The 1,136,240-nt window shown below is 38.3% G+C and overlaps 27 protein-coding genes and 4 long non-coding RNA genes across 58 annotated transcripts; 6 read left to right on the plus strand and 25 right to left on the minus strand.

Moving 5' to 3' along the window:
* Positions 1 to 8,059: 8,059 nt before the first annotated feature.
* On the minus strand, positions 8,060 to 34,740 carry LOC124165897 (intraflagellar transport protein 140 homolog). Its single transcript, XM_046543440.1, has 25 exons — positions 34,609 to 34,740; positions 34,324 to 34,472; positions 33,989 to 34,216; positions 33,610 to 33,740; positions 33,224 to 33,366; positions 31,416 to 31,591; positions 28,764 to 28,995; positions 27,847 to 28,106; positions 27,317 to 27,512; positions 26,953 to 27,226; positions 25,252 to 25,369; positions 25,009 to 25,163; positions 23,856 to 24,024; positions 23,616 to 23,765; positions 22,567 to 22,724; positions 21,642 to 21,816; positions 20,648 to 20,813; positions 19,411 to 19,531; positions 16,170 to 16,443; positions 15,095 to 15,264; positions 14,584 to 14,728; positions 13,038 to 13,247; positions 12,467 to 12,685; positions 11,926 to 12,104; positions 8,060 to 9,736 (listed from the first exon to the last, which is right to left on the minus strand). The coding sequence occupies exons 2-25, from the start codon at positions 34,468 to 34,470 to the stop codon at positions 9,280 to 9,282; spliced, it is 4,653 nt and encodes a 1,550-aa protein (XP_046399396.1). The 5' UTR covers positions 34,471 to 34,472; positions 34,609 to 34,740; the 3' UTR covers positions 8,060 to 9,279.
* A 2,020-nt stretch (positions 34,741 to 36,760) lies between these two features.
* Positions 36,761 to 403,073, plus strand: LOC124165907 (unconventional myosin-XV). 9 transcript variants are annotated; one of them, XM_046543447.1, is made up of 57 exons: positions 36,761 to 37,135; positions 105,674 to 105,884; positions 151,420 to 151,530; positions 186,740 to 186,828; positions 189,877 to 189,940; positions 202,281 to 202,390; positions 202,812 to 203,129; positions 203,810 to 203,987; positions 204,074 to 204,197; positions 205,810 to 205,964; positions 206,049 to 206,240; positions 207,681 to 207,815; positions 207,901 to 208,188; positions 208,294 to 208,451; positions 209,101 to 209,692; positions 210,857 to 211,016; positions 211,607 to 211,914; positions 212,461 to 212,621; positions 212,753 to 212,922; positions 213,277 to 213,593; positions 214,483 to 214,593; positions 214,733 to 214,963; positions 215,428 to 215,795; positions 217,935 to 218,117; positions 219,393 to 219,578; positions 220,114 to 220,259; positions 220,616 to 220,877; positions 221,494 to 221,716; positions 222,123 to 222,264; positions 225,976 to 226,236; positions 227,309 to 227,523; positions 229,454 to 229,567; positions 230,666 to 230,926; positions 231,730 to 231,891; positions 232,939 to 233,235; positions 233,655 to 234,031; positions 234,904 to 235,014; positions 235,232 to 235,350; positions 235,658 to 235,758; positions 236,951 to 237,102; positions 237,183 to 237,382; positions 237,821 to 237,990; positions 238,169 to 238,297; positions 238,383 to 238,511; positions 238,631 to 238,746; positions 239,324 to 239,468; positions 250,904 to 251,021; positions 257,359 to 257,456; positions 327,224 to 327,558; positions 388,830 to 388,986; positions 396,459 to 396,635; positions 397,070 to 397,283; positions 398,169 to 398,350; positions 398,871 to 399,188; positions 400,385 to 400,589; positions 400,723 to 400,856; positions 401,569 to 403,073. In XM_046543447.1, exons 2-57 carry the CDS (start codon positions 105,864 to 105,866, stop codon positions 401,830 to 401,832), a joined length of 10,764 nt encoding a protein of 3,587 aa, XP_046399403.1. In that variant the 5' UTR covers positions 36,761 to 37,135; positions 105,674 to 105,863; the 3' UTR covers positions 401,833 to 403,073. The 9 variants fall into 9 exon arrangements, with proteins under 9 accessions (XP_046399403.1, XP_046399408.1, XP_046399414.1 ...); XM_046543452.1 differs by having other exon boundaries at positions 237,204 to 237,382; XM_046543458.1 differs by having other exon boundaries at positions 219,444 to 219,578.
* On the minus strand, positions 402,828 to 420,251 carry LOC124165961. Of its 2 annotated transcripts, none has more exons than XM_046543512.1 (4): positions 419,864 to 420,251; positions 411,896 to 412,120; positions 404,612 to 404,967; positions 402,828 to 403,659 (listed from the first exon to the last, which is right to left on the minus strand). In XM_046543512.1, exons 1-4 carry the CDS (start codon positions 419,903 to 419,905, stop codon positions 403,182 to 403,184), a joined length of 1,101 nt encoding a protein of 366 aa, XP_046399468.1. In that variant the 5' UTR covers positions 419,906 to 420,251; the 3' UTR covers positions 402,828 to 403,181. The 2 variants fall into 2 exon arrangements, with proteins under 2 accessions (XP_046399468.1, XP_046399475.1); XM_046543519.1 differs by having other exon boundaries at positions 403,201 to 403,723.
* A 16,844-nt stretch (positions 420,252 to 437,095) lies between these two features.
* LOC124166012 (probable RNA-binding protein 46) lies at positions 437,096 to 447,451 on the plus strand. Of its 2 annotated transcripts, XM_046543598.1 has the most exons (4): positions 437,096 to 438,087; positions 438,841 to 439,087; positions 439,215 to 439,306; positions 446,434 to 447,451. In XM_046543598.1, exons 1-4 carry the CDS (start codon positions 437,344 to 437,346, stop codon positions 446,443 to 446,445), a joined length of 1,095 nt encoding a protein of 364 aa, XP_046399554.1. In that variant the 5' UTR covers positions 437,096 to 437,343; the 3' UTR covers positions 446,446 to 447,451. The 2 variants fall into 2 exon arrangements, with proteins under 2 accessions (XP_046399554.1, XP_046399548.1); XM_046543592.1 differs by having other exon boundaries at positions 437,213 to 438,087; positions 438,841 to 439,306.
* Positions 438,342 to 839,035, plus strand: LOC124165975 (adenylosuccinate lyase). The gene is made up of 9 exons (XM_046543529.1): positions 438,342 to 438,593; positions 827,686 to 827,889; positions 829,187 to 829,311; positions 829,437 to 829,594; positions 830,405 to 830,556; positions 832,543 to 832,760; positions 836,744 to 836,924; positions 837,545 to 837,721; positions 838,720 to 839,035. Exons 1-9 carry the CDS (start codon positions 438,438 to 438,440, stop codon positions 838,807 to 838,809), a joined length of 1,461 nt encoding a protein of 486 aa, XP_046399485.1. The 5' UTR covers positions 438,342 to 438,437; the 3' UTR covers positions 838,810 to 839,035.
* LOC124166103 lies at positions 452,523 to 457,700 on the minus strand. The gene is made up of 3 exons (XM_046543745.1): positions 457,598 to 457,700; positions 453,969 to 454,124; positions 452,523 to 452,943 (listed from the first exon to the last, which is right to left on the minus strand). The coding sequence occupies exons 1-3, from the start codon at positions 457,643 to 457,645 to the stop codon at positions 452,710 to 452,712; spliced, it is 438 nt and encodes a 145-aa protein (XP_046399701.1). The 5' UTR covers positions 457,646 to 457,700; the 3' UTR covers positions 452,523 to 452,709.
* On the minus strand, positions 460,951 to 465,804 carry LOC124166123. Its single transcript, XM_046543781.1, has 3 exons — positions 465,571 to 465,804; positions 462,847 to 463,002; positions 460,951 to 461,433 (listed from the first exon to the last, which is right to left on the minus strand). The coding sequence occupies exons 1-3, from the start codon at positions 465,622 to 465,624 to the stop codon at positions 461,227 to 461,229; spliced, it is 417 nt and encodes a 138-aa protein (XP_046399737.1). The 5' UTR covers positions 465,625 to 465,804; the 3' UTR covers positions 460,951 to 461,226.
* LOC124166035 lies at positions 475,489 to 483,749 on the minus strand. Its single transcript, XM_046543621.1, has 4 exons — positions 483,513 to 483,749; positions 481,261 to 481,399; positions 480,605 to 480,769; positions 475,489 to 476,955 (listed from the first exon to the last, which is right to left on the minus strand). Exons 1-4 carry the CDS (start codon positions 483,578 to 483,580, stop codon positions 476,704 to 476,706), a joined length of 624 nt encoding a protein of 207 aa, XP_046399577.1. The 5' UTR covers positions 483,581 to 483,749; the 3' UTR covers positions 475,489 to 476,703.
* Positions 483,858 to 489,097, minus strand: LOC124166054. The gene is made up of 4 exons (XM_046543653.1): positions 488,866 to 489,097; positions 488,569 to 488,704; positions 487,020 to 487,181; positions 483,858 to 485,301 (listed from the first exon to the last, which is right to left on the minus strand). Exons 1-4 carry the CDS (start codon positions 488,925 to 488,927, stop codon positions 485,080 to 485,082), a joined length of 582 nt encoding a protein of 193 aa, XP_046399609.1. The 5' UTR covers positions 488,928 to 489,097; the 3' UTR covers positions 483,858 to 485,079.
* Positions 490,823 to 495,774, minus strand: LOC124166058. Its single transcript, XM_046543669.1, has 4 exons — positions 495,397 to 495,774; positions 494,237 to 494,357; positions 493,628 to 493,792; positions 490,823 to 491,108 (listed from the first exon to the last, which is right to left on the minus strand). The coding sequence occupies exons 1-4, from the start codon at positions 495,456 to 495,458 to the stop codon at positions 490,875 to 490,877; spliced, it is 582 nt and encodes a 193-aa protein (XP_046399625.1). The 5' UTR covers positions 495,459 to 495,774; the 3' UTR covers positions 490,823 to 490,874.
* On the minus strand, positions 499,241 to 503,418 carry LOC124166044. 2 transcript variants are annotated; one of them, XM_046543633.1, is made up of 4 exons: positions 503,251 to 503,418; positions 501,108 to 501,252; positions 500,156 to 500,323; positions 499,241 to 500,007 (listed from the first exon to the last, which is right to left on the minus strand). In XM_046543633.1, the coding sequence occupies exons 1-4, from the start codon at positions 503,325 to 503,327 to the stop codon at positions 499,795 to 499,797; spliced, it is 603 nt and encodes a 200-aa protein (XP_046399589.1). In that variant the 5' UTR covers positions 503,328 to 503,418; the 3' UTR covers positions 499,241 to 499,794. The 2 variants fall into 2 exon arrangements, with proteins under 2 accessions (XP_046399589.1, XP_046399597.1); XM_046543641.1 differs by lacking the exon at positions 501,108 to 501,252.
* Positions 507,465 to 522,442, minus strand: LOC124166064. Of its 3 annotated transcripts, none has more exons than XM_046543696.1 (4): positions 521,118 to 522,442; positions 519,520 to 519,632; positions 513,018 to 513,188; positions 507,465 to 508,927 (listed from the first exon to the last, which is right to left on the minus strand). In XM_046543696.1, the coding sequence occupies exons 2-4, from the start codon at positions 519,625 to 519,627 to the stop codon at positions 508,697 to 508,699; spliced, it is 510 nt and encodes a 169-aa protein (XP_046399652.1). In that variant the 5' UTR covers positions 519,628 to 519,632; positions 521,118 to 522,442; the 3' UTR covers positions 507,465 to 508,696. The 3 variants fall into 3 exon arrangements, with proteins under 3 accessions (XP_046399652.1, XP_046399645.1, XP_046399637.1); XM_046543689.1 differs by having other exon boundaries at positions 519,520 to 519,644; positions 521,118 to 522,438; XM_046543681.1 differs by lacking the exon at positions 521,118 to 522,442 and adding an exon at positions 520,470 to 520,673 and having other exon boundaries at positions 519,520 to 519,644.
* On the minus strand, positions 533,798 to 548,551 carry LOC124166029. Its single transcript, XM_046543610.1, has 4 exons — positions 548,214 to 548,551; positions 542,880 to 543,027; positions 539,296 to 539,481; positions 533,798 to 535,109 (listed from the first exon to the last, which is right to left on the minus strand). The coding sequence occupies exons 1-4, from the start codon at positions 548,225 to 548,227 to the stop codon at positions 534,762 to 534,764; spliced, it is 696 nt and encodes a 231-aa protein (XP_046399566.1). The 5' UTR covers positions 548,228 to 548,551; the 3' UTR covers positions 533,798 to 534,761.
* Positions 567,049 to 619,390, minus strand: LOC124165979. 6 transcript variants are annotated; one of them, XM_046543551.1, is made up of 10 exons: positions 619,099 to 619,390; positions 618,732 to 618,893; positions 616,103 to 616,302; positions 613,539 to 613,699; positions 607,375 to 607,614; positions 589,167 to 589,267; positions 585,029 to 585,196; positions 577,615 to 579,021; positions 577,312 to 577,473; positions 567,049 to 567,374 (listed from the first exon to the last, which is right to left on the minus strand). In XM_046543551.1, exons 1-8 carry the CDS (start codon positions 619,156 to 619,158, stop codon positions 578,692 to 578,694), a joined length of 1,422 nt encoding a protein of 473 aa, XP_046399507.1. In that variant the 5' UTR covers positions 619,159 to 619,390; the 3' UTR covers positions 567,049 to 567,374; positions 577,312 to 577,473; positions 577,615 to 578,691. The 6 variants fall into 6 exon arrangements, with proteins under 6 accessions (XP_046399507.1, XP_046399525.1, XP_046399532.1 ...); XM_046543569.1 differs by having other exon boundaries at positions 577,312 to 577,522; XM_046543576.1 differs by having other exon boundaries at positions 577,312 to 579,021; positions 613,539 to 613,675.
* Positions 589,640 to 589,837, minus strand: LOC124166185. The gene is made up of 2 exons (XR_006866426.1): positions 589,782 to 589,837; positions 589,640 to 589,697 (listed from the first exon to the last, which is right to left on the minus strand). It is a non-coding gene; the product is annotated as an uncharacterized LOC124166185 (long non-coding RNA).
* LOC124166110 lies at positions 619,972 to 642,317 on the minus strand. Its single transcript, XM_046543759.1, has 3 exons — positions 641,906 to 642,317; positions 625,934 to 626,101; positions 619,972 to 620,748 (listed from the first exon to the last, which is right to left on the minus strand). The coding sequence occupies exons 1-3, from the start codon at positions 641,960 to 641,962 to the stop codon at positions 620,545 to 620,547; spliced, it is 429 nt and encodes a 142-aa protein (XP_046399715.1). The 5' UTR covers positions 641,963 to 642,317; the 3' UTR covers positions 619,972 to 620,544.
* LOC124166152 lies at positions 656,889 to 660,888 on the minus strand. The gene is made up of 3 exons (XR_006866422.1): positions 660,733 to 660,888; positions 660,465 to 660,626; positions 656,889 to 659,481 (listed from the first exon to the last, which is right to left on the minus strand). It is a non-coding gene; the product is annotated as an uncharacterized LOC124166152 (long non-coding RNA).
* LOC124166083 lies at positions 667,244 to 670,623 on the minus strand. The gene is made up of 3 exons (XM_046543706.1): positions 670,510 to 670,623; positions 669,371 to 669,532; positions 667,244 to 667,826 (listed from the first exon to the last, which is right to left on the minus strand). The coding sequence occupies exons 1-3, from the start codon at positions 670,567 to 670,569 to the stop codon at positions 667,515 to 667,517; spliced, it is 534 nt and encodes a 177-aa protein (XP_046399662.1). The 5' UTR covers positions 670,570 to 670,623; the 3' UTR covers positions 667,244 to 667,514.
* On the minus strand, positions 682,551 to 692,729 carry LOC124166113. The gene is made up of 3 exons (XM_046543773.1): positions 692,583 to 692,729; positions 686,522 to 686,686; positions 682,551 to 682,792 (listed from the first exon to the last, which is right to left on the minus strand). The coding sequence occupies exons 1-3, from the start codon at positions 692,640 to 692,642 to the stop codon at positions 682,589 to 682,591; spliced, it is 429 nt and encodes a 142-aa protein (XP_046399729.1). The 5' UTR covers positions 692,643 to 692,729; the 3' UTR covers positions 682,551 to 682,588.
* LOC124166174 lies at positions 696,093 to 703,684 on the minus strand. The gene is made up of 3 exons (XR_006866425.1): positions 703,551 to 703,684; positions 701,569 to 701,733; positions 696,093 to 696,459 (listed from the first exon to the last, which is right to left on the minus strand). It is a non-coding gene; the product is annotated as an uncharacterized LOC124166174 (long non-coding RNA).
* Positions 707,459 to 717,867, minus strand: LOC124166163. The gene is made up of 3 exons (XR_006866424.1): positions 714,224 to 717,867; positions 712,179 to 712,343; positions 707,459 to 708,400 (listed from the first exon to the last, which is right to left on the minus strand). It is a non-coding gene; the product is annotated as an uncharacterized LOC124166163 (long non-coding RNA).
* LOC124166098 lies at positions 719,811 to 727,133 on the minus strand. The gene is made up of 3 exons (XM_046543732.1): positions 726,967 to 727,133; positions 725,260 to 725,424; positions 719,811 to 720,221 (listed from the first exon to the last, which is right to left on the minus strand). The coding sequence occupies exons 1-3, from the start codon at positions 727,024 to 727,026 to the stop codon at positions 719,970 to 719,972; spliced, it is 477 nt and encodes a 158-aa protein (XP_046399688.1). The 5' UTR covers positions 727,027 to 727,133; the 3' UTR covers positions 719,811 to 719,969.
* On the minus strand, positions 746,861 to 775,544 carry LOC124166131. 2 transcript variants are annotated; one of them, XM_046543792.1, is made up of 4 exons: positions 775,399 to 775,544; positions 755,572 to 755,700; positions 754,289 to 754,453; positions 746,861 to 748,250 (listed from the first exon to the last, which is right to left on the minus strand). In XM_046543792.1, the coding sequence occupies exons 2-4, from the start codon at positions 755,629 to 755,631 to the stop codon at positions 748,068 to 748,070; spliced, it is 408 nt and encodes a 135-aa protein (XP_046399748.1). In that variant the 5' UTR covers positions 755,632 to 755,700; positions 775,399 to 775,544; the 3' UTR covers positions 746,861 to 748,067. The 2 variants fall into 2 exon arrangements, with proteins under 2 accessions (XP_046399748.1, XP_046399753.1); XM_046543797.1 differs by lacking the exon at positions 775,399 to 775,544 and adding an exon at positions 759,802 to 759,909.
* Positions 802,853 to 826,215, minus strand: LOC124166092 (protein snakeskin). The gene is made up of 3 exons (XM_046543718.1): positions 825,839 to 826,215; positions 813,377 to 813,583; positions 802,853 to 803,969 (listed from the first exon to the last, which is right to left on the minus strand). The coding sequence occupies exons 1-3, from the start codon at positions 825,887 to 825,889 to the stop codon at positions 803,751 to 803,753; spliced, it is 477 nt and encodes a 158-aa protein (XP_046399674.1). The 5' UTR covers positions 825,890 to 826,215; the 3' UTR covers positions 802,853 to 803,750.
* An 8,925-nt stretch (positions 839,036 to 847,960) lies between the features above and the next one.
* Positions 847,961 to 849,189, plus strand: LOC124153309 (methylated-DNA--protein-cysteine methyltransferase-like). Of its 2 annotated transcripts, XM_046526411.1 has the most exons (5): positions 847,961 to 848,005; positions 848,080 to 848,230; positions 848,495 to 848,652; positions 848,743 to 848,841; positions 848,934 to 849,189. In XM_046526411.1, the coding sequence occupies exons 2-5, from the start codon at positions 848,085 to 848,087 to the stop codon at positions 849,101 to 849,103; spliced, it is 573 nt and encodes a 190-aa protein (XP_046382367.1). In that variant the 5' UTR covers positions 847,961 to 848,005; positions 848,080 to 848,084; the 3' UTR covers positions 849,104 to 849,189. The 2 variants fall into 2 exon arrangements, with proteins under 2 accessions (XP_046382367.1, XP_046382361.1); XM_046526405.1 differs by having other exon boundaries at positions 847,971 to 848,230.
* Positions 849,190 to 851,384: 2,195 nt separating this feature from the next.
* On the minus strand, positions 851,385 to 868,790 carry LOC124166196 (kelch-like protein 5). Of its 2 annotated transcripts, XR_006866427.1 has the most exons (14): positions 868,583 to 868,790; positions 865,613 to 865,996; positions 865,308 to 865,469; positions 863,762 to 863,958; positions 863,229 to 863,345; positions 862,812 to 862,907; positions 862,525 to 862,723; positions 861,583 to 861,768; positions 860,745 to 860,924; positions 860,493 to 860,655; positions 859,735 to 859,953; positions 859,006 to 859,177; positions 856,459 to 856,581; positions 851,385 to 852,284 (listed from the first exon to the last, which is right to left on the minus strand). XR_006866427.1 is itself a non-coding variant. In XM_046543798.1 (13 exons), exons 2-13 carry the CDS (start codon positions 865,983 to 865,985, stop codon positions 852,228 to 852,230), a joined length of 2,121 nt encoding a protein of 706 aa, XP_046399754.1. In that variant the 5' UTR covers positions 865,986 to 865,996; positions 868,583 to 868,790; the 3' UTR covers positions 851,385 to 852,227. The 2 variants fall into 2 exon arrangements, 1 of the variants encoding a protein (XP_046399754.1); XM_046543798.1 differs by lacking the exon at positions 856,459 to 856,581.
* Positions 868,791 to 870,530: 1,740 nt separating this feature from the next.
* Positions 870,531 to 936,592, minus strand: LOC124166217 (PDZ domain-containing protein 8). 5 transcript variants are annotated; one of them, XM_046543801.1, is made up of 23 exons: positions 936,495 to 936,592; positions 933,373 to 933,515; positions 932,904 to 933,103; positions 931,850 to 932,008; positions 929,833 to 929,922; positions 929,502 to 929,724; positions 928,778 to 928,935; positions 924,119 to 924,335; positions 918,127 to 918,272; positions 916,748 to 916,954; positions 913,625 to 913,753; positions 912,308 to 912,509; positions 911,238 to 911,449; positions 907,783 to 908,047; positions 905,796 to 905,988; positions 904,747 to 905,104; positions 903,874 to 903,996; positions 902,296 to 902,460; positions 901,131 to 901,448; positions 897,297 to 897,449; positions 888,924 to 889,151; positions 886,342 to 886,527; positions 870,531 to 879,788 (listed from the first exon to the last, which is right to left on the minus strand). In XM_046543801.1, exons 3-23 carry the CDS (start codon positions 933,093 to 933,095, stop codon positions 879,732 to 879,734), a joined length of 3,981 nt encoding a protein of 1,326 aa, XP_046399757.1. In that variant the 5' UTR covers positions 933,096 to 933,103; positions 933,373 to 933,515; positions 936,495 to 936,592; the 3' UTR covers positions 870,531 to 879,731. The 5 variants fall into 5 exon arrangements, with proteins under 5 accessions (XP_046399757.1, XP_046399758.1, XP_046399755.1 ...); XM_046543802.1 differs by having other exon boundaries at positions 897,309 to 897,449; positions 911,238 to 911,452; XM_046543799.1 differs by having other exon boundaries at positions 911,238 to 911,452.
* A 110-nt stretch (positions 936,593 to 936,702) lies between these two features.
* Positions 936,703 to 942,250, plus strand: LOC124166273 (ras-related protein Rab-9A-like). Of its 2 annotated transcripts, none has more exons than XM_046543805.1 (4): positions 936,703 to 936,954; positions 937,682 to 937,944; positions 938,125 to 938,377; positions 939,359 to 942,250. In XM_046543805.1, the coding sequence occupies exons 2-4, from the start codon at positions 937,720 to 937,722 to the stop codon at positions 939,706 to 939,708; spliced, it is 828 nt and encodes a 275-aa protein (XP_046399761.1). In that variant the 5' UTR covers positions 936,703 to 936,954; positions 937,682 to 937,719; the 3' UTR covers positions 939,709 to 942,250. The 2 variants fall into 2 exon arrangements, with proteins under 2 accessions (XP_046399761.1, XP_046399762.1); XM_046543806.1 differs by lacking the exon at positions 936,703 to 936,954 and adding an exon at positions 937,002 to 937,472.
* A 1,232-nt stretch (positions 942,251 to 943,482) lies between these two features.
* LOC124166299 lies at positions 943,483 to 968,622 on the minus strand. Of its 2 annotated transcripts, XM_046543807.1 has the most exons (9): positions 968,450 to 968,622; positions 967,493 to 967,633; positions 962,281 to 963,849; positions 961,466 to 961,971; positions 957,330 to 957,608; positions 955,459 to 956,993; positions 952,477 to 952,946; positions 945,483 to 945,759; positions 943,483 to 944,646 (listed from the first exon to the last, which is right to left on the minus strand). In XM_046543807.1, the coding sequence occupies exons 1-8, from the start codon at positions 968,600 to 968,602 to the stop codon at positions 945,523 to 945,525; spliced, it is 4,890 nt and encodes a 1,629-aa protein (XP_046399763.1). In that variant the 5' UTR covers positions 968,603 to 968,622; the 3' UTR covers positions 943,483 to 944,646; positions 945,483 to 945,522. The 2 variants fall into 2 exon arrangements, with proteins under 2 accessions (XP_046399763.1, XP_046399764.1); XM_046543808.1 differs by lacking the exon at positions 957,330 to 957,608.
* Positions 968,623 to 1,003,534: 34,912 nt separating this feature from the next.
* On the minus strand, positions 1,003,535 to 1,027,252 carry LOC124166325 (acyl-CoA synthetase short-chain family member 3, mitochondrial). The gene is made up of 15 exons (XM_046543809.1): positions 1,027,098 to 1,027,252; positions 1,026,525 to 1,026,733; positions 1,018,587 to 1,018,791; positions 1,017,616 to 1,017,760; positions 1,017,340 to 1,017,484; positions 1,016,471 to 1,016,567; positions 1,015,671 to 1,015,903; positions 1,013,079 to 1,014,282; positions 1,011,598 to 1,011,708; positions 1,011,412 to 1,011,484; positions 1,010,482 to 1,010,611; positions 1,010,246 to 1,010,391; positions 1,007,136 to 1,007,373; positions 1,006,588 to 1,006,784; positions 1,003,535 to 1,004,557 (listed from the first exon to the last, which is right to left on the minus strand). Exons 2-15 carry the CDS (start codon positions 1,026,700 to 1,026,702, stop codon positions 1,004,474 to 1,004,476), a joined length of 3,186 nt encoding a protein of 1,061 aa, XP_046399765.1. The 5' UTR covers positions 1,026,703 to 1,026,733; positions 1,027,098 to 1,027,252; the 3' UTR covers positions 1,003,535 to 1,004,473.
* Positions 1,027,253 to 1,084,867: 57,615 nt separating this feature from the next.
* LOC124153320 (myosuppressin) lies at positions 1,084,868 to 1,093,893 on the plus strand. Its single transcript, XM_046526418.1, has 3 exons — positions 1,084,868 to 1,085,083; positions 1,089,896 to 1,090,205; positions 1,093,043 to 1,093,893. The coding sequence occupies exons 2-3, from the start codon at positions 1,089,896 to 1,089,898 to the stop codon at positions 1,093,129 to 1,093,131; spliced, it is 399 nt and encodes a 132-aa protein (XP_046382374.1). The 5' UTR covers positions 1,084,868 to 1,085,083; the 3' UTR covers positions 1,093,132 to 1,093,893.
* The last annotated feature ends 42,347 nt before the right edge of the window (positions 1,093,894 to 1,136,240 follow it).

Raw genomic sequence — 1,136,240 nt, forward strand, 5'->3', positions numbered from 1 at the left:
TCCCCAAACAAGTCGGTTCCAAAGATATAAACGCTGTGTTGGTAAGATATTTTTCACTCTTCGTATGAATTCATTCTTGCTATAGTACTATTTTACAATATTTTGCATTATTTAAAACCCGAAAAAAGCCAGAATTGACTCATCAAAGAAGAAATGTAAATAGTATCATATGAGTTATCTTAAGTTTGGATTTATAGAATCACCTACACACGAGCACATACCTTTGTGCACAGCATGCGAAAAATTTCTATCACTTTGAATTTTCTATCATTAGTCACTTAATTTTTTAACCTCTTGGAAGTTTCTAAAGATATTTTAAGGTTTACGTTACATATAATGATCACATAAGGAATTTCAATAGGCCAGAAATAACCATCAAAAGGACGAATTGCATTCGCTCAATTGAAAATATCGAATGATGAAACTCAAGATGTTATTATGCTTGCCGCTAACTTGAAGGATTTTTTATCATGGGTTATGGTTATCAATTACATCAGAGTCATACATTTTACACAAATATTTATTTAAAAAAATACCTCTAGCTCTTGAAAAATACGTGATAAAATTCAAGGGAAAAGTTAAGAAAAGGATATCGCATACGTAATTCGCTGTGCTTTAATGTGATCTCGCAGCTAGCAGTGAATGGTGCATTAAAACGGAAAAGAAAGCCTCTTTCGTTCCATTAAACTTCTTGCGCCCTGCGGTCTCTACCGAGCCGTCTCCGGAAAACTAGTCTCGCGGGAAGCGTGCTGGGGACAAGGGGAAAAGGGAAAGGGTTTGGCGGCGGGTAACGTGGCGCCGAGTCGCGGACGAGGCGAGAAAAAGGAAGAGGGTTGAAATTCCAACCCTCGTCGAGAGAGCCAGACAGATGGATGGGAAGAGATGGGTGGTGCACTCTTCTGTGGCCGTGCATACCTTAATTTTCTCGCACATTTCCGAGAGTGCATTCGCGGGGGCACGAAACATCTCATTAATTTGCGAAATGGCAAAAGTGAATCCAACTTTCAACGTTGCCACTCTTCTCTTCGAGGGAGGAGGCTCATTGTGGGAATGACGACGAGGAATGCGCGTGATATTCAGAGGGAGGCGGAATGAAAAAAGGGTTGACGCACAGTGGAGATGAAGAGTAAGGTATGACATACCTGCTGTTCAATGGGCCGGATGGAAGGTGTGGAGATACGAAGCGAAGGGAGGCTGACGAGCTGGAGCTCAGGCATAGAGTGAATTGAAATGTATGATAAGTCCATGATAAAATATAAACAAAAAATGGTAATTTCCACACTGTAATATTTAACTTAACTACCAACCATAATGTCGACACTATGTCATTGATAAGATGATGAAACAGACACTCTCTCATGTAGGTAGGAGAAGGGGGTATATGGAAGTGGCGTGATGGGGTGGGAAGAGGGTGGAAACAGTTTTGGGTGAACATATAAAGGCCGATGACATAAAACAGACATCAAAGTGGTAAGTGGGTGAAGATCAAGGTTTTTTCTTCGCAGGGAGGCTTTCTATACATAGGTATATGATCAGTTTTTAGGAAATAACTGCGGTTGAAACATACGATTACTCATACAGCTAGAGGCTGAACTTAAGGAGTCACCCAAAAAAAGAACACAAAGAGAAAGAAATACGCTGGGTTAAAAGCATATGCCGTGACGCGAACCAAGCCTCGAGAAATTGATTACTATATTCTAGTTTTCCGCGGCGTCTAGTATCAGCGTCCATCTTCTGGGTATTCGTCGCGTGAATTGACTTAGTGTGTGCTCAAGATTTTAAAAACGCAATAGGTCCTCTAACTACTTGTACTACTACGCAAATCAGAATATACGCGGTTACTATCACTCATAAGTACCCAGACAATATTGATGTACTTGATAATCATAACTAAGCTCATATACTATTCATGAAAGAGGTTATTAACATGTAAATTTCATTAGAACTTATTAGCTTGTAAATTTCATGTCCACTTCCGCAAGTGGTACGGATTTGCATTATTTGCATTTCGGATTTGCATTATTGGAGAGGAGATTTTCAATGGAGATGATGATCACATGAACTTGATCCCTATTGCGACCACCCGTCATTCCCGTTTTACTGATCTTTTTTCGTGATGTTGAAGTAGCTTTACTTGCTGCTATTACTTACGCTATGATCTTGGATTTTTCGGATTTCATATATCCGTCCGTATTTAAAATTGTCCAGTAATTAAAGTTTGGAAATTATACGCCAGTATTTTCTCAGGAAAAATGTTGCACTAGAGATACTCAAATGTTAAAAAGGTTTTTTGTATTTTGTGTCCCGTGAAATTTTCAGAAAATTTGAAAATTATACTTGAGAATTTTCTCAGGAAAAGAAGTTTGTGTTCTTTGGAAATTTCATTTGCTAAAAAATTTGAAAATTATGCCTCAGTGTTCTCTAGGGAAAATAAGTTTTCATTTTAAATTTAGTAAAATGTTGGAGAAGGTTCATTTTATGTTCCTTGAAATTTTCAGAAAATTTGAAAATTATACCACAGTATGTTCTCAGGAAAAAATATTGCATTTGAAACAGTCAAATGTTTATAAGGATTCATTTTCTGTTCCTTGAAATTTTCAGTTTGATAGAATAAGTTTCATACGAGTTATGTGTCGCGAATAAATACCAAAGAGTCAAGGAGAGTGATGCGTCCTCTTAATGGATGACATTCCGAAGCGGACACTTCATTTACTTTGTCCCGGGCTGGCACGGAAGCGAGCCTCCTAGTCCTCTATCTGCTCTCGCTCCTCTCGTTTCATTTGTTTCGTAACGGTGACCGAAGTAATACCGTGGACGTCTTGGCGAGTAATCTGAACCACGAGAGGGTAACTTGAAATGGATAAGAACTGGGTTGCTGGGGTTGAAAAAAATATTCCCCCTCCTAATTGCTTCCGTGCATGCTAAAATGAGGTCAACATGCTAACCTTTAGCATGGCGGGAAGAACATGTGGTTTAATGAAGATGTTATCCACATAACACTAAGGAGAAGACGAGGATTCAAGTAAAAAACTGGACTGCGAAAGATTTTAACCGGTGCCTCACATTAACGGGAGACTCCAACAGAGCGTGCAGTCCAGCAATTTCATGAATTTCATAGTAGCTGTGTATCTACGAAGACTTTAATGCCAAGGGAAAAAATTGACGCAAGCGTTCTCTATCCCACCTTAACGATAATTGGAAAATTTTACGATGATAGGAAAGAATTGCATTTACTGAAGATTTCAAAATATCCCGTTTTTTCTCAGCTATTGACTAGTTATTACTCAACATACTTCAAGCATAAAAATTCTACTTTCAAATTATCCTGAAAACTTTATTGATTCTGATTCATTTCCTTGGGAATAAATTAATATATGTTAACATCAAACGCCAATATTCGCATTTGAGGTCTCATTTTCGCCCATTTGAAAAATAGTGAAAGAAAAAATATTTAAAATCTACGAGAAAATGCAAATATGAGGATGAAAAAAATCACTGAATTCATTTAATAAGTAGATATCTTTATCTCATCCGTTATCTGCATCCTATCTCTTAATCCTATCAGTAAGATATTGCGGTTTTTCCATATAACATGTAAGAACATCACCTGCATGACTTCTTTAATGTAAATATCGTCAAATTATCCACATGAAGTAAAGAAGAGATCCTGAAAAAATTATCCACCTTATGCATTACCTTATCAATAATTTTAGAATGGTAATTATCGCTGGTTATTTTCACCGAAAAAGACTTTAGGGTCATTAAATATTTGCCTATCCCTAATCTAGAAGATAGCTTTATTTATCTTTACACGGTGACAATAGTGGAGTTTGTTCCGTGATAGTGTTACTCTCCCTTTTTCGGTGTGATGCAAGCAAATGATAGGGCTTTCGACAGCGCCCTAACGAATTTGAAAGAACTTTTATGCTGTCTTCAAGGGGGCTAGCACCTTGCCTATTTTATTCTATACTTAAAATATAAATGGGAGCTACCCGACACGTTTATGAAGTAGCTTTTTAATCACTCCCTCAGCTGTTTATATCTTTTGGGATGGATTACTGATAAATTTACAGCATTTTCATGAAAAGTGTAGGCCATTTGTATAAGGCACTTTTTCGTTTATACGCAAGCGTGACAATGAAACTTCTGCCAACTACTTTCACCATAAAAGCCCGATAAATGATGTGACAAAATGTTAAAGATGTGCATACATTAACAATGAAATTGATTCTTGTGTTCATGGCCATTAATGTACGAATGCCAAACCTCAGCTCCCCATACGAGGTAATCTAATGGCTTCTCAGTAACAGCTAAGAGGTAACACTACTGTCAGTTACCTAACTTACGTTGGTAGGCCTGGAAGTTTCAGTTCTCCCCTCGCCGCATGCCTTCACTTGACGAGGAAGAGCATGTAACTCCTGTATAACGTTCTTCCCTCCGCTACCTTTTTAAGTACCCCATTTTCGCTCAATACTTCGTACTTAGACCCTCTGTCACCTCCCTGTATCTTAAGCCTGAATCACACGATCATTTTTTTTCGTCGCGAAAGTGATCACTTTCGAGATCACTTTTCCCGTCGCGAAAAGCAATCGCTCTTGTGATCATTTTTCTGAATCACACGATCACTCCCGCCGTCGCTTTTCGCATCATTTCCAATATCACAGCTCGTTGTCATAGGACCCACATCACGAAATTATATAGCGTGTTTGTTTATTTATGTCGTTCCCACAATTGTGAAACGTTGCGCTGCAATCGCTCCATAGAGGAATGCGTTGCGGGCGTTGCGATTGGCTGATATGGGGTTTTAGTGACGGTTTTAGCGACGGAAAAAGCGACCGAACGAGTGATGAAAAATAGCGTTGGGAATCCTCATCGCGATCGCGAAAAACAATTGCCGGCGACGATCATTTTGCGCAGTGATCGCGATAGTGATCACTTTCGCGACGAAAAAAAAATGATCGTGTGATTCAGACTTTATTTATATGTTTCCTCTTCTTTCCCACCATGTCCGCCACCTCGTCGTTCCTCTGCGTCCATTTAAACTGTTCTACTCGTTTTTAAAAGACTCCATTATTTTATCGTTCTCCTTCTTCAGTCTCTAAGCTCCCTCACCGTAAAGCGCTGCTCTCCGGATCAGATTATTCTTCTTCACACTCTAACAGAACGATCCTCTCATCAGCTCTCTCCTTTTTAAAATCATCTCGTTTGCAAACGCAATTCTTTTCCTGATATCATAACGGCTGCATCCGTTTTTCCTTTATCGTATCTCTCAAAAAACTCCACTTGCTGACGTTTGGACCCACCTACTATTCCGTTAGCGTCACATTCCTTTCTCTCAGTATCTTATAAAACCGGATAACTTTCGTCTTCTTTTGAATGTAATCTTCGTACCATTTACCTTGCTCGATTCATCCAACGCATCATTAAATGCCCAGAACCCTTTAGCCGACTGGCTAATTAATGACCGATCATCCGCGGACTTCATTGATTTAAACATCCACACACCACTTATATGTTCTTAAAAAATCCCATTAGCTTTACATACTGTTGTTCTTGACGTCGCAAGAAACAATAACCGTTCTACGTGCATATTAATTAGACAAATATTAGGTTTTTACCAAGTGGTCGTAAAGCGATGTTTAAAAATTATGATTTGAAATGAGTACCTACTCACTAAGAGTCTCCAATATCCTCAAAATGAAAGTACTGTTTTCTCATTGAATACATCGCCTATTACGAAAAAGCTCCTTGTTTCGCCCCCACAAGGGGTTATCCTCGCAATGTGCTTTGAGAACTTGGTTACCTCGTTGGAAACTGGCTATTCGAGTAGCCGGTTTCCAAGTGATCGCTACGTATTTACGCGACTCAGAACCTAAATTAATGCAACTGAGGACTTCTTCACCGTATTATTCCTACTGCCAACCTAAGTGCACTGTGCCATCACGTAACCTCTACGAAATACAAATTACAGCGAGGTCTCGTAGTCTTCCGCGGCGTTCTTTATTCGTTGACATGGTAATTATATACGTCAGTATATAAGAACCATGATTAATACATTACACATATAATGTATTCTCCATGATAAGAACAATGTTCATTGATCTCTCCATCTTTCGGGTTTTCGCCGCGTTGTTTTTCATAGGTTTACGGCAGTTTCGCCGCGATTTCACCATTCTTCAGGTCGAATTGACTTGAGGACGGGGGAAGCGTGTGCATTTCGACCTGAAGACGCCTAGTGGATTCCCGGCGAAACTGTTGTCAACCTATGACAAACAACGCGGCGGAAACCCGAAAGATGGTTTGATCCACGAATATTACAAAAGAGGATCCTCAATTTGGCCTCTAAATATGTTGTAACCCACCGCGCATTTAAATGGGTTTACAGAAGTCGCCACCCGCGTCGCTGACAGACAAATTGATCTGATTTTCACGGGGAAAAATGGTATAATTAGGGGTGTCGGCCGAAATTTACATTCATTATGATGTGATTTATCAAATTTATAACTCTTTATCGCTATTCCCCGCAGTTACAAATATTATAATGCAAAATAATGGAAAAAATTGGAGCGAATTGCACACATCACTGCGCCCCGGACATTTTTGAAAACCTATCAAAATGCGACCGAAGTGGCAATAGAAATCAGCCTTTTATGGGATGGAATTGGGCCTCCTCTATGCAGTCCCCTTGGTTAGATCAACGAAAAAAGTTACAACATTCACCTCCCTCACGTTTTCTTGCGGTGAGCGAGGGTTTTTATGGGAGGCCCCTGTCAAAGTCATTCTTGACGTATCTCCTCCCCCCGTCGCGAAGGCAGGACGTTGATGTAGGGCAGGGGCGATCTGAGGTGGTCGGGGGCCCTCCACAGGGGCTCATGATAGGACCCTCCGTGCACTCTTAATTAGATGATTCGGGGGCCCTTCGCCGGAAAATTTTAGGAAATAGCATGCCTGGAAATGAAATTTACAAACTAGATAGAAGGTAACAAAAAATGGCTATTTCGTCATAAAAAAATACTATTAAATGAGAATTTCACAGCTTATGTTAAATCAATAGTTTAATATCGTTCTATTATCTATTTTGTGAATTTTTTCCTTAAAATTGTACTGAAAAAAAAACTGAAATTTAACCTTTTCGAATAACCCCTTAAAAAAGCACCAGGTTCTTATATTTTCTAACTCATTTATTTTATTTATTTTTGATGTAGTCTTTTTACTCTGAGTATGTTGTAAATAAAGCGAATATTGAAAACGTATAATTTTATTATTGCAAATTAAAACTTCGGTCCGAGTAATCTGATCCCCACACGGAAAATAGATATCTATATATTGTCTATTTTCATCTATGAATAGACATATATCTAATAGATGCCTATTAGACATCTATTAGATATATCTCTCTGTTAGACACCTATTAGATGCACAGGTGACAAGGGGGGGTTTTGGATGCATGTCCGAAAGTGTCTTTTAAAACGCGATTCATGAGCTATGGAAGCGATTTAACATTTGATTAAGGGACAATTTTTTTGGTTCCTTACTCGAGTGATGGCGGACTTGAAAAAATTACGCCATGCGTCGAACAATGCCAACTGCATGACGTCAGCAATCATCCGTTCCCCCTATTAGAATTAAGGTGATTAGTACTCATCATCACTGGTCAACAATCCTAGGATTGGTTTGACGCAGCTCTCCACTCAGTTCTCCTATCAGTACTAATAACCATAATTATTATAATTACATAAGATTGTTCCTCCCCTAACTGACAAGGGGAGACGATGTACCTTGCTCTGTCTTTTTTAATGCCATATTTTTTATGGCAATCGGAATGGCGAACACATCTCTGAACTGATAGTGATTCCATTGAATGGGCCTTAGTTTGGCTGTGATTAATTAATTTCCGAGCTGTATTTTTAACAAGCGTTATATAATCCCAAAATAGCACCTTCATATCAACAGGGTCAGTTGGTCTAGTGGTGAACAGCTCAATTAACAATTTGTTTTCACGTGAAAAAATTATTTCAAGTAAAGAGTATACATACTTAGGTAAATGATAACACACTTATATAAATTATTCTTATTTATTCAAACTCCAAACTTTGAGCACTTCACAAAAGTAGAGATCATTGGTAAAACAAAATTGTCACAGGCATTAATACTACAAGGTAAGGTACAAACCTAACTAAAGAGGAGCTGCTGTTTTCAGAATTCATTTGGGATAGCAAATCTAACGATGCAAATGAAAACTGATGCTTACATGTCCACCCTCAAATTTTCATACTGCTTTGGTTGAAAATTTAGTATCACAGTTAACATGTCTGCCAACAGGCCAAAACCAAGAAAACAATTATCCATGGTCCAAAATGAAAATTTACAAAAGAGCACAAGCTCCAGCCACATGCAACAAAAATAAATCTATTAACATATTATAGAAATAATTTATAAAAAATACATAATCTTTGAACTGAGCAAATTGATGACAGAACTATAAGATCTGGGATCATTGATGAGTGTCTCTATTTTATTGTAATAAAATATTATTGCATCAAAATTACCACCTAAAAGTGAAGTCACTTTTGTGATTGCTTTAAATAACTTTATTGAGATTAATATTAAACATGTTATATAAATACTTTCAATAGAAAAGTATCACTGTTGGACGGTTGATTGATATGCAATGGACGGCACATTTAATTCACTGAATGTGAATACATAGATCACTTTAGACCTTTGGTCACAATGGAACAATTGAATTCCATTAAATTCAATGAAAATAATTCATGTTGCAAAGATAGTAACTCTTTACATCCACCCCTCAGTTTCCCAATACTTGGACTGTGATGGCTGGATGATTCACTGTCACCCAAATCACATAAATTGTGTAATGCATATAACAAACACAAAATAACAAGATATGCTGCATGAATGTTTGTACATACAATGGCTCCTTTTCAGGATAACTCACATAAGCATAATATTTACAACCAATACAAAAAAGATTGAACAATGCACATTATTATGAGCATTATCACTTAACAGTAAACCTGATTTTATCACAACTTAACTCACAACCACACAATTAATAATATTAATGATTGCACATAAAATGAATGCATCTAATGCTGCTTTAAACTGTCAATCATTAGGAATACATTAGCTATGCCTTTGTAAACTTACAACTCCTTCCAAATATAATCTTACTGTGCGAACAAATGGTAAATATTCACTCCAATCATTTTCTTTTCCACAAAGTGATAGTATCGGTGAGTGATCAAAAAGACTCATTTAAATTGCATAGACCTTGCCATTGGTGCGAATCATGGAGTTTCTCCTCTCTCCTTTCAGGGTTTTCTCCTCTATTTCCTCTTCCTCCTCCTCTTCCTTCACCGCCTCGATTTCCTCAACTTCAGCAATTTCATCTTCATCGGCATGGATGGCTGATGCCCTGCTCACACTTCTACTCTCCCTCCTATCGTTCTTCAGCATTTGAGCAACTTCAGGGCTCAATTTGGACAAAGCCGAAGCGTCGACGTAATAAGCCAAGCTGGTCCCAGTCGGTAAGGCCTCCCTCATCTCTCTGAGCAAGCGCATAACTTCGTCCTCATTCCCCTCCCTTGCATAGTGCTCTGCCACAAATGCATACACATCACCACGCCTAACGGCATCTTCACCTGAAACTTGCCACTCTTCCAATAAAATTTGGCAACGCTGAATTGCTCCCTCTGGATCTTGTTTGTACTGTCTGAAAAGGGAATGACAAACATGTTGTCAAGGCATTTTCCAAGTATCATGATCTTAAAATATAATCAATCCATATATATGTACCTATGTTACCAGTAAAACCTCTTTATATCATAATGGAGGGGACCAAAATTTGGGCAATTTGATGTATGGAGGTTCCCTATAGAGAGAGGTTTTAGTGATATGCACCATTTTTTCATATCCTTTGGAAATGAAAGGCACTATATACTGTCTTTTAAACCATTATATTTATGCGTTCAAATAAACATGTATGCATTAGTGAACAAATATTTATTATTTTATGATAACACAAAGCGAGTGCTATCGTGTGATTTTTACCTTGATTCAAGAGAAAACGATGTGATCTCTCTTAATTCAACAGACACTTAAAATGATTGGGATAGTCGGATATCTTTTTTCTTAGTTACTGTTAGGTATGCTATCATATGGAACAAAATGGCCATAACTAATGGTTAACATGAAAATTACAGCATATCAAAGGTGTAAAAGAAAAAAAATAAGTGTGAAACATTTATAGGTGAAAATTTCATTCCATGCACGTAATTGCGGCTGCATTAATGGTCTCTAGATGTCTCGGTACGATTTGCAGAGGTAGTTAGGCAGTATCGGGGGTGTCTCCTTGGTATGATAAGTGGAGGTTTTATGAGATAAAGAGGTTAACTACAAAGAGGTTTGCCCATAAATTTACATGTAAATCTGACGGGACCGTAGGGGTGGTATGAAGTATGGAGGTTTATGATGTAAAGAGGTTCACTACAAAGAAGTTTTACTGTATATATATCCCCTTTTCTAATGCTTATCACAAAGTCTGTAACAATTGTAAGTCTCTGATGAGCGTTGAAAGGCTTTTCTTAAGTCAAATTTTATGAGGCACCCAACATTTGAAGTCAGTATTGTAAAGATCACTAAAATTAAGGCAAACTACTTTTAAAGCAATTTGAAACTGAGGAATTATGATATGATAAATCCAGTCACATAAATGAAGCTAAATTTTCATGCTTTTAGAATTTTCATGTACCACACAAAATCTGGTCTACAATTGTCTGGCAGCAGCTTATTGCAGATTGAATCATGCTACCAATCGATCATAGTGGAATGAAATGTTTCAAAACAAATGAAATGATACAAATATAAGTAGTAAATAACTTCTTCTAGCAACAAATTTCTATATTTTATATCTTGACTGAGAAAAATAAAATTGCTAGTGAGGGACGTTTTATTCTTCCATTTTTCAATGAATTAAAATCCAAAACAATCTCCTAAAAGGCAATTGAAGATTATGAATTAAGTACAGGCATCCCCCGAGTTACGTATGTCTCGACTTACGTAAATCCGTACTTACGTAAGCGATAACCGTTTTTCAAATGATTACGTTAATTTTCGAATGCGAGCGCGAAGAAGTAGATATTCGCTCGTACAACCTATGGTAGAAAAAATATCGAATAGTTATAGAGTATTTAACGTGCTAAAAATAACAAAGTGACCCATTTTTGTCATTCCTCGAAGGAAATTTCATTAATTTCTGTAGAAAAATCGCTTATAAATCCCAAGTCAGCAATCAACGTGAAAATTTGCAGTTCTAGCGATGGATGTGGTGGCGTATGTGGTTGCGCTCATTCCTGTACGATACAACTTGTTATACAGCAATCTCTGAAGCGCCAACGCAAAGGTTCGATTTACGTAAATTTCGACTTACGCATAGCCTGCCGGAACGCATCTCTTACGTAACTCGGGGGATGCCTGTAAATAATTTATTTGAAAATAAGAACAACAAAACAGAAATCACATATATTGGCTACTAGTTGACATGCACCATGTGTCATTGGCTTTTGCTTCAAGCTAAAGTCAGAATGTTAGCAGCTATATCTTAGTGTTTTGCTCCAAAGGGATGAAAAATCATCTGATGGCCAAAAATGGATTGCGTGGACGGATTTTTTTATAGCAAAGAGGTTTGCTGAGTAAAGAGGGCAAAAACAAAAATCTTATGACAGGAAAATTGGCACCATAACTTTTTTCCTGTACAGATGTAGAGATTTTGTTACACAGAGGTAGTCTACGACAAATGTTGACAGTACCTCAAAAATCTACAGCTGATGTTCAAATCAAATGAAAAAATTGTACTAGTAAGATCACTTACTTCAGCAAATATTCTAAGATGAAATATTTTACCTTTGAATTTCAACGAAGTGTCTTACAAGACGAGAACGTCTTTCAATCTCTTCACCTTTCCTACGAATTTCTTCACTATTTACATTGCTACCCTTGGAGATAGTACGAGTGTGACAGACCTTAGCTTCTTCTAAGGCATTTAAAGCTTTTTCATAGTTCTGGAACTCATCTATTTCCACCTGTAAACCATTAAAATAGAGTGTTTGAGCATATGAATACAACATGCAAATATTAAATAACCTTTGAGCTACCAAGAATACACAGGGTGAATTTTTACATCAAACCCATTCATTAAATATGTACTGGGTGTTATACAAAACCCGAAAAACAACAGATTCAAATCTTAATTCCTTATTGTATGACAAATAATATCACTATCATCAGTTCTCACTCCAACAACATCATAAGTATCATGCTCAAAACTCTTCCATCCCTAAATTTCACCTCACACAGGGAATAATTTATCCTTGTCCAAAGATCAAAAGCGTAATTTCAAATTATACAATCAAATTTAATTCAAAAACTAGTAAATACTACATACCTCTGCACAAGCCATGTAAAAGCTAGCAAGTAAATGTTGAGCTCGCCCTTTAGTATAGAAAGTTATTATATTTCTCATTATATTGGGCTCATTTCGCCAGTCTAGTGACTGCAAGTAATTAGCTGCCATGATGTATATTTCACGCTGACGAGAAACATTGGCAAAGAAAATTATTTTTTCAGGATCTCCAATTCTTAGCAGGACTTTCATGGCCTTGACCTGGAAAAAAATCAAATATGCAAACATCATGTAAATGTCACAGACAGTCACTTGCCTCACTTTCTCCCAACGTATTATTGCATGAAACCATACCCAATTCAAACTTCAAGGTGCACACTCACTCCTAGTTAAGGAGCAAAAACATTTCTCAAAGCTATGAAGAATTTCAGGCTAATTAAGTTAAGAGGATATTATCAACTTTCAAGCTACTTCCTATTCACATTGAGAGAATATATAAATGCCAATATGTAGGGCATTTAAATAATGCCAATATGTAGGACATAGAGTCATGTAAATATAACTAGCAGTGGCAAGCAATCTGATGCAAATCTGTTTTTAAAAATTTCAATACCTTGTTTCCTGCTTGAGTATATTTTTTGGCTGCAAGCTGAAGATTTCCTTGGGATACGGCAATTTCAGCCATTTTCTCAAGAAGTTCAGCTCTTTCAGATCTGCTCTCTTCGTCTGCCTTGTCTTTAACTTTTTCCAAAGTGAGCTTTTCAGCTAGCTCATCAGTAAGAGGAACATCATGCTTCATGCACAAATCCAAGGCTTCGCTGTACTGGATGGGAAAAAATCAACAAAAATAAATTTTAACAACAAAACATAGATCGATGGCTAAGTTCTAACAACACGTATCTCAAAAATAGCAACTTATCAGGAGAGAATTTATTTATATAAAAAACCATTTATTATTTTAATTGTATATAATTTTAATTGAAATTAAAAACCAAAAATACATAAAACTGAAAAAGAAGCATACATTTGCAAATAAAGTTGTTTTTGCAAGAATTTTATTGTTTATTAACAGTATTAACTCACACGGGCCATATTTTGAGATACCTGTTGATAGAACTTAGCCATCGATATGTACAAATATTATGATTGTTTCAAGAACAATTAAATTCAACTTTAGTCATTGAAAAGGCTGAGTGAATAGAGATAGAGAGCTACAAAAAATGTGGGAAGGTTTAAATATACATGCTAATTAAATTTAAAATACCCAACGGCCATAATTATTACCCAGCATCCATAGTCTTGAAACATAATATAAAAAAGCCACCATGTTGTTTGATTAAATAATTAAAAATTAACAATGGTAGTGAGGAGGCAAGAATGGTACTGAGGGACGCAGAAAGGAAATACACAAGCTGGAGTCGTGGGCTGAGAGAGCTACGTATAAGACGTGTCTTATAAGATCGGCAGAATAAGAAAAAAAGAGAGGACGCAAAGAAAAAGGTGGTGAAAGATCAAGAGAGGGATCGTTGAGGAAGATATCAGGCAGAGAGTAGAGTTGTGGAGTACTGTACCATCCGGCAGTGATTGAGTGGAGACGCGAGCAGTGAACCCAATAAGTAGACTTGAATGGTTATTACAAATACACAAGGGGAAGAGTTAAAAGTCCATTGCAATTAAATGGAAGTTATGCAATCTGTTTGTTATAATGATCGATTGTAAATTGGGCCCAATTAGTCTTACTTCATGATATTCTTAATATAAAAGTGTAAAAGTGATTTTTTGTGCATATTATTTCATAATTAAGTGAGTTTATATACCCAAATGTAACACGAAAACAGATAAATAGGAGGTGAGTAGTGTTACATTAATTGGTAGTGTTACAGTCTATTATTCAATCTTTGTAATGGCAATCCCTATAACTGACTCTTTCCCATTTGGTGGCAAACATTATAATAAAATTCCACAAAATGATTGAGGCATTATGCATAAAGGTGAAAAATTACTTGATTCCTACATCCCTTTCACTTTTTGTAACATACGGCATAAAATGCAATATAAAGAAAATGAAGCAGCTTAACTATACTGTACACATAAAAAGTTGATCAAAAATTAAAATTTTCAATTATTGATGTGAGCTTCATTTTCATTATCATATTTACCTTTTTAGCCATTGCAAGCAGATTTACAGCCTTTTCAAACTGCTTGTTTTGGATAAAGAAAGTTGCACATTTATGGGAAAGCAATGGATCAGAATTAGCATTGAGATCCATAGCGATGTACTGCAAAGCATTGAACTGCTGTGTCCTGTAAAAAAAAAAAATGAGCACTAAGCTAGTGAAAGAAGAACACAAAAATAATTTTACAAACCAATCAGCTTTGAACTGAACACACCAAATATCTTCTATATTAGGACATGCAAACTCTGATAGGCTCTAATTCAAAATAATTTGACAAAAGTCAATTTTTTCGGTTTTTTAGTCTTATTTGTTTTGAATAGATTGATTATATATTTGATTTTAATACAAATACAACGGCTATTCTAAAACTTTTCAACATAAATGATCTAGTTCTCAATTAAAAAATTAATTTGAAATTAATACAAGCAATTAAAATATTCAAAACTGCAATAGAAAATATTGCTTATCGATAATTATCAACTGCAGAAAGTACCTAAATGCCAGTTCTAATGCCATGTGAAGTAGACCCGCTCTGTGGTATAAATGGACAGCTTTCTCAGGGGCAGGAGGGTCTGCATTTTCAAAGTATCTTCCAGCATCCAACTGATCATTGGGTCCAGCTGTTAAGGCAACATTCCAAAGTTCTTCTTTCATATCGTACTCCTGAAAATACATGAGAATGTCAATATTTACATTTCCATCCCAGAGCATATATACCCTGCATTGAGAAGACAGGTCATTCCAATTTCTATTTCAGATGGCCATTGCTTTTATCTAAATTTTACAATGATGCTCATTGAAATATGCTTCCAGTAAAACAAATAAATGCTGAAAGAATTATCTCCTTTTTGGCCACTTCAATTGGTAATTTGAATACATACATACTTATTTTAAACCGAGGAAAGGTGAGATTTGTGGCTCAAAAGGTTTATTTCATGACAGTAAATTACAAATTAATGAAAGATTGGGGGACAGCATATTATTCATATGTATAGGCAAGCAATATTAAACATAGGTACATATTCTAAGGAAAACCCATAATAATATGTAATAAGCCATAATATATATGATTACACTTGGGATCATACAGTGAAGACAATGACAGAAAAGTGACAAGACTTCGTATTTCAAGACTTAAAATTTGTAAAACAAGAATCGGAAGAGTTAGCATCCTTTGCACGTGGATTTTACAAACTTTAGATATAAAACTAAGAATATGAATAGCAATGAAATATGCTAGGTGGTAGAGAACTACCACGTTTTCACTGTTTCACAGTACATGCACAAGTTCATAAAATTTTTTCCTCAGTACATATTTCATAACTCACTACTAACACTGATTTGTTAATCCAAATTCCTTTTTCTGTTGGCAGATAAAAATTGGTGGTCACCTAATAAATAGGTCTGTCTTTCATCCAGGCAAATCATTTGTTTTTCACTCATTTTCATAGATTTGCACCAAAAATTGACTTTAAGAAAACATTTTAACACAATCCTTTTAAAAAACACCAAGGACGGTCCATTTATGACTGCAAAGCTTACGGATAAAGCATGTTTTCTTCAATTACCTTACAAACACGTATTGCATTTCCATAGGCACGTGCTCGGGTGTATGCCCTGACAGCTCCTTCAACCTTGCCTCTCTTCTCCAGTTCTCTGCCAAGTTCAAATAAGGCTGGTTGATCTGATCCCGCCGATTTCTCAGCTGCTTCAACATCATTTAGAAATCGGCACCGCAGACGAACTTGGGATGAACGGTCATCTACTTCCTCATATGCAGCCAGAGCTCCCTGAATTTCTCCTTTAGTTTCCAGTCTCTTACCCCACCAGCTACCAAGAACCCTGAAAATGGTAAGTGCTACTAAACAAGGAACTTATAGAGGCATATAAATATGTTCCATGAACTTTAAAAGATAAGAAATAATATTCTGAAAAGATCACAAAAAGTTACATACAAAAATATGAGCATGAAAATCAATCCTTTTGGCTGCCATAAAATTGATCTCAAGCTTATCGAACCAACCATTTAATTAATGATGACCCTCATATGAAGTTACATAAATAATTTTTTTGTATTTATAAACATATGATATGAAAATTCAATTTAAAAAACCACTTCATCCCATCATCATCCTCACATCCTAAGATTGGTTTGACACATCTCTCCACTCAATTCTCCTATCAGCTAATCTTTTCACACCAACATACGTACTTCGTCTCCTTCATATCTTTCTTCACCTGTTTCATATATTTTGCTCAGTCTTCCTTTTCCATTCTTTCCATCCACTTGTCTCCCAATGATTGTCTTCATCAGGCCATCAAGTCTCAAGATGTGGCCTATAAGGTTGTTCCGCCTTCTTATTAAGGTTTTCATGAGGCTTCCCTTCTCTCCTACTCTTCTTAGGAATTCCTCATTCATAAATCATAACTAACTCAATCGATCCATGTGACCCTCATCATTCCTCTGTAACATCACATTTTGAAGGCCACCATCCTTGCTTTCTCTGCTGCTGTCTTTGTCCATGCCTCACTTCTGTACAGCAGGTCTCTCCTTTGGTGGAATGCTCTCTTCGCTTGGGCTAATCTGCTGGTATGTAATTTCTTTCTTGCTGCTCCCATCACCAGTAATCCTGCTTCCCAAATAACAGAATTCATCCACCTCTACCAGTTTTTTGATTTCCTACTTTAATGTTATTCTTGACTTCTTCTCTCCTGTTGCATACTAATATATTGGTTTTCTTTGTGTTTATTTTCAGTTGATATATACTCATTACCCTACCCATATTAACTACAATATTTTTCAAATCCTTCTTTGTTTCCACTATAATGGCTTTGTCACCAGCAAATCTTAGCATGCTCATTTTTTCTCCATGGATATTCACTCCCAAAGCCTTTTCTTTGATTTCATTACATAATTGCTTTCTCAATGTAAACATTTAAAATTACGGATCACAAAGCACAGCCATGTCTCACTCCTTTCCTGATTCTTGCTTCTTCACAGCTAGGCCCTAATTTTATCACTGCTACTTGGCTTTTTCATAAACTGTGGATGATTCTTCTGTTATTGTAAATATGTCACTCTAATTTCTTTTAGGATTCTGAGCATTGAGTTCCAGTCCACAATGTCAAATGTCTTTTCTAAGTCCACAAACGCAACGAATGTTGGCTTGTTCTTTTCCATTCTCCTCTCTATGAGCAGCCTAAGGGCTGATATTGCTTCTCTGGTGCCTTTGCTTTTTTCTGAATCCAAATTGGTCCTCATCCAAATACTCTTCTGCTTTTCGTTCTATTCTTCTATAGATGATCCCTGTCAGTATATTCGACCCGGGTGTAGTCAGGCCATTGATCCTAAAATCTTTGCAGTTCTCCACTCTTTTCCTCTTGGGAATTGAGAATATGTATAATGTTCCTCTCAAAGTCCTTTGTATCACACCTGTCGAATACTCACTAATGATTTTGTACACCTGGTGCAACATCTTTTCTCCTGCATTTTCAATTAGCTCTGTGGGAATATCATAAATTCCAGATGCTTTATTTATCCAAAGGTCAAACCACAGGCAAATAATAGAGAACAATTTTTTTACCATGCTAATTTTAGTATTGTAATTACGTTAACAGTGGTAACTCAGTTGAACGGCTGTCAGTTGTAAGACAAAAGTGGGCTAGTGCTGAATAAATACATTCATTTCTATGGAAGTCACTGCCAATTGTAAAACCTTTAGTAGAAAAACTTTCACAGTTTTATGATCAAAAAAGCCTAACCACACTAATCTATTTCCATGGAAATCAAAGATGTACGAGGCCACTAATCTGCTGACAGATATGTCATGTATCCCATGGAATAAGCCTACTGTGAACTGTGACAAGTCTTGTTACAAGCCAACAATTTCAATGAAGGATTATTTTAAGTAGCCCAGCCCCAAACTTTCATTTTGGTTAAATCCAATAATTTTATTTAATTATGTTTTACAATTACTGAATTAGAGTATAAAATATTTGTTTTTTTTAAACAAAAATATTCCACTAAGAGATAAGATAAATTTGATAATATCTGCACTTATTCCAAAGAAGCAAGCAAACTACATACGTTTCTTTCATTTAATTTGTGTTTTTAAGAAAAATATATACATCAATATCTTTCAAGACTCCAAAATAGTGTTTTAGGATACAGTACATAAATGTTTTTAAAAATAACTTTTTCCTTTTATTCTGGATATTTATCTCTAAAGTGCAGGCATCTTAAAATTGAATACATAATATCATTTCTCACTTGAGTTTATCTTAAAGTTATGGTGAATGGGCTTCCTAAAGTAAGACTTTCACTTGCATGAGCATCTCACATGTACATATTTTTTCTTTGGATCAAGAGCGTCATACATCCCAGGTTCCACTGTACCAAGTTTTTGAATTTGGCCTAATTCCCAGTGAAGCATTTATAGCATGAAAGAGTAACAATGTATAAAGAAAAAAATTAACCTGGAATCAATGCTTTCCTTAAGATACTTTAGCTGAAAGCATAATCATGTTTTGCGTCAGTAAGAAGTATTATCCATTTTTTTTATTATACTTAAATTGTAAATAACTACAATTCAAGAAGGCAAAATGGAACATTAACATAAATGACAATTTTTCCTATGGGAGAAATTCTTTGTAACACATGATGCTTTTCAATTCAAAGAAAGAAAAAGAATACGGTTACCATTTGCTCAAACTACAAAATAATGTACACTTAAGTTTTAACTACACTGAAAATATCACTAGATTCCAAATACTCATGCAAAAAAAGTATACCAAGAATACAAGACTTACTGATCTTTGGTCTGTTTCATATAGCTTTCTAGAAGCTCTTCGTGGCAGGACAACATCCTAGGAACTTCAGTTCTGTGAGTTTCAGATTTCTCATACATGGTAATGGCACGAGTGATATCACCTATGTACAAAAAAAGATGATACATACTTTTTTGTCTGGAGATTTTTGCAGCTTCTTTAATCTATCTGGTAAGTTCCTTTTGGGTAATGCTGCGTTGGAAGCATTTTCGGCTCAATGTTTCACACCACCCACTGGGAGCGTTTTCAAAAGACTGAGAGAAAAAATCATTCTCATTCTCTTGAAAATGCTACCAGAAAGAGTTAAATGTCAAGCTGAAAATGTTTCCAACGCAGCATTTCCCAAAAGGAACTTAACAGATGATACATACTGTCTCACAGAACATTTTTTAATCATGGATTCCCATTACACAGTTCCATAATCTAACACAATTTGGCTGGATCAAGCAAAAGATGTGAAGGGCTAAAGAAAATTTCACACTCATTCTTTGAAGATTAAAAGCCTTCATGCAGCTGCATCACATCATAGGGAAAGGCATTTTTAGACCCTAACTACATACAGATAGTTGGATTCAAAATCAAATCGTGTAAGAGGGAAGGAGATATCTAGTGTGGAGATATGCAGTGATTAAGTACACCTCAGATATAACCATCCATGGAGTATGTGCAATATTTCAGTATTAAAATTCCCATTATATTCACCAAAATAACATAAAATATTACTCCATAACTCAAATAGGGCTTATCAATAAGTACAATTAAACTAAAAAAATAGTGCATGTGAAATAAAATTAAATAGAGATGACTCATTTAAGTTTAATCTTTAAGAGGGCAACTTTAAAATTTTCAGTGACAAACATCAAATGGCTTCATTTTAGCAACTAATCAAACCAACTCACTTTGATTGCCAAAGCCAGCAGCTAGTTTTATTTCGGATGTGATTTAAGAGAGGAATTTTTAAAACATAAAACCTACATTCTGGCACCGGCAAAGTTGGTATCAATGGGAGAGTATTCATTTAAAAACATTGAAATGTACAATTTGGCAATTTTAAGGTAACACGATGACAGACATAATATAAAATTTTCACTTTACCATAACATTATTATGGTATAACCTCATTAAGTAACTATAATTCATGGGAAAATTCCAATGATTTTATCCCTATACAATACTAAATTAATAAGCAGGTGATGATAGTTCAAAAATGTGAGAATACCTTGGGCTTCAAGATGCTTGGCATAATTGTAGCAAGTGGACCTCAAATGTATCCTATCCAGTTCCTCAGCTACTTGCAAAGCTGATTCCCAACGATTAGAATCTTGATATAATTTGTTCAGCAAATCATAACGACCACAACCATTGAGGAGTTTCTCTGCTTCAGCCTAAAAGTCCCACAGTAAAAATCATTACCATCGGTAGCAATTATTTTGATTAAAAACTCCAAATAATTTAAATGAATCCCAGAAATACTTCAGTTACGACTAAAAACTATATGTAATGTCAACAAAATGACTAATGCATAGTACCACAAAAGAATATTACGCATATAATACATAAGAAAACACACAAGAAGACATAATCCTGCTTGACCAGTCTGATTTCCTCATGCATTTCTTGTTTTTAACTTGCACCATCATTTTAACAAATACAGAATACATATAGTAGACCACTATCAATATTTAAGAGTCACTGTAAGAAACTTATTCAGTGCCTCAAATTATACCTTGGTTATCAGGGCCAGATATTCCTACAGGATAACTAGGCTTCAGCCTAGGGCCACAAGATTAAGAGGGGCCTAGAGATAAATTGTAAGCAAAATAAAAATTACACTATCCTAAAACTTGTGAACATTAATTCACTGAACCAAAAACTAGGAGAAATTCAACGCATATGACTATTAATATAAAACTGTAATTTACAAACTTAAAAATGGGAAATAAGAGGGCCTCTTGTGTGGAATAGCCTTGGGTTTCTTTTCATCTAAATTCGGGCTTGATCTCAGTATTACATCAGAATAAAATTTTCATACTAGAGATGCAATTAATATTGTCAAGCCTCTACTCTATATACCCTTAGAATTTCAAAATGACTGCATGAGTTTAAAACAAGTCACGAAAAAAGACTACACAAAACAGGTCAAGGAGGAGTGATGCATCATCTTAAAGCAACCAAACCACACAAAATCAAAATTTAAACAGAAGCATGCTTACTGTGAGACCCAAATGCAAAGCTAGCACAGCCACTCGGACATCCAGCGGAGCACCTGCTGTTTTTCTAAGTGCTCGCGCACCGATTGCGTTACCCATGTGTCCCAAACAAACAGCACCGACATCCACTTGCTTGGTCTCAACGCACATCCTGGCCATATTCTCCCATATCGCACCACTGCACCATCATTCCAACACAAAACACATACATAGATTACATACATTTCTCTAATTGGAAATACAGTAGTGCTTTGACTATCCATCTATGAGGACGAGAAATGCCAAGAGGATAATGAGAAGGAACAAAAAATCTTCTAATGATAATTTTCTCATTAATGTTTACTTTGGAGTCAGAGTCATGATTTATCTGCTACTTCTGCATCCATTTCATCCAAAGACAATTAGTATGGATGAGGGGAAACGTATGAAAGAGGGACTACAAAATGGTGGGAGAGGGAAAGTAAGGGAGTATTTAAGTGGAATTGCTAGAGAAGTAACAAGTGAATAGTAAACAAATGAGCAGATATTAAAATGATAACCAAAGCACTACTGTGTTATGTACCGATATAGATGCAAACGTTACCAAATGAGGGAAGTTGTTCATAAGCTAATATGACTCAGATATTTTCACACAAAATACACAACAGTTATACACAGAAAAACTGAAAAAAGAATTATGGCATGCAAGCATCACAATTGTACTCAGAATTTATTTATAAAAATTGATATAAACTGGCCACTCAAGAGAGTCATGTGCTTTCAGTCTTAAGATTATTCTTTATCCTTAATAAAAGGAGAAAAATTAAAATTTAGACCAGACCTCAGATCATATTAAGTCATCAGACTCGCATATCAAAGAGGAGAGGAACAAGAATGAGAAAAGATTAACCAAATGCTCAAATCTACTAACTGAATCAACGAAACCTACCTTTTAATTGTTTTTATAGCTCTGAAGGCCTCATCCATATTTCCCATGCTTAAATAGTAGCTGAAATTCACCACTGCATCACGAGTAGATTTATCACAATCTTCAAGGCCTTCAAAATCTCTCATAACTTTTCTATCCGAGAGTCCACCACCAGTAGCCTTTTACAGATAATCACATGGCAAATGAAAAAGTTTGAACAATTTTATAAAAGGGTACTCAGGTACACATAAACTAAGCTGTGCAGAGAGAGAAACATGTAACAATGCACGTTCTAAAAATTATTTATAAAGCGCATGATGTGATCCCTCCATTAAAAATGAACTGATAAAAATTCAAAAGGGCTTCTAAGAAATCTTCCAATAAAAATGAATGCAACTTTCTTCATAGGGGCCAAGGGGGATACAGGGGAATAGAGCCCCCCAACCCCAATTGGGTTGAAACACACCCTCCATAAAATCTAAATTTTTGGAGATTGCCACTTTGTACAAAAGCATTTATGTAGTTATATTTTCCGATATATATTTACCAACTTTAACAAATGTAAATACAAATTAGCTCTAAACTAAGGGCCTATTTTACAAGCTTCTGGTATGTTACAATCCAATGATAGATCCAGAGAGGGGAAATGAAATTTTGAGACATTTACTCATTTCTTAATGAATAAACAATTTCACCATAATAATTCTAAAACAATTTTGTACTCTATTGAGAGCACAATAAATAGCACAACTATTTTAATATAATTTCCTTCATTTTCTCAATAAAGCATTTTTCGTCTCTGCAATGTTGATTTTCAAGCTTTGGATGGAATGCGACAGTGACCAAATATATTTCCCAGAGACAATCAAGATCCCTGCTGAGACAATAAGCCTAAATATTTTATTTTCAATCCATTACATCAAGACATGCTTAATTAATTTGCGAAAAACTGGTGACATTGGGAGAAAGAAATGTTTCACCAAATATGAGAACAAGAAAGGAGCAAGTACCTATCAAATATAAGCCGATTTCAATTATAAGAGTGAATAAAATTCTAATCAATGTCCTACCTCATCCACTGATGTTGGTTTTCGAAGCAAAATAAAATGAGGTATTTCAACTCCAGTTAACTTGACATGATTCTCAGGAAATGTAACTGAATTTTGCATCAATATTTCTCCTTCGGGTGAAGTAAATAAGGTAACCAGAACCACTTCAGGCTGAAATTATGAAAAAGAAAACATAAATGAATAATACTAAGTAATTTTTAAGCCAGAGGCAATGGCAATATGAAGATGTACAATACTTACTCTCCTAAATAGGTTGGTAGTGGAATTCATTGATGAGGTAACCTTTATATTGCCATCGTTTGATGGCAACATTTTGGCTTCACATACAAGCAATTTTGGTTCATGTTCATCCCAGTGATGCGATAATACAAACCTATCAAAAATTCCTAAAACTAATGATGATGCGGCCCTAAAAGTAAAATAAAATTTGATTAACCTCTTGTAATATATTTTTTTAAACACTGCCACAAATATCATTGGGCATTTTAAATTAGGTTTTGCAATTTAAGGATTAAGGATTTAAAACAGCCATTCATTAGGTGAAGATAAACCTCCTGAGTATGATAAAACAGAGAATTCAACACGGCAGTGCAGCAGCCAAAACCTAAGGCCAGCATTACAACCATATAAATTCCCAATAACCCCAATATTATTACCATAATTTGAAAAGTTCCAGAAGCCTCAATAATAATCTCTAGTAAAAGCCTGATACCCCTCCATCTTTGAAAGTACAAGATAAAATGGAAGAAAACTTTTTGCTCAAAATAAACTCAGCACTTCAATTCACAAAACATTATCAACAAAATCAACCAAGCACAGTTTTCTCTGTCATGGAAAGGTTGGAAGATGGGGATATGATAAGCTGGGGAAATCCATTTTTCATTCTTAGTAATAAGCACCAAAGCTAAATTTTTCACTTTCCGACCCTTACTTTGAGGAAAAACTACCCAGGCGAGATATGAAGCCCTGACTTTTGGATTGACAGGCAAGCACTTATCTATGGCAACATCAAGGCCAGTTAAACCTATTACTCTTAATGACCTCGGGGACATGATCCAGCTCACAAGCTGGGAAACACATATGGGCCATTTTTGAAAGTGCCATTTATCAAATTAACTTGATTTTGAACTAACTTGAGTACAAAGATGATTAGGTCACTGGACAGTTATGAACTAACTCCAAAGCAGAAGATCTTAGCCTAACTTATTTAGCAGTCATTGCCATGATAATGACTTCATTATTCTGAGTAATTGGGATTTGATACACATGTTTTGGCCAGGAAATGACTGCTAGATGTCTACTCCATTGGAGGTAGTTCCTAAAAACTGTCTTAATATGAGATTGTTAACTTGATAATTAGTGCTTTTGAACATGGCCTCAGATGACTACTCACTTTTCATGCACTTCCTTCTCTTTGCTTGCTTCTCTCGGAGAGGTATCACTCAATTCACCATCTTCATTTGTCCCACCGGTAGCAAAATCTAGGTAACTAAATGTGTCTCTGTTGATGTTCCATATGTACAGCTTAGTATCAGGAAATAAGTCTGACTACAAGGGAATAAACATCGAAAATGTTAGAGAAAACATAGTTCCTCCATTAGTGATAAGAGCTCACATAACTTATTTTTGAAAATACCTTGGCAATGGTCAATGACATTTTGGTTCCATCAGAATTACATTTTGCACTAATAACTTCCCCAAAATCAGGAATTACATCTCCTAATCTTTTTGGATGAACATGTATTTTGGCCTCCCTGGAATACATTTTTTACTTGAATTAATCGTACAACACAATATCATAAATATTCATCAACAATATTCATTGCCACATACAGTATCCTGAAAATAATTACATATTATTATCAAAGAATAGATTGCAAGAAAGTACTTTCCAACAGTGTCCATGAATCTGTAAGGCCACCAAGAGATAGAAAACCTTACTTTGATCCTTAAAAGAAGGAATGAGTTAATGAAAAATAAGTCTGTCATCTTTTCTTCTTTTTAAGACACATACTTAAAATCCGACCTACACCACCTATTTTCCCATTTAAATACAAGTTCAATGACCTTTTTCATGAATACTTTTTTGTTGTTGGTACTAAAATAGGTAGTTATGTATTTAAAAGACCCATTTTTTCTACTGCTCAACCCATTGCTTACTTTTCAAATACATATGTAATCGGAGCAAAAACAATGAAGTTTCTAACCATTCCACAGTAAGGGTCTTGGGAAGATGTTAATACCTTAGGCCACACTCCCACCCAATGGCCTTGGACGCTACATACCAATAATCCTAACCTCTATATCCAGAAAGAGAATAGGGTAGTTTCCTTCATCAAAGAAAACAAAAGGCGATTCGTTACCCACCATTGATTGCGATTCGTTACCCACCATTAGTGTATTTATAACATACAGATTATTTGGTTTTAGAAATCCCAGTTTAGACGAATGTTAATGCTCAATTTTAACCTCATTTGAAAAAGGCAAGATTGACGGCCATTCAATGCCACTCCACGTGACATCACAGGCACTTAGATGCTATAAGAGTAGTCACAAGTTTTACATTGTCTGAGATTACCAATTCATGCATGAGGCACGGAGCTCAGGGAAATAATCACCTATTAAAATTGCCTATGGTTGGAAAGTTTCCTTCGTTTGATAAGGTACATACTAACAATCCTTATTTAAGCCAAGCACTATCTCCTAGCAGGGTACTCTGCTCCACACTGATTATACACAAAAATGTCTGGTGAAGGAAATCTGCAGTACCTTTACACACTATATTTCTACCTATGAAAATAATGTTATACCAGAATTTTAAAGTAGTTTTAGCTAACATTGGATGATGCATCCAAAAAGTAATCATAACTTAAAACTACAATCTGCAATCCGTAAACTGCAATCATAAATTTTTAAAAGGTTATTAAATACATGATGCCCATTAGCAATTAGTTATGAAACGATTGCATTATTGCAGGACAAATTATGTTAATCTACACCAGCAATACTTTTTCCTTATACAACAATTATGAATAGGTGCAAGTAAAGTAATACCATTACAAAAACTCATAGTGGAATTTGAAGACTACCATTCATGGAATAATTGGTTTAAGAGCATGAAGATAATCCAAGTTGTAATTGTTTTACTGAGCTAAAAATGGTACACATATAATTAGAGGTTTTATAAACTGCGGCATTAAAGTAGAGCCATCATGCAATTTTAGCTGTTAAGGTATAATGCCATTAAAATATTTTAATGCATTCAATATTTTAAAACATAGGAATAAACACACAAAGAAATTATTTACAATTTTCAAAAAGGTTTATAAAATGTTACCTTCGAGAAATATCCCACACAGTTATAAATCCTTGGAGTGTAAATACAATTAAATATGGAGCTGTCAGGTGGATTCCACAAACTTCTCCTTCTTCTTCATGTGTACCCAGAGTACTTGTAACTGTTCCTTGGAATGTATGGCACCTAACTTTCACTTCCTCCTTAGTTTTATTCGGATTCTCCTTACCCGATTCATCCTTGGATTGAACGGTTTCAAGTATATACAAACTTCTACTGTGAATAACTAGATCTTCAGCTTTACAACTAAAGGATCCTGTGGATGATTGATACAAGCATGATGATAGGAGGCAGAATTAAATAGAAAAGATAAACTTGAATAACACAAGATAGGATTTAAACTCACCAATCATACGGAACTTATCTGGAATATTTTCTGATGCCTCATACACAACAACTTTTTTATTGTCCCAAAATGCAACATGGTTATCTCCAATTGCGACACCAATGGCACGAACATCATGCAACTTGAGAGGAACAACCCAACCACCATCAAATTGTTGCATTAAAAATTCAGATGGAGAAATCTGAACTGCAGCCACCTATAAGGTTTGAATAAAAAACTATCAATATACCAATTCATCATTTCTCTAATTACATAAATAATAAAGAAAAATAAAGTTTCATGCATCTATTTTTACACCTAAATATTTCACATGAAACTCCTGTCTTTCTATTCTTTTTGTTGTATTCCCTTCATGTTTCCACAAAATGGCATTCTAAGTACAATGTCACAGGCCTTTCAAATGGGTGTAAAGTAAGATTTTAGTAATTTTAAAGGAGGAAGGATTGGTCAATTCTGGGAATGAGGGAATTTAATCATGTTTGGTTTAATTAAAAGAATTTTAGATGGTCAAGTCCAAAAAGCACACTCACCTTGTTACTGTAGCACACTGCCACTGGGTGCTCACAAAGTAGGCAAACACCACTCACAGTATGCACAGCCAATATTCCTCTACCCCCACCCCATTGTACCGTAACAATAGCACCACCTTCCACACTCACTGTGCCCAAGCGCACCCAAGATCCGTCACTTTTGTCAGATGATCCTCTAATTTTAGTGGAAGCCTTTGCCGTCGAAGACAAAAATTTCCACATAAACACACGCCCAAAATTTGTGCTTCCACACATGCTCCCTAAAAAAAAGTAAAAAGAGAGATTAAATAACTACTTTCAACTATCTCACTTGATATAGTTTAACTTTTAAATGCCTATCGTCCCCATAAAGGCACGTGATTACTATACATAGTATGGGGTTGAAATTAAATCAGACGGTGAAAAATGATGACTGACAATGAGCATTTAAATCCAGTAGCTAAAAGTTAATAATGAAATAGTGAGAAACAAAAGGATTAATAGGGGCAAGAGTTCATGTTAAAAAAAAACTCTTGCCATTTACATAGTGTCTATTCCCTCTGAAGAAGTGCTTTTTCAATCAAAGAACCAGAACATCTCTTGCCTCATGGACTGTGGTACTATGCGCACAACTCTAACACATATTGCCTAGTAAGACCATTATCTAGCATATATTACTTCTTGTTACTCTTTAGCTACATCAATCCACTGGAGAGACATTAAAAGCAATCACCAAGAAATAAAAGAATCATATTTCAAGTCTAGTTGAAGGAAAATGAATATTTCCAAAGGTAGAATATTTGGTTTACTATATACTATGCATTAAGTGTTGCCATAGCAGGAATAATACTGGTAAATCTATGCATAGTGGCTTATAAAAACAATTGAGAACTTAATGGGCAAAGTAAATTATTCTGCAAAAAATACAATAAACTCACGTTTTTTGTCGTAATATGCCAAAGAAGTAAAAAACTCATTGGGATGAGAAGGAAGTGAGGAATATGACTTTGTTAAAGAGGTGGGAGGCTCTTGGATTTCCATTGGTAATAAATAATTTTCTCCAGTCTCGAGGTCCCAGCATCTAACTGTAGGTTCTCCTGCAGAAATAGCCAATAATCCTTCTCCAGCCCAAATTAAACTTGCATCTGTGGATCTCCCATTGATTTTAACCTGAAAAGAATCAAAGGGAACTGTAAATCACTCAAAAATTCTTCACACTTTTCGCCTAACAAATTCAAAAATTACCCAGGGGAGAGAGAATTCTGGAAAATATAAGGTCGGAATCATGAAAAACAAATTCATAATACATAAATATATCCTACTAAGGCCTAGTGCATATATAAATATAACCTACTAGCCTGTGTGCATGTATAGTACATATGTATGTCCACTGGTACTTCACTCATAAATTATGTTTTTCTTATATATGTACAGTTAAACCAACGAATCACAGACATTACTTCCCCATCAGCATAGTCGAGTTATATGAATTCATTTGAAGATCTAACATATGGTATGCAGACTCCTACTTACAGGCACAGAAACTTTTGCGGACAGTTCTCTTTTTCTCCCACACAGCTAATTACTAACCAAGGGTGGCAGTATGTTTTCATAATTGGCTGAACAATAGGAGCAAATTTGGAAGAGGAGTTAGAAAATGTGGCTGTCTCTCACAAATAGCATTCACCACATACTTGGAAGAAATAATCATAGAGAGGTTAGAAATTTAGGAAAATATGGATGAGAAATGGGAGTAAAAATAGTTTAATGCACCACGTTTGCAGACAACATGGCAATAGTCACAGATGATTCCAAAATGAAAAGCTGAAAATGGTACAGAGAAAGTTCATTGCAAGATACCGAAAAAAATGTAAAAAATACAGAGAAGGAAGGAAAAAAACTATATGTATAGGCCATTTCCTGATGCATGAGGAGTGAGAATGCACATTTAGGATTGCTGTTGACGGGCCAGAGAAGGGATTGAGTGAAATGGGATGGATGTATTTCATGGAATAGGGTGGTTTCCTAATTTTTTTATTGCCTAAATCGAAAGATTATTACTCCTGGACTACGTATTTCACGCTTTTAGATTTTTACATGACGATATCTATTTTTCGCGATAAAATGAAAAGTGAAAAATTTCAAGAGCACGAAAACGCTACGCGTAAGTATGAATGCCGGGAAATCTCTCCGTGTGACATATTTCTGGTTCCCGCTGCCGCCCTGTGAGGTGACCTTGAGGCGAGTTGAGCGCTGATACGACACAGGCTGCTAGCGGGTAGCTGAGTACCCTGCTTGCTGGTAGCGCTTGGCTTAAATAAGGATTATTAATACCTTATCTAACGAAGAAAACTTTCCGACCTTAGCCAGTTTTAATAAGTGATTATTAAGACATGTTTCCCAGAGCTCTGCACCTCATGCATGCATTGGTAACCTCAGACGATGTATAACTCCTATCTTCTCGTATAGAAACTAGGTCCCTGTGACGTCACGTGGAGTGGCATCGCAAGGGCGCCAATCTGGACCTTTTCAAATGAGGATAAAAATGGACCATTGCCATTCGTCTAAACTGGTACGTCACGTGGAGTGGCATCGCAAGGGCGCCAATCTGGACCTTTTCAAATGAGGATAAAAATGGACCATTGCCATTCGTCTAAACCGGTATTTCTAAAATGAAATAATTTGTATATTATGAATACAGTAATGGTGGGTAACGAATCGCAGTCGATGCCTTTTGTTTTCTTTGATGAAGGAAACTACCCTATTGGATGGGCACCGTGGATGGATAAACATCACTGACAAGGGCAGCATTCTAATTAAAGAAAGATTGGACTCGATTAACTAGCAGATTAATTTGAAGAGAAAGATAAATTGCTGATACGCCTAATGAAACAGAAGGAAAACATGAGAAGGAGAAAGAGAATGAAACCTTTGACACAAAATCACAAAAAAAGAGTGAAAAAAGGATATTCCATCATGAAATAAAATCAATACTGTTCTTTTTGGGTGGTTCACAAAACTTATGGGCAAATAATTTTCTTCTCTTCAGGCCGATTCCTCAGGAAAGAGCTCTAGAAGTTGCAGAGGAACTCAAAACAAAGAACTACCCAGTAATTTAGACATGTGCATGCAGTATGCCACAATAACTGTGTACATGAGGAATAAGGTTAGACAACATTCATTTCACATCTTCGGTAAATAATCTCACAATCACCATGTAACACCACTGCTTCACTTTCTTCCATTATATCAAGAATGCAATGAGTAAAACAGTCAACGACCACCTGCATTATGTGCGTGTAATACTTCTTTGTGTAAGGACCACCTGCATTATGTGCATGCACAAAAAGGTGTTAATTGTGTCACCTCTATGACTTAAGCACGTCTCTCACCTACAGATATATTTTTCTGAATTACAACTCCCTGTAGGTGATAGATTTCAGTACAATCACATGCACACTACCCCATCCATAAAATAAACCAAAATAACATTTTGTATTCACATCTTGCACTTCAGCTACGGACAAGAAAAATTAATTTGCATGCACATGTTAAGCCTGATGTATGTATGTAATTTATTTACAACTTACCTTCATTATCTCAGAAACTTTTCCATCAACATCCACATGAAACTGTCCAATATTTAACTTGTCAGTCATTACAATAAGGTAATCTTTTGTCTCATGAAATAAGAGCTTTTTGATGGCGCCATCTGCTCGAAGAACTTCTTCACAGTTACCATTATCCTTGATGTAATATATCACACCTAAAATAAGGCAGAAGTCATAACTCATGAGGTGTCAATGGAGATTAAATATTGATAGATGGAGATAGATAGAATGAGATATGTATATTATAATAATAAACCTATCTTATTTACAAAATAAAAATATAATATGTACTCAAAACCTGCTGAATAACTTGTGCTTCACGATGTCCATATTGCAAGAGTGTATATCTCGCTGCATTGTCTTCCAATTTATGATGACCAATGATGTTTAGAACAAACTATGTACCACATTTCTCCCCTTTCCAGTCTCTTAGGATTCAATTGAGAACAAATGAAGTCACTTACACTCAAAGATAGGCAGTTCCCTCCATTACTTTTCCTCCATTACATAATTTACCCTCCATCCAGGTGCATGGGGAGGCCACCCCCAAAAGTTTTTCCCTTGAGGCTACTACCCAAAGTACGTTTTCTGATAAGACTACCAGGCCAGGGTCATCCATCCTCCGATACTCCATTTTTTTTGACAGTTTTAATTCATAATTTTGGCATACAAGGAACAATGAATTTAACTTTCAACATTATGCAAACTAAATAAATAGCTGAGTTATTGAAATGAATAGTTTTCCACTAAGTGAAAATGGACGACTAAAATTCAGTTTAGGCAACCCTCACACCTCCCAATCACCCTCATCTCCCCCAAAGCAAATTTCTGGCTATGCCCCGGCTCCCATATCTACAAGTCCTTCAGATGAATTAAAAGGCTGGGTCTTAGTGAACGATCCCATTATTGTTAATACATATTATATCTACATTCAGTGTTACACATGATAGTAACAATATGTCCGTGATCTCTTTCAGCCACTCACGCAAATACATTTATGTTCATCAGATAATAATCCTTACTTCAAATCCACAAAATTGTCACACATATTTCAAACTCTGATTATAATTTCAAGTTTGTGAAAGTCGGTCTTGAAGATTCCCAATTTATACATTGTTTACCTATATAATTTCTAAGCAAGGTTAATACTGAATAATATTTCCTGTACTATAAAGAGGTTTTAGAACACTTTTTAATATCCATGACTTGATTCTGTTCAGTTCACTATCAAATAAGGAATGAAGTGAGGGAGGGGAAATAGCACTTCGACGGTTTGGTTTTCATGTCACTCATCTTATGACAAATATGTTCAAATTTTAACTTAAAATCCCCATTACTTTTTAAACATGCACAGGGTCAAGCCTTTCAGTAAATTTGCTTTTGTTAATGAAGAGAAACCTCAATCCATGAACCATGCACCCAACCAGGAAGATGGATGAATACGATCACCTATGAAATTGCATTCTTTTAAGGGGTGCAAACTATGAAAAAATGAATGAACACACACACAATAGCCCTGTTTCTACTTCCATGCCTTCATTCACCATTGATGCAAGTGTTTTATGTGAATTCATGCATTTTGTAAACATAGATTTGAAAAGGTTACCTTACACACTTCTATGAGTCAAAGTTAACAGATTATTATTACGTAACTATTCAGGTATATAATTTACTTGTTCTTAATATGATTCTTATAACATACTCACTTATGACTAACATGATATATGTACCATGATACATTAGGATAAAGCTATTCACTTATGACAAAATTAAAGAGGTACACACACCTGAGATAGACCCAGCGAAGAAACAAAGGTTATCTGTTTGTTCCGACTGAAAATTAATCCTCTGTCCTGCAGTTTTTGGCCTCCAATCACTAAACATGTCCAATGCCTTTTCATCGCCAGCAACAGCAGCACGAGCAAGCCCACTACAATGAATAAGGCTACATTAACAAACGGCACAAATATTTACCAAGTAATTGCACATTTTATCATTTCACCATGGATTGCCATGCCTACAGAACTTGATCATAAGAATAACAATCATGATGACATTCATTAATAATGAAACAAGAAGGATATTATGTGATTTCATACATTTTAAAACCTATATCACTTATTTTAAAACAACTTCCACAGCTGATCTAAGACATAATTTCTTATTTACCAACCTGAAGTCAATAGAAGATGACATAGATGTCCTTCTAAATGTTATCTGGCTTATTGGATCTTTTAATTCATGATGAAACACAGTTTGAAGTTTACCTCTGGTATCTGCTTTCCACCCAATAAGGGATCCAGACTGGCAAGTTGAAGAAAAATTTAGGCTTAGGTCACGATTTATTTTTTATGCCTGAAGCAATGTTATAGGTATTTGTATTATAACATGTGCAGAATGAAAAGGCGGTGTTCTTTTCAAAGCATAAACACAAAAATTTCAGTTTACAAGAAATGAATGCTACCCACATATCAAACTCCAACACAATAAAATGGGCATTATGTGGAGTCGTACTGCTTTCTTTCGCAAATTGGCAAAATAGGGGTACCTACTGTATCTGCAGAAATAAGCCTTAAGCCTTGCTTGCTCCATTTAAGCAAGGTAATCGGGTCTTTATGAGGTGAGTCAACAGGAAAAAATTCTTCCTGGCCGTCAGTCCACACTTGCAGCCCTCCATTTTCCCATCCTATTGCTATTTGAAGGCGGGTTGGATGCCATATGAGAGAAGTTACTTGAGCAGAAACATGGGTTGGAAAATTAATGCCTTCCAGAAGTTCGCCCTAGAGAAGTTTATTATCTTTTAGGTCTCTCGTTATTTACAGTAATAAAAATAAGCTACAAAACAAAATTGTTACAAGATTGGGGCTAGTGAAATCCAAATCCTTACCTCTTCATTGCAAATAAAAATGAATCCCCCGTTGTCACTGTTGTAAGAGGACACTGCAAGGATAGGGTGTTTTTCATGCAAAGATATTCCTATATGGACGGAATCTTTTAAATGGCACTTAGCCTGATAGTCAAAATACAACGCCATTTCTGAAACAAGAGATAAAATAGCCGCTTAACCACATTTTTGGCTTAAAATATAAGTAAACATGACCGCGACGCATTTGTAAACATTGACGAATAATTAAATTCTTCGATTCCAAAATTACATCTCGAATAAACTTACCCCATAAAATAACTCTCACAAGCCTACTTTCCGATATTTACATTAATATTAGTAAACATTGACCGTAAGGTCACAATAAACAAAGCTTTTCTTTCCATTTTCACGTACACAAATATTCCAAAGCAAAAATGTATGACAATTTCAGCGCTCGTTTCCAAACGAGCATCGGTATGAAAAATTCATAATGTAAAATGGTGGGGGTTTCAAACACGTTTCAAGTGCGTCGTTCACCCTCCGTAGGAAAATTAATAAATACGTGATAATAATTTTACTTTACATCTACCATACCTCAAAAGATATGTATAATTTTCTATTTCTTAAAATATTTTTGGAATATTTACGATAATTTGACACTGAGGTAAATGGACGCCATTCCTCCCTTCAAAACCACTATGGAATATGCGCATATATTTTTGATGTTAATATTTTTCGGTAAAACGTTTTAGCATGAGAAAATTTCCGCTTAGAACCATTATTTTGATAATAGTACCGGCATTGATGTTATCGAAGCCCTAGTGTTATGATTTTTCAAATGCCATTAGTGGTACTACAAAGAGGTTTAGTGAAATGTATTTTAAAGAAGGTAATGCAGTCATTAAACATTATGCTATTCATCATCCCATGCAAATACACATTATCTCAATTAAATGGACACGGACTTACTTCTACCCCAATATTTTAATTAGATGCATTATGCTTTATTTCGGGAGTAAATAGCCATGACGGCAGACTAATAAAAGAAAATGTTTGTGAATAAATCTTATGGGAATCCATTCGACGCGGTTATAAACAATTACTCTTTACGATTTATTGCACAGTGACATAAGAAAAACAAACGCACAGAAATCAAAAGTCCCATACCCGTTACATCGACTAGATGATCTTCCGTCGTGTTCAAGGGCGGATCTAGGATTTTTTCTGTAGGGGGGAAGGGGGTCGGACTGGCAAACGGTCACCTCATATTTGGGATTAAAAACTGCATGCAACAAGTACTCAACGAATCATACTATTAATTTTATCATAAAAGTTATTAAAGTGTAAGTATAAAATTTTTTACATTAAAATATAAAATTTATTAATATTTGTATTAAAAAGCTCGTCTATTTTTTAAGCATCTGGGGGAAGATGCCCCTCACCCTAAATCCGCCTTTGATCGTGTTCTCAACCGGGTGCATTGGTCTTTGATTATATCAACGAGCTAACCTCGAAAGAGCCTAAGAACCCGTGGGAGTTCATTCAACAAGCATATTAAAGTATTTGTGTGAAAATTTTCAAAGACAAAATTGCCTTTCATTATAAATGGGTTCTCTCGTAATTAGGAAAATTGGCACGTGAAAATACTTCTCGACTGAGGAAATAATCAGAAAAGTGATTTCTCCCAATTGCATCAAAATAATATAGCCCTTATTATTAAAGCTCTATATTTCAATCCAACCAGTGGCAACAATCAAACGCTTCAATTTTTAATTTTCTCGATCACTGATCTATGTTTTGTCTCATATCTCTTATGGCTCTTTTGACAGTGGACAATATAGTGAGCAGCTTCACACGTATCGCATTCAAACCTTCTCTTCGCTGGGTTTGGTAAAAAAAATCCCTGTCAGCCGTCAATCTCCTTCTGACTCAGGCAAGGCTCCGGATTAAGCCCCCGGGTCCCCGATCTTTCAGCACATTTCAGGAATTTCACCGTCCTCCTTTAATCCATTTTTCCAACAAGCCATCACCCTCCCGCCAACCTCTCCTTTTCTCTCCTCAAGTCCTCCTCCCACCATACTGCGTTGCCAAGCCTCTGAGGTCCCGTCTGACTTGTCCCCCTTACGACCTGGCAGCCTCGCCTCCACATCCCTCCTCCACCTCTTCCCACACCGCTGGTGGAGGAGGAGAAGTGAGGGACCTGGCTGTGAGGCTAGGAAAAACAGGTTGGCTTCTACCGTGGTATTCAGGCCCGTTCCCCCCGCCGCAGTCTCTCGCACCTTCCTTAGCTTTTCCCATTCCCCTACTCAGCTCTCTGCCGCAGTGCCGCCCTCCTTCCCCTTCCCTCTCCTCAGAACCAACCCTCCACCCTTGCCTTCGCACCCCCTCCCTCCATTCTTGCCTCCCCTAAGTCCCTCATCCTCCTCCTCCTCTTACCTGACGGCCATCCTAGAGGGCTTCCAGGTAGAACACAGAGCTGTGTTCTGAGCGGCGTACAGGTGGAGTGGTTGTGTCTCACCCGCTGCGGTTGCTGAATTGCACGGGGCTTCCACGTTGCAGGTTCCATTTGCGGATCCTACCTGTGATACCCGGGGGAGTTGCACAGAGACCCCTTTGTGTGTCTCTCTGCTGGAGTAGTGCGGTGTTTTGATTGCAGTAACGAATTTGTCTCCCGTGCCGAAGGATTATCGGAGCTGTTTCTCCTGCCGACGATTTTTGGTGGTGACGTTTCGTTGTGTTGATTGCTGATTACATGACTGTGTTGTGAAGGTTTCCCTGGGAAATATTGTTGCCGTGTCTGGTACCAGGTGGATCGGAGTGAGATGCACGGGAGGTAAGTGATTACTCACCCTACTGCCTTTCCCGCTTATAAATTGATCCGCTTCTTTTTCCCCCTTGGTTTCTCACGAAGGCGTGCGTTTTCTTATTCCCGTCGCTAAGGTTGTCTATCATTTTCAACCCTTTTCAAATTGCCGGTGATGTGAGGGTAAACTTGAGAGTAACTTGCAAACTAAGTTTGCCTGTGACTCTGGTCGTGTTTGTTAATATAGTTTACACGCGACTGTTATTCCTTTGAGTAACAAAAGCCGGTTCATTAAGGCGATTTTTAATAGGTTGTGGCGAAGACGTTTTGAGCAGTAAATTTATTGGCAACATAAGATTTCATGCAATAGTATATTGTCATGCTCATGTTTTGTGCAATCACTGCATCTTTCTTTTAATTTCTTACTTAATGGAAGTGCAGCTCCTAATTAGACTTGATTTTATTAAAGTTGGCCAATTTTATATCCAGACAACCCATTTCTTAAATCGTAAAGCATTTTGCATGACCCATGCCTTTTGACATTTAGCTTATACAAATATGCGGTCATATGTAGTGTTGCCATCTTGGATACTACTGGGCGCTAGTTTTCTTCTGCAGTTATCACAAGGGAAGCTTATTTGCACTCGCATTTTGTGAATGTGATTTAGAGTTAGGCAACTTATTTATTTGTAAAAGAAAATTAATATGAAGACCAACTTTTCGCTAACGCATATGTTCTCGTTTTTCATTCCGTGAATAATGATGTTTTATTGCTGAAGACGCTTCGTTACTACTCTTCGAAAGAACTGTTTGCTTAAGGCTTAGAATTAATAATTGCTTATTTTATTTTTGGTAAATATATCAATGTTATGGATTGCTTTTATATTTATAAATACCTGCCAACTATCTTTGATTATGCTTTGATGATTTTCCCTTTTTTGTGCCGTAAATTATAGGATTTGCTAAATTCCTTGCGAATGTTATCTCAATATATTCATTTGTTTACGTTATAGCGTAGATGAGTGAATTATTTACGTTGCGTTTTTCATATAGTGTTTGATAACTTCTCCGTTGGAGTGCATGCGGTAGCAGGTATGAAATTATTCGTATGAAATAAATCCTACTTCTGTTGTTGGTGTAATAGCTTTTGGACTCAGGTCTCAGGTTTTAAGGGAGAATTGAGAAGGGTTAAAGGGTCCTAATCCGCAATTTGGGGACCTTCGTAATGATTAGCACGGCGTCACTGGCATGACATAAGGTTTAAATGTGGGGATATATTTGTTTTTGTATTAAAATTTTATATTTAGCTTTATTTTTGAAGCCATATCTGATGAGAGCAATCCGTAATTTATTTACTCGCTTCGATGTTCGGATTAATCATGTCATCCGTATTTTCCTGGTATAGTGTGTCCACAGTTCAGACAATAGATATTACATAATTTACACCAATGTATTGCGGTTTTTTCACCGTTTGCCACAAATTGTATTTGGCTTAGGCTTCCAGATAAGCCACCTCATTATATTTTTGAAATAAATGCCTACTCGTTGGTGATATTAATGCTCGGAGTGTCTTGAATACACAATAGAAGTTTCCCGTGTCTGTTCGTTTGTATCGCCAATCGAAAATTCATGCATTTGTCATTTTATGCCGGAAAAAGCGTTTTTTTTGTTTTCATTTGTGATAAAGTAATCGGAGAAATGTCGTCAGTAGGTAAGCGAAAAAAATACTCCCTCTTTCCTGAAGTGCAAATCTCTCTGTACTTATTTTAAATCCTCATTTGTATTTCCTTTCACTTTTCCGTATGCGAACTATCGTAACAAAGTCCCTCATTCTGAATATAAACATCAATTGAGGTATACTTATTGTCCAGATGCTCATGCTTACTTTATAGATGGGCTGCCGACGATTATCCATTGGATGCATTGCACATATGCGTTTTGCTTATCATTGGTATTCATGCAGCATATAGCCACCCGCGGGCAGCGTCGTGAGCCTTCTAGCAATGACTGTTTACCCCCGTCGTGTCCTGTGGTCGCGGGTTCAAGTTCCAGCGGTGAACGTACGCATTCGAGTTTTATATAAAGGTCAGGGCGTCGGCTTTCATTCGCAGGGAGGCTGTGGGTTCATATTACAATTTTTTTCATGGCAGCATTCTAGTATTTTTTAGTTTTCACTTTACTTGCCCTTCGTTTTTTGTTAATGGTAGTGGATATAATTCATCGCATGTGATATTGTCATTTAAATGCTTGGAAATACTTCTTCAGAAACTCCAGATCTGATGAGATATGAAGTGAAACACTGCACTTTCCACATAAAAATTTATTAAACTACAGTCGTCGTAGTTTAATAAATTTATGTGTAGAAAGTGCAAAGTGTTTCACTTCATATCTCATAATGGATCTCCACAAGGTATCTGCCTCATCCATCCAAATCATCCAGATCTGATTTTGTCATGCACATTTTTTGGGGCTTCCCACAAACAATCTGGGATATCCCATGACGGGTGATACAACCAGTTGTATCTCTGCCCTGCCTCGATGCAATAGTAACATCATGCTATATAATCAGTGCCATTTGAATTCATCCCTCTATTGCAATTTTGGAGAGATAGAAGCGTGTAGTTGCTCTAAATATAATTTTTCATTTGCGCTTTCATCAAAAGGCACGGTCCATGTATTTCACAAATGTGCACCTTTGACTTGATGTTGGGAATAAAGAAGCTATAGGTTCTTTTCGTCAAGTAACTTGTGGGAGGTCTATATTTAGCGCTAAAATTTATGATTTTGTATTCAAGTTTTTCTTGAGATACTTTTATTCCATTTGTAATTGAGATTTTCACAGGTAATTTACAAATATATTTTCAACAGATGTATGTTATGAAATCCTTAGGCATGTGGAGTTCGTTAATCAAATTCTTGTATGGGCTGAGTATAGCATTGACTTTCAGTGTAGATAAGCTATGTTTTCTTCCTCTAATTTTGCACTGCTGTGTGATATGATTTTTGTGAAGGAAGTAGCGCATGAGTATTAAGGGTGAGGAATGAATCGTCAATATGAAACTAATGCATAAAGTTTAGTTGATTTTTCTGCTATTACTGACTTAATATGGTCTCTCTAATTGCAAATTTCAACTGGCGATTTCCTTGGTGAAAAGTCGTGAGCTAACCTTTGTGGCCATGATTATGCAACCTTGATAGCAATGATGTGCATGTTGTTAAAATGTTTTTTTTTTCAGTTTTATTTACCAACAACAGCGACACTCGGTTCGAGTGTTTTGTAGACCATTCTCTGCTACTAATAATCAAAATATGGAATAGGCTTTGGACTAATGCAAAGCATGCTCGTCAAATTTCACGCAAAACATTGCTCTTGCATTTCTTGCATGGAAATTTTGCAGCCTTGGGTAACGACCTTGTTGCAGGTTCCGAAAATTATTCGATGATTGTTGTGGCAAGCCAAAAATCAGTGGCGTAGTGAGTGGAAATTCTGGGGGGTCCGGACCCCCCAACGAAATATAAAATCACAATTTCTTTTTCTTCGTGAAAGAAAACAAAATATTAAAAAATCATGAATTAAAAAAAAATTTCTTTGGCAAATAAAGTTTTTTTCGATTATGAAAAGTGTTAAAACTTGTATTCCTGAATCCCTGAAGACGATGGGTGAGTTGCTCATCGAAACAGAGACATAGAGGACCTGACCCGGTGTGAAACCCGAAAAATATTTTCTTCAATTGTTCGCGTTGATACAAAAAATGATATTATGTTAAAATTAGTTTAAAACCCTCTACTTAGTACCCTGTTTTTCAAAAATTTCCACCCAGGTTTTGGACCCCCTCCCCGAACGAAATTCCTGGCTACCTCGCTGCTCATTTTTATCAAATAAATGAGTCATATTTAATTTCAGTCGTTTTTTACCTCTTCAAGTATTTCATGTTAGTCGACGGCGAATATTTTTGTGGTACCATTTGTGCCGCACAGTTATGTTAGGGCTGCACATGCATGTAAAAGTTGCTTACGTAGTGTCTTACTTAGTACTATCATCAAGTAATTCGGCCATTTTTCGTTCGTACAATTTATCGTACAGTTTCAGTTGTCGAGAAAAAGTTAGAGGAATAGTGGTTTAAACTTAAGTATTAAAAATTTAATGTATTTCATAATTCTATATTGCTCCTGTACACTTATTACAACTGGCTGTAAAATTTAGGAACGCCTGGCATATATTCATGTTTAAGCACTTGTATAATTTTTGCGATTCCTGCCGATAGTATCTTCCCATTATGTTACCCTTGGTTAAGATTTCGCCGACTGGTTGGAGCGAATCTTCCTTTCGACATTGACCTGATTTTCTCCTTGCTCGTATTACAATTAAAAATATTGCTGCAACCGTTCTGGGCTAAGGTTTTGGATGATTATTTCCATGGTCGACCTGTCTGATTAATTAACCTGAACAGGGTAAGATGAACGTCAAGCCGGTATCAATAACTGCTGTTATGAAGCAGGTACCATTATGCCCTCAGATTGTCGTTTTTTATTTGGCACAGAATAATTAGTGTTTAAATGAAAATATTTTATGGGTTAATTGTTCTGCGGACGAGATGGGCGCATCTAATAGCAAGATACTTGGCAGCCATGAACCCCGTTGATTTTGTGTTTCCCCGAAATTTAATTCCTTGCTAATTATTTATATTGCTGAAGTGACGATATGAGAGAGCTGTTGAGAATGGCCACAGAAAAGAAAATGAGATACCATTGGAAGCCATTTCTCTGAATCCCAGAACCTTAGCTCCGACGCGTGGAGAATTTTTGTCAATTTTTTAATAGGTTTTTCGATGAAAGGTTTTTTTGCGAGAGTTTCCATTTTTCTCACTTCTAAGTATGATTGCATGTAGCCTCATTTTTATGTCGCATTTCCCAGGTAGGTTACCCCATTATTATTACATTTTTCTTTAATACCTTAGTATCTTTATGTTTATTGGCACCGTATTCATTACTTCTCTTGCAGTTGGGTTTCCATCAATTTTTTTCTGCTTGGACGTGGTTAATTTTTAAAATTATCTCTCGTAATTTTTTCACCCATTCATCCATCTTTATAGTGGACAGACTCTGATATCGAATTCACTTATTTTATGCCCTTTTCGTGGCCGTGACATGTGACGTTAACTTGTTTAGCTTTATAATTTTTGGTTTGAGGAATTGGTATTGGATTCCTGAATCCCTGAAGACGATGGGCGAGTTGTTCATCGTAACGTTGGAAGGAGAAATGGAGGACCTGACCCGGTGTGAAACCCGAGAAAACTTCACTGCAATTGTTTAGCTTTAATTGTCATCTATGATATCACCATGAGATAAATCGTCGTTATTGAAGGCTAACTTTACTCAAGGTGATGCCATTGGGTAGATTAAGTTTCCAGTGCTTATTTTTTTGTGTTGGTTTTCATAGATGAACTGATATTATTTGGTCCCGACTTTGCGCGATAAGTTCGTGGATATGTTTTCTCTCGTGACTCAATGCGTAATTTGTGCACCTAAAGGGAGGTGCCCTATATATGATTAAAAGGAAGTGATAGCTCAAAAGCATTGTGATTAGAGTTGATTAGTGTTTGGCCTTCAAGCTGCCATGATACTTTCGGTGAATTTTGAGTTTATTAGCGGAATCGTATTAAGCAAGAAACCATATTAGACTTTCACGCGTCGTGATTCGAGTTTATTGCCAGAAAAACGTTCCTGCATTCAGTTGATTCCGACTTGTACTTGAGATCCTATCTTCGCGAAAAACAGAACGCACGGCATGAGGAGAGTGAACTATCTCTCGCGAGTGATCTTGGACGCGAGTGTGAGTCTGCACGTCGAGGTGGACGTCACCCGGCTTCGGTTGAGCAAGGCCTTTTCCGCCCCAGGTCCACCGACCCCGCCTCTCACAGGCATTTCTGCTGGCAACCATGCTAAACATTTTCAAGGTGGAACTACTCCTCTACCACTTACTCACTTCATGCATTCGTTTCCGTATCAAAATTTGCATTTTTCCGACTCGATTTTTGCTTCACTTCTGCTGCTATGCACCTGAGTTTTGAGGGGACTGCTAGAATAACTTGTTTTCCTCCGATTGCCCCTCTGTTAATCAGGGGCACTTAGTGTAATAAAAAAATGCGCAAAGAAGTTTTGCAAATCTTGAAATTTCGTACCGCTCCGGAGTTGGAACAAACATTTGGAGTTTTTTGGGGTGTTTTGTGGGGGCCGCATTACCGCTTGCTTTTAATTCTATTTTAATTTTTCTGCGGCACTGTTAGGGTGTCCATTTGCTTTCTGTATAAAATGTGCCGTAAAAGTATGCCGTGATGTATATTTTCAAACTATTTATCCGCTCTGTTTTAGCATAATTGCAACTCCATCCGCGATCATTGATAGATAGATATATTCATGAAGCGAGAATTAAAATATTTATTACTTGTAGATTTTGCATCATTTTTTATTCCTGGTAGTCCGCGGTTGTTAAGGGGTCCATCGGAGATTTGAAGAAACGGTGATATTCGGCGTCCCCCATTTGGTATCTTTGTGTAAATCATTTGCTTGCGTTAATTAATCCCTTCAACTTCAATTTATTTTCTGAATATCGTGCTCCTATCGTCTATTTATTTTTTTCTTTGGTTATTTTTTTAATTGAATGGTAGGCAATGAAATGGTATTTTGTAGCTTGTAATTAACGTGAAATGAAATATTATTATTCCACATTGTTCACGAAGGAACCCTTTCCCGTATTTTCCCCCTAAATAGTGCTAATATTATGAAAATATGTTGACGAGCTAGACTCATCATTGCGCGATTTGGCATCGAAAGTTCATGACGAGCTAGAGTCGTCATTTCAGCGTAAAGGTACCAGATGCCACTGGTACCTTTAAGGGTGGAACTTGGTTGTCCACTGAGCTTTTGGCTTCTGTCAGGAGGGTCGAATTCCGAGTGAAGAATACGGATACCTTCAGATATTCATCCTCGAATTACAGGGAAAGGAACGGGTCACCTTAAACTGAACATAAGGTGAATTCTATCCTCTCCTATTGAAACCTTCGGGAGGAAATATTGGGTGAGTTAGCGGACCCTTCAACTGTGGCAGGGAATGGTCTTGGCTATCTCATACACTGTGACACTATCCTTCAAAATATTCTGTGCAATGAGTGTTGTTATAAATTTCGCATTTATGCCACAATAGGCTGTCAAGAGTGAAATAATTAATAAATTGAGCTCACCAATCATGACGTCAGCGTTGGTGATATGTACTTACATTTATAGTTGTGATAGCTCAATATACTCCATTGGAAATAGAGTAGCTGGATAGATAAAGGATTGCTTCAGCAGTGAAAATTATTCTGGATTTTCTGTTGGTATTACGTTATTTCCAAAGAGTTGACGACAATCCTGAGCGCCTACTTCATGGTATATGTCCTAAGTATTTTAACAACCAACTTGACATTTGAACGCCAAAGCAATGAAGCCTCCGGGATGGTCGGTCAGGTTATTCGGTTTCTAAGGATTGTTGTTCCTCCTGTGTGACACGAGCCTTTCAGGTCCAGTCCTTCCGCATGATATATTTTGATCGTTCTTGCTTGAATATCGGACAAACTCTCTCAAATTTAGGAACATTGGCATTTATATCTTCTACGAAAGGTTGCTAAATTCTGAAGTTTAATTCAATTTATTACAAGCTCATTGCGTTCCTTGGCATGTTCGTCTTTCCTTACCTTCTCCGATGCATCTTCACTACAGAAATATCCTGCTTTATTGGAATTTAGTGACAGCGCACCTTTATTGCCGTAAGTTCATCGCCCAATTCAATCTACTTTATGGGTAGACATTCATCACTACATTGAGAAGAGCTTTGAATCTTCCCTGAAATAGCGCCAAGAACTTGTTTGTTTTTATTTTGGTTTGACACATATGATTAAAGATTTTTTAAAATGCCAAACGTATTTGACGCTAATTTATTTATCTCTTTCGTAATTTTTTGCAATGTAATGGTCGGCCGTAAATGCTTATTCGTATTTGTGAGCATTTTTTTGGTAATTTTTCCATCAGCATTAGGTAAGTCGGATATATGTCTTGCTTGTTGCGTATCATATTTCATATTTTCAATGCGATATTTATCATGTTGGCATGGATAACTAACCAAATACAGTATCCTTAAGAATCCAATAAGGTCATTCATTCCCCGCGAAATAGAATATTTCCGTCGTAATTTTCTTGGAGTCGATGAATGGGCAAGGAAATGACTTTTTATTTTGATGAAAACAGTTGATAATTTTTTGAATAATTAGGCTGATGTGCTATCCCATTTTTGATTGACTTAATTGTTCCTAAAGTTTTTCAAGTGAATACAATTTTATCTTCGGAACATTTTACATGATTATGATTGAATAAAGTTTCTGATGCTTTGCACGTATACATGAAGTTTAGAATGATATTTACATTTAGTAATGGTGTTCAGAGCACAACTTTAATATTTAGGAAGAATGAATGTATTTAATACGGTTGACTGCTTTAGTTCTTAGGGAATTTGAGGTTGGCTATGTTCAATCCATTTCTCTGAATTATTCATCTATGAATCACGTCCAATAAGGTCAGAATAGTGAATCACCATCTGTTCACAATGCAGCTGTTTTTTTAGGTATTGCACCTATCCTATTTAGAATTTTTCACAAATCTTACCCCATGCATGATTATAACTTGTTTACCATTGTTATACGTAGGCGCGGCTCACGAGACATCAATCATTGCTATTTCATGACTCTTTATTTTGAGGGAGTCTCAGACTAGGTTTTTATCATCTTTCTACTCCTTACGGCCGCATTTCTCCATTGGTTTGTGAGCGTAATAAAGAAAAGCATTTGGGCTCCCCAGAGTTTATGACATCGGTTGTTGCATCAGATATATATCCGTAGAAGTTTTATATCCTAAATTTCACTTATTTTGTGCGCGTACTCGTGTGCAATTTTGACTGCGATAGCATCTCGAGTTCAAGTCAAGAAAGTGAGTGGATGGGTATGTGACTCACTTACAGATTTTCTTACTGCAGGAAAACTGTTCCTAAATTTTATTTTTAGTTCAAATGATTAGGAGAATCATCCTAGATTTGAGGGTCGCTTTGTAAAAGCTATAGTAATAATATAACTAATAATGTATAAGTTGAAACTAACTTGAGGAGGGCTGAAAATGAAATGTTCCTGTACTTGAAATTATTTCATATGTAGTAGTTTAAGTTAATAAAAATTATTTTTATTATAGAACAGCGATAAAGTAGGATGAGAAGAATGAATTAATAAAAAAATTATTTTTTTAAATATCTAATAAAACGTCAAATTATAATATTAACACACTCCTGGAAAAAAAAGAAATAAATTTTTCGGAGGAAAATCGTATTTTTTTCAGCAGGTGCATAAGAAAAAGTCGTTTTTCATATCGCATATCGATTAGCCGTCTTAGGAATGCAGTTCCCATTGCAAAGATGCGGAGGTGCTTCGTGCAGCGTCTCATCGTCGATTCTTGCGCTAGGACCCCGTCCCATTCCTCAATGCCTTTGTGTTATCAATGCCTCGCGCCTCTCTGAAGTGTGGGTAGAGTGGGGAGGTCGCATAATGTTATGTACGTCTCTATGGAAACCGCTCCATTGTTTCGACTCCCTTCCCCTCCTGATACCCTCTCTCCCCTTCCCTATCAACCCCCTTTTCTGCCCCCTTTCGTCCTCCTTTTCGGCTCCTCATTGTATAATCCCCACTCGCTACCCCCGTTTTACCCTTTCCACAGTAGGAGGCCCCACCCTAAGCCGCCGCGTGTATATACCTACTCCCTCCCGGCAAATCTTAGACGCGTCCCCTTTCTTTCACTGAGGAAACCTACGCCCATCCGATGTGTTTCCTTGTGTGCGTTAAACAATGTAACATCAAGCCCTGATGATAATGCTCTTGCGAAACGTTTCATCGGGGGAATATTTCATTTTTTTATTCGTTTTCGTAATGAAAAAATGTTTGCAGCTGGTCCAATTTCATGCCTCCGTGGTTTTCGCGATATGAGTGAATGATCGTGTGACTGGGGCATCGTATGTTTTTCGCATAGCTTCTTTAATATTGAAGTGTCGCCCATTTTTTGCGTAATGTAGCAATAGCCTCTTTTAAGCGATCATGCCGAGCAACATCATAATGAAGTTGTATGGAAGAAGTGTTTTGTGAAATATCTTTGTTTTTAACATTAGCTTTACGTTTTCTCGGTCTTGTGGATGTACATCCATAGGCGGATCCAGGGGAGGGGCACGGGGGCACGTGCCCCCCCCAGACCCTCAAAAATATGTAAGATTTATAATTCGGTCCCATTGTTATTGCGTTCGTTTTGTTTTACGAGATATCCTTGCCCCCCCCCCCCCCCCTGAACAAAATCCTGGATACGGCCTTGCTTGTGCCCCTCCCAGAAAGAAATCCTGGATCCGCCCCTGTGTACATCCAATTGTTTCTAATAATGAAGGTTCTACTAATATACTTAGAGCGGTTCGAAGGGATTTTTAGCTCCTGTATTTGCCTTTTTAAGTAATATAAGTATTTTCAATGAAATTGCCTGATGGATATATTTTGCGTTAATTTTTTGTCACCTTTATAAGTCTCAGTTCATTCTTTTTTAACTTAACCAATGTCTTCGTCATTGCGGCATATTTTACAGTTCCACTGAAATTACCTCCTGTCCCTTGCCTTCGATTGAATTCGACGGTTAGGATTCAGCTTTTTTAGAATTTAATCCCCAATTTTCAACTAAGCCACTCGGGTTAAGCTGCTATTTTTTTCCTGCAGAGGAAGGACTTAATAGGCTTTCTTTTAATAAGGTTCTTGGTCTTTAAGTTAGCTATTCTACTTTTTATTGGTATTTAAGTTAGCTATTACAGTTCGACAACGAATTGTAAATTGAGCCCAAGTTACTCATGGCTATGTATTTTGTGTCCCTAAGAACGAAGATGCTGGTGTTTTGAAGAGCTTATCGTGGAGAACTGTGAAGAAGGGCATTGTTAGGAGAATGTACGATGCTGTTTATTTCGTTGATATTGGCAATTTTATATTAAGAATGTTACATATTTACTTTTAAATATTGTTTGGATTATATTATTGAGGGCCCGTGGTATATTTTACGTTTCCTAGGCCGTAATTTAAAAGCTCAGGGCTCAAATATGGCGGCACACAGTGCCTTATGTTTCTGTGTGTGCATTGCTGGATTTAATGCAAAGTCTGATGAACTAGATAAGATTATCGATTTGGGTAGAGGGATTTTTTAAATTTAAGCTTTTAATATTGAATTCTGAACTTCATCGATGACATAATACCGATTTTTCCTTTTATTGTGCCAAGCTATGTTCTCTTAACATTTTCATGTCTAAGAGTAAAAAAAATACTCAATTTATTTCAATTTGCAACAACTTCATGAAAATTTACTGGGCACATTAATGACAGTTCTACTTTCGGAATTTTCCTATCTATTGTAAAGCAATCTATCGTCGTTATTTAGGTCGTTTTTTTATATATTGTTTCAGAAGCTGATGCTTTACTTATCATTGCTTACTGTTTTTGTGGCGAAGGCAAAGTGACTTCAATTTTTGGCAGCATTCGAATATATCTTTCCATATTTTATGCTACAGCTACTATGCCAATTTATCCAGGTTAATAGTCTCTAGCTGTGGACTACCTTTGTTGTATTATCATTGTTCCCATTTCCTAAATTGCATTGAGTTCAAGCTTGCTACATAACTTTATTTTTTGCTCAAAGCTTTCACTGAGTCTTATGTTGGTTTTACCGTGAATATTGCCTGGTAACAGTATGAAGAACATGGTTAACTCTTTTAATGAATACTTAAGCGGCATAAATTGACTACCTTTTACGAGTCTCATGATAGTATACTTACACAGACATCCATCACCAATAACGTGGTTTGAATGTTTTGCCTCGGCTTTCTCCTTCCACTCAAGCCCAGTGCTCTTTTTCTTGTAATTATTGTCTGTTGGGCTTGAAGTTTTTTTCTGCCTCTCCTCCCTGCGCTCCTAAGTCGGTCGTTGAAGTCTCCAAAGAAGTCTTTCGAACAGGAAGAAAGAGAGAGTACACGTGGCGATGTCTATCTTGCCGATATCTCCTATGAAATCTGTTTACCTACAAGGTATGTCAGTGATGGTTTCTGTGACTGGATGACCACGGTTTGAATCCCCTCTCCACGCCGACTACCCCTTCCTATCCACGTGCACCTTGAGGCTCCTCCCTGACCCCCAATTCTCACCGACTTCGTGGCCTGAAAGCCACACTTTTTCTCGCCGGCCTCTTCGCTTTTAACTGCCGAAACCCCTCCTCTTTCATGAATGATGGACAGTGGAATAGGGGCAAAGTGTTTGGGGAAAGCAGTCGACTCGGACCGATTTTTCGGCGAGGAAGAGACCCTCCTACTTTAGGGAATGGACGAAGGAGGAGTTTTCGGGGGGATGGGTAGATTTTTTCGAGGACGGTTGCTCACTCTTTCCGCGCCGCGGGCTGTCTGATGGACCACTTCCGTGAGTACCCGCGCGATGACGTATACCCGCTCCTGCTGCTTTAGGCCTCTTCTTCTTCTTCCTTCCCGTTCAAGTTGTCTGTCTTTTCCGCGGCGCGGGGTATTATCAGGGTGACTGGAGGGAACGAGTGGGCGTCTACCGAAATCTCAATTTTATCGGGGGAAGAGGGGTAAGCATTTTTTTATCGCGAAATAAGGCTGCCCATATTTTATGGATTACTGTGCCCTGAAATTTGTGCTGATTTATTTGGGTTTCTTTCCATGGAAATGGGTGCAGTTGTGCGAAATAAAGATGAGTGCTGTAATTTTTGTTAATTCCCCTAGAATATGTTGTGATTTCTAAGCCTTTATTTCTTCCAATCAAAAATTTCAATCAGAGTGAACTTGTACTTACTGTTTTGTAATTCCTCATGGCCAGTTATGGTATAAAATGTCGATATTTTTTGTAATATTTAACCGTCATTCATGAATGGCGTCGACTCACATTTTGATTATGCTAAATCTAATAATTAGGTACTGCGGGCAAAATGATAACAACGAAAGAACGTCTGGAATACGTTCCGGGCTTGTCTAGTGACCGTCTGGCCTACCGTATGTTATTGTCGTCATTGCTGTAATCATTTTGATATATTCCTCATTGAATTCCTATTGAATTGATTTAGAAGATAATCGTGTCGTCACCATAAGTGTCAGCTGCGACAGTGTCCAATTCTCATACGTTACCAATAATTCAATATCAGGAGTTCCTTAACCCAACAATTTGATGGCGATACATTTTAATTCAAAGTCGTACGATCGATGACCAGGAAGTACCCGAAAAAAGTTGAGTTTCTTGTTGTTGTTTTGCGTGCCTTGAAATGAAGATTGCTTCGTATCCTAAGGTTCCCAGCGTCGATCCCCGGCAGCAGCCGTGAGTCATGGTTAGCCATGAGCTGGTGTTGGCCAGCCCTGCTTGTCCAAGTGGAATAGATGGGGCGTGCGAACGGGATCTTTTGCTCCCATTCACACCGTCGCCGTGCGATGAGCGTTGCGTAGCGCGTCGTAATGTAATTCACCAGGAGATGGGAAATTTTCGCTCGCTGCTCTTCTCTTTATTCAACAAACATATTCTCATCCCTCTTACGAGCCTTCCAAGTTCTTCGTAATTTGCCAGCTATTCCACTACCATCATTTAATTATGTAGGATTGATCTTGTGATGGCTTCCGTGTTGAATAGTTCACTCCTGTTTCTAGGGCTTCCATAGTGTTTTTTATGTCTAAACATGATCCTGTGCTGTCCTGTGATATTGTATCGATCTAAGTTGTCTACCATTTTATGCCCTATAATCATGAGTTATTTCCTTAGTTTTTAAATTAATTGATCTGAATCCATTGCTAATTTCGAAAAATCGTTACATATGCATATTTTAACCTATTTTTACACCCATTGTTCATCATCCTTCCCATAACTATGCGTTTTTAAACAATTAATGTATCTTTGGCTATCTTGTTACCGTTCCCGTGTGATGTCTGGTCTAGCTGCAGGAAATTACTTACAGAAATGTATAATACATCCGCTGGATGAAATTTATTTCTTGGACCATGGTTTTGATTATGCCTGTTTTTACTAGGAACTATTTTGTAGTTTCCTCAACCCATTCATTATTTCATGACCACTATTAGTTTGATTCAAGGCCTCTGAATGTTTATGCATACACTACGAGTTGTATGTAAAATTTGTGAGCATCATGTCTCATTATACTTCCGCCTCAAACCCTGGTTGTGCTGCACTGTTATGGTTCTCATTTATCTAGAGGATATGTCGTTTGATATCACAGAATTTTAACTTTTCTATCTTGATGCCAAGTAATGGCATATGGCTCTCCTCTTTTGTGCAGGAGCACCTGTAGAAATAAAATTGATGATTGCGTGTATTTTTTTGTAGGTATGACTAATGCGGCCTTGGGTCCCTCTCGTGGTAGGCTTATAAAGAGTTCATCCCTTTCAGCGTGTTTTCGGGGTTGCATTCGTCGGGGGCATTGTTCTCCCTGCGTCCCACTTTGTGCGCTAAAAAATGTAATCCTCATTCACACGCGTCATTCACGCGGCCTCCCCTCCCCCTGCCCCTTTCCATGCCTCCCCTGCCCTTCACCCAAGTGGCCTAGACTTTGAAAGTGGCTGCGATGGTTGTGTGTGAATTCAAAACTTATTCTAAATGTAAGCCGCTGTTATGTCTTCGCATGCACTCTTATATTAATGGCTAATGTCCATTAGCACTCAAGCCGTAGCCACAAAAAAACAGTCATTGGTTAGTTGTTTTCCGCTTTTTAGATATTTTTGGTCGGATATTTCGAGCGAGAGATACGACGTGTAATAATTGAAATTTTTAATCAGAGAAACGCAATGTATTTTATATTTACGTTTCTTTTATCGTTGGCCGTTTATCATAAGCACAAATATAATATTTTGCTGATGATATGACTCTGGATCTTGCGCCGCTGATCTAACTCTGCAGGCATGACAATATATTTACAAATATATCCATATTTACCGACGTTTTCTAAATTACACTTTGACGTATTTTAAATTCTATCACTTAGCCCGCACATATTTCATCATGCGGTTGGAGAAAATATTTTTTCTTCTTAATTCTACCATTTAGCCATCGTTTCATTTTGGTGGAAATATACTGCTTTCCGATTCTCTGATGAATTGAATTAGTCTCCTTCTCCCTCTTTTGCTGCATCCTATCAGTGAGAGAGAGGACCGTGGAGCGTCCCTGTATTCACATAATGTAGTCATTAGGCGTTCTTAGATTGAGGTGGTGAGGATGAGATAGCGTTGATTATTACTGTTTCAAGCAGTTACATTTCTCCGCTCGTTAGCGTTTGGCTTGAGGAACGGAAACGTGTTGATGGTTGGCTTACTGCAGCAGTTTGACCTTCAGCTAACCCTCGTAAACGGTCAGCTTTCTCCGAGATTCAGATCTGTTGCTCTCCCTGACCATCCTTCTGATCATGGCGTAACATTATGGCCTCGAAAGCGGAATTTTTATTTTTTCGGGATTCTGAAAATGCCGTTGGTGTAGGATTTGACGACGTGGTGGGAATAAGTTATCGTTATTTTCTGCGGCCTTTTCATATGCCATACTTACCGAGACTCTAGATACTTCCATCTCAGCTTAACTATTCATTTTTTCCTAGTTCAACGCGACTGCGAGTAATTGTGCATGATAATGATTTTGAAATGAAATCTCTGTAATTGTGCTCTTTCCTGAATATTCCTCCATTAAAACTGCACCGTAGGTGTGCAGAAAATTTTCAAAGATAGTCCATTTTAACTTTTTTTAATTAGTTGCGTGTCTTTACGAAAAAGCGCTATGAACTCGAAAGATATTTGAGACCGGTATATGAAGTATACGCCACTATGCTATACAGTACAGACCTGTATAGTATAGTGGCGTATGGAAGAATGATGGAGTGTATCTTTGGTTTTGAGAGCATGCTCTGTTTTGCTGGAGGTTAAATGCTTACTTCCTTGGAAATAACTTATTATGGGATCTGCTGTTGTTTTGGTTGTCATATGCATTTTTCTATAGTCTTATTTCTTTTAATGACGATTGTGCTTCTCTTAGAATGGCGATGTCCCTTCTCTAAAACAAATCAACAAATGATTAAAGATTCAGCGGTATATTCCCGTAAATGACTTTGTAAACTAATGCGTAGATGTAAATTATTACGGAGGCTTCCGCGGTTAGTTGATTGGTGATGGTTTTCCGGGTTTCGGGATCACAGATCTGCAAATCATTTGGACCCGAAGACGGGAGCTGGAACGCGCCCGAAACTGTCGTCCGCAAAACATGTATCAACGCGGTGTAGACCCGGAAAACCATCACCAATGCGTAGATGTATTTTATTGACGTCATCTCTTTTACTAGGTGAAAGATCTTGGTGCTGAAAAATCAAATCCATCGCCGAAATCCATCCAATTGTACCCTATCTAATGAGGTATTATAATAATAATCATCCTATGCCGGCTATGAACAATTTATTTTATAAAGAGAGTAAAAATAGCTTCCAACTATTGTAAAACACTTCCTCGCGGTGTGCATTTTTTCTTAGATTCAAAGCTCTCCAGAAACAACGAAGGTGGTGAAGAGGAAATAATCAGGAGTGTATGAATTGACTTAGTTCTGTGTTTCATTTAACCTCACACATCAAAAAGAAGTGAAATATTTACTGAAATAACTGAGAAATGAATTCTCTTTCAATTCCCTTTTATTGATTCAAATAAGTCTACCAAGAGAGTGAAGATTTTCAATTTCTATCGTCCATGAGGTTGTGGATGCATTGCAGTTGGAAGTTGTGGTGAAGTATTCTGAGTAAAATCCTAAATCTTTTATTCCTTCTCATTTCTTGATTGGACATTGTTTACTTGAAGTGACAGCGGTCACGGCCCATGCGGTCGAAGACCTTTCGTATCGAAGTTTTCACTCTTTGCCGCTTTCGGCGTTTGCTCAGCGCGACCCGAGGATCCGTTCGGTTAATTTCTAAGCGACCTATTCTTCTATCGTTCAATTTCTATGACTTTCTCTTCTCTTGCCGAGATGTGTTTTTTTGACCGTGAAACTTTCAGATGATAAAACCCTTCATTCTTTTTGTAATGGGCGGTTAAAAGTTTGGAATTTGGGACAGTGGCTTAGCCTTTGAAGCACAGCGGGTGAAATTGAGCGTAAAGGTTGGAGTACGATCCAAGTCATCACCTTCTTCATTTTTGTTACTGATTATATTTTTCCAAGATATTATTTGGTGCTGTGATCGCCTTCAGGATTTTTGCCTCCATTAAGTTTCCCATGGTGAGATAAATACATAAGTAGGCTATTATCCGGTGACAAATTAATTGTCCCTGCCACTAAGGTGTTTTCATTACGTTTATTTGTTGAACATTATGAATCATCATCAATTCGTATGCTTTATAATTAATTATTTATATTCGAAAACGGCAGTTTATATTTTTAACTTTAATTTCTAAATATTTACGTACTTATTGAAGAGGATTGCGGCTGACTAAAAATATAACTTCGCGGTAAACCTGTCTTCTTTCACTAGGTGATTTTTTTAAAAGAGGTAAAACATTGAATGCATGATTTTCGTCTTTCGGAAACTTCACGAATCGCTTTTTGTCCGTCATCCGTCCGAAACCGTCAATGTACTCGTAGTGATTGGGCCTCAGGCCGTTAACTAGATGTAAGCGTGTGCACGAAAGGCAACCTAGTGGAGGGAGAGAAACGGGTAGTATGTTTTTAATCCTCCTAGGCAGCCAGAGTGGACACTTGAGCATCCAAACATGGAGTTAATGTCTCCTCAAGAATCTCATCACAGCTGGAAATATATTCGATTCAACGTCGGACTGGGCGTACAAAATAATTAACTTGGGAGTGAAGACATCCGTGGAGGACGTCGACCCACATTTAGAAGGCTTTGAAAAAGTTCGAGCTTAAATAAATGAAAACACCATTAAAGCTGTGGTTTGCTGAAGAAAGCACACGGATGTCGGTTAAATGTACAATAAAACGATTTTTTTTACTAGAGGAAGAACTTTTTAGAAGGTAGAGTGAATCACAGTTGGTCATGAATTGCTCAAAAGAATTAATATTAATTTAGATTGTTGTTTTTAAATCATGACGCGCACAATGAGGATTTATTGAAGTGTCTGGGAATTTAATGAGAGAGGGGCGATTTGTTTTCATGCTTGCGGCAAATTGGGATTCGTTGATAGCTTGGAGTGGCTGTTGGAAGGATTGTAGGATAGAAAAAATATTTATAGGCGACTGTGAGTGTTCAGGGAAGAATCTTTTCTCGAAGGAATCTCTCGGACGACATGAAGTCACTATTGCGATAAAAGATATGAAATAAGTAGATATGCAATTTTGCATCAGGAATATTGTATGGATTTACAACCGATTTCATAATTCTTTGATCACCGAAACTTCACAAAACACAACTTCATTATGTATGAACACGGTGTATGTCATTATCATATCATTATGATATAATTCCTATGCAGAATAAATGTCAGGTAAATGTACAATGAAAAGATACCTTTTGTACCAGAGGAAGAACTTTTTAAAAGAGAATTTCTTTCTCCTTTTCTAATTTAGGATGCCTGTTGGTAATTTATCGAAGATGACGATAAATCACTGGCTGGTATGCTGTGTGAATATATTAGGAAATGGAATATAGCGGAGGAAGTAAGAAGTGTACTTCTGCGTTTTTTTGCATGCGCATCGGTAATCATCATGGGAAAACTATCCCAAAATTTGTCGACTCGAACATAATGATAAATAAGGAAAGGAGAGACATTGTTTAGTGTTTAACTTTTCAATAATTAAAGTAACCATATACTCGTATTTTCATATCCATTTAAATTGTATGGATTACCGACGAGTAGGAAACGTAGCCAGAAGTGAAGGATGGTAAAGCTATTTAGTATTAGTTTATCATTTTGGTATGCATGAAGTTATATGATTTAATTCTACCGTGAGTAGTTTTCAGAGTCGGGTGTCAATTAAATCCTGCACACATGCTGTGACAGAATCTGAATGATCCTACCTTCGGCGTAGTTTAGTTTCCTCCTTAATAAAATATGAGAGATACTGCTGTTTTGGTGTATCATCGTATTTATTCCTTATATTACTTTTATTTCTATCGTCTCTGGCTAAAAGTTGATCTATATTTATATATTTAATGCGTCTTGACTCACAATTATATTTTTTTTGGTATCGTCGTACACCGAGGTCAGCAACCTTGTCGTAACCCATTTACTGCCAGTATCTTATGCTACAATCTCTTTTAATATTTCTGTTGATTTCTACGGTACAACAGTAATTTTTCCATGATTCGATTCCGTGTTCGATTTAGGAATCTGAGGTATTGCGTGCATCTTTGCGAATGGCGTCGTGGCTTTCGGTGGAAGAGTCCCGAAATCCTTGGATGGAACAGCCCCAACCGCTGGCGTCTATCTCCGCCTCAGTCTTTCTCAACCTTCCGTGTCTCCCTTCACCCGCCCGCTGTATCTGTTGCTTAAGATCTCGCAGGAAGGTTGACTTTGGCCAACACTGCACGTCGCGGATATCCCTGTGTTCGTCCCCCCATAATTCCCTCGTTTCCCCTGCTCTGCGGCCTGAGACTTGGCTGCTAGCATGACACACTCCTCTCTTAAGCAAGGGGAAGAAACTTCTCACCCCCTTAAAAGAGTTAACACCTCCACTACACGTCACGCGGAACCAAACCTTGATTCGATTCGTCGTAGAAGTTGGGTTTAAAATACTTAATTCGTACATTACCATAACCTTTGATGTTACGTTTAAATCATCGTGTATGGCATGTATTTTTATGATTGCTTTGTTAATGTACTTTTTATTCAGCTATTCTAATCAACAGTTTGGGAATTTCCATTTAAGTAATGCATTTGTTAGAGCATTACAAAAATTATTACTGTGAGATGCTACCTTTGTTTTATGTATATGGCTTACCCCGCATTACATTGCATATTATTCCTGTTTTTGTCAAAGTAATTTTTCTACATTGCTTTTCTATGCTTAAGTAAGCGTGACCGTTAGAGCTTCAGGTAATTTGAATTTTTTTTTTAAATACGGGGATCAAATACCCCCGTAAAGTTTGAGATATGCGGTCTATGGGAACGCATGTTCCCTGATGAATAGATGCTCGATTTTTTTTCTTGGTTTTTAGCTTTGTAACTCATATCCTGTTGTCTTGATATTTTCATGGTTTATAGAGTAAACGCTTGTCAACATTTACCGGTTTTTATTTGCAAATAATTCTTGCATGAGAAAAACAGATAAATGTTCATGTATTGCATACAATCAACTTTTAACCAGAGCCTAATCTTCACATGCCAAAATTTGCGGAATGATAACGTAAAATTTTATGAAGACATGCGTCACGGAAGAAGATCAGTCGATCGCGGAAGTGATGCGTTCCAACAAGTGTTACCCCTTCAGATGCACCCTCTCTCTTCCTCCTTCTCCCCTAGAGTGTACCACTTCTAGACAACCCCGGCAACCCCCACCCCCCTTAATAGTTTTCTGGCAGCTGCATTGATCGGTGGAAATTATTATGTAATTAGAATATCATAATCATAACAAATCAGCAACCCTAAGATTGATTTGTAACAGCTCACCACTCCGCTCTCCTCTTTGCTGGTCTTTTCATAATGACGTATGTCTTCTCATTCGCATCCATAACAATAATAATAAAAATAATGCCTGTAACAATCCCAGGTTCCCCCAATTACGATCACTTTAATATACATATTTGGATGACACCTTAACGCTTTGCGGTCCAATGTCGAGGCTGACTCGACAGGCCTAGTGTTAGCATCAGATCCAACGACAAAGTTTAGCTCGACATCACAAGGCACTGCAATTATGCAAGGGCTCGAGGGATTATACATTATTTCAAGACATATCACGCATCGAAAATTTTCCAAGAATAAACTCTTTGATAGAACATAGATACTAATTAAACCAGTGGATTTTTACTTTAAACAATAAAATTAGGAACATTTAGAGGGCAACAATCAATCCTGTTATTTTTTCCTAAAAATTATTTTGAAAAAAATAATATAATAAAAAAATTGGACCGGAAAGGATTAAAGAACACCCATGCCCAGGCGGGACTTGTATCTGCGACCATCGGTTTGGCAGGCGAGGACATAACACCACCGCTGCCGAGGCCAGCATAAAATAATATCGTATGAGACTCATTCGGGGCCATCGATTGCCCTTCTCGTCCACGTGTCCTTCGACGACAGTATTGCCATTCGTAAATATCTGCGAGATGTCGGTGAAAGGTCAGCTTCGGCCAGTACCGGAGTGTGGTGAATATTTCTGTCAAACACTCCCTCTTGTGCATGAGGAAGAAAACACCCCCACCTCGCACCCCCTTCCGTACCGCTTCCTTTTCTCTTTATCTCCCTCGCGGAACGCAGTCTCCGCACGTGCTGCTGTTGCTGCTTACCTGGCTCTCTCGACCCAGTTTGTTGTCCTCACATCCCTCTCTTCCTTTCCTTCTCTCTCTCTCTCTATCTCATCGATCGCGAACCTGCGCCGTTTACGTGTGTGAACACGATCGGCTGAGTGCGTCTTGTGTGTGTGCATCCCTACCTCCCCACCCCTTCCTCGATCGCGACGGGTTTTACCGACTTCCGAAGAGAGCGCATCAGGAAATTAATGTCATCGGGCCGGTTGATTCTTTCTTGCCTCTTATGTGAGTGGTCTTCCAACGGACGTTCCTCCTCCTCCTCCTCCTCCTGTGTGTCTTTTCTCCCGATCCTCCTCCGATGCAGTCGTCGGACGACTTATATCCTGGCCTCGCTGTCCATACCGTGGTGACCCAATGACTGCGCTCCGTGAGCATGGGTTTTGCGGGAAATTCTCGATATTTCTCAGGCATAGAGTGGTTTAAAAGTGAGTGAAATAATGTGTGAAGCATGGGTCAAATTAAAATTGGAAATTTGGGATTTACTTTTAAAGGATTGAGGAGGCACCCCTTAAGCGAGGTAAAAGTCTCAGGGCGTGTCCAAATTCCAAATATTTGGTTTCTATTATGCGTATCACATTTATGCTGGACTTGCGTCTTGGCATGGGATTTTCTTCTCGCTTCCACGCAGATGGGTGAATTTAAGTTTGTTGTTTCGGTGGTTGGCTAATTCTGTAGGAGTCCTGAGGGTTCAGTTCCTCTCAATAAATTGGGGGTTCCGGAGGATGTAAGAAAATTTGTTGTTGTAATAAAATAACTTTAGCAAAATACTTACATCAATAATGAGTAGCGCGCATGTTAGGTAAATACTCCACATTTATTAGCATATCTTAATTATTATAATATACCTATTTTCTGTAGAATCAAAGGGGCTGCGGACGTCCCCCAGCCCCTCTCTTAATCCGCCGTCGATGCAATAATGCAATTTATCTTAAAAGTAAGGACTTCCAGCTGGATAGAACCAGGTATTGCACTGTAATAGGTTGTCTGTTATGGTTGCGACTTTCATGTGCGTTGGCAAGCAATAGGTACATTTGGAGGGGGAATACTTCGGATGCATCTCTTACGGTCAACTTTTTTTTCGATAGCGACATAACTTCTTCAAAACGTACGTTATCATAAAGTTAGTGGTTTCCGGCAATCCTTGTGGAATTTGCTGAACATTTTGTGTGAATGAAATTTAAACTTTATTTTTCCACATAATTTTCATTAAAACACGACCATGATTTCGACGGTTAACGTCATCTTTTGGTGACTGAATGATCAGAACTAACCGCATTAACTTATGGTTTTATCAATTAATGAAATGAAAAAATTTGGTTCTCCTCAATCTCCACAGATACAAAAAAATATCTTTTTCGTACCTGAGAATGATATTGCTGCGTCGTAACTATTCGTACCTAAAAATAAATTGGTGTAATACAACAAAGTTGAAGGATTTGGTGCTTTCCCGGCGATTCTTGCCGATGAAGTCTTATCGCAAAATCGGCAACGTCCATCCTGACCTGGCTACCACAAAGTTTTTTTTCATTAACGATACATTGAACTTTCCCAAAGTTGAGCCTGAGATGATAGAGGTAACTTATGGTTTTGATTGTCAGGAAATATTTCCCTCAGCACGATTCCTTTGTACTTTGGGGAATTCCAGGATATTCTGAATACCGCGTCTCGCCTGGGCTCGACCGCTCCTCCTCCTCCCCGTCCGATCCCTCCTCTTCTCCATCCTTCGGCTGCATCTTTCCTACCTCCTCCGACGTGGCCTTCCTGCCCATACCGTGGTGACCCAATGACGACGACGCTCCCGTCCGTCGTCAGTCTTCCTCTTCTCGCGAAGAGTTTCCAGGTCCGGGTGCGCCGTATTACAAATGAGTTCTCTCAACACACAACACGGCCAAGTGGCGTCTCTCTCTCTCTCTCTCGTACCCCTACTCTTCTTTCCCTTCGTCTTGGCGTCAAGCACTCGAGTTGGACGGTCAAGAGGGGAGCTGTAATGCTCGCGAGTGTGTCTTTTTTTTGCGGGACCGCTGCTTCTCCACGTCGAGGGAAACTTTTTATATTCCTCTCGGAAGGAGCGCAATGGGGTTGCAAATTCTTTTGTCCGATGATTTGTGATCGAGGGCAAGCGGTTGGAGGTGTGCTCACGCGTGCGTTACGTGCTTGAATGTGAATTTCAACGCGCGATTGTATCCGCTGGGAGGAATTTATGCGGACGTTTAATTGGAGAATTTTCGCGCTGATCCATAGGAAGTGGGCTCCTTCATTATTAATTTTTTTTTAGATTTTGATTGAGTTTGAAAATTAAAGAGAGAAAAAAATAAAGATTAAAAATATTCTGATTAATTTCAACCAATCCAGGCGTGATATATTCGTCCTACGTAGTGAAATTTAAGGTGGTTACGTTATTCCATAAATATTTAATGTGTATCAACTCACAGAGCCATCATCTGGTTTTCCGTTTTTCGATCCATCAAACATTTCACCAGCTATTCGCAGCGACAAATGGTCGGGCTTAACCCTATGGCATAAAAGTTAATGACGTCAATGGCTCTTGCTGAGCGGCTCACCGCTTCATTATAGTCATCGGCTTCGGTCTCACTTTATTCTTTTCCATCAACAATATCATGTGCGATTCTTTGTGTCAAGGATCGGGTATCTCTGAACGAAATAATAAACCAAACTTCCATGTATTCTCCAACTCATTGACCCTGAAAAGTAGGCAGAAATGTTTGTTTTTGTTCCATTTAACATTGATAGAAAAATTGCTGAATGAGGTACACTTTTTTCGTCCGTGTGAATTAATTTTATATTCTATGTACTCAACCTTTTATGCTAATTGAAATTGACGTGCCTCATACTGCCAGCCGAAGAAAACCCTTGCTTATGCCGCATGATACGCTAAAAACAATGGATAATTTGAGTCGCTTGGCTGTAAAGTTCATACTGTGGGGAATTTTAATGCTCAGGGGGATACATTTCATCTCCTTGGGTTGATTATCTCCTCTCACGCGAAGACACGGACGACGTCGCATTTAACAATGGAGATTGTAATACTATCTTTTTGGCCCTTTCGACCTTTGGGAACAAATGCCATCCAGTTTCAAACTGGTAGAAAAAGGATAAACTTTTCTATAATTTTCTGAAAACGCAACCTCGTCGGTACTTGCGGTGCTTTCTAGTCGTTGTTACCGAATTCCATAATTGGGCGATAATAGAATTATATATTATAATTTGTACAGTGATCATTGCAGCTGAAAAACTAAGTTATACTTGGGATACAGACGCCTGATGCTCAGCAAAGAGTGACATCTTAGTTTAAACCAGCTTTTTAAATAGACGTCATAATTAACCCTTTCGGAATACTTTTAAGTCAAAATTCAATGTCTGTTCTTCAATCTGTCTAATGGGCTTTTACCAATAAGTCCCTAATTACATCATTGCCATTTTTTACTAAGTATCCGCATGTTTCCACAATTCTATTTTACAGTTGGTTTATTTGTAAGCTGCTGTGGTGATACTTTTTTTGGAAGAATTATTTTGGCCTCATTTGACCTTCATGGCACCCTAGTAGCAAGTTAAAAAAAACGGTATATATTTTGTGCTCCGCTACAGACCGACTTGGCGGGCAGCACCCTTCATCGTGGTATAAAAGCGTGGTATATTTTCAGTTTTGTATCGAACGTTAAGACTGCCATCTTTTGAGCAAAATAGTTATGCGAATCTGATGAGGTAACAAGTTGACGTTCACGGAATTTGAAGAGGATCGTGGTGACCTAGTGTCGGGTTACACATCGAAGGGTCCTGGGTTCGAATCCCGGGCGTGGAACCCCATTCTCAAAAAGTCGAAGTGGGAGGAGGCCCAGTGAAAAGAAACTGGCTCCCTTACCCAGCATACGTAAATTTCAATCGCGCGAAACCCGGACTTAGCTCTGCCCTCACCTATTGTAAACAACCATTGGGTTGCATCACTGAGTGAGTGTGAACGAAGTAAAATTCATCGTTTAAATAATAGTTCCGAGTTGGATTCTGAAAATAAGGCTAAGAAGTTCTTACTTTGAGATGCTCCTTTTTATTTCTGATGACAGTGTATGAACGAATAAATTGTTATCTGAAGGCAAGATGTGAAAATGTGAACGTTATCCGGATGACGTGAGTATAGTATAAAACTCTTTTACTTGGTAATAGAAAGTCCTAGATTTCTATAAATCGCAGTTTATTTGGATGCTTTGAGCCGATGTAGTGTGCACGCTACCCCTTTCCCCATCGTGGACGGAAAGTAAAATAATTTGGTGCCGAGGGAGAAACGTCTGTCGTCCTTGAAACAGCTAAGAAATTCTCTCGAATCGTTGACAGAGAAAGGGAGAGTAATTTACTCCCGATCCATGATCTTGCACATGTGCCAGCGTGAATTCGTACTTGTATTTAAATCATATAATTAATTTTTATCCTCTAACAAATTCCATCACATCAACTAGTTATAGGCTTACAGGGTTTAGCGTGGCACTCTGACTGGATAGGGTTGACTGCTTGACATATCGCTGACATTTCCGAGCAAAAATCCTAGTAGCACGAGTTGGCCCTGGGAAAGGAGCAGGCCTCCCCACCCAGAATGTATGGTAATTTGCACGCTTGTTCCTCAGGCTGGGTTGAGCTCTCCCCTCACCTAATCATTATCAACCTTCGTGTTTAATTTCTGAGTAAGTGAAACTTGAAGTGTAAGTTATTTGAAAGTTTTGCGTTCTGGCATAGAGAAGCTATTCTGAACCCATTTTAGGTAATTTATTTTACGTAAGTGCCCACCCAAGCAACGAGACCAACCACCCTAACCACCTACTTTAGCACCCGAACATTCCCCACTCCATTTTTTTACCCAATACATATATACTGCTCAATTTTGCTGAACCTCCAACCTTGGAACTGTTACGTTGTAAAGAAATATCCAAAATCGGAAAAATAAATCACCACGTGGAAAAAGTAAAGTTGTTATTCCTTCAAATCTTACGATAAAGGATTTCCGCCAATTTTCGCCCGCTACCGTTACTCATTCTATTAAAAAAGCTTTTTTTGTCTGAAATTTATTTTCAAAATAAAATGCTAATTAAAAAAATGTTTTTGAGTAATTTAATTTTTTCCTGTTGTGTCATGCAGATGAGGAGGCGTGTACAGATCAGCCGAGTCCTTCGGTGTGTTGTCGACTCTGAAAGGGTTGGATGCTGCGGATCCTCTCTTTGATGGCCGATTCGTGCATCTCCCCCCTCCACTAGGCACCCCATTACAGGGAAGCGAGCGATTCCCCCGCACCAATAGCCTTGTGCGGTGTCGGAATTAACGATTGCCTCATTGTCTCGGGTCGTCCCGCGCCTCAAGCAAGCGTTCTCCGTCGCACGACACCGTAGCGATTTCGTTTATAGACGTTGGTGCCCTTTCCTCCGGCCAATCAATTCTCTCATTGCTGAAAGCAAAGCCTTCGTCATCTTTCTATCTTGCATTCCTCCTTTTCCGTGAGTCTTCTTTCAAGGAAAGCCACTTCATTTCGTTTTTATTAGCATTTATCTATGCAGCACTAGTTTTGGGACAATTCTACCAATGTCTTTTTTATGACTTTCATGAGCAATGTGTGCCAAATTCCAAAGTTTACAGCCTATTGAAATAAGATTTTTAATGGTTTCTTCCTAGTAAAACAGATTGAAGTGTTCGTTTTGCGAACAGTATGCATGGCTTCCCGTTGAAAAATCATATGCATATTATTTCTGAGTTCGTGTGAAATATTGTCTCATATTTTATAATTTTTCACAGAATCCTCAAGTAATGGAAAATTTGTAATCCTAATACCTTTATCAGTTTCCTTTTATATTCAATACTTTCTTTGTTCTTCGTTATCTTAAAATTTAAATTTCAAGCTAAAATGCAGTTTGCCAACCCTTATCTATCGATATTATTCTGTTAAACCGCTGTGAATGATAATTGTTACCATATGAGCAGGTTTCACTAGTTGAGCAGTGCTACTATTTTTTTCTTCTTTTTTGTTATTTAATCAAATTTTTGTCCTTTGTTTCCTTCGTATTGTCTTTATTTAAAGTCTGTTTTTCAATTTTTTATTGAGAAATGATAAATGGCAATGTTACCTAATGTTTTTTTACTCCTGCATGTATACCAATTGAATGATTCTTTACATTTTATCTTTTCTTGTTCCTCGCTTAGGTTTTAGCGATGTCGGTTGTTCCGAGTTGCTCATTTTTTCCCACGTTCCCCCTGGCTTCTTTAAAAGAGAAGTCCTTATGTTGTGCTCTGTCCACTATTTCTATTGTGACTTCCCTGGCTTTTATAATGAAGGCCTAGCTTATTGATGGGATATCAGACGCAATAAATGCAGTGCGATCCAATTTCATTTCCAATAATTTGCAGTGGAGTTTTCGCAGTTGTGAGGAGTGTAAGGGAAAGTTTTGAATTTGTTGGGTTTCGTCATCTTTGATATAAATTTTTCTGTTAACAGCTCTAAACTGCAGCTAATTTCTCCGGGAAACTGATTTGTCTCAGTCATTAGAAAATGGCTTATCTAAAGACAATTTTTCCTGGAGTCGGTTCGTGGCATTAGTTTTAATTGCGCTCTTTACTATTTTGGGTACGTGGATAATTTTGCAAAAATGAGTTTGAGATGTGCTCACCTCATTTAATCAAGTATGAAGAAGCACTGCAGAAACAATGACTCTACGCAGTCAAGCGCACGGGTGCAAAGTTAATACACCAAATGATAAAGTTCGCCATGAGAAAATACTTGAATTAGCCGGGATTCGAACCAGGATCTTCCGATTGACGGTTAGGTGTGTTAGCCAGTTACACTACGAAGCCATTCTCTCAGAGCAAACTGCGGGGTGGGTTTTACCGAACAAGATGTTGACGTCACAAGTCCACACTGTGGCACATGTGGCGAGATGACTTACTAGGCCACTGTCGGAGAGAAAAAACCCCTGTTTTGTCGCTGGTCGGCGACGACGAATTTCAAAGCACTGCAGGAACAAGTGACTTTGCAAGCAGTCACACGCTTGGGTGTAAAGTTTAATACACCAAGGGATGAAGTTCACCATGAAAAAATATATCCCGAAGTTCTCTTTGAGAAAATGGCTTGGTGGTGTAACTGGCTAACACACCTGACCGTCAATCGGGAGATCCCGGTTCGAATCCCGGCCAAATCAAGACTTTTTCATGGCGAACTTCATCCTTTGGGGTATTAGCTTTTCACCCGTGCGCGTGACTGCGTGCAAAGTCATTTGTTTCTGCAGCGCTCTGAAATTCGTCGTCGCCGACCAGGACAAAATATTTTTTTCTTTCCGACAGTAGCTTACTAGTAGTAAGCATCCTTTGGTGCATTTAAGTATGAAGAAGCTTAATATTTAATGGACTGAATAAATCTGTAGATTTTCCGGTAGAACCTTCTCGCTGAATCTCTGGAAGTCTATCCTATCCTTCGTTTACCATCGTACTACAGTAGACGCGATCATGAGAATAAAATAAAAGAAATAGACTGAAAAACAGAGAGATTTAAAATGTCATTCTTCCCTCGTACTATTAAGGATAGCATCGTTGTCTCAATTGATAGGATTAATGGCATCGCTCGCTAGGATCACTCATTGCATGTTTTTTTTCATAGTTCTAACCTTGCATGTATTTGCTCTAGGAATTACTAACCATTAGCAATTTTTTTATGAATAAGCATGTATATATTTCTAGTGTGCGTAATATTTCTATGACCGTGTGGTGTGCATGTGGCGGTCCTCTTGCATGCTGCATGTTGGTGATTGGTCACCCCCTGCCAAACACCCTAGAGGTGGCTCGCAGGGTATTATGTAGATGTAGAAGTGCGTGCGGCTGCAGGTGTTACCCTATGGGAATGGTGTGTTGTGGCGGGTACATATGTCTGCAGCCGACTTGGATGACGGACGACGAGCGTTCCTTTTCTTGAGGCTGGTGCATCATTGTATCATTCACGACGCGTCATCCGCACATCCTGCTCGCCGCTGTCCCTCCGCGCATCCCGCCTTGCTTTTCCTTCCATTCTCCGCGGCGATCCTTCGTTAAGCAATTCTGCGTCATCACGAAACCCATCCCTTTTTGGGCGCACCTCACCGTTATGGAATGCCCTCCGCCCAAGGTCTCTTCCCCTCCTCCCCCCCTCTCTCTCTCTCTCCTTATCCCCTCCAATTCCCCCCACCTCACCTCACTTCCTTCTCTTTCCTTCCCTGATGAATGTTTTCAATCCCGGTTGCCTCTCCCGTCGTCGCTTTGTGCAGCGGAGCCGCGGTTGTTTTTCAAATCTTTGGAATGTATGCGCGCGGAGAAAATACTGCTTGAGTGTAGCAATAATGTTATCTTCTTCCCTTGGTATGGAAGGCATACCGGTTTAAACCTTCGGTATTTCATCCCTATAATTATTTGATGTCGATGGTATGGTATTCGTGGGAGGTGAAACAATTTAACATGCAGCGATTGCTTATGGATGTGGGTGCATTTGAATTGGTTGATTTTCCCACGCAACTTTTATCAAATAAAATGGTATGGTATTTTGACGAGGCGATAGGCAGCGGAAGTCATTTGCGCCTAGAGGGATGGGTTGGGAAGGAAGGGTGGAGAGAAACCCTGCGTCGGCATTGGCTTGCTCTTAACGAAACGCGCCAAGGGGATCACGGCTTAACGTCCCATATGCCGGACGGAGTGTCGCCCTTGAAATGTCCTCCACACAGCATTCAAGCAGGTCTCTGAAAATTCTCTGCCACCGCCGGGATTAGAACCCGAGCCAACGGGGTAGAAAGCGAACACTAGTCACCACTCCAACCCGATTCCCGTTGATGTAGATCCATGGAATTCAGCGTTTTCATAGCAATTTTCTTTCTCTCCGCCCAATTTTTGCAGTTTGAGGTGATATGGATTAGAATTGTTGATACTGAAACTTTTGATTTTTTATCTAATTTGGCATATGAAGTTTCTATTCAGTCAACCTCACTGTTTTTGGTACTAGAGGTCGCTGTCCTAGGCTTTTTCGCGAAGCTCTCTTACCCAGAGATCCTTGCCAGCCATCCCTTAAATCCAGAGCTTTACTTTTAGGATGGATTTTACTTATGGATTGTATCTTTAATGAATTTTGTCCGATTTATCTTGGTGTTCATTAATATTTATTCGACTGAAGGAGCCACCAGGTGACTGAATGCCTCTGTTGGGCGACTTTAGGTGCAATTTATCAAATTGAGCCGTTGAAATGAATGGAGAAAGTGGTGAGGATAGTGAGGGGAGCATTTCCTGTCATCTGTGTCAAATATGGCTGAATATTTATTATTTTTTACTCTTCAATACTTGCTAATGATTATTTTCTTAAATTATGCATCGTATTTCTCATTGTAATGCTCGTCGACTAGAGGTTATTTTTTAGAGCTGCTGTGTGATTTGTGGAACACAATGTCACTCGAGTAATGGAACTTCCTGAATCTCTATAAGATTTGTGGCCTCCATTGCCGGTATGCATACATCAGCCATGCGTCAGCAGATGATCCTCGTAATTCCTGGGTTAATGTTTGAGTGCAATAAATCTCAGGTAAATGCTTTATTCCTTGATGGAAATATTTGTTGAAACAATGACCGGGACGCATGGTTTTCAAGTTAATTTGTTTTTTTTTTTAACTTTCATTGATGGCCGCTATTGGTGCGACTGGTACGCTGAAATGGCCGGTGGGACGAGGAATTCTTACTGGAATATGCCATAAAATTATGGGCTGAACTAGAGCGTGGTGGAAACATATTAAAATATCTGCGGCATGCATGTCATGCATAACAGAAGATATCATGTCAGATTATGTTCTTTGGTTCAAAATGTGTTGTTTTTTGTGAGACGTACATGTATGTCTTTTTACGCTTTTCTTTACTCTTATCTAATTTGGCTCTCTATTTTCATTAACATGTTACCATCAGGCGATATTTTCTTGTAATAATACGATTTGAATAAGGTTTCTTGATTAGGCTTTAAAATAAATAAAAAATTATATTTTTTATAAACTAATTATTAAATGAAAGGGAATTACGGCAACTACTTCTTCTTAGTGATGATACTAACGTCTTTATTGATTTGCGGCCAGTGCTAAATTGGTAATTGGCAATTCCCTTATTCTGATTGGCGTCTTAATCGGCTACCGTAGCAGCTCAGCCCTTCCGATGTGCTGGGTGGATCGTTTTCGGGGTTATTGAGATAGGGGATGCCTTTCATCGTTTTGCTTGGTGAGTGTTAGCCATTATGACTTACTGGAGTATTTGAGTTAATAATTTTCTCGCTCATCGTTGCGACCTCCTTTTAATTCTTTCGCCGTTCCGTTATGTTTCATCAATTTGAATCCTTTCTCCTCCGATGAGAATCAGGTTAGTGCGGCGTTTAATTTTACCATTCACTTCTTGGAAGAAGCCTAATTGCGTTAAGCATTGTTCTTACCATCTTTTTTTTTCGGGTAATTACTCGGATGTGAAATTTAGTTTTTATGCATGTCAGGTCTTTTTGCTTTGTTTTCAGCACTGCGGGTGGCACAATGATCACTTCTCAAAAGCAAGTGCAGACTGTATTGCGTCCGATATTTTGGTGCATTATTTGAGTCGTATTTTACTTCGATTTGAGTATGGCTTAAGTTAAGCCTAATTTATACTTGCTTTGGGCACGAAATAGCTCATTTTATAGCTTCATTTACTTCTCAAGCGGGCGTGCTATCATATTAGCATTTCAGATGGGGGCGTTATTTTGCCCACTTGCGTTCACATTTAGCGCGATGAATTTTGAAATTCGAGTTAGGAATTAGAATTTCATGCTAAAAAATTGAAATTCGTGCATTAAGTTGCGAATTTACAAGCCTCATGTAAAACGAACTTCGGAATGACGTGAAGGGTTAACTAAAAGTTTGTCCTATCGTGAAAGAGTAAAATCGTATCGATCCGTAAATGAGTATCGTATCGTAAAATTTGATGCAGAGACTCTAATGAGAGAGTCGAACTAATACACCTCGCAATGCCCGAGAGGATTTCATCTCTGGAGTAAACACGGGACGGGAGAAGGCTATTTAAATTCATATTGCGCCAAGAATAATGTTACTGCTGGGGATCTCACATTTCATCCCGTGGTAGGTGTGGCCTGTGTCTTACGCCATTTTCCTTCTATTGCGTTGAATTCAGTTTGAATGGCATTCATTAGTTCGCTAGCCTTGTTAGAATTTCTCTTCTCTGATGCATTCCAAGCGTGCTTACGCTATGACCTTGTAAAATATTTAATTGTACGGTACTCATCGTCATCCCTACCGTCTGCAGTTCGGCTCTGCTTGACTGCTTCCTCCGTCACCTCTCCTCACGTCGCGAATAGATATCTCGGAAAGTGGAGAAAGAGCCAATGTACTTCTACTGATATGATAGGGCACTCGTGCATTTAAACCTACGAGCTGGCTCACACAGGCTCATTGCGGTGAACGACACATGGCCTCGATCTCTGTGTGATGAATGCTACCCTTAGTGATAATAATTAAATATTATTACTATTGTTTTCATATTCAGCATAAAAATCTGCTGTCGTGTAAAAATAATACGCTTTAACTTTTTGGGGAGCAATGTAGGCTAGTTCTTCAATATGCGTACTTACATCATAATATTTGCGCCATCGCGCAAAGGCGAAATAAACCATTTATCTATAAATTAAGTTACTTTATAGTGCAATCAAAAAATATTAAACATATCTTTGTGTTTCCTCTCGAAAGCAATGAATACCATGGAGAGTTTAACCTGTTCCTTAAAATGAGAAGATTCCGTGCATTTACCGTCCTGCAAAGCAACTCCAGCTACGCGATTGATTTTGCCAATCGGATGCCTGAGTCCAATATCGAAGAAGTAACAGAAATGGCGAATATTTCCCAATTTTGGCATAGTTAGAAGTCGCAAAATAAGCAGCCGCATGGACATATGCCTTATGTTATTTGGAAAGAGGCAGAACTACTTTGTCGAAATATTCTTTGTACGCTGACACTCAAATAATTTTAAAAATAAACCTTTGAGGTGATTGGCGACTGGCCTGGTTATCATTAAGAAGGCTATCTCAAGTAATCTGAGGGCCTGCATGTCAGCAATACTGGTGTAACTTGGGATTTCAGACGCGAGTATCGGAGATCATATTCTCATTTAATATTTGGGTTGTCAAGTATTTGAAACGTTCAACTGTTGATTGGTCGCGTCGAAGGTTTTTATTTTAGTTTTCCTACCATCCTGAAGTTTTCTTCTGCCCGAAATGTGCGCGACTCAGCGGCATTCCTTCCTCACAGACGTGGCAGTGGAGTCTGTGGGGGCATTGGGTGGGAATGACTGGGAAGAGAGGGGGAGAGGCGATGAGGGGAGGGTTGGGAGCGGATTGTGGAGTCAGCGGCGACGGATGGCGTTAATGGGGGAGGAGAATTGCAGCAGTGTATAGTAGAATTTCAGGTAACTCTGTTATGCCAAGCATAGTATTCCTTATCATTTGACCAGTGACAAAAATATAATGCTCTTTGAAAAAATAGCTCTTACGTTATGTCTCATAAACTGCTAAGGAAGCTATTTTGTCCAAACTATGATCTACAGTTCGATTCTACGCAGGGAATCTTAATTTTATTTTTAATTAAATTTGATTTGATCAAATAAGATAATTTGATAACAGAGAAAATTTTGAATTTTAATCTAATTTTTCGCTGTGTATTTTAATTCAGTTACACAAAATCAGAAAAAAATATTTTGGGTCTGAGAAAGATATCAAAACCTTTTTTATGTGGATTTCCCACTGCAATATACATCTGCGTCTCATTCATTTTTTTTAAATCTCTGGGTATAATACCGGAAGATGCAGTTGCAAATATCGGTGATGCATGTTTTTGTTAAAAATTGTTTTTAGGAGGTACTATCTTTCCTTAGGTATTTTGATCCACTCTTGTAATCGGTAAGCATTTTGGACCAGTGAGTTGGACCGTAAGTAGAGTAGTTCCCTGTTCAACTGGCGGGTCATGCCTTCAGATGCCGTAAACAAAAACCCTGCATTGCGATTTGGGTCAGGGAAGGAATTAGCTTACAATTCCTTGAATATTTGTAATTCACTCCCCAGTGATTTAGTCCGGGGATGCTTTACCGTTATTAATCCAAGCCAGCCTTCAGGATATTATTCCCCTTGAATCGGTATTTTTGTGATCCATTTACTCCCTTAAAACTCGTGGTATCTTCTTGAAATATTTTGAGGGTAGACGTGGACCTTGAACATTATTCGTATGTTTATCGTATTTGAATGTTTAACCTCAGTCTTTTCTCAGGTGTATTTTTTATTGCCAGAAACAGGAAAAAGATTTAATTAAGTATTCTGTTAATTTCTAGATGAAAGGATAAGTTTTTGAGCTACTCATTCGTCTTCTAAAACAGACAAAAGACTGCTGGCCGAGAGGGAGATTTGCGTTCTCTACAGGTTAAATCACTGTTGAGTGAGAAAGGATAGTGTAATCACTGCTCATGGTCTTTGCTACCCTCGGCTTTTCCTTATTCATTCCCATCCCTCTTTCCTCTATTCTGCTGCACTCCACCATCCTTTCCTTTCACCTTCACGCAGTGGAGACTTTTCAGTTGGTGCAGTGCAGACTTGGCGACCTTGTTGAAGGAATCTTTTTCCGGTATACTCCGCTGTGAATTAACAATTTTGTGCCCTGGATAAGGTCTTGCTTTATTGAGGAAACAAGAATTTCATATCCCTCTTTAATCCATCTATCAACTTGTAGCCAATTCGTTACAAACGTATGCTGGGAGAGGCTTCTTTTCTTGAAATGACAAATACGCTGATGATGGACTTTGTGATTGATATCGTTTTGATGATTCTGTGGTTGTAAATTGTAATCGGGCTGGGGTGGGTTTTCATTATTGCGGCTATGCAACATTACTTAAGGCCCTTTGTGCAAGAGTATCGTGAAAGGAATTGCGAACGAGAGTTTTCATAAATAATTTGGTCAAATCGGTCAATATCTGGTCAATTTTCATCTTTCTGTCCGTAACTGATGATTTTTTTTCAGTTGCTGGTATTAAACTGATTAGCTCATATGAAGTTTCTCTCCTATCAATCATTTATTAATATTGTTGTATTTAAGAGCCAATGTGAAAAATTGACCTGTAAGTGACAGACTGCACTTTAAGTACGAGTACGAGTACGAGGGACTTTTAAAGGTTATGTAGAAATTAGTATGAGTTGCATCAGTACTTTTTCCTTAGGTTATCTTATAAATTTTCTTCTTTTTTTAAATAATAATTGGAATGCTGATGGCAACGAGTGCCTCTCTTCTTAAGAACAACTTCCAAACTTAGTGATCTATCATAAAAGGCTAACATTCGCAAACAAAGAATCACCTTGCCCGAACACCATTGGTGATGTTAAAGAGACCTCATCCATAATGGGGTGTTTTGCCTCAGCAAAAGGGTGGATAATTTTCCTGATATTTAATTGCTTCATGACTATTCGGCTTGTGCCAGCGCCAGATATAGCTTAAATATACCTCATCCTGATGGTACTGCCCGTTTCAAAATGGTCACTCAAGTATAAATTTATGGAATGAAGATGAAGTAAGTTCAAACAGAGACAACTTTTAAGGTATACAGCAGTAGTCGGACACTTTTTTCGCAACTTCATTGTACCATCGAAGGCGGTTCGAATCCCGCCTGGGTAGGTGGTCCCTACCCATTGCATGGATGTTTGTGTCGTGCTTTGTTGATCCTCCGTTTTAAAGGCCTCTACGCGCTGTTTACGGGGAAATTGGAAATAATTTACTAAAATAAATAAATGAAACAAGAGCCCCGTTTTTAGACTCTCCAACAATACGTAAACCATGGAAGTATATAGTAATTGACAATTTTCAGTATTCAATATTTTATTCAGCATTTCAGTTTTCAGTATTCAGTGTTATATTCAGCATTTCAGTATTCGGTGTTATATTCAGCATTTCAGTTTTCAGTATTCAGTCACTTATTCCAAGGAGCGTATAGGTGTACTCGGTTATCGGTCACGTCGTCAAGATAAACGATGGAACACCTTGCCAGCCAACCTCGTTGGTGGTGTGGAGGAGGCATAAGGCATCCTCCTCACCCCTCACCACCCTCCTCCAGTCGCCTCCACGTCTCCCAAACTCATCCTCCCCACTCCTTCTCCTCCGTCTCCCCCCCTCTCTATCCTCCCTCCCCCCTCTTTCTCCTCCCATTTCTCCTTGCACGCAGTTTCCGGATTCCTTTCCTGCTGAAAGAGCAGCTCTCTGGAGTGAGGAAGAGTGGAAAAGGTTGGGGTGCTCGCTGATGATGGGAGGAGAGAGATGCGATGGACCCACGATAACCTTGCGAGGAAAAGCAGCGTGTAATGTGGGAAAAGGGTTTTATTTTTTGTTAATAAAGGATCGCTTTTAGTTGCGTGCTTTTCCTCTTCCCCTCCGTATCTTCCCTCCCCTCTCCCCTCTTGCTTCTCTTAATCTCTCACCCCCATGTTCTGCGGTCCGTGGTAGTTTTTGTGGATTTTTTCCATTGACGAACCTGCGCGAACGGGCCACGGCACCACCTTATTATCGTAGCGGGAAACGCTTCGGTTTCTGAGGAGTGAGAATTTTGAGAGGACGACTTGAATTGGGCAGGAATGTTTTCCTACGCTTTTTGTTTTTTTTTAATGAATTTTTGTAGTAGTTATAATGTTACTTGTGACATTCTACAGGATGCAGCTTTTTCTTCTTGCTCTTATTTTTTAAATTATATATCATTTGCTTGATAACACTAAAGGCATCTTACTCTCTGCATAATTTGTTACTAAAACATCTTTTTCATGTTGAGTCATCGTGAATCATATGAGAAGCAGAAAAGGAAATCTAAAAATATACTTCTGCATTTTTTACCTTGGTTATACTTCTTTTCTTTTCATTCGTTAGTGTTAACAACCCTTTTAATATTGTTGGGGTTTAAGTGGCCTTAGTTATTAGATCAAATTGGAGTTCCAGTACTGCAAGTTGTTTGTAAATCTGTTGGTCTTCAAATATGCATTCTTAGTTGCGCTTCATTTTAGCGGATTTGATGTGCTGAGCACTAAGACTGTGGATGTATTTGGAAAAAAATATTTTTATTTCGTGACTTGTGTTGATTGAAAAGCAAAGAACCGACTAGAAGTGGAGGGAAATGGCTGGAGTATGAAGCGGGAGATTCCTCGCAGTCGTCCTTCATACTCTGGGATGTATCGCGGCCAGTGCGGTTGTGGATAAATGCCTAAGAAACGGTTCTTTCCGGCGGGCGACGTGTATTCATGTCATCGGAGTGCAAACGGGGAAACCTTTTCACTGCCTAGGTGTCAATTTGAACAGTTAGGTGTCACACACTCCCAGTGGTGAATAGTCTACTTTCTCGTATGGTGTGAACTCATTTGGTATTTTTAAACGTAACAATTGTTTAAATGGCTGCTCTAATTCCAAATGAAACACGTTTAATTTCAATTTTATTATCCCTGTGAAAGGTTTTTTTTATCAGTCTACAAATTGCATTATTAAAATTATTTTATGTATTCATTTTTGTATGTTCAATAGTTATTCATTATTGTAATTCGCGAGGTTATCGTTATACTGGGATCCCTTCTCTGAGTTGGAGTCGAAATCCTTTTAGAAGGAAATCACTCTGAAATATTAATTTATTTTCTTCGTCCCTCCCCAAAACTTGTGGGTGTTTCTTAATCCTCCTCATCGCTTTTTATAATATAATATAATTATTTTGTATGAAATGGAAACATTCTGCTATTCACTCCTTGAAATTGCTTGTCTTATTATACAAAAATGGCCGTAGCTTGTATGTTTCTGTGAGCGAGAAGTGCAAACATTATGTTTACTCATCTCTCTCGCATATAGGCACTTTCAATTTCATCTATTTTCATTTGAAATGCAATTACATAATACTCACTCCTTAAGAACCATTCAAATGAGATGTTCAACCCGCAGGAGGCACGTGGATTGGATCCAGAGAAGTTCAGTGGGTGCTGAGCCGGATGAATAGAATATTAGTCCTTATAATGCAAATTGTGCGTTAGATCCTTTGTAAGCCTATAGTTTTCTTCGACTGTCGATTTTAATATTGACTTTATTCTTTCCTATGCCTCCTAAATGGATTTAATTAACTGTAGGTCTTTATCCTTTACGAATCAGTTTTCAGCTCTTATATAGCGAAAGTGTACGGAGGATGTATTCAACCTTGTGCCTTTCTAATGCGATTAAGTAACCATGAGTTTGTTTTCTAGTTCCGTATTTTTTTCATTTCATCGTAAAGCATGTACAAATGTATTAGACGGTTTAATTCCATTTCCAACCTCCGCCATGACGAACATGTGTATATGTATAACAAGAAAATAAAAGGAATTTTCTTTTTCACTGAAATGAATTTGTAATGCAGATATTTTACCATCATTTCAAATGTTGTATGCTGTTATAACATTCATAAATGAGTTTCCAATTTCTTGTTCCAGGTTGCGCAATCAAAGATTGACGTAGAGAATTTATTTAAATAAACGAAGAATTAGGTTCTATAATGACTTCACACCGATCGAGCTTTCTTTCTTCACGTGTTACAACACTGAGGGTCCTCAAAAGGGGATATGTTTGACGTAGCCCTCCATCAAATTTACCTTTCATTTAATGCTTTAACCCGTGCATAATTCTTCTTTGCTCCACCCTTACTTCGTATATCATATACGAAGCCTTCGTTTTCCGCTCTTCTGTTCCTCTTTTTCTTTAACGATTTTCTTAATTAGACCGTACTGTCTCAGAATGTGACCGATTAAGTTGTCGGATTTTCTTCTTAAGGCTTTCTGAAGATTTCTATCTATTACAACTTTTCTCAAAACTTCCGCGGTACTCACGCGATTGATACATTTGAGCTTCAATCTTCTGTAGAACCATATGTCATATGTACCCCACCATTCCGAAGATCTCGATGGCAAACTTCAGAAAATCTAAAACGCATGTATCATATTCATTTTCAACCTTCGCCATGATGAGCATGAGATAAAATTTCTTGGTTATCATTTTGGGACGCGTGCCTTTATCTGATCTACGTCTTTCTTTTCCACTTATTCTCCGTTAATGTGCCTAAATACCCAATTGAAATGTTTTTAGTTCAACGATAGTCCCTAGTTATGAGGAGTGCAACATCTGTATTTTTTTGCCTGGCCCTTAGGTCTACCAAATACCATACCTCCTATTTTTTTCAAATCCACAAAGTTACGGAATTCCTTTTGTGTAGACTTTTTAGAATATGGAGTCTTCAAAAAGAAACTATTTTCTTCCCTTTAGTACAAAAACAATCTCTAATTCGGTGTTAACATAGCTTTTAATTTTGATCCTATATGCTGTGCATTATGGGACTTATTCAATGCCTTTGGTATTCTTCATTGTAAGTTTCAGATCTTTATTTGAGTAAAAAAACAAAAAATATTTGACGAAGATGGTCTTTTTTGCTTTTCTAAATATCATTCAATATAGTTTACTTGCATGAATGCTAAGCTAGTTGAAAGAAAATTTATGCATGAGAATGTTTAAATGTCCTGGAAGAAAGACAACTTTGTTATTTTTTGTTTCTTATTTGCTGTTTGTTATTAATTTTATTTTTTCTGAGCTCACCACTGATATTATTCTCAGGGGTAATATGTCCACATCAAATACATACCATAATATTACCATGGATTTCCCTACTCCTGTACTCTACAACACCTCACACCTACTGAGAAGCACGCTCCAGATTGCATCGACATGAGATACGAACTGAATCGGCTTCAGCGCCACAAAATACACATTACCGCAGATGTTTCATAAATGAATGCTCTCGCGATTATGAGAAACATCTCTGGTTATGGTTTTCGTGATTAATGGTAATAATTTTTTATTCAGAATACCAGAAATTAAAACTGTTGATAATCTGCCGAAACTAATCAATTATTAAATAATAAGGCTTCAAGCAAATATTTTTAGTTGTAAATTTCAAATTTCTATTTTAAAACATGCATACAAATTTTTGGTTCGGGGGGTTTCTAAACGCCTCATTGACGCTGCATTGGTGTATTCGAGGAAAAAGTAAACAAGGAAATTGAAAAGCATAATATTCTCGTTTTGAAACCGCCGTTTGTTGTAAAGAAAAAGTATGGGAAATTTTTATTGAAGTGGTTATTGAAAATATGGCTCAAGTCAAGCGATCAACAGCGTTGGATATCGTTCCGCTACTTTGTGGCGAATGCTGGTTTCGCTTTTTACGCGTATCTAATCTCACCAATTTGCGGAAAGTTCGAGTTTCCTAAGGTTTGATGTCGGGGGAACTCATCTCATGCCGCCAGTGGAGGACCGCACGTGAGGGCACGCTAAGGGCCACAGCGAACGTATATAACAGGCGGCTTCCTCATCCCCCGGCCACTTCTCTTCTCTCCGTGTGGCGTCTGTTTTTCCGCTCCCTTGATCAGCTGGCTTGCCGAAGAAATATCCGTGGCGAAAGCCTCTGCCAAACGGACCGGGGATCGTCCAACACGTGAACGTCTTAAGGGCACCGTATCGAGAAGGGTTGACCGTATCATCCTGTATTTCTATTAGCTATACGCAAGAATGCAAAATATAATCTCTCTAGTTCACCAACTCCCTTAGCTTCTGGATCTCATTGCATTTAAAAATAGGCCTAAAGGATTTTACTATTTGGGTGCAATTACCCCGAAAAAAGTTTTATTCCCGGAAATAAGACAGTGCTAAATCAATAGAAACTCTTCATTATCATGGGATGAAAACTTGCTGGACCTCATCTTAACGATTACATTATTCATCTGTTTTACATCCTTATCCATTGCTCTCACTTTCATTATCGTCTTTAATGATGCTGTCGCTGGACCTGTTATATATAATTAATCGATTATTATCATTATTAGCGAATGCCTTGAGTCTTTTCTAGAATGTGTGACGTATTTAAGTGTGTTAGATGTTGTGCATGTATTACGAATAGTTTACTACATCATTAGTAATAATTTTTTTTCGAAACTTGGCAACATTAATGTAGGCTGTCTTTTTGCCGAGGCATTTATCTAACAGGTTGTTACGTCAATTTATTTTGCTCTTTGATGTGCAACAATTGCAAAATAATAAATGTTAAGTGATAAGATTAAGCGGCGCTGCTTTACTTCCTTTACTTGAAAATTTAGCAAAATGGGAAAAATTGCCATTTGAGAATAAAGAATAGTACTTTGAACTTTTCCTCATAAAAACTTCATTTTAACGGAGTCGACATGTTTCACTGCACTACAGCATTATCAAGTCTTGATAATGCTCTAAGAGTCTTGATAATGCTATAGTGCAGTGAAACATGTCGACTGTTAAAATAAAGTTTTTATGTGGAAAAGTGCGAAGTACTATTCTTACAATGGATCTCCACAAATTATCTACCCCTTAAATTCAATATATAAGTTACCATTTATGTATTGCCTTGTTTTTTTTCTCGGCAAAAAATGGCAGCGAAGATTTCTCGAGTCTCACACCGGGGTAAGGTCCTCCATACCTCCTTCCTACGTTTCGATGTGCAACTCGCGCCCATCATCCTCAGAGATTCAGGAATCCAGTGATTCAATCCAATTGCCGTTGGAATCCCTGAGAATGATGGGCGAGTTGTATATGGAAACGTCGGAAGGAGATGTGTTGGATCTTATCCGGTGTGAGACCCGAATCTTCACTGCCAGTTACCAGTTATAGTTTTCAAAATGTACTTACATCGTAAATCTAAATTTGGCGCTTAAAGGAAAATTTCGTTGAAATTAGCACGTTGTCGCATATCGTATGAATAAGCTTAAGGCTGAGAATCGTGGAGCCGTAGTGGACCTCAGCGGTAGTGGTGAATTTCTTTCCGGGGCGTCGGCCGCTGCTGAACGTGTTGCCCTCCCTATTCCCTTCGGCAGAGGAAAAATCGCCTTGGCAATATGGGGCTGACGTCAGCTCTCCTCCCTCAACCTCTGGGTCGGGCGTGTGAGGCCTAAGGAAGAAAGGGTGAAGGGGCCTTGTGTTTCTTGCGGTGTGCCCCAGGTGGCAAAGGCAAAGTCTTTTCAATCCAGACCGGCCCTTGTGGAGGGGGGGTATCTTCCTCCCTCAAAAGAAAACCGATATGGGATTTCCGTCTTGTGGATTGAGACGGTTCCCTCTCCTCATCACCTACTCGAAGGTCCTCGACCACCCTCTCCGTATTCATGATACGAAAACAAAAGCGGAAAATTGGGGTCTCTATAATGATGAGGGTTAAATTTCCGTGGGTTGTAGTAGAAATACCCATTTCGGGGGAGGAGGAAAATTTTTTGTGGTAATCCGATCTTTCTCGGCTGATTCGAGGAGAGCTCTTAGTAGAAAGTATTATACCCTATCGTCAGATGGGACGTTAATTCTCCCCTCATCCACCTTTTGCTATAAGAATGCTGTTGCTGGCAACAGACCTCTCAACCACTTCCTTCCCGGTCTTCCGCTGCTATCCCCATATTTTTTATCCGGGTCACAAAGACAGACATTGGCCCCAGCGGTTGATGCCGAAACAAACTCCGCTGCATGACTATGGCGTCTGGTTTTCGCTCAACGTCGTAATATAACAGTACTGGATTGCTTTGCTTTCTTAGGATATTGCAGTTAAGTTCGGGGTTATCAAAGTAATGTTGCGTTTTTTCGTCAATCCTCTTTTTTTACTTCTTAACGCAGCTTGTCAAGGAAAGGACCTTACGCGGAAATACAAGACAGCTTGGCTAAAACGCTAATGTTTTACCTCGAACTTAGTATGAGTATTGCTGGCTTTGCAGCCTCAGCTGTTGTATTTTGGAAATTTGACTGTATTTCTGGAAGTAGTTTCTTAATTTATATATCAGTAGTATTAGTCTGTGGTGATATATGTTTTAACTCTTGAATTTTCAGCATTCTCGGCAAGCCCTTAATTGGAATAAGAAATATTTTTTTAGCCACAAATTAGAGTTAATGTCAGCCAAGATCCGTTCTGCTTAGTAACGCTACATATTTATACCCGTTTTCCTTTTATTTTCCCACAATGTTATCGTTTTCTGCCCTTTTCCGTGGATCCTTTCGTACCTAGTACCTCCGTTATGCGTGCTTTGTCAACTTCTGGTCGGAGCCATCCTCGATAGTAATTTTTTTTGTTGCTCCTCTTCTTCCGCAATATTTTTTGGCATCATGAAAAATAGGAAAAAAAGATAATTTCTTGCAATAAAATCAAAGACTTGGGGTAGATAATGTAAAGGTAATCTTTGCGTGGCTATCCCGTTTTATCTTCTGCTGTAATATTGCTTCAATGCATCTGCAACAGAGACTAAGGAAAGCATAGCGTAATGTTGCAAACCAATTTTCGGGATTTCGAAATTAGGCTATCTAGATAAAAGAGAGATCCATCTGCGCTTAGATACTTTTGAACTCGATGAGCACAATTTTCCGCTAGCCGTTTGCAAATTTGTTTCCTTCTACCTGTCTAATGCGTCTGATAAAAAACCCCTATCGTTGGCACCTGGCTGTCACTTTTACTTTTTCCTCTTTTCTCGTGTTTTGTATCAAGAACGCGCCTCTTTTGTGAGATATTTTTACCGCTCGGTGGCTGCATTAATAGTCGTGTAATCTCGATTCGCGTCCTCGGGTCTTTTCCAGGCCAACGCCTCCAAAGAGCGGATCCGAATGAGGGAGAAGTGGGGAAATGACAGGAACCACATTCAAACTGTGCAACAATGTCTTCTCCATAGATTCCTCCGTGGGGACCCTAGGGGAAATAATAGTGTCATTTTTTGTTCAATAGGGTCAATCAGTTTCTGTTTATCAAATTCAATAACAAATCGTCATCCTCAATGTAGTTATGTAAATATTCGTTTTCTGGCCGTTAATTTTGGTAATCTTTCCTCATCATTATAGTCTGGTGTTTCAACCTGCAAGTTGGTATGAGTGGGATGAGATAGAGCTCTCCTTAAATAAGCCTTAGTCGCGAAAAAGATACAATTGTAAGGGAAGTTTTCTCTCCCTGGATCACTTCGCTCCTCAAATATATTTATAGTGTGTCTAGTTGCTTAAAGCGGGATTGTAAATCGGGCCAAATGCTTGACTTTAGTACTCACTAGACTACAAAGTACTTTTCATGAAGTCTTTATTTATTTAAAACTCGCCGATATCGAGTATTTTTCCATCTCATATAATTTTCAATTTTGTCCAACTGTAGTTATGTCCCATAAATTACTTAATGCCAATCACACATCGGAGGGAGCATACTTTTCATTCTCTGCTGGCGTAAATCTATAAGTTTCAAAAGGAACCATTTCTAATGGACTCCGCAGCTTAAATGAGTCTTTGTATGTTAAACCGATGGTAACGTGTATTTATTGTGAATTAACAGATTTGATATAATAGGCTGAGGTGCATATTGTTGCTGTTTATGTGAAACTTCCTTGTGAAGCATTATTTTTGTATTGACGATATTTGTTTATCAAATTAAAATTGAGTATTTTTTTCTCGCTGATGCTGTTTGCATTTTTAATTTACTCCTCCTAGTTCTAACGATGTACCATGGGAAATGACTTCTCATCCATACCGAAGTCCCTGCACCACCAGGCAAACCCGTATTCCTTTCTATTTTCCCACAATTCCTTCGCTTCCTGCCCGTCTCCGTGCATCCTTTCGTCCCTAGTACCTCCGTTACGCCTGCTTTGTCGACTTCTGGTCAGAGCCATCCTCAACGGTCATTTTTTTTGTTTCCACTAGATCATTCCTCTTCTTCCGCCGTATTTTTTGTGGCATCACATTACACGTAAAAAATGAAAATTTTCATGCAATAAAATCAAAGAGCCCGGGATGTTACTGTCCTCTAACTATTTTATTCACATTGTGGCCTGCGAGCCCCCGCTGGTGTGTCTGGCACGGGCTGAGGTGTTTTTATCCAGCGTGTACTAGCTGTATCATACTAATTATGGACCATTTTTGCGTATGAATAGTTAAAATCTGCTGTAACTTAACCCAATACCTCTTATTCTTGGAGTTACGTCAAAGGGGCGGAAATTTATTGGTTTTGGCTTGTATTTTATTTAATTGTAATCAACCAAGGCACTCCATTCTAATTTATTGATTGACTCACTCATAGTCTTACGAAAATGTTTGTTTTCCGTCTGAGCCTCGGTGCAGGATTCTGAATGAGTAACGAAATAAATACCTCTCATCATAAGGAGATGAATTACAGACAGCGTATTGATTTTTTTAAATTTGTGTTGTAATCTAAATGTTATGAGGCGTATTTTTTTACGACCTTTGCTTTCAATATACGTGACGGCTCTTCTGGAAGTGTCGTACTACTTTTTCGTGGCGTAGATGTTACTCGTAAACCCACAGTTGTCACGGTGAACATTCGGGTGTGACTACTCGTCATTTCCCATATCATCGTGGTAATTTTTTGCATTTGTCTTTCATTTCAAATTTCAGAAACTGTAGCATTCTTTCATTCAGGTTTTTTTACATTGTATTTAAATCAATTTTTTAAATTGTAATTTATTCCATGGTGAGAACTCTACGGATTGGGTTTGATATTTTTTGAAAGACAATGTTGAATTATTATTATTTTTATTTGTTATAAATTTACGAACCTAATTTATCGGAGAATCAACTGTCAAATTACTGCATCTACCGATTTGATCGATAGATTTTTCTTCCTCATAGGAAAATCTACTAAAATTGGTAGCATATTAATTGCGTAAGCTTGGTTTCGTTAGTAGTAGGACCTGCCCGCCTTTGTGACGGTGCAGGATTCCTCGTCCCTTCCTTCCTTCCCCGTCCTTTCCCTGGAGGCGTCGTCGGGCTCTCATCGTGGCGGCGCCTCCTTTCCTTGTTCCTTCCCGTCCTTCCCCTTCTGGTGGCAGAGGAGAAAAGCTGATCGCTTATAGTCCCTGCCCCAGGAGTGTATCCTGCGAACCCGACCCAAGGGTTTCGTTCCTATTGTCAAATTACTGCATGTTAGATCATTGAGAGTAAACTGATAGCTTTTATTTTTTCATAAATTAAAATTCTTCTGGCCATCCTGTATTGGTTATATTCTGAATTCACTCATATATTTTTTGGACATGCAATTTCCATTGTAATATTAGCAGACTTAGGCGTTGCTCGTTTGAAGCTAGATGCTAAGATTTCAATCGCCAACACGAAAAATTCGTCTTACATTTCCTGAAATTTAAGTTTTAAGTGTCTTCTAAGTTCCAAAGGGTAAATGAGGAGAACCATTGCCTAAGATTTATACTGTGGTAAACATTTCTAGGATACAAAGATAATTGTAATCCTCGTGCGGTGTCAATCTATACACCTGAATCGCAATGCAAGTTGTATAAAATTAATGCTCTGTCCTTCTTGAAATGAGGCTTAAAGGATTGAGTCCACGTAAAATAAGGAAGTTTAACTTTTTTTTATCAAGGGATTCGTGATTTTTTCTCTTTTTTTCTCTTGTTTTTCGTCTAAATGCAAAGAACCTTTTCCTGTAATGGCTTGAAAATTTCCCATTTAAAACATAGAGAGTGGAACTCGGGCCGCACGAATTCCTTGGGCCATGTTCAACAGATGCGCGTGACAGGAAACAGAATGGAGAATGCTCTGTCTATTTTAACTTCGAAAAAAAATTAACTACGAGTGAAAGCAGTGAATTGGAATAGTCCATATATCGAGGCCGCCTATTATAGCCAATTTGTATTGGCATATTTTTTCAATGCTCGGAGGGGAATTTTGGCGGAGAAAGGTTTTGATATCGTCCATGGGTACTCTTTGACCCTGGGCGAGTCATGGTTTGGAAGGTTTTACGGCTGACGGTTTACCCATTGACTAATGTCCTTGGACACAGTCTCCTGATGTTGTTGTCCAGCCTACTACTTCACCTTCAGATTTTCAAATCCGCGCTGGGTTAATGTGGCACTAAAAATCACTGAAAATCAACGACAAATAGCTGGTAACTCGCTTCGCAAGTCCCAGAATGAATAACATGTGGAGGAAATATTTTCAGTGGTCGTTTGATAGGACTCATTGTCAGTAAGAACGTATATCAACGGTTCTGGCTCCTAAATAGGAAATGGGGTTACCAATGACAAAGATATTTTGTGCAAGGGCGTATTGACGTCGTTGTTTTAGTGACAGGCGGTTGGCTAATTAACTTCCGTGGCGCCTTATTGGTATGCAAAATTTAATTGCAACACTGTCTGACGTCTCATTTGCGCATTCAAGGGGCTTTTAGGTACGCATTAATGTATGAATGTTTATCATTTGATGAAATAAAAATTTTTCATTCAAGAACCAGCTAAAAACTACCATCAATTCAATTTTTACTGAAACTGCGAGGGGAAGGAGTCGGCCGCCCTCCCCAGCCCTTTATTTTTCTGACAATTAGTTTGCTTGTCTAATGCCTCTAAGTTTGTTGACAGTAAGACAGTGATGATTCTGCTATCAGCATGTAGTACGTATCAAATCGAAGAGTATGGTATATGGATATCTCGTTTTTTGGTGTAGCAAGATTTAGCTCTTATTCAGAATTATATTGCGGAAAATTCTTCTCGGGCCTCCCAGCATGTTATAGCTGCGAAAGACCTTAGTCATTCTAAATCCTGCGAATACTTAAATAATTTTTGTGTATGCAGTTCTACCTGGTGAAATCATTAAGTAATATTGCGTTTAAGCGTTTTTCCCTCGAATCGTTGACAGTTACCTTTTGTATAAAGAATGAACGAAAACAAAATTGTAACCAGGGAATCTATAATGAACCCTAGACTATTTTTATGATAGCGATAAGTCGGCTGATCAGCTTCATGGGGTATTTAATCCTTTGGATTTGTTCTTAACGACTGATGCTTACTCTTGCAATAGATTGTATGATTGACTCTTCCTGTTTGATAGGTATATACAATGTTTATTCGTTATTTGAATTGTAAGATGTGCTCGTTCTGTTTTAGAAATTCAACTTGCGAAAGTCAAATTTCACATTTATTGGAACAAATTACTATCACACATCATTTAATGTGTAATCCATGGTCAATACCTGTCGTTTTTCACTGAAAAGGACACCTTAATGATTAATTTTGAGTAATAATTGCTTCAGGATAACGTTACAGTAAGCATTGCTTCAGTAGCCATTCAAAAAAAAAATCACTCAATTGACAGTTACTCCTCCAAAATGTATTTGCAGGTTATCGGTTTACTTGGGGCATGCCGTAGTTTTGTGAATCAGTATTTCTTAAGTGAATATATAGTTTTGATATAGCGAATGAGTTACGTCTAACTCTCTTATGCCTTTGTGCGTAGAGCATTTTCTTTTACTATCGGAAGTCTTTTTCCGCGCCGATAACCACCCACAACTCGCAACGCCGTTCCGTTGAAAAGTCAACGGTTATTTTTCTTATGCTCATCTGCAGTTCATTGGTACGTGATTCACCATGGTGTATTTCATCAGAAGCCTAGCTCTGGGGAAATAAAAAAATCGCAAGTGGACATGAAGCGGCGAAACAGCGCAAGTTAACTCATTCAAGTACTTGTTGAGAGACAACAGCTGTATACATTTTAACCGTCTAAAGATATATTTTTTTCTATGCATGGTCTATCCTTGATATTACTTTCGTGGTATCTATGAAAGAAATCTGTGCTTGGTTTCAGGATAAAAAGATAGTGTGCTTGTGCGATAGGATATGTAAAATTATATTCAGTATTTTTTTAAAATGTTACGTAGTTCATCACAAAGTGTAGAGAATAACTTTGATGTGAGTAGGAATCACATTTACTCAGATACCAGTTAATTCATGATCGTAATAATTTCGATCTTCACTTTCTCAGGCTGCGTTATCAATTTCGTTGCTTCCGTGATGAAACGAACGCTCGAATACATCCGATGATCGGTGCCAATGGATTGTATATCAAGTTCTTTTGCTGGTTTCAAACATACTTAACTCCAAAATGCACTTTTCAAGGCTCCCGAAAACCTTAGCGTAGTTGGAAAGCACTTCATTTTTATTTTTTAAATTATAAATTAATATGTTACAATGGAAGTCGTTTTGGAAAAATGTAGCGGTGGTATTGTTAACTTTCCAACCGCCTAAATTCAGTTGGGTACATATTCTATCTGTACGGGTTCTTCGGTATTCTACATGCCAGAAAACGTGCCTTATCCTTTCCTGTTTCTGCGGCTAACGGACGTATACCGTTCTCATAGCACCTCCGAATTTAGTTTTCGCATGGCGTGGGAGAGGACGATCGCTGGCTGCCCGATTCCTCCCTCTCCTCCTCCATACGTTCAGTCCTTTGCGATCCTCCCTCCCACTCCCCGTCAATTGACTGGCTGGCGCCTCTCTCTTCCCCCTCCTCCATGCTCCCAAACTTTCTCCTTGTGTAACGTTTTCGGTCTTTCTGTTAGGCGCACTGACCTTCGCCCGACACCGCTGGCGCGAAAGTATAATGCCATCGCGTCGCGCGGATTATAATGGGAGGCTGTTTATAATAATTTATTTTCTCCCAAATAATAGCTAATTACAGTTATAACAATTTATTTACTCCAAAAAATTTTTGTTTCACAAACAGGTAACAGCAAAGGAGAGGGAGCTTTGGGTGGTCTCCAAGATCATAAGACCAGAACATGAAGCCACCAGCAAATTAAAAAATGTATGACATAAAAGTAAACGTAGCTACGGTTACATAAGTATTGTTACAATGGAATACCATCAAAACAGGAGAGAAGAGGATAATTAAAAGAGCTCTCATTAAGGGATGTGTTGATTTATCGAATTATTGAGTTTCACCTAAGAGTAAGATGATCGGCTTCTGCGTATGGGACCGAGTTTGAAATGACGGAATCCGAAGTCACGTTATGTTCCTGAATGGCTGACATCAATGATTGCGTTGGCTTTCATGTTTTTTATTCACTTTGAAAATTTATTTTCCATGAAATTTGCGCACTCATTGCATCAAATATTGAAGAAAATTACTGTAAATAGTCCTAAAGCATTAGGGTGTCGACCCACAATATAAAGGATACCCTGTTTCTTTGAAATGCTCCAGATGTAGAGCATCGACTCTGCGTTTCGTGTGGAGTCTCTACGGTTACATTTTGTTTTCGATGGCTTCCCGTGTATATATTAATCGATAAAACAATGGAAAATAAGATTGAGGAATAACCAGGGGTCAGCATGCTTTGACGAATGGCACCTGAGAAACAGGAGCTTATTATTCCATGCGATGTAATGTATCCTGTACTTTAAGTTCTCTCCAAAGAGGACCCAATTATAGATCTCTATCCACGCGAAAAATAACCTAATCTGCCGGGATTCAAATAGGGGATTTCAGAATTGGAGGGCTGCGCTCAAGCCTATACACACCATCCCTTTATTACCAAGTGAACAGATTTTGTTATTACGGGATACGTAAAATGTTATGCCAACAATTACAATATTATTAAAATGAGCCTGGACCTGTTAAAAAAGAAAAAAATGAATACTACATTAGAAAATCTTCTTGCACTTCAAGTTAGAAGAGGGAAAAATACTTTTTCGGTATCCATGAGAATAAAATAAAATGGTAAATTTCCACACAATTTTATTTACAAAATACCGACCCGGTTTCGACACGTAGTGTCATTATCAAGGTCACTAGACACTACGTGTCGAAACCGGGTCGGTATTTTGTAAATAAAATTGTGTGGAAATTTACCATTTTATTTTATTCTCATGGATATAAAACATCTCCACCAGATATCGCCGGACACTGTGAATTATGCTTTTTCGGTACTCGGATATTATACTTGGCCGTCACAATGTGGAAGTTTGAGGCATTTATTTTGCAACAAGAGCGTAAGGAGTACATATGTTTGCTGTAAATAAAATTATGTCCAAAATGTTGTCTATTCTCTTTCCGTAGGAAAGCTTTGCTGCGGTAGCATTCCTCAATGGAAATATGCGTCGTAGGGGAAACAGGAACTTTAGGGAAAATAATGTATAGATCAGAATAATCCATGCACTGTAGCTGCAGCAAAGGGGTGGGTGAGCATCAACGGAACTACTTACCGTTGGATGGTGTAGACCGGTTGGATGAAGAAGCATTTCCCAGTTAGGGTAGTGTCTTTGACATTTGTTTATCCCTTTTCTATATGGAAAGAAACTCTGTAGAACATTAATGTGTATAATGAGTGTATGAATAATGCTACTAATGGATTATGCTTGTGGGGAAATCACGTATGATGATAGAGAAAATGACGTAAAATGAAAATTTCGATGGCAAGAGATGTTCCTTTGTCATATTACGCTCTGGTAGGTATATTTCATTCATTAAAATGCCACAGGTAGGCATATTCGATTTTAGTTCATTTTTAGAACATTCTCTTGCTTCTAGTAGTCTCAGTCTGAGAGAACGACCATTTCTTAAGATATGAAAATAACTTCATGTAGATGTACTGTACAGCGGCAATCGCGGGGAAAAAACTAAATCCAATAGAATTAACCTGACTATACTTGAGTTCTATTATATTGAAAGACTTAAAACAAGAGAATTAAAAGAAGCTTGGGAAGTAATTTCGCGTAAGAAAGGAGAAAGAAATAGTAATTAGATGAAAATGTAAGTAGGGAAAAAGTTATCTTTATACTAAAGACTTTGAATTAGCGTATAAAGTTTATATCACATTCAAGGGTGCTCCCCACCCTAGGGGAATAGCCGTTAGAAGATATGCGAAGGAGGCTAGAAAGGTATGCGATTATCCGATTACGAGATTTTATTATGGTACCTATAACGGAAGGTATAGACAATGAGGGACCGCCGCACCATGGAGGTAAGGGATGGGGAGAAAGAATGGTTGGTGCCGCTACATCTCGGCCATAGCCGCTGGTCCGCTTCTCATCCTCTCTTATCTTCGCCGGCCGGCCCACCTCGGACCTCTGACCATCAACCTCTCACCCACCCCCCTTCGCATCGAAACCAACGGGAAATCTCATGCTCATATGCTTGCTCCATCGCTCCGGGCCCAACAGTCCCTCGTCCCCACGTTCCATGAATTCCTTCCTCTGCTCTCCCTTTCCCATATTTTCTTCATATTTCATTCGGACTATGCATTGCTTATTTTTTTCAAAGGACATTGGCCTCTCCAGGATAAATTATTTCATTTCTTGTCACTGATTAAAAGTCCGTGATTCTGGTCTCCTTCATTTTCAAATGATATGTATTTGCTTTTTGTCATAAATGGTGTAATTTTTTTGCGAGTCGCTGTGGTAACGAGCGATAGTTAATTTAATATTGCTCTCAATTGTTGAGCAACGCTCGAGTTATAAGTTAACGTAATGTAAATTAAAAAAAATTCGATGAAGTTGAATTAATAAGTGACGGGTTCAGTGGTGAAAGAGCTGTAATGCCATCATATTATCACCTCGTTATTTATCAAAGTTGGCTCATCTTTGCTCTTTTCATAGGCGAATATATGCCAATTACGATGCTGGTAAGAATTGTATTGCTTTGATTTTGACGAAATTTTTTTATAAATATTACATCTATGAGGCAAAAAACATTAAATGTAAATTTCATTCTTCATTGATAAGTTTTTATTTAATCTGCTCATATTTTGCCTGTAAACTAGTGATACTCTCCGAAATTGGAAAAGCGTTGGTAGTATGTAGTGGTTCACAATTTTCCCACAGTCGGGGACATCCGTTTCTGAAGGATACACATAAAACGTGACTCGAATATTTTATGTACTTAAGGGTCGTTAACGAAGGAATATTTATGGTTCCATGAAGAATTAAATGTGTGTAATTCTGGTTATTGCTTTCTGCACGCATTTGTCCGTCCAGTGGTCCATAAGAATTTGGAAGTCTGCTCAGAAATAACTCCTGGTTTGAGCGGTAATTAATCAGAAATTCTGCTACCATTGGAAGCAGGTACTTCGGCATCCCCATGTTTCATTTTTTTATTCTTAGCGTGAAATGAGTCGGTGAGGAGATTTGACGTGAATAAAACATGGCATTTCGAAAGGAATCGCGGAGAAAATTTTTGTGCTCGGTCTGCTCCTGTTAAATCCCTTTTTTCGCGTTTCTTTTTTTCCGATTCTTTCCCCTCGCATACCTTCTGCTATCGCGAGCGAGTCTTCTCCAGCGGGCGACCTTGGCTCGACTCCCCACCACCTGCCCAATCGCCTTCACCCCCTCTCCCTTCGTCGCGTGGGCTTGTCAACCGCCCAAATATCTTTGTGGACATCAGGTGCACTGGACTGGGTCCATGGACGTAATCTCTTGATGGTGGAGTGGTGCATGTCTGTGGTAGCTGTGTTTCCTATTCGTGAACAACGATCGTTCGCCGCGATGACTACTGAGAGGGCGGTGAGAGAACGCAAACCTCCTTACTTCGCTCTTTTGGTTACGGATTATTCGTCTATCATCTTGAAATTTTATCGGTAAATAGAGTGTACCTTATTCAACATTTTCTCTGTGTATCTCAAATATTTAAAGTTCATCTGAGAAATAGTAAAAAGATAAAACTACCAAAGTCTAGATTCATGCAAATGTTAGCAACGATCTAATTTATATACCCTGAGCATTTCAAGACCTAAGTTTAAAGTTTCACCAAAAACTACCAGTCCAGCTGGAGTTATTTGTTTTCTTTCGTCGTTTTTGAGAATATAGAGCCACATAATTAGCGTATTGTATATTGTTTTCTTGCGTGAAATCACTCCCCAAGTTCCTTTTGATGTTCCTCTTCGTGACTTTCTTCCATAGTTTAGACCCTGGGCATCATTACCATGATTCTTCATTGATTATAGTTGTTTTACACGAATACATTTCTGTAGCGCTTAATTTTATTATTTTTATTTGTCGATACTTTGCTCTCTTGTCAGTCAAATTGAAATGTAGTACTGGTTCTATGTGTCCTAGAAAAAGTTTCATTCAGTGATTTTAGATATTCTAACTCTTTTTTAGCATCTAGAATAAACGGTGATTCCTAATGTTGCAGTTTTCACTTATGAGATCATATAGGGGATATTTCTGTGCACTACGACCATTGTGATCTCAGCGAACGCTCAGAATTTATTCCAATGACGAAAAAAAATGACCGCACGAATATTAAAATAATTAAGTTATTATTACTTTGCTGCTTGAAATGCGATGATGGCCTTTTGTGGTGAAAAGGCTAACGTTTCTGAGTTACATATAGTTTTGGGGCTTGAATTCATTAGACGTAGATGGCTCATTTGTACTATGGAAGTTAGAACAGGTTTTACTTGAAGCGATGGAAGTTCCTGAAACCTTAAGTCCAGTACCGACGACTTTTTCTCGGCTGTCTACTTTCCTCTCCATTCTTAGTCGGCGCCCCAACTGTCCGTTCAGGCGTGTTTATCCTCATTACGCATACCTGTGGTCGCATTAGCTTTTTTCTGTTCACCTCTTTCACCCGTCTTTGTCCACAGTAGATTCACCTCTCCGTTAAGTCTCACCTTTGCACCCTCTGCTCTGTACATGGGTCCATTCCCGCGTTCCATCCTCCTCCCTATTTTCAGCACGAATGTAGAGTGGGATTTCCGTTTGACTTTTAATAAAAGGGTGTGAATATTATGCGTGCACTCTATTGCATTGGCAAGAAAGTCTTATTACGAACATACCCGCTGAAGGATGCATTTTTGTGGATATTTTTTCCCTCGCGCTAGCACTATCCATAAGGTTTTTCTATGACTTGTTACCTGTGAACCCTACTTACCCAATCAGCTTTTTCGGATTGAGTTATTATTATTCTTAAGTTCAGCTACATATACTCTAGGCCTTTCAACTTCTTACAATGAATTTGCTATGCTAGTGTCACATTAAGTGTGAGGGATATTAGTCTTTTATGCCCGTTAGGGATATTTCTGTTCTTGATGTCACACACTATTTTATCTATGAACATGCTAAAATGAGTGTTTTATCATTAAGTTCTAACTTATAGACATCTGTGAGCGTAATCTGCTGAACCAGGGGATGAAAACCTTCCATGCCTAAGAATAATGTTTAACAATTGCGTGGTTTATCGGATGTAATTTATTTTAGATAGTTAATTAATTTTCTACTATATACAAAATGCATATATTACCAGTTGGTAGAAGTGTTGAAATAAATGAAATTTCATACTTGAGAGCACCACGTGAAGTAGCAGTCGTGCGCGACGGGTTGGCGACCCCCGTGTCAGGGCCATTACCGTCCGCTGGAGGAGGGTTTCGCTGCATATATACTTTCGCATGCATACTCTTCCCCCTCCATTCCCTCTCGTCGGGAAAGAGTTAAGATGAACAGCGCAAGAAGAACCAGTTCCTCCTCAGGGGTGGGTGCGGACGCACAGTGGCTGAAGGCAGCAGCGCCGCGCCGGCGGTGGCTCTTGACACGGCGAAGGATGGGGGATGGTGGACTGAGAGTTAGTGTATGCGATGCCGGAGAGGATTCTCGCCTAGAGGGTCGCCTCATTAATTTGAGCGTGCGAAGGGAGTGAGCGAAGCCGCGAGAATCTTCCAGGGGAGAGTTCATTTTCTATAATTAGAAGTGATCTACCGGTTGAGGTAGGCTTTATGTTGTCCAGCACTGAACAGCCATTGGATTTAATCTATTTTCTGCAAAAATCAACAGATTTCAGTCGCTAGGATTTTGTATTTCTCTATTTCCTACCCATCAGTAAATTCAAGGGTAGCATTCCCCTAATATTTCCCTTCTCCAAGCGATCAAAAATATAGAACATATAATCGTCTTAGTTCGTTGAACTATCCTTGAACAGCCATCCGTTTAAAAGCCCTGAACTTCCATTTGGTTTGATTTATTTCCTGAAAAAATTGCAAGATTTCTGTTAGTTCATTTTGTTAATGTTAATAGAATAAGCATTATTTTTATTATATGCGAATCGTGCGTGTATCCGTAGTAAATTAGCAGCTTCGTTTTGATTCTTTGACATAAGTAATTTTCGTGAGTAATCAAATTCACATAATCTATCTTCTTTACGTCGGATTTTATGAGGGATGGATGATTTTTCTTCAAAAAAAGAAGAATGAGATTAAATTCATGAAAACTAAATTCGTGTCAAATTTGCTGTGGTATTGAAAAATCCTGTACTATGTCAGTAGGGAAAAGTCCTCGGTACAAAGGAGGAGGAAGGCCAAGAAAGAATATTTTTGATGATTTAGGTAGTACTATGGGATTAAAATCATATTCAGAGTTGAAGAGAACAGCGGTGGAGAGGGCCTAATGGCTGACCACTCTACTGTAGCAGCAAGGATTGCCTATCGCCAATGAAATCTTAAGTGAGGTAGTTAAGAATCCCCTCACGGATAAAGATAAAATAAATCATATTTATTTCAAGTCCATGCACTTAGTTCTCGTTGCGATGGTGTTGTTGGAGGTGAAGGACTACCGGAACTGATGAATCCCCTTTAAATCTCGTCGGCGGAGGTGAATGAATGAATGAAAGGGGATCCGCTTCTTCACGGAGCGTGGGCCGCCGGTGTCTGCAAGTTGCGTCATGATTTCGCGTGGCCGTGTTGTTGGAAGTGTGTGCGGCAAGGATGGGGGAGGGGTGCGTCTAAGGGAGATCTCTCTGTGATGAGGCTATTTAAGAAGGACGAATTTTCTAAACCCTCTCGTTTGCACAATGCCCAAGAAGTACGACTAAAGTGTCCTTTAAATGAGACGGTTTTATTACTCACCTGTCTCTTATGACTGTCGCGCTTCGTCATAGAGCGACATAATAATCATGATAGTAAGTGGTGATGGTATTTAATATTATGATAATTGGTGTCAATTCAAAATTTATTTTTAGCAATTCCTGCATTCATGTTCATGTTTTTTCTTTCATAGCCCTGAGGATGATTTAAAATAAATCGAAACGTTGGCTATAACTTGTTTTACATTAACCTTGTACGCGACACGACACGAGAGAGTATTAAACGAAATAAAGTGGACTGTATATTTTATTACTATGCGCCGGGAGTCCCACACCATCCAAAATCACCACTCACCTGAGTGTCGGGCTCCCGTCGATGTCCTCCTCAGGCGGCGTCGGCTCGAGATCCTTCCTACACGATGACACATTCACAACTGCCGTTCACGGCCAACAAACACGAAAACAATACTTAAAGCAATTAAACTCTCGCCCACACGGGCGCCCAACAAACAACAATCTGGAGAGTGGTGATTATAGCATAGGACTCCCTATGGCGCGAACAGACCTAAACTCCAATAAATATTATAAACTGTATTAAACAAGGTCAAAAATAGAAGAGGAAAAAAATAATTCCTGTATTGCAATTTAATTGTAAGAGTATATTTAATTTTATTCGCACTTCCGTATACGTATCTCGTTCGTGAGGGTTTCAAGATGTGTCCTAGGCCACTTCCGGTGTCTAACGCTTAGTGTCTGGGTGGTATTGATTACCGTATAACAACATTCCTCTTTCTTTGACATAAGCATCTTTTTTAAATTGTGCTTGATAGATGACGTGTGACCCAGGTTTCAACACCTTGTTGAAGTAGTTATGTTGTTGAAGCATTTGTCGTTAGCATAAGTGCTAACAATAAGTGGTATTGTAGTGGAGTTTTATGAAACATAAGTCGAATGAATTACGTTTTACAAAATATATTTATTACAAGAATGACTCGCTCCAAAATTATTTTTTAACTATCTTTGTGAAAAAGTTTTACGTTCACCGCCATCTCTAGCATATACTGGCAAATGCTACCGCTGAATTACAAAAGTAAATTAATATAACTAATTTATTCAATCTGATATGGTTTTTCAATTCTCTTTCCGAGAACAAACATTATACATTTTCCTTTTCCTGAAGTACTTAAAAATATGGGTTAATTTTTGGAAATAAAAACATACATAAGAAGAGGTATTCTTTTCAGTTAAGTCACATTGAAATCGTTCTGTAGATTTCAAACTGAAATGTTTCAAGCTGTTTTTGACGGTTATGGTTTTATACAATGGGGACGTGGCTGTTTGTTTTGACGCTTGGTTGTGCTCCTTCCTATGTCTTTTATGAATTTTTCTTGTCTAGGCTGCTTTGCCTCACCGATATCCTCTTCGTCTCAGTCCTTCTTATCTTCCTTTTTTTTAATTTGATTCGTTGTCCGTTGAACTCTTCTGTTTTCCTTTCCGATTCCTCCTTTTTTCATAAATTTCTATAAATAAACTCTTTTATCAGCGAATTCTCTTTTTTGTTATGAGGGAAACTTTTGGAATCGTGGCTAATAGAACTCGGTAAAAAGTCGACTGCTTCCTCGGTAACTGTATTTTCGCTTTATTTTCGTACACTATATAATCTCTTGGGGTGGAAAAATTCTCAACATGATTTCTCTTCCATGTTTCTCGGAACTGCCGTTTCAGAAACATATCAGACATCCGGAGAAACTGACGGGTTTCTTCCGTGCTAGCTAATGCAAGACTAGATCTTTGTTTTGCAGTCTCAGTCTACTTCCAAAAAGTGAAATCTTAATTGAATAAAGTCATACATTTCCTGTGGCCAGAGGGCTTCAGATTCATTTCCACAAGTTCAGTGAGTGAATTAGAAAGGTATTGGAAATTATCTTGGCATTAGTGGTTTTTTACTCAGCGCTTATATTTGTCGAGGGAGCGTTAACCTGGAAAGCTAGTGATACAAACTCATTGCAGTACTTTGAAGCTGGTGCGCTTTCAGTATCGACGCTCTGTGATTATAGCTCCTTGAGTAAGAATATAAATGTTTTGTGGGGATCCTTCAGGGAAAATGAATTACTTCTCGAGAAATTGAGATTTGGTTACAACAGAAGGGAAAACACAGGTAGTAGAATGGTAAGAAGGAAATCAGAGAGCTGGTAGACACACGCATCGTCGGAACGCCCCTTAGGAAATGATGGATAGCTATTAAGAGAGGAAGTGGGGAGCTGACCTGGAAACAGATACATACTTGTTTTTTTATACTCTCCCCATGTTACCTAGTTTTTCTTCAAGAGCTTCAGGGCTTGGCTCATTCTCTCTACTGTTTCATTCTTTGTTGGCCAGAGGTAACCTAAGGAGTCTCTTCGATTGACTTTCGCGATGTTCACTTATATGTTTATCGCATTTACTGTATGGAGAGCTTATTCAATAGGTTTGTCTTCTGTCTGGCTGTTGAAGTTGTTGTGCAGTTCAGAGTTTGGCCCCCCTCAGGCCACTTGAAAATCACAAAATTATTTCATGTAACCTGTACTGCGAACAGAGGCGTTAATTATTTTCACGCTCAAGGTAGCGGTATGATTATTGTATGAGTGCTTTTTTGATTAAGTAAGTTCTTTTTTATCCATGAGGATTGCCATTTTAATATAATAGTCCAGAACCGATTAAATACAATCCAGAGATGTCGTCATTTTGTAGCTCCTTGGTTTATGTATCTATAAAAAAATTAAATCTTGTCTATGTATGTAATTTTGCTCCTTCATACCCAAGCATGTATGTTTGACTCTTTGCGGACCAAAGAATGATTTTTCTCTCAGAGCACTGTGTTTTCACATAAATCGTCGGAAGTTGGAGCAGTACATAATTTTTCTTTGGGTATCCAATAGATTCTATCGTGGGTATCAAGCATTATAACAGCCACCATAAAAATAGGCCGTATTTATTTTATCAGGATCATGGAAATGTCATTGTTTCATATCGGCTCCACAGTAGATGGCATTAAATCATTCGAGTGGCTTTCTGCGGCTTGGATTGTCACCGGAATGAAGAACGTTCGTTCCTTTTGAAATCCAATTAGAGCTCGGCTCGTAAACTCGTTTGCCACTGCAATTGCTGATGCCGAACTTGCCCATTTGTTCCATTTATAAAGGGGGATGGATCAGTACGGTGTCGGTTTCACCGCGCTCAATAGAATGTTTTGCTTTGTTTTCTCCATTCTGCTGATGTTTTGTCCCTCTTTCGGGTTTTCTCTTTTCGAAACTCGTCCACCGCACATAGTAGAGCCTTGAAATTGACCTTTTGTCAGGATGACTTGACGTCAAGGACACAAGGTGAGAAATGTTGACTGTAAATATCGATATCGGTATACTACTAAGGCGACAATTATTAATAACATCTTTTTATTTTAAAACGTGGTCTCTTTCCCGACAAATTAAGGCAGAAGTTGTGAATACAGTATTTAACATTCGTGATTGCGGTGATTCTATCTTAAGTCGTCGCATTATTGTGGACAGTTAAATGTTTGGTAATAAATTGGCGTTTACGCTATTTGTGAATTTTTCTGGGCACATTTTAATTGAAATTAAGATGAGTACTGCCTTAACATCATTACCGGAAAAAAGCGTTTTTATGGTTGAAAATCCCGCCTTATTTTATATGTCATATTAGTGTGGGCCTTATTTTGAAAATTTTCGAATTTCTTTTCGGACGCCCTCCCAATTTTGTTCCAGTTGGTGAAAAAAATAGATCTTTTAAATTATTTTTGCAATCGGATGCCGGGAAAACGTACCGCATCGCACTTACTTTACGTTGTTTGAAATTATGGTATTTTTAAGTGTTTTTCGGACATAACTGAACTTGATGTCACTCTCGGATTATTCCATCTTTTTTCTGTTTTTTTACAACGACTAATTTGATATTTGTAGCGTATCACCTCAAATATCCTCCATTGTCAAATATTACGAGTTACTCGTACACTACAGATTAGGTACTGAATAGCATTTTGTTTCCACCACGATAGCGAGGCTGGACGGAATGCGCATGATCGATTTAAAATATTTCTCGATTTAAAATATTAGAACACTATTAGAATATTTACTACTTTTTTTATTGTAGTCAAAAACGAAGCAATGAGAATGAACATTCCAATCCGCTACCTCAATATAAGAAAAAAGAAGATATAAATTCATGCATCATCCCTAAGATGTTCTGATGTTAATTACGTTTTGAGTCTTTTGGGTCTCTATTGAATATTATTCACTAAATGTGGTGTAGATGTTGGCTTTTTTCTCTCTCATGGTATGGTTTTTCTTCTTTTAGCTTGGGGAAGCTAGTTTATTGCTCGTTAGCATTAAACTTGCGGTGCGAAGAGAAGGCTTATGTATGCTGGCAAAAATTCTTATTCTCCACAATATATTTTTTTCCGTTATTAATCTTGACTAGGTTCTCTGATGCCTTTGGGCTGTTCTGTGCTGACTTGGTCCTCTGTTCGTCTATTCTCAATAAACCATGTAATCGTCGAGGCGGCAGCGGGAAGCAGAGGGAGAGAGTTCAACGACCGTCAACCGTTGCGTCAGTAATGCCTTACTGGGAAGAGCGCTTAAGTGGTTTTCCATTCATTTGGCACCATTCCTTCCATCTTAATTCCTCGTTTCGATTGTTATCTTAGGCTGCGATCCTCACCGTTTAAGTGTGACTCGTCCGCGGCGCCATTCATAATCGATTGTTATCGTCTCATAACGGTAACAATTAATATTTCGACTCCAAGGTAGGACAGTTCGAGGAATCTGCTATCCTATGGCTCTGTGCTATTGATAGAATGTCAGTTCGATCCTGTCCATCTCTTAGGAGTGCTGAGAGTGAAGAATAGGTACTGAATCTGTCGATTTAATATCAATATAATGTTAATGTGAAATAGTTTTCAAAATTTAGTCTATTCTAGGTTCATGAGACAAAACACTTATATGTATTTAAGCAGTTTTTCCCCATGCTTTTCCTTGGAATGAGTTGGTTATGAAAAAAAGTTTGTAAGTTAAAACCCACCACCCCTCGATCTTAATCTCTCACTCTCTTATCCCATTTTGCTAATATGTTTTCCAATTCTTGAAGTAAGTATAAGCATTTGAAAGCTATGAAAATAGCACAGAACTGCGGTGCACTAAATGTTTGTATTGGCAAAGTTGACTTTTTCAAACCCTTACTTTCATTCTGTATCACAGCTATGGAAATATATTAAGTTGATCTTCATTGATGACAATATCGCAGTTTACAAACCGTGGGTGCCGCTAGCTGTAAGTGTTTAATTGAGGGACGATGCGATGATTTTTCTTAGTCTAGCCATTGAACAAGGCTACATGTGGCTGCTACCTCTTTGTTGTGTTGTGCGGTGGCGCTGGAGATCGTGGAAAGAAGTTGGTGACCGAAGTGGGAGGGATATTTAGCTTCTTGCCCCCCTCCGGTCGTAGACGTGGCCAGCCGAGTGTGTCTGGGAAGACGAGTGCGTGCGAAGGCCAGCTCGGGAAGGTCGCACGGGGTTCAAAGAGAGAGGTGGCTCAGAAGCAGGGGTGACTCTTAAACCCCCTCCGCCCCATCCCACCCACCACCCCTCGATCTTAATCTCTCACCCTCTTATCCCATTTTGCTAATTAGCCTGATCGTTTGTGTGTGTTATGGCTGCCAAATCACAACGGCAAGCTTCTGAAACGAAGCCGAATCTTTTGTGAGGTTTTCTCCTGCTGAATCGTTTGCCAGTTTCTATACTCGGTTTATTCCAGCCGCTCCGTGATTTTCCCACGGATTTGACGAGTTTAGGGTTGTTGGATTTGAAGAAGTTGTGCGAGATTGTGCGGTAGTGGGAGCGTAAGCTATCATGTTAGTTCACTGTGATGCGGTCATGAGGAGGTTATGGGTAGTCTGAGTAATTTCAAGCACAGACTGTCGGAGAAGCTCTTCCTCATAGTATCTTTTATTTGTCATGATGTTCATGAGTCTGAGAAGAATCTTTGTATGCCATTAATCTGAATAAAAACTGTTGAACTGGCGATAATGTTCTTCTAACGATGATATATTGTCATACTTGTAACTTTGTTTTTGTGTTTTAGTGGCTGAATATCGGGTGGTATCGGGTCAGTGAAATTACTATCAACATAGGAGGAATGCTCTCTAAGTATTTTTAAACGTTACCATAGGAACTACGGAGTCGCACAGCATTTTTTATTTCTTACGAAAAATTACTTCATAAGTTGCAGTGTTTACGACTGTTAATTATTGGGAGCAAAAAGTGAAAAGTATTTTACGTTATCTGGCACAACTCTGGTTTATCGTCATAAATAACGAGAAAGTAGGAAATGTTAACTTTTATTGATTAATGTTAAATGTTAGTTTGGCATTGTTCATATTAAATTTAGATCAAAATATTTTCTGGGACCTACTGCGTTAGCTAGAAGGCTTTTCTGGAGGACTGACCGTTATGGCCTGGTTATAGTCTTTGGGTTTGGAGTCGATGTCCGGTAATTTTGCTGCCGGCATTCTCTGAAGAAATTCTTGCGTGATCTTTCGCTTCTGGGTTTCGGTGGGGACCTCGCTAGGCAGTTCGTTTAGTGGCATTCCTGACTCGCGCCCCCAAAACCTACTCTCTTAAGAGCTTAATGTGATGAAATACGCCCGGTCTTCGTGATATTCAGCCTTTTTTCGTGACTGATGCCATTTTTAATCTCATATGATAATCTTTGTGTATTCACACTTCATTTTAGTTTACAATGCATTTCGTCTCGACAAAAGTAGAATCTATCGGTTTTTTTTCTCTGCACAGATTTGAAGAATATATTCACGACTTTCACTAGCATACGAAGTCTATCTATCGTTTCAGCGAGCGAAGTCTTCTATGGTCTATTCTTAGGTTAACTTTCTACTCTCCTTTTTAAGCGAGAAAGTTTTTTTTGCATCGGTTTTGTAACTAAAGCGTATTGCACTACCATATGTAGGATCTCGGAAGTAACGTTTTTAACTACTGTTTTCAAACGCGACGGAAGTTATTACTTCATGTGAGCCTGTTATACGCATGGTAGTACGGATTAAAATAATTTTATACAGATATTTGTTCCTGGTTATTCTCTCTTCTTAAATTAATTTATTGAAGTACCTGTGTCATTTTGGCATCGAACTACAAATTACATCCATATTCGTTACTGAGGGATTACCCAACCTCATTTATAGACTCCTTGTGTTCGAAATGAATTGAATGTTCTCAATTTTGATGTCGTGGGACCGTTTGCTGTTCCCTTCATTCGAAGAGATATGTATTTTTTCCCAATTTATAATTAGTATTACGCTGCTAATAAAAACTATTGTTTAATTATCATATTAACGAAGGAGAGCTAAATGGATTATGAATTTTGCCCATTCGCTTTATTCTTACACCAAATCTCATCTATTGCGCTCTTGTGTGTGTTGCGCTAAGTATTTAAGAGCCTAAATATCACTTATATTTAAACATTTATAAAGAAACTTCTTGCATGAAGAAATTCTTGCGTAAATGTATAAATTTGCATGTATGATTGTTAGATGTAGGCGACATTTGGTTCTTTTGGAGATCGTAATTGACAACATAATTGATTCTGTTTTGAAAGCACTGTCGAAAAAAATCTAAAAAGAAGAAAGAAAACGCTAGATCCCGTATGTTTCATTGTTCCTCCCTTTTTATAATATACTTACTTAGGTGCCGAACACCTACATTGCGCGCCCTTTTCTCGAATTTCATGCTCCTACGTTGATATGAGTTAACGTAGAGAAAACGTCATCTTACCTTATCTCAGCGTACACACGAATAAATGTAGCGTGTTGATCATACTCTTTAGTATTCACCCTTAAATTTTTTCGATCGGCGGACAGGCCAGATGGCATTCATTTGCAACGTACACTGGAAAAGAATCAAATCATTTGTCATAGCTCGTCAACTTTTTTCCCTCAGCTGTAATTTGATATTTATTTCATTTGAATAGTGTTTAAAGTTTCTTTATACCTTGGGGAAATGTGCCTTAGTCTAAGCCATTTCGTCTGATGGCTATAATGGGGCACCTTCATAAATTTTTATTTTACTCATTCTGAGAAATATTTGAAATACTTGGAATTTTTTTAGTTTTGCTCTTACTAGAGTTATCTATGGCACTATAATTCTGTTTTTCTGTATCGTTTGAATTGCACTTCCTTGCTCGGCTTTCATTGATTTTCCCTCCAAGCATAATGCTCTGCATTGATGTGTATTCTGTTTTACTTTGTAAAGTAATTTCGAATTTTATGGTGTGGGACAATTAGTTTTTGTTCTATCTCTATAATTCCATTTTTGTCGAGATTCAATCCTTCGATGTGTGTAGCCGGCTATTCTTTTCTTTTTCCGGCGTCATTTTCTCTCGGAGTTTTTAAGTAGAAATGTGCTCCATTGAATTCATAACTGGACTAATTGCTATCCGCCGCACCATATATTTCCTCTCCATCCCCATTCCTCGAATACTTGGAATTCTCCTCAGCCGAGCGGAATGTCTTCAACCGCTCACTCTAAATGCTTCCTGTGACCCCCTTTCGGTGGGTCTTCATCCTCGGGTGAAGCTCGAATGCCTTTGAACTCTGCCACCTTTATTTTCGGCGCCCCGTCATTCACGTGCATGCAAATATCTCTGGTGGAGAAGGTGGAAGGCCTCCGTGCAAGCGTTGAGGTCTCCGGGCCGCGCGCGTTCAAGTCTCCGCGACGCGCGTTGAAGTCTCCGCGACCGCTCCTCCCCCTCGCGCCGGCCGCTGTCGCATTCCATCTGCGTACGCTCCTTAAGAATCTTCCGCCCCCCGCCCCGAAGTCACTTCCGTCCGCGCCTTATACTTTGACTCCCCGTTGGCGCTTCCGCGCGTTCCGGCGCACTTCCTTCCTAATCCAGTATGGTAAGGGCCTCCCCCAACCGCTCCCCGTTGACCAAGCAACCGCTTTCTTCCGTGGGCCTCTCAGCATGATCCCCGTCTCATTCTGCCAATGAATCCATAACGGTGTTTTTAAGCCTGAGTTTCAGACTTTTTTGCATGTATTTTACTCTCAGAATTAGCAAGCAACCATAGTATATCCCATTATGGGAAAATATTGATAAAAAATGCAGTGGCACGAACGGAAGAACTGTTGTTGGCATCATGATATACGTTAACAGCTAAGACTTAGAATTCTCTTCTCATGACTTTACTCATTCAGTTTTGATAGTTGTAACAAAATTCTCCGTAATCAGACTTAATGGTTAAATTTGAATAATTACCGTGTTTATAAAGGAATTAGATTTTGTTTTTTATTTCTATTCCTATCGTCGCATAATATCATCATCCTTTTCGAATGACTTCGCCGTGTTGGTTTTTTTCAATTTCATCTACTCTTTTTCTGATGTTACCTCCAACGTCTTACACAAATCAGTAACTAACGTATAAAACGAACATCACATTCTCATAATAAGAGGCTGTATTGAAGGAAAGATAGCCCTATACCTAATGCCTTATTCCTTTCACCTTGCTCGTTTCTGTGTGGAAGTGAATTCACCACATGTTAATTCGGTAGCTATCTAATCCTCACACCAGTAGTACCCAAGTTTATATGGTGAGTGCTTTGCGGCACGGGTTTAAACATTGGGTGCGAAAGGTTTTCCAGTAACGGTACTCACGGCTCTCGAGACGGGGCAGTACGCGCCTACTTAGCATGCGTGTGGGTGCTTTCGTCTGTTAGGCACGATAGAATACGACCCAAAGTTAAAGAGGAGTCGAGAGCTGGAGAAGCGCCTCCGTGGTGAACCCAATATCTGTAAAACAGGAAAACCGCTTCCTCAATGTCCCACGAGAGTGTCACTGCCAAGTACCTTTCCTCCCCCCCCCCTTCCCCCGCGCATTCCCCGCATACTCGATTCTCACCCCCTTCTAAGTCACAACTCCCTAACGCCTCACCACTGTGCGAAGCGCATTGCCATCCCTTATTCCTGGCGTGCCCTCAACCTTTGCCACCTCCCTAAGTAGGGTATCTGTCAAGCCTAATAGCCCATGTTTTACCTCTCCTGGTTGGAAGATGCATGATTGGTGAAATCTTGGGTGTTGAAGATGGCTCTTCTGGAAAATTTCGTAATAGATTATATGTTTGTTTGTTTCCCTGCCGGCATCGGTGGCGGCGGGGTATCGTCCTCGCTTGCTAATGCATAGGTCGCGGTTTCAATTTTTCCCTATCCATTCTTGGATGTATGTGTACGTCAACCAAATTAAGGTACAAGTGATTTATTTTTTTTATACAGAGTTAGGTGCAGAAATTAGCTATGGGAAACAAACGAGATCAATTAGATAATTAGTAGTGCATTTGCTTTTGTACTTGATGTCAGCATAGAACAGAGACTCACTTGCATCCCTTGGCAACCAAGTTTTTGTGTATTATTCTAGCAATTAAATTTACGCAACTCGGTTGAGAAAAAAAATCACTTGTACCCCTTGGCCTCTCACTCCCTCATATAAGAAAGGACTTTAAGTCCTCCAAGTTCATTTGAAAGAAGACATTATTTTTATGATAATACTGTAACGTGGAAGAATTATCTGATCCAGGAAGCCTGTAATTATCATTTATTCCGGCGAGGTATACATATGTGATGTTGGCACCTGTATGTCAATGCTTATGGTGAGGGAGACGTATCTCTAGGGAGAACGTAGGCTTCATCAGTTTGTGTTCAGAGTAGGCAAAGTGTGCAAATGTAAGATGAGGAGCGTAAGTGAATTCTGGCGTAGAGCTTGATAGAGAGCGTAGCACCATACGGGTTAGTAACGCGGATGCTGAGGAAGCAGGATGAGGACCAGTGGCGTAGCCAGGAATTTCGTTCGGGGAGGGGGTATCCAAAACCAGGGGGAAAATAAAAAAACGGGGTACCAAGTAACTAATTTTAACACTTTTCACAATCGGAAAAACTTCATTTGTAAAAATTTATTTTTTTTCAATATTTTGTTTTCTTTTATGAAGGAAAATAGTTGCTTTTTTATATTTGGACCCCCCGGACCACTCACTGGCTACGCCACTGATGAGGAAAGGCTAGGTGCGATTGTGATATGGGAAATTATCGTATGATACGATCATGGAATAGTACGATGCGTATCCCATTAACACAGGAAGATCTTTATTAAGTGGTAGTCCTATCTATTGGCATTTTATGTGTCATTGCTGATATTATTCTTTTGTTCTCTCCCCCATTAGGTGACGTGATGTCCGAGTGGCGTGCCTCTCCTTCCTGGGATGCCTTTTGGCGAATCGGCGACGTTCTGCTGACGCCGTGACGCCACCCCCCTCCTTTCCCCCATCCTTCCCCCCCCACTCTTCTTCCCCCTTGTAGTTCTCACCACGCCTTGCACGTCGTCCTCCCGTGAGGGAGACCCCATCCACAACAATGCCCGGAGAACTGGAAAAGGTGAGTGGCCCCCAACGAGGAGGCGATATTATCTTTTTGGCATTAAAAAAACCATTTTAAAGGGAGCTCCTGAGCTTATCCTCGCTCTCCTGGAGTTATGCGAGGAGCGTGGAATGGTTTGTAAGCAGGTACATGCCTTTCGGATGCCTGTATAAATAACCTTAGTCGTATTCCACGCTAATCAGGCCCCTAGCTGGGGGATTTCGGGATTTGGAGGCCTAAGTACTCCCCGAAATAGTTCCCCTTGTAGCGACAACCCGCTATACATGCTAAGGGGACCTCCAGGCCAGAGGTCTCCTCTGCTACTCTATTTTTCTCAATGGTTACATTTCATAATTTTATGGCAATAAAGATCGACGATTTTAAATTTCAGCCTTATTCCCACGATATACATAGCTGACATTTTTGAAGTGTATGGTTTTCCGATGCGTGCAAATTGGCACCAATTATCAGTGATGACGCCCCGCATGCTTTCCTAGCAAATTTTTACCTATATGCATGCTTCTAATAATGCTGCACCGGTCTCAATTCTGTAGCCTTACATTGAAGAGGATACTGATTGTGAGTTTATTTTATTTTGTAGATTAAGAGAGTATTCTTTGTGTTCTCCTTGAAACGATCAGGGAATTTCTGTGAATAATCAACGTGGCTCAAAACCAACTGTATTTTTAAATTATTGGCAAAATTCTGTTTGGTACATTAGATTCTTCTTTATATAAGTCTTTCTCTTTGTAAATTTCAAGGCTTTTTATTTTCGGGTTCTCACTAAGTTGAGCACGGTGCAACCAATGGTATTTTCTTTTTTTTTTTTAATATGATATCTGTGTGAAAGGCCCGATAATGTGCCAAAAACCTCTCTTTATATCGCTAATAATTTTTCCAGCATGTATTTTCCCGGTCGCACTTTTACTGGCATAGGGAATGAGCTCAAAAATACGGAGCGGACCTCACATTTGGAAATTTTAAAGTCTTAGCGTATTCTTTTTATTTTTTGCTTCGCATACAATGCCATTTCAATAATGTTGATTCCTCCCGTTGCTATTATATGTCAAATTGGCTGAGATATTTTCTTTCATTTTTAAAGTTCACCTCGTATAGAATACAATAAATCCATCGCTCGATATCTCAGAGTAGGTTCCAATAAGTATCGATCATTCTGAAAGAAAATTTATGAAAGTACATCGGGAATTCCAATGCTTCACAGAGATATGAAAATAGATAGGTATCTTCTAATCATATTCGTTGGTAATATATAGTCAAACCAAATTTTAGCACAACTGTCAGTTTATGTCGAGAACTGTTTAATGCTTTTTCAAATAATGGACTTAAATATCCTTCCATTGATGATCTAAAGGTGAAGGGAAATGTGTAAAGTATGATGTTACGGGACTATGAATAAGTAAATTTTTTACCGTCTAAATTTATCTGGCATTTAGAGTGATTTGCCATTAATTGAATAAGAAAGAATGAAAGTCTTCTCACCAGTAATGTCACTGTTCCTCTTTCTATTTTCCGTTGTTATTCTCACCTTCTGGTATTCTTCCTTTCCATTTGTTTCCCCTCTCATATCCGTGAGTATTGAAGGCATTGTTTTACTTGTTTCCTTATGCACCTTTGGAGGAAGAACAGGTCGTAAAAAGAGCCGTTGTTCTCTTTCTCCCTGAAATAGCATGTGAGTCACCTCCGCAGCTATCTTTCCTTCGAGTTTCCCATGGTTTTTCATTACTTTTTTTGTTTCGGCCGCATTTCTAGGTAGAAACATTTCTCCGTAGCTTTCCTGCATTTGTATGCGTTTATTTTCTGAGAAAATTTTTCATTCCTCTTCCTTTAAAAAGTACTCGATTGTTGTACGTTTTTCCTCAATTCTTTTTTTTTCATTCTGCTACTTGCTCTTTCGCGTTTTCAACCTTTCCTTCATTATTGTATTTCTTACGCATTTTAGCATCGTAAGTTTTGTAGCTAATACTTCTAATTAATAATTGATACCGAAATTATCTTCAGTTAAGTATTTCCTTAAATTCTGTCAAGTATATCCAATTAACATTCTAAGTTTAACATTTTCTGGAGCATACGGTTCTCGAAGTTATTTGTAACTTGTAAAAATTACTCTCGTGTAATATTACTCAATAAACGGCCGCTAGAATCTACCTTCTTGCGAGCGATTTCTTTCATATTGAATACGTATGCTTCCGTAGCATGTTTTTATGTTTTAAATGTTTTGTATTCTAAGAAACTGAAATATATCGTTTAGAAAGTTAAAATCCTTACCCCCGAAGACATTTTTCGGAATAGACTCCCTAAATTTCAATGAATGTAAGACTACTCTTGAAATTGAATGAGTTTTTCTCTGGGATTCCATTCGATTTTGAAGGACCATATTTTGTTTTCACCGGTTGTGTACGATGGTCTCGTGGAAGAAGGCTCCCTCAATATTCCCTATCCGTGGGAGCCGCAGCCTCTACCGCAAGGTTGAGGAAGCCGCAAATAACGAAGACGGTGTTTTTCTCAGGGGTTCGTCGAGCTTCATAAAGTCCTCGACGGATGATGGGATGTGGTCAAAGTTCGGTAGCCGCGGATGGTCTTAGTGAGAATCTGACAAGTGTACCACTTTTCACTTGAAAAGTCATAACTGTTCAGCCTCGGCTGTGGGTTGGTAAGGATTTTAAACGACATTCTCGTACAAAATGGCTAATTTAAGGGTCACTGAGAACCTATTCAGTTAAACTCTTTCATTCTGTATTTTCGATAATTACCTATCACCATATCTTATGTGCTTGGTATCTGTCTTAAAGCGAAAATTATTGTTACATATTTTTTAAATTCTTATTAGTAGAGTATAACATATCGTCGAACAAAATATATGGAACAACTAAAGAGAGATGTGGAAGAGAAGAAATACGTAGGTGTGAAAAGATTAGCTGATAGGAGAATAGAGTGGAGAGCTGCATCAAACCAATCTTAAGATTGTTGACCAGTGATGATGATAACATATCGTCTCTTGTCTTTATCTTATCCCTCTGATTCTTTTTATTTCCATTTTTCGCGTAAGAGAGTTTGTAGGTGCGTTTAATTGCAAGAAATCTTCATCATTTGGTGGAAATGATTGTCAACATTTTCGACGTTCGTTTTTTGCAATATTTTTCACAATTCTGCTTTACTACAAACATCTATTTAATTACTTGTTTGTCAATTCAGTTAATGCTTTAACTAGGAAAGGCGATTCGATAGATATGTTGATATATATCAGGATCATTTAAATTTTTTTAAAGGGTAGGTATACGAAAGGGATGTCTTTATGTAGGATGTCTGTCTTGGCGTGAGTTTTAGCACGCGCGATAGAAAAGACATTGCCTATCGAATCAGATTTGTATTGCAGAGTCGTTTCGTATAGAAGAACAGGAACGAGCTATATGCTTCCTTTCAACAGATATTTATCTTACTACACTAGCGTAACCTATTTAAATTACTTACGAGTTCAACTCTTATTGTGTGCAATATTCTTTCTCACTCATTTACTAGGTTCAGGAATAGCATCGTTAAAAATTGTAGCAGCATCTTCAAAGATGCTGCACTTCATCATGCGAACTGAAAGCTTTAAGAGTCATATTTAATCGAGCAACCCATTTTTTCCTTTGAGACCGTGAACAACCGCCTCCGCAAGGACACGAGACTCGCCCACTTGCATGTAGGGGCCGCCACCTACCACTTATCGCATATATTAGTCGGTCGTCCTTATGCCTCGTTTTCTATACTTATCTTTTAGTTTTCTTTGGCTTCATTTTCTTACGCTTTCATTGTGTTGGCCGACCTCAAATCCCACCGTATGAGGAGGGTGGACGGTGGTTTTGAGGTCTGCGTGCAGAGTCGAAATCAAGATGACAAGCGAGATGCCGCCTCTTACAATTGTCGGACGCCTTACTTTTTCCCTTTAATACTTTTTACTGATTATTTTTCCGTAATAATTCGTCTCTAATTTTAAATTCTTGTTAAAATGAAATTGACTTAAACTTATGATAATGTGAGAGATGGTTGTAATTTAAATACATCTATTGTCAATTTCTGCCAACATCAGCTTCGACCGACAATCCTAGAAATTTACGTAGGTATTCGCTCAATTTTCTGTTAATTTTTTAAAACTAATCTTTAAAGTTTAGCACTTTCCTTTGCAATCTTAATGAAGTAATTCAATGGTACTCATTACATTTCACAGTAGTGCGTTGGTCATGCGAGGTCCACTTACGTATTAAAGTTCATTGTTTTAGCTAGGATTATGCCCGCCAATGACTTTAAGGGATACTCGTGAATAAAAGCAGTTTAAATAAGTGGATTTTGTTAAGTAAATTTAGCACCTCCGGTTATTATCGTCTACATCATTGTTTATTCCTCCTGCCCATATAATACAAAATATTTTGCGTCATCACTCATGTCTATGCAGCCTGGTATGGATTCCAATTATACCACAGTGTCGGAGTATGCGTGGTGACATCATAAAAAAAATATTTCGGACTGTTCCTCGCATTCATTTTGAAATTGGTATGTGAAATAAATAGCTTTTATCAATAGAGTAAATGAACATTCTCATAGGAAATCATTTTTTTCCTGATTCAAAGTATTGTAATGAGTTGCCCTTGATTCTTAGCTCTAGTGACGACAGAAAGTTTCGTTATTTTACGAACGTTTTTAATATAATAACTACCGTACTCTTCTTATCTTTTGATGTTCTTGACAATACGGGCAATAATTTTTTCGTTACTGATTCTGTGACGCTTGAGTAACCTGCGGGCTTAATCAACCCCCATATGCCTCTCTCCGTGCGGCTGTGAAGCCGGTATGTTATCTAGAAATGATATCCTCCAATTCTGCTCTCCACCGGCACAATTTGATGCGCAAAGCTGGGATTTTCCACGTGTTGAGAATTTTATTAGTTAATAAATAGTGTATAGCTTTGGATGTATAACATCTGAAGTTTCCTAGCTAATTGAAACGCGACTTGTGGCCTCGCAGTAATTTGCAAAGGCTTGGTGAGATCTCGTGAATCGTTAATTCATATGATTCATATATGCCTATGAATTGCTGAAAGATGAAAGCTACTATGGCTGATAGATAAAAGCTACTAATAGTTGGAAACCAGGAAACAATTGGGCGTGGAAGTTTTACTGAAAGTATTTTTCCGTGATAGTTCATCTATAATTAGGTTCACTAGGGTAATTTAATCTAACAGCCAAGCAACAATGACTCATTGAAAATAACGAATAGAACATTTATTTAGGTTCATTAGGTACCAAATTAGCTCTCTAAAACCTTCATGCTAATTTTTTATTGGCATTTTGTAATTTCAATCGTTGTTATCATAAATTTTTCACTCCATATGGTATTATTAAGGTAAAATACACAGATTTTAGTTACATAATCGTTATGTTTTTATTTCCATCTGAAGAACATAATGTTGAGGAATACTCTCCATGGACCGCCCCAGATTTCGCCAGTGACCCACTCAAAATGCGGGTTTTTTTATTGGCGGTCGTTGGGGCTATAATGGAATTTAACTCTTTCTAGATTTCAATTTTATTATGTTTGCGTCACTCCTGTTCGTGAAGGAATTCCAACTGGCCAAATAAAGGCCATCTAGCGAACAGGAATTTTGTTTACTCGTCGAATTCGAAATCAAAATGTGTTTTACCATTCCACTTGACGCGTGTTAGCGATTTCATATATTATCTTTATTTGTTTCCATATTTTGCATTACACTCGATAGAAAAAGCACTTTAGTTATCAAAAGACGGGTAGTGCTTATAAAAAAAGCCATTATCCAAATGAAAAATTTCGATATGCATGGCTATGGCTGCACCACACTAAAACCCTAGCCTTTCAATTTTTGTCATTAGTTTGTGTGGATGCAATGGTAGCTCAAATAATGGATTTTGATCACCATCATATTCAGAGATTGAATGCCTACTTTGCCGCTTTTACCATCCGTGCTATCGTCTCTAAACACTAAGGAGAAATCCAGCTGTAGCAGATGGGTACACTGCGGAATATAGGTACACATGTGTTTTTTGCCCCTGATTCATTAAAATAGTAAACACTTTGGATGCCCGGAAAGGACGGCCTGGATTACGGCACCCTTGTCTGTTAAAACTCAGAAAAAAAGTTGGCTTCCAGTATCATATCCCTTTCTATTTTCTTTCTATTTTAGCTAAGAATCATAATGCTTGCCCCGATATAATGTTCATTGACAAAACTTCATCTTTTTACAAGAATTATTCCTTGAAAAGCATTACGGAAATTATTCATAGATATGCATGAGAAATGATAGTGATTTTTAGATTTGGGTAAAATTCAGAATACGTATGTTCTTCTTCCTTTGAGGGTTTACATTTTAATATACTTACTATCGCAAACCTTACCACATGTTATTCCCGAATCTCATGGTAGAAAACTATCGTTTGAATTAGATTTTTTGATGAATTTAGAAATTGAACTTTTCCAAACGGATTTGATTGTCATTCTACCTTCCATTACTTGAACGTACAAAATGAGTCTGTTTCCTGAAGGCGCGTCCGACACGGTTGCCTTGCTCGAGCTTTCAGTGTGCGATCAACGTCCGCCCTTTCTTATGAGACTGCCACGAATCACTTGGCGGATGGAGTTTGAGGAGGAAGTTGAGTAAACAACTCCGTCTGCCAGCGAACTCCGTCTGCTGACGGTGTCATCAACGGTCACATTGCAAACGCTGAGATCGCTAAAAGTGCTCTGCGTAGCTGTGAACGCCTTGCTCCAAGGTTTGTTTTACTCAGTTGATGATGGTGTTGTTTTGATAATCTTAGATTAATCGTCCCATGATAGGTAATCTAATTAGGTCTTCGTCATTTTCTACCTTGTGAATCCCTTTTCATCTACTTATACTAATCTTTTAGGTTCTCTCCTCTCTCCAGTCCCGTCTGCTAGCATGTCAGTCGTCTTAATTCTTCATCCTCGCTTTCCAATCTCGTTCCCTTCAGTGATATATATTATCGAACAATACTATCCTTAATAGTAGTATTTTAGGCTCTATACAGGTGCAATGATAAAAAATAAGCGTTTTAAGTCGTATGCAAATTATTGCCTCCATGTAGGTCAAATTAGATTGACGTTAAATGTCACGCAAACAGCTGGAAAATTTAAATTTAAAAAATCATGGATAACCGATAACCGTATTACGCACCATATTTTGCTCATTGGCAGCATTGTTTCACATAGTGAAGCTGTGTTTTGTCCATCCCTGAATACTAATGTTAACTCCGCCTGAATACTATTAGTGCACGGCGGAATCTACGTATCATGTTGCTGCCAGTAATTAAATATTATCAATAATTTTACTCGCAGGTCTAGTAATGATGGGCACAATTGCGACGATCTCATATTTAGATCAAATTTCCTGTATGCATAGGCACAAAAAACTAATTGCCTCTAGACCGTTTTGCAATAAAGCCTTACGCGAATTAATTTTTCACATTTTACCTAAAACACCGTGCCATGAATCATATTATCAGATATGATGAGCGAGAATTGTGTATTTCTCTTGAATAGCGTAAACGAAAAGGAACATCCTCAGTTGGGGCTAGCGGAATAAACGAGGACTGCAGTGGGCATCTTGGATGAAGGAGCGTTCGCCGACGGACAGGCAGATCCGCCGGTCTCCCTCGATTATTGTCCTCGGCGAGGTCGCGCCGCCAAGTGACTCGGATGGGTGTCCTTCGGATTCCTTTCGGGTTTGTCCCCCTCCTCCTTCCCATCATCCTCTCTCGACCACTCCCTCTCCACTCCTTACCCCTCAAATGTACACCATTAAAAACGTTTAGCGAGGTTGCGTCAATTCCGTTGAGTGGAATGTATATCTCTCTTCCTCTCTCCGATTCTTGCGGACGACTTGAAAAGTGTTTTATACTTCTATCTCTCTCTATATATATAGAGTTTTATACTCGTCCACCCCGAGCTTGTTTTTCTCAAGTTCATGCCTAGCGGATCTTGTTTACGTGCAAGTCATTTTCACGTGAGAAATTCTGTTGTTTAGGTTCTATAGAAATGTAGTTACGATGCTCTTGAGAGTATTTCATGCTCACGAGCTCATTCCCACCGCTCAGCCTTCAATATCAAGAATACACTAAGTCGTCACCTCAATAATACTCGCGATAAGGTGGTATTACTTTTAAAATTGGAAAAATTAGCTCGTGTTTAGAAAGGCAATTGAATTTTCGATGCGTGCATGGATGATCCACGATAACTGCGTACACAGGGCATTTTGCCATAGTTGTCGGTGCCGGGTGTCCCGGATTCAGATACGTCTGCCTGCCTCTGGACACAATTACCGCAGAGTACACAGAGAAATCAGAGGACGCTTCAGGCTGTAAATGGACACCCACCAATGTTCCGAGTCTTTGGAAAATTTTTGAAACGTACAAAGGCAGCTGTGGTATTTATTGTTTTTCTCCTGTGTCATAGGGAAGAAGCATTAATGATTTGCTGTTTTAGATGGATTCCAGGGCAGAAAATGAAAAAATTAAGCTCTTTCCTGCTGGTAAGCCGTCAATTTCAGTGATAATCTGTGCTGTCACCGTAATTATCCTTACGATAAGGTGAGGACCACGTCAAATATTAGATGGCCTAGGGAAAAGAACTGGCTCTACCTCTCGAAATGAGTTAGTTTCTCAGGTCAGCGGCTGATTTTTGTAGTTGAAGGTTGGACTCTTTCCAGACCAGACCATTCCCGGGCGTGTGACTCGCACCGCCAATATATTTTTTTTGGGAGTGTCCGAAGGCTTGACGCGGATAAGAACTGAGGGCCCTTCAATCGGTAGCCGTGAGTACCAACTACTAAGCTACTACTCTCCCAAATCACTTTTTTTTGCGACATTCAGTATGAAGGACTGCGGCCAGCAGATTAAGAGGACGAGTCACTCCCTTGCGTCCGATCGTATTTTGTTTCGTTTAAAACTTACATATTCATCTTGAAATTCTCACGGTATGTAGTATTTTTTAAATAAATAACTTGAACTTTGTTTTTCCACAGAATTTTGCATTAAACCGAGGTCGTGATTCAATAAAAAATTCTTTGGAAAAAAAAAGTGTAAGTTATCCATTCAAAATGTTCAGCTAAATACACAAATTATCGCCGGAAACCACAGATAGTATATATAAAGTATTATTCAACGGTATAACCGCGGATAAGTCAGCGGCGTACCTTAATGGAGTCATCTGCAAGTGCACACAATACGCGGAAATTCCACGGGGAAAAATCATTTGCCTTGACCGGAATTCGAACCCGGATCTCCCTGTATCTATTTAAGCCTACCGCGCTCCACATAGAAGAACGATACCTTAGTGTTTCCAGTGATAGAGCACCTGGGCACAAATTATAGAGATTCGGGTTCGAATCCTGGTCAAGTCTAATTATCTAGAGTATACCCCTTTCAACGTCTACCAGTAGATCAAATATGGAAAAATGCATTTGAGATAATGCCGACGTAGAATTTTCAACTGTGATATATGGGTAAATCTTGGCAAAAAGTCTACTCCGGAAAATTTCATGTTGATAAGTTACCATTATCATTAATGTCATCATCGATAACTTAAGTTTTGAATGAGTTATGCGTGACCAAAGAAGATAGATCAAGTGGAAGTGCTTCGTCCTCTTATAGGAAATTCATTACTGTGCTGATGGTGAACTTAAACTCAAAACGTTTGATTTTAATATAACCATGGAAGTAGACGGTCGAAAAATGTGATGAATTTCAAGATGTCTCTTTTTTCCAAGTAGCTACGTCTGGTCCTCTGCCATCGGCTTGCTTCATCGAATTTCTTTCTTTTTTTTTCTTCGGAGAAATGTTTTCCCGGTGAGCACGACCTTTGTCCCGATTCACTCTCATTCACACCGCGGGACGCCGCCCTACTCTTTCTCTTTCGCCCTCTGCGAGGCTCCATATCTCGCTTGCATCACGCCTCGAGTAGAAAGGGGGATGGGATTGAACGCATTGGGTAATATCCTCCAAAAAGCCATTCCTTCCTAAGGTGCGGCCCCCGGCCTCCTATTCGTCATTAGATCGCTTGTAGAGTGCCGCCTCTTTTTTCAAGCTAGGACGATGCCTTAGAAACATTTCGCACTGCAGTCAGAAAACGCACTCAAAAAATTGTGAAGTATTTTTATAACAATTGAGCGTAATCTCCTTGCGGCCATAAATCTCCTTTTTATCCTAAAATGGCGCATTGTTACGATAAAAATAATATACCCCATTTAATCGAGAGAACTCTAATAAAATCAGGAAACAAGTTCATTTGCACCAGTAATTAATCGGCGTTAACGAGTTAATTCTGAGCTGTAGATACCGTGCAGTAATACCTACAGGAGTTCAGTTTGTTAATAATTTAATACTATGTTGGCCGCAATTTAAAAAATACTAATGCATAAAATGCAAGAAAACCTATGTCTTAACGTTGTCTGTGGCATATTTACGACGAATTATTCAAACAGTTATTGATATTGAAAAGCTTTAGGTATGTTCCTAGTCTAGATCCACGCACTCTTGGCAAGACCAGAGATTTTTTGACGGGAAGATAAAAATTATATGTATTTATAAGTGTTCGTAACTAATATTACGATCGCCGTTTACTATGTATTCTGACCCGGGGTAAGACTTAAGCACAGGACTGCTGTCAATCATCTCGAAAAACAATGGACTTAATATATGAATATACTGTATCACTGTTGACTTTAAGGAATTCCTTCCCGGTAATCGAACCGTGCGGAACGGAAAATGGTCGCGTGAATAACCAATTCGTCGTGTAAAATCCTCCTCTCACTCGCAGCCTGAATATCCATCGACTTCACTGCATCCCTTAGTACATATTTACAAAAGCGCTAAATGGAATGGCTGTGGAGTAACCGACAGCTGTGGCCGGCATTGGAACCTCAACTTCGGTAATGTTTGGAAAATAGAAATAGTCAAAGAGATACTTATTATTTATATATTCTTTTTAAAAACTGATTGTGCGAGGACCTTAACTGTAATGGTTATCGAAATTTTCATTGAAATTAAAAACTTGTAAATAAACTCTGCTGTCGTAATCAGCCAATATGAACCATGAAGTGATCTGGGATGTTGTTATTAAAATCTCTGTCCAATAGCGCCTAGCCGAATAATCTTTTGTTTATATTTAATCTGCGGTTGGGCGTAGAGAACATTCTCTTAACTTCAGTCTCTGTCGGCCGCGGCGTGTGTATGCGTGAGTCGGCCGTGATTGGGAGGTCGGCCGAGGGAGTGAGTCAGGACTCGAGGGGAGTGGAGGGAGGGAGCCACTAAGTGAAAGGGATTATCGCGGAAAATCGCCGGCGCAGTGCTTTGGAATGCAACTAGTTCGATGGGAAATGGAGAGTGGAGGGTGTAAGCAGTGTGGGGAGTGGACTGGATAATGCGATGGGCTGACGGGGCGGCTCGATGCTTGCTCGGCCCTTGGGGGGGGGGGGGGGGGTGAGGGGGAATTATAGGGAAGGGGGGACTCGCATTCACGCAGATTCATGCACGCTCCTGAGCGCTGAGTCTCGCTGCCCCAAGGGTTATTCGTGAATGACAATGGTAATTGGAGGACATTTTATTGGATCCACTTTCTACTTTCCAGCGTTGCATTGTACGAGGTATTGGCAGAGCCCGTGCGTATCCACGCGCAGCGTTGAGTGCGACCAACTGAAATCCATTTGTTCTGTTATTATTATGGTAGTCTACCGATTAAGGGAGGTTTCCGATGGAGTACTAAAGAGGTAATCTGGGAGCATCTCTTTCCTTCCAGCTCTGCCTTCTTCGAATCACTGTGAGGCCTACTCTCTTGCAATCTATCTAAAAATCCTATTCTCTTCCTTCCCCTCCCTCTTTTACCTAACATTCTACCCTCTAGCACCGTTTTCAACATTCCCTCACCGCTAAGTATTCGCTCCATCCAAACCTTCTGTCTCCTCCGTATCTCATCTAAAAGCTGCCTCTCCTCACCCACCATGTCCAGGACTTCGTCGTTTCTCCTCCTCTCTGTCCATTTCACCTTCTCCATTCTTCTCCATCCCCAAATCTCGAATGCCTCCAATCTTCTCTCGTCTTCTTTCCTCAAAGTCCACTTTTCCGCACCGTAGAGAGCTACTCTCCTGATGAAACTCTTCACTAACCTTTTCTTTAAACTCTTAGATAGCGATCCTCTCAGAAGCTCCTTCCTGTTCATGAAAGCCTCCTTTGCTAGTGCAATTCGCTTCCTGATGTCCTTGCTACTGTGCCAGTTTTCCTCTAATGTGCTTCCCAAATAGTTGAATTGCTCTAACTGCTCTCGAATGAACGATTTCTTGAACTGAAAACGTCATTGTCCGGAATTATTATGGACAGGTTAGTTGTGTTGATTTTTTCATTTAATCGTTGTTGTAAACTAGGAATTCCATTATTTTCAGACGACGTTAACAAAGCAGGCTTAATAGCCTTTATGGTTTATGTTAAAGGATGAAAATTTTCATCATAGTGAACCGTTTACTCCCACATTGCCCATTTTGGGTGGATTTCAATTATAAATGCATGATGTGGACACTACAGGAATGAAAGAACAAGTTTTTAAAAATCTGTTTCTATGTTTCGTGAGTAGCTGGTTTTATGAGTTTGGATTCATTGCTTTTCAAAAACCCCCATAGGATATAATTTTTTTAGATTTCCGGCGTGTCTTAAAATTGATCGCAGAGCGATTTCTCACAGTGATTCATTGCACCAAGGAATGAACTGAGCAGTTGCAAGCACATGCAAAATTCATCAAAGTAACGAATGCATGAAAATATAAAATTCTCTCTTCATAATCTCACGGTCAGTAGTTTGCGCGATTTAATAAATGCATTGCCCCCTTCTCCTTTATGCATTAAATCCTAATAGATTCCTAATGTTGTCTTGTTAAACTTAATTAATGCTCGAGCACCTCGAAACAATCTCATCGGCGTCTTTACCAGCCCATAATAACGCCATCCGTCCAATGTGAAACATGTTTCTCTATTGCCGTTAACCTTGGGTAGGCATGCCCCCGATTATCAAGGATGCACCTCAATCAGTTGATGTTTCTCAAAAATTTTAGTGGAGCCGAATGGTTCCAAGCGGTGATCCCAAAACTTAAATGGGCGTGCATTTGTAAATTTTTTGTAAAATTAATAATTCAAGTATATATTCTAATTAAATATTTTTCTGCTTCTCAAATGTTTATTTTGAGTGTTTTTCGAATGAATAATAAACATGTGTTTGTACAAGCTGTATTTTAAAAAAAAACATCGATTTTTTCGATTGATCGCTCTATATCTGTTCATTTATAGATTTTTGTTGAAAATGCGAGCTTCTCGTTTCGATTAAAAACCGATTTATCGAACAATCCATTTTTTGAAAAAACTATTTGAACCTACATTTTTCCCTCTCTAAATGCGGCATAGTTTTAGCCACGACCAAGTTCAAAGTTACTACAGCGCGGGCCAGAGGGATTTATTCAAAGTGTATATGATTTTTCCAGTGTTCTCGCGAGCTTGCGTTCGGTCGGTCACGGGATCGAGGCGTGTCCGCTGGAGCGTGCCTCTCCTCTGTCCCTCCGCATCCAATCCGTGGTCTCACGCGTGGTCGTCGGGAGTAGCGAGTGCGGGAGAAGGGAATTATTCCGATGGCCGTTCTTGATCGCCAGCCAACTATTCCCCTCTCCCGCACCGATCTTCGATCATCACTCTCACGACCCCTTTCGTCGCGCTTGTTTATTGTGATTTCATCGCGGAAGTACGCGCATCTGCGACGCGCCGCTATGTTGACGTTTTAATGACGCTCAAAGAATGCTTGGGCAGCGCAGGAAAATTTATCGATCAAATGATATGGAGGTGTTTTGGGGGGAACTTGAGTGTTTGCTGTGACCATTCCACGAAAGGATGATTTAAAGGCTAAATTTGGTGTGAAAGTGTTGGATGAATTAGAAGGCTAAACGCAGCGACCAAAATTGAAGCAATGTTACTAGTAGTGTTGTGATTTAGGGTGCGTCTACGGCTGGGTCATTTCGCGCCGCTACTATAGCATTTAATTATATTTCAATGAAAGTAGATTAAAAAGATAGTCACGGTACATTTTGACTTTGTTAAATGGGTGAGTAAACTTAAATTTATTAAAAAGACTCATTTCCTTGAAGAACCGAAGGGTATTATTTAAATTGGTAGGTTGGTCTCCTAGTAAGGATTCTAGGTCTCCCCCTAGACTAATTCGTCTCCGTGCGTCGCGGTACTTATCACGATCTATCAGGATATGTCGAATACTTAACGGGCATTTACAGTAATCGCATTTTGGAGGTTCCTTATCTTCAGCAAAGAGATACGCATGGGTCAGAGGGCAGTGCCCTATCCTCAGCCGTGAGATTACTACCTCCTCTCTCCGATTGATCCGGGAAGAGGAAGGCCACGCTGCTGCTACGCCCTTGATGCCACGGAGTTTGTTATTATTCAGGGTTCTCCACGATTCCCTCCACTGTTCCAGTACAGCATTTAAGAGTGAGGCTCTCAGGTCTTCGTAGGGAACTAGCGTCGACGCGTACTCTTTGTCACTAAGAGCTTCCTTGGCCAAATCATCTGCTTTCTCAGAAAAGTTTCTCGGGTTTTCCACCGGTTGATGTCGTCCATGTCTCCCGACGTTTCGATCCGCGACTTGCTGATCATCCTCAGGGGATCTTCCGAATGCCGTTCTTTCGAAAATTTCCCGTATATATACACTCCATCCGAGTTCAGGTGTGACCTGATTGGTTCACGCCTGTTGAGGTCCGATCAGGTCACACCTGAACTCGGATGGAGTGCATATATACGGGAAATTTTTGAAAGAACGGCATTCGGAAGTTCCCCTGAGGATGATCAGCAAGTCGCGGATCGAAACGTCGGGAGACATGGACGACATCAACCGGTGGAAAACCTAAGATAAATATCTGCTTTCTCGTTCCCGGCTATCCCCTCATGTCCCGGGAACCGAAGAAAACAAATATTAACTCCCTAGAAATGTTACTATTAATGATCAAAGGTGGTAATTCCTTTGATCATCCTTATCAAAGGAGATGTTATCCTCCGATATATTTCTGTAGCTTAAGTTTTAAATCTCGCGATCATTTCTTCCGTCCCTTAAACGATAGCGCCAGCGATAGGTTTTCCGGAACCAAAAGAGTAATCGCTCGAGCCATCATTTTCGGAATCACTCGGTCATTCCCACCGTCTCTTTTTCCAAAGTTTTTTTCCGTCACTTTCCGTATTTACAACTGTCATTCAATATATCCATTCAGCGATTGTAATGTTAGGCTTGGAAGCCTGTCCTTCAGGCTGCCAAGCCTGACATTACAATCGCTGTCAGCGGCCTTTCGTCCTAATTGGCTGAATGATCGCGAGAAACGGTCATTTTTTTCCACTATCATTGGAGCGGTCGCTGGAACTTGAAAGGGATGGAAATAATGATCGTGTGATTCAGGCTTTACTAGGCTACCGTAGTCAGGGATGAAGTGGCCTATCCCTGAAGACAGTTGACGGAAAGGACTTGGCTCCTGAGGTAGCTGCCGAAACATGTCGGACTCGGATGAAAGCCTGAGAAATGTATGAGCGTAGCGTAAACCGGTAAAGACTAACATCATTCATGCTCGGCTGATTTTCGGCGTATTTTTTTGCTGACGTCGCTGTGGTATCAGTTTCAGGTGAACGTGAGTAATCGATTCTCACTTGTTTGGATACGTTGATCTGCGGTCATCCATTCTCCTCTTGGGTGTTTGTTTTGCCCACTCCTCGAAGGGATCTTTTAAATGCCGAATTTGGAGTGAATGCGTTAGATGAATTAGAAGGATGATAGTAGCGATCAAAGTTGATGCAGTGTTGGTATACGAGAGAAGGCCCGCTTTAGACTTTATCATGATCTCATTCCTGTTTAATAAAGTAATTTTTGAGCATTCTCCTTTGATGATTTTTGAAAAAATATATCTTCGCTGTTGGTACTTCAGTTGATCAGAATTACGATGAGTGTAGACATATATTCAGCTATTTACTATTTATGTTGTGTACCTTTTTACCTTGTCAATTGGTTATTGTTTCTTAAATCACAGTTTAAATTAAATGACATTATTCGTATTCATCTCTAGCTGCGTATTATCGTATAAATAATGTGTTTACTCTCATGTAACGCCTTGGGATGTAAATACCTTTGGAGGCGTCTCTCGAGAATTATCCATTCATGTTCTTCGGGGAGGATGGGCCACAGAATTTTTGACTCACATTTTCAACTTCTACGCATCTATTTTCGGCCTAATTACTGTACAAAAAGCCGTTATCCATGTGAAAGGAAAAGCTTAGTGTAATTCGCTCACCCTTTCGTAAGCTATTATTTATTCAACACCTCTTAGGTGATTGATTGTAATTGGCGAAGATTTATTCTTTTTTATTTGGTCCAGTTTTTAAAGGTCAAAGTCTGTATCTCTGTTAAAATAAAGTACGCATCAATCAGGAATCACTTCTGCGACTCTTTTTATTCTTGGAGCTGAATTAATTGGTCTCATTTCCATGCCTCAGTATTAATTGATCAGCATGTATTTTATTCAAACGTGGCTTTGAATGATTTCTGATACGAAAACTAGATTTACCTCAATCGCTTGAAGTAGCTATAAATTATTATCCTTTTGGAAAAGTAATATTGGGTCAACAGTAGACTTATTAAATGAATACAATGAAATACAAATGAAATAAAAATTTCGAAGGAAATACGGTCAGGGAAGGTATTCTTAATGTGATTTGTGGTTCTCATCATCCTTTATTTGACTTCTGCGTTAGGTAAGCAAATTACACCCTCAGTTACAAGCAATTATTACATATTAAGAAATTATTTGCTATGATGTAACTCTATTTGCTTCCATATAAATTAAATTCAGTGACCCGTACTGAACGGAATTTTTGTTTAGGCTACGTCATAAATTTTCTCTGGGAAGGAGACTTGAAGAAATTCCCGTTAGCTTTGTCATTCGGAAACTTAAAAATTTACGAGTAACAGTTTGCCTTTTCCTGTCACACCTACGCATTTCTCTCTCTTTATTCCGCTCTCTTCCTCCTTTATTCATGGAACTGGAAAAAACCGCTTTTGAAATACTCATGCTGTGCGTTATCATACTCTGTTATGTCGTTATTAGTTCCGCGAAAGGCGATCAAGGTGAAACTTTCGCTTTTCTTGATTAATGAATTTAATGTGCCTGTTTAAAGTTGCACAGTAATTCATGTGGATGTAAAACGGACTGTTAGTGTTTTTTAATGTAGAGGCACTTAATATTGTTTCGCAATGGACGGTAGTCAAGAAGGCAAAATAAATACGATGTCCCCCACTCCTGTGCATTATTAGTTCCAAGATAGCGCTTTGGCATCTTCAATTGTCTTTCTTTTGCTACATAAAATTCAAATGTCGGGTTTTCAAGACTCATAACTTGTTTTTGCCTTTAATCCCTCCGGTATTTTCAACATTTGTAAAATATGTAACGGACGTGTCGCAAATATTGTAAAATATGCTACGTGAATGATGCTTTCAAACCAATAATCTTGCCAAATTATTTTTTTGCGTACAGATTTTAAGCTCCTAATGCAATCCCGCTCATTTTATTGACTTGTGTAAACCATCTTATTGGTTATCCACAACACCAATTAGCTTCTCGAATCTAGTCTATCTATCTCAACCTAAAGATCAAATGGAAACCAATGATTATATGAGAAAATTTCTTTCTAATAATTTTGACACCTTTGATTGGATCGCGCTTGTGAAACTATCTCCATTGAAATTCATTATTCATCAATCACAAAGCAGGTTTTTGCCAGGCGCGCGCTCATTGGCCGGTACCTGGTGTGTTTTATTTGCGTATTTGAATTATCATTTCACTTATTTATTAGTAATAATGGTTATAATCCAACCTACAGTTTGTCTAACGTTTCCTTTGCCTTTTTTGCCTACCAGCCTGTTTTATTATTTTTCACTAATTATAGCTCCAGAGTCCGTATCGATTATCAAGGGTTTATGGATTATCCGTCGGCCAGATGGGGACAAAACGTTCTCGCCTCCTGAACTCGGAATCCAAGATCGTCACGGGAGGTTCGGGCTGTTGGTTCGAAGCGATGCGTTTCTTCATGTACCTCGTTTAAAATTCGAAACGTTATATCTGGCTTCATCTATCTAGCAAGATCCGCGGCGGCCCCCATTACGCGCTTGAGAAACTTAAGCCGGCCCCCGATACCATCTCCGTTTTCTCGGTTTGATGGAGAAAGTGGCGCGAAGTTCGGATGACTCCTCCAAAGCAAGACTTGTTTTGTGTCGAATGCATGGCCGTAGACTTTATGTACAATATTTATGTGCATGGCTATGAATGCGTCAGCCACGTGTTCAATCGGAAGAGGTTTTGCATCATGTTGGCTGATTCTATTTTAGAATTTTTACATCGGTCGTGAACTGTGTGAGTTTTAGATTGTTTTGCCTCATGTTGATATTCCTTTGTTAGTATTGAAGCATCTTATAAATCAAATTATTCGTTTTTTTATTGTCTCTTGATTTATGTCAAAAATAGTGAGCTATCCTTATGCCCGTTGTCGAAATTTTTTTTTGGATTTTCCCTCAAGTATATTATATTTCATTAGCGTTAACTCAAATCGGATTTTAACTTTCTGGACTGTATACTTAAAGGCTAATGGATTATTTACTATGTTCATTTGAGATGTTGTCAAATCCCCATCCAATTGTTGTCCTTGTATGATATACATTCATTAATACTGAATGACGCGAAGGGTTTTGTTTTCTTTCACGAAGTTAGTCCTTGAAAGTGCATACTTAAATTTGTCTTTTTAATTGAACGTTAAATTAATGCATTTATGGGAAGTGGTAAATTAATATATATGAATTGAATTCAGCGTTTTTCGTCGTCAAGCAGTACTTTTTTATTTATAGTTATTTTAGGAGATTTATTTTGACGCTGTATGATGGTGATAATTCTCAACCCCCCTCGCATTGCATCATGCATAAAGGTTTCATCCTAATTTTGAAAATAACATTTTCACCGCGGTGGTTTTGCCTTGGGAAAATTTTTCCTTTTTCTTAAGCATTAACCAAAGTCAAAATTTTCTCTACCTATCCTACTGTCATAATAATCACGGTGCTCAATTTTCCTCTAAAATCGTTCCTTATGCTATCCCATGCTCCCTTCATTATTTCCTCTCATAAATGTTTAGTGATAGGGGATGAATGTTCCGTCAGAGAAAAAAAAGGTAGGAAAGTGAAATTTTCCGAACGAAACCATTATTAAGTTTATCTTCTCGTTAGCGTGCGATGTAATTTTCATTATTACTGTGAAATTATTTGATTTTCCGAAAAGGTTAGTTCCCCAAACCCTTAAGCAAAGTTTTCTCTAGAAAGTTTCACGTTTTGAGAAGTCAGAAGAGGCCGTGCTGTAAAAATGTTACGGTTGCTTCCTTAGTCACGCGTTGTCATTTTTCTGCCATGGTAACGGAAAATGAGGCTGCTGATGTTGCCGGCAAATTGTATTATTTGATAGGCTTGCGGGTGGCATACTATGGAAGTGTTAGAAGGTCGTGATATTTACACTCAAGTGTTATAGGCATCGTTTGAATCCTTCACAGGCAGAAGACATTCATGTGCTTGTTGAAAACAAGTATTTATATAATTACTGATTTTACTTATATCATTGGGCTAACTCTGGTTGTTCTCGATTTGTGGAACGAAATCCCTCGACGCAACGAGTATTTTAATGTTCAGGAATTTCTAAATGTGAAATATTTCCCGTTTCCGGGGTAACTGTGGACTTAAATTTGAAGTAAAGGGTTAGTAAACTCACTTTTTTATTCCTCATTTCATAGATGGAATAATTTCATCAATTTTAAGTATTATTATATAATTTAATTTAATCTTATAGGCTTAAAATAACCACGGGTACCAAAATTATCGCCTGCACCATAATAATTTCAGGCAGTTAGCGTAAATTTTCAAGTGAAGAGTACAAATATAAAGAAATAAATTAAAATATTGATTTTTTTCAATTGCTTTTTTGCTTGTTGAAATCTTAAAATATGCGGATTTTCGTCTTTTAATTTGAAATATGTTTTTTTCATGTGCATTAAATAGAGTAGTACACCTATTTTCCGTTGGTTGTTATTTTAATCCATTATTTGTTGTTAGGTCCTGCTGAAATATTTTAATTAGCTATAATATTGACATCTATAGTCTTAAATGAAAATTACGTTGAAATAAAAGCTGTCCATTTGATTTAGTCTTCACTTCGCAAAATATTCTTTCATTTCAATCATCTGCGAAGAAAAAGAGAGGTTTCCTTGATGAAGACTTTTCACTCCAGTTCCAAGTGCAATTGCACGTGACATCAAGCAACGACTGGAAAGAATCTGGTCACGTAACGGAAAATTCATCAAACTCTCGATACGTTTGGTGACAGGAGAAAGTTGCTATATTTTCTCACAGTGAATTCTTTCTTCATGTTAAGGCATTTCCTTCAGGCTTTGTAGGAATTTCTATGAGCCAAGCGCTGTAAATAGAAAAGCGGCGCACATGTTAGTTAATCCAAGTATGAAATTATTTCCATTGAATTCTTCCGTGGTCACCACTCCACGACAGTTGTGACTTTCATCCTCGTAGAATTTTCCATTTCTATGTGAAATTGGTTGTTTCTCTACGACTCGAATTGTTAATCATTTTTATTTTTACAAGCGTCTTTATCAATGGCGAAGTATTTCGTGTGTGGGTATCTTAAGGACTGCAATGTAACTTCCTTAGTGGTTTTCGAATTCACCAGTCTCATATCGCGTGAATACACTTAACTATGTAATAGTTTCTATTTTTATATGTATTATTTCATTTGGTTCTCTCTGAAACATCATCATTCACTGTGTTATAAGAGAGAAATATTATTTTACTCATAGTGGAATACCTCAGTTTCTTTATAACTTTGATTTTTCAATAGCAGTTGCACCTGGTTTACTTATGTAATACCCACTGGGTGTTAGTATTAACTGATGTTTCAGCCAAGCCGCCGGAAAATCTATTGCTTATTCCGTTTTATTTGTGTAATTAGCCTAAGCTACAGTGGACTGATTGCATTCAAATAACCTATCTCTTCTCTCTGGCTGGACTGGAAGATGCTTTGGTGTGAGTAATGAATTACGTGGAATTTAGGAAGAATTTATTTTAGGAATGTCTTAATGTGATGAATTTATTATTTCATTTGCAAAAATCAGCATCATATAATTTATCAATGCCTGATCATTTGCGAAATCAGCTGAGTTCAACTTCAACCCTGCTTCTTTTAATCCTGCATTTAATTCCTCCCAGGGCCATGAAATTATCTCCTCGACTCATGTGCCAAAGCATTGAACTGTGAAGTCAGCATCCGAGAGCCTTCTTATATTTTGCTGTGGCTCCTGGGGTTTGAAAAGTTCACTTTTTTAAGTTAAAGTTATTTTTACAGAAAAAATATTTGGTAAAATCTAATAAGAAATAAAGATAACATAGATCAAAATATAATCATTCACTGACATGAGCGTGCTTTTCAAAGTGTTGGTGGGATATTATCCAGAGCGACGCGAGTGATATTGTTAGCTGTTAAGGTTATAAGATAAGTTGAAGAGAATGATAAGTTTAATATCGATGTGCGAAGGAGAGGTGAAAGTAGATTGATCTTCCGTTCAAATATATGCAGGAAAAATGATGGTTAACTCATGATCCTATGTTAGTGCATAATTTTAGATTTCCTCACTTAATCTGCTGAAGTAAAAGAACGTCCGTTTATCACAAATGGCGACATCGCCTCCATTGGATGGGAGAGGTGAAATGCCACGATGTTCCTCGCAGTTGGGAGCTATGTTTTACTTAAACTAAATCCTCTCCACTTACTTTCAGGCATCATTTGACGAGGCAACAACAGTTTTCCTCTTTGGTTTTGATTGTTGGCCTTTTAATAGCATATACGCATAGAAAAGAAACTTCTCGGTGCAAATTTTCGGCACGAAATTTTCAATAGATGATTCTTCGGTCGGCTTTATATCCGCTCTCTTCCACCACAAGACTCCATTTGCGTCCCTGACAGGCAAGCGATCCGAATTTCACGTGGAAGTATGCCAAAATTAGGGCTGTGTACCGAAATTTATATTCTTGGTTCGTATAATCCAACTCAATCGTTACTTTACGATGACATTCAATTTTAGCACAAATATTTTCAAACATATTCTGAAAGTGCATGGACTACTCAGATCTCATCACAGCGCTCATGAAAAATTGATGACGACTTTCGCGTTTTTTTTTTTCATTTTGAAATTTTGAGAAAATGGCTGAATGAGGATTTTTTCCGTCGTAACTCGTATTTCACTTCCTTCAAATGAATTGTAGGTCTCGGTATCGGCAGGGTAAAATCCTCTTTCTGCCAAACAATTGGTCGCGGGTTCAACTCCCGCCTGGGTAGGTTTTCCCAACACAGGGCATGGTTCTTCATGCAGGTATTAATGTTAAATTTGTTGAAAATCCCTCTGTAAAAGGCCAGTATGTGCTGTTCTCGGTGGTGTTGGAATAAATTAATTCCATCAATGAATTGCGATTTTTGAGTCTGAGTGAACGACCTTACTGCTGTGTTTTCATTTCTATCTCCTGGGGTCGATGACCTGTGATACCATTGGATACCACCGTAACATGTCATATTTGGGAAACATTTCGAAGTTTCCGGATTAGAGGAGACCGCAAACAGCCACGCACGAGGCCTCGCCATCCCGGAGCTTCCCGCTCCCCCGGTCCTCTTCCCTTCCCAGTGGACCCCCTGAGGCCACGCAGCAATCCGGGAGGTCGCTAGAGATTGGCGAATGGAAGGAGGGTGATTCGCGATACGATGTGTGCCGACTTTCCCGAAATTCCGACCTCGGACAGACTCTGGCCTCTGTTTTTTATATCCCCACATCACTTCCTGTCGAACCCAGACGCTGGCCGCGGGGCACCGTCAAAACCCTGGACCACTACATGCTCTTCGACCAATTCCTTTTTTTCTCCACTTCCGAATGAAAGTATTCGCATGAAACTGCGATTCAGAGATTGTATTTCATATTATCATCTATTTTTTATGCCCGGATTCTCTTTTTTATATTACCCAATCACTTCCTATGGAATCCAGACGCTGGCCGCGAGGCACCGTCAAAACCCTGGACCACTACATGCTCGTCGACCAATTCCTTTTTTTCTCCTGGTAAACACTTTTTCTCCACTTCTGAATGAAAGTATTCGCATGAAGCTGCGATTCAGAGATTGTGTTTATTAATATCATGTATTTTTATATCCGGATTCTCTTTTTTATGTTATCTCCCAATCATTTCCTGTCGAACCCAGACGCTGGCCGCAGGGCACCGTAAAAACCCTGAACCACTACATGCTAGTGAATCAATTCCATTTTTCTCCTGGTAAACACTTTTTTCCACTTCCGAATGAAAGTCTTTGCACAATTGTGCGATTCTAAACTTAAAGACTCAAAGCCATAACATATTTGTCTAACGTTTTGTTTCGTAAAAATAATAGACTTGTTGATTGGGCATCACACAGCTGACTATTGATTTGATATTTTAATGTGGAAGGCGTCTTCCTATCCGCGGGAAAAATATCATGCCCTACTTGAACTGGTAATCAGCCTTCTTACAAGAAAAATCGACTTAAACGTTTCGATTTCCTCGTAGATATTTTGCTGTTTTTGCGTTCCTCGTGACTGGCACAAAAATCATTTTTGCACAATGATTGGAATTTTATTCCGCCCTTTATACTAATATTTTTGGTAGTTTAATTTCTTTAGATCAGAAACTCATCAGCCTTGATGGTGTTGAAAAACCTCCATACAGTACACAGTATAATGTGATCCATTTACTGGCTCGAATTCTCCGGCTCTATAAAAATCATTTTAGATCTGTACAGCTAAGCGTTACAATCGGGTACTTAATGAAAAAATTAATGATTGCAATTTGGATTGAGCCTAAATGTACCAGTAACTCTGATCAATATGGCACAAAGTCAGGAAGTAAGAAAAACCTAATAAAATATATCTATCTTCCTAGCCTGAAATTTCTCAATGCTGTTATCCACCTCCACTAAATGACGTCGTTTATATACTAATGGAGAGGTCTTGAGTATTTTTAGGCCTTTATTCAGTGAATGAAATTAATTCAGTTAAAGTTTATGCGATTGACAAATAATCAAGTGTTGTCTTGTGTTAACATAGAAAATAGAAATATGTAATGCATTATAATGCCATTTATTCTCTTAGACTAATAATATGGGTTTTGAACACTGTTTTGCTTTTGTGATTATTTGTAATTCATGAACCAAAATTTCATTCAGATTTGGATACCTCGAAGAGATTTTTGAAAACCTTCTTCCGGTCCTTGATTCCAATTGGCGATTTTATGTGTCAATCGCTCAGCAATTATAAATTGTGGTCAACTGGTTTTTGTAAAATGATTTACAACTTTTATCTCTTGTGGGAACCGTGTCAGTCGTCCATATTTTTCCTGTCTCATCCATTTTAAAAATTTTATTGGTGTTTATTTTACCTGCCTTCGAGAGGCCATCCTTTTAGGTTGAAATAAAACGGAAGTCAAATTTAGTAACCAGTGGATTTCTCTGTAAGTTGGCAATTTCATTGCTTTATGAACTCGTAGAAACCTCACAAATTCCATCGTCGAAGTTTGCCAATCACAATGGCATTAGATTTCATTGTCATCATTGCTCCCATGTGAACTAAACGATTAGTGCCTTTATAATAATTCTCTGCTCTGGCTCTGCTTGATGATATACAGAGGTAGAATATTCTTCTTAGGATCTCTCTCAGAGTAAGGATCGGGAAGATTGAGTAATTACGTGGATAGATATCCTATTATTGTACCGGTGATTTATTTAACATTAAAATTTTATTTTCATTATATTTTACGCTCATAAGAAGTGAAAGGTATGATTCTTCAACTTAGGACATTATTTTCCTGTTTCTATGATTTCAGCATATTATTTTTTCATTGAATTCGTCTCTCTACGGCCCCACATTTCGTAAATAACTTATTCGTTCCTTCGAATATGTAGTTAATCGTAATAAGTTTACTATACCTCTGATGTATTGCTAGTCCTCTAGTCCTTTGCCGTTAAACAAGATTGCTCTCTTCAGTTGATATTTCATTGATTGCTTTTTATATTTTTCATTCCATCATATCTCACGTTAAATTACTCCAACTAATGTTCAGAACACCATCAAAACTAATGTTCCTCTTTTATGAGTAAATTTTCAATTATAAAATCTATCAAGTACGTTTTCATGATTTGCCGGCATCATTTATTCGTTTTTTGTGTTGTCCTTTTCTTTGATGATAATAGCGCTAATGTCTTGATATAGAAGCACAGTTTGGAAAATCGGATTCTATCTTGCAATGAACTAATTAACTGGCAAAAAGATACATCCGTGTACGGTGGTGGATAAATCCCCCCAGAATGGATTCGAACCCACGGTCTTTGGGTTGCATGCGAGGACGCTAGCCCGCTAACTCCGATGCCGTAAACGATCTTTTACGCGGCAACCATGAGCTCTCTCTACGTACGTTCTGTGGGGATAGGATTCCGGAATATCTCGTTGCGATCATGAATAAAAAGTTTAACATTTTCATTGAATTGTTTTAGAGAAGTTTTACCGTCTCATACCGTGGAACTGATGATCGAGAATGGGAGGGAATCGAACTATGTCCTAGGTCCTGGACATTTTTAACGCCGATTCTCTTTAATCTATGGAAATTATCTATATTTATCGAGAGCATCCGTCCTTGATATCGCAGAACCACTGTTATTTTCCGTTTGACGCGCCATATTTACGTCTCTCAAGTATTCCTCATTCTCTACTGCCGTGTATTTCCAATCAACACCTGAAAGAGAAGAAAGGATGGCCCAGTTTACATCTCCTGTTCGCTTTTATATCCGAACTAGAGCACGGATGCAAAATTCAAAATTGCCTGCGATTTTCGGACATCACGGGCCATAAACCATTTAAATGCTGCCGTGCTTTGATTTACTAATTTGATTTATAAAATTTATGTGACCGGTGGGGAAGGATATGAAATGGAATAATTGTGTAGATGTGAAAAGATTAGCTGATAAGAGAATTGAGTGGAAAGCTGAGTAAAACCAATGTAAGGATTGATGACCAGTGATGATGAATTTTTGATAACATTCCTTATGCAGGCTTCCGCGGGTCGATGAGTATGAAGATACGTCTCTTTCGGGTAATACACCGCGTGGGTCCATTGTTCTCGGACAGTCCGAGAACAATGGACCCACGCGGTGTATTACCCGAAAGAGACGTATCTTCATTTTGATAACATTACTTATCACGGTTTCGAAAAGGCTTTCATAGATTTTAAAACTTCCATTTACATAAACGGGTTCTCCTCATTAGGTGCAGAATAGGTGTTTGCATGGTGCGTAAAGCACCAATTAACTACAATGTCTACTATTTTTAACTTTAAAAAATTAATCTGTTACCTTTAATCAGTAAAAATCAAAGAATAACGCAGGAAAAGTGGCGCCAAGAAAGCAGGCTTTTTCAGCATGGATAAAAATTGACTTAGTTATAGTAAACTATTTTTGAGATAATCGAAATTGATAAAAATATTGACTGTATCTGTAAGCGGTGGGCAAGTTTCTCTTTTAATCCGGAGCTTATCTTCCGTCAATCCGTTTGGATTCGCGAAGAAGGGTATACTTTTTCATCCGAATGATGGGTCAAGGTCCGGTTTGCATTCCTGATTAATCCTAGTATGCTCGTAAACAATGCGATTATTACTTAATGATTATACTTGTAAATTTTAACTCCACGGCATTGAAAGTTTCTAATCACGCAATTAAAGAAAATTAGTATTTTTTATCTTTCTTATATCACGGATTTGGCTTGTTATTCGGAAAGTTAAAATCTATTAGAAATTTAAAGTATAATACCTCAATTTGAGCCTTAAATTTGTTACTTTATTTTTTTATCTTTGTAGTTTCCTTACGAACTCTTCTCGAATAGTTTACTATAACTAAGTCAATGTTGCCATGACGTTGGTGAAAATTTCAACTTCCTGATATTGCTTAGTGCATGTTTTGCCCTGGAAAAGTTGTCTCCATATATGCTGTGTGGCTCAATTTTTTACTGGATTATAATTAATCGGTCTTTTTTAAGTAATAACTTCAGGCTTTTAATTTCCCTGAGAAATTAGATTATGGTACTTATATGTATTTATACCGAAAAATTGAATGGCCTCTTTTTCTCAGTCGTTTTTTGTTGTGAGGAAATCCCTTGTGGAAAATTCAAGTTTATATTGTACGTTTATATCTAGAGTGTTCGTATTTATACTGAGAAATTTAAGTACCCCTTTTTCTTAGTCGCTGTTTTTGTTGTGAGATAATCCCTTATTAAAAATACTAGTTATTGTTTCATTTTAAAGAGTTCACCCACAGTACTTTTATTGTATTTTTGAGGCTTTTGTATGTTTGTTAGCTTTTTAATAGTATTTTGAGTTTTTTTTGTTTAAGCTTTTACTGTAATGCTCTGATGGCCATGGGTGCATTTATTTTATTTTAGCTCTAAATTTGTCATTCAATAGTTTAATGGTTTCATCTTTGTAATTTAAGATCTTATATTTTCCCGGCGTATCTAGTGCGGAAAGGATTCTCGGTTTCCCCACCGGGTAATAAGTATTTACATAGAGGATCCTATTTGTTCGTTGCATTATCCTCAGGCCGCCGAATATAAAATTTTTGCCGTTACTCAATCAAGGTTCTCCCGCCCCACCCGAAATAGCTCATCCCCTCCACGCCCCACCTCCTTTTCCTAGACCGAACTCACCTTCCTCATTCCTCAACGATTGAATGAAAAATAAATTCCTCCCGTAGTGATGCGTTCCCTCCAACAGATGGCAGAGGAGAGCATCTAGTTTTCGTAGTTCCCAGCTGACCGCTCGCGACTGGAGAATTCTCCGGAAAAAAGTCGTCCTTGTTCGGACGTTGCCGGAGAGATGGCGTTGAAGTCTCCGTTTGTCTTGGATTCGCGCGCGGCCTTAAGACCGTGGAAAAGAGGCCGACTCTTCACCTCGCCTAACGCTCGTTCGAGTTTCGTCTGAATAAAGCAGTGCTCGCTCAACCTATCCCTCGCAGGAAGTTCCTCTTTTGAATGGAGATCGTAGGAGGTAACGTGTTACGTTGTCATCCGAGGAGCGTGATCCGTGGAACTGCTGTTCCATGGCAGTGGCGTATCGAGGGGGGATTTTGAGGGATAAACCCCCCCCCCCCCAGAGCCCAGAATTTTTAAAAAGTTTAATCCATTTTACTTAATTGGATTAATATTGCCTACGGAATAGTGTACATATTAATAAAGTATCCCTCCGAAAGCTGTAAAACTCACTATTTTGAACCATTTATCTTGAAAATGGTCTGAAGGATTGCCCCCGCAACTTCCGCTTACCCTGGCGGGTATTCCACACCACCAGACACCCCAGTAAAAGTTATGCCTAAAACCTCCCTAGGCTTAATTCCTAGCTGAGCCCCTGTTCCGTGGTATCTGACGTGCACAGAGGAGGTCCAATTCCATCCCACAGAAGGCTAATTTCTGTTACCACTTCGGTCGTATTTAGTTCAGTTTTCAAAAATATCCGCGGCGCTGTGATGAGTCCAATGCGATCCACTTTTTTCTAATATTTTGCATTATAATGTTTGTAATTGGGAGGATTAGCATTGAAAAGTTATGAATTTGATAGATCACTACATCATGTATACAAATTTCGATTAACAACCTTAATTATACCTTATTTCCCCTTTAAAATCGGATCAATTTGTCCGTCAGCGACGCGAGTGGCGACTTTTGTAAACCCATTTAAATGCGCGATGGGTGACAACATATTTAGAGGCCGACTTGAGGATCCTCCTCTGTATCATTCGTGGACGGAGGATTTGGCTAATGATAGGAATAAAAAAGTTTAAAATTTTTCTACTTCTTCACTCCTCACACTCATTTTAGATGTTCCTACAGTATCCTATGGAATAAACGTCACGGTGTATGATGCCGATGGACAGATTCGTGGTTCTAAATAAATTAATTCGTGCCATACGTTCGGGTAATTCTTTTGCCCTCATATATCTTATTTCTCACTAAAATTTCTTGCTATTCATCCATTGTAATACAATCTAATGATTGGTAAACTGTAGCCCTCCATTTCTACCTAACTCTCTCTCTCACGGACGCCTTCTTTCTTGTGTCCTTTTATATATTCCCCTAGTTTTTACGTGTTGGCCTTCCTCGTGGGACTTTCAACAGCTATTTTACCCTCCTTTTTATTTCTCCCGCAATCTGTTTCATGGCATCACCTATACACCAAGTCCTTTTCTATAGTATAGTGTTCCAAAGTTCCCTTTCTTCTCCTCTTCCACGGCAAACCTCGTTTCTCACACTATCCATCCATTTGAGATTCAGCAGCCACCACCAGCTCCAGGTCTCGTGGAGGATTTCCAATGACGATTCTAAAATTCCATTATTAATTTAATTGAGCTGAAATCGACTCTGTTTACTTCCTTGCTACGTAAATTGCGTAAATTTATCCGCTGATACGCTGAGGGTCAATGAACTCTTAATGTAGAAATTATGTTGAAATGAATATTCTTCAGGAAACTTTGAAGGACTAGTAAATCGTAAAGGTAGAGTAGCTCCAATCTTGAATAGTGATAAGGTCGTTGTAAGAATTTTTTTGGTAAGCGGAAAGCTCTCTGTGAAAGTCATGCGAGGCTTCTGGAGACATTGGATTGGCTCTTAAAGTAATCTTCACGAAGGCTCCTCTTCTTAGCCACGATAGTGTTGGAAAAGGGAGTGGTCACTAGCCATCCCATTCATCATTTTTATCGTCTTGTTTTTACTCTAACATTACCACCCAATTTGGACCGGTTTTCGACCCTGGGTCGTCCATCAGCGGTTTTCTTTTCGAACCTCATTTCAGTTTGATCCTCCCAATTAAGGCTCAGATTCATGTTTTGAAGAGTCGTTAGGCCAAATAAAGAATGGTCTCTCTCTCTTTTGTTCACACCCAGCCGCGGTATATTTGTGGTTCATTGCATTGCTGCGACGAAGCGTCGGTGGCTGCTTCATGTTTTTAAAAAATGATCCTTTCGCACCTATTGCTCCTTTCTTGACCAAGGTCAGATTACATGATGCATGAATAGCGCCAAACTAATCAGGGTAATTGGTACATTTTTCTGCTCTGTATAGGTATTCATTACCTTTTTCTGCAAAGCATTTAGTGGAAAGATATCCAAATTTTTCAGCCTCAGTTTGTTGCTAAACTTACCACCGTGGGTGTACTTGGTGTATGTTCATTCTGCGGCATCTTGATATTTTTTTCTAATTTTCAAGAGATAAAATCATGCCATTAGTTCTTTTTGTATTATATTAATGTTTTAGTGTTTGTATTGTGCTCTGCTAAATAAATTAGAGTTTATTCCTCATCTCCTCGGAGAAGCGGTCCTTTAATTGTCATTCACTCCATTTGGCTTATTTGTTATTAAAATTAAGATTTATACATTTTGATTCTACTAAACGGTGGGATTGTATTCGTGTGAAGAAGAAAATATTTTATGCATTGTATGGCAGGTAATTGTGAATTGATGGAGTACAAATTGTCTGGGGAAAGTGGAGATTTTTCATTCTCCAGACTCCAGGAGGCAGGAAGGTGCGTGAAGAGAGAGAGGTAGAAGGGTGTTGGACGTCTCCCCCTTAGGATGTAGGTTATGACTGTTTCTTTTAACTTTAAAAGAGAGGCGCGCCTTACTTTTTTTACCTCTCTCTCTCTCGTTATTCTTTCCCTGAGGCCATGCGGAAGTGGTGGTGCGCCAAAAAAACAAGAAAAATGAATGATCGTCGGTGAGCTGCGGATGAAGTGCCCGTTTGTCTCTCGAAAGCTGGAAACAAATGAACCATGTTGTGCGTGGAAGAAAAAAGCTAGCCGGACAGAAATACTCTCGAGCGCTTCAACCGACGTTTGATTCATGCCGAGCACGTTTTGTTTGCGCTGTTTCATTCCCCTTGCGTCCGCGGACAATGTTTTTATTTGCCTCCTCTCCACATCCCGTTTCACTTCGGGTCCGCGATCTCGTCGGCCGTCGAAATCTCCCGGTCGAGAGATTGCGGGCGTCACAATTAATCATTTTTCCAACTTCCGCTCCATATTGTGGGATTGGTGGTGGTGGTGTTGCTTTTTCCAAATAGTCTTTTTTTTACGTTTCGGGCCCGAGAGGGAATTTTGGCCTAATTTTTGTTCCGTCGGGGTTGAATGGCCCACTTGTGCCTGCGAAACCGCGAATGACTAAATGTCTGGGTACGGCTTGAGACGCTGGAGCGTGAGTGTGCTATTCTAGATGTTTGTTCTTTTTACCAGCCTTTATATCAACTCACCAACCTGTCTGTTTGTTTGTCTGGTACAAATCTTGTAACTGAAATTTGACTCACTTCCTGTGAAGCAAAAACGCTGAAATTTTGCACACTTCTTCATTTCCGATGACAATACATGAAAATATAACTTTTTCTCTCCAACCCCCCTTTAACCACCCCCCAGTCAACCTATAGCCCCCCAAAACATGTTTGTACGGGGTGGCATTTTTAACATAGGGGGGTGGCATTTTTAACATAGGGGTAGGCATTTAAAAGCATAGGGGTGGCATTTTGAAACATAGGGGGCTTACCATTCACTGAAAATTTAATAAATATAGTGACTTTTTTAATACGTCACTTTTGGTTTTTCGGAGTCACTGAGTTTTTTTGCTTTGTGTCATATATAAACGTTGCTCATCCCCTGTAATCTAAATATAAAGGCTGGTTAAAAAAAAAAAAATTTTATAAGAGCTTATTTTCTGGATGCTCAGAGACACTAGTCCTTTCCTCTTAAATCGTAAGCTTCTTTTTATGCCACCAGATAAATTATTCTAAGTTTGTTTCCAAGTTAAAATAAATGAGCGATTGTAATGAACGGAAAATGGAAAAACTTAATTCCTCGGATTTTGGGTACCTATCGCGGTATATGTTTTTAACGAAATTAGGTGCCATAAATTCAGTAAGATTGTAACATATACGTAGTGAAAAACATGAATAAAAACCATTGAATTGGAAACTTGGCAAAATTTCAACTATTCTGGCTTTAGTATTTATTCAATGAATGAATACATTTGAAGCAAATCCTGAAAAGTGAATTGAGGAGCGCTGGTGTAATTATCCCTTTATTCGAATCTTTTTCACGACTAGTGATAGTTATTTTCTGTGAATTAACCTTGCTTCATTGCCACAGAGCTAACTAAATTTATCAAAGTTCTGTAAGAATGCGTGTGATTGGGCACGTTCTTCCAAAGCAACTCCAAGAGACTTAGTTAAAGACGTGTATAAAATTACTTTGACGAATTTCTCATAGCTTTATTTCAATATCCTAAGACATTTCAACTGGACTAAATCTTTCCTCTCATATGAACATACTACGCTGTGCGTGTAGGTATGTACGTAATGAATCGTAGCATACCAATTAGAAGTAATTAGTACTCTAAATTGGTCATTTTAGCAAATGAAGAAATGAACAAAATTAATCGAACATTTTATAATTGCAAATATTTTTCATTACCTGAAATTATCAATTTAATGATCATTGTTCGTGGAGATTTTTCATCGTTGGTGGTCGGTACTGCGGATAACCTCGGCGATGTGTCACTCGACTGGGCGGAGTTGCCGTGGTCTCGGTTCCGTGGGAAATCCAATTTTGCGGGTCATTATGTGTCCCAGAATTCTATCGCAGCCGCGTTTATTGTTACTGAGTGCCGCGCCTAGCCCACGGAATTCCCTAGAACGTCGCCTGTCTTTTTCTAATGCGTCCACCTCAGCCAATCACTGCCCATCTATATCACACCAGATTATGTTATACCTTCTTTTCTGCATCTACTGATATCATTGTACATAATGCCGATACATTAATATATTTCCCTACGTATTTGCGCTTTCTAGGCCCTTATTGGAGAACTCTGTAAGCGCTTTAAGTAACGTTTTATTCGGTGCTGTTTTAACACAATAACTTTCCAATTTCAATTAATCGTTGTTGCTTCTAAAAGTAATAATATGAGTAACCATCTAATTTTTTATCATTTACTATTTCCAATATCGGTGTTTTTCATGTTCAAATCCCAAAATTTACTTGAATTCTCATGTCTGCATTTCCCTTTCATTTTAATTCATTAGCTTGTCTATATTGTTTGCTATTCAAATATACAGTATTTTAATGTCATTTAATAGACAACAATTCATCCCTCTTTATGCTCCAAAGTATCTAGGAAGCCCGTTGTGTCAGTGCTGATAAACGGCCATATCGTATTCATATTCTACGCATATCCTTTGAATATTCTATCCATACCCTACCCACATCTTATTCGTACTCTCCTCATATCCTATTCATAACCTATCCCTCTATTCCATCACTTGCTTGCTCCAGGTTCTCGTTTTCACTTGCACTTCTTACATTAATTATGATTTTTACTACGCTTCCTACTCCTTCCCTTCTTGCAGCATAAAAATAATCGTGCTCGGACAGTGTGCCAAACCGCCGCCACCTCCGCCCTTTTTGTAGGCCGTGTGCCCGTGACCTTTCCATTCGGTCCGTAATTTCAATTCTTACGAGGATCGATTTTCCCTGACGAGGTAAATTTCAACACAATTTCATACCCGCAGCCGGGATGTATGGTATGAGTTATGATCTTCAGTCTTTTATCGACGTTCTTTCTTTGCCACACTTTCGCGGTCGTTCACCCCCTTGCCTTCTGGCGGGGAAACAGCTTCTACTTCCTTCATCCGAGGAAATTACGTTTGCAAAATTGATCCCTTTAATTTTTGGCGTGTTTCTGTGATATTAAGGAGTGTAGTGATTTTCAAATCAATTTTATATGTTTTTCTTTTACTTAAATGTCAAAGTTTTCGTTTGTTTTCATACAGTTTCGCGGATAATTTTTGCATTATTTGCAGTAGTTATGGTGTTCATGCCTCTATCGGTTAATTGAAATATAACTCTTAATTTCTTCCCTTGCAACTTAATATTTTTGGCTTTGCCCTTCTTCTGCAGTTATGTTTAATGTGGATTGGGCGATAAATATTAATTCTCCATATAATTTATTTGTGGGATCAGTATGTGTATAGAGATGTGGCCAGACACGAATTGTCTTTGACTTACAACGATTTTTATTTGCTCACGACTTGAAAAAGCTGTTGGAGGTATTTTATTAATCCATGTTCAGAACTAAAATTGATTTCGTCTACACTTAAATCAAATAATTACATTTGGGAAAATAGAATGTAAATCTATATTTTTTATGTTAAACGTGAAAAATCAGAAGAATTGAAAAATGATAAATAGTTGGTGTACGTTTTTTGTTTATGAATGTGATGTACACCAAAATATTTTGGAAACGAATACGCATTATAATAGCTAATAATTAATATTTTGAAGGCCGCAACCTCTATAGTCTTAAGTCTTTTAAACTCCGATTTGTTGTGCTTAGCAATGAATGTCTCATTATCTGTGTGCGGGATGCGTGCCATTATTAAAACATTAAATGTCCAATGTAGTGAAACTCTTGACAATTTTCAAGGGAAAAATACTTCCTACTTTCAAATTTCTGCTTGAGTTTCCCGTATTTTGAACTTCACTATTCCTTGTATGCTGGAAAAATCTCATATTATTCCGCACCTAATCTGGCCACAAATGCTCTCGCACCGTGATGAAAATGAACTGAATGGTATGAGTTCAAAATCTCCTTGTTCGAAACAGCGGGTAAATTGAATCGTTATTGCCAAATGCTGTTTGATCTAGAGAGTCATTCCGCGTCCGGAAGTATTTTTGTCTCAACTTTCTGCCGTATTATTTGATTCAAACTTCGGCTATTCTCTTAAAATTTTCACTGTAGGTAAAGGAATTTTTACTTTTTACTTTTCTTGGATCCCCTGTATCTTAAATGTAAATATTATGATGTACTCCCTGTACTGAAATAAAATTTTCGTACTTGACAGGTTTATGACAGTTACTCCGTATGTTTACCCTGAGATTGATACATTATGTAAATAAGTATAATAATTTTACCATACAATTTTCCAGGCAGTGATACGGTACCCATCGTTGTTCGCTAACGGTAACTCCTCATGCCCTCATCTCATCACATGTTTTGCCCGCGTCGGTCGACTTGGGGTGAAGTACTTCCCTGCCATACCGAAGGTCGCGGCTTCGAGTTCCGCCTGAAATGGCTGCCCTTATCCCCCCATTAGCCCTCCCCCTACCCTGCTGATGTAATAGGCCCTCTGAACTATTTTCGGGTTAATTTAGATAGTAAGATAAATGATAAAATAACAAAATGAACTCAATTCATATTGATATCCCGTTGATATTTTACGTTGAACTGACCGATAAACATTAAAAGTTACTGCAGCAGTGGGAGAAATTACATTCCAAAATTTTTTTGCAAAGTATCAAAGAAAGTGGAAAATGTCAGAAACTTATCCCGTTAATTACAGCGTAAATCCTAGACAGGTAATGCATCTGGAAATCAAGGAAGAAAAATATGAGTGACCGAGTTAGAACGCTGCGTCCTGCGCCTAATTGCTTATCACAAGCTGTGCCATCATATTTCGTGAGCGTTGTGCAACTTCGCTTGAATGCGGAAACTTTTCGGATATGAACGAAAGTGGGAAGTCTGGAGGCGGTGGGGAATGAGGAAAAGGCTTGCGCGGCGAGAATCCCATGCCATCCCTATCAGACCATATCAATGGAGAACTGGCAACCGCGGCTGTTGCGTGCATTTGTGCCTCGGTTAATTTCAAGCCACCTATCTCCTCCATTAAATCCTTCGCCTCGAGTCGGGAGAAATTCTCCCGAGGGTGGATTCCTTCTTGCGTGGAGCAGCACTGTGACGTATCCCAACGATTTCAGTATATCTCCCAAGCTCGCCACAATCTTGCAGGCTGAAGTTCCGTCAAAAGTGGCTTTTTTTATTTATTTCAAAAGTCCACATACAGCAATATTGCCAATTTATAGTGGCCCAATAACAACAAAATATATAACTAGAAAACAAAATACATTCAATGTAACGGGAATCAGATGCATAAAATATGCCGAGAATCAAATCCTTGAAATAAAAGAATACAAGTTCATAAAACTAAAGGGAATCGGAGCAGTGGTAAGAAAAGGGAAATGTTGCTATTGATGTTCAGATAGGTAAGATAGAGCCAAGTTAGAAAAGAGGTTCGGGGATAGGGAAAAGGGATAAATATTCGGAGGAAGGGAATTAAGAAGTGAGGGGAGGCGGAAAAATATTGAGAGTTGAATGAGTGATAATCCGGGAACTATTATGTGGAGCAGTGAGTGGCTTGATGGCGAATGCTTGATGAATTTAATCTATTACTCTCATGATGACGTTTACTGACTATTTTTGGGTCATTGCTCCCTAAAATGAGAGCTGAGGTTGTTTAAACATTTTTCCAGGCCATGTAAAAATGTGTTTACCCTGGTTGAGTATACAGTAGCTTCATCAGGACTCCTTTAAGCCATCAACTTAATGCTTGATGGCGATATTTGGTGGAACTTGGTGACAGGAAACATAATGAAAGATACACTGTTGTATGTTCCACGGGAGTTCACCTGACCGACCCAGGTTTCGACATTGCACCTTTGAAAATGACATACTTAGTGGAAAATACAACAGTGTATCTTTTATTGTTTCCTTTAAGCCAGCAAAGCGTTTATCGGCTAAAGATTTAGCATTCATTTAAAGAGATAGCATTCATTTAAGATATTCTACCGGTAGGTTTACATTGAGTATTTTGCAAATCTCCTTATCGAAATTCCCTTCTCTACGACCAATTAAGCTTGTTACCTTTCTTTTTCCCCTATAAATCCTTATATCTTCCTTCCCGTTGTCCGCTTACCTGATATTCTTATTCTTCCCTCTAAAGTCCCCTCTCCTTGCATGCTTGCTTTTCCGCTGACGTTTTCAGTAAGAGGAAAACCCCAGAGTGGAAGTAATAGGGTATGCTCAAATAGCCTGTTGACGAAAGTGAATGTTTGGTTTGAAAAAAGGTTTGGGAAGGATTCACGAAGAGGCTCATTTGTCGGGAGAAGTTTCTTCAAACAGTACATATGCACCTTCAAAATTGTTGCTAATATCTTTTAGCCCTTAATTTCTTCTGATCCTGTAGCGTAATTTTAAAATATAGAACTTCTGATGACTTAAAAACCTGTGTCAAAATGGAGTCTGTATCTACTCATACTTATTTACGTAAATATCGTCGTACTGTTGGGAAACGTAATTTTACGTATACGAGCCGTTTCGAATGAACCTCTTTAACGCTCGTAATATTATATCGGTCAGTTTCTCTTGATCAACCCCTCGCCAATTTGATGAAATCAGCTTTGTAATCTCGTTTCACCGGACGCCGTATCAGTGTTTGCAATCGTTCTCCTCTGTTTACTTTAGGTCTCAAGGATCCTATATTTCGTGACTTAAATCTATACCCCGTGGATTCCGGTCTGGATTTTCGTGCGATTAGAAGTTTTGAGGAAGCAAAGGCTCTCTTTTCCGGTGTTCATTTTCACGGAAGCAAATTTCATTTGTTGTTGACATCGTACCATGACGCTTCATCACAGAATACTATTCTATAAGCGACTCACTGTCGTTACTGCCGTTCTCTTTGTCCCATAATCATTAGTCTCATAATCATCCTAAGATTGGTATGACGCAGCTCTCCATTCCTCCCCTCTAATCCGCTAGCCTCTTCATAGCGACATAAGTATCTCTTTTACATCCTATATAACCTGTCCTACGGAACTCTTTCGGGGCCGTCCATATGCCCTCCTTCCCTTTCACCTGTCCGTCTACGATTGTTTTCGTCAGGCCATTATAGCTGACAGAAATCTTAGTAAAATTTTACGTTACATGAAATCGGTGTTTCTAAATGTGAGCTCATCAGTGATGTTAAAATTTTGCAGTTTCAGGCATTTTAACTGTTTTATTTTGATATTTCATAGTTTAGTATTTCTTATTCAGCTACATTCTAAAAGATATATTTATTTTGCCGCTTACATTTTACTGTCTATACTTTCTAAATTCTGTTAGAGAAATGACTTACTTGAAGCAAGTTTAGATTGTTTTATCCGTGGCTTAAAGAAAAAACGTATACTTCGCTTTAAGTTACGTCAGATAGTATGGTGAGTAAATGACGAATCTTCTAAGCTGGGGGAAACTCCTTGAAAAATTGACTCCTTGAATTTTCTTGGAAGGCTCAAATTATTCAATACAACAACTTTAAATGCATCATTCGGTATAGCTAATTACTGCATTGGAAATGTTGATTTAACAAACTTTAGTTTGTTTACAAACTTAATTTCTAGGAGGGTTGATATCAAATTTTCTTTTCTTTATTAGTTCAAGTACTTATTCTTATATCCTTAGCTTCACAAATATCTTAATGACTCCGTTTGAAGCAGTAGAAAGTGCGAAGTTTTAATCGCGGTTCATAGGCATGGCCATAATTAAGGCGCAGAATTTATATTCATGCAAACCGGATTATAATCCTACCCGTGAAGGCGAATTTTTTTATTTATGTTTCTATCGAAGATTCCGTGGTCGCCAATGCGTGAGATGTTGGTCAATGAAATGGGCTAGTTTCACCCGTTTCTAACGGAGACCGTTTTCCACGTCAGTGCGATCATTAATATGCTCTCACTTGGTCGGGACGCCCTTTTGCCTCTATCGATACATGATTTCACCCCGTCGTCAGACGGAGCACCCAGCACTCTCTTTTATAACTTCCGCTAACTCCCTCGACCACCCTCCTTCTCCTACCTTTGCCCACTCTCCGTTTCCCTGCTCATGCATCCCATCGTGGAGGTAAGCATGTTTGATAGTTCGACCAGTCGAAATCATCTCCATTGGTTTCGATGATGGAATTTGGGGCTATTTCGATCCTCGAAATTGTTGATTATGGGCTGGTTCACCGATTTCCATGTAAGTATTGCCGACTTTATTAAGGTTTCAAAATTTAAAGGGAACCCTATTTCTCCGTTTTTCAATACGTAGCCTAATTCTCGAGGTATTCGCGACGAAGAATCACTTGCTTCAGACCCTTTTCAGCTAACTTAATGACGTAAGTAACTCACACCAAGCAGGTTACCGCTCCTCGATTACTCCGCGGCGAGTTAATATGCCGTACGTGGGCTGTTGTTGTTTACCCTTTTGTGAGCAATGAGAGTGTAGGGAAATGACCGAAAACATTAGGGCTACTGGATGCTGTGATGCGGGAATGGGCCTGCTTATATGCTGCCCTTCTCCGGTCAGGTTCAGGCTCTGTGTGTAGATATTTGAACCTGACCGGAGAAGGGCAGCATATAAGCATGCCCATTCCCGCATCACAGCATCCAGTAGCCCTGATGATGAGCGCCGAGTCGGAGCTCGAAACGTCGGCCACTATGAAGCCTTTAACCCGGTGGGAAACCGGAGAGAAGTTTACTCACATCATTCGCCGGGAAAGTATCAAATCTTTCTTGACCGAAAACATTGTTGTGAATGTCATAAAATGTAATTTTAATTTCCTCTAGAGAAGAAAATTGATATCTTTATCATAGCTCAACATTGTGTGTAGATATTTGTTTGAAATTCAATGATTATTCGCAACTTTAGGCCAACCTTGACCAGCGATTTTGGCAACCCTGGACTAACATGGGCCACAGCTGACCAGCCATAATTGCAAATGTAAAAGCGATTATGATCGTAGATAATCGGTGACCATACTTGTCTATCTCTTACATAGCGTCATCACATGTTACGTCGGAGCATGCCTATATGGAGATCATATTTCAGCTGCCAAAGTCTACCCTGGAGCAACCCTATCTGCGCAAGCGGACTCTCCATTTCTCTTCTCGTTTGTCGGATGGTGGAGATATGTGGTCGAGGGAGAGATAGAGGCGGGGAGAGAAAGGGGGTGGTCTCTTTTACGGTCGCGGCTCATGCCATGAACCGAAGAGCTTCCTCCGCTGCGCCGGAGGGATCTCCACAGCGGGACCTTCAGGCGGAAACGAAAGAAGGGTGCCCGGGGACCCGCCAGCGGCGAGTGGGTTGGCCGCGACGCACCTCTCCCGTCTATCCCTCTCCGCTGCAGAAAAGCGGGAGATAAAATCGCGAGCATGCTCTCCTCTTCTTCTTCCCCTGCGCCTCTTTCGCCGACCGGATATATCCCCTGGAATCGTGGAGCGCTCGGCTGGCGTAGGTGGAATGAGGAAGCGGAGCACGTCTGGGGAAAGGATGAGTTGCTCTCCGAGCGGCGCGAATACGGAAGGAAAGGGCTCCATCACGCTCCTAGCACGCGTGAGGTGCTCTAAACATGGCATTAAAATGAAGAAAAAATAGATCAAGTTATGTTTCGTGCCATATTGTGTTCTAACACCCCTAGCCAATATCCCTTCCGTGCCGCAGCATGGGAGTTTCTATTTTATTTCTGGAACGGAACAGGCCGCCTATTCTGTAAGAATAAGCTACACAAACCATAAGTCACGGTAATCTTTATTGGAATAGATACCACTCCATTTATTACCGCAAAATCGATTCTTATGTAAGAATATGTTTAATGTTAGCAGTTTACATTGCGTCTCCCAAGAGTATATTATTTTGACAGTTCTAGCTAAGTAATGAACGTAGCTAGATAACTTACGTAGCTAGAATTGATTTGGAATACCCAAAATAAACTGTTTATATCGATTAATTAATCTTGTGAACCTTTGCAAAGTCAATGTGTTTATATGTTTATCTGGTTAAGCAATCGCTACTATAATCGTGCAAAATATATGCTTAATTTAACGAAGCTCAAAGTCTTTAATTTATTAAGCTATTTATGGGGATAGGAAATGCAAGGGAAGGAAGATTTAATTAATTAATTTCTATGAAAACGCCTCATTATCTTACCCAACATTAGGGTATGAAGGGTAAACAACGTTCTATTAGTTCTATTCCCGCCGGATAAAAAACTACATTTCACCCAACGTTTCGAGCTCCGACTCGTGGCTTATAATCAGGTGTGCTGAATGGAGTATTTAACACAGAGGGAATCCCGAGAAAAGTTTACCCGCACAATTTGCCGGGATAGCGTCATATCTTATTTAAAGTTCGATTAATTTATATTTGTTGGTGGTTTCCGAAAACAGCTCTATACGGCCTTTTACATCGGGGTTATAAATATCTTAACAGTTAAACTTACACAAACGATCATGGCTTGGATAGAGGTAACATACCCAGGCGGGATTCAAACCCGCGACCTCCTGTTTGGCAGGCGAGGACTTTACCTACCGCCACCAAGGCCGGCGGGGAAAATGAAATAAATTGTTTCATTTTATGGCCAAGGGATCATGTGGGGTGGTTAAGGAAGGCTAAATAAGTTTATATTTGTAAGTGAACATGTCGGTTAGAGAATCAAGGGTTGAGGCATGGTGGGGGAGTAAGCTTGATGATAACGGGGAGAGGCGCGCAAGGGAGTCGACTTTGTCTGGTCTACGGTTGTTAGTTCGAGTGGGGAGAACATGGGGTCCCTCCTCCTCCCCTGAGCTTTTGAGTTCCTCCCTTTGGCCCCCACTCCACCGTCCCCACGCCGTATCACTGGCACCCCACCCCCTGACGATCTCTTCCACGCATGAGCCGTGACACCCACCCTCCCCCTCCCCCTTCTCCTCTCGTGTGCACATTGAGAGCGCCTCAGGGCGAGTCCTGGCCACCAAACGGGCGAGGTGGCAGACGGTACCTAATGGTCACCGGAGGCGGTTTTGCGCTTTCCATATTGGACACAGGAAAAAAAGAATAAACAATAAATAGGAATCCCCGCATAGGACTTGGGAGTGGAGTGTTGTGTTAGCATGTGAACGTGTGTTTGTGATTTTTTTATACGCGTATCTTCGATCTTTCATTGGGAAATTTAAACAAGTGCAATTTGTGCTTATCAAGTGCGCCTAGAGAGAGTTATTATATTGGAAATCTGTGGCTGTGTGCAGTGGCTCCTGAGAATGTCTTTGGATACATGACACACCAAAATGGATTAATTGTGGCCTTCTAGGATGTTTAATTAACCTTGAGGAAGTGTCTCTAATCTGACTTTGAACCATGTCAGGCGAGGAATGGATTGTTTTTTAATCGATTTTTCAATCATTTTATCACGAGCATCTTATGTAGCTAAAGCCTCTCATTAAGGAAAGGTACTGAACAGTTTTATGTCATTAGGTACTTATTTTATTTAACGGTGTATTGATGAACGGACACGACTTGATTTTTTCTCTAATTAGTAAACGGGACATAGATACTGGCATGAGGTAAAAAATCCTGCGCTGCTGCAGCCGAAAAGTTAACGATATTTCTAACTGGATAACAGGAATGTCGTAAGAAAAGGGAATTAAGGAATATTGACTTGGATCTTATTTTATCAACTACGTTACGTCTTTCTTCATGCTAATGACGGAGAACTTATGTACAGAGAAGGTATATGTTTTTAATTATTACGACTCTAATGCAATCTGAAAACAGATATTGACAAGGATGAGGACTGTTTTCAAAATAATATCGTACGTTTATATGAGGAATCTTATTTTTTTTTAATCACTTATTCTCGTTGACATTGTTCATAGCTTCCAGTACAGATTTCATCTGCAATAAGGTAGAATATTCTCATACTTTTTTTGTGGCTATGAAATTGCTTTCGGTGCGCAGTTTTCAAAGTTTGTATTAAGGGAGTAGTTGGCTTTTCCCGGTTGAGGAAAAATCATTTTGAATTTATTTTGCGTTGAATTATTACTGTAAGATTACTGAGATTACGCAATGGGTTCATTAAACTATGTTGAATTACATCTTTTAAACATAGTTTTAAGTATTTTCCTAATTTAGTTGTGTTTAATCACAGAAAATTACCCAAATAGACCTGAAATTTTTAAAACCTTTGGTCTCTACCCCTTAAATAATCAAACGGGAAATTTGAATGTGGCGTTATGATGCCGCGTATTTTTGTTTTTCGTGTCAATATCTATGAAATGATATGTGTTACATTCAAGTACCGCTAGAATTCTCCGTGATACCCCTTTGTTACGAATCTGCTCCCATTAAGAAAGAAGGTCAGCCAAACACTCTTTTTGGCAGCGTGCACCTCTGGTATGAGCCCCCGGCCTGAGGCATCTCCTGAATGACAATGAAGTGCCCTTTATGTCGCGTACGATTTATCACACGAAACCAATCCGCTTTGAACTGAGCACCTCGACACGGATACACTCCATGCCAAGATTGAGGGAAGATGTCAACCTGACCAGGTCTTCCGCCGACGCATCGCAGGAAATTCAGATCGAAGCTCCGTTTGGCACTACTTTCGTTCCATATTTCGGTCTAACTCTCCTCGCTAAAACTCAGATTCGGGTCCACCCCCGACTCCTTGAGCCTTTCTTTTCCTCAACGTATTCCCCTTCCGATCCTCCGCACTGGCTGGTGCACAGCCATGGTTGCACGAGGATTCTGTTCCTGTTTTAGAGTGGCGAGAGAAGGCGCTCGAAAAAGTTGAGCCCTATCGAAGAAGACTCATCCAGGATATTCTTTTGCTCATCAAATAGTTATCCACCCTACGGATAAAAACATTGTATTATCCTTGAGGTGTGTCTTTTATTCGCAAAATGCATAAAAGGTACGAGTGGAGTCTAGCGGACGCCCGCGCGAGCGTTGAAGTCACCGGGTTCGGTCTCCGCTTCCGGAGGCGCTGGTTGGAACTCGAGGAGAGCGTAGGCAACGTCAGCGGCGTCGCCCAGCGCCTCGTCGGCGAGAAGTCCGGAAGGTCCCTCAGCCCCTGGAGGGCCGCCGGCCTCCTGATGGGACAGCGCCTGCGGTCCCGGAAGGACAAAGCGGCCGCCGAGGACGTCGGCTGGACACCCGCGGAGCCCAAGCGGCGCGGCGCCCGCAGGACCTACTCCCTGGATTGCGAACCCGAATCGGAACGTAGGAGACAAAGGAAGCGCTCCACGGCCAAAGAATCCTCCGTACCCCGAGCGCAGAGCTTCGAGTCGAGGGTGAACAGGGACGCGGAAGATAAGGTGGCCAGAGGCGGAAGGGCAGCACCCGTATCCCGCTCTATCAGGCGTCCTCGCTCCGTGGATACTCTGTGGTTCGTCAGGGGTGCCCACGATGAGAACGACTTCGACTACCCACCAGTTGACGTTCCGCGGGGTAGGACCTCGGGCAGAGCTTCCGGGAGAGCTACCCCGCACGCCACCTCGACTCCGCTGGTGTCCCACAAGCGGCAAATGTCTTCGGAGACGGCCAAGGATGTGGCCGAGAAGCCTCCCATGCCAAAGAGCGCGACCCCGCACTGTGTGAGAAAGGCCAGGCTGAGGAATAGGCATTCGATATCGTCGGTGCACGCCCTGGAAGCCAAGTCTAGGGGGGAAGATAGCGACGAGGAGGATCGGCGGTCCCACCGCGCAGCCCGCCGGTCCTACTCGCAGCCGCCATCGCTCGAGAGGGTCATATCCGTGGTGCCACCGAAAGATGACATATTCGTGCCTGTGGCAAGCGCTAGGGGGTTGGAGTGGGAGCAGCAGCCGAGGCAGAAGCTGAAGGAGCAGCAGGAGAATCTACTGCAGCAGCAACCGCACCGCGGGTCCCGTCGGAGGCGCAGTAGGAGGAAGGTTCAGAAGCAGCAGGACTCGTTGGCAATGCCTCCGCGGGCCAGGAGTTCTTTTCGAGCAAACGTGGTACGAGTTTGGCGTTTAATTGATGTTACCATTTATTTTCCTCACTATAAACTCTTCTTCACTCGTACGCAAAGTGTTGATTACCCTTTAGCCTAGACGACCGAATGTCTCGCTTTATTTTGCGGAGATGATATATTGACGGCTGTCAAAGGACTGATTGGAGAAGTGAATATTTTTAACGTAGTTGTGCGGGTTTATGGTATTTTAAGAATCTTGATCTATTCTAATCGCTTTCTAATCTAAGTTTGAAATCCAATGCTACTATTTTCCTGACTGCATTTTTCAAAGTCCTTGCAACTTTTCGTTTGTGAATTGGGGGTGTGGTCTGATGTCTGCATTTTTAACTGCCTTTCATCAGTTTTTATTACTGAATATGACTTGTTTTTTAGTATTTTGGCATATAATTTAGGGTTGAGAAAGAAAGTTTTGGGCCTTCACAAAACACTGGTAAATTCCATTTCATAAAATTTTGTACTTTTTACATAAAATGTCTTGTCGATAAATTTTTCCTACTTATGCTATTTTAATGACTTTCTCTGTGCATGGCTAATGATGGATTTATTGGAGAATTACCGTAATATGTCGGATGATTCACATACTTTTCTTCGTTTCCAGGGTGACCTAGTATGGTTCGACCCCGGGGTAGGGTACGTCCTTCCTGGGGAAGTCCTGGAGTATCATCGTGCTGGTCAAGTCGTCACTGTCCAGGCAGTCATTGGTGGAAAGGTAAGCTGAAATAGCCGTATAGAGTGAAATGACGCCACCATTCGAGCTTGGCAATTAAAATTCATGGTGAAATCGGATTTCCGTCAAATTATATTGGGAAAGGGGCGCCCTGGGGCGGTTATGAAACTTCCTTAAGGTTCTAAATAGTTATCACCCAGAATTGAAATTACTAAATTAAATTGTTATTAAATAAAATGATTAAACCTAAATTAAAATGACTAATCGCAAAAAATGCTTATTATTCTGGTAAGGTATCATACATGATACATGATTTACGCTCCCCAATTCAATTATGTCATCCACATAGATACGGTTATCCATGGTAACTCCACGGTGCTTCGATGACAACGTGCATCGTGGCTGCATTTGCATCCTTACTGATTGCACAGTATTATTTTAAATGACAATTTCCATCTTAATGTAGCGTGTATTGGGCCAGAATCACGCAATATGACCATGTTCGTACTCCGCCATGAAATTTTCTTTGTCATTTATTATTTTTAATTGATCTTCTAATAACGGCAGTTTGGAGTATAAACTCAAACTGTACTGACAGCGCAGCATTTTAAGTATCCTTATGTCAATTTTTGAAAATTTTATTGAAAGACGCGTATTAGTTAAAGGTGGGGGAGCAATTTTTTTCAATAACTTGAGTGTCCTCGGGAAATCAACTAACAGTCTGGAGTTTTAAATGAATTTAAAACAGGAAAGAGGTTTGGCACAAAAAAAATCGTGATGTTCTTCACTACGTTTACCGCTAGCATGTAATAAATAATCAAATTTCCTTGCCATTGGTCGATAAAAAATGAATAAAATCATGCGTCTCGCCTGATATCTTATTCATGTTTCTGTTATGTCGTAATTATTTGATCTTGCTTTGCTTCTTGCAGAACGGTAGTTTAACCGGGTGGTCACCTAACAAAAATATAGGAACGCGAGTTTGGATGATTTTATACCAATTATATGCTCTACTTATGCTCCTATTTATTTTTTTTCTCTTTAGAAGAAGAAATTTAATTTTTATCAAATTTTGAAATGCCTAATTTTTCGTCCACGAATCCGTAGGGTTTAAAACTTTAAAATAGGAATGAACCGGTTGTGCTTTTTTTGGTTGGCTTTATACTCTCGTATTTAATTTTATTATTTCCTCCGAGACATATTTTAACGATAACTGTTTCTAGGTACTATTTTTAATGAATTTTGGGATGCTAAATGTGGTAAACCTTGTTCTTTTTTAAAAAAAAAAAAAGCTCCACACCGCCTGTAGTAATACGTTTACCAATTTAGAGCAATGCGTTTGAAAATTCTATGGAGTTTTCAAAAAGAAGGATCTAGGGGTATTTTTTCTTCATGTAATAAAAGATAACTTGAGCACGACATATTGCCAATGCCATGGTCTTTTTTGACCTGAATGGGAAGTTGGCATTAGTGATGGTATTATTGGGAAAAGGGTCAGTTACATTTACTTGGACTTTATTCAAAACCTTCTAGTGATAATGAATTCGTCTCTGAGTCTGTGTAGTTCGTTCGCTCAATGTAGATCTGTATGATCAGTGCATTTAAAGAGGAAGGATGCGTTTGTAGCTCTTCGGAGACTAATTAATAAGACATTAAGACGAATTGAATATATCATTATCGTGAAATGTTTACACTTCAATGTCTTTCTTTAATATTTTTTAATTAAGTTAATCATGCAATGGTAAAAACATTTACTTTTGGGGACGAAGGTAATTGTTTCAAGACAAATCGTTGAGGGAAAGGAATTGGGGTTTTAGCTTTACTGCCCAAAGATAATAAGCCTGGCATAATGCATTGAAAAGCCATATTCATTCCGCAGATGATTCAATATGGCCTTTATTGCATTTTCTATTTCTGTTTTCGAGGATTTAAAAGTATTAAATCATCGCGCATTTTGTGTCGTTTTGCTTTATTCCATGGAAAGTAAGAATAATTAATCGTTTCAAAGTAAGGTATGACGTTTTCCGGACAGCAAAATGGTAATAACACTATAAAATAGTAAAATAGTGATTATTATAGGATGTGCTGCAAATGAAATTAGCAGTTGGTTGTGTCGGTTATTTGGATAATTGACGTCCTTGAATAATGTAATAATTACGTAAGGAACGTGAACTTAAAGTCCCTAAATCATGTTTCGACTTCAGTGTAATTAGCTGATGTTATATGTTTTCATCGGTATCAGCTGGATGTCTTTCGTACGAATATGGGGATCGGGTTGGTGTGGTGGCTAGAGTGTTGGCTTCCCACCCGGTAGGCCCAGGTTCAAATCCCGGCAGCGGCAGAGAATTTTCAAAGACTGCCCGATCCCTGCTTGAATGTTGTGTGGAGGACATTTCAAGCGCAACACTCCGTCCGTCGGATGGGACGTTAAGCCGTGGTCCCCTTGGCGCCTTTCGTTAAGAGCAGGCCAATGCCGACGCCAGGTTTCTCTCCACCCTTCCTTGCCTACCCTTTCCTCATGGCGCAAATGACCTCAGCTGTCGGTCGCCTTCTCCAAATACCATACCATCGTACGAATATGTTGCGTAATTTATTTCCGATTGAATAAGGCCCCGTGATTCGAGGCCGTGGACTCGAATTGTGTCGCCGGGCTGCTTAAAATGCTGGTCGCGGGGCTGAACGGAGGTTCAGGAAATCAATGCCAGGTTTCATGTACTACCTGTGTTAGCTCACCTTTTCGTTCCGCCGTAATACTTAAAATTAGGTTGTGCGAGCTAGCATCACTTTTAGTTCATTGGGTAGCTCTATTTCGAATTATCTTTCGTCATGATTCAATAATTAACCGGCGTGCAAAATTATAAAAGTAATGCTATAATTTCGCGTTCACTCATAGTGCCAAATGTCCATTATTCTAACAAGAAGAAGATTATTGAAAGTAAATATCACTAAACGCTCCATTCCGTTGCCTAAAATTTATCCCGTTTTATTTTCAATATCGTCATTCTCGTTGGAAAACCAACATACAGTCCAGAGTTTTAAAGGTATTTAAAACAGGAAAGAGGTTTGGCACCAAAAAACTTCGCTATGTTCTTCATCACGTTTACCGCCAAGTTATAATAAAATTCCACTATTCTTGCCGATCCTCCATAAAAATTGAATAAAATCATTCGTTTCTTCGGATTTATTTTTCATGTGTCTGTTATGTCGTATTTATTTGAGATGGCTTTGCTTTCAGCAGAAAGTTGTAGATCACCTCAGCCTGTTACGATTATTTCTCATATTTATATTTCGGACGAATCATGGATTTATCAGTTGATATTATATTCGTACGGTTGCGTTCACCTGTAAGATTATATAGGAATTCCAGAATAATACATCAAACCTGGCCTAAAGAAAACCCGGTCAACGTCAATAAGATTGGATTGGCATCGTCAGGTCAGCCTGATTTGCCAAAAATGGTGTTCATGGGTGAGATGAGTTAGAGAAAATAATCCCCTAGGCGAGGATATCAATGCAATCTCGGTCAGTAGGTGTGGATAGCCATTCAGCCGTTTCATCTAATTATACCCAAATTTGGATGAATGATAGGGGCTTGGTGGCAGGTTATACTGTCGACTGGCCTTGTAATTTTTTTAGTGCTGCCCTAAATCAAAATTTAGATATGTATACGTGTTTGGACGGATAATCCGCGAGGCAGTAAAGGCAGTAAAGGATAGTGGAAGGTTACACGGGATTTCTACCGGGTCAGGTTCTCCAACTCCATCTCGGCCGACATTTCGATAGGCGGGTTGTCCATCATCTTCAGGGCATGAAGACGCCCTGCCCGGACATGCCCTGAAGATGATGGACAACCCGCCTATCGAAATGTCGGCCGAGATGGAGTTGGAGAACCTGACCCGGTGGAAATCCCGTGTAACCTTCCACAATTCTATGCGCCGGGAAAGCCTACGATCATTCTTCGCAGTAAAGGATACAAAAAAAACTCAACGGGCGGCGCAAAAGATATTTTGAGCTACCTGTACTTTTATCGTAATGAAAAATAATCAAGTTACATGCAAAGTTTGAGGTAGCTTTATTTAATGCTCTCTGGATCGTCCCCGGGTCAGGAACTGCATAACTGCCGAAGTTTTGATGTCCGACTGGGCGCTGAGGACGATGGCCGAGTCGGACATCGAAACGTCGGTGTTTATGCAGTTCCTGACCCGGTGGCGATCCCGAGAACATTTTACGAAGTCTATTCGCTGGGAAAGCACTTAATCTTTCTTCATATTTATTTAAACTGATCATACGCATGTACAAGACAAAGATACCTTATGATATAAAAAGTTAGCATTCTGCGATCTTCGAAAATGCGGGCAGCCCCGCCCCCTGAGCCCCCCATATGTATCCGCCACTGGGTAAAGGTCTTGGCCATCTCGGTCAATAGGATTAGATCGCCATTCAGTCTTTCTTTTCCAAACGATGCCGATTGCCTCCCCTTCCGATCGCTCTCTTCCCTGTTTTTGTTTTCTTCGTGCTCTTCCGCCACGCAGCAGTCAACTTCCCATCCCCCTCTCCAGACTCCCTCGCACCCCCCCTCCTCCCGCCGCCACATCCAGTTCAAGGATGCTCCGGCCTTTCATCCTGTAGTAATTAGCGGCTTGTGGTTAACGGCTAAACTGGTTTCTCCGGCCCAGAAATCGATCACCAGTTCCACTCCCGAGTGTCAAAAAAAACTACCATCGATCTGTACGACCGTCGGCTCTCCTTCCGATCCGTGTAGATGGGCGTCAAAACTTTTGCATATGTAAATTTAATGATGGCCCATCCTCACTGTCCTACCGAAGACGTCATCTCGTTCGTCCCGCGGCTACGTCTCTCTGGTTGTCATCTCCTCCGCGCGGGGTGAAAAATGGAGGAGTTCGTTTCGTGATGCGTTTCGAGCGTAGTGTTTGAAGTCTAGCTCTGACTCATACCCCAATCAAACCCCGGCTCCACAAAGTCTATCCACAGACGGCAATTTTAGCGATGTACCCTCCACCTTCACCAATAAAGCTGAATTTCTCAGCAAAACATGTACTTGTGGATTATGCGTTCGCAATTATCACGAATTAGCCATGTTAAATAAAACGGAGGTGGGCGGTCGCTCACTTAGTGATTAAATTCGAAGGTTCGTTAGGATAGGTGAGAGTTGATTATGTGAGTTTTTATTATGGGTAGATTATTTGATTACGAGGGTGGATTATGTGTTCGTAAGTATCACGACTGAAACATGTTTTGAAAAACGGAGGTGGTCACTCACTCACTCCGTAATTCAATCCGATGGTTCGTTTGGATAGGTAAGGGTAGAGCTCACCTCAGACAGCCACTGGCGAGTGAATATCTCCCGTTCAGGGTATTGAGCCTAGTTCCTTTCCTAGAGCACCTTCGCGCTGCGAGGACTTTATTTTTTGGTGTCTGAAGACTTCACTCCTGATTTCTACCTGAAACCCCTCGGGTTCAATTCTGAATAGAGGTGGTATCTGTTATTATTTTCTCCGAGGCGTAGACAGTGAATGTTAGAGATTAATTTTGAGCATTGTTGGCATTGTAATATAGTAACTACAAAAACCTTTCCGATATTATCAGAACCTTTGAGAAATATATAAAAGTTAACGGAGTACAGAAAATTAAAAATGTTTCTCATTTACAGGTTGCCGCACTTTTCTTGCGATATAATTTTCAAATTCCGTACCCTTCACAGGAATATTGACTCCTTCATTGATTTTATTTTCATGGTGAAACTTTTTAAGCTTTCCAAACTTTTATTTTGGTCGTGTTGTGAACTTGAAGATAGAATTATTGCCGATATCATGAGTTATTGCTGATGAAAGTGTTAGAAGTTCTGTATGAAATTTTGATGAGCATGCGCCTTGGTAAATATTTAGTCGTTTATACATTCTTTTGCATTTATAGCCGTAGTTCCTTAGTTTGCTTATTTCTGCGTCTGAAGACGCGGTAGCCTGTGTTATATTTTTACTTGGCAAATAATAGCTCTCGCGTTTGTGACTGTTTTTCATTTGTTAGTTTCGTTTTCTTTACAGTTGGCATAATTTTGTTAAACACTTCTTTTTGAACTGTTGGCTTTGTTGTGGTCTGGGAACTCAATCATGTGTCCGTCACCGTCCGAAACATTACATCTGTCAATTTTGGATCGTGCGTGGTCTGATATTAAGCATTTTCATCGCAGAAATTCAAGTTCATCCGAAACAGGTTATACCGGTCACGTGCTCCAAAAGTTTTAGCGAGTCAAAAACGTGTGCCCCAAAGGCGTAAAATCACATGCCGCCCTCCACTTATGAATCTTATTTCTTCTATCCCATCAAAACCTCAGAATTTCTCTGCTAGCCAACCTGGTTTCTCCATAGAGTAGAAAAGTGGCAAATATAGCCCGTAAAATCCTTGTCCAAATAGTTTGAGCACTTTCCTTTTTGACTGAATCCTTTTTTCAAAAACCGACGAAAAAATTTGAAATTAGATTCAATTTTTATTACAATAAATGTAATTTCGATACATGATATAAATATTGCAGCGTTAAAAGGTGTTATCAATATTTTTCAGGGTCAATTTTGCGTTGTTTTTTATGTTTTCAAGTAACTCCTCTATTACTAACTCACTTGAAGTGAAAGCTGTAAGTGCTTATTCGTTACTATATTCATGAAATAGAAAAAAGTAATTAATTAAGGAAGTAATTGTATTGCTTCATTTAAAATGATACCTTCTCCCTAATATCGATCCTATATCCTGAGTCTACGTCATTAATTTAAGCGATTTTTGGTGAAGAATTCGTATAACTTGGAAGTCGTCCTAGGAAAATTGTGATTTTCCTTTTTCTGTATGTCTTTATTGTTTTCATCTATTATTAAATGCTACGGTGCGGCCTGTTTCCGCTGATTTCGTTTTCAAACAGATTTTTCAAAAGGCTACTCCTAATTCTTGATAACTATTTCGTATAGTAGAGAAGTAAAAGGCACATGTTATATTTTTCGGGTTTGGTAATTTTGGTAGATTCGATTAGGCATGTAAAGTGAATAAAGTTTATCGTACGTTGGAACTATCTGGAGGCGTTTGGAACTTCTTAATGGAATTCCTCCGTCATAACTCATGGTAATTCGGCCCTCTGAACTCTTGGGTTATCGCGAGGCCAATATTGAGGGTCGGTCGAATAAGGATAGCAATTTACGTGAGGCGTAGGCCAGGTTAGACATCTCCGTTTCCTGGATGCCGTTTTTGGTCTTAGCGAAGCCGAGGCCATGAACTGAATCTATTACGTGTGACGAGAATGGGTGGCGAGCTCACCCTTCTCCCTTGTCATTCCCCCGAGGAAGATCCGTGCGTGTCGTGATGTTCACTTTTCCAAGGCAACATCGGCGGGGCGGTGAATCGCAATGGTCGAAGAAGACGTGGTGGAACCAACCGCGTTGCCATCGTGAAGGATTGCTCGGGCCGTGGAAGATATTCTAGGGATGAAAACCTTGTTTTTTTCAACATTAAGGTAGTGCTTGGTAAATGAGGGATTTTTATTTTAATTCCTAATTCATTGATAAATTGCGGATCCAAACGAAAATTTTATGTGCTTTAAGCACACTAAGGCGAAGTGGATGTATTCCGTACTGTAATATGTCAAAAAGCAATGAATTTGGGGGAGTTTGAGTTGGAACACTTAAACAAAGTCAGGCTAGCTTATTACCTCCTCATCAGGAGTAGAATACTAATTTGCTCAATAGAATCGTAGTTATTTTTTTATCTTTTCAAAGAACTCTAAAGAGCCTTATGTCGTCATCCAAAAAATTTTTTTTCAGATAATGATATATTGATTCGTACACATTCTAATGCACCATTTATATTTCCTAGAAAATACAATCCCATTTTTTTTTAATTCGCGAGTATTCGATTTCTAGCCACTTGTACACCTTAACTTAAAATTTTGACCGGCTCCATTAAAAAATGGGGATCAGGATATGAAAAGTTGTGTCGGTGTTTCTAAAATCATATCTGGAGTCACCTTTTGATTTATTCAAATTTTAAATAATGTAGCTCCAGAAAGTTTATATTACGCAACGAACCCGATCCAAATAACTGCCTATTAATCGTATAATTAGATACCTTAACATTCTTTTATGTGAAAATGGCTGATGTCCTAACACCCCCTGCCACTCGCCTTTTAGGCGGCTTGCGGGGTATCATGTAGATGTAGATCTAGATGAACATTAATGATCCTATGTGGAATTTCGGGTGGCACAACTCATACCAGTGCAAAATGTATGGAATTTGGGAAATAGTTGCTGTGAAAGGTTATATTTTCCCTTGATTTCCTCCTCTTTCTGTCTTCATCTTTGTTCCTCTAAAACCTCTCTCGTTTGCGAAATTTTAAATTGAAAAAATGCTAATGCTCAATTTTTAAAATGCACCTACCGGTTTTAAATCCAAAATCTACAAACCTGTCCCAATATCACGTAGTCCTCGAGGAAAACTGAATGCCATTTTTGTTTTAATGAGTTGAAGTACTATTCATAGATAAGTGTTAATAACTCCGAAACTCTCCGGCATTAGTATGCTTAGTACCCCGAGATTCACAGGATTAGCCTCCTTGGGACGAACAACTGTTCTTTCGTTGTGCTTGGCTAGCTCTCGTGGTTACTCGAACGGAAAAACCGGAGTGAGCGAATGTGCTCAACCCTGCGAAATATCCTGTTAAAGTTACTAAGAAGGAGTATCTTTTTAACCGGTATCAATTCTAAAGAGGTCGCATCGCCCCAGCTCAGCTGATTGTATTTATATACACCATAGATGAAGGTCGCCACGATTGCCTTAGCCAGGATTAGAACCCGGATCACCTGATTGCCGGTCAGGCGTGCAAGCCAATTTCTTAGGGCGAACTTCGGGATGGGTTTTACTGAAAAAGGTGTTAGCGTCACAAGCCCGCCTTGTGGCACATGAGACGGAGGTCGTGCTTACTGGTTCGAATCCCGGGTATGGCAAATATTTTTTTCATGGATAACTTCACCCTTGGCGAATATGACTTTGCACCCATGCGCGTGACTGCGTACAAAGTCACTTGTTTCGTTCAGTGCTTTGATCGTATTTTTTATTATCATGTGCTGTAAAGATCGTTTTTTGACGCATTCATCACCACTAGTCGACAATCCTAAGATTGGTTTGACGCAGCTCTCCAAACTTCTCTCCTATCCGCTAATCTTTTCATAACTACGTATTTCTTCTCTTTTACATCCTTTATAACCTGCCCTATGTAATTCATTCGGGGCCGTCTCTTGCCCTTCTTCCCTTCCACTTTGTCCTTCTGCGACTGTTTTCATCAGGCCATCATGTCTCAGAATGCGGCCAACTAAGTTGTCCCGTCGTCTGCACCATCCTTGACGCATTGCCCGTATAAAATGTGCACCATTGAATTGATATTGTGAGGGATATAGAGTTAACACTTTTCAGTATTTACTTGTGTCACAAACATAAAGATTAATCTGATAATATACATGGAAAATATTTTCACGTTTAAGATTCGGGCATATTTTTACTTGGCTTAACTCTGAAAATTTCAAGGTAATGGCGTAAGCTGGGAACAAGTAATATGTGCTACGATTCGAGGAAGATGGATGTGTCGCCTTTTAAGTGTCATATTGTCACATGTAAGAAAGTAAACCAACCCAAGACTTCACATAACACACACGTTGAAAATATTTTTATATTTTTTAAAATAGTTTTTTTAATAATAATAATGGAGAAAAAATCGTCAGTGCTGTCCATCATAAGGAAATCATGTCCCTGTAATGCTTTGATTCAGAAGGATTGTGTACTTGAAAAGCTACAGTTGTTTAAACGATGTAAGTGAATCTCGGCGACTCGTTTAAATTGTATAAAAATAATACATTTTTCATTTTGTCCATGAATTTTTCATTCGTAGCTTGATAAATGAATCACGTGCTCAGAGAAACGATGACAGTGTTCATTTCAGCCGATTGGAAGTGTCGCTAGATTCAGATGAAATATGTGGAATGAGAAAGAGGCCTTACAACGTTACATGAAATTGAAATGAGATCGAAGTGATGAAAGAGAGAAGAGATAGGTCTGGGGAAAAAGGGAAAATGCAGTCTCTCAGTTTCGCTCGCTATCACTATGATTTCCACTCGTGTGGCGGGCAAGGTAGAGAGGGAGACGTGAATTGTGGAAAATTGGCGTCTTCGCGGTCGACGGAGATGAGCTCACAGTTGGGGGCTCTGGATCTTAACTCCTCGTGGGATTATGCGGTAGAGGCTAAGGAACCCTCGCGGCAGATGTGGGTGCTTGATGGGAGCCATGAGGCTCGGGGAGGGGATGTAAGGACCTTGTGAGAGCGTGCCTGATCGGTTCAAGCGAAAGCATGCGAAGAAGACGTGAGCTGTGGTGATCTACGTGAACGGGCGAAGGTCTTCACTCCATTCACGACTCGTCGCGATCAAGTGCCCTGCTGGAAAGTTTTCCATCTCTTTGTTTTGGTGAAGCTATTATGGTTTTGCCCGTCGCTTCTATTCACTTGCTTAAAAGTCAACTCTGAAGAGGACATATCACTCCCTCTCAAGCGGTCTGTTTTCGTGTTGTATCTATTTAAATAAGTGTACTATCATCTCGAGAATTTGATAGTATATAAAGCGTATCCTCTTCTACATTTCTCGGGATATAAATTTGAAATTTTACTTCGGTATTTTCTCAAATTTGAAATTTTAAGTGTTGGAAAATGTTCGTAAAGTTCTACTCCATATTCCCTGAAACTTTATGATGTCTACTCAAGTGAATAATACGTAACGCAAAAAGAAAAAATACAGTCATTGAGTGATGTATCCTGATTATGTTTTATATTTAGACCCGATGTGATGTTTCTGATTATTTCTCTCTAAAAACATTGTAATTTTCAACTAAATATTAGTAATGGCTGTATAGTTCGGAAAAATAAATTAATTGAACTGTAATGGAATTTTTTCACTTCGAAGAAATTAAATTCCTCAGCACAGGGAATCATCAAGTTTTAAACCAGCTATTCCGTCGCCATCTCTGGCGCATTGAAGACCTTCCTTACCTTATGTTATAGGTACTTCTGTTAAAATTCGAAAAATCTCCTGAAATATTTTTTTTCTCTTCTGCGTGTTCGTCAACCGAGGAGTTAAACAATGATTGGGAATGGGTAGGTTTTTCTTCTCAGCAATTATGTTTTACCCGTTATTGGTGGAACATTTTTTGGTGGACCGCTCCAGAGGTTTCGAATAATGGAGGTGTTGAATGTTAGGTTCCGAAAAATAAACGATCAGTATCGGCTAAATATTTCAATAGAATGCAGGACTGGCATAAAATTGGCAAATCTTGGATGTTCAAATACCTTACTATAGGGATTTTAGACCTTCTTTTCTTGCTTCTCATTGAGTATCAGTGTAGTGGTTGATACATTTGTGTTCTCTTTGCGTAGATAAATGTCAAAATAACGAATGACATAATTTTTCACGCAATAGCGAATGTCTTTGTTTATAGGTGACTTCCTCATTCCATGTACAACCTCAGAGCCGATGGACACTTCCAGTCGTTTGAAATGAACGCTATCACCGTTCCTTTGATCATATGTTCGGAAGCCGACACTGATGTCCCGTTCTTACGCTGGCGTGACGAAGTGTTGCAAAAATTCGTTTTTGAGTAGAATGAAGTTATGAAATCCGCAAGCTTTTTTTGTGGCACCGCTATTCGAATCAAGGAAGTCACCGTTAAACTCATTTAGCGTAATGGTGAAAAACTGAGTGGATACTCACTATTTTCAAGGTACATACAATTATCTAGATCCATCCCCTGGTCGAATATTAGCAATTGAATAGTCATTTCAATTTCTGCATTGGGTCCTCAGGTAAAAACGTATTTATTTACTCTTCAAGCGTGAAAAAAGTTGTGGGGATAATTAAATGTGTTTAGAATTAAAATGATATTTCGTTTATTTTTTCTTTCAACCAATTTAAATTGTGGTAAGAGCTGGGGTTATTCCTTGCACATTTCCCCTAAAACCGTAGTATTTCTACAAGCGGAAGTATGTTAATATATTTCTTGGTGCAGTATAAGTCTTTACTTCACTGAACGAAAAATGTGCTAAACAAAATTTGTTTTAGAGTATTTTTTTGTGTCACGATGACTTCTCAAAAAGTTGTATCGATCTATTTAGTAGCGATTGTCTGCTTACTCTACATTCTACATCACCGGAATTCGTGTTGTTACTGACTTAATTTTTTTCATCGCAATATCATACTTTAAATGTCCGTATTTCAATTATGTCTTTCTTTCTTTCTTTCTTCTAGATTTAATGTATTGGTTATTATTCAAATAAACTTGTGTCAAATGATATGTCACTGGACTGCAAACAAAAAGAAAATATATATTAACTAATAACTATTTAATCAAAAGAGACAAAACCAGAAAAAAAAGATAATAAGTTAAAAAGAAAAGAACTTAAAAAAAATAATAATAAAATGTTTAAAATATTAAAAAATAGATAAATAAAACAAAGTCAAAAAAAAATAAATAAATAAATGTGCACTTTATCTGTGTATAAAAATTCTTTTATTTTTAATTAATCCAACTGTTTAGTATGTAAGCTTCTGTTAACGCAAACACTCACGAACTCAAACAACACAAACAAATGCGCAAAAAATTATTCTATTGTAATCTGGCTGGTTGTGGTGAACATGGTTAACCGGTACGGCTTTGAACGCGCCTAGCGGCGCGTAAGATAATGATTCATATATCCGTCATACTTAAATTAGATACAGGGCGGAGAAAAATTGTGTTACGTAATTTTTACCCTGGATAGCTGATGCCAGTAGGAACCAAAATTAATAATTCAAACATTATACTTCACGACCCCTTATTATATATATATATATATTTTTTTTTAATCACGAGATGTGGGTCAAATGATATGTCACTGGACTGCAAACAAAAAGAAAATATATATTAACTAATAACTATTTAATCAAAAGAGACAAAACCAGAAAAAAAAGATAATAAGTTTGACCCACATCTCGTGATTAAAAAAAAATATATATATATATAAAATTAATAATGTTGTTTAGGTCGAAAACGCACAGTGGCGTAGCTGGGGGGGCCTCGCGATTTCCGCGATTTCCCACCCGCGCCCACCCGCGATTTCCGGCCGGCAAAGCATTCGAGATCGTGAGTTGTCCACAGCATCCGGCAACAGGGTGAACTAGCGTCCAATCGAAGCGCTTGGTGAAAAGTTGCTTTAGCTTAAAAATGGTTCAATGGGATCCATGGGTCCGGAAGCCCACCCCCCGAAATATAAAAACACAGTCACTTTGCTTCACAAAAGAAAACGAAATATTGAAAAATAATGACTTTACAATAGATTTCTTTGACAAATGGAGTTTGTTTCGATTATTAAAAGTGTTAAAAATTAGTTTAAAACCCTCTACTTAGTACTCTGTTTTTCCCAAAATTTTCCCTCTGGTTTTGCACCCCCCCTCAAACGAAATTCTTGGTTACGCCAATGAAAACGCACTTTTAAACTAATAACCATTTTTAAACTAATAACCTTTGCACGAAGGGCTCCGATCTGTCGCGAATTCACCCTGTTGCCGCGCTACAATTGAGCAAGCGAAGCTGCCTTGAATGCATCGCGATTTCCGGCCGGCAAAGCATTCGAGATCGTGAGTTGTCCACAGCATCCGGCAACAGGGCAAACTAGCGTCCAATCGAAGCGCATGGTGCAAAGTTGCTTTAGCTTAAAAATGGTTCATTTTCGACCTAAACATCATCCGTAATATTGGTTCCTAGAGGCATCAGCTTTCCTGAGGTAAATTTTCGTGGTATAAATTTTCTCCACTCTGTATAGCAGGGATTCTCCATCAGTATTGCTGCGATCGGAATATTTGTAACTATCCAGTTGAGTATTAGCTTCGCTTTACCCCGCTCTTCACTGTTTATAGGTCTGTCGTAAAGTTAATGGTATTACGCGTGAAGTGGCGTCTACCACAAGGCCGGTGTCGTCAATCTTCCGCGGCAATCAGCTGTGAAGCTCGATCTGCCGCCGCCGATCCATTGTCACGCCTCCTGCTAATCCATCGCAAAGCTCCACTCTCTGTTTTCTTCCCCCCATTCTTAATTCGCATCTACCATTCGACGAATATTAACAATGGGTACCTATTCGTCGAAAGTGCTGTGCATTCCTCAGAGCTTTAGTTGGTTGTACAGTAAGCTAAAAGCTGAGACAAGCTTAGAAATCTCCATTTCTTTATTATCATTGAAAATGAATAAAATATCAAATGCAAAATATAATATATAATATTTCTATCCTGCCGCGAGAACGGCGGTGAAATACTTATGAATTGCCATGCCAAAAAAGTGCCCTTGTACGGGCATTGAACCACGGACCTTCGGCGTTCCGGGCCACTACTCTATTCAGCTTCCTGAATTTCAATTTGTAATTTATGTGAAATGAATTAATCTCAAATATATTTAACTAAAATTCTGGTTCTAATGCTTTTTCGTGAGTGTAAAGTTCAATGTGAATAAAATTCCCTATTGGTATATCTAACATTATTGCATATTTTATTCTTTATTTTACATTATTATTAATATATTACATAGCAGCAAACGCTATCGTTGTGGCCAGTGAGAAGACCCATCAAGTTATTTCAATCTCGGTCTGAGAATGGAATTTGCCCTTTCAGTCTTTTAAAACTGGGCTTTCTACATTATTGTTTGAAAAATTATTTTTTAAATTCACATTTTTTATTGGCTCAGACGGCAGTGCATGCCTATGAGTTGAACAAAATGCATACTACAATTAGAGTTAGAATGAATATCCTTGTGAATTCAAATTGATAGAACTTTTGGATTCCGGAGGAGGAGGTAATGATAATAATATATTGACTTACAGCTATAAAAATTGGCAGTTGTCACCCTAATGAAAATTGGTAGGTAATCGAGGTATACATATTACATTTAGTCGCAATTGTCGTCACAGTCGTCTTAAACTGTTGGAAAGTTAAAAAAAATATATCACTCATCCATATGTCTATGCTGGTCGTCATGTACCGCTGCAGCTTTTTTCAACGGTGGCTTTCATCATAGAATGCGGGTTCTTTTGTGCAATGAATTTGAAAAGCTGGAATTTTTTGGGTTGCTGCCGCGAAGTGACCGATTTAAGTGTGGGGAATGGGATGAAAAAAGAACATTTTCAACCTTGGTGAGTGTGTGGGAGAAAGAGATGCGGACAGAGAGAGGGAGAAAAGTATGAAAGACGTGTTCCGAACGTCCTGCAATCAGCGAGGAATTCAATGTTGGTCGAAGGGAGAAAAGAGACGGCAAAAAATAACTCCCGTGGCACGAAAAACTGTTTCTTTATCGCTCCCCTCACCCCCTTCCTCTGTTTACACCCGAGTGAGTAAGCTTGAGGATGTGAACCGGCCTTCTACCCTCACCTGTTTAAAGTTATGTATATACCTCAACAACGTCATTACGCCCACAGTCAGGGAGGGAAACTAAGTACCGTTTCCAGCCTTTGCTGACGTGATCTTGGCTCGATGATGCTATGTCCTTTCGACGAGAGCATTTTAAAGGTTATGCTTGTATCAGTTCGGAGGCTCATAGGGGTATAGTAGGCGTGTTCAATGTCGCAAATTGGGTGTAATAGTATTATTGTATTGTTCTAAAATAAATTTCGCTATTTTGGAAGATTTATTTTCTAAGAGTTTTGCGTCTTGGGGGCACAAAACAAACCCGCTTTGGGTACTTTTTATTAACTCTCTTACCCTGCGTTCCTAGAGGGGGAGTCTTGAGCAATGATTTACCCTGGCCAACCAGAATCTGCAGGGGAATCTTGAGAGTAATTCTAATGTGCTGAGGTATTAGGAAATACGTCACATAAATGTCTTAAATGTCATAAATGCCAAGGAATGAAATTAATTATGTAAATAATGGATGATGTATGGATAATCCATGTATGTACCTCTTTTTCATATGTTTCCTTTTGATAAAGATTATGCTTCCTTGGTGAATATAAAAATGATCCACGTTAATTATATTTCAATTACCCTTGCGGTATTTCCAGTTGTTCCTGAAACGAGTGATTCAAATCACGATTGAAGAGCTTTACCAGGTTTTTTTTCTTTTTAAGTTTCAAGAGCTTGTATGTATCACAATCTACCTTTATTAAGGTGCCTTCGAAAGTTGATTACTAGTGTACTCTCACGAATACGTTGCGTGTAGATGCGTAGTATTTTACCACTGCCCAGTATTTTGCCGATATGCGGCTGTTTACAATCGCTAACCGCAACGTGCATTGTCGTAATTAGTGGATGTGTCTTTCATTGAAGAAAGTAGATGACTACTGCATATTTTTAATTAAAATCACAATTGTTATTTTAAAAATAATTTTCTTATTTATTAACTATGTTCAACTATTTTTCAATAATTGCATGGTATAATTATCTTGTTACTCTTGAAAAAAGTGAGCATAATATTTGAAATAACGTCTTCACCATTGAAAGACGTACCCGTAGATAGGAATTATGTGAGAAAGGAAACGAACTCGTGTAAGACGTGAGAGAGAGAGCTATTTTACGTCACGCGAGAGGACGAGAGGAAGTTCATTGCGATAAAACTTGCGTATTCTGCTTCCCATCATTACAGAGGCATGCTAGTGAGAGCATGATGTCATTGCGGTGTCGGATACAGCTTGAAGGATGGTTTCCTTCAGGTTCGCATTATCGATGCAGTTTCAACGTCACGAACTGGTGGTTCGGGCCCAGTTTTAAATCAATCTACCAAAATGGATTCTCTCTTATCAACCTGTCTTGGTCTTACCTTTGCAACGGCCAGTTCTGTTTTCCCCCATTATTGTCTTTTACTCTCCTACAGAAGCGTTATTGGTTACAAAAGTCTACATGATTTCCCTGACTGCCGAGTATAATTTGCGTACGTAAACAACATAAGTTAACTGTAATACAGGAATAATGAATGTAAAGCACAAGCTCAACCTGAGTTTTATAGGTTTTCTGTAAGGGTTGAGTGGCCTTCTGGGCCCTGCAGAGATTTTAGCTATGAAAACTTTCTATTATATCGCTTAAAATATGATAATTACAAAGTTTGGCGTGTGTAGGCTTGAATTTCAAGTGCATTGTCTAGGAAGGGATGTTCTTAATTAGTCGGTGAAGTATGGAACTTTGCTATGGACATAAAGATAAATAGTCAACATAGTTGAAGTTCTTGATTATTATTGATAATATTGGATTTGTTCTAAGTGGCAATATTTATGAAGGAAGTATAGTTCAGCAGGAAACTAGAATTAAGGTAAAATGCAGCGTGAGAACTTACAATTAGAGAAAATAAAAGATTTATGGCTATTTGTACATTATATATATATTTCTGTTTAGATATGGTATGGTTGTAAGTGGGGAAATCCAGGTGCAGACAGTCCACGAAAATATGGCTCTCCACTACGAGCATATAAAATAATATTTGTGCTGTCAAGGAAAACCTTCCAGAGGAAGAAAGGAAACAGTAACGAGCACTATGAAAGAAAATATGATGTAGTGTAGAAGGGGAGAAAGCTGAAGACCAACCCGGGAAGATGAAATGGCATGACCTGAAGCGAAGGTTCGACCATTTCCTCAAGAAAAAACATTTAAAATTCAGGTCTTAACAATATGAGTGCCAGTTACTTTAAAATGTCTGAATCCCATTTAGATGTAAATTTTATAAATAGATTAAGCATTCCATCGGAAAATTTTTGCTTGTTCTTATGAACACGAGGATTGTTGAAAATTAATATCATATCTATTTAAAACTTTGAACATTGTAAAGTTTGGTGTGTGTAGGCGTGGAGGTAAAGTGCTCTGATTAGGAATTGAGGATTATTAATTGCAGTAATGTAGCAAAAGATTAAATAATGAGTGACTAAATGCTTGTGCGGAGAGTTAAAAATCATATTGCCTTTATGAAGAAGGGAATTGACTAGGTTCGGAATAATAATGGATTATTCTCATTCATGTGGAATTGATGGCATGGTAGAACATGATCTGAAGCATTTGAGCTCGGGTGTCGAGCCGTGGTGAGAGGGAAACTTGGTTTGGGTGCGGCGATGGGGGGGGGGAAGGGTCGAGGAACAATGCTTCCATTCCCAGGCAAAAGGGGGCCACAGATGGGTTGGGCGCTGAGGAGAAAGCAGCGGATTTTCGCCGCGTCTTCGTGTACCGGCCGCGAGGCATTGGTGCGGTCGGAGCCGTCATTAGGACGCCTTCCTTCCCCCCTCCCCCGCCCTGGGGCCGTGTTTTTCTCGCAGATCCAGTCCACCTGAGACCCCCTGCAGCATCCGAAATCTCTCTTCCTTTGCCTCTCATTCGTCTGCGCTTTTTCATCTCTAATCACTTCGTTGTCCTCCGCATTTTCTTATGGCTTCCTTCTTCTGTCATGGAATTTCAACCTCGCATTCTTCTTCTAAAGCAGTTCCTCCGTTGATAGATCATTTGCGCCCATTTTTGTGATTCTGGTAGATTATCATCCGATTATTTGGCTTAGTCTTAGCTATCAATTCGAATGTTAAATTCTCCGTAACGTTCTTTTTATTTTTCCTTATTTTCTTTCCAATTTCCGAAAACACGATATGGTTGTCAGCTTCCAATTAAGCAATTGTCAAAATTTTGTTCCGGCCTTAAAAAATTGGTGCTTTGGTGGGTATTTTAGGATATGTATGTCAACAATATGTATATCATGTATGACAACAGTATGATTGTGATTATAACAATTATGTGGGGGTGTTTTTTTCTCCGCTGTTTTGTCTCGCATGTATCCATCCCTCTTCTCTTTAGTTCATACCTATTGAGCTACTATACTTATTAATTTACTCTCGTTTTAGTCGTTGAATTGCATATTCTTTTCAATTATTTGATATCATGAAGCGAGAAATAGATATTACCATTCAGATCTGCGTTTACTAAAAATATTCCGTTGGATTTTCTTAAGCAAGTGGTGTGATATCTTTTTATTTCCTGTAAGCGCGTAAAATAGAATGATTTTGTCGAGTCAGCTTCAAAGGTTACTCAAACACAGAACATCAAGTGTCATTATCGCTGAACAATAATCATGGCTGTAAGAAGTAATTCATTATTAAAATGGTCGCACTGGCAGAATGTGTCTACCTTAGAATCACCCGTAGCTGAAAGAAAGAACATATTCTGCGCAAGGGAAAGGATTTATTCTAGTAGTCTACAGCCATGATAATTCAGTTAAATGGATTATTTAGCTCAATAAAATTTTACATACCCAGCCTCCTTGAAATTTGTTAAATATATATAACAATCCTCATAATGTTATTCGAAACGTTCCTTCCCTCTCCGTCTTTCAACTATATGCCACTTAAGATTATATTTTTTTCGGGAACGTACACAGATAATTGATGAATAAAATCTTAATATCTTTCTATACCCCTAACAACCAATCAACTTGATCGATTTAATTCACTTATTAATGATCAGCATGTTATGCAGTCTTATAAATATGCAGTAATGAAACAGCTAAAATCTATTTACTTCATGATTTAACCAGGGTTAAATCATGAAGTAATGCCTTTATAGGCTTGAAGAAAATAAATCAGCTCTCACTCAAGTTGGGTGTTCAGCAATGGTATACAGACATTTCCCCCCAAGTCATAAATTTTCGCGAAAGTTTCGCCTGTTATCATAGTTTCTTGTGATGAAAGCCTCATTCCAGTCAGCCTCCGTCGAAAGTCCATCTAGGTGTTTACAAAGTAGGGCAACAATATTACAAGCTCCCATCACGTCGCTAAAAGGGAGGGGAGAAATGCCCCTTTCATGTATCTGATTTCTCTAAATATTAACTTCTGGTCCATCTCAATGACCGTTCCTTTCACTTGCCTCGTACCTATGGTTTTGCGTGGTTCTCCTGCAGTCGACTTTAAATGGAAAGGTTTCATGCAATGATTGTGGTATGATATATAGCAAAATATTTTTTTCCAACTACTTCAATAACACTTACATTTTACTTCATAGATAAAAGATGTGTTCTGATTTCATTAGAGGATATTTTATTACAGTTTTATTTCTCTTAAATCTGCTAACATTTGACGTTTTCGTTCCTAAACCGTAAGAAAAACCTTCTCCTACCTGATATAAGATATTTGGAAGAAAGGGCCATTGCTTTCTACTCTTTTGTGTAAACACAAGTATTCGTCCGTGGTGGATGGCATCCATTTCTCTATTCTAGCATTGCTCTCAAGACCATATTAAGTCATGTACATTACATCTTTTTTTCTCATCTATCCGTTGGAGCTTTATTAAACGTTTCTGGCTGTAGATTTTCTCGGGGTGTTAACGTAAATGATTTTCTCCTTTCATCTAACTTTCATGAAATGAAATGCCGGAATATGTGAGCTCATCTCTTATGAGCTAGCAATCTGTTCCTGACAAGTGGTGTGATGTTTGTTTGTTACGTGCGTGTGACTCTGAGCTGCTATTGAAAGTGAAAACAAAACCGTGGTAACTTCTTCGTAAATTTCGCGCAGTCAGAGCATTCAAATTAATTGAATCGTCTTATTTTTACTAGAAGTCTCCCTTGCAACCTTTAATTTAGATCGTGAGACAGGTTTTCGACGAGGCTCTTATATCTCAAAAGCTTACCGACACTTGTATGCATTGCGATTTCTCTTCATTTCTCTCCGGACATGTGATGAAAGTTGTACACTTAATCGCTCCTCGTCAGTCTCCGGAAGATGCGGCCAACTCAGTGACCACGCAGCCCATTTCTGTTTCCTCTCTTCATTTCTCTCTCTCTCTCTTTCCATCTCCCTGAATCTCGCGCATTATGTCTCGGCGATGTCTTACTTTCATTTCTTGGATTCTCCTCTGCAGCATCCACGTGTGTACCTTATCCAACCCGGGGTATTAGCGTAGCGCAGCTTCCTTTGTAACTCAACCGTAAACAGTAATACCGCCCGAACGGAAAAATATGTATTTGTAAAGATGAAATTATATAGTATCAGGAAAATATTCTGCCCCCGTGAGATTTTTTCGGTTTTTAAAATCCTTATGAACTTGACCGAGATACAGTATTACGTTTTGAACTCTTGAAATGTTTAATGATAATAACACCGAAATTCCTCTTAAAAGCATAATTTTTCGGCCTCAATGGCGGCGAGGATAAGTCCTCGCCTGCCATACCGAAGGTCGCTGGTTCGAGTGCCGCGTGGATAGGTTGCCCCTTCCAAGACATGGGTGATGTGATCCTCATTCAACCTATCACAGAGCAAAGTCGGCATTTGATTAGTAGGCAGTATCAGGCGTTTTAACGATGAGGTAGTTACACAGAGAAACGTGGACCATCAAAAGGACTACCCCACTGTCACAGCAACTCTTGTTTGTATCTAGTATTGAACTTCAAGAAAAAAAAGAGAGATGTGAAAAAGAAGAAATACGTTTGTGTGAAAAGATTAGCTGATAGGAGAACTGAGTGGAGAGCTTCGTCAAACCAATCCTAGGATTGTTGACCGGTGATGATGATGATGATCGAATTTCAATGCAATTAATGCAAATTGTTTCTAACTGGGAATAAGTGAAAGGATTGTTCCTTTTCTGTTTTGTCCTTATTAATATTGTATTGTTTTGTTAAAAATAAAAAAGTGTAGAAATTAAATTTAAAGTTGAGAGCCTATTTAACCTCATTTATAAATTTTATGAAGTAAAAATAGTAATACATTTTTTTCCTTGTTTCGTTGAGCCGCATCTCCTCCGATTCTCTTGAATATAATTTGGTCGACCTAGCTTTTCGCCGTCAATCCAATAAAAATTTTAGAATTTTAATTGAAATTTATGAGTTAATTTAACCTCCTGTGTTCATTTTATGGAGTAAAAATATTAATAAATTTAATTCAATGTTTTATTGTACTGCATTTTTGCTTGAATTGTAAATTAGTGGACCGAACTTTTCGCCCTGCGCCCCTGCGCTAAGCACTCTCCTCCTCCAATTCACCCACCGCCCCCATTCCTTCTTCCCCCCACCTCCCCTTCACCTGTCCCGGTGGCCTTTCAAACATCCAAGGAGAGCCTTCCCTTTCTCTCTCCTCTCCATTTCTTCCCTGCATCCTCACCCTGTCAGCCCTTTAACTTGCCCCTCTCCCCCACACCCCCCCGAGGCCTGTACTCTCTGCACCACGCGGTGGCGGTGGGAAGGGAGTCGTCTCTCTCTCCCCTTTGCGCCGTCGATACCGTGCCTCCCCAGCTTCCTCCCGACCGTCTCTTTCTCGCTCCGTCTCAATTCAGTCGGGAATTTTCCACGTTGCGAATGAGTTGCGTCTTGGGGAAGCTGTGACGACTGTGGTGGTGGTTCTCACGGCGTGTGTTGATTTCATCACACCCGCCTTTCCCTGTTCTGTCAAGAGACCCTGTTTTCGAGTGTCTCCCGGTGTTTTCATTTTAGTTTGTAAGAGTTTCAGTCTCTTCCTGTAGGACCGTTTGTTCCAGTCAGTGCGGTAGTTCGTGCTCCATCGAGCTTAGTGGTCCTCTTGGTGCACAATTCCTTAGATTTGTATGGGTTATCATAGTGATTTTGTGGATAAGAAGTTCATTCGGTTATTTTAGCGCAGAGGCTGTTGGATACAGTGTTTTGTTGCAACAACGGATTTCTGTTTAGCTCCGAAAAAAATGTGTGTCAAGTTATTCCTGTGTGTTTATTTGCTCGGTATTGATGGGGAAAACTTAAACAAATGGTTTTTCTGATTCAGGAGTGCATTTTATACTTAAAAATACTTATAGTGAAAATACTACCGCCCCACAATTTTGTTTGAGATATGTGGCATGTGTGAAAAGTCAAACCGTATCGGCGCGAAGACACAAAAGGTACTCCTGTGGTAATGATATTTTATCGTGTTTTCGGAACGAATGTTGGGATTATGTAATTTTCCTGAACGTTTCGTTTGGCCACGAGAAAGTGTCCGAATGTGATTGTGAGTGCTCTTTCAATCTGTGTTTTAACGGCAAATTACTTCATTTATATCCATTGATCGCCTCATATGCGGTGCGTATACTTATTATCGAAATAAAAGACCACCATTTCACCTAATTGTGGCAATGTGTATATTTACCTGATGGGATAATTAGAACACGGTTCGAATTTCTCGATCCAGTTGAACTGCAACGAAGTTTCTGTGTTGATGCTGAGAACTATGGAATATTACTTGCTCTCCCGGGTAGTTGCCACTTTTGCCTCGACGTTTATCCGTTCGCAAATACGGTAACTCAACCATGGAGGAAACCCCAACCAAGAGCAAGACGGAGCCACTTTTGCGACTCAAAAGCCTCGCCACCTCTTGGTTCGCCGTCGCCAATTCCGAGGCGCGGTCCTTGATCAACAACGAAGGAAGGAGTTCGTCGGAAAAGAAGCTCCCGGGGAAGCCGTCGTCTCCGCAGGTCGATGGGACTCCGGGAACTTCTGCTTCCGGGCAGATCCCTCCGACCGCTGGGCGGGGCTCCGCCGGTGCGGTGAGCGTGTCCGTCAACACAGGGAAGACCGGCGAAGCCCCGAGGCCCGCGCGGCGCGAAGACACGAAGGCGTACGCGGAAAACCTTTACGCCAATGTGGACGTGACGCGCGCGATTCGGACGTTGACCAAGGATCCGGACAAGTGGAAGAAGAGGCAGAGGCACGGGGTTGATGGGAAAAATGAGGCGGCCGGAGGCTCCTCTGTCGAAGAGGCGCAATCCAAATCGGCCGATGACTCCAGTCCCGCCGAGGAGAGGTGGTTGAAGTGCACCAGCGTCGTTCTCATAGGCTGTAATTACTCCGAGGAGGAGATGGACGTGAGTTTTCTCCTCTCTCTCAATCCCTTCACTCTAGTTGCCGGGTGTCAGGCGTGCAATTTTTTTCTACCTACCAACAAGTGATAGTTTAGGTTTTCAGAGAGACATTTCAGCAGTGGCGCAGCAAGGGGGGGTTTTGGGGGATAAAACCCCCCCCAGAGCTCAGAGAAATTTTTAAGTTTAATCCATTTTACTTAATGGATTAGTATTACTTATAGAATAGTGTTTGGAATAATCAAATATCCCTCATAAAGCCGTAAAACTCGCCATTTTGAACCATTATTCTTAAATATTTTCTGGAGGAGGGCCCCCGCAACTCCTGCTTACCCTGGTGGGTATGCAATACGCCACTCCCGTAAGTATAAGTTGCGCCTAAAATCCCCCCTAGCCTTAATTCCTAGCTACGCCCCTGCATTTCAGTGCTCGTATCCAAATCGCAATACTATTTTTTTTCGGTGGTAGTATATGTCACAGACTGGGAATAAGTGAATGGATAGTTTCTTTACTCTTTTCTCATTATTATTATCCTATTGTTTTGGTAAATTATGTAAAGCATTGACGCCGAATCTTGAAGTCTTTCCGTGCTTTCAGTAGCGACACTCATCCCAATGTCGGTGTCATTTACGGTGTTCAGTAAGACAAGTCTCCTTCAATGAACGACTTTAATGCCTATTTTCACGATTATATTTCACGTTCAATTATGACCGTGTGTGCAATTAGGAGCTATTTATATACTTTAATCTCTAAACCCTCTTGAATACCATGTATTTACATGCTCGATATATATTGCGTATGCTCGTCAAAAATTTCTGATGTGTAACTAGGGAAGTTCATTATCCGAGATTATTATACTGCATCCGCGTAACTCAATTATGAGTTTCCATCGGCGTTGTGGATAGTTGTTTACCAAGTAACGGTTCCGTCATTATTTATTGGCTTTTCCCATCCAGCCCATCCCGGTGAAATTATTTCAATCGCTTCTCAATGAGTGGTTCTGAGTTTTCCCAGTTCATTCATTGTGTGGCTCGAGTTCAGCCTTTGGAAAACCAATTACTTTGAATAGAGGAATAATCTAGAACGGCAAACATAGTTTCCGCTACATTTCTTCCATTTCTCCTCTGTTCCTGTCAGTAGCTCTTACTTTTCTTGAAAACTGCGTCGGGTGAAAAGTATATAAACTTATTGTTTGGTGTATCTGAAAAAGGCTTCTTCGTATATCTCTCAAGCGTCTTCTTGTATATAGGTGCAACTTACCTTTCCACTTTTTTTGCCTATTTCTTTGGAGTCGGGTCGCGTGACATTCCTCATTCGTGCGGGAAGTTTTACATTCTATTAAGTACCACCACTGATTCTAGCACGCAGTGGTGAAGTCGTCCATTCGTGAACTTTGGAACAACTGTCACGGGAATGAATTAGGAAGGCTGTTTCATTCTCCTATCGTGTATAGGAGAGGGTTTTAAATTTAGAGCAGCTGGGGAATTTTTCTGCGTACGTTCATTGATTGAATTTTTGTGTACTGGTAATGAGATTCATTTATTATAGTTGGAAATATTCCCATTTAAAATAAAAATTTTCTACGTAGAAATTCTAGTAATTCTAGTCTATACCTGGTCTTGAAACTATTGTTTCTCTTGTTCTTCGCATGAATACATATATTTACTCCACTGTGATGATATCATGATACAGTATAAATGAATATCTTTTTGGTTACTAGTTTTTGCGATACAGCGTCATATAAAATAAAAATAATTGATTATCCCCACGTTACTTAATGATTCAGCTTTCCATATTTTTTATGTCTTATTTCATAAATTTTCCGCAAAATGCATTACCATTCCTAAACTCGTGGATAAATGTTATGTCAGAAGTTTTAAGTGGGGGCTTTCAATTAATTTGTTAGTTGAATCAATTTAAACTAGGTGGATTCTCTGAACCACGAGTAAACAAATGTGGTTGCGAGATAGACACAAATGGTCCATAACTGAGACCTTGAAAAGAGATAAAGCAAGATCGCTCATCCATGGTGCGTAAGAGATTAGCCCCTTCTTTTCTTCCGTCGTGTGACAAGCTTTTCCAATCCCCGAGAGAATTTGATAGATTTAATCCGTAAGATACCGTATGAAAGTGTGTTCCCCTCGAGTCCAAAAATGCGACCGAAGAGATTAGTAAGATTTTTGAGTCGGCAGTTGAAGAGTTATTTTGAGCAGGTAGAATTTTTGCCCATGCAGGCAGTGTGTACCCATTAACCCGAAGACTGTCGTGGAAAATAAAATAATATCTAGATCCGTTACTCACTGCGAATGTTTTTTTGGCTGATGACGCACTTGAAAAAGGTCCGTCGCATGCTTTTTGGTGTTCCCTTTGGAATGGGTCGAATCATTTTCTGCGCTGGAGCCCTCTCACAAAACTCCTCTTCTTTTTTGTCTCTTTTTTGCGTTTCGACGGAAATGAAGGGCTGGGAGAAGGAAATTTCTCAGAATTTTTTGGGTGGAAAGAAAGGATGGGACGCAAGAGAGTGCAGATCGAACAATCGCGCCAATTCACGTGGTAATTTGAAGAGCGTCAGGGGTCTTAATGATTCCCTCGTGGGCAATCTCTGCTCTTCGAAATATTTCTATCCCATTCATGGGGGGTGTGTAAACCAGTTTGGTCGTCTAAATACACCTTTTACGGTATTTGGTTTGATTGAACATATCCTGATTCGCACTATCGTTTTTAACTCAATAGCACTGGAATGATGTGAGTCTCGCTTGTTAATGGTGTTGATAGTAGCATGTATAGATTATATCTTTAGGAGGTGGCTAGGTCAAAATAAGGTTACGTCAGGTGTTTATTAATGAGGAATCGCAATGATTATTTTGTGCTCAAAATAAATTTGAAATTTAAAAAATATTGAAGTACAGAAGTACGAGTAGTTAGATCAGGATTACAACATTGGCTTTTAGCGGTGGGCGGTAGACATCACACTCATTCACTCGGTGATTTAGCCAGAAGGCTGGTTTGGATGGGTGAGGGCAGAGCTAAACTCAAATGAAGTCACAGGCGTGTGAATTTCACACATCCAGGTTAGGGGGGCCAGTTTCTTTCCCTATGCCATCTCTCATTTCAAGGATTTTGATTGGAGTATCCGAAGGGGGGGCTTCAATCGGGGCTTGAACCCGGAACCTCTCACTCAGCAGTCATGCGCTCTACCCGCTAGGCTACCACGCTTCCATGATAGATAGCATGAACGCTAAAATTTTCCTTTATTTTTGGAGGCTGTCCTGCTCTACCTTATGCTTAACTGTGGGTAGGGGGAATGAGAGGGATATAAACCCCATAGGACCCAGAAAATTAAAAAAATAACACGTTCGTATCACAGCAACCCCACTACAGCTATACAGCAACTAACTGTTCTGGTTTTGATTTGGCCTCTCATATTTATTTAAATTAGTAGTTTAACTGTGTCTCTTTGAGCCGTTCCTCTTCGCGTTTTTGTGTTCATTCGTACGTACGTTAATTTCTTGTGTTATTACTTTGTTATTACCCGGTATGGTTTGCTATTCAATCTATTCCATCCCCGCCCAATGATAAAACCTAGCCATAGCCATTGTGCTGGAGTGCAGTTAGGGTAATATCGAGGTGTCTCATGCTATGATAATGTATCAACCTAGCCAGATTTCAGACACAATATGACTTATAAATATCTTCGTCCTGTGTATATTTTGTACGCTGTGTGAAAGGAGGATGAGAAATGGTGATGAAGAGTTGGTATGTTGAGGAGTAGCGGTTACGTATTACTGGGAGTGGCATCGCTATGGAAACGGGAGGGTTAGGTTGATTCCATGCTTGAAGTGAAGGACCTTGTGCAAATATGTGAAGGACAGCTCGGAAAAATTTTCTATCGTGAGCAGAACGCTCTCTTATGAAGGCAAGTTGCCAATGGCTCACTTGTTTGCGTCCCATTTGTTATGCACGTGACTAGAAAACACTCATGGTTTGCCAAGTTATTCGTAAATTATGTAGCTCATGATTTGGGAGTGTATGAGAAGAAGGGCAGGGGACGGCCCCGTATGAGTTACATAGGACAGTTTATAAAAGATGTAAAAGAGAAGAAATACTTCGCTATGAAAAGGCCAGGAAAGGAAAGAGGTATGGAGAGCTGCGTCAAGTTAATCTTGGGATTGTAAGTTATGATGATGTATGATTTTATCCTCAAACTAAATACTTTAATACATTGAAGGATCTCGGATTAATGTCGTCGTGCTGATAGCAGAACGTGCCCTCGGGTTTCTGCCAGCTGTGGTATGACTTCTCGCTGCTTCTGCCATCGTCTTCAGAGTGAATGATGTTGTATAATAATGATAATGCATATATATGATGGGTGGTGGTGAAGATGGTACCGGACTTAGTCCTACGAATTGCGTTTTTCAATTGTACAAGCCCCATTCGTATTCATCTGAGACGAGGCTAATTTAACGTTAATCATTTTATTTTTCATGAGAAACTAGGGCGAAACCAGGAATTTGTATCGTTTGGAGGCACTGCCACTCAATGGTCCATTCTATTCTTGAAGTGAAGTAACATTACCACTTTGCCATAAAATGTTATAATCGATTTCATATTAAGTTCTGTGGGGTCCTATACACCCTCCCCGGAATAATCTATAGTGCAGAATAGTGCAAGATACATACGGAATAATCTATAGTGCAGAATAGTGCATGAAAGAAAGTGCAGTTACTAATATTTAAATACAAGGTTCTAGGGAGAAGCTGGATATTAAATTAAGTTATTAATGATCTGAGAGATCTATGTCAATTTGAAATCATTTGAGTTAAATTTTCTAACTGTTTCAAAATATTCTGCTTAGTATCTATTTTTCTCGAAAGACAGAAAATTTTTTCGAGAGAAATTATTAAGTAATATATTTCCAAATTGAAGGTTATACGTCTATCAACACCAAAAATTATCTATTTTGTTTGAAATATTTTGTAAAAACATCATTTAGTTGTTTGCTTTTGGCATTCTTCTCTATGAAATATGTTTGATAAAATCATTAAGCCTTTACCGGTCCTAATTAAGGCTGTTAGTGAAATATTGGATTTCATCTCTTTGGTCGAGATCGTTGAACGTAATTTTATCTATTCCCTTGTAAATCCAATGATGAATCTGAACCTGCGGTTGAAACGTTTAGTTTACCGTAAATGACTCTTTTGCGTTGATATTAATAATAAAAATAGTTTCTCGCATTGACTGTGGCAACGAATTCCTACCTTTTTTGCGCAATGTTGACTCCATTTTGCTGGATTCTGAATTGTGCCGGGGACAGTAATGAGAACATCATTGGAAAAAAGGTATTTCTTAATTTACCAAATTATGAATCCTGATTTTCTAACGATATCATGCGAATTATCCTAAGCGAAATTAATCAGTAAAATAAAAGTAAAATATGGTACTTTTATTATAATTTTTGAGTAATCAATAAGAAACTTAAATATTTTTTTTCAAAACGCGTCAATTTTGTCCACATAGCCCTTTAGTCTGGCTGGAACAGGTCTTTCAAATGGGCGTTATCAAATAAGTACTAATGTATTTTAACACTACTGCGGTATTTAAAGTTTTAAGAAGCGGTGACTAGGACAGGAATATTTTTGTAACGGAATTTGTAGCTTGGATTTAGTTTAAAAGTTACATTATGACGCTATTAAGAGCGGATCCTTTTTTTGCTCTCTTTCTGCGTACTTAAACATCTCATTAGCGGCATTCTTAACTCATTAGTCTGCGGCGGCAAGAGTAATCGATGTGAAGCCAGATGAAGCTGTGATTACGAAATCCCCCCGGCACGGGAAATGTTTTTAGTCCCCATGCCTTACTTCCACGCCTCAGTTGATTTATCACTATTAACGGAAACGAAGTGAAATGGCGATGCTACCCGAGGTCTAATGTATTCTGATGTGGATTCAAAGACTCGTAATTTATTCGTATGCTGAACACGCCTCGGCGAAAGCGCATGCTACCCCATATGGCTCGGATTTCCAGCTCTGAGTTTATTAAATTTTATGATTATTGAAAGAGGTCGAATTGGACAGAGCACTTATCGGGCGTTTTTATGGATAGTGTAGCATTTTTCTGGTTTTTGGGTAGGGTAGTCCGAGCGCATGGAGTTGTGTATACGAATGAAAGTCCCATTTATTGCATCGCTCTCACTGAAAAACCTAATTAATATGACCGTAATCACCCTTCTATCCCTATAATGTTCATTTTTTTCTTAGATTTTTACAAATAATTTCTCGTCTTAAATAGATCCCCTAAAATTCGTATCATTCAGTTCTAGTCCCTTTCAGTGTATGCCGAGGTAGGTTAATAGAAGAATAGTTCAAATGAACTAAATACTAGCGTAGTCGTTGGAATTTATTAAAATGTATGTGACTACCTTTCATGTATGTGATAGGATAGTCTAGGCTTATTTGTTGGATGATATAACCACGAGACGTTTAATATGCAATTTAATTGCCTCTTGAAATGAACTTTTGTCGCATGATTCTTAAACGTTACTGATCAGATACCTCAACAGTACGTACATGTATTTTCGATGTTCGAAGTTTCTCATGACAGATCAATGTTATAGAATTATTCAAAACCGTAAGTATATTCTGGTCAGTCTCCTCGGATACTGCGTTTCCGATTGAGAATGAAGTAAGCCAATTAGACCCAGATGAATGATTACATTCTTTATTTTCACTTTCTCTCCAGGAATTTAACCTTAACGCCCCACTGCGAAAATCAAAGGCAATTTTAAGGGCATATCAGAAGTCATTCGTTCTGGTGAACTGCTCCACAAGAATGTAGAAATTGTTGGACATTTACGCCATTCTGGAAGAAAAAATGAAAGCATTTAACTTTCTAGTTTTCCTTTAAGTGGTAAGGTTTTTCTTTCATCTGTGTTAGATTTCATCATCCACATTGTGCCACCTTTAGTCTTAATGTCATTATTATAGTAATACTTTGCCGCTAAACTTTACTGTTTGAGGAAAGATACTCATACAATTATGAATATTTATAACTTCAACGAAGTGAAGCCAGGCGTAGTTAAGCCGAGACACTGTTTCAAGTGCAAAAAGAGGAAGTGGTCCTCAGGTGCAAGGTAAGGACTGTACGGTGGGTGATCAAAGAGTTCCCAACGAAAGTCTTGAATTTTCTTCTTGGTTTTGACAGTAGTGTGAGCCTGTGGCTTAGTCCACTTGGTTGAACTCTCAGGCAGCGAGCCTCTATACAGAGGTGTTAAACAAGCTGATTCAGTAGAATGAAAAATGCTTAGAAGTGAACGGCGATTTTGTAGAGAAGTGAAGTAGGTTTGTAGCAGACTAAAAGTGCAAATAAAATGTGTTTCATATGAGTACTTTTTTCCTGTGACCAAACGGCTCTTGCGTTACGAATATGACTCGTATTTAGAATTGAAATGTTTTTTCATTTAACTGTTTCAAATGTATCACTCTGTCACTTGGCAGTTCACTATATCTATTGGGATCGACGAAAAGGATCTATCCAGCCCTTATGACTGGGAATAAACTACTACATTTCACGGAAGAAATTGAGTGTTCGTTTAAAATCCGCGTTTTACCGCCTGCAACTTTCCATTCTTCCGAAACTCGGAAAACGGAAATAAGTTTCTCGTAACTCAAGTTTCTCAGGCTAAATTTTCGAGAGATTATCAGCAGTGATAATCTTCCATTTCTTTATACTTCCTTTCTTAAAATTTTTACTTTTTTCGCGATTTCTTTTTTAACTGTTTCGTCAACACTTTTTTTTAAATTCAGGTCTTCCGCTTTGTATTTCAGTGAACTGTCGTTAAGCGATCAATTGTAGAATGCCAGTGCTAGTAAATATTGATACACTGAAAGACTTGTGTAAACATTTTAGTACTCTACATTTTAGAATTATTTTTTTGGTATCCTGTCTTTGTTGAATATTTTAATTTTAAACTACTTAGCACACAGGCCTTCAGCGCTAATGTAAAGTTTGAAGTTACATATGAAAAACACCGGAAGCCACGATAAAAATCAAAGCCTTGGTTGGTGCTATTTCTTTGTTAATCAATTCCGAATTATACTTCGCACGCTATGGGTTCTTCGTAAACAATTCCTATGGAATGAAGATCTTCTTGAGTACCTGTCACGTCTTTATTTTCCTTTCTTGTTCGTCCGATGAAGGATTTCATGTGAAGTGGGTTTATTAGTTGAAAATGAAAAAGTTGTCTTCGTTCTTGAATTCATGCATTTTCAATGCGCGGTAAAAGTTATTTTTTTGTATTTAGTCGTTACACTATTTATAATTATCATTACAATATATGTTTTGTCAGCTTAATTTTCGTTAAAATGGGGTTCGAGAAAACTCATTTCGTGTTTATGATCTAAAGAAGAATTTCTATGTTCATGACTCTGATTTAATATCCTCACGACACATTCTAGAAGATCTCCTAATAATAATAAAGATACTCTGTACTTTCCACACCTATTTTAATACCCGGCAACCGGTTTCGACCTATTCTACGTCATTCTCAAGCGCAACTGCTCTCTCCAAGCAAGCTAGAGTATATGTACTGCAAGGGGGGGTCGTATATATAAAGAATTCTGGCTTGTTTGGAGATGGCAGTTGCGCTTGGGAATTACGTTGAATACGTCGAAACCGGTTGCCAAGTATTAAAATAAGTGTGGAAAGTACAGAGTACCTTTATTATTACTATGCATAAATTCCACAAAGTAAATTAGCCTACTATCATCTTCAGAATATTTCACTGGTCCCTAACGTTGTGGGCAGAATGATATGTCGCGAACATTCTCTAAATTTTCTGTCGACGCATAAGTTTATAATGTTAGCAAGCTCTCTCAGGGTTTGGTTGAGGGAGAAATGGAGGGTTGCAGTACACTAAGTTTAGGACCCCGATGCTGTGAATGAAATTTATTTCGGCATAGTTATTATCTCGTGGAAGAATTATTAGCTTAGGTACTAGCAGACCGCCCGGCGTTGCCTGGGGAAGGATAGTACCCAGAGAAGTGGGAAACTTGGAATATATGGTCGCGGAGCAGAATTTTTTTATTTCTCTTTGAGCGTGTCAAGAAGAGTGCCTACCCGGCAGGATGTCCATCCGCAGAAGTTGTATGACGTGGCGTAACAAACAGTAATGAGAAAACGACATGAAGGACGCGTCGGACCCTACCAGAGTAGGATTAAAGGCTTTGAAAGCATGTACTAACCTATGCTCCTGTGTACTAACTTTACTAACTTTAGCTGCAATACGTGGAGTTGTTTGGTACCGCATTGCGGACAGACAAACAGAAATCTTCTTTTATATGCACATATAGATTAACATGTGTAATACCTGAAATCAAATTAAACCCCTAGTTCTCCTCACCCTTCTCACAATTCGCACTCTCTTGTCTCTCTTCACTCTCTCATATGTCGGTATCGTAGGTCTCCACCTCTAAATCCCCTAGTCCCCCGTATCCTTCGCCGTCGTCTACCCGCCAACTCCGATCGCCCTATTCCCCTCTTACCATTCCCTCCACCGCTAACAAGGAACAAAAGCAGCGATTTCGAAATCAGGGTGGTGACCTCCAAAGGCACTGCTGAACGGGGTGTTGTATTGTTTTTCGTCTAATTCATTTAACCTATTGTAAATATTGCAGTGAATATCCAGCTCATTCATAAAACCAAGTGTTTACCTGGTGTAATATACGATTACTTTAATTGAGGGGGTGAGAATCCAAGGGGTACCAGTGATTTTTTTCAGAACAGAGTTAGGTATAGAAATTAATAGAAGAAACATACAAAAACTTGGTTGTCAAGTGATCCGAATGAGTCTGTATTGTGGCGACATCACGTGAAAAATCAAATGCACTTCTAGTTTAACTCGTATGTTTTATCAAATATCTGCACTTAACTCTATTAAGAAAAAAATATTGCACCCCGTGGCTTCTCACCCCCTCAATTAACGAATTTTCTTTTCTCCTAAAATGTATTAAGTCTTCTAGGTTTGGGTAAAAAGCCTTTCTCGAAATCTCAAACCATGCGGCTGCCACGAGAAAATCGATTGTGAGAGCAACCACCTTTAGTCTAGGAAGACCTTGCTTCGGCTAGAGCGGGTCAGGAATGCCTCCGGCCTCAGCTGAACGCCGCCGCTTTCGCAGGCCCATCACCTATACCTCATCCTATCCTTCTCTTCCTCCGCCCTCGCCCGTATTCTCCCTCCCAATGGCCACCCCCCTGTCATTCCCACCCTCTCGTGCCCGCAACCGCACAATCAGGAGTTAATGCCGAGGCATCTTCGACTCCAAAGATCGTTTTGTTCCCTGGCGTTACTTGCAGCGTCATTGGTAGCGAGAATCAGTGCGTCTCTTCCTTTTTCATTTCACGACGGCGCGGGTTAGCGGCTCCTATGTTTCTTTTTCACCCTCCGCAATCCCATCTGCCACGGTCAGAAGCGGAGGGTGGTCTTCGAGATGTAAGGATCGAGGAAGGGAGTTGCGTCAGTTGGTCGACGGCCCTTTCTTCTTCATTTTACGGATCGGAACCTTTGGAAACGTCGTGTAGAGTGGGAATGCGATTGAGTACCCTGTGTTTATTATCTCTTCCAGTGCGTTGGATGACGATGAAAGTCTCTCGAAGACGTACCGCTGCTCACATTGATTAGAAAACTATTTCCCTCGTTAATCTCCTATATATCCATGGATATATTACTTCTTGAATTTACTTGTGTTTCTTTCTGAGCTGCTTGACGGGTTGAATTTATTTATTTAATACTGTCTGGATATGCTATACTTGAGTAGTGTTTTTCTCTGTCGTAGTCTTTTGGACATCAATAACCTTACTGGAAATTTCGCATGGAAATTAAGTTGGTCGAATTATTGGTTTCATCATAGAATATTTCTCATGTTATTCCGGGAAACTGCAATGCCTTTATTTATGTTTGATTCCTTATTGATATTAAATCCGTGGGATTTTTTGCATTTTTGATCGATCTGGATTCACCATGAATATCTTAACCGTGATGTTTAGCCTTAATGTTATTTTTTGCAATAGTTCTTCCTCGGGTTTACCTTTCTGTAGATATTTTTATGAAACCTAATGTGGCCATGTGGTGTTCATGCATTTTCTCACAGTTGATTTATTCCTCGTATCATCTTACATGCAGTATGCAAAATGATTAAAAAAAAGCGAGTTTTTTAATCTTTTGGATATATCGTACTTGTCTATCTTGTGGTATAAAACACCTACTTTTATTTTAAAATTCCAGAATTAAAAGTTATTAATGTGATTGTTTTTGTTATATGTAAGTATTTTGTTTTAACTGTAGTGATTTGGATGTTGATGTTACTGAAATTGATGTATCTTTTCTATTTCAGCCTCAAGTGTTTACCTTGACGAGCTTGAATGGAGTGAGAAGGCGTCAAGACCTAGGACAATATGGAATAGAGGATATGATTCAGCTCCAGTAAGTTCTCTTGAAGTTTATCATTAGCCCTCTTTATCAAAAACATTTACTTTCAATTATAAAAATTATTTTTGAACTCATGAAAATATCATATTTCTTCCTACCCAAGCTCTTATCACTTGAATACCCGACTCGTAGTTGGTATCCAAACACCTTAACATTAATCCAGTGATCAATTTAATTATGATTTCGATTTGTGTGAGATTTAAAAACTGAATTGTACCTGTGTGTGCGTATTGTTTGTACATTTTTTGTTGTCTCGTTTTGTTCGCAACACCCATTTGAATTTTGGTGTTGGCGATCGCTACTAGTACGTGTACTCAAAAGCTAGCGTTATTTCTTATCAAATCAATTAATTTAAAATAGTACATTAAGTTGAGTAATCGCTTAATCTGTGATTAAATTATCTTTCATATTTCATTGAGAATGTGGATTTTTTTATTTTCTTCAAGGAAACCGAGGCAGGCGTAAATTTTTTAGATTTAATTATTTTTAGATAAAATAAATTGCAATCAAATTTTACCAATGAATTTTTTGTTATAATGTAAGTGTTCTTTGTCTTTCATCAGCTTTCGTTTTCCAACGGAATTAATTAGGAAATAAGTATTATATAAGGAACCTATTCATATTTTCATAATAACTTTTAAGTGTAAGACTTTTGTAAAAATGTTACCACCTATTCGACTTGAAAGGAGAGTACATTGTACTGTTTTGTTCTTGCGTAAAATAATTATTGGTTAGTAACGTTGGTGTTCTGCTGAGGTGACTCTTCGTTTACTTCCTCTATCAGCCGTAAATATTTAGGTTGGTTTAAGTACATTCCTTCTTTAATCTTTTTGCTGTGATTTTCCTCTCATTTCTGCTCAAAATGTTGTCCCATCATCTTATTATAATGTTCTCTACCTCTCTCTGTCGTGTCCCATTCACTTTTCCCTTCGGCATACGCATTCTTGACTATGGTGTCTCATTATATTTCCCACCAACAAATAATCTGATCTTCTCTTCACATTACTCTCTCCTCCTTCTTTTAAGTTCCTCATCCTTCCTTCAATATCCCTAGCATACATCTTTATTTTAACTGTCTTCTCTAATCCATTCCATGGTTTATAATAACTAACCTGAGTACTCTTCATAAGCTCTTCTTTTGTATTGAATCTCCTCCTCGGTTCCTTTGTTATGGTCCTGATTCCACATCTGTAATAAGTATTGCCCTCAGGAAAACTTCCGTCATTTTTTTTCTCATTCCAATGCTAATGTTTACTTTCAATATTATTAGGGCCTCCAGTGGGTAGATGGCGTTTTTTTCTGTATTTTGTCTGGAATTTATTTTTCTCGCAGCATTGCGTTTAAATTTTGTTTAATTTATTGTAATGATTATTGTAATTATAATGCCGCTAATGCTAACAGGTTTTCCAAATTACTACATTTTTAATTACGATGCATTTGAAACCACCCATACCTGGGTGGTACTTGAACAAGCGACCTTCGGTTTAGCAGGCTAAGTCTTACCCTCGACGACACCAAGGCCAGAAAATTATTATAAAATTAAATTATGTAATATGTGAAATTATCTTAATCGGTATAGGGGCTCTAATGATTATTTATAGATTGAATTATGAATAAATTGTCATTTATCTATCTCTCATGACATTTTCATAGCGCCGTCGTGCAGTGATATTGAATAACCTCGTTACGCTTTTTAATATCTCGTATAATTTCCTCTGTACCTCATTTCCTTGAACGAAGGTGATTCCGGGATGACGGATGGTCATCTGGTATCATTTGCATTTCTCGCATAATATTTCCATTTTCTTAACTAGGAAACATTCGAAACTGGTCGAGCTTTATATGCTGAGATCTGCGAGCATTCTGTTTACGACAATGTGGTTTACTGTGAACAATACTGTTTAGCATCGCAATTTCCTTCGAATAATCTCAGACTTATTTTGAAATTATCGTGGCCTTGTTCGTTAAACAATAAGTTTACGCATACAACACGCATTCTCTTGAAGATGAAGGAATAATGTCGTCCATTCTTAAACTTTCAGGGTGGATTTTAATGTAAAAATACGGCTTCATATCAATTTTTGTGTATATTCCATGTTGACACATTCCCATGGATTAATTTAAAAAGTTTTGTTTTCTTCCAATTTTTTATAAACCTATTTTATTTTCTATTTAATCGATTTCTGTAATCTTAAACTTGTAGGTTAACAATTATGATGTGAGTTTATCCTACTTACGATGAATGCGTTATTTATACATGAATTCCTTTAATCGGAGTTAGTCCCATACGCCTTCATTTTTTCATCTGCCTTCCTATAATGGAGCAGAAATTTTTTAAGTAATTGAATAGAAAGACAGCATCATGTATCTATATATTTTCAATTTGACCCATGTTTTCTTTAAATAAATTGGACATTTCTGATTGTAAAGTTCATTTCCTTGTATTGTGTTGAGTCTCTCCTTTATATTTAATACTATTTCCCTGACATAACAAGTAGAACGCTTTTCAAAAATAATTTTTGCACAAACATGAGACTTAACATTGTATGTTCCTTTTCCAATCCTATTTTAATAATTATTGTCGAGGATTAATTGCTCAAGTCAAGTTATTCTACTCAGTTCATAACCCTTGGTTTTATCGATATGATTTTTGTTATTTAATTGCCTAAAATATATATCTTCCTGCTAATTGTTTAATTTGGAAATTTTAGCAGTGGTGGGCATTATTTTTGTACCTTTATACTCAATAAGGTCCTAATTTACATTTAGTTTTAGTTTTATCCCAACCTTTTATAATAACCCCTAGTCCTCGAGCAGAAATTTAGATCATATGTTGATATAGTTATTTCATTCTTATTTGCATTTTATTTTCCCTTATAAACAAACAGCTTCTTGAAGAATTCAGAACTCTATACTGTTTCATGAATCGATGTTTCCTTCGAATAATCTTAGAATTATTTTGGAGCGCCAATTTTTCAAAATAGCTTCCCTTTTAATTTCTGGTTGATGTTTTGATTCCAATTCTATTTTTCCATTTTTTAGGGAGCTGAACGAAGCCTCATTGCTATGGAACCTCAAGATCCGTTACGACAAGGAGCTCATATACGTAAGTATCCGTATTTTATGTCTGAGTTGACATTTTTTCTCGAACCATCCAGTAATACATTTGTAAAATATTGTTGAAGATCCCATATCCTCACTGTCATGAGATAAGTTTTAACAGTAATTCTGAGGTGGCGAACCATTCTGAAGAAATGTTCTCCATAGAGGGTGAGGGAAGGACAATAACTTCGCACTTACAATTAGTTCTTCTCTCAGTCCTATGCGTCTTGGGCACCTGACCACAACATTGTGTCCCTGTTTTTTAGAGTATTTTTGTGTCCCTCACGTCATCAAATAAGGGATCTGAATTTTCCGATAGGCCTCCGTATGAGGCGGGGCCTGAACTCAGGGCCTAGAAATCTGGAGCTTCAATTGTAACTGCAAAGTCTTGGAATTATCAAGATTTTTTTTGCATTTAAGACCTATGATGATAAGTAATGCGGTAGCCGAGGCTACGGAACAAGTTGTCGAAAAAATTTGGTTTAATATTTTTGTAGTTTTATTTTTGGCAGTATAATGAGACAAATGATTTGGTATTGAACTTATTGTTTGGAAATTGATATCTGTAAGAGTGGTAATGGGTAGAATATTAGGAACGTAAGGGGAGGATTTAAAAAAAATAGCTATTAAGGATGACAGTACTTGTAGGAGGAGATATAAAGGGGTAAACATAGACCTTATATTATTATCTTATCTTCAAAGCTTAGGTGTAGGTCTACGATAGATCAAATTAGGATCTGCCGATTCAAGGAGTCACAATGAGCAACTAATATTGACTTCCTGATGAGTGATTTCTCTATACTTTCGCAAACACGTTTGTTGTAAGTATATAATTTTGGACTTCTCTTTCTCCGGGGCCTTGTGTGCACGCTTTAATTGACGACTTTGTTCCGCCCACCTGTGATCACGAGTGCTCGATCAAGCTAACATATTTAGTTTTTTATCTTCTCGACAACATCTGCGCTTTCACTTTAAAATTATTTCCCACCCAAATATCCGAAAATGCTTGCTGTGTTTCATTTTTTCCGTGATATATCTGCTTTCTCCTCGAGCCTGTTCGAGTGTGGATTGTATTAACGAAGTGAAAACTACAACCAAAAATCGTATCAGCTTTTGGTGTTTAATGGGCTGGCATCTTCTAAATTTCTGGTTTCTCCTCGTAATTTTGTATTTCCGAAGAACTTGTGGGTTATTTCGAAATGCGTGAAGCATTTGGTCAAATGACTTTCTACCAGATTATCTGATGAAGAATTCCCTATTTTTTGACAGCTTATGGATGAATACTAATTATATTTTTCAAAATTATGGTAGATAATGCTGGCAACAGAGATGCATTTGAACTTAGATCGACAGAATTTTTCTCTTTACTGGAATTATATCTTTGGAGTTTGAACTAGCCTTCGTGGTTTTGTAAATGTGTGCTAAAACCAATTATAGTGATTCCTTTCTTTGAAATTGGTCTGGAGGGAATATAAACAGGTTGCCATTTTTGTATGGGAAATTTTAAAACTTAATGCGTAAGGTTTAGTTCTGTGTAGCAAAGAAATACTGCTGAAAGCAAGTCAATATCCAATGCTGGAGGTAATGGGCGAGCCAGAAAGGATCAGAAGTCAGTGAAGATAAGAAGGGCTCTGATTATTTGGAATTTATCGGAAATAAAGTGATATAATAATGGTTCAATGTGTAAGTAAATTTATAAAATACCGAAATGAATGGTACTATGAAGTTTGAAACTGCGCCAAGTTAAGCTTTCAGAATCAATTTTGAATTGTGAGAAAAATAGAATGTGTTGGCCAACATAGAGCAGAAACACCGAAGCCGTTGCAGAGTTACGAGTGTATCTTTAAATTTATTCTTGGTTATCCGGGTCTCATAACTAGTATGGTCTCTCTCATAAAGATTCTAAAGCCTTTAATGCCCTATTATCTAATGGTATTCAATACTTGTCAACGTGCTTCCGTAATAATCGTAGATACCTCGTAAAAGTAGGAAATTAATGTGTCTCGGTTGAAAGAGGGATAACGGTCTTTAGAATCCCTTGGGCGTTAAATAATTTACTCTATCTTGAATTTATTGTGGATGATTTTCATCGTGTTGCGGGGAATTTCATGAAGAGTTTCATTGACAGGTGGATGCAGGTGAATTTTATTTGTATCAATGGAAACTATTTCACTTAATTCAAACTAGCTTTGGAATTTTTTTATTTACTTTTTAATGATTTTTTTAATGTAAGGATTTTGCGTAGACGGTTGTGAAATTTCGAAGCACCTTACTCCCTTGTGTAACTTTGATTTCCTTTGTAAGTAATGATTATGGTCGAAACGATTGTATCATTAAACTTATCTCCATCCCTTAGCTTCCGCAGTCACGAAGAGCGTAGTGGTTGTTACCGCTCTTATCTATAATGATCTAAATCACGCAAGTTCTCGAGAAATCGGTGAGATTCGTAATGACTTCCATGTGGTCGATCAATGACCGCAGCTTCTCTGGTGAAGCATAATGTTTTAAAACTGCGCATGCTTAAGAATATGGCGATCAAATAGCTGTATTAATTAAAGGTTTTATGTTCTGTCGTGGTGTATGATCTAATTTTTCCATTCTATCCAGGATTTTATATAACAAGACACATTATCTTCTCTGAAACATTTCATATGCCTATGGATATTTAGTTGCTACTTTAATAGAGACAATTAAGTGTGAGAACCTTCTTAAAGTAATTCATACATTATAATTTTTCTAGAGCTTAAATCCTCTTTATACCTTTGGAATCTATTTTATATTAGTCATCCATTACAAGTAGCTAATGTATTTCATGATAAAATTCTTAAGAATAGAACTAGTTTTAGCATTTTTCCAATTCACGTCGTAATTAAAATTTGCCCCTCTCCTACCTCCAAACGGTTTCTCTAGCATCCCCCCCCCCACTTTGCTGATCCTCCTCTTCGTACGCCTTAATATTTCCCTTTCTTTTCCATAATCTGACACGAATTCTCCGTCTTTTTTCTCATTTACTTTTCTCGCATGTCGTTTCCTTGCAAATAAATGTCGTGTTCCAACGTAGTTCACACATGTGCGTGTTCATCGCATGTTGATGTAGAAACGACTATAGTTGTTGCATATTCCTCTTCCGTTTCCCCATGAAATTTCTTCTCTCGTTGTCTAACCTGTCTTCTAAATGATTGAAGTGTTTCTTTAAATTTAGATGTTGTCAGAATGTTGTTTGCTCTTTGTCTTAAAGTGCGTTTAAACATCCTTGAGTACCTTTTCCTCTCACAAAATATTCACTTAACCACAGCAACATTCACATAACACATCAGCTATTACTGTTGCTGTAAAATGACTCATGATGAAGACCAATGTTTGTTTAGAAGGATGTGTAAACTATATACTATAGTATCTAAAATGAAGTTTTTCATCTGCTCGCTGACATATGATTCGATCGAAGGCCAATTTTATATCCCATTTAAGGATTAATTGGGAGTGCAAAAGTGAGCCTTTTAAATATAAGCTAGTGATTGGAATCAATGTATTTCACTATAGGAAGCAATCCTGTCTCAATAAAATTGAAATTCAATGAGAGAAAGCTCGCATGTCTTCTCGGGCATTGTGGTCTCGTATTCCCTCGCTCCTTTTCTGTTTTTTCTCAATTTATTTCAAGTGCGTAAGACTGCAAAATAACATGATATCGCAATTTTTCTTGTCAAAATGACACGAGCCACGAATATTGCGTTAGTTTTCCTTTGAGAGAGGCGAAAATTGCAAGGCAGAATGGTAGGCATTTGTCGAATTTAAGGGGGCGAATAACTCCCGTTCGCGCCGAATTGCTCAATGAAAACTTACATTATCAACTTCAAATTTTCGGGGTACCTTTGTCAAAATTTGTTTTCATACCAAATTTGTTTTACAACAACTTTCACCTCAGTCTTTTCTGAGATGCAAAGTTTTTAAATTGCTAACTTAGGCAAATGACGAAGTTCTCTTTATGAGCCATTTATTCGAGATGATGATGTGCGTTTTACAGGATAAATCTGTCGCTAAAAGAAAGACCAAATACGGCCGTCCACAGGGTAGATGCGACCTCTTCCTCCCTCTCGACCGGTCGATTTGGGTGGCAGATTACTCGCATAAAACTTATACTATCATGTTGAAATTATCAGGGTATGTGTGGAAGATTCAATGTTAGGCTTATCTAGCGACAGGTATGCGTCGTATTAACAGTGGCGCAGCGAGGGGGGTTTTTGGGAGATAAAACCCCCCCAGAACGCAGAGAAATTTTTAAGTTTTTATCCATTTTACTTGATTGGATTGATATTACAAATAGAATAGTGTAAGGATTAATAAAATATCCCTCAGAAAGCCGTAAAACTAACCATTTTGAACCGTTTATCTTAAAAATCCGAAATTTATTAATCTCGCACCTACCGCTTATCCTGGTGGGTATTCCATACCCCCACACACCACGGTATTAGTTGCACCTAAACATCCCCAGCCTCAATTCCTAGCTGTGCCCCTGCGTCTTAGGGCGTCATACTTACCGAAATTTTTCTCCTGTGCCGCGAAAATATGTTATAATTCATTTTGCAGTCCCTACAGTTTTCAATTTATTTTTAGGCTCAAAATTCCATTCAATGTTTTTCTTTTGGTAATTAGTAATTTTTATTCTATGTTATTTTTCATTTCCGCATTTAATAATTGAGGGGTATAGAAACCAAGGGGTACAAGTTATATTCTTTTCTAAAGAGAGTTAGGTACAGAAATTCGGTAAAGAAAATGAAAGAGATCTACTAAATAAAATTGATTGTTAAAGGCGTAACTTGGTGAAAGCGATTCATTATTAAAATTAAAAAGAAGAACTTTGTGCTTTGACATTAATATTTATTCACACATTTACAACCATGGTTTCAACATTACTGACGTTGAAAACATTGTCGTAAATGTGTGAATAAATATTAATGTGAAAGCACAAAGTTCTTCTTTTTAATTTTAATCCACTAGATATTCAGTAGTGCATTTGATAGTCCACTAAATAAATGTCAGCACAGAAGAGAGACTTGCTCCTGTCCCTTGGCCACCAGGTTTTTTTTATATGCATTCTATCATTTTCTGAATATATCTCTGTTTAGAAGAAAAAAAATACTTGTGCTCCCCCTCAATTTTGAAGTTAGCATAATAACAGTCTTATTGCCTATTAGGCTACCATACTTTACGGAATGGAAATAATTACCTGTATGACCATGTGTGTGGAGGAATAAATATTTGTATATTAAAAAAAAGCGTGAGTACGACCCCGGTGTCGATCACCCTCGTGCGTTGGATGTGGCGGGACCCAGATGGAACAAAAACGAAACCGGTAACTTTCCCGTGTTTTGCGCGCCGTCCTTGGCGCAACATCAGCGTTCGAATGCTAGGAATCTCTTCCCTTCACCCAAAGGCATGCGAGAGTTCCCTCAACCTCTCTGCACCTCCCAGCCCGCGACTACTCTCCGCTAACTTCGAGGGAGGGAGGCGCGCACGGGTACTTTCGCCGCCTCCGGGTTGGGAGAGTGGGTTGGTTGGCGTGGCTACCTCCTCCTCCTCCTCGTGATATCGCCCTCCCCGCGCACCCAAGACAGCGGAGAAGGTTCAAGGACACACCCGAAGCAACTATCTTCACCCGCGGCTGCGAGAACCGTTGTCTTCCGCTACGCGTACACGAGCCAGTCGACCTCCCCCCGACGGTCAAGGAACCAGCCGAAAGTGTGTGTACTTGCGAATGGAGTCTTAGTTAAAAAAAAATGGTAATGACTCGAGATGCCAACTGCGGATCTTCGTCGCGTATTCATCATCATTGGGTATTTTGCAGCCCCCAAAACCGCCCTTAAACCCTCCCACATCCCCACTCCTACTTCAGTGAATCTCTACTATGACTTTACCTCAATTTTTACTAATCAGCTACTAATTATTTGTGTTTACTTATTAGACTGCCAATTTGGCTGGGGAGTTGAGATTTTAATCAGAAAGTGATATTTCAGCATTGCGTAGAGTATTTTGCATTCCCGCCCCTTAGTCACTCGAAAAGAGAAGGCCTTTGAATTCATCCCGGGTTTTACGTCAGATCACTGTGAGGCTTTATGCATTTGAAGAATTTCAGCATGTCCTGCAATGTGGAAGATTTCTCGAGTTTCCCACCGGGTTATATTTTCGTTAAATACCGACTTTTCTAGGGTTAAGTTTTCCATCGTCTTCAGGGTAGAAATAGCTCCTGCTAACTCAAAATTATGTGGAACTTAGCCCTCGAATCGTGGTTATGCGAAGGAATTACCACCCAATGGGGAACGCTAGAGATCTTTCTGACTCGAACAGTTTTTTGCTGACCTGATGTAAAACCTGAGAGATATTTTCTTAAGCTACCCCCCAAGAAAGCCAGAAATATTCCATCAAAATGAAGGGGCGTTTGTTTGGCTTCGCTTAAGTGGTGTACTTGTATTTATTTGCTGCGCAAAAAATAATTGGTGGGTCGGTTGTTTGATGATCATTTTGCTAATTGATGAAAGGTAGAGAGGATCTTAGTTTCAGCAGTAAGCCAAATATGTTGGTGTCCAGATGTTGCTTTCGTGTTGATGAACCACCCAAGCCACAGATGCTCGTTAGATTGACTATGGCGGGCCGTGGATCCTTCTTTACTCTCAAGATTCAACTTGAGTCCTCTGAATGGCAGAATTCCACGTAAACCCAGTCTGCCTGCTGTGAGTTAAACAGCGAGAATTATTCTGAGTATGAATCAATATTTTCCGTATTATTTTGTTTCCGAAAGTGGAGGAAATACCGTGTGAAAATTAGATATATTGAATTGCAGTAATGATGTTCGTAAGATGAGATAGATTTGACTGCGACTGTTAGAAAAATTGCCAGCAATCAGTTGGGCACCGCTTGAATGAAAGTGGTAATGCTGGGTGTTTTTTTCTTTTTAAGAATTTTCTCTTTTCTGGCCCGGAAATTCACTGCTGATTCCCAGACGATTGTCGGAGATGTATTCATTCCTGACTGTGGCCTGCCCCACACCCATCAACCTAGTTTTCTCACATCTGAAGACCAATTACGGAGACGTCCGACATCCGACTGTAAGATTACCGTTTAGTGGTCGATTTAATAGAAAATAGATGTTTTTATGTGGGTAAAAGAAACGTTTAGAGAAATTTGATGTCCAGATAGTCCCCTCTCGGCAAATTTTTGAGGGATTGGCGTTTTTTTTAATGTTTCACGTACTTGATTGAGTTCCCACAGTTTCAGTTCTCAGGTTGGAATAGAAATTTAACCCAAAGTGTGATCATGGTCGAGAATTTAATCCGCACGTGTGAATCCAGAGGTGTGATCTTGGAACTTTAAGGCATCTTATCGCTTCCGCTAACCGAGACATGGAATCTATCCGTGCTCATCGTAGCTTTTCTCGCAGTGAACTCTGAACAGAAAAGCAAGTACTAGTGAAAGAGCAAAAACAGCAATTTTATGAAAACTTTGATTTTTTTATTGGGTCTTGGTAGTGGTAAGGAGAGAATGACGAGAGAGGGAGTGATTAAAAGCCGACATGGATAGGAGTTTAGAGGAATGGATAGAGTAAGATAAATGTTCATTGTATTAGACGATGCAATTATTAAAACTTTTCATGTAAAAATTCCTTGGAAAGAGTTGGAGGAAACCAATAAAAATTTATTTGGACCTGAAAACCTGGAAAATTTATAAATTGAAATTCTCGTAATTGGAAATATTAATAATTTAATTTTTTATGGAGCTTACAGTATCTGGAACAAATTTTTAGGCAGTCCCTATGGATAGGCCTTCAATAGAGCCATTTCTGTTAGTTCTATGCGAAAACACTTCCCAAAGTTTTATTTCATAATTACATTTTGCAATACAATTTTGCTACTTTGCATGAAGAATTACGTTTACCTTGGTACAGATAAAGAAGTGGCTCCAAAATCAGATTTTATTTTATCTGGTATTTTCATTACAAGGTACATGCATAAAAACACAATCATAAACAACGGTGTCACGGAGTGACAACTCGTACCGTGAATTTCAACGAAAACAGCTATTCGAAATTCTGGTTCATTGGTGCCTTTCGAGGAAATAGCATGGGATGAATTTGTGAAGAACGTTATAAAACCAAAATTTTTGGGAAAAATGATCACCAGTTCAAGATAAAGTGCCGATCACAAAGAGCAAATGTAAAGCAGTTCTTTTTTAACTGGACCGTACGGGACTGGAACGGCCTACCTGCAAAAATATTTAAACTCTTCCCGAAAAAGTCTTGTATTTTAAAAATCGTTTAAAGAAGTAGGTTTCAAGGGGTGTTATAATGATTTTACTTATTTTAATCGTATGTTTACTTAACCACCAGGTCAATGGCCTACTTGTCTTTATTTAATTGTAATAATATCATCTCCAAACGTATCTTACGCTTAGCTTCGTGCAGGAAAGATAAGGAATAAACTGATGATGAGTGCTTCATCTGAAGTTATCGAGGTCGAATAAGAGGAGGAGGGAGGATATACCTCTTCCTCCTCCTCGGCGGGCGGTGACATCCGGAGAACACTCACCCTCATCGCGTCAGACCGGAAGTCGCCAGGCGCACGCCTTCCTTGTTTCTCCTCCCTCTCAATTAATTAGTCTCCTCCGTCCGCATCATCCCACCCTCCTTCTCCTCCCTCCTTCCCTCACTGCTTGGATACTCGCTGTCTCTCACTGTCTCCACCACCGCCAATGCGGCGAGGCGGGAAAGAGCTGCGTCTCAGGGGGGGTGGGGCGGGCAGCGTCCGAATTGCAATGATTCTGTGCGAAAACGCCGCTGAGAAAAATACCTGGTTAGATCAGGATTCAGATCAAACTTGTGGGTGAGGGGACGAATTTGATGGCAAAGAATATGAAGAGGAGGATGTGGATGCAGCGCGTATGTATGTATGGAATGAGGGCCTATTAGAGAAATAGACTTTCGGTAGTTTAATAAACTTATATGGGGGAGAAAAATAAAAGACATCTCGAGTAAAATGCAGAATCCAAACACATTATCCAACCGGTACATCGGGTTTATATACATTTACCGCGGAAAGAGCGTTTGCTCTCGAAGCGTCTCCTGATTGGCTGCCAGTTTCCTCGGACGGTTAGAAGGTGGCCGTATATTCTTGGTATGTGAAGGAGGCTACCGAAAACTCAAGGCATGCGTCGGAAGAGAAGGGTGGAGAGAAACCTGGCGTTGGCATTGGCCTGCTCTTAACGAAAGGCGCCAAGGGGACCTCGGCTTAACGTCCCTTCCGACGGACGGAGTGCTGCACTTGAAGAGCGCTCCAAGTACTCAAGCAGGGATCGGACTGCCTCGAAAAAATCTCTACCATCGCTGAGATTTGAACCCCGACCATCTGGGTGGGAAGCCACCATACCAACCTGATCCCTCCATGTATTCTGCTGTAGCCGCTGTTGTTGACGTGTACTGGAAGGGTGGGAATTGGACGTACAGTATATCTCGAGGCGCCTAGTCGGAAAAAAATATGTCCTGACCCCACATACCTGCTCGGAATAACCATCCTCTAATCATGAAAAAATGTGCGTTGCTGGCGCGTACGGATTAATGGATCTATTCTCAACCCCCTCCAATGGTAATCATTATAAGCGCAGTTTTGATGTGATGGCCTGCGTCGCCATCTCTCGTGGCGAGCAGAAAGCAAGGGGTTTTTGAGCAGGAGAATGGGGTCGTCGTCCGGCGGTCTCGAATGTGTGTGGGAAAGTGTGTCGGCGCTCCGAGAGAATTGATTCGCGTCGTATAATCTCCGAGCCGGCCCGCCATCGCGTGCCTCCACCGTTCATTCATTCATTCGTAAAATTGAGGCTGACGGAATTATTCCGCCGTAGCTTCGGAATGTGCACTAACCGATGATTACTTGGAATCTTGCACAAGAGCAAACAGTACTTTTGTACTCACATTTTCAGGTTCATGAGTTTAAAAGGACGCTGGTAGTTCGGGGAAAGCAGCACGGCGTTGATCATTAAGACGCTGGAGTTAAAAGGGTTGAGGAAGTTTATTGAAAGGTTCCGAAACACGTGTACTAAAGTTTACGAACTGCGGACTAATGGTCGTGAAATTTGTGGCGTGGTCGAGAACATGCTGAGTTCCACACACTGCTTTATATATAATGTATTGGATTTGTAGTTAACATTTTAGGCATCATAGTGACCGAAATTGGATCAAATGGTTGTTGAAACACCTATAATATCTTTAATCTACAAGTCCTACCAGTGAGATATCTTCCAATCTTTAATATTCTTCTTATCTTCATCTCAAGAGCGTGTGTCCTAACGCAAGGTCTACTTAAGAATGTCTCTCCTAATGTATAATGTTTTACTTTTTGGTGACACATCGTCTACTGTTCCTTTCTAAATTACTGACATCGAATCCTGAAACATAATGAAGTTATCCAGTGTAGGGAATCGATAATTTAATTTTGAGAAATGATCTTCCCAATTTTGGGACTTTTTGAGCCTAACTATAAACTAAGTTAGCCTATTCCCATTTTGGGAAATTACCAAATCTTTAATCTTTGCCCACATTCCTTTAATATATGTCCCTGAATAAAATGCTAGGATATCAATGTCAAGTTTTATTTTAACGAGCACCAGTGGTATGAAATCGTGATTGCTTTCTGATGGAGTAAGGTTATCTCTCTCAACTACAGTCATTCGCTTCCTTTTTCGCTTATACTTGCAGTTTCCTCATGCACACCAATTAAAATGCGAGATTCTGTTTTTGTGGGCTTGTAAACTTGAAATTTAACGGTGGCGTACTTCACAATTGAGTTCAGTTGATATTCAGTCGTTGAAATCACCACATTAAATACTCATTATGTTCACTATTTGCTCTTCCCCGTTCGTCATTTCATTTTCCTAGATTGCCATTGTCTTCGGTGACAATATCCTTGCATTTCTAGATACTAGCTCTTCTGGTGCGTCCTAGGGTTGTGTTGATATGGGAAGCGTTGACATGGCTGTGTTGACATCGAAACGTTGACATGGGATAGGTAGTAAGTCGGAAAAAAATCTAAATTTGGATTATTCATGGAGAAGGTAGTACATACACATGCCATTGGTATGGATAAGGTGGAAACTCATTTGGTACAATATATCAGCTGCTACGATTGACGAAGTTTCTACACTAATATAAGCTTCACAAGGCTGGCAAACCTCTTTCTTTCGTCTCCTGTAAAATTCACATTTAGTGGCTAACAACATTTACCACGTCAACACTTCAATTATTTGTCTTAGCTTGATTGTTAGTTCTCGGAACACTATCGGATTAGTGGTTGACGTTTGATGATTGCAAGACCAGGGCATACATGTAACTAAAGTCAAAGAGGAGTTTAAAATATGTCGAATCTTTTTTTCATGAACCCGAATCCCAAACCCGAATGCTATTATCATCCAGTCCAGAACCAAATCCTATTCATATTCATTTTAATAAAATGTAAATCTTTTCTTATTTTAACAGCGTTTTTTAAATAATGAATTTTTTATCTAATTACTGAACCTTTTATTGTAAGTTCTCCACCGCTTGTTGGAGTTTGCTACCTGTTCTGATTATTATTTTGCTACTGTTCTCCGAATCTTGGAATGCTTGCCCCATCTCAGTTTCCGTTTCTAGGGATTTGATTTTTATATTTTCTCCTATACGCCGTGGCTTTCAATTTTCTGTATCCTATCGATGTTTATCTGACGGTTTTACCGACGGAAAATCTTAGGTAACGCTCAACGTCTGTTACTTTATCATCGCGCATTTAGTGGAGGTGTGGCCTGTTTACCCACGACGTGAGCATCACGGCTGCATTGTCGGCATTCTTGTGCATCGCCCACGATCGATATCACACCGCACAGACCGTTGACCCTACGCATAAGGACCTGTGTTACGTGCTGGAATCCCTATGTCCTCGTAACTGATGGCATGATAATGTCGGTACTCCCGTTTCAATCAGAATCGTGTCATCCTCGAAAATTGTATTCTGAGAAAAATTAACTCCCGTTATGGTGTTCATATGCCTATTATGTTTGGGATGAACGCCTGGACAATTAAAATAGCGGAGAAATGTATGAAATTACTCATAAATGGTACCGCTTGCCGTAATCTAATCTAGCTAATTGCCAATATAACTACAAACGGAATCTTAAGTTGTACTATTTTTAAACCTATAATCGGGAGGTATTGATTTATTTTTAAGAATGGAACCGTACTTTGAGACAATTATATATCTGCTGCTTCAAAAAAAACCTTTAATTCAAATATTGTAAAGTATAATTTTATTTATTTTTGGATATTTTATTTTCAGACCTATACTGGGAGCATCCTGGTGTCTGTCAATCCTTACAAGATGTTTGATATCTATGGATTGGATATGGTTAAGAAATATGAAGGACAAATCCTTGGAACACTTCCTCCGTAAGTTATTCCTAACTATAAATACTCTTACTATCCAGCTTTAAATATTTTGTTGTAACTCCACATCAGTGTCAATTGTAAACACAATTTCTGTCTCAAAATGAGCTCTTGAATTTTCCTTTTCTGTACTAATGTCTTACATTACCAACTCACTTCTCAGTGCCAGTAAAAAATCTAATTACGAATTAAAAATATATTTGTTCAAAGATATTTTCTGACTTTAATCGTTTAATTATTATCGATGTTTTATTTAAATTAATATAAAATCACTCTTTACCAAAATCTGTTATTATTTTTCGTCTAACCATCGCATTTGACGTAATATATAAGGGTTAACGTAACTGTTTACTTTGCTCTCTATTTATATTTGGGGTCTCGTACGCTGGAGTATTTCTTAATGGGCTCATTCGATTATTTTCAGTCATTTGTTCGCGATTGGTTCCGGTGCTTACGCACGAATGAGTAAAAGTCCCCTTGCACCACCTGGAGACGTGTCTACACTGTCCAGGACTGGAGAAGATCAAGTGGTGATCATATCGGGGGAAAGTGGTGCTGGAAAAACTGAGAGCACGAAATTGGTGACCCAGTACCTAGCAGCTGTCAACCGCTCACCGTCTAACCTCATCACGGAACAAATCTTGGAAGCATCGCCGTTGTTGGAAAGCTTTGGAAATGCTAAGACCGTGCGGAATGATAATTCGTCGAGGTTTGGGAAATACTTGGAAATTCACTTCAGAGAGTAAGTTCCTTTTGTATTCGCTACTGTTTCCTAAAAAGTATTCAGTTGACAGATTCATTCATATTTGATCTAATTTTTCTCTCTAGAATAAAAAAGTTTTTTTTTTACATGAAGAATTACAACAAAACGTTTGAAAACAATCGGAGGTTTTTCTAATACTTTAATTCCCGTCTCAATCCCCTTCTTTCACTCTGATGGTCCTTTGTTATAAACCAGTGAATAATATTTTGAAGGAGATTATATTTAATATGAATAGCATTTTGAAGGAGTTTATGGCTTTTCATCAGTCATAATAATAATAATAATAATAATAATACGTCTTTATTGGGCGAGATTGGGACTAGAAAGTCCCATCTTCCATCTAACCCCTAAATGTCATAAACTATGTTAAGCGGTGATTCTAAGTTATTTAAATATATTCATCATAATATTTCTTCACTTATCGTTAGCAATTGCCCATTTAAGATTGCAAGTGATTTTGTTCAAAATGGCCTATGCTTCTGTGGGAGAGGAAGTGAAAGACTGATGAATGCCAGGACTTCTAATATTTTTTATCTTTTATGATGCAGAAATTTGGATAAAAATACAAGGATATGAGTACTCTTTGCTTTTGTAGAAGTCTCTTAGTAAATATCTTTAATCAGCTCTGAAATTATGATTCCATGATTTGTCTCTTTCAGTGGGGTTATTATTGGTGCTAAGATAACAGAGTACCTGCTTGAAAAATCTCGTATAGTAACACAAGCACCTGATGAGAGGAATTACCATGTATTTTATGAGATGCTGAAAGGGTTATCGACTGAACAAAGGGAAAAATATGGTCTGTTAACGGCAGAAAAATACTTTTACCTCAACCAGGTAATTTACTTATTAATTTGGTTTCCTGCTCAATGCATCACATATTTTTTGTTGTGCATGTTTTCAAAATAATTGTCCATTTTTAGGGTGGAAATTGTGAAATTGATGGAAAATACGACAATGAAGATTTCCAGGCTTTATTATCAGCAATGCAAGTACTGGGATTTACGTCTGAAGAGCAAGACACCATTTTTAGGATACTTGCTTCAGGTTAGTTTCTCAATACTTCCTAGTTGTATTACGCGTTATAACATATTTTCATTGTTTTTTCGCTACAACCATCAAATTCAAAGGACTATTTTAAATGCATCTTGAAGAACTGCGAATCCTCGTGATATTCCTTCAATATTTAGCGTAACGGCATAAGTTTAGAAATAAAAGTAAAGCGGAACGAAATAAACGAAGCATTTAATCTCATGGGAAGCAATGGGGAAAATAATTTTCAGCTCCAAAATTTCCCTTGTAAACAAGCTAATACAAATAAAATAAACAAAATAATGTTATCTTCAAAAGGCTGAAATTATTGCTTTAAAAAGGCCCTCTACCCTCATATTTGGTGATGTGTATGCCCATTTCTTTTTCCGTCGTATTAGTACGACCATCTTCGCGTCGCTGATAGGAATTAGGTAATCATCGCACTTAACTACAACCAAGTTGACTTGAGAAACGGGCGATGATACGATAATATTACCGAGAAAGTAATTTGACCCTATTAGTGGCGAAATAATATCTTAGGGAGTCATTTTCGAGGCCCCTAAAAGCTCTGTCTTCAATCATCCTTCTACCCAAATATGGTCGTGTATTGCGGGATTAACGAATCCTACTCAACGTAAAATTTTAAATATGGAGGCATAAGTGGATGAAAATTGCAATTTAAAAATTTATTTTAAACCTTAGATTGAGTTATAACCTATTCATCAGCGCGGGCTAATACTCATAAGACATGCGCCGCGGTCGTATTCGCTGCTCATTTTTTTCGCGCACTCTTTGAATGAAGTTCTCGCGAAACAGTGAGGACGTCAAACAAACGGTTGAACGAGTTTTACGATGTTATCATGCAGTAGTGATGGGGTAGAACACACTTTAATATCATACGTATCTTCTTTCTGCATTTTATATCAATTTTAATTCGGAAGTGAATCGATCAATCCGGCCTTAATTGTAACTCGACAGCTCATTGTTTGTCAGTGGCCCTTGTTTGATTGTCAAGTAACGCTGCTAACCTCAGGGGCGCAGCTAGGAATTAAGGCTGGGGGTGGGGGGCGGGGGGGGGTTTAGGTGCAACTAATACCGGTGTGTGTGGAGGTATGGAATACCCACCAGGATAAACGGTAGGTGCGAGATTAATAAATTGCGGAATTTTAAGATAAACGGTTCAAAATGGTGAGTTTTACGGCTTTATGAGTGATATTTTATTTATCCTTACACTATTCTATTAGTAATATCAATCCTATTAAGTAAAATGGATTAAACTTAAAAATTTCTCTGTTTTAACCCCCAACCTGCCGTGCCACTGGCTGACCCAAAGTGTTTTGGTGCGTAGTGATTTAAATATCACCAGTTATAAATTTCAATATTATGTTATCTAAGCGAATATAATGGAAGCATAGATGCTAGTTCAACCCGTAAAATTTAAACGATATTTCATTAAAAAGTCTTTTCATTTTCATTTCATGCATCATTGGATTTCTTTGGTAAGAGAGTGCCTATGGAAATAAAATTGAAACAGGTTATTTTTCTTGTAACAATTGAGTGATATTTTATCGATACATCGGTTAAATTTTAGTTTATTTTTACTTACTTTGATTACGTGTCATTTCAGTATTGCACCTGGGAAATGTATATTTCCATAGAAAGCAATTGAAGCATGGTCAAGAAGGTGTGGAAATAGGTTCAGATGCAGAAATTAGGTGGACAGGCCACTTACTTCAGCTTAATGTGGATGGAATAAAGAGAGCTTTGACGTTGAAAACAACTGTACGTGCATATTCAAAATTTGAATTATTTAATGATAATACATCTGACTTTTCACTACACTGGTTTAAATTTATCTTTTTTCAGGAAGCAAGAAATGAGAGGCTGCTCACTCCTCTCAGTATTGATCAAGCTCTTGATGCCCGAGATGCATTCGCCAAAGCTCTGTACAGTTCACTTTTCTCCTGGCTTGTATCTCGAATTAATCAAATTATTTTCAAAAATACCAGGAGGACCTCAATATCAATTCTTGATATTTTTGGTTTTGAAGATTTTAAGGTGAGATTTGAAGTATGTTTGTTTACTTCTGTTTCTTCATTTTGCCTGGAAACTTATTTACTTTGGTGTTATTTAAATTTTTTCATAAACATAGAATTAAAATCTAGGTGATTCAGTTCTGTCATCTGTTATAAAAAGCTAATGAAATGAAGGATTTGTTTTTTATATGCTTCTGTGATGAGCTTAATGGAATTGTGTTAAGTTGCCCTCTATTGTCATTTTAGTCTTTGGACACCAGGGTATGCTTTTAACTGCATTTCCAATATTTGGAGATGCTATCTGCTGTGAACCACTCCCCATATGAACCCTATTTTATCCTAAATCCTCCCCTAAAATTATTGTGGCTATGACCATGTTGTGATTCCAATATTGGATCTTCGCTATGTATAAGTAAATTATTGCTCACGAGAGGCAGTTTTTGTTATTGCTGATAATTCCACTAGATATGCCTTTTTGATAATGTTGAAAGTGATTTCATATATTTATTTTCACTTGGGCTGTCTGAATGCTTTTTGAATTTTCAAGTACAGTCGATTCCGGTTAATTGGGACATATAGGGACTTGTGCACTTTGCCCCAATTAAGCGGCTGCCCCAATTAGGCGAACGCATAAACGTTGAAATAATAGAAAGAAGAATAAAGAATGTTCAGAATACAACATAAGTTTATTAAACTATCAATTTGATTAATAAATGAGCGAGTGTAGTTAATTTATTATCATTTTTAAGAATTATAACAATTTAGTTAAAAATATTTTTCATAGCCTCGGGCGACGCTGAATGATTGTCTTTTACTAAGTCCTATTTAAGAAAGTCCTATCCTCTTGCGGATAATATAACAAGAGCTTTCAAAATAGGGCAATAATAGGAACATTTGTGAAAAATAAGAGTAAATCAAAGGAGGAAAATATAAAGAAATAGTATTCTGAAAAGAAAAAAAATTTCATCGCGAGTATAGTCTATGTCGCCGACTCATGGCCCAATAAAGCGGCATGCTGTCCCAATTAAGGGGAGAATACTCTGGGATATACCTCTATTGGGTTCTGTTCTTCAAGATCTGCCCCAATTAAGCGGCTGCTCCAAGTAACTGGTGTACCCATTAAACGGAATCTACTGTATTACTGGCAAAAAAATTTTAACTCTGACAAAGAGTATTAGTAAGTGTAGTTTTCATCACTGATGGTTTTAGTTCTCTCATTTTCACTGTCAGAAATCTATTCTCTTTGTTGTTTAAACACTATCTAAGGTATCAAAGGCACTTTTTGAAACCCAGTAATGCCAGACATACTGCCACAAAAGTGGGTGGGTTTTAAAGAATGATGGAGGAGGGAGATTAATCAAACCCGGGACGGAAATCTCTCTCTAAAATGTGTCACTATAGACAGCAGTGAAGCTATAGTTTCAGCAAAAAACACTAATTTTTATGGTGTTATTTGTTACAGGAGAACAGCTTTGAACAGTTGTGTATCAATTATGCCAATGAAAATCTTCAATTTTATTTTAATAAGCACATATTCAAACTTGAGCAACAAGAATATGCTAAGGAAAAAATTGAATGGCAAACAATCACTTATGCGGTGAGTATATCTTCAGTTTGATTTAAGTGTAAAATTTAACGTTTCTTAGGAGCTGATTGATGATGCTGACTTTTTGGTATTACAGGACAACCTACCCGCTATTAGTCTGATTGCCAAGAAGCCTGTGGGAATTTTACATCTTCTGGACGATGAATCTAATTTCCCCAAAGCAACAGACCTCTCCTTCCTTGAAAAATGTCATTACAATCATGCTCTGAATGAACTCTATTCGAGACCTCGGATGTCAAGCATGGAATTTGGTATCAGGCACTATGCTGGTCAAGTGTGGTACACCGTGGATGGATTTTTAGATAAAAACAGAGATACACTTCGTCATGATGTTGTTGAGTTACTAATCAGTAGCAAAGTTTCTGTAAGTTTCTCATGTGTGATTTGTTATACTTCATTTTACATTTTCAGTTTCAGTATTATTTCCTTTTCTCCACCCCTTGATTCCATTATCTTGCTTAATTTTCAGATGCTCAGTAAAATGTTTCAAAATTTGAGGAGTAATCATGAAGCTGCTAAAACTATAAACAAGGCCAATGGAAGGTTTGTGACTATGAAGCCAAGGACGCCAACTGTGGCTGCACGTTTTCATGACTCTCTTCAACATCTTTTGGAATCAATGTCTAGGTATGATTTTTCTGGTCTCTTTCCGTGTACCTTAGAATATGTTCACCCTTTTGTTGTACTAGACTTTAATTATTGTAGGAGATAAGATAGAGAGTGTTTATAGAAAGAATGACAATCCACACTTAATATCCACGTACAGAAATAGGTTATTATGGCACTCATCATTCGCAATGTAATGGCTATTCTACAATGTATATTAGTTACATTTATCATGGTGATAAATTGAAAATTTTCCTTAATTATTGTGATATCAGTTTTGAGTTGAGTTTTACTTAAGGCTACCAGCCTACTGGCCAGCAATTGGATTTTGGAAATAGTTGGTATGCATTACACATCAATGCCCTTTGTAACATTTCCAGAATTTGTAAGGCAATTAACAGTTCTAATAATCTTTACATTTCCCTTATTTTGTTAAATGTACATATATGGATTAAATTCTGGGTTTGTTGTAAGTCAAATGATACCAACGATACCAAAATGAAATTCTATCCAAATCTTTTCCTGGATTACCTTGTTTTCATTGAATTTTTAAGTATACACTCATGGAAATTCTTCTTTATCTGCGCTGCGGAATTATTACGTGCATGGTCCATACATAGGTATTTCTTAGCATTTGAAAAAATACTAATTGTCTCTCTTCCAATTGTAGGTGCAATCCGTGGTTTGTCAGGTGTGTAAAGCCAAATAGTGATAAGGCGCCCATGAAATTTGATATGCCTGTGGTGCTGGAGCAGCTGAGGTATACTGGCATGTTGGAAACCATTAGGATACGGAAGACTGGTTACCCTGTCCGAATGCGATTCTCCCAGTTTGCAGACCATTACCGCTGCCTCTTACCTGGGAGGCTCCCTAGAGGCGTTCCTCAACGGGAAGTGTGCCGTGCCATTTTACAGCGGTATAAGATGCCCAGTGAATCCAATGCCAGTGATAGCGAGAACTTCATTGCAGCAGAATTCCAGCTTGGTACATCACGAGTGTTCATGCGTGAAACTCTAGAGAGGAAACTGGAGGCTGACAGAGCCGTGGTGCTTCGTAAAGCTGCGATCAAAATACAGACTCAAGCGCGTGCCTTCCTTGCTAGGAGACGATATTCAGCAATGAAGAAAAGTGCTGTGAAAGTGCAATCACATGTTCGTGGGTGGATAGCAAGGACGCGTTATCGTAAAGTTCGGACTGGTGTTGTTGCTGCTCAAGCTAACTACCGTATGAAGAGGCAGAGGCGTCAATACTTGGAATTAAGGGTGAGTTTCTATTTACTTGTTTGAACTTTTTATAAATTACTTTACTCCTTTTCTTTTTACTACATAATTACTAATGACAAGATCATAAAATAGCATTAGACTAGATCCCATTTGAGGATGATAATACATTCCTTTGGCCTACTCCTAACGTTAATTTCACTATTGTGTGAAGCACCTTGTAGCATGTTTTACAGAATCATGAATAGTGTTACTTCCCATTAATGTTCTCTCTATTTAGTTGTGATGTGGTGTTACAATGTTTTTTGTATTGATGTTTCTGAACATCACAAAAATACTGTCAACTACAAATGCTTCCAATCAGGGTAGGATTAACTTCATTACACCCTCTTCAGTGTAAGGTGTCACCTCCCATGTAGATTATCAACTCGTCCATCGGGGTTCTCATAAAGAAAAGCATGTAAAGATTGAAAAGGCTTAATTATTTTGGAGACTCATCGTCTTACAGTTGTCCCAGAAAAAAGATACCAACTTAATTACTGGGGTGCCCCTGTCAGACTTCCTCATCACTTATGTAGTCAATCCATTTGTTCCTCATTATTCTTCTGTAGCACCACATTGCGAAGGCCTCTACCCTTGATTTCTTCGTTGCTGTCATTGTCCATCTCTTACTTATATCTTTGAATATCCCACTTTAAGTAGAATATTGGTTGAATGCTCTCTTCACCTGAGCAATTTTGTTGATAATTTCTTTCTTGTTTCTCCCATCGCTTGTTATCCAATTAATTTTATGTTATTCATCCGCAACCTGGTGTACGCACTCTATGGCTTTAAGCTCAGCTGCAAGATAATATCCTATTTTCCAGATTTTTCCAGCCACAGTTATACTTGACTCTACCTTGGATATGAGTAGCAAAAAAAAAATTTTTCCCTTCACTGTTTCCACCCTGCCTTCTCCTGTTGAAGCATCCTCTCAGTAACATTCTAATGTAGCATCATCCCCCAAATATTTTCTGGCTTTGGCCAAGTCCCAGAGTAAATGAGCCCATTTTCAGGTTATTCTGTATTACACAATCGTCCTGAATTTGGACACAAAATAGCAAATATTAGTGAAGAAAATTAATTTCAAGTGCTAATTATGTTTATTTCTTGTCATTTGAACGTGAAATGCATTTTATTTTTAATATTGTTCTGTTGGAAATGAAGGAGGAGCTCAAGAGGCGGGCCGAGGTTGAAAAGCAAGCGAGGGAGCGAGCAAAAGCGAAACAACAACGTGAAGAGCAGGAGAGAGCATCTCGTGCAGTTGCTGGTGTTAATCATTTGGAGATTCCTGCAGAATTAGCATTTATTTTCAGCAAAGTTGACGGTAAGTTTTATTATCCATTGAAATTATCAGAGCGCTGAGTATTATAGTCAATTTTCTTAATGAGTTTTCATAGCTCCATTCTCAATAGATAGGTACCATTTTTAACATGCAAAATAGCTTGGCAGTTATGAAAATATAAGGATTGCCTTAAATGCTGTGAATCAAATTTTGCATTATGTTTGTAATCAAATGAAATGAAAGAGAATGTTATATAGTTTTTTAAATTTTAATGCATGTTTGTTTAAAGTTTATTTCATTAATATACCATATGCTTGTCTAATTAGTCCATGGATACTTGAATGAATACTTTCATGGACTATTTTAATGGAATGAATATATTTCTTGATGTCCTGATTCCTCTTTCATAGTATTTATCACTGATTACAAAATTTTAGTCTGAGTCTGGTACAGACAACGATGAATTTGACTCTTGGTACTGGGTGAATATTCTGCACTTATTGGCATGGCAAATGAAAGATTTTTTCATTATACTGCATGAATCTTTAGCCACCATTTCAAAGTTTTTCTTTCTTTGGGTGGCTTGAATGTTGTACATTATTATTTATACCAATATTATGCTGTTGTTACAGACTGGCAACCAGTCCATAGTGAGAGGAATCTGGTGAAAGTAGTCGGCGGTGTGCCTGCTAGACCAGATAGATATTACCTTCCTCAAGATATAGATCACCATGCTTTCACCAAATTCACCAACATTTACTTCAAATCTCATCTTTGGGGAATGAAACGAGAGCCAATCAAGACTCCTTTCTTGGCAAAATCCAAGGACATTGACTACCAAGATTCTCTTGCAATTTTCAAATTGATTCTCAGGTTTATGAATGATAACAATCTCAATGGGAAGAAAGAAACAATCCTTGGAGATTATATTTTAAATAAGGTAATTACTCTCATCCTTACATAATGCTCCTATTTATTGATGTGTAGAAGTATAGTGCATGTTCGTATCTACCATTTCAAGGCCATAGAAGATAGAACTATCATAATTCTCGTTTTCACTATGCATATTGAGATACATACTTGTATTCTACTTATTCATGCTATTTTCACTCAATTTTCATTTTTTAATGAGAAATCACTCTTAAGCATACATTTATAATGTATTCTTGGTCGTAAATAGTGAACTTTTTGCCAATTGGATGTCCATTTATGAAATGCTGGTATGAATGTTTATATAATCTTGGCTCACGTGTGAACCCACTCATTGAGATATAGTGGTAGCAATTATTTTTATACATATGAAAAGCATGCAAAGGATAGCATCCCTCACACTTTGTGTGCCAAAATAATTCCCTTATGCTACTTTTGGCTGGGGATGGATGCTTTATGCCCACTCTATGAACTCTTTGTTTTGGAATCTGTTTGGAGAAGGGTTTAAGTGTCCATAGTGTAATATATTAACAATGCTGTCTTGATTTTTCTGCAGGGTATTGTAAATGAGAAGATGAGAGATGAAATCCTGTGCCAACTGTGTAATCAAACATGGAAGAATGACAACGATGCAAACAATGAAAGAGGGTGGCTGCTTATGGCGAACTGCCTTTCTGTTTTCCCACCCTCTAAAACCTTGTATAAATATTTACTTAAGTAAGTTCTTCATTGTTAATCCTCACTGGAAGTTAATTTAAGATAAATGTCTCTTTGATTTATAGGAAGGATGTCTTATGTTTTGTTAATTTAGTACATATATATGTAATTGTTTTCTTTTTAACTCTCAGGTACGTCTCAGACAGTGCATATGATGGGTACAAGGCACTTTGCCAAAGAAAAATCCTTCAATCTGGAAAAATTGAGCATCAGCTGGCCAGAACATATCCTCCATGCATGCTTGAGTGGCGAGCAAACAGAAAGAGGGTCAACATGGCACTTCAAGTTCACTTTGCAGATGGTAACTGTCCCTTTCCTTCCTTTCCCAATCAAAAATGTCATGCCCATTCTCAGTTATAGGTAGTTTGTTCTGAAATTGGTGAGGTCAAATCTGAAACAGGTATGAAGCTGAATTTCCTGATTTGGAACTTGTAGGCACTAGAAAAAAGTGGTACATACGATATTCCATATCATTTCCATACATTTCATATCTGCTCTGGTACTGTTTTCATGGAATCAATAATCCATAATGTCCAAGTTCAGGTCTTAATTTTATTTTTGGTAAGGTTGTGCAGGTCTTCATCCATAACTCTTTCAATTCATTCAGGCAATCCAGTGTATAAAGGTTTTATGCAACTATACACTTCATTTATAGATGAATCCCGTATGACTCCTGTGGAGTCTTGGACAACTGGAGAAGAACTTGCATCTCTAGTGGTGAAGGAGCGTGGCATATCTGAATGCAGTGGATGGACAGTGTGCCTTGTTGAGGATGACGAGGGAGATGAGGACAGCATGATGGGTGAAGAGAACGACATGAGGAGAGGCGGCAGAATGGGAGGACAGGAAGTGAAGGACATGAATGGCTATGATTACGTCCTTGACCTAGTCTCAGAAATGGAAGTTGCTCCTGCATTCCCAGTCTGTAAAAATTTCTTCCTTGTGTCTGGAAAGAAAGGAAAAAGGGGAAAGGTTAGTAAAACATTTATTTGTGGATGTATCTGTGAATGAATAGTTTTTAAATAATTCCACTTGAAATTTTGTTATTTCCCCATCAATCCTTGCAATTCCCCAGCGATCTCTGATCATCACATTTTACACTGAACATCATTTCAGAAACACTTTTTCTAGAATCTCCCAAGAGTGTTATTTTTACCATGAATGGCATTTCTTATGCAGGCAAAACTTATGAAAAAAGGAGTATAGCATTGTTGAAAAGAGTTTCTTGGGCATTTGGGTGAGAAAATGGGATCAGAAAAATTATCTGGAGGGAAATTAAAGCATATGTATTTTAGTCATTCCACACCTTGCTTCCAGACCTTGCTTTTTCTCTGTATCATATTCACTTGGCATAACCTCTTTTCTCTCTCTCTCTCCCTTCTCCCTAAATACTCCCAACTTGAAACCATGAATCTCGCCTCGATCATAGGCCCATTCACAGTCCATCTTATATTTCCTTGCTACTAAGTATGTACGCATGTATTTCCTCTTTTGACGAATGTTGAGAATTACTCAATTCTCTTTGTGTCCTTCACAATTTCATCATTCTTCTCAGTCGCTATCTTATCTTATTTGCACATTTTAAAAAATCTAGTGCATTTATGAAATGTGAAATTTAATTTCTCCTAAATGTGAGGCATGTTGGAAACTAGTTAGTGGTAGTAAAAGAGGGCTGGATTATAAAAATAATGTATTGTTTTATGTTTTACTTCTTTGGAGAATTTTTACTCGTATTATTCAGAATCTCACTGCAGGAATATATTTTTTTGTTATTTTGATGGCAGTTTTAACGCTGTGAAGAAATAATACCTTTTCTCTCCAATCATGCCTGCACTGAAAATATAATTTCTTCTCTTTACAGGGAATGCCTTCATCTCCTGGTGTCCCCCTTATGGTTGATGTGGATGATCATCCAAACTCTCCTAGAAGGCCAGTTGTACCACCACCTGAGCCTCCATCCTCAAAACAAGCCGTATGTCCTTATTGAATTTGTAGAATTTTGTAAATGCATCATATGTACTAATTTCCAAATAATACCTCAAACATACCTGAGAAATTATTTCAAGGATTTTTTTGTCTTTGCTTATCAAAATATTGATCCATCGTTGCAGGTAAGGAAGTCTTCCCATGAGGCCTCTCCAGAGAAATGGGGGGCAAATGGAGGAGAGGCATCTGGACAAGGGGCTGGAGGTCGGCCTAAAACTCGCTCACATTCTCGGGACCACACTGGATCACCAGCAAGGGGAGGTCAAGAAATAGGCCTTTCGAGGAAATCTGCTTTGAATGACCGATACTTTGAAGACAAGGCAAGAAGCAGGAGCTTAGATAATTTATTAGATAGTGTAAGTTATTTTCTTATTTTTTTTATTTTGAGCACAAAATTTGCCTCATTTTGGCAGTTCCATGAATAGAAATTTCAGGGTCATATGCCCAATTAGTATATTGAATTGCATTAGCATGGTTTCCAGCCATTGGTGTTTACACACCACAAAATTTTTTAAGTAGTTTTTTTTGTAAAAAGCACTGTTTAACGCATAGCAATATTTGCTGTCCCTATACTATAGTACAATTGACTTTTGTCCTCATACTGTATTAGATGTTTCAGAAATAATGTTAAAATTTGTGAACATGATTTGCTATTGCATTTTCTAATACATATTAAATTGAGGTTGTGATTTTTTTCTTGCCTGTACACTTTCAAGGGAATAATACATGGTTGACATTTTCATGAGATTCCAATTTTCAGCATGTTTTATTCGGGCACACCCTAACATAATCTCTGAACCTAAAAATATTTCTTGTTTAGGATTCCCCGAGGAAATTGCAGCACATTGGACTATCACAAAGTCGATTGAATGACCGTTACCATTCTATGGAGAAGATTGATGCCCCCAACTCACCCCATGGCTCAGGCAACAGTAATAGCAAAATTATATCAGCCTCGCCTGTTGCAATGGTCGGAGGGGGACCTATGGCCGTGCACAATAATGAGTACATGATGAAGAGTGAGGTTGTGGATGATGGCTTGGACTCAATATCTCAGCGTGGAGCTCAAAACCAGCAACAGGGAGGACCAATGGGGAGACCTGGAAGTCGTGGCGAACCCACCGATTCATCAACACCCAAAGCGTGGGGCAAATTTGGTCTCAGTGGCAGGAGCAATCTTAATGATCGGTAAGTGGACTCATTTTTCTTGCTGAATTCTTGGCCTATGTGAGCTTCTGTGATTTACTTGCTTTAACAGCTATTGAAAGTGTTTTGTGTGCAAACTTGAAGTAGTGATTGGCATTTGAACTGATTAAAATTTTTGTGTACATGTTATTGTGTGTGTTTAGCTACTCATAATTCGTATTAAATTTAGAGTCCACTTAATTTAGCTCATTGATTCATCTCATGAAAACTAATTCAATTGAGTCACTTTGAAATTAAATGTGATGGAGTATTTCATGGTTGATTCATGCTCTCTTTGCTCATTTGTATGTCAGTTACTTGTATGCTCAAGTAAGATGATGCCTTCATCTCAGTCAAGGCTGCTTACCTCATAGTTTTTGAATTTGCCAGAAATTAATTTTTCGGGGATCCTTACTTTTGGTTTTTACAATGACCAATGGGCCAAATCTGAGTAAGGCCAATTGCTCCTGGCAGCTTTATGAAGAACTTCTCTAAGACAGGCCTTGTAGAATCAAAGCAAGATATGAATTGAAAGACTTAAAAGCTGATTCCTCCCTTGGAGACAAATTTTTTGCGAGTGATGTTGACTATTGATGACCACTATTGTTAGTCAAAATACCATTGTGACAATTTTCCTTTGAACTGGCTCCAACGGATTTCAAGGATAAGAAAATATAAATTTTGAGCTGATTTGCTACCCTCATTCAATGTATTGTTTATTGGGTTGAGATAATCCCAGTGAGAAATGGGTGGTGGAATCCACGTGGAGAATTAACGTGGATACCACGTGTTTTTGGTCGTGGAATCAACGTGGAACCCACGTGGAAATTTGGTGGAAAAATTAAAACAGCAGTTGGCGCTGTCCTAAAACCATTAAAACCTCAACCACTCTATATCTAAACCTTCTATATATGTGTCTACGATTTTTCATGTGCTCTCATGGCTGCCTTTCCACGAATTATATAAAAATAGAATGTGCGATACATTTTCACATAACTAGCGTGGTTTCAGGATGATAAATGACGCAATGTCACCAGAGAGTTAAGTTCCACAAATTAGAAATTCTGTTTAACATTTTATGATAATCACCACAAATCCACTTGAAATCAACGTGGATTCCACGTGGGTCCAACCACTCAATATCCACCACCACCAAATATCCACCACTCAACGTGGATTCCACGTGGGTTCCACGTGGATTCCACCACCCATTTCTCACTGGGATGAAATATGAAAATTGATTTTCATTGTGACTCAATTGATATATATTACTTATGGTCAATAGGTATTTATAATTGAAATGTCAATATCAAGCAATTGTCAACCCATGTCTTATGAAAAGGTTCACCACTTTCATTTAATTTTACTTTGCTGGCAATAAGATTTTAATGCATTAATTCAATGTTTAACCCTTTCTTCTTTTAAATAATATTAATTGTCAATTTACTGAACAAAAATAGAAGAATTCACATGCAAATAAAAATTGGTTATTCAGGCTTTGACTACATTGAATGTTTAACCCAGTTCATAGCTTATATAACCCATGCAAAACCACTTGTGCTTAAGCTAACATTTACATGTGTGAAAAGTGAATCTCCTACATACATTTTCCTTAGACATCTTATAGGTAGCATCTTTGACTGCAAACATACCCTGCAGTACATTTAGCTAGGTGGTGTCAAATGGACCAACTGTGCTGAGTAGGAAGCAATATTTATATGCATTTTTCAATTTAAAGAACATCCAAATGAGACCCATGTTAGCCATTAAAATGGTATGGTTTTTGGGAGAATTAGTGCTCCCAAGCAGAGAAATTGCTTGTGAATTACAAAATTGAACTCACATAACAACCCTATGTTAGGTACTTGGTCCTGAGTAGCATGGGGTTGTTAAACATACTTTTTGCAATATCTCCTTTATTCAATGGATCTTAATTAGTTAACATCAATATTTCATGAAGTATTATCAGTGAGAGTTTTAGAGAGAAATTATCATTGTTTTAATTTAAGATATGTATATTCCACTTGCAGTTCTTTTTTACGTGGTCCATCAAATGACTGAATTTGTTTTTATTTTAATTTGAGTTCACTTGTTAATATCATTTTAATTGAATGCACGCACACAATCATTAATACATTTTAGGTACTTTGAGAAAGGTCATGGCCCTAAATCTGTAGATTTACAATCTGAAATTGAAAGTGAATTCAGTCAAAATATGCAGTCAACTGAAGAATTTAACCGACGCCATTCCACCTCTAATGACCCTGTAGTTAAAAGAAGAGTTTCCTCTGAGTTTCATAATTTTAGTGACAAGGATTCATTTCGGTAAGTCTAACATCATCAGGAACATAATTTCCTCTATTAAATTCATCTATTTGTTCTAATTATTGTGTCTGCACTCAATTTCAAATTAACATGAAGCTAACTGTTTTAACCTAGAAGTAAGGAAGTATAAATTTTTGTGAATAATTTGTGGTCATCTATGTGCCTCCTTTTTCATGTTTGTTTACCCTGTGTGTTTGTGTTTTAAGGAATGCAAAGTTTCTCTGAGGCATGGAAATTCATAGATATACATAATGGGATTTATGAATGATTGATATTGTCCAGTCTGATATCATATTTTCTGGGTAATATAAGATGCATGGGGAAATTAAACATTCCCTAGTAATAGTAACATTTTGTGTATTTGAAAGAATTAGTGCCACTATGACCTAATTTTTATTTTTTATAAAATTGAGAGCCTTTTGCTGAATGATAAAGAAAAAAATGGCATGATATGGAATGTTACCATGCTTATTTTTTTCCTGTCTGGCTGTGTGATGTATTTTTGTCATAGATTTGAACTTATTTCAAACCCAAGTTTAGGTACTCTTGTATAAGTTAGCATTTGATCTGTTTAAACTTGAGCCTTCTTATTGACAGTAGGCAATACTTATATAGGCCATCTATGGTTGTGCAGAAACTGCCAACCACTGATTTATCAGCCCAAACTTACGTAAAATTATTGTAGTTTTAATTGCAATTTTTGTCATAAAAATTTTTCAACCCACTTATTTTTTTCGACTATTGAATCCCCAAGCATAATCTTCTGCATTTGGAAGAAATTTAGACTGCATGGGTATCCATTAAAAAGTTCAGTACATACATATGTACTAGAAATAGTTAAGAATTAGAAATCTTGAAAACTTACTGAAAACAGCCTTGGAAGTCTTTGCACATCCCTCTCAAAAAGTACTGGTAGTGAAAGGGATGAATTGAAACTTCAGAACTTTTGTTGATGAGAGGAACATTTGCATTAACCTCATCTCCAAGCATTAGAGAAGTATTTGGTCCTATGTGCTGCATCATCAAAAGCTCTTAGCTGATTCATCATCTGTATACACGGTATACAGTGATGCTTTTCTTATGCATTGATTGCAATATTAGCAGTCTTTTGCCCAAAGGAAATTATTTTAGGCCAATGATATAAATTTTAGCAAAAATTGTCCCCTTTAAACAATCCTGCCTTATTATCCAGAAAATATAGTAACTTACTGCATCTTATGTTGGGATGCCAGTCCAAAATGCCTGGCACTAATATCATATTTGACTGTTTGTCAGGGGACGGCCTAACTCCCACACTCAACTCAATGGTCATACAAATGGCTCTAGGATGAGTCCAGCTCAATTAGATTTGCCATCGTCAGTCATCAGTGCCAATGAACTCCCTGACTTTGATTACCCAGAGATTGCTAGTCAGGCAAGGAGTGAGGATGATAAAGGAAGTTATATTAGGGGCCATCCAAGGTATGTTGGCTAGTGCTTCACCAGATTTGGGTTTAAATTATCTCAAGCAGTTGCCATTTGTTTGACCTATTTTTAAGTAATATGTATGCGGGAGAACTAATTTGCTAATCTCAATACCATATTACTAATTTATCAAATGTTTCCTGTTACATTCAACAGTTACACAATTGTCATAACTATGCATGGTGTGGTGAGACTTGCATTTACACCTACCTGAATGTCATTTTGCTAATTTCTCTTGCATGCTGATTACATTTTCTCAAAAGTTATATGGTGGTTCTTTGCCAATGCTAGTGAAACGGGACGGGATATAAATTAAAATGAGTCAATGAAAATGTGTGATCTGTTATACCTAATTCAATGTGTTTTCAGCATGTGCATTATGCCTGTTATTCCTGAATTAAAAACCTAAAGCATTTCATCGCTTAGAGGTGTATCAGTATTCATAGCATTTTTAATGAATGAAGTTATAATTGATATTTAAACATTTGTCATTTGTAACTTAGGGTACCATACTCATGTCACCCTTTTTCAGGTTTATCAAATCTCACTATGCTGGCAAAAGAGCTGCACCTGGAAGTCATTCTAGTCGAGCATATATTGATGCCCGTAATTCTGAAAAATCTGAATATGGAGCTAAGTCATCTGCATTATCTGACACCAGTGAAGCACCATCCCTAGGTATGTTTGAAAGTTTACTTGCAGATTGCACTGTTACTCCAATGGAGCTCTTTTATTGAGAATGTTTCCTTGAAAATTTCATTAAAGGGGATCATGGATGAGATGAATAGATCATATGTCAAACTGAAAAAAAAATTACAGTCAGAAAATAAGTGCCTGCTGGTATGGACTGTTCTGGCTTATGCATAAAACTCGATAAAGCTGTCCATAATATTAATTACAAGTTTGTTTTGTTCATCATGCATTTACAACATTTGTATTAAATAAATGCAAATGTCAAAGTTATTTCCATTTGCTGTAAGAACTAAAATCCATGTAGCAGTTGCAAATATGATACATTTTTTTTTCACTTTCAGCCTCTCATGTGAGAAGGGTTAGGGTACCATCACAGGCATCAGATGTCGACCAATTCTTGGACGATTTATTCATGCCAGTCTTGGATGGAAACCTTGATGAGTTGTCTGATGCTCGCTCCCTTGCTGCATCTTTGAAAGGAGGAGGAGAAGGACCAGTGGGAAGAGTGATTGTTAATAACAAAAACATGACTCCATCTGAAGGTGATGATGATGAGGAAGTTGCTACGCTTACTGGATCAGTAACTTCATCAACTGCCAGCAGGTGTGGCCTGATTTACTTTTTTAATTGAGTTATTGATTATACAATAAGACTTAAGGTGGATACATGAATGAGCACTGTATACATGATGCAATCCTTGGTTTTTATGTCATTTATTCTAATTTTTGATGTTTTTAAAATCCTAATCATTTTCGAGCAATGATGAAACAATGGGAATTTCTGTTAAGTTTATATTCATCAGTATGTGTGCATTAAACAGGTAGGCCATTGCGAGAAAAATATTCTGGGGGAAGGGGGACTCTTATGAAGAGGGAGGTTCATTTTGAAGGTCTACCCTGTAGACCATATCTCCCAAACATTTCATTACGACATTACAAATACATACTACAGAGGAAACCTGATGGAATTTTAGCAACTGTAAATGGGAATTATATCCAGGATCAGATTTTCCTATAGGCTTACTAATGTTCACAATAATGATGTATTTTATTATCTTTCACATAATTTACTTACTTAAAAATGGGAGGTGAAAAGACCTCCTAAGTGGAATTTCGTTGGGCCTCTTTTCATCTAAATCCAGTCCTGATTAGGTATGTCATCTAAAATTTACTGTTGAGTTTAGATGCTGTATGACCTTTTGTATGCCAATCTTTTCAAGGTTACTTAATGTGCCTGCCAGCAGTGGTTATCAGAGAAGGATATCTGGACAAGATGGGAAAAGTGGTGAAGGAACAGCTGGAGTTGGGAATGTTGATGAGTACATCACAGATTTATTCCGGCCTATATTTGTGAATGACAGTCTTAGGAAATTAACGAAAGCCTCCACTTTAGCTGATGCCATCAAGGGAGGTGGTGATGGAGTGGGTGGCATGGAGACGCAGGTAAAGATTACCATGATTAAATCATGTATGAAAATATTTTACCCACTCATGCTTTGACCTGTTTCTATTCATAAAAAAACAATGATTTGCTTTTAGAGTACTTCTCAATTATAACATCATTGGTGTAATTACTTGGTGTATAGGAACTTGTAAAATCCATGAATGAGTATTAATCCTAATTTTCTTCTTTTTATTTTATTACTCCTTTATCATTATTATTCATCATCAGTATCAGTATCATCAGCATCAGTGTTATAAATTTAAAAAATTTCAGATGTATCAAAAAAAAGGTTTAGCAATGCTTAGTCCATTGAGTGATGCTTGTTTTTTTATTATATTGATCTTAGCAAATCTTATACCTACTGCTTGTGCTTATTGTTCATAATGGTATCTCCTGTTCTTTCAGACTTCCCAAAGTCAGACTGCTTTTGGATTTACACCTATAGCTGGTATGACTTCTCCTACTCCAATGATGTCCAGTCTGATGTCAGGCATGATGTCACCTCCTCCTGTCATGATGCCCACGATACCTGTTTACACTCCAGCAGGTAAAAGAAAAATGCATATTATGCAAAAACGATTCCCTGTTCATGGGACATGATTTTGAAAGACCTGCAGATTTAGTAATACTTAAGTTTTGTGTATATTTTTTAGCCTTATATTTTGGTAATTATTATAGGGAAAATTAGCAGGTTTGTGAACTTAATGTCATAAGATACATAGGAAATGTTTTATTTTAAATATAACCATCGTATGTTCATACATATTTACTCTAAAATCTTATAATCTCTACTCATGTGAATTCTATTACTGATGTATGCAATATTTGAGGATTTATCACCTTATAAATCCTCATTATTAGCTGCTGGATTATGTCTCTCCCTTATCCTACCTACTTATAGATATTGCAAAATAAGATTTTTGAGAATCTGTTTTCTTTCTGGGAATGTAACACCCATATTACACAAATAAGCAATTTAGAGTTGTGACTAACCAGTTTAATTATGGTTCTTTACCTACATATAAACCTAATGTTTTAAATGTTTGAAATATTGCTTTGTTCATTGGTAAAAAACATTTCTCCATATTCAAATATTAATAATAACTGATAAAATCTGTGCCTCACCTAACAGTTTAGCCCTTTTGTGTAAGTATGTACATGCGTTAGGTAAAATTTGATTGTAGCTGGGGTCTGGAATTATTACGTGGTACATACTTTACTCCTCTGTTATAATTGAGATTCATTGTGAGTACCCCAGTGACTTAACATCGTAAATATGGATAGCATACTTTTCTGGTTCCCCTATGCCATTGGTGACTGGAATTACAGGCAACTCCCATTATTATGGGATGATACTCATCATATGTAAGTAAGAAGGAAATTGTTCAGTGCCAGTTAATGTGAATGATGCAAAACTTTTGAAAGATCTAATTAATTTTTTCTCAGGACTTCATAATGTAGTCTGTTTTAAGTAATAGATATTTTTGATTTCACTTACAAATTTTCTCATGGGTACAATGGTATGGCATGTCACGTACTTTTTGTATGCATACCCTGTAAAAATATGGCCTTGTTCAAGTACCAGAGCTCTCTTTCCTTGAATCTCAATTAAAAATACATTGCTGCTTCTTATATGAGGACTTACTAAATTGAAATACAGTAAAACCCCGTATTTGCGTTATCGGAATTTACGTTTTCCCGCAAATTGCAAGTTTTTTTCTGGGTCCCGTCATATTTCCTATCTCTCCAATGTAAATAGAACCCTGTATTTACGCCGTGTTTTTTTCGTTTTCCCGCCATGTGCATCACGACGTGCCGACTAAAAAAAAAATTTTTGCGCACTTAAACAATTAATCGCGCATATCAGCCCTTAAAAACTGTCTTTTGGCTTCCTTTCGCGCATTTTTATTTAGAAATCCAAGAGAGAGAGACGTAATGAGAACTATTTTCGGGAAGAATTTGAATGTGGCGGGACAGAACGCCACCAACGTCGGAAAGTTGAACTACATCTACGTCATCTCGTTTTCTGTCAGCGGCGAAAAGATTCACGATATGAAAGTAGGTGTTTTGAGCAATCGAGCTATGTATTAATTATAATGCAAGAACTCCTGAAGGAATGTTGACAATAATCATGTAGTCGATAATATGATACGAGAGTTTGAAAGGAAACCAGACGTGATAAACTATAAAACTTGGCCGACAACTGGGATCATTTGCGCTGACTTCATTCAACAGTTGCGTAGCAATTATAGGTTAATTAAATACTTTAAAAAAAACTTATTTAAACTTGAATTATCCCATTCAAATAGCAGTGTATCGCAAACTATTGTAACTTTCAAAAATTATGAAGTCCCATGACTGTTTGTACTACACGCATTTGATCGCCGAGGGGTAGTTCAGATACTCGTGTGTTGCCGAGTTACCCTCAATTCGAATGGGAAATAGAATTGATCCGGCTTGAAAATGGAAATTCGAGGTGAAAAACGGACATTTTTAATTGACGAGAAAATGAAAATTTTAGAGATAGTTGATTCCCACACCGGAACCCGCATCGATTCAAACGCTGGCGAAGCAACTCGAATGTTGAGACTGGCAATCCGATCGGATTTCCAGTCTCAACATTCAATACCGTGGTGAAAAATCGCGATGCCATTGTAACATATGCAAACCAGTGCGGACATTTATCAAAAAAGAGAATATATGTGAAGAATTCCAGGTAAGAATAAATGGAACGAATTCTAAAAGAGTAGTTTTTAGGTGCAAGATCATCAAATGTCCCTGCAAATGGTGTCATCTAAAGGCCTGTTTACATAGTACATTAACCCGTACAAGTTAATGTCTAAATTATGAACACGAAAATGCACCGTGCATTCACCCAACTTGTGCGTATGCATGAACAGAAAATAGAACCTGTTCAAATTTGGTTCATGCATTCATAGTCGGATTTAGGGGCAGGGGACGTGCCCCCCCAGATGCTTAAAAAAATAGACAAAATTTGAATACGGTTATCATAGGAGGATCTATGGGAGGGGGGGCACGTGCCCCCCCAGACACTTAAAAAATATGCAAGATTTTTAATACGGTCCGGTTATCATTGCGTTCGTTTTGTATAATGTGGTATCATTGCGCCCCCCCTCCAGAACAAAATCACGGCATTGCTTGTGCCCCCCAGAAAGAAATCTTGGATCCGCCCCTGATGGTCATCATTACGTTCGCTTTGTTTTGTATATTACTCAAGGAGGCTCAATCATTTAATTCAATAAGAATAACTTTGATATAAAAATAAAGAGAATTTTGTAAAGTCATTGTTATATCTTGTTTTTAATCTCAATTAAGACAAGATCTTTTGCCTGTCAGGCCCTCTGTGCCCCTCCCAGAAAAAAATCCTGGATCTGCCCCTGCCTACATTCGTACATGTCCCGTTCCGGTCCACAAAAATCATTCATGCAAGCAGAAATTAACACGTACGTGTTAATGTATTGTGTAAACAGGCCCAAAGGCCCTTGAGAAAAGGTATTTCCCAACAAGATTGGGAATCGAAGATTCCACGGCATCTATAATGGTTGGTTGGATAGATTCAAAAATAGGTACAGTCTTGTATATAAGATGGTGAGTGGTGAAAGCAAAGATGTTAACATAGAGACAGCAACTCAGTGGAAAGAATCTGAATATATTAGAGTTCTGAAAGGTTACAGCCCAAAAGATGTTTTCAGTGCAGACAAAACAGGATTATTTTTTAATTTTTGCTGCCAGCAAAATCACTGTGCTTCAGAGGGAAACAATGTTATGGCATAATGCCTAGTGAACAATTAAAAAATTAACATTTCCAAAGCCAATATATGAATAAAAGTGAAAATTCTCTATTTCCCACTATTTGCATTTTCCCGCAATTTACACTTTTTTTCTTGGGTCCCTAGAAAAGTGTAAATAAGGGGTTTTACTGTATTTAAACATATAGAAAAATGTATATTATCATAGTACACATATAGCTAACTCATCTATTTCATTAGTGGAAGGCGGAGAACTCTTAATACATTATCATTCTAAAGGAAGCTCTGTATATAAGTTTTTATGTTGTGATTCTTGGTCCATTTTATATGCAAAAGTCATTTAAACACTCCACCCCATTTTGGTATATAAAAGCATTTTATGCATATTTTCTTAAAGTAAAAGCCTTAAAACTTAAGTTACTATGTACATATTGAGTAACTCACTTTGGACGTGAAATTATGCTGTGACTTTGGTATGACTCCTGTAGCGAGTGCTGCCTCCAGCTCCGCATTGACCACGGCACCCCCCACTAGCCCTTACTACTCTTCAACAATGCCCTCAAGTGCCACAGCTGAGTCAGCAGCAATGATACCTGGCATGACTCCTGCTATGGTAACTCCAGGCTTGGCTGCACCATTAGGTGGAATGAGTGCTTCTCCTAGCTCCTTAGGGACCACGGGTGCTGAATTTTCACCACCATTCTCTCCTGGATATCAATTTATGCCAGTTCCAATATACAACATGCAAGGTCTTTGTCCTCATTTTCGATTACATGGTCATAAAATACTAAATGGTGATGGACTCCATTGCTTGTCATGATGTATAACCAATACTTACTTCATAATTTAACTAACTTTTGTTAACAAAAAGCCTGCTTTCATATTTATATGGAAAAATTCATAACTAATATTGAGGATAATTTTAATACAATAATTATTGCATTGGGTAAATTAATAATAATTGTTAGCTATTATACTATATGGTTTTAGCAAAAGTAAATGCAATTCAAATAATTCTCATCTTTTATTCCCTGCTAATATAAATAGAATCCAATTAGTACCAAATTTCAGTGATTTGTTTCATTCAAACAATGCATACAATATAGTACATATGTGAATTACATATCCAATGTTTGATTAAGCCACCATCGAGTAATCAACCAATCCTCCACCACCCAGCTGGCTCACTTAAACCCCTTCTCCTCTATTCTCCATTTCTTATTCTCCTCTTCTTTTGCATGTGTTAGTCCATCTGTTCATTGTTTCTGAGGTGACTATGTGAAGAACACAAAATTAATGTTTTTTTGCCTGCACAAAAAGGCTACGTTTTTCCCTTATATGTACCAATGTCCCCTGCAAATTTTCCGAAGTTAAATTGATCCATTTCCAATCCATGTCTATAGAATAGGCCCAGAAAATTGTAAAGTATTGTATTGATATCAGTTGGCTATAACTACTAGTAAGTTTAATCAAATGGATTAGCTGTCTTTTTGACCAGTTAATTGTTTTGTCTTCTCCCTTCATTTCCATCGATAATTAGTGCTCCTCTTTATTTAGATGGCATACAAAATATCACAATACACAACCATTATATACCGGCTGAAATATAGGCTCAAATACTTAAAATTAACAGTTTAATACCTACCTTATTAGCTTGGTGTGCATAAAACCAAAGTATCCTGTGTTACATACAACCCACATTACACCACTGGAAGTTATGTTTGCTGAAGATTTTCTTTCAAAATTATTATATTTTAGGGATAAATATGCTGCAAAAATACATTTCTAATAAGTGATTCACGCTATTTCTTTTTTATCCAGGACTCAGTTTGCCTACTTACCAGGTGGCTGGTAATCAGCAGCCCAGTGTAGATCCTAGTCAGGTGGCAGCAGCATACCAGCAAGCTTTCCTGCAGTCAGCAATGGCACAGAATATGCAGATTCAGCAGCAGTTGCTTGCACAAAACCAAGCTCTACAGCAATTACTGCAGCAGCAAACCCAGCGCTCCCCTCAAGTAACACCCACTCATCAACCCGTAAGTTATGAATTTATACCTTATCATAACTAATGAAGTAATTCTTCAACCTTTTCATGGTTACTCACGGATCAAAATCGTTATAATGGGATAGTTAGTGATGTTCGAGGGTTCTGTAATTTTTAAAAGTTATTCTTCTTACACATACTGATTGAGTATATTGGCACTTCTAAATATTAAATTCATGGATTAACGATAAATTCTGACCTTAAAAAAAATATGAGCTTGTCATTAAAAATCATTTTGAAAAATCAAATTTTTCTCAAATACATCATGAATTTTATATTTTGGCATTCTTTTTCAAGGCTATCACGATCCATAACTTATGAATTAAATATTTCAGAAGAAATTGAGGAATTTTCTTCTTCGTAAGGGCTTGTACTTGAAATATAAAAATTTACAGTGACAAAATATGACTTTCTCTTTGAATTGAAAGTATGATCATAATTTACATCTCGATGCAATTCTAGCGAACTATGAATTCTGCATTGTTGTATATGTACTTAAATTGACTGCATGGAATGAACATATCAGGTTCAAAATCTATGGTCATAGGTTGGAATTTTGAAGCTGTTGCATTATTATGGATTTAAGAGCATTGAAATGTAGCATCTTTTCTTGGAAATCTTTGGGAAACTTCATTTTATTTCTTTTACTCTCTATTATTATTCTTCAAGGATTTTAACTTCCCCATCAGTTTATATGTGAAGTTCCAATTTTAAAATACATGCAATTGCCAAGAAAAATGTCATGGTAACGTTAATTTTAGATACATAAGTATGCAAAACTTTGTTAACATTTCATCAGTTAGTATTTCAAGCTATGAACAGAATTATGTTTATAGGGAATGTTTATTAATTTTGTATCAACTGCTCAAAAACTGGAGAATATGATAATATTTTCAGTGCCAAGAAACTTTTAGCGATAGCGCTTTAAAAAAAGCGATATTCTCCAGGTTGCTTACTCTTACTAAATCATTTTACCCCTATAAACCCCAAAATTTTATTGATATTTTTTGCATGACTGTAGAAACCTAATTTTTGGCAGGGTCACTGAGGGTGATGCCTAAGTATTCCATATACCACGTACAAAGTAATTACTGTGTTGGATATTATTCCACCTAGGTGCATACGTCTATCTGCAAATGAAGGATTATATTGTATTAATTGCCTACCATGGCGCCATCAGTGCTTTCAGAACAAAATATGTATAACAATAATAAATGTTTTGCCTCTCTGAAATCATGGTATGTGTTGTGTTGTGTGTTGCTCCTCCATTTGATATTTTTGATTTTCTCAAAAGGCACATTGTGGATGGGTATAATGATTAGCATTGTCATCACAAAGTATTCATTCATGGAAAATATTTTGGCATCCCCCTTGGGGCCTATTGAAAATCCAATTATGTTGTCATTATTTCAGAATAGAGATCATTAATTCTTCTCTGCTCCTTGTAGAATTTAAAAAAATTTACTTGTATGTGGAGGTTACTGAACTAATGGTGGCATATATTTCCGCAATAAGCATATTCCCAATTTTTATTTGTTTTAATTTAGAAGTTTGTTGTACATAATTTTGGAAGATTCTATTTACTGTTAAAAATTCAAAATATTCTTTTTTCACAATACATATTGCATATATGTTGCATGATCATGATTAACTCAAAATGTGATTAATTTTTGGAATGTGAGAGGTGAATGAAACTGGGTTCTGAGCAGCCTTCATTTTATATTAGGTGAAAGCTTTCACAAAAACTACCCTCAGAATCTCTTTTAAGGTGAACTCTTTGTTCTTGGTTGTTGCATGGTATATATCTTCTACCTGAATATATTCCATTTTACATCTGTATTCTTTGGTGTCAATTGTGGTCTGTAAAGTAGTGTGGCATCTTTTGTTGTGTATACTTCTCACTTCATCTTTTTCCAATGTAGGGTTTTCCTCAGGTAAACATGACTGTAGGCCCTCCCCAGGTCCTACAGATGCCAGGAGTGTCCAATATCTTAGGGACATTTTCAACTACTGATTCATTAAACAGGAATTCTAAGGTACAAAACTGGAGACAGATTTTACGTAGAATTCTCAAGTTTTTTTGCTTGGCTTGTAATCATGCTTTAGGGTTTAGGGGTGTGTCCCTTTAGGTTTTGTAACCCTAGCTCTATTTTAAAATCAGAGCCTAATTAATTCCCCTAATTAAATTTTTTTAATCTAATGCCTGCAAGAAAGTGGAATTCATCAACCAGGAACTATTAATATGGGAATGAGGAAGCCTCTTACTAGCTAAGAAATGCAGTGGAAACAGCCCAACCATACAAGAAGCAAAGCAATGAACAAGCATTCTGTTACAATTCTTACATTACTCTGGGTTTCATCATTTTCAAGTTGTAATTCATGGAGCTTGAGTGGTCCTTATTTTTTGCAGGCATTACAAATGATCATTTTTTCCTTTTGTAGCCAAATAATAATGCATAATGAAAATAATCAAATCATCCGCTTATATCAGTTGGATCTCTTCATTTGGTTTGATGCCCTTTGTATTCTGTAATTTTCAAATAAATGAGCTAGTAAGTTTTGTTCATGCGCCTTCTTTCTTGCTTAGCTTTCTTCCAATTAATGCTATTTTTTTAGCTTGAAATAAAATTTTATTTTATGCATTTCCAGAGGTTTTTTTAAATGCATTTTGCTTTTTAATTTGATTCACTTATAAAAAGTGTTAATCTCCTCTGGTGATTTTCCGGTGGAATACCTGGGACTAATCTCAGGGCTTTGGATCTTATTTTGATTAAATGAAAAGACAAACTCAACAGCAGTGATAATTTTCCTTAAATTGTAACATGTGTATCTTCTACTTTTTCTCGTTTTTTCACAACAAAATAATTACATGTCAGATACTTCAGTTGCTATACTTCTGTGGCTTTTTGCAGTAGGTCACTCAATAGTCCTTCGGTTTCTCATTTAAAATTCCTTAACCCCTTCCCTCCATTAATTGTTGAAGCTAACTCATTCCTTAATTAAAATGGTTAATCCGAAGCAGCTGTCATTACCCAGCAGCATAATTTCCTCTCTGCCTTGACTAATGCTTTCTGAATATGCAATGATCTCCAAAAACATACTCGCCCTCCAATGATAATCTGTCGGGTTGTCAGGTGTCATTCCGAGAGCCTGACAACAGGGAGCTCTGGTCCACGGAGAAGAGGCAGACGACAACGACTATGGGCGACTCATCTTCAGCTAATGCCCAAAGCCCTCCATTCATACCTCCTCCTCCTAGACCACCAAAAAGCCTGTTTATCCCAACTGCTCAGATGTCTCAATCCTCCCCGCAACAGCCACCTCCGCCACCACCTCCTCCCAACTTACTTTCCTCGCCTCTAGCCAACAAACCTCCTCAAGAAACCAATTCACAGGTGTGTACGTGCGTAAAATTTAGTAAAAACAAATGTATTAAAAATTTGCCCTTAACATTCAAATAATTATGGGAAATAGGACCATTCTTGTTTTCTAAAATAGGATAGATATCCAATGTAAAATTATTTTCATTAATATGCCTATGAAATGCTATTAGATATGCATATTTGGTTAGTGTCCTATTGCTTTCCATTGTCTTTTTAATTTTTCCCAAGCTCATTAATAAGACATTAGCCTTAATTGAATGAAAAAAAACTTGTCCAAAGAAGATCATGATGTCCTGTATAATTACTTAACTCTTGCAATTTATTTTAATGTAGACTTGGTTTTATTTGCAAGTAAGGCCATTACTTAGCTATAGCTATTACTGTAACTATATCTGACCAATTTTTAAGTGCTTTTATCAATTTTGAATAATGTGTTTCAGTTGCTATGAAATTTTTTATTTTGATCAGTCCAGTTTATTGCATCATACTATACTAGTGATAGATGCCACTTAACTGAATTGCTCGAGTATATTGGACCTCCTATCCTTGTAATTCCTTTCTACTCTTTTGCACATGTACATGAGCACTCTAAAAATTTGAAGTAGATCTAGCATATATTGCACATTACATGTTTTGCACTTTAATATTGATTGTTTTTGTATGATTGGATTTTTTTGCACTTTTGATTAACTCATTCACTCTAGTCTGTTAGCAATCAATTTTAATTTCACCGGTGAATCAAGTTTGTGTCAAACAGAAAATATGAAGGTTTGGGGGATGATGCCTTAGTTAATTAGGATTTACTGCCCACCCAGAACCTATCACCGTCATCCGGAAAGGAAACTGGAGCCATCAAAAAGATGAATGGAAGGATGCCAAGTCAAAATTCAGGAAATGCTCATATGGCATTTGGCAGTGTTCTTGACGAGCTCAAAAGTCGTCGGAGCTCCACAGAATCCCAGAATGGTGTTGCAAAGGTGACTTGAATCCAAAATTATTTTGTATTTGTCGTTTTGTGTTATTATTGAAAATATCAAGAGATTGTGCTTTCACATCAGTTAATCTTGTGTTGTTTTCTTAAGTCTCTCAAAATGATCATTTGCTTCTTTCTCTAAATTTGTTTAATTGAGAATTGATTTTTTCAGTATTCATTCACATAGGCAGTGATTTTTAAATTGGTGTCTCATGAATGGGAACTGATTTTTAGAGAACTGTTGGTAACTAGTACTTATGTATGTGCTATTTTTGGGTGACTTTCATTTTATAATTGCCTGCTTTTGCTGAAGTAAACTCTTAGTTATGAAACCTGCCTGCAAGCACCCATTTATGACTCAGTTTTTGCCCTCTACATGTGATCTCTTTCCTCTCGCAAGTGATTGATAGGCTTATTATTGCATTTTTGATCAGATCATTTGCTCAATTTCTTAAAAGTTGAATAAGTAATCACATGCTGGAAAAAATGTGGACTCAGGAAATGTTGTTGTCCACCTTTGAGTGAAGAAGTCTAGACCTTTGAAATCCTGAGCATTGAATATTAGTATCATTTCACCACTCTCAAGAAGCTTTGTTGCCATATGTGTAGTTGGAGTAAGAAAAAATATTTCATTACAGTTTTTTATTTTAATTCTACCCCATGCAAAGCATCATCATCGCGTGCATTTATTTACCAAATGCTTGCCAGTATTAAGAATACCTAAGTGGCAAATACAATGTGGTCTATTTTTGATTCCATTTGTGTCTATTTAACAAATAATTATTGCTAATTTATATGGCACTATCTAGCCCTCTGGCACTATTATTTTTTTAAATCATTAACTGTAGAAAGTATAATGCTAACTGTAAATATTGTTCAATGCAGTACTTAAAAATCCACCCTTCACAAAATAACACAAATGCACTGGAACGAAATATCAGAGGAGTAGTTAGATTAAATGCAATTGAGTTTTTGGAATATGCACAATTATTTTTTTTCGATATCTTTGTTCTAGTGATTTCTTCAAATTACATTTTTATGTGCCATACAGGTCAATTCCTTGGTGATGGAAAGCCGAAAAATAAGCAATGGCGGAAGCTCACCTTTAGGGGGTCCCCCACCCCCTCCACCTCCTCCTCCCCCTCCCATGCCTCCTGAGCTGATACACAGTGGTGGAGACCCCTCTGAGGCTAGGCCATTTCTTGATCCGTATGGACGTGCAAAGACTGTTAGGATTGGGAAATGGCGATGGCCGCCTCCAAAGGAAAATGCTGAGCAATCTGATAGTTTCTTGGAATTCAAATTGAGGCAGCATCACAGGAAGTCCAATCCTCATCTAAGTCCTCAGGTAAATACTCCTTTTAAAAAAAACCTCTGATTATAATATTATTATGTGAGTGAGTACCAAAATTGTGGTTTTCATTCATGCCTTGTTCCATCTTGGAATTCAGTAAGGTGAATATATATATTTTTTAAGCCATTTAGTTCTAGGATTTTCTTTTTGTTTCTGCAGAGAATACATATGTGAGTGAGAAAAGCCTAGCTAAGAGGAGAGCTGCATTTTGCCAATCTCGGGATTGTTGGCCCATAATAATGATTTTGTAGTTAATAGCATTACATGTACATGCATTGCTTTGTATAATTTTGTTGACTGAATGATGAAAATTTGCGGCATAATTAAATATTTTGAAAATAAAGAGAAATGTATGTTTTTAGAAATCCTATTCATTTTAATTCTAGCGTTCATGATTTTATTTTGTGTTCCAGGAGTACATGGACAGCCTGGAAAGGGTTGAAGGCATTGAGTGGGAAGAGTTTGAGGTATCGGGATTATCCGCTTCAGCTGTTAGAGAAATCAGTAAGACAATGACTGTGGAAGGGAGGGATGGGACTGTAGAAATTCATGACAATAAGAGGGAGATAAGGGAAGTGTCTTATGAAATTCATGAAAATGGAGATAAGAGGCATTCCCCTGAGAACCGTGGATCCAACGATGCCATTGAAAAGTCAAGCAGAGGAGATTCTAGAGGAGCCAAAGATGAAGATTTGGGAAGTTCCCACAGTAAGGATAAGGCGTCATCGGGGAAAAGAGACAGTAGGGAGTCATCTCTTTCACCCGATGGCAAGGACAAGCATTCTAAGAAGTGAGCACATTCATATATTTATATTTAGTCATTAATCCCCATTTATTAATGTCTAATTATTTTTTATGTAGCCAAACACACAGTCATACATCTAACAAGCATTGTGATGAAGCCAGAGGAAGTGTATTTGTATCCATTACATATAGAAAATTTTTACCTTCTACCCTCACAACATTGTGAACTTCAATTTTCCTAGTTGACTCTGTTAAATCTTGCAAAAATTTGTTTATAATCCGTGATCCTATTATTGGGGTGCTCTGATCATTATCGGAAGGGGAGGATGTGTCACATAGCCATGTCACGGGCATAGCGAGAAATATTTTTTTTGTGAGGAAGAATTCACTTAGAGGAGGATGCATTTTAAATGCGGTTCATTTGGTGGAGCTTCACTGGCTACTGCTCCTTCTCAAAGATTTTATTGGAATTTGAAACCACAGTGAAAAGCACAAACCATCTCCACATTTATGGCCTTTGTATCCTTATCATTTCAGACATTTACCTTTTTTTTCCTTGCTTTGATAGAGGGTGATCAGACCTTGCAATAGTTTCCATTTTATGTGATAATTTTAGCCTTAGGTAATCTCCAGTAACAGTGATGGTGGTCTACAAAAAGTATTTTTATTTTAAAATTTCTCTATCATATTCAACATGGTTTGTGCATGTGTTGATTTTTTCTGGAGAATTCCCTTCTTTGTTTGAATATATAATTATTTTCACTGTGTCTATTCTGCAATTTGCCAACTGAGAGGACTGTAATTTTTCCTTGCACCAGGCTCCACAGGCACTAAAGATGGCCCTAGCTTAATAATTGCACATGATGTCATCTTATAATGTACCTACTCATTTTTTGTTTAATTTTGATATTTTTTTAGGTCTGGCGATAGTTCAGCTTCCAGACCAACTCCAGGCAGCATTGGAAAATTAAGGATCAGCAGTGAAATGAGACAAAAGCTGGAAATGGTGACATCTAATCATAGCTTAAGGTATGTATAAGCATATATGTTTTTTTATTTGTTCTCAGTTTTTTTCAATTACCTGCATACTTTTTGCTCTAAGATCATCCCTGCATATAGTTATTGGTATGATTCAAGTTCTTGATTTTTTGTTTCATTTAAGATAATCTCAGCTGAAATAAAGAGGAGGTTCTTTATTTCGGTACTTGAGATTATGAGTTTATTACTAACTTTGTTTCTTGTCCAGGTCCACTACAAAATCAGAAAAGCCAACCCTGCAAGTATTAAAAATGAAAGATGAAAGTGTCAATAGGCCAGTCAAGAAACTTGAGGATAACAGGAGATTGATGCTGGAGCAGCAGCTTGGTGAGTTGAATGATGATTGTTTCATCACATTCATTAATTCATGGAATAAGAATAAATCAGCTGTAGATTGGCTTATTGGATTATTTCTTGATACGATTTTTTTAAATGTAAGAAAGAACATTAGGAAGTCAAGGGTATTTGGTTCTTGTTTAATGATAAAATTTTGAAAGACCTGTTGATAATTTATTCATTATCGATTCACCAAATGTGTGATGATACTTTTTCATCAAATATTGTAAATTTTCAAGGACAGTTAAATGAGTTTATGAAACATAATTTATCACGTTGAAATCCTATTTTCTTTCAGCTGGTCGTTGGGACACAGTGGATTCAATTGAGGCTATTACGAGAGGTGTGCCTAAGGATGAGAGACCAGATTTACAACATCCCAGTATAGTGAGAAGTCAGGTGAGTCCAATTTGTCACTTATGAAGTTTTATGGCTTCTCTATTAATAGCTATTATAATTAATAGCTAATATATCTGCCACATATATTTTGAGATCATTTTTCTAATAATTTTTTCTATCACCTCACAATACAGCATATGTGTTGGAAAAACTTATAATATGCATGATGAAATGGAATAATTTTATTAAAATCGATATTTACTTACTGGCTTTTATAAAATAGGGGTCAAAGTTGTAGCTTCTTTCTGAATATTTTTTGCCAGAATGTATCAAGCTACTTATCTCAACATGTCTTACTGAAGTATGAGTAAAGTCAGGGGTTTTTAGGACATTCTGAAAGTTTTGGCATCAATATGTTTGGGAGGAGCAGGTATGATTATAAGAGGCATGAGTTAAGGGAGATGTGTATGGTAAGTGTGCACTCAGGATTTTGTGGGGGTCCAGTACCAATTTGCCATGCACCATGTGTGTTTTTAGGGGAGATTAGCCCCTCTGAGTAATCACGACAAGGGGTCTCCAAACTTTTTAGCCCTTAGGCTGCATTGATAATCAAGCAGTATTTTTTGGAAGGGGTGGCTGGACACTTGTGGTCCAACTGAAACTAATCATGTTATATGTAGATATTTTCATTATTTATTTTATATGTTGTTATGATTTCGGTTATTATTTAATATTCTAATGATGCACTAAATACATGAATCTTTTATGATGTGAATGTTGCTATTGTTTCGTGAATGCCAAAATAGCAGGCATTTCTCCGGTTAGATTTGATGTTGTGGAAAAGTTCTTCACAGACGAGGTGAGAGGGCCCTACTGGCTGTTGGTGGTGTAGCCAGGAATTTTGTTCAGGGTGTGGAGGGTCCAAACCCAGGAAGGAAATTTTTTGAAAAACAGGGTACTAAGTTGAGGGTTTTCAACTTAATTTTAGCTCTTTTCATGATCAAAAAAACTTTATTTTTCAAAGAAATCTTTTGTAAATTCATCATTTTTCAATATTTGGTTTTCTGTTTGATGCAAAGTAAGTGTACTTTTATATTTAGGGGGGGTCCGGACCCCCCTCTTGCTATTGTACTGCTGCCTGTATCTGGCTCATAGGCCATAATTTGGACACCTCAGTACTAGAGTACAGAATTACTTTTTTTTTCACTTTAGTTGAATGAGGTTCTCATAATAATGGTTTCTTGCAATTCAGGTTGAAAGAATGGAAAAGACTACTCCCAAGTATGATGACAGAATGGGTGGACAAAGGAAGCCAGCCCCTCCACCACCACCTGTGGCTCCTCACTATGTCGATGTCACCCCAGCTATGCCCACCTCTCGTACAAATAGTTACTACTCTCCAAGGTACGTCTTTATTTCACACACCAGTGAATATTCTTAGCTATTTTGTGTCAATAGATTTTAGTTTTTATTTTTTTTAATAGTCTTACATTAACCTCTTTCAGCAACACCCCTGTGATACCTCACCCCAGATCTCCACCTCCTCCAATACAGCCAATCAAGCAAAATCGTGGAGATATGTACGGCATGTCCAGGATAGACAGAGAGCGAGAGAGGGATCATGACAGGGATCGTCGTTCATCTGTGTCAACTCACCACACTGAGAAAATGGAGCGCATTGAAAGTGAGGAAAATGTCAAAATTTTGGGCTAATTGATAAATATCTTACTGCCAGGATGATATATTGGCCGTCATTGTATGTGTAAAAACTGCCATGGGATTATATATTGGCTCAACCTTTTCTAAAATCATAATTAAATTGTAATTTCTTCCTTGTTAAAAAATAATATTTAAATCCCATATTTCTTCTGTGTTTGTATTATTCTTACTATTTTAGTAAATAAAATTAAGTATTGGAAATAATTGGAAGTAGAAAATCTTACAAACTTCCAGAGAAAAAGTCTTGTGCTCTTTATGCAATAAACTCAAAATGAGCTGATGGGGAAAAAGGATTGATCAGAGTGTAATACAAACTATATTTTGTCTGGAAATGTTGTACATATCGAAAAATATTGAATATGTTACCACTAGCAATTCTTACCTTTTTGTATGACTCTTTCAGTTGAAGAATCACCTGAATTCCTCAAACCAGTAGACTCTCCAGCTCCCCTTATCATTGACCGAGACTATGACAAAACATTAGAAAGCATCAAAACAAAATTATTTCCTCCTAGTACTGCTGCATCTTTCACTTATAACAGGGTGAACTGGAAGCTGCATATTAGGAAAGAGGTAAATAAACATTGTGTTCATATTGTAAATGTAACCTAGTTTAGTGAAGGTTACTTTTTATTAAATTTTTCTTATTAATTAAAAATTATAGAGATTAAGCTCCATGCATAATCTTTAAGTAGTAGAGAATTTTTGTATGGAGTGATTCAATTTAATCACTTTGTTTAATCTTTTTCAGGTATTTTCTCCAAATGAGAGCCTTAACAATCCTCTTGCTCTACATTTAGTATTCTGCCAAATAGTCAAAGATATCTTTAGTCCAAGCTGCATAAGAATTAGTAGAGAAGAACACAACAAAATGAGAAAGGTACCTTATTTTTTAAATATTTTATGAGTGTATGTAATCCTTTGATATTATTTCATGGATTGTAATTTATCAATTTCCTTTATAGATGCTTGATAGTTATGGTGTCACAATGAACAACTTGCATTCTGCTCATCACAAAGTCACGATAAAAAAGAATGTCATTGATTCGGCGAAGGAATGGCCGACATATTTTGCCAGGATATTTCCTGTGTCTGTGAGTATTTTTGGGCTGTGCATCCTCAAGTATTGTGGAATCACCTGTTAAGAATGGTGAATGTGTATTATACTTTAAGAATGGTTCATGCCTGAAGTTAAACGTTTTCTCTTTGACAGGGTGGTCATCAGAATCCCAACGTTCAGCACTTGGCTGTATCTCACTCAGGTATTAGGCTAATTAGGCGAGAGAAGAGCCTACCCAATGACTACTTGCAAGTCTTGGATACCATAACGTAAGTACCAAATATTGGATTTGTCTCATTTTTCCTATAATTCATTTGAGAAGGTTGGAGAGAGTAAGGTCATTCTAAGTACATATATATTTGGTTGAACCCCTAGACATCATTCCTCTCCCCTTGTCCACTTTCTTCCCGAGGCTTTGCTAGTATATGCATAGTGCTTAATATTCTATTTTAGTGTGTTGACAGGGGTGCGGACTTATAAAAATATTGGGGGGGGGGGCCCGGGGTCTTGTCCCAGGAAATTTTATTAATAGTGACTTTGTGAGTTTTTAAGGCATTTTAAAAGAGTTATATGATCAATATTACGACCCGGAAAACTTGACTCTCAATAACTGGACACTCCGGAGAAAATTAACAAGCCTGACACATTTTTTCCTCACCCCCTATGATGAATTTTTGAGGGGGCTCGAGCCCTCTCAGGGCCCATGGAGTCTGCGCCACTGTGTATGGATAAATTTAATGAAATCATTTAAAGAATACTTCAAGTAAATTAATTTGGCTATTGCTTTAGTTGCCTGAAAATTGTTTAGTGTCTATAATTTATGGAGAAATATACTTCTCATTTTAGATTTGACGATGTTGTGGAAACCTCAGTGCCAAAAGGAAGCTCTATTCAACTCATTCTGCAATCTGGTGGTCGTATGGTTTTCTATACCCACAGAGCGAATCAGATACGCAGCATGATTGAGAAGTTCATTGTGGAGTCTGAGAAGGTAAGGAGGAAAAATAATTTTGTAATTGTATCACTTCAGAGTAGAATGTGTTCTGCAATTGTTAAAGTACCTAGGTCATGCCAGATTTTTGTGAACTTGGCACATAAATGTGTTATCTATTGGCTCTTTCTTTTTTATTGGTCTCATTTCTTCGCTACACCATGATCTCGCTTATCCGTCTTATGTGATATGCTGTTATTTTCACTTAAGTGAACTATTGATTTTGTGAAGGGTCAGGTCTCTCTGATCCAGTTAATGATCCACAGCAATGCCTAATTTCTAAAATTTTAGGTATCAGAACGCATACCCACACATTAATCCAAACATAATTTTCAAATATTAGCCGTCCCCTATAACTTTTGATTCTTTTAAACTTGTAATAAAAGTTACAGTAAAGAATAATGTTTTACCTAGTTCAAAAAATTACATTTTTTTAAATTTTATTTTATAAATGGTACTCAAAAAATGAAGGCAAATCATATCAAATTTACTTCATCCATTCACATATATAAAACTGTCTTGAGTTGAACTTGATTTAGGACCGGAAATTTTGAATTAGGACGTTTCCTGACAACCACATCATACTAGATGTGACAGGTTGTTTCAGTTCACCTGTTGTTGGTGCCGGTGCAGCACCAAATTATATAACCCTGTTTTCCCTTAGAGGTGCCAGAACGACATTCGGGATGAAATTAAGCATAAGTCTACCTCCATTGATGTCACAAACTCATGAAAAGTGGTCGGCAACTTTTGCATTCTTCATTTTAGAGTTATGAAGAAAATACAGAATGTGGAAGATAGACTTTTTATCGCAACTCATCTATATCCATATCTACCAAAGTATTGTAATTGATTGCAATTTTGTGTCTTAGCGAACAACTCTATTCTGAAAATAAGTCTATTTTTATCCCTTTTTGTCTGTCCACTGCCAATAAACTAGCTATATTTGAATGATCTTTATGGGTATTTTTTCCTGACAAGTGTCGCTAAAGCCGGTGTGGAAGTTAGAGATGGGTAGAGTATATTAAAGAGTAATTTGGTTCATTTATAGTAGCTGCTATTGTCAATTTGCTACTATTTATGTGTATCAATTAATTTTGAACTTCTTACCCTTATATAAAAATGATAGTTACTAATCATAAAATTTTGTACTATTTCTATGGGTGAGTACATGGCTGTATTTGTTTGTATTGTGCTTTTAAAGCATTGATTGTACTTAATCTATAATTACCGGCAGTGGGACTTCTCCTCCCATAGTTCCTGAGCTGTACAACAAAGTTTGAGTTTGATAATACTTACATTAACGAGGAGCCCGCTTAGAGGGAAGCATGGCTTTGTTCAGCGATATTCTTTTGTAGTCATAATTAGTGTTATTCTAATCAACCTCTTTATTTTTTAAATCATTTAAAAGTGCGTATTTATTACTTTACGCAATCGAAATATCATAATTTGCTTAGCGTTTCCGATTTTTATGCATACGACCTTCAGGGTTTAGAATTTTTGTAAAAGGGTTCTTTTTCATTACTTTACATTTTGAGATAACAACTGCTTTAGTCATACAAATATGGAAAAAAATACAACTTGTAAATTGCGTAAAATACGTCTAATTTCGATAGCCTTATTGTTTACGGAAGGCAATCGTAATTGTTTACATAGGCTTTTTTTTTAAGTACGGGTACGTCGCATGTGTCGCCTAGGTCACGATTTCGAAATCTTTGTATGATTGCGGAAGTTGCTTCGTCGCGTTGTTCTTCCTGCTTCTAAATGAGAGGGAAAATGAGCCGTGAAGTCGGTTAGTTGATGCTCCTCTTCGTCGGAAGATTATCATTTAAGCGACTCCTGCAACTCGTCACGCCCACTTTAACTTGGTTAGATGCGATCGAGTGCGTACTTGTGTGGACGACTCGGATTTCTTCGACAAAAGTTAGAGAAGAACATTAGAAAACGTCGATGAATCGCAAGCTGTTTCATAGAAAATAATTGATTTGTCAATATTATTACAATTTCTACAATATAACATTTATTCCCTTCTAACGTAAATGTAAATTTAAACGGTATACGTTGCTTCCAGACGAAAATTTTATTTTAAACGCAGTTTATAATTCACTCAAACGATCGTATCTTGGAGATTATTCAGAAGGATTTCTTTCCGTTTCCGGCTGAGTATAGTCCACACATAGTTTTCCGTTTACTAATCTTGGTCCTGAATCAGCCTCTCATATGTGTTGAATGGGTTGGATTGGTAAATCAATTGCAAGGTTGGAGTAATATCTTCTTCGGGCGAGAAGAGATGTCTTTACCTTTGACTCAAACTTGAAGTGATTTTCTATTAATTTTTTGCCTTTTTTATCCATTTTATTGCTCTATAGTGAAAATAGGCATCCCATGAGACGCGCTGATAGTAAATTACTAATTATGAGTTCTTCAAGAAAATAAAATATGATTTTATGAATGGGATACATTTAAGTAATCGAAAATTGATAGTTGACATCTACGGATGAAGGAGTTGCGTGCCTGTTTTATTTTTGAAAACCAATCGAACTAGGTGATGAAAATTCTTATTTCCACGGTGGATATTTTGAATTCCACTTCTTTTTTTAGCAATTTTATTTGGGAAACTTACGCGATCGCATTATCTTTCAAAATATTTGTTTTGCCGTATCGTATAGAATGCGAACCGGTATATTTCATTATCAGAATCGGTTACAATCATGGAATTAAAACCTAACATAAAACTTTATCGTCTTCCAAATTTTCGCTGTCTGGAAAAATGTGAGAGACTTACCTTTTTCTGTTTTATTTTCCTGATCAGAAGCGTCTCCGTTCTTGTAAGGAATTTACCTCCCCATTCCCCCGCTCCGCCTCCTGGTGTCATCTTTCCGAGTTGGTAACCGCGCCGCAAACCACCTTCTTCGATGATTGACTGTTCTCGTGTAACCTCGATTGTTTCGCGGGGAAGAGAAAGAAGCGATTTTCCTTTGTTTTTTTCTGCCGGAGAACTTGGAATATGTAGGGCACGATGAGCACTGAATTATGTCTAAACTCTGTGATATATATTTTTTTATACATTTTTCCTAATATGTCGCCTCTATGACCTCGAATTCGGGAAGAGCGAAGGGAGTGTGGGTACTTAGAAAAAAAAGAAACTTCCGGATTCGTGGAAGACCGATTGAAAATCGCTTTCGTTCCTCAGGCCGTAAAAGAGTTATGTTTTTGTAGCATTTAATTTCGGATGTGGCCGACTCCATCGATCCCCTTCTCTACGCTTTAATAGCTTCTCTCACTTTCCCCGGCGGTTTTCTCTCCATTTGCTCGCTTATTGACTTTTCTGCTAATTTCGAATCCAAAATTTTCTTGGGTTGGGATTGGGGGGAAAAAATTGAGCGTCGTCACACCGTTTCCGAGGTCGTGGGCATCTCTCTACTCCAGTTGCTTCCGTTTGAAGAGGGGCGTTTTTCTTGATCCTATTTTCAAGTTACGCTTTCAATTAATTTAGTGCATTCTTCTTTTTGCTTCGCGCAAATCCCCTTGTTCGCGGTTTTCACTTGTTCCGTCGTTAATTGAAAAAAACCGTCCGTCATATTTTCTTTGCGCTTAATGTTTTGGAAACTGGGAAATTTATCGATTCGTGTAGGCCGAAGGGCTATTTATAGTTCCAGAGATGTTGAAATAGAATGTGCCAGGTGTTGATAACTTTTGCTCCGAAATGAAGTTAAGAAGAACATAGCCGTGTCTTTGTTGATGAATCAAATTCAACATTATTCAATTATGAATATTTGCATTCTCAAATACGAAACATGTATGTATACTTACGAGCCATAAAATGAGAAGGAGGAGGAGCAGCGTATCGCGTTATTTTTTATGGTCGTCGTGTTTGGACATTCACCATCTGGCTTTGACAACCGACCAATGACAAAAACTGAAAATAAAATCAAAATTTCTTTAATGGCGTTGAAAATTTTTGTGTTCTTTTCCTTGAAATTAGCCTCTTTTCGCCTCTCAGTATTCGGAACCCATTCGAGCCAGTTCAGCCTCGAGGCAATAGGAATCTTTTGCCTGTCTCTTATTCGGGATGAAAACAGGCGGTAGCTTTTTTCTATACATCATTCTTGGTCGCACGAACCGATTTTTCTCACCTTCCCCAACTTTAGCGCCTGTATTTTCAAGAGTTGCCCTGGAAAACAACTCAATCGGCCAAGTAGGCTAAGATCATTAAGGCGCCTCCAGTTTGATGGTTCCTTTCTTCTTAGGCGCCGCTAACTCCACAACTACGGTCAGCTGGTCGGTTGAAGCGTTAGTATCAATGCCTCCTTCAGGTCCACGAGTGTGCTTTCCCGGCGTGAATCTCATATACTCGTGAAGCGGTGTTATTCGTTGAGCGTGGGATGTGATTAGGATAGGTTCATTTTCCCGTTTCAAATGGGTGGCCTTTCTTCCTCCCGTCACTGTTTTGTTGTAATCTACGCTTTTGGAAGTCATATTATGCCGTTTTATGCATCATCTCCGTTGGCGTTGATATTTTTAATACGAATGCCTAGCACAGATGGTTACTTCGGTTTAGACGATTGATTAGTTTTCAAGAGCTCAGTACAGAATTACTCACGGTCCCAGGAAGTTTTTTTATAATATCGTTTTGATTAGAACATATTGGCTTGGGGCTTTTAATGTGATTCTGTGCCTATATGAAGATAAAAATAACCTCTGTAGGTGATCTCGTCATTCGTCATCGTTGATCTCCGCGGATGCTTCGATCTTATTTCGCTGACTGCTTCCCCTCAGAGTCCCTCCCACACCGCAAACTATGTTGTAGATATCGCCACTGAGAGAAAAACCCAACCACAATGCTCCTACGGTGAGGGATTGAACAAAGTACGACCCCACGTGTTAGTGTTTGGTTAGGGAACATCCGGTGTTTATTGAACTACGGGCGGCGTTGTTTTAAGATCACCCGATGGATTTTGTGCGTGTGTTTTTTTTTCGATTTCCACGCCATCAAATCACGGCAGCCAGAAGGCAAGGAAGCGTCGGAATTGAGTCCAGCAAAAGTTGTGATTTTCCTCGTCGCGCTCCATCGGGTAGCCCCTTTTCCCGCCTGCCTCGTGGTCGTCGTCTCCCCCACAAAAGCACTCGGTGAGTTATCCTCGAGGATTCAGCAGCACAGTGGTTTTCTTCTCATTCGGTGAAAAATGGTGGACGCACATTTCACGAATTCCTCCGTTGCCACTATCATGGACGCATGTTGTGCGTCACTAACGAGACATTTGTATTATGTCGTGTGAAACTTACAAAATTGACGTTTTCGGTGAACCGAATTCTTGGGAAGACCTTCGCCTGAATCTGTGCGATAAGTCGTAAAGTGGAGCGCATTGTCTCGCCGTGTTTTTCTGTTGGTGATAATGTGTCGTTGGAGGTTCCACGGGTGTGGAGACTTGAACGCCTGAAATTGAGTGTTGTCGTCGCGAGTGGACGGGCGTTGTTGTAATTGTGAAGAATGTTTTGGGGTGGTACGCAGTGAAAACATCGCATTTCGCACGTGTTGTTCCTTTTTCATTAGTAACCGTGATAATGTCTGTCGCTTGTGCGGAATTTTGGGAGGAGATCGTCTCCGTCGACACTGACAGATGTCGCCGGGCGCCTGTGGTTAAGTTTTCCGTTCCTCTGAAGCGTTGGCACCACGCCCTTGTCCTCGGGCGGCGCCTCGGTTTGACCTTAAGCCTCTACTCAGCTGCCAGGATTAACATCGACCCTCTCGACGTCTGTCGGCAAATTCTGCAGGTATTCTTCGACTCTGCTTTTGCTACTGTTCTGATGTTCATGTCGTTTGTCATATTTGTGTAAACGTTGCCGCTCTGTTGAAAGAAAATGCATTCCTATTAAGCCCTATTCTTAATCACGCGAGGAATGGTGGGGAAAGGAAAGAATAGGGCGTTGGGAAGTTACTAAGGACGTCAATGGGGTGAAACACAGCAAACTTAAACTGAAAAAATGAGAACACCCACGTTCGTACACACTCACTCAATCACATAGAAGATTTACTTTGGGGAAAATTTTACACGTAGGTCTCAAGCACTCAGGTTTACGAAGTTTACACTTACGCCAGTGACCCACTCACACTAATTAAATAGGCAGAATGTTGCATCTCTGTATTTACTATTTGCTTTTTCACCACGTAGTTCAGTTGCTCAACATTTTTGTAATTTACGAATTGGCGCAGTCTACTTAAAGAAATCATCCGACTTAAATAAATAAATGCATGCATTATTGCCAATTTAGTTCCATACAAGTTTGTGTCTAAATTCTTAGTTAACCCTACTATGTATACATCTTTTCTACGTCAGTGCTGTGTATGTGTCTAACTACTGTTGAGATTTTTTTAAATTTGATGAGCTAGAAGTTGGTAGCCCTTACGAATTCGTAATGCTAAAGATGAATGAAAATGCTAAATTTTTGCTGAATATCCGTTTCTCTCGTATTTTGGTAAGTTACGAATGCTGGAGTGGAGATTTTCAGATTAACACGTTCGTTTAGAATAGTAATGATTTGTACTTTCGCGTTATTGCTAATGAACTGCAGTTCATATTATAAATGGAACTGTTTCCATTCAAAATTGACGCAATTTGGGCAATTCTACCCGTCTGATTGTTAGTCTGTTAGTGTTCTTTCCCTGGCGTCACTTAAGATTAGGTCAACTTTAAGGTTATTCCTTAAATATTTTGAGCTTTTTGTATATAATTGGGGAAAAATGAATTAGATCCCCCATGTAGAAAGAAGGATATCAACTATGACTTACTGCGGATTTTAGACATTTATTTCTTAGTTTTATTTTCTCAGGTACAACCGTTACCTACCATTTTTACACTTGAAGTCAGTTTCAGATATTTTTTAATCGTTTTGCGTCGTTTTTTTCTAACGGTGTCCACTACGTCAAGTCTATTAGCTATGCCTTTTATTTGATGATATTTATGGTGATGGGGAACTTACGTGGAACACTTACCTTTGAAATTCTCGTCGATCGTACTTCAAATGTTGGTGTAATTAACGTTTGGTTATGTACGGAATCTCTCTGAGTAATCGTACGTGTCAGCACAATGAGGTAAAATCTAGCTGAACTGACGCCGCAAGCATTACGTTTTGGTTATTGTAATTTGTTAATTGGCCCCCAAAAGTGCTTATTCTGAAACGGAAAATACAACAATTTATATTAGTTTAGCGGTTCATGTTTTAAGTTGTGATTCCATTGTCTTTGTTTGAGTGATAAAGTTATTTGCTGCCGGAATATTGTTGGATTATTACGAAAAGTTCTCCCTCGACACGCATGATCTCATCCCCTCGAGGAGGTACACTCGCGATTGCGAGATCTCATATAAATATTTTCGTGTACGCTATTAATTTTTTGGTCATCATGTACGACATCCAGATTAGGGCACGCTAAATTTTTCATCAGTCATTGCGTACATATATTTGTGACTTAAAAATTTTTTCAAAGTAATTGAGGCGGCCTTAATGCCATGTTCATGTTAACAGCAAGATTTAATTTCAGTTGTATCATTATTTTACCAATATCTCTATCACAATATGACGTGCATCAATTTTTATCATGATTATTACAATATTATGAACATTACAGCAGTGTTTGTCAAAATTGCAAATGCATTCCTATGGTAGGTAGTGAACAGTATTCCGATGTTTTATTAGTTGGTACTACCGGAAGATCCGGTGTAAAAATTCATATTATTATGCGCAATTTCCTGGAATATTTTGCATGGAAAGCCCTAGTTGTATCCGTCAGTTGACAAAGTACAACGAGAGGAACTTCTTTTTTTAATTTCATGAAAATGACATGCGCTCCGTTTCTCGGGCCTAGATTATTCGTAAGTTAAGGCCGGCGTATAGAAAAAATAAGCAATGAATGTAAATAAATTATTGTCAAACGAAAAAGTTATTTTAACAGCTTCGGGGCTATGATAGAAAAAACATGATCGTGAATTTGGCGCCATTTAACATCCTTCTGCACAAATATAGCATCAAACTGCCGCAAACAAGGTATCGACATTGAGTTGAGCAGTTTCTTCCCCGCGTTGATATCTTTTCCTTCTCATCTCGTATTATATCTTCGTTATTTTTCATTCCAAGGTGTCCTCGATTCACGGTTAGAACCACGAATATGAAAAAAGTGGATCCTCAAGTCGGCCTCCAATAGTGTTGTCAACCATCGCGCATTTAAATGAGTTTACTCAAGTCACCACCCGTGTCGCTAACGGACAAATTGATCCCAGTTTCACGGGGAAATTAGGGTTATTAACCGAAATTTATTCGCATGATGGTGTAATGTATCAAATTCATTACTTTTCAATGTTATTCCTCGCAATGAAAAATATTATACTGCAAAATATTTACATAACTGAAAATCGATTAAAATGCGACCGAAGCGGCAACAGAAATCATCCTTCTATGGGATGGAATTGGGCCTCCGCTATGCGGTCCCCTTCGTTATAACTAACAAAACACGGAAGCAAAGTGCATAAAAAATTACTGCGACGCTGTGTTCTCTAAAGCGTAAATTCCTTCTTCCAAAATGTTCTATTTTTCCCGTTCATCTACCAAACCCTTCGGTAACTTTCGCGCTAGTCTAACGAGGTTCGACGCTTATTTTTTCTACGAATCCCGTAATTTACGTATGGGTAATGTAATCTTACGTTAAGAGCTACCTACGGGTAATTTATTGCTGTTTTTTCCTTTTACCGGCCTTCAGGAACGAAAGCGTGGAGAATCTTCGAGTTGATTCCTTTCTTCAATCTCCACGTCAGTTTATATCCTTTGTTTGTTTGTGTTGATGTCGTTGGAAGTGATTTCAGCGAGGAGTGCTAATTTGGTGGGCCTACCCGCCTGGTTCCATTCATCCTACTCTCCGGCTTAGGGTGGATCGAAGATCGCGTGACTTTTGCGTTGCCCTTGACTCTCCTTGCCGCGCATCTCCCCGTCCACCGGGATGGCAATGTGACACACTCCTCCTCTGAGGAAGTGAGAGGGAGAGTGGTGCAAGTTTATGATTAACCGTCCTCCCCCTTCACTCTCTTCCGACGACGGAGAGTTTGCGTTGGCGACCGAAGATGCTATCGCCGCGCGAGGGGATTTATGGCTGCGCGTCTGTGGTCCTCGTGTTGACGTTGGGAATCTTTCCCGCCCTCTTGATTTAGTGAGCCCTAAAAACCGAGGACTTGGTTGGGGATCAAGTGCTAATTGGGAAAATGCGTCGCACTGTAAGTGCCCACGATTAACACACAATTCCTTTGTAAAACAAATAATGGAAGAGTCATAAAATATAAGATAAATCAGTGTTTGTTTGTCTCGGGATGCTACTTTCAAGCTCAATCTTATTATAATATATTAACCAAGCATTACAGTTAGGCACTGCCTTGAAGGTCATAGTCGTAATATACGTTCCTGTTCATGACTGGGAATTTATTTTTTCAGCACAGAATACTCTTTAGTACCAGAGGCGGCAAAGGCCTGGTTTTTAATGAATAATACCCCGTGCTGATGAGAAGGTTATGCGTTTTTTAAGATAAGTCCAAGCACACGAAATAAAAAGTATTACGTTCAACCAGTAACTTTGTACGCATTTATGCGCTCGGGTCCAAAGTCATTCAAACTAATGATGCAATTTTCATTACAAAATCACGTATTTCAACGAAGAATCTTGGCTAAGTCAATTGAAGTTTTTCATGGCTAATTTAATCCTTGTTTTAAACACAAAGCGTGCTTTTATGGAGTTAGTTTTCCCCAGCTTGAAATAAATTTCATGTTGCCAGCTGCAGTCCGTGGAGAATCTAGTTTATGCGGAACAAGCGTTCGTCAAAGATAAGAAGAATTTACACATTAAGTAAAACAATTATTTTCCTGATTCTTTGGCTTTAGGTAAAATAGTACTTTTTATTTCATAACATTCAAATGAGTTGTTAGCAGTTGAAGTTTTATACTAGCCTTCGTAATTGGATTCATTCCACGGGGATGTGTTTGAGCTGATGGAAGTACTTAATCGAGTAACCGTGGAATTGAATTTTTGTTATTAATTTAAGTTACAAAGTGTTTGATTCTCTTAGCACATCAAAAAGAAATGTACAATATTTAAAGTTCCTAATTTTTATGCCCTCTTTGGCACGTTATGATTGTGATAAGCATTGATCCACAAGAATATAATTTGCTGGTTTTTTCTTCCAATTATTTCGTTACTTTAACTCTTGTAACATTTTATAGAATTAATTTTACTAATCCCAATTAATTTATTAAGTCAAATTATAATGATATTTAATGAGATGAGGTGAAAATTAATGGTGAGGCAATATTTAATGAGGTGAAAATGTACTGTGCCTTCGGACATTATAATCAATTGAGCGTTTCGCTGGCAATGCTAAAATGTATTAATAAAATTTACTTACTCGCGGTGGACCTGTCTAGGACCTACGTGTGGAATAACTCGCGGTCATGAATAGTTTTTAGGTTTGACTAAGTTACATTCCGTGCCGTGTAAGCCGTGCTAGTTACGTCTGATGTCGATAATTTGATAAATGGTTGTGCGTGCAAAATAATTTAGCTTTTTTGTCGCTGAACGTAGTTTTTTACTCGCCTAAAATGTCTTTGTTTTCCACATACAATCGTTAACGTCTCCGTTGGAATTGGGAATACATACAATGTTTTGTCATTGGTTGTTTTATTATGGCCACTGTCACAGAATTAAATAATAATTTTGTGCCGTTATCTAATGAAATAAAAGCTCTTCCTTGAGATTCCTAAAAGTTTTTGAATTTAAAATTCCCTTAAGTAGAAAATGTGCTGATGATGCAAACATTTTCCATCTTCGCATTCTTAGAAATGGCTCCGAGAATGCTTATTCGCCTGGTAAAATCCTTAGTTTGCATTCATCATTTTCACTCGGACGAGGCGTGAACCTACCTGTCTTCAATGTCATTGCTCAGTTACTGAGTTATTCCCATCACAATGTCATGCTTCTGTAAAATTTTCCATGTTTCACAGGTGCGGATTTTCAGTGAAGCTTCTCTGTGGTGATTTTGCTAAAGTTTAGTCAAGTGTGGTAGAAGCGTTGCCATGTTGATAGAAGTGTGGAATGCAGATGGTATATCTGGACCGGCAATCGAACCAATAACCTCAGAAGTAGCATAGTGGCCCTCCATAAAGTTTTTTTTTGTTTATCGTCAATCCCATGGTGTTTTGGCCTGAAAATCCGAAGGTCAGAGGTTCGATTCCCGGTCAAGGTAAAATACTTCTTATGGAAATCCTCTGATTCCTCCTTATACTGCTTAGCAGGGAAGGGGTTTCATCTCTTATCTATGCGAAAAGTATACGTATATATATATACAGTTTCCGCGACTCCTTGAAACTTTAAACCGGCTGACCGTGTTCTTTCTTTCTTCCAGGGAAGCCACGAGTACGTAAGAGCCTTGGCGGATTATGCTACCCGTGAGCCATCTCTCCTCAACTTCAAGAAGGGTGACGTCATCAAACTCGTCAACAGAGACCAGTACCTGCAGAAAGGTGAGTTACCTTTTGTTCCGAGGAGGAGTTGTCGGCGGGAGGGAAACAAAAGGCTCCGCGGGTGTCTTTTTTTCTGTTTTTTTTTGTTTCCTTTTTCCCGCGGTGGAAGCGGTAAGAGCGAAAGAGAGGGTGGTGTGGATTCTCTTTGTCGGAAGGAGAAAGTGAAATGGATGCTCGCGGGGAAAAAGGCGCATCCTTTTTACGCTGTCTCCATTTGTTTTCTTCCGTGAATGACAAACGGCTCGCGGGCCACCTTGTGGATGGGAATTGATCCCGTGACCGTATCCGTGCGAGATCTTCGAAATCTGAAAGAAATGCGATCTTTTGTGTTCCTTCACCTCTGAGAGTTCTAGAAAATGGGAATACTTGGAAAGTGCGGTCGTGTTTTTGTCCCAGTGCTGCGGTTTTCCAAGGTATGGGAGGATTAGGAAGAGTGTACGACGAAGTGTTCATCCCGATCTAACTGAGAATGAGATGCTGTACATTATATTTTAGTGTTTTGGAGAGATTCATAAGGCAATAAATCATGTATGTTGCAAGTTACTAAACAGGAGTAGATCTAAGGGGGGTGTTACAGGGGTCATGACCCTCCCCCCAAAATTTATCAAAATATTTTAATTTTTATTGGTTTAATAGGTTTTGTATCCTTGTAAAGGAGTAAAGGTGGTGTATATGCAAATGCATAGCTTCATGTCCAAAACTTGAGAGAAATTTGAGTTGTATTTATCGGAGAGCGTGGCACTCTCTACTGTAAAAATGCCCCTCTTTCCCGGGGGGTATTCCATTATCCTCGAGCCCAGGTCCTTGACATGACATGAAATTTGATTCAGAATCCGACCCTGGTACTGGATGAAAATTGATGGATTTTTTTTGTGGATAAATAGGTAGCGCTAAGATTTGACGTGGGTAGCCAGACTTGACCGATGGCCAATTTTCGCCTTCAAAATATACCCTTTAGAACAATTAGAGATTGGTGCTGCCCTGAACATCGGAAAGTCAACCGATGGGGATAGATTTCAATGCCGTAATGTAATTTTTCCGGTTAGCATTCCCTCGAATATATTTTTTAAGTAGCAAGAGAAAATTTTTAACTTATGGGAAAAAATTTATTCGGTGTCCGTGTTATATTACATGGGATTTATAAGCAGGAATTTTAAAAAATCTATGATGGCAGTGGAAATACCGATGATGGAATCTATGGTCGAAGGTTGTCGATGGTTAAACGTCTTTCATTCTCTAATACCGTGTTTTAGAAACGATCAGTCCCTATCTACATGGAGTTTTAGGTCCCTTCTAATGAGTTTAAAGTCGACAATTGAGCCTTTATTACCGTTGCAGTGTTTCGATTTTTAAAACAGCGACTCATTCAGCCTCTTATCTTTAAAAATCCCACGTAAAGATCTCCTATGTTTTATCCCTTTTCACTGTTTGTAGATTTTGAGTAAATTCGTCGCCTATTCCATTGTCGTAATCGTGGGACATGCTCCTAGCTGGTATTCGAACCTACGGCCTCGTAGGATGTGAAATCAGTGCTGTAGTACCGCCGTCAGCAAAGTCTCAAATAGTATCTTGCTTGTCTCCTTATAAAGCAAGTTTTAAGACCGTTGAACTGGTAAATAATCTCTTATTCCTAACGCGGCGTGTGCTCTGTTCCTTATGCCTCGAATCTTTTTCTCGTTTCTGGAACTTCGTTGTGCAAGACTTCAAAGCTGACGGGAAGCCAAATGCGGAAAAGTTGATTTTTTTTTCGAAGAGGGTATAGCGGAAAGGGCGAGGAAAGAAAATTAATACATATGATTCATAAGAGGAAGGCAAGTTGGTTAGGGCATATATTAAGAAGGAATTGTTTGGAACGGAGAATAATAGAAGGGAAGATAGAAGGAAAGAGAGGAAGAGGAAGAAGGAGGATGGGAATGTTGGATGATATAAGAAGAGGAAGAAAATACAAAGACCTAAAGGAGGATGCTCAGGATAGAGAAAGATGGAGAGAAGTCCAGTGGAAACCTGTCTAAGGACAGTAATCACTAATGATGATGATAGCGGATATAGTGCAATCCGTGAAAGAGGGAATGTGATCGCCCATGAATTTGAAAACTAAATCTGTTGCAAAAACATCTTGTAACCTGCTTTTAGTGAGTGCGGCTGGTTGTAAAGACCAATCCGAGAAACACTCCGAAAAAGGATATTGTGTTGGTTCGTGCTTCGGCTGAATGATGTGGATGTTCTGTGAATATGGGTGTGGAGTTTACGGAAGGCAGAATGCCTTCTCGAGTAGATTTGGTTAAGTTTTTCTCTCCATGGTGAAATTAGCCGGCTATTTTTTTTTTGTCTTATCCCTTTCTTTATTGCATGATGTCCAAAGTTATCAACGAGAGGAACTTCCATAGCTTCATTCAGACTAGCTTGGCATTAGAGAAAATATCTGAATATTTCTAAATGGTGCCAGAACCAGTTTTATTTTGGTCTCCATTCGTTCTTATAACGCTGTCTTACAATAACACGCGAAAGACACGCTTAAGAAGAAACGTTTCATTTGCGATAATGCTGACAGCGGATTGTTCATAATTAACTTATTTTACGGAAAGAAAGAATATAATCTCTTGATAGTGATGAAGACAAATTGAAACACTTTGAGTTTCTGGTAAATTTTCAATTAGATTTAAGGAAGGAACGATTACTATTTTCGCTAGGAATTTCGAAGGAAATTTCTATTTATATAGCGATCATTATTGAAAATAGATTGTCTTCAATAGTTAATAACGAACTCTACAAAGCGAAGTTAAGTTTTTCTACGTTTGAATTTTAGTACATATTAAATAATGAGTTAACACTAGAATGCCCGGCTGGGTCAATTTCACCCAAAAAAGAATATTTATGTCGATTATTTTGAAAGGAAGAAACATTTTAGACTCACATTTCATGACTTTTAACTATTTAGTTTTATTTACCATTGTGCAAAAGTTAGGGCTGATATTATTACTTTTTCTATTTTTTCTCATCACTTATACCTGCCATGCCCGGATGGCTCATTTTCACCCAGACTTTCAAATCCATTTGAAGCCTTTCTACTTTTCCATTATATTCAATGTAACGGTGTAATTTATACTGATTTATTGTCACAATGTTATTTTAATTTTTTTTAACCTGGTACCATTGAAATTCATCGTACCCCTCAAACTCATCAGATGAAAAGTGATAGGTATTCACAAATTTGTGGACGCTAGTTTCCCATAACACCATAGAAATTGTAGAACAACTACAGTTTAAATATTTTTATCCTAATTAAATTTTCTACTACCCCCCAAAATGCTTTTTAAGAAATATATTAATAAATAAAATCGGAAGGAATTAAGTATTTTGTGTAAAATATGCAAACATTGTCATGTTGGGTAAAAATAACTCACTCAGGCATAATAAGGTGTAAGGATTGGTCAGGCATGCTAGTGTTAATGGCTGTTTAAGAGGTTAAAATATTTTTTATTTTACTTTATCCGCCTTACCTAAAGAAATTTTTTCTCACTCCTGTGTTAATTTTTATTTTGAATGAGAATACTCAGTTCCTATTCAGGTGCCAGTATTGAAGTTGCTCCAAACTGGAGTAAGATGCCGTAATAATTCAAGGTTGGGGATGTTTTTAGCGTATGATATAATATCCAATGAATTAATTTGACTCATACATTTTTTGCTATTTTAATCGCAAAACTAATGAAATTGTAAATTAAATTAATATTTTGCGTCATTATTTTTTTCTAGAATTAATTGCCTTAACTTAGACTCTAATTAGCTATGCTGCTGTGAAAATAGATTTATGGAAACCCTAATTTGAGCCTATAAATCCAATTTCAGATTCATTTGAAAAAAATCTCTGTCATTTTCTCGCTTCAGTCCTCTCCGCATGCTCACTAAATAAGAGTTTCTTCTTTTATTGGATAATTACTCTCCCACGAGCGAAGTATTTTCCTGCTAATGAAGAAACTTTTTAACATATTTCTTCCCATATTACGCACTGACCCCGATAATTAGGAGTGATTTATCATTTTGATACACTTGAAAGTATGAAATAATGCTTATTTCAGTTCCCTATCATTAAATTGGTCTCTTGGTGTTCATTCATCGTGTTTTTACAGGGTCTAACTTTTATTCAAGTACGATTTGTGTATTTTAAACCTATTAATAAACGATTTTAGACAAATCTGAGAAAGCATACCTTCGCACAAAGATATGAATTGGATATGTTCCCGTTTACGTCATTTTGGATTTAAATTCAACGTCGTTGAAGGTGTGAGGTAAATATGCGTTTTTTTAAATGGACTGAGTGATTCTTCCCTGTGAATATGCATTTTTAGGAAACTTTAACATCTGTGAAGTTACCAATCGACCCCAATGTTAGTGATTCACCTTTTTTCGTTGCTTGAAATGAAGTGCACTTCAATGAATTAGTGTTTAAATGTGAGGGTAAATCTGGGGCACAAGTTTTTATCATTAAAAGACAGATATCCATGAGCAGAAACTTGCGTCATTTGTTGATCCCTCATTGCCAGGTGAGTATATTCCACGTCTAATTGTTCTAACTAGAAATCTTAGCCCTTTGAAAGTTATCATGGCATTAGTGATTTATTTCATCCATACTTTCTTGTAGTAGAAATGGGTGCCAAATACGTACTTAGCTCATGAGGGCTGATATGATTATCATTATTTTGTGGCAACTTCTTTTTTTAAATACCATCCATTTTTCAATTTAATGCTAAGTTTTGTCGAAACATGATCCAGCAATAATCCCTGAGCATCTCTATTAGTCGCCATGGTTTTAAAAAATCGATAGAAATGCCATGTGCAATGCCCATTGAGATTTTAAAATCCGTTCCTACCCACCCGCCTCTTTGAGCGTTTCATCGAAGTGGCCTTTTGCGGAAAATTTCTTAAGGACGTAAGCCTTTTCTCTATTGTCGTGTCGGATACACTATGGGTTGCGAAAAAAATATGGGGAGCAAATGACGCAATTCACTTGCGTGAGCACGTTTACCCTTCGCTCTCTCGTTTGAGCTTTATTTGAATATGTGAGACAAAGGAGAACCATTGTTTTCTTGCGGGCGCGTGGATGCACTGACTGCTCTTGCTTAAAAGAGACGCATGTCGCTGGGGCAGGCACTCGGTGAATTACGGATTAAGTTTCCGCTTTTTGCTCACCTGATCTAGGCGGTAGAGCGACGTTAGAAATTTAGATGAATTGAAAATAAACCAATGAATTACCTTTCATGGCTCATTCTAGTTGTAGTCTTAAGCCTTAAAGGGATGGTGATTTACACCTTAACATAATCAATTTGAATAAATGTGAAGAAGTTGCTCCGCCAAAATGCTATATGGTTTCAAGTTTATATTTTGCGTAATCAGTGTGAGCTCTTAAGAGTGTCAAAAAGGCCAATTTTCTCGAGTTAGAATAGGTATGTTGATTTTATTTAAGATGTCTTTAGTGTGCCTTACTTTGTGCAAAAATATAACACTTTTCGTCCTATAACTCACTATTTTTTACGCTCATTTACTTTAGATATATCGGTTACCATATTGTGGTATAACTCTGATTAGAAAAACCCTAGATATGATTCCAAGGGCTTGTTCCTCAGTTGTTACTCAGCAAGGACAATTACACTAATAACTCAATTCATTGAGAGCAATCAAGCATTAGAGAGAGATGATTAGAAAGTTTTTGTTAACGTCCGATATGCAAATTCTCTTAAGTTAGCCAAGATGGAAAGTCATGAAGCATGAAGTTTTCAATTTCAGTTTTTCCTAACGCCATTTTTACAATCTTAGAAATACATGTGGATGGGAAATTTTGGGAAAACGTTAGATAGGATTTAAAATTATCGACCGATGAACTCTGTAAAATTGATGCCTCCCTTACATTTCCTGCCCTGGTTAGTTTAAAGTCCAATGAATGGGTCTTATAAGTCCATTTATGAATCCATTTACGTCAATTATGTTGAAAATCAGTGGGCAAAATAGGGTACTGCAAGCCTGAACTTTTAGATTTTGATGTTAAACGTATTTACGAGCGATAAGACAGTGATGATGCAAGGATTGGCCATTTGGTAATGAATATATACATAAGCTCTTTCATGTGCGGTTAACCGTAGTAATGGTGAGTGAACGATTTCCGTGCGGTCAACTCACGAACCGGATGGATTTCCACCGGGTCGCCATTTTCTTCCATCAGTTGTTCATCTGACGAGGTGTCTTTCGCCGCCGGTCGAGTTACAGGTGACCGGCGGCGGTGCGAGAGGAGTCCCCCAGGCCGCTCATCTCACCGCTATCATCACCTCTTTTGTTTTTCCGCCAGGATGGCTCTTCGGGACGGTGGACGGTCGAAGCGGTGTGTTCCCCTGCGAGCACGTGGAGGCGCTGGGCCGGAGCGAGGGACCCCGGGCCGTTGCCATGGTGAGTACACTTTCTGTTAATTTGATAACGCCTGACATCCATGGATGATATCACGTCCTGATTTGCGATTTATGATGCGGCGCGGGTGAGCTCTAGTGTTCCTAATATGAAAAGGTGTTCAATATTAATTGGGTGTTTACCTGTATAATCCGATTGGTATTTTAGTTAATAGTTCTTTTAGTAGCGGCCTTTCCGTTATGGTACACTCCTTTTGGTTTATGTCAAGCATAAGAAAACTCGGAACAAAATTATGAAAATTAATACCTATGTATTGGTAGTACATGGAATGTAATGAAAGACTTCTCGCCTAATACGTAGTTAGCTCGCGTTTCAATGTTAATACGCTGTCTCGGTAGAGTTAGAGGAGGTTACAATCGAGGAATGCATTTAAATGAGTTTTTATAATGCGTATGATGATTTACATTTTTTAGGGTCCTGAATTATACTCTTCATTTTGTTGCAGCGAGCTTTTCCCTCGAATGTTTTCAAATTGGCAAAACCTTTAAGTATTATGTTATGAATTCGGTCCCTCTTAATGCATTTTCACATGCATTACGTTCTTGCCTGTTGATTACGGACCTATGGACGGTTATAATTTTTGCCTCTCACATTATTATAGTTTAGTTTCACTCGTTGTTAAATTAATCAGTACCTAGTTCATATTTTCATAAAAATGTAGCCGTCGTTTTGAAGGAGTACTTATACTATTTTTGGGCGACACATTTTTTATGCTTATTTGCTGTGATCGCGAAAGTCTTCATGAGTCTGCTATGAAACATTCGTGTTTAAAATAAACGACTTTAAAAGTGTTTGCCCGACGTTTTTATTTGGTATGCAATCGCAATTCGCAATTAAGTTTACCTTACCATTGCACTAGAAACCTAAAAGAAACTCAAGTGTGGTGATCTCGTGAGCTCTTTTTTGTTTACCGATGTATTTCCACTTCCCATGCAATGCAAGTCCTGGGAGGGCAAAGGGCTTTACCACCTGTAGTATTCTTTCTCCAGTCAACGTCAGCAAGTGCAATCAATGCACAATAGTGTTACGGAGGTAGAAGTTGCATAGCTTGCTGTTTGTCCTCCAACTGACTTAACGGTAACATTTATTAACATGGCGCTCGGTAACATTTATTTCTCTTCTGCATTGGTATATATGCCCTTTTACATGCTAGTACTTTCGTTTGTAATTTTTCTTTTCCTATATCCCCGTTACGAGATGCGCAATTGATGATGTTTATGTCAGTTGCGAATAAAAAAAATTTTTTTCCTGACTATATTTTCCTCACAGTGGATTTCTGTTGATGGTATCACTGTAATGAAGAGTGGCGATCGACTTTTTACATATTTTATAATCAAGCAAAATCCTAATTTTATTTTCTTGTTCAATTTTAAAGGTTTGTTTATCGCTTTGAGTACCTATTTGTGAGAAGTTTGTTTAAATGTAACGTCTTTACATGCAATGATGCGCAATTGATGATGTTTTTGTCAGTTGCGAATAAAAAAAGAAAATTTTCTTGGCTATATTTTCCTCAGAGTGGATTTTTGTTGATGGTATCACTGTAACGGAGAGTGGCGATCGACTTTTAACATATATTTTATAATCAAGCAAAATCTTAATTTTATTTTCATGTTCAATTTTAAAGGTTTGTTTATCGCTTTGAGCATTTGTGAGAAATGTGTGTAAATGTCACGTATTTCCATCTAATATAAGCCACTTTTAGTCGTATATTTGAAAAGTTTTAATCAAAATAAAACTCGTACAACTCATTGAGTATGTAAGTATACCGGGACTAGCCACGGTGATAACTTTTACGGGAGTCACCCGCAATGCACAATTGTGCGAAAAATCCACAGAGAAAAAATCATTCGCCTTGACCGGGATTCGAACCCGGATCCCTCGATTTCCGGCCGAGTGCTTTAGCCAGTTAAGCTACCGAGGCGTCATTCTTCCCGAGGCGTCATCCTTCCACAAATTTCCACAGGGAAGAATGACGCCTCGGTAGCTTAACTGGCTAAAGCACTCGGCCGGAAATCGAGGGATCCGGGTTCGAATCCCGGTCAAGGCGAATGATTTTTTCTCTGTGGATTTTTCGCACTCATTGAGTATGTATTATAACTGTTTCCCCGTAAACTTTAAAGTCATCTGTGAGGGTAGTAACAATACATTAGCGATATTTTGCTCAACATTTCTCATTGAAAGAAATCATTTTATATCCTTTCTTTCGTAAGCAGTAATATCATTATATCCTAACCTAATAGCTCTTTCTGACTCACGTTGACGCGGCTATTTGAGTGAAAAGTATTTGTCGGATCATCGATGCTGAAATTAAACGTTAGAGCTGCCTCGGATGTGTTTCCAACTGGCTCAAACGGTCACCTATGGATCCCACTCCCTATATCGTGTAATTTATCTTATTCCCTCTCATTTGCGTATGGTGCTCTCATGCTATATGAACCCACAATGGCTTAGACGTATTGAATTACTTCATTCACGGTTGATTGAACGTCTCTTCTAATATATGGAGATGAAATTATATTTAAAAAGGTTTTTAATGGCCTTTGTGGAAAAAAAATCCATTTGAAGGACAATTTAAAAAAAACTTCATTTTACTTAAACCTGAAAACTTGCAACAGATTGCAGCTATACATAATTATGAGAACTGTTTTGTTTGAAAGAAAGATTAAAGTCGTGATAACCTCCCGATACGCTTATCAGGATCCGGTGTCGAGCCATAATTACGCGAACAACTTTTTTGTGGACGATTTCCACAGTTTTAATGTGTACCTAAATCTTTATATTCCCAACCACAAAAGAGACTGTTGATGTCGTTGCCCACGTCATTTGCTTGCAATCGAATTTAGGTACGAAATGTCTGGTTTTGAGGTGCCGCATGCCGTGCCGGTAAACCGCACGATCAAAATGTATGCTATGCCTCCTTCGTTTGCGGTTTTATGTGGTTAAGATCGGAGCTTGAGATGGGATAAGATTAGGAAAACTGAACCGTCGAAAAGCTTTCAAGAAAGATTTTATTGTCCCCGAATTCTTGTAACAGTCAAGCGTATCAAGTTTTTCTACTCAAAAAGTATTAAATTTCTTGCTATTCATTCGTATATTCTTCTTTTTCGCGGCGATAATTTTTTCGCTGTTTGTGGTGTGCTGTGCAAAGCTTCACTATCTGGGGTATTACGATATATTAGAAAGGTACTAAAAGTTCTCACCGCATAAATGTTTATTTTTTAGTTTTCCTAAAAGTTTTCAACGGAGAATTTTGTTTAATATTCTTAAATATATTTTTTCATAAATTCACTACTCATCGGGAAAAGGCTAACTAACTTCTTGAATTAATTATATTTTTACAAACTTATGTATAGCGTATCTCAATATTTGCAAAATTTTAGTCTAATAAATTTTTGCTATTTATTCTTGTTTACTGTACGTGCAGTGAGAAAAAATCGTAGAAGTTAATCTTAAGGATATCATGCGGTTTATGATCTAGCCGAGTTCTTACTATCGTAATGTTTTGTAATTCATTTCATCGTAATCGCAAAGTGAGTCGATGTTTCAATCGTGATCTCCCCACATCTCACACGCGTGTCTGTATGCGTCCCTTACCTGCCTTCTCACTTTTTTTATAAAGAGTGAAGTGTCTGCCTTGAGAGATGATGATTCACCTCACAGCCCCCGTGGTTGTCTTATCGTTTCCTGCCGGACTCCATAAAAAGAGTCGTCATGACGCGAACCTCTTGACCCAGAGAGTATAAGGGGGAGGGAGATGGAACCCTTGGCCTTAAGGGGGGCGTCGACGGTAATTGTATTTATGTGCGCCGTTTCTCCCACGCTCCACCCACTTCCCTTAGCGCCTCCCCCCGCCCACTTTCTCACCTTGTCCTTCCAATGCCCAATGCGCCGCCGATGCCCACATCTCCCGAGACATTTGTATTCATCGCGGGTCTCCTTGACGCGGCGTTGGGTCTTCCCTTTGCGTCCGGTCCGTTGTTCTGATTGAGCTTAATTAGAGGGATTTAGCCTCTGTGACATCGTCCATCAGTCTGTTTTGTATTCCAGCCAAACGTGCGCATCGCGTGTGGGATTCTAGAGTAAATTTTCATTATTTCGGTTCCCCTTCCTTTTATTTTGTGTGCATTTCCTTATTTCATATAATTACTCATCATAATCTTTGGGTTACAATAATTTTAGATTTTTAGCTGCAAAACTGGGTAATATTACCAAAATATTGGTTTATAATTTGTTCTTAATTACCTATCAGTGTTTGTATTTTCTTTGGGAATCCTTATCTTATCGGCAAATAGCGTGGTATATATTTAAGCTCATCTTTGAAAGAAGATACATTTTATTGTTTAAAATGAATGATTATTAAAATAGGAGAAGGTATACCTCTCTCCTTCGACAGTTTTCTCGGCTGCTTGACGACTTGATAAGTCGTCAAGGAATAATAAATAGGAAAATGAATATAAGGAATGGCAAATGTATTTTTTTCCTATTAGGACTGTTCGTACCTTGCATGTGTTTAAGGATGTAGGATACTGATCCTTCTAAAATTAATTTAGAAAATAGCCATGATGACAAAATATAACAAATATTGTATAATAACCCTCGTTTTGGAGCTCTATAACGTTGAAACCAGTATTTTGCTACATTTTACTATTTATTTACTATTTGCCACTATTTATTATTCTATGTGTGCACCGCCTTCTACGACTGTATTTTCTGAGCAAGTGGTACTCGGTAGTTGTCGAGCTTTTCCGTCGATGCTCGGGAGAACAGCTCACGAATCCTTGTGGGAGGACGCGATTCGCCGTTTGTTTGGCGTAATGGGTTGAGTGTCCTTCTGTAAGGATGTGTGCGAAGCGATTGTTTTAGTCTTTTCCCAAGGGCCAAGCGATATCCGCCGCGTGGGAAAAAAATCACGGATCGCCGCCGACTAAATTAGAATCGGCGTAGGGAGAGCGAAAGAAGGCGCGTTGCGGAAATGAATCATGAAGCTTCCTGACGGTGCTTCGCCGTTGTACCCGTATATTACTCCAGAACGTTTCTTCGGAAAATGAAATGAGCACTATTTCGCATTGTGACCTCCCTTCGAGTGCTAATGACATCCGTTTGTTGCTGCCGTTCGATTATTCCAACTGGGAAAGATTTTCGCCCCTCAGGCTGCTCGTCTCACCCATTTCTTCGCATTTAAGTAGCACCCATTTCATTGTATGCGCATGATTTTGGCTCCACGATTCTTAGATGGAAGCACTTCTTCCTCCTTTGTGGAAGCCATTTCGTTAATGCTCCCTCGTTTTTGCCAAGTTCATCCCTTTCCTCGCCTGAGTTTTTCCGTGGAATTCACTTACTAAACCTCATCTCGTTTCCACGGAAAAATGCGGGAAGCGAGGGAAGTATAAGTAAGTCATCATATTTTCGGTTAAATCAAACTCCAGAAATGTTTCAACACTTTTTCTTCTTAACTGGCAGTTGATATCGTAAAAATTAGTCATCACCTTAAATAAACTTAAATAAATATATTTTATCCTCTTTCGAGAAAAATCTAAAATTGTAATTATTTTTTTTCTCTTTTTTTCGATACCCTAGATACAGTCAGGAACAAAGAGTATAAATTTCTTCGAGAACGCTTTTCTTATTCCGTGTGTAAAGGATATGCACCAGAAAAATGATGAAAATGATTTTTTTATTTTTCGTATTCACCTTAAGTTCCCTCATCTCTACTTTTTGTTTTCTGTCCAACATTAAAAGATCTCATCCATCCGAAAAGTTGGGCGAATGAGTTTGTTTTTATTCATTTTGATAGTCAGGGTGGAAACAACTTAAATTCCTTACTCAACAATGGAGAAACTCGGAAGTTCGCAATGGGCGATACACAGCGCTCAGTTCCATTGGGGCTGGAGGGTGAGGGTTAGAACCGGACTGGGAGGGGCGCTGATGGTAGCTTTGGCTCGAGTATCGTACGTAGTACATCTTCCCTCCCGTTGCCAAGATCTTTCCCTGCCCATCTTCCCCACCTCCGCAGTTGGGGTGGGACATTCCTCATAAGGGCAGATCGCAGATCTTCTGACATCCTCCATACCCAAGAGTGTTGCCATCAATAAAATGGTTGTTCTCGGGAGTTACTGAAGGAGGCCTCTGGATATAGTAACGAGTGGAGTCGTGTTGTCCAGTATGCTTCATCCGCGGTGATCTTTACAAGGTAGTGCCGGCGATACAGGAAGGCTGCGAAGTCGACGAGCGACTTCCTGAATGAAATCGTAAAGGTTGTTCCTCCGACGGACAATCGAATGAATAAACTCCGGAGCGCAGATGTTCATCGTTCGATGATGCTCCTATGCGTCGTAATATTTCGAAGTTGAGACAAGTAAAGCTCTTACCACCATCGGACGCATACTCTTTGGTGGTGTCCTGAATAAGTAAAAATACAAGTTGTTCTTTTGATTTGGTAGAAAATTTGTCTAAAGGAAATGAGTGGCATCACAAGTGTATTACCTAAATATCAGCGACAAGAATACTAAAGTTCATAGGTAATGAGTGGATAAAATTTGGACTGAAGGCAATTGCAGTTTAAAGAAGCGATATTCATTTATTATGTGATCTAATTTCTCGCAAGAATGGTAAGATATTTGCGCGAGCAGAGGGAAAACCTCTGTATCCTTAATTCCTCTAACGATCTTACCTTAAAATTCGATATTTCGGCAGTATCGTTTGCGATTGGTATTTTTGATGGTAAACAAATCGGGCGGAAAAATGTTTTTTGCACAGTATTGTTCACTTGATCTATATTCAAACAATTCAGTCGTCATCCTAGTTTTTATGGTTATTTTAATTTAGGTGTGCGTGTTAATACAAACGTTTAATTTTCAGAAGAGTTGGTATTAATTTTTTTGCGCCTACTATTGATGGTAATATATTGCAGCTAACAAGTGTTCAACAAGGTTACTTCGCGAGATTGTTTTGCGATGCAATATTATGTGAAAATTTATCTGCTTTATATAATTCTTTCCACCATTGTTGGCACAGATAGGAATGTAAGTAATTAAATTTGGTCACTGCCTTTGTTTTTGGAGGATAATCGTCTTCTTCCCCTTTTACGTTCCGTCCGAATTCATTAAGGTGGCTCTTTATAATTTTACTCGACTAGAAAGGCTCACTTATTCAATCATTGCCTGACCTTAATGATTTTATATTAATTAATTTTTCCTGGGAGTTCTGGACGTCTAGCAAAGTGATTCAGTCCAACCGGTAAGTATAAATATAATTATTGGAAGCCACGGGAGAGTTATGGGGCATAAAGATTCGACCGTTAGTAAATAATGATCAGTTAATGACTTAAATGATCGGTAAGGACTAATTATAACCATTTGACCATTAATGTAATGTTCACCAAAAAACCAGAAATTCATATCGGTTGTGTGGAGTGATTGATAGTACTCAAAAGGGATTGGCATCATTAGATATTAGCGTTTTGTATTCTGTACATAGCGGTGTTAAGTTTCAAGTCGAATCACCTAAATTCATAAATTTCTGGTATTTATCAACATGCTAATCATACATAATAGATTATACTAGAAATGGAGGAATAATCTTGCATAATGCTTGAATTGTTGCGTGTTTCACAGCTGCAAGTTTGCGTTTAATTGTGAGGAAAGGCATAAAAAGTATTTAGGCCGCTTGGTGTATCAGAAGTCTTTTTGTGATCGTAGTATACTTATTGCACGTAGTATACTTAATACACGTATTAATTTTCATATTTAACATAAGCTATTCTTGTGATTTGTATTAATATGTATGATTCAACCCTTTATTGTGTTAAAAGAAGAAAGCGTGGCATGCGTGTGTGCTTGCGTGTGACGGTTAATTGGGGCAATAACTTGTAAATTAGCGGCGAAGATAGGTAATGATGTTACGGCGTAAAACATGCGCTAATTACGACGTGTTCCTTAATGCGGTGATTAGATTTCCCGGCCTTCTTTGGTCAGTTTCAGCTGACTTAATGAAAGAAAACTGCGAGGAAATGTAACGAAAATATCTAGGAATCTTTCGGGAAGGCAAAGCACAAATTGTGCTTGATGGTTAGGGAAGTCCTGTTGCAGTCAGACGCCGAATCGAATTGAGAGCAATCTTCACCTTTGAACCTGACCGTTTTATTTTTTCGATGTATACCATTATTATCGATTATGTCTTTGCTGTGGATTGGTGATTAATTCTTTCCTCGGTCACCAAAATTCATTAGCACTTCAATGGCTAACAAATGTCCTGTGTAAGTTGGTTATATCCCCCATAAAACTTTAGCTATGGAAAGTTTCAATATACAGAATTGAATATTTTTCAGTCTAAAACTTCGTAACTAGTTACAAACAATTTTTTCACATTCTGTAATCACCCTTATTATCAGTCATATCATGTGTAATCTCAAACTTACTGACTCAGAAGTATCCTCTTATTCTTCACGAGTTATCTATGTGATCACAGAGCAGCAATAAATTTTATTATCGGTAAGAGTTTTTATGCTGCACTGATGAATATATTTGATTAAAGTTTGTTTTTCAGATTTTGCTGTTCTAGTAACTTAAAGTATATACGAACCTCTCTCGCATTTTTTAAGGGAGAGATATCATTTAGAAAATTAGTGAGCGTATAATTTCCTTGATTCTGCTATATCACATTCCTATACAGTTGAAAATAAGATATATTCCAGACATCATGCATCTGCGGGCGTATTTAATCCACTCCCAAACAATGAAAAAAATCGTTATCATAATAGATGATATTTTATACAGTGAAGCAGAAGCTGCGTTTAAATTCCGCTCAGGAAATAGGTGCGAGGAAAGTATGCCAGGCTTTTGTAGACGGCAATTCGTCAATTTGCACATCTTTTTTGTCATCGCCATCAATTTTATGTCGACTGCCTAGCTCTACTATTTCTATTTCAACTCGTCATATTAATCATCAGAAACCGCCCTCTCGCCGTTTCCTTTTGAGGGGGATCTAAGTTCAAAAGTCCCGATTATTTTCTACGTTAGATCACTTGTATTTAAACTTTTTTTTTAAGCCCTTATTCTCCTCGGGAACTTTTCTTTAAACGCGTATCCATTTTCCTGTAGTTGTTGAGAAAATAGGATTCTCGGAGAACATTAACCTGCGGTCTATGTTACTTTTTGTGGAATCATAGCTGTTTGGTCCTACCTATAAGGTTAATTGTGTCAGTGATCTCGTTTTGCCCTTTACGAATGGAAATATCATTTCTCGTTTCCGAGGCTTAGTAGCAGATGTGACGGAGAAAACATAGAAAAGTCGACGGCTTAGAAATTGAGGCTGTTTCTACCCACATCAAGTGTGCGCTATTCCAGACACATGTCGCCTTTTGTTTCTAGTTACTTGTTTAAAGTGACAAAGAGAGAGTATGAAGTAGTTCTTGAGAACTCCTGTCGACGCCAATGACCTTAGCAAGTTTTTTAAATGTAGTAGATGTTATTTTAGGTCTTGCAAGATTGCATTATTCTCCAAGGCTCATGGGAACCGAATGGTTCAATTCTATATTAGCTTTGGATCTCTCGGCTACTGCATTGCTATATGAGAATTAATGGTCAACAGCGAGTTTTTCATCGCGTATACTCGATGCTAATTCTATTTTAGGGCTTAGTAAAGCGCTAGAGCTAAATCTTCCCTCCTTAAGGTTTTCTACGTTCGATAATACCAATTGATTCCATATTATTCTGTTACTTTCTATAATTAATTATGACTTTTGCCATATTAACGCATTGTTGAAAACACTTCATTATAATAGATTCGGAAGGATATTTACACGTCCGTAGCTGTTGATGCCACTCAACGAAGCCAGCTTGATAAATAACTGCCTTAGACTTTACTGTAAGTATGTTAATCGAACGCTCAATCTAATAGATATCAGCATATTAGAAAAAAAATCAAAATATATGTCGGCGGAAGGAGTTGTTGATTTTGGGGGGGGGAAGCGCTATTAGCATTGGGATAATGGTCACCCATTGCTATGGGAGACAATGCACTCTACTTTTTGAGTAGAATATATTAACCCTGATTTGATCTCCGGTAAATGAAAAAATTTTTGGCTTTAAATGTTTACTAAAATTTTAGTTTTTACTAAAATTAGGATTTATCCCTGGAAAGTGAACGTGGATCGTCATCCTCTGGAGACCTAGCCAGATTAGGACCTCTCTTTACATTTATCGCAAGCTTGTGATCGGCGGCCGTGCTAGTTGAGGTGATTTACCGGTTTTTTTACCGAGAAGATTCCTTCAAACTATAGTTGGAGGTGATTGCCTTGTATTCCCATGAAGTCAACTTTTTCCGAAGAGATATTGTGGAGCATAAAATTGAATAATACACAAAGACATCGTATTGTCCACTAAATTATAATTCCACAAATTGTACTACACGTGTTTCGATTGGCTTGCGATCATCATCCAGTGTTTCAATTACATTTGTAAAAGCAGCAATTTTTTTATTTGAAATAGTGCCTGATGATTATTTCAATCCAATCGGAGCACGTGTGATAGAATTTGTGAATTTAAATTAAGAGAAGAGCGCGATATCTTTGTGCATCATTTCATACTCCATTGGTTTAGAGTGAGGAGTAGCTTGCGTTTTCATGCACTCTGTTGCATTTGCACTTACATATCGCCTCTACTCGTACACGCAACTCTATATTGCCTTACCTTCATTAGAATACTAAAATATGGAGGAAATTGAAGGGAGTTTTACATAACGAAAAACGCTTTCACGTCCGCCCCGCGTTCTTTCATAATGCCGCATCTTCCGTCATCATCGCTGTGATGGCTCAGCAAAACTGGAAAAGAAAACAAAAACAAATGAAATCTGAACGCACCCTTTGGCCCACCCACGTTCTCTCTCTCTCGTTCCTTATTTATTGCCTCTCCACCTCCGCGTGATTGAATGCAAATCTTTTCCTTCCTTCTCCTCCTACACGTTCACGGGTGGTGTCGCTCCGCAAGCCTCCGCTTGAGTCTTTTGTCCGCAGTGTCAATAGGCCAGTCGAACCTTACACATGATTTGATACAGTAATTGAATGTAGATCTGATATATTGGTGGTAACAATCCAAATTTACTACTAATTTATGCGATTACCCGGACGGTAAAAAAAAGGATTCGAATTTTTTTAAAACGTCATTCCGACTCCAGCTGATTGCTCTCAAAATATTTGTTTTATGGGATCGGTTATCAGAATACAATTTATAAAGCGTAAAATGGCATACAAATTAAAACCAAATATATACTTGAGCTCATAATGTGTACGAATGTGCGCGCGAAATATTGTTTAAACGTAAATGTTGCGATATGAAAAGCTCTGTAGACTGAGGCCTTTCATCATTTAGTGTATAGAAAAATATTGCATAATGAGATATAAAGGCTGTAAAGACCATGTAATAAACATTGAATACTGTTTTTCCGATGGCTCTCGAGCAATTATAAATTATGTCGACTATGTGGTAATTTTTTGTATTCACTTTTCAACGGGTCACTGTGTTGTTAACCATCATTTTACTCTTGAATGAGCTGGGAAAGTCAGAGATAACTCATGTCTTACGACTTGTTTGCCTTTATTTATTACTCAGAAGTTCTCATTGTATGTCTAATTCCCATGTTTTACTCTCGCAGAATGTCTTACGGCGCTGCCGTTATTTCCTTTCGCGCCTCTGCTCCTTTTCAGTGGAGGAAAAGCAATTCTTTTATCTTCCCTTATTTTTTCTCATACGATATTTCGACGGTTTGATTTATATGCGTATGATTCATGCTCACGCATTTCTTTCATTATAACACCATTTTATGTCATCGTTAAATCATTTTATGCTTATTAAAGAACTCAGTAAATTACAGTAAAGAACTCAATTGTCCACTTATAAAAAGCAGGCTGCATCAACCGTAACATATTACGACCGAAAGTTAAGTTTTTGTATTTTACTTTTATGTGCAAGAGTAAATACTTACAGATTTTCCTATGCCCATATGAACCGATACTAAATTTTGGGCCGCTGTACCTATCATTGTAATAACTTTATAGCATATTTATGAGTAAAATGAGGGATCGAGACTGTTTTATACTGAAACACTTGCCTTCGCGGTTCCGTTCTCAAATAGATTCTAGTTCAACATGTTGAAACTAGGTGAGTGGCGATAAGATTACATTGAATGGAACAACGACCTGCACAGCGATTCTGCAATGCGGTCATCCGCATGAGAAATTTTTGTCGTATATTATTTATTCCTGATTATGTAGGAGATGTTGCTAACTTAACCCTTATCCCAATTTCCTTTTGTATGATCTGGGTGGGAAGAAATGGATAGTATCGTCTTGAGATACTTACAAAGGAGAAAGGCGATGTGCGCTGCAATTAGAGGGGCAAGGAAGTGTTTTATGTTCTGCACGAAGTGCAAGCGGAGTTTTTGGAGCTGAAAAAAGTAATGTCTCGATTGCGAGAGGAAGAGAGAACGTTGACCGTCATGGAGGGATATCGGGGTAGGATTCGTATTGGCGCCATGAAAAGAAGCGGAAGTAGTTCGCCGAAGAGCTGCTTGATGGCATTGTTCGGTCTCTCTTTGGTGAACGGCCGCGAAATCCCGTCTACGTGAATCGATTTCGCTGAGTGGATACCACCACGCCGTGAAGTGTTGGGGGCTTATGAAACTTAATATTGGCAAGATTGAGAAATATGAGAGATCCCAGAGGAAAGTTCATTGAAAAAATCGTTTTGGTAATGGTATATTTCAGAACTTGCTCGTTAAAGGTTACGAGTGGCCGATGAGATATATCCGTTTCGTGAATTTATTCGCCTAAGTGTATCAACTGTAATTACTACATTATTAAGTTCTTCAGAGAAATTTCCTCGTTTTCCGTGTTCTCTTTATTATGTTTTCCGAATTGTTTTTTAAGAATCGGCATTTCACACCATCCGCATGATCAAGAATGTATTATCTTCATTTGTTCCATATTTACGAAAAAAACAAGGATATATATTATCTTTATTCATTTTGTACGAATACCATTAGGCTTAAATCTATGATGTGCTCTAATTCCTTGAAAAAGTGCACACTCAGTTGCCTTAAGTCGAAAGGCTCTTAATATCGCTGTAAAAAGATTAGAATTTCTTTGCTGTGTGGAAAAATTGAGGCGTTATAATCTGCGGAGATTTTTACTCAATGTTATTATACAAAAGCTCTTAATTAGTTTGTGCGGATTCGGCGTCATCGATCTATTTTATTATTGCTAATTAGAAATTAGTATTATCGAAGGAAACAAATTGAAGATCTACTTCTTAGCCTCTTGTTCGTCATCCGTAAAAAGATGGTCAAAAGGAAGATGTTGTCATTATTTTAAGGTCGCAAAAAACGCGCCGTTGCGAAAGAAAAAAAACTGAGTAAGTCGGAAAGTATTTTATTTGTAATATTTCTAACTCACCAGCATAAATGTCTGGCCCACCTCTGTCCTTGGTGGCTTGGCGGGAAGCGCCCGAGTTTCATACGAAAGCCATAACCACCGTGAAAGAAGAATTATAATGAGAGCGCGATGAATAATTATCCTCACTCAAATTTACTGATCGTTTGAAACAAGGAAGGGAGGTTACAAATGGGGGAGTTGAGCGGATACGATTTCGCTTCAAATATGCGGCGGAAAGCAATTTTTTGACGAAAGACGGGCGGGAATCATAGAAGTCCGAATTTTTTCTCCGTCTCTCACTCTCGTAAGTAGAAGTTAATGAATTGGAGACTTCTTCAGGGCGGTGGAAATGATATTGGGTAACCTACTTTCTTTTCCCGGAGCCTAAGGGGAAGAGACGTAAAAATCATTGGCCGTGACTGGAGTTTTGTTGTGGCTGCGCCTATTGTGATTAGAGGGAAGAGGTGTTGCTCTCCTCTCTTAGCACCATTACCCCCGCTTTGACTATCGTAACTCGGGAATTTCTTCCTTAACATCTCGTTCGAGAATTATTTTCCGGGTCATGTTTTCATATCGCTGGGTTTTTTCCGGTATTTGTCCGTTAGTGTTTAGTACTGCTCTCTTTTTGTTACTGGGATATTTTGGAATTAACGGTATTAACTTTAACTAAAGCATTCTTTTGTCAAAAGTGTGTGCACATGAAACAGAAAATAAGCAATCCCCAACTGTCTCCTTCCCAAACAAGACCGAGATACGGTCGAAAACAATTTTTAATTCTAAATACCGCGTTTTTTAATCAATTTAGTAAAATCCAAGTTTTTATGCGTGATTAGCTCGGTTTCCTCTGAAGAGTTTAAGGTATTCACGCATAAGGATGATCAATTTCTTTCGCTTCGTATTGCTCCCGATCCCGTCTACAGGAAGTTTATCCTATTCGAGTGTGTCTATTAATGAAAATTCGATTTGAATTATGAAATTTTTGTGGTTTTTTTTTAAGGAGAGGGGCTGTATGTCTAACTTTATCGAATTCGGTTATTAGTAAACTAATATAACACGTATTATGTAGATGTAGAATATAATGCGATGGTATGGTAACAAACACTTCACCGAAGGACTACCTCTTGTCATCTTTCCTGTGGTTATGCATCGAGTTGTGTGGGTGGTATAACTTGTAGACAAACTTGCTATTCGTGATCCTATCTGCCTTATCGTTATGAAGAACTTGCTGAGATACGCGTGCTATGTTATATCAAGCTTTCTTTTAGGAGTATATAAATGCTCTGGATTTTGAAATGACATTGGATTTGTGTAAAATTTACCGTTTTTGATGATGTTTTGATAAAAAAATTATGATTGTAGGTATTGGCTTAGCCATGAATACAATAATTAAACTCTTAGCCTATGATTAATGCTTGAATATCTCTGATATGGGATAATTTTTTTAAATTTCTGTTGTTTTTTTTTTATTTTCATTATCTTTTGACGTACTACTGACCCTTCATATCATTTTGATTATACATGAAATATTTAAAGTGAATATATCTCACCTGATTTCAAGTGTGTTTATGAATAATAATAACCTATAAAAATGTTCCGAGGCGATTCGCGCTAGGTTGAGTAGATACGTAATGAGAAAGAATTTTTTATACCTAATATGATCTCGAATTTACATTATTTTAGCGCCACGGAAGAGATCAAAAAGGAAAGAGAGATTACATTTTCAACTTTTTAGGTTTTATAGAGCAGGGTTATTTGATTTTCGTTTAGCAAAGTAATAGCTTGAAAATCAAGCAAAATTTCAATTTTTAATTATTTTATGGCTATCTGCTAGGCGTATATCTTCGTATTAATTGCAATTCGGGAAGTATGTAATATTTTTGCCGTGACAATTGATCTGAATTTCATATTTTATTTAACGATTTTTATTCAGATTGATTTTGGAACTAGGTCTGAATTGGAGAAGATTTTTTGGAATACTTTGAATAATTTGCTTTAGATTTTTGCTTCGGATGAACTTAAATACTATTCCTGGATGGAGCTTGACTATCGCAATGGTGGTGCTGTTTGGTGCTCGAGTGTCCGTCGGTTCATCTTCCCATCCCATACATTGCGTGCCCCTATCTAACAAGAGAGAGAGAGAGAAGCCGCAAGCGAGGGTGGTTGGTCAGGTAGGGCACGGCGACACGCCCAGCGAGTCGGGAAGATGCGTTCGGGATTGGCAGGCGACTTAAAAGGGTATGAGGAGGAGAGAGAGAAAGGCTACTCTCCCTGACCATTCCGTGAAACAATCTTCATAAGGTGGAAAGGAGAAGAGCCATCAAATGGGAAAGGAATGGATGCAAGGGAGTGCGGTTGTCTCGCTGCAGATCTCTCGTGTTTCGCGAGACGGCGGTCTCCCTTCATGTCGGCTTCGCAGAAACTCCTCCCTCGCAGTAAAATTTATTGGGAATATGATAGGTGAGCCGACGGCTGGAATCATGTTTCACCACTTTCAAATGTAAATCTGAACAATATTTCAAGTTATTCAAGTATGTTCAGCCCAAAAAAGGTCGTATGCAAAATTTAAAAATCTACAAAGTTACCGAATTGTCTTTGCTACTGATGGATTTTTTACCGAACTTTGGGTAAATATCGCTAAAATATCATAGGAAGAATAAGTTAAAATTGAATTTCAAGTAACATCAGGGAAATGCTGCACCAGAATTATTTTGTATATCATGAGAACGCCGTTTTTCAAACCGCATGTAATTTAATGGAAGAGAACTTCCATTCATTCATCCAACCCCTTAAATATTGCATTTGAGGCATGTCAGTGGTTAAAATATCTACCGTGAGAAACATTTGTCTTGATGACGGCGGATAAATCTAAAATAAAATCTCACGATAGGATTCGGCGTATTGATATTCAAAAACCATCGAAAAAATAATATTCTTAAGGTCACTGTTCTAAGCTTTTATAGGGTAGGTGATCTGATAACGCCATTATTCTTTGCTAATGTTATTTGATATATCTCTAGGAAGAAATGTGTTGTTATCAAACCACCCTATCACGCTCTCGTTAGGCGGTGCTTCATCGGTCTCCATCCCTTGGCCGGTTTCGATCCCTTCCAGTTTCATATCTGTCAATGGACACAGTCTATATCCTTCCGCGTTATGAACCTCTCAAGTCGCTCTTAATTAGTCTGTGGTCTTTAGGAAACTCAACCATGGAACGCTATTATACTCATTGAATTCCGTGGTCTTTCCGGTCATCGGAGAAAGGTCTTGTTGTGGAAGAGGTGTGCCCGGTTGATCCAGCTGTTGACTGATATGTAACCGGCAACCTTTAATGCCTGCCTCACTCCCGGGTATCAGCGTCGCTGACTTAAAGGTCTATGACCCATGGACTCGTCTACGTTACATCATCATGTTTAAAAAGGAAAAAATTGACGATATACATACTCAAGTCTGGATTGAAGATTTTTCGTAACTCACCGTAAATGGTCTCTCAGAGGCTTTTCCTTTATCCTTTGAGCAATTTATCATTAAATTAAAATTTTGTACTTCTTGGATTTTAATCTTTTTATGTACATCACAGTTTGCATATAATTTTCAAATGGAAAATAATTCCATGTAATTCTCCGTGCCTAATTTTTTCCTGAATTTTTGTCCATTATTTATTTTTGTTAATGATTTTTAGCTCTTACTCGTTGATATACTCTATATATGTAGTCAAGCCTTTGAAAGGCCAATGCGAATAATACGATATCCCTCAGTTGGTATGTTAATAAATGCAAAACTTTTCATAATCAATCTTCATATTTTGCTCCAAATGTATGGCTAATAAAGCCATTGTCTCAGTCTTTAGAGGATAAATTGTTTCGGTTTATATCTAATAGCATACATTTCAAGCTACAAAATTTCCCACTGAACCATTAAATCTCCAAAAAAGAAGCTTAGAAGTAACTGGTTTTCCAATCGTTGACTCGCGGATCATGGTAGTTACTTGTTACCAATGAACTCGGTGAAATGATGAAATGATATATAATGACCTATTTGATTAGCTTTTGAAGCTGCTACTTGATGTAGATCATCTGCCATATGCGATAAAATATATCTTCATAACTCAGTATTTAATGTTTGGTTCAACCATAGTATGCATTTTAAATAGCAGAGTTACTTGTCCTGAACTACCAAATAAGATTTTGACGAAGAATAGTGTGTTTCCTGTACTACCGTGTGTTAATCATTAAAATCCATCGGAAGTTGAATTAAAGACATCACGTATTGCCCATTTCAATGAACCTCTAGTAAATTGCATGAAATTAATGCATTTGATTGGCGTACTTTTTGTTTTATGTACTCGACCTCGAAAAGTTTTTTTATCACCTGGAAATCTTCTTAAGGTACCGTTTATAGTGGAAGATATGTAGTAGTAGTATTCATGTTTTTCACATCTTAGCCCTCAAAAAGGAGAAATACTCGGCACCAGATCAATTTCTTAACTATCAAACGTAAACGTTTCTCAGCCATCTGAAACCAACAAAAATGGCGTTATCAGTTATATTATACAGGGTGTCCCATTTATCTTGACCACCCGAAATAACTTTTTGTCCAGATGTAAATTCAAAAATGTGTCAAGCAAATGTCCATTAGCCGTCAGGGGGACATTAATTACCATGATTTCCTTCCTTGTAGTTATTTACAAAGATATGTACAGCGGTCTTTCTTTCGTAAATGGCACCATTTATTTTTTATTCGGCAATCCATTTCCTCCATTTATAAAAGACATACCGCTGTTCATATCTTTGTGAATAACAAAGCTACAAGGAAGGAAGTCATGCTGATTAATGTCCCCCTGACGGCTAATAAACATTTGTTTGACACATTTTTGAATTTGCATGTGGACATAAAGTTACTTCGGGTGGTCAAGATAAATGGGACACCCTGTATATCTTTTCTAGATTACTGCTTTATCACTGTTATTCTACTGTATTGTCTTGAATCACTCGATTGGGTAGGCGAATCAATCGGCCAAACATTCTGCTTTTTTGTCGTATCGTCGTTTTCCGAAGCCGCCATTGTCCGCGCAATCAGTCGTCCTCATTCCGCGACGTTCGTCTCACTTCTGGAGAGAGAGCTATCTCCACACGTGATCTGCTTTCCCGGGCGTGCTCGTTTGCCGTCACTTTGGAAGACGCGTGAGCTTCAAGTCCCTCCTTGGATTGCCGGCGAAGTCACGGCTAGGAGAGCTCGTAACGATTCCTCCACCCGACTGACCATCGAGGCTACGATCTGCTTGGGTTGAGAATCTTAATGTTAGAGGAACATCATATCTGCGAGCCTCCTAAATTTACGTATATTAACACTCCCATGTTTTTGTGCAGCAAAAAAATTGTGACTCCATATGAATGGGTGGAGAAACTCGTTGGTAAGGAGGTTGTGTATCACCATTGTTTGCGGATAGCTATTTTTTCGCGAGTAAGGCCGGATTGCTTTCTTTTAAGTGGGTTTTTCGTTGTGGTTACTTCCCGAGTTAAGTATACAAGCGCATCTATCAATTTTAATTACTTTTTATTTTTGATTAGCTAAACGTTTAGTTCAATAATTCTATGAGTAAAATATATTTTCTTTTTTTTTTCAATTCCAACATTTCGTCAAATATTCGATGCATCATGTGCATTATTTTTATTTAGGCCTGCATCACCTTCTTTTCGTGAAATCAGATTTTTAGTCCATGGCTATTATCATATTAGTATCCTTTCGGCCTTGATTTTCTTTCCAACGCCCTGATAAATGATAATTTTTAAGCTTGAGCACTTTTACGTCAAGTGAAAAATTATTCTTAACTGCTCTTTGTGCTTTTCTTTTAAATATTAAAGGTAGATATTGATTGTGTGGAGATTGTGAGGATTGAGAGGGCATGTAGTCAATTTTCTAGATAATGGAAGTGCTTTGTGATATTTTCTATAGAAACTGGGGTGATTCCGACCGAGTTGGCACGCTTTCGCCGTTCATTTATTCGTTCCAGAGCACATGAAGCACAGAAATGAAATGGGTGATAAAAATCATCGAGTGTTTGAAATGTAACATTTTCAATTCATCTCTTTTTGGTCCCTATCCTTGCCCTCTTTGTCCTTCCTAACTCTAGGTATTGATTACGTGTTCCGATATCAGTCATCCCTGTAGTTGACTGAATCCGAATCAATTTCTCCTTACACCGCGAAAAGCTAGGAGTAGATGAGAAGAATTTTCGTGATTACTGGTCATATCTCACGTTGACGAAATAAAACTTCACCGTTTGTCGATATTTTCGTGGATCTTCTCATATTATTCCTTAACTATGCTCAAAGGACTTTCGAGACGTAACAGAACAAGCGGTCCACCCTTGTGAGGCTTAAGTATTGTGAAAAAGTTATTGTCCTCTAACTAATTCCAATAAGTTATCATCCTTTTCCTGCGAAAAATTCATTGCACCGTTTTGGCCTTCCATTCCTACCTTTCCTGGTCTACCAAATTCAGTATCATCAAAAAAATCAAAAGATGATTGAGGTGGCCTTGAAGTCATAGGCTCCGAGGGAAACCGAATGGGGCTAATGGCAAGATAGTTCCAGGCTTTAATTCCATATCTTACGGTGAGTATCTCATATGAAGTACAATGTCGGTAGATAGATGACGATCTTTGACTGCCAGCCTAGTGGCGCCTATATTTATGTGTTCTTACGTCGAATCCGGATTCCTGGCCACCAAAACTTACGGTGTGAATGACCCTTCGTTTCCGTTGAGATCACCGTAACAACCAGACAATTGCAAAGAGATGAAGAGACGCCGAAAACGAAATGGTGGGTGCCGAGTGGGTTGGAAGGCGAAAAGTTGCGTCTGGAGAAAGGATTGAAGATTTGGAGGGAGAAGAAGAAAGGAAGATCGATCTCATTCTGATCCCAAAAGACGGTTTTCTCTCACTTTTGCGACGCATTTCTTTACGGATCGTCGCGCGTGCGTTCCCAATCGGAAATGCCGGAGTGGAGCGTGGACCAGCGGCATCTCTTTCTCTATTCCTGCATCTGAACGTTACCGGGGAGTGATGGGGTGATTTGCGGCTGCGAAGGAGGGAGGGGGGGAAGGTGGGCAGGAGAGCGAAATTGGAGCGGCTTTGATGTTTTCGATTTCTCAGGACGAATTTTTTCCCCGACCGCGGGGGTAGGCACCCATCTGACCACTGTCGCCTGACGACTTAAGATTTAGTCATAGAAAATCTCGAAAAGCCTGCCGGAAATCACTCACGTAGTGATCACTCGTTCAGTGATTCAACCCGACGGTTTGTTGTCTTAGATGAGGGTAGAGCTCACCCCGGACTAGGCCACAGATGTTTGAACTGCACACATTCAGAGTAGGGGAGGGCAGTTCCTTTCTCTGGGCCACATCGCACTTCGAGGGTTTTGATTTGGGGTGATTGAAGGCTTCACCCGGGATCTGAACCCGGGACCCCTCGATCAGTAGCCAACCCTTTAGGCTACCACGCTCCGACTGAAATAACGGGCAAAATCTCACAAAATCTTTCCGAGCTCCGGCCTGAGAAATATTGCTCGACATAATGATATTGAAACATTTAGTTTTACTACTCAGTTTAACGTTCAGATGATGGGGATTTATGCAAACAGTTAATATCAAAGGTCCCATCTATTGTATGTCTCAGATGAAAGAGTGAAAGATTTCTGCTGTCGGGGTCAATGATCCCACATGTAGGTTCGTCATTTGATGAGGTATTTTGATGGGTGATGATTTTAATTTTTTTGGCTATTATCTTTGACCCTCGATTTATGGAGTGGACCCGTGAAATAACGTGAGGACTAATACATCCCACATCCATTTAGCTACAGCTTTCACACCCCTGCTTATTTTGCACCCTCACTTCTTGTCAGTTACCAGCTTACGTGATTGTTTGATGACAGGTAATTGATACGTATGGAGCAGTTCCATCTTGCAATTCTTTAATGGTCCACGTATTTTTTGCTGCTGCTGTATCTTTCTTTGGTGTTATTAAATAATTTTAATTGCTTTATCGCCAGCAATACCATCATTTTCGACATTATTTTTTTTAGTAGCTGCATCGGTTCTTATCGCTCGTAACTTGTCACGGAAGTTATGTGAAGTGCAATAAAAAGAAATATCCCACTCAAAATACTTACAATTGCATTTTATCCGTAATCGATGTCTTTTGGGAATTGTTTTAACCGCTTTCCTTTTTCTGGGACCGAAATAATGGCTCATCCACATGGTTAGATTAATGAGTCTTACAAGTGCTCGAGAGGAATTTAGTTACTCTGTTTAAACTCAGAATTTCGATAAATAAGATTATGGGAGGACAAAACCGACATTTCTTTGAAATTATTCAATTGCTGTTAATTGGGAATCATTGTTAAAGGCGTATTTTTGTTGCTGCACATGCAACGAGAAGTTATATGGAACAAAAAACCATTTATTGAATTTGAAATATGTGGGAATTTTTTATCAGCGACTGTTAGTTACAAAACCATTCCTTTAGAAATTAAAAAAAAATTCCAAAGTTCGGAAGAGGATAGTATCATAGAAAACTATGAGTGAAAACTGTGCCTCTAAATTATCTCCTTTTAAAATGAAGTTACAATTTGTGTAGGATAGAGTCATTTATTTAATCCGTTTCGACGTTTTGGATGGCTGGATACAGTTTAAGTAATGCAAAATGTTTTACTTACAATATCTTTTCTTGCCTTATAACGAATATTCATATTTGTAATCCGATGTTAATGATGAGAGAATGTGATGTTCTGCGCAAGTTAATATTGCCTTTGACTAAGAGAATGTATTTAGTACCAATGGCTGTCTATAAAATGCAGCTAATCACTCTCCGTTTGGAATTCCCATATGTTAAGATTGAGAGGAAAACGAAGATATAGGTTTGAAAGACAATCCAGAAAGATCTTTTCCGTGTGATTAACTCCTGATTGCTGACGCAAAAATTATTCCTTCATTTATTTGAATCTAACAAGACATGCGTGAATGAATAAGTATCAGTATCAATACAGCATAAAAAAAGGAGATATCCTTGAAGCTATCCATGCTTACCATTTGGAAAGTTGGCGTAAAAAATGTGTCGGAGGGGGATAACTCCCGCTGTGATATTTATTGTGAAGATAAGAAAGCACCGTAGGAAGTAAGACTTGCACCGCTTCCGCCTCGAATCATAAAGAGGCAAAAAAAAGGTTAGATTACCAGTCGACCAGCAATTTTTTGCTGCTCATCTTCATTGGATTGGTTCGAACCGTCTCATTTCTTTTGGAAATGAAATGCTCTAGAGAAATTCGCTGAAATACTATTTCTAGAACTCTGGTATATTCGTACTGTATGCGCGGCTTTTTATGAATCTGAGGTTTTCAAAACCATAAACTTCCAAGCAACTTTAAATTATGCTAGACAATGAATGAAGTGCGAGAATTTTAGAATTAACCTATGAAACAAAATTTACTGAATACAAATTAAAATGGCGTAACCATATAATAAGAGTAAATAGGAATCGTGTCTCCGTGCAACCCTGTAAGTGTAAGACCAGCGGCCATCGCGATGATATTCGAACTACGACAACTTAGCTTACGGTTAAAGATATGCATTATAATCCAACAACTGCTTACTGAATCCGAAAGAGGATGAGATAAGACAGGAATCGTTCGAGATGTAGGTATGGAGAAGGGAAAGTAAATTGATAGGAAGAGAAGGTACGGAGGAGACTTTGGGATTGGATGTTGCGAGATTTAAACGGGGAGGAATAATTGAAATCCTGTTAGAGTAAAGAATGTAAGTTATTCGTGGAAGGGCAAGGAGAAAATGAGGATTTATAGATTGAATGAAAAGGAGTAGGCCTTTGAATTAAAATGGATAGTCTTATTTGGAAAGGGGAGACAGTTCGGTAAAATTCGCCAATTGCTCCATGTAAACCCACCTTAACGGAAAGGTTAATAAAATAATAACTGTGTTAGCCTTTAGTTGAATTATACTTGGCGAAGTGCTAACAATACATTTCTATCCGGGCCTTTGTATCATAGAAAGCTGTGTTATGTTTTTATTTCCTTCCACTCGCCAATTCCTTCGAGTCCCTCCCCTCCGAAAAGCGTCCCCTTCAAATAGCGTTGCGAAATGATGCGTTGCATCTTGCCTCGTTGTCCACCGGGGGGTGAACTACCTTTCCACCACTTTCATCCTTCACGTAGTCGGGTTACCCGTGCCAGTTGAAGCGTTCTGTGACTCTTGTGTTGTTGTCCGGGGGAGTAGGGGGGAGGAGGTGAACGGGAAGTAGTCTCTAGGAGTGAATGCGCAGGAACGATAGAAGGGGTTCCTCTCGAAGCTGAGATGGCTGGCGAGAGAGGATGGCGGAAGGAGGCGTGGCCTGCACCCGGAAGGATGGTCCGTTGTTGCATGAAGTTATGTGCCCTCCTCCGTGGTCGCCGAAAAGAAAGGGAAAGTGTGCAAGTTGTCGAAGGTTCTTGCTTATTTTTCTACTCCCGCGAAATGTCTTACGCTTCAGCTGAAAGTTTCTTTTTTTTAACGCGGCTTGGCTCGAAATGTCATGTTTGCACTTCGTCAGGTGCCATTTGAGGAGATTGAATGCTAGTGGGGGATAATTGCTCACCTGAAGCAAAAAATGTTGTACATGTTCAGGGGATTTGCTATATGCACTTGGCCAGGTGTTGAATCGATAGATATTTTCCCCTCACTTCATGGAGGATAAGGTAATTGATGACATGTACAACTCCGGAAATTGTTCATTCGAAATGTTTTAAAACTCAAAACATCAGAGGGTCGAAAACTTTCCAAGCACTCCACATCCATTTTCGCATTGTCTGGAATCTTGGCAATAACAATCGTCACCGAGTAACTGCTTTGATTATTATGGTCATTCAGAATGGCTCTCACTCACTATGTGATTCAACTCGACAATAGATTTGGATATCTTAGGTTTAAGCTCACCTCAGGAAAAGCCGAAGGCCTGAAAGGTTCAGTAATCGGGGGCATATGTATCACAACATTTCTTTGGGCCACCTCGCACTCTGAGGAGAGTTTATTTGGCAAATTTCGAAGGTTTGATCCGAATATTTTCCCCGTATTTTCCCAGATTTCGAACCAGGGACCCTTTGATCAACGGCAAAGCGCTCTATCCACTAGATTACCACGTTCCCCTAAGAATGGCGAGTCAACTAAAAGCCGAACAGTGTTCTAAGAGTATGTGAATTTGTGCAACCCACTCATCCCTCTCACAAGTGTGGCTAGAATTCAACAGTGTACTACCTTAAATAATTTTTTCCGCAGCGGGCTACGAGCTTAACAGTATGAATCGTTGCTTAAGGATTTTTACTCGGAGGCTTACCTACCCCGTATTTTGACGCAATGAGTGGCTTTTTGTGTTTTAGGTACCAATGAAAATTTCGTCGAGGTCATTAGCATTTTTTTATAATCGAAATATGGACTAAATCAATTAAAACATTTTTATATTTGTGACTTTCTGTTGGCTTTAGAGACTACTAAGTTATAACATCACGAGAATATTACGTCAAAAAGTACTAATGCCAATTAAAAGAAACTTCGCTGTCAATTAATTAGAAATAGATCGGAGAAGATAATTGTTACATAATTAAAAAAAAAACGAATGATGCTGTTCTTTTGCATTATTTTCAACAAATTCGATTATGAATTCCGTTATCAGTTATTCTAAACATTATTCACTTTTTTGTTCATGAAATTCCTTTTTGTCTACGTGTAGATGTACAGCATTAGTAAGTAAATTAAACCTTCCTTGCTAGATGCTCGAGGCAACATTCGACTTTTATGGAGCTAAGCCTAAAAATGCAAAATCATATCCTCAAGAGATGCGGTTTCGCAAGCTTGTTCTTGGCGAGGTAAAAGAAGATCCATTAATTTTCGTCGACCAGCGAGGTTTCCCTGCCAAGCATATTTCTTTTATCAGCATAATCACTTACACTTTCGGCAAAAGAAACTTATAGTTGATGATTATATCTTATGGAAAAACTGTAGCCAAAATAAATTATTTATTTTCGTCTTTTGCCGTCTTTTTACATGTCTCTGAATGTGGGAAATAGTGAGAGTAAGCGTGCACTGCATTCATTTGTCCTGTGAAAGATTCTACAGTGACTCGGGTGAAATTAGAGGAAAGCAGTTAGGACGTAACGGTTGCGAAATGTGATGCGTTTCCTTGCGAGGAGTCCCGATATTCCCATTATTAATTAAAACAAAGGTACCCGTGTTTCCACGTGATAACAGTTCCCATTGGCATGTGAGAACAAGGGATTGTACTCTCACTACTGTAAAGTCTTGTTGGCCCCCTTTCAAATGTCAGTCATCCATGTCTTAGTGATTGTTCGACTTTCCAATTTAAGGAGTGATGGTGTGCTTAATGACTTCGCAGCATCCTTCGCTCATTTTGTGTACAAAAGAACCTCTTGCGAAACTGGTACTTTGATATTCCGAAATAAGCCTTCTATTACTCATCTTTATTGAGTCTTCGCTTAAATAATTGCCGTATTGGCTTACGTGAAAATGCTGTTCCTGCCTTAGCCTCTCTACAAATATTTTCTCATTATATGTGTCCTTAATTATAGATATCAATCATTTTCTTAGGTTTTTATAGACCATCACGATCTTGTTTGTTATGAGTTCATGCTCGATCATTCATTTTTGCGAAGAAGCCTCATAAATTTCTTGCGATAGCTTTTTAATTTATTTCAATAGCTAATAAATTATGTTCAAAAGCAGCGACAACTGAGGTAATTCATCAGAGCTCTGACCGAAAACGAGCCCCGTAACGTATTTAATGGAATAAAGACGAGTAATTTCTTCAGAATATTAATACTTTATTTCAACGAGTTTGAGCGCCATTGTGGCAACCTCGGGTATGATCGGAAAACGATAGATCCGGGATGGAATCCTGGTAGGGGTAAAAGAGCTTTCGCAGCTAATTTCTTCCTTCATTGTTTACATATTTTCATCCGTATCCATAACAGTGTACACATTCTTTTGTTTATCCAATAATTTTAAAAATGACCTGTCGGTAACGAACGACACATTTAGGTTAATTCATCCAAGTGTGGCTTATCCAGTGGTTGATCGGGTTGGTGTAGTGGTTAGAGTGTAGGCTTCCCACTCCTTGGGCTAGGGTTCAAATCCCGGCGGTGGCAGAGAATTTTCAGAGACTACCCGATCCCTGCTTGAATGTTGTGTGGAGGACATTCCAAGCGCAACAATCCGTCCATCAGATGAGACGCTCAGCCGTGGTCCCCATGGCGCCTTTCGTTAAGATTAAGCTAATGCCGACGCCGGGTTTCTCTCCACCCTTTCTTCCCTGCCCTTTCCTCAAGGCGCAAATGACCTTAGCTGTCGTTCGCCTCCTCCAAATACCATACATCCAGTGAGTGACCGTTTTTAGCTCTGTTCATTTTATTTTTACATTTCATTTTGTTTTTCGTTCTCCCCTCTCTCGACATGATGCGTATAAGAGTGCGTTCTTTCTCAATGTTTGTCCTTTTTCAAGCCACCCAGGAATTTTTTTAGTGACTCAAGTGTGATGAGGATTTAAGTGTGGTTCTTCTTCTCTGCTAAATAAATCGTGAATCCATGTCGGTTGTAGATTTGAAATTTCCCGTCTCTAACATTTTATGTATAATCTTTGTAAGTCTATGAATTCTAGCGTGAAATTGTTGTGTCGACTGTTTAGCTTCAACATTTTTATTTTATTTTCATCGATTGTGTCAAACTGCGTAGCTTTTGTCACAGGTCATTTGTGTACTAATGATTAACTTTGTTTGATGAATGAAAGGCTGCTCAATTCAGCAAATTTAAATCGTGTGCCAATTTAGCTTCCGGTCTAGTTAAAGATATAAAAATTAGAGACTTATAACAATAAGTAACCGTGAGTAATTAAATACCGCCTCTTCACGGTTTATTCTTGAGTTTAAAAGTTTGAAAGGCTGGATATCTCATTGTTGCCTTCTCGTCAGTTTCTTTTCATTGTCTGTGTATTTTATTATTTTCGCATTTAATTTCGTTATGATGAGCTGAACCGTTATATTTTGAAACATTAAAATTAGAACAAAAACGTGGTTTTTTGGGGATTTTCTGAAGGATTGAGGGATGAGCAATGATCTCTATCTTCTCGTTATTTTGCAATTATTTATGTATGTCAAGGAGAAGAAAGAAGTGAAGCGTGTGCAAAATTAAAACTGCATACCAGCATCTGGATTCTTCTAATGGTCATTTCCTCCCGTTTTAGTCCAAGGTTATGTGAATCTTTTTAACTGAAACGAAATTTATAATATATATCAGATGGAATCATATTATTTCAAGTGACTGGATTAATCATAGCATATGAATGAGTACCGACTCATAAGTTATCCCCCGTGTTGGAAAACGAATGGGTTGGCCTTTGCCTCTTTCAAGGGAGTTCCGATGTTCTTGCTGGATGTTACCATCGTAAAGGCTGGGTCATTCGTCGACTTCATGAAATAAACGCACTCACTTCCGTGTTACTATTCATTGCATCATCTCAGAATGTTACCTAAAGTTATTGAACCCTCGCGTCGTCCACCGTGAATTTACTTCTTCCTTTCACGTCACCATTTGTTGCAAACACCACTGAGCAAGCAGAATAGAATAGTGAAACATGATTCTCACTTCGGAGCACCCCCTAGTGCCGGCAGAGAAGCTTCCTCCTTTCCCATTCCAATAAATGGTGCAATCTTTTTTTCTCTTTCCCTCCTTATATTGTCTGCTTCTTTGGCTTTTCTTGGAGCAAGGCAACCACCCGTTTTTGTCTCAGTGGCTAAACCTCGATCTTAGATACTTTTTTTTTGCAGCAAAAATTGCTCAGCAAAAATAGACGTTAGGACGAACAACTTCACTTCAAATGTCTCCTTCGCAAGTCAAGAGGCGAGAAGAAATTTCTCCACGTATCTAATCGATGAAGGGTGAACGTGGAAGTGAATGTTTTTACTAGCTCTTCATCGAGATCGTGGGAGAAAATGTGAGGCGGAAAAGAAAAAAGTTGAATCCCTCACAAGATTTCTGAATATGCCCTGCAGAGAGGTATTCACTTTTCATTCTGAATTAATAGTTACTATAAGTAGGTACATTTCTTCTGCCTGTAGTCTTTAGACCTGTGTAGTTTGCTTATTTCGCAATAACCTTATGGAAAAATAATCCCTTATTCGTCACACTTATCCATTTTGAAGACGCCTGTTTATAATATGGAGGTTTTTAAGGTCAATAAATGAAGAAGTGTGCTCTGTGACAAGGTTATTTTATAATAGAAAAACGTGAATCGATTTTTCTATAATATCGCTGAACTCAGATCAAACCCCTCTTTTTTTTATAATAATAACGTGACGAACAATGCTGTATTTTCCTTGAAGTCATTCCATATAATAACCTTTAGATTAATTCTTACCAGTTGTTCTTACTGGTTTGCAAGCGCTAGTATTTTAGGCGTCTCTTATTATTTATGATCACTTGTCTAATGATTTGTTCCGCTGAGCTGCTGGTCAAAGCAGTATTTTCGGATATTTATTCGAAAAGGAATTATCTTGGTTTCCGGTCGTATTTGTTCGTTGCCATAAATCCACGGTGAAAATTAGTTTATGAAGACTTATTTCTTTGGAATATGAACATCGAGACCTGTACTCCGATTAGACCCTTCTGTGGCGAGCGAAAGTTCATCTCATTGAGTTCGTTGACCTTGGTTTATCTTGATAAGTTGGATCTCGTCAGCTCGCAAAAAAATAAGCTCCTACGGGAAGCTGTGTAGAGCCAGTGATTTACAGATTGAATCCCTTGCTATTTCCGTTAAGGATGCAGTGAGATTGAAGCAGCATGCCGCTTAACCCGATCGTAAATACACTGGCGATGTGTAGCACGTTAATAGCTAATTGGATGGTTCCGTTCTCTCGTGCACGCTGGTATCTGCGACGTGAGCTTCGGTTTTGCCGATAAGAACGATAAGGTTGGATATTAATTCATAACTGCTCTCGCTACATTCCATGTTACGTGTTCACTTGATGTTTATGGCTCGGTCTCTTGGGTGAATCTCATAGGCGGAAATCTCTACATGAAGATTTCGTTTTCCATTCTATGATTTGGTTAAGTTTTGAACTAGCTGGGATCTCATGAATGAATAATCAGCGGTTCATGTGGAGAGGAAAATAAATTTTTGTGAGCAGAGGCCAAGGGAAGGCAAATTTAAATAAATCACTATATTCATTTGGCTAGAAAAGACAGACCAAATAGATTAATTTATGTTAGTAATATTGATACGGGATTATTCATATATAAGGTGTCCATTATAGGTTTCTTCAGGTTTTTTTAAATGGAATCCTCGTGATACAATCATGTCGCTATGTGTGAATCCCATGAGATTTATTCGTCTGAACATCGAAGAAAAATCCATCATTTTGCATTGTAACATATTTCGTCGTGCTATCATCTCATTTTAATTATTATGGAAGAAAACCAATATGATTTTTTAATTGCTGAAAGCCATCCTTTTCTTATTATAAAAAAGTGATTCGCGGTTAAAATCTTTAGAAACTATAGACAGCCCTAGATTGGATATTAATTCATAACTTCTCACGTTATATTCTATTTCAAGCATCCACGTGAAGTTTGTGAATCAGTCTCTCGGGTGAATCTGTTGGCGGAAATCTATACACGAAGATATCGTTTTCCATTCCAGGAATGAGTTAACTTTTGAACTAGATGGGACCTCGTGTAAGATATCACCCATCTGAATACCACTAGCATTACCACTTTAACACTGTCGTTTCCTCGGTATGTTTTATTTTTGCATTGGTTTCGCATACATTTTTGTCTTTGGGCCTCTGTGAATCAGCAGCGTTGCTGTTTGTGGAATTTAAAATAAATAGATAAGGGAGGTAAGCTCGCCTGTTTATGCAAAGGCAGAGATGGCGGAGTAAATGGAGGGGAGTTGGATCTCGCCTGGAGAAAGGATCGACTCCTTCGATCCCCTTCCCTCCTTTTCTGTGACCCCACTATCACTTTCCTTCCCTCCCATACATGCTGGCGAACATCTCCGTCCCGAAGTCCTTTTTCCCTTGCCGCTTCCAACTCCATACCTTTTCGCCTAGCTTCTCGAATCGCCTGTCTACGTTTTCTATCTACCTCTCTTCTTATAATCCCGTGAGGGGCGTTCCGCCGTAAAGTCGCGCCTCCTTCTTCAAGCATATCTCCTAGAGATGTATACTCATGTGCAGTTTCCTCCAGTTAAAAAAATGAATCAATTTTCGAAATATGTCACTAATATTTAGATAAATCCGAAAAATTATTGGGAAATCCTCATTCGATTTATATTTGATATAAAAATCCATAAATTTCCTCTGGGGTATCAGTCAAAGGTTTCCCTTCTGCTGAAAAAATATCGATTAAAATCAGAGAACAGCTTGCGATAAGACATTACTAACTTCCTTGTTAGTGGCTAATTTTAAGAGTAATTTGTACTTTTCTCCGCTAATTACTATTCCAAGTCGAGTTGCTGTACCTTAAGTTGTTTTATCCAGTTTATCTCCCGAAGTTATCTACTCCATAACTACGCCGAGTTATAACAAATTAGTGTATTAAAACTTACTCGCATTTTTGACTTTCTTTACCTTACAGGTTTCAGTACATTTTGTATTATCGTCAGGTCTAATATATTGAAAACCGGTCTTGGAAAGAAAATTAAAGTATTCGTGAAAAATTGCCTGCTAGTTATTATTTAGTAAAATGTTATAGATTAAGCCTGAAGTAACTCTCAATAAAATAAGACGAGTTGAGTTGTGAGCGATGTCAAATTTGCGTAAAACGTAAAAAGTTTCATTTCGAATGTTGCAGTCGAAGTGTAACCTCCGCAAAGTGGACCCCTGCAGTCCGTATTTCCTCGTTCAGAAAAGAAGGGTCGCTTCGCCATGGTTACCGGCCTAGAGGAATGTCTTCCTCTTTTCGCGTCGTATTACCTCCTCCTCTTCTCCGCCCTATCTCCGAAGGAAGCTCTCTCACTCTCTCCACCCCTTCGCTCGGCGATGTCCTTTTTTCTCCCGTTTCAAACCTCCCTTATGCTCCCGCCGCAAAAGACTGACGGGTTGGGTCGTGACCCCTCCCTCTTCATCCGTTGATTTGTACCCCGTGTAAAATCTCCCCCCCCCCCACTTTTTCCTAAGGGAGGCGTGTTTTATTCCCTTCCCCACCCCGCTTGTCTTCCTCCGCCATCAGGGAGAAATGTTCCCCCGAGTGGTCCGCAAAGGAAAGGAGCCGGCTTCCTTCCTTACGTCCTCCTCAGCCTCGTATTTCATGCATGTTCTCCTCTGGGTCCCCGTGGAAGATGGTGGGGCGGCTCGCGATCCCCGCATCTCCGTCGTTCGGGCGAGCGCTTATCTATAGTAGCGTTTTGGCTCACGCCTTCCTAGAGTTACACTATGAAGCGTGAAAGGGTACATCGTGGTATATTCAGAAATGGTTTCACTCAACGAAATTTTCAATCCACTTTGTAAATCCCGCTTTGAATATTTATCAATACCGACAATAGTTTTCATACTATTATATCATTATCAATATATATCAGTGTAGAAACCATGGTCAGTGTGAATTTTATTTCCCTGTGAGCGGAGTAAATTTTATTTCCCTGTGTCGCAGTTCCTTAAAATGCTCTGGAAACCTTAAAAGAGTGAAATTTGCAGCGTGCGAGTGCATTGCACACTATCAAAGGAATATGTGTAGATGCTCTCTCCTCCCCGCTTGTCCGAAGAGTTTTTAATAATTAGAATTATATTATAGGGCCTTATTTTGCGGAACAAACAAATATTATGTACTGAAGCTCTGCGGTGATTGCAGAAATGAGACTTCGCAAAGTATGTTCTGAAAAGAGAATAAAGAGACCTTAGCCTTTCTAAAGAGATTAATTGGAAGTCTCTGAAATAAGCAATTGAAGTGGTGAACCAATTCCGGACATTCAGGCGTAGTTTTGTGGATTACTGATTACCTACCGATAATATTACGATCAATTAAAAATGAAAAATTGCTACTCCCGCTAAAATAGAAAACTGTAATCTCGAACCAAAATTTTCTGGCTATGAAACTAAAAATAGCCTAAAAATATGTGCTTAACGTGAATGTTTGAGGACGTCAATCCCTCTTCTAACTATATTTACTACTTACTCAGAATTATTTTCATTCTTTTATTTATTTGTATTTTATTTATATTTATTATTTATATTCTAATTCGTTTTGATTTTTGGCAAAAACTTTTTTTTAAATAAGCTCCCTTGTTTTACGCCTTACCCGTAGGACTATGGATATCCCACTTATTGAGAATTTCTCAGTCGATGGAACCTATCTCGTGTTTTGTTTTGGTCGGTTCCCAAACTAATTTTGAATAATGGATGGGAGGCTTTGTGGGCCGTTGGAACTTTCCTGGCGTCCAGGAAGCGTTGTGAGACCGTTGGGTTTGCCGAATGCGAACCGTTAGCGAAAACTACGAATATTTCGTACCCTCCCCTCTTCAATATTCATCCTGATCATTTCGACTGGATTGCTCTCTGAAATTGTTCCATCCAGTTGATTGTTTGTTGGTGACCGGGCGTAACTAAGTGGGGTGAGTCATCGGAGCAGTATCGAGCCGAGGAAAGGTGTTCGGGGCAGACGGCACGCTTCCACGACAGATTATAATTTTCCACGGTTGTTACGTTTCCGTGAGGGGGGACTCTTTCTGCGCTCAATTTTCCCCCGCCACCACGTTTCTTCCCTCTCGTCCGACCGAGAGTCGTCTTCATTGTGGGACCGCGCACCGGTGCTAGGCACGGCCCTGCCTCCTTTCCATACGCCCCTCCCGATGATGCATATTTCATTATCCTGCCGCCGCGCCGCCGACGACTATGATCGCAGCCGACCGCTTACGCATGATGTGGGAGCCTCCTTCCCTCTACAATAGCCCTCCTCTCCATAATTTCCGTTTTGCAGGTGCAACGCAGCATTTCCTTCCCCTCCGATAACCCTCTCTAACTCTGATGCGCACCACCGCTCAGCCAAGTCAACAGTCAGTTTTTTGTTTTGCTAATATTCTCGAGAATTTTCGCGAAAGAGATCCAACCGACATAAAAGTAGCATTTGAGCTGGGAACTGTTGGTTTATAGTTAGAGTTCAGTGAAGTGGAGGAAAACGATATAATATAATCTCTTGAAATTTATGGTCGTTACAGTGGTTGAACGCACAACCTCATGATTATGTATGCCTAAAAACATGAGACTACTTTCTTGTACATTGCGGTTATGTAATTTGTTCGGAAAATTGTCATTAGTTCACTGTAATTTTTGGTGAATACGACGTCGAAGAATATTCAATTAAATTCATAATTTACACATATTATTTAATCCTTTCAATTCGTGAATTGTGAAAGTCAAAGATTATTATCGCATGGCGTACCCAAAAGAAAACTTTTTGCACTTGTTAGCACTTTAGCATTTGTGCATCGTTAAAATAAAGATTTTATGTTGCTTTTTGATTGCTTCTTGCAGGTTGTAAATCGGCAACGCTACTGAAGCAAATATTCGAGGAAAATTATGTCCGCGTATGTTACAAATATTGTTCATATTTCGTTTATTACCGTATTACTTCGATCTCTTGAAAAATATACACTACACCATATCTTTGACATGTTCTACATTATCGTTGGACATTTAGGAGTTGTATCGTGAGACTCTTTCCATTCATGATTGGATTAAGATGAATTTCGGTTAATATTTCTCTTCCTCTCCCTATAAAAATAATTCGTCCTAACCGTCCTTCAAAATTGTTCGCAATTTAAATCTTTAACCTTGTTTCATATGCATTTTGTCGTAGCTTTTGTAGAAAGTTATATTTTCATTTATATTTTTGGAAAATCCTTTATGAAACAGGATAAATTAAAATGACCAGGTATACTAAAATATTTCTTAATAGCACCCAATTATTGAGTACTGAAAAAAAAAACTTAAGATAAAGACCAGGGCATCATTAAAAATAGAGATATTGTAATGCTTTTTGATTGTTTCATGAAGGAATGTGAATGTTTCTTGATGGTGTATGGTGATAAAAATGTCCCCCATCCGTTAGTAATTGATGCTACAAATTTTAACTTCAAAGCAATAATTTTGATGTAGAAGATATTTATCCCTCAAATCTTCTTCGTAAACCCCTGCTGTAATAGTCTCGGACTTTTTGTCGTATTATTACCTATCAACGTCGTATTTTATTCCGTTCTCCCATACCATGGAGGTAGCCGCCAACTCTTCGGCGCGTCGGGCGATGTACTCGCAGGAATGACAGAAACGTGAAAACTGGGAAAATGGGAGAGGGTAGGGGAGGTTTGTGAGGGTTTGCTGGGGCGAGTCGGAGCGGGGAGTGGTGTCCGCGGCGGCGAGAAGGCGTTGCATCCACGCTCCGGCGAACACAGCCCGGCGCGCGGTGGCCGTTCCCTCCCGCCACCCGTTGCCTCCCACGCCACCCTCCGTGCCGCCGCCGCTCCCTCTAGTGGCAGACCGTTGGATTTTTCGAGAGAGCAATCCCCCCCACTCCTCCTCCCTCTGCCTCGCCTTGTTCCACTCGGGAAAGAATTGAAGTTTCGTGTCTCAGCATGGGTGCCCTGGGAGGTGTCGGTGAGGGAGTTTGGTAAGTGGGAGTCGTGGAAGGGGTGGCGTTTTGCGTGACCACCACCGAAACCTTTTTCTCCTGCGCCTTCGTAACCGCCTAGGCTGGTTTCCCAAACCCTTTTCTGCCCAAGTCACCCTTCCGTAGCTCCCGAGCTGGGCAAAAGTTTTGATATATTTTTTTTCTCGTCAGAAAGGCCGTGGAGGGTGGGGGAAAGTTGAAGGGGTTTCAAACCCTTCTCCAAAATGTTTAACCCTCCCAGTGCCACCTACTTGGAGCGATAATTTCCGATTTTAATTTCCGAAATTTTAAATCTTTAAAAAAAATTTCTTCCGTCCTCGTTTTTCCGGTTGTGTCCTCTGAAGTTTCCGATGAATAGCTAAAAATTTCGAAAATACTCGTGAGATTTTTTAATCAAAAACGTCTTCGAGGAGGATTATAGAAGGTTTTACAATACAGCAGGAGTTTATTACTTCCCTGTCATTGCCGCAGCGTAGAGTTTTTGTGGATCATTTTACTGTGTAAAGGTCTTCCGTGGTTCAAATTATAGCTCATCCCTGGGTATTTGAAAGAATCACAATTAAGCTTTGTCATCATTATCAACTGTGTATTATCCTTTCTGGGGAAGCTTGGATTTAAACGTTTGATCTGAAGAAAACCCCGATGTTGATTGCTCGAATGAATATGGATCAGTAGTAGATAGAGACGAAATATGGTCTAACGCATGGATGATGTATTTATATATTCTAAAACAGCAACGCTGCAAAAGTTTCCATGACGTTGAGTAACAGAGGAAATTCAAACGTGAGAAGTCCATTGCGTTTAATGAAGGTGTGTGGGTATATGCTGAGTAATTGGTTTCTTTATATGTATTACATACATCAAGGACCATGATATAAGACCATTTACCTCCTATTGATTCTTCGGAATCGGAAACTTGATGCAGCGTTGTAAAGCCAAAGTCAAAATATCAAACAAAAATTGCATGAATACTATGTTCACCACAAGTGATTTTAAATTGTTTCCCGCGACCTAACTGCAATTCTGCTTATGTGAAGCATATCCCACCATATCCCCAACCCCTCCGCGCTAGTTTTCCGAGTCACGTCCTAGCAGAGGACACTGGCCAGGTGTGGGTGGGAGTCGGGGGGGGGGGAGGGCGGAAAAGGGTGAAATGAGATTATGTGTTCGGTTCCGTGGTGCTGAGCTTTTCCGTTTCCGGAAGCGTTAGTGCCGCTTGTTGTCCGGCGGTAATGACGCAATGGCAGACGCCTCAATTGGCGGCGCTTGGGGGGGCGGGCGGGGGTGGGATTCACTAGTTGGGGGGGGGGGGAAAGCTGGGGAAGGGACGCCCCCTCGATCCGAATGAGGAATTTTGAATGGGAGCGGGCGATGACGGTAGCGGCACCTTGACCCTTACCTCTGCCACCCACATCTTCCTCCCTGCGATCGGGTGATGCCTCTGTGGCTGTGAGAATGGCGGCAGAAATATCTCACCATTCGGATTCACAGGGAACACATGAGAGCTCTGCTGAATCAGATTGAATTTGATGCATGGTCTTTGAATGAACGACATCATTTTTATTTATGTTTTTTTAATCCGTTTCCATTCTTTTTGTGTTCCATTTCCTGATGTTCATTTCTTGTTTATTGTATTTGCTCATTGATTTTTTAGTGTTCTGTGTTTAGTTGACTCCTTTGCTACAGAAAAAACAAGGGATTGTTGTGGAAGAAACTATACTGATATGTAAGGGATAATGAAAGGGATAACGGTTTCAAATGGTATTGATGTTTTATATAATCGCTTTGATACATTAAATTATACGTTCTTTTAGGTGCGCGATTGAGCTTATAGTTGAGAAATTGATGGTTTCATATTGCTTACATTGTGATTGTAATGTATGTTTTTCTCAGGGCATAAGGTAAAAAATAAGAATCCTGAATTATGCCTTGCAATTTTTGTATTCGGAATATTCGTCGAGACATACAATAAGTAGGGTTGCTTTTTCACGGGAAATTTCGCCATAATTTTATCAAGTTCAAAAACAGTAAAAGGAAAGACTTAAAACTATGCGGGTAGAATTACTGGCAATGGCTTTTTATCTCGCCCTTATACGTTTTTATGAATTCGTGCGCTTCCTCTTACTCAAGTTTATTACTTGCAAATTCGTAGCCTCATAAATACTTACCCCGCTTCATCATTTTATGATTCGTCTAGTATTCAAGAAAAATAAGTATGAGGGCAGATTTTTCCCTGGTACAACTTTTATATTATTTTTTATCCGGTTTCCAGTATTCTTGATGTATCGATTAATTTCCTCCATAAAAAAACTGAAGGAGTGAAAGTTATGGAAGTGGACGCCATTTGTTTTTGCCCAGCTTTCATCCGACCTCCCTTCGCGATTTTCTTTCCTGTCCTTTTTCACGGAACACACCCATTTCGGACTAGTCGTGTTCGTGCACGTAAAAAAAAAAGTCTCGACTAGTGTTTTTTTGTCTCTCGGGAAGTATCCATCCACTCCTGCATCTCCTCTAAGATGAAAGAGCTGTAGCAATGGCGTGTCCTATCGTGGAGTTGTACGTTTTTAGCGCGATAAATTGTCACGTCTTTGGAAAGAATGTCTAATTATAAATAGCAGGAGGAGATCACTGTTATCGGTTTTATGACCTGCAACTTAAACGAATGGAAAAGGAAATGATTTCATGTTTGCATATTACAATACGTACTTAGCGAATTATATCAACTTATAAATACACTGTAGTTAGAATACATAACATTTTCCACTAGTTCTAAATGGTGAAATACTTATTATTTCGAGAAGGATTATCATCCATAGCTTTGAGTTGTGAACACAAGCAATAGAAGAACACAAGCAAGGACGTTCGTCCCATAGACATCCATAGGTGTACTCTTCTGCTGGCCACTCTTGAGCTCCTATAGGATATGATATAAGATGCATATTTAATCAGCTTTTTTATAAATATATCATATAGATATTGTAGCTAAGCCCGAGGTGAAAAATTACCCAACTGCCTGACCACTCAGTGACTTAGGTAAAACTACTGAATCAGGATTGTATGAACGTGAGAACTCCCGTAAAAAATATTTATATTTGTCCCACTATTTATAGTTGCCTTTGTGGTCGAAAAACCTGTGCAACTCCCAACAGCCTTTCATAGAATGTCTTTGCTATCTTTTATATCCAATTTAGGTGAGTAGCCTTTCACGTGTAGAATTTACGTGGTAGTTTACTCTGACATTCAATAGTTTTGGGGCTGTGGAATCAAAAGTTAATAGGTCATTTGTTTAAATTGTTTTTCTGCTGCTGGAAAATATTAAATGAACGTACATTAAAACATTTATTTTGTAGCCGCGCATTTTGGACATGCAAAATGCTTATCATCTCGATTGTTATTTGACATTTTCAATGACAACAAACGGCATGCAAAATTTCGTTATTAGCGTGAGCAGAATGTGCTAATTGATTTATAGTTTTTGCAGGATATAGGCGCTATATTAAAACCTATTTATTTTAATAACCGCACATCTCGTGCTTGAAAAGTATTGGTATTCAATCGGAGTGCTATTTGACATTTGCATCACGGTAAATGCCTTGCGTAATCTCGTAATCATCGCGACCAATAAATGCTAAAGACTTAAAATTGTTAAAACCGATTATTATTTATTAGTAGTGCTACTCTCACTGTAGCCTTGTTTTCTTTGCAGTATTAGAGATTCCGCGCTTTCTCATTTTCGTATATCCGACACCGCATTACTTGCATTTAATTGATTCGTTTTCTTACTGATGTATTTCTCCACCATTTTTATAGTTCTCTTACATTTGCGTGAGTCTCTTAAAACGATAATGGATAAGTGCCTTCTTCTCCGAAGACACTCATCTGGGAGAAGAAGTTTCTCCCTAGGTGTCGACTCAAACGGCATGTCGAACCGTGAAAAGTATTCAGCTGGACGTCTCGAGTCTCGAATTGTGGAAAGTTTCTTCCAAGTTTCTCCCAATAACCATTTTCGACATTTCCACCTCACAAGGTGTCTCTCTTCCATAGCAGTGCCTTCTAAGAGTAGAGCGAAAGTAACTCCTTATCTAGATTTTAATCGCGTCGTGGATTCACTGTGAGGAACATGTGAAACCGAAAATGTGATACTGTTTAGGATTTTCTTTTTTATTGAAGCGATCTATCTTAAGGCAGGTTACAGCCGGTATCTTTTCTTTGCATTTAAATGGTCATTAAAGGAACTCAAAAGTAAACGGTTTGCCTCTATAGCTCTACTCCATTTTTTTACTATTAAAATTTATTGCGTAAATTTGTGATTAAAAAAGTCTATATTGGCTTTGAAACCAATAAATATATGTGGTGCATGTCAGAATATCAGATTTACTACTCTTGGCTACGCAGAATTTCTCCTGTGCTTAATTAGATGTAGTAGGAAATATGGAAAAATCGAAAAAAATGTGAAACCGAATATGTTTAACTACTTGGGGTTTTCTTTTTTATGGAATCGATATTTAGATCTCTCTTGAGTCAGGTTAGAAGCGGTATCTTTTTTGTGGATGTAATATGGTTTCGCAATTTGGTCTGTATAGAAGCTCAAAATTTAACGGTTTGCCTCCATAGCTCTACTCGTTTCTTTGGTGACTTGAATATTATTACGTAAATTTACCATTTAAAAAGTTAATACTGAATTTTGGAACCAATCGATGGATGTGGTAAATGTCAAAATATCATGTTTGACCAAAGCTTTAATACTCTAGGCTACACAGAATTTCTCCTTTGTTTAATTAAATTATATATATAATTTATTCCATTTACAATCAAATATTACATTTTAGAACATATATTTTGGAATATATAGGTACCCCTTTGAGTAGTTTTGGGGCTACCATCTTAAACTTTTTACATAGGTCTGGTGCTAGCACACATGAGAAGTAAAATTTCTTTGTATTCAGTTATTTGTTCTATTGCCGATTGCATTCATTATTACAAAACGTATTTCAAATATTTGGACAAGGATAACTATTTTCTTATTTTTCTTATATAAACGCATAATTACATACATAGAATATACAATATACCTTTTACAATATATAACTTTTTAACCCACCTTTCTTAGTAGAAACTCTACTTCCTCACACATCATAAGCCATTTTTTAACTGCGGATTTAAATCCCCATCTTTTTTCCGAGTTTGCTACATTACTCGGCAACATGCTAAACAATTTAGGCCCTAAGTAATTGTATGACTGTCGATAAATTTCGGTCGTCGGCCTAGGTATATGGAAGTTTCTCCAAGCTCTAATGTCATAGTTTTGTGGTCGGGCCTTTTCACCACTACGGTTATAGAATATTCTAAGGACTTTATAAATGAATAAATGCCTTAGTGGGAGGACATCTAATTTTTTGAATAGAGGAAATGAGTGGCTTTTTCTATACGATCGTGTTATAACCCTGATAACCCTTTTTTGCGCCACTATCAATGGTTTAATGTTGATAAAATATGCTCCACCCCAGCAGGCTATTCCGTATTGCAATCTTGAATTAACGAGAGCATAATATACCATTTTTAACACTGATTCAGGGCATATGTATCTGAGGAAGTAGAATTTTCTTACAATAGTAATCATTTCTGATTTTAATTTATTTATGTGAGACTTCCATTTACAATTTTGGTCAAAATATATACCTAAATATTTTATGTGACTAACCTGTTCGATCAAAATACATTTATCACAGGAAGTAACATTATCTTTTATACAATTTGCACATTGATAGTATAGTTTACTTTTGTTTGAGGTAGATTTACTCATGCTAAACATAATATATTTCGTTTTTTCACTTAACAACATATAATTAGCCGAAAACCACATATTGAGTGTTAATAGATCACTTTGTATGTGTTCATATAGATCATCAACACTATTAACAGAGTAACTTAGTGCAGTGTCATCTGCGAATGACGTTAATTGACCTTTAAACCTGCCAGCACATAAATTGTTTACATATATTAAAAACAGTATGGGTCCCAACACAGAACCCTGTGGGACACCACAGGTGAGTCGAATCTTTTCACTGTAGCAATTTTTGAGACGCACACATTGATCTCGATCACAAAGATAACTTTGAAACCAATCATATGCGGTTCCACGTATACCCGCTTCCCATAATCGATTCATTAGTATGTTATGATTAATGGAGTCGAAGGCTTTGGTAATGTCTACAAATAAGCCAGCAACTCTACAGTTCTTATTCAGTCCGTCGTTCAGCTCTGAACAGAATTTTAATAATGCATCCTCTGTACTCTTACCACTCATAAATCCAAATTGGTTTTTATTGAAAAAACTATGCTGATTTAGAAATTTAAGAAGTCTGACTTTAACAACTTTTTCTATTATTTTAGCAAATACAGATAATAGGGATATTGGTCTGTAATTATTTACGTTCATTTTATCACCTTTTTTAAAAATTGGTATCACTATTGCAGTTTTTAATTGTTTAGGAAATATTCCAGTATACATACTTAGATTAGCAATATGGGCAAGGACCTCCGAAATATTTGCATTTACTTCTTTTATAACTTGTGTGGAAATATTATCAACACCTTTAGATTTTTTAGACTTTAATTTCTTAATAATGCTGCTAATTTCTTTCGCATCAGTAGGAACAAAAAACAGTGAGTCAATTGAATTGGAGGTTGGGAATATTTCTTTGTATTTATTCGTATTACTTTCAAAATAATTGTTCTGGGTCAATTCTTTAATTACTTTACCATAATGTGAACTAAATTCGTTTACAATGTCCTGGCACTTAGTGACAACGATACCATTACTAGTTCTAATTTTTACACAATTCTCATTTCCTTGCTTTCCTCCCGTGAGTGAATCTAAAATGCGCCATTGAGCAGCGGTATTATTGACATTACTATCAAATAGGTCCCTGTAATACTTTTCTTTGCGCTTTTTAATATCATATTCTAATCTTTGCGTGTACGATACGTAGTACCTATTTAGCTTTTCATTTTCAGGGTGTTTCCTCATTTTTTTATACAGAAAATTTCGCCTAGAAATTCTCCCGCACAAAGCGTAAGTCATCCATGGCCTCTTCATTCCTCCCGATCTGTTACTGTCTGACACGTATTCAGCTTTTTCAATGCAGCATTTCAATTTATTTATAAATATTTCATAGGCTTCATTGACATTTTGTTGTGAATAAACATCATTCCAGTCACATCTTAGCAAACTATTATTTAGATGGTTAAAGTTTATCCGGCAATGGCTTCGATAAACTCGTTCGTATATATTAATGGGTACATTAATATTTAAAGAACATGATACAGCATGATGGTCTGTTAAACCCCAATCGTCCGCTCTTCCCTCATACTTATAGTTATCTCTACTTCTGCAAAAAATGTGATCTATACATGTACTACCCGTTTTGCTAATTCTAGTTGGTACTCGAATAAGCTGGTCCAGTCCATGACTAGCCATAAGGGTTTGATATTCAAAGGAAATATCGTTGGGTTGTAATATACATAAATTAATATCACCAATTACAATTAAATTCCTCTCACGAGAGATGGTTAATACATTCTCCAATTCACTCAAAAAATGTTCAACAGGATTAAAATTAAGTCTATATACACCAATAATGCTTATCCAAGAAGAATCATTTATCCCTACTGATATTTTAACCATATCAGCAGTTTTCAATTCACCCAGATCAATAGAAGAACACTCATAAGTATCTGCTACATATGCAATAACTCCTCCAGCCCTATAGTTATTATTACACACATCAAAACTCCGATAGCCAGTTATTTGATACATAGATACTTCAGTGTCATTGACCCAAATTTCTGTCAAAACAATTACAGCGGGTTTTATATCGAGATTAATTAGTTGAAATACAAATTTATCAAAATTAGCTCTTAGACTTCTTATATTTTGATGCAAGACAAGGAACCTGCCACCATTAAATCCACTATCATTAACAGTACTCTGCATTTTGTTAGTAAAGATAGGTTGAAGACATACATAACTCACTCACAGAATGCTTACAGTTTCTCCAGGTCATCAGAGGATTTCAGAGTGATTACTTGATCATTCTCCTTCTTCCTCATGAGTATTGTCCCATGCCTTAGCCATAAATATTTGTATCCCTTTTCTTTCTTCGCAAGACGCGCAGCAGCGAAGAGTCTCCTCCGACCTGGACTCAGGCTCTCGTTTATGTACACCGGAGTATCGGTCGCCAAGCCCAGGTGCCGTGTGGAGAAGGTCCTTTTCACCCGCCTCTTTTGAAGAATTTCTTCTTTTGTATACCTACGGACGAATTTGACTATGATACCTCTCGTTCCGCCTTCGTGTCCCTTCTTTCCCAATCGGTGGCATGTGTTCACCATATCGTCGGTTATTTTAACACCAAGGGCGTCCCCCACTCTTTTCACGATTTCTAAGGTATTTTCATTTGGTTGCTGGGGAATGCCGTGTATTTCAAGGTCATTAACGCGAGAATATTGCTCTTGGTCGTCTAACCTCTTTTCTAATTCACTCACTCGAGATTTTAAGCCAACATTTTCTTGCCTAAGCAAGTCTATTGTCGCTAAATATTCAGCAATCTGCGCTGAGTTTTCTTGAAGCACTTTAGTATTTTCATCTAATCTATTGTGCACAAACTCAATAGCCTTGTTCAAGTCCAATTCCATGCGTTTCCTGTCCTCTTTAGCTTCTTCTAGAAGGTTTATAATATGAGAGATACTAGCAGTGTCCGTATCCGCCAGTGGAACTACTGACATGCTCTTACGTTTTTCCGCAGCACAGGTAGGACAACGCCAACTTTGCTTTTCAGCGCCAATATACTCGATATCCTCTTTGGACAAGTGAACACAAGTAGCGTGACACTGAGTTTGACATTCACTGCAGGTAATCCTCAGCTGGCGCTTAAGAACATTCACAAATATTGTAGGAAATGCCAAAAAAAACATAAAACCGAATATGTTTATAATAAAAAAAACAAAAACTCCTTTGGATTCTCTTTTTCGTTATTTATCGAAATTTATATCTCATTTGATTCTGGTTAGAACCGGTATCTGTTCTGTGCTTATAATATGGTTGCGCAATTTGTTCTGTAAAAGTATACAAAAGTAAACAGTTTGCCTGTATTGCTGAACTATGGAACTAGCAAATGGATGTGGTAAATGTCAAAATATGAAGGTTGACCAAAGCCCAATAACTAAATTACTCTAGGATACGCATAGCTTCTCCTTTGCTAAATTAATGGTAGCAGTAAATGCTAGAAATACATAAAATATAAAACTATTAAGTTATTCCTCTCCATTACTTGGAAGCCAAAATTACGTAGGAAAAATAGAATTTCACGACACGAATAGCCAATTAATGGTTTTATTTTAATTTGGTTTGGTGAATGAATCTGGTTTGCGCCCCAGTTATTTATGTTTAAAATAAATATTATTAGCACTCGTTACAGTTTTTCTCTCAAGTGATGAGACCCCTTTGATCAAATAAAATATATTTGAACAAGTCTTATGTAGATACAATCGTATATTTATTCACTAAAACCAATTTTATTACGATTGGTAATTATGGGAGTTGAATCGGTTAGTTCCTCCGAAATTATCGTCTGAATGTTGTCGAGGTAAAAGGTTTTCGAAGGAAAATATGCCCAGACTTTGCCTTTCGAATCGGCCGAAACGGGCGCATGACCGATGGTAATGAAACGTGGGGAAGAAATCGATCAGGTTTTCATTTGCCCTTCGAATGGGATTTCTTTAGACTTTCTCCTCCTATCAAATGATTGCGCCCCGCACCAAACTGTTATCCCATCGTTCACCCGTCGCAGATTCCTAACTCTGGACGGTTGCGCTTTCGAATTCGGAAAATCTGAAGGCTGTGATCCGTATCGTTCGAGAATTATTTTCCATCTGTTTTTTTTGTAGCTTTGGTCAATACGTACGTTGTTAGAATTTCTCTACGAATAGCTTGAGATTTTTCTGCTAAATAACTCTTGCGAATTGCGGAAAATGTTGGAATATAAAGGTCGTAGGTTCCCATACTGATGATGCTGTTCACCGCTACGGCGCGGCGTTTTGATGGCGTACTCTCATATTTTTTCTTTTTGCTACTCCATTTTTCTCGTTCTGAAGTAGTCATTTGGCTGCGGAAATGAAGGCTTTAAATCATCCCGAAAACTACTTAATGCGCATGCAAAAAATCAATGGGGATTAGCAAGTTTCCAGGTCGGGATTAAAGCTCTAAAATTCTAAACGCTAAATGAAAACTAGGAAAATTGTGAAGGCATGATGATCTAAAAAAGTTTCTTTTCACTCCTTTCAAATTTGAAAAAATCGGGGCGCGTGACTTTGCCATTACTCAGTTTAGTGCTATCCCTCACTTCGTATGTTTTTTTCCTTCACCAACTGATGGAGTGATATTTGAGTGCCTCTATCTCTACTTTGCATAGTATTCCCTTAAATTATTTTTTAATGCCTTTTCCCATACCTCTACGCTTCAATGTTGATTGAACTTCGAATAATTACAGTGTCCTGGCCAAAAACAAATTTTATGATGACGTGATCGAAATAGCCCAACTAGGGAAAATTACGTTATCATATCTCCTTTAACTTGATTTGCTGGAAATGCATTATCTCCTAATTTGACAGCGCTGAGGTTTTGAAGGAATAATTTGAGGCACTCCCATCAATGTAATATCTTCTGCATAACTGATGTCGTCGTGGAGAAGGGAATGAGAAAGTTTTTGGTGGAAAACTTATGTCCTTTATTGGGCGTCCGACCGATGGTATGAATCCTCCATCAATCCAAATCCACCCGGCTGCATCTCAAAAGGCGACGAGTTGAAGAGAGCAGTCGGCGGGGAGTTGATTCGAGAGGGGTAAAAATCGAGCGGCGCGGGGAGGGGCCGAGGAGTTGGGAAGCTGGAGGGAGAGAGAAGGGATCTGTAAGTAAGATGCCGTGGGGAGTGGAAGGGGACGTGGAAGAGGTCCTTGGTCTCCTCTAGGGGGAAAGTGGAGCGGCTCCGATGAAACGGTCGGCGTGTTAGCGCGGCTGCAGTCATTCACTCGACTTTCTCCTCTCACTTCTCTTTTCTCTCCTCATGCCCTTCTCCAATTTTCTTCCTCTCTTTACATTCTTTTTTCTGTGCTGTGATCGAAGCATTCCCTTCTCTTACATGGGCGAAGTTTAGATTTTTATTTTTGGGGGAGGCGCAGCTTTGGGGGCTATGGAATTGTGGACTTCTAATATCACTCTATCAGTTGGCGAAGGAAAAACAACATACGAAGTGAGGGATAGCACTAAACTGAGCAATGGCAAAGTCACGCGCTCCCATTTTTTCAAATATGAAGGCTGTGATCCGTATCGTTCGAGAATTATTTTCCATCTGTTTTTTTGTATCTTTGGTATACGTACGTTGCTAGAATTTTTCTAAGAATACCTTGAGATTTTTTGGGGGCTTTTACCCCCCAGTGAAGCAGGGAGAGCCCCGGGGCCCTACCCTATAAATTTTACTTAAACTTTGGATACTTTTGTTTTCATTGTACTTGAATTTACAGGTTTTGCACCTTTTTTCGGTTTTTAAGTCTCCGTCAATTACCATTGAAATTCCGCCCATGTCCTCTTATGGTTTTATACACCCTGACGAATTGGAGAATGAAGAGAACTGTGGTGCACCACTCGTTAGAAAAGGATCCGGTGGATAGGCCATGTCATAACACGCAGTAATCGCGTGAGAAATATACTGGAGGCGAAAACGGCAGGAAATGTCCCCTGAGTAAGCCCCAGAGGTAAGTAGTTACTAAGTATTTGGGCATGTTAATGAAGGACACGAGGAAGAAAAACAGTAGGAAAGAGAGAAATCGTAAAGAGTTTTTTTTTCAGTAATTGGCGCGACATTAAATCTACAAGTATAGAAAGGAAAAATGCTTAATTATTCATTAGCTTGAAATTGAATTGCGGAGTATAATGATTTCTTAATTTTAAAATTAATATTCAGGGCAAAGAAATGCCTCTCAGAAGCCAATAGCTATTTTGGAAAATACTTATTTTTGTACTTCCTACACGTATAATCTTATCCCGTTCTTGATCTATATCTGTATTTTATCTTCATTTTTTAATTCCCTTGAAAATCACAATTTTTCTTGTCCATTCGAGTTCAAAATTCAGTCAAAGAGCTCAGAGTAAAACACCGTTACTTTAAGTGTTAGATTACACTTCTTCCTGTATTCCACCAAGTGCTGAGTAAGGGAAATGAGGAACTGGTTCTCGTTTTGTTTTGTATTGTTCACTCTGGCTAACTGTTGAAAACTTTGAGGCCATAGTAGCTAATTCCCTGCCTGTACCATGAAATCCAGCTTTGGAGATTTAAGTGACGCAAAAAAATATTATACCCATCGTACCCTGTCCATGAGCGGACATCGAACTCATGTAAATGCTTGCGCTTAGGCATTCCTTGAAAAAATCACGGTCGAATTGTTTGCATGGGGAGTCAGAGGTGTATTCAAAGAGCTTTCTCCTCCTTTCTAATACGATGAACGTACGATTAAAAGGCCCTCTGAATTTCGCCTGTAACCTTAAGGACGTTGACTAAATAATTCTGCTTCATGACGTAGACAAAGCTTTCACTTTTAATTCCTCGTTCGTCCTTGTAGCCTGGAGGTATTGCTGGGTAGAATTATCATAGATTACATGCAAGAGGGTATCATAAGTGTCTCGGTTTTATTTCGTAATAATCTGAGGGCAGAACTCGTCAAATCCGAAGATGCCCCTCATCACGTACACTTGTATGACTGACGAGGCTAGCCCGATTTAATTGAATGGAGTGGCAATATACTTTCCTTCTTGAGACACGACATTGGCACGGGAGGCGTATGTCATAATTCATACCGATTACAAGCCATAACCGGTAGCTAACAAACAGTCAAATATATGGTGATGATTTAAAACTTTTTTCTCACAAGAAGGCCCCACAACTGCACTAATTATGTTATTTAACTCCAATCAAGAATGATATTCTCCTTACCTCACTCAGAATGAGATCGTGCGAGTTGGAGTGCGTCTTGGAATAGATTTTAATTGTTTGAGTATTCTTGTAAAGGGAGCAAATTCTTAAAAGTTGATGGACTTAAATGAGTGCAATCTTTGAAGCAAATCATTTGAAGTCAGATGGATGATAAAGTTCTCTGAAGCGGAAAGCGTTACCTGTTTGTTTAAGCCACCATGCGAATTATTTGCTTTTTTCGCATTCTTCTCTCCGCATGAAGGTCCCGAATCTAGATGAGAAAGATAGTGTTATACTTGACCTCAGCCAAGAATCAACAACTTGTTTGAGAAATAATATGCTCGTGTTACGTCCAACTGAGTTAATGTGCCAATCATATGCTCTTTCAATGTTTCGGCCGATATAAAGGGTAGATTAATTCTTGCGAGGCACCCTGGCTGAGCTCTACGCTTCGCCGGAAATGTGTGGCTCCGTAAAAAATATTATTAATGGAATTTTTTTATTCTTTCGTTCCACTTGCTCCTTGACCATTCGATGTTACTGCTCTTTTCTTGCGTTCCACAGTCTCGTGCCTCCGGGATCGGGGCCATGGAGAAGCGCAAAAACCACGGAGAGAGAGTGAGCAAATGACCTATTCAAACGCCAATAGGTACTCTATTGTTTGCGACGATTCCCCTTATTTCACTCGACTTTTCCGAGAATCAATCCATAAAACGCGCTCTACTGTATTTATGTGAATTTTTACTCGTTCATGTAGATATCCTAATGAGTTTCCTCTGCAGCGGATGATAAATCAGTTTACATACTATAGGAATCTATTTTGTTATTATAATTTTGAGCAGTACCGAATTCATCGAAAAAATCCCTTCAATTGTGGAAGGATCAATTCAAGTTCTTTATTTGAACAGCGAATGTAAGGAATTTAAGGTTGAGTTTGCTGAGTACAGCTCTGTTGACTCAAAAATGGCGTATTTTTTAGCGCTTTCATCCTTATGTTACAATATGTGCGCTACACCAACAACCCTATCACCATTTACAGATCTCATAGATTACTCGGCTGAATTCAATCTCTCTTTTTGTCCAGCTATAACTTCTGTCTTTATTTCTTGAGGATACTTTTTTTCCCTTTTTCTCTTTTCAATATCTTTGTCCAATTGTCTCTTATTGTTCTCCCTCGCTGATTTTTCTGTAGATAGATCTCCATTACCCCCCTTTTCTTATTCGCTCGTAAATTTTCCGATGAGCGTTCGGAGTCGGTGTATTTTCTCTCCGCGATTCTATGAAGTAAATGGCTTCGGGCAGAGAAAATTAAAACGTTAACAAGTATAGTAGGTATTTAGGACGAATCCATACTGATCTGTTTCTCCATTCTCCTGAACTTCGCAATTATCCTTTCTTCCAGAATCACGAAAGAGAAATTTGTTCATGATGATAAAATAAAATAAAATGGTTGAATCTGGAAAATTGTGCCGAAGACCATGCATTGTGCTTTAGTAGGTGAATTGCTCTTCTTGGTTGACGTACCCATAGTTTCTTACTCGTCTCGCGCTTGTTTCGGTGCAATTTGGCGACGGCTCTGGGACTCCTATCTACTGCTGATATCTAACGAAGCCTAAGGAGTTTCCAATGCAGATAAATCAGTTCCCAATCTATAGGAAGACAGTTTGTTATCAGTACCGAATTTTCTGCAAAATTGCCTTTTTTATGGAAGGATCGATTCAAGATCTTATCATAAATGGTATTCTTCAGCGAATATAGGAAATTTAAGACAGGGTTTGCTGAGTGTAGCTCTGTAGCCTCGGAAATGACGCATTTTCAGCGCCGTCATTCATATGAATCAGTAATTGCTCAAAATGCACCGTTGTTAAGTTCATCGATATTGCTGGATTCTAGGAATCGATATACTTACAGATTTTTTTTTCATGAAAAGGCTATAAGCCTAGGTTGGTGTGTACTGTGTACTAATTATTTTTCCTTGCAACCCTGTCTTACATAGAGCTCTACGAAACGTGTCTTGCTTTATTATTAAGTTAGGCAATTGATAACATGAAGGGATAGGAATTAATGCCAAGAGTCTTTTCCAGATCTGGTATTTCACTCTTTAGCTCATTTTCTTCCTCTCGCCGTCAGAACCTCCCCAACAATCACCACTACTCTTCTAGCATTACGTTCCTTGTACCCCTCAGCACTTGTCGGGGGATTGTCTCAGCAGTTTCAAATTCTCCCCGAGTTGTCGTGCTGAGGGAGATTGAATAGAAGGCCATAACGGTTAGGGGTTGGAAACAAATACTGTCTTTGCTCACCCTCCAATTTGTCATTTCTATTCGAAAACTGGCCTTCCCGTCTGCATGAAAGAGCCTGGCGACTTTTTTCAGACCGCATGAGTCACCGTCTGCATAATTCCTATTGTTCTCGCCGTCTCCCCCACATCACGTAATGGTCGCCGAGCTGTCCGCGCCGGAAGCGATTAATTGGGGGACACTACAGCTCGTAATTTTGACACCACTTTCTTTGAAGTCTGTGTCCATAAATGATTTGGTCGGGTGAAACCATTCTTACCAGGTTGTCTGTGCTCATGACTCTCAACGTGAGAAAAATTACCTTTGTCATTCTAATTAATTACCTGCCTCATATTTTCCACCATCGTGAGTACGTATGACAAACAAATAGGTTACCCAGAATTGTATGTGCCAATCTAAGGAGAGTGATATCGTTAGCATTCGTCCTACGTGCTCCTCCAAGGTTGAATGTAAAGTAATTTAACGAATTATTTCATTACATTTTTTAATGTGCAATTATTAATGTCCGTGGTATTGTTTTCATTCTCAATTCCATGTTGATATTGCAGGTCTAGGAAGCCAGGTTTATATTGACCCTCCTCAGGTGATTCTATATGTATAATTCAATCCTTATGTTTTAAAGTTACCACCATTATTTCAGCCGTCAGTAGCGCCATTAGCTGACGTAATGTATCTTCAACTATAGCATGCATTTGCGTAGTTCCCAGAAATAGTCTTTTGATGAGCCTGTTATTTCTACAATGATTCTTATGGTATAGCTGTTAGATTTATTTTGTAAACCCCTTATACATTCTAGCATTAATCAACATTCTTAGTATTTTCACGCAAGTGCCGCCGTAAGAGCCAGTGTAAAACAGTGGATTTTTAAATTAATTATCAGACATGAAGCCCCGGAAGCTCCTTATTTTTGTGGCCGTCATTCGATGAGGTGAAACTTTGAGAGTACAATATATTGCGAGAAAACGACAAGTATTCTGCTTCTCGAAACCATCAAAGCGTCTAGGCGGTCGGCCGACCCGCCGAGGCAGGCGTGTGAAACGCCCCGCGCTTCCCCCTCCCTCCCCTTGCGTCCTCATCCGCCGAAAAATCCCCCAGCAAAACTAGGGAGCGGCTGAGTGCGTCGGTCGCATCACAGGGGCCACCGCTCTTGAAAACTGTTTCGCGCCGTCTCGCCCTCGGCACTCCCGCGATACGTATCTCGTGATACGTGGATAAAGCGCCAGAGATAAGCCACCACCGGATTACAATGACCTCCCACGGAACACATTCGGCATCAAGTGTTACGGAACTCACTTTTTTTGTTTTTTAGAAATTCTTTGAATCTGTCCGCGTGTTTGGTAACCAGCGTCTTTTTATGCGGCTATGTGATCCTAAAAAAGAATTCGTTCATCCCTGTCAAGGAATAAATATTATGTGTAAATTTTTGTTACCTTCTATTCTCAGGCTTAAGGTTGTATGACAATACACGAAAATAATATCGTTTGACAATTTTCCTTATTCCAATGCTTGGATGTGCCCTGGAAATCTTCATCTAAGTAAAACAATATTAAATTATCTTCAGTAAAAGCTTTCTCAAGTACATAACGAGTCTTTACGCTTATCATTGTCGGCCTTCTATTATTGAAGCCAGAGTATAGTGCGAAAAGTATTTTTAATTATCACGAAGCTTGTGTTTCCATTGATTGTTTTTGACAAAATTTATGATAATTTAAAATTACAGTAGCAGTGATGTGGTATAATTTCTATTATTCCTTTTGAGTAATGGAGAAGAAATTTTATGTATAATTGAAATAGACTACGGCCTAAAATTCGACGACTTGTAGATATCGACGACTCGTGATGAAAAAATTGGTCTGTACCTATCTCGGTTTAGCTGTGGGAAACATACTCAGTGTACCGTATTTTCACTCAAATGAATCAAGCCATTTAATCCAGTGGCGTCTCTTATTTTTGCCTAAATTATCAGTTATTCAGAGCGTACCTCTGATTTCTCTTTGACAGTGGAAATACCTACCTTCCGAACGTAAGCTCAGATAATTTCATTTTTCTTCCGGTGTACCTCTAAATTGGATTTTAAGCCTGCCCTTCACGTTCCTAATGTTATCAAATTCTTGCATCTCTTACACAATTAAATGCGAGGTCTATTTGAGGCGGATGTTAGAGTTGTAAAATAAATATTTATCGACAAGAATTTCTGCCGGAAAGCAAGTTAAGCATCTTGCGAACTTATTTTGTAAAGATAGCCGTCTTACTTGTCAATATTGTCATGTTTGTTGAAAAACAATTGGAAAGGTAAGCATTCATCATAGCTGTACCGTATGGTTGTTTGAAAAACTCAAGGACGCTTTTCTTGCTCGATCTTCAACGTGATTCATAGGTTTTTCCTATTAAATTCTCTATAACTCGTTATTCTATTTATCGATATCCTCTTTACTGGCTACATTCACCGTCTCATTATCCGCATGTTGCAATGAAGGCATAGTTACAGTTTTTTTAAAGTCAAGTGTTTCCAATGAGTTATGTTTGATTTATGATATGAATGTGAATAGCTTTGCATGTAACAGTCCGTGTGATTGGTTCTCAAGGTCGCTTGTGTGAGTTATTGGTTAAAACACAAATCACGAAATTTAAGGTTATTATCTTAGGATTTAGGAGAATGGAGCTCCAATTTGAGTGAAAGCACGCTCTTATTCATTTTTCGGTATTTGTGGTCAATTATTGCTCCACTAATAGTCTATCCCGTGTCTGACCAAGCACCAATATATCATGAGCTGTTACACATGCATTCAAGTTGTCTTCCTCTCCTATCGTATAAATCCCTAATCGAATCAAATTTTAGACCTTGCATATAGTTTTTCAAATATATGCTGGAGTTAAATTGTTTTCGTTGTTTTTTAATGTTCCAAAATTCGTTTTTTCTTTGAATCCATGATGATAAAGAAACTATAGTACTAAGTTGTCTTTCCTGCGTCAAAATAGCTGGAGTTCCTCTTGTTACGTCTCACGAAAGCGCTGATGGAATGCTACATAATTGTGTTGTATCAAGGAACTAAATGAAGCATTATTTCTTTTTGGAATTTTCCGCCTTTAATGCACTTTCGAGTGAATACATTAAGATATATTCAAACTTGTATGCGCAATATTCTAAATAAAGCAAAATAATAAATTCGTTGGTAGAATCAATTTAATTGAGTGGATAACATTGACTAGCATCTATTTTTCCCCAGTAATTATTTTTACTGTTGTGTACTTCCGGATCTCTTAACTTCTTTCACTTCGATACTTTATATCTATTAAGTAAAATTGATCATGAAAATTTGAGAAGGGAAAATGAATTTAAATTCAACCAATTTAAATAATTTACTCATGGCTCCCCTCAGTTCGTTTTTGTGCACCAAAGATTTCCATAGATTGTAGTGTAGATGTGCCATAGAAATAAAAAATATGTATAGAAATGATGGCATTTTTAATACCACTAGGTATATGTTTTATTTTATTTATATTTTAATATTATTTTTTCTTAATTTGAGGGGTGTGTTCATTCCTTACTGATAACGTATGCGCATCGCTTAATATATAAATTTGTAAGGACGGCTCAACTTCGTCATGTGTGTATCTCTCCCCCATGCTTTTATAGTTACCTGCCCCGCTCTTATCTCGATCTTTAAATCCATTGTCACTCCATCATCCCTTTGGGGCGTAACTTTGACTTCCGTACCCTCCTCTCTTAGCGTCCCTCGTGCCCATTCATTCAAGCCACCCCTTCGTATTCCCGCCACCCATGTCACACTCCCTCATTGCCGTATCACCTGTTTTTCCCGCCGCTCCACCCCACGGTTAGATAGTTCTTTCCTCGCGACCCACCTGCAGACCTCTCCCCACGCGTGCGCACTCAGCCGGGACAAGCATTATATTTTTTTTTCATCATTTTCAAGCGCTCAAACTACCACCTACCTGCGCACTGTTTCCCTCTCGGTATAAAGGAGAGGTGGAAAGGATTGTAGGGAGGGTAGCGGCGGAGGAAAGGATATGGTCGGCGTAGGAGAGTGGGATGGGATGTTATGGTGTGAAGGGACGGGGCAGGGGGGATTGGAAGGGTGTTTTCCGGGAGGGGGGAAGGCGGAAGGGGAATGGCGGAGAGAGCGGCCGTTGTAGCCGGTCGGATCCCCAGAGCACGCGGCCGACTCAGTCTATCGTCCGTGGTCACCAGCCTCAGACGAATGCTCTCTTCTCGAACGTTCACCTGCAGTTCGGATTCGTATTCGAGACAACTCGGTTCGCGCGCGACCCGTAAGGAGGTGTGGCCGTGTCGTGCTTTATTGTAAAAGTGTTTCCGTGCCGTTTGCACCGGTTGGAAAGGATATTATCCTAGTGACAATAAGTGTTTGAGTGTGCTCCTTCAGTTATCCGATAAACGTAATTAATTTTTCGGGGTGTCTGCTAGTGCATTGGAACGCTGTTACTTCTTTCGGTCTTCTCTCCCGTGGATCGATTTTTAAGTGTGCAGAAAGTGACATTTAAGGATAATATAATTTTGTTCCAAGTGCCTTCATCACCGAGTCCTTTCCGAGAGACTTTGCGGCGTGTATTTCGTGATTTCGTTCGCTGTGGGATATCGACCGAATCACTTTTTACGGCGCTATCTGCTTTCTTCTTTTGGTACCCGTGTCGTTTCATTCCGCGTTGCCTGGTCGTGAGCCTTCCCCTGCGATGTGTTTATTGGCGTGGGCGGAGGATTCGGCGGATGAGGAAGATTGGAGGAAAGGAGCTTGCGATAGGGCGTTCATGTGAATGGACAGGACGCGTGCCGCTGCGAAGGCGCGCGTGGAAGCACAGGGGACGGGGACAAAGTGCCTTACCAAATAAACATCATTGATTCTAAGTTAATGGAATTGTTCCCATTACTTTTTTCTCGGAATAATCTTATTTGCGGATATCGTCTTCATTTTGAAAAATTGAAGTGTATCACTAACTCTTCTGCTTGCCTCAGAAAGTGACAAAAATATTTAATTGACTGTGATCCAAGATTTGGTATTTTATTCAAAGCTATTTATCCCAAAGAAGCTGTTAATATTTTTTATATAATATTGATTCATCAAGAGTGTGACATCCAAGGAATATCCTATTAGTTCTATTTCTACATTAGCGCCTTCGAGTCACTTCAAAGAATTTTCTTTTACTTGGCATTTGTGGTCATTACTTAACAAACTTAGTTGAGCTGGAGAACCCGTGCTTGGTGATCGTAAAGGCTTTATTGAAGGATTGAATAAGTATAAGGATTCACCATGCCGACCCGACTTTACTCTCTGGAAAAAAGTGGCGAAGCGCCCAAAGTCGTGGAAGTGACGCTGAAAAGAACCGGAGAGGATGACTTCTCAGCGTCGAAGGAAGAGGCTGAGGAGAGCGCCGAGAGGGTGACGGTCGAAGAAGTGCGTAAGAGCGGGCATGTGTCCCTCAAGAGGTTCTCGCTCTTCCGATTCGTGGCGAGGGGATGGGGGCGGGACGCGGAGGACGCGAGGAAGAAGAAAGGCGGTGGCAGCGCGGGCAAGAAGAAGGGCAAGTCCGACAAGGACCAGGCCGGCACCTCGGAAAACGGCGAAGACTCCGAGGACCGCCGGAACGAGGAGGAGGGCAGCTCTTCCGGTGATACGGAGGACCGTCGTGAGAGGCTCGACCGGGAGATGAAGAAGAACTGGGCCGAGCTCCCGGCGACCCTCCGGAGGAAGCGACTCAGAGAGCGAGAGTCTATCCTGGCCGAGTTCCACCACGACTCGATGACTTCCGAGTCCTCTTCTTCTTGCCCCGTGGCGGGACCTTCCGGTATAAACACCAAAGAGGTGAAGGCCTCGCAGTCCCAGGCGGACAACCTCCGTAGGACGCTGTCCCGCGACAGCCTGCTGTCTTCGCCTTCGTCCTTCGCCTCATCGTCGCGCGCCTCCTCGGCATCTTCATCTTCGGGGGCGCCACCACAGTCATCTTCCTCCTCTTCCACGTCGTCCCCGCCTCCCTCCGTGAACCAGTCTCCCACGCCGGAAGTGAGGGAGACGCGAAGGTCCACATCGCACCCTGATGCCTCGTCCTCATGCCCCTCTGCCGACAACGAGTACGAGACCATGGAGGTGGAGCCAGCAGCTTTCCGGCGTCCCTCGACATCCACCTCCTCCGTGGCCCTGCCCTGCATCAGTTCCTACTCCGAGAACCAGACTCATTCCGACGACTCCGGCACGGATTGCGACCATGCGTCTGCTGACGCCTCCGGAGAGCGAAGGGTGACCCGATCGGGTCATCGGGTGACTTTCGGCACGTCGGAGGTCCACACGGATTTGGAAGAGCGATTGGAGAAGGAGACTGTAGAGATAAGGATGTTGCCGAAGAACGAGGAGGAGGAGGAACGGGGTTGGAAGTTATGGGTCGGGAAGAAGGGAGTCACGATTGTGCCGAGCGTTGAAGTCTCCGCGTCTCCGGAGACTTCAGTGCCCGACGAGTTCAAGGATTCCCTCGAGGATAAGTCTGACAAGTCTGAAGGGAGCGAGAAGACTGACGACTCCGGCACCGTTTGTTCGTCTGAGCATGGCAGTGCCGGTAGATCGGTGAGAGAGTTGCTGAGGAGGTTTGAAGTGTGCGGTGCCGTCTTGACGGGGATTGCCAAAGACTCCGAGGATTGCTCGGCCGAGGAGACGAACGTTGCCAAAGAGGAAATGGTCCAGCAGCCGCAGGTAAAAAGCGAGGAGAACACGGTGGCGTCTGCAGAGGATGGGGAAGGTGCTGATAAGACGGAGGACGATGATGATGATGACGACAAGAACGACACGTTAAGGGACATACAAGAGACGCTGCTCCGTCTCGAGGAGAAGGTTCGCCTCTATGAGAGTAGGCTTGCGACGGAGTACATGAGCAAGATGGGAGGGACACCGACTCCCATACGAAGTTTTCTCGAAGAAGAACCGTACAAAGGGATAGTTAGTGCTATGCAGGCGTCTATGCCCACACCTGAATCTTCTGCAGAAGAAGGTGCCAAAAATGTCAGTGTTGTGGAAGTAGACGGGAAAGCCTCCAAGAAAGATGATGGGAGTTCAACCAGTGAAGCTTCTGATAAGGTAAAACCTAATCGTCACTTATAGCAAAAATGGCCTGCCCTCATAATATTCTAGGCCGTAGGTATTCTATCAGAAATTTCTAATATATATAAGAGCCATAGTCATGTTATGCCCGTTGATATATGCTCTTTTCTGATAGATGTATTGGGTATGAGGTCTAATTATTCGTTTTGGTTGTAACCATGCTATTGAAATTGAATTAATGGGAACTATAAATTAATCAGAAAATTGTGGGGAGACCCTCCCCTTGTTATCGCATCACAGATAAGTACGTTGAATTATCTTTTGCTTCTCAATTCTAGACAAAATGGATTGCTGGTAAATTCAGTGAACCGGCATGGAAAAGCTCATCGACAATAATTTAGTTTTTTCCGGCCATTCGCATGCTTATTCAGACCTAGTTGAAAATTGGTATCTTTGAAAAAAGAAAATCGTTGCCTTGTATTTCTTTTTTGTTACATATTTTTACATAAGTTTTGAAGGTTACCTAATTTTATGAGCTGGATGGTTAGAAGCAAATTACTATTTCTGATTTAATTCATTTTCCACAAATTTTCTCCCGAATATATAAGCATCGGATATTTATAGAAGAAATGCATATTGGGCTTCTATATAAAGAAATGCATAATGAAGCCCAACTTATGTAATCGCCCTGGTTAATAAAAGGGGGCTAATAAGTGCATAGTCGTAGATTGTTATCGATGTGAGGATTCATACCTCCACCGTTTTCATTCCAAGGTCTTTACATAGCGTCCGTTCGAGTAAGAAAAAAAATACCCTTGCCTTTCCTGCCTTTCAAGCTCATAGCATGGCGCTGAATAGTAAATACCTTTCCCCTCCAGGGTAAATAGCGGCTATCTCAGCTGTCATTGTTGACGTCAAGTAAAAGAGTTGATCTAAGCTCCGCCGAGCCGCTGTGATTTCATTTCTGTTACGTTTCTCTGAGAGGGGGATTAAAACAGAGGAAATATGACTCCCTGGAGCATCGGAAGCTCACTTACTCTCTGATCATCCGTGTCTTTACCACAATGATGCGGTAACGTGAATAGTAACCGCTCTGTAATAAATTCATGATGATGTTTTGAACCTTATTTCGTATGTAGTAAAAAATCCGTTTCCGTGTTAGGTGAGCTTGACATTCAGCTTTTTTATAGCGGGCCTAATATGTGTAGCATGTCTTTATTTACAATAATTTCTCGGGTCCCAGTGTATGGAGCGAGAGTGAGATTCATGATATTCAACTTATGAATGAGTTATTTTGCTGCGTCCGCGATAGGCAACCTTCTTTGTATCGGCATCTGCATGGTTGTTGATCGCATTGATAATCATCACGGCACTGATTTGCGAATCGTTCATCGTACCGAAAGGAGAGCAAATAAATTCATATATCCGTCGAATCCTGCTGCACTGCACTGAGGCAATTCGTTGCAGGTGAATGGAGTCAGATGGTAAAATATTCAGGGGATGCTCGGGAGAAGTAAAGACCTGTTGTTCTCTCGGCCTGAATGACGACATCAGTAGCATTGTTCAACGAGGTGGATCGACAGGAGTGTTGAGCGGTAAAACTTATTTCTCGTCCAAAGCGGCGTGTGTCTTACTGGGAGAAGCACGTTTAATTGCCATGCTTTATGGTCTCGGGCTTACATGTGTAGTGATCTTGGAAGATAACAGCCGCGTGACTATTGTTATTCAAGCGTAAAAAGTCGGCCAATTTCCATTATTAAGTAAACATGAGAAGGAAATATGCTTTAGGCCAAGGGAAATAGAGCTGGACGAGTTATCTCCAGTTAGTAATTATGCCAATGGAGAACGTGTGGGCGCTGCTTCGGCTCCTGGGCTTTTTTGAATTTAGAAACTAATGTTTGGTGAATATCTTAAATAAAGCTAACTGTTCACATTGTTGATTTTAATACTTGAACTTAGAAACATAGCACAGCTTTGATATAGGAAATAATAGTATCTTTCAGCATGAAGGCAGTGGGGTAGCATGCTTGAGGGAATAAGAAGTTTTGATTACAGTAATTCTATTTGAAAAGTACCTATATACCAGTAAATACCAATGGAAAACATATGCTCGTTGAGCGGTTTTGCCATTGATAAGTTGAAATAAAAGCCTCATTTTGTATTTGTACTTATCCCATTATAGTTTTTCTTGGAATATTTCTATCTTATTATTGGCTATAAGAAATATTTTTCTTTAGTTGAATATGCTTTTTGGATCACGGATACATTTTTCTTCGTTGTCATTTTTCTTAAATATATTTAAGGAAATTGGTAAAAATGTTAGTTTTGATTATGGCTTACATTTATCTATTTTTTTTATTTAAATCATATTTTATTACAGTCCGTGTTTGCTTTTATATCTTTATTTTGTCGTTTTAATCATGATAAAGAATGACTTTAACCAGTACTAAAAGCATATGAATTCACAACAGTTGATTTTTTACCCATTTTGGAAGCGTAATTTTTATTTTGATGGTTTATTTCAGAGCATTTAGCTGTTTTACTTTCACTATTTAACATTTAGGAGGCTGCATAGTTTTTTGTTTGAATTCCGTGGTAAAATATGTCAATCGTTCACGAATCAATTGATATTGAATTAAATGAATGGCTCGTGCTCTATCTCGTAACCCAATCGTCTCTAAACGTGTAAATTAGTCTTCGAATTCAAGCTCCAATGTGAGGGTGTTGTCTAACCTAATAACTTCGAAGCTCATTTCTGTGCTACATGCATGCTCCCATTCCATTTCCCTGTAGTCGTAAACGTTGAAAAATATCTCGTTCACAGTTTGACTGAATGCGATGCGTGTGAATATTGGAACGAGATAAAATGTCCGTCGGATGGGCGCCTTTTGCGTTATTCTAATGCTTCATCCGGCATAGTTGGTGGTCTAATATCTTAATACTGCTGTTTTCTGAGACAACTGCACTATTAGCGTGTTTCGTATTTTGCCGTAAAAATTGTGTTGGTCACCTATCGATATTTTTCATTAGCTGTCCTCATTCCATTTAGATTGATTTTTAAACAGACCTAGATGAATAGGATCCTCTACTGATATTTTCCAGTCGAAAATAAATATTTATTTTAATCTTCAATATGCCTTTCTCCTGCTAAGGGAGTCTTCCCTGGAATTGTAATCTTGGGCAACTTGATTTTTTGCACTAGTTACCGTCAGCTATAGATCCTCAATTTCCTTTTTGGTCACCCTGATCGTTTGTGGCGGCAAAAGAAGTGGCTTGTTTTATTTTTTTTCTCGCATAAAAACTGTATCCCTCCGTCCAAAAATCTCGACTGTCACCGCGTCGATCAACGAACCATTCCGTTTCATCTGCTCGGATCATAATTGCTCGCGTCCGGTCACCATGAGCGGTCGATTGAGAGAATATGGACACGAAAATACGCAGAAAGCTCGTTAGAGGGAGATGGTGTAGAGAAAAAAATTAAATGGTGGTGAACGCCTGACCTTCCACGCATTCTCTTTCACTTTCTCCAGATCCATCTCCCCCCATACCACACACCCCTCATCCCGCTCTCCAACATCCCCTCCTTTTCTGCAGAGCTCACCCTCTCTCTCTCCCTTCCCTGCACCCAGCCATAAACATTCCCACCGCCTTTTAGGCCGTTGCTCTTTATAACTAATTTCAATAATCATAATATTTCTATTACTAGTTTCAATTTATCCCTGATTCAAAATTACATCTGAGAACTGCTGCAAAAAAGTTTCAATGACATTGATCTCTGATGAGTGGCCGGTATGCTTTATATTTAGCCGTTTCCTGACCTAAAATGCCGTATAAAGTTTTGAGCCAATGGAGATTAAGTTCATCATTTCAGGGCACAGGTCATTTTCCTTATATTTGCCACTGAGGGAACGATAATTTGAGTAACCTCGGCGACGAGAGGTGATTGCATTTTTCATCACACTTTATTTGATTTAGTTTTCATAATTTCTACTGATCTCCGCAATTCCTTTGTCCAACTATAAATAAGATCACTTGCTAGAATATTCCAACATATTTTAGTTTGGCATTTCGGAATTCCCTCTCTCTCTTTACCTCTAACGCTAGCCTTGCATAGCTCAAACTTAAAATGATGGATCATTAATTATTGAATATTATAATAGAAGGCCCAGATCGTGAACATTTAAGTCAACTCATTTTAAAAATGAACACTCCATGGGATTTTATATTGAAATATACACGAATAATAATTTGATGATGCGCGTGCATGATTGCATCCCGTGGTATTCACATCGCGCATGGTTCTTCAAAAAAATTTAGATTCCCGTGCTTAATTTTTTTTCTATTTTGTTCGTTTTTCGAGAGGAGTGGCAGGTCACCTCATTCCTGTAAAATACGGTCCTGTTTTTGGTATTGCCTTAAGACCTGAGTATAACTTCACGAATATTTAAATCAATGCTGTCGGACCATCAGCGTACCATCCATCTACTCCCATAGCCTCCCCTCCTTTTCCCGCCCTCTCTCCCACACTTCTCTTCTGCAGAGCTCTCTCTCTCTCTCCCTCCCCGCACCCAGCCGTAAACATTCCCACCGCCCGCATCTCTCCCCTGGACCATCCGGCAGCTCGCGAGAAAGTTTGGGATCCCTCCCCTCCTCTCTGGAATCGCTTCTATTCTTCTTTTTCGTCGTGATGCCCGTCTCAGCTCCTGAGGCCAAATTATCGCTCTTTGCGGAAACCTCGCGTCGAAGCGACAGTGACTCTTCGTGTCACCTTTCTGGGGAAAATTACTCGCTTTCTCCGATCCAGGCGTATACTTGCGGCTGAAGTGGTGTCGGTGAAGTTTTTTGATGTTCGCGGGGCCGTCTGAATACAATGGCAGAATCCAGAATGAGATGGTGATGTTAGTGTTGGGAGCATACTTCTTTCCCCGATGAGGAGTTTCATTTTGCGATTAATATCGCATAATTCCTGTTTATGTAAATGACGGTGAATTGCGAAGTGAATTGATTTGCGTGTTGGGATTCATTCGAGCGGTTTACTGATACGGAAAGGGAATTGTAGCCCAGGCCTTCGAAAGAAACAATGAATGTGAAATTGCCTAAAATCAGTCTTTGGCTATAGTAGAAAGTATTCATCGGAGGAAGTGATAAATATTATGGACTTGGGTAGATTTTGTCTTTAGCATGCTCGTAAGATATTTTTAGTTTTGTGAGTAGTATCGTAAAATAATTGAAACGACATATGTGGGTATGTGGGTCTCTCAAAAAAGTAAATAGTTTGCTTGTCTGGCCATCAGTTGTTATTTTGCCGAAAAATCTGCGGTTATCTATCAATCTAGATATATAAAAGAGGGTGTCTGTTTGTCTGTCCATTATGCGTATCCATACGGTATTGCGACCTAAGTTAGTGCATAGGTGCTCTCACTTCTCCTTATCAGTCAACTTTTTTCAGTCGTATGACTATTGGTGAGCACCCTGATTTGACCATTGACCCTAATTTGCGTGGTTTAGTTACATGTAGAGATAATGCGGCAAATCCACGTTCAACGTGGATTGACCAGGCGAATGATTTTTTCTCTGTGGATTTTTCGCACAATTTGTGCATTGCGGGTGACTCCATAAAGATATCACCGTGGCTAGTCCCGGTATTATTAAAAAAATGTAGAGATATATCTGTCTGTCGAAACTCTCTGGATTAAAGCGCTTCCTAATTCTAAGTGTTACGAAGCTGTGTAATAAAAAATTTAGCTACGTGTATTTCACTTTGTGTGAGGTGTTTGCCAGAACTCATAATTTCTGCTTCATTTTGGTCTCTCATTTTCCTTTGACCTATAACCTTTACGAAGTGGTGATGCAATTCGGTGTGTTTGCGTACACATCTTTTTTTACGTGAGCGTTATTGAAAAAACACCAATACATTCGATTTGAAATTTCAAAAATTATTCAAAATTTTAGTGTTTTCGGTTTCGTTGAGCACGTTTTGCCCATGTGGTGATAGAATAAACGTTAAAACGAGTCGGCTGAAATTGGATAGTCGATTTCTAAAATTATTGATTTGCTTCATCTGCAACTTATTTTAAGGTTGATATTATCCATTGGAGAGATTTTGAATTCCCGCATGATTTTGAGGGAGGAAAATGTGTGTTATTCAGTCGCTTGGTGGGTAGTTTATTCAGCGCCTAAAATGTTTTCGTTTGTTGATTCGCGGTGTGATTTCGTATGAAACTTTCGATTGCATCGCGATATGATTATTTCTCAAAATTTTCCAGCAAAATTGATTGCATTTGGTGCCTTATAAGTCTCGCGTTTGCGATGTCATGGGACGACAGGCGTAATTCATTTCACCTTGTAATCATTTTCCTTTGATGGAGATTGGAGATCACCTTTTACTGTACCTATGTGTCTGATCAAATGTAAAATAAGAGTTCATATTCGGCCTTCTGGTACGGCCTTCTGGCACTTAAATTAGTAATTCTATCAGTATTTTTCTTGATAAAGCGACTGCTAATTCCAAACATTGATCAATACATTTCTATCTTTAGACAAGTTACGCTGCCAGAGCCTGTATAAAAACGTGGATATGCCAATCCAATTTCTATAATATAAACCACGGATAGCCTGTTTGGCCGTCATTCGGTGGGGTAACGGTTTAAGATCATACTTTGAAATTTTCATGGAGATAAAATATGTCTCGTTTCTCGGGCAACCACCTTACGAAGGTTTATAGATTATGCTTGGCACAGAACTTTTTCGTTGGCCCCATGTGGTCCACGGGTTACTGACACGTGAGCTAAAGTACCATGTACTGAAGAGGGGAGGGGAAGTCGTTACGTGCATTTGGGACGCTTTTCCCGTGCCATGACATCGTTGGGGGAGTGAGCGGTTCTTTCACTGTGTCGTGTCACCCGGAGGGAAAGCGCGTTGCGCGGCGCCAGTGCTGTCATCCTGTCAGTGCTCCGTATTAGTCCTCGGAAAACCGTCCTTCGAGGACTCCTCTACCAACTATAATCTTCACCCTCCATATGGTGCACAGCACTTACTCTCCCGTTGCGTCAATCTCGTAATTTTCCCCGCCGAACTTCACCGTGCCATCATTAACCATTCCTCTCTCGGTATCAATCGCTTGTTTTCTACCGCCAATTAAGATTACCCCATCGACGACGAGTTCTCCCTTTCGATGTATGAATTGGCGTTGCCGTTATTTTTTATTTTCAATCCCCGGCAGAGATGTGTAAGACCGGAAACCGATCAATCGGATAACATCGATTATTTTGGTATCAGCTCTCCCTTGTATTACGCAAACTATCTAGTTTGCCCTCGTTTGCTTCATTTAAAGGGATACGTTGGATATTTTTTTCGTTGTAATTCAAATTGACGTCAGTAAATACATTCTAATGCAGTCGCTCGCGAGAGGCTTTCGAGGTATTCTCTGTTTGAATACGCATTAAACGAATCATTCAAGCGAAAAAAATCACTTTCCCTTCAAGAGCTGGATTCAATTTCTTCGTTACCATATGGTTCCATGGAAATAAATGGGATACTTCTCCTGGGATAATTTTTAGTGGTAGAATTGTAGCTGTTTACTCTTTACTCATATATTTTACCGTTTTTCATTCTTTATTTGAAAGAATAATTTTACTGTAAACGTATTATATGTCTAAACACAGAACAAAGGAGAAAAACATTTTTGACTTGAATCGGTTATTTGCGTTTAAATAGACATTTTTGTTAGTATTAAGGTGATTCGAGATTCATGAACGCTTTTCAATTTGCAGCGAGACGATTTTTAATTCATGGAGAAATTGGCGATCAGTTTTACGTGCTCATTAGTACTTTCTATTTTCAGCGTTACTGTAGCTATGTTTAAGGATTCCTCCACGAAGTAAAATTTGCTAAAATCGACCAAATACCTTTATATTATAAGACACGATCTCAGGCGTTATTTTGTGGAATTGCTTCATTATAGAATAAAATTATGTAAAATTACTTTGTTTTATTCCACACTTTATTTTAAATAGCACGACCCGGGTTTCAGCATCTAAAGATACCTGTACCTGATGATAGCATTAGATGCTGAAACCCGGTTCATGCTATTTAAAATAAAGTGTGGAATAAAACAAAGTAATTTTATTCTATAAATATTTTTTTCCGCATTTTATTCCAGTTTGCATTTCGCATTCGGTTTTGTACGATGCTCCTTACCTTTTCTTAGTGTCCTTTCATTGTAATGGGTGGTCATATAATTTATGGGTGCGATGATTAAGAAAATCAATCCAGTCGTCAGCGAAGCCTATCAATCATCCTTTTCCTCTCCTCAGCAGGATCTCTTGACTTCGAGGCAATTTCACGTATGATCAAACTTGTGACGAGATAAGTTGTGTGTGACCGTGAGTCAAACTGGTTCTATGAGTGAATAAGAACTTTTTGGGATATCTCTCATCTGATTGTTCTCTTAAGAGGACGCATCATTCTTTCTCGTCCTCTCCTTTTTCGTCTTTTTTCGCGGAAAATTGCTCGTTTAAATGTTGCATTATCATCTTAAAATTTCTGACTCGGCCTTCTCAAAAATTCCTTTTTTCTCGGGAATAAAAATATTAACAATTCATTCCTACTTCTCGTACATTGGTCTGTATTGTTTACATTAATAAGCAATAATCATTTATGATAGCCAACGTTTTGAAGTTGATAACCCGATAACTTGCTTCAAAAACCATAGTAAGAACTTAAGAAATATTTTCCTTCCCCTTAATACAATCGCTGGGGTATATTCACCTTTATCAGTACAAATCTTAAAATTAAGAATTTAAATTTGCACTTATAAAAATGAAGTAAATCCAGTGATTGTATTAAGTATAGGAAATATTCTGACTTCATGGTAGTGGTGTTTATAAAAATCGAAACGATGTCCTAGAGATATTATAATTAATTATTAATGCTTAAAAAATACCGACCAAGCCTTGTGAAGTAAGGAGATATAGTTTAAAAAAGTATTCTTGGCCACGTTTATTGAATGAATGACTCCAGATGACCCGAGCAAATAGTAAAATTGAAACCTCATTAAACACTGAAAAGAAGAAAATATATGTAGAAGGAATTGGGGAGAGAGGGGATAGTGCAACCGTTGAGTCGTTGACACCCTTGATCGATGTTTATTTGCACTCTTGCTTTGCTCTTCATTGTTTACTCTCCTCCGCTTTCAATCTGGTGGTCTTATTCTCCTCTCCCACCCTTTCTTCCTCTCTCTCTTCAATCCTATCTCTCTTTCTTTCCGTACTCGTTTAGCAGTCTGCTCCCTCGTCCCCGATGAAACTTCCTGTACGATGTGTGTGCGCTCGCGCTCCGATAAATTGACATGGGGTAGGACGAGAGAAACAGCCCGGTGGAGAGCGATATTCGCCGCGCGTGCCTTGGGATGTTATTCGGAACGCTAACGAGTGTCTGTTCGGAATGCTTTATGTCCTGGGAGAGAGAGTAGAGGTTAGCCAAGACGCCGGCGTGAGCTCCAAGCCCGAGAGGGATAATCGGGCATTGAAAACCGCGATCGGTCTGTTTAGCTGCGGACTTTCTCCCCTCACTCTTATTCAGCCCCTTTGTAAAATTTCATCTTTTTACTTGGTACGACGCGAAGGCGTCATTCTAAAACCTCTCTTTATTACAGAAAACGAGGGTAAAATAATTATTAAGTGAAAAGGCAAGTGTCTTTATATCATGCGATTTAGTTTTTACCTGAGAATGAGGTTGCATTGGCAATATTATTGCAAGAGTATGTAGATTAATTATAGCAGTTAATAGACGGGTGAAATTATTAATTTTCAATGATGAATGTTGTTAAAAATGAAAATAAATATTAAGTGAATGCCTGAAGGAACTCTATTTATTATTATACTCCGCTCTATGCACTCGAACTATTAAATATTTATTGGAGGTATACATCATTACGAAGACATACCTCTATACTTTAGGGTGAAGTTTAGAAAATGTTTAAATGTTCGTGGTTATAATAATAAAAAATACTATGGGGGCATAATATTGGATGGTAATACGAAGCACTCGGGATAAATGCCTGTTATTTACCTAGGTATAACCATCACTGTAAAGGATTTTCAGTTTACTTTCTGAGAGTGATTTTTAATGTGATATGCGAATTTTACGTCTTAATTATAAAGATTCCATTTGTTTCTAGTGAACGGTAGTGTAATTTACTCATCGATTGTCCTATCATTTTTTTATGATTGCAAAAGGTTAATTGCAAGGTTAATAATAAGAGTGTCATTTTTATTTTTACGCTTATCTGCGAACGCAATTATTTATTGGCTTCATAGACTGGCCCATCAGGTCTTCACCGTAAAAGCGCGTCATCTCACCCTTACAGTGCCTTCTCATTCGAATTTCTCCTTCATTCGCTCATTTGTCCATTTTAGCGGAGCACGCCGCCTTTCGCTCTCTTGTCTGGGTATCAGGAAAAGAAGCGACGGTTGACTGCTTTTGTGTCATATACCATATGCTATTTCATTGCGGACCTCCCGAAAACGTCAGCCGTATTGACCCCGTTTTTCAGCGCAGACGATGCATTTTCTTCGTCATTCTTTTCTCACATTTCCGCTTTAGTTACGTTGATCCTTCATGTTATTAATTTAGAATCACAGAGAACATTCAGCCGGCGTTGAATGACACTACATGGTACGGTAAAAGTACACGTTTCCACATCTAGCGTTAGTGGTGAGGTCACGTATTTTTACGCGTTTTTATGAATTGTGATTAGTTACGCCCAGCAGATTTCAGTTCAACAGCAGATTTAGCTCGCGATAATTGTTGACGTTTAATTTCATCATCGAACTTTTCATTTTTCAGAACAATACCCGAGTGAAGTGTGTGAGAGTTACCCACAGAAAAATGAAACGATTACGGAAGGGTGTCTTATCATTTTCCATGCGTACATGCATCTTTCCCCACTAAGGAATTATTTTTGACTATTTGGACCAAGTTTTTGTTCTTACAAAAAATAAATAATGTGTTTAAAATATATATTTGTATCTAAAAATATGCATTAGTTCTCGAGTTATGTGAATTTAATTGTTTATATGTACCTTCCCCGCAAAAATGCTAAAAATGGCCTGCCCGAAGGACTATAATTCAAATATAAAGGTCTCCGAACTAAGAATTGTTAATGATTTTTCGCTGTTTTCACTATGGTAAAACATGATGCTTATCTGGTTAAACATTATTTTTCGTATAAAAAGTATTACCAGTGGAAATCTACTCATCGTTTCAGCATGCATTAAATCTTTGTGTGTGAAGCATATTTAGTTGCATAAGCGACTGTGGAGGCATTGAGAACGTTGGCTAAAATGGGCTCTATTTCAGGCTGAACTGCGGTAACCCAAACCGGCCCAAAAATTCCCTCCCACGCATTCAACAGCAGATTTAGCTCGCGATAATTGTTGACACGTTTAATTTCATCATCGAACTTTTCATTTTTCAGAACAATACCTACCCGAGTAAAGTGTGTGAGAGTTACCCATAGAAAAATGAAACGATTACGGAAGGCTGTCTGTGGCACGCTTATCATTTTCCATGCGTACATGCATCTTGCTCATGCGATGACTCAATGGTGATGAAGTTATTCATGCAATTATTATGACTATTAATTGATGCATTGAATTCCAAAATATATCTTGTCCATAAACAAAGTTTTAAGAAAAACTACTTTTCTCATCGTCTTCAAACATACCAAAGCCATTGCATTATTTATGTGATTAGTTGATCACATTCAGTATTTCTGCTAGTTTATAGTGAAACACAGTAACATGATAGTAATGGAGATAAGTAAAAATGTAGCGTATGAACTGCAGAAAAACATAAGAGACAAGATTACAAGAATACAAATAAAACATTTTAAGAAAGTATGAAAGGGGAAGAGGGGAGCATAGTTTTTTTTACAGACAAATGGGAAATATCTAGGTTGATGAAAAAGTCAGATCAGAGCAGGAAAGGATCGACATTATCTTTAATCTTAATATTCTCCTGAATATCCATCACAGAAAAAATCGGTACAACAGTAGCCTCCAAGGTATATTTCATGAAAAACTATTCATCCCGTATTCCTCACAAGTGGGCTGCTGACGTTTTGGAATTCACAAACACCATATGATTTCTTATTACTAAATTTGACAATGTGTTCGGCTAAGGTCTTAAATTATTGATTAATAATATCATTGTTTGTTTTTCCCCTCAGCATCAGAAGGCGCGGGCTCAGACGGCGTTCCAACAGCAGCAGGGCGGCGGGAAGGCGGCGGCGGAGCAGCACGAAGCCCTGCTCAGCGGATGGAACAGGAACCACGCGGGCAGCGGCCAAGTGCCCGCGTCGCCCGTCTCCTCGATGCCCTTCCACTCGCTGCCCACCACCCCCGTGTCGCACCTGACCTCCCCCCACCACCAACACCACCCGCCGCCCTCAGGGACGCCACCGCCACCCGGCGACGTCGACCCGCGCACCGCCAACGCAGTCCACGATGGGCGACACTCCCTCCTCCAGTTCGCCATGTTCCACTTCCGTCAGAGCCCCGAAAAGTAAGTGCCATTTCTCAATTTTATACTCAATATTATATCCATAATCCGCTTTAAGATTATCATTCACCTTTTTCTTACGATACTACGAGTTATTAACGTTATCGTATTGAAGCCTACTACTTCATTGCAGCAGAGAATGGCGGATGGAATGGCCTCGTTTCATATAGGTCTCAGATGCTGGCTAATACATTTGTGATATTTCTCGGTCTGCGGTGCTTAAATGTAATCACCTCTGGACAACTAACCGAATGCAGGGCATAGATAATTGGGTGGGTCAGGGGGTACATTTTTTAAAGAATACGCGGGTTTTAGGTCGATCTGCATAGGTATACTCAATGATATTTTGACTAAATTCGCCGGGAAAGCATTAGATCTTACTCCATCGATTTACGTAATTGATCGGCTAATTGTGATTTGGTAAGGTAGCATCGCAGAGGAATGGGTTGAGGGGTTGGGACCTTTTTATCCCTTGGGGCCGTCCATCTTGGGCTCTCCTATCGTTATTCTCGATTTGCTGTACCGGAGGAATTGGAAAGTTCCCCCTCCACGCCCGTCGACCCAACACCCTAGGACACGGTCTCGCCATATTCCTTTTAGCCAATGGAACTAATCAATTCTATGAGATCATCAGGGTTCAGATGATTACGAAAGCAAAAGTGAGCGGATGGTATTGGTTCAGAACGATTTTTATAATACTATGCAAGGTCAATACCTTTTCAGGTTTTTAAAATAAAAGTGGGTTTCAATTAGGAAAATTCTTCTTTAGTTTAAGGAAAAAATCATTCGTAAGCTATGAAATTCATATAGATCCATCATCCCTTAAAAGTCGTCATTTCCATTTGCAGCAGAGTTCTGGTCAGTCTTCGTCTTGTGATATTTGTATTTTTCATGCCTCCCAAGATTAAAGAAGGTAGATCAAGATTATGTCAGCATTTTTTTCTCAGCGTTAGATGTTTTATCCTTAGTTCACTTTCAATATTATCATTCAATATTTTACTCCGAAATTGTTTATTATCAACCTTGTCGCATTACCTTGCCATCGCCTTAATATATACATTGATGGATGGAGCTGCCTCTTTAGTATACGTTTTAGGTACTGGCTTGTACTTAACTTATACCTCTCGGCGTGTATGTAAGTGTGTATTATCTCCGTACGAGAACCGACTGATTGCAAGGGCGTAAATAATTGGGATGGGTCAAGGCATCCTAACTCTGAAGCCATTTTTGGAGGTCAATTGGTAGGCTGAAAGGAAAATAGTCGTCAATTGGAATTTTTTTGGGAAAAGAATGTCTGGGATGTATTCATTACCTTAAATATACGCTTTGATTGTTAACAATTGTCAGTTTTTTAATTATTTTTTTTCAAAATTGCATATACTAATGAGAATCATAAAACGGCATTCGGTAGCATAGCAGTGGTAAAATGCTATATAGTTTGCTCATTGTCGATCGCATTTTGTCTGAAATTATGGGATAAAAAACTTGAAGCAATGAAACCTCCCTACATGGTAATTTATTTTGGTGAACCTATAATGTATAACTTGATTTATCGAGCGTTTTCCTGTTTATATTAATTTAAGTCCAGCTGAAACTTTTGTAAATTAGAGAATTATTTTTCTATGGATTAAAACGCTGTCGTTTAATCTCTAACATTGAAAAATACCATATTTGTCTGATAGTTTCCATTGTTTTTATCTATCTATGGGATGGAAAGCAACACCTCAGTTCACTAAATCCCTAGATATGGTTGCAATTAGTGACAAGTGCGACGAGCCCCGTATCTGTTGAACGTGCCTGTTTATCTTAAGTGCTTGCTTTCCAAATCCCTAGCAAAGGTGATGGAAAATAAGGCACATAAATATCCCGAAGAACCGTAGGAAAAATTCATTTCTTTCTATCAGAAGTATGAAAAACTCTAACTTTGTTAATGGATCATTGATTCCTTATAACTGGAACGTGATTTAGCCTTATGTTGGCATTTTTTCTTTGCTCCTTTGTCCTTTCTCTGCTCATTTATCGGAACGTTTTGTCATATTTTGGGTCACCATACACTTAGTGAGTGATGGAAACAGTAGCTCCCGCATTTTGTTTCAGTAGCACGTTCTAATAAAAGAAGGAAATGTCACTTTTTAACTTAATTTAACTTAACTGAACTTTATTAAGAGACCATATAAAATTAGCTTTATACTATGCATCTGCTGGAAAAAGTAGTTAATTGTGTTCTATTGGAGATGTTTGTATATACGTAGAATATTCCCTATTACACCTAGAATCTTAACTTCTTTGTGACAAAGAACTAATATGAAGCCCCATAAGCGTGTGAGAATCACGATAAAAATTAAACTTTTGGCATCCCTCAGTTATTGAGATGTTCGTAAATTAGTGTAATTTTCTTCAAATTCCAGTTAGTTGAATGAAAATGATGCTACAGTCGCTAGGTCAAAAAAAGCATTTGTTTTTAAAAGATAAATACAGAATAATCTACATTCTGCATGTCCTTACGTGTCTTTATGTCATCAATGGGTGTAATTTATGAAGGCAAAATCTTTCTTTAAGATGATACGTGAAAATTATATGTGCTGATTTGCACATTCCGTGAGAGAGCTCCCAATCACTAATGGTTAAAAAGATGGAATAGTGATTAGTAATCGATTTACCGTCCACTTAGTTGACTTGGTAATGTTATAAAATTTGTCGTCCCGTGCCTCAACACCCCATTCAGCTGATCAGCCATTCCCCATTGTTTCCTTGCTCTTATAAATTAGTCCCCATGTTGTTCCACCTCAGGAGAGCAACCCAGTTCCTCACGCATCGTGGAACATGAAGAGACGCGTCAATCCCGCTAAGAAGTTCCGTAAACTCATTTTCTAACGGCGTGATTATACCTTTTATTTTAATTGATCTTCGAGGTAGACGTTAATTTTTCAGCATCGCGCTTTTAATTTCACGGCCAGAACGCACCCCCAACGGCGCGTTCCGTTTCACTCGAATGATGATCTTGGACTAAATCTCAAGCTTTTTCTTCCACCTCCGTTTTTCCGAAAGGGGTGAGTGAATCGGGGAAAAATTCATTAGTTCGCGAAAGAGTCTAATTTATCAGTCGTGATCAACCTTGTTTTCCTGCGAACCGCATCTCACTCATTATTTTTGCGCGATGCGTCCGAGAAAAATTTGAACGGAGGGAATTTATCAAATTCATTATTGCCGATTTTCTGATACTCCTGTATATATTTGTTGGACACCACCTTTCTTATCATTTAGGTAATGATAGGAATAGTTGATTTTCGGTGGAAAGTGTAAATATTCCGATATCTGTAGTCGTAAACCATAGTTTTATTGAAATGTATCCAAACGTCCTTCGAAAAGGAGAAATCTGGTATTCTAAATAGCATGCGTACTGAACCGCGTTGTGTAAGGCCCTAGGTTTTATTCCAAACTTAATAAATTAGCTAAAAAGTTCTCTTCACGATTTCATTCGTAATTAATTAGCTTCATTTGAATTATAACTCAGTGCAGGCCTTCAAAAGAAATAAAGTTTTAAATGTCAGTATTAAGTTATGATAAAAAAAACTTGCACTGTGTCGCTACGCTAATGTTTTCGTTTCCCGAACGATGCGAATCGCTCTGTCAAGTGAAAAGGGAAGGGAGATATCCTCTTTTTCAAGGAATATGAGCCTTTTTCCTTGACAAAGACAAAAGGACCATCTTCGCGATCGGGAAACATAGGATCACCCTAAAATAAGGGATGGCAATAGAAATTAAACCAAAGTCAAAACCAGTAAAATGTCAATAGTTTCGTTCTCAGGAGCGAAATGTAGAAACAAAACGAAATGGATTTGAACCCGGGGAGCTAAACACAGGGTAAAAACGAAATCGGAGTCAAAACTACTTCGGGTTGAAACAAAACCAAAACTTTGGTACGAAACGAAACGTAGATAATGGAGGGACCACGTGCTTCACCTTCGAACAGTTTAGTTTCGACCCACTCACATAGGACGAAGTATAGTTGAATGAAGCAGAGGTTTGATCTATCGCCATTAGATGCATGGGGCACTCATATTTTTAACCATGGTCCGTATATAATGGCCATGTTTTTAATGTTAGCAGGAGAACAGTGAACACGAACTGGCCATTCGATTTTTAATCTCGATGTTTTCTTACCTCTCTACACGTATGTCAAACGTAATGGGTCGAAGCTATTCCCTCTTATCCCCCTCCACTCAACTTCTGGGATCGAAGCTTAACTATGAGCAGCGGCGTTTCGATTAATTTAGTTTCGTTCCTAGGAGTAAAGTTTCGTACCTGGTCGAAACAAAACTCCTTGGTGATTTTTATTTCGTGAGGAAACAAAACTAAACCTTGGCCTCGTATTTTTGTTACCCTCCGGGTTGAGACGAAGCCTTTTCGTTACCCTCCGGGTTGAGACGAAGCCTTTTCGTTTCGATTCACTGGCCATCCCCGCCTAAAATTAACGCAACAACGTACCCCAAGTGTTAATAATCACCATGACGAACACGAGCTAAAGCTCTTGCTACTAAATAAGTATTTAGTGTGAAAATAACCGTATAATTTTTGTGAGAAAATATCATACCGCAATATTGCGAATGTAAAGGACCGTGGCTGTCGACGCCTCCAAGCGTAATAATGAGTGAAATAATGTCTAGGGAATGGTTACCATGGAATGAAAGGCTATATTTTGTACTGATTGAGGGGCTAACGTTGAGGTGGTGCCGATGAACGTGTGTTGGACCATGGGAATGCAAAGTATCAGCGTGGGGTTGTCATTCTCCGCTCTTTTCTCCTTCGCCCTCAAACGCAATCTCCTCCCTCTACCTCCCAAGCAACCGAGCGTCAATACTGGAAAAAAATGTATAAAATCTCACCATTCTTCTTTCTGTCGTCTCGTTGAATCGCCGCGGACAGAATCCGGTTTCATTCTCTAGAGTAGATTTCTCGGTTACGTATCCCATTTTTGGAGTTAAAATGCTTCGAAGAGTGGAGTCGGAGAGGAGGAGGGACAGAGTTGAAGAAATGAGGCGTCGTGGGCTGCAGCTTTTATAGGAATACGACCTAAAGGAGGCCGCCTCGGCCGTCGGAAACGTTTCGTCCATTGGGGATGGAAAAAAACGAACAAATGGTAATGCTCGATGAGAGATGGATAGCAATAGGACTCTGAAAAAATGTCGGAAGCGCAACAAATAATAACGAATTGGATATCTTTAAACATTTCCTCTTTCAACGGACATATGTTAAGACCAACTATCGTGAGAGGTTTCATGAAGCATTCTTCGGTTCAACAAAAAGACGCGTGCAGAGAGGTGGGAAACGATGCGGTCGTGTTTGAAGATACCGAATGTTGTTCGCTCATCTTTTGATGTAGATTCGAGCTCGCTTCTGGATAATAATAATGTTGGTACCTCCCCGGAATTTCAAGCGTGGAAAATAGATTTTCCTGGGATATTTTTTGTTTTCCATGCGAGCGTGCTTCATTGTGAGAAGAAAATCAGATCGTTTGTGTTGTCACTGTTCCTGGGAACCATTCATTCCATCTCCGATTGTGAGCAATGTTGGGAAAACGCGGGTGGTACGAGAAAACAGGGAGAATTCAAAGAATTTTTGTTAAAGTTTTACGTACTTTTCGTAATTATTTCAGTTTTTCTTTTTTGAGGTTTTATTCTGGTTACTCATGATTGGGTAATATGCGCGGAATTTTTTCTCTTATCTCGTCAAGTTTTATAATTTTCAGATTGGTGCGATACAAAGCATCGAACTCAATCCTTGAGGATTATGCGGTTTATTATTTAAATGGGCACGGATGGTTTTGGCTATCTGAGTCAAATATCACTTGTTTTTGATGGCCGAACAATATCAAGTTTCCTTATTTTTCCATGAAATGTTAATATTTTCACTTCGGTTACGCAGAACTGTCTCATATCTTAGTAGTGATGGTTCCTTTTAAGAAGTACGTACTTTTTGAAGAGTTATCCTAATTTCTCCTGATAAAACGCATTTTTAAAGTATTACAATCACTAAAAATAAATGGTAAAATGTGCAAAAGAAGTGAAAATCATCAGCGTTCTGCGAAAACTATTGAAGGGAGGGAGAATATAAAGGAACTTTCCCAAAAGGGAGATAATTATAGGCATTTTTTCAAAAAATCACCAAGTATAACCTGAAAATGTGAAGATAAGCTAGGTACTAATCATATAGGTTAATCAATTATGGTTGACATTGATTCAAGAAGTCAGCCACTCAAAATTATCAACTTAGCGATGAACCGATAAGAGTGGTACGGTGCTCCTTTTGTGGACCGTGGCTCGTGTGTCCTTTTTAAATCGCATTCCTTTTAAAGTGAGAAAGAGAGAGAAAAAAGCTATTACCCGATTCGTCACTTCCCCGTCTCTCCTCCCTCTCTCGTCTTGGTTTTATTTCCGTGCGTCTCAAGTGTCGTCGACCGGAGGCGCCTCTACCACGGGCGAAAGATCGACGCCCTGGGAAGAATTGAGTTGGGGTTGCACCTTTCGCCCGTAATTGAACCTCATAAATAAAGTAAATACGAATTATCTTCAGCGATTTTTGGCTTCTGCCGTAACGACCGAGACTGGAAAGGCAAAATGCCAAATTTCAGGATTTCCGAAGCGTGACTAGCCGATCCCGACAATAGGTTTTGTGTTCATGTTGATAATGTCGTTTGGAAGTTTTATTTTCATTTATTGTGGGGTTGAGGAATTCGGTAAAAACTATGTAAAGGTATTTAATTGGCCTTCTAATTTCTTTTCTATTTTCCATACAAATACATTGGATAGAAGTAAATTTGTTGTCCTCAGGTTCAGGCTACTTCATGATTGGCTGAATACGACGATAGCGTTTGTTTACTCATTGTTCCTTTCAATTGGAGTGAAAATTTTATTGCGATTAAATAGGCGTATCAATAATTTAGTCAAAACTATTTATGAGTGTTCAATTTTCTTACTTTTACCGTAAAATGTGAATTTTGATACTCTGCATTTGAAACTTCTAAAAATATGAAACCAGTATTTGAGATCCAAATCACAGCTCAAACCGATAAATATTAACTGAGGAAAAAATTCTGTATTTTCCCATGCTTTTAAATTTAAATATGGCCGAATGTGATAGGGTATCGTTATTCCGTTGCATTGAGTTCAGTGCGTCGCAGAGGGTTTTGCCCCTCTTCTCCAGTGTCCCTTACATCGGAAGGAGGAATGTGATCTCGTTTGGTTTGGCGGACGCAAAAGGAAGACGCCAGAGTAAGGAGAGCGGGCGGAAGGAAGGAAAAGGATATGTGGAAGGGGGTGGGGGATATGGTGGTGTGGGAGGGGAAGGAGAAGGGTCATTGGAGGGGGAGGTAGATAGGGGAGGGGAATAAAGGACGTCTTGTCGCGCGTTGATGTCTCTCACGTTTTTCTCTGGATATGAGCGGAAATATGTCTTGGCAGAGTCGTCATTGGTAGTATTTACTTACGAGTGATCTTGGTGATTTTTACATCCGCATCACAGTTGTCGTTTACATTGTTTTATTTATATTATTCTGTGTTTAATATTTATGTTATTTTGTGATGGTTTTAATATCGATATAACGGACGCACTGATTATTTTAAATGATAATGTTTCCTTCTCAAAAAGGTTAAAACTGATCGTTATTCGCAACAGTCTCCAGTTATTAGATGAGAGATGATGATAACCTCAGACCAGTCTCTTCTCTGGTGAGATTAAAGTCCCTTTACCCCCCAATGTTTGCCCTATACTGACATATGTAATTCTACTGCGAGGTGGACAAGGTCATGACTTATGAGACGGAGAATTTAACCCTAATTATTATGAGAAACACGTCGAAGATGAGTAGATTTACCAAAAATGTGTTTGTTGGACAGGTTTTCTGCTTGCTGTTTCCATTGTTGCCTATGCCTCCTGCTGCAATGCACTCTAAAGACTCCTGCTGTTTTTGGGAAAATTGCACATCTAGCTGAAGGTTTTTAAGCTCCTAGAGTAATAACTTTGCTCTCATCCCCGTAAATCAATGCAGTAATCTATACTGTACTAACGATGATATACATCTTTGATCTCTGCTATGAAACGTTAAGCATTGTATTGCTTGCCGAGCGGCTGTGAAAGCGTGATCTGTATTTCGTTGTGAAAATGGACCGCTGCAAAGTTATTTTGTTTTCACTACATTACTATGAAATTCAAGTCATTTTTTTCATGGTTGCGCGTATTGGATTCAAATTTAATGGCCGAACTAAATGCAAAACTCAGAAAGTGCATTTCTATCTCTACTTTATCTCATGCGATTGTCTTATCCCTATATCGCGTTAAGTGCAGTTTCGGGAAACGTTTACGGGTTATGTATGGCCTAGAGAAAGAATTGTTCTTGGAGAGAGAGAGAGAGAGCTATAACGCTATGTTGTGAGGAAAATGCACCTCACGGGAAGTGGATTTCGTTCGCTAAACACCTCCATTGTTTTTGTGGACCGAAGGAATCTAGAGTTTTTTGCACTCTCAGGCTTCGCTTAGAATACATCGCCTCTATGCATTTCCGAGATTACCCAACTATGGAGTAAATGGAAATGGTTTCATTCCGTTTGCTTCCATGAATGTCATTGTCATGCTGCATCCGGGTTAGTCAAACGTATTTTGACTTCCGAAGTCATTTATTTTGAACTTGCAAAAGGAGTTAACGTCATGGCTAAAGTGCCTATTTCAAGGCGAAGGCCGAGAAATGAGAGCTGATGGGAAAGTTCATTTCAAAAGCGTAGAATTGGTTTGAATGACATGCACGTATTTGTGTCATCGCTAATGGCGTTGAAGCATCACAAATTATTTGTTAATTGCCACAAAGATTAGATTCTTGTCCACCTTCTCGTATAGTTATCCATGGTCTCATTCAGTTGACAAAGTTCTTCCCTCACCCATGTTTCCATATCCTCGTCGGTGGGTCATATAAGAGACTTCTTAGAAATCACAATTGAGTTAGTTTACGTTCATATAAAAGGAAGTATTAAAAAGTAGTTGAAGTCAATCTTTTTTATTTTTTTAATCTCTACTGTAACTATTAATATGTACATAAAATATATTTCAAATATTGATTATAAGATAATGCTATTCATTTTGAATGGTATTTCCTTGTAAAGATATGTCCTTAAAATCTTATTTCATTTACTCTTTTACTGGAAAGTATGCAATAAACGAATCATTACAGCTACTGCTAGTTGTGCCATCGATATGATTATTTTTAATCATTGAAATTATTCAGTTATCAGCCGGAAAATAAGTTGTTATCGAATCGATTTCCGGGATAAAAATCTGTAGTTATCATTTCCAGTTTTGCATCTCTCCCTTTCTCTATCTCCAGTTTCATGATTGCTACCATCTTATAGTTATTTCCTTTTGTTCTTCGAAATTTGAAATAGTCCAAATTCTTTCGATGCGCTATATCCTGCGTACCCTATTAATGCGCAGGATATAGCGCATTAATTCCGAATGCTTTCATTCATTCTCTCCTTTGCTTAAAAAAAGAAGGGTATTACTGCCTGTTAGCCGAATTGAAATACGAGAGACCCTTAACCCTTTAAGGTCCATTAAGATTGCCGTCTTTAAATTGCATAACAAAATACGTCATTAGGCTAGTATTAATGCGTAGATTCCAAAAACATTTATATGAAAGCGATATCTCCGATAGTTTTTGAGAATCAAACTGGTACGTGAAATAATACCATTTCTCGCTTTCTTATGGTCCAAAGAAGACGTGTGTGTCCTTTGACAAAAAAACACTAATTTTGTGAAAATTAAAGCACAAATGCGAATTTTTTCGTACTAACTCCACAGCCATGGTACACATAAAGGATAATCCGAAGGTCCTGTTTTAATTGACCTTCTCATTTATTTGTTATAAACTATCAAATTTCCACTTCATAAACAGCATTTCATATGAACGTTTTTAGCAATGTGGAAACTAAAATATCTAAAGGATATTCCAATAAGTATTTAAAATTAGAAGCCAATAGCCTATTCTTCTATAGAACTAATTCTTACAGTCATACACCTTTTCATTTAATTTTGAGAGAATTTAAAAATTTTGGGGCATATATGTCCCTTGAACCTTAAAGCGTTAAGCAGTTTGGAATACACTCACGGTGGCACAACAATCGAATGGCATTTCATTTCCTCCATCCACCTTTCGGGTGCGACTTTTACCCGTTCTCACCGTCGCTCGCACGGTCGATTCTCGATGTTGTTCTTCTGCTTCCTCCCTCGACTGCACCTCGAAGCAGGATTCTCTCGTGATTCCTGGTCACCGCCCCTTCGGACTCTCTGGACGCGGCGTTTCTCACTCCTCCCTTCGCATTTTCTACCCAGCCAACATATGCGTAATTTATTCCCCTGATCCGTGCTTATGAAGCCGCGACCCCTGGCGGGGAAGAACGTTATTGCCAGTGGAAATGCGCCATTTGAGGCAGAGTCGAACGGATGCTGAAGTACAGGACTTTGCTCCTATCCATTATTTTTAAATACAGCGATTTCTTCGCACCTGGTTCTTCAATTCAATTTAGCTCATGCCAGCTCCAATCTTAATCAAATATTATAACGTTTTGTGAGCTAGTTATTCAAATAATACGTAAGCATTCGAAAAACTAATTTTTTCTCTTGGCTCATCAGGAGCTAATAAGTCTCTAAAATGACCCACCGACCAGGATATAAAAAACTTGGGATAGGGAAGAACTTTGTCAACCGAATGAGACCATGGATAACTGTACAAGAGGGTGGATAAGAATCTAATCTTTGTGGAAATTAACAAATAATTTGTGATGATTCAACGCTATTAGCGATGACAAATAGCATTTTTTTCGCAAATGTCTTTACTTCAGTATCTGTTTTTGTACTAATGTAATTTGGCTTTATTATCCACTTCTTATATTTCATAATCCCTTGCACCCCCAAAATAATGTCTTCGAAGTATGAGGTGGTCCAGGGAAAGCAACTTATAATAACCCTTACCTTGAATGTGTGTTATTCACACGCCAATGGCTGAGTCTGGGGTGAGATCTGTCTTCATCTATCCAATGTGAGTGAGTGATCTATCCAATCATCATCTATACAATCCACTCTTGAATCACTAAGTGAGTGAGTGAGTGATCCGTTATATGTAATATTTAGCACAATGTTTCTCCGCCTATATTCAGAATAAAATCCTTACCTGTATCATATTTTCCCCTCTATGCTGGCTGTCTATTTTTACTTCCATATCCCAAAAATCTATTTTTTTTTATATCTCAGCTCTGCGTTTTGATAACCCACCTGCTGACACCTGCTACGGTGGAGAGGATGCTGAAATCTATGGTATAGAAAAGGTGTGAGTTTTCAAAGAGAGGGATAGCGGAAGAACGGGTTTAATGTTTTTACCTATACATACTACGCATAGGAGTCACGAAATGTCGAACTAAAGATAGAAGGCGCAATAGCAGAATGACAACTTATAATAATGGATGCTAACAGCGGCAATCTAGCGTTAAGCGGTCTCAATCAATTAATTACCTCGATTTAATACGCATGTTTCCGAAGCATAAGAACGTTTAAAAGATTTCCAGAAGAAAAAAAGGCTTTTAAGATTAATTTAACTTCATAAAACTCTTCATTTGGAGGAGGATATAGGACTCTCAATGGTGTTTTATTTATGTATATTTGATGCGAGAGAGAAAAGACCCCATGATTTTGATCTCAGTTTCCATGACTTGTGACAATAGCCCTATGATAAACTTACCTCATGGCTCCATATGTTAGTGCCTTGAGTTCATTCAACCGTTCTTGTTTGTTTACTCCTCATCTCGTATCGCTAAGGCGTCACTTCTTCCCCGGTTTTTTTTTACTTGTTTCGCCATTCCAACCTGCAGTTTCTTTAATGCTCCTGGCTTGAAATGATACGTATGTATACATTATGTCTTCGGTCTGCCTTCGTTTCATGGCAGTGGAAAGCGTAAGCTGTTCTCGGAGCCTCTGATCTTTATTGCGTTGCGCAAATCCATTTATTTATGGCGTCATTCGGCCTATCGTAAGATGGCGGCTTTTGGGTCCGGCGTAAAAGAGTTGTAGCGCAGTGCGTTGCCAATGCCTGGCAATCCCAATCCAAATGCTCCTTGTTTCTTTCCTCCTTCCTCTACCTTTTTTGTTCTTTTGAATTTCCCTCTTCCCCTTTAGACTAGTCTGCACTCCTAAACGGGTATTTCCTTCTTTTCTAATTCTCCGTCTTGCCATCGGCTGTCTGCTTAAGAGTGTTTCTGAACTTATTTTCTCCATTTCTCAACTCCAGCCGATCTTATTTCCACAACCCAGTTGTAGAAAGGAAATATTTTTTTCTCTTTTCACACATTTTTTCGGAGATGCAATTTAATTTTTTATCTAAGTCAACTTTTTCCGGATGGATATCGTGGAAAAGCACATTAATTGATACACAAAGATATATTACTATCCACTTTATTTTATTTCTCTACTCTTCTTCACGTTTTTCGAATGGCTTGCAATCATCAATTTTGATCAAGCATTCGGGAAAACCTCAGTGTTCAGAGGCAGTCTTCAAGATTCCTCCTGGAAATAATCGTGGTGCTAGTATGTGAACATTTCCAAAGCATAGAATTGTGTTATTTAATATATTTTAACGAGAGAAATGATATTGTTTTAATCTAATGGCAATGCGAGGAAGTCATTGAGGGTGATGAACGTGCGAAGTCACCGAATTTAGTTAGCGATTGTAAACTTCCTGGGTTATTTTCTTTCCCAAGCCACGTTGTCTCCTGCGCTTTGTTGCACTGTACTCGATAAGACATAACCTTTTTGTGTGATAATAAATTTCTATTTAATCTCAACCCTTGCATTGGCATCGGAAATCCTCATCGTAGTCACAGATTTTTTTTCACTTTCTCGAGTCTTCCTTTGCGTCGCCACTATAAGTTTTTCTCTCCCTCTCTATCCAATTATAACGCTTCGTTAAGAGGGATGAGAACGACCGTATTAAACTCGGTTCGATTTCTTTCACATCTGAAGTTGGAATCCAATCTCATCTTCCATCTTCTTTCCTCTTTCGCACTGTGTAGTCTGCGTTCTCGTCGCCACTCGAGTCCCGCAGCGCTCGCGTCCACCCCCGCGTAAACCATACCCTTTCCCTCCCTCGAGTCGGTTAATGGAGGTCGTGAACCTATATTTCACCCCGGGACGCCATCCTTATACCCCCGCTCGGCCGCCCTCGCTTCATCGGCAAAGAATGATCTGGCTCCCTACGAAATGCTATTCTCTCCTAATTCAACTCCTATTTACTCGCTCCACGAAAAAATACTCATCTTGATAACCGCTGATCAACTTTTTACTATCGGCAAAGAACTTATTCTCGCTTATGGATATAAATAATTGTTAGTGCAAATGAAAATAAACTTAAGGGTTCACCTAGCTCCATACGAAGTGCCATTCCCTCCTGATTCAACGATGCCATTTACCTACTCACTCCACGAGGAAACACTCGTCCTGATAATCGCTGTTCAACTTTTTATCATCGGCCAAGCAATTATACGAGCTCACGAATAAAACTAACTTGGATTTAAAATTAAAATTAATATAAGGACTATAGAGGAAATTTTACTGCTTTGCACCGTGTATATGCACTGGGTCGACTGCTAGGGACGATGTTTTCGAGTGGTATGAATGTAAGTTTTAGTAATTAAGTATTTAAATTTATAAAAAATATATTAGAAGCATTCTAAATAATTGGACTTCAACGCTACCAAGAACTTAACAGCCAGAATTGTTGATATCCTTGTATTTTACAACGCTAATGGCAACTTTTTGCCTTAAAGGAAGTCTGAAAGCGTGTATCAAAGACGTATAAATGGAGATTGTTAAGCATCGATGTTAGAAAAGGTATTTTTTTAATGTAAGGGATCATTTAAATTGGCCCTTGAATCAGAATCGATAAAAAAGTAGTTTTTACTGGCGGTATTGAAACTATATCTGTGTATACGTATTTTTAAGTACGTATTTGTGCAACAAAGCAAGTCTTAAAATTCTCTTACGTGATCAAACCAGCAATATTTGCTCACATTATGCCCTCAATTAGCTCATATCCCTGTTTCATGTGCTGTACCATATCTAATTTCTCAAGAAACGTCAAAAGTTATTTCATTTTTACGACGTCGAACTTTTTTTCGTGTCGTTGAAAATAACGTTTACTTTCATTCACAACTGTCTGAACCCGCTATGAATCGTCACCTTCCTTTAGTATGATTATCCATTTGTTTCTCTTCGTTATAGTGTTTCCTGGACGTATTTTCCATTATCTTTGGAATTTTTCCTCTTCCTATTAGCGTTTTTACTACATCCCCTGCCTGTAATTTTACTCGCCACATTAGTTTTTTTTTTCCAGAAATTTCTTGCCGGAGACAAGAGGGACGGTAATTTCATTGCTCTTGAGTGTTAGTTCTTTCAATTCTCAGTCCTTATTCCGTGCGAAATTTTTTTATTCATTGGAAATTTCCTTCAACCCTGTTCGAGAGGAACACGTTGATTAGAATCGCTGCCAGTATAAATAAAACCGATCCATCTCACTTAGTGTAATAAAAAAAACCTTCCAAATTGTCTCTCAACCCCTTCTCTATGGAATTTTTGAGATTGAGATTTGGTGAGAGTGAAGTCGAAATTTGAATTTGAATAGCCAAATGATAATAAGCCTTTTCAATTTTTGTGGGTACTTGAGGTGATCTTATAGTGATATCATTATTTTTACCTGACCGTGTTGTTTCTCTCTTTTAATTTACGTGAATCGGGAAGATGGCAACTTATAATCGTTTTGATATTTCCTCGTAAAGTCTTTCTTGGTGCAATTTGTGGATGAAAAACTCTAGCTTTAACTCTATTATAATCTTTCAGCATACCACTCTGTATCAAGGAATTGTAATTTTCCTACCTGGCAGTAAATCTGTTAATGTAATTTTCTGGAGTGAATCTTAGATCATTAATTTATATAGGTGTTTTCGTCAGTAATAGATTTCCCATATTTCCCTTTACTTTTAGCTGACGGAATGTTATGAATGTAGACCTGATGAGATTTCCCTTTTTCTGATGAATGTTTCTGTGAAAACTGAGAGATTTTCTCCAAAGCAATTTCAACGAGTTCCTTCCTTTTGTTCCATTTCAAGAATTATGATTTCGCTTTTTCCTCTCCCTTTCATTCACCTCCTCTTTTCTAAATAAAATTATATGTTAGCCGTATTCATTTGCCCTCTGCGCTCATAATATCGCATCCCAAGGTTCTTTCTTTCCAAGGATATTCGCGTCGTTTATGTGTATTCTTTGCCGTCATCACCAATGCCGTGTCCGGTATTTAGTTTTCCTCCACTTGTGGGTAAGATACCTCCTTCGTGATCTTATCTCGCGGAAGAAGTGAGGTCAGCAAACGCATTTTACTACTGAAGATTTTACGAGTAGAATAATGTTTGAACTTCATGCATTTCGTGACGGTTGACTTAACGTTGGGGAAAACCAAAAGAAGTCATAGATTTCATTCTCGTTTTCCGCGGAAAGGAATCCATTAGTAACGATTGTAATATTGACCACTTACTCTATCCTACATTTTTATCACGAGAGCATGCGTTGGCTTAGGAGGATAATATGGAATCTCCTGTATTATATTTCAGTTTACGATGGGAAAGAGTTGATTTTTAGCGGTGAATTGTATGACATAATAAGGAAGTAGATTTATATATGTGATTAAATTCACATCTTCAGCAGGTTACCCGGATCTTTGTGATGAAAGGCTATTTTTTGTAGATTCACTTGAATTCATTCCTAGGAGGTTCTGATAATTTCGAGTTATTTACTTTTATGTTAATATTTCAGCATGTACATGAAAAATGCTGCATTGAATTAAATATTTTTTCTGAAATTCATAATTTTTGTTTCCAACAACTTGGTGGTAAATAAGTGTGACTGCTGTAAAACTAAAATATCTAACCGTTCATAAAATGTTGATCCAAATTTATTTTGCTCATTGCCATCCAAGCATTTCGTGGCCAAGTACACTTGGTTGAATCAATTTTTTATGTAGCTGTTCATCCCAAATTTCTTTTTGTTATTAGTTGCCTTTTATCGTGCTATTATTATTTAGCTTTCCTCTGCTTGAAGGTAAACTACATTCTCCGTGATCTTAACCTGAAAAGAAGTGAAGGTAGCAAACAAATTTTACTACTGAAGATTGTACGAGTAAAATAATGTTTTAACTTGAAAAAATCTCTTCCATTCAGCACATCGGATTGGGAAGGTTATTTAATGCATCAAACACAAAGGAGCATTACTAAAGTCTTGAACGAGTCGATTGACTGTTTAAAATAACATCATCCGCTAGTGCTTCCTGCCCAAATGTTGCCTTATGTCATCCAAGGTCTTCCATTGCCATTACTCCCCACAGATAGTAGAGGTCATTTTCGGTATGCTCGACGACATGTTTGTAGAAAGTTATGCGGGGTAGCTGGTGAAGGGAGAAACCTTGAAAATTGTTTAGTTGGGAATGTTAAGTGAGCCAATCATCGCTCAATAAAGAGTTTTTCGAAATAAATTTCAGAGCAATCCTTGAGCATTTTCATTTCCAGTTCACTTCGCCCCTTCACGCATTTCTGCGTTTCGCTTTTCACCATTTGTCTTCCATGGCGTGAAACCATCAACCTGTCTATTTCTTTACGTCCAGTTGATTTTTCCATCAATCACAGCATGTCTGTCGGTTGGGAAATATTTTGTGGATTCTACCACCACGTTCCATCTTGAGGCTATGGGTTTGGAAGAAGGGCTTATGTATCAAAATTATTTGTTTCCTGTTAAGATGGTAAATTATCGTAAATATCTAGGCATTTCTAAGCAGGATGAACATCCAACGTCATAGAGCGGTAATTCTCACATATTTGAGTTTTCGAAACATTGGCGTTCTCTTTTTCTTCCTCCCAAGATTTCATAACTATCATCCCTAGGATTTATGCAGCAGTCAAACGGGCTCGGAGCCTATTTAATTCAGAATATTATTCTTTCAAATTGTTTTCACTCTATAGTTTTATTGTAACCGCAAAAGGAGATCTAAATATTTTCATTTCCCGTGCTGAAGAAATCCTCCTATTAGAATGAATCTATGCTATGGGAAACCGCGTTATTGCTTGGGACTATTGTGGAGACCACCCTAGTAGCTGTTGATCCCATTTCGTCACGTCCTAATGTAAATGCCAGTTACTGTCTCGCTTTCTTCCTTCCCCCATCCTGTATCTCATCCGAGCTGACTGGTGACAGTGTTCCTGCGCTTATTTCTCCCATTTCCTGTCACGGAACATTCCTGAAGCCTTCAATTTCTGCGCCTGCGCCGAGCTCCTCGTTCCGCTCGGTATCTCTAATTTGTAAGGGAAGGGTTTGAAATAAACGCAATTTTTTTCAATATAGTTCTCGCACTTATCTTTTCTTGGTAGGGGTCCCATTCTCATCATCCAGAAGTACTATGAGAAAGGTGGCAATTACTGTTTTTTTTGTGGTTTGGTAGATACAGCAGCGTACTTCAGTATAGTTCTCGCACTTATCCTTTCTTAGTAGGACTCCCATTCTTATTCCAGAAGCGCTATGAGTAAGGTGGTAATTACAGTTTTTTTATGTTTTGGTGGATGCAGCAGCGTCCTCGCTACACATGATTGTTTGTCTCGAATACCTACCTTCTTTAATAAACGGATGCAGAACTACCTTGAAACCTTTCTCTTTTTTCCGTGGTATATAGTCTTCTTCCCTTGTGACTCAGTGATATTATATCTTGAATCATGGAATATGATTATGTATCTTATACTCACTTATCCTAGAACTCAATGAGTTCAAAAGAAAGCTGAGCACATCCTTGTAGAAAATTGTTGTTAATTCGGAAAGGAAAACTATGTTAAATTCCTCTGAGCATAAATGATATTTGCTTTACTCTATAAAAAATTTTTAGTATGTCCGTTGTTAAATACCGATTTGTTTTCCACCCAACGCGATAAATCCTTGCCATGATTTCGGTGTTGAGTGACGTTGCGTACAGTCTTTGGTTAAAAAATATGGGACTACCTCCCTAATTTTTTCTCATATCTCACAATTTTCTATCGTCTTTCTTCTTTCACTATGGTGATCACTATGGCATCGGATAACCCTAGCCTCCCGCACGTTTTCTGTCGGATCGCAGGATTTAACGTAGATGACGATATTTGAGGTGAGGGGGGTATTTTCTACTTCGGCGTCTATAGGGCTAAGGTTCCGCTCTTGCGTTCCGATTCGTATTATTTTTTTCTCCATCTCGTTCTTCGTGCTTTCCTAACGATGTTGATGCGTCTGGATGCTTATGCTTTTTTTCTGCCTCGTCTGCTTTGTTTTTTGCGACCGGTTCCTCCCTCAAGTCCGGCATGTGGTCATTTGTCAAGGTCGTTGGGAAAATGTGCGGTGATTTCCGTATGAAGTGGAACGAAAAAAATGGAATGAGTGGGAGTTTTTTTTTTTAAGGAACAAGGAATTTAAGTGTTAAGTCATGCGATAGAACTTTGGTAGAGGGTGGAGAGATTAACTGGAGGAGCGTGAGCGATTGGAGTCTTTTGTGTTCCAAATTATAAAGACGCGACCAAGGCCGTAACTCACGAGAGAACTATTGCTGTGAGCAGTTATTGAGCGTTAACTATGGTCTTCGACCTGAAGGTCAGTTTTGATCATCCGCGGAGGCGGTGCTTGCCCAATCCCTTCTTGAACCATGTGAAATACACGCGCAGTAGTAAGTATCTTTCTCATTGATTGTCTTTCATCGCATTGCTTTGGATGGAATTTCTCCATTTTAGGCGAGCTTTAGATCCTTGGCGGCGTAACTGCATGTCAATTTTGGTCCCCTAAAGGAGAGGTCAAGGCTCAACCAATGGTCGAATTGATTCCATAAAAATGTGATTGTGTAGCCGTCGGCGAAAATCTATTTTCGTAAAATATTCCTCCATAAGAGAAAGCAATTTTAAGTGAACTCTATGAATGGTGCACTTACACTGATTTTTTAAATTAGTATCCTCGATCTGGGTATATTCCAAAATTTGGTCAAATGTGACAAATGGAACTTAAAGTGATTAAAGGAATCAGTATTTTATTGCAATAAGCATCTAATACTTTCTGATCGTGTTTTGTTACTTCGTGCTTCAATTCATTTATGTTTTTATATGTATTTATTTGGCAATCGGATAAAACGTGGTATCCGTCTTTCCTTTGCAAAATGACGCGTATGTGGGTGAGATCCAATTAAAGATTGCAGTTCTGACCAGGATCTTGCATGGAATGGTTGCAAAATCATTTTGGGCAATGGTTGCTAAGGTTGCTAATATTAGTCTGAATCCTTTCATGATTCCTCTCTCACGCTATTTCAGCTTCAGACATTTCCTGTCACCAAGCTAAATTGTCATTAAATTGGCGCCAACCCGAGTTGATTTTGTCTTATGTATCTGTGTTTTTAATCAGTGGTGTAGCGTTCGTGTTCAATTGAATGACGTTGATTTTATTTCATATGCTTCTGCCAGTGCTTCTTGCCCTTTCCCTCTAGAAAGAAATTCCGCTCTTCCTGCGATCGATCGAGTGAGATCAACTTCAAGAGAGCATGCCGCACGTGCGACCAAAGAGCAGAAAGACAAAAGTGTTGGTATTTTACGCCAGAATGGGAGCGCGAAGTAGAGAAATGAAGACGGACGCACTATCATCAATTTCTCTTGCCGTCTTAGAAAAAGGATTGTGTCCTGGGGACTGACGAGAATTTGAAAATGCTGCTGAGAAAACCTTGATCAAACTGTCCACGTTATCTGTATACTTTCATTGGCCGAGTTAGAAAGAGGAAAGGTATTGGCGACATTTCTTTGGCGCGGAATGAATTCTAGATTGAAACACCACTTTTACAAATTTATAGACGCGCATGCTATCCTAATTTACTCCTCTTATCTGATTCAAAAACGTTTTGAGTTTCACAATGCGTACATTTAAGTTTATTGGATCACTTCACATCGGTCGAATGTAAAGAGTCCAAATTATTTTCCCATTTTTTACATTTAAATAAATCGGACCATTTGTTTCAAATGTAAGGGGCCCATTTCATGACCGCGAGCAAACATTTTTACCGACATTAATGTAAAGAATTAATTTAAAGCAAATATAAGGATACCACCTGGAAAAATATCATGGACATTCCAGCATTCCTTCCACAAAGGATGCCTTCAATTTTTTTACAACGTTTTAAACGTTTCATTCGTATTTTAATTCCAATAATTATTGTATCTTTTCGTTATCCCTCCATAAATTGTGCATAAAAAGTGCAGCTGGGACCAGCGTGTATAATTTCAATTTTTCTCGCTTCCTGAGGCTATTTGACACGCTTGCCACATCTTGCACGTACGTGAGTTTTTGCACTTTCTTTGATCTTCTGCTTCTGACTTCAATTATGATTCGACTTGGGTAGTTTGTACACTTTCTATCCCTGTGACATTTTCCTTGGCTCCTTTCTCTCTTGGCTTCGATGGAAATGGGCCGTCTGGTGTCAATTCTCAAAGAGCTCGTCTTTGGCAATCCGTGTATCCGTCGGACATAAATGAAACAAAGCACGTCCAGCCCACTTACCTGAATTCTGATAGGAAAATGAGAGTTTTCTTTTAGAGCCTGACGACTCGTGTGGGAAAACATATGCTATAAGCGGTGGGAATCGTTAGCCGCTTAGCTCTTCGAAGAGAGCATGAATCGTGTTGGGGAGTGAGTCACGGTAATATGGCGTTACCCCTCCCCAAAAGCCTCCCGCAAATGGCAATGCTCGAAAACGTGGTGAATGAACAGAGGCTAGATTTGGTCCTTCGAGTGTTTTGCTTGGCTTAAATGAGTCCCTGGAGTGGAGGCATTGATCGGTATATCGAGGCTGCGTGTGTGTGTGTTTTTGCGTCATGATTTTTTCTCTCTTCTGTGTTTTTGCGATGTTCTTTATTGATTGCTATGACTCAATATCCTTAGTTTTTCCCGCGTTTGTTCACATATTTTTACACTTAGTAAATGATAATTTTGTTTGCTGATTGCAAAGCGTACCTCTATGTCTACTTTTACACTTAGTTAATGATAATTTTATTAACTTATAACTTTATTACTTTATTTTTCGATTGAAAAGCGTACTTCTATGACTCTTTTGCCATAGTTGACTTCATGTAATTTCAAGAGCAACTTGACGATGTATTTAACTGCAACAATTTAATATATGACGAGGGTTTAGATGGAATATGGGACTTTCTAATCCCAATCTCGACCGACAAAGTCAATTTATTATTATTATTAATTCGAGCCATACGACACCTATCCTTAGAAAATTTAAGGCCTTGCTACCGTCAATAATTTAATAGTGGATTCAGGAGAGGATACTTTTATGTTAGGAATAATGTTTACTGTTAATTAAGTGAATTAGTTATTAGTTAATTCACGAAATTCACGATTATTTCTTTCGCTCTGAGATCTGCGTTGGCCTATGGGCATATTGCATTTTTTTAATTTTCCATCGAATTTTTCCGATGTATACCTGAATTCAATGTATTACTTTATTCATGAGTGAAGCACCATCTGAACATAACAAGAAAAGCAAGTAAACTCACCCTTAAACTTTAAGTTCCGTTTCCTCCTTCCCACCACTCCGTTGGTATGTTTTGATGAGGACTAAAATAAATGCATTGGCTCCAAGCCCTGATTTATTTCATTGGGTTTTGGATGACGTATTTTTATTTGATCAAATTCGTATTTCCTTTCCATTCAGTTTCATTTTCATAAATTATCATTTTATATCATCGATATATTACTATACAGTAAGTATATTGAGTAGTACTCCGAAGTTATAACATAGTAACAGTTTTATACCTGTTGGGAATTCTTATGGTAGTATGAGAATGTTCACGATGTAATTTGGCTTAAACCACGGCCGCTATCCTGGTTGTGAGCTTTTATTCACCGAGAGTCACGTTTCTCTTCACGGGTTTGCGATTCGGCTCTTTAATCTGCTTCTCAAATTGCTAAGCTCAAGAGTGTTAACGTCCTTGTCTGGACGCTGTTGCTGAATTTGACCACATACATGAGATCACATGCATGAAAGCGCTATCCTTAGTCAAGGCCGTGCGCAGTTATGCGTTACACCTTAAAATATCTATCGCATAAGGGGGCTTCCTTCCTGCCTCAAGGCTACTACACTACCGCCGAGTTTTAAGCGTGCGTTTTTATTATCGGAGCATAAATTGCTCAGGTGCCTAAAATTACGTTGCTCTCCTCGTTTTAATTACTGTAGATTAGATATGATTATCGTATTATTGCAATCTCAGCCAGACTTGCCACTTGTAAGAATACGGTCTTAAAAGGCATTTTGGGAAGTGTTTTCTTCACAGTGGTTGTCTACTTCATCTGATGTTATGTTCTTGTCTTGTAGTATTTTTTCGCAATTTTAAATTGATACTTTATGCTTTAGAGATGTATTTTCTCTGTAAAAGTTCTTGCTTTAACATTTTCATTCGTGTTTAAATTCACCTGATCGAGTGATTTAAGAGCTATCATTGTTTTAGTTCAAGATATTATTCAAGTTTCTTCTGCGCTAAAACTGAATGGGCGATAATCATGTATAGTTTCCAAATCGACTTTAATATTTTCTATTGCATAATCGTCGATGCAGGACGATACGGATGATTTCTTTTATGATCCAGAACTCACTTTCTTTGTCGGCATGTATGTGTAATTTTTATGCTATGGATTTTCGGAATAGCTAATATCCCAGCTCATTATAGTGAACTTTCCGTGACTTGAGTTGATTGGACCAGAATGATTACATACTTTACGTCTAAATACAGATATAATTTCTTATCTCATTGCTTGGAATTACTTGCACACTGCATAAGTGCAGTCTCGTCTCGGACATCATTTTCCCACCCAGTTCGTTTTTTTGGGGGGGGCTTTGAGATTACAAGTCATTTTATAAAATTACTCCCCCGTTCAGTGAGCGCCCGTTATAAACTGGCATAGCTCTGGGTCTGATTTTAATGCAGGTAGCCTCAAAAATTCGGCAAACCAATATCCGGTTGCTTAAGTATTCCGCTATGAATGTTAGGATAAAATTTTCAAGGTCCCCCCTCATGTTCACTGACAATTTCTGATACATCATTTTAGCTCGTTGTTGAGCAATCCAATTTTTTTTTCGCCTACTTTAAATGTTCACCTTGAAACTGCGCTGGGTTACAATTAAATATGTATCCTGTGCAGCATAAATAAACCTTTAATGGTGTATAGTGAAAAACCGCCTCACATCAGGTCCTGAGGTTGCTGCATTTTTGAATGTCTACCGTTATTCTGTGAATCGGTAAATATCAGCAGTTATTAAATAACAATGAAAGCTTTGCTATGTGACTGGCGAATTGGAATGGAAAGATAATTTGAGAAAAACTAACGGCTCCCCTGATCCGGGCGGCTAGGGAGTGCGGTCACTGTTCGCCGTTATCGTGCGCCGTTTCTTATCTCGAGATCGATATGAGGTCTACGGTTTAATGTTAGGATGTAATTTCAGAGGGATGAGTGGAACTCGTATCAATTACTTGATTTATCAGTGCGTTTCGCGAATATGGAACTCCCCCATATATTGAACCGTGATTCGCTGTGAGCCTTATGGATTCTACGTGATTGTTCCGATTTGCTATTGAGACGTTCCCTTGCTTGCTGTTATGAATTAGATTTTACGCGTTTGTGAAGATGTTCTTTGTTACAAATATACTACATCTTAAAATATTGGTCTGCAGCTCCTACTTCATCATGCTCATATATTAGTAAATAATGATTGAAGTAATGAATTCCAAAATGGCAAAATTCCTCCGGAAAACGATTTGGTATGAACATTTTATATTATATATGGGGTTAACTAGGGCTTCTGCCTCGACTTTATTTTCTACCATTTGTTGCCTTTGCAGTGATTGATGTATTTTCATCCACCTTCAATCTTTATTTTCAGTCATTCATCTGACGTGTGTACGCTGCTGATGTGCTATTTCCACTTGCGAGTGAGGCATTAATCTTGGCGGTATTAACCTGTCATATTACTTTATCAGTTGCACGGTTCGTAGGGTTTCATGCGATTATTCCCTATGGTTTCATCAAACCCACGCTAAGCCATAACAGATGCGCTCAATTTTATTACTGCAAAACTCACATCACTTCCACGTGATTTCGGCCATGAATTCACAGCCCCTGATCCATGATCATATCCATGATATGTGTTCAACGCTTTCTGTTTATATTTTCTCCTTTCTCTTAACTTGCACGCTTACGTTCTCCTCTAACAATTGCATTAGGAAATATAAGTGTGAAAGATTTGTATGCCTATTTTAGAGCGTTAAAACTTTTAATACAAGTATGATGACGATAACGGTCGATGTTCCTGTTGTTCACGACAGGTCGTATTAACTCGTTTCTATTTTCGTGTTTAAATCTCGATAATTTACCAATTGTATATTGTGAAAATCATACTCGCTCCTTGAGTCACAACCGCGGCCATCAATGAGTTCCGTCCGATCGCCGCGGCACGCGATATTGCCGCCATCCAACGGCCAGTGCGCGAGTTAGCCGCACTCCCAAGTTTACGCGTGCGAACAATATGCTTTGGGCTGGCGGATGCAGGGAATCGTGAACTGGTTCTCAGCTCAGAAAATCACCGATTCCAATGGCGGTTTTGTTCCTTGGATTCAGTGTTTTACGTTGTAAAGGATACTTTTTTATAATTTAATCTGAAAATGTCCACTATTTTTACGGTTTTTGCTATATATACTTCCTGTATTTTGGCCCAAATTTTTATTTAACTTGTGTATGAAAGACGTGATATTTCGACATTTCGAACATCCGATCTCACTATGCGCGGATACTTTTCGTAAATCATCAGTAAGAAATGAGAGTATTCGTGAGAATAAATGCTTTGTTATGTGAGATTTAATTGGCCATTCTTGGTTCTATTCTAAAAGATAAAAAACTCAAAATATCAAAAGATCGAAAACTATAATTAAGTTTTTTTTCATACTACTGTTAAATATTATATTTTTTCATTGTTGTTTACGTTTTGCTTTCCATTGGTATATTTTTTGCTTTTATTGAGAATCCTTTGTAATTGGCCTTGTGCTAATGAACTGCATTAAATTTTGGCGTACAGACAGCATTAGGCAGATGTTTAGCCTGGGAGCCGCTAGAGTTACGGAGGCTGCACCCTGTGCTTAACTTGATTGAACAATTGAGAATAGGGGTAGAGCGACACGGAGGACATCATATTTGAGCCCAACTATATTATCAGGTCCGACAGAAGCCATAAATTATGAGAGATATTTTACAGAAGGGATATATATGGGAATTCGTTTTTCCCCCGAACTTGCCAACGAAATAGACTTAAGTAATTACTTGTCGTAATTTTGTTTGAGTGTTTGTTTTTATGAGTAAACGGCTGGTGTCCTAATACCCCCTGTCACACGCAATTATAGGCGGCTTGCGGGGTAGTATGTAGGTCTAAATAATTACATGAAGGAAGGGGGGCTGCCACAATGCTTCGTAAGTACTCTTTATAAACCCACCTTAACCTTTTATAACCCAGAGCTGATTCTGGGAGAAATTAAATTTCAAGACTTTTCACTCTAAAAATGTAAAAAAAAATTGCTCGATCATAATTATAGTGGGTGCTACATATTTCTTCTTTAAACTTTACAGCACAAAAGAGTTCGTACTTTAAATCTTTGTTGAATAGAGCTGAAAATGTATAAATTTTTGATGCTGCCTAGAAACAACATGGAGTTACACAGGGTTAATCGGTGGAATACTTTAATAATAGTGAACCGGAGGCCGGCTCCAAGAAAAACCGAATCGTTGAACCGGTACGCCCGAAAACCGCCTCAAGATGTCCTGCTCCCTCTCCTCGTCCGCTCATGTTTTTTCTCCCCTTCCTCTTCCTTAGGCCTTTCTCTCCCGCCCCGCAATACTCTCACTGCCGCCTCCTTGAGCTGCGGCATCCCATTCTTCTCCTATCTCTCCATCCGCCTCCGCACAGTCGTTAATCTATCCTCATTCCTTCCTCTCTTCCCTCGCGCCCTAACGGCGTCGATACTCTTTCATTCAGCGGGAACGCCGCCGCGCGACCCCAAGGCGCTGGCTGCTACGCCCACGCCCGACGAGGAAGAGACGGCCGTAGAAGGGGGGCTGTGGCTCCTTCGTGACTCCATCCTCACACCGATCATTGCCTCCAATACACGTCCCTCCTCTAGCCATCCGTATCGACCGCCGGAGACGTCACCTTACCCTCTAGTCCGCACACCCTTGTTCCAGCAAACTCTTTTAATAGCCTAGACAACAACCCCCCATTAAAATCCTTCCGGAACAATCCATTTCATTCCCTCTTGCTAACTCACGTGTTCATGGAGGTGTGGTGGTATCGAGCTTCATTTCGTGGTCTATGCGTTACGTTCAATTGGTAATTTTGTTATCAAAGTCGAACAGGATTCATTTGGTGTTGTCATTCATTGATATCAGTAATAATGCGCGAATATTACGAGTGCTTTGCCGTCCCCTTTCACTATTAGCACAGTTAGATCAATGAAGTATGAAAGGGTTGGCCTAGCAAAAACGTCTGTTCGATTAGATGAATCGTACCCATAAATACAGTATTTTACTTCCTTGAAAGCTTTAATTAAATATTTTATGTATTGTTGACAATTTCTTCACGTTATTTGAACTTTATCATCGGTTCTGAAAAAGTTATTTTTTCCAACAGTATGTTAATCGTTTGATGCTAATTTTAGCGGAACTGAAAACATTATACCGTGACTTGATGTAAGTAGATGTTTGTCCGAATATCTTTTAATCAATCATAATTTGAGAAAAGTTTACCGAAGGGGATTGTATGATGGGAGTCTGTATCCTTATCCTGAGAATACGTACTGGATATCATTACGATTTTTTTTCTTTGGGATTCGGACATCCCGCTCTACATAATTGCGATCAGTCCTGTTGGACAAGTGAAATATTTATTTTAAGGAAGTGTAAATTAAAGTTTTAGCTCGATTGTCCTCATTATTCGTGACACCTATCACCACCATTCGTCCAAAGTTACCTTGCTTTGAATGCAGTGAGTAATTATAGCTGAAATTAGTGAACATCTTCGTACCATAAAGTTAACGAGAGACCAAATTGCAAATGCACGTTAAAATATGCTAATGTTACAATCAAATTGCGTTTTTATAAGTAGCTCAAATTATCCTCATAACCCGTGCCAGTCCCGCTGCTTCACCAGCCGGCACACTTTCATTCGACAGCATGTGGCAGTCCGTTTAAACATGATGGATAAAACCGCTTCCCCATGGATACTGCATTTTCATATCCTCTTTTTTTTATCTCATCTACGAGTCTATAGTAGTCGTACTGCTTTTCACTCCATACTCTTTTTATGAATCTCGCGAGTAGCGAGGGAGGAAGTTGAAAATTGAGATTGGGGTTGGAAATTTACACAATCCCCTCCACTTCTTTTTGGGTGCGCCCCCGGCATTACCATGAGGCGCCCTCTGTTAGGGCAAGACCGCACTCCTCCGCCTTCCGTCTTTGGCAGCGGCCGCCGGCGCCCCAGTCTGTGGTCAAACATTCATTTCCATGTTCAAGATATGGCTGAATCACGATTTTTCTTTAAGTCTACACTTTCCATAGTTTTTTAACCTCTGACCATCGACATTAATGTACGAAATAATATTTTTGGTAAAATTAAATTTCTCTCTTGAGTTTGCTTGCTTTGAGGCTTAAAATTTGATTGATACCCACAAACCTTTCCTAACTGTTTTGCGAAATTCATTGATTTTTCTGTAACGTTTTCCGTCAAAATTCTCATGAAAATTTATCGGACAGCTTTGGGAGATTAAATGGAATTAACTCATTTGATGTATACATTTTATGCATGATGTTGCATCATTAAAACTCGTTTTATATTAGATTCTACCGCCAGTATGTTCTTCAGACTATCACAAGTTGAGATAGATTTATAGATTAATTATTCCATCGTTCATTTTAAAAACCATCCTTATTGATAGAACCGTTTTTATAATCTAAAGTTATTGATTAGAATTAAAATGTGCGAGTTTCGCAACGATTATCTATATATGTACATGGATTACTGATGCGTTATGGTGACCGAGAAAGTAATTTGAAACATTACAGCAACTCATCGCTTATTTGTCTAATGATTGTTTTTACTGGGAGAAATATGTACTTGATTGTTTATGAATTGATATCATTGTCGTTAAAACCTCTAGTCACATTTTCAATCCACTTTTATATCCTTCACATTTGGTAGCAGCAAATGTGGCGAGATGTATTTTTAGAATTGCGTTTTAGAGCTAGTAAACGAAATTGTATTCACATTTGATTTTATTTCCGCATGGTGACTGTTCTCCGACTGGTTACTGTGTCCACAAGATCACCCTAGACGTTCCGCCCCATTTAACCTTTTATGTCACTTCGGTATGCCATACTCGACTGCGGAAATCGGCAATGCTATTAATTCATTGCGTCTTTTACGACACTGAGATAAACTCAGGACATGGCTGCCCTATTAGAAATAGACTCCTTATGCGCCCACCTATAGAGTAGTTGCTATTTTAATGCTATATTATGTAATCTTTGAAGCTCTCCCCAGAAAATGCGACCGTACCTAGTGTACGATATGTGCGGCTATGCAATTCGCTCTTCAAGTGGATATTATTCAAATAGTTTTCGTGTTTTCGTTTTTAAATTTTTCGTGTTTTTCGTAATATCTTATTAGTTCTATACTGAAATTCGAGGTGAGTTCTGGCCTCCTCTATTATTCCTCTGACCTTTATGAAAGCACGCATTAAATGCACGATGTCTTTGATAACTTGTAATAAAAATTAAGTATTTTATTGTGTACTTACTTATTTTTTTCTAATTAGTTTGGAGGTGAATATCCTTTCATTGTTTTTCTGTGTGTCTCTTGATAAAGGTTTTAATAAAATTTTGTAATCAGGCCTTTTATGGTTACTTCTGCTGCGCGATTAGACCTGCAAAGTAATGAATATTGTATGTTTCCACGTTGTGGTGAGAACAATTGCTATTCAGCAGTGCCAGAAGACGGGAATGAGAGATAAGAATAACACGGGGTGGGGGGAGTATTCTATTTTTCGCTCCTGCTGTATCGGAACCATGCTCCACGTCCTTTTATTTTGGTGTTTTTTATTTCGCCCTCCCTGCCCTCGCACCCAGGCCAGCGCACCCGGGAACCGACCGTGAACCCTCATTGCCAACCTCTTCCATTCACGGTCACCTCGTATCACTCGCCATAAGTGCTGGGCGTTGGCAAAACGTCTATTCGTACCATGACTATCTTAGTATCCTCGCCAGCGTTTATGTAATGAGATTAAGCCGAAAAGTTTGAAGCCATTATTATTATGCATGTGTTTTAAGACTTCCAGATTTTTTGTTTTATCGCATAATATGTGTAAACAGCAATGAATCCCTGGAGACTAGTGCTTCCATATTTCCAAGGTAAATGCCGAATACTAACGATAAAAGTAATACTAGTAGTATAGAGTATTATATAAAAGAGGGCTTAATGTAGCTGCGGATTACCCAAATTTATTGAACCCCCAGCTTCAGTATTGTATAGGAAAATGGAAAACTTTTTAAAGCAAGTTAAACGCTTAAGAATAACATTACTTTAAATCAAAATTCTTCGTTTTGTAGGTATTTCATGGAAATAAAATTCCAAATCGAAGTAAACAGCGTGAAAACAAACGCTATCTTCGTAGTCAGGCAATCAGACCAATCATGTGATGTCGGATTTTGTCGTTTAAATCTTGTCCCCATGAGCAATTGTCGGAATGCGCTCTTGTCTTTTGTCGTATTAGTTTAATTGTTTTTCTTCGGCATTTACCAATGAAATATGGGAAGCAGTTATATTTTGGGAATTATTGCTGTTTACACGTCAGTCATGCTCAAAAAAGTTTTTATACTCCAATATTTTCTCTAGTTCTACTTCTTTCTTTATAATTCTGTATGAATTTCTCATACCCGTCATCAAGAACAACTGAAAATGAATACGTTAGGTCTGCATTTTTATCACATGTTTTGCTCTTTATATGGTAATTGTTTCAATCGTGTCCCATCAGACTTCTCGAGATCAAAGTGGAAACTGCTATGCACGGAAACAATTAACACGGAGAAAACTCAGATGAAATTTGAAGACTGTAGTGGAAATTATGCATGAAAAGTTTATTAGTCGTTGAATTTTAAGCAATAATAAAAAATGACGATTTAGTGAGTCGCAGTCTTGGTTATATTATCACCCTCTTTCCTCTTTTTAAAGCGTTCATGAAAGACAGAGTTAATTTTATCTGCTTCGGTTGTTCAAACCAGTTCTTTTTCTTTCTTTATGCCTTCATGTCATATTATTACGTGGGAACAGAATATTCTTTGCCGTGTATTAGCATAAGATGCGACAGCTCATTGATATCAGACTTGCTAATCTCTTTCCTTTCCGTGGTAACCTTGAAATTAGTTTTAGCGCGGATCTATCAAATTGTAATCGCCTTTGCATCCCAAAAACCAGTTCCAAACTGTCGGCGGATTTCCGGCCCATTTTCAAGAGGATCATTTATATCTACTGAAGTTGCATTTTTTTCAGGGATAGAGTTGAAGGTTTTGGATAGGTTTAGATTGAGGATGGGTTTTGGCTTGATCTCCTATAAGTGAATGTTCATGCGCCGCGAATCGTTTTCGCAAAAATCTTATATCTGAAATACTTCCAGTCAACTTAGGTATAAGATGACATAGATTATATAAGTGCACGGGGAAATGATTAAAATTAAATAAGGAAAAGGAGTAATTTTTAAATGCATTTAGAGCGACAATGATAGTTTGACAAATAAATAAAGATACAATGCTCCATGGTGTTTTCGGGTGGACATGTAAAATCCTCTTGTGTCTGGTATTCGAGTCAATAATATAATTACCTATAACGCATGTCATATATCTTTACCCCGAAGTAACTTTTAATCGTGTTTTAGCTGCCCTGAGGTGGAAATTTGTCACCAAGTCCCTTCCCACCACTTAACCGAGAAATTGCACGTCGCGGCCATCTCTTTATTCTTAGTGGTTGTGGTACTTTCGACTGTCCTTAATTTATTTCCTATCATCTTCCTTTGCTACATTTATTTGCCATTATCACTCTGAACTAACTCTTAAACGACGAACACTTCGAGTATAGTATTGTAGGCACGTTGAGTTCAAAGTGACGTCTAATGAAGGACCCTCACACTTTGAAGTTTGCGGCTACTTTTGAAAGTATTTAGCTTCCAAATCATATTTATACGTAGTTATTTTAGGGAAGCATAATGCCTTTTCTCTATTTTTATCATAACAATAATTATTTTACAATTCCATATCTCAAATCCATGGCAGTACTCAATATTTTAAATAATTTTCCATGTCTTATCAAAATTATTACAGTGTACGCCACAGTTGGAGTAGATTTCACAATGATTTGGAAAATGCACCGAGAAGAGCTATTGGCGTCTTAGAATGGCGTCTTAGCGTCCCCTATTGTTCCCCCATTGATTACCGATTACACTCACTCTCTTGGTGCTAAGGTGCCAGAAAATCACTTTGTTTGCTCGGTGATTAGTGTACCCTTCGTCCTTGTTGTGGACCGAAAGACCTTGAGAGAAAATTACATCCGGCTCAACCCGTCTCCCAAATACATTCGTGTGCGGAAATTCCTTAATTTTAATTTTCCAAATATTTGCTTGCTTTTTATGGGACTCCTTTGTCCTTACTCGCTAACTGGTGAGCACAGCTATTATCATGCGGGTACTGTTTTAAAAAGAGCTCGCCAGCTGAAGATGCTTCAGGAAGGCCCTATCTCGACTCGACTGTGATGTATAGAGAATATTTTGAGGCAGATTAGACTGCATTTCTGGAATAAGGTATCATGGTACTAGACTTATCTTACTAACTGTATAAAATTAAGTATTTAACCAAATATCGATAAATTGATTTGCCCTTAGGGAAAGAATTGGTTTGCCCTTGCCCTTGTCGTTCTTTATTTTATAGGGGAAAAATATGAACGGGATAATATTTTAAAATACACCGAATTTCGTATTGAAACCTAATAGTACCTGAAGCAATAGTCTTGAGTTTGCTGCAAAACTGATTTCATTAGTTAATTTTTTGGGCTATATTTTTATTCAGCATTTGACCAAGTTGTTAATTGCCACAGGGAAATACCAATAATTTCTTTTGCCTTGATTTTTTAATTGCAATTAAATTTTAAATAGAAAAAATAAGCCATTCCCTGATGCAAATTAAATAAAAAATTATCTATTGCTTTCAACATTGATAAAAATGCAGACGTCAAGTATTTATTCTCATTTGTTCTTATTGTCGGTTATGAGAAATTATTGCAGAATCGTAAAGCAAGAAGTAAAACTCACTTAAATTTTGGAGCATGGAAACTCGTCTAAATATGACTGACGCGTTGACACCAATGAGTCCATGGATAGTATTGTCCCTGCTAATAATATTTTTTTACGGCCAGTATTTTTTCACGAACCTGTGGTCAATATACTTTCATTTACCTTTCCACCGCTCTATGATTAGCCCTTGAACAGCAGGAAGGCATATGTTTTAGTCCTAGCGAATGTAAACATTATAATTCGTCAGCAATTTGTGCCTTCTGTCTTTTTTATACTAACATACTATTCTCGGCTCTCCCATTAACCGGAGAAATATTGCGATTAAGGGATTCCTGTCTCTTCACTCTTTTCCGCTCTCAATGTTTTCGGAGCGGATATGTTTTCCAAACATAACCGTCAAGTGGTTTAATCACAGGTTTTGATCTCAATATCACCCATCTGTGAGACTAGCGCACGTCCTGACTACTCGCATCCATCATCTTCCGGAAATCGTCACGTACGGAATTCGCGTCCCGTGTTTGAAAGGAGCAGCGTCATCCTTTCCGTAGGTTCGTGATGAGAAATGAATTCCTATTTAGTGCCCTGGCCGCCCTTAAACTTCAAAGCGGTATTATTAGCCCAGGTTTCCATCACTCTCGTAATTTCGAAGTTATAACAGTGAACGAAACAATACCGGTTTATCATTCCGTAGGAGGCCGCCTTCTGGACGGAGCGAGAGACATCTGGCGGGAGTGGAGGAAACTAGCTCGCCGCTCGGAAATGGCTCCCTCCAGTGAGGGTGGTACTTGCTCGCGGCTTCATATCCACTGAGATTAACGTCCGCGCGGGAACGTTTAACTTCATCCTCCCTGCCCGTCCGATGCGCCCGTTAGCCACCTGGGTGCAAGAAAATAAGTTTGACGCTCAGCGGGTACCTATGTAATTTTTTTCAGCTGAGAATCTGACCTCTAAATAACTAAGGTTTGAAGTCAAAATACCGATGATTGCAACATACGTTTAATGATGTTTTCAATGGTCTGGCGTCCTAATTACGTAGTTGTTGACCTTTGGGTGTTCTTGGTTACGCTCAATTGATAACTTTACATGAGCTTTTTCAAGATGTTCGAAAGCTCCGGCGAAATAGCTCTATTAATTTGCAAACAAAAGTTAAGGAAGGGGGCACAATGTGCCCGGCACGTACCATATGCCGTTTATATTGTAAGGGAACCCAAGAAGAGCTAAGCGATCATATCGGGGCATCGATAATTTTTTGCTGGTGAATTTCCATGCGAAGGTATGGGTGAAGTAAGCAAAGAAGTATTTACACTTATGGCTGTTGCAAAATTGAATCTATTTCTGATCTTAGCCGTCTTGCTTCCAGGTTTCTGGCGTCTTAATCTGAAGTATATCGACTGAATTTAGTACAATACCCGGTGGTATTTCTTCAGGGTGGACCAAGTTCATACTTTGCTGGTGTGGAATAAACTTTTAAATTGTTGGAAATAAATGGAGAAGTCACTTTGTTGTTGCTTCTACGTCAAAGTGGTACAATTTTCCAACGTGTGTCTTCCAAAACAACCCATCTATTTTTATACTAATAGTCTCTCTATAATTCAGAACCAATATATCTTTCTTGCCCCCATGTCACACCATCGCTTTTTAGTTTACCTACTTTCCTCTTTCAATAACTTGGCGGCTGAGTAAACTAGTTTTATTTTTATTTTCTGCTTTTTTCTAACGTGCGTGTTCTGCTTAGTTTTATATGCGCTGCTTTTTGGTCTTTAACTTTTATAATGCTTGCGCGTTTAAAAATGCTTCGCTTTCGTCTCAATGGCACGTGTGGAAAAATTGCTCCACGAAACGTTCCACGTGCAGTTTTTTTGTAACCAGCAGTTAGTTATTATTCAACTCGGTGTAAGCCGGCAACCATACATCCCTTACAACTTTCTATTTTATACCCCCTCTCCCCTCGCGTAACCGGAGTTGATCTGGCATTTACTCCCAATTCCCTTATTTGTCCTTGCATAATCCCATCGGCATGTCCTTCCCTCCCTCTTGCTCCGTGATATGTCTTCTTTATGTCACTTCCCGCCGCTATGGCCGTATTCTTACGCGTTTGCTTAGCATATGCACACATACTTTGCTCGCTCACTATCTCTCACTCACGAGAGCATATGAAAACATTTTTTAATGGAGTACGAATTATCATATTTCCTGTCCTTCGTATACAGTTTGGTGAGTAACTTGGCCATCATGCTGGTTATTAACCGCCTTCAATTGTGTGAGATGCTCCAATTGGATGGTTTGCATTAAACCCGCCGTGCTTTAAGATAATAATCCTATCGCAGGGTAAATCTTTTTTTTCATGTCATCTTAATAAAATGCCGTCTATGGGTTACGCATAGGAGTTCATAGCCTTTAAAGTTCGATATTGTTTCTTCCCCCCCCCCCCCCCCCCCCCCCCCCCAATTTTGCGTTTGGACGTTTCCAAGGTGGAATCCTTCCAGATCGAAGTGTTGGAAAGTGACAAACTGAGAAAGGAAAAAGGAATACCGAGGAAGACTTTTGGGGTTATTGGTTTGGTATTTTTCGTAGCCCATTGGAATGTCACCGCCATTTTGTGCCTTTGCCAAGGGGGTCAATAGGCTTTTTGTATCCTGCGTTGTCTTTTCATTTTGGGATCCGCGTGAGACCTTTTGGTCTCGTATGATTTTCTTACTAGCTCAGGAGTACTATTACAGGCGTCAGTGATTCCTTCCACTTCAATTTGCTAGCAGAATACCACGGAAGAGAATCATATACCTATCATCATAATCTCATGCCCGCCTTCTACTATTCTTGTTAATGTAATGTTAGCAGTATTGTGACGAAAAAGATGATTTTTATGTCACAATAAGCAAAACTAAACTCCGTTTTTATCCATAATTTTACTCGTTTTTGAATAATTTCGAATATTTATTCAATGGTCACTGGGATTAGGGTAGGTATCAATTTCTACTATTGCATCAATACTCGCGCAATCGGGAGAACAAAAACGCGTTGATGTAGTGATTGTTCACTGCACCAGTGAAGACACAGGGAAAAGCATGTCATATTTGCTGGTGTTAAATGTTGTGAGTGTTAATTTGGGTTTTGTGAATCAATAATTTAAGTTTACTTTGAGTAATTTTAAATGAGTAAACTCAAGTTTAAGTTTTCAAAGGTCGTTAAAGTCTTGAGGTAATGAATATATCTAGATTTTCGAACCCAATGGTGAGTAATTGTTTGAAAATACCACTGGAACACAATCTAAGAGTTCATTGTTTTAGTTTTCATGTGATTGAATTTCTTAACTTTTTGTCAATTATAACTCTGATCTCTATAGTTCTCATTGCGTAGAAATAATCGGTTGGCGTTGATACAAACTCTCGTTGCTGACTTCGCGGGTGGTCTTGAGTGTGAATCTTTCTCTCAGCGTCTTTTATCCACCGGAATGGGATATAGGCCTTAATTTTGGAGGGCACGAAGTAATGCGATGCCTTTGGAGAGAGGCCACCCCAAAATTGGCCTTCTTCCCATCCCCGCCGGCCGCCGTAGCTGACCGATCCTTGGCCTCGCGCCCTCCGAACGAAACGAAAGCACGAAGTGAGCGTGGTAACAACCTCTCGCTCCGTTTCACTGCTTTTATGGAAAAAAAATAAGAAGAAAGTGACTGAGATATGTATGTAATGGAAGTAGTCTCAGGTGGATGCATTTTTTAATTTCATTTTTTTTCACCTTTCATGCAGAACGATGACTCGACTGTCTCGTGCGTTGAAATCTTAGCTAGAGTTAGAAGTTTACATTTAACCTTTTTAAAGAAAGAGACATGTGATTTGAAAAATAAACTTGGTTGGTTTGAAAAAAAAACTTGGTGAAGGGGTTGATTTTAACGATGTGTCAGTGAATATGATTTTTTTGATTGAATACACTGAATTCAAGTTTTAAGCCTTAACTTTAAGAAATTGCAAGTATTTGCAATGTTTATACATTCCTTATATATTTATCATGGGCATCGCATTTTGCATTCTGATTCTGTATGGTTTATAAGGTATCAAAATATGTGCCCGTTGGCCACCTGGTTGCAAGACATTGCTTTCTTCAAGCGGAACCGAAATTTGCTATTGTTCATTCAGAACGTATTTTTTGTATGGGTAAATAAAAGTTTGACGGTCATCGGATATGTATTTTTTCAGCTTAGAAATATTGTCCATGAAGATGATGTTCATTGACAAGCTTCGGGCAAATATACCTATTGCTTTTTCTATATTCGTCCTTCGCCATTAATTTTGGACTGAACCAATTGCCAGCCTCCTTGCTTGTTTCACCTAATGTGCGAAATAAATTTGATTCGATTCCTCAGAGTAAAGGAACGCTTCGTTGCAAAAACGTCGTGATTCATTCTATTCTGCTGGATTAGTCTTCGGATCGCAGCATCAATCATTCGTTCTTTGCAAAAGAAGTTTTTTGTGGCAATGAACGTTTTAAGAATACCTTTCTTCCCTCTTTCAGTCATTCAGAACTATCGTTTCGAGAGTATTATCACTTCAACTTTGCATCATCGGTTGCCCTTTCTGCCGGCCTGAATTCTATCTGGAATCGAATTTTATTAGTTATATTTGATTCGTTTTAAAGAAAAATTTACGGGATTAATTTTTGTGTTTACTGTCTTTTTTCGTAGACTCGGTTCACTTCAATAAAAGGCCTTGGGTTGGTATGTCTAAACTATATAAATGAAAAAAAAAATCCTTTATGCGATTTCGCATTCTTGCCGTCGATTAAGGAGTGAGGAAAGGCGTGGCGCCTATATTGGGACTGAGAAGAATTGTGTTGGCCTGCTACCTCCGTTCACATTCTCTTTTAATCGTAGGAGTGGGGTAAACCTGATATTCGGAGGAGGCAAGGATATCAATTTCAGTTGATGTGAATAATTGAGGTATCGAAGGGTGAGGAATGATGTCCTCTGCACTCCAAAAGTGTGGAAACTGTGAAAAAGTACTCTGCAAATTTCGAAACGGAACTATTTTTTCGTTAGGTAATCGTAACATTGGTATTTTACCGGGAGGAAATAATTCGCTCTCTGGGATTGATGCTGTTAAATAACTTCTTCTTGGCAAAATAGGGTAAATTTTACGTTTGGTAAAAAAATCATCAATTGGATGTTGGCCATTTTTGTGATTTATCTTATTTTTAATATGTTTTAATATGTAGTATGCGTGGATATCAAGTAGATAGTAGAACTTTCACGAGTTATGCTGTTGAAAAATGTTTTTTCTTCTTCGAATATCGTAACGTGAATTTGGAAATTCTAGGTTTTACTTCTCCCAAGCAGTGAGCAAAGGGTGTCATCTTAAATGCCCACAGTTACTTGGAATAAACGAGTATCCTAAGTTTAAGGTAGGATGAACACCTAATGCATCATACGTTCTTGAAAGGCCACTCGCTTCATCAGGCAACCTGTGGCATTTGCTACGATAACTCAGGAAGCTAATGTATATTCTAGGAGTATATTTCTGTACTCCTTGGCATGAATGACGATCGGCTTCATTCCTACGTTCGGCTGAGGTGTGAGCGTAAATGCGTAACTGGGCCAATGAGGATTGGAGTAAGGGAAAGGTCGACGTCTTACATTCCTCGGCTTAATGCTAGAATCATTCCTCCGCATAACGTATCAAGAGACAACATGGATTTCTCGTATCTATTTATTTTTCTTGGCCGCTCTGCGTCGGATCTCCTTTCTCCTCCCGCGCCGAGACAAACATTCTATCTCTCCCACCCTCTCCCTCCCTCCCTTCGCGGCATCTATCGGTGAGCAGGGGAGTGAAATCAAAAGAGGGGAGATTAGTGGAAAACAAAACAGACCCGCCCCTTTCGCTTGTGCCCGCGTCCGCGGTGGGAGAGTTCTCTCGTGGACACGCCCTTTTGAACTCGAAACGACCAAGCTAAAGGTTCTTCTACCGTGGGCACCCGCACCCAAGTGGCCACGTTGGAAGTATATTTATGGACCGCGAGCATCTTTCATTGCTAACTCTAACCTATGGTCGTGTACGAGCAATGAATTTCCGGTAGTAATGTTTATCTTGGTCCAACTACTTGCGCGTATCACAAAATAATTCCATAAAGTTTCCTAATAGTACCTGTGCTAGAGGATCCTCTTTTATGCAGAGTAATATTGACAGAAATAATTGTATTTTATAGTGAATAGATACGCTATTTCGCAAACAAAGTTCATTTATGTTTTTGACTTAGGTGTTCCAAAATGCAGGACCAAATTCAGGTATCAAGCTTGGGATAGTGATTTCATTTCTCCGTCTATGAGGCCCCAAATTTCCCTATGAATGAATGTGTATTAATTACGTTGTTCATGTTAATAAAATTATAAGATGATTAATTATCTTTTACACAGTTCGAATAATGCTCGTTTATCTCAAAACACATGATTATTTCGGCTTCTTCAGTTCTCGGTCGTAATTCTTTATTTGGGTTTCCATCCTTATCGGCTTTAAATTATTTATTTGGAAAGTATATTTCGCTTCATGAACAAGTTCCGTCCAGACACGAAACGTGGCCATACTTTTCTTCTACTCAGCTACATAAGCGATCAAACTTTTTGGTTTCGGCACGCTGAGAATACTGATGTCCTTTGGATAAATTCCAACGAGGCGGAGGTTATTTATGTATTCCTTAATGTGAGTCTGGAGCCCATTTTAATGCCAGCCGGACAGTACTGCACGTACTAGCTTCCATGCCAACTTCTCCCTGCTTTAATGTTTGACTTCTTCCCGGGCTGTTGGCTTTTGAATTTTTTTATTTCCCTCTCCCTTAATATTTTATTTTTAACATCTTCTGTCGTGAAGTCATAGTAATGTTACATTCCAGTGCCAGTTGTGATTGTCCTCATCACAAACTTATCAGCTTAAATACTTGAAACGTCCTTGGAATTCGGGAAACCTCGGCATTTCCATCTTTTAAACTTATCCGATCGTAGGTTTTAGGGAATATGACGAGGGAATTGTCATTTTAAATATGAGTGACTTCGTTTTTCAGTGCACGATTTCAAATCTATTTTTTTTGGCTGCCCCATGAAAACGTTTTTCTTGTTTTCGACTTCAATCGACGGAATGATTATTGGCGATAATAATTTTAGCATTTTTTTGCTGCTTTTGAAGGCAAAATAATCTTAAATGTTCATATTTTCCGTTATTCTGGACCTCCATAATGTATATTACGGATGGATTTGGCGTAAAGACGAATGTTTCTTGAATAAGTTCAAGTTAACTCATCAAATGTTTTGAACTCCTATCATATCTATTTCTGGGAGATGACTTGTGTAACCCAATTATTAAAGTATTCTACCGATTGAGGTAGGTGTGTATGGGAAGGAAATATTCTGGCATTCTCCGCTCCCTTCATGGACATGGAATTTTGCATCATTTCATCACTTTCATCGTCCGCTGTCATGTTCTTTACCTACAGCGTGAAAGTTTAAATTCGTGGAGAAAATTCATGAAATATTTGTAATTCGATACCTACTCTTCAATTCTCCAATAGGCTTACTCCCTTTCATTCTATCAAAAAAAATCCTATTCTCTTCCTCTCCCTCGTTTACCCAACATTCTACCCTCCAACAATGTTTTCAACATCCCCTCCCCACTTAGTACTCGCTCCGTGTGACCCTATGATCTTTGTATATTTTTAAAATCGTGGAGTCCTCTCATCGTGCTCTTCTCGAGGACCAGTGGCGCAGCGAGGGGAGATTTTGGGGAGTAAACCAAAAGTTTAATCCATTTTACTTAATTGGATCAGTATTACTTATAGAATAGTGTTAGGATTAATCAAATATCTCTCAGAAATCCGTAAAACTCGCCATTTTGAACCATTAATCTTAAAATTTTTCTAGAGGAGGGACCACGCAACTCCTGCTTACCCTGGCGGGTATACAATACCCCCACACCCCTAAGTATTAGTTGCGCCTAAAACCCCCCTAATCTTAATTTTTAGCTGCGCCCCTGTCGAGGACCGTTGAGCAATTTATTCGCACTTTGTAGCGCTTTCCTCTCTTAAAATGGCAGATGTGGTACGAGCGACTCGCAAAACTTCGCACCCAAGTGTCCCTGCCATATGCGTCTTACTTTTGGTGCTCCGCTGGCCTTCACCAGTCGTGCGTATCCAAAATTTTATCCCAACCTCCCATCTCACCCTCGTTGTCAGTCTCACAGCCGTTTCGAGTTTCTCGCCGCTTTGTCTCTTGTGATCGGCTTTGTTCCCTCCATTTACGGTAATTCATTGCAAATTTTCTCCAGACCCCAGTCGAAGGACTACCAATCAGAAGGTAGAAAAGAATAAGTGTAATTCATCGGCATATCTAGATTTTTCTGAATTGGTGAATACTATCGAAATTAAATGGGCAAAGAAAATTTTGTCTTCGTGCGCATAATTAAATTTTATTCCCCTCAACAATTATGAGTTAATCGTTTATATTGCGCTGAAAGTCTGATTCTTTTGAAGATAATTTTTGAATGCCAAGACATTGACAGCGTCATCATTTTCTGCTGATAATGAGATACTTTTAATTGTATGATGGCTCGACTAAACCTCGTAAATGGTTCGCCCTCAACTTTTGAAATATTTGTTACGGAAAACTTTCTATTTTGATGACTGGAAAGCATTAAATCAGGGCAACATACCTCAGGCCTATTTCGAAGCTTTGAATTGTTCATTGAACAGTCTTGAACTTTGAGTATCTCAATCCACTTCTAATCATAAACAACTATTGTGCATCATTTTCATCACTTTCATCTTCCGTTATTGTATTTCTTTACCTTCAGCGTGAAAGCCGCGCGTAAATTCGTAGAGAAAATTCATGAATTATTTATAGCTCGTTACTCAAAATAGCATTACGTTATACAGAAAAGCCTCATTACATCAGTCGTGATTGAATGTGTCGCTTGTCTTCATTTGAATTTTATCTTGATTTCTTAAATCAGTATCTCTGCATTGTATTTTTAGTAGCAGAACCATATCTTGTTAATTCGGTCATTACATATTATCATGTAATAATATTTCTCTATGCCACACAAATTCCTGCTAGTCAAAAATGTTGTTTGTTCCTAATGATTGATATTCTTACCTCAATTCTCGTAAAAAATCTGGAATATTTTTTTATCAGTGGTGACGTCAATTAAGACAAATGAACTAAGATCCTAATGTTGTTGTTTTTATTCATTGTTAAATATTTTATTATTTTGAGTTAATTTTAAGTCGTCGTGCGTTTCCATAAAAGCTTGAACTATAAGTATCTCAATATACCCATATGTCTTTTCCTCTAAACTTATTTAACCGGAAGTAAGAGCTTGTTTTTTTGATAATTCGCATGAGTTGTAAGTTATGAAGTCACAGGAAAACATTTCAGAGGTGATACGCAGTTATATGATTCCAGGCCCGAATTTAATCGTTGAGATTCTCTGAACTCTAACAATAAGTGAAAATATACAGTTATTAGTTGGTTACGGTTCCATTTATCCGTTGTTTAAACTTTGAAATGATGATAATTAAATGGGACTTAATAAATTTAGGAGGTTATATGGTATATCTGTTGTCTTTCATAATTCTGCGGGGTGTAATGAATTATTGCGGTTATATGGCATTTCCTTTGTCTTTTCTGCGGACCTTTTTTGTCTTTGCTTTCCAGTTTTTTAATTAATCATCAAGCTCTGTTCTCAACCCATCCTTTTGTCCCTCGATTCCTATTTCAAGGACAGTTTTGTTGGAAGAATCATTTTTCCTCTTGTAGACAATGCCGCCATACGCTAATGACATCATCCTACCTTCCACTCCCCACGCTATTTCTTGCCTTATCTTCTCCCGTTGATTTTTTTTTTTTCATTTTTGTGAAAAGTTGTCGTGAGCCAGATAAAAATCGTACTCTCATTATCTCCTTCACGGCTGCTTCTTCTTGTTGCACGCATGGAGAGTTCCATGTCTCTGTGGATGCCCGCATAAAATTTGTATTGTTTTCCGCTATTATCATTATGCATTTCCTTTCGGAAGGGAGCATCTTCTCTTCGAGCTTTTTCGAGACACCTGTTGCGGGTGATGAATCAGAATCGTTTTTTCCCCATGTTTTCGCGTTAGGCGGGGTTGGATATTTTACGATATAAGGGCTCAACATTCCCTAAATATGACTTGTTGAATCTAGGTGTCAACGCCACGCTCCTTTCGTGGAAAAAATAGTTCTGTTATCTGTAACGGATTTTTGGTTGCACGATGTTTTGGGCTTCCTAACCTCAAATTGCTGATGGTATAATGTTTTGAAGTTGTTCTGTGAATTATCCCATTCTCTAGTAGCTTCAAATTAAGTACGAGTTACGTCCCATCAAACGGATATGTTAAAGTTTAAGGTTGATGTTATTTTAATCATTATCACTAGTTTAAAAACCTTTTTCCATGATCAAGGAATAGTGTCCCTCTCCTTGCATGATACGAACAAGATTTAGGCTCAAAAATTAATTCTTGAATTCGGGTGTGTTGCAAATTTTAAAATATATTTACTATTAGTTGCATGAATGCTTTATATCTCCGTTTTAACTATGGCGTTTGCGAAGAAATGTGGTCTTAATTGTAATGGATATAACTTTATTGAAGACATTACGATAATATTCAAAAATTTTATGGGCTGCTGTTGGTACAATCGTTTAATACTTTCAAATTTGAATTTAACGAAACATTTTGGCACTTACTGATTGCAACTTGAGGATATGGCTGTTAGGTATGTTCCTCGATATTTTATAGTTTGATTCATGTTTTCTCCCTTCATCCACAATATTAATTGGCCCCTGTTGAAACATTTTTGGAATATAAAAATATGGAACTGCTTATAAAAATTAAACTAAGTTGATGCCCTCTAACTCCTGTTAATTCTGGCCTTTAACCGTGATTTTATTAGAAGCATGATGTGTGGAACTGTTAATAAAATTGACGCGGCAAAATCTGGGTTGTGACATTGGACTAAATACCATTTGATGACTCTCGAACGTTACTTCATGGATTTGACCGCCTGATGGAAGAGTTTGATCATGTTGTGAAGGTTAAGTTCTATTCTGGCACCGTTGCACCTAGTGAGTTTCTTTCTTCCAGTGGGACAGGATGTTTGTTGATTTTATATTTTTCTGGGTAGATTAATCGCGTAATGGCGTCTATCTCAGGTCGGATCACATCATGATCGAGTATAGGATTATGTCAGAATTTTTCCGGTTCAAATTTCGTCAGTAGGCGAAGGCTCAGGTGTGCTGCGTAACAGGCAGTAATCAAACTGACTGTGAAACATCCACACCTGATGTGATGGTTCGACTCATCTGCATGTATAGAGCTACGTTCCTCCTCGCAAGCCGCCTAAATAAGCGTGTGGCATGAGATAATTGGGGAAAATGAAACGGTATGAAAAGATTCTTTAAAAATTTAGTTTGAATGGGCTTCCAAGAACGTTTAACATCCACTGACTTTAACATTAAATGCCAGACTTGCAGACTTCTTTTAACTGGCGACCAAACTATTGCGGAAAAATGCAAAAGAATTTTGCTGTTATTTCAGTATACTGTGTAATTAAAGTTGATAGAAATGAAAATTATAAATATTTCATTTAAATATGGCGTACTTAAATTCGTTTGCATTGATAGAGGATGAATTACTTTGTTATGATCCATGGAAAACAACCTTTGATGCTCTACGGCTCGAAAATGCATGAATTGATGGATTTAAGTGAATGATGGAATGTTTCGGGAGGCATGTCCGTCGGCCGTCTGTCTTCCTCCTTCGCTCCACATCACACCGTCCTCGCATGCAAAACACGTTGGGGCGGTGCGGTAGAAAACGTCGGATATGCCCGCTTCCTTTGCTAGTTATACTCATTAGGGTGGACGACCGACACCTGAGGTCGTTTGTACCTCTAACGTCTCTAAGGGTGGTTAAAAACTACTGAAGATTCAAGCGATAGGTATAAATTCATCGGAGGTGACTAGACTGGCCATAAATTCCTTTGGAAATATAATTAATTATAGACCAAAGTGTCTAATTCCTGAAAGGAATTTGAAATTATTTTAAGCACTTTATTATATCTCGTTCGCTGGTTTGCGGGTACTCTCTTTTTAATTACAAATACGCTATTTTACCTTTGTAATTGACGTAAAGTTTTTTAATCGCAAAATTTTGGATGTTTTGGATACCTAAGCGAATTCGTTCATTTCCGAAGCTGTGAATAGATCGATATTGCATCGATTTTTTCTTAAATATCTTAAGTTAAACAACCCTTAGGAAACAAAATCACGCGTACACGAAAATATATGTTCCACAAATTTTTCAATGGCCTGTCCCAGGTTTCAACGCTATAAAATATGTCATTCTCAAAGGTATAGTGTATTGTGTGCATCATTCACAAGTCAGGGTTGTGGACTAGCTCCTTACTAAATGCTGATTAAGTCCGACCGTACGACGAAAAGAAACTAAAATAATTACGCATGTGTGGTGTATGAAACCATTTTCAGTATTTATTATCTTAGACTCTCCATCTTAACTTGCTTTGTTTTCAAATCGTTTGAAATGGAAAATCATTTTCATCCTGGTAAAAGGATCACTTTTATTACTAAGATTTGTGTATTTCGTCGGAATGTAAAGTGAATCTAAAACTTCCTTTGTTTGGGCACGTGCCAAGGCGTAGGGCAGCGGTTTATGTATTCACAATACTTGCGTGGAATCATTTCATGTATTTGATTTTACGACTGGTGTGGAAGTACTATCTTTTCAATGAGAATTATAATTGTTAAAGTATTCTATCTGTCAAGGTAGGTTTAAATGGAGTATTAAAGGTGTATTCTGGTCCATCCATGCCTTCTAGACTATTTTTAAAATCTTCTTCACACTTCAGTTTATTTTTATTGCGAAAGAGTGGATATTTTGAATGATCGAAGTTGCTCTTTCTTTACGAGGTCATTCGCAATGTACGTCGGCAATGGAGTGTGTCTTTCTTCATCACCATCCGTCAATTGTTTTTTCCTCCTTCCGGGCATTAGCTTCTCGATCGTCAGCGTTTTTATTGAAGGATGTAGGACCGCGCATGACCCATTATTTGATGCGCCAATTAGGTGAACGTAGAGGTGCCAACCTCTCGGTTCCAGCCGTTTCTTCCCGTTGAGCGCTCTGCCTCGTTAGTGGGACGTGGCGGGGGGCCGTCGCTCGTTCCGGAATATCAAACTAGCTCATCTACTTCTCTCACCCCTTCGGACGCGAAGCTTGGCGTCGCTCCTTATCATTTGAAGTATTTGATTTTGTCTCGTTCGCTGGTTTGCAGGTACTCCCTATTTTATTACAAATATGCTATTTAACCTTTGTACTTGACGTAAGCTTTTTTTAATCGAATATTTTTTTATATTTTTGGTAAGCGAAGTTGGTCGTTCATTTCCGAAGCTGTTAACAAATCGATATTGCGACGAATTTTTTCTCGAATTCCTTAGGTTAAATCCCTTTAATCCCTTAGGAAGCATAGTCATAAGTACACTTTTATTGTATCTTTCACAAATGTTTTAATGATCTGACTCAGGTTTCGACACTAAGTCATTCTCAAAGGAGTAGCGTATAGTGTCGGTACCTGGGTCAGACCATTAAAACTTTTTACAGTGGGTGATAGTGTATTTGTGATCATGTTTCCTAAGGGCTGTTTAACCTAAAGGATTTAACAAATATTTCTGTTTATGTTTCCTGTTATACAGTTCCACCAAATACCGCCGTCCACCCTTAAGTTGAACTTACACTTCCTCAGATGTATGTGTAGCAGAAGAACATAATTTCGGCCTTTTTATCATGTCCTTGGGTATTTCGAATACGAAATAAATTGGTCAACTTTGTAAACACAAGCAAACTTATTTACACTCTCTTTGTTTTAGTATCAATTTTTCGATTTCTTCTGGGTCCCTTTCAATTCTTTCGTCTGTATTATATGTGTGCAAGTATTAGTGAATGCAATTTTATAGAGTTATGCTCCTGAAATGGAAATTATTTACTTCCACAACTGTGAAGCTATGATGTGACGATCTCAAGTGCACACCTGTTTTTCGAGGAGTGGAAGGTCGGAGGAAAACCCGTTTCATCGTCCATCCAGTCGAGTCGATATTTACTCCTTCCGGAATGTCTTGTAACGAATCTCGTCTCCGCGCAACATTGAAGATGTGTCTCGAAAAGAGGCAAAGAGAGAGAACTTTTTTAAGAGGACGCATCACTCCCTCGCGACCGGTCGTACTTCGCCTTTTTTGCTTGACAACTAACCCCTTCACTATTTGTGTTATCACCTTGAAATCTTCAGGGAAATATCGAGCAAGCTTTTTTCAACATTTTTCCGAATCTGAAGTTTATTCAATTTTCAAGATTTATTTTTTTTACGGGAAGAAAACATTTCCAGAACTTAAAAATATTGTTTTGTATCGGGATAAACTTTACCCTTTTAAGTCGTTTGGATTGTTGCTGTGAGAGAAGGAATGATTCAAATGGAAATAAAAAATTCTCACCGCATCAGACTGTGAAAGATGCTTGAATGTAACAATTCGAGTCTAAATTTTGCTCCAATTCTAAAGTAACGAATTTATATTAATGTAAGGAAATAAAATAAATATTTTGCTTCCTACAAATTAGCTTTTACTGTCGACTAGTTTCAAATACTGTATCATCATCAAGACAAGTGATGTGACTAGGGAGAAACACTAGTCTTGACGATGATACAGTGATAAGACAAGGACTAGTTAACAATGAAAGTTAATTTGCACGAAGCTAAGTTGTTATCTTCCTTCTTTAAAATGTAATTAAGCCTCATCCATTCAGTTCATTCTATTAATCTAATTCGCGAACTCGTATACACGGAAATAACCGCATGTTTTGCTTGCATCGAGTGTTATCTTCCGGTTGCGGTGAACTCGATTTGCTCTGTCGGTTAATGGCGGGATTTCTCCTAATCAGCATTCATTTGTTTTCGGATGATTCTAATTTTGTGCTTTCAATGTCGGTGAGATAGAATCTTGGTCCCAATTATGTAGACCTTTGGCCCAGGAGAGAGGTTAATGCAAAGAATGCTCTTCCATGAACTCTTATGGTCGTGTTGATGAAAAGCGTGAAGCGTAACGATTTATAACACCTTATTGCTCGTTAAGTTTACCTTTGAGTGCCTTGAACTGTGCGAGGGAGAAGGCAGAAACACTCATATAAGCTCCACTGATAAGCGATACTAAAAGTTGGTTTCATCTTTTTCTTTCTTTGCATCGTAATTATCTTGCATGTAATAAGTATTAAGATGAGAAAAGATAACCTGCGTAATTGCAGAATTTAAATTGAACAGTATGCGATGTGAATTAGTTTTAGTGTTTGGCAGTGAAAATTTTCAATCGATGAAACAATTGTTTCATTTTTACTCTGACCCTTTGCATCGAAGCCTCACAGATATTTTGACTGTAAAAATTAATATCAAGTGCAACCAAGGATTTTAAGAAGTATCCAAATTAAGAAGTCTTCATATAAATTAATAATCTGACTCTTTTATCCTGAACAAAACATATTTCTTTAAACTACCCTGGTTTACCAGTAAGGCTTTATCTTAATCAAAGGGGTCGTTTATCTAGAGTGGTTTTTTATAAAAAATTCCAGTATTGTCATTTACACGGTCAGTAGGTTCCATGAAGCCACGCCAAAGGCCTTCAATTTTTTTTTGAATCAGTAGGTATGAATATTTTTCTTCGGAGACTGGCACGAGGCCAGATATACGCTTCTGGGGGGTGATTGTGTGGTATGCGGGTTGCCCACACTGATATTTTATTGTCAATTCTCAAGCATCGGAAAACAATACATTTAACTGAGTCAGGTATATATTTCGTTTGCATAAGTAATGCTGAAAGTAAAATTCATCGTTGGTGATTGGCAGACATTATGAATAGTTATTATAAAAATGGAGGGTAAGATGATTGAAAGTTTTGGGCTAGTGGTCCCCTCAGTGGGTTTATCACGGGTAGACGCAACAAGGAGAATAATTTCGGGGAGGGTGAGGCTGAAGCCCCCTCAAGTCCCTCCCCTTTACTACGTGCCTGTTGGGAGGGACATCTTTTCGGTGATGAAGCTGGGAACGATTCCTTTCGCACGACTCCTTCACCTTTTGCGAACGCATCCCTCCCTCCTGATCACGAGGCCTCACACAACCCTCACCCCCTCCATTAATTCCTCACCCCACCCCTCGATCCCACCCACACCCCCTCCCCTCTCGTCTCGTGCCCTCCTCGACCTCTCTCTCTCCCCCCCCCCTCCCCTTCCCACCGCCTTAAAGACCCCTCACCCCCCCATTCCGCAGTCCCCCCCACACCTGCTGCTCCCCAACACTCTCGCAATACCCTGTCCCCCCCCTACCCCCCCCCCCCAATTCCCTCCGTTCCCATCCCTGCACAAACAATGGAGGGAGGGAGATGGGATAGGTGGCGTGGGGCAGAAGGGAGGGTAGTGGAGGCACCTTGGGGGGAATCGTGTGCTTCTCTCTCTCTCCCTCATGCGAGCCCGTTCCATTCAGTGGCGAAGTATCATGGACAGTGGTGGCGGCGTCTGCAAGCGAGCTGCGTTCTTTTTATAATTTTTCGTCCAAAAAAAAGGAGGTAGGAGTGGAAGATACATTCGCCCAAAACGTAGCGGTCTCTCTCCGCCTCGCATATTTTTGTCCGTTCCGTGTGCGGGTTCCCTCTGGTCCGGTGCAGTGCTTCGAGTTATTCCGACCGGGGACTGAGAGACATGAACGCCCGAGGTCGTGGTGTGTGGTGCTGGCCGATGGTGCCCTGAAACTTATTTCGGATATCCCCCGTTTTGTATACTGTGGTGTGTAGATTTCGGGTGCCGTGGATGTGTAGTGTTGTGTCTTCGACGATGTCGGTGACGGAGCAGAGGCCGCCGCTGCTCCCGCTGAGGAGCGTGCTGGTGGGGCGCGGGGGCGAGGCCTGGGGGTGGGACGAGGAGGAGGAGGAGGAAGGGGGTGGCGGGAAGAAGGAGGACAGTAAATTGAAGAGGCTGCGGGGGGTGGGGCCAGGACACCCCGGACACGGCACTTTGGGAAGGATGCTGTGCGCCGAATTGGGCCAGAGGTATGGGTCTTCCTCATTCCATCCTATACCCTGAGGCTCGGGTGTAATGGAAGATGTATCCAATTATTTCACGGCGAATCAACTGTATACAGTTGGACCAGAGGTATGGTCCTCCTAACCGTGTCTTATACCCCGAGGCCCGGGTGTAATTGAAGAAATGTCTAATTACTCCACGGCGAATGACTTGCATAAAATACTCTCTGGTTTCCATCCGAATGTGAGAATCCATGGTATAGGATATATGATTTTATTCTTTCCCGGCGTATGATACTGGTGAAATCCTCTCGGAGTTTCCACCGGGTGAGTTGCTTGAAAGCCTGCAACCAACTTAACCCAATGGAAAAACCGAGAAGATTTCAACAATGGTGTTTTGGACGTTTAGAGGTCCGTGACGTTCCTCGTCTTCAGGAAATGATGACGTAATTAATTCCGCTTGGGGTGAGCTTTCGTTAGCTACACCTGCTTCATTCTCCCCGCTGTGATGGATGTAATAGCCGTCTCAACATTGGGCATATTCATGTACTGTGCGTAAAATATTCAGAGAGCCGGAGAAGGTTATGAAAGGGAGGAGGAACAGAAACAGTATTGGGCAACGACTCCGATTGATTTATGATCGGATTCTTTTAATTTAAAAGATAGGTTTACTGAGACTGCTTTGAAACCCATACACGTGGCGTTACTTAAAATGAATCAGTCATAATTTAAATGATTCCTTTACGTCCAAGACATCGATGCACTCTTAATAATGCTGCTACTACTATCTGTTTCATATCGTATACCTGAATGATTATGTGCAATCAATTTCGCTGAAATTGATCATTCGGTGACATTTTAGATTTCTTTCGAGTTTTATTCGTGTGGTAGCTTGGTTTTCTCCGACAATTTTGCCAACTCTTATCGCGAAATTGCTTAAGTGAAATGGTTTTTTGGCATCCACTCCTCTTTCTTATCATATACCCGGAGGCTTTGTTGTAATTTATTCCGCTGGAGGTGATCTTTCGATTAGCCTCTCTTGTTTCGCCAAGGTGTTTGGTTGGATACGTCTTCCCTATAGAGCACATAGAGGCTTAGATTTAATTGTAGTCTCTACTTCGGTTTGTTAACTCTTTCTCACAGGGTATGATCCTAATATTTTTGGCGGCTTAGTCGTGAAAACAGAGCAATTCGTTTTTTTTCAAGTCCTTGATAAGCACAAAAAGATTATTTCGTGCTTTTTTTATTCTAAAAATAGGTTATATCGTAAGTTTCATCGTATTATTGAATCGTAAGGTTTCTTTAAACGTTAAGTCCACCTATTACAGATAGTGAAAAGAGAAATACTCCAATTGGAAGTCAAAAATTTCAATTTGAATATAAATGTTAGTGGTTGTTACAGTCAAACTTCTCTTAGGAATTGAATGATAGACGTATTGCGATACCTTGATATTTCGTTTACCAGTCAGTGCGCATATTAGAGTTGATGTAGACTTGACACCTTTGCATGTAGCCGCTTAAGATGTGACCTCAATTCATTCACTGGGTAGTAGCATAACATGGCCTCATGTCTTTCAAGATCACTATCTGATTAAATCTCTTAGCGGTGGTTGTCTTTCCAGAAGCGCTTGTGATCGAATTTGCTTCGTCCTGGCCATGATACATTCCAACCCATTATTTCAGTGGTGTTTTTAACATCTTTGCCATTATATGCGGCGTGTTCGACATATCGTAGTTTAATGCAGTGAACAATTGATTTTAGAGAAAAAATGGAAACTTACGGCACCAAAAGTTACACCTCAAAAACTAATTCCTACTCCGACAATCATCTGCACCATTGCGAATTTTATATGTATACTCCTCGCAAACACATTTTTCTCACGACGAAATACCCCGTGGGAACATTTTAGCATGGAAACCCTTAGCATTGAAAATTAATGGTTTCAAAACTTTTAATTTTGCAGGAATATCAAATATTTGCGGTAAAATTGGTAACTAAGTTAATCCTCTCTAAGCTTGTTGATTATGGAGGATTTACATAGCAAAATAGTTATTAATTCACTGACTTTTACCCTCCACCTTATATAATTATCATCATAAGTAATGGAGCCCACCTTTATTGTGTGCGCACGAGCGCTTACTCAGTGAATTATTCCTGGCTGGGACTCAATGCCGTCGGGTCTAACTGCGCAGATCTTCCTTACGTACGACATTTAAATAATTATGAAGAACACCGTCGCGTCGGTAGCTCTCGCTAACGGTTTTTGTCGATCTCTCATCTGCGCTAAGTCTATTCCTAAAGCTCCTTCAAGATAATTTATACACGTGCCATTGAAAACACGATCGTCTTTTTATTGCGAATTTTAATTCTTCCATGATTAACTTTTTGCTGGGGATTTAAATCGCTGTTTTCTTGCCGTGCACCCATGAATATCTTGAGGTGGAGTCGCAGATCCGGGATTAGGGAGAATGAGGCTCTCCCATGGTGATTGTGTGTCGAAACACCCTCAGCTGGGTGCGCACATATTCGTGATGTCATCTCCCCTTTCGCTTTTTGCGCTAAGCCGCCTCTGAGGAACGGAGATTCGAGAATAGCACCTTGCACGGCCGGAGTTGGGCGCTTGTGTGAAAGAGCTACGAAATGGCTCCCTCCCCTCTCCTTGCACCGTGGAAAAAAAGCGATTAGCTTCATCTTTCGCACCTATGGTCGTTATAAAATTTTCCACGCATTGCTAATGGGGTTGGATCGCACGTGTGTATGAAAAAGTCACATCGTGTTGTTGTAAGACTTCGAGAGGGTGAAGGACGAGAACCGTTGCCGGTGGCCTACATATTCGTATAAAAATGAAGAGCAGTTATTTAGAGTTAAGGCATCTTGCTCGCTCGTCCATTACCCACCTGTTTATAGTCCGCATGAGTTGTGTATCATACCGGTTATACTGTTTATTTCGCATCTTTGTGGGTCGTGGGGCTGTAAATTTACGATTACTACCAGAGCTTGTGCTCTTTTATCCTTACCGAAGTGATACAATGATAAGATCGTACAAAATAGTTCCATGCTCCTTTCAACTGTTTTTACTGATATTTCCTTCACGTTTGCCTCTCATCAAGAAGGTTTTGATTGTAAAAGTGTTTTTTGTCCTTCTGTTGTCACCTGGCAAGCATTGTTACGATTTAGGAAATAATTCATTCACTGACTGGCTTTTCTGTTTCGTTCATTGAGGCTAATATTTTAGTTGTTTACATTTTTACGTGTAAGTTAATGAGGAAACCGGATGCAATGTCAGATGAAACAATAAATGTTTTGCCTAAATTATATTTCAAAGCGAAATGTCCATGAAATAAAAAACCTTTTGAGAGAAAGAGGGACATTTAATTGTTCATCGTCTGTATACTCTCCGGTTAGTACCCTTTCCTGTCCTTGAAACTGCTATCAAAAACTATAAATTGAATTAATTTCTTGGAATCCAGTAATTGGTCACTATTTCATGTCTCTTTCTTGTATTCCTGAAAATGACATAGCAGGCGTTAGCTTCCTCGGAGCAAACTGCCCATAAAATACGTGTACGCATGTTTTACATGAGCACAGTAATCATGTGTACATTTAGTCTTGAGGTAGTTTGATACTCTCTATAATAAACTTATAAATGGGATGTGAGGTACCTTATAGCTAAACCCATGTTTAGTTCTTCATTCATGCTATAACATGAGGGGTAGTTTGTAATATGATCAGATAATTTTCAAATTACCTTGATAATATATCGCCACTATCACTCGGTTGCTGATCCCATGGTCAGAGTATCACATTTTTTTTCGTCTCTGGCTTGTCCTTTGCTGAACGATACAAATGGAAAGAATGCACCACCGCCAACGCCGCCTTCTTTCTCAAGACGCAATTTTTTCTTATATATATTTTATTGCCCGAGTTTCTCAACAAAAGAACTTTCTCTACCTCCTCCTCTCCCAGCATCTCGTAATCAACCTTCTGCGCGGGTGATTGATTTTTCGCCGCTGCCATATTGTCCGGGCCTAAGAATTTATAACAAAAAAAAAAATACAAGAAGAATGCCGTCCGACGCCGGTGCGATATCGAAGTGTCTGAAATAGGTCGCGGCGGGGCCGGTGTTGGTGGGTGGATGAAAAAAATTTCCGCATTCATCCCAAGAGTGAGAGTGGTCGACGCCGTGTTCGGATCGGAATACCTGAATAGAGGGCGTTCCATTGTGTTCGACGGAGGAGGGACTGTCGGCGGATCGAAGCCGCTTTTTAGAAATTTCTCCATAAAGTGATATCAGTGGCATATTCTACCCATTCCGACTCGTATCCAGGCATATACCCAGAAATTTGCTTCGTGAGGTGCTTGGGTGGTATCCTGGTAGTCCGCACTGTTTTTTTTCCATTTCCACGAATCGAAAAACCATTACTTTTTTGAATTAACCATAAATTTCTTTTGCATACTTCTGAATTTTAATCTCATCGTTGTTTTTTACCGAAAAGGCCGTAGTTATTATGGATCCGTCTCCGTAAACGTTTGTCTCTGAAATCCGCCTGAGTTTTCGAAAAAACTTTAAATATCGTGGCACTAGCGTTAGCTTTTTAATGGGATTTGGTTTTAAGAAAATTTATTATATGAAACCCACAACTATTAATAGTTTATAGAAAGCCAGAAGATAAGTACCTCTGGGCTAGTCGGGCGGACAGTCGCTTATTAGGAAAAAGTTTCCAGAGCTGTGTGCTTGCTCATATCATTTCCTAATAATGAAGAAATAAGTACTTCATTGCGCAATCTTGTGATAATCTGGTATCTGCCATGAAATGAACCTGAAAACTATGCGTCTCTACAGGGATTAGAACTCGCGACACTCACGTGCTATATTTTGTATTAAATGATCTGTCATTTAACCCCTTCGGCCAGCCAAGTTTGTTCGTACTTGAACAAAGAGCAACTGAGGGAATGAATTCATACCTGAGAGAGTCACTGGCACTGGTGCATCGACTCTTGATTGTGTTTATGTGTTAGTAATTCGAAATATTGGCGGACCAATCGATTTATTTGTGTCGTGTTTTGCTTATTTATCCCTTGCTTTGGAAAAATTTTAGCATTTCGTCAATAAATAATGCTTTTCTTATAATAAAACAGAAATCTTTAATATTTCGTGTTCTCTGGAGGTACCTATATCAATCACTTTGACCTATCTCAGTCGTTTCTTTTGAAGCATTTGATATGTCCTTCCTCCTTATCCACATTTTGAGCTCTGCGACTCCTATAAAAATCAAAAACCGGAAGACATTTCTAAGCTTATTCGTAATGTTAACAATTTTATGCTCCTTCCAACTTTAAAAATAATGTCTCGCCAACTCTTTTACCGATTGCTTTATTTTTCCTGGCATTTCATAAAATTGTTTTTTAATTACCAAAATTCTCCCCACATTGAATAGTATGAGATGTAATATGACTCCTGTCGTCCATGCTTCATGTGAACCGAAGCTAATTACTGACGCGGAAGAAGTAATTTTCGCTGATGAGGAACGAGTAAGGTAGCCGTGGAAAAGAAAAAAAAGGAACAATTTTCGTGTTGGCCAATAGGCGAGGGTGGTGAAGCGGGCCGTGCATTACGGTCAGTGGAACTCAATTACTTTCGATGTATAAGTTTCATATCGCCTCCCGCTCCTGTCTCTTGATGGGGGAGGGGGGTGAGTAGCTCCCACGCGAGGAAAGCCTGGGCTCCAGCAAGTCGTGACTATGGCGCGGATATTGGGTTCGTGATGCAATCTGTGCCCATGCCGGGGGCGTAATGCGATTCCACGACTCCGCCCCTCTCTCTCTTACTATTTTATTCACTCTTCTCATCCCCCCCAATCTTCCTTTTCATCATCTTTGAGGAGTTTTGGCTTGCGACTGCGCGATTCAAAACATCTTTTTTACGTCTAACAGAAAGATTTTACCGGAATATTTCGGTTCAACAACTTTTTATGCAAATATATATGAATTAACACTTTCCCGACGTGTACTATGAATGAACTTCTATCGGGTTCGTAGCGTTGAGAGTGGGTAACGAGACGGAACCCGAAACATCGGCTGCCTTAATTTTTCTGACGCGCCCGCAAATCCGAGAGAAGTTCATCATTTTTTTTACAAATACTTATCGCGTGTGTTATTTTATTAGTCTTGCCATCAAAGATGACTTCGATGTCGGCTAAAAGCAAAATTAGGCGAGTCAGTGTGCATAATTCAATGCATACATTTTTAGATAGCATCTGTTCAAGGTACTTTAGGCCAACCATTGATCCCTTTTCATGTTTATTAGCATCATTTAAATTCAGCTCCACTATTCATCAATTTTTATCGTTATACTTAAGTTACAACGAACATAGTGTCAGTCAATGGTCGGAATGGCATGCATATATTATATATGCCATAATTCTTCGTACGCTTAGCCAAATATCGCTTAGAGAACCTTTACAAAATGGGATTTTCGAATGCAGTATCGAGAAAAAATATAGCATATGTAGTCTATTTTCGTGGTCGCTAGGTGGGATATAATTAGAAGAATATATTTTTAAATTTTCTTTAAAAATGGCATGCCTTTCGTTTCCTCAAACAATCTCCTTAATAATATTCTCCATTTGAAAGCAAAGTCATCCTCCTTGCATTCACTGCATGAATATTGTATACGGCTGCGCCCGTTAGTCATTCATTACATCTTCACAAGGACGCGTGTGCCATCCTTGGCTTACTCGTTTCGCGTGAGGTTAACGCCCCACTTTGAGTGCGGGGTCTTTTTTTCCAGGAAAAGTGATCGGTGGAGCTCTCTTGCTCGTGAATGGGAGTCGGTAAAGCACCTTTAACGCAATTCATCTGGTTGAGAAATTATATTCTCCTATATATTGCTTACATAGTGATCGGCAGGTGTTTTTTTCTTATTGATGATTTTCACATGCTTCGTTGCAATGTTTAAATATTAACTTATTTTACTCTCAGGGCTGCATAAGAAATTGTAACTTAAATCAGCGATCTCGAGCCTAAATTTCGTATTTTTCTACCTCATCCATGATTCTCTTGCGGGCTTAATTTTTAAACTAGTGTCTTCAATCTTACGTGAAGGAGAATTGGGCATTATTTTTACACTTGAAAAAATAAGGTGAATCTTCCTTTACTTTTATGCTCGATGAATATAAAAATACTTCAGTTCGAAGGTTAAAGCTACAAAATGTCACATTTAAAGCAATCAATGCAAGTCGATGCATCGGCTCTTCTCATGAAAATATGTTATGCATTATTCTGTCTTTTTTGTTGGTACTTATTGAGTTTCTTTTCTTTGCCATGTAGGTTTCAAAGGTAATGAGGAGAGGAAATAACTGGGAGGAGAAGGGTTTTCTTCTTGAAACTGATTCTGCGCCGTCATTACGATACCGTACTTTCTCGATTATGAAGACCGAGATCTTAAACATCTGTCGCTCGAGCGTGCTTGCCCTCTAGAAGCACGGAACTTGTTATGGAAGTAGTTCCTTCGCAGCTCACGTGACTGTTCTCAAGTGGCAATTTTAACGTGCATTTTCCGTGAAAATCTATATTTTTGGGATAAATCTATTCAGGGGTAAATTACCATTCCGGTGTATTTGAATTAACATCGAACTGATGTGTCTCGCTAATTCTATATCACCTGTGCTGGTATTGGCATTTATTGATTATCTATGACTGGGGTCTCCAATTTACAAGGCCACGAGGGCCGCATTCCAAGTTCCGAATCGCCCCGCGGGCCGGATATCAAATTTGCCGATTACAGAAGTATACGATATTCGATACTTGAAACGAGTGCGCGGGCCGTATTTTGGAGACCCCTGATCTATGACATTGACTATCTCGTTTTTATCTTTTTTTCTCGTTTATCTCGATATTCAATATTGGTTATTTCTTTGCTTATATGTATTTACAAATGAAATCCTTTATTTTTATCGATAAGTTAAATACGGAATATTCATGATTAATATTTACACGCAAAGTTCCTTGCTGTTATCGTGAACTGACCGATATAATCTTCATTGAAGGGACAGGCTAATGCAGAATGTATAACTCGTAAGATTTTAGTTGTCAATTTTTGGGACACTAACTAGGTAGTAGAATGAGTCTTATGTTAACAGTTTGTTGTTGAAGTAAAATATTATAATAACGTATGAAATTTGGAGATTCTTATTCCGATTAGCTTTTCCTCTTGGTTGGTGTGTGGACCCGCGAAGGGGATAAACCCCCGACCGTTTCAAGAGAGCTAAACGTAGGGAACATCACTATTGCCGCAGATGTCCGGAAATGAAATGTCTTCTTCTTCTGCTATTTCCCGCTATCATTGGATACATTAACTTTAAATGAAAGTATGTACCCTTATACTGAGTCAACTTACTCTTTTGTCGCACAGGTGCTATAATTTCTCTTATTTTATTTTCGAAGAGTGACTAAAATTCTATACTTTCGTGGTTCTAAGGGTTTTTTGTAGCGGCTTTATTTGCGTAGCCATGAATAAAAATTGTGAATATCGATTCGACTCAATTATTCACTGTTACGGGAATTTCTGGACCCCACCCGAGCGTATATTCAGACTTACTTCTTTCTCTTGTTTACAGTGCCTGTTACCTTTCCTCCACCAGTCCTCGTATCCCCAATGTGCAACGCTACATTCCATATTTAACTCATGGATAACTTTTTTTTATCTTTTCTACGAGCCGTCGTTAAAGTGTTCCAGTTCTAGCACGATGCCTTGAATTTTTATCATTGCCTTTATGTCTTGAAGAATCCCATTGTTTTATCCACCCATGTTAGGGTTGATTCTCATTCTGATTTTCTCTCAATATGTCGGTAAAACAGTCGCCTACATCCCTAAATCTTTCAGTTACGTATTCAGTCTTGGGGGTTTCATCATTCACCGATGTCATTTCTGCCGTTTTACGACAAAGTTCTCAGGTGACAGTGGTCAACCACCTTTAACTGGCCTCATATTTCCTCCGTAGTCTAATCCTCTTTTTAAAGTAATAGCCATTATAATTTTTTAATCGTTTATTTTCCGTGTTCATTGTTGTTCGCCCTAGTTCTTTTTCCTTTTCTCAATCGCAATATTATAACTCCAGGAGTATTCACGTAATTAACGCACAATGGTGGGGCATAAGCCGAAATTAATGGATTTGGATATCATTTGCCATAACATATGGCTTTTTTAAACTATAAAACACGTCGTGATTGTATTCTGGTGTGTTATTTGGAGGAGGCTATCAGCATATAAGGTAACTTGCACCTTTGGGATGGGAGTACGGAGAGAATTCTGGCGTCGCCGGCCGCCTGCTCGTAACAAATTACAGCCCCAACGGTCGGACGACGTACTGTACTTGGAAAGCCCTCAAAAATTCACCGAAGAAGGAGTAAAATGACTGTTTGGAAAAAGCAGCCCGAAAAAATTTCTGCCACCGCCGTGATTTTAACCCGCATCCATTGAGTGGGGAGCCAACACACTAGCCACCACACCAACTCGATCGCCGACTTTTCCTGTCCTTTCAAGTTCCGATTACCGTTTGAAGTATTCTTGCGCCAATATTGTCTCCATTTGTTCACGATGAAGCCGGGGGAGAATAGTCCGAAAACGATCGAGATACGGTCTCGTGAACGTCGGGTTGGCTCCCATCAATGGCTCCCTCATCCCTCCCTACCTCCAACCGGTTCATCTCAACTGGTTTCGGTCCGGACGCCCTCAGAAAGGAGAATTTTTACCTTCTCACCCCATGCGCATGCGAAATGACTACGAGTTGGCGAGAAACGTGCGGGTTTTGTGCTTAACCTCGACGTCATCTATATTCAAATTATTCAATTTCAATTATGCGTTCGGTTTATGCCCGTTGCGGCAACGCGGGTGAATACCGTGACGAAAATTATCGTCCCACTCCTCACTTCCCATACTCATAGCCTATGTTATCGTTTGCGATGCTTGAACCCACTCGGTGGAACGAATACTTTCAAATATCACGAGACTATTACCATTTGCAATTTGTTACAGCATTCCGACCTGTCCTGCACGTTTCATGCAGGAAAAGATTGTGCACGTTTAATGCATACCACGCTGGTGTTTTGCATATTATTGCAGACTGTTGTCGCTATATGCTTTACTATGAATAATGCATTGCAGTGAAGTGAGTCGTGCTTTGGTATGTTTTTTCAATGAGTTTAGTTATGAAACGAATCGATACATTGCGAGCTAATTATATAATTTTATTTTGTTTTTGTTTTCATTTTTTACTATACTTCAGACCTGCGTGATTGCATATAAATGACCAGATTTCGAGATTTTCTAATTCCGTAAACTTCTTTTGGTTAAGAACAAAATAAGTTAATTTGAATTGAAAATGCTTCTCATTCATTGACTATTGAATTTACGACATAATTTAATGCAGGTGCAATAAGCAGAACGCGTATAATGGGGTTCTAGCACTTTCAAAGTGACCATAATATTAGTTGTCATCGTATAATTAGGTAAATTAGGTATGTCTATTTACCTAATCATCATTAGTAAAAGATTCTTTGGTCAGGGTTTTAGCGAGGGTTATAATTCTTTGAATCGCTCTTTTTTCCCGCTACCTAAAACGGTAAAATGTATTTCCAGCGAATACCCATTCGTTTCCTGTTCGATGAGGGCGGTGAGGCTACTTCTGTTAGTGAAATTACGCATTTAGGAAATGGTCAACAATGGAGTAATCTAGAATGCTAAGAGAGAAAGCTAAGCATAACCAGTTAAGCCTGTTTTATGAACGGAAGTGTCTTTAGGCATAATGTCACCTGCGAGTCGTGAACATCTATCCTCTCCATGAAGACGACGTGGTGGTGCTTTCGCCGCTGTTTTGATGTAAACAAATGATAATTTCTCTATTTTCGTGTTTGCCCTTATAAAGATAGTTCTTTCTCTTGATGGCACCATGATACTCCTTAGCCTCTGGGAGGCAGCGAAATGAAGATATTCTATGTTGTTTATGTATAAAATATTTATTTTTTCATTTGGTTCATTACTTACATAATTTCACACAACTTTTGAATGAAAAATAGGACTACTTTGTTACTTATTGCTCTGCTATGATCCATATATGCATCAAGTAGTGTGTTTTATGTTAGAATTAACGTGTGAATGGCGGCTAAAGTCTCATAAATTACCATGAGAAAAAAAATACAATTGCCATGAGAATTCAGGTACTTGGATAGCGTATTGGTCTGCACAGTGGCCCGCAAAGTGAAAGGTCCATGGTTCGATTACCGGTCGAGAAGAAATTTTTCTCGCGGCAATGTATGTGGAAATCTGTTGTGTTTAACCCGTTGATCTGATGTGGTAATTTCTACTTTTACGGAATATTACCGGCCTCGGTGCAGCGGGGTAAGGTCCCCGACTGCCGACCTTGAGGTCGCGGGTTCGAATCCCGCCTTGATGGATTTACCACCATCCAGGGCATGTATGTATGTGATTGTCAAACTAGTAAATTGTAAGAAAGAGCTATCTAGTCCCAAATTCGCCTGTAAAAAAATACGACATTATTATTATCATCAATTTTACATTGTTTATTTTTCTCTTTTCTCTAGGTTTGAAATGCTGAAGACGGCCGATGGCACGATCAGTGGCTCGCTTAAAGTGATCGAGAGTCTGAAGGGGAAGAAGGCGCTTGGGGGCGGCAAGAAGGGAGGCTCAAGCGGCAAGGAAGGCGGCAAGGACGTCGCCGACTGGACGTGGAAGGAACAGGTGAGCGCTGGGGTGGATTCAGCATCATCAAATTTGGGGGTAGGGTCATGACCTGGGTCCGGGGAGTATGGAGTAACCCCCGGGAGAGGGAAGTTCTACCGTGTAAAATTTTTGTATGGAGTGAGTCCTCTACGATAAATACAACTGTCTTCTCTCTCGTTTTGGACTTTTAGGCATGAATTTGCATATGCACTCACTTTGCTCATTTTCAAGGATACAAAAACTATTAAAAACAAACTTTTTAACTTAAAAAATAAACTAAAATTAACTTTAAAAAATTGGTAAAATTTTGGGGACTCGTGACCCCTGTCACTCCCCCTAAATCCGCCACTGGGTGCGCGCATTCATACTTCCCATGCACAGTTCATGAACCCTCAAAGAATTCTTAATCCTGGGGCCCTCCAAACTCTCGACGATAGTAATTTCCGAGACCAAGAATTGCCAACCTTAGACGATATGCTGAGAGATTAAATTAAATGGGGAGTAAACTCTTCACACGCGAGCCTATTCAACGCACAAGATGTGGTTAAAACTTGAAACTTAGGGTTTGATTCCACAGACTTTTTAGGAAAGGGATCTTGGTATCGACCCCTTAGCACTATTATCTTGTTCGAAGAAATGAAGGGTGGATGTATATGAAAAATAAGTCTGATGTTGTGTGATAAAGTTAAGAATGAAACTATGTTTTTTTCCTCGTGAATTCACCAAAGATTTTCACGTTGTAGCACCATGGTGATAGTTTCTTATTTGGAATAAAGTATATATCGATTACTTTTTATCGTTGAGACGTTGGATATTTTTAAATCATTAATTGTAATGTAATTGCCGGCAATATCCTTTTAAATTAAGATCTTTTCAGTTAATTTTTAATTATGGATTTTTGGCTGTCCTACCGTTATTCGCTCCGTTTAGTATCCTTTCAATCACTATTGATCGATTGAAGATCGAGTTTTTCGATATTAAATAAAACTAAGCCCAACTAAATCCTTTCTTTTGATCTTTTTTTTTATTTTCGGCGCAAGATGAATTAATTCCAATGACCTCAATCAACCTTGTCTGTATAAGCGATGCAGAATCGAACTTTTCGAGATATGGGTTCGAATTTGTGTCGTATCTGAAGGTTTGGCTTCACCCCGTGGCCCGGGTTCAAACCCTGACCACAGATTTTATATTGTCCATCAGAAACGTATGCCAATTGCAATTAAGTAAGAGTAGCCTGGCCACCTGGGGCAGAGATTTTTCAGTCTTCGGGATCCATACTTACATGGGAAGTCCCTCAAGTGTCACCACCAGATCTCTTTAAAAACTTTCTAGGTGATAGGAAATTGATAACCATGAGGTGTAGTTTTTTTCAGCCACCAACGATCAATACTTGACGAGATATTTGCGATGGAAAGTGTTAGAAAACGCCTAAATATATGCATCCCGCAGTGCAACAGTACAGCGTTAGTTCTCTTAATTATAGTTACGTAGTATAAAGGGCTAAGTTACTGGGCTAAAGTTTGAAAGTGACACTTGAGGACAGTTTCCTTGTTACGATGCTTTGTGGAGGGCACTTCGGGTACCTCACTCCATCCGTCAGATGTGACGTTTAGCCGTCTTTCCCTTTGAAGTCTTTCGTTTTTTTTTTCGAAAACTTTAGGAATAATTCCAATCCCCTGCCTTTAGTTCTGTTTGTGTCACAGGATTTTATATAGACTATAGAGGAGCCTACCACGTCATTGGATGAGACGTTAAATCTCTGGCCTCTACTTCGCCTCACTTTATGATGAAACTGGTTCAGACGCCGAATTTCCCATGCTTACTAATCCTTACGCTATCCGCCTACCCGCTCTTGCTTAGTGAAGATAAATGGTTCGCCCACCATTGCCCTCTTAGATATTCCATCAGAAACGTAATGCCGCTTTGCCAATTGCAATTGTGTAAGAGTAGCCAAATGTTCTCCCCACTTTGTGTTGCATGTACTCCCTTGTGAACACGTTTCAATGTTCGTTCACAGTAGGTCGGCTTTTTTCCTTTGGTCACTCAAGGTCCCTCCAAAGATCTCGACTGATTCATTCACACGTGGAAATTAAATCCTTGGGTCGTTAATTAGAATTCTGTCTCTCAGCGCCCAACCACTCGTTACGAGACGAAGGAAGGTCAAGAAAAAAGGTTCCGTCTGCTCGATGACTTTTACTCGGTCACCATATCCTCCTCTTCGAGTCATTTGTTCCGGTCCAGGGAATACGGGTCGGAGTTTCATCAGTCCCTAATTGAGATCATCGCCACGACGGAACGGGCAAAGAAGAGTGCATTAGGGACGCCCATCCATGATTCTGCGTTTATGTTATCAGCTTTTGCCCTACGGTCCTACCCACACGCTCATTTCGATTTTGATTCCCTGTCCGTCACTTTCTGCCTGCTTTGCATTCCTTCCGGCGTATGTCAGAGTGTTTGATTGCATAAAAGTAGCACCGAAATATACGGATATGAAACGAAAATCGAAGGAGAGAGTAGTCAAAAGTGACGAAAATGTATGTCTGTCCAAATGACTTGATGCATATTCGTTTGAGTATCGGTGGACTAGTTTCTGGCATCCTTTTGAATTACCATTCCCAATTTTTTGTGCATTCATCCAGTTAAAGGAAGGAGTTGATTTTGCGATGGAATACAATCCAAATCCCCTTTTGTGGCAATTGTCTTCCCTTAGATCATCATCATTAAATTTCCCTGTTGATATTAATGATTTGAATGGCAGCTCGCTGCGTGAAATGGCCCCCCTCATTCCATCCTCCGGCGCTATGAGTCCTTCAGATCTCCCGTCAATCCTGCTGCGCTTCACGTCGAGAAGGTCTCGCGATCAGCGATGCATGTCTCGCGGAGCATGTGCAGACGTACTCTTGGAGTTCGGTGCAGTGATCCCACCTCACGCCTCTCTCTCTCCCGATCCCGTTGGAATGGACGAATCCGACTGGTTGAAAAACTGAGAGATGGAGATAGAGTCCCCCTCCTCTCTGTTGGAAGGGGCACGGTTTTTTTTTCTCATTAGTGTCTTTCAGCGTCGGAGTTTTCAGCGCGAGTCAGCTGGCAGAGCTATTTCATTCTTCTTCCTCCAAACAATGGGTGTCATACATCGCCTTAAATTTTTCATTTGACCGTAAAAGGTTGAATGGATCATAATTCTAGAATAGCTATTTATAGTTAATATGATTAGTCTGTAGACAAACAAAAACATATTCGATCCAATTTTATTAGGTTCATTAAGGGCTTATGTAACCATCATCTAAAGCAGGGATGTATTAACTTTTCAACTCAAGGGCCGCATTAGAAGCGTTCAGGGGCTAAATACCCATTCGAGGTCCAAATAAATAATAAGCAAAACGGTGATCTCATATTATTTATTTATTTCTGGGTGTGTTTTTAATGAGTAATTACAATCACTTTTTATTTGATAGTGTAACTTTCGTATTTTACCGCTTCTGTATGTGAATTCCTGCCACTTAGAGAATTTTATTCAGTAAAAACGTAACGTCCAAATAGGCTGGTCTTGGGACGATACAAATAAATGCCCGTTTTAGAGAATAGAGCATTAAAAATGGCATTTTGAGGCAAGCCCTCATTAATAGCGATATTTGTACTTGAAATTTTTCAATTTATTTTCTGATAATATTTCTGAACGAAACGATGTAAAGAGAGCCGTTTAATTGGAATGTTAATTGACTTTCAACTCTAGGGAATCATGAAACAGAAAAATTTGTCGTCCCAATAAGTACCGAAAGTTATTTTACTTATTACTGGTTAAATGAAGTAATTTTTAAGAAATTAAACCCAACTTAACACCTTGAATTTAGAAATAGGTATGTAAACTTTTATTAAGTTGTTGATTTTTTTAAGATTCAAACCTTCTCAATAAATTTCAATATCTGTGCTCTTACATGACCATGACCATACCATGAACACTACTATGTTAATCATTGAAGGTCTTAAGTTTTTCGTGTGTGCCGTGTTGATATTATGCCGTGATTTTATTTTCATAGCAGAGTGAAAAGATCAAGGCCGGCCAACCTAACAATAATTACTAAGCTTATTTTAATATTTTCCGTGATATTTTGGTTTACCTTAAAATCCAATTTATTGGCATGGTAATGAAACATTTTGTTACTTCCGTAACATTTTTGGAGGTATGGTATGATGGATGCCAGGTTGAAAATAGAATTCAGTTATGTCAGTGAACTAATGTCACATTTCAGTGACTTCGTGAATGTTAGAGACCATCTAAATTAACGCTGAGTTAAGGAACCGGTTGCTCCTTTTATTCTTTTTGTTAACGATAATCCCACATAAGCTTATTTCTTTCTCGTTTAACCCAGCGTCATTTGCGAAATATTACCCTGCAGCAATAACTCTTTTATATGTTTTTGATTAAGCTTTGGATAACCTGCCTTTACAGCTCTCTCCATCATTTCGAGTCGCTTTAGCCGGTTCAATAACATTTCTTCGCCACTCAAGCACATTTTACTAAAAAAAAGTAGGCCCATTCTCCAATTCCGCCGCAGGTATGGGCGTTGCGAGATTCATATTTCATGCAGTCATTTTTTCATCATTACCTCTTTTACTGCCATAACAAAAATAGAAAGTCTTAATCTTAGCGTCGAGTCCCCAGTTTTAACAGAGAATTCCACTGACTTGAGCCGGCGTTGAAATCTCTCTTGGAGTTCTGGAACAATGCTATTTCTACTTCTAAAGATGGGATAAGCCCCCCTTTTCATAAATACCAAAGGCGTCACTGAGTAAAGATTGTCTTTGTAGAAATTTGAAGAAGTTGCGTCCCCATTTATCTCTCAGGAGGAATTTTTGTCGAAAATTGTTATTTGCTCCAAAAGCATTGCGAGAAATCGAATCCCGCCATAACTTTAATGATTCCCGCCGTTGTTTTTTGATGCTTTCTTCGTATTGACGTCACTTCTAATTCTGAACACGAGAAAACTCGCGTTCGTCCGTGTAATTCCTGTAAATCCTTCATTTTTTTATTTTCTCGTTTTGCTCGCATTATTTCATAAATTACCATCACTTTGACTCCAGAAAGTAGTTTCGTGGTAGAGTAAAAAATAGTTCCTTCGAGTTAAGCCTTAGTTATCTCCGCTGTCTTGTGCTCTCGAACATTTCCGACCTTGAGTATTCCGACTTCGCCCTCCGCTGCTCCATAAATCTAGCCGCTAAAGCCATGACATCGTAAGTAGATCAATCGTGTAACAGTCCTCCATTTATTCTTTGAGATAGTAATTCGTGGTGCGATGGAGGCGTTGAAGTCTTCCTCATGTACCTTTAGGCCTATTGTGTCAACTGCCCTCACCATGGTTTTACTGCCAGAGCTGTTGCAAAATTTATTTCTTCTTGCCTGCCTTTGGAAAATTGCGCCATTGTGAAGGAATGCAATTTGGTGGAAATTGCGATCAATATGTGAACTCGTCCTTAAGAGTGTGTTTGAATTGGTCTGCGATGTTGGTTATGCCCGGTGCTGCTACGGGGTTGTTTAGTTACGAAATTGCTTTTCAAATTTGATTTTTCCTATAACTTATTTCAGCCTATGTGGAACTTACTATTTACGTATTTAATTTTCTCCTATATGTTTCAATAGGAAAGCATTGATGATCAGGCACCACCTATACTCGTATCTCTCTCGGCTCTTTATAGTATTTTTTGCGGTCACACAACTCTTATCATTTTGATAATAACACTACTATCTCATACTGTAGTCCGCGAATAAGTTTTTTCTTAACTGTGGATTTTTTATTAAATCATTAATTACACTTCTGCCTCAGTCCTCTTATATCTTTTTTCGAAAATTTGATCATGCATTAGTCCGTTGTGGTCAAATAAAAAGTACACCATTTATCTCCTTGCCATCTTATTTTCTATTTCTTTTATTTAATGGAAGGCCTTGAGGAGAATAGCTTCAGATCACGTGGTGATTGGACGTTTCATTTCAAACGTGAGCAATTGCAGTCCTCTTATTTAATCGAGAGTGTTTTAGGGTGATGCCAAGAGAAGCTGCACCCTAATTCGCGTGATAGAGATGCACCTTCTCATTTTGTATTTTAAAACGTATCTCGATATGCGTTGTTTTATTCTCCCAATAGCAGAGTCAACGTCGCTCTTTTTAGCTCGCGGGACCAAATCGGAGCGCAATTTGCGAGTCCTTGGGGCATACCACGGGAAGTGAACCGGTTGTAAACCAACGGATTGATCACTCCGCGGATGTATCGGCAATCCCGAATAGATTATTACCGTTCTGCTTTCGCGGGAACCTCCCCGTTCGTCCGCCCTTCGTCCGAAACTGACGTAGGATCCATCCCGGAGGGGAAATGCGCGTGTGAATCGCTTTTTTCCCGCGGAGAAGAAAGTGTATCTCCGGCCCTCTTCCCCGGAGGCCGGCCTAATCCAAACTGGTGGCGAGGTGCTCATTAGAAGCGATCCGTCTTCGGAACCCGTTCGGATACTTCCTTCCGGCCGGAAGAAATAATATAAGGGACGCCCGAAAACTTTCTTTTGCGAACTTGAGGCGTTCATCCACTCTCCTTCAGTGCCGTTTTAATGCCTTGATTTTCGTGTTTCTCTCTAAAGGCTTTTACGAGTCTCTTCTCCGTCCTCCATCTCGCTTGGCAAACATGACGATAGATGTTCCCCGTCATCTGTCGTGCGTAAGAATGCCAGACAACTTTCACCTGTTTTCACTCTCTACGCTCATGTCTCGGATACGCTGGGGCTGGGTGGTTCATCGGCATTTTTTCTTACGAGGAGAAAGATCTAAGTGAGCGATGATATTTCAGTGAACTTTTTTCCCTCGAGAGTTCATGTACCTACTCTTTTTTCCAGGAGTTTTAGTTATTTTGCGTCAAATTAAGAAAAGTTTCCAATCCCCCTGTTGCTGTTAGGTATTTTTATTGACTTTTTCGTAGTTTTTTCTTAGTTTTATTTTTTTTCAAAATTAGTGCCATCTTTTACCTCATAAATTTTCCAGATCACTAGGTAGCCAATAGATTGTTTTTAATTCCAGATTGTTATCATTTCATATTTTTCACTCCACCTCTTTTACTTTTTTTACATTTTCATAATTTGACAACAATTTATCTTTTCTGGACTTATTTTATTACAAATATCCCCGAGTATGATGTTTCTTCATAATTATATATACATTTTTTTTGTGTCTCATTTGACAGATTTGCAGTCAGATTAATTTGGGGTCTATATAGGGCTCTCTTGAAGTTGGAGCCCCTCCCTCCGTTGAGATGTCCCTGATTAGGGCCTTCATCCATTCATATTCATTCCATCCCATACATAACTATCATTTACAACCTAATGGACCTACGTTATTCCTTTTACTTTAAATAAAAATGTTTCTTTGAATGCTTCTATCCAGTTAGGTAGCTATGCTAGATAGAATTTATTGGTTATTTGTATTCATTTGTGATTTTTTCTTGTATTCACAGGTGGATTTGGTGAAATTCACAGCAACTCCCATTGAAGAATCTCTTCTGCGCTTGGAATCTCCTGAACTTAGTGCTCTGGCAGTTGAATGTTTTGTTTCTGTCATGCGCTACATGGGAGACCTTCCAATGCCTACACCAGATACTACTGAAGTCAAATGTGTCTATACTATTCTAATGGTAAGTTTTAACCAAAACACTATTGATTAAGGATTTTTAAATGGGTTGCTCTGGTACAGGCGTGCCGCTAGGAATTAAGGATAGGGGGGTTTTAGGAATAACTAATACTGGGGGATGTGTTATATGGGAGGTGCAGGTGCCCTCTACCAGAAAATTTTTAAGATAAATGGTTCAAAATGGCAAGTTTTACAGCTTTCTGAGGGATTTATCATTATTAATCCTTGCACTATTTAATAAGTAACATTTATCCAATTAAGTAAAATGGATTAAATTTTTAAATTTCTCTCAGCTCTGGGGGGGTTTATCACCCAAAACTCCCCCTTGCTGTGCCACTGCTATAGAAGCTACTTACTTAAGTAAATTGACACATTCATATTGATTACATCTTCTTTAGCACTCTCTTGTTCAATTATTACATTTTTTTCTTATTCCAGCATTGCCATAAGCATGAAGCCCTTAGAGACGAAGTCTACTGTCAGCTGATGAAGCAAACTACCAACAATAAATCAAGGCAGGCTGACTCATGTCAGAGAGGTTGGAGACTCTTCAGCATTGTCGCTGCATATTTCATCTGTTCCAGTACTTTGAAACCCTATCTCTTCAAGTATCTTGAAACAGCAGCTTATGACAAGAGAAGAGCCTACCATGGTAATTATCTTTTATGATTAAAGACAAGATTATTGCAGATATTTTGTTCCTGTGAATTAAGTGGAAAGTCTTTAGTGTCATTAATTCCCTTAAATTTCTTATTCTTTGTATCCCTTTTAATGAAATGTAATTTCAATAACCTATACCTATCGTTAAACCTTTCTGAGGACGCAGTTGAATTCAAAAGGGGTGTTGAAAGTAAGGATTATTAAGACTGTCATGCCACTGAATTAGAATTAATAACATGGATTAACATTTTAACCGCACATAATTTTTTTAAGCAGAGGCTGTGCAGTTCTCCCATTGAAGTTGTTTCTCTGACATTATTTGATTAAAATTGCTTGGATCTAAGTCCAACCTTTTGATCTTTTAGCAGAAGTTTAGTTTTCACCCTTGAAATCATAGACCCTAATTGAAGCCCATAATAGGCCATACCCATTCCAGTGAATAAGCTATTGAGGAAATAATTTTCTCTCAGTTGTCTTCACTTCTAATACCCCCAAACTGATTGAAGGCAGCTTGAAGACAAATGGTCTTTCAGTTTTTCTGGTTTTAGAGTGATTTAAGGAAATTGGGTATGTGACCACCCCAATGACAACTTGTTACGTCTGGGTGATTCAATACAAAATGCAGTCTTACACTTCTCTCAGAATTCCAGTGGCTACTTGATATAAGTTATTATACAATTTCTAAATGGATTAACTAAAGAATTTTAGACTGCTCTACCATGCTTTATGACATTGGCATTGATCCTACCCATGTGAGATTTTCACTTGTGATGATATGGATTCATGTTTGCCGGGATTATCATCATTTTATATTGATTGATCATACGACAACATATTTATTTTTCTAAATTTCATTTTATCTTCTTTTTGTTCATAGGAACTGCCACTGTGTGCCTCCAGAATTTGAGGAAGACATTTAAGTATGGTGGAAGGAAGAATGTGCCAAGTGTTGAGGAAATCACTGCAATCAGTGCTGGCCGAAACTCCAAGAGACAAATATACCGCCTTCCTGGAGGAACGGAGAGAGTCATAAACACCAAGTCAACTACTGTTGTGCAGGTTGGTGAATGCTTGCATCGGCTATTATACTTTTAAAAATTGTGTTTACAAATTGTTCATGCATGTATATTGCTAAAATTTAGAGATGTAAGTGAGATTCTTCATTTCTTTTGCTCATTAATGAGACATGTATCCAATACAGTCATGCTTACCGTTGCCAATTGATCTTATGCAACAGATTTTCTTTAAATTCATTATATTTTGTTGTACATATGATTGGCATAAAGTTTATCTTAAGGGTTAAGGTTGGTTTGAATTAACTATGCTTATCTTGTAAAGCCTAATAATGTGAAAGCAACTTCTCAAAGTGTGCTGAGAAAACAAATTCAAAAACCTTGCTGAATATTCCAATGTCATTTTTCTATCATATTATTTGCCTTTGAGTTAACGTTTCGATGGCATTATGGAGAAAACTAAATTTCAAATTATAATGGTATGGTCCATTATATGACCGATTAATGGAAAACAAATTATCGAATTTGTTATTGAACAAATATTTATCAATGGAATTCTTTTCCAGGATATAATCGAGGAAATATGCTCTGTAATTAATGTCCGAGATACAAATGAGATGGAGGAATTCTCGCTGTATTGTATTGTGGAGGGCGATACCTTCACAATGCCTCTGGCAAGGGAGGAGTATGTCCTTGATGTTACGACTGAGCTGCAGAAGAACCAGCAAGTGTTTTTCCTCATCTTCTGCCGCTCTGTGTGGCACCATCCACTTCGACTTGACTCTGGCCTTTATGTCGAAGTGGTCTTCAATCAAATAGCTCCTGATTACTTGGAAGGTTTACTTCTCGTAATGCCTGGAGAACAACTTGAACAGGATGCTGTGGTAAGCCTCATTTTTATATTTCCATTCTGCTATATCATTTTGTAGCTTTCTTAACAAGCTCTGTATTCCCAGGACAAAATGTGTAACCATCCTTGATGGAATTATCAGGAATTTTTCTGCATGTTCTTTTTATTTCTTATGTTTTGTCAAATTATCTCAAGAAAATGACTTATTTTTGAGGAGCTTATGTATCATATCCATGAATTGATGGGGAGCCAATCCAATAATGCTCTGTAGTCATACCATAAATGCCACTCTCCTCTTTGCAGATCTTTTAGTCTCGTCACCTCGGTTGTTTCTCTTCTGAAGGGTTAAATGTGCTTTTGTGGGTTTAGCGTTAAATTAAATGGCCACAATTCTTTGTTAGGACTTTCATGAGTGGTCGTCATGGTGATAAAAACTTTTTGGACTGTTTAGCCTCGTAGGTGGTATTTGGAGGAGGTGGCCAACAGGTGAGGTCATTTGCGCCATGAGGAAAGGGTAGGAAAGGAAGGGTGGAGAGAAACCCGGCATGGGCATTAACCTTCTCTCAACAAAAGGTGCCAAGGGGACCACGGCTTAACGTCCCATATGACGGACAGAGTGTTGTGCTTGAAATGTCCTCCACATAATATTCAAGCCGGGATCAGTCTCAGGGATTTGAACCCGAGTCCTTAGGGTGGGAAGCCAACACTCTAGCCACCACACTAACCAGATCTCCTTCAGCCTCGTCATTGTTTGGTTGACCCCAACATTTTTTGACCAATGCTGGTTGCTTTTTCAAAGGATTGTATTCCCTTGAGAGAACGATCAACATCTATAGATTTTATAGATAGCTATTTGAAGATTTCCTTGGGACGGTGACCAGCATTGGTTGGGAAACCTCGGGGCTACCCAAACACTGACATGGCTAAATAGCCCAAAATATATTTGTAACTATATGTCCACCTTTAGGAATTTAGTTCTTAATATATGCAACATATCTAACTTACCCTTTGGAATTGTTAACGATTGTCTCTTTTAAATGCTGGTAAATGTTTTTCAATCCAGGTATTTCGCTATGTGTTCATAGTGGATTTTACATTTAGAGTGGCCATTTCCTTACCTAATGCCATTTACTATTTCACATAAGTTGATTATGGTTCTCATGATTTCCATATCCTATTAAACCAGTGTAATGATATTGATTGATGACTCCTAATTTTGTATAATTGCAGTATGACATTGCCAAGATTGCTGCTCTTCTTCATCGTGCAGCAGACATGGAGCATATGCCAACCATGAAAGAAACCAAGTTCTTGCTGCCAAAACCAGCTCTGGCTGTCAGAGATATCAAGCCACCGCAATGGGTGAACATGGTTCAAGGCAACTGGAGGGAAGTAGAGGCACTGACACCAATGCAAGCCAAGGCTCACACTTTAGGTAAAGTCGTGGCATTTTATGAGGATGAATTCAAAAACCTAACATAACTTTATTATTGAATTGAGCATATCAAATTTATGTCCTGTGGAATTATTTATCAAAACTCTATATGTTATCTTTTAAATTTTTTCAGACATACTGCAAAAGTGGCCATTGTTTGGATCCAGCTTCTTTGCCGTAAAGAGGATATCTGACCCGAAGGAACGAGCTGATCATATTTTGGCTTTGAACAGGAATGGCGTTCACTTTATTGACCTAGTTACCCATGTAAGTTTAGTTCCTCTGTACTCCTGTTAGTGTATTCGAAAATAGTGTCATAACTTTCTGTCAGCAATGCATTCTCTGTAGGATGATATGCATGATGAAACTCAATATAAATGGGAGCTCTCCAAACTGAAACATTATGTTGGATTTGATGAGCATATTGCATCAAAAGATAGCCATGTCATAACCAATTACCTATGGATGCAACTTGTGCTCCAGTTCTTTTTAAGTACCTACTGTTATTTTGGTTGAGAGGTACTAGTCAAAGATATTCAACTATGCATGCAATGTGACTTGTTGTTAGAAATTTGCTCATTTCAATTTTTTATGAAATTCTTACTATATATACTCTGCTAAATATTTCAATGTATTCACATGGTTTTGGACCCATCTTGTAAAGTTGGATTTAGTTTGGTTTTAGTTGAAGAAACTTATGGAATATTCTTGATAAAGACTGACAATTGAGCAGTGAAAGATGAAATGGCTCATAAATTAAATGAATGATATGTTAAAAATGTCGATGCAAAATTTAGAAAGAATAAAATGCATCCAAATGAACCAGCCTCAAGTGAATATCAAGCATGACAATTGTAAAAGTTACGTACGACTGTACAAGAAGTACCTTAAGTCCTGTAAATCATCATTCTTATGCCATAACTCGCCACATCTGTTATTCCTCCTGTTTCCGTTTCTTAATGTATCTTTGTTTTTCCAGGAAACTTTGCTTCATTATCCTTTTGCTGAAGTAATCTCAACGAGGAAAGTGAAATCAGAAGAAGGTGCCCTGTTCTTGGATATGAAGTGTGGCAATCTTATGCAACAAAGAATCACACGCCTGCAAACTGACCAGGCGCATGAAATATCCCGTCTCATACGTCAGTACATAACCATGGAACAGAGGCAAAGAGGGATCAATGGCAATCACACAGAACAGCCACAGACTGTAGTTCCTGGCAGTGAGGCCCCAGTGTCAAGGTAGTGATTAAAGTTCATCGAGGATTTGAAACATTGGTCGTCAGACCTGCAGATTTTGTGAGCTTATGGAGTGAGTGCTGATATCCGAGGTATCTCTTTCATCTGCTATTACTGATTAAGAGAGGGTGCTGTAAATGACTGATATGGTAAGAATGTTGCCAGTTCATGAAAGTGCACAATTTGAAAGAATTTTTATACTTCAAGCAATGAGAAACCCTTTTGAACAAGACCCAAATTGTTGTGCTCATTGGGCTTCATTTATTGGGTAATCTCATGTGTGAATATTTTTTTGTGTTGTTAATCAGGGACCATGCATTTCTTGAGATTCGTCATGAAATGCGTTGGCTCAATAGTAGTTTATTATGTCTGCCAAGTAGATGGCATCCATATTTTCGTGTATGTATTATAAATATTTGTATATATTTATACATATCTGTTAAAGGTTGAACAATGTGGCTATGTTTTTTGCATTTTATTTTGTCCTGAGTCATCTGTGTAGGCCAAGAAAAAAGCCGTGAGACTGAAGATTATTTTGTAACATTAAAACCTTATCTGCTCAATGTGAAAGGTGCCTTCATAAAATGGCCTTCTACTTTTGTACATTAGAGGGAATTGTGAGCCCATTCTAGAGGATTTATTATATATTGTACAGAAAGGGCAAAACAAGTGTGATGATGTAGAGACACACCCAAGCTAGGAGTTAATCAAACCCATGGACTAGAAGCAACGATAGCAAGAGACTCGGCAGTTGTATCCACATCAGTGTTTTTTTGTGTTGTGGTTCTTATAACTAGCATAAGTCGTTATAAGTTGTTGAAGATGTTCATCCTATTATCTACCATTGGTGCTGCGGTATTCTTATAAATGTTGTGAATGCGTACATATTTTTGCATTCACTGTATCATCTAAGTTAACTAACTGGGAAAATTCAACAAATGCTTGAAATTATTTAGCATTTTTACTATTGGGGCTACCCAACAATATTAATCACACCAACAATATTATACATGTTTTGTTTTATTTCCGTCATTTTTGTATCCATTTATTACGTACATTCACCAAAACATAATCATATGAGACGCATTATGAGATACAATGTGAGAGCATAATTTTGGCCTCCGATTTATAAATTTTACCTGGACAAAAAATTTTGCACTGGAATATTCTATCCTTTGTCTCAGTTTTTTTTTTGTTATGTATCACACTGCAGTTTTAAAATAAAGGAAGTTATATTCTTATTTTCAATGCACACTTTCAACATTTTTTACCCACTCGCTCAAACTGTTTCATCTCGTCGCCACCGATTTCACACCAATTGAACCGTGAATTTAATGTCCTCTTCGTCGCCCATCCTCAGATCGGTTCCATTTTCGACTTGTCTGTCTTGGGGTGACGTTTCTTTTGCCACCTCGGGAGCGATCCCCTCGGCTTGGCTGCCGCTGCCACCTCCTTCTTGGCCGGTTTCACTTCCTCACTGGCTGGTGCCTGAAGCTGCTCCCCCTGGGCTGTTGTTTTGTCCACGGCACCGGGATCCTGTGGCAATGGAGTAGAAGGGTAAGAGGAAAGTGACGGGGAGGGGGGCTGGGAGTGGGAGGGACACGGAACTGGCGACGGCCACTGGAGCACGGTCTGCTGCACGTATCCAGGGGAAAGTGGTGCTAGACTCGAGTGCGTCCTTGTGGAGCTCGGTGTGGGAGAGGGTTGCATCGGTGGGTGGTGGTCGCTTGGTGGGGGAGTAGGGGCTGTTGCGGTTCCGGCCGTAGCTCTCTTTTCCGAACCCTCCTCCCAGTGAACTGTTGGTCGCCCATTTGTTTGGCTCTTCTGCTGACTCCTGAGTGTGAGGAGAGCCACATTTGAGTAAGTGAAGTGCTTTAAGGACTCTCCTCTTAATGGTACTGAAAGTAAAGGCCAGCGGCTGCATGTGGCAATTTGGCTAGCTCTCCAGTGGGAATGGTGGGCATCGTTTCATTTGATACTTCTCAACCTTTGATCCATTCTGGAGTGATGTATGTATTGCAAAGAAAATAGACCATCACTGAACTAATTACTTAGCAAGGTAGGAAATAAAGAGCTTAGAGAATAGCCAGAGTTTGGCTTTGAATGAGGAATGGAAAGCCTTGCACGGAATAGATACTTCCCTTATTAGCATAGAGCGTGTTATGTTTAAAATAAAAATCATGGTTAAGGGAAGGCACCATGAGGAGTGTGTATCCACCAGTTTTTCTGATTTTTAGTTCCAGCTAAGATTCCAAAACCGATCCTTTAAAGGTGTTGAGGAACCTAGTAATTAATTTTTTAATTCATTTGATTTTAGTTTGATATGCAATAAATTGTAATTTGTCCTTCCTTACACTAAATTATAACTTATTTCTTTGATGAACCATGAAATAATATTCTTAGCAGTTTATCGTCATTAAATTTCAATTTATAGTAGCCTTTGTTAACACTAGCAAATTTGACATAAATATGTGTTTCCTATAGGAACTAAGATCTTTCAGGACAAAAGGGTGCACACTTTTTGTTAAAGGTTCAAAGTAACTTCCTTTTGCCATATTTTACCTTTATTCAAGGGATTGAAAATATTCCAACAGTTGGGATGGCAGGAAATTAAGTGTGAATCAAAGACTTCATTCAAGTAATTTCATATAAGAAACTAATTACATCTTTGTCAATTAGTTTTTCAAGTTACCTCAATACCAAAGATAATTGACAATTCTTCTCATATTCCTAGATAATGTTTTAAGAATATTATAGATGAATGAAGAGAGTATTTGTCTACCTACCTTGGCATATCTGTTTTAATCCCTCCTGGTGGTGGGGGGAGTGGCAAAGAAGCAACACTGAGGATCTCATCTTCATCATCCAGGTCAGAGTCAATTTGTGTGCCTCTCGTTGAGGTTGATATGCTTTTCGTAACAGTTACGCCTCTCCAGTAATGGTCAACCTTCTGGTGCTGCTTTTTCCGTCGTTTATTTCCAGCAATCAAGTCAAATATAAATAGGAGAGTCATGAGAAGTGATAGTGTGCCAAGAATTGCTGCATTATCAACCAGCTCAGGCCGCAGAAGTTCTAAAGATGCTAACTCTAGGCCTCCCAGCGCTCCATATAAAATAATCCCCACTCCGAGGAAGAAGTATTCCTGCAATAAGGGGAGAAACAATACATATAAATGTTTGATCCAAATTATTATGCTATTAGTGAAATAAAAGGTAGTCGCACTTTTCCACAGTTATTTTTATGCATGCATTTTGGCTCTCGACAACCTTTGTACCAGATTATGGCTCTGCGAGGCAAAATGCGTCGTATTCATAAAAATAATTGTGTAAAAGTGCAACTACCTTTTATTTCAATATTTCAAACTTCCCTTATATCACTCCTGAATCAGTTAAAATTATTCTGTTATCAAATGCAGTCTTGTGCAATGATGCAGTTTTTAGGGGGGAGTAATTCCCCCCTAATGAGGGGGGATTAATTTTTAGGGGGGAGTAAAAGTCAATGAAAGCAGTAAACTGCTCAGCAGGAGTACATGACAAACAACTTATTGTCAGGAGGATAAAGGCTGTCAATTTATTGCCATTAGTAACTCAGTCAGGTGACATGATGATCTGAAAAACAGAAAAATACAGGACTTCTCATTTATCAAACTGTTGCAATTGACAATAAAAGAAATTGGTGAATGAGCCCACGTCGTGATATTCTAATTTTTAATCAATAAGACCCCTGGATGAGAGAACTCGGGCATTAAACAGACTGCTTGCATGGCAAGCCGAATGTAAAACATTAATGATCGGCCCACTTAATCAGGGCCACTCCTCAAGTCATCGTCATACAGGAGAGACTGGTGGCAGATTGGGTTATCTACGGATTAGATCTTTGATTAAATTCTGCCTTAACCCATGAATGCCTATAGATTTTTGCTATCAGAAATTGAGTATGATTTTCTGTTCTATGTAAATCTGTAAGTTTATTGCAACCAGTAATATGACAATAGAAGAATATGCGTCCATTTAACAAATTGCTTTAGCAGATGAAGTGGCCTTACATATTCTATTGAGGTTTTTCTCCAAATCGATAGCTTTTAACATGATTAATGTACTTTGAAAGATTAATTTCAAATATGGAGAGGATGCAGACTAAATTTTGATGAATATTCGATTTTTTGCATATTTTCAAAAATTTGCCCTTAATACTTAAAAATTTAGTGAAAATCTACTTAAATTATGCTAAAATAAAACTTTTACGCCTTTTATCGATAACTTTTTAGTGAAACGCATTTCTTGCACATATTTACCATACTATTACCCCACAACTACCCCAGCCATAGGAAAATATTTAAATTACATTACTTAAGCCATAATGGAGGAAAACACTTGTTAGGAATTGCTTAGAGCTTGCAAAAATATTTTGTCAGCTTAGAGTGGAAAGCTTCAAATCAGGGAAAAAATATTTTGCTTACCATCTTTAATGCTAAATATTAAGAATGGCACATCACGGGAAATGACTTGTGATAGTAGTACTTTTTCGACACCCTGTCACACACCCAACAGCTCTAATTTTCTCATGTCCTCTTCAAATTTTTTCCACAGTGTACACCCTCCTTTTAGACCCCCAAAATGTTTTCCTCCTTAATTTACACCCCTCTTCCTGAAATATTTTTGTGACTACTGCCTTGTTGGCTTCTCTCCGTGGAAGTCCCCCCTCCCAAATTCATGTCTGCCTCTGCCACAATTTTAATGATTTATGTATTCGAGAACTCTTTCACGAAATTTGCTCAGAAAATTGCTGGATGCGCATCAGCAGGATGAGCATCCATGCATTCGTGGTTGGAATCCATCTCGAGTGGGTCAATTTTTCTATCTTGATGATAGTTCCTAAGACAAATCAATATCAGCCAAGGACCACTTGGTCTGCTAGAGAACCCAAGGAAATGGAACAATTTCGAATTCGAAGGTAGCAAGGTTTTCCCAACGCCTGGAAAACTTTTCAGGGAAAATGAGACGGAGAATTCGTCTCGTAAATTTAATTTTCTATTAAGGTTTTCGTTGCAGCTTTCAAATACTTTTCAGAAAATTTTTCCTTTACAAAATAATTAGAAAGCTTTTATTTTCAGCGATGGAATGAACTTTGCTTTTGGATCACAACATTATAGATTTGTGAAAGATGAGGGAAATTATTTTGAGCGAATACCAATAGTATCTCCACCGAAACATACCCAAGACCAAAGGAGATTTCCTTCCGATAGTTCACCAAGAGTATTCGCGCTCTTGAGGTATTCAAAGGAGTTACCGTGGTCACACGATGATATTTTCCGCTAACGCTGGCAACCGCGTGTGTTCTCAATTCGAGTAAATAGTCCTATGCTCAGCTGCGTTTGGGTTTTGTTTACACGTTGTATGCACGGGAATGAGAGACACGTGAACATCTGCTGGAATACGTTATACCCGCCATACCAAAACAGGCTACAATACGTACATTATTTTTCGTAGGTCGTCGCTGGAATGGTCGACTCCAGTGATCGGAAGGCCAGCATGTTTTAGGATATGAAAACTAAGACCCTGAAAACAAAGGCGCACATAGCAACAATTTTTCGAAAAAAATTCAGCCTCTCCTAACCCCTCACCTAACAGGCAGCCCCAAGAAAACCCTCATAGCCTCCCCTCTCTCTCCGTCCAATGGTCATAACGCGTACACTAAGTTCGACTCCCATTGATTCATGCAACGCCTGTTAAGGAAATAGTATTATCTAAAGTAAATGCGGAGTTCTTGGTTTTCTGTAATTAAATTGTCACCCAATAACCCGTTTTACCGAAACGGCGCGTTATCTACTGAGGCGATATGTAATTTGTCCTCGCGGGATAGTGAAAGAAATTTGCGAAAGTCTGGTGCCTGTTGACAATCCCCTTCGTATTTCCTTAGATTAATATACATAAGGGTACTTTCGAAAACCTTGAGTATTGCATGTATTATGAATGGGAAAATATTAGTTAGGTATATCAGTTGTTCCTCTCGTGTACTCAAAGTTTGAGTTTTTCATTTTGTTATTAAATTTTTGTCGCATTAATAACCTTTAACTGCAGTTTCTCTTGATTTGTCTCTATTAGATTGAAGAAGTAATTTATACATAAGGTCTTGCTAATAAATCCATTAAATTTAAGTACTTTAATCCAGAATTTTAGGCGCAACTAATACTGGTGGTTGGGGGGGCATGGAGTACCCGCCAGGGTAAGCAGGAGCCAGGAGGTGTGGGGGCCCTCCAACAGAAAATTTTTAAGATAAATAGTTCAAAATGGTGAGTTTTACGGCTTTTTGAGGGATATTTTATTAATCCTTACACTATTTTATAAGTAATATTAATCCAATTACGTAAAATGGATTAAACTTAAAAATTTCTCTGAGCTCTGGGGGGGGGGGGAGCTCATCTCCCAAAACCCTCCCTCGATGCGCCACTGCTTAAATAATATATCCCTCTCAACTGAGTGATGCAATTCTAGCTCCCGCAATTGCAGCGGTTGTAAAATGCATATAAAGTAAACCGCCTTCGCTAATTGTCTAGGAGGAGCAACTATCGTACTGACTAAAGTGAAATGATTTTTTTCGGGTTCCCAGCCCGGGACCCTTTGATCGGTAGCCCAACGCAATGCACATCTGGGTCCTAATTGCGTTTTACTTTTCATGCCACTACTTGGTGCTGTATGTATTTAATCTTCTATATTATTTCTACTGTATAGATACCTTTTTCTCAACTTATACGCAATCAAACTCTACAAATGAGGTACCAAAATGCACAGAATTTATCAGAGAACATGCGACGGCATACCTTACTTCCTAAATATTGCTATTGTTTCCTAAAATTGGTTTTTAAATAATAAAAAAAAACAAAAACCGGTAAATATTCCTGACGTTAACGGCGCACAAACTGATATATTTGTTCATTTGCAACAATATCTCGCATTCTTTAGATAAATTTTATCAAAATGCGGCTGATTCCACACTCAAGTCTCCTGTTGATACGTAAGTATGAGTCATCATGTGCGTTTAACAGAGGATAGTGTAATTACTTCCAATGTTGTGTTTAAAGAGGTTCTCTGACCTCAATTTGTACATGAACATTCCAATTAAATTTGTACACAAGACCCTGCCTTTTTTTCTACTTTTTAAAATTAGAAACGCGCCTATCCCTCTGTGGATCTGCATTGAAAAGAGCGGGGGAAGCCCGCTGGGAGCGGGCGCATCACGCTCGTAACTATAATTTTAGTTTTCCCTTAGTACCTCACATTCTGAATGCTGTTTTGGGGGATTTCCGCTCATATTTCAACTCGTAAAAACATGGTAAATTACTCTTGTTTTTTGTTTTATCTCCACAGTACAATATATAATTCAGACTCGTAGAAATGTAAAACGGCATTAGGGTTTCGAAGACGATTTCGAAGTTTGGACAATAATTTCGAAAATTTGATGAATAGGGTCCGAGGTTTGTTGCGCGTATTTCTCATCTAAAAATGACTCATTTAAATATTTAATTGGTATCTTTTTTTCTGTGATACATAATTTTTCCCTTAGATTTCCTATCACTATTATTTTATTCACATACTTATCTGTATTTATTGTCGTGTCTTTTCCTCCAAACATCACGGGTTCTGTGGGTAGAATATACTTTTCTTCTTTCTAAAGAGGTCAGAAAGTTTCTTCACAACAATGACTTCTTTCTCAGACTGGTTGGGGAAAACCGATTACGTCCCTGACACCAACTTTTCTTCCTCGAAAGCGATTATCACCACACTCGGAAAAAACAGGTTGAACGATAAGCACGGGGCACAGCTACCGCATGGGAATGGACGCTTTTGTCAATTAACGCACGCATACGTGTCCTGTGGTTAGTGAACCCACGCTGAAGCGACGAAGCTGATCCTTTGATGGGACTAGCTAATAAATTACGAAATAACCTTCAGCTCCGAAAACTCACACGGGTGTTTATTGCACATTTCTCACATTAATGTACCGCTATTTCATTCCAGTAGTTATAAATGAGTAAAATTATTGTTTTTTAATATCAGAGGGTTTTTTCCCAATCTTATGTTTACCATAGCAAAGTTACACAGACACGGCGCGAATTTTCAATATTTTTTCCTTCGATGAATAATTTTTTGTTGAAATATGTACTTGATGTGCATTGTGATACACGTATTTGATTTGGAGAACCTTTTAACCATCGAGAAAATGTCTAATAATAGAGGGAACTGGGTTGTATACTTTAGCCAATTAATTTTTAAATTAAGGTCTGTAGTTATTTTTCTTCTCATACTTTGAGTCCGTGGCTCTGCTCGAGTAAAAAGTATAAATTTAAGGATAGAAGGGTACACGTTATTTAGCAGCTTGGCATAAAATTGCTCGACCTCTTTCCATTCTCTTCTGCATCTAAAGTATCCAAGAATCTTGCCTTTAGTGTGTACCAACCATAATCAAAAAAATAAAGCGTATACTGTCGCCATTATACCTAATCCTACTGCTGAATACTATTCAATACTGAAACTCAATGTAAGTTGCCCCCTTATTCGTCCGGAAACAGTCCATTATTTTTTGTCTTGATTAGTTGTTGTTCAGACTAGTACAACGGATGCGACGCGACGCAGGACCGCAACAGGAAGGCAATAGTCAATAATGCCATTTTTATTTCCGTGCCATAAAAGTTTCGCGGTGAACTTTGTAGTTAACCATGTGAATGTTACAATCATATTCAGGCACTTAAGACTCGCTAAGTCAGTGATTCAACCCGAAGGGTGATTTGAATTGGTGAGGGCAGAGCTCATTCTAGACTAATCCACGCATGTGAATTTCACACAATCGGGGCAGCGTCGTTAGTTCTTTTCCTTAAGCCACCTCGCACTTCGAGGATTCATTTCGGATGTCCGAAGGCTCCATCCGAGATTGGAACCCGGGATCATTCGATCGCTAACCCCATGCACTTAGACATTCACTCACTCAGTGATTCAATCTGAAGGTTGGTTTCGATAGGTGAGGATAAACTCTCCCCGACCTAAGCCACAGGCACATAAATTTCACACGTTCAAGGTAGGGGGGCAGTTCCTTTCCCTGGGCCTCCTCGCATTTCTGGAATTTTATATATGGGTGTTGGAAGTCTTCATGTAAATGTACGAAATGGATAATGAAGCTGAATTACATTATTACAAAACAGATGCTGATGTACAGAAGGAAGACTTTTGGACAAATGCGAAAACTTTCATATTTCCTGATGAGACAAGATAAAAAATTTAGTTTTTCGAATCCTTACGCAGTATTTCAACAATTAGCTCACAAAACTTTAAATAATTTCATTAAAAAGAATTAAATTTACTTGAATTATCTGGAGTGATACTGTCACTGTTTATAAAAATAATGCATAGGAGGCATGTATTCGACGCTGCATCAATCTGTGTATGTTCACTGGCAATAAATAATGTTCTTTCCCACCTGGGGTCGCAGCTTCATCAGCACGGATCAGAGGCATAAATTACGGATATGTTGGCTGGGTAGAACAAGCGTAAGGGGGAGTGAGAAACCTGGGGTTTCAACCCGGGACCCTCGATCAGCAGCCAAGGAGTGTACCCACTAGGCTAACACGCCCCCCATTTAGACACATAGGAAACCCATTTCCTCCTCAGAGAATCAACATGCCGAGTTACATGAATCTTGATACTAAATTAGCACACTTGTAGCAGATAGAAATTACGGGTATTTCCATTAAAAGTCATGCACGGGGTACGGAGTCATCATCTTGGATTTCTTTCAAAATAATATCCAAACAAAGAAATTTTCAGCATTCTAGTCTAATTATTGCCCAAATTATAAACATTTGAAAGCTGATCGTTTTCACCGGGGTCACAATAACAGCTGTTTTAGGTTTTTTTAATTGCCGTAACTTAGTGAATTAGCTTGGAAGGATAAAATTGGCGAATTTGTAAATCACTCTTATAGGTCCATAACGTACATTTATTTCAATGAATCTATGCACTTTTCATAGGGCTCTGCATGATTTTGAATAGAAACGCCCTCTCGCCGATGAGACTTACCATCAGTGGATATTTCAGCTCTCCCGCGAGTTGTCCTGCCAAAAGACCCGCGCAGATGATGACATATCCTCCGTAGGTGACATCCGCAAGGGATGATCCGTGCTCATCCCAAGTGATGCTGTTGAGGAACGGCCATTCTTCCGACAGCTTGCGAAGAATGATCTGCAGACGAGTGCCCTCGTCATCTGTCACTTGCTTGAAGGTCACGCAGGCGATCGCCAAAAGCTGCAAAGATACATTGGTTCAGTTGTTTTTTCATTTGAGCTATTTTTAAATTTCATCTTTTTCAAATATAAGCAACATCACTCCCCATCTAGGGAAACCGAATCAACATTTTGGAAAGAAAGACATTTAGAAAAACGAAGCTTTGCATCACATTAAAGTCTCTTTTTTTTCCAAAAGTAAACATACGTACACTGTGTATAAATGGTTATTTGAGTTATTTTTCATCAAGTCGCCGACGAAAATTTCCTTCGGTACCTATCTTTGAAGATTTAAACAAACGCAAGCAAACAAGTATTTTCGAGGAAAAAATAAATAAATGATTGCTTTCGCGGGTTAAATTAATGCCATGTAATCTAGAGCAGAAAGTAGAATTGACCTAAACCAACTACGCTCAATTGAGAGCTTTGTGTTTTACAAGCAACAAAATAAGCTCAAAATTACATATTTCACACGCAGTGTCAAAGAGGAAATAATACCCATTTCCTCATGTAGTTTCTTATATGTTGCATTTCAATAAATGGTACATAATGATTTCAAAAGGCAAAAATTTGTTTAATGTAAAAAAAAACGGAAGCCGGGCATATCGAGCGAAAGCCGGACGTCTAGTCACCTTATTTCAAACAAGAACTCAATGCACACTTTACGGAGAAAATTTTCTAGGTAATAATGCATTCCGTGGGCCAATGATAAGGGAAAATTTTATGAAGACGCATCATTGCCTCTCAAGCAGTCGTTTTTTTTTATATTTATCACGCATTACTCTTTAAAAACTTAGGTTTTCGCCTTCAAATTTTCAGCGTTAACAGAATAGATCCTTGCCTAAATTCTCCTCTATCTCAAATTTGAAGAGAGGAGAAAATATGAGGAAAACTTTCCAATTTGAGGTACAAAGGAAAAATTTGACGAAGGGTCTATTTTACATACCCTAAAAATTTCATGAGATGGCAATTTTTTTAACGAATCAGTATCATGTAATGGAAACGGTGAAGCGGGAGTCCTTCCCCCACGGTGATCGAATGGAGGCGGGTCAACGAAAAACTTTGGGTGGAAGTTTCGAAGTGTATAGGCAACATACAAATCATAATTAGGAGCCGAATGAATCTGGTTTTAGGTTTCAAGGGTGACGAATAATAATTTTTTTATAAAATATAATTTTTGTAAAATCATAAATTTACCATTTTTAAATTGATTTTGTATTTGTTTCCAAACACAGGGCCTCTGTTTGGGAGTTAATTTCGTTAGTCATCAACTAATTATGCTAGTTTTAATTCTAGATTAAATGAAAAATTTATCACTGACAGTAGACTTAATAAAAGGTAGATCGACTTATTCAAATAAATGACTTCGGAGAATGAATGGCTGTCCGTAAAATAGTAACATCATCACATTATCTGTCGAGCCGAAGGCGCGTTTACGCCGTACCGGTAAACCATGTTTACCACAACCAGCCAGATTACAATACAATAAGATTTTTTGCGCATATGTTTGTGTTGTTTGGGGTAGTGGGTGTTTGCGTTAGCAGATGCTTACATACTAAACAGTTGTTTAAAAAATTAACAGAAATTGATCTTTTAAAATACACAAAATTTTTTGAAATTATTTTGATAATTTTTTTATTATTTATTTTTAATCATTTTTATTTGTTTCGTAATTATTATATTTTTTATCTTTTCAATTGTTTTATTTTCTCTTTCGGTCATTTTCTTTTTTTTCCTTCGATTATCTTTTTTTGGAGTTTATTAGTTATTATATTTGCTAGTGCCACTATTTAATATTAGTGCCGGCGTCATTGCGACCCGAACCGTGAGATACCCTATGTTATCATTATCCGTTACACAAGACTCAAATGCATACGTATCGAAGTACCGACTTATATATAGTCAAATTTTGCTGTAATGCTAGTCGAAGTACTACTAAATTATATATGATAAGCAATGTACTATGGTTTAACGAGCATTAAAATCGTTGCCATCGTTGCTAAATCTATCATTCGCACTTGATCACTATTTCAGGGTCATCAACTCGAAAACATTATCTGTGATCGAAGAAGAATATTAGTGGCAATTTCGACGTTCCCGGCGGAAGGCCAGCAGGTTTCGCCACTTACAATTAGTATAGAGTAAAGGCTTCGTGGTAGTTTTGATAACTGTTCTGTTTCGAGTGGAAACTGGAACAACTAATTAGAATTTAGCCTTCAAGATTCCAAATTTTTGCCGCTCATTGATATTTCGTATTTTTTTGGATGTGATTGGCAGAGAAATAGGCTTTCAATGCTTTTTACTCGATCGTTATTTAAAGCTATCAGTTCGTTATTCTGTGTCAATGCTAAATGTTTTCGATTTTTAAGATTAGTGATACGAAAAAACCATTATAATTGATGGTTGAGGATAAATGAGTAAATTAGACTAATTACTAGTACCCTTGAATGGCCCGGTACTTGCGTGCCTCAAACACAACACGGATAGTTAACGCGTATATCTTACAAATGCCATATTATTAGCCAGACTTTTATCAAAGAAATAGCACATTAACTGAAGTTTTATTTCTGTTTCGGGTATTCGGAGGGAGGAAAAGTATACATTAGGTATGTGAAACACGTTTCTTCGATAAACCGCATAGAATTTTCCGATTCGTTTCACATCATTCTCTAATTCTTTGTCGGCTGGATTCATTCTTCCTGAATATCTCCTGATTACCATTAAGAGACCACTGCGTTGCCGCGAAAAAAAGCTAATGCAATTTAGTAACGCGTTTTGGGTGGTATTGATCTGAAATTCCATATATATACTTTCTACTTTTACATATATACTTTGTTATTCAGTGCTGCCCTGTTTACAGAGAAGAAGATTAGAGGTGTGAAATGGAGCGAAGTACCTACTTTCAGTAGCCATTTACCTAATTCTTAACACCAGTTTTTTCCCCCTTCGGGACAAGCGCCTATGAAATAGTTGAGCTAACAGTGCCTGAGAAATGACCCCTAATTTAACGCTTTATCTCTCGTTTTCACCGAGGTCGCGCATAATTTTATATATGAAGCTTTGAGAACGGTGCGCGTCGAGTAACCTTGGCATACTGGCGGAGTTCCCACCCGAGCTGTGGAAACAATGTGGTGTTAGTATTAGTTGCTACACATTCACAAACTCCCGCGAACAGTTTCAACAGACTGGCAGTGAAGGAAGGTAGGCCTGGCTTGGTGATATATCTTTGAGTACACTAGAAAAAAGAAGACGCTGCTATGGCGTAGTTACCAGTTCTCATCGGAGGAATTTAGGGCGTGCTTTACGAGTAACGAGTGAGGACACTCTTCGGTGCTTTAGGGAAAGCAAACAGTTTATTTTATGAATGATAACAACTTGACTAAAATATTGAAGGTCGTATAGCCAGCCAAAAGTGAATGTACGGTTAATTAAAGATTAGTAATATTCTAGCTATGGCGGTATTAGCTCCATATTGTGTTGAAAAGTCCCATCCATCGACGATCTCCCTTCTTCTTGCCTCTATGGTCGCATTTACCCTTCAACCAGTTCTTCAAATACACGCTAAGATCTTCATTAATATTTTCCGATGCAACTAGGCCACTATGCAAGTGTAATTTTATCATCCTAGCGAACGGAGTAAAGTATCATAAAGAGTCAAGATGGGTAGGTTTTGTAATGTAATTAAACTTTTTTCTCGGTTTTGATGGAGACAGCCCCTCATACTTCTTGAATTTCGACCTATGCTCACTTATAAGATCTTAAGGTTGCCTGTAAAAATTAAAGGAGGAGCGATAAAATTCAGGCAATAATTGTCCCAAAAGATGTCATTATTTATGCATTGAAATTGTATTTTTACGCTTTTTGAGTATATTTTACCACCAATCAATACTGATAACAGGGTACAAAGAATCGAAGAAACTGATAAAGATTTTAATTAGTAAAACTGAGGCTTATGACGGTTACAAATTATTACGAGCCGAAGGTACCCAAGGTAGGGGGGAGGATTTATGTTAAACATTGCGCCATTGAAATATTTGAGGCAGCTCGCATAAATAAAGGTAATGAAATCGATTAAATATTTAAAATATCAGTCAAAGATGGACGAACAGTGGCACCAGCTGCGAGTGGCAGCTTACACAAATGCGTATAAAATGTTTTCGGAGCGGGAGTTAACTACGTAGGGGAGACTGGGGTAATGACGCTCACCTATGGGAAAATGAGTGTAAAGCTTCACTTTGTTTTAAATTTAGAACGCAATCGTGGAATCGCTTACATATAGTATATTTTACCTATTGCAGACCTCAATTGAGCCCTAATTAACCCTAGCTATTGATAAAATTAAATATATTGCAAAATCAGCTTTGTCCGGTATTACCCCTACCCTGGGGTAATGGCAGTCGGTAATCTCATGTTCTACTAAATTGTTGTAAAATAAGAAGTACATATGAGGATTTTCGATGACATAGGCACGTTAAACTGAAATATTTTTGTTTGTCATATAAAATAATTCCGCATTTAAGAAATTACAAAAAAGGAAATGGAAGTATGGACATAATACGAAGTCAATGATTAAAAAAAGTATCTTTCCATGGTAAAAAAAGACTGAAACTTTCAAAGGAACTGCCAAAATGCTTACATAAGTTGATGAGCTTTAAGAAGCTTAAGTTAATTTTACATTCCGGAGCACGTGTCACATAAGAGGATTGTTACCCTCAGGAGTGTGTTCCATCTGGAACATTCTTGATGTGCCCGTAATGCAAAAGTAGTGTACCGATACCACATTTCTCCATCTTTTCCGGTGTCTTCGCAATAGATAGAGGTTTCTTTACCCATTTCCGTTATAGGTAACTCATTTTCTGATTCGTCTTCACAAATCTTTTTCTCATCAATAGAAGTGTCAGAGTCAGATTCAAAGAGTTTCCTGCTCATTTTATTTTGCTTCTCTTTTTGTGTTTTTCTTTTAGCAATAGCAGCCGTTTTCGTATGAATTTTTTATTGAAGATCTCGCCTCCACGCTACCAGCTTTATTTGTTTTACTTATTATTTTTTGGGCTTCTGAAGCATAGAATGAAAAATATATGAGCACAAATGGGGTAATGCCGATCAGTTGCCAAAGCGACTACCATTACCCCAACTGCATGTTTTCATTCAACGGCTAAATAAATAAGTATCAGTGCTTAAAACCTTAATAAAACGCTACGTGATAGAATAATATGGCTTACCTAGTTCTTGTGAGATCAGTCTCGTCCTATGGAATTTAAACGGTTAGAGCTGATAGTGAATTAAACTATTGTCGAATTCAATCGATTTGGCTTTTACTTTGTGAAAATCCGTGTTGAAATGAAAATACACAACCCTGCTAACTTTTCACTAGAAAATTATTTATTGGTATGACGCGTTTCGACGTTGAGGCGTCATTCTCACTGGAGAATGACGCCAATAAATAATTTTCCAGTGAAAAGTTACCAGGGCTGTGTATTTTCATTTAAACTATTGTCTTTCTTGTAATGCGAAACGCCAAAACAGTCTTTCTTACCCAATAGGCAATTTACGATTGGCAAGATGGCGAGCACTCCAGATGTATATCCATAAACTGACGTGAGCTGACAGCACCTATCAGTTTGACTCTGCGTTGTCCACTTAACGCGAAATCATAGTGGCCCCCATTACCCGCTGACCGCCATTACCCCAGTCTTCCCTACTTCTAAGTCATTTATTTTTGGGGAATTTAATTTCGAGGTTTTGGGATGGCAAGCCATCGAGTCGGGGTGTAAGATGAGATCCACTAGGTTTCAGGGCCTACGTGGAAGATGCAGATCGATAATACTTTTCATTGACGTAGGTCCACACTTCCGATTTCATGTTTCTCACTTCATCAATTAAGTGAAAACACTCAGTTGGTATGGTACACACTCGTGTATAAAATCTGACGAATTAAAAAGTCATTATGCGCCATATTGCATTATAAGATATGTATTTTTCCCCTGCGGATGCTGGTGACGTTCATCACGTGTTTTCATTCTGTTGCAAACTTTAACATGCACCGACGCGATGTTTCGAAGGTATAGGTTACCGTTGTTATCGGAGTTAACTTTTTAAGCTTCAGATGTAAAATGACGCATGAATACGCTGAAATCTATATACTACAACACATGAATTTAATATATTACTTTTAGGAACATTGAAATTTTCCTCTGAATCAGTGAAGTGGCATTATTCGTTTATACGATCAGCCGACCTCCATCTTAACCAAGAATCCTTTTCCATTCTCCCTCCTGCCTTATTGTCCTAACATTCTTCCCTCTATCAAGGCATCTAGTATCTATTGTTCCCTCGATGAGTAAACTCTTCCTTACTCTCCCCAAAGTAAGTTATGCATTGTACATGCAGCAAAATAAATATTGCGAAAGAAATCGTGAGTTCGTACAGTGATGTGTTACACTCATAGGACAAAAAAAAACATAAAATTTATTAAAAAGGTCTTCAAATTTAAATTAGCCCGATATGATTTCAGAAAAACATAAAAATAAGTCAGTGATACCAACTTACACCAAATGCTGAGGTTTCGCGATCAAAAATTAGGATTTGGCTCCAAAAATTACAGGCTAGTAAAAAATGTGCATTGAGTTGATGATTTCGATTATTCGTAAGTATACTATAGTCTGATTGATAAAATATTTGGTCCTCCATACATCTCAAGATGATTCTCCATGTTAAGGTCGAATTTTTTTCGCAGCAATTACTTCAGCCAATAATAGCAAAAACAAATTCTTTCCAGCGACAGATTGATTTTGAATAATATCATATTTTGACGTAAAATTCATATCCCTTTTCATTAATTTATGTGTTTAGCATTTGTAATTTGGTCATACACTCATGCCAATAAATGAGTCTTCTAACAACTGCATGTAAAATTGATCCTCACAACGAATATAGGCTTTTATATTAGTCCGTTGACTTGTGCGCCTCAGCTCCGGTTTTATGAGAAGTTGAGCAAGAGCAGCCATTATGAGATTCTGGAAAGCTTATATTATCAGCGATTAAGAACTTGAGAGAACCAAAATGTATTAATGGTAAGTGAGGTTGTTGATCTTTTATTTAATTTTAGTAAATGTATGAACACGATCACCTTCCGAAATGCATCATGTTAGCACAGCAACTTGAGCGATAGCGCCCATGTCTATAGTATAGCTTCAGTTCCTACAGAACTTCTACCATTTGTTCTAGTATGTATCCTCGCGAGTGTATCCACAACTTTAACACAAATTTAAGGTTGGAGGGAAAAAATCTTACTCGTGTATGCTATCCTTTAAATACGCTAAAATGGAACATGATCATGTATTTATGTCCAGTTAAAAGTACCCACCCTACTATGGGTTACTGTGAATAGAATTTTTAGATAGGATGAGAGAGGGAGAGAAAAGAACTTCTTGTGAATTTAAGAGGGAAGTCCATGAAGGAAGGGGGACTGCTAGAATACTTCTTAAGTACTCCATGAAAACCTAACTTAATCGATAGAATACTTTAATAATCGGTTACTACTTCTTTGTGGTGATGATTACCGAGATGACGACGTAATTAGGCTGTGTGCACTTACTCCATGACTTCACTCGAGTTATTCCTAATCACAACCTTTATCCTGTTCTTGGGAGTGCGTTCTTTAAAGTCTGCGTGGCAAGTCTCTTGAAGCCCCAAGGGACAAAGGGGTGAATCTTGTTAAGGTATACCACGTCTGCGTGTCACGATTAGAGAGTTTGGTACTCACCAGTTCCAGGACTTTGAAAATGACGAAGAAATCACACGCCATCGAGAGATAGGTGATATCCTGATCAGTCAACCCTGGCGATCGGAGACTTCGACGTCTGCACGACTGATGACCGCGACGTTGGCAGCAGCATACCGCTTATGTGGCGACCCCGCTGCCTGCCGCACGGCAGGGAGGAGGCGGTCGGAGAACCTTCCCCACTCCACCCCTTATCTCGCTCTCGCACACTCCACGCCAACCACTGATAATAATTCTTTTCCCTTTTCTCCACAACTGTCGTGTCCCCTTAAAAAAAAGGTTCTCGAAGGAGGCACGGCTGAGTGGTAGTGGTGAGTTACAGTAGGTCCTCCTTCCGTGGGAGAAGTTGGTTGCGGTTCTGCTCGCCTCCCGCGATTTTCCAAAGGCTTTAAAGTTTCCGTGAGCGGGCATACGTCTCCCATGTTATCCGCGCCCCCTCCCTTCTCCGCCCCCCTCCTCTACCTCGCCCTTTGACTCCGCTGAAGACACCTTCCCCATTCCTCGTCTGCTCCTCCCACGCGTCAGTGGTATGGCGGTTCGTCTCTCTCCAACTTTCTTGTTCCCTTTTTCCCCTCCTCTCAAGAGTTCTCCGCCGAGAAACACCCCTCTGCCCCACCCAGTTTTTCTGCATCTCCCACTCCTTTCTCCGTGGGGGTACCAGCGTTTGTTGAAACGTATGAATTTTTTTCGGGTTTGTTATAATTTTTATTAATTTTACTTTTTTAATATTTAGCTCTGTTTTTTTATTTATAGGTTTTTGTTCAAATTCTGAAGCAACACAGGGTAATCATACCTTCAAAACCATATGATCCCACGGAAATATCTTGCGAAATTTTCCAGGTAATAGCTTCTATTTACGATGGTAAGTTTATGTAAATGATAAGGGAAATTTGAGGTTTTCTTAGCTGGAAAAAATATAGATATTATCGCTGTGCTATAGGCCTGTTTTAACTAATATCTCACCAGAATAAATTATTTTACTGCAAGCATGGTATTAACTAAGACTTAAGGAGACGTTAGATTCATTTTCTAGCAATAAATGACCGTTAATACTGTGAATAATTTTACTCGTGGCGACTATTGGTCAGACTCTTAAGCATGTGTAGCATTATGGGATTCATGAATGGCAAAAGCATGCTAGAATATTGCTACATCAGCAATAAGTAACCAACAAGACAGTTGGAGGAACATTACGAAAATTCTTTTAAGTCTAGCTTCCGTTAGCTAAATGAGAACAATGAAAAAATATACGTTGATAACTGTGAACCCCTGGCCAACATTACATTGGTTTGGAAATACTGAAATCAGATACACTTAAAACGACTAAAAGCGGCCTCGTCCACTGATGTGACGACTCCCTTCATGCAAGTTGCTCCGTTTTAAGAGGTTAAAACGTAGGAGTAGCTTTAAGCCATTTCCTCACAATTTGTGCTCTTATGGAAAATTGTTACTATTTTTATAAATGTCATGATAGTTTACATGTCACCCATTTTATATCTTAAGAAAAGATTTGTTATCTTAAGAAAACTTATACACTAAAAGTTAGCGATCATAAATACTTGTAATTTCTTCCGATGCTTGCAAATAATAGCATTGTATGGGTCGTCCTCTCTGACCTTGAGAACAATGTATGAAGACCCTCTCTCATCAAGCGAATGAAAAATAAAAAAATATTTTATTTCTGACTGTTAACAGATGTCATAAATGATAACCAAATGCTTCCCCGAGTGTGGAAGATTAAGACAGATTCCCTAAAATTTTCTTTTTGACGTGGTCCGTTTTCAATGTGGCGGCGGGGTAAAGTCCTAGCCTGCCAAATCGAAGGACGCGGGTTCGATTCTAGCCTGCATAAGTTGCACACATACAGGAAATGGGCGTCTGTGAATGTCCGTCTTTGTTGATTGTTGATTCACCGTTGTAAAGGCCGCAAATGTGCTCTTTACGGGGAGATGAAAATAAATATAAATAAAATGACATCCCATGATGAACTTAAACATGCTGGTGACTTATGTATAAAATATAATGTAAGAATTAATATTTCTGGCTTTCCAAAATTATGAGAAGATAGTTTTTAGATTTCAGCATTGCCGTAAAGCATAAGAATTGATTTTTTTGAAGAATTTATGAAATTTGATATATGGGTTAAATTAGCTTAGAAATTTTCAATGGACACCATGGAAAAATGATAAAAAAGGAGTCGGCCAGAAAACTTATATGACGGGAAAAAGTCATTTTTAAAGAAATGAAATGAAAAAACAAATTAACTATTTTTTGGCAAATGTTTACACGCTATGTGGATAGCGCTGTAGATATGGAAATTTATTTTCGAGAACATTAGAGTCGGTTAAAAAATATATTTTTGAATTTCTTGGCTATTTTAATCAGCGCCTTACTTCAAGATCGACCATTATTTTAGCTCACATAACCGATTTGGTGCTCACAAGGTTCATTAAGAGAGTGTAACGTCCTGATTGCAATGAAACATCACAGGCTTTTAAATTACAGTACATATTACAATTTTACGTTTTAAGCTAACGGAAGCTAGACTTTAATGAATTTTCGTTATGTTCCCCAATATGTCTTATTGGTTACTTATTGCTGATGTAGCAATATTCTAGCATGCTTTTGCCACTCATGAATCCCATAATGCTACACATGCTTAGGAGTGTGACCAATAGTCGCCACGAGTAAAATTATTCACAGTATTAACTGTCATTTATCGCTAGAAAAGGAATCTAACGCATCTTTAAGTCTTAGTTAATAACATGCTTGCAGTAAAATAATTTACGTACCCTCGGGACCCAGGAGTGGAGACACTTGCGATCATAATTTGTAAAAACGCAACCCGCATAACGCGACGGTGCTTGCCTCCCGAAATTTTCGTCGTTCATCCAGCTTCCATCTACTTTTCTGTCGTCACTTAGAAGCTAATATTTTTTCATTCGTCTCCTTGATTTAATGATATAATTCTGGGCGTTTTCCTTTCATATCTGCAGCATCAATTATGGTCTAAATTGTTATCCTGCCAACTGATAACCCGTACGACGCATTCATTTCTCGAGCCTTGACCACGTACCTCTTTCGAGCTTAGTTTTCACGGGAAGCGTGCCGCAATAGACTGCCGAAGGCTCCATGAAGAGAGGTGATACTAGGCAGTGGTCACTTGTCCTTTCGTGGGAGTTCTCTGAGTCTCCTGCATTAAAAAAAATGAGAACGTATTGAAGCTGACGAGGAGTATATCTCGTGATTTACTTCCTTCTATCGAAGCTATAAAGCAAGAAACTAGTTCGGCAGATAATATTGCACGCAAGTATTTTGAATTCTTGAATATAATTTCATTTTCTATGCAATTAGAAATTATATCCCTTCAATTTATTTAACTGAATTTTATTTTAGTGCACAGCTTCATAGAGATAACTTTTCATTCTATTCTTCGAATTTCAGCTATTCTGAAATCTTTTGTTGAAGATGACGAATTCTTCCGTGTGAGTGAAAATGACCTGACATTTGTCCGTAGTAATAGGAGGAATGAGGAAGGTGTGTTGAGGCGTATTCAGAGAGCGGCAGTGATTTTGAAAGGGAAGATGATCTTCATCCTTCTTTTTTCGTAGTCAAACCGATGCAAACACCGAGGCCATGACTATAAAGGACCCAGTAAAGAATGACATCTGACTTTTTTAAACCTGGGAATGAGGGAAATTCGTCCAATTAAGGGACAGTTAGCCTAAATTTCTGTTTTATCCTGATAGGGACACTATATCTATACGATATTGTCAGTGAGGAAATTTTTCTGAAAAAATCTACTGCCAAAAAGATAGTACTTATTTTATTATGTCCCGCGAACTAGTAGCAGGTGAAAGTTATCAATCGGAAAATAGGAGTTTATTCACGTTTCACGGAAAATTAATCGCAATGCGTTCGCTCACTCTAAATGAATTCGGCATTTCATTTGTTTGACACTTTATGCCACCACTGATATTGTGACGCGGTTCGTTTTCTCGACCGATGCTTCCAGTCTAATATTACTTCGATGGCCCTAATATTTTGCGCAATGCCGTGAAAATTTTAAAATGCTTCCAAAATATCATGGCAGAACGATAATTAGAACACCAGAGAAAAGTGACAGATTCCATGGAAAAGAAAAAAAACGTGGAATAATGGACACCAAGAAGGTCATTGTTAAGAAAAAGAGGACTTTCACTACTAACAAACTGGAAATTAGGTAGCATTTAAGAAAATAGTTTACGAGATATGGTGGCAATTGAGTAGCTTTCACTAGATTTTTTGGAGCGTCGCAAGGCGAACGAGACCTTCAGGGCCTCGTTTAGCTTTAGAGCGTCGGGGACGAGTGGACAGTTTTGTGGTAATGGGGCACGAAAATGATGATCGAGATGAGAATGGGCGCGAAAAGAGGCGAAACAATCGAATCTTGAGCGACGACACGCGGCTGGCGTAATGTCATCACACCGGATGCGGCGACAGCAAAGGGAGGCGCGCTCCTCCGTACTTGATACGAAGGTCAGGGGATATAATGGCGACCTTTTTCCCGCCGCTATGTTTTCATTCGAGAATAACCAACGCGTGCTCACACCGTGGGAACAGAAAAGGGGATGCCTTCGTTTAGGAGAGAAGGATGGGGTGCTCAAAGACTGCAGCAAGGAGAGCTCTCCAATAGAAGATGTGAAGATTGTAGAATTTATGGATTTCAGGATTTAAAAAAAACTTCCGCTGCGATTCAGGTATCGAGCTTTCCGTTTTATTCAGTCCAGGAGACCTTGTCATGCTCGAAGGCTCCACTTATAAGATTAGATTCTTCATTTATTGGTATTTATCGTTAAATTTCTCACCTTACCTTTACTAATTTTTCTAAAATCATTTCGAAATTATAATGCATTTTTGAACCTCTGAGCTGAAATGAGGGGAATGACATCGATTCTATCACTTTATTTACTTGATTGAAGTTTCCTATTGAAACTATGTAGCAACGCGGCCTCATGGATAGCCCAGCAAAATCAACTTCTGTAATTCTGAAACTCTCTCAGCTAGATAAGCTAGATGCGAATGAGATATATATTATGTCATCAGCTCCGTTAAAACTGTAAATATAATTAAATGTCTGGCTAACTCACTAGCTATGAATGACTTTATGCAAGGGCTTCCGCGATGAGTGGTATATGTTCTCATGCGTTGAAACTTTCCGTCCGATAGACACATTTCCCCTCCATCGTGTCTTTAGAATTCCGTATTTCAAGTACCCTGGAAATGGTTTATAACACAGTCACGCTCACAGCTATGTATCCAAATGCCACACTACCGTGTATATAGAAGCTAACTTTATAATGAAACCCTTCATCTCGTCACGCATCTAACTCTATTCTTTTGATTATCCAAGGATGGGTACTGAGACTTTTCTTCCTTCGAGTTCCCTCAATATCCATGGCCTCATGATATGGGAAGTGCTTTTATGAGATTAATTAATTTCAGATCCGGAACCTTCGTTGCTTCCTTCATATCATAACCAAGGGTGCTATCCAAGCTACAATATCCCGAAGCCCCAGAAACATTCAGGGAAACAATATCACCTTGACACTACTGTTGGTCGAATTAATAATTTCATTACTTCCACCAAGAGCTTGTTTTGGTCAGTGGTAACTTTTCTCCCAAGGCCTTCCGTGGTAATCAACATATATTGGCAAATAACCTAGGTTTGTTGACGTGTATACATCATGCTATTTTTTTAAGTTTCTTCCATAATATTTCTGTGACTATTTCGAGCCACTCATATTTTCAGCGTCCTGCTGCGATTTCTTTCTTTTTAGTTTTTGCGTGGTCATTGATCGCAGGAGCCAGGAGATTTTCTTCCCACCATATATTACCTAGTACTTTATCAGTACTAATATCAGTACCCAGTGCATTTTATTAAATAGATTAAATTTTTTTCTTCCCCCTGTGCGCCTCCTCGTCCTCATCCTATGGGACCAATGTTTAGAACTCCCTTCCTCATTACCACATTTATTGCTTGACCCTATTAATTCGCCTTTTACTATTCCATCCCTTCTATTTCGCCCCTAACCCTTCGTAAAAAATTCATGAGCCCCCCATTAATCTAGCTATGCTCCGACGCATGGGCGTACCCAGTGGGGGGCAGGAGGGGACAGCTGCCCCCCCCCCTAGAATCGAAAATAATTTTACTTCAAAACGAAAGTTTTGAACAAAATTTATTTTGAGGAAAAATTAAAGGAGAAGTTTAAGACAGGGATCTAAAATGAAAATCATTATTTATCCAAGCGAATAAAAATAAAAACTAATAAATTGCTGTCACAATTTTCTTAAAATTTTGGTATCATTTACCTTTCCTGTGCTAAAATGTTACAACTTGAACGACCACGGCTTGCCCCCCCTCCCCCCCTAGTTTAGGTCCTGAGCACGCCCTTCCTCCGACGGCGTTTTCTAAGTTGAACCTTTCGTCGAGAAAAAGATACGATAATACATGGTCTTTATCCAAAAAATGGTGTACCCGCTTAGTTTACTCAATCTTTCCTGACGCTTAGAGGAAATAATGACATGTATCAGTTTTAGCTAATTATTAAGTAACGCATCATAGAGAAACCAACTTAAAATGTCTGCTGTTCCGTTGTTGATGAATAGGAGAATCGAATGTTACTTCTTCCTGTAATTTTCATTTGCTTCGGAGCATTGATTGGTACACAGCATTTCATACGTAACAGTAAACGGCTGAGTGCTCCATCGGATATGGTCGTCGCTGAGGCGACGCTATCCCTCTCTCATATTCCATCGATGTTCTCTGTGTTGCGAAGTCTTGTGACCTCCAAAGGCCATACTTGTAAATGGTAATTTCTTTGGAACTTCCTGATTAAATGAGCGGTAGAAAAACATAAAACCTTATTCAAATCGTACATTTTTAGGGTTTAGTAGATTTTTTAGGGAAGGTTTAGTAGATTAACAATCAATGCTAAGAAACAACCGCAGAATAGCCCAATAGCCAATGAAGAAAAAATTATCCACATGCTTGTGACACATCCATTTTCATATTACCATTAAGGTATTCTATTAGCATGGAGCATTTAAAAAGTATTCTCTCAGTTTCCCCTTCCTCCATGGATTTCCATGTTCAATTCACAATAAAGCCTACTCCCTTTCATTCTACTTTTAAAAAAATCCTATTTCTCTTCCTTCCTCTCCCTCATTCTTCCCTCAAAATCAGTTTTCATCTTCCCACCTTCCCGTTAACTACTCGCTCTATGCAAACCTTGTGTATCCTCCGCATCTCATCTGGAAGCTGCCTCTCTTCACCCACCATGTCCATCACTTCGTCGTTTCTTCTCCTCACCGTCCACCTCACTTTTTCCATTCTTTTCCATACATCTCGAACGCCTCCAGTATATTCTCGTCCTACTAAGTTTGCATGTTTCCGCATCGAAAAGCGCTACATTCCATATCAACTCTTACTAGCCTTTCTTTAAAACTCTTACGTAACGATCAGGGGCGGATCCAGGATTTTTCTGGGGGGGCAAGGTCCATTTATAGAGAGAATAAGGGAATACATTCATCAGTTCATTTTGGTTAGGTAGAAGAAAATAGCATGCCAAGGCGCGTCCAAACGGAATGTATGACCCCAGCGATTTGCACGTTCCGTTGACGGCGAAGTCGAAATGAAAGTGAATTCGTTCGAACTGATGAGCAAATATGTTGCGAATATTATGGTTAAAATCGAATGGCCGGAGAACTTGGAGTACCAATATTTCACTCCATTTTTAAGAAATGTTAGCATAAATGGGCATATTTTAGCTGGTATATCTAGCGTTGTGATCCGTTTGGCTTTTCCAGCTGCTTTTGAGCTGTATACAATTAAATATCAGTTGCGCTTACCCTTCTAAAAACTGAGTACACAGCAATCCCATTCGTTGAATATTGCTGTCTGTTAATCATTAGTTAGCTGTCATATATTCATTATTGAGACGAAATTTATTCCAATCGTCAAATTAGTGGAAAGTTAGCGGGAGGGAAACCTACCACATTTCCTTATGATATTAGAAGTTAACTTGTAATATGATAGGGAAATATTCACCTGCTGAAAATTCAACTGACTGCCTCTATTCCTCTACTTTAAGGGGTCATTTGGGAGTCAAAAAATCGATTTTTCCTACCATCTTTACAATCTAGACCATGTGATACGTGGACAAACCAATTTTCAAAATTTTATAAGTTAGCTTGTAATATGATAGGCATAAGGACCAGGTGTTTTATCAAGTGAACAACACCATGGTAACATCGCGAGATGAAACTTACTCCAACCCGCGTGGAAACCCGATATTTGCAGTTGCCGTCTGCCATTACAGCTAACGCAATATCCATGAATTTCACAAACATTTTACCGCTTCATGCATATTTCGTCGACTCAAAAATATGTGGACAACGGTACAGAAAGTGACATGGCAGCAATGTAGCGGCTGAGACGCTAATATTAATATTTTTATTAAATCGCCCAAGGTTGACTATTAGTAATCCCAATGGTACCTATGCCGAAATTCGGCGCTTAATGCCAAAAAATATGAGTCGAGACGAGATACGAAAAAAATCATAGAATCGACATCCTCTAAAAACGTCTGAAACCATTGGAAAAATTGAATAAATTTTTTATCTATTACAGTGTTACCAACTGCCTCTATACCTCTACTTTTTGGGATCGTCTGGGGGTCAAAAAATCAATTTTTTTAAATGTCAGTTTGCGAATCTAGAGCACGTAATACGTCGAGAAACTAATTGTCATACCGAATGCAGCGCTTTTAATGTTGGCCAAATCGTGCAATTTCACTAATTTGCGAATTTTTATCTCAAAAACGGAAGGAGATATGGTGTTGTGTCATATTTATTAAACAAAAATTGTAAGAACTGGCAGAGTGACCAGTAAAGGCTGCAGGCCTTTTCCGGAAGGGCTAGAGCATGGCCAACTTTAAACAGGCCGGAACATGGAATTTTGGCAACGCTGTGCCGGGGTCCTATCGTGTTTGTTTGAGAGCATGGCGACTTATGCGTGAAGAGTATCCGTGTAACCGAAGAAGCATTAAATCTCTTGTTAAAAAGGCAGAACTGGACTTCTTTTGTGGATATCATATTGACTAAAGGTACGTACAATAGTTTTAAGATAATTTTTGGGAGCTGAAGGAGGAAAATCACGTTTATTACTTCAAAAGTGTCGCGGTCACATGCCGGCCGGCCATAAATGGTGGGGAATTGAGAGTGCAACAATACTGGTTTAAAAGGGGGAACAAGAATTATTTTTCTGTACTTTGTTTTGCCTTACGGTAAGTAAAATAGTTTAAAGATATTCTCAGTGAGTTGTGAGTGGATATTCAACAGTATTTCATCCAAAGCATAGCGTCTGTTGGCGGCCGGCCACGAAGTAACCTTGAGAGTACACAAATGAAACGAGGCGTATTTGTCGGGATATAAATGCTGCGTTGTTTTTACAATTTTATTATTCTCGGGTTAACAGTGATTGCTATATTTGGTGTGCCTTATGAATAACTATGTGTAGTTGTGTTTATAATAACGTCGTATGTTATTGAACGACGAATGGCTTCTCGTTTACTCTGTTAATATATGTCTCCAGGTACTGATGTTATTCATATTTTCCAAACTTATCATGAATGCACTGCTTTTTTTCTGTGATCAGCGAAACTATCTTTATTAATGCAACTTTCCATTGTTTTCATTAAAGGGGCCCAAGCGTTGTTGTGTGCATATTGCAGAAGAAACTACCTATCCACCAAAAACAAGGGGTATGTGACTGTGTTCCAGTTCACCAAAGATGAACGCAGTAGACAGAAGTGGCTGAAGAATATCCCTCGGAAGGATTGGAATCTTTCTTCAAGCGCAACAGTTTGCGTCAAGCATTTTGCTGATCGGGATATCCTACACCGAGTAACTTACATGAATAAGAACGGTGGAGTGAAAAGTTACGAGTTAGATCGCCTAAAGTTGTCCCCTGGTGCTACTCCCACAGTGTTTCAGGCCCTCTCCTCTTCTGAAAACTTCTTATTGTGATCAGTGAACCAAGAAAATCTGTGAACATAAGTAGATGAGTTGTACTTCTAAGAAATGAAATCAGGAAATATTGTATGAATCAGTGGAACATGAAAAGACTGCTGATGAAATGACAATATATATCTTTATTTCCGAAAGACATGCTAATTTGACATCTGACCGCCTTCTAATACTGAAGGTACATTGGAAAATCAATTGCTACTAAGTGATATGGAATATATAAGTGGTATTTTGAACTAATTCATCTTTCCCTTCCAGGTAAAACTTCTTGTTGTGATCAGTGATCTATGAAAACCTGTGAACATAAGTAGATAAGATCTTGGAAATGAGATCAACAAATATTTTATGAATCAGTGGAACATGAAAGAACATTGATGAAATGTCAATATTTGTTCTCGTATCGATAAGGGTACCTTAATTGATATTTATCTGCCGTACTATACTCTAGGTATGTTGAAAATCCAAGGGTACTGAGTGATATCATATATGCGTGGTATTTTTGAACTAATCCATCTTTGTATTGCAGGTAAAACTCCTTATTGTGATCAGTGAAGCATGAAAATCTGTGGAAATAATTAAATATGAATTATTTCTTGGAGATGAAATGAACGAATATTGTATGAATTAGTGAGAACATGAAAGAACTACTGAGGAAATGACGATACAAGTTCTCATATTGAAAAGACTTAGTAAATTGACGTCTAGCCGCCTTCCAATACAGTAGGTATATTGGAAAATCCATGAGTGCTGAGTGAAATTATGTATATATGTGGTATTTAGAACAACATAATAATTTTCTCTGCAGCTAAAACTTCCTTTAGAGTGAACTTTGAAAATTTGGTCTTATAATCAATTATTAAGAATCTGGTGTGGCTACCATTATCGAGATTAATTCAATAATTTCCTTTCGTTTGTAAAATTTGATTTGATTTTAATCAGTATTGAGTTATACGGTAGTATAATGTTATTTGTTGAGACATTTCTCCAATTCGGAAGTCATTATTATTTCATTATACTGGTCTTGGTGTTTAGAAATATTAGATTTGCAATATATTTATCTTCCTTATGGCTTCATATTTTTTTACACATTTTTGTCTAATACATAGAATGTTAAGACTAGTTTTTTTGTTATATCACATAAAGTTTTCTAATTAGCCCTTACATTTGTACTAATCATGTTTTTTTCATCAAATTTTTCCATCAGATAATGTGGTGCCTGTGAAACTGATAGCTGTTGCTGGTGACGGTTCATCGGTGAACTTCAAATGGCACGATCTATGGAGGTTGTTTCCGGCTGAAATTGAAATTAAGAACCTGTGGCAGCTTTTATTTATTCCACTTTCTGGAGTAATATTTATGCTTTGATGGCCATGCCTTGTGACATTGTGAGGTTGTTTGATATGTTGTTTGACCTCTTCAATATGAAATATTTACCGGAAAATGTATATATCTGATTTTTATTTTAAATAAATGTTGTTAAACGTCATACATTTTTTTCTCTCCTGAAATACCGTGGCGAAAGGTGCTATAAAATAACGCATTACTTTTTAACATGTTAATTTATTAGGTTATTTAGGGAGGTGAAATGATGTTTATTTTAAAGCCGCTCTTTTTTCTAAGTCAATAAATTTTATAGGGTGCTATTCTATATAAACAACCAATGGGTTAAGCGGTAATCTAAGCGGTATTTCCTTCTTGGTCTGAATTTCTGGGTCGTCGATCGCGGTACTTAAATATATTTCCGTGCATAATCTCGTGTCCCTTGCCTTGTTATTAGTTCTCACGATTACTTTTAATAAACAGCTGTTATAATACGAAATACAACCACTCGAATAACTCAACCCTACCGTAGTTTTTATCTTAACTTTAGGGAGGGTGAACGGATGTCCATCCGTATTTACATCACACAACGTCAACAGCTGAGAGGCCGATCCACCGGACCCCAGGCAGTAGGACCCCTGACGTCACGTAAAGCGCTGTCGCCAAATTGCATGTTCCGGCCTGTATTAGAGTTGGCCATGGCTAGAGCCCTCCCCCTACCTCGCCCTAGCGAGCGAAAGCGAGCAAGACCATATATTCAATTACTTGATCTATATTCCATATACTTTTTAATCAACTCCCTGGGACGGGAGAGTGGTTCATTTCACGGGCGTACCCAATGAGGGGCAGGGGGAGGGGGTCAGCTGCCCACCCCTAGAGGCAAAAATCACAAAAGTCTTTAAGCAAAGTCAGTACTGAATTGAAACGAAAGCATTCAACAAATTTTCTTTAAACCCACGAAAGATGATATGTATTAGTATAAGATATGTAACTAAAATATAACTATATTTTCAAGGATATAATCTCATAGACTAATTTCACAACTTCGTTTGCCCCTAGTTGTGATCCTGGGTACGCCCTTGGTTCATTATTTGACTACCATCCTTCGATTTTAACATTGCCGCCAAGCAACAGTGAAACCCATTTGACGAGCTCAGGGAACTAGAGAAATTGAGTCCTCAGTTACAGCGGCAGAGATCAAATTTTCAAAACTTAGAATAGAAATAAAAAGGGCCTTGTATGGAAGACGCCCAAGTTAAATGGATCATTTTACTTCGTGGATCGCGCAGGCGAGACCACGAGGGTGGCATTGGGTGATGTGAACCATGAGTTGCAAGTTAACATGTAATATAATAGGCAAAAGAGCCAGGTGTTCTGCCGATCATACAACAGCGTTGTAACAGCGCGAGATGAAACTTGTACCAACCCGCGAGGAAACCCGATATTTGCAGCTGCCGTCTGCAAGAGATGGATCCATTTTGGCTTACGCAATATCCCTGAATTTCACAAATATTTGACCGCTTCATGCTTATTGCGAAACTCAAGAAATGTAGACCAGGGTACACAAAGTGACATAGCAGCAATGGAGCGGCTGAGACGCTAATATTAATATTCTTATTAAGTAATTAAAAAATTGACTAATAGTCGCTTTGGCTCCTATACCAAAAGTCAAACAATCCTCTGTAAACTAGTCATCTTAGAAAAGAAATGTTTTCTGGAAATGTAAAAACTGGCGACTGATTTATTAGGAGAGCAGTATTACCTGAAAACATGTGACTTTACTCATAGGCGGATCTAGGGAGGGTGCACGGGGGCACGTGCCCCCCCAGACACTTAAAAAATAAGTAAGATTTTAATACGGCCCCGTTATCATTGCGTTCGTTTTGCATTACAGGGTATCCTTGTGCCCCCAGAGCAAAATCCTGGATACGGCACTGCTTGTGCCACCCTCCCCCCCCAGAAAGAAATCCTGGATCCGCCCCTGACTTTACTAGTGAAATAATTTTTTAAATAAATAATAATAAAAATTCATTTTTTACCGATTCTTTATATTATAGTGGTGCGCAAATTTTTTGACGAACTTTAAAAAAAATAGTGTGTGTATAAGTTCCATCATGGCTTAAAGCACAAGGAAAGATATATTACTGTATATTTTCAATTCACCATTTTTTTCTGGCAATGGTGCTGATATACAATGTTATGTAATGTAAAATGTAATTTTAAAGATGCCTGAAAAACAACCAATACCTTGCAGTGGAGTGGCTAGTGCTTGGGGGACCTGGCGGTAGCGTAACTAGGCGGGGGTGGTGGGGACTATGGGGTGGGCGGTAGGGTAGAATGCACATTCAGGGCCGCGGCCACCCCCGGCGGGGCACAAATTATAGCTGCGCTAAACCTGTGCCGAATTGGAAGGTGGAAATGACCGGCCGTAATCATCGCGACGTGCGACGGTCAACATTAGAACCATGAAAACTCGACTCTCGATACTTCGACTCTCCGGGGAAAATTGACAAGCCTGAGACATCTTTTTCTCCCCCCCCCATGAAGAATTTTTGGGGGGCTCTGGCCCCCTCAGTTCCCATGGAGTCGGCGCTACTGTCTATGCCCGCCCGTATCTCCCAGTGGTACTCCACATACCTCGGATCAAGGCCATGACCCCCTTCCCCTAAATTTGATGATAAATCCGCCCCTGTTAGAGTGACAATTGTCATCAAGTGTAATATAAAGGTGAATTAATGGGTATCAATCATGGTTGGTAATGAGTAAAATTTGGGAATCGCGATATTATTTCGATCTTATCTTCAATAACTTATAATTAGAATTTGGGAATCGCGATATTATTTTCAGCATATAAGGCGGCATATGCACTGAGCAGAAAAAATTGCACATGCACTCCCTTTACTCGTTAATAAAGATAAAAAACTATTCAACGAATAAAAAATAAAATAAAATGATAAATTCGGAGGGGCCATGAACCCTCTTACCCCGCTAAATCCTCCACTGCTTACCCTTTCGTGGTGCTGCCTCTGCGTGGTGTTTAATTTTTTTACGTAAAGTACCGTAGTAGTATGTAATTATAAATTAAATTAATTTAATTATTTAGTTATAAAATATTATTAATAAGTGCACTGTGAGAGCCTTCTGTGTAGTGTGGAGAAAACTTACACTGAGCGAAGAACTGGTCGAACGCTCACCTCGACCACTACTCCTTTCTTCAATGAAGACTACCTTACGTAAGCAAGGCTGCGCCGCCCCCTTTCACTTGTCTGCGATAGTAAGCTAATTCGTTATCTCCTCTCCGCAGGGAGTGCTTATGTAATACTTGAACGTCCCCTGGAGCAAAAACACCCCCTATCGCCCAAGCAATAAATACCATCTCGGGTTAACGTAAACGCAAAGCTTCGACTTCGCCTTCAACAGAACAGTTCTTGCGGCTATCATCGCTGTGCTATGAGTTGAGAGCTATCTTCAAGTATGTGTTGCCGAGCTTGTATACATCCCGTCTGGACGCGCCTTGGCGTGCTATTTTCTCTTACCTATCCGAAATGAACTGGTGAATGTATTCCCTCATTCTCTCAATAAATGGACCTTCCCTCTTTAACTATTAGCAGTTCAAACATGTCCACAGGCTGTTTTACACAGGACATATGATTGCAGTACTGAGAGCTACATTTTTTTCTCACTTTGGCGAGTAATTGCGCGAATGCATGGCCGAAATTAGAACACTGGCCGTATTTCCATCTCACGTGCATGTATTCTCGTATGCAGCCAAGCAATTCGCCGCTTTACACGACGCATGAGGGTAGTTTCCTTTTTTTTAATTGCCTAAATCGAAAGATTATTACTCCTGGAGTACGTATTTCACGATTTTAGATTTTAAAATGACAATATCTATTTTTCGTGATTAAATGAAAAGTGAAAATTTTCAAGCGCGCGAAACCGCGACGGCTAAGTAAGAGTGCTGGGAAATGCCCGTGGGACGTATGGCTGCCGCTGTGTGAGGCCACCTGGGTGCGAGGCTATGAACGCCGCTACGATGCAGGCTGCTTGCTGCCGAGCATAGCGGTAGTGTAGAGTACCCTACTAGCAGATAGCGCTTGGCTTAAATAAGGATTATCAATACCCTATCAAAGAAGGAAACTTTCCGACCATTGGCAATTTTAATTGGTGATTATTAAGAGATGGTTCCCTGAGCTCTGTGCCTCATGCATGCGTTAGTAATCTCAGACGATGTAAAACTCCTGACTACTCGTGTCGAATCAAGGTCCCCATGACGTCACGTGGAGTGGCATCGCAAGGGCGCCAATCTGGCTTTTTTCAAATGAGGTTAAAATTGACCATTAGCACTCGTCTTAACTGGGCTTTCGACAAGCAAATAATTTATATATTATGAATTCACTAATGGTGGGTAACGAATCGCAATTGATGCCTTTCGTTTTCTTAGATGAAGGAAACTACCCTATTAGAAATGCTCTCTGGCACGTACGGTAGATTGTGCTAGTGTATGCCTCTTGTAAAACCGTCTTCATGGACCTTGGAGATGGAGCTTGTCGTCCACACAGAAAATCGGGTCTTCAACTTTCAGAACACATCTTTCAGTACAGCTCGGGTGAGATTGCGGAGATTCATAGGTTGATTGATGGTTCTCGAAATGAGTGATGGAATCACGAACAAACTATATTATCTTTCTTGCTACAGGTACCCCATATAAAGTTTCATTTACATGGTAGGCACCTCAGAAAATTTATAAAGTAACACTTCCTGTCCTCACCTCAGAGGAAATTTTCCACTGAGGTCCTCCTAACCACAGTGAATTTACTTTCATAGATTGACGTGTCCTGTTTCTATCCATGTACCCTGTTTTCTTCCAACCTGCCCTGATTTCTACACCCTTCCATCGATGCCTATACACCAAAACGAACACGATCTCGATTAAAGTATTCCATTTTTCTAGTTTAAAAAACTGGGTACTAGCATCGAATGCGTGTTGGATATTTCATGAAGGCACTTTTTTATGCTGCGGGTTTCCCTTACGCGATTCATAAAATCAGCTCTACCTTCCTGATTGCCTGGTTCATCTAACACCATTGCTGATTTTTTGAGCATGGTTTTGCACTTGTGAGTAGGTGCTGCTGTACTTAAAAACATCATATTAATGATTCGTAACAATGTCTTTTGGTAGTTGAAAATCATCCTTATTAGTACGCCATCAATTTATTGAATTGCAAATTTGAATCGATTTTATAGAAACTACTCTGTAGCTACGAGGTTAATACTTTGTATTCACAATACTTCCGGAATGTTTAGAGGGAAATGAACGTAAACAACGAATATGTTGCTCAACAATCCCTACTCAACTATTGCTGAAATGTTTAGGATGGCATTGTCGGTATTGTCTGCTCCATAGTTCCCTTCACAATTTACACGATGCCCCGTCAGCGCTCACGATATAGCTGGTATAGGTATTCATCCATAATCAGCCCTTGAGAATCAATATTAGCAATTAACCCGCTGTATTTTTTTCTTCTAAGAAGTAGTCAAATAAGTAATTCAATAGCTTAAACTCCGCTAATGAATGACGCCATTTTCGAAATTAATCGCCGAAAAATGATATTGACAATGAAAAAATATGAATGGCATGGAAACAAATACGGATCCAATGCATTTCTAAAATGTATGTACTCATAATCACGTAAGATGCGGAAAAATTGTTAATACGTCAGTCCCATATTCCAGTGAAAATTACGGCAAGAAGCTTTATCTAGCCACAAGGAATACGTTCGCTTTCTGCCTGAGAAGTTAAAATGTATTATTCAGAGCTCACATGGCGAGAATCCCTACCACCTATGTAATCCGACGTCAAAAGGCACCAAATTCGAATTACATGGTAGGATATCGTATTGTCACAAACGTCGCAACAAAGTATCCGTCTCCAACACTCCCTCCCCTGGAACCCCCACCACAAGTCTCCCGAATTTTGGTCTCTCCGACCAATCATAGTTCTCCAATGGCAGAGGACTGAAGCTGAGCAGACGAAGAACGCCGTCTAGAAGCAGTCAGCCGTAGTGTTTGGAATGGCTTTGTGCCAGTGGGAAGAATCTTCTCAGGAGAAAATGGAAAAAGAAGAGAACAATAACCTGCTCCTTCAAATGAAGAAAATGGAAATGTCCACCAGAAGGCTTATTGACCTTTCGGAAAGGACTAATTATCGAATTATCCAGGTTAATGGCCAGCGCACTTACGGCCCTCCTCCCTCTTGGTTCGGAGATTCACCTGGGAAAGACTGCGAAGTTTTCGTCGGCCGTATCCCTCGGGATTGCTTTGAGGATGAACTGATTCCTGTCCTAGAATTGGCTGGGTTTATCTACGAATTCCGTCTGATGATGGACTTCAGTGGCTCTAATCGTGGATTTGGTTTTGCATTGTATTCGAAGCCATCGGAAGCTCGCCAAGCAATCGAAAAACTAAATCATTATGAAATAAGACCTGGGTGTACCCTCGGCATCGTCAAGTCCATGAACAACTGCAAGCTCTTCATTGGAGGACTGGATATAGATGTCACTGAGGAAGAAATTACAGTTACGCTGAATTGCATGACTCCTGGTGTTTCTCGAGTCACCCTGCACCCATCAAGATCTAGCAACCCCTTTCAGAGGCCGAAGAAATATGCCCTAGTTGAGTATGAGACGCACAGAGCAGCTGCTATGGCGCGGAGGGTATTGGTCCCGCAGAAAATGCGGTTCAGAGGAATAAGAGTGGTAGTAGATTGGGCCAATCCGTTTGGAGAAGATCAAAAGTGGGAAAAAAAATCCTATCAGGTTAGTACTTCATACCTTAATCTTTCTTTTATTTGTGTGAATCATTTGTGGTTGTGACTGCATTCTGTTATGCGTAGTATGAAATTTATTGGTTTTGTAACTCTCGGAAATTGATTTCGCTTCGTTCCAAGATATGGTATTAGCATTTATTGATGGAAGAAGCAGTAGGGTGCATTGAGGTCGTTCGTGATAACCTTTTAAAATGTGATGCAGAAAGTTTACTGACGTAGGCGAATTTCGTCACTCAACTGTTTTGCCTCCCTTTCGGTTCTTTTGAGTTAGTGGTTGGAGTAGTTGCTGTTCACGTTGTACCTTTTACGTGATTTTAACGTTAATTTCGAAGTTTTGCAATGGATCCAGGATACGTAGCTGGAAATGAATTCTGCAACTACAGATCACCGCTTTCTACTCGTTATGCATCTAAGGAAATGCAGTACATTTTCAGTGATATGAAGAAATTTTCCACCTGGAGAAAGCTGTGGTTGTACCTCGCTCGTGGAGAAAAGGTAGGGATATTTTTTAACACATCGGTCGCAGATTAGAAATAATTTTATGACAGTGCGTGCGAAGTTTAGTTCACACTTCGACGGTTGGCTGCGAACATATTAGAAAGAAATGGGAAATCACTGAAGAGTGGAGTCGAGCACCACGCAAATCTTGGAACGAAGCGAAATATCCAAGTAAGAATTAGTGTCCTGACGTGATATTTTTGAGGTATCAATTTCTAATTATTATAAATTTCAATTATTTCAGGGCACTTCTTCGAAGGCCAGAGAGAAACGTAATTCTGTTGACTCAAAGAGCAAGGTGGATGGCAGATCCAAATTCAACGATAGTAATTGTTTACCGCCTGCACAAACAAGGTTGGGGGCCGGGACTGACACTTCATCATTATGTTTCAGGGATGGCAGCTTAAAGGAGATGAATTGTGATAATTTCCTTGAATTACAACAAAATGGGCACATTATGCCATTCACTCCTGCCAACTCTAGTCACAATGGTACTGTCGCATTTACTACCGATTTGAAAAATACAAATTCAGTGGCTGCTGTGAATTTTCTTAGCAATCAAAATGTTAACCATGTCATGTTGATCCCTCGAAATTTTGTACCTGCTACAAACTTCAGTCTTCAGCAAATCATGTTTACTGCCTGTCAGGCCCAAATGTTTGGATACTATCAACAGATTCCTCCGATACTTAACTCTTCTTTGGCAAAAGGTCAGTAAATTTTTTATAAGTTCGTTATTCATAGGCAGCTAGAATATAGGTGTTCAACTATCTATATACCCACTTTTGGGTAGGCATGGCTTCTTCAATACCTGGGATTTGGTGAATATTCTGTTTACTTTTGAACAAATACCCAGTATAACAGAGTATTTCTCAATGTATGTACCTGCATGTTAAGCAATAGTGCATAGAAATATAATTTAAATGCCATGTGGTAGATAATTGTCTGTTACATAACTTGGTGCAATAATCTTATGGCTAATTTATAGACCGAAAGAATATTTCCATAAATGATACGTTTGAGTACCCTGTTTAAGTTGAAAGGATCTGTTCCCATTTTTTAAATGTAGAATCCAAACCTTTTACATGAGTAGTTGGGAATTGTTCTATAATAATGGGAATTATCTTTTTTTATTATTGGAAGTTTTCCTTGTCTCATTTTTCCCATGTGTCTTATCTGATGAAATCTGAAATTGGTGATTCTTTTCAAATATTTTCTTCATCTTAATTGCTTCCAATGTTCTATGTTTCTGGTTTTTGTTGTTACTTAGATTTTATTGTTCTTATCCATAGATGACACGCTTTCATTCTACCCACATCCTCATGCTCGCTTTGCATCCACTAATGAGATTCTAGATTCCTATTCTAGAATTTATCTTATTCTGGGATTGGATAATTTTCTGACTAGTTGTAAGATGTATTTCAAGGTTGATATTTATACTTCATCCTCTCTCTTAGCTCTTAGTTTGGTGAAAGCCTAATCTGTGGTGTACTCAAATATATTCACTCCTTTTAAGACATGTATATTGGACTAACTTCGTTCAATTATTTCCAACTTTATCATCTTTATCATTCTCAGTATTTAATTTTCTCACTAACTGAATGTAAGACATGAATGCTATTCTTCGTAAGTATGTGTGGAATAAACTGTTACGTAACCTTAGAGTTAGTGTTTGCTTTTGTTAAGTATTCCCTTATTGTTCAACCTCGGGACCCCCTTTAAAAAAGAATATAAATGAATACGATTTTAATGGCTCACAAGTTATTGTTACTGTTGTAAGTGATGCAGTGCTGTTTTTTATGTAGCTTTAATATTCCTTATTTCATGTACATGATAAACCTTTGGAATAGCTAATGTGTTCCTTTTAATGATTCTTAGCATGAGAGTTAAACACACTTATAGTCATGTAATACTCATGGACTCATGGGGTAGTATGAAATTCTTACATGTTTATTCAAACATGCTTATTTTTTATACATCATCAAGAAATAATTTTTTAATTCTCAATCATATTTATTGATTACATTTTTAATTACAGAATTTTCAAGTTTAATTTGGTGCAGTCTTGTAAAATTATCAATTAAATCTTTAGATCTGTTAGCCTTTTTTAATAGGGTGGTTTCCTATTATTATTTTATTGCCTAAATTGAAAGATTATTACTCCTGGAGTACGTATTTCACGCTTTTAGATTTTTAAATGACAATATCTACTTTTTGCGTTTACATGAATAGTGAACATTTTCAAGCGCACGAAAATGCGATGTCTAAGTATGAATGCCGGGAAAAGCCCAAGTGATATCATTCTGGTTCTGGCTGCCCCTGTGCGAGGCCACCTTGGTGCAAGGCTATGAACACTGCTATGATGCAGGCTGCTAGCAGGTAGCAGAGTACCCTGCTAGCTGGTAGCGCTTGGCTTAAATAAGGATTATTAATACCTTATCAAACGAAGAAAACTTTCAGACCTTAGCCAGTTTTAATAGGTGATTATTAAGACATGTTTCCCTGAGCTCTGTGCCTCATGCATGCATTGGTAATCTCAGAAGATGTAAAACTCCTATCTACTCGTATAGAATCTAGGTCCCTGTGACGTCACGTGGAGTGGCATCGCATGGGCGCCAATCTGGCCTTTTTCAAATGAGGATAAAATTGACCTTGCCATTCGTCTAAACCGGTATTTCTAAAACCAAATAATTTGTATATTATGAATACAGTAATTGTGGGTAACGAATCGCAATCAATGCACTTTGTTTTCTTTGATGAAGGAAACTACCTATTTGCCACTTTTACTTTGTTGAACTTTCAGGTCTACAGTTGTGTCCTCATATTTAGTTAGCAGTTGTAGTGGTTTTATTCTGTAATTTTTCTTGATTTTAATCCACCTCAGTCTGATATTATGACTTGAATTTTTGTGTACTATATGAACCCAACTTTTCTCCGCAATTCTTTATGTTATGCATAAATACTATTTCATGAGCAGTAGATTCGTTTTTACATTCTGAAACACTATTTTCCATCAATTGTATCTCATATAGTATCATTTTGTCACCTTTCACAGAGTCAGTAGTTTGGGTGACCTTTGAATTTATTTTTATTTTGGCTGTAAAAATGACTTTGTTAGAACCTTTTAATTTCAGCACCCTAGGAATAGTATTGAAGAAAGTCTCAAGAACTCAGAATCTGTCCATGTTATACCTGGTGAATCTCACTATGTTTTCATTTTTCATCTTTTCCTTTCGTTGAAAACCATTCTATCATTCTGTTTAACCTATTTTAACCCTTTTCTGCTGGCACCGGCAAGAGGAAATCTTTTTTTTATTATAATATTTCTCTTAAGTTATTTTTTCGTGATGTAACTTACTTCTAAGTTATACTTTCATTGATAGCCTAAATATTTGCATCTTATAATTTAATTACAATCCTATTCGGTCTTTCCTGAGCTATAACCCTTTACTTGGCTTCCTATTTTACCTCTACGTTACTGGCCATAGAATTCTTATTGTATGTTGAAAATCTATGTGTTGCCAGATTTCCCATGGCTGATTTTTTTTACTGGGTTGAATAAAGCAGCTACTAGCAATTGCAATATGTCTCTGAAAGCCAAAAAAATATGCAAATCTGTATTTAATGTTAATAATTATAGTAATGACTTTGGTAATGTTGTCAGATTCCCCCAGTTATTGGTATTATAATGTAGTTGAAACATTTAAAACCGCCCATGCACTAGATACCCAGTGAGCATCAGCAATCACCATCTCATCTCTTCCACAATAGGGTAGTTTCCTTCATCAAAGAAAACAAAAGGCTTTGATTGCGATTCGTTACCCACAATTACTGTATTCATAATACACAAATTATTTGGTTTTAGAAATACCGGTTTAGACGAATGGCAAGGTCAATTTTATCCTCATTTGAAAAAGGCCAGATTGGCGCCCATGCGATGCCACTCCACGTGACGTCACAGGGACCTAGTTTCTATATGAGTAGATAGGAGTTTTACATCATCTGAGGTTACCAATGCATGCATGAGGCACAGAGCTCAAGGAAACATGTCTTAATAATCACCTATTAAAACTGGCTAAGGTCGGAAAGTTTTCTTCGTTTGATAAGGTATTAATAATCCTTATATAATCCAAGCACTACCAGCTAGCAGGGTACTCTGCTACCTGCTAGCATCCTGCGTCGTATCAGCGCTCAAAGCCTCGCCTCAAGGTCACCTCACTTGTGGCAGCGGGAATCTGTCACACGGGAGTTTTCCCAGCATTCATACTTAGCCGTCGTGTTTTCGCGCGCTTGAAAATTTTCACATTTCATTTAATCGCGAAAAATAGATATCGTCATTTAAAAATCTAAAAGGGTGAAATACATACCCCAGGAGTAATAATCTTTTGATTTAGGCAACTAAAAAATAATAGGAAACTATTGTCAATGCTGGAGTGCATATGGTTAAATAGTACATGTAAGCTTTTGTCCAATTTTCTTATCATTCCACAGATCTTGTGTTTCTTCCATACTCTTCTCAGTTTATTCTTTTTGTATTTAATAAATGAACAATATTTTTGTAATTTTATCTCACCAAGGGCAATTTAAAGATTTTCCTTTTAATATGTCTGCCAACAGAAGACATAATACAGTCAAATAACACTTCATCAATTTAGTTGTTTCAAAATTTCTTATACATACATTTGTAGCCAAAACAAAAAATGTAATAAATGTAAATAATAACTTGCAATAAAAAAAAACGCAGAGTAATATTTAACTTTTTTTTTAAAGTTAAGGAAAGTACGTTCTGGCACTGCTAATTTTGCCATGTCGTCACTGCCTGTAATATTATGTTGCAGGTCCAAAAGAATGGATGAAATTTACTTAAAGGTCACATTCATCACCATTGGTATAACTAGTGTTAAAAAAATATTGATATTTTATAGATGGCCTACTTAAGAATTTTTCATTTATTTGTACCATATTTTTTCACTCTTCTGTTTTACTGAAATTTTATATTAGGTTTTCAAAACTAGGTGTAGATGACAGTGATATATATTTTGCAATTCTTGTATTGCTCGTCTTAACCATCACTGAAATATTGAACTTTTTCAACAGACAGGATTTATCTTTTAATAATCAACAATTAATTGTGTTTCAAAGGAAAAGCCACATAATGTCTTTAATTATCTAAAAAATACACAGTTACTTGAAACATCAAGGATTTTAGTTGAAATCCATTAGTTCACTAGGTTCACACCTACATCCCATAATCAATTTTCCCAATTTTTCCCTGATTTCCAGTGTCATTGTTTAAAATTTCCCTGATACTAAACCATTGACAAAGATGTCAGAGGTATTTTTTTATAATTAGGAAAATGCATTAAAGAATATTGTGCAGTATAGTCCAACTGTTCTTTTAACAGCAGAAATAAAGTCAATCATTAAGTGGGCAGTAACCAATGCTGCCCAGCCAGAAGGCTGCAAAATTCTCTCCTTGCCCATTGCTGTGCCTCTGAAATTTTTCTTTACTATGGTTATCAAGAATGGTTGGTTATGGGCTTCTTGGTTATGGCTATGGTTGACAAAATCTGTGTCACTTTCATCTACACCTAGTGTTGAAAACCTCATCTAAACCAATGATAAATGTAGAGCAAACTTAGTGCATGTCCACAGTAATTTTATTGGGTACGATGCGTTTCAGCGACATGCACTAAGTTTGCTCTTCATTGTATCATTATGTTCCACAACATCTCGCCGAGCACCGTTGAATATATCTCATCTAAACTTATTTACCCTGACATTTCCATGTTGTTCAGTCCTAATTTTTAACTCTGATATTTCTATGATTTTCCTGGCCAGCATTGGAATAATTCTAAAGATAAATTACAACTAGATGAGGAAACTAACTGTATTCTGCCCATTAATGACCCTGAGCCTCATCCTGTATCACACATCATTTTCATGTAAATTCTGTTAAAAATAGTTTCATCTGACTGGAGGAGATTAGGGCTTTCGTCTGACAATTTGATGTGTGTATCAGACTGTTATAGGAAATTTCCAGATGATATAGGTCCCTTGTAACTTAATGAATTCATGCAATTTCACTCTTAACTTCATCTGTTGACACCATGTTACGTAAAATGCAATGCATTATGTTACTTAATTGTGAGGGTTTCATTCGTCATATTTAATTTCTTATTTTTTTTTACCTAACAAACACTCTAAACAGAGTAAAACAATTGTTGCCATGTTTACTTGTTGCAATCATAATGAAATTTTGACTATGAAAACATATCATTTCACATAATTCATAACTATTTAAGGCATTGTCTGGATTTCAGCTTTTTCAAGGGTGCCATATAATATTTCATTTGAAAAAAACTGCTAAAATGGGAATGTATGCTGGATTTATAAAAAGGGAAACTATTGTTGAGTAGTGAGTAATTAGGAGGTTGAGGTCAAAAAATGGAGAAAGGGTAGGGATAAACAAGTTGTGACGTGAGGCTCAAGGACTGTGGGGTTGGAGGTAGGGCAACCATTGCTAAGAGCATAGGGAAGGAGGTGGAACACCAGATTAATTCATTCAAAACAGTATTGCCATGCATATTCTGATGAGATATGATTTCTAAAATTCTTAAAAATTACATGTGCTCCCTTGACGTGCACATGTAAAAGCTAACAGGCTAAATCTGATTAATGTCCCTCTATTAAATGGCTGGCGAACACAGATTAACCATCATATAAATGGCTATTAGGACTTGTGAGCATATTTGGACTAAGTACATATTTTTACTTTTCACTCCTGAAATATGGCCCGAATACTCGTCATTTTGAGAAAAAAAACTGAACCAAGTGTACTGTATTTTGTTCTATCTCTGTTTATAGCCCTCCTTGGACCTGATATTAGTGGTATATTCATCAATTAACTTGGATTCACGTACTATCTGTATTTTGATGTGCTCTGTCAAATCAAGGCTGCAGTAAAGTATCTTCTTGAGTGATAGTAAATGAAACAACCCCTATGAAAAAATGAAGTGTCACAAAAATACTGAAGTTTTCACTTCAAGTCATAACCTGCATGTGAAAAAATATCTTTTGAGAGAGTTTCAAAAGTTACGCATCATTATTATGACTTAACAACTTTCTGTGGCCAGCAAATTCTACTACATGAGGAACATAGCCTAATTTGATTATATTTAAGATATTAAAAAATTACCTTTAATTTTATCTGCAGACAATGATATTTTATATTGTTTTTTTCTAGTGTACATTTGGATAGTTGCCATGAGTTTGTTACACTTAGTTTTAAAAAATTAAAGCAAATTTAAAGAAGCTTTTAGAACTTTCCACTTAAGTGGATAAAATATTGCATTTTTATTGTTGCTGTCTTCAAAGAACCACACACTGCTGATATAATATTGGATAGTACCTTTAAAAACAAAGCAATCTTCCTGGAAATCTTAGGGAAATTGATTATCACTTTATACAGTGTTGGTGCAATATGCTGAGAAAAATTTCTCCATTTCATGGCTCCTCCATATGTACCCAATCATGTAATAATGCTGTAAATGTGGGATTTTCATTCTTATTGTGATCCTTATTTATCTGATGTTCATTCATTGTGCGAAAATTCCACGGAGAAAAGATCATTTTCTCTGTGGCTAGTCCTGGTATACTTAATTAAGGTGTTAATTCAGTTGTCAATTTGTTAGATGTATAAATTTTGATTCTTGTCCTGAGTGTTTAGATAAATTAGTACTTGTTAAAATTATTAAAAAGAATGTAGTGCTAATCGTAATCACAGTAAATCACTACCATGATAAATAATATTGTCTTAAACCTTTATCCTTTCCAGAGTCTTTGGTAATTGGAGAAACCAATTTGGAACCTGATTTGTTATGCAAGCATTAACTATTTTCCTGAACCAAAATGTTTTCTAGGTACTTTTGAGCTGTGAATCATTGCCATAGGCTGAATGGTAATTTTAATTAATGGCAGCATGATGTTTTATTGCAAAGTTAGTTTTCTTGGCTGCCATGAAACGTTTCAAGAGTTAGCCTTGGCTATTCACTCACTAATGTAGTATTATGGTCATATGTGGATGGGTACATTGCAGTAATAAGCTTTTTAATCAAACTTGCTTGCTGCATTTGATTTATGAAGGATAATTCAAGTGCATTATGGAAAATATATATTTCTAGTAAGTTAATTATGCCTTTTAAAGTGAGTTAATATTATAGTTTGATCCACAATCGGTTTTAATAAAGATGCTTGTAATTCCATCTTATCTTGGCATGCGTTTTGCAGTTTCTCTTAAGTAAAAATAATTAAGAAGGAATTTATGATCATTAAGGAAGGTCCTTATTTAATCATTCAGTGCTTCAGCTTCAAATACAAGTTATAATCAGTGTAATACTTTGTGAAGCCAATAATAATTTTCAATATCGCCTAATGTCTAAAGTTTTGAAATCAGTTTAGGTTTGATTTTATTTTATTTATTGACAATAATAATAATCATAAATAATAATTTTGTCAGTCTTATTTTTAAATGTCTACCATCAAAGAGCCATGTAATCAAAAGTAAACCCATCATGAGACACAATAAGGAATTTGTGTTAAAGTTTGATTAATTTGGATAGCTATGATTTGATTTGATATTTGTTAAGGTAACCCAGTTTAATCCTGTATGGTAAACGGTACTATGACTATGTTTCCAAGTACTGTTACATTGATTTTCACATTTGTTGTGACATGAATTCATTTTATGTAAGCATCAGTATTCTTATTAATGTAACAATAATGTGAAGCTACTATTATGCTCAGAAACTTGATGTTTTCCTACGTTTATGCCAATAAATATGAATGTTCATTGATTTAGTCCATAATTTCTTATTGACGGCTCTTCCTTGCAGAAATAATGCTGGAAAAGTGACCACAGTTTAAACTTTTGTGTATTTTTTGTAAAAATTATCCTTTAAACTTTGGATAAGTTTTTAGTGCTGAGAGCAATGAGAAATATTCCAAGAGTTTGATATTTTTGTTTTGGTAACCTAGGAATTTTAGCCTGTGGTCATGATCCCCAAAACAATACCAAACAAGCAAATGCAAATTTGTATTGATATCAATGATAACCCTGAGCTTGCTGACAGTTTTTCGTCTCAACATCATCCTTTACAGAGAGACTGACTGAGACTATACTGCTTTGGATATACATATAAGTTATTGCTGCTTATAAATATTTTTCATTTCTATATTTAGAATTAAGAAGAATTTATCGGCATGTGACGTTTTCTAACTACCCTACACTGTATTTACCAAAACATTTTACATTTTAATATACATAAACCTATTTCTGTATGGGTGGATTCAGATAGATATAGTATTTTTGAGATGGTGCCTTGTGGTGAATTGCTATTATGACTACCAGAATTTGACTTCGTTATGAAATTTATACACATATATGCAACTTTCTGAATTTTTTTCAGTCTGATGAGTTTCATTCTGGAGAAGTTTTAGCATGATGGATGCAGTGATCTTTTTCTCCTGTATTTTGTTCTGTATGATAAGCCCTTGCATGCATTTGCCGTATCATGACTTTCACTGCTTGGTTGTCTGAATCTAACAGTTGTGATATTAGGTGGGGCTTGAGAATTATTCTCTTAATTAATATGAATTAATTTTCTGCCTAGGAAGGCATTTTTTCACAATGGTACTGCATGTAATCAGAAATGAATATGGGACTCAAATTGTGCGAGGATTGCCCAGAAAGTAATGCACCATATTTTTTTCCTTTGACATTTATTCATTGCACATAATGAGAATTGCACACATGAAAGATTGATGTTTCAACTGCACATCCTATTTTTCCATGTAATCTCCATCCCGTTCTAAGGCCTTCCTCCAGTGCAAAACAAGGGCATGTTTTCCTTGATGTTACTACTGCTTGTTCTGGTCCCCGACCGCTGCAAATCTTATAGCACCACTGAACCGCCTTCTGATGGCCTCGTCTGCTGAGCCCAGTGACTAATTGTACTCCTATTGACAGCAGATACTCCACTAAACTTTCTCAAACTTTTTAAATTATTTCCTACATTTTCTTTCTCTGCAGTGAGAAACTAAATGATGGCATACTGTTTGAAGCATACATCGCTTACAGATGCCATTTTGAAACGGTCCTGCAGCAATGCTATCTGTTCTAGGTGCAGGAAATTTTGTGCTGGCATTCATGAAACTTCATATGCAGTGGCGCCGACTCCATGGGGCCTGAGGGGGCCCGAGCCCCCTCAAAGATTCGTTTGGGGGGGCCGAGCCCCCTCAATAATTCAAGAAAATAATTAAGTTATATGTATTATACTTTGTTAAATCACAAAAATATATCAGTAATTATTTTGCCCATCTTTGACGATAGTTACCTTTTAAAATACATTCAGTAATGAGTTTAAACGAATATTTAATACGGTAGAAGGCAAGTTAGCTGAAAAATAGTGGTGTGAATCATGATAGTGTTTCGGTGCTGCGACACACTTTGAATTTAACCTCTTCCCGGAGCAAGACCTCCGATATGGGCCCCCCCAATATTTTTTATAAGTCTGTTCATATGATGCACGTGTGACGTTTAGCATTCCCACCATTGTTGTCGGCTGAGTAAACAATTGTGGTGCATTACTTCTTGGGCAACCCTTGTATTTTCATCATTTCAGAGATCCCACTCGACTGTGAAAACCTTAAAACCGTGAATAAGCCGAGAATTTCTTCTACCGTGAAAAAACCTGGAAAAAGCTGTGAATTCGTCATAAAAACTTAAAAATCTCTATCTTGATTGTAGAAATACGATTGACAGATGAAAAGTAAAATCGATATGTCGATCATGTTTCAAGGTCAATCACTCACAGACTCTGTCCACGCATTTATCTGCACACGTGTATTCGAAGTGCAATAGGGTGGTATCCTTCATCAAAGAAAACGAAAGGCATTGATTGCGATTCGTTACCCACCATTAGTGTATTCATAATATACAAATTATTTTGTTTTAGAAATACCGGGTTAGACGAATGGCAATGGTCCATTTTTATCCTCATTTGAAAAGGGCCAGATTGGCGCCCATGCGATGCCACTCCACGTGACGTCACAGGGACCTAGTTTCTATACGAGAAGATAGGAGTTATACGTCGTCTGAGGTTACCATTGCATGCATGAGGCGCAGAGCTCAGGGAAACATGTCTTAACAATCACTTATTAAAACTGGCTAAGGTCGGAAAGTTTTCCTCGTTTGATAAGTTATTAATAATCCTTATTTAAGCCAAGCGCTACCAGCCAGCAGGGTACTAGGCTAGCCGCTAGCAGCCTGCGTCGTATCAGAGCTAAGCCTCGCCTCAAGGTCACCTCGCAGGGCGGGAGGGGGAACCAGAAATACGTCACGCGGAGAGACTTCCCGACATTCATACTTAAGCGTCGCGTTTTCGCGCGCTTGAAAATTTTCACTTTTCATTTAATCGCGAAAAATAGATATCGTCATTTAAAAATCTAAAAGCGTGAAATACGTACTCCAGGAGTAATAATCTTTCGATTTAGGCAATAAAAAAATAATAGGAAACCACCCTATTATTGGTCTGTGTGCCATGACGACACACAGACCTTAAGGCTGAAGACCGTTAGCCAAAGTGATCATTAACCCTGGCGAGAAATGAGACTCCTCTTCACTTCCGTGCCACCCCCCATTTTCCCACTCACAACCTTTAGCTGGCCCTGAATTTTGCTGGTGATAGGTGACGTCCTAAGAGAACTTTCATTGCTGCGTTTGTATTCCCGGCATCTATCGTGCTTGTTAAATTTTTAGTTAGCGCCCGGCCGGTGATTGTTACGTGATCAATATTTCTGCCTAAAATGGCTTATTAAGAGACCATGAATTTGATGAAATTTAGACTGAAAACCTGAAAAAACCGTGAATTCATAATTAAGTGGGAGTGGGAAATTTGAGTCTTCTGTCTCAAAAGTATCTGACCCCTGCCCTAGAGGTATCCTCTTATAAGCCTTTTGAAAGTTTATGGCCCGCAAATGTGCAGAAGTTTAGGGAAGGGGAAGGCTGTGGTCGTTCGATTCCTTGGAGTTTGAGGGAAAAGGTATGACGGACGTCAGAGTAGCCAACAGTTTAGGAGAGATGAATGCCTAGTGAGTCACGGAATTGAAAGGAAATTACCGCAAATTCAACTGATGCTTGTGTCTGTTTATTTTGATCTACTCATTGTCAATGGACACATTGTTTATTGGTATTCACCCATTTGCAGAGAAATCTCGTTAAATAGTAATTGAACGATTTGCAGAAGAAACCATACCTTGAAAGAGTGTTCGATCCTCAATGATCTCTCCCCAAAGAACGAATTACAACAAATACAACTATGGAAAACTAATCACTTGAAATCTGAAATCAAATATATAACCGTGCCTGTTTATAAAATACAATAGTAAAAACTTAATGAATAAAAAGCTTTAACCTAATTTGACCATTTCACAATATGTACTAAATGAGTCCGTTCACCCTAACCTCTGTGAGCAGACTGTTTGAGGAAATAGACTCGTCCAGTTCAGAAACTGGTTTCTGCCTGTGGACCACAAACTTGACCTATCCATACATATTACTATTAATGAAATTTACGCTAATTGCAAGGATTGGCGCTAAACTCAAATGAGATACATTTGCAAGTTTTCCTGTTGTCTTAGTGAACATGGTCTGTGAGTGCTAAGACATAATTATACCTTTAAAACATGTCACAATTCTTGTTCAAAGAATGAATGTGGAAATGGTTCAATTTGTAAGATGAATGCACCTTTGAAATTCAAAGATATTCAGTTACTATGCTTTGAAATGGGATAACAGAACACTTTGAAGTCAATATTTCCACTATTTTAGATCCTCATAAAATAAAAAAAATATAATCTATGCATGATCAATTTATCAGCTACAATAGCTTTGGTATCTGTATCATGCTTTCTCTGCATCTTTTGGTCCCAATAGCATTAAAAATATGCATAGCCTTTTTTAGGTGGAGAAGGATAACAAGAGGAGAACAGAGGAAATGGATAGTGTTTGGGTGGACTGGCTAGGTAAATGATGCATGGATAATCCAATGAACTGTGGATTGATGATTGAGGCTCCACTGTATTAGTGTTGGGGAAAGCTTAGTAAGGCAATCAATAGAGACTATATTCATGATCATTTTCATAGTATGCCCTAAGTTTTGATCTGATTTCCTCACCATGCTTTCTTTGCATTTATTTAATTGAAATAGTCATTGCTTTTGTACAATTTTACTCACCAGTCAATCATGTTTTTATGTATATCACTAGACCATGTCATCGCATTGAAATAACACAATAACGTCTGCTATTCTTTGTGTGCTCAATACACTTTTCAATATGTGGAGCATAATCATGATCGTCCAGTATGTCCCTCATTACAAACTTACCTGCTCTTGGTATTTGTGTATTAAACCTTTTACGTTAGTGCCAGTGGCCCGATCCATCGGCCCGGGAGGTATGTGCGAAGAGTGCAAAAGGGCCAATCTATCAGCCGGGTTTTTTTAAACTCTCACCTTTTATTTATTGTGCTTCATGTAGCTTTGGTAACTATTTTTAGAATCGGACATGCTTTAACATACCCGTAAGTTTTGGGAGGAAATTAAAAAAAAGTTTCTTAAAATGCATATTAGTCTTTATGTAAATTTTTAAGCGCAAGCCTACATATTAGCCAAAAAAAGCCTTGGCATTCTTCAGCATATCAAACAGAATAGGCTGGCGCTGAAAGGGTTAAGTCATGGTAATACATATGACAATATATTATGCTCTTTACAACTTAAATGAGGCTTGACTGATCGTGTAAATGAAATATGTACCTGCTGATAGTTCAAAGAGTTGTAAGGGCTATTTTCATAAATTAAATCAAAGATATCATGGATAAATAAAATTATTATTGTTAATCAAAGGCATCAGTGATGCCACAGGCATGTAAAATTGATGCAAATTATATAAATGGTACATAAATAACTCAATCTGCAGCATATATTCTCACAGCCTTTACATTTTACAAATCTGTAAAAATTACTTTGTTTTGATAGTGTTATATGTCATGTAAATTTCATGAAAAATTGACCAAACCAGTTGTATCAAGATTGTGATTTTCCCTTGGAATATTCAAGTAGATCATTATGGAGTCTATAAATAGAATTATCACCATTAACCAAGTTCCTGGTATGACTAGAAAGTCTACAATGTTAGAGTCTTGATCATATATACACTCAAGATAATTTCTCTCTGCAGCTTCACCTGCTGCCACGAAAGTAGCTATCCCAATTATAGTGAAGAATAAATCCTGTGAAAAAAAATATTTGAGTTAGAGTACTTACATAATCTTAAAGGTCAAGTGATTGCAAGCTGTAATGGTTCATCTATGTTATTGGTTGGTTCATACCAGTTTTTGGTGGAGAATTGCAACGTCAACAAAAAAGGTCATTTTTGAAGGTGATTTTATAATTACATATTGATATGGTGAGCTGTATTGTATGTGTGCACTGAAAGTAGTACTAATTGTTATCAACTTGTCTTGATGTACAGAAATTTTCATTTCCAAATTAATACTTCACCTTTTAAAATTTTTTAAAAATTGATTTATTTTGACAGGCATGTACTGTGTCAGTACTTGACACATCAAATCAGATTGAAGTGAAGTTTACCTAGTTGAGCACAATTAATAAAGTTCTTTTCACATTTATTTGGCAGGGATAGAGTTGGTTGACTGAGTGCAGGAATGTAAAAAGGTTTCATGTACCATATTCTTTTCTAAGAACCTGCTTCATTCAAACCATTGCTGTAATTCTGAAGCTATCATCTTGATATTGTGATGTCGACGGCTTTCGGGAGCAGCTGCGCATTGCGCTTCGTCATGCGAGCGAGCTTTTGCAAAACGGCAATATGCAGCTGCTCCTGAAAGCCGTTGACATCAATGAAACTCGCTGTGAAAGCCTACATTCCAAAATCTTCATATTGTGTTGGCTATGTTGTGCAGTTTCTCCTTTTCTACATTGTGGAGTTATTAATAGCCAATGTCATCTCTGTAATGATGTGTGTGCTGCTCTAATCGCTCTCTTAAATGCCAGGCCTCCCTCATTCTGGCAACTCTCTGAGTAAGCATTTTTCCATATCTGAGCAACTCACCTCATAACATGTAGCTTACTCTCCACTGTATCTGCACTACCAATTACCCTCGCCTTGACAAAAATGAGATTACTCAGGACTCATTTTTGATCTTTAAACATAGTTAATGGGAAGTAATCTTGATTTTAAGTTTACATTCTTGTTTTAGGAACCTAATACATATTTTGCTTTAGTCTCACTTACTATCCTCCATGGAATCATTTCTCCTGTAAGGTATCCTATTAATATTCCTGGAATCAATATGATGTATGTTCCTAGGATTATTAGCATGAAAGCAGCATCAGTGTTTGGCATGGGCGGAGATGAGACTTGTAGGCCCATGGTGGCACATACCAGCACCTATTGAATGGAAAATATTTTATGTGAACATACATTTAGTGCAAAAATTAGATTGTACTTGATAATACTGTCATTGTAAATTAGACTGTCAATGCTTTCATAGGTCATCGCTTGATAATTCGGGTATTTAGTGGAAAGTTTATTGTGGTTTTCTATGCCATACAATTGCTGGTACAAATTTATCATTGGCAAATTACTTTTGCCTCATGCTCAATCGTAATAAAAAAAGATTATTCGGCTATAAAATTAATCCTAATGCTTGATTACTTCGCTACCTTGGTCTAATAAAACTGGAACTCTTCAAAATCACCATTCAAGCTTAGAATGGTTCTGAAAAAGATTTGCATAACCCAACACCATTGGTACCCCAACCATCACCGCATCACAAGATTTCAATCTTCACTTGCATGGTAACGAAACCTCTTAAAATGGTATTCCACTGTAATAAATGTAATTTCTTACCCAGTAATGACTAAATGTAATATTATTTGTAATACATTTAAAAGTATTGAAAGTCAATTTAGTAAACCCTTCTTTCTCTCTCCCTTTACTGTCTCCTCAGATCTTTTCTGGGTATGAATATGAACCTATCTGCAAAACTTTATATGTCTATAGGGGTTATGAAATTTCAATAATTTGGATAACACACCTATTCTCATGATTTTCACAATCCTAAATTTATTGTTATACCTCTCTCACCCCAGAAACAGCATACTAAGGCCTTTACATCAGGATGTAGTCGGCAAGTAACATTGGAAGATCACAAACACCATGCCTTGCAGTGGCGCAGCGAGAGGGGGAGGGGTTTGGGGGATAAAACCCCCCCAGAGCTCAGAGAAATTTTAAAATTAAATCCATTTTACTTAATTGCATTAATATTAGCTAGAGAATAGTGAAAAGATTTGTAAAATATCCCTCAGAAAGCCGTGAAACTCACTATTTATCCTAAAATTTTTTTTCTGGGGTGGGCCCCCGCACTTCCCGATTACCCTGGCGGGTATGCCATACCCCCAGACACCACAGTATTAGTTGCACCTAAAACGCCCCTAGCCGTAATTCCTAGCTGCACCCCTGATGCCTTGAATGGGGCGACCAATTCGGTCGGGACTTAAACTTGCAACCTTCAGTTTGCCAGGCAATGGCTTAACCCCTTAGCCACCAGACTTGTGATAATTTTTCCCCCTTCTCTGTCTACTACATCTTATTTTTACAATTCTTTCCCAACCAATTCTGCCTACCTCCGTTTAATAGAGAATCTTTCCCCGTGAAATTTTTAATCATTTCATGTGAATCTTTCAGTGGTGCATTCAGAACCACGTCCTCGGACAGGAAATAAATAAGCAATTTATTAGTCGCAGGAATGATAGGAAGGAATGCATGCTTGTATACTTAGTCCTCATCAATAAATTCGGGCAAAATCTGGGCCAGGGAAGGAAGCTATGTACTTGTGTACCATGTAGATTGTAGCTTGAGCGTTGCCTTTATTTTAGGTAACGCAGTTTTTCGTTATGAGTTTGTAAAAATGTAATTTTGTTCCAATTATTATGCATGACTTTGAGTGTGATAATTGGCTGGAAGACGCAATCTCAATTGTTTTAAAGCTTTGGATTTTTTTACTCATCTGGGGGTGGGCTGGCAAATATCACGTAATTTTTTCGCTGGAAATAGTGTGAAACGTGATTCTAGACTACAATCTCAGTAATCTTAAATACTAGTCTGAACTAATCTTAAATAAAAATTATTGTAAAAATTGTTGTTTTTTAAAAATCAAATCCAACGCATTAACACGCATTTCTGCTGAAAATACGCATTTTGAACAGTTTCGCGTGAGATTAGGGGAAGGGGTCGAGCCAAATCTCACTAAGGGGGGTCCAAATATCGCCTTTATCACCTCACGCAATTAATGGACGCCCCCTAATATGTCGCGAAAAAAGATGGGCTGACATGGTGTGATGCGTCCTCTAAATACATTTAGCGGCGAAGCATATTATATGTATAGCTTTAAAATTTTACGAGCCTGAATTGATTTTTAATGTGAACACTGGCTGATTCTCTATATCAGCCGTGCCCGTAATGTGTCTTAAACTGAATGCCATTCGGCCGTTTTTCATTGTTTTAAGATTTATACTCGAAAGCGACTTTTAAAGAGGTATTCGATGTTCCTATCTAATCTTCGATGGAGTTTTTGTTCTTTATACACGGTTAAAATTGCTCGCTTAACGTATTTTCGCGTGCCATTTTTCCGTTAATTCCTATGGTTTTTTTCTCCAAAGTTTCACATTTTGTGAATAAATCGATGTGATTAGGTAAGTATGGTGTGGTAGCATATGTGTAAAATATTTTGAAGTAATTAGAGATAACGATCATCGTTAATCAAAGTCTGAGCATACTACGTTACTTGGAGAAAGGCTGTATCGGAAACATCTCGCGACAAACCACTTAAGTGACGAAGTGGGGGCTATGAAAAACAGCGTTGCATGATGACGTTGACAATATTGTCAGATTGGGAAATATTTCCACCTTGTATAAAGTATGTTATTATGTATGTAACATATGTTATTTCCTAAACTCTTATCAGACATCTATCAGGTACGGACTGCATTCCGCTTTCATTTGCTGATTCGCCAATGGATTTCTGTAATCGAATATTCACGGGTTGAAATTGTACATTATTGCGATTATTTTCATTTGATATCATTTCGAACAGATGAAATTTTAATTGTTAATTACGTAATTGTATATAATTGTGATTATTGTAGGAGAAAACGATGCACAATAAAGCAGGCTGTGCATTGTGATAATATTAATATGTAAGTCAATACATTTTTAAGAAAGACGTACGTCAACACTCAGTACGTGTGTCAGTAATAAAATAATTTGGGCGTAGCATTTTTATTAAGAATCGGTATTCATCGTATGACAAAATTATGCGGGCTCAAGTACAAAACTTTGTTTCTTCGGAAATAATAATATTTTTCCTCACGAGCCTGCTTGAAAATTCGGGTGCGCTGGATACACGAATAATACTGTTAAATAAATTTTACTGTTGACCTATCGGTTCAGTTGCATTTAATTGTTTTTGTTTTCAAATTTTGAGGTCGTCATCCAAAATTGGTCACCGGATTTTGATTTATTCTTAGCAAAAAATTATTTATTGCACATCTGGGCATAGATAAAATAATTTATTTTTTTAATAAACGGGTAAACCCTTTTACAAACATTTTAAAAGTTAAAAAGCATAAGCGTATTAAGATTACGAATTGGTAAAGCGAAAGTAAAGCGAAATAAAGTAATTGCTAGATAATAAAGGTGATCAGATAATATAAGTAAAAATTATGCTATATGCAAAATTTTGTAACAAATAAAACATTTTAAGATAAACCCAATTTGATTATAAATAACTATATAGTGTGTGTACGATAATTTCTACATTAGGAATAAGCGAGCATGAGTCTTGGAAACAGTGGGCTTACCAACTCGGTGATCTTGCAAGCGAGTGCAGCGCTCCTGGACCACGCCATAGGTGTCTTATCCGTGGAACAGGCCAGTCTGCTTGCCGTGGATACATCATGTTAACTGTTTTGTCCTGGATATCGTGGTCGACGTAAGATTGTGACACATTTAGGGATATCCCGGCCCCACTTTTTCCACCACCACTTCCTTCAGCGAAGCGGCTTGCGTCTCGGGAATAAGTGTACAATTTTTTCGGATCATCCTTTTAGCTTTTCCTACTCGGTCATGAGATGCGTTCCCAAACATAAAAATGTGTCATTGGTACAATTTTGACTAGTGTTTTCATCTTCATTCTGCAATCTTCCGTGGTACTGCAACGGCTTACTTTTTGTGGTTGCAGCTGATGCCCGTAAATTTTCATTTAATCGTCTTTATCTTCGTTTCGTCGTGGTCGATTTAAAAAAATGTCTTTTTGATTTTATTATGGTAGGTTTGGAATACAGGTTGGTCACGTGGACCTGATCGAGTTCAAATAAGAGTATTTTATTTTTCCGTGTAAGGAATACGTTTCGCCAACTCGGCCTTGATTAAACGCGGCCGATCATCATAACGTCGCGTATTAAATTTTTAATTCATATTTCCCGGTGATTTTATTTAGCATTTCGTTTGGATGAGACCCAGGTGAAACGGTATTTATAAAACCCAACTTACTTGCTATCTCTTGGTGGTAAATATCTTTGCCTTTGCTAGAAAATTATTTCGGGGGGGTTTCTGTGGATTTCGGGGTGGGGATGGTTCTCACAAATGCTTCGTGGGAGAAGGGGGATTTAAACCTTAAGCCTCGTTGCGGCCTAGTGTTAAGGATCTAATATAAATCGTGAACATGTTCACATTTCACTCACTCTTCCTAAAATTCCACCGTGTTCTTTTTGCATTGGTTTGTGGGGCCTCAAATATTTTTATATCAACTGTGTGTCCTTATTATACCTCTATCACTGTCATTATTTCTTTTATATTTTTTCGAAATGATTGTTGATTCAAACGAATTGAATTCTTCTATACCTTGTGAGGATTTGGAGAGATTATTTTCATTGGGCCACAGCTATGCATCCAAAAGAATAAGTAGGTCTATAGCATTAAACGTTTCTTGTACATATGGGCTCATTTTCCTATCTTGAACTACTAATTTCGGAGATAAATGATCTATTTGCTGAAACCAATCGGATTCTGATATTAAAATAACAATATCCACCTCCACATTAAGTCGCTAGATGCCGACTTCGGGAGTCCGAGGCCTTCGAATCGTGGCATAGCCTTCTCCTAAAGAAATTCATTGTTTTTACTCTATAATCAACGTGTTATTTTGAAGAAAATATATTTTTTACGAATGTTTATTCTATAATCAAGATACCAGTCATTAAACTGGATTGTTCATATTTTATTTTAGTTGTTCATCTTTAAATCAGATTAAATTATGTATAAAAACTTTGAGTTAAGAGTCGGTTTTGTTGATAGGTACCCGGAAGTAATATGATTTTCAATATTCGGAGGTAAAGTTAACCACTATATGAGCAAATTAACCGTCTATGTATCAAGCACATGACTTAAGTTTTGATATTCTTGTAGGAAAGATTGATATTGCTAAAATATTTTTAATATTAAATACTGTTACGTTTTCAACATAGTGGTTGGCTTATGATTCCTTGAGATATTCTTTTGGGTGCACGTAATGCCCCAAATAATTTCATTTGATACCTGTTTTGTAAATGAATGCTCACTGCCGTAAGTATTTGTTGACTATATTGTGAAAGTTGCGTTATTCAACGGCTATTTCGGGAATAATAGTGATTATTGTCAGGGTAGTGAAAGCATGTCGAAATATGTATGAACATATTTCGACATGCTATCACTACACTGACAATAAACCATGTACATTGTACATGGTTTATTTCTCAGTTCGCAGTGGTCAGATACGATGGGTCAGTGTGAGAAGTTATCTTAGGTTAAGACGTGATCCTTAGTGAGGGAAGTGGTGTCTAAATGGGGCTATATCGCTGAGAACGAGACATGAATCATCCGATCATTCAATAGACGTTTCGCGGTTGGAGGATTAATTCGTGCGGGGAATGTTGAATAAAGCTGCTCCTTTTAAATCGCGCAAAAATTGTTAAATGTTGCATCGGTGACATGTTTCAAGGAAAATGAAAAGGCTGCAAGCGATGTAACATTGTAATTAATAAGGAAATAGAAATGTTACGAATCTTGTGTGAATCGGTTTTAATATTCTCCGATCATGAACGCGGTGGAACTGTTGTTGGGTTGATGCCGAGTTGTAATTGATAGTGATAAATCAACTTGAATCAAGTGAGTGGGTTTTTTTCACAGTACATTAATACTGCCGACAGTATTAAAGTTTGAAAAATGAAGAGGTAAAATTAATTTGTTAATCCTCTTTACGAGCTTTCGCGACTTAAAATCGAATCCCTCTCGCGAATAAGTGAATGACGTCACTAGCTCATAACGAGTGGGTCATCACTTCTGAGCTTCACGCTGGAAGTAGCCGCTCCTCGCTGCGGTCTCGCGATGTTTTTTTGTTGTTAACACTCTGGTGACCTACTGTGAACCTGTACTCTAATGACGTCACCAACTTATGTGAAGTGGACAGCAGCTTTTGCGTCTTCTCAGTTTTAACTAATGAGAGAATGGCAGAATGGGAATTATTTTTACACGCTTTTTCTTACCTTGCATGGATTGTTTGTCTGTTTCATCGATGGAATCTTGTAATTTACTTTTAGCCCACTTCCAATCATCGGAACGGCTTGAAAATTTGCACAGTTGCTTGCTCATGATGTATGTATGATATTCAATAATGAGACATTTGAAATTTTATTCCTTGGTGCTCAAATTAACTAAATTTCCACGTGGAAAAATAGTCTTACAATTTGTCAGTAGATGGTGTTAGTTATGAATTATTTTGGCAGAAATTTATTTAGGGGTTCTGGTATAATTGATTACATGATTCACCTCTAGAAAAATAGTAAATACAAATAACATAGAAGAAGATTGAAAAAACGCATTTTCTGGAAACAACACATAATACACTGAAAACGAAAAAATAAGCTTTTCAAAACTTGGAAAATAAAGCCTGGGTGCTGATTAGGTCTAGATATCCATATTGCATGCTTATTCACCCATTTTCTAATAATCAGCTCCCGTGCTTTATTCAGCGATGGACGAAGAGATTATTTTTTTATTTTTAGTGCATTTTATACTGTTTTTTTTTGAGAGAGCGTATTTTAAAACATGAATCTACCCCTGGAATGAGGTACCTACGGTTCATGTTCACGTTTGTATTAAATATATCCTCCTCAAATTCAGTAAAAAGAGTTTATTGATGTTGCAATACATTATTTCATGTTGATGCACGAAATTTAATCAGAAGCATAATTTAATGGATTGGTTAATATTAAAAAAATAAATGTATGACTTCAATACGTTTGTGAGTTACAGTGCTTTCAATAAGTTATTTCATGTTGAATTATTAAAGTCAAATGAAAATCAAACATGTCAATTATTTGCTTTCTCGCTGAAGGCCTTTTCAACGCAGCATGACAGTTGTACTTCGAAGGTGATGATGGAAGCGTTGGTTTTAATGCGGTGTGTATTCGTGGACGTCTTTGAAGGTAATGACGGCGTCAACCAACATCAGAATGGCGTTGATAATCGCCAAAGATCCTGCCGCCAACCCGATGTCTACGTTATGGTGGTAAAATATTCCATTTCCAGAGAAGTTGGAGATCAAGCAGCTGCCAGCTGCCACAAAGAGAGCCATTCCCAGCAAAGTGTAGTACATGTCCTGCAATGATTACGAAAAAAATTGTAGTGAGTTATTGTAAAAGTAGTCGAGATGCGTGTCCACTATTTAATTTGCAGTATTACTTCCAATTTTGAATCACGTGTTTACCTCCCTCCTTGGCCGTAGCTAGCGTGGGTGTGGTGGGGAGTTAAGGGGTTCAAAGATCTCCGATATTTTGGAAGGACACTGTCTTAAGTTAAACCCCTCCGAAATTAATTCCTCCATTCTCTCGTAAAAAAAAAAAACGTAAAATTATTTCTGGTTCGCCCTTGTCTTGTTAAATTTGCTGCCGTGGCAATATGAACGCCATCATTTGGAAATTAAACGGCGAAGGGGATTTTTGGCTCAGAAAATTATCTCAAAAGTCTGGACCAATGCCCTAACTACTTTGTTGCTGAAATCAATTAGGTTGAAGATCGGCAATTCACAGAAAACGTTATGCGTGTTTGTGATTGGCTAAAATTACGGAATGCATCACTAACTATCACTTGAATTCTCCAATATGATGAGGAAACGATGCAGGAAGTCATATTGCATAAGTTATTGTCACTATTTAAAGCAGCCGAGTGATGGTAATGCATCTCTTCGGAGCGCAAAATTTCATTGGCGTATTGAGCAGCGCATTTTTGTAGTGCATCAAGTATTTGTTTTAAACTAAAGAGCGCTGCAGTTTTTATGTCATTACCTTCCATTTAAAAGTGGGTAAGCTCTGAAGAAACCTATGCGTGATAATTTGAAGTAAAAATTAAAAGACCCAAGAAATTTTATTCGAGGTGGGATTCTCATTTTTCAATTCGTATTGCCGAAAATACTCTTGATATTTTCAATATCGTATGATATGCCTGGTCGCTTTACGAGACATTAAGATACTTCTAAAACCAAATGATTTTGATGCATTTGTTGGTTTCTAGAATTTTTATGCGTAATTGATATAGATCTATATGTCACTTTTTCATCGGCATTCTTGCACACAGTGAAGTTGTGATTAAATTTTCTCCCGCATATGAGCTGGGTTTAGAAAGGGTAGCGTGATGGAAGAGCTCTTTTACCAAGTAGTTTAATTTAACTTTGGCTCAAATAATTGATTCAGAATCGGCCACTGAATAACAATTTAATATTAACGGTACGATAGTACACCGTATAGCTTGAATTGATCTTGTAGCTTGAAAGCAGCTGAAAGTTCTCTTGAGGCGTGTTAGAATAGTAAAAAGGTCAGGGGTCAGGTAAGGTCATGATAATGCGTGGGAGAAACAGTTAACTTCGGTGAACATTATATGCATAGTAATTATGAATCTTATAATTTGTGCAAGCTACTGTTGTGCCAGCTTCTGTACTCTTGCCGTGTAACTATTGCGTCCGAGCTTAGCTATTATTTTCATGCCCATTACTCATTAATTTTAATGGAATACTTACAATTTTTCTGGAAATCCTTTCGCAGACCACGAATCCTAGCAACATTCCGCTTATGATGATGATGTATGCTCCAAATACAATGGTCACCAATGAATACTGCGACAGTGCTATCATTTGTGAGTTGACGTGAAGACCCATGCAGATGCACACGATCACCTTTGAGTGGAGAAGAATTTGGGAATTATTACCCTTATTTATCTATCAGTAACTTAAATTTTTCAATTTGAAAACATTGTATCCACCACTTGTTTTAGTGTCACCTTAGCTTTTGGTCTTTTTCCTAGATGCAAATAAATTAAAATCCATCTGTAATCTTAAATGTGATTTGATGAATCCAACGATTCGCAAAATTAAGTTTGTTGGTCTTATTCCTTTCCTACCGTGTATTTTCTGCTCTTAGTAACATTTTTAAATGTTCATATTTTATTTCAATTTTCATATTTATTTAGTAAATTATCATATTTTGACGTCTTTTCTTGGCAGTGAAGAAAATTCAATTATCCCAGGATGTCAAATTGTACCACTTCCTTGCTTGGGGTCACCATTTGTTTTCTGTGTAATTATTTAATATTCTATTGGCATGGTTTTCGACAGTAATTAGTTTCTTGTTTTTAATGTACACAGTTTGTGCTGTATGCAGTGTACCATCATCTTCTAACTTTAGATTGCTATTTGCGGATCAAACTAACATTTAATCCCTACTGGTAATCCTAGTTCCATTTTTGAAGGTGTAAAATACACTCTCAAATCATTAGAAACTGATGTTTTCACGAATTACATCTTAGTGACTGCATTTTCTCCATGGGTACGAATGTATTTACCTAGTAGCTACTCACTTTTTGTTTCAATATCATGAAATAGTGAACAGAATTGGGTTTATATGTATTGTTAGCTGATCGTCATGCATTAAATAATATTTGAGCTATTCCCTTCATGGCGAGGGTATCTGTCTGGCGTATCATGATCAACACTGTTCCAACCCAAGAGGACCTGATGGATCAATTTCTAACATGGGGATAGTATTCATGGCGATTATCGAATATCCTGAGTACTAAAACTTTGCACAGAGTTTTACATCAGTGTGGCTTGTGGATATTTCCCTATTGCAGCACACTGCGAAGTCGCGCTTCAATCCTCATGTCACCTTCAGCTGAGTGCGGACATGGTTGTTCACGGAAACCACACCCTTTCGCTCTCTGTTGCTCTCTCCGAATCCGTTTCCTCACACCAAAAAATACGCCTATGAAAGGTACTGTGTGTGTGTAAGGGACAATAAAAATACATTTCTCTGTTCCTTATCATATCGACCGCGTAATTAACTGAAAAGCTAGTGCGTCGTCAAGGATATCAGGCTATTTCCATCATTCCCCTCCCATGAATTGATGTCTTTCTATTGAGTATGTGTCCCTTCTTTTGTTCACGTGAGGGTAGCTTATTTACTACGATTGTTAGTATCACTCAAACATTGCTGATTCTGTGAAATTTCCCCATAGTTTTGGAGTCGTAAGATTTCGGCTGTAGTGCGGTCTACCGCCATCAAAAAGATGTAACCACTCATTTTACCAATGTAATTAAGTACTCTGTGATCTTATTACACGGGGTAAGCTGAGAAATGACTCACAGAGCTGTTTCACCTAGCCTTTAACTGCCGAGAACGAGGACTAGCCTTTATCTTGAAACAAAAAGGCCGAAAATTTTGCACTTTGCGAGAAAATAAAAGTTTATTGTCCTCTGTTTAATCAGTCTTCATTAATCCGTCCAGGGATGGGAGAGTCAAGGAATGTCGGCTCATAGTGGGTCAATATTTACTTTTTGTTGGATGGAACCTTGGGAGAGAATCGTGCCTATGTATTGAGTTCCGTATTGTTCATTCCTCACTGTAATAAATTATTTCCTTTTCGTAATTTTCTTCAGATTAAATGAATTTTTTCTTCGCTTCATGTGTAATTTATTCTGAACATGAGTGAATATTTGGAAAATTATGAAATGCTTTGTGCATGTTTATTTGTTTTCTCCTGTCTTCACGTTGGGCGGGTCTTCTTTTGATATTTTTTCGCCCCATTGCCTAACATCCGGAAGTTTTTCAAATGTCTTCCAGTGATTTTCGTAGAATATAATTGTTTTTAAATTTATACCCAGAGTAAATACTTTTTCTCATATAGAAAAGATTTTCGTTTTATTTTATTAATCAAAGTCGGGAATAAAAATTAACTCTTCGGGGTAAAATTAGTTTTACAACTTTTACAAATTACTGCTACAATAGGACGGAGTTCGTTCGAAAAAAAATTAATTTGGTTCTACTTGTTCATATCGGATAGTAGAACGCCCAATTGTTTTATGACTATTGTAATTTGATTTCTGAAATGACAATGTTGCTATTTATAGAATAAAAGTAACTAGGTATTTGGTTTATTTACTCGTAGTTAATGAGTTTTTAAAAAAACTCCTATTGCTTTTGTTGCTTCATTTTGCTCCTATCTGATAATAACAATAGTTTAAGACTAGAAAAATATACGTAACAAAGGCTTTTATGTTTACTGGTTCGACCGAAGAAAATGTCCTTCTTAGGTCGAAATAACCGTGATGGACCTCGTTTGCGGGTCGCTGTATAACTTACACATGGTACTGAGAGGGTGTAAGGAACGGTAATTAAGACTTTTTCAATAACAAATGCTATTTTAAGAGTATTAATTAACGTTTGTAGAACGAAAATCTGGTACTTACGAACTCGAGGATTTTGCAAGCGAGCAGAGTCTTTCCCAGTGGTGTGCTCGGCATCTTGGGTGATTAATCCGTTCTTCAGTCCTTAATTATCCTCTGCTGACTCTCCTGCTCCTGCCTGTCTTATGTCACCGTTTAAAGCCCGCGGGGGTAAGCGCACCAGTGCGGCGTGAGGAACTCGCGCTTTGGTAATGACCCGTCTCACTCCAAACCGGATGGCTTGTGATTATGGCGGTGAATCCCTGGCGTCGCACTTTTTTACCTTTCTTTGCGGCCACCTTCCCCTCCATCGCCTCCCATTCCACCCCTTCCAACACTTCCCTCTCCACTCTCGCCTATTCCGTCAGCCTTATCACTCTTTCTCGTCTAAACTTACTCCTCGTCATAATCCATTCACACTTTACTCTCGGTCATTCCGCGTCATTTAAGCTTGAACTATCCTGGCAATATATCTATGTTTTCCTCGAATTTCCATGTGCGTGCTGTGATGACTCTTCGCTTTCCTGCTCTGGTTTGGGATTCCGTTCTGAATGATCTAGTTTTTCCGGCCTTGCGTGGGCAATGGGATTTTTTTTCGAATAATGTCAGCTTTGGAATAATTCTTTGTTGATTTTTGGAAGGTGGGGTTTCTTGTTCCATTAGTGACTCAATAGCTGTGTATTTCATAGTTGAGGTATTAATAATAAAGTTATAACGTCACGCCAAGTTCCTGTTAAGTAGCTTGTATAAACTATCACTTGAAATTTTATGAAACCATCCATTCCCATTACTAACTGGCTTTTAAATTTCTTCAACGTAAAATAAAATAAGTAGGGAAGGCCCGGGATTGAAGCATAGTGCGGGCAAGGAGAATAAACTATTTTTCCACAAATCGCTTATGGATGGCGTCACGATACGAGTAGGCCAGGTCAGCGGATCGGCCGGGCGACGACATAACTGTTTAAAAAAACAATACAGGTGCGCGTTTGTCGTTTAAGTGAATAATAAAGATTGCAGCTGTTTTCTTACGATTTTCGTCGAGGTTTGTACACTTGTTTTTTGCACTAATTGTTTAGTGCTCAATCATACGTTCTATTTGTTCGATGGTACGTTTCTTTAAGTTTAATTTGTAACTGTAGTCTTCCACTAACCGCCAAATATAAGTGAACGTATAATGCACATTTCTTATATTGCAGCTTTGGGCAAGACGGGTATGGGCAAAAAGGATAGGTATTCGTTTTGAAGGAGAGAGACGATTTTGATGTGACTAACATATATAACATGAACGAACATGTGTGAAGGGCAGCGACTACCACCTCCAAAAGTTTTATCTTTCAAAAGCAAAAGACAAGTCGTGAGGAGATCTGAAAGGGTCCACTAACCAATGTCATTTGCTGAAGCAGTTCTTTTTGTATACGTTCGAACATATTTTTGGCACCAATTGTTTAGTGATCAATCAAGCGTTCTATTTGTTCTATTGCACATTTATTTACGTTCATATCCCTCAGATACCATGCTGACAAAAAACCACATTACTTCATCGACTATTTTTCCTGGTCTCCGTGAAATTGAGATACCCGAAAGGTCTAAAACGACTTTGCCTGATTCCACCATTCAGGAAAAACCTTCGGCGAGCTTCACATCACCACTAATAAGACCCATAGACATAATACAGAAAAATCTATAAATAAATTGGCCAAATCAGATTTTTTACCTTGGTGTGTACTTTAAAATACAGTGAGCCGATTATCGAAGACTGGATATAGTGCAGCCAGTTCCAGGATAGGCGCATGAGAATCGCACATCATATGCTGTAGTAGGCTGCTACCTCTGAAATGATTGTTAAGACTAATTTTATTAATTTTTTCAAGTTATCATTTTTGATCGTAAGGCATATCCGTTTTTCCCGGGTACTACGGGCAAAAAGGGTAATTTGTACGTATCTATTTAATCGATATAAGGAGAAAACCTTGTTTAAGTTCTTATTTGTTTAATAGCTAAGTCGAAAGTTTGTTAAACAAAGTACTGATAAGTAACAAGGAAATTTATATTGATCATATATTTTCACAGTTTTTTCGACACTTTCCCTCAATATATGCGTCTTTCCCGGGCCTCCCCTACCCATTCTTCCCTAATGTTGAATAAAATTAATTGTGCTACATTTGACATCATTATGGTAATTCATAAATTTAAGTACCGTTTCTGTAGAGATAGATTTTGAGAAGGAGTGTACGATTCAGCGTTGTAAATAAGTTTTCTTTACTAACTAGAAAGTATTATTCGTGCGTTATTTTGGCTACATTATTTCTCGGGATTTCTTCCTCGAAAGCAATTAACGCTCTTTTTTGTGAATACGGTCGTGAGCACTTTTTGACGGCCTCGTTTCAAACTCATTAAAGGATGATTTAGTGCACTGAAAGGTATTAAAATTTTAGTGAAAACAGTTTTGACGCTATTGGAAAAATCTTTTGGAGGAAAAATAATTTTTTGAGTTCTCAGGCGATAATTTTACCATATTTTAGTGTGAAATATTGCAATTAGGGCGTACTTTCGATGGTCAAAGGTGGCAAGGCGCTCCTGCGGCCTGCTTTTGGGAAAATTATAAGTATCAGGGAATATCAATTTTCCTTGGGTGATGATGTAGTTTGTTTTATTTTTTAATGACTCTTTGTTTATTCAACGGACATCCAGTAACTTGTAGTGAGGAAACTATTTCCATTCCCATTGCTGTTGGGGTTGGATTAAAATTGGACGATTAAAATAACTTAAATTTTCTCAAATATAATCATTTTTGATCTACTTTCCTCTTTTTGTGTGTTTTGCTATGTATCTAATAATCTAATCTAATGCGCGAGTAATTAAAAAATGAGAAGAATTGATTATCATCCCCATTGAAGTTGATATGCATACAGCATTTGGCATTTGCCAATAGAAGTTGAAATTAATGAAATAAATGCTGCCATTTGTGTACTATACTTTAACTCTTTGTTCATGAGTTGTCTTTTGTAACTTAATGTGAGGATCCAGTAGGAAATTACCTCTCGTACGTGTTTCTGAGTTTTCTGGCTTTCTTTATTTCCTCTTATTTGATTTTGTTAAAGCATACTCTTGAATTAGTGTCTGCGAGTTGAGTTATAATTGGATTGGAGTTTTCTTTTTTTTTCATTTATTAATTGAGATCAAATTGCTATTATTGCTATTGCAGCATCACTGTTTGGATCTGAAGGCACTTAGTTTGATTTAATTTTCTCTTTATACGATCCCAAACCTTGTAATAGATACTGTGACGTGATTGATATACCGTGTAATGAATCAAGTCCCAGTACTGGAGAAGTTCCCTTATAATTTAATATTGAACAATTTTTTTGACCATCAGGTGGCTCGATTCACGTAATTTTTACCTGATTCATATTTTTTCGTCATTTGGTATTCAAGTTTTTCATTAAAATCGGGTTTCCCGGCTGATTAGACTCGGAAATGGGTGTTCTATGCATTACGCGAACTCTCGGGATATCGCCTGTTTAGTCAGCTGAATCCTCTTGAAAACCTGTCTGTCTTCAAGGATGTTCTCCAAGTAATGGGTAATTTGCTACTTATTCTTGCTGCACGCTTTTGTCTGGAAACGAATTATACGATGCTTTTGGAGTTATTTTTCTCGTAACTGTAGAAGTGTCCAGAATAACCTATAATTCAGCCTTGAATTTTGTTTTCGCCAGGTGGTTAGATTCACATAATATTTCCGTGATTCATTTTTTCGTCATTTTTCAAGACTTTTATTGTGGTATTCTATTTTTTTTGTTTTGATCGGGTTTCCCGGTTGACTAGAATCGGAAATGGGTGTTCTATGCAAGAACGCCGCAATATCGCCTGTTTAGTCATTTGGGTCCTCTAGAAAACCTACTCTGTTTTGTCCGTCATCTAGGATGTTCTCAAAGTAATTGGTAATTTACTTTTTCTTGCTACCCACTTTTATCTGGAAACGAATTATACGATGTTTTTGGAATATCTTTTTCGTAACATCATGAATTGAGGTCGAGTAAACTTTTACTATTAATTCATAGAAATGAAATTTCCTCGGTTTGAGTAAAATTAATTTCTTATAATTGCACTTTTCGGTTAAATATTATAGGTCAACATGTTCTCCTTCTATTGATAGCGAGGTTACCTTCCCTGAAAATTAATTGTTCGAAATGTTAGGTTTCAGCTTGAATCTCAGTATATAGTGTCGTTTACTATTGAAAATTAATCAAGCATTGTAGGTGAGGAACAATTTATGGAGGTCATATCGCAGAGTCGGGTCTAAATATTCCAATGCTGAATTTATGTATGATAAAGTCAGAGCCTCAGTTCAAATCGCTGACTTAATGTTTTAATATTCTTCTCCGATGTGGTAAAATTTTAGTTTCATTTGCATTTCATAGGCCTTTGCCTGTGAATAAATTATCATATAACTGATGAATTCAGGCTTAACTGTGTGAAATCTTTCCATAATGGAAAATGAAAGAATAAACTTTGTAAGGTTCAGTAATGTATTTGAAAAAGCACAACCGGGGTTTCATGACATCGTAAGCTTATTCCTTAATTATTTTCCAGAACTCATTTTATTTCTGAACCGGAGTCTCTTCGTTGTTATTGTGAACAAGTAACTTAAGTTAGCGAAAAAGTTCCTAGCAGAATGAAATCGGAAAAACATTCAATTGAGTATTATAAAATTTCAGTATGACTTTCAAAAATCCGGTGAATGTGGCTATGAAGCATTTTGAGTACCCTCAACGGAATCCAAGCGGAATGTTCCAACGTGTTGTATCCAAGGTGCTACCGCTATACCGCACCACCAGACCACTTCCTTCCTTTTCCATGGGTTTTTACGGGCTCCGAATTCAACGAATATGCATTAGCCAAGTGGAATTTGACTCCCATACATTCATTCTTCAGGATTCTAGATAATTGTATTATGTCATTTTTGTTCTATCCGATTGAAAGAATTTACTATTTTTCCATTCTGGGTTTGCTATTTTGACCAGCTCATTTGATGATCGATGGGGCTGAGCGATATATCAAAATATTGGAAAATATCACAATGTTAAATTATACTTGGAATCTGATGTTGAGTTTTTATCATTGGCGATGTACAATCTATAGGTATAATCAGACTGCTTTTGCAGTAAAATATCTTATGTAATTAATATTTAATAATCAGGCTCGACTTATTCTATTAAGGTATTGAAAAAGTGATGGCCAAACAGAGTAGTTCTCTGAAATCAGACCACTTGATATGGAATGACCCATCGGGTAATCTGCTCTTTAATTTGAACTAATAGCAGGTACTTCCAAGTTGAGACTTCATCACCTTGTGATCAGCGGTGACCTAGAAATATATAATTGAGCGTTACCTTGTTGTTATATTTCCCTTGCGTCTCTCTCGATGATCAGAGCTGAGATCCAACTGTCGCAGAGTGTCGCAGTTTATGTTGTTGTATGGGTCTATGATGGAGCACTTCACGACTATTAGTAATCGATCAAAGAGATTTATTTGTTGTCTTTTGTCATCAATCAAAGTTAGTGGTGGGTTAGTAGTAGCTAGTGGTCTGCACGGCTATAATCTGTTGATTCTTAGAGACCTTCAGATATTCAGTTTATCATTTGGCAACGGATTGAATGAACCATTCAAATTTTATTCTTTTTAAATTTATTCGTGTAAATATGAAATGAAATCACAGATGTATGGGCCCCACGTAATTATGCCAATTTGAACATGTAACTAATAAGTCTGTAAAGATTGCCGATCAATTTTAAGCAATTGATATTACAATATTAGTTGATTTCCACGCGTTTAAACGGGGTGGAAGTAAGTATGAATTCATTTTCAATTGAAGTTTGGATATGTCGCAGAAAAATATGAAAGAATATTGAACATTTTTGACTTATTTTAATAATTTAATATTATATTCTTGAAATGCCTTCTTTTTTGTTTCAATACGAGGCTGTAATTAGGGTTTGAAATTTTGATTGGAGCCGATTGCGGTGGGTATTGTAGCAAAAACCCGCTAGTATGTGCAGAGACCTCGAGTGGTGTACATTTGAACTTACTCTACCAAAATGTATTGGCAAAAAGTTTTGGTTTGATATTCAAGAATATATATGGAATTATTATAATTTGTTTTATTCTGACTTTCGTTTTTACCGTCGAATTGTACTTGCATTTGATATATATTTATTTCCTAACCTATTTTACGCATAAAAGTATATTTTATTTCCTTGACATGTAAAAAAATTATCTTCGATTATTGTGAAAATGTCCTAATAATTATAGCTTATGTAATTATTCACTCTGTTTTTTTATCAGTAAATTTTCGTTCATTGGCTTTTTTGGTACGCTTTAAACCAGCGAAAATTGTAGTTCGCTAAACAGTTTAGAAAAATGGTGACGGTCATTAGCTTTTTCCCCATCAAAGTTGAACATGGTCTCTAATTCTGAATTCTCAGAACCTGATGTTGTCTATCATGTCTGCACCGTCTACAGTGATTTCTCCCAAAATACTTGTTTTATTATTTCAGTTATTCTGCTAGTTATCATGCACTTTTTATGGACTTTTTAAGTGTAGGAAATCTGTTTATCACGCGAGGATATGTTTCATGCTCAAAGCTACGGAAAAATAAGTTGTGCAAGTTTAGTGTTTCATAAATTCCTCTCCCATTATGAGCTCGTTTATGTCCATGCACCAGCGAAGTCTTACCATGGAAGGACTCCTCCTCCTTCCATGGTCTTACGATCTGTCTTGTAAGGACTTCTGGTGGGAAAATATTGCTAATCTCTAATTATGTGGTTCGAGTACATCTGCAAAGGAGAAATAATAATTTTATTTTTTTCCAGGTATGTACTGATGGCCATGTTGATCCCGCTGTTCGTCGAAATGGTTGACTTAGCGAGCAACTAGGATTTTACCCCATGGGTTTTGAGGATCTTCGCTGTACTCAATTTGTGATTAAATGGGATGCAGAGGTTATTTTTTATGAGGTAAGTCCTATTTTCTCTTTTGATGAGAATTTGCTTTTTTTCTTGCGTAGAACTTCGATTGATCTCCGAATACGCTAACGTGTATTTTGCGAAAGAAAGGTAGTCAATTGAGTCGGTCGGTGGTCGAAGAATTGGCGTTTACAACTGGTTCTTTTACCTACATCCACCGATGGATGGAAGAACCCGTTGTAAATGATCATTATAATTCATCAAAAGAATTATGTAGATGGAACGGCAATATCACGTTGCCAGTCACTCTTTATTTCAAAGTTTAAAAAAGTGAAAAAGTCCCCGCCGTCTTTTCATGAGTCAATGACGTCATTAGAGTTCCATGTAGTTTTCTTCACGAATATTTTGCAACTGGTTCTTTTACCTACATCCACCGATGGATGGAAGAACCCGTTGTAAATGATCATTATAATTCATCAAAAGAATTATGTAGATGGAACGGCAACATCACGTTGCCAGTCACTCTTTATTTCAAAATTTAGAAAAGTGAAAAAGTCTCCGCCGTCTTTTCATGAGTCAATGACGTCATTAGAGTTCCATGTAGTTTTCTTCTCGAATATGTCGTGAAGTTTGCGACTGATCGGAAAACGGAAAGGAAACGTTCGGGTCTCTTTATTTTTCAGGGGAACGTGGGAGCCTAGTGGGAGGAGCGCTTGCCTACTGAATGATGGGTCACGGGTTTATATCCCGAATATTCAGACGCCTGCGGCGAATTCTTAGTTATGGTTAACTCTCACCTGCTCAAACCAACTTCCAGGTTGAATCACTGTGTGAGTGGGGTGGTGCTTATTTAAAAAAATTTCGAATTTGCATTTGTGGGGTCATTGCGCGACCAGAAGTTGTTTATTTATTCACATCATTATAAAACACAATTTTCTATTGCTCAAAAATAAATACAAAGTAGTAGGTACCCATTACATTAAAATGATATATTGAAGACATAAAAAAGAGCTCGTAAAATTGTGACATTTTCAATATTTTGGCAAATTTTAGGCTCTATGCGCGACTTATATATATCAACTGACCTATGCCAAAGTAAAACAAAATGTTTTCAGGCTCTATTAGAAGATGTTACAAACTGTTGCATTGCGAAAACATCTGGTTCAAAGATAAAAAAATCACAAAAATGAAGTGTTTTCGTATTTTGTCAAACTTTAAGGTCCATGCCCGGCCGGAAGATGTCAACCGATTTTGGTATTTTTTTTCTTTTGCTTTGTCTATACAATTCGCAACTTTTCCCCGCTATTTCAACTTCGAAATAAAAAAAAGTTTTTTTTTCGGCCCACCCTAGTATGCAACCCGCGTGCCACCCAAAATATCTGCCTGGGTAGGCGCGCGCTCATTCTTGGTGCGACATCCCGGGAAACAGAGGGCAGAAATGATAGATGTTGGAGTGATACCCTAGAAATGCCTAACCAGTCGTTGTATAGAAAAATGATAACATAATCCTAGAGTGGCATCATCTTCAGTTATGTCCGAAAAAAAACAAAAATACCAAAATATCAAAATGCGGCTCGTTTTTTCCGGAATCCAATTGCAAAAATAATCTAAAAATTTTACTTTCTCGCCAAATGGAACAAAACAGTATTTCCTAAAAGAAATTCGACAACCTTAAAATAAGGACCACCCTACCGAGTGAGTTTATTTTCAAACTATCGCAATCGACCATAAAACAGAAGTGGCGAATGAGCCCATTGGGGTAGTAACCTTGATAAATGCAATGGGCCACCATCCTTTTAGAAGGTAGCCCTATTAGCATGCAGTAGCTATTCTCACGTGTTAACGAAGGCCAAACATATAAATTCGACCTTTTTCACTGTGGGTGTGATCACAGTATTGCAAGTCTACCTTAATTTCATGGTATGTATTAAAAAAAAATACGCTTTTGTCACCATTTTCGGTCTGTCTTTGCTCAACATGAAGTAAAATAGGTGTATTCGAGATTCCCTTGCAAAAAAATTTATTTGCGCAACGCGTTTAAATGTAAGATCAATTCTTGCGCCTGATAGTGGTGCATTCACTTACGTTGAAATGTGAAGGGCGGGTTAATTTTTTACTCGTGGTTAAGTATATAAGGTACTTAGCTTACTATCGTATTATTTTCATAATGAAACAGATATCAGACATGAGATAATTTTGTTAGTTGCAACACACTCTGGCTTGTAACTGTGAAAGAGATTCGTGCCGAACTAGCAGATTCAGCTCGAAACGTCGGAATTTTGAGCCTACTCAAACCAAGTTGGAAGCCAGAGACTGTTTCAACCAACTTACTCACCTTGAAAACCTTATGTCACTTACATAATTTTGGTGTAAGAAGCTTCTCCAAACATGCAGGACCATTTTCCTGCGTGCGCCTTCGAGCTAAATTTTCATGTAACGTAGAGGCTTTGTTTCAGGGGGTCTAGATGTCTCTCATTTCCTGCTTTAGGGTCGATATTGTTGCGTGTAATTATTTTTTCACAACTATTTTTTTGTGCTGTGATTCTGTTTTAAATTTCTGAATTTTGCTTCATTGCTTTGATTGTTCGTCGGAACTTCGTTTCTTTGCTTTCATTTAATTTTGTTTCATTTTGTTTCGGCATGGCAACTTTTTTATCGTGGAGGGGTTGATGATGATGAATAGGATTATTTAATGGATATGAATGAAGTAGGATTATTTATTGGATTGGAATGAAGTAGATAGACTGGCGCTACAAAGCTTGAGACATTTAAATGTTATTATCACTTTTTAACCTCTGTTTATTTTTGGTCATTTGCATCAGATATACAAGGAATGAATGCATTTCACATAGTGGATACAATAAAAAGAAATTATCTGGCACTACTGTGTGCAGTTTTCCTTGCGCCTAGTTTACTAAAAGACCTACTTGACGGCGAAGATTAGTCATGGTTTATCTCACTGTTAGAATATTATGAATAAATGTCATCTGAGATTGATTCCGTTTCTCAGCGAGCTCTGACGGCCATCCACTCGTCACTGCGGAAGAACCTCTTTCTAGTCATTTAAACGTAATGTTCTTGTTTACGTGCCAAAGTCTTGATATTTGTGTGGGCAAACGTATGACCTTGGCCCTGACACCTCGGCGCAGCTTATTATTCTGTTTTTCAGTTTGCCCGTCCCTCCATTGTCGATGTGTTAAGCAGACGTGTATACTCCGTGGAACGCATCGACGTGAATGCCACTGGCGAAGAATTTTCTTAAATCGTAACTCTGTGATCATTCGTTGTATCATTTGTCTATAAACTGTTATTTTAAGATCCATCCCTCTTCATGTGAAAGAAGTTAAGTATAAATTGATGCAATGTCTTCCTCGCGTACATTAGTGGTAGTTAGCTAATAGAAAAAGACCCTAATCAAACTTCAGACATTATATATAATTATTAAAACTGAAGTATCGCTTACATGAGTCAAAAACTTGGGTTCTGAGGAAAGAGAACCAGATTAGGTTTTATGCGCCCAATGTGTGCATATGAAGGAGAATGGTAAAGTCTTGGAAACGAAATAAGAACCGATGGCAAAGATTTTTTGTAATCGGCAGCAGTTGGGTAGGGGAGGCATTCAGTGGCCGGGTAAAATTAATTCTGTTATGAGGGAAAGATGATGGATTAGTGGGTGAGGAAAGGATGAGAACACTATCTATGAGCCAGGTAAAGAGCCTTGGGACTTACTTCGATGTGAAGAATAAAATCGGGTTATAAGACAAAGGCATCTCAAGGGGGATTAAAGATACTACTTCCGTAAATGCCTATAGTAACCGATAAAATCAAAGCCGGTAAAACGCAGACACTAACTTCTAAAAAATTAGTATCTGCGTTTTCGTTCATTCCTGCATATCACGAGTTATTTTTCACGCCCTTCAGCCTTGTATAAAATAGCATTGTACATGATTTCGTTTGTGATTTACTCTCGATACTACGCCAAGAAAAATTTGACTGTGTTTCTTTGTAACCGGGTGTTGGATAGCCAATGAGTAATCATTTATTTGTCACAGTTTTTTCCACACTTATCTGATTCTTCGAATATCGCGAGGTGTTGCTGCAGTTTGGCTAGTTTCAAAACTAAAAAAAAATGTCCTTTCAAGTTTCCTCCGTAAGACAGCGGAGTAAACTTTTCACTTCATTGGCGCTCCTCATATGAAAATGCCATTGAGGGATTTATAGTAGCTGGTGGTGACGTCAATGCAGTAGAGGGCTGCGGCGGTGAAGTCCAGGATTACTTCGGCGAGGAGGCAGTTCAGTGAGATGTGAGGATCGCTAATGTCGAGTGCCTTTAGATCTGACATTTGCTCCTCATCGTAGTCCTTGTGAAAAAGCCAAATGTAAAGATTCAGTCCTCCAGCCACGGCGAAAAGAACCCCTCCAAGAAATCCGAACATCCTTATCTGAAAGAAAAAGCAATATTAAATAAATTTTCCTCTTCAATGCTATGAATTTCATATCATGTATGGAAGATATTTGTAGCCGAGAAGGCCTCTGAAAATTAGCATATTTGGAATAGAGGGATTTTCGACGTCTGCGTATCGAAATAGAAAAATTCGAAATCACAGGATTCCCCATTTCATCATTTGCCTATGATCAGTTATTTTATTATGTATCCTTCATCGTGTTAAAAGAAACACGGTATTCGTTGATTTGATGTTATCTCACGTATATGAGTGGGTAGGTGAACAGGAAAAAATACCGTTATCAAACTTCAGACGCTATTACCACGTATTACAATAAATTGTATACATGAGGCAGAAACGTGGATCCTGAGGATAGAGATGCAGAATAGGTTATGAAGGAGAATGGACAAGTCGTAGAGATGATCGGAAAACGATTAAGAAAGATCTCAATTGGTTGGTGAAAGTTCTCAATTGGCTGGCCAATGGAAGCGATGCTTTGTAATGGGCTGCAGTTGGATCGCAGTGAAAATCTTTCACCACTCCGAGCTCTCAACGCATTGGAAGTCGGCGAGCGGATTTATTTTCTTGGTGTTTACTTGATTGAAATTTTTATTTCCACTTTATGTAGAACTCTATAAGAAGGAAAGGCAAAGCAATTTAGTGAAATCTGTTAATTATTTATTTTAGTTAACGTTTTCCATTTTTCATAATAATATTCAAGATGTAAGGAATTTCAAAGTTGTCTCAGTTTTTGGCTACAGCGTTGCCATCTCGATGCGTATGTATTTATTTACTTTGAGGCGTCAGTTAAAATTCCAAGGAACTCAACCCTAAAATTTAACTGGAATCTATGTCGAAAATAGTATGTAATGTGATTCCGTAATTATTATTATAGTATTAAACCGATTAAGGTAGTTTTCCATGGAGTACTAAAGAAGTAATCTGGGAGCCTCCCTTTCCTTCCAGCACTGCCTTCTTCAGTTCACTGTAAGGCCTAATCCTACACCCACCATTTCCAGCACTTCGTAGTTCCTCCTCCTCTCCTTCCATTTCACTTTCTCCATTCTTCTCCATACCCACATCTCGAATGCCTCCAATCTTCTCTTGTCCTCCTTCCGTTGTGTCCACGTTTCCGCTCCGTAGAGAGCTACACTCCAGATCAAACTCTTCACTAACCTTTTCTTTAAACTCTTACATAACGATCGTCTCAGAAGCCCCTTCCTGTTCATGAGCGACTCCTTGGCTAATGCTATTCGCTTCCCGATGTCCTTACTACTGTATCCGTTTTCCTCTAATGTGCTGCCTAAATAGTTGAATAGCTCTACTTGCTCAAGTTTTTCCACTACTACTTTTATCTTGAGTCTCACCTTCCTCGCTCTCGGTGCTTTACAAAACCGCATTACATTGGTCTTCTTCAGATTAATCCTCATCCCATACTACTCGCACCGCTCGTCTAACTATTTACTCTGTATCTCTCCTCGCTCGGTTAGCATCCTCCCATCTTTAGCCTTAATTTTAGACATGGCCTGTCCTCTTTTGCCGCCCGATAGCGACTTAACTAGCGACGTAACCCAAGGATTCTTTATCCTTCTGCAGTCAACGTAGCCAATTGACTGCTCCGCCGCTTTGACCATTCCCGTTTTCATATTATCCCACCCTTCCTCTACATTCTACTTCCAATCTCCCGTAAACTATAATGTCCACTAGTTTCTCATATTCTTTCATCATACTCCCCTTCAGGGCTTCTACGTTCCATTTCTTCGCCTTCCTAACTTTCATAAGACTTTTGAATCTGACGTTGCATTTCATAATTACTAAGTTGTGGTCTGAATCCGCATCCGCTGCAGGGAAGCTGCGCGAGTTTTTCACACTCCTAAATCTCTGTCTTGCCATAATGTAGTCTATTTGATATCTCCTCACTTCTTCTGGACTTTTCCATGTGTACCTTCGCCCTTTATGATGATTGAATCACTTGCTTGTGATGAAGAATCTGTTTCTCCTGCAAAATTCTGCTGCTTTCTCTCATCTGTTTCTCATTCCTCATTCCTAGTCCAAAATATTCTATTTCGTGTCCATCCCTCCCTTCCCCGACTGAAGTGTTCCAGTCTTCCATCACTACTAGATTTTTCTAACCTGGGGTTTTTCTAGTTATTTCCTCGAGCTGTTCATACACCTCATCTACTTCTTCCTCCCTATGATTACTGGTGGGCATGTAAACTTGAACCACCACGGAGTTGGTGGGTCGCGCCTCAATTTCTACCACCAGAATGCCATCGCTTACCTGGTCTATACCTGCCACACGCTTACCCATCCCGTTTAATACTAAAGCTACCCCTCGCTGGCTTTCCTTCCCACCACTCTATGCAACCCTATACCCGTCATTATAATAGTCCCCACCATCTTTCCTCGTCACTTCTCATAACCCTGAGATATCTATACTTCCTTTACCCATTTCCCCTTTGATATTTTCTAACTTCCCCGCCCTCATCATAGTCCTCACATTCCACGACCCTACATTTATAGCCGACTTCTTCTTCTCCATCTTCTTGGTCTTCTTTCCTTCTTTCTTCATTGCTGCTGTTGATGATAAATCTCTGCAAGGATTTCGCATGTTGACGACCCCGAGGACCATGCCGACCTCGCTGCCGAGAACGACACCCGCCCTTTGCGGATGGGCCCCGTTCGATGATATTCCGAGGCTCAGTTGGTTGCACTCCGTGTTTTCAGGGAAGAGATAGTTGGTAGGGTTTCCCACTTCCATTTCAGCAGTGTTTTTTTACGTGACACCATCTTCTGGCTCCTACCCTTCGACTATCGGCATGGGTGGCCCTACCGGGAATTATTTAGAATTAATCCCGCCAGTGCAGCTCTAGGGGTCATAGGAACTCGCAAGCCTTTCCACCGCGACAAGGTTGTAGCCCAAGGTAAAGGGGTCCCGTAATAGGTCTTGTATAATTCAGTAGAACCTAAAGTTAGTGGAATTGCGAAAATATTTTTCGTGCATTCATAAATATCGCCATGCTTGGAGGCTATTTTAAGTGAACACATGTGCAGTTTTCTCAATACACTTTGGGTTTTGGTGTACTGAGCACCTTTATTCCAATGCATGGATTTCAGTAGCTCAGTGTGGTTCTTTCCAATTTTTACCGTTTGAGGGGTTGAGGTTTATTATGAATTCGTTATCCTTTTCGTATCATGGAAACTAAGCGTTTCTTTTATAGAAATTGAAAGATATGTTGAAGAGGACATGGTACAAAATAGTTGGCACCTGGGACAGATGATCCGTCTGAGATCCTCGTAGAAACCCTTTTCTGTACAAGAAAAAGTTAGTTGCCAGGTAAATTTTTCTGGCTGGGTTCATTTTGATGGGGTATATGAAATACAGTGTCTCCGAAACTAAGCGTGGCTACTATTGGCGTGAAACTAAGCCCTAATTGCTGCAGCCTTTTGAAGGACCTCTTTTTTTCTTGCAACTTACTTTCATATTCTCAAGATTGCTAGGCGGCGAATTGCCCTCCTTTTTGCGGCCTTTAATCGATAGCTAAAAGTCATTAGCTTGAAAAAAGGTAGACGCGATGACACCTCGAGAGTATGAAGGTATTTAAATGAATGAGTTACAGTAAAGCAGGGACATTATTATACTCACTAGCAGCTCCGGCATCTTCTCCTTGATTATGAAACTGAAGATTATGACGGTATTGATGAGTATATAGGCGAAGAACACAACGTACGGTAGTGATTTATTCACATAAGAGAACCGCTGCAACTCATTGCCTTTAGAGTAAAGCGCTGCACAAGTGATGGATATTGCCTGAAATTGAGACACAAGTGCTAAATCAGCGCTTAGACTTTGGATCCTTTGGGAAAAATATACATTTTCAGATGTCCACGCCCGTTATTGAATGTCAGCTATTTAGAGGTGTTTGTGATAAGTTCAAAATTCTTATACCAGATCCTAAATAGCTATTCTCCTATGGGAGATGTTCGCTATTCGAAGGCTAACTGTATAATCATTATCACCTCACGTGGGCATGACAGTTTAAAAATAACTACATAAGTAATAAGAAATCAAGGGATATTTAATGTGATTACCTACGTTAATCTGTGTTGAATGCTTGTGATTTATTTAAAATAACGTAAGTTTTTTAATTGTATTTCAAGTAAATTGGTTAAATATATCAGTTGCTACGATTGAAGAAATGTGTACACTTAATATGAGCTTCACAATGTTGGAAAACCTCTTTCTTTCGTCTCCTGTAAAATTCACATTTAGTGACTTACTAATAGTTATCTCATTCTTACCCACTGTGTCACCTTAATGTAAAAGGAGCACTTCCACAGCGTGTCGTAGTTGAACGATGGATCCTTGATGTTGGCAGCTGTGACCGCATTCTGAAGATTGGATGTGCGTAGAACTCTTACGCTTGATAGTGAGCTTTCACTGTTGTTATTAATAAATTATAAATGAAATTTGTGATTATTGCCAATTAAAGCAAGCACAACATTTATGAAATATGTTTTAGATTGCTAACATTTTTCTGTAGAGTAATATGTTGACAGAATGGCAAGAATTAAATTAAAATGGGGTCTTTTTCATTTTCAATTGTAATAAATTATATTCTTTTTCTCTCGCAGTTAGTCGCTACTGTTCTCGGGACTCGCAAAATGGTATTTTTTTCTTTCTAAATGTTACATTTTGACCCTACATATCATCATAAATTGTGATTCATATACTTTTAAAGAGGATTGATTTTCAAGACAATTATCGTGAGCGTCATCTTTCCTTGGGCTCAGTCAGTGATGGATTCAGGTATAGATAAGAATTCTTAATTTAAGTCACATCTTTAAATATTTTATCATAGTTATTGCGAGATGAATGCTGATCATTTAATGAACAAGAGATCATTGTTCTTACGCCATAACCGTTTCTCTCCAAAATTTTGCGGGTGAATACTCTGCTAATGGAAAGCATGTCTTGGGTGACATCAAGGAGTCTTTCGTTGCCATTGAGGAGTCCAATTTTACGAGGAATTTAGTGAGGCACTTATTTCGCGCGTGGGAATTTAATTTACTCATCTAATTTCAATTTTATGCATGTTTTCAGCAATATACCTGATGACTTAAGTCGAACATACTTTTTATTTGTACCACCAGATGACTGCTTTATATGGTTAAACATATTCTTTTTATGTTGCTAACTTTAGATCTTCTCGCGGTAGGTTAAACATTATGGACCGCCCTATGGAATGAAGTATCTTCATTAAAGTGTGGCATATCTATTATCATTATATCAATAGTGGCTTACCGTTTGACGTACAGTATATACAATGTGTCGAAGGAAAATGGTTAAAAAAATGATTTATCCTGTCCGTAATGATGTCATACGCATTAGTTTAGCGTAGTTGTTCAAGATTAGGTGCATTTTTTCGGGATAGTTCACGTTGGCTATTGATTTACGTCATCTTTTTTAAACTCGATACTTATGCTTTGCTTGATTAAAATAGGATAATATTACATTCGCACGCGAGAATGATCTCTATCGAGCATACATTACGAAGAGAGCTCTTCCTCTTGATTTTGTCACCTTTCTCTGGCCCTCAACTGCTTTGACTTCTCAATGGTACTCGATACATGATTACTTTTAACAGAATATTTACTCGCAAAATGTCGGAGAGAAACGATTGTCGGTTAAGAGCACAAGAGTAGTAATCTCTGGTTCATTAAGTGATCCATATTCATCTCGTAGTAGCTATAAGAAAATATTGACAGTTATGAAAACGTGTAAAAATGTCTCGGGCGTAAAGTTGGAATGCCACATAACAATGCAATGCATGAAGATTTGACAGGAAATCCACAGTTTTTGTTTTAAGAGAAAGGTAGTCATCAGTGAAATACGCTGCTGTTGAAATTTAATTGTTCTTTAATGAGACGTTATTTACTGCAAAAGGTATTTTTTCCCACCTTGTATAAAACAAAATAAACCAAGAAGTGTACGTTCTCCTAAGTTTCTTCGTTAGTTGAGAATGACTATTATTTAACTGCTGACTTATTTTTAGTTTCATCTGATTTATCGAAGATGTTTGCTTAACCAGTTATTGCAATGGAAAGGAGAAACTGAAGTTTAGGAAATTCACGCAAGTTTTAGCACGAATAATTAATGATGGACATGCAATTAGAGAGTGAAGTAGGGAAGTAATGCGATCTGAAATTCATTCGTCTGCAGTTCCTAAATAAAATGCAACGTTCAAGCGGACAAGTAAAGGCGATGCAAGTATTCAAAATTGCTGTAAAGACTACCATAAAGATAAAAGTGCTATATTTAGACGGAAAATTGTTACTTTCTCAAGAAAGAAAGGAAAACTATGGAACTTTGACTACATCGCCAGATGTTGTCACCGTTCAGTAGATTTGATTATTATTTGAAAATCTACTACACATTCTCTCTCTTCCTTATCTCTTGACACTTTCTGCAGCTTGCCGTTTTTATTTTGTTATTTTTTGTCGCGCTGGCACACTACTGCTTGCAATCACTTAAGATATTTGGTTCATCTTACCTTGGTAGGCGAACCAACTCGTAAGACGTTCGTCGTTGAGGTCGTTTTAGTGATCCCGTTTCCACCATATTCGACGCTTTAAACTGTGGAGTAAACTTTTCACATTTAATAATGCTTGTGTTCTTTTGAGTATATCCCTCTAGAGTAATACTTTCCTTCTTGACGGCCGGGCCGAGGACTCGGCAGGAAGGAAGTTGATTATGTGCCCTACGAGGGAGCCACTTCCTTTTCTGCCTCCAACATGGCTGCGGCCGACTTCCTTTTACTTCTTTACCCTCAAGACCGTATTTTAAATGTAATAGAGCAACGTTTGGGTAGCTAATTTCTTAATATATTCACAAGACCTAAGTTTTCGTAATATTTATTTATTTTATCCTCGAATTCCGTCTGATTTCAGGCACAATTTACATAATATATTATAACACTGTTACAAAAGCGTACATCAAAACCAACCAAAATTCACTTCGCTGATGGAAAACATCGCGGCAAATTTGGATGCGTGTTTTTCAATTTTTCAGTATTAATTTTAAAAATAGTTAACTGTCTCTGATATGGTACTTTGAGTATAAACAGTGTTGCCGGAAAAAGTACCGTAAGTGGTTTACGTTTGGCTACAATCAACTGATAGCTTTAGTAACCGGCTACGAGGAACCAAACGATGTCCTCAGTAATGCAATTTAGTACTCGTCAGCATAGATTTTCCTTGGTCTCTTACTACAACTACTGATTTTTATTTTCCATGCTCCAGTTTGTAACATCCATGGCATGAGCAAATTTCCGTTTAAAGTTCTAGGTGTTAATGCTTTGCTCCTTTTTTTGCGGGGGTGAAGAATTCTATTTATTACTTCAGAGCGTGAATTCAGTTATCTGAATAACGCACAATTGCTCCTCTTAAAGCCATTTTGAAAGTAAAATCCTTAGGTACCCTTGACGATATGATAATTTTGACATTCACATCCTTGGGCATTGACCGTATGGTAAAAAAACGAAATTCCGAATAGTGAGAGTGGGTGCCTTGTATTCATGTTAAACATGATCAATGTATGTTTTCAACTTACAACTTTCAAAGTAAGCTTTTGATATTCCCGCACCCGAGTTTTTTTCTTGTAATATGTTCACGAAGTTTGAAAGCGATAACTTAATATTGTATTAGCATTTATGCATATTTAATGTATTTAATATACCCCAGTATCTGATATAGGAAGTGAGTGAAATCCAAAGTATGTGCTGTGGCCTTATATTTTTGACCTTTTGAGCGTTTCAAAACATGAATATATCATGGAAGTATTTGGTCAGGGAAACACATGACACTTGCAATATTTATTTGTCTAATGTAATAAAACGTTAGATCTGATGCTGGATATTCCCCCGAGCTTGCTACCTTGTGTTGGACAATATTACTTACCAAATATCTTGGAGAATGGGTCGTATGCTTCAATATTTTAAGGGTAATGAAACATTGTCTATCGACACATGATTGGCTCTCTGTCCATTTTCGTAATTCATTTGAAACATATTGTGACGGAAACTTTTAAATGCCTCTAGTGTCTACATATGGTGTAAAAAATCACCGGCATAATGCTTTCACCCACACGCGATAACTGTAGATGGTGTCCACGCACAGTAGTACTGCGTTTATGATGGATATTATTCCCACGGACAGCAATACTTTTCCGCAGAATTTAAATTCAGTGTTGTTTTCGTCGTATTCTTTCTTGCTCCATGTTTCTATACTGAGCATCCCAGCTACTGCGAATAGTACAGTTCCCAGTACACCCAGGAGCCTCACCTGTAAGGTTTAGAAATAATTTTTCATCGGTGTTGGAAATTAATTTGCACAAAGAGAAAATCGACAATCACTACTTTTTTGTATTTATTGGCTATGAAAGCAAAATTTCCTGCTTCAATCAATGATGGCTTGTCAGTAATGCAAATAAATTTTATAGCCTTGATTGGTGGCTCAGTGCCGAAACTTAAGTTTCTTTTATCTTAATCAGATGTTGTGTTTTGATTTCAGATTTGTGAGGAAGCTTCATTATTTGGACTAGTTCAAAAATTAAGTTTCATTTTATTGTCATGTGAGAGTGTTAATTTGTTTCTTCTTTTTTCGGTGAAAAATCTCTGATCAAATGTGAAAAGAGCGATTTTTTGTTCCTGTTTAAAGAAAATAGATGTAAGAAAAAATACAAAGAAGAAATAATCATGTGATATCCATTCCTCCCTCTACGACCTTGAAGTGTGAAAAAATATAATTGGCTTATTCCGGCATTACCTGTTATGTCGATTTAACATTTAATTCCCAATGAATTTAATCCTTATGAACCAGAAGAGATATAGTAACATTTGTAAGTGTTCAATTTTTAACTTTATCCATTTTTATAATAATATTTATGTTGGGGGTTTCAATGCTGTCCTCAGCTTGCTTTGTTTACTGCGCAGACACTTCGAGCGCTGTCTTCATATATTCACTACGAGGAAAGAATACTATCTCTTGCGTCTTTTAGGATTCAATACTTGTTATCATTGGCCGATGTTTCATTCCTAAATATAAGTTATAAATTGATTCAACTCGATTATACATCTAGTTAGATAGATGATGGATAAATAAACCTTTCACTGTGATCTTTTTTCTCTTTTGCAAAACGTTCTTGAATTTCATTTATAAATGTTTTTATTGATTCTTTTAATTATTTAATTACTATTGATTTTGTATGTTTTTGAAATCCACCGAACAGCGTCCTCGTTATTTGAGGTATGATTTTTCAAAACAATCATGAGGAATGTATATGTGGCCTTCGCGATGACATATTTAAAATCGTATTGAAGTAAGAGGTTAATATAGTTTTTCGTTATTCAGATTCTCGCCGAAAATAAAAGTTTTATCACTAGTTGGTAGTTTCTAAGCTGTTGGGTTTGTTTTATAATTAATGACAAAGAGTAACTGTGCTCTTTACCCTCATAGAATATGATCTTTTATTTTTGGATTGCTAATGATTCTATTCTAAGCATCCACTTTCAGTAGCAGAAAAATTTGAAAAAGGTTATTTTTTCGATGAAAGCATTAATCAACAGGATCATGGTTTGCATTTGACGGATATAATTCATTTAGCAATATGGTAATCTAACGATAGAGATCAGAGGTTCAAAAATGCATAGCATTTAATAATTTAGTAGGGATATGTAATAATGCTAAAATACGAACATGTGAACGGAAAAACTTATCTTCCCCCGGTAATTCCTCCGTAATCTTGCTTGTAACATTAATCCAAATTGCAAGTGAAAGAAATACAGTCAGTTCATCGTTTTAAATGCATTATAATTTTATTTTATCTATAAATTGTGCTTTTAAAAAAAGGTCAAAAGCACTTTTTAGCCCTTATGTATTAAACATCAAAAACACTAATCTTGACTGTGCGGCAGGGAAACTGGTAGTGAAAATTAAAAAAATGATTACATAATAGTTAAAGCATTCCTGAGACTGGTGTGTCTTTAATGCACTGTACTCACCACATGGCCTGAAATTTTTTGCCTCATGAACAAGTCAATGACGACGACAAAGTTGATCACCATGTAACCGTAAAAGGTAACGTTCGGCATGACTCTTCTTGGCCCAGAAGGCATCACCATGATTCCTTTGTAGTAAAGAACAGCACAAACCACAGAAAGAATCTAGATGGTGAGATAGATGAAATAGATTTGGATTACCATTACTTAAGCTTTTTAAAATTATATTCACCATTTTTGTCATATTCCCTTGTTTTTGACTACCAAGTACCTTTTCAGCTGTACCAAGAAGGTGAGAATGTTTTTAGACCGCTTGAAATATTTTTTCGCTACCAAAACTTCATAAATATTGCGAGTGGACCAGTGAAAGTTTCACTAAATATATTTAGAGTAAAGATATTTCCATCCAATGCTTGCATTGTTATCAACTATTCTTAAACATCGGGGAGCTGTCTGAATATATCTCCCGTGACTAAGATAATGAATAGGTAAGATATTGGCATACTTTGTTGTGACTATTTCCCTAAAGAGATGCATATTGCTGAGGCATAGTGCATAATGCATGGTGCGCGGAGGCGAGAAGGAAGTGAGTTATGTTGAGAAGACGTCGAGACGGAACGCATCTTGGAGACTGAACGGCCAAAAAAATTTCAGGCTGCCGGAAAACTTTTTTTTCCTTCCTTTTAAGCGTTTTTCCCTCCAAGGAATTTTCAAGAAATGCCTGTTCATCTTCCTCTGCATATACCATATGCCCCACGATCCCATTCAAAATATATGACGGGGTAAGAAGCTGAGGGGAACAAGTGATATATTTTCTAAACAGCGTTACGTATGGAAATTGAAAGAAGAAATATACAAGCACTTGGTGGCCGAGGGATGCAAGTGAGTCTCTGCTCTGTTCTTGCATCGAATGGAAAATTAAATGCACTATTGAGTATCTAGTTGATCTCGGTTGTTTTCTTTACCCAATTCTGTACCTAACTGTTTAGAAAAAAATAACTTATAACCCTTGGCTTCTGAATCTTCCATATCCTATTAGTACCCCTTTATCAGACCGATTGCTCTTGATTTAATGGCGTGGTAGATTTTTCGATGAAGTAATTCAGCCTTATGATAATTTGAGGATGATTTGGAGGGTAGTTGGTGAAGTCTTTACTCGACACTTGCATAAAATTGTAATGACATTCAGTAATTGAGAAAATAATCATGATTGCATTGATTCATGTTTCACTCATTTGAACCGTAAACCTCGTCATTGATTAATCAATGATTTGATACCATTAATTAATTGATACCATTTTTGTGATTTGGTGAAAGTAAAAAATGGTGCTGACGTCTGTGGGCTGTAAATGTAAAAAACATTGCTCCAGGAAGAGTCGTACTAACGTTGAAGAAAATTTTCTTGGAAAGATAATTCCCAGTAGGAATAACCTTAGATTTATTCTCTCAATTCTCATTAACTCATTCGAACTATTCCCTTAATCGTTAGCACGTATTTAACTCTTGTGTGGTAGATTTGCATGAAATTAACTTATGTTAAAAATGTACTCACTAGCTCAATTATTTTGATGAATTGTACGAACGCTCTTTGCCTTCCTTGTAGTGGTGGCGATCCATCGAATGATAATTGTTGCTGTAATCTGGATCTTTGCGAATGTAAGCGTTCTACGCTCTGAGCTGGTGTCTGGCTGAGGAAGGATAGTGGTAAAAATTTACTTGTACTATTTAGAATTCTAACAACAATATATAATTGATTTGAAAGATAACTGAAGTCTGCACTGGTGAACTTCGAATTTAAAAAATATCATTAGGCGCACTCAGATTTTCTAGAATTTAATTGCGTACATACCTTGATAGTGGTCTTATTTTTAGTTTCAGTTTGGGGGGAGCTTCCCTTTCTTCTTGCATCATTGGTAGCGTTTTAGTGGCTCACACCCTCCTCTTGTTTATGAGCAAAAGATGCAAGTGAATTCGACACATTGAACCACCATTGACCAAGTCAGACACCATACGGAGCTGTTGGACGTCAAACAAATGAGAGCGGTGCGAGACGCCTCTTGAAGTGTTTTTTTTTTCGCCGAGGGAAGTGCATCTCAACCACCGCTTCCTTCCTGGGCTCACGGAAACGAAGTAAGGAAAACAAAGAGTTTAAGGCTTAGGTGTCACCTAGTGTTGTCTGCATTGTAAATCAACGGCACGAGGATTTTTCTCATCCGTTACATCTCTTCCCCGTGGATCGAGTGCAAGTTTTTTCTCGATATTTAAAATGAACGGATTTAGTAATAGCTCGCAAATTGAGCCACGAGTTGGGAAATTCTGCGTTAATATAACAAAGTGATATTTAGACGTAATTCGTTCAATTGTATTAGGATCAACTATGTGGAAGTTAAAGGGTATTCTCAATACAACCTCCAATTGGGGTTTCCAACCCAACACCTTCCCCTCCCCCTCCTGACATCCACTCCTTCCATTCTCTCCCCCATCCCCTTCAAAAAATTGTTCCGGACTATTCCGGAATACTTCAAAAGAAAGGAAGTTATATTGAAGATTGAAAGTAAAATTCATGATTTTTGAATACCATCAAGTAAAAATAATTTTTAAGGCCTAAAGTTTTCAGTCATTAGCATGTTTGCTTACCATTCAAATTTTTTGTACTTGATAATGACCTCTATGGTTCGAAACACGTCGTACGGACGAAATAAATCAGTGAAAATCAACGAAGTCTCCTTTTCATTTTCGGGGATTTAGACGTAATATCCTGATTGATAACAAGGTGTAAAATAGGTGCGAAGTTGGGAAATTCAGGATTAATTTGTAGCCTGCACACGCTTTACAAATGTTCTTAAAACCGTAGAATTTAAGTCCTCAGAGTTATTTTAGCTTTTGGTTAATTGAATAATAGTCACGTCCTGGTCGCACCGAAGGCGCGATTTAAAGCTGTACCGGTGAGCCTGTTCTGAGAGTACGTGATATAGTTGTACGTTTCGTTAAAAAAGTACGCTGTTTTCATTAGCGACTGAAGGGTGACTATTGGGTCATTAAAGATCGAAAATTAAGGAAACAAAATCTTGGGCAAAAAACGTTTTGTAAAAATTCTTCAGTTCCTCTCATAAGTTACCCGTCCGAATTATTTCAGATTTTGTGTTGTTGAATTTTCTGAAAATACCTTAGTTATTTGTTTTCATTCGCTACTATTGTTGGATTAAGATCGGAAATGGATAAAAAGTGTCATATTTTAAACACTAGTAATTAAGTCATACTTACCATCTCACCCAACTGTGTACTGCAGTAAGTTCAATCTCACCCAAACGATGAAAGTATGTCCCAGGCTGCCCCTCATCCTCGTAAAAAATTTCGCTCATGCAAGTACATACTTAGTTTCATGCTGGATGCCGACAATTCCAATGCATAAACTAATGTCGAATTCTAGTATCCTAGGTACCAAAATAACTGCTTTCGTCCAAATAATCTCCACACGTTTGTAATGCGAGCCTAAATGACGTTAACAAAATAATTATTTATGCTGTTTCCTACCCATGTATAACCTCGCCGCACCGACGTACGCTTACCTCCGGTTGAAAACTGTGTCCGTTTTATGCATATTTATATTTTTTCGTTGGTAATGAAATGTGCAAGTATACACTTATTACTCATGGAGAATAAGTCTTAAAATCTCTTGACATTTCAATATTTATACAGTCTACATTCCCCGTTGCCTTTGCTTGAAAGAAATTGCCTCTCCAGTTTTCTATCAACACCAATACCTACGGTCTAAATAAGTACTGAAAATAAATTATGAGGCTGAGTGCCATATTATGATTTTTTTATTATGCATAAATTATAACAATTTTTTCGTCTTCAAAAAGAGCCAATGACAACATCTAAGAGGTGGAGGATAGCTTCAAAGAAGGCTAAAAACGCTACCGAGTTAGTGGTGCCCATTCTGCTCCTCCAATGCAGTTCATGCCCGCTGGTCGTGTCGATCTGGGTGGTGGGCCATTTGCTCGAATGAGAGCCATTCTGACGATTTAATATCACCATCACTCCCGCAGCTAAGTAAAGCAAGCATCCAAGTACTCCATGCAGTTGCTTCTGCAAGGAAAGGAAAATAAGTGACTAAAGGCCGTTTTACATGGGGCACGGAATTGCGCAGGTCAGAACTGCATTAATTTCTAAAATGGCATGGGATTGCGCTAATGCATTAACTAAATTAGAACTGGGGCTATTTTGCCATCTCACGTCCACGCATTCTCGCATGCGGTCTAGCAATTCACCGCTTTCCACGACGCAATTTTGACTGCGCCTTCATACACATGTCAGATTGTGCAAGTACGTGCCCCGTGTAAAATGGCCTTAATGAATTGTTGCTTTCTTTTGAGTGATCTTGTGCCGTCGATGTGACTGTTATTTTTCCAGTTCTAGCGGTATATAAAGCCCGTTTTACACGGGGGCATGCCATTGCGCAGGTTAGCACTGAAAACATTTCTGAAATTGCGAGAATGCGGGCTCGGAATTTGAGAAGGGGATATTTTTCCATCTCGCATCCATGCATTCTCGCATGCTTTCTAGCAATTCACCGTTTTACCCGACGCAATTTTGACCGCTCCTTCGTACATACGTCAGATTGCGCAATGAAATGCCCCGTATAAAACGGCCTTAAGGTCATTTAAAATATTTCTGGTGAATGAGTGAGCCTAATAGTAATAAAAGTAGTGAACAATGCTCGGGATTCAATTCAGTTTTACAGCCTTTGGGAGACAAGTATGTACCGTCATTACTCTTTAAATCTATCATAGAGAGTTAGCAAAGTTGCCATTATTCATGGCGCATTATTTTACTCATTTTGGTTTCAATTTACTTGTAAAGCGTCCATAATTAAGGGATTGTTTTCCTCCTGAATTCTAATTTGTTACCCATCAATTGAATTATCAAATGGATATCAAATTCAAAGTATGCGACCGTTCTTAGGCTGGGCCGGCCTGGGCCGACCGGCCTTTCGGCTGTTTTGTGTTTTATTCTTAATTTTCTTTTCAAGTAATGGAGAAACTCGGTAATCCTAATTCCATTTGATTAACAGTGTTTTTTATTTCCCCACCTACTCGTATATCCAGTTTCGCATGAATCCGTTGTGAAATGTAACACAAGGCTGTAGGTTTAGGAGTGTAAATGATATATTTTTGAACAATGTGTTATATACATGGGAGGGTAACGGAAAATACAATAACATTCTGCTATTGTGAATACATGAGTCGGTCAAAGAAAATGAATAGGTAAACGACATCTGTTTTTGCCTATGTGGTACAGACTGGGTAAATTTTAATTTTGCACTTTGGCATGATAGTGGATTTGCTAAATATATTTAATGGACTACAATGTGCAAAATTTTTCTGAATGTTTAGTCGTTAGATCTATCGTACATCAGCTATTTTTGGATGCGCTAAAATAAATTAAAAGTACTTGTGGAATAGTAAGATGATAATTCATGTCTTAGGTAGACTGTTACCTTACGATAGAGGATCCTTTTATTATTCGGGTTTGTACTGACACGTTCTCGGTATGATGAGAAAGGATTTTTTTATTTCATTTTATTCTTGGAGTTTTTTGGAACTGTGTTTACTTGAATTTTACCCGTTATTACTCCAAGTAAAATTGATTCATTCGAATGATATTGGTGCTCTACGAATGCATTTTTTTAGAAAACTACCTGTATCTAACCTATCCATTGAATTTAATAGTGAAAAAAGGAATAATTTACCGGAAATGTGTCAGTTCTGTGATGATAGTATTTCATTCGATTTCACTTTAGTTGAAAGAAGTCCTCGTGGAGTACCTGCGTCCTACATCTTTTCTAACTAAATGTTTCTCGCAATTACTAACAACTTGTGTGACTTATAATCTATTGTAGTAAAAGTAATTAGAGTATGCAAAAAGAGATAACGGAATTTAGAATTTGAAATGATTTACTGCTGATCAGGGATCTTCTAAAGACCTTTTAAAATATCATTTTACGGCGATTGCATTCACTGTTATATAATACGTAATTATTTCTTTAGCGTACTGGTCGTTCCAAAATTATGGCGTTTAAGTTATCGTGACTCTCCTTTGCACTCACATTATTAGGTTATTATTAAATCCAGCTTGTTTGATTTGGTTAATGGAGGAGGCGACCGACAGCTGAGGTCATTTGCGTCATGAGGGATGGGTAGGTAAAGGAGGGTGGAGAGAAACCTGGCGTCGGCATCAGCCTGCTCTTAACGAAAGGCGCCATGGGGACCACGGTTTAACGTCCCATCCGACGGACGGAGTGTTGCGCTTGAAATGTCCTCCACACATCACTGAAGGGATCGGGCAGTCTCTGAAAATTCTCTGCCACCGCTGGGATTTGAACCCGAGCCCACGGGGTGGGAAGCCAACACTGTAGCCACCACACCAACATGAACCCCTCGAGCTTGTTTTCGTGAGGTAAAATATTTGAATGCGAGTAGTAGTTTTTATTTCGGATGAAAATGTTAGCAATTAATGATGTTGTTTAAACAAGAATCCCTATTTTGAGAACTTTCGGGGACAATGGACTGTGCCGATTCATTATAAACTATTTAATCGACACTTACCAATACCTTCTTCAACCTGTACCACTCTTTGTACATAAGGATGATGTACGCGTTCAAAAAAATGTACTCGAAAAATATCACTCGAGGGAGATAATGAAGTACGTAGTTCCTTTCCGTTGAAGCTGGTATTGTTGACTGCAGGGCAGCACATAATGTGGAAGTAATCTATGGAGAATAATATGATTCAGGTATAGTTAATTTAAAAAAATAATTGTTTAAGGACTCATTTAATATTGCATTTCTCGTGAAAAAGTTATGGCACCCTGTTAATGAGCTTTGTGGAATTATGTAAAGTCAGTTCTTATTAATTTTCACAGTAAGATAATTCCACCTCATGGGTACTCTGAGAAATATTCAATTACTGGATAATTCGTTCCGAGTAAAACCAGTTTTGCGTACTCTTAGTTTGGCATTAAGTTGAAAGGCATTGCATTCATATAAAAAATATGACGATAAATTAGTTTTTCAAATTCTTCGTTAATTAACCTTAATAGTCATAGAATGAATTTAGATTTCTTTTTTCATTATATGTGTCACCAATTTTGGGACAAATATACGAAAGTATTCTATAGTATCTAGTAAATAGAAGGTAAATAGGAAAGGATTTACCAGAAGTGGTAGCTTGACGTAGTAATCGAAGTCACATTGTCCTCTATGGGTATATGATGACACAATTCTGGTAGTTGTACTACCGCTGTTATATGGAACGTCAGATCTTTGACCCTGGTGTCTGAGGAAAAATGATAATTACTTATGGATGCAATGCTGACATTGTTGTGTATAATTTTGGTTTTTGATTCAATAATTTTTTAAGCTAGCTTGTACTATCCATTATGTGTGATGATTTGTTTAGTTATTGTAATAATTAACATAATCATATGATACAGAAGTTAGGGAATAACATTGTGGGCGACGTTTTTCCTTTATTTCAAATTTTGATTTTCACTGGAGTATGATTGTTCTATTTGTTATGCTGAAAAATGAAAGTGTTAAGTTTTTTAACAGGTTAGTGGGTGAGCACCTTAGTGGTGTAATGGCTCGGCGTTGTTGGTAGAAGTTTAATCAAACGCTTAATCCATCAGTCCTCGGTTTATTGATGCTGCTATTTTTAATTTTATTCGCAATTTTCGGTAAGTTTATCACAACCAAAATTACTTTAAGAAAAAGGATAGCGAGCGCGTTATATTTCTCGTGCCATGAGCCTCAGGTATCATCAAGTGTGTAAAATGGCGAGCACTTCACTGAAGCTTTTTACTCTTAATAGTCTGATAATTTATTTCCTACAGTTTGTTGAGCTCATTCTGAAATAACTTTTATCAATTACGAATTCGAAACTATAGTTAATGCTTTTCCTTCGCTGCCTCTTTAGGAATAGTAGAGGTAATAGCATTTGTATAAAATACAGTGACATTTTAAATAGTCAGCATGTCTTATTGCCTGTTGTAATTGATTTCATTTCAATCTCTTTTCAATCGTTAAGGCTGGATCACGTTTTTGGGTTTGAAGTAGAAATTATGGATACATACGACACTTATATAGGTATTTTAAAATTAACGAAAAGTAATTCAGTGCTAGGAAATTATGCCTCCTCCTTCAAATTGATAAAAAGTCAAATTTCAACACTGGTATAAACGACAGCGTCAGTTGACTGAAGTTTAAATATCTTGGCTATGCCTGCCGCTAACCTTCCACTTTTTCTTTTCAGAGTGTGTTCTCTTAAAAATATATCGTGATCACTTTGAAATACTGTTTTATGATCAATCACTTACCTTGTGGAGTTTCCGCCTGTAAGTTGGCGGAATGCCTCGTTGCCCGTTGAAAGTAATTCCATGGCAATCCCGTTTCTCTTTCGTCCACAAGTATGGATCACGCGTTTTGGGTTGAGCTTAGAAATTAGATAGATAATTCTCCGTTACTCTTCTTCCGTCTCCTCTGGCAGCGTAGGCTATGCGTGCTTACATGCTCGAAGTCGCAAGTTTTCTGGCGACGGAAAGGTTTTTGTTTGCAGAGCGCCGCTTCCTCTCCGAAACCTCAGGTTAGATATGGATTGCGGGAAATTGCGATGATTTCGTTGCAGCGTTTTCTAGGACTTTCCAGCATTTTTTTTACTTATTTTGGGTGGTTTATGTCAATACTTTTATCTTGTGTTAATATCAATCTATCAATACCTTTTTCTGTTTGAAAAAGGTATTGATCGGGCAATATCGTATATGACTTACATATCGGCGTTGATACTCTCTGCCGGTCGGAAGAATTACGCTGTAAGGTAAAGCTTTTAACCACACTGGCCATCGTTCAAAACACAAGAGGCAGAGTGAATTACAAGTGTGAATTACGAGCTGTTTTCTGTCTAGCCATTTTTCAGCTTTTGCAGTGATGAGCACCTAGTTTGGACGGTACATATGATTTTTTCACCGAATTCTTTACATTTGAATTTGTACCCATCGTCACATGTCTGACCCAAATTTTAATGTGATAAGATAGTGCTACTGATAATGGATTAAATAAATAAAATACACCTAAAGGTAGGAAAATATTTTTCTGCACGGTGCAGTTCTTTTTCTGTTAAAAATACTGAAGAAAAATGTGAAAAACTGTATAAAAACTAATTCCTTGTACATGTGCGTCAGCCTCCCCTGAAATTTAATTTTGGATTAAAAAACCTTATTAATTTGGGCAATTTTTGTACAAGACAATCAAGTTGTGCGTGAATGATAGAATTAGGTAAATGAACAGTCGAAAATTTCCCTTAGAATCACAAACTAATTTTGAATCTTGTCTTCATGGCGTCTAAGTATCAAGGAATTATTTTGTTAATAAGAAACCTTCACTTTTGAAAAAAATGTAATGCCTGTTGACTGCCTTGTCCCGGGGCGAAGGGTTACACAAGGCTGCGGCGTGGTCAAGAGGCCCTCAAAGGGAAATTACCCCTAAAAAAATTGCAAGAAATAATTTACGTGAGCATTATTTTTAATGATTAAAAATAAACATTTCAATGTAAAATTTAAAGTATCTGTCTTCTTGTCAGTCAGTTCTTCTGAGGCATTAGTAAACATGCCCAAATGGTATTAATTCATACCTTAGAAGCTAAAACTCGTTCAATACGTAAAAATTGCCCAAACTTTTCTTCAGACAAAGAGCTTTGCCTCTCAGAAGTGAGTTTCTTGAATTTAAAGCTTATTCGCTTACTAGATTCTCAAGTATACGCGACGGTCGGCACAAATGCATTTTACGGGGAAAGGCCCTGTTCCCTCCCAGGGCGTGGGCCATAGCGTGATTTCCTTTCCTCCCACCGTGGCTGGTCCAACCCTGGCCTTTTCCTATCCTCTTCAAATGGGATATGAATCTTTTTATGGTACAAGCCTATTCAGTCAGAGATATCTTTGAAGACATATATGTATGTAACACTTACCGTGCTGACCTTAGAACTGTACCCCATTGGTGGCCATTTTCAATACTCTTATGTTATTTCTCAACAACCAGCCTTTGATGCGAGAATAGGTGATTGGTATAATTTTAAGGAATGAACTTTGCTTTTGTTTTTCATTTGTTTATTTATAGGTTAGACTTATTCAACATTTAGACTTAGAGGTTTACCACACTATTAAAAAATAGCTAACTACGATTTTTCAAAAGACGGACTTAGTTTTATTACGCCCATAGCAGGGAAAGCGGTTAGAAGTGGCCTAAATAGGCTATTTTTTTCTCTTGACCGGCCGTATTACCTATTTATTTTTCAGTGAATCAATATTAGTTTAAAAATTTTGATTATCTTGTAATTTCCAGGTTTAAAATAGGGTGCACCATTTTCACTATTTCCTTGTTTCGCAAGTTTGAAAATTTTTGCACCCGATAAAATACTGATGTAAAATTTTTAAATTTTAGACACAGGCCATTGCTGATAGTTGTGTGCTGAATTTACTGTGACAATTTAAATATGCTAGCTTAAGTTTTAGACGAGTGATGACTTGATAAAAATACTGGTTAAGCGGGAGAGACGTAATTAAACCTACTCCATAAACCTCTTCGGTACATTGGTACTTAAACTGGCCGCTGATAAAATTTTCAATCAAATTTTAGATATAGTGAACGATAAATGTCTAATTCTCAGTCAAAATATGTTGAAAATTGATTCTTTTCCTATTAAACTCTGCGCCAGGTCCTATTACGCTTTTGTACCTAAGGCAATTCGTGCCCTGATTTAGCCGTGGGCGGTTTCTGATCTAAATTCGTTGCTATTTCCACCGAACTCTGCGGCATTGGAATGATGACATCATCCATGAAACCATCTCCGAACGATGTCACGACTTTCGCATGATGGGACTTTTTTCTTGGGATGGGACCCCTGCATTGACCTCCATTTTAATTCGTTGGAAATCATCCAGCTTTAAATTCCATTTCATTTCAGCATTTGATTTCTTCTCATTTCGTATGATTCGGGTGAGATTGCTGCTTGAAAGATTAATTTGTTTGATCCCAAACATCGGTTTTTGCAACTCAACATTCACTCGCATAACCAGTCACACTTCTCCGCGCCGAAGGCCCATCTATTCAAGCTGTACCAGTGAGTCAATAACTCACCCCAACCAGCCAATTGACAAACGTAATTTTAAAATGGCGCATGTGTATCGTTGTGTGTATTAAATGTTGATTGTGAGGAATAAGAAACTTAAATCATAAGAAACTTAAAGAATTTGAAACAGGAAATACAACTTTGATGAATGTTGAAGCACTAGTTATTGTTCTTTTGTTATTATTATTAAATTGTTTGATTTTTTAAATTAATTTTTCGGGCCCTTTTATAATATTTTTTGAGCAGTGCATAGTGCATTCAAGAAAGTAATGTGAAAACATGTTTTAAGGTTTCATAAATACAATTGATTACTTAGACTAGAAGAGTGAAAGGCATACGAAAGCCTCATAGAGGAGAAAAAATTAGGCAGTATTATTTGTTTAGCGTCTCAACATTCACTATCCTCGCATCCGAATTTTGCCCGTTTTATCATCCATAGGTTATTATGGCCATGCTTGGAGGCTCCGGACTGGCCTCAACTGACCACGTCCGCGGTGTATAGCGACCATTGTCTTGAGTTCATTGCTAGTCGCTCGCATCTGTGAGGTGTTAGCGCAGGTATTTGGTAGCATTCAAGCAAACTCGTTGAGTTAGAAAAAAATTAAATCTTACTTAGGTCGAATTAGCTGTTTAGATTTCAGAGAAAATTCCCTTTTCTTTTATTTATATATGTCTCAACGCTTGGCTGTCTAGAGAATCTAATGGTGCGATTAACGCTTGAAATCGCTCAAGATCTGTTCTACCTTTGAGTACAAGATGATCGGAAACCATTCATACACTATATAAATTATTACATTGCTAAAACGATTTTGACTGCTCAGCAACAGCTGATTGATAATGGTTAGAAAGGATATCGGTCACGATCAATCTCGAGGCTCGTGATATGCCATCCAGTTATATCGGATCTCGAGCGATCTCTTTCGATGGCCATAATCTTCAAACCTAAATCCGCCTTCTAGCTGGGCAAGTTGAGCGAGGAAGGAGTTATGTGATTATTAGCTAACATGTACATTGCTCGTATCAATTATCCTCAACTTTCCTTGTAAAATATATTTATTGGTGTCACAAAATATAATTACATAAATTTAGATTCCATCTTATTTTGTTTAGAACTCCGCCATATGAGTGGAGAAATAAATAAACTAAAATTTAGCTTCGATTGAAGTAAAAAAAAAGTCATTGCGTGTGATAATGGGAGGATTTTTGCGGAAATCTTTTGCGGAATCGCATGTTTGAGTTCAACTATTCGACCGAAACTTAATCTCAGTTACTCTAATATTGTATGTTCCACAAATTTAACTCCCATAAAAAATGTCCCATCATTAAAAAATGTGTTTAACATACAATATTAATGTATCTGTTACTATGTTTCCTGTTACACTGTTCCACCAAATGTCACCATTCACCATTAAGTCGACTCGACCGAATTTTTTTTCCTCCCTTTCGTACAGTTGCGAGCTGTATCTCATCTGCCTACAGAGAAATATTGAATTAGCGTGCTCACTTTAGGCACTATTTTCCTTAAGGCTTTCACAAGGTACCGCTTGTATCGAGTGAATGCGTATACCGCCATCTGGGAAGGCGTATTGCCGCTTCAGCCAGAGCCAATCATCCCCTTGTGGAAACTGTAGCAGGTGTCTATGGCGTAGAGGGCGGCATTGGCCAGTGAGATGAATCCCTCGCCGAGCAGCATTGGGTGAGAATTCGGCGGATGATCCTTTTGAGCCTCGTACGAACCCCAGACGTTGAGGCACGTCGCGCCGCTGGCCGTGAATAAAATGCACCCGATCACAGTGAACATCTGCATCTGTATTGGGATAAAGTAATGACATTGATCCTTCATGAGTTCAGGGCCAGGATATTTTACTTTATAACGGTCAAAAAAAGTCTCAATTTGAAATGACAATATGGATATAAATTATGATTTTCAATCCTCTGAATTTAAAATTACTCACCGACCGTTGAGGCATCTTTTGTCCAAGGACGTAGCTGGTGATTGTGACAGTGTTAATGATCATGTACACCGAGTACACGATGTAAGGCAGCAGCTGCTCCGCGGTGGACCGGTTGCCAGCGATTTTAATGCCTTCGGATTGAAGACCCGCACACACTACAGCGAAAAACTGCGAACAGAAAGAAGTCCGTCTTTAAACTTGAGCTGTTCCTGTCAATAAGATAGAGCACCTGTAGAGATAATGGCTCGAGCTACTGAAAAACACTTCTATTTTTACTCATTTTTGCTCCGCGTATGACGTGTAATTTTTGTAACTTTCATCAGTTTTCCCCGCAAATTATTTGGATGAACCTATCCAAGTCGCTTTATTTATTTTTCTCTTTTTCGTTACCAATTCAAGGTGGATTCGAACACTGCAATAATAATAGCGAAAGTTTTATTTAGAAGGAGGAAAAAGAGGTATTGAAACTTCTCTGTGCAATCCGGATTTCTCTGCACTCTGAAACTTCCGGATCAGTTCGGTTGAATATTTTTAGGAGGCGTTGTAAAAACATGCACTAAGCTTTATTCTTTGTTCATTAGTAGAAAACCAAATTCAAAATTACTTGTCGTACTTCTTGCATAGTGTACTTCGTTGTACTTCTCCCTTGTTCTAAAAAATGTTTGGATTTCTAATTTAATTTAAGGGTTTATAATATATGTTTCCTAGGAATTCAGTTCCATGAATCATTCGCATCCGCAAGAGGTGGTTCTTTATTCCCTCGTGGGTTTTGTTAGCTTCGTATTTCAGTCACATGTAATCGTTGCTCCATTGTATTTCAGTCCTAAAGGTATCTTTATGGAGGGGCTATCGGTTATTTTGCTGTGGTAAACAGTTGAAAAATATAAATTCAAGAAAATGTTTTCAGGGTATAATTGGCCAAAGGCACTGAACGAAGTGTTATAAGCCTTACCAACTGAGCCAACTTAAAGAAGAAGGAAATCGTCCCAATTTCGTCGAAGTTAAGCGGTGGATCAGCCCTGTTGGCATTCAGTATGGTTGTGTCGATGGTGAAGTATTCCGGAATAGTTGATGTGACGTAACTCAGGGTACTCTCACTGTAAAAAATGGCAAAGTTTTAGTACTTAGATGCAATTTAGCATACATTTTTTACATTTGTTTGTTTTTAACAAAGGAATGCTGTAATTGAAGTCAAATAACGTCAATGACATAAAAATGGCACTAACGTCAATGCTGTGCCATGAGGGGAACTAATTGTATCTCTATCAAGGAGTTCCTACTGTTATATATATTTATGGGCCGGCCGATCTAGTTCTTTATCTAAGGATAGATGGCGTTAGTTGTCACCGATGAATTCAAACTGACCTTATTACCAAATCTATTTAAGTTTTCAATTGAAAAGTTTTTTCTTAAATGGAGATTTCAGCTTACAAGAATTCAAATTGTTAACAAATTTAATAAACTGGTGATAGTTTGAATTTTTATAGACCAAAATCTTCATAGATTACTTTTACTTAAACTACTCCATCATTATTAATCAGTGAAAGATAACTTTTTATTAAGTATCTTCGACGTTTTCCAATACTTTTTCTGTCGATTGACATACAGGTTTAATTTAACCTAACGGGCGTGGATTCACCAATCATTACACGAGATGACAACAAATTACAATATCTAGAAAAAGTCCATATTGCGTGAAAGTTATGGTGGCACCATATAATTGTAATAGAGGATTCTCCACTCTTCCTCTGGATGCAGGGGTGGTCTTGGGTTCATAGGGGCCTTCCCCCGGAAAATTTTAGGAAATTGCACGCCCGGAAATGGGTTTTAACGCTATTCTGGCTCTCAGAAACTGGATAAAAGTTAATAAAAATAGGAATTTCGTCAGAAAAAAATAGTGTAAAAAGTGAAAACTCCGCAGCTCATCAAATTTTATAATTCAATGCTAAATAAAAAAAACTAAAATAAATATTTCGAATGACCCTTTCAAAAAAAGAATCAGGTTCTCTTTAATTCTTGACTCCTTTATTTTATTTATCTTTACGAGACCATTTTACGCTGAATATGTTGTAAATTAAGCAAATTAATGAAAGCTTATAGTTTTATAGTTGCAAAAAACACTTTGGTTCAAGTAGCGATTCTTTTTTTTTTACTACACCTTTCATATACATTTCACGATAGACGCGAGCGCTCTGGGGCCCCCCTGAGCTCGGGGCCGTCGGCGATCGCCAACCAGCCGATCTGGCCCGTGTCTGGATGTGTCGCCGCTCACCGCGCACTTAAATGGGCTTAGGAAAGCCGTCACTCGCGTCGCTGACGGGCAGAGTGATCCGAAATTCATGGAGAAATAAGCTACAAGTAGAAACTTTACCAAAGCTTACATTCGTGATGATTTAATCTATCCAATTTATAATTTCTCTGTGTAGTTCCTCGCGATTGCAAGTATCGTCTGGAAAATAATCATTGTGAGAATAAATATATCGCTCTGCATTCATCGTCGCGTTGCGGACACGTTTTAAAACCTGTTAAAGCATGATCCAACTGGGAACATATCTCAAGCTTTTGCGTACAGACAGGGACCTCATCAGGGCGGCACAATACTTCACTTTAAATGCACGTTACTTCGTTTTCAACTCAAAGGAATACATTTGTTGGGTTTCTCTGAGCTCTACGTATGTTATAAACGTCAAAAAAGGCTAGTCGGGCATTTATCCGGGTAATCTCGCTCTATTTGGCCGACGTTTCGAAACCCGAGTGGCGTTCCATCATTAGGGCTGAAATTTCCTTTGCAACTATGGTTCCCGCATCACTTTTTCCTATTTTTAATTTTTATTGCCCTGCTAAACAATATTGTGGACTGCATCATTCTAAATAAGTTTCATTGTATCCTTACAATACACTAAAACTTTCATTAATTTAGCAATACTTTAGGCAACAGCGATTTTTGGCCAGCTTTTTTTGATTTCAGTCCAATGTGCGTGGACCGAATGGAGAGAGATATCCCGGGTAGAAGCTCGAATAGCCTTTTTTTTAGATGATATTCGCCGGGAAAGCATTAGATATTACTCCGTGTTATTAACTATTTGCGCACTGACCTCGATATTCGATACATCCTCTGCTGCATTCTGGGCGAGTTTCCTGGCATCGAGCTCATGCACACTTCTCGTGACATATTTGGGTGTAAATTTTCTATCTTCGAGTAATGTCACACTGATTTTTCCTCCCTGCATGCCTTCCCAGAGAAGAGCTTTCAGTGAAGCAGGGTTGTGTGTCACTTCCCTGTGTCCGCATTAGGTTTCTTTTTATCTTTTTTTGACGGGAAATCGTTATCGAGGAGGAGGTAGTCGGGCGACTTCCTTTGTTTTCCATGATGTGTGAAGAAGTTTGAGACGAACTCAGGAGTGACTTAACTTCACGAATTTAATACTCTTTCATTTGAATTTGTATTTTTTTTTTTTAATCCATGATTTTCTGAAACTATTATTTTGGTTCAGCATTCTTAAAAATTTGTGAATATATAACTTACGAGCTCCTTAAATCGTATCTTGTACTCCTGGTAATGTGCCACAGTTTGACGAATCCATTAATGAACTTGTTGGGCTGATGCAAAAACTAGAAATGACTTCGTTTAAGAAAAAGGTGGACTTCATAGAAGATAATTCACGTAAAACGTACGTTATTGGATAGTCCTGTTCCAATGAGTTTACTGCTTTTCCAAGCTTTATTCGTCAATAGGTGTAATTCAGTGCTTAAGTGATTTTTAAATAGCTTGATTTACTTTTTTTAACGCATATTAAGGTTAATCCTCTTCTTTCATCGTCCAAAGCTTACAAATCCACTTTCTTTTGCCAGTGACGTCGTTCTCTCCTTTCCTTTTGGTTTACTCTTCTATCACCCATTTGCGCTATGCCAGCATTTAACCATAGGGCTGTCTGTAGGGCGAACCTTTTTTGAAATTTAGTCTAATTTCAATGTATAGGGCTTTCAGTATTTGGAAGGCCTGAACTCACTCTGAAGCTCTCCTATTCACTCCTCAAGTTTCGGTGGAAAATCTCGTAGATCACGAGCATTATCTTTAGTCCTACTGTCATCGATCATACATTTCCAATGGAGTTTTATATTTATTTCTCGTATTTAAATTTAGCTGATAAACTGAAGCACCCTTAAGCACAAGTATTTCGCGATTTAAAAAAATCTAGTTCAGTCCTCGTTGTGCACGCTACAAGCAAGTTTTATAATGTTTAAGTATATTCCGGGACTAGCCATGGTGATAACTTTTACGGAGTCGCCCTCAATGCACAAATTGTACGTAAAATCCACAGAGAAAAAAATCATTATACTTGTTATAATAAAAGAGAAAAAAATCATTATACTTGACCGGGATTCGATCCCGGATCCCTCGATTCCCGGCCGAGTGCTTTAGCCAGTTAAATTACCGAGGTGTTATTCTCTCCTGTGGAAATTTCCACTGGAGATAATGATTTTTCCATGTGGATTTTTCGCACAAGTTTTGTAATGCAACAAGACCGCCTGTGTATCAGAAACAGCAAAGAATATATTTGATCATACGTGGATATGCCTTGGCGATTGCATTTCAGATTTAGTGTCAGTTACGAAGGATGATTTTTTGCGAAGTATTTTGTTTGCCGATCGCCTAAATATTTCAAACACAAGTTAACGCATATTTATCAGTATGCCAAGCTTTGGGCAAATTATGCTTGACTTCGCTAGTGGCACTTTGTTTGCCAAATCTCTAACGGACCTCACAGCTGCTGCTTTCGTCTTATTTTCTTCAGTATGCTTACTAGTTTTCCACAAAGTCCACTCCATCAAATACTTTCTCGCAGTGGCGGATCCAGGATAGGGACTAGGGGGGTGGCTAAGTGGGGTTAAAAATTGTAGCAGTGGTGGGGGTCGGAAAAATTGCCATTCTATCTAGTGTAAATTGGATACCCAATGGGGGACTATAGCCCCCTTTGCCCCCACCCCCATAGATCCGCCACTGCTTTCCCTCAATCTACAATGGCCAAGCTATTCGAATACTTTACCCTAGTTATTTGAAATAACTAAAAATAAATAATAATAAATATATTTAAGAATGATAACAGGTTATTATAGCATTCCATATTGGCCCAAATAAGATTAAAAAATCCTAGATAAAGTTCCAGAAAATAACTCGTTTCATTTTCATTATCCATCTCGTTCTACTTTTCATTTAGCGCGGTTCTCGGAAGTCATGATCAGCTTCTAGTTTCGCTCAGTCATTTCCCGAGCTTATAAAGAATTTGCATAGTTTCGTTTCGCTTTGCCCAAAGTGGCAGTAACATTATCTCTATTTTTATTTTTGGGGTTAAAACTTTTGGCCATAATTTAAATGGAGTGGGCAGTCATCGCTAAGCCAACCAGATGCCTGTCTGAGAGGTTTAAATATAATTCGTAGGAAATTTCCTCGATTGTATCGGAGACGCGCTAAGTTGGGCAGAAAATATGTTTCAAGCCGCTAACCAAGCTGTTCCCTTACTCATCGATTCGTTGGTGAAACGAACAATGTGCAAATTCTTTACAAGCTCGGGAAATGGCTGAGTGAAACTAGAAGCAGATCATGACTTCCGTGAACCGCGTTAAATGAAAAGTGGAACGAGGTGGATAATGAAAATGAAACGAGTTATTTTCTGGAACTTTTCCTAGGATTTGTTAATTAATCTAATAATAGATATTTAAGCATTTACTAACCCAGTCTTGCCAAAACTTACTCCTAATTTTAGCACCTTCGCGTAAGTTTCAATCAAAATCAACTCATATTGCTGAAAATCTTTAGAATTGATAGTTTAAGTCATGCATTATTTCAAAAATATCATTTATGGTAAAATATAAATGAGTCTTCTGGTAGCCTTGGTAGTTTATTTCAAAATTTATATCTCATAGCACAGTATTCCGGAGCATAGGGGGTTAAGGGGGGACGGGGCACGTGCCCCCCCTAGACGGTTAAAAAATAGACAAGATTTTTAATACGGTTATCATTGCGTTCGTTTTATTTTGCGTATTACGGAGCCTCAATCACTTAATATTAATACCTTTCATATCAAAATAAAGAGAACATTATCCACAGGAGTTGTTATATTTTGATTTTAATCTCAAGTATTAGAAGACCTGTCAGACCCTTGTGCCCCCCCCCCCCCCAGAAAAAATCCTGGATCCGCCCCTGGTTCGGAGCTACAAATACCCTCGTATGTTTGTTGTGTGAGCTAGTTTGGGTGGACCTAAAAACTGCTTGAGGGAGAGATTTAAATTTTCAAGTATTTTTTCAAAATGTCTGTGCAAATGTTTTGGGAATGATAAGTACAAGTAGGTTAAATGAGTATGTACAATCTGTGAGGGACATAGCTATGTCAGCGGATTCTGATTTTTAGTGTCGGGGAGAAATTTAGTTTACAGTTTCCGAACGTTGATATTTTTAGAAACAAGGTGAATTCTATGAAATTGTTTTGCTTTAAAACGAGTGGGCTAGCCAGGAATTTCGTTCGGGGGAGGTCCAAAACTACGGAGGAAATTTTTGTAAAAGAGGGTACTACGTGCAGTGCTTTAAAATAATTTGAAAATTTTAATGATCGATAAAACTTCAATTTTCAAGGAAATCTTTTGTAAATGCATGATTTTTTCAATGCTCGTTTTCTTTTACGAAGCGAAGTATTTGTGTTTTATATTTCGGGGGATCCAGACCCCCCGGAACACCCCGCTCGCTACGCCACTGTTTCACACCGATGTTTTTTTATACGGAAAACTAAGAATAGCTTTTGAAACAAGTAATTGACCATGCCTCTGTGACTACGAAGAGCGGGGTTGCAAGGCATGATGTGACTCAAGGCACGGATATTTGGGAAAATTAAGAAAAAATCGCATAAAGTGTGTTATCGCGAATTCTTGGGTTGCTTAGTATGAAGAACATCATAATATGTGCAAATTTTGATTAAAGTCTCACACCTCTAGTGGCCATCGTTAGTTTTTTTGAGGCGGAATACCGCGTATTATCATTTTCAATGTAATTATTTCCTTAAATAATTACAGCTATGATGGCCATGTAGGTATATCATGTCTTCTTGAAGTATTTTTTTTTCGAGTACACTTTGCCTACTACCATGAGCGCATCTACTCTCACATTGCATGAGATTTATTACCGTTCAGTGATTGTTAGGAGCTGTATGGGAGGTCGTAATGTTATATCACGTTCTTCAGGTAAACAATACCTTTGAGGACATTAATGGTGGAAATAAAAAGTAAATACATAGACGCTGATTCTCCAAAATTCCTCTATTGTATACTTCATTTTATTTTGTACGTGGAGGTTAACTCCATCTTTGGTAGAAAAAGCTGACACGGAAAACGTCGAGTACAGATGCCTCTGAAAAGCAAAAAATGGACGACAAAAGAAAATTAAAAAATAAACACGTTAAATACTTTCAGTTGCACTCGATAAAATTGAGAAGTCCTTTCACAGCCCTGTCAGTCAGACTATAAGTTTGGTGTTTTCTATAGCGTCCATTGCTCTCTTATGAACAGTTTTTTTTTTGTTCGGCAGCAGTTGGACGGTTGCAGTTAGCTGCCAAAGCGGCCGTTCCCAAAAGGTAATGCATTCAAGTCACGTGCATGCGTGCTCCCTGCAAGGAGCCGTGCGTTGAAGTCGCAGCACCGGTTTTCTGTACGAGAACGGTGCCAGCACGAATTCGTAGTGGGTCACTAACACACTTCCTCGGTGCCTTGGAACGCCTTGCGGCATGCATACTTTTAAGAAAATAGTTGCCACTTTAGAACAATTTATTTCCTGCGCTGCTTTTTCTGTTCTTGGTTTTCATCCACATAAACTTGTTATAAAGAAATCAGGGACGGAAACACAGCAATAATGCAGTGTTTACCCACATTGGGTACTTGTTTTCAGTTACCACAGCGATCATATTCGCTCAACAAAGGATTGAAAAGAAATTAGAACGCTTAAACCTGTGCTTCATGCTTCTTTTTCTTGATTTTCTTGAATGAAAAAATTTTCGGATGAAATTCGGTGTTGGAAAGTTAGCAATATTGTTGATGAGTTCTTCCAAATATCACAAGTAACACATGAACTTCACACAGGTAGCGGTAGCTAACAAATTCAGCTGTCGGCAAGCCTTAGTTTGGTGCAGTTTTTTAGTTAATTTTCTACCACTAATTTGGATAACTCCAGTTCCAGAAGGCATCGCAAAACTTTTGCGCACCATAGATGCTTAATTGTAAATTATCACGTGTGATGATATTGTATTTACACAATGAGTGGTGACGAAAACGTTGGGAATTTTTAAGCTCGATTTGTTGAATGTTATTGTTTTTATCACCTTCGGTAATCACTTATCTTCAGTCTCGGGAGCTAGCTATATCCTTCAGCATCGCGCAGGCCTATCGAAGGGTTTCAGAACTCCAAAAAATTCGTCTCTCCATTCGACATCTTCACAGTTTCAGCTCGTCTCCGCTGAATATTGAAAATGGTCACGAATGCTAGAATGCATTCATTTATCATGGCTCGAGCCTGTCTTGGTAAGTAAGGACCGTGTCCACAGCATACACCAAGGAGTTGACAATCCCCAAGATGGCGGTGGCCAATATAGCGGGCCTGTCCAGCGTTGGTGGCATGCGGATGGGTGGAGGTCCGATGTTAGACTCCCCTGTGGCCTTTCCCCAGCAGACAAAGCAGACCACGCCGACGGCCGCAAAGAGCAGTGCTCCCTGTACATCGTAAGCCATCACCTGTAAAGGAAAGCGCCGTCAAGGAATGAGTTCAATGTTTCTCTATCTCCGCCCATTGGTATTTTCTGATTTTAGAACCATAGGGGTAATTCAAAATTTAGAACCATAGGGGTAATTCAAAATTTAGAACCATAGGGGTAATTCAAAATTTAGAACCATAGGGGTAATTCCAATTATAGAACCGTGGGGGCTAAAAGCATTATTGCCTAATGAATACCTACAATCGTCGAAGAATAAGTAGATGGAAGAAATGGAAAAGGAACGCCTCGAGTAAAATAAATGGATCAGGTAAATAAGGGCGCGAAAGGAAGGAAATTCGTAGATGAGAAAATATTAGCTGACTGGAGAATAGGGCTAAGTATGAATGCTGGGGAAAGCCCGTCTGACGTCATTCTGGTTCCGGCTGCCGCTGTATAGCTGCTGCTAGCAGGTAGCGCTTGGCTTAAATGAGGATTATTAATACCCTATCAAATGTAGGAAACTTTCCGACCATTAGCAATTTTAAAAAGTGATTATTAAGAGATGTTTCCCTTAGCTCTGTGCCACATGCATGCATTGGTAATGTCAGACGATGTAAAACTCATGACTACTCGTATAGTATCTAGGTCCCTGTGAGGTCACGTGGAGTGGCATCGCATGGTCGCCAATCTGGCCTTTTACAAATGAGGTTAAAATTGACCATTAACATTCGTCTAAACTGGGATTTCTAAAACCAAATAATTTGTATATTATGATTACACTAATGGTGGGTAACGCATCGCAATCAAAGCCTTTCGTTTTCTTTAATGAATGAAACTACCCTATTGAGTGGGTAGCTGCGTCAAACTCGTCTTTAGATTGTTGACCAGTGATAATTATAATAATAATAATTAAAAATTTATTGCTCTAAATATCTGAAATTTACAACTTTGGTACAAAAAACAGAATTAATTCTTTATACATTATAAATATGTCATTAAGTAATACACGTGGCAAAAAACATATAATGAGACGAGAACGTAAGTACAATGTGAGAATAAGTAATAGCATAAAAGAAAATACAAAAGTAATCTTGTCTCTTTTAAAATAAAAAAAGTCTTTGTCTATTTTGGAAGATGATGAGGGGTAACATGTTACCTTTTCCTCTAAAATGTATTTGCTTGTTATGGATCATAAATGTACGTTTTTATATTCTTTTCTAATTCGCAAGCAAATAGTTATAAATATCCAAAACTATATTCAATTGCATAATATTATAATTAGAACATTCTGCCGGTTGAGGTAGGTTTACATTGAGCGCTTTGCGAATCACCCCGGCTTGTCTCCCGTCCAAAATTACACCTCTCTTTTCAATTCACAATAAGGCGTACTCCTTTCAATGATATCTATACATTCTACTCTCTTCCACTCCATTTACGGATTATTATTCCCTCTAATAATGTTTTTAATATCCCGTCCCCGCCCAGTACTCACTTCATTCCAAATTATCTCATATGTGACTAGAAAAGCTTCATTAGGGGTCCGTATGTTATATCGAGGCCATCTTTTTCCCATAATGTATATATTTACCTTTAATCGTTATATGTATGATGGTTCATCACTTTCGCTCGCATCTAAGTGGAATGTTGGAAATAGGGACGGGAGTGAAAGCTTGAGAAACCCGGCGAGTTAATAAGACTGCTGTAATCGAAAGATTCAGAAAAACCTCTGTTAAACATATCATACGACAGTCTACATGGTGAATTTGGAGCGATTTGCTTGTTGCATAAAAGACGGAGTAGGATTTAATATATATTTTACAGCTTCTATTTCAGTCGTGGCTTTCCGGAAGGAGAGCCAGCCCTCATTTTACGTCACGGCCCACATCACCGTTAGATGGATCCTTGAAGTAGGACCCGTAAGTAAAATTTGTGGCAATGGCCCGAAGGAATAGCGACATTAGTACTTTGACAGAGTCGTTACGTATTGATGAGAATACATTCGAAAGTGGAGAGGCATGGTCAAGTCTTCAAATATGGCTTCAAAAATAAAATAATGACCTGGCGTCAAAACAAGCCTAGCTGGCATAATCTTACTGGGTCATAATTTTATTGAACCCGTATCTTATTGAATTATTTGGTTATTTCATACTAATTTAAAGGATACTACCTCCTCTAAGGCACATATATTTATTATTTCGGTGTACTAATCTTTACCCCTTATTTATATTGTAAAATCAAAAATTTTGATTTGAAGATATTTAGTCTATAATTCCTGGATTGCAATTTTATTAATGTGTGCTGGCTGAGCCTCATGGAAATCTAGCATTAATTCTTTGTATTTCTTCCATTCCGTCTTGATGATTTTGAATTCTGAACTCGGAAATATCCACGGAAGGGGAGGTATATAAAAATTACTGCAATGGTCAGTATATATGTAAACCCATCTTTGATATGTTGTTAAAACTCAGCATGCTTACAAAAGAATTAAATGAGTGCATAATTATTAACTATTGTTTTGGTGTTACCTGGAGAGGATATTTTTTTGTTTAATGGAATACGCGTTAGAAATCGTCACATTGAAAGTGATAATGTGAATGCGTCTGAGTGCTATGAAAGCATTTAAAGAATTTTATGCCTTGCAATCACTCAGTATTCAACCTTGAAGTTTTCCTTATAGTTTTGGACAGACTCCAATTAAAGAAACCTCAACATTCTCATTTCTTACGATCAACGATCTAATGATCGATTTCTTCCTATTACCGTTTTAACGTTTGTAAATGTTTAAATCAGACAAAATGCTTATCTCTTTGATTTAATGAAAACTTATGATGGTATGACTTCAATCAGCCTAACTGAGCTTGCACTCAAAATTTAGCGTATGATCATGTTTTTCTCTGGACCCTTATGTCGATTGATCCATACGACACACAGCTTTGTTATTTTCTCTCAATTATCAATAAAAATCTTTAATTAAATTTTCTGTTGTTCATAAATCTCATACGGTTCGACAAAAATGTATTTTTTAAGTGTAGAAAAGTGCCTTTAAATTGCGCATACCTCTTCTTTTTACGTGAGTACACTGGCGCTTGTTTTTACTGTCAAGCACCTATTGTTACTGGATAAGCCTCCTATGTTAATGTGAAGTGCCCTGAATAAGTCTTTGTCTCTTTTGGATTACCCGTATGTGCCCTCTACCGCTTTATGGGTGCTAAAATGCAATATTGTAGCTGTTGGTTCAGCCTTGCCTTTTAATAGATATAATTATAAGTAGTATTCCTCAATTATAATGATTGATTTTTACCTCCTCAAATCAATACTTTCGACTCAGTAACCCGGAATGAATACCTATTTTATGAGGAAGCAAACTACATCCTTAAAGACACTGATAACTCTACGATGAAGGTTCTTACGAGCAATAATAAATACGTCATGCTCTACGAAACCAAGTCTTCAGACAGATTATTAGTCAGCTTTTTGAATACGTGTCCATGTAAGGCATTTCCCTATTTATTTCTTTTGATACCTAAAGAAAAGGATTAACTTTCCAGCGTCTTGGTTGAGGTTAATTTATGTCCCATCCACTTCCCATGGTATACGTGCTCAATTTGTTTAAGCTGTCAATTGACACGTTACGTTTTTGCGAGTACCATAGAGTGGTACTGAAACCCCGCTTCTACTTGGGAATCATACGTTTGCATTATTATCATCCCTGGTGATATCCTACTTTCCACTCTAATACTAAATGCTTCAGAGTAATTTAAACCGAGTCAATCAGGAGGCAAAGCGAAAACGACTGCGAAATAATAATCCTCTCTGTTGATATTGATGCGTATGTTCGAGTGCTTAATTATTACGTTGCCGATGATGTCGTCGATTTCATAAATATAGGTAAAATTTTATTGGGTAAGAGAGGCTTTCAGCAATTTGTAGTTAATTTTTTGTTTTAAAACCATGGCCTGTGGTTACATACATTGTCTGAAATCTTTAAAATATCTGAAATTATACTTCGGATGTCAGATTGAAATTAACTTTGTTGGAAGTTTTTGTTTTAAAACTATGAGCTGTTTTGCATGTGTTCAGTCACCAATATTTACGATATAAGATTCACTATGTAGCCTTATTTATTTTACCAAGTAAGTGGGCGTCCTTTGTCCGCATAGGTGGGCGAAGCATATCAATCCCGTGATGATGAGGAAGCTGCCGCACACGGGAAAAGGCAGCACCATTTGATGCACATCCCCATACACCAGCAGCCATTGGTACACGCTGACGTAGAGTCCCAGCAGCACGGATGTTATCGCCTATGGAAATAAGGGGTGGATTAGAGGAGATTATGTCACGATGCCTCAAGAGCTCTGATGATCCGTAGCTGGCTATTTTCGCTCAGGAATAAGTCGAATGTCAAGCAGTTGTGCTGAGTCAGGTTTTCAAGGTAAACCTGTTTCCGTAATTTTCCACATCTATGTCATGTTCAGTCATGTGGTTACCCGCTACGCGATTATAAATCGAGACTGAATGAATCGTTTTTTTTATAATTAAACCTCTGGTTTTGCGACACTTAGCTAAACGCATATTTCATCGTCTTTAATCGTTCTTATAAGAGTCACATTTATTTCATTTATATTTTTAAGAACCTACTCATAAACAAATAAACACGTCACTATTGGAATTTTTATAATTTCCTTGTAATGTGTAGTATAATTTAAAAGCACACTATAAATTACAGTATTTCCAGCCACTTACGAAAAATAACTCATTGTTTTGGTTAATTGTCTATAGTACTCATACTTATGCTTATTTTTTAAATCTCAGGAGTGGACCGAGCTTGATGCACCTTCACGCTGTATGCAACTCGTAATGCATATATGGGTCTTAAGTACCCCTGTTAAAATTAACATCGAATTTCTAACTCAACTTCGAATACGGAAGAAAAATTTTAAATGAAATTCACAGTGAAGATTACTCGGGCCTTACACCGGGACTCCATATCTCCTTCGGACGTTGCGATGTTCAACTCGCCCAACGTCCTCAGGGATTCAGGAATCCATATCATCGCCTTTAATGGTTCTCATCAGAATCACACTAAGTTCTACCGCATTGGAATAAATATTTGTTAGTCTAATTAGGACTCCTGCATCGTTGGACATTGGGCAAGTTGAACTTCGAAACGTCGCAAGGAGATATGGAGGACCTTACCCGGTGTGAGACCGAAAAAATCTTCACCGCCGTTGTTCGTCGGGAAAAAACCACAACTAACTGAAAATATTTCAACATGAAATTACAAGCATTTTACAGGGCGAATGTGGTATTTCAGTGCTCATAATTCCAATAGGTTTGTTCAAGGTATTTCCCCGTTCTTTTTTGCGGTTTCGCGTGACTTGGTTATCCCGCTAAAGTGCACGATTCTTCGCGGTTTTTTAATGGATGATTCCAGTAAAAATATCATGCTGAAAACTTAAATGTGCTTTCTGGGAAGTATTTGAGCAAAATTGGCTGATAAATGCCGTATGCTAATAAATAGATGGAATATATGCTAATAAATGGAATGGAAATTTTTACAGAAGAGGCAAGGATTGGACGAGAACTCATAAGGATTTATACCTCTGTTCAATTGCATATAATCTATAGCTTAAGGAGTTAGGTTTGCGAATTAGCGAAGGAAAACAAATACTTTTAAAGTACATTAGTTAAAAATTCTTTTGGTATTACGAACTACAAAAATCTATGTTGAAATCCAAAATTATGCAATATTAAATGTTACAAGAAAACTTTCCAGCTATACAGGCCAACCGTAACGCCACTTTCACGCAACTAACTATATTTGTTTGAAATTATAGCACTAATTTTCGAATAAGTAAAATTTCAGCACGATTAAATGCCTAAATTTTATTTTTATCGTGATTTTTTTTGGTATAACTAAAATTTAATCCGTTTCGTGTCAAAATGAAATGGATATTCTATCAGACTAGTCGATCAAGCCTAGACAAGTGTTGCCAAAGGAGTATAAAAACTTTCAAATGCAATTATTGAATTTTTATCGCGGAAAGTAATTTTTTGTGATCATCTGTCGATGAATTGTAATGAGAAGAGCATATTTTGAAATTTTCATGAAAATGACAAATATGTCGTGTCTCGCGCCAACTTCCTTAAGTAGCTGCTAATTGAAAAGCACTTAATTTTAATGGCTGCAATACGAATTTGTGTGTATGGAGCTGTAACGAAAAGTCGTCGGTATCATGGAAGTGTCTGCTGGGCAAATGCAATTTGGTAGTGAGCTGTGCTTAAGCAAGTAACATTTGGAAATAAATATATTCATCTCACATTCGAATGAACTTGCAAAAGCGTTCAATCATTAGTTACGCCTTATGAAGATATTTATTAAGGAAATTTCTACTGCGAAGAGAAGTTTAAGCGACAAGAAGGTGAAAATAAGTGAGGCGGAGTAGCTTATTAAGAAGATGACAACGGATTTCTAGAGGAGTTCCAATTTGGGTATGGGATATATTTTCCAACTTTTTTGTGAAAGGAAAAGGATTTCTCCATATTAGATGAATTGAGTTTCTTGGGATAAATGATTTTAGTGATTTATAGATCTACCAATTAAAAAAAAAATTTTTGTCGGAGAAAGTAATAGAGCGCCTTACCTATTGACAGCGCTTGAAAAAAGTGAAGGATCGTGTCGTGTGTGTTGCTATGTAGTAGGGATCCGATTAAGAAAAACAATAGGTGATAAAACTTGCCTTTTCTGCATGAATAAACGCTTTTCCTTTGAATACATTCAGTTTCTAAGTTAAGAGGATGAAGGAGGCGAATCAGGAAAATAACCACTCGGAAAATATAGATTGCGTAATCAATGAGGAAGAAAATCAACCAACGAGAAGGTCGGGTCATTGCATTAATGATACTTTCCTCATATTTTAGTCGCTGATGTTATCTGGTTTAGTGAGTGAAAATTTCAGAGAGGGAACAAGATTTTTGTAGACCGGGAACCATCCTCAGATTTTTGCTCTGTGGAAATTTCGCTCGTTATTTGCAGTTGCGAATGACGCCGTTAAGGTATGCCGCCAGATAGTCTGCGGTTATTTTGTTGAATACGAGGGGCACCCAAAAATAACCGGACACAATTTTTAAAACATTCAAAATTTAATTTTTTGTCGTACAAACGTTAGTCACCTTCGAAGTACTCTCTATTTACACTGATGCATTTTTTAAAACGTTTCTTCCGCTACGCGAAACACCTTCGGGACTCGTCGTTTCCGATGCCTTGCAGCTTAGCCTTCGATTTTCTTTTCACTTCCGTAATATGACCAAAAACTTTCCCTTCCATCACCATTTTCATTCGGTTGAACAAAAGGAAGGCAGATGCGCGCTATCTGGTAAGTATGGTGGGTAAAGAAGCAGTATCATGCAATTTTTCCACCAAAAACTCAAGTCGCGGCAGGCAGCAACACGTGCCCCTAGGGATAATAAGCTCTTATAAAAAATTTTTTTTTTAAAACCAGCCTTTATATTTAGATTACAGGGGATGAGCAACGTTTATATATGACACAAAGCAAAAAAAAACTCAGTGACCCCGAAAAACCAAAAGTGACGTATTAAAAAAGTCACTATATTTATTAAATTTTCAGTGAATGGTAAGCCCCCTATGTTTCAAAATGCCACCCCTATGCTTTTAAATGCCTACTATGTGGATATGCCTAAAGTGGATAACTTTTACTGTGGTCGCAAAACACGAAAATCGACCATTTGGAACTTCTTAGATCAAAAACATGTTTTGGGGGGCTATAGGTTGACTGGGGGGTGGTTAAAGGGGGGGTTGGAGAGAAAAAGTTATATTTTCATGTATTGTCATCGGAAATGAAGAAGTGTGCAAACTTTCAGCGTTTTTGCTTCACAGGAAGTGAGTCAAATTTGAGTTACAAGATTTGTACCAGACAAACAGACAAACAAACAGACAGGTTGGTGAGTTGATATAAAGGCTGGAAAAAGGCAACGAGCAGGGGATGAACTTCGCCGTGATTCGTCTCCATTGCTAATTTTCAGCTAAAATTCGCTGTAAACTCCACGAATGACCAGATTGTTCAGCGAGTCCGTCAATAGTACGCCTCTAATCCTCGTCCACAAAGTTTTTTTTCCATATTTTTATCAGTTCTGGACTTGGAAGGCCGGTTCGGGCGTTGAATGTCTTCGATCGACATGTTGCCGCGTTTGAATCGCGAAATGCACTCGTGCACTTGAGTTCTTTTGAAGGCATGCTCCTTATAAGCCGTAGACAACATATTAACCATGTCCGACTCAATTTTACCGAGTAGAGACAAAATTTCAACGGTGCACGTTGTTCTCGAATATCGGCCATTTAAAAAATCGAAGGGGTCAGAAATCTCTTCGAATGTAAACTGTTACAGTGGCTCGCTACAGCTGTCTAAAGCCACGCCGTTTCGCATACTGACTCCGAATTCATAGAGTTTATAGTTATGTCCGAATTGATGAAATAACATCCATCTAGCGGGAAAAGTCCAAAATATAAGAGCGACGCGCGCAGCGATATCCATCCGGTTATTTTTGGTTTCCCCCCAGTGACGTTATGGCAAAATTAGCAATGCCGGAACGCACTCTCCTTAACTTTTTTTAGAAGTGAAATATTATTCTGTGCGTTTTTTATCACAAGTCATTTTTTTACATAAATTTTTGTTTTGGTTATGAATACTTTATTAGAAATTTTGAGGCAACAAAATTGATGAAAGTGTTATTCGACTATTTTGTCTTTTGTTCAACAGTGCCGAACGACGTTCCGGCACCATGAAACCCCTGGTTCCCCCTGTAATACCGTTTCAATGAATTTTGTTTTTTTCCCGTTACTACGTTACTCTCAATAAATGGGTGTCTCTGACGAATAAATTCATAAGTTTTTTAGGATATTTCACCGGGAAAAAATCCTGTCCTGTAAAATTGCCCGAAAATCTTTATATTACTACTGCACTTATTTTAGCGTATCGTATCCAGTTTTCAGCTGTATTCTAATGCATCTGTTATGCTATGATTTGGTTTCAGTGGAAAATTTTTTTATGTTTCTTAGGGGGTAAATCATGGCCGTTGCCAGATAAATTTTTGGGGGGGTTTGGGGTCCTTATGGAGATATTACACATAATTTCGTAACTCACAAGTCTCCGAGGAGTTCGCACCCCTTGAAAACCCGTGCTTGCTACGGTCTTGGGACGAATGATCACAACTTTTCCTTGATATTTCTTATTACATGTATTACTGTTTTACAATCTGATTTATTAATATTCTGATGGAAAAATTTGGCATTTTGTGGGTGGAAGAAAATTCGAATGTTTGTGGAGGGAAAGGAGCGAGGAATTGCTTGGCTAATCTGGCGAGAGGCGGGATGAAAGAAAGAGGAGGCGGGTGAAGGGGATGGACAAGGCGGTGCTGAAATTTCAGACTGTGTGTATAGTGTGTGAAATAAACAGGGAAGAAGGAGGGTGAGGACAAGGTGAATGCCTTGGGTGAGGACAGGTGCAGTGCACGCCAAAATGAAGATGGAAATAGATTCAGAGAATGCGGCATGTGGCCATAATCTCCAATAGGAGTTTGCTGGATTCTAAAAAGTCTTGTATTAAATCAAAAACTCGATCATAATTCCCAAATTATTATTATTCACGTTTTAATGTAAATCCTTTTGCATGTAATGGGTTTCCAACCAATCAATGTGATAATTCAGGAACTAATGATAAAATTTGATTTGATTTCTTTTTTAGCCCGATTTCTCTGATCTAATGTATTTCATGTATTTACTTAATATCTGAGATATTACCGCTGGGGACTTTATGGGGACACCGAATTAGTTTCTCTGAATTAGTTTATTGAGTCAAGCGGAAGGTCGTGCCCGCGGCATGCAGTGGTACTACGGCGTATATGTTATTTTTCGTACATATTTTTATGTAAAATATTGTGAGGTCTTTATTTTCATCTTGCGGCCAAACCGGCGTCAATAGTTTCTAATGGTAAAATCCTCCGGAGCGAATATGGCGGAGAGGTCCCGCCCCCCTTCAATTTTCCTAAATAACCATCTACCTACACCATGTCTGATCATGAGGGAAAACCCATCAAAATAGGTAAGCATGTGAATTAATGCGCCATACATTTGAAGGCAATCTTCGTGGGACAAGTAAGATAGCAAGAACGGAAAAGGAAGACCTCGAATGAAATGTATGGAACATGTAAAGAAGTATGTGAAACAAAAGAAATAAATAGGTGTGAAAACATTAACAGATTGGAAAATTTAGTGCAGAGTAGCATCAAACCATCAAAAATTGTGATATCATGCTATCACCAGGCAATAGCTTACTTTTGGCAATATGTAATAATAAAAAATAATGGTCATCATGGTAATATATTTAACATGATATTATATATATTTATATGATCAATATTTAATAATAAATACTATGTTTAGGATAATGGTCAACAGACCATTGATGATGATGAACATTTTTGTAAGAATGTTCTTTTTCCGGTTGACGCGCTTCTCTTGCTGGAGTTTCATGAAGACATTTTCCTCAATTTTCTTGCTGTTGAGATTCGTACATTTAAAGGTTACGGAAGGAATTTAGCGGACTAGAAACTTACGATTTCTGCGATTTTAGCGAGGAAGCTCGGTCGCTTCAAGCAGCCCAGGCTGTGGTGCATCTTGGTCGTGTGTTGTAGGCTGATATGGCGCTCTATTTCTCCCCGCATTTCTCCTCGCATTTCTCCTGAAAATAGACAAGGTTATCACGTTAAAAAATGCTCCTTCCATCTACTATCTGTCGCTTATTTCAACACCTTATCTTGTCTCACACATCACTGTATGATATTCGTTAGTTATTATTATTACCCATTGCATTAGTTGCTCAAATGCTCTTTATAATTTGGTGGATCAATGCATCCGTGATTATTATTTATTATTATTATTATACTTATAGCCAAAAGTAAGCTATTGCCTGGTGGTAGCAGGAGATTTAAAATGAGCTTTACGGAAAATTCTCTTCATGTCGTATCAGCTACATGCATTACACAATTTTTTTATTACCATACCACCGGGAACAGCACATATTGGCCTTTTACAGCGGGGTTCACTCGATAGTTGCAGGTGTACGAACAACTATGGGGGCAACCTACCCCGGCGGGACTCGAACCCGTACCTCTTGTTTGGCAGGAGAGGGCTATATCTACCGCCACCGAAGATTTGAAATAATGTGTTTTTTTTTCAATAGTTCCAATTCCAATAGTTTAAGAATTGTAGGAAGAGATTTGGTCATTCTACGTTAATAACTTAAATGTGAAACTTCGTCCAATCTAGGATTTATGTTATTGTTTGGTGATTATCTGTGGCTATCTCGTGTATGAGTTACTACGTATTCTCCCATTAGCATGCAGCAGTTGGGGGAGGCACAATAAAATGCAGGAAATAGAATTTTTTACCTCGTCACTTATCAACGGATAGACGTAACATCTAGGATTTCCCGTCGTGTGACGCAAACTCTATCCCAGGGAAATACACGGTTACTTTTACGTTAGATATGTATATGATTGTTTACCTTGAACCCGTATGAGCGGTATGTTGGAATCTAAAATCGTCTCCATTTTTCATAAAAGATTTAAAAACCACTGGATAATGCAATGCTTGTGTGAAATTTGTCGAAAAAAGAAGCTGAAGTATTGATGCGCTCTCTTCCAAATGATTTCTCCGAATTGAAGCCTTTGATCGTAATGCAGGCGGTGCACATGCGACTGCATGAGGTTATTGAAATCATCTCGTTAAAGATCTGTTTACGTGAGCCAGGCACTTGAAAGCATTGGTAGAACCGCCTTCAAAGTTTTAGAAATTGCTGTTTGCCGATTATATGATTGCACGTTTGCGCAAGTGGAGGTGTGAAAAGGCTATTGAAGATTATTCACCATAAAGCTCATGAATGTGGTAAAAACAGCTTTAAAAGCCGTAATAGCGGATTTGAATGTATTTTCATAATTAGAAAGAAATTGGATCGAAATGAAATCGAGTAGAGGATGAGGTCTTAAAATAGATCAAACACTTCGTGCGCGGCGTGCTTGTTGGCGAATCCCCCCATAAAGTGGGGAAATCCCGTCGTAAACTCAGTCCACATGTACCTACTCGGTGGCCGGCTTATAGCAATCAGTAAAGGCTTTCGTGGGATTTGAGCTCGCACGTCGTTGTGCAATCTTACCTTGGTTCTGTTGCTACGACGTTCCGTAATCCACGGAGACCGGCAAACGGGGCGGCAGCAGGTGCTGGGTGTTGTTGTTCTTCGGCGCCCGCGGAGGCCTCACCGTGGAATTGGAGCGGTAGAGCCTCGGTGCCCCCTCTCCCACCTCTCGTCGTCCTCCATGGTGAACGATAAACGATGTCACCCGACGCAGGCAGTCCGATATGTCACTCGCCGGAAACCGTTCGAGATAACGACTCTTGAAACTTAAAAATATCCACTGCAATGAAGCACGTTTTCTGAGGTTTAGCTTGGTTCCCGTACAATTGCTGGTTTGGTGTCACTCGTTCGCTAAATTTCCGATCAACTCTTGGACTTTCCTCTTCGAAAATATTGTAGTTATCGCAGTTATGTTGAGAGGTAAAAGACTAGATTGCCCCTGCAATTGCGAGTGCCTTGTTTGGAAGAGCAAGTGATATCCCGATGTGGTGTCAGCGGCGAAAGTTTCCTGTGGAATTCCCGCAGAATCTAAGTTTAGCCACTCGTTGCCTTTTTTCCGTCCACGGTTGGTTTCTGGTCCATTACCGTACGAGTCACGTACTATGATGCTTCCACTTTAAACACTCTACGAATAGAGATATTCGTGCAGTCTATCTCAGCCTGTCTTGTTCCAAAAGCCGAGTTCTGCTACTCAGAAATCGAGCGAACCAATTTGAGTGAACACTTCAGCGTCGGATGTATTTATCTTGTGGTTCTGGTTCCTCCTCGTCCGCCTCAGGCTTGGCACAACTCCTGCTTCGGGGAAGGACGGAGAGGAAATACCTCAAACACGGTATTTTTTGTGGTTCCTTGACGTCTCGTATAGGTCGTTGTGAAGTTGCAGAGGGATGTCAGCGTTCGATAACTCTCACACCGTCAAGCGGTGAGATAATGGAGTGGACACAGTATGGGAGGGGTGGGACACTTTTTGCGCCACGTTCGCCGCTAGTCCCGCATGGCACGCGCGGGACTCGAATGGGAGTGTCTTCCCGCTCTGTGTATGCCTCGTATCGCGCCAGCAAAACACCTCCTCTCGCCTCCGCCGCGCGAGCCGATCTGCCTCGCCGGCCACTCCCCCCGCGACTCCGGCCGCCGCCGCCAGCGACTCCCCCCTCCTCGGTTGGTGCTTTCGCGAGGGCAGGAGGACTCGAGGAGTGTCTAAGGTTACGTGCACCTACCGACCCCCATTCCGCTCGCTCGAAATCACTCTCTCGTCCGACTCTCCTTCCCTCACTCTCGCTTTCTCTCATCGTGGATGGAGGAAGAAGAAGAGACTTTCAAGTCTCTATCTCGCCCCAGTAAAGGCACGTTATTTTTAAATATTTTTATGAAGGATTTGGTGCTTTCCCATCGAATCTTGCTGATGAAGTCTTCTCGGGAAATCAACCGGGTCAGGATGGACATGCTCCCAACGTTTCGACGGCCTTCTCTGCCGTCGTGATCATTTCACCCTGATGGCGATGGCAGAGAAGGCCGTCGAAAGGTAGGCAACAATGTACATACATCATGACCCTGCTGATTTCCCGAGAAGACTTCATCAAATAGTTTTAGATTTTCCCGTTTAAGTGAATGTATTTTTTTTCCGTCTACGCACCGGGTGATGCTTTGTGAAGGCGTCAACGATTCCAAAATCGTCCTGTTTTTTATTCTCAGGACGCGTTCTCTCTGCCCAAATTCACGTTCGAATCCGAATGGAATCCTTGCAGAGAAGGATTCGTTTCCATCGTAAGGACACATCCCTAAGGCCTGTGGTACATGCATAGTCAGTGTTTTTTTTTCCAATTCTCACTAGCGGTTGATAACTGAATACCTTTAGCAAAGAAATCAGCGACTATCGCTGTTATTACTATAACCTTTTTAGCTCTAACAGATTTCCGCTGTTGCTTACCCATCGCAATAAAAGTACTGAAATAAGCGTCCAGGTATCGGAGGAAGAGAAAGCATGATGCGGTGTACCAAATTATCGACGTATAAGAGCTTGTAGCCAAAACTCTATGAAGGCTCTGGGATCCCGATAAGTGCCGTGCGATAAAGATTGAAAGCATGGCAGGTGGCTGAAATTTGCGACTGATGCGAACTCAATAGAAATGTATGCGGAGTTAAGTTGCCTGGAAAGTGAAGTTCAGCCGCAGCGAAAGAATGTAATTTTGACATGTTACCCGTTTTATTCGTGGGCATTACACACTTTTCGTCCCGTATGGGGACACTTCGATACCTCCACTGCAAAAACGCTCAACAACCGCCCACCGAATCGAATCCGCTCATCTAGTAGCCCAACAATACGAATCCGCTCAGCTGGCAGCTCCGGAGCATAAACGCTCATCTCCTATTCTCCAAGCTTGGTGGTGAGCGTTTTTGCAGTGGAGGTATAGACTTGTCTCCTTGTTTCCCTTGTATTGTCATTGTCCGCGTATCTGGTATTATGCGCCAGCGAAGAGATTATTTTTGGGGCGAGTAAAAATTTTTAACATCCACATGATTTTTTATTTGTCTTATTATTAACTATAATTAATTAATTTCTATTTTAATAGATATTTAGTATAAAATGATTAGATTCTCACTGGCACGGATTTTGAGAGGAACAAAAAAGTTTGCCTCTCGACCTCCGGGAAACTATTATAAAATTGTAGAGCAGTAAGGGACACAACGAAATAATTTACCAAACTATGGACATATTTCTTCAGGAAAAAGTGTATAAAAACGTCTAAGATGATAACCAGTAGACTTTACGTTTCATAACAGTTGCTTGGGAAACTAGACAGAGCGGAATACATTGAAGAGGATGGGTGGCAAAAACTCATGAGTCCCTCGCGCCTATGAAAACATGCTGATTACGTAAGAAGGAACGGATAACAACAGAGATGTAAACTTTCAGGAGGTTTCGAAATAAATCCAGCGCTGGCTATAGCCTGTTCTGACTTTATTCAAAAAGATGCCTTCGCATTTTGTATCCCGTTCTTAGGCTTGTGTTCAAAAGATCTCTTTAAAGAATGAGAGAGAAAAATGTCATTTAACTATTGCTCATAGGAACGCAACCTCATGAAAAATAATATCCCTCTTCCAAATTTTTGTTTCAATTCGATAAGTTATTTATTTTTGTTCATTTTGCCATCTTAGTCATCTCATATGATCACTCATCAATTTACCATTTGTCGCTGGTAGCGTTACAATTGTGGAAACAATAAAAATGAATGATTACGGCAGTCAGGGGTAGAGGGATAATGATGTTTTTTCTCAAGTTGTTATATCAGTAGATTTTTTTCCTGCGAGAACGTGGCGAAGAAGTGGAGATTTGTGTGGAGGGATCAGGGTCACGGCGTCAGGGAACATCCCAATTTCAATTTTTTTCGACCTTGTACAGTCGAAAGAGAAAGGAAGAGCGCCAAGGTTTCTGCCTTGTCTCATTACTTGTTGCTTAAGGTCGTTCTTTGCGGAAAGTTGATTTTGCCTACTCTGCCATGAACGCTGGTACAAATAAATACGTTTGGTTTGAAAGAAAACTGTATGTCTGAGCTGTTACGCAATTGCGTGAACGACTGAACGGGCAGTGAAACAGATCCAATGAACTCCATCTAAACAAGCACGCTGGACCTCCGACTTTGGACGGCTAACCAAAATCATTTTGCTATCTGCGTGGTTGTATTTTAAATTTCTACGCTCAGTATGTGCGTGAAATGTTTCTATTTTCAGTTTAATTCTACCGGAACTAGCCACGGTGTTTACCTTACGGAAGTCTCCCGAAATTTTTCGTACAATTTATATTTTCATTTAAATTTTAAAATGTCTTTCCGATGAATTTATTGCTAATTTTACTCCAGATTATTTCGCATCCAGGATCAATTTTTAAGTAGCAAGTGAACTTTTTTTATACCTACGAAAAAATCTATTCCTTATGATACGTGAATTAAAAGTTGTTTTTTTTCCTAGACGACAAGGCATAATTACCTTTCAGCCGATTCTGTACCTAGAGGGTATTCGTTTGGTGATACAGATATAGTGTTGTAATTCCTCTCCTCGCCTAGTGCCTCAATTCAAATCTTGGAGGAGGAATGGATGTAGGATTTTTGGAGCAATCCTTGAGTTTAGTGGCGTTGCGGGGTCGATATCGAAAAATTTTCCGCTCCAACGGCGAGTCTGCTGAAAATAAAATCGCGAATCTCCGAGTATATTCACGGTACTTAGATGCATTATCAATATTTAATCTAAGTTTTGCACTTCTTAATTCTTGGGACTCAATTTTAAATCGTTAGTGACCGATTCGCACCTCATGGAAGCCGCCGCACGCCGCAAAAAAAAATAAACCGGACGCCCGTAAAGAGGAGAGGGATGGGAAGTAATTGGGGTAATTTTCTTTCGGATAATTTCATTTCAGCCCTGGTGCAGCACAGAAGCGGAAAATCCCTCTTCTATGTGTATCAAGTTTGTAGCGTGTCAGCCGGTGTGCATTTTGCGCAGTCACACTTTAGGGTCTATCTCAGTCGTACCAAGTGCTACGGGGATGGGGTTCGGTGTGTTCAACGCAGAATCTCGGCATGCATATTTTAGACTTGGCGTTAGCGCTGGAGATCGACATCGCGTAAAATTGCGAGCAAAAAACGTGCAAAAACGGACCAAAAACAGCCTGCCCAGTAAATGGGAGACAAACAGTGGCAAGCCGCAATTAATTTCTGTCTCCCCACTGCAGTGATTCTCCTTTGCAAAAGTCTAGCAACCACCGACGGGTGCATTTCTCTGATTGGCAACTGCGCCACAACAATAGGCGACAAGGCATCGACCGATAGCGCAATAGTCTTCATATTAAGTCTGACATCGCGCCAACTTCCTATTCGGTTGGACTATCACCGAATAGCGTAGTTTTCCTACCCTTAATGTGCTCGTTTTCAACTGTGAGATATGCCTTATCCTCACACGGGCTTTCGTAAAAAAAAACAGGAATGAGACTGTATACATGTGCGATGCATGCTCTCCGCGGCGCGTCGTCGCTTCAGATAAAGTCATGGATGGGTGCGGCGGCGGCAAAGCGGGTGTGATTCAATGTTTGAAAAGCGATGACTCCCATTTTCCCATTCGCACGCTGCGTCATTCCGCTCGAGCCTCACATCCGAGTGTCCGCCACCCACTCCGCCGACATTTTATCCGGACCTTGAGATTTCCTTCCTTTCTCTCCGCAGAAACCACTGATTGAAGACGACCAAGGATGGCGTCCGCGTTTTGGAAAGCAAATCTTGTTTTACAGTTTTTTTTACCTGTTACTAATTATTTTCCGTTAGAATGTACTTGAATTAATTATCGCCGTTCCGTGACTGTCACCGCGTTCACATTATTATATGGAGTGAATGTGAATCGAGCAGTTGCTTCATCTCGTTGTAATTGCTTTTGATTACGCTTTCCTAAGTGTAGAGGGGGTAGAGGATATACTTCAGAAGGTACATTGGTGAATTGTCAGCAGTTAAGAAATATAAACATCAATATTGTCGTCGTTATATTGATTGGCATCTGTACGATACTTCTAATAGCTATACCGAAGGATATAATGATTTTTACCTGTCAATTGGGGAATGATATTGTTTCAGGCGACGTGAATGGTAGATAGAGGTACTGTTTTACGCTGTAGGCCCTTTTGTACCACTACACGCATACCCTTTTCTGTTTGATACTTGTGTTTTCGGCGCTAAGTTTACGTGCTGAATCAATGATTGAAATCCATTTGGTATTATTTTTTTGTTCACTTGTATTTATTTATGCTAGCCACGAGAATTCGAAGAATCAAAGCGATAGGATATCTATGAACGCGTCGTCATAAAGAAACATAAGAAACAGTTTCTGGCTATCCCAACTACAATTTCGTTCATTTTCTTGTTGGATTTTGTTATTCTCTGATGCCTAAATCTTCTAAACTTCATTATTTTAAAACCTACCGCAGGAACGTAATTGTGGTCCGTACCCAGCCTCTTGCTGGCAATTAACATCGGCAGTGAGCATTTTCGACGCCAATTTTCCTATTACCATCCCCTACACGTGATAGAATATGCATATTTCCCATATTACATGGAAATAGCACATTCAATGAAATTAGATTTTCTGGCTGGACTTAATTATCATTGATCCCTGCCCTTTCCATTTCTGTGAAGAGAATATATTTTCATGATTTTCGGAATTGAATATTCAAAAAACAGCAATTACTTATAATAAAACTAGTGTCTGCAAAGCGACTTCATCATTCATTTACGAAGTAATGACCCATTCAAACTATTAGAATTTTGTACAAAAGTAAATCCCTATCCGCGAAACGCGGACAATGGAAGGTCAGGATAACCGCTAGAATTGTAACTCATTTTTCTGGCTTACGTTAAGCCATGCGTTATTTATTTATTTATTTTTATTTTATTTTCAAACCACCGGATACAGCTCTTATTGGCCATTTTACACCGGGGTGTTCAACAAATGTAACTAGTAAACGTACACAAACAACCATGCCCTGGACCGGGGAAACCTACCCAGGCGGGACTCGAACCCGCGACCTCTCGTTTGGCAGGCGAGAACGTTACCCCGCCGCCACCGCGTTATGAACCGCCTTCTGGGTGCACGTCTCAACGCGCGCGTTTAGTGAGTACCTACTTTTGTATGATGCACGGCTTGACTCACGCGCGTTCGGGTCACACGCGCTTCGTCGAAATCCAGATGCGGTTACTTTTAGGTACGTGCACCTAAGAATCACCCGCGCGTTCTACCCAACGCTGTTAATCCAAGTCAGACCGTTTAGGTATGTGCACGCGTGCGAGTTTGTAACGTAAACTCAATTGTTGGAACGTTGAAGGTCTAGCCGGGGGCGGGGTGGATGCGACGGGGTCTGCAGACGAAGCAAAATCGCGTCGAAAACGCTTTCATCAAAAAAAGACGGACGTGTTGACTTGCGTCTAAAAACGCTTTGTATAAATCTGGCCTCGGAGCAACCACGTATGATCAACTGTTGTCGGAACTCTTGTAATGCGAGAACTTTACTATGTTTTTGTGGGTGCCCACATCTATTTTTTCACAGGTGAAAAGTCACCATAGTCGCAGAAGAACCTCTGAGTAAATACAACTAAAAGACCTCTTAAGATAGCCACCCAGTTGCTGAAAGCTGTGGTCACCATTGAAACCCCTTACTTCATTATTATTACGGGAAATGGTACCTAGCAAATGTAATACTCGAAATCAGGTTTTATCGTCATTATTTGCCTTCACGAGTGTTAAATTTAATTGAAAGTAAATTTCCGATCGTAATCAGGGGCGGATTCAGATTCAAATTTTGGGGAGGGGGGAAGGGTCATGACCTCGGTCCGGGGAGTATGGAGGAGAGAGGGGCGTTTTTACAATAGGGAGTGATACGCTCTGCGATAAATACTACTCATACTTCTCTCATGTTTTTGACTTGTAGCCATGTATTTGCATGTACACTCCCTTTATTCCTTTACATGGATACCAAAACTATTAAACTAATAAAAGTTGATTTTTTTTATAAAATTGGGTGGTCATGACCCCTGTCACCCTAAATCCTCCTGTGATCGCAATGAACTGCGCAAAACAAGCCCTCTCGTCGGAATCAGCAAATCAGACCCATCGGTGATCAGGGATTTTGCCATTTCGATCTTGGGCAGAAGCATGGACCTCACTTGTTTATATTTACTTCGGGGTGGACACGTGACCTTGAGTGGACTGCTTAGTGTCTGGATAACCCTTGGCACCGGCTATGAATGAGGCCCGCGAAATATCCTCTTTTTCTCGTGACCGTGAAGCCGTGAGTCCGTGGCCGCGTACACCTGCACCCACGCGGGGCTGGTTCGTCTTGTCTTGCTGCTTGTTGGAGGCCAACCATGGGAACGCGTGGAGACGGGCGAGAAGATTGCACAATTCCCTTCGAACGTGATTTTTGCCAAGCGCCTCGATTTCCTTTTTTTATTATTAACCTCGACTCAAAACCACTTTTTTGTTTTCATTGTGAAGGCGATTTCCAGTATTGAATCGCTTCTCTTGACCTGAAACGAGAGGATAAGCCTTGCCGCTTAAAAGTCATATGTTGCGAGCGTCTATGGCCCAAACCTCGCCATTATTATTCCGTTCCTTTCCTGGGATGGCTCCGATTGTCATTGAATAATAGGTTGAAAATCATCGTCTTACTTTATATCGTAAGGGGTAGCGGTGCATAATGAAGTGGAGGCGGATTACTAACAATGTTTTCGTCGCTTACCATATGACTAGAGGGCTTCAAAGGTGGGTATCGGTGTATTATGGACACTGTCCAAGCTCAGAAAATTATGAAAAAAATTAGCATTAAAAGTGATTGTGTCAAATAGTGGACTGTTTGTTGTTGTTTCACTTTAGTCTTTCATTAGTTTCAGCTGATACAGGATTGAGAGAACCTGTGTCACGAAATTCAAATCTGTGGCAGTTGATGCCAGCAGGAACCAAAATTAATTATGATTTTTAAGTTGAAATGCTAAATTTTTAAACCACAAAAAAATTGAGCCAAGCGCTCCGATTGGGCGCGAGCTTGCCCTGTTGCCGGATGCCTTGTATACATCATCATCTTTGACAGGCGAAGCATTCGAAGTCATGAGTTGTCCTGACCAACCGGCAACAGGGCAAACTCACGGCCAATCGGAGCGCTTGCCTAAAGTTTCTGTAGTTTATAAATGGTGCGTTTTCGACCAAACCATCATATGCGCCATTTTTTAATGTTTTCTTTGTTAACTGGCTGGTTGGGGTGAGTGTTACTCACCGGGGCAGCTAATTGTAAATAATTCGGCGCGGCCATACTCGTGAGACCTAAATATCATGGGTAATTTTGGTCCCTACTGGCATTGGCTATCCAGGGTTAAATTTCGTGACACTGTTTTTCTCCACCCCGTAGAATTCGATGAAATCATCATATTTAATTGAAATATTCTTCTCAATCACGCGATTATGGCTATTCCAATCGAAAATTTCATTGAAGGAGAAATTTTCGTTGACATTTCTAATCAGAGATGCTTTTTTGGACTAAAAATACTATGCACGTACTAGAACTGGTTATGAGGGTTGAATTCTGAGTTAAAAGGTTTTGATCAACTCATATGCGGGCGTTGAGGGTGGACTACTCAAGCTGAATGCTTGCAAAACCTAGAGCGATTTTCTGAACTACGTAGCTTCATGAGAATCGCTGATAGCTTGGTCTTGATAAAGGATCTTGTGTTGAAATTAATCCATTTGCCACTAGAGGTTATTTCATTATTTACGCGGTCGGGGGAGAAAATGTGTGGAGCGCAAAAGATAATATTTCCATTTTATATTATGTTTCGGTTTGGAGCTCTTTTTTTTAAATTTACTGCATATTATCAAGCATATTCCGTGATATTTTTAATCCAGGTCTTAATTCTTACCTTAACTTGTAAGGCTATCACACTTGTCATGCGAGTTGGTATTTTTTAATTTGTAACCGTTTTCCTAAAATATATTACGAATTTTCTTATAATTTAAATTTTTTAATTACTTAGAGACAGATTATTCATTTTTTATTTATGGTTTTATCGAGCAATTTGACTGTTGCCAATTAATTTCAGATTTATTTTTGAGTACAATTATAAATATAAAATTCTTAGTAGATTTGGGGAGGGAGAAATACCCGGAGTCGTTCACGACTTATCTTTGTCGATTAAGCCATTCCTGGTTTCGCTATATCTTGGATCTCTACGTGTGGGGAAAATCCTTTGTTCGTACTACCGTTATCGAAATCACTATGACGTCCATATAATCGCTCAATGATGCTTCGGTTGACTATGAGCCAAAAAAATGACGGATTTGAATGCCATCGCCTAATCCTGTTCGTAACAGCAAGGCGAAGCGTGGTTGGCAGGTTAAACATAGAAGCAAAATATAATTAGGTATTTTATTTAGAGCTAATCAAAGGAAATGTTTTCAAAGGCTCTGTTGGAAGCGCTCGCTTTTTGGTTGTTTCTCGAAAATTGATATTCGTTGCGGGAAATGTTTTCTTCGACCGTGTGATTTCAAGAAGTGGCAAAGATGGGAGGACTCAAACTTTAGCTCGTCGAAGTGGGAATTCCGGCATCTCCTCGAGGAAAGTCGCGTAGCCTTGAGAATGTCACAGAAAATATTTACTCCGCGCCTGCGAAATCGATTCAGGAAATATCTAATGGCAGCCTTGAACAGAATGAGGGGGTGGTTTTCTGATAGCTTCCAGCGTTTTCTGTCTGATTTTTCGCGGGTTATTGACGTTATGGAATTGGAGGTGGCTGTATATAACTTCCAGATTTCCGAGTGAATTCAGGAAAACTTTGGTAATGAATTGAATTTCTCTTCTCACTCTCTCCCTATCTTATTGATCTCATTGATTTACTTTGATGTTTTAATAAAAGACTGAAATGGTTCATCCAAAATTGGTGCCTTTCTCCCAAATTACACTGATGATTTTCTTATAGTTATCGAGTTGTCTTGAAAACTGTATTAATCTATTAATTATTGCGATGAGAGACTTATGGAAAAGGAATAAAACCATTAGTTTCTTAGGGAGCTTTACTTAAGAATTTAATGACTTGTACTATTGGTATATTGTTGCTTAAAATCCCATAGCCTTTGCCTACATCGGTGGCGATGTGGTGGTCTTGCCTCTTATCTCGGGGTGGACGGATCAAGTCCATCCTCCGCCTTTATCTCCTAAGGGTGACGATGTTTATAACTGCTTCGTGGCTTAATCCTGGAGACACGGGAAGGTAAGCTCAATTGCTTTTGTGGATCTCAGGGGTACCTATTTGGAATATATTGAATAATGGGATTATCTGGGTGGGAAATGGCAGTATTGTCTTCGTATTCTATGCCCATGAGTACTAGTATTCGTAACGGGCGAATGGGCATTTGCGACCAACTCTGAATTATCTAGAGATTTGCTCTGCCGTGGGCCCCTTGGAATTATTTCCACTTAATTGAAAAAATCTTTTTCGGCCATTCTAAGTTTCGCTCGATTCTTGATGTCAGCTCTGTTTTGGCTATCGTTCGGAAACGATTTCCACCAATTAGCCTCGGAGGTTTCTAGTTCCTTTGATCTGCTTTCGCCGCTTTGTGGACACCAAACCAATGCTCTTGAAAGGGTTGCCTTAAAATTTCTCGGCGTCGTGCACAAACCAAGTGGTCAATTTTACACAGTATATTTCTCTTTCATTTTCAATATCTTTTCAATTTGGTATTTACTTTGATCGTGCATTTTTCTCCTCCGATTATAATCATTTTATCGTCATAAGCATGCATAGCAGCCTGTCGAATTAAATAAGAATTATTTTGGGTATTCTTAAATGAAAAAATATTTAATTTAACGTGTTGCGTAATCGTAGATTCTGTAGAGTTTTCGAGTCTCACGAGTAGAAAATTAGTCAATAAGGGGAAAACTCTTACATTTTACTGGTAAATTGTTTGGAAAAATTTCCCATCGCACGTCGATATGCTGAAAAATATGTGTATAAATATATTGAATTTATTGGAATTATTTCCTCGTATTTGACAGTGTATATTGACTTTCATTCCGTTTCCTTTCCCTTGAATCAGATCTTCGTCACCATTTTGTGACGAGTTATGAAGCGAGTCACGTTACCATTCCCGCTAGCGTCGAGCAAATCATTTCGGACCGAGAAGTGAAGGGGCACCAACCTGTAGGTCAGCTGTGATTCCCCCGCTTAGTGAGGAGGCCTACCCGCTCACCCATATCAATTAAATCTTATCTTCCTCTCATAACAGAAACCGTATGTATATATGAGACCGTAGTAACTTGTCGTATTTTTCCCGGAACGATGGTAAATCCAATTCAGACTTCCTACTTTCCATATGACGTCAATTGATTGAAAAACCTTTCGTTTCCCGTGCGTTTAGCTGATTTCGGAAACGTGCGTCTGTTGAGATGAGTTTCATTGCCGTAGGTTGCTGCGAAGCCATCAAACGGACAAACGTTATCCACCGATAAGCTATCGTTATTGATATGCCTGTCGCCCCCTGTCATTCAGGCTGATCGCTGTGGACGTTCGTATCAACGTGAACTTCTGCTTTGCAAAAGAAAAGTAAATGCGTGAATTATCCGCTATAAGATAGGATGTTAGAGCAGTTGGATGTGCAATTTTCAGGCCAAGAATTTGTTAGAGGATCAGATGCGAAAATGTCAAACAAATACAGGGTTAACGCCATATGCTCCGTTTGAGCTTATCGGCCGCAAAATGAGGAAACTGTTTCATAAAGTAATGTTAGTGCAGGGATCGATTGCTTTTAGATACGGGCCGCGATAATTTATGATACGGGAGCCTAAAGTGTACAGAGTATAGCCGCTAGTAAATTGAGTCTCTGGGAAATAAACACTTTATTGGAGGTTGCGAAATTTCCATTGCAGGAGGGATCTCTTGTTTTTCTAGTGTACTGCGGCTATGGGACCACAGTTATGAGACTTAATAAACTTTTCCATGCCAGTTTTCAAATTAAGTTTTTCTCAAAGAATCTCAGATATCAAATGTATCGCTAGAGAGGTACTTGGTTTTCAAATTAAGGAAATATTTTTCCCAGTATGTTTTGTAATTTCGTTGTTTATTTGATTGGGTGGTTTCATTTGCATTGCTAAAAAGCAATACATAAAAAATTAGTCATCTCTCGTGTAGAGTTTGCTTTTAATCAATTTATTTTCGTTATAACATTAATAATGCGCTGGCTCTGCGCAATGAAACTTCACCTTATGGGAATGAAGTGCTGCCAATCTGAAAATATACACATTGCGTGTGACCCACTTTCGCGTCCATCGGAATCCGCGGCAGTAATTCGCAAGGTATCCACCTGTTGAATGAGTCTCAATGCGAGTGCAGGGAGGGGTAGTGAAACTTGAACGAAAGCCACTGGGCCAGCTATTTAATTGGCTGTTGACGGCAGTTCAGTCGATCACTTCTTAAAATTTCACTATTTCCCTGTTGGGCACCTTAATTAAAGCTCTCAAGGAACGATTAATGTCCGGTGAAGGGCAAATAAGCAATTTATGCCTTTTCCATCAATACGTCTACTTCTTTATGTCCACAATCTCATTATCTTACATAAGAATGTTCCTCAAGTTGAATGTACATAGTTTATGCTTTTGTCCAGCACAGTGTTTGTAGTTCACTCGTAAGGGCTCATCTACTGACGTAGTTGCCAGCGAAAAAGTAGCTCTTTGCGAAATATTCCTGGTGACAGCGACACCAGCACTGGAATGCAATTGAAATGCGTGAGCTTCGCACTCAACTGGAACGAAAAGTTTATCACTCACACAGTGTAAAGGTATGGGAAGGAAACTTCAGCGAAGAACTTTTATCTCTCGTCTTGCTTGAAAATTTCGTGTTTATTCACGAGCAAGGGCGCCCCTACGGAATCCAGGGGATCTGGAGTTCCATGGCTACTCGAATGCCTCAGGTACGAATCAAATTAAACAACGTGAAGTCTATCGCTTTGGTAATTTGTAGCCCACCATTTTGGGTTTATGCATAGTTTACAACTTGGGGGTCTTTCACTTGGGCTACTTCGTAGTCTACCACTTTGGGAACTTCGTCGTTACCATGTGGGGCACGTCAGCCACTTTGGCTAGTTGGTAGTTTGTCACTTTGGTAAGTGGGAGGGAAAGAAGTGCACGAGCAGGGAAGTTTTCCGCCTCTTCCTGCTGATGATGGCGTACTTGATGGTGAGGAAGGCGTCCCCTACGAACATGGCGGTCATCACGGCGCTGACGATGCCCTCCATGAGCAGTTTGTCGTTGGCCAGTCTCACGTCGCTCGAGTTGATCTTCTGGAGTGCCTTCTCGAGTTCGGCGTACGTCTCGGGCGGTTCCTCCATCATCCCGTCGCTCGTGATCGACTGCAATATCTTCCTCACCTGGTCCCAGTGGACGAAGCAGATGATGGACGTGGTGGCAAACAGCGCGAGGCCGATCACGTCCATCGTCAGCATCTGTTGAAGGATAAAATCAGATTAAAAGCTGTGACAGAAATCCGCTTTATCTTATTTCACTTATTATTGCCGCTTACTTTGGTGAGTTGCTTTGGCGTAACGGGTGTAATTTTACTTATCACAAATGACTACACTGTCATAAAGCCTATCTTGAATAATCATTGCAAGTCCTGTTAAACCGGATGATACTTTTTACGATGTTTTTTTCGCGAACAGTTGTGGAGTTAACTGCTGAGTCATGTACAATGAAACTTCTTGGATATCATTTCATCGAGCGATGACGAGCGACCAATGAAAGTTAGCAATTTAGGAGGGGTCAATTCATTTCGTGTTAAAAAATAAAAGAAAAGAGTTTTTGTTACAGAGTCTTGTCTTGAACAGTGGTTAATAGCTTTATAATAATGTTACTGTGGCCGATTGCGTCTAGCATGAGGATATGCTGAGTTATCAATTCATGTATAATGTTAAGTACGGAAAGGAAACCAAATGATGCCGTGTTGCTAAGTTTTTATTCAAACATTGGTGGATAACTGCTATAAAGGGTTGCAGTGTCAGTTTTTACCCATGCTTATGAAATCCGCGTCATCAATGGCGACTTTATTACCGATGTTATTGGTGACGTAATTTAGTTTATTATGGAGTCTTGTTGATGTAGTGAAAATAAATTAGTTGGAACTTTTGCAAACGGCCTAAGTTTTTTGAGCAAGTCGCGTCAATTGGAAAACGTGGTCAGTTACACCGCGTCCAAATTCAACGTATATTGTTACCTTTCCCAGACAGGGATAGTTCCAAAGGTTTCTTAAAAAAGATCTTCCGCCTTGACCTCCTTGGGATAATGTTTGAGATCCCTCTCCTTACTATCCTCCGTTTGGGCACATCGCATTTTCCGTTTCTGAAGTCGCCTTTGGTGCCGTCATTCAATCGATCACAGCACACGCCTAAAATGGTTGATGCTGGGCAAGCTCAACAACGCAGTGGGTAGGTATTACAGAAACCATAGGCATATGTGTCTCAGAAATGATGGAAAAAATTGATGGAGAAAATAGCCGTGTAAGAGATGAAATGATGGTTTTAACCATAATTTTCGCGATCCCTGCAATATGTAGGTTCTTTGTATGATCGCTGAACACCAACGCGAACGATTATTATCGGGACATATCGTGTGATTTGGTCATTGGTGAGGTCATTCAAAATCCTTACGTAGCTTCACCTGCCCGCTATTAGCCAAGGTGTGTGTATATGCGTGTGTGTGTTACTGTGATTTCAAAATAAAAGTAATTTTCTTGCTCCTCAAATTTGTATCAGTTTCATTTATAGCCTCCCGATTCGTCATCGCCAGTGAGAATAATGAAACCGGTCGAATTTTATGAAATTTAGGGTATTTGGATCAGCTTCATTCACATCAAATTCAATAGATCATCGATTCTCTTCCTCCTATAATGTAAAATTTTATACCAGGCAGCTCTGTGATTCTCAACTCAACACACGGGGAGTAAAATCAGGAAGTGAAGATATATTAGCACATTGCTATAGAGGGTTAAAATAATCTAGTACAATAGCTATCGCTTTTCGTTATTTAACGCTATCCTAAAAGTGACTATTTATCATCAGTGTTACTTCATATATTTTCTCTCTCGTGAATATTATTTAATTTAACGTACTACTGGTAAGATTAATTTTTGTTTCCGAAATATGCAGCGAAAACCCTCACTATGGGCGTCATAGACATTTGGCAAAAGGGAATTTATGGATTTATTAAATAAATTGTTTTGTATGTGGAATTGTCAGCGGTGTTAAAGTTCATTCTCCTCGGCTCTGTTAGTGTTCCCTTTCATTCAATGCAATTAGTTGTCTCCTTCGATAAATTGGTGCTTCGCTCCAACCTTGAAAATTTGAGTCTCTTTTTTATCTTAGCTTTAATGACAACTTGTGCCTGCAGGATAAACGTTTTTTCTTCTTCGAATAACTTTAGATAGCTTAGGAATGTTCTCGAGTCTTTTCTACGAAGAATAAAGATAAATGTCTCGTCTTATCTCAGTTTGAAGAATTTCAGGTCTCCGTTTGCACGACGTCATCACACTTGTTCAAGATTGTCGTTTTCAATGCATTGCATTAGCAGTACTGGAAAGCAATCAGTAATGAATTATTCTTGGAAGGGTTTATTTTTAGTAGGCCGGTTTATCCATTGACGTCAATTTTAGCTATAATCCCATGAATGTTTGGAATTGAAAACCTCCACATACAGTTCTAGTGACTATAAAAAGTTACTGTTTGCAGAAGGCGTGGAGTGCAACCCGTACTATATCCATTATGAACTAACACGCTCTTAATAACAAAGTTTTTATCATTGCGAGTTCTCGTAACTGATATATACGAATCTATCATCGCAAGTTAAGTCTACTCTTGATGTTTTGAAAGCGCTATAATCTGCTGGTGCGTGTGCCTGAGATTGTGTAGTTCTATACTGAAATCATCTTTTTTCGAGAGAGCGAATAAACTTTCGAGTCATTTTTAACGTCATCGTAAATGCCGTCTGTCATGATAATTCGTCCCTCATTTTTCGCTTATCGTATTTGCGCTATTATGGTAAAATTAGTTTTTTTTGGATAGGGGTGACGTTTTTCAAAAAATAAATAGAAATAATGTTTTTTTATTTACTTTTGAACAAATATTCATCAATTTGTAGCACAGGAACGTGGGGTTACAAAAAAGTCATAACCCTAAGGTACATACATTTGCTACATAATACTTATAGATTAAAAGTCTACCATCCTAAATATCCTTAAGGTGGATATTAGGGTAATACATCTATTGATGCGACTTCTTTTTTGAGCCGCAGAAAAAGATTACTTGAAATTAGAAACGTCGCGACGAGTTTTCCCTAAACGGGTCAATCCATTTTTCGATAAATATGTATCGTTATATTCAGGCACTGAGTAATTTAAATTTACTATTGAAATTACCAGGGAAACCTACCTTGAAAGATGTCATTTATTAGGTGCTATTAAAATATAGGTGGAGGATTAATTCTTGCGTCGATAAATCAAAAGCTACTTTATAAATAATAATCTGTTGGCTTACAATTGAAAATGTGGAGAGGTATAATACACGTGACAATTATTTTTATTACTCATTCCTTGAATCGATTTTAATCTTTCCCTCGTACGTATTCCGATTCACGAGAACAATAATCCAATGTTTTTATGGAAGGTTTTATGGAAGATCCTATGTTTTAAGCTCTTTAATTGATCGCCTTATCCGTATAGCGTGTACAACACAGGCCTCACCTTTCTTTGGCTTTTTATAACATGCCGCTAAACCACCTCCTGTCTCCTTCGTTACGCAGTTTTAAGGTAATAGTCCCAGAACCTCTTGCAACACAGGGCATAAAAATGGCTTGTGCGGTGGAGTGTTGTTTCATTTGCCACTGCACGGCTCCAAATTTGGGCCTTCCGTGAGAACTTCATCTCCTTCCTACCGTTTCGAATTAGATTCAGGTCACTGCTCCGTAGGAGACAACACGACTCTTCCAATTTCCGTAGTTTTTACTTCTTTCGCCATTTAGCACTACAGTTGACCTGTAGCCGCGGTATATAACTTCAAGTACGAAGTAGTTTTTTTCAGACCATTGAAGTTGTAATTCACACTTTACAAATTAGATAAGGGTAGAGTACATGTAGCATCATGGAAAATTTTCTACGAGGTACTCGAAGAGAACTATTTCCCACGATCATGTAAGTCTCGTAATGTACTCTATTTTACGAGCATAAATTACATCTCCATGTTTCATAATCATTGTTCAAGTGCACAAACATAATAGCAGGTGTGAGAAATAATCTTTGTTGGACTGTTTACCAAGAAATGCATGGATTGATTATTTTTAATCTGATGATTCCAATTATTATTCCGAAGCATTAGCTATTGAGTTGAGAGAATAGAATTAGCATTTCGAATGTCAGTTCTTACTACAAAGATTAATTTTCAAAATTTCCAAATGCAGGGAAGGTATTTTAGTCGACGAAACAAACTATTCTAGAAGTTGTTTTGCGCAACCCGAGTTTTCTACGACCTACGTCACTCCGTTCTCCCTAGACTTTCGAGATTACCGTTTTGGGAAAGAGAGAGAAAGTAAACAAGCAGCGTTCCAGCCTTGCGGAATGGGAATTATCCGCCGTCGTTCACTTACGGTGACAACGGGCGTCTTCCTCCTTAGAAAGTGACCGAGCACGCAGACGGGCACGAAGATGAGGAACACGACGGTGGCGATGTACGGCGTCATGGCGGCGTGGATGTCGTCCCCGTGGCCGTTCTTGCCCAGCAGGATGAGCACCCAGGCGTCCGAGTGAAGGTCCAGCACCGCCGCCGCGAAAACCTATAAAAACAGGAGTTGATGCCCACGTTGAAAATGAAAAAAAATGGGAATTGAAGGAAGGCCGGCTCATCCTCCCCTCCCTCCCAAGTATAACTTCTGGAAACATTGAAAATTAAGTAATTTTGAAGGTGGATCTCCAATGTGAATAAAATCAGAAGAACAAAGCGTGATGGAGTGGAATTTTTCCAAATGATAATAAACAATTCAAATTTTCCACGATTATAAAATTTTATTTTGACCTAGATTTCGATGTTACTAAATTGTTTTCCAGAACCAAATTGGAACCATTTTATACATTGAAGGTGATGAAGTAACATCGGAACCTAGGTCGTCTTAAAAGTTTATATTCATGGAAAATTGCGAGGGTTTACTCCAGTGTAAACTTTTATTTCATCAGCTTGACAAACAATCTTAGAAAATAATTTATAAATATCTAATAGCCACTGGTGTCGGCATATAAGGAAATATTGACAAGAACGGTCAAGGTGGCTGCGCAGTAACCAAACCCAAGGCCGACGTTGAAAAAAAAAAAAGGCGGATAAAAGGGGGGCGGCTCCTTCTTCCCCTACGCCGTAATTTCTGGAACATTGAAAACAAGGTAATTTTAAAGGTGGCTCTCCAGTGTAAGCCTTCATTTAACCTGCTCAACAAACGATGTTTGAAATTAATTGAAATGCATTTAATATTCCCTAGTCTCCGCATGACCTCAGACTAGTAATCGTTGCGAAGTGTTGCCTACCACCAAGGCGCCGCGATAAGTATTGAAACTTATGTTGTGTTGTTTGTGCTGCCCTTGTGTTGAAAACTCCAACTTCAATATTATCACGGAAAATAGAAAAAAACACAGCAAATAAAATAATTTTGTATAGATTTTATTACAATCTTAATAATATTATTTTTTTGCGAGCGTTAATTTTAATGTGCAAAAAATTTTAATTCAAAAGACAATCTTACCCATCAGAGATTACGTGCTCAGTAATTTTGTCATTTCAGTCTTGGTCGCATGAGCAGAATCACAAAATCGATCTTTACCGCTATTACGGAAAATAAAAGAATGAACTTTGTGAGGCTCGCTTATATAATTAAGAAAAAAGCACCACCCGGATTTCATAAATAGTGACATCTTCTGCAACTATGTTATGAAACCCGGGTCGTGCTTTTTTAAATATATTAGTTGTACCTTGCAGAATTTATTATTTTATTTTACACAATGGAAATGTTTCACTCATGAAAGCCTGATGTTATTGGTAATATTTATCGCCAATATTTACCCTGTTGTATATGCATACTAAGACTCGAGATTCTGTGCATCTCTATGCAAATACCCCGTTAGGCAAAGCTGTAGCGTGTGGGGGAATAGGTATTCAAATACCCTCACTCTCTTAAAATTTTGGCAGGCATGGTCTTTTATAGTATCCCATACAAATAAATCTCTCCCAAAAGCGACGACCTGCCGTTCCACCCACCCCCGCCCCTCTAAATTTTCTTACCGGCTCAGGCGAAGCTAAAACTTTATATAGGGGAAGACATAATCATTAAAATTTGGCAATAAATAAATAAATTGTTCTGGAATAGTTAAATTTCAACTTTTTTGTACTTTATTTATAATATGGCGTTCTAAGGACGGCATAAATTGTGCAACTTGTCAGGGAGGAAGCATTTGGTTTTAGAAAATTTTCACGGAGGGCTTCTTTTCTAGGAATAAGCATATTGAATGTGGTGACACGGGATTATTGGGTAAGCGCGGAAAAGGAATACGCAGTGTAGGTGCATCGCCCCTGATAGATAAGATTTTTATTGTTATGCGGAAATGTTGCTACCATTGACACCGGAGGGATGACGAGTTGTTGCTATCATTGATACCGAAGGGGATGGCGGAAGATATATCAAGTTTTTATTCCATGCAGATTTTAGTTGTATCAGCTAACCATGTGTCCATATCACTGTTGGTGCGTTTTCCTCTCATGCCAAATGTAGCCAGCCTTTTTTTATACTCCTTAATGTCATATTGGTCTTACGGAACGGGTTCCAAAAATAATTCTATTTTATTTCCGAGCTTTAGTAACACATTATTTACCGTATTTACTAAATATTCATATCATTATATATGATTATAATTCCTAATTTTTTTGGCATTTATACATTATCATACACTTTTGGTTTTTGGGATAAAACTTATTAAAAATTGAGAACTTTTTCAAGGCTTTAATTTTTTGGTGGCTTAGCTGATGGAAGCCGCTCAAAAATGATCGATCATTGCATCAGGTTTTTTAAAGAATATCTCTTACCAGAGATAGCAGCCTGTAGCTACTTTTTCTGCATTAGTGTTAGAAAATACTCATGAAATGTGTTGCTCTGCAGCAGCTATTGCTGGAATTTGCGAGTTCAAATGTTTGCATTTTGTGGGGGGAAAAAAACTATTTAAAAGGCATTTCTTAAGAAATCGACGATATGATGGTGGCTGAACTTTCGTATAGTATCCGAATGAGAAAGTAAGCCAATAAATTCAGCGTGATGAATTTCTGTTCTATTTTTTTCGCTTTTAAGCTACCTCATACTCATTTAAATTGCTTGCGGGATGATTGCATAGCAATTAATTTTATCAAAAATTTCGTGAACCATTCCCCATCTCTGTCATCATGCATCCGGAGCGTGACTGTTTGAGACATTTAAAGTTTTCCCTTCGCGATGCAAATATTTTCCGCATTTATTTTTCCTTGAATATAAGGGATATAAGGTTTTGAAGGGATATATGAATTGGATACATGAACCCCGTGGCCCTCTTATGAAATGCCTTCTTTGTCTATTTTTCCATGGCATTTTAAAATTTTTACTGCAGGAATAATCAGTTGTCTGTTATTTGAACGGTGTTAGAATGAACATTGTGGAATACTGTTGTCTAACTGAATTAATGAAGCATTTTAATATTTACAAATGTGTAAAAATATATCCTGGGCTTTGCTCCGCGTGATGTTTTCCAATGACGACGACGTTTCGACCGACGACCGATGTATATTCTTCTGGGTGTCTCAATGCTTCGTCAGGATTCACAGATCACGTGTGCGAAGCCCGAGAAAGGTTTTTGCATTCAATTTACTGGGAAAGTATAAAATGATTAATGTTTCGAATACATATTTATTGACTTATCCACTACTAGCCTCTACACAAAAATTAAGCTTGTGCAGTTCGTTCCCTTGAAAATGACGTTCTATTGTTGAAGCTGGTCGGGCATGAATTAAAAGGTACAGCGGAAAAGCACTTTGATTTTCCAAGTTTGTCAGTTATCTATTTTTGACATCGAGCTATTTTTAAAGCCCATAGTAAACGTGAGATAAATGGCGCTTAAGGAAATCTAGGTGAATATTGTCACGTTTTGATGGGGGAGAAAGTAGACTTACCAGTTCGATGACTTTCAGCCAAATGAACGGATTACTGCTTTTGCTCTCGGTGTTTGTGGAGATTGTACTTGCATTCTCCGATACGCCAAGAAGCTTTGAGTTCCTGAAATTTTCAGGACGCGAACTTATGGAACCGCTCAAACTCCTCCTGTAACGAAATAGAAAAGGTTACGTATTTTATTTTATCGTAAATGACATGATATAGTTACAAAAAATTGCCTTATTTAGTGAGAAAATATCATTACTTCGAAATTGCGCCATGTCGTTTTGACTTTTAAGTATCATCTCTTACTGGATCATATTAAGTGAAATTTACCTATAAGTAACGAGATTTTATTGTAGATTTTTAACTTTGTCATGTTGAAGTGAATTTCCAAGAAGGACATAATGCGTTCACAGGTACATGAAATATACATTAAAAGATAACGGACATTTGAGACATAAAAGGTATCTAAAGACAGTAAAAACCCTCGTAAAGCAAAGCTTTGCTGGAAATCAAATGCTATTGTGTGAAGCTTAGTGGCAGGAATAGAAGATGTTATAAATTTGACTCTCCATTTTCGTAGTCTTAAACGTAAAGATTGTAGTATAAAAGGCTCATGCCCAACATCATCATAAAAGCTACTGATAATATGTTTTTGAAATACGTACATGTATCCCACAGCACTCACAGACGTAACGCAGTTGCTCTGAAAAAATTCTATAGAATTATTCTTGTGGAAATACCCCTTTATCAAGAGTTTGGATTCCACACCTTGCTAAATTATCTTAATATCCCAATATAAATTCCTTCAAGTTAGTGGCAAGATTCCTCTCGTGTCCTCGGGGATTTCCAATGGTTTTATGGGACATTGGCTTTCAAAGCGTGCGATTGAAGCTTGATACACATTTTGATACTCAATGAGAAGTAGATTTTATACAATTAATTCAGATTTTGTACTATCTGTTCACTTTTAATTGAATGATGACTTAAGTTAGCTTTCTCAGTGAGAATTCTGTTTTTTAACTCAAATTTAATGAAAAAATTTCATTTTCACTAGTTTTTGCTGGTAGGTGTGAAATACAAAGTTTATGTTACCTATAAATTATAATTTGGTGAAAATTTCCAGAACATTATCAACAGTCATTTCACTGGTATTTTATTTTCCGTTATAGTTCTCCGATGTCTATGTCACTAAGGATATCCAGTGGGTCATGTATTATTAAATTTATTAAGGCTTTTACTTACATTGGAACCGATGAAATAGGTATATTGGCCGTTAAAAGGTCATCCAATCACTGGGGATCAGCTAGTTGGATGAAGAGGGGTGTGTTACGGATGGGATCCCTCGCGAAGAAAAGACGGCAGCTTTTGTTTACATCATGTGATTTTTCATACAATGTTAAGTTTCCTACGTTATATTGAGAGTACGAGAAGATTTCGTTGACACATGTATTGAAGAGGAAAGTAGCTTCATATACTTCTACCACCTTTACATGCCTGCTTTCATATTCCGATTAACATCTACGGCAATCGTAGTTTTATTAAAGACGTTAGATATATCTCTGTCTACTAATAGAGAAACAGTAATGTACCATGCTTTGAACTTTCTCCGTTGATATGGTTGCGTGGGTGGGAGTTAAAAGGAGATACAATGCAATGTGCGATGGCTTCATCTATTAATAGTGTCACTCTTGAACGACATTTGTTTCCCATCCATCGTCACGATCCGTCACGCTGGGATGAATCCCTTCCATTTGAAGGAACATTCCCCCTCTTACTAAACATTCGCGACGTATTCTAGCCTCGGCGAAAACGAAAAGGTACACTTATGATCTCACGGAGTGATGACAGATTCGGGATGGTGGGAGCTTCTGAAGGATTCTAGTGAGATATTCTAGAAGGAAATACTTATGTATGAAGTATATGGTGTATTATGGAGGCTTAATAGTGTTAATTTTATTGGAATTACTGAGATTCAAGGTGTAAAAATTAATACGGTGGAAACTTTTAGCACTATTCACTACAAAATGGCAACGTTCATGGTTTTATCAGGCATTGTCATTATCGAAGATCTTAGGCGTTGCCTTATATTAAAATAAATACGCACTGATACATACCGAGTTTTTTTTGCTGAGTTTCATCATCATCATGGTCATAATAAGTCAACAATCAGAAGATTGATTTGGTGCAGCTCTCCATTCCTCTCTCCTACCCGCTAACCTTTTAATAGCGACGTATTTCGTTTCTTTTACATCGTTTATAACTTGTACTCTGTAATTAATTCGAGGCCGTCTCTTGCCTTTCTTCCCTTCCTCTTATCCTTCCACGATTGTTTTCATCAGGCCATCATGCCTCATAATGTGGCCAACCAAGTCCTGTCTTTTATTTAGGGACTCTAATATTCACTCTAAATATAGCTAAAACGTTGAGTATAAAGAGTTGTTATTAATTTTATCAGAGAAAAATAATGAGGACAGATAGTATTTTTTTATTTATTCGACATGAGTCCATGAAGAGGGCAGTCGAAATGGTGAAAAACTGATCATTATAGTCATTCATAGTTCTTGTTACATCTACTTCTAACAGTTTTACTATTATAATGATGCAGACTCTGTGGATATTGGAAATTGGATAGTTTTAATAGCCGTAAATACTGCATGGAATTTGTTTATTACGACGCAGTGTCGAAAGGGAAGAGTATCTTGGTAGAAAAAAAATATAGGAACAATTGGAAGCTTGAGATATTAGAAACCGCTAAGGAAATGTTTGAATCGACGTGAGAAGCAAAAAGTAGGGACTGCACTCAGACTTCAGTTAAATTTTAGGTTCTCCGTGCAGTAAATTTTTAATGAATTTTTTTATTTTTGTTTTCAGTTTTCAAAATCAATTTGTATCATATACAAAGCTATTAATTTGTGTAAATTGATAAAAATGAGTCATTGTATCAATGTTAGCTTAACTTATGTCTTTTAGAGTTACTTCTATGTAGAATTTTATATAAACTATGAAAATTGATTGGAGAGGTGTGTCAAATCAGTCTAATGATCATTCACCAATGATGATGAAAGTGAAGATGAAAGTAAAATATGATGGGGACCATTTGAGCCATTCTCCTCCTTGCATTAGTATGTACTGGAGTACGAAAACCCTTAACTTGCTCATCTAGACTAGGCAATCTTTCCTGAGCGCCTCGGTTAATATGAAGCTAATAGCCTATGTGAAAAAATTGGGCTGAGGAAAATTATTTTCTTGGACTAACGATGAAGGAATTCGAAATGAAACTTTGATCAGATGAAAATCTTCGTGTGAGGTATTCGTAAAGTTTGACTGGATGGAATGACCTCACCGCCATCGCCAAACGCATGTTTTGGGTTCACCTTTCTTTTGCCAGCATTTCTTCTGGCACGTATATCTCTAACACGAGGGCATTGGCTCGCACGATCGATGACATAATTCCGTCGTCGTTATTGCCTCTCCACCCAAACAGAGATGCTGCAGTAATTTGTTTACCTCCAAAATTGAAGAAAGTTACTTCGCCTCCTTCTCTTGTCAAATCAACCTTTAGGGGAGGTTGACGGGGAATACCTCGAGCCATTAGGCTTTCGCATTAACCATTTTGTAACAGTCATAACGCTGGCCTCCCCGCTCTTAATTTGTGAAAAATCTATTGTAGCACAAAATTTAGGGACTCAAAGATTTACGTCAAATACGTATAGCTAAAACGTTGAGTATAGAGAGTTGTCTCTGGCTTAATGTGGTGGAATTCTAAAATTTTAGCTAATAAATGGTTATTGACAATTTTCCACAAATTACGAAAAGTTGCCTGTAACTTATGATTTACTTATCAAAACAGAAGTTCGAAATAGTCATTGCTGGCCTTTGTTCCTTATTACATTAAGAAGGGATGTAATTTATCGTAACCTAAGGAATTGTATCATCAAAAATAATCTGAGAAATCATGAATGTCTGAGACCTTCTCATGAAATACATGGCGCAGGTGGATCTGTACTGCAGCGTACTTACTTGGTACACCTATGACCTCTTCGAAAATTTTTCTCTCTTATCAGAATTATAGTGGCAATTTATTTATTTATTTATCACATCCCCCGTAAACAGCACATAACGGCCTTTTACTACGAGGATTTCCAATATAAACAAAGTACAACACAAACATCCATGCCCTGGATAGGGATCATCTACCCAGGCGGGATTCGAACCCACGACCTACGGTTTGGCAGGCGAGGACTTTACCCCTCCGCCACCGAGGCCGGCAATAAATGCTGAACACGGAAAATTGTTTGAGCGCTTGCAAAATCGGCTAGAAAGCACTGTAGTGAGGTTCTAAAAACCAAATGATCAGTTCGTAAATACCATTTAATGCGGTAAATTTATTGGTACTAGCTCTTTCTTGATCCCTTCTATGAAGGAAATACGCACGTGTGAAGCTAATACTTACATGAGCGCTTGCAGGGTATTCTGAATGACAAGGGTTGTAATTTCATTGTGACAAGAGCGTGATTTTTACAAATTTCACTAACTCATATTTAACTAACAAGTGGTGGTTGTAAGTATGTGGTATCTCATTTTAAGGTTTCTTGGACGAAGTTCTATTACTTAAACACCTTATTTTTTAATTAATCGATCCGTATTTTAATGAATAATCATTATTATCAGGAGTAAATTCTTAGCATTGTTTAAAAAAAGAAGTGGCGTAAGTAGTAGATATTACTCCAAGAAACTTTCTGTAAGTACACATTTGTTTTTACATTAGCTCACACCGCGTTAAAGGGCATTGATCACACCTCAATCATCAGTGGATCCCAAATTGACGGGCTAGGGAGCAATCCACCCCCCTCCCGTACCCTCGAATAAAAAAAAACAATCACTAGGGTTATCTACGTATCAAACCCGGAAGTAACATATTAAAATATTTTTAATTTCATATAACCTTGCGGTTGAGAATTTGACCATTCTCGTTAGCTTTCCTTGATTTTCGTGCTGGAGGGTAGATGATAATAATAATTACCATTTTTAATATCTTTCCAATTTCGCAAGAATCCGGAGAGAGCTGACGAGAGAGGGCGAATAAGCCACCGCCAAGTTATATAAAATAGTCAATTACAGATATGCCACCCCCGATATCAAGGCCGCATGGGGAGGAAGTTCTAGGAGATTCAAATCCTTCTGAAAATTTTGTGAGAGAATTTTGAGTATACCACTTCCAAAGGAAGCTTCCATGTATTCTCCGACCAAACGAACCTCCCCGAAAAAATTTTCTGACTAAGGCCTTGCCCAAGATTGCCTCTTGGGTTCACCACCTATCCCAATCATCCCGCTTTGGTTGTACTCACGAATTCGTCTGCATGGTGTCTTCCTTGTGCGTTCCCCAGTTATCGCGTCACCGGTCTTTCCCGTCAGTCCGTTTGCCTCCCGCGTTCCGACGTGAAGCCGCCACCTCCGCTGACTCCTCTCCGCGGTCTTTCCTCCGAGGCTCCGTGCGAAGGCGCGTGCATAATCCCGACCGCGGACTCGGGCGTGTGAAAGGAACTATCGCGCTCTCTGCCTCTCTCCCTAGCTGCCGGCAGGTGGCACTGCCGTCGCCCGACACGCACCGCCCCCTTTGCGCGCGCGCGCGCGCTCGCGAGTTGCGCGCTTCAGTTGTTTCAGCCCCGCCTTCCTTTCGGCGGGCCTTGCCGTTTTCTTCTCCGAGCAAGTGTGAACCTATAAGAGTGGATGTGAACGCGAGGGATTATCGGCTACTGCGCATGCGACCAAGATAGGAAGGCAAAATCCGCGTACATTGAAATTCTTAATCCAACTGAATCAGACAATCAAATCTTGTCTTATTCGTTGAAGTCTGTTATAACTTGATCAGGTCTAACCAGGAATTTAATCGAGTCTTGTTTAAGTAGATTAGGTCTGATATTGTCATATCAAGTCTGCTCCGGAATTTAATCAAGCCTGATCTAATTATTCCATTTCTCACGATAATGTAGATGAGCGAATTTGTTTATTTCAAATTGGGGTCCGAACTGTACCGAAATATGATCAATGATGATTTAAATCTATTTTTATGAGAAACGTCATTTGGATTTAATTCATCTAATTTCTTGATCATAATTTTTGATATGACCTAATGTGAGCTATCGTGCGAGATTATTTGATGAAAATAGACATTTCAGCATAAGCAGCGGTTTTGAGGAGTTAATGCCATGGCACTCATGCGCGATCTTCAAGGGGTGCAAAAGTAATCTTGAAACCCTAATAAAATTATTATAAAACCTAAGTATAATCCTAAAAACCTGAGGTGAAAATAGGCTAAGCTGCTATTTCTTATTGTTAGTCTTAGGTACTAAACTCTTACACCCTCAGTATCTCAAGATCCACTGTAAGTTCAAGCTTTTATGCGAAACCCACCTGGCTCATGTTTCTTGATCATTTATATGGTAGAGTAAATTTATAGATTGAGGGAGCGCTCGTAAGCACACTAGGAACTCACGTGAAAAAATAAAATCCTAAATATGCTTATAGTGATAGATCTGATTGGCTAACTACAACTATAGCGTCTATAAACTTGTTGATTGTTTCCATTAAAAAAAAGATAATTTCCATTAAACTTTGTAATCACAAAAATGGAGAAGTATGGTTACTTTAATATGTTCCATTTTTAAGCATTTCATTTTCTAACTGTTGCGCTCTTGTACATATTACTCTGAGGTTTGAAAAGAGTCTTCCACGTGCCTCCGTAGTTGCTGAAAGCTGGGGCCTGAAACGCTGTGGCGACGTTATCTCGAAACGAACATGATTGGGATCTTTTATGTGTTCCGGAAATTTTATTTCAGTCCTGGCCGCATGCGCTGAAGCAGTAATCACTCTGTGCTATCAATACACTTGAAGTGTCTGCTTGGTGTCCTCCACGCCATCACTCTCACTCTCCGGCTGTCAGCTTTACCTGCTTGCCAGATCCTTATCACCTTACGATCCACTAAGTTTTTCGTTGCAGTTGTTTGCTTGCATTTTAGTCTTCATGTTGACTTTCCGGGAGGCGCGAACGGAATTCTCAGAATGCTCTTATGTAATTGAGGAGTGTTGTGCTGCAACCAAGGATGGCTCGGGCGATCGTTTTCAGTAACTTCCTCAAAGTTTCCTACTCTGTCGTCCTATTTGGTTTTCTTCACTCGCTCAGTAAATTATGACTGGGGATGGTTATCTATTGTCTTTATGAAAGCAGCGATAAGGAGATTTCCATTTGCTTTTTTGGGCAATCAAACGTTGCAATCATTTTTGTTGGCGCTGCGATTGATGATTTGATGTTAATGGGTTCATTTTCTATTGGTCTTGAAAAGTGGCTTAATTTCAGCCACGGAAACCACAGTGTTTTTCCTTGGTGTTATGACGTCACTTGATTTTGGATTCGAGGTCAATTCTTTTCACATCCGAAATGTGCGTGTACCATGCAATCGTGAATGTGGCCTTAGCTCAAAGTACACGTCGAATAAAATGAGTTTTATTATTTATTATTAAAGTATTCTACCGATTAAGGTAGGTTTCCATTGAGTACTTAAGAAGCGTTCTATCAGCCTCCCCTTCCTACATGTGCTTCCATCTTCAATTCACAATAATGCCTATTCCCTTTCATTCTATCTAAAAGTCCTATTGTCTTCCTTCCTCTCCCTCATTTACCCAACGTTCTACCTTCTAACCCTGTTATTAAGATTCTCATTTCGCTAAGTACTCACTCCATCAATACCGTCTGTCTCCCACGTTTCTCATCTACAAGCTGTCTCGCCTCACCCACCATGTCCAGCACTTCGTCGTTGCTCCTCCTCTCCGTCCACATCACCTTCTCCATTCTTCGAAACACCCACATCTCGAATGCCTTCAGTCTTCTCTAATCCTCCTCCCTAAGTGTCCAAAATTGAGTATTATTGAGTTGAATTTATTCAACGATTGAATCATTCCTCCGACCGTAACGTATTACCAGCATATGGCGTAAAGGTCATAATTTTGTCGACTTCGTCATGATGAGATGGGCCGGGAGATGGGCTGTCATGGCTTAGGAATTTTTGCGACCGTTACCCAGGGAAAAGTATTTTTTTTCCGTGTACAAAAAGAAGTAATGTTTTGTGATGGAGACCTCCACGGAGTGGTGCAGTAGGCGCAGCTAAGCTTCTGGGTAATGCTCCGCGTCGATGCATCTTCAGGACGGCAGTTTCGCCGACGTTGCAGCAGGCGTGTTCGGGTTTGAAATGTCGGATGCAAGTTTTTTTCCGTCTCATATAGGCGTTGTACTTGTATAGGACTTCGAAACTGTTGTCACGAAGACGAATGGACGCGAAGGATAACCCAGAAGCTTAGCTGCGCCAAATTTATTGACTATTTAATTTGGTGTGTCGGGTATCCATCCCATAATTTTATTCATGTTATGCTATCTGTAGCTCCTGTTTTTTATTTGCTTTTGCAATTAATTGATTGCACCAAGCCGAGAAGATATCAGTGCTCGAGTGCCGTACAAACTTATCTGAGTTATTTCCTTCAGTTTTGGATTTCAAGGGAACGTACCCATTCCGCTCGACATTCTGTACTCGTTGCGTCCAATACTAACATTCATCATGACTGATCAACAATCCTAGGATTTGGTATGACGCAGCTCTCCACTCAATTCTCCTATCAGCTAATATTTTTACACATACTTATTTCTTCTCTTTCACACCCGCTTTACCTGTTCCAATATATTTCATTTGAGGTCTTCCTTTTCCATTCCGGCCACCTACTTGTCCCTCGACGATTGTCTTCATCATCTTGTCTCAAGACATGCTATCTACGAAAAATCGTAGGATTTTTCTTCCTCGCAGGAAAATCTTTCCTTTTCGTACAAATGTTGAAGTATGGTTTCGCTAGTAGTGGGCCCTGGTCGCTTTTATAGCGGCGAGGGATTCCCATTCCTTCCCTATCCCAGTGGCGTCGTCGGGCTCCTATCGCGGCGGCGCCTCTTTCCTTTTTCCTTCCCATCCTAACCCCACCCTGGGAGCGCCGGCGTATAAGTCTCTGACTTGGTTCCCGGCCCCTCTTTTCGCCTAATCTTCTTAAGACTTCCTCATTACTTACTCGGTCGATCCATTTGATCCTTATCATTCATCTGTAGCACCACATTGCGAAGGCCTCTACCCTAGATTTTTCTACGGCTGTCAGTGTCCATTAGGGCGGATCGCAAAAATCGATTTTTTTCAAATCCATCTGGCCCAATGAAAAAAAGTTGTGGGACCGATCAAAAATAAGGCCTGAAAAATTTGAGACCTGTACGTGAACCCCTGACCCTCGCTCAAATGCAATTAAGGGGGGGAGGGTCAAAATTCGAAAAATATAGTATTTTATGGTCATTACCTACAGATTTTGTCGAGTTACTGCCCTTTTAGGGCAAAAATTTCGTGCATTTTGACGTATCTGCCACCGTTTAACCACAAAATGCCTAATTTGAGTCCGCGTCAGCGAAGAAAATATTCCAACGCCCACGCAGCGTCGCGGATACCAGAGCCGCAGGCCGATCCCTTCCCCTCCACGCTCGCTTCTCCCCCTCCCACGCCTCTAATACAGCAAAATTCATCTCAGGCATGCTGCTAGGAGGTCGTTTATCTTTGATAATATAAATCAGAAAATGGTAGAAGGTAAAAAACGATGCGTAGTGAGACGACTTGTTCCTTATTTGGCGCCTCGTCGTCGTTAAACAAATCGATGTTACCAACTTTTAGAGAAGTGATGAAATATTTTTAGATCTTCGCACGCAGGAAAGGAGACTACGGTCTATGAAGACGCCTCTCGACTGGCTTTGAAGGTTTGGGAACTTAGGTTAGGCACTTCTTTTCCGGTATTGTCCGACAGCTGTGACTAAATGGATTTAGCGGTACCACAGGAAGTACTAAAACTTACGGAAAATCGTAATAGGCCAAAAGTAGGGTTTCATTGAAGTATAAGACTCAAATAATTTTGAGGGAACATTTTAAATTATGCGATATTTTTGCGTGCAAGTGCATGGAGGAGAATAAGGTTCCCCCATTGAAGAAGTATTTTGAGAGACAATCTGACGAAAAGAAAGATGATGGCTGCTGTATTGAACCCTAAAGAAACTCGACAACTGAGGAAAATAGGGAATCGTAGGAGAGCGTTGAGTCATCATCGTCAATTCTTGTACGGGAAAATAGTATAAAAAATTTTCTTCATCAATTCATCCGAAGAAAATTAAACTGGCGAGAAATTAGCCGATTTGTATCTCTACTTTCCTCATGAAATAAACAATAAGGACTATAAACTCAAATTGGAACTTCTTCGGGGAAAATGCGTCTTCCAACTGTGATAGAGGTATATGAAAGAACCAAGCAACAACAATGATCGTTCCCGCAACTTTAGCTGACGCAAAAGTCATAACTTCGTAAGATACAAAGCTAGTGTACCAGATATTACTTACCTAGACAGAAAAAGATGCTAATTACTGTCAATAAGAAAAGAGAGGTGTCTTCAAAGGGCGCCATTTTATTGGAAAGACTATACTCTTGTCTGGTGAAAAAAGGCAAGAGGACTTATCAATACAAGTATAGAGGTGAATGTGTGGTGTTAGTTGAAGAACCAGGGTCCACTTTTGGGGGTTTGCTTCGTCCGTCGGAGGATTAGCAAAAGTTATAAAATCTGCGATTATCGATTCCTTTCCGAGTGAAAAGTAGATACAAAAAAATAAAAAGGAGTTGATTATGATGGTACCGAGCGAATACCGCCCAAAAAGGAGGCATCATCCCTTTGCTATGAGCATAATTCCAACATCCCTTGCAGTGTGGGTAGACTCTTCTCGGGATTCCCACCGGGTTAATTTTTCCATAATGGCCAAAATTTCAAGCTCCAACTGGGGGCTCATCCTAAGGGATAAATTTTTTTGAACCCCGAAAATAGTTTACCCACATCATTCGCCGGGAAAGCATCAAATCGTATTTCATCCCTTACAGTGGTCTATTTGCTAATTGCACTATGTTGACTTGGATTTGCGACATAAACATTGGGAGGGTAATCTAGGGTCCTAATTTGCATTTCTGCAAGGATGCGTTTGGCGACCAATCCGAGATTTTTTTAATTGCTGCATTTTAATATCGACGTAAAGAACTACCCGCTGATGATATATTGGAGAGAGACTCCGGTTCCTACGGCTATATTTGAGCTTAGCGCTGTGGAATTTAAAAATCTATTGATGTAAGTTCAAATTTGAATTTCAATATTCCTTTTACAATACATACGGATCAGAGATTCGCGAAAGAATTCACCAAAACTTTGTTGACAGCAGCAAAAGACGAGGAATGACACTAACATAAGAAATACAGACTGGAAAGCAGGTAATTGAGTAATTCTTTCGTGATTGTTCCTCACTGGACGATGCTGATACATCAAATATTAGTAAGATTAACGAAGAAAGACGCACTTGGTGTGAATTTTGGTGCATCTGGGGCGTTCGAGAGGGGAGCGAGGAGGGAACGCCGGCGGCCTTCACCCTTATTCATCCATTTAGTCACAGCTGTCGGACAATACCGGAATAGAAGTGCATAACCTAAGTTCCCAAACCTTCAAAGCCAGTCGAGAGGCGTCTTCATAGACCGTAGTCTCCTTTCCTGCGTGCGAAGATCTAAAAATATTTCATCACTTCTCTAAAAGTTGGTAACATCGATTTGTTTAACGACGACGAGGCGCCAAATAAGGAACAAGTCGTCTCACTACGCATCGTTTTTTACCTTCTACCATTTTCTGATTTATATTATCAAAGATAAACGACCTCCTAGCAGCATGCCTGAGATGAATTTTGCTGTATTAGAGGCGTGGGAGGGGGAGAAGCGAGCGTGGAGGGGAAGGGATCGGCCTGCGGCTCTGGTATCCGCGACGCTGCGTGGGCGTTGGAATATTTTCTTCGCTGACGCGGACTCAAATTAGGCATTTTGTGGTTAAACGGTGGCAGATACGTCAAAATGCACGAAATTTTTGCCCTAAAAGGGCAGTAACTCGACAAAATCTGTAGGTAATGACCATAAAATACTATATTTTTCGAATTTTGACCCTCCCCCCCTTAATTGCATTTGAGCGAGGGTCAGGGGTTCACGTACAGGTCTCAAATTTTTCAGGCCTTATTTTTGATCGGTCCCACAACTTTTTTTCATTGGGCCAGATGGATTTGAAAAAAATCGATTTTTGCGATCCGCCCTAGTGTCCATGCCTCACTTCCGTAGAGTACCTACTCCAAATATAAGTTCTGATAAATTGTTTCCTTACTTCCTTCTACGTTTAAATTTCCCGCTTTAAGTAGGTCTTTTGGTGGAATGCTCTCTTTGATGGTTACTGACATTACCATCTTTAAATAGGCTGAGTGTGCAGAATTAACCGTATTTAACATTCATTTTCAACTAAAAATTTTGAATTTTGATTTTGAAAAATTTGCGTCACTATTTTCTCAGGGGTTAAATTGTTGAGCTTTTGATACAGGCAAATGTTAAAAAAAATTATTCCATGTACCTGGAAATTTCAATATGGTATTCCAAGATTTAAACTAGTAATACTTCACGAAAAAAATGCGAAAAACGTCCGGTTGATCGGGAGCGATATGTTTCTCTCTTGTGTTCTCTTAGCCTGTTAGGATCTTGCCTGCCTCTGTTCTCGTCCTATCGAAACCGTTGACATGACGCAGTAGTTTGAATATTCCACGGAGGGCGTTACTTCCGGGTTTATTCGCGAACTAGTCATTATCAAAATAGGTCTGACCTTCTTAAAAAAATACTTTCGCCGTAATAATTGGGGGCCGAAATGGATTGTTGAGTTTAGCGAGAGAAGGTTGTCGAGAAGTCCGACCTCGCCCTTTTCTGGATGCCGACAGAGGGCTCTAAAAACACCTTAGCTCACCTGTGCGATAAGGCGCTGATTTTGCGTGACAATTTCTGAGCAGCACCATCCTCTCGGAAATCATCGACTGTCATGTCGCAAATAATAGGATTTGCCAGGCAGAGACGTCACTTTCGCCGAATCTTTGTTTTTGTATGGGTGGAGGAGTTATTTATAGATAGTCGCGTCACCTGGGCGTAGTTCAAAATTATTTAAATCATTCTAAATGTGATCCATAATTTAAGGTTGTTAAGCAATCATGCATTCACGAAGGGTTATTCTACTCCGACTGGAATTCCGAATTCCATTCATGAATAGGGTAGTTTACTTCATCAAAGAAAACGAAAGGCATTGATTGCGATTCGTTACCCACCATTAGTGTATTCATAATATACAAATTATTTGGTTTTAGAAATACCGGTTTAGAAGAATGGCAATGGTCAATTTTATCCTCATTTGAAAAAGACCAGATTGGCGGCCATGCGATGCCACTCCACGTGACGTCACAGGGACCTAGATGCTATACGAGTAGTCAGGAGTTTTATATCGTCTGAGATTGTCAATGCATGCATGAGGCACAGAGCTCAGGGAAACATGTCTTAATAATCACTTATTAAAACTGGCTAAGGTCGGAAAGTTTTCTTCGCTTCATAAGGTATTAATAATCCTTATTTAAGCCAAGCGCTACCTGCTAGCAGCCTGCATCGTAGAGGTGCTCATGGCCTCGCACCAAGGTGGCCTCACACGGCGGCAGCCGGAACCAGAATGACGTCACACGGGCTTTTCCCAGTATTAAGAACTTAATTATAACGCGACGGACGAGTTGGGAGCTGGATAAAAACCTCCTGGAATCGATCTAGTTCTCAATATATTCGCAAAAGGTAATAATTAATCAATATGAAGGAGTACTAGGAGGCACTGCATTTTTAATTGACACCACCCTGTTACCTGCGCTCAATGACCATTTTCATCCCGTCTGACAAACCAATTTACATACGAGATCGAAGTGATAAATCATTTAAACCAATCGTCTCAGGTTTATACTTTGTGGGATTTTTCTATCATGGTGCTAACACTTCTTCAGTAACTATCTCCACCATTGAAGCGTTCCCAGGTTTTGACGAGTGAACTTGAAAATGACGATTATCCGTTGAAACCTGGCTTGGTGTGTGTTTCATTAAAAGTGTGGATAAAGAAGTGTTTTTGTTGCAATCATCGAGATGACTTGTATTCCAAGTTTTCTCAGTTGGCTCTTCTCTTCTTCAAATGGCTATTAACAGCAGCAATACAATTTGAATAGCTGTGCGTAGTCCATTTCGTGAAACTTCTCACACTAAAATGTTAGAATCTAATTTCCAGTCCTGATCTAAGGTTAGTAATTTACTTTGCTGAATGTTTTGAATGGGCATCCGCAGCTGCTTTTGTTGAATTGTGATGTGAATATTCATGTTGAAATGTGTTGCCTAGCGGAATACTATATTGAATGTCTCTGAAATGGTCTTCATTTTAATAAAATTTACTGCCGAATTCACGGTTAAAGTTCATTTATCTTTCCTGCAAGATAAGCGCGGGAGAGTCAAAGCGTTGCCCGCGAAGTTTTGAGGAAATTCGCGGAACTATTTGCCTCCGTTTCTGATTGGACAGGTTTTTCTTTTTAAGGATAATGCCGGAGATCTCGGGTTATTGGGAAATCCATATTTTTCCTGGTTCTGGTTTTATATCGCGAGCTTAAGCCCCCTAAGCTAAAAATAAATTGAGTAGAACCTACCTGCCTCTCCTATGTGCATTGTGTAATCGCACTAATTTCAGTGATAAATATGTGGAAGCCGAGTTCATTTATTGCAACTGTTTTGTTTTGATAAATACCGGTTCTGGGTCTTTTTTAAGCCCTTGGCCAAAGATAAGAAAAACCAACAGCCGTGTAAATTCCTCGTTAGCATAGTCTCAACAACTCGAAATTTATCTTACGCAATGAAGCCTTTGAAGGTCTTTCAGGTCTTCTCATATTGCTGGAATAGCGGTAATATTTTAGGGTGGTTTCCCTGCTTTGAAGTGAATGCTGACAATATTAGGCGTTTAATGAAAATGAATGCGTTCAGGATGTGATTATTTGAGATACCTTTATAATGTTTAGCAGGAATTGTATTTCAGCTCAAAGGCCTCACCCCGAGGAAGGTACTGAGTAACCTTACTAGGAAATAAGGCATGAAATGTATATCATCACTTTTAATAGTGATTGAACAAGTTTAATTTTGGTTTCGATAGAAGTAAGGTCCTTCATTAAAATCTATCTCAATGAAAGACCTGATGCTTTCCAGGCGTATGATGCTGATTAGTTTCGCGGGTTATCCACAGGGTAATTGACTACGGACGCCTACCCTGGTAAATTCCTCGGAGCTTTATACTTCAATACATTTTTGTATGCATTGATGATCGCGTATGAGAAGTATGTACTGTGTGTAAAAAAGGTGGTTCCATTCGAAGAAGGGAGAATAATTTTGTTAGTTTTATGATTCCTCTCCGAGGAGTGTGTAATCGAACGCAGCTGAGGGTGGATTGGATGCGAGAAAATATATTTTACCCTAACCTTCACTTTGTTTTGACTCGTTTGCATAGAGATGCTTTTCACATGGATTGAAACGACGTTTTTATGGAAACTTCGTCAGTTCCCGTATGACTTAGCCATTGGAGAACGCGTGGAGACTTCATCAACATCTATATTATATCCTAGAATTGTTAGGAGTATTAACATTCTTGTTATCCCCTCATTTCATGTTCGATTGCAGTCCTCCACGTGGCATTAGCTATGTTCAAATGTTCAGAGGCTACTCTTTTCCGTCTCTTACGATCATCTATCCACCGATAGTGGACTTCACGAAGTTTTTGGCCGTGTCCCAATCCAGAAGGGTGTACCAACTCGTCCCAACAAGTAATTTGCCCTCCCACATGTAAAACTAATGCGAACATCCAAAAGCACTGCATAGTACAAGACTTAGTACGCAGTCACGCGCATAGGTGCAAAGATGTTATGTATAGAGTATACATTAAATTTAAAATCCGCTTCAAAAAATCGTTGCGCTTAGCCGGGATTCGAACCCGGATCTTCCAATTGCTTGTCAGGTATGCTACCAGGTTTGGTGGTGTAGCTGGTGCAATAGGCGGACCTAGGGGGAGGGGCACGTGCCCCCCCAGACCCTTAAAAAAATGCAAGATTTTTTACGGTCCCATTATCATTGCGTTCGAGGTATCCTTATGCTCCCCCCCAGAAAAAATCCTAGATACGGCCTTGCTTGTGCCCCCCTCCCCCCAGAAAGAAATCCTGGATACGCCCCTGGCTGGTGCATATCCGACCATTAGTCGGGGTATTCGGTTTCGAATTCCGGCTTAGCCAAATTATTTTTTCATGGCGAATTTCATCCTTGGTGTATAAAGCTGATGGTACTATATACTGAACCACAATGTCAATCACTCCCTCGTTTGCACATCTATCCCTCCACCGAACCTTCTCCATTCTGTTGTTTCCAAATTTCTCGATTTTCCTTAGTTCCCACATCTAAAACGCTGGATGGCACTTTCCTCATCGTCCTCCTGGCCAGGGTTTCAATACTGTTCACCTGCATGAATGTATTAGGCAGTCTTCACTGAAATATTAATAATAACGTTTATTAACGTGGGCTACTCTTAGCCCCAGAGATATTGATGTACAATGAAATTCAAGTATTGGATTAGGAATGCAGTGATAAGATCAATGTAAAAAACGAATAAGTTGTACAATGATGACAGGCAAAACAAAAAAAAATAAAAAAAATCGAATTCATAATACTGCCGTACATATTATTGCAGAGAGCATTACTAGGGTAACACCTAGGATATCTCAAATAATAAAATTATGAAATTCAAAAATTAGATCAATAATGCAATGATAAACTCAATAAACAAAATCGAATTACTTATACAATTATGACAAGGAAAACAAAAAATAAATAAGAAATGCAAAAACTCATTGTAGGTAAACTTGAAATTCATAATACAGCCGTACGTCTTATTGCAAGAGCACACGATTAGGATGACATTTAAATATATGATTAAGCATGTAAACCGTGAGGAAAAAGGTAGGTAATGACAACAGTAATAACTACGGGTATATTGTTGAATACACTCATGTACATTGTACAGTAGATTAATTCTTCAACAGTATGTATTAGGCACTCAATTTAACATATATTTAGTTTTACTTCGTTTCAATTTTAAACAGACAGCACTTTAGGATTATTTATTAGGATATCATACACCTTGGTTTTGGAAGTATGGATGGATTTAATATTTCTAACTTTGGAGGCATCAACCAAAGAAGGATAAAGCGTCCCGAGGGCAGCATATGGTTCGCTACGGAGTTTTTTTTTGCGGCCTGGAAAAACAGTCGCAACAATCCGTCATGAACCGAGGTTTCCTTCTCGTGCGCGGTCAAAGATTCTTTTCGAATTCATACTCCACTGGATCGGCCGAGTCAGTGCGCCTTTGCAGCATTGGTGCACGCTTTTCCGGTCGATTGATACTGTCAACTCCAGTTTTATCTCTTAAATGAATATATTTCCTACTTTAGTGAAACCTCGTGCCATCCGAAACAAATGTATATTCAGTGAAATTAGCCAATAGTTTTTGTAAAATGCGTATCATATTTTCAGTGGATCAATTTTTATTAATATAAAATTTTTATTTAAAATTATATATTAATATGGTGAGGAAAAGAAACGAGGAGATGCTAGACTCGTTTAGTGAGGAGATGAAACTTGTACAGGAGATTCGTAGGAAATAAAAAGTTTCGGTGAAGCGAGTAGGTAATGAGTGGGGGGTTAAAAAATTCGTGTTTGAGGAGAGAATGCTCGGGACTGGAGTAATTTGTTAAACGTTTCATTACACTACGTCATGGGCGGATTAAGGGGGGAGCGGATGCGCCTCTATCGTAATTGCTGGCAAATTAAAAAATATGGTACCTAATCCTTAAGGTGACTCTTCTATGCAAGATTTGTTTAACCAGCTAAAAAAAAGTAATACTTGAAGATAGTTGGAGATTATCGAAAATCCTCTCGTCTTAGCAGGCGCACTGTTGATGGGAGGTAATGCATACCATCAAGGGGCGGAACCCAAGTAGTGAACCCAAAATTCAGCGACCTAAATCCATCCCTGGCCGACCTTAGCGGGGAAACTAATTTGATAATATTGTGTTTTGAATAGTTTTACGAACTTATTCCCGTCAGTAGCTAAATTCTGTGACTATCCTGCTTAAATCATATTTGCCCTGTACTAATTGTGATGCAATAAGTAATCATTGTACTTCTTTTATATTTTCAGGTATGTGCAATCCATGTCTGCTCACTGGTGGTTAAGAGCACTTTCTGTTTTGCGGCAGGAGGAAAATCTGTGAGTAAAAAAATCAGTATATAATTTAGGTAAACTTGAAGAGAGGGTGATTAATTAGAAAATGAATATTTATGGTTCCGGTTAAAAGTGTATTTGTGCCTATATATTGTAGTTTTCTATGATTTCCTTCTGCTTACCTCCACATCCTTACTGTGGTCCCTGAACCGAGACGATTGGCCACCCCTGGGTCGAATGAGCGAGTTAATTAAAAAGCATGGTGTACGTTATAAGTTGTTGTTTAGTGAATTGTTTTAAATGGCAATGAATCGTTTCCAATTTTTACTTTCAGTATTCTTCCTATTATAATAGTTAGCTAATTAGTCATTTTTCGTATCAGAATTTCTATTTTTACCTACTTGCATAATAATGCTGAGCATGAAATACTTCAAATTCTTCTATTAATTACCATGTAAAATAGCAGAGAAATTAATTGCCCGCATTATTTGAAAATGATATCATTTAAAGCACCTGGAATTTGATACTAAAGGCAGTTGTTTAGATTGCAGTGAAGCTTAAGGAATTTTCTCTTGATAAAATGTGATGGAAAATTTACCACAGAACTGTACGAAACCGCAAAAGAAAACCTGGTAGTAATTGCCACAAAAGTCGATAGTTCCTTCAAAAATTGAACCCTGAATTTGCGCTTGCGAAGTAGCGCAGAAAAACTTTATAATTGTCCCTGAGCCGTCGCATAAACGACAAGAAATTTTTTACGTTTGTCATGGCCATGACTTTTTCGAGTTTTGTCCCAAAATGTGTGTTTCCATAAGATTTATTGAAGCTTAAGTACTGGAAGTAATTTCTATCCTACTGCTTTATAAAATTTTCCATCAATATTCCAGACGTGGGTGGCGCTAAGTTTAGTTCGACACTTCCCAGCCTCAGCCCCCCCCCCCTCTTAACTCTTCTCCATTTCCCCCGTGATTGATATGATTCATAATCCGCGCGAATGATGGCACGTTCACGGAGAGCTCAATGATGACATGGCTTATTCGAGCGACAGCGCAATCTTTCCACCCGTCCTCCATCCGCTATCCGATCGCAGTTCCCATCTTTCCCACCATTCTACAATCGTCCCTCCCTTTCCTCCCCCCCTTCTTCTCTGCCTCTCTATTAATGGTGCTGGGTGGAAACCATTTCTTGCATGTGTCTGTCTGTGGGAGACGGAGAGAAAGAGAGAGGGCAACCCTTCCAATGGACGAAACCTATGATTCCCTCCGCGACCTTTCGCCTCACCTCTTTCGATCGACGCCCATTCCTCGTCTTTCCCTCGTTTGCTCGTTATGCCGCGATTGTTAATCCCGCCACTATCGTCAAGCAGTTGCGCAGTCTTTAGCACAGATGGTGCGACCGTCTGTCTGCTCGTCTCTCTCTCCACGTAGTTCAAGTCCGTGACGCTCGAGTTGGCGCTTCGGATCAGGAGGGGATAAAGCTCTGGGTCCGAATATGGTCCAGATCATGAAGAGGGATAATTCAATCTTTAAACGCTTAGGGGATGAAACTAGATTTTTTTCTTAATTCTTGTGGCTTTATTAGTTAGAACTGCGAAATAGGAAATGAAAATTCACTTTGCACACTCCACACTGATACTTTATTTCCGACCGTAGTTTCAACGATACTAAGAAATTATTAAGGAACTTCTTACAATACCTTAATGATGGCATAATATCGTACTTAGCATCGTCGGAAATGCAGTATTACGTACTAATTGTAACTGAATTTTCATTTCCTAGTATTTTCATATATAGGACTAGATGACAGAAATTATCATTTGGAAAGAGTTGACTAGTAAAAATAACCATTAAAGAGGGGATGCAAAAAAATAATTAAATATTTAAAAAAATATACAATCAGGGTGAACATTCGAAGAGGATAACTCGCTACTGTTGTATTTTGTAGAAAAATCAGTTCTAAGAATCAAAATAAATTGACGATAGTGTAGTAGACTATGAGAAAAGGCAGAAACCTGGGGATTGCCAGGCAGGATTTTTCCAAATAAAAGTTCCTTTTAACATATAAAGTCTGGGAGGTGTGTTTGATTAATCAGATTCTAATGAGTGGCTTTAAAGTCTTCGAAGTTAACTCTAAAAGTATTATTTATAGTTTCTCTCAGATTGTTTGTTGGGAACTTAAAAAGAGCAATGCGAGGGCATAGTTGAAGCTTTTGGTGGTGAGGAAGCGAGTATATCTGTGCCCTTAATTTGGCTGCTCAAGTGAAATAGTACTTCTCATATGATTTTTAAAATTGATTGCTTTGATTGCAAATTACACGCGTGCCTACCTAAGCACGAGTAGGGTGGTTTCCTATAATTTTTTATTGCCTACATCGAAGGATTATTACTCCTGGAGTACGTATTTCAAGCTTTTAGATTTTTAAATGAAGATATCTATTTTTCGCGATTAAATGAAAAGAGAAAATTTTCAAGCGCGCGAAAACGGGACGGCTAAGTATGAGTGCTGGGAAAAGCCCGTGTGACGTCATTCTGGTTCCGGCTGCCGAGGCCACCTTGGTGCGAGGCGATGAGGGCGGCTACAATGCAGGCTGGTAGCAGGTACCTGAGTTCCCAGCTAGCAGGTGGCGCTTGGCTTAATTAAGGATTATTAATACCCTCTCAAAGAAGGAAACTTTCCGACCTTGGGCAATTTTAATAGGTGATTATTAAGAAATGTTTCCCTTGAGCTTTGTGCCACATGCATGCATTGATAATCTCAGGCGATGTAAAATTCCTGACTACTCGTGTAGCATCTAGGTCTCTGTGACGTCACGTGGAGTAGCATCGAATAGCCGCCAATCTGGCCTTTTTCAAATGAGGTTAAAATTGACCATTAACATTCGTCTAAACTGGGATTTCTAAAACCAAATAATTTGTATATTATGAATACACTAATGGTGGGTAACGAATCGCAATCAATGCCTTTCGTTTTCTTTGATGAAGGAAACTACCCTATTCTTTCCATTTTTTTCTACTCGCCTATCCACCATTGTATGCTTGTGTGATGTGATATTACCCCTTGCGTGATGCAACTGAATTAAAGATGGCCCAAATTCGTTCTAGAATTTGGCGGAACGGATAAATTTCTATTGCAGATTTATTTATAACAAAACAACTAAAAATGAGCTTGGTTGCTCTGCACCTGACTCTAACGAATTGCATTTATTAATGCAGCTTATTTTAATTGAATTGGTGTCCTGCGCTGGGGTGATAAACCCATTATTTTTCTTGATTAAAAAAAAAAGCGGTTCCTACGAAGATTTCCTTGGTGAGTAGTTGATGGGAGCACTTTTCCCGGGCTTCCACCTTGTTTTTTGATGAGATTTCTTCCTCTGACGTGAAATAGAGGTCGGAATTGCCGGCGAAACTGTCGTCATCAGACATCAAACAACGCGGTGAATGCCTGGAAAACATATTGGCAGAATATACAGATACCTCAAGGTAAAACAACCTTTGCCGAGATAAGTATTTTTCTCGAGCATTGCCTTTATTTTTTAATGGGATGATGGAATTGAATGGGAAGGTTTTTTAATGGTGTTTGTTTACCTTGGCTTTAGATTTTTCTCAACCTTGCCATTCCAGTAATAAAGAAAATTTGCTCTTCATCACCAAATATTCTATCTTGTTCTCATAAGTAGTGAGTCTTTTCTTCCGAATTCATTGATTTTCATCTAGTGACTTTTTAACATTGGAGTTATCTACCTTTCAAAATGTAGCTATTTTCAGGCTGCTTTGATAAAATATCCCATTATTTCGAGGAATAATTTTAAAAATGCATAATAGTTAAAATAGTTGATGACAAGCACATGTGTATAAGTTTGGAGTGAGAGTGTGCACATTAGGACATTATTTTATTATTACAACTCCATTATCTTTAATCGAAATTTCTCTTCATAAGCAAATTTTTGAAATGAACCATTTTTATCAAGGGTACCTGATAGATATTCCATCAATTTTGACTTATGCCCCGCAAACTTCACTCCGCAATAAAGTAATAAAATAATTAGAACTGCTTAAAAATACCTGTCCAAATCATTTGGGAGTGTAGAATTTAGAATTTTTTTGTGCTTTACCCTTATTCAATCCAAATTATTCGCTTTAATTTGTATTTCTTACGTCCAGTTATTGCAGAAGCCAGCTATAGCTATATTAACATTATAGTGAAGCCCAATTTTTTCTTAATCCGTCATTATTGTGGTTATGTAACACCATAGTTTTTTATTGTTTTTTCTTATCATTAGTTTTTGCCTTAGTCCTCGCTGGTTGTTTCCCACTCACCTGCTTGCCTGGTGAAGTACGACATTTCTCTCGATGTGAATATTAGCGTCTTCACGAGTCAGTGTGAAGGCCACTCATTCGAGTTGTTATCATTGTAACCCATTGTTTCCAATGCTGTGAACAGGTTTTTTTTGCACGTGTCTCCCAGCACTTATGAAACCTTGCGCATAGTTGGTAGTTTTCAACATGTTAGGCCTTGAGCTTCATGCGTTTTTTGTCTAAAAGAACATTGAAAAATATTGAGAAAGGGCGAAAAAATAGCTGTTTTATTGTTTTTTTTGGTGATAATAATTATTAATTGAGGAAATAATTGAAGTGTTGACATGGAAATGTAATAAGTCACTAAATGTGAATTTTGCAGGAGACGAAAGAAGGAGGTTTTTGAACATTGTGAAGCTAATATTAGTTTACAAACTTCGTCAATCGCAGCAACTGATATATTGTACTAATTGAATTTCTTGTTAACTTAAGGCTGGATGGCGATATTTGGTGGAACTTGTTGACAGGAAACTTATTTAAAAATACATTGAGTTGTACGTTCCACAAAAATTTAATTGACCGACCCAGGTTTCGACAAGTAGACTATTTCCTTTGAAAACATGTACACTATTTCATTTGAAAACGTGTACACTATGTCATACTATGTCATTTTCAAATGCCAAAGTGTACATGTCGAAACCTGGGTCGGTCAATTAACCTTTTGTGGAACATACAACTCAGTGTATCTTATATTATGTTTCCAATTGACTTTCTACCTTTTCCATGCCATTAGCATGTGCATGTACTACTACCTCCATGAAAAAACGAAATTTCGTTTATTTTCTTACTTACTACGTTTCTCATATTAGCGCTTCAATTATAATCACATACTATTTACATGCATTACATTAAGTAATTCAGTTCTTTATTTTGCCCATGAAACATTTCATGCCTTCTGCATTGTAAATGCAAAATGACTCGCTTGATGCGGGTAGTTTGGAAGGTAATTAGAGTTTTGAAATCTGATGGTTAAGCAAATCGGTTTATATTTAGTAGCTAATCTCAAATTGTTGAAATTTTATTAATGTAAACTGATCTCAGTGGGTTATAATAATCTCAAATTGTGGCTACCAGTTTTTTTGTGATGATAGCATGTATCATTTGAAAAACTTGGAGTGTCAAATTCGTTGGATTTAGAGGCAATGGTGGAATGGCTCTAATTATCTTACCTTTATCCTCAGTTAAATCAATCAGTTGAAGCTGGTTTACTCAAAGATAATGCCTCTCTATCAAATCCATTGAAAATTTTTTACATGTGAATACCATAATAACCTTAGTTTTGGAAAAATGACTGTAAAAAGTACTTTTTGCCTCCGCCTCAATAATTAATATCACAGACCAAACAATTAAGCTGCTATTTTTTCCACCTTCACTCCTGAATAAACTTAAACATTCTTATATACATTAAAATTTAATACTTTAGACGTACAAAATGTTTGTTTAATCTTATATAAATGTGTTATTCAAGAAGTCTGTGATAGCAAATGCTTGTTTGAAATTTTATTCATTTTGTGATGTTTGTAATTCTAAGGAGAGAACAACATTGAAAAATATATGACTAGAGAAAATATTTAATGCAAAATTGAAGTTAAATACACGCTTCGGGTTAGGATGTTTTTGTTGGTAGTGTGTGACGGCGAAGAATTAGGTGAAATCCTTTCGAATGAGGTTGATGAAGGCGTCTGCCAGGTGGAAGGCGGCGGCCACGATAGCGAACAGTCCCGCGCCAAGCCGCATGTTGGCTGCGTTCTCCTCGCTGTCGGCTTTCGCTGCGATCGATTCCAAACTTGGCGCCTGCTCTTCAAACTGCCACCACGACTCCACCATTAGCATCCCCGAGGAAAAGAGTAAGACGAAAGCTATGCTGTCGCACATGATTTGCTGCGGAAGGAAACATGAAACAGATGGCAAGCTGAGAATTATCGCAGGCTTCCCCGGCGCATTGTATCGTGTAAGGTGTTTTGGCATATCCACCGGGTCAGGTTCTCCATCACGGCCGGCGTTTCGATGAAACATGGTCGTTAATTATACCTATATTATAATGGAGAATCTGACCCGGTGGAAATCCCGAACCACATTCCAGGATGGCAAGCTAGTTATTATAATTAACCGTTTACAGTTAATTGTTCCCATTTGGGAACATATTTATAAAAAAATCCATCGTCATCAGGGCATTGCGACGTGGCCTGATGAAGATGGACGGGTTCACCGAAACGTCAGCCGTGATGGAGAACCTGACCCGGTGGAAATCCCGAATAACCTTCGAGGATGGCAAGCTAGTTTTGATAACTAACCGTTTACAGTTTTATGTTCCCATGTGGGAACATATTAATTAAAATTGATCAAAATAATATTTATTATCTGTGATTACTTTTCAATTCTTATGTAAATAAAGTATGGAAGTATTTTTAAAGTGAATTGCATGACTTTTTTGTACATTGGTCGTTCATTATACCTATTGAAAATTGGTTATTTTCATCGCCTCTGTAGGTTTTGAGTATGCAGTTTCTTCGATATTTTTCCCTACACTCGCTCTCCAGTAACAAATGCTCATTTATTCATAAGGTGTATTTTATATCGTTAAACTTAGTTTTTGGTCATATATATGTTTATTTTTCAAGCAATAAAACTTTGTTGGCGTGTTCCCATTTGGGACCATGCTTGAAAACGCATTGAAAATTTTTTGTTCGAGCATTCTTTCATCATTTCTCTTAATTAGTTTTAAAATAAATAGGATATGCAAAAAATATTTTAAAAAATCAGTTGGCAAGTTAGTGCGGTCTTTAAACTGTTACTGTCCATACATATGTGTAGGGTGGATTTATGTGGGGGGTGGCGGTGGCACGTGCCCCCTCAGACGCTTAAAAAATAGACAAGATATTCTATACGATTGTCATTACGTTTGCTTTATTTTGAGTGTTACGCAGCCTCAAACATTTAAATTAATATTAATAACTTTCATATCAAAATAAAGAGAAAATTGTCCACAATAATTATTGTATTTTGTTTTTCATCTCAAATATGAGAAGACCTTTCAGACCTTTGCGCCCTCCCTCCCAGAAAAAAATCATAGATCCGACCCTGTGTCCGTACATCGGTATTTGTCTCGTTGTATATTTCAATGTTTGTTCTTCCTTCATAGACCATTATCCTTGTCCTATTTATGTTGAAATAATATCCACAGTTAAAAAAAATGAAAAGCTTCAGTCTTCGCTGGACGAATTATCTTCTCACATCACCTGATGATGCAATACTAATCCGGTGAATAAAGTCGTAGTGATCGTAAATTCTTTTGCCGGGCTCAAATTTTTAGGGGTTGTACGCAGAAAAGCCTTGTGTGATTTCTTTTTTGTTTATCTGCTCAATGAGACAAAAAGGAATCAATACGTTGAAATATTGCACGTGGGTCGAGGAAACCGAAAATGCAACCCAAAAACTGAGAGGTAATTATGTAAATGAGGGAGAAATTAATGACTAGTATGTGCCTTTGTTTTACCATTCACTCTCATCTTGTATCCCATGTTTTATTTGCTTACCAAATATATCATACTGCTATAATATAGATATGGCTATACAAAAGTTAGATATCAGGAAAATGACTCCATTCCTCATTCATCCATTTTTTCCTCGTATTGAGATTCATTAAATACCCGGAGGTAGTTTTTAAAGTGGAGTTGATTATTATTCTTTGAACCTCTTTTTATAATATTTTAATCCCTTAGTAATTCCCATTCCATGACAATATTAAACCACTTGTTAAAAAAATGCGATCACGTTCGATTGAAAATTGTGATTTGAGATGATATTGGAGTGAAAATACTGCGGTATTGTCTGGTGGTTAGGATATCTGGCTCTCACCCGGTAGGCCCAGGTTCGAATTCAGGTACCAGATTACTTTCTATACGGCCTCGCTGTTGGCGGGGTACGATCATCGCCTTCTGAATCTAGGGTGGCGGGTTCGCATCCCGCGATGGTACCTTAGCCTTGGAGAATGGCATGGATTTTTGTGATAGTCCATATGTTATTATTTGTTGTAGCCCCCCGAGGTAAAGGCATAAGAGGCTCTTTTAGGGGTGATGACTTTAAATATAAATAAATAATGTTTCTTTTTTATCATTATTTCCGACTTACTTTTGCAAAATATTTACATTTATGTTGATGAATTAGCCAGTTGAACGTAAAAATGTATTTCTCATAAGAAGGTTATCAGCTTTTTACTCCATTATTTATTATTCCCCTTCATTTATTATTAAGACAATTGCAATATATCTGGCTGCATTGGTATTTTCAAATTAGGAGTGTGGCGATACATATTTTTAACCGCTTTAAATATCGCCAATTTCAGCGTTATATTATGTTGAAATGTCCACCCATCGTTACTCCATCGCCTGGTATATCACCATTCTCTTTAAAGTACTATTGTCTCTATTTTCTTTCGTGAAATTCAATCGACTCCGTGACTCAAGATAGATAAGGTGATAAATTTTCGTTTGTGTAAGGCTTGTCAAGATCAAAAGTATATCATTCGCGCTACGTCCTCAATTTTTTGCACGCTATTTTATTCCATATGAAAGGAAGAAGGATTCTGATGTGTAATATTTATATAATTTAGAATATTTCAATTTCTTTATTATTTCTTCTAAAGCTACCTATAGGTATATTATCGGGCACTTCGTCGTCTTCCTTTCATAAGCCTGAACCACACGATCATCCGTCCCTCTTCGGAAAAGTGTTCGCTCGCGTGATCATTTTTCAGTATCACACGGTCCCTCCCGCCGTCGCTTTTCGCATCATTTCCGATATCACAGCTCGTTGTCATAGGATCCGCATCACGAAAATATACTACAGCATAATGCCGGCTGGAAGCCCGAATAGCCTTTTTTGAATATACTACAGCATGTTTATGTTTACCTATGTCGTTCGCACGATTGTCAAACGTTGCGCTGCAATCGCTCCATACGGGCATGCGTTCTGATTGGCTGATAAGGTGTTTCAATGACAGTTTAAGCGACGGAAAAAGCGACGAGACGAGTGATGAAAAAAGTGATGGGAATCCTCATCATTGGAGTGATCGCGAAAAACAATTGCGCGCGACGATCATTTCCGAGAGATCGCTCGCATATGACGAAAAAAATGATGGTGTGATTCAAGCTTTATTATAATTTTCCGGTGTCATTAAAGCAAGGTTTGAATTGCAATACAAATGCATGAATGGAATGTCGCTAGGAAATTTCTCAAAAAAGGATGTGGGCTTGCTATTGTCTTCGTCTTTTTTTTCTTTTGCCATTATCCCTTGCATACCATTTATTGTATTTACTATGAACTCACCACGAATATTTCTACTAAAGTCTCATTCTGTGAGCACGGTAATCTAAATTTTATTCTGTAATGATCTCGTTCTAATGGTAATGAAACAGTTATCTTTTCATTTGCAAATGAAACAATCATTTTGGACACAGCTGCGAAAAGTCATGAACGTGACAAAGGTTAAAAATTTCTTATCGTTTATGCAGCGCTTAATAGATATTCATATAATTTTAAGCGCTACTTCGGTTTTCAATTTTTGAATGAACGCTAGACATCAGTGAGTTTTACTTTTAGTTCTTTTTGTGGTTTTGTAGGTCTGTGTTGCATTATCCTTTACATTTTTTCTAAAGAAAATTGCTGTTTTGTACGCATCCGTGTCAAGTTGATAACCTCTTGTTACCTTTCTTTAATATCCAGGCTCATGCCTACTAGATTCTGTCACTCCTGCGACAATGACTTCACTCCATAAATGTTCGTCTATGTATCAGCATGTATCGATCATTCGGATATCAGCCACTATTTTGTAATCTATAAGCATGTGTAAATTAGTTAATATCGATTTCAATTAAATACGGAGCTGCCGCCTATTCACGCGCTCAGAATTTCTACTGTCCAAGTTGCTCATCGTAACTACTTCAGACAGTTAAAACTTTTGTTTTATTAGTATACAATCATTCAAATTCATTTCTCTTAATACACTTTCGCTCTACCTAGTAATAACTTCATCCACTCTCAGAGTTGTCCTTCTGTGTTGTGACGCGCAGCAAAACCTTTATTGTGTCGACTTCCGTTGCGTGTTCGAGGTGAACAATTACGATGCCGCCCGTGTGATGATGCACTTCCGGTGTCCACCCCCAACTCCCTAACCCCCTCCCCCTGTCCATCTTGGCACGGGCGATCACCTCCCCATTCCTCATGCACGCCTGACCCATTTCCTGAATCATGAATACGTCGCCGAGGCGACATATGCATATGCGATAGCGATGGTACTCTTAAGAAAGGGTGGATTCGAACGTAACCATTAAAACTCTGTTTATGCTGTCTTTTACTCTTCTTTTTACTTTTTTTTCTTGTCCAAACGTGGGTTTATGTGGAATATGTGTCAGGTTATTATTATATTTATGGATAACGAGGAATTTTGTAACTTTTTCTCCCCTAAAGTTTAAGTTTTGAGTAAGTGTTAAAGACTTGTTACGATGGATTGCGATGAGAACGTCGCTTTTTTTTATCCCATTTCATTCCTCCCGGGAAAAAGCTTATTCATCATCATTAGCCATGAATCCCAAGATAGGTTTGACGAAGCCCTCCACTCAATTCTCCTAATTATGGCTAATGTTTTATTACCTAATGATTTTTCTAGTTAATATTTTTCATCTTCTGCTCTATTAATTTCATTTGAAGCCTACCTATGCCGTTCTTCCCTTTCATCTGTTTTTCAAGGGTAATTTTCCTTAGTCTATTATATTTTATAACCTGGCCCATTAAATTGCCCCGTCTTTTTCCCTCGGTTTTTGAAAGATTTGACATCTACTCTTCTTACAACATCACACGATACATCAATTTGATCTTGCGACCTGTACATATATAGTGGGATAAACGATTAAGATTAAGATTAAAATCACTAGCACCAGTGGATTAGCCAGGAATTTCGTTCAGGAGGGGGTCCAAAACTAGGGGGGAAATTTTTTTAAAAACAGGGTACTAAGTAATGGGTTTTAAACTAATTTTAATACTTTTCATAATCGAAAAACTTCATTTGTTAAAAAAATACTTTGTAAATTCATGATTTTTCAATGTTTTTTTTCTTTTATGAAGGAAAATAATTGTGTTTTTATATTTCGGAGAGTGTCATGATCCCCCAGATCCCCCCTGGCTACGCCTAATTTCAATACTTTTCATAATCGAAAAACTTCATTTTTTAAATTTTTTTGTAAACTCATGATTTTTCAATATTTTGTTTTCTTTTATGAAGGAAAGTAATTGTGTTTCTATATTTCGGGGGAGGGGGGTCCTAATCCCCCGGCCGCCCCCGGCCACGCCACTGACAAGTACCCATGATTGAGGCAATGTTTCCGGACAACGAGGGAACACTCGACCTTCTGTTTGGCAGGCGATAACTTCATCCCTCCGCCACCGAGGCCCCCAAGCCCTTAAATTAAATAATGTTAAATTATGTTGTAAATTCATTATTTAATGGGATATCATTTCGATATGGTAGTTATACTACTTCGGATCCTCATTAATATGGTTTTGGTTCATATCCAGGCAGTATTGAAATCTGTAGTAAGGTGCGTCATTGGATTCTGTTTATCATACGATGTGCTGTATTTCATTCATTGCCGACAGAGGACTAGAGGAGGTAATCGTAGTTACCTGTACAAATTATGGACGAGAATAAGGAAAATGTTTGCAATTATGTATCTACGCCTATTCTACGCTGGTGTCATAGATGATAGTATCAAATGTGGATTATGGATTAGAATAGCGATTCTCTTTAAAACTTAGATTTTTTTTTCATCTTTCTACACCTAGAACGAAAAGCGGCGCAGAAATAGTGGAAAAACATTTTTATTCCGAACATGCTCATCCCAGGGTCGAACTATTTCAGTAAATGGAGCCGTAAGCTGTAAGAAACTTACCTTTAGTGGGTTTCGGGATCAGAGTATGGCATTTTAGGAAACTAAGATGGGGAATTGTAGCTACTGTTCCAAGTTAAGTACAGCACGTTATGATATGGAAACCCAGTTGCTTTACGCTCCTTGCACACTCGCCGATTTTGGACGGTCGGTATAAAATCGTCCGTCCACATTCCAATTGGAAGGCATGGAAGCTTGCACATTGACCGACCACGACCCAGTACCGATAAAAAGTCGGTTGAGAACGACAGTCAAGCAAGTGATCGTTTAACCATTTAAGGTCCATTAAGATTGCAGACATTAGATTGCATAACAAAATGCGTTTTTAGGCTAAAATTGATGCATAGATTCCAAAACCAATTATATGACAGCGATGTTTATAATAGTTTTTGAGATACAGTCTGGTACGTGAAATAACACCATTTCTTGCTTCCTCGTGGTGCATTGGGACATATGTGTCCCATGACATAAAAACGCTAATTTTGTGAAAATGGAAGCACAAATGCGAAGGCTTTCGTACTAACTCGTCAGGATAGTAACACATAAAGGATAAACTGAAAATCCTGTTATAATTGACCTTTTCATTGATTTGTTATAAACTATCAAATTTACACTTCGTAAACAGCATTTCAAGTGAAAGTTCTTAGCAACGTGGAAACAACGATATCTAAATGTTATCACTAAAAGAATTTAAAACTAGATGGTAATAGCCTATCCTTCAACAGAACCAATTCTCACAATCATACACCTTCTCATTTAATTTTGAGAGAATTTCAAAAATTAGGAAAATTAATGTCCCTTGGACCTTGGGTTAACCGTTCAAAATCCGGCGCATTTGCAAGCAGCGTTCCGGCGATAAAATATCGGCCAGTTTTTTACCGGCCGTCCAAAATAGGTGTGAACACAAGGAGCCTTACGATGCGAATGAAGTGATTCGGCACATCCCATTCTTTGTCCCCAAAATAAATTCACCTTTACCAGTGGCGGATCCAGAGAGGGGCTAGGGTGGCCATAGCTCTCCCCTTGGGTATTCAGTTTACTCTAGATGAAATTGTAATTTTGTTGATTTTTCAAAAATTTACATTGGAACACAGGCCCCTAACCTCTCCCACTTTTCTTCTTGGATCCGCTGCTGACCTCAACCAATTTCTCCTTTCTATTTTATTTTTATTCTATTTTATTGTAATTCTATTTTAATAGTAAATAATACGGTGTTCTCGATCTGTATGTGGTTCGGCTTCCACATTGAAACCACTATTATTAATCCTTGATAATGTTTAACTTCTCTACTTGTATCTTGATCGTCCTGATTTCGATAGATGTAATATGCAGATAATAGCAGATTCATTGACCTCTCCTCAAGCTTTCTTGCACTACACCGTATTCCTTTTTTAATGTGATTAGTCAGGAGCAATATAAGTGTGTTTTTTTCTACTTTTTAATTTTAAAATACCTGATACTACTTTAATTGTATAGGATGCAGTGGTCTTACTGTGGTCGAGGCTCTTATTATTAGATCTGATCTGAAGATGTGTCCGGCATAGGCCACGAAACGTCATCGTGAAAACAAAAGCTTCGAAGTGAATACAACTTCGAAGCAGTTGTTTTCACGATGTCGTTTTTTGTCTGTACTGGTTTCACGATGCAAAGCAGTTTTTTTCACCGAAAAAAACATGGAAAGAACTCCAATCCAGTGCTGCGAAATCCTCCAGCAGAAAATTAAAATACCATCTACCTTGAAAATTCAATGGCATAAATAAGCATATTATAATTTCATGTATCAAGGAGTAATCATTTTAATTAACCTAAACATGGTTCCAAGATTAGTTAGCGCCCACGGGGAATACGAATGATAGTTAAAGAAAGTTTCAGCGTTATTGATTTCTGGTTTCCATCCACGTTCCGTGAACGACACCTTCCATTGTGATTTTAGGATAGTTTCCTTATATCCTGCCTAGCTTTTGTTTTTTAGCGCACCTACAATTGCTATGCACATCAGGACTATCTCGTGCTTCTTTATTACCCTCGTTTATTGGATTCGTTTATTTTATATGAGAATACGTTTACTTCTCTTAGTTTATTTTAAATAGGATAAGTTTACTCCTCTCCAAAACTCCACTCCACCGCACTACTCCAAGAAGAGCTTTCAAGTTAAGCAGTAAATAGTATGAGATATCGGGTCGAATTACCAATCGAATTTTTTTCACGTCTTTCGCCATACTTACCCGTGAATTTTAGCTGGCCTCTCATTCGGATAGAGATTCAATTTTACCTTATTATTTTTATTCAATTATACTTACCATGCAGATTATGGTTGAGCAGCAAAGTTAATTGAATTTTAAACATCCCACTAGGCATTTTAGCGCCTCTTAAAATTATAGGGGTCAGTAAAATAATGCAATTACAAAGGCTGTGGTGGTGCTATTGGAGCTTAAAATGTTTTTCACTCTCCAGAAAAAAACGCGACTCTAACTTTAGTTCGGAATAATTTACCACTTATAATATATATTTTTTTAAATTCAGTATCTTTATTCTATTCAGGGAGTTCCGCTAAACTTGAATTGGTGTTTCACCAATCGATTTTGGCTGCTTCTGTTATGATATTTATGCGGAAAAAACGAAATGTAGTCGCCCCGAAACCTTTCAGGATATGTATCCAGAATTTTATATTAGCTCAAGCCAAAACTCAAATGAATTTGATTTTCTATATTCCGTTGGCGAGTTTCATCGTGTTGCTTTTCAGTTCTAGCATCCAGATACCGCAAGTAGTTTGTCACAACTTGCTGTCGTACACGCCTTTTAATCTGCTTGCTGTTAGGTGGGAACATTTTCCTTTTTTCTATGAGCCAATGAAAGAGAACAGTTCAGTTGGAAGTTTTCCCATGCTCTAAATAATTCCACGTGTCTTTTGTCACCGTACATACATACATGTAATAGTATGACCAGTCTCCTGCTGTTTTTTTTACTTAAAAGTATTTTGTAAAGACATTTCTGTCACTCAATTTCACCTGGAGTAATGTTGTGGGTATTAAGTTATTATATTTTTGGGTAAAATATGTGACACAAGAGGTGTTTTAGTTGGAGGAAAGGGTAATCGAAAAAGGTCTTCAACAAAAGGACTTCAGTTTATAGTAAAGTATTTAATTCCTAAACAATAAAGTCTATGAAAATATTTCGCGGAAAAATGCAGTCCATATGAAAGTCAATCTGAAACATGAGAGTTTTCTTGCCTCGAAAGGCTTTCACTTTCAGCGAGTGGAAGTTCGTTCACTTTTGTGTGGTAATTAGATCGCTCTGCATACCTCTAAGGCACGCCGCGCACTCGCAAGCCTCAATTTGAAAACGAATTGGCAGTTATTTCACATTTTAGGCAAATGGCATGATTTTTGGAACGCCGATATTGCCGTAGCGACGGCATATATATGTCCATCTCCGCTCTCACCAAATGCGTCATTAAAAACTACCCTCTTCATTCCTGAGCATTAAATCGTGAATGAGTACTCTAGCGTCGAATGTTAAGTACACTCTCCTCTCATTTTATCGCTTTATGTTATATTTCGACCTTAAACCAACTCGAGTAAAATTCTCTGTTGCCACGCACAATTGCCACAGTATATCATCAATGCCACGAATTCTCAAACATTTTATTGGAATGGACGAGAAAGCTTCGCGACCCGCGGTCGGAACCCATTTTCACGTACAGATGCCTCTGTTAATGCCGGCATTCCCTGGCGGCCATCCACGCGCCGCATCCTCGAGCGACCCGCAGTTTAACCCCCTCTCTCACAAGTGCACACGAGTGGTGGTGGTCATTGGATGAGGAAGGTCAAGTCGCCGGGCTGACGACTTTAATCGTCTTGCGGACGCATACTCACCAACACTCTCGGCATGGGCTGCGCCAAAAGATAACCGATCAGAGCTATTGTTCCGATGATGACGAATGCGCCGAAGGTTGAGTTGGCAACAGCGTGTCGGACGTGTAGGCAAGTGGCTCCCATGCCCCAGGAGTAGGTCATCCAGCTCGCGCCGGCCAGGAACTTGAGGAATAGAGACGGAAGGGGTGTACGTCTAGCGTCAAAGAAATACCTGCTGACCATCCACTCAATTAGTACTCCGACAAGGGTCTTTGAGAGAAGTATATTTCATCTCGTCCGCTTTTTACTCGCAAGTTCACTCACCAATTCGATGCTCTTCATGACGATTTCGTGCCTCGCTATCACTCTCCTTTGACGCTTTGATGGGTTCTCAACGAGGAAAAGCTGACTTCCTTCCATATTTCACTCTTTGTCGGCTCACAAGTTTGACTTTATGAGTTACCTAGTTTAAAAAACCCGTCCACTAATGTATCTCTCTTTACAAACTTTTCCGATGAAGAACTGCAAAACGTTGCACTCAATGTGTGAACACCATTCCCCCCAGAATGTTTCGGTCTAAGCGGCTGAAGCTGATATCAGAGCACGGTATAACTATCGAGCCAGCTTGATATGCGTCTCTTTCGCGTTGCCGAGGGATCGGAGCTCTCCGCTGCCCTATCTTATCTCTCTGCCGAGTGCCGGCAAACGAACTCAATTTTACAAGGATGGCCCTTTCCTCCCGCTGCGCTCTCGTAACGATTTCGGGACTCGGAAAAAAATGGGAGGAAGGAAACCGAGGAGCCAGCTCGTTTTTATTTGCGTACGTAATAATCGCCCTCACCGGCCATTTTCATTCTTCGCACCTTCCAGCACCCCTCTAATGACCTCTGCATGAAACGTCGCGGCCCTAATTGCTCGGGCACGCGCTAGTGTTCTTGAATACTCCTAGATATTTAGTTTCCAAGTGACAAACGCCGTCCCAAGGGGAAAAGTGAAAAATTATTATTAAAACGAGTGTCCTCTTTCGTCTGTATGGAGTGACCATATCGCTGCCATCCATACCGTTCTTATCTTTATTTCTGGGACCAGCGAGGATTTAGAGTGGTTTTCTGCGAACGCTATTGCATCCAACCACACCCAAGGCCTGGGGCCCGTAGGCATGTTGCTGCGTTTCGGATATCCTAAAGTACTTCTAGGCCCGCACGAATATGATTTTCTTCTTCGCCTAATGGGGAAGCGTTTTAAAACAATAAAACCTAGCGAGGGAGGAGTGCCTCAAGATGTCCATTCTCTGTTCAAGGTGGCCATTTCGGTGCCATCCTTTCCGCTTCCACCCCTGGCCTCATCGTTGGACCCGCGGGGTCTTCGGCGAACGCTATTTCACCCGCCCATCCAGGCGCCTCACTGCGGTTCCGACCTCTTGAAGTACTTCTTGGCCCGGGCGAGTATGCTACCCTTCTTGGTCTTCTTGACCGCTAGCTCTTGGGGCTCGTTGGGGTCCGTCTGCTTCGCCCTGGCCTTGTCCACGCGCCGCGCCGGCCGCTGAGGCTGCTCGGCTGCCGCGGTGTTGTTGATGAATGTGGCGAGGCAGAGGGCCGCGTCCACCAGGCTGACGGCGCCGGAGATCAGCACCGGCGTCTCCATCTTCATCGATAAGTTATCTCCGGAAGAGAAGCGAATCGCCGCTATCGTGTAGTAAGACACTGCTCCCGTGATTGCGACAGGGAGATACTGTTGGTGGAGCAGAAAATGCATAAAGATTAGTCAGTTGAATGGAAAGTAATAACAGAAAGAAAATTTATGTACACTACACAAGCTTATTTTTTCACTATTTGTTGTTCATGGAGGAGCTCTCGTTTGGATCCGAAGAATTATTGCTACAAAATATATGTTACTGGAATAAAATAAAGTCAGGAATTTAAAAAATCCTCATCTTATTAAATAAATGCATGAAAAAAATATTAAATGGATCGAATGCAGGCTTTGATGGGGAGAGTTTTTTTTAAGACCTGTAAGTGGTAAACGAAGGTAAACGGAGGTAAACGAAGCATTCTCAACATACACTATACGAAATTAAACTATGCACTTTGGTATTTAATTGAGTTGAATTTGAGGAATTAAAATTAATTATTTTGTCTAGATTAGATGGTAAAAACTAAGAGTAAAATGGAGTAAAAGAGAACTTTAACTAAAAAGATAAGTTATATAAAAGCCATTTCGACAATTTACGAGCCTCCTGCTGGTATCTCGTTTTAAATTAAAATTTTAGTCTCATTATAGTCCTTTTGCTCCGACTGGGCCCATGTACCTCCCTTTTATCAGAAATTATTAAATGCATGGAAAATTTGTACTCTTAGGTATTAAATTGTTTTCTTCAAAGCAACCAGATTCTGGGTAGTGTCTTGGTTTACATTTACGTGTTCATATTATTTTCTGTCAAAGTAATTTTAAGAAGTTTTAAGCTTTTTACATGTAATTACACCTACACCAACACTACTGAAAGTGAAGTATTCCCTCGTATTTGATTCAATATTGCAAGGTGAAAAATATTTCGATATAACTCGCATGGTGTTCAATGCATTTTGGTCGCTGCTTATTATGTAATGAAATTAAATGTAATTTAATGTCTTTTTTTGGTCAGGTATAGGAGAACGTGCGTCTTTTTCCTGGTTTAAGGGACTCAGTGGTAGAGAGTGACCGTAACATCCATTTTTCATGCCGGGGGCCAGCTGGAGGAGAGAGTCAATTTTTCTTCGATTTATACCTATCATGACTTAACATTGGTTGTACATGATTTTAGGGAAAGTGATATACTTTAATTTGATTGAGGTAGATATCTGAAAAGTTACTTTTCATGATCTGCTGCAATCTTTACTGAAAGAAACTGTAATTTAACGAGTGTCGTCAATTTCTAGAGAAGAGTTGATTGCCTTAGGTCGTTAACCAATTCTCGCCGCAGTTAGGCTCAGCAACTAAGGCTTTAATGGGGTTTACGGGTCGCTACAAAAAGTCTTGAATTAGTAACGGCATTGAAAACAGCTTATAGTAGCTTCTTAAGATGGAATATCTAATTTCGTTAGCTTCATCAGGCAGCCTTGAAAAGGGGATTAATTAGTTTGTTAAAGACAGTGTGCAAATAAATTATCTTGTCGCGGAATTCATTTGTAAGCAATTTATGATTTAAATCATCAAAATATTCGTGAGCATCATTGAAGTGATTTAAATCTCTGTCAGGATAATCGGCCTCGCTAGACTAATACTAGCAAATGAAATAAGTCTTAATAGTAATCTTTGGAGTCGTTCATCATACATTTTTTGAGCTCCAAATAGTCGAGTCTACTTATCAAATCCGTTTCGGAGGTGTTTTTAGTTAACTAGCGCATCGAAGAAATTTTGTCTAATTTTCCAACCCTTTTGTGTCCTAGGCTTGGCAGTTTCTGTAGGCCTCGTCTTACGGTTGACTAGTAGACAATTTGGACCTTGTGACGAAGTGATATGTTCACAGATATTAAAATTCTGGCTTGGGATGTATCAGCCCAAAAATGATATCGTGGAGTGAGATTAAGAAGTGTTCCTATTCGATCATTCTATCCCCTTAATATATCCGCAATTTTTATCGATGCCTGAAAGCCTAAAATCCTTTTAGCTTTCTCGCAAGGTATGGAAAAATGCGGAAGTTGTGGGAATGGGAATCTGACCTAAATAAAGTCTTTGGAGGAAAGTACGGGGTACTGGGCTTCAAGCCAACACAAGATTGGCCTTGAAGATGTATTTTCCCATTAGTGATTGCTTTTTTAAGAAAAGAAAATTTTAATGAGCATTGCGAAAACGATGATGTTGGTATTTGAAAGTGCTAATTATTTTACTGGGATAATTGTCAGTGAAAGGAGTTACAGGGCCCATGTTCGCTGTCTTTATTTGGTGCGTTTTCTTTGGTGCTGACTATCTTACTTGAAATCTTACTTGAATTTTGCGCTTTATAAATTACGAAATGTATTCGAAATGAGTTTTTCGTATAACTTAAGCTTAAAAACTAAAAAAAAAAGAGCATAGAATATGTGTTTCGATTGTATCGACCTGATGTAGAAACAAAGGTCAGATATAGGGAATTTTTTTCGTTTAGATATACGTTTACTACTGGTAATTTATGAGTCAAATTATTTGTTAATTTTCAAGGAATAATTAATTAGTCCGGCTTTAGCATTTATCGCCCATCGTCTTTCGTTATTGCACTTTCATTTCATAGGAAGTCGATTTTTATTTGATTTATGCTATGGCTTAACATTGGTTGCTCTTGATTTTAGGAAAAACAATGCACTTTAATTTGATCGAGTTAGATATTGGAAAAGTTACTTTTCATATTCTGCTGGCATCGTTTCTAAAAGAAACTGTAATTTAACGAATGCCGTCAATTTATCGAGACGAGTTGATTGCCTTTGGTCGTTAAAACAATTCTCGCCGTAGTTAGGCTCAGCAACTAAGGCATTAATGGGCATTACGAGTCGCTGCAATATGTCTTGCTTTAATAAAATGTCATGGGCTGCTGTTATGGTGTGGCCATGACCTTAGATTACAGACTAGCCAGTTTTTCCTCCTGCATTTTATGCCTTGGTCACGGACTATTATAATGTCCACCGTGATGATATCTATGCACGCAACTCTTGGACGATGCACAATGAGTGATGCGGATGTGTAGTTCGATTACTTTGATATATTGCACGTTATTACGGTTGCTCAACTGCACAAATGATGGGCATCAATGCTTAAGTGGCTGTGATTAAAACATATATCATTGTAACTACCTTGCCTCGTTTAAATCTTCGCTGTGAATTTTTTGTTAAGTTGTCGTGTTGTTACAATCCAAGCAAGCAGTAAATGTGTAGCCTGGGAGAATTTAATCATATTTGTACTGGATTTAATAAGTGGTCTGTAAATGCATTATCTAGGAAAATAGACAATGAGTTCTGTACATTTGTCTCTACTTTCATCTCGTTGCGGAAAATAGCTCTTACAGTTTCTTATTATTCATTCCAATGATGGGGTTTTTATTATTTTCAGGTAATATGCATTACCAACTAGTGATTTTGATCCGCTTCATGTGAAGGAAATGAGAGATTTTACCATGTGCGACAGCATCAAATTGTTTTTCTCAGTTAGTTATTTTAAATCTATTTTGAGTCAACTTCTCATATGTATTATGTATTATTTTTAATTGTAATGTTACTCTCCGCATGGATGGAAAAGATAAATGAACCCGATGCCGTGATAATAATACTTTTCAATCTTCAACCTTAGGTTTGAAAAAACTGAGTGAATAGAGTAAAATGATTTTTGGTGTCATTTACAGTGAAGAATTAGTCTATTAGTTTTGTGGTACATTCCTTTGATATTTTTAATGGTTCAAAATATTCGTGATGCTGAGAGCAGCTCGGCATTCCAGCGGTACAATCGTGTGACCTACTTATTTGCGGAAGCTTGGGACCGAAATCTTGTTCTCGTTGATAAGCCATTGAAATGTGCATGGAAAAAATGAAGTATTCACCCATCTTATTTAATGCTTGAAATGGAAATTTTTAAAAAAGAATCATTAACTTTCGGTTGTGTATTTTCACTGTCGTGGTTAACTCCATATACTTCCTTCCAAGTATCTGAATGATTCGTTATGTAACGTAATGTAATCTTTTCATTATCTCGTATGAATCCCACATTCGTGACCCCTGAATAGCAAATATTGTTTCTACGTCAGAAGCTCTCCTAATGAAAAAATTTTTCTGGGTCGATAAAATGAAAAGGCGTGAATTACATTATTTATATTCTATTGTGAATCACCTTCTCTCATTAATTCGGAACTTTTCTAATTTGATAGTCTTGCTACCCCCCTATGACATAGGCGAGACGGATTTATGGGCCACATGTGGTGATATTACTTTTTAATATCCTGTCATGCGACGTGCGTAAATCAATGCGATACTTATCGTCCAGCTATTTCGCGTGACTACCTACATACTCACAGTTTTATTCAGCACTTTCTGTCAGACAATTTCTAAGTATTCACTAAATTTCTGGCTAGTCACCGTTTATTTGTGAGGATTCTTAGCCTCTCGCGCTAAAAACCTGTCCGAATGGCACAGATTCTCGGGGGCTGGCGTAGCGCTATCTCGCCGTTGCTTGGAGGTCATTGAACCAAAATAGAAAGAGGTAGGTTTTTCATTCGACTATGCAATAGAAGAGCGGGAGTATCCTAGAGTTTCGAATGCATAAGCACGTTTTGCGCTTTGATACAAGAGAATATTGAATTGTGGTAGAGGGTTACCTAGTGTCTACTGCGACTTCAACCAGTTGTTTCAATTGATACTAACTTATTTTTAAATTAAAAAATCATTCACAGTGTTCATTCTTTTCTCTCCAATGCCCCTTCGTTCGACGCTTTTATTTTTTTCAAAGCAATCTTTTTTACGTAAGTATGAAATGGGGTTCAATTATACTTTTACAACGCGGTCAAACCACACCACGCCGCAAAACTTCAAAACCTGAATCGGTGAAGATGTTGCCATACAGCATTAAAAATACGATAAAGATTAAAACTTATTTCACCGGTTGCACTGTCTCTCCTACTTCTCAATTCTTCTTGAAGGATTCGAAAATATTCTAGAGCCTGTTTCTTCTTGTTTCGTGACGACTCCCATCCGTTTACACAACGGTACAAAGGTAAGCTAGGCGGAATTCCCGGTAAACGGGTGTGCAGCACATGGAGACAATCTCTTATGATGTGAGCATTATTTTAAAATACAGCGCGAAGTTCAGGATAGGCTTTTGATGAAGTTTTCGCGGTACTCAACCATTCAATGGATATGGAATTGATCCAATCGGAGAAAGAGGAGTTTTGCATATCTTACTCCCATAAACCAGAACGGTAATACAGAGATTGTCCTTGACCGCTGTGCTGAATTTCCTAACCCAAGGGAAAAGGTAAAATGAAAAAGATTCATTTCCAAATAGATTGACATAGGGACTTCTTTCCACACATACTCAATTTCCACAGTAACTTGCGATAAAATCAAAATTTCACTTTTCATCATTTCCTCGGTTGGTGCCGTAACACTTATCTACTACACACTCTAAAACTTACACGTCGGGGAACATGTGAATCTTGATGGAGGGTGGATCCCTCCTTTTCTGCGGTAACATTTTATGAGGAGCTAACTTTTCTATCTGAATGCTTTATGTTAGTAGCGGAAAAATGTTTCAAACTTCAGTGACTAACGTAAATATTAAACACGGTATGAATTGGATTTTCAGTCGTTATGATTCAGTAAGTTTATTTCACAGTGTCAGGCTCCACCCAATGAAATCGTTTTGCTTCGTCTGTAAAAAAAATAAAAATAAATAAAACCTAAGACTTACTAAGAGGTACTTATTATTGTCTCTCATAAGTAAATGAGCTCCTATTAGTCATTATGTTAGCCGTCACACGGTTCCACGTGATTTCTCTAAGGACACTATAATTTTGTTTGTATGGTCAAATTAACACGTGTAACTGAAATATCCACTGTGCTCAGTCCTTTCCATGTTCATTCTCCCACCGTGTACCACTGAATGCACCGGAGTTGACGTAACATAGCCGATTCCTCTCCCGGTTTGACGCTAGTTCACCATAAAACACCACCCACCCCAAGGGAAAGACCCTGCCGAACGTATAACCATCTGAAAGCGGGCTTGCCCGCCCTGTTCCACTCACCTGGATCCTGTGCGGAGGGTTCCTGGCGAGCGTGTTTACCGTCAGGGCAGTCGCCAGCACCACGGCCGTCACGAGGGCGCTGAGGGTGATGGCAGTCTCGACGGGCGACGTCGACTTCTCCGGCCAGACCTCGGGGACGAAGATGCAGAGGCACGCGATGCCCAGCGCCTGTGGCGGAGAAATGGCGTGGTGGCGGTTGGGAGGGAGAGTGTGGCGAGGCGGCAAGGTTGCGCGCGGTTGTGAGGCGCGTTGGTGGAGGGAGAGAGAGAGAGAGACTGGGAAAAGCACTGTTACACTGAACCAATTTCCATTCGGCCGGTTCTCGACTTGCTCACCGCTTGCCCCCTCTTCCCCCTTTCCTCATCCTCCTTCCCCTTCCTCTTGGTTCCGGGCCCACGCGGGCTCAACCGCACCAGAGTGCCGAACACCCCCGCAAAGAACCTTGGGAGTGCCGCGAACACTTCTGGGTTCGTTGTGCACAAGGGTCTTAAGAGTGTATTTCGTCTGCTCCTAGCCGCGAAGTAGTATCTCAAAATATTATTCCATTCAAGCTTATAATAAATTTCTAGTCCAGAAAATTGTACGTGTAAAATTTGAGTCATATGATCGTATTTATCTGGTATTTCGTCCATAGTGGACTGATAATCTGACGTGCGATTTTATTGTGTAGAAAGTGTAGTATAGTAGAAATTCAGTAGTATCTCAAAAAAACCATTCCATTCAGACGTGTCATGAGTGTCTAGTCCAGAATATCGTATGTGTAAAATTTGATCAATATAATCGTATTTGAAATTTCGTCCATTGTGGACTGGTATTCCGGCGAACGATTTTATGGACGAAATTTCAGTTACAATTATGTGGTACAAATTTTATACATACGATTTTCTGGACTAGAAATTGATGATACGCCTGAATGGATTGATTTTTTGAGATTATTCCTTGCGGCTGGGAGCGGTCGATATTTAGTTCTATGTTCTGCGAGCCTAGGTTGTGAATATTTCTCGGGTTTCACTCCGGTTAAGATTTTCCATTTCTCCTTCCAACGTTTCAATGAGTGACTCGCCCATCGTCCTCAGGGATTCGGGAATCCGATGCCATTTCTTTCATACATCAAGAAAAATCAACCCGAGAAATCTTCACTCTCATTCTTCGCCGGGAAAAACAGAATAGGGTGGTTTCCTATTATTTTTTTATTGCCTAAATCGAAAGATTATTACTCCTGGAGTACGTATTTCGCGCTTTTAGATTTTTAAATGACGATATCTATTTTTCGCGATTAAATGAAAAGTGAAAATTTTCAAGCGCGCAAAAACGCGACGCGTAAGTAGGAAAGTCCGTGCGACGCATTTCTGGTTCCCCCTCTCTCCTTGTGAAGTGACCTTGATCGAGGCTCTGAGCGCTGATAGGACGCAGGATGCTAGCGGATAGCTGAGTACCTTGCTGAATGGTAGCGCTTGGCTTAAAAAAGGTTTATTAATACCTTATCAAACGAAGAAAACTTTCCGACCTTAGCCAGTTTTAATAGGTGATTATTAAGACATGTTTCCCTGAGCTCTGTGCCTCATGCATGCATTGGTAACCTCAGACGATGTATAACTCCTATCCTCTCGTGTAGAAACTAGGTCCCTGTGACGTCACGTGGAGTGGAATCGCATGGGCGCCAATCTGGCCTTTTTCAAATGAGGATAAAATTTGACCCTTGCCATTCGTCTAAACCGGTATTTCTAAAACCAAATAATTTGTGTATTATGAATACAGTAATGGTAGGTAACGAATCGCAATCAATGCCTATCGTTTTCTTTGATGAAGGAAACTACCCTATTATCAGTACTTCTGGGTAGGCTGGTGATACAATAGGTGCAACTTTCCGCAAAATAAACTTAAATCCGAGCCGGATGTAAATATTGCAACGTCATACCTAAGGCGTTGTTACTTTGAAACCCGAGTAGGATTAAACATTTGTTTTCCACCTTATAATTTCAGTATAAAACATTTTGCTCCATCTCGCAGCACATGATTGGTCGCGCCGCGGGCACGTTCAAAAGCTATTCCAGGTAGCTATCGTCGTACCCTGTGCTATCGTTCACTCCAACCAGCCAGTTCACATTTGAATTTGAAATCTTCGTATTTAATACTTGTGAGTAGGCTTGTTGAGAACGTGTCAGTGGAATGATTCTTTTTTTTTCACGGTCAGTAAAGACCTTCGTAAGGGATGAACGTTTCGCGGTCTCGTCACTGGGTATGAAAATTAAATAGCGAAAGAGCAAAGTCTCCGTTTGTCAACGGTCCTCCCCCTCAACGACCAGGGCTCGACCAATCTCGCCCCTCCTAACGATAGTCAGCAGTCACTTGAAGCTCACATTATTAGCCTTGAGAAAAGGCGACGAGTCGTAACCCGAAACGTTAATTGCCTTTTATTTTCTTACCCGGTGGCGAGCGCGAGAGAAGTCCTCTCATATTTTTCGCCATGAAAGGTTTAAATCATAAATTATAAGTCATAAAATTAAATTTAAAACATAAATCATAAACGTTGTAATATTAGGCTGTGATGGAAACCTTCAAAATCACACCTTGATACCGGAAAATATGAATTCTCTTTCTAATTGACGGTTGGTATCTTCAAGCTTAAGCCACGAACCTGTTACTGGGTAATGCGATGTTGTGATTTCGATGTATATTAGCTCGACTCCATTGTCAAAGGTTTTGCCTTGCTGCGGTTCCATAGTGCCTGGCCGTTTATGACATATGGTACTGAATAGGAATTCGAGTGCCTAGCCTTCTTATCGAGTTCATCAGTTTAGCACAGGTTTGGTACAGGTCACCACACAAGTCTACTTCAAGTTTGAATACGTAAGTCTGCTCCAGGTTTAAATTTCACTTAAAACTCTTGCCTTAATTTTTAAGATTATCGTAAGTTTGCTGCAAGTTTGATCTAGACTTGAACATGTTACGAATTCCTCAGATATGAATAATTAGTTTTGCCCTGGAAATAATAATTTGGCAGTCCTTTCTGCCCGTTGGGGTTCGATTCGTATAAAAAACTTCGGCTAATACGGAAAAATTTCCTGTTTGTAAGAACCGGAGATGCTTACTGAAAAACTTAATAATAATAAACAAAAATCAGCATTAAAAATTAAATGTTTTCTAACTAATTTTAAATTCGTAACCAAGATTTGTTACGTTTTCCTAAAATGAAGTGACGTCTATGAACATAAAATAGTTCCTCAAGTTCTAGTGCTGTTACTAATCAGTTAAGGTAAAATATTTACACGACAGTGTGAGGAATTACATTTAAAGCGAAATAACTGCTATGCATTATGTTTAGGGAGAAATGCAACTTAGTTGTTCTATACTCGATGGAGCAATTTTTTTAAGATATTAATATAGTCTGTAGTCTACTATAAATGGTTAGGAATCAGAATAAGGTGCTACCGAATTCCATAGGTCCCTATTCTGTGGTTAGGATATTAAAGTCGTGGGAAACTGAGGGATGGAATCTGGCTCAAAATGTTTGATTCTGATGGACCTTCCTAATCCTTTTATCAGTGTTTTCGAAAGACTTTAATCGCGTCGTTAAAATTTTTTCTACTCGATGCAAAGTTAATGCGACAAATAAGGTTGTACGCTCGCTGTTTTTGAATATAGTTTATATGTACGATCAAACACTTATTTTTCCACTCTTTATGTTTATGTCGAAAAATCTGCACTAGAAACATAATTGGGTGATTGGAAATTGCTTGTAAGGAGAAAGTCGACTCTGAAGTAGCTATTGGGATGGAAGTTGCCGCTTGAGTTTAAGTTATCTCTAAAGTGGAAGTTGCCTAATATTTTGCGAGTGCCGTGCTGCATCCCTCGTGTACTAACTCACCTAATATCTAGGATCAAAAACAATTTTCGCTAATGTAAATTATTTACGTGTTAAAAAATATGGGACTAATTGACACTAATGACACTCAAACCTGACGACGCCTGCTGCAACACCGGCGAAACTCTCAGTCACGAAGACGAATCAACGCGGAGTACAACCCGGAAACCCAGCTGCACAACTCCGTGGAAGCATCCTTCTACATATGGGGCTAATTATTTTCCATTAAAAGAGCCATGACACCCAAGCTTAAAATCCCCCCGATATACTTACGCTCTCGAGAACTTTGAGGTGGAACGAGACGGTTCTGTCCCTTTGCCAGATGAGGCTGCGATAAAACCTCCGCCTGCTTCTGCTGCTCTTGCGTGGACCGCCTGCGGAAAGGATTTGGGTCCACGTGTGAGAATGAAGCTCATAGAGTGAGAGGCAGGAATATGAAAGTGCTGGGGAGGTTTGAGAGGATTGGGGTGGGGGGATTGAGGGGGAGGAGGAGGAGTGAGGACACGTGACCACGACTCTAATGCCTCTCTTTGCCTCCCCCTCACATCTGCATCAGAAGGAAAAAAAATCACAACCCCTCTTAAGGCTGGATATGGATGGGGCCATTTCGTTCCTCCATCGAGCTCGTTTATTGCATTCTAGTTCACAGGTAGGAACAATTATTGCTCAGTGCATACATATTCTTTTTCTCCCGTTCTTTATTTTTTTATTACTTAAATTTTTATCTCTGAAACAGTGGCGGCTCGTGCTATAGGTTCACTGGTTCAGTGAACCCCCAAAATAAATTGCTGCTTTGACATTTACCTAAACGGAAACGGAATTGTAAGATTTATCTTGGAAATTTTCATTAAATACGTTTCAAAATTGTTGAAAGAGGGCTGAAGTTACCGCGCGTGAGCTCTACAATTGTCGACTGCTGTGCTCAGCTGTGCTGAGTTCAGTAGGAATAATGAACCTCCTGACTTAGGCGCGGGGTTGCCGGAGGGAGGGGGGCTTGCGGCGGAATAACATGGTCTCGGAGCTGCAAAGACAGTGCAGCGACAACCGACTTCTCCCGAGAGTAACCGAACGTGTCCGAACGGTTCACGAGTCTGCCAATCCCGTAAACTGCACAACAAGAGGTTTCTCATGTCCGCCGCTAGAGTTGTTTTCGCTCCGCGCGCATTAAAATCAGCTTCAAAAATCGCCACTCGAGGCGCTGACAAGCAACGGTATTCTGAGTCCTCTGAATGGCTGTTCTCGACGCTACTCTTTCTCTATATTACTCTTCGTCAGAGTCCTCTATATTGGATTCTCAGCACCACTCCCTCACTTTATAAATAGAGGACTCTGGATACCGTTGCTCGTTAGCGTCGCAAGTGGCGATATTTGAAGCTGATTTTAATGCGCGCGGATAAGTGTGCACAGAGCTGTCAACAGCTGGCGCACGATATCGCTGCAACTCATTTGTTTACTACAATTTTTAAGTTACGTCTCTGTCAGTCAGTATTGGTCAGTATCACGAATAGTGTTTCACCTTACTGAATGTGTCATCGTGGATTGTAAATTATTTCAGTTGATTGTGAGCGACTGTATAGTGTGGGCTTAGTGCTTCGAAACGTGTCAAGGATGAACAGTGTTGCATCATTACTTAGTAGTAACTTTTGTGCCCTAACTCTTGAACAAAAATGTGCAATCAAAGCACTAGGCAGACCGACGCCGCCTTTGGACATTCGTCTACAGCAAAGTTCTCGAGGCAAAAACTACACTCGTATATTCAAGTCCCATCTGTATGATAGAAATTCGTGGATTTGTGGATGTGAAGTAACCAATAGGTTCTTTTGCTTCCCGTGTCTTCTATTTTATAAAGGAAAGGACACAACATGGACAACTACTGGAGTTTCAGACTTGAGTCATCTTACCCAGAAAATAAAAAAACATGAAACATCTTTGTATCATAAGAATGCCTGCTTGGATTTATCCATCTTAGGTCGTACTGAAATAAGGCAACAACTCAGTGAAGCTTTTAGGCTTATTGTTGAGAAAAATAACGACCAAGTCAGGAAAAATCGGTATGTCCTTTCAAAAATAATTGATTGTATTCGGTTTTGTGGAGAGTTTGAACTAGCTTTGCGTGGACATAATGAAAGAGATGACTCCAATAACCCCGGTATTTTCAAAGGATTAGTGAATTTCTCAGCTACATTAGGCACTATTTTGAAATCACACCTGGAAGTTGCCACTGTTTTTAAAGGTACGTCCAAGGAAATTCAAAATGACCTGTTAGATTGTATGCTGCACGTCTGCAAACTACATATTCTTGAAGAAATTCGCTCAGCAGATTTTGTGTCTGTGATAGCTGATGAAACTACAGATGTGTCTGCTAAAGCTCAGATGGTTGTAGTGTTTCGCTCTGTTCTCAAAAGTGGGTTGCCTATCGAGAGATTTTGGACATTTCTAAACCCTAAACATCATGATGCTGAAACATTATTCGCCTGCATAAAACGTGTTCTTGTGGAAGTGCTAGGAGATACCAAAAACAAACTTATCTCACGAAGCTATGATGGTACAAATGTAATGAGTGGCCAATTCAATGGTGTTCAGACACGTGTCAAGGCGGAGTATCCAAATGCACACTTTGTACATTGCTACGCGCACCAGCTCAACTTGGTCATGGTTCAAGCAACAAGTCAAAACGAAGAAGTGAGGGTATTTTTTGCAAATCTTCAAGAGGTGTGTACCTTTTTTAGCCAGTCCTCACAGAGAGCTGACATTTTGGATGAAATAGTTGGAAAACGACTTCCTTCTGGCTCTTCAACAAGATGGAACTACAATTTAAGATCCGTATTAGTAGTTCACCAAAATATTCAAGAATTAATAGAATGCTTTGAAAAAATTGAAGAAACAAGCAAAATGACTTCTACTTTGAATAAAGCTCAAGGACTTAAACTGAAACTGCAGCAACCAGAGTTTAAATACTGGCTCGAATTCTTTTCAAAGGTTATGCCTCATGTAGATATTTTGTATAGCTCACTGCAAAAGAAAAATATATACCCTGTTTGGGCAAAGGAAGCAATTTCCTCTTTCAAAAGAGAAATACAGAAAGTAAGGGAGAGTGTGGAAAGCCTGGCCACAGCAGATGAATCAGCAGAGCCTAGACCAAAGAGAAATAAGGTCGAAAACTGGCAAACATTGCGAAATGCAGCTGCCGAGGAAGTTTGTGACGCTATAGCAGCAGAGGCAGAACGCAGATTCGAATTCACTGGTCATCTAGTTGCAGCAAACTTGTTTGACAATGAAAATATGTCCGGCTATAGAAAAAGGTTTCCTGATGATATCCTAAACACGACAATAGAATCATTTGGTTTTCTTCACAAAAATAAACTAAGATGCGAGCTTCAGCTTATTTACAGCAGGGAAGATTTTAAAGAGGTTGAGAAGGCCACTCATTTGTTGTCATTCCTTCTTGAAAACAATTTAGAAGAATGTTTCAGTGAAACGGTGAAACTGCTAAAAGCACTGATCACAATACCAATGACAACGGCAGAAGCAGAACGTTGTTTTTCATGTCTGAAAAGAATTAAAACCTTCCTCAGAAGCACAATGGACGAAGACCGGCTTACAGCACTTACCATGATGTCAATTGAAAAAGAGATGGCCCGCAATATAGTGGACTTTAATGAGAAGGTGATTGACCATTTTGCCGCAAAAAAGGAGAGAAGAATGGACTTCATGTTTAAACATACAACAATTGCAGGAATCGCTTAAAGGTTCTTATTAAAATTAGTGTGGTTTAAGTCTCATTTTAACAATGAATGTAACTTAACTGTGTAGAATATCTGTAGCTGTACGATTTTATTAGTTAAAATATACAATTGTAAAAAAATTGCCAAAGTATTAATTGCAACTTGATATTCTGATTACAGCAAGAATCTCAACTCTCGGCTCAGCTTTCGAGAGTGAGGATGGGAAAGTGTCATTTTCAGAGGTGATTCGAGTTTAAAAAATATCAAATTTCATGCAACTTCTTTATTTCATGATGTCCCTGCGAGGAAAAATCTCGGGGGGGAGACGCCATTGAGCCTGCCTCATATAGCTATTTGTGAATTTGCAATTGCCTAAATCGTGCGTACATCAAATTAAATATGCTGGGGTTCTATTACCATTAAAAACTAAGTATAAAATATTTCAATATGCAAGCATTTGTAGGATGCTAGTGAATTCACAAAAACTTAAATAAAATAATATCATTCTTATTTTTCCTTTTTCATAGTACAACTTTTATAAAACGACAATCCATAGTAAACTAAATCAATTGCATAAAAATATAATTGTAGATACTTATTTTCAAATAACTAAATATTTTTCAAAGCAACCAAATTGGGATCAAAATAGCTTTAAAATAGTTTTTTAAGCTCTAAAAATATAAAATTTTCCTGGGATTCTCCCTCTATGGTTGGACTACCCGCACCTCCCGGTTGAACCCCCGAAATAAAAGTTCACCAGCCGCCACTGCTCTGAAACTTAATAGATGGTGATACCTGCATGTGCTATTCATTCTGGAGTTGTATTGCCGTGGCAAAATTACTAATTATTCCATTTTTGTATTAAGTGCAATATTCAACAAAACCTGGACTTGAATTCTCATAGTGGGTTACAAAGAACAATAAGTGCTTTTAAATGTCGTTAATGTTCTCGGTAGTAAGATATTTTGTGTGAACTGTAAGTTTTGCTTACATACCTGTCAATTATTTTCATTATATATTCTTGGAGTGCTTAGTTCAAATACCATTTTTAATATATTTAATATTGTAACTGGTTAATATTCTCTATTGACGAGGAACCCGTATATACCGATTCATCTCAACCAATTTTTATGCTTTATCGAGCTTATGAGCTGGTGATTTAATTTAGTTATTCGCATGCTAGACCGCAATATCTCACAAAAGTCGTCCCTTATTTTCCATCTACGTTGTATCTCAAAATTCAGACGACTCTAAGGTTGCTCTATCGTATGTTGCATATTATTTTTATCACTCCTCAGCACGCATGTTTAGGAGAAAATATTTACGAACGCCACTTTTCATTCCCGAATGAATCGTTCTTCAATGAAATGAAATTATCCGACTCAATCCAGTGACAGTTCTTGGCTATTCCGACTTATGAAATACTTAGGTGCTACGTTGATTGGTGAGGTGAGCTGATTCTTATTGTACAGAAACATAGTCCATAAAAACTTTGCGAAACATGTAAATTAGGTAGCAAGAAAATCTAATTCTTAGTATGGAGCAAGATAGCGAAAACTTCTGCGCAAAAACACTGCCTCGGTCTAATTTTTGGTTCAATTTCGAAATAATTAATTTGTGGCAGCAGTGAAAATATTCGCAAGGGATCAAAAGCGTGCGAATGTTTCGCAAAGGCGTATTGTACGGTGGAGATGACTGATAGAACCTATCCCTTCAGAAAAGAGTTAACACTTAAGAACAGTAATGTGTATGAGAACATTTCATATTCCCAGAATCTAAATAACCAATCAATTAAAAATGATCACCCTGGTAGTATTGATTTGCATAAAAAAGATTTCTCTCATCAGTGCAAAACTCTTGAGATTACCGTAGACCTACTTTTTCTCCGAAGTCCCCCAAAATCTAGTTATAGACACGACTTTTCTTTTCTGAAGTGCAAGGTCACATTTAAAAAACCGGCTAGCGAAAATCTGAATCTTTCATTATTTCGGCATGAATTTCAGGAACAAATTTTAAAAATTTTCCGCTTTGTTGCGCCAGTATTTTATACATAAAGTTGTAGATAAGATGTAGACCAATTTCATTTGACGTCACCTTATTTTCACTCTGCGTTAGTTCTTTCATTTGAATATAATAAGTTTTGTTAATATTTTATAATGTGAATACGCCATTATTGCCCCTACATCACTTGGCATATATTCAAGAAACCGCCATACCTCACGTCCCTCAGTTTGCGAATTTTTTAATGCCAACTTTCGTTGCACTGGGTTGGGTCCTGTCTGCAACCCCATGCTTCGAGCGTGGCTACGTGAGAGGGCAGGAATTCATCTCACCTCGCCAATTGCTCCGGTTTTTCGAGCAGCCAGAGAAAGCCATTTTCGTTCGCATATTGCAGGAAAGTGGGGTGCGCGCGGCTCTGACGGGGCAACGAACTCTCTTCTTTCGCGTCGCTAGTGTGTCCTCCGCTGGTGGTGGGGACGGTCTTGTTTTTGTTTTCGCGAGGCGTAAAAAAATAAATTCAAAATCGCACGGAGCGCACTCCTACCCTCTATCCCCCGAGCGAGCCCAACCCCCACCCCTCCCTCCCTTTGCCCCTCCTCTCTGAGGTGCAATGGGTCAATCGGTTAGTTAGTTGCTTCGCGTTGGACCGCAACGACATTCCACTCGCCAATATCGCTTGTTTATTTCATCCTGGGACATTTTTACCGGTGTTACGAGTGCGCAGAAAATGATACTCTTGGCTGAATATAGGCTCATCATTATCTGTTGTTTTGAATAATCTGCATCATTTCTTGTGGAGGTTAGAAGCCAAGGAATACAAGTGATTTTTTTCCTAATCAGAGCTAGGTACTTAGGCAAAATTAGGCAAAGAGAACAGACGATATTTACTAGATAATTAGTTATGTGTTTGATTTTCCACTCGATGTCAGCACAAAGCATAAACTCACCCTTATCCCTTGGCCACCAGATTTTGTACACTTCTTCCACCAATTTCTGTACCTAGATGTGTTTAGAAAAAAAATCCTTTTACCTCTTGCCTTCTCACCCTCTCATATGTATTTATTTTCTTCGGCAAAGTAACCTAGTTATTAGTTAAATAGTGGCTCAATAAAGCGGGAAATTTTTTAATGTACTGTTAAAATTCATGTCGAAATAATGAAGCATTCAGAGATTTTCGTTTGCCATATTTTCCATTGTCAACTACTTGTACTTCAAAAAAGATAAGTCGTAACTAGCACCTAGCGTTTTGGGGGCTTTAGATAAAAAGGTCTACGGTTATTTGAAGATTTTCGAACGGGGAAAAGTCTTTTTTTGTGAATACGAATGCTGCTAGGGTGACCAATTTTAATTGATTAGTTATTTACGTAAAGAATCTAGTAATAAAATTGGCATACATTAATTCATTACTTCCTCGTGAAATCAGGACATTTAATGCTCTATTACATTGAGCGAGGAGGATAGTGATAAAAATTCATGCCTTGGACGTTAAAAAATACCAATCAGGCAGGATTCGAACCGTGATATCTAGTTAAGCAGGTGAGAGCTTAGCTCCGCTACCACTCTGGTCTTCAGTAAGCACTAATAAAAAAAATACCGAATCAATAACAATAATGGCATCAGTGGTGAAAATGCAGGGTGATGGCACGTATAGGAAGAACTCCAATCATGCGTGAAGTAGTAACTCATCAATGATGAATAATGCAATGAACGAGTTGACTTTAAGATGAAACGCTAGCGGGAAATACGCATGTGGGTATCTCTTTGGGACATTAGATCGCCTCGTGCGGTCTTTTCGAGGGCTGTAATAACTATACTTTTTTGCCCTGCTTAGTAGGTCATTCTCTCTTCTATAAATAGACATCCCATTGCTTCGATGTTATTTCATCTACGTTCGAACTTTCTATAGAACAATTAGTTGATGCCCCGATGAATATTCTGCCGATTTAGAGGCACTTGAGAGAGTGATTAGAGTTATTTGGACGGATTGTATATTGTTATCTATGTTGGGCGCTTAAGCCGTTTAATAATGTAGTAGATGTAATAGCGTAACAGTGCCCCTCGTTTCAGGTTTGAGTTAATTTTTCTCCTTTTTATCAAAGTTGGACTAGTCTCTTGTTCTCCTTCCAGACTTTCTTTCAACCAAAATTAAACTATAACTACACAACTGTTTTTTCAGCTGTAAACCCTAGAGACCGTAGAGCTCGAAGTGAACATTTATTAGTGGTTTTCTTCTTGCTCACGTGAAATCTCTCCCGAAATTCGACCCGGAAGTAATGGTTTGAGTAATATCCTGCGAACTTGCAATGCAATCAGCGCATATTTTCCAATTTCAACTCATTGTTTTAACAAACCTCTTCGATCCTATCGATTAGATCGTCGCCGCAAGGGTTAAAGCGCCCCGTAAAAGTGACGGGATTAATTAACCGTTATCTCAGTTGGCATTGTTGAGAGCGTCACAAAAATAACCGCTATAGCCATTCCGAAAGAAAAGGGGGCGGAGCTAGGGGGGAGGGTTGTAGGATGGGAGGGGGAAAATAAAGTAACGGGAGTGAGGGTGATTTTTTCGTCTGCCATCCATTCCATGCTCATTTGGACCTTCCAACATGGATCTCGCATTTTCGGGCCGTGATCCGGAAAGCAGTTTCGTGTGACCTATTCATTTTAGTACGAAGGGAGACCGGACTTTCCTCGGAAATTTTTCCATGCAGATCAACGGTGAATACTGTTAGAAATAATGTAAAATTTGTTCATCCAAGTATTAATATTTTTCTCTTCATAGCATTCAGATGCTGGAGAGTTATTTGCGGTTCTTGTTTATTTATTCTCGTCATTGTTGTAAACATCAAGGCAACATAAGAAGTTATTATCTTTTGTCGTACTACGTTTTTCCAATTAGGATTTAAATAGTGCGAGGTAGTTAAAAAATTGACATGCTGGGAGAAAAGGTCCGGTAGGTGTACCAATCGTTAATGGTTGATAGGTATGTGCTGATACAATGACTTCAAGTTTTATCTGTCAATTATGTTGTGCTGCATCTTGGGAGTAAATAATGAGTAAAAACCAAATTCATTATTCTCACAATATGTTTTACATTTCTGCTCTTTCATGCGCTTTATCTATAAATTAATACATTTCTGCTCGTTTTAGTGCCTCGGCGTCAACGCAACACGAGGATAAATTCATCAGTTGAAGATATTTTTAGGAGTATCTGACCAAACCTTTTCTTACGTATCTAATTCATGGAGGATATATTAGCATTAGTAATTAAGGCATTTCCTTTGCCCGATTTCTTGTCCCCCTTAAACTGTACATAAATATCCCTGTTCCCAAAATTTGTTTGTTTTACTTTATGAAAACTTAGACTTTATGCGCTTTAAATTAAAATAGCATCTGGGGCGTCCAAACCAATTCATGCGCTTTATCTATTTTAAAACATTTTTGTATGGATTTATGCGTATTCTCGTTGACGGGCTTCTTGGATACGTGGTTCCATCGCAAATGAATTCGTGCAACTTTACCAATGTATTTTAGGGGAGGGAGTTATTATTTTTCATTTCTATTCCTCATAAACTCATTATTTAGCCCAAAAACCACGTATATGATGTATGAAATGTTGTGTCTATTATCCGTTTATATCAAGAATCAACTTGAAGAGGGCAATCGAGTTTTATCAATAACCGAGTAGAAGCTAAAATTTAAATAATCGCTTTCTAACCGAAAAAGTCTGTCGGAAACTCATTAGTTACTACTCTATGCTTCATGCTCAGTTTTCCTCATCACAATCAACCTCCATTTGAGCGACTAGATTACATAATTTTTTAATCATTTGCGTTTCGCACTGCTTTAAAAGAAATATCTTCATGCTGTAGCAAATTTCGTGGAAAAGTGCCTTTTACTCAGTTGGCCAATGAACTTGTAATGTGCCAAAAAATTCTGTCACATGCCATGGGCGTTGTCAAGGAGTAGAGGGCACGCAGCCCCTTCCTTAAAAACGTATGCTTTCTATGCATTTAATAGGTTACGAACCAATTTCCTGAATTGTACTGAAAAATTATTTCGGTAAATATATACGTGGTAAGTAATTGCTTTCGTTAATTGAATTGTATTTTTGGCGAAAATTAATGTAAAAGAGTAGAAGAATGTGAACGGATGCGAAAAAAGCAGGAACGCGGAATTGTGGGAAATGACGTCACATGTCTTACCGAGTAGCTGGTTCATTGTTTACCACGGCATTCGTTGGTGTTGAACTGCAGAAAATGCAACTGCTATGCAAGCTATGGCTACTGTACCTCAAATTAAGTGGTGCTTTGTGGCGATGTGCAACAATGCGTATTAAAAATTCGCCCGAAATAGTATTTGTCACGGTCACAGTGGCGAAGGAAAAAAATGGCTAGAAGCATGGTTTCGACTTTTTTTTAATGGGCCACACACAAATGGGGTCCTGACCCTTTGCCTCGTCCTCCCGAACACTTGTTTAGAGGTTACTAATATAATAGAGACCCTTCGTTCAGTAGCTAACCTCTTTACCCACCGATCCACCACGCTATATCCAGTTTTCGTTAAAATATTCGTCATTATTCTCGTGTACATTTCGATTTAAGCAAGCATCCATGCTCTCGTGTGTGTTTTCTGGGCGTGGTAATGGAATAGGTTCAAAGAGAAACGAAGATGTTTATTGAAGAAAAGAAAATAAAGTGAACTGTGGATAGATCAATCAATAGTTTCAGGCATGGTGGAATTGCATCGTATTAAATAATATATCTTTGTAAATTTCACGTATATTATTTTACGCGACCTGTCTCACCGCGGTGCGACATCATATGGTATAGTTACGGGCAATACCAGCTCTTAAATTTGTTCAAGCCGACCTAGTGTATTTTAGAAATGATATCTCCTGCATCTAAACCAGATTATGACGGTCGTGTGAAATGAAACATGTGAGTAATGAAGATATTTCATTCGGTAAGTGTATAAGTCTTTTCACGAGGGACAGGAAAAAATAGATGGAAAATCACCCCAAGGAACACCAAGAGATGGTTGACTTGAGGGAAATGCTGGGGGACTCAATTAAGAAGAACATGAGGGAAACATCAAGGAACTGGATAGGCAAAATCAGAAAAAGAGGGCCTAAGTATTCCAATATTGGGATTTAATGGCTATGAATTAATGAATCTATACTGGTAGATTGATTATGAGAGGAGGAGGGGGTTGACTATTGATATCCCATACCGAAATCGGTCCCTTGCATCTCGCCGGTGTGCTCGAGGCGTTTGAAGGGGTCGAGTCGAATTGCCCGTGTTAGCGCTCACTCGCGAGTGAGCGAGCGAAGGACGCGGATATGGACGCGTGTGTGTGTGTGTGTCTGTCGGTGGCGTCTTTTTTTCTTTCTCCGCGGCTGGCGGCATCCGAGATAGACCTATATGCGGAGGTTAATGCCCCCGTGCTCTCCCTTTCTTATGTGGAGGGGGCATCCCCACCCCAATACCCTCCCCTACCGTCCCCTACCCTTCTCTTTCCGCTTTTCTCTCTCTCCTTTTCCTATCGTCTTCTTCAGAATTGTCTCCATCGTTGCGTGGCAGCGAGCTCGTTCACCTATTTTCTTATATATGCAACAATATGCACGAATTTTGATTGTATTGCTGAAGGTGAGCCTTACAGCAGGAAATTGCCTCTTGGGTGTCCTAGAGCTCCATAATTGTTTTTATATCTATGCTATAGAAATGTTTAAATTGTTTAAGGAACAATAAATATTTAATATTATCGTCATTGTAATTATTATTATTTCTTGTCGATTATGATGCAGTATGAATATAGAAGGACCTGTATGTTTTCCTCTTACTATCGTACGCCCATTTCTCGAATTATTCGTAGCGAAAAATAGACTGCGTTAACCCTTTCGCGGATGAGGTGATGACGTTACTGACTCGGAGCGGATAGCCGCATCTAACCTACTCTTCGGCTACGCGTATCGGTCTAGCATGTTTCGAGGTTGTTTACACTCTTGTGAGATATTCTTTCTATCAATGAAGTGTCCTCAGTGAACGAGTGAATGAACCAGAACTGTGATGACGTCACCACCTCGCGACAATTGGGCAGCAGCTTGGAATGGTATTGGAGGAGGCGATCGAAAGCTGAGGTCATGTGCGCCATTAAGGAAGGATAGGGAGGGATGGGTGGAGAAAAACCAGGCGTAGGCAGTAGACTGCTTCTAACAGAAGACGCCAAGGGGACAACGGCTTAACGTCCCATCCGGCTGACGGAGTGCTGTACTCGAAATGACCTCATCTAATAGGGTGGTTTCATATTATTTTTTTATTCCCTTAATCGAAAGATTAATACTCCTGGAGTACGTATTTCACGCTTTTAGATTTTTTAATGACGATATCTATTTTTCGCGATTAAATGAAAAGTGAAAGTTTTCAACCGCGCGAAAACGTGACGGCTAAGTATGAATGCTGGGAAAACTCCGTGTGACGTCGTTCTGGTTCCCGCTGCCGCAAGTGAGGTGACCTTGGGGCGAGGCTTTGAGCACTGATACGACGGAGGATGCTAGCAGGTAGCAGAGTACCCTGCTAGCTGGTAGCGCTTGGCTTAAATAAGGATTATTAATGCCTTATCAAACGAAGGAAACTTTCCTACCGTATGCAGATTTAATAGGTGATTATTAAGACATGTTTCCTTGAGCTCTGTGCCTCATGCATGCATTGGTAATCTCAGACGATGTAAAACTCCTATCTACTCTTATAGAAACTAGGTCCCTGTGACGTCACGTGGAGTGTAATCGCATGGGCGCCAATCTGGCCTTTTTCAAATGAGGATAAAATTGACCATTAACATTCGTGTAAACTGGGATATCTAAAACTAAATAATTTGTATATTATGAATACACTAAAGGTGGGTAACGAGTCGCAATCAATGCCTTTCGTTTTCTTTGATGAAGGAAACTACCCTATTGTATGCAATATAGATGGGGCAGTATTTGAAGAATCTCTGCCACTACCGGGATTAGAACCCGGACCCACTCTTTCCCTCTTTCTTCCGTATTTGATTTTACTCCTCGTAATTCCTGCATCCATCGCTGTGCGACATTCATAACTTGATGCTGTTGGATCTTTAATAAAGAACTCGTTTTGTGTGCCTGTGGTACTCGATCTCTTCAACTTAGCCAATTATTTATTTTATTCACTCGAGTGGATTTTTACGGAAACGTTCCCATACTTTGTCCTGTATATCTTTTGAATTTACTTATTATTTTTTATACTTTTTTTATTAATTCTAAAAATCCATTCTTTTCATTTTCATTCCAAAGTAATATACAACAACTTTTTTCCGGATTATTATGGTAATTTGTTTGATATTGTGTGAGTTAGCATTTTTATAAGGGTGGCTCGCGAATCAGTTTCTATTTATTTCCTTATGCGCCAAACGCTTCAGTGGTTTCTCATATTTTGGATATTGATGGCTGCCTATCATGATGAAATTCGTCGTTATAGACTTTTTATTGTCATATGCTGCGCTCCTCCTGTTCTTTTGATTCTCACGTCTTGTGTTATTGAGCCTCCATCAAAATGTTTTATTTGTTCAATTAATTGCCATCATTGACATCATTATCCTGCTGAGTTTTTAGTTCATCGTGACGTCAATATTATTTTCAGTAGGACGTCTAAGTTCATTAAATAGCCTTAGTATAATATTTCTGAATTTCATTTTTTAAGGTCTGTCTTCGTCAACATTTTAATCATTCATAATTACAGTTACATATTTGGTGTGCGTCAAATATTAATTTTTTTCTTGAATTAAAGGTGTCGAAAGCATATTGCCATTGCTATTATAGTGATAAAACTGTATTTTCATCCCCTGATTTCCACGACCACGACCGATTTCTTTCATGCATTACTACCGGAAGGATCGATTCGGAAACGATGCCAAATAGTCTTCGGATTACTCAATACTTTCCCGTCAGCCAACTCTCATTTTTTAAGGCTGCTCAGTTGGGTGTATTCGTGTGCGCCAGTCGTTAGCGACCTCGTATTAATGAGTGAAGGAAAGAAAAGTGTTACCTACTCCCAATAATTTTCGACGTAGGTACTCCTTTCGTCACTGAGCCCTACTCTGTGTGTTGATGGCGTGCGTTACTGGAATGGAAAATGGAGCTTGGCTCGTGATTGTCGATTTTTGACTTCGACTCCGGAACTTTCTGGGCCAGTACTGCTCTTGAAGGGGAAAGTCGTTCATGCATTCTTAGTCAGGGAAGCCAATTTCATGTCTGCTAACTTTTCGTGTGCGGCGAACTACGCGGATACGATTTTAAAAACGCTTATTAGGTTAGGAGGTCATGGGATGGATTAAATTCAATATTTACCATTGACGCCAACGTAGACTGGATTTTTAAGTATCTACTGGCACAGTTTAGATTCTATGTCTTAGTCTATCTAAGGGTTCTCCCCAGTGTATTCTCAAGTTAGGGTGACGGCTGTTTCATGTTCCGGTTTACGCTAACCCGACATTATGAATGTAGCCCGTAATCTCACTTTAGAAATAAATAGTAGGTGTTAATCACAATAATTATATCCCAAATTTCAATTTTCTGCGGAAAATACAGGCTAAATAATTGTATATCGTCAATGTCCATTTTAGGTCGTTTCAATTTTTTTTACATTTAATTGTCATGCAATTCTAGATGACCATTAGCTACCCTAGTAGCCCCTATAGTTTTGTGGGGAGAATTAATAGAATGGGTTACTCAAATGCGGAATCGCAGTTAAATGTATGAATAGAACATAATTGTGGTAAATTAGATTTGTGGGAGGAAAACTTTCCTGACCCTCATACATGACATCAAATCAGCGAAAAAAGTTTAGTCGTCATTTAAAAGTTGTCGCCCTTGCAGAACGTTTGTATCGTCATCAGATGTCCGGGTGGATCTTTATTTCGTCATGGTCACTATCCTCAAGTTCTTTTTTTCCTTCCCATTTTAGTTTGCTTGACGGTGACGTTACAATCAAGCGTAGCCAATCGTTGCATTTCGATTCAAAATCGAAAGAAATCCTATTGCTTCCCCTTTTTCATACTGATCCCCTGCACAGGCCCAGAACTCGTCAAAAGACGAGAATGGACAGGAAAAATTAGCATGTTAATGGGGACGGAGAGATGAGAGTGGATTTATGTGCAGCAACTGTGGTGTAATAATTGAAAATAATCAGTGAAGAAGATGGTTAAGAAGGGCCATTTTCATAACACTCATTCAACATTTTCAGAGAGCGAAAATCGGAATCAACAAAATCTTCCATTTGAGTTCATGGGTTTACGTCATTCGGAAGAACGTATATTTCCAACATCCTCAAGTAGAGGTTACAGCTGTATTATTTTCCGGTTGGCGCTTACCGGACATTCGGAAGCCGGCCCTTAATCTCACTTTAGAAATAAATAATAGGGGCTAATCGCAATTAAGTCTCAGAATTTCAATTTTGTGCTGGAAGTTGATGCTGAAGAATAAATTAATGTGGACATTGATCATTTTAGGGGAGTATTTCAATTTATTTGCATTACATTGCCCGTGCAATTCCGGAAGAACTCCCATGATCATCATCTGCCGTTGTAGCCTCGATGTGGGAGTTTCAGTGGGTCACGTAACTGCTTTTCCCCAACGCTTCGTGCACCGGTTTGACCATTCCCTTAGACCTCCATAGCTCTTTAGCCGTATTACAGAGCTCCTAGTTTAAACGGACTTTGTAATCGTTCACTTTTTTTCTTCCGCAATGTATTGCGAGCTTAGAAATGTCTTGCTTTGATATTTTGTGTAATTTATTTTATCAAATATGTTTTTTAATAATTTTATTGATATGGATGTTGTAAAATGAAAGTCATTAAGCGTCGTTAGCATTTTTTCACTAAATGAAATTTTAAATCAGTACGTGGTTTGCTTTCATATGTATTTTCCTACTCTAATTTTCTATTCATTAGAATTAATTAATAGTTTAAAAAGTATTCATTTATAATCTGATCCGTGTATTCCTATTTTCCTATTTTTGTCTAAATTTCGTCTTTTTGAAATGTCGAGTTCATGAGATCATTAAAAGCAACATTCAAGTTAGTCTATGAAGAAAATAGGTTGGTGTCTTTGAATTTATTCCTTATTTTCGTTAATGAAAATCGTACCATGTCTCCCTGTGGTATCATGTCAAAATTTACAGTGCCGGAACGCGCCGTCCTTTATTTTTTTATAAGTTAAATATTACTGTATCTTCTTATCCAGTGCCATGACACCACTGATGTGTCCACTTAGTTTTCTTTGAGAAATTACATCGTCAATAATGGGCATGAAACTATTTGAAAAAATGAGCTTCAAGCGGTTATAATTTCGAGAGCTTTTTCCTTCTTTATTTGGAATCCTTAATTGGGGAAGTTAATGAAAAAATTAACGAATGCAAGTTATATTAAATGCCTAAGATATGTGAGTAGTTGATAGAGAAATTCACTATTCCAAAAACTAACTTTTGAAAACTAGTTACTTTTACGATTTGTGTTAATTTAATATCATCTGAATGCCATTATTTTCGATCTATATCTTTCATAAAATTATGGCTGGAAGGATGAGTACCACTTCTTAAAAATGAAAAGGTTCCTGGGCAGCTTTGAGCAAAATTTTCTCACGCTGACAATCCAAAAAAATTAACTTTTAAAAGTAGCTGCAGTCTGTAATGATCAGGTGAGGAATGATGAATTTATGATTAAAATTTGAGCGTTAACCCATCTTATGCTTTTGAATTTCCTCGACATGAACCCTCAAACTTTGAGGTGGTCTAGGGAAAGTAACAGGCCCTCCTACCCAGATTATGCAGTATTCACGAGCATGGAGAGAAGGCTTTGGAGAGCACGAGCTGGCTTTGTATAGGGTGAGCTTTACCCTCACCTATTCTTCGGGACCCTAAGGTTGAATCACTGACCGTAAACCCCAAGAATGTGTGAATTCTCTCTACGACGTCTCTTACCCGCCAACTTCCTTCGAGATCCGTCCGAGGACTGGCCACGTGGGTACCTTAGTAGGGCATGCCTCTCCGCTTGCGGTTAACAGTTCCGTTATGAACGCACATGGTTGCAGAAAAAATATGAAAATAGGACATTGAAGCATATTACTAGGTATATTTTTGTCTAGAGTTACTGCATTACTATTATTTTACAACATCCATATCAATAAAATTATTAAAAAAGATATTCGATAAAATAAATTACACAAAAGATCAAAACAAGACATTTCTAAGCTCGCAGTACATTATGGAAGAAAAAAAAGTGAACGATTACAAAGTCCGTTTAAACTAGAAGCTCTGTAATACGGCTAAAGACCTATGGAGGTCTAAGGGAATGGTCAAACCGGTGCACGAAGCGTTGGGGAAAAGTAGTTACGTGGCCCATTGAAACTCCCACATCGAGGCTACAACGGCAGATGATGATTATGATGCCTTTTTTGTAATACTATAGAAATTTGGAATAACATTATTTTCTAAGAAGAATGATGTTTTATTGGTGATTTTTTATAAAAATGTGTTTGTAAAGTTTAGTCCAAGCAATTCAGTTTATAAAGCAATCGATTGTACTATTTTTCTGAGGGTTCCATTAAAACTTTTTCTCAGGTTTAAAGAACTGAAATAACAGTCTTAAGATTAATTTTCCTCTTACTATCAATTCTCCTTTTTGTAAATTTTAACTTCTCTGTGTAGAAATTTTTTAATTTAATCTTTTTATGGTAAAATTGAAAAATTTCTATCGCTTTCAATGAAAAAATGAAAATTGTAGGATTCGATATTCGAGGCAATTGGATCATAGGCGTGCACGTAATTAATAATTTCTTTCGGTTACCTTAACAAGAATATTATTCTAAAATATCTAACCTAGCTAAATGTAAATCGACTCAAGCGACAAGTCAGCCAATGTTTTAGATGTAACCAATCAAGCATTCTTATTTGCCACATAAAGAGGGAAAAATGAAGGGTCGAGTCGAAGTAACTGAATATCGCAATCTTTTTTTATTTCATTTCTCCCCTGGCGCCATGCGCAGTTGCCAAAAATCGCTCTTTCCCACTCTGTAACCCATTGGATTTTCGATAAGGAAAAGTTAACTTGACGTGACCTAAGAGTTGATAAATAAATAAGAGCGTTTTATGGTTCACGACAACTTAAAGCGCCGTTACTCGACTTGGTGCGATGTATTAAATACATAGTTGGGGAAGTTTGTCGAAAAATTAGCCTGTGCAAATAAGTGATAAAGTTAAGTATCCGATGGAAAAAATTACTTTCCCAAACATGAAATCCTAAAAACTTTGGTGATAAAATTTTAGTTTTCGTATTTTTTCTTGAGTCGAGTCTCTACTTGAACATCGACGTATTGCTTTACTTACCTACCAATATACTTCATAGCGTTCAGGGTGCATGGTTGGGTACTTCTCCGTAAAATTAAAAAAATATAAATGATTCAATTTTTACTTAGTATCCTGGGCTACTGTGAGATGAAATCTGAAGAAGAGTCGAGGATGGATTTTTCTTTAATATAGTCATTACGAGGGAAGGTCGTAATGCTTATAAGTATTCCTAAAAATAGTCCTTCAAAGTCCTCATCTAAAATCATTTTTATATCCAAGGCGTAATCGATGGAATAATTCATGTTTTTGGGGTGAGTCATGAAATGCCTGGCTAAAATGATTTTCAGAATTTTAAGGGGGCATTTTAGATGGAGCCGCAAAGAAATTGGAATGACCCACCTGACCTTGGAGTACTAAGGTAGTCCATGTCGTCAAACATGAAGCTCGAAGCCGGGGAAGTTCTCATTGACCTTTCCTGGGATCGATGGGAGTGCGAACCCAGCTTGGAGGTCCTCTGTGAGTTCAAAGTTTCTTCCGCCATCCTCACGTTTCCACCGTACGTTACCGAAATTCTAGGAGTTCCAGGGATTGGCGGAATGTAGGATTGCTCCGATGTGTATCGTTCATAGAGAGTTGGCGCTGTAAATTGATGGGTTAAGGTATTACTTGGAGTGCAGTAATGCGCAAGATATCTGAATTAATTGGGATCATGGAGAATGAAAGCAATGGAAAACTTTGTTAAATTCACTAATACATTTGAAAAAAGCACGACCCTTGTTTCATGACATAGTGACATCGTCTATGAAACCCTGGTCGTGCTTTTTTGAATATATTTGTGAACCTTACAAAGTTTATTCTTTCACTTTCCATAATGGAAACGTTTCACACAGTTAAGCCTGAATACATCAATTACATGATTGTAACTAACTTATCCGATCCATGAAAAATCAGTTCCTGGGAAAAACTTGCAAAAGAAATGACTTCATCGGGGCAAAGATAAATTTAAATGCCAACGCTCTTTTTGAATTATTTGGCAACAAAAATTAGACTATATCGATGACTAACAATAAGTTCTAGCAACACGTATCTCAAAAATAGCAACTTTTCAGGAGAGCAAAAAAACGATTATTTTTTTACTTGTTCACTGAAGTTAAAAACGAATAGTTCATAAAACTCAAAAAGAGGCATTCATTTACTAACAAAGAGTTGTTTTTTGCATGTATTTTTTTAAATGTTATTACACTTTGTTTAAGATACCTGATTAAAACCAGCCGAATTTGAGATACGTGTGGTTAGAACTTAGCCATCGTTGTATTAATTAATTTCAGGAGAAATATCGTATATGTTCGTCATTTTTATAAAAAATATACTTTTCTGCAGGTTATGTTAATGCCTATAGCGCGTTTCCACTCTCTCCGTCATCATCAAGTATTGTGCCCATAGTTGCACATTGAAACTGATATGCGGAAAAGTAAATTTGTTTCTCTTATATGGGTGCGTATGTTTCTCTGAATTGGTTTGACAAGATAAAATCGTTGATAATAACTTAAAGTCAACGGTGTAGTTATGTTGTAAAACTCCTATGTAAACTGTGAACTAAACTCTAGATTCCTCCGTGTTTCCAGGCAAAAAAGAACTTGTGATTCAATAACAGTACATTCGACTTGAATGTGTCTTAAATAAAAGTACTGCTTGAAGGGAATTCATTTTTCTCGTAGATAACATGGTCGGAGTTAGAAACATGTCCAAGCAATGGAGATATTTGGTACTGCCATACTAGATAATTAAGTTTGAACATCCCATGAAGTGATAATTCACTGTCAATTTATATTTTTAAACACAATCGCTTCGACTTTATTTTTGACTCCTTAAATAGGTATATAGATCTAAAAAGGTATCTACCGCCAAGAGTATTTAACGGGATCTACCGTGTAAAGGATGCTTTACTACAGTATGAATATATATTATTTGGATCGTGAAAAACCAAAGTATCTACTACGTTATTTTGTAACAGAGCTGTCGGAACAGTTTTGGGTTGCAATAAATTGGTTTGTACAATTGTTCTTTCTTCTACCGTCTTTCTAATGAAGACATTAGAATCCTTGATCTCCCAAATCCCTAAGTGTTTCATATGTTGTTAAGTTATTAAGTTATTTGAGGAAAATTCGGAAAATGCAAGTCATGTAACTCTGGGGGTCAGTGAAATTACAAGTTTTAATGGCTTGTTTGAGGTTTTATTTGTTTAATTATGAATGAGAACACAAAAAATTATGAATGAGACTACTACATTTAGAGTAGTGGAGCAGTAAATTTCAATTAAAATGCAACCACTTTAGATGCTCCTGCAGTGCATACAAGGGCTTGTGCAGTGCAAGTTAGCACACAGGAGCTTGATTAAATAATTACTGTAACAATATGTATTGTTTAAACTAAAATTACATTTATCATGAAAATTTATTTAAATATAGAAATATTTTGCATGATCGGCATCGTGACCGCCATCTGTTGTAAACATTTTGTACTGAAGTGCGTTGTGCCACAGTACAGAACGCAGTCATGGGTGGACATTAGCGTGCATAAGAGACAGAGAAATTCAGCCGAAATTCGAAAAAAAAAATCACAATATAATTTTGCCAGAGTAATTGATGTGCTTACACAATCGTGTCCTTTGAAAGGATGGCTGGGGGGACACAGGTGGAACTCGATGGTAGCCACTTCGTCGTGGTGAGTTCTTGGTAGTTTCTTCACGAAACTAGCAGAGAGCTACTTAGTGAAATGCTTGGTGTTCAGGTTCTGATCTTTCTCAGCCTTGGCTGAATTTCTTGTTGAAAATAGCTCCACAGGTACATTATTCGTCATTATGATTTATGTTAATTTAAAATAGTTTACCTTATTATTACTTTTTGTGGGATTATTTACTACCATATGATGACTTATTTGCTAAAAACTTAAATTCAATCGAAATAAATATTATTTTACCTGCGATTCAGCTCCCAAAATGGAATTTTTTAGAAACGTTGGCAAATATGAGTTGTGTTGTGCGGGTGGTCTATACTATATTTTTTGTTGTTAATTCATAGGCATTGTTTGAACCATAGATTTTGTCAAATAAACTTCAAATTTCATTTTTATAAACTATAAACATGTATCCACTCTTTAATATTATCCATTATCCCATATTTTCTTAAAACTCGTCTTCATAGCCGTTTGATTTTGAAATCAGCCTGATTTTTCGCAAAATTTTAAACTTTAGAGCTCGGGCGGCAGTGATATCATCCTATTTGAAAAAACAATTTTGTGCTAGATCCTTATATCATTTCGCAACTTTCCCGCATAGGGCAAATTTGATCAGGAAAAAAAAACCTTTTTTCGGCCCGCCACAGATGGCGGTCACGATGCAGATAATGCAAAATAGTTCTATTTTTTAATAAATATTCATTATAAATGTAATTTTAATAGTTTAAACAATACTTATTTTTTCAATAATTACACTGGACGGCAAAAAATAATTTGTTCTCGAGCCCTGGTACATTCCAGCTGATTCTTATGTAAAATGACCTCCTGAATCCGAATATGACATCCATTTTCCTCCATCACCCACCATTTTTGGGGGGAAGCCCCCCTTCTAATTTTCATCAATTTTGCTTCAATTTGGAGGAATGAAAAGGATTATATCAGCATTTATATTTGTTATTAGATTTTCTAGAGGTGAAAAGTTCTAAAACATGATAATTAATGGTAAGTATGTAGATTTGGGGGAATTAGTTTCCGTTAATGATTTTAAAAACGCATTAAAAATTATCAACCTTTCCTTTTTTCGCAATTTTTTCACTTATTTTCTTCATTTTTCAGCTCCCATTTCATCCTCCACAATTTATGGAGACTAATTCCCCCTAAATCTACTTTCTTCTATCTACTTTACCATAAATATTGTTTCTTTTAGGATTTTGCTACCCTCAAAACCCCTAGAAAAAATTTGAATGCTAAAATAATACTTTTAATTCCTCCAAATTACCGAAAAGTGATAAAAATTGGAGGGGGGTAGCTCCCCCGAAAATGGTGGGTGATGGGGAAAACGGAGTTCATATTCGGATTTAGCAGGTCATTTTATTTTAGAATCAGCAGGAATGGTGTCAGGGCCGATTTTCATGCCGTCCAGTGTTATTTAATCAAGCCCCTGTGTTCTAACTTGCACGGCACGACTCTTTGTTTGCTATGCAGGAGCATGCAAAGTGGTTACATTTTTATTGAAATTCACTACTCCACTACTCTAAATGTAGTGGAGTCTCAGTCATAATTTTTTGTTAGATATTTATATGTATATAAAGAACATACTGTAAAATTTTCACTTGCTCACATTCAGTCCCTTTTTAGATATTGGCCCGCGAAAATCGACGCTAAAAGGCTTTCGGCATTATATGACAAGATCTAGAAAAAATTGAGTGCATTCTCAGTGCTAAAACTTATACTGCAAGTAGTTTTTTGAGTATTCAACTCAGAAAGAACATTTTATTAGTGAGTCTCGTTTCCTTCTTAAACATTTATGGCGTTAAAAAGTTAGCATTGACAAATTTTTCCCGAGTTTTTGCGGAATGATTTTGACTCTTTCATGATGGAAACATTTTAAAAATGGTTTCCAAAAGTTCTTTTCATGATAAACTCACTGGTTTTTAAATTATTCTGATACATTTAATAAAATCTTCGAAATTTAACTTTATGCAAACCACGTTTTTCATCAAAATTTTCCCATTCGCCCTTTTAAAAATGGTTGCCAAAAAAGGTATGGCTTGTAAATTTTTTTCAAATGGTGATTTGTGATTGCCTACTTGTAGGGAACCAATGATAAAAAATCAGGATATTTAAAAATGTTGAGCAACATTTCCTGGGTGATTTGAAATGGATTGACCCTTTCCCTATTCTTAAGCGACATATGTTTTGAGTTGCTACACGATTGTCTATTGGGGTGGATCAAGAACTATAAAATACAGTGCTGGTTTGCAAATAAAAGAAATGATATTAATTTATTTATAATTTCATCGTTCTATGAGTTCATGCCTGGATAAACTATATAAATTCATGTCCTAATTTTTACCCTTGAATGAAATATTTTCGCACAATTATTCACTAATTATGAATGCTTAAGAAATTCAGAGGAAAATAAATGTCGAAGTGGCACTGTAGTTGATGTCTCATATATTGCATGAAATCATCGTATTCGATACTGTTTACGTCTTCTCTTTCTGTAAGTGTGCGTGTTATTTTGAAGAGGGAATACATTCTTTCAAGCTCTCCCGGTGATTCAGGCTAAGCCAACGTTTCAACACTCACCAAGGGTGTTGACATGATTGTAAAAATTGATATTTTAACCCTTTTTAACCGAGAACTTGAGGGAACATACTTGCTTCATGTACTGCAAGTTTTGACTGCGTCGATAGTTAATCGTTAAACGAGCGTAGTGTACACTAAAATAAAGCATTTTTTTAAACAATTGCTTTGCTAGTACGTATTTATGTATGCTATGAACTAGATGTGCTTTCAAGTAAATAAATAGATACAACTAGAGACGCATTTAGGCGTTCGAGAAACGGTTCAAGATGTTGGTGTAGAGGAGAAAAAAGTTAAAGTGGACGTGGTGAGAATGCATGATTGTATGCATGATTGGTGAGGAGAGGATAGTTCTTGGAGGAGGTTAGCAGGAGACTGAATGGAGTTAGTATTAAAGGGGAAAGGTATGGTTAAAACCAGGCGAGAGGGAAGAATTTTAAGAAAGCGGAGAATGGGAGGAAGGGAATAGGATTTATGGATAGGTTAAAAGGATGCACACCTCATTGTGCTTTGAAGAGGGAATTATAATTTGGAAGGGGAACAAACGTTGGCGATTCTCAAAATCCTCCATGTCGACCTACACGAGATTCGTTAAGCCTCAAGCCGTCTCTCGTCACAACTATTTATTTACTTGACAGTTCTCCTGGATCATAACTCAGAGAAATACGCTCAGGCCAGGAAATTATTTAGGGTATTTATAAATTAATATTAATTTTTTTAGTATAAACTACGCTCATTAAAAGATATACCAACGTTATTAACTGGTAGTAATATTACCTGCATAAAATCCTCGCATTACATTATTAACCGTACCGTAGTACCGATCGTAACGGAATTCCATCATATGTTGATTTCACGTTAATTTCCAACGGAAAATCAGTTTAAAGAATATCAGCGCGTGCGATGAGAGGCGTAAAATTATTTTTGTGCGAGTGGAAAAAAATCGGCGAAATTTGGTATTTTAAAAAGCGTGCCAAATCAGGAAAATCGTTTGCCGGATCCATCTAAAATCGGGATCCACGGGCCTCGCCGCCATAGGGGACATGGGGGACGCGTCCCCCCAATATTTGAAAAGTCAATTTTGTCCCCCCATGAAATGTATTAAAAAAATTAATATAATCCCATTTGTCCCCCCCAAACTGTTGATGCTGACGATGCCAATGACGGGATCTACTGTGCTGATGAGGTTTATCGCAGAGGGGGATTAACTAAAAATTTTAGAGAAAATACCGTGTCACCTTGTTCTCCCGAAGCGCCTCCTCTTCTTGCTCTAATGTAGACGCCGCCGCCTCGAATCTCCTCGGTCCCCATGAGCCTGTCTTCCACTTCAGCCGAAGTTGGCCTCTTGCTCAGTTTCTCCACCATAGTCTGGTCACTGGGTTTCACAGAACATTTTCGTCTGCGTGATAACACCTTGATTTCTATCCTTTTTGGTCTCATTACCTTGTAATAAGTTAACTTTAAAAAAATGTATTTTTTGAGTTCAAGTAGTCAACCTGTTTACTATATTACGTGTTCAAAGATCTATTTTCACAATCAGCAGTTTTCGCGATGCGGGTTTTTTATCTAATTTTTTAAATCATGTCGCATTCTCTCTGCAACTGTTAGTGAAAGAATTCGTTTGAAATCGGAAAGGTTCGCATGGAACGTAGCTTGTGAGAGAGCTAATAATGTGCGACGACGTTTCTAAGTTCTTGTCCTTACGGTATGAAATAAGATCCCCTCAATAAACATCGCAATGCCTATTACGCTAAGGTCAGGGAATTATACAAGTGCTCATTAATCTGTTGCGGGATTGCTCAATACTCTCTGAGACTTGTGATTTATTTATCAAGTATTGGAATTCATGTCTAAAGAAAAAAACAATAGGTTTCATTCCACACAAATGTGTTATTATTTTTGTTATTCCACACAAATGTGTTGTTAAAATTACTCGACTCATCAACTCGGCTCATATTGCCATTGTCAAGGTGACTAAGTCCTAGACAGTGTGAAGGGTGAAGATGACAAGTTGACAGAATCTTGTTTGTATGTTGTTTATATCTCGGAAGGCAAGGTTAGTGGAAGGTAGGATTAAGTAACTATAATGATTTCCTTGATATGTAAGGGTAACAAATTAGGTGAGCATGGTTATAGGAGTGGATGGGTGGGAAATACTGCGACAGCTCTAAGCGGCGCGCAGCGTTTAATTAGCCTCAAGGCAGGAGGTAAACACAAATCATTTTAAATAAATAAAAGATCGTAGCAGTTTCCACAATTTGTTTTACTGCATACAACACGTTTCGGCTCACTAAGTCATCATCTGGTACAAGACCTCATTGAGGTCTTGTACCACATCATGGCTCTGGGTACATGGAAATGGCATGATGGGTCTGGTACAAGCTCAGTGAGCCGAAATGCGTTGAACGCATTAAAAAAGTTTGTGGAAAAGTGCTACGATCTTTTATTTCTTTAAATATGTTTAACTTCCACCAATTGAAGTCTGACTCTGTTGAACTTATTTACAAATCATTTTGTCTACCCTTGAATCTCCCCCCACGATATATGACCCTCCCTTGGTCGGTCAAGTAATTGAATTGAATGTGGAAAGTTACTATTAGTGCTAATTTTGACGTGGAAATAACCAATTTTCACGAAGTTAATCCTCGTACGCTTGGATAAGTATTTTTATGTTTGGCATTCAAAATAATTCATGTTTACTGAGTATATATTGCTAGTAATTATACAAATTCGTTTGTTTGGAAATAATCCCTGATCTCTATTCCCTGATAAATTTGTTTTACGCTTCTTGGGAAAAAAAAAAACATCTTGAGGCGTTTGAAGGGATCAATGAGTTTTGGCATCTCCAAATATGATATATTTCCTACTGTACAGATTTGAGGAAGCTTTAAGGTGTTGCAATCTTGTTCTGTATGTTCGCTTATTAATATCATGTATTTTTTGGGAAGGCATAATTGTTCCAAAATTCCCAATTCTTTGCCCATTGAAATCAGGCAAAGGCTACCCATATTTTCACATTAGGATGCCTGGCAGTTATCAAGGTCGGTTTTATATTTTTTTATTACCGTACAAATACCATTATCTCGGGTAATGGAATACAACGATTCAAACAGTTCGCGAAAAGATTTTTTTTAAATTCCATGTACAAAATATTTTATTTTATCAACTGTCAGCTCTCTTTGAAATTCCTAGCATGCATCTAATGAGTGGGATCCATCGTTTAACAAGGTCTGTTGATATGCAATATTGCAATAGAAGGATTTTTATTTTATGGAGTGGTCCAAGTTTTGAAGCAAGTAAAGGAAAATGCTTTCCATTATATCAAATACTACGTAATGTTGCAGAAGTATGAAATAAAAGACTATAGTATCAATGATATACACCGACTTACTTGTAAACTCACTGAAACCTTCATTGATAAAGTAGGTTTTCCTTTATCCATTAAAAATAGCACTCCCAACCCTAACTGCCAGACTCCTCATCTCTAACTTTTAGTCATTATTATCTGAACTAATGGTGCTAAATTAAGTAACCTATGATTCAGCATTGCAGCGAATTTTTTATTCCTAACGATCATGGCACAAAACAAGTTATCAAAAATATTTTACAGCACGCGGACATAACGTAAATGGCTATATGTGGCTTATGATTGTCACTGCGAGTTGTTTGTAGTCATCATTTCATTTTCAATAATTCAAAAATGTGCAAGATAGGTAGACAAAATTCCCTGTGGGTAATTAAGGGGAAATAAAACAGGATATTCCAACATGCCGGCATCCCTACCCATCCTTTCTAACCATACCGGAAGATGAGGGCTGCATCGACGAGAAAGATGACTCCGTTCAATATGGACAAGGCGGCCATGAAAATAAGTTCCATGTCGAGCATTTTGATTTTCGCGCCGTCCTCAGCTATCTTGGAGGTATGGTCGAAGAGGGTGTCCAAACTTAGTCCACCAGTCGTGAGGAAGAGGGCGCATCCGGCCAAGGAGAGCAGGAACATCTGTTGGAGGATGGAGGGAGGAGAAAACTCAATAGATGTCTCCACGGTCGCCGAATGAGGCGAAACGAGCTTGCGTTCCCGCGCTTTATCAATTATCGGCTCGATATCTTCCGGTTCATACAGCTCTTTCACTGGTAGTAGCATTTTTAGACGCAGGTATTCGATTTACTTGAATTAAGTACATCGTCTGGGACATTTTTTAAGCATTATACCGATTAATGTAGGTTTCCATGGAGTACGTAATAGTACGTACGCACAGCATTGTGGCTTCGTGTACTTCCCTCTACAGTTCACGATTAGGCCTTCGCCCTTTCATCGTCATCATCACTGATCATCAATCTAGCTCTCCACTCAATTCTCCTATCAGCTAATCTTTTCACACCTACGTATGTCTTCTCTTTCACAACTTTCTTAACCTGTTCCATATATTTTGTTCGAGGTCTTATGCCCTTCATTCTATCTAAAAATCCTATTCTTTTCCTTCCTCTTCCTCGTTTACCCGACATTCTCCCCTCTAACACTGTTTTCAGCAACCCCCCTGAGCAAAACTCGGTAGGGCCATATCTCATCTATAGAGCGTTCCACATTTAGTTGACAGTATGGGCTCTTATGGAGAATCGTTTCCCATGTTAATCTCCATAAGGCCAGGAGCGCGGTATAGAATCTGCCTCTCCTCACCCAGCATGCCCATCACTTCGTCGTTCCTCCTCCTCTCCCTACTTCACCTTCTCACTTCTTCTCCAAACCCACATTTCAAAGGACTCAAGTCTCTTCTTGTCCTCATTTCTAAATACATATGTATCCATGTTTCCGTACCGTAAAGCGCTACACTCCAGATCAGACTCTTCACTAAACTTTTCTTTAAACTCTTACATGACGATCCTCTCATAAGCTCCTTCCTGCTCATGCTTGAGACATAGCATGATGAATTTTTTGCCCATAATGAGTAGAAGAAGATAAATCTTTTTACTCCACGTTTAAAAAATTCTTCAATAAGACCAAGGTTTCACTACATGGCAACATCTGGAGGCCAAGATTAAGTACTGACTCCTATGTCATATTTCAAATTGGTTCGTATAATTTATTGATTGCAGTTCCCCTCTTTCGATGGTATTTCTCTCGACAATTTGGAGTAAGGCCTATCTTTTTCATCAATTCATGAACCCTGCCCTTTTTTCCCATTTACCTATTATTGTTTCCTCTACCTTGGCGATGCGAGTTTCCTCACGTCCCAGACGGCAATGCTGAATAGCTTTGTCGGCTCTTTATCGAATCTGGCAATTCCTTTCTCGTTTTTATCATTGACACTAGCGATAACATACCACAGGTAAAGCATTCAATAGTCGAGTCAAGTCTCCACTACATTGCAAATTCCTTTTCTCTGTCATGTTTTGCCTAAGAATTTTTATCAATACATATTTGTCTGAGAGCGTTTCCTTCATATATTTTTTCCACCGCTGCATTCTCGAAGTCATATTTGATCTTATTGCTGAACCAACATTGTCCATAGTCCGAAAACCTGGTTAGCAGAAATTGTTCATTGAGAGCACCAGATTGTTCGTTCTAAAATATAAATGTGTCCACATCATCATATCCACTTTGGCAATTCCATTATTTATTCCTTTTCAGTTATTTCCCTTTTTGCTGTTGCTCTGGTATAATTTCCATTTAATGTTTCCCTATAGATATCAGATTTAATTTTGTACCGAATGCTATGAATTTGAGAATATTTCTGATTCACATAATTCTGAATAATGTCGGAAATTAATAAAATTATTGAGCTTAATATTTTAGGGCCTATTCATAATATTGGGCGTCAGAAACCTATTGTTTTATGTAGCTTTAATGTTTTAAATCTAGTTGTGGATGAGACGGTTACGCAATATTCAAATTTTTATGAATGAATATTCGGAATAAATTTGAGCAATCGAAGAAAAAATATATCCAGTTAGTCGAAAATCCGAGGACAAAGATCTCTCCGTTAAGTGAAGTATTGAGAGAAAGAAAAGCGAACATTTTCAAACATCTTATTTTTTTCTCAGGTAAACGTGTTTCGCCGCAAGTTTCAGGCTGCCCTAAATTTAATTAGAAACTTGGATGTCTCTTTTATAATTTTACACTCAGGGAACTCTTTAAATCAATCACATATTCAACCTGTGGGTTCGGTCGTCTCCCGACAGTACCAAAAACTACCCAATGTGTTACTCTTCTGATGATCTAGGCACTAGTAAAAGATCAACTTATGAAATCATTCCTCCAAATGCCTAAACTCTTCTTTCGACGAATGAATATAAGTATGTGTACTAGTGGAATGTGGCAGTACCAAGACTATAGTTGATCCGTCATTTCATCCGCATCAACTTAGAATATAGTGACACTGTATGCAGAATATAGTGACACAGTATGCAAGGTCTTCAATAGGTACTTACCGGTGTATCAGGTATTGGATCTGCGGCTAGCTGGCTAATTACATCCGTTGCAGTAATGAGTAGGAAACCTCCAAACGTTACATACATCGTTGACAAGTACGACATTAATGCTATCGCGGAGCAGATATGTATTAGTAGCCCAAATAGCACTGCACAAAATACCTGGAAATATAAATGATATTTTCTCGTTATGTTGGCAAGTCCCTTCGTGTCAAATTCATAATGAATTTAGTTCATCTTGAATTTTGAACTTTTGTAGGTCAAGTCAGCAATTTCACTTATCAGTTATTTCGTTTCAATACTTATCGCTGGAATAGACAGGGAAGAATACGCTAATGTGAGACTTTGTGTGTTTGTTTGTACTCACCATTTCGATGAGTCGTAATGGTTTTGTTAAAGGTATATCTTCATATTCGTTCGCCATCATTTTTGTTCTTATTAAAAGCCTTCAATTTCGCTCGCAGTAATTTCTTGTAAAAATCTAAATTAAAAGTTTATCGTTATTTCCTTAGTCCATATCAAATGTATTTAAGAGTAATGATCGTTATAAATGCTCTTGATTATCCTGTTTTTAATGAAATACAACTCATTTCGTTGTAAGGGGAATCGGGTTCAAAACAAGTTTTATTTTGCTGTCTCGTCAATGTTTACAATTTTTGGTAAACAGTCTCCATGGATATGAGCTCCAACTCTTTTGCAATGCTAGTGAGATCACGAGAAACACTGCATAATAAGGGAACATAATCGCATCTCGATTATATTCTTTATGAGTCTTGCAACTTATTAAATATTTTGAAATTTCTTATGTTCTCGAAATGTAAAAGACATTTAATATGGCGTAAGCTCTCTGTTAATTCATGATTTTGTTGGGCTTTTTTTGTACATAATGTTTTCTCAAATATGCCGAACGATAAATAATGTTGAAATATTGCCGTAATGTGCGAGGATATCATGACATGCGATGAACCTCACGAGGGAAAAATGTATCCTTCAGGTGATAAGAAAGATTTAGCATAGTAGCAGCTACAGCATAACAGAAACAGTCGGAGTAACTACAAGTCCTGACTCATTACAATTCCTTAATTTACCTCTTACAATTAGATTATGTCCTCATTTTTCTACATTTGACAATTGTGTTGGTGTATGCATGTGTTCCAATTTATTAAATGATATTTTCACCATTGAACTCTCCATCCAATATCTGGGTAGTTTTTTTGTGTAGTTTCCCTAAAAACTTGTATGAATTATTCTTCTTTCTTTATTTAAAAATTTCCAAAGCAAATACAGTTGCAACATCTGTTACAAGAGGGCAGTAGTTTAATGAAAAAATATACATTTCCATTTTACATATAAAATTTAGCCATTACTTCTTCTCAGCAAGATCTACTTTCATCTGCAAGCATAAAGCCAAGAAGCGCAAAGCCAAAAAGTGGCTGAAAACATTTAACACTATAATGCTTCTTTCCAGAAGCTTCGCCGATCTTCACCAGCGCTATTTCATGTGATATACAGGATTAAATGAATGTCTCTAAGTGTCTCTACGCGGGATCACACTCATTAAAAAGCACAGAAGTATCGCACTATGTGTGTTTTGGCATGTTTTCTTCTTACCAAGGCATCACGAGGTCTATGACTTAGGTTTTTCTTCGAGATATTTGGTGTAGTAAGTATTGGCCTTTGGTCAGTAGCATGTCTGCACATTATCCATTCGCCTACAATGTGCAGCTGAGACCAAATCTCGCCCAGACACGAGGAAGTGGCCTCTTTAATGGCGCTTTGGTTGTCCCTTATTTCACTCCGCGTTTTCTTCGGTTTAGCCGAACTTGAAGGTCAGCCCGACGTCGACTAGGTATATGGCACCGTTGAAGAGCGAGATGATCCCGGCCGCAATCATTTGGTCCATGTACTGCTTTGAAGGGCGCAAAATGATGCTGTTCTTCACCGTTCTCCAGTCTTCGATGATAACGCTTCCGGACGCGATGAACAAGATACATCCAACCAAGGAGAAGAGTGTTGCCTGCAAAATTGAAGGATAGATGTTTTGTCTTTATTTTGTAAAAAAATACCTTTAAGCCCAGAGTGTGGGTTTAAAATTCACCTGCTGTCCTTAATTACTATCAAAGTAATATCTGTTAATTCATAGCTGTCCTTATAAATGAACATTAAAAAGTACATAAAGATCCGCAAAACAAATCACGTTCATGGTATTCCATATGACGCAAAGCTAGTATTTTCTATATCCTACCTCTATATTTTTGCATTATTCTGGCTCGATGTTCAGCTTTTAATGCGAAAATCAGTACATTCTTAAATCGGTGCTTCTCTTGTGAGCAATCAATTTAAGGTCTTAGTGTTCTTGCCACAGTGGTTTACATTTATCGTACTCTAGATCAGATATTTAATCGTTTTCAATCTTCCTTGAGTTCTCGTTGTAAAAACGCGTCAGCACGGCGAGCTGAGTTTACTCATTGACTTCTTATTTGATTGACTTTCCTTTTCCAAACCAACCTTCAAGATAAGCGAGAGAATGAAGGTTCACCACCCAACGGAAGCTAAGCGAACTGTTGGCTTTTTTGTTAAGGACTGATAAGCACTTCCTTTCCTGAAAGTATTACTTTAGCACGTGATTTTGGCCATCTCTGATAATTCGTGCGGGCATTTATGAAAGAATCAATCAAACTAATCTAGCATTTTTGTCAGGTTTTCATAAAATTCGAGCTATTCATCATCCGCATAGCTGTGGAAGCTCAATACTTTCGACCATTATTCCGTTCTTCAGGTCTGCATACACTAGTCATTCCATCAATTAAGCCTGTTCTCGTTCTTTTCGCCTCACAGACGTATTGCAGACGTCCTTCTATTAATGAAATATTAATTCAACATAGCAGCGAATAATTCAGCATCTCTTCATTGCCTCTTCCAACCATCTACTCTATCTACTCCTCAGTCTCTTTCCTTTCCTAAGCATTCCACTCCAGATTATATTCCGTAAGTCCCCGAGAATAGCACATTTAAGCGGCAATACCTCGAAATTTTAAAACATTTCCTCTGAAATGCGTACATCTTTCGCAGCTGAGATTTTACGCTCTCGACAAGTCGCCGAAGCTCCGTTACATCAGGTCGAATGCTTAAATCCAACGGCAGTTACTGCTTCGTCAAAGCTACGATAACGCAAATCAATATCATTTCCTGGAATACATGTCTGGATTATGCCTACAATCACTCAAATCTCCCGTTATCTGTCGATGATTGCGTAAATAAGATGGCTTTGAATTTAGCCATATTTAATGGTTTTATATTTTCACGTATTTAATTGGAATTCGAATTTCCTTCAAAGATTCCCTTGGACGTGCTTCACCCATGCGCTTGAATGTCGGACAAATCGTATGCTGAAATGCACGTGAAGGAATCCCTTGCTCCTCGCGCTAATGATCCACATTTTCCTCATATAACTAAAACAATATTGTAATTTTGGGTGCGTAAGTTTATCTTAGGGCACGCCATTGCACATGTTAGCCTATTATATATTGTTTAGTTTAATTTTTCTATTCTTTGTGATTCCTCAATATGAATGAATTTGGTAAGACAACTTGGAAGCGGTTAACGCGGCTGGACACCCGAGAGAACTATGCTGAGACAGATTTGTAAGCGCATCTTTCAGGGAAACTAATTACAAATATTCTGGGTTATTATCGCTGATGGTGGGAGAGATAATTATATAAATATATGAAATACTAGTGTTTCATTATACCCTTTCACCAATGCAGTTCTTGACCCTAAAAAAAGCTAAGAGGAGGTGACATCTTTACGTCGTCGATGTAATGTCAGGTGTAATATTTTTATGCAGCCGAAGCTGATCATTTATGTTAGTGGTGTCATCCACAATATTGGATGGAAATTTCTTCAAAACCCCGTCATTAATATAAAATATAACAATTAGACCAAAGGGTTTAAAGTAATTGTAGTTATTAATTCAAGTCATTTTCCTGTAAAAGTAAAGGTTTTAATGTTAAGAAGTTGGGTTATTTTTGATGGTACTTAAAGAATACATTTCCTTTATGCCACTTACTAATGAATAACGTACATTCATTTGATATATTCTGTATAATACAGTCAGTGACCATGCGCATACGCCTTTGCGTTTTCATGTTCAGTTAATGGTATCATATTCAGTGAAAATTTGCCTTTCCACGTATTGGTATGCATTTTAGGTATTTATAAATGATCAGTCTTTTTAATCATAAGTAGTGATACGTGAAATTCGAAAATGCGATATTGATGCGATACGCGTGAATAAATGCGACGTAGGCGCGATGACTGGACTTTTATGATATTTAAACAGCAAATTTGCATTTTCGATGGTAAAATTCGTAAATTTAGCGCCGAGCCTGCCCCTCGCTGCGCCACTGGACGTTGGGCCTCACTGCTTCATACATTGTTGTATGTATGCAGCTACTTGAGAGGTTGAGAGAGAACTTTGGTAGCTTCTGCGATGTTGAGCAAATCTTTCTTGCAATCTACGAGAAAAACTGAGTTTGGTAATGCTGTTCTCCACACAATATGGACAGAGGTTTGCAGATAGGTTTTTCAGTCAGTACAATCTAGTTGTGACTGACAGACGCAACCGGTTGAAGGAAGAAAGTATTGAATCTTATTCAATGTTGATTTTCAACTAGCGTAAATGATAATCTGGCTACTAATATCAGTTTTAATTATTTACCATATGTTTTATTCTTTAATTTACTATTGATATGCCCATTATTTTAAATATTCCGTATTTTATCAAATAACTGTGTTTCATCATACATTGTCGTCAAATACTAGTGCTACATTATGAAAATAAAGAAAAAACAAATGCTACAAATTGCTATAAACTGTAACTTAAAGTGCTATAAAATTAAAATGAAAGTGACATTTTCACGTATCTCTAACCATAAGGTGTAAGTTGCTGATTGGATAATTGCATGGCATCAATTTTTTCAATGCTTCTGGTCCCTAACGTGATCCATCATCGGCCATTCTTATCTCATATGTTACTCGGGAGGCCCTGCTCTTCCGCCCTCGGGTTCGTTCCCGAACCGTCGGGAACTTCGTGCGGTTCGTATCAGACTACGGAGGCGAGTGACATCATGGCTTCTGCCCATTATCTCTGAAATACGGCGAAAGTCCCTATGGTGGTCGAGCAGACCTCTCTGGTAATTGAATCTCCCTCTCCTCTCATCGCCATCCCTCGTTCTTTTAGCTCATCCAGCAGACAAGCAAGGCGACTCTGTAATTGCGTCCCGTCTCCAGGGTTAATTGAAAGATATTAACGAACCCCCCTCCCTCTCCTTGATCCTCCGATCTGTCACTCACCCAGTGATTCAGCCTGAAGGTTGGTTTGGATATATGAGGACAAGGATCAATCCAGACTCTACCGCAGGTGTAAATAATTCGTTCATTGGAGGAGGTCATTAACAATATATTAAATAACGATATATGATCTTAAATATTTTTACCGAGTTCTTTTAGACAGATCAATTAAACAGTAGCTTATTTTGTAAGCTACAAATATGTATAAACGATTTTGATTTTTCCTGGTGAATACTTCTGACGAATATTTCTGCTCGCAAGCATACAAGCCAAAGCTCGCAAGCATACAAGCCAAAAAAAGATAAAAGCATTAACCTGGCTGCGAACCCGAGAAATATTCGTTACAAATATGTATGGTTGTAAAAAAATAGACGTAATCTGAAAGGTATAAATTAACTAACAAAGCCCAAAAGGATTGAACAGTTTATTTCACCAGGTCACCTCCTAATGCAAGGATTTACGTTGAGTTGTAGTGAGGTGTCATCCGCGGTTCGAAGCCTTCGGTGGGTAGCCCATCGCCCTACTCACTGTATGTTTTCGTTTCGGAAAGGTCTGAGGTCAGTTTGAGTGGTAAACGTGATTTATGCCAATGTAAGAATTTCAGAGCTCATTCTAGGCCGCGGGGTCGGTATCTTTCCCCGGGTCATCTCCCACTCGGTATTTTCGTTGGAGTGTCTCAAGTACTATCCGAATCCAATGGAATAATTGGGGAATTAGGAAGGGACGGAGGCTTCATCCGGGGTTTGAAGCCGTAGTCCTTCGGGCAGCCGGTAAATGCACCGACAATTCTTCCACCGCGTTACCTCTCCCACCCGAAATGCCAGTATTGCTCTCCATTCTGGCGCCCCCTTTTGGCTTGTCTTTAAATCATTTTACCGCCCTATTTAAGCTATCAAACGGAATAACGAAGTAATAGTCATTTTCTCGAAATTTTCCAAAAATGCTTGTCTTATTGTGCTCTGCCGACAGTCGTTCGAAGCAATTTAGCTTTCCATGTTATAGTTTTAGGATATGCATATTAAAACCTGTATTTACTTGATTCTCTCTCTTCCCGCCTTACATCCAGAAGATGTTTCATTTATATATTTGTTCCCCTACTTACTATCTCAAGGGGGTTTGGGAGTTGATAATTATATAATCATCATATTTGGCAGTAAAGTACTAAGTACAAGGCCGAATAATATATCCTGGGCACAGTTTTTGCTTTCAACAGCTCGGCAACTTTTACCTAGAACTACCTTGGCCAGTAGCAGTTGAAATTCAGTTCGGTACAGTAAATATTTTGTGGAATAGTGAGATGTTTTCATACTTTACTCGGCGAAAAGATTACATTCCAACAACAATTGCCTTAGAATCGACTCTTAAAATGTATAACAAGGTTCCTTCGATTATAAAATTCTGTGATAACAAATGTTGGCACACTTAGTGATACTCTTGCTGTTTTTAGGAAGAAGTGTACTGAATTATTAATGAAAGAATAACCCAATATTTACTGTAGCTATGTAAAAATTATAATCCTAGTCATGTGAAATTTTAATATTTTTATCATCCTTGATTAAAATTGTTCTATTGCAATGAAAATTGTAATATTTTCACTGGGCTTATGCCCATGATAAACATTATTATTATTTTTAATATTATAACGATAATGATCCCAGGTCATGTGCATGAGAAATAACCATGTGAATCAGCCGATAACATCCGAGTCATTTTTAAATCAGCGATCCTTGATTCGCGCTGCGGATCAATTTTCCAGCAGTGATTCACGATTCATGGCTTCGCATTGATTTTTTTGTGACGTATAAGCCACCTGTGGAGGGTGTGGTTGTGATTCGGTATGTGCTACCTACCATTCGTTTAGGCACGTTCTCCTCCGTGAGGTATGTGATGATGAGCACGGCGTTGATGAGAATGTAGCCGGCGAATGTGACGTACGACAGCGCGACGTGGTGCATCGTCGAGTGGAGGCTGTGGTAGAAAGGATTCGGGATCAATCCGCAGCACAGCATGGCCAGCGCCTGGTCCGAAGGAAGACAAAAAATTATGATAATTATTAGTGGAAAGTCGGGGGACTTGAAGTGCGAGTTGAATAGCAATCGGGGAGACAGCGGGCAGCTTGGATCATTTTTCCCTATAATCGGTTAACTTTGCATTTTTTATAATCATTATTATAGTAAAGTTACAATTCGACCATTCGGTCGGGTAGTAACATAGAGAAGTTGCAAGTTTACCCAAATTACCAATTATTTGAAATTATCGGTTATAGTTCACCCAAATTGATACACGACTTTGAAATGAGGAAAAATAAAATATATGGAGAAACATATAAACAAATAATACAATATAAATGTTTTGAGGCACGATGGTCTGATGAAGACAATCGTTGAAGGACTAGTGGAAGGGAAAAAGGGCAAGGGACGGCCCCGAATGAGTTATATAGGACAGGTTATAAAGGATGTAAAAGAGAAGAAATATGTAGCTATGAAAAGATTAGCGGATAGGAGAGAGAAATGGAGAGCTGCGTCAAACCAATCTTAGGATTGTTGACTAATGATGATGATGATAAATGTTAACCCAAACATAGTAAAACGTAAATAAAAATACCCTTACAATTCAACCTTATTTACTATCACATAAAGGGCTTAAGATTTCGCGGAAGGGGTTCAAAAACTACCTTAGGAAGATCGCTCCAATCGCCCCCGGTGTAAGAAGAATATTTCACCGAATTTGATTGCTGTTTGGAAGGGTCTATTTTGTGCATGTGATCTTTTCTTGACAAATAGTGCGGGTCTGTGGATCTATTTTCAACTCGTTTGTGTGGCTTTATGGGTGTAGGTATTTTACGATTTTATCGTATTTATCATATGTATTTTTGCGCGCAATTTTAATGAATCAGGAAATGTACTTCAATTAATGTGATCTCATTCCCATTGAATGGCGGCTGAGGATTTAGGTAGCGATTATCCAATATCCTTCGCAAGCCCTTTGAGTGTTCTGAGGAAAAAGAAAATATGTTTATCTCTGGGGCGGACTTTATCCTTTAAGGATAACTTCACCTTATGAGTTAATCCACAATTCATCATCTGTAATTACGTGTACTGTTGCCAGTAAGTGAGCTTTTCCTTTGAGAGTTCTCCTGGGGAATTTGTAAAGATTAAAAAAAAATATTAAACCCATACTGCTTCAAGTACTGGTGCAAATTTACATGGAAACCGGAAGAGAGAATGGGGTAAGTGCGTGATAAGGGAAACATGTTGGAACTAATCTGAGCTGGACACTTCAAACTTAGGTATATAATTGGTTTAAATGTATTCTTCACTTTGATTCTTTTATTCTAAAGGAATTCTAAATGTTTCTGCAACTCAATTGGACGCGCAAATCGTAATTTCCGCTTGCGTCTACCCTATCATTACCATTTTCATTTATATTCATCGCAAGAACTTTGCTTAAAAGCAGGCAATAATGATAAATCGCAATTCGCATGCAATGAGTGATCGAATCACTGTCGTAATTGAGGTTAGTTTATGAGGCGAAGACGAAGATGCATGTATACTACTTCTCAGAGGGTTAAGTTCTCTTAAGTAAAGAAAACAGACTTACAGAATGGTCATAATTCTTTGTTCACTATTAAATGATCTTGAATTCATTGATGACATATACGACACGTGCTATTTCAAGACCTCGGTTGAAATTTAGGTTATGACCCAACGGTGAAAGCGATTTCTCGGGTATAATGTTCAGGTTTAAACCAGTGAGTGCATTCCATATGTATCTTGCTTTCGATTTGAAGTAATTTTGTTGCTCTAAGCTGTATTTTTGTGTAAAGTTAATCGATCCCATAACTATTTGTTCAATGCTTAGGACCGCATATTCTACAATAATTATGTAAAGTATAATGTATTTTTTTCTTTATCTAATCAATTCCCTCTTCCTTCTCGATTATGAAATCCTTACATCGTCTGACGTTCATTGAAATCGGCATCGTGCGCATTATTTCTATCAAAAAGCGCAAATATCTTTTTCGAATCCAATTCCTAGGCACTCTACTCCAAGACGCTAAACTGTTTTATCCAGAGATTTTCAAGGCCAAGGTGTGATTAACCAATTGCTGTTGATTCCGTGCTGTAATTTCTGATTCCATTATCTATGTTTGATTTCATCACTTTCTCATTTCGCTGAAACTGGAGTCACTCCGTTTTTTAATGACTTCATGATGAGTAGAAAATAAGATAAATGGCTACTCAAGATGCAGCCCTGGACTCAGTTATAGAAATGGTTGACAAATAATTATAAATCCTCAGTTAGCTTACTTTTTTTATTAAATCAACTCTTCTCCGGATGACGTTTCTTTCTCTTAAGGTAGTTTCATCATAATTATCTGTTTCTAAAATTTTATTGTAGATATTATTAAGTTTTATTTGTTGGAATCCAAAGCAAAGATTACTCCTAAACTAGGAAGAAATATTACGTTTCTAGAGTTTGCAGTTAAAGATAGCTCAATAAATAACCTCTATTGGAAGCTTCTTTTTTTAATGAACCTCCCAAGGTAAATTATCATGAGAGAATACTCATCTTGATCGAAATGAACTGTGGACTTATGGCTTTCCTTAATCTTGGATACCTGATATTTCTGTCGAAGCGAATATCTTGTATGGGTGCCGTGTATACCTTGTCTTTTATCAACGCCTCTTGATATGTATGCAGTGATCCAAATCTTCTCATAATTTGTATTGATAAGTCATGTCGTGGAATTGTTTCCTTCGTTTTCTTGCCCAGAATAACTTCTTTTGTATTAATTCATTTGTTAAATAAGGAATGTGTGTTTGATTCGTCTTTATAGCATCCGAATTCTTAAAATTTTATCCTACGTGACTTTTAGTTGATTAATATTTTCTGCCAACAATTAGTGAGGGGGTGAGAAGTCAAGGGGTATTAGTGATATATTTGTTATAAATAGAAATAATACATGAAAGTGATATATTTGTTCTAAACAGTTAGTCATGTAAATTAGGTAAATAAAATAAACTAGATCGAATAGTAGTGCATTTTTTTACCCCTCGATGCCAGCACAGAACAGAGATTCACTCGTATCCCTTGGCCACCAAGCTTTTGTAAGTACACTTCTTTTATCAACTTCTGTGCCTAACTCTGTTTAGAAAACAAAAATTACTCGTACCCCTCGGCTTCTCACCCCCTCAAATGTTTCTACCCATTAATTGTTCATTTCTCTCGTGTCTCATTACTCCGTTAGGTAAAGTCAATCGGTGTTTGAAAAGTGGTGGTGATCTGATGATTTCTTTAAAAATGGCTATTCTAAAATAAGAATGTATAGGGAAAGCAAACATGTTGATCCAATGTTAGCTGGTCTGATCACAATTTCATAAATTCAGATATTTCAGATATTAGGTGGACAGACATAATATATAGCACGCTTATCTTGTGAAAACCATATCAGGTGTGATTGAAACCACACCAAGATTGACCTAAAACGGGGAAAAGCAATATTTATCGAATTTGATTTTAATCCGAATTGTTTTATTGATTTACCATCATATTGGTTAAAGGACTTAGGCAATATATCTACCAATGGCATATGATGCAATTTTATTTGGTATCTAACTACTTAGACAATGACAACAATTCAATCCTTTGCTCAGATATTTTATTATATGTACTTCAAACAAATAATGCGTAGGAGTAAAATTGAGCACATTCCACTTTTACCAATACCAAAATCGTTACATCGATACCAGTGGCTGATAAAGATAGCAGTATTTGCCGGCTCCTAAATTATATGTTTGGGTAGTTCTCTTTGATTTACGTGAATTCAACTGTGCAACTCACGAGTCTCAATAACCGTGGAATAACCCTCACTCATTCCCTCCATTTAATACTTACATGGCCCCAACGCATATCTTAGCGCACTTTAGTGCCATGATCTAATTTTAATACCGAACATTTAACTGGCATTGTCATCATTTAAGTTAATTTTACTCTGCAAAATTTGGTCGATAACTTCTTCTCTTTGAGCAAATCTAATGTTATATTTTGGGAATACGATTAAAATTTAAAAACCCATTTTAAAAGAACAGCAGAATAAAGTTTGTTTCCGATATTTTCTGTTCCCAAAAAGGGAACCTTTTTCTTGAAACGGTGTAGGTTGCGGGATAACTCTATGCATCCCTCGGTAAAATATTTGCAGGGTATGAAGTCGAGACACTTTGCACTTTTCCGCGTTAATATTTATTTTAAAATGAGTCAACATGTTTCACTGCACTGCAGCATCATAAGGACTGTCTTTAGCTCTGATGATACTGCAGTGTAGTGAAACATGACTCATTTTTAAATAAATATTTACTAGGAAAAGTGCAAATTATCTTACTTCATATGAAGTATCAGCCTTCACCATTAATTTCACTTTTTTCAAAATAAATGCAGAGTATTCGAGCGATCAGGTTGTCCATTTAGGAGTCGAATATTCTTTATACTCTGTTACAATTCCTCTTATCGCTATTATGCATTTTAATTTTGTGCTTTGGGATGGGCAGAGGTCTACAGGTATGAAGTATATTTTTTTGCGCACAATCACGGCCGAATTGGAATTCACACGAAGGATGTGATTCAGCATTTAATTAGCACGGAAAATATTATTAGAGCAATCGTGATTACTTGCTGCAGTGCGATGCGTCGTATTGCCCAACGAGATCTTTCATGGTCGTGTTAATTGCGCAGTTGCTCGCCGAGTGTTTGCTCCGCTCAACTGTTCACGCCTGGCTTGGGGTTGTGACTGTGGGACACTATTGTTTCCGTAAACGCTCTCTTCTGTGGCGATCTGTTTTTCAGTGGAGCTCGTTCTCACACTCCTGGAAAATTTCATACTCCATGCAAATTGATTTCCGACTTCGGTTCTTTGTTTTGAATGATTTCTTTGTTGCGACAATTGTTATACATCTACTGGCCTCCAATAATATGAATATTGTTGTTTGCCGTTAGTCAAAAATATTTCATTCAGTGTAAATATTTTTAAAAAGCACCTAAACCTTTTAAAAATTCAATATAAAATTTTAAAGTGTCTCCCTAGAATTTATCAATTTAATATTTAACCAATGCTGGAGATTATTATTACGAGTTAAACACAAGTTATCGACACGCTAAGCAGCGTATTGAAGGGTAATATAGATGTTCCTCATTTACTTAGAGGAGCGAATGAAAGACATTTGACTGCTAAAATCCATTGAATGCAATCATATCAACTGTTTTTCCAAAGAAACGTCAAGTAATAGATTTCTGAGGGTATTTGTGCTTTTTTTTCTAATATGTGCATGTCATCGAGCATTTCTTCTTGTAACAATGAATTTGTTTCATTATACGTATGGACGCTAAATATGAGTGGAAGAAACCTTAGAAATAATCCTTATGAAGGCTTCCGCGGGTTGATGTAGATGAAGATGTAGATCTTACGCGCTTAATTTTTCGTGATTCGGAATAACTATTGACCGACGCGGAGTAAATTCCGGAAGAGCTGCATCTTCACCACAGAAATAAATGTGGGCCTCCTTAATATTTTAATTTTTACCTGAATGCATTGGTATAATAACATGGTCCAGTACTTCCAGCATAGTCATCCGTATTTTTTATTTAAATAATTGTTTTAAAAATGAATGAGTGTGGTGTATTTACAAATAAGTATCTACGGTTGTAATAACGTTTATTTTCGGTCTTTTTCAGGTATGTGAATTGCTGCTCTGATTCATCAAAGAATATCAGCTAATTGCCCATTTTCGGGTCAAAAATTATGACTTTTTGCATTAAGCAAGAAAGGTGAGTGATAAAACTGTATTCGAAAAGCTTCTACATTTTTCTAATCTATGTAGACGCATTCCTCTCAGTTAATAATCAAATTCCATGGGGTTATTGCATCAAAATAAAAACAATAAGAATTGTATCAATTGAGTGTATGTGATAAAGCATCCTTGATCAATAGAACTCGAAATGTAGTCGATTTTTTGTACATTCTCTGAGAACCTTTCTGCGAGATATTTTATCCCTATATATAAATTAACAGGTACCATCACCTTCAAATGTTTTTATAATCACTCTCAAATTCGATCGACTTGAATGATTTTTTCAATTACTAATTAATGCTACCTATGTTTGGAGTATCAACATAGTCTTTTCAACTTAGACTTTTGTACTATTATTTATGATCCAATCATCATGCCTTTTTTCTTTATTTGTTTACTGTGGATTAATACTGATTTGATCTCTTCCATCATCGCTTCATTTGTTTTTACTATAACCTCTTCTTACATTATTTAATTTTTGAATCACACACTGTTTTCAATCACAATCATGTTTTGAAAATTAGTTTCTATGCAGACGTATGGTAGGGAAATAATAACTTATATTTGCGCTTTTTCTTCCTCAACTTGCTGCTTTACAATTTTTGTGAGCATCGCCTGAAGGTGGATCAATCAGTAAGCGTAAGCGTTTAATTTTTACAGCATCATAAACTTGATAACGGTAAACTTCGGCGAAAAGCCCCAATTTACCTTTCAGATTCGTTAAATTACCGTCCGCCGATCGATGTCAAACAGGTTGGATTTCTTTTCATAATTATGTCAGAATTCCGAGGCTGGCGTCGGTTTCTTGAGGGTTATTCCGCATCCAAGAGATGGCTTTTAGAAAGCGCTCATCTCGGCCAGTCTAACTCCACCTTTGGAGAAATAGAATTCGAGGACGCTCTTCGGTTGGCTTCTAGAAACTTCTTTGCGCGCGTATTGTGTGCCCCGCTTTTTTCCTTCATTGGAATGCCCTGGGGACATCTTGGCGAGCTGGAAGACGCTCTGTTTTTTTCAGAAATAACTTTCCGTGTCTTCGTAATTTTCACGTCGTGATGAGTCGAAGATCATTCATCACCGAAGCAACCGTCATGCCTTGCTATCGGGAAGTGCAGGAAAAGCTGATGCCTGTTATCCTTCTGCTGGTGATCGTTTGTTTACTTTGCCTAAGCCAGGAGGCTTGAAATTGTGTCTTCGATTTTTTAGCTGCTAGATTGTGTTACAGTTAAATTTCCTTCGTTATTACTGTGAATTGTACTCATCTTTATTGAATGAAGATGTGAGATTTAAGCTTTCGCTTCGAGATATTTTATAGGTCACCTCTTAATTTGTTCCTTTGTTAGTAGTTGGACTGCGGGTTGGATTTCGTCTATTACCAAATTATTTCTTTTTTATCCTGTGATATGTATGTATAATGCCTACCATCTGTTTTATGTCTACACCGATACGTTTATACCTCTTCACACCGTTTCAGTCATTCGTTATAATTAAGAAAACTTCATTCACAAATTTCTAAAAAATACTGTTTTCTCACGTGGCTATAAACATATTGCATATCGATGGCTAAGTTCTAACTACCCGTATCTCAAAAATAGCAACTTTTCAGGAGAACAAAAAAACGATTTATTTTTTTTTACTTGTACTCTGAAATTAAAAACTAAAAGTTCATAAAACTAAAAAAGAAGCATTCTTTTGCAAACAAAGAGTTGTTTTTACTTGTATTTTATTTTTGGAATGTTATTACACTTTGTTTAAGGTACCTGTCTCAAACCGGCCGTATTTGAGGTACATGTTGTTAGAACTTAGCCATCGATACAAATCCTTTCTCGAGCATGTAAAGGCATCACAATTCCATTCCATGGACTTAAAACAGAAAATAATTGTACATAGTAATCTCTCTTGGGTAGTGCTGGTTTAATTTCCCGCCGTTAGACCTGCGGAATACTTTTCCATACTTTATCGCTATCCCTCTTGTAATTTTTACCTTTTTTATCATTAATTTACACCATTTTGCATTTTGTTCTGCAAACTCGTCAATCCATTCGGCTCTTCGTGTCGCCCGCTCTCCACTCGGCCACAAAATATGGCCGGTTTTTTTATCAACCAGGTTTCATTATTATCTCTTGGCTCAAAATACGTATTGAGAAACCTTGAGTGTTCTTTTCGTCATTTTGTGTTATCGTCTGTCATTCTGGTATTGTTCTCTTTCGACATCCGTTTTGATAACGTTCTTGTTTTTTTCTTGTGATGTGACGGAATTTGGTTAAAGTTTCACCTAACTAATGCTAAAACTATTTATTTTTTATTTTGGAAAAGTTCTTTAATTTCTCATAGTATTTTATGGAATCGAAAGTAATACCATGGGCAGTTGACCATGTATTTCGCTTTCGAATTAGCTTGTCCCTTTCATTATCATCACTTATACACAAAATGCTAAGACTGAACTTACTGGTTTATAGGTTACCGATATTTCTTCTTTAATCCCAACATCATATTCATGTCATAAACCTGTCAACTTGTCATTATTGCATTTTCCAATTAACTGTCATCAATGATCACAGCGTCTTAGATAACAATGTCTTAATCTTTGATTTTTATGTATTCAAAATAATGGGCTCTTTTTATGTGTTATCGTTGATGAATATGAGGTGTTCCTATCGTGTAAGTCGCTTCTTAGTTCACTGCTAGGTGTTATATCTATCTCCCCATGAAATAAATTTGTGCGCGCTCTAAAAATTATCGCGTTGTAAAATTGTGATATGTTTTTGTAGTAGCTAAATTTGAAAACTTTCCCACTCGATGTAAGAACTTCCAAAGCAGTATCTAAAACAGTGAAACCCGTCCAAACTACCGCCTCTGTTTAGCAGCATCTTCCATTGTTGAGTACTTTTCCCAGGAACAGAGATATTTACTGTATAAGCGGTGGAAATTCTACATCTTTTCAGCGATCATCTTATTCAACTGCCAATTTGTTTTGGCCAACGGCCAGTGGCGACTTGCCTCCACACTTTCCTTTCACAGAATGCTTAGAAATATCGTCTCTTCCAATCTATGATCAGTACGTTCTAAGAAGTATCTTCGGATCGTTTTAAAGATCTCGCATGGCATAGCTGAGTGTGTGTTGGAGAGAAAATTTCTCGTAAAATTCTCGATAAAAAGTAGATAAACGCAGCCGCCTCCCCGTAGCTTGCAACTACTAAAAGCATTTTGTGGATCTAATTACGTCAATCCCAATTGCTTACGTGTGATATATATGGAAAGGTTCTTGTTTTCAAATTCTCTGTTCAATTTAGTGGTGGTGTTATCTACCGAGAAAATAGCGTCTTTCGACTTCGTATCCATGTCTATAATATCTATAATATATACCCTCTGTATAGTATTACTCCATTCATACCCGGATGCCTACCACATATCTGGCAATGTCAGCTGTAAATGATATTAAAATTTTAAAACTCCACGTAGATGATCATGCCACTTTTAGGAAAAAAATTAATGAATTGCTCATTTTATTATTTCTCATTCATGAAAACATTTTATCTTCCACCGCTATTCAGCGGTTACCTCCTGATACGGTCATTTTCCTCCACCCTTTCCATGACCGCATAAGGCAGGTTTTATTATATGTTAGCTCTCTTTGTTTCATGAGTCATAGAGAGTTTCATCACTTCATTATGTGGCGGGGCATATCAGGTAGTCCACATGAACGTGCTTTGGCCATCTTGAATGAAAAGAAAAACTTAATATCCTCATCGCGTCTTTTTGTACGTCGCCTCGGTCCCCTCGATGAGTTTTATATTTGGGCACTTGAAATGAGTGGTGGAGGAAGATGCGTGAAAGGAAACAAAGGCACAGGAATATCGTCGGTTCACAAGGTCTCATCACGGTCCCGTTACCCTCTGTCGCAACCGAGTGAGGTTAGGAAGAGAGGAGAGTAACCCATTATGCTGCAGGTTAACTATGCTAGTCACACAAGGAGTGTGGGAACACTGGGAAGGTGGACACGAAAAGTGTTTGGGATTACGCTCCCTCCAGAATGGTCGTGGTTCCTTTCTTTCGCTTGGGCGTGGCGACTTCGAAGCGGCGACAGTTTCGTCTGCGACCGAGCGAGAGAGTGCGAAGGGAACAATGAATGTCCTCATCGTAAAGTTATACGAGTTATGCGAGAAACTATTATGTTTTACGAGCACCTTCGCGGGAGTATAGAAAAAAATAGTTAGGTTTGGGATCATTATCTCTGCGAAATATATTCGAAAATTACTGTTCTCGTTAAAGCTAATAAAGCCACCCCGATGTTAATTGTAGGTTTTCTATTGTAGAACGTTTTATCTCTTACCAGGTATTCAAAACATCCTGTTGTCTATCAAAGGAACGTACTTTTGTTTTCGCACTCCGTTGAACTGAGCTACGAGAAGTAGATAAACTAAAGATAGGAAAACTTCAAAAATGCATTTTTTCTGCGAACTGCAAGGGATGATAACCACTGCGAATTAAAATGAACGAGTTCCTACTCGTTGTATAGAGGGACTGTATAGATATTAAAAATTTGCTATTGTTTTTTTTACATTTTAGTAGACCTTGGACTTGAATTGATTTACTCGTGTAAGTGGTTGCACGTACAATTAGTGATTTTTTTTACTTTCGTCTACCTGATACCCTACGATCTCTTTGCCAGGCACTATGTTAAATGTTAGAATATTTGTTGTTACCAAAATGAGAATACACACATGTGGCAGGAGCTATCTCTAAGAAAAGCTGGCACCAATGGATGAATAATTTGTTACGGTCTCAGTATTTAGACTCAGGAACAAAAATAACTAAATACATTCATATCGACAATTTACGTTAGTTCTAATGGTAATAATTATTGGCAATATTGAGTTGAAATCGATTACGTAAGTAGAAGCAGTGTTCGAGGAAAGATCAGATGTTTTATATTATGGTGAATTCTGTTGTGGTCTCGATGTCTGGTTTCTTAATACATGATTCGCATATGAGTTAATTTGTGAATGCATAACCAATTTTTTTGCATCAGAACGGAGGGTGTTCGTCGTATTCATAAACGGAATAAGAACAACTTCTATTTTCTTTACATGCACTCTATATTAATATGGGTGACTACACGGTTCATTTTCTCGGTCATTCTCCCGTTCATGCATTTTCGTATTAACTCGTATGTATTAATGCATTGTGTGACCAGGCCTTTAGATCGTTTTTAGGGGATATTTATTGTGTCAACCGAAAGACTGCTATTTTTAAGGCTCGGTTCGTCAACGTACATTTTTAATTAACACTTCTGATCGTTGAAGGGCAACCACTCATATAGATGCGCCCCTTGTGTGGAAATCAATGTCGTACCGGGAAAACATGAATCATCGATGTTGTTGGGTAAAGTGTTTCCGTCGAGGATCCTATTATAATCACCAATCACCGTGCATTCCTACATTAATATGAGTGACTACACGCTGCGTTTTCATTTTCGTTGCTGCGTTCATTTTCCGTCATGTATTTTCGCATTAACTGGTATTTATTAATACATGACTTGACCAGGCCTTACTGTTTGATCGTGTTCATGGGATATTTATTGTGTCAGCAGAAAGATCTTTATCTATCTTTAAGGATTGGTTCGTCAGCGTACATTTTTAATTCACGCTCCTGATCGTAAAAGGGCCCCCATTCATATAGATGCGCCCCCTGCGTGGACATCGATGTCATACCGGGAAAACATGAATCATCGGGGTTGAGGGGAAAGTGCTTCCGCCGAGGACCCCATAATAATCACCCAGCGACTTACTCATTCGCTCGGAATCCCTGGAGCTCGTTTTACGTTATGTTGTGAGAAAGATCCATTTCTTATCCACGCAAGCCGTAGATTACCCATTCCCGGTAACGTCTCCGCAATGAATCTTTCAGCGTCACATTGATTGCTGGCCTCCAGTGACTCAATCGCGAAGGTCACGTCGGGATTGGTTTTTTTCAGCCGGTGTGTAGAGAAAATGACGCAGCAATATTTACTGAGCTTCTGGAGTCAGTCTTTATCCGGTGCGAGCGATTTTGTGGTATACCAGCTAGAACTTTTCATTGATAGCGTACGTGAGCTTTTTCAATTTTATGAATACAAATAGGGTGTGGCGAAAGTAAGTCATTGCTCTACTGCCGTATTTTCACAATACCTTAGCCTTTGTTTTTTTCTATTTCTCCCATTTCAAGGGAATGAAATTGAAAATTTAAGGTCGCGGACGTATTTTAAAACTCCTTATTTTTTACTGTGGCCATATTATTGTTGAACTAGTGATTAATGCATGCGCAATGTATCTGTGATCAAAGAGTCAAGGTAATTTATTATTACTTTTGGGAAGAAATGATGAGGTTGAATTATGCATGATATGGGCCGTAATTTAATTCATCATTTTATTTATACATGTGATGTTAATATTTAAATTGGTTATGTATAATCCAATGAAGCCACATCTTGGAAAAACGCGTAAAAGCTCAAAATAATGAGTAACCTTTACCTAGCCTTACCCAATGCCTAGAAAACTTTGTTTCTTCCTTTTAACTCTCGGTACTAAAATCGTAGATTATAATTAATTGCCTATTTGTTGATACATGCATTGATTTACATCGACCTTATTAACGGAGGATTCTGGTCGTGTAGGAACAAGAGGTCTTCACCACCGTTTGCTTTCGTCTTCATTTCACTCGACTCTTTTTCTACCAAATTATTATCCTAACGGTGTGTGACATTTTCAAGATATTCTCTTCTGATTGTACTTTATCTGATGACGGCCCCATAAACCAGGCTTTCCCAGCCATAGTCATAGGTTCTTTTGGATAAACTCGTGAGCGTTCGTAAAATTTTATGAAATGGTAAAAATGTTTACTCTATCATTTTGATTACAAAAGGGATAAAAGATCAATAGAAACTTTGAAGTCTGTGGTATTTTCATCTGCGAATCATGTGAAACCCTGGGTTTTTGATACTTTTTATAAAATCCAGCACATGTAGAATTAAGTACATTTAGGAGCTGTTAAATGGCAGAAACACTCTTACAAGAAGACCTGATACTTAAAGAAATACGATGCGTAGTTGGGGCCCGAGGAACATGCTTGGAATATTTTTCCACGGAATCAAAGATGACTAACCTAGCTCTACTCGGAATCAGGTCCCTGGCAAGAAATATATATCCATAGGTATATTCAGGCTTGGGCTTCTAAGTGTTAACCGAAAGATAACGATAAAAATAAAGCTTAGGCTAGTTACCGGACAAATTTTGAGTTATTACCATGTGAATCCTCTAATTGAAGTCAAATATGTTTGCTACATGGAATGGCGCTCAATCAAATGAATAGAAAAAGTTATAACTTGCAAATATAAGGGAAAATGCGCAAATTCTCAAAAAATCAGTAACCTTAACCTATCCTCACCTAATGCCTTGAAAATTCCTTTTCCTCTTTTGATTCCTCGGTACTTAAATCGTTGATTATAATAAACTTGCCTTTTTGTTGACATTTTAACCACATTCTGTGTACCTACATTGTGATTCCATCCTCGATGAATGCCTTTTATGATGAAAACATATTTATAATAGCATATCTGAAAACATTTGTTTTGAATCACACTGTCGTGAATGCACATTCTCTATAGTGTGGAATTTTTTTTGTCCCAATTATCCTCCGTCAGTTTACAGCTTTCCTAGCCTTCCGGAGAGAGCTATTCGTTGATCGCATTGAAAATGTGAGTGTCGATTAGCATCCGGTGAGACGAGCGATGGACCTCGCCCATACTTCCCCGAAATCCACCTGTGCCGCCGCAAGTGGGTCGAATCATAGCCGACGAAAGAGAGAAGGCCGGATGTGGATCGCTCGCTTCCCGGGAGCACGCCCACGGACGACGGACGGTCTTTTGAATTTTTCGGAACTGCCGCCAAAACGTGACCCATTGATGGCCGAGAGGACTCCGCCCTCGGCGTCGTCCCATTCGAACTCATCTCCCGCGCATTTCGCTGGACGTGCCTTTACGTACCGTGGAGTAGAATTCCAATCAGATCCTACGATGAAAACACTCGATATTGCGTTCCCCTCATCCAGTACAGCATGTTCAGGTGGGATGCTTGCGAGGGATATTAATCTTCAAATGTGTGAGTTTTTCTTAGTTACCCGAAGGACCAAACTTTCAATTAGTGGGAAAAAATGATCACCCGTTCAAGATAAAGTGCCGATCACAAAGAACAAAAAGCAGTTCTCTCTCTTGAACAGAACCATACGGAACTGGAAAGACCCACGAGTAATAATATTTTAGCCCTTTCCGAAAAAGTTACGTATTTTTAACAATCGGTCTTAGGAGTAGGTTTCAAGGGTTTCTTCTCAATGTTTTCAATTGTTTTCATTTCGTGTTTATGTTACCACCAGGTCACTGGTCTACTTGCCACAATTAAATTATAATATTTAATAATAATACTGGGAAAACATACATGGAGTCTTGCAAATTAAAATTTTAATCGTTCGATGTGATAACATGATTGATTATGTTTTCTTGTTGGTGTCGCCTGAGTTTTTTTTAATAGGACTCATCAGTACCTGTCGACTGCCAAAATTTTTTCTTCATTTTCTGGCGTAAGTGATACTTACAAAAAATCCTTGTAATCATATTTGCATTTCCAGGGTTAATATCAGGTAACAGATTGTTATCAAAGATCACTCACTTCTGAGAAATTTTTTACTGAATGTGCTGAAGAAAATTTCGTATTTTAGATCCTTATGTTTCTTGACAAGTTTATAATGTGCCCTGAGAATTTCAAAATGACAACGTTAAGATTTTAGTTAGTATTACGCCAAGAAACGAATAAAATATGTGAAAAGTCAAGCGGAATTAGTTGTGTCCTCTTGGTGACCCAAACCTTGGATTCCATTTTCTCATAGCGCAACTTAACCTAAGTAATAACAATGTCTGTCAATCGCGCAATTTTTTTCGCAAAAATATACCATTGGCTAATCATTCGAGGGAAATCAATCGTCAGGATCCTATCCATGGATAAATTCATTTTGAGGATGCGTGAATCAACTTCGTTATCATTACATTTTAATACATTTTTGGGCCACCGGTTTGGTCACCTGATGATTTTTCCTTCGCGTCAAAACCGGTCGACCAAGAGGTGATTTCCCGGGGAAAATTATGAGTCCTCTTATTCCTTAATGGAAATGCTTCCAATTTTAAAACTTGATACCATTAGGTAACACTCTTCATGAAACGTGTTATTTTTTTAACAGAGCGGGTTGGTAGGACTGGGTCGAAATTTTTTCAGGGTCAACAAGCAGAGTTTTCAGTGAAAGATGTTGCCTAAAACATCATTCACTCCCAACGATAAGTGACTTACTCTAGGAAGTGAGGTGTAAACCCCCGTTAGTACGTTCTCCGGACTGACACTTTACCCACTTATTTTCAAGGAATAGGTGACATTCTAGAACCAGTCCACAATCCTCTCTCCCGTTTAGCTCAATCGCGACTCGATCTTTAAGTCGGTCACTGTTTGTTGGCCGCGTATGTATCACTCGGACACATTAGCAGTCACCGTGCGTGACTTTGTGTGACTGGAGATTACAGTTTTCTTCTCCCGATTTTGTTGTGCACTTTCTATCAAGCAACCTGAGACTACTGCAGTCACTCCTTACCCTGCGAATCGCCCCTCGGGTGTAGTTTACGAAGTGGGTGTATTTCAAGGAACAGGGTTGGTGCATCGGAATTAAAATTATGTCAACAAGTATTCAAAGTATATTTTGCGGAAATTTTTGCCTACAACTAGATCTATTTCTATAAAATAAGTACTTCCCAATGTGCACCAAGCTACTGGTGATGAAGTCTGGTGATTTTCGTGGATGAAAATTTTCTTTCCACACGAGAAAAATTCACCCCTGAGTTCACTATGGTTTCTTCCCGATGTCAATGTGTACTTCGTGTCTTACAAATGTAAAATCAGTACTCACTAGTTCCACGATTTTGATGGCGAGCACCGGGCCCCTGACTTTCGGAGACTCTGCCATCCTGGAAAATCCTCCGATCCGTGTAGTCCTCCTCTCTCAAAGACTTCTTCTTCCTTCCCCGAGTAGACTTCGGGCGTATGGACGCGGGAAGGGAGTTGGTTAGCTTGCCACGCTCCCCTGCAATTGGGCGGTGACCTCTCCCGACCCTTGCGAGTTTGACCCCGTGGCTCTGTGACCCTCGGCGAGCGACGATCCTGGTCCGGGTGCTCCTTTCGACGAATGTCCAGTCTCCACGAACGAATCCTGTGGCGGCGTGCCTCTCTATTCCGTCCGCTCTTGTCACTAGCACTGTTGGTCGGCAACTCACCGGCTCTCGTCGTCCTCCTGACTCGTTGGAACTCTTTCACTGTTGGGACGACGCCGTGGAAGAATTCCCCCGTGCAGAAGAGGGGAGGGGGGCGGGTCTGTTGTGTAGTTAAGAGGAGGGGGCGAGGGGAGGGTGGAAAAAGCAGGGCGGGGGTGTGCGTTAAGTGTGAGGGAACAAAAGAAGGCGAGAGGAGCGTACTACGCGGGGCAGGTTGGGGGGGGGGGTTGTTGGGGTTGTGTATGTCCCTCCATTTCTCCCTCCTTTCGGTGCGTGCGACGCCGGGAAGCGAAGGCTTGGGAATGGTGCGGTCCTCCGCCAAGGTGGGCGGCTCTTCAGCGCAGTCTGTGGAGATTACTATGCTCGCTAGATATCAGCTTTTGGAGCCTGAAACAGGGTTTTTACCGGTCAGGGAAATTAAAAATCGGACCTGGAAATTAGGATAATGTGTAGTAAATTATATTATGATCTATGAACACCCACAGAGGCGTGGCAAAAAGATGAACATTTTCCTCGCCAAACAAGTGGTCGCGGGTTCTAGTCCGGCCTGGTTTGGTTGTCCATATCCAGGGAATGATTGTCCTTGCACGTGTAACTTTTAGATTATTGAAAAAACCCATTACAAAAGGCAAATATGATTGTTTGTTTTCGGTGGTATGGGAGTAGTATAAAGTAACGAATATTGAATTAAGATTAAAATTTTTATATGTCATCTTGACGTCATTTCATGTTCGGGAGAGGCAGAACTCTCTCCGAGCTAAAGCAATATGTATTTCTTTTTTCTGGGGGGTGGGTCAATGAATTAATATTTTTTAGTAAGCTTTTGGATTTTGCCATGTTACTGTGCAATCATCCATTATGGAAATCGGTGGACAATGGTTTGACCGCCAGTAATCAGTTGACTAACAACCGTGTAATAATGCCAGATGATTCTGGCTTTGTGTGGTGGAAGGTATCCATAGTTGAAAAACATAAAGCACATTTCTGAAGTTCTCTTAGGCTACACGCCAGGAAATTAGTCTTATTCATTCCAACCGTTCAGTGTCTTGAGTTTGCTACCGTATTTAGGGCTAAACACGAAATTTTTCAACTCGGAGATGAGTAGGTGAATTAGTACCCTGTTGTGTCAGTAAATTATCTGTAATTTACGAGTTGAAAATTTTGAATTTAACTCTTAAGACGGTGGAAGCCTCACCTTCGGAAACTTTGGAATCAATATGACCTATTCCCTGGTGTGGCCCCGAGGGAACTTCATGAATACGATCCACCAGGAAAGCATAAGTCATGAAGCGCATGTTCGCTAGAAAAAAATTGATGGAAAGTACTTCCTCATTTTTATGAGTGTAGTAATGGGCGTGACTTGGTGGAAATCATTTATCGTAGTAGTGGAAGGTTTTTAAACTTTTCCTTTTCCACATGATGTTTTAATTTTTCCAAGTAATAAAACATCATGTGGAAAAAAGCAATTTTTTCTTTTGAAAAAAAAAGTTTCTTCTTTTTCAATTATCAACCGTGGCAATTTATACATGTACTCTTCTATTCTTTTTATTTTTTCATTTTCCGACGCTCATATGTTGTTTATTTGCGTTTTCCTTTCTTTTTTAAGTGTTTTGTGATGAGCTGGTGCCTTGGTTACAGAGAGAAAAACAAGGGATTGTAGTGGGAGAACCCGTATTGATATGGAAGGGATAAATAAAGATATAATAGTGTCAAGTGATATTGAAGTTTTTCTTTTATATAGTCGCTTTTGTGCATAATTATACATTTACCATGCTTGCCACTATCGGTCAGAGATGATCTAGATCAGCGGATCCCAACTGGGAGTACGCCGAAAATAATCGGTAATGACGGACGCCAGGAATTATTTATCTCTTAACTACGAAATTGAATACATCTTTTATGGGGTATTTAAAATAAAGTTTCTATTATTATTCATCCATAAAAGTGTCACCGACCCGTAGTGAAATTATGTAATAAAATTTGCACGTTACATTTTTGGGGCCACAGTATTAGTTATATACGGGGGTGAGTCAATGAATAAGTCGCAAACGTGTGTGTGCCTTATACCGTTCGAAATTACGCACGCATCTTTTGCCTGCAGATCCATCCATCGTACAGTCCTGACTTAGCCCCCAGTGATTTTCACTTGTTTGGGCCCTTAACATAACATTTGGGTGGCCGTCAGTTTGATACAAATGATGCCGTAATATATGAGGTTAAACGTTGGCTGCGACAGTTCTTTGCTGCTGACTTTCAAGGGCTTGTAAAGAGATCGGATAAGTGTCTGAATGTACGGGGTGAATATTTGGAAATGTGAAATAAATGTCAGAAAGTTAGTGTTTTTGCTTCCATTCAGTTTTGCGACTGATTTATTGACTCGCCCTCGTATATACAGAGGGGTACGGGAGGAAAAAAAAGGTTTGGAACCGCTGATCTACTCGTATAATCCGCTGATTTAGATTTTATTTTGTAGATTAATCGAGGCATCGCTCAATCCTAGTAAGTAGCGCTCGCTGCTAGATGCCCCACCCACTTCTCCTCCCCACCTCTTCCCCCCCTCCACCTCTGTTTTCCTCTCCCTAACAATTCTCCCATACCACTAGCTACTACGCTCACCGACGACCAAAGGCCCTATTAAGGACGGTAAAAAGAGTCGCTTCTCAGTCTCTCTCCCTCTTTCTTTCTCTCGTGGCTTTTTAATTCTTTTTTTCCCCTCGCTCTGCTTTCTTCCGCATCCCCTTCCCAACACTTCCCCTTCCTCCTCTCCCGCCGGCCGTGCACACGAGAGAGAAAAAATATTAACTCCCTTTCCTCGCGTCTCTTTGACAGAACACGCGAGCCGCGTGTCGGCGGCAAGAGCGCCAAGCTGCTATGTTCGGGAAATACTCGTCCTCTTTGTGCTTATATAGGCCAGTTTGAGGGACAAGTTACGAGAAATTAATCGTTGGAAGCACTTAGCGATACATTACTATGTACAAGAGTGGGGAATTTTATTGGTTTATTTATTTATTTATTTATTGGCAGCGGATACACCATTTACACAACAACATATAAATACAAGAAGTATAACAAAAATGCAAAATATATCCATAGCAATTAGATGTAACAATGCTAAAATAATTGGTTGGTTTAAATAAAAATGCACCCAATCAATAACAAGCCAATAATTTATGAAGTTTACCCTTGAACCTGACGGCAATAATTCCGTAAAAGTTAACTTGCGATGCTGCATCTCCCTCAAGACGAAAGATGATTGAGAAGCCACGTTTAAGGTATGGTAGATAGATTGGTATTTTCTGGTGAAGATTGTCCCAGAACGCGTTCCTGCGAGTATATTGATGTCAACCTTCCCCAGGAGATCAGGGAAGTCTATATTGCTATTCACTTTTTTTAAAGGAGAACATGAGGTAAGAAATATCACGCTTATCTTCAGTGGCTGCAGCCCAAATTGAACCTCCAGCATTGCCACAGGAGCTTGAAAGTAGTCAAAGCACAGTTTATATCCTATGAGTCAGAACAGAATTTTGAAATCACCCTTCAGATATAAAAAGTAAGCATACCATCGGTAAGCGCATAAATGAACGAGCTTTATTCCATGTACGTTCTTTATTTTAAAATCAAAGGTCAGTAATTGAGAAAATAGCCATCATACTCGGGTGACAGAATTTTGCAACTGGTGATAGATTATTTGGTATTCAGTGTCCGCCTCCATTTTCCGGAATGACAACTTTTCTACATCTGCATATTACCCTGTGAGCCGCATCTATGGTGTTTGGCATGGGTGATCAATCACCAGCATGCAAGAGGATTCCCACTCGCACACCATTCGGCCATTAAAATGTTACGCATACTAACTAATTATACTTCCACATTCGAGCAAAGGCAAACTTTACCAATTACTCATGAAGGCAATCTGTCTAAAAAAATAGAACTTTCAAAAAATGCTGTTGGAAATACATCTACATCTACATCTACAAATTACCCTGCGAGCCACCTCTAGGGTGTTTGGCAGGGGGTGATCAATCACCAGCATGCAGCATGCATTTGGACTCCCACATGCACACCACACCGTCCAAGAAACGTCCCGTATAATAACAAACTATACTACTATATGCTGTTAGAAATAGAATAGAAATTCAGAAACATGCAGTAAGTTTTACATAGGTTAGTAGGCTACACTACAAGTCATGCAATCTATTTACGCGTTCTATTGCTGCCGTTATAATCTCTTATTGATCGTGGAAAAAATGACATTCGGAATCTGTCTGTTCTGCAATCTATCTCTCTTATTTTATTTATATGATCTGATCTTCCGTAGTACGTTGGCGTCCGCAAGATATGGTTAACTTCGTCAGAAAAGACACTGCTCTTGAATTTATCTAAAAGGTTTAGTCTATTTTTCAATCTACGGTCCGACAGAGATTCCCATCCGAGTTTATGTAAGAGGTCAGTTACACTAACAAGACTATCGTAACGACCTTTCACATACCTGGCAGCTCTTCTTTGCACGCGTTCTAACTCTGTTATTAAGCCTTTTTCATGAGGGTCCCAAACACTGGCAGCGTATTCCAAATGTGGTCTAACGAGGGAAAAGTAGCTAATTTCTCTCACTTTGTCGTCGCACTTTCCTAATATTCTTTTAACGAAACCCATTTTACGATTAGCTTGACCGGTTATTTCTCGAATATGTTTATTCCACGATAGATCATTATTGAGTCTAACCCCTAGATATTTCACAGATTCAACTGCCTTTAACTGCGTGCCCCGAATGACATAGTTACGCTGTAGGGAGTTATTCTTCTTCCAGAAATTCATTACGACGCATTTTTCCAAATTTAATTCTAACTGCCAAGCATCGCACCAAGCTTGGATAGCAGCAAGGTCATTCGTTAGTTCATCTATATCTTTGCTGGAACGGATTTCTCTGTAAACTACAGCGTCGTCTGCAAATAATCGTAACTTACTCTGCACTACTTCGCCAATGTCGTTTATATAAAGAAGGAATAGGAGTGGGCCAATGACACTACCCTGAGGAACGCCAGAAGTCACTCTAACCTCATTGGAGACTGCACCGTCTAATACTACTCTTTGGACGCGGTCGCTCAAAAATTCTCTAATCCAGGAAATGACATCTTCGTCTAGACCATAAGATTTCAGTTTTATTATTAACTTTCCGTGGGGTACTTTATCAAATGCCTTTTTGAAATCAAGAAAAATCGCGTCTACTGGAATGTTGTCTTCCCCGGAGACTAAAATATCGTGGGCGAAAAAGGAAATACGAGGAAATACAAGGAAATACGATGACTTGTAGTGTAGCGCACTAACTTATGCAAAACTTAATGCATGTTTCTGAATTTTATTATTATTTCTAACAGCATATGGTGGTATAATTTGTTAGTATGCGTGACGTTTTTTGGACTGTGTGGTTTGCATGTGGGAGTCCAATTGCATGCTTGAACACCCCCTGCCAAACACCCTAGAGGTGGCTCGCAGGGTATTATGTAGATGTAGATGAAAATTCAGAAACATCATTAAGGAGTACACAAGTGGGTAGGTTACATTACGAGTCAACTCACCTATTAGTAAGCCCTAACGCTGTTATTCCACGATTAATCATAGTTGAGTCTAACTCCTAGATATTTTACGGATTCGACAGTCTCTAATTGGGTACCCTGAATGAAATAGCTCTGTTTTGGGGAGTTTTTTAGAGAAATTCATTACTACGCATTTTTTCAAAATGAAGCGTAACTGCCACGCATCGCACTATGCTTGGATTGCGGTGAGGTCGTTCGTTAGTACTTCCCTATTACAACGCCATTTGAAAATAATCGAAGTTTACTGTCTAGTAAATCAACAATAACGTTGATACAGAGGAGGATGAGGAGTGGGCCAATGACACTTCCCTGAGGGACGTCAGAAGTGACTCGTTGGATGCTGCACCGTCTAATACTACGCTTTGAACGCGGTCGCTCAAAAGTTCTCTTATCCAGGAAATGGCATCTTCGTGCAGGCCATAAGATTTTATATTTATTGGATTTCAGTATGGTCGTTCGTTAGTGTATCGCTATCTTTGCAACCTATTTCCCTCTAAACTACAGCGTCGTCTGCCATTAATCGAACTTTACCGTCTAGTATTTCACCAATAGTAGTAGTGCGCAGTGGGCTTATGACACTGCCCTGAGGGACGCCAGAGTAAGGTCCAAGTGAAGACGTGGAAAAGTGTTCCAGCCGCTTGTCCTGTTCAATCCTCAGCCGGAGACAATGGTGATGGCTCCGGGGCGACCCCTTTCCAGGATCTCTCCTTCCTTCCAGGTGTCTGCCTGCCCCTCCCTCAGGGGTCCATTCCGGGAAATTTTACCTGCGATGAAGGGCGGTGACTGCCCCTCGCATACCCGACCCTTTCTCCACACAAACGGGAATATAGGAATGTCTTCCCACGGTCACTTTCCTATTCACTCGCCTTCTCGTCCTCCTACAACGAAAGACTATGCATTTCCAACAACCTATACCGTAGCCTACGTTCGTAGGCTACGCCTATACAATAGCTTAAACGGAACGACTAGCCAATCTATGCAAGTTTTAACCGTGAGCAAGGTTTGGGATTAATACTTGTCCACCAACTCCAGTAAAAGTTTATTTATTTTCCTGGTAGTGTGTTTTCATTGGTCGTTACATGATATTTGTTTACTTGAAAATTTTTGTTATTGCTGGAAGCATTTTCATATTTTTATGCAGAGTGATGAACATTAAATTAGTTAACCGTGTGGGTAGTGAGAAAACCCTGGATCGTAGGGTATAGGTTGTAATTGGGGGGAAAACGTAGAAATGAGTGGTCTAGACATTAACCAAGTAATCACGCTACCTGACGAAGAAATGGATGTGAATGTAATGAAATGAGCCTTTCATCGTATCTTAAGTAGTTGTTAGGGAGGGTGATGGCCGAGTGGATTAAACTCAGGTCTACTGAGGGAATGTACCTTGGTTCCAATTTGTGCAAAGCCTCTCTGTACATTCCCAAAGTATTATCTTCGCGTTTCCAGGTGGCCGAGGAAGGAACTGCTCCCGTTTCTTCATTGTATGAAATCAACTCGCCTGTGGCTTACTATGTTCTTGATCAATTAAACCCTCTCTTATCCAAAGTATTTTCAGGTGAAAACATTTAATATGCGAACCTATAATATGTTTGTTTAATTAGTGTTCAAGCATTCGTGTGATTATTATGCGGAAACTTTTTTCTTTTACAATTGCTTGCGGTCCAGAATTTCTCCGTGACGTTTTGCATGCCCCTTACTTCAATACGAAGGTCATTCCTCCGTGACGTGGGGGATATTGGTAACCTTCACTTCTTTCTCTGTGTAGGGTAAGTATCCAACTTAGTATTTCAGGAAAAGAGGAAGAGCTGGTGTTTGACGACAAAGTTATCTGAGACTGGTTGTGACAATGGGAGGAGCTCAATGTTGGTCGTGGCCAGTTTCGGTCCGACTAGGGTCACTAGGGCATCGCCATTAAGAATAACATGTATTAACGTAATATATAATTACAAGCGGCCTCAACGTTGTTTACCTGGAGGTAGTGGTGTTCTCACGAATGTTATTACACACACCGTTTTGAAATTGTGTCAATGTATGTTTAAATGCATGCAGTTTTCATTTATCTCAAGACGCCACAAGAAATTACAGAAAAAATCATCCGCTTGTAGAAATAAGATAAATTATCAACGTTATTACCGTGCAATTAAAGGTGATAGGATGGTTTCACTCAATAAAATGTGATTCGTATTGTAGAGCAATGAAATTTCACGAGTCATCTGTTATATTAGAAATAATAATACGAGGTAGGTACCTAACAAGAATTTTGCTTGTAGTTAGTATTCCTCGATCATACCCTTCGCTATAGTCAATATACTATTAGATACTTCTGTATTTACGATTGTTCTCTGATTAGTATCAGCTAGCGTGGGTATTAATGAGTTTATTAAAATTGTGTTTAGCCTTACCTGGTGAATTCTCCAATTGTTATGAAAATTATAGGCTCGTATATTGATTATGAGAATAGAACAGGATTTGTGGATAGAGTGAATGGGGGTAGGCCTTCCAGTGAATTGTAGAGGGAAGTGTTTAAGGAAAGGGTGGCTCTCAGAATGCTTTTTAAGTACTCCATGGAAACCTACCTTAATCGGTAGAATACTTCAATACGAGGTCTGTTCAAAAAATACGTAAACTGTTTGAGTTGTGCCGACTCAGTTGGTTCCTGATAAATCCACTTGGTGTCGACTTATTCGTAAACATCATCTGATCACAGGGCAATTTTGTTTTTTTCAGATATCATTCATTATTTGTTGCTTAATGAGGCAGTTGTTTGTGGAGTGCGTTTTGTGTTATATGGCGGATTTTAGGATGAGTAGTGTCTCAAAACAGGAAAGAGTTGCTGTGAAGTATTGGGTTAAACTCGGAAGATCTGCGAGCGAAACTTTTGATATGTTCAAGGTGGCTTACAGTGATAATGCAATGAGGCGTGCGACTTGTAGCACGCGCGTTTTAAAGATGGTCTTCAGTCAATTGAGAACGATGAGCGTTCTGGAAGTCCTTCCACGTCAACTGACGACTCATGTAAACCAAGTCAATACCTATGTTCGAAAAAATTGAGGTCTGACCATGAGAGAACTTGCTTAAGAGAGTGAGATATCAATTACGACGTGCCACGAAATTTTGATAAAGAAATTAGAGATGCTCCGCGTTGTTGCGAAATTGGTTCCACGTCGGATGAAGGAAAGTTAGAAGGTTCATCGCGTTCAGGTTTTTCAGGAGTTGATTGAACGTTCAGGAGAAGACGAAACCTTCATATGTAGAATCATAACAGGTGATAGCCTAGCTCCTTGTGACTTCATCTTGGACCCACCCCCGTTTTTAGGTAGATTTCTTAGATAAACTCGATAGTTTCAGGCTTTACTTAGTAAAAATCAAATATTAAATAATCAAAAAGGTATTATACTTTTTTCACAGAATTTATTAACCCCCTCTTTTGAAATGTGTATATAATGGAGACATTAACAAATTCTGTACCTTAAGATGTCGCCTATGCGACGAAGCAGGCCGACTTAAATAAGTTCTGAGAAAAAAACTATACCTTTTTAGTTATTTAGATTTCTTAGAAGTTATAATCTACGTCTACTTCTACTTAATACCCTGTGAGCCACCTCCAGGGCGTTTGGCCGGGGGTGATCAATCACCAACATGCAGCATGCAAGAGGACAGCCACATTCCCACCCACGGTCATGGAAATATGATGCATAATCGCAAAATATGCGTGCGTATTCATGCAAAGACAATAATAATCTCATCTTATTTCGCCAGTGAATTTTGGGCCATGAATTCCACTCCAAAGGCCTTGTTTCACGATATAGTAACCCGTTCGAGTTGATGTCTAAATGATAAACCCTTTTAAAGGAAGAAGATTTTAGACGATTCCTGAGATCAAGACAAATGCGATGACACAGCTGAAGAGTACCACGAAAGAAGCGTTCCAGGACTGTTTTCAAAAGTGGAAAAATCCTTTGGGATAAGTGTGTCCGTCGGAGAGGTGAGTGCATTGAAGGGGACAGATTCGTGTAACTCGTGTATAAAGTATTTTTTGTTTTGTGGCATGGGTCTACGTATTTTTTTAACAGACCTCGCATAGATTACATGGATCGCATACATCGTTGTTTCTAATATCACATTGTTTCTTTTCATTTCGATTCATCGCTAATTCATCGGAATATCGGCGGAAACTATCGTATTCTCCCTGGTTTTTCTTTTTTTTTTTTGGAGTGTCATAAGAATTCTCTGAAATCTAGTTTAAGTGAGTTCCTCTGTTATGTGCATCGGGTGGAGTGACTGCGAGGTTGGGGCGGAAGCGCGTTCGTTGAGCAAGGCGCGTGACACAACAATGCGATGCACGGAAGGTCGTGCGCATGTGTCATTCCCACCTCGCCTTGGGGCCGGACTGCTAATAGCCGCGCCCTCTCCCCGACAGATGCGAAATAAAAATTCACCGCCGCCTGTGGAAGAAGACACCTCGTCACCCGCCCTCATTCCTTCCGCGCCTTTGTCCATCTCAACTCTCGCCACAATTACGCAATGGACCCACCTCCGTTTTTAGGTAGATTTCTTAGATAAACTCGATGGTTTCAGGCTGTACTTTGTGAAAATCCAAAGTAAATAATTAAAAAGGCATGATACTTCCCTCCCTAGCATGATATAGCCCTCCCCCCTTTTGAAATGTATATATATTGGAGAAATTATCAAACTCTGTACCTGAAGATGTCGCCTATGTGACGAAACCGGCCTACTTAAATAAATTCTGTGAAAAAAATTCCATGTTGAAATGAAAATACACAACCTTGGTAACTTTTCACTGGAAAATTATTTATTGTCGTGCCAAAAAATAATTTTCTAGTGAAAAGTTACCAAGGTTGTGTATTTTCATTTCAACATGGATTTTCACAAAGTAAAAGCCGAATCAATTGAATTTTTAAAAATCCATACTTTTTTAATCATTTAGATTTCTTAGAAGTAATAATCTACGTCTACTTCTACATAATACCCTGCGAGCCACCTCTAGGGCTTTTGGCTGGGGGTGATCAATCGCCAACACGCAGCATGCAAGCGTACCGCTACATTTCCACCGCACGGTAATAGAGATATTACGCATAATATCAAAATATATGTGCGTATTAATGCAGAGAAAATAATTATCTCGTCTGATTTTGCCAGCAAATTTTGGGCCATGAATTCCTCTCTAAAGGCGAGTAACCCGTGCGAGTTGATGACTAAATGCATGAACTCTTTTGGTGGACCAGATTTGAACATATACGTTTGCACGAACGAAATTAGAACAGGTTATATTTTCTGTCCAAGCATACGTAGAAGTTGGATGCATTCATTCTCGCATTCAAATTTAAACATAGAAGTTAGGAAGCAGTTTACCAGAGCTTACATTTGGAGTATCTTTCTCTACGGAAGTGAGGCATGAAAAATGACAGCCGCGGAGATATCTAGGATAGAGGCCTTCAAAATGTGGTGCTAGAGAAGGATGATGAGGATAAAATTGACGGAGTAAGTAAAGAGGAAGTAATAAGTCTTAAGAAGAGTAGGAAAGAAGAGAAGCCTCATAAAAACGTTGACAAGAAAACACAGCTACCTTAATGGCCATATCTTGAGACATGATGGCCTGATGAAGACAATCGTTGAGGGACAAGTAGATGGCAAGAACGAAAAAGGATGACCTCGAATGAAATATGTGGAAGAGGTAAAGAAGGCTGCGAGATAGAAGAAATAAGTTGGTTAGAAAAGATTAGCTGATGGGAGATTTGAGTGGAGATCTGCGCCTAACCAAGCTTATGATTGTTGACCAGTGATGATAATGATATCGCGTTCAAGCGTTTGGAAATTAACTCGTACGTATTAATGTACCGTGTAAATAGGTCTTTACAATTTACTTGTTCGTGCAATCACATGCATCCATGCCCGAGAATGTCGATATCCCACCCGGCCGGGATTCTCAACCGCCTACACGGTGTCCCGGAATCCTACCCACTAGGATTCCTGGTATGATTCCAAATTTCCCTTCCAACGTTTCGAAGAGCGACTCAGGGATTCAGGAACCTAATCTAGGATCATCAGTCATTGAATGCCTGAATCCCTGGGGAAGATGGACGTGTAGCTCATTGATACGTTGGAATGAGATATGGAGAATATTACACGGTGTAAAACCCGAGAAACCTTCACTGCCATTTTTCGCATTTATTTTTAATTTCCCCGTAAACAGCACATTGTGGCCTTTACAACGGGTTTTCAACATTAACAAAGCAAGACACAAACATCCATGCCCTGGTTAGGGATCACCTACCCAGGCGGGATTCGAACCCACGACCTACGGATTGGCGGGCGAGGACTTTACCCCACCGCCACCGAGGACGGCCCTATATATTTACATTATAAAATTACACTATTTAAAACTGCTTTCCCCAGAAAATAATTGATGCGACCAATTATTATGTTGTGGGGTGGAAAAAGTAGGTTATTTTTTATTTAAAAAAGATCAATACTGCCTCAGTTTTGACCGCACAAAAACTTTGTTTAAAGTTACGTGAAATTTCAAATCACGATCTATCACTTTTGTTAGGATCATTTTTTTATGTGAGCTACCCGTATTTCAAGAGGTTAAAAAGTGGATGTAGAAATCAAGGATAGGAATACAAAAAAAGTGTTATTACGAAGAAAAGGGCCTGTCTTTACCGTCAGTAGGTACTACTTATGACGTAGCTGAGTGTTAAATGAACACTACCCTCTCGCAAAGGCCGGAAACATCCCCGTTGTCCCGAAGCCTTCTTATCACAAACTGATGATCGCTTGTTTATTGGTTGATATATTTTAAGCAAACATAACATTTATAGGCAATTCATTTCAATATAAATTATGTTATTTTATAGCCTATTTCAGGGGTCTCTATAAACTATTACCCGCGGGCCATATCCGGCCCGACACAATAGGGTGATTTCCTATAATTTTTTTATTGCCTAAATCGAAAGATTATTACTCCTGGAGGACGTATTTCACGCTTTTAGATTTTTAAATGACAATATCTATTTTTCGCGATTAAATGAAAAGTGATAATTTTCAAGCGTGCGAAAACGCGACGGCTAAGTATGAATGATGGGAAAACTCCGTGTGACGTCGTTCTGGTTCCGGCTGCGGCTGTGTGAGGCCACCTTGGTATGTAATACTAACGCCAGGAATCTATTTAGCTAGCCCTTTTTTCCAACAAGAGTTTTTTTTTAATTTTCCCATGTTTATACTCTAATTTTTGGGAAATTTAAATACTGGCACTTATTAGTTTTTTATTCTTTTGGCTGGCATAAATGTGGAAAATATATGATGTGGCCTATATATTGAAACGTTTGGAGACCCCTGGCTTAGATCCACATTTATGAAGGTATTCTTACCGTGCTCTGGTTGTTTTCACGGTGTTTCCCAGGTACTAATTCGATATATTGGCCGAAGTTTCGTTGCGATTGATGGTCTTTTTTTCCCAGTGAATAATTTAGATTGAATGACATGCGTCTGACTTTAAAAAATACAGTTATAGAGTAGGTGAAAAACTTCTAACCCAGGCTGATCCGCGTGGCGTTGGAGATAAGAAAATACGAAGAAAACTTCAGTGTACACAGTGGCCTCCAGTTCATCCACATGTGACATTTCCTTTGAAATTAAATAAATTGACAACTCCTTATAATCCTCCTCTAGCAACTTATTTCCTCCATTGACCGATGAAAATGTACCCTGCATTCGAAATATAACTTGTATGCCTCAGACTAAAGAGACCAATCACGGCCACGGAGCAGAGTCAATGTATCGAAGTGGTACGCGCAGGGCTGGGAAAAATATAGGCCGAGGAGTATTTGAAATTCAAAAAACCGCACCAAATGTGTTTGAAATTCAAAATACATTTGGCTTGGGTATTTGAAAAACAATCGACAAAATAGTATGCTAATGATCTTTTAAAGTACTCAATGAATTGGTATGGAAACTATCTTTAAAAAATATAACCTTGGCACGTAATGAATAGTTTCAAACTTGAAGAAAACGATTCTAACTAAAATGAAGTAAACTCTGAAGCAAAATGTTACAGATGTGTTATCAGAGCTACATCAAAAGTATTTTACAAATGTCGTTTTTTTTTATTTTAGAATGGAAAAATACCAAAAATGTTCATTTGAAAACAAGATACCAGTGACGTAAATATGGAGGAATGAGGGGAATAGATCCCCCAAAGCCTCAGAGAAATAAAAAAATGATTCTCTGGTTTTCACTTGTGATAACTGTATATGCTTAAAGTTTAATTTTAATCGCCAAAATGATATAAAATGTATTTCCAGGCTTGTCATTTTTCAAAAATTTTCCTGGGGTGCTGGGGGATCGCTCACAGGCCTTCCCCATCCCCCTTCCCCCAAAGCATATTCCTAGTTACGCCACTGCAAGATAAATTCAAGTAACGTATTTGAAATACATTTGTAATTTGTATTTGGTATTTCAAATACGTATTTTAAAATACTTGCATTTGAAATACCGCGCAGGCCTGGGTACGCGGGGTACATTTGAACAACGCAAACTTCAGCTGTAATGACTCACGAAAGCTCTTTCAAGTGGTTTCTTCGTGAATCCTGCTGTACATACAATTAAGCTTAAAAAAATAATACCTTCTTACCAATATTTACCATGGAAATTTAGCTTTCAGAGTTGAAAATCAGCTCTGCGGAAGGAAAATCTTTCCTCCTTCCGCAAGAATGAAAATATTTCCTCAATACATATCAGTGTTGAAGTTATCACATTGTTATCTGAATATGGAATAAAAAGTGCCGTTTTAAGGATGGTAGATTTTGATAGTTTATACTGCAATGGGAATCCCTCTTTTTAAAGTGTCTTGTCCTCTTGGCGTATTTCATCTTTCTGTAAGTGGCCACTTACCTTCGGTTGTGTCAAATCTTGGCCAGTCAGTCATTTTAGAACCGTGCTTCATTTCCTTCGGTTATCATTGGATGAGTATTAATCGCTCGGATTTTGTGTGAATAAATCATGGCAATTATGGTTTTTCAGTATCAAAGTTTATTTGACTATAAATAATGGCATACAATATTTTATTTTACACTGACATTATGTCTGTTTATCTTCCTCTATTTGCCCCATTTTGCCTGGGAACATTACTTTTGGAAGCATGCGCGGATGAATGCGCTATTATGGCCTAGTGAAACCCCAGAAATTAATTGTTTCAGCTATACGTGAACACAATTTTTTCCTTTCCATACCCATAAAGGAACTCTTTATTGTTACTGACGGTACTGTAGAGCTTACTTGTTTGCGGTAAGTGAATGGAAGACTCCATGAATAACAAGGAGTTAAAATTACCGCAACTACCCAGAACTGTGGAAATTCATTTGGGTCACAGGAAGATTATCTCGCTTCGATTTTTTGCTGGGAGAATTTTGCTTAATCACTCTTTATCTTTTAATGTTCAGATACGAAGATCAGTTTCCGAGCATTCAGGATGGTATCCATATCTTATGGGAGAATCATGTGTGTATTTTGAAGTAAGACCTTAGCTAGTGTAGCGCGGTGTGCAAAGGCTCATGAAAGATTCTTAGTGCTGGAAAACCTCGCGAGCTGTGCTTCGTGTTTCGTTTCAGTTCGTCGGCATTGTGCTGACCTCATTTATAATACCGTAATTGTCCTCGGAATGAATAAACGAAGGTACTGCGATGTATACCTCATTGGCCAAGTATTCCTCACGCTGTTGTTGGAATCACTATTAGACATCAGCATGATAGAGTGTAAGGCGGAAAATGATAAGGTAAACAATTTGATAAGGATAATAAGTAGGCGAGGCCTAATGAATGGTTGCACTGTTTTATTTTTGATTTGTGATGAGGGAGGTATTTCCTTTGTGAAGCATAATCTCGATTTATTCGCGAGATTTCCTACCTTTCAAATAGGAAAACATGGTCTCTTTGTCAGCATTGTTATTCTGGGATTTCAGCAAATTGATGTGAGTTTATGCACAAATATATTGGATCATCGAGATAAGGAAGGTAAATAGAGATGGCGCTTCTTATAACAGCACGTAATTGCCAATGAATCCTAATCGGTTCTAGCAGGAGAGGTGAAATTGACGTAGGAATATTGCGGATTCCCTTTACTTATTCTTAGGTTTTTCTTTTTTCCCTACGAGTTTAGTAATCAAAGTATGAGCAAGAATGTGTACTGCTATAATTTTGGGTTTTCAAGTGTCCACAGTCATTCAGCCTTGCAATAAACTGTTGGGTTCTTGTACGAATATGGCTACGGCTTTAATTTCTATCTCCTCCACCGTTTCTAATAATCACTCTGTAGCCTGAAAAAGTGAGCATGATACCTCTACATAAGGTAGGTCGCGCGTGTTTTGTAGACGTTATCTGATGCTCTTGAAGGATGAAACATTTGTCGTAGAAAACAGTTAAAACCTCAAGGAAGCAAGAAACGAAATGTTTCACTCTATACGGCAATGTTGTTTGCTTAAAAACCAGTAAAATTGTGGTCACATTCACTCAGTACACAAGAGAATAGTCCAATAGATTGGGGCTGAATTCAGTCGAGTCTGAATAATGAAAAGTAAATGAGAAGCAGTATTTCCTGTGTCCACTATCACCGAGTGAGCACCAGGTGACTCAGCATGTGGTGGACGTCTCTCCAGTGAATTTGGTTCATTAAGGGTCGTGGCAACGGCGGACAATGGATACCCTCCGTAGATAATTTGGTTTTGCTCTTATATTTTGCTCAAAGTTTCAGTAACGTCTTGATCGTTTTCATAGCACGACCCCAGTTCAGAAATTCGTCTAGTTGCGGCATTGTAGGGAGCACTTACGGCAGCGTTAACAAGGCTTATCTGCTGATGAAAATAGAACCCCACTTCCCGTAGTTTTCGGGGACGATGTGCTTGTAGGTGCAGTACCTCCTCCTATTTTAATTGAATGCATTGTGCTTGCCAGGATCTCCAGGATTGACCGGAATGAATATTTTAATGCTTTCCTCGTTCCGGATGTTTTTTACTTTTTCACACTTGCCATGGACGTTTCCCTAAACCATCCGAGGACACTTTGCTGGCTTTAAGGAAAAGCATTTTTATACACGAACATTTCGGGGGAGTTTGAACCACCTCGCCTCGGCCTCGTTTATGGGTGAATTGTGGAGTCTGTTATTAGTGTCAAAACCAAATCCACATTGTGAATCACTGTTAATGGCACTTAAACTTGCTTTTGGATTGCACTGACGTGAATTATTTTATGTATATTGTTGGATGATTATGCACTGTATCCATAATTAAGTGAAATGGATGAATAAAATTTTAGTAACCATTACGTCGTGGGATTCCAAAGAAATAGATGGACACATTGTTCGGCAAATTTGTCACTTTAGTACAGTTTTCTTTGAACCATGCACTGAGGGATTTTTTATCCCCATCTGAAGACAATACCGAATTCCGCGATGTAAACAATCGAGTTAAAAAGTCCCAACAATGCTGACTTAAGTTTCGATTTCATATAGTCGCTGTCTGTTTCTGAATTCAGAGATGTGTAATATTCAAAGTCTACTCCCGCTGCTGATACCCACAGAACAGCCCCTACCGCTGACCAAAATAGTTCCTGAAAAAAAAGATTAATTTTAGCTGATTGAATTAACCATACATGCAGATATTAGTTTACCTATTCCGAGTCCAGATATCGTAGAGCTAAGCTACGGCAAACCAATAAGCGAAACTATCCTAACAAGTAATCGTTATTGAATATTCAGTTGCATTTACTTAGTTCATTACAATTTATGGTTTTTATTCACTACTCAGTAAGTCATCCTTCATCGAATTCATTATTATTCACTCTGTCCAGCCTCGTTTCCTGTGTCACAACTCCTATGTTAAATTGAGGCGGGTAAACGTTCCTATTCTTGGGAAACCCCCCCCCCCCCCCACTGATCATCCTCTTGGTTGTGTCAATGAAATACTATTTGAGCGGAACATATATCTGTGATGTTTAATAAATGGAATAAACTAATATTATTTCCCTCTGTGGATTTTTTAGCGCCTCTGTTGCTAAAATAGCTAAAGCTCTCGACTGGAAATATGGGTATGCAGGTTCGAATCATGGTCAAGGCGAATGATTTTTTCTTTGTGGAATGTTCGCACAATTTGTGCATTGCGGGTGATTTCGTAAACGTTATCACCGTGGTTAGTCCCGCTATATTTGAATTTAAGTTTTTTCTTTGTGAAACATAATCTCTAGCTTCCACAAAGTGAACTCCAAAACCATTGTAGACCTAGGTATTTCAGCGATATTTTTCTGTAATTCCGGACTGATTCAGATTTTATTAAGTTCATAGTCTTCTTTATATATGCAGACTAAAGCCGACTCTGACATGACATTTCGTTCAAGTAGCTTTCATGTGAAAATGAGTTTTGAGATCGAGAAGATAACAATTCTGGTTTGAAATAGCTAAGTTACACTTGTATTTTTTCGAAAACTGAGCAGAATATTGTTGATTATTCGCCACCAAAATAATTTTTAACACTTTTTCAGCTTAAAAACGTGAAATTAAATGGCATTAACGGCGGCAAAACAATGCAAAAACTTACCAAAATTTGTCTCGTTCTGTCTCCCATAAAAATCCTTAGTACCTCCATGGTAGTTATCAATATATATCCTCCATACACAATATGCAGAAACGCAGCTTTATGTAAGTCTTTTGCGTAGAAAAAACTGGAGTCGGCCAGTGCAGTGCATGATATCGCAAGTGCCTGGTAGGAGATTAAATGAGTCCATGTTTCCATTCTCAAAAAAGCAATAGGAAGAAAGAAAATTTCAGGGTAAATGCCATTCTTATCTTGAAAAAAAAAGGCTCACCAGCTGTAGTAACTTGATTATGACCCTAGGGTTCCTGATTATATCCAACACGTAATTTATGCTCATATTTCTGCACCTCGGTTCACAGCTTACGTTGACGTGCTGAAAATCGTTTGAATCTGCTACCTCTTGCGGATGAGATAGTAACTTTGATTGTCGAGCTGTTCCACTCAGCAGGCTCGGTTTCTTATCAGTCTCGTTCCCCTTCGTTCCCGCCCCACTAGCTTCACTTCACATATCTCACCGGCTCAGCCTTATTCAGCCTGTAGTGGCACCGACTGTGGACAAATTTTTCCATTGCATCTAAAAATCTGTTTCCAAACGTGCAGAACTTGTAGTTGGCTGCCATTAAATGGAGCGGGATCTTGGCGTGAGCCAAAAACTGTCTAGTACAAATACAGGAGTGCCCAGGTGGAGATCCAGTATCCATGTAAGAACTAAGTAGTCGGATAGACTCTGTACTCTGTCGTTTGAAACTGCCCTGCCTAGATAGATTCGAGACAAAGAGATCAGGACTCCTAGGTGGGTCCTCTGAGGGATACAAATACAACACACCGTGGCCGGGAATCAACTCACAACTAACTGTCAGAGACTTATACGCCCGCGCTCCCAGGGAGGGGTTTGGATGGGAAGGAACAAAAAAGGGAAGAGGCGCCGCCGCGATAGGAGCCCGTCGACGCCTCTGGGGTAGGGATAGGTCTGGAAGGGAAGGGACGGGGTAAAACACCTTACCGCTATAGAAGCGGGAAGGGCCCACTTACGAGCAAAACCCGGCATCAGCCATTAATGTGCCAACAATTTTGGAGGATTTTCCTATTAAAGAAAAAAAACCAGAGATCAAATCGTGCACTGAGAGAACAAGTTTGGATGCTATACCCTAAACCCTTTTGGACGGGAAGGTTAGGATGCGCCATCAAGAATTATGCGACGTCAGAACTAATTCTTTGGATGTGAGAACCAAAGGCAAAGTTGCACTGTCCTTGTGGGCTTTTTAGAAATGGGTTGAGAAAGAACAATATTAAGGTGTAGTGGGGCTGAAAAGGAGGGAGGAAGGGGTAGGCGCGCAATCCTTTGGGCAGGTGATATAAACTTTTCATTCGGCATCTAAACGTTGTTCTGATGAGCTACCCAACACTTTGGTTCTCTCACCCAAAGTACTCGTCCATGTTCTTTGGATTTATCAACCAAAGGAGTAGTTGGAACATCCAACTCCTCATCACCCATTCCCTTTGGGTGACACAACCAAATGTATGGACAAGTCCTTTCCTTCACCTCAGGTTTGGGTGTGACACCCAAACCTACGATTCTCATATCCAAAGTGTTTTTTCGGTGTTGGATTTATATTGACTATTGAGCCTACCACGTCACGTTTAATGTCTGGCCTCCTTACTTGTCCATCGCTTCTCGGCCTTGTGGATGAGATCAAAGTGTATATCGGGACAGTGCCCAGGGCAGAGATAGGCAAAATACTCGTCAAATGTATTTTAGATACAAAATATAAATTACTTTAAAAATCTGTATTTCAAATACAAAATGCAAATTACTTCTAAAAATTGTATTTTCGATACTAAATACAAATGTAATTTCAAAATACATTCTTAAAATACAAAATACATACCTTCACCGAAGTTCTTATCTAATAAAAAATTAAAATCAATTCAAATATGAACTATTTTTAGAATGAGAGGCTCAAACATTCTTACAACGTATTTATAAGTAACTGGCAATCAGACCATTATCCAGGGCAAAATCTCTTAAATAACATTGTGAATATATGGTAATAATTTGTTTATTTCACTAGTCTCACTTACTCCTCCTTAATTCTTCTTTCCCTTCAAAAGCAATAATGTTTCAAACATAGAGACTGCTAAATTGCTTCTTTTGCAATTGTGAATAAATCCTGCAAAAGAAAATAACCTTTCCACAGGAGCACTGGATGTGAGGCCAGAGTTATAACGTACAAACAACTTTTTTACAGCCGGATATGCACTTAGCGTTGATAGACATTTTGATTTGTCACCTAGAAATTGCAATACTTCAATTTCATTCCTATTTAAAACATTGCATGAGGAATGTCCCGGGTCATATGAAAAGGTTTTTACAGAAGTAAATTAAGGGGCAATTTATTGTCCCATAGATGGCAGGCTAATACCGATTCGGTATCCCTGCCATACCGTCGCGCACTCTTACAAATTGTACACAATAAAATTATATGTATTTTGATTTTGAATGTATTTTAAAAATACAAAATACTCTCAGAAAATGTATTTCCGATACAAATTACAAACTACAAATGTATAGAAAATACGTATTTCAAATACAAGTATTTTCGATACTGCCCATCTCTGGCCCAGGGTCCTTCTAGGTGCAGTTACTCGTTAACTTCCATTGGGAGCAATCCAACTTACAATTCAAAGTCGGCCGTTACTTTCTGACCACGACTGCACCCGGTGCAAGTAGAAGTGTCTACTTTTCATGTAACGTTTGGAAGTTTAATTCGCCGATATGTTAAAAGGTTTATGAACCTAAAAAACGGACGTAACTTTACCCGACCGTTATCCTTTCCGTACGATATTGACACACTGTGACACAGCCGCCTACCGGACCACCGGTCGATTAACATAACGCGTGCGTAATTTTCAAAATTTTTCATTTCATTGCGAAGCAATGTCATGAATTCACGTCGCGAACACTATAGCAATTAAAATGTTACGAGCGTGCTGCGCCCGCTCCCAACGGGCTTCCCCCGCTCTTTTCAATGCAGGTCCACAGAGGGATAGGCGCGTTTCTAATTTAAAAATGTAGAAAAAAAGGCAGGGCCTTATGTACAAATTTAATTGGAATGTTCATGTACTAATTGAGGTCAGAGGACCTCTTTAAACACAACATTGGAAGTAATTACACTATCCTCTGTCAAACGCACATGATGACTCATGCTTACGTATCAACAGGAGACTTGAATCTGGAATCAGCAGCATTTTGATAAAAGTTATTTAAAGAATGCGAGATATTGTTGCAAATGAACAAATGTATCAGTTTGTGCGCCGTTAACGTCAGGAATATTTACCGGCTTTTGTTTTTTTTATTTATTTAAAAACCAATTTTAGGAAACAATAGCAATATTTAGGAAGTATGATATGCCGTCGCATGTTCTCTGATAAATTCTGTGCATTTTGGTACCTCATTTGTAGAGTTTGGTTGCGTATAAGTTGAGAAAAAGGTATCTATGCAGTAGAAATAATATAGAGGATTTTGACTGGCACAGCCAGGTCTCCGGGTTGTACTCCGCGTCGATTAATCTTCGTGACGACAGTTTCACCGGCGTTGCAGCAGGCGTCTTCAGGTTTGAAGTGTTTCCCGTCTTGTATAGGCCTTGGTTTTGGCCTGGTGCGTCAGCATTGATCGTTTGGAGAGAGAGACTTCTTCAGGCTTTGGAGAGCGAATAGCTGGCCTCAATGTTGAAAGTAGATATTTGGCTATTTCGACAGCCTCTCGTAGGAGGTGGGAATAGTAATTCATTTCTCTAGCGATGAGACAAGCATTTTTGAAGTTCACATAGTGCGTTGGCCCTTCCATTAGGTAAATTTTACTACCTACTCAATTAATGAAACTGTGTGCCTTACTATCACAGATCAGAATGACTGAATATTATCATACTCAAGGTAAAGCCTATACGAACAAAAGAATAGAATATACATATAATGTTCTGCTTTGAAAAATAACATTTTGACTAAAGTGTAACAAATAAGCGATAAAAGGAGCATTCGGCTTTAAAGAGATTATTGCAAGGCTTGACTATTAATAAGTGTTTGGACAAAATAAAGATGATAAACCAACTTAAGCCCTTGACCTCAAATAGGAGTACAGCCTCTACTTAAATGACTAATGTGGTTTTGTTTTTATTATATTTAGGGGTAGAAAGTTGCTGAATGTAAATTCTTTAGTGAAAAAGATTTTAAATATATATATTGGTGAGGACTTGAAGAAATTATGGTGTGCGATGACTGGTGAGCGTTTGAACTATTTAATTTTAAAATTTTGTCCGTATTATTTGACCCAATGTGAGGAGAGCGTGAGCTGGAATCCGAAAGCTGGCGGAAAGGCTGTATATATTAGCGAGTTAATAGTATGGATAGTGTATGGGTGGCTGTACCTACGGAAAATGCCTAAATTATGAGGGACTAAAGAAATTATTGGCTAGAGAGCTATACGTGTGAAGCGTGTGCAGTATTGTGTTATCCATTGCGTGTAGATATCATCATGCCTGTATATTTTGATGTTTTACTACCTATTTCCTTAACCTTGTTTTTCGCTGTTGTACTTTCAACTCTAAATAGTCACTTACCTCTTATTTTTCTTCACTGTGTTTGGAAGTCGGAATTAGAAACCATAGAGGTTGTGGAATGTGCTTCTTTTTCCACCCATCGTTTTCCTTATGATCGATGTCAACTTCTCGCACTGAGTAATTCACTTATCACAGAAGTAACCTCTCCTTGAGTTTCTTCCCACTTCAATTTATCACGCTGTAGTCATCACCCTAGTAATCCTCACCCCCCTTTCATCTCACTTCGCTATGTCTATCGTGTATTCTTCACCTTCTTCATTCCAGGTTTTTTAAAGCAAGTGTTTTCAACTCGGGGCCCGCCAGCAAATTTGTTCCGGCCCCTATATGCTAAAGAAAGTATTGTTTCGCGCCACACAATATAAAGAATATATCGACACACTCGTCAAAAATAAACAATATCTAAAATCGCATTGGTTATTTGAACTTTTTAACCAATAAAGATTATTGAACTTTGAAATTATATGTTTTTATATTATTGTTGTGGGGGTAAAGTGACCTGGAGCATTGTGGCCCTCCGAACGATGCCATAACGAATTTTTGGCCATTGCATAAAAAAGGTTGAAGGTTTTTAAAAAAGGTTTGAAGGATCCCAGCCTTCATGATTACCCTAACATCCCATGTGAAACTTTTTTTTATTCCCATAATAAAGGATGGTTCCAATTTTATCTTTACCCGTGAAAGATTTGTACAACGTACACATCTGATGAAATGCAAAATTTATTATTTACGTATTTAGCCGTATTCGGGCTTAACACGTTTCAGGCACGACAGGCTTAACATAGAAACCTTACCATGTTATTTCAATCGATTAAAAATCATGAAATTGTTTATTGAGTTACTCTCCACTCATTACTTCTATTGGTCAATCTTGACATGTTGTAAGCAATGCTATTTTCTAGCAACTCTTTAAGTATTGAGTTTTCTCTAAGCTGTTTGTGGTTGTTTTCGAGAATAGCTGAGTAGGTAACATTTTCACACTCAAACAAATGTAATGCCGGTATTTCCTTGTGCCAATTCATCTCTGATAGTTTCTATCTCATGTGTTTGAAATGAGCGCGAAATTCCAACGTATTATGACAAAGTTTTTAGTTTCCGTAAGTGCCATTTTTCATCTAAAACTACTTCAGTTGAAAGAACAATTGCGTTGAGTGTAAAAATGTTTCCTACGCAGCTATTCCCGAAAACAACCGCCAACATTGATAAAAGAAGCTGTGAAAATCTTCATACGAAAATTCTCTCTAAACTGTTTAATATAATGCGTTTATTCTGTACCATTATAATTCGGGAATTCCAGTTACATTAAACATTGTTTTAGCCTTTTATTTTGGTTTTAAAATTATATTTTATGATAAATTAATTAATATAACATTTTAATAAATGGCATTAAAATTATTTTTTATTGTAATCAAGGATTTAGAGTGATTTTATTTTTATAATTTCTCATATTTTGTATCCGCAAAGTTAACTTTTCAGTTTTTTATACAATAATAAATTAACGAAGTACAGCAATACGTTTCAGGAAAAAAGACCTAAAAAAATGTTCCCTATAAGGACCTAAGTTGTAATAGAGCTTGCTATCAGTTAATTATTTTTTATGATCAACCTATTTCAAATTTTACAAGTGAAATTTCGAAAAGGTATTTAAAGGGCGTTAAGATTAGAGTTACTAAGCCGATATTGTTATAGTAACTTTTGACTGCGAATAATCTATAGTTGTGAACATGCAAATTAAAAATATAGTACAAATATGAGATATAAATTTTAATGATATGAAATATGGGACTGCGAGTTACTGATTGGGATAATAATGAGAAATCGATTATTAAAATTCACTTGATCAGAGACAACTTCATTGCTGTTTCATTTAAGTAGTAATGGATGAAAATTGTCACTTACGGAAACTAAAAACTTTGTCACAACGTTGGAATTTCGTGCTCATTTCAAACACATGAGATAGAAACTATCAGAGATGAATTGACACAAAGAAATACCGGCATAGTGAGGAATAAATATATGTTAATGCTAAAATAAGGTGACCGGGAATCCATAAGCTCATCCTGCTATTATATCACTCATTTTCTTAATGTGGAATAGGAGTTAGGAGTTGATGGCATATTTATCATTTATCATATGGTATAATGTTGAACCATTAAGAAAAAACTATACTAACTTCCACAGCACGATTTATTACACTGACATAGTTTTGTCAAATAATCGACATAATCGGGAAATATTCGCCTTAAGGTGTTGACTGTTCAATGGAACCATGGCCATTGCGAAGTTCGGCTTGTTTTTAAAGACTACTTCACTTTGGCCTTCTTGAGAGAATAGTCTCTGGAAGATTGGCTCATATTGTGTAACACGTTGGCTACACATTAGAAGCCATGTTGAACTTTCCACCGGCGATGCTTGTTTGCGATGGTTTTCAAAAGTGTTTTCAATTTTTCCTGGTTACACTTCCAGACTGAAATGTTACTGTTGCTTCAGCGAAAAACGCCAACCCGTTCAACAAACTTAGTATTCCGGCTGCGAGAAACTTGTTTAATACTGCTGGCTCGATGCCTAAAACGGTTGAAGCTATGGCCTCCATTAGCTTTTTCATCCTTGTTGGGTCGAGTATCTTTTTCAGCCTTGGTAGGTCGAGTTGGTCGGGAGCGTTGGTTGGTTCTTTATGGAAAATGTAGACCTCCAATATCAGAGCTCCAGCAGTAATCCATAAAATCCCGCTGATAAAAGACCAAAATATTTCCTGGAATGGAAAAAGATATCGATTAATCATTGGTATTTTGTTGGTATTCAAGTTTTTAAGTGTTTAGAGGAATCATCCCTCATGCTTGTCCATTTTTTCTTGCGTATTGCTTGTTTAATACTTTACCCATTTATGCCTCCATCTCTTCTTTGTCGATGAAGGTCGGAATTTTATTCTGCCATTAAACCCAACCGCACCTGTGAGGGAGAGTGTGATGGGTACACAAGTGGTCCTTCCCGAGCTTGACATTGAAGTGTTCACTTGTGACTCTCCTCATATATTCTACATATTTCTGAATGTTGTTGTGGAATTTCTCTGGGCATTGATGCCATGACTAAAGACTTCTTTTCATATAAGTAGGTGATGTTTATGTTGGAATATATTTTACAATATTAAACACTACCGATAATGTCTTCTTTTCCGGTACTCCCAATTTTGACAAGACACTACTGCATGACTCTACACGCTTTGATGGAAGTTAAGGGAGTATGAAAGTGATACTTTTTCGAAGAAAATTTTCAGTGGTTTCCATTGTTGCATCTTCGAATCCGGTGAATCGAGACATTCTCTTTTAGTGACGTTTCAATAAGGTAACACTCTATTTTTGGTGAGAGAAATGAGTTAAAAACATATTGATAATATCACAAGAATATTTCGAAAGGCATTAATTAATTTCTTTATATAATCCTTGTAAATAATTGATAATTAATTGGATCACAAGTATTTAATTGTGGATTCCCTGCAATCTCCTCCCCCTACTTACTTATTTGTACCTCTATAAGTGAGGGAGAGGTCATTACTGGTGTAAGTGAAATCTGGGTAAGTCGGAAACTTATATAAGCGAAAGAATGCCGGTTCCTGGAGCTCTCACTTATCAAGATCAAGTGTTTGCAATAGATTTCTTGCACTCGCGTACCCTGAAGGGATTTTGCGAAGTAAAAGTAATAAAATTACTGATAACGACTACCTCTTTGATCTTCACTGACTGTCTGAGATAGAGCTTTATTTTATGTGCCAAACTAGTTCACAAAATAAAATCGAAATTTGAAGCTTGTGCGTAGTGGAAGGGATCCAATATCAATAATAAAAGGCACTTTGCTACTTCCACAAAATATTTCAATATTCCGACCGGTTCCGGCTGTTACACCATTATCAAGTGCATAACTTTTTATGTACTTGATATGGAGCCCTTCCACCCCGTACAAGCTTCAAGTTTACACCATTACCAAGCTTTTTGTCGCGCACAGTTCGAAACGTATACGACGATTGTCAAAACGAAAAAAGCGTGTTTCTTGATTTTAAAACTAATTACAATCGACAACAATGTATGGTCGTCGTTGATTAAAGGCCCTCATCATTGCTTCTTTTTTCATGAAATTCGGTGAGTGACAGCAAGTCTAATGGCCGACTCAAGAAGACTGTTGTTCTTTGCAATGCATGTCGTATTCGTACAAATAAATTTCCGGCTCTGTCGCGCGGGTACTGGTGGAGGGAAGATGTGGCAGTTTCAAAGGATTTAAATATGGTGTTTTATTAATGCTTACCACTTGTTTCGCCGTTTTGCCACCTGATACGATCTTCGACATATCCATTAGCAAGATCAACATGTATCCACATAGTACGACGTAGATGAGTATGAATTTGTAGATGTGTCCACGAGAAGCAAGGCCGGGGTCATTCAAAACCGTGCACGTGATCGCTACTACCTGTGGAAGGAAATTAATTATGCCAATAGGAGTTTTTTTTAAATGACTGTATATTTGTATTTAGACCAAATATCGATTCGAAAATCATGGAAGCGGAGAATCTGCGAGTCAAAGACTTGGGAAATCAGGGAACGTAAAACAGAAAATATTCGAGACCTGGTGCTAACGACGGATGGGCAAATGGGCGGATGGAGTGAGAAACGGGGAGGTCACCGAAGAATTGGAAAAGTAAAAAAAGTGTAGAGCATTTTTCTCTATGGGAGCGAGGCTTGGACTTTGACAGGAGCAGAGAAGTCAAAAGAATGGAAACATTCGAAATGTGGTGCTCCGAAATATGGTGAAGATAAAATGGATCGACCAAGTAAGCAATGAGGAAGTGCTAAGAAAGAGTGGGGGGAAATATAAGTCTTCTAAAAACCGTAAGGAGAATACGGAACATCTTAGTTGGCCACAATATGAGGCATGATAGCCTGATGAAAGCAATCATTGAAGGAGAGGTGGAAGGGAAGAAAGGATTGGGGCGGCCCCGAATGAGTTACATAGGACAGGTTATAAATGATGTGAAAGAGAAGAAGTATGTCGCTATGAAATGGTTAGTGGATATGAGAGTGGAATGGAGAGTTGAGTTAAACTAATCTTAGGATTGTTGACTTATGTTGATGATGGTACAGCATCATACGCCAAAGTAACACCTGGTGGATAGGTCGTGCCGCAAGTTGTAAAATTCATGTCAGGTGTATATTGGATTTTAAAGGAAAGATCTCACTACGGAATCCTAGATGTATATTGGTACTTGGGACTGATCAAGAATGACACGAGGAAGATGAACATTAAGGCATTAAATCAGCTAGCTTGGGAAATGGATACATGAAGGTCTGCAGTGTATACAATCTTCAGATGGCAGTTATGACAATGAATTAATGAAGCATGGCAAATTTCAATTCATGCATACACGGATGGAAAATAAATCTACTCACTAATTGCACCGCCTTCAAAATAAACCTCGGTGTCTTGACCACCTCCATTGAGACATCCATGTCGTAAACTATCTTGATCGCTGATCCCTGACGGAGACGTCTTTGCCAGGCGAAGGCAGGATATGGAGTGGTGAATCTATGTTATATGCCGGCCACAGATTTTTTTCCTCTATCTTAACGACAGCCCGGATACTGATATCACATGAACGTTTTGGATATGCGTTCCTCGATACTTCTAGCCAAACTTTGTACGTTCTTGTTTTTTTTGCTAAATTACTTTGTTAAGGTATTTATCGACGGTGTTGCTTAGTGCGCGTAGATGCAAATATTGGTAATGTACCATTCCCCTCTTTTTTGTCCATCGTCAGCTCCTCTTCCCTAAGCATTTTATTTGATAAATGTACTCTAATATTTTTGTATAGTTTATAGTACAGGTATCATTTTATTATATACTGTTATGAAATCTATTAGGAACGCAGGTAAAGATGCGTTTCCTGGGGCCATGGAGCAGGTAGTCAGGCGTGGTAGACCCTCCGAAGTGTCGCTAAGTCGTTTCCAAAATGTGACCGCCCTAACTGTAATTGGAAAATCAATCAATCAATCCAATCATCAAAAAATTATTGATTCCATGGTACTGTTGCCAATCGTGCGATCAAGTTTGTCTTTGAACCGTGTTTCTGCGATGAAAAATAACAATTTTGTTAACTTTGCTAAAAACGTGGCTGCAGACCACCGGAAAATAGCAACAGCGCTTTGGAATGGGAAAGGTAGCGGGCTGTTTAAGAGAGTTTCGAGCATGATTTTGCCGTCTTCTAGTGGTCATTTCCACGCCGAGGCTTCAGTTACTTTACCAGAGTATTCTCTCAGTCGCTAACTACTGTTACTGAAGTACTCGTATCAAGGGTAACAACATACTTGACATCTTGGCTGGGAATATTTTAGAGTGCTTAATTATAATTGAGTCTGTTATTAGTGACCACAATGCACATAGTTCATAGGTCATGGTTCTACACAATCTAAAGGCTGTTACTAAAGGGCACGAGAGGGCGTAGGTAATGAGGGGCGCAGGACCTATCGGCTTACCGTGAATGCGGCCTGCGAGCGACCAGCTCGCCGTTAACGCCTAGTTACACGATACATTAAAACACATAAGTTAATGTCTTTTTGTGTGAATGACTTTTGTGGACCGGAACCGAACATGTACGTATGCACAAACTAAATTACAACAGGTTCTATTTTCCGTTCATGTGTTTGCACAGTTTGGGTGGTTACACGGTGCATTTTCGTGTTCATTCACGAGTTCATGCATTTAGACATTAACTTGTACGTATTTATATATCGTGTAACTAGGCCTATAGGGTTGTGACGCACGGATGTAACTCGCGGAAAAGTATTGTATTAGTGTGAAATTGTTGAACGGACGTAAAAATGGAGCGAATTTAGGTTCTAAATGGCTGTAAAATTGTGCGTTACCCCTGATATTGATGTTCTTTCTTAAAATCGGGAAACTGAAAGTTATTGCATTTATCCTCTTCGAGCGACCTCTAAAATTCGGGGTGAAAGTTTTAGGATATCCATTCTGCACCCCACAGCAAATTTTAAGAGGTAAAAATAAAAAATGCGAAAAACATTAGCAACACCCCAAGGGGGAGGCATTGGTGGCTTCCAACCTCCTACCCCAGTCCCACCCCGAAATACTTCCCGGCATGCAACTTCCAGCGATATGTCTGCTACTAGTAGGAAGTTCCTGTTCCTTCCTGTTTTGTAGGAAAACCACTATATCCGTGTTATCTTCCCTATGGCATTCGATTTTTCGAGTTACATTTCCTAATTTTTGCCAATAACGAACGATTAATTGAATTTTCAGCAATATGCAAACGAATTATGAAGCTGACTCGATGAAAGGTATGGTTTTCCGAAATTTGCGAATTGACATCAAAATATCTGTAGAGGCAGTCTGCATATGCCCCAAGCACCCACCCGTAACAAATTTCTGGCTATGCGCTTGAAAACCGTCACATACCCCATGAGTCTCGCTGCTCATGCGCGATTCCAAACAGCTAGTCCACAGCAATGTGATGAATGGGCACTTCAGGTGTCTGTGGTGCTGTCATCGGCACTAAAATCTCAGTAAGCTGAAGAGTCATGGTATCCTCAATTTTTCATCTCACTCATTTGAAGATACTCGGAGAAAATGAAAGTCGTGCCTCAGCATTTTATCTTTTCTGGGAGAAAAAATTCGAATCGGTTCATAATTGGTAGAGGGTATTTCGAGGTGGTATTAGTATCTTCGTGTATTGCTATCTCATTACCCTATTGTAGTCCCATCTCTAAGGCCATGTCCGGAAACATTTGATCCGCATGTAATTGCAAAACAATGTGGCTAGCGCGGCTGTTAGCTAATAATTATTTCAATGTATTGCATATTGTAAGGACTTATGGAGAGAAAGTCGTACTTAATTTTTTTACAATTTTAATAAGTTTTTAAAATTGGCGGTGGAAAAATGTGTCGTACACAGTTATGCCACACTTGCCGGGAAAAGCCTGTGGCGGGGGGCAGGAGGCTGCTGTTGGCCGCACCGCGATGTACAGGGATAAATATAGTATCAATTATAAATGAAAATATTCGAATTAAATATGACTTGCAAAGTAATTTTACGAGAATTTCAGCCAAAAAACCTTTTTCAAAATTATTACGTGTTTTGACTATGGCTACATGCTTGACTGTTTATCACTATGGCCATAAAAGATTTTTTTAGCCACAGAAGGCAAGAAAATCAATGTTATTGAACCGTACAATGTATATATTTTTCTAACCTAAATAGAAATGTGACCTACACATCTAATTTTATTCGATCGCAGTATTTTAGGCATAACTAATTCCGATTCTAGAAATGTAAAAACTACTATGTCTTTACATGAGACAAGTGTAAAAATATTTTTACACACATAAATACAGCAGAAATTAAAATGACAAAAGCTTTCTCGGGCACCAAGTGAGTGGTTGTTGTATAAGTAGCCAAAGTTTGTGTCGGATTGCCACCGTCGGGTGTTTGAATAAGAAGACGTTCTGCTGACAGTGTCTTTTTCTTGTCTGAGAGATCTTCAAATTTATCATTCGCTAGGAAAACACCAAAAATTAAAACGTATGCCCCGAAATCGTTTGTATGACGTTGCCTTTGACAACTACATCGCTATCACCGTTCAACAGTTCGATAATTGAGCCTCTGATGCAGTTTTCCGTTGGGTTTTCGTATAAATGCCTGTGAATGACTTTTTCAGTGTAATTGTCCTGTATAATAATCTAATTTTCGGAAACACCGGATAATTTTAATAGATTAATACGAACGTTTATTTTCAACTTATTAACAAATTTTATAAATTATGAATGTACCAGTATACCGGTATTTTTTCGCCGGTACAAACGAGGGAGTACTATTATTGCTATTTAACCCCTCAAGCGTGACTTTAAATTCCCGTGGTCGTTCCCTTGCGTGGTCGTTCCTAAGCGTGAAAGACACACTGTATGAGTTTGAAAGTTTCATTAGGTATTCCTATCTCTTAATCTTCCATATATGTACTTTCAGTGAGTATATATGTGAGGCATATCTGTCTGATTTCGTTCTGTGCCTCTTAATTGCCTCTGTTTGTGTGGTCGACTTTTTTTAGAATATTTTTTCCAGCTGATGCCAGGATGCTTCCTCTAGGAGCAGCGACTGGTGGACGCCCATGGAAGATAGTCTACCACTTACGCTCCGATTTATGTGCTTTCTTAGCGATTGTATTTTCAATGTGGGGACGCTGAATGCCTTCCTCTGTGGTTCATTATCATCTCATCTTCTGTCTCATCTTTTCCTTTCTCTTTCATCGTGGCAATGATAGTGAAGGCTTGGACCGTCCAGGCATTGTCACTCAATAGTTCTCGGAACCTCGAAGACCTGCCAGCATCTGGTATCTTATTTATGACGTTGGAAGCTGAGGGTTGGAGTTTTTTTCGCGCTTGCGTTTGCTTTGGTGGTTTTTATTTTTTTCGGCCTTGGGCCCCTTCCGTATCTGAACCCCTTCTTAGTTGACCATGCCTTCTAGCTCTCGTGAGTGGTCCGATCACAGTGTGCTTGACTTTCTGGAATAAAAGAGTGCAGAATGTTCTGATACGATTTCGTAAATTACAATTGGATACTCCCTTGAGTCCATTTTCGAAGATTTATAGCATCTAATTTTTCCGTGAATTTTCAAGAAAATAATTGGGAAGAGATCGGCCGTGAAGACGCGCCTCTAACCTTTGCGTGTGATTTAGTTGAAAAGAAATATCGCCTATTCGTGTAAAAAGGATCCTTGGAATTGGAGTTATTTTTCGATGATGAAATAATTACAATTATAGTGACTGAGACAAACCGCTACGTGGCATAGTTTCTTTAAAATTTACAAAGAAAATTCCAAAAAAATGCGCTTTCATTATAACCTTTCGCCCATTAGTGAATATTTGAATCTTAGTGAACAAAATTATAGCAGGACAGAATTTAGAACAGCACAAAGGACGGTTCTCGGATATCGATACGGAATGTGCTCGATCGACCAGACGGCATATTTTGTTCAACAAAACCCATAAATTGAAACATATAGGGTTGAAAGAAGAAAGTGTGCAGTGAGTGACATAAACATAAAGAGATACGAGACAAGATACAGATGTAAAACTGCCCAGGAACTTGTGTTTTGAGAAACCCCACAGACTTTTGAACTACTAGACACGGCATACAGGGAGCAGGCAAAAGTAAACGGCGCTGAAAATTGTAAGTACGTATTAATAATAATCAAGTTCAAACAATGTTTAAGATAATATAATTTTTTGAATTTTTTTCGGTGATCGATTAGGATTATGTCTACATTCCATTTTTAGACATTTTTCGTTTTATGTTATTATTTTATTCATTGATTATCAATAAAATCAATGATTTTAGCACCAGTTTGATGCAATTGGTGTCCGGATAAATATGTGCTTGCAATTTATATTAATGGCTCTCCTATTTTTAAGACTATCGATTAAGCGATTCAGCACGCTTACGCATGGAAACGACGCTAAATTTAGTGTGGGGGAAACGAGGCGAGACGAGAGTCTCGTCCGAGACTCGAGACCGAGACGAGACTGGGGTTCACGAGACGAGACTCGAGACGATACCAGAGGTCAGGAAACGAGACTGAGACGAGACTGGCGAAAGTCTCGTCTCGTCTCGTCTCGCGGCAACACTAATTGCGTCACGAGTTGACTTCCCTTTTCTAAAACCAAACTGATCTTCGCCTAAATATTCGTTTGCCCTGCCTCAATTCGTCTGTTCAATATCCTCAGTACCACTTTTTCCAAGTGCGATATTAGGCTATTAGACCTGTAATCTCCGTATCCCACAGATTTCTTCTTTTTCGGTAGCGGAATTAAAACCGTCTTCACGTAATCCTCCGGCCTACATCCCTCCTCATACATCCTTCGTACTAGTTCGATAAACCTTTTCTAATATCCTTCCCTAGATTCTTCAGAAGCTCGCACGGGATATTGTCCACGCCTACTGCTTTCCTGGCCTTCATATCACGAAGTGCTTTCTCTATTTCCGAATCTAATATCCCCGGCCCAAGGTTTTCCTCCCCCACTTCATTTTCATCCTCTTAAGTCAATCTCTCCGGTTTGTTCCTTTCTTTATAGAGATCCTCCACGTATTCCTTCCATCTACACCTTACCTCTTCTCGCTCGCTTAGCATCCTTCCAACTTTAGCCTTAATTTTAGGCATGGCTTGTCCTCTTTTGCCGCCCGATAACGACTTAACTTTGGCGTACAACGCGCCTACCTCTTCTTCTTTCTGAACTTTTCCGTTTCCTCACAATGTCTTTTCCACCAAGCCTCCCTTGCTCTCTTTATTTCACGCCGTAATCGATTATTAATTTGTCTATAAATTATTTTTCCCTGTTCGGTGTCCACGTTCTTCCACTTCGTCCTCTCCTCCATTTCCCTTATCATGTTCTCCGTTGTCCACGGCTTCTTTATCCTTCTACTGTCAACGTAACCAATTGACTTCTCCGCCGCTTTGACTATTCCCGTTTTAATATTATCTCATCTTTCCTCAACAGTCTTAGTACTTTCAATCTCCCTTATACTAATGTCCACTAATTCCTGATATTCTCTCCTCATACTTTCCTTCAGGGCTTCTACGTTCCATTTCTTCGCCTTCCTAACCTTCATAAGTCTTTGAATCTTACGTTGCATTTCATTAGTAATATGTTGTGGCAGGGGCGGATACAGAAAACACTCAAGGGGGGGGGGGGCGCAAAAGATATATTGAGTTGCCTTTACTTTTTATCGCGATATCGCAATAAAAAATAATCAAGTCACAGGCAGAGTAAAATAAAATTTTAATTAATGTAATTATACACATATATAAGACAATGCCATCTTATGATATAAAAAAGTCATAATCGTGGTTCTGCCATGTTTGCCAATACGGCCGGGCCCGCAAGGGAGGGGCGCGCGCCCCCCATCTGTATCCGCCACTGTGTTGTGGTCTGAATCCGCATCTGCTGCTGGGAAGCTGCGCGAGTTTTTAACACTATTCCTAAACCTCTGTCTTACCAAAATGTAGTCCATTTGATATCTCCCCACATCCCATGGACTTTTCCATGTGTACCTTAGCCCTTTATGATGATTGAACCACGTGTTTGTGATGAATAACTTGTTTCTCCTGCAAAATTCTGCTGCTTTCTCACCCCTGTCGTTCCGAATTCCTAATCCAAATTCTCCTATTTTGTTTCCATCCCTCCCTTCCCCGACTGAAGCGTTCCAGTCCCCCATCACTACCAGATTTTTCTTACCCGGTGTGTCTCTGATTATTTCCTCACCTCATCTACTTCATTCTCCCTATGATTGCTAGTGGGCATGTAAACTTGGACCACCACAAGGTTGGTGGGCCGCGCCTCAATTTCTACCACCAGAATCCTATCGCTTACCTGGTCTATACCTACCACACGCTTACCTATCTTCCCGTTTGATACTAAAGCTACCCCTCGCTGGCTTTCCTCCCCACCACTATATGTGACCTTATAACCATCACTCCAATAGTCCCCCAATCCCTCCACCTCACCTCGCATAAACCTAAGATATCTATCCTCCCTTTATCCATTTCCCCTTTGATATTTTCTAACTTCCCCGCCCTCATCATAGTCCTCACATTCCACGACCCTACATTTATAGCCGACTTCTTCTTCTCCATCTTCTTGGTTTTCTTTTCTTCCTTCTTCATTGCTGCTTCTGCTGATGATGATGATAAGTCTCTGCAATGATTTCGCATGTTGACGACCCCGAGGACCTTGCCGACCTCGCTGCCGTGCCCGACACCCGCCCTTTGCGGACGGGTCCCGGTCGATGAGATTCCGAGGCTCATTTGGTTGTACTCCATGTTTTCAGGGAAGAGATAGTTGGTAGGGTTTCCCACTTCCATTCCATTAGTGTTTTTCACGTGACACCATCACGTGGACTACCTTTCGTTTGGCTCCTACCCTTCGACCTATCTGGCATGGGTGGCCTTACCGGGAATAATTTAGAATTAATCCCGTCAATGCAGCTCTAGGGGTCTTAGGAACGCGCAAGCCTTTCCACCGCGACAAGGTTGTAGCCCAAGGGAAAGGGTTTTTCTATTGTAAGCGAACAACATTGCGCCCCAATCCCTTAAATTAAAAGCAAGCTTTCATTAAAGTTAACTGTTTATTTTATTAATTTTATGATTCATTTATAATATCACCGTTTTTCGTTAATTTTTTACCTAATGCTAGGATGAAAGTAGTTACCGCCGCTTGCCGCTCCAAATGTATTTACACTGGGAGTAAGAGTCTATATTATTAGACGGGAAAAAATCTTGCTCCTTGCACCTCACAGATTTGTTGAAGACAAAAGAAAAATGACGTTGGGTGGTTGTCGCTCCCTGTGACCCGCAATACATGGGGTAGGCACTATGGAAGTTAGCGTGACATGCATATTAGTACGTTTGAGAGACTGGATTTTCCCTTTATCTTCAGTGCATTGCATTCAACTACTTGTTATTTCGGTGTATCAATGGTGTTTACCCTCTTATAACGGTCTAACCGGCAAATAAAGGGGACAGTGAAGCAGAAGAAATCATTCGTATTGGAGTTTTTACGCTAAAAATCTTATTTTGTGCGCAAGCTGCGTGCGTACGGCAACAAACCTAACTGTTCGCGCGCTCCCCAAGCCTTTTGTCCTCGGCGACTACCCCTTTATGCACCCAGTTTTATTCTTTTAATATGAACACTTGCAAATGTTTCCATTCTACAAATAATGTTTCCCCAAAATATGCTCTCTATGCGATTGGCTTGCTCATTTGTCGCCGAGAACTCAACATCAGTATTCTTTGTTGAAGTGTGTGCCGAAGGACTTTCACAAAGAAGTTGTTAAGTTATGAATACAACGAAAGTGACTCACCAAGATTTACAATGGGTGATCTTGGCAAATAAAGGGGGACCGTCAAGCAGAAGAAATCATTCTTTTTGGAGTTTTTACGCTAAAAATCTTATTTTGGAGAGAGATTAGAAATTAAAAACGCGGTCTTCATTTGTTTGAGAAATGTTTTTTCGTCAATGTTTTCGAAAGTGGGATGAGAGCTCCAGAATGAATAGTAGATTTCTGACAACCTGTCAACTCAGTGGGTTTTCTTAGTCATTAGTTTAGATTTTAATATTGCATGATTTGGTAAACTATTAGTAATCGACAATCCTAATGGAGTGCCATATATAATCCTCATCCAGGAATATGGAAGGATCTAATACCCGCTTCTCAGTAATTTTGAGAGCTGTATCGATTGGACTTCGAGTAAATGATACGGTTTCCTCAGTTTACTGTCATAAAACTACTAAATTGTATGTAAAATTTTATCGATGGTATCGCATGCCACCATCTATTTACAAAGTTTTAATACACGGAGCGGAAATTGTGAAAAATGCCATACTTCCTAGCGGGTAGCTATCCAAGAGGAGTTGAAAACCCGCACCCGGATATACGAAGATATCGTGAAAAACAAACCAGGAAAGATTCAAGGATTGCAACAAACCATGGCCTTTTCCATACGCATCTGCTTACATCATATCATTGTATTTCTTGTTCTGTGGGGGTTCCCCGTTAATAAAAAAAATACCAGAGGAGGTGAAAAATCTTCTGATTAATAGCGAAAATATTTTACAATATGAGAAATCTGCATTCTCTGACTCAGAATAGGATATAAATTGGCATGACTTTGTGTTTGAGCCAGTAGCAAAAAAATATTTGTTCTTTGTCATAAAACCAAAATTTATAGTTTAAAAGACACAGTATAAGTTTTCAATCATCACTTACCTGATGAAAAGCGATCAGATATCTAAATCACTGTTAAAAATAGATGAAATTCTATCTTTCACTTGATACTCCCGCTTCAAAATTTCAAGTTGCCCCTGGCGACTACGATTCCCGCATCACGTCTACCTATTTTTAATTTTTATTGCCCTCCCATACAGTGTTATGGACTACATTATCCTCCATAAGTTTCATCGAATCCTTAAAATACGAAAATCGAAAAAGTATCATTAATATAGCAACAGTTAAGACTACAGCGATTTTACCATATGTAAATACATATACATACAATGTATTGCTAAGATACTAAGGAAGCATGACGTGACCAAAAGATTCAATTGCGTGACCAAGATACAAAACATCGTACCTGGACCAAAAGATAGTATCCCGCAGGAACTATGCGAAGTCTTGTAGAAAGTGCCATGTTTCTGTGGAAGATCATATGTTGATGAAACATGCCGAGGAATGGCGGCAAGGACGAAGGAGCATGTAAGAGCCCCTAATTAGAAACAACTGCACTTGTCAGCCATTGCATAGCATGATCAACATATGATAGATATCGAAATAATATCATCATGCCTGTATATTTTGAGGTTTTACTACATATTTCCTGAACCTCGTTTTTCGCTGTTGTACTGTAAACCCTAAATAGTCACTTATCTCTTATTTTTCTTCACTGTTTGGAAGTCGGAATTAGAAACCATAGAGGATGTGGAATGTACTTCGTTTTCCACCGATCGTTTTCCTTACAATCAATGTCAACTTCTCGCGCTGAGTAATTCACTTATCACAGAAGTTACCTCTCCTTGCGTTTTCATCCCACTTTAATTTATCACGCTCTAGTCATCACTCCAGTAATCCTCACCGCCCTTTCATCTCACATCGCTATGTCTTTCGTGTATATTTCACCTTCTTCATTCCAGATTTATTAAAGCAAGGGACTTCAACTCGCGGCCCGCCGGCTAATTTCTTGCTAAAGGCTGCTGGAAGCTAACTGTTTTATAACAAGGATTTATTTTCGCCAATGATGAAATTCGCCATGAAAATGTCATTCAAATTTGTTAGGTGAATTAGGTGCTTAAGTTTTCGTCGTTTCTGAAGTGCACGAAAACTCTTTAGCAAGAGAAATTTGAAATTGGGCGTGATCAGGTTGATTTTGAATGAAAAGAGCTTTTTACATCCCAACACTTAGCTTCAATGCATTTGACTACACCAATTTAATCGATTGGGAATACACTACAGTTGCAACACCAACTCCACTGGATCACATATCGACATCGGAGCTTGATCGTATGTTGGCCGACCAGACGGAGGAAAGTCCACCCCTGATCAAAACCCCAGAATTACCCTGCCACATTCAAGCCATCGACAGACATGTTAAATGGTGACAGAGGCATCAGAGAGCCGGAGGAAAGGGATGGAAACATACGCCAGAAAATGCAATCAAGGAAAATAGTGTCAAAGTCTGGATCCAAAAAAATATTGCATCTTAAGTGGTAAGTCATAAGCAGGAAGGGTGGGTGTGTACGGGAGTAGCTCGAGTTGGAGCCACCTCCACGTGGTGAGGTCTGGATCCGGAACCCTGAAGCCGGAGTGGCACCTATTCTCATGGTAGACGAAGAGATGCGAAATTTGGAACAACGAGCCATTTTCCTAAACAATGTAGCCTGAGCAATGCTTGACATTAGTTCACAGGCGGGCCATAGGGAGATTTAGAGATCCTTACTGAATGATGGGAGAGTGGAGAGGTGTTGTTTTATACAAGTGAAAGGGACATGTTAGTTCCACCATGCCCATACGAGTGCAGCAAATTAAAATATATGCCATTTATAAAGAAATTTTCAAAGTTTTTTTGTTACGTTTCTTTGCATTTCAATGGCGTTAATTGTATAAAAACGTGAATACTCGATCTATGTGGCTCACCTCCACAATTTCATTTCATTTCAGTGCCTCGATAATTAATATAATATTTTAATACATTGTGTTAAAATTATATTTTATTAAAATAAATGATTCAGAGGTATTTTCTTTTTATAATTTCTCATATTTTGTATCCGCAAAGTTAATTTTTCAGTTTTTCATTCAATAATAAATTAACGCAGTACAACTATACGTTTTAGGAAAAAAACCTTAAAAATTGTTCCTTATTAGGACATAAGATGAAATAGAGCTTGCTATCAGTTGATTATTTTTTATGATCAACCTATTACAAATTTTACAAGTGAAATTTCGAAAAGGTATTTAAAAGGCGTTAAGATTGAAGTAACTAAGCCGATATTGTTAGAGAAACTTTTGACTGCTAGTAGTTGTGAACATGCAAATTAAAACTATAGTACAAATATGAAATATAAACTTAAATGATATGAAATATGGGACTGCGAGTTACTGATTGGGATGATAATGAGAAATAGGTGATTAAAATTCACTTGAACAGAACAACGTAATTGTTCTTTCAAATGATGTAGTTTTAGATGAAAAATGTCACTTACGGAAACTAAAAACTTTGTCACAACGTTGGAATTCGCGCTCATTTCAAACACATGAGATAGAAACTATCAGAGATGAATTGGCACAAAGAAATTGGCTCATATTGCTTAAACACGTAGGCGACACATTGGGAGCCATGTTGAACCTTCCATCGGCGATGCTTTTTTGCGATGATTTTCAAAGATGTCACCAATTGTTCCTGGTTACACTTCTTATCCAGACTTAAATGTTACTGCCGCTTCAGCGAAAAACGCTAATCCGTTCAACAAACTTATTATTCCGGCTGCGATAAACTGGTTGTTTCCTGGTAGGATTTGAAAGATGGGTGGAAGTTCATCGAAGTTTCTGTAGGCCTCGATTATCAGTGCTCCAGCAGTAATCCATAAAATCCCGCTGATAAAAGACCAAAATATTTCCTGGAATGGAAAAAGATCTAGATTAATTGTTGGTATTTTGTTGGTTTTCAAGTTTTAAGTGCTGAGGGGATTCATCCATCATGTTTGTCCATTTTTCTCTTGCGAATTGCTTGATTAAAACTAAACCCTAAACTAAACAGATTACAATTTTTCTTTACTTTTTACAGTCTTTATATCAACTCACCAACCTGTCTGTTTGTCTGGTTCAAATCTTGTAACTGAAATTTGACTCACTTCCTGTGAAGCAAAAACGCTGAAATTTTGCACACTTCTTCATTTCCGATGACAATACATGAAAATATAACTTTTTCTCTCCAACCCCCCTTTAACCACCCCCCAGTCAACCTATAGCCCCCCAAAACATGTTTTTGATCAAAGAAGTTCCAAATGGTCGATTTTCGTGTTTTGCGACCACAGTAAAAGTTATCCACCATAAAATTTCCCATCGACTCAGCCCTAGCTTGGGGGATTCGTCTTGCTTTACTCGGCGAGACCCCCGCTTTCGAAAATGTTTCAAAGTCCCTCCGTCGTCTCGGGTCCGGCTTCGGACTTGGAAAAATTTCGTCCGAATTCCGTCGTCCCAGGTCCGGACTCTGGACTGAAATTTTTCGGCACTTAGATTTTTTTCGAAAATCGTCAAAACATTTTTCTTCCCTTCGAGCGCCTGCAGATTCGTAGTAATAAATATAGTGACTTTTTTAATACGTCACTTTTGGTTTTTCGGGGTCACTGAGTTTTTTTGCTTTGTGTCATATATAAACGTTGCTCATCCCCTGTAATCTATATATAATGGCTGGTTTAAAAAAAAAAAAATTTTATAAGAGCTTATTCCATCACTGTTCGCGTGGAATAAGATTGTAAAACTATCAATTCAGCAGAAAATGTCATAAAGAAGTTTAGCTTTAATGGTTTCCTTCACACTGACCCGAATTCGCGATTCATAGCAATGATTCGGTTGATGGCATGGAATGCATTTAGTTTGTCAAAATGTAAAACAAAACGCGGAAAATGCCGTCCTCTTTTCAAGAGTTAATGGCACATTTATGGTCCGGTTCCTTTGTTCGTTAACGGAAGGCCTTTCGTTGAGGGTGGGAATAGCTTACAGGAGTGGGAAAAACAGCGAACCACGCGAGGCCCCATCAGAAGGACGCATGAGTAGCTGAGAAGCGGTGACGCGCTCTACATGTGATCGCATTGTCATCACCTTCCCTGTGAAAGGTTTAAGGGCGGTGATTTTTGTCGAGTACATTTCGGAACGTATACGACTATTGTCAAAACAAAAAATGCGTGTCTCTTGATTTTTAAAACTAGTCACCATGGAAGTTCAACAGGATAGGGGAAATTTTTCCGCCAGCATTTGCGACACCTATTCTTGTAGTTGTTGTTAAATATAATATTTGTAGCTATAAAAATGCATAATTCAGCCATGAATTTCTAATTTACGCAATATTGCCTTTCCTTATGATAATTAAATGTCTCTTTTTAATGATTTATATTTTCGGTCGAAGTGTTATTAGAAAACAAATGAAGGTAACATCTGCATCCTCTCAAGTGAACTGTGCTGTTATTTCGGAGTTCTGTAGTGAAATCGAAGAATTTCGGCATTTGCCAGCGTGTATCGCATCGTAATAGATCTTCAAAATTTGGAGTATCGTAAGAAATACGTTACAGTTGCGCAGTTAAGGACTACCCTTCCAAGGGTTGCAGGTTTTTTTGTTTTTCTCGCACAGTAGCCAGGTAAGTCACATTCATTTTTATTTCATCTTCTGTCATGTGTTGTGAAATACTTTTCTCAAGACCGTAGTTGTTGGATGTTTAAATTAAAGACACAGCTATTAAATGTCAAAACTAGACAATATTTTTTTTATTTCTCTGAGGCTTTGGGGGGGATCTATCCTCCTCACCCCCCCCCCCCATAGTTACGCGTCTGCTTCCATTTTTGTCTAACAGAACTGATTTTTGTGGATATCGTCTAAAAATTGTTTAACAGTGCAATACTCTGTTATGGCCAATTCAGTCAGCTAATTTTGTTTGAAAGTCATTAAGTCCTAGAGAAGAAAAGGAATTTCTCAAATGGCCGTATAATTCTCCCTGCTCGTCCACCTTGCAAGTCGAAAAATTTTTTTGCTGCGTTGGTGTGCGGGAAGGGGGAAAATTCCCCGCAGGGACCAAACACCAGCCTCTCAACCGGAAGGCCCAAATAACACACACAATCACTCACTCAAACATACACAACAAGATCCTTTGTGGGGCTGTAGGGACCTCCGCTAAGGATTCTTGCTCCACAGAAAACCGGGAATCTTCACAGGATGGGCCTGTTAAAGACAGCCAGTGATCCGTGGAAACACATTCACTCGATAAGCAGTCACTAACCTGTGGAAGGCTTCAATGTTCCGGGAGAAAAGGTTTGCTCCAAAAGAGCGTCGTCGGGGGAGTTCGGCAAGGGGACGAGGAAAACACACTTTCCTCGTCCCCTTGCCGAACTCCCCCGACGACGCTCTTTTGGAGCAAACCTTTTCTCCCGGAACATTGAAGCCTTCCACAGGTTAGTGACTGCTTATCGAGTGAATGTGTTTCCACGGATCACTGGCTGTCTTTAACAGGCCCATCCTGTGAAGATTCCCGGTTTTCTGTGGAGCAAGAATCCTTAGCGGAGGTCCCTACAGCCCCACAAAGGATCTTGTTGTGTATGTTTGAGTGAGTGATTGTGTGTGTTGTTTGGGCCTTCCGGTTGAGAGGCTGGTGTTTGGTCCCTGCGGGGAATTTTCCCCCTTCCCGCACACCAACGCAGCAAAAAAAATTTTTCGACTTGCAAGGTGGACGAGCAGGGAGAATTATACGGCCATTTGAGAAATTCCTTTTCTTCTTTAATCCATTGAGGCCGTAGAAGCTCAATCCCCATTTTTTCCATTAAGTCCTAGCATTTCTCATAACTTTCTTCTGTTTTTCATAGGGAGGTGTAATTTTCCTTTAATTTCTGAAACATTTCAAGTGATATACTCTGATTGTTTTCTTTCTATTCTTCCTTTATCCAGGAGTTCATGAATCACTCTTCAGAACTTCATCATGAAAAAATTTATGTAGCACAGAACTATTCGGCTAAGTTTTTTTATTCTCATAAATAATGTACTAGTTGACAATAAATATTATTTTTGTCTTTTTATATTGGATTTTAATTTATGTGCAATAACCTAAGATCAACAATAACCTACTGCCCTGAGGCCTTGATGGTTCTTTCCTCCAAATAAAAATGCTATGAAACTACCCATTCGCTCCTGAGAATCAGTTATGTTGTGCTTACGAGTTTGCGGGTATTTTGAGCTGAAGCAAATAGACTTGAAATAATGGAGTGGGAAGCGAGATCGTGTTTTAGTGATTTGAATTTGGCGGCAAATGTTGAGCTGCCGATGCTACTGCCATCTGAACTTATCGTAGGAAAACTCTTAACTGTCAAAGACGTTTTGCGTGGAGTTGGAAGTCTATGCTAGTCACAATCAAAAAAACAAAGTAGTCATTGATTAAAGGCCCTCATTATTCCGTCTTTTTCCGTGAAATTCGGTGAGTGACAGCAAACCTAATGGTTGACTCGAGAATACTGTTGTGTTCTTTGCTATGCATGTCGTATTCGCACAAATAAATTCCCGGCTCTCTCGCGCGGTACTGGTGGAATAAAGATGTGGCAGTTACGAAGGCATTAAAATATGCTGTTTTGGGAATGTGACTGCTTACCACTGGTTTAGGCGTTTTCCCGCCTGATATGATCTTCGACAAATCCATCAGCAAGATCAACATGTATCCACATAGTACGACGTAGATGAGTATTAATTTGTGGATGTTGTAACTAAAAGTAGCAAGGCAGGGGTCATTCAAAATCGTGCACACGATCGCCAGTATCTGTGGAAAGAAATAAATTTTGCCAGTAGAGGTAAAAAAGGTTAATAAAAATGCCTGGACATTTTTATTTACATCAAATATCGATTCGAAAGTGATGGAAGCGGAGCACTCTGGGAGTCAAAGAGTCGGAAAACGGGAAAGGTTTAGCCCAGTGTTTCCCAAACTTTTTCGAGCCACCGCCCCCTTGGATCCATAAACCTATACTCAACGCCCCCCTAATCGGTATCTTTAAAATAATAATCAAAATCATATACTAATTGACCAAATGAGGAACATTGTAATAATTAAATTAAAAACAATGACTAATTAAATGACTAATAAATAATTAAGTTCTCTGTGCCGTGAAGTTGTACCAACGATAGACCAAATAAAAATGAACCCCTTCAAACGTTTCTCTTGTGCAAGAAAGGCTTGGAAATATTTTTCAACCGTTTTTACTTTAGAATTTAAGAAAACACATGGTTTAAATTACTTCCATATACGGGAAGCAAAGTAAACTTTAGATGCGAAGCTGGAAAACAAAGAAAAAAGGAAGGTTACTGAACCTTCGCATTTGTCACATTGTCAGGACCCTCCGGCGCCCCCCTGCCGCCCCCTTGGCACTTTTCGCCCACATAGACTACAGCAACGCCCCCCCGGGGGGCGGTAGCGCCCACTTTTGGAACCACTGGTTTAACCCAAGAGAAGGCACGCGGCGAAAGGTAGCATTAGAAGCCGCGTTGGGTGTCATCCAACCCCCAAAGAAAATATATTTTTTCTCTATTTCCTTGGAACGATATATAGTCTGTTTACCGTAGTGCGACGCGCGGTCCCGGCGGTTAACTGATTGTGAGTCGGTTCCATTGGGTGCATCCAGGGGGAGTGATCGCTCCTTGATCAGTGAGCGGCCTGTGACGTCAGCGCTCACTGAGCGATCACATTCGCCCCTGGATGGTGAATGCTCAGTGAGCGCTTTGGTGGGGAACTTGAAATGAAAAACATTCAATATTGTGCCTAGCGCTTGTGTAAACTTTCGTGTAGCGGCTGCGGAATATCCTTTAATTCCTGTGATAAGTTCACACCTTGTGACTCTGTCCCGAATAGATATCACTCTAAATGTACGGGCTTTAAGGATTTATCGCTAACAGTTCTTTATGAGTCGCGTGATATTTATTGGAAATGCCTTTTGTGTCGATCGTCCAAACATTTCGTTGGGAATCTGGTGGCTGACATTGAAGTCTTGATAAAAGAGGTTGTAGGACGAAAATGGACGTATTTCCCATGTTTAGAAAGCAATGCTTTCACATTTGCTAATTCCGTGAAATCCGCTTCGTCTTATAGTTTCTTAAAAGAGATTTAATAATTGATTAAGGACGTCACCAGACGTTATTATTATCGCAATAAACTGTTTGTGAACATTTAGTGACTAATGATGAAGTTAAATATCTCAGCATTCCGGGACGTAGTGTTGCGGATGTTTTGAGGAAGTGCTGGTAAACCGGTCAAATTAAAAAATGCTGGTGTTATCGTACTAAATAATCTTACTTATTTTTGTATGACTGGTGATTTTATATCGATTTTCTCACAGATCATATGAATGGGCAGGGGTGCCGACTTAGAAGAATCATATGATCAAAATTAGAACCCTGATCACTCGAATCTCGATATCTGGACACTCCGGGGAAAATTGACTAGCCTGACACATTTTTTCCTCACATCTGTAACGAATTTTTGGGGGGCTCGGGCCCCTCAGGCCCCATGAAGTCGGCGCCACTGAATGGGGATGACTTCCATTGTATTTTGAAACGTTAGAATTTAAATGTGACATGCCCTCTCAACATACTTCTCACTCTGCTACCTCAATGGACCATATCGGAAGTTGCCCAGTTATTGGTGAATGTCTCTGCTTTATCTTGAGACATCCCTGATCACTATCCTGAATTGGTGAATTCATCTGTGCTGAGCTATCAAAGCCTTTTTATCGCTGCGTTCTTTCCTTCTCCAACAGAAATATCTCACACTTCCCAGGCATTCTTAAATCTGATTCTTGGACTGATGTTTTCACTACATATGTTTACAGTGATAGATTCAGTAATTTTTTCCATACATTTATTGTCTAATTCAACTCCTCCTTCCCACTTACAGTCAAAAAAGTATCACAATGTGTTATGAGAAAGAGCTTGCATACTGATGAAGTTCACCTATGTTCTTATTGCCTGAAGAATCTTGCTCGAAAATGAAAATTCAGTGATTGCTTAACAAAATTTGATTACAAAGGAAAGAGAAGCAATACCAGCACTTTCTCAATCATGCTAAGCATTCTTAAAATAACCATGGTATTCAGTGTACTTACAATAAGATCAAAGAAGCCTGAAAAATCATTAATAGATCAAATTTTAAAAAGTCTGCCAAACTCCCTTAAAATTGGGGGAAACCGTAAACTACCATATGATCTATCTGTTAGTTTCAGCAATCATTTCATCAAGACTCCATCCCATAATCACCTCCCGGATTAGATTATTTCTGCGAATAAGGGCACACCCATCCCTTAAGCTAATGATACCAACTTCATTCCTTCTGCTTCCAATCCTCGTTAGTTAATTGTCAGACGGCCTCTGACCAATCCATTGCGTGGTGTCTGAACAATCATCTAGTGGTTAACATTGATAAATCTCAATGTGTTACGCTATGCTTGTTCATAAAATTCTGACAAATATTTTTCTACTAATATTCAGGGGACTTCTATTCCCCAGTTAGGTTATATTAAGTTCCCTGGTGTTCACATAATTCTCTTATTTCTTGGTATACTCACATGAGCACTCTAGCAAATAAATATAATTCTGCTTGTTACATCATTCATACTATATATCCTTCCATCACCATTAATATCCTTCTTACTCTCTAATAAATCCAGTTTTATTTTCATGTTATCTACAATATAGTTCCCTGGGGATCCTCTGCTTTGGCTTCAAAAATATTTAAAATGAAAAAAAAGAATTATCAGACTCGTTGCTCAAGCTGGCCCGTGAACTCCCTGTCGGCCCCTGTTTAGTGACCTTAACATTCTGCCCTTAACCTGTGAATTGAAATCTCCTAAGCCACAATAATATTAAATCAATTAAATATGACATGGCCTCTAACCTTCAACACTTCTGGTTCTGTCTACATTATGTATGCCACTCACTTTGTCAAAGGTCACATGAAAGGTTTTACTCTTAACCCTGATATCACTATAATATGTTTCTCTACCAGAAGACCAAAATTTTAAAGGTACCTTATGTACGATCAAAAAAGTGGCAATGAGGCTATCTAACATTTGAGTCTCCATCTGTACAATAAACTTCCTCATAAACAAACTGAGTCTATTGTCAAATTTTAAAGTAGTTTAAAAATGTTGTTCAGAAAATTGTATTACTCAGAGAATGAGTTTTTGTGAGTGACTCTATTAACCTAAAATATTTTCATCTTACTACTGAATGTCTTTTTTCGTTGAATCTAATGTACAATTGTATGAGTATTTTTGTTTCTGTCCTGTATTTATGTGCCTTACCTCACAGTACTTGTGACAGTGCTGTATACTCTTCTCATTATTTTATGATCTCCTGGCAAATAAAAATATTATTATGAATGATATAATGAAATACAATGAAGTTCGTAAATGCAGTTTCACATGGACCACGTCATTTTACGGGTTAGCAATGAAAACATGTGGAAATTGCGAGCTTGGAATTGGAGCAGGGAATATTTTGCCGTATTACATCTACGCATTCTCGCGTGTGTTATAGAAATTCAACGCTTTACACGACGCAATTTTCATTTTAACTTCATACATACTTTAGCTATTGCGCAATGACTTCCCCCGTGTAAAGCGGCCTGAAGGGAATGTTGAAGCAATTACTCAGTTAACCCGGGAGAAAAATTACTCACGCCTTATTTTTTGACTAACCGGACAAGTAATACCCCGCGATTTGCGTATATAGATATATTTTAATTTATCTGAAGCCTATGAAATATTAATAAAGAATTAAAAACACATTTCAACTCGAAAATCCCTTTTTCAGCGGAGAATACATCTGAACTTTACTTGGCTTACGACAAAATTCCACGGCAGAATAATATTTTGGCTACCTAATTTAGTAAATAAATACGTAACAAAAGGCCTTCTGCCAATCGCATTTCATATTCCTACATTACGTATAAGTCATCCAGCGTTCGATACGTTACGATGTATAATTAATACGTCTGTCCGACTCGACAGTTCTTCGACACCATTTTGAACTAGTGATCGGATGGTGAGCGGTCGCATCCAGGGGGAGAGCAGTGGTTTGCTCACCTTCCGCTCAGTCAGCGGAGCTCCCCCTGGATGCACCCTCAGAGGAAATATATGCTATCCTTACTCTGAGGATGCACCCATAGTTTTTATGGTTGGCCCTTTCCTCCCCCGGGCGCTCGCGGACCGATTCAGGTAGCTGGCGGACCCGTGTGCCACCCTACGGTACACAGACTATAGTTATGCTGTGTTCATTTTTGAAAAGGTCCACCGAATTATATGATATATGATACTAATTTCCCGAGCTAACAGAAAAGATTTGAAGCGTTCGGGACCTAGTTCTTGCGAAGGATGGGCAAATAGGCGGATGGAGTGGGAAACGAGGAGGTTACCGAAAAATTGGAAAATAAAGTAGACTGTAGAGCATGCTTCTCTATGGGAGAGAGGCTTGGACGTTGACAGCAGCGAAGAAGTCAAAAGAATGGAAACATTCGAAGTGTGGTGCTCCGAAATATGATGAAGATAAAATGCTTCGACCAAGTTAGCAATGAGGAAGCGTTAAGAAAGAGTGGGGGAAAAGAGAAGTTTTCTAAAAACCTTAAGGAGGAACTTCTAAGAACCTTAATGAGGAGGAAAGTATTCACTCGAGCGATCGCTTTTCGCGACCGGAAAAGTGATCGTTCGAGAGCTAATTTTTCAGAATCACATTATCCCTCCCGCCATCGCATATCGCATCATTTCCGATATCACAACTCGTCATAGGACCCGCATCACGAAAATATATAGCGTGCTTATGTTTACTAGTAGGTATGTGGTTTCCACGAATCGTTGCAATCGCTCCAAAGAGGAATGCATTCTGATTGGCTGATAACGTGAAATAGGGTTTGGATTGCTTGAATGAATTATAAATATTTATATCCGAGAGATAATTCCGATGAAAGCTGAAATGGTCGAATGAGACGAAATGCTGAAGGAAACTTACAGAACCCTTAGTGTAAGAATGGTTGCTGCTATGGTGGTAGTTTTGACTGAAAATAAGTCACGTTCAATTGAATAAATCCAAAATGTGATATTCAGTGACGGTTTCAGGGACGGAATATGCGACAAGACAATGATGAAAAAAGTGATGGGATTCGCGCGAACTGAGTGATGATTCGCGCGATCACTCGAAAATGACGAAAAAAATGATCGTGTGATTCAGGCTTTTTGTAGGACAGGTTTTAAATGATGCGAAAGAGAAGAAATATGTCACTATGAAAAGGCTAGCGGATAAGAGAGTGGAATGGAGAGTTGAGTTAAAGTAATCTTAGGATTGTTGACTCAAGTTGATGATGGTACAGCATCGTACGCCGGAGTAACACCTGGTGGATAGGTCGTGCCACAAGCTGTAAAATTCTCGTCAGAAGTATGTTGGATTTTAAAGGAAAGACCCCGCCAGGTAAACCTAGATATTTGTAAGTACTTGGGAATAATAAAGAAGGACACGAGGAAGATGAACATTAAGGAATTAAATCAGCTATCTTGGCAAATGGTTACATGGAGATCTTCAGTGTAACAATCATCGGATAGCAGTACTGTGAATGAAATAATGAAGTATGGAAATTTTAAATATATATGGATTCATGGATGGAAAATAGATATACTCACTAATTGCACCGCCTTCAAAATAAACCTGGGTGTCTTGACCACCTCCATGGAAACATCCATGTCGTAAAATATCTTGATCGCTGATGGTTGACGGGGACGTCTTTGCCAGGCGACGGCAGGATCCGGAGTGATGAATCTATCGTATGTGCCGGCCACAGACTTTTTTTCACTATCTTATTGACAGCCCTGATACAGACAGTACTGATAGCACATGGACGATTTAGATACGCGTTCCAAAAAAACTACTTAGCAAACTTGGTGCGTTCTTGGATTTTTTTCCAGGGTGATTTGTTAAGGTTTTTATGGAAGGTGTTTCGTAGTGTTCGTTTCTTACTCAACGTCATTTATTATATTCTCGCCGTTTCCGATTTCTTGGCAACCTTAACAAGAGATTGGGAGGCGCAATTATATTTATTTTAACATTCCCATCTGTTTTGTACATCAACACCTCCACTTTCCTAAGCATTTTGTGTGATATATTTACTATGATATTTATGTATGCTGTAGAGTTATCATTTAATTATATAAAGCTATGAAATCTATTAGGAGCATGTATTGCAGTCAACGTATTACTAATGAACGTTTATTTTGAGATTAAATATCTAATGAAGCAGGATTAGTGAAAATATTTTGAGTTGATTTTGGTTGGGCAAGTAAATTAAATTCTGGTTACTACCTTCGGTAGTTAGGATACTCTTTTTAAGTCTATGGTACCAATGTGTTTCCTCTGTTATCGCACGTTAGGATGAAAATGGTATTACATCTCAAGCATATTTAATTTTTAGGCAAATTAATATTCAATCTATATGTCTAACGCAACTCATATCATTGAGTAAATTAATTCAATATTTTTTTTAAATACTGAACTTAATTAAGTATATTCTGGGTATGTGTGACTATTTGATCTTGTTTAGCTTTATTCACAATTTATTATTTTCATTAGGTTTTCTTTGAATTTTAATTTAAATTTGTAACTGTCTAATTCATTGCATTTCGTCTTTTATTAAAACAATCGTATTTCTCAATCTCCCATATTAATTAACGAAAGTGCTTTGGTATGTTGTCTTGAATTCGTTAAATAAGGAAGTCGAATTGTGATGATTTCTCGCTGTTAATATTAAGGGTCAGGGTTTTAGGGAAAATACGTTTTTGTAATTAAACGGCACCCCTTTCCGATTTTCTCCGCTTTTCTCAGTTAAGCTTAACAAGAGATTGGGAGGCGCATTTATATTAATTTTACCATTCTCATCCGTTTTGTACATCAACAGCCAACCTTTCGTAAGCATTTTGTGTGATAAATTTACTATAATATTTATGTATATTGTAAAGTTAAGTTATCATTTTATTATATACAGCTATGAAATCTATTAGGAACATATATTGCAGTCAGTGAGTTGATAATGAACGTTTATTTTTTAGATTTTGATATTATGTATCTGATGAAGCCGGATTCGTGAAAATATATTAAGTTATTTTTCTGTGGGCAAGTAAATTAAATTCTCGGTACATCCTTATGTAGTTTGGATCTTCTTTTTAAGTCTTCACCAATTATTACGAAGGCTTTTTTTTATCATTTTCATTAGGAGTTATTTGAATTTGTATTTAAATGTTTATCTGTAAAATTCATTGCATTTCTTTTTTTATTTAAACAATTGCACGTCTTAATCTCTCATAATAATTAACTAAAGAGCCTTGATATGTTATTTTTAATTCGTTTAAGAAGGGTGGCAAATTGTGATGATTTCTCGCAGTTAATATTAAGTGTCACGGTTTTAGGGAAAATATATACTTGCAATCACACGGCACGCCTTTCCGATTTTATCCGCATAACTCAGCCTCTTAATTACTGGCTTAAAATGATGCATGTTTATTGATTTTACACCATCGTAAGGTAAAATTTTTCAATGTTCTCATCCTTTATCGACCCAAGGATCTTCGGAAGGTGATATCAGTGTGAATTAGGTAGAAATATTTCATCTTAAATATCTTGCCGCGCATGTCGGCGTATCTATTTCCGTGTGATACTTAAATATTACTGGGAAATACTCACGACAACCTAATCAGTTATAATCTGTTTTAATAATAACTTTCTCCGTAAATAAAACTTTTTTATGGTGGCCATTTGTGACTGGCAGTTAATTGTGAATTATTGGTAAATTTTTTTCAGCTAACTTTGTATCAATATCTAACTTTTTGTAGTCATCTATTTCATTCTCAAGATCTACCCTACCCTGGTGACTATCGAATGCATCCAAGATACTCTTCCTCTTGTTCTGTTCCAAGATCTGCCTTCCTTGTGCGCTGTCCATTTAATTTACACACTGTATTTCTATGTTTCTTTATCACATATCACGCGGCTTCATGTAATAAATATTTTTTAAATCTGTTTCCAGCCTTTTTTGGGTGTTATATAAAGGCAACAAAATTTAGTATTGGGTGAACCAGGGTTTTATATTCCGTAGTATTCGTGGTCACCCAATTCAATCTTAATATTTTTACTTTACCCTTTTCAATCCCTATCTATGTTCATAGACAGATAATCACCTAAATATTCGCAGCTCTCAGATTCGGGTTTAAGTTTGACCGAAAGATCCTATTTTCTATGTTAATTTTAATACAAAAACTAATGATGTGCATCTTTTTTACTTTTGTGTTCACTCCATTCGATAATACCTAATTTTTCATACCGTTCACGTTGTCCTGTGAGCTTAAAAATCGCTTTGCTAAAATACTAATTCTGACTTCCGATAAGTGATGCAGTCATCCACAAGTAGGGTTTTATTTTATCGGGAGATCATTCAGTTCGATTAAAACTAGCTATGGTTCAAGAGAGCTTCCTTGAGGTACACCCAATGTTACCCGTGTTAATAATTAGTCGTTCCTGGGTAACTCTTTAGATTGATTCCACCGTGAGTAGGTGTGTAAGGAGTGGCTTGAAGTCTTGGGCCTGCCTATTTTTCCCTGGACAAAGTTAAAAGATGATTTTCCCTTGGGTCTCTCTACTACGTACCAAAAACATATGCCTTGAGTCAAGATTGCACTATCACGATCTCAAATTTTTGTCGAGTTGTTTCACACCCGATGTCACGCCCACTCCATCTCCTGTAAGCAAATAACTAAGAGCATGCGACCTCGATCATCAAGCGTTCAGCCGTGGAATCGGTCCCTGAGTTTGTTTCTCGGCAAAATGTATTCTCATCAACGTTTGACGTAGGTATGCAGGAGAATGATCCGATACATGTAAAATTATACACGGCCCATATTTATCAAGCCGATAGAAAAATTGTGAACACCAGCAACCACATGAAATAAAAATATTAGAGATGTAATGGCACAAAGAATTCCCGTCATAGTGAAGAATAAATATATGTTAATGCTCAAATAAGATAACTAGGACCCCATAAGCTCAACCTTCTATTATATCACCAATGTCTATAGGTGTTAGGAGTTGAGGGCATATTTATAAATATTCCTCCTACTCCATGAAGAAATATGGCTTGTTTTTAAAGATTATTTCACTTTGGCCTTCTTGGGAAAATAGTTTACGTGGAAGATTGGCTCATATGGCATAAACACGTAGGCGACACATTGGGAGCCATGTGGAACCTTCCATCGGCGGTGCTTTTTTGCGATGATTTTCAAAGATGTCACCAATTGTTCCTGGTTACACTTCTTATCCAGAATTAAATATTACTGATGTTTCAGCGAAAAACGCTAATCCGTTCAACAAACTTATTATTCCGGCTGCGATTAACTGGTTCTTTCCTGGTAGGGTTTGAAAGATGGGTGGAAGTTCATTGAAGTCTCTGTAGGCCTCGATTATCAGTGCTCCAGCAGTAATCCATAAAATCCCGCTGATAAAAGACCAATATAATTCCTGAAATGGAAAAATATATCATACATCGTTGCTATTGTGTTGGTTTTCAAGTTTTTAGTACTCGGGGGATTCATCCCTCATGTTTGTCCATTTTTTCTTGCGAATTGCTTGTTTAAAACTAAACCCATAAAAGTCTACTGTTAAACTGGGTTGCCAAAATTTTTTCTTAGTTTGAATTTCCTTTTTCCCCCAATATGCATCTTACACTTTCAATTTCTTTTTAAATAAGTAGAAGTAACTTCTAATGAAAAAAGAGTAGTGTGTCACTCGTAAAAAAAAGTTAAGGAAAGTGCGTTCCCGCACTCCTAATTTTGCCATGACATCACTGCATGACTCATTCAATTCCTAATACACTTCTTGACGGACATTAAGGGAGGGAGAAAGTGATATTTATTCGAAGAAAATATTCATAGGTTTACATTGTTGTATCTTCGAATCCAGCGAATCTAAATATGCTCTTGTAGTGAAATTTCAAAAAGGTAACAATCTATTTTTGATAAGAGAACTTAGTTTAAAAATACATATAAATAATATCACAAGAGAACTTCAAAATACAACTGATTTCTTTAAATTGTCTTTGTAAATAATGTCAGGTATATAGAAGGCTGTTACTTCATCATCGAGTAAATAAAAATTTATGTATTATCGTTGTCAAAAGTATGTAGTCCCACCTAAATGATGGGGCCGGGTCGGAGAAAACTTGTTAGGTTGGCACATAAAGCGACCTTCACCCCTCACTCGTATCCACCAAGAGCCGAAAAGGACGGAGGCGAAAGCGACCTAGCCACCGAGGGTGGAGTCAAACTCCAGGAGCTTGAGCCCAATTGGAATTTTGATTTTCGGATGGAATTTACTGAGGTAACTCACTTCCACGCTCGCGTTTGGCCGTCGAGTCTTTTCTCTCGGGCTCCTTGGTGAGGTTATTCCTATATTTGGATTCATATTTCGACTCATCGTTCATCTTTTCCTAATTCGTGACTCCGTGGCCGAGTAGGTCTATACTGTGCGCGGTAGTTGCGGTAAAGCTCGGGGAGGGATCTAATCAGAGATCATCATACTTTTTTTCACTTTGTAAAAGAGAAATCCTGAACATCAACATAATCTATGCATATCACTCAAGAAAAAGTCAGTACTGAATTTTTGTAAACGACTAAAGTGGTTATAATGATGAATTTATCTACGTTAACATATATCTAAACAGATTCATTCACGAAGAAGAAATAATCAGGGGCGATGAGAGTTGTTGTATCTTCGTGTCTTTTCGGCTAATTACTGTCTAAATTAGTGTCATAAATTTCTAGTTCTTGGTCACAAAATATATGGGAAATAACGTGATTAAAAGCACCGACGCTTTCCTTTCAGTTGGTGTGCGAACCACAATTGTTATAAGGACCAGGTGGAAATTAATTGGTTTCTTCTCACCTTACCCATGGTAAATTAAAAAAAAAATCTTACTGTTAATCGGGCCATTCGCCCAACCTAAATATAATACAGCAAACACCGTTGTGAATGCGATTAATGAGTTTGAAGAAAAAACATCAACATCTACATTCTACCCTGCAAGCCGCCTCAATAGGCGTTTGGTCTGGGGTGTTTAGACTTCGGCCGTTTACACAGAAAAATCTCTTCTTTCTCAAAAACCTCTTTCAAAATTACGCCTAGCATTTATTAAGGTCATTTGTTATGCGAGTGAAAAACGCATTCCCCTACCTAATCGTTCGGCAAAATATCTCTTATTTGTCGCATCGGACCTGGAAACGCAGTGAGGCCCCTATATGATGTTCTCCGCGTCGATCATAAAGATATCCATTTTCCATTGATAAAGCAATCGAAGTAAGCCTAGCGCGCAGCCTCCGATTCTCTTGAGGCTCCCAACGTAATTCGCTTAACATTTGTGAAACGCTTTCTGTACCCCCGTAGCATTTTTTGGGAGCGAAATAGCACCTATCTTTTTTTCTCGTCAGAGAATATTCTCACAATACGCTTGACTAATTCCAAATTTTTCTGAACTCTCCCTTCGCTTTATCTTTCGCTTTTACGTTGAAAGTTTCCACTCCACAAACATGATGATAGTTGGACGACCTCCGAAAGAAATGTAGTGCCACAGGTCATTTATGTAAATAATGAAAAAATCTTGTCTAATCTAGTAATAATAAATAAAAAGAACCTTTTGAGTAGTTAGTACAGTTTTCCCTGTTTCTTGAGGACCCACCAAACATCGTTGTTGTACCAGCGAGGTTTTTAATGCTATCAGACTTCAGTTTGCACGGAATGTATTAGTTGATCTGTAGGGTTAGAATTTCTAAAAGTAATTCCAACATACGTCAGTGTTTTTACTATCTGCTGTAGCTACAAAGTCCGTGTACGATTTACTAAGCTTTTCGCCAAATTAAACGAAGTTGCATGAATCTAATAATTAATATTCCGTTTTGGTTTTACTAATGAGTCTACTCCAATTTTTGATAATACACTTTGACAATAGTACATTTTGATAATACATTTTGACAATACAGCTGTCTGCTGAAATTCGTGAGAGTCCTACGAGGGATGCAGTCCGAAGTAATTATACTTTTTTCATTTTTTCTACCCCACCTGACCCTGAAACAAAGTTATTACACTTTCTTTCAGGGTCAGGTAGGGTAGTGGTAGCGTGTAAGATTACCACCCAGGAGGCCAAGGTTCGGGGCTTCCTGATGGCAGTATATTTTGTTGTCTTCATTGTGATCTTACGGCGTCAACTTTTTCATTAATTTTATTTGCAACAAGCATAGACATGAGACTATTTCTATTTTTTATCATTATAATGGCGTTTAGGTGTTTAAGCAGTGTCATTTCCAATGCGGAGAAATGAAGGCTACAAAAACTACTCTCCTCAAAAGCATACAGAAATATTAACGGGGGGCTATAACAGTGGCTTTTTTTCGAAGAAATGACATTTGTTGGTGGGCCTTTTGGTATTATGTTAGAACATAGGTTTCCGCGGCCATGGTTTGATCTCTGCATTTCTTCAGGGTTTCCTTCCGCGTCAGCTTGTTTGTGGATAACAGTTTCGCTGGCTATCCTGCCAGCGTCTTCAGGTCGTAGGTGTCGGCTGTTGGTTTCTGCCTCGCTTATATACTGTAGGCTGGATGGGAGTTGCACTGTGATTGGCTATCTGATTGGTATTATATTGAAAGGGCTACGGAAGATTTTGGGAAGTGGTGTGCACAAGACACATTCGGCGTAATTGTTGCTTTTAACCCTGTAGCGGGCGCGACTTATTTTCACACGACCGGGCGAATGGCGTACTTTGCCCATGTTATGTGCATATATGATTACACTCGATTTTTGTTAAAATTAATCTTTATTTGTAGAAATTAGTTAAATCTTGTACACATATAGGTGATACAGATATAAAGGTACACAGGTGGTACAAGGCCGGTCGTGCGGCGTAATTTATACGCCACGGGTGACGGGTTTCTCTTACTGATCTAAAAAAAATTAGCTACAATACCTCGAAATTTGAAAACTCACAATAAAGACAGTTAAAGTACATTGTAGGAATACACGAGACCATTCTAGCCCAGAATGTACTTACAGTGTTGAAATCCTTAGTTTTCGAAGATTGACGTATATTATGCGCCAGCACGCCCGATCCAGGGTCATCAACTTTTATTTCATCCTATTTGGTAATTGAAATTATATTTCGGAATGGTTCATTTAGCACATAGGTACTGTGTAAGTAAACTCCCTTTGGAGTAAAGTGAATTACAAGTGTTCGAGAGGTATGGCATTTTATAATTGATTTGTGTTCTTATTAATTATGTTTGTACGTATGTTGTTGATCTCCGCGAGCCTTTAATGGTATGTGCTCTCGCAAAAGTGGTTTTCATTTTTAATCTAGAAGTTGATCAGTATAAGCAATGAAAAAATTAACAATTTGGCGCACACCAACCCTTGCCTCTTCAGTCGTCGTATCTCCGTGCTTGAAATGACACTGCAAAAATACCTAAACGCCATTATGATAATATATAAATAGTCTCATGTCTATGCTTATTACAATTAAAATTAATGAAAAAGCTGACGCCGTAAGATCTCAAAGAAGACAACAAAATATACTACCATCACAAAGCCTCGAACCCTCACCTCCTGGGTGGTATTCTTGAACGTTACCACCACCCCTAATGACCCTTCCGATGTGTAGTATGATATTATGGAACTATACGCAGCATGTGAAAAGTACCATGAAAATTAATTAATTACAGCCAAACTAAGGCCCATTCAACGGAACCACTACTAGTTCAGGGATGTGTTCACCATTCCGAAGGCCATAAAAAATACGGCATTGAAAAAGGCGGAGCAAGACACGTGGTCCTCCCTTGTCAGTGGCGTTATTTTCAGTGATATTGCGGCGGATATTTTATATGTATGTTATGGTCGATATCACTCATCGAAAAGCTTCATCGTAAATTGTAAGACAATATACTTCGACGGATCGGCCAACTTACGAGAGAAAGGAAATTCACGTTCTGGACGTAGATTTATTTTCTAGCATGAGCTGCACAATATATGTGGTATTAAAAATTACTAATATGCCGCATACATTTCTTTTTAATCATGTCGTTATAAAAATATTGCGGGAGGTGGGATTTTTGTTCAAATTTCCCTCCTACTGGTACAATAGAAAATTCAGAAACTCGATTTCCAAACTGCGGCGAAGTGGCGCCGGTTCATTTGTTGCAATACTTTTAAATCCGACTGTACATTTGGTAACGTTGTGTTCGCTCCTCCTCTCTCTCTCGGTTCTACTCCTCCTATCAGAGAAGCCATCCGAGAGTGTCCGGGATCTCACAAAAGATCACCCGAATACTTAAAAGTGAATCAACTATAGTCACATTCGAGAACAAAGTAGTCATTGATTAAAGGCACTCATTATTTCTTCTTTTTCCGTGAAATTCGGTGAGTGACAGGAAAACTTATGGCTGACTCGAGAATACTGTTGTGTTCTTTGCTATGCATGTCGTATTCTTGCAAATAAATTCCCGGCTCTCTCGCGCGGTACTGGTGGAATGAAGATGTGGCAGTTTCGAAGGCATTAAAATATGCTGTTTTGGGAATGTGACTGCTTACCACTGGTTTAGCCGTTTTGCCGCCTGATATGATCTTCGACAAATCCATCAGCAAGATCAAGATGTATCCACATAGTACGAGGTAGACGAATATTACTTTGTGGATGTTTAAACTTACGGAAGGAAGTCCGTAGTCGTTCAAAATCGTGCACACGATCGCTAGTATCTGTGGAAAAATATAAATTTTGCCAGTAAAGGTTTTTTTTTTTTAAATGTCTGGACATTTTAATGTAGATCAAACAATCATTCGAAAATGATGGAAGCAGAGCACTCTGAGAGTCAAACACTTGGAAAACAGGAAAGATTTTAACCCAGGAGAAGGCGCGCGGCAAGAAGCAATATTAGAAGGCGCGTGGGGTGTTATCGACACCCCAAAGAGAAATTTTTTTTATATATCTCCTTGGAATGATATGCAGTCTGTATACCGTAGTGCGGCGCACGGGCCCGCCGGCTACCTTAGTCGGTCCCATAGTTTTTATGGTCGGCCCTTTCCTCCCCCCTGCGCTCACGGCTCGCGGACCGACTCAGGTAGCTGACGGGGCCGTGTGCCACCTTACGGTATACAGATTGTAGTTTTGCTGTGTTCTCTTTTAAAAAGGCCCGCCGAATGAAATTGATACTAATGACTATTCTTATTAAATAAAGAAGAACCATGGGGTGATATACACCTCGCACGCCCTTTCCCGGGCTAACAGAACAGATTTGAAGCGTTCGAGACCTAGTGCTTACGAAGGATGGGCAACTAGGCGGATGAAGTGGGAAACGAGGAGGTTACCGGAAAATGGGAAAATAAAGCAGACTGTAGAGCATGTTTCACTATGGAAGAGAGGCTTGGACGTTGACAGCAGCGGAGAAGTTAAAAGAATGGAAACATTCTAAGTGTGGTGCTCCGAAATATGATGAAGATAAAATGCATCGACCGAGTTAGCAATGAGGAAGCGTTAAGAAAGAGTGGGGGAAAAGAGGAGTCTTTTAAAAACCTTAAGGAACGTAAACGGTCACTTTATTAGGCGTGATGGCCTGTTGAAAACAATCGTTGACCGACAGTTGGACGGGAAGAAGGGCAAAGCGACGGCCACGATGATTTTTTTCGTCGCGAAAAGTAATAACTCGAGCGACCGCTTTTCGCGACCGGAAAGTGATCGCTCGAGTTATAATTTTTCAGAATCACATTATCCCTCCCGCCATCCCTTATCGCATCATTTCCGATATCACAACTCGTTGTCATAGGACCTGCATCACGAAAATATATTACGTGCTCATGTTTACTAGTAGGTATGTTTACAAGTAAGTATGTCGTTTCCACGATTGTAAACGTGCGCTACAATCGCTCCATACGGGCATGTGTTCTGATTGGCTGATATGGTGTTTCAGTGACGTTTTCAGAAACTGAATATGCGACAAGACGATGATAAAAAAAGAGATAGGAATCCTCATCATTGGATTGACCGCGAAAAAAAATTGCTGTCGACGATAATTTCTGAGTGATGACTCGCGTGATCACTCGAAAATGACGCAAAAAAATGATCGTGTGATACTGGCTTTACGTAGGAGAGGTTATAAATGATGCAAAAGAGAAGAAATATGTCACTATGAAATGGCTAGTGGATAAGAGAGTGAAATGGAAAGTTAAGTTAAACTAATCTTAGGATATTTAACTTAAGTTGATGTCGGTACAGCATCGTACGGCAGAGTAACAGCTGGTGGATAGGTCGTGCCGCAAGTTGTAAAATTTCGTCAGAAGTATATTGGATTTAAAAGAAAAGACCCCGCCAGGTAAACCTAGGTATATGTAGGTACTTGGGAATAATGAAGAAGGACAGGAGGAAGATGATCATTAAGGAATTAAATCAGCTATTTTGGGAAACGGATTCATGAAGGTCTGCAGTGTAACAATCTTAGGATAGCAGTACTGTGAATGCATTAATGAAGTAGGGAGAATATAAATTCATGCATACGCGGATGGAAAATAGATATACTCACTAATTGCACCGCCTTCAAAATAAACCTGGGTGTCTTGACCACCTCCATGGAGACATCCATGTCGTAAAATATCTTGATCGGTGATGGTTGACGGGGACGTCTTTGCCAGGCGACGGTAGGATCTGGAGTGATGAATCTATATTATGTGCTGGGCAAAGACTTTTTTCACTATCTTATTGACAGCCCGGGTACTGATAGCACATGGACGATTTAGATACGTGTTCCAAAAAAAATACTAACAAAACTTTGTGCGTTCTTGGATTTGTTTCTCAAATGCTTTGTTAAGGTTTTTATCGAATTTGTTGCGTAGCGTGGGTTTCTTACTGTACGTCATTTCTTATATTCTTGCCGTTTCCGATTTCTTGGTAAGCTTAACAAGAGATTGGGAGGCGCAATTATATTTCTTTAACATTCCCATCTGTTTGGTCATCAACAGGTAACCTTTCGTAAGCATTTTGTGTGATAAATTTACTATAATATTTATGTATATTGTAAAGTTAAGTTATCATTTTATTATATACAGCGTTGAAATCTATTAGGAACATATATTGCAGTTAATGAGTTGATAATGAACGTTTATTTTTTAGATTTTGATATTATGAATCTAATGAAGCCGGATTCGTGAAAATATATTAAGTTATTTTTCTGTGGGCAAGTAAATTAAATTCTCGGTTCATCCTTATGTAGTTTGGATCTTCTTTTTTAGTCTATAGCTCCTTCGTGCTATGTCTCCTCTTTAATTACACGTTAGCATGAAAATGGTATTATATTTCAAGCATATTTATATTTTATGCAAATTAGTACTCAAATTATATCGCCGCTGTTGTCATATCATTGAGTATCTTAAATTTATATTTTCTGAATAACTGAACTTAATGAAGTTTCTACGCGTTATGTGTGATTATATGATCTTGTTAAGTTTTATTCACCAATTTATCATTTTCATTAGGTGTTCCTTGAATTTGTATTGAAATGTTTTAGCTGTAAAATTCATTGCATTTCATCTTTAATTAAACAAGGGAACGTCTTAATCTCTCATAATAATTAACTAAAGTGCCTTGATATGTTAATTTAAATTCGTTTAAGAAGGGTGGCAAATTGTGATGATTTCTTGCAGTTAATTTAAGTGTCACGGTTTTAGTGGAAATACATACTTGCAACCCCTTTCCGATTTTATCCGCATTCGCGCGGCTTCATGTAATAAATATTATTAAAATCTGTTTCTGGCTTTGTTTGGGTGCCATATAAAGGCAGCAAGATTTAGTATTGGGTGAACCAGGGTTTTATATACCTTAGTATTCCTCAATAACCAATGCAATTTTAATATTTTTACTTTACCCTTTTCAATCCCAATCTGAGTTCTTATACAGATGGTCCCTAAATATTAGCAGCATTCAGATTTGGGATTAAATTTGACCGAAAGCTTATAGATTCTATTTTCTATGTTGATTTTAATATTAAAACTGATGTTGTGCATCTTTTTTACTTTTGTGTCCATTACATTCGATAATACCTAATTTTTCATACCGTTCACGCCCTCCTGTGAGCTTAAAATCGCTTTGCTAAAATACTAATTCTGCCTTCCGATAAGTGATGCAGACATCAACAAGTAGGGTTTTATTTTATCGGGAGATCGTTCAGTTAGATTTAAACTAGCTATGGTTCAAGAGCGCTTCCTAGAGGAACACCCAATGTTACCTTTATTTCTTCCGAGCACTCATTTGTATTCTCTATCTTGCACTTCAGAAAACCCGCGACCAACATGATCTCTGTTCGCTTTAATTTTGTGTTATTTATTTTCGCGACCTTTGATTATGTTTTTTGCCTCGTATTAGTAATTAGTCGTTCGTGGGTAACTCTTTAGATTGCTTCCACCGGGAGTAGGTGTGTAAGGAGTGGCTTGAAGTCTTGGTCCTGCCTAGTTTTCCCTGGACAAAGTTTAAAGATGATTTTCCCTTGGGTCTCTCTACTACGTACCAAAAACATATGCCTTGAGTCAAGATTGCTCTATCGCGATCTCAAATTTTTGTCGAGTTGTTTCACACCCGATGTCACGCCCACTCCATCTCCTGTAACCAAATAACTTATGGCATGCGACCCTCGATCATCAAGCGTTCGGCCGTGGAATCGGTCCCTGAGTTTGTTTCGCGGGAAAATGTATTCTCATCAACGTTTCACGTAGGTATGCAGGAGAATGATCCGATACATGCAAAATTACACGCGGCCCATATTTATCAAGCCGATCGAAAAATTATGAACACCAGCAACCTACGCGGCTTCAGAGGACAACTTCCCTACGATTATCTACTCGAGGAGTATTTATTTTCACCAATAATGAAATTCACCATGAAGTAGTTGTTCAACTTGGATAGGTGAATTAGGTATTAAAGTATTCGTCGTTTTTGAAGTGTACGAAAACTCTTTTGCAAGAGAAATTTGGAATTGGGCCTGATCAGGTTGATTTTGAATGAAAAGAGCTTTTTTCATCCCTCCACTTGGTTTCAATGCATCTGCCTACACCAATTTAATCGATTGGGAATACACTACAGTTGTAGCACCAACTCCACTGGATCAAATCTCAACATCGGAGCTTGATCCTAGGTTGGCCGACCAGACGGAGGAAAGTCCACCCCGGATCAAAACCCCTGAATTACCCTGCCACATTCAAGTCACCGACAGACATGTTAAAATATCACAGAGGCATCAGAGTGCCGCAGCTCAGCAGAGGAAAGGGATGGAAACGTGCGCTAGAAAATACAATCAAGGAAAATTATGTCAAAGTCTTGATCCATAAAAGATTGCATCATAACTGGCAAGTCATGGGACTTGAAGGGTGGGTGGGTACGGGAGAAGCTCGAGTTGGAGTCACCTCCACGTGGTGAGGTCTGGGTCACCCTGAGGGCCGGAGTGACACCTATTCTCATGGTAGGCGAAGAGATGCAAATTTGGAACACGGAGCCATTTTCGTAGACGATCTAGCCTGATCAGCGCGTTGACATTAGTTCATAGGTGGGAAATATGCAAATCTGGAGATCCTTACTTTAGGATGTAAGAGGCGAAAGGTGTTGTTTTATACAAGTGGAAGAGTCATATTAGTGCGATCATGCCCATACGAGTACAGCTAATTAAAATATAAGCCATTCGAAAAGAAGTTTTTTACGTTTCTTTGCATTTTAATGCCGGTTATTGTATAAAAAACGTGATTATTCGATCTATGTGGCTTACCTCGACAATTTCAGACATGAATGGTGCAGAATCGGCTGAAGAAAACTATTGAAATCACGACATTACCGTCGAAATAGCATAAAAAGGGGGTATGTATTTTGGGTTTCCTACGCTCAACATAAATGGCCCTAGCGCCAGCGTGGGATCTCAAGTTACAGGAATAAAATTTTTTCTCTGTTCATTTGGTACCGCGGGCTACTTTTTGACAATTGTCGAACTTTGACTTTCGAAAAAAGTTGTTTGATGACCGTACTCTTCACTCATGACTTCTATCGGGTAATCTTAAAATGTCATAAGAAATACTATTTAATAGCAATTCTTTGAGTATTGAGTTTTCGCTAAACTTGTCAATATAATGCGCTTATTCCTTACCATTGTATTTTGGGCATTCCAGTTTAATTACAAATAACTTTGTTTTCGCTATTGATAATGGTGTTAAAATTATTATTTATTTAGATTAATTTATTAATATAATATGGTAATAAATTGTGTTAAAATTATTTTTTTATTATAATCAATGGTTAAAGTGATGTTTATTTTTATAATTATTCATATTTCGTATCAGCAAAATTAATTTTTCAGTTTTTAATACAATGATAAATTTATGCAGTACAACATTACGTTTCAAGAAAAAATCAAAAAATATTTCCTTATAAGGACTTAAGTGAAAATAAAGCTTGCTCTCAGTTATTATTATTTCTTAATGATCAACCTATAACAAATTTTAGTAGTGAAAGTTCAAACACGCATTTAGAAGACGTTAAGCTCAAAGTAACTAAGCCGATATTGTTATGGAAACTTTTGTCTGCGAATAATCTTATCATTGTGAACATGCGAATTGAATATATAGTACAAATATGCTATACATTTGTAATGATATGAAATGTGGAAGTGGGAGTTACTAATTGGGATGATATCGATGGTTAAAGTTCACTTGAACAGAAACAACGTCATTGTTCTTTCAACTGAAGTAATTTTAGATGAAATTTGTCACTTGCGGAAACTAAGAACATTGTCAGAATGCGGTGGAATTTCGCGCTCATTTAAACACATGAAATAAAAATATTAGAGATGTAATTGCACAAAGAATTACCGGCATAGTGAAGAATTAGTATATGTTAATGCTCAAATGAGATGACTAGTACTCCATAAGCTCAACCTTCTATTATATCTCCAATGTCTAATAGGTATTAAGAGTTAGGGCATATTTATAAGTATTCCTCCTACTCCATGAATAAATATGGCTTGTTTTTAAAGATTATTTCACTTTGGCCTTTTTGGGAAAATAGTTTACATGGAAAATTGGCTCATATGGCTTAAACACGTAGGCGACACATTGGGAGCCATATTGAACCTTCCATCGGCGATGCTTTTTTGCGATGATTTTCAAAGATGTCACCAATTGTTCCTGGTTACACTTCTTATCCAGACTTAAATGTTACTGCCGCTTCAGCGAAAAACGTTAATCCGTTCAACAAACTTATTATTCCGGCTGCGATAAACTGGTTCTTTCCTGGTAGGGTTTGAAAGATGGGTGGAAGTTCATCTAAATTTCTGTAGGTGTCGATTATCAGTGCTCCAGCAGTAATCCATAAAATCCCGTTGATAAAAGACCAATATAATTCCTGAAATGGAAAAAGATATCACTCATCGTTGCTATTTTGTTGTATGTCAAGTTTTTAGTACTCAGGGGATTCATCCCTCATGCTTGTTTATTTTTTACTTACGAATTGCTTGTTTAAAACTAAACCCATAAAAGCCTACCGGCAACGTGGGTTGCCAAAAGTGTTTTATAGTTTGATTTTCCTTTTTCCCCCAATATGCGTCTTACACTATCAATTGCTTTTTAAATATGTAGAAGTAACTTCTAATGAAAGAAGAGTAGTGTGTCACTCGTAAAAAAAAGTTAAGGAAAGTGCGTTCCCGCATTCTTAATTTTGCCATGACATCACTGCATGACTCAATCAATTCCTAATACACTTTTTGACGGACATTAAGGGAGGGAGAAAGTGATATTTATTCGAGGAAAATTGTAAGAGGTTTACATTGCTGTATCTTCGAATCCAGCGAACTAAATATGCTCTTGTAGTGAAATTTCAAAAAGGTAACAATCTATTTTTGATAAGAGAACTTAGTTTAAAAATACATATAAATAATATCACAAGAGAACTTCAAAATACAACTGATTTCTTTAAATTATCTTTGTAAATAATTTCAGGTATATAGAAGGCTGTTACTTCATCATCGAGTAAATAAAATTTTATGTACTTTCGTTGTCAAAAGTATGTAGACACCCAGGAGTCCCACCTAAATGATGGGGCCGGGTCGGAGAAAACTTGTTAGGTTGGCACATAAAGCGACCTTCACCCCTAACTCGTATCCACTAAGAGCCGAAAAGGACGGAGGCGAAAGCGACCTAGCCACCGAGGGTGGAGTCAAACTCCAAGAGCTTGAGCACAATTGGAATTTAGATTTTCGGACGAATGTACTGAGGTAACTCACTTCCACGCTCGCGTTTGGCCGTCGAGTCTTTTCTCGGGCTCCTTGGTGAGGTTATTCTTATATTTGGATTCATATTTCGACTCACCGTTCATCTTTTCCTAATACGTGACTCCGTGGCCGAGTAGGTCTATACTATGCGCGGTAGTTGCGGTAAAGCTCGGGGAGGGTTCTAATCCGAGATCATCATACTTTTTTTCACTTTGTAAAAGAGAAATCCGGAACATCAACATAATCTATGCATATCACTCAAGAAAAACTCAGTGCTGAATTTTTGTAAACGACGAAAGTGGTTATAATGATGAATTTATCTACGTTAACATATATCTAAACAGATTCATTCACGGAGAAAAATAATCAGGGGTGATGAGAGTTGTTGTATCTTCGTGTCTTTTCGCTAATTACTGTCAAAACTTTATTGAGAACTATCCCTACACATAGTAATTGAAATTCTCAGAAAATATTTAAATATACTCGTATTTGAAATCAATTTAAACACCCGATGTAATTCGATTGATAATGATAGCTTTTAAATTTCTAGTTCTTGGTCACAAAATATATGGGAAATAACGTGATTAAATGCACCGACGCTTTCCTTTCAGTTGGTGTGCGAACCACAATTATATAAGGGCCTGGTGGAAATTAATTGGTTTCTTCTCACCTACCCCATGGTAAATAAAAAAAAAACATCTTACTGTTAATCGGCCCATTCGCCCAACCTAAATATATCACAGCAAACACCGTTGTGAATGCGATTAATGAGTTTGAATAAATGGGTGATATCAATCGCGTTCATAAGTGTAAAACTATTTATAGTGTTTCATCATCATTTAAGAACATCAACCTACATACTACCCTGCAAGCCGCCTCAATAGGTGTTTGGTCGGGGGTGTTAAGTCTTCGGCCGTTTACACGCAAAATATGCTCTCACGAAATTACGCCTAGCATTTATTAAGGTCCTTTATTATTCGAGTGAAAAACGCATTCCCATACCTAATCGTTCGGTAAAATATCTCTCTTATTTATCGTATTGGACCTGGAAAAGCAGTGAGGCACCAATATGATATTCTCCGCGTCATTCATAAAGATATCCGCTTTCCATTGATCAAGCGATCTAAGTAAGCCTAGCGCGCAGCCTCCAACCAACGTAATTCATTTTACATTTGTAAAACGCTCTCTATACCCCCGTAGCAGTTTTGAGAGCGAAATAGCACCTATTTTTTTACGCTTGACTAATTCCAAATTTTTCAGAACTCTCCCTTCACTTTATCTGTCGCTTTTACGTCACTTTCCACAAACATGATGATAGTTGGACGACCTCCGCAAGAAATGTAGCGCCATAGGTCATTTATGTATATAATGAAAAAACCTTGTCTAATCTAGTAATTAAAATAAAAAGAACCTTTTGAGTAGTTTGTACAGTTTTCCCTGTTTCATAAGGACCAGGTCATCAACTTTTTTTTCATCCTGTTTGTTAATTGAAATTATATTTCGGAATGGTTCATTTAGCAAATAGGTACTGTATAAGTAAACACCCTTTGGAGTAAAGTGAATTACAAGTTTTCGAGAGGTATGGCATTTTATAATCGTTTTGTGTTCTCATTAATTAAGTCTGTACGTATGTTGTTGTTCGCCGTGAGCCTTTAATGGCATCTGCTCTCGCAAATGTTGTTTTCATTTTTAATGTGGAAGTTAATCAGTAGAAGCAATGAAAAAATTAACATTTTGGCGAACACCAACCCTTACTATTGTAGTCGTCGTATCTCCGTGTTTGAAAATACACTGCTTAAATTCCTAAACGCCATTATGATGATAAAAAATAGTCTCATGTCTATGCTTGTTGCAATTAAAATTAATGAAAAAGCTGACGCCGTTAGATCTCAAAGAAGACAACAAAATATATTACCATCACAAAGACCCGAACCCTGGCCTCCTGTCTTAAACGCTACCACCACCCCACCTGACCCTTCTGTTGAATAGTACGATATTATGGAACTATACGCAGCTTGTGAAAAGTACCGCATGAAAATTAATTAATTACAGCCAAACTAAGGCCCATTCAATGGAACCTCTACTAGTTCAGGGATGAGTTCACCATTCCAAAGGCCATAAAAAAATACGGCATTGAGAAAGGTGGAGCAAGGTACGTGGTCTCCCCTTGTCATTGGAATTATTTACAGTGATATTGCGGCAGATATTTTATATGTATGTTATGTTCGCTATCGCTGATCGAAAAGCTTCATCGTAAATTGTAAGACAGTATACATCGACGAGTCGGCCAACTTACGAGAGAAAGGAAATTGATGTTCTAGACGTAGATTTATTATCTAGCATGAGCTGCACAATTTATGTGGTATTTAAAATTACACATATCCCGCATACATTTCTCTTTAATCATGTCGTTAAAAAAATATTGCGGGAGGTGAGATTTTTGTTCAAATTTCCCTCCTACTGGTACAATAGAAAATACGGATTTCCCATTTCAAAACTGCGGCGAAGTGGCGCCGGTTCATTTGTTGCAATACTTTTTTAATCCGACTGTACATTTGTAAACGTAATGTTTGCTCCTCTCTTTCTCGCTTCTACTCCTCCACTCTCAGAGAAGCCGTCCGAGAGTGTCCGGGCTCTCACAAAAGATCACGCGAACGCATAAAGTGAATCGACTATAGTCACATTCGAGAAGCAGTCATTGATTAAAAACACTTATTATTTATTTTTTTTCCGTGAAATTCGGTGAGTGACAGAACAACTTATGGTTGACTCAAGAATACTGTTGTGTTCTTTTCTATGCTTGTCGTATTTTTGCAAATAAATTCCCGGCTCTCTCGCGCGGTACTGGTGGAATGAAGATGTGGCAGTTTCGAAGGCATTAAAATAAGCTGTTTTGGGAATGTGACTGCTTACCACTGGTTTAGCCGTTTTGCCGCCTAATATCATCTTCGACAAATCCATCAGCAAAATCAAGATGTATCCACATAGTACGAGGTAGACGAATATTACTTTGTGGATGTTTAAACTCAAGGAAGGAAGTCCGTAGTCGTTCAAAATCGTGCACACGATCGCTAGTATCTGTGGAAAAATATAAATTTTGCCAGTAAAGGTTTTTTTATAAAAATGTCTGGACGTTTTAATGTAGATCAAACAATCATTCGAAAATGATGGAAGCAGAGCACTCTGAGAGTCAAACACTTGGAAAAGAGGAAAGATTTTAACCCAGGAGAGGGCGCGCGGCAAGAAGTAATATTAGAAGGCGCGTGGGGTGTTATCGACACCCCAAAGAGAAATTTTTTTTATATATCTCCTTGGAATGATATGCAGTCTGTATACCGTAGTGCGGCGCACGGGCCCGCCGGCTACCTTAGTCGGTCCCATAGTTTTTATGGTCGGCCCTTTCCTCCCCCCTGCGCTCACGGCTCGCGGACCGATTCAGGTAGCTGACGGGGCCGTGTGCCACCTTACGGTATACAGATTGTAGTTATGCTGTATATTTTAAAAAGGCCCACCGAATTAAATTGATACTAATGATTATTCTTATTAAATAAAGAAGAACCATGGGGTGATATACACCTAGCACGCCCTTTCCCGGGCTAACAGAAAAGATTTGAAGCGTTCGAGACCAAGTGCTTACGAAGGATGGGCAACTAGGCGGATAGAGTGGGAAACGAGGAGGTTACCGAAAAATTGGAAAATAAAGGAGACTGTAAAGCATATTTCAATATGGGAGAGAGGCTTGGACGTTGACAGCAGCGGAGAAGTTAAAAGATTGGAAACATTCTAAGTGTGGTGCTGCGTAATATGATGAAGGTAAAATGCTTCGACCGAGTTAGCAATGAGGAAGCGTTAAGAAAGAGTGGGGGAAAAGAGAAGTTTTCTAAAAACCTTAAGGAGGAACTTCGTCGGTCACTTGATGAGGCATAATGGTCTGATGAAAACAATCGTTGAAGGACAGCTGGACGGGAAGAAGGGCAAAGTGACGGCCACGATGATTTTTTTCGTCGCGAAAAGTAATAACTCGAGCGACCGCTTTTCGCGACCGGGAAAGTGATCGCTCGAGTTATAATTTTTCAGAATCGCACTATCCCTCCCGCCATCCCTTATCGCATCATTTCCGATATCACAACTCGTTGTCATAGCGCCCGCATCACGAAAATATATAACGTGCTCATGTTTACTAGTAGGTATGTTTACAAGTAAGTATGTCGTTTCCACGATTGTAAACGTTGCGCTGCAATCGCTCCATACGGGCATGCGTTCTTATTGGCTGATATGGTGTTTCAGTGACGGTTTCAGAAACTGGATAAGCGGCAAGGCGGTGATGAAAAAAGTGATGGGATTCCTCATCATTGCATTGATCGCGAAAAAAAATTGCGGTCGACGACAATTTCTGAGTGATGACTCGCGTGATCACTCGAAAATGACGCAAAAAAATGATCGTGAGATAAAGGCTTTACGTAGGATAGGATATAAATGATGCTAAAGAGAAGAAATATGCCACAATGAAATAGCTAGTGGATAAGAGAGTAAAATGGAGAGTTGAGTTAAAGTAATCTTAGGATTGTTGGCTCAAGTTGATGAAGGTTGATGAAGGATGAAGTTAAGTTAAACTAATCTTAGGATATTTAACTTAAGGTGATGTCGGTACAGCATCGTACGGCAGAGTAACAGCTGGTGGATACGTCGTACCGCAAGTTGTAAAATTCTCGTCTGAAGTGTATTGGATTTAAAAGGAAAGACCCCGCAGGGTCAACCTAGATACATGCAGGTACTTGGGAATGATGAAGAAGGACACGAGGAAGTTGAACATTAAGGAATTAAATCAGCTATATTGGCAAATGGGCACTTGAAAGTCTGTAGTGTTACAATCTTCGGATAGCAGTAATGTGAATGAATTAATGAAGTATGGAAATTTTAAATATATGGATTCACGGATGGAAAATAAATCTACTCACTAATTGCACCGCCTTCAAAATAAACCTGGGTGTCTTGACCACCTCCATCGAGACATCAATCTCGAGATGCATCGCTGGTCATTGACGAAGCGTCTTTGCCAGGCAACGGCAGGATCTGGAGTGATGAATCTATCGTATGTGCCGGCCACAGACTTTTTTTCACTATCTTACTGGCAGCCCGAGTACTGATAATGCATGGACGATTTAGATACGCGTTCCCAAAAAAATACTAACAAAACTTTGTGCGTTCTTGGATTTTTTTCTCAAATTCTTCGTTAAGTGTTTATCGAAGGTGTTGCGTAGTGTGCGTTTCTTTCTCGACGTCATTTCTTATATTCTTGCCTTTTCCTATTTCTTGGTAAGCTTAGCAAGAGATTGGGAGGCGCAATTATATTTATTTTACCATTCCCATCTGTTTTGTGCATCAACAGCTCGCCTTTCGGAAGCATTTTGTGTGTGATAAATTTGCAATAATATAAATGTATATTATAGAGTTATCATTTTATTATATGCAGATAACAAATTTATTAGGAACATGTATTGCATTCAACGTTAATTAACGTTAACTTTTTTGATTTTTAGATTAAATATCTCATGAAGCAGGATTAGTGAAAATTCGTGAAGATATTTCGAGTTGTTTTTGGGCGGTTAAGTAAACGAAATTCTCGGTTCATCCTTCTGTTGTTTGGATCTTCTTTTTAAGTCATTAGTTCCTTCGTGCTGTGTTTCTTCCTTAATCGCACGTTAGGATTAAAATGGTTTTATATCTCAAGCATATTCATTTTTTATGCAAATTAGTATTCAATTTATATCGCCGCTGTTCTCATATCATTGAGTATCTTAAATTTATATTTTCTGAATAACTGAACTTAATTAAGTACCTACGCGTTATGTGTGATTATATGATCTTGTTTAGTTTTATTCACCAATTTATCATTTTTATTTGATGTTCTTAGAATTTGTATTGAAATTTTTTAGCTGTAAAATTCATCGCATTTCCTTTTTTATTTAAACAATTGCACGTCTTAATCTCTCATAATAATTAACTAAAGTGCCTTGATATTATATCTTTAATTCGTTTAAGAAGGGTGGCAAATTTTGATGATTTCTTGCAGTTAATTTAAGTGTCACGGTTTTAGTGGAAATACATACTTGCAATCACACGGCACCCCTTTCCGATTTTATCCGCATTACTCAGTCTCTAAATTACTGGCTTAAAATGATGTATATTTATTGATTTTACATCAACGTACGGTATAATTTTTCAATTTACTAATCCTTTATCGACCCAAGGTTCTTCGAAAGGTGATATTAGTGTGCATTAGGTAGAAATATTTCATCTTACATATCCTACCGCGCATGTCGGCGTATCTATTTTCGTGTGATACTTAAATATTACGGGGAAGTACTCACGACAACTTAATCAGTTATAATCTGTTTTAATAATAACTTTCTCAGTAAATAAAACTTTTTTATGGTGGCCATTTGAGACTGGAAGTTAATCTTGAACTGGTGGTCATTTTTACCAACTAACTTTGTATCATCAACTAACTTTTCGTCGTCATTAATTTCATTCTCAATATCTACCGTACCTCGCTCACTATCGAATGCATCCGGGATAGTCGTCTTCTTTTCATCCTAAGTTCGAAGGTCTGCCTTCCTTGTACGCTGTCAATTTAAGTTACGCAATGTATTTCTATGTTTCTTTATCACATGTCGCGCGGCTTCATGTAATAAATATTATTAAAATCTGTTTCCGGCTTATTTTGGGTGCCATATAAAGGCAGCAAGATTTAGTATTGTGTGAACCAGGGTTTTATATACCATAGTATTCCTCAATACCCAATGCAATTTTAATATTTTTACTTTACCCATTTCAACCCCAATCTGAATTCTTACACAGATGGTCCCCTAAATATTCGCAGCACTCAGATTTGGGATTAAATTTGACCGAAACTTATGTGTTCTTTATCTTTTTTACTTATGTGTTCATTCCATTCGATCATACCTAATTTTTCATACCGTTCACGATGTCCTGTGAACTTAAAAATCGCTTTGCTAAAATACTAATTCTGACTTCCGATAAGTGATGCAATCATCCACATGTACGGTTTTATTTTATCGGGAGATCGTTCAGTTAGATTTAAACTAGCTATGGTTCAAGAGCGCTTCCTTGAGGTACACCCAATGTTACCCATATTTCTTCCGAGCACTCATTTGTATTATCTATCTTGCAATTCAGGAAATCCGCGACCAACATGATCTCTCTTCGTTCTAATTTTGTGCTATTTATTTTCGCGACCTTTGATTATGTTTTTTGCCTCGTATTAGTAGTAAGTCGTTCGTGGGAAAATCTTTAGATTGCTTCCACCGCGAGTAGGTGTGTAAGGAGTGGTTTGAAGTCTTGGGCCTGCCTAGTTTTCCATGGACAAAGTTTAAAGATGATTTTCCCTTGGGTCTCTCAACTACGTACCTAAAATATATGCCTTGAGTCAAGATTGCTCTATCACGATCTCAAATTTTTATCGAGTTGTTTCACACCCGATGTCACGCCCACTCCATCTCCTGTAACCAAATAATTTAGGGCATGCGACCCTCGATCATCAAGCATTCGGCCGTGGAATCGGTCCCTGAGTTTGTTTCGCGACAAAATGTATTCTCATCAACGTTTGACGTAGGTATGCTGGAGAATGATCCGATACATGCAAAATTACACACGGCCCATATTTATCAAGCCGATCGAAAAATTATGAACACCAGCAACCTACGCGGCTTCCGAGGACAACTTCCCTACGATTAGCTACTCGAGGAGTATTTATTTTCACCAATAATGAAATTCGCCATGAAATAGTTTTTCAACTTGGATAGGTGAATTAGGTACTAAAGTATTCGTCGTTTTTGAAGTGCACGAAAACTCTTTTGAAAGAGAAATTTGGAATTGGGCCTGATCAGGTTGATTTTGAATGAAAAGAGCTTTTTGCATCCCTCCACTTGGCTTGATTGCATCTGCCTACACCAATTTAATCGATTGGGAATACACTACAGTTGTAGCACCAACTCCACTGGATCAAATCTCAACATCGGAGCTTGATCCTATGTTGGCCGACCAGACGGAGTAAAGTCCATCCCGGATCAAAACCCCTGAATTACCCTGCCACATTCAAGTCACCGACAGACATGTGAAAATATCACAGAGGCATCAGAGTGCCGCAGCTCAGCGGAGGAAAGGGATGGAAACGTGCGCGAGAAAATACAATCAAGGAAAATTATGTCAAAGTCTTGATCCATAAAAGATTGCATCATAACTGGCAAGTCATAGGACTTGAAGGGTGGGTGGGTACGGGAGAAGCTCGAGCTGGAGTCACCTCCACGTGGTGAGGTCTGGGTCACCCTGAGGGCCGGAGTGACACCTATTCTCATGGTAGGCGATGAGATGCAAATTTGGAACACGGAGCCATTTTCCTAGACGATCTAGCCTGATCAGCGCGTTGACATTAGTTCCTAGGTGGGAAATAGGGAAATCTGGAGATCCTTACTTTAGGATGTTAGAGGCGAAAGGTGTAGTTTTATACAAGTGGAAGGGTCATATTAGTGCGATCATGCCCATACGAGTACAGCTAATTAAAATATATGCCATGTGTAAAGAAGTTTTTTACGTTTCTTTGCATTTTAATACCGGTTATTGTATAAAAAACGTGATTATTCGATCTACGAGGTGTGTTCAAAAAATATCGCGACTTTTGTGTTTTTTCAAAAATTATTTATTTATTCATGAATATCTATTTTGTCCCCTTCAAAGTAATCCCCATGAGGTATTATACACTTGTGCCAACGGTTTTTCCAATCTTCGAAGCACTTCAAAAAATCATTTTTTTAAATCTTGTTCAGCTCCTCCTTCGATGCCGTCTTTATCTCGTCAATCGTAGCGTAACGTCGACCTTTCATGGGTCTCTTCAGTTTAGGGAACAAGAAAAAGTCACAGGGGGCCAGATCTGGGGAATACGGTGGCTGCGGCATCATTAGTGTGTTGTTTTTGGCCAAAAAGTCGCGCACAAGCAACGATGTGTGAGCAGGGGCGTTATCGTGGTGCAAAAGCCAATTTTTGTTCTTCCACAAATCCGGGCGTTTCTGGCGGATTGCTTCGCGCAAATTGCGCATAACTTGCAGGTAATATTCCTTATTGACCGTTCTACCCTGTGGCAAGAACTCATAGATATTCATGAATAAATAAATAATTTTTGAAAAAACACAAAAGTCGCGATATTTTTTGAACACACCTCGTATGTGGCTTACCTCGACAATTTTAGACATGAATGGTGCAGAATCGGCTGAAGAAAACTATTAAAATCACGACATTTATCGTCGAAATAGCATAAAAAGAGGGTATGTGTTTTGGGGTTCCTACGCTCAACATAAATGGCTCTGGCGCCAGCGTGGGATCTCTCGTTGCAGGAACAAAATTTTGTCTCTGGTCATTTGGTACCTCGGGCTACTTTTTGACAATTGTCGAACTTTGAATTTCGAAAAAAGTTGTTTTATGACCGTACTCTACACTCATGACTTCTATCGGGTAATCTTAAAATGTCAAAAGAAATTCAATTTTATAGCAATTCTTTAAGTATTGAGTTTTCCCTAAACTTGTTTAATATATATAGGGGATAATGAAGTTATAAATATAAACGTTCATTCCTTACCATTGTATTTTGGGCATTCCAGTTGCATTACAAATAACATTGTTTTCGCTATTGATAATGGTGTTAAAATTATTATTTATTTAGATTAATTTATTAATATAATATGGTAATCAATTGTGTTAAAATTATTTTTTATTATGATCAATGGTTAAAGTGATGGTTATTTTTATAAATTCTCGTATTTCGTATCCTCAAAGTTAATTTTTCAGTTTTTAATACAATGATAGATTAAATCAGTACAACATTACGTTTCAGGAAAAAATCTAAAAATATTTCCTTATAAGGACTTAAATAAAAAATAAAGCTTGCTCTCAGTTATTATTGTTTCTCTATGATCAACCTATAACAAATTTTAGTAGTGAAAGTTCAAATACGCATTTAGAAGACGTTTAGCTCAAAGTAACTAAGCCGATATTGTTATGGAAACGTTTGTCTGCGAATAATCTATCATTGTGAACATTCTAAATAAAAATATAGTACAAATATACTATTTACATTTGTAATGATATGAAATATGGAAGTGGGAGTTACTAATTGGGATGATATCGATGGTTAAAGTTCATTTGAACAGAAAAAACTTCATTGTTATTTCAACTGAAGTAGTTTTAGATGAAAATTGTCACTTACGGTAACTAAAAACACTCTCACCATACGTTGCAATTTCGCGCTCATTTCAAACACATGAGATATAAGCTATTAGAGATGCATTGCCCAAAGAAATGCCGGCATGGTGAAGAATAAATAAATGTGAATGCTCTAATTAGATGACTAGGAATCCATAAGCTCAACCTTCTATTATATCACTAATGTCTAATAGGTGTTGGGAGTTTAGGGCGTATTGATAATTATCCCTCCTACTCCATGAAGAAATGTTCCTTGTTTTTAAAGATTACTTCACTTTGGCCTTCTTGAGAGAATAGTGTGCGTGGTAGATTGGCTCATATGGCTTAAACACGTAGGTGACACATTGGCAGCCATATTAAACCTTCCATCGGCGGTGCTTTTTTGCGATGATTTTCAAAGATGTCACCAATTGTTCCTGGTTACACTTCTTATCCAGACTTAAATATTACTGCCGCTTCAGCGAAAAACGCCAAAGCGTTCAGCAAACTTATTATCCCGGCTGCGATAAACTGGTCTTTTCCTGGTATGTTTTTAAGGATCGATCCTGGTACGTTTGGAATGTTATTTCCTGGTATGTTTGGAAAGATGGTTGAAAGTTCATCTAACTTTCTGTAGGTCTCGATTATCAGTGCTCCAGCAGTAATCCATAAAATCCCGCTGATAAAAGACCAAAATATTTCCTGAAATGGAAAAAGAAATTGATTAATTGTTGGTATTTTGTTAGTTTTCAAGTTTTAAGTACAGAGGGGATTCATCCCTCGTGCTTTTCCATTTTTTCTTGCGAATTGCTTGTTTAAAACTTAGCCCATAAATGCCTATTGGCAACCTGTGTTGCCGAAATGTTTTCTCGTGATTGAAATTTCCTTTCTCCCCCAATATGCTTCTCACACTACCATTTGTTTCTAAAATATGTAGGAGTAATTCTAATAAAAAAAGAGTAGTGTTTCACTCGTAAAAAAGTTAAGGAAAGTGCGATCCCGCACTCTAATTTTGCCATGACATCACATGCATTATTCTCAACATTGACTCAATTGACTCAATCAATTCCTTATACCTACACTTTTTGACGGACGCTAAGGGATGGAAGAAAGTGACATTTCTTAGAAGGAAATTTTCAGTGGTTTACACCGTTGCGTCTTAAAATCCAGCGAATTGATACATGCTGTTGAAGAGAAATTTCGAAAAGGTAACAATCTATTTTTGATGAGAGAAATTAGAAAAAAAAACATATTAATATATATTATTAATATCAAAAGAGAACTTCAAAATACAACTGAATTCTTTAAATAATCATTTTAAATAATGTCAGGCTTATAGAACGCTGTTAATTCATCATCGAATACATATAATATTATGTACTATCGTTTTCTAAAGTATTTAGACACCCAGGAGTCCCACTTAACTGATGGGGCGGGGTCGGAGAAAAATCGTTAGGTTGGCTCATAAAGCGATCTGCTCCCCTCACTCGTATCCACCTAGAGCCGACGAGGACGGAGGCGGGAAGCGACCTAGCCAAACCGAAGTTGGAGTCAAACCCCAGGAACTTTGGCCCAATTGGAATTAAGATTTGCGGATGGAATTTACTGAGATAACTCACTTCCACGCTCACGTTGGGCCGTCAAGTGTTTTCTCTCGGGCTCCGTGGCGAGGTTTTTCCTATCTTTAGATTCATATTTCGACTCACCGTTTATCTCTTCTTGATACAAGACTCCGTGTCCGAGTAGGTCTATACTGTGCGCGGTAGTTGCGATAAAATTCGGGGATGGATCGAATCCGAGACCATCATACTTTTTTTCACTTTTTACAAGAGACATCCTGAACATCAACATAATCTATGCAGATCACTCAAGAAAAAGTCAGTGGTGAACTTTTTAAACGAATGAAGTTATCTAACTAAAAGTTGCCTCCGAGGTAATCCGCATTACGAAACTTTTAACATCTAATTAAATTAGGAGCAGTAATGCTGGAAAAAATCGAAAATTCCAAAACGTGTACTCCAGGGCAAGCAATTAAATCAATGCAATATGCACTTCCAGTGTAATTCGCCCACTTAGTGCACAAGCGTGTAAAAGAAATAACCCAAAGTCAATCTACAAAATATGACATCAATTTTGTCGTAGATAATGCCGTAGCATTAAAAACAAGAGCGCAAAAATTGTGCATGAATTATATGACGTAGACATGGTAATAGGTACATAGAGTTGAATTACAGAGGATATATCAGCGACCGCGAAGCTTTTCTTTCAGGATATAAAACTTATAAAATATAGATCCTATCGACGCAATAGGAGTGGTGGCGGAGTTTTTCTATCAGTTAAATGACATTTACACAGCACCGCTCACAAAATTACCGGCAGTGAAATAGATAGTGTATAGTCTACATAGTCTGAATTTTTTTAAAGCCTTAAGTGGTTAAAATAACGACTTTATCTACGTTAACACACATCTAAACAGATTCATTCACGGAGAAGAAATAATCAGGGGTGATGAGAGTTGTTGTATCTTCGTGTATTTTCGGCTAATTACTGTCAAATCTCCATTGAGTATAATTCCTACCCATAGTAATTGAAATTCTCTCAAAATAATTAAATACTCTCGTATTTGAAATCAATTTAATCACCACAGAGTAAGAAAAATAACTGTAATTCGAACGACAATCATAGCTTTTAAATTGTTGGAATTAAAGCAATGCGAGCAATCAATGGCAGGTATTTTAATGAAATTAAACAATCTAAAAAAATATAAAGTAATCTCACTGCTCGGGATTAACAATGCATTAAAAATTGGCGACAAAACTCTGTTGATCCACTTTTGCTATTAAGGAATTTGTGTTTAAAAAAGGCGACGAAGAATTATAATTATATATGAAATTTGAACTGGCTCCGTATCCTTTATCTTTATTTGATCACATAGGACTGAGAAAAACTGCCAAAGCTTCTTTATATCCATTATTTCAACCAGTAGATGCCATCATGGATAAAAACAACTCTCACTAATTCATCGACGGAGGTATGCTTTGTACCGCGTTAAGTGGCCATCAAATTGTCGGTTTCAACGGGTTTTCCAAGAGTACATCTCACATCTTAAAAGAAATTTTGGCTCTAACTTTACTGTAATCTTCGATGGTTATAATGAGCTAAGTACTAAAATAGTACAGAGAAACCGTCGTTCAAAAAGCTTAGCTGTAAAGTATATCAATCCATACCAACATGCGTGTTTCTGCAAGTCAAGACTAATTTCTATCTAATTACGAAAATAGATGTGAATTCATTGCACAACTATGGCAGAATTAGAGAAACAATGTATTCACTGCCATCAAAGTAAAGGCGAAGCTAACGGACTAATTGTTGAATTAGCTACTCAGGATAGGTGAGGTTTATAGAAAGTTATAGAAGATTTCGATGTTCTTGTAATTTTAACTGCCAGAGCTAAAGTTGAGAAAGTAGGGAAAGAAATTAATTCTCTCAAACTTGGAAAACAAAATTCGGCCCCCACAGTATATTCTTCCAAAAGTTTCGAAGTGGGCTACCCAGACAGTGCAAAGTTGATAGCATTTTCTCATGCATTCACTGAATGTGATACTGTTTCAGATTTTTATAATAAAGGTAAAAAAAGTTTTTTTGATCTCATAGAAAAAAGACCTGACGTGAGAGATCAAGCCGATATTTTTTATAGCAGTACTGCTGAACCTACAGAAATTTTAAAAGTCGGTAGGTACTGTGAAATAGGATTATACGGAGCTGTCAAAGACTTACAGCTCAAAATTTTGAAAAAAAAGACTTTAAAGCTTTTCTGTATCAAATGCGCTATGAGTCTTTCATTAAGGTTACAAAGAAAAACAGTACCGTAAAACTGTCATCTCTTCTGTCTACCGTTGATGTCTTAGACGAACACACAAAAAACACGTTACCAAATTCAGCAGTGGCTTGGAAATAAAAGCATTCAGCCGACAGTCAATTCGGGATGGTTTTTAAAGGGAGGTTCATTGCACTCTGTTAAAATGAATAAACTGCCAGCACCTAGGGAACTTCTAAATATGATTGTATGTAATTGTAAAAAAGGGTGTGGCGTTCATGCCAATTATAGTAGTAAATAAGCATTGTAAGTATATATTACATGGGGTGATTTTTAAGGATTGACAATTTTCATGACGAAATTGTACATTTTTCAAGCAACGGCATTCATAAATCAACACGATGTGATAAATAATTTATATTTTTCGGGTGAATAATTTTTTTACGTTAACCCCCAATAAGAGTTGATTATTAAGGGTTGAAATACTCTAAATTTATTTTCCAAAGATAAAAAAATAATTATACAAATAATTTAAACTAAATTTTACCCGCATTTAGCTTTACATATGATTTTATAAGTTTTAGCATTTAGGGGTAGTATTCACCCCTAAAAAATAAAAATCTCCCTAATCTCTCGAAAATAATTTTGAAAATGAAATTACATAAAATTTTATGCATTCGATGATGGCTGTTCGCGGGGAATAAGATTGTAATATTATAAAATCAGTAGAAAATATCATAAAGAAGTTTAGATTTAATGGTTTTGTTCACATTGACCCGAAATCGCGATTCATAGCAATGATTCGGTTGATGGCATGAATGCATTTAGTTTGTCAAAATGTAAAACAAACCGCGGAAAATGCCGCCCTCTTTTCAAGAGTTAATGGCGCATTTATGGTCCGGTTCCTTCTTTCCTTTACGGAAGGCCTTTCGTTGAGGTTGGGAATCGCTTACAAGAGTGGGAAAAACAGCGAACCACGCGAGGCCCCATCAGAAGGTCGCATAAGCAGCTGAAAAGCGGTGACGCGCTCCACATGTGATCGCATTGTCACAACCTTACCTGTGAAAGGTTTAAGGGCGGCGTTTTTTGTCGAGAACAGTTCGAAACGTATACGACGATTGCCAAAACGAAAAATGCGTGTCTCTTGATTTTTAAAACTATACTCCGTTCATTTTATCTCTGCGGGTGAGCTGGTGTGGCCAAAGCAAGTGGAGATGAGAGGAGGAAAAGTTTATCGACATGTGACTTTGCCTTTGCCAATCAGCAAACAGTAGGCGTGGTCTCAGTGAGTCGCTCTCAGACCTACGCCGAGTGAGCATCTGCTCGTGGAGTATTGTTGCCAAACCTCACGCGTTCTCCTTGTATGTGACTAAGTATACCTTCCACCAACGTTGCTTCATTTAGCGCGGTAGCTGACATTGTCATGGGCTTCTGTGAAACGATTATCCACAATGCTTTACAAATGAGTAGGTATATTGTCTCGGCACCGGTGCCAAAATACATGTGGCCACCCATGACTCATACGTTTTCAGTGACAAAGAAGAGCGGCTATGTACATTTGGTAACGTTATGTTCGCTCCTCCTCTCTCTCTCGGTTCTACTCCTCCCCTATCAGAGAGGCCATCCGAGAGTGTCCGGGATCTCACGAAAGCTCACCCGAAAACATAAAGTGAATCGACTATAGTCACATTCGAGAACAAAGAAGTCATTGATTAAAGGCGCTCATTATTTCTTCTTTTTCCGTGAAATTCGGTGAGTGACAGCAAACCTAATGGCTGACTCAAGATTACTGTTGTGTTCTTTGCTATGCTTGTCGTATTAGTGCAAATAAATTCCCGGCTCTCTCGCGCGGTACTGGTGGAATGAAGATGTGGCAGTTTCGAAGGCATTAAAATATGCTGTTTTGGGAATGTGACTGCTTACCACTGGTTTAGCCGTTTTGCCGCTTGATACGATCTTCGACACATCCATCAGCAAGATCAAGATGTATCCACACAGTACGACGTAGACGAGTATTATTTTGTGGATGTCGTAACTAAGACCAATAAGTCCGTAGTCATTCAAAATCGAGCACACGATCGCCAGTATCTGTGGAAAGAAAGAAATGTTGCTAGTAGAGGTAAAAAAGGTTAAAAAAAATGCCTGGACATTTTCATTTACATCTAATATCGATTCGAAAGTGATGGACGCGGAGCACTCTGGGAGTCAAAGAGTCGGAAACCGGGAAAGGTTTTCACCAAATAGAAGGCACGCAGCGCAATGTAACATTAGAACGCGCGTTGGGTGTCATCGACACCCCACAGAAAATATATTTTTTCTCTTTCTCCTTGGAACGATATATGAAATGTCTGCATTTTTTTCGTCGCAAAAAGTAATCACTCGAGCGACCGCTTTTCGCGACCGGGGAAGTGATCGCACGAGTTATAATTTTTCAGAATCACATTATCCCTCCCGCCTTCGCTTATTGCATCACTTCCGATATCACAACTCGTTTTCATAGAACCCGCATCACGAAAATATATAACGTGCTCATGTTTACTAGTAGGTATGTCGTTTCCACGAATCGTTGCAATCGCTCCAAAGAGGAATGCATTCTGATTGGCTGATAACGTGAAATAGGGTTTGGATTGCTTGAATGAATTATATATATTTATATTCGAGATATAATTCCGATGAAAGCTGAAATGGCCGAATGAGACGAAATCCTAAAGGAAACTTACAGAACCCTCAGTGTAAGAATGGTTGCTGCTCTGGTGGTAGTTTTGACTGAGAATATGTCACGTTCAATTGAATAAATCCAAAATGTGATATTCAGTGACGGTTTCAGGGACGGGATAAGCGACAAGACGATGATGAAAAAGTGATGGGAATCCTCATCATACGATCGATCGCGAAAATATTGCTGTCGACGATAATTTCTGAGTGATGATTCGCGTGATGACGAAAAAAATGATCGTGTGATTCAGGCTTTACGAAGGACAGGTTATAAATGAAGCGAAAGAGAAGAAATGTGGCACAATTAAATGGCTAGCGGATAAGAGAGTGAAATGGAAAGTTGAGTTAAACTAATCTTAGGATTGTTAACTTAAGTTGATGATGGTACAGCATCGTACGCCAGAGTAACACCTGGTGAATAGGTCGTGCCACAAGTTGTAAAATTCTCGTCAGAAGTATATTGGATTTAAAAGGAAAGACCCCGCCAGGTAAACCTAGATATATGTAGATACTTGGGAATAATGAAGAAGGACACGAGGAAGATGAACATTAAGGAATTAAAACAGCTATCTTGGGAAATGGGTACATGAAGGTCTGCAGTGTTACGATTGACGTGTATGTTTTAATGTTATAGAAAACCCCTAATAACTCCACCCAAGTCGTCATTTAAAAGAACCAATAATAAGGGGTTGTATTGGTTGAAAATGTGGAGAACACGGAAGTTCATGTAATCTTTTGTACGAAGGAAAAGAGGAAGAATAAATAAGTTAAAGAAAAAGAGTATGTAGTGATAAGTTAATTGATTCTATCGCTACAATTACGATACAATCTTAGGATAGCAGTACTGTGAATGCATTAATGAAGTATGGAAAATATAAATTCATGGATTTACGGATGGAAAATAGATATACTCACTAATTGCACTGCCTTCAAAATAAACCTGGGCGTCTTGACCACCTCCATGGAGACATCCATGTCGCAAAATATCTTGATCGCTGATGGTTGACGGGGACGTCTTTGCCAGGTGACGGCAGGATCTGGAGTGATGAATCTATCTTATGTGCCGGCCACAGACTCGTTTCCACTATCTTACTGACAGCCCGGGTACTGATAGCACACGGACGATTTGGATGTGCGTTCCATAAAGCTTCTAAGCAAACTTGGTGTGTTCTTGGATTTTTTCTCAAATGCTTTGTTAAGTTTTTTTATCGAAGGTGTTGCGTAGTGTGTGTTTCTTACTCAAAGTCATTTCTTATATTCTTGCCGTTTTCGATTTCTTAGTAAGCTTAACAAGAGATTGGGTGGCGCAATTATATTTATTACACCATTCCCATCTGTTTTGTACTTCAACACCTCGCCTTTTCTAAGCATTTTACGTGATAAATTTACAATAATATTTATGTATATTATAGGGTTAAGTTATCATTTTATTATATACAGCTAACAAATTTATTAGGAACATGTATTGCATTCAACGTATTAATAATCAACGTTTATTTTTTTGATTTTGAGATTAAATATCTCATGAAGCAGGTTTGGTGAAAATTCTTGAAGATATTTCGAGTTGTTTTTGGGCGGTGAAGGCGGTGAAATTCTCGGTTCATCCTTCTGTTTTTTGGATCTTCTTTTTAAGTCTTTAGTTCCTTCGTGCTGTGTTTCTTCTGTAATCGCACGTTAGGATTGAAATGGTATTATATTTCAAGCATATTTATTTTTTATGCAAATTAGTATTCAATTTATATCGCCACTGAACTCATATCATTGAGTATCTTAAATTAATATTTTTATAATGACTGAACTTAATTAAGCACCCTTGCCTTATGTTTGATTATATGGTCTTGTTTAGTTTTATTCACCAATGTATCATTTACATTAGGTGTTCTTTGAATTTGTATTGAAATGTTTTAGCTGTAAAATTCATTGCATTTCATCTTTATTAAAACAATTGCACTTCTTAATCTCTCAAATTAACTAACGAAAATCTCATATTATCTTTAATTCGTTAAAGAAGGGTCGCAAATTGTGATGATTTCTCGCTGTTAATATTAAGAGTCAGGGTTTTTAGGAAAATACATTATTGCAGTTGCAAGGCACCCCTTGCCGATTTTCTCCGTTTTACTCAGTTAGTCTGTAATTTTCTGGCTTAAAATTATGCATATTTATTGATTTCATATCATCATGAGGTAAAATTTTTCCATTTACTCATCCTCTATCGACCCAAGGTTCTTCGAAAGGTGATGTCAGTGTGCGTTAGGTAGAAATATTTCATCTTATCGCGCATTACGGCGTATCTTTTTTCGCCTGATACTTAAATATTACCGGGAAGTACTCACGGCAATCCACTTAGATATAATCTGTTTTAATAATTACTTGCTCATAAAAAAAACTATTTATGGTGGTAATTTGTGACTGGCAGTTAATCTTGAACTAGTGGTCAATTTTTCCACCTAACTTTGTATCATCAACTAACTTTTTGTCGTCATCTATTTCATTTTCAAGATCTACCCTACCTCGCTGACTATTGTATGCATCCAGGATAGTCGTCGTCTTCTTTTCCTCCAAAGTTCCAAGATCTGTCTTCTTGTGCGCTGTCCATTTAAGTTACATAATGTATTTTTATGTTACTTTATCACATATCGCGCGGCTTTATTTAAAAAATCTGTTTTCGGCCTTTTTTGGGTGCCATATAAAGGCAGCATGATTTAGTATTGGGCGAACCAGGGTTTTATATTCCATAGTATTCCTCTATACCCAATGCAATTTTAATATTTTTAACTTTCCCCATTTCATTCTCAATCAAAGTTCCTAGACAGATGGTCACCTAAATATTTGCAGCTTTCGGATTTGGGAATAAAATTGACCGAAAGCTTGTAGATCCTATTTTTGATGTTGATTTTAATACTAAAACTGGTGTGTGTGCAATTTTTTTACTTTTGTGTCCATTACATTCGATAATACCTATTTTTTCAGACCGTTCACGCTGTCCTGATGAGCTTAATAATTGGTGCGGTTTTCTGTCTTTCGATAAGTGATGCCGTCATCCACAAGTAGGCTTTAATTTTGCCTGGAAATCATTCTGTTAAATTACAAATAGCTATGGTTCAAGAGCGCTTCCTTGAAGAACATCCGATGTTACCCTTATTTCATCCGAGCACTCTTCTTGTACTCTGTATCCTTCAATTCAGGAAATCGTCGACCAACAAAATCACTCTTCCTTCTAATTTTGATGTTTTTTTTTGCCTCGTAATAATAATGAGTCGTTCATGGGTATCTCTGTCGATGGTTTCCACAGAGGGTGGGTATAGGATTATACTGTTTGGCAGTCGCATCGGTCGCTGAGTTTGTTTAGCGCCGAAATGAATTCTCATCAACGACTGACGTAGGTATGCAGGAGTTTGATCCGATACAGGCATAATTACCCACCGCCCATTTTTTTCCAGTCGATCGAAAAATTGTGAATACCAGCAACCTACGCGGCTTCCGAGGACAACTTCCCAACGATTTGGTACTCTAGTATTATTTATTTTAACCAATGAATAAATTCGCCATGAAATAGTTATTCAACTACGATAGGTGAATTAGGTACTAAGGTATTCGTCGTGTTTGAAGTGTACGAAAAGTATTTTGCAGGAGAAATTTGGAATTGGGCCTGATCAGAGTGATTTTGGATGAAAAGAGTGTTATCATCACAGAAAGTGCAAAACGAAGTTCATCACTATGGATCGCGGGCATTTTAACATTTTATAACTTCTAATATTTTAAATTCATTTTCTATGGGCAGGTTTTACCATCCAGTACCTTGATTATTGCTGCAACCCGATTCATGTTCGTAAACGATTTTCTGTTGAGATAGGTAAATATTATATGTAAACGGGGAAGTGACATGGCAAAACACAGTGTGTACGTTTGCGAAGGTGATAGTTCAGCTGAAGAGAACTTGAAAAAATAAGTCCTCTACCATTATCTTTAGCTTAAAAATTAACTTTTCCATCATTACCTCCATTAACCACCACGTTTTTCTTCATTGAGTCAACATGCCTGCAATATGGTGCTCTGCTCAGGGGATTTTATAGAATGTAGAGAATCTCAAACCAATTTTAAATGAGCCGTAAAACATATATTTCGATCAGCGATTTAACCGAGTTACTAAAGCTTCACCATCATACTCGAGATAATCGCCATGGCGGCTATCTTCAAAGTAAACACAGTGCCGCAACTGCGATCTTGGCAGTAAATAGACGAGAAGCTAATGAACGAAAAAGATTTCACTGCCGTGCATCGAAGAAACACGACGCAATATATTTTTCACCCCGGCCGTAAAAAAAATAAGAATTCTCTCAGACCCAGGAGGTGATACTGGGAATGATAAATCTTTTTTACTGTAAAAATGATAAATTGAAACCAAACCATTGAATAGGCTTTGGATTGTTTGAATGAATTATAAATCTTTATACCCGAGAGATTAAGTCCGATGAAAGCTGAAATGGTCGAATGAGACGAAATCCTAAAGGAAACTTATAGAAACCTCAGTGTAAGAATGGTTGCAGCTATGGCGGTAATTTTAACTGAAAATAGTCACGCTCAATTGAATAAATCGTCCCGTCAAATTGTTAAGTCGGCGCCTTTCGTTAAGGGAAGGCTAACGCTGGCGCCAGGTTACTCTTCAACCTATATACCGTACCCTTCCCTTATGGCGCAGATGACCTCAGCATTCGATCTCCACCGCCAATTACCGTTGCATAGGCACCTAATTTGGTTTAAATGGTTGCGTTTACTACCGTGCAATTCATGCCGTTCTGCTTGTTTCTTATAGATTCCTTGGAAAAGTAAGCACTTGGAGTAGGCTCGGAAAAGTTGATCGAGAGTATTTTTTCACGTGTTTTCAAGTGTTCATTTTGTGCCGGTTATTAGAAAATATTCGTCGTAGAATATAACTGACAATTAATACATTTCTTGTGCTTTGAGATTGGAAATTCATGAAGGAAAAATCATGTTTCCTAGATACTTTACATTTTCAAGAAATTCCCTTTCCAAACTTACAAAACTTCTATCTTCAATCAGATAAGATGCGGCATGAAATCTGTCACAACTCATAAACACGTCATGAATTTCGCTTGAATTTAGATTTCCTTTTTCTCTAGCGGTAGCGAGCCGCGTGATTGAGATAACTGTCCTTCCGTACATGTAATTTGTCACGTTTTGATAATTAGAGGAGTCCAGCAGGCATTTCGTCTCAATGGTACAAGTACTAGGTTATAATTGCAACCATGTCAATCTCCAGAAAAATGATATAGGCCTCACACTGTTTTTAATCGTATTAAGCACACAGTTAAGTCTAATTTGGTATTTTTACATCACTACTCCTATTTATTTACCTCCATAGTGCCGGTTGGGACACTTCCCTCATTAGTATCGTTCTTAAAATAGGATTTGAATTAAATAAATTCCTCTTTAGCGGGAAAGTAAGAAGATAGTGTATGGTAAGGGATTGGATTGAAGGGAGTGAAATGAAGTAAATCAATGTTCGTAAGTAAAAAAAAAGTAGAGACAAAAGCGCGCATTCGCTCACATAGCGGTTTTTCCCCTTGGGAAAATGTTCTTCGTTGGTCTCAATCACTCACACAATCGGGTTTGCGAGGATTTCTCCTACGTCAGTAACCACTGTTGTACCATCAAAAAATACTTATAATACAAAAGAAATCACACACACGCTCACTCACTTGGGTCGTAGATTTCCTCGAAGGAATAAATGTCTGGTTGGGCCTTCTGCACTCACTCCCTTAGATTTCATAAAATAGCAATTTTCTTAGAATAATAATATGTAGTTAAAATAACAATGTCATTTCTGTTAGAATTCAAAAGATATAAATAGTCATGTTAGAGAGGACAAACAATACATGATTTAAAAATATAAAAGACAGATGACAGTTATACACATTTTAGCTTGCTAGTCTTACAAGGCTACAAAAGTAACATAGAATTCGTCAATAGAGATAGGATGAACCACACATGAAATAAGAACAAAATAGACATAAATGACCGTGATATGAGATATATGAGATGAATGATATTTTATACACTTGTTATAGTTTGCAAGGCATAGAGTTCTTTTTGTTAGCATCTTTTTTGCATAAAATATAAAACTCATTTAGCAAATCAATTGATTTTGGTGGTAAAAATGTTTTTTTTTAGGAATAGGAATTTTAAGACTCAAGACGTTATCACCGGCCAAAATTTCAGTTAGAACACGGTCATAGTAGTGGAGCAACTGTTGTTACAGTGGGTGTCAGGTCTAGTTTTAAATATAGGACTGTGGTTTCTTATCGCTTTATTGGTGTGTAGAGAATTTAAAATTATCTAATTATTGACATGTCATTACGGTCAATGCTGCGATGACGAGCTATTAGCCTGATGATATCTCTCTTGTTTTTTATTCTTTCTTACTGCCATGTGAAGATATCCATTGATATGTCTGAAGATCAAGATATATATTTTGGACCTCAAACATGGCACTTACGGAAGTGCTGTGAGATTCTCATCCTTTCTTGTTAAAAAATATGTATTGAAACTAATTTTTGAATGTTTTGAAACTGTTTCTGTGGAAATTATCCCATCGCCAACCGATAGGTAATTGGTATTTTCACCGTTTCTTTAATCCGAATACTTATTCCGCTACTATTTTAGAAATTGTTTCCATTTGATTTTTCCTCTAATTTTAGAATTATCTCCCTACGTATTTGGAGTTAATTTGTTTAAAAAAAACTTACCTTTAATTTTAAATTTCCTTGCAACTAGTAAAAGTCACATTCGGGCAGTGGTCAACAGTCTTGTTAGACAAATTAGGCCGAACGTCATAATGCAAATCTTAGTGGAACAAACCTTGTTCTGTAAAGGAAATGTCTTACCCTTGGTCGATTCCGGCATAATTTGAAAAACAAGGGATGCCTATATTCCACTTTGTAATACTCAATTGTATATAGCATCCTGTCAAGCTCATGGGAATGAATATTATATTATTATTCAAAATTACTTCATGGTTTGGAGTCAATTTAAGTTTGACAAACATATTTTGGTGATTTGCTCTTGATTTTTTTTGTTTCAATTTACAAAGCAATGTTAGATGCCAAAGAAATTAATTGAAGATCAGTTGAAATGAGTCATAAAAGCGTTTAGTTTTTTTCTAGGCGGGCCCTAAACATTCGTTGGGGTAGTGCAACGTGGCGTTGTATTCATCTACAAAAAATATTAAGGCCGCACCGGGCAGGTGATCAGGCACGTAGCCAGGGCGAGGGGGCGGCTTTGGGGGCTTCAAATAATCCGCCTTCCCCCCCCCCCCCCCACGAAGTATTTCCCGGCATGCCACTACCAGAGATACGCCTGCTGAGAAGACCACTATCTCTTTGTTATCTCCCCTCTCGGACTCCATTTTTCGAGTTACTTTTCATAATTTCTGACAATAGCAAACGATGAATTTAATTGAATGAAAAACAGCAGCGTGCAAACGAATTATGTGGCTGACTCGATGAAATGTATGGTTTTCCGAAATTTGCGAATTGACAACAAAATATCTGTAGAGGCAGCCTGCATAATACCCAAGCACCCACCCGTAACAAATTTCTGGCTATGTGCTTAAATACCGTCACAAACCCCATGAGTCCCGCTGCTCATCCATTCCAAACAGTTAGTCCGCAGCAATGTGATGAATGGGCACTTCAGGTGAAGATGTGACCCCAGTGGTCCTCTCTGGTGGTGGGACCGACTGCCTGAAGGAGCTGAAGCGGGGCCGGTTCTAGGCATTTTTCTATTGTAAGCGAACAACATTGCGCCCCAAACCTCCCTCAAAAATAACCTGAGAGTTAGTAGGGATTATCTCCGGAATAAATTTTAAAATGAATACAATTAATTCAGGAGTAAGGGTTGAGACTTAAATATCAGCGTGAACTTGTAATATGCTTGCTCTTGTATTTTTGCTTGGCGCCCAGTGCGGCCGCGTACTTTGCTTACTGCTTAAACCGGCCCTAAGCTGAAGTGTACGAAGGGGCGCATGTGTTTATTAACATAAACGTAGAAATGAGGGATCAATTCATTTACTGGCGAGTTTTCCTGGTTAATTTTTGCGGAGTTGAATAAATAGCACTCCTCTTGACCATTTCTTTCCGTGATGGCATCATTCTCTGGACCGTTTCGCAATTTCTTCACTTTACGACCGGAAAATCAGTCAGGAGGAGGGCGGCATCCCTTTATCTCATTTCCCATCAAGTAATCGCAAATGCCATTCTTATCTCTTCGAGGGCGTTTCTCAGGCCCAGTATATCGATTTCTTCACCAAATAGCCTTACGATAATCCCCCTCATTCGGTCGCGAGTCTTTCTGAGAAGGCTCGTCCTTGCGTTCTTGTTTCGAAGATTAGTGCTCTGTGATAAGCTCCTCACTGAGCGCTTTCATTGGAGTGCGATGCTCCTATGAGTATTAAAGGGAAAACACTCCAGTCTGAATATTCTGGGCGCAAAATGGGAAAAATCAGTCATTTCACAGTTGGCTTACTTGAATCTTTTATGCGACATTTACGGTAATTCGACTCCACTTAATCCGATTTTGGTTGCTACCAAACCGAATTTTGGGTTCTAAGGTCCAAAAACAACATGTCAAACTACCCTACTGAAAAGCAAATAATGGGTAATGAATTTTTCATGCGTATGCTGTCGAAACTATTCAGTAAAATAGAATATTTAATGGATACATGTAATTGAATAAAGTTTTTAGGTTTTCATTGAAATACAGTGAATGATAGGGAGTGTGAAGACTCGAAATATTTATCTGAAACTTTCGTCCTTTTGTCATAAAAGAATTTAAAGAAGGTGCACTACATTTCTTGGCACTCAATACTTCTTTTCTGGCAATCCTTTAACGATATGACGAATATTACAATTAAATTCAGTTTTATAAATATTAAATTATACATAAATTAATTAAAATATAAATAATGTAAATATAAAATTAAATTAAATATAATTAATCAGTCATTTTCAAATTTATGGGCTTAGTCATGTAGACCCTTATCAACGTTTGATTTGTGTAACAGATTTTAAAGTTGTACCTGAATAATTCCTTTGACGGGAAATTCTTAAACTATCGTACATGCATACTAAGGGATGATCAAAAGATATATGGGAATTTTTTTCATAACATTAACCAGAGGACCCTCCTAACATTTTTCAATTGGTCTAAAAGTGATATTTGAAAATTTAACCTCCAAATGGTGCCTCATTTTGGGATAAATTGGGGAAAAATTACGATTTATGTCAATAAATCGAAGTTTCAGTCTCCGTCCAATTAAAACCACCTTCGTTTTTGAAACGTCTTTGTAGAAACATCGTAAGTAATACATAATTGGAAATTTCATTATCCTTAATTTTTCACTAACTGGAGGTAATGGAGCATTAATTATGTCAGGTAATGGTGCATACTCACCAGGCATGTGCGTAAGTAGCGGGGGGCATGAGGGAGGAGCTGCAATGCAGAAGCAGCTAGAAGCAAAAATCGCAAAAGTCTTTAAGGAAAATCGGAACTGGATTAAAACGAAAGTTTTCCACAAATTTTCTTTAAACCCACGAAAAATGATAATAATGTAAGGCACTGAATCATAATTGAATGAACTTAATAAACTGTAATAGTTCTCTTAAAATGTTGGTTTCATTCATCTTTTCTATGCTAAAATGTTACAACTTAAACAACACTGGCTTCCCCCCCTCTAGGTTAGATCCTGGGTACTTCCTTGTCTCCAGGATGACTTATATGCTTTGAACCAAAATCAAGATTAAACTAATTAATAGCTACTTCTTGATTGTTTTCCTTTGTGTCACTTAACTCATTATTAAAATGTCGGACAGTGCATCACCTTCTATAGCTCTTTTCGGATTAGGCTGCACACCCACTCCATTTTAGTATGCATACTTTCCAGTTTGTGAAGTCTAGCTGGAAACTAAAGTTAGGGAAAAAACAAGGACCGTTTTAGCGAGAGTGATGTGTTGTCCCAAAGAAACGTGATCACGATCATTCCCAGATAGCACATTTTTGAACTTACCCTTGGAAAAATCAGATATTGTGGGGATAAGCTTATCTTCCACGTTTATTATCCCTTTTTTTCCAGCAATTTCAATTATTTGGGGAGGGGTTGTCACAGTACCATATTGCCAAAATTGGCCGCATAGCGGCGCTGACGTCCTCCATTGCCGTTAACGCAATTGGTGGCTTCGTTTTTACATTTGTGTTGTTGTGTATAGAGGTGTTTGTGAGTTAAAACAATACATCTACGCAGTAATAGTTTAATGCAATAAATATAATGCATTGAATCTTTCCTCATCGAAAGCCAATGTATTTACATTATTTTCACGTAATTCTCATTAATCTCGTGTGGTGGCGCAGCGATTATACGCGAAACGGCCGCCGCCTACCGGCAATTACGGCGTAAGGATAGGTGTATCTCCAGCTATGCGGACATTCATCTCCGATTTATCCCCAAATGCGGCGTGGATTCTTCATACTTGATCTCTGATTCCAGATAGCGGCATCACGGCATATATGTATAATATGCTCGTATTTAGAGATAAGGCAAAATCTGTGCTATCTGGGTTGATACTGAAGGTAATAGGTTAATGAATTGGCGGCGATCCTAGGAAAAATAGATGCCGTCGGTCGCGTCACGTATTAGATTACTTGGTTACTCCTCTCATTTAGTGGCAGGTCGTGTGACGTTTTCATTGGATTGGGATAAGATAATGGAATTTCTGGAATGCCGCCTCGCGTACAATGCTATCACAAGATTTCAAATTGAAGCATTGCTATTTTTTGCTTGATCAGAATATTTTGTAAAAAAATCGAGTTTCAGAATGAAAAAGAACTTGGCGATTCGTGCTGGTAAGAATTAAAAAGATCTTGTTAAATATTATAAATAACTTGGTAATTATAGCTGAGATCAGAGCGAACTTCGGATCAAAGGTTTAAATTTTTCATTAAAATTTATCTTTGAAGACGTAATTCAGTGTTTAATTAAATGGTTAATATTTTAAGTGTGAACGTATGAATATTTGCAATTAGCATTATTAATTTGCAATATTTTAGTAACTTAACCTACAACTAGTTTTATTTGCTGTTTATTTGCGAATCTTGACCTTGCATGGGTATACTATGTGCACAGGGGAAATCACGGTGTCTTCATTCTCACAGACTGCTTGTATGGTATCCTATAATGCTGTGATAAATAAGGGTATAAATAGATGAATGGGGGTGATGTAGTTGTAAATGTTTAGCACTTAACTTAAGAAAACACTTCGTAAAATTACCTGTAATGGTAACTTGTAAGGGACCGTTCAAAGTAAAGATAGGCGGTTTTGCTGCTAATAAAGTGGCGGTGTCGACTCTAAATAATTTCCGTCGATTTCTGGAGACAAATAGGATAATTCGTTAAACTGTAGTGCTAGATAACAGGCAATTATCGATGTAGCTGCATTTTTAAAAAATACCTTGTGTTTCAAAATGAATAGCGGGATTTACACGTTTTATAATATGTATTACACTTAACAATTAGGATACCTCTATGATGGATACATCAAATAAAGGAGAAACTCAAAAATTTTTGTTTACTGGAAACAATGCGCATTGGTACCAACTGTTTCCGCTTCCATCCGTTATAGAGCGCTAGTAGCAAAGATGGCTCAGAGTCCTCTAGATTGCCAGGAATACACTACATAGTTCTACAAACCCTATGAGGGAGCAGTGTGGAGAACTGCCATCCTGAGGACTCCGAAGTTGCTAACATTGAACAGAAAGCTTTTTGAGTTTTACAGTTTGCAGTTGTTTTTTCTGTGAAATGTGCGTTTCAAATTAAGAAACAGGATTGAAGCAGCTGTTGCAACGATTAGTCAAGAGAAACTAATCAATGTTTGGGAAGAACTCGCATACCCCTATGAAAAAATTGTATAAACCTGTTTCAAAATTTTATACAATTTATACAATTACCATGGCAATTGTATAAATTGTATAAAATTTTGAAACAGGTTTATACAATTTTTTCATAGGGGTAGTGTCCGGAAGTTATTTGTAAATCGGTTCATTTTGAAGTACACGCTTTTGATTTCCGTCAAAATATTTTGAGTTTGCTGAAATCTTTTATTCAACTTTTCTCTTGAAAGGCCCCCGTGTGAAATCGTTTGAAAATCTGCGCTGTTGCGAAAATTTTTCATCCGTTTCCACTGTTTTCCACGAAGCCCTGTGTCGCTAACATCGGATACCGTCACTGCGGCTTCCAATATTTGCCGCGACGAGCGACATCAACCGCTGAATCACCGAACTTGTAGAATTCGTCGTGTGGCGTTTGTGAAGCGCGCAGCTTCACAAACGCCTAGAAAGTGGCCTAGATGACTGTAGCATTTTTTTCTCCTCCGTCGTGGCCATAATTAATCTGAATTAACTTTATTTTCATTATTTGTGATATTTAATTAGTGATAAAACACGTAATTAAATTCGTATTTTCTTGTAACATCTCAGGAATTTTCGGTTGGCTTTCGTCATTTTACCGTGAAAAACAGTCTTAGGGAAGTAAGTTGAGGCGATGGAAGACAGCAACGAAATAACTTCTTTTTTCCCAACATCAATAGTCATTGAGATGACTATAACTATTTTATGATTGAGAGACAGGAACAGAACGCTTATCTCCCTGTTGACCGGTCGTATTTTGTCTTTTTTTCGCGACGAATAACCCGTTTGAAACGTGATTTATTAATTTAAATTTCCTAAGTGTTTAGAGGAGACCTTATCAATATTGTCCTTCATTTCAGACTTCAAAAATGTTGCATATAACAAAATATTGAGGTAAAATTTTCTAATTTCTGCCAACAAATCTTAATATGTTTCTATTTTATATGCTGTAAACAATTTCGAAGTAATACCATAGTTATTGGATGACTGACTATATCATCGCAAAAAAGACTGGTGGAGTGAGATTTATTTGTCGTCTGTAATTTTTTCAGTTTTACTGAAACGTGAAAATTTTGCTCACTAGCAATGACACCAAGTGGACTGCATAAAGTAGGCCCAATTCCATCTCATTGGAGGCTTACTTCTGTTGTTACTTCGGTCGTATTATAATCACCTTTCAAAAATGTCCGCAGCGCGGTGATGAGTGCAATGCGATCCACTTTTTTCCAATATTTTGCAGCGTAACGTTTGTAATTGCAGGGAATAGCACTAAAACGTTATGAATTCGATGGATCACATCATCATGTATGCTAATTTTGGCTAACTCCCATAATTATACCTTATTTTCCCATGAAACTCGCATCAATTTGTCCGTCAGCGTAACGAGTGGCGACTTTTGTAAGTGAACCCATTTAAATTCGCGGTGGTTGACAACTTTATTAGATGCCGACTTGAGGATCCTCTTTTGTAATATCCGTGAATGAAACTTAGGTCTTATTTTACCAACATGCACGATCATAATTTTTTTTCTATTAGCCACTTCTAATGTTTGAAAGTCCGAAATCTAGGATCTGCCGAACTTCCGTGTGCCTATTTCTCTGTTGATAGTAACAGTGGAAATTGTTATGTACACAGTAAATAGTTATTAATCTAATAGTAGCCATTATATAGATATTTCAGAAAAAAATCGATTCCGTGTTTTTTGGCTACCGGCGACGTTGCGTAATAATGTTGATATTCATCCATCAATTTCTATAAATTTGCGGTTTTATTGTACGAATCATTTCCTAAGAAATAGAGAAAATTATTATCTCTTAATATTGGCCAATGTTGCTGAAAAGAAGGTTTAATTTTTTCGAGAACCTTTCGTCTAGAACACAAACTTCAGGTTCTTGAAACATTATTTGCCTGATATCCATGGTATTGCCTCAGGTGTGTTTTAACCGGTCGGGAAGATTGATTATTTTCGGAGTCTCAGAAAATTGCCATTATCATGTCACTCCCTATTTCATGTGTTTCATGGACGAGCCCGCCAATTTCAATGTAGAATTTCAGTGTACCCTGGAAAATGATACGAAGGTTTGGAAACCGGTATGATAGCTGGTAAGCAGTGGAAAAATACAAATTTAGTGATTATAAAATGAAGTGCTTTCATTTGCATCGTAATGGAGACCGCCATTCCAATACAACATCTAGTGTATCTGCGAGGGCGGTTGTCTGCGAGGTGACCTCACCGCGCTCTGAATGAAGTCATGCGGGGCGAGGCAGACCACCCTCCAGAGATACGTCGGGAACCATCATCACCACTTGAGGCATAACGTCACCTTCCCCACTAACCCCGTCCTTCTATTGTGTAAATTGTAGATTCATTCTACAGGGGAGAGAAAAGTTGTGTCACTAAATGTTAATCCTGGATGTTGATGCCAGTAAGAACAAGGGCGTTTCCAGGATCAAACCTAGGGGGGAGCCAGCCATGGTTGTTCAAGTTGTAGGTAAGATTCGAGCATGGAAAAGGTGAAAAAAATCAACATTTGAAGGAAGATGTAACAGCTCTTTATCAGTTTTTAAAATTATTTGCTTGAAAAAAATATTATTTTCTTTAAAGACATTTGCGATTTTTGCTTCTGGGGGGGCAGCTGCCCCCTCCTGCCCCACGCTGGGTACGCCCATGAGTAAGAACCAAAATTACTATCATCCTTTTCAAATATATTTGCGACTGGCCCAGTCGTACAAGTTCGGAATGTTTCGGGCGGCGTCATGGCAGAAAGTGGGACTAGGAATGTGGGATGAGGAAAGAGAGATGCGGGCGTTGCCATGTGTTCTCAAAAGTCCTTGTCAGTGCCTCGATATAAAAGACTGTGCCAAAAATTCTCCTCCCACTTGGCAACGCAGCTTAACTTACTCGCAAATCGTTCACCACGCAGGACTGAAAGCGATTGAATTTCTCGTAGGCTTGGCTCCGCCTATCGCATTTTGGTTGGTTTTCGGAAAGTCATGTGCCCTCCGCCCTCACCCCCAAAAAACGTGGGCCGCCTATCAGTCGCAAAGATATTTGAAACGAACTCTAATGATGTTCATTATCGAATATGCATCATTTTTAAACTACAGAAACTTTGAGCCAAAGCGCTCCGATTGGTTTATGTAGCCTTTTTGCTAGATGCTCTGGACAACTCTTCCGGACTTCGAATACTTTGCGCGCATTTGCGTTTGCCTCGCTCAGATTGCGATTGTTCCAGCAATCGTTAGAGCTATCGTGCTGCCCTCTAGTGCTGGCATCTAAAGTGAACGAGACATTGACGCTTAGCAAAGCTTTTGATGTAGCATACAGGGTGAAGATATTACCGTGTTCAACGTGTATTTAACGAACAATTTTTCTTCCGCCCATATTCTTCCTTGTTTGGACAAATCCATGAAAAAAATAGAGCGAAGGGAGCTTCACGAACTTTTCGTCTTTCTCGTGTCGCTTCCTCTTCCGGTCTCCCAAGGCCTTAACCATCTTAAAGTGGCAACGTTAGGAACTACGTGAACTATTGTCCGGACATGCATTCACACTGATATTCATTTTATCTCTGCGGGTCAACTTTCGTGAGATCCCGGACACTCTCGGATGGCCTCGCTGAAGGGGGAGGGGCCTCGCTGAAGGGGAAGGGGTAGTACCGAGAGAGAGAGAGCAGGAGCGACCTTAACGTTGCCAAATGTACATAGCCGCCCTTGTGTCTCACCGAAAAGGTGTGACTCACACGTGGCCACAGATATTTTGGGCCCGGCGGCGAAACAATGCATACAATGTATTGAGGATAATCCCATCTCAGAAGCCGGGATATTGTCCGCTAAATGCCAGACCGCTGGTGAAAGGCATAAATAGGCGTAGCATTCTTATAAACGGGGAGTGCAAGGGAAAAGGATTTGGCAACACAGCTAGCAGATTCACGAAGTTGACACGACGGAGGTCTGAGAGCGACTGACGTTCCGAAGTGCTAGACCACGCCTACTGTCTGCTGATTGGCAGAGGGAAAGTCACGTGTAGATAAACTTTCCCTCCTCTCACCCCAACTCGGTTAAGCCACACCAGCTCACCCGCAAAGATAAAGTGAACAGACCTTAGTTCTGTCAACTATCGTTAGGACGATCGCTCGGACAATCGTCATCTGAAGGAGGCATTTGTCCATATCATCCGGCAAGTGGGCAAACATGCGGGCAATCGGAGCGCTTGGCTCAAAGTTACTGTAGTTTAAAAATTGTCCGTTTTCGAACTAAACTTTCGTAATTTTTGTTCCCACTGGTATCAAATATCCAGGATTAAAATTTCGTGGCACAATTTTTCTCCGCCCTGAATAGTGTATACACCTTAGGAGATCGATTCTAGCGATATTTTGGACTACAGACAGTTGTTTTGAAAGTCGCTGACATCGGAATGCTTGGTTTACCTGTGAGCATGAATGTAATTTTGTATTGCTTCGTTGTGCACGATGGATGATCATTCAAATGAACTTCATTCGCATAATCACTTGAAACCCCCTATTTACACCGTGAACGAATGCCGCGAATACTCGGCACAGAAACGACGCGCAGTGGTGCAAAAAATCGATGGTACTAATCGATTCTAGAGATATTTCCGCCCTCAAAGTTGATTTGAAAGTCGCTGAAGACGCAGTGTTTACATTTGTTTGTTTGCTTACATGTGAGCTTAATACAATTTTTATTGCATTAAGTTTGAGAGGGATTCAAACGGCAGGTTGCAGGAGGCCTATTAAAGCAACCGTTGCTGTCGAGCTTTTTGTGATCCCGAAACGAAATTATAAGTTTTCTCCCCTACAGCTAAACCATTATAGTAGCTTCAAGATGGCGCAGTGTGGAAATTGGTCTGAAGGAAACCCACACTTCAAATGGTTATCCCAAGTCCTCCCCATGCCATCGAATAAGTTCAAAGGCAAGTAAAAACTTTGTTTGGGGAATATATGTGCGTACTGTCTCGCAAAGAAAAATCTCATCTCTCGTGAAAAGTCCCGGATTGACGCCGAAGCGTCGAACCACAAATCCAAGCCGGAAAACAAAAAACTTCGGCTATAAGATCAGAGCCGAGGCCTGGCAAGGGCGAAGGAGTTTTTGTTTGGGGTGCGGTGGGAATGGGCGATGCACAGCTTCCGCAAAGCACTCAAACAAAGGTCATTCCTGTGCAAGAGAAGAAAGGTACCGGGAAGGGAAAAAAGGGAAGGGCCAGCTCTATTTCAGGACTAGGCTGCTGAGTTGCATCCGTATTCCGCTCATATTAAGGTCATCAAAAAGGGTCGCTAAAAAGGTCCACTTATCCGCACGTCTTTATTACGCAAATTACCACCAGCTGGCTGTTCATTTCGTGAAAAGAATTATCGGGAAGTGCGACGACAAACAATAAGGAAGAGAAACGGGCTACTTTTCCCTCGTGAGACCTCACTTACATATTATGCTGCCGGCGTATTGGATCCTCATAAGAGCATGTAGCTTAATTAATCAACGTGCTGGAGCGCGTGCAGTTACTTTTTGGTTTGGCCAGTGATATAGTTCTCCTCTCTGGTTATATCTAACATTTGCCTCATACAGCTAGCAAACAACTTTTTTTCACGATGAATGATGTTTTCTTTCTATAGGTACCAGGTATGTGTGACTGTTTATACTTTCTTATGATATGAGAGATGACCTTTGGCGTTGCAGTAATGTAAAGTTTGGACGTTCGCAATAAGGAAAGTGAGGATGGTGTTAATGTGCGGAATACGGACACTTGCTTTTTCTTTCATCGTCTACGGGACTCGTCACGTCTTTGAGACCATTCCCAGAGATACTTGCCAGGAAATACCAATCTGTAGTTTATCCATCCATCCAAAAAAATGCGTTCGCCGCCTAGGTGAGCGTAATGCTGCGTACTAGCTTGATCGTACTAAAATAAACCCCTTTTCTGACTGCAGGGAGGTTAATAGGGTAGTTTCCTTCATCAAAGAAAACGAAAGGCATTGATTGCGATTCGTTACCCACCATTAGTGTATTCATAATACACAAATTATTTGGTTTTTGAAATACCGGTTTAGACGAATGGCAAGGGTCAAATTTTATCCTCATTTGAAAAAGGCCTGATTGGCGCCCATGCGATTCCACTCCACGTGACGTCACAGGGATCTAGTTTCTACAAGAGAGGATAGGAGTTATACATCGTCTGAGGTTACCAATGCATGCATGAGGAACAGAGCTCAGGGAAACATGTCTTAATAATCACATATTAAAACTGGCTGAGGTCGGAAAGTTTTCTTCGTTTGATAAGGTATTAATTAACCTTTTTTAAGCCAAGCGCTACCAGCCAGCAAGGTACTCAGCTACCCGCTAGCATCCTGCGTCCTATCAGCGCTCAGAGCCTCGATCAAGGTCACCTCACAAGGTGGGAGGGGGAACCAGAAATGCGTCGCACGGACTTTTTCCCATCATTCCTACTTACCCGTCGCGTTTTCGCGCGCTTGAAATTTTTCACTTTTCATTTAATCGCGAAAAATAGATATCGTCATTTAAAAATCTAAAAGCGTGAAATACTTCGCTTTCATAATAATATCCAAGGGTAATAATCTTTCGATTTAGGCAATAAAAAAATAATAGGAAACCACCCTATTTGACCGTTGAGGGATATATAACCGTCATACTGAATCCCGAATGTTAGTATCCATCCTTGGTGCTGTCATCTTACCTGAAAATGAAGTCACTATAGTCACAAATGGCATAAAAGAGCGTCATCCCATCTTAACGACTACCCTTGACATTTTCAGCCACGATTTATACTTTTTTGGCTGAAAATATCTCTTATTTGCGTCATTTATTGCAATCATATCGTAAAATAAGACTACATGTTGCGGGTTACCTACCTCAAAAACGTGCTTTCGGGGACACGATTAAATGTCATTTACTCGATAATTAATTACAATATAGTTGATACATTTGTTCTAAAACATCATTTAATATTCAAAATCATACCTCATTGCAAAAAAAGAGTGCTCGCTCAAACCAAATTTAAATCACTTAAATTTTTGACACTTTTCGTTATAAAATTTCCAAATTTTAAGGTAAAATGGAGAACAGAACATTAAGCGATTTGGAATAAAAATTATAATTGTAATAACCATCAATGCACGCATCTTTTGCCGAATATTACGATTCGCTCGTAAAAAAATTGGCAAAACGAGGCACCCTAGTCGGTTCTTTGATTTCCAACCAATTTTTTTTTATAATATTGCTCAGCTTTAGCTTCCTACCTCGAAAAAAAATATTGTGTAATTTTGTCCACTTTTTCGATTCCAGCCCACTAGGTAGCGGTAATTCCATCAAACGAGGACCATATCGCGAGTCAAGAGTGGAGTCGAATGTTGACTGCTTTTGATAGTTGTAAGAACTATCGCCAGGCATTGCTTTCCTGAGCCGCACGCCGCAAGTTACGCCATTGAAAAACATTTTCGTTGAGGAATAAAAAATCGCGGGCTTTTCAAAATGCGTACTATGTAACGGCGGGTTGGGGGAGTTGTTGCTTTTGGAGAGAATTCGCTATCAACTTTGCGGGAATTGGGCTTTAGGATGGGCCGAAAAATGGCTTTTATTCGCGATCAAATTTCCCCTGTGCCGGTAAGTTGTCTCCTCATATCAGGGTATCGGATGCGAATTTTTTTGTCAAAATCCATCATCGCTATCCATTCATCCATCTCTACTCCATGACTACTGGTAATCATTTATGGGACGCAGTATAGTATGATTTTTAGTCGTGGAAATATTTTTCAGAGCACATCTTTCTGTATCAAAAATTGATAAGTCAACGTTTGTACAGATTTAATCATGGAAAGTATTTCCCTATGAAGGATCATTGAGACATAAAAAAAGGATAACATTTGGAAAAGTAGGTAACTTCAGCCAATTCGGGCTCAAAGTCAAAATCTGAAGTGATGCCACACGCAGCCAGATAACATTGGCGATCTGCGGGTTGCTTACACTATATGTTTTCTCCATTTTCTCACCGCGCAAAAGCATACATAAATTTTTATACATGTAAGTATTATGCTGTAAGTTGTAATCATCATTAGTTATTCCCAAATGGGAATAGTAGCGGGTATGTCTTCACCTAAGGTGTTTTGTCTCCGAAATCAACCGGACTTTTAGCAAAAAATTATACTTTAGGGCTCGGGCGGCAGTGATAATATCATCCGATTTTTAAAACAAGTCGTACCTGAGACCATGATATAAGTAGTCAACTTTCCTGCACAGGGAGAATTTGATCCCGGAAAAAAAAAGCCATTTTTCGCTCCTCTGTAATCGGCATCCCTGCTGCTTCCCTCCTCGCTATTGGCAGGAATCAAAATAAAATTGGGGTGAAACCATAAAATTATTTTCAAGGGATATTCAGCAATTAAAATATAACCAAATATGTAGAATTTATCGTTTTGTATATAAAAACTTATCTGGCTGGGGAAGGATTTAGTCCCACAATTCGTAACTCTGATATTGCTCCTGTGAAGTGGGATTTAGTTGTCTCGGACGTAACTTCGTGAAAATTGATAATAATTGGGATTGAAAAGGAAAGACTTGATAGTTCCAAATTAGTTTTATAAGATCATAGTTACGACGTCGAACGTCATCATATGTTAAGTACAAAATGTACAGTTACAAGCGCACAGCCAAATACGAATCGTGGTCGTATAAATACATTATGTGCAGTTATCAAGTCTTTGCTATTCAACCACCGGGTAAGTTTTGATCTGCATTGATCCTGATGACAATTTAAGGTATGGGAAAGTCCTGGGTTTGATGAAAATTTAAGGGTATACCATCAGTATTTACATAAGAAGTTTAATTCAATTCTCAATTATACAAAACGTGAAAAATAAAAAATAAAACACATTAAAAAATGAATCTAAAGAGATTACTCATCAAACTTGCCAAGGCAACATGTAGATTTTTTTTTAGCTCTGTTTGAATATTTTGAGAAAAAAGTGTCCATCATAAATAAAATATAGCGACTCGTGATTGAAGAGTCCATTGAGTCTTCATATTGAACACATTGGAATCGTGATCGATCCGGTTCCCCAGTAACGAAGTTGTATGCATCCAAGCAAACCACACGTGGAATAGTGAGAGCACTTCGCCAATGTCTAGTGTAATCATGTCCACTTTTGTCATAACTTTAGGCGATTAGCATGTGGGGGGGAGTTGGCTATGGCGAGTCTCCTGGATGTATCCTTTTTCTCCCTAGATCGATCAACATCACGAAATGCCTGTCGAAGGTACATGAAGCTACACACGTAAAATTGGATTGTGCTTGCGGTTTGTTTATGTATAGCAAAGCCTACGGAGAGTTGTGACGCATTAAAGGAAACGAAACCGTATACAAGCACGTAAAAATATCCCGCGGATATTATTTTGGGGGCGAATAGCAATGTACAGTGTAGGTATATCATTCACCAAAACTGAATCAGAATGTTCCATCATTACGTCTTCTTTTGGGCACCATAAATCTGGTAAATTTTGTTCTACATTGGTACGCATCATTAAAATGACCTTTGGTAGAAAAATTGACTCGGGATTGTTTTTGTACTTTCTCCTCCTCGAAGAATATATCCAGAATGCTATCGTCTGAAACTTTACGAGAAAAGAGGTTTCACTTATTTTTGCCTCAGAAAACTTCAAATTTCCCTATCGATAGCAGTCAAGTTATATTTTCTGGACTTGGTTCCTGAATTTTAGCGCAGCAAGGTAACTTCCTCTAATTTTGGCTCATCATGTGGGTGGCGAATGCTTTGCGTACAAAAATAATAAACCATAGATAGCTCTCCCCTGAAAATGTTCGTCTCAAAAATATTTTATGGTTTGAAAAAACTCTCGTGAAACTTTTGGAAGGATGTGAAACGCCCCTGTTCCCTGTTGTCGACCAATCTTCTGCATTGTGGTTATCGGCCGCCGCACCTTATCATCTCTATCCACCCGTTGAATCTCCAGCCAATCATTTCCTTAGCCTGAGAGGAACTAGGGACATGTCCTCTCCTTTAACCCCTGCGTGTGAAGAAACCGTCGACGAGATAAACGGCTCCGTTCACCAGGGCGATGATTCCAGAGGCCAGGAACTTGTCGTTCGCGGTCGTGTTGAAAAGTTTTTGGTCGTAGTGCTCGATGATGAAGGCTCCCGTGGTGATGAAGAGCACGGCGCCACTCAAGAGGTACAACAGCATCTGGAACGAATCGGGAAAGAGAGAAGGCCGATCATGTTTGGGCGGGAATCATTCAATTTATTATTTTTCCCACTTCTCCGTAAACAGCACATAACGCCCTTGACAACGGGGATATCAGCATTATCATGGCACAACACAAACATCCATGCCCTGAAATTGACGGTTTGAGGCGTGACTTGGTGAATTACTTAATTTTAAATATAAAACTGATGTCGCACAGCGACAAAGCTGGTCGTTAGTAAATTCACATGTGAAATTTATAAAGTTTTTCATTTAAAATAAAAAATATATGCCCTGGATGAGGACCACCTACCCAGTCGGGATTCGAACCCACGACCCACGCATTGGAAGGCGAAGGTTGAAAGCAGTATTTAAACTAGTCAAGGTAACTACTGTAAATACCTTTTTAAAAATCATTTTTGACGTTTGCATTGTGCCGAGGTGAAAAATTGCTCTCACATTTCATTCCTTACCATGTTTTCTGTTATTGAAATTTTTTTGGCGACTCTTTTGCGTAAATAATAGGCAGCTCGAGTACATCGCTTGACTTTAGCCGACGCCGCTCTATAACTACCTTCACCCCACCGCTAGCGAGTCCGGTAATATTTGCGGTATATTATTTGCAATTGCGAGGGATAGCATTTAAATGCTATAACTTTGGTGTATCACATCATCATGCATGTAAATTTTGGTTAACAGCCCCGATTTTACCTTGTTTCTCCGTTAAATCCGGATTGCTCTTCCCGTTAGTATCGACTCTTGTTAATCCCATTTAAATGCGCGGTGTGTGGAGGCTAACTTGACGATCCTCTGTAGTAGTCACGAATATTACATAAAGTAGGCCCAATAACATGGCAATTAAGCATCTTATTTGTTGCCGCTTTGCGCGCGTTTTATTCGGCAGCGCCGCCATCTGTATCTCGTTCAGTGTGACCACGATTGTTACAATAGTAATGGAGTCCCCTTGAGTGTGGCTTTCGCCATTAACCGCAGAGGAAATTGTCTTTTTTAGTTGACTATCGTCTCACATGCGTTAAATTTGTGGTTTATACGATTTATTGGATTAGTTACGTATTACTGCCGTGTGTTTCCTGGTGAAAAGTGGATATATGTAGATGAAGTAGATATAGATCGCTAGTGGCGAGTTTGAAATCATTAATTTTAATTTAAAATGTTTAATTTTAATGCGAGGAGAGCAGCAACGGTTTTAGCGGCGGACTTGAGAATCTTCCAATGAAATATTAAAGTTGTAGCATTTGTGCCATTTTTTAAGACATACCCGTAAGTATTTGTTTTGAGTCGTACAGTCCCAGCCATATTTCCCCTGTGTTCCGGTGGCTTTCTCACCCGAGGACCGACGTGACTCGGTCACGTGACCGTCATGAATCCTGCTCGCTCGAATTCAGATGCGATCTGACTTCATCGGCCAAGTTTTCAAGGCCCCTCCGTGCCGTTACGTCACTTCTTTAGTGACTCACGTCGGTAGAGATACGCTCTCTCGCTGTAGTACGCGCTCGTCTTTTGGAATGCTAAGTGGGAGGAATTTCACCAGAGCACCCACCCCCTCCTAATTCTCAAAGTCGCCAGTGGGTGTCAGGCACGTAGCTTGCTACACTGAAGCTTTGTGGTTTCCTAAAACATTTTCCGTGGGGCGACTGCCTTTGATTCATTCTCAAATATTTGGATTACCCTGTGTTTAACTGAAGTGCAAGGTACCTTGAAACATGATCAATATTTTATTGAGTGCGTATTATAAATGTTTGTTCTTTTCAATCTTATTATTATGCTTGCCCTGAACGTCTTTGGTCATATTCATCCAATTTGATTATTTAGAGTGATCTTTTTTATTTTCTAATAGATTTCAAGCTCACGTCAGAGTAAAAGACAAGGAATCCATTCCACAACCTTGGGGAAAAATTCGTAATTTAATAATACCTACGTTGAGAATTGCGGAAAAGACCCGCTGGTCGCAAGGCTGCGAAAGAGTTATATGAAGAATTTTTCAAATTTTTATCCAAAATGTTACTTTGCGCTAAAGTCTACGGTTTCCGTATTTATACTGTTTTTTGCGAATATTAAAAGGGTTTCTCACTCGGGTAAACATTGATTGACTCATCTGAAAATTTACAGATAACCTTTCTTTGCTCAAGGGAAAAAATGAAAACGATCGCAAACTTTAAAATTGCAACTTTAAGGAATACTTAGCAGTGTACCTATACTATGTATCCCTTCGTAGGAGCCTTAGCTCTTTCATGGAAGAGACCCCTTGACAATTTCAAGCCAGGCAGCCGAGAATGGAATAGCTTCTGCGAGCCATAGTCAGTCGGACGCGAGGTGAAATTCATTGACTCCGACTTCCGATCGCATGAAATAAATGGGGATCAATGATTTCGTAGCGTGTTGGTTGGCGTGAGAGAATGCGTCGGGTGCGGCGAGAGAAAGCCAGTCATTCACCCGTTGACCCGGAGTCCTCCTTTATTAGCGACCTCATCCTTCCTTGTGATGACCGCTTTGGACTGCCTTGGCTCTTCGAGGAAAACTCTCTCCCAAAAGTCACTGGGTCGATCGTTGTGCCTTTGAGGGTGGTATCATGACGATAGTTATCATCATCGCTTCTCAACCTTCCTCGACACTCTGAGAACCGCGCGATATTCCCAGGCCAGACAAAAACAATGATATATCGGGGATGCGGAAACTAACAGATAGGTCTGGTAAATAGCGGTCTCGTTATTTACATTTTGCTGATTATTGTGATAGAGTTGTAAAAATTGGAGAGACCCGTATCTTTCAGCTTTTCTGTACATTGCCTACTTCTCCAGATGCTCACGATGAAAAATAAATGGCCGTAACTCTTTCTCAGATAATTTGATGACGTCACGAACTAATGCCAAGGGGGTCACCGCTCCTAAGATACGAGCCCGTCCTCGCGCATTATCCTCGCGTGGCTCACTGTGGTTGACACCCTGGCGACCTTTTCCTTCCCTCAATGAATTCTTTGCCTTGAACGAGTTGGTCAATAAACTAGAAATGTAATGACATAATCTGTCATACAGAGTCGTTTTTCCAGTGGAGTGTTCTCTACGTGCAAGACTTAAATTGATTTGGCAGTTAAACAGATATCTTCACACATCGTGACACAGAATACATCATCTTTGAATCGTTTTATACTACCAGGTCCGAAAAAGCGATGGAATAAGAGTGAATCGTTGCCGAACGGATATGTATAGTAATTAATTTATCCCTTGAATAATTGAAGCGTTAATATGAGAAGCGTAGTAAGTCAGAAAAAAATCGGAACTTCGTTTTTTCATGGAGAAGGTGGTACATGTACAAGCCAATGTCATGGAAAAGGTAGAACAAGTCAATTGGAAACATATTAAAAGATACACTGAGTTGTATGTTCCACAAAAGGTTAAAGGCTGGGACACAATGAACGCTAACGTGAGAGGCGAGCCGTTCACGGGAATCGGTAAAAATACGGCGGAAAGGAAAGCTTATGGAAGGGACACAACCACCGTTTACGGAGAGGACGTAAACGCGAGAGATGGGCAACTTTTATCTCTTCCCGTGTCCCGTACACGGAAAGCCAATCAAAGCGATACAGCATTGTTGGCGCCCATTGCTGAATATAGCAGTTGTTGTTGTCGTGCAACGTGAGCTGAAGAGAAGTCAGTTAAGGTAAGCCATTACTTAATTTAATTTACGTGCATACTATCCTCGTCGATTTCGAACATTCTTAAAAACTCATCCTACACGCAAGTGAAAAGACTGAAGACCACAGACAGAACCACTTTCAATTTCACAAAGTCAATTTTCTTTCCGGCCACGGGAACGTCAATTGTGACCGCACGGTGGCGTTCCCCGTTTCACGTTCTCCCGGATCCCGTATACCGTCTCACGTTAGCGTTGATTGTGTCCCAGCCTTAATTGACCGACCCAGGTTTCGACGTGTACACGTTGTCATTTTCAAATTTTCAAATGGCAGTGTATCTTTTATTCTGTTTCCTGTCAACAAGTTCCACCAAATATCGCCATCCAGCCTTAAGTTAACAAGAAAGTCAATTGGTGCAATATATCATTTGCTACGATTGACGAAGTTTGTACACTAACTAATATAAGCTTCACAATGTTGTCAAACCTCTTTCATTCGTCTCCTACCCACTCACTACCTTTCCCATGTCAACGCTACAATGACTTCAACGAGGAACGATGATTTTCAAAAATTGTAGATCGGGTTCAGGCATTCAAATCTCTCACAATGAGAACCTTAATTTTTATTTTTCTATGACAGTTTAACAGTCTGTGTCCAACGCTTCTCTCAAAACACCGAATAAGAAGGCCTTTGACGTACGTATTGTACAATAGCTTTAAATTTGGTCTACTTTGCTGTAAAACAGTCAAACAATATGCACAGCTCCGCCGAATTTGAATGTTCCTCGTGAGCATTGATAATTAGAAAATAAATTGAGAAGAGAAATTAATCATTCAACCAGGATATAACAGGTGAGATGAGCTCTATGGCCTCAATGGCTGTGGCTGAAAATCGTCTCCAATAGTCGTAACGTTAGGTATCACGTCGCAGGTACGAGACGAATTACAGTGTTGGCTTGCTGGAACGGGAGGATTGGCAGCAGTGACAACCCCAACCTCTCTGCCAGAAACCCTCCACAAGCACTCACTCAACTCGGAGGAAACTTAGCGAAGGTAGAAGGGGCCTCGCTATGATTGCTTCGGCTGAAATACCAAATGCGCACGTAAATGTAAATACAACATTCTCTCATACAACCGGGAATATTACTTTCGGAATTTTATGGTACCATATTCCATTCCATATTCTTCAATTCCTGGATGTCATCTTCTAAGTTTCACGGTTCAGATTAGCATTAAACGGGTAAAAATGCATCAATTAATTAAGTAAATGACCACGAAACTGCGCTCAAACGAAACTCATGAGTGGAAAAGCCTAGTGCCTCTTTTCATCTAAATCCGGCCCTGCGTATGGGTACCTACTTGAATCTCACGCTAAGCTCTCCCTATGGATAATTTATTGCTAATTTATCTTACGAAACGGCCTTTAAGGCATCCGTTGGAGGGGCGGGACACCCCCCAGAGAGTTCATCGCTTCCCAGTTGAGGCGGGGAAAGGGCGGGTGCGACCTCGCCTTATGTAACTGCGGCGAGACGTGCCGAGTGTACTTGAGCCAATCACTCGTGATCAGATGGCAACCAGCCGTCTGTGAGTGTATTCATGTTTCTGTGCAGATCTGGACGTCTATTGACGTGAAAAAGAAAAATCATGGTACACGAATGAGGACCAATCAAAGCTTGTATTATTTTTAACTAATGCTTTTTCAAACTTAATATACCGACCGCTAAGCATTGGCATGTGGATAGCTTGATTTGACTTCAATAATAATAATATTTGCTATAGAAGTCGAGATGTAGGGTGGTGAATTAAGTTTTATCATTATTCTAATGGTGTAACGAAGCTAATCCTCTATTTTTTTGTTACATTGTCAGTTACACTCCTGTTGTTATCTACAATTTCCCATATTAAAGTCAGCATCGCCGTTAGAACCAAAGAAATAAGCTCAGTTTCGATAGAAATGTCCATAAAATGATGGAGAATGTTTAACTCAAGCTATCTCATCCTTAATCACATCGATACAGTCAGAGGAGTGTGTTTTGGAATTTTCATTTTTATGATATTTTATTATTTTCTTCGCTTCTCGGTGGACTACTAATAGAGGGACACTTAAGTATATGCCTTTAAGTATACATATTTGCGAAAATCAGTTGTTTGCATTGACTTAATGAAATTTAACTGCTATGGCACCAACAAAATGGCATGCTGAGAATGCGATGCTAAAATTTTGAGGGGACGCATAGTTATGCACAAGAGTGTGAGAACAAATCACTTGTCGAAGTTTAGGGAAATGGTCATTTTTCCAGATTTATTCGTAACTTTCCTTAGAAAACCATAACTTTGAACGTTTTCTTGGAGAGCGTTCATCCAGTTGTATCGCAAAATATGCTTACGGTGATCTTTCCTAGTGTTTCGCCGTTGAATGATCCCACGATGATGATGCAGTTGAAGAGGATGAAGCCAGCCAGAGTCATATAGGCGACGACGATCTTGTCAACGTTCAGTCCGGGGAAGGATCCAGAATCACGTAGGAGGGCGATGCTCACGACGGCCAGGATCTAAGGATGCGAAACATGATTTAGTTATTTATTTGCTCAAACCCAAAAATGTCCAACGCATGGGGTTAGTAACAATAATAAATAAATTCATTAATATCTAATATCAATTATGGACACAATAAATAAGAGAACAAAGAGGAGATATGAGATGGAAAGGCGCTTTTACCGATGGCTGAAACTATTGCGTGAGTCAGTTATGTCAAGGGGAGGGGAAGTGCCAGAAAGGGTTTTGAAAAGGGTAGGTAAACAGTAAAATAAGGATCGTTGGGAATTTGACAAACGGAATTTAGTTAGGTGTAAAGTTTCCATTTATTTACTTTTCATTAAGAAAATTTACTGACGCGTTCACTGTTAGTTTAAGCCTTAATACCTTCCTACAAAATACTCGCCTCACCTCCAGCATGCATTATGTAACGGCGAAGTTACATAAAGATCATTGGCTTGGGCTCCATTGGAAACGAGGTAATCTACTTGTTGAGCTAGTTTGCCGTGAAGCAGTCCGGTTTATGTATCCTACATGTCGCTTACTGCTGATATACACGTACATATGATTTTTCAGCGGTTACATTGGTAGGATGGAGAATTAATAAAAATACGAATGTAGTATAAATTTATTACCAATAAAAATACCAAGTTTTATTTTGTATACCTTTAGATTATTTTTTGTGATTTGCAAAGATTATTGGAGAATAGACGTATTTCAAGACAGGATCTAAATACGTACTTTTCTACACAGTTTTTGGAAAAGTCATAATCATTGTGTCTCTTCCCCTTCCATAGAACATCTGTCGTGGAAGCCTGTATAATTTCCCCGATTCATGTCATGTGCAGGATAGCTGATGTCACAGTCTCGAATGAATGTGTTTCTTAACTTTTCACCGGGAAAAATACATATATTTTCACCAGTTAACCAGCTCAATAGCCATTATATCTAAGCATTCCTTTGAGGTAAGTTGATACGTTAGCATTCCTTCGAGGTTATATAATCGTCTCATTACTCTGGGTTATTACTATTCATGCTTCCACCTGCAAATAACTCGAAGATGAGATTACTCGCATTTTGCGTGGTGATCACTTGGATTCTGTGATCTTCGCGATGAAAATCACAGGGCACTCACCAGTTCCACCCACTTCAGGAGGAAGTTTGGGGTTTTGAGCTGCTGCATTAGGTCTGCCATTTCTGCGGCGTCCGGTGGGCGGTTTGTTTCTGCTTTGATGACCTTTGGAAGCTCACGATTCCGTCACCTCTGGAAATAAAAGCGAAAGCTGTGAGAAGAGTCCGCTACGCGGGGGTACATATATTCGATGGGAAGAGTCTTGTCGGAAGTCTAAGCTGACGAATAGAACGCGTCGTTTGATTTTTCTATGACAGCCGCAATCGTGATGAATGGTTTAGGGCCATTGAATTGAGTGAAATGGAATGGCGATGGCTGTATACCATGCATAGGATAGGCTGAAGCCCTACTTGGACCACCCAATATGACCGATGACAATGTATTTTTTCGCAAAATTTGAATGTGGTGATAGTGCTTTTAAATTGCTTAAAAAATGGGATCTCTGGAGGAAAGAAGATACATATTTAGATAATTTAGTGGTGGTCATATGAAAGGTATAATGGAGTGTCTCTCAGAAATGAAGTCTTTTCCAAGCTTGGAGCGCAGAGATTCCAGCAGCATGCATTTCAAGTAAGAGAAAGATATGGATTAAGCATAAACTGAGAGTGAGTTCATAAAATCGTTTCAGGCTTGGTTTTGTGGAAGTTCGCTATATTCATGACGGAGAACACAAATGGTAATTGAAAATGATGCAATGTGTTGAAACCACGGTCGGTTGTCGGGTGTTGAATTTAAAAGTGTGGAAATCACCATTTATGTTCTTCATCATGGATGAGAGTGAGTTGTTTTCGAGGAAGGCCCATGTAAGAAAATTATTTAAATCGTCACCTAAAAAATAATCACCACCATGCAATGCGTCCCTTTCAAACATCGTGGTCATCAAAGAGATACAATATTAAAAATAGTGCCGGGTTGTGAGATCCACCTAATGTTAGCATGCTACACTCCAAGCAACTCACAACTGTGGCAAAAATACACTCACTTAGAAAGCTAAACATTTCTTACGGTTAGCAATTAAAATAAGTAATTATATGACCATGCTGTATTGATATTCAAGTGATACGAGAAAATCGTTCCACTCGAGTCGAATGATTATTTTTTCCATTGCGAATTTATTCCTCCTGTATGCATACATATCATTAAACAAGTGCACATTTCTACGCTCAATCCCTTGTTATGTGGTAGCTAATTGAATATATTATTGTTCGCGGAAAAAATAATTGGCGCCTAACTGAATCTCGGAACGCTGAGATGACTACATTAATATCACTAAATTCCATTATGTGAGAGGTGGCAGTGGCTATGTAAACCAAATGTGCCAATAAGCAAAAATAATTTAAATTCTTAGTATTCTAAAAGCTTGTTGGCGAAAATCGGCATTACCGGCTGAAATTCCACTCTCCCAGCACTAAGTGATTCTTCTCAGCATCTGCCGAGGAAACGCTCAAGTCTCACATGAAGTGAGAGAGCGGAAAATAATTTCCTCAATCGCATTATATTTAATATCTTTTACGACGATCAACGACAGGAACCGGTTTCTCTTCGGTCCCATGATATAGGTCGGAGTGTCACCTGACTTTATATTCGTGAGAACACTTGGAATGGTGGAACAACGTTTCAATGAGGTGAAACTCACTCCTGCTTTCAGCCTTTCCCTTGAATAAACTTTTTTTAACGCATATTTATCCATAATACACCAAAAACTATTAATGGAAGTGGCAGCGAGTCAACGATTCCCATTTTTTTATTTTTTTACAACAGTGAAATGAACATTTAGCTTCGATTGGAATTGAATAGTCGCGAACCCTGATTATGCTAAAAAATGTTCACTCAGATAATGGCGACGCTCAGAAGCGACAAATTCTAAAGTAGTGTTAACTCGATGCATTAACCCGTGCAAGTACGTGGTTGGACAAATCCTCTGATATATGCACGAAATGAGAACAGGATCTACGACCTGGAAATTAATTCGTGCATTTGCACATTTTGAGTGTTTAAACGGTGGAATGTTGATGGTAAATGTTTTCACCCATCCACCTGCGCGGGTAAATACATGGTGTCAACGCGCCTTTAAGCCTGAATCACGTGATACTTGGACTCGCACAAAGTTCGTAATGGTTTGTAGGAATGATAGTATGTTATGTTTCATTTTTCACTGAACGTAATGTAAGCGTTGGTATAAATAATTGACTTCGCTATCCCCAACATAATTGGTCGACTACTATTAGGTCCTACTAGGAGCAGTAATGAAACGAAACGAATGATCGCATCAATGTAGAGAACAAGATAAAAGTCAGAATGCTGGCGACGCTGCAGAACTTCCATCCAGCTCTGAATCCCACGATACCGGACCTTGAAAAATCCATGAATGCTTGCTAGTTTACTCGGAATAGAGAAAAGTGAAATATCCTGATGATTGAGTCATAAAAAATCGCGTTGTACTCCTCACCGATCTCAACCTTACGATGTCGGTGTATTTCCCTAAAGAGAAAACAGAACCGTGTAAAATCTCCTGTGCCCTCGTGGTCTTAGAATCTAGTTATTGCGGGTTGAAAATTAATGGTAGACGCGATAAAGTTTCTGATATAAGTGCTCGCGGCGTTCAGGTTCGCAGTAGGGTAGATTTCCGGAATCCGTCCGCGTTGTCATTTTGATGGCGACGTTTCTCCAGGCCAGGCTGAAGGCCTGAGAGCCCCTCCTGCACAGATGCACACATTCCGCACTGCAAAAGTTTTACTCAGTTGTGTTAGTTATGGAATCAACTTAGGTCATGGCGTTGGGCTCCTGACTTTTAGCGGACGTGCGTGAACATGTGTTGTGCGGGTTGCCTACCATTAAATTTCCAATTGCAATAACCCGTCTCTTTGGCCGCAAGAGCACGTGAGATTTTGAACAGTTTAATTTTCTACTATGAAAAATACTCCTACGAAGTATGAATTAATTCCAGTGGTGAAACTTCTTTGAAGGTTCCTCACGAGACGGACCACAATGGATGGATGCACTTGAATCTCCGGAGCACCTCCTTTTCGGCTTGAATGAGCTTGACGGGTGGGCGGGGTCCATGATCAATCTCGCCTCCCTTATGTTCCCTCCTGGGGCTAAAACTAGTTTCACTCGCGATGGAATAACAAATGATTTGTTGCCGGAAGAGACGGGTACGTGGAAATTCCTATCCATGTTGCTCGACTACTCGAACTGGTCATTGGCTGCTTTGATGAATCCCAAGTTGATACCCAAGTTAATAGCTATAAGCGGATTGTATAGCTTCATTTTATTATTACATCTCAGTTTTCATGCATCGTTGATAGTTTTTTTAGTTTTATTGGAGAAATCTTACGCAGTCATCGGAACTAATCGGAAAACCTATCAGGATCAAGCTGCAGAAATTTCTGAGTACCGCTCAACGTAATCCTTGACATGAAACAGCTATTTCCCGATCATTGTTGAATTGAGAGTTCATCACTATTTTTTGCAGAGGCCACTATTTTTAGACTGTCAGATTTCGCGATATATTTTTAAAAGACGACATGACACTGTGCATCAGAATCTCGACATGGTTGAGGTTCGACACTATAGAGACAGCCGAAAATCAATCGATGGAATGATGGCCAGACGACACTGTAGCCTCAACACCACTGGTAACGGCACGAAACACCAACATCCAAGGGCTATCAACTTTGCAGCGTAGGCAAACACGCAGATACAATGGAGGAACAGCATAAACAAAAATCACTCCGTTAAAATATCGCAGACTGTTTATAATAAGGAGAGAAATCACTTTTCCGTTGCGCAGCGTACATTAAAAAAGAACACATCCATAACCATACGTCAATCAGCAAAGAAATAGAGGCTCAAGTGCACTTTTAATCCGGTAATTATCGTCACCTTTCCCGCGCAAACCGCTGAAAAGGTAAACTGATGAAACTTATACATACTGTCCGCTGGTTCACTGATAATGACAACGTGTTTCGACTCTAAGCGTCATCGTCATGTCCATCAAAAATAACAAGACCTGAATTGTATAACAGGAATTGTTATTTCTATTTGACCTGATGGCGACGCTAAGCGCCGAAAAGCGCTGTTACTCTTTATTAACCCGTGGACAGTACAATAAGTTTTACCGTTATCATTCAGCTTGATGTTCCACCACATCTCGCCAAACACAGTTGAACGCTGAAAAGGTGCCTCAAGAGGGACGATCCCAAAAGGACCTCGCAGGTTGCTCGTACGTACCTCTGCGTTCTACGGCTGAAGCGAAGCGTCTGTGCCGCGTTCGGAAGAGAGAGAGAGAGGGAGAAAGCGGATCGTGAGAGGAAGGGAGGGAGGGAAATGCGGTCTCGGGAAGGAGAAAGGACGCTTCTTGGATCAGGAGCGGCGGGGAGGTAGAGTTGTGTGAGCCTGAGGTTGTTTGGCTCGTTGGTGGGCAGTGAGTAGATGGTCGAGGGTTGTGGGAGGGCGAGGCAGTTGCCTTTCCCGCCTCCTCGCATACCGCCACGGTTACGTGAGCGCTACGCCTTCGAGCTACGCATCATTGTCGACGTAATTCCATCGGGGGGGGGGGGGATGTACTTGGCACTGCACGGGATTAACCTCATCGGTCCCCACCTAATGCATACAATTCATCGACGTTTAATTTTTTTTTCTCGCTTGGCTGAGTGAAATGTCGTTATTGCTATTATTTCAACAATTCCTGACCGATGACAACATTACACAGAAGCAGTGGCGTAGCTAGGGGGAGGGGGCAAAGAGGGACACGTGCCCCCCCCCCAAACTAGTTAATTTAAGCCGAAGAATATTAATCAATAAAAGAACTTTATTCCACTCCACCAATATGCTTTAGCAAATCAGCTTCCCGACGACCCAAAATTGTGTGATTTTAAGTTCCACAATAGCATAAAATGTGATTTCCACTGATAAATATGTTCGCATTTTTCCCCTGAGGTTAGTCCACCTCCCTTCGGGTCGTGCCCTCCCTCAACAAGTCGTCCACACTACGCCTTTGTACAAAAGCATGGTTCACAGAAATCGCTAATGCTATTTGCCAGCATATAATTAAACAGAAAACATGAAATCCAAACTAAATTTAGCGGTAGATATATCCAGGGACTGAAGTTAAGATTTTGATGCTTTCTCAGGGAATAATGTGGTTAAAAGTTTCTCGGGATTTCCACCGGGTGAAAAACTCTTTATTTTAGCCAACGTATCAAGCTCCGTCTCGGGGCTATTCCTCAGTATTGCTTCATCCTCATCAGACCTGAAGATGAGCCCTGAATCGGAACTCGAAACGTAGGATAAAATGCTATATTTAAACCGGTGGGAATCCCGAGCAAAGTTGAACCACTGCACGGGATTATTCCGATCAGCTTTCATTCCGAACGGTTGATTCCGATTGGTTGCAATGCGGTCTGAATTCGTTCTATTTGAAAATATTCGCTCCGACGACGCACTCCTAGTGCTTATATTGTCATCGGATTTAAAATTTTCAAACCAATCATTTCCGATCCTGGTTTGGTAGCCAATCAGAATCAACTGTTCGGAATGAAAACCGATAATAATAAATCAGAGCAGCGTTAAAAGCACCCTCCCAGATATTCATGTGGGTGTGTAGGTACTGCAGGAATCGGAATTGCTCGGTATGGCCTGCTATATTATTTCTGCTGTATAGATACCTTTTTCTCAACTTATACGCAACCAAACTCTACAAATGAGGTACCAAAATGCACAGAATTTATCAGAGAACATGCGACGGCATATCTTACTTGCTAAATATTGCTATTGTTTCCTAAAATTGGTTTTTAATAATCAAAAAAAAAACAAAAAAACGGTAAATATTCCTGACGTTAACGGCGCACAAACTGATAAATTTGTTCATTTGCAACAATATCTCGCATTCTTTAAATAAATTTTATCAAAATGTGGCTGATTCCACATTCAAGTCTCCTGTTGATACGTAAGTATGAGTCATCATGTGCGTTTAACAGAGGATAGTGTAATTACTTCCAATGTTGTGTTTAAAGAGGTCCTCTGACCTCAATTTGTACATGAACATTCCAATTAAACTTGTACATAAGACCCTGCCTTTTTTTCTACATTTTAAATTAGAAACGCGCCTATCCCTCTGTGGACCTGCATTGAAAAGAGCGGGGGAAGCCCGCTGGGAGCGGGCGCAGCACGCTCGTACTTATATATGCCGCGCCCTCGTTCTTATGAATGTGAACTTCTTAAATGCTAAGAAATGTCAATTTAAATTCAGGTAAGAAACAACACCAATTAGTGAATTAGTATTTTTAGGCCTTAGTTCGTTGATTAGTGAGGGAAAGAATCTCAATTAATGGATTAAAACAGCCGAAGTTGTTCCTAATGAACCCTCTATCTCAGTCAACCTAAATAAGTCTTTAAAGTAGAAAAAAATCATTGATTCGAGAGTATTGTGCGATGTTAAAATTTTTTAGTACATTCATTTTATCTACTTTATTTTTTGGTGTAGACATGTGATTTGCAATGAATATCAATCGGGGAGAATAATATTCTAGCTCAGTTTTTGCTGGCAGGGCTGCCTCTTTGCTCTACAAGATACAATTATGGCCGGTAGAGTATTTGTGTTACTCGATAACACCAGCTATCTATGAGTCCATATCGATAGTTTCACGAAAGGGTTATATTTATCTTTATTGCCCTTCGTTACCACTTTTTTTCTTCGTGTTCTTTCTTCGCTTACAGTTCGCTACTCTCAACACTAGTTTGTGCTGAGAGGGTATGATAGTCGTCGGATATTTCTTAATTATCTCGAGTCATCGACCGCTAATAAGAACCGGAATGAACTTCTGGATAACTTTGTCGGTTATGCACCCGAAACCTTGAAGTGCTCGCCACTCCATTCCGCAAGGATAATTATTTAACCATGTGTCACGCTAAATCAAAAAAATGCGTTATATTAAATTATAATATTAGGGAAAAATTAGCTCCAATAGCTAGGCTAGCAATAAATTCTAGTCAATGCCTAGTTTTTGTCATTCTTCACCCCGAAGTTTGCCGGAATTTTTCCAGTTCAGTACAGACTTTTGTTTTTAATATAATAAAAAAATAGGTTTCGGCGAAGGGATCAATTACTGAACCTGTAAAAAGATTCCAACGCCGTCTCTCACTACTTTTACTTTCTTCTTTTCGATATCCCAATCGTTTTTTTTTTTAATCTCGCCATCGTAGTGGTGGAAGCTTCTTCGTTCGTGTTGTAACCCTTGACCTCCATTCGTTATTCCATCTGCCTTATACACCAGAGCTCGAGGAAATACTCCTGTGTCAGTAAAGGCCTCGATGATTTTAGGTTTATTTTTAGGCCTTACCTCGATTCATTCATTCCTCGGTCGCCACGCGGTTTTCAAATCGTCGATTTGGTGGCGTCAGTGTTGTGACGCCGCTTTCGAGCCGCTTACTCAACCATCTCCCTCGTGAGCACTCGTGATTGTAAATCCCAGGATCATGATGTCATCGCAGTCGCCTCGGGAATGCTGAGATGGAAGGGATTACGTACAAACCATGTGAGTGATGACATGTGAGTTTGTAAGCTTCATTGCTCCCATGTGTGTGCTTCATTTTTAGTTCTATTTTTACCCTAATCTAGCGTGATTCACCTTCGTAGTTTTCGTTCCGGTCTTCTAAAATAACCTTGAGGAGGAGACGGGAAAATTTAGTTGGCCACGTTATGAGGCATGATGGCCTGATTAAAACAATCATAGAAGTACAGGTGGGAGGGAAGGAGGGCAAGGGTGTCCCGAATGAGTTACATAGGACAGGTTATAAAGGGTGTGAGAGTGATAGATGGTAAAGATGTAAGAGTCATCATAAGAAGTATGGAGAAAAAAAATAGTAAAAATTAATCGAAGGTTTACAATTTGGCGATATTTGTAACTTCATTGACGGTAGCATTGGATTTCAGATCCACTTCACAAAATTAAAATTGACCAGGAAGTAATAATATTGTACTTGTTGAAAGTAGCTGTTATTTTATTCCGAATTTCGCGTTTTCCAATACGTCGTCATGAAAAGCCTATCGAATTGGTTAGCGGAAAGGAAATATTAGGATGGTTGACCTATGATGATGATCAGTTTTTGTTAGAATTCAATACGATCCTTTCCCAGTACCACTGTCAAATTTACTGCCAAAATAGTAATTTTTTTACAAAAATTATGCTGACTTTTTTTCCTAAATACATTTACATAATTCGCTGCGAGTCACCTTAGGGTGTTTTGCAGTTGGTGGCCAATCACCACCTTATAACATCCAAGAGGTCATGCACACCTCATGGTCTAAAAAATATTGCACATAATAACAAAATTTCAAGCTAACAAACAGTCATGCAAAAGCAAAATTTGCCGACGGTTAGTAATTCATATAGGAAATCTATAATATGAAAAGAACAATGAAAAAATATAAAATACAATTAGTCGTCCTAGCGAGTGATGCTATTAATTTTACTAATCAAGGCACTGTTACTGTCCCTGGTAGTAAGAAGAAAGAATGGGTGAAAGATAAATATATTTATTGAATTTAGAGAATTGGATTTGGGGCCCATGTGGGTGGATAACGCAGAATTTTGGCTCACTTTAGTGGGTACCACTTAATTTCCCTTGGACGCTTGTTTAGCCTGTTACTATGACATATTTCTACTCAATTTAAGCAGACTACAGCAGCTGTCCATGAATTTTCTATTAGGGTACTCGTTTTGTTTGTATTTTTAGGTGTATGATACTGTCGCGATGGTTAGGTCGATCCGTGACTCACCAGCCTGGCCACCAGCCTCTCATCTCATTGCTTCCAGGGTTTTATATTTCACTCAGAATTGAGGTCACGGAACACTAGCTGACGCATAACCTATGAAGCAAGAACATCTTCAACACTAGCTAACGAGTGCTCTCTGCGAATAGCCCATGCCCTCTTGCATATCAAGAAAAATTACTCATTTGCCTACGTAGACGCCAGGCTTTATACCACTGTGAGCACCAGCTGTGAGTAGAGAGAATAAATACCGCTGTTTATTTTTCCATGAGCTGGTTGGAGAAAGTAACGGCTCCGCCAGTGCGGTAGTTAGTTTCTTTCTGTTTACCACCAACAATTACCTTACACCAAGCTTGAGCTGTTTCCAACATTTAAGCCACATCCCCACAGGCCACCGCGTTTGACACCGGGCCATATTTATTTTCCGCCTTGTATTGCGGTTAAATTTAAAAAAACCGGCAGATGTATCAACTTGGTTATGGGGAAGGTTACGATATTATTTGGAGTACGCCGAAAATAGTTTGTTGTTGATTTTAATGTTTTATGAAAAACAATTTACACAAGATAGAATGTTAAATTTGTTCGTACTCCCACTGCTGGGAGGTTACCCCCCAATCACCCGATTAGCTTGTCCCTATCCTGGATCCGCCACTGTTTTTAGCTCCACTGACGGTTTCATTGGAATTCAGATCCACATGACAAAATTTTAATCGACCTGAAAATAAAAATATTGTACTTTTTGAAAGTAGCTGGTGTTTTTTCCCCGAATTCTGCATCTTTCAAGCTTGGGCTTATTGTGAACTTCATTTTTGGAATGATGCAGAAAAATAAATATCCGTAAATTTTCATCTACTATTGTAGAATTGATGTCTCTGAGCATCCTGCTATTTAGCTCCATACTCAAAATTACTGACTTATAATTTCCCTTTTTTCCCGAATTTCGCGTATTTTTGGCATAGTATGAACTTCATCTTTGGAATGACGCAGACATAAAAATCTGTAAATTTTCACCTAAACTCATAGAATCCTTTCCCTTGGGCTACAACCTTGTCGCGGTGGAAAGTCTTACGCGTTCCTATGACCCCTAGAGTTGCACTGGCGGGATTAATTCTTAATTATTACCCCATGACCGATAGGTCGAAGGGTAGGAGCCAGACGAAAGGTAGTCCATGTGATGGTGTCACGTAAAAAAAACACCGTTGGCTTGGAAGTGGGAAACCCAGCCAACCATCTCTTCCCCGAAAACATGGAGTACAACCAAATGAACCTCGAAATCTCATCGACCGGGAACCGTCCGCAAAGGACGGGTGTCGGTCACGGCAGCGAGGCCGGCAAGATCCTCGGGGTCGTCAACATGAGAAATCCTTGCAGAGACTTATGATCATCTAGAATCAATCGCTTTGAGCATCCTACAATCTGTCTACACATTCATAAGTTGACAAACGGACGTAGGATTTTCCTTTTTTTGCCATCTGCTTGAATACCTCACCCCGGCGCACGCTCTTACTGGTCAAGTCTTATCGTGATTGCCGTACCCTTCCGCTCGCCCTGCCTCGCCACCCATTCATTCCGTTACGTAATGCGATGCGAACGCACCGTCGCGCACTCCGCAAAGCAGCGCGCGCTCGCCGCGACAATGACATTCGTGCTGGGGAAGGAAATTCTTTCGCATTGGGGGAGGAGTGGGGGGGGGGCGGAGAACAAGTGGCATGACCTAAGCGTGCGTTATCTCCTTTCAGACTTCTTTCTCCCTCAATCTCCCACAGAATCCCTGACCCCTCTCTCCACTCACCCACGCGCTCCTCATTTTCTAGTGGAAGCGGGCCAAAGGGTTTTTAAGACTGGCCGACTGACTATGTGAGCCCCCCACCATAGACGCGCACCCAATTGCCACCCGCGGCACACACACAATGGTGGCTGGAAACGATTGGACGAGCTTATTGTCTGTGCTTTGGATGTGGTGGTCGGTTTCCTGTTTTGTGGCCAGTTAACGGAGCATCACCAGCCGCGCCCCACTCGGGCATCTATCCAGTCCATGTCGACCGAGTGTCCCCTCTTGTGCAAGCACTTTCAAAGAATGCGTTACTCCAATTCAAAAAATCAAAAGAGAAAACAATGCAAACAGATTGGTTCGGAAAAATATGAAAATTGGAAAAATAATTTTAAAATATATAATTTCTATGCATTATTGATTTCATTGTTGTATTGATTCTAATTTGTGCAAATTTTCTTAGTTTTTAAGTTTCCTTTTTCACACAAACACCTCATTATACTGTCAACGGTACACATACACTATTTTTATTATGCTTTTATGAACTGGTTGAGGTGAGTTTTGTACTCACTGGGAGCTCGCGCCTTTGGCGTGGTCACTGTTGTGAAGAGAGCTCGACCTTCGTTTCCTGACGTATTAATTGCTTATAACTTTCGCTATTATCTTTTGATAGTAGAAAGATGATAGCGAAAGTTTTCAGCAATTATCTTTAGATAAAATTTTATTGCACTGCGGTCTACGCGGGATTTCGCTTGTTTTCCTACGTCTCCGACGCATGTCGGGCCAATAGCCATCCCGGAAGAAAAGAGTTCCAGATAATATGCGTTACAACTGCTGCCACACGCTCTCTAACAAATATAAACTTGAAATATCATGTTGACAAGCCCTGAAGAGGAAATTTCCAACTCTGGGATCATGCTGTATATGTGTCTAAAACTACAGAATACTATGTAAATATCCATTGTACACTGGCAAAATTGGAAATAAACTATTTAATTCTGAATTCTTGAAAATTTCAGAGCTTAATAAAGTGAGATCTCGTCATGAAGCACCTGTATCTCAAATGTGAAGATTTTATATTCCTTGCTGAGATAAAAATTCTATAAGGAGATACAGTTTATCATTGGCAAGTATCTTCTTCATCTTACATTTTTTACGGCCAAATCAGTTTTTTTTTTAAACATTGGGGTCCTTACGAGGATGGATCACTTTCAGTCAATCAGGCGTGCTATTTTTCTTGACGTTACGTGTGTTTAAAAAATACGCTATAATATTTATATTTTCAAGGAATATGAACTAGATCCTTTTCAATACTTATCTTTATCTCTAGTATAAAAATTATTCCTCTGAAAATATGATGGAGTGAAAATGTTGTATTTCAGATAAAGTCAAATCTAGACGAGGTCTACTCGATGTTCCTTGAAAAATTTCAAGGTAACAGCCTGTATACCAGGAACATTTTTTGGAGAAGACGGTTCGAGAGGGAGAGATGGATCCTCTTTAACGGTGCCGACATAAACTTATAGAAATTATATAATAATGAGCCTCTATCTCCACTTAGCGGTTGGTCCCGCCTTTCCGTGCGTTAAATAATTTAAAATGCAAATTTAATTAGTTTTCTTTTATCACGCACAATTGAATCACTGCGCATGTGCTAGTGGTCAAACTCGCATGCAGTATATGCTAAAGAGAGAGAGAGAGAGGGAGGGATAGTGAGAGAGAGAGGGAGAGAGAGAAAAGTGGGCGTGGCATTAATTTTCCCGCGCTCCCAATGGATTCTCTCGTTTATCCCTTTTCGTGTCATCCGGCGGCCTCCTTCCGACCTGCTTTTATTTTGGTGCCCTCGTTCACTTTTGCTGTGGGAAGTCTGTGGCGACTCGAGTCAAATATAAATTCGGAATGATGAATTTTTAAGAGAAAAACTAATGCTACCCCACCGAACATAAACGCTATTTCAAAATGGAAGTGTGTGCTAAAAATCTTACATCCATTTCTAGTTGCAGCAGAAACGATACATTATGAGGGATATTTTGCCGAACGAATAGGTGCAGGAATAAGTTTTCCAGCAAACAATAGCGGATTTCAATTCATGCTGGGAGGGACTCAGTGCGCGTTTCTTCTTTTCTTTGTTACTTACTTGAATTTTTGAAACGAATCCAATCCTTACATGATCGTAACGCCACCCGCCACGTGCCTGTTGAGGCGGCATGCGATGCATTATTTAAAGTATAAATGTAAACATCTTGGAGTAGATGTCTCCAGGAGGAGTTCCACTTGAGGAAGTGTCATAAGTTCCGTTTGTATGATAGTGATGTCGGCGAATTGCTCCACCCCGTCTCCTATGTTTGTTAGCAGATGACGCCTCGGTGCGCGGTTAAGTCCGCTCGTTTTATCGGCAACCAGGGTATTTTTTCCTGATCGAATTAACGGGTGCTTAGTCAAAATATCTAAGGAAAGCTTTAGGCCCCGGGTACGATACGAGCGGCGAGCGGCAAGCGGCGTGAGCGGCGCCGCTCTGATATCGGTCCTCATTTAGTTGCGTGTAAATCCATTGAGGGTGGGTACGATATATTTGAGCGGCGAGCGACAGTGAGCGGCGCCGCCCAGTGCCGCTCATGGTTCCAAGTCCAGACCGATTTCTTTTCCACTGCCGCTCGCCGCTCAGTATATTCATCCTTCAGTGTAGTTGAAAATGTAAGCAGGGAAACATCAAAGTAGTGAGAATACGGCCAAATAAAGGAAGACTGAAGTTGAAAAGGTGAGAAACCTGAGCGGTGCCGCTCGTATTGTAGCCACCGCTGCCGCTCACGTGCCGCTCAAGTTGCCGCTCGCCGCCCGCCGCTCGTATCGTAACCGAGGCCTTACGATTCTCGCTACGACCATTATTATTACTTCATAGCGCTTGCTATATCTTTTGATATTGCTAGATGATATACATAACTTATTTGTCCTGGGTCGAAGATTTCAACTCAAACTGGCAAAATGCGGATTTTTATTTAAATTTTCGGGAATTCAGCGATGCTAATTCTAGCTGTATCTAACACTGTAAGCCTTAGCAACGAAAGAAATCGATAAATAAATACTCTTCCCGTGCTAAAGATCTCGAAGATGCTATTAAGTTGCATTTGATGCAAAGGAGGCAAGTGGCTAAATAGATATGAATGAGCGCGCAGCGATGAATTTTTCGAAAAATAAATGCTATTACCTTAAAGTCAGTGTGTAAACACTCTTTAATTGCCACAGTTTGTGCTGAAAAGCGTATAATCAATCAACCTCGGAGTTGTGAAAATTAATGATCCACATTGGGAAGAAAGTATCCGCTGAAAACAGGTCAAGCTAATTGCAAATTCATTAGAATAATTCTTTAGAACTGCGATGCCAAAGTCAGGGACATGGGCTACTTTTCCCTCCTGTCGCTGTGGTAGCACCTAAAACTGTGCAGCATGTAGCGTATTTCAATTTGCGTTAAAGTACTCACTCCTTGCAAAACCCCATAGAGCTGGCTCGTGGAGTGATGCCATGTAGATTTTCCCTGTGCCTTTTCTACGTGATTTAAAGCTACGTGGTATTTTCGGTGATTTTTTTCTCAGGCGACGGAAAACATATCCTACGTTTACTGTCTTACTATGGTAGAAGTGATCACGAGAAGAAAATAAAGGAAATGGTCTGCAAAAAAGAGATATTTAAAGTATAATTCTTTCATCGTATGTACTATTATGGATAGCAACAGTGTCTGGATTAAAAGAATTAATAGCTTCAGTCGCTAGTTCAACTCATTGCATGTTTTTATTTTTTCTATTGTTCTAATCTTGAATGGATTTGCTATAGGAATTACTGACTGTTGGCAAGTTTTGTACTTTGATGAATGTGCACGTATATTTTTTATTATACGTAATATTTTATGACCGTGTGGTGTGCATGTGGCGGTCCTCTCGCGCGCTGCATGTTGGTGATTGATCACCCCCAGGTGTACACCCTAGAGGTGGCTTGCACGGTATTATGTGGATGTGATTCTCAATTTTTTCCCCCGCATTATCGCCTTCACTTCTTCACCAAACCTCGCTTTTTTGTCGTCTCTCTCCTGTTCATTTCCTGAGTCCTCTTTTTCCGCGCCGTTGGAGTAGAAGAGTCTCCAATCCCCTCTGTAGGAATTCGAGCTAAAGGAAACAACCCACCAATCCCCCCACACGGAAGACCCTAAATTTGTTCCTAAAATAGATTCTGTTCTATTATGATTTCCCGCGTTATACATGTGCATATACATACTTCGAGAGTTTTCCTGTTCATTCAACTCTTTCCAAGTGGGTGAACATTATTAACGTAAGTAATTCTCAATTTATAAATTTATTCCTTTTTGGAACCGTAAATAAACAATTGCTTTTTCACGTACTCTAAAACTGTTGCGAGTTGAGAAAACCGGTTAGGTGAGACGTAAAGAAGAGATCTTCTGTGAACCCGCGTGAAAAAAAAAACTTCCAAGCATGTTCGATTGCTTTAAGAAATCACTTTAATAAACCAGCAGCTCAAATTAAACTGGCTCAAATGTGGATTTATACTTAACCGTTGCGTTTTTTTCCGCAGCGATACCGATTTTTATAAATCAGAACGAGTTAGTTGTAACTTTTGTATGTTATTTACAATAATTGTGCAGATTGCCAAACAGAACCAGACTTCAAGTAACCTTTAACTAGCTGAAAGTTTAAAATTTGAGAAGAAATTAAGAATGCTGGCCAGGAACAAACAACTCTTGCTCATCACCTTGCTCTTGATAAGGAGCAATTTATCGAGAAGTGTGCAACCGTTGCTTTAATTTCTACTTTAGCGAGGCACACGTGATTACATCGCCCGGAAAATAATTAGAGCTTTTGTATCGGGGTGATGTGCGAGACTTTAGGATATCAAGCGGATTGATCGAATAGAGAGAATGGGGGAGCAGAACGCCGAATTCTCATGGGCATCTTAAAGAGGATAGATGATCTAACAAGAACTTTTAAAGGGGCGCTCGTCGTATTGGGACACTGTTCGAAAGGAGACATTTCTCAGGAAAATATATAGGGATATCCAGGACGACGTAGCAAGAGCACTCAGTGAACTATTTGAAAGTTAGAAATATGTACGCTAATGAAGATGGAAGAATAAAGGGAAAGCTTTGACTATACATATGTACTGTTCAGAAGCTATTATGTTGATGGTACAACTATCATCAGCAAAATTACTGAAAGTGGTGATACGTAGGTACTTCTTTACGCTAACGTGGGATGAAATGCAAAGCGATTACGATCTCAAGCATATTGCCGAAAATTAATTTAGCTGTTAATCGGTTTACCAGAAATATTTTTATCGGTTACTATGTGATTGGCTGCAGAAGATTTGTATTCGTTAAAATAGCAAACATTATTCTGTTGTGTAAGTATTCACATGTCATTGCAAAAATATTCTTTTTGCTAATTGTACCGTGTCTGAGTTGTGGCGCTAAAAAGTGCGAGCACTCCCATGATTTGTTGCCAATGGTTGACACTACTACGACAGTTCCAAACCATTAGGACTGGTGCCACGCCCCGCGAACAAACTGGCTTTGTCACGACAAAGTTGCTCTCCCGTACCGTGTATTGGAGGCCAATGTTTCCGAATCGGGCACCTGTGGTCCCTCATGTCATACTGGAACTTGATTTGATTAAAATATAAGTGCTGTGGGGTGCTTTTTATTTTTTCAATAATAGATTTATATCTTACTAGCCATTCCCACCACAAAGTATTCCAAATGAAATGTTTTTCAGTCGGTGTCAATCCAGATCGAGACTTCGAAAAAGATGAGTGATATAAACACAATTTCCGAACACAACGTTTTACATTGTCCGTAACTCTCTATTCTTGTTGACGTATTGCCGTAGAAGGCTATCTTCAAAGTTCAAAGAAAAAACTCAATATTAAAGTGACTGAACTCTTTTCGGTTTCCCTCCATGGAGTGGCAAAGCTGACTTTCATTTGTTATTTAGATAAATCTTATATAAGAGATAAGTCCCTAAGAGATAATTGCCGGAAATAATTTATGCTGCTCTTTCAAATAATCACATATAATAGCTATTTAAAAGTAAACCCTTTTCATAAAGTATTAGTCATGATTGTTTGGCTTGTATTAATTGGTTCGCGTGCATGTTTACGTTGTTTACTGCTTTTTGACCTAGTAGTCTATATTTTATTTATAGTGTATAATTCGTCCCAGACAACTGTTTGTTTGACTTAGACGAAATGGGCGACGTAATGCCTTCTGGCTGTGGTAATCTATAAATAGGAAAACACTACATCACCGATATTTCTAAACGTCTCAGGCGTCCAGTAGATCAGTAGTAGGGCCACGTTACGACACCAAATTCAAAGCTCTAGGCGCCAGACCATTCTTCTAACACTCGAGGAAGACATAAAAGCTTTTTTAATGGCTGATGTATACTACCATATTTATATAACCTACATTTTTTGGGATTAGGGAAGCTGTTACTCCAGGCATCGGAAGTGCGTTCTCGCGAAAGCAATGCACTTGATGAATTTGTGGACAGTGAAAGCGTAGATACGCCAGTTGGGCAATAGTTGTGTAATGAAGTAAGGATCTTCCGTCGAAAAAAAAAAGATAGAATATTCTGTAGCGAAACCTAATCCCGAATGTTGAATTCGATTTGACTCGCCTGAAAGGCTAGTGAAATTGAAAAAAAAAAATATTTAAATTAATTCCATTTCTCCCATTTGTCTCATTATTTAAATGTAATTTTTTTTGAACGTCAAAAACTTATAACAGATGAAAACCGATGAAACCAATGAACTGGCTCCATTATCAAAGTTTTCACTTTTCTAGGTTAACCGACTGACACATTTTTCCTAGCACATGTGGAGAATGACAACCTTTGATGTTGTGGAATTATGAAATCCCGTCGTGACGTAAGTTTACATATTAAATTGAGGATCAGATGGCAGGATGATATTTAATGGAATGAAATTTATATTTTCAATCGTAAATCGTTGATTTAAATGCATTTCCAATCGCCATTACGGAAATAGCGAGTCTATTGCGAGATTATTTTGTTAATGAGAAAAGCTTCACATTTTGCGAATTAACAATGAATCTGCTAAGCTTTGAGAAATATTTTTTTCCCTCTGATTCCTGCTATATTTTAAACTTCTATTATGCAAAGTCCATCTTCTCGGTGGCCTTCATTTTTGAAAAGACTTCATTGTTTGCACATTGTTCAACTCTTAATACTTTGTACCTATCTCTAATTTTTCTAGCTGATCATACTTTTCGCTACCATAGTGAGCCGAAGACGCAACACATCTTGGCTTTTTCATGTATTTATATTTGGCGAACGAATGACTATATTTTAACTCAACGGATCTTAAAAGCCAACAAACATAGAAAAAAAACGTATTTACCAATCTCTAAATTCCTTTGTTAGATTCTCTCCTTTAGGGTGGGTTGTTGACTCGTATTGAGGAAACTCGAGTGAACGAGCTGTTCCTCATAATATCGCTAAATATCTACGTCAACGGCGATTTCAACTCGAGAAGACGAATTCAAAAGAAAAAGGGAAACCGAGGCGCTTGTTAATGGCTCCTATTTAAGCAGTTCCGACTCTTTGTTTTCGCGGGAATTATATTTGATGTGTTAAGTTAAGAGGAGCGCCTAGCATTGAGCAATGAATACACACAGTTATACGCACTCTACGATCGCAGAATCAAAGGAGAGAAAAAATAATTGATCGTAGTGGAAGGCACACACCGCTCCTCTCATCTAGAGGAGAGACTTCTAACGCATTCCTTGTGAGCTACGCAAGCGTCCCACCCGAGGCGGTAGGACTATTCGGAGAATAGTTCACCCGCCCTAGCTAGGCAGAAGCATCCTGGGATGGCCTCTCACTCCTAAAATGAAGCCTGAATCCCCCTCGGCTATTGGCTGTGTGCTCTTTTCTCACGATCTGCAATCCTCTCTTGAGTGTTTTATAACTATCATCTCACTCGCTCATTACGAAATACAACCTGGAGATTGGAATGGATAGATTACCTTTCCAGAATATGTTAAAGGCGAAGTGAAGTCTGAAGAGTATATCACCATATTTAAATAACCTACATTTTTTGGGATTAGGGAAGTTGATGCTACTTAGAAAGCGAATGCACTTGAAAATTTGTGGACAGTGAAAGCGTAGATAAGCTATTGCGCAATAGTTGAGTGATGAATGAAGAAGTATTGAAGTGATAGGCGGTCAGTCTCTTTCTCTGGGCCACCTCGCGCCTTGTGGAATTTTACTTGCGTTGTCTAAATGCCTTGCCAGAGATTTGAACCCAGGTCTCTTCATATCGAAGCCCAACGCTATGCCCGCTCAGTCTTTTACTGCTGTTCAGTACCATGTAAGCTAATTGATGCGTGCTTGACAAGAGTTAAACTTTCACAATTATGCAATATGCAACGGGTGATCTTCATGATCAGATCCGATATACGTGCGTCTTACTATTACACCCTATTACGCATGGTCTCTAACGTGCATAAGTGGTGAGAAAATGAGACACCGATAGGAATGGCTTTGGTGTAAGGACGGTCTATTTATTATCGCGAATCTTTTTCCGTTTTTATTTTGATCCTGAATCTTCATCGCAAAAATCCAGCCAATCTTCCAATGGTGTTGTGATGGTTTCTCGTCCAACGAGTTTGTCTTCGGTTTAAAGTAACAAAAATAAGCTGTTACGTATCAAGGAGAAATTCGTACGAAAAATGTACTCACGAAGTCTTGGTGTAACCCTTAACAATCCGTCGAACACCACCGCGCCTAACCCGCCACCTAAGTTATTGTACTCGAAATAAACGATGGCACGAGGGCCTTACATTGTAGAAGTAAGAAATAAAAACATTACGAAGATATATCTTGTCTGGGTCCAGACCACTGTCTATTCATTAATACTCTTATTTCGATTAATATAACGTTGATTTCTGGTTATAAAAAGTAAACACTAATATTACCACTACAATAAATTGATTAATTATATAGAAATAATTAGTGGACGAAGTATATTCAGTCATATTCCATTCAACGAGATCAAGTAGCCACCGATTTCAGCGAATAACGCGTAGTTGCTTACAGTACAGTGTGTTCCCCGAATCGGAAAACTAATGTTGATGAGAGATTCTTTTGGAAAAATGTGATTACGAAGTAATAATTCTGCGCAAGTACCAAAATATTATCGCCAAACCCTGGATTTTCTACTGCGTATCACTTTTCACGTGCTGACAATTGCGTCTTACCTTTTAAATCGGCGCGCGAAGACAGTAAAAGCCTTGGGGAAGTCAGTCAAGGTGTCCTGTCCTCCAGAGTGTAACCACAAGAGATAGCAAGTCTTCGACCCTTCTTCACCGTGAGAGAGCGAAACTGGAAATGTCGGAGGGAAGCGTGTGAGGGACGCAGAGGAGTTGTTTTTGTGCGCGGAAGGGAGAGGCTAAGTTTTGGGTGTTGGCGTCTCCAGCCGAAGGGGGATGGGCGGAGGAGGGGAAGTGGAGACTTTGTATGGGCGGGAAAGGAGCATTAAAGCGGGGAGGGGGGGGAGAGAAGAGGGGCGGAGAACGGAAAAGACGCTCAGGAACCGTCTCCAGTGGAAGAACCAGACCAAAATACGACGTTCTTCCTTTAGCTCGTGGCGCCTTGTAGTGAAAAAAACATACATTGTGCAAGAAGCGGGGCACAAGTTTTCTCTCCGCTTTGTTTGGGTTTGAGGGGAACATCTGATGCGTGCAATGTCCGCTGCAACCAGTGGCGATTCCAGGGGGGAGCACGGGGGTCCTGACCAGTGGCGCAGCGAGGGGGGGATTTTGGGGGATAAAAACCCCCCCCTCGCTCAAACCCCAGAGCTCAGAGAAATTTTTAAGTTTAATCCATTTAACTTATTTGGATCAGTATTACTTATAGTGTTAGAAATTATCAAATATCCCTCAGAAAGCCGTAAAACTAACCATTTTGAACCATTATTCTTCAAATTTTTCTGGAGGAGGGTCCCGGCAACTCCTGCTTACCCTGGTGGGTATGCCATACCCCACACCCGTAAGTATTAGTTGCGCTTAAAACCCCCCCTAGCCTTAATTCCTAGCTGCGCCCCTGGTCATGACCACCCTCGCATTTTATCTAACTTTCTTAATTTTTATTGGTTGTTATATCCTTTAATGTCTAAAATTGTTCAATCCCATCTATTTTACAAATGCTCTTTTACTTGATTCAAAAAGTGAAGTGAACGGAAGGCAATAGAGCATTATGACAATAATAATTATCCTACTTGATCTAAAGTACTTGTATCAATTAAAGATCATCCTTTCTTGCCAACCAAGTTGGCTCTGGCATTTTGTATTTAATGGATTAGAAAACTTTTCTTGCTGCTTGAAATTATAATAGTCGTTATCGCTATTCGGTTTAAAAGATAATATTCGAGATTACAACATAGGGGTTGTACTTAAAATTTAAATCGATTAAAAAATTCCTCTCTAACAAAACTAAAAATTCTAAAATAATATTAAAGTACAAATATATAATTTTTGTAAAACTACGTTTTATTAAAAAAAGAAAATAACTGCCTACGGCTCCTTAAATTATTGAAAATTTCAAATATGATTGATGAGAAGGAAAAGTAAGTTTTGAAGAACATTACAGATATGAAAAACGAAAAATGTGGTGCGCATGTGAGATTATAAAATTAATAATTGCTGGTCAATATATTTATATCATATTCTTTTCCTAGCGAAAGCAAGTATTATCTTTAGTTTTTGGTATCTGAAATGTTCTTCAAAACATATTTTCCTTCTCATCAATCATATTTGAAATTTTCAATAACATTAGGTGCCGTAGGCAGTTATTTTCTTGTTTTTGACAAAACGTGGTTTTTATAAAATTATATTTTTATACTTTATTATTATTATTATTTACGAATGAAAAAGAAATTTTAGACTCCGAAATGCGTAAAAAATGAGTATTTTAAAAACTTTACACTAAAACATGCCCCTCTCTTCTGGGAGATATTCCACAATCCCCGCACCCAGGTCATGACCAACCCCCCAAATTTGATGCTGAATCCCCCCCTGGTTGCAACTAACCGCTCGAGCAGCATTGGCGGAGTTTTGGGGGGCCAAGGGTAGCAGGATTCCCAACTCAACCCACCCAACGGGAATAGTAATTTCCTGATAAAAGGACGAAACATGTGCATTCTAGTACAATGAAAACAAACAAAAGTTTAAATAAATTTTAGTCTTGGATAGTACTTAAAATACTTTTCCCAGAAGTTAATTTTAACAAATTTTCCAGGCGAAGACCTAGGGGAGCCCTCCGTTTCAGTATGGGGATAATTTATAACCTCTAAACCCCCGGCAGGATTGCAGGCCCCCCAACATAAAACTCTTAAACTGGGCCCATGGCTCCAGCGATATGTTTTCAGGGACCAAAAGAGTGACCGCTCGACTCATCATTTTCTAAATCACACGGTCATTTCCCACCAGTGTCGTATCCAGGGGGGATTTCCGGCGGGTCCGGACCCCCTCTCCACCCCCGAAATATAAAAAACACACTTACTTTGCTTCATGAAAGAAAACAAAATATTGAAAAATCACGAATTTAAAAAAGATTTATTTGAGAAATGAAGTTATTTCGTTATGAAAATAGTTAAAATTAGTTTAAAACCCTATAATAAGTACCTTGTTTTTCAAAATATTTTTCCTGATTTTGGACCCCTCCCCTACCGAAATAAATTCCTGCCGTTCCCCCCCACCCCCCGAAATTTAAAAACACAATTACTTTGCTTCATAAAAGAAAACAAAATGATAAAAAATATGAATGTAGTAAATATTTCCTTGACAAATGAAGTTTTTATCATGAAAAGTGTTAAATACCCTGTTTTTCAAAAACTTTCCCCCTTATTTTGGACCACTCCACCCCAAACGAAATTCCTAGCTACCCCAAAGTGGCGTATAGGTAGGTGGCTTACAGTCTTGGGTACCCAGACTGTAAGTGGACGGTGATCAGGTGCGACAGGGTTCTACAACAAAGTGTGTCTAAAAAATTAATTGAAATTAGAGCTTTTGCATCGAGGAAAATGTAATTGATAATTAAAACTGGTGTATTTTTTCACTGTAAGCGCACCTCAACTGTCAGATAATGTGGTATAGTAATTTTAGCGTGCCAGGGATAGTGAAAGCCACTTCAAAGAGTGATCGAAACGAAACCTCTACGATTTCCGTATTAACCAGCTGATAGAGGCAAAGGAATCGAGTGCCCCTCACTGATGAGACAAGAGAAGGTCTTCTCTCAAGTCAGCCAGTGCTTCCAAGAGTGAGACTCAAAAACAGTGGGTATCTTCACTCTAGATTAATGACCTCATAATCGGTTTATTTATTTTCCCTCAAACGCTTCCCTTTCTCCGTAGTTCGGTCCTGCCAGAGAAGTGCCGCCATTCAACATTTCCTTCCCTCTCCCTCCTGTTTCGGCTTCATCTGACTCATTCCGTGTGTTTGTTTGTCGCTTTGAGCCCTTTCTACAAGGTCAACCGCTTTTAAGTAGCGGGCGCTTGGAGTACGCTGCGAGTGTAGGCCGTGCCTAGCGTTGCGAGTTCACAGTTAATGCAGTTAACAAGTTGGATCGTGACGACATAGCATGCCTCAGGCTGGGGCGTGTTCAGAATCAAATTTCAGGGGGGGGGGGGTCATGATCTGGGTGCGGGGAGTATGGAATACCCTCTTGGCAGGGATGGCAAGTGAAACGAAACGCAAATGTTTCGTTTCGATCCGGACGGAAACGAAAATACGAGGCCTAGGTTTACTTTCGTTCCCGCACGAAATTAAAATCACCTAGGAGTTCAGTTTCTGCCCGGGACGAAGCTGTACTCCCAGGAACGAAACTAAATTAAACGAAACCCCGCTGCTCATAGTTAAGTTTCGATCCCAGAAGATGAGTGAAGGGGAATAAAAAAGAGGTAATAGTTTCGACCCATTACGTTTGACATATTTATACGTGTAGAGAGGTTAAAACGTCGAGATTAAAAATCGAATGGCCAGTTTGTGTTCACCGTTGTCCTGTGGTAAAGATATGAGTGCCCCATGCATCTAATGGCGGTAGGCCGAATCTCTTCTTCTTCATTCAACATTACTTTGTACTCGGTGTGTGGGTCGAAACTAAACTGTTCGAAGTAGAAGCATGTGGTCCCTCCGGTGCGAAACATAATCTTTGTTTCGTTTGTCAGTGGTTAATTTTCGACCCTAAGTACTTTGGACTCAGATTTCGTTTCGACCCTGAGTTTAGGTCCCCTGGTTTAATTCTTTTTCGTTTCGTTTCTACATTTCGCTCCCGGGAACGAAACTATTGAAAGTTTACTGGTTTTCACTGTCGTTTAGTTTCGATTTAAGTGTAAATAGACTCCCATTTGAAATTATCAACACGAAAAAACGCCATCGTCGTATTCAGGACTCGACCTGGTGCTTTGCTACATCAGTCTTGGTGTGTTCGCGAAATTCGAAAATTGGTCGTGTTTATTTTACTATCAGGAACTTTTATGCCACATTTCCTTTGTGTAGTGTAGAATTTTTTTCGCCTCCCCTGTTACTACTCAATCATCAGTCGATTGCTGAAATTTTACTTCAGAAAACTTTTAAATTTTCTAGAGATTCTAATCAGTTGACGTCTGCGGACAGCCCACCTCGAAATGAAAGTAAGTATGGACAAATTCCATCGCTTCCTCACCTTGTCGCCATAACCTTAGCCAGGTCATTATCTTGAGGAGGAGCAACAATGTTATTTGGAGGCAAACGTTGGGGGAGGTTACTACACTTTTAATGGATTTTTTCAATTAATAAATTTAATATTTACTCGAGTTAGATAATTTTAGGTGATTGATCGAGTTCTACTTCTCGCCGAGGGCGTACCCAGGATCTAAACTAGGGGGGGGGGGGAGCTAGCCAGGGTTATTCAAGTTGTAAAATTTTAGCATAGAAAAGATGAATGAAACCAGCATTTTAAGAATTACAGTGCTTCATTGGTTTTTTTAAATTATTCGCTTGAAAGAAAGTTATTTTAGTTCATTTGATTATGATTCGGTGTCTTAAAATATTATCATTTTTCGTGGGTTCAAAGAAAATTTGTTCAAAACTTTCGTTTCAATCCAGTCCCGATTTTCCTTAAAGACTTTTGCGATTTTTGCTTCAAGGGGGGCAGCTGCTCCCTCTTGCACCCTGCTGGGTACCCCATGCTTGTCACGTCTGTAATTCAAGCTGCTAAAAGGAGGCAGTAACTCTAAAGAGAAAAAAAAACATAAAACTAGGGGAAGATGCAGGGAAATGGAAATTGCAGAGGGGCAGTGCCTACCGCGAGCCCCTCACTTGCTGTGGCCTTGCCTTCCTCATCGACTTTTTCCTTTGGGAAATCCTCTGATTATATCGACAGGTACAGTTTTTAGGACCAAATGAGGATGTTGGGTTGATAATCCCTATGTTAGCTCCATCTAATTCAAGATAACCATTTATTATTATTCATGGGAGAAGTTACGGGATACACCTACCCCTGCTGCGTTGCTTATTTTCACTGGTTTTGTTGTTTCTCTAAAGGTCGGGGCGAGCTATGGAAAAAATCTAGAGGGTTCGTCAACTTTCTGACCTTTCTCGAAATGCAGTTGCTACTGCGTACATAGCAAGAGCTGGTGAACTCGTCTCGTGATAATTGGGATATCAACGACAGAAAAAAAAGAATAAGAAATTGTTTTGCGGGTTGCGTGGTTTCCGAACAGATGCTCTCAGAGGCACTGGATTGAGTTATCAAATCGATGAGAAATAAGCGAGATTGAGCGAGGCGTTTTATAGTTTTATTTAGTTCCCACCCACCCACCCATATGATATCTCCTCACACAAAAATATGGTCAATCGACGGTTAAATGGTGATTTTGTTTATTTTTTTAAATTCGAAATTGAGGGCCAACAAAGTGACATAGGATAACAATCCTTTTGTGGTAAAAATGTCATCACTAAAATGGATATGCTTTTTCAACTGAATATGCTCAGAGAAATAAGTGTGAAAACGAGAGATCCTACTAGGACCATACAGGACCCTAGTCTTCTACAAGACCAGACACTCGTGCTACCGTTGGTCAAGGAGATTTTGAAGGCGAAGCATCTTGAGCGCGCCTCGGCATTTTGAAAGGGCCTACCGCCGCCACCGACCGAAGCCAAGCACAGTGGTTGTGGGAGACAGGAGAGAGGGGGGGTTTGAAAGAAGATGGATGATGGATGACAGAATCCTTCCATTTCTCCCTTGCCATCCTCTTCCCATGCTCTGCTCTTCCTGCGGAGGCTTTTAAAAGGCCAACGACGAATGCAAGAAGTATATGTCTATCGATTAGTGGTCAAATGCATCTTAAACGAATCAGATCGATGTCGAAAACTTAATTTACGTTCGCGAAAAATCTTTTTCATCAAAATGCTGGTACCCTGACGTTAGAAAAGGGTGAAGACCAATTGATTTGACATTTTATCTTTCCAGATTAAAATGAATTAGATCACCGAGAAGAAAATGGAATTTTTACATTGGCAACGTTGACAAGTAAAATTTCATGTTAAAGATTGTTATTCGTGGAAATTTGTGGCATTTGCTTTGAAACAGCGCCAGAATGGGTATAGTAGCCGAGGTGGGACTCAAATCGGACTTTATTTTAGCTTTTATATTCATATATTTCAGTTTATTGTCGGAGGTCTGTTTCCTTGAAATATCATGCACTTGCTTTATAATGTCTATAAAATTAACGAAAAACAATATAACACCTTTCTGTTATAAATAAAAAATATATTTTAAAAATTTCATCGACATAATTATGCGCAGTTAGTGTATAAAAATTTTTAAAGATACTGTTTTAAAGTGAATTAATTTCTCTTTAAGAACAATCGTGGACCCTTAAATCTCACCACCCAGGAGCAGAAAAAATGTCGAATTGACGCCGAATTTGTAATGCCACAGAACCTCGCCAATAGGTCAGTATACCTACCCCTGATAATGACTCAAGAGAATTAATACCGATCTGCTGTTTCACAAATCGCGCGTATATATACCTACTACTATTAATATCCAACTATTTTACTATCCGGATGTGACCCTAGTCAAATTAATGTAGTTATGAATTGGCTTTCAACCTCTTAATCTTGTGGTGATCGTGATTCCTATCCGAAAGCGCATAGGAAGGTCATTATCCTTCTTCACCTTGTCCTACTGACTCACGGAAACCGATTTCAGTTTGTTTTGAATTATACACTCGGATGACTTGGAAAATGGGAAGTCGTTGGAGCGGTGCGGCGTAGCCCAAATTTTCTCCGTAACTCGCCGTTTTCTGGGACCCCGTGATTGGCGGTGAGGTGTATCAGGCCCCGTCCCCATTCCGCACGAATGAACTTGAAACTGAGCGAAATATTCCCTTTCGAGATATAATTGAACTTTGATTGCGAAGTAATATTTTCTGCCATTTATATTGAGGAATAAGTCAAAAGAGCGTCTTTGAATCCGATATTTCTGTGAGTGGCCCTCCGAAACTACCTGCGATTAGGGCCTTAAGTATCCCAGATATCCCTTTTCGGTCCAAACCTAGATCCGGTGCTTCTACCAACTTTACATGTTCGTAAACTAAAGGCTTGGAAACCATCATTTATATTCTGCTATTCCTTTTCAAGGCTTCATTTTCTTGTCTTTTTTTAATTGACTGTATTTGTTTCTTTAATTTTATTTTCATCTTTTGTGTATTTTATCCCTGTGACAATGTTGATGGTACCTTTCGTCATTTTCGTTTCGATTATCTTATTCTTGGTTATGATCATCTTCAGTTCGTCACTTTAAACGTATTTTTATGTGGAAATTTATTTATTCTGTTTTCGTTTTATGGCGACAGATTCGATGACACTTCAAATGTTTCACCGTGGATATCTGCCAAATGTTCTACGTTTGCTACCTACGCCTGCTGAATTGGCTTTCAACCTCCCATTCTTATGGCGATCGTGATTCCTATCCGAAAGCTGAGAGGGAGGTCATTATCCTGCTCCACCTTGTCGTATTGACTTACGAAATCGATTGAAGCGACTGCGAACATTTCGCATGCATCCAGCTTTTGAAATTTGGCGAAAAATATTTAATTACACTCAGCCACTCGAAATCGAATAGAAAACAAAAATCGCTATAGTCACGCGTCGAAATATTGATGACGTATCAAGATTTTATTGCGTTGCACAATGTGTTCGCTGGATAAAGATAGAAGAGACGTGTTGCGTAGCGCCTAACAGTGGCGCATCTATGGGGGGATCCCCCCTTGATCCCCCCCCTTGAACCCCCCCCCTTGGGTATCCAATGTACACTAGATAGAATGGTAATTTTTCCGACCCCCACTTAGCCCCTCCCTTGTCCCTATCCTCTATCCGCCACTGGTGCCGAAGGTGATTGGACGAGACCGTTGAAGAACGCTAGAAAATATCCACACCTATTTCCCTAAAGGGTTGATAACTTGGGTATCTCTTGGCCGTTCACTCAAAATGTAGGCCATGGAACAAAAAACGGATATTTATGGGTCTGATTATTTTTTTAAATCTATTATTGACAATGATACTGCAGGAAAAAATATATAGAAAACGGACCCAATCGGTTCAGTACCAATCGTCAGTCGTACCTAATGTATACAGGTATATGCAAAAAAGCAAACTTCCGAGTTAGATGACTTCTTATCGTCCGAACGAAAAAAGTAAAAAGACTGAGAGGCTGTTTATGTCTACGTTTGATTTGGCAATGACACAAATCCTCTCTGCTCCTAAGTGTATTTGTGCTAACTCGTTTCTCAAAATAAGTGCCCTTGTTTTGAACGTCAAATCAATGTACCCCATTTTGAGCGCTTGGTATTTTCGTAGTTTTTGTTCCGATGACTTGCAATTTTGATATAAAGATTCCAAATCCATTCTTTTCTGAATCGTTTCGGAAAAAAATTGCTAATACTTCTTCGAAGAAGATATTGTAAACAATGAATACGTCTGTAAACATCCAAATCAATGAATTAATTGTAAATTGATTGATACCGTTGCGAGCCACTTAATACAAGTAATGGAGGTATATACGTAGAGGAATTATATGCAAACGAGTCGATCATCAGGTCGAGATTTCAGGTTAAATAGGTTAAATATTTGTAGTACATAAGTCGTTATAAATTTATATGTTGAGCGCTGGATATCAATTTCTCCCTCCCCAGCGTCGTTAGCCTATGTGGTAATCTTGTCTCAGACACGAGCTGACAATGAGGCGTCTTAGACGTAGTACAAATGCTGGGACGTAAATTTATTGACTCCCCGCGACCGTTATCTTAACTTGTGCGTATCTTAAAAGGAATTTACGATACCTATAGCCTCTCCTTCCTACGTTTTTCTTTCGTACCATATCTTCGTCACGAGTGTGTGTATCCTAATTTACGCTGCTGGCGGAAACAGCGTTTTTTTGGGTGTGGCCTCTCTCGCCGCTCTCGCGTGCACCTATGCCATCAACTTGCATTTAGAGTCCGTCGCGATCGAAAAATGCTATTCCCGGCCTGACCTCTTGAGCATTATGTAAGTGTGTATGACGTCACCGTATACGTAAGGGAGTGAACGGTTATCTGTACTATGCGTAAATGTACTGTTCCAATTAGACTTTCTTAGACCAAAAATGACTATCCTCAGCGTTTATGACTTAATTTTATTTTTCTACCCTTTCTCTTTCTAATCAACGTACATACTGCTTTCTTCTTTCGTGCGTACAAAAATGTATTGAGACAGCTTAATCGATCTCGTCATGAGACACGATTGTCTGATGAAAAATATATTTGAATGACAAATGGAGGAGAAGAACGGGCCTGAGATGCGATTCATAGAGAAGGCGTCAAAAATTGAAAACAGAATAATTGTGTTAGAAGATTGGCCGATAGGGGAACTTAGTGGGGAGCTTAGTCAAATGAGTATTTGGATTTCAGAGTATTGATGGTGATTTATTGTAATACTTTCTGAAATTGGTATTCTTGAATATTTGCCAGTCAGTAGGTACTCTAGAAATATTAGGATATCGTCGGTGTTCTAGTCCTTACCCTATTTCTTCCTCCGTGAGCCTTCATTGAATTTTTCCTAGAATATGTCTGTAGGTCCTTTACAGGGACTTATTAATTACGTTCCTCTCTCATCCTTTCCTCGTGTTAATAGTGTGCGATGACATGATCATTGAGCAACCTACCGCGTCCGTCTTGGGTATATGGTACTCCACAGTGTCTTTTCTTCTCCTGTAACTCTGTGTACAGCCTTGCTTCATACTTTACCCGTCCATCCTAGGCCAATGAAGCAATCAAAGGAAGTCATCAAAATTATATACGAACACATGTAAATAATTTTTAAGGCACATCGTGTTATACATTTACGTGTGATCGATGAAAACACTTCACGACCAATGTGGATGCTTTTGTGAGCTGGTGAAAATCTATTTCCAAAAGTTAAATAATTGGATTTATGGCTTTATTACTGCAAATGAACTTGAGACCGTCAATATTGGTTACAGATTTTCTTTACTTACGAAATAAAATGCGGAATATATTTCCCAGACTGACGCATAATATCTTTTCTTCTCATTTTGAATGCCTACCAATTTCTCCTTTCTACTCTTCCAGAGCTTTCCATCACCCTTCATACTCAATCCTATAAAATGGAAAAATGTCCACCCATCTGCAACGTGCAACGATGAGCTCTGCTATGCGTCGGTTTCGTCTCCAGAATTTTCTCTACGCTTGTATTCATCGTCCTTGTCTTCGTCTCGTTCCCATTGCTAAACCCCTCCTTTGCCATGAAGCTATTTTCTCCCTAATCTCACCTACCTTAAACAGTCACTGAAAGTCATCCGCTGAGAAAAAATGTGATTCCACGAAGGAACATCTCGTTCGATAAAAGATAGCGTGTGAAAGAAACGGAAAAGGTGAATCTATAAATGTGTGTATGTAGTGAGGAAAGGCTCTTCCTTTCATTTTTTACATTCGCTATCATTTCTATTTATTCGGTAAACATTTTTATTACCGTCCGGCGTACAATTCGTTTTATCTTGTGATATGATGTTTCCGGTCGTCTACCTATAAAAAGGATCAGTCTATTGCGTCGGATAGAACTTAATCTGCTACCCATGAGATGGGTTCTATGAAATTTTTGCGTATTTTTTATAGTAAATTCAAAATACTGGACTGGTAGCTCAACTGGTAGAGCACTTGGCCGCCGACCATGAAGTTCTGGGTTCCAGTCCCAGTCAGGCCGCATTTTTACCCTCTGATTTCTGGCATTTTTCCATCTACCACCGTTGTCCTCGTATTTTTTACATTATATGTTCCTATCCCTTTCTTTCCATACCTCTGAATTTATTTGTATGTTTGCGCTCAAGGCGCCGTGTGAATGAATGAAGTAGTATATCTATATACCATAAAGCCCCTTAACGACCACTCATTCATTCACTCACTCATACAAATGTTTGGGGTGAACGAGACGAGATACGACAAAAAGTCTTATGAAGACCCCCTCTAAAATTGTCTGAAACCCCAGGAAAAATTATGAAAACAATAAATTTCAAATTATTTATCTGTCTATTCAATTTAAATTGAATATGGGGATAAGTTCAAAAAATGGCCATCAAAATCCAATGGCGGCGCAGCAATCATACAAACAAATAATTATAGCAACATCTTTGCTTATGCAAGCAAGAGAATCTAAATTGGAAAAGAAGATAAAGGAATTAAAACGAAAAACTGATAAAGATAAGGTAGGAAATTTAGAAAGTAATTTTTGAAATGTCTTTTTCTTTACGTCTTCTTTCCACATGAACAAACATTTGATTACATCAAAGCGTATTCAAATGAAAAGCGGAGAAATATAAGATAGGAAATTACTTATGTTTATGGTATATTACATCGAAAGTGTGGCTGTTAATAATTTCATAGTGAACAAGTGCACATAATGCCATTTTTAATTAATGAACGTGTTTTTCATTGCAATACGTAAAGTCGTTGTTATGATATTACGTATGCATTGGGTGTTACAGTGGAACACGGTCTCAACGTTTTTTGTATTTGAATTTAATAAGTTAGAGAGACTCTCAGACTCCCCTCAGAAAAACGTTTCTCTTTATAAATATTTATATTCATAATGTAGCCTACGTACCATGCGCTCGTTTTACGTGAAAGTGGAAATATTTCTTATACCTAAGCTAGCCAGCTTAAAAGTAAACGATCCTTAAGTAACTAGTAGTAAACAAAAACTGTAAGACCTCCCACAGTGAGCATAACAGGCCAGCGAGTATATACATACATACACATACATCTTGGGGGAATTGGTTGCATAAACCCCCGCCGAAAACACTAGAGATAAGATTAGCCTGGATAGCTTGGTGGTCTGATCATCTGCCCGGAAAGCATAAGGTCCGTGGTTCGGTTTCCGGTTCAGGTGAAATTTTTATGTGTTTTCGGCCTTCATTGCATCTCCACGCCACACTGTGTCATCGTCCTGTATTTATATTTCTGTCTCTTTGTTTAAATTTCTCTCTGTTATTATGATTTTAGTTTTGTAGAAAAATGAGATGCACGTTGCACATTATATTCACGTATCAAGTCACTAATGTAAAAACATATACACATAAAAAAAAGAAACACAGGAAAAATAAAACTTGGAGCTTTCGAGGTGCCTGCAACCGGCGAGGCTCTTCCTCAACTAAAGGGGAAAAAATTATATATATTCCATGAGAGCGAAAAAGCGATTTATTTTTTTAATTGTATATAATTTTAATTGAAATAAAAACCATGAATACGTAAAACTGAAAAAGGAGCATGCATTTGCAAACGAAGAGTTGTTTTTTGCCTGAATTTTCTTTTTTATTAACTCGGACCGGCCAAATTTGAGATACGTGTTGTTAGAACTTAGCCATCGATATAGTATATACATCTCTCATGCTCCCAAAACCCGTAATGCTACTTTCGGCTGAGACCGATGTGTCATTCGCGTCGCTTTCTCACTGTCATTTGTTTCGTCACCGCATGAAACGTCTGCGGTTGGACATCCTGCGGGGTAGGCACACATCTTGACACGCTCATAGGAAAAAGTGACTCAAATAATACAACACTTACCTATTGTACACACACTTACCTTACCTCTACACACGTACGGTCACACATTGCGATCAATGATGTGAAGCGGGGTATAAGTTGATCCCGTGCGCGGTACACGGAAATCGTTTTTTTTCCACCACTTGCTGTTACATATGTATACCTTCATCATACCTGCTTCGTTACTTTACCTAATAATCCTGCCATGTGACTATGAAGTCCATGTTTCCCACTTCTGAGGGTACTTTCCTACCCAAGCAACGCTGAGTGGCCTGCTAGTTAGCTACTGAAGGAGGAAGAGGATGACGAGGGAGTTTGTGGAGAGATTCTTGATTGAGTCATGGAAATCTGTTTTCCAGGTTAAATGTCTACAGCTTTATTGTATATTCTGGAATAAAATTCCACATTCGCTCCTAAATTTATGTCTTTATGTTCTTGGACAAATACCGCGTGCGCATGGGCGAAAGAGCTTGTGATACAACTGATCCTTACTCGATTGTATCCAAACGATTCGGTAATGTAGATTATGTATCGAATGGTATTTTATGGTATTGTAGTTCGTAAAAGGCGATGAAAATCATGTGACTAATAAATGCATGTGTTTCTATATTACATCATAATGTTTTGGGACTATATTTAATGTCCATATAATCATTAAAAAAGTATTGCTTTTAGTATGGAAAAGCCTAGATATATTATCGCACCTATTTCATTTGACGAATTTGTGTACAGAAAACCATGTGTAGATTAACAAAGAAGCAGGAGAAATTTCATCAATTTAATAATTATTTATAGTATCATCGCCTGATGATGCTATAAGCGAAACCGGTCGTAAAATAAAAATAAAATTGTGGAAATTACTCCTGCTTCTTTGTTATGCTCCGTTTCCACACCATCTCGCCTGAAACCTCAAATTACATGTGTAGATTATTTTCTGAAAACGTTTTCTTATTGTTAGCAAAAATCGAGGATTATCATTTTACTAATTATAATGGTTAATATGTAAGTGGAGTCATTCCATAGATTTTCAATGTTAATTATCTCACGAATCGGGCTTCAGTTCACAGATTATCTTTTCTTTCCGTCGTACTTTTCCCCATTTTGAAGCCGCAATACTATCATCTATGTCACCTCCTATGAGTGACCACTACATTTTCCGTGAAATCAAATGTCTCAAGACTTTGAGAATGTGACGCATTTTAGTCTTGATATTCGTCATGAATTTATTTTTATCTCCCTATCGGGAGCTGTCAAGTGTCCAGTCACTGTACCTTGTTTGTTGATAGCGTATTTTCTCCTTCTGATAAGGAGACGTATTTTATCGACTAACCGTGGAGATGGCGGTGGCCTACAGTTTTATTCGTTCTTGAAATTAAATTTTGTCGAAGCTTCTAAGATTTTAAAAGTGGTAAGTGCCCGAGGAAAACTTGTGGTGGAATTATATTTATGGAAAATGATATCGCTATTAAATAAGAGGTTATATTTCACGTGGTCAAGATATTAACGTTAGAAACTACATTTTACATGTTTATGGCGGTTAAGCTACCTTTAGCTACCTAACTACCCACGAATTAAAATGGTGGCTCTTTTCTCTTCCAATGGTAACTCTAATGCCGCTCTCCGCTCGCATCTGAATATTGGATAACGCCTCATTACTTTCTCTCAATGTTACATCACGAGAAAATTCCATAAACTACAGCCGGAAATTGCAAATTAGTTTCTTCCCTTCGAAATACCGTGGTGCATTGCTCAACAGCACACATGCAGATATCCATGGTGTCAGTTCCCCACCTCCTAAATGTCTTCTTTATTGTCTATTCTACTCGCGTCACTTTCCTTTGGAACACGTGATCCTCTGCATAATGGATTCATAATCAAACGAGCAGAAGTGCTAAGAATTCCTTGAGCAACAGGCGGTTGAGATGGGTCGGTCGTACCCGTGAGCCGGAAGGTAGGAGCGATATTTTTCTTCCCGTTAGGGAGCGATTCACATTACCTGTAAGTTTTTGACTTCATATCCTTAATTTTTTTACACCGTGGATTCGTTTTCCAATTTTTCTTCCTTTGTGGACCATGGTAACGTGGTGGATATTTCGTTGAGCTTCTGAGCCTTGAAGTCATCTCATCAAAAATAAATTTGTCTTATAAATGATAGTAGCTTTGTCGAATGAGGGGTTTGGCAATAGGTATGTGTGGAAGACTGGAACGATGAGTTTACGCGTCAAGAAAGTCTGGCGAAGTGTCCGATTCATATTCATTCAGAGTTCAGCGTTCTGTTCTGCGAATGGGCGGACATTTTTTTACACGTTCGACCGTGTCTTTTTTACAATTTACATAAATTGCCGTGGGAAGGGATTCTCCAGGACCGGGAATCGAGCCACAGGCTTTTTACCGATAACGCAGTGGTGATGCATAGTGTCCCGGAAGGCTTAAGGCTCGTGCATAAAAAGAAATTGTTCCTATTATTTACTCTTGTAGGCGAAACTAATGGTAATATTTTTTCGGATATCGTACCGAAAATTAATTCTCATGAAATGCATATCATTGCATTGCATTTATTTGCGAATCCGGGCCAATTCATATTTTTTAATACATATATTTATTTAATGTGTATAATTTGCGAATCCCCCAAAAAGCCTCAGAGAAATCAAAAAAATATTTTAAAATCTTGTCTGGATTTGAGATATAATAACTGCATCTGCTTAAAGTTGAATTTTACATGCCAAAATGATGTAAAATGCATATTTAGGCATGCTATTTTTCAAAATTTTTCCTGGCCTCCCTGTTTCCTGGTGGGCTAGCCCCCACTAACCCCTCTCATCCCCCCCAAAGCCCGATCATCCCCTCCCCCCCAAAAGCATATTCCCAGTTACGCCACTGATACGTAGAGTATGACGTCACAGCATTGATCAATTTCGAGAGGACGAGCGAACCACATGCGCTCAGTGTACCATTCGTTAAAGGCCTGTTTACACGGTACATTAACACGTACGGGTTAATGTCTAAATGTATGAACGCGAGAATGAACGCCAAAATGCACCGTGTAACCACCCAACTTGCGCGAATGCATGCACAGAAAATAGAACCTGTTCTAATTTGGTTCATGCATTCGTACATGTTCCGTTCCGGTCCACAAAAATCATTCACGCAAACGTACTATCGTTTTCAAAAGTATGTAGACACCCACGAGCCCCACTTAACTGATGTGGTAGGGTCGGTAAAAACTTGGAAGGTTGGCATATGAGGTAGCCTGCATCCCTCACCAGTACGCCAGCAATAGCCGACGGGGACGGACGCAGGGGCGACCGGGCTAGCGAGACAGGAGTCAAACTACAGGCTCAAATGCCCTAGCGAATAGAATGCTCTGAGGAAACTCACGTCCACGCACAGGTGGGGCCGAGGGAGTGCTTTCTCGCGAGCTCCGTGGCGAGGATTTCCTCTCTTCAGATTCATATTTGGACTCACCGTGAACACGGAATGTGTATGTGGCCCCGTAGCTGAGTAGGATTAATTCACGCGTAGTTGATGCACTGAAGTTATGGTGGGTATTCGAAACTGAGCCAATTGTATTTTTTTTTGAAAGGTCAATTGATAACATCAACATAATAGATATAGTTTACTCGATAAAAAAATTAACACCGAATTTTTTCAGCGACTAATTTTTTAACATAAATGACTCAATCTGCCTTAACACATTTATTTCAAAGCAAGTTTATTCAAAGGGTGTAAATAAGCAGGGGAAGTGGCAGAGGTTGTAATTTGTCCTTGCTACTGTCAAATTTCCATTGATAAATATCTCTACTCATATTATGGACAATACTCAATAAATATCCAGATACACTCGTTGAAATCAGAATGATATCCTAGAGCATGATGTTTGCAACTCAATCGATAACACTGATCAACCAAAAAATATTTATTTCTGTTGTTGCCATATTTTTGAGCGATCCTCTGGTATATTTCGGGCTGATTCCGAATCTGGGCCCAGATGTTTTCTATCACGTTTAGTTTTTTTAGGACAATCGGATTCAAGGGAGTTTAGCTAAATAAATTGCTAGTTAAAATAATGGAAAAAAATGGTACTTACTCGGAATTTTCTCGCATATTTAGCTTCTGACGAATCCCTTTTCAGTGTCCAACACTAATCTGATAAAATGTTGCTGAACTTTTCTTGGTGCCGTTCGTGCATTAGTAAAATATTCTGGTGGAAACACCAATCGTGTTGATCACTAGCGGCGCCAAGGTTTGTAGGAAAAAAGTCCATGTGTGAGCCGATGAAGTGATTTGTTTTGAATACGTAGAGCATCCATTTTTTGTGCAATTTAATTACATTAACCACCAGATCGTGATGATATTTAGCCATTCTCTTTCCTAGAAAACCTTCAAATGCATTTTTGAATGCCTTCCACGCGCTTTTTTGTTGAACTCTTGCTGTCAAAATTCCGAATTCTTCAGCGCTTCCTAAAAAAATCTGTGGTCCAATAAAAAATCCTTCTATTATCTGTTTTCACTGAGATTTAGTACATTTGTTTCAAATAAGTAAAACCTAAACCATTTTTGCACAATTTTTAAAAACCCCTAATTTAATACTTAGAGGTGGCAAAATAATATTTTTAGGATCGTAAAAAAGTTGAAAGGGACATTTTAGAATACAGGAACGAGTGCTTACGCTATACCCAATCTTTTCTCAAGTAATGATTTTTCTGTCTCTGCTATCCCAATCGCAGAAGAAGCAGTAATATTTCGTGTTGTCCAACTGTATGCCTAGTAAAAATGCAGCTACTTTTAATTTTCCACAAATTTTGCGTAGAGAAAAGTTTTTTTTAAGTATACCGGGACTAGCCACGGTGATAACTTTACGGGAGTGAAAAGTTTACTGCATATTCTGGTAAGAGTCTTTCATGTCAGTTCTATGAGCTAATACTTTCGAGGGGAGTTCAATTCCATTATGTTAGAAAATAGCTTTTAAACTGACGTTAAAGGAATCAATGAACCTATTTATCTGTGTTGTATTCAAAACTAAGAGTATCCATAACAGAGAGAACATCATTACAAAAATTAAGATTGTTTTCATGAGAATGCATAGTTGTGACTTTTTTGTATTTCGATTTAGCAAAATCCAACCCTTCAACTGTGATTCTAAGATTTCACTCTGCTTTTTTGACAAATTTAAATTGCGCAATAGATCACTTAAATCCTCCTGCGTCATAAAATGAGGTCTATCAGGTATGTTTGGTCCGAAAATTGGGTCTTTCGAATTTTCGAATCTATCATTCTCACATACTTTGTGAATATTCGCTAATTTTAGTTTTGTGTGGTTCCACCACTGGTAATATTTTCAAGTGTGGGGCTGAATATAGGTTTTTTGGATCTTTTACTGTGTGTTTTGACTTCGGTGTTATTCCTTTAATTTCTGTTTCATAAAAATAGTAGTCAGAAATATGATCCTTAGCTTCCCGCCGAATCATGAGGACGGAACAATTCATATGACGTATTCCATCAGTCCAACCAGTGAGAAGCCTTTCACACCTGCTACATATCACAGAAGACTCCAATATTGTATCCAGGTCACCCAACGGGCAGTCAAAATAAAGTCTAAAACACTGTCTCAAAAAGGTAATATTCCTCCTCTTAGCCTGGTAAGTAATTTCATCGCACACGTAACAAAAGTCATCGTGGTAGTTCACGCTCTGTTTAGGCCCATTCGCCCTTTTAAAAATGTCTGCCAAAAAAAGTATGTCTTGTAAATTTTTTTCAAATGGTGTTTTGTGATTGTCTACTTGAAGGGAACCAATGATAAAAAATTCAGGATATTTAAAAATACTGAGCAACATTACCTCGGTGATTTGAAATGGATTTACCCCACGATGAAAGCTAAGACGATTCACAACGATTACAATGTAATAAGCTGACATTTCCTGCGAGCAACAAAATTCTCAAACCACCTGCAGATGAAAAACACACGTCTTTACGCGCCTACAGTCACATACTTATATGGAGTAGAAGCTGATTATGCATTGCATCGAAAAAATGATAGGTTACTGCAGGTTTAATTATATATTTTGTTGGGATAGGAAGGCATGCCATCGTAGGACAACATGTTATGAGAGGAAATTATTATTTTTACCTGTTCATGCTATTATAATATATTAATGAAATAAATTACTACTTATGTAAAAGAAAAAAACATACATTCAGCTGTCCCAATGAAACCAGACGTGATGGAAATAATCTTAGCCCAGATTCCGAATGAGCAAAAAATACGTCTAACATCATCCAACGACGTCTCCAGGACAAAATATTTGTTCACCAGTGCAGGAAGTTATGTAAGTAAAAACACCAACTCTTTGCTTCCAATAGGAGTGCGAAATACAAATATCTCCAAGGATTAAGTGGAAGTAAATTGGCATATGAAATCTTTTACCCTTAAAAACGGACGAAGGAGCGGCCTGGGGTGATTGTGTGACCTCGGCTGGGGCCTTGGGAAATTTTTGGGAAATTGCATGCCCAAAAATGGATTTTGACGCTATTCTGGCTCTTAAAATGTAGATTAAAGTTTTTAATGGTAGAAATTTCGTAAATAAAAGTACTAAGAAAAATGAAAATTACATGGCTTAAAAATTTAGATAGGTGTGATGGTTCTTTAGTATATATTTGTACCTTAAAGCCGCACTGAAATCTAAAAGCCCTCCAAAATAACTTTCGTATAACCCTTTCAAAAAGCATAAGGTCCTCTTTTATCTTCTAAAACCTTTATTTCATTAATTTTTTTTACAAACTTTGTATGCTTATTTAGCTGTAAATAAATCAAATAATCAGAGCTTAGAATTGTATAATTGTTAAAAATAATTTGGTTCAAGTTATCTGAGTTTCTTTATTACACCTTTCATATACACTTCGAGATAGACGCGAGCGTTGTGGGGGCCCTATAACCTCGGGGGCCTAGGAGATAGCCGACCAACCAACCTGACCAGACCGCACCGATCAGACAACAATAAATAATAATAAATCTATGACCGAATGGATATCATCCATTTCTTCAACGGAAATTTGACAGCAGCAAGGATAAAGTACAGCTTATGCCACTTTCCCTGCTTATTTCCACTCTTTGAATAAACTTGCTTTGAAATAAATGTGTTAAGGCAGATTGAGTCATTTATGTTAAAAAATTAGTCGCTGAAAAAATTCGGTGTTAATTTTTTTATCGAGTAAACTATATCTAGTTTTAAGGTTTTCGCAGCGATTAGATGCACTATTATAATTCATTTTCGGGAATACGTCTGCGTGCTATTAATATTTAACTCAACGTTTCGTTCCACTTACTGGGAACGTCGTCAGGAGAATGAAAATATAAACACCTATCATACCGTTGGAAAAACTGGTCCATTGTTGTTAAGGTATTTAAAAAAGTAAATAAAAATAAAATAAAAGCCAACTTCTTTAAAACATCTAATATAAAAAAGGAAGATGAAAGGTGGAATATTGTAATTAAATTTTCGAAATGTATCTCTTCCACACATGGCTTAAATTATATCCATCATCCCTGTTAAAATTCATTGGTCTTTTAGAAATTTCTATCGCCTCTCTAATAAGCCGTGGATAATATGCAGATTTTCTTGCAATGGCTTTGGCCTCATCCAGGAGGATCTTGTGTCCTGGCCCCGACATAAAATGATCGGCGACAGCTGAAGTTTCCCATTGCCTTGCCTTCAGCGCCCTTTCATGCTCTTTCAGCCTTGTTACTATCTTCCGTTTGGTCTGTCCGATGTAACTAGACCCACATGAACACGGAATCTCATATATGCCTTCCATTTGTAATGGGGGAACAGCATCAATGACGGATGGAAGTAGGTCTCTGATCTTCCTCAACGTGCCAAACCTGGTTTCAACGTTGGCTTTTCCAAGGATGCGAGCAATCCGGTCCGTTGTTCCTGATACGTAAGGCAGAACTGCAAAAGCACTTGGTTTTGTTTTCTCCATCGGGGCCTTGACTTCCCTTAAAGCTCTCCTAATGAATGAATTAGCCTATCCGTTTCCTTTTAAAATAGAAATAAGATGTTCCATTTCACTTTCTACGCTATCTTCATCAGAAACGGCAAGGGCTCTATGTCTTAAGGTCTTGATAACGCAGGACTTCTGACGCGGGTGATGGTGTGATGCCGCGTTTAAGTACCTATCTGTGTGGGTCTTCTTCCTAAAGACCGAATGTCCCAAGCTTCCGTCTTGCCTTTTCCTTACGAGAACATCAAGAAACGGTAAGGAGCCATCTTCTTCGATTTCTTTGGTGAACTTGATGTTATCATGAATATTATTCAGGTGTTCATGGAAATATTCAAGAGCCTCTTTCCCGTGTGGCCAAATAACAAAAGTGTCATCAACGTATCGGAGCCAGCATACCGGTTGATATTCACTTGATGAAAGAGCATCGGCTTCAAACTTCTCCATGAAGAGGTTAGCTATGACCGGAGAGAGAGGGGATCCCATAGCAGCTCCCTCTACTTGGGAATATATTTCTCCGTCGTAGCGAAGATAGCTGTTTTTGAGGCATAATTCTGCGAGATCGGGTACATAATTAGGGAGCCCTTTCTGAGTTAGTTCCCTTAAAATCAGAACTGAATCATTAACCGGAACTTTAGTAAAAAGACTCACAACGTCAAAACTGACCAGAATATCATTCTCTGATGTTCTTAAATCCTTTAGTAGCTCGATGAAATGGCTTGAGTTTTTAACGTAGGATTCGGTACTCCCAATAAAGGACTGAATGTCTCTAGATATATAGCGGGCCAAATTATACGTCGGTGAGTCGATAGTGTTCACAATCGGTCGCAGAGGTATTCCTGCTTTATGTATTTTGTAAACTATATCTATTATGTTGATGTTATCAATTGACCTTTCAAAAAAAATACAATTGGCTCAGTTTCGAATACCCACCATAACTTCAGTGCATCAAATACGCGTGAATTAATCCTACTCATGAGCTACGGGGCCACATACACATTCCGTGTTCACGGTGAGTCCAAATATGAATCTGAAGAGAGGAAATCCTCGCCACGGAGCTCGCGAGAAAGCACTCCCTCGGCCCCACCTGTGCGTGGACGTGAGTTTCCTCAGAGCATTCTATTCGCTAGGGCATTTGAGCCTGTAGTTTGACTCCTGTCTCGCTAGCCCGGTCGCCCCCGCGTCCGTCCTCGTCGGCTATTGCTGGCGTACTGGTGAGGGATGCAGGCTACCTCATGTGCCAACCTTCCAAGTTTTTACCGACCCTACCACATCAGTTAAGTGGGGCTCGTGGGTGTCTACATACTTTTGAAAACGATAGTACATTAACTCGTACGTGTTAATGTATCGTGTAAACAGGCCTTGAAACTCGCTATCCCCTCTTTCGAAATCACCCATTCCCGTTCTGAATGGACACCTGACCCGTTTTCATCGTGAACTCCCGAGTGCTCCCTCTGCGTTACGTTCGTGCGGCCGCGTCATGCTCCGACGAGTTCAAGTCCAGCGAAACCCCGGGGAAGAGACGCCAATCGGAACGAAGGTCACGCAAGTGAAAGGGGTGTCGACTCCGTGGCTTCCCAAAATGAGTTCACGAGTAAGGTAATATATTCAAGGGCGCTCAAAGTGGCGGCGCGGTACCCAAATCGGGGGGACTGCATAGAGGAGGCCCAATTCCATCCCATGAGAGGCTGATTTCTGTTGCCACTTCGGACGCATTTAAATCTGTTTTCAAAAAAGTCCGCGGCGCGATTATGAGTGCAATGCGATCCACTTCTTTTTTTCCAATAGTTCGCATTATAATTTTTACCATTGCGAGCAATAGCATTGAAAAGTTATGAATTTGATAAATAACATAATGAATGTAAATTTCGGTTGATATCCATAATTATACCTTATTTCCCCATGAAATAGGGTTGTTTCCTTCATCAAAGAAAACGAAATGCATTGATTGCCATTCGTTACCCACCATTAGGGTTTTCATAATATATAAATTATTTGGTTTTAGAAATCCCAGTTTAAACGAATGGCAATGGTCAATTTTAACCTCATTTGAAAAAGGCCAGATTGGCGCCCATGCGATTCCACTCCACGTGGCGTCAAGGGACCTAGTTTCTACACGAGAGGATAGGAGTTTTACATCGTCTGAGATTACCAAGGCATGCATGAGTCACAGAGCTCAGGGAAAAATCTCTTAATAATCACTTATCAAAATTGTCTAAGGTCGGAAAGTTTCCTTCGTTTGATAGGTTATTAATAATCCTTAATTGAGCCACGCGCTACCTGCAAGCTGGGAGCTCTGGTACCTGCTACCAGCCTGCATCGTAGCCGCGCTCATAGCCTCGCACCAACGTGGCCTCACCCGGCGGCAGCCGGAACCAGAATGACGTCACACGGTCTTTTCTCAGTATTCATACATAGCCGTCGCGTTTTCGCGCTCTTGAAATTTTTCTCTTTTCATTTAATCGCGAAAAATAGATACCTTCATTTAAAAATCTAAAAGTGTGGAATAAGTTCTCCAGGAGTAATAATCTTTCGATATAGGCAATAAAAAAATAATAGGAAACCACCCTATTCATATCAGTTTCCTGACAGCGACGCGAGTGGCGAATTCTGTAAGCTCATTTAAATGCGCGCTGGGTGACAGCACATACAGATGCCGATTTGAGGATCCTCTTTTGTTATATTCGTGACCCAAATGCTGAGGCCGATGTTGTCACTCCCGAGTTACTGTAAAGAACCAACCTTCCTAGGGTCATCATCATCAGCCAACAATCCTAAGGTTGATTTGACGCAGCTCTCCATCATGTCTGATTAATTAAAAATTGGAGTTTCTGCGACTCCTCGAGATAGTAATGTGGTGGTTTCCCCTTGTCTTACGCATCGCAATACTACAGCCGTTAAAGGAAATTTTACCACGTATGCAGTGAAACGCGTGTCGCTGTACTGAACACTGTGGTGTATTTAGCCTGGTTTTTTTATTTTATTCATCCGTTAAATATTTCGGAAACTCGAAATACGAAAGTACTACGCGTAAGTAAGACACTACGATGAAAGCGTAGCGTCTTACTATAAGGAAGGGTTAGATCTATCAGCTAGTTATCAGAGAGGTTAGGGTCTGCTGAGAAATCATTTTTTGGCGCGACGGAGTTAACGTTTTTTCAACTGTCAAAAAAATTAGATTAACAGACACGTTATATCCTACATTTTTCCTCTACCATTTATTAGTCTGGAAGGATTAAAACACCATCACCATGTAAGTTCTTGTATTTTTAATCGAATAGACTCACTCACTTATTTCACTCACTCGTAGAGTCGGTAAAGGGCAATTAATGATTAGATTTCCTTTTTATATATTCAATCCGTCAAACAATAAAATCCGTAGATGGGTGTACGTATACATGAGGCAAAATTTTGGACTGAAAATATGGAAACGGAATGGGCGTTGCCCACCTCGGAAAGGATGAGAGAAATTAGAAGTGGGAAATTTTTCCATTTCCTTGACTGTGATTTAAATTTATATGAGGCATGTTATAAATGAGTTTCAGCGTTGTCACGCGTGATGTCGGGAAAAGGAGTTTTCGCGTGCACGGCGCCTTGTCACATTTTGCTCCGTTCTCGTTAAAAATAAACTGACTGGAAAGAAACGCTTAGTTAATTTTAGAGTCACAAAAAATCTTTTTTGCACAAAAACGTGGTATTTGTTCTTGTTACAGTCTGGTAATTCAAGTAAAAGAATATTTCCCCTTACCCAAGGATATCACCCCTTAGAATTCCATAAAACAACATGAATTTATCGAATGGGGGAAAAAATATTAGCAACGGTAATTATCAGTTGGAAAAAGAGAGGAGATGAACTTGAAACATTTACCGAGATGGAAAGACTAATTCTGAAAATGCGTTAAAAATTTAAATGTTGATATCGGATGAGGAAAGACAAAAATAATGCTCGTGTTTTGAAATGAATGTCGGAAAATTTATGGCATGTTCTCATTCTTAGTTATTTGCGTTAGTTCTTACTCTTAATTATTTTTTTCGCATTCTTCTGAAGAATAGCTTTGATTTACTCATATATGTGGAGTCATTTTCTGCGGAGTAGCATATTACCTACCTAATTCACTGGGTAAATGTCCCCATTAGAGGTATGTTTCATCAAAAAATTTCCTCTTTCACAACATACCCGCGCTGATATCAGATCTGATGGTAATGTTGTGTGGATGCTTTCAATTCATCGCTGCCCATGTGTCGCAAGCACTCTGGTTGTCATGCATATCTTAATTTTATTGCCGATAACAGAAAATTTTGCGTCACTGAAGAGTATTTCAATGCCCTTCACATCGTATTGTAATTAAAAAGAGAGATTATATCCATAAGTAAAGCCCTCTCGCCCTTACTTAGTATCCCCGTCATGTGTTGGCCGAATGAAACGGTCAATTTTCCCGCATACTTTCTCAACGGCGTCATGTTATATCCCAAAAGTATTCACCAACTCCCATATCCATCGTTGTTTATTCAATGATTCTCTTTTATATTCATTCATTTTCATTATTCAAATTTAATTATGCGTTGGGAAATATGTAAGTGCCGCATTTCTTATGAAATGACACTCTGCCACTAAGGTCCACAATAGCTTCGTTGTGAATTGAAGCTAAAATGGGGAATAGAAATTGGAAAACTTTATAGATTTTCCCACGATATGGTATTTTATGTCCTGTATCTTTATTCTTATTAAGTTAATCATAGATAGCTACTGTAAAATCATGAATTAATTTCTGGTACAATTTCTAATGTTTAATCCTAAGTAATATTGTGTATAGATAAGGCTCTTATTGCCACTTGAATATGTTGGAAAGCCTTGAAAATGAAAATTATCCCGGGTAAAAGATGATATTTTTTATTCGTACTCTCAACTTGATTACAAATCGATAAATTATTAGTTTCTCCTAGCATCAGAGACCTCTTCCTCCTTTTCATATTCTTGTGTGCATTTTAGTGTTGCTTGTGTTTTTCGTTTTGAATTTGTTTGGCGAGGAATATTTTATCTTCCGGGCAGTGAAACCTATAATATTCATGCAGGGAAGGATTGATTACTTCTAGTTAGTGTTATTGTAATCGGGTATTTTTTTATTTTGAGAGCTTGACGCAGTTAAGTCGCTGCTTGAAGAATTAAAAATAGTTGGATAACATTAAATCGAGACGAAATCCGTTGAGTATATTAGGTTCTGTTAAGTCTATATTAACCTATACTTATCCAGTCATTTCTTATTCAAGATGCTTCAAACGAATGTCTGTGAGTCAGTGGCGGACTATGAGTGAGGGCGGGGAGCGGCGACCCCCATAATTTCTGGAAAACTGAAAATATGATAATGTTAAAGGTGGCTCTCCAATGAAAGTTTTTATTTCACCGGCTTAACAGAAAAGGTTTTAAAATAAATATTTATACATGTCGAAAACCCAGTTGTCTACCCATATCAGACCTAAAACCCATCATCACTGAGGTATTACATGTTAGCAAAGTGCCACGGTGAGTTATGGACCACTCGCCACTCCCACCAAAACAATGGCCTCAATCCACCTTTGACTGAATTGCCTCAAAATAAAGGGACTCAGTGCTATTTTGAAACTTTGAAAACAAGAGTGTGATGTTGATTATTTCAGTCTTGTTAAAATAAAATTATTACTAAAAAATGCACGTGGATGCCACGTTATGACGGGAAAGAAAATTCGAATGCCTTAACAAACACTTGTGTTCTAATTGTGCGAAGTTGTTTCGACAAAAGGTTGCAATTCGGTATGAGAAAATCATTTGACTCGCCTATATTTAAACCCATATCAACCAACTGCTGGTGAGGCATGCTGTACCCTTTTTCCCAGCTGTTAGCGGCTGGACGGTAAAGAGCTACTACCCAATCAGAGGCGCTGCCCCCACCCCTCCGTTTTCCCCTCCCTGTGACCAGCCAGCGTTGCCAGTCCCTGTAAATAAATGTGTGCGAGGCGGAACGAGCGGTGATAACCAGCAACAATTCGGCAACGCTGTGAGCTGTAGAGCGATGTTTACTGCGCGGCAGTCAAAGAGAGACTGAAGGCCTCTTCACAATTCTTCGTGCCATTCTTCTGTGATTGACTTGATTAGTGAAAGGGATAAAAGCGCGTTCAAGGTCACCCGCCATCTGTTTGGGAAAGGAGTATACCAGTATCAGCTTACCATCAGTGAGCCGCGAAAAGTGATGAACTTTCCTTCCCCCGAGAGCAACGGCCTTAATCCGTCCCTGCAATGAGTGTCAGTCAGAAAGAATAGTTACACTAATCATGACCAGTCAAAGAAACCAGAAACGCTATCTTTCGGGCCTCTTATCGGGTAGAGTGTAATTTACCGGATACATGTGTTTAGAATATCTTATTTATTGGAATCTCAGCTCATGCCGAAAAAAGCGTTAGTGCGTCCCAATCCCACCAATACAATGATCTCAATTTACCCCTGACTGTATGCAGTAATTAAAGGGACAATTTACTCGGTTCTGTTTTAAAACTTTGAAAATAGTATTGTGGTGGAGATTATTTCAATCATGTTAAAAATCAAATTAGATGTTTATTTCTATTTATTTTCATATATATTACAAATTAGAAACTTCTTGATACAAAAAATAATGATAATACAGCATGCTAAATCGCATGAAACATCCACTCTGGATAGTTTCATCATGAAATTTTGGAGATGAACCACATATATGTTGGCTAAATTCTATATCTCTATTTTAATTTACGTGCTTCGTCGTATTGCTCTTATCTTTGGTGCTATATTTGTTCAAACATCAGACCTATATGGAAATAAAAGCAATAATGGGCGTTTAAATGCTCATGCACTGCAAGCAATGTGCACTCTACTTTCATATGCGGTGGCATTGTCATGGGAATTTATATAAATGATCAATGGTTTTTTATTCTAAGCATGAACGCATATTTTTCTCTTGCACGTGTAAAAATGTACTGAATATTTGGGTGTGAAAGAATTTCTTGTTCAATTGCTCATGTTACCCACGGGAGATGGAATCTCGCGATTCGAGGAAATTCAAAGGATTTTAATGATTGGGTTTTCATGAAAAAAAATTCTCAGTCATTTTGACTCAATTTAAATTTCGGTTACCACAAAAACCTTTTACAAATTAGTTTTCTTCCATGTGCATTTTTTGTAGATATTAAATATTTAAAATGGGAGGCTGGAAGCAACATGAGCTTCTCAGAAGCACGATAAAAACTTTCTCACCTCACTTAAAAGGTTTAAAGATACATTTTTATTTTCATATAGGTATTTTTTTTAAAGTCCATCTTAATCCTTATCCACCCCTATCTTGCCACTGTAACGTGTACAACCGCTTCGTTCTATTCTTCATCCGGAACAACAGTTTAAGATGTCTTCACTGGAGCCCCACCCAAACGGCATCACCATCTTCCCGACTATTGCAACTCGGGCCGTTCTCTTTATTCTTTGCTCTTGGCGAAGTGGATGAAGGAGAGAACGGTGTCGAGGAGGTAGGTGGCGCCGGTGAGGACGCAGAGGGAACCGAGCGCCAGGCCGACCGACCTCTCCGTGTCCACCATCTTGTACTTGTGCTCGTTCTGGTATCCGTGCCAGTAGTGGAGGGCAGTTCCGCCCACAGCCACGAACATGAAAGTGCCAATGAAGTTCATGATGATTTCCTGGAAGGAGAGATTAAAATTGTGAGAAAAGAGGAGGAGGAGGAGCGTTTTTTTTCTTGCGTGCAGTGAGTGGATGGAGAGGTTGGGGCGATAATTAAGCGAGATTATGGCGGTAAGAATTCACTGCAGTCGAAAGGGGTCAAGGCCCCATTTCCCTCACTCTCTTCCCATTTGTCTGTTGTCTTGGGCAGCGTCCCGCATGAGATTGGCAATTTCCAGGGTTCTTTCCACGAGGCAGTGGCGTGTAACTATGGGGGGGGGGATGAGGGGATGTATCCCCCCCCCCAAAGCCTCAGAGAAATCAAAAAATTATTTGATAATCTTGTCTGGATATGATATATAATAACTGGATCTGCTAAAAGTTTAATTTTAAGGGACAAAATGATGTAAAATGCATTTTCAGGCATGTTATTTTTAAAAAATTTTCATGAAATCGCCGTTTCCTGGGGGGGATAGCCCCCACTAACCCACATCAATCCCCCCCAAAGCTTATTCCTAGTTACGCCACTGCCACGAGGAATTTAGGCGATTCATCCTTCCCGAGTCCTTAAGAGAACGGATCACTCCCTCTCGACTGGTCGTATGTTGTATATTTAAGTGATTTGTCACTTGGTTTAAACGTACGATTATTATCAAAGTATTCTACCAATTAAGGTAAGGTTTCCATGGAGTACTTAAGAAGCATTTTGGCAGCCTCCCCATCCTTCATGTATGTTAGAATTTTTTTAAACTCGACAAAATTAATATACATTAGATGTAAAATTTATTTTTATGTATACCAGGAAATTTTTGTGAGGCTATTAGTCTGCGAAACAAATGGTTATCAGCATCATATTCAGGTACTGATTCAGTAGTTTAAGACTGCCAATCGTGTAGTAGCCTTTATTGTGCATACAATATTATTGCAAGTACTTCAATTCACATTAAGGGCTACTTCCGTTCAATTATCTAAAAATCCTATTTTCTTCACTCCTCTCCATAGTTTACCCAGTAGTATACCCTCGAATACTGTTTTCATCACCCTCTCCGCTAAGTACTCGCTCCCTTCGATTTTGTTTAAGATGTATCTTATCTAGAAGCTGCTCCTTCATATATCACCTGGGAATTTTCAGGCTATATACAGTCGACCTTAGTCAACATTACCCTTGCCTCAAATATGGCATCTGAGATGCATAACCAAATTGGGGAGGTAAAAGTTTTAAATTTTTGTTACAGATATATTTTGACCTGGGTCTACCTTGTCTTTTCTACGAGTTTCAAAATGTTAGAGGAAATTCGATTCGAGTGACATCTTACCAAAAGAGACGGATAGAGCGGGAGGGATGCATTGTCGAATGAGACAATTTTTTTGACGTTTTTTTACTTAAGTGACATTTTTAGGGAAGGAGGTTACGAGATTTTACTACGCGAGAAGAAACGTCCTCTTGTTGTTCTTTGGGGACCGGGTGTTTGGAAACAGTCAACGTAGTATCTCTTTTTCCGTTGCATCTATATCTGGATGAAATTCAATAGAAAAATGGGACCTACGCTCGTAAATGGTGTATCTTTGGATTTTCCGTGGTCTCAGCATACCGCCTACGTACCAAAACCCAATTGAACTAGTTTACGTTACAATAGAGTGCTATCAAATTTTTGTCGTCATTTATTGATAATTTACCATAGCAAAAATTTTCCTCGGACCGTATTGGATCTATTAAATGTCCGTATTTCCATATACATTCGTCAAAAATAATTCATTCCTTTGTAGCACTAAGCAATATATTGGCATATTTTCAAGATACTAAACAATTATCTGAATATAATGTTGATAATCCTAATATCGCAGATTTATTGCCCCCTAAATATTTCTTAGAATATGTTTTAAAATAAATTTTACGTTGACTTCTTATTGAGTTCTTCAAATTTGAGAAATTCCAATGAAATGGAAGAAGTTTAGCCGATGACCCGGAGTGACCTAGACGAGAGTCTTGGAAGGAAATGCAGCATTCGTGAAATCCTGAACTGTCTCTAATTTGGAATGTCCGTCTCGTCACGCTTAATTTATCTCCAGCCCACGTACCAGTGGAGGAGCGTTTGCGTCCCACTCGAAAATTACTCATTCTTTGGCAACATGGGGACAGTGTTTACTGGCCTGGTCCGCGAGAAATTAGGATCTAATGGTCAAGGCAGAACAAAAAACACAGTGCAGTTCCGCAAACTTTATGCTGCTGCCGACTTGTTTAGACGGCCATAGCGTTATTCTCGAGAAAAACAGAAAGATCAGGTACAATATCGAGCCTAATACAGGGTGTCCCATTTATCTTGACCACCCGAAATAACTTTTTGTCCAGATGCAAATTCAAAAATGTGTCAAGCAAATGTTCATTAGCCGTCATGGGGTCATTAATCAGCATGATTGCCTTCCTTGTAGCTTTGTTATTTACAAAGATATGAACAGCGGTATGTCTTTTTTAAATGGCACCCTATATTTGTTATTCGGCAATTCATTTCCTCTCCTATAACTCCTCCTGTTCATATCTTTGTAAATAACAAACCTACAAGGAAGGCAATCATGCTGATTAATGTCCCCCTGACGGCTAATGAACATTTGCTTGACACATTATTGAATTTGCATCTGGACAAAAAGTTATTTCGGGTGGTCAAGATAAATGGGACACCCTTAATAGCCAACAACGGGAGGAAGGGGAGGAAGGAATGCGGGAAGGAGGTAAGGGGAGGGTGAAAAAATAAAATGAATGACGCCATAGCCGTCGAAACAAGTCGACAGCAATATGAAGTTTGTGGAACTATAACTGTGTTTGTTTTGATTCTGCCATGAACATCTCCTTTTTCCACCAAGTCACGGCAAAAGCAGTTGATTTTTTTAGGATCTAATGCTTTCCCGGCGAATATTGCAAAAATATAGGCTATTCGGTCATCTAGCCTGGTAATCTATCTCTCTATTCGGCCGAAGCTTCGAAACCCGAGTCGCGTTCCATCATCAGGGCTTATGGCGAGTGGATGAAGTAGGCCAGCTTTTATTCTGTTTATCGGGTGTCAGCCAGCCGAAATTTCCTTAGAGCCTCCTAAGTTCTCCTATGGGCCTCGTAATTCTCCTAATGCGAGGAAACCTTATGGGAGAATTCGGTTGGCTGACTCGCGGCTAATCACGTGAAACCTGACACCCGATATACAGTATATAAAAGCTGGCCTTCTTCAAGAAACGAATGTATGGGATAGACGTCTTGAGATTTAGGCAGGGGAGGCCAATGATAGGGAAATAAAGAAGAAATAAATCGCGAAAAATCGATAAAAATTCGATGACAGCAAATAAAAGCTAATTTCATCAAGACGCACACACACATGCCATAGCAGAGAACATTACAAATCGATGACATAGCTGCACTCGCGATGGCCATATCAATCCCTGGGATCGATATCGTCGGCCTGTTTCGTCGACTGGTGAAACCAAACATCAGCCTCCCAAACGGAACAAATGGTTCTGAGTCCTGGCTGAAAGGACATTAATCCAGCTACCAATACGGGTCTAAAAGTACGGGAAGAAGATGAACAACTGAATCAGCTGCGCGCTCACCATGTATTAAAGTCATTAATTAATGTTTATGTTCTTTTTATTTTTTAGGATTATTTGGCGAAGTGAATTGTAAACCCAAATGGTTTTTAAGCTTCTCTCTCACACAAACTACACATTACTCACGACATGAATTACAAACGCTATTTTATTTTCATTATTTTTTCATTACACTTGTAGTGGTGGCTCTAAAAGCAACCGGGACAGTTGTTACACGCGCCTTCGCCGCCTTCCAGAAAGTTTGTTCCTGTTCCATTCGCCATCAGCCCTGAGAACGCGACTCAGGTTCAGAAACGTCGGTTGAATCGAGAGGGAGACAGGTAACCCAGCTAGAAGCTCGAATAGCCTTTTTTATCACGAGAAAGTAAAAAAAAAGATCATTCCAGGAATCCGGGAGAGCTCAACGGTAAAGAAGACTTCCTTACACTTATTGGATAACCGTATGGTCCGAAATTTCGGGTGTGAATAAATTCATGTTCCAGTTTATGAATTTATGCAGGGTGTCGAGTGCCCGGAAATCTGGAAGACTCTGGAATCATGCGTGAATTTTAAGTCCCTGGAATTATGCTTGAATTATTCATGAATGTTGAATTTTATTTTTTTTATATTACTATTTATTTTATTTTACGCCGACCTGAAATTTCAGAATCTTTTATTTCAAATTCTTTTTCCAAAAATTTGCCATTTCAGCTCCCATTTTACGGGATATGTTATGTTCAAGTATGCTTAACTATGTATTGATTGCATTTCAAATTGCACTTTCTGAAAACACATATATCTTATCATATAACGTATAGCTCTTTTAATTATGACGAATGCCTTGAGGCACAGAGTGAGACATTCATTAATTAATTTTAAAATTTCTGTTACTAACAAGTAAGTGAAGTTACTGTTGTAAGTGTAAGAATTCAAATTAGGAGCATAAAATAATACATAAATGTAATATTGTTTAAAAGTATCGAAGAAATTTTGATTGTTTTAAAGTTCTCATCTATCGTGGTAATCACGTAATATTAACCTGGAATTTTGTATAATTTCCTCGGAAAACGTGGAGTCATCCATGAATTAATGCTGCTTTGATTGGCAGTGCGTTTGATGGAGTGGAAACTGCAGCGTTCGTTTGGGGAGATGAGCGAAAGAATTTCCTCTCGAGCGTCACACGCGCGCGACTCGGCTATCATGTGATTCTGCATTATGCAACAAAAAGGCAGGAACGTGCCCTTCCCCACTGCAACCTTGAAAAGCCCCTCCTTTATATTATTACCTCCTCTCGTCGCCGATTCCCGTAGGCTGGATTGCAAGGCCAAACAAAGTGTGCTGCTTTGAGAAAACTCTTTCGAAGTCTTTCTTTATGTACTTTTATATCTCGTTTTATCTGATTTTTAGCTTTCCATGTATATATTTAGCCAAGGAAATTTAAGTTCAAATTCAGCATAATCATTCCCTTCAATCCTGTGAAAATTTCATTGAAGTATAAGCGAGGTATAAGCTAATCTCCTCTCTGGTATAAGCTAATAGGCTATCATTTGCGTGTAAAAACACCTGCTTATTGGCTTAGCTCGAGTTACAATAAGAAGGAGGTTTCGATTTTGAATAATTTCAGCCTTCTTTTTCCTCAATCTGTCTGGTTTATGTTTTTTTCTGTTCTTTTTCTCTTGCTCCTTTGTAAATAATGCGACGCCGCAAGCTAGAATATAGTCCGACACTGTGATATATTTAGGATATTATGGTCGATATTTGATATTCAGCGCTGTTAGCTCGTCCCAATTTTGTGTAATTATTCTTTCGATAAAAGCGGTCAAAATAAATAAATAGCCTTTTATTTATTTTATGATTATTTAGGGAGTATTTTTTCAGTAATCAACTATCAAAATTGGTATTTATGCCATATGGATAATGAACCGGGTATTTACATTGTACACCATTTACATTTACCGGTATGTACATTGTACCCCTTATTGTGAGGATGGTCACAGTCAAGGCCGCCCATGGGGGGACGCACATTTGAGAAACATTTGTGGGGCTAATTGTGTGAGGTAATGCATTAAATAGTATTTTGTAATGAATTGTTTTACGAGAATGTTCATCATCTTTGGGAAATTATTATTAAAGTATTCCACCGATTAAGGTAAGTTTCCATGGAGTGCTTAAGAAGAATTCCAGGATCCTCCCTCCCCATCAACCACTTCCCTCTTCAATTCACAATAAGGCCTACTCTCTTTCATTCCATCTAAAAATCTTTTTCTTTCTCTCCCTCGTTTACCTAACATTCTACTCTCTAACATCGTTTTCAACATCCCCTCCCCGCTAAGTACTCGCTTCATCCATAACTTCTGTCTCCTCCGTTTCTCATCAAAAAGCTGCCTCTCCTCACCCACCATGTCCAGCACTTCATTGTTTTTTTTTGTAATTTCCCTCTTCCTCTCCGTCGACTTCACCTTCTTCATTCTTCGCCACACCCACACCTCAAATGCCTCCAGTCTTTTACATACCCCCAAAACAGTTGGATTTTATTTTATGGTTGCTCTTGGATGACCTCAAGAGTTTTTATGCTCAACGTGACTAAGAAGTATCAAAAGCTTAGACCAGCATTGAAACCCCAACTTCAGTTTTATTATGGGCAGCGGAAAAGTTAGCGAATAAAATAATAAAAATAGATTTTCTTGAATTCCGATATTTCTACTGCTTCATGACTGTTATGTATAATGTAAATAAAATTTACAATCGAAATAAACAGGATGAAAACAAATTTATAGTCGTAGTCATCCAAGCACAACTATCACGTGATCTCGGATTTTGCCGCTTAAATCTTGTACTCAAGCGCAGGAGCTGAAGACGACTCTGGCATCTGTTTACTCTTGAGATTTGTATCATCACATTTACTCCCTATTTTCGTCGGTTGCGGTTTCCAGAGCGCGTAGCTCAAGTTTGTATACCTTGCGCCTAATGCGATGACCAACATCCCTTCCCTCTCACACCCTTCCTCATTTCTCCTGATTACTTTTTTTGAAGCGGAAGTTTGGGCATTCAAATGGCTCGGAATCTTAGGCCTGGTGTGGGAGCGAAGAGGAGTGAAGGGCCACTGTTTCTTCGCGATGAATGGAGAACGCGTCTGTGCGTGCCTTCCGCCCCAATTCCCATAATGGTCCGAGGAGACTTCCGGTGGAGGAGGAGGGATTCCTTTTGCTCTCCTTTCCCGCCATCCTCATCTCCTTCTTCCCGCCAGATGGTGGGCGTGGCCGGTCGAGTCGCCACTGTCTGTTTGTGTGTGGCCCATCACCCATCCTCCCACACTCCTCTGGCCGCTTCCTACTGGCAACCCTGCTGTCTCGGAAGCATAACTCCCTCTCTCCACTACAACAACGGCCCCTGACTCTTTTCCCCCATTACCCTGAGTGATGTTATGGCTTTTTATAACCCGTTCGTTGTGGACTCGAATTGAGAATGACCCACGCCCGCTCTGAGGATAGGAGGGAGATGCCTGGAAGAGTTTTTACTCTAGTTTTTCCATCTTTCTCTCCACGAGAGTAGAGTGAAGCGGGTCTTTTGTCTTTCTATTCTCTTCTTCCAAGGGACACTCTATGATGAGGTCAACTCTGTTTGGCGAGATTAGGTGGAACAGCATGCTTACTAAAATGGTCAAACTTATTGTACAATCCACAGGCTTATAAAGAGTAACAACGAGTTTCTATGCTTAGCGTCGCCATCTGGTCATATAGAAACAACAAGTGTCTTTTTTTCATTTCTGTTTTCTCGCAGTCTTTGAGGGCCATCGAACGATTTGCTCTTACATGTCACTGAACTCATACTCCGAACTTCTACATCTGCGAGGTTACGTGCAAGCCACCACTAGGGACTGTGGCACGAAGTGATTCTACTCCAGAAATGCAGCACTCATCCCACCCTTAACTTACCATTGATGGAATGACGATGCCCTTCCCCGCCCCCGAATGCAGCCAAAAATGCGCCTGCGCCCTTTTTGGGAAGGGCCTGGGGTCATTTACAGATATGGGACATGCATGCAGCTTTGAACTTTTTTTCTCTACTCATGTAATTAAGATACAATTATTATCAGATTATATAATACGGGAGTCATAGAAGATAGTTAAAGCACAGCAAAAAGGCCATTTTTAATGCTTAAATTCTGCGCAGTTTTCTCATTAAAATGCATGCAACTAAAAGGCCATATACATAAGTATGAATGAATAAAATATATTATTTACGACCCTTTGATAGCTTAATAGTTTAATAAAATAATTAGAGAAATGGGAAAATACCCAACAATGTCAATGATTTCTCAGGGTAGTTTCAAAAGTTAATTGCTTGGTATCATCGGATCTCACTTGTCTGTATTCCCGAATAGCAACACACCATTGACCACCTAGAGCTAATATTGAGCTCCCGCCAATCAATCGACGAGTGGTCAAGTAAGTAGCAGCCGAAAAAACCGCTCCGAGTAATAACTGAGCGCTCAAACTGAGCTACTGCTCACAGCGGTCGGATTCAGGGGGAAAATCCAGTGCTGTTGTTGTAGCGTTGTGAGCGCTCACACCCCCTGAATGCCCTCATTGTAGAGTCACGCGCCCTCTATTCTTCCGCCCCGTGGCATACTCTCCTCTAACTCATCCAGAACGCTTTTGTTTATCCAGGGTAAGCGCGCTTTCCTGGAATGCAAATGGCGGTTCAGAATGGGGAGAAGATGGAGCATGTTTTGGCTTCCGTGCATGCGATCGAGTTCAAAAAAGAAAATAGCCGAGCCTAAATGACTCCTCACCCTCTCCACTCGTATATTATGTGACTGGTAAGGTCGGTGATTGGCCAATTCCCTGCCATGGATTTCGCTTATTTCGAGTGTAAAATTTATTTCCATTATATTTTGCTCTCATTTAGTGGATGGGGTATTATTGTATGAATGAAATATATCTTTTGGCTTTAATTTATTGATAGAGCCACCGCTCTTTCCCGCGGTGAATTTCACATTAACCCTATTTACAAACGGAATGGCATTGGATTCCTAAATCCCTGAAGAGTATGGACAAGTCGCTAAGGGAAACGTTGTAGGTATATGTGGGAAATCCTACCCGGTGTGAAACCCGAAAAATCTTCACTGCCATTGTTCGCAACTCATTGCATGAAAGCCTTGAAATTGGAAAAATACATTTCCGAAAGTTTCGGCACACACGTATTATTACTTAATGAAAAATAGAGGCCTACACACCTCGAACTTGTTTGCATTTATAATTAGAGACCAAGAATAAAACTCATTCTAAAGTATCCATAATTATATCGACATTATTTTGAAATTACTTGCCTTCAGTTCTAGTCTCATATTTTGTCTTGTGCGCTATATCGAGCGCTTTTTAAAGACTATTTTAGACAGTATAAAAAAGGCCGACTTTTAAAACGATATGGGATAAAACGCGGTGGATTGCATGAAAAGCATTGGAATCAAACTTTTACCTCATTAGGCCCCAAAAACAATTGGGATGGATGGGTTAAATGCGATAATCGCTAGAACAACAGTGCATTTATTTGAAGATGTGGAAATGAACAGTATAATTTCAGTAGGTCCGACAGTATTTGTTGCAAGCAGCATGCTTTTGGGTTGTGCACCGTGCATTGTAGTGTTTGTACAGCAGGGAGTTTAAATTCAGGATGACTATCGGTGATTTGCAGGCTGCAAAACTGCAGGATGAGCCGTATCCAATAATTTCGAGCCAATCCTATTGTTTCCCCCGATAGCTTCTAACCCTCGGATATTTTTTCGGGTTTTCCCTGTAGGTTCCCGCAAGCATATAATCCCTCTGTAACATGATATGTATATAGCGCTACTTACCACGAGGGTCTTTTTCTGCTCCGTGGTGCCGAAGCAATAAGATATTAGAACGGCGCTGGTGTACAGGAAGAATCCCACGAAGACTCCCGAAGCCACTATTTCCGCATCAGGATTCTTCTCTTCGTTCAGGTTCCATGTACCTCCGACTCCCAGGAATTGGCCTCCGTAACCCGTTCGGTAGAGAACCAATATGATCAGGTTCAAAACCTAGGTTGAAAGAATCAAAGTAACATAATTTTAATCGAACACAATAAAAAGTATTTTTCACGAAATATGGATTCTCCGTACGTTTGGATAAAAAATGAACCTTGATATTATAAATATTTTTTAATTAATCCCCATATTTTTGGCTTTCGTTGTTCACAAACCTTTTCTTGAGGTGCAATGAGAAGAAACGCAACTTTGTGGAATTTTATTGAGTGAAATTAATGCCTAATGGTAATGTCTCCTAAAATTTAATAGTTTTTAACTCTAGTTTCGACGGCCATTTAATTTCTAGTCATTACCTACTTGTAATATAGCTCATGTTATAACGTGAAAATGAGTGTTACTGCTTGAACCGTGGGCAAAAATAGATACCTATTACTAATTTGACTTCACTTTGAGTGCTAACAGATGTTTTATGGGATATATAATGATTATTATCATTCCCAATGAACATTTCTAATCGAGGTTAATTAAATATCTTGTAAAAATGTAGGCTGGATTTTTCGGGTTTCGCCGCGTCGTGGTTGCGTTGGTGACAACAGTTTCTCCTGCATTCCAGCAGGCGTCTTCAGGTCGGAGTGGAGGTGGTCAGGTCGACCTGAAGACGCCTGCTGGAATGCAGGAAAAACTGTTGTCACCAACGCAACCACGACGCGGAGAAACCCGGAAAATGCAGCCTTCATTACCAGCGCACTGCGGAAGCCTTCGCACCAACATCTTGTAGAAACTTTAATTAAAAGGAAACAAATCTCGCATGCAATTTTAACTAAAGTATCTAATCAAATTGAGGTAGTTAATTTTTCAACGTAGCATCCCACGGAATAAAATTTTTATAACGGAGTTGTTTTAAAATTTATGAAAAGTTTTAATAAAATTTTCTTGGAAATATTTATAACGGGAGTGCTTTATTTTCTAATGGGTACGTAACTACTGTAATTAAACATGATAATAAAATAGCATATATTGCGAAATATTCATTAAATTTGCGATTAAAAAATTCAATTCATAAACGAAGAGATATTGCTAAAATAACATTTAGCGGTTACGGCTAAAATATTAAATAACTTCATCGGTGGAACAATATTATATTTTCCGTGGAATTTGGTGATTCTCTTAAAATTTTGGAAGTACAAGCCACAGTTATTAATATAAATCTATGAAAGGATTTTTCTGTGTAAAAAAAGGTGAGATTTAGATTTTTACATAACACTCTTTTTACCTTTTTAGTTTAATCTTAATTAACTAAATCAATCTCTTACTTTAGATAGAAAAAAATAAACGTGATTAGCTGTGTATCAATCCTCATCATAGAGGACATAATAACGGGAAGTTAATACTGTATTTAGTGCAAACAAGTAAAGAATCATTTCGAGAAAGTTTTACTGCTTTGAGAGAATTTTTTTAGCTCATAATTGGTCAGATCCGAGTTAGCATTGTTTTCGATCCATAGTAATAATTTCTTGGGAGAAAAAGATTTAACTTATCTCTATTATTTGGTAAGAAGTATTCCAACTCAGATAAAATGAATAAGGCACATCGTAGACCAGTGCTTTGCAGTTACTACTGTGGTACTGCTTGTGTTTATATCTTGCACTTCAGTAGAGCATGATTACTCTGTGAATGACTCGCTGAAAAGTACCAACTAACACTCGGTTCTCCTCTTATAATGCGAACAGGTTGCATACTTAGTTCTTAACACTATGGTCTGGATAACTTGAGGAGTTAGGGAAGTTTTAGGATTAGTAAATTGGACATTGCAATATTACCACTGAGTTTTTTTTGACGCTACGAGTTTGTTGTTACAAAGAACATTATCAAGTGTATCAATCAACATTATCAACGCACTTGATAATGTTGTTTGTAACAACGAAATGCGTAGGGTCAAAATAAAACTCAGTGGAAATACTGCAATGTCCAATTTTACTAATATTAAGAACTTCCACCACATCGTGTCTCACATCATACAAGATATAGGTTTAAAGGTGTTGAAGTATGTCTTTATCGTCTCTGCTGCGCTACGCAATAGGAAGCAAAAATTCCGAAAAGAAAATAATTTATCGATGAGATTTAAGAAAGATTTTTTGTGCCTTGCTCCTAAATTCCTTACTTTTCTCTGATCAGTGGCGTAACTATGGGGGAGGATGAGGGGGATAGATCCCCCCCAAAGCCTCAGAGAAATAAATAAATATATTTTAAACTATTGTCTAGTTTTGACATATGATTACTGCATTTACTCAAAGTGAAATTTTAAGTGCCAAAATGATGTAAAATATATTTCCAGGCATGTGATTTTTCAAAAATTTCTCGGTTGCTCGCAGGGGGGCCTCACTCTCAGACCCTCCCATCCCCCCACAGCATATTCGTAGTTACGCCACTGTCTTTGATAATTTCAGTGAGTAACATTGTCGAAGTCCTGGATGTTTGCTTTAATTTCTCTCATACCTATATTCCCACACTTTCAAACCAGCACTTTCGTACATTGAAAGTCTTATCTTGATATGGCTTATCACTAGCCGAGACTCTCCGAGAGAGTTCCTGTCAGCCTCGGACAAGGAAGCCATATCTACTCAATGTCCGCCATACTTTTTCCTCGGTTTTATCGCAGATAACATGTGTAAATAAATGATGCGGCTCTGCCATGAAACTGCTCAAGAAAATAAAAACTCTTTTCGTGTAACATTTCAGAGTGAATTCATTTGTCCATGAAATTACACTACGGCATCCAGTGCTCATTCAATGGGGAAATTCAGATGGTGTAGGTGTGAGCTGAATTAGGTGTTATTTGTTTATTTTTCACCGTCTGTATGAAACAGCTCCTACGAGATAGTTTTTGAACCTTTTATTTTTATTATGAGTGATTTTTATGCGCAAGGGCTCTTTTATATGAAAGAATGAGTGCAACAGATTTCTATGTCGTTTCTCGATGCCATCAAAAATATATACCTCTTTGGGATCAACGCATGTCAGTTTAATATTTTTTTCCATAATTTGTTCTTTCAATTCCGTCGTATTTCATGTTATTGCCGTTCGCCATGCTTTATCTGCAGTTGCAATCGTGTATGATTAACGGCTCGAAAGTTCCTTAGTTTTTTATAATTTCTCTTTAAAACTAGAAAGTTATTTAAAACCTCATTTTCAACTTTAAACTATTTCAACCCTCTGCTGAAAATACAAAATTAGGCCTTCTTTAAAGTTGTTTTCTCATGAACCACTCTAAACTTGAAAATATTCTCAGATATATCATACAATTTTACATTTTTCATCTGTCTGCACCCCTTTCTATACTGATCAAGAAATAATTCAAGTGGTCAGCTGAGAGATAATTTAAGGGGCTGTCACCCCAATTCAGTCAAGTTTCAAAGAATCTACCGACTTGGTGTCTATAGCCCATAACCAACAATTCCTCTTGTCCCAATCCATTTGCTGATTAGAGGAATGTTGTGAGTTGCATGCTGATCGGAAATAAAATATTGTAAACACGAGTGGTCCCAAACCATCCCCCAAAGTGGTCCCCAAATATTTTTACTAGATGGTATGTATTTCGATATTTTACTCAGCGAAAAAATAATGGCCCATGATCGAGAAAGAGTGACAACGCTCTGAAAACATCCTGCCGAAGTACCTACGTCTTCGATAATTTCGCTTCAATTAACATTACATTTCATGATTAAATATAGAATCTTCACCTAGCTCTCTCTGTTTTATATTCGGATAAAGTTTCAAAGTATAAACTTAAGAAATTGATTCACTACTTAGGAGTTTGCAAGTTTACATATTACTTAAATTTGCCCTTTATTGTGGACTACATTTGCATTGATAAATTGTTGAAGAAATAACTCTGATTCACTTTATCTAAAATTCCTAAATATTATTAGAGATACAGCTGTTTTTTTTCACAATGACATAGGCCTGTGGCAACGTGTTCTTCTTTAGCTTTGTGACTTGGGATATTCCTTCCACATGGGTACAGAGACAAGGATGTTAGGCTAATTTAGATAAGTACGGTGAACTTTAGCTCTAGTGACTTGTAAATTTTAGTGAATTGCAGCGTATTTTGTGGAATCTTTTAGATAAACTGAAAGACTTGAAAAAATGAACCGATTACGCGTAGTTTAATGAAAAAGAGAGATGGCAATTTTTCACAAATTTATTTCATAACGTACATGCTACGCGACGCTTTTCTACCGTCAGGTCATTCTCAAGTACAATGTGATATTGAGATAGAGACATTGTACTTGCGAATAACCTGGCGGTCAAAACGCGACGCGTAGTTCGTACATTATGAAATAAATTTCTGAAAAATTGCCATCTCTCTTTTTCATTAAATTAGGATGTTATTCCACTACATCTCGCCTTGCTCAGTTACCTACTTTTGTTTGAATACACGTAAGTTAATTTCACTGTTTTTGGCAAACATTTAGAATCCAAATAAATCTTGGAATTTTCTAATATTTAGTAAAAGCTTTTATCGTGTGTTGCCGTGATTTTTTAAGGATACCTAGGTTCTCGACTTTGGGTGCTTACGAAAACTCGACGTGGCATCGTTCATTGGCTCAAGTCGGATCTCTTGCGTATCACTGCGGGGACTCGGAATGCAAATTCAAACGGCTTATCCCGGGAGAGAACGTCATCCCGTTTCCTTTCTTCGCGGAGCCAAAATGAAAAAAATTAAGCAAAACCATTGTGTGGATAATTGAATATTAAGTCACTCGCTAGAGGGCGAGATGGAAAGACTGCTTGGCGTTGCAGTGCGAGAATAATCACTTTGAATGGTGCCTCGAGTGGGAGGAAATTAGGGAAGGAGCATAAGTGTGTCTCTGGAGTGTTTTAAGGTCTTTCTTCAACAGATGTGGGTGAGTGTGATTTCACGCCTCGTGCTGTTTCATCCGTTTATCATCCTCTCTCCAAGGCGAATCTCGGGCACCACCGTCAAGGAGCATAGAACGGCAGCTTTAGGCAGTTATCATAAAAAGAAAATATATTTTTTTTAATTTGTAGATTAACACTAAGCCGAGAAACCAACTATGCACCTACTCCTTGAAATTTAATTTCTATGTCTTTGAAATTTTGATGCAATATCTATTAATCTATTAATGATCTATTAATGAACTATCACCCGCTTTTTTCGACCCCTAATAATAAATCTCACTCCCAGAAGAGTGTGACCTAAACGTATAAGTATCCCTACGAGACAACTTCGTTAAAGTTTTCTTTTAATTAATTATTTTTCTATAAATTTGCCACAACATATTATTGAGTACCTTTGTTATCCATTAGCACTAAAGGTGGAATGTATTGTCGAGTGTTAAGTGTAATACCATCAGTTAAATAGTTCTTAAACCATCCTAAGACTACTATCGCCTCAAATCTCGTCCATGATAACTGCTCTCATGAAGCTTATCTCATGGCCATTCGTTGCTTAGGAGCGGCGTGTGACGTCATTGCCGTCTCCCACGCCTTGACTAAGAATTCTCAAAAACTGAGGTTGGACTAGAACTTAGACCATACTTACTTAAATGGTCTAAGGACTAGAACGCGTGACTCATCAAAACGGAATGTTTGCACCTTTTTAACGTGACGCTTTATGTTGATGGATTTGATTTGAATACTATAATTTACCTTTCATGCTACATTGAAAAAAGTATCTGTAATGAATATCGAGACTACATCCCTCTCCCTTTTTCACGGTTTTTATATCGTGCGGAACATGGGCAGATGTTTAACTGCCATATTATGAAGTCGCAGGTGGGATTTTGCCGGATTTATGGCCGTGTGTTTTACATTTGTCGCTCTCTATGGTCTTCCGACTAGTTTTTTATTTCCTATCTGGTGTATTTTTCTACGCATGACCGCCAGATTGTGGCCAATCAGTGCGATATTATTCCTCTCTAGCTTTTGACACGAGGTATATCCGCCCGAAACCATGCGCCCAACCCATGAGGAATTCTCAGCCCTCATCGGTTCCTTCACATCGATTGTGTTACTCATTTGGTGTGGGTGCGGAACACGTGTAACCCATATATTCGTGATTTGTGGGTGAAAGAAACGTGTCCTTCACCGAGTAAAATGGCATCTTTTCCGCTGTGGTTCTAAATCGTAATGATTTTAATGAGTGAAATAGTAAATTAACATTAATAATGTATCGCATATAAGTTAATAAATGGTTAATATTATATGATCAGTTTGAAAAGGGTGGGTAATCAAGGTATTTATGCTTTAGCAACTTGAAAGGATTGTCGGAAGAAATTAATATATCGAATCGGAGGTGGATATAGAGGGGGGGACACGGGGTCACGTGCCCCCTACTCACCAGACGCTTAAAAAATGTACAAACTTTTCAATACTGCCCCGTTATCGTTGCGTTCGTTTTGTTTTGTGTAATTACTAAAAGAGTTAAATGTAGAGGGTACTTGAAAAGCTTTTCTTTCGCACGTAAATTCAGGTATTTAAAGTTACTTACCAAGTGAAGAGAAAAGAGAAGGTAGTGAACAGAGATGATAAGACGCGAAAGTCAGAAAATCATTAAGGCGACAGAGAGAATGGCATGCAAAGATGGAAAAATCTGTACTGATTTATCCACTGTTGGTCGCGAGTTAATAATATAAAAATATAAGCTAAAGGAAACATGTTAGAAAGCCGTCGAAATTATATATGTAACTTATTAATATTTTCATATTAATTCTTTTATATTAAAATAAAAAGTACATTTCGTACAGTAATTGTTGTCTGTAGTTCTTAACCCTAAATATGAGAAGATCGTTGGCCTGGAAGACCCTTGTGCCCCCCCAAAAATATATACCTGGATCCGCCCCTGTATCGAATTAATTTAATCATGTAATGCAAAGGAAATATGTTTGAAAATTTCGACGCCAAATATTCAGGAAGAAGTAAATCTAGCGCCGTACATAGTCAATTCAATCGGTGATTTCATTCCTCGTGACCAATCACTGATAATAAATCTCTGTTGATATCAAGTTGACCGGTGTAAGCGTCTTATCCGATCAACGATTGATTGATCGGAACTGTTCACTTAATCTTGTAGGGAAGAGGTTTTTGAACATGGAATTTTAATTGTTGCTGTCAGCCTTAAAATAATTTAATTTGCACAATTTTCATCTTTTAATTGAAAAAATTGGGCATCAATAAATTTCAGTGAATAGCGTCCCACCAAATGGGACTTCTTTTTAGTTGCTTCCTCGACGGAGGCATCTCCATTTACTGCACTGCTCTGATATGTATACTAATCGCTTATTTGTGCCCATGTAGCTATGCAAATTTTAACACGCAGCCCGTAGCCATGGAAAAAGGCTGCCGACTTTTCCTATTGACTGTTCTCGGAGACAACTTTTGTCAAAGTCCTTCAGGATAGTAGACTTCCTTGGGGAAATGTTATTATATCTTATGCCGAAGTTTACTTAAAAATATTTTGTGGAAATACATTGCTTAGCTCAACAAATGAAAATGCTTTGAACACTACTTCAGTAGTATTTTACTCTTGGTTTTAATTCAGCCGATTGGTTGCGATGCTATCGTTATTTATATTACGTAATGATATTATATATCGTTATTCATAACTTATTGGCTCAACGAATGCAATTTATTGACGATGCAGTATGTGGAGTTTTTTTTTAGTTTTACTAAGGAGAGATCAATGAGGTTGGCGAGTGAAGGAGTTCATGAATATTGGAAAACCCTAAACACGTCATGCCATGTTCGTATACAAGAGTATTCTAATATTAGCTTTAGAGAAACAAAGTCCCAGACTGCGTTGAAAAAGAAACTGATATAAACGCCAAAATTGATGGGCTGGATGGAAACTAAGCGTAGATTGCAAGGAGGAATATAAAAAGGTTTTACTATAATCTTCATATTATATACGTAAAAATAACAAATTAGCAACCAAAACCGCATTTCCAATGACATTATAAAATGACCAAACTGATATAAAAGTTCGTGGTATTAGTAAAAGTTCGCTTTGTCTCCCTTCAGTAAAGGGAGAACACCAATTTACCCGCAAGAATGTAATTTCTTTGGTAAAATATTAAAAAAGGGTTATATTTAACCTCCTTTGATGCATTTTAGCAGATTAATCGCACCCAATATCATATCATGAAGTGGGCCAGGTGTAGTTTAAGTTCATAAAAATACCAGGTTATTTGAAAACGCACCACAATGGCCCACTCTGTCTATCTGTTTTCCGATTCGGCGAAGTAATGGCATTTCAGCTGAGCCAAGAGTCGATCGCTTTTCATGCAACCTTCATAAATCTTTTAACCGTGACTCTAGGTCGCTTTTTATTGGCGGGAAAAGCCTTGTGATTTGCTTTCTTCATCGTTTACTAGAGACGATTAATGGCCCCAATCGTGTCCCTGGGAATAACGAAGCCAAGAAATGCCTCTCCCCCACATTGCCTTAATCTGGTCCATCATCTCGGTGCATAGACTTTTCACTGCATAGGATTTCAGGTCGAAGTTTCATTTTTCTGCGTCAGGCAAGCAACTGGAACCGCTGTGGAAGTATCCACTTACATATCTGAGTTTCTCATTTCCGCGACGTGCAAATCGATTATTTTTTTTGCTTCCACTCGAATTATTGAACCTATCGGAATATTTTTTAATGATAACATCAGATTAAGGGATTCGGAATACATTATAATAACTAGGCTTGCTATGCATGATAGTGGTGCGGTATATCCGTCATTCCCTACTCAGTTAATTTGCTCAATAGAAAGAACGAAGCGAAATTCCGTTAGAAAAAAACTAATATTAGTTTAGTAGCTTTCTGACAATGGAAAGGCTATCTTCAAAGAAGAAGAAGCGTTTACGAAACCTCACATCTAAATTTACTTCTCGTCTGGTCGCGTGTCTTTCGCAAAACCTTCTAAACTGACCTGGAAGAGACGTCCTGTATTCACTCAGATAAGCGCACAATCCACATACTTCAGTAAAATGGCGAAACTGATGATAGCCGTTGGAACCTAAAAATTTTTTGACAACAAATAATAAATAATTCAATTACTTTCTCCCTAAACGATCCAGTTCACTTGTCGCTTAGACACTTTCTTCATATTTTGATTGAATGCAATATGCACATACACCCAACTTTTTGAAACAGATTCACATGATTTTGATATAATTTTAGAGGCAGAAGTACCTCCCTCCAAATATATAAAAAAATAATAGAACAAAGCCTCTAGTGAGTTTTTGCCACCACCTAAGATGATGATACGCCACGAATAAAACGTTGGCCAGCTTGAATAGTTACTACTCAATTTCATGATCGTCTTCAAATTAACCACATGCTGGACACTTCTGAGAGCAGGCACAATGTTGATAGGGACAAAATCATTGAGATTTTTTTCTCGCGGCGCTAATATAGTCTTTGGGTTTTGATATTAGGAGAAATGACGATATTAATGATTAATAATGTTAATATGTACAATGCATGAAATTTCAAAATTAGCGAGGTGTTATGGATGGCAGATATGTCGCCAAATTTGAAAATAATTCCACGGTTCTCTCTTACAAAGAAGAAACTTGAGAAAAGAGGAAATGAGAGAATTATTCGATCCTTCTGTAGTCACTTTGACATGGGGTTTGTGTTTCACTATTCTATTCCTTATCTCAGACTAAAGAGTCACCCGGTAATTTTATATTTTCCTCGTAAACGTTATTCGCGTCCTTTTATCAGGTGGTTGAGGTGAGGGGCAGTGATTGATTGACAGTAATTGAACTGCAAGGTGAATTCTAATAATTAAAATTAGTAAAAACAATACCCTTTTACACAAAAATGAAGTTAGTCCTTCACTCTCTGGTTGTGAATTTTTTTTCGAATAAATTTTTGTATTTCGTGCTCCCATGTTTCCCTTATAATTTATAAAGTGAAATTTTGATTCAAAATACAGTTTTAATTTACAGTTTCTACCATTTAGTTTGTGTTTATAATTATGATAATTTTTGGGAAAGGGTAAAAGAATCATTATTTTTGATGATTAATTATTAGTTGGCAGGATGGCAAAGGCGTTATAACCTTTATGTTTTGGTACTTTACTTTGAATTTTGTAATTATATATCACCTTATACGGCACCTACAATATTTCATAGTTTCGGTATTTTTTGGGAACGATAACTGTCTGCAATATGGACTAGTGCCCAAAACATACCTTCTCCGGAGTGTTAGAAAATGAACCATCATTAGTAAATAAATATGACTTATGATTTCGCTTTGATTTGTTTTATAATGCGTTGGATTGTTGCATCGAGGAGAGCTCTTTCGGACAATTTCGATACCGTCTAAATAGACCAGAAAAACTCTCAGATTAATGCCACAATGTGGACCTCTTTGCTGTTTCCTGCCGAAGAACATTTAGTAGATGGGCAAAAATTTTCAATGGCAGGCTTCCAGGATCTACATCGATCGAGAATCAATTCAGACCCTTCAGTAAGGAGTGTAATCCTCTTGCTACGCCGCTACACGGAAAAAATATTTTAGTTAGAATATCCAGGATCAGTGGCGTAGCGAGGGGAGATCCGGACCCCCACCCGGAACCCCCGAAATATAAAAACAAAATTTCTTTCCTTCGTAAAAGAAAACAAAATTTTGAAAAATCATGAATTAACAAAAGATTTCTTTGACTAATGAAGTCGTTTCGATTATGAAAAGTGTTGAAATTTGCTCAAAATACTCTACTCAGTACACTGCTTTTCAATAATTTTCCACCCTGGTAATGCCGCGCACCCCCCCCCCCCCCCTCCAATAAAACAAAACACTAAAAAATAATGAATTTACGAAAGATTTCTTGGACAAATAAAGTTTTTTTTTAATATGGAAGGTGTTAAAATTAGTTTAACACCCTCTACTTAATACCCTGTTTTTCAAAAATGCTCCCCCTGATTTTGGACCCCCCCCCTCCGAACGAAATTCCTGGCTACCTCAATGATCCTGGTAATATTTCCAATAGCCAGTAGTAGAGCCATGCTCACTGTTACAACGCCGTGTTGTAGAAAGTAATCTGGTTATTATTACTATACATTATGGTATTTGATATTTTTCATCAATAAATTAGGGAAAATTTGACCGTAGAACTCGGGGGTTTAAGTTACACTTGAATGTCCCCTGAGCCGTTGTCTTGTAAAATTAACCAGGCAGCCGTTACCCTACCTCTCGGTAATGCTGGTCTGGGTCTGTTAACACCAGCTATAATTCTGATAATTTTAACGATGATTCCCGTTATACCACCGTAGAGGATTTCAAACAGGATCTGTGTGGTAGTTAACTAGTTACTACACTTTTTCTCCTTGCTTACCCTTCTTAAGGTAAGCTGAAATTGTCAATTTCGCTGCAGGACCCCATTGTGAGACTCTGGACGTCGAACTCGGTTCCTCGTCCGTTCAAACACCTGTGTTGTGGTACCATTGCGGGCATATCTTGAAGCTATGACTAACGTCGCCAGCATTAAGATGAATCACTCCTGATAGTCTTTTTCATCAATATCACAACCTGGCTTTTCTCGTTATCGTGTTTGCACAGCTTATCTGAAGCCGCGCCCGACGTAAAAGACGCGCTTTAGAAAAGTCACCTGCCTCGTCTTCTTGTTCATTCTATGTCATTAACCTTGGTTTTCGGTATTTTAATAATTAATAATGAACTCCATCGAAAGTTCTTCCACGTTTTATAATACGTGTATAAACTTTTTTTTACCTCTGGCCTGAACTTGAAAGTCGCACAATTGAATATCGGCTTCGTGGAATAAACTTTTATCGTGCAGTCTTCTCCGTCGCGATCGAGAGGTTGCCAGCGGAGATTATCAGTCCGGAGAGAGATATGTGTTCTAGATAATTTCATGTCCGCAGGTTGAAAAGACGAAGGGACCGTGTAACCTATAATGCTCATTTTACCGCTAAACATTTGATGAAATCGATTCTCTAGAATTTTCCGCTAATATATGGAGTTAATTCTCCGTGCAGTATGTTCCATCGTTAATCCTGGAATACTTTTGGTGATTTTTTTTCTTTTATCGTCCTGACAATTTCAATCAGACCAGGGGATCAAATTCCAAATTTCATTTACAAGGGGGAAAGTTCAGTGATCGAACTGTGAAATCCTGTTGCGTCAAATTTGTTTCTTTTTTATTTGCGTCACCCGGAATAAAATTGGAATTACGGAAATTCTTTCGTTTTATCTCACTCAATAGTTCATAATTGACATGGAGGGCTGTGGTCATTGGCAAATTCAATTAATCAGGCAAACACTCACCAGCTTCACCACCTTGATGACGATTGATCCAATAGTTGGTGCTGACACCATCTTGAGTCACTCTGCAGCAACGTATTCAACAATGGTAGATTCCGTCTACGGTAACAAAGTTAGGTCCCCACCCTCTGGGCAGGCGATGACGAAACCGTTTCCCCTTGGTCTCTGTAGTCTTCTGAAGGCTAGCGTACTCCTCCCGGTGTCAGCCGATGTGACGGGCCTCCGCCCGACTTCTTATGAGTCTGGTGCACCGCAGGATATGCGCCAAAATTGGTGTGGTACCCTGAATAACCTCTCAAAATCACTGTAATTACATCCGTCGGGATGTGATCCGCTTTCTTACTCGACGACCTGTGGAGAGTAAGATATCTCAACCCCAACGCCCACAACGAGTGATATACCTTGAGCGCATGCGCACTGTGACAAGGTGTATCGCTCTTATCGTTGGCAAGATAGTCAGATGAGATAAGCTTTCTGTCGCCTCTTCCGAAATGTTTCGTCGTGACTAACTTTCCCCTAGAATTCGCCCACGCAGTGTATGTAATTCATGCCTGTCCTTTTACGTCTACGTTTCTCTTCTGGATTTATTCGTCACATTAGATTTTATTAATGTATAAAAACTTGAATCTTCCACTTCGGCATAATTTTGCTCAAGGGAAGAAATAAATTATCGACAGATACCCGATTAATTAGGCATACACTCGTGCCAATACATTTACCTTCTCTTGACCCATATGTTTGGTTTTATATTTAATTGGGATGAATCATTTTTAAATGACAGCTTAGAAGAATTGTATGATGTCCGTGATTTTGTGATTTTTTCATTTAATTTAGACTTATAATAAATTGATCCACTCAATGACAGCTATTGATAGCTAGCCGTCTTACTCTAGACCTCTGTGTTAATACTGCTAAATTTATTTCGAATGAAACACCAGCTGAATTTGGGTTTAATATTCAGGAATTATGACAGCCATTTTAGAAAGAATAATTTGAAAAAAAAATTAATTTATTTTTTGGAATGGGTACATTAACATCTTTCATCCCGTTTAGGAATCTTGATCACTACCTGACTCAGTTGAATCTTCAGTCTCGTCTTCCATTAATAAAAAATACCCTCAACTCTTTTGAAATTTGCTTCCTTCTCGTTGGTTTTGGTTTATTAAGGGTAGAAAATACCAGATCTGATGCCTTTTGAAACCTTTTTAACAAGTCCTCAAAGCCACCCTGTAAAAAAAATTAATTCACCCTGGAGTATTTCCTTGTAAATCTGGCTGCCATTATAAGCTCAGCAGTGGAGACAGGTGCCATAACACATTCGATTTTACGCTTTCTAGTCTTTATTGACGTTCGGAGGGGGGGAGGGGGTATTTCCATTTGAAAAAAAATTGGATGTGTGCTACCAGTTTTAAAATTTTATATTCGCACGAATTTATCCTGCCCGTCCTCAATTGTAATCGTTCCGTAGTATATTTATTTCAATTTTCTGTCTTCAGCGCACATGATTGCGAAATAGTATGATAAAACCTTTTTGATCCAGTTTTGATAGCACCCTTGATTCATGAGTTCAACGTGTAATTGGTATTCAGAAAGAACTGTCATTCACATTTTCATTCGCGTTATTCCAGTTTTGAAGAATAAATAATATATAGGTATATAAACTGACGGTTATGAAAGTCGCTTTTCACAGTTGCGCTTCTTCCGGTCCCATTTTCATCCATATTGCTATTCAATAGTCAATCCCTGTCTAGTCCTTCCAGTGGTGGAAATACGTTACGTGAATGGAGGTGTGGAATATGTAAATTTCCATTCGGTGTGATTCTCTTACTAATTACCGCTCTATTTCGCAGGAATTGGGACTTGATATCACCAATGAGCAACTTAAAGAAATGGAATCTCATCTTTACGACATCGACTTCAAGATGGCGGCGGAAGAGGAAAAGAAAACACGGCATGACGTCATGGCCCACGTGCACACCTTTGCCGCCATCTGTCCATTGGCCGCTCCGATCATCCATCTGGGGGCTACATCATGTTACGTTGGAGACAATACGGTGCGTACTGTCCTCACGGAAACTTGACCATTAGCATTCCACGAGTTGGCTCCGTATTCTTATTTTTAGTTGATCCTATATTCACTCTCAAATCACTTAAGTTGTAAACTCTCAAAAGCACTGGCTGGTGCTTCATCGGTTACGATGCAGTTCGCTTTGTCTCTTTATAACCTGTGAAAGTATGAAATTTCTATCTCAAAGCTCCCCATGACGCTTGCGCTCGGTAACGAGGTATCAACGACGATATTTTTTTATTATTGATGTGCCCCTAAAACAGCATCAATGTGGCCTTTTACAGCGGGGAGTATTCAGTAATTAACAGTGAACGATCGCTAACACCCATGTCCTGGACAGGGGCTAACTACCTCGGCGGGACTCGAACTGCGACCTTCGGTTCGGCGGGTGAGAACTCTACCCCGCCGCCGCCGAGGCCGACAATGGTGTGTTTTTTACAAAGGTTGATTTGTTGTCTTGATCCCTTGGTGCCTTGCCGCTGGAAATTTTACTCAGTTAAAAAAAATTCATCGGATAAAATTATTAAGCCATTATAATAGGGTGGTTTCCTATTATTTTTTTATTGCCTAAATCGAAAGATTATTACTCCTGGAGTACGTATTTCACGCTTTTAGATTTTTAAATAACGATATCTATTTTCGCGATTAAATGAAAAGTGAAAATTTTCAAGCGCGTGAAAACGCGACGTCTAAGTATGAATGATGGGAAAACTCCGTGTGACGCCGTTCTGGTTCCCGCTGCCGCAAGTGAGGTGACCTTGGGGCGAGGGTTTGAGCGCTGATACGACGCAGGATTCTAGCAGGTAGCCGAGTACCCTGCCAGCTGGTAGCGCTTGTATTAAATAAGGATTATTAATACCTTATCAAACGAAGAAAACTTTCCGACCTTAGCCAGTTTTAATAGGTGATTATTAAGACATGTTTCCCTGAGCTCTGTGCCTCACTAATCTGACCTTTTTCAAATGGGGATAAAATTGACCATTAACATTCGTCTAAACTGGGATTTTTAAAACCAAATAATTTGTATATTATGAATACACTAATGGTGGGTAATGATTCGCAATCGATGGCTTTCGTTATCTTTGATGAAGGAAACTTCCCTATTCTCTCAAATGGTCATAGAATTCATCTTCACTTTCCCTCTCTTCGTCAAAATTGTAGTGCCTCCTCAGAAACAAATGTAATCCACGATTAATTAATATTTTAATTCAGTATTCAACGAAGTGAATATTTAATCCAAATCAGAATTAGTCATTATTTTGTGTCATTTGCTTTTCCTGCAGGATCTGATAATAATTCGGGATGGCCTTGATATTCTCCTGCCAAAGCTGGCCTCTAGCATTCAGCGCCTTGCTAATTTTGCTGAGCAGTACAAAAATCTTCCGACCTTAGGATTTACCCATCTCCAGTGAGTATATATTTATTTTATTTATGTCCTGTGCATTGTATTAATAATAATATGATATTGATACTCTGTATGGATTCCATGATATTGATATATCTCTTTCTATTTCATGCAAATTTGATCAATAGGCCTGCCCAATTGACGACTGTGGGAAAGAGAGCTTGTCTATGGATCCAAGACCTTCTAATGGATGAAAGAGCTTTGAGTAGAGTCCATGGTGATTTGCGTTTCAGAGGAGTTAAAGGGACCACCGGAACGCAGGCATCTTTCTTGCAGCTTTTTAATGGTACCAAAATACGCTTACATACTTATCACAAATTGTGGGCATGAATGATGGGGTTGCAATTAATTCATGCTCAGTAACCATTCATTTCTTAGGGATATGATATGCGTTTAACCTCTGTTAATAAACTAATGTAGAGGCTGCATTGAGGGAAATATAAACAAATTATGTGTTTGTTTGGCTCGCTATTCTGGTCATTACTGGCTAGTGGGAAACTCAAAATCAACCTGTAGAGTTTTCAACGTTGGCTCCGAAAAAGGTCCATGACTCTTATTTGCATGAGTTTGAAACTCTCCAACCAGTTGGAAAATGGAACTTGCTCAAGGTTAACGATGGTTCTTTCAACCGAAATTTATTCTGTTTGTTCACGATCCTGCATAATTGTGTTAGGTTAAACGCAAAATAATTTTTTTTCGTCTCCCCGAAAGTGACGCCTCAAAGAATGTGAACGTATCCCTCAATCCCTCAGAAAATGTAATTTGCGCGTATTTCTGCATTACATTTGCGGATAATTTTGCTAAAGCCATGCTAGTATCCAATAGCTATTTCAATGGAAGTTACCTTTGCTGTTAAACTTATTATTCAAATCAACCGAGATACTTCGACTTGTACATGTTCGATACATGTTTCATTGATCGTTTTAAAGATACACTCCACTGACTCAATATTTCTCAATTATTCTCTGAGCTATTGTGAGAACATTTTCATTGCATCTCTGACGTATCTTGAAAGAAGTCTAGATGAGGTAGAATTATATAATATTAAATTATTTATTATTGATTGTTACTTATATCCTTTTTGCTCCTGTTTTAGGCGATGGGGCAAAAGTAAAAAAACTGGATGAACTTGTCACAAGCATGGCTGGATTCAAAAGCTCCTTTGTTATATCGGGGCAAACGTACACAAGAAAGGTGGATGTCGAAGTTGTGTCATCCCTTAGCAGCTTAGGGGCATCTGTACATAAGGCAAGTACCTACTTACTCTTTAGAAATGCCAAATGGGTATATGTGATACACCGCCAACCCACAGCGTGAACAGCGCTGAAAATCAAACGACTTTCCCCTGTTAGAATTACCCCTGTACCGGCAATCGAACTTAGGAAATTCAATTTTCAGTTTATGTCTAATGTTATTTTTTTCGTTATATAAGCTTCCCGCAAAGCAAAATATCTTCACTATCGTAGAATACGACTCCATTGAAGTATAAAGTCCCTAAATGATGATGGTAATACACACTGATGCATTTAGATGCTGCAAATAAATATTTACGATATTCTGGTTGAAAAATAGCGATAAATATTGACTTAAATACATGCGATGTATAATTATGGATAAAAATGACCCCAGAACATCAATCAAGAAATTTCCCATTTACGATTGCAAAATATTTTTATGCATTTGTACGCAATGGGTGAAAATGCGAAATTTCAATTAGTTTCGCAAGAATTGAATGAAATTCTGAAACTAAATTCAAGTTTGCACACACTACATGAGTCGGAATGGCTCAAATAGTTTTTTTACCTTTTGTTTAAAGATTATATGAATCTTATTCATATACCTCCATACCAAGGTAATGGGCTTAGCGGAATTTAGAACATCTTCATCATATTTATTACTGGTGATTGAAATAGCCGTCTTTCCTGTGATACTGCCGTGACAGGGAGAAATTGTTCACGTTGGCACGATGGTTTCACCGAATGTTGAGATAAAGATGGGTTGAACCAATGGCATATGGCATGGTATGGAGGCCATTGCATATGATGGTGAAGGGGCAGGCAAAAAACGATACCGTAGATTTTTTTAACGGTAGCATACAGGAATAAAAGGATAGCGGAATTGTCGAGGGGATTCGGAAAAATGTCTAGATGCGAAAACCATCAAAAAGTCAGTATGTTCTTTGGAAAGTAATAGTGCGAAGAAGGATTGGATTACATGGTACATTTTTTTAGGCACAGAACGGAGGTAAAAGATCAGGTTAGGAAGTTCGTAAATACGTAAAAATTTTAATCTCAATAAAGCGTCATAATTTAACTCTCATCAAATGGTTAAAAGCAGGCGCAGGTTGTGAAGGAGGAGGAAGGAAATTTATATATTAAACTTTATGCTTTATGCTTTAAGTTGGCAGGAGAGGTAAAAGTTGAAATTGATCACTTTAGGAAAGACGAAATATTGAAATCCGTGTAAAAAGGATGAATAATTGATGAAGTGGAAAAGAATAGGGATTTTTGGTAGTATCATGAGGGCAAAATGCTTTCTTGTGAGCTTAACGGCATTCATTTGCTAATAACCCAAAAATAATACGGCTAACTGCTTAAATTTTGTTTTTAATCGTAATGCTTTTGCTTCAAGGAACATTATGCCAGTTTCTTCCATAGGAAAATTTATATTCTAGCATCAATCGACTTTTTTCCTTCGCTTTCGCATGTGCCACCTATGCACAGGTAGTTGTTCAGAGTTGTATCGATGTTGCTAACTCATTGATAGTACAAATGTAATGTCTTTGTTACATGCGGCGCTTTTAATATTTAAAGAAGGGCATTTCACTGTTTTCGCCATATTGTTTCAGAGAGGCCTCTGAATGGTATACAGCTAAAAAAATCTTAGACTCGGATCTAAGGGGTAAAAATCACCAATAATGGAATATATCGTGGATCTACGTTAAATAATAACGGAAATAATGTACGCCTTGGCGCGCCATAAGAGCCAGTACAAAAATGCTGCATTTCAAGTGCTAATCCTCAAAATTATAGAACGGAAAGCCTGTTTTTGGTGGCCGTCAGTGGGTGAAGCACAATTTGACAATTACATCCAAACCTTTCTAAGTACTGAATCACTTACTTAGTTTTAATAATGAGTAACACATTGTCAGCAGTACTAGTTGATAGAATTTTTCGTATTATTAATTCTTTTTTGGTATTGATCTGACTAATATTTTTACTCAATGTTTCATAGATATGCTCCGACATCAGGCTCCTTGCCAACATGAAGGAATTGGAGGAGCCTTTTGAGTCCACTCAGATTGGCTCGAGCGCAATGCCTTACAAGCGCAACCCAATGAGAAGCGAAAGATGCTGCTCAATTGCCCGGCACTTGATGTCTCTCTCGTCCAACGCCTACAACACTGCTGCCACTCAGTGGATGGAGCGCACACTTGACGACAGCGCCAACAGGTATTTGGACTAGAAAAATATTTCTGCAGTATTAGTCCGTGCATTGGAATTGAGCACAACTAATGTTCCCGGGTCAATCTCCATAAAACGTACACTTTCAAACCGGCAAAATAAAAAAAAACAAATTTCCAACCAAAATTGTATAATGAAACAATGACTTGCAATAAAAATTGGTTTTTTTATGGCAGTCCATGGGCACAATTTTTACGATTATGGGAGAATGACAATTTTCAAGGTACAACTGAGAGAGGAGAAATGGGATGGAAAGTCCTCAAGGAGGTGGCTGGAATGGGTAGAAGTGGAAAGCGTGGGGGGGAGGGAGGGGAGAGTGGAAAAACCGGAGGAGGTAAAAAGGTTGGAAATTAAAGGGTTTTTTCCCAGGGTTAACAAAATTTGGGCATAGAGGCGAAAGCATTTGAATACACGTGGCGGTCTTCTTATCTTCGGGTGTTGTTTCCGAGGGCCATCGGTGAATGGTGTGGAAGGTCAGTTGTACCTTGAAAATGATGTAGTAACATCGACACTCGAGTCGAAGTAAATTTATTATTGTGGAAAATTGCAAGTCATTGTTTCATTATGAATCAATTCCACTCCATCTCGCTTGATTCCTCGAATTTTATACTAAATTGTATAATTAAAGTTTTTCAATCATATTCTAATGACGTAAGTGACAGAGATCGTTAGTAATATTTACACTGTTTGTTTTTTATTTTTACTTTGTGGTGTCTACGGACGTTATATATATGTCCACGGATAGAAGCAGAAGAGGAATGTTGTCTTTACTCACGACAAAAAATATCTGTCAATGAACATTGTGCAACTAGTCATAGTGTTACATCACATCCGTTACCAACTGTCATGTCCATGGACTGCAGATTCCACGAACATGATGTCCACGGATATGACGATTTCCTCTAAATTAAGTTGTGGTTGGGACTGAAAATAAGTTAAGTCACTGTCATTACTACATTAAACTTGATTCTTATAGCTGTAAAAGACGTCTCAATAGGGGTGGTTTCCTATATATTTTATTGCCTAAATCGAAAGATTTTTAATCCTGGAGTACGTATGAAAGTATACCGGGACTAGCCACGGTGATAACTTTTTACGGAGTCACCCGCAATGCACAAATTTCCACAGGGGAGAATGACGCCTCGGTAGCTTAACTGGCTAAAGCACTCGGCCGGAAATCGAGGGATCCGGGTTCGAATCCCGGTCAAGGCGAATGATTTTTCCTCTGTGGATTTTTCGCACTGGAGTACGTATTTCACGCATTTAGATTTTTAAATGACGATGTCTTTTTTTCGCGATTAAATGAAAAGTGAAAATTTTCAAGCGCGCGAAAACGCGACGGCTAAGTATGAATGCAGGGAAAACTCCGTGTGACGTCGTTCTGGTTCCCGCTGCCGCAACTGAGGTGATCTTGCGGCGAGGTTTAAAGCGCTGATACGACGCAGGATGATAGCAGGTGGCAGAGTACCACGCTAGCTGGTAGCGCTTGGCTTAAATAAGGATTATTAATGCCTTATCAAACGAAGAAAAGTTTCCTACCTTAGCCAGTTTTAAAAAGTGACTATTAAGACATGTTTCCCTGAGCTCTGTGCCTCATGCATGCATTGGTAATCTCAGACGACTCCTATCTACTCGTATAGAAACTGGGTCCCTGTGACGTCACGTGGAGTGGCATTGCATGGGCGCCAATCTGGCCTTTTTAAAATGAGGATGAAAATTGACCATTGCCATTCGTCTAAACCGGTATTTCTAAAACCAAATAATTTGTATATTATGAATACACTAATGGTGGGTAACGAATCGCAATCAATGCATTTCGTTTTCTTTGAGGAAGGAAACTACCCTATTGTAATTAGTAAAATATTTTACTTTTACTAATTTTTACTTGCGCACGGGCATAACTGATGACCTTGGCTCTTCCAAAAAAACTGAACGAAAATTTTTCTTCCGGCATTAAAACATTCACTAAACCAAGTATAAACTCAAAAAACCCAATATAGCCGTCAATCTTCTTCTCTAGACACTGGTTGATCAGGGCTGTCACCATTTCCTATGAATTATTGCCCCTCGATCCTGTGTGTCCACGGACATTGCTTTTTTGGGCAGGACAAATGTTTTATTTATTTATAATAAATATTATGAAATGAAAGCAACCCAAAATGACTATTTTGGAATTTTTATATTTTTGTAACTTATTTAATGATAGATTTTTTAATACATTGTTTAATAAAAGTTGTTAATACGATAAACACCTCTTCGATAATCTATGTGGGACTGTCCATGAACGCATGACGAATCATTGTCTGTGGACATTAAGTTTGGGGAAAATAATTTTTTACTTTACTAATTTGTCACTAAAATTAGTAAGAGTACATAGATATGCCAGTTTAGTTTTGATTTAACAGTTTTGGTTTTTTTATCGTAATATGAACTTGAGATGCCCAAGTCATGTTCACAAAACCTAGTCTGAAGCACCCCTTAGAGAGGAGATGATTTTTAGTGTATCTGATAGCGTATGTTACCTGGAGATATTTGATCCAGCTTTATTATTCCCGGCTACAACAAAATATTTTTACGATGAATTTCATCCATGTTGCCAATTCTACTCGGAAACTTTTTAATGTTTTTGGCTTACCTTTGTGGAACTGGAAATAATATCCACTTCATACATAGTATATGAGTGGTTTGGAAGCCAAGGGGTACAAGTGATTTATTTTTTCTATGCACAGTTAGGTACAGAAATTAGGTGTAGAAAACAAACGAGATGAATTAGATATTTGATAAAGTGAATTTGATTTTCCACTCGATGTCAGCACAGAACTGGGACTCACTCGTATCCCTTGGCAACCAATTTTTGCGTATTTCTTCTTACAATTAACTTTACCTCACTCACTTTTTTAGAAAATAAATCACTTGTATCCCTTGGCTTCTTGGATGATGACATAGAAGTATCGAAACAATGGTCACTGTTAGTTAATATTCACTGGGGAACGAAAAAATGTTATGTATGATTTCACACTTTCCCGGTAAATAGAATGGATAAACTTTTCTCGGGCGTCCGCGCGGGAAAGAATTGTTTAATAAAGGTTGTTAAAAAATAAATGTCGCGCTAACGTTTCGGGTTCCGTCTCGTCAGGGGCGGTCTGGCCTGGTCGGCGATCGCCGAGGGCCCCGAGCTTAGGGGGTCCCCACCATGTTCGCGTCTATCGTGAAGTGCATATGAAAGGTGTAACAAAGAAAGACTCGGATTTCTTGAACCAAAGTTTTTTTTGCCGTTATAAAATTCTATGTTTTAATTGGTTACTTTATTTACGACACTCGCTGTGTAATAAGATAATATGCATGAAAAATAAAATAAAGGTGTCAGAAGATAAAAGAGAACTCGATTCTTTTTTCTTTTTTAAAGGATATTTTAGAGTTTTTTTTAGATTTCAGCGCGGTTTGAGGGAAAAATACACTGAATAATAGATAGTAAAACCATAATGCATTATTAAACTTCATAAGCTATGAAATTTTCACTTTTCTTTATATTTTTTCTAAAGAAATTGCTATTTTTTTTATTAAATTTTATTTGGCTTTTAAGGGTCAGAATAGCGTCAAAATCGATTTCCGGGCGTGCAATTTCGTAAAAACATTTTCCCCGGGAAAGACCCCCGAATCCCTCATGGTAAGGGGGGGACCCGTCATGAGCCCGGCCGAGGGCCCCCAATCACCCCTGTCCGCCCCTGCGTCTCGTCATCCAAGCCTTGGGAATGGGTGATGAGATGGATTCCGAAACGTCGGCGCTCTTATATTTTCTTTCCCGCGAGGAAACCCGAGAAAAGTTTATCCGAACAAATTGAATTTATTTCCCTCTATGCTACGTTTAATTTTTAATTATTCACCTTTCCATCTTACTCTTTTTTATCATCATTCTCTGAGTTTTTAATCCTTCAAATTTAGTTAATGCTTTTTCATGACTGCTTCATCAGGCGATTGACCCTTGCTGAAGCCTTCTTGTCCACTGATAGTATACTGATGACTTTGCAAAACATCTGTGAGGGTCTTGTGGTGTACCCGAAGGTTATTGAGCGTCACATAATGCAGGAGCTTCCCTTCATGGCAACGGAGAATGTCATCATGGCAATGGTGAAAGCAGGGGGAGACAGACAGGTAATTTAGATTAATTTTATTACAATTCAATATTTTATGATGGTGATATTAGGAAATGTCTGATAAATTTGGCGTGATTGATCAGCATCCTCCGTCAGCAGTCCTGAGATTGGTTAACAATCAGCTCCTTGAAGAATGTTCCCGTCAGCCAATCTGTACCATAGTTCGCATATTTCTTTCCCTTAGCATCCTTATAATCACTTCATCTTTCTCTGGTATGTGAGCCCTACAATTACCGTAAATCCTTTTCTCTAAACCGCTGATGACTGTCTCAGACTATCAGACCATCATCAACATGCGAGAATTAATAACTTGCAATTAATTTTATGATTCCCTTGAAATGTACCGAAAGGATGAATTAATATTATAATTGTGTATTTTGTGCATTGGAACTCTTCTTGTGATTTTTTTCCGTTTTTTACCTTGATTAAACAATGCCATAAAAAGTTATTGAAAATGCAATTCATTAATGAACTTTTATATTGCATTATTAGTACCCTGAAGCCTTAAATACAGTATATTTTCCCTTTCCTAATTTTAAATTAGCCATCAAACCCTATGAGAATCTATCCATCTGATCCAAATGGATGAATTCAACGTTACTTTTTTATTTGTTTCAGGAGTGTCATGAGCAAATCAGAGTCCTGTCTCATCAGGCAGGCGCCGTAGTGAAGCAACTAGGATTGGATAATGATTTAGTGGGAAGAATCAAAGAGACTCCTTATTTTGCTCCTATTCTTCCTAAGCTTGATGAACTTCTAGATCCAAAAACATTCATTGGTAGAGCACCAGAGCAGGTAAGACAACTGTTTCAGTGCGCATACAGCTATACTCACGGAATCAATGCATATTCCTTTAAATTTCGTCTATAATTCTTTTTTTTTGTAATTTGATGTTTTGATGGCTCTCAAGAAAAATAATGTTTTACCAGAAGTGTTTTTAGTTAATATGCACGAAGTAATGCAATAAGGCGGTCGTAAAATAACTTTTTCGAATTTTAAAGATTGGCATATCTCAAAAATGTATTATCAAACGAATGGAACTTTAATTATTTTTGTAATTTAGGTGATATCGTACGGTGGAACCGAGGCAAGGCCGTCTCGATATACACGGCCTTGACCGAAGGCATTCTAGAGGAGACTATGCCACAATAATCCCGGACTTGTCGCTCCCCAGCTCTTAATGTGACCGTGGTGTTGGTTCAACAAAAATCTATACTTATCACGTTTGCCGTTGAATTAGCAAGCCACGGAGGAATTTTTTAGCCCATTTTTTTTAGCCAATAGTTGCTCTTAAAAAGCATGTACCTGTCAAAAATAATTATTCTTTTTTCAAAAATTGGTTTAATCGAAGCTTTCCAAATTCTCATGGATTTAAAGAGCCCTCTCAGCCATTTTTGACAAATAAGCTTTCATTAGCCCTCAAACAACCTTAAATCGCTGATATTAACTCGAATAAATGTTCAACGAAGGACGATCACGTAGGAGGTTGTCTTTATCGTCTTCAGTAATCTCATGGATGGTAGCCACTTTGGTCCTTAGATAGACGTGCATGTCATATAATATGGATATGAAATTACCACCAATTATTTTTGACCGCATATACCAAATTAAAAATTAAACTGAGGTTAATAACTATCATGCATGTGATCCCTCTCCCATTAATAAGTTTTAATAAGTTCAAATGGTGGATCCTGTAAAATCAGTTGTATGATGAGCCTCAGTTTAGTTTGAATGAATTTTTTATTCTTCTTTTTATTTACCAAGTGAATAATAATATTGTTTTTTCATTACAGGTTACTGAATTCCTCAAAGAAGAAGTTAATCCTGTATTGAACAAATACAGAGGACAAATGTCAGACAAACCTATTGTTTTAGACATTTAAAGTTGTCGTTGGCATCTTTATTAGTTTCCGAATGACTTTATTGTTTTTATTTGAATTCAATGCTTTGGGAAGTAATGCTTGGACTTAAACATTTTATGTGCCAGAAATAAAACGTACTCAGTTTTTTTTTGCTCAAGCTACAGATATTTGTAATGCAAATAAGTATATTTTCTTATCAACGTTTATTGTTGTTGAAAAATAATGGAATTAAATCTGTACCGTCATATGTGTGGTGTTAATTCTTTCTATCACAAATGCCTATTTATTTAGATTGCATGGACAAACAGAAATTGATATTAAATAAAGGATTAGATATCCATAGATGACATAAAGAGGAAGTTGAATCATTGAACATCAATGGGCTCTAAGAAAACAATTTCATCAAACCATGTCGCAATTAGCCCCTCCTGATAGCATAGGGGGAATACTTTTCAAAAATCATCAGGGATGGATTGCGATCGCTATTTTGGGGGTTCCGCCAAGGTTCGTGGCTCCTGTGAGGTATTCAATGTACTGGTTTTCGGAAGCATCTCCACTTAAAAAATAAACTTTATGAAACGTTTGAGTTGAAAACGTAAGAATTATATGCAGAACTGGTCAAATAAAAACATGCATTGATGTTTCTTGTCAACATTTATCTATCTCATATGGAAATATGAGCGGCTATTTTAGATGTTTATGCAATCGTTTTGCTTCTCCCCTTCTTTTTTCGGTAGACCATTAATGAGCAGGAGGAATTGATGTCGGATATTTTGCTAAGTGAAGAATGCGTGTAAGAATGTATATACATAGCATGTATCGCAATCATAATATTGGCAGGCTTTAGCCCTCCATTTCTTCCTAACCCACGCCAGTTCAATTACCTCTCCGATGCTCTTCTTCCTCGCACCCATCCTGATCTGACCTAGGTTCTCTACCTCTGGGGACTTTTCCATCAATTTTGCCTTCCATAATGTTTCTCACATAACTGTTGTGTCTCATTACGTAACCAAACCACAGTGGGCTGAAATCGAAAGGAGATGGCCAAAAATCATATCTTCCATATTTTTACAAGTATTTCGATTAAATCTTTCCAACTATTTTTGTTTTGGCTATGCTACATGAATCTAGTGACATTTTGCCGAAAAATTGACCTGAAGAGTTTTTTTCGCGGAGACTGAAAAAATGCAAACATCGACTACCTATTTGGACAGCTTCGGTAGAGATTAAACATTTCATATAAAATAATAGTTAGCAATATAAAAGTAAGTATTTTAACTTTAAATTTAATTATTTAAATAAAAATTTTCATATGTAATGCATAAAATATTTTTTAAAACATCATTAATGATTTTGTCAATCAACAGTTGAACATTGAGTAAACATTTTTTCTGAGAGAACACACAAAAGAAATCACCTGACACGCAATTTATATTTTGAAAAAAAATGCAATTGAAATCGTACCACATAAAATAACTTATGAACCAGAATAAATTAACATAAATATATATATAAAGCATAAGAGAACATAACGATTAAATTTACCAGCCTACTACCAGTTCCCATCGGATTTCCAGCCGTCACTGTCCTCATCAGAATTTGGCTCCTCCAGTAAAAGTAAGTTTCGTATATCATTTGAAACATTTCCTTTAACATTTCCATGTACATATCGACAATAAAGAGAATCCGTAGTAAGGAGGAGCCTTCGGAAAATATCTCCCATTTTAGCTAAGCGCAAACATTTTCGCGTGCGGTAAAGTCAATACGAATACGTTAAATAGGACAGGTACCAACTTGAGCAAGGAGTCTCTAGAAGAGATTTATGGATGCCTGTTGTGAACGGTATATCCTTCTCTAGCCAGCATCAAAATTTTATTTCAAACCTGTCGCTAGTTCTCTTTCATTCTTCCAATTTCTGAAAATACCTATTCATTTCATAACGTTCATAACAATTCATAACGTTTTTCAAAATTTCCTTTTTCTTCACGTCTATAACCCAAGTTTGACTTGTGATGAAGATATTGAAAGGCCAATTTACGTTTTGAAGACAACGAATTTCCAATTCCACAATAACGTCATGAATTTCTTTGCGGGTTACTTTCATGCGCTCCATTTTTTCTCATCCGAAATATCAACAGTCGGAATCATCGGACAAGGAAATCCCAATTAGAATAAAATTCCCTGCATTATATAAACACATTCACTGTGATATTTTACTTGGAAAACATACCTTTTTATCATTACGAGATATCCTTTTGTAGTTCGGCCTCAACGCTGAAATTTCACGATCTAGAAAGAATAAACCCTGGTTCTTCGCTTCCATAGCACGAGCATTGAGATCCTTTCGCATTCACAAAGATAAAATGACTAATTTTCTCGGTAAAATCGTGAAAGGGAATATTTTTCAACCAATTGGAAAAAAAGTATTTGAGGAAAACCCCTTGCGAGCTACTTCGTAGAAATCGCTTGCGCGGATGTCGAAGAGAAGCGATCTTCAAAAGTACAAAAACGAGGTAAAATTTAATAACGCGGCATTTCTACAAACGGACACCTATATATCGATTACAGAACTTATTAAATGCTAGATAAGAATCATAAAACGGAGGTTGGGTTTACAGGCACAGTAGGGATTAACGCGGTTGGTAGTGCCAGCCGACGCGGTGGCGCTCCGCTACTCGTATGCGCTTTTCAGTATTTGAGCTGATGGGAGCCATAAAAGGCCTAGAAGAGTGCGGATAGCAGAGTATGCTAGAGCATAGTGGTTAGAATTGGGTATTTCAAGAATCAGAATATATTTCTTTGCAGCCGACCGCTTCCCGAGACAAGTTTCTGATTTGCTGGCGCAATCGTTAATTCCATTATATTTGTCTTGTTAAGCAAATCGTGATGTGCCCATTGAAAAATTAAAACAATAAGACTAATGTGGAATTTTAAATTTATGCAAGTGTAGAAAACTGTAATTTCGCTTTTAGCGAATTATCCTCAACTATAACAAACAATTAGTAACAAATGATCGCATCTAACCACCGCTTCGCGCAGTTGGACATTCACGCACACAACTTGATAGGAGAGGCGGGGTAGCAGATTGGGACAGAATTTTTCATTTGAGAATTGAATTTCCTTTGTTTTACAGTGTGGCACCTTTGTGAAGCAAAGTGAAAAACATAAAGTTTCCCTCTACAGTATGTTCAAAATATGTTAAATATAGGTTAATAAATATGTTATAATTTTAATTGTTTAATTAAAAGTATTAAAAATTATCATTAGCATTAAAACTTTCACTGTAGTGGATTTTTAAAATATTCATGTTTATTATGGAATGATTTAAATTTATTCAAATTAGCTTTACAAAAAATAACGCAACAGTAGCAAAGAACTTCATTCAAATTTTTCACAAAATGGGAAATTTTTTATCAGATCATCTTATGTTAAATTGACAGGCATCTTCTGCTATAAAAAAATTACTTAGGAATAAAATTATTTCCGTAATAAGGTCGCTATTTATTCTATAATTTGATAATATAATCGTTTTTTCCAAATTTAAAAGCGAAAAAAAAATCATTTTTGGCCAGCTTTTTCGATTTCAGCCCACTGTGCGTATTCTTCTTTAGCTTGCAGTGATCCACAGAGTACTTTCTTCTCCTATACTTCTGCACACGTCTTTGTTTCTTACTTTTCACCCTATACGTCCATTTTGTATTCAGCACATAGTTTATAAAGCTTCTATTCTTTGATGATCAGTTTTTCCAATGGTCCGAGTTTCTGGACCATTGAGGACACTGCCCACACGAGTCTTTCCATGTACTCCTAAACCATAGGTATTTATATTCTATATTATCACTCACGTCAATCAATATTACTGACATCCATGCATTCTACTTCTCTTGGTTGCTTGTTGTTGTGGTTCTGCAACCTCTTTTCTACAGGATGAGGCGGTGACTTCAACAACCGTGGAGCATGACCAGTCCGGCAAACTTAATGTTGTCATGTTCAAACTTACTAACATACTTGTCATATTACAAACTTACACAATGAATTCATCTGAAGGGCACTTACAATGTTAGCGATGGTGAGGGTGGTGTGAGAAAGTGTCTTAAAGAGATGGGAGTGATGAATGGTTGGTTGTGTTAGGGAGAGTATGGCAGGGGAAATGACGACTAGCGAAAAACTATTTAAAGGTGTTAACAAGTGTATTTAAGGCTTAATACATATTTCTTGACATATGGTTGACAAGACCGACGCCACGCACACACTAGCCATAGGATACAATGCAATGAACGAATGAATGTCTCAATGCAGATTTAGAATTCAGCCGCTGTGGCACTGCTCTGTGGTGCACAAAAGCTGTTGCAAAATCAAAAAACAAAAATCACTGGCAGCTGTTGGATTATACCATGGTCCTTATATACGGGCCATGGATTATACAATCATTAAAAAACAGAAGGTTTATCATGTGGTGCTGTATGATAGATGAATGATTAGAACCAGTTGAATTGAGACAGTTAAGATATTGATGGCCCAATTCTACTATTTTTATTACCATGATGTTACGATATTTTCTGGAATCATTCCAATGTGCGGAGATGTAGGAAAATCCTGGTACGTTGATCCGCGAATGTTGTTATCTTTTGCCGTTAGAGTATTTCGCACCATTTGCAGCAGCATCATCCGATTGGCAAACCATATTTTCTCGCGCACCAATGAGCTTCCGTGCAGCATGCATTTTTTCTCCGCGAGAAAATGACGTAATTTAATTTTCATTGTTGCTATTGCATAAAATTTATTGAATAAATGCTGCCTATATCAACTCCAGTTGCCAACAGGGTTTTTGGCGGTTATAAAAGAAAACAGATCCAAACATTAGGGACATCAGAGCTATAAGATGGTTCGGTCCTTCGACTTTCCCCTTGATTTCTGGACTTCAGCTGCAGTCTTGGAGTAAAGACGTAAGTACATAAATATGTCATCTATTGAATTGGTGGAACATTTCCATGTGGTCTCTCATACAATGTAAATTTTTATATACTTATTCATAATTACGTATCACGAATTGAGAGTAAGTAAATAGAAAGCTAAAATTATTTTACTAAGTTCAATCGAATTTTCAGAGATTTTACATATCCATTCAAAATGATAGTTATTATCAACATATTAAAGGAAGAATATCCTTGAGAATATAACAGCATTTTCTATGCCAATCAATATTAATTATTGCCATTATTTCTATGGTATTACCTCGGATCACCACAGCGCACAGTGGGCCAAAACCTCAAAAACAATTTTTTTGAGCTAGGAAGTTGAAATTTCGCATACGTATTTTTAAATAAATTTTGCATAACTTTCAATATAATTTCTTTCCCGTTCCTTCACTTTAACATAATATTTGAGGTCAGAGTTGAACAAATTTAGCGAAAAACGACCACCCTCCATTTTATCTTAAATTCTTTTCCTTTTCTTAACTTTCCCTCGTTCAGTGGTTGCATGAATAGTTTTATAGCCAAAAATGTTATAACTTCTTAATTAACACTTCTTTCTCTTACATTAAGAAGGTTTTTAAAAATTTTGCTTCTTCATTAACCATAGATATATAACAAAATGGCGGAGCCTGTTTTCAGCCAATTTTTTTAATAAACGTAGAGAAAAAGTAGATACTTCCGCAAAGTGACTATACCACGTCGTTCTATGAAGAATTTATGTAATGAATCTAAATTAAAATCTTGCATCAATTTGCAACCCATAATTTTGAATCGTTTTTTCGAGTGTTCGGTCGACTCCGGTTCTGGCCGGCGAGGCGGCGGCGGAGAATACAGAGACGCGGCAAGCGTGTGGATGCAATATCGCCACATTCACTTTTATACCTGGATAATAGATACAATAGTGATAGAAAATAATCACCAATAAGTAAAATTGATTAATACTGCTACGGACAACTATTATTATGCAATCGCTGTGCCAGTAACGGACACAGAAAAAACTCAAGGGGGTTGCGAAAAATATCTCTTGTAAACTTTTATCGGAATGAAAAATAAGTTGCATGCAAAATTTGAGAAAGTTTCATTTAAGATAAATACACATACGCAAGATAATGATATCTTAAGATTAAAAAGTTACGATTGTGGTTCTGCTATGCTAGGCAATGCAGGTGTCCCGCAAGAGGAGGGGGGCGGGACCCATGCGCCCCACATATGTATCGGCCAGTGCGTGGGGATACATGTATCAAAACTCGAAGATTTTGGCTCTGGGACGTCATTTTTGCCCTAAAAAAAGGCATTTTGGAAGCAATCTATAAGTGTCGTATGTTATGCCAGAAGTTATCTTCGTAAAAAGTAGCATTAGAATTTGTTTACGTTTTTCTTCGCGTTCTGTAGCTTTCGTGGTTGTTGACTATCCACTGATCACCTTATCTTCCCTCCCCACAACGGCTGTCTAGTCGTAATGCACCCCCTGCCCTCATCCTCTTGTCACTGAGTACCTCGGCTAAAAATAGCATACAAAGCATTGAGAAGGAGGGTGAGTAGTCGTCAGCCAACGCCAATAACTCAAGTTAAGTTGGGCAACTTACACGTTATCTTCTTACCTTTTAACTTACCTTCTTGCACGTTATTCTCGCCGTGAGGACAATACTGGATACAGAAAAATTTCAAGGGGCGGGGGCGCAAAATATTTCTTGAGAAATTTTATTGAAATGAAAAATAAGTCGCATGCCAAGTTTGAGAGAGTTTCATTTCAGCTGATAATTCACATATACAATATAATATAACATATGCAATTTTATTATGCAAAAAATTACAATTGTGGTTCTGCTGTGTTAGGTAATGCAATTGGCTCCGCGATTGAAAAGAACATTTTTATTAATTAGATGTATAATTATAATGGAATGGATATTAAATTTATTTCCTTTTTCAAATCTTTGGTTTGGTACGGCGTCCTAGAGTCATTATGGGGAAGCCGCCACTGATTTGTTTCGGGAAGTGCTTTGTTGTCTGCGGAATACCAGCATTGGTAATTTTTGTTATATCCGTCGCATCGGAAAACCATACATTTCGTTAAATAAGCTATCATTTTTTTATTGCTATGGTCTCCAAGTTTGTGACCATTATGATTTTTGCCAAAACGGACGCAGTTATTATAGCTTGGTCTACGTAAGCGTTTGTTCCCACGTACGGTCTACGTAAGCGTTCCAGAAATCCGCCTGATTTTTCAAACTCTTTTCGACGTAAGAATTAAAATTCCGGATATATTTCTTCTAACTGTAAGTGATTTGGTTGCAGATAATATGAAATACGTTAGTATCTGAAAACGGGGTGTCGGAGTACCCCAGGACTAATGACCTCATCAGCGGATGTATCGCGGGCAGTCGCCGCAAGGTCTTGGGGGGAGGTGGTAATCAGGGGTGGATTAAGATCGCTGTTCTGGGACGAGGGGAGGTTGTTCATTACTTATTGCGATGCTTGGTGGTTAGCAATACCTCGCGGCCATAATGCGTCAGAGGTCTGATATCGTAGCTTCTAGGTATTCATCAATCGTTTTTAAAGTGTTTGTTATGCTCGTGAAATAAAACCTTACATTGGATAGCCACCACAATATTTAATATATTTTCAATATTTCCAAACTATGGGGGGGTGTTGAATTCCCCCATCGTTTCTCCCCTTCCTCCTTGATTCGCCACTGCGATGTGCCGACCTACGCAGAAATTTGTTTCTTTGGAGGTGTGTGATTGAAATTGTGTGATTTTTTTTCTTTCTTTGAGAGCATTTTAATTACTAGATGTATGAGAAATCCTTGTAAACTAGAGTGAGTGAAGCTGGTGAAAAACTCTTTGAGTTGGTGTTTTAATTTGATAAATAAAACAATAGACAATTCCATCACTTCAATATGCAACTGCCATCTCTTTCCTCGCACAAAACTCGAATGGGAAGATGGGACCGTGTTTCTCACCCGTGTCGGTGAGTGCGACACACCAGGACACGAAATGCGTTAATACCATGCTTGGTCCCGTTCTAAATTCTGGGTGTTTTACCCGGAAATTTACTCCAGTTTACATTTGTGAGGCAAAAAAATTCTTATAAACCACAATCGGTTAAAATTAAATAATTACGCACTATTGACACCAGTAGCTTGGCATTTTTTTGCTGAATAACAACAGGCATAACCGTACGCAATCACAGGTGCAATCATACAGTTAGCTGTGTTTTACGAATCCACTTCGCTATGCCATCCAGAAAGGCGAATTTTTAAGGAAATTTTAACAAATACCTCACAAAATTATAAAGACAACCCTTAAGTTTTGTTTGCCCATTCAAAGAGGCGAATAGGTTATGAATAAAATTTCATTTTCAATACCTATATGGGAAAGAACAAAATGCAAGGTTGGCATTGCGAGGGTCAAAGGGATAGAGTTTCAGGGGCCATATAAAACCCCCGAATAATTAATCCGCATTCCAAAAATGTATATTCTAGGGGGAGGGAGGGGGGCGAAGACACCCGAATATTGAACACACGAAGCAAACTATGAAGTATAGCGGTTTAATATCTCGGTCGAAGCGGGCCTGGTAATGGATATTTTGCATATGTTTTCATAATGAGTGTTGCCCGTCATTAAAGAGCATCGCGAGTACCGCCGGCCGGAAAGTAAAATAGTACATTACCTCACACGTAGACCTGAGAAGGTACGCCAAGCGCACTGCGATCTGAGGGGTGGAGCACGTACAAATAGTGTTCATTTACTTTATTTCGAATGTTTTCACCAAGCGGCCTCCAAGCCAAACAAGCTAAAGCTCTTGCCTTTAAGTCCACTTTTTATCTGACTTTCTTCTTCAGCGAAAATCTGTGTAAGTTTGTTTATACGGCGAGTAAAATTTGTGAATTCATTGATATCAGAAATAATTTTCTGAGAACGGCCTTGCCTGTGAACCATCTTCCGACAAAGCATCTCCAATCTCCATCCGTTTTGAACTGAAAAATGAGGTTTGGGAAAATTTAAGTTGAAAAATCATATAATCACGAGAAAATTCCATTAAACTTACCACTAGTATTAATATTTTGGGATAATATATCACACGATTGAAAAGCCACCACATATCCGTGACATTTTAAATGATTTAAAATGATCACATTCAATCATTATTGAATATGCCGCCAAAGTCGCTCGTGCTCCCATACGATATTTCATTGCGTTTTTGTTTCTGCGAGGCCGCGTATTTTCAGTGAAGAAGTGGTAATGAGAATCCTTTATCTATAGAGTATTTATGCCTTTATCATACAACCTTGACCAGACTAATTGCTTTACAGTACTCATGACCAAGCATCTAAGTTGTGATTTAAGTTCTGTTTATATATCCTCACCCATTGGGAGCATGATAATTAAATCATGTACGAAGGGTCTTCATTCAGTCTCACAAAGTGATGCGATAGACGATTCAAACTTCGATGTGATTGCAGGGTAAGACTACATGAATTAAAATTTGCGCTCAATTTTATATTAAGGTATGACTTGTAGCATTAGAAGACATCTTGTATTATTTTCAGCCTAGTACTTTTACGAGAAAATCAGGCGAAATCGGCAAATCAATGGATTGTTTTATTGTTGTGTGCCACGAAAGAATAGTTTTCCCGCAGCTTGTTTTTATCAAACAACCAATGCTATCGATTTGGTATAAGAAATTAAGGTCTGACCTTAAATTATTATTTGTTTTTCTTTTGGCAGAAAATGTAAATCAGTTAAACATGATATGGATCCAAAGCAGTTGGAAAAACATTATCCCATCATCAACGACTGTGTAGCTTGGCTCTCACTATACTTCTCGGAACCACAAATGATTTCATCTTTGCAATTACCTGAGTTATGCCCCACAGTAGCTACAGGTACAGAATATTCCATCTACCACAAAATTCAGATATGAAGCTTAAACTCGTGTGTTTATTCTGAGATACATTTCTGTACTCATTTGGCAGATAAATTTCATGGCCGAGTTTGGATAACATTGGCCCAACAGGTTGGACTTGGCAGCACCGTTTCATACAAAGATTTGGCTAAAATGGCTGGAAGCCCTGGTGAGCAATTTATGATGTAGTACTTAATACCTATTGATCTTATTTACATATTCATTTGGAGACACATCATTATCACTGCTTGTTTCACTCAGGAGCTGCTCGAGCTGTTGGATCAGCTATGGCAAATAATCCTTTTCAAATTGTTGTTCCTTGTCATCGAGTTTTACCCAGCAGTGGGAGACTGGGAAATTATGCTTATGGAAAGAAGAATAAAGTCAAATCATGGTTGCTCCATCATGAAGGAGTTTCTGTTCTAATTTAGTAAACATCACTTATGTATAAGCAATATTATGTATGTATCTATGTTCAACTTTCATTCCAAATTAAATTTAAACTACACATCTATAATTATTGGTACATTATTAATATTATTTTTAGTGACTAATTTGAAATATTATTCATTTTTAGTTGATTTTTAAATATTAAAATATTTTTATGCCTTATATCATGTATTATTATTTTATCTAATGCTGTTTCTTCCCTATACAGCATGAGTGTAGCATATCGTACCACCCAGTGGTGCAGCGAGGGGGGGGGGGGTTTGGGGGTTAAACCCCCCCCCCCCCCCCCCAAGAGCTCAAAGAAATATTTAGATTTAATCCATTTTACTTAATAGGATTGATATTACTAATAGAATAGTGTAAGGATTAATAAAATATCCCTCAGAAAGCTGTAAAACTCACCATTTTGAACCGTTTATCTTAAAATTCCGCAATTTAATAGTCTCACACCCATCGCTTATCCTGGTGGGTATGCCATACCTCCACACACCCTGGTATTAATTGCACCGAAACCCCCCCCCCCCCCCAGCCTTAATTCCTGGCTGTGCCCCAGGTACCACCATCATATCTTAGTCGTTCAGAAAGTGGTGCAAATATTCCATAATTCAGTGTGACAAAAGCATTTCAGACGTGTTAAGACAAGGGCAAGATGCAACTTAATGCTGTATTGGTTATGTGCGTTGTTGAAGTTGTTTCATTTTAAACTTTAAAGTAATCAAGTCCTCAACTTAAACATATGATAATGAACACATGAGCTCAACAACTATTGTCTCCAAGGGACCATTTGTTCCTGTGCTTCCACTGCTCTCAACACAGCCCCTAAGTGGTAGCCGAGGGTACTTCAGAAATCCGCATTCTGTTTCTATAACTCAATGTACTAATTCTGATTAATTCGATCATTGATCTCCTCTCTAATAAAATTGTTTTTGATACAATTCTGCTGCTTAGTTGTCATCCATTTGAGAATTTATTTCCCTCCATGACACATAAGTCCTCGAGCATTCCAACAGCATTTGATGCAGGACTTAAACCAAAATGCCGAAGTAATATGATTGGGAAATGCAATTCTGCTTATGGAAGCCAATATGAGAGGCGATCCAAAATTCAGATTTAAGAGGCATCACAATTCTTTATGTCAAAATGATGCCCTGCGTATGTTTTGCAAGAGGTGTATAAAACACCAGTGTAGTGTTGAAGACACCTACCCATAAGGGAGAGGTCCCATAAGATGAGTTTATGAGGGTCATATGATTCAGCAACACATTTTCTGGGGAAAAGATATTTAGTAGTTTCCCACATACATTCCAATAGTTTTTCATGTGACATCATCATGTGGATTACCATTTTTCCATCCTACACTTCAACTCCCCCAAAAGAATAAAGGAGTGGCATGTCTTGAAAGAATGGCACCATTAGTCACTAAACTGGGTGTCAGGCACCTTGCTGGGGGTTTGGCGGCATTAATCCCATGAATTTTATTCCCTAGTGGCACCTACCAGCAATGAATCTGCCTAGCATGCAGTACTAGGCCATGGGAACCCATCCTCCAAAATTCCATTTTTCTATATGAGTATGTAGTTACATGTCATAACATCTGCTAATGACTAATGATGAATTTATCATTAAGAACTTAACTTCCATAAAATAAAAAAGCCATTGCATGAATAAACCACAGGACTGTTAACCTAATAGCAGTAGCTAAAGAGAAACCGAGGATTATTAATGGACAAATTGAGGCGAGGGCAAATAATTATGTTTTCGGATGATGATCGGTTGCGACTATGGGAAAGAAAGTCATGCCTTGAATTGATAGCGACGAGAAATTGGAGAGGAATTTTGAATGATCTCAGACACATTTACATGCTTCCTTGATTTTGAAATTGCATCTGAAGAGTGGATTACGTTAATATAGACATTTTTGAAGACGTAGATCATTCATAGTCTGTACATGACTCAGACTGCACAAGTGAAGGTTACCACTAGAGAATCAGCTGGGACTAGCATTGGCTGAAGTGTGAAACAGTGAGGTAAACAGAAATACATACTTCAAAGTAACATGACCAGCCACTACTGCCTTCAGACAAGTAATGTATGATGTAGCCTTCCTTCTTAACCGTAATTATTATCAGTGAATAACCATATAGAGGTCAACACAGGAATGAAGGTAATGCAGATAAAAATAATTTACAACGCTGATGAAGGACTTATAACATATGAAAAGATACATAGTATCATCATGCAAATCTGGAATCAGAGGCATAGTTTCTAGACAAACCCATTTTATTTCAATTTGTCCACACTTCACATTAAAATTTCATTTCTTTTCATAAATACATAATTTAATAACACAACAACAAGAATAATTCAAATACATGTTTCACTGATCAACAGCAATCATCAGACATATTGTTTCTTTAACTATTAGTCATTATTATTGCTCCAAAAATATGGCTTATTTCCAAATTTAAATATGGGTATATCAAGATTTTAAAAATACTCTTCTTTCAAAGTTGTCCTAATTTTTTCCTGATGACCTACTAATATATAAAGATAAAATGTGCCAGAACATGGTGGAATAAATAATGAGTGTGTCAATGCATTTATGAGCATGATTTCTTCCATAACATTAGTTAATACTTTCCTTGATCACATTCTGTAAACCATTGCGGTTTCTTTTATCACGTCAAATTGCTATTTTCATTACATGCTTGTATACTAGCTCAATAGTACACAAAATAACACATGGACCTTTTAGGAAATACATGAACATTAATATCCACTCAAATTAAATGTATAACATATAATAAAAAATTAATAAAAGCATTATAAAAAGGAAAACTATGCAGAAAGTTGGTAATTGAAAAAATGGAATGTTCTAAAGTATTATCACAGCATTAAAAAATATATGCCTAGGAATGCTCTCAGATAACTAACAGAAATGCATAACTTACCAATGACATAAAAGAAAATTAATAATTTGATACTTCACGTTCAAAATCTTGCAAGTAATTTAAAAAATTATTATCAATGCTAAGATTGCTTATTAAGGATATACAATAAGCCACACTGATTCTGATTAGTGCCCTATGCAAACATTAAATGCTCTTAATTCTCCAACACAACTACACAAGCTCCTGCTCTTCCAGTGCTCAATGATGCCATCTGAAAAGTAAAGAAGTGTTATCAGCATCAGACGCATATATCTGCATTGAAAAAAAGGGTATATTTAAACTTCAAATTGATCAACTGAGTGAAAAATGCACTCCAAAGAGCAACATTTTTGGTAAGCTATCATTTCACCTGGATCAATTAACCCCCTGAAAGTATATTTTCAAAATTTGATTGTATTTTTTCTGTGAAATCTTACTGCTATATGCTGTTGTTTTCTAAGCCTAATTTAAAAAATTCACACATGACATTTATCTCCTCATAGATTTACAACATGCAAACAGAATTAAATAACTGAACTTGTTCAGAAGGCAACAACTGGGAAAAAACAACAAGCAAACTAAGAGAACTCAGAAAAACAAAACCAATGGAAATTGTGGGGGTGAACAAATTTAAACCGGAATGTTCTACTCATGAAAACTGTGGTAATGCAGGTAAAGAGGTAATTCAAACATTTATACTGATGATGATCAAGATCATTGCCACAATAGGAAAAAATTAAAGCTTTCATGAAAATAATCACTCCAATTTAAGTAAATCATGGTAATTTTAAACTCACGTACACCTGAAGAAAACTAATGACACACTCATTCACTTAGCGAAAGATATATTTCAACCTCAGTCTCTTAATTCCATACACGTCACAAGGAAAAACTTTCATTGAATCAATAACTGACCCAATCAATATGTACGATACTCTCTATTTCAATTTCACTTCAATGAAAGAGAGATTTAAAAACGAAGATGCATGCAGCAAGATTTGTTACCTCATTCACATTAAAAATACAGATATTTAAGAATAAAATAATTTAATGCCATCTTAAACTTAAGTGCAAGGAGGAAACTTAGAAATTAGTCAGTTGAGTAGCAAAATTAATACGGTAATAATGATGAAGGTTGTCAGATTTTAATGAATAATGAGCAACACACCAACAAAAACCATAAAAAAATGTATGACGTACCTATCTGACAGTATTACAAAATATTACAGGACCCATGTAACATAAGAAAGGCCCACAGGAAAAAAAATAGAAAATCATCACAGCTGTCAGCTACTTATCATGAAGTAAACTGGGAAGCCAATTCCTACTACATCACGTAAATGTAGGTACTAGTAAACTAGGGAATTCAAAAAATAGGCAATGCAATAAGGGATGTCAGCCAATCTTAGAAGTTTCATACAGCAAACAAGCCAAAATTGGTGATGACAGAATTGTCAACAGAAATCAATCAATAAAAATGCAGTAAATATTTAATATCAACTTGAGTATCTAAGTATGTTTCACAGCCAACATAAGATACATTACAGCCAGTCATAATGCTTAGGAGTATGTACTGGACAACCCATATGCTTTTTGTTCGGTATTACATAAGTCTCAGGAAAGAATCACCTTTGTATAACTATCAGTAAGTTGTTTTTTTGGGCTATTACTTTGGGAAAAGGGTGTATTTTTTATGCCATATCAAATATTTCAATTGGCCATTACTCTTAAGCTGGATTCTCATGCACGCAAAATCAAGCGAAACTACACAAAGCGTACATGGGTGACACTCAAAACGTTCACAAGGAAGCGTAAGCGACGACAGCTCAAACGAGAAATGAATATGCTGACCTCTAGTGGCGGATAGTAAAAATGAGAAAATAATAAGCGATCCATGCAAGGGCATGCGATACGTAACAACAATAGAAATTAGCTTTAAGCTTTTGCCCTTTATAAAGGTTGTTTTCCCTATGTTTGCAAACAATAATCACTATATATGCTCTCACAGATCACTGCGATAAAATTTAGTGAAATCGAAGTAAAATCGGAATGTTCACCATTGTTTTTGAACATTCCAAATGAAATTTAGACAGGAAATACTGTAAAGCAATCGTATAATACCGTACAATGCATATGCAGTGGATTAGAAATAGGCTGCAGGATTCTTTCCTTTTATCAATTCTTTATGTCACTGTCATGATTGCCATATGAAGGAAGTTGGGCCTCCTCCAATTTTGATCGCTCATATTCACGCAAATGCATGCATAAGAAGCATATGATGGGCTCTCGCCAACTATTCACGCAGTTTCACTTAGTTTAGTGTGCACATGAATCCAACTTTAGACGTTTCAATTTTTGATCTAAAATATCGCATCACAATCAGATGTCAGAATTTTTCAGCAGACTTTGAAAACAAAAAATACTGAGAAATTTTAATCAATAATTATGGGGAAAGTCCAAGTGGTTTAGGAATGATAATTAGAAAATTAGCAGGATTACTTGGGAGGGATAAACAGAGGCTGCAGCAAATCCAAATACAGCAGAATACCGATTATCCAGCTGCGGTATATCCGTGTTGCGGATTATCCGTGCATATCCGTGCACTCTCGCACAATATTTTCCGCGATCTTTATTAAAAATCGGACGCAAAATCACCGAAATTTCTGAATTAATGCTAGGATACACCGGGCTTATTATTTCCGTTAGTATCCCCTTCTTAGAACGAAAGCAATCTAGCTGCATTGGAGCACCGTGTTCCTGTTTTCCAAGCCTCACAGCGTGCGACCACGCTCCGTGATCACGGATACACGTCCCGCAGCTGTTGCAACCTGGGCAACTTGTGCGAGACGTGACTACGTGGCGTGGTGCCTGACAGTGGAGTTTCCGACATCGAGCAGTGGTTTTGAAGCATTCGTGCAAACCACTTTTCTGTATCCGTGATCACAAAGCCACGGATGTGCGGTTGGGAAAACCATGCCTTACAAGGAACATTACTAATACGAGTACATCCATGTTATCGCCTCTAAAAAGATCGCGAAATGGTGAAGAAAGCTCTCAATGAGTTCGGGATGCACTCTAAAATAACAGAATAACTGCATAAAAAATAATATATTAAAAGTTTTATGTAAATTATGAATATGACATTACATTAAAGTGAAAGTTTGGGTTATCCGTGTTTTCTAATTAATCGTGCCGTCTCTCCCCATCATTAGCCCAGATAATAGGGAGTGTGCTCATAGGCGGATCCAGGGGGGGGGGCACGGGGGCACGTGCCCCCCCCAGACCCTCAAAAATACGCAAGATTTTTAATACGGTCCCATTATGATTGCGTTCGTTTTGTATCACGAGGTATCGTTGTGCCCCTCCCAGAAAAAAATCCTGGATCCGCCCCTGAGTGTGCTCTAATTTTTTACACATAAATGTTTTAACAAGGTAACATAACTTTCATTAATACATCAAATTTGAATTAAGACAGGTTTTACTTAAAGCTTTATATTTTTAAATTATAGGTGACATTTATGATGAAGTGACCAATGAGACAATGGAATGTGCTGACATTTGGCACACCACACGAGTGATTTGTACCAGCCTATAATCAACCACATCCTCAAAAACATATATGTTAACAAGTCTGCAAATTTAGAAAATGCATCGCTAAAACGCGAATAATTTACCACGTACATAGTATTAAACCTCCTCCACCAATTCCTCGTCAAATGCAAAAACAAATTAAGCAACTCTTTTAAATTACACGAGAGATTAGCAGTTAAATCAAAATATTTCGTAGAGGTGATTCAGCTGATCAAGTCTGCCAGCATACTTTTTACATATTCTGAATACATTTCAGGCCATGAACGCTAAATATCGGAATGAATTACTCTTCAAGTCCACTGCCACTCCTCTAGCAACGCTTAATTACATTAATAGAATTCAAATTACAATGTGATTAAATTCTTACACGTTCATAGTCGTGTTTGTGTAATAAGGACTTAAATTCCTTCATTGAAACAAAAATGGAAGCTCTACTCTCATTTTGTGGACAAAAGAAAAGAAGGCGGTAAAAATGCCAATGAGAGACAATATATGTACTTCAAAATTCCTATTTCGGGGTAAAAGAATGAAATTGACTCTTCCCTACATCCAAGTTCCATACACAACAAGTCCTTTAGTACAGGATAATAATAGATTTTAGACTAGGGCTACCGACCTCAAACCTGAGCTAAATTTCAGGCTATTTCTAGTGAAATCTGGTGATCATCTGGTAGACAGGTATTGCATGGAAACCAGAAGCAGGATAAGAAATGGAAGTACACTCCAAATTCTATAACAGGAAATTCACTTGCATAATGGCTCAGTAATTGACATGCACTATCCTCAACAAGCAAGCTCCTTGAAATCTAACTAACCTTTTGGTTGGATCTAATGGCATATTTTTGCCCATGCTCCCACGTCCACATTTTGTAGAAACTTCACGGTCTCTAATGGACATGGATGACCAATGGGGAACATGTGTTGAATAAGGAATCCAACTGCCAGAGAGAATCAAATCTGGCATAACTTGATGGAATATGTTCAGAATGATGAGAAACCATATATGCACTACACCATTTCACAGAAACTATATTAATCCACGCATATATTTTGGGTTTCAATGTAAAATACCCAGTGAGCAGTGAGAATAATCCAATGAAAACTATTACACATGTCCTATAAAGAAGGTTATCATCAAACAATGAAAGGGATGGAGAGTTAGGATGGACTATACGTGGGATAGGGAGGGGTCACAGATGAGGGCCTGAATGGAGCAAGAAAAGTTATACCTATACAACATTTTGCAAAATTACAAAATTATTGCAGAGCATTATTACCAATCTGGGTCAAGAGCTTCAAATGATTCAAGGAACTGTCTACCATAATTGGTAAGCATATGAATGAGCACTACATCTCTAAATTTTAGCATTTAACAGATTTCAATGGTACGTTCATCTACCTTAAGCCATGTATAAGCATAAGCTGGTAGTCAGAGACGAGGATAGGGGACTAGGATGAGGTCTTTCGGTGCAGAATTCTGACCTTTCCAACCAGTGCCAGGAGAGGTGGCCATTTTGGTGAAGAATCGCCCTAAGTGGTTGCCTTGGCACATTAAATGTTACTCCAGGGCATAATACACTCCAGACTCCACATCTGTAAGGTCTTTCCACCTCCAATTGTCACCAGAGATTCTCTCTTGGTTATTGAGATACAACGGATGATGGTATTCCTTGGATTGGTCATATAGTTGTATAGCTTGATCTCTCATACTAACCAGACAATTCTGCAAGAACTGCGCACATACTTTCATGACATAGATTCTTAACTATACCACCTCTTCAAAGTAAGTCCCCTTCGATACCAGTAGCTTTTGAATTGCTTTACGTTACAGTTAATTACAGTAAAACCTTGATATAACAAAATTCAAGTGATGTGAAAAGTAGAGTAAGGGGCACTATGCAGTAGTGGAATCTGTACTTGCAAAGCTTATTTTTTTTCACCTAATTTTCCATGATGTCATAGCTTGTAATTTATTAGGGTGGTTTCCTATTTTTTTTTAATTGCTTAAATCAAAAGATTATTACTCCTGGAGTAAGAATTTCACACTTTTAAATTTGTAAATGACTATATATATTTTTCACGATTAACTGAAAAGTGAAAATTTTCAAGCATGCGAAAATGCTACAGCTAAGTATGAACACTGGGAAAAGCCTGTGTGACATCATTCTGGTTCTGGCTGCCACCGTGTGAGGCCACCTTGGGCAAGGCTATGAGCACCGCTACAGTGCAGGCTGCTAGTAGATACCAGAGTAACCTGCTAGCAGGTAGAGCTTGGCTTAAATAAGGATTATTAATACCCTATCAAACAAAGGAAACTTCCCTACCATAGGCAATTTTAATAGGTTATTATTCAGAAATGTTTCCCTGAGCTCTGTGCCTCATGCATGCATTGGTAATCTCAGACTATGTAAAACTCCTGACTGCTCGTATACCATCTAGGCCCTGGTGTCGTCACGTGGAGCGGCACCAATCTGGCCTTTTTCAAAAGAGGTTAAAATTAACCATTCACATTCGTCTAAACTGGGATTTCTAAAATCAAATAATTTGTGTATTATGAAAACACTAATGGCAGGTAACGAATCGCAATCAATGCCTTTTGTTTTCTTTGATGAAGGAAACTACCCTACTCTCAATTACTCCAACAGAACTAATTAACATTCAACGCCTTCTCATTAACTTGTAAAGAATTATTCAGAGCAGTATAGACCATCATTCAGTGTTCCTTTCATTAGTTGTGCAACTGCAGAATTTGACTGAGGCAGCGATTGGAATAGGCAAATTTGAATAGGTGTGATGACTCACTGCCTTCCAATGTGATGGTATTTTCGGCACTAATTGGTCACTGGCTACTGAAATTTGAGTTCGCATTCCTACAAAGAACAAAATAAGGGCTAAACAATAAGTAAACACACTTGTCTGGGTAAATTATGGGCGATTCATGAGATAACTTAAAGCAGATATGGTGTCCCAGCTTGAACCAGTTGTTGGTTTCAGAGAAGCAAACGTCTGGGTTTGCTTTCCTTTCCAAGTTTTCCCCTATGCTCACTCTTCCCTCGACTCATTGCCAATCACCGCTGCATTCTTCGCCAGATATGAGAAATAATTAATGTCTGTAACTGAAAAATTTTATAATAACCACACCTCCCTATTTTCTTACCTGCAATTTTCATCAGGACCTTCGAAAACTTTGCATCACTGAGAAATTTCATTGTACTCATATTCATTTTATCACAGTTCTACTGTGAAACTTATCTCAAGTTATTGTTTTTGTCATTGTTTGCCACTGATGTAAAATTAAACCTCATATATGACATTTAAACATCATGAGTAACACCAGTGTTTCTTAAAACTTAAGAGCTTACCCGTTGCCATGAATTGTTGTGAGGATCATAGGCTTCCACTAACGGCAAGTAGGAAGATCCATCATAACCACCAACTGCAAGGACCAAATCTCCCAACATGCATGCTCCCATAGCATCCCGTCCAACACTTAAAGGTGCAACACTCATCCAAGCATCTATTCGAGGGTCATACCTGGGAATAAAAATATAAATTAGTGGAAAATATTAATAAAACATTAAAAAGCTGCCAAAAAAATTTGAATCGATAATAGGGTGGTTTCCTATTATTTTTTTATTGCCTAAATCGAAAGATTATTACTCCTGGAGGATGTATTCATTTCACGCTTTTAGATTTTTAAATGACGATATCTATTTTTTGCGATCCCCCTAAGTTAACCACAGTCCGTCGCTTTATCAAGCATGCGAAAATGCAACGGCTAAGTATGAATGCTGGGAAAATCCTGAGTGACGTCATTCTGGTTCCGGCTGCCGTCATGGCCACCTTGGTGTGAGGCTATGAGTGCCTGTTTTAAAGTTTTGCATGTATTAAACAATCACCACCTGCAACATTTTTTAAATTAGAGGTGGTGGGATAAATAAGCCCATATTTCATTTTTTAGGTATAAAATTACCATGAGAGAAAACAGAAAAAAATAAAAAGTTTAACTAATTACCAAAAGGTTTTACATACATGAATTCATCTGCCACGTGTAAACATATTTCTTGTAAATATACCTAGTATAGACATACCTCTCAACACACTGATATCTTGCAGCGGCAGGTTTGGAAGCTGGTGCATCATGGCCACCAAGGGCATAGATGGCACCATGCTCAGGTGCTGCAACGGCCACTACTCCTCCACGCCTCCTTGCTAATGGTGCAACTGAACACCAGCGGTTGACATAAGCATCAAATCTTTCTACTGATCTGAGGCAAGAGCTTCCATCTCTTCCACCAACAGCATACAACCTACCCAATAATATGGTTATTATTTATCATAAAAAAACTTCATAGTTATCCTCTCTTCGTTCATCAATATATGAAGTCAGATACACAGAACGGGAAATATTTTTAAAAAATTTGGTGTAGAATAACATAGTTTTCTCTCTTACCTCAAAAACATAACTACTGAGGTACCACAGCACATAAGTATATGACCCAACTACTTCATTTTCTGTTACCAAAACTTTAAAATAGAAAATAAGCAGACCTTTAATACCATTCACTATTATGCAGTGTTCTCGCTTTTAAAATGTCTACTAAAGATATGCATTTCACTTTTAACTGGAAATATGATTCAAACTTCTTAATTCTTAAATGCTCCATGAAAACCTACTATAACCAGTAGAATACATACTTAAATTTAACAATGACCAATGAAATGTTAAAAAATTGATGAAAGAGCTCATTATCAGCAAATCAATCAGCCACCTAAATATGTATAGCTAACAGGTATTCCAATAAGCCAGAACAGGAATAAAAATGATTCCATGACATTGGTTACTTACTTGCCATGCAGCACAGCAACACCAACTGTTGATCGTTGAGTTGCCATGGGAGCTACATAGCTCCACTGGCGGCCAACTGGGTCCCAACGCTCCACCGTGTTGAGATATGACCATCCATCATGGCCTCCAACTCCATACAGAGCACCACCCAACACACCCACACCTTGACAAATAAAATTTTGCATTGAAAAAAATACAGAAAAAGATACAAAAATTATAGAAACAACTTTGTTTCAATTTCAATGCACTAACCCAGGCCATGACGATGAGTGGACATTGGTGGGAGGGTTACAACTACATTTGAGTCCAAATCAAATGCTTCCACGGTGTTAAGAGTCTTGAAATTGTCTCGTCCTCCAACTACATACAACCACCTTTTGCCACCTGATGAGGCACTACTAGAGGAACATCCAGCATTTGAAGATGCTGAGCCTGCCAAGAAAGAGATTACATGAAATAGTAAAACATGAAATTTTCTACAATTTGAAATGAAAATGAGCTCTGCATGATCATCAGTTCTTTACATACTGCTCTGAGGCAAAGAGAATGAAAATGTATAAATTTTAATTTCTCTAATATTTTTTCCCAATGTGAATATGTCAATGACGGTATAGCTCAAATTTTGCTCCAAAAAAGGAAATCAAGAAGGTAACTGGGGAATTCCCATCAGCTGAATGACACATGTGAGTTGTTTAACAAGCGTGGTTAGGGGCAGGGACAATAAAAGGGGGGTGAGAAAGCCATAACCCCCAATTTTCGAGAATGTACTTAAGTAGCCAGCTGCTTGAGAGCTATTCTGCATACATAGTTTATATATATAATACATAGTTTACTGGTAAGGAGAACCAGTGAATGACATCTTCACATTTGAGGGCAATCAGAAATAATACCATATCTCACGCAGACATTACTCCATTATTAACACAAAATATAACAAAGGAGTACATTAATAGTGAATCCAAACACATCATGCCAACCCAAAAAAAATACTTCTAAATGGCTGACCCATGAATTCCTGCAGACAATGAAGAAAACGGGCATAAATATTTATTTACAACTGACAATATAAAAATGTAATTTTCTGGCCTACCATTTGAATGTGATGATGATGATGCAGTAGATTGATTGGCAGATGATGAAGAAGATGATGATGAGCCTTTAGGATGAAGGACTCCTTCCATCAAAGCAACTCCAAACTGAAGTCTTCGACCAGGCATACGAGCAATATGAGACCATGTGTTGCTCCTTGGATCATAACATTCAATGCTTGTCTCCCCTAAATAAATGACATTCAAATAACAGTTATATCAACAACTAGGGAAATTTTAAAGACTCCAGCAAGGAATTTTGTAGGGAATTAGCAAATATGTATGTGGCTAGAGTTCAAATAACTGGAATTTCGAAGATTGAACAAAGAAATTTTAAATACATAATTATTCTGGATATTTTCCATAATTTTCAACTCAGCAAAGCTATAATTTTCAACTTAATTACACAAGCGAAGGTTGCGAAGAAAAAATATTTTAAACGGAACATATTAACAGAGATATTGAGCTCTGAAACAGCTAAAATTACCAATTTTTTTTACTTGACTGGGAAAGAATGTCTGTTAGGTGTAGCATTTTCACTGACTGTTCTATTACTGTATTTGTGCATAATTTAATGACCTATATTATATACATGATTCTGAAGTTATTCCGCAGCACGACTATAAGTACAGGAGATCAAAGAGACAAGGAATTTGGGCAAGGTATGTTTTTTTGTGATGATTCCTAAAGGAAATTCTCTTACAATGTTTGTCATAATAAACCTCCAGTTTTTCGGTCCCGTGAAGTTCTTAATAAGGAGATTTTACTGTACCATTTCTGATATTTTCATGACAATCCATTTGGCTAAATAAATTTTAATGATGGAAAACCTCTGTAGAATAAATCCACTACACCAAATATGAAATTACATCCTCATATTGTATAACTTCCACTGCTCTCACCACCAATGCAATAAATTAATCATAGACTAGTCATCACCATACCTTTATATGCCTCCATTCCGCCAATAGCATACACTTTTCCAAGGGTAGCCTTGCGTGGATGAGCCCTTGGATGGAGCTGCAGCATGAGTTTGGGCCTACGTTCAGGGAGAGCATGGAATGTTAAAGCCTCCATAACTAAAGACTGGCATTCCACATCCTTGGCCAATAGAGGCTCTGTTGCCACATTGTCAGCAATAAACTGATAAGAGGGATGGAAATCACTTTGTTACTACAAAAAGGTCAAAAACCAAAAAGCTTAATATCAACAAGTGATATTTTGTACTCACAGCAGGAGAGAGAAGAGGTAGTCTTACAAGACCAAGTAAGCGACTAGCTTCTTTACATCTCACTTCTGGATCATGGTGCAGCCATGACATCAAAGCCTGTAGGGAATAAAAAGAATTCAGTGAGTTATATCACGGTCCATGCATACGCCACTCCTGGAATATGGCTACACATTTACTTCAGATGTTATTTCAACCAGAAGATACGACAAGTTTCAAACTTTTGGGGAGAATTGTTGGGAAATATTTATATTTCCCTCCAAGCCATTCTCAACAAAGTATTTTCCGAACGAATTACAAATCTGAAACTTTTTTTAGGACTAGTCATTTATTAGTACCCATGAGACATGGTGCTATTCAGTGAGCAAGATAAAGACTTACTAACTAACATCTGAAACTTATAAACAAAATAAAACGTACTTGAAATATGACTTCCTCTGATGGAACATTAAGGTCATCTGACTCCAAGAGTGTTGCAACTTCATCCGCTGGCAGAAGCAAAAACTCCTGATTAGCAATTACTTCCATAAAATGTTCCTGAAATAATGGAATGTCATGAAATCATTTTTTTGTAAACAGAGGCAGAACTCTTCCATAAAGACAAATTAATACCGGATGTGTCATTTAGTAATAAGAATCATTCAAATAATGATATTTTCGGTGGTTTTGACGACTAATTATGATACATAGCCATACGAAGAACACTAACTTCACACATACATATGTATCAAATTTCTACTTGGATCAACCATTGGTTTCAAAAGTTTGGCATGATCACCAGGTACAGCACACATTAATTTCACATGAATAGTACTTATCGTTTGTAGCTCTAAAATTTACAGAATGATTTTGAATGATTTATTTTCCCTTTAAAGAATAATCCACCAATTATCTACGAAAGGTTGCAGGGAAAAGAGACAAAATGCAAATTTTAAATTAAAAATATAACCTACCGAGGTATACTTATGAGCCGCTTCACATAGTCCAGGGCAACTTTGAGCATCGGCAAACAAGCGTATTCCAATGCAATTGGACGGGTGGAGCTGCTTCAACAGGAAAGAACAACAAGCAGAGACAACCGGAGGCAGCTGTAAGATTCTGGCACTCACAAGCAGAGTCTCAACGCACTCCTCTCTGAGCTCTACCCATCCTATAATGGAATGAATTCAAAGGTCAATGGCATAACTATCAAGTTCCTCAGGGTTTACTGTTCACTGAAAATTGATGACAAGATTCTAATAGAATGTGACTATGAGCTAAATTGACAGGCATTATACAGATAATATACGAGGGTGGGTTGAGAACGAAAGGAGGATAAATTAGCTGGCTAAATAAGGTAGCCACTGGGGGTAGCTCGTTACCCCAGGCTCAGAAAGTGTGAAATTAGAGGTTTAAAACGTTTGGAATTGATACTAGTAACAACATCTGCTGGGAGTAGACAAGAGTGACTTGTGATCCCATTGCATAGGAACCAAAAAAACGTGTAGTGGCTTTGAGAATTCCTATTATCCGTGTGGGGTGACTAGTTATCCCAATGTGGCCACAACCATAGCTCAAGTCAGATCTTTCTTTTCGAGACAACTTATTTGTGGTGTCAATCGATAAAATAAAGGTGTCTTTAATATTGTAGTGAAAAAAAATTTCTCAATCCTAGTTGCTATGAAATCACGTCTATCCATGTGAAATAATTCAGTTACATTTTTGCACGATATTGTTTCCTGAATAGATCTAGGGTAAGTTTCAACCAGGGGCAGAGGTGCTTAGTGTGTGAGCGAAAGAAGGATAGAAAAATTCGGGTCGCATGTTCGCTCTACATGTAGAAGGCCGGCTGGCGAGGAACATCGGTTGCCTCTGTACATGACATGTGCTGGTCAACAACTTTGTTTTATTCTAATATCAAGAAAATAACGTTTTTTAATTTTTCTATAAGTAAATATGTACATATTTAGAAGACAATAAGAGCCCTAAAAAGTCAAACTATGAGATGAGTGATTTTGACCATTTTTCCTGACAGCAATTTTGCAAAATAAATATACTATTTGCAAGAATGGTGGATACCGTTATTTCTTATGGTAGTAGTAGTATATCTTGTAGGTAAGACCCTAAATTTTTGCCTTCTTATTGAAAAATAACAGAGTGATGATTTTTTTTCTTTCAAAAAAAGCAGTTGTTTCAATTCTCACATATAAGACCAGTTCCCACGCGAGAGCGGAGCGAGACTATCTATAAATTGACTGACGAAAATCATTAGGATTGTTGAAATGCCGTTCAACAAACATGAAGCACCTGGTTAGAAGTCCTAAAATATGCAGTAGTATGTTTTGTATAACTAGGTTTTTTCGGAGTAGGGAAACGAGATATCCCATGTGGACACTATACGGCCACCAATGGCTAAAAAATAATCGATTGATCAAAATATAGTCTTCAAATCAATGCATTATTATAACTAAAGTAGGCAAGAATTTTAATGGAATTCCACAAAGCTGCATCAATTCTCACCTGTGTAGCAGTAATGCACCAGGGTTTGCAAAGCATCTGGATCTAAGTCAACTAATGTAACCTCATCTTCGCCAGCTTCCTTCAGGGCTCCCGTAAACATTGCTGAAAAGTACTCAGATGCTGCGCTTAACACCAGCCGATGAGCTGGAATTCGTCGGTTTCCTGACAATGGGAATGAAAAATTTACATCTAGATATCCAAAAGGTCGTGAGAGACAGAAAGATTTTCCAATTTCATGGCAATCATATGCAATGTATTTTTTTTAAATTAAACAAACATCAACCAGCTGAAAATAATTTGCATACCAGCAATTAGAGTGACGTCAGTGAATCGCTCTTGATTAAGATAATCTTCCATTCGTTTCAGACTACTCTCTGCATGTTCACCAGACCTGAAGCATTCTTCTTGACCATTACTATTGGGGAAAGAATCTCCCATCACTTCAACAAATCCATTGCCAGAAGTTGAGGCTCTTTCTGGACTTAACATAGATCTCACTCCATCAACAAGATCAGAGACACTGCGACCCCCATCCCGTACTTCATCCCCATTGGGTGAAGCATCTTCTCTTAGGCCAGGAATAACTACATTCTCTTCTCCATGGCCTCCTGGAGCATTTTCGGCAATGCCAACATGCTCAGCATCTCCTCCATCTCCAGCATTACTTTTTTGATCCATTGATGATGACACTGGAATGAAATCATTGCATATTACGCCAAGGCAGTGTCTCACATAAAAGGCTTATGAGTTTTTAAAGTCTAACTTCAAGAAAAAAATACCAAAAACAAATAAGTAAGATTTTAAATAGATTAAATTTGAGGTAATCAACATTAGACATGAATGTCTGCATCCCTGCCTCCTACAGCTCCATTTACAAAACATATTTCCCTATTTAATAGTCTCATTCATCCACCATAACATGCAATAATTCTACCACTAGGCTAATAAATGGCTTAATGCCAATGTATAAATCACAGTTGAATTCCTTCATCCCACACTTTCCCCAGCCATCCTCATTTCCTTGGTATAGTATTCAACACAAACAGAGACAACAGGCAGCATCATTAATTCTGTCACCTTCTTCTAACTAGCCATTAACATTTTTGACCATCGACACAAAAGCATGTCCTTGCCTCTTCCATACTTTTCTTCTTGTCTCACTATATTTTCACCATTTTCACCATTTGGTGCATTTTCAATGCATTCTATTTATTTTCAAGCTATCCCTCTCTATATTCAAGTTCTTAAAACAACTTGTTTTTCCTGATATTTCCATGCCATAATCTGTGGTTTCTGAACCCTTCTTGTAATTCCCCTATCCGCTAACTCCTGGCTTACACCCCACTTAACTCTTCTAAGTGCCCACATTTTTAGTGTCTCAACACTCTAGCCTTTTGAACCTGATGTTACATTTCATTAACACAAGTCCACATCCAGATTTAAAATGTGAGTGCTCCACGGCTAAACCTGTGGTATGAGCCCTCCAGCCGATGGAACTGGGAGAGGGTACAAAATACACCTCAGTTAAGAGGTCCCTGTGGATGTGGGCCTCCAAGCACCCTATTATTTATTCCATGCTGAAAGGGACCATCACTCCTCCTTGATCCATTGTATGTACTTCGTCTTGATTACTCATTTTGACTGATATTTGAAACAAGTATCATGTCAATATTACATGCAGTGCATAGACACATAACTTGTTTAAAAGTTGTGCTAAACCCTTTTTTAACCTATGAGTTAAACAAAAAGACACAAGTCACAGAATCAAAATAGAATTCAACCAGTCAAGCAGGAGCCATGCATCCTCTTCAGCTTGAATAACACAATTCTTTGCACATTGGATGTAACTAGAAGATTCCTGCAAGGGTTGGATCTACAGGACCAAATGTAAAACATTGACAACCATACTAGATGGTTCTAGGAACTTATTTATGATTTGCTATGAGTATTGTTATCGTACCGTGAGAAAGTTTATTTTTCAAAAGAGAAAATGGAAGAACTGACTTGACACAAAAAATTGGGAATCACATTACCTACCTTTTGGTAGATTGGCAGCTTCTTGGTCATACTAGGGGCAAGTATGAAACTATTATCATAAAATGCTATATATCCAGTAGGCTCTTGCTAGAATCCTCGGACTCCTGCGAGGTCAAGTATCCCTGACAAAGACTGCGGTCCACATCCATATCAGAAATTGGGAAGCTCGACTCTTCTCCATATGTCATTGAATACAACTCCCTTTTGTACTATTATACCAAATACCTCTGTTACCTATATTTTTCTTAAACACCCACCTTATATCCCCAACAAAACTCTTCTGACTTTTCCCTTTAGTAATTTTCTTCGTCCAACCCAAGTTCCTGACTGCATTTCTACTCCTTCACACCACTATCAATGCATTCCAGTTTGCCATGACAAAGAAATATTCCTCTAGATATTTCTGAATTATTTCCTCCAATTTACATCTTCCTGCCAATGACTTCTTTCCAGCATTCTCTTTTACATTAATATGGGAAATTTCCGAGCTCTTTCCCAGCTCAGCTTGATATAAAATTCTTCACCGTCTTTCTCAAATTCATCAAGACCATTTTTGACACTTTCGAGGAGAGACACTTTCCGACGTGACAATTGGGTATAGCGCCGCCGTTCCCTGTGTTGCTAATTAATTATAATCCTAAACTGTACAGGGTTAAAGACAGCATGCCATGAGAAGCAGGCAGTGGTAGTTCAATTTTAGATTTCCAAAGCTAAATAGGTGCTGTTGCATTTATAGACACTTGGCCTATAGTAGCATCCTGAGACTAACATGGTCATAATTCGGTAATATGAAATTATTACAACTAATAACTTAACGTTATCCGCATACAATAGTCCGAGAAAACTCCCAATAAAAAACAAATAACTGCATTCTCTTGAAAAACAAAAGTAACGACATGAACTAGCAAGAACAATGCAGCTGTACTTAGTCTACTCCGAGAAAAAGATACGCTAGGGATAGACCATATCATACACGGCACCGGTTGGCGATGTACTAAACACATCATCTAATTAAGGAAGCATAATTTCGCTACAATATTCCTCGATTCTTATATACCATAGTAAATCAAACAGATAAAACAATGGTATTGTAAGGATATACGGCAAACATAACGGAACTGTCGCACCGATTATATCACTCGGGGTCTTACCAAATTTTTCACAAAAAATAAATAATGGATATACTTAAGTAAAATGTAAAATAGAATAAAATAATAATTTAAAATATAGTAGTTTACCTTAATTGCTGGTGAGCTTTATTACACTGCTTACAGCTTTTTTCATTTATTCTCGGTCCTTGGTGAGGAAAATTACATCGCTGTCGCACTAATTGTGATTTCCGCAAACAAAAGCTCGTCCAGAAACGCTGAGTCCAGAACAATATCCATTAATATGACCCCACGAGATTGATAAAAACGTCCATCAACCAATGACCCTTTGACAGTTAAATACTGGTTAAATACCAACAAATACCAGCTGTAGCATGTTTGCGTTTTTCCTTTTTGCTAGCAGTTACCTAAGTCACCACGGTCGCCACTGCAGTCAATTATTAGCGCTCATTTTGAAATCATGCGATTTCGGGGACAATGTTTGTCATGAAAAGGTAGGCATAATTCGATTCTAAACCTATAGAAAATAAAAATTAAAACCATACAGATTACATTTAAAATGGAATGATTGTTAACAAAAATAGAGAATACGAAACAAATGTGGTTAAATAATTTGAACTACAGCGCACATTGCCTAATCTCACCTCATTACACTCTTTGATCGTAGATGAAAAAATCGTATTCCTATATGTGCATTTAATAAAATAGGCACAAAGTAGGAGTTTAGTGGGCTCGGTTCAGTTGCTCGCTTCTGACACTGGCTATTATTATAAAATGTTTGCTACATGATAATCACTTCCCCACCAGGGTCCTAGTAATAATTATTTTTCATCTTTTACTGTCTAGGTTATTCCACCACAGCTTAGGACTGGAGTGAGTGAAAAACTGACTGAAAAATTCAAAGCAATCATTTTTTTCTTATAAAAAAATTTGCATTAAAAGATGACATCCATTGGTGCTTCAAAGCAAAAGAAGATTACCCTTATCTGTGCAAACAATGGGGACCTGCGTCATAACCATGGGGGGATGAGCAGGATAATTCCCTCCCCCCAAAGCCTCAGAGAAGAAAAAAATATTTATAACCATTGACTAGTTTTGACACATAATAACTGCATTGTTTCAAGTTAAATTTTAAGTGCCAAAATGATGAAAATGTATTTCCAGGCATGTTATTTTTCAAAAATTTTCCTGGGGGCAAGTTCGGACCTGCCTGGGGGAGATCGCCCCTCCAAAGCATATTCCTAGTTACGCCACTGACATGGACATTTCAATGCTTGAAACCTAATTCTAAATGAATGCTTTTTCAAGCTATATGAGCGAAAGAGTGTCCTATAGATGCAAACAACATCACTTCACAGACTGAAGCATTCAATCAGCATGATGAAGTACCTAATTTAATTTTTGCGACACTTTAAGGATATAGTAAAATCTACTTCATATTAGGGTACAACAACATTTATATGCTGATAAATATAATCAATATTTTTCCCATGAAAAGACCAGCGCCCTCTCTGAGTTCTGATAAACTTCTTATTCCCTGATGAAATCTCAGAAAATATAGCAAGGAATGTCAAATAAATCTCACATTTAATCAATGAAGTTTTTACATACAATCAACAGAGCGTATATACCTACTTGGGAAACTTCATAAAAATGACATTTCCTTTGTTTCTAGATGGAAACTTCACAGAGTAATGCCTGATGAACACTTATCATTGGCCACCTCAGTGTGTGAAGTTATCAAGCTAAACCACCTTTATGGGTTGAAATCCAACAGAGGGACATTGAAAAAGAAAAATGGAGGGATCAGAAAAAAATGTCTCACATGGTAAAGCTTACCCACAGCATACATAGTAAGGACTAATTATGTATGCAGGAGAACATAATTAATATACATATATTAAATTTTGGATAATTCCGTACATTTTTAAACATGAACTTTTCTCATTCAGTGATGAGGTTTCCAAAGAGTCATAGGTGGCTAACAGTTACATTGTTGATTTCTGTGGGGGAAGAAGGGGTGTGCATCTTAAAATGAGAGGTCTACAGGTTTCAATTATAAATAAAACCATGAAAGTTTTTATCTTTGTATATTTTATTAAACACAACTACTTAATTCCTTGAAACCAAGAACAATTTCAGGAACTACTTTTTCATTCTTGATTCAGAAAATTACACAACATTAAATATAAGTGCATATAAAATCACTAAAGAAAATATATATCTTTTTAGGACAGCCAAGAATTCCATCGAAAACTTTTTTCCATGGCAAAAACAAAGAATGTGAATGTAAGGTGAATATTTAAAACCAAATAATTTGATGCAAACACAAATATAAGTACAGTCTGTACATGACATATATGTAATAAACTTTGGCTAAAATGGCTAATAAAACAAGACCATTCCAACAGTAAAAACAGACTAAATGAATCACAGAACTAATGGGACACCTTAGGAGTCTCACAACACATTGACAAGAAGAATAATGCATTATATAACAATATCTTATACATAGGTAATAAATACAAATAAAAGGATGTAATTCATATCACATAACTGCATTCTGCAGCATCTAATAGCAAAAACTTGTAATGCCTGTAATTAAGTAAATATTCATTTAAAAGAAAAAATACTGAAATTCCTTATGCAGAATATCAAACAATAAAGTACAAATAACTTTTACCCATAACTCAAGGAAAACATCTCTACTTACGTTCAAGAAATAAAAAGTTGCATGGCATAAAATGTCACACCCAAAGTATCTGCAACATTTCACTGACCATCCAAAGCACACCCAGTATAGAGGAAATTTTCAAATAAAGTACACATCATGGATTGATTCTTAATTATTACACTGTAGATACATATATACTGAGACATAAGATCTATAAATTTCAAACTGCTTACCAACAATAAGTAGGGCACATAAGTGGAAGAAGCTGCATATTTAGTTCCAAATTAATACCATTTCATTCAAAAATTCATTGATAAAAAATAAGATTGCAGTTTTCATTGAATTTTATCTTCCCACAGCCTGGATAAATGTGGCACGTCATAATTCAGGAGTCAACATTTTCATTGACCTTTCATTGGCTTTTCTCACTAAACCAGGTTGTGAGCAGTTTAAAAAAAATCAATAAGAGGAAAGCTGCAATCTTAGGTGTATTTGCATTGGATAAAATGGAACATTTCTACCACATTGTGCCTACATAACCACAAAAATTTTATCAATTTTCACAGAGGCAATCTAGAAATCACTAAATCAACAATTTCAAGTCCTCCCACAGCCCAAGACTTAGTGCAACTGCAATGGTGTGAGGGATTTCAATAGTAAGTATAATTTAATTAAAAACCAAGGCAGGATAGAAAAATATAAGAGTGAAAAAGACAAAACATGCAAAGGCCAACAGCATGTCCAAAGGGCACTACTACAATAAAATTTAAAATGAAAAATGAAACAGGTTTCCTAATGGCACTGATAATATTATTTTGTGAGGGCTACTGTTTGTATAGGAAGTCATTTTCCAACATGCATTGTCATTTCCTTACACGATTATCCCATTTGTGAATTGATCTTCCTACAATTTGAGAGTCAAGTTAACAAAAACAAACAATAGCAAATACATGCAAATATGCAATTTCTGAAGTATAAAATAAAGACAACAAATCTCTGATTACATGGGAGTACCAATAATTTTATACTGTCCAACATGAAAGAAGGGATTTACAGGCACTGAAAAACTTGCAAGTATGGTTTGAAGGGACATTTCGTTGTATGAGTTGGATTGGATTGAACACATTTATTAGAGTTGAAATTAAATAAATTCCACATGCTAGCAAAATTAATGATCTTATCAAGAAACCCATCGAAAATTACACATCCAGGATTTAAGAAGCAGTTAATTAACTACTATAAATTATTTCACATTTTTTAATATATCAATAACTGAAACAAATAAATATTAGAACTGTTAAAATTTCAAAGACAAAAAATTCAAAATACCTCATTTATGACTTTTTACCTAAGAGAACAACAGATATGAGAGTGAGGTTACGATGCCATTGTAAACTGTTTTTTTCTTTTAATTATTCAATAACACATTGGTCAGATATATACAAAAAGCAGCGAGACAAAATTTCATTTTTAGATTATTTGAAACTGAGGAAGCATTGCATATCCACTTGGGGTTGTAAGAATGTTTTGCAATAAATAAACAGAAACATTTGATTTTGTTCAAATCCATATCTTTTGGTGTGACAAGGAATAAATCTGTCATTAACAAACAATGATAGCATGTAGGCACAGATATTCTGTACATGCAACATAGCTAAAATACCTCTTTGCCCAAAATACTTAATAATCAGTAATAATAAAGCTACTAAAAAAGAAATCAACTTAAATATTGAGTTAAGATTAAAAGCCCAAGGAGACCCAAACAAATAAAACCAATAAATCAAACATATATGTAAGTAGCATTGCTATAAAGTTGCTTTATGGTAAAAGGAGTGAAGGCAGGCATGTCTAAATGATGCAAATATGTGGGATAAAAATCATTTTCTTCATGCTGCTAATTTTTTTGCCTCATACATGCATGAAAAAATTTATATACAACCGGACTGAAGCAAAAGAAGTAGAGTGTAGAACATGGGACTTTTGTTCAGAAATTAAACTGTACACTGAAAATCCATGCTGAGGCAACAATAGCCTAATAGAAATTACGGGTTGAACTTTTACCCAATATTCCATTAGTCCTCCCATAAAAACTTCATAAAAGTGAAACATGGTTCCACATTTGGGGAACTATGGAATTAATTTGGAAATCACGTAAATTAGGATCCGAATTCAGGGATCTCATGCACAAATAATTCTCCACTGCATAAGTGACAACCCAAACTTAGGTAGCTATGCACATTTTGATGATATAAGTCTCAATGATGATAACTTAACAATAAAATTTTATCCAATGCATGCTTTATGCCTTGTAGACCCAAATATATGTAACAAGATATTATCCATGCATTAATTTAACAGCCACATCACAGTAAAAACAAGACTAAAGAGAAGAATTATTAGCAGCATCACCTTGGTGTTTCAATGAACTTATTCTTACCTTAAGGAAGATGATTTAACCTCAATCAATAAGGCAAAAAAGAACATACTGTTTGAAAACAAATTTGGTACCACATTCCTGGCCCCATATATGTATATAAAAAAACTTTAATTACTTGTGGGAATCTAGTGATCAAACTGATATTTCTTAAAATTGATTCGGAATGTTTCACAATGCCTAGTAAAAACAAAAAAAAATCTTGCAAACGAAACAAATATGTACTAAGCTAACAAATACTGTAAACCATCAGAAAATAATACTAGTCAGTCCACACAAAACACTTTTTCTGATGACTATGGCATCCACAATATCGTATCACTCTTACTGTCTTGAGCAATGACAGTTTGTGAACTACCCTCATACCATGCTAAAGCCATCTGTAATCTTAAGACACAAGCAATGTGCCCATCAAAACCGTCAAATGTCAGAGACAAAATTACTAAAAGAAATCCTGTCAGCCTTTCATTAGCAAAAACAAAATACTTTTAAGAATTTTGAGATTCACATGAGGATGGTATCTGACCAATCCATAAGTTTAAATAATGTAACACCAATAATAATGTCAAACACAAAAAAGTAATACAAGTATTCGCACTAAAATAAAAAATTACTTTTCATCTAAATGAAATAAATACCCAGCAAATACATACTAACATGAACAATTGTCATTGATAGAAAAAATATTTCTTCCAACTCAGTTTTTTTCATACTTGATTGATACACAAATAATATGAAATCCTCAACCTTCTTCCACACAAATCAGGTAAATATGTACCCTCAAATTACATAAGATTATACTTAAACCTTGGGACTTTTTAAAAATATATTATATTTTTACACTCCTATCTGCAACAGATGAAGTAAAATGTTTCGCATTTTCATTACTGATGGAAAAGACTCATTGCACTGAAAAAGGTTTAAAGAAGTAATACAAAAATTAAAATAGAAGGAACATCAAGAGTTAATTTTGAAGACAAACACACACATTTAAGTGAGATAATTATCATGAAAATATTAGTGGAGAGTGCATCACTATTTCCTAAGGAAAAGTTTATCCATCAATATTTAAAAAACACAATATTTAGATTGGCACAGAGCTGAAGCTTGAAAATCACCATCAAACCAAATATTTATCATCACCATTTTCTCACTTCATACCAAGAAAAATTTATAAACATGAGTTATTTACACATACAATAAGATATTGACTTTGATCATTACAATGAATAAAAAAATTGGTCATAAAACTCCAACTTAAAAAACAAATGTGAATGTGATGCCTAGTTATCACATCATATCACTCCAAACAAATTGGAGTGCATGCGTTTAATCATTACATAAGAGGAAAACCATACTGAAAGGTTTATCAGTCATATTACAGCCACATAAAATTTCTTTCTCTACAGCAAGAAAATTCTTGAATTACTATTAAACACGGCCAATTAAAAAGCCCCCAAACTCAGAACATAGGGAACATTAGAACAATCCGTAGTTGATTGGGAATAAAGAGGGAGCTTGAAGTGCACAATGATAAAAATGACTAGACTATAAAATTATACATATCTTAGGAGGCCCTCTTAAGAGACCGAAAGAAAAAATTTTCTCTGCTTCATTTGATGGAGATAATTTTCCCTGTTACTGAAATGCAGTTACCTGCTTGGCAGGAATTGCTGGCATCACCAACTTATCAGGAAAAGGTTTAAGGCAGTCAATTTTTTGCCCCTAATAGCTCAAGAAGTAGGCGACAGATTGAGAACCGGAAAAATACGGGTGAATTCCTTTCTTAAACACCATTAAAATAAAACTTTTAAAAAATTAGTGAATTAGTCCATTCAGGAATAGACTCCATGATTTGCTTTTGCACTGAGAAGTCCAACTCCAATAACCTACAGTTGATAATTCTATAAAGTGTAGGGAAATGTGACAATTTAAACCAAAGAATACAGGCACTTTTACTTCAATAGACCTACATTACCACATCATAAAATTTATCCTTTTCAACTGAACTCAACCAGGATTCCCTAATTTTATATTGATCTAATAGACCAATAAAGCGACCATGATAAATGCCTCAAAATTTCACAGTGAGGAAGACAACTTGCTTGCTGAAATGGTCAATGAACTTATCATAAAATTCGGGCAGCTTTATCAAGTCCAAGCTAAATATGATCTTTTTTTTTTCTCAAAGGAAATTTGCCTTTCTGCACCTATGAAAGAATACAGCTGACTACCGAGCAGTTTTCGAAATTGACCAGAAGTTCCTCAAAACCATCAGTGCCTCTTTTTTTATCAAGTTGGAAATGATGATGAAATAGAATCCCACAGATAAATCAGAGCATTTTGGAAGTATTAGACCAAGGTTACAATAATACATAAAATAGGTTTCAGCAGCATAACATCAACTCCGCACGATACTATTTTAATGACAATTGAGCCCACTAAATATATAAGAAAAGAAAAAAATTAATCATGTCTGGGAACTTCCTAATAGGCCTTCAATATAAGGTCTCAAATATATAATTAAATTAGAAGACAGATTAGCGAAAGTTCGGTTATTTCATTTAAGTAGCTAGAAAAGGCACAAATAATTTTCATTCAACAGCTCAGAGAGGATTATGTACAGCGGGCTATAACAAATTCCGTTGGTGTAGTGGTGTTGATATATAGCAACTTATGTATTGACAATCCTTCACACAGAACCACAATTGAGTCATTCTATAACCATGAACCATCCACTATGAATTTCACTTTAGTACACAAAGATATCATCACTTCAACCTCAATCTGCAATCTTATAACTAGGGCATTATCCCTCACATCCTATTCAACTTTTTAACCTCCCAATATTTTAAAAACTAATAACTTTTTGTAAAATATGAATTTCAAAAATTACAATACATACTAACTTTTGGATAGCACAATCATCAAATTATTCGAAAACCTTTTCAATAATTGGTGTTTTCATTTCTTATATACCCTAATATGTCAGTTTTGGAGTTTGTCCTAATGTTAATTGTTTCCTGTGTCATTCAACACAGAGCAATAATAAGCCACCATTAAATTAAACTGTACAGACATTTCACAGTAGCAATTATAATTATATAAAGTTTATCAGTTTGTTTTGAATATGCTAACATCATGTAAGAACACTGATGCCTATCTTGAGAGAACTACATCAAATGAATACAAAGTCAGCAAACAGAAGCATGAGATGATCTTACTCATCTGCTGAAGTACACACAATGAGGCAAAAGTTTGAAGTGAATTTGCAACATTCATGTTTTGAGAAGGTAGAGATAAACATATTTCACAGAGGAATTTTTTCTTAACAGAGTACTCACACACTAGTACACGGTAACATTATCATCACTTTAAGAAGGCTATCCTTGAGGTATACTAAAATTCAACCCTATTATTGAGCAAGTTATAATCTATTGTGTACAGTAACAACTCTGGGCACTGAGCAAGCCCTCATATGCGTCATTATACAGTAGGCATCTCAACATACAGGCATGGTAGCTCCCCTAAAGAAGTGAGCAAAGATGTATTTACTTGAGTAAGCTGTGTACCCGTTGCTAACACGGTAGCCTATAGGAGCATGGGATTCCTATAAAGATCATTCAGATATTATTTGTCTTTCAGCTGTACGTGTCTCGGTGAAATTACATCTACGATAAAAAAGTTTAACTTGAACTATCCAATTTTTAGTACAACACTTGATTTTGGGTCACAACATAAAATGGAACGGATAGTCAAAAATCAATTTTCACATACATTTTTCCTTTTAAGTTTGTACTAAAAGCAGGGGCTTTATCATTCATGATAAAACAGCTTACACAAGTGAATACAGCAATTCACAGTTTAAAAGAAGTAGATTTCCTTGCATGGAAGTTATCCTAACCTGAGAATGATGTCTACCGTGTGAACATATTAACTTTTAACCTATACAACATGGAATTTTCAGTGATACAATTTTCTTGAAAACTATGGACCTTCATTAATATATTATTTCCCGAACCACAACTTATTTTACCCTAGCTTTTCCATTTGCCACCAGTACTGAGGGTAGTCACCATATTTTTAGCAGCATAACGTAATTATTTTGAAATTGCTGTAAAAAGGTATACATGTCCCTTATTATCAGGGAGAGGGCTAATTATATCAATTAACAGTCAGTATGAAACTGACAACTCAATTAGTAAAAAGCAAGTACAAGCTACTTCTTTGCATACTCTAGGCCTTGATATCCTGATGATGTCATCTAATTTTAGCTAGTTAGTTTCCCCTTTACATGTCCTTCCAACCAGTAAGGAATTATTTGCAAACATTAAACTTTATCTCTATTTTCTGCCTCAATGATAATGCATTAACTGTTCAGTCTGCTTTGCTTGTTCACATCAATAAAGCAGATGATTCTGATTTGAAATTGTATGCTATTTCAAATAAAATTATGATAATTTATTTTAAGTAGGTGAAAATTATCATTAAGTACCCAATATTCAGGCACTTCATTCACTCTGAGAAAAAATCAATAACAAATAGAGTCAGATGTTAAGCTTTTTACCAAGCTGAACTATGATGGTCAAAACAGTAAGTTTTCTCAGGTTTTTAATTTCCTTTTTTTTACTTATAGGAAGGTTAGGAAGAGACAATTTAGGTGATCGTCTCCACATACCCTACTTCATATAACAGTAACTATTGCTCAGTATCCATGCTCAGCACTAAAAATAAATACTATGCTTGCACCAGGAGAAACATCTGTCCAGGATAGTGTTTATGAAATCACAGTTATTTTTTAAACAAGAAGGGTGTGATAATCAATCAATAACAGATCTAACTATGGCCAAAAGTATACAACAACAATTGAGAAGTTTCGCTCAAGAGCCCTGATACCTCATTCAAAGCAATAGAAGAGAAAAATGGTTAAAACAGCCATGTTACCAACTTGAGTACCTACTTTCAAAATGATCAAAGAAATTTCCAGCCTCTCTGAGCACCTAAATTTCATTACTTCACTGCACCTACTTTTGACCATTTTGGCAGAGTAACTAAACCTCTCAGGCAAGTACATACTTTTTACTTACTTAAAATCATCAGTAGTTTAAAATGATAAAATAAAAATGTAATTCATATAAGGTACACCTATTGAATTCACAGGGAGAATCAAACTCATTCCCCCATTTTTTAACAAATGAAAAATTTATCAACTTTGCTCTTAGAAGCCCATGCCTGAGTGTATCTCAGACCGCAATGTAGCCCTAAGTAAGCCAAAATTGGATTAAAAACATAATTAATTCAATATAAAATTTCAGACTATAATTTGCCATGTTTTGGCTCCCAAATGATGCCAAATACACACAACCATGATCTTCCGAGTTAGGAATGATTTCACACAATATCTTAAGCCTAACAGAAGACTTTAAATGCATTAAAACTGACGAAAAAAACAAAATATATTAGAAAAAACAACAATGGGGTTGATATCTAAATAGTCACTATACTCATGGGCTCCAGAATGATGGCCAGATATTCACATGGTATAATGCAAAATTTATGCAGAGCATGGCTAAATTTAAAGCACCCAAATAATCACAGGGAAGGATAAATCTTCCCTACTACATTGTTTCCATGCAAACTTGGATCAAGCATAATCCACAATAGTTTATCTTTCTTCAAATGACAGACAAAAAAAATATCACCGCATAAAAAGTTATTAAAAATCACTTAGATTAAAAGTAATTTTAAGTTAGGTAAATCAAATCTACCAGATTAAGGTGCATTGCACTGCCGTTAACATTTTTTAAATAAAAAACCTCAGGATCATTAACTCAGTTGATAGGAAATTGAGATAAACTGCAATGGACCAAAATAATTAACTTCTGTGTCGAATAAATATTATACATGATTCCAAATCCAACCACAAAAGTAAAATTAAATTGCACTACCTTCGGTGTTACAGTACACGATAAAACCATTAATTTGAAGTCTTCTGCTCATTTGCACCCAAAAAGGCCATTTGATAACTTGAACCAAGTGAAGTGAAAACTTCCAGGAGATATCGCTGTTTTTGTATACGAAGACAATATCCTTTGATTGATAGCAAAATGTTTATAAAATTCTAGGGAGTAAAAAGAATCATATTTACAATAACTCTTGATACATATCAATCACTGGTCACTGCTAGCTGGGATATTTTCATAAGCCGAACAGCTGGCATCTGGCTCCTAAAATGAAAGAACAAGAAACATTTGTTAAGTACATAGAGAATTTGAGCTCCACAAGAGAAAATGAGCCCACTGATTTGGTAACAGGGCATGTACTTCTAACAGAAGTGAAAGGGAAATAAAGGAGAAACCTTAACTTAGTTGAAAATGCAATTTTCTAAATGGAAAAACCATCCCTTAGAGAAATTTTTTCTGCAATTTTGGATATTAGCTTACTAAACCTAAGATGCTTAGCATTTACTAATAGTTAAATATTTTGGAGTGGCTGTTAAAAAGCAACCAATAATGACTTACTGCATTGCATATTCTACATATATTGTGCTTTTGATGGTGCAGGAGGGATGTGATTTGCATATAAAACCTTCCACATTCAGTTGACAATACAGGTCTCAGGCAGTACAGAGTAGCCAAACCTCCACCTTATCCTGACTGTTTAGGGCACCATGCAACACACTAGCAGCAGAATTCTGTACCTGTTACTGACAATTGTCGGTGTTGGTAGGAGCCTCTACCGAGAGCCATTCCAGTGACACGTTCTACCAACGATTTTCATTAATTCAGACACTTGTCGGTAAAATGCTCAGAGGCTAGCGATGATATCCAAACGCAGATTATATTTTAGTGGTGAGGGAGGGAGAATGTAGGGGAATGAGGGGATGCGGGATGGCAATCTGATTTCCTCCCCATCCCCCCGACAACAAATCTCCTAGTTCCGGCCATGGATACATAAAACAAATAAAATATTATTTATTTCCTATTTCTCTGCTCTTCCCTTTACATAAATGGAAGAGATTTCCATGAATAGAACTCATTCTTCTTTGATGCCCATATTTATAAGGAAAGACTAGTACATTTGTTACAATGTGCTACCAGGATGAGTGATCTAGAAGGTATTATACAGAGATACACACATAAAAATGGCATCAGAGAAAATGTAAATTATTTGAAGCATACAGCTAAAAAAATAGCATTTTCTATAGCATTACCCCGAAAACTATGAATCCTTGAATAAATAAAAATGCATGCATCTTTCTAATTTAGCGTTACCAAATGACCTGGAAAATGCTTTACACCCATGTCTCGTATAGCGCAATTTCGATTAGCGCATTTTCGTTATGGCGCAAATTCGTTCCTCGGGGAAACATTGCAACGCAGTGTAGCCTAATCAAAAATCTTAAACGCTCTCATGATAAAACGTGAACTTGCGCTAAGTACACACCAAATTTCTATCATTTTACGCATATTAATATCATTGCTTGCCTCAAATCTTCTTTTTAGTTTATATATTAATCGAAATCCATTGCTGCGCAATGGCCAAAAGTATTACTCGTCATTGGGTCCAGATGGCCGGCCTACCGAAGTAATTTATCTCGTCTCCTTAACAGAATGAGTTAATTTAGATCATTTAGATCATAAGCGTGGGGCTAGTGGAAATGATTTTTTTTCAGCAATACGGTTTGAGACGTATCTTTGCCGTCATAGGTTATCGGGCGATTGACTTCCAGGTAGAGGGTCTACGCTAAAGCCTTCAAGGTCATCGGTATTCACGGGGGAGAAAAGAAGCGGTGGCCGAGTGGCGCATGAATAGCATCAACACATAAAAGGGTCCGCTATAGTCTCAAACACAATGGCTTCGTTCCCTCCCCGCAGTCGCAGGCCTTCTGCGTCTCAGGAATACAGTTCAGCAGTGGAAGGTGATATAGAGAGAGCCATACAGAGTAAAAACCAAGAGAATATGGTAAAAAATAGGAATGCGTGTAGAAAAATCAAGAATTTATCAAGAAAAACTATAAACCTAGAAGAGGAATTGAAAGAGGTCAATTGCTTTGAAAATGGAGAGCGTCAAAGCGATATTGCGCAGAAGTTTAAACGCACGATGCCTTATTCTGAATAAAGATGAAGTTAAAACATAAGTGACCTCAGCCGCACCAACTTCAACCAAGCGGTCTACAAATACGGAAAATTAATAGTGAATCAGGACAAAAAGACGAGAGTGGTAATCGCTCCGAGACATTTAGTGAAAGCTCCGGTTGGTTCCAGAATTTAAACGGCAAGCAGGTATTTTCAGTGTGGCGATATCAGGTGAATCTGCAAGTGTTGATAGCGCAGTCACCGCAGCATTTCCTGATGAACTCCAAGCTGTGATTGAAAGTGGCTCCTTTCCCCCTCAACCAGTCTTTAGTGTTGACGAGACGATATTGTTTTGGAAAATAATGCAATCTCGTTCATTCATTTTCAGGGAAGGAAAACCTGGGTCAGGGGCCGTATTCTGTATTTCGTCGGTGCCGCACCGGTCGGTTTCCCTTACAAGCCCACCGACTGGACATCAAACCGTACCGACAACGGATTCCGCACCGACGACGATGCTTTCAGCGATTCTGTAAGGTCGTCGGTTTCAAACCAGTCGGTACGATTCCCTCTCCTTCCCAAACAGGGAAAATCCGACTATATCCGAAGTTTCACGTGTCTCCACCAATGAAAGAAGGGTAAAAACAAGAGAAGACTCATTGGCACAGTTTGTTGTCGTCATTCTCAATCTTTTTATTTGCGGAAATTACGGCTTATTGCTAGATTAAGAATAAACGATATTGGATAAGTTGTTAACAATGCTTATATAATGTGTGGTAGTAATGCTGTACCTACAGAATCGAAGGAAACAATATTACAACATCACAATAAAGTTTGTATGTGATGGAGATTGTTGTTGCTGGAATGAATTATTGAAACTATCCTTGAGATCGTAGTTTCTTTTTTTAAATATTGGTTCCGTATAATGCTATTTATTCATGATTTGGTAATATAGTTGTCATTAAGTAAGTTCCGTATAAATGTTATCAACGGAAGGTTATGCCATTGGCACCGTAGCAGACGAAAATAGCATACCATGGAACGTGAACGTAGGATTCAAATGTAAATGTCATATTAGAGGAACAAGTTAGGAAATTGTTATAAAAATATGGAGCTGGGTGTAATTAAAAGAAGTGTAATGACGAGGAAGTAAATAAATTGTGATTGGGTGAAATACATATGTATAAGTTGCGCATTCCAAGTGAGAGAAAATGATAATATTGCGGTAAACCTCATACTTATTAACAAATATCTTCTTTTATCGTCAAGGGAATCAATGGCTGACGATGAAATGAAATATAGTTGCCCGTTACAAATGAAAGAAACTGATACCGTTGTGGCAAACTTCATACTTAAATAAAAAGATCTTATTTCTATGCCGAGAGAAACGCCAAATTGATGATTGAGTGAAATAACAGTCGCCTATTCAGAGTGATATAAAGTGATAACATTGCGGCAAAACTCATATTTAATCAAAAATATCTTTTTTATGTCAAAGGAGCAAATAAATGATGATAGAGAGAAATAAAGCCTATTACAAGCAAGTGAAAGTGGTAACATAAATGAGAGAAAGTCATTATATGTTAGCAAACCTCATTTTTATTAACCATTATCTCATATTTCTGTCAAGGTAATTAATATAGATGATGACACAGTGAATTATAGAGGCGTATTCGAAGGGGCAGAAAAAGATAACATTGGAGAAAACCTCATTATTTACTCGGTGATGAGGTAAAAACAAAATAAAATGTACAATGCGCACCGGGGAGTTCATGAAACCCACTAGTCGGTGGCCGTACCGACACCTTTTTGCTGTCGGTACGGCTACCGACGATCTCCCGTCCTCTCGTCGGTGCTGCACCGACCAGGTTCGTACAGAATCGCACGACTTCTTACCGTGAGTCGGTGTGACGTCGCACCCGACGAATCGGTGCCGCACCGATCGGTTTGGAGTTACAGAATACGGCCCCAGGTTTCAAGGCATATAAAGACTGTTTCACGTAGCTGCTAATGACTCGGATGACTTCAAATTAAAATGATTTATCATTCATAAACTCCGCTAGCTATGAAATGGCGTTCAAAGTAGCATTTTCCTGTCATTTCGATGAGCAACAAAAGGGCCTGAGTGACATAATAGTTGTTTTTAGACTAGTTTGAAAAATCGTCTACTGCCGGCAACACATTACGATCCCCTGAGATAGCAGATGTTAGCCTACCCGCACGACAGGAGGGAATTTCAAAAGCACGTAAGAATTTTTTTTTAACGTGAATAAAAGTCTTTGAATACGTGCATACTATCTTTAAAGATGTTTTAAACTATAAACATTTTATAAATAATGTTTTCTAAGGCTTTTTATGGGAATATAGATGTTTTAGAGGAAATTCAATACCCAAGACCTATGCTACCAGGAACGCATCCCTATCTTCCCAATGTTAAAACGCTCTCGTATAACGCAAATTCGTATAGCGCAAAGACCCCAAGGAACGCATCCCTTGCGCTATACGAGACATGGGTGTAACATTAAGTACATATTATCGCACATTTACACATTAGGACACTGCTGAGATGAAATAAAATGCCACAATATGCAACAGGACATAAATCAAAAAAACAGAGATCTGACTGTTCTGAATTAGGGTGGGTCAGTTCTCTGTTTTGTCAGATCCAAGTTACGGTTCCTATCACTGGTTCTTTATCCCAGTTCTTGTTTAAAATTTCTTAAAAAAATGTCACCTCCAAAATGTAAGATTTTACTGAGCAAGACACTATGTACAGTTATTCCCTAAATTATACTCATAATTACTTTCTAATTCACTATATGAAGTAGGATAGGACTTTGGATAACCATTTGAAGAGTGGGTTTCTTTCGGATCATTTACACACTGCACCATCTTGAAGACATAATCATGGTTGTACTGCAGGGGAAAATGGCTTATTACTTTATCATGGTTTCACAAAATGCATGACAGCAGCAGTTGTTTATATGTACTGGTTTCCTGCTATTCATTACCTACTGTTAAAATCTCTCTCTCATAACTTGCTATGCCCCACCAAATTGGTCAAAGCAATACAAAATTAATTAAACTAACATGTATAGAAAGCATTCCGTTGTCTGTGACTTTCAAAACAACTGTCTGTGGCCAAAAATATCACTAAAATCAATAGGTACTACCAATAGTCGCACCACTGTACATGGTTTCTATGCTAAAACTTTGCCAAATTCATTCACAGAGTAAAGGATGCTTTTCAAGCTATCATGCTCATGAATTCAATTGGTGTGATCATTCATCATATAAAACAGTCTTTATATGATCCAGAACGTTCCAACTATGGTTCTAAGCTCAGGAATGGATGGATATGACAATCAGAAATCCAAACCGACCCACCCCTTATTATGATTTACAGGGGTTCATAACTTAACTTCAGTAAATGATAATGTGGTCCGCTCAATTATTAAATTTGGGTGAGTAGACTCGGGAGACAATATTTAAAAAAAACTATAAAAGCATAATTCTACATATATCACAATTAGTTTCATACTTTACTACATTAAAAACACACTACATACTAAAATTTTTCTCAAACCCAAATCTGGCGTAATGCATGTTTCAATTTTTACACTATATTATCACTGATTTAATCTTCCAAAATAACTAACTATCAGATATAGATACTCGATAGAGGAGAACAACTCTGGAGAAAGGGTTTCTGTAAATTGAAATACCATTCACCTGCGTTTATCATGAGAGTATGAATTATTGCCCTTTCCTGTCACAGTACTGTCTCCTGAAATGTATGAAACTTATGCTTAGACGGGTAAAGAGATTGGAACTTACTACGAGGTTATTCCAACACAAAAAATTTAACTGCATCTATTATACTGATGCATATGGCCTTATGAAAGGAAAATTAACAGCACATAATAAAAAGATTCATTAAAAAAAAAGAAAATGATAATAAGTATAAGCATTAATACACACTGTATGAATGTTGAACTTCTACAGTCCCCTTCACATTTAAGCAAGAAGTGTGAAGGCTTAAGCCTGGTTCACATGATCATTTTTTTCCATCCCTTCAGAGCATTAGCTTCAGCAATTGCTGTAATGATGGTAAAAAATAACTGTTTCACGCAATTATTCATGATGGGAAGCCCCATCCCTTTCTTAATCATTCAGGAAGTCCATTTTTCTGCTGCTGAAGACATCACCGGCAGCTAATCAGAACATAAGGGCTATAACAGCCATTCTAGCACCACCTTTGGGTTTTGATGGATAGTTGTAAGCACTGAGCACACAAGCACATATTGAGTAGTTTAAAAATGGATAAAGAGATTTATGTCTGAATGACTGTGTGACTCAGAACACGGTTGAGCGATAGCTTTTTTGGTCTCTGAAAAGTTATCGCAGGAGCCATCACTCAAAGGGATAGAAAAAATGATTGGGAGATTCAAGTTTTATAATTAAGTAAAATATTGATACAAAATGGTGAAACATGCTTAGAGAAAGCAATTTATATTTAACATTACATACTAAGTCTTTACCAGGATTCATTTAATTTTCGACAAACAACTTCACATGCAAAAATAATTCAAAAACTATTAAGATATTTTCAAATTTGGCTGATTGCAATAGCAAAAATTTAAAAGAATACATTTTTAGAATGTATGTATTTCAAATTAAAAAAAAAACTGGTAACTAGACAAACCTTAGATTCAATTCTTGCTTCGAGCATTTCCCTTTGTCTTTCCTTTTCTTCCTCATCCTGCGCATGCTGCAATCCAGAGCATGCATGCAACATCAAAATTGAAAGCACTTGGCCCCGACCACCTTCACGGCCTCCATCTTGTCGGCTTTTGACTTCTTGATCCATTGCATCTTCAAGCTTTGCAATCTGGAAAAAATTATGCATGTGCATATGGAATTGCAAATCAGTAGACCCCTACCATTAGTCTATTATAAAGGACCAACTTTATTATTACCAACAGGTGTGATATTCTCAATGGTGGGATAATTTCTGCAATACCGTCAATATTCAAATTCAAACGCATTTTTTTAACTTTTCCCGAAACTGAAGCCTCAAAATTAAGGGGGGACTATATTCAGAGGGGGACTATATTCGAAGAAATACGGTATACACCCATGTCTCGTGTAGCGCAATTTCGATATAGTGCAAATTCGTTCCTCGGGGAAACATTGCAACGCAGTGTAGCCTAATCAAAAATCTTAAACGCTCTCGTGATAAAACGTGAACTTGCGCTAAGTACACACGAAATTTCTATCATTTTACGCATATTAATATTATTGCTTGCCTCAAATCTTCTTTTTTGTTTATATATTAATCGAAATCCATTGCTGTGCAATGGCCAAAAGTATTACTCGTCATTGGGTCCAGATAACCGTCCTACCGAAGTAATTTATCACGTCTCCTTAACAGAATGAGTTAATTTAGATCATTATTTAAGCGTGGGGCTAGTGGAAATGAGTTTTTTTTAAGCAATACTGGTTGAGACGTAATTTTTGCCGTCATAGGTTATTGGGCGTTTGACTTCCAGGTAGAGGGTCTACGCTAAAGCCTTCAAGGTCATCGGTATTCATGGGGGAGAAAGGTGGCCGAGTTGTGAATGAATAGCATCAACATATAAGAGGGTCCCCTATAGAGTCTCAAACACAATAGCTTCGTTCCCTCCCCGCAGTCGTAGGCCCTCTGCGTCTCAAGAATACAGTTAAGCAGTAGATGGTGATTTCGATAGAGCCATGCAGAGTAAAAACCAAGAGAAAATGGCAAAAAATAGGAATGCGGGTAGAAAAATCAAGAATTTATCAAGAAAAACCATAAACCTAGAAGAGAAATTGATATAGGTCAATTGCTTTGAAAATGGAGAACGTCAAAGCGATTTTGCGCGGAAGTTCAAACGCACGATGCCTTATTCTGAATAAAGACGAAGTTAAAACATCAGTGACCTCAGCCGCACCAACTTCAACCAAGCGGTCTACACATACGGAAAGTTCATAGTGAATCAGTACAAAAAGACGAGAGTGGTAATCGCTCCGAGACATTTAGTGAAAGCTCCAGTTGGTTCCAGAATATACACGGCAAGCAGGTATTTTCAGTGCAGCGATATCAGGTGAATCTGGAAGTGCTGATAACGCAGTCACCACAACATTTTCTGATGAACTCCAAGCTGTGATTGAAAGTGGCTCCTTTCCCCCTGAACTAGTTTTTAGTGTTGACGAGACGATATTCTTTTGGAAAAGAATGCATTCTCGTTCATTCATTTTCAGGGAAGGAAAACCTGGGTCAGATTTCAAGGCATTTAAAGACTGTTTCACGTACCTGCTATTGCCTTGGAGGACTTCAAATTAAAATGATTTATCATTCATAAACTCCGCTAGCTATGAAATGGCATTCAAAGTAGCATTTGCCTGTCACTTCGATGAGCGACAAAAGGGCCTGGGTGACACAATAGTTGTTTTTAGACTGGTTTGAAAAATCGTCAACTGCCGGCAATGCATTACGAACCCCTGAGATAGCAGATGTTAGCCCACCCGCACGACAGGAGGGAATTTCAAAAGCACGTAAGAATTTTTTTTAACGTGAATAAAAGTCTTCAAATGCGTGCATACTATCTTTAAAGATGTTTTAAACTATAAGCATTTATATAAATAATGTTTCATAAGGCTATTTATGGGAATATATATGTTTTAGAGGAAATTCTATACCCAAGACCTATGCTACCAGGAACGCATCCCTATCTTCCCAATGTTAAAACGCTCTCGTATAACGCAAATTCGTATAGCGCAAAGACCCCAAGGAACGCATCCCTTGCGCTATACGAGACATGGGTGTATACAATTTACTAATTTATTTTTTATTATTTTTTTAATTTCCATACCAGCGAAAACAGCTCTATATGGCCTTTTACAGGAGGACTTCACCTCGCCTCCACCAAGGACGGCTTATAAGTTAAAAGTTACAAGGCTCATTCAATATGCACACAGCATCAAATTAAGGCAAAATTGGGCACACAAATATGCAGAGTAAAATGCACGAAAACTGATAATAACATCATGTGTACAGAAAGTTTAATATTCAAGTGAATTCTAGGGAAATAAATTGAACCATTCACACTTCAAGGGTAAAAAGATTTACTACAAAGTATACGCTAAAATTCCAAAAGGATGACAGATTCCACATCATGTGAAGTTACTGCACAGTTAAAATTATCTTAAAACCACATTATTTATGTTACTTTCCTAAAGCACTAAGGCACCATGACATTTTCTCACCATTTTTCCGATCTTCTCTCTACGCTTTTTCGGGGAGAGAGAAGAAAAAAGAGACTTTCCAGCTGCTTTCGCTTCTCCCATGGCAGCTTCTTCATCTTCCCTGGACTGTAGGAGCAGCCGAGGATGCTGTTGTATCAGCTTTTCCATTGCCTCTTGGACTAGTTCACCTTCATCATCCACTTCTTCCTTGTTAGAAAGCTCTCCGTTTTCATTACCTATGGCATCATTCTGAAAAATACAACATTTTTTCATAATGAAGCTAAGAGTGACATCAATGGTAATTTTTGATAAAAAAAAGAAATCATTTTTTATTTACTTTCTCTGAATAGTTGAATTTTCTTCAAAATTTCAAACTTCTATTAACCCTTAGGGCAGTCGCGCACTAGCGCGACCACGGCCACGACCACGACCTGTGGCACACGACCAGTTTTAGCATTGCAACAAATGGAGCGACTAGCCAAGTGCGACTCATTGGTCGAACCCGAGTCGTCCGACCAAAATTTTTGAATTTGGTCGTCCCTGACTCTGCAGTCGTTGCAGCCAGAAATGATACACATTCTAATGGCGCACCGACTCCGACCCGACCATACCGACTGAGCAAGTGGACAGTGAATGTGCTTTGCTATCGTGGGTGTGGTCGTGGTCGCACTAGTGCGTGCCTGCCCTTAGAGTGCAGGAATATTTTTTTGCAAGCTGACTGCGGCCTTTACCCAAAATTTTTACTGCTACATGGTTATCTTGCACTTAGGCACTTTCTCTCACCGTAAGGATTGCTAAGGGGCTTAACTCTACCAGACCAGCCCTCATGGCAGGGTGTACCTCTTGCACATGGGGTCTCTTCTGCACTCGTTGGCAGCTAAAATTGTGAACTCCCGCAGCCTAAGGGTTAAAAAGGTAACAAATACCAGCAAGTTGCCCCTATGAATAATGGTTGAGCATACAACTTTTCAACTTATTATCGCACATATACAGCAATTTATGAATGACTAGAAGCTCATGATGGCCTAGTTTCCATTAAAACTCACATTAACCACAATTTCTCAATGGCAGAAGGAGAAACTTAAGTTGGCATAATCTACACTTCAACATATTCCCTGACAGGCCTCAATGGAGTTACAATTGCAAATGCGGAAAACATTTAGTTTAGCATGAGATGCCATGCAGAGTTTCATTAAACTGCTTATGAAGTCATGTGAGACACCATATGACAGCACGCAGCCGGGATTGTTAAGTTTCAGCACACACATTAAAAATTTGTTTAAATATTAATTTTTATAATAATATTATATTTTAGATAAATATAATATCAATAAGACAGATAAGTGAAGCCACAAATTTTAATAAAACCACAGAATTAAAAGTTAAAATTGCAAACTCAAAAAGGTTCATTTGCAGCTCGACGAGAGTTTAGATGCTTGAGCATAGGCCATCTAAATTATTGCAAACGCAAATTTTTGCAATTTTAAGTATCATGTCAGTACTTATTTCCACTATTTATAGGGCTTTAGGCTTTAATTATAGAGACTTTTTAGCTATTTGGATGTATTTTTTATCATTTTGCTACTTCCTAGATTTCAAATCACAAATAAGCGTTGTTTTCACCAATTCCCGGATAAAAATTCAAACCCAAGATTAAAAGAATGAATTATTAACAGTGCCGCATTACATCAGACTAAAATTCCACATCAAATGAGGTGACAATTGCCATCGGTATGTGAACAATAATGAGTTGTATTTTCTCTTTATGAACAACAGAAAGCCAAAAAGAATAATCCAAGAAATGACCTGCCGCTTACTCTGAATAGTTTGAAGAGGACGCATTCAGGGCATAACCCCACAGCTGTTACTGTAGTGTTCTGAGGGCACAATCCCTGTGTCCACCAGCGTCCAAGTATGGTAGCATGTCTTTATCAAATTTTCACATGCCGTGGCCTCTTTCAACAAACATACAGTTTTTAAATTTGCTGTTATTCAAACTCGATTTTTCATGATGACCACCATACGATACACTTTTGCAGTTTCCTTTCTAGTTGTCCCCTGCTGCAACAGCGATACATTTCAGCCCAACTTCTTGATGTTTTGCTGTCTAACGGTGGGTTTCGGAAGTCATAATGCCAAACATATGTTTTTGCCAACTAGAATTTTGAAAATTGTAAACATATTCACTCCTGCTGTTGAGTATGCTAGCGATGGGTTTAATTTGTTTGACACAAATTTTATTCCACAACGACAGGATAGACTGGATCTATAACTGTCATTTTCGGCTAGAAACACCTGGCCAAAGCTCTAAACTCAAGTAACAAAGAATCACAAGGAACCGAAGTACACAACAGATTTAGCAACAGCTAACAAAAAATGAAAAAATCAAAATGTATAGAGAGCAGTTAAAATATGATATGAAAGAGGCATTTATTAAGGTTAATATACCACTTGAAAAAAAAAGCATGCATTCAGAGGCTAATCAAATACATATTCACATTCAGTAGGTTGCCATTATTTTCCAGATTTAGGAAAAGTTATGAGAAGAGTACGATACGGAGTATTGCAACCTACTATGTGGAAATGTGGACACTAGCGAAAGACAAACAGAAAAGACACAAAGAGCTCAAGATGGGAAATGGAAGAAAGTGAAGATGGTGAGATGGATGGAGAGGAAAAACAACTAAAAAGTGCTTGGCATGGTGTTTAAGGAGAGAAAACTTTTACAGGAGGTGCAGAAGGGAAAGGGTTTGGCTTGAGTAAATACTAACTAGGGAAGGGATGCTGAAAACTGTGCTAGAGGAAAGAACCAAGGTAAACTAGAAAGGGGTATGATGAAAATAGGATTTACAGATAGAATCTAAGATCATATGTCTTAAAAAATATGAATTAAACAGGAAAGTTCAATGTGAGAGAGGGGAAAGCCTAGGGTGATTCACAAAATGTAAACCACCTAAAACCATTAGAATACTTAAAAAATAAAATTGACATTAGGGGCAACCAAACTTGCTTTAGTCTCTAATTCTTAAATAGGGTCCAATATATCTGAGTGGGAACCCTGGAGTGCTACAGACAATGCCCCGAAATGGTTTGAAAAAAATAATAGGAAATCGCCTTCTCTGAATGGCCAGACTGAAATAGAATTATCACACAGGAAAACTCTGGAAATATTATGGGTCGTACAGAATATTTAGTTGAAAAAGTTATTGAGGCATGACACAATACAGAGGATATCAAAAATGCATAATTTTGATAAATAGGAATCACAGTTGTTGAAGTCACCTGCTGCTTCCATTCAATCGCCATGGGTGCTAAGAATTCCCATTCTTTCCTCCCCAAGAAAGTTAATTTGGTTCCAAACCACAACTCACAGTACCATCATCCATTATTTGAGGAAGTGGTGACTTCGGTGAATTTTTCATCCTTAGCTTTTCCCCGTATTTGATTAATAGTGGACTGGTCCTCATATATGATAGAGAAATCACTACAGGGAATATTACCATGCAAATCCCATGTGTGCAAACAAATTCAGACAAGTTGTCAGCAATGCCAACATAATTTAACACAGGGAGTGTCATTAAGCAGAAAATAAACATTAAGATAGTGGTTTGATCATTTTTTGCACATAAAACACATTAATTCTCTCCTGAAAAGTATAAATCGTGCTTCTATTTTTTTTTTTTTTTTTGCTTTGTACCAAATTTGCTTCATAGCATTCAAAGATCTCAATACCTTAAACTGATAAAAAATGGAAAGCTATAATATAAAAGGTCCTATCAATGTACATTTCATGCCCCCTGCAGAGCCAAATGTGAAAATGAGCACTCCCTCCAGAAAGTATAAAAAGATAATTAAATGTAAGTAATTAGCAAGTGAAATAGCACAAGTTAATAAAAGCCTTTCATGGGAAAAGCCTTTATAGGCTCTGAAGGAAAACACAAGTGCCTCTTCTCGTTTAATAATGGATACTGACCTTATTTCTTAGTTAAGGGTTGAGGTCAGGATTCCTACTCAATCTACATTATAAAATTTATGGTTTTTTCAAGGTTTTCACAGTCTAAATGTCTTCAAATTCACGGTTTGCGGATAAACTGTTTTAGGCAGAAATTTTTATCATGAAACAATCATCGACTCATATTAACTAAAAATTTAACAAAAGCGACAGACACCGTGAATGCAAGTGTAGTAATCAAAGTGCTATCTCCTCTGATGTCACATATCAGCTCCGGCGAAAGGTTGTGAGTGGGAAAATAGGGGGATGAGGGTGCCAGGGAAGTTAAGAAGAGTCTGAAGTTTTGCAAGTGTTAATGAACACTTTGGTTACCAGTCTTCCGGCTTTGGTACAGGCTTAACCCTTTCGCTGCTGTTCAATCTCCGAAAACCTACTCCTCACATGCGGCGAAAATGTTAAAATGCGTTTCCTGGGCCCATGGAGCAGGTACTTCCAGGATGGGTGTGGTACGCCCTCCGAAGGGTCACTAATCCGCGGCCCTATCCTTGACGAGCTCACCCATGCACAGACCGTCTCTTCGACCCTACCAGCGGGGGGCCTACCTCCCGAAAAGGGACCACTCTGACTGCAATTTGAAAATCAATCACTCAATCCAATCATCAAATAATGATTGTTTTCATCGCAATCCTGCCAATCAAGCAATCAAGCATGTCTTTTAACCGTGTTTCTACGATGAAAAATAACGATTTTGTTAACTTTTCTAGAAACGTGGCTGCGGACAACCGGAAAAATGGCCATTTTAGCAAAGTTAACAAAACCGTTATTTTTCATCGCAGAAACACGGCTCAAAGACGTACTTGATTGCATGATTGGCAGGAGTGCAATGAAAACAATAAGTTTTTGATGATCGTATGGAGTGATTGATTTTCAAATTGCAGTCAGAGCGGTCACTTTTCGGGAGGTAGGCTGCCTGCTCGTAGGGTCGAGGAGACGGTCCTGCGTGGGTGAGCTGGTCGAGGATAGGGTCGCGGATTAGCGACCCTTCGAAGTGCTTCGGCAGAAGTGCTGACCGCATGGTAGGGAGGAAGAAAAAGTACGTCCACAGCAGTCTGCCGTTCAGCAGTGAAAGGGTTAAGGTCAATGTGTCATCATGGCACATGGACAATAATTGAGCTTCAAATATACGTGTGCAGATAAATCCAGAGCCATGTCTGTGCGTGATTGACCTTGAAATATGATTGATACATCCATTTTTCTTTTGATCTGTCAACCATGTTGTTCTACGTTCGTAAAATCAAGACAGAGATATTTTGAAGGATATATGACGAAATTCACGGCTTTTCCCAGGTTTTTTCACGGCATACGAAATTCACGGCTTATTCACGGTTTTAAGGTTTTCAAGGTTGAGTGGGAACCCTGGAGTGCTGTAGACAATGCCCCGAAATTGTTTGAAAAAAATAATAGGAAATCGCCTTCTCTGAATGGCCAGACTGAAATAGAATGATCACACAGGAAAACTATGGAAATATTATGGGTTGAACAGAATATTTTGTTGAAAAAGTTATTGAGGCATGACACAATACAGAAGTTCTTAATTGATGAAAGTATGCCAGAAGGGATTGGCTGAGGGGAAGAAGAGAATTTACTTAATGGTGAACAAAGAGATGTAAGGAACTAATTGAGCTTAAAATGTCATTATATGAGAAAAATGACTTCAAGCTGATACAAACAGAAAATACATATAAATATAAAAACTAGCCCGGATTCCAGAGAAGCCTAAAGACCTCTAGTATTATTCAGATAAGTACGTTTCTGCTTTAACAACCAGAAAAGATATGGTGTACACAAATGGTCACATTAACATTAAAAAATTATAATATTTTTTAAAACCAACATATCCATATAATTTGCCACTCAATTTACTTTGATTTTCAAGATAGATGACAGCCATGTATCAGACTTTCAAAAAACATCTTAATAGTTTCCACATATCCTCCAAAAAATCCTCAGAAGGCATGAGGTTTTCCAGTTACAGGAACTGGCTCCCAACTCTAAATGTGTGATATTCACTCATATGCAGCTCAGTCTGGGAGAGCTCTAACCTTACCAATCTTCAGGTTAAATCACTGAGTGAATGATGCTTTCTTGATCTCCATATAATCACAGCAAATGAATACCTACAGGCAACGACTTGGCTATGGAACCCCAGCCCTAAGGATGACCCTAAATAATATGGAACCAGAATGAATTTTTTGGGAATTGAAAATTATCATGTCAATGTAAACCATGAAATGATGACCTTCAGGACTGACTTCTTGATTTTTTCGACATATGCCTTTATTTTTGTGAAATATGGTCCACCATAATCAGGTCTTCCCCTCATACTACAACTCCATAACATTAAGATATGACCCACACATCAAACTTCTGACATCGTTTTTGCCATTGAAAGTGCATTCGGATAATTAAAATTTTCATTTTCTCTGCCAAAATGTTTTATTTAAGATTTCATATACAGTGAGTCCTCGTTTAACGTTGTTGATTCGTTCCTGAAAAAGTCGACGTTAAGCGAAACAACGTTAAACGATGCAGTGTTTCCCATAAGAAACAATGTAAAAAATTTAAATAGGTTCCTAGCCATGATCCTAACAATCCATTTCTTCGTGAAGAATCCAGAATTTCCCGGGCGAGAATCCAAGGAGGCCAATTACCGGAGCCGTAACTTTAAGCAGACTTCGTGACCAATCGGGAGACACATGAATCAGGCCAAAATGAAAAAATCTGAATCTGACACTCGGAAGCACGAGGATGAAGGGCGAGTCAATTTTCGTGATGATATGAATTCTTTAACCCGGCGGAAATCTCGTGAAACATTCATTACCGATTATTCACTTCAGCATGATAACGATTCATTCGAAACGAAACGAATTTTCATAACGAAAAGGTTGGGAAGAAGGCATTTTTAAATGAAATATAAAAACTAAAAAGAAAGTATTTTAATGGCGAAACAACGATATTTTCAGTAACAGAAGAAATTTTAATTGTAAAAACTCGACCTGCAAACCTAAAACTCGACCGATCTCTCCAGCAGTTGCACCTTCATCAATTCTTTTAATAATACCAAGTTTTTGTTCTAATATCGCCGTTTTTTCTTCACGTCTGAAGAACCACCAGGATAGCCTCTTCTTCGTGGACATTTTTTTCTGTTGGCATCACAAAAATATACGGATAATGGGTAAATGAGGCGATAATTATTCGCTCAGATGCATATTTAACATACGCTACCCACGCCAACCTTTTCTGTCGAACGAAAATTACCAATCGCATTAATATAGTAATATTTACTATACATCAGATGCGCTTGCGTTCTATTCGCCATTCATTTTTTTTTCGCCGCGCATAATTTGAACAACGTTATCGCGAAGCAATAACGACGTTAAATGATAAAGGGTTTCAATTTTTGGACAACGTTATCGTGAAACAACGTTAAACGGGACGACGTTAAACGAGGACACACTGTAATGCCTTTATCACAAACTGGATCTTTATACGGATCATATGCAGATTTTTGGGCCTTTTTTATTCTGCTCCGTGAAGATTTTATTTGCCAAATTCTAAGAGCCTGATACAGCAAACAGTACAATATTCAGCTTGCTCAAAAATGGAGCAAACACAAAGACATGAAAACTATGCGGATTATCCACTATCTGTGAGTCACCATCCTGATTTCCCGTTTTCAACCCACTAACCTTCTTTCCTCATTTTATCTCTCTCCGTATTTTGCCCTTTCAATCAAAATGGACCATCATTTATAATACAAAATCCTACGTAAAATGAATTCAGTGATAGAGGAAATGACAACAGATTTGAAATTAGTGAGGGAGGGACCTAGGTTACAAGTGTTGAATTACTCCATGTTTAAATAGAATTTTCAGTAAAAATAATAAAACATTGATAGTTCAAAAAAATAATTTTTCTGCTAAAATGGAAGCAAGCACTTTGAAATTTTAATTGTGTACAGCTTATTATGTATGAGTAAGTATTATCACATTTTTAATTTGTAGACAGCTCAATGAATATGAATGCTGCACAGTATTCTTATTACTTTTGGATAGTGATTATACTTCATTAATTTCATTTTTCATGGCATTCCAAAGTTTAGATAGCTCCCATGGAGCATGCATGCATTATTCATCTAGGTGCTTATTACCTTTTTGTCACTCTTAAAGCTGTACCCCTAATAATACAACAAGTTATATAGAGGTGTAGAAATTATGTTTTAAGATGCAATATTCCATGAAATGATTAGTTTCTACTTCTATGCATACTCTCTTTCTTATCTTTTTGCTGATATAACTGTATTTCATCTGAAATTATGTCACAAAGATTGAAAAAAATATCATAGTAAATGCTATTAGCATATAATACAATAAAAGCCAAACCTCCAAAGAAACCTTAATGGTTGTCTCATCCATAGAGCTATTTGCAATTCCATCAGAATCACTTGTTGTTACGACATCACAAGAGCTATCGCTTTTCACCTTGGACTTCCTGATAGCTGCTGGGAGATGGAATGGGCTCTCGGCTAAAGAAGTCTAGCAGGAGTATAAAAAAACGAATGGTTGGTACAATTAGGGATGAAATAATACATAACTAATAAAGCTCGATTGCTCTGATAAGCAATTAGCAAAAATTTGAATTGGCTCTTAAAGTCATAAGACCAGCTTACTAAAATAAAAATGAACAGCCAACATTGAAAGCTTAATTGATAAATAAATATTTGTCAATGAACCTTAAATGCACATTTTTTTCTGAATGATACAAAGAGCAACACTAAAAATGACAACAGTAATGCCTTGCAAGCTGCAATTATAATTGGTACAAATTCTAAATTTAGCTGAAGAAATTCAATTACCATCCTTTCATATGACGCCTTGCACAGCAATGCAAATTAAAATTAATGATGTAATTATTGATTTAATGAGCCATTTGTGAATTTTGAGCATTAATAAATACAAAATAACCATCGTACCTTATTTAGCATCAACCTAAACTCACAGAGCAACCAACTACAACAAAAATCATAGAAAGCTTTCTTACAATACCATTCTAGCCACATCAATATGCTTCAGTGAAAGCTCTAAATATGTATGTACATCAAAATGGTCAACTGAATGAAATAAAAGCAACATTCTTAGCAATTAAATACATGCTATAAAAATTATATGTGTATCTTAGGCATCTGTAAAGCATGTAAGGGGAACATGTATCCTGATTCTGCTTTCAATTACCCACTAAGTTGCCTGCACATGATCCACTATATTTCACTCTAGTGTCAGCTATTTTCTTCCGAAGCTGTGTAAATGTATTGGTACATGCTCCTCACTCTCCAAGTTTTATTCTTAATATGTATTAACTATGTCTCACTGACAGCCATACACTGACTATTCCTATAGCAATAGCAAAATAAATGCCAAGAGTCTGAAATTACCTGTTCAGAAGGAAAGGCCTCATTCTTTTATTCCCCATTGAACAAGCCAAGTGTTGAACATAAGTTGGCAAAGGGAATAAAAAAAAGTTTTCAATACCAATGAAAATCTGTCTTCACTACGATTTAATAAAGGGCTCCTGGTACAAAAATAATAAAAACATGAATAGTCAGTCTCATTACTCAGCACATTATAAACTAAATTTCAATCAAACTATAAAAGATGCCCAGCAACTTCACTGAAGGATGCAGTTCACCCTTTACACATTGAAAGGACCAGTGATTTGTAAAATCCCGGGCTGATGCGATGAATCCAAATCCAGAAAGATTATCCACATACCTCATGAAGAGTTTTGGTGTCATTCAGAAGGAACCAATCACAAGTGACCTGACCCAACAGATATGATGTATAAATAGGCAAAAAGCACGCATCAGCCCCATGGAAACCTGAAGAAGCCAACTGCAATTCCAACAAAACTGTTGTCCAAAAGAATATGGACCAATACCGTAGAGATGGGTCAAAAAGAACCGAACTACCAAAACGAACTGTTCACTGTAATGAACAGGTCATAAAATGAACAGTTCTCTAAAACTCCCTGTTCACTGTTCATGACTGCATTGCACAGGTCGGTTCAACAGTTATGCTCACCAAGAGGTATTTTGAACTGCAGCTTACTCCATCAAGTACATGGTGGCTACAACAGATGGTGGGTAAGATGCAGACCATCCAAGGCCACCTAAGTGTGCCATAGACAACCAAGCCCCTCCCCCTCTTTGTCTACCATTCCCCTCCATCCACGAAAAAGAACAGGATAGCTGCTGAATAGTTCGAATGCCCTAATGTTTTGAACGGACATTCAAAATATTAGGTTCGTTTTAGCCGTTCTTTTTCTCAGGGTATTCATTTTGCGGAGGGTATTCTTTTCTCGGAGGGCATTCTATTTTCGCAGGGTATTCATTCCTCGGAGGGTATTCTTTTTTTGGAGGCTGTTCATTTCCTCTGGCTGTTCATTTGGGATATCCCATTCATTTTGATTTTATGTTCGTTTGAACACTTGCGTTTGATGAACAGGATGCGATGGTTCACGTTCGTGGTCAATTTACGGGTCGCTTATCTGTTCGTAATTTGTGCTATGATTCCAAGTTAATTTAAACATTAGGTTAAAACTGTATTTTGATTAGTTATATTAATTCAAAAATCTATTTCAGCAAATGGAAAAGTGAAACATAAATTGTTTAACTATGTTATATCCACTATATATTTTGCTATTAAATTACTCGTAATGGAATTAAGTGTTAACTGGGTTAATCTGTATTTTACCCAGCGTTGCTTTAAGAGGTCTGAAATGATGATTTTGGGAAACAAAAATTTGGCTTTAACTTTTCTCACATTACTTCTTTGTAGTGTAATTAGACATCGAAGGGGAAGGACTTGGTACTCTTTCGGAGAAAGTCTACGGAGGCATTTATCCATCATTTGCGAAGGGATGAAAACAATACGTTACCTAAGGCAATATTATTTAGTGACATTAGGTTTTTCACGTCGCGACATTTTATGTATTTTATTGTGACCACTTAGCTTAATTGCACATAAATGCACCTAAAAGCATTAACTCTTTCTTTGCTTTCCATGTTAAATATTTAAATACGTTACATAATTCCATGGGTGTAATATATTTTACCATTATTTTCATTCTACCAAAAGTACTAATTTAGCAATGAAACTGATTGTTTCTCACTGTCTTACGCATGTTATTATTGGCAGCATGGCTCTCCCATTTCCCTGTCAACACCAAATTTTTCTTGGGAAGGCATTATTTTGATTGGAATACATACATAATTCTGTTATTAGCACTTAACTCCAATCCTTTCCTCTGCTCATAATTGCCTTCATTGATTGCATAATAACCTATTGTATATTCCGCATGCACTTTCTCTCATCTCACTGAATTGCCATGCAATGAAGACCCTAGTTAATAGTTTCATCGTCAGGGCTGATGATGAAACTAAATTTGAGTTTTAAAACATAGATAACCTTGACAGCTAAAATCTAGGGGGAAACCTGAATAACCTTCCATAAATCTAAGCATGGCTATAATAACCTGGAAACTTATAACAAACTTAGAAAGTTATTACTTTTACAAAATATTTTGCCCATTTTAAACATGTGACTGCTATATTTTTACACATCCTACTCCAGTACAGAGAGATGAACAATAAGAAATAAAATAAAGATTAGAACGATAGGTGAATATAGTACATGAGGCCTAATAATACAGAACAAATAAAGCAAAAATGGAACACAAAAGAAACTCATGGAAAACCATTTTTTTTTTTTTTTTGGCATCCGTGACAGTTTACAAAGATTGTCACACTTTCCAGCAATGACATTCATGAATAGCTAAACTTCTTGGCGAACTGAATTAAATATTAGGAAAATTTATATCTTGTAGAATGACATGCATCTGAAAGCACTGGACAAGAACGCAGCAGTTACACTAAATTGTAGCCCGGTTACCATTTCAAATACATAATGCCACTTCAAAATTCTTCTACTTTCAATGCACCTTCAGAGATTAGCTCGAGCATCATCACCTTTAACCAAAAGTAGATGCAAAAATAAGCAAGCCATTCTTGCGGCCTGAAACAAAACTCTCATAGATTACAGTCACTTGGAGTACTAGCACCACTATGGCTGAGAAGAAAGAAAGAGAGAGGAAAACAGCAGCATTGAGACCCAATCGTGAGATATCTCTAGTGAGGTGATTATGTAACAAGGCAATCTCACCTTACGGCTGGCTGTGGGAGAGTGCTGTGGAGACGGGGGCAGGGATCGAGAGAGCAGGAGGAGAAGGGAGGGCGAGGAGGTGGAGTTGGAGGAGGGCGAATTGGGCGATGGGGAGAGGGTGAGAGCGGGCGTGGAGGGGGGAGAGGGCGCAGTGGGAGACGGCGATGCGTTGGCCATGGAAGACGCTCCACTACCTCCCTGAGCTCCTCCGGGGGCAAGGTTCTGGGCCGAGCCAGCTCTCCTTAGGCCACGACTTGCCTGGTGCGAGGCAGCAGCCGCAACAGATGCAAGCAGACCTCCCAAACCAGATCGGATTCTCTGGTCGACAGAATTTACATTTAATCACATTGCTTTAGCAATTAGGCATGACTAATTATTTAACTCCGAATTCTTTGACAAAATTATATTTTCCTAACCTTTGTCAATGTAACTTACTAATCATGCTCATCAGAGCTCACTTAACTTGTACGTTTAACTAGTCTACAACTTCATTAATTCAAATGGCTTTCAGAGTTTCTGGCTCAACTATGTGGAATCTTAATTACATACCAATTATGATAATACAGGAGCTTTGAAACCCATTGGATTCAATTAATTGATAATGACGAAATGATAAGTAGTCTAAAACTTCAGTTAGTTTTGATGATGATGAATGGATGGCATACCAACTAGTGAGAAAAATAAAACCATGAGGAAAATGACCAACTTTAGCCACTAACCACATCAAGATTCCACACAGATTCCAAAAATTTTTATGAGTGAGGAATTCACAACTGAGGTTTCAATTTACAGTAACATGAAATCCTGTTTTGAATTTTCTAAAGGGATTAAGATTCATCTCATTAATTTGAGAAATATGTAACACCAACTCAGTGACTTCCAAAATATGTATCATTCATGTATTCAATAAAGAGTTTTAGTTTCACTAGAGCTTGTCAACCCCTATAAAAGGAACACTGCCACAAAACAACATTCTTCCTGTCCCAAGAAGTTTGGTAAATGGCTTGGCTGTACAAAGAAATCAAGTACTGAAATTCCCACAAGAAAAAATTAATGAGAAAACTGCACAAAATGTTGATATATTAACACATTAGACAGAAATGCAGGCAGTCTTAACTGAATAAAAAAATATAGTTGATGCTAAAAGATTCCCTGATTAAGTTACCTGAGGGGTTGGTGTGTTAGATGTACGACCTGAGCCAGCTGCACTATTTCCAGTGCTGTCCCCATCAACTCCATACTCGTCCACATCAATTCCTTCCTCGACATCACCATCATCATCCTCATCCTCTTCAGAAGGTCCTTCCACTGTGGTGACTATTTCAGGTGTCTAATGGAATGCAGAAATTATTGTATAAACAAAAGATATGGAAATCTATGAAAGTGTAAAAACAAAGAAAGTAATAAGAAATTTTATTTCACTTGGAAAATTTGCAAATATTTTTCCCCCATTTTCGAGGCACTTCTATACCTATTTCTTTCATTACATCATTCAAATATTTTTGAAATTACTGTTTTATCCATTCCGCATTGACAAAACCTCATCCCATCATGGTTCTTTTCAGCTTAAGGAATAAAATAAACTCCCAATTATCCATATACAGATTATCTGTGCTGCAGATTATCCAAGCAAGAGTTTCAAACTCCAACAATGTTTACATCAATCTTTATTAAAAATAAAATTGGACATAACCAAACCAGTATTATCACATTTTAACACATTGATACACAAGACTTATTATTTCTAAAAGAATTCCCTTCATAAAATGTAATTACAGTTGCAGATCAATAATCTGTACATCTAAATAATGAAATGATTTGAACAACGGAAGGTTTTCCAGAGTTTTCCAAATTTCCATTTTTTTTCAAATTGCATAGCTGATAGCGGCCTAGTGCTCACTCCTCCTGAATGCAGTCGTGCCTACAACATACTATCGACTGCTTTGCGAGCTCTTCTTCACGACACAGGTCGGGACAAGCGATGTTTAGTTGGTTGAGAAAAAAAACTTATTGGCGGCCAAGCCATGTCGATGATAACACTTCGATTGAGTTTTTGGGATGAGGTAATGGGGCGACAACGAGAGCCCGTAGTTTAAATTTTGCTGCAACCAGGCTGCAACTTTATTCTCGGATAAAAAGAAAACAAGCGTTTTTCAGCTGTTTGAAATTTAAAAAGTAGCAAAATGATCAAAAATCCTTATAATCGTGAAAAAAATTGAAAGAAAAAGTTAAAAACATTAAAATTCGCATAAAAATTGAGAAGGTGCCAAACTTTGCAAAATTTCAAATTCACGAAAATCAAGAAGCCCTATCAATCAGGAATGAGTCTGGTCCCAAGAATCCTGGTTTGTGGATCTTCTACTCTATCAGTGACTATATCCATGTGGTTGTACATCAAACAATGTCATAAGTTTCTATTACAGTAAAACCTCTACCTTATGAACTCCAGCTAAACGAAAAACTCCATTGAACAAACTAATGCTTTTGGTAATGCCAACTACCCATGTAAATGTATTTGTGAAATACCCCAATGAAAGAATTCCTCTTCTTCTAAAACTCCCAATTAACGAAATGAAATATTAGCCCGACCAAGTAATATTCACCTCTCAATAACTAATATTTCCAGTTAAATTTTTATTTTCACATAACCACTGTCAAGATGTAAATTGATATTTATGAGCTCTATTTATGTTTTAATGAAACCATATAAACATAATCCATTGGTAATGGATAGATAACTCACTAGCATTGATGACACCCTTTGACCTCCCCAAGGACATCGGCTCACAGATTTGCATTTTGCTACACACTTTTTGTGGCAAGCCATGGAACAGCGGCGACACCTATCAGCATCTTTCAGCCATATCTAAAAAAATGAATCATTACAAGAATACAACTGAAGCATCTTACATGAACTCAACATGCAAGCACAAAAGACTAGATATGAAGAACAATATCTTTTATGAATTTGGTAGAAAACAAACTTAAAAAATATATTAGAATTAATACAAGATCACAAAATGCTATATATTTAATAAATGGACTAGGGAAAACCCTGGCAAGGAATGAAAAATGTCCTTCCACTCACCATTTTCGAAAAAGTAACCACAACAACAAAAAAGTCATTTATTCACCAAACTTTGCACTTATGAGACAAAATGATAAAACTAGAGGTCTGCCATCATCCATAAAAACTTCAGAGTGACATTATCAAAATAAGACTTACATTTCACTGTTTCAAATGGTTAAGCAGTTATACAAGGTTTGAAGAAAAACTTCATATAGTTTCTTTGAAATCAAGTAACCTTTTAGAATGGATACCTATACTTAATTATGTGAACATGGGTACCTGCATGCAACGAAAGGAATTCAGAAAACATTTGATTTTTTCTAATGAAGTGTGTATAATAGAATGACATATAATAATCATAAAATAAGTTCATTGTTTTGTATCTTGTAAAAAACAAACTCAACCAAAAAAATCCCTTCTCACAGGTGGAGTTGATAATTATTGTCCAAACAACCATGAGATTATCAAATATTTCTTTAATATTAATATTTATAATACGTATTTATTGACTAATTGGGTATCTCAAATCATGGTAATTTTTCTTACCTTCTTTCCACAAAAATCACACAATGTAGCCCGATGAAATTGAGTTCGTACGAAATCATGTTCAAGACCATCTCCAGGAGACTCATCCATCAAAGGCTTATTATCTTTGGTCAATTTTTCTCCTGATTCATCGTCTTCAACATCTGCACCTGCATCTTTATTTAACTGCATACTTTCTGCCCCTGACACGTCCTTATCTTGTTTAGACCTCCAGCCACGTTTTGCAAATGACTTCACAGACTGCACTGATTGAGGACCACTCTGAGATTTGCTTTCAGTAGTCAGTGACACAGTAAGAAGAATGTCTCCAAAACAAAGGTTGGGATCGAAACCAGAATGAGATGTCCAGTCACTATACCTTCAATTAGAGCATTCAAATGATTAGGAATTTAAGAAGGGGTAGAATATAAAAAAAAATAAATCAGCATCAGGTATTAGGTACATGCAAACAAAATTACAGGCTATTAAAACAAAAATTTTAGTATTTCAGTCCAAAAAAGGACAATTATATGCAATGGTAGTAAAGTCACACCCGAATTGTTAAGTAAGCTTGGTGCAAGGTATATTGCATTCTCAGACACCGCTAGTGTCTTAGAAAATTTTCAGTCAATGACTGCAGTGGCAATGACACGTTTGGCAAAATGAAAATACATGAGAATCCAGTTTTTCAACAGCCAGATTTTAAGCTTCCCCACTTTTTGCAACATTCCCCATTTTGGCATTACAGCTCCATCAAGTATGACCCATTACCCCACACTTTTACAGCATTTGATAGAATTGCTCTTTCATGCTATAAAAAAAATGTAAGGTCCATAAAAGAATGCAAAAGAGGGTTATACCATCTTTGCATGTCCACATTGTGGATAATTGTACTAAAGACATCTGATAGTAATATGAAGGCTACTGTTGTTGATTACATCGTAATTTTCAGAATTTCAGTATCATTGTGTTACATTTTTCAGGGAACACATGAATGAGGAATTTGGTTAGAGGATTTTCTACAGCATTTTGGTCCAAAATCATGCATAGAAATACTAATAGGAACATACTTCACTCCAACAGGTGAAAATGGGTCTGGTGGTTGGAGGCTCCAGCATCGTAAATGCCGATCCAACTCTCCCATTTCTTCAATGTCATCAAGACCAAGAAGGCTTTGAATAGGGATACAAAGGTGAGCTAAAAGGACTTTGGCTTTATCACCATCCTCACAAACAATAAATGATGAATCAACCCCTTTGCCACCTGCATTATAATAATATAAAGGAAATATGTGTCATTAGTGACAGAGGTACACTGATGGTAAATAAGAAATTTATGTTGGGAACCAACGATAAAATTGAGCATTTAATGTTCTTAACATTCAATAACACAGTGAAAACTATAACAATACATAAAATAACAAAAATTTGTGTTTGTTACATACACTCCCATGAGAATCAAACAGATAAAAATTCATGTTGAACCATTAAGAAATACTTTGTACACTTCTACAGGAATTATTTTACATAACGACCATGGTTTTCTCAATCAACATTGCCAGGACATCTCTTCAATGAAACCATGATCATGAAATAAAATAATCCAGAGGAATTGTACAAAGTTTTTCTCGTAAGTTCAACATGAATTACAGATTCCTCAAAGTTACACCTGTTTGAGATAAAAAATTTACACCATCCTGTTTGAGATAAAAAATTTACTTGGCTTATACTCCTTGGTACTTTTCAAGACAGTCTTCGCACCCCTTCGTACTTTTCAAGATAGTAGTCTTGTTATATTGTTAATTTCAGCCCTAAACCACATTACAAAAAATAAACAAGACTGAAAAGCCAACACCGTATCATTTAGTATGTAATCATCATAAAGTTTAGAAATTCTGGGTCAAAGTATTGAAACTGCGCTAGACAGAAGAATTTAGGTAAGAACATTTGAGAGGAGAACCTATTCATGTCCACAAGTCATGTGCAAGGACCAAAATTTCAACCCATGGTGAGTTTTTCTATAACTCGTGAGTTTCAGGTGGAATATCATTTACAATTTTATATGCTACATTATTGGCAAAAATTACATCAATTAATTTGATTTAATTCCTTCTTATGATTTGATTTAACTTCATGATTATCATCAATGTAACATATAAAACTAACTTATGGCTTAACTCAAATTCAGTCATCAGTTAGTTTTATCTTTACGTCAAATAAAAGGTAATTTATTCAGAGAAAAGTAGCAGCTGAATAATAATATTAAAAATTATCACCAGTCATATATATTCACAGACATATAAATATCTTATAACACATTTACGTGGAGTTCTTTAACAACCCCTGCCTTCATTCATTAACTTGCGTTTAGAAAACGTGGTTTGACTCAAGGTTTCTTCTTCAACTCGACTTCACGTTCAAGTTGCTTGCACAGCTCACAGTCACATAGGAATTTGATACAGAAAAAATTCTCAAGGACAAGATCTTCAGCAGATTATGGCATGAGAGAAATAGGAATGTCAGGGAAGTGAAAGGGAAAATATTCATAAAACACCATAAGGAGTTAAGACAAGAGAAAAAGCAGAATATTTAACTCCCAGAATCAATCACTCGTGATTCATTTAAACACATTGGGCACAGAAACACAATAGCAGCATAAATCAAAATATAAAAATAAAAACACTATGTATCACGAACACAATATAATATCGCATAGCACACAATTTGCTGATACTGAAATGCATGACAAAATTATTACCACGTTAAAGTTGATATTAGATTAATGGTATTGAAAATTCACTGAGCATAAGGAAAACATTTTCTAGAGCACATAATATAAGTTCACATAAGTGCAAAAATATAATTGGCACTTCTGTGAACAGCAGCACTGGAACACTCACAGCACACTTTGGAACATGGCAGTTACAATTGAAGTTTTTCAAGTTTTTGAAGGAGATTGAAATTGGGGAGTTTCAACCTTATGCTTGAGACATTCACGGTTTACTTGAGACCATTGAGAACTATTGAGAAAAATGCAACCATTGAGACTAATACCTACCGGCAGATAAAGAGGATGATGAAGATGAAGATGACATTGAAGAGCTGGAAGGAGGATCACTAGACCGACGTCTCTGACGAAGAATTCCACCGCCAGATGTCACAACATTTCCACTAGGTTTAACGATTTCTGAACCATCATTAGGAGTTCCAGCATCTTCTGTCTTCTTCTCTCCAGAAGCTGGAGGCAAACCCCAAACATTTATGTTCAGAAACCTATGGCGATCGTGAACTTGGAATGTAAACGCTTCACCCACTGGTATCACCTGAAAATATAAAAAAATTAACATAAAAAGTACAAACAAAATTTAGGTATGAAATATATCCTTTCAAATAGCACAAGAGTGGGTGGAAGATGAATAAGGGGAACCACACATATCCCAAAACTGTTTTCAGATAATTATGAAGACTAATGCCTTGAATTAATTCACATATGGAAAATTTTTGCCTTCAAATTACTCAGTTCTAAGACTTATCAGGACATGGCAATTTTCACAGATTTTGTTACTCCTCAGAGGACAAAAGCTCTTAAAAACACACAGAATCAATTGAGGTAGTAGCACTTCATTAAAGTTCCTTATACGATTTAATTAGTATAAAACATTTTTTTCCATTATTGGTATTTTACAAATGGTATCACAAAATATATGAATACAGTGGAACTTGGTTAGTACGTTCCTCCTTAGTATGGCGATTTCTCTCAGTCCCTGTACCATCCTAACAAAATACAGGTAAAAGTATTTGGTTAGTACGTTAGAAAAAGTTGTGCTTTCCTGGTTAGTACGATCAATTGCTTGCCGTGGCACAACCCGCAATTCGTTGTAAACCTCCAAATTCATGCTTTAATTTTTTTATTATTATCAGCCAATAAGATTTTTACATTCATTCCACATCTCTCTTTCTACGATTGTGATTTATCCAAATGCATTTCTCAATTCTTGTGACGTGATGAATAATAAAATGCGGCCATTTTTTGGGAATGTTTGGGACTATGCAAAATTGCAGCCAATGAGAAGCCCCAATTTTCCACACCCCGAGCTCCTCACCTTCTGTTGCCTTTGGAGTACCCGGAGTACCACACCCTGCACAAATTTCGCTAGTGGGCAGTTTTTGCTAATGCACGAGTAATCATAGCGAGGGCAGTTAATTGAAATATCAGATCACACAATAGAAGAAGCAGAAATTACTCCTTTTCCCCTAGAAGAGTGGCGTCAGATTGCTGAAGAGGTGAATTTCAAAGAGTATTGTGAGTGTGATGATGATCTCACTGCTTGCCAAACCATGTCAATCAATGAAATTCACGAACAGGAGTCGAAAGAAAATGAAGATGATGCTGAGGAAGGAAATGAGTCTTATCCAATACTCACTTTATCTAAAGCAGTCAAGGCTATAAAGTACGTGCGTCATTACTTGACTCCTGTTGCGGGAGCAGACAATGCTCAGGATCTCCTCGTAAAGCTTAGCATAAAAATACTTGATCTTGGTACAAGAAATAGAAAGCAGACGACATTAGACATATTTTTTAAGTAAATTTCAACTGTATAATATAAAAATCTTCTTGTAATGATGTTGTAATCTAATAATCTTGTGTGTTATTAATCGATATCGATCAATATAACAATCGATTTGGTTACATTCCAGAAGCGAATGTGTACTAGTGATGGGCAGATTCGATCGTTTTAGTGATTCAATCATTTTGACTTGAGTGACATGAATGATTTAATCAATTGATTTAATCATTATGATCGAAAAGACTCAAATGAATCAAGATCGAAAAGATTCAAAGGAATCAAGATCGAAAAGACTTGAAGGAATAAAGATTGAAAGACTCAATCAGTGGATGTAATAAATCACTTTGAATAATAAAATAAATACTGCCGCATCTGCGAAGAGCATTGGTAACGCTGATTGCTATCCATATTATCATTTCATATACTATTTTGATTGTGATTTCCAAAAAACAGATAGTCAGCATACTCTGATATTTATATAATTTTACACCAAGGAAAATAATGCAGAGGTAAATTTATAAAATATAGTCAGCGCATATTGACGTTATCATCTCAGTCAATGCTTCATTGCTTCTCCGGAGAAATTGTGGCAGAAAGTTTACGATGAATCACAGTTGATTTTTTGAGGATTTCTGACAGGCATTTATGTATAGTAATCAAAAGAACCTAGGCCGTACCCTAATGAAAATGCCATATTCCTTAGTAATTTGACAATGGGAAATCAAAGATTTTCCTACAGGGAATTTTTTTCCGACTGCCAAATTCGTAAAATTACAGGCCATTTTCAATAGGGCATCTATCGCAATTCTGAAAGGAGGGGACAGCAGGAGAATATTGTTAAGAAGAAGAAGTTGCGACTGTTAACTTTTTATTGTGCAGTTTATAAAATTACCCTGTTGCAAACAAGTCATCTTAAATTTTTCTTTTATGTGTAGTGTTGTTATTAATACTAATAGCTGCTGGAAAACATATAAGCAAAATATTACACAAGTATTCAGTTCTTTATAACATACTATTTAATTTTCTCACAACTATTTCTGCCCTGACGAAAAGGTATCAAGCATCAATAGTTCCAAATTTTGAAATAAAACGGAAACCAGGATGATTGATATGAAACCGGGAGTCTGAGAGATTGATGATCGACTTGTTAAACGAAATGAATCATGAGTAATTTGATTCACCTAGTGATTCAATCTTTTTTATCAAATTGTTCATGATCTACCCATCACTTATGTTTACGGCTGCTGCCGTAATTTAAGGTCAATGTATTTTGGCCCAATTTTTATGATGTTTATAAACAACCAATTGACATACTCATGGTTGTCGTTTTATTCTTCGAATACGCTGTGAGAAAGAAGAAATGCCACTAAGCTTTACTTATCCTCTTTCTATAAATATATTTATGGATAAATCACGGGAGATCGACACCGTTTTCATGTAATTGTCATAGGGAATTCTATGAAACATTGTGGTTTTTATTCACATGGTATTGTTTTTAATGTAGTGCTCATTTTCTTGATTTTTAATGTGGAAAGAGTTCAGGAAGGCGATCCTACGAGAACTACCGATAGTAATTGTAACTATGACGACTTTTCCACATATTTCAATTACCCAACTGCTATTATTTACTTTCCTCATTAACACATTTTCCTGGTTAGTACGTTCATTTTTTGTGGTCCCTTCAGAAACGTACTAAACAAGTACTAATCATGAATACACCAAACTTGACAACCAAAGTTTCGTGCTTTAATGCCAAAAATATTTTCCCTAACTCATAAATTAATATTACCATTAAATGGAAATGCATCATAAGAACTAGATCAAATGCATAATTCTAAAGACCTCTATTATGTATTAACATAGCTTTTTCAATCCAAATAATGGGTACATCACCATAAAATCAACAATTATTTCCCAGGTTCCTACAGAAGACCCTTCCTCTTACCTCATCAGGATTGAGTTCTCTAGTTGATTTCATTTGGAGTATTGAGCCTCTGGATTTCCTATCTTCTGATGGCAACCTGCTTCCACTAACATCAGTTTCCTCATCAAGTTTGGTCCCCCTTGACTTCGGTAAACTAGAACTACGATTCCTCCTCATACCAACGGATGGTTCTTCAAGTGTCGTTGAAGCTCTTTTTCCCATTGAAGGAGCACCTTCTTAATGTTACATCACAAAATGAAAAAGAAGAAATATAATATAAATTTAAATGCTGGGGAATGCTCTAAAATTATTTTTTAATCATAAATAAATTTTTATTAATGTTTCATGAAATTTTTGCAATTATATATGTAATAACTGTCATCTGGACAGAATATGGATTAGGAGAGATTTTGTAAGAAATGCATTTTTTGTGTACAAGCATAATTTTCCACTGTGCATTTTCATTTAATTTTAAAATTAAACTAAATTAAATTTAAACATTAAAATTTCAATGGGCATTCTATTTATTCAAGAGAATCCTGTAATTAACTTTGTTACATTAACAGAACCAATTATCTTGGCATAAAGGGATATTTGAAGTTAATATGTATGTTTAGCTGATTACATTGAAGTCAAACATTATAATTTCAGTAAATTTTAATTATTTGGATGACTGTGGTTACAATCTATTCAGATATTTGTCAGCTACTTAATGCAGATAAAAAATGTATCCATAGTTAAAAAACTAAATATAAAGAAGTTTTTCCCCTCATCATTATTTTTACAATAACCACTCAAGATAAGTTTGAGATGAAAGATTGAAAGAATTTTAGGTATTTCAAACAATACAAGAGAATTTGGTTTGTATTTCAGGAAATTTATAATTCATTACCCACCTTATTTTTACTTTAATTTAAACAAAACACTGTGGACAAAACAATAAAAAAGTAATGCTTACATAATGTCAAAATATTCATGAATGTCAAGGAATTTTCAGTCAGGATTCAAGTGAAATTTTATTCTTTGTATTTCATGCACAACTACGATAGTAAAATTTTTCTACATACCCTTCAATCTTCATGTAAACATACCTGGAATTATTGAAGACACATTACCACTTCCATCACTATCAGAGCAAAGTTGAGACATGATCACAGTGGGGCCAATGGTCGAGGAAATAGCACTATCAACCTTGCCACGTTTGGGTGCAGGAGATGACGGCAGAGAAGTTGACATTGGCATTGTAGAGGTTAGTGGTACTGATGATAACAAGTCAGGATCTCGATCTACAGGCTACACCAAAGAAGACACCTCACATAAGCACGATATGTTTAACCAAATAAATTATTTACCAGATATAAAACATACAGGAAATGATTTTCTACCTAGGTATCAATCATGAAAATAATAAAATTGGAGAAATTTTTCCTACAACTCTTCAAGGGCATGGCCAACCTTCTGGCAGTAATTTAAAAACAGATGGCTACCGGAATCTAGGAGTTCAGCTCAACCATTTAAATTGCTACAACAGAATAAATTATAACAATGATCGATGAAAATGGTAGGATCCAATATTTTAAAGCAATGAAACTACAAAAATAAAATAGTTTCACTGAAAATCTTACAGATGAATGGTTAACGTGAACTTATCTTTTTTAAAAACTTCACTTTAAAAACAAAATAACCACTCAATTTTTCTGCACCACCGAGTGTATGGATGCAAATATTAGCTTTTTGCACATATGTTCAAAAATATATAGAATCTATACACATAAATTAGAGTGCCACTTACATAAGTACGAATCTACATAATTCTGCACACCTAAATTTCACTTGTATGTAGTCGAATTGCATACAGTAAGAACTTGACATACGATGACGACATGCTCCGAGACCTTGTTTGTAAGCTGAATTTGTTCGTAAGTTGAAAAATCTACGCAAGGCAATTAAAAGTGTAGTTATCCTGCTTAATGCAACACTGCATTACAATTTTGCCTTAACTCTCGATAAGGACTAACAGATCTTGCTGTGCGGCTGGAGCTGAAAAAAATGTCGCTCCCTGCGATGAGGAAAAACATTTGAAATGCTGAAAACTTCCTAACTTCACAACGATTTAACTGATACATCATTTAGACTGTGTCCAGAAAGCGAGTTTCTCTACGCCACAACACGTTGCATCGCCCAACCTCAAAATTTGATATTTCAGGCATGCTTCAATTTTTTTTAACGTTCGTGCCTCTTAAAGTTTGTAAGTCGAATGCTCATATGTAGAGGTATAACTGTATAAGAAAGATCAAATTTCATATCATAAAAGAAAGGAAGCTACTTCATGTTACAATATGCATTTTAAACCACTATGATACTCCATATTGCAGTCAGATTTTATTTAAAAAAACAAGAAAACATACCTTTTCATTTTCACATTTGCTCAGAGATGATGCAGAAGTTGAACTACCCAAATTTGGGATGCCTGATCTTGACTTCCGCTCCACCCTCATTGTAAATGACTCACCAGCATTTTTTATGATACGAGCTGCCTATAATACGAAAGAAAAAAATAAGTGCATATTAATCAATGACATTTTAATGGAGAGATACAATGAGAGACCTTAGAAATGAATCCAATAGACTCATAATTTGGAAATGAGATTTAAATTGTGCATCACAAGAAACAGAAACTTCTCGGAGACCAAAATTATGATTTCTGAACTTAAACTCAAAACAAATCTTCTCAAAATACTACACCTAGTTAATGAAATCCTTTAATTGTTGTGGTATTTTTAAGTACACCCCCCTCAGAAATTTATGCTTGGAAATTAGCCCTCCTTGGACAATTTATCCTCTGTGGAAATCTTACCCTTCGGACTTAGCCATATGGCTTCAATGCAAAGGAGATACACATTAAGAACATATGAACTTTTAAGGACATTGGCACAAAGTATGGCTCAAAAAACTCCGACACAGAATGCCAGGGACTCTGACGGTAGAACTCTAACTTAGAACCTGTCTCCAACCCTGCCTACCAGCCCTACCACTCTTAAATAGCAGCCCTGAGAATGAATGCATTGTTTTTTGGGAGATCAGAGAAGTTATATACAGAACCATATTCTGCAATTAGCGATGAGAATTAGTCCACAGTTCTCCAAACTAACCTCTCTCTCAAGAACTGCATCCCACCATTTCCCTCCCCTCTGCGGCTACCAATCTCCTACCTGAATGACTCCCTCATTCCACCTAGGACATTATGAGCAGACAAAAGTATGAAGGGGAGTGACTCAAGGAGCTGATTCTCCACGAGAAGTGTTTTCTCTGAGAAGTATCTTAAAGAAATCAGCTGACTAGAGTTAACCAATCATCACCAGAAAAGCCTCCCCCCCGAGCCACCTCATCCCACTGTCTTGAGCCCTAAAGGAACAGCACCTCGGGTGACAAAAGGCCTGAGACAAAACACCCGGGACAAAATCCCCACAGCGACAAACACCTATGACAAATCCCTGAGGCAACAAAACCAACAATCAAAATAATCATAATATACAAGATATAAACAGTGATTGAGAGGATATTTCGTGATACAATGCCGCTAATGTTTATCGATAATCAAAAGGGCAAAAAGTTACTTGTTTTAGAGAATAATACATACATAGTTTACAAGAAAAATTTAGTGAAAAAGTGATATGGAGGTGCACACGATACAAGGATATAAATTTTGTTGCCAGACCATATGTCTTCAGAGGGTTTTGTCCTTGGGCCTTATGTCCACAGGGGGTTTTGTCACCGGGGGTTCTGCACCGGGCCTTTTGTCAATAACCCCAGCACCTCTCCTAATTTCCCCTCTCCTCCTGACTCATGGAGAACCAACTTCCCCTCCCTTGACATACCTAATCTCAACAAATCTAAGTCTCCCACTCGCTTTACAACCAGCATGGTGTTCAGACACAACCTTCGCACACCCGCTAATTATATTGTGTAAACTGTGAGGTTGATCTTTTCTGAATATTAGTTTGTACTACTTGTTTTGAAAAATTCATTTTTAAGCTTTTTGAAATGTATTGATCAGTTTATTGTTCTATTGTTGTTTGGTTTTGTTTGTCTTTGTTGAGTTTTTATGTCTCTCCAACATATGGTAAGAGTTCTACATATCATATTTTGGAGAGGCAAATGTTAGAAACCAGTCGGAAAATGTTTTACCACATTGTTTAACCTGATTTCTGAAGTCCTGATTTTTACTAGAATGACCATTTTTCGTGTGGCATTTCAGCATACATAAGTATGTACTGCGGCCCATTAAAATATTATTATGTATGTAGTGTAAACTTGTTGTCACCAACTCACTTATGCATAAATAAGAGCCAGAAAAATATCTTCCATTCCTACTGGCCCTAAAAAGTGAGTGGGGAGGTATTTTTTAAGTGAATCACAAGCTTTCTGGGTGACTCATGCATACAAATGCAACACAAAAAGGGAACTATCCTATAAAAAACACTGATTAATAAAACAAAGAAAATCCCTTTACATTCCCCTAATAAAGCGAATTACATTGTCTCAGGAGCATATGAAGAGTCCTTTATTTCTTCTTCCTCACTATGCTGAATATTTTGGCATGTAAACCCTTTTATTTAACCTTTTCAAGATGGCGGAGTTTTCGTCTTAGCATGACTGCTGTACTGAGCCCCAAGAGACTCTTCTTTCTCGTGGTACGGAGCTTTTGGGAGGGCATTCGTTAAGAAGGGTCTCGCTGAACCTTTTTCGACCCCTCCACTCAGGGACTTCGCATTATCTCTGACTCTGAGAGTAGTTGTGCTCCCTCCTTTCCGTGTTTACGACCATACCTGCAGCATTGATTCGCGGTCAACTTATGTATTGCTTATATGTATTTAGCAAATGGATAATTGTTGCTTTCATGTGAATTGGAGACGTTGAATTGAATTCCTCATTTTCATCTGAGCATTGTCAAATTTTAAACAAAGTTCTACGGCCATTATAAACGCATTTAATGCAGCAACAATTTCCATGTTGATGTTTATACATAACTCGAGATACAAGTTAATATTTATCGTAGAATTTCGTTTAAATTGGAAACGCTGCTCAAAAGACAAATAATTCAATCCTTAGTTTATTTTTCTTGAGAAATGAACAAATATTTATTTCGAAACCTGACTGGTTAACAATTGAATGACCCCGCTAAGAGGGGTTATAAAGGACGAGGGGTCCGGGTACCTGCTTCCGGATTCCGAGGGTAAATCCTAAACCCCGCAGGGTTGGGTCCCGAAACAAAGACGTCGTAAACCCACGACCGTCCTAAAAGGGGGAGAGATAGAAAACGTATGTATACAGCTTTCGTTCTCCTGGCTATCAAAATCTCACACATAAATATACGGCCGTCGTCTCCCAGGTTAGGAAACGTCCACACATATATACACGTGTATCGTAGGGAAAAGGTTAAAAATTTTACCATTCTATTGCCATCACAATGTACACATTCAGTGCATTCATCCACATTCACACACACAGCCAGCCATGCTTCCACTGACCTGTGACAGGGATGTTATCTTTTTCCCATCAATTGAAATAAGGGCATCACCAGGATGAACACCAGCCAATGCACACGGGGATCCTGGTGTAACAGAATCTATCACCACAACAGCTAATGATCGACGCAGATCAGATCCTGTGGAGCTACTTGTACGTTTTTCAGGATGAATTGGACGAAATACTAATCCCAAAGGCTGCTGAGAGACCTGCTCATATAAAAAACCCACATGTAATACAACTGAATCCTTGAAATATGAAACAAGAATAGTACACCACTCACATAGAGAAATGGGCATGTACCACCCAAACAACTACAGTATTACAGATGTGGCCAATACATTTACGGATAAATATGTAATTACCAAATGTGAATACACATCATTCAATTCATCAGGTAGATAAGGAGTATTACAACCTTCCACTCCTTGAATCCCTCAACAATTGAAAAAAGACTGAAAATGTGAAATCTCAAAACTTTGTCGCTATAATTTCATTTTTCAAGCATTCCATTAGGTAAATACTAGCTCTGAAAGACAATTATACATTGGTATATGTATGTTATTACGCATTGCAACACAGATTGCCCGGTTCTGAGAATAGGCATTTAATTGTAACCCAGCTGGTCGCAATTTATTGACACATATAAGGTTTATTCAATGCTTCTCTGAAGAAATTTTGAATCAGGACGCAATCAGGAGGAGGGAGGATGATGGGAAGAAAAAATGATGGAGGCAATGCTATAAGGAGCCCGCCAATGCCTCCATGGATAGGGAAAGGAGCAGAAAGGTAAGGTTTGAGAATTCCGATGCCATCATTATGGCAAAGAAATGGGAGAACAACCTATGAGAAGAATAATCCAAAACTTTTTCTTTAGTTACAAAGCTTTTTAGTGCAAACTTCCCCATTTTTTGTTCCGCTAACTTTGTAATAATTAGTATCTACATATCTAGCTTTTCTGATAGATCTGGTGCTTAGGCCACAAACCAACATCAAACTTCTACCTCTTCCAGTTTTTCCCCGAGGCCTCAATAATTTTCCCTCAGATTTCCCCCATGAGTTTTTGATCCCTGACAATTCCCTTCTTTCAACCAAGTAACCTGCCTAGTAAAATAAGATTTTTTTCAGCAAAACAGCCATACTGACGCCACGACTTGAGGGTATGATACCAAAACCATAAATTATGGCTGATAGAATCCTCAAATTTAAATTTTAGTCATTCTTATCCAGACTTGGATATCATTACTTTTATTAACTGATAACCTCAGTGAACAAAAATTAATTTCACAAATTATGTTACCAACTCTTTCAACACGGTTCTTCTACACCAAACCCTGTAAAATTCAACTTATAATAGCATTAGTGAAATATCACTCATTACCTTGATTTGGGATGGCTGATGAGACTGTGATATGGAAGGCTTAAGAGAAACAGAAGAACCCAGTCCTTCAATACGATTAACTTTAATATCAATGGTTGCAGTGGTTGCAGATCCAGTCTGAGAGAGATGTATCCATGCAGCACAGTCTGCAAGAGTAAGGAGTTAAAATAGTAAAAATTTCATAGCCTCAAAGAAAATAAATGGATACTCAAATGTTACAAATACCAGATGCATGAGATCCTATAAATATCTCTCTTTAGCTATACAAACTGTAATAAATGTTTAAAATTGCAAAAATTAAATGTGTGATACATTATGGGCTCAGCTTTTGTCATGCAAACTTTAACAGTCTTAATGGTTACCACATTAACACTGGCCTACTTGAAAGTTGAGATATTTATTAATACATATTTCTCCGATTATAGTCTCCCCTCTGAATATAGTCCCTCCCTTAATTCTGAGGCTTCAGTTTTGAGAAAAATTTCTCCTGTGCACCGATGCTACATGTGCTATTGTGTGAAGCATAATTTTTTGCTTCATAATTGCATTTCTCTTTACCTGCAGAAGCGGTTTACACCCATAACAAAAATTCTTGCTGTTGTATCAGCCGACATTAGGATCCACAGTTATTCTCATATACTTTATTGCTAAGTCAGAAACTGCTACATGCACTGTCCATTAGGCCGGCCCTTATTTTTCAGAATTGCAAAAAGTTATGTTTTCCTGGTCTCAAAATGATCCAAATGGTGTTCATATTCACGTGTTAAAATTTGGTTACTTTAAAATAACGGCAACCCGTGCCCCAAGGGCCCGAAGTACTAAGTACCCTTAATTGAGTTTTTTGGGGCCGAAAAAGCACAATTTCTATGTAAAACGTAAAAGTAAAGCCCTTTAGAACCGATTTTCTGTTTGTTTTAACCTATCTCTAAGCGTTTAGGAGATATCGCCCGTCGTAATGCAATCTCCCCCCTAGGGCGCCACCCCGCACCGCGGCACCGCTGAGGTATGTCCCGCACCACTTACTAGAGACTTCCCCTCAACCCCCTCCCCTCCCTCGGCAAAGACTTTGCTCCTGATGACAAGATTTACATGCTAGTGGTACAGTATTGAATAGGTTGTTCCTCTTGTATCATGATTAATGTTGTTAAAGCCTATAATGTCAATTTTAACCCTTCAACGCCGTCCTATGTATTGGGTACCGATCCCTTAAACCTTGATTTTTCGCCGCCAAACGGCCGCGAACCATTCCAGCAGGCTTTGTTCCAAAGTGATTTTTATGTACAATATATTATAAGCATGTGATAGAAATGTGTCTATGAATAAAAAAGGAATGAAGGGATTGAGCAGGGCTTCCAGGGCTCCAACAGTAGATAGAAATATTCAAGGAGAAGAAAGGAGGTAGTAAGTTCACGGATGTAGATCACTGTGGATAGATAGAGATAGTTCTTGTGTATAGTGTGCAAAGGATAGGAAGAGCTAAGTTTTTTAGGATGTAAGGAGAAAAGTGGTGAAATAAATACTTTATCATGAACGTGACGTTCATTTTAAGAATAGACCAACAAGGAAAGGCATGTAATCAAGACTAAATCCAGGCATTGAACTGGTTGGAACAGAAAGTGAAGAAATACTCGGCTCAAATTTACCGACAGTGAGAGAAGTACTATGTGTTTTCTCTATCTCCTAATGGGTTCGAAATTTGTAAGACTTAGTGCGAGAAAAACCGTGAGAAATGCGTCTCATCCATAGTATAAAACTAGAATTCCTGTTTTTACGGAAAATAAGGCGATTGAAAAGTTAGAAAAATGACGCAAAGAATGGATGAACGTGCAACGGCATAAAGAGAACGCGAACTACGGTGGATATGAAGAGAAGAGAATCTTTCGTAACAAAACTTGATGATTTGCTTGACATTACAAGGAGCGGTACCATTGAATTTTTGACGCGCGAGGAGGAAAGTGCAGTTAATCTCTCGGATAAATGTGCTTGGGCTGAAGAAATAAAGTTCTTACACAAATAAAGAGGAGAACGAAATGCAGTTATTGGTGGAATAGATTTCAATATATTCAAGAAGAAATGAAAAGATGTGGTTCTCCGCTCCTTTTGTTGCATTAGCTCCCATCAGTGACCCGTAGTTCCTACAAAGACTTGTTAATTACGAAAGTGTTAACCTAGACATAGCGAAAGCAGCACAAAAGAGGTTTTCAAACTACTTGTGGTACATGAGTGAGGAGTTGGTAGGCCTGTCCTTCTTTGACGGATCCATTTCCAGGTGTGAAAAAAAACGTGATACGCCGTATGTGGTCTTGTGTAGGAAAATATGATCCACCGAAGAAGGCATTATATAAACGTAAAGACATGACTAAGGTATCTATACCAAATTTTGTCACCACTAATTCGAGAAAGCTATTTAATGTATTGTAAATATGCATTGCATTCTTTGATGTCAACATACGAGAATGGGATGAACATACAAGAACAATTTGCAAATTATTCGGGGTCATCAAGTGGGAAATGATTGTGCAGCGAGAGGAGTGAAACTAATTCAAGATTTTTGGGCAGTCACGTTGAAGGAAGAGAGCTTTCAAAATTTATTACTAAGAGTGACTTTTCATCGCAATACAATCCTTACGTGCGGAAAGGCACTTTCATTGCCAAATGTAGGATGTCAGTGAAAAATTAGAAATACAATGAAAATCTATTTTACTTTGGTTAATGTACCGAAATTCATGGACAGAGTGAAAATAAATTGATCTCTTGGATTGGAAGTATTGTTATGGCAATTAAATTCTTTCTAAGGTAAGCACATTTCTTCAGAGGCTAGATCTTGACATCAGGAGCAAAGTCTTTGCCGAGGGAGGGGAGGGGGTTGAGGGGAAGTCTCTAGTAAGTGGTGCGGGACATACCTCAGCGGTGCCGCGGTGCGGGGTGGCGCCCTAGGGGGGAGATTGCATTGCGACGGGCGATATCTCCTAAACGCTTAGAGATAGGTTAAAACAAACAGAAAATCGGCCCTAAAGGGCTTTACTTTTACGTTTTACATAGAAATTGTGCTTTTTTGGCCCCAAAAAACTCAATTGAGGGTCCTCAGTACTTAGGGCCCTTGGGGCACGGGTTGCCGTTATTTTAAAGTAACCAAATTTTAACACGTGAATATGAACACCATTTGGATCATTTTGAGACCAGGAAAACATAACTTTTTGCAAATCTGAAAAATAAGGGCCGGCCTACTGTCCATGCAATGCAGACAAGACTAAATTGAATTTTTGATATTCTGCAAAATATTTACACTAGAGATGGGTCGAATAGCAGATTTCTCGAACTCAAATATCGAATTCGAATAGTAAATCATCGCTTGAATACTCGAATATCTCAATTTTCGAATACCTTGAATACTAGATTTGCACAAAGCATATTAAATATCATTCATATACTTCAATTGATGAATATATAAATAAATAGATATATACCAAATACATTTTTAAAATAACTCTCCATTTCAAATTTAATGAAATCATTTGCATCAATAACATCATTAGAAACCGTCATTAAAAATAACATCATTAAAACAAAGAATCATTAAAAACTAGAGATGGGTCGAATAGCAGATTTCTCGAACTCAAATTTTAAATCATTGCTCGAATATTCGAATACCTCAAATTTCGAGTACTAGAATTGTGCAAAGCATATTAAACGTAAGTTTCTTCTTGTATTTCACTTGATGAATATATAAATAAAAAGGTATGCAGTGGTACCTCGATCTATCGTTTTTCAAGGGGATAGACGAGAAAACCGATGAATGCAGGAATGAATGCAGGTTTGACTAGGTTGCCTATGCAGCAGGAAACCCAAGATTTTGGCGAGTAATTGTGATTTCCTTTAAAGGATTCAAACAGGACTTTAGCTGACTAATGGAATATTTTAATTTTATGGAAACAATTGGGCAAAGAGTTGATTAAACTAACATCTCTTTCAAATATTCTAAGGGGGCACACCACCTCACGAAAAATGATTGCATGCCGTCTCGGCATTTACACTGCTACGATGGATCTGATGTATACATTCTTATCTACCAAACACCATTTCAGCGGCATGCCCATCTGATACTCCGCTTCATCCAACTTCTTATTTTCAACAGGTAGCTCACTTTACCCCCACTCCTATTGTCAAGTGCTAGCAGACAATCCAAGGCATTTTGCAAAATACATGCGCTTCTCTGCCGGATTTTCTGCTTCTTCAATTACTATCAGTCCATCTTTGGAAGTTCTCACGAGATAAGCAGATGAATTTGAATTGCTAGCAGGGAGAAACCAAATATCCTGAGAAAAAATCCCTTCGTCTGTGACTGTGACAATATAGCATAACTCATAAATTGTAACTTGATGTTTTCGGAAAAAATACCACATCAACTTCCGAGAATCACAGCTGCGAGGATATCGAGTTTTGCCAGAATGCTGAGTTTCCATCGTATTTTGACATTTATTTCCTTGCATAAAATGCTTAAATAAAGTCAGAAATATGTCGTGTTTGGTCTTATTCTTTTTTAAATTACGCGCACATAACTAATATTTCAATCCAATAAAAGGTGTAATATCAATTGCCGAAAGTCATTGTTAGACACCTTTTGGGCAAATAGATGACTCATGCAGCAGTTGACCTCTATAAATGGGGAACTTAGAAGCAGGTAGGCAGAAAAAGGTCAGTGGGGGAGAAAGAGGGAATGGTGAAACACGATTCTATTATTCTCCTGTACCTTGATACATATTTTCTTTTGAAACTTTTGATTTATGGTCTTCGTAATACGAACCCTGCACGAGCTGGGGCCTTTTGCTTCATTTCGGAGAGGAGGAAAGCGTCGGAAGAGGAGCTGAGGGCTGATGGATGGAGGGGGTGGCGGATTTTGGGAATTGTTAGAGGAAACCGGAGATTTTTGGATTTTTCCATCTGATCTTTTTCGGTTCCCCACGTCAAACTCTTTTCACCGCTCTAATTCACGAAATTGATGTCGTTCGTCAACTTGCCCAAAACGGTGCTGCATGTGCTAAATGACTAGAGTTTCTACATTTTTCCGAGTCAACAAAAACGACGTGCGTGTGACAGTGTATAGCGCGAAATTCAAAGTATTTGAGATTGTACCTTAAGCACAATTATTTGAGATTTCGAATATCAAATACTTTCTAGTATTCGAGGTATTCGAGTATTCGAAGATACTATTTGCACATCTCTAATTTATATACACATGTTATTTACATTCTTTTCACTCTACTACTTCGGGTAGTATACTATTGACTGTTTGGATGTTATTAAGTATGTGGGGATCGGGTTGGTGTGGTGGCTAGAGTGTTGGCTTCCCACCATGTGGGCTCGGGTTCAAATCCTGGCAGTGGCAAAGAATTTTCAGAAACTGCCTGGTCCCTGCTTGAATGTTGTGTTGAGGACATTTGAAGCACAACGCTCCATCCGTTGGATTAGACATTGAGCCGTGGCCCCCTTGGCGCATTTCGTAAAGAGCAGGCTAATGCCGATGTTGGGTTTCCCTCCACCCTTCCTTGCCTACGCTTCCCCTCATGGCACAAATGACCTCAGTTGTAGGTCGCCTCCTTCGAAATACCATACCATACCATACTAAGTATTTAAGTCAAGAAACAATTTCTAATTGATTATAAATTAAACACAGGTAATTAAAATTTCATCTCATTTTGTTACACATAATTTATTGAATCCCCACATAAAAAAAACATTGCAGGTGCCCTAATTATGTATTATGATTACATATAACCACATCAACTAAAATACAGCAAAATTCAAATCCTGACTGAGCTGAATTGTGGGTGCTCAACTGTACATCAGTATTCATAATAAACACAGTATACAAAATCGACATGAATTGGACTAAAGACTAATGGCAGAGATGATACTTTGTACTAATATGCATTAGTTTGCTGAGATGCATTGTCTTACCTTGGATTTGAGAAATAAATTAATTCCAACTTACCTAAGGCCAAAGTGATCTGGATACTCCCTCCTAATGGATTTTCAGGAAGACGACTAGCTTCAAGAACAGCTACCTCCAGGGTAGTAGGACCCTCAGAGCCAACTCCACCCAAGTCCGAGTTACTTTCATCATCAACTACTTCATCTCTAGGCAAAAATGGTTTGTGGCGCATCTTAAAATTAGGCAGGGTATGCTTTTTCCTAAGAGCTTTACGAATCTGCAAAAAAATGATGGATTCCTTCTGAGCTCATTGCTCTTCATACACACGATAAGAAGTTTATGACGCAAGAACACCGTAAATGAAGAGGGCATTTCAGATGCTAACCAATTTTTTCTATATCTTTTGATTATACCTATATAGATAACATTAATAGGGACATAACTTAATGAATGGAAGAACTAAAGGAAAATTATTCTTTAATAGAGTTTATATTGGATAAATGAAAATATGGCATCTTAAAAATGCAAGAGATGGCCATTTTTGATTAAACAGTACAAGTCTGTTGCAATGAGTATAGCCTACAGCAAGGATAGTGCAAACAAAAATGACATCCAATATACACTAGTTAATGGTTGGATATAACTGTATTTTTTTTAAGTTTAGAAACAATTGGTTTCTTACTTATTATAAATTATATGCAAATTAAACATTATTAATTCAAGTTTCATATCACTTTGCAATAATTTATTGTATCCCCCCGGAAAAAAAACATCGCAGATCCCCTAGTTATTCTGGTAACCAGCACAGCAACCAAATTAAGGCAAAATCTCCAACATTGCCCAAGACCTGAGGCTCCTTGCACACACATCGATTTTAGATGGCTAGTAAAAACCGGTAAACATTTTATTGGTGGAGTACTGCCTGGACTTATGCTGGATTTAAAAAAACGATGATTTGCTTGGTTGTCGTTTCCGCAGCGGTGATCCAGTGGCAATGGGTGGCTATTATTTGACTTTTTTTATCAGTACCTGTGCATGTTTGGCCAGTGTGCAAGCTCTCATTCCCTCCAATTGTTCATTATTAGAATATAGATGGGTGACATTTTACCGACCGTCCAAAATCGGTGTGCAAAGAGCCTGATGGTGCTGCATTCCGGGAGCCTAACAGTGCATCTGTATTCATGATTAAATGATCACAAAAATGAGATGAATGTTTGAAATAAAGGCTAATACCATAGAGGATACTTGGTATGTCCTATGGACTACTCTATTCAAGAATATGTTATGTAGTTTTCTGCTCTTGTGCTTGGCTAGAGTTTTGAGGGACAGATTTTTCACTTTCCAAAGGAATAGAGAGACTCAAGGAAAAAGAGAGGTCCAGACATGGAATTAACAGTAGGAGTGGAAGTACTTCCGATCCAAAAGAAAAGTGAGTGTTCCAGCTGTGGAATTTCTCCATGAATTCAACTGCCCCGTAAATGCTCTATCAAAGTGTTCGGTAATTTTTTAGAGAAGACATCAGACAGCCATGTCTTGAATATGCTCAAATAAGATGGGTGATGAGCGACAATTGACTGAATGACTAAGTGCTTTTTGAAGTAACCTTGCCATTATTTAAAAAAAATGGAATTTTAATGAATTTACAAATCGATTTTTTCTTTTCCCACCATTTTCACTAATTAATGAGGCATTTCTGCTATTGAAAGGCTAAATTTATTATTCTTGCATCATTATTCCTAAAATTGGCACTGAAATATTGACGCCTTTACTTCTAGATGAATAGAAGTTTGTAAATACGCCAAATTCTCAATTTTTTGTACAATAGTATCAGGAAAAAGAAGTGATTTTTGCTGGCCATCATCTATAATGACTTGGCATTATAATGGGTGATTTTCCAGGGAGCTTCAGAACTTGTTACAATGGACTTCTACTGTGCTAAATCTAAAAATAATAACTATACTATATATCAATTTGAAGGAAATAAAGATGTGCATTTGTAAAAAATTCTAGGTTCCCCAACAACAACAGATATTGCCACACAACTGCCAGCACTTCAGGACATTTTTCATCTCATGCCATGAGGGCGTTGATGTCACATTGCTGTGACTGAAATCAGTTCCCTGACTGCGAGAAATGAGTCAGACCTTAAAATTTTGGCAACTACAGTTTGTTAAGTAGCTGCAGACCAGAGATTTCTTCAGGATATTTATTCTTTGAAAAAGTAGCAAATCTTTAATACATTGAGTTTTTAAATACAACATGGGAAACACAAAAAACTCATACAAACAAAAATGGTCATGGCACATGCCAAGGTTATGCCTTCAAAGGTTAATGGAACTAATTCAATTGATCGAAGGATGACCCATACAAGTCACATTTGCTATTTGATTACAAAACACATACGTGAGCTATAGTGGAGATTTTTGATTCAAGGGAAAATTACTATCCAGTAACATCCCATAATATCAAAAATTAAACTGCTTTGGATGCTAATAAATATGTTTCTAATAGAGATGGGTCAGTTCTGGTACCCGGTTCTCGGTACTGCTGGTTCTTGGCCTGTGAAACTGTAATCGAGAACCGAACATATAAAATCAGTACTTCGGAACCAACTTGGAATGGTGGCGAGGATTTGAATTTGGCACACAAAACCAAAATTGTCTGCAGTGTAGCGTATTAAGGCCAAAAAGTTTTTAAAAAAGTAAAAAACAAATATAATATTTTCCGATTGCATGGCATCCAAATTTTTTTCTTTTGCAAGTTGCTCGCAAAAGAAAAAATGTGCTCGAATTTTTGTCAGTTTCCCCTCTCCCCAACATTGTAAAATTTCTGTTGCCGAGGCCACTTTCAAACGAGCTGACTTTTCACCTGCTGCCATCCATAGCACTGCACCATTTTTTTCAACTTACTAGAGGTCTCAATGGATGTCTTCGACGAGTCGAATCGTGCCGCTGATGGCACGGCACCCATTTTAATCCAGCCTGGAGATGTGCTGTCTACGGCGTGAAATACAGACAATGCTACATTGAGGCCGCTTGCAGAAAATCGTTTCATCTGAATGCGGTCTTATGATTGAATCATGTACATATTCAGTAATTCTTCGACATACGAGAAAGATGCATTCCGAGAGCTTGTTTGTAAGTTGATGAACCGATGCAAGGCATTGAAAAGTGTGGTTATCCTGCAGAATACAACTCTGGGTCAGGTAACGGAATACAAATTTTGGGTCAGCTCACAGCCAGTTTATCCATCGTGTCACTGTGCCGGCTTGAGCAGTTTCTTGTTGAGGTTATATGAACCGTGACATGAAGCATGCGAATAAGTTGTCAATAGGGTAGTTTCCTTCATCAAAGAAAACGATAGGCATTGATTGCGATTCGTTACCCACCATTAGTGTATTCATAATACACAAATTATTTGGTTTTTGATATACAGGTTTAGACGAATGGCAGGGGTCAAATTTTATCCTCATTTGAAAAAGGCCAGATTGGCGCCCATGCGATTCCACTCCGCATGACGTCACAGGGACCTAGTTTCTACACGAGAGGATAGGAGTTATACATCGTCTGAGGTTACCAATGCATGCATGAGGCACAGAGCTCAGGGAAACATGTCTTAATAATCACCTATTAAAACTGGCTGAGGTCGGAAAGTTTTCTTCGTTTGATAAGGTATTAATAAACCTTTTTTAAGCCAAGCGCTACCATTCAGCAAGGTACTCAGCTATCCGCTAGTATCCTGCGTCCTATCAGCGCTCAGAGTCTCGATCAAGGTCACTTCACAAGGAGAGAGGGGGAACCAGAAATGCGTCGCACGGACCTTCCTACTTACGCGTCGCGTTTTTGCGCGCTTGAAATTTTTCACTTTTCATTTAATCGCGAAAAATAGATATCGTCATTTAAAAATCTAAAAGCGCGACATACGTACTCCAGGAGTAATAATCTTTCCATTTAGGCAATAAAAAAATAATAGGAAACCACCCTATTTCAGTAACAATTTAAGCTACATCACAGTATGTGGAATATATTGGCTCTATAGTATAACTGTCTCACAATATAGCATAAATGGTTCTATAGTATAACGGGAATAACTCGCTCACAAGTTACAACAAATTTACGGATGCTATCATCAGAAGTTAGGGGAGTATCACTATTGATCCTGATGCTATGCAGTATGTAAACTGTTCTCCAAGCATATTTTGCGCGGCCCTTCAAAATAATCATCGACCACTGCTGTTTTTAGTGAATGCCTGTTCAGTACTGTAGGCAATATTTCTGCCAAAAATGAATGACTAGACCCAGATAGGGTAAAAATGTTGAATTTTTTATATCAAAACCTGGAGAAAGTACCAGAGGGCTGCCTGATGCAATATGACATATTGATCAATCATGCATTCTTTAACAATGTGTTATTTAAACTTTTTTACTGGGCAAATAAAATGATGAAGACAAACTAAATTTTTTTGTAGAGCTTTCTTGCTAATTTACATATTTAGTGAAATTATTTGCATTCACATCTTGTGGTTGTCCACTTAAATTTGCTATTAATTCAGATAATAAGAGTTCATCCTTGGAACTGAACATTGAGGACTGAGAACCGATGGGGGAGAACCAGTCCAGTACCGAGAATCGAAAAAATTTAAGAAACAGCTCATCCTTAGTTTCTAAGATATTAATCATTGCTGAATACAATTCATGAACAAAAAATATTTTGACTCACCTGGCTAGTAATTAATGTAGAAACTTGAGACAGAGACCTCCCTTGAAATAAGGAACGGACATTCAAATCAAGATGAGGCTCTCCAACAAAGGCTAAAGACCAATGGGCATATGGGCGGCGGCGAAAGCTTAATACACACTCTCCTGACAGGCGACACACTGAAAATAATTATGCATCGAGAATTAGGCCTTTAATCATGACTGAATTTCCAGTATTTCTCACAGAGATATTGAAAATTTGAAAGACATACACCAATTAGTGTACACATCCGAATGTATGTGCACTTGAGTTTGGATGTGAATATATAAATTACAAAAAAGGGACATAGAAAATAATGACACTAAGTTTTCCTTGCTTAATTCTGCATATTAATATGCTCTCCTTCAATCTTAAAACTTTAAATGAATACTTGTCAGAACCATTTTGCAATATCTTTGCTACTATAACCACAACATGAGACTTATCATCAAACATTACGTAAAGCAGTGTAATTTTTTTATAATATCTATAAAAATTAATCATGATTCACAACTGAAATGCTTAATTTTAAATTTTATTAGCAATGAATTCAAACTTTTAATTGATAATAGTACAAACTTATGGGCTTCATTGATTTATTTTTTGCCTTTCCAAACTGGGGCACTTTATCAAAGATTGTTTCTACCTAATCTAAAATACATGCACATCCTTATGATTTAAAGCACAGCATATTATTAAAATATACCTTCTATGGATAGATGAGCTGTACGGCCAAGAACCATGTTAGCACGAGTTACTATTCGAAAGCCTCCTGCATACAGAAGAGATAAACCAACATCCAAGGAATTCAGGAGAGGAGACTGAGAAGCACCAGGCACAGGGGATTTATGAGGTGAATGAAGTTGAACATCACGAACCCATGCTCTTCTGATAATTGGAGCTTCGACACCAAGGTCAATGTCTCGAATCTAAAAATATATTTTAAAAATAAAATGATCACTACAATCAATTACTTTAAAATCTGGACTAAAGTAGAATGTTATCAATCAAATCACAAAGGCAATCAATCGACTTACCGACACTCTTTCAAAAAGTTTTCCAGTGGTTGTGCGAGTTACAAGTTCTTCAAATTCCAAGTTTAGCTTTTTAAGAAACCATCGCCGTACCTTGGGAAAAAAGATGATATGTCTTCATATTTCTAGATAATATTCCAAAACAAACAGCACTATGTCTAGGTGTACACACTTATACTATTGTGAGTTAGGAAGCTAAAAGACTAGGCTATTTAATCAGTTATAAAAGATAATTTCACCAATACTGATAGCAGTTAACATAATTAATTCACATATCTTTCAACTTCAAATGAATAAAAAGCTTAATACAACTTCAATACATCAGCATGCAGAATACAGTTTTCAATCTACATATTGCAATGGTCTTCAACCCTTAAAATAGAATGCACCCCCTTTCAAGTACTTTTGGAGGGATAGTACTACAACAAGTAGTCCTTTTCCTCTCAAAAGTGAATGATGGCAAAGATAATGGATAAATGAGAATGCTGACACGGTAAAATAGCATGTTCAAAGTCAAGAAAAGTTCGCCTCTGAAATGTAGGTGGCTTACTGTCGAGTTCGCCACCGAATATGGTTCTCACCACCAATATGGGGCATTATAGCCGCTTGCAGTGGCAATATCTGTCGACGTTATGCTATAATGATCTTTGCAGTGGCGTAGCCAGGAATTATTTTGCAGGTGGTCCAAAACCAGGAGTGAAATGTTTTTAAAAGCAGGGTGATAAGTAGAGGGTTTTATACTAATTTTAACACTTTTCATAATCGAAAAAAACTTCATTTTTCAAAGAAATCTTTTGTAAATTCATGATTTTTCAATATTTGGTTTTCTTTTGTGATGCAAAGTAAGTGTGCTTTTACGTATGGGGGGGAGGGGGGGGGGGTTCCCGACAATAAACTTGAAATGTGAAAAGCCCTTGAGCACCAAAATTTCACTAGTATTGATATATCATAACCGGGAAACAATAATTGGTGGAACATCTCTTATAAGCATTTAAGAGAGATAGAATTAATTTCTTTATGTAAAACCTCATCATGTTTATTTGCAGTATATTTTTATAAAAATACTAAACGAATCAAATGAAAGGAAAAAGTTAATTCTAAACGCAGAAAGTGAGTGCTCTTCCAATAAACCGTAATGCAAGCATGGAGAATGCTTCCACATTTTAAATTTACTTACACATAATTATAAATAAACATCTCGCATCTTCAAGACTGGCAAAGCATTGAGAACCACAAGTGAAAAAGCTGGAAGCCTATGGGTCCTAACGACAGAGAGAGGAAGGTGGTATTGTGCCCGGGTAGTTGCTTTGTTTGCTCATCCAGAAATCTATTGAAACTCTATCAAGGGTGCGGTGAAGAAATCAATAAACCTTGTACAATTTTCCTCTGCCATAGAGCAACCTGATTATTCCTTTCTCTGAAGCAATGGTCACCAGTATGAGAGAAATATTCACAAACTTGAGTGTATGCGTGCTTGAGACCTACAAAAAAATTTGTTCCTTGGTCCAAATCTGTGAGTGAATGAGTTTGTAATTTATTTTTTTATTCTTATTTTTATCTCCTTGTATTTTATAAATTAATTTACTGTTTTACCTTCCTTCAAAACAACCCCGTAACTTGACCACAGAAGAATATTTCCTAGGGAAATTCATTATTTTCAACTACTACTATGCCATAGCATGGACATTAATTAATAACATAAGTACTGAGGTCTATTGCTAAATTTAAATTGTGATGATTCATGATTATGTTTTGCTGTTTCCTAGTGGAATGAGATAGAAAAGAATAAGTGGGTGTAAGGAGGGAAGGATTTTCATTCACAAAACATGCACGTACTTCGCTATTTCCCACTACCTCCAACCTTTCCAATGAAGTTTGCCCATGATTTTACCCTAGTTAGTGGCTTAGAAAAGACCTCAACTAAGATTATAAATTCCCCAAAATTATACTTATTATTGCATATTATTATCCTTACTTTCTATAAAATGAATCAAGATCTCAATGAAATTCATTTAGTTACCATTTCTGATGACCGCAGTTCCCTGAACACAAACTGGACAACAAGATTAAGAGCCAAGCAACAGCCATCTCCAGTTGCTCCTGAACTGGGCAACTTCACACTTTCAAGTAGTTCTCCAGGCAAGCCTAGGCCACTGTTCCTTAGAGCTTCTATGAGAACCTTAAATTCACAAAAAATCAACATATGAATAAAGGGATTAAATAATTAAGTATTTCTCTCATAAATATGACATATACATAAAAACTATACTAAATAAAATTAATTTGAGACCCAAGAGTACTTAGGTAACTGGCACTTAGGTAAAGAAACTTGGTTTGGTAAAATAAGACATTTAATCATCTAATGCCAAGGAATATCACAAGGTATTAGTTGGAATAGGGAAAATGACCTATGTGAACGAAATCTTCTTTGCCCTGCCTGATCTCCTCTGCCATCTAAATATTGAAGACAAATATTCTAACCCATCTGACATCCAAAGATTATTTCATTGATTTGATCTGCCATGAAGGCACCTAACTCTACATGGTTGTCACTCCTAACAAGAAGGCATTGGTCTAAATAGTGGTGGATTAATAGGGGGTGGGCTTCCGTAATTTTTAGAAAAACTGAAAAGACATTTATTAATTAAGGCTATTTTTCACCAGCTAAACAAACAATGTCTAAAATTACTGCTGAATGCCTAAAAGTCATTTGCCAACAAATACCACGCCTCAGGTGCATTATCGCTGAGAGGTATTGCATATCACCACAACACAAAGAAAAATAACAATTTGCCTATACTTCAACAACCACCTTCATCCATGCCTGTCTATAAATAATTATTTTTAACGTATAAACAGAGAATTCAAGCACAGAGCAAAGGTTTAATTGGTTTAAGAAAATGAGCTATTCATTGGTATTTTTGAAATTGGTTACAAGTAGAGAGGCAAAGATCTTTTCCATTAACTAATGAAGAGCAACAAAATATTTCTATCAACTGAAACACCATTCAAAATCACATTGACCAATTTTCTATAAAACTTTTCTTAAACATATTATACTAGAATAAAAATACCTCTGGCAGGTTGTACGAGGGAAAACTTGTAAACTCTGAGCTTGACGGGTCAGTATTTTCTTGCTGAGCTGGAGGTAGGGTGGTAAGATACTTCTGGAATATATACCACTCCACCAAGAGGGTCACCACAATACCCAAGACTAGTGACCCAAGAATAATGATCAGCCACCCAAGGAGCCAAGCCCACTCCATCGTTGACACTGAATAAAAAGATATTACAAAGTATGAAAAACCTTGTCAATAAAAAATAATTATTACAATGATGAAACTCAAGATTTTAATTTGAACTTCATATCAAAGAAATAGTATAATGAACAAAATAATTGGCAAAAAAATATTTTTGCAATAAAAATTTATCACAAATCAAAAGTATCATAAAATAGGGTTGAAGAATTGAGCATATGGCTTTCACATGAATGATGATAAGGGCTGTTATCTTTGTGATAACAAGGTAAAAACAATATCTTACATGGATTGGCTCAAAGATAACAGTCACACATTATTATTGAGTTCTTGATACTGGAACATAATCATGCCAAAACAGCTTATCCCAGCGTTTAGCATAAAAAATGACTGTGACCCATTTTCTGAGCTACCACACGGCAACCCTGCCTGTTCAGAGAGTAAAAAGAGAATAAGCATGAGCATCAGTATTTTTTGAATGCAAACATTTCCATAGTGCCAAGTAATACACCACAAAAAATACATAATAATTACTGAATCCCACACAGTCACAGGTCTTTCAAAAAGAAGAATTTTTAAAGTACAGACAAATGATTTTATGCATTTAATGACATTTCGCTTAGTAATAACATGGTCAACTTCAAATTTTGGAAGTAATTAAATTAAGGTGCCTTGATTTTTGCAAAAGTACATTTTCATGATCTCACTATCAATAGCAATTTTCAAAATTGGGTAGTATGGTCTTACAACCATAAAAAAATTGAAGATAACACAGCAAATACTACAAATCTGATAAAATATGCAAAAAAAAAAAATTTCTAGCAAAAATATGAAAATGCAAAAATAAAGGAGCCCTTGTACTACACTTTAATCGGAATTGAGAAGGCGGCACAGAAGTGCCCCAATCTTTTACTGCATGGTGAGAGCAGAGAAAGACCACCAGCAGCAGCATGGAACAGTACAAACCTATGCGAACTGGCATGTGAGCACAAAAGGAAAAGATAAGCACAACTTATAGCACTCTATGCATACTATAATGTTTCAAGGGGATCGGGTTGATGTGGTGTCTTTACACCATGTGGCCCAGGTTTCAAATCCTGGCAGGGGTGGAGAAATTTCCAAGCTTACCAGACACCTGCTTAAGTGTTGTGTGGTACACTCTTCAAGCACAACGCTTCCACTGAATGGTATGTTAAGCAATGGTACCCTCACTGCCTTTGATTAAGATGAGGTTAATGCCGTAGCCGGTTTTCCCCCACCCTTCCTTTCCTACCCAAACCTCTCAGTGCAACTGCCCTTAGCTGTAGACTGCCTCCTCCAAATACCACACTACATAATTTTTAATGCTACAACCTGAGAGCTATCAACAAACCTTTTCACTGAATTTTAATTTTTCTCAAGTAATTCCCCTTAGATGACAAAATCCCCAATATTTACCTCATGAGGAAGCAATCTTCCTTTCCATCAACTTATTCTGCTATCATTTTGACTAAACATTTTCAGGTTACTGGGTCACTACATAAAACTAATGACTAAAGTGTGATTGAGTGACTATTATCACCAGTCATACAGGTCATCAAAGTGTGATGTACTTCTTTATATGACCAGTACACAACCCAGGTTAAATAAACTCAAGTCAAGTCAAGTCAGTACATATATGTACTGGTCATACGAAGAACTCATGGAAAAGTGGCATGAGGCTAAATAATATACAGAGAGAAAAAATATACCAGATGGCAAGTAAGTAATTACATGACTTACACACCACCTATTTTTCGTAAGCCGAGTATCTTCTAGGTCAAACATGACCAAAACTCAAGAAAAGACTTTGCATACTAGAGACTAACTGTACGTGGGGCAACAAGGAGTGGGGTGACGGATTTATAACTTTGAAAAAACTGAAGAGTGGCACGAAGACAAGGTACACCTGACAAAGACTGAGTACTTTCCTGACCACATTCTCACTGAGACTCTTATGAAACTGGCTAGAGAAGTGAAAGGTGCACAAGTATCAGTCTCTACGAGATGGGAAATGAGGAAGAGGAAAAGGTCGAGGAACGGAGGCTGAAATGCAACAAAAAATTCATTACTAACGTATGGGCTTAATTGGGGTTCTTCAAAGATCCCTGATAGGTTTTGAGCAGATCCATATTGATACATAGGCGGTCCTGAGAGGCAACAGAGGCAACTTTCTTAACAATAAAAAAATAATACTGATATCAAACAGCTTTTTGCACCAAAAGATACAGTCAGTTTACCTTTACGTATAATAAAAGGATAAAAAGTGACCTCAGGCAGAGACTACAAGAATTGAGACTTGTTCTTGATCGGCAATATTTAAGTAATACTAACAATGAAGCTCACCTTATCATAATATTAGAGAGGAAATTCACCACATAGGATTCATTGCAACTTATGAAAAGAAAATTTTATCATCCCAGGAACGTCTGTGCTTATTTCTGGTAAAATATATCGTGATTTTGTAGGCAGTGTGTTACTTTTAAATAATGAAACAGAAATTCCTATGTGGGGAATAATTCGTGAATTGAGGTTATTTCTCCCGATACATTTAGGTGCATGTATTTATGATATAATTTTCTTCAATGTGAAATTCTACAAGGAGGGCAAAGCTTGAGACAAAGAGGTGAGGGGTATGATGCATGAAAAGTTTTAGGCATAAATAATTTGGAAGAGAAACACGACACATTTACTGATATATGGTAAAATTAAACAGTTATTGAATGCCAATCGAGGAGTCTTTAGGTAAGTTGAATTAAAAGGTGAAGGTGAGTATGTAAACATTGATGTATACTAATGCCTCACTGCAGAAACTTGACCAATAAAATACGCAATTCACAAAATAAAAGAGTGATGCTGCCACAAGAGTAAATTTGCTTTATGGTAATGCATAATAAAAATACGACGGACATCATATTTCATAAACTACTCATCAAATTAAGTTTTTCCCAACAAATAAAAAGAAAAAAGAAAATAAAATGATTCTCAGAACGCAATAACAACGGTACGAATGTTACAGATAAACTGAGTTTATTCGCAAACGATAAGCGAAACAATCAATGCCATAATATCTTATCCTTGGGGTAAAATTACCAAGAATAGAGACCTCACAGATGGTATACAGAAATGACAATCCCGGTATCATCAACGTCGGGAAAGGCGAGAAATTGATGCGATACATTGAAATTCAGTAATATAGAACAGTTGTAGGATAAAGGATAATATTCCTACTAATAGTTGAACTTTTATCAACAACACTTACCGTTTTCTTAAAATAAAATAAATATTATCACTCGATAACAACTACCATTCATACTATGAAATAAATTTTACGCAGATACAAATAAGAAGCAATTTCAGAAATATAGTCAATAAAAATATATTTCTTACCACCGGTTATTTTTCATGGTAAATTTGTTTGGAAATTAACACAAGTTTTGTACTACATTACACATTCCAACAAAAAAAATTTGTTCTTCGATGTTTTGATTTCCATTAGTTACAAAGCTCGTTAAGAGATGGCTTTAGTACTCTTTTACCGCTCTGGCATTACGCAACGATATTCCGCCTGTTTATTTTCTCCAAGTTATTAAAATTACATTTTTATCTTAATTTAAGGGCCATATATGTTATTCTCTATCAATAAATAACAATAATGGAATAGTTGCGAATGATAATTTGATATTTTCCGAATTCGATAACCAATATCGAATTCATACTTCGAGATGTTGTCTGCAAGCCCGAGCCTCAGTGCAAAATGTCAGTGTTGAATATTTACTTGTTTTTTTCTGGGCTTGAATGTTCACATCATTGGCCTAAGTAATGGATTACTTGGTTTCCTAATTAAAAGGTAATGCAAATCATATAATAAGATAAGGTTACTGCGGTGAATATCAAAAATTCTCTCCGTAATAAGTCTGTGAGGATTTCTGTGTGTTGCGAATTCACCGCATAAGAATACTTTGCAAACGTAAATCAATAATATCGGAAATTTAACTCGGAACAAGTTTAATTTGACCTCTTACCCATAAAAATTTTACATATGTGACGTTTCGTAGCACTACTGCTATAATTTTACCTCATCAATTTACGAACCAGGTGGAGCGTTTCTTGTTCAAGGTTGTACACATTTTCCATGTAAAATAGAGTCATAAAAGCTCTTTCAAATAAATATTTGTCTCCCTTTTTATTAAATCTCAAGGCTTTAAAGGCTTCATACACTTCGCGCTGGTTCGTTTGTCCTTGGGACTATGGATGGATATCTAACGGATGAGTCACCAGATTTCGACGCAGTAAACAATGAGTTATTCGTCAATTGACAACAAGATCCCCTGACTTAGGACGTGTTTCTGTGTCCAATTTTGTGCGGTATCGAACTTTATTCGAGAATATTAACTAGTTTAATTTGAAATTTGGGAGATCTTTTATATTGAACTGATGTAATATACCCTGCCGCATCAAAATTTTCAAGGGTCTTAATAGGAATTAAAGAACGCCAAAGGGAGAAATCGTTCCGAATAATATACTTGCCAAGTCAGCACTAGAAATAATAATTTCCTTTTTTATTTTGCCGTTAGCGAGGCAGTTTACTGCCATAGTACCCCGGAGATAAGATATGGGTTCAACTGGAACAGGACAGGTGATAACAAGAGGTCCTACCGGAATAGGGGGAGGAAATACCCTCCTTAAAGTAGTGATATTGGGCGATGGAGGAGTTGGAAAGTCCTGTCTGATGAACAGATTTGTACATAACCGTTTTGATGAAGGTTCTTTTCACACTATTGGAGTGGAATTCCTTAACAGAGATGTTACAATAGGTGGGGAAACATACACATTACAGGTGAGTAGCCTAGCTCATATTTTGCTCAATGATCATATTTTTCGATGAATGCCAAATTTAAATTCACCCCGAATTGAGTAATATTTTACATCACATTGCTCAAATTGAAACAATCATCTATGCGTATTTACAGGTATTTTTTTATCTGATTAATGGCCGGTTTATTATTTCTTTTTCAAGATTTGGGATACTGCTGGGCAGGAAAGATTTAAGAGCTTAAGGACACCATTTTATCGTGGATCAGATATTTGTCTGCTAACTTTTGCCCTTGATGATAGAGCTTCTTTTGAGCATCTACCCCTTTGGCGATCAGAGTTCCTGCACTATGCAGATGTACAAGATGATCCACCCAATCGTGCCTTCCCTTTTCTAGTAGTGGGAAATAAGGCAGATCTTGTTGCCAATGTTATTGGCCAGGCAAAAAATGATACTGGTAAGATATACAAACCATATAGTTTTCCTCAAGTTTTATAATCGAGTTTTAATAAATTTTATTTCCATCTCCATTTTCACCACCATTGCTGAAACGAGAAAGTTGTGGAGAAATAATTTACTTACTATTCATTGCTGAATTCTGTCACCCAAGTTTTAGAGCTAATTTCTCAAAGACCACTCATTTGATTTAAAATAAAGTATGTGTGTCAAATTAAAGCTTGTTTGTTGAAGCATTTATTGAGGGCATGAAAAATATCATAATGCAAGTGGTGGTCTCAGGTGTGTAATTTTAAGGCATTTTTCTTTCTGTGGTGTGGATGTATTACATGTATATAACTTTGTTGCTACAAAATTAATTAATCCTTGTAAACTTCACATGTATACATAGGAATAGACTATGACAATAATTTTACTAAGTTTTATATTTTTATGCTCATAAGTATTTTAGGTATCAATATTGTATTTTCTATTCAGTTAAACCAAGAAAATCACCGTTTTGACCGTATTCTTAGTCCAGAGGTTTTCATTACAAATCCACTGATTAGTTTTTTTTTCGGGAAATCCTTCTTAAGTTGATACCTTTTAATATTTATTTGTGGGTACAAGCAATTAGCTGAACTGGCAGGAGATAGCCAGAAAGACCAAGGGAGGGGCGTGCCCTGTAACTGCAGATTGAGGGTTTTATCTATTTTATCTTTTCAATGTTTATTCATCTTGACTCCTCCGGGTATGTTGACATCTGCTATTTTTTAAATCTCTGTTACTATAATTTTTTGTGTTAATGTACCATTGGTTATTAATAAACCACCCAGCCCTTAGCGTATTAGTCCAGAATGTGGAAAGCATATTTCTTGCCAGAACTCTAGCTAAATGTTCTCAACCACTGTGGTTATTCTCAGGATTTATTGGATTCTTCTTCTTAAACTCTTTTCCTTTTTAATGATGACTTCTTGTTTGTTTGGGTAAACTTTACTTACAGATGGCTCAGATACGGTGACAGAATCTGAATCAAGAGGAGTGAATGATATGGTTGGCAGTGATGGAGGTGGAAAGTTCAGGCCGAGGCGAGAAGTGTCAAGGGAAGAGGCAGAGGAATGGTGCAAGGCAAAGGGCAGCCTCCCGTATGTTGAGGCAAGTGCCCGAGATGCTACTAATGTTGAGGCAGCTTTTGCCCTTGCTGTAGAACGTTGGGCAAGATTGGAAGCTGGCCTGGGAAGGCCACATCTCCAAGCAGATGCAGTACACCTTCATCACCAAGGAGATCGTAGATGTGGTGGAGATGGTGTTAGAGCTAGTTGCTGCCTAACTGTTGGAAGTGGATCTGACTAAGGCACCTTATTTATAAATATATGTATACATCGTATATAACTATACACATTAGAATTTTATAACGTTGTTTTGAGGTTGAATTGCTCTCATTTGGATGCTTGACGGCAGTTTTGAGACATTGTCTTTGATATTAGTTAGTCAATCACCCAAGTATTTACTGAATTACCTGTAGCCTAGGTATAATTGACTGTACATTTTAATTCAAGAAAATGGTTTGTAACAATCAGAAAATATTTCTCAGTGAGATCTAGTCAGCTACTGTGCATGGTAATTTCAAGAACAATAATTCCTTGGCATTGATCCAAGAAAATATTTTTTCACAGCTGTGTCTTTGTACAAAATATGCTAATATTCCAAAATGAATTTCTGTTTCAGGGTGTCGCTTATTTTACCAAAGTTTTTATTCATTGATGACTGTGTTATCTGTTGATGATTTTGATCCGTTAAGTTTTTAATAATTTTAAGTATTATTGAAAATTTTCATTATTTTACTTGTGATACAAATTGTTTCTAAGTTCTCACCCCAGTATTTCTCATAAAGTTTTTATGTATAGGTATATTATCGATAAGTTATATTTTTGTATAAACATTAAATGCTTTTATACTTCCAATATTTATTTCATGAAAGATATTGTTTTACCAATTCATGAGAACACATTTCATGTGCTAAAACTTTCCTTGACTGTGAATAATTTTCACTTGTAGATATGGTAATGTTGGCAAAAAAAATTGTGCCTAATATTTCTCCCAGAACACATCACCTCTTTAGCTTTCTGGGCCTCTATTTTTTTTGCTCGGTGTAGAAATTGCAGTGTTCAGTCATCATTCTTGCTTGGGATCAATTTTACTGCATCTTTTAATAAAAGATAAAATCCCAGGTATTTACTCAACTGGGCATATTATTCTAATGCGGACAAAGTGGTCGGTTTTGGCTTTTGTGAATGATGTTAAATCTCAGTGACTGACCTAATATATGCCTACTGGCCCAGCACATTAGGATTTGTAATCAGGCTATTGCAATGCTTTAGATGGTAGCTTTGATGCGGCATTGGTTGTAACTGTCTAGAACCTGTTGATATCAATTTGATGACCTGGATTGTGATTTTCATGACACATACCATGATTGTTTTATCTCACTTTGCTCCACCTTTGAATTTCTTTGTGTAGCCGCCATTAGTGAATTTATTTATTTTCTCGGTTCCTCAAATAAACTTTTAGGCTCAACTTCAAACACTGAAATTGCTGTGTCATATGCAACATTAGCGCGACAGGAATCATTTCAAACGTTGAATACATTGCGTGCATTGAATGCTTTTAATAATTCAGTGTCACTGAATAGGAAAAAGATCAGCGCTATGTATTCCACTAATGGATCTGTAGTCCACTATTTTTTACCTCATTGTTCAGGTATTTTTCCAGCAAATCGCTGCCAGCATTTGGGTACCGTTGGGCAAGGAGGTTTTAAATATTTTCCTTAATATATTGGATATGCTTAATTGTGATATGTGCTTTGAAACATTATAATTTTTATCACCAAGGAGGTGGCTAGTGGCCTCTGAAAAATGGAAGTACAAGTCATTGATACCTATTGTTTACTCAATGGTGTGCTTGTGGTATTACATATATAAAATAAAAATTGTGGTGCTGGGCCAGAGGACTAAAAGCAATCGTACTGGCTGAGATCAGTTGTGCAAACTTGTTCTTAGTGTTGGCCAAGCTGTCAACTGCATTTCCTTACTGTATATACATGCATATATATATATATTTGTTGGTTTTGAAATGTTAATGTTAAGAAACACATACATTGTCATTGGAGATTATTTGTGGTAACGTTATGCAATATCTTAATCTTTTACCAATTACTGTGATGAAATTAGGTTAGCTAAAGCGACCACATTTGCCTTCGTTTGCAGTATTCTGCATTGTACTGAAGTCCTTACAGTGGGGAAGTTGTAACAAAATCGCGATATACCTTTTGGTATGATAATTCGATGGGGTTTATATGAGTGTGTATTTTCAAAATTATAAGGACTTCCATGTAATCATTTCCATATTGACAGTATTACCTTGATTCAAAAATGAAATTTCTTGCATAAGCAGATAATTTTAAGCTGGCAATTTTGTAAATAGGAATCAATAAATTGCTACTAGTTGTAGAACACTATTCTTTGATAATTTTGTATTTGGCTCATGGTGTCTCAATAAACTGCTAAGGCTTGGATGATTGTGTATGAAGTACCTATCTATATCTTTTCTGTGATGTTTTAAGCTATCAAAAATTCAAATCTTTTAATACCAGGTTCTGAATTATTTTAATATGTATATGAAAATGATCATTTATTATTGAGCTTAAAGAGTTTTTATATTTTAAGTACATGTTCATCTTCGAATGTGAAATGATTTATGTATGGCAGCCTTTAATATAAACTTATGAAAATTATTTGGATACAAGTATTATTTAATTATTGTTTGTCAGGTCAACCTGTATTTTCATTAAACAATCTTGAACAATACTTGGACAAATAAAGGTTAAGAAATTTAATTGTTTCACATACTATTCATGCCTTCTCTATCAAATACTTAAACGATAAAATTAATGATACTTTGGGAATTTCATTGAATGTTTAAAGAAAGTAAGATTTATGCAACTCTTAAGCACCTCTTCACACACATGCACTTCTAAGTATCTCAACCCTGAATTTCAGTGCAACATTCTGTTTTCTTTTAAAGAGAACGAGAGGTTTTTTCCAGCAGTGATGATTTCTTACACTCTCCACCCAGCCCCTCTTCAATCTACTTGGCAAGTTAAACATGTTAAATAATCTATAGTAGCATCACAATCAACTCTTCTTTTGATTCCCCCACCACGTGCATCTCATCTTTCTCTAACTTCAGCCTCTGATGCTCTCCTTTCCTTCCTATATTCACGTCGCATGTGATTTCTGCAATCAACCACATCAAAAATTCCTGTAGGCATGGTCAATATAATGGGCACTGTTGTTTTAAGATTTCTTCCCCCCACGACAAAGATCGTGCTTAATCCCTTTACAACTTCCTTGACAAGCGCCAATTGCAAATTCCTAGTTCTGATAACATACTTCATAATTGTTCTTTAAAACTTTTTGGGTATGTATCTTGACTTTTTGGAAGGGCATTAAGTAGGGTTTTCTAACTGATAGTGACATTGCTAGCTCGAACTCAGTCTCCTGTGCCACAATGTGGACTTGAAACATCTAAGACTAGTGTGTCTGTTGTGGTGGTGGTGTGACTGGTACCTGGATGGTAAATGGGAGATCCGGGTTGGAATTCCAGCTAAGCCTAATAATTTTATCATGGTGAATTTCATCCTTGATGAAAATTGCACCCATGAGTATTACTGCGTACAAAGTTCCTTGTTTTATGCAGCACTTTAGACAGCTATACAAGAGTGATACAGAAAGATCTGAGGCTGATGCAAAAATATCCAAGAGGTTGGATACCTTCTCCACTATGTACGAAAAAAAGTCCTTGCAAAAAGAAAGGCCAAGTGATAGGAATCAGTTTGATACTTCAGACCTGAGGACAAAAATTGGAATACAGACAAAACTGCAGTCAGTAAAAGCCAACAGGTGTGTGGCAGAACCTCAAAATATGGAGAAAACAACATGATAATCCAGTTTTTCCGTTGTTCTTAGAGGTACAACAAAACAACGAGGTTACTTATCACACTTCCTCTTAAGCAAGCAGTGTTCAAGGACAAAAGTAATAGGATCAAGTTTCACACAAAGTGAAAAATAATTAAAAAAAGATCATTTTATTACTTTCCAAAAGATACATCCCAAGTATGCAGGGATTATTTCAATTACTGCACCATTCATACATATTCAATTCGAAACAAAAAGCACACAAGAATGCCATTCACAGAATCATTGTTAAGGCATCAACTCTCTAAAGTGTATTACTATAAATGAAAATAAATTAGATCCATGAAGAGTAAGGGTTCTTAAATCAGCTAGTAGATCAACTTAGAAAACAATTTATATTTACATAAAATACTGAGGATCAACACCAATGTATTACCATCGTACCTTGTTGCATTGCATGAAGATAATGCTTCACCCTTAAAGTAGACAACTACATCAAACACACTGATTAAAGATAGCTCCTGACTTTTCTTTCAAAAGGGAAAGAGCAGGTTTCCAGACTATTGGAAAAGAATTGACATATAAGCTACTTCAATAAAGTAACTTATATGATTAAAAAATTAATTCCAAAGTCTCATAAGGCAGCATACCTTCCAATAGTTCATCCCAAAACGTAAACATTTCAAAAACCCATTAAGGATAACTTGCATGAAAAATTCTGATCATCTAAATAGTGTTTCAACACTTGAAGATGAAATAATGAACATCATTTGAGCTTCTGAGACCATAACTTTTATGTGTTTTTCTGATAATAAATCAAAATTCAACGACCAGATGCAGTGCATGGTGAATTTGAATCCATTCCAACCGCTTTTCACAGATTTCTACAGCTAAAACATTTCAATCACTTCACTTTCAAAACAAATTAGACAGTGCAGGTCAAAACATTCCCAATCACACAGCAGTTTTCATTCACACACCAGCAATTGTTCATTCACACAAGGATACTGTATTACCCTTTGCAAAACTTTAAATTACCTAGGACAAAGTTGCAAAAGAAGCAATAACAAGAAAACTGGCAACTTGATAAACAAGTATAGACAATGAAAATAAAATGTCGACAAATAGTCATACTCAGATTGATGGGGTCCAGTATAAGAAAGAGTATAACCCAAACATTAACAGCACATTCAAATTATTTTCTAACTGTATTTGATTTCTATTTACATAACACGTATTCCAAACTTAACATCTTGGATACTATTTCCTCCATGGTGAAAACTGGAGAAATCTTCCTGAGTGATAAAATATATTCCTGGAAAAAAAAAGTTGCTTTAGAATGATTGCATTAAACAAGAGAAAAGGTAAACTAAATTCATGTTAAGGTTCACCAACTTCTCGAACACAGGTCAACACGGAAATTACTACATCATACACCTGGATTTATCTTCCAAAGACTCTCTTAACCCAAATCTCACAAGAGAATTGTGTTATCCTATCAGGGTTGGGAGTTATTCTGATTTTAAGAGTTCAAAAATAGCATTTCAAGGCATTTCTGATGGGTGCTACTGCAAACAGAGACTTGATCTTATAAAACTAAGTTGTATTTTCATTTGAGCAGCAGCAAGTATAAAAAAAGTATTTCCTGAAAATGCCCTTAGTTCAATAATTCTGGGGTTGGATAGGAAATTTAACCATATTAGAGCAGAAAGAGGTTTGTTTTGGACATGAGCATTCCATTGATATTTCCACTTAAGTCAACTAATCGCCCTCCGTTTCCCTGCAGGGTACAAATTTCTGTGAGCATACTTACGTACTTCAGAAAAAATTTAATCCTAACCCAGGTTTCCAAAATGGAAAAGGAAGATAAATACTGGCAATTTATGACAGCAATTGACTCATAGAAGCTAAATTTTAGGCCACCAGAAATGATACTTCTTTTTCCAAAAAATGGCCATTTCTAATCTTCAATATTTGAGTATCTCAACATCCGCAGCCAATCTGCAGCTAATTTCATCCACTATTTCAACTCTGTATTAATAATCAGACTACTGTTGAACCAGACTATTATCAAAAATAAGATCTAAGACATTACAGAATTTCATTAATTACATCCTATTTTTTACAAATAACATCTTACTTTCATCTTACCATAAAGTAATAATCTGGTGAATCCCGCATTCTCAAAGAATTACATTTTTGTTTCATGCTGAGTGAGTTTATGACGATGAAGACTTGACCGCTGAGAAAATCTCTGCATACAGTAAGGACATTCAAACTTCTTTTCTCCAGTATGTACAACAATATGCTTTTCCAGGGATGCATAATTACTGAATGACTTATTGCAAATCTTGCACACATTTCGCGCTGGGTTTTGATTTCCATGAGAAGACATATGGCGGTTAAGCTGCACTTGATTTGCAAATACCTAGAAGATAAAAAATTCATACTGGATGAAAATTTGAGCACTTCATTTCTTTTAAAACATGCAGATCATTAAAAGAGATCGGAAAAACAGGAGCAAACTTTATCCACAAATCACAACTCTCATGGGATTTCATTAATGTTTATCCCTAAAAAAACAAACATGGATAAGTATTATGGCTAAATAACCAATCTCAAACTGCATTACAAACAAACCTTCCAACTACGACGGTCATCCAGGAAATAAGTTCTGTTTTTATTCAAGTTTTTATAGGAAAATACTTGCAAGAAATGTTCTTGAATACATGTATTAATTTTCTACAAAATAACTACCTCAGTAGATGTTGTACACCGGGAAATGAGCTTTGCAATCCCCCCCTCATGGTAGCATCCTGCCACTTATTTGGTCCACTTGGTGATTGCTTCTTTCACTTCCTTGTCACTTGTGAAACCTTCACCAGCAAAACCCTGCTTTCCTTTGGTAAACAGACTACAGTCTGAGTCCAGAAAAGGTGAAGTAAGGACTGCAAGGGGGACGGGTCAGAACATTCTCACCAAACTGAACCAGAAGTTCCGTGGTGAAAAGAGGCTGTGCCTTCTCCATGACAGCATGAGGCCGCATGCTGTCATGGAGAAGGCACATACCAGAGGTCATCATTCCTCTTTTCTTGATCTAGATGGCCAGACGAAGCTTCTTCCAGGTCTCTCAACACTGGAAGCATACATTGCTTCTACTTGAGGCAAAAAAATATCAGGAGCATCCCTTTTTGGTCCCAGAAAACAGAGGCACCTCCCGAGAAGACTTAATAACTTGGAATGATTTTGCACTTGGTGGTGTTTTCACTGAATGGATTGCCATTTATTCTCAAGGGTATGGGGTGAGGTATCTAGGTTTCACTTCCAATGATGACGAACCTGAGGAAAATGGCACCTATAATCCTGTAGAAGCCCAAAAATCCACGAGCTGCAGCCAATTTATGGCTCTTGTGCTTGGGCATAGCTCTCTTGGAACCCATTGTGGGGTAAACTTTTCGATGAGCAAGTTTTTCCGAGACTATCTCTTGAAAGATGAACAGTGAGAACTATCGGAAACACTCATGGAGTTTAGCCATGAGCATTTCTCATGGAACTATCTTGGAGCTGCAATCTTCACAAAGATCAATGTTGACTTTTCCCACTTTGTTTGTGTGTGAAAAGCCAGGGTCAATAGGGCCCTTTCCTCATCTAGAGAATATCTTTCCACCTTAAATTCATGAACCCATCCCCTCACCATTGACTCATTCATTTATACCCTCTGCATGCATGGAAACAAGCTGCTGATGAATTTCAACCAAATCAAAACTATAGCCATGAAGAAATTGATCACTACAAGCACAACTCAAGATGGAATAGCCACTAAGGTGGCAGTACAATGAGAAAGGCTTCATTTCAATGGCTTGCAGTGACTCTGTGACACTGCAAACTGCAACACTACTCATCATCACTGGTCTACAATCATAAAATTGGTTTGATGCAGCTCTCCACTTAATTCTACTATCAGTAAATCTTTTAATACCTATGTATTTCTTTTCCTTCTTTACCAGTTCCATATATTTCATTTAAGGCCTTCCATTTCCATTCTCACCATCTACTTGTTCCTTGATGATTGTCTTCATCAGGCAATCATGCCTCAAAATATGGCTTATAACGCTGTTCCATCTTCTTGTCAAGGTTTTCAAGAGGCTTCTCTTCTATCCTACTCTTCTTAGGACTTCCTCATTACTTACTAGTTAGTATATTCATTCTTCAGTAGTACCACATTTTGAAGGCCTCGATTCTTTGCAGGAATAATTCTTGGGTTTCCCACCGCATGTAGATTTGGGTCACAGGTCCCCGGGACCGGGGCCTTTGACCCAAATCTATTAAACAGAACTAATTTTCTGGATTACCCTAGTACATATAACTATTCTACAGTTTTTAGAAGAAAAAAGTCTTGGAGTTGAGTTTGAGAAGGGTAACGTTACACAGAACGTTTTATGGTTGCTGATGACTTTGTAGTGCTTGAAGATATATCTAACAAATACTACAGCAACGGAAGGCTACAGCTAGTACAAATCAATGAGAAAAATGCATAGTAGAATACAAAATAGACATGTTGCATATTCCTGATAAAGTACCAATAAACATAATTATAAATTTCATAACTTTCAGGAAAATTTAATGATTCCCTGATTTTAGCTTGTTCTGTGAAGAGCTAGTATTACCATTTCTTTAAAATTAATCATTTGCCACATAATGAATGTCTATTATGCATTATGCCCATACATTGAAAATAATACCTAATTTACAAAAAAAAAAACAAACATGATCTCCAGAAGCAGGGAATACTGTTAACTGGTTTTTTTTAAATGCAGTCAAAAGAATTTTCTTAATGTAATAAAATATGATTGCTTTTCTCATACACAGAACTTTTATGAATGAAATTCTCCATATTTTCAATTTTGTGAAGATTAATATCTCAGGCCAAACTTGTAAGTGCTAGTTGGTAATATGTGATTCAATTCCTATCCCTTTGAACATATACCCTTTGAGTTTGCCATCATACAACTACTTGGCCCAACTATATGATACCAAATGCTCATTTAGCACTCCAAATTGCCCATTTAGCATGCTGACTTGACACAAGTTTATTCTGAAAAGGAAATTACTCCAGATTGAATAAATTATAATTAATAATAATCCCTTATTATTATTGATAAGGGATTGCCTACTTGCAATCCCTTGTTACTAAGAATAAGGGATTTCCTAAATTTGGAATAATGTACTGGGTTTTGACAGATGTGAAATCTAAATACATATGTTCTGCCTAAATGCATTTCCATATTGTAGCAAAGATGAAGATAGGCAATCAAAACAAGCATTGGGGAAATATATGGTCACTAGATTGACTGGAACATACAAGAATTCAGGAATAAATGTAACTTCTTCGATTATTTGAATTATTTTCCATCGATCCAGCCAGCAGAAAATTTGAAAAAAATGGAAAATTTCACTAATATGGACGATCAGAAAAAAACAGGCGTGACTCCTTCGGACCGAATGAGTATTGTAATCCATTCTGCGCAAGTGCTCAAAAATATCTTAGGCCATACTCTTTCCTATTATCACTCAAAACAGAACAAGAATATACTTTTACTCAGCCAAATGCACTCAGACGACACTATTTCCAAAAGAAATACATATGGAAAACCAGAGAATATCCTATTTTATCACAAAAACAAAGTGGGAGTAGACATGATGTATAGCATTTATCAATTTATTTTTAATTTAATATCAATTTGTTTTACAACTTTTTTCAAATTTAACAGCCACATCCCTACGGACAAAAAAAAAGAAAAAGGTCCCAAATATCACCGAATTGCACCAATAAATTGTCAAATGCATGCCTTCAATGTAATAAAAGATTTTGTAGAAAGAGCGCTGAAAAAATTACTATCCGTCCGAGATATACAACAAAGTAATAATTTTTTAAAATTTTCATATAAATTTTGTAAACCCACTGTTCTTATTGTTAAAATATTAAATACAACTTAAGTATTTAGTGTGTGTATTTTCATTATTAGAAATGTAATTGAGTACTGAGATGGTTTAAGTTAAGGTTAAGATTCATGATTTTAAAAAATAATTGTTATTATTTTTTGACATTGGAAATAATATTAAAAGGTGTTTTTAATTAACTGATTTCACAATTTCTGCGGTAAAACTGAATATTGGATGAAAATGAGGTGTTTTATTTAAAAAAAACCCCTTAGAGGTCAAATGACCCCTAGCCGTCCTTCGACGCAGCGAGAAACTTTCGCCCTCCAAGTATTAATAGCAGACTTGAAACTATTGCCTTTACTCTGAGCCTCCTGCCAATCAACTTACCTGGCAAAACCCTGACAGGGACTAAATCTTACCCCAATGACAAATTTTAAGTGGGTGAGTTCATGTTGAAAATATTATCAGTTCGATGAGCAAATGATAAAAAAGGGAGAGAGCCATATAAGATATTTAGTGAAGCAGATGAGTTAACATTGTTAAGAATAAAGTCACCTTATTGAAGAAAAATATTGCTGGGCCTAAGATTAATATACTGATAATCAGATAGCTGTGTATGAATTTTATCCATACACCTTTGCATGGGAGACTTGGAATTGCAGTTGGACAACAGTGCAGCTGCTACCTGCCTGTGAGAGGAATCCATGATAAAAATACGGAACAAAAAAAATGTGAGTTCAAATTCGGCAAAGCTGTGAAACTGTATTAAGCCTCAAAATTGGAGCAATGCCATCAGCCAACATCTTGAAAACTCAAAGGAATTCCCATCAAAGAGGAGTGATTGGTCGAGGCAGAGAGGTCATGCTCACAAAAATTTCAAAAGAGAACATGTTTCTGAATAAGAGAGAAATGTGCAGGCGTTTTTCAGTGTTTGATACAGAGATGGAAGGACATTGACAATAAACTTTCCCTGTTCTGGCTGGAAAGCATGCCTTGCCATTTTCGATTGCCCAGCTGGAAAACATCTTCCTTTGCTGTGGCCAATGAGGTCCTTCACTTGGATGCAAAATTCCAATTCTTAAAAATAATTTGTTATGGGATGGAAATACAAGTTACAGTAAAAAAATGTCTTCCCAATTAAGTTTTTAACTCATAGGTTTACAATAAGAAAATGCCAAATTGAAGGAAGACATTGCCCAAAAGACTGCAAATTATTAAAAACCAAATGAGGTCAAGTTTTAAGGCCAAGGAGAAGCAGCAAGGTTCCCACTGTAACTAAATAACAAAATTCACGGTTTTTTCACGGTCTGAATGTCGTCACATTCACGGTCTGTTGATACGCCATTTTAGGTGGAAATATTGATCACGTAACAATCATCGGCTGCACATTGACTACAAATTTAATAAACGCGACACGCCGTGAGTGCAAACGCAGCAATGAATGTGCTATATCTTCTGACGTTGACTATCGTTAGGAAAATGCAGGGCCTGGTTGTGAGTGAGAAAATGGAAGTATTAGGGTGGCAGGGAAGTGAAGAAATGTCTCATTTTTCCCCAGGGTTAATGATCACTTTACTGGTTACCAGTCTTCCATTCACAGGTCAATGTGTCGTCATGGCACATGGACCAATAACTGCTCTCCGAATACACGTGTGCAGATAAATGCGTGGACAGTGTCTGCACGTGACTCGGCCATGAAACATGATCGAAATATCTATTTTTTTTCATCTGTCAATCGTAGTTCTACAACAAATTTGGTGTGATTTTTAAGGTTTTATGATGAAATTCATGGCTATTTCCAGGTTTTTTCACGGTAGACTAAATTCACGGCTTATTCACGGTTTTAAGGTTTTCACGGTTGAGTGGGAACCCTGAGCAGTGATCCGCTCAGCAAAACGCTTATTCGTAGAAGTGTTAAAGCTGTCAATCCTATGCAGCAAACAGTTCAAGAAGCATGTGATGGATTGAAAAATGAAATTTTATCTCTCTTTGATTTTCAAGCTCAATTGAATTCAACCAATTAAGGTAGGTTTCCATGGAGTACTAAAGAAGTAATCTGGAAGCCTCCCCTTCCTTTTCTTTAATTCACCGTAAGGCCTACTTCCTTTCAATCTATCTCAAAATCCTATTCTCTTCCTTCCCCTCCCTTGTTTACCTAACATTCTACCCTCTATCACCGATTTCAAAATCCCCTACCTGCTAAGTACTCGCTCCATCCATACCTTCTGTCTCCCCCATATCTCATCTAAAAGTTCTATCCTCACTCACCATGTCCAGTACTTCGTTGTTTCTCCTCCTCTCTACCCATTTCACCTTCTCCATACCCACATCTTGAATGCCTCCAATCTTCTCTTGTTCTCCTTCCTTAGTTTCCACGCATCCGCACCGCAGAGATATACACTCCAGATCAAACTCTTCACCAACCTTTTCTTTACATTCTTACACAACGATCCTCTCAGAAGCTCCTTCCTGTTCATGAACACCTCCTTTGCTAATGCAATTTGCCTCCTGATGTCCTTACTACTGTATCAATTTTCCCCTAATGTGCTGTCTAAATAGTTGAATAGCTCTACGTGCTCAAGATTCTCCCCTCCTACTTTTATCTACAGTCTCATATTCCTCGCTCACGATGCTATACAAAACCGCATTACCTTGGTTTTCTTGTGATTAATCCTCATTGCAAACTCCTCGCGTTGCTCATCTAACACATCCACTAGAGCCTGCACTGTCACCCTAACTTTGCTATTATTGACATAGAAAATCTGTTTAAAATCCCACAATGCTAAAAACATACGTTATTCTTTCATAAGAACTAAATAACTGAAATTCATTAACAATATGTGTATATTTAAAAATCACAGCAAATGCAATAAGTTGACCATGGGATCCTGGTTGGAAAGGGTTGGAGGGCAGAGTCCAATGGCCTGGGTAATGGCCGGGTGCCCCGGTAAGAGTCCCAAATCGAAGGGAAGAGAATATGTACCTGGGCAACTCCTCCTCAAAAAGGAGCTCTGAATAGAGAGGGGCAAAATATTCTCACGCCTCTTGTAGCACAGAAAACATTATCCTTTTGTAGATCACGACAGTTAAAGGTTAATGGCATGATTTCCCTCACTACTGCTCTAATATAATGACAGCGTTTTTAAAGCATAAAATAATCAAAAGTAATGAAAATGAAGATTAAAGAAAAGCAAGAACTCACTTTGTAGCATTCATGGCAGGCATGAGGAAATTCATCAGCGTGGCACTTGATGTGGGCTGCCAACTGCTCGAGGAGACTAAATACTTCAGAGCATCCTGTACAATGGAAGTAGTTCGAAGGGGTACTACCACCACCTTTTTGGGCTGCCACACACTGACTAACATGTTTTTTCAATTCATCCACAAGGCCAAATGCTTGAGAGCAAATTCCACAACGATACACAGCAGAATGTGAGGACATGTGTTGGGTCAATTTATTCCGGGAGGGAAACATCTTTGAACACAGCTCACACTTGTATGTCGCAGCATTTTCTTGATGAAATCGCATGTGTGAGTTTAAGCCATGATAATTGGTGAAACTCTTAGCACACACTTTACAACTGTAAGTCTTGGTTTCACCCATTGTGTCCTTGATGGTATTTTGCTGTACACTTCTGCTGCTGTTGCTGCTGCTGCTACTGATGCTGGATCCTGAAAAAAATGGTAATACCACTTTACAGTCTCATAAAAGCTCAACTATTAGTGCAATCAAATGTATGGGCAGCAGCAAAATATTGAATCATGTAGAACCGAGTTCAAGCTAATTTAAATTATGATATCACTAGTAAAGCTGGATATCATTGCAATCCAAAAATAATTAAAAACTGGACTTATTTTTCCAGCTGCTTCATGTGATAGCTCTACAACTACAAGTGAGTCTCTTTTCAGCCCATTATTTTTATATTAACACTAGGAAGACTGCAACTGTCATTTTGACAGGTAGCCACCACTCCCAATGTAATAATTCCTGCATATGCTGTTGTATGACAGAATGTTTTCCTGAATTTTGATCATTTATGATGTTGCATATTATGCTTGACAAAAATATTATTTTGAGCTGATAGAAATGCAACTTGTAACACCATTCAGTGGTGGTCAATTCAAGGGGAACAGGGTAATCTAAATGCTTCACGCAGTGACTGGTGAAACTGTAACAAATGTAAACAAATACATAGCTACAATTTAAGCCAGGAAACATCAAGCCACGGTAACCACAATATAATTAGCATGAAAAACTGAGACCCACAAAAAAAGCTAAGAGATCTGTTGCAAACAGTATGAATTGTAAATCATAGAAACATTTCTTTGTTAACAACATTTTGCATGATATAGCTATTAAGTGACAATAGAGCCATGAAAGTACTAATTTACAACACTTGGAGCTTGGAATATGAAACCATGTAAGCCAAGGTAACAATTATGAAAATTAAATTAATGGTAAGAGAAAAATTCAACCACACTTGCCAGAAACCAGCTTCTTCACTTCAATGAAAATATTGTAAACACAAGATACTTTCGATTTGACCAAAGCATCAAATGGTCAATGGGGTTGTTCACAAATGAGCAAAATTTTCATTCATTGAAATAATTTGGTGAAGGAAAGGAAAGATAAGTACAACAGATCAAAATCTTTTCCATTCAGCCATTTCTCGTAACCTGAAGACAAGAGAACCCGAAGTTATCGCACACTTATCACAAATTGCTGACACCATTAAAGCTCTGGTTCATTTAAACATTCAGAGAGAGCCTTTCATCGAGAAAAGGAATCACTCACAAAAGTATACACAACAACACCCCAAGTAAGGTCCTTTCACATGGACCAGGAGTGGCTGAAGAGCAGTGACCTGCTTGGTGTGAGTTTTTGACGTCATCCACTTATCTGCAAAAGGGGTGAAGCAGTGGCATAGCCAAGGGGGGGGGTCCGGAACCCCCCACCTCCAAAATATAAAAACGCAATTTTTGTCCTTCATAAAAGAAAACAAAATATTGAAATATCAGGAATTTAAAAAAATGTTTCTTTAACAAATTAAGTTTTTTCGATTATGAAAAGTGTTAAAATTAATTTAAAACCCATTACTTAGGGCCTGGTTTTTCAAAAATTTCCCCCCCTGGTTCTGCCCCCCTCCCTCCCCCAAATGAAATTCCTGGCTACGACACTGGGGTGAAGCAGGTGATTTTTCATTGCTAATACCGCGAGAAATAGGCGATGGCACAAAAATAGAAGAATACTCGTCTCTCTATTTTCTGAACTTTTTCACATCTGACCACTTTAAAAAATTGGTATATGAGTCCGTTACTGTATACTGAGTAATAAAGCAGGAAGGAACATCACTGAGTATTAATGAATAGCTACTTCCGTATCTCTAAATTATCCAATGAATGAGAAATAAGTTAGGCATTACATTTTAGATCACTAGGACTGTGTTCATAATGCAAGAACATTCACACATCGGATTACTTTCTTTGTAGCCTACAGATAACTCAATCTGAAAGTGGAATGTAACAGCATTATCAATTTCTAAATGTGGAAATTAACCAATGACAAATTTTTTCTCCTATAAATACAGAAATCAAGTGCACAAGTCAATTTTAACACAAAATTTAACACAACACAGTATCATGAAAAAGCACTGGACTATGAAAAGGAGATGGTCATAGCGTAGTAAAAGTGCTGTGATTTTTAAGAATGCCAAAAATACCAATCATGAAGCTTTGAAATCAAACCAAAAAAAAATTAGTCATGAGATTGTAGCTATATTTTATGCAATCTAGAGACAAGTAACTTACTAAAAAATGCATGATCAAAACGTTTGTGCCTTTGATTGTGTGACTAATTTTAATACGTGATTAATGACTTTTTTCTGCTCTTTCTCACTTTGTAGAAAATTTCTGAAAGCCTATGGGTTTCATACGTAATTCATCTCAAGGCAGCCCGTGGCTCAGGGCCCTACTCAGCCACTTATTTCATGTACACCAACCGCTGTGCCAGTATATATGTATGCAAAGATCTCTGTTACCATAACATGCATTTCAAATATCAAAGTGAAAACCGGTCTACCTCTAGAGACATAAAATGTAATTCTTCACCTCTATCACTCCTCAAATTTATCAAACTGTTAAAATGTGAGAAAAAATTAAAAAGCATTTAAATGAGAAATCATACCTCGTGGCCGCTCATCAGCATTTTCCATGACTTTCCAAGTTCCATCAAGCTTTTTCACAACAGTCAAACCAACACACGTTTTCTCATGCTCTGTCAGGAGTTCTTTACTTGGAAAAGCTTTGCCACAACTTGTACAAGATACAAAGCTACTAAGATGAGGAATTGAGGCACTTTTACTGCTGACATTGGACTGAGATCCATTTGACCCTTCTTCAGTTTTCACACAGACTGCTGCATGCATCTCCAACATCTGGCCATTAGCAAAAACTTTAAAACAATTCTGGCAGGCAACAAAACCTGATTTAGTATGCACAACAACATGCTGCTTTAACCGTGCCCTATTAGTGAAAATTCTTCCACAAGCAGTACAGGGAATACCCCCACTAACATCCTCAGTGGGTTCAGCTGGTGATTGCGGAACTGCAGCGGGCGAGCTGATTGGTGATGGGGCAACATTTTGAGTGTGATGAAGTTGATGCTCCGTCAGCAGTTCCTCTGAAATAAATGTCTTTGGACACTGGGAACATGGAAAAGATTGTGACTCATGCAAGATCATGTGGCGTTTCAGCCTGGATCTCTTGCTGAAGACCCTGCGACACACGCTACAACTCAAATCGCTGTTAATTCCACGCGGAGGAGCAATCTCATGCTCTTTCTTGTGCATGTTGAGTTGCTCTATGCTGGCAAAGTACTTCCCACACAACTGGCAGGTAATTGGTGCCACTGGTGCCGTCAGGTGGTAAGTAGACATGTGCTGATTGAGTCGAGAACTTCGCGAAAATACTTTTCCACAAATATTACACTTGTGCTCCTTCTTAACGAAAGTTCTCTTAACAGGATGTTGAGAAAGCACGTGGTTTTGTAACTGTATGGAATTTGCAAACATGGCAGGACACTCCTCACAATTCCAAGTTTTGTTGTGATTTGCGAGCACTTGGTGTCTTAGTAATTTTTCTTGCGTAGGGAAGATCTGAGAACAAACCGAGCACACATTTTGCATCACCATACTAGGCTGGTTATACTGGTATGGGCTGTCCCCAAAAGCAGAAGGGCTCTCATGGATCAAAACAGTAGGCTCCATCACATTAATACTTTCTTCAGGAACCGGCTTCAGGTTACCAGCTTTCTGCGGACTTTCCTCAGCACCACTTGAAGAGCCAGGGAGTTCAATAGAATTGACTTTTCCTGAATTAGGCCTCACGATAGTATGACAAACCATGTGGCTTTTCAAGTAGAGGGCATTAGGGAAGGACATGCCGCAGATTTTGCAAACATTCTGTTCCACCTTTGGCTCAACAGGGTTTTTGATTGCAACTGGTACTTTGATGGAGTGATTTTTATGGGCTCTCTTGTGACCTTTTAACCCATTCATTGATGAAAACACTCTAGGACAGAGTCTACAGGGGTAGCGCTGAACAGATTTATTCTGAGGAGCTGGAACTGGCATTGGTCTCTTCATGATGGATGACTTCAAATTTGCCACAAGAACACCTTGTGGGGGAGGGTAGGTGTATGAAGGAATTGTATGTTTGGCCCTGAAAAAATACAAAGAGAAAATTTAAATATTATTCAAGAAAACCTAAACCATGGTGTGGTCTTTAAATTCTATAAAAGGGTCATGACATGCGGCCCAAAAAATAGACTCACAATGAAAATATCAAAGTAAAACTAATCATTAATGAGACAATTAGCTCATTTTTAAGTTATTGGTAATCCTACATTCAATTTCATAAATTTTCTGCTATAGACGTCCAGTCAACAAATTGCATAAAATAAAAAAGAAACTAAACAGATGCCATAATACATGAACTAATACATGGATTTGAAAAAAAAACAAGCAATTTTACACATGAAAAATTATTTAGATTTACTTTATGTGTCTTCCTAGCATGATGTTGGTCTTGAAATCCATTCCACAGAATTCGCAAACTATGCTTGCATCATGGACAGACATGTGACGCAACAGACGGCAGCGCAGGGCAAATTTCTTTCCACAAACTTCACAACCATATGGCAGGTCCCCAGTGTGCACTCCACGATGGAGTATCATCTGGTTTCTTGTATGGAAGGCTTTGGCACAGAATGGGCATAGGAAACGTCTACGACCACCAACAACTCTGGTCAAAATTGTTTGGTTTTCTGCAGGTGCCCTAAGAAGAGTAAAATTTTGGTATGTAATACTTTCCTCGTGAGCTTCAGTAAAAAAAATTCTGCATGATTTCATTAAAAACCTCCACAGATAAAGGAATAGATAAGCTAGCACATGTCCTGCGATATCCTAGACTCTGACAAGTTCATACATCTGCTGTTAAAGATAACAAAATTTTTATTCCACGTGAACATTATCTCAAAATCAAGGTGTGGCAACATAACTACTCATAATTTTGCTATGCACTGAAGCTGGATTCACATGAAATGAAATAAAGTTTATTAGGAACCACTATGCAAAAATTTTACACGACTTCAGAATGATATACTGTTTGAATTTGACTGACACTGCAGGTTATCAATACTTTTGCACCCAAATTGATAGTCGAGATTGGTAAAACTTAATGATACAAGAGAAATTTCCTCATCAATCCATAGGGACCTAAATCGGCCTCACTTTGAAATTTATAATTTGAAAGCAGATTGATAAAAACAATCTTCTGTTAAAAATAAAATCAAGTTTTATCACCTTCACCAGCATGCAACTTGATATATTCCCTTTCAAATAGGTTAGTTTGAATCACACACACCTGCTTTTCTAAAACAAAAACTCTTGACTATTTTTACAACATTACAATATGGTGGGATGATAATAAGATAGAATACACATTATGATACCCTGACATACAACACTAACAGACACCTAAAGAGTATTTTCAAAACAACCACAGACTAGCCAGCAGTGAAACTTGAGGAAACAACTCGAAGAGCACCTTCAAGTATAAGAATTCGATGAGGGACACAACATTACTTCAATCTGGATCAAAATCCTCCAATTTCACGCTGAGTGCTTCAACCAAGAGGTTTCTGCATTCAAAGTAAATTCAAGGGAGTTCCAAGCTAAGGTTAATGTTTTCCCAAGATGAATCATTGAACTGAATGAGCCAATAAAAAATGAAAAATAAGCTCAATGAAGATACCAGATAGTAGCAGACATCATCTGCGATTAGATATACTTAAAAGCAGAATAAACATACACTTTTTTTCCAGCGCCATCATGCAAAAATCCCTTCCTTTAACCCAATAACATTTGAAACAATGAAATAGCATAGCACAAAATTCAGAAAATATTAGTGTAGGTTGACTAGAAGAGAACAGAATTTGATTACCACAGGAATATTTTCAGGATATTTTGTGATCACAGTATCATCAGTTGACACACATGTACAACATACAACAACGACCTGTCAGCACCAGCTGAAGGTAATGCACAACAGAGCTATCTTCAGATTTGCTTGAATGATTCATTAGCAACACTGGGAGAACAGTAAACAATCAAATAAGACGTAACATGCGAATCCACAAAAAAGCCAAAAAGCCACTACAGTGAAAAGAAATTCTAACACAAACCTAATCAACAAATTACTACGATGGATTTCCATAACACAGGAGAGAAACTTAACTGACACCCCAAAGAGATTAAATCTGATCTCAAAAAAAGTACCTATACCCATAGTTATGCTATAAAGTTATTTACCTTCACCAATTCTTAAAATGATGCAAGAATTATCATGTGATAGGAATTTAAAATATAAAGATAAAGGTATTACACATATAGGAACCGCTACTCCTATTCACCCACCCTAATAAACAGTCCGGAGCATAATAGGGGGGGAAGGGGGGAGAGAGAGAGAGAGAGCCCAGAATTATAAATTAAACTTGATGTGGCATCGTATAAAGATATAAAAAAGTTATAAGTAATGTCCACAGCAATTTTAAGCATGGTTTAAACTAGTAAAATAAAGTTTATAAAAGTGAAGAAAAAATTCTTAAAATCCATTTCCTCCCGTGACACTGGCGAACTATTGGTCCCTAGAAAAATACTTAAGAGTATTAGCTAATACATAGTGCTATGTCTGCACGCTATATAAAGATGGAAAATGACTCCAGCTTCTTTCCTTACTACGCAAAGAAATGGTGATAAGAATAATGGTGCAACAGGTTTCCTTAATAAGTTGGCAACCCAGCCATCAGTTCTTCCCTTTTTTTTCTTTACCATTGAGCTCCTCTGTTCATTGCCCATTCTCACTTTGACCATCCGAGTGACACAGATGATCACCCACAACCAACTTCCAAAGTCATCCATATTCCATCGGGACAACTGCCTAGCACTCAGACATCATGAGTGAGAGGAAAGGGGATTTCCACCTGAAAGAGGCCTGCATGGCTCAAGGTAAAGTTATGAGCAACTGCCTCCGAAGTACCGTAAGTTGGGGCGAGTTTGGACGATCGTGCCGGCCCGTACTTACATTGTGTTTTCTTCCGAAAGTCACATTGTTATACAGTGAAATCATGTCTCCCAGACTAAGAAGGATACAATGCAGCATATTGCGTATAAATGCAGCGGATCTGTTGCTCCTCACCGTAATCAAACCGATTAGTTTGCGGCGCATCAGTTTGGTGGAAATTCGTATCGCCAAAAAGAGACTACTTTGCTGTTTGGTAAGTGCTTCCAATTTTCATGAGATTAACTACCTTTTTAAGCTACATAGCTTCACATAACATAAAAAAAATTTCATTTAAATATCATGAACATTGTATTTACTAGAATGCATTATTTGATTTCATGCAGCTCGTGGATGAAATGGTGAGAAACTATGTAAGGGTGATTGGAGGCCGGCGCTTGCGCGTGCATGATGAGCAGCAACTTGAAAAGGCTATTGAGGCTGTAAAATGTGGACGTATGACGCTACGCACTGCGTGCAAAGAATTTGGAGTCCCAAAGTCAACAGTCCATGATAGACTTAAGAGAAATCACCCAAAAAAATTCTGAGGACAAACGTTGCTATCAACCAAAGAAGAGGACCAGCCAACCCTAGGGATTCTGAAATGCGCAGAGTGGGGGATTCCTTTACGTCCCATTGACCTCCAGTTAGTGGTAAAGGAGTATTTAAATAGGTTGGGACGGAATGAAAAAAAAGTTTAAAGATAACTGCCAGGGAATGGAATGGGTGCAGTGTTTCATGGCAAGACGGAGAGAACTTGCAGTGCGACTCGGTGAAAGCATACAAAGGGTTCGTGCATCAGTGACTAGAGAAGTGCTTCTAAAATATTTTAAAAGTTTGGAAGTGGTTCTGGACGGCATTCCTCCAGAAAACATCGTTAATTATGACGAAACGAATTTTAATGACGATCCTGAAAATCTCGTGTGATTGTTAGGAGGGGAGAGAAACACCCCTCTAGTGACGCCCTTTTAGAAACACCTCAGTGTTTTTCTAGGGATCAGTAGTTTGCCAGTGTCACGTGAGGAAATGGATTTTAAGAATTTTTTCTTCACACCCCAATTCACACCACCACCCCTTTATCCCTCACTTCTAGATTGAGTTGGAGGAAAGGGAACTGAGACTCATCTAGCACTCACACGTTTCTGCCCAGACAGAGTGTGACTATGTTTCATGTTCCCACACAGACTACTATACTACACTGCAGACTTCCAATAGGTACACAAATTATGCAGAATTTTTTTCCTACTGTAACTTCTTTTCTTCCTCTGCCTAATTGCCAAAAGTGGTTGCACAAAGCCAAATGACAAAAATTAGAATTCACTTTAGGAATGGATTTCTGTTCAACTACAGAAATATTGTACAAATGTATACAAATGTTACTAAGTTTAACCACTAAGCATGTTTGAGTCAGGAATGATAAATTGAAGAAACATCAATGCATCTTGCAACTGAACTTTAGCATAGCAGAATACATTAAGGTAGTTTCTAAATAAAAACATTACTTAGCAGTCTTCACCTGAATTCAGAAGAAAAGGTAACAATATATGTACTAGACAATAATGCCTTTCACATACCCTTGAGTTGTTTCAGCATTGATATCAGTGGAAGATGGCATTCCTTGTGCCATGGTACCACTATCTACTTCTTCAGAGGCTAGGTTATTTCCTTCATCAGCTTCACCTTCCATTTCTTCCATATCTTCAGGTTCCACTTTTATCCAAGCAGTGCATGATGAAGTATTTTCAGATATTCCATCAGCTTCCTTTCCACCATCTTCCTTTTCTGTGTTCTTCACAGTATCTTCATCATTCTCAATACTTTTCAAAGATGACACAGAAACATGAGAGGACATGCTATTTGAGTTGGTGAGTGCACTGCTACCAGGACGAGCAATGTCTGAAAGAACAACTCTGCATTCCCTGATACTAAACCCTTGTAATCCTAACTTCTTGGCACCATGTTTACCACCTGTCTTCGGCCTTGTTCGTGGTCTGAGAGGCCGCGATGACTCATCAGAGAGTGCTGGAGAATCAACTGGTACATACTCTGAGCCACTACTATAAAATGTTCCACCATCATCCTGAAATGCAAAAAAAATATTCAGCCACTTTGAAATTATACTGAGCAAGTAACTATGATATTCAAATCATACATGAACACCATGTTATTAAATATATAAATGTCAGATTAAATCAATTCATAAATTACTTCAATAGTTGTAACAACAGTCAACTTTACAGAGTGACATAAATGAAAAAACTGGAACAATTGAATTAAGTTGCATTGGAAATTACAGAAGTAAGTAATTGTTGTGGCATTAAGGTAAGTATGACTAATACAATCTTACAATTTGATCTGAACTATTTTAAGTGAAGTAAGTCAAACTCACCCCCATCATATCATCATCAGAAAAGGTTTCCGGCTCACCCGCCTCGTTTTGAACTTTGTCTTTCTGCGAGCTATTCATTTCCACAGATTCAACAGTTCCACCATCATTGGCACTGGCTACCTCTCTCTTCCCATCTTCAATGGAAGTAGTCTGTTCACTTGAAGTAATTTCATTATCTTCATCTTTCATGTGAACATCTTTGGTAGACCCCTGGCATTCCTCGACTATACGTGGCTTCTTCATTGATGGACCACATGTACCTTCTGCAATGTTCACGTCACTACTAGCCTCTTCCCCGAGCCTTTTTCTATTGTTATTTGGAATAGTTTCAACACAGTCGTCAGCTTTCCCACTAAGAGTCAAACTTTTACTCAACGCTTCCTCTAGAATAGACTTCTCTCCTGCCACATTCGTTTCATTAACAGAGGGAGATTTAACCAGGGTGGAACAGTCATTGTTTTCTTTACTCAAACTGTCCATAGATTTACCCTCAGTTTTACTGCTATCACCTTCACCAGCATTTTGTAGCACAACAGGACTGAGAAGTTTAGCATCACAGTGAGTTGAGCTACTAGGAATCATTTCACTTTTCTCTGCAGCTTCACTTTCAATGAGGGAGACTTTATTAACTTCTTCAGTTTCAGAAAATTCAGATTTTTCAAGAGCTGTAATACTTGTGCCACTAGGTGTAACAGGGATTTGGGGAATTGAATTAGGATCATAAGTCAAATCCTCCAGAGACTTCACAGTCACTCTACCTTCAACACAAGGCCTTACATTTTCACTGACTGATTCCGATATGCTTTTGGCCATCGGATCATCACTAATCTCAATTTTCTCTCCTTGCTCCACATTTAGATTGGTTGTCGATTTTTCTGACTCTTTTTCTGACGAATCTTTTTCGATGTCTAGCATTTCATCTTCTTTTTCTTTGCTGTCATTTATCTTATCATCAGAGGTAGCATTGTCGGATGAAAGGGAGTTCAAAAGATTTCCTTCCTCAACGCTCTCATCACCTTCACAAAGTGAACTGTCTATTTTCACATTTTCTCCTCTTAAATTCTCAGTGTCTTGCTTTTCAACGTCTTTTCCATCCCCATCATTTTGCTCATCTCCAGGGGTAGCTTTGCCAGAGTTAACTTGAATCAAAAGGTTTTCATCCTTACTTCCTTTTTCACCTTCACAAAGCGAGTTCTCTTGTTCACCAAATTCTCCACTTTCTTTTATTTCTTCTTGATTTTCCTCTAGCCAGCTAGAAAAATCTCCATCTGATACTGGAGAGCTAAGAGATGGTAATTCATTTTCTTCTAGAACATCTGACACTTTGTTTTTTCCCATGTCCAAGACCGACAATATACTTTCCTCTGACAATGTTAAATCCGAGGGGTTTACCAACGTTTTGTTAGTGCTCTGGTCCCCAGGTAGACCAACATCTTTTATTTCTACACTCAATGAACTGTTTAAGTCTTCACAGCTTCCATCCTTAGAATTATCTTCTTTTTCCACATCTTTCAAATTCTTCCCTTCTTCTTCTGTCTGATGACATTCATCTGTTTGACAAGCTACCTCCTGAAAAGTTTTATATAAAAAAACACAAGATAAATTCATTTCACGCAGTATTTGAAGACTATATTAAAACAGGTCAACTCAACAACTGCCATAATTTCAATGATTTTCAATATAAAAATCTTAATTCCTTAAAAGAGGAATTCCGTGGATTGTAATTTCAACAAACATAAATCCCCTGAAATATTATCATTATACAGACTGCAAAAGGACACAGATTCAGTAGTAAATAGAATACGTAGTTCTTCCATAACCACAGGCTATTTACAATGAAATGGTGACAGGAATAATTTAAAATTGTAAATAAGCAAGTAGAAGATATCCATAGAAATTCAACAAGAAGTGAAAATAAAAAGTACTGAAAATCCTCCTTTTTTTAATATTTTAATTAATAAATCGCTATTTCTAACTAAATTTATCTTATGACAGATGTTATTTTTAACTAAATTTATCTTATGACAGTTATAAGTAGAATCTTTTAGCCACCTACATATATTGGTCCAAAACATATTCTTTATCATGGATAATACCTAAACTATCTTTCTCCTATTTAAACATTACTCTCTTCCTTTTACTATCTCACACAACCAATATCCATCCCGCAACACAGATTTTAGGGGTCGCCCATGTATATGGCATCCATCACTTACTCTACATGTTCCTTATCTCTTCCAACAATACTAGCTCTCGACAATATTCTTCAAAACCACTCACTTTCATTTACCTTTCATCCACCATACCATCCCAATCCTCCTGCTATGCATTGTGACATGAATTTCCTCCATAAGAATTGGAGTGATACTCTCTGTCCCAGTGACCTCCCTCTCTTTCCCACTCTTGTTTCCCATTATACCACACACAATTCTTTTCTTCCACATTTTCAAAAATGTTTGTTTACAATTCCCCAGCGTTCACTATTGCAATGTCTCCCTAAAATCTTCAACCACCTGCCTTCTAAATCACAATTTTTTCATTGCACACTCAAAGCTAGGCAAAGCACACTAGTAGGGTGGTTTCCTATTATTTTTTTATTGCCTAAATCGAAAGATTATTACTCCTGGAGTACGCATTTCACGCTCCTAGATTTTTGAATGACGATATCTAATATTGCGATTAAACGAAAAAGGAAATTTTTTAAGCACGCGAAAACGCGACGGCTAAGTAGGAATGACGGGAAAAGTCCGTGTGATTTCTGGTTCCCGCTGCCGCCGAGTGAGGTGACCTTGAGGCGAGCCTTGAGCGCTGCTACAACGCAGGCTACTAGCAGGTAGCGATTGGCTTAAATAAGGATTATTAAAACCCTATCAAACGAAGGAAACTTTCCGAACTTAGGCAATTTTAATGGGTGCTTATTAAGAGATGTTTCCCTGAGTTCTGTGCCTCATGCATGGATTGGTAATCTCAGACAATGTAAAACTCCTATCTACTCGTATAGAAACTAGGTCCCTGTGACGTCACGTGGAGTGGAATCGCATGGGTGCCAAGATGGCCTTTTTCAAATGAGGTTAAAGCTGACCATTGCCATTCGTCTAAACTGGGAAATCTAAAACCAAATAATTTGTACATATATTATGAAAAACACTGATGGTGGGCAACGAATAGCAATCAATGCATTTCATTTTCTTTGATGAAGGAAACTACCCTACTGCCAATCAGAGCAATTCCAGACTTCTTGGTGAATACTCACCAATGAATATAATGATTACCGGGTGCTGGACTGAAAACTTACCAATGCCATATAATTTATCACATCTTTGACATTGTAGCAAAAACTTTGATAAGTTAAAGGGATATAAACTAAGCAGATAGCTCAAATGTAATGTTGACAGGGAAAAGGGTGGAAAAGCCCCTTTATGAGTGGGACTTTTCACCCCCTACTTTGACAGTTCACCTCCTTCCCAGACTCAACCAACTCAACCCCCCCAAAAACTTTCTGTTCATATTTCTAGGCTGCTATTTGCAGCCCTTTGTCTGCTTGTACCTTTTTACTCATATTTTTGGCAATTTAATGGATTTTATTACTTTATTCTATACTTACTTCTTACATATTTCTATACTCTAATAACGATAATAGTTTTATAACTCCCCTCACCTGGAAACCGTTACTCTATACCACGATGTCCTTACGCGAGATTACCAAAAAAGCACAGATGATGTAAATAAAAGCGGAGATCCGTGAATTTGAATAACCAATAGAAAAATAATACTAAATGTGCTCAGCCATATTTCTTGAAGAACAAACCAATTTTTTTAAAACCTTTCCCTTCGGGAAGTGTCCCAAATTGCACTCTATGCTTCGAAGCTCTTAGGAGTATTGATCCTACCAAAACTCCCCCAACCAGGAGTGTCATGGTTCACCAACAGGTTTGATTATTATAATTATACTAAAATTTAAGTATACCCGGTCTAGCCACAGTGATAACTTTTACGGGAGTCACCCGCAATGCAGAAATTGCACGAAAAATCTACAGGGAAAAAATCATTCACCTTGATCGGGATTCGAACCCGGATCCCCCGATTTCCAGTCGATTGCTTTAGCCAAAACATTATAATGATACAGACTGCAAAAAGAGACAGATTCAGTAGTAAATAGAATTCATAGTTCTCTTTAAGTTCCGTAACCACAGGCTAAATACAATGAAATGGTGACAGAAATAATTTAAAATTATAAATAAACAAGTGGAAGACATCCATGGACATTGGTTGTGTAAGACAGGAAAAGGAAGAGAGCAAGGTTTAATTAGGAGAAAGATAGTTTAGGTATTATCCATGATAAAACGTATGTTTTGGACCATTGTATGTAGGCGACTAAAAGATTCTACTTATAACTACATCTCCTCCTTCTTCCATGGTACAACCACTATTTGCTAACATACAGCACCAATCATCTGAAACCTTTCATACAATATTTAAAGTCGGGTATTATTTCACAGAGACAGGAGAGCCATCTTACAATGAAATAGTTAACATCACGGACTAAGGGCATAAGAAGCAGGATATATAACTGGAAAATATTAATTTATGGGTAATCACTCATTGTAAATGTATATATGTACTAAGGATACAAATCGGATAAGAAAGTTTTCTGTGTGGACATTAAGAACAGGGGCGCAGCCAGGAATTAAGGTTGGGGAGGGCTTAGGTGCAACCGATAACGGGGTTTGTGGGTGTATGGTTAAGCCATCAGGATAAGAGGTAGGTGCAAGATTATTAAATTGCAGAATTTTAAGATAAATTATTCAAAATGGTGAGTTTTGCGGCTTTCTGAGGGATATCTTTTTAATCCTTACACTATTCTATTAGTAATATCAACCCAATTAAATAAAATGGATTAAACTTAGGCATTTCTCTGAGCTCTGGGGGGGGGGGGGGTTTAACCCCCAAACTCCCCCCCCTCGCTGCGCCTCTGATTAAGAATGATGCAATGCAGCATTTTGGCTATCAAATCACATTATAAAATAATTGTTTCTTGTTTAAGGAAATGCAGGTATGATCACGGTTAAAATTATATCACAAGAATAATAAATTTCATTTTACCTGTACTCCGTGTCAAAACACAAGTCTGTAGTTGACCAAAATAATTATCACTATAGCTAATATATAAATACTATACATAAATAATACTAAATATATGGATTATACTCACATTAAGTACCAATTCCAGCGTCGCTGTAGGTCTCAGTTTCTGCTCTGAAGACAGGCACATGTTTTTGAATTTGTAAAATCTTTCTGCCTCATCCGAGCAACTACTGCATATCTGGCTAGGTAACCCATTCTCCACTGCAATCTAATTCACGGGAAAAATATGTCAAACACAACCAATAACAAAAGTTCATTTAATAAAAGCTGAATATTAGAGCACACATAATTACATGCTGGCCGGGATTTAAGTTTCAACGTAGTTGGTACTACATAAACAAAGGCAATAACCTCACATTAGACTCGAAATATCACTGAAGCTTGAGTAAGAAATAAAATACCAAAAACGACAGATTGAGATATCACTGAATTTAACCAACAACTTTGCCCTTAAAATACAATAAGTACAAAAGGCATTAACAATTCTTTCAAGTAAAACGAAGGTTTAATTGAGTAGTAGAACAAAAAATTTACATTGATGTAACAAAACATTATAAACATCAGACAAAATAACACCCCGTCACCCAATGACAATTTAGTCGCAGAACCAAAATTGTTTTCTTTTACAGGAATACTTTGGAAGGAACTAACTACTTTCGCATGAATGAGAAGCAAATGCAATTTGAATGAACTCTGAGAAGTGACTTGACGAAAAATAAACGTCGAAAGAGCATAATTACAAAAGTCGGCTAGCCTTCATTTAAAGAATTCGTGTAATTGCCGAATCGACCATCCGAAATTCCCTCACTTTCACCTATGGCAAATTGCATTAAACAATCCCCACCCGACCGATAACAAGCCTAGATTACCTGTCTGTCCCACACCAAAACAGAAAAATCACCATATAAGCGTCACAAACTGAAAACACATTTCGCACAAATTCACAAAGAACATCAATGAGAAATTATAAGCATCCGGCTATAAAATGTCTAGTAATCAACACAAGCCCACCACCACTACTTACTTCTAATCCGACGCATTTTTTCACGACTGCAGCATAATTTAAAGGAATTGTCTCACTCACAACTTTGAGTAATGAAATTAAATCATCTTTTTCTTCTAAGCAACAACGACAAATTACAGACATCTCTGAGGACGGCGACGGCATTGACGCCATCGCGCCACCGTCAACACTTGCTCACTAGAGCTGTGTCGTTCATGAATGAATCGTTCATTTTGAACGGTTCATTGGCATGAACCGAATGAATCGAAATACGCTCCTCGTTCAAAGGATTCATAAAGAATCGTGTGGTTCATGAAGAATCAAAGAATCATTTAGAATCGAAGAATCATTTAGAATCGAAGAATCATTTAGAATCGAAGAATCATTTAGAATCGAAGAATCATTTAAGAATCGCAGATTCGTTTAAGAACCGAAGAATCATAAGAATTGAAGAATCATGTTAGAATCGAAGAATCATTTGAACAATCGTCTTGAGTAGTGGAAGTATAAAGGTCTTGAATTACTTCGCGGGCCGCGGATGACAGTAGGTCTTTCTAGTCATTTAAGAGCAGTGGCGGATCCAGAGAGCCTCTAAATATCACCATTATATCTTGAGTTTTTTAATGCACCATTATATTTAGAGTTAAAGAAAATAATAATTTTGTTCAGTTGTCGGGGAAGGTTTACTCCCATTCCCCCCCACGTTACCTAGGTTACCCCAGGTACCTAGCCCCCTTCTTGTCACAATCTTGAATCCACCTGCACTGGTTGAGAGTGAATATTCCATGAATTTCTCGCTTATTATATGGAACCTATGGAACTTAACGTTCTTCATCCTCCGACAGTTGATACATAAGAAAACACATCAATAGGAATATACTGAAAAATAGGAATTACTTAAATTCAATGAGACAAGAATAGCAATATTCCTTATTAAATGTTTTGTATAAGAACGGAATATCTAGGACGTATATTTATACTCGCTTGAGAGGTTAAATCTTAATTGCCTCTTCTTGAATTACTTCGTGAAACATTTATTTTATTTTCTATGTCACTATGGTTTCATTAACTAATTTTTTGTAGCATAATTGATTTCATTGCGGTAGCATCATGATCATTCTCTTTTGATGCTAAAAGGTTCAAAGCCCTCTGAGAGACTGACGCATAATGTCAGGTGGCTCGGGCTTTAATTCTTTCTATGAGCAGCTTAAGGTTCGTCGCTGAATTTTCATAAAATATCACTTTTCCTAGAGTTAATATGACAAATGTTATGCCGTTTTACCCGTATGTTGTAGGGGTCGCGTGCGCCATGATGCCTAACAATATTGCTAACACCGCTGTCAGAGGTGTTGCGTGAGTTACCCGGAATAATTTCATGACCACTTTGCTCCCGATAAGTCTTTCTGTTTTTAGGGAAAATTTCTTTATGGTGTAATGCCAATTAATAGAATATCATTTAATAATGAATCACCGAATACGAAGGAAACATGTTTAGTCATATTTCTCGATTATTACCTTAAATTTTTATATGCATATATTCATGAAGATATTCTTACTAATAATTACATACATAATTATGTAAGTTCATGCGTACAGCCTTCAATGTTTTCGGTTAACTCTGGATTATTTCGCTTCATTGCAATCATTTGATTCACATTGTTCGTTTAGCTCGCAGAGTTCCTTTAGTTCACGTTGTTCATTCGGTTCGCAGAGTTCATTTAGTTCACGTTGTTCATTTAGTTCGCAGAGTTCATTTTGTTCACGTTGTTCATTCGGTTCGCAGAGTTCATTTAGTTCACGTTGTTCATTCGGTTCGCGGTGTTCATTTGGTTCATGTGATTCTTTATGAACGGCATGAAAGAACAGTTCATTCACATGAATAGAACCGAATGAATCGAATCACGGAAATGAACCGAAAATCCCACCTCTATTGCTCACTCACAAACTTCGCTCTACTGGGAAACCAGCGAAGCATTCCGCCGACCGCCGACTCCGAAATCAGCCGCGAATACACCTCGAGTACACAGAGCCACCTGGCGTGACCCTGGTTCAGTAAAACTTTCGGGAATAGTTGCGCTGATTTTGCGAAAATGCAGTCGATTGGAAACAAGACCTCTTGATCCAGAACGGCATTAAAAAGGAAAACTATACAACTTTAATTTTGGTTAAGGCACAAATATGCCCATCAACGCGGATCTACGCAGTGAAGATGAATAGGGGAATAGGGTCCACTCGCAGGGTCGGTTCTCTGGGGAGGCTGGAAGGCATTTGGTAGCAAAATTGTGATGGATCACTGGCTCCAAAATTTTTCTGCGTCTACGGACATCACTGTTATTCATTTCATGCTATTTAATTCGACAGTGTGTATACATTCTTAAAAAAAAAACAAATTAATTTTTGTTTTTAAATTTGCATGAGTAGATGGATATTAATCGATGTAACATTAGCCTGAAGATATTTTTTCGAATAATAATACATTTTATTAACTTTAAATTTCTTCACAAGTGTAGAATAATTTTTTTCTTTAAGTGGAACAATTTAAAATAATTATGTACCCATTAATTTAATTTTTACAAACTTACCATAATTATTTTGACGCATAAACTTCACAAAAGCAAATTTTTATTTTCGTTTTGAAATCGCTTACTATGAATATATCCGATAAAAATAGGGCACGAAAAATATATCGGATCCGATAAAAAATCGGGCCTGATTAATATTTTGTCCGATAAATACATGTAAAAATTCGCCGCCCGGAAATAATAGTATTAATTATCACCCAATACAAAACGCGTAAACGGACAATATAGATATTATGATTTATAGCACTGGAAAATGCTGTGGCAAAAGTACAGCCTCTAGATTGACATGTGTTCAAGCTAGGACAAATACATTCGAAAACATACCATTTACATCTTTGCTAACTCAAATTCTCTCCAGTTTTTTTCTTTTCCGATGTGTTCTGTCGGTTTAAATGTGTCGTTAAATATTATTTTTGGATGGAAATGAAAACAATTTTTCTAGCATAAGGGCATTTATTTCCCGCTGACCTAAATCAATCAAAATACATATTACGCTCATGAGCGTACTCTTCGGATTGTTTCAATGATGTGATCTCTCAGGTCGCTATTCTAAGTAAATTTTTCTACATACACTCCTACAGGTATATACTCTCACATCGGCTCGTAAATAAATGTAACTATTCTTAAAGTGCCCTGTTCTTGACCTAACGTTTAATTCTGACTTTTTCCCTTCGGATAGAAATATGGAACCCGAAGTCGCGATACCAAAAAATATTGTAAATATGAAGGCAATTGCATGGATCGTAAAAAAAATACCTTCACCGTCACGAGGAAAAATTAATCCTTTCCCGTTGGCTCAGGATATTACCGCGAGTCGGTCAGCTCGGAAATGATGTTATATTAATTCCGTAGCAAGGGCGTACCCAGGATCTAAACTAGGATGGGGAGCAAGCCATGGTTGTTCAAGTTGTAGGTAAGATTTAAGCATGGCAAAGGTGAATGAAATCAACATTTCAAGGAAACTGTAACAGCTCTTAATTAGTTTTTAAAATTGTTAGCTTGAAAAAATATTATTTTCCTCAAAGACATTTGCGATTTTTGCTTCTAGGGGGAGGGGGCAGCTGCCCCCTCCTGCCCCTCACTGGGTACGCCCATGTTCCGTAGGGTTTTTACTTCAAGTCTGATTGTCAAAAATATTCACTGTTGCCAGGGTCGGTTCAAGACATTTTTCTAGTGTAAGCGAACAACATTCCGCCCCCTCAAAAATAACCATAGGGGTAGTAGGATTAGTGCCGATCATTGGACTGTGCGCTTATGCGCCTAATTCCGCTTGGCGCCCTACGCGGCCGCGTACTTTGCTTACCGCTTAAACCGGCCCTACCTGTAGCTCGTTCAAGGGACACCAATGTTAATGACGGAGGAGAAAGACCCAGAGAAGGTTAGAGGTCGGTATAGGATCCGAGAGATTAACTCAAGAATAGCAAAAAAATACAAAGATGTGGATAGAGTTCAAGCAAAGTAGAAATCATGATATTCATACACATTCAGCAGAGAAAACTGCAAAAAGTCTTTTTTCTATAATAAATAGTTTCATTAAACGCCAAATCGTTTTCAAAGTAATCAAAAACTCATTCAAAAGGAGATACCAACTCTTTAGAACGAAAGAAAAACGTTTTTTTTACGAGGAAAAAGCTTCTGACAGAAGTATGAAGTAATCATACCCACTTAAAACCGCTGTGGTTGACAAAAAAAAAAGTTTTCAAGATCAAAACGTCAAGCAGAATTAATCACTGAACTGAATATACCATTTCAGGAAGATTGGTCCGATGCGTTTATCGAGTCCGATAGCAATCTTCGAAACTCGTGAGTTGATCAATATCGGATTCTCGATAAATTTCAATATCGTGATACCTCACCATATATCGTCCAGGCATAGGGGTGTCCATCCAATGATGTTGGTGAGTCCGACCCTACCCCCAACAGCTCCTTACCCCAACAGCTTCCTCCGCGACAGCGTATGGCATGCAAAAAACATTTTCTATGCCACAACTTGCGCCATACATCCCACACAACAAGGCGGCTCTGCGGCAAAGCTCAAATAGATACAAAATAATTTGGCAGCATGAAATAAAGTAGCCTAATTATGGTACATGTAGAGAAAAATTTACTATCCAGCACCTTGTTTGATTTTTTTCAGAGGTATTTTCTTATGTAGTTTTACCAATTTAAATAGGGTAGTTTCCTTCATCAAAGAAAACGAAAAGCATTGATTGCGAATCGTTGCCCACCATCAGTGTATTCATAATATACAAATTATTTGGTTTTATAAATACCGGTTTAGAAGAATGGGAATGATCAATTTTATCCTCATTTGAAAAAGGCCATATTGGCGCTCATGCGATGCCTCACCACGTGACGTCACAGGGACCTAGTTTCTGTACGAGTATATAGGAGTTTTACATCGTCTGAGATTACCAATGCATGCATGAGGCACAGAGCTCAGGAAAACATGACTTAATAATCACCTATTAAAACTGGCTAAGGTCGGAAAGTTTTCTTCGTTTGATAAGGTATTAATAATCCTTATTTAAGCCAAGCGCTAACCTAACAGGATACTCTGCTACCTGCTAGCATCCTGCGTTGTATCAGCGCTCAAAGCCTCGCCCAAAGGTCACCTTACTTGCGGCAGCGGGAACCAGAACGACGTCACACGGAGTTCTCCCATCATTCATACTTAGCCGTCGCGTTTTCGCGCGCTTGAAAATTTTCACTTTTCATTTGATCGCGAAAAATAGACATCGTCATTTAAATATCTAAAAGCGTGAAATACGTACTCCAGGAGTAATAATCTTTCGATATAGGCAATAAAAAAATAATAGGAAACCACCCTATTGAAATGTGAATAAATAAGAACGATATTTTAAGATTCACAGTTCCATTCCCGGTCAACGTAGGGCCGTAGCTAGGGGAGGCGGTCAAAGGGCCGAATTCCTTCTGAATCACCAATATTCTGATCCGAATAAAAAAATCAAATAAGCTACATCATGCGGAGGCTGGATAAGCAATAAAATACGAGTACCCTATGGCCAAATTCCCTTTCTTTCTTCAGCCCGTCATTCTACACTAGATGGTCAAAGCATTGTAAAATCATCCGTGTTCTTGGACGTCTATTTGTGTGTGTGTGTGTGTTCGACGATATATTTAATAAATTAGGACGTTAGGTTAAGTGGGTAACGCATTTATACGAAAGAATGAATGAGTTTTCCTATCTTTCTTTACTTCACGAAAAAATCTTGTATTTATTTCTCCTCACTCCCTGCTTCCAAAAATCCTTCCCAAAGGTACATGCCGACGTCAACCGGTCCTCGCTCAGGATAGGGCAGCGGTTCCCAAACTGGGGGTCGCGACCCCCAGGGGAGTCGCGGGCCGTTCGGAAAGGGGTCGCGAGATGTATACGAATAATAAAGTGAACTACGTACTTAAACTTAGACAACCATTTTTAGGGGGTCGCGGCTAAAACGTATGGGCTAAAATGGGTCGCAGAAAGAAAAAGTTTGGGAACCGCTGGGATAGGGGTTCGCCCATGCAGGGCGCCCCTTCTCTTGGATCGATGATAAAATGATTAAAAGTTTAGACGTTCAAACATTACTTGAAAAATACAGTTTAGCATTGATTCATTCAACGTCATTGCTTTCCCGCAGCAAAATCAGTATAAATATTAGCTGGAATAGGTTTTGCCTATAATCTTGGAGGATTACTATATTCATTCGACGAAGATATCAGTATTTCGCTACAAGCCTTCACTGTTAATACATGCATTTCGCGTGGACTACCATGTGCTTTTTACAAATAAATCGAAAATTTTACTGTCCCATCACTATTTTATTTTTATTTTACGGTCCCGTCACTTTTAGCGGAGGTTATAGCTCTCATCAGTCATATCCGAAGCCCATCCATTTCTTTCAAATCGTAAATAGAGTCAAAGGTTCCAATAGTCAATTAGAAGAATGGTTCTTCTAATGGAAGTAGGAAAACTTCTCGTCTGAATTGATGAACCTACACCAGCTCAGTAGCACAACTTCATACAAACTCCGTAAGACATGCTCTTCTCTTCAGTGAATCTGATTGTTGGATCTGCGTAATCTAATTAACCGAACTAAGTAACTGGAATCCATTTCAAATATCTTTGTGACTGGCCCAGTCGTGCATTATCGGAATGTTTCGAGCGGAGTCGCGGCAGGAGGTGAGACCTGCGACATTAGCGATGTGGGATGGGGAGGGATAGACGTTGGCTTTGTCGTGTTTTCTCAAAAGTATTTGAGAGTGCATCGATACGAAAGACTGTGCCAGAAACCCTCTTTCTCACTAGGAAACATAACAAACTTACTCCCGAAGCGTACACAACGGAGATCTGAGAACGACTGACAATGAATTTCTCGGAGGTACGCCCCTTCAGTGAACCTGATTGTTGAATCTGCGTAATCTAATTAACCGAACTGAGTAACTAAAATCTATTTAAAATATCTTTGTGACTGGCCCAGTCGTGCAATATCGGAATGTTTCGAGCGTAGTCGCGGCAGGAGGTGGGACCTGCGACATTAGCGATGTGGGATAGGGAGAGATGGACGTTGGCTTTGCCATGTTTTCCCCGCCTATCGCATTTTGATTAGTTTTCGGGAAGTCATGTGCACTCCGCCCTCGCTCCCTAAAAGATTTGGCTTGTCTCTGGGTCACCAAGATATTTTAAATACATTCTAGCTACAAATTTTCAGAGGACAGTAAATGCACGAATAGTGTCACTATTATTTTTTCATAGCCGCTTTCCATAGTGACATCTGCATAATCCGAACAATCTCTAGGGTATTTGGCAGGGGTGTCTTACTAAGAACAACGAAAATTGGACCCACGATCTATTTGTGATATTAGTGATACACGATCCAATCGCGCTAAATTACGTTACAGGATCAAAAGGAGGGGTTGCAAACATAAGTAATCTATATGGCATGTACCGATTGAAGAACTATTTGGCCGAGTCTTCGTAACCCATGTACGCATCTTTCGCTCCTCTTTCTCACCCACAGCCACTATCAGGGTCGAGTGATATACAGTCCAACTTGAGCCACAGAAAATATTTTGAGAGGTAATAAAATATTTGGGGCTCTTTTAACATAAATATTTTATACGGCCGCGGCCCGGGAGTAGGAAGGGGAAAGAACATTTTTTTTTCGTTTCGGCTCATCCGTACTCCGCACATTTTACCTGCCTCAGTAAATAAGAACGTCCGCTTACCGCACAGTGCCCACAGCTGCCTTGGCCGAGACTGTCCTTATTCCGCACATAACCACTAACGCAACTTTCCTGACCACGATCTTCCAAACTGCGCATATTAGCTGCCATGCCATCGGCAAAAGTTCGACGTCTCTCGGATCTTAAGTAGGTATATGGTCATGGTACCTACAGGCAGAAAACAGGCAGTGATTTGTAGTGAAATAAGTTCTTGCGTTCGATCGAGGCATATAATAAACATAACTGACGTAAAATTTAATTTCACTTTCAAATTTCAGTGAAGTTTTTTTTTGCCAGTAGTACAACATTGATACAAGATAACAACTTCGTACGATGTAGTGCACCTAGCAGGAATATCCCATACATAAACTTCACCAACTAGCAACTGGCAAGAGACGTACGGATTAGTGGACCTTTAATTTACCCTTTTTAACGGTCGTAAAATGTGCGGAATACGAATGCAATCTTAACTTTTGGATGAATGGGACATCACCACTGGGGGTGAGGGAAACCCAGACCACGGTCTCTCATCATTACTAGTCACCAGGATGGAAAACCCGGCTTACCGGGCGTACACGTACCCTTGACGTAATGGGTAATCCGCATAGTTCGGCTGAGGGAATCAATGGAATCTTTCTTGACTTTCCTCAACCGTGAAAGAGTTGGTCATTGTGATTGGCTAATATAAGTCATTACGGGTAGGGTGGAGAGAAGATAAGGAAATGAAAGAAGGACTAATGTTTGCGTGAGGAGTACCTGCCGTTTTGTGAGGTCGTCACATCGGAATAAATGGTAACACGGAAGGAAATGAAATAGAATGTGTCAAGGAAGAACGCAGTAAGGAGCTGTTGAGCGAATTTCTGAGTTAAACCTCAGGCTATGGAGAAAGATGCCTCCGCAGCTGTGGGCGAGACGGGTTGCATGGGTCAATGGTACCACGCTATAATTTATAATAACATAGAGGAGGACCGCAGTTGATCAAAAATGTTTCTTTTATTAGTGAGGATTATCGAGGTTCGCGAGGACTGTCCACGAATTTGCAACAACAGTTTCCATAGCTCCTTGTTCGCTAAAACACAATGGCGGTGGATGCTAAGCATCGCGAACCCTTAAACCAATTTATATAAGCCAATGGTTTACATAGTAAGGTTTTCACAAATTCATAAAAGCAGTTTGACATAAAGTTAATTAAATCCCGCAAGTAAGGACATAAGTGAAAACAATCCATGTATTCCCTTATATAACACATTAACCTCTCCAGCTAAAGTCTCTGGTGCTTGAATAGGTATACCGTCGAAGTGATGTGTAAAACACACTTGAACACGGATGCATTCATAGTCCTTTGACCAACTAGTCGCACAAAGTTTAATCTAATTTTTCGTAAACTTCCATCCTAAGACCTTTTCTCGAAAAAATGGGAATAAATATATCCTTGGTAGATTTCCATTGTGGTTTTGCTTATACGACGAACAGCGGAAGAACAGGAATTTCTTTTGAATGTGCCTCAACGTTCTCCCACGCATCTCTTCTTCATCGCACGTGTTGGAACACCCGTGGAAATCTATACCCAAATACTTGTAGAGGCGAAGGCAGAGGCCTCCCCTTAATTCCCCCTGAATACGTCCTTAGGACGTGAAAACTTTGTTCTAGCGCCTTAACAAACATATACTTTAAAGTCCTGCTGAGAACACAAATGAGAATGGAAGCCATATATCACAAAACCTCTTTTTCTTATTGTTGTACGTTCTAGTGTGTTTTATCTAATACATTTACATGAACTGTTGAACATCGTAAGTACATCCTGACTTTGAGACAACGGTTATGGTAAAAGTATGCAGACTATGCAGACTTTAACAGGTTGTGTAGGTTATATGTCAATGCTTCCCCATTGCTGTCGCGGGTTATCTTAGTGAACCACGCGAATGAGTGGCAACTAATTCGTTTATTCTAATCACGACGAAAATATTACTTCATAAATATTATCGAAATAGGACGCCAGCCAACATATAGACAATATCCCGAAATTCAATTCCGGGTCAGAATGAACAATGATTCCTGCGAAATCGAATGTCCGATTTCACTGGAGAAGGAAAAGGGTGAATTAAAAGGCGACTAGCGACGACAGATTGTCTACCTTCATAGTGATTATACTTAATATTCTATGCCTATATTTTAGTGAATAATGTACGATGAGTTTCCTTCCTTCTCAGCTTAAGAAAAACCTGACGAATTACAACGGATTAGGTTTCTCAGGGAGAACAAAGCGATGAGAGGAATAGCGTTGATTATTTTTTCCTAGGCTACATCAGAGAAACAATAAAGTTAACACGTGGCTACGTAATTTGGGAATGATGGAATAGAAAATAAAATCTGGGAAAGGGGTAGAAGAAAGTTAAGGAAAATCTCCTTAAATTAGCGTTGTAGCGCTAATTGAGGAAAACGAATAATTGCCTTAGAAGTTGACAATTGGCTTGAGAATGAACGATGGGAATACATATGGAAAATTATTCGTCGTTATTAAAATTATCCCATGATAAATTCAATCGTGTCAGCCGAAACATGATGGAACTCCTTCATGGCGGCGTCAGGACCTGATGATGATACTATGTAATCGAAAACGGTCGCAAAAATTAATAAATTGTGGAACCTGCCATTGTCTTTCCTTTCTGATATATTATCCCGTGAATAGGGTGGTTTCCTGTTATTTTTTTATTGCCTAAATCGAAAGATTATTACTCCTGGAGTACGTATTTCACGCTTTTAGATATTTAAATGACAACATCTATTTTTCGCGATCAAATGAAAAGTGAAAAATTTCAAGCGCGCGAAAACGCGACGCGTAAGTAGGAATGAAGGGAAAAAGTCCGTGCGACGCATTTCTGGATCCCCCTCCCGCCTGGTAGGTGACCTTGATCGAGGCTCTGAGCGCTGATAGGACGCAGGATGCTAACGGGTAGCTGAGTACCTTCCTGTCTGGTAGCGCATGGCTTAAAAAAGGTTTATTAATACCTTATCAAGCGAAGAAAACTTTCCGACCTTAGCCAGTTTTAATAGGTGATTATTAAGACATGTTTCCCTGAGCTCTGTGACTCATGCATGCATTGGTAGCCTCTGACGATGCATAACTCCTATCCTCTCGTGTAGAAACTAGGTCCCTGTGACGTCACGTGGAGTGGAATCGCATGGGCGCCAATCTGGCCTTTTTCAAATGAGGATAAAATTTGACCCTTGCCATTCGTCTAAATCGGTATTTCAAAAACCAAATAATTTGTGTATTATGAATACACTAATGGTGGGTAACGAATCGCCATCAATGCCTTTTGTTTTCTTTGATGAAGGAAACTACCCTATTGTATGTATAACGTTATAAACGCACAGCAACAGTCTCTAAAGTCTCCTTAAAAGAAATTTAATTCCGAACATGATGGATAGGGCAAGTCGAAGGTAGTCCGGACCCCCTTGATGATGCCTCATATTAATCCCGACTTATTCCGCATTTTCATTACTGGGGATTAACGGGCGCGCATCGAGGGAAGGGTGCCAATTCATGAGCTGAGAGCCAATCAATAGCCTATGCTGATCTATACACTGGCGGTCGAATTAACAAGTAACGCAAGCTGTCACGTTCGAAACACAACGTAAAAAGGAAACGATTTTTCATAAACCTCAGTGGGGTGGTTATGGCCCGGATCCAGGCGTCAAGTGGCCAGTTACTGCTGTAAATACTCTCCGTTCATCAGGAAAAAAATTAACTCAGTACTTCCCATTTTTCATTTGATATTGAGGGTTGAAATAATAAATGTCAAGAAAATTCCTACTGCTATATTGGAGAGGGGGAAAGGTGATGCTCCCCTCTGATCAGCGACAGAAATTGGTTTCGTTGCCATTCATAACTCCGATAACCATCAGCTGAAAAGTCACGCTTATAGGATTCCTACTAGCGTAAAAGCAATATAAATTGTATCTCATCTCAAAGACATAGAAATACATCGATCAAATCGCCCGGGGATAGCAGCTGTCTATCACATGTGTGGTCATCCTTTGCATCAAAGTGAGATTGGCATTTAAAGCTGATAGTTCAATCACTAATTCATGCCATCTTTTTTTAACCACTACCTGGAGTGAGATCTCATGCCCTATAGAGTCCACAATGGAATTTATTGAGAACGATTTGACTATTTTGTAGCCCCTTATCCTTCATCTTCATAAACTGCAACAATAGTTGTCCCACTCATTCAAGCGGAGTAGAAAAAAGTGCTTCGAGCAGTCAGGATACTGTGAATTACTGCATCTCTGTCGGTACACGGGGCGCACGGGGCTATGGCAATTCGAAAAGCCAAGAAGGTCGGGTTGTGAGAGCGGGTGGTGAAGGGGTGGGGCGAGGGAACCTGGGTCGCCGATGCAAGCTAGCAAGAAGCCAGAGAGGTCTCTTGGCACCGCGAAGGGTGGGTATGGGTGACGCCACATTGCTTCCCGCATGGGAAGAGGGGGAAGTTCACGAAGGGTAGACAACGTGAGACGAGAAAGCTGAGCTATTGTTATGGATCGCGCTAGCAGAGTCGTTTCCCTCCTGTCTTCATATCCGGTGGTTACAAAATCATGAATTTTATGAATTACTGACGACGATCAATTCTCACAAATATTACGGTACTCGGTTCAAAAACATTGACTGCATTAGCAAGGGCGTACCCAGGATGAACACTAGGGGGGGGGGGGGGAGCCATGGCTGTTCAAGTTCTAGATAAGATTTAAGCATGGGAAAGGTGATTGAAATCGACATTTAAGTAAACTGCTACAGCTCCTTATTATTTTTTTAATTATTTGCTTGAAAAAATATAATTTTGCGATTTTTGCTTTTGGGGGGCAGCTGCCCCCCAAAAGCAAAAATCCCAAAAGCCCATGTGCATTAGCCAAATGTAGCCAAAGTGCCCACCCGCAATCGACTTTCCATTACGGGTAAAGTCTTCTTGGGTTTTCCACCGGTTGAGATTTGTTTGTTGGCCGACGTTTAGATGGCCTCTGCCATCGTCTTCAGGGTATGACAATTCGAGAATGGAAACTTCCTATATATCGGTTAGTTTCGCGCCAAATTCGCCAGGTTACATCTGATTGGCTCGCGCTTCTTTGGTGTCTTTCCTCCTGGAATTTTCTTAAGGCCGTTTTACACGGTACACGGAATTGCGCCGGTTAGAGCTGCATTAATTTCTAAAATGGCGCGGAATTGCGCGAATGCATGAACGAAATTTGAACAGGGGCTATTTTGCCGTTTCGCATCCACGCATTCTCGCATGTGTTCTAGCAATTCGCCGCTTTACACGACGCAATTTTGATTGCGCCTTCGCACGTACGTCAGATTGCGCAATTCCGTGTACCGTGTAAAACGGCCTTTAGGGCTGGGTTCCAGGCGGCACACAAAGCGTAGCCTGTATCATGGTTGAAATTTTTCTCTCCTTTCGGATTTCGATCGCCTCCTTCGTTATCTAACCAAACAAGATCTTATTTCAAAATTTCTGTTAACAGTGATGAACCGTTAAGATCAACGGCCGTTAATTCTGTCTTATTCTAGGGATCAAGTAAGAGGAAGCGTGTCTCTCAATAAAATTTTAAGCAAGGCAGTTTAGTTCAAGGCCGCGACCAACATACCTTTTGAATTTGTCGTAGCTCATAAATGCAGCTATAAGCGCGTTGGGATGAATACTCATCCCCTGCCACACGCCATAGAATGGCACGCAGTGTGGCATGTGGATGTAGATACTCCACACCCTCTATGGTTTCGACAAAACATCCTGCTTAGGAATCGACGTTATTCAAGACGAGGCCTGCTTTCATGGATGGTACGCATTCACATAAGATAAGAAATTGCATCGTGAATACTGATATTCTCGCCATTATCTTTTTCACAACATTAAATTATAAGTCTTAGAATAGACAGTAGTTTATCTACGTAAGTGCCTCTCATCATGAACAGAAACGGAATAACTTAATATCTCGTCCGTTATGACATCGGGTGTCCATGCCACACATCCTACAAGACTACCAAATCACATGCACAAGTAACACTGCATCTCCATTCATCCGAAATTTCAGTACCGATTCAGTCAAACTCAATCATCGAAACATACTGCTTGCCTAAGGACACTATTGCGTCATCGATTAATCCGTCGTGACATGACCTTTACTGTCAGCTGATGGTATACTAGTCCAATTTTATGGTAGCAGAATCTGCATAACATGATCTCAAGAGATATTCTAAATTCAGTGCTGCGCCTGGATCCGTGCCAACGCCCTAGCAGAGGATAGCAGTGTCCCTGTAGCCAAGCCCTAACCCAAGGGGCTCATCGGCTTCTAACCCCTCCAAAATTTGGCGGGTACGGACTCGAGTGAACTCTTTCCAAATCACCCCCGCAAGAAATTCTGGCTACGGTTGTTCTTTGTAGACATAATCCATGGGTAATTACTTGTCGCTGACATGCTGCGTAGGCAATTTCTTGAACCAAGTCAGATGCGTGCAGGAGAAAATTACCTATGTAAGTGGAACAGAAAACCAAAAAAATGAAGTGGATCCTGCGTTACAAAATGCTCCCACGTCGCCGTTTCAGAAATCCATCATAATGCGTTGCAAAGTAGTTGCAACGTAAAAAATGGCGATAGAATTCCGCAGAACAAGAGGAAAGCGTTATAACCGCGCAAGGCTACTCAGCAGGCCCGAAACCCGCAACCAGCCCAGGGCATCCAGTCTTTATTTTATGATCCGTCTTCCTCGCCCATCCCGGGGGATAAAACTTCCAAGTGGCAACTATCGACCATGAGCGATCGAACACGACCCCACCGTCGCGTCCCTTCGTCTTTCTCCTCTTTCCGTGTACAAGCTCCCCTTCAGAGAGCGGGCTCTCTTGATACCGGTTTCCTTGGAGTATCCCGGCCGACGACGTCCTCTAGAGGAAAGGCCGGAGCGAGGGGAAGTTATTTTAGAAAGCTCGGCGAGGAGGCTAGGAAGTCAAGCCAACGGTCGCTGCTGCTACTCTCGCGGCCTCCTCACATCCCGTCCTGCTCACTGGGACTGGCACGTGCACTCGAGTCATAGATAGATAACGCGTTGTTCTTTTTCAAACATCTTTGCGACTGAGATACGGTCTCTGGAATTTTGCATCAGGGGTAAAGGAAAGAGTCCAGTCACGTGAACTTCGAGCAGCTTAGTATTCCCCACGTTCTTGTAGGTTCGCGGAAGCAAACATGCCCGCACAATATACTTCACCCTGATTCCAAAACTTTTACGACCGACTCCCAGTCGTACGGATATTTTAAAAGCATAATAGCTGCAGAGCGAGATGGCATATTCTCTATTGTTCTCGTATAATTCAAAAAATTGTGAGGTAGTTATCAGCTTATGACTACAAAATATAATGTCAATTCCAGCTGGCTAGTTGTAGTTCGCAATCGATACCTGATATTAATAGCTTTCTGGGTTAATTTTCTACCTGTAGCGGGTTATGGAACCTGGTCTTTTCACATAAGCCAACGAAACTGCCACCATCGTGGAGCGTGAAGCCCTGTTTGTAGGATATGCGGATGATCCTTGGACTGTTTTTCAGCGGATTAAACAGCACTGGCTGCATTGAAATGGGATATGCTTACCTTGAGGGCATGCCTCAATACCCATGTACATACCATATCCTCTTCGCTTGAGCTTTTTTACACAAATACACAGAGGAAGAGAATTTCCCAATAAAAATCCATTGAATTGCGTGTTAGAAGACACCTCAACGAACAGGGAATTGGCTATGTTGAACCCATTATTTTAGTTATCAAAGTGAAGTGGCAGTTAATGCTTGAGTGAACACCCTCGGTGCGACTCTCATACAACCAAGCAACCGTAGAAGTTGTTGCGCTGACAAAAATTCCCCGAAAATGGAACAGTTGGCAGTTAAAAAAACATATTTAGGCTTACAAAGCTAGCAAAGGATTAAAGTCTCTATTAAAACACTGTGCAAATGAAATATATTTACTTAATCAGACAGTGTCGTGACATACAAAGATACATAAACGAAAAACGAGAGGCATAGATCGTCCAATATTAAAGATGAACAACCATTTCATAGTCAATCCAATTTAGCGTAGTACCCGGGAAATCATTAAAAATTATTATTCCTTGTTATGTATGAGGCTAGTTGTAGAAAATAGGCAAGGCGCATTTAAGCTGACGAAGAGACATGTAATTCCGACAGACTTGATGGATTCGGGCTTCCAGCCGGGTGGTCTCCCTCCATTCTGCCCAAAATGGCCACCCGAATGCCATGAGGGAGACCACAGGCTGGAAGTCAGAATAGCCTTTTTCGAATATATTCGACGGGAAAGAATCAGATTTTAGACTTGATGGATTTTTGTTCGTAGGAGTACGATCGTAGTAAATAGGTTGTTCCAATTATCCTTGCGCGCGTAATTTCCTTCCGTGCATGCATCATTAAAAGACGAAATCAATGCTCTTGAATTATTAAACTTTCGTAGCAATCGGTATCGATCGGGAGTGCGATTACATTGGTGACATAATGGGGAGAGAGGCCACAACGGGCTCCCAGCTGGTCGCCGCGATGTAGAAGTTCATATCGGCGTTAATCATAAATAAGGAATTTTTAATTTACAACTCATTTGTAAAAAAATTGATAGCGGCAATGATACGGATCACTACCCTTCTTTTCACCATTTACATTGTAGTCGTCACTCTCCGCGTATTCCGAAAATAGACACACACAAGAAGTCCCTGGTGCCAATTAGTTCGCAGTAGCATGCTGCGAACAGCGCATGCCAAAAAATATATCGTATTGCATGATTTGAGTTGTCTCCAGTTGATAAATGTTGGTAACTTGTTGGATTTAGATACCTATGTAAATTATAGACTTAAGAAACGTACGAACGACCCAGTGATGTGATAAATGATGGCTTCAAATAATTTTCCCTGTCATAAAAGATGCCAGGTCAATTGTTCTCTAGATAACTGCGCGAAAAGTTATCGCGTGACCTCATTTCCGAAGGAACAAGCGGGCCCCTGGGGCACCAAAGAGTGAGCAAGTAATATAACCTCAAGACCAAATACTAACGTTCTCTCGAAACACTGCATTCCAATAAAATTGAATACTCATTAAACAAGGCCCTAATAAGACCGTATTTCATAAATGTAATCCATTGTCCAAAATCCTGAGCGATCATATACAACCATCCACACCATTCCAGGTACATAATCTGCGGGACAATTGAAGCTAGTTTTGGCTATTCCTGTACTTAACGAAATGGATAGTTTATACTGGGCGAGTTGTGATCTAAACATAATTATTTATTACATAGGATATGAAAATGGTTTATTAAACACCCTTACGGTAGTTTTACTCAACTGCTATTTAGGATACTATTCCGCGGTAGAAGTGAATACAGAGACAATCTGTTCCAAAATGAATTCAGCGATCAACAATCAAACCATAAGAATTTAATGTTGAGCTAAAATGCCTGAAATCACATTTCCTGTTCACCGAAAATACTAGATATAATCGGACCCAGACTCACGCCGTTCGCGAACAAGCATACGAAGCAAGGAAATATGCAATGCGCATGTTAGAACTCGATCAACCCCTGTGAAACTCCCACTAAGTGACTATAAAGGGTAGTTAATTCGTATATGAAGTCCATTTGATTGTCACTTTCCAGGGCCGAATCAAAGTGAGGGGCCCAAGGGGTCCGGGCCCTGGACCACCCACCAAGCATGGGCCTTCCGCCAATAGAGAGGTAAATCTCACAAAATCGGAAACAAAACAAATAAAAAAGACATATTTTACGACGGGATTCGAAGTGAAGCTGAGTTGTTTTTTTGTTAACATGTAGTCGTCAACATTGATGTTAATAAATGGAAAAGTGTGTTACTTGCATATCATGTTACTACGTTTCAAAATGCAACGCCTTGAAACAGGAAACTGGCCTCGCACCGAAATAGGCCCCGGGCCACCCACATCCTGAATCCCGCCCTGTTACTTTCTGGTTCTCATTCACTCGAAATTACATTATAAATCTCTACTATTAAACTCTGAGGATATTTTGGCGACCCCACAAAAGAGAAATACGTTCTGCAAAACTACAAACATTCAAAACGCAAACAAAAAAAGAAACCTTTTCTTGGCTAGAAGAGGAAATAAGTTATACAAAACAAATTGATGCCAGCATTCGCCACAGACTAAAAACTATAGCTGTCAAGTTCGATATGGTTGAATTCAATTAACCTCGAAATAAGAAATTAATATGATAGCTATAGATATGTGAAAGATGATCAGGAAGGGGACAAGAGGTTTGCCTAAATATCCTATTTGAAATTTAATAATCTGACGATTCTGTCCCTGGCCCGATTTGTCCATGGAATCCTAGTAGACCTAGCCGGTAGGTTTTTCGGGGACCGTAGCAGTAGAATTTAACGCACACACTCATACCCAGAGTGGTCAAAAAAACACTCAATCGGGACTCGATCTCGGGACCCCGGGATTAGCAGGCGAGGCCTTTCCTTCGCCTCCTCCAAAGATGGCGATAATTAATAAAATGATAATAAAAAGCAAAGAAACTGATTATTGTCACCCACGCCCTCTCAACGAGCGCGAAGTAGTACTTACTAAGTATAAGTACCACCAGCAATATGGGCGTACCCATCGAGGGGCAGGAGGGGGCAGCTGCCCCCCCCCCCCCTACAAGCAAAAATCGCAAATTTCTTTAAGGAAAATAATATTTTTTCAAGCAAATAATTTTAAAAACTAATAAAGAGCTGTTACAGTTTCCTTAAAATGTTGATTTCATTCACCTTTTCCATGCTTAAATCTTACCTACAACTTGAGCAACCATGGTTTGCCCCCCCCCCCCCCCCTAGTTTTGATCGTGGGCACGCCCTTGACCAGCAACCCGCGCTGAACAAAGATCATTTTCTGTTCCTTATCGCCTGATATCATCCGAGACTAGCTTGGACTGGTCGCGCTAAAATGGAACGCGGAACTATCTGCTGGAAAGCAGATGGAGTAACGCGAGGATAGAAAACTTCTAACCTCACGAAACAAATCTCCGAGTAGCGGGCGTAAAAGTGACTGAATGAACTATGTGTTCCGTAATTCCGACAGGAAAGACACGGAAAACGAGATATTAATAAAACCCGTGCACGCATGGCAAAAATCCAGACGAGTGGCTGTGATAAAGAGCGCGGGCTCTCCGTGTAGCGATACACTACCATGCACTACACTGCGTGCCATAAAAAAGTAGCATAGCGATTTAAGCACAAATTAATTCATGGAAATACAAGGAAGAATTTCCTAAGAATAAAGAGCGAGCGTGATGTAATGCTCTAAAATTAAAAATTCTCCACATAAAGAAATATGTAACTCTCGTATCTGTCGAACTACTCACTAAATGACAGCAGTCACAGAATTGCTTGAATATGGTATCCGAAAATATACCATGATCTGAGCCCCATTAGTATCGTAACGACGAAGGAACGAATTTTACGACTGGCCACAATATATTAGTTTTTCCTACGTGTGTTTCAAACACAAGTTCCACTTTGAGTAACGCCTCTGGCTCCGTAACATGTTGCTACGAATGGTATGGGCTGAACCCCACCCTCTTTGATCTCATATTGACATGAACATACGGCATTATAACAATGAGGCCAGCTTTCAGCTTCCACTGTCTTCGAATAACTGAAAGAATCCACGTTCCTAAAGTGATGATATGAGATATATCTATCACCACAATACTTGTTCGAATCGCGAACGGTAGCATTGATATTACTTCCTACAAAAAGACTTCTATGCTTGAATGTGGTAAACATAAGTACAAACGAAAACATAGCGTCAACTAACGTCACTGCATTCACTATTAAAAAATCGTGATATTTATCCATCCATAAAATACGCAGTGATGCCATAAGTCAAGCTCATCAAATATGGAACTGAGTATTTTTTATTTCTATTCACCATATAGGAACGGTCGGTCTCTCTCATCCTGATTTGGGTCACTAGTTCGCGACAGCTTATAGGAGCCACTCCACACATTTTCACTCATTGGTCTTCACGGGATATTCTAGACACTTCGCTAACTTGGCGTTCAATGGAAATTATCGTCTCTTGTAGTGACTTAGGCTCTTTAAACGGAAGAGAACGGACTCAAGATAATTTGACGATTCACTAATGGGAAAAAAACGTTCCCAGCAATAAAGATATGCTGGTTATAAGCATCCTTTCGAAATATATACATGAAATCAGGATGACACAAATTTTTAGGCACGATTAATTTAAACCAAATTTCTATAAGTGCTCTGTCGTCTTTGCATTGAGCCACTAGCAATTGTAAGTAGTACGGCGAGTTCATAATCCGATGACTCGATTCCTCTAAATCAATAGAAATATGGTGCTTTCTAACCGCAGAAAAGACTTAGGAGATAAAATCAATTCGTCCAATACGAATGGGTAAATCAATTTTTTGATGTCTTGCATTCTCTGTGCGCAAATCTCTACAATCGTCCAGATGATCTGGGTATAACGAAATATATACAAAATATATATGATAGGGCACCATGAGTACCTATTTGAAATTCCACCTTTACGATAACTGAGGTGAGGACGGTTAAAGAAAAATAAAACAAGTATTAATTGTCCCGTAACAACTAATTACATTCAGGAAATGACTGTGCCATCACGACGCAATGGCTTTCTGTATTCTCAGGGAACTGAACGTGTTATAGTTCACACGTACTTGTTGGCGCGAATTAGTGAAAATTACGGACAAAAAATGGGCTAATGCACGATACGAGCAGGATTTTTTTCAGATAGCCTGCACGGGGCGAATGACTTCATGCAGCTGTGTGTACTAAGTACCTATTGTAAAACGGCCTCTGTGAACGCTGTTAACATACGGATAATTTTAGGTATTTATCGTGTGAATAAATCTATCTAAACAACAGGAAAAGTGCTAATATTACGCTTTTATCCATGAGTTGTGATGAAGAAGAGTCATCCAGCTATTGCCTCATACCTCCCACACGATCCAAAATCTTATGGCCATATCTAGATGATAGAGCCGTATAGATTGAGGATATTTGTCCTCAATGTGATAACATTATCCCGGCTAACGGTACTGAGAAAATAATGACGTGGAACCAGTGAAAATCGCGGCGTCTCGCATTATATCAGATAAAGCGAGTATAGCAAAGAACTTCTGGGCTTATGAAAGTTCTTCACATAATCTTACTCCTATTAATAGAGAGAAACGGGAAAAGTACACGCCAAGGGATTCGGTAAGATGAGTTGAAAATTGGTTTCATGATAATCTTTCCGAAACAAATAAATGCAATCCGATTAAGTAGATATTTTCTCTACTGGGAGATGGCATGCCCGAATGACAACTTCTTTTTGTTTTCTCTTCTCTCCTAGCATTGAATTACAGATCTTATACCGCTCATTATTTGATAATCATATTATTTTTCCGTCGATAAACTAGAATGGAGCTTTTAATAGAGAAGTGTGAGGATATACTTCACTCCATACGCATGGATTCATGTTTTGGTGTACTTATTTCGGACGGGATGTATTAAAGGTTCGCGATGGAAAAGAATCACCCCCTACCACACAACTGGACTGGCTCACAGGATACCATGCCAATGTTCCTCCGCAACATTTGCTCTCCTACTCACACAAGTGTACGTATACAGTGGAACTTGGTTATAACGGCATCGGCTGTAACGTCAACTCGGGTTTAACGTCACATTTTATGCAGACCAGCCAAAATTGAACATTTTATGCTGTACGAAAACCCGTTTATATCGTCGACAAATATTGCGACGCTCGGGTATAGCGTCAAAAATTTTGCGATTCTTAGGTTGTAAAAGTGCGTCACTGCTGCACTGCTTCAACACTCTGCGCGCTTCAAGACGTTTGTTGCACAACGGAGAGAATTTATATTTCTGAAAGGACCGTTCAAATGAAGATCACAGATTTTTTTCGACAGTAAAGTAAGGTTTTTATTAGGCTATAAAGTATTTAATTGTGAATTGTAGCAGAACATTTGCGACTTTACTTTGTCCTTTCACTCAGATTAAAGGCTGCTTTTTTATAACGTCACTCGGATATAACGTTAAAAATCTTCTGGTCCCTTTGATGACGTTATAACCAAGTTCCACTGTATATCAACATACGCTTTTGAAAGCGTGGTATTAAAATCGCGGTAGATTGGAGTGCCCCTTCCACGAAATATTTGGAAGATTTTCTGAGCAACCAAGAAGAGCCTTGGATAACTTTTCCGCATGATGAATCCCAGAAACTCCAGAAAACCTCCCTTCCTCCCGAAATCATTTTCTGGCCAGTCTTGCATGAAAAATAATTCCTGCGGAGTTCAGGAGAGTGAGAGAATCCAGGGATAAAAGATTGAAAACCCCCATAAAATCAAACTAAAAAACCTAAGTACGCGCATTATCTTAGCCGACTGACTAATCATTGGTCTTTAAGCTCGCTTGCTTGAAGATTAGTAAAGGCAATAAGCTTTTTCTCGTGACGAAAGCCGAATCCAAATTCACAAATTCAAATCTACGGACTTTATTTAGGGCTACGCAATATAATATACGTTGACGCCGCAGATGATATCACATGTACCGTTTCTGTCTATATCATACACCCGATGGTGGGAGCTTAACGAGCTTACCCAAGATTGAAAATCGAACTTATGTGCGATAAGCCAGTTATAGTACATGAGAGCCATAGGCTAGGCCGAGTGGTGACACCGTCCCCTACAATGCATACTTCTTAAATCTGCCGAAATATTTTAAACTATATGTATGAATATATCTGGAAGAGAGGGCCAGACACCAGGGGCGCAGCTAGGAATTAAGGCTAGGGGGGTTTCAGGGGCAACTAATACTGGGGGCCTTGGGGGTATTGCATACCCGCCAGGGTAAGCGGGAGGTGCGGGGGCCTTCCGCCGGAAAAAATTAAGCTAAATGGTTCAAAATGGTGATTTTTACGGTCTCCTGAGGGATGTTTTATTAATCCTCACACTATTCTTTAAGCAATATTAATCCAATTAAGTAAAATAGATTTAACTTAAAAATTTCTGTGAGCTCTGGGTTCTGAGCTTAATCCCCCAATATCTCCCCCTCGCAGCGCCACAGCCAGACACTATGTGTCATACCCCATTCAGGGAGAGGCAATATAAATCCGGATATTCTCATAGGAACAGCCTACCGTTCTAAAGAATCTCCAAACCCCATTGCAATTCTGAGTTACCGACAACAATTGCGGCAAATTGTACTACCCACCGAGTGTGTGCCACGCAAGTTTCGTTAAGGAGGTGTGGCATATATATAGCGGTCTTCAACCATGCAAAGTTAAATTCTCGGAAATGATAGTACGTCAAGGGCTAAGTCTCGAGCTTTTGTTTGAAAATTGCTTTAGGAAAAGCGGCGTAGTTAAATCGCGAGAAAAGAATTAAGTTGAATTAATGAAAGCAATAATACGAATATTAAAAGTATTACAAAACTGTTCCTCAAATCATTCACGAATACATAATATTTTGAGCAATTCTTAATAAAAGCCGCAAAAGAAAAAGTTGTCACGCCTCGTGATGGGTCTTTTAAACGGGTAGCTCCATGATAACGCAGCTTTGAGACAAAGATATGGCCGCCAAATCACTTCAACGTAATTTTCCTGATACCAAATGAATGCAAGTATTCCTAAAATACGGCACAGGTTTCGAAGTAGGTAGACACGGTCGAAAAATTACTTCGGGGCGAAAACTACGAATTTGACGTCGAGCACTCCCAAGTGAATGTGTATCACCCGTATCAACGCCTTTATGGAAACGCAACATAGATAGGTCAATCTTTGTTCTCTTATCACAAGTCTCTATCTGTAAATTAAGGCTTGAAAGGAACCATTTTGGCGGTTTTCCTCACGTCATAGTTGTTCAAAGCAGCGGGTGAGAATATATATGACTTCAAAGTTTTCTTAAAGACATGATGGATCTGGATAACAAGCTGGAACACGATGGTTTTGCGCATATTGTGACCATTCAAATCAAAGAATACCGTAAACAACATTTTATATCGCACTACAGTCCTCATAATATCTTTCTCCACAGCTTTCTGGTGGAGAGACGCCCCTATCCAACGTTATGGAATGGAATATGCCGCCGCCAGATATTCGAACGCTGTCCCCTTTAATTGTATAGGGGAGTAGATACGACCACCACAATGATATCATGATGGGTAGGATTCCCTTTTTCTTGATGTTACGAATTCAGTCGTACAATCATAAATTTTATCGTAATGCACGTCATAGCGTTATTAAATAGTAAGCTTGCTGCAATGTTAACTCCACAACCTCTTAGGTCCTGAAGGGAGCAAGGTGCATCAATGAAAGTAAACATCGACTACTCAAAGCCCCTCGGAAAACGACACGGATGGGAAACATAAATGAAAGTAATGCATTCAAGCAAAGAGACAATTTCAGCAGCCAGAAGAAGGTTTTCAGTGTGGCAAATTTTGAGCATAAATGAAAATAATGTTAGCCGGGAGGGTATGAGATGCGTTACCTTAGCTATCCCAGGGAGCGGATAATTGTGTGGAGCAGATGTATAAGTGCTAAGCGCAGTGAATCGGGGAATGTATTTCCTAATATCGAAAACGGCCAAATTAAATTACTCTGTTAACCACAACACAATTCCCAAAACTACAACCACAGAAAGGGTCGTCAAGGATTCATATCGAACTGATCAATTATTTAATTCATTAAAATCATAAGCCACGAGAAAAGGCGGACCTGCAACGACGGAAAAGGTGATACGTCGATTATTTGGTACTGTTTTCAATCTTATTGACAATAGTAGTCCTCTCCGATATACGCGATAGAATTTCAGTCTTCGCTGCACTTTTAACAGTTATCTCTCACGTACGCACAGGACACAAGAGTTACCCTAAGCGTCATGTCATGGATATTTGTGTATTCGAAGTAAGTACTCGGCTTAGGACCAAGTTGGCTGCAAACCAATACCAAACGCTATCATCATTTTATAACAAATTTTATCTGTAATTCACCCTACAGTGGCTAAAACAGGAGTACGAAACTACTTGGAACAATAATATTATCATTGACAGCACGGGCGATGACCTGCGCTTGCTCTGCGGGCTGGCTGGCATTTTGATCTAGGGGGAAAGTGCGCTAAAAGCTAACCTACGTAATATTGTCTTGAAGAGGTAGCGAAGTATTTAGGTTTTCAAAAAACACCAGCTGTTAGGGCAAGATGTCACTGCAAATCAGCCATTTACGACTACCTTCAGCTGTCATAATGTTGTTCTGCCTACCGCATTAAATAGCATAGTGAAATGGTTTATTTGTGATTGATAATTTCGAAAAGTTTGATCAGCAACATTCTCGCAGGCTCATTTGAAATGTATTCAGACGACTTTTTTCTCCGTAAAACCAACAGAGTAAGCGTTCATACGTGCAATACAGAAGCAACGCTAGTGGCCTTAGCTCGAAAATTCACTCCTTCAGATTTTTAAATTTTTTACATCAGACACGAGAAAGAAAGGCAGTACACGGCATGAACGGATGATCAGTATAACGGAAATACTTCAAATGTCACGATTAGAAGCAGCGCAATGCTGGGCTTCACCTGTTAGCGGCAGCCATGGGCTTGTAGAGAGTATCAGGGTGAGGGTGGCGTGCTAGGTTCTTGAAATAAAGAGAGCTGTTCGAGTATTGATCGTGGGAGTTGATCCCAGCGTTGGACGATGAAAGCTTTATAGTCCAAAAAATGAACTCGCTGCAAATTATGATGCGGGTTGACAAATATGTATCTATAGTACTGAATTAGGCGCTTGTTGCAAAATCCTTCACCCTCGTCCATTACGGTACACTTTACGATAAAATAGCTTAACCTCACATGCTCGCTTGCCTCCAGGACTGATCCCACTCGTAAATTCATCAAGAAAACATTTTTAAAATTTGGTTGGCTTTGTTTGCGTATAAACTTTACTCAATTGAGCGACTCGTTAACACCGTTTCGCCATATGGTACGCCGTTTAACGTGAAACAGTGCCGCAATGTGTAACGCTGAGCAGCAGTTGCGAAGTGAACAGGACGAGATATTTCGGAGGCCATAGGGACCTTTAACGACCATAAATCACCGAAGGGCTTCACCTTAGGCGTAGGATTGTCTCTTAGCTATAGACGACGAACTTCCGACCGCCAGCAGACGGCTCAGCTCTGAAGTGTCTTCCCCCTACTCTCTCCACCTGGCCCTTCAATTCGCTCCGAGATACCCGCCCCCCGGGGTTGCCGAGGCAGGACTTTCACGCAAGCAGCTTACACAGCAGCAGGGCGGCGGACAAGGCGACGTTGCCACACGGTCGATATCATCCAGGAATGCCGGGTGTGAACTGAAGGACGACGTGCCACGCAGCAACCCCAATCCGACTGGCGCAGCCAACTCGGAGCGAGCGTCTGTAACACGGAAACTACAGGATACAGGATCATGCATAGTAATCCACGTAGATGGATACAATCCTAGATGATGAACTTTATCTGCATTTTTTTCTGGCTTGATATCCATTGTCCGTAGGTAGACAGCTTTAGCGCAGTGATATGTCGTTATGCTGTAGACGTTGCCATGGTCATGAATTCCCGTCGATTACAATAACATGACGGCAAGATACGCATTTATTTGCTATTTGACAACATCTTGCAATTGGATACGGATTCGCAACTTCCAAACACAAATTAAAGACGGAGAAATGAATATCAAAACTCTTCGCGCCTTTTTCCAAAACTTTTCCGCTCCACACAAGGCTGGTATTTCTCTTTTTCGACCTACTTTTGTGTCTAGTTAATATCAACGCACTCCGGAATTAATTATTACGACCCTTACGTCTGATCGTAAATAATAAAAGCCAGGGCGTGGTTGGGTCCGTGGAGCAACCAGAGCAACGAAGGGGGATCGTTCGCAGCAAGATTCAGCAGAGGTAATACGAGGGCCCTGTAGCTTCCTGGACCTTAACTGGGCCGAAAGATGGACGAGAATCTTGACTTGTAGATTAGTCGATCACTACCCTGGAATCGGTTTATGAAGCAGCGAAAAACATGCGCATCATTTCCGAAAGCTACGCGGAATTGACCAATCCTCTTAGCCAGAGATAGTAATAAAACAATTTTAATCCGGGAAGCGATTCAGCATAAACCAAGACTGAAATACACATCGAGACGCCGTTGATTATTACTCGGAAAACATACGTAGTTGTCAGGACTATGTGCCAGATTTACACCGATAATTTGGTACGATAGCAAAATTTGAAGAAATGCTGCATTGTTACAACATAATTATGATAGCTGAAGGTCATCATAAATGACCGATTTGCAGTAACAGCTTGCTCCTATGGCCGGTGCTTTTTGCAAACCAAATCATTCGCTACCTCTTCGCCTACGCATCGTGTTATGCAATACCAGAACGTGTAGCACAGGATGTTACGCAACTCAATATCCCGTCACATTCGAAGTTCTCCACTCGTATCGCTTACTGGGTACATTTGCGATAATGAGCGAGTACTAAAATTCCTCCCTTGCAGCTCATGATGCATTTTATCGGAACTTACGCCTTCCTTCTAAACAAAAAATCAATAGGTCACGGCTCGGGCCAGCATCGGGCCTCTATTGTATCGGCTGTATTTTCGAGATATGAACGGCATCCAAATATTTGCATAGCAAGAAACAGATGTAGCCATTATATAGCAAACCCAATTAGGTTCTGAGCTAACTAAACATGCTCTTGTATCTCTCAGCCTTGATAAACTTAAGCTTGGATACGGTGAAGTAACAACTTGAATGAAGAGACCAAATAAGGGTAGAGGACGGCTCAAGAACTGGGTTGGAATATCGAATTTTTCAAATGGGTGAGGGCCAGAACCGGGGAATTAGGCCCGCGCATGGTATTACTGGCAACGATGCGGCGACGCGAATTGGATCTCGTGGTTAGTTTTTCCGTCCGAGATTACGCGTCCGAAGGGGGAAGAGTAATGTCTGGACTAGATGGGGCCGTTGAGATACGGGGACTCGCATGTGGGAGTGGGAGACGCGATCGCCCTTAGAGCATCGTGTTTGCCCAAGCTGGAAGGGAAGTAGCAGAGAGGGGTTAGAATCAATTCGAAGCGGCGGCGATTCACGACTGAATAGAGACTAATCGTGGAATATGTGTGCCCATTCCAGCGTTCGTTACTACTACTACAGCAGTTAAGTTTGGCGCGTCAACATTGTAGTTTTTTAGTTTGAGAGTTGTAAGAGGGAGTGTCGTCAAATTTTCTTTATTATAATTGAAGAAATCCAAACTTATAAGAGTTGAACCAATATGACATCCGTAAACGAGTAAAAAAAAACAGCGTAAGGGGGTCTTGGGTAACGGTGAGGTAAGTATATTTATCAAATGAAGGGAAAATTCCGCATGTGGAGACGAAGAAATATGCAATCGAAGAACAGATCGTAGTCTAGAAACTCATGCTACACCTATGAAGCTCCAGTTCCATTTAATCTCTCTTGATCAGTAAAAATGTTTCTGAATGTTTCACGTCAACGAGGAATACTGAACATTAATCAATCCCACATATTAGTCTTTGAAAAAAGTAGGAAATGATACAGCGAATCATTTGATATGTCATTAACGATATTCCCATTGTCATATTACATCAGAAATGTCTGTCATGGCATTGTAAGGAAACCGGCTAACTGCCCACCAATGGTTACAGTCACAAAATAACACAGGTGATACGATACTGCGGATAGGATACGGGAAAGGTTCATCAAATCGGCTGCTTTCATCCGCGTGCGAATAATTTAGCGTTTCAATCGATAAAGAATGAGAAGTAGGCAGCAAGGTACTGCTTTGACTACGTCAGGGGTACAAGCCAGACGGTAAGGGTTCCCGATTCCCCTTGGCTACTAGGACCGCGCCGTAGAATCCGCATGCTGAACGGCACGTAGATAGTCTCGAAAGAAGATTTCTCCCGACGCGCTGGTGCACACAACTCGATTCCCTGAACTCAAGGGCGAAGGAAGGGACGATTGCTCATCCTAAACCTCCCTCCCTCCCGACCACCTGCCCCTCGGCTCCGAGCCACCCATTGAGAACTCAACAGGACCACCTGCTTTTCTCAAGTCGTCACATACCCGTTGGTAGGTTCCTCACGGCCAACACAACAAGTACTGGACTTCGGCAGAGCTCAAATACAACAATGATTAGCGGGATCCAAATAAGCTTTGGTTTTGAATGATGTTACATTGCAAGCCGTCAGGGAGCAGGGCTGCCAATAGCCGGAGATGCGGCAGGGATTGGTATTCAACTCCTATCCTGACGAGTGATTGCACGACCTAAATATCTAAAAAAAAAACAAAAAGAAAATTCCCATTCTGGATGATTAAAAATGAATCTATTGTACTTTCTGTGACATACCATGCCCAGATTACATAACCACTCCGGGACCATAACGAGAACACGCACGAAGTCATTCCTACGCATCACTACTCCAAGTTGCCTGTTGGGTATTCAATGCCCACTTGCGTGGGAAAACAGCCATAACGATTATAATTTTCAAGAGTCTCGGGAGAGAGGATAGGGTATCGCCTTCTAGACCCCGTTAATCCGACGCTAACCGTAAGTGTTAGAAGGGCGAGATATAAAATAATCTTTGACCGTGGTTGTTTTTTATAGTCTTGTATAATAATTGTGTCGTTCAAAAAATAATTAAACGAGGACTATTTTCGGAATGAGCATATTTTGGTTGATACATATACTATAAAAACTAAACGCCAGTATCACCGAAGTGGAAGGAAGTGAGCTCGCGAATCCCAGTCAGGGTGACCTTTTTCCACGAAAATTTCCAACGGTGCAACGAATGGGACTGTAGCTCGTGATGAGTTATCGAAGAAAGAATATCAGTCTTGTGAAATATTTTATACAGGGACTCCACTCGCTTACGATTCGGTAACTCATGGATTTCGGTCACACACAAATGGGAGAGGCATAGACATGGTCATGTAACTAAATTTTTGCTCAATCATTTTTACTTCCTTGTAAGGATATCCCAGTTAACAGGAGTGCGCTGGCACGTTCCACAAGAGAAACTAAATTAACCGTTGATGTGACATCTCCAGCGCTTGTTGTCAGAGCAGGGCATTGAGCGGGACGGCTATTCGAGGTGACAACATACAACAACCTGTATTAACTTAGTACCACGCTTAGTACCCTTCAAACACTACGTGTCGACGGTGATTATCACATCTTGACTAAAGACAAATACGCGAACAAAACAATCATGTTTGATTTGAAGTGCCATTACAGTTAGTTAATAGTACCTAATCCACGATCAAAAAACAACTGCTCCCATTTGAGCCATATTCTCAGAAATCAAATTTTTTCGTAGCCCCCGCCAAGAGGCCTCTACATTTTAACTCGCACGCCTTATTTCCGACGCTACAGGGCTACAGAGACAGCTTCTATCGCTTCTATCAAGTGCACTGCAGAGGGTTGACGCCTATGCTTCAGGTCACAGCTCTTTCAGGTCGTCCACAGTACGTCTACTAGTTCACAGTAGCGGAGAAACATGTAGAGTTCTTGCGTTCTTGAAAGTGATTTTAGTTGGAGGCACAGGCAATGAAACAATTATACCCGCCGTTATGCAACTTAATTAAAAGAGGAGAACAAGTGGTATAAAAGAGGAAGGGGACAAATTTTACACGAAAACACTAGAGACGGTTTCGATGGCATCGGGGCAATCTCTAACCCACTCGCCATTCTTCAATAAAAGGGTGAAAGCAGGTGATTTTGAGCGAATTTCAACTGTCGCCTTGTAAGCCATCTATCAGCTCTTCTGCGTACTTACAGCTCGAAATATCATGGCGTGATGGCGTCACGATCATTACAGCTACCTACCAATCGCGGAGCATTTAAATGCAGAGCGCATATCATCCTGAGGAATTTCGATCGAAATGACGAAAATAGTCCATCTTTCACAGTTAATGTGTTTTTTCCCCCGAACAGAAATTTTTCTAGGAAATAAAATGAGAAGAAAATGATACAGGGAGATTCTTGAAGAGAAGTTAGACCACGATGGGGCAAAACACAGAGGTCACTGCAAGGTTTATATAGTTTATTATAGTTTTTGCGAAAATTATTTAGTGATTCGCCATATAATACAGAAGGGCACCTTATGCCAAGGAATTTACCGTTGTATATATGAAAGAAATACCTTATATTTACGATACTGAACGGGGAGGAAGATGTTTACAATGGCACACCAATATTTAGCCAAGAGAAGAAGTATCAAATCATGGCTTAATCTATGCATCAGTTCACCAATTTTAAAGCGATTATGAAGGATAAGAACTGATAATATTGCAACTCAGAAATAATTTTCTATCAAAAGACATATGTTAGAAAAATATACATTCTACAATAAAATTTCTTTCTGTCTTAGTTTATCTATTTTTTGTCATTCTATCTTGAAAAATTCTAGTTATTCTGCACATGATATATTTTGGCGATAACACGTATAAAATCCATATGCATACCTAAGAATTAACGCTATTTTATGAAGTTCAATTTTTTAGTCTCAATCCTATAGTTTCTATATTTACCCATATTATTTATTTAGGAATTTAAGAAATTGGAGCAGATTATATTTCTGTATTGGTCACGATCAGTCCACCACACAGGATTCCAAGTGATTAATGAATATTTTTACACAATTATTTAAAAAATCACGATCACATGTAAATACCATGTGAAAAATCATCTGAAAAGAGGATAAAAATAGCCTGAAAATATCCGTTTTGCAAATTTCTATTATTATAGAGAAAACGAAATGGGTGGTAATAAAAGGAATAGAAGAAATGCTAGGCATAGAGGGTGTGGAGAGGCTACTAAGGATAGTTCCAGACAGTGCTGGAACTAGAAGTTTAGTCAGTGGAGGCAAAGATCAATTTGCCACCCTCGCTCTCCTGTTTCCCCCTCTCTCCCTCCCTCCCCCAACCCCACCAATAAAATATAATACATCTGGAAAATATTTTTTTGAGATGTGGTAGTAAAAAATACACTCAGCATATTTACCAATAGTAAGTTTTACTAATATTATTGTTTAATAATTATTGATAAATAATTTAATCAGAAAAATTAATTAATTAAAAAAATAAGCTTTTCAAATTTTGCCGGCCCCTGAAATCTGTTGGCCGGCACACTATCTCATATTACTGTCCTGCTCTAGTTCTGAGCCTTGGTCTAGAAATTAAGTATGAAGCTGAAGTAACTGATGACGATGGATTCTCCTCTCCGTTACAACTGAATGCTGCTGTCCTTTTAAAATTTCTAGCTATAAGTTCCTGAAGAGTTAGTTGATAAAAAGTTAATATTTTTTCAAATCAAAAATTTTCCGATAACTTTATCATAATTATTTTTAAAAATTTATCTAATTATTTTTTTTGGAAATCGACTTCGACTATTGACTATGTTCCCAACTATCGATGGGGTGAATGCTGAATGGAAGAAAGAAATTGTTTCAGACAATATATAGGTGTGAAGAGATGGTCAGAAACTGATATATGCATAGACTTAGCAGCTTTCAGTCACGAGGTACCCCTTTCAATTATTTTTTCCCCATGTTCTCTCTCATATTGCTGGAAACCCCAGTTTTAGTCCCCCAGTTCCATTTTCGTAACTTCCAGCTTGCGCCACCCCCCACTCAAGGGGTGGTGCCCCTCATTGATGATATTATCCTGAATCACTGAAGGTGAAGTCTACATAAATGAACGGAGAAATTAGGAAAATTGTCTTCATAGAACAGAAACAGGGAGAAAACCAAGGAAAGAGATCATAACAATGGGACTGCCCCTCCAAGATGACTACTGCTCCACTTGCTTTCACCAATTTTTAAGGAGGAATATCCTAATCTACCTATGAACCAATACATAAGATGCCAAGTAATTCTCTTGACTGAGAACACACTCCTTTGATTTGAGAAAATATATTGGACTCATGATCCCGGCTTCGAGAGCGTATCCCCACAAGAATCACAAGGTTCTCTCTCCATTGGCAGCTGCTTGTCTGTCAGGGATTTCGGTTCTTACTTTTTGGTATCTGAGCTTTGTACTTGTCCTACATAATATTACAAATGGTATTGATGTGCAGTCTCAGAGTACTCTCAAGGCACCCCAAGTGTCATTGGGGCCAGGCAATGGCCATTAAATCCCTGTGTCTTCCTCTCAGTGGGCTCAGTTTACAGCATATATATGCAAGTGAATGACATACCATAAATTTTAAAGTTAAGGGAAGTCCCATTATAGTAGCTTCCCAGGCCCACAATCAAGTTGGTATGCTGTATATCAGGGCACTAGCATCATGGACTGACTCATTGAAGTCAAATGCCTGTTCTCAAGTCCTAATTATTTCATTATGGATATTCTTCGGAAATCAATAATAGTGATGATAACTTGATTCAAAAATTTTTTTTGCCTTTCCCTCACAGTTTGTGAAACATGTATTCAGGGGCGCAGCCAGGAATTAAGGCTGGGGGGGGGGGGGGGGGGGTTTAGGTGCAACTAATACCGGGGTGTGTGGTGGTATATACTTATATATTGCCATGGCAATGTATAAGATTGTATAAAATTTTGAAACAGGTTTATACAATTTTTTCATAGGGGATGGCATACCCACCAGGATAAGCGGTAGGTGTGAGATTAATAAATTGTGGAATTTTAAGATTAACGGATCAAAATGGTGAGTTTTACGGCTTTATGAGGGATATTTTATTAATCCTTACACTATTATATTAGTAATATCAATCCTATTAAGTAAAATGGATTTAATTTAAATATTTCTCTGAGCTCTGGGGGGGGGGTTTTAACCCCCAAAACCCTCCCTCGCTGCGCCACTGCATGTATTGACATTAGATACACTTACATGTATCTCTTGCACTCACGTCATTTTTAGTTGGTGTGATGTTGTACAAAGAGACAGAATGGAATATGGTAGGTAGGTAAGGAGAGCCAAATCCATATACGCAACTCATTTATATGTTTCATTTCTGTCTATTATTTGCAGGATATCCGCCAGAATCCCTGTTTGTTGAGAGTTATTGAACACCCTCTAGGCATCATGTAATGCACTATAGTGTACTACCATTATACCATCTTTACTCCACCCCTGCGCTTTGAGATCAGAATTATAATCCATGCATACCTATACCTTTCACTATGAATCATCCTCCTTACATTGCCATTTTCTTTGTGGATCCTCAAATCATAGCTCATACGACAATTGAACCTTCCTTTTCTTAAGTAAGATAAAGGAAAAAAGAATTTCGTGAAAAAATTTTGCTGCATCAAAATTTTTTTGCCTAGAATAACTTTTATGCCTTTGTCTGTGAATGTGAAACAATAAAAGAACTTAAAAAATTCAGCAGAGGGCGCCACCACTGTGGAGGGGGAGGACTTCTGGGATAAGGATATAATAATAAATATGGTCTGGGCATATGGATATAATAAAAATAAATTTTGAAATTTTAATCCTTTCCCTCTTGAAGTTTAATTGAATCTTACCTGATTGAATTATATTAATTTAAATGATTGTTTTATTTACTCAAGATGGTGTTAATTATGCTGGTAAATGAGACATCATTGAAACCAAGTTAACTGCTCAATGCTGGTACTCTGACAGAAAAATTGGTCCATTTAGTAACAGGAGGGTGCCAAAGATATCCAGGCAGGAGGGTGCACTGGGATACGTCCCGGTGCCCCGGTGGCCCAGCATAGGCCTGTGGCTTATATTATCAGTAAGAGGAAATATAAGACCATTGGTGTAGCTATATCCCTTTTAAAAACAAAAATTCATCTGGAGGGCAACATTCTTGTGTCCATTAATGTAGCAGTATTTATTTCCTGCATGGAAAGTTTTTAGTTTGCTGATGTCATTTGACCTTATCAATGATTTTTATAGATTTCCTTTACTTATCAAAAGTTGTTGCTAGCTGTTCATTATTTTTCTCTCAGTCAACTTTGAAGGTTACATTTTAAATACTTACATATGATACTTTATTCAACATGCTCTTCCCACTGGTGTAGTTCTGATATTCATAGGTAATATGTAAATACTTTTTCATATTTAATGTTAACACATGATCAAGCACCCTAAGCACCTTATCACTATGCTGAACTTATTATTATTATGTTTGATGGAATATTAAAGACACATTTACAACTGATGGATAAACATACTTGTCATGTAATTAGAGAAACAGGCAACCCATGACGGCACATGCTTGTTATACAAGAAGGTAACCAGAAAAAAATGTAGTGTGAGAGTTCATTTAGAGGGTATGAATTAACTTAAGACTGTATCTCCCCTGCAATTTGGGGGTTTGAACCCCTGGACTCTTCTCACACTCTTCACCCTGCTGTTCACCACTACTGAAGGGTTTAGGTAGAAGACTCAGTTTTACCACACTTTCCTAAAGTTATATCAAACATGGTATGAGCAGAAATTCATCTGCAGTATCATTAGAATGCCAATACAGATCTATAGTATGGCATATGTACTTGGCTGATTTCCTGTCACACTGCTGAACACTTTTCATGTGTGAACAATGATAATGAGTTTTCAGAATATTATACACAGGGAAAACCATTTGCAATCTACATTTTACTTTGATATTTGGCCATTAATTTTTAAACTATTTTTATCCACAAAAAAATCTTGGTTTGTTGAAATCATATGCCATGTGCATGACTTGAATAAATAAATTATGTAATAATGCAAATTACTCTTATTTTCCATGAAAAATATCTTATCATGCGGGGAGCACACAGTTGGGTTTACTTTCTAATTAATTAATCAATTAAAATGGTGTTAAAGTAAATAGAATATAGAGTAGAAACAAATTAAATGGTCCATAATGGTCAAGATTCACTTGTGGAACATTAATTTGTGTCATTGTTAACTGCTGTTACTGAAATGCATTACTATAATGTCACTAATTGCTCCTGTGAATGGAATATTTCTGAGTCGTTTAATTGAAAAGTTGTTCAGTAGTTATATACTGAATCAATGTTTTTGTGCACTACTTTGACCACTGTTTGGCACTAAGGTGATTTCTTTCTAAGTTTTTAAGTTTTCTTTTCTAACTATACTTCACTGAATTTCACTTCACTTGACTCAGGTTCATGGTTTGAAGCACAGCTTTTATTTCCTCATATACTAATGGGTCCTCAACTGTAGATGGAATCTGTGAATTGAAACGATATGCATGCTTTAGTGCTGTTATGATAAAATCGTCTAGATGCCAGTGAATATGCAAATGAAACTTGGTAGCAGATGTATATACCACAGCTACATTATTTAACTCCCTCCCTCTATAAAATATTATCCTAAAATATGTAATAATAATAATGAGATATATGATGATAAGAAGGTAAAAAATACTTATTAGAGAAAAACACGAGTATGCTGCTAATCAAACCTGCATCTTGCTATGGTACCCTCACACTTAGGGTGACACACTTTTCAACTTTAATCCTAGACAAAAATTTGAAATGAAAATCCTCAGGATCCTTCAAAATTGTGGTGATGTTGTATCCTATAATGGAATTCTTAAAATGCTTCATTGTCATTCATAGTTAAGCCAATAAAACTGTAAGTATTAACTATATTGCATGTTATTTTTCTGTTCCTCTTGAACATTGTAATGATACTGAAAATTTTAGTGCTCCCTCTCCAACTGATGATGGTTCATTCTCCTCCAAAATCAGGAATTCTTAACCCATACCCTTCTCTCCTTCCCTCTGGTTATTGGTAAAATACTTTGAGTGGCGTCAGTTTGATAACTTTTTGGGGAATTGAGTTTGCTATAATGCATTTAATTTTAACTTCCTTCTACAATACTATACATACTCATGAAAATAGGTACATACATGCATATTTGTTTACTGATTTAAAATTTTTAGATGTAGTTAATTATTCATTTCATATTTTTCAATTTCTCTAAAAATTGGTTTCAAAACAATAAATTTCTCTATGGTGCAACTTGCACTGTACATTACTCCTGTGGGTGGCTCTGGATAGAAAGCTTTTAGATTATTGTGTGTAGGATTTTGATGACTGTGAACATTGCTGGGGAATTAGTGTGGGGGATCATGGGACAGCCAACCCTTAAATCACCCACCCTCCAAGCATTCTGGGGGTTACCCATTTCTAAAGGAGGTGTTTATCCCCAGGAAAATTTATTTTAATTTAGCCCTCTCAGACCTTTATCGAGCACAATATCTGATGAAACTTTTTATGATGATTTTTTATTAAATTTTTCTGGGGGGCCAGTGGCTTTCTGGGACAAGGGACCTGACACCCCTTCTGATCTCCAAGCTATGTATATGTTGAGGAGGCAACTGACAGCTAAGGTCAGTTGCTTTTTGATGGATTGGTTACCATTTGGTGAGGAAGGTAAGGTGGGCACATGCCCATCATTGTTATTATAGCCTGCTCTTAACAAAATGTACCTGTGGGATTTGGCCTAGCTCTCAATGTAACAGACATAGGGCTTTAATTTAAAGTACCCTTGGCATATAGCCCAAGTTGGGATTGCAGCTTCTGAATATATGTTACTGCAATTTAAACTCTTTCCACAACCAATCCATCATACCGTATTTATCTGCCCTTTTTTCCAAAAATGCTCATGGGAAAAGTAAAGAGGAGACTATATATAGGAGGAGAATATATTCAAGCATATTTAAAAATTTTTTTTCCCAAAACTGAGTCCTCAAAATTAGGGGGGGGACTATATTTGGAGAAATACGGTACTAAGTGGTCTTCCCACTTGCAAAGAAAATTTTCTGCCTTATTATATGAATGTTTATAAACTGATTTCAACTCCCTCTACTTCACTAATGGCTTTTAATTCACAAAATGTAATCAGTTTATATGTTGCTTTTATGATGAAAGTAAAATTTCAGGGAATACCATTGAAATAATTCTAATGGATTTATGGAAGCTGTAGAATCCTCGGTTCATATTCCTTAATGCTTCATTAAAGTTTCTGAAAGCATTTCAAACATTTTTCACTAGGTAGGCAGATTCAGTAGAAAAACCAACCAAAACATATTGAAGTGGTGACCATTAATGAGCATGCCTTATAAGCACTAATTTGAGACTAAAAATAATAGAAATAGTGAGAGGTTGAGTGCATGACATTTTATTCCCCAGTTGTTATGGGAATAACTTTTGATGTACTGGAAATATTTACTAAACTTTATTTTACTTTACCTTCAGTGGAAGACCACGGGCCATTCTTGCTATACTTCTTCGGGGTATTTTTCCAGAACGAGTTTTTGGTAGTGCTGGAACAGGAAATGCAAGGTGGAAGGCAGCAATAGGACCCACCAACTCTCTCACCATTTGGAATAACTTTGTAGACACACGTTGTGCTGCACTGTCATCACTCTCCCCATTTTTCTTCCATTCTTTGGACAAAAGCATAACAGAGCATCGGTATTCAGAGTGTTTATTATGAAAGCAATGCTTTTTTTTGGTACCTTCTCTTTCTACTGTAAACTGTAGACATTTGTTTGGGGAGAATTATATATTTGTTTTGGCCAGTATAAACCGTTAAAAGTAAGTAAGTATTATGAGTTAAGCAAATACACCAAATTTGAATATTCAGAGGGAGATTTATTTGAAGTAAATGTGGTGTGATTCTATTGTATAACCTTAGTAATATAAAGTATACTTTTAAATCATTACGCTTGGAATCTCTTTATCTAATTTTATAAGGCCCCTCGTAATAGGGTTCTAGGATAAATCATGCCACTTACTTGGTGTTGGAACATAAAGACATAATGGAACTTCTCCTTTTGTACAGTCTGGTATGCCTACAACAAGTGCATCACAAACATCGGGATGTTGAAGGGCCACAGCTTCAATGGCAGCGGCTGAAAGCCTATGTCCAGCTACACTTACGACATCATCTTCCCTTCCAGTCACAACTATCCATCCATTGGAGCTATTTGCATCAGGAACAATATATCCAGCATCCATGGTATCATAATAGCCCTGGAATATTTTTTATTATTTCACTAATGCTATTTTAATGTTTGAAATAATAAAAATATGTTATTTATGTATCTCCTTAATCTTTCAATAACATTTCAAGAATTAGGCATATTTTTATTTAAATTCTGTAATGGTTTTTTCATAATTTGGCTTGACTGTAATCAATATTGAAAATGCAGTGAATTCCTTTTTTCTTTAATAAACATAAAAATAAATTAAATTAGGAAACACCCATATTCAAAGCTCTCGCCATTAATTAATATTTAATTTATTAATGTAATTATTTAACCCCCTTTAAATGCCTACTGCAGCAATTCCCTCAAGGACTAGCATTTTCCCAACCCCTCTTTCCTCCCCCACCTGTTTAGCTATGTTGTGAGAGCTATGACCACTCGGTGTTCAGCGGGTTGCGAGTATTTTAGGATACTCGTCCTGACTCTGTTATGATTTTTCCTCTACATACTACCAGTGGCGGCTAGTGGTAATTTATCTAGGGTGTGCATTAGAGCAGATATAGGATGATTTAATTATATTATGTTAATCCTAATCCATGAGCATCATATTTCCTCGTAATAGAATACATAGCAAGCAAACCATATCACTGGTACACTCTACCCTTAAAATTGCATGAACAGAAATAATATTAGCATGTGTGAAAATAATTATTCTCAACACACCTTTATAAGTGACGGTAGTTGAAATTCATTCTCTTTTCCTCACACCCTATGAGGAAGTAGTGTAGAAAACGGCCATACAGATGGCTCTGTAGACGGACTAGGATCCTGGGCGCAGGTAGTGTAGGTGGCGGCTACACCACTACACTACCTGCTAGTCAGTCACCAAAAACATGCGCAAGCGCATTCGCATGGTTTTGAGTCTGCTCCCATCGCCCCTTTGAACAGCACATACCCCCCCGCTTACCTCGTCCCGCCAGACCACCCTCAAGCGATCGCACAGACCGAAAATGCGCCCGGCATGATGCCACGGGATCGCACACTTGTAGAGCGGTGAATTCGAAAAGGAGATGGCTGTGGCGTTCGGAAGCTCATGTTTCTTGCATATGCAGACAGTACTTTTATCCTTCGCGTTGCAAAGGAATAGTTTTCTTTTATAATTTATTCATCTTTGGGTGTGCACTTGCTAACATGCGTATACGCACGCGCCGCCACTGCATACTACATATTAACCCCTTGCACTGTAATCACGAGTCTATCTCGTCATGAAATTTCGATGCCAAACCGCGCAATGACGAGTGTATCTCGTCATCGGATTTTCATAATTTTAGCACTATTTAGAGGAACAATGTAATTATGTATTTTGAAAGCTTAGCAATGTTAAAGCATTCATAGTATATTTATTTATTTGCCCTGAGATTGATAACAGTATTGTGCATCAATATAGGGCACGTCAATGAATTACACAAAGTGCATGTACAAGATAATATAAAATACATGGTACATGCATGGTAAAATACATCTTAAAAAATTGTACCTATATATAACTGAAATTAATCACTCATTCCACTCCTTTAAAAATTTGAATCAAAGAATTCTTTTAAAGAGTAAAGCATTTTGGAGCGGAAAAAGTTCAACGCCTTTTTCCTAAATACTGCGGTACCTATCTTAATTTTGAGGTCCTGGGGTAAATGATTGTAAATATTTAACCCCATGGACATTGGTCCATGCTTTGCAATAGTAGTCCTAACAAAATTTGGGTGAAAATCCTTATGCTTTCTGGTATTATAGTTATGAATCCTATCATTTGTCACATAGTCTACTAGATTTTTTTGGACAGACACACAAACAGCATACATATAAACACTAGGAATTGGCAGTAACCGAAGTCTCTTAAACAGCGGGAGACATGGTGTATGCACTGGAACATTGCATATAAGTCTTATTGCACGTTTTTGTATCTTGAAGATAATGTCTGCATGGGGAGAGGAACCCCAAAACAGGATGCTAAACATCACTTGTGTATAAAATTCACCATTTCATTAATTCATATTTCATGAAACATAATGCATTGGAAGGATTAAAATGATATCAGTCGAGTAGCAATAGCTGTGTTCTCCATGTTTAATAATCACATTTTATTTCACGGTTCTAGGTTAATTACAAATTACAAATTACAAAATATCATTTCATTACCTACCATTTAAAAGAGAACCACCAAAAAAATAATGGGAGAATAGGAGCACGATATTCAGAAAATTAATCGAAGTGGAAGGGGTTAATGAGTAGAGGTATGCACGACCTCTGACTGGCATCAGTGGTAGAATATAGCCGGGAAAACGTCAAATTATTATTTTATAGAAAGCAGGAGCTAATTTGAAGGAGCATATCTTAAATCTGTACTCCTAAATAATTTAGAGGGATTTGAGCTTATGATTATTCCTTCTCTTCATAAAGAGAAAACTTTGGAAAATACCCCTACTTTAATGGTGTAACAGTTATTTTCTTAAATGGTATTGGCTCCCTTAGAATTTATTGATGATGCTAATATTCTGGCATGATGTATCAATACCTCCACTGCACAAATGCTCAACAATCACCCACTGATACAAATATGCTCATCTTGTAGCTCTAGTAGTACTAGATGAGCAGATTTCATTCGGTGGGCATTTGTTGATCGTTAGTGTAGTGGAGGTATCGGTATGTACTAGTATTTCCAAGGCATGACCATAAAATATTAATAAAAAAAAACTGTAGCAATCAAGCCCACTCTTCTTATTTAAGATTGTTTATAATTCATTCAAATCCAACAACACCCAATTATGAAATTTATGAGACGAGCATCTATATCTAGTGAAATATAATTTTTAATTTTGCATTAATATTACACGTATTAAGTGCAAGAGACCCATACTCACAGGAAATGTTGAAAAATAGAGAAGTTTGAATTGTTCTGGGTTCTTGTATAAAGTTGACAAAGTTCCTGGAGGTAGAGGAAGTCGAGCAGCGATACGCCCTTCTTCTCCTACTGCAGCTTCACTTCCATCATCTCGCAATATTCTCACTAAAAGGATATATTGTATTAAGCTATATGTGATTGACAGATGAGTAGGTAGTATGCAATTTATAAGATCTTCATATATATTATACTTACAGTTGAATCCTGGGCAAGACTTCCCTGTAGATAGACCAGGTGGATCATTTGGAGAGTGATTAAGTCCTAAGAAAGTTGCAGTAATAGAATGGCCAGTTTCTGTCTGCCACCAGTGATTTACGACTCCAACCTAAGTAAAAGTGAGTAATTATTATTAGGGACGATAAATCAAGCCATTTTAATAAGTGGCCAACAGAAAATTTCCTGAAATGTCTATTTCCAATATTTTAGATATAAAAATGAAGATTTCAAATGTTGGCCTCAGCGTTACCATCTGTGTAATTTCCACTACTGTCACCATATTGTCCAAGTAATTACAGATCACTGTAAGCTTTCAATTTTGGTATCCATCATCAATCGACCACTTCAAATTGAAATCATATTTTATGGCACGTTTTATAGCACCAAAGTGGTTTTGACGTATCTACTCCCAAATTTCCCACGTTTTGTAGCGAGAGCTATATGTAATAACTAGGCGTATTGTGGGTTGTGTGCAATATAGGATACTAAAAATATGGGTAAAATACTTTCTGCTCTGTGGAATTCATGAATGATTGATTCATTGGAATTAAGATTCATTTGTATGTGACTATAGTGATTCCCTTTCACATTTTGCGGTACAGTGTCTCCTTTTTACCTATCAAAATATTTTCCATAAACCACCGAAAACTTTCTTTTTTTCTCTAACTATCTTACTTAGACTACTTAGCTTGTGGTGCAAGAAAATTTATGCCTGTTTGCGTGCTTGTTACATTGATTACATTTATTCCATTGAGATAAATTCTGGAGCACTCTGATCAATCCATATGTATTTATTTTTTGTATATCACTACATTAAAATTGGTGGATTTAAATCAAATGTAACATTTTTATTAGAAAAATTCCCCTGACCCAGGCTAAATAATAATGTATGTTACTGTATATTCTTACCTTGAATGTTCTTTCAGCCCAGGTTTTTGTGCTTTGATCCAAACTTTCACCCGCTACAAAAATTGTTTTCAACCTGTGAATATCAAGAAATTTTAAACCTTTGAGCATTACCACTACTACCTACTTTGTAATGAAAACAAAGATAACTTGTTCAATGGAACAGAATCAAGATTGGGAGTTACTTACGACTTTGTTGAGTATTTCTTGCCATGGATGGCATTTGGATCAACTCTTTTTATGACACGCAGAGCAGTTGGCGCAGTTAGTAAGGCATTGACACCATGTTCCTCAATCACTCTAAAGGGAGAAAAAAATTTTGGTAATACAGGCATCCCCCGAGTTACGTAAGAGATGCGTTCCGGCAGACTATGCGTAAGTCGAAATTTACGTAAGTCGAACCTTTGCGTTGGCGCTTCAGAGATTGCTGTATAACAAGTTGTATCGTACAGGAATGAGCGCAACCACATACGCCACCACATCCATCGCTAGAACTGCAATTGTTCACGTTGATTATTGACTTGGGATTTATAAGCGATTTTTCTACAGAAATTAATGAAATTTCCTTCGAGGAATGACAAAAATGGGTCACTTTGTTATTTTTAGCACGTAAAAAACTCTATAACTATTCGATATTTTTCTACCATAGGTTGTACAAGCGAATATATACTTCTTCGCGCTCGCATTCGAAAATTAACGTAATCATTTGAAATACGGTTATCGCTTACGTAAGTACGGATTTACGTAAGTCGAGACATACGTAACTCGGGGGATGCCTGTATGACAGGAATGTTACCATTGCTTTATTACTCTATAACTTCAATGGGTATAGCCAGCCATACTGAGCATTCACCTCTAATCAGTGGGGAAATGAGTGGTGTGACTCATGGAGTTGAGCAGTGAGAGGTCATGGCACTGATCAGGCACCATTGTGGTGAGTGAAGGAAACGTTTAATCACTATTGATCACCATCGAGCAGAAGTGAGAATAATAGTGAGAGTCATGCTAGCTCTGTTGTATTATGTGTTTTCTAAAGAGAATAAATTAATTTTGCAAATGTGATAGATCCTGGCAAAATAGCTTATGTACTCAACTAAAATCGGACAGCTGGTGGTGAATGATTTCCCTTCAAACTTTTTTTGACTTTGCAATGAGTGAAGAGCCTGCACTCTGGTGGTGTAATTGAAAACCTGCTACTGAATATGGTTATCATAATTATGATTGATGATGAATTTTTGAGTACACACAGTCGTATTCATTCAGCCATCCGAGGAATCGTGCCTCAATTTTCGATACTCCTAAAAATGCTCCTACTTGTTATGGATTCGGGCAAGGCAAATTTGCAAGCGAAAACTCAGGCAGCTGACAAGTCTCCCAAATCTGTTAATTCTTGGTGGTTGACCTTGGACCCAAGATGAGTGAGTGGTCAAGCGCAACCACACTTGGTTAATTTGAGGCTCGAATGAATATATTCCAGTCCACTAGCAGACGAGTGAAAATTGGCGAGTTTGGGAGGCACTTTGTAGGGCTCTTATTTTGATATCAGGATTTACTGATCTCTGACCTGAGTGTGGCTTATTCAACCCAATGATAGGTTGAGTCAAGTATAATATGCAAACTGTGTACCCCTATAAATAGTGAATTGGATGAAAAATTTCAAATCCGATTACCTGAAATACTGTCCAGGATCAGGGGTGCGATCTGGCTTCCCTTCGTACATCACTGATGTCAGACCTGCTGTGAGGGGAGCATAGCAAACGTAAGAGTGACCCACCACCCAACCCATATCTGAAGCAGCCCACCATACCCCCTTGTCATTGGGGCATCTTTGATAGTGTTTACTTTCTGATGTTGAATTACAGTTGGACGTATAAACTGGATGATTAAATTGGGGTTTTTCCTCAGAGGTTTTCCCTGCTCTATGTTCGCTCAAAATTTCTTTATGCTTTTCATGCAGATTGCAAGATTTCACACCACACTTTGCATGGCCTGGAAAGTGATTTGCTGGGTTTTGGCCATCCTTCTCAATTTCCACTGATTGCTTCTGTTCCCTGATATCATGCCTCACTAAGTTTCTGGAGACTGAAGTTGGTTCATTTTTGTGATGATTGCTAATTTTTTGCTTTCCTTCAGTCTCATTTATTACCTTGGATGGAGCATTTTTGTTCAATATGCATCCTCTTGAAATGCAGCCTTCTTTATGCTCATCTTTATGATTGCAAAACTTGTCATTAATTTGGACTGAGCTGATACTGTTATGAGCAAACTGATTACTTAAAGAATCAGTCTCGAAATGGACAGGGTGTGACTTTTGTTCTTTCTCTTTATGTTTCAACCCATGGTGGGATTGATTGGTAGTCAAACAATTTTGCAAAGAATCAGTACCAGCTGATTGGTTTTTTGATTCACAATTGAATTCATTCAAAAAGGGTTTATAGCAAAAGTTACTTTGGCTTGCATTGGCAGACAATTCTTGAAGTCGGCGTGGATTATGCATTAGATTTTCATTTCCTGGTGGCATAACCTTTGAGGTATATTTTCTATCATCACCATTTACTAAATGATTACAGGTTGAGGCATCATTTGATTCAGCACCTCGATTTGGCAGGAAGGAAGTAATGTTCCCAGTAATTATCTCTTTATGATGAATGCAACCTTCTGTGTAGGAACTTTTATTCACATCCCTTCTGTGGGGTTCATGATTCATATCATCACATGGTAGTTTTTGATGCTGTAAATCAAAATTTTCATTTTTTGAAGAGGAAGAATTTCTTATATAATTGTGAGGACAGCCCATGCCATAAACTGCATTCATCGTCCATGCAAGAGTTGCCAGATGACCTCCTACTGGTCTAACAACTCCTTTTGGCTGATCTGAAAGATGAGATAATGTCTAAATGATAACAAACAATGACATTATGTTGCACGGAACTAATTCTATGCAAAATATACCCAATAATCCATTGCTAGTTTGGTAAGCTGAGAAGCCTCAAATTGTAATTTGTTTTCAGATGCCGTTATAGAGGTGGATCAAAGCTGATTTTTGAGGCTTCACCACTTTTCTGGGCAATAGTGTGACATGAAATACTTCACAGGATTGCCTTAGGAAAAAAAGGAATAAATCAAAGGTAAGAAAATATATATCCCATCCCCTTTGTTAGCCACTTAATGCAATATTCGAGATGCAAATGTAAATTCTCTTTTTATATGTATAATTTATTTATCACCACATAAATTGTTGACTTTTGTAAATGCAAGGTTTTCTGGACAAACATTTCATTATTTTTGGAGTATGCTAGTCATTTTCAGGCATTGGAGGGTGAGGCTGGCATACAAGGGGAACTTATGTATGCACCTCCTACTTTATGGAAAAAAGCAGTACACCATGTGGTAACTTGTCAACTCTGCCATGCATTCTCGTATGTATTAATAAGAAATTGTGAATCAGCTCTGAAGAGTTTCTTTTTTAATACCAAATGTTTCATACAACTTCCATCCCTCACTGGAATTAAAGGTAAAGAAAATTATCTAAATCTTAAAAAAAAAAAAAATATTCTACCCACAAATAGTTTTTCCTTATTGAAATATTACTGTAACTTTGTATGTTCTGCAGTAATGATTTTTATGATACACCCCTGGATATTGATATCTACCGCATCATCAGTAATACCATCAATCTTTATAACAGTTTAGTACGTAAACCAGTTGCAATATGGTGAGGAGTGTTGAATTAGGGAAGGAAAGGTCATGAGAGTGAGGAAGGAAGGAGCACAATTACTTGGTTTTGATGGTGATAGGCGGGAGTGCAAAGTGGGGTGGTGTATCTAGAACAGGAGAATAAAATGATAAAATTTTATTGTTGCAAATATTTTTTGACTAGTTAATGTGCTCCCTAATACAGTGGTACTTTACTCAGTTGAATGACAATATTAGTTTTGACAAGTGTAAATAAATGCATTTCTATGAACAGTCACTCCCAATTCTACGACCTTTAGTTGTATGACTTTCCCACTTGTACCACCTAACTAAACAAAGCCTACGGAGAGCACTATGAAGTGTCATTTCAAGTCAACTTTCTTCAACCATGGATTATTTTAAGCAGCCTATCCTCACTCTCATGATTTGATTAAATCTGATAACTTTTTAGATTTATTTTTAAACCTTAAGCATCTTAACATATATGGGACAATATTGTTTGCATTTATCTGGAAATAATGTTTGTAAGTAGAATCATTATGAGAAAGGGATATTTTTTGTCTTACCTGTTGTTCCTGAAGTGTAAAGAATATACAGGGGCTCATTTGCTTCCACAGGAACACAAGGTGTATGATTGGCTGAGTTTAGGGCATCCTGCCAATCTAGTTCTGTTATACCTTCACCAAACATGTGGTCATGCTTTTCTCCCTCTAGTTTGATCTCAGGCCTTTCGTAAATGATTATATGGCTTGGCTTGTAGCTTGATTGTTGAAGGGCTTCTTTCAATATTGAGCGATACCTGAAATATTGATAGATGGTGTTATTTTTTTCCTATTGACAATATCTTAAAGCATCTTTTATTTTGGGTCTTATCATTTTATTTTTACATATAGAATTTGAAAACCATTAAAAAAATATCACTTTGGGTATTTTCGTTTCATGCATATTTCATATGGTGGATGGTAATATTTTTGGCTTACTGAATCTTGAATGATATATTTAAAAATTCAAAAATTTGATCCTGATTTGGAGTATTCCAGTTGAAAAGAGCATTAAATGGCACCATAATTATTGTAAAATAGCATTGAGATCAGCTGGGAGTCAGTAAGGAAGAGTAAAATATACCTGTGTGGTACGAATTTCTGTGTGCAAATATTCTTTAAAATATACAAAATGTATGAAATCGATCATGAGGTGAAAGTAAAATTTTCTGGTTTAGTAGAAGCGAAGTCAACAAGTAACTACATATTTACTTATAAAAAATTTAGTCTTTGGGAATTTGATCAATTTTGCCACAAATGAATCTATTGATTTGAACTCCTTATTACATACATACAAATGTAATTTTTATCTCTTAATTCCTCACCGGACAATTTTATTTGGCTCCACTCCACAGTTTGCAGCCACGATGACAGATGGCTCCACATGGTCAATTCGTGTCTGCAACTCACGAGCAGCAAAACCTAAGAGTCAGTCATCTGTTAGTCTGAATATTTTATAAAAAAATATGTATGTTAGTTGTAGCAGTGGTTAAAAAACTTATCATTAGAGTGAAAATATTGTAGACTGTCAAATCCTATTTAAATTTGTTCCAATGGGATATTCTATGAAAAAATCAATTTTTGTGACAGATTTAAAGCATTTAATATGAAGGATAATTCTTGAGTAATTTTTTCACCTTACATAATCAAAAGTTAGGAGTGTACTTGTACAGGAAAAATATTTTCTAGTCAAGCATTTCATTATAGAGCCTTTCCCTTAGAGTTGAATTCATTATTCAATTCTCTTCAGTGAACGGAAAATATTGCATATAAAATGTTTACCTTCAACTGTGAGCAAGATCATGGCTAAAAATTGTTTGGGTAGACTCATTTGGAGGGGCTTTACGTAAGGCTGTGGCTACTCCCTAAAAAATGCGAAGGGATTTGAAATCCTTCTGACTGATTTCGAATTTGATTATGAGTACATTGTTTAATCAATCATTACATTGAATTTTCATGTAAAATAAACAATGCTAATAGCATGAATCATAGGCAGATTTACGGGGGCACGTGCCCGCCTGAGACACTTAAAAAATAGACAAAATTTTTAATACAAATATTAATGAGTTTGTTTGTTATTAATGAATTTTATATTTTAATATAAAAGTTCATTTTGTTGAGGATGAAATCAATATATACCTTAAACTTTTATCTTCGGAGGAAACTTTTACGCTAATTTTATGATAATACTGACCTCCAAACACAACAGAGTGAATTGCTCCCAAACGAGCTGTGGCCAACATCGCTATTATTGCTTCCGGAATCATGGGCATATAGATTAAAACACGATCACCTTTATTTACTCCAATGCTTGAATAGACTCCAGCAAGTAATGAGACCTAGTACAAAAGGTAATACATTTTTTAAGACAACATCACCTATGAATCATCATCATATATTTTATATATTTATACTTTTTATAAATATATATTTCATACTTTATATAAGCAAGTAAAAAAATTGTACTTGCCTTCTGAAGAAGCTGTGAGTATGTTATCCGACGAATGGATGAAGTAACAGGGCTATCATGTATTAAAGCCACTCTCTCCCCTAACCCATTTTCAACATGGCGATCCACTGCATTGTAGCATGCATTTAACATTCCTCCAACAAACCTCAAGAAAGTAAAACATTATTTTTTTCCTCCTTATAATTTTAAAATACATCGTTTATTATAGACAAAGATTATGGAGTGAGAGGAAATTTGTATGGGAGTGCTTTTACTCAATACTTAAAAAAATTCCGGTAAAACTAGCAATGATTGTAAATTTCAGCACTATATAAAGGAAATTTAAGCGTATTTCATGACATTTATAAGTTATTGAGACATGAGAATTGACATATTATTAGCTGTGTAGGCAACCCGCACACCACTCAAGCACCCTTTCCTCCCCGAAGCAAATTTTCGCCTGCCATGCGTTTGACTCCGTGAAGGTACGCCGCTGTCAAGTCCGCGGTTATTTCCTCGAATGCTGAAGGTCAACACGTAAACGATTGCATGAAGACGATGGAATACAAGTCATTTCAATACGATTTTAATTTTTAATAGAGTGGGAAGAGGCGGTGGAATGGAAGGATGAATGGAATTATGAATAATGCAGATATGTTCTTCGTATAAAAAGTCCATTGGAAGAAATTCCATCCCTGCAGAAACGTTTAAGTGTATAGATATATTTTGCGATTGCAGGGAACATGTCCTTCTCTTTTTTTCTTTTTCTTACTTTCTTATTTTTCCCCGTACACGTAGATTATTTTTTCGATTGGGGGATGGTTGAAATTTACCGAAGAGTTCTGTAAATGTGTTCATTTTTTTAATCGGGGGAAATTTAAACTCTACCAAAGTGTTGTCTTTTAATTTCGCCTTTTTTTTAAACTCTGATTGTGACTCTACGTACGCTTTAGTTGTTCTATTTAAGACGAAAAGACTAAGAAAATTCTTACCACTTGGTGAAAGGAGGGTCTGAGTCATCCAAAATTTTATCCCACGGTTTGAACCATGATAGTCTGCGACCAACTTGCGACCAAAACTGAGCAGGATTCTCCATCGAGAGCTTAAATTCTTCATCGTATTTTCTATCAGCTCTACATTGCTTAGGTCCATGGTAGTCTTGGAATCCAAAGAGTTTTTCAAAATTTTCCTCGCCATCTGAAATTTTAAATCAGCCAGTTGTACTGGTATTTCTTACGCAATAGGGTACCATGTCTGGGGAGAGACCTTAAGTTACGTGTTTTCTATGAAATCGAAAAAAATATTTTTATTTATTTATTGGCCCACCACCGAAAACTGCGCTATTTGGCCTTTTATAGACAGGGTTATCATAAGATTTAACAATTGAACGCACAAGAACATCCATGCCCTGGATAGGGGCAATCTACTCAGGCGGACCTCAAACCTGCGACATTCGCTTCAGCAGATGAGGAATTTACCCCGCCGCCACCGAATCTAACGATAGATGCCATTTGTAGTGATTATTTTATGAAATTTGCAAATCACAATAGCTAGGAGAATTTCCTCAAAGACAGCCATACCAAACCAAAGGTTGGGCTCGTCAAAGCATAGTCGTGACCTGTGAAAGGGGTGGGGGGCAAAGAATGAAAACCCCCTTAAGCTTGTGGGGAAAGGTTCTCGCTCCAATAAGATCCTTCCAAAAATTTTTTTCCGGCCGCAGCCTCGCATACGAGTTCGAAGCCGTAAACCTTTTAGCTATCCACAGGGTCTGGGGTGATTGGGGGCAGTGGCGGATCTAAGGGAGGGGAGCTAAGGGGGCTATAGCCCCCTCCTGAATATCCAATTTACAATAGATAGAATGGTAATTTTTTCCGCACCCCCACTACTCCTGGAAATTCAACCCCCACTTATCCTTCCCCCCTTGTCCCTATCCTGGATCCGTCACTGATAGGGGGCCCTCGGCTCATGATGTGGCCTCTACCAGAAAATTTTACAAAATCGCAGGCCCAGAAATGGATTTTCACCTTATTCTGGCTCTTAAAAACTACGTAAAAGTCAATAAAAAATATCAATTTCGTAAGAAATAAAAAGCAATGAAAAGTGAGAATTTTACTGCTCAAAAAATTAAATGATGTATTATGGTTCTATTTTCTATTTATTAAATTTGTTCCTTGAAACTGCACTGAAATCTAAAAATCCTCTAAAATAAACTTTTCGAACAACCCTTTCAAAAAAGCATCAGGTTCTCTTGTACCTTCCGACACCTCCGTTTTATTTATTTTTTAAATATATAATTTTACACTTGCAACGAATGAAAACGTAGAATTTTATACTTAATTGCAAAAAAAACTTTGGTTCAATTAATCCGAGTCTTTTTTTTAATTACACCTTTCATATAAACTTCACGTAAGACGCGAGCGTTGTGGGGGCCCCATTGGCTCGGGGACCACGGCGATTGCCGACAAGCCGATCTGGACTCACCGCCCCTAGCTATCCGCGCTGAATACTTCTTACATTTACGCTCTTTTGCACCCAGATGGAGATATTTGAGAATTTTTCAAATATTTTTTATGCGACTTTCGTCGATGTATCCCTTTAAGGGGGTTAAACTCGTATTAAAATTCTCACAGTTTTGGACATTATTAAATCTATGATTACCGAGGTCTTTCTATATGGAGCAGCGATTTCACGCGTACGTGATTGATATAGGTGCTCTTTGTTTGAAAATATTTTTGCTACAGACACAAATATACAATGAGCCTAGTCAAAATACTACCCAAGAAAGATTAATTTCATTAATCCATAGCAGTCATTTATTTAGCATGTTTTGAGCTCTCTATAATTTTTTGGAAAATGAAAAATTGGTATTTTAGTAATCAATTGAAAATATAAGAAAAAGACACGCCTGACTAGGTGGCGAACTCATCGAATTCCATGAATCTAAAATGCAAATCATCAGTCGTCAATTGCTCTCGGATCCATAGGTATATGATCTGAATGTATGCATGTACGTTGAGTCTATTTTGATAGCTAAGTTCGGTAGGACAGTGGTATGCAATATCTTGTAACGTTAAAAGTTTTGAGATCTAATATGCTTAGACAAGTGGCTTCTAGACATTCATCGATTATTTGTAAAAATTGTTTTGTTAAGCTGGCGGAATACAAGCTTTCACTGTAGAGTCAGCTTAAAAAATTACCATCTATTCAATTTTTTCATAAATTACTGCGGTTTGTATTACTTGGTAATGGTTACTCTTCCCTCGTTTCCCCTTCATTCGCCACTTACGCTCAGGAATCGCAATAGGAAGTAAATATACGAATTTTGCCCTTATATTGGTTTAAAGAACAAGAAGTTAGATCCACCTGCGTGTATATATAAAAACCATATAAGTCGTGAGCAAATGGGGAAATAATTAGTAACAGAGGTGTAGCTGAGGGAAGTAGGGTGTTTAAGTTTTCTCAGAACCCATACGGGTTTCCGACTAATAAATTTTCTATAAAGAAAAAAAATAGGTTCTCGTTTTAAAATTATTTAGAAACAAGTTGAAGAATATTAGTTTAGCTTTGTTTGTTGTAGTCTTAAGGTATATTCCTTTCGGAGTGCAGTAGTTATTAAATTACAAAAAAACTTGTTATACTACCCTTTTTATAGTAATTTTATAGCTACGCTAGAGACTATTGTTCCTGAAGAGAAAAGAAAAGAATGTCGCGCAAACACATACTTGTCTCTACTTCTTTAGAATTAAATAAGAACTTCTAATGACGTATCACAACGTGATACATTTTATATTCATTTAAGTACCTGCATGGTCAGATAAGGCTCGATATTTTTATTCATCCGAAACAAAAATTTCTCCAAGCTGTGTTAATCTACGTTTGAGTATTTTACTCTGAGTTCCTTAATTTGTCGAGCTATTATTTTCATAAAGACAGATCAGACTTAATTTTTTTGACTTTGCTTTCTTCTGGCGTGATTTATGTTCTTCCGTACCACCTTAATAATACGACCTACCCTTCTTCCAGTTGGTAATGTAATGTCTGGATATGTTTTTCTTTGGATTATCTCGCGATTTTGTTATACGTAGTAACATGTTATTTCCGAAAAAGAGGGTCTACGTCTTTCGGAAATTGCATGATCTATTTATCTATGCTGTTAAATCATCTGTACCTAATAGAGGCTTTGCCAAGCATTTATTCCTCCGTGCGATTTCTTAGTCCCTAGAACGCACGTGCTGTATGTCTAGTTTCTGGCCCTTTATGATCAAAAATGTGTCCTAATTTGCATAAACGATTCTTGTCTGAGGCGACGGAGTTACCTCACGCATTCAATTTTGTTGTAGAGAGGAGTTTTATGATGATCTCACAATCAAAGCCATACGTGGGGGCGCAATTAATCATTCATATATACACGGGGAAACCTACTTGACCTTTGGCCGCAATGGTTTGTAGAAGGTTTCCCACGCACCGCTCAATTGTGAACCACATCGAACGACCTGAGGATCCTCGCCTTGTGCGCTCTTGACAATGGGGAAGCATGACATTGTCTTAATTCATGCCATGCGATGATCAAGTGTTTGGAAGCGTTTGCTATTAGGCGTAGATACAGCTTGATATCGAAGCGGCACGTGCTTATTACAAACAAATCAAGAATAGTTTACCAACATAATTGCGACCTACGAAATTACAGTTGCAGCATTACATTTGGTTAACATGCTTGCCCTTCAAGGATATCGTCTTTTGTAAATTAAAATGGTGATAAATATTTAAAAAAGTATTACTATTTGGCAACTGTAGTGCTCAAATTATCATGCAACATATCTTCGGGTGAAGTCCTCTCCGGAATCCCGCCAGGTTGATTGACAAACTCCGCCATCGGAACGTCGGAAATGCCTGATCAGCTTACACGATGGAATTCCCGAAAAGATTTCACTAGAATTATCTTGATAAGTGATACTGTAATGGAATAATACGGTAATTCCTCATGTCAGTACGCTGGGCCTGCACAATACCCCTAAGGATGATGGCAAATTCCCCTAAAATATAAAAAAACACCCTTTTAAACCACCTCCCTGCTTATAAGTTGGAACTTACAGTAAGCACTGTCAATCTATGATGTTGTGTCCAACAGAAGGACCTGTTTTATTATTGCAATAGTTAACATTAATTTATGATTCAAAATTTTTCAATATCACACCACTGTATTACGTAATGTAAACCGGAAAAATATAAAGAGGCATGCCGTAGAATTTTATGCATCAAGGCAGAATATTTATTTTTATTCTTTCAAATTCCCCAAAATTTTTAATGGTTTATTCTAAAAAAAATTTCTCGGTGGGAAAATTTGTGCTCCACAATCCCTGAGGGCGGTCCAATAATTAATAAATTAGAATCTGAGGTCGTGGAACCAAGTGGATCATAGGAGCGATAAGTTTCGATAATGGCCGTAATATATGTATAATTGTGATGGATTGCTCTAAGAGTAATGATATTTTGGCAGAGGTTTTCATGGTTTAAATTTTAAAAGCTGGATAACTTGTAAGTACCTGTAAAATGAAATGAAAAATTTGATATTATGTTTTTAACCTAATATGCATATAAAATCATTTAACACAGATTTTCAAATGTTTCAAGTAACACATTTGTCTACCTAAGTTTTCTTGATAAATTTTTCAATCAAGAATGTAAATTTTTTCCATACCTAATCTACAAGAAAATGTTGGACATAAAAAATACGAGAATCAATACGATAGATAACTGAGTAGGTACTCAATATTTCATAAGAATATTTTTTCTATTACCTCTATTTATTATGAAGGAGTAATTCCATTTTGGTTTTAAAAAATCGTTATATGACAGAGCACAATTCAAATATTCCTATTAATTCGAATGGTAGCAAGGACAAACAATGTATTTGTTTTATTGCTCTGCAATAGGATTTTTTTACCTGGAGATAAGTTTTTTCAAGAACGGTCGATGCGCAAAATAATGGTGTTCCTGGGCTATGGTAGGTATTCAGAGCTAGGATGGCGTGGAATCTACAAACTCCCTGAATTTACCACGGATCACCTGATCGGATATGATTGGATTGGCATTCGCAAGCAGTCTCGAGTATAGAAAGCATGCATTCAACCTTAAATCGGGAAAATTCAATTTGATCATTTCCCTAGGTAAGTAGTTTTTTAGTACCGTCTTATTTCAATGTGATCTCTCTGCTGTTTTCCGAGCGTCCGATGACGCAGTATTTTACAACGCGCGAGAAAAAAAAAATTCTCGCGATTTGCAAAATTTTCCAAAAAATTATGTTGTACCATTGAGTAAGTATATACTTAATCTATGGTTGTACATATTCACAGTAAAAAAATATATTTCTAATGTGCATCAGTGAAAATAATTTATTTACGAAGAATCAAGGTGGCATTAATTTTATGAACATTATTTTCTAAGTATTGCTCTTTATTTTTTGATAGAAGAATGAATATACCTTGAACAACAGTCGTGTAGGGAAGCTTGGTGGCCCTGCTTATACAAATCTAAACATATTATTTAATAGTAAAAATTTGACAGTTTTAAACGCTCAAGACTTTTAAGTAAGAGAGAGCATTTAACTGTTATCAATGCATGGGCGTACCCAGCGAGGGGCAGGAGGGGTAGCTGCACCCCCTAGAAGCAAAAATCGCAAATGTCTTTAAGGAAAATAATATTTTTTCAAGCAAATACTTTTAAAAACTAATAAAGAGCTGTTATAGTTTCCTTAAAAAGTTGATTCCATTCACCTTTTCCATGCTTAAATATTACCTACAACTTGAACAACCATGGCTTGCCCCCCCTTAGTTTTGACCGTGGATAGGCCCTTGTACCAATGCAAAAATGATTATATAGCTATCACCAAACTCAAGCAATTTTCGGCTAAACATACTCTTTATTAATAGAAAGTTGGCTCTTTAGCTTTTTATTTTGGTAACGCTGATCGAAAGGTCCGGGTTCGTATCTCGGGAGAGGCCTTTGGACAACCAAAAACAAAAATCCTTGACGTGGGAGGTGGCCCATGGGAAGGAACAGGCCCCTTGCTCTTGATGTTTAAATTTCTCACTTCTGTAGTTGTGTGTGCTCTTTACTCACTTTTATACACCAACTTTTAGGTTGAATCATGGGGTTATTGAGCAGTAATATAGATAAATCAATTTTGTAATCAATAAACGATCAGTAACTCACTTTAGCTATTACTTCTTAGGGTGAAATTCAACGAGGCAACCTTAGCGAAGAAAAATAAATAAGGAAGACGAATTTTCTCATGTTGAAATTATTAAAGGCGTCTAAATTTCTACGAATAAAACTATGGACACCTTGTTTCAAATGAACTAACTGCCTTCCGTAAGTAGAGATTTTCGCGGGCGTTAAGAGTGGTGAAGTTTTATCACTGGTTTTCGAATGTATTTTCAATTGATAGATCTCACGACGTTTAGCGATAAAATGCCACAGAAATCCTAAGATCTCACACTGAAAGAGTATAGTCAAAAATTTAAAATTATCGGTTGTATTAGTGTTACTTTAAATCTGTTACGAATGATATTTGTCCATTTGAAAACAAAACTTTACATTTTAATTAGTTTTCAATTTTTAATGACATTCTGTTGAGCATGCGAACTATGCTATTGACCACGAATACATTTGCAGGAAGTGACTTTACCCTTCAATTCATTGCTCTTTACAATGATTCGCACCTTTAGGCACCAAGACGCGCATACCCGAAATAAATTGTATTTTACTTTGATACAAGACCTCACTGTGATGAAAATACATCAATAGGGTGGTTTCCTATTATTTTTTTATTCCTTTAATCGAAAGATTATTACTCCTGGAGTACGTATTTCACGCTTTTAGATTTTTAAATGACAACATCTATTTTTCGCGATTAAATGAAAAGTGAAAATTTTCAAGCGCGCGAAAACGCGACGCTTAAGTATGAATGCCGGGAAATATCTCCGTACGTCGTATTTCTGGTTCCCCCTCCCGCCCGGTGAGGTGACCTTGAGGCGAGGCTTAGCGCTGATACGTCGCAGGATGCTAGCGGATAGCTGAGTACCTTGCTGAATGGTAGCGCTTGGCTTAAAAAAGGTTTATTAATACCTTATCAAACGAAGAAAACTTTCCGAACTTAGCCAGTTTTAATAGGTGATTATTAAGACATGTTTCCCTGAGCTCTGTGCCTCATGCATGCATTGGTAACCTCAGACGATGTATAACTCCTATCCTCTCGTGTAGAAACTAGGTCCCTGTGACGTCATGCGGAGTGGAATCGCATGGGCGCCAATCTGGCCTTTTTCAAATGAGGATAAAATTTGACCCTTACCATTCGTCTAAACCGGTATTTCAAAAACCAAATAATTTGTGTATTATGAACACACTAATGGTGGGTAACGAATCGCAATCAATGCCTTTCGTTTTCTTTGATGAAGGAAACTACCCTATTGTACGAACGCATTAATGTTGCGATTTAGGCTATTAATTATCTCATTTTGCAAACAGATCAAGAGTAGCTGAGAAAAACAACTCTGCAATCACAATGAAATTAAAAAGATGATATCTTATTATAAAATAAATACCAGTGAAGATCATAAACATGCACTACATCCATCATAAAAATCATTAAATGTTGGAAAAATCTTAGCTTTGAACATGAATTCAGACAATTTATATTTGATTAATGGCGCCAGGGATGAGTTTTATCCAAACTTTCGCCATTTTAGGTTAAATATATTATTCAATAATAGAAATTTGACTTTCGTTTTCACTTTTGTAACGCTGAAGACTTAGCATTTTTAATTAGAGAGGATATAACTTTTACCAATTCAAAATCATTTTCTAGGCCACTAGTACTAGTATTCATTAGTAATATTACTAGTATTCTATTTAGTGAGAAAATTACTCACCCGATCTAATCCTGGCACCATGTCGATTCTGGAATTCTCTTTGAGAAGATATCAACCTTTCAAACGTTCCCTCCGTTGCGGGCTTCGGCGAACTTGCACACTCTCCATCGGAGATTCCGTCCAAATATTCTTCATCACATGATCCCACATCCTCTTCGTTAAAGGATGAGGTTAACATTTTACCCCTACCCTTTTACCTTAGGTTTGTCCTGAAAAATTGCCATAGCTATTAAGATGCTTTGATTAAAAAAAGGACGACAAAAATGTAGGAACTCAGCCAGTCAAATGCATTAACTGAATAAAAACAGAGGTTTAAACAAACTTAGTCGCAATTAAATTCCCAATTGTGGTGCGAAGAAAGCTTTCGGCACGCGTTCGTTTACTTATTTTTTCCGGTCTTTAAATTTTTTTAAATCAAGGAGAAATTTAATTTTTAAGCCCAAAATGAATGAGTAAAAAAGCTACAAGTATTTTCACGTTTTGAAAATTTTTAGTCGCATTAAAAAAAATGATTTAAATTGAATAATGTTAATGAAAATGAATGAATGAACTGGTGAATGAATTTGTTCTTACGATATTAGCTTCCCTCACTAGAATTACGTAACACGAAAAAAAAATTAGTCGCAGTAAAATTCCCAATTGTGGTGCGAAGAAATGCTTGCGGCACGCGTTCGTCTACTTTTCCACCGTTCTTCTGGCACGAAAGTCAGACCGACGCACTACGAAAATATGAGCAACTGTCCGAGGCAAGGGTGCGGCCCCGATTATATAGACAGGAAGAGAGCTTCCTCCCAGCATAAATCACGGTTACCAAGCTCTAGGAGCGCGTGGTTAGTTAAAATTCGAGTGGTTGTGACTTTGCGTGTGGTGTCAATGCCTTTTCATGAAGGTTAAAGACCGTCACGGGAATTGTGTGCGTGTTTCATGTCGTGGATAAAACCGATAGAGACGAGATATGTAACCGTCGCTCATGGATGACGGAACGTATGGTGCGGGTCTTGACGTCATCAACAGAGGGAGAAATCTTTCCATAATCATCAAATTCGCATTTAAATATATCTTTTATTATTTTATTCCGCAGAGAAGTCCCTTAGCCTTGCGTATTTTGAGTCGTGGCAGTAGATTTGAATTCATGAGTAATTAATAAATGCCTTCTCCGAAGGCTTCTCCCGGGGTTTAAACGCGGGACTCTTGTACCATCTTCCTATGAAATTTTACCCCGACGACAATTTAGCTTCGGGCGCCTGCCCATAGACTTCGAGTGGATTCACATGACTCTCCGGTTGAATTGAAGCTCAGCATCCTAACCGCTAAGTCAACTTGCAGCCTAATAAAATATACTTATTTAATTAATAAAGTATTCCACCAATTAAGGCATGTTTTCATGAAGTACCTAAGAAGCATTTTGGCAGCATCCCCTTCCTTTATTTACTTCCCTATTCAATTCACAAAAAGGCCACTCATTTTACTTAAAAATTCTATTATTTTCCTTCCTCTCCCTCGTTTACCCAACAGTCTACTCTATAAGATTGTTTTCAACATCCCTCCCCAGTAAGTACTTGCCTTCCGTCTCCTTCGTATTGATCTACAGGCTGCCTCTCTTCACCTACCATTTCCAGCACTTTGTCGTTCCTCCTCCTCTCCGTCCTCTTCACCTTTTCGATTCTTGTCCAGCTTAATTAATAAAAAACCTAATTTTTTCAAGTAATCAAGAAAAAATACCAAAAGAAATCTTATGTGGTGAGAACAGTTTGCAAATCCCATAACTATTAAAGACGATTTTCCGAATACATACCCAGTAACGAGTGTAGGCTGACATATGGTCAATAAACTTCCAACGATAAACTTCCAACGTAATCAGTCGTTAAAAGGTCGGAAATGTTTCTAAGTTGATTATTATCCCTATCCGAAGTAATGGCAAGCATTTACGGTTCCAAACAACCTCGCAGAAACTTTAATGGCTGGATCAGTGGGCGTGAAATTAATGATTCGGTTTAATTCAACCGACTTAATAGATAAATAATTGATTGATGCAATTGGGAGATTGGGGAGAAGATATAGTCCCATGGGGGCGATATTGTAACATTGATACGTTGCAAGGCCTTAGCGAGCGGGCAAGGGGGGCCAAGCGCGGGGGCCCGAGAGCTAGGATGCATATCCTAAGGGCATTCAGGTCATAAGTCAATGGTCATTATTTAGCGTGGGCCAAAAAATGACTTCATTTCGAAATCAAGTTTGCTCCATGAGGAAAATTGTGGACTGATACCAGGGTATCAGATGCGAACTTAAAAAATGAGTAATTGTGACCAATGCCGCCAGAGATCTAAAGAATAAAATTTAATAAGAATTTAGGCAGAAATTTCGGAAACAAGAGTCTAAGAAGATGGAGCCTTTTTAGACTACATGCGTTTCAGAAGTAATCCATGATGACGATAACTCACATCATTCTACCGAAGAAAGTTAAGATTATTCATATACTATTTAAAGGCTACTCAAATCAAATCTATAGATAATCGATAGGAGCTAATTGAAAAAAAATGAATGAAGGCAACCCGCATGCCCAACCCAATATTTCCGTCGTTAAGTAGCTTCACTTCACATTTTTCTTTTTTGAAGACGATTTTGGGGTAAATTAGAAACATTTTTTATTTGCGTTATTTGCTAAAAGTTTAAATGATCCTTAGGAAAATAATTATCTTTATAATTGAACTATATATGACAATCGTAAAAGTTAAAAAAATATTAATTTTGCCTCTCGGACTACCGTTTCTGACTTGCTACTACCTAGAACCTCAGCCACATACCAAAGGCCACCTTCAATTTGAGGCAATGATTTAAAGCTATGTGACCCTCTTGCGACGAATTCTCACGTGTTTGGGCCATGGCTATGAATAAAAAAAATATTCAGAAGCTTAATTTCTAAAGAAATCATTAAAGGAACCAGTGTGATGATACTACTATTTTACTCTTAAATATATTTGATACGTTTTTAGTGAACCATTTGTAGTAAAATAATGGGTTTGGGTAAGTAAAATGGAAATAATTATTTATTCGGGGTTGCAACAACAAAATACTTTCGTTTTCTTCGTGATTACGTACGGAGAGAAATTTTGACTTAATTATACATTAAGGCGATTGTGACTAAGTAAAACGGCCGCTTCAATTTATTGCAGACGATTTTGGAAAGGTGACAACTCACACGACAAAGAAAATAAAAAATATTGAAAATTACTCCCCGGAAAATTGCCATTCTTAAGACTCAACCTTTCATGCAATTTTCTCTAAGCATTATTTCCTACCGCTGCCTCGCAAGGCTTCCGAGTCAGGAGAACTTAAGGAAACCAAACCTGCAGCAAGAGATGGACAAGATGAGTTAGAACCAAGAACACCAATTGCTGTTCAAATGTTACTTCCTCAGACCTTTTATCTCTCCGCCACAAAAGACTTAACTTGACCTTTTGGCGTTGGGGCGATTCCCTTGCAAGCGCGTCCGTCTCATACGAGACAATTTCAAGGGAGACGTTCCTTTTGATCCATTTCTTACTCACCACTCGCTTCTCTCTTGCAACCTTATCTAGCTTCTCATCAAAGGCTTAATCAGCCTCTAATTTTTTTCGGATAATCTCGAGGCGACCCAGAGGAGACTAATCAAGAGTAACAGTTGCTAGATGGCAGGCAGAACTAGACTGAGCTGACAGAGGGAGGTAGACTTAGAAATAATATATCGATTTGTGACGATATGATGCATCAGCATAGAAAAAAGGGTCGAAACAGCTTACATTCAGCGGAATATCGATCGTAAAAAAGAACAATAACAACAGAAACCAAGGGGACTGTACAATGCCTCATTCACATTACGATAGTCCGAGCCGTCGTCCTAACTATAGTTGACCGAATTAGCCGTGTGAATGCATGTCCTGACTATAGTTGACGTAGTTCCGAACGTTGCCACTTTACTATGGTTAGGCGCTGGGAGACCGGAAACGGAAGCGACAAGAGAAGGACGAAAAGCTCGTGAAGCTCTATTTTTTTCATGGATTTGTCCTAGGAAGGAAGAATATGAGCGGAAGAAAAATTATTCGGTAAATACACGTTGAACACAGTAACATCTTGTCAATGCAAACCTCAGCAGCTTTGCTAATCATCAATTTCCCGTTCACTTTAGATGTCAGCACTAGAGAGCAGCACAGGTTTGAACCATCGTAATGTGAATGCACAATAGTTCCGACAACCATAGTCTTAAACTATGAGTATTCGTGTGTGATCTACCACTAAAAGATTTTGTTATTTTAAGAGCATCTCGATATTTGTTTTACTATCTATAATTTTTATTTAGCTTAGGTATTACACCAGACATGAGGTAAACTTATCGACAAGTAAATCACATTCGAGCTAAAATTTCTTTCCACAATTTTATTTAATGCCTAAATAAAATTACGGAAATTTTTATTGTGGCTAATTTTTTATGTGTCAGAATGAGCAAACATGAAGAACGCAATAGCGCTTAAAAATTGCTTATAATTCAGTTATCGAGGATAGAGTAAAGATTGATGACTGCAAAAAATACTGGCAATGAAAAATAGTTTTGAAAATTATTAAAAGAAAAATCATTTAAAGGTTTATTTGCAGTCTGCTATGATAGGAAATAGGAGAGCGAGAAAAATGAAAAAAAAAGAAGGCACGGGTGTAAAATCATGGCAACTGAAATAGTTCTACGAGGAAATCTGCCGTATTATTATAAAGGAATGTTTGAACAGGTTAATATTTTTAAAATTCACATTTCCTTGCTTCAAAATAGCCAAAAGGTTTCATACTCTTCTCAAGTCTTGGTCGAACGGAAGGTATCCAGAGAGAGAAGAGCCTTCGCCGAGAGGAAATTCTGGGCGAAAATGGTTGTGTAACTTGAAAATGGAATGATGAAGGATTGACACATTCGTCGCGCTCATTGACGTTGGGTCTTGAGGCGCGATATCCCTCTTCCGTCGCGTTTAAGTGCATTCTCATTGTGTATCCTCCCGTGAACGAATCAGATGCGATAAGCTGGGTAAACCGCTCCCTGCGTTCGCGCGTCGTACGTCTCTCCATTAGCCGTTCTCGTGGGATGGTTTTCTGACGACCATGACGCCTGCAATCTCGGAATTATCTGGAATTCACGAGCGGATGCCTTAATCACCGAATCATAGTACTCGTCTGTCTTTCTGGTTGATTTTTCGCAAGGTGGTGGGCAGTGACGTCATGGCAAAATTAACAGTGCCGGAACGCGCTTTCCTTAACTTTTTTTACAAGCGAAATACTACTCTGTGAGTTTCAATTATTCCAGCAAATATGGAATAAAAAAATCAGAAAATATTTTTATTTTGGTTACGAATAATGTTAGAAATTTTGAGGCATCAAAATTGATTAAAGTGTTATTTGAGTATTAAGTCTTTTCTTAATTAGTGACGGAACGGCGTTCCGGCGCGTTCCGGAACCATGACACCCCTGGTGGAGGGGAAGAATATGAAGAGTGTGTTTTATGTTTGCGGCTTCACTTTGTGAGACCACGAAATAAGGAATCCAAATTGACTTCATGCGTAAATGATAAGATAAAATTTGTCATATTCCACCTTGTTAGTTTCAGGTACAACTAGTTCCGATGCAGCGGCGTCATCTTAAGGTACCTCCATCGTCAGAAAGTTATTTTTTTCGTAAATGAAAAGAAAAACGTTGCTATTTTCCACCAATTTATTTTCAGATACTACTTTCAAAATTATCTTCCACAATTTTGAGTCTGAGACGACAGAGATTTCCATTTCAAACTTAACTCAAATAGAGGGCCACTTCAAACGTTTCATCGTAATAATTTATTCCCTACAATGATTCCGACAATACTCTCTCTTTTTGAGTTAAGTTCTAAATGGAAATGGAGCAACATGGAGCAGCCAAAGCTCCAAAGGAAGCTTGTAGGAAGAATTGTGATATTAAACTAGCTAATGATATTCATTTGATGTTCGTTCACCTCATTTGAATTTTTGACGGTTGTAAAATAAATTTTACTCTAGTTATCTACAGCGACGTCTTTTTATGAGTGCCTATCTTTTTCATCGTTCATCCACTACCTACCAGTTCAAAATAGATTTACTCCTCTCTAGTGTCCTTCCCCCATCAAAACTGCACCTTTCCTTACTTTTCCTCCTAACTCTTCCCCTTTTAAAGGTATTTAAGGAGTGGACTTTCATTATTATATAACTTGATAATGACATGTCACTGTCGGGAGCACTCTCGTGATCATCAGCGTAAGTTTGGTGTTTTAAAAATTGAATTTTCGTCTCTTATGAAAAGTGTGCATAGTGTTTTTGAGACATTGATAATCATAAGTGTACATTATCAATCTTTATAGCTTCACTGATTTGTTTATCAATATCTCTCACGCTATTCACCTTAAAATTTGCTGCCTTAATTTCAGTGTTCCTCGTAATTCTGTTGCTATGTTCCCAACTAAGACTTCCCTGCTAAGTTTGTCCCTTCAGTTCTCATTTCGTATTTCCAAAAGTTTTAAAAGTTTTAGCTTCAATACGGATGAAAAGTTTTTATCTCCGAGGAACTCGTTTTAAATATCCTTTCCCCCACAATATCGGTTAAATTCCTTCATTCACGACGCCATTCTCATCTCAATTCTGCTTTTCAATAGTGCAAATAAATTACACGCATTCCAAATCCATATCTTTACTACTGTTGCAAAATATTTCAACGCGTTTAATCTGGTCATTTTTTTCCATTTCTGTGAGTTCTTCCAGCTGACGGGAAATACCTACTAACTCAATTGCTCAATTCAAAGTTGAGCTCTTTGATCTTAGCATCGCAAAAAAATTATCTTGCCTTTATTGATTGGTAATATTAGTACGCAAGTCTTTTGATTTTAGATCATCGCTTATAGATTTGAAGGGCTCAGTTCAAGTTCAGAAGAAGTCAGTTCAAACTATTATCCTGTCTTTACTTTGAAAACTTTGACAACCACTGCTAGAGAATGAAAGTCCTGTACTATTTTTAAATGTCCTCATTCGTAGTTTGGTGACTAAAAATTCTGTTCTAAAAATAAGCAAGTTAACCTCATGTTTTTGCGATTTTATTAATTGGATTACATCCTTTGATAAATTTTACGACACTAATTTATATTGGACTTTTCATCCACTTGGATCTTTAATTTCATGAAGTCTTATATTTCCACCGGATGTTGTAGCAAGCAAAATTTCCTGAAAAATACGCTTCGTGTGGCTCGTTAATTTAATAAATAAGTAATAAAGATTAAGAAAGAAGTCTTACAGATCTCTTGTGCGACGTCACAAAGATATACGGGGAAAATTAATCTTCTCCTTGAAGCCATAACCTTTTTTCAGCGGGGAAGACCATCAACAGCAAAGCTCGCTTGGACTTTGATTTTTCTGGTCCAGGAGTCTTTTAGACATCGCCTTTAACAGTAACCGGACAGTTTGGTACATACGTCATGGTACATAAGTTTACCATTTCAGCAAGAACAAAAAAATCTTGAGAACGTGTCCGTTCATGTATCATCTCCTGATCCAAGGAGTAGTTATTCATTACGACTATCAGTCAAAGCAATTAAGCGCAGAAATTGTGCATCCCCGTTGCTTTGTTGATCGCTATTTGCAATTAGAGTTGTTTATTGCAATGTTGCAGGGGAATTCATGCAACATTCATAGGTAGTCGAAAATATTTTTGAAATGTTCATTTCAAATCAATATTCATTTCTTATACTTGGAAATAAATAGTCACAGAATGTTCCCATTGAAGTTCAAAGTTTTAGTAGGTAGCTGGGGCAGCAGAAAGGTTTCAAGAGTTTTCAACCCTATTGTAAAGGTCTGCATTTTTAAGTATACCTCGAAAGGAGTTCAAGAGATGGAAATTATAATCTGATACCTTTTATTTCAACTCTAATTTATCGTATATTACCATTCCAACCATTCCAATTTTGGTAAAGATAGCTAAGCATTAATTTTCGGCTTTCATACCATTCAGCAGAATTGGAAACAGTATACATAATCAATATAAAATATCTAAAAAAATGACCGCTTCCAGAAACTGAAGCTACTTTAGATAAAAAATTCATAAACCTTACAGAAAAGAATGCTATGCCCATTCATTGAAAAAAATATATATATTTGATGCTGTTGTGACAAGAAGACATAGGGTTTTTTTATTTAGGTTTAATATGACATTTAATGGGAATAATAACAATAATGCTACTTATTAATGCACTTTCACTTGTTGCAATGTTCATTTTATATGCGAATCATATCAAGTTAGTTGGTTGTGTTTTGACTGTAGAATATACTTACGAGTAAAAAAATATGAAGTCTGCTTTGAGTTTGATTCAATGTACATAATTTTTTAAGTCATGAAATTTTTATGAAATATTGAGAGCCGAACACAAAATCCATCGCTGAATAATGAGGGGCAACAATGCGAGACCTATTTTATTCCCTCTAGTGATTCCTTATTCCCTTAGAGTACCTTTATAGTTGAGGGAAATATTTTATCAGAGTTTTTTTTAAATAAGAAATTGGTTAAAACAACCACGAGAAAAATAGCTTGTAAAGTATCCATCATCACTTGTGTCGACATGCTTTGGACTATTTTAAGACTTTGTTTTCGCCTCATCACACTATCTGAGAAGGACATACATGCATATCTCTTAGTATGATATAAATAGCTTTATTTTAGCATCCAAATAAATCTGTAATGCTTTTGATTTCGTCCTGGAATACTTATCTCGAAAAACTGGACTTCTACAGTTTAGAACTCTTAGATATTTCTGTCTTTGACAGATTTTCGGGAAAAAATCACCTCCGATTCACCTCTATAAGATTTTGATTGTTAGAAGGGGCTTTTTTATTTCAATTATAACTCGTGACGAATAGTACGAAGTACTTCAATGTTCAGCCATCAAAGAGACTGTCGTTGTACAATGGAATGAATTAATTTCAGAGGACTGAGATGGATCCTCTGGGGCATCACGACATTGCTCGAGACGATGCAAGTGCCGTACATGGAAATTATGTATAAAATACATCTATATGCAGATCGACCCGTTCGCTACTGCAGATTTTTTCTCCAGCGCGAAGGAAGTTGCTTATGGGTTAACTCATGCATAATCGAACTTCACCACGAAAGGGCGTGGCTCGCATCAGAATCGCTGTCGGAAAATGGATTTAGAACATTCTGTAGAGGAATCGTGGGAAGTTATATCCTACAAACTTATGCATTAGACATTTTTTGACAGCATGCGGAAAAACGTGAGCATGGACAAATTAAAGGTATGCACGAGATATTTTTTTCCTCGGGCATGATCGTTTGCATAGATCCAATGATTTACGATTACCAAGAGATGTAGAATGGCTTATAAATGGATAACACTTGTAGAGGTACGTATACATTATCATATAAGTTGATCCTGAAGGTTTTTCATGCACATTTTGGAAGATAGTGACGGCAAAACTGATAGAAATCATGTTTTAAAGACATAAATAATTGTAAAATCCAAGATGTAACCCAGTTGATTTGGATAGTCCAGCCTTTAGAGTCAATAGAACGCGAAAGCCTTTATACCGCCTCAACTTTGTTGCTCATGGGAATGGAATTTTGCAAAATTAATCGTTAACTTTTAAAATTTTTCTTTCTTTTTTTAAAGATAAGCGTTCTTATTATATGTTTCACAGGAAAAGACAAAAGTATCGGAACAATTGAAGAACAATAAAAGACTTTTGAATGGGTTCTTAAAAATTTCCCTAAACTATGTCAATAACACGTGAAACACCTCTATAAATGCCGCATAAATCTCCTTTTCATTCGGAACTCCGCGTGAAAATTTGTGTCATCGCAGTTGTTCAGAATCCAGTGATGAGGCTGAAATAGTATTTTTCTAGATAATTCATCTACTAATCAAGTATATTGTTCACTGAAGATGCTCAAATTTGCAAATCCGTCAGCAATGCGTGTGGCCTTCAGCCTGAACGGGTATGAAATTCACATTCATTGCCATGGGGAAAATTTTCCTGGACCGGGAATCGAACCACGGACCTTTGCATTCCTTTAAAATTGATATGAGATTTGAGGGACCAGGATAGCGTGGTTGTCTGCCCAGAGGCCCGGGAAGCCGTGGCTCGAATCCCAGTTAAGGGATTTACTTTTTCCAATGGCAACTAATGTGGACATCAGCTATACGTTCTTCTTTTATCATGGCCTGGCAAATGCCATTCTGTATTCCGAAATAGCATATATTTGTCGTAAAATGAAGTTGTAATGAGAAAATTGAATACAGATTTATCGTGCAATTTCGTGATTTATATCCCAAATAGCGCCGGAAACCTTCATTCATTTCCAATGTCTAAGTTTACAAATTCATGATCATTAAAAAACAATCCTAAAATAGGTTTGACGTAACTCTCTATTCCGCTCTCCTATCCGCTAGTCTTTTCATGGCGACGCATTCATTCTCTTTTGCTACCTTTATAACCTGTCTTATGTTACTCATTCGGGGCCGTCTCTTGACCTTTTTCTCTTCAACCTGCACTTCTACGACTGTTTTCATCAAACCAACTTGTCTGACAATGTGTCCAACTAAATTTTCCCGTCTTCTGCGAAAGGTTTTTAGAAGTGTTATCTTTTCTCCACTCTTCTCAGCGCTTCCTCATTACATACTCGGTCTATCCGTTGACAAATATAGTGAAGAAATAATGCATGCCTTTTTTTGTTTGTCAGGAATGATAATTTAATTTCAGTTCATGCATCCAATTATATTGAGTCAGGTACCTATAATTATGAACATCATTCAATTTGGCATAGAAAGTCACGAATAGCAAGTTAACTCAGATGGCAGAAATAATTCCCCGGTACTGAATGAAATATTGAATTTAGGTGAAGGAGATTCACATATCACTCCTTGTGCAGGGGGTTATTCACCGTTGATGGCCCCATAAACCTCTCCCGTCGCCTTAGCATAGTCTTACACATAATTTTCAATTTAGCCAGCGCAGCTGCATCCATTTCGATGAATAATCCGAGGGAACGGGGTGAGAAACGACTGAAAGTGACGCACATGGGCCAGCGAGGCCTATATCACAATGAACAGAATGAACAAAAGAAGAACTAAATTCAAGGGATAACAAAAATTTTGAGACCCTAATTGTTTGACCCTATAAAGGCTAACCTGAGTTTTAAGACTTCGTTGCTTCTCAAAACTTATTTTCTCTCAGCCCTCGTAAAATTTTAATTTCCTGTCCGAGAATGAAGACTAAATAGTACGAGGAAACTGAAAAATGTTTATCGTAAAATTCATCAGAACTCCATTTGCGCAGTTTCCAGAAGAAGTGCTTAAAAATAACGACTGCTTATTCTGAAATTATAATTTTATTAGTTGCAAGGGAAAAGGAAAAATGAATTTGTTTTTTCCACTTTTGTTTAAACGCTGTGAAATGACGTTAGCATTCTTTATGACGAAAATAATTTATGAAAATACATGAATTGCTCTATCTTTAAGTAATCTGACTAAATTATTTGATGCTAAAATCCGAGGGATAGGAATCTCATAGGAACTTCGGTCGGCCCGAGATGTTAGAGTAAGCTTGTTAAAGGACAAAAGAAATTGACGTCATCAGGTGAACGTATACTTTTGACTGTAATATATCACTTAAAAATACTATTGGTGATGATTTGAAACGAGAATTTAGGAATTACCCACTATTAATCAAAAAAGTATTGCTATAACGTAAAAGTCGGCAGTAAAAATGAGCTATGAAGCTGACGTCACGTGGAAGCCGCCCAAAAACCGCAGTGCATTGCGGTCAAGCCTTCTCCTTATGTACTCATCTGCTTATGTTCACTCCAATAAGATCATGAACTCTTGATTTCATTCACATAGCAAAGCTTACTTTTTAGTTTGCTTAGTGTCACACCATGAAAACTAAAATTATCATCTTGAAGTCTTTAGGGCATACAAAGACAACATTTGCCTTCATATTGAATTTGAAAATTTTTCATCATTATCTCAGATGTAAAATTAAGATATTTTGGATACAGGCAAAATTTGGCCAAAGCCCACTCCACGAGCTGTAAAAATTTCTAGATGATGGCTTAAGATTTTTATTAGTAATTCGTTACGAAAAAAGGCAAAATTCGACCAGATGAGGGGGATTTGTGTGTCCTCTCAAGTGTTTTCCCCACATTTTAACTCAGTTACCGTGCACAGATGCAGTTCACTGAAATACTTTCCCAACTAATGGAATATTACTCGCAGTTATACTTCTGTATACTTCAATGAAGATTAGTGAAGTTCTTTTTGGGGATGTTTTGATGATTGAGTGATTGTAGTTGTCATATAGGTACTCTTTTTTTAGGCCAAGAAAATTTTCACAATATTTTCTAGTTCTATAACCCGTCAAATATGAAAGAGAGTTACTCTAACAACATTGAAATACGGAAAAATAATACTGAAAAATTGAAATTTAAATGAACGCAAAATATAGTTCTGGATGTTACGTATTTTTCCTGGAAGAGGAGTACCTTTTCAGAGAGCAGCATATTATTAATGAGAAGTAAAATATAATAATATATATATATTTAATAAGATATAAAATACTTTTTTGATTAATAGTGGGTAAATCCTAAATGCTCGTTTCAATAGTGAGCGCAGTGTCTTACTAACCAGGTCGCCACGCTCACCGGAAAGCCAAAGATGATCTAAATGGCATAACGGATCCTGACGCAGAAGCTACTCAGTGTTCAAGTAAGTTGCCACCAATTGTGACTAATATTGTCAGTCTTCGTTCCACGTCTACCACTCCCCGATATATTTCAAGTGCCTCCCACGCTGGAGTTCCTTCACTACGGATCTTCGCCGAGGGGGAATGGCGAGCATGTGCTTCGTGAATTTGGGAGATCATCTCTCGGGGTGAAATAAAAAGCATGAGCGAGAAAATAGGCGCGGGGGAAAGTTCGTCTCAATTTTCGTCATCCCGCCCGTGGTGTGCAGAGAGCTCCGAGATGGCAACAATATACCGCTCCCGCCTTCTCGCCGCACCTGAGACTCCCCACTCCACCCTTCCGCACCGCTCCAACTCCTCCTTCGTCATCTTTTGCCTCATCAGGGGTGCCGACTTACAAAAAATATCGGGGGGGCCCAAACCGGGTACGTTGCCCCGGTAAATTTTATAAGTAGTGAATTTTAAGTTTTTTAAGCATTTTAGAAGAGTCATACGATCAACATTAGAACCCTGATCACTCGAATCTCGATATCTGGACACTCCGGGAAAAATCGACAAGCCTGACACATTTTTTCCTCACATCTGTAACGAATTTTTGGGGGGGCTCGGGCCCCCTCAGGCCCCACGGAGTCGGCGCCACTGTGCCTCATCTATGTTCACCAAAATCACTCTCTCATACCATTATAGTTAGCCGAAGCAAGGGCGTACCCAGGATCAAAACTAATATTGGTGATACATGCCATACCATGAAACCGAGGCATGGCATTGAATTATCCACGTTCTTTATGCTCTAAAGACCGTTTTACACGGGGCACAGCATTGCGCAGGTTAGAGCTGCATTAATTTCTAAAATGGCGAGGAATTGCGCGAATGCATGAACGAAATTAGAACAGGGGCTATTTTGCTGTCTCGCATCCACGCATTCTCGCATGTGTTCTAGCAATTCACCGCTTTACACGACGCAATTTTGATTGCGCCTTCGCACGTACGTCAGATTGCGCAATTCCGTGCACGGATTCCTTTTATTAATTAAACGAAAATACGAGGGAGGTTTTTCTTTCAACCTCCGATCGCTCAGCAAAAACACCATGCAACCGACAGGCGGGTACTGCATAGGAAGGGCAATTGCGCGTCCTCTGTACCACACCCTCAAGTCGTTCGTTTAAGGTTAGTAGCAATCTCATTAACTACACTGCCTCGATTGGTTCTCCCGCCAAGTGTGTACTATGGAGAGAGAGTCAGAAAACTTGCCGAATGGCTTCAGCATTGACATGCCATGACCTAAATGCCGATAAAAGAGAACTTTTTTAATGCACTGTACATGGGCGTACCCAGCGAGGGGCAGGAGGGGGCAGTTGCCCCCTCCTAGGGGCAAAAAATCGCAAATGTCTTTAAGGAAAATAATATTTTTTCAAGCAAATAATTTTAAAAACTAATAAAAAGCTGTTACAGTTTCCTTATAGTGTCAATCATTCACCTTTTCCATGCTTAAATCTTACCTACAACTTGAACAACCATGGCATAGTTTTGATCTTGGGTACGCCCTTGGAACTGTGGCTACAGTGTGAAACAGTGTGCAAATTACGTCTATTCTCATTCAAAACAAAAGAAGAGACATGCTGACCAATGGAAGTGTTCTGATCCATGACAATGCCCGTCATCTCAGCGCTGATGCAGCCAAACTGTTCCTTGAGCAATATTAATGCAACATTTTCGATCACCCGCCATGCAATGTCGACATAGTGCCGTGTGACTTCCATATTTACGCTGAAATGGGAGGCATCTTCAAACGTGCTATGAGCTTCAGGGAAAAGTCAAAATTCGTAAGAAGTCATTGGCGGCAACATCCTATGAAGAAGGTATAGTAAAGGTTGTCCACAGGCACGACCAATTCCTCAATCGCCGAGGCGATTACATCTCCATACACCACAAGTGTGCTCAGCATTCAGCAATGAAATCAGTTTTAATCGATCACATCGTCTTCCGTTTATGACCAATCGGGGGTTGAAAAATAAACGGCCCTCGTATATAACCAGCAGCATTTAGAGATAAAAGGAATAAAATAATGGAAAATAAAATTTAAAACATTTTAATATGAGGAGAGTGATAGATTCCAGATGGCAGATCTATAAGCTTGGGTATAAATATGGGTGCTATGCATGATTCACCTGCTGTTCCATGATACTTATAGAGACTGTTATGAAAAAATTTTCGGCACAAAATCTCCTTCAGAGCGTAATAAATTTCCATCAATAGTGAAGAGTAAACTTCTAAATGTTCGTGATGAAAAATTCATTATAGTTCCCAAAACTTAGGGAGATTTGAAGCGGAAATTAAAAAAATCGCGCGCTTTAGACATTAATGTATCTCACATATGCAATATTTGTCCTGCTCGTGTTTTTCAGATAGTACATGAACAGCTATGGAAAAAATAAGGCAGCATAAGTCTCTTGAAAAAATTTCTGAATATGTAGGGGTGCCGTATTAGTTCATCTGAACTATAAGAATGGACGAGAAGGGCTTTGATATCTATAATTTAATGCCGTTGTGTCACAAACATATTTATTTTCGTGCCTTAAATTTCATTTCATGATATCAACATCCATATCCCTTTATCCTCATACGGGACTTACAACCAACTTCAGCTCATCAGAAGCTTATTTTCCTCAGCTTTACTAAATGAATTCTATAGGAGTCCTACGCTTAAAGGCCCACTATCGTGCGATTAGTCCCTCGCAGTAGTTTTATATTTCTGAATATATTTATTTAAGTTCACTTTTTTCTTTTTTATCCTGTCAACCTGAGGAAATGACCTCACTCTAAACGCATTTACGTATAACATGTTGAATTTCTACCCCACCCTGCCCCAGAATGAACAGTTATCGATGAGAAAAAGAAGCATAAATGGCGAATGCTTCGAGAAACTTGGAGGAGGATAGAGGGAGATGGGGGAGGAGGAATTTCTATCTAGAGTTGATTTCTAGAGTTTTTCTATCAAGACACCCATATGCCAACTATCCTCACATGGAGCTTATAACCAACTTCAGCTCATCAGAGTCACCACATCGTCCTTTATGGTAAATTTATTTTATAGGCGTCTTATGCTAAAAAGCCTTCTGTTGCGCTCGCGGTCTTTTTAAATTCTGGATGCAATTATTTAAGTTCACTTATCTGTTTTTGAGCCTGTCATCCTGAGCAAATGACCTCACTCTGAACGCATTTACGTGTAGCCTGTTAAATGTCTACCTTCCCCTACCCCAGAATGGACTGTTATCGATGAGCAAACGAAAAGAGCCTTTGAATGATAGAAAAAGCATAAAGGACGAATCCTTCGAGAAACTTGGTGAACAAAAACAAAAGCACATAACAAAGCCGGGGGTGGGGGCGAGGAGAGGATGACAGACTAACAAACGAGCCCGATTGAAGGCGAGGGAGCGGCTTCGAGGTGGTTCGATGCCTTTTCGAACGCACTTTCGCAGAAAAGACTGTTTTTGCCAGCTATGCTTCGCCGAAAGGAGAATGCGCTCGAGTCTCGCGGGCCCAACATGGCATTCGTCGCGGTCGGATACGCGGGGGCGTTTGAGGCTAACGAACGCACGGCGTGGGGGACTGCGTGAGAGGGTGGTTCCGGTTTTTCGGAGAGAGAGAGAGAGAGAGGGAACTTTTCAAATGCCTGCTCAAGCAGAAACGTAGTGTCGTTCGGACTCTTTCTCTCTCACTGGCGTGATTACGCTACTGGAGGCGATGAGGAGAGGTGGATGGGGATTCGAGAAAGGCGAAGGTACGGGAAGATAATGAAAGGGATGGAGGGATGAAGAAATGGTATGAAAACCATGGGTGAAACAGGTGAAATTATTTTAACTGCATTGTTTCGGACGTGACTGCGTGGAGTTTACTAATTATTATGAAAGAATAATCGCATTAATTTTGTTATCCGATGAATATGCTCCTCGAAACCTATGTCGCATGGTAGTTTTTCAATAAACATGTGTGGACAGGAAAGCTTTTATTAAATTTTTTTCATAATAAATATTTCAACAATTTTTACTTTTAATTTTACTGTAAAATGTAAATAATTAATTTAAATATTATTTTGAAATTGGCCGTATTATTTTTTTGCCGAAAAATGTAAATAATTTATATACATAGTATTATGACAATTCGTCGAAATAATTTTATTTTTGTATCTCCCCTTGCTCCCAAGGATAGATTTGCAAGGTTAAAACAATCCTTAGTCGATTTTTCGACGCAGATTGCTTTGTCTGTCGAACATGCTACTGGAAAATTTCTAAATACAATCATATAGTAAAATAGAACCAACGTTTTCTCAATGCACGTGTGCGCGCCATAGCTGTTTGAGAGTACATACAGCTATCATGGCATATTTTTTCAACTATACATCGTTAAATCGAGACAATAATGAAGACGAAATTTTTATTTAATTAAATCAATTTAATCAATTCATTCCTTTTATTTTTCTCATGCCAAAAAAGGGGTAAGTTTCACCATATAAACACTTTCACTAAAGTTAAAATAATTCATTTTTTTTGTAGAAATAAATGCTGCCCCTAATAGTCCCAAAATAGTCTCAAGTTCCTTCTATATATTTTTTAGTGATAATGTCATTTATAACATACTGATTTTCCACTTATCTAACAAATTCTCGCATTTTCTACCAATCAAACTCAACTTTCATTTGTTTCGGAAAAAATAGTATTCCGCTGAACTTTGGCTTCATCATTAATCGGGGAGGTCTTTTATTCTTTAATTGGCCCAAATGTGGAGAAAATAACGTTTAGTTTGGTCGGCGGCAGGACCTCCATCAAAGGCATTCTACCCACACCCCATTCGGGGGTTTTCCTCCTCCGTTTTCCCTCCCAAACCACACTCATAGCCTCGTCGTAGTATGACGACAGTGTCCCCCTCCTACCACTCCCACCATAACTACGCCTTCGGAGCGGAGCCGCGCCTTCCCACACACACCCCCCACGCATTTCCCGCACCCACCCTCCCTCCCTCGCTTATCGCGCCTCCTATCGCCGGCGGAGCAGAGAAGAAGGCGGATAAAAAAAAAGATACGCTCACCTCCGCACCCTCTTCTCTCTCGGCCCTGGAAGTTTTATTCGAATTCTTTTTTTTCTTCCTCCTCTTCGTTTCAAGGGAAGTTGGCTACCCCCCATCCCTTCCTCTCTTTCTCACTCGGTCGTGGCAAAATGCACGACGAGCTCCTCTCCTCTCGTCGAATTCCTCGGATGGCGTATCATCCCAATTTAGAGGTGAACGCGAAACGAAAGCCGCGAGACTACACACGTGATGACATCTATTACTTCGGAGGCAGATCGATGTTCATCTACATTTACGTACTACCCCGCAAGCTAGCTGAGTAGGCGTGTGGCGGGGGTGTTAGGACACCAGCCGTTAAGAAATGAAACGGAAAGAAGAACATGAAAGAATAGAATTCCGCTTTGCATCTATTTGAGTCTTTTTATTGTTCAAGACAAGGACGAATTCCTATACCTATCCCAATTTGTATAGGAATATGAATTCGTATTCCTATATAAGGATAGATAGATACAAAATAATAATGATATATTCGCAATGTTCGCAATATATTCGCAATCAGGCCTTATTTGATTTTTGAACGCCGATTGCTTTGTTTATCAAACATGGTACTGGAAAAGTTTCAAGCAATAATCATATACTATCACGGAATCAACGTTTATTCGATGTGGGTCTGTATGCCGCTACTATTTGAGTTTATAAAGCTATTAAGACAATTTTTTTATCATTACATCGTTAAATCGAGGCAAAAAAAGATGACAACAAAGTGCAGGTATAATTATTTGAATGTTCGGAAAAATATCTTTCTTAATTTATCGTTTATGTCGGATCAAGAGAAATAGTGAGAATCTAAAACGATGTTCTCCGGGTCGCCACGAAATAATCTCCCCTTAATTGCTCTAGCAATCTAAGCCTAGCGAGTAGCTTCCTAGTCTGTAGCGGCTCCCAGATACTTCGCTCTAGGAGTGTGTTCTCAAATTGTTTTTACCCTATCCCATCGTTCATGTCAGCATCAATAAAAACGATCATCTGAAAACATACGTATGCATTTTCTTAGAATGGTATGCTCAAATTGGACGAAATGTTTTTGAATAGATGTAAGGGAAGAGAGGCACGATTGCTTATCGTAGTCTCCCGTGTAATTTTAAGTTGTGCTTTTTATATGCGCTCATTTGTTTTTTCGTCTATATACCTTCGTTGTCGTCAGGGTGATGAAGTTATGCCCTATTTAAACTTACTCATCGTCAGCAGTCGGAAATTCGATGATTAGTTTGACGTAATTATCCATTCAAATCTCCTGTCAGCTAATCTTTTAAAAATTTACATACGTAGTTCTTGAGTTTTAAAATCTTCTTCCCCTGCATTGTATACATCATCCCAGGTATTTCTTTACCTTTCATCCCTTCCTTTAATGATTGCTTTCATCCGACTAATATAAGTATACTTATATTCATTCATATATGCATTCAATTTCATACTTTTATTGGTGGAACGAGGTATAAATATACAGGAACAGTCAGAATGCGTGATTGTCTGAGACATTAGAGAAAGAGAAGCATTTCGCATAATTTAAACTCAACATATAAGTACATTGAATGAAATAGCGAAACAACTGACCCCTTATTTTGCTCTTTTATAGGCTAACACAATAAGGAACATGCACAATTTGTTTAAAGCTCTAAAATAAAAAGGTGCCTACCTCAAATGTACTCGCCGAAAATTTCGCGGATGAATAATGCTTGTTAGCTGAGTTATTAGTCTTTAAAAATTAATCTTCATCGGCTGCTTGAAAACACGACGCGTCGACATCGGAGCGTGACGTCACGGCACGGTATCTAATGATGACAGACTGAGTAAGTTGATAGAAAATCGGTCTATGCAGGCGTTCAAACGCAAATTTGGCGAAAATAATTGCTTTTTTAACGCCAAACTGCAGATTGTGAATATGTTGGGTTGCCAAGTCTTTGTCGAAATATACAAAAGGGATTTCTTAAGGAGATTTGGAAAGATTAAATGAAAATAAGTTGATTGCAGACTGTGATCTACGTTACACACCTACATCATTTGCTAAATGGAATAAGTGTATTGCTGCATGGATATTCAATAGAAAAACGTCTGAAAACCATATAAATCGTGTATAGTGCCCCTTTGCTCAAACACTCATTTCACCTTGGCTGTGAAAGATGGCCGTTCAGTAGAATAAATACTGATTACGATCAAACCACGGGGAAAAATAAGGAATATACGACAAATATGGCAAGGTAAATTCAATATTTGCTACTGTGATGCCCATTCAGGAAATTGAGTAAATACAGCCTAAATAGTACTTGAAACTTATTTCTGTGCCTATCAAATGCTTTTTTATTACTTTTTAACGATCATTTGGATCTCAACTCCGGTCGATTCGTGAAAACTATCCAAGTCACGCACGGTAGGTTGCTAAGAATATAAATAAGATAGATTTTTAGCTAGCAGTGGATCTATTAGACAGTAAATGAATACTTAAAAACGTTCGTAATATAATTTTTATTGATCGCATAATTATTTACCTGCTTGCTTCTACTACACGCATCGCGCTAGTGTTTTTCAGAAAACCAGCCCCCATAAGGGCGTCGACCAAAAGTAAGCTGTCATATTGTACCTTCTTAAATCCCTCTTAAGTCAGTTTGTCCTTTGAGGAACTACTACAATGCTCGATAATGATTTTTACTTCTATATCTTGCAATCAAGGCTCTACCGCTCTACTCTCTTAGCGAATTGAATAGCGTACCGTGCGATGAAGTCAAAAGACGTTTCAGGCCACGCGACGCCAAGCGATATTCGAGCACTTTTGATTAGCATTTAATGACGTTTTTGGAGTAAGTACTGGGAGATTTTGGTTATATATTCGGACGCGTGAGAAAATTGTCCATTCTTTGAGATTTACTTGCATGATGAACAAATTTCATGCATTTTCCCTATTACTCTCATTTATGCTCCATTGCAAAAAAATGTTAATTTCGAAAGTACAGCCGACAATTATCACGATTAAACTGCCAAGATCGAGACTGACTTGATATTGCGGGAGCAGATATATTCGGTTTAATGAGTGAAAAAGACCTTCAAAAACTCATCGAGCAACCTCAAACAGCCGTTGGGAATTCGCGAACACATGTTCGAAAACTCCTCTTCAATCCGCGGAGAATATTTTACGTATCCCTTCGCGTATGCTCTCACAGTCTCAGGCCTCCCGTTGAACAGGCATTAGGGGGGAGAGATTGAATGGTCTCTTGGGACGCTGCGAAGGTGCGTGGAGGTATAGAATGGGATGACAGACGGGGTCAGGCAAAGTTCACGCACGCAGGAGAGGCCCGTTTCGCGGAGGTATAAGATATCAAGAGAAAATTAGATGTGAGGTGGTGGTGTAAAATGCCTGGTAAATGTCCTGATTAAAACTCAAAATTCATAAATAGTAATATAATCACGGTTATTTAAGAATTTATTTGTGAACAACGCGATACCAGTAACCTGGAATGTACTAACACCTTGAATCTGTGGCGTAGCGAGGGGGATCATCCGGGGGGTATATAAATATAAAAGCACACTTTGCATCACAAAAGAAAACCAAGTATTGAAAAATTTTGAATTTAAAAAAAGATTTCTTTGAAAAATGAAGTTTTTTTCGATTATGAAAAGTGTTAACATTAGTTTAAAACCCTCTACTTAGTACCCTGGTTTTATAAATTTCCCCCTGGTTTTGGACCCCCCGAACGAAATTTCTGGCTCCACCACCGCCTTGAATATAGCGGTGAGAATACAGCCTTCCCTCAAATATTGTCCTATTTGTTTAAATTCAAGTAGTCTTTTGGTCATTTTTGTTTTGGGTGTGTTCCGCGCATTTATTGGGTTTGTTGCCCGACGTTGCCCGCAAGGCCGTTGCTGGTCACTTTTACTTAGGATTTTCGTAGGAAACGTCGGGAAAAAAACCGAATAAGTTTGCGTGGTTCACCGAAAAAACATCACCAACAGCTACAGTGGTCCGTGAGTGCTTCGACCAACAAATCAAGTAATCTGGTCCAAATTAAATTATAGGAAAAAAGAATTTATTAACAGGATTAATTTTTTACCTTTTGAATGTTCTTATTTTATTGATTTAAGTTAAAATCCACTGGTTCCAATGCATTACATCTTAAAACAAAGTTTGTTCTTTGAAAATTTTCAATGTGTGATATCTCCTGAAAAATTGCCCTTTTATAAGCACAGCGTCTTGTGATGTCGAGCTCAACTCGACGTTGGACCTGACGCTACTAGGCCTGCCGAGCCAGCCTCGACGTATGACCGCAAAAGATGTAAACCATACACTATTGAGGCAGTGGGAACCATATCAACTCGGGCCACTGCTGTCTCACCGTTTATATTTTCACGTGATAGGCCCATTTTTTATGTAGTTGCTCCGGGTTGCGAATGCGCAGCGCGACTGAAATGTGACGCTAGCAGCTCATTCTGACACCAAATAAAAGCTTTTTCATATTATGACCAATATCTTGGGCTAGCACCATGAATCTGACGTTTACACGATTTTAAGGTTTAGCAATACGAATGGCATCCATGAAGATTACCGTAGGGGCAGATTTCATTCATGAGTATCATTTTTTATCTGAAACTAGTTGGAGAAAATTATTTTACAGACAATCAATGGTAATGCGATATCAAACCTCTGGGACTAAATATTACATAAACCTTAAAAACATACAGCATTTAAACGGAGTAATACGTCAGCATTCTCAGGAAATGTGCTGACTTAAAAAAAAACTCTATTTAATTAAAAAACTTTCAGCGCAACTCTGATGTCGTTGCATGTTTTAGCGGCTAAATATTGGCGGTATAGCACATCTCAACTTAATAGGACGATCGCTAAAACTTTACACATTAATAAAAATAGGTTTCTGAAACATTATCAAGACAAATAAATTGTTCTAGATTATACGAACTCAGGGAGCAGTGATCGTTGATGGAAAAGCATTTGAACTTGTCACAAGTGACTTTCAGGAACGTTTTTTTAAAATCATATAATGATTTGAATAGTGTCTTTTTACATCGCTTGGAAATACCTTCGTGAATAGAATTTTTTCTGTTGAAGTAATTATCTATGCTAGAGAGGATAAGGTTTAAACTACCGAACGGTTGCAGGTAGTTCACATCATTGGGACAATTTACGAGAAAATATTTCGGCAATGCTAGGAAAAATTTGTGATTGTTATAATTAAAAAAATTAAATTCATGCGGGCAAGAGCAAGCATACATTTACTAATGCATAAATGACTCAGTTAACATTAAACCCAAACTTCTATGATACTGCATAAAAATTTAAATAAATAAAAAGTCGCCCACAATCTGTGAGAATTAATGAGCAATTCTTTCCCATAGTCTTTGCGATCATCATTATGAAATTGGAGGTAAGAAAAATATGCATCAATAATACATGTATTATAGGTAACATAATATTTTTGTCTCAAGAAATTGAATGTATTTCACGTTGGAAGAATCTGTGAACGAAATATTGATAACAGGAACCAACGTTAAATGCGAGAAAAAGTCCCCGTCAAAATTCGTATACTAATATTTTCCCTGAATTACCTCAGGGAGTAAAAGATCTGGGTCAAGCTGACAGTTGTTGGAATGGTATATTTCATTCTGGTGACCAAGCGGTCACCAGAATGAAATATACCATTCCAACGTTCAAGGTCCAAATATACCATTCCAAGGTCCTTTGTGAATGGAGAAATTTTAACTCTTTATGCAGTTTGAAATCGTATCTATGTGGGTGAAGAGAGTAGGAGACATTAATGGTCTTCCCCTGTCACCTCGGGGCATATTGCCTGGGGTCGTTTAGCGTCCCATTGCACATTTCAGGCTGATTAAGGAACTGCGTAGACGAATTACAAAGAAAAAGATTCTTGGTGTGGGAATTGCGCACCAAGGAATAAAATTTCTCAGCGGAAACTGTAATTAGAGGATGATTCTGTGGTGGCCATTTATTTTGTAGACGATTCTTTATTATATTTAATTTAAAAATGAAATTAGCATATAAACGCTGTTGCGAGCAGAGGTGAAGGTTAGCATGACACTGACGTGGAAAAACTTCTGAGGTTAATAGGTGACTTTCACAGTGACATATCCCTCCTATGCAATCTCCGGTTACTCTTGAAATTATCATGTTGAAAATTAGGACACCTTGTTTCTCGAAGCAATATTTGTGGTTATTGATTGTAAAAAAATGATAAAAAAACCTCGGGTTTTAGTGCAAACATGAAATACCGATAAATGAAAAAACGAATGAGGATACCATCGTGGCAAACGGAGATAGCTTAAGGCCAAATGAAACTGACATTCATGATTTGATATAAAGTAAAAACTATCGTATCAGTCAAAAGCGTAAGAGAAACTCTTCCAGCCAAGAAAGGACTCGTTGAAAAAAAGGGAAAGTAAAAAAATATTGATCGAGAACTGCGTGGGATCTGAAAAAAAACATATTAAAAACAAACTCCAGGAAACATTTTGAAACAACGGAAAGAGAATTCTAAAGGGCGGTAAATTTGCTATTTTATTTGAAAAATGAACCGACAGGGATCTTTATGCACGCAAGAACAAATCTACTCAGCTGTTTTAGTCATTCGAGGCCACATTTATTTCCCTGGAACTTGTCAAAAGAATACAAATTGCCAAAGAAGAGACAGCGAATGGAGCAGAGGTCTTGAATATCCAAACTTTAAATCTTCGTAATGGGATCATTAAGGGATGTTAGCATTGATACTAAGATCAATAAGCGGATCCATATGCCACATGCCAATATACTCGATTAACAATTTTAATTAAGGGTCCATTGGACCACAAAGGAAACTTCCCTCATTTATTATGCACGATGATTCGTATCTTATAGAGATGCATTCTTACCAGGGAAAATAATAATGTTAACCATCATAATATCTTTAAAAAATGCATCTTTTCTTCATCTTTATCTTTGTTGGAATGGTATATTTCATTTGGTGCGTTACTCGGAATAAAGACAAAACGAGTTTTTGTCTAATTTCCCAGTAATCAAATTATTTGCGACACGTTTTAGGTTGGTGTACTCTTTGCTTACATACGATAATAATAAAATTATAATTTAGAATATTACGTTCTTCCAAAATATACATACTGGTTCGGTAATTGCGACAACAAGGCGAGGGAATCTCCACGACCCCTTGACATTTCACTTTCACCGCGATGAGTTTCTTGAATTCCCTCCAACAGGTGAGTCGCCAACCCCTGCTATTTAACACGCATTCGGTGTTGTTTGCTCATCCTCGATAAAAATTTATACTAAAATATAGCCTCCCAATACGATGAACAAGTCTAATTCTACTCACTCTTTAATACCCTTTAATCGAGGACTTCAATAAATGTCATATTACGTCTGGAAAAGTCGGAATTGGTAAACATACTCTACTGAGACACGAGTAAGCTAAGTTTTAGTGCCCTCGGCAGTCGCATTAAATCGGGCATGCAGCTACACAACCATTATCCTCAAGGTTTTTCGTTTAATTTTTTCATTCCTAATTATATAATTAACATGCTGTGATAATAAAGATTTCTCACATAAATTCGTAATTATTATTGTCATATTGGATGGTTAAAGTCCATGGATGCGAAACGTGTGTCGTTATTAGCACAAAAATTGTATCCCGAGTTTTCTTCGTTATCAATCCAATGCATTAGCCATTCGAAATAATTCCCTCACCACCGCTATTACAGTTGCACAACCATTATGTATATGTAGGTACGCTATAAGGATTTGAATTTTCGTTGTTTTCACTAGCTATTCTTTCTAAGCCATTGAACTAACTCTCCATTCCGCAGTATTTAACTCATAAAATTCATCCAGGAAAAATATCAATGTAATTTTTCTCTAGGCATCTCTTCATTTTCCTCCTTCAAATTTCTACTTTTCGCATCTCTCTCCTTTTCTTTTCAATCGGACATTTTCTGTCCGCACACTGTTATGGGCTCTTTCCCTCTTTCTTTGGCCTTTTCCGAGAATCTCGTCACGACATTCTAATCCCTATTCTTCGTCTCCAGTCATCGTTCCATCTCCTGTTCTTTGTCTGCATTTTTTACCATCCCTCTTGATACTTATATACTTCCTGAAATATCAATTGAGAGACGGCTCCCTAAAGGTCGTTCCAGATTATTATTGCTTGTATTTTTTATCGTCGCAGCTGGAGAAATGCCACTAGTTTGTCAACATTTGATATCCCAGAATTATTTTATGGCAAAGTTTCGTGTTTTACGATGCATCTAATACTATTTTTTAAATGTCAAAACTGTTTTTTTCTCACCGAGGAAAAATTAACGTATCAAAACACATCGGTTGTTAAGATCCAAAAGGAGTCCAAACGCAATCGCATAATCAGCAGACTTATTGGGTTGAATACTTTGCAAGGTGTCTTCATTTAAAAAAGTCTACAACGTTCAAAGCTAAAAAATGTTCTCTTATTTTATTTACAGAACTTTATAGACCACAATTCACCCACCTTCGTTTATGATTGATGAAGAGTTTGTTTTACGGAGAGTCTGTTCCCTAAGTTTGAGTAGTTATTTGTCTTGAATGAATTTTATGGGTCGTGAAAATGGCTAAATTATTTAATTTCTTTTGGCCTCAAGATTTTGTATTAATTTAATGTTGATTTTTTAAAAGAAAGGTTGGCTAGGTATTTTATTTTCACCTAAACCTGAAATACATTTAAAGAGTGAATATAAAAATCGATGATTAACCTTGACAACTACTATGGATAAATGCACAAAACCAAGAAACGTATTCACTTTAATCAGTGAAGGAACACATGCTCTACCGGCTTATATTCAAGCTAGCTCTCAATAGTGTTATTTAAAAAACAATGCCAACAAACTCACTCATAGAGTCAAGGTGGTGCCAAAGTAATAGAACTGGAAAAAGAATAGATTCGCTTCGTAAAATAAACCTGATTCGTTTGGCGACAAAAGTTTATAGAGACTATTCGAAAGGAAACCCCTGCTATTTCATAATGATCATAGCCACTGTTTATTTATTGAGTACTAGAACTCGGTAATACCCGCTCGTGACAAGAGATAATCGCGCGAATGACTCCAACAAACGACCCGGTATTTTTATTCTCGTATTTTTTCTCGTTGAGCCACATTCCATGAGAAGTGATCCTTTATTTCGGGAGGAGGGATAAACAAGTGGAAAGCGGGAGGATGTTGAGTGAATTGCGGGGTGGCGGGAGAACACTGCTCTGGTCTCCGGAAGACAAGGAAAAATGGAAAAGGGAGGGAACAGAGAATAGAGGGGGAAATCCGGAGGAACGGGAAGGGAGAGCCATGGGACGCGGAGAAGGGGGTTGACTGAAGGGGGCCAAGCGTTGTTCTTCTCCGTATTCTGCGTTGAAGGGGACTCGTGGAGGATGTCATTTGGGGGATGGGTGCCCAACGAGAGGAAGAGAGAGAGAGAGAATGGGGTAATTGAGTGAATTCTGAAAAAAATGAGCCGCGTTCTTTTTCAATATTTTAGGGTTGGATCCGCTGTTTCATTCACTTAAGGAGGTTAAACCGCCGCAGAGAGGTTCAAAGGGGAGCGTGGTGGTCCAGCGGGTTGAGCTCTTGGGTGCTCATCGTAGAGTCCTGGAATCTATTCTCATTTGAAGATTTCGACCATTCCCCCAAAAAATCTCCTCGTGCGAAGTGAATTAGCGAAAGGAATTGATCCCCCTGCCTTGAATGAGTGAACCATCACGCGCCTGTGCGAAATTCCGAGGTGAACGATATCCTCGACTATCCAATGCTAGCTTTCTCTATATGCACATGGTGTAGGAGGAAATTATCGCTCTTGGCCGGCCTCGGTGGCGGCAGGATATAGTCCTCGCCTGCTCATCTAGGGGTTGCGGGTTTGTATCCCACCTGAATGTATTTTCTCCAATCCAGAGCATGGATGTATGCGCGTATCCATCAACTAAATCATAATAAAGGACTGTATGAATGTATAGTCCTACATTCGGTAGATAAATAAAGACGAAATTACTACTATTATTATTGTTAAATATCATCATATCCGTTTCACTGCAGAATTTTCCTTTCCATCTCTCTCAATGATTTTTCCCGAAGGTAGGATTGGGTGTGGGCAGACCTTACCTCGACTCAGCCATGGTCGTGTGAATATCACATATTCAGGGAGGGTACCAGTTTCTTTTATTAGGGCATCACACACATTGAGGATTATTGTATCGGTGGTGTTCACGGGCGTCACCCGAGACCCTTCGGTTAGAAATCAGGGGCTCTATCCACTAGGTAGAGTATTATTGAAGTATTCTACCGATTAAGGTAGGTTTCCATGGAGTACTTTAGAGGTATTCGGGGAGCCTCCCCTTCCATCAAGCACCTCCCTCTTCAATTCACAATAACGCATACTCCCTTTCATTCTTTCTAACAGTCCATTTATTTTCCTTCCTCTCCCTCGTTTACCTAACATCCTACCCAATAATACTGTTTTCAACATCCCCTCACTGATAAGCACTAACTCCATCCATACCTTCTGTCTCCTCCGTATCTCATCTAAAAGCTTCCTCTCCTTACCCACCATGTCCAGCTCTTCGTCGTTCCTCCTCCTCTCCGTCCACTTCACCCTCTCCATTATTCGCCACACAACATCTCGGATGCCTCCAATCTTCTCTCGTCCTCCATCCTAAGTGTCCACGTTTCTGCACCGTAAAGCGCTACACTCCAGATCAGACTCTTCACTCACCTTTTCTTTAAATCTTACATAGCGAACCTCTCAGAAGCCCCTTCCTGTTCACGAACGCCTCCTTTGCAAATGCAATTCTCTTCCTAATGTCCTCACTACTGTATCCGTTTTCCTCTAACGAACTGCCTAAATATGTAGTTAAAATGCTATACCTACTTAAAATTTCCCTCGTCTATTTTTATCTTGAGTATCACATTCCTCACTCGTGATGCTTTACAAAACCGCATAACCGTTGTCTTCTTGTGTTTAATCCTCATCCCATACTCCTCGCAACGTTCGTATGAAGCATCTACTAGAGCCTGCTGTCCCTTTGCTGACTGGCAAATCAACGCCTGATCATCCGCTAATCATCATCACCTCACCGATTTAAACACAATTCCTCCCACTTTTAATACAGCTTCCAACTCGTCCCACGCTTCTCTTACCATCCCCTCAGCGTATACGTTCAAAAGCAGCGGCGATAGAGGACAGCCTTGCCTCACACTTCGACCAATGCTTGCCCACCCAAATTCTCCGTCCGCTACCCTCCCTTGCGCAGTCTGGCCCATACACAGATTACGAATCAGTCGCCCATCCCTCCAATCTACGTCTATTTTCTTGAGAATATCCATTAACTTTACACAGTTCACTCTATCAAATGCTTTTTCAAAATCCACGAAACATGCATTTACGTCCTGCTCATATTTTAGGTTCCCCTCAACCATTACCTATCTCATTATCGCTATTGGATCACGAGTTGATATCCCTTTCCTAAAACCAAACTGATCTTCGCCCAAATACTCGTTTGCCCTCTTCTCCATTTGTGTGTTCAATATCCTCAGTACCACCAAGTCTCCCTTGCCCTCTTAGTTTCACGCCGTAAGCGATTATTTATTTCCCTATACACTCTTTAGCCCTTCTCTGTGTCCACGTTCTTCCACGTCCACTTCCACCTCTCCTCCAATTCTTTTACCATTTCCTCCGCTATCCACGGCTTCTGGATCCTTCTACTGTCTACGTAGCCGACTGAATTCTCCGCCGCTTTGACTATTCCTGTTTTAATATTATCCCATCTTTCCTCTACAGCCTGAGTACTATCAATCTCCCGGATGCTATTTACTATAAGTTTCTGATATTTCTCCTCAAACTGCCCGTCAGAGCTTCTATATTCCATTATTTCCTCGCCTTCCTATCTTTCATAAGTCTTTTGAATCTTACCATGCATTTCATGATCACTAGGCTGTGGTCTGAATCCGCATCCACTGCAGGGAAGCTGCGCGAGTTTTTCACATTATTCCTGAACCTCTGTCTTACCATAATGTAGTCAATCTGATATATCCCATCATCTCATAGAGTTTTCCATGTATACCTACGCTCTTTATGATGATTAAACTAAGTGTTTGTGATGAATAACTTGTTTCTCTTGCAAAATTCTGCTGCTTTCTCTCCCCTGTCGTTTCGAATCTCAACTCCAAAATCTCCTATTTCGTGTCCATCTTTCGTGTCCCCGACTGAGGCGTTCCAGTCCTCCATCACTACCAGATTTTTCTTCCCCGGGGTTTCTCTAATTATTTATCCGAGCTGTTCATGCACCTCATCTACTTCTTCTTCCCTAGATTGCTTGTGGGCGTGTAAACTTGAACCACCACAAGGTTTTATGGGTCGTGTCTCAATTTCTACCACAAGAATTCTATCGCTTACCTGATCTATACCTACCACACGCTTACCCATCTTCCCGTTAAATACTAAAGCTACTCCTGTTTGACTCTCCTCCCCGCCACTATATATAACCCTGTACCCTTCACTGTCCTTCCACCTAACTGCGGATAGACCCAAGATATCTATCCTCCCTTTCTGCATTTCCCTTTTTATATTTTCTAGTTTACCCGCCCTCATCATTGTTCTCACATTACACGTCCCTTATTCATCGATGCCTTCTTCTTCTTCATCCTTTTGGTCTTCTTATCCACATCCTTGGATGCTGCTGCTGAAAAAGATGGTGATATATCTCTGCAAGGATTTCGCAAGATACGGACTTCGCTGCCGCCTACGACTTCTGCCCTTAAGGGCTGGGTCCCGCGATTCCAGCCGAGGCTCGTTCGATCAAACTCCATGTTTTCAGTGAAGAGATAGTTAGAAGGGTTTCCCATTTCCATTCCAACAATGTTTTTCACGTGATACCATCACGTGGACTACCTTTCGTCTGGCTCCTACCCTTCGACCTATCTGGCATAGGGCCCTACCGGGAATAATTTAGAATTAATCCCGCCAGTGCAGCCTTAGAGGTCATAGGAACGCGCAAGCCTTTCCACCGCGACAAGGTGGTATCCCATGGGAGATAGCCCATAGGTAGAGCACCCTTCCGTAAAAAAAGCTATATTCTCACGATTCGAAAAATATCTTATTCCTTAGTGATTGGCTGTCGAATACAGACCATAGTGGCATTCGGTTTTCGATTATAAATATCGATACTAGACCTGAATGCACAGGAAATAGAAGGAGAAGATGCTTCTGCATTTCTTTGTCATCAGTGTTCGCCCATCCGGAAATGATTTCTTCGGCTTTCCATTTCGTTTTATTTACTCTTTTGTTTTCAAAGAGCGTCTTGTATTCTCCTCCTTCAATTTTTTCTCCTCGTATTCCAATCGCAGCCTTCCGCCGTTATTCCCCGGTTTCATACATTCTTTTAGTTGTGATTCGAGAAGCATCTTAAACCTTAGAGAGGGCATCAAAAGATATACTCTCTTTTCTGCCGGGCTACCAACGGAATTTCCTTACATCTGTGAGTCATTCTGTCTTCACATTGCCCATAGATGGCCATACTATTATATTCTCATGATACAATCATTATATTTTATTTTATATTTTTTGCATTATATCTTGCGTTGCATATTTATTTCTAAGATACTCTTATACCTAAGACAAAGATGCTCAGATGAAAATGTTGACACAATATCAATATTATTGTAGATTTCAACTGGTATTATTTTTCTTGAGTTTCTATCCTACGTACCCTTCATTTTGGATTAATCTCGTTTTCATTTCATTTTCACACGAAAATGGTCCTTATTTCTAATATTTCAAGCTGATTACTTATTTATCCTCGTAATGTATACATTTTATCTCTTTTATGTAATTATCTAAAATTATATTAATGTTCAAGCCACCTATATTCAATCGCAGTGGTGGGAGATACACTTGGAGCGGGAGTAAACATCCCTGTAACTAATACATGAAGCATTAAATGACGGCTCATTCTTCACGATAAATAATCAAATACCACTCAATTTATGCGGAATTCGCGAAAGCAATAATGGTGTACTCAATAGAAAGCAATAAAGGTCTACGTGTGAATTAGGTATTACTCGTACGAGAGCGTCAGGGGGTGTAGGGATGGGATGTTCCGAGTAAGTAGTAAGGGAAAAGACGAAAAAAATCTTTCATGCAAAGATTTCGGGGGGACAAAAGGGGGTCGCGAGGGGAGGTTTGAAGCGTGTGTTTTGAAAAGAAGGGCAGAGGAGGAGGGTGGCTCGGTGGGGTCAATCGCTCGCTCATTCCGCATTCTCTCTCCATCGGGCGAGCGCGGCGGATTCTCGCACCCTGCTCCTCTTTTGTTTGTTTATCCGTCTCCGTGGAGCTCGACTCCTCTTTCCCCAGATCCTCACCCCTCATCCTCGGCTCCCTCGGCCCTTTTCCGGTATGCGTTGCGAGAATAGTATGACGTCGCGAAGAGAAACGAAGGCGCAATGGTTGCGCCTTTGTGGCCGCCTAGGGGTTCGAAAAATGGGGATGTGGGAAGATTCGGTGGGTCGTTCGAGGTCTTAATATTGCATCTCACTCATGGGTAAAAGATACTTCAGTGGATATCTAGCCGTATTATTTCTGCTAATTACAGTTTTAAATGGAATTGTACTCGAAGTACAAGTATTTCGCACTCATCCATTTTAGTGGTATGTAAGCTGGAATGGAAAATAGAATGGATGATGAATATATAATGGATCGACCGAGTAAGTAATAAGGAAGTTCAGAGAAGAGTAGGGGAGAAGTCTTCTAAAATCCTTAATGAGGAGATGAGACAAATTAGTTGGCATGGGGCATGATGTCATGCTGAAAACGATCGTAGAGGGACGGGTGGAAGGGAAAAAGGGCAAGGGAGGGCCCCGATTAAATTACGTTCGACAGATTATAAAGGAGCTAAAATACAAGAAATACGTCGACATGAAAGGGCCAGCGGAAAGGAGAGAAGAATGGAGAGCTGCATCAAACCAATCTTAGGATTGATGACTAGTGATGATGATGTAAGCTAAAAATGTCATCCTTAATATAACTATAAAATGAAATCAGAGAATGTGGATAACGAGCTAAGAGCTACATTATTTCCGCTAATCATAATAATTTTAAATTATATTTTAAACATGAATTTTTCTCACAATTTAATTATTAGTGGCATGAAAGCAAGCAGTCTCATCTTTACTATCTTGCTGAACAGTTTAGTTAAAAAATATATTTTCATGTCGGGAAATCGGAAATAAATAAACTTAAAATTATCCTAGTAAGCTGTAGATATTCTTCAAAAATTTCTCACTAACAATTCTATTCTTATTAGCAATTGGTGACTCTCATGAATATTATATGAAGTTTTTATATGAAAAAATCCCATATTGTTATTTTTTGACATGATCATTCATCAACCTTTATTTCATCGCAGTTTCATTCGATATATAACCCTTTCAATGAATACTGTAAAGAGTAGTTAGCCTAATACTTGACTAGAGAGGAATGCGCAATTAAAGCTTGGGTATCTGAATGGGTGAAGGAGTAAATTTACAATTTACTCACCTGGTTTTATGTACAGTGTACACTCACCTATACCTTTAATGAAAATACGTATTGTAACATTATTTCCTCGCGTCCAAAAAGTAGCATTTTTATGCCACTAATATCGTGACGTAGATTAGTTAACAATTTTTACTGGATCACATGGATAATATTTTAATTTTCATCTGCTTCTCCAAACTGGAGAACCTAACTTGCGAATAATAGTTTCCAAGATATATTAAAGTTTAATTTTTCAGACGAGACAATAAACAACACTTTTCACCGGAATGCCAGGTGTTTCTATATTGCGCCAGGGGACCATATTTCTACGAGAGGCCTTATATTTGCCGAGGAGGTACAAGAGTATTACCATAAGCTTTACATGCAATTTTGATTACCAATTCCATCCTCATTGTAAGTCAATTGAATTGGTGTATAATTCAATTAATTTCAACTTTCTTTCTGATTCAAATAAGGTAGAATGTAAAGTTCCATCTCATTATTTATAAATAACAGCGAAACGATACTATACATGATGAATTATATAACTATCACAGAAATATTGGACATTTCACATCTAACTAAAATCTCACGTATCTATTTTTTTACGGTTTTGTCTACAATTACTAAGTTGAGAAATGTTTAACGTCTAATCAAAAGTATTTACGGTAGAGTATTAGGTTTCGTAAATATTTATCTATTAACTACTTGGTATGAGTGTATACGCATAAGATGACGTCATAAAGACGCGTCTTATTGTCCTAAATCATTTAATAATATGATAATGAAGAGAGGAGGATAGCCGAAGGAAATTGGGATAAAAAACGTAGGTATCCGAATAACCTTTTTGCCGACGAGATGGGGGTTTCTCCTTAATGGATGGTATTCAGAGGAAGGTATAGGGGGGAATTTTTCTCCCGCGTTTCAAAAAAGAAAATCAAGAGATGATCTCCCCCAATTCTCTTATTTTATTAAAAAAATGACTGAAACTGAATAGCCGTTATAGAAAAACGATTACTTGGCTTGGTGTCTCTGAATATATCATGAGGGGCAGGTCATTTCATTTCCCACTCCCGTCGATTACTGGTCTATACTGTTATGAATTGAATTGTGGCCACCCCATTTTTCTTGAGACCTTTATGGAAAACTGTTTTAGAGTCATCATGGATATACTGCTATGGAAGAGAACTTGAGATGAAAATATTTGGGTGGAGAAATTTGAAATTTTTTTCATTCCCACTCACATACCAATTCTCTAAGAAATAATAATCAGATAAATGCTAATATTGATGCAATAAAGTTTTTTTTAGAGTTGTATATGCTATAGATAGTTATGCCTGTAGTATAGGCGGAGATTTAGCGGCAGAAAATTAAGAGTGAAGAGAATAAATATCGCTAGGTCGCAATACTGGACTATTTAATCAGAGACACTGCTAAAAGATTATGTGCTTTAGTGATATAACAGGATTTGATAAAACTGGAATTAAAAATTGGTTGGAATAGGTGATGCTATTCCAACACTTGTAGCAAAAGAGCGCAGTAGAAGAAGCAGTTCCGCTTTGAGTTTCCAGTATTTCACTCATGTAAGTCTGAGTGGTCCACGGAAATAAATTGGCCCTCCTCCCTGTATATGTCAGTATCACGCGTTTAGGGTTTATTACTCATCTAGGGTGACCATTTGACTATCCTAACAATACTAATTGTTTCAATTGGAAATCTGAGTACGTGGAATGCAGAGTAATTTTGTAACAACACCAGCGACCGCTAATTTTTCATTCGGACTTTTGTAGTGGACATCCAGGAATCCGTTTGAATGGATTTTGCTCCATAAGAGAACAACGGTAGGCATTTATCAAATTTTCCTACCGAACCCGTCAAGAAACTTTCACCAGAGAAATATCTTAGATGCGACGGAGTGACGGGTGAAACGATTTTTTTCTATTCATACGAACAAATTAAGAGTTTCAATGTTGTGATTTTATGGGTTTACACTTTTCAGCCAGTTTACATTTACTTGCGCTCCGCCGCCCGTTTTGCGTGAGATTATATCCAAAGTGAAAAATATTTGTAAAACTATACCCCTTCATGGTTTCCATAATACAAATTATGCGTAGTCATGCAAATTAAAGCAATAGCAATAGTCATACAACCAGTTTTGTGAATAGTTACCTTTGTATATTAGTTATAAAAATAAGTGCTCTTTTTGCCTGTATAATAGGGTGGTTTCCTTTTATTTTTTTATTGCCTTAATCGAAAGATTATTACTCCTGGAGTACGTATTTCGCGCTTTTAGATTTTTAAATGACAACATCTATTTTTCGCGATTAAATGAAAAGTGAAAATTTTCAAGCGCGCGAAAACGCGACGCTTAAGTATGAATGTCGGGAAATATCTCCGTACGTCGTATTTCTGGTTCCCCCTCCCGCCCGGTGAGATGACCTTGAGGCGAGGCTTAGCTCTGATACGTCGCAGGATGCTAGCGGATAGCTGAGTACCTTGCTGAACGGTAGCGCTTGGCTTAAAAAAGGTTTATTAATACCTTATCAAACGAAGAAAACTTTCCGACATTAGCCAGTTTTAATAGGTGATTATTAAGACATGTTTCCCTGAGCTCTGTGCCTCATGCTTGCATTGGTAACCTCAGACGATGCATAACTCCTATCCTCTCGTGTAGAAACTAGGTCCCTGTGACGTCATGCGGAGTGGAATCGCATGGGCGCCAATCTGGCCTTTTTCAAATGAGGATAAAATTTGACCCTTGCCATTCGTCTAAACCGGTATTTCAAAAACCAAATAATTTGTGTATTATGAATACACTAATGGTGGGTAACGAATCGCAATCAATGCCTTTCGTTTTCTTTGATGAAGGAAACTACCCTATTGGTGCGTAGTGTATAGGTAATTTTAGAATCATTAGATAATGTTATGGTATTCATTTACGGAGAAAAATGTATTTCTCACGACGTAACTTGATTCATTTTTAATAGCGCACTCGTTTCAGCGTTGACCTTCGTCGGTAATTTAAATTCCACACCCAACCGTTGTGGAGGACTTACAAATGATATATTGAAGAAAAGCTAAGTTTTATATAAAATTATATTTTAATCGTTTTCATCTAGATAAAAATAAAGTTACATCAATTTTTTATATATTCGTTACGAAATGGACTTAAAATAGGGGGTTTCAAATATATTTTTTATAAAATGACGAATGTTTTAAACAACCAAGCGCTCTGCCACCGTTTAAGGATGGCTGGTCAATCTGCTGACTTTAAATGTAGCTCGATTGAGACTAACGACCGCTTTAATCTTCAATAAATATGCCCAGACATCGGTGGATTTTATTTAATCGTTTCTGTAAATGGTCCCCTGAGGAGGTTATTTCAGCTTTTACCCCTGTAGTTTTTCCTGAATCGTTTTTCTTAAATAAGAAACTTCTGCGTGTCATTCTCTGCTATCCACTGACTAGTCTTCAGTGAGACCGACAGGGATGTTAAGATACCTGTCACGTAAAAATGAGATGGTGTGGAAAGAAAATTGGAGGAGAGAGAGAGTATATGAAAACTTGCGGAAATGTTTCGTCGGGTTGAGGTCCAGATCCTCATTTCGTGGTAGATGTGTCTAGTGCGTGGGAAGACGGATATATTATTCCCTCTCCTCGACTCCGTCTAGCTTGCACTTCATTTGTTTTAGTCCTTTGAGATTTCGCTTTTTTTTTGAAAGAGATTAGGCGCGTTCTAGAGGTAAAAATAGCATTTGTGCCGATCAGTAACTTGTGGTATCTTAATGTTTCCATTGACTCTTACGTAAAAGTAGCCCTAAGTCCTCTGCCGTATGCTTTCTTATATTCACGTAATGATATCTGGTCATAACGGAATTCGTTCGAATATTCCGATTTTCTAAGCATTCGTTCGAGAAAATCAATTTCTCAAAATCTGTCCTCATTTGATCAGAAGGAATGGGAAATAATTTAGATCATTCAGGGATCGGTTTCATATAAATTTCACATTTCGTATGCTTGCCATTCTATCGCTATTTTGGCAGAACTCAAAAGCTTTTAGAGAGATGTGAAATAGAGATATTCATGTTCCGTTAGTGTTTCTTCATTTCACCAATGTGAGTATTTTCCCTTTATTGGCATATATCCTTCAAATATAACTTTGCTTTCAGAAATTAAGATACGAGAATATCTTATTTTACTTCCATTGCACGTAAAGTAGTACAAAACTAAAATTCATATATTACCTAGTGCTCTCTCGCTATATTAAAGGGTAAGATTTCAAAATCCTTCGTCGATCAGTCGATCCAATTGATCCACATCATTCTTCTGTATCACCACATTTCAAAGGCCTCTACTTTTGATTTCTCCACGGCTGCCATTACCCATTTCTCACCTCCGTAGAGAAACATACTTCAAATGTAAGTTCTAATAAATTGTTTCCTTACTTCTATGTTTCGAGTCCCAGCTGAAAGTAGATCTTTCGTTCCATGGAATACTCTCTTCGCCGGGGCTATTCTGCTGAGAATTTCTTTCTTGCTTCTCACATTGCTTGTTATCCTACTTGCCAAATAACAGAATCCATCCACCTCCTTCAATTTTTGATTCCCTAGCTTAATTTTAGTCCTCCTTTTCTTTCAATTTCTTTATTCTCAAGAATATAGCTTTTACAACCGAAAAATCAGTGAAGTAAAATTTTAAAATTTGAGACAGACAAATTAATTTTTTAAATTTGATATTTTTCCTCAGAATTTTTTAACTATACGACTATACTAAATCCTTTTAATTCGATAGAAAGGATTTACACAGCATTAACTCTCATATCATCGAGTTTATGCAGGCAAATGTTAACATGAATCTATTTTATACATCCTGAAATTTCTAATCGATTTCGAATTTCGTGACAAGTGTTACGTGACCAAAAAAGATCGATCGAGCGGAAGAGATTCTTTTTCTTCAGGTCCATAGTAGCGTGCGAAGCCATGTATCGTTCGTAGAAACGCTTAAAGCGCAACATTAGGAATCGAAATTAGAAATAGACTACTTCCTCCAGAGCTAGAACTTAAGCCCTAAGCCATAACTATGCCCAACTTATTTAAACTTAACGTCTGGTTTTCCAACGTGATTTAAAATTACCAGAGGTGAAACGAGCAGGCGTTATTTGGTACCCGTGAAGGCTTCAGAGATGACGGTGGATGTAATGCCGAAGGAAAGCATGAAAAGATTCACCGAGCATCGATAAGTGAACGCCAACGCATCTTCTTAAAGGCTCACCCCTTTCATTAGCGTGATGGATTCCTGTGGAAACGCTCTTTCGGCTCACGAATCTTCCCTCATCGGCACAGGTCGAATAACGAAAATTTTTTCGCGAATAAAACGAATGAAACGGCGGCAGTTCATAGTTCTGAGGGTCGAGAAAAATTCGACGTCCACTTCAATGCATGCCGCCATTTAGTCCCTATACATTCCGTCGCAGTTCAAGTGGTATTTGTTATAAGCAATGTGTTTGAGGATGTCACAGTTCATGTGAATAATGCCAATTTGAAGGGAATTCTTACTCACATTTCCCAGAAAACTCAATAAATTACCAAAAATTGCTGTAAATTTCGGTCATTAATGTTTGGTGGTGGAGAAACCGCGACTCACAAAAAATGGCTCAAGTTGCCAGGCGATGGTAGTGACGTCATTTTATGTAGCCGTGTCTTGAGATGATCGATCCATAGCGACGATGCATGAAATGACGTCGCGAGATAAGAACGTTTTTCTCCATTATGCGAATTCGTTTTTACAACCTGAATGATGCTCCCAATAACAGTTTCACATGAAATTAGGTTAACTACCTAACCTTATAATGCATGAAAAATGCTTTAAATGAATATTTTCTAAACCCTCTCGAATAAATTTGTCACAATTGAAAACAAATATTCCTTTTTTGCACTTTTAAAAATAGGCTGCTCTCCTCACTACTAGCAGAATTTTCAAATTAATTGAAATGTAGAATTTCCCTTCTTCGTATTGAATACTTCGTCTGGTCAGTGCATCAGCTTTAACAGCTTGTGAAATGAAACATTATTTGTTTCAATTGGACACCAGAGTACGAGGAATGCAGAGTAATTTTGTAGCAACACCAGCGACCGCTGATTTTTCACTCGGACTTTTGTAGTGGACATCCAGGAATCCGTTTGAATGGATTTTGCTCCACAAGATAACAACAGCCAATATTCAGGAAGAACTACCGGGGAAAGTAATCGCCAGCAAGAGTGTAAGCAACAACGAATCATACGGGAGGAGTAGCTGAGATGCGGTAAAACCCTAAGTTCGTGATGTCTCCCACTTATCTGCGAAAGGTCGATGATTTTTCGCAGCGAATTTCTCGAGAAGTTGGGGTCGGATCGAAACTCGGAAAAATACTGGTTTCTTTTTTTCCTGACGGTATCACAATCAAGGATTAAAGAAAATTAGTGTGCTAGTCCATTACAAGATGATGACATTAATATAAGAGAGTAGCATGTCTTGGAAAAAGACAAAATACGACTGATGCACTGAATAGTAGAGGTCTTCACGTTGTAGAAATCCATCTTACTGATTTGTGTATGAGCAAAGTTTTTCATTCAGAAAAACAGAAATGTTTTTCATACACAAATCAGCAAAATACGACTGGTTGAGCGGGAGTGAGGCGTCCTCTTAATCTGCACCTTCCTTTGTGCATTCATATTTAGAAGTCCACTAAAGATGTCGCACACCATTCGCTTCCCCTGCTTTCCTCACCTTCCTCTCCTCTTTTCCTTTTCTTACAACATACTTTCATTAAAATCCCGTCCATTGAATATATTGGCTACTTCAGAGCCATTGGTTTCTTTATTGCTGTGTGAAGAGATCAGGCTCCTATTGGAGGTGCCACGAATATTAATGGCCGCTAGGTCGCCAATACCAAACGTTCCAATGGATTTTTATGCATAACTCATCATTATACATCAATGCGTTTGCGCAAGTACGGTGGAATATATTTACCAGAAACTACTTCCAGCGAGGGTACAACGGTCGTGTTCTTTTCATTCTATTCTTCACACTATACATTATGATACAAACAGCCGTTTACTATTTTTCAATATAGCCTTAGAAATATATGAAAATCTAAATTCAACCAAGTTAATATGCTAAAATTAATGTTTTAATATAAATATTGAAAACAAATTTATAAAATCATGAGGGTATTTTTTCTACTAAGGAACTCAATAAAGAAATCTTCATTTTCAGATTTGTTAATTGTTACACCATGAATGTTGTTCATTCGTGAACCCTAAGGTGAATGACATGTAATCACAAGCACGGATCAATTTAGAATGATTATGAAATTCTCCGATTCTGGGATATAGGAAACATCTTGATTGCTATAGTCAGCTTTTTTTAGATTCCAGTTCTTTGCGCTGCGATTCAAACAGAGCAGACTTGGACCAGTCGGCTAAGCTTGGAAATGGGGTTAATCTAACATCCGTAAACAAATGAAAGAGTGAAACCGAAGAGGGGGCAAAGGATAGAGGGAAGAAGGATGATACCGATTTGGAGGGAGGGGGGGGAAGGGAAGGAGGATCGAAGGTATTGCGAGAGATACCACACGCATCTGCACCACGCGTCGGCCGTTAATCACAATTACCAACTCGGAGGAATTCCGTCGGAGGGAAGATTCGAAAAGAAATGGGACACAGGAGAGCACGGGGTGGAGTGCGTGGGAAATCCTCTTTCGCTCAATAAGTGTCGTGGGAGTGAGGGAAAAAGAGTGAATCTTGAGGTGAAACAAATCAGCGGAATTAGGACGGAATCTAGAGGTAGAAGAAAATTCAGGGTATAGCCACAGCTCCAAGAAGATGGGGAAATGTTCCTTGATATAAACAATCAGTCGAAAAAATCCAGGAATTCACGTTTTGTAAACATTTTGCATTACTATGACGAGTTCGTCAATTTCCTATGCTGCCCCAGCTATCGCTCCACAACCAGTACAATAAATAGCACATATTACATCTTAATTTGAGGTAAAACGGCAATAAGATATAAATGGGAAGTAATAGTTAACAGCATATTGGCCAAGGTAGTCATGCCTATGGAGTCATTAAGGAATTTTTTGGCTAATCCTCGACTGCATATTGAGAAGCCCCGAAAAATTACAACATCCACGACCTCTGCGTAGTAACCATAATTTGGCAGCGAAGATTTCACTGAGCGAGTTATTGTTCTGTATACCTGTAGGGGAGGTGGCAGTTTTTGAATTGTGGACGTACATAGCAGCCAGTGGCGCCGACTCCATGGGGCCTGAGGGGGCCCGAGCCCCCTCAAAGATTCGTTTGGGGGGGCGGAGCCCCCTCAATAATTCAAGAAAATAATTAAGTTATATTATGCCTTGTGAAATCACAAAAATATATTGGTGATTTTTATTTCCTATGCTTGACGATAGTTACCTTTTAAAATAAATTCAACAATGAGTGTTGAAACAAATAATTATAAGGTTAAGTAGGTTAACTGAATCAAGTGTTGTGAATCATGGTAGTGTTTCGGTGCTGCGACACACTTTCAATTAAACCTCTTCCTGGGGCAAGACCTCCGATATGGGCCCCCCCAATATTTTTTATAAGTCGGCGCCCCTGATAGCAGCATGAGTTATAAATATGAATTCGTCATCTTGCCCAATTCTTCAACTCCTCAAGATCTCCATAAACTCTCCCATCAGTCTTGCAGTACATAAATTAAGCAAACAATTGGTGCGAAGAAGCACGGATCATTGATAAGTTTCGATTAAGTACGGGTTTTATAGTTTTTATTATTTATCCACACTTGTCCATTAAAAGATTCCATTTTATTCTTAATCCATCGCTTAGTTATTATTTCCCTAATTAAACACCTATCTTTCACGATGGAGATTATGATTCCCCTGTCTCGTCTCGGGACTCTCCCTGAAAAATCAGAGAACAGCAATCAGAAGGGCCACTTAGAAGATAAAACTCTTAAATTTAATCGGTCATTTCGAAAAGACTATAGATCCAACGTTTTTCGAAAATCTGCTTGTTGCGGCAAAGAACATCTCATACGATCATGCACATTCCCCGCGAAAATGCCACCTCTCACTGTACCGGAATCAGGCAAACCAGCTGTTGATTTTTATTCGGTGCATTCACAAAAGCTATTTCTCTGGAGATATGGCCATTTAGAATGCACTCAATCTTAGATTCCGCATTGGCCACACGTAGACTAGCGGCGCTGACAAAATATCTTTGAATGTCTACTACATTTAGAGAAGAATAATACTTAACACCTGAAAAAACGTTTGTGCATTGGAAAAGCTCATTTCTCGAGATCAGAGTCCTCTCAATACTGTTCCTTATTATAAGTTATTTCCAACTAAACAAGATGAATAAAATAGCTTTCCAGTAAAAGATAAAGGTGAAATGTTTCTGAAATTATCTGCAGATTTTACAGAAAATACGTTTTCTGTGTCCATAAGAAAATTATTTCTACGGAAATATGGGCTTTACGAAATGACCGATTCAATCACTGGTGTCTGATAGTCCACAACCCAGACTTCCCGACTGACTCGACGACTGACTCCGCGCTTGCCTCGCGTCCACCACGTGATTGCCTGTGTTCGTGCTCTAATTGGCCGCCACAATGTGTCTGAGGTGCCGCGTATTTTACTATGTCGGCGTCTTCCGAACGTCGGACACTTCGGCAGGTGAGAGCGGAATTCGGACGCTGTTGGAGTCGGGAAATTTTCCCTGGTAATATTAGCTTCATCGAGGGATTTCATCGGAAACTATTCAAATAAGCTACCTCTAGCATTGGCTTACGTTATAACTAAAAGTTATTTGCTTTGCTTTATTTAAAAGGAAGTTGCTAAATGCCACCATCCCATAACAAAATACTTGAATGAAATGGTCGCGAATTTTAAGCTTGAGAAGAAAAAACTGATAATGGAAAATATTCAGGTATACAAAAGAGAGAGGAAAGGCTTACGCAGTGCGATATGGGGGAACTTAAAAGCAGTGAAATAGAAATTAAAAAATCCAAACTTAAAATAATTATCCCCTTTCATGATTACTACCACACAGAAGGACTGAGGTGTTGTTAAGAAAACGTTTTAGTTTTATTGATACATCCCGAAAATACTTTTCGACCTTCAAGTTTTGAAAAACAATCACCATAAATAACTAAAAGAATAAAGCATTTGATTCAGTGGCGGGGTATTTTGTCATAAAATTATGGCAGTGATTAATTATATAGATTTTCTGCTTTTATAAAAAGTTGAAGACAAGTATTTTTACGTCAATCGGTATATTTCGGTACAATTTTGATGAAAACTCCGTATGAAATATATTACAGTACAGTACAGAACGATTATAGTATAGTACAACGCAGTACAGAAAAGCAGCAATATTGATCGTACATCTCAATAAAAATTGCTGATAAGTAAAAAGTCAATATAATAAATACATGTTGCTGTATGCGTGTCATAATTTCACGAAATTAAGCTTGAATACGAATATATTAGTTGTTCATGACCAAGAAAAGAGCAACAGACATTTAAAAGCAGTGAAATTTCTCATGAAAACATCCTAGAAACACCCTAGATTCAAACAATAGTATTGTGGTGGCTAGACGGAAACAGGAAAAGCTGTGTTGAGAGGTTGGCGGAGGAATTGTTCCGATGAGGAGAGACGGCAGCCCGAGACATCCTTTAAAGTGAGTAATTTCGTGGCCGTCTCCTCGGGATAGCGAACGGAGAGAGACAGGCGTCTGCGGGAGGAGGAGGAGAGTGGGAATAGCCCTCCCTCCACCTGTTGGGAAGGCGCGAAATAAGAGCAAAAGGGTTTATCTCTGGGCGGTGGTTGTGGCGGAATTAAAGGGAAAAATAGGTCGAATACCAAGCGGTTGACCTGCCTATAATATCTTTCGGGGGTTGCTTAGGGGATGGGGGGAGCAGACTTGAAGAGTGTGCCATGGGTGAGCAAGGGATGTTTTAGGGTAGTGTAGAAGGTGAAGGCGTACAGGCGAGGAATATACAGTTACCGTGAATTTGAGAGACATTGATGGTATGAGTAGTCCGCTGCCGTCTAATGAACAACTTCGAGGAGGAGGTGAATATGAGAGGTATGAAACGCTCAAAAAATTAACGGACAAGAATTCATGATGGAGTCTTGAGATCTTGATCATTTACGCTGCTGGTTTTTGCAGTTCAACCTAAAGTGTAGACGAAAAACCGTAGCCCGTAACCAAATGAAATCTAGCAAAAACAAGGTCGCTAGACTAACTCAAGTGGTTACACTGTACCAAGTTACCCGCTTCCTATCCACCCCACTATCTTCAGTGCAAAGGACTAATTTTACATTAATGGATCTATGCCACGGTAAAGCACGCATGCAATTCAGAAAAATGTTTTTTGGAATTATCTCTAATTGAGAAACTTCTTTCGCTATTTTTGGATTCTCTTCTGAGAATCCCTGTTCTTAAAATACACTCATGAATTCTATTCTTCGATGTCCATATCTCCAAGCTTAATATTTTTTCTTGCACGGCAGAACTTTCCGTATTTTATGCATTACTTTCATTTATATATTTATTGCCAACGGATTTCGCGAAAACGATTTTAGAATATTGTTAACCCAACTCCCTTGTATAAGAATAGAGTGACTTAAATTTGCTACTCAGTCCCACAGTCACTTTCTCTACCCCTGATAAATGGTGCACCGTATCTTTTACTCAACATTATAGAAATCTCATCAGCTTTGGGTTCCTTATTTCGTTTTCATCACAGTTCATCCTTAATTATAAATGAAGTGGAAGAAAACCACTGAGATTGTCAACACAATGGGGATTCTTTCACTCGGCATACGGCATAGGGTACATGCACGTACCTTTCAGGTGCTATAGAGAATTCCCATTTTCCTGCGCTAGAAACGCGATTTATAACGGCAGCGACACTACAGCAATTTTTTCGCGAAATTTGTAACCGTGAAATTGAGAAGAGACGCTGTTCCATTTGGTTTTGACCCAAACGAGGAGAAAACGCATTTGCGATACAGTAGAAGTTAAAATTCTTTTGAAGAACTTTTTTCTCCGTTGCATGTTTATGTTTTGTTGTTTTCACAAAGTATCCATTAAAGCAGTCTTAAAGGAAGAGAAGGAAATCTAGTTTTATCATGGTAATAATATCGTCCGAGAAAATATGGCACATTCGTCTCTTGACAAAAAGACATTCTTTCGTGAAGTATTTTTACTAATAGAGAAAATTGTTTTCATCCGTTCGTGATAATAATAAGGCCTTGAAAGATTAGGAGGGAATTGCTAAATTTTTTTGACAAGCATACGAATCTACGCGATATCCGAAAAACAGCTGCAAGGTACATGGAGGGGTTAAGTGTTATCTTTATGCAGTACGCTCTATGTTATATCCTTTAATTCTAGCTTAATAATGATAGCTTAAACGTAACTACTTCATTGTGTACAAGCAATTTTATTCTCAAATTAATAACTGGGAACTTCTGAAGCCGTACGACCCACGATTTTCTCGGACTATGTTCCTTTTCTCCATCGCTAAGCTAAGGTGTGAGGTGATGGAATATATTTTCGGTATTGATAGTGACGCTCAAAACAGTGAGGCGTGAAAGTGAGAATAGGTCATTAAAATGGAAGCTTCCCACTTGTATAAATGTAAAAAAAACAAGATAACTTATTTAGGTATCAGCATTGAATTAGGCATGGAAGAGAAAATAATTGAATTAATGACTCCACCGGTTGGATATTATCTCTTTTGGTCTCATCATCTTCTTATCGTATCCAATGCATAATCTCTTATAAGATTAAATTAGAAATATCATATTATCATTGACATTGAGTATTCCACGTCTCGTCAGTGTCCAAGTTGGTTGAGATGGCCGAACGCAGGTGTTTCGAATGACTACAGTTGTTTTGAAGATTTCTATGATAAATTCAGGACCTAACCTACCAAAAAATTCATATCCTTTTTCACCAAAAAGTGGAATGCAGCTCATTAAGGAATCCACAAGTTGATTCACAAACTTAACTAGTGATTCAATTTTTTCTGAAGAATTTCCTTCTCTCTCTTCACGATGTGTTTTGGTAATTTCATAGGAAACAAATGGACGAATACTAGGAGAAAAGGATAAATTTAATTCCGATGAAACTACCGATAATAAGTCCAACATTGTATGAAGAAGAGAATTTAAGGGTCGAAGATTTTCGCGGCGTTGATCAGCTGATATGTGCATATTCTCCGGTTTCTCACCTGAAACTGTAATCAACAAAAGCCAACGGACGCGGTGAGAGCCCGAATAAAATGCAGAGATCATGAGAATTTAAGGATTGGAACAATTTCCAATTACTTTCTACAGCGTGAGCGATAAAGTTTACATTCTTGTCTGATTCTTGCCTTTTTGTAGGATTATTTTTAGTACTAAACATTTCTAGATTATTTTTGAGTTACAAACCGAGCAATTTAAAAAAAAAGTATTTATGGACTGCTTCAATTTAATGATGTGACATTTTCAAAAGTATTTTCTGCACCGACACTTATAGTCTGAGTAAGTCAAATATTATGACTTAAAATAACTTCTAGTGGAATATTTGAATGTTATCATCTTTACTTACGAAGATCAAATTTGAGCTCAAATCGGTTGCCTTTGACACAATGCGATATTTCTTTGCAGTATTTCGTGCCGTCAGTGATGCTCTTTCGGTGCGTGGTTGGGTGGACGCATGGCGTGCCTCGTTTCAAACAATACTCGAAGATGAGGTACTCCTCGTCGATTAAGAGCTCGGCCCAAAACAACCGGTGACCCAAAGCGGAGAGTGGCCAGGAAAACGAGGGGAAACGGGAGGCAAAGGCGATCTCATCCAGGGGTTATAGAGCAGTCAGCTTCTCGCGTAAGCACTTAAACCTTCAGGAAGCGGATGCAGAAAACGGCATGGAGACGTTGTATCGGGGATGGAAAGAGATGGCAGAGGAGAAGAAAAGGAGTGAACACCCTCCAGAATGGAATGGCATTGGGAAGTGCGGAGTCCCGCAGGACATAAGGAAGAGAAGGCTTTCGGGTAGGAATGGCGATGGATAGAGTGAATGAAAAAACGCAGAGAGCCAAAGAAACTAGGCCAAGTATCTAGAGAAAGAGATATGAGTAGGATCACGCGAGTAGACAGGTGGGGAGATGCCTTTGTCCCGACAAATTCAGCCGAAAGGAGCAAAGCGGCCACTTTCTCCAGATTCTGACGCCCGCGGAATACGCTCTAAAAACAAGAGAAAATATTCCCTGAGGAATCCGAACACGTTGGAGAAAACAAGAGGGAAGCGATGGAAAATATTACTTCCCGCCGTGGAAAAGATATAATACAAAGAGGAATCCCTGTTAGGGGCCTGCGAGGAAAATCAGGACGGATAAGCGACTCACGAAATTCCCCGGAGGGATCGAAGGAAATGATGCATGGCATGAATGGAGCGGATGAAAGTATGAAAAGGGAGTAAGTCGTCCCAAGTGTAATAGACCTCTTACTTTGGTCGAGCTAACGGCGGAATATTTTGAAATAAAATATATTCAGCCTGGTAGGTTGAAGAAATCGACAGCGGATAATACTCTCAAGCACTCACTGTCTGATGCAACACGTTATGTCATCATTCACAAAAGTGTCCGCGTGGATAGTAAATGAAGTAATGCATTTCAGTGAATGACTATATCCAGTAAGTATGAAAGGGCTCATGGGAAAGTGATGCACCTCAGTAAAATAAGACTAATGTGTAGAAAAAGAATCATTAATGAGAGAAAATGCGTAAAATAATGGCTCAAAGAAATCTAAAAGGGGGTCAAGTGAAATCGAAGCCACAATGAAAAGGTATGTCTTAAGGAAAAGGAGTTTAAAGAAGAGCAGAACGTTCATTGGCTTCGGAGGGTATAAAAAAGATCAGATTTAAGAGCTCCTTAGTGTTGATCAATCCATACTTGGGATTTAAGTACATTCATAAATTCTTACAGAGACCAGAAACAGGAATCGCGTATTCCTTGAAGGCGCGAGGAAATAAATTGTTTAGTTTTCTGATACCTAGGCTCAGATTTTTGATCATGAGATTATTACATGTTCGCTAATCTAATATGCAACGACAACGCACACCGTTCACACCCCGGGACGCGATTCGAAGTCAAGGAGTTCGGTCTTTCCTAGCGAGCTGTGAAATAGGAAAAAAATAAATGCTGTAAGAAACTCCCTATAAGATTTTCCCTCTAATTCTCATCATGAGCTGCGGAAAGCTCCCGCGAAGGGCTCAAGTTAGGACAAAGACTCACGATAAAGCCTAATAAACTTACTTAGGAGCTTTAAACAGTTGAAAAACGGTACATGATGAAGTAATTCAGAGCTATCCGGGATTATGCCGCTAACTTTACGATATCCTCTCCCTCCGACGTTTATTTAGTACTTTATACTCTTCGCCACTACCGTGGATAATAACTCCTATTTAATGCTGGAGCGTGACGCCCAGTGCGGGAGAGAGAAGATAAACTAGATTTCACGGAGCGGGCTTTAATTCCATGGCGGGGGGCCGAGGGGGACCTGTCCGGGAGAAGCTGTGACCAAGAGGTGGTCTTCCTTCGTCTTTGTGCCGCACGGCAGAGGGGGCGGGGAAGGAAGATGGACGAGTGAGTGAAATGTTGGAAAGTGGCGGCGGCTGCAAGGGATGAGGAAAGCGAGGGGGATGTGATGCTCTTCGGTGAGATGAGGGTCGGATGCCGTCGGAAGGCCAGTGAGTGTGGGACGATGAGTCACCCTCAGGGACTCTCGAGGAAGGGTTGTAACAACAGAGCAATATGTACTTATTAATAATCTGTACATATTTAAAGGAGGATGTCTGTTTGTCTGTCCGCTATGCATTTCCATACGGCGGCACGGATTGCTACCAAAGTTGGAACGTAGGTGCACCTCATGCATTCAAAGCCTTTGATGCTACGTCTTGTCGTGTCCGAAGCGTCCTTTGCGTCGTTTTCTCATAACCGTTTGTAACGTCACGTTCGTTACGTCACATTCTGTGGTTGGAAATCCTGCCGGGTAGGCACGCCTCTCGACACACTCAAATAAAAAACATCACTGACAGGATTCTACACTTAATTATTAATCATCTTGATGCAAACCTTTTCGCTGGAATATGCGTTCACACGATGTTTTTGGTCTACTTACGTACGGAAACACATAACGATCAATGCTGTGGAAAGAGACAGAAGCTGATCCCGTGCGCAGTACACGGAAATAACTTTTTCCATGACTTGTTATTACATATGTATACCATCATCATACCTGGTCTGTCCCTTTACGTTAAAATCCTGCATTGTGACCTTGAGTTCCAAGTTTCTCGCTTCTCCGGATGTAATCATTCCCGTGCAACGCCGCGTGGCCTGCTAGTAATTATTATAAATATTGATGACCAAACAGAAAAATATGCTGAAATATCGACTAAAATTAGACGTATCTGGAAAATGAAAAGGGAACATTTTGTAATAGCAATGGAGATTGAGTTGATGTGATGGCTAGAGAATTGGCTTCCCAGACAGTGGGCCCGGGTTCAAATACCAGCGGTGACAGAGATATTTCACGGTGTCCAATCCCTACTTGAGCGCTCAGTGAAAGGCACTTACAGTGCAGTACTCCATCCGTCAGACAGGGATTGCAAGTGAAACGAAACGAAAATGTTTCGTTTCGACCCGGAGGGAAACGAAAATATGAGGCCTAGGTTTAGTTTCGTTCCTGTTCGAAATAAAAATCACCAAGGAGTTTAGTTTCAACCCGGGACGAAACTTTACTCCCGGAAATGAAACTAAATTAATCGAAACTCCGCTGCTCATAGCAAGGGGGCGACGTAACTGCGATATATCGTATAGAAAACCTCTTTTGTTGATTTTTCCGAAGCCCCAGTGGTCCAACGGCCAAGCCAACATAGAGGCGCTGGTGTAGCCTGTTTTTCTGGGCAGTAATAAACTGGGGGCTGCCATATTGAATTTCGCTGTAAACAAAGGTGATATTAAGGCTTATTGATAGTTATTAGTGTTAACTGCAGACTTTTTTAAATTGCTTACAGTGTCACTTACGATTTTGGAATGTGCTCGATGAAGGATATGAGTCTCAATGATCTTGGTTATTGCTAAATTGCATGGGTATGAAATGTATTTGGTGATGAAAATGTGAGTAATTCTTTGTTTCCTTCATTATTCCATTTTGATTTCAAGCTGTGATTAGCTAACCTTTTCTCATGTTTTCAACATTTCTTGGTGTCTTGTATTCCTTATATTTCAATATGTTTTACATTTTATTTGTAGTTTTTGTAGTGTTCAAACTACTCATGAATCACTACTGCTATGCTTTGGTTTGTTTCATGCCAATCATTTTGTTGGTTATGTATTTAATTTGCTATTTCAACTTTGTTATTTCAACTGTTTAATTGTCATCAATTGAGCATAATTCATTAATTGTTCTATAATGTTTACATATCTTAAAACTTTTTCATTTTGAAGTAAGAACTTAATTTCTACTACATTGGTATAAAATATTCATCACTTTTCTCGTTGTCTACTTTTGGAATACTTTCTTTCGCATAAGTGATGGATATTAACTTCTAAGAACCTTTCACTTTAAGACTCCTCTGCCAAGATATGTTATCTTAATGGGCACTCATCATGAACTACTTCCTACGAAATAATGTCCTTCTCCTTTCATAATTAAATAATTATCTTCCATGAAATGATATCCACATTTGCATACTTATTTCTAGTGAAGTGTTGTTATGGTCTATGGTTTCAGGATTAGCATTATTTTCCCTGTCCCAGAGCCGTTGCAAGATACATCTACCTCAAGGAAAATTGGGTCACCCTCTTTGTCTATAAGTGTGGAGTGTTTACTTAAGTAATGGAACCTGTCTCCTATTACGCAAAGGCTGCTCATATCTCATGTTGTCATTGATATATCTCATGTTGTAATGTTGTAATGTTGTCATTGATATTTGTTGCTTGTGCATCTCATGTCCTTGTAGAATTGTTAACTTCCACAGATTTCATCTCTAGTATGTCATATTTAAATTGTTAATGTTGTATTTCTTTTACCAGGTATTGTATCAATAAATACCAATGTTCACTGAAGTAAGTTTCCGAGATCATTATTCTTACCAACCACCAGATCGCCAGTTGACTACGTACTTTAATCTTGTATTATGGTTACTTGTTTAGTAACCTGGGGAAGTTCATCAGGAAGATTTTCCTACATTCATTGCTTTTAAGTTTCTCGCAATTGTAGTAGCATTATTAAGCCTGAATAGCACGCCCTATCGTGACGCGAAAAAAAAGTTTGAAACACGCTCCGAGATGTGCATTCAAACTTCGCGGTAGCCTTGGACCACTGGCATAGATGGCACTAATGTATCAAAACCTATACGCATTATCCTTATGGGTATGTCACCCCCTTGCTCACAGTTCAGTTCCCATCCCAAAAGTTGAGTGAAGGGGGATTAGAGAGAATAGTTTCGATCCATCACGTTTGACATACGTGTAGAGAGGTCAAAATATCCTGCTTAAAAATAGAATGGCCAGTTTGCGTTCACCGTTCTCCCGTTAGTGGTAAAAATATGAGTGCCTCATGCGTCTAACGGCGGTAGGCCGAACCTCTACTTCATTCAGCCATACTTCGTACTTGGAGTGTAGGCCGAAACTAAACCATTCGAAGGTGAAGCACGCGGTCCCTCCGGTGCGAAAAATTATCTGCGTTTAGTTTCATTCCAGAGTTTTACTTTAGTTTCGACCCGAAGTAGTTTTAACTCCGATTTCGTTTCGACCTTAAGTTAAGCTCCCCAGGTTAGCTCCACTTAAGTTTAGCTCCCCGCATCCATTTCGTTTCGTTTCTACATTTCGCTGCAGGGAACGAAACTCTTGAAATTTTACTGGTTTTGACTTCCTTTTAGTTTCTGTTGCCATCCCTGCCGTCAGATGGGGTGTTAAGCCGTGGTCCAGTGGGCGCCTATCGTTAATATCAGGCTAATGCCGACGCCGGGTTTCTCTCCGCTCTTCCTTTCCTACCAATCCATACGGCTCAAATAACCTCAGCCGTCGGTCGTCTCCAAATACCATACCATACCATGTTGTAGGCATTACACTATCATCAGCAGGCATAGTACCCACATCTCTCTTCAAAAGACTATGTAATTTCAATATTGATGCAACGATTTATGCATACATTACACTCGAAAGCAGCAATATCAAACACCTGTCACAATGTTCCAATGCTCAAACACCTGTTCGAGCATTGGCGCGAGGTGGTGCTACTTGGGGTGACATACGCGCTCACACTTGGGGCCGTATCTCGGGAATCACCGGTCAATGGGTCGTGGATTATCAGAGAAAATCAGTTGAAAAATTCCAGCGCCTTCTTATCGCCATTCATATCCAAAAAACAGCCAAAAATTCCAAATTTTCTCAACTTTGAGTGCGATGTATGAGTGTCTTCCCGTCATCCAACTGCAATAATATTTGACAGGATGTGTTTTAACACCAATTGGCATAAAAGGAGGGGGTGTTCCGAAAGAAACTCGAAAAATCGAAAAAATAAGGATAATAGTTTCTTCATATATTTATTTTTTCTCCCTTTAATGTATTATAATTTAATGTTGACTACAACTCCATCTGTACAAATGTCAAACCTCCTACGGTCACATAGGCAGATAATTGATAAATTCTGAGGATGAAATAATAAAAAAATGACATAAGTAACGGGGGTTGACTTGAATCCGCCACATGTAGGAACATATCAGAATAATATCTGAGAAAAAATTAGGTACCTATAATCAATAATAATATTAGTAATAGTTTCGTACTTCTTGGAGTTTGGTCGGTATTTGTTATACAAATAATATTGCGATTTATTTATTCCAGTTTTTTAAATTTTCATTGAAACCATCAAAGTTGCTTCATATATTTATTTTTTCTCCAATTAATGTACTCAAATTTAATTTTAACTACAACTCCATCTGTACAAATTTCAAATCTGCAAGAAGATATTATTAAAAATAACAGTGGTCTAGAGAATCTTCATCATTAAATTATAATTTTTTGCGGCATGCCATTTGAGAAAAAATTTCAATTCACAGTGATTCGTCATTGCCTCAGTAAGAAAGTAATAATTGTAGCAAAAACTTCTCTAAAACCGAAGTACAAACACGGCAGAAAAATGCCAAAAAAGGAAAATAAAAAATACAAAGAAGTGATCGTAGGTAAACATATTTTTACAAATTGACTCTTAATATTGCACGTGTCATGTGCTTTAAGCATATATGATATTTCAAATAAACCTACAATCTAAATATAATGTATTGCTGATCGCATCAAGTTTCAACATAAGTTTAATTCGACAAAACAAAGGATTTTAACTTTTAACCAGTGACGTGCAATTCTTGTTACACTACCAGTGACGTGCGGTCTGGGATACCGCAATAAATAAAAAATTCATAAAATGTTGCAAGGCCATTTTTATTGTTTTGTTTAATTTTTCTTTGAATGCTTAACTATTCTAAAACTTATATTAAAATTATTACATTCGCAATACGAACCAATTTGTCAGTAAAATTTTTTATTTGAAACAGGATCAAAAAACTGGTGCCAAAAACACTTGAGTTATAATTATTATACGATACTCGTATTTATGTATCAATATATCGCAAGATTTAAAAATAAGGCCTTAAATGTTAAATTTGTAAGGCTAATTAGTAAGGAGCCATGAAATTTATCCCGCTTATTCCTTTTCTTGATGCATTCTGCAGGCGATCAAAATTACAATTTTTCACAAAGACACACACAGGCTTTTTGCATTGGAAAAATAAGAAAGAGGTTTTCCGTGTTTTTGTACGGCGTGAAAAGTCTACATATTGTATGCATCTCAACCTTTCAACTTCTTTAGCATCTTCCTACGGTAGATGGAGAATTTGCGCAATAATTTATCCTACCTGTATCGGGAGCCTTACATTTGACATTCTATGCTAAGATGTTCTGTCCCCAAATAGTTAGGAGGAGATCGACTGCTGAAAGATACCCGTAAATAAATGCTGCACTCCAGCCGTGGGCGCGCGAAATTTCGGGGTTCAATTGGTTCCAATTTACAAAGTACATGCATTACATGTGTACTGCCTGCTAGGGGTACGAGAAATTCACCACTATTTTATTCTAATTATTGATAACATCCATAAAAATATTGGCATTTAACGAACAAAATGAGTAATATTTCCAATACAAACTGGATTTCATTTGTTTTTCGTTCGCCTTCAGAAACTTCTTGATTGGTCATTTATTCTAAATTTTAGAAAAATAAAGTGCTTAATTATCCACTTTGTACGACTGAAGATGCTTCCTAACAAAATATCAATTATTATTATACTTGATAAATAACTACGAATTGTTTTTAACATTTTTTAAAATCATTTCCACCAGCATTACCTTTATTGATTTTTCTAATTTAGTGACGTGCGGTCTCACAGACCGCTAATCGAATTCAATTGCAAATTTACAGAAATTAATAAGAGGAACGTTTAATTTTAAGAGTGGGATGTCCTTGTTATGCAAAAATATGAAGTTAACGAGAATTATAGATATTTTTAAATATCAATTTAGAAAATATTCATATTTTAAGAAACGCAGCGGTCTCTCACGCAACCGGTTAAGGGTTAAAATAAATTTCGAATGGACTTGATTCGTATAAATTTAGAAGCAAAGTATAGGGTGATTAATAATTAAATCAATTGGTGTTTATGAGTGAATGGTGTCGCATACACATCATAATCTTCGGTAGCTCACGTTAGACTCGTTGGAATTGGTGAGGCATAACAAATAAAAGGGGCGAATAATAAAATGAGACAAGGTGGTAACTAATTAGCACCACGATTATCTTGATGCCTTGCTAATGTATGCATCGATGATGGAAAGCAAATTTGAGTTTCCATTCTGGAATCGACTTCCCGATCCCTTAAGTGACTTATCAAACCTATCTAAGAGACTAACTGCTGTAACAACGTTTGATGCTTAACATGAAGCCCTGCGAGAATTACGCGGATATATTCCACCGAAATTCAACTCAAGAGTTTTAGAGTTCAATCCTGGATTTCATCTTTTACAAACACGTAACTAAATAACTTACCGTGACTCAACTTGGCGTGATTTAGGCGATGAGAGCTTTAAAAGAGCGTCTGCTGGTTCAAGACACTTTAAATCGTTGTAACTCGGCTTGGCATGGCCTCATGGACTAGTCGTCAAAGGCTCAAAAATGCCTTATTTTCCGATAATTTTCAGGTAACAATGAAGGAGTTTGAATAAAAAGATATCTATGAAATTGGTGATAAACGAGAACGTGCGTGCTGAAGTTTTTAGGAGAGGAACCTGAAGGAGGATATTATGAGGAGGAGGCGGAGAGTATTTATGGAGTGAGCACTGTGAGGTGAAGTATGAGGGATAGTTTTGGGAAATTGTATGGGGGGATGAAAGAGGTTGTGAAATGTTTTATGAAGTGAAGTATGTTACCCATCCGAGTTGCGAAATTACGTGAAGAGACAACAGCCGTTAAGTTTAAAACAATGGTAAACAAGAAGCTATGGTATGAAATGCAGGGTGTTTGGTGAGCGCTCAGCCAAGTCACATGCATGCCCGAGCTGGTCTCGCAACTACGAACGTAACACATCCTGAGGCGTGATGAAATATGAGAAAATCGCGCCTCACTGGGTACTTTGTGATACTAAGATATAGTGTAGCTGCTCCTCTTACGATCCTAATTTCAACAGTACAACATATGTCGATAAAGCCACCTTATATGTTGCATTAAGAAAAGGGCTTACCCTCCAGCTTATGGAATATTAAAGCAAAATTTCAATACTACTTTTAAATTATGCATAGAATAATGATGTCGATGTAACTTTGAAGGAGAACCTGTAGCGAAGTTATCGGTTTTTACGAATGAACATTATTCATTCATCGTGATATTGGTGATGTCTATGATGAAAATTTAAACTTTAATCACAACCTGTCCAGAATTAAAATATATTATCACAAATAATCAAATAAAATTACACATGCATCACGATCTGTGGCTGGCAAACCCACCTTCAGCACCGAGCATCACTCCCGACCGACCGGCCTTATTTATTCACATATCACTTATTATAAACTTTCGATGTTGCCTTGCAAATTTCAGAGAAAAACAGACCCTTATCAACAAATAATTGTTTTTCAAATGTGATAATTTTACCCCAATATATTGACAAGGGTTTACTCAGTGTAACTTGAAAATTAAAATACGACAGCATACGTTTTGAGTGTAATAAATCACCTAAAAGTTAAATAAGACCATCCCAACGAGCCTGATAATAATAACAATAAAACTACATTATTTAGACGAGATTGAGGGTAGGTAGTCTCTTATTTCATCCGCGTCATTGAACGAACACTAAATATTATCAACGGTTTGCATCATCAATTGAAATTATCTATTGCAAGTTTTAAATAAAGTCATATATTAAATGATTAATTACATTAACGAAAGTGCTAAATTAGAAAATAATGAACGCAGATGAGACGAAATCCACAGAAATAGCAACAAATAGTGATATAATGATTGAATAAATTTAAATTAGTTGGAGAGGTTAGGGATTTTGATTGTCATATTTTTTAGGAAAAATAACTCGCTGTCGGAAAATACCCAAACTTGAAAGGGATACGAACCAAGCATCCATTGCAACCGATGTGAAATTTGGAGAATGAAAATTTGCGAAAAATTAGGAGAGGATTTGGGCTGGAAGGAGTGGGGTAGTACGAGGGGCAGGAGAGGCAGAGACTGTGCCTTAAGTATCGTGTCACCGCACCGTGAAGAATTCATCGGTATAAGATGGCGGTAAAGGCTCATATTATTAATAGACTTATGATATACCATATCTTCCCTATTTTTCTTAGATATCAATGAAGAAGTTTGAAAACAGTTTAGTTTTCAATAAAGAAAAAGATACTCATGGATATGGTGTTGAATAAGAAGAAGCGTGGTGAATTTACTGGAGGAAACTAGCAGAGGAGGTTATGAGGAGATAGAGTGCATTTCGAACAAGTAGTGTGTATCAATTAAAGCTAAAATAAGACCTCATTGAAAGTGATAGGGCAACTTTAAACCAAATACCCTTTGAAATCTGTGTGAAATAACCGCAACGTATCGGTAACAAAAAAGCAGCAAAATAAAACAGTTTAAGAAATCACCAAGTGTTTTCGCACCTCAAGTTGACATGCAACACATGTGGGGATGTTGGGCCGAGAGAAAATTGGGAGAGGATTGGTGGAGGAAGGGGTTGGGGCTTAGGATATTCGGCGGGAGAGTGAGAGAGAGAGAGAGAGAGAGAGAGAGACTGTGCGTGAAGCGTCGTGCGGTGTGCGTGGATGTGAGTGGGTGGGGAGGGGGGAGTAAGGGAGGGGGGGAGGAGAAGGGGGAAGTAGGATGTAGCGGCGTTGACTGGTTGGACGAGGCGCGGTGGGATACACGGCGTGTGCTGAGAGAGGGGGCGGGATCGGAGGAGAGAGCGCCCCACCAAGAGTTGGCGCGCGTAAAAAGACTCTTCTTGGGCATGGGAGGGAGAGATACGGGATGATGGGGGTCGCGGAGGCAACAAGAGTTCCTGGAGGGATGGAAATACGGGGGGGAGGGGGTTCATAGGGGGTAAGGGTTCGTGGGGACAAGAGACAGGGTGGTGGGGAGGAGGGATGGGGGAGGACAGGGTGCGTTGAAAAGGGGGATGGTGATGTTGGATACATTCTCCCCCCCCCCTTTCTTCACCCCTCCACCCTTTCCTCTCTCTCTCTCTCCGGAGTCGCTATAAAGGGGGCAGTCTGCACCCATTTGAGCCACAGAACGCACTTTGGAAGCTTACGAACCGCATCCTCACCTTCCGGCTTTTGCTGCAGTTGGTGTCCAGGTCACGCAGCAAGGGAATCTCCACCGTCGGTCCTGTGAGAGGAAGTCCCGTGTAGATATCCCCTCTTCTGGTGTCCGCTCCGGCTGGCTTACTTCTTCTCCAGTTTATTCCTCAGTGGGAAAGTACTGCAAACGCGGTGAGTATTTTTCGGTCTAAGGATTTTTCCACTGGAGGATTCGAGAGTGATATTAGGTTTTCAGCCGATCCTTCGCTCGCCAAGTGAAGTACCCTCGTTCTATATAATATCTTAGGTTTAAGAGAAATGTGAGAAGTGAGCACTTGGATTCTGGTTCGTGAAGCTATCGGAGTGAAGTAGATGGAATTACAGTCTGGTCATATTTTCTTCCTTCACTCTTTTATTGGCAGTGCCGAGAAAAATATTAAGTAACTTTCACTACTCATGTCTAGGATTTAGATGCTAAAAGGATTTCAATATTTATATGAGAATTTGATTCCAATTTTTTGGAGTTGGTGTGGAGAACTTCACTGCATTCAGGGGCCAAATCTTCTTTCGGTATGTCTTACTAGTAATCAATCTCGCCAATTGTTGCGGCGAAATCTGTGATGTTATACGTCCTTCAGTATTTTAGAAAAAGCAAAAGCAACGAGTAAAATATTCCCGTACGTGAAATAATGCAAGTGATTCGTAAATAACGTATTTATTCTTGAACAATAAACTTAAAAACAAGGGACATAAACGTAATGCTAGACAATATTGAAGAGCATTATTTCGAGTATCGTAGGTAAAATAATTAGTTGCAATTTTCTGTCATGTTAGAAATACCGGTTACCCTTTCCTACATCTTAGAGCGCATGAAGACTTGTTTCGAATTCGTTCAATAATTTTTTCCGAGGTAAATTTGTAAATTTTTAAGCATATATTCTCGATATGATTAATGTTATCTAGATAATAATGAATAAATATTGGTGCCATTATGATGATTAAAAAGTTACCCACACACGGAAACAGTATTTTAAAATTCTATTAGGAATAAAACTGCTAATATTCCAACTGACATAGCAAAAAACTGCTTTTCTCACTCGTCAAAATTCATTACACCAAAATATTTTGGAGAAATTGAATTTGTAGTCACAAGTCAATGAATTTTATTTCTTGGTAATTATATAGTCTTCAAATTATTTCTTAGAGTTAACGTATAGTTTGTGTTAAGTTGATTTAGTTGCGCAGTATTTATTCATATATTCATTTGAAATGGGCGTAAAAGTGTTTTTATTCTTTCCTAGCAAATTTAGAGAGAGAGCGAATGGTGTGACTTTTTATAAAATAAGTTTTAACTTAATTTACCGCTGAAAAACCTCACTACTCTTATTTAATGTTTATATTGATTAAAATTGCCGGCCTCGATGGCGGCGGGTTAAAGTCCTCGCCTGCCAAACATGAGGTCGCGGGTTCAAGTCCCGCCTGGGTAAGTTTCACTTATCCAGGTTATGGTTGTTCCTGTACGTTTCATTGCTGAATATATTGAATACTTCGATTTCAAATGGCCTATGAGAGCTGTATTCGGAGGTCTGGGAATAAAATTTAAAAAAATAAATAAATGCGATGTGTAATGAAGGAGCAAGTTTGCAAGTTAGCCGATCTAACAGATATAGGATATTAGAATGCGGATATGCAAAAGTCCTACCTATTGACGCTCTGGTTACTCTACCTAAAGCGAAAAAAATAGGTGCAAAAAGGATGTGGAATCTAATGGAATATTCAGTCTTCAACCTCCTCTTAAAGAGCTGGTACACGTAAAAAAGACGTGGCTAAGTGATCCTGCAATTAAGAGACTACGCTTCCACGATCGAAAAGAAAGACTTTATCTCGACCCATATTTGCTTAGTGCCGGAACTCGAGAAGAGACAAAAAGGGAGGATCGGATATTCATTTTATCGGTGTGATTTTTTTTTATGAAACGATGGGGTTAAAAAAGACAAGAGCAGTCCCAGAAGTCGGGTTAATGGATTATTTATGAGGTATGCATGGGTATTGGGTGTAACAACGCGAGGATGACGCGATTCCTCTGGAATCATTCTTCCCGTCTCCTAAATCTCATTCTAAAGGGATTAGAGGAGAAGTAAATTATGCATTGGAAAAAAGAGGTAAACGGGATCTCAGGAAGATCGTCAACTTCTTCCTCCCACACGGCCTTCCACTTTCTTGGCATCGTATTCGAGAACGGCGTCATTGTCACCAATTTTCCACATCTCTTGCCCTTTTTTCTATCCATTCTCCTTTTCCAGAAATCCCATAAGAATTTCATTTCAACCTCCTCAACGCATCCTTAAAACAATGTTAAAACCAAGCCTAGATAGCCGAAAAAGCGCAAAAAATGGTGTATAGCGTCGTTAATAATGTAGTTTATTGGGAATAGAATAAGTTAAGGCAGTGTTAATGCCGCTGGTCGCTTTGCGTGGGTGTTATCCTTCGAGAGGACGCACACGCCTCTCATTTATATACAAATATTATGTACTAGCCCAACGTCCTTCTTTTTCAACTTGGCGACGATGAGATGGGAAAAGTTTTTTCAAAGTTGCAAGGTTGCTCGGCTAAGCCGTTTAAATATGCGGAGACATGCGTGCTTAATCCCGGGGTGAAATTGATTGGTATTCCCTTAGGATGGACCCTACGTCTTAGAAGAATTTAAACGCTTAATCATGAAGTTTATTTTACCCTTTATCATATGCCTTTAATTACCATTAGTCACTTGTCCTGAAAGATTCTTTAGTTATTTGCCATCAGAGAGAACGATTTTTATATAGTGCGTCAATATATACGTCAAATCAAACTTTCAATTATTTTATAATTAAGAAAGTCGGAATTAAAAAAAAGCACGAAACGTAAGAGAATATTTTTAAATAAAAATGACATAATGATTAATTCATTATTTTCACCCTAGATTTAAAAAAATAAAATCACTGACTTTTTATATGCTGAGGAAGTTCACGTGCACATTTGAATAGAATTTACTTCCTTGCACCATTTAACGATATTTTTGCCATACCTTCCAAACGCTCTGCTGTTTTCTGCTGACTATAAGATGTAGTAAGTGCATTATTTGACCCAAGTATCTTCATTATTTACACAAAAATGACGTCCAGGTGCCAAAGGTGCTGATGTTCATCTGAAGGCCTTAACCGAGGTCAATAAAGAAAAATTTTAACAGGAAACTTAATACCACCGTATGCACCGTTTAATCACTCATTTTTTTAGTTTTTGGGTAATAATCGATGACGAAGGAGCGCGAAAATTCAATATTCGCTGGTATGAGCATGACTGCTCTGGATCAAACGTGAGTTTCACTTCAATATTGCTGGCCGTAAATTGCGACTTTTTTTCTCGTCTCCGTTGCACCAAAATACATTTTGAAGGATTAGTGAAAATATAAGATTAATAAAACCACCCTAGTTTAGTAGTTTTCACGATAACATATTCAAGCATTCAAACTTTCCTAACATTTCCAGAAATTAAAGTGAAAAATATCCCAAGGCAAAATACTCTCAGACGAAGCGTTTTTAAGGCTTGAATGAATGTCATCTGAAAACATAAAATATCCTGATTGAGACTTCATTTGCCATTTGCCAAAGTTCAACTATCATGAACATTATGTTGGGAAACCAGAGAAGAATACGCCACTTCCATTAGCTCTGAAAATAGAAAATATAAATCTGTCATCCTGCGGTTAATGCAACTTTACAAACATATACGACGTGCAGGTTGCCTATCTATTAACTTAAAACTTAGATATGGTTTCGAGTATTCCACTCATCAGCTTGCTGGTACCTTCTCATACACAACTTCGACATCGAGGAAAAAATAACATTGATATCTTAGAGGAAATATAGAATATTAGAAAATTCTATTCTCATGATCAGCAATGGCTTTTCGCTTTTCAGTATTTTACATTTAAAAAATCGCCGTGACCACGGATTTAGTACATTCACCACACATTTTCTAACACACGCTTTATATCTAACCGGAAATGGAACGCATAAGAGACATTTCAAAGTTGGCCAAAGTCTTTTATATTTTGTTCTGGCAAATTTCAAGGTGAAAGCGAGTTTCAAACGAATGACACGTCAAGAGCAAACACAATTTACGACCGGATGAGCGGTGATGGTTAATCTTAAGTTGAGTCAATCCGAATGAACCTTACCCCTTAATTTTCTAACCACTGCATTCCGAGGCAGTAGGATTTAATTTTGAAAATCATGGGAAAAACCTTCTCGAGTTTGACTCCGTTCGGTCTTTTCACGACTGGCGTTTAAATTATTAACTCAACCATCGTTCTCAAATCGACAAAATCGACTCAAGGGGTGTTAGTGAAGGTTGCTAGAGTGCTCCACCGATATTCTCCTCGATGGCTACCTGAAAACGATGATTGAGTCACTAATTGAAACTTCGGTCATAAAAAGAGGCGATTACCCGGTAGAGCACCCGGAAATTATTCCCTACCAGCCTCCGCTGGGAAAGTATCGGATCTTTTTTCACCTTACCTTGTAGCACCAAAATGATTATGCCTAGATTTAATATATATCATAGTGTACACTGTATACATATTATATCTGCATAAAATACATGCAAATGTCCTCTACCACGCAGATAATATCTATATATTATACGTATTATATCTGCTACCATAATATGGATTTTATATATATTTAATACGTATAACTCGTCGTAAATCTGTATATTATACATATCTTATACATGTGTGATGATCTCTGGTTACGCCGTAAGGATATTATTTGTATATTTTAAAGATGCTGGTATACATCAAGAACCATGGATCATCAGGCATGTGTAAAATATGTATGATATACAGATTTGCAAATCTGTATACCGATGTATTTCGAAATCTTAAAAATATATCTACAGATATAATCCTTTTGGTGCTGTTAGGGTTAAGGCCTATTTTCTTAACACTTTCCACTTGGTCAACAGATGGCACCAGGCTCTGTGGCGCAGTGGGAAAGCACCGCGAAACACCTGTTGGTGGCGACGCTGTTGATCTCCAGCCTGGCCGAGTGCCTGGTGATCCCGATGGGCAGCGGCGACAGCAACTCTGTGTCTCAGACGGGCGGTGCGTCGGAGCAAGGAGGCAGCGGTTACCCGTACATGTACGCCTTCACGGCTCAGTGCATGAGCACCCCGCTCGAAGAGATGCCACCCAGGTTAAGGCGGCTCTGCATCGCTCTCTCCACCATCTCCAACCTGTCGAGCGGAGATGCACGGTTTTCCATGGACGACAAGGGTAAGACCACGAATATTGCAATTAAGGATTCTCCAGTTGGCCAGTTGACGTGTTTTCACCAACCGAATATTTAAACGAATGTACAAAAGTGTCACTCGCATTGTTGAGCGCAGAGAAATTAGAATTTCACGAGGAAGTAAGCTGTTGGCCAAAATTTATACCGTTGAAGATATAACTCATCCATTGATATCCATCCATTGATAATCCAACTTTAAAATGATATTTATCGCGATTTTGAATACCCTATTGCAAATAAAGAGATGAAATGGAATGATCTGCACTGTGCAATTCCCTTAGGTCAGAAACTCGATAAATAAGGATGGTCAACGGCCTGTCGAAAATCGGTTCTCATTCGATGTTTATCACGATATCTTTATTACATCGTCACTGAGTCAGAGAGTATCTTGGCTTTTAGCAAGCAGATAGGTCTTACCTAACAATTTATCAAGGTCAGGTAGCATTCCTATACAGAGTGAGAATGAATAGTGTAAGTGAAATTTGGGAATATAATTTCTTTCTCATGACCATATCAATTTTTTGCGTTTAGCATGCACGGTTACTCTAAGCCATATGGCTGGTCAGAGGGTTAAAATGCAAAAAAAATTGCTTATAACTCACTTAAATCGGGCCGAGTGAGAGGTCGGAACTTATTCAATGGTAATAATAACAAATCAACGATTCATTCAAGCAATCAGGCAATCTCTTGACTATTACCGAGCCAATAATTCATATATCCTAGTTTCAAAGTTATACAGAGTTCTGAGACAGCGTGAGAACAAAATTGGGGAATTTGAATGCAAATAACTAACTTCGAATGGACAGAAATTGGATCAAGGGAAAGTTAGACCTTTTTCCATGTTGATGATAAAATCTTGACGGTACAGTCACTCAATTTGGGAACCTTTCAACTGTCTATGAGCTGATAATTTGTTCCTATGCTAGTTTAAAGGGTTTATAGCTTCCTAAAAAGCGTTAGCAGGACATTAAGAAATGTTATTAATGCCAATTTACGCGTCTAAAATGAGCCTAAGTTAGACCAAGGTAAGGTCGGTTTTCATTCCATGTTTAGAATAATAGCTTAAAGGTGCAGTCACCTAAACAGGGAAGCTTTTGGATTTGTAAAAGAACGGAGATCTAACGTTGATAAAATTAAACTTCTTCGAGATTCTCCAGCAGCGTATGGTTATATCAGAAAATTGGGGAAGGAAAGAGAAATTATGAATGCTCGAGTACGCCCTCATTCAATTTATCTCCTAGCTTTGTATTTCAAAGACGGAGACAAAAAATGTTTAAATATACGTTTTCAAATTTTTAATTTTTCGTAAAATATAAAGGACAAAAGGCCAAAATAATCGAATAAATAAGATGAAATGCTGGAAAAAATTGCAAATAAATATTATCTGATTTCAAATAAAACTAAAATTATCATCTAAAAGTAAAATTCATTACGTTATCCGTGAATTGTTCCATATTCTACAATTTGGTACTGAAAATTCAAACTACCACATATTTCGTGATCTGAAATCTATGTATTAATGTCTTCCATCGATAAACTGTTTACGACACTTCGAATTCTTCGATTAGAATAATTAGCGATTTCAGTGATACATTAATTCTTCTTCTGTTACGTGGAACTTGTATTTTTGAGCTTAGCCTTTGTTGGAGTACGTTTCTACGGCAAAGGTGGCGTCGACGTCGCATTTGAAATCCATCCAAATTTTTGATGATAAACATATGATGATATGTTTGCAATTAACGAGCGTAAATTTTCCGTTGAAACTGCCATTTTCGGCATTTTCGAATAAGTTTTACATGTTGTCAGGGTAGGTCCTCATACGACCTATCTCCAGTGGCATAAAATTATGCGTGCGTAAACTTTTTATGTCAAAGATAATTTGCGAGCATCAAACACATTATATTTTATGAGCTCACCTTCCTTTAAACGAGAGTTTTTATTAATGATTACGCCAAAATAATACCTGATTAATCCTGAACAGCCAAAAAATTAATTAAATTCATGATGGTGCAAGTACATTAAATTCATGATGTTGCAAGTAGATTAAATTCATGATGCCTCACCTCGGCAATACTGGTTTTACGACAGATGAAAATATTTGTGGAAACGTATTAAATGACAGCATGAATGTTATATTCACACCTAACTTGAGTGAGTATAAATAACCAGTAATTTTAATATTTTCACCCCAATACCTGAGCGATTACTAAGAGTTTAATTCAGGAAATCAGCCTCTGGAAATTCCTTTTCACACGCAGGCGAAAATGAACAATTTTGCACCCCTTTCCATTTTTCTCTCCGTAGAGTTATGAAATATCAACTTTTGTGTTCACGTATTTATAAATACCTCTAGGAAGCGGCGTAATATTTATTAGTGATAGGTTCTTATACTCTTTCAATCCGATGAAGTTCCCACACCATCAAACCTTCATTTTTTCAATAAGTAATGCGGTACTCATTTTTTAAGAAAATCTAAATCTAACCAAATGGATTGAAAACGCTTCTACAATATTCTGGTTTAACCCATGAGTGTGTACATTAAATGATATGCTGTACAGAGGAACAAATTCAACCGACGAACACAGTTAGCATAGAGTATTAAATATACATTTTTACCCCAATAAATTTTACACGCTAGTTCTCTAGTCTAGTGGTTTCACACCTCAAGATTATAAAATTTTGAATAAGGGGTAGATCAGTTTAGGTTATGGTGTACCTAAAAAAAGGGTGTTTTGATCATTTATTTAAGTAAAATGAATACGTGAATGTACTGAAGAAACCTTGTACAGATCCTGCCATAATGTATTATCTTCTGTTGCAGCTATGCGAGAGAACGGTGCACTGCTGGACAGCGGAGTGAAGCGACAAGACGTTGACCATGTGTTCCTAAGGTTCGGCCGCAGCCGTTAATTTATCTTTGACACACTTCAATGAGTGCAGGATGAAAAATTACGCTTTTTTTCAACGCCCCAACCCTAATTTTTTATTGCAAGAAGAGATTGAGAAAAATAAAAAAAAATCGTTGCAAGGCGGGAATCTTGGGAAGAATAAACCCATCAATTAGTTATAAAAGTAACTTCCAGTTAACCTTTCTTCCCATTCCAACGCCAGTGACAGTAATTGTTTTAAAAAATCAAAATTATCTATGCGGTACATATATAAAAAAATTTAATCTGGACCAAACCCTGTTGTGTTGGGACAATTAATTTTTCCTTGAACAACATCAATATTGTATAATAAGTGTGTTAAATATATGAGTATTAAACAATGAACCTTTGTATGATTTGTACGAGCATGAATGAATATATTCGTGGATTTTCGCTTTTTTAATTTAGTTGTTTGCGTTGTCACGTCGCAATTAATCGATTCATTACCATGCAATGTATAGCAATTGAAACAGGGTCGGATTTTGTAATAATTTTGGTTTTATGCTCAAATATTATGGCTGCCAATTATCAATGGCATTAAATCCAAAAGAGTGTAAAATTGATGGCTTCTCATTTGATGAATAAACAGATGTCGTATTTTATAAGTTGCCAAAATAGTTAAGAGAGATCAAATATTCTCTTCCACACAGTAACAATGATTAGTTTGTTATATGAAGTGTGTGTGAAATTGTATAAATGGATGTATTATACTGAAATGGAAGTGAAATAAATATATTAAATTCAACATATGACAATTTAAACTTCCTTTCTGTGAGACCGCCTTGAAAGACCTCATGTGAACTTCTATAAATATTTCATATTCTCCAGAACACTTACTTCGGTGAGAGAGAGAGAGAGAGGAGTAGATTTACCTTTCACAATTATAGAACTTTTTGATGAATGGTACGGAGATTATTAAATCAATTTTATGACACTCATTGGCATAATTTTTCCAGCGCTTATGACGATGGAAAAATAGAGCCTAAATTACGTTCCTCCAATAACATTTCGTTATAAAGTGGTTTTAAAATGAGGTAATTTTGTATAAAATGTCAAAAATATTTTGCAAGGTGAGATTACATGACTAATTAAAGACATTGTCATTATATTCAATAATATACATTAGTAGCGCCAAAGATAGGCTCAATACTTCTCACTATTTGTTATCATGAAGTGCATTTTAATCTTATTCATTGAGAAGCCATCAAATTTTAGCCTCACAACGCAAGTTTCAACAGTACCTTAGGGAAGAATTAGACTTTCTGAGGTTATTGCGATGAGATAACTCTTTCGCAAGGAATTCGCATCATGGGAACATTGAAGCGAATTACTCGAGTGTGTGAGTATGACAAAATTTTGATGAGCCTCCGCGCCAGTCAAATCAGATCTGCATAATTTGCCCAGTTTCAAAAGATCTTCTTTCAGTATGCATCGTAAATAATATGACCGTAACAAACTGCCATCATTGCTTGAAGCGCCAAAGCAATTAACTTTACAATTAGCAAGAAAGACTTACTAAAATTTGTAAATAAAGATAAAATTAAACATTCAATTGCTATTACATTTATTTATACCGCTGTTAGAGGGAATATAATCTGCATCAATTCGATCTTCAGGAATATGATATAGTAATTGGAAAAGCCACAGGTACAGGAACTCATCCAGATGGGCTTAGGTGGCTTCCCCGGCTGCAACTGATTGATTCATTTGCAGGCATGCTCGGATTAGAGGGAGGATAATTCAAGGTTTAAAATCCTTTAAATGTGACGACTACTTCAATGCATGCTAATTGCTGTTACTTAAAATCTTTTCATACGCACGCTAAACTCCTGCTCGGATTCTAGGCAAATTCACGATTTCATTAAGAAGCAGCGAATTTAAGTGAGAAGAGAGACGAATATGCACATCGAAAGAGAAAAAAAGGGCTAAAAATTAATGGAATGGAATTTCAACATCAGCAACAAGGACCTCCACCCGTTCACAGGTGTGGTTAGCCCTACCTCCACCACAAATTTTCCTTCCCAGGAAAATTTTTCTGACTACACGTGCCTACACAGGTTGAGTGAGCATTGGCCATAATTTGTGGGATCGCTGGAAGAACGGATGAATTTTTCTTCAGACCACTATCACCAGACCCAGTTTCCACTTGAGCAGAGCAGACTACTGAGTGGCCAATTGACTATGAATACCCTAGGGATTTAAAAAATATTTTGAACGCGAATTAAGCACACCAATTTATCAAGAAGCATTCACCGATATCATTTGTTAAATCAGAATTCAAGTGAAACTTAAAATTCTGATATTATTGATGCGAAATGAATTAGGAAAGGGGCATTATAAAATATACAGCCGTCACCGTTTTCCGTCGTCTCACTCATGTGTCAGCTGAGATGTAAAACTGATGCATTTGTAGAGCGCCCATAAGTTGACATTCAAATACAGTGGAGAATTTGCGTATTTTTCATAAACAAGAGTGAAAATATCGGTAAAAAGTATCTATCATTCAAAATAATTTGGTACAAATGAAATTGGGTAATTAATTATGGAGAATTAGGATCCTCTTTTTTTGGCAGTAATTTTATTTGGAGACTACGAAGATACAATGTTGAGATGGAGAATTTCACTGTGGCAAGTTGGAAGAGATAAGAGAAATTTTTCACTAGTAAAATTAAAAAAAAGGTAGATTATGACATAGCTTCCAACATTTTACACACGTCAAAACTTGAAGATGTAAAATGTAGAATCTTTGGTGTTTTTTTTTTAATATTGCCTTATTTAAATTTTTTCAAGCACTTAAATTTTCAACAAAATTTCATGAACACTTACACGCTAATTATTTTATTAGGGATATAGTTTGAGAAAGAGCATGGAATTCCAGAACCGCTGCACATCTGAAAGGAAATAAAAAGGAAGCAGCTCAAACTGCTGCTCTTTTCCTCGACAAACGCTAAACTCCCACAGCAAGCGTGTTTATTTTACGAGTTCATTAGTCACTGAGGGAGTATGGCATTATAAATAGGATTAGAGCCGCATATCCCCGACTGCAGACGGTTTAATTGAACACAGAGTGAAAAATCATGTAACCTATAAAGAAAATGACCCCATTTTGCATCGGGATGATTTACAATGATGAAAATTCTAATGGTAGGTACTGAGATATCTCTCACGGTAACGTGTTTCGCCATTAATATCAATAAAGCATCCAGAAATAACCCAGGATGAAATTAAATCGAAATTAGTAGAGTTGGCAAATTTACATACTACTCATAATGATGCATGATTGGAAATGAAATACTGAAAAACTTAGAAACTGGGGATTCTGTTAAAGACTCGATCCAGTCCTAGCTGCCACTATGCCGATTAAAAACAATAAAATATCCGTTCATTTGAATATTTTTGGGTGCATATTCCTATGGGAAGTATTTATCATTCCAGAAAATTAAATACCAGCAATTTTCCACGCTACTAAAACCTGTACCGTTATAGAAATTCCATAAACTCAATGAATATGATTGTAGTTCTGAATAATTCTGAATATATTAACTAAGTCGAAATCATTTTCTTACTGTATGAAGTAAGGTTATGGTGAAGGACTGCTCAAATCACTTTCCATATGAGAGAAGGATAAGGCAAAAATAGCTGAAAATAAACCGCGTCGTCGACGATAGAACGCTCTGACAGAAAGGCGTAATTCACAGGTGGAATGATGCATTTGTAGTGCACAACCAAGTAGGGATCGCGCTTACAACTGGAAAATCTCTACCACCATCGAAGGAACCTGGACCCTTGGAGCCAACACACCAGCTGAGGAACATAATCATACAACCAAAAACTTGAAGACAACACACCAGCACCCAAGCAAACCCCGTTAAATACCATTTTAGTCCTTCGTATACGCTGAACCAATATGATTACCCATAATCCCTAAGGAGAACTACGGCGGTTTCCCATCGGGTCAATGTTACCATGGCTTCCGACGTTTCGGAAACGGAGTTGGTCCCCATCCGAGTTGGTTCCCATAGTTGAACGGGGTTGAAACCACTTGAAGTTTTAAACACTGGTTTTCATGACCCGGTGGGAAACCCGAGTAACCTCCAAATATACTATACCTACGTCTGAAAAACAAAAAATAATACTTCAATAATCCCTTATTTTTGCTGATCACGTGCTCACTGCTTAAACCTCAATTGACATTATAATTAAAGCGCAGAGAGAAATTTTGGCCTATGAAGCAATAAAAAACTAATAAACCGTATTAACTGAGGGTAATCACTATTTCTAACAATGCACCATTAAACGAAGATAAAAATGACCTTAGAACCATAGAACGGGAATTTTTTGTACTGTTCCTTAAATATTACCGTGAAATGTGGGAAAATTGACATTTAATTATTTATTGATCTCAACAAGAGGGTTCAATTCGATCCATTAAAATTCAGCGCAGCAATATTTTGATATTGGCATTCTTTAATCCAATTTTATAGCAGTAGATCACTCACTCTCTTAAAAGAGAACGACGAAAATACAACTCTTCAACTGTGAAATGCTTTAACTTTCAAAATACCTTCTGAAGATTATGTTCCAAAGAAGTTATAAATAGCTCGTAGTAATACCTACATGATGAAATATTGGGAACGCGGGTAAAATTTAAAAAGATGAGACACTAAGCTCCTTCATAATTCATTAGATGATAAGATATGATCTTATAATGATATTTTAGGTCCAAATGATTAAACAGATTCTGTCAAAACAGAATTACTGATTGTTTTTATGCAATGGATTTGATTAGGTTCCTCAGCTCCTATGGCTTAAAAAACTTGTTGTTATCTCCGATCCTGCCTCTGAAAAGGTAAATCTTCACTCTCGATGCAAAGAAACCTTCCGCGGAGTGATCTGGGTGATATTTCAGGTTCTATACCGCGTCAATTATCCATGGAATGCGAATTTAATTGGAAACGTTTCAGTCTCCTTCTTCATGCTCAACTTGTCCTCTTTTTTTATCACTCTTAACTGCGAGAGATTGAGTTGCGCGGAAAGGAAATGTTTTCCAAGTTGAGAAAAGGCTTAGGTGATTGTTGCTTTCCAGACAGTCAAGTCTACCGGTATACAAGAATTGCCATGAGAAAAAATTCCCCTGGACCGGAAATCGAACCACGGACCTTTGGCTTTCCGGGCCAATGCGCAGACCACTACGCTATCCAGGTTCTTTAATTCCCATGGCAATTATACCGAGGCTCAAGGTACTAGGTGTTAGGCCCTCGCGGTCCATCAAGGATGGCAACGCGAGGGAGAAAGGACTTCCAAGAAGCCACAACCGGTTGAGAGCCCCAAACCTGCGCTAAAGCCGCGCAAAGCGGTATGTGTAATACTTCTAACCCTGCAGCGTGAACGGTGGTGAAATATACAAGAATTGCCATGAGAAAAACTTTTTTTTCTCATGGCAATTCTAGTATATTTCACCGCCGTTCACGCGGCAGGGTTAGAAATATTACACAAGTCTACCGGTGTTTTGGAATGTCGTGAAGAATTTTTCAATGAAGCCCTCAGAGAATAGCCATCAAAGACCACCACTGAACAAAAATTCAGGTCAAAGAATACACAGCTTGTATTCTTTGACCTCGGGAGTCTCTTTCACAGCAAGGTTTTATGAGATGGCAAAATCGCCCACGCCAAATTCTACGCGGAAGTGCTCAAGAGACTCAAGCAAAGGATTAATCGCGTCCACCTTCCAATGACGCACAATCGGAAACCCCGCTGTGACGATGCGCCAGCCCACACCGTCTTCTTTGTGATGCGCCTCGTGGCCGATTCAAAGGTCCCCTGCCGCCTCACAACCCATGCATAGCTCCTCAAAACTTCTCGTTCGATTGATAGAAAACCCTCATGAAAAGACATTATAACCACCGAACAAAAATACGGGTCCAGGACATGCTAAATATCAGTGACGCAGCGAGTTTTGGGGGATAAAACCCCCCCCTAGAGCTCAGAGAAATGTTTAAGTTTTATCCATTTTACTTAATTAGATTGATATTACTAATAGAATAGTCTAAGGATTAATAAAATTTCCCTCAGAAAGCCGTAAAACTCACCATTTTGAACCATTTACATTATAATTCCGCAATTTACTAATCTCGCACCTACCGCTTATCCTGGTGGGTATACCAAACCCCCACACTCCCCGGTATTAGTTGCATCTTTGCCTCCCCCAGCGTTAATTCCTGGTTGCGCCCCTGCTCCATATGTCCTTTGAATCCTGGAGGCTGGTCCACGATGAGGTTTTATGAGATGGCATAATCGAAAATCATGTTTCAGGTTGGTCGAGACAGGAGCACTATTTGCACACGGGTTCTAAAGTTGGAGAAAGGAGCTTATCAAACAGTCAGACAAAATATATCCACCCTCGTAACTTTACTTCACATATGGAAAAGTTAACTCATTATTGTTACAGGAGAATTGGAGATAGCTGTGTGATATTTTTAAAAACTCACTCGGCGTTTCAACCCTCAGGTTAGTCGAGATAGGTGGGGATAGAGCTAAGCTCACACTTAGCTCGAGGACTATCACAAATTCAGGGAAGGGGAACCGATGGTCTAATGGTAAGAGCGCTGAGCTATTGACCCAAGGATCCCAAGTTCAAATCTTGTCTGAAGCCATCGAACAACCCCAAATAAACATCGTCGGAGTGCGAGGTGGCCCAGGGTTAGGAATCCCTAACCTGAATGTGTGCCATCACTTGCCTGGGGTGATTTCTACGCTCACATTTCCAAATCTACCGTCGCGACGCGTCGCGTCGATCGGATTGAATCACTGAGTGAATGAATGGTATGGCGGGGACTGGAATGAGAACGTAAATCCAGAATCCAGTTTCGATTAATCGACTCTCGATTTTGGTTTTAAAAATCAAATTTCTAAAAATTGAATTATTAAAAAATTAATCAAAAATCGGCATTTTGAAATAGTAAAGCAATTGTCCGGTTAAATACGGATGTTCTGTTGTAAGAAAATGCAAAATACAGTTTATTGGAAGCACTGAGGAAAAGAACTGAACACAGTGAAATGTATTAAAACAATATATTATTTCAAAGTTGTTTACCCGCAGTAGTAACCTATTCATGTAACGCAATAGCCGCGGGGGGGGGGGGGAGGGGGGAGGAAAGACGCATGAATGATATGCAGCTAAACATACATTAATAAATATAGAAACGGTGATGTACTTGGTGCTTTTGACAAAATAAACATTTTACAAACGAAAAATTAATTTTAAGGCATGAAATAGCAATATATAACGGAGGATGTGCGAATTCGAGTCTTCTGTTCTGTTGGTAGCCATGGTAGCCATTGTTTTTTTATGACTCATTCGTTTTCTGTATTTTGGCAACATCACATCCATTTTAATACGCAGTGCTCATTGCATATTTTACACTCAACGACTTTTCACAAAAATTACATACATTTTTTACTCATTTACTTCATGGAATGTAAATACTGCAACCCATCAGCAGGAGGGCTTGTTTTTCGCCGCTCACAAAAATTCCTTATAAATAATTAGCGCTTCCGTAATAACAGATAATTGCATATTTCTCACAACATATCTCCATTCGTAGCATGCAATATCAAGCCAATTGCTTACTGATAGCAGACAAATACTACCTAGGACATAAACAATCAAGTTTTACCCTAGTTAACTTTGAGAATAACGATAGTAAGTAGTGATTTCGCCAATATTTACTAAATTACGCGATAAAGGCACATATAATTTCGATGATATTATAACGTGGATTCGATTAATTAAAGTTACATGTGATCGGGAACGAGACGAATTGAAATTTCATAAATTTCATTTTTCATTCCAGAGATATCCCTCAATAGGCCTACATCAGTGATTGGTATCATTTTAACTTCTGATGACTCGATGAAAAAATTACTTAGCATTGACTGATTATAGCGATGATTGGAACTTCTCATGAAGATCCCTCTCACCTTCTCCAGAAATGATGATTTATCACATGGGTTTACTATCTCAGGAGGGTAAAGTTTGGAATGACTTAAAATTTAACTAGGGACGACGGCCCCGTTATTGCGGATAATTTTCCCCGTGTCAAGGAGGGTTCCACGAATATCGGATGTAATAACGTCACTCCTCAAAAACTTACCTCGAACACGCCACGATGAAGAGTGCTCCTCCTACGAGCCTCCCACGCTCTTGCGGGCTACGTAAATACACAAAACTCTTTCGCGTGATTTGCGTCGCAAACACTAGGTTTGACGCGAGTAAATTTACGCCTTTCAAACGAGTCACCCTCACTTCAAAAGAAAAAATTTCACACTACGTTTGAAAAAAAATCTGCCGTCCATACATATAATTAGGTGTAATATGATACGGCAAAGATCAACTGTCAAACCAATACCATTAGAGTGTTTGTTAGCAGTTCTCAATTCTTTCTAACCGCGCACCTACCCTTCTTTACCACCATTTTCAAAAATTTATACCAGTGGCTACATCTTGCACTCCATCAAATGCAATAGATTACACTTACAAATACACTAAACAGCAGAACTTAATCGGCTTTTGCAACTCTTAAAACGCAATAAAAAATATAAGGTCGACATTAATTTAACCAGTCGCAACCATTAACTGTAACTTCACAGTTTTATTCAATTAAATGACGTCTGATGGTCCATTAAAGCCTTATGAAACAATTAAAGAATAATTTGGAGTGTGATTTGAGATTTTTTGAGAGCCACTTCATTGAGCGACAGTTTCCAAAAGCTGAAGGTCTGGTGCTTCAGATTCCGATACAAATTCATTCTAAATGCTGTTTTATACGGGGCAGGTATTTGAAAAATTCAGAGTTTAATTTTTTCTCTATCCCACATAAAATTGCGCGAATGCATGAACGAAATCAGAGCGGGGCTCTTTTACATTCTCACCTACATACATACGAGGTAGCAATTAACCCCTTTACACGATTCAATTTGAAATGCGTTCTCGCGCGAACGACAGATTGTGCAAGTATCACAAATTTCGGCATTAATGAATTTAACTACAAGTACCATGCACCCAAGATAGGCTAGATACTCATACTTCAGGAGGGGCTCAAACATGGGACCTAAAGGATTCCAGATAACTGCCTAAAAGAGCTCGCACTGTGACTTTCTATGAGCGGATGGACTTATGTGCGGCTGATCATTACTGCTGACAACAAGTCTTTCAATCGCTGTCTTCATTGCCAAGACGGGCAGACTAGTTATCCACCGCGAATGAAAAGAGCCACGATTCAACTCATGGGTGATCAAAAATCTTCCCACAACGCATCACTGCACGTATTCATCGAATGTGCCCACACAAGACTGCGAGGAAAAGTCGATATCCTTCGCACCAACCCGATACATTCACACCTGCAGTCTCGGATGAGGCACGCTTTCTCCTTGGAAGCGAAAGATGAATCTTTATTGGGTGGGGGAAATTGGGGTGCTGAGACCACAGGGGGGCCTACCACGAAGCAGGTGGAAGGGGGGGCCTGCCTTTCCTCATGCATTAAGGTGGCTGACGAGTATTATTTGTGACAGTACAGATAATGTTAGACACCGCACACGGATTTTTTTATGGTGGAATTATGGGGGGAATGTGAAAATAATTACATTTCCCATCTATTTTTATTGATATTCAATACTTTTTTTAATGTAGTGTTCTGGATAGAGATACGTGAAAATAGCACTTTCAATTAAATTATATATAATTTTGTAGCATCCTATTATTTCTTTATTTTCATGATGTATCACTAGTAGTAGACGACAAAGTGGGATGAAACTTATTTATTTGAAAGGATACGGAATAGTTTAAATGATTATGGGGAATAACAATAATAGATTAAGGAATAAGGTATAAAGTAAATCATCAAAAATGATATTAGTATCTTGAATATCATTGACACCAGTTGAACATCAACATTGAACAAGTTTCAGCACTTTCTTCCTTCAACCGGCTGCGTCTGTCAGTCACAACTAGATTGTACTGGCTGAAAAATCTCTCTGCATCCACGATGCTAACTGGTGTTCCGATTTTGTGGAGAAAAGAATTACCAAATACAGTTTTTTCTTGGCAGATGGCAATAAATATTTGCTCAACATCGCAGAATCTATTAGGGTTCTCTCTTAATCTCTCTAGTAGCTGCCGATAAAAATACGTGTAGCTATTTATGAAGCAGTAAGGCCCAACATCCAATGGCGTAGCGAGGGGCGGGCTCGGCACTAAATTTACAAATTTTGCCATCGAAAAGGCAAATTTGCGAGTTAAATATCATAAAAGTCTAGTCATCGCGCCTATGTCGCTTTTATTCACGTTTATCGCATCAATATCGCATATGTGATTTTCACGTATCACTATTTATGGTTGATGATATAATTTAGAATATGGTCCAATTCTTTACGCATATATTTTCTTATAGTCAAAAGATGGAGATTAGTACTGATAATTGTTTGTGGGACACACAATGCTGTTGTGGCAAAGGGATACATATAAATCACTGAATCTATACGTGTATGCTTATAAATGATTCACTTGTATCACTATGCCACGACAATATTGTGCGCCCCACAAACCATTATCTGTATTTATCTTCAAAAATAAAAAAAAACTGCACTTCCCTTGGCTACTAATGTCCTCAATTATGATTTCACAACTTCTGTTTTAATATCGCGAAAAGTACTTGTTTTGGATGGCGCAGTCGCGAATCTACCCCCTTATGAGCAACCTATCACCTTCAACTCATGTTCATCTCGCGCGTGATTACGGAAACTCGAGGCGAACGCGTGGCCGAGTTTAAAGTTTTCCCTTCCACTGCTCACGCCCGTGTCATGATGAGGTGAGGGCCATTCTCCCACCTGCTCTCCAGCCCTTAACCTCTACGTCATCGGCCTCGAGAGTGGCGGGAGGCCACGAAAGGCTCTCTCTCTCTCTCTCTGTGCAGCATGCGAGGAGGCTAAAGGACGGATTTCGGGGCCTTTAAGCGGCGTGTCAACAGATCCTCTCCGAGAGTGGAAGGAGAGAGAGAGAGAGAGAGAGAGGTGCGGAACAACGGAAAGCTGCTAATTTGTGACGGAAGACAGGGAAAGCCATTATCGAAATAGAACACTGCGACGGTATGGCGCGAGAAGAATGCCTAATTCGCACGACAGACACACGACACGGGTCGATCCAAAGGTTAACATTTAAGAGCTCTCAAAATCGTATGGGGAGAATTTTCTGAGTGTGTGATAAATACTCAAACTAAGAGGTGTGGCACCTTATAGAGACTAGCATTAACGATATTATGGTATTCATGGAAGTCGGAAGGGAAGAAATGTATAGAATTGACAAGCATGTTCCTAAATGTCAATTTTTTTTAAAACACCCCCAAAAAATGAAGAATTCGCTAAATTACTGAATTACATGGTCTTAATTCCACCAAGCCACTTTGCCGATCAATAAGTAAAAAGCATTCAAGTAATTTCAGCTAAGAAGTTGTAATGCTGAGTTACACGCTTAGTTAAATAATGGCGAAGGATAAACTGTGCGATGCTTACTAATTTCGGAATAGATTGTGCAATATTTTAATCGGAAAGTTTCAATTTTTAGAACTATTGAGATATGTATTTTCAAATCATCACAATGAAACTGAATGACCGAAAGAATCATCAATTTTTTAACCTCGGTAATTTTAAGTCGTATAGCTTACAATAAATGATGGATTGGAAACTGGAAACAATAAATTAGGCGCAAGTGCATTGTTACCGATAACAAAAAATCTTTATTACGAGTAATTATTACAATGAAAATATTTTCAAGAGTGCATACCACATGATAGAGAACATGATGAGGAAATTATTTAAACATATTTCGCTAACGAACTGTTTAAGCGTTGAAATTTACAAGGCAATCAATGTAAATTTTACCGCTGCGACACGCGGTTCATGCGATAGGTTTAATACAACTACATGAAACCCAACTCGGGTAGAACATTTGTAAATAATAAAAGTAACGAATCGCCGTTCACATATACTAATTGAGAAAATGATGGCAAGATGAGTCGCAAATTAAAATGACCACCGGTTCAAAATTGAAAGGGGTCGTTTGAGTGACAGGCTACACTAAAAGCGGGAAGCCAGCGGCGACTAAGTGATGCTTGACGAGGGACTTACAAGTTTTTTCAAATGTGCGACATCCCGCACATATTCTTCAGAAAATATTATTTCACGCGTGAAAGCGACGTCAATTGAGAGCTCACAAGGGAAGAATTCCAACCAATTGAGTGAACGAATGAAAATAAAAACCGAAAAAATAAACGGAGTGCCCATTAAGTGGGAACTATCGTAGGCAATCAAATTCTAATAATTTGAATATACATAGGCATATTAATAATTTAAACATTTAATGCCTTAAGGATCATTCCTAGGTGAGGGACTTGTAAACCATACTGATAGTGACAATGGTAAGTATCTACAAGAACATAAATCCAATTCCATTTTAATAAACAATGGAAACAAGCACGTATCGATGAATCCTATCTATATACAGCCCTTGTGGTGACTGACTGACTGATGGATACAAATTCCCGACCACTTCCAGAAGTGCTGGAGAGCTGAAATTTGGCACGCGTGCGGGGAACCCGAAATGATCCGGAGGAAAAATCCGAAAACCGGAAGTTTCCGCCACGTGTCGTCGCCAGGACGACAAAATGGCCGAAATCGGGCTTTTTCCGGGGACCGTCTTTCGGTTTTTATTTTACTGCGCGCGAACCGTTCGTGCCACATGGATGTTTAATGCATTTTTCAAAAGCTGATAAACGTGGGCACGTAATTACGTAATGTTGTTAATTTCTTTTCAAGAATATTGCAGCCAAAATGGCGTCCAAAAATTCGTTTTTCTATTAAAATTTCATAACTTCCGCTCCCTTCGACTTAATTTAAGGTATAGGATAACGAAAATGATTATTATATATGCTCATAACATAGTCTACGAAATGTAGGTAACGTTTTTCTTTCATCGTCCTTGGTTACTGAGAATTAAATTAAAATATTCCGAAAATCACCGAAAATTACGGTTTTCAAAAGATTAACACAAGGTTTTGTCAATTTTAACTCAACCGATTTCTTTCAAACTTTGTAGTTACATACAGCTTTGCATTGTCTTTCAGAAAACATAAACATTTCAATAATTATTTAATGGATTTAACCGCGAAAAAATAAAAATGGCGGGCACTGCTAACATTTTTCAGGGACTGGTTTGCTTTTTATTGTATTACTTTCGAAATATGGATGTCATAGGGCACAATTCTTTTAGACATGACAGTAAATGAATGTGACCATTTAGTACCGTCATCTTTTAACCCCCCGAAACCCCCTAAAAAATTAAAATTAGCATATAAGTAGCTTTGTCGGGTACCTTTCGTCACAATTCCGCCGCTTTTCCAATCCTTACCACTCATCGCTACGGAATTGATGTGGACGATTGATGACCGCTGGCAGTAAAAACCTATAAACCCCCGGTAAACCCACATACACCCCCCCCCCCAAAAAATTTTTTCAAATAAGTCTACTTTTTCGGTACTTTTCGTGACTATTCCACCGCCCCCAACGACTCATCCCCCCGAAATTTATGTGAATGGATGGTGACCGCCAGGAGTACACACATTTAAACCCCCGGTATCCCCGTGAAATCCCCCCCAAATGTAAAATGTGTCATTTAGTCTCCTATTTGGGAACTTCTCGCAAACATTACGCCGCACTACCCGTCCCCTCTGAGCTCTAGATCCGGAATATTTGGTGAGGGCGAGCCACCGTAAACCATACGGGAAAAAATACCAGAACACCCCCGATTACCTCCTGGAACATCGCCGAAAAAAAATAAAACAAATTTAAACTCGCCTTTCCGAATAGTTTTCGACACAATTTAACCGGTGCCCCTACCACTTATTAAAACCCCCGATAACCCCGTGAATCCTCCCAAAAAATTTCTAATAAATAGCCTATCCAGGGAAAAGAATCGTAAGACCACTCTTCCGGTCCCCTAGGACTTATCGGCACGGAATTTATGAGAACTTTTAGTGACCACTGGTTTAACACAAGTATAAAACCCCCGGTATTCCGTAGGAACCCCCCGAAAAAAAAATGAAAAACTTGCCATTAAGTCTTCTTTTATGGGTACTTGTCGCCACTATTAATCCGCATTGCACTACCTTTTACAATCATCGCTACATGATCACCCTGCACTTTTGGTCACCGCATGCATAACACATTAAAATCCCCGAATCCCCCTGGGCACCCCTCTCGGTGGGGAAGACCATTTATAAGGGCTAGGCGGAGCAGCCGCGGGGGGGCTCCTCAACCCCAAGGCGGCGAAGCCGCCCCACAACGAGGAACTGGCGTAGGCGAGGGGGAGCTTCAGCAACCCCCGGGCGGCGTAGCCGCTCCGATGTTCAAGCGGCGCAACCGCTGTGGACTCCCCTCACCTCTGGGCGGCGAAGCCGCCCCTTAAACGAATGACGGTGAAACAGTTCCGAAATGCCCTCGCCCTCTGGCACACTAAACCCCCAGGCGGCGAAGCCGCCCTTCAGCGAGGAACGGCGAAGCCGTTCCGAGGAATGAGTGGGGCACCTCCCTACCCCCTGGCCGGCGAAGCCGGCCCCTAGCCGTGTTGAGATTATTCGAACTTCAAAAGTCTTCGAACGACCACAAATGTAGACGGCGAAGCCGGAACCGGGGTTTTAAGGGGCGGAGCCCCTTAACGAGCGCGCGGAGCGTGCGAGTCCCTTATATATACAGCCGGATGTGTGACATACTCACTCACTCATGGATACAAATTCACAGCCAAAACTGTGATAGATGTGGAAATTTGACTTATTGGACGTAAAAGTAAAAAAAAATTCATCGGGAGGAAAAATCTGAAAACTCGAAAAAGTCGATTAGTTTTCGAGATATATCGACTTGAATTAACATGGGAGCCTTATGGGACTAAAACTTTTTCGGTTTTATTTCGTATTTTTAAACGTCGTAGGAACATGATATTCAATAGACATAAACGAGATTTTTTGATTGATTTTTTGGTACGGTTGTCATAACGGTGTATTTATATTTACTATTTTTTATCATTTTTTTAAAAATTTCCAATGCTTTTCTTACGGGACTAACTTTGGAATTTTTTTTGACCAACTTGCAATAATCGTAGGACAAATTCCTTGAAACGCAAGATACTAGATTTTTTGCTTGATTTTTTGGCTATCTTGGAATATTCACAAGTCGAAAGAATTCCGAGGAATAAACGATTTTCGATTTTCCATTGTCGAGGAGACGAATATTAAATTTCGGATTTCGGCTTTGAGACTTCGGCATATGAAAATTTGGAATCTCCGTGAAAACCCTTAGAGGGTACTCCGTACCCTCACGCCCTACCCTGTTTTTCCGATAACCCTCTTGGTTAATTCATAATAAAATTCCGAAAAATATCCTGCACGTGAGAAAATCATTGTCGCCATTATTTTGTGAAGCACACGATCTTGAATAACTTGGCAACCGTTCAAGTTAGAGGAATGAAATTTTCAGGGTAATACTATTATCAAAAAGGACAACTTTTGAAATGATAACCATTCCACTCGATCGATTCATGTGAGAGTTATATCGATACCAATCTCCTTGGATACGCTTTATTCGCTAATAACTTTCTCGTTATTCAAAGTATGAATACAATAATTCAAATGTAATACTAAAGTTGACGTGCTTAATCTGCCAAAAGTTAAATCAAGCGGATCGAATAATTAGAAGCGAAGTTATAATCGATCCAATGGTGCATTCGATATATGTCTTTTTCAGACTTGTTTACATAGTTACGGGGATAAAATTTTTAATTATTTGCTTGGACAGCAACGTACTATACGTACATGTAAAATATTTTGTTGAGTAATGATTCCTTTGGAAGATATATCGAAATGAAATAATTTCGATAGGTCTAATTTTCTCCTTTGTTATGGACCGTAGATGCCCGAAATTTTTAGGATAGTACGTGATTGGTGATATAAGATTTCTGTTATATTTTGGTCTCCATGGCAACCATAGTTTCAACTTTATGCCGAAATATATTTTCAATGTAAAGTAAATGGGGATATATCAAAATCGTTTTTACAAATATCCTCACAAGCACACGATCTTGAATAACTTGGCAACCGTTCAAGTTAGACAAACGAAATTGTCAGGGTAATACTATTATCAAAAAGGACAACTTTTGCAATGATAACCAATTCTCTCGATATATTAATGTGTGAGTTATATCGATACCAATCTCCTTGGATACGCTTTCTTCGCTAATAACTATGTTGTTATTCAAGATATGAAATCGTAATTCAAATGCAATTCTAAAGTTGACGTGCTTAATCTGGCAAAAGTTAAATCAGGCGGATCGAATTATTAGAAGCGAAGTTATAATCGATCCAAGGGTGCATTCGATACATGTCTTTTTCAGACTTGTTTACATAGTTACGGGGATAAAATTTTTAATTATTTGCTTAGACAGCAACGTACTATACGTACATGTAACATATTTCGATGAGTTATGATTCATAATGAAGATATATCGAAATGAAATAATATCGATATGCTTCATTTTCTCCTTTGTTATTGAATGTAGATGTCTGAAATTTTTAGGATAGTACGTGATTGGTGATATAAGATTTCTGTTATCTTTTGGTCTCCGTGGAAAACCATAGTTTCAAGTTTATGCCGAAATATATTTTCAATGTAAAGTAAATGGAGATATATCTAACTCGTTTTATACAAGTTTCCTCACAAGCACACGATCTTGAATAACTTGGCAACCGTTCATGTTAGATGAATGAAATTTTCAGGGTAATACTATAATCAAAAAGAACAACTTTTGCAATGATAACCATTCCACTCGATCGATTCATGTGAGAGTTATATCGATAACAATCTTCTTGGTTACGCTTTCTTCGCTAATAACTTTTTTGTTATTCAAGATATGAAATCGTAATTCAAATGCAATACCAAAGTTGACGTGCTCAATCTGGAAAAAGTTCAATCAGGCGGATCGAATTATTAGAAGCGAAGTTATAATCGATCCAAGGGTGCATTCGATACATGTCTTTTTCAGACTTGTTTACATAGTTACGGGGATAAAATTTTTAATTATTTGCTTAGACAGCAACGTACTATACGTACATGTAATATATTTCGATGAGTAATGATTCATAATGAAGATATATCGAAATGAAATAATATCGATATGTCTCATCTTCTCCTTTGTTATTGAATGTAGATGTCTGAAATTTTTGGGATAGAGCGTGATTGGTGATATAAGATTTTTGTTATCTTTTGGTCTCCGTGGAAAACCATAGTTTTAACTTTATGGCGAAATATATTTTCAATGTTAAGTAAATGGGGATATATCGATATCGTTTTATACAAGTTTCCTCTTTTGCGAGATTAATAAAAATATAAGGACATGATCCTTACCATAGAGGTCACATTTAGCAATGATGAACATCCCGCTCTACCCGTTTTCCAACAAGAAAAATCGAATCTAAAATGCTGGAATTCGATTTGTCGCTTACATATTTTTTTATTTAATTATGAAAGGGACTTAAACTCTTACCGGTAGATAAAGAAAGGTACAAAACAAGATAAAAATTTCAATAAACTAATGCAGTCGTTATAGTTGACGTTGTGTTCGATAAAATTGTGTACTGTAGAGATTCCTTTTGCAGACCTTTTACTATAGTTGCTGGGATAAGACTTTTAACGGTATGCTAGAAGGTAACTTACGATTCATACATATAAAATATTTTGCAGAAGTACATCCCCTTTTCAAGATATGTCGATATGAAATTATATCGATAAGTGTCATTTTCTCCTAGCATATTAACCGTACCTACCCCATATTTTTGTCTTTTAGTACGGTATTTATATTAAGGCCATCTTCAGCCAACAGAAACAAAACTGGATGGTTTACTCACGCGATAAAAGATGTCACGTCAAATTATTTCGTTGTAAAAAACACGGTTTTCCCATATTTAAGCCACGAACAGAGATACTTTGGTCTTATTTATTGTCATTGCGATTGCCAATCTAATTAGAAATTGAACCCGTATGTATTCATTTGGCACATCTGTCGGAATAATAGGGATTCGTGGCAGTAATACATCTCCTTGGAACATGCTATTTATATCTTAGTGTGATGGGAAAATATTTCAAACGGCATAAACAATATTGACGGTCGTCAAGGGAAAGGTAAGCGAAACACGCTAAACTTGAACCTTTTTTGGATGTTTATTTCTAAATTCAGTGTAAATCAGGTATAAAACGAAATGGATCTGCAGCATTAAGAAAGTGCAATTCTTTCCCTTTCGAATGATATGTGGCTTAACTTAATGTGACCATTTCCACTAATTTTAATGTGCAAATACAAATACGTCTGCAGGCATTAAAGATTTGATTTACATGTATTTCTTATGGAAATGACTCATGGCACATTCCAGGGACTCATGAGCCCAAGAAGCTCAATAAGAAACCAATCAACTCTTCTTAATCATAACTCCCGATCCCCGTTACGTAATATCAGGTGAAGGATAACGAAAATGATATTTCCTCATAACATGTTCTACGAAATGAAGTTAACAGTTTCTTACAGCGTCGTTGATTACTCAGAAAAATTAAAATATTCGGATACTCAGAAAATTACGATTTACAAAGGATTAACACAACATTTCGTGAAACTATTCCTGACCAAGCGTTCGATTTTTACCATCGAGCGGGAGTGAAAGTGACTTTGAATCAACGATATAACTCTTCGTGGGGAGTTTAATTAACTTAATTCAAATAAAGTAGTTAAATAACACACTCATTTAAATGAAATGTGCACTCTATTGTCGTTCCGACCAGAATAACAGCCTATTTATGTCACCAAGTTATAGCCAACGTTTCGAATTATTTTAAATAATAATCAGGGCTATGAATAAGATTAATAGATACACAGCAGGTATTTCTCCCTTATATCTGTTTTATTTATTTAGGTTAGGGACTGAAACTCTAGTTGGTAGATAAAAATAAGGTACAAAACGAGATAAAAGTTAAAGAAAAGTAATGCAGCAGTTACAGTTGAAGTTTTAATCGAAAAAATTGTGCGTTTTATACATCGCTTTTGCAGACCTGTTACTGTATTTGCTGCGATAAGGCTTTTAATGGTATGATTGAAGGCAAGGTAGTATTCATACAAATTAAGTATTTAGCAGAACTACATCCTGTTATCAAGATGTATCGATATGAAGTTATATCAGTCGGTGACATTTTCTCCTACCATATAAACCGTACCTGACCGAAATTTTTGTCTATTACCGCGATGAAATGTACGATATTTATAGTAATTCAATCTCTAGCCAACACAAATAAACTGGATGTTATACCGCACGCGATAAAACATGCCACGTAAAATTGTGTCTGCGTGAAAAACAAAGTTTTCCAATATCTAAGCCACAAACAGACATACTTTGGTCTTATTTATTGTCATTGCGATTGCCAATCTAATTAGAAATTGAACCCGTATGTATTCAATTGGCACATCTGTCGGAATAATAGGGATTCGTGGTAGTAATATATTTCCTTGGAACATGCCATTTATAATTTTGTGTGATAGAAAGATATTTCAAACGGCATAAACAATATTGACGGTCGTCAAGGGGACAGTAAGCGAAACACGCTAAACTTGAACCTTTTTTGGATGTTTATTTCTAAATTCAGTGTAAATCAGGTATAAAACGAAGTGGATCTGCAGCATTAAGAAAGTGCAATTCTTTTCCTTTCGAATGATATGTGGCTTAACTTAATGTGACCATTTCCACTAATTTTAATGTGCAAACACAAAAACGTCTGCAGGCATTAAAAATTTAATTTACATGTATTTCTTATGGAAATGACTCATGGCACATTCCAGGGACTCATGAGCCCAAGAAGCTCAATAAGAAACCAATCAACTCTTCTTAATCATAACTCCCGATCCCCGTTACGTAATATCAGGTGAAGGATAACGAAAATGATATTTCCTCATAACATGTTCTACGAAATGAAGTTAACAGTTTCTTTCAACGTCGTTGATTACTCAGAAAAAATTAAAATATTCCGAAAATCACAGAAAATTACGATTTACAAAGGATTAACACAAGATTTCCTGAACTTATTCCTGGCTATATAGTTAAAACTCTTCAATAATATACAACTATGCATATGATTTTAGGAAAGGCAATCGTTTCAGAAATAATTCAATCGATATATCCGCGAAAAAATAAAAATGGTGGACACTACTCATTTGTTTCCCGGGAATGTCTTACTTTTTACTGTATTACTCTCAAAATATGAATGCCATATGGGCATCCTCTCTTACATATGATAGTTAATAAATGTGACCATATATCTTCGAACCCCGGAAACACCAACAAAAATTAAATCATGCATATATGTCTCCTTTTTGGGTACTTTTCGTTACAATTACCCCAATTTTCCAACCCCTACCATGTCACGGAAATTATGTGGACGATTGGTGACCCCGTTTCCCCAATACACCCCGAAAAAAGTTGAATTTTTCATTTTGAAGTCTACTTTTTGGGTACTTTTCGTCACAATTTCACCGCTGATCCCTACCCCCACGAATCATCCCTACGGAGGTCACGTGAAATACTGGTGACCGTAAGCAGTACACCCATATAAACCCCAGGTATCCCCCTGAAACTCTCAAAAATGTAAAATGTGACATTAACTCTCCTTTTTGGGACTTTCTGGCCGACATTACGCCGCACTGCTCGTCCCGTCACACCTCTAGATATGGAATATTTGCCAATAAAGGGCCACCGTAAACCATACGGGATAAAAACCTGAAAACCCTCGATGACCTCCTGGAACCCCATCAGGAAATTTTAATTTTTTCAGGTCGCCTTTACGGGTAGTTTTCCTCACCATTCATCAGTGTTCCCTAAACCTACGAGTTATTAAAACCCCCGACAACCCCGTTAAACTTCCCAAAAAATAATTTTAGTAAAGGTCGCCTATTTGGGTATTTATCTCCAGAATTCCGCCACTGTTCCGGATCCCTGCGACTATCGGCACGGAATTTATGAGATCGATTTATTACCACTGGTTGACCACAAATATGAAACCCCCGGTATTTTGTTGAAACAACCCCTTAAAAATTAAAATTTCCAAATAGGTTTTTCTTTGATGGGTACTTGTCGCCGCCACTACGCCACATTGCCCTACCCTTTCCAATCATCGCAACAGAATTAATGTGGATTTTTGTTATCCGCACGCATAATACACATTAAAACCCCTACATTCCTCTGGAGCCCCTGTCGGAGGAGGAGACCCGTCTAACCACCGAGGAGGCGAAGCCGCCCTTCAACCATTACTAATAGATTTGACTTGACGAGGTCGGTCGTAGGGGAGAGTCGCTACCCGCGGTTGCGCCGCGGCTTCGCCGAATCTCGTTTCGAAATATGCAAAAGTAAAAACGTCTGCAGGTATTAAAAAGTAGCTTTATCTGCATTTCTTATGGAAACGACTCCGGACCCTTTCCAGGGCCTCATAGGCCCAAGAAGGTCAATGAGAAACCAGTGAACTCTTCTTTACTGGGTTCCATTTTGGCGAATCTAGGCAAAAGAAAGATAAGATCAAAAGCTATACTGTACAGGGAAAGATATGAATGCAAATATGTACTGCTATGAATGCCAGTGGCGCAGCGAGGGGGAGAGGTTATGTGGGATAGGTTCAAGGCTCTAAATAAGTTAAATATATTTTACTTACTTGGGTTAATATAACTTTCGGAATAGTGCTAGAATTTATAAAAATATCCCTCACTAAGCCGTAAAAATCACCATTTTGAGCCTTTTACCTTAATTTTTTTTCCGGCGGAAGGCCTCCGCACCTCCCGCTTACCCTGGTGGTAATGCAATATACCTCCAAACCCCCCAGTATTAGTTGTGCCTGAAACCCCTCCTAGCCTTATTTCGTAGCTGCGCCCCTGCCAGGAATCATGCGGTTAATGAATATGGCGAATCTTGGCAGATGAAAGATCAGATCGACAGCTATAGTAAACAAGGAAAGATACGAACGCAAGCATGTACTGTTTTCAATACATTCTCAAAATATATACTTAAGGGATCTTAGGGGAGTTTTAATCACTCAATTAAAATAGAAGAGTTACATAAGACACTGAATTCAATGCAATTTGCACTCTAATGTTGTTCCGTCCCGAATAACTGTTTATTTATTTATACAACGCTTGACTTCATAGCAAAAATGCAAAATGACCAATCTGGGAAGCGTAAGCGGTGCTGAAAGGTACCCTACGTGCACTCACGCGTAAGAGTTAGGGAAGAGTGTTTGGGGTACAGGAATCCCGGAGAGTGAACCGATTATCAATGGAGCCACACGAAACGTATGGAGTTCTTTGTTGACGCTACCTCTACGCTCAGGCAAGCGATCGATTTCAACCATGGAGTGGAAGTGAAAGCGACTTTGATGTAGCGATGTAACTTTTCGAGGTGAGTTTAAATAACTTAATTCAACTAAAGTAGGTAAATAACACACTGATTTCAATGCAATATGCACTCTTTTGTTTCAACCAGAATAACTGCCTATTTATTTCACGCATTATTACATAACAGAAAGCCTAAGCGACCAATTTCGACCACAATATTTCGCGCTGCGGCGATGAAAATGGTTTGAATTAAAATTATTATTGTTAATATTGTAGAAAAATAACCCTCCTGGTTGTCGCACCCATGTACTTTGCTTTACCTTCCTGGCACAATCTCTCGCGTAGCAGTGATGAATGTTGTTTTGAATGTAAATTTATGCGGAAAATGTTTGTGAAAAATCTTTAGTTAGTGGTTATGGGTGTCATCTAACCCTGATTTTCCTTAATGTTGCCCTCTCTCGCGTAACAGTAATGAACATGTTTTGGAATTTAAATTTTTATGGATAATAATAGTGAAAATACCTTGCGCAACTGGTTGTTACTAAAGTCTAACGCTGATTTGCGTTCGTGAAGCCATGCATCCCGTAAGAAATAAAAACATATTTTAGAATACCTATTTTTATTTATAATGTTAATGAAAATAACTTACATGCCTGGTGATAGTTTTTTTGTCTCGATAAGTCGCGTTCCTATTGCCATGTCTCGCATACCGTAGAAGAAAAAGTTTTAGAATTGCTAATTTTAAAGATGTTAGAAAACATTAAACTTACAGGTCTGGTGATATTTCTGTTTCACTTTATTCCGCGTTCCTATAGCCAAATAGTAGGCTGCATAATCAAATACATCTGTGGAAGTTAATCTGTCATGGAAATGGAATTGAAGTTATTACGGCCTATAAAATTATGCCTTATGCAGATGCACGCAGCAGCGTTATTATTATTTCGACAGAAAATTAATTTACATAGCATCATTCAAACGCAGAATTTGTACTTTTTACAATACTTTGTGCTCCCTTCCTCGTACTTGTGACAGTAAGACGAAGTAAAGTAACACCTTATGCATTCCTAAAATGTTCTCCACTTAACATGAATAACGATTTCTTTCCGTCAACCTTTGTTCCAGTGAAAAGAATTAAAACCATCTTTGAATTTTACTATTTTCCGAAAATACGCATGCTATTAATTTCATACTCCCGACCTTGGGATACTATACGGGTGGTTACAGTTTACTAGGAAAGTTAATGAATGTTTTCAGGCTCTCTTCAATTTACTTTACTCGTTTGTTAAGTAAGTCATTTCGAAAAGCTTTCGAATCGTACACATAACGGGAGAAAATGCAGTATTTCTCTATATTGTCATGTTTAGTCGCATTTTTGAGGTAAAAGAACACCAACGTTTTCGGAATCACTGTACAGCTTTCATTAAATGAATAACTCTTATCACCTTCTATTTACGTATATTTGTATTTGGAATCTTGCGTTAAACCCGCATTTTAAATACAAACACTTAAGCCATACTTTACGTTCCAAGAACGGCAATTCCGTGTATGTACACTATGATCATTGTTTGGATAACTTACAATTTAACGTAACGCAGTATAATACTATCCAGACATTATTATAATTCACGAAATATTTCATTTCACGCATTTTGTACCGCGTACTACTATACGTCATTTCGGAGTGTGCTGGCGAAGCTGGCTGCGGCGGGCGCTTTACTTTCCCCTGGCCGGTAAAATTGGTCCCTGGGACTTAGTGGATAGACGTACGAGGAACGGCGTTCCGAGGAGTTCACCGTCGATGGCGGTCGTGGCACAACCAAGGGTCCGCTTCCCTCCCCTCTGCACAAGCACTTTTCGGTCACATTACTCGTATGAAAATTCTTCAAACACCCACAAAATTAGACGGCGACGGCCGTTACGAGGACTAACTGAGGTGGGCGCGGGGGGCGTCAGTAACCCCCGGGCGGCGAAGCCACCCTTTACTAGAAACTGCGAAGGCATCCGGAAGAAGAAGTGGCGCATCGGTGGGGGCCTACCCCCCCTGGGAGGCGAAGCCGCTTCTTAACGAATAACGGCGAAACAGTTACGATGACTAATCGGGGTACACCCGGGGGGGCACGCTCAACCCCCGGGTGTGGCGAAGCCCCCACTAAGCGAGGAACTGCGAACCCGTCCAGGGGAATGAGCGCGGCAGCCCCGGTTAGACTGCTTTAATCTCCGGGCGGCGTGGTGCCCACAATTAGGAATGCCGAAGCCGTCTAGAGGTCTAGGCAGCGCAGCTTTGGGGGATTCCTTACGAAGCGCAGCCGCGGTTAACGACTCTTCCCTCCGACTGACCGTGGCAGGGAACGGTGAAGCCGTTCGGGGAGGCGGCCGACCAAGCTGGCCGCGAAGTGGGTTCTTCAGGTTCGAGCCCTATATCCCCCGAGGACTTTGTGGACAGCGGTAGGAGAATGAGCGATAACGTTCCGAAGACTTTGCCGACGATGCCTGTGGTGAAGCAGCCAAGGGTCCGCTTCCCTACCCTCTGGCCGGCGAAGACGGTGCCTCTCAATTTTTGGTCATATTATTCGAATAGAAATTCTTCGGACAACCACCAACTAAGACGGCGAAGCCGAACAAGGGGATTCTATATTAAAAATTGACGCCTATCGTACGACCGATCTCTTACAAAGCTTGCAGTTACATGAAAGTATGCATTACAGTTCGGAATAGGTCAACTTAGCCGCGCCCCTCCCCCTTCCGCTCTGATCAGCGGGGATTTGGGAGCGGAGGATCAGGAAACGGCGAAGCCGTTACTAGGAGTTCGCTGGCCACGACGGACGTGGCGGGTGCTAACCCTACCCAATGGCCGGCGGATCCGGTAACTAGAACTATATGGACAAGATACAAGGAACGGCGATCCGTTTCAAGGAGTGTGCAGGAGAAGGTGGGTCGGTGTGCGCTATCCTTCCTCACTGGACGGCGAATACGGCCCCGAGGACTTTGTGCACAGAGATTCGAGGAATGACAAAGCCGTTCCGAAGAAATTGCCGGTGAAGCAGACCGTAGCGTTGTAGAGGGTGCGTTTTCCTTACCCACGCCCTTCTCTAACCCGGTAATTTTGGGAACTGAGCTTCCAAGTGGTGTTTCTGCGAAGCCGGCAGATAATCCGTTTGTGAATACCTTTTACGGAAAAAAAGAATACGTTCCATTGCCCTCGACTTATTTTCGTGGGTTGAATAATGAAAATGATTACCATACATGCTGGCAATATCTTCAACCGGATGTTGGCAACAGATTGTTTTAATCTCCCTTTGCTACAGAGATGTAAGCAGAACAATTCCAAAAATCACATAAATTTCGATAAATAAAAGATTCGGAAAACATATATCGTACTTTCGGCCGACCGAGTCCTTACGACGGCGGCTCAAGCGGGAGCTAACGTTCCCCCTGGACGGAAAAGGGTTTTTGAACTAAATGGAAAGAACTTCGACGAATCAAGAGGCCGTTGCGAAGATTGCGACGCCGAAACCGGCAGTGGCGTAGCCGAGGGTTGGCTCTCGTTCTTCATTCGCGGTGAGATTATTCGTAAAAAAAATTCACCAAACACACACAAAATTAGACGGCAAAGCCGGATCCGGGGGTTCTAAGGGGGCGGAGCCCCCTAGCGAGCTACAGCGAGTCCCATCTATATACAGCCCTTGTGGTGACTGACTCATGGATACAAATTCCCGACCACTTCTAGAAGTGCTGGAGAGCTGAAATTTGGCACGCGTGCGGGGAACCGGAAATGATTCGGAGGAAAAATCCGAAAACCGGAAGTTTCCGCCACGTGTCGTCGCTAGGACGACAAAATGGCCGAAATCGGGCTTTTTCCGGTGACCGTCTTTCGGTTTTTATTTTACTGCGCGCGAATCGTGCGTGCCACACGAGTCGTTAATGCATTTTTTGAAAGCTGATGAACGTAGGCACGTAATTAAGTAAATTTATCACTTTCCATTTGAGAATATTACCGCCAAAATGGCGTCCAAAAATTGATTTTTCGAAAAAAAGTTCAAACTTTCCCCTCCCCTCGACTTAATTTAAGGTGTTGGATAATGAAAATGATTATTATATATGCTCATAACATCGTCTACGAAATGCAGGTAACAATTTTCTTTCATCGTGCTTGGTTACTCAGAAAAAATTAAAGTATTCCGAAAATCACCGAAAATTACGATTTCCAAAAGATTAACACAAGGTTTTGTCAAATTTTACCCGACTGATTTCTTTCAAACTTTGTAGTTACATACAACTATGCATTGTCTTTCAGAAAACATAAACATCTAGTAAATTATTTAATGGATTTAAACGCGAAAAAAATAAAAATGGCGGGCACTACTCACTTTTTTCGGGGACTGGTTTCCTTTTTTTTGTATTACTCCTGAAATATGGATGTCATTGGGCACACTACTGTTAGATATGACAGTAAATGAATGTGACCATATGGTATCGTCATCTTTAAACCCCCCGAAACCCCCTAAAAATTAAAATTTGCATATAAGTAGCCTTTTCGGGTATTTTTCGTCACGATTCCGCCACTTTCCCAAGCCTTGCCACTCATCACTACGGTATTGATGTGGACGACTGATGACCCCTGGTAGGACAAACCTATAAACCCCCGGTAAACCCACATACAACCCCCTAAAAATAAAATTTTGCATATTAGTCTACTTTTTGGGTACTTTTCGTGAGTATACCACCGCCCCCAACGATTCATCCCCACGGAAATTATTTGAACGGATGGTGACCACCTCGAATACACACATATAAACCCCCGGAATCCCCCTGAAATACCCCCCAAATGTAAAATGTGTCATTTAGTCTCCTATTTGGGAACTTCTCGCAAACATTACGCCGCACTACCCGTCCCCTCTGAGCTCTAGATCCGGAATATTTGGTGAGGGCGAGCCACCGTAAACCATACGGGAAAAAATACCAGAAAACCCCCGATTACCTCCTGGAACATCGCCGAAAAAAAAATAAAACAAATTTAAACTCGCCTTTCCGAATAGTTTTCGCCACAATTTAACCGGTGCCCCTACCACTTATTAAAACCCCCGATAACCCCATGAAACCTCCCAAAAATTTCTAATAAATAGCCTCTGCAGGTAAAAGAATCGTCAGACCACTCTTCCGGTCCCCTAGGACTTATCGGCACGGAATTTATGAGAACTATCTGTGACCACTGCTTTAACACAAGTATAAAACCCCCGGTATTCCGTAGGAACCCCCCGAAAAAAAATGAAAAACTTGCCATTAAGTCTTCTTTTATGAGTACTTGTCGCCACTATTAATCCGCTTTGCACTACCTTTTACAATCATCGCTACATGATCACTGTGGACTTTTGGTGACCGCATGCATAACACATTAAAATCCCCGAATCCCCCTGGGCACCCCTCTCGGTGGGGAAGACCATTTATAAGGACTAGGCGGAGCAGCCGCGGGGGGCTCCTCAACCCCAAGGCGGCGAAGCCGCCCCACAACGAGGAACTGGCGTAGGCGAGGGGGAGCTTCAGTAACCCCCGGGCGGCGTAGCCACCCCGATGTTCAAGCGGCGCAACCGCTGTGGACTCCCCCCACCTCTGGGCGAACGAATAACGGCGAAACAGTTCCGAAATGCCCTCGCCCTCTGGCACACTAAACCCCCGGGCGGCGAAGCCGCCCTTCAGCGAGGAACGGCGAAGCCGTTCCGAGGAATGAGTGGGGCACCTCCTAACCCCCTGGCCGGCGAAGCCGGCCCCTAGCCGAGTTGAGATTATTCGAACTTCAAAAGTCTTCGAACGACCACAAATGTAGACGGCGAAGCCGGAACCGGGGTTTTAAGGGGCGGAGCCCCTTAACGAGCGCGCGGAGCGCAGCGAGTAACATTTATCAAAGTGGACAGTAAAAATGTAGATTACAGTGATGGGGGAAATTATAGACATTTGAATCTGTTGTCAATTAAAATAATGATGTAGCACGTTAAAACTATTGCGAGGAAATAAATTTACAGTTTATTTCATCGTAATCGGAGACACAGTTACCGAGGATGACTTTTCAAACTAAGTATCACGATTTTGCAAAGACAGTACCAAAACATATAACATTCCTCAATTTCAACAATGGAATTACTTCCGATTCAGAAGCACGCAGAGAGAGCTAAACATGTCGATAAGTTATGAATCATCTAAAGTGTTAGGAAGATTATATGAAAAATATATATTTAAAATAGTTATAAATAAATCGAGAGGGTGAAATCAAATGACGCGTAATCACGACCGTATGGTGTAGTGTTCTTTCATTAATTATCATAAATTTAATGACCATTTGCACCACATTTGATGGAGAGCATCTATTGATAATGCTTTTCATTTGCCTAGTAAACTAATTTTAGCAGCATTTTATCGATCTCAAAATATAATATTCTCTCAGCCGATCGCAGCAGCTCAAAGCAACATTGACTAAATATATATATCGAATGTCACATTTTAAATACACCCTTGTGTGTGGTCTGCGGAAAAAAGTAAATTGAGGCAATCATATGCCAATCAAAACCTATAAACATTTGTCGCTACTCTTCACCACGGAAGCAGCCAGGAATTAAGGCTAGGGGGTTTTTAGACGCAACTGGGGGGGTATGGAATACCCGCCAGGGTATGCGGCAGGTGCGGGGACCCTCCCCCTGATAAATTCTAAGATAAATAGTTCAAAATGGTGAGTTTTGCGGCTTTCTGAGGGACATTTTATCAATCCTTACACTATTCAATAAGTAATATTGATCCAATTAAGTAAAATGGATTTAACTTAAAAATTTCTCTGAGCTCTGGGAGGGGGTTTATTCCCCAAACCCCTCATGCTGCGCCACTCCTCCTCGCTGCTACCTAATATAGGACCAAACATAAATGAAGAGAGCAACCTATTGAAACGTTACTGTGGAGATCAATTTTACGCTGAGTGCATCGTAAAATCATGAACATTTGCAAAAATTATGAAAAGCAGCTATATCTTCATTCACTAATATTTACTGCGGAACGCAAGGCAGATGGTCATTCAAACCAATACCCCATATGTCATAACTACTTATGAATGTGCCCGCACCTTATCACATCAATACAATACTCCACTCCGCTTCTCGTTCATCCATTCATTACTAATTACATGTTCTAACCAATGGATCTCTAATCAATATACTCGCATCAAAAGAGTTTCCGCGCTCTTCAATGATAAGGTTGGATTTCATCCTCTACTGCCAATTAAAAACGGTAGCTGGAATCGGCGAACCTTGGCGCTGTAAAACAAAATTACCGCCCGTATACTCGTCTACGACTAATGCTGGCTTGTTTGTCAGGGAGAATTTCACGCCATGGTGAAATGCGTGTGCCCAAAAATCACCATTATCTTTCTACTTTCAAAGCATCTCTCTCTACCTCATGAGTCATGATTAAGAGAAAAATATTTTCCTCGGTGAAGGAAATGCAATTTCCGATAATTTCACTAGAGACTATGAACACCTGACCTAGAGAATATCATTACTATTTTTTGTGTTCTTTTAGAGTAACTTTTTCATTTTTCCGTAATAAAATACAACTCCGTTTAATGCTGTGGAAACACTTCATATCCATATTCCTGTTTTGTTTTAATATGGATCTCCGTAACCACTTAATTTCATGTACTACATTAGTGTCACGATTTGAGTCCAAAATTCCTGGAACGAACGAAAAAGAAAAATAAGGTATAAGTGGAATGAAACTGAAAGAGACAAAAATACTCACCCTTTCAATTTTCCTCCACATCGAGAGACACATATATTTTTTCGATTTTGCCACATGGATAACAATAATATTTGCCGCATTCATGAATACGGGAACGTTGCAACGTGTTGTAAGATTAGAAGTCAACTCCAAATGATTGGTGATTTTCTCATTCACCGTGCTTTAATTTCTTTGAATTATTAACCATGTAAGTATGTACTTCAATGTCAAGGAGAGTGTTTCTCCAAGACAGGTTAAGGTTAGCGGCAAAAAAATATCAGCCTTTGAGACCAAAGTGTCCGGCCCATGGGTAACGAACTTTTCAATGCCATTCCATTGTCCTTCGTATGCAAAATACCAGCCGAATTTAAGGATCAAAATAGCTGGATTGTCATTCCGTGAGAAGACTTCCAAGGGATGACACAGCACTTCGAAGGATAAGTAGAAGCATTTCCACAGATGTCAGGGTCACTGGTCACATAAATCGTCCATAAATTTAGACATTGACTCTTGCGGGCTAACGTACCGTGTTACCAGATGATAAAATAGCTGAAAGTAAACGAAGAAGGATTCCCGATATACTAATATTCCCCAGATTCCCATTTCAACTCCATTATATTCCGCTCTACACGCCAAAGAGACTTTCATTGCAAAAAAAATAGAGCTTTTAAGCATAAATCTTTCATGTGACTCCCAAATATCGCCAATTAGGTGTAAAAAATTTTATTCAATACTATAGAATAGTGTACGAGGAAAGATAATTGCTTCACTCAAATAATATATTCTTTTTATTATCATCCGTAATCCGTTAGTTTATGGAGATTTGTGAGGTAATCGAACGCATCAAAATGAAAACAAAGAATGTGCAATTTTACACAATACGGATTTGCACGTGGATTATTTTCATTTGGATATTACTCACAAGACTTCCCCGTGGATACTTCAATTTCTTTCAGTTATAGCGGATTCAATTAAGAATGATTACATCATAGAATCGCGCAGTTAATACATACCTCCATCGCGTCAACCCGTCTTTCGCAGCTCCTCGTAATGGGGAATACGCGAACGTTGCTCTTCTATTCTCGCCATTTAATAAATATCTCTGTTCTCACAAGTATCCCGATGCCTGAGATTCCTGAGGGTAAGCGAAGACCTGCAATGGAAATGTAAATGGTTCACTAAGGAATTAAATGCAATGGAAGTTCCAGGACGGAAGACCCATGATCACGTGTAAGCAGCAATGTAAAGGAGGATCCACTTTTAATCGCCGGGGAAAGTTAAACAAAAATATCAATAAAACTTTTATACACATATAGATTACACTATTGATTGCATGGTTTCAGCCCCATTGCATCATTACCTAGAATACTATTTCAAATGTTCAGTATTGTATTGAATATAATTTTTCAAGCACAAGAGGTTGGTTTAAGCCTTAAATAATCATAATAAAAGTGATGAAAGGGATAGCGTGGTACACAGCAATTACTTTTTAGTTGTGTTTTTTTAAACTACATTGCATAAAGGTAAATAAAAACATTTTAGAGTAAAATAACTTTCAAACCAAAAACGCCCCCATTCTACATCGTCAAAGCACCAAGCAAGTGAGGTCAGAACATTTGGCGCATTTATGCGGGTACGAATCTCAATAACCCTTCCACACAAATTTTTATACATTTTGTACACGTCACAAAACGGAATTTGACAAAACGAGAAGAATGTTTTTTTTTTTAGGATTTTATTTTCAGTAGTGGGCTGGTGGTGGATAGAGAGAAAAAAGACGAGAAGATTTTCGGGAAGTGGGCGTTCTCTCCCGCTGTTTGAGGGGAAGGATGTTATACTTTCACGGGATGAGGGTTTCCCCCGGGATATTGCGTGGGAAGTGGCGGAGTTCTTGTGTGAGAGAGGGGAGACTTGTGTGTCTGGGAGTTGGGGAAGGGAAAAAGGGATTTGTAGCAGGAGGATGGGGGTGGGGTAGGCAGGAGAAAAAAATGCGAAAAAGCGCAAGTGGAACGATAAACGAATTTATACGGAGAGTAAATTGGGAAAGTGCTTTGTCAAAAAATATTCAAAACAGTTAAACTATGAGGCGCTTAAAATTACTTGGACGGCCATTTTAAGGTGAAGTGAGAAACCGCGTTCACGCCAGAATCCCGTTTGAATGAACGCTTTAAATTCAAGCCGTATAAAACCCGATCAGAACTAGTCCAGTAGCGTAGTCAGGATTTTAAAATTGGGGGAGGGGGTTTGCCGGATATTTCGGGAATCTTCCGAGGTGTATTGGAAACACCCCAGGGTAAACAGGGGTCCGGGGGAAAATGTTGAGATTTTTGATGTTGAAAACGTGATTTTTAGGACTCGAAAACGGTAATTTTGTGCGAGTTTATGATGCGACCTGCAGTGAACGCGAAATCTAGCATGACGAAGCGCAATACGCAGCGGCTCCCGAAAGCCGTAGACAACAGTGTAATGAAGGCTCAACGGGTTATAAACGGTTGTAACCTGGAAAATCCACCCCGTGGCTACCAACCAACGTACCGCGTCTGCCAGGGGTGGACGGGAATAGGTGTGGCGCTGCTTAATAAGCTTTACATTCGGTTTTGAACTCGAGAAGAATCTGAAAGGCGCGTGCAAATTAATCAAATACCCGAGAGTTTGGCGGAACGTTGCCTTCTTGAGCGATTTTTTCCCCTTTCAATCTCTGAAAAAAGAACTCTCTCTCTCTCTCAGGCCACGAATTTTCACGCGAGGCCGTACATAACCACGAGAAGAAATATCGTCGTGGTTAAGTACGGCCTCGTCCTCCCAATTTTTGCCACATTACGGACCACTTAAACGACAAAACACGTAGCTGGTGAACGAGATACGAGAGCGATATATCGGGAAAGCGTTAAAGCGAAAGGATGGTGTTCAGATAAGAAATTTGAAATGGATTTGCTCTTTGAAGGGAAGGACGAATCGGTGGGGAATATGAAGTCGTATGAGAAATCTCAGATCAAATCTTCACAACAGCTTTTTTTCCCAGAACTTAACGTTATTTCACAAGAGCTCCTAAGGGACTCTTCAAAGACTTGCTGATCTTTCGCCGTCATCTGTCATTTAAATGACATAGCCATGCCACAATGCGTGTAAATAAATACTCAAAAAATAGCCCTTCACTAAAACTTGAAATGAATACAGTGAAATAATTTTCCCTGTAAAACAAAAGCGACTATTGCAAAGAATAAATTCCCCAAAAGAATTCTTTGAGAATCAATTAAAATTAAAAATATTGTAATTAAAATTCCTTGAGAGTCACAGAAAGTCTATTTAAAAAGTAACGCAGTTATCCATGGATAATGCTTTGAAAAAAATCTTTGAAGCTTTCATGATGGATTCAAATATATTATAAAAATATTTTTAATGGCTTTTTGCATATAATCGAAGAAGGATCGAGGGCGTACATTGGGAGAATGGAGGGTAACCACTGATCTCCAAAGCGAAAAGAAAATTTAAGTTTTAACTACGTCAAGCCAAAATTAAGCAAAGAAAACATCACGGATAGGCTAATTTTGCGATTATAAACAGTAAAAATGCTGGAATTTTAAGAATTTTCACAATAAATTTCAAGAGATATACAAAAGATCAAACTCCTTAGTGGTAATATGTGTTTACTCTCGAGACCCCACGGTTTGTTTTATTTTCCAAATAACAGCTTCCAGCCAAAACAATTCATTCGTCCGTCAGTGATAAGAATCATTTGTATTTTCCGATGAGAGTGGACCTATTCCCACTTCTCTGGACATAGGTTACTCTTCTCAGTTTGAGAACGGTAAGTACTCGGTGAATATTTATTCTATAGTTATTCGATGGAGGTGGAATCAGCAACTTTTATGTTTTTATTACGATCCTCTTTTCAAGGCTCTATATATTAAAATGTATGCCTAACATGATTCATTTACAAATTTTCAACATTTATTTCGGAAAGTACACACAATTTGCTTGGATTTGTATCCGTAATCCCATAATGTACCAATAATTTCAGTTCTTCGATCCCTAATTTGTATATATTAGGACTCCAAGGTCCTCCAGGAGGCCGTTACTTAATCTCAAAATACCGAGTCGTTGAGAAAGCTGTGACTGACGTACGGCTGGTGCCTCAGAAAAAAAATTACACAAGAGCGCTCAAGGTGGCAGCGCAATGACCGAGTTCAGACGTAAATCCTCAGCTTTAGTATTATTACGGAAAGTTGAAAAAGTCAGGAAATGACATAACCCTCTTCTTCATCTTCAATCTTATGAAAAACATCATTTGTATACCGAAAAAAAGAACACCATTCGAGTGCGGATTTGATCCATGTTGATCCATTGATTTTTGTAGCACAAATTCAACTTTCGCTTAAATATTTTTAATTGTAAAATTTATCTAATTTTTGATGTAGAAATTGCTATTATTCTGACAGTAATAAAAGTGATTAATAGATCCTAACCAGAATTTTACCAAATACTTTTTGATGTAGAAATTGCTATTATTCTGACAGTAATAGCATTGGTAAATAGATCCTTACCAGAATAATTTTATTCTCAATTTGTATCGTAATTTTATCAGCAGAATCAAATGAATAGAACCAAGGAGCTCTTGAATGATAAAACTAAGATATTAATTAATTATAACATTTGATTTGCATTAAAAAGCTATTAAATTATTTATTGTATATCTATTGTATCTATTATAGTAATGGAAATTAAAATACTACCATCACTTTCAACTTGCAATTTGGCATAGACATGCCTCCATTTTACACTGAAGCCAAAAGAGAGTCATATCACTGTTAATGTAAAGTAAATTAAATTAAAGGTAAGACAATAGACTAGAAGTAAGAGTAAGCTGCTGTAATTAGTAATATAGACATCGCCCTATTACGTATAGCTCTTCTCAAACATTAATTTTAATAAAAATAAAATATATAATGTAAATATGCAATATGAAAACAAACGTCATCGTCGTAGTAAGCCAATCATACCCGTAAGATCCATCGCGCGAGCTCAGAATTTTGTCATTTCAATAATGGTCCCATGCGCACAAGCCGATTATCGTTCTTGCATATCTGAGGCAAGCACATCCCTCTCGGTCATGCTCAAGTAAATACTTGAAATAAGATGGATAAACTGCCCTTCGAGTGACGTCCTCGAATACATCGAACTCATGCTCCACCAACGATGAGGACTCCAGAGCGTTACTAACAAATGACATCCCAGATCGATCTGCAACAGTCGGAAGGTTGACGACAATAGGCGCTTCCGGACAGAATAGGAGGACCCTCTCCGAAACCACCATCTTTTTTATTCATGCCATATACGTGCTCAAATTCAATTTTTCCGTTCGCTTATCTCATCTCGAGCACCGCATTGTCGTCATTTTGCGCCAAGTCCTCGTACTCGACGAAGCGTGAACGCTTGCCCTCGTGTCATTTTTCTTGACGTCGCCCTGCTGGACCAATCGCTTCCCATTTTTGTCCGGTTGCACAGAATGCCTAGCGAGAATAGAAGCAATCTTTTTCAAGCTTTCTTATTTTTCGCTTTTGCCCGGTATTCTCTCAAGAATCGTATTTGATGCAGAATATTCAAGGAACTTCATGCTCTGTGAATATTAAGCTAAAAATATCGAAATGGAAGAGATTCAACAACGCGAGCAAGGAAAGATATTACAGACTTGATTTTCACATTTACACGATTCTTTTAAACTCGCCATCACCACGCTGGAGAAAATCCATAATATTTATAGGTCTTCAACCGATAGAGACAGATATCAAATGTTCAAAGTTCGAATTTGGAATTGAGTTCTAGTATCGGTATCAAATATTTTTCTTAGTATTTTTTGGTATTAAAAATTAACGAACACACCTAAAAATAGAGAGGTAGAAAAATGAGAGCAAGCCACAATTAATTTTAATTAAAATTGATGATTTATAACAATAAACCAAGAACCAAATTGAAACGATTAAAAAAAAAATCAATTATCATTGCCTTTTAAGCCTAAAATATTTGTCGTGGTAACTCGTGAGCTTCATAAAATGCTGTGTACAACATGATTTATAATTATAACATTTATATATCTTAAATCCTTTGATAAAATCGAATATAGGGCATAAATCATGTCGAAGATCCGACCGACCGATGTATTGTAGGAGAATACGTTTTCTGTTCAGTTAATTTCAGAGTCAAATATGGATTCTCAGAGACGGAAATCATAGAACGCTGGGCTTCCAAAGTGACAGTTCATTTTCTTGGTGTCTGACCACACGTCGGTCAAATCGTATTTATGTCTTCTTGATCCCACTTTCTACCGATTGCCAATCCGAGCGAACGTAAGTATTCTAGTAACATTTACGCTTTCGAAAACAATTCGCATTCGAAAATACTTCCGCTGGGCAGTTTTTCCTCTAGTAGTTCGAGAAAGCGAAAACAATTTCATCGTAAGGCAGTGTCACTAGAGAGAAAAGTTGACATCGCGACTGTGAAAATAATTACTTTATTAATAAAAAAGTTCTAAATTTTCGACGTCTAAAAGATCCCTGCTTAAGTCCGGATGACAGTCGGATATTTTTAATTTTGAAGATACTTTTCATGAAAATAGGGTAAACTGATATTGTTACTATCAAATATGATAATTTTTTTAATAGTAGACACTGTTTAATAAAATTTTATATCGTGCAAAATCGTTACCTTTCCAACGCATAACTAATTTGAAATTACCTGTCATTATAAAACCCATTTTTCAAAGGTTTCACAACTCCCCAACGCACGTCTAAATGAAAGCTGAAGTCACAGGTTATTGAACTTGATTTCAGCTAACGGGGAATATTCATTCGCGGCTAGGCTGCAAATGATTTACTAAGGTTGTGTACTTGCCAGACAATCAAGGAGGATACTCTTTATATAATCGTGCTCCCCATTATATTTGGCGAATTAATCGGGACCCTTCGTTTTTTCATTTTTGTCCCAAAAAAACTTAAAAATTCTCCAATTAACTCTCGATATCCAATTCATTTGTAGCAATAGCTTCAGTACTGATGGCGTTTAAACATTTCACTATTTTTTCCTCTGCGATATGTGCAAACAAACATTTACGCCGCAATTATAAGTGTCTAAATTGCTTGCGTATTATTTTCCGCAGACAATTTCCATATGATAAACCTTAAGCAATTTTCTATTAAAAAATATAAAATCTCGTTAAGTCGCAGCAAAAGTATTTACTAGCCGAAAGTTTTTCTCCCTAGCATGATAATAAATTTTCCGTCACTGTAACGTTTTATGGCATTTTTTTCTAGTTTTCTAGCCTTAAATACTCATTTCTCAATTAAATGTACTTTCCTGAGGACTTTCAGGGCTTTGGCCCTCCGCCTCCCGAATTTTTTAGTTGCGACATCCCTCGATGCATATAACCTGAGGAGATCGCTAGGTCAGGGGTATCTATTCTCTGACACTCCATTTTTCTATACAGATACATTTCGTAATGTCTATCTACCAACCTTCCAAAATAACCAACGATGAATTTAACTTTCAACCTTATGCAGATGAAATATATAGCTGATTCTCTGATACATTACATGCCGTATCCAAGGAAAGCCACCATATCCTCACTTCATATGCGGCGATACGGGTTGGTATCTCCACAAGTTTTTATCATTAAGTTTCTCTCCCAATGCAGAGGCTGACATTTTTATAAGCGGAGGCATATGTAAATGACTGCCGTCATTTTTTAGATGTAAACACACTTGGTGAAAAAATGACAACTGACACTGTCACATGTCGCCCGCATATTCGAAAAATCTACTTTTTTTTCAGAAAGAAAAATAAATATTCTTCACTCCTACAAATGCATGAACTAATACTCCAAGTAGAGATTCAGGAACAGTTACCTAATATAATATTTATTCAAGCTACATTCAACACTTACTTATCTCTATCGCAACATTTCAGCATCTAATTGTCGAGGGCCAAATTAGATAATTTAACAAACCATATAACAATATCCATCCGAAATCAGCTCACACAAAAACCCTTACGAAAAAAAACGAAAATTCAAAGCGCAAATTTACTAGTTTGCAAGCACGTAGCTATAAAGTTTCATTGAGGTAGCTTATGCGGGTTCCCTCGCTGATATTTTGCTGTCAATGAACACGAATTGGAAAACCATAAATTTCATTAAATGGGCAATTTATTCCATTATCATAATGCCGAAAGTTAAATTTACCGTTTATTACTGCCAGACATGAATAAGCGTAACTATTTATTTCAAAAATGGAGTATCATAGGATAAATGCCCCTGAGATAGTGGTCTTCTCCTAATATGTATCGCGGGTAGTCGCCACAAGGGAAAATAATTCTCAAAGCACCCCCTTTGGCTACGTATCTGCAAAGTTAACGGGAAGTTAGTTACCCACGTAAAAAATCGCACAAATTAATGTGAAAATAAGTGTAATTATTTCCTTGTAATTAACCCCCAACCATGGTGGTACCCAGCGGGGGGAAGAAGGTGGCAGCTGCCCCTCTGCCCCCCCAGAAGCAAAAGTAAATTTAGTTATAAAAGAAATTTTTGAACAAATTTTCTTTATATCCAAGAAAAGTGGTGTTAGTATAAAACATGTAATTAAAATAGAAATATTTTTCCGAGCAGATTATGTTCACGGATAATAAAGGACTGTTATAAATTTCTTGAAATTTTGGTTTCATAACCTTTTATGTACTAAACTGTTACAACTTAAACGACCACGGCTTGCGACTCTCCCAGAAAAAGGTGTCTCCTCCTTCTAAATTTGAAGAATGAATTAAGCTTGCCGGCGGGGATTTTGTGGCAATAGTTTTACTTCAGCCATGAAAGTGTGCCTTAAATTGCCTAACTGCGCCAACATGACCCAAGGTCTTTTGATGACCCCCGTCTTCTATCTCTAGCAAGAAAACTGTGCCCGTGTAGACAAATATTAAAAGCTAAAATAAAACTAAAAGCTAAAAGGAAATTGGTTCTCCTTAATGGCTACCTAAAGTTACTCCTCTGTATGTAATCAATTCTTTTCTGTACTTTTTTCTTTTTGGAGTAATAAAAACGATTTATTATAATAATAAGAGACTGCTAACAGCTTCCCCAGGGTAATTTAATCTTAGCAACGTTCTTCAGCAGATGAAAGCCCACTTTCGGAACTATAGTTCATATAGTACGGCTTACCAAGAATGGATGAAAAAGAACTACCTATGAAAAATGCAACTGCTAGGATGGTAAATTTCAAAATATTTGATCATCCTGATTAGTCTATCGTTCACACACTCACTCAGTGATTCAATCCGAAGGTTGGTGTGGTTAAGTGAGGGTAGAGCTCACCCCGGACTAGGCCACTGGCGTGTGAATTTCACACATTCAGGGGAAGGGGGACAGTTCCTTCCCCTGGGTCACCTCGCTCCTCGAGGATTTTGATTAGGTTGTCCGAAGACTTCACCCCGAAATATCGCTAATGAAGTAAAAATAAAAAACCTCGTGTTTGTCGCTGAATTACTTAAGCCCGATTCCTTTCATGAGCATAATGGACATATCTACGCCCACACCAAGAGACAAATTTAGAGCGTCTGCGATTTTCTTTCATTAATTATCCAGAAAATGGTGTAGCCACGGGGGGGGGGGGAGTTTGCGAGTTACAACCCCCTTCCCCATTGAGCCTTTAACTGAGGCGCCAAAAACGAGTGAGGTGGCCTCAACGAATTAAAAAAAAACTTTATTTTAATAAATACTAGTACAAAATTACTGTTTCGAGTCCTAAAAATCACGTTTTCAGCATCAAAAATCCCCGGACCTTTGCCCTTGGGTGTTTTCCCCGGAAGGGCCCCGAAATCTCAGGTAAACACCCCTCCATTTCAAAATACTGGCTACGTTACTGTATCCAGATGTATCATGAACCCAAATGTACAATTTCGAGATGCTAGGTTCATCATTCCCCTTCTAAAGGTCGTTTTACACGGTACACGGAATTGTGCAATCTGACGTACGTGCGAAGGCGCAATCAAAGTTGCGTCGCGTCGTGTAAAGCGGTGAATTGTAAGAACACATGCGAGAATGCGTGGATGCGAGACGGCAAAATAGCCCGTTCTAATTTCGTTCATGCATTCGCGCAATTCCACGCCATTTTGGAAATAAACGCAGCTCTAACCTGCGCAATTCCGTGCCCCGTGTAAAACGACCTTAAGAGGAAACCGAAAGCCACTTTTTTCCGATTCAGAACTGATCAGGTACACTTTTCTTTCAGATACAGGACCGGCGGAAATGACTAAATGAGCGTTCTAAACGACTTAATGAGCATTCCAGAATTGATGCCTACGCAGAAAGGTACGATGTATTTCATCCAATCAGGCAAATAAGTTAATTACAGGAAACTCGGTATTACCCTGAATTGCCCTTCATACGACATTAAAGCAAAATTCAAAGATGAGAGAACTGAAGATGAGACTGTTAGAAACTGAGAAGATTGAGATGGAACTGTTAAGAGAGCAATAGGCTAACATAGAAAATGCAATCCAATGGACACTAACTGAAGACCTTAGAAGCCAAGGGGGGGTAAGCGAATTCTTTAATACTAGGTGATAATTGCAGATAATGGTTGGTGGGGTACGCAATATTGTTGTAACAAAGATATACATGTAAATCACTGAATCTATACGTGCATTCTTACCAGTGATTCACTTGAGCCTTTGCAACATCAGTATTGTGTACCCCACCAACCATTATCTGTACTTACCTCCAAAAATAAAAAAAACTGCACTTATCCTCCTTGGCTGCAAAGGTCCTCAATTGCGAATCTAAATTTACTTTTATCCAAGATATATTTCTTAGATACCTGGAGGTTAGAGAGAAAGATTTTCAAGAATACTGCAGAGCATAAGTCAATAAAAGAAATGGTGGCAATAAAAAAAAATCAACAGTAGGTATAACCTCTAACGTGAATATGCGTAATTAATATTTCTAAGTCTCTTAAGAAGACGTATTAAGCACAGTCAAGAATAAAAATCGAGCACGGAAAACTGGAGACTTTTAAGATACAATTCTTCCTATATAGGCATAAGCCTAAGCCCAGGACCAGGCAGTGACGGATACGTATGGAAGGCGCGCGTATGCCGTAGCCCGTATTACCAAACATTGCAGAACCACGAATGTAACTTCTTTTAATCATAAAATGGCATTGTATTGTATGTATTATGTATAAAACATGTAATCTTGTATATAACGCATAATCAGTTTCATTAGAAATTTCTAAAACTTTGCATGTGACTTGATTATTTTTCATTACGATAATAGAAAGGTTACTCAAAATATCTCTTGCGTCCCCCCCTCCCCTTGAGTTTTTTTCTGTGTCTGCCACTGGGACCAGGACAAGTGCACGCAATTACCGTGAATCTAACGTTCCCTATAAAATTCCGGGGGCGCGAGCCAAAGAAACTTTGTCCTTCAAACGCCATTCAAACTATTCATGGCATCATAGGGTTTCAACGTTCCTTTCCCCATAGAAATGTAACATTTTATAAGGCGTGTAATTGACATTAATCGGTCTGTTTAGATTCAGAAAAACGAACAAGGAGTTACACAAGATGGCAAGCAAGGTTGCAGTCAGTCATGGTTTGGGTGGATGTTTTAAATCCGACTTTTAATCTAATCTACGGGACACTAAGCCCTACATCGCCTACGAACGACGTCTGAAGACAAGCGCGACGGAAGTGCCAGATTATGACAAGGCATATGGGGAGGTTGGTCGTACACTAGCCAGTTCAGATAGATTGAGTGCAATGATTGACATTGCAGAAGGGGATGATAACGCAGGCAAGAGAATATGTGCGGTCATAATCATAGCATCAGGTAAGAGCCTAGAAATAGACCTTTTACTATGGATTAAAGGGTGCTCAAAGTTGTCACCCAACGAATCCGTCGAATAGAGGAAAATGGGGAGAATATTTGCGTCACTAAGTAATCATCAAGGCCTTCATACGACTACAGTAAATTTGATCGGTCATCTCTCACACTACCGCTCTCATATTCATACAAGGGCGTACCCAGGATCAAAAATAGGGGGGCAAGCCACGGTCGTTCAAGTTTTAACAATTTAACACGGAAAAGATGCATGAAACCAACATTTTAAGAAAGTTATAACAGCGCTTTATTAGTTTTTTTTTTAATATTTGCTCGAAAAAAATTATTTTAGTTACTTATATTGTACTAATATCATTTTTCGCGGGTTTAAAGAAAATTTGTTGAAAACTTTCGTTTCAATTCAGTCCTGATTTTCCCAAAAATTTATGTGATTTTTGCTCCGGGGGGGGGGGGGGGGGGGTCAGTTACCCCTCCTGTCCCCCGCTGGGTACGCCCACGTACTCATATGAAATGTAAATGTGGGGTCAGGATGATTTGGACATCTTTACCAAAATATTTTCGTAAATGGAAATCGTTGCGCACGCAATTTAATATCTTATTTTGGTCGAAATGCGAGTAAAATGTACCCAATCAATTCCCAAAGTGTGATAATTTTCCATGGTCGTAGCTAGAAGCGGAAACGTAGGTAACACGAACATTATGAGCGAACTTAGGGATATTCACTGCATTTTCTTGGATTTTCTTCCGCGTCAGTTGGTTTGTGGACAACGGTTTGGCTGGCTGCCCTGCCAGATCCTCAGATCAGGCTGTTCATAAACCAAATGATGCGGAAGAAAACCCGTGAAAAATGCAATGATCAAACCATCACCGTGGAAACCTTCGCTCTAAAAGAACTTGGGAATGGGAACTACAAAAGAACTCAGGGAATTCAAGTGCAAAGTTT

The sequence above is a fragment of the Ischnura elegans genome, chromosome 1, assembly GCF_921293095.1.
Source record: "Ischnura elegans chromosome 1, ioIscEleg1.1, whole genome shotgun sequence".
NCBI lineage: Eukaryota > Metazoa > Arthropoda > Insecta > Odonata > Coenagrionidae > Ischnura > Ischnura elegans.

Bases quoted from the DNA above. Each gene is read 5' to 3' on its own strand.
- LOC124165907 (XM_046543447.1), top strand. From the start codon at position 105,864: ATGCCCGGAGAACTGGAAAAG. The intron at 233,236-233,654 runs GTAAATACTCCT...TTTGTGTTCCAG, and splicing joins ATCCTCATCTAAGTCCTCAG to GAGTACATGGACAGCCTGGA. The intron at 238,747-239,323 runs GTAAGTACCAAA...TTCTCATTTTAG, and splicing joins CAAGTCTTGGATACCATAAC to ATTTGACGATGTTGTGGAAA.
- LOC124165975 (XM_046543529.1), top strand. From the start codon at position 438,438: ATGGATCCAGGATACGTAGCTGGAAATGAATTCTGCAACTACAGATCA. The intron at 829,312-829,436 runs GTGAGTATATAT...TTTGATCAATAG, and splicing joins TTAGGATTTACCCATCTCCA to GCCTGCCCAATTGACGACTG. The intron at 832,761-836,743 runs GTATTTGGACTA...CTGCTTCATCAG, and splicing joins CTTGACGACAGCGCCAACAG to GCGATTGACCCTTGCTGAAG.
- LOC124166064 (XM_046543681.1), bottom strand. From the start codon at position 520,515: ATGGAGACGATTTTAGATTCCAACATACCGCTCATACGGGTTCAAG. The intron at 513,189-519,519 runs GTAAGTTTCTAG...TTATTTCCATAG, and splicing joins TCGCTAAAATCGCAGAAATC to GCGATAACATCCGTGCTGCT. The intron at 508,928-513,017 runs GTAAAATAAATA...TTTCCTTTACAG, and splicing joins AAAGGACGCCCACTTACTTG to GTGATGGCTTACGATGTACA.
- LOC124166083 (XM_046543706.1), bottom strand. From the start codon at position 670,569: ATGGATGTCTCAATGGAGGTGGTCAAGACACCGAGGTTTATTTTGAAG. The intron at 669,533-670,509 runs GTGAGTAGATTT...TTCCTTCCACAG, and splicing joins TTTTGAAGGCGGTGCAATTA to GTAGTAGCGATCACGTGCAC. The intron at 667,827-669,370 runs GTAAGCATTAAT...TTTCCATTCCAG, and splicing joins GCAAAACGGCGAAACAAGTG to GAAATATTTTGGTCTTTTAT.
- LOC124166196 (XM_046543798.1), bottom strand. From the start codon at position 865,985: ATGGATCAAAAAAGTAATGCTGGAGATGGAGGAGATGCTGAGCATGTT. The intron at 860,925-861,582 runs GTAGGCCAGAAA...CTTTCTTGGCAG, and splicing joins ATCATCATCACATTCAAATG to GCTCAGCATCTTCAAATGCT. The intron at 859,954-860,492 runs GTAAGTAACCAA...ATTATTGGGTAG, and splicing joins GTTGCTGTGCTGCATGGCAA to GTTGTATGCTGTTGGTGGAA.
- LOC124166092 (XM_046543718.1), bottom strand. From the start codon at position 825,889: ATGGTGTCAGCACCAACTATTGGATCAATCGTCATCAAGGTGGTGAAG. The intron at 813,584-825,838 runs GTGAGTGTTTGC...CTTTCAACCTAG, and splicing joins TCATCAAGGTGGTGAAGCTG to GTTTTGAACCTGATCATATT. The intron at 803,970-813,376 runs GTAAGTAGCGCT...CTCTCCTTCCAG, and splicing joins AGCAGAAAAAGACCCTCGTG to GAAATCATCATGAACTTCAT.
- LOC124166103 (XM_046543745.1), bottom strand. From the start codon at position 457,645: ATGGCGTGGTCCAGGAGCGCTGCACTCGCTTGCAAGATCACCGAGTTG. The intron at 454,125-457,597 runs GTAAGCCCACTG...TCCATTCAATAG, and splicing joins CTTGCAAGATCACCGAGTTG to GTGCTGGTATGTGCCACCAT. The intron at 452,944-453,968 runs GTAAGTGAGACT...TTTTTTTCACAG, and splicing joins AAATGATTCCATGGAGGATA to GATTTATTCTTCACTATAAT.
- LOC124166273 (XM_046543805.1), top strand. From the start codon at position 937,720: ATGGGTTCAACTGGAACAGGACAGGTGATAACAAGAGGTCCTACCGGA. The intron at 937,945-938,124 runs GTGAGTAGCCTA...TTCTTTTTCAAG, and splicing joins GGGAAACATACACATTACAG to ATTTGGGATACTGCTGGGCA. The intron at 938,378-939,358 runs GTAAGATATACA...CTTTACTTACAG, and splicing joins CCAGGCAAAAAATGATACTG to ATGGCTCAGATACGGTGACA.
- LOC124166029 (XM_046543610.1), bottom strand. The intron at 539,482-542,879 runs GTAAGTCTACTT...CTGTTTTTATAG, and splicing joins GGCTGAAAGTCATCGAACTG to GTTTTCGCGGCGGCGGTGCT. The intron at 535,110-539,295 runs GTAAGTGAACGA...ATCCTTCAACAG, and splicing joins GGAAGACGCCCGTTGTCACC to ATGCTGACGATGGACGTGAT.
- LOC124165961 (XM_046543512.1), bottom strand. From the start codon at position 419,905: ATGGCGTGTGATTTCTTCGTCATTTTCAAAGTCCTGGAACTG. The intron at 404,968-411,895 runs GTAAGTCTCATC...CCCTTATTGCAG, and splicing joins AGCTGAAATATCCACTGATG to GAATACTTCTTCCTCGGAGT. The intron at 403,660-404,611 runs GTAGGTAGACAA...CCTCACACTCAG, and splicing joins ATTAAAACAGATATGCCAAG to GAGTCAGCAGAAGAGCCAAA.
- LOC124166012 (XM_046543592.1), top strand. From the start codon at position 437,344: ATGGCTTTGTGCCAGTGGGAAGAATCTTCTCAGGAGAAAATGGAAAAA. The intron at 438,088-438,840 runs GTTAGTACTTCA...CAATTATTTCAG, and splicing joins GGGAAAAAAAATCCTATCAG to GGCACTTCTTCGAAGGCCAG. The intron at 439,307-446,433 runs GTCAGTAAATTT...TATCCTTTCCAG, and splicing joins TAACTCTTCTTTGGCAAAAG to AGTCTTTGGTAATTGGAGAA.
- LOC124165897 (XM_046543440.1), bottom strand. From the start codon at position 34,470: ATGGCGTTGTATTTTGACTATCAGGCTAAGTGCCATTTAAAAGATTCC. The intron at 25,370-26,952 runs GTAACATTTTAT...AATGTATTCCAG, and splicing joins GTGTGGGATATTTCTCGAAG to GGAGGCCAAAATACATGTTC. The intron at 21,817-22,566 runs GTAGGTTTCGTT...ATGATGGTGCAG, and splicing joins GCTATAAAAACAATTAAAAG to TGGTGCGATATGGGAGAATA.
- LOC124166113 (XM_046543773.1), bottom strand. From the start codon at position 692,642: ATGGATGTTTCCATGGAGGTGGTCAAGACACCCAGGTTTATTTTGAAG. The intron at 686,687-692,582 runs GTGAGTATATCT...TTCTTTCCACAG, and splicing joins TTTTGAAGGCGGTGCAATTA to ATACTGGCGATCGTGTGCAC. The intron at 682,793-686,521 runs GTAAGCAGTCAC...TTTCCATTCCAG, and splicing joins GGAAAACGCCTAAACCAGTG to GAAATATTTTGGTCTTTTAT.
- LOC124166054 (XM_046543653.1), bottom strand. From the start codon at position 488,927: ATGATGCAAGAAGAAAGGGAAGCTCCCCCCAAACTGAAACTAAAAATA. The intron at 488,705-488,865 runs GTATGTACGCAA...ATCCTTCCTCAG, and splicing joins AAAATAAGACCACTATCAAG to CCAGACACCAGCTCAGAGCG. The intron at 485,302-487,019 runs GTGAGTACAGTG...TAAACCTTACAG, and splicing joins AAAAAATTTCAGGCCATGTG to GTGAGGCTCCTGGGTGTACT.
- LOC124166123 (XM_046543781.1), bottom strand. From the start codon at position 465,624: ATGCCGAGCACACCACTGGGAAAGACTCTGCTCGCTTGCAAAATCCTC. The intron at 463,003-465,570 runs GTAAGTACCAGA...CTCCACTCAAAG, and splicing joins CTTGCAAAATCCTCGAGTTC to GTGATCGTGTGCATCTGCAT. The intron at 461,434-462,846 runs GTAAGTATTCCA...TAATCATTGCAG, and splicing joins AAAGGATTTCCAGAAAAATT to GACATGTACTACACTTTGCT.
- LOC124166098 (XM_046543732.1), bottom strand. From the start codon at position 727,026: ATGGATGTCTCCATGGAGGTGGTCAAGACGCCCAGGTTTATTTTGAAG. The intron at 725,425-726,966 runs GTGAGTATATCT...TTCTTTCCACAG, and splicing joins TTTTGAAGGCAGTGCAATTA to ATACTGGCGATCGTGTGCTC. The intron at 720,222-725,259 runs GTAAGCAGTCAC...TTTCCATTTCAG, and splicing joins GCAAAACGGCTAAACCAGTG to GAAATATTTTGGTCTTTTAT.
- LOC124166217 (XM_046543799.1), bottom strand. From the start codon at position 933,095: ATGGAGTGGGCTTGGCTCCTTGGGTGGCTGATCATTATTCTTGGGTCA. The intron at 918,273-924,118 runs GTAAGTTGGAAT...TTACTCTTGCAG, and splicing joins CCAGATCACTTTGGCCTTAG to ACTGTGCTGCATGGATACAT. The intron at 912,510-913,624 runs GTATGTTTTCTT...TCTTTGGTGTAG, and splicing joins GCAAATGTGAAAATGAAAAG to CCTGTAGATCGAGATCCTGA.
- LOC124153320 (XM_046526418.1), top strand. From the start codon at position 1,089,896: ATGGCACCAGGCTCTGTGGCGCAGTGGGAAAGCACCGCGAAACACCTG. The intron at 1,090,206-1,093,042 runs GTAAGACCACGA...CTTCTGTTGCAG, and splicing joins GTTTTCCATGGACGACAAGG to CTATGCGAGAGAACGGTGCA.
- LOC124166058 (XM_046543669.1), bottom strand. From the start codon at position 495,458: ATGGAATTACTTTCAACGGGCAACGAGGCATTCCGCCAACTTACAGGC. The intron at 494,358-495,396 runs GTAAGTGATTGA...ATTTTTCCTCAG, and splicing joins ACAGGCGGAAACTCCACAAG to ACACCAGGGTCAAAGATCTG. The intron at 493,793-494,236 runs GTAAATCCTTTC...TATTCTCCATAG, and splicing joins ACGTCAAGCTACCACTTCTG to ATTACTTCCACATTATGTGC.
- LOC124166035 (XM_046543621.1), bottom strand. From the start codon at position 483,580: ATGGTGGAAACGGGATCACTAAAACGACCTCAACGACGAACGTCTTAC. The intron at 480,770-481,260 runs GTAAGAATGAGA...TCTCAATTTCAG, and splicing joins ACATTAAGGTGACACAGTGG to GCAATATCCATCACTTGTGC. The intron at 476,956-480,604 runs GTGAGTATAATA...TTTTTCTTTCAG, and splicing joins AGAAGATGCCGGAGCTGCTA to ATAAGGATGTTCGGATTTCT.
- LOC124166131 (XM_046543792.1), bottom strand. From the start codon at position 755,631: ATGGCAGACCTAATGCAGCAGCTCAAAACCCCAAACTTCCTCCTGAAG. The intron at 754,454-755,571 runs GTGAGTGCCCTG...TCGCATCCTTAG, and splicing joins TCCTGAAGTGGGTGGAACTG to ATCCTGGCCGTCGTGAGCAT. The intron at 748,251-754,288 runs GTAAGCATATTT...GATTCGTTCCAG, and splicing joins AAACACTAGGAAAGATCACC to ATGCTGTTGTACCTCTTGAG.
- LOC124165979 (XM_046543551.1), bottom strand. From the start codon at position 619,158: ATGATGGCGAACGAATATGAAGATATACCTTTAACAAAACCATTACGA. The intron at 607,615-613,538 runs GTGACACGGTAT...ATCAATTTACAG, and splicing joins AGGCGCTTCGGGAGAACAAG to CGCCAACTCTCTATGAACGA. The intron at 579,022-585,028 runs GTGAGTGGAACA...CTCCACCAACAG, and splicing joins ACCCTCCGCACAGGATCCAG to TATCTCCCTGTCGCAATCAC.
- LOC124153309 (XM_046526405.1), top strand. From the start codon at position 848,037: ATGCCTTTATCATACAACCTTGACCAGACTAATTGCTTTACAGTACTC. The intron at 848,653-848,742 runs GTACAGAATATT...CTCATTTGGCAG, and splicing joins ATGCCCCACAGTAGCTACAG to ATAAATTTCATGGCCGAGTT. The intron at 848,842-848,933 runs GTGAGCAATTTA...TGTTTCACTCAG, and splicing joins TAAAATGGCTGGAAGCCCTG to GAGCTGCTCGAGCTGTTGGA.
- LOC124166299 (XM_046543807.1), bottom strand. From the start codon at position 968,602: ATGGCGTCAATGCCGTCGCCGTCCTCAGAGATGTCTGTAATTTGTCGT. The intron at 967,634-968,449 runs GTAAGTAGTGGT...CCCGTGAATTAG, and splicing joins AAAAATGCGTCGGATTAGAA to ATTGCAGTGGAGAATGGGTT. The intron at 952,947-955,458 runs GTATGATTTCTC...CATTTTTTTCAG, and splicing joins TGCTGATGAGCGGCCACGAG to GATCCAGCATCAGTAGCAGC.
- LOC124166044 (XM_046543633.1), bottom strand. From the start codon at position 503,327: ATGTCACGAGAAGTGTGCATGAGCTCGATGCCAGGAAACTCGCCCAGA. The intron at 501,253-503,250 runs GTCAGTGCGCAA...CATTTTTTACAG, and splicing joins AGGATGTATCGAATATCGAG to TGAGAGTACCCTGAGTTACG. The intron at 500,008-500,155 runs GTGAGTAATTTT...ATCCCAATACAG, and splicing joins AAAAGATGCCTCAACGGTCG to ATGCAGATGTTCACTGTGAT.
- LOC124166110 (XM_046543759.1), bottom strand. From the start codon at position 641,962: ATGGCAGAGTCTCCGAAAGTCAGGGGCCCGGTGCTCGCCATCAAAATC. The intron at 626,102-641,905 runs GTGAGTACTGAT...CCTTCGGACCAG, and splicing joins CCATCAAAATCGTGGAACTA to GCGCTGGCCATGCTGTGCTG. The intron at 620,749-625,933 runs GTAGGTAGCACA...TCAATTTTGCAG, and splicing joins AGAACGTGCCTAAACGAATG to GCAACACTCTTCTCCTTGGT.
- LOC124166325 (XM_046543809.1), bottom strand. From the start codon at position 1,026,702: ATGTTAACCTCATCCTTTAACGAAGAGGATGTGGGATCATGTGATGAA. The intron at 1,017,485-1,017,615 runs GCAAGTACAATT...CTTTTGTACTAG, and splicing joins ACTCACAGCTTCTTCAGAAG to GTCTCATTACTTGCTGGAGT. The intron at 1,011,709-1,013,078 runs GTAATCGGATTT...TTCTCCCTTTAG, and splicing joins GATCCTGGACAGTATTTCAG to AGTGATTGAGGAACATGGTG.